The sequence below is a fragment of the Podarcis bocagei genome (genome assembly GCF_964188305.1).
Source record: "Podarcis bocagei genome assembly, chromosome: 3".
In the NCBI taxonomy this organism is placed as follows: domain Eukaryota; kingdom Metazoa; phylum Chordata; class Lepidosauria; order Squamata; family Lacertidae; genus Podarcis; species Podarcis bocagei.
Window position 1 is genome coordinate 109,773,971 of NC_138127.1, and position 1,144,442 is coordinate 110,918,412.

At 48.3% G+C, this 1,144,442-nt stretch overlaps 16 protein-coding genes, 13 long non-coding RNA genes and 1 pseudogene across 57 annotated transcripts in view; 19 read left to right on the forward strand and 11 right to left on the reverse strand.

The window, feature by feature from the left end:
• The first annotated feature begins 1,718 nt into the window (after positions 1-1,718).
• On the forward strand, positions 1,719-32,942 carry LOC308584227. 2 transcript variants are annotated; one of them, XR_014006671.1, is made up of 3 exons: positions 1,719-1,959; positions 32,024-32,155; positions 32,707-32,942. It is a non-coding gene; the product is annotated as an uncharacterized lncRNA (long non-coding RNA). The 2 variants fall into 2 exon arrangements; XR_014006672.1 differs by lacking the exon at positions 1,719-1,959 and adding an exon at positions 31,158-31,323.
• LOC308584237 lies at positions 5,883-7,782 on the forward strand. Its single transcript, XR_014006686.1, has 3 exons — positions 5,883-5,990; positions 6,604-6,720; positions 7,466-7,782. It is a non-coding gene; the product is annotated as an uncharacterized lncRNA (long non-coding RNA).
• A 4,475-nt stretch (positions 32,943-37,417) lies between the features above and the next one.
• Positions 37,418-103,561, reverse strand: LOC308584226. Of its 2 annotated transcripts, none has more exons than XR_014006669.1 (3): positions 103,470-103,561; positions 102,717-102,845; positions 37,418-37,665 (listed from the first exon to the last, which is right to left on the reverse strand). It is a non-coding gene; the product is annotated as an uncharacterized lncRNA (long non-coding RNA). The 2 variants fall into 2 exon arrangements; XR_014006670.1 differs by lacking the exon at positions 37,418-37,665 and adding an exon at positions 101,661-101,979.
• LOC308583286 lies at positions 50,348-52,187 on the forward strand. The gene is made up of 3 exons (XR_014006162.1): positions 50,348-50,553; positions 51,330-51,461; positions 51,951-52,187. It is a non-coding gene; the product is annotated as an uncharacterized lncRNA (long non-coding RNA).
• On the forward strand, positions 70,249-72,099 carry LOC308584189. Its single transcript, XR_014006601.1, has 3 exons — positions 70,249-70,378; positions 71,007-71,135; positions 71,808-72,099. It is a non-coding gene; the product is annotated as an uncharacterized lncRNA (long non-coding RNA).
• Positions 76,430-78,314, forward strand: LOC308584257. Its single transcript, XR_014006711.1, has 3 exons — positions 76,430-76,519; positions 77,128-77,253; positions 78,005-78,314. It is a non-coding gene; the product is annotated as an uncharacterized lncRNA (long non-coding RNA).
• Positions 91,352-93,267, forward strand: LOC308583220. The gene is made up of 3 exons (XR_014006133.1): positions 91,352-91,501; positions 92,129-92,260; positions 92,999-93,267. It is a non-coding gene; the product is annotated as an uncharacterized lncRNA (long non-coding RNA).
• A 9,410-nt stretch (positions 103,562-112,971) lies between the features above and the next one.
• Positions 112,972-125,083, reverse strand: LOC308584214. Of its 2 annotated transcripts, none has more exons than XR_014006650.1 (3): positions 124,887-125,083; positions 113,999-114,130; positions 112,972-113,290 (listed from the first exon to the last, which is right to left on the reverse strand). It is a non-coding gene; the product is annotated as an uncharacterized lncRNA (long non-coding RNA). The 2 variants fall into 2 exon arrangements; XR_014006651.1 differs by lacking the exon at positions 124,887-125,083 and adding an exon at positions 114,757-114,852.
• LOC308584225 lies at positions 116,414-118,303 on the reverse strand. The gene is made up of 3 exons (XR_014006668.1): positions 118,210-118,303; positions 117,466-117,600; positions 116,414-116,730 (listed from the first exon to the last, which is right to left on the reverse strand). It is a non-coding gene; the product is annotated as an uncharacterized lncRNA (long non-coding RNA).
• Positions 125,084-129,771: 4,688 nt separating the features above from the next.
• Positions 129,772-131,625, reverse strand: LOC308584209. Its single transcript, XR_014006642.1, has 3 exons — positions 131,440-131,625; positions 130,708-130,839; positions 129,772-130,091 (listed from the first exon to the last, which is right to left on the reverse strand). It is a non-coding gene; the product is annotated as an uncharacterized lncRNA (long non-coding RNA).
• A 14,308-nt stretch (positions 131,626-145,933) lies between these two features.
• On the forward strand, positions 145,934-149,751 carry LOC308584203. The gene is made up of 3 exons (XR_014006630.1): positions 145,934-146,235; positions 146,781-146,903; positions 149,397-149,751. It is a non-coding gene; the product is annotated as an uncharacterized lncRNA (long non-coding RNA).
• A 2,656-nt stretch (positions 149,752-152,407) lies between these two features.
• On the forward strand, positions 152,408-262,626 carry SCARA5 (scavenger receptor class A member 5). Its single transcript, XM_081188672.1, has 9 exons — positions 152,408-152,855; positions 163,164-163,280; positions 181,453-181,581; positions 206,792-207,466; positions 212,587-212,667; positions 221,523-221,621; positions 245,548-245,604; positions 255,067-255,264; positions 261,908-262,626. Exons 2-9 carry the CDS (start codon positions 163,169-163,171, stop codon positions 262,042-262,044), a joined length of 1,488 nt encoding a protein of 495 aa, XP_081044798.1. The 5' UTR covers positions 152,408-152,855; positions 163,164-163,168; the 3' UTR covers positions 262,045-262,626.
• Positions 262,627-265,924: 3,298 nt separating this feature from the next.
• Positions 265,925-285,309, reverse strand: LOC308584064 (uncharacterized protein). 2 transcript variants are annotated; one of them, XM_081188741.1, is made up of 8 exons: positions 285,163-285,309; positions 274,390-274,475; positions 272,744-272,771; positions 271,645-271,686; positions 270,648-270,675; positions 267,923-267,953; positions 267,267-267,345; positions 265,925-266,552 (listed from the first exon to the last, which is right to left on the reverse strand). In XM_081188741.1, the coding sequence occupies exons 1-8, from the start codon at positions 285,223-285,225 to the stop codon at positions 266,061-266,063; spliced, it is 849 nt and encodes a 282-aa protein (XP_081044867.1). In that variant the 5' UTR covers positions 285,226-285,309; the 3' UTR covers positions 265,925-266,060. The 2 variants fall into 2 exon arrangements, with proteins under 2 accessions (XP_081044867.1, XP_081044866.1); XM_081188740.1 differs by lacking the exon at positions 285,163-285,309 and adding an exon at positions 279,673-279,894.
• A 4,454-nt stretch (positions 285,310-289,763) lies between these two features.
• Positions 289,764-339,716, forward strand: DRC1 (dynein regulatory complex subunit 1; the record flags this gene model as incomplete). Its single annotated transcript, XM_081187131.1, has 17 exons — positions 289,764-289,945; positions 294,671-294,758; positions 303,707-303,819; positions 307,309-307,492; positions 310,024-310,161; positions 310,995-311,081; positions 312,594-312,716; positions 314,708-314,847; positions 317,764-317,898; positions 329,221-329,456; positions 332,566-332,729; positions 334,088-334,177; positions 335,735-335,821; positions 336,625-336,839; positions 338,262-338,405; positions 338,690-338,792; positions 339,242-339,716. The coding sequence occupies 17 exons, from the start codon at positions 289,764-289,766 to the stop codon at positions 339,299-339,301; spliced, it is 2,289 nt and encodes a 762-aa protein (XP_081043257.1). The 3' UTR covers positions 339,302-339,716.
• An 8,940-nt stretch (positions 339,717-348,656) lies between these two features.
• Positions 348,657-566,971, reverse strand: OTOF (otoferlin). Of its 17 annotated transcripts, none has more exons than XM_081188323.1 (52): positions 566,283-566,971; positions 544,785-544,843; positions 521,805-521,893; positions 499,313-499,412; positions 493,980-494,164; positions 476,003-476,056; positions 473,787-473,807; positions 470,480-470,524; positions 469,949-469,972; positions 462,952-463,028; positions 461,876-462,002; positions 460,097-460,151; positions 455,741-455,872; positions 454,409-454,471; positions 451,972-452,056; positions 450,053-450,212; positions 448,916-449,102; positions 447,677-447,863; positions 446,022-446,245; positions 444,650-444,758; positions 431,361-431,547; positions 430,481-430,601; positions 429,330-429,430; positions 429,039-429,129; positions 426,002-426,118; positions 416,471-416,623; positions 414,504-414,693; positions 413,206-413,330; positions 411,936-412,070; positions 410,331-410,492; positions 407,010-407,081; positions 405,400-405,519; positions 403,306-403,467; positions 399,889-400,051; positions 395,146-395,276; positions 394,374-394,403; positions 391,944-392,078; positions 389,802-389,868; positions 386,524-386,660; positions 384,186-384,320; positions 382,901-383,038; positions 374,183-374,310; positions 371,776-371,946; positions 369,209-369,369; positions 366,606-366,748; positions 362,670-362,758; positions 359,925-360,023; positions 355,873-356,114; positions 354,219-354,397; positions 352,815-352,915; positions 352,332-352,537; positions 350,517-350,624 (listed from the first exon to the last, which is right to left on the reverse strand). In XM_081188323.1, the coding sequence occupies exons 1-51, from the start codon at positions 566,359-566,361 to the stop codon at positions 352,357-352,359; spliced, it is 6,228 nt and encodes a 2,075-aa protein (XP_081044449.1). In that variant the 5' UTR covers positions 566,362-566,971; the 3' UTR covers positions 350,517-350,624; positions 352,332-352,356. The 17 variants fall into 17 exon arrangements, with proteins under 17 accessions (XP_081044450.1, XP_081044448.1, XP_081044446.1 ...); XM_081188319.1 differs by having other exon boundaries at positions 386,524-386,690; positions 566,283-566,970; XM_081188324.1 differs by lacking the exon at positions 352,332-352,537 and having other exon boundaries at positions 348,657-350,624; positions 386,524-386,690; positions 395,146-395,216; positions 566,283-566,970.
• A 29,957-nt stretch (positions 566,972-596,928) lies between these two features.
• Positions 596,929-627,318, forward strand: CIMIP2C (ciliary microtubule inner protein 2C). Its single transcript, XM_081188854.1, has 4 exons — positions 596,929-597,088; positions 598,325-598,598; positions 606,755-606,867; positions 626,968-627,318. The coding sequence occupies exons 1-4, from the start codon at positions 597,015-597,017 to the stop codon at positions 627,110-627,112; spliced, it is 606 nt and encodes a 201-aa protein (XP_081044980.1). The 5' UTR covers positions 596,929-597,014; the 3' UTR covers positions 627,113-627,318.
• Positions 627,319-630,742: 3,424 nt separating this feature from the next.
• CIB4 (calcium and integrin binding family member 4) lies at positions 630,743-669,027 on the reverse strand. Its single transcript, XM_081188866.1, has 7 exons — positions 668,940-669,027; positions 660,477-660,511; positions 659,001-659,097; positions 633,765-633,906; positions 632,014-632,123; positions 631,192-631,280; positions 630,743-630,934 (listed from the first exon to the last, which is right to left on the reverse strand). Exons 1-7 carry the CDS (start codon positions 668,991-668,993, stop codon positions 630,913-630,915), a joined length of 549 nt encoding a protein of 182 aa, XP_081044992.1. The 5' UTR covers positions 668,994-669,027; the 3' UTR covers positions 630,743-630,912.
• An 88-nt stretch (positions 669,028-669,115) lies between these two features.
• Positions 669,116-686,562, forward strand: LOC308584277. Its single transcript, XR_014006733.1, has 3 exons — positions 669,116-669,315; positions 675,494-675,721; positions 686,196-686,562. It is a non-coding gene; the product is annotated as an uncharacterized lncRNA (long non-coding RNA).
• Positions 686,563-707,982: 21,420 nt separating this feature from the next.
• KCNK3 (potassium two pore domain channel subfamily K member 3) lies at positions 707,983-814,391 on the reverse strand. The gene is made up of 2 exons (XM_081188831.1): positions 813,952-814,391; positions 707,983-710,461 (listed from the first exon to the last, which is right to left on the reverse strand). Exons 1-2 carry the CDS (start codon positions 814,232-814,234, stop codon positions 709,554-709,556), a joined length of 1,191 nt encoding a protein of 396 aa, XP_081044957.1. The 5' UTR covers positions 814,235-814,391; the 3' UTR covers positions 707,983-709,553.
• LOC308584290 lies at positions 814,126-859,487 on the forward strand. 2 transcript variants are annotated; one of them, XR_014006745.1, is made up of 3 exons: positions 814,126-814,180; positions 817,922-818,081; positions 858,186-859,487. It is a non-coding gene; the product is annotated as an uncharacterized lncRNA (long non-coding RNA). The 2 variants fall into 2 exon arrangements; XR_014006746.1 differs by lacking the exon at positions 858,186-859,487 and adding an exon at positions 825,327-825,561.
• A 15,643-nt stretch (positions 859,488-875,130) lies between these two features.
• LOC308583136 (large ribosomal subunit protein eL20-like) lies at positions 875,131-876,076 on the forward strand (annotated as a pseudogene). The gene is made up of 2 exons: positions 875,131-875,323; positions 875,654-876,076. The product of its transcript is annotated as a large ribosomal subunit protein eL20-like (transcript).
• A 4,637-nt stretch (positions 876,077-880,713) lies between these two features.
• SLC35F6 (solute carrier family 35 member F6) lies at positions 880,714-897,491 on the forward strand. Its single transcript, XM_081188758.1, has 6 exons — positions 880,714-880,924; positions 889,401-889,476; positions 890,773-890,944; positions 892,341-892,553; positions 893,658-893,768; positions 895,234-897,491. The coding sequence occupies exons 1-6, from the start codon at positions 880,848-880,850 to the stop codon at positions 895,701-895,703; spliced, it is 1,119 nt and encodes a 372-aa protein (XP_081044884.1). The 5' UTR covers positions 880,714-880,847; the 3' UTR covers positions 895,704-897,491.
• Positions 897,492-898,583: 1,092 nt separating this feature from the next.
• On the forward strand, positions 898,584-912,283 carry LOC308584040 (uncharacterized protein). 4 transcript variants are annotated; one of them, XM_081188691.1, is made up of 8 exons: positions 898,584-898,965; positions 900,337-900,441; positions 903,695-903,775; positions 905,178-905,282; positions 907,387-907,482; positions 907,855-908,392; positions 909,748-909,954; positions 911,138-912,283. In XM_081188691.1, the coding sequence occupies exons 1-8, from the start codon at positions 898,900-898,902 to the stop codon at positions 911,347-911,349; spliced, it is 1,410 nt and encodes a 469-aa protein (XP_081044817.1). In that variant the 5' UTR covers positions 898,584-898,899; the 3' UTR covers positions 911,350-912,283. The 4 variants fall into 4 exon arrangements, with proteins under 4 accessions (XP_081044817.1, XP_081044818.1, XP_081044820.1 ...); XM_081188692.1 differs by lacking the exon at positions 900,337-900,441; XM_081188694.1 differs by lacking the exons at positions 903,695-903,775; positions 905,178-905,282 and having other exon boundaries at positions 900,337-900,445; positions 907,400-907,482.
• Positions 912,284-913,442: 1,159 nt separating this feature from the next.
• On the reverse strand, positions 913,443-949,588 carry CLU (clusterin). The gene is made up of 9 exons (XM_081188696.1): positions 949,469-949,588; positions 934,979-935,093; positions 929,717-929,865; positions 926,121-926,288; positions 923,456-923,897; positions 921,082-921,195; positions 918,476-918,702; positions 916,940-917,121; positions 913,443-913,692 (listed from the first exon to the last, which is right to left on the reverse strand). Exons 2-9 carry the CDS (start codon positions 935,064-935,066, stop codon positions 913,686-913,688), a joined length of 1,377 nt encoding a protein of 458 aa, XP_081044822.1. The 5' UTR covers positions 935,067-935,093; positions 949,469-949,588; the 3' UTR covers positions 913,443-913,685.
• Positions 949,589-962,613: 13,025 nt separating this feature from the next.
• Positions 962,614-1,091,836, forward strand: SCARA3 (scavenger receptor class A member 3). Of its 2 annotated transcripts, XR_014006502.1 has the most exons (7): positions 962,614-963,290; positions 981,999-982,055; positions 985,700-985,819; positions 996,443-996,541; positions 999,937-1,000,980; positions 1,011,815-1,012,617; positions 1,091,637-1,091,836. XR_014006502.1 is itself a non-coding variant. In XM_081188633.1 (6 exons), the coding sequence occupies exons 1-6, from the start codon at positions 963,284-963,286 to the stop codon at positions 1,012,252-1,012,254; spliced, it is 1,767 nt and encodes a 588-aa protein (XP_081044759.1). In that variant the 5' UTR covers positions 962,614-963,283; the 3' UTR covers positions 1,012,255-1,014,903. The 2 variants fall into 2 exon arrangements, 1 of the variants encoding a protein (XP_081044759.1); XM_081188633.1 differs by lacking the exon at positions 1,091,637-1,091,836 and having other exon boundaries at positions 1,011,815-1,014,903.
• CCDC25 (coiled-coil domain containing 25) lies at positions 1,044,178-1,071,324 on the reverse strand. Of its 2 annotated transcripts, none has more exons than XM_081188811.1 (9): positions 1,071,138-1,071,324; positions 1,067,555-1,067,605; positions 1,063,571-1,063,610; positions 1,056,325-1,056,376; positions 1,055,441-1,055,516; positions 1,054,678-1,054,781; positions 1,051,345-1,051,547; positions 1,048,977-1,049,022; positions 1,044,178-1,045,910 (listed from the first exon to the last, which is right to left on the reverse strand). In XM_081188811.1, the coding sequence occupies exons 1-9, from the start codon at positions 1,071,307-1,071,309 to the stop codon at positions 1,045,881-1,045,883; spliced, it is 774 nt and encodes a 257-aa protein (XP_081044937.1). In that variant the 5' UTR covers positions 1,071,310-1,071,324; the 3' UTR covers positions 1,044,178-1,045,880. The 2 variants fall into 2 exon arrangements, with proteins under 2 accessions (XP_081044937.1, XP_081044936.1); XM_081188810.1 differs by lacking the exon at positions 1,044,178-1,045,910 and adding an exon at positions 1,047,292-1,047,378 and having other exon boundaries at positions 1,048,926-1,049,022.
• Positions 1,076,643-1,086,162, forward strand: LOC308583965 (uncharacterized protein). Its single transcript, XM_081188504.1, has 5 exons — positions 1,076,643-1,077,122; positions 1,080,229-1,080,280; positions 1,080,390-1,080,465; positions 1,081,030-1,081,122; positions 1,083,666-1,086,162. Exons 1-5 carry the CDS (start codon positions 1,077,003-1,077,005, stop codon positions 1,085,965-1,085,967), a joined length of 2,643 nt encoding a protein of 880 aa, XP_081044630.1. The 5' UTR covers positions 1,076,643-1,077,002; the 3' UTR covers positions 1,085,968-1,086,162.
• On the forward strand, positions 1,090,327-1,100,811 carry ESCO2 (establishment of sister chromatid cohesion N-acetyltransferase 2). The gene is made up of 10 exons (XM_081188590.1): positions 1,090,327-1,090,477; positions 1,091,966-1,092,962; positions 1,094,286-1,094,382; positions 1,094,567-1,094,627; positions 1,094,780-1,094,903; positions 1,095,756-1,095,887; positions 1,096,368-1,096,457; positions 1,097,720-1,097,857; positions 1,099,109-1,099,293; positions 1,099,974-1,100,811. The coding sequence occupies exons 1-10, from the start codon at positions 1,090,434-1,090,436 to the stop codon at positions 1,100,104-1,100,106; spliced, it is 2,001 nt and encodes a 666-aa protein (XP_081044716.1). The 5' UTR covers positions 1,090,327-1,090,433; the 3' UTR covers positions 1,100,107-1,100,811.
• Positions 1,100,812-1,105,530: 4,719 nt separating this feature from the next.
• On the reverse strand, positions 1,105,531-1,119,421 carry PBK (PDZ binding kinase). The gene is made up of 8 exons (XM_081188779.1): positions 1,119,304-1,119,421; positions 1,117,493-1,117,564; positions 1,115,569-1,115,665; positions 1,113,926-1,114,068; positions 1,111,730-1,111,899; positions 1,108,581-1,108,710; positions 1,107,772-1,107,942; positions 1,105,531-1,106,162 (listed from the first exon to the last, which is right to left on the reverse strand). The coding sequence occupies exons 2-8, from the start codon at positions 1,117,548-1,117,550 to the stop codon at positions 1,105,957-1,105,959; spliced, it is 975 nt and encodes a 324-aa protein (XP_081044905.1). The 5' UTR covers positions 1,117,551-1,117,564; positions 1,119,304-1,119,421; the 3' UTR covers positions 1,105,531-1,105,956.
• A 3,474-nt stretch (positions 1,119,422-1,122,895) lies between these two features.
• The window catches only part of SELENOI (selenoprotein I), a 53,956-nt gene continuing 32,409 nt past the window's right edge, over positions 1,122,896-1,144,442 (forward strand). The window contains exon 1 of one of the 2 annotated variants that reach the window (XM_081188733.1): positions 1,122,896-1,123,078. In XM_081188733.1, the coding sequence (XP_081044859.1) occupies positions 1,123,022-1,123,078 (57 nt within the window). In that variant the 5' untranslated portion in view covers positions 1,122,896-1,123,021. Of the gene's footprint in view, positions 1,123,079-1,133,219; positions 1,133,347-1,144,442 lie in introns of those variants that run through there. The other variant, XM_081188732.1, reaches the window with a different exon arrangement.

The window sequence follows — 1,144,442 nt, forward strand, 5'->3', positions numbered from 1 at the left end:
TCTTTGGCACCAATTGGCCGACAATGCCCAGGAGAAAAGCCTCTGGTTTCTTCAAGAAGGTATATTTAAATACCTTTTTCAGTTCATTATATATCATTTCCCAGAAAGCCTTAATCCTTGGGCACGTCCACCAAAGGTGAAAGAATGTACCTTCAGTTTCTTTGCATTTCCAACATTTGTATTGTTTAATTACTGTATTGTTTAATTAGTGTTTTTATGGAGCAGTCAAGTAATTTCGTTGTCCCCGAAGGGGGCAATGACAATAAAGATATTATTATTATTATTATTATTATTATTATTATTATTATTATTATTATTAATTATTATCGGGCAAATGATAGATTTTTGCAAGCTTGACTGGGGTCATGTACCACCTGTATATCATTGTCATAATATTCTCTCTTAAGGCATTACATGCCGTAAACTTCATACCTGTGGTCCATAACTGTTCCCAGTCAGCAAACATAATATTATGTCCAACATCTTGTGCCCATTTAATCATAGCAGATTTCACCGTTTCATCCTGAGTATTCCATTTCAACAGCAAGTTATACATTCTTGACAGATTCTTAGTTTTGGGTTCTAACAGTTCTGTTTCTAATTTTGACTTTTCCAAGGCGGTTCTCCAGTCACATCACTGGTACCCAAACCCATAAAGTGGAGTACCAGTAGCCACTGATAACCCACAAATAAGAGCTTTTCAAAACCATCTAATTTGGTGGCACTATCTGTAGGGACAAACCTAGACAGCATCTTAAAAAGCAGAAACATCACCTTGCCAACAAAGGTCCATATAGTTAAAGCTCTGGTTTTCCCAGTAGTGATGTATGGAAGTGAAAGCTGGACCATAAAGAAGGCTGATCGCCGAAGAATGGATGCTTTTGAATTATGGTGCTGGAGGAGACTTTTGAAAGTCCCATGGACTACAAGAAGATCAAGCCTCTCCATTCTGAAGGAAATCAGCCCTGAGTGCTCACTGGAAGGACAGATCCTGAAGCTGAGGCTCCAATACTTTGGCCACCTCATGAGAAGAGAAGACTCCCTGGAAAAGGCCCTGATGTTGGGAAAGATGGAGGGCACAAGGAGAAGGGGACGACAGAGGATGGGATGGTGGGACAGTGTTCTCGAAGCTACCAGCATGAGTTTGACCAAACTGTGGGAGGCAGTGGAAGACAGGAGGGCCTGGCGTGCTCTGGTTCATGGGGTCATGAAGAGCCGGACACGACTAAACGACTAAACAACAACAATCTCCTGTAGGAGCAAACTCCATTCTTTAACTGTGTGCTGTGAAGGATCTTTTTTAAATGCATTATCTGAAGAAACTTTAACTCTGCAAAGGGTATAAGGAGATCCATGCTGGATCAGACCAGAAGCCTACAAGAGTCAAATGGTAATAAGAAGGCTACCTGAAACACACATATGAGAAACAGCCATGGCCTCGCTTGTGATTGTGAGCAACCGGAGTTCAGAGACTGAAGCAGTGGAGGGAAAAGAGAGCCCTGGGGGCCAGGAGCCCTGATAGCCCTCTCCTCCAATAATGTGCTTTTCCTCTATTAACTTCATGGTAAACTCAATGCATAGCTGGGAAATTAATTCTCCCATGGCTGAGCATCAGCAACAACTCTCTCTGCTTCTCTTTCTCAGTCAGTGACACTAGCCTGGTTTGTGGTCATTCCTCCGTATGTGGTTTTGCACAAGAGCATTACTCAAATCCAGACAGCAATTCTCATCTTCTTCTGCCCCACAGGGATTGTGACATCTATGCTGTGAAAGACATTTGGCTTCCCACAAGGTTTCATCAGTCCTCCATCCACCTATAAGTAGGGGGACCTCTTCTTCCCCAGACAACTGCTCTTCCACTTGGCTTCAGGCATCTCCAGGATTCCCACCAACCTCCAGCCATGAAGATCTTCTGCCTCCTCTCTCTCGCCTTCCTCCTTCTGATGCTGGTGGCTCCAGGTATGGCCTTCTTCTCAGATACTTCTTCTCTGAGCTCCACAGCTTTTAAAACCTGCCTCTGAATACCACTTGCAGAGATTCCCAAAGGGATGGGTGGGGAATTCTCCTGACCCTCTGCCCCCTTTAGAACTTCCCAAATGGGGCATCTTGATGGCCACTGTGAGACCAGGTTGATGGACTTGATGAGTCCCCTTTGGCCTGATGCAGCAGCCAAGCTCTTGGGATCTGATTGTCATCCCAATCCTATAATATGGTATCTGATCCAAGGAAGCTGCTACTATAGAATTTGTAATGACACATTTCAGCGCATTCAGCTTTGTGGTGGGGAAGAGAGCGGGCCAGTTTCCTGGGCAAAGGGGCTTCTTTCTCCAAGGTTGCTAGTGCCTCCAAGGGAAGCCAGTGATTGCCTTGGCTCAAACCTCCTGCTGAAGGCACAGGTGGGAGGGGGAGGGGCTCACTCTCCATCCCAGCCCCCTTCCCTGCATTCATCCTGCACCAGCCTCCCCCAACCTGGTGACCTCCAGAAGTCCTGGCTAGCAGGATTGTTGAGGAACAAAGGATGGAAGGTGTAGAAGGCCAGTCCTGGGAGATGGAGCAGCCTTCTCAGGTAGATCCTCTCCTTGGTACCTGCATCTCCCTCTCTTAGTTTGCTTTTCTCTTCACTTTCCCTTACAGATTTGTCTGTAGCTCAACGTCCCACCCAGGATTGCCAGAACAACGGGGGCAGCTGCAGAAAAACCTGCAACAAGGGCGAGAAAGAGATTGGGAAGTGTTCGGGAGACAGGCGTTGCTGCAAGCGCAGCTAAGGTGAGTTATAGGCAAAACCATTCCTGTGCCTGAAAATAAGTCTGTGGCATTTCAAAGAGACACGACCCCAAAGGCTTGAGTGTTACAGCTCTGCTTCCTCCCCCTGTCTTTGACCCTTAACAGCCACAAGGTGGCGGGGCACTTGCTAGATTCTCTTTGAGGCTAAATTTACTGTTTGATGATCTTGAGAATTCCCTGATGACATTTGGAGCCACTTGACTCTAGGAACTCAGAAAACAGAACCCGAAGAACTGCGCCCAGTGTGAAATATGCTATTCGGAAGCATGGAGGGCAGCCATTGTTAACCAGGTGTTCTGGATTATCAGCCCCAGATCGTGTAAGGAGGCATTTGGGTTCGGGATAGAGAACTCTCCCAACCTCTGCAAATTCAGCAGAAGGTCACACTCTAACCAACTCTAAATAGCACCTCCCCCCACGAAATCCCAACTCTGATAGCATTAGGCTCTTTGGTCTTCAGGGGGTCCCTGGTCTCTTTTGAACACCCTCCCAAACATATTCACAGTGTTTTCTCTCTTTTTCATTTAACTGAACAGCAGATCCATCACCCTTCACCTCGGATGAAAGGAAGACCACCCCGCTTCTTCTCTGGAGATGCAGCTACCTTGACTGCACCTCTGCAGAAACCTCTTTGCTCATTGCTGCTGCTGCTGCTGAAGGCGCTTCTGGGAAGGATCCGTCACAGCCCAATCCTTTCTGCCTGTTTACTCCAGAGCAAGTCCTGCTGTGCTCAGTGAGGCTGACATCTTTGTAAATGGGTTTAGGATTGGATTCACCTGCTTATTTGCTTTAGATTTTCCTTTCAATAAATGCAAGCATTGGAAACCTCTGTGTGGGTGCCTTGTATGAAAAGGGGCGCTGGGTTGGGGTGGGGGCTCTGCCAGTTCTTCTCCATACTGTGACTTTTATTTGATTTGGGAGTAACTGACAGGTGCTTCTGTACAACAACACAGTAGAATTGGGAATTGGCCCAGTTCTGAAGGAGTTCAGGGGGGCATTTGGTGGGAGTGGAGGGAAGCAATGCTAGACCTATCCGCTTTCAGGTCAAAATGGAGCAAACCTGCAATTATCATCATAGAATCCAACAATTATAGAGTTGGAAGGGACCCTGAGGGTCAACTAGTCCAAGTTAAAGAATCCCTGACAGATGGCCGTCCAATCTCTGCTTAAAATTCTCCAGTACAGGAAAGTCCACCAACTTCTGAGGGAGACAATTCCACTGTCAAACAACTTTTTCCATCAAAAAATCTTCCTAATGTTCAGTTGGACAAAACTCAGCACCCCTCCTCTGGCACCTCATGTGGGAAAACACTGCCCTAACCCCATCTCTGCCCCAGGAACCACCAAAATATGATCTGGAGAGTCATTCCAAACTTTAGTGCAGGTTTTGAGGTGCCTGGGGGGAGTCTTCAGGAGAGAGGAGGGAAATGTCCTATACCAAGCAGAAATCTCTTGCCTGAACAGGACAGCAGCCTTGGAAACAACCCAATCATTCCAGCACCTAACTGTCCCATTGCCCTTCCAAGCCCTCAATCAGACTCCATATCCATTTTTCCAAAGAAAGGGCAGGTTTAACTCTCTTTTTCCGAATGGTCTGAATGTGTGTGTTGTGCTGTTTGCATTTTACTTGTGGTGCTGAAGCAACACTTTGTTTTGATATTGTTTGCAATGGCAGACATTGGTATGAAATTGTGTGCACTGTTGTGAATTTATGTGTCCATGGGAGAGAGATGGGGGCTCAAAAGTCAGGGTTACATTCTCACATTATTCTGGGGGAGGAGTATTAGTGCCGGTCGTGAGCTGTTGGTCTGTGCTGTGTACTGTCCTGTGAAACTTCCATGGCATGTGAGCATCATTTCCCAAGAGACTGAAGCGCAAAGTGCAGCAGGCAAGGTGGGGAGCCTGTGGCCTCACCGTTGAGTTTTGTTTCCTCACCATGTCTGGCTCCAAGTCAGACAAATATTGCTCCATGATCATCAAATGCCTGCAGGCAGCAAAGGTGTGTGAAGTAACAGGCAACTACTTCTGAGCAACACAGTGGAATGGGGAATTGGCCCAGATCAGAAGGAGGTTGTGGGAGGGGGAGGTTTGTGAGACTTGGGGACAGCAATGCCAGGTCAAAATGGAGCAAAATGGCATTTATCACAGAATCCTGGAATTGTAGAGTTAGAAGGCTCCCTGGGTGGCTCAAAAATATGTATAAAAACATCATAACACATTGAACATCAAACTTTAAAAACTTCCCTATGCAAGAGTGGATGTTTCATAAACAGGAATTGAGCGCCTCACCTTCAAGGAAACTGAATTCTGGGCAAACACTGAAACTCCTGGATTTTCTCAATGCTCAGCAATTTGGGTGTTGCGTAACAATATTTTCAAGGAATCCTCACATGTGTTATTCCCCCCCTTTTCTCCAGCTTCATCTCTGAATATGTTTGCATGGCAAGGGATGTCTTTGGCGTTGCTGCTCCCCAATCCCATGCACTGTCTCCCAATATCACCTTCGGATCTGGGCTCATTCCCAAGTTCACTGGGCTGCATCTGGCAGTTGCTTCACCCAACTTTGCTGCCTGTGGGCATCCGATGGAGCAACACTTGTCCGTTAACTTGAAGCAAGACCAGGTGGGGAAATGGGACTTAGCCCTGTGACCACAGTTTCCCCACCTTGCCTGCTGGGTTTGAACTTCAGGCTCTTGGGAAAGGATGCTGAAGACATCTCATGGGCCCCATCTCTGTGGAGATTGCAAAAGACCAGCAACTGCTTCCATATGATACAGGCACTGCCCAGACGAACAGCTCACAACTGGCACTGATACTTCTCCCCTTCTCCAAAATTAAATTAAAAAGCCTTGCCATCACCTTTGGGTGCCCATTTTTTGAGGCTGAAGTTGGATGGGCACCGGTCAGAGATTCCTGCATTGCAGGGGTTTGACTAGATGACACTTGGGGTATCTTCCAATGCTGAAGCTCAGAACCTCATGAACCTCAGAGTGCATGAACCTCAGGGCTTGCCACATACATCTTGCAAATGACGGTTGGCAACCCAGTAGATTTCAACAGTCCTCGAGGCACCTATAATTTGTATCATCCCTCCTTCCCCAGTCCACTTGGCTTCTGGTACCTCCAGGATTCCCACCAACCTCCAGCCATGAAGATCTTCTGCCTCCTCTCTGTTGCCGTCCTCTTCTTGATGCTGCTGGCTCCAGGTAATGCCTTCTTCTCACATGCTTCTTCTCTGAGCAGCTCCACAGTGCTCAGCTTTATTCCTTTTAAACCTGACTCTGAACACCACTTGCTGTGACTCCCAAAGAGGTGGGATCTTGCCCCTATGTCCTCCTGGAGAATATCCCAAATGGGACTTTAGGTTGGACATTGTGAGAAGAGGATGAAGGACTAGATGGGCCCCCTTTGAGCAGATCCACCAGTCAGTCTCTTCTGATTACATCCTTTATAAGATCCACTGAAGCTTTCGAACTTGTAATAATGCGCTTCAGCACACTCAGCTTTGCGGTGAGTAAAAGAAAAGGCCAGTTTCCTGGGCAAGGGGGCTTCTCTCTCCCAGTTTGCCAGTGGCCGCCCAGGGAAGCCAGTGACTCTGACGCAGCCTTCCCTACCACCTTGGCTCAGACCCTGTCCTGGAGGTGCAGGGAGGCAGCAGAAGGGACTGACTCTGTGCTTCAGCCCTGCATTCTTCCTGCACCAGATTTCCCCAACCTGGTGCCCTCCGGGTGTCTAAGCCAGCAGGGCCATGGTGGAAGAAGTTGTGGAAGGTCGGTCCTGAGAGACAGAGCCTTCAAAGTCTTCTTTTTCCTCCTCCAGATTTCACCAGAGCCAAAGTTGCTGTTCCAATATGTGAACGTATCGGTGGGAAATGCATAAGATGGTGCCCAAAGCCACTTTTTATGTGTTCATCTGTCCTAATGTGTTGCCGTTAAGGTGAGTTAAATCCAATCTTAGCTGTGCCCAAAAATTAGTCTCATGACCCCAAATGCATGGCTATCATCGCTCTGTCCCTCCCTCCACCTCCCTCTCTTAACCTTCCAGCCAGTTTAAGGGGAACAATATTAATGTGTGCACAGGGGGTTGAAAACCCTTTCCTCTCACCTTGCTGTCCCCATGAAAGGTCTCTGGCCCCTCAGCCACAACTCCTCTTAGTCTCCCTTCGCTCAAAAAACAGCTCTTCCTGGTGTGAGAGGGTGGGGGCTCAGTCACTGACCCTCCTCAAATAGCAAAGGCAACCTGTGTGAAACGTCCCTGTGAAGGTGGTTATTGAATCATAGAATTGTAGAGTTGGAAGAGAAATTCCTATGGCTGGAAGGGAAAGGGTTAAATGAACACCAGCGCACAAACAATGATCTTCTCAAATGTGTCCTCTCCTGGGGTTGCTGTTCGCATAAAGAAGAAGAAGGAAAAGAACCACATTAGGAAAAAAGTGTGTATGGCAGCCAAGCCCCACTCAGACCCCCCCCCAGTGCATACATGAAATACTCAGAGGTCTTTCCTACAATCATAAAATAGAAATGTAGTGTTGGGAGGCACCAAGGGGTCATCTAGTCCAACCCTCTGTGTGCAGTTTGAACTCTGACAACAGCAGCTCTTCCGCCTCCCAGTTGGAGTCACTATTCTGGGTTTTCAAAACCACCACCAACACCCATTTTAACAGTGTTTCCTCCTCTCACAGTCGGGTAACTCTGCAGATCTCCGGCGCAAGACCTCTGGTGAAAGGAAGACCACCCTGCTCTCCTCTGATGTGCAGCTGCCTCGACTGCACCCCCATCTCTGCTGGGGAAGAAACCGCTTTGCATGATGCTGCTGAAAGTGATGCTGGGAAGGAGTCAAGTGGGAGCCATCCTGTCTGCCTGCCTACTCATGAGTAAGCCCCACTGTGAACAGGGAGGCCTGTCTCTTTAGTAAGTGGCCTCGGGATTGGAGCTTGGATTTGGTTTGCCTGCGAAAATGCTTTAGCTTTTTCTTTTTAATAAATGCAAGCATTGGAAACCTTTGTGTTGGTTCATGTTGTGAAAAGGTGTGCTGGGTTGAGGGGATATTTGAGCCAATGGACAAATATCAACAGGGAGCCACCACAGAAAAGTCCTCTTCTCGCATTGCCACCCTCCAAACCTCTTGCAAAGGAGGCACATGAAGAAGGGCTTCTGATGATCATCTCAGGGTCCAGGTCAGCTCATACGGAGAGGCCGTCCTTGAGATATTTTGGTCCTGAGCCCATGAGGTGTGTGAGAGCTGAGTTGGAAGCAGCCCAGAAGCTGGAGACACAGATTCCTGTTTGCTGTGCAGGGGACCCAAAGCTGTGATAAACTGAGAAGGATGATTTGGAGAATGTTAATGCTGTGATCTAATCCATTTTATGCTCAAGATCTCTCTATATGTTCATTAAAAAAACATATAACCTAAATACACCAAAGTCTCTGCTCACCTTCAAGGAAACCAAACTCTGAGCAAAGACCGAACCCCCTGAGTTTTCTCAATGCTCAGCAATTTGGGTGAAGTGTAACAATATTTTCAAGGAATCCTCACATGTGTTATTTGCCCCTTTTCTCCAGCTCCATCCCTGAATCTGTTTGCATGGAAAGGGATGTCTTTGACCTTGCTGCTCCCCAATCCCATGCACTGTCCCCCAATATCACCTTCTGATCTGGGCTCATTCCCAAGTTCACTGTGCTGAATCTGGCAGTTGCTTCACCCAACTTTGCTGCCTGTGGGCGTCCGATGGAGCAGCGCTTGTCCGTTAACTTGAAGCAAGACCAGGTGGGAAAATGGGACTTAGCCCTGTGACCACAGTTTCCCCACCTTGCCTGCTGGGTTTGAACTTCAGGCTCTTGGGAAAGGATGCTGAAGGGAGAGGGTAAGGACTTGCTGAATTAAATATCTGAACTGCAATACAAAAGGGGAGGTGTGAGGAGGTCAGGAAACTAGTAAATGAAGAATAAGATATGAAATGATTGGGCTTTTTTCTCTTTTCTTCTCTTTTTGTGTTAACTGTTTTCTATTTTGTAATTTTTATGTGTTTTGTTTTTATATTTTTGTAATTCTTTTTTTTAATTATTATATTGGGGTTATTCTTTGTTTTTGCCTTTTAAGTTTAAATTTTGAAACTCTTTAATGTTTGTAAAACTTCAATAAATATTACTTTAAAAAAAAACCAAACATTAGGAATAACTGAGTTATTCCACAGTGGAACAGACCCCTTCAGAAGATGGTGGGCTCTATCCCTTGCAGGAACATTTGAAGCAGAGGTTGGATGGGCACCAGCCAGAGATTCCTGCAATGGAGAGTTTGCACTAAATGACTCTTAGGATACCTTCCAAGCTCTATGTGTTTATAATTTGTGGTCTTTGCCTGGTGCTTGGCACATGCCCCTCAGGGCTTGCCACATCCATCCTGCAAACAACAGTTGGCATCCCACAAGATTTCAACAGGCCTCCAGCCACCTATAAGTACAGGGACCTCTGCTTCCCCTGTCAACTGCTCTTCCACTTGGCTTCTGGTACCTCCAGGATTCCCAACAACCTCCAGCCATGAAGATCTTCTGCCTCCTCTCTGTGGCCGTTCTCCTCTTGATGCTGCTGGCTCCAGGTATGGCCTTCTTCTCAGATGCTTCTTCTCTGAGCTCCAGAACTCTCAGCTTTATTCACTTTAAACCTGCCTCTGAGCACCACTTGATCTGACTCCCAAAGAGGTGGGATCTTGCCCCTCTGTCCTCCTGGAGAATATCCCAAATGGGCTTCAGGTGGACCCTGGGAGAAGAGGATGCTGGACTCGATGGGCCCCCTTTGGCCAGATCCACCAGCCAGTCTCTTCTTATTAGCTCATTTATGTGATCCATGGAAGCTCTTGCTTTCAAATCTGTAATAATGCGCTTCAGTAAACTCAGCTTTGCGGTGGACAAAAGAACAGGCCAGTTTCCTGGGCAAGGGGGCTTCTCTCTCCCAGTTTGCCAGTGGCCGCCCTGGGAAGCCAGTGACTCTGACGCAGCCTTCCCTACCACCTTGACTCAGACCCTGTCCTGCAGGTGAAGGAGGTAGCAGAAGGGACTGACTCTCTGCTCCAGCCCTGCATTCTTCCTGCACCAGCTTTCCCCAACCTGTTGCCCTCTGGGTGTCCAAGCCAGCAGGGCCATTGTGGAAGAAGTTGTGGAAGGTGTAGGAGATCAGTCCTGTGAGACAGAGCCTTCAAAGTCTTCTTATTCTTCCTTCAGATTTCACCAGAGGACAACCTCCTTGCATTCAGAGATGTCGACAGCAGAATGGGAAACTGCTAGGCAGCTGCCCACCCCTAAGGCCATTATTTCCGTGCTATCGCCTATGGTGTTGCCGTAGAGGTGAGTTAAATCAAATCTTAGTTTGTCTGGAACATAAGTCAGTGGTGTCTCATGATCCCACATACATGAGACTCATCGCTCTCCCCCCCCTCCTCTCTTAATCTTTACATCCACTGTGAGGGGGAACAATATTAGTGTGCACACTGGGGGTTGTGACATCCCTGTCCTCTCCCCTTGCTGTTCCCATAAAAGGTCTCCAACCCTCTCAGCCACAACTCCCCTTAGCCTCCCTTGGCTGAAAGAACAGCTCTTCCTAGTGTGAGAGGGTGGGGGCTCAGTCACTGACCCTCCTCAAATAGCAAAGGCAACCTGTGTGAAACGTCCCTGTGAAGGTGGTTATTGAATCACAGAATTGTAGAGTTGGAAGGGAAAGAGTTCAATGCACACCAACACAATGATCTCCTCAAAAGTATCCACTCCTGGGGTTGCTGTTCACATAAAGAGGAAGAAGGATAAAGAACCTCATTAGAAAAAAAGTGTGTGTGGCAGCCAAGCCCCACTCAGACCCCCCCCCAGTGCATACATTAAATGCTCAGAGGTCTCTCTTACATACATAGAATAGAAATATAGTGCTGGGAGGGACCTAAGGGGTCATCTAGTCCAACCCTCTGCAAAACAGACCCTCTGTGTGCAATTTGAACTCTGAGAACAGGAGCTCTTCTGCCTCCCAGTTGGAGTCACTGGTCTGGGTTTTCAGAACCACCACCAACACCTGTTTTAACAGTGTTTTCTCCTCTCACAGGTGAGTAACTCTGCAGATCTCCGGTGCAAGACCTGTGGTGAAAGGAAGACCACCCTGCTCTCCTCTGATGTGCAGCTGCCTCGACTGCACCCCCATCTCTGCTTGATGCCATCCTGTCTGCCTGTCTACTCATGAGTAAGCCCCATTGTTTCCATTGGGATCTAACTCCTGAGTAAGTGGCCTCGGGATGGGAGCTTGGTTTTGGTTTGCGTGCAAAAATGCTTTAGCTTTTTCTTTTTAATAAATGCAAGCATTGGAAACCTTTGTGTTGGTTCATGTTGTGAAAAAGGTGTGCTGGGTTGAGGGGATATTTGAGACAATGGACAAATATCAACATTTCTACCCTCCAAACCTTTTGCGGAGGAGGCACATGAAGAAGGGCTTCTGATGATCATCTCAAGGTCCAGGTCAGCTCATACGGAGAGGCCGTCCTTGAGATATTTTGGTCCTGAGCCCATGAAGTGTGTGAGAGCTGAGTTGGAAGCAGCCCGGAAGCTGGAGACACAGATTCCTGTTTGCTGTGCAGAGGACCCAAAGCTGTGATAAACTGAGAAGGATGATTTGGGGGATGTTAATGCTGTGATCCCATCCATTTTATGCTCAAGTTCTCTATATATGTTCATTAAAAAAAAATCACCTAAATACACCAAAGTCTCAGCTCACCTTCACGGAAACCAAACTCTGGGCAAACACTGAAGCCCCGCTGGGTTTTCTCCTTCCTCAGAAATTTGGGTGAAGTGTAACAATATTTTCAAGGAATCCTGACATGTGTTATTTGCCCATTTTCTCCAGCTCCATCCCTGAATCTGTTTACATGGAAAGGGATGTCTTTGGCATTGCTGCTCCCCACTCCCACCCCCTGTCCCCCAATATCACCTTCTGATCTGTGCTAATTCCCAAGTTCACTTTGCTGAATCTGGCAGTTGCTTCAGCCAACTTTGCTGCCTGTGGGCATCCGATGGAGCAACGCTTGTCCGTTAACTTGAAGCAAGACCAGGTGGGGAAATGGGACTTAGCTGTGTGGCCAAAGTTTCTCCACCTTCCTTGCTGGGTTTGAACTTCAGGCTCTTGGGAAAGGATGCTGGAGACATCTCCTGGGGCCCATCTCTGTGGAGATTGCAAAAGACCAGCAACTGCCTGCTAAATGTTACAGGCACAGCCCACACCAGCAGCTCACGACTGGCACTGATACTTCTCCCCCTTCACCAAATTTAAATATAAAAGCCTTGCCCTCACATTTGGGTGCCCACTTTTTGTACTTCCCCCCATATATTCACAATAACGCACAGAAGTTTAAACCAGTGTCAACCAGAAATATTAAAATGAAGCATCAAGCAACACAAATACCATAAAAGCAGCACAACACAAACACCCAAAGAGAGAGCAGTGCTCAAACAGTGTCCTGAAAAAGATGAAGATACGAGTTGCCTTTAAGTGATATTTTGGGGTTGCCACCAGCATTGACCAGAAAAGGGCAGCAGTGGCAGCTGGAAGACAAATTCAATGGGGAGAATCAGTAGCCAATGTGGTGTCCTTCACCAGATGCTGTTGACACACAACACCCATCTCACCCCCCTTTCTCTTCCTGCTGCTTTCCCAAATGTGAAGCCATTTAAAGTTAGCGCACCTCTCCACAAAGGTGGGAATTTGGGACTCATCATGAGAAAGTGAGAAGCCAAGGGGGCTTAAGGGTTTCTGTGAAAGTCCCAGAATTTTGGGGGCAGTTGTAAACAATGTCTTTGGAAATGTGATGAAGAGACAGGAGGGCAAGAACACATAACGATAGTAATAGTAGCATGATTTGGGGGGATGTTCAGGGATGCAGGAGAAGATATATTGTTTGATTATAGCCTTTCCAACTTGTGTTAACAAGTTCACAATTTAGCAGAGTAACATTCCCCCTTTTAAACTCACAGTGGATGCCTTTGCTCAGGTTCGCTAAAGCCTCTAGAATAACTTCTAGTATTTTCCCCTTATTCCCTCATAAAAGATAAGACACGGCACAGTCTTCTATAAAAGTATAAAAAGAGTTTACTCACTCACATTCTGTTCACAATCGGATCCCAGAAGGCAGACTTAGCTTAGAAAAGTAACATACACCTGGAAACTATCTCATAAGGAGACAGTCCCTTTGTCCTCTCTTGGTTGGAATCCAAGAGAGCGTCTTTGGCTAAGCAGATGTTGCTTCTTGGATGCATGTAGTCACAGATAGAGAGATGGCTGCCCTGCCCAGTGCTTTTGTTGTTACCTGCACAGGTGAGGCCACACCCACCTCTAGTCACATGCAGAGGAAGTCTGTCCCAGCCCAGAAGGAAACAGGAAGTTTACCTGCTGGCTGGACAAACATTCCTCCCCATGTGTAAACATGTTCACTCTAGGAATGTTGTACTTGACTGCTCTTGTGTTTCAAATACCACATGATTGAGGGAACTGGGGAGATTGAGAGGAAAAATGAGAGCCATCTTCCAATATCTCAAAGGCTGCCACATAGAGAATGGAGCAAGCTTGACTTTCTCCTGCTCCAGAGGGGAGGATCCCAACCAATGGATTCAAAACATTAGGAATAACTGAGTTATTCCACAGTGGAACATACCCCTTCAGAAGATGGTGGGCTCTCTCCCTTGCAGGAACATTTGAAGCAGAGGTTGGATGGGCACCAGTCAGAGATTCCTGCAATGGAGGGTTTGCACTAAATGACTCTTGGGATACCTTCCAAGCTCTATGTGTTTATAATTTGTGGTCTTTGCCTGGTGCTTGGCACGTGCCCCTCAGGGCTTGCCACATCCATCCTGCAAACAACAGTTGGCATCCCACAAGATTTCAACAGGCCTCCAGCCACCTATAAGTACAGGGACCTCTGCTTCCCCATGCAATTTCTCTTCCACTTGGCTTCTGGTACCTCCAGGATTCCGAACAACCTCCAGCCATGAAGATCTTCTGCCTCCTCTCTGTGGCCGTTCTCCTCTTGATGCTGCTGGCTCCAGGTATGGCCTTCTTCTCAGATGCTTCTTCTCTGAGCTCCAGAACTTTATTCACTTTAAACCTGCCTCTGAACACCACTTGATCTGACTTCCAAAGAGGTGGGATCTTGCCCCTCTGTCCTCCTGGAGAATATCCCAAATGGGGCTTCAGGTAGACCCTGGGAGAAGAGGATGCTGGACTGGATCTGGCCCCCTTTGGCCAGATCCACCAGCCACTCTCTTCTTATTAGCTCATTTATGTGATCCCCTGAAGCTCTTGCTTTCAAATCTGTTATAATGCGCTTCAGTAAACTCAGCTTTGCAGTGGACAAAAGGACGGGCCAGTTTCCTGGGCAAGGGGGCTTCTCTCTCCCAGTTTGCCAGTGGTTGCTCAGGGAAGCCAGTGACTCTGACGCAGCCTTCCCTCTGTCCAAGGCAGCAGGGCTATGGTGGAAGAAGTTGTGGAAGGTGTAGAAGGTCAGTCCTGAGAGACAGAGCTTTCACAGTCTTCTTTTTCCTACTCCAGATTTCACCAGAGGCCAACTTATTTGCTTTCGGAGATGTCAACAGCAGAATGGGATAGTGCAAATTCTTAGGTGCCGGCTGCCCCAAAGGCCACGCTTTCGGTGTGGTCTCTGGACGTGTTGCCGTTAAGGTGAGTTAAATCAAATCTTAGTTTTCCTCGAAAATTTGTCAGTGGTGTATCATGACCCCAAATGCATGGAAATGGAAATGGCGGAAATGACTGGCAGAATCCAAGACCAGGGAGAAGAGCTGGTGGAAGAAGATTTGAGGAAATTTAAAATTTATTTACAGAAACACTGTAAAATTTTTGAATGTTGATGATCTTGAAATGAATTGAAGGGGTTCTAGCAACAAGGTAAAATGTAAGATGGGACTGACAATAGATAAACTAATTGGATATGAATTTGCTGAACTAATTTTTAAAAAGGGATACAAAAAAGGGAGGCGTGAGGAAGTCAGGAAAATAAGTTAACTAAAGATGAGAAATTAAAAAAGAGGGAGTTGTCTTTTATCTTTATGTGTTCTTCTTTTTTCTTCTTTTTTGTGCTTAATGTTTGTACTTTTGTATTTTGACTTTGTATTTTTCTGCTTTTGTATTTTTTCTGAATTTTCTCACTGATAAATTTAATAAAATATTAATAAAAATACCCCCAAAAACCCCAAATGCATGTGACTCATCTCTCTGTCCCCCCCCCACTCCACTTAATCTTTACAAGCACTGTGAGTTGGAACAATATTAGTGTGCACACTGGGGGTTGTGACAACCCTGTCATCTCCCTTTGCTGCCCCCATGAAAGCTCACTGGCCCCTCAGCCACAACTCCCCTTAGCCTCCCTTGGCTCAAAGAACAGCTCTTCCTGGTGTGAGAGGGTGGGGGCTCAGTCACTGACCCTCCTCAAATAGCAAAGGCAACCTGTGTGAAACATCCCTGTGAAGGTGGTTATTGAATCACAGAACTGTTGAGTTGGAAGGGAAAGAGTTCAATGCACACCAACACAATGATCTCCTCAAATGTGTCCTCTCCTGGGGTTGCTGTACACATAAAGAAGAAGAAGGAAAAAGAACCTCATTAGAAAAAAAGTGCGTGTGGCAGCCAAGCCCCGCTCAAATTCTCCCAAGTGCATATATGAAATGCTCAGAGGTCTTTCCTACTATCATAGAACAGAAATGTAGTGTTGGGAGGGACCTAAGGAGTCATCTAGTCCAACCCTCTGCAAAACAGACCTTCTGTGTGCAGTTTGAACTCTGACAACAGCAGCTCTTCTGCCTCCCAGTTGGAGTCACTGGTTTGGGTTTTCAGAACCACCACCAACACCCATTTTAACAGTGTCTCATCCTCTCACAGGGGGCGGGTAACTCTGCAGATCTCCAGTGCAAGACCTGTGGTGAAAGGAAGACCACCCTGCTCTCCTCTGATGTGCAGCTGCCTCGACTGCACCCCCATCTCTGCTGGCGAAGAAACCGCTTTGCTTGATGCTGGTGAAGGCGATGCTGGGAAGGAGTCAAGAGGGAGCCGTCCTGTCTGCCTGTCTACTCATGAGTAAGCCCACTGGGGCCAGTGCGGCCTGACTCCTTAGTAAGTGGGCTGGGGATTGGAGCCTGGATTTGGTTTGCCTGCAAAAATGCTTTAGCTTCTTCTTTTTAATAAATGCAAACGTTGGAAAACTTTGTGTAGGTCTATGTTCTGAAAAGGTGTGCTGGGTCTTGTTTTCTGCTGGACTTTAATATATGATGTGCAAAACACATAAATACAAAAACCAGAGAGGCCAAGACAGGACATGTGGTTAGGATTCCATGGAGACATGAGATTCCTCCATGTGTGTAATATCCTGAAACAGGGCTGGGGAAGGTCTGAGCTCCTCCCAACTTCCTTGGCTTTTCTGATAGTGGCCAACTAGATGCCCACAAACAGGACCACAGCCCAAGAGTGCTTCTCCTTCCCACAGTCTCCTGCCATGACAATGGAGGGAGAACAAAGGCATTGTGATGTGCAGCCAGAGGTATCTTCAACATTGTCTGCAGAACCCCCAGGATCCCCATCCCTGTCTTATAGAATTATGGATTTGTACAGTTGGAAGGGACACACAGGGTCATCTAGTCGGGTCCCCTGCAATGCAGGAATCTCAGCTGAAGCATCCACAACAGACAGCCATCCAACCTCTGCTTAAAAGCCTCCAAGGAAGGAGAGACCACAACCTCCTGAGGGAGACTGTTGCACTGTCAAATAGCTCCTACTGTCAGAAAGTTTTTTCTGAATGTTTAGTTGGAAACTCCTTTCTTGTGACTTGAAGACGTTGGTTTGGGCCCTAATTTCCAGAGTAGCAGAAAACAAGCTTGCTTCATCTTCTGTGTGACAGCCCTTGAGATATTTGATGGTGGCTATCATATCTTCTTAAGGAAAGGTGGTTTGGAAGCTGCCCAAAACCTTGTGGTCATCCCTGGACAGGTGAGGCCCCTCAGGTGAGTTCTTCTACCCCATCATCTGGGTGACACTCACATAACTCTCCATATTTGATGCATCTTATGCTCTCCTCCCCCTCCTTTCTTGCTTGCATTTCATCATACCTCAATACCTGAAGGAGCCCCTCACCCCATGTGAACCTACCGAGACCCTGAAATCATCATCTGAGGTCGTTCTTTGTGTTCCTCCTCCCCAAGATGCCCAGAGGGTGGCAACACAAGAATGGGCATTTTCTATGATTGGATGAGGTCCCCAGGGTGGTTTGGGGGGAGATAGGGGTTTGTTTTTGTTTTATTATGATGCATTTTGTGTTTTTTATCTTGTATTATCTTGTATGTTGTGAACAGCCCTGAAATCTACAAAGGAAGGGTAGTATGTGGTGCTGTGAGTTAAACCACAAAGTCTAGGACTTGCCGATTATAAGGTCGGCGGTTCGAATCCCCACGACGGGGTGAGCTCCCGTTGCTCAGTCCCTGCTCCTGCCAACCTAGCAGTTCAAAAGCACCTCAAAGTGCAAGTAGATAAATAGGTACCACTCCGGTGGGAAGGTAAACGGTGTTTCCGTGCGCTGCTCTGATTCGCCAGAAGTGGCTTAGTCATGCTGGCCACATGACCCGGAAGCTGTACACCGGCTACCTCGGCCAATAAAGCAAGATGAGCGCAGCAACCCCAGAGTCGGTCACGGCTGGACCTAATGGTCAGGGGTCTCGTTACCCTTTTTACACAAATCAGAACCAGAAGCACAATCATACCACCATGGACTAAAATACAATATCCACTGTAAGCCAATACCTTTACTGAACTGACTACAGATCACCAAAAAATGAGCAAGCATTGGAGTTTCGCAGAACACTTCTTTGGACTGAATATTAAGCAAATGAGGCTGTGGGCGTGTGGGGTGTGTGTGAAAATCTGGTCTAGGGTTAAAATCTGCCTTGGTATGAGTCTTAAGGTGTAAAGGAAGAAGAAGGGTCAGACCACTTGATACAGATGTTGCTTAGATAACAACTCTGGATCCAACCCCTGACCATTGGCCACTGGTGGGAGTTGCATCTGGAAGGTCAAAGCTTCCCAGACATGACTTGATACTGGAGATTCCAGGTTTCATGCTGGGAGGAGCACAACAGCCTATTCCCCATATTTGAAAGGATCAGCTACAGCCGTTCCCTAGATCCAGCTCTGGCCATAAATGAAACACTGTCAGGTTCCTGGTGGTCAAAGGTATGAAAGAGAAACACTGTCATATTTATGAATGGGAAACCTGGAGGTTTTTTGCACACAGTGGAGTAGAAATATCAGTTTGGGTCCCTGCCCCAAAGGAAGGGGGTGGCGCCCTGGGACACAGGCCCATGTCTGACATCGGAAGCTGTCTTTCATCCCCTTGGTCCATCAAGCTCAGTGATCTCTACAGGGTTCCCAGCAGGGGTCTCTCCCAGCCCTGCCTGTTTTAAAAGGAGGAATGAAGAGGGTACAACTGACTCAGATGCTCCTTGTAGGTTGGGGCAGCTCTTGGTTAGGAAAATAAACAGAGGAAAGGTAGATGAGATTGCAAAGCCCCAACCAGGCCTCCCAAAGTGCATAGCCCAGAACCGCAGAACTGTAGCATTGGAAGGGACCCCAAAGGGTCATCTACTCCAACCCCAGGCAAGGTTCGAATCACAACTAAACAATCCTTGTTGAATGGCCATCGAACCTTTGCTTAAAAGCTCCCAAGGAAGGAGAGTCCACCACCTTCTGGGGTAGATCATTCCTCTGTTGAACAACTCTTACCCTCAGAAAGTCCTTCTTGAGTCTGAATCTTGCTTTGTGTCTTCCCCTCCAAAACAGGACGACAAAAGTCTCCTCCTCCCCTTTTCCAGGCTAAACATACCCAGCTCCCTCAACTTTTCTGGAACCCATTTTCTTCAGCCCTGGGCACCATGAACATTTCCATATAACTCACCTCAACGGCAACACAGTTTGTCTCTCGAACACCATCCAATTCTACTTTCCTTGATGCCGCAGCTGAAATACTTGCATCTCCCTCCCCTACGGACACATTGCAGTTCGAGATTTTGGGCTTCGGTGAAATCTGGAAGGGGAAAAAGCCCTTTGAAGCCTGCTTTGCCCCTCCCCCCAAGGCCTGGCCTCCTGCATTTTCCACACCTTCCCTGAAGGCCCCACTGCCTGGGATATCTGGGAGGCACCAGGTTGGGGACAGCTGGTGCAGGAGGAATGCAGGGAAAGGGTCTGGGCTGGAGAGTGAGATCATTCCCCTACCATCTGAAGCTTTAGCAGATGGTCTAAGCCAGGCATGTCAAACTCCCAAGCGACTGTGATCCACTCCCAGTATTTAAAAAATAGCAGTGATCTACCCATTGTGATTGCCAAGAGTTGTTGGGCTTATTTATGGGGGCAATGACCAAAGTTGTTGAGCTTTTTATAAAAAAATGTTTTTGGAGGGGAGGCAATTTCTTTAGTCTGCCGAACGACCAGCGGCACCCCTACGATGGACAGGTAGATCTCGATCGACCTGTTGGACATGCCTGGTTTAAGCCAAGGCGGAAGGGAAGGCTGCGTCAGTGCCACCGGCTTCCCAGGGAGCCACAGGAGAGAAATGCCCCCTTGCCCAGGAAACTGGCTCACTCTCTGCCCCACTGCAAAGATGAAAGATTTTAAACTAGCCGCTTCTTTGGATTAGATTTCATGTTATAGGGTTAGCATGGCAAGAAGATCATAAGGAGAGACTGGCTGCTGGATCAGCCAAAGGGGCCCCATCTAGTCCCTCTTCTTGCAGGGGCCAACCAGATGCCCCATTGGGGAAGCTCTCCAGGAGGGCAGAGGGGCAAGAGAACCCAACACTCATCCCTTATGGATTCCCTGCAAGTAAACATTCGGAGGCAGGTTTACAATGAGGAAAGCTGAGAGATGTGAAGTTCAGAGAAGAAACATCTGAGAAGAAGGCCATACCTGGAGCCAGAAGCAGCAGGAGGTGGAAGATGACAGAGAGGAGGCAGAAGATCTTCATGGCTGGAGGTTGGTGGGAATCCTGGAGATACCAGAAGCCAAGTGGTAGAGCAATTGCCAGGGGAAGGAGAGGCCCCTCTACTTATAGGTGCCTGGAAGGCTGTTGAAATCTTGTGGGATGCCAACCGTTGTTTGCAGGATGGATGCTGCAATCTCTGAGGGTCATGTGCCAAGGACCAGCCAAAGACCAAGGTTGTGTTGCTGTGATGATGTTGATGTGTTCCTGCCCCCTGCAGTTTTAAAACTGAAATATACTCGGAGTCAAGTGTGGATTTCATGCTCTTTATTCAGCTCAGAGTTGTGAGGAATGGAAGTTCCCCTGAAATGTCTGCTTTATATACATTATTTACACAATGGGCCCCACGTGATTGGCTAATTATGGGATTCTCCTGTAGGCCAATCAGGTTGCAGATTCACTTCCACCCAGAGTTGGATTGGGTGGCTCCTGTGGAACAATCAGACTGCTGCATTCTGGATCCTATTGTTCTAGGACCAATCAGACTGCTGCATTTTGGATCCTATTCAACTCAGTACATAACAAAAATGATGACATTTGCTCTCTCGGCGGCCCTCCTCTCTCTTTTTCTAGTCACTGGTGGTGCCAACTCTGATATGCTAATTCATATGGGCTCCACCCCAGCTCCCTCCTCAACTGCTCTCCCTTCACCCATATCAGACCAACCCCCTCCCTCCCCACCTCACCCACTCCTTCCACTCACAGCTTTCCCCCGAGCCCTTCCCCCTCCTCTCACGATTCACCCCGTTTCCCCCTCTTTCCAGGGAGGTGGGTGCTTCACCCAGTGGCTTTCTCAAACGCTCTGTGAGGTTCCTCTCCCCTCTTCTCCCTGCCAAGGAAAGTGGATCACAAAAAGTTTCCTCCCTCTCTCAGAACCCCAGGACTTGGGGACAACCAATGAAGCTGAATGGCGGAAGCTTCAGGACAGAGAAAGGGACGTCCTTCTTCCCACGGTTCATCTATGGAACTCACCCCCATGCCGGAAGACTTTGAGGCTCGGCTGCCAGTGCGCAACGCCATCCTCCAATATAGAGGAGAGCTGATTTATCCTGCCATTCTGAGCCATTCTTTTGAGATGGTAAATGCCTTAGTTCTTTAAACCACTTCACAGGTCTACCCTATTCATACTGTACATAAAATATCCCCTTAAAACAGGATTTGAAGCTTTCTCCGAGATACATCCTTCTGCAGAGAAATATTTGGGGTCATTAAGACTCAAGATGGCTTCTGGATTGCTCTCCTGCACTCTTCCAGACATGGGGTTTATCTACTTATATGTGTGTGTGCTTACCTTGTGCACTTAGGAACATTTGTTTTATTTATGACACCTTTGAATTCTTATGACCCTGTATATGGGAGGTGGAATTCCAAACGATCTCCTTCCTTAAGTTTCTGAAGGCTTCCTTTGCAAAGGGCAGCTGACACCAATCCCAGAATGCTCAGAGCTAGGGACAGAGGAAGCTGGGCAGTTATGAGCTCTCAGACCTACAAAGGGATCCATCCCCTGAGAAACAGCACCATCAACAATGGGAGTAGGGAGAAGTCCTTGAGCTACTGCAGTCCTGGGTCATTTCAGCCTTTGTAGGTCAAAACCAGCACTTTCAATTGGGTCCAGTTCAAACTTCTTTATCTTGCACTAGAAGACCCACAGGGACCATTCCAACTTTACAGTTCTGGATTCTCTAATTTTGCTCCCTTTTGACCTGGAAGGGGATGTGTCTAGCATTGCTTCCCTAGATTGGAAGACCAGAATTTAAATTCCCACCTAGCCATGAAGCTCACTGGGTGACCCTGGGCCAGTCAATATCTTTCAGCCTAGCCTACCTCATAGGATTGTTGCCAGGAAGGTGTGCAAAGGAGGGGGACCAAGATTAGCCATATGAGGAATGGTTGATGGAGCTGGGTAGGTTTAGCCTGGAGAAGAGGAGGCTGAGAGGAGATATGAGAGCCATCTTCAAATATCTTAAGGGCTGTCACGTGAAAGATGGAGCAAGCTAGTTTTCTCCTGCTCTGGAGAGTAGGGCCCAAACCAATGGATTCAAGTCCCATGAATGGAGATTCCGACTGAACTCTGGGAAGATCTTTTTGAAGGAAAGAGAATGGATTCCTTCAGAAGGTGGTGGACTCTCCTTCAGTGGAGAATTTTAAGCAGAGATAGGATGGCCACCTGTCAGAGATTCTTTAACTTGGACCAGTTGACCCTCAGGCTACCTTCCAACTCTATAATTCTAGGATTCTCTGATAATAATTGCAATCTTGCTCCATTTTGACCTGGAAGGGGATGTGTCTAGCATTGATTCTCCCCGCTCCCACCAACTGCCCCCTCAACCTCCTTCAGATCTGAGCCAATTCCACATATTTGCACAGAAACACCTGTCATTTACTCCCAAATCAAAGTCACAGTATGGAGAGGAACTGGCAGAGCCCCCACTCCACCCCAGCACCCCTTTTCATACAAGGCACCACCACACAGAGGTTTCCAATGCTTGCATTTATTGAAAGGAAAAGCTAAAGCAAATAAGCAGGAAAACCCAATCCTAAACCCAGTTACAAAGATGCCAGCCTCACTGAGCACAGCAGGACTTGCTCTGGAGTAAACGGGCAGAAAGGATTGGGTAGGGATGGATCCTTCCCAGAAGCACCTTCAGCAGGAGCAGCAGTGAGCAAAGAGGTTTCTGCAGATGTGCAGTCAAGGCAGCTGCATCTCCAGAGAAGAAGGGGGGTGGTCTTCCTTTCGTCAGAGATGAGGTCTGCTGTAGATTTAAATGATAAAGAGAGAAAACACCATGAATATCGGAGGTGCTCAAAACAGGCCAGGGACCCCCTGAAGACCAAAGAGCTGGATGCTATTAGAGTTGGGAGTTCATGGGGGTTGTGGTGGTTAGAGTTGGTTAGAGTGTGACCTTCTGCTGAATGTGCAGAGGTCAGGAGACTTCTCCATCCCGAACCCAAATGCCTCCTTACACAGTCTGGGGCTGATAATCCAAAACATCTGGTGGTCACCTAGAATCATAGAATCATAGAGTTGGAAGAGACCACAAGGGCCATCGAGTCCAACCCCCTGCCAAGCAGGAAACCTGATGGACAAAGGCTGCCCTCTATGCTTTCAATAACTTTGTTTCACATGGGGCTTGTTCTCAAGCAGTGGCGTAGCGTGGGTTGTCAGCACCCGGGGCAAGGCAAGTAATTTGCGCCCCCTAACCAGTGGATTTGCGCCCCTAACCCTAACCCCCAGATGTTGCGGCCAGTGCGGCCGGTGCGGCCGGGGCCCCCTGCACCCCCACGCTACGCCACTCTGCAGCAGTAGCTTCAAAACCCACCTTGCCAGTTCCCAAAGGGCACCATGCACAGCAAAATCCAACGCCTTTCGTTTTTCTCATTTATTTTTATTATTACTATGTATCTTTAAAAGATAAACATTCAGCGTAACAAAGAACTTAAACTGGAAGCCTTTCTTTAGCGCACACACACACACCCTTAGGGGGATGATCCACCACTCATTTACTCGTGAGCAAGCCCGCCAAACTTGCTGACGAAACCGAAAGCCTCTTAACCCGCTGGCGAGAGGCTTAGCCGGGCCTCGCCCGCCCACCGGCTTCCTCTCGGAGGTTTTTGGGGAGCGCAGGGCGCGGCGAGGCCCGGTGGCACGTCGGGGTGCGGAGGCTGCCCGTGCCGGCCAGGCGTCGGTGGCGGCGTCGGCGCTGCTGCAGCGGCTGCTCCTCCTGCGAGCAGTGAGTGGAGCGCAGCCGCAGCGGCGGCGGGGGGCGCGCGCGCGCTAGGGCGCAAGGCTGGCGGTGGCTGCGGGGAGCCCGGCGGAGGAAGGAACTTGTCCCTTCCCTCTGGACTCGCGCCCCCCCAGATGTTGCGCCCAGTGCGGCCGGCACCCTTGGCACCCCCCACGCTACGCCACTGTTCTCAAGCTCCTGTTTTCCAAGCTCCAAGTGGCTCCCAATGCCATTAGGGAATTCTCAAGGTCCAAACCAAAAACAGTCATTTGGGGGAATTTAGCAAGTGCCCCCCCTTCTGGCTGTTAAGGGTCAAAGACAGGGGGAAGAAGCAGAGCTGTAACTCTCAAGCCTTCAAGGCCGTGTCTCTTTGAGATGCCACAGACTTATTTCCAGGCACAGGTATGGTTTTGCCTATAACTCACCTTAGCTGCGCTTGCAGCAACGCCTGTCTCCCGAACACTTCCCAATCTCTTTCTCGCCTTTGTTGCAGGTTTTTCTGCAGCTGCCCCCATTGTTCTGGCAATCCTGGGTGGGACGCTGAGCTACAGATAAATCTGTAAGGGAAAGTGAAGAGAAAAGCAAACTAAGAGAGGGAGATGCAACTACCAAGGAGAGGATCTACCTGGGAAGGCTGCTCCATCTCCCAGGACTGGCCTTCTACACCTTCCATCCTTTGTTCCACAACAGCCCTGCTGGCCAGGACATCTGGAGGGCACCAGGTTGGGGGAGGCTGGTGCAGGATGAATGCAGGAAAGAGACTGGGATGGAGAGTGAGAACCTCCTCCCTCCTGCACTTTCAGCTGGGGGGCTGACCCAAGGCAGTCACTGACTTCCCTGGGAGGCACTAGCAACCTTGGAGAAAGAAGCCCCTTTGCCCAGGAAACTGGCCCACTCTCTTCCCCACCACAAAGCTGAATGCACTGAAATGTGCCATTACAGATTTTATACCAACAGCTTCTTTGGATCAGATTCCATACTTTAGGATTGGGATGACTATCAGATCCCAAGAGTCTGGCTGCTGGATCAGGCCAAAGGGGCCGCATCTAGTCCATCAACCTGGTCTCACAGTGGCCAATCAGACGCCCCATTTGGGAAGTTCTAAAGGGGGCAGAGGGTCAAGAGAATTCCCCACCCATCCCTTTGGGAATCTCTGCAAGTGGTATTCAGAGGCAGGTTTTAAAAGCTGTAGAGCTCAGAGAAGAAGCATCTGAGAAGAAGGCCATACCTGGAGCCACCAGCATCAGGAGGAGGAAGGCGAGAGAGAGGAGACAGAAGATCTTCATGGCTGGAGGTTGGTGGGAATCCTGGAGATTCCTGAAGCCAAGTGGAAGAGCAGTTGTCTGGGGAAGGAGAGGTCCCTCTACTTATAGGTGGATGGAGGACTGATGAAACCTTGTGGGAAACCAAATGTCTTTCACAGCATAGATGTCACAATCCCTGTGGGGCAGAAGAAAATGAGAATTGCTGTCTGGATTTGAGTAATGCTCTTGTGCAAAACCACATACGGAGGAATGACCACAAACCAGGCTAGTGTCACTGACTGACAAAGAGAAGTAGAGAGAGTTGTTTCTGAAACTATGGCATTGGAGAATTAATTTCCCAGCTATGCATTGAGTTTACCATGAAGTTAATAGAGGAAAAGCATGTTCTTGGAGGAGAGGGCTATCAGGGCTCCTGGCCCCCAGGGCTCTCTTTTCCCTCCACTGCTTCAGTCTCTAAAGTCCAGTTGCTCAAAATCACAAGCGAGGCCATGGCTGTTTCCCATATGTGTGTTTCTGGTAGCCTTCTTATTACCATTTGACTCTTGTAAGCTGCTGGTCTGATCCAGCAGGGATCTCCTTATGCCCTTTGCAGAATTACGGTTTCTTCAGATAATGCATTTAAAAAAGATCCTTCACAGCACACAGTTAAAGAATGGATTTCTGCTATAGGAGATAGTGCCATCAAATTAGATGGTTTTGAAAGGCTCTTATTTGTGGTTTATTAATGGCTACTGGCACAGCACTGTATGGGTTTGGGTACCTGTTACGTGACTGGAGAACCGCCTTGGAAAATTCAAAGAAGAGTCAATTTGGAAGGGTGATTCTGTTCTGGTTCACGTTATGTTGTGGAAAGTGCAAATTAGCTGGACAGGCCTTTAATTACCAGCTGAATCTAATGTCTCCCATTTCCCTGGCAAAAACTCAAAGCGGATCCCACTGGCAAGCAATCCATTGAAGAATTACAGTGTGATTTCTTAGCATCCTTTTGAGGTCATTCCTTTTCTTTTCCATATTTGGAGGACAAACAGTGGGGGAAATGAAAGGAATATCTTCTCAGAATATCTTTTCAATGTTTGATGAGGGCCAAAAAATGAGAGGCTTATTTGTAAATAAATTAATATCCATATGTCGTTCTTCTACTTCCCATTTTTGGTTTGTTTTGGATGCTGAAGGTTCATTGCTATTGCCGAAACAATGGTCCTTCAACATCAACTTCGTTGGACTGGTCATGTGGTTTAGATGCCTCATTATCGTCTTCCAAAGCGACTACTCTATTCCCAACTTCACCATGGAAAGCGTAATGATGGTGGACAATGAAAGAAATGTCCATTGTGGCAGAGAGCAAGAACGCAAATCTCGCAGTCCTTGTTGGGATGGGGACCAAAGGGGGAAGATGGGAGATCTGGACACAGGTCACATTACAGCCTTCACTAACCTGGTGCCCTTCAGATGTTTGGGATTACTCTTCCCATTGCCCCATGCAGGCCCATATGAGGCTGAGGCTGCTGGGAATTTTTGCCATTCTATGCTGCTTGTTTGTGAAAATAATAATAATAATAATAATTTTATTTTATTTATATCCCGCCCTCCCCAGCCGAAGCCGGGCTCAGGGCGGCTAACAACAATAAAACAGTATAAAAGTATAGCATAAATTTAAAGTTTATCTTAAGAAACATTGTAAAATTAATGAATGCTAAAATGTCGAGGTTTTGAAGGGAAAAAAGGAGACTACAGCTGTTAAAGATTAAGTAAAAGAAAAGAATAATGGGAAAATTTGATTAAACTAAGTCTTAGGATTTGCCGAAATAATTTTGGAAATTGGGATGTAGAAAGGTGAGGTATGGGGAAGTCGGCGAAGTAAGGTTTAAGAAAAAGGGATATGAAATTATACATGTTTGTTTGTGTGTTTGTTTGTTTGTTTGTGTGTATAAAAACTTTGAAAAACCAATAAATTTTTATATATATATATATAAAAAGTACAGCATAAACAACACTCTAAAATCATTCATTATAAAATTAATTAATTCAGGCCACTGGCAGCCATTGGGCCAGAGCTCCGCGAAGATTGCCGAGGGAGGGAGTCAGGCTGTGCCCTGGCCAAAGGCCTGGTGGAACAGCTCTGTCTTGCAGGCCCTGCGGAAAGATGTCAAGTCCCGCAGGGCCCTGGTCTCTTGTGACAGAGTGTTCCACCAGATCGGAGCCACAGCCGAAAAAGCCCTGGCTCTAGTTGAGGCCAGCCTAACTTCTCTGTGGCCTGGGACCTTCAAGATGTTTTTATTTGAAGACCGTAAGTTTCTCTGTGGGGCACACCAGGAGAGGTGGTCCTGTAGGTACGAGGGTCCTAGGCCGTATAGGGCTTTAAAGGTTAAAACCAGCACCTTAAACCTGATCCTGTACTCCACCGGGAGCCAGTGCAGCTGGTGTAGCACTGGGTGAATGTGATCTCGCAGCGAAGACCTTGTAAGGAGTCTCGCTGCAGCATTCTGTACCCGCTGGAGTTTCTGGGTCAGTCTCAAGGGCAGCCCCACGTAGAGCGAGTTTGGTTTACAAAAGAGAGTGTGAGCTTGTGGGAGAGAGCAAGGGGTGCTGGACTAGGCAGGACTTTGGGCTGGTCCATTTCAGGGCTCTTCTCATGCAAAGTCCTTCAGATCCGCATCTCATACCATCTTTTCCACCTGGGCCTCCACCATCCTCCACCATCTGCAACTCAATGGCTTGCCTCCAAATTCACAAATTGACTCCCAATTCCTCCCCTCTCCCTGGATAGTGGTGGAAATTGATCTTTCAAATTTCAGTGTCGCCTGGTGCAAGGAGGCGCCCCTACACCACACCTCATGTGGGAAAACACTGTCCTAACCCCTTCTCTGCTCCAGGAACCACCAAATCTGATCTGGAGATTCATTCCAATCTTTAGAGCAGTGAGGTCTTCTGGGGGGAGTCTTCAGGGAAGAGGAGGAAATGTCCTATACCAAGCAGAAATCTCCTGCCTGAACAGGACAGCAACCTTGGAAATAACCCAATTATTCCAGCACCAAACTGTTCCATGCCCTCGATCCGACTCCATATCCATTTTTCCAAAGGAAGGGCAGTTTTTACCCTCTTCTTCCAAATGGTCTGAATGTGTGTGTTGTGCTGTTTGCATTTTACTTGTAGTGCTGAAGCAACACTTTGTTTCGATATTGTTGGCAATGGCAGGCATTGGTATGAAATTGTGTGCACTGTTGTGAATTTATGTGTCCGTGGGAGAGAGATGGGGGCTCAAAAGTGAGGATCACACTCTCATATTATTTTTGGGGAGGAGTATTAGTGTGGTTGTGAGCTGTTGTTCTGTGCTGTGTCCTGTCCTGTGAAACCTATGGGGCATCTGCTCATCTTTTGCAACCATCACAGACATGGGATGTCTTCAGCATCCTTTCCCAAGAGACTGATGTGCAAGATGCAGCAGGCAAGGTGGGGATCCTGTGGTCTCACCACTGAGTTCTGTTTCCTCACCATGTCTGGCTCCAAGTCAGACAAATATTGCTCCATGATCAGCGAATGTCCACAGGCAGCAAAGGTGTGTGAAGTAACAGGCAGCTGCTTCCGTGAAACACAGTGGAATTGGGAATTGGCCCAGATCAGAAGTAGGTTGTGGGCCCAGGAGAGAGAGGTGGGTGAGAGCTGGGGACAGCAATGCCAGGTCAAAATGGCGCAAAATAGCATTTATCATTGAATCCTAGAAATGTATGTTTGGAAGGGACTCTGAGAGTCATCTAGTCCAAGATAAACAATCCCTGAAAAGTGGCCATTGAATCTCTGCTTGATAACCTCCACTGGAGAAGAGTCCACCACCATCTTAAAAAAAAGTAAATTAAAAGATTTTTAATTAGATTTTACAACACATTTTGACACAATCACTGCTGGTAAAATAATCACAATATAAATTCACAATTACCCCCTGCCCCAGGACTTCCCCCAACTTCCCCTTCTGGTTTATAACACATTCATTTCTTCTGCTTATCATCTAATCCCTAAAGTAATAAAATGAACAATTATACATTATAATTATCTTCTTAATATTTTAACCACATATTCATGTTTTCTATTTATATTTTGTTGGTTGTGTTTAGTCAAACCCTGCAAGTCAGTCCATTTTCTTACATTATTTCTTTAAATACATCACAAAAGGTTCCCAGTCTTTTAAAAAATCTATTTTCTTCTGTCTTGTCCTTATCTTTAAGTCAGCTTTGACATTTCAGCATATCCATCAGTTTTTCTTGCCATTATTCTTCTGTTGGCATTTCTTCACTTTTCCACCATTGAGCTAATAAAGTTCTACCTGCTTTTGTAGCATACATAAATAATTTCTTTTTGTCTTTTGGCAAATCTTGACCTTTAATGCCTAACAAAAAAGCTTCTGCTCTTTCAACAAAGGTTATCTTAAACGTTATTTTCATTTCATTACAGATCACATCCCAATAATTTTTAATTATTTTACAATTCCACCACATGAGAAAGAATGTACCTTCCTTTTCTTTACGTAGTCCCCCACCTTCTGAGGGAGTCCATTCTATAGTCAAACAAGTCTTACCCTCAGAAAGATCTTTCTAATGTTCAGTCAAAATCTCCATTCGTGGAATTTGAATCCATTGGTTTGGTCCCTACCTTCCAGAGCAGGGTAATAATAATAATAATAATAATAATAATAATAATAATAATAATTTTATTTATACCCCTCCCGTCCCAGGTCAGAAAACTGGGCTCAGGGCGGCTAACAACAGATCTATAACACTTAATTGATGCAACAAAAAAAGAGCATAAAATACAGTATAAAATGTGAATAACAATAAATTCAAAAATCAATTTAGGGGGGAAATCCATCCAATAAACATTAGATGATCACCAGGGCTAGCGGCTAAATTAGTCCTATTTGGGTCAGCGAGGAGACCAGGGGAGAATTAGCTGTAGGATCCCAGAGCGGGTAATCTTCATAAAAAGGGGAGGGGGAGGGAAGGAAGGGGAATAAAAGATCAGGCTAAGTTCAGATTGAAAGCTAGGTGGAATAGCTCCATTTTAGAGGCCCTGCGGAAGGACGTCTGCTCTATCTTCCATGAGGCAGCCCTTGAGATATTTGAAGATGGCTCTCAGATCTCATGTCATCCAAGCTAAGCATGACCTACCCCATTCCTCCATTCCACCATTCCTCATCAGGCTTCACTCCCAGACCCTGGATCCTCTTGGTCGCCCTCTTCTGCACACCTTCCAGCTTGTCAACATCCTTCTTAAATGGTGGTGCCCAGAACTGGGCACAGGACTTTAGGTGGGGTCTGACCAAGTCAGAAGAGAGTGGGACTATGACTTCATTAACACACATGAGGATTACTGATGGAAAACTGGATAACTTGGTGTGAAGGCCCTCAATTGTCAACAGAGTGTTGGGGTCCAGAGCCTGCAGGTTCTTGGTGTACCTTCATGGGGTGTGAACTGGTGGTGACTGACCAGCAATGTGTCCTTGGAGTCATAGTAATGAGCTCCAAGAAGATGTGGGCCCCGTGTGCAGAAGCTGTGAAAAAGATGGACTCCATGCAAGGGATCATTGGGAAAAGGATAACAGTCTAATATTCCGTATACAATTCATTTCACCATATATTCTTGCTTGTACACACAGGACTCTCACTGTCTATTAAAATCTCTCACTGTTCTATTTATAGTATCTTATATATTCTTACATCTTCTGCTTCTTGTTACTTTGTTTTGGTTATTAATACACACAGAAATCATTCAAATGCTACCATAGATGCCGCACCAGTGTTATATTTTTAAAAGTAATTCTTGAACATGTCCCATTTTTTTAATAAAGCTTTGATTTGAGTTGCTTCTCAGGCTGTTTGTCATTTGTGCCATTTCAGCAAACTCTAATAATTTATTCTGCCAGTCTAGTTTCATAGAAATCCTCTTCCTAAGAAAGAAAAATTAAAATTAACTTTTCCAACCCCCCCCCCCCCAAACCTGAGGCCTTCTTACTGCGAATTCTAGGCAGTGAGATATCAAAAATCTTAAGAGAAATATTTTTATATGCAACCACGGCTGCAAAAATTTTGATCGCAATGAACTGAAAAAATATTTCTAATCTCAATACATTCTTGGAAAATTCATTCATTGAAGGCAACATTTTAGAAACAACTCCATTTCCCTCTCTTTGACGGTCAGTCACGCTACCCAGGTTTGTGGTCATTCTTCCATATGTGGTTTTGAACAAGAGCATTACTCAAATCCAGACAGCAATTCTCATTTTCTTCTGCCCCACAGGGATTGTGACATCTATGCTGTGAAAGACATTTGGCTTCCCACAAGGTTTCATTAGTCCTCCATCCACCTATAAGTAGAGGGACCTCTCCTTCCCCTGTCAACTGCTCTTCCACTTGGCTTCAGGCATCTCCAGGATTCCTACCAACCTCCAGCCATGAAGATCTTCTGCCTCCTCTCTGTTGCCTTCCTCCTGCTGATGCTGGTGGCTCCAGGTATGGCCTTCTTCCCAGATGCTTCTTCTCTGAGCTCCACAGCTCTCCACTTTATTCCTTTAAAACCTGCCTCTGAATACCACTTGCAGGGAATCCCAAAGGGATGGGTGGGGAATTCTCTTGCCCCTCTGTCCCCATTTAGAACTTCCCAAATGGGGCATCTTGATGGACACTGTGAGACCAGGTTGATGGACTAGATGTGGGCCCTTTGACCTGATCCAGCAGCCAGGCTCTTAGGATCTGATTGTCATTGCAATCCTAAAATATGGAATCTGATCCAAATAAGCTGTTGCTATAAAATCTGCAATAACACATTTCAATGCATTCAGCTTTGTGGTGGAGAAGAGAGTGGGCCTGTTTCCTGGGCAAAAGAACATCTCTCTCCAAGGTTTCCAGTGCCCCAAGGACACCAGTGATTGCCTTGGGTCAGCCCTCCTTCTGAAGGTGCAGGGGGGAAGGGGAAGGTCTCACTATCTATACCAGTCCCCTTTCCTGCATTCATCCTGCACCAGCCTCCCCCAACCTGATGCCCTCCAGGTATTCTGGACCAACCTTCCCAGGTAGATCCTCTCCTTGGTAGTTGCATATCTCTCTCTCTCTCTCTCTCTCTCTCTCTCTCTCTCTCTCTCTCTCTCTCTCTCTCACACACACACACACACACACACACACAATTTGCTTTTCTCTTCGCTTTGCCCTGCAGATTTCACCGGAGCTCAACGTCCCACCCAGGATTGCCAGAACAATGGGGGCAGCTGCAGAAAAACCTGCAACAAAGGCGAGAAAGAGATTGGGAAGTGTTCGGGAGACAGGCGTTGCTGCAAGCGCAGCTAAGGTGAGTTGTATGCAAAACCATTCCTGTGTCTGGAAATAAGTCTGTGGCATCTCAAAGAGACACGACCCCAAAGGCCGGAGAGTTACAGCTCTGCTTCTTCTCCCTGTCTTTGACCCTTAACAGCACTTGCTAGATTCTCCCTAAGGCTAAATTCACTGTTTATGGACCTTGAGAATTCCCTGATGACATTTGGAGCCACTTGACTCCTGCAGCTTAGAACACAGAAGTGGGATAACTGAGCCGTGTGTGAAACAAGGCTTTTAAAAGCCTGGAGGGCAGCCTTTGTCAACCAGGTGCCCACCACATGTTTTGGAGTACATCATCCATCAGCTGCAGAAACTGCACGGAGCCGTTTGATTTTGGGATGGAGACCTCTCCCAATCTCTGAACATCCAGCAGAAAATCTGACCTGACCCCCACCCCTGCATCATGTGAAATCCCAATTCTGATAGCATTCAGCTCTTGAGTCTTCAGGGGGGTCCCTGGCCTGTTTTGAGCACCCTCCCACCAATATTCATGGTGTTTCCTCTCTTTTTCATTTAACTCTACAGCAGACCCATCACGCATCACCTCTGACGAAAGGAAGACCACCCTGCTTCTTCTCTGGAGATGCAGCTGCCTTGGCTGCACCTCTGCAGAAACCTCTCTGCTCACTGCTGCTGCTGCTGAAGGTGCTTCTGGGAAGGATCCATCCCTGCCCAATCCTTTCTGCCCATTTACTCCAGAGCAAGTCCTGCTGTGCTCAGTGAGGCTGGCATCTTTGTAACTTGGTTTAGGATGGGATTTGCCTTCTCATTTGCTTTTGCTTTTCCTTTCAATAAATCCAAGCATTGGAAACCTCTGTGTGGTGGTGCCTTGTATGAAAAGGGTCACTGGGTGGGGTGGGGGCTCTGACAGTTCCTCTCCATCCTGTGACGTTTATTAGATTTGGGAGTAACTGGCAGGCTGAAGTGCAAGAAACAGCAGGCAAGGTGGGGAGCCTGTGGTCTCACCGCTGAGTTCTGTTTCCTCACCATGTCTGGCTCCAAGTCAGACAAATATTGCTCCATGATCATCAAATATCCACAGGCAGCAAAGGTGTGCGAAGTAACAGGCAGCTGCTTCCGTGAAACACAGTGGAATTGGGAATTGGCCCAGATCAGAAGGAGGTTCAGGGGGGAGTTGGTGTGTGGGGGGAAGCAATGCTAGACACATCCCCTCAGCGGCGTAGCGTGGGTTGTCAGCACCCGGGACAAGGCAAGTAATTTGTGCCCCCTAACCCGTGGATTTGCGCCCCCTAACCCTACAAATCTATGCCTATGAATGATAGTCCCCCCCTCTCTCTTTCTCATATTCCAATTGATTCCCATTTCCGCCGATCGATCCCCGAAGCTCTCACCCAGCGAAATTCATGCATAATTACGCTTCGCCATCCCTAATCCTGCCGCTTCCACCGGGAAATCATGACGGTGCGTTTCTCCTCTCCAAACTTTCCCCGGCCCTTTGCCGGCCGGTGCAGCCCTTTTGGCTACGAGCTCCCCTCCTTCTCTGCCCGCTTCCGACCCCACCTCCCCGTCCAGCCTCCCTACCTCCTGAAAAAAGGCACCGGCGCCGAGCAGGACACCCCCACGGCCATCGGAGAGAGGCGGGGCCGAGGGAGGCAAGCCAATGGGCGAGGCGGGGGTAGGTGGCCACGGGGATGGGCGCTGCCGCAGTCCTCGGGTGGGCAAGGTAGGAGCAGGCAGAGGCTGGCCGGCCACTCTGACAATAGGGGCGGGCCGAGGGCACGACGGGGCTGGGCCCTCTGGACTCGCGCCCTCCCCCAGATGTTGTGCCCGGTGCGGCCGGCACCCCTGGCACCCCCCATGCTACGCCACTGCATCCCCTTCCAAGTCAAAATGCAGTAAGATTGCAATTATCATCAGAGAATCCTAGCATTATTGAGTTGGAAGGTTGCCTGAGAGTCAACTAGTCCAAGCTAAAGAATCTCTGACAGGTGGCCACCCAATCTCTGCTTAAAATTCTCCACTGAAGAAGAGTCCACCACCTTCTGAGGGAGTCCATTCCACTGTCAAATAACTCTTTCCTTCAAAAAGATCTTCCCAATGTTCAGTTGGAATCTCCATTCATGGAATTTGAATCCATGGTTTGGGCCCTACCCCCCAGAGCAGGAGAAAACTAGCTTGCTCCATCTTCCACATGACAACCCATAATATATTTGAAGATGAATATCATATCTCCTCTCAGTCTCCTCTTCTCCAGGCTAAACCTACCCAGCTCCCTCAACCATTCCTCATATGGCTTCATTTCCAGAACCTTGATCATCTTGAACACCCTCCTTTGCACGCCTTGTCAATATCCTCCCTAAATTGTGGTGCCACAGAAAAAGGTGGAACCATTGCTAAATTAACATATATGAGAATTACTAAGGGGGTGAATCACCTGGTGCCAAGGCCCCCAATTGTCAACGGAATGTAGGGGTGCAGAGTCTGCATCTTCTTGGTGTACCCTCAAGGGGTCCGAACTGCCAGGAAGCTCAAGGTGGGGCACACAGTTCTCCCCCTCTTCATTTCGTCCTGGCAGCAACCCTGTGAGGCTGAAAGGTAGTGACTGGCCCAGGGTCAGCCAGTGAGCTTCATGGCTGGCTGGGAATTTAAGTCCTGTCTCCCATTCATAAATATGACTGTCTCTTTAATACCTTAGACCACCGGGAACCTGACAACGTTTCATTTAAGGCCAGAGCTGGATCTAGGGTCGGGTTACCAGATGTCCCCGTTTCCCGGGGACAGTCCTCAGATTTGTGAATAAGTCCCCAGACAAATTCCATCCCCGGAATGTCCCCGGATTTCATCCAATGTCCCCGGGAAACACAGCAGCGGCAGTCTCAGCAGCCCGGAGCAGTTGGCTCTGGCTGGCTTCAGGAGCTGCTCGAAAGTCCCCATGTGATGGTGGTGCAGAGGCTCTCACCACTGCTGCTCTCGGCCCTTCTTCTCTGCCTTCCATGCCTGACCTACTGCGCACTGCTCCCCCTCCCCCCACAGAAGAACCAACAACTCAGGGGCTGTCCAGGCTCATGGAGAAAGGAGAGTGAAACCTCAGAGGAAGGGGAAATGTGGCGGTTGAGGTCAAGGCAGCGGCCACCTCTCTGCCACCGCCATTGGTGAAGCATCAGTGTCCCGAACGTGTGGCATTTATTTATTTAAATATTTTTTATTAGCAATTTCAACAGAACACATTTATTGATTGATTGATTGATTGATTCATTGCGTCCCCGGATTCATTTAAAAAGAATCTGGTAACCTTAATCTAGGGAACTGCTGTAGTTGGTATATTAAACGATCTTGCTGAATTAACTTTTAAAGTAGAATACAAGAAGGGAAGGCGGGTGGAAGCAAAGAGAATAAGGTTTTGAAAGTTATTAATATAAAAGAGTGTTCTTTTTTATGCTAAACTTTTCTTTTGTATTTTTCTTTTTTTCTGTTTCTTTGTTGGAATTCTTGATGTTTGTTGTTCGTTTTTTCTCACTTTTGTTGTTTTTTGTGGATGTTAACTTTTTGGAAAAATCTTAATAAAATATTAATATAAAATAAATAAATAAATAAAAAGAATCTGGTAACCTTAATCTAGGGAACTGCTGTAGTTGATCCTTTAAAGTATGGGGAATGGGCTGTTGTACTCCTCCCAGCATGAAACCTGGAATCTCCAGTATCAAGTCATGTCTGGGAAGCTTTGACCTTCCTGATGTAACTCCCACCAGTGGCCAATGGTCAGGGCTGGGATCCAGAGTTGTTATCCAAGCAACATCTGTATCAAGCGGTCTGACCCTTCTTCTTCCTTTACACCTTAAGACTCACACCAAGGCAGATTTTAACCCTAGATCGGATTTTTGCCCTCCACCCACCACCTCATTTGCTTAATATCCAGCCCAAAGAAGCGTTCTGCAGAACTCAAAAGCTTGCTCATTTTTTGGTGACCTGTAGTCAGTCAAGTAAAGGTATTGACTTATGATGGATATTGTATTTTAGTCCATGGTGGTATGATTCTGATTCTGATTTGTTTACCATCCTTCCTTTGTAGATTTCAGGGCTGTTCACAACATACAAGATAATACAAGATAAAAAACACAGAATGCATAATAAAAAACAAAAACAAACCCCTATCTCCCCCAAAGCACCCTGGGGACATCATCCACTCACAGAAAATGCCCATTCATCTGTTGCCACCCTCTGGGCATCTTGGGGAGGAGGAACACAAAGAACGGTCTCAGATGATGATTTCAGGGTCTCGGTAGGTTCACATGGGGTGAGGGGCTCCTTGAGGAATTGAGGTATGATGGAATGGAAGCAAGGAAGGAGGGGGAGGAGAGCATAAGATGCATCAAATCTTGAGAGTTATGTGAGTGTCACCCAGATGATGGGGTAGAAGAACTCACCTGAGGGGCCTCATCTGTCCAGGAATGATCACAAGGTTTGGGCAGCTTCCAACCCACCTTTCCTTAAGAAGATACGATAGCCACCATCAAATATCTCAAGGGCTGTCACACAGAAGATGAAGCAAGCTTGTTTTCTGCTGCTCTGAAAAGTAGGGCCGAACCAATGTCTTCAACTTACAAGAAAGGAGTTTCCAACTAAACATTGGGAAAAACTTTCTGACAGTAGGAGCTATTTGACAGTGGAACAGTCTCCCTCAGGAGGTTGTGGTCTCTCCTTCCTTGGAGGCTTTTAAGCAGAGGTTGGATGGCCATCTGTTGTGGATGCTTCAGCTGAGATTCCTGCATTGCAGGGGACCCGACTAGATGACCCTGTGTGTCCCTTCCAACTGTACAAATCCACAATTCTATAAGACAGGGATGGGGATCCTGGGGGTTCTGCAGGCAATGTTGAAGATACCTCTGGCTGCACATCACAATGCCTTTGTCATGGCAGGAGACTGTGGGAAGGAGAAGCACTCTTGGGCTGTGGTCCTGTTTGTGGGCATCTAGTTGGCCACTATCAGAACAGCAAAGGAATTTGGCAGGAGCTCAGACCTTCCCCTGCCCTGTTTCAGGATATTGGACACATGGAGGAATCTTATGTCTCCATGGAATCCTAACCACATATCCTGTCTTGGCCTCTCTGTGTTTTTGTATTTATGTGTTTTGCACATCATATATTAGAGTCCAACAGAAAACAAGACCCAGCACACATTTTCACAACATGGACCTACACAAAGTTTTCCAATGTTTGCATTTATTAAAAAGAAAAGATAAAGCATTTTTGCAGGCAAACCAAATCTAAGCTCCAATCCCGAGCCCATCTACTAAGGAGTCAGGCCCCACTGGCCACAGAGGGGCTTACTCATGAGTAGACAGGCAGACAGGACGGCTCTCTCTTGACTCCTTCCCAGCATCTTCTTCAGCAGCATCAAGCAAAGCGGTTTCTTCCCCAGCAGAGATGGGGGTGCAATCGAGGCAGCTGCACATCAGAGGAGAGCAGGGTGGTCTTCCTTTCACCAGAGGTCTTGCACTGGAGATCTGCAGAGTTACCCCCCACCTGTGAGAAGAGGAAACACTGTTGAAATGGATGGTGGTGGTGGTGGTTCTGAAAACCTGAACCAGTAACTCCAACTGGGAGGCAGAAGAGCCTGACTGTTGTAGGTGCTCAAATTGCACACGGAGGGTTTGTTTCAGACCTCCGGCTAAATGTGGGATGTGTTGGGGGGAGTGTCTCCATCCTGACCCCAAGCCCTCCCATCTACACCCATCATCACATGACCTTGTAGCCTGGGGCTGCTGGGAGTTGTAGTCCTCAGTTGGTAGAACATGAGGCTCTTAATCTTAAGGGTTGCCAAAGGTTGGCCTGCTTGCTTTGGGAGTTATCATTTCTCAGCTCCTGGAAAGAAAGTACTACAAGGGCGGGAGCATTCTCAAAACCATAACCTGGAACATGGAACTGAGCAGGTGGAGAGAATCTAACACACCTGAAATTGTTTTCAGGAGCTGGTTGGTGAACGAAACAGTCACTCCCCAACATAGAGGCAAGTTCTGATGGGTAATACTTTGAATGCTGGCAGCATGAGATTGGATTGGGACCTTATGATGGAGACATTGTGTGGGAAGAGACGGACAGAAGGCAGTATTTGGGAGGACTTGATGAAAGGCTCTGGAAGGAGATTGCGGCTAAACATCACAAAGAATTTTCAGATGGTAAGAGCTGAATGAAAGTGAAACGGTCTCCTTCAGGAGGTTGTGGACTTTCTTGGAGTTTTTAAGCACAGGTTTGATGGCCATCTGTCATGGACTCTTTAGTTGAGATTCCTGCATTGCAGGGGGTTAGACTAGATGACCCTTGGAGTCCCTTCCAACTCTACCATTCTATGAGTCTTTCTTTCTTTAACAGAGGAACAGGAGCAGGTACGTAGTGCAGATCCAGATAAGCCATGACAAATTTGAGCAGGACACTTAACCCTTCCCCTTCCAGTCATTGCAGGATGTGTGGGTTCCCTTCCAACTCTACAGTTCTTTGATACAAAAACAACCTTCACAGAGATGCTTCACGCGGGTTGCCTTTGCTATCTGAGGAAGTGGTCAGTCAAAGATGGGTTTCCTTTCCAGGCTAAGAGAGATTGCACTGGCTCCCAGTGGAGTCCAGGGGCAGGTTTAAGGTGCTGGTTTTGGGACTTCCGGGTTGGCGCCATCGCCGAATGGCGGACTCCCTCCGAGCTCCGGAGGGAGTCTGCTCGGCAGGGGCTGGGTCCTACCGCGCCGGCGACGCGGGGACCCATAAAAACCACGGGCACGGAGCCCGTGGACATGGGTGACTCGGCTGGCACCATCAGCGCCCTCCCGACTCGTGAAGGAGCCTTTTTAAAGGCTTCGGATCGGGTGCCGGGGAGCGGCGTGGTGCTTTGAGTCCTCTGCTTTCCCTGCCGAGCGCAGCCGCATGCCATTCGACGGAGAGCGCTGACTTCTTCCATTGGAAATTCAGACTATTAACAACAACCCGTGAGTAATTGGGAAACCGGGTTCAAAAGGAAGACTATTAACAACAACCCGTGAGTAATTGGGAAACCGGGTTTCAAAAGGAATTTTTTCTTTCGGATTTGGCACGAGCGGGGGTGATCTAAAAAGGAAGTCAATCCCCCCCCTATTGTAAACACTCTAAAACAAGGACTGGGAAACCAAGGTCGAAAGAGAAGCATACTGTTGATAAAAATAATTAATTCCACGATGGGAAATTATAAGAACTGTGCTGGAGGAGAAGAGTGGAGGGTGAGAAGGAAAATGCAACCCCCCCTGGGAACTGGGGCGATTCGCAGAGCCTGGTGAAGAGAGACGGAGACTTTGACAGCTGTCAAAGTAGCTGTCAAAGCTGGAGAATATAAAGAGGACTTTGTTATGAGGACTTTGCTGGCTAATTTTGTTACAATTTGCTACAATATGGATATAAACTGTCGGAAAATAAGGAACAACAATTTGACTTTTGGATTAGAGGATACAAAGTTATTACAATCCCCCTAGAGGGGTTTTGGGACATTACAAGAACGGTCGTAAGTGGAAAAATACTCTTGGATTCGCGTTATCTTCTGGGAAAGCTGCAAAACTGAAACTGTATTTTGTCTACAGAGGTGTTTACATTAAAGGAGACAATAGAGTTCTCTATTGAAGAAAGGGAGGGACTGGACATAAGTTTTTGTTCCTGAATAACAAACCTCTGTAGAGATACTAGATTTCTGAATTAGAACGTTTTAGCAGCTGAACAGGACAAGAAACCTGAGAAAGTGAGGAAAAAGAAGAACAAAGGACTGACTACGACACGGAAAGAACAATGGGAGGAGTGGTAAAGATCAAGGAAATTAAAGGCCTCTGTTAGATTGGACGTTTGAAGTTAACTATTATTAAAATTAATAAATTAGAAGAAAACCGGCAAGATGGAACTGGGGAGAAATTTGGCCATGACTTGAGACCTCCAGGCTGATAACATATAGACTGATGGACATGGGGAATTCAAACCGGGGAAGGGGGGGGGGGAGATTTGGAATCCAAAGGCTGTGTAACCATCTTTTGAATCTTTTTATATCTTTTATTTTCTATTTCTTTATATATCTTACGTATGTCATTTTAATTTGATTGGACCTGTTTAAAAAAGGGAATTCGTGGAAGGAACTGGGATGGATCTTGGGGAAAATCTTTTTTCTTTTTGTTAATGATGTGGGATGCTGGTGAGACTTGTATAATTCAATTTGGATAGTGGGTTAAACAAACTAAGTTTCAAATTTGGAGTGAGAGCTTGTAGAACCAAATTAATGAAAGGGGAATACAGTTGGGAGGGGGAGGGGGGAGTCCCAGAAAGTAGGTAATGAAAGTAAGGCTTTAAGTATCTTCTTTTCTTTTTCTTTTTCTTTGTATTTCTATATTTTTGGAAACTTTAATAAATATGATTTTTTTTTTTAAAAAAAGGTGCTGGTTTTGACCTTTAAAGGCCTATGCGGCCTAGGACCCACGTACCTACAGGACCGCTTCTCCTGGTATGCCCTGCAGAGGAGCTTAAGGTCCACAAATAACAACAATTTGGAGGTCCCGAGCCTCAAGGAGGTTAGATTGGTTTCAACTAGGGCAGGGCCTCTTCAGCACTGGCCCCAACGTGGTGGAACGCTCTGTCCCAAGAGACCAGGGCCCTGCGGGACTTGACATCTTTCCGCAGGGCCTGCAAGACAGAGCTGTTCCGCCTGGCCTTTGGTTTGGACTCGGTCTGACCCTTATGTTTCCCTCCCCTTATGGTCTTGATTTTTCAGCTACTTTAAAATGAGGCTGTATTTAAAATTGCATTTTAACCTGTATTTTAAATTGTGTTTTTTCCCTTTTCCTCCCCCCCGTCTCTTTCCCCGCTATTATGTTTTTACTGTGATTTTATTGGTGTTAGCTGCCCTGAGCCCGACTCTGGCAGGGAAGGGCGGGACATAAATAAAAATAATTATTATTATTATTATTATTATTATTATTATTATTATTATTATTATTATATTGTGACTGTGGGTGGAAACGGAGCTGTAACTTTGGGGTCATCTCTCTTTGAGACACAGATATAATTTGACCTAACTCACCTTAACGGCAACAAACTTTGCTTCCTGAGCATTTAGCAATTTCTGTTTTGCCTTTCCAGCACCTAAAATAATGGCAGCTCCCGCCGGCAAGGCGACATGCTTCATTGGCATTTTGGGCTCCAGTGAAATCTGGGGGAGGAAAAAGAACCATTTGAAGCCAGCTCTGCACCCCCAGAACTGACCTTCTTGTGGGATGTGAAACACAAGAGCAGTCAAGTGCAACATTCCTAGAGTGGACATGTTTACACATGGGGAGGAATGTTTGTCCAGTCAGCAGGTAAACTTCCTGTTTCCTTCTGGGCTGGGACAGACTTCCTCTGCATGTGACTAGAGGTGGGCGTGGCCTCACCTGTGCAGGTAACGACAAAAGCACAGGGCAGGGGCAGCCATCTCTCTCTCTCTCCTCTTCCTTCAAAGAAGCAACATCTGCTTAGCCAAAGATGCTCTCTTGGCTTCCAGCTAAGAGAGGACAAAGGGACTGTCTCCTTATGAGATAGTTTCCAGGGATATGTTACTTTTCTAAGCTAAGTCTGCCTTCTGGGATCCAATTGTGAACAGAATGTGAGTGAGTAAACTCTTTTTATACTTTTATAGAAGACTGTGTCGTGTCTTATCTTTGATGAGGGAATAAGGGGGAAATACCAGAACAGTTATTATAGAGGCTTTAGCGAGCCTGAGCAAACGCATCCGCTGTGAGTTTAAAAAGGGGAATGGTACTCTGCTAAATTGTGAACTTGTTAACACAAGTTGGAAAGGCTATAATCAGACAATATATCTTCTCCTGCATCCCTGAACATTCCCACACTTCTGCACCTTCAGCTCTTCTTCCCTGATAACCCTGCAGGGCAAGAAACCTGGAGGGGGCCACATTGGGGGAGGCTGGTGCAGGATGAATGCAGGGAAAGGGTCTGGGGTGGAGAGAGAGACCCTTCCCCTCCTGCCTGCACCTTCAGCAAAAGAGCTGAGCCAAGGCGGTCAGGAAGGCTGCGTCAGAGAGACTGGTTACAAGAAATCCCTACCATTGCGGAGTGGCAGACGAAAATGATGAACTATGTGGAGTTAGCCAAGCTGACTGGCAGAATTCAGGATCAGGATGATCAGAGATTCCAGGAAATTTGGAGTAAATTTACTGTGTAACTAAAGGATAATTATAAAACCTTAAAAACACTGGCAGGACTGAAATAACTGCTACAATGTAAAGACAGATAAGAGGTTGAATACTAAAATACGCAATTTAAGAGAATAAGGGATACCTGTTGAAGGGAAGGAGGGAAGTTGCAAGCTCGGCAGAGCTAAAAGTATATATGTGGTTTGATGTATTGTATAAGACTGTGTTAAGAAAATAATAAAAAATTATTGGAAACAGAACTGTTAGACTCCAAAATCAAGAATTTGTCAAAAATGTATAACTTGCTGTTGAAATGGAACACCCAGGATGAAACGGTGAAATCAGCTATGATTAAATGGGCACAAGATGTCGGACATAATATAATGATGGTTGAATGGGAACAGTTATGGACCACAGGTATGAATTTTACGGCATGTAATACCTTAAGAGAAAACTTAATGAAAATGATTTATAGGTGGTACATGACACCAGTCAAGCTTGCAAAAATTTACCATTTGCCTGACAATAAACTGAAGGTACATTCTTTCACCTTTGGTGGACATGCCCAAGGATTAAGACATTCTGGGAGATGATTTATAATGAAATGGAAAAGGTATTCAAATATACCTTTCTGAAGAAACCAGAGGCCTTTCTCCTGGGCATGGTCGGCCAATTGGTGCCAAAGAAGGATAGAACTTTTTTTTATGTATGCTACAACAGGAGCAAGAATACTCATCGCGAAGTATTGGAAGACACAAGATTTACCCACCTGGGAAGAATGGCAGATGAAGTTGATGGACTACAGTGGTGCCCCGCAAGACGAATGCCTCGCAGGACGGAAAACTCGCTAGACGAAAGAGTTTTCCGTTTTGGAGGTGCTTCGCAAAACGAATTTCCTATGGGCTTGCTTCGCAAGACGACAATGTCTTGCAAGTTCCTGCTGGGTTTCCCCCCCCCTTTTCTAAGCCGCTAAGCCGCTTATCAGCTGATCTGATCAGCAGATAAGCTGCTAAAAGCCGCTAAAAGCCGCTAAAAGCCGCTAAAAGCCGCTAATAGCGCTAATCCGCTAATCCGTCAATGGGCTTGCTTCGCAAGACGAAAAAACTGCTAGACGAAGAGAATCACAGAACGGATTCTTTTCATCTTGCGAGGCACCACTGTATATGGAAATGGCGGAAATGACTGGCAGAATCCGAGACCAGGGAGAAGAGTCGGCGGAAGAAGATTGGAAAATGTTTAAAGACTATTTACAGAAATATTGTAAAATTAATGAATGTTAGAAAAATGTTGGAATGAAGTTATATGGCTTCAGCAGAAATGTTATAAGGAATTAGGTATAAATAGATTAATAGAGAATTAAAGGGAAAAATAAGGTTAATATGTGTTAAAATAATTATAGGATAGAAAGCAGAGGAAGATGGAAAGGAATTGCTGAAACAACTAATAGAAGTGGAATACAAAAAGGGAGGTGTGAGGAGGTCATGGAAATAAGTGAATGAAAGATTGAAACTATTTGATGTGTTTTAAATTGTTTTTGTTTTGTTTTCTTAGTTTAAATTGTTTTTGTTAGTTTAGTGTTAGCTATTGTTTTTGTATTGTATTGTATTGTTTATTTTCTTTTTCTATGTAATGTTCAAATTGTTGGAAAGTAATAAATATTATTTAAAAAAAGAAAAGAAAATAATAAAAATTTATTGGGGGGGGGAGAGAGACTGGCTTCCCTTTGTTAAGTACTTAATTCCTTCCGGAGGTCCGTATTTAACCTGAAACTGTTCTTAACCTGAAGCACCACTTTAGTTAATGGGGCCTCCTGCTGCTGCCAGGCCGCCGGAGCCCAATTTCTGTTCTCATCCTGAAGCAAAGTTCTTAACCTGAAGCACTATTTTTGGGTTAGCAGAGTCTTTAACCTGAAGCGTATGTAACCTGGAGCGTATGTAACCTGAGGGACCACTGTATTAAACATCTTAAAGCAATTCCTATGGATGATATTTCATGTTGCAAGATTAGTATTACAGTGAGATCATAGAAAGTGCCTGATTTCTGGATCGAGCCAAAGGAAGCACATTGCTCTTCAAGTGGCCGACCAGATGCCCCGTTTGGGAAGTTCTCAAGGAGGACAGAGGGGCAAAGGAATTCTCCACCCATCCCTTTGGGGTTCCTTGCAAGTGGGATCCACAGGCAGGTTTAAAAGGAATAAAGCAGAGAGTTGTAGAGAATCTGAGAAAACTGATAAAATAGCAGAATTATTGGAATGGAGAATGAAATTTATTGAATTTGCGGAGATGGCAAAATTAACAGCATCAATTAGAGGATACTCTAATCAAAAAATTAATAAAGAGTGGGAATGCATTAAGGAAGGCATGAAAAAAGTCTGTGCTGGAGCTTAAAAATCAATATGCAAAAGTTTAAAAGGCGCGAGGAGATTGGATAATAATATACCAAGGATGGAATAACAAATAAAGTGAATAACACAACAATAACAAAAATAATAGGCAAAGAAGATCACACGTGGGTGGAGGGAAGTGAAGGGATTAATTGAAATTGTTAAAGATTGGTATAGGATTTAAGAGATTTAAATCTTCATAAAGATTCTATAAGGAAAGCAAGAAGCAGCAAGAAATATCAAGTAAAGGTATTGGAGAGGAGATCAGTGTAAATGAAAACACGAGACTTACGGTTTTGTTACATATGATTTTATTTTGGAGTTGTATGTTTGTTTTGGAGATGTTTGTTGTAAAGAGTGTATATTATGTGAATAAAATAATAAAGGTGAAAAGTTAAAGAAAAAGGGAAGATCTCCATACCTGGAGCCAGGAGCATCAAGAGGAGGACGACAACAGAGAGGAGGCAGAAGATCTTCATGGCTGGAGGTTGGTGGGAATCATGGAGGTACCAGGAGCCAAGTGGAAGAGGTCCCCCTATTTATAGGTGGATGGAGGACTGTTGAAACCCTGTGGGAAGCCAAATGTCTTTTACAGGATAGATGTCGCAAGCCCTGCAGGGCAGAAGAAGATGAGAAGAGCCGTCCGAATTTCAGTAATGTTCTTGTGCAAAACCATATATGGAAGAATGACCGGCAAAGAGAGGGAATTGGGTTGTTTCTAAATGGTGCCCTTGATGAAGGAATTTCCCAAGAATGCCTTGAGATTACAGATATTTTATTTCTTGGAGGAGAGCGCTATCCGGGCTACTGGCCATCATGGCTACGTTCTCCCTCCGTTGTTGGCCTCTGAACTCCAGTTCTCAGAATCAGAAGCAAGGGGGTTGCTGTTGCTCCCAAATTTTGTTTCCGTTAGCTTCTGGTTATTCCTGTGAGAACAAGATACTTGAATCTTGTAGGCCATTGGCATGATCCAGCAAAATTCTTCTAATGCCCTTCACAGAATTAAAATTCATTCAGATGATGCACTTGTAAAAGAGGTCCTTCACAGCACACTCTTAAAGTATTTACGTTGCTCCTTCAAACATAGTGGTAGCTGCCACCTTAGATGGGTTTGAAAAGGCCTTCCTTGTAGGATACGGGTGGCTGCTGGTCACCACTGTGGCCCTAAGTGCCATTTTCAGGAAGAGGCAGGAAGAAGCCATCATGGCAAGTTGCCACTGAAAGGCAGACCAAGTCATGAGTTTGCCCAATCTGCTTTTAAAGCCATGCAACTGGCTGGTCATCACTGCCTCTTGTTGAAGTGAGTTCCATAGTTGCTGAATGAAAAGGTCCTTTCAAGACACTCAGCTTCACCCAAAGTCCCCATCAAACTCCTTTATGAATCCACCTTACTTCCCATAATGAAACACCTGTGTTTCTACCACCTGTCCCCACACCCAACCTGCCCCACTCATTCAGCTGCTCGACAGCCTTGGCATTACGGTGATCAGAGTGTCATTGCCCAACCAAGCACAGCCAGGGCGAAGGGTGTCTCTGATGTTCCCATATATATTCATGGAAACAGCATGTGAAAGTGAATTTCATCCAGGGAAATTGCCCTGCCAAAATCTGCAGATCAGGCAAAATTACATACAGACATGTTATCGGGAGAAAACCACACAGAAATGCTGATGAGTTTTCTTGGGGAGTGTGTTGTTCTTAAAAGCACACTGAAATGGAAAAACTCAGCTGCAGCTTGGAAAAGGAGACACTGGAAGAAACCAAAATTGACCAAATTGGCCAATGCTCTCGTTTTTGCTTCTGTTTTCAGTTTGTTCTGTATTTTAGTGGTTGGATCGATGTTGCTTCTATCCTTTGAGCAAATATTTTGTGGACAGAATAAAGCAGGGCATGCGTTTTATAAATGGGAATGAGTATATTTCCAGAGTTAGGTGTGGGTGTGGTTCCCAGGTGTTTTGGTTACAAGCATGCTTATTTAGGGGCACTTTTGAGCCTGCTCATTCCAACACCCTAAATTGGTCCCTGTAGTTCACTGCCAGCCATTGCATTGCTTTCAGGACCAGTGTCACAAATTCCATTGCTTTCACAATTGCATTGCTTTCAGGACCAGTGTCACAAATTCCCACTGTCTTGTCCAAGATGTAGTGATGTCCACAAAATTGGAGGATTTTAAGAGATTATTAGACCAATTCCTGGAGGGGAGGGTGAGCACAGCCCAAGGGACTTCCCAGACAGCCTCCACCAGTTCCCACCCAAGAAAACGAAGAAAGGAAATGTCAAGTATGGCAGAAAGTGAGAACGGCTATCTTGAAGTCACTGTTGGGATGCGGACCATAGGGGGAAGACGGAAAGAGGTCTGGATATTATCTATGGATTATATGGGAAAATATTAGAACAAGAAAATAATCATAACAGGCTGCAAAAATACTCAGCAGTATATTTTCGGGCGGGGGGTGTGAGTGGCATTATGGTGTAAACCACTGAGACTTGGGCTTGCCAATCGGAAGGTCGGCGGTTCGAATCCCCGCTACGGGGTGAGCTCCCATTGCTCGATCCCTGCTCCTGCCAACCTAGCAGTTCAAAAGCACTTCAAAGTGCAAGTAGATAAATAGGTACCGCTCCGGCGGAAAGGTAAACGGCGTTTCCGTGCACTGCTCTGGTTTTACCAGAAATGGCTTAGTCCTGCTGGCCACATGACCCAGAAAAACTGTCTGCGGACAAACACCGGCTCCCTCAGCCAGTAAAGTGAGATGAGCACCACAACCCCAGAGTCGATTGTCATTGCACTTAACTGTCAGAGGTCCTTTACCTTTACTTTTATCTTTTTCTTATGAATTTATGTATGACTGAAACATAGTATGTGTTGATGACGAGATATAACAGGAAAGCCAAAAAAAAAAAAAAAACAAAGGTGGTGGACTCTCCTTCAGTGAAGGCTTTTAAGCAGAGATTCAATGTCCACCTGTCAGGGATTTTTAAGTTTGGACTAGATGACTCTCAGGGTTCCTTCCAACTCTACAATTCCAGGATTCTACGATAAATGCCATTTTGCTCCATTTTGACCTGGCATTGCTGTCCCCCACTCTCACCAACCTCCCCCCCCCAACCTCCTTCTGATCTGGGCCAATTCCCAATTCCACTGTGTTTCACGGAAGCAGCTGCCTGTTACTTCACACACCTTTTCAGTCTGTGGAGATTCGCTGATCATGGAGCAATATTTGTCTGACTTGGAGCCAGACATGGTGAGGAAACAGAACTCTGTGGTGAGACCACAGGCTCCCCACCTTGCCTGCTGCATCTTGCACTTCAGTCTCTTGGGAAAGGATGCTGAAGACATCCCATGTCTGTGTAGGTTCCAAAAGATGAGCAGATGCCCCATAGGTTTCACAGGATAGGACACAGCACAGACCAACAGCTCATGACCGGCACTAATACTCCTCCCCCAGAATAATATGGGAATGTAACCCTGACTTTTGAGCCCCCATCTCTCTCCCATGGACACATAAATTCACAACAGTGCACACAATTTCATACCAATGCCTGCCATTGCCAACAATATCAAAACAAAGTGTTGCTTCAGCACCACAAGTAAAATGCAAACAGCACAACACACACATTCAGACCATTCGGAAAAAGAGAGTTAAACCTGCCCTTTCTTTGGAAAAAATGGATATGGAGTCTGATTGAGGGCTTGGAAGGGCAATGGGACAGTTAGGGGCTGGAATGATTGGGTGGTTTCCAAGGCTGCTGTCCTGTTCAGGCAAGAGATTTCTGCTTGGTATAGGACATTTCCTCCTCTCTCCTGAAGACTCCCCCCAGGCACCTCAAAACCTGCTCTAAAGATTGGAATGACTCTCCAGATCAGATTCCAGGTGGTTCCTGGGTCAGAGATGGTTTCCTCACCACTGTCCAGGGAGAGGAGAGGAATCTGAAGTCAATTTGTGAATTTGGAGACAAGCCATTGAGTTGCAGATGGTGGAGGGAAAGCCCAGGTGGAAATGATGGTATGAGATGTGGATCTGAAGGACTTTGCATGAGAAGAGCCCTGAAACAGACCAGCCAAAAGGCCTGTCTAGTCTTGCTCTCTCCCACAAGCTCACACTCTCCTTTGTAAACCAATGAGAGGCTGTTGTGACAAACAAGCGGTATAGAAGTGCAAAAACTCCCACCAGCCTCACATGTGTCATGAACACTTCTGCCCAAGGTATAAGAGCTCCAGAGGAGTAGAGAAGCAGCCAACAAAAGAGAAGCCTGCATTCTTCCCAGAGAGCTGTGAAGGGTAGTTTATCATCTCCACCTCGCTGTGAGAATGACAGGAATGCAGAGAGTGTGCTAGAGAGAATATCAGTGACTTCCCTTCTTCTCTTTCCATGGTTCATTTTGCATAGCATAAATCCCAGTATATTTTATATAAACTAATCCATTCAGTATTTTATTATTACATCCATCAAAACTTACTTCCAATGTTGAATTTATCTTAATGCAGCCAACATTTTCAAGTGCACACAATTTCCTCCCATATAGTCAATAAATATTTTCCAATCTTCTTTAAACCAATGTTTTCTTGTTCTCTTATTCTGTACGTTAGATCTGCAAGCTGCCGCATATTCCACTAGCTTAAGCTGCCATTCTTCTTTGGTTAGGACCTTGCTCATTTAAAAAAACAACAACAGGCCGTCGTATATAGGTTATACAGAGGTTATACAGGTATAACCTCTCTCTTTTTTTTAACACCTTCAGGTGTCAAAGAAGAAGATATGTCTCTTCTCCCCTCCCCCCACTATTTGTACTCCAAATATGGAAAAGAAAAGGAATGACCTCAAAAGGATGCTAAAAAATCACACTGTCGTTCTTCAATGGATTGCTTGCCAGTGGGATCCGCTTTGAGTTTTTGCCAGGGAAATGGGAGACATTAGATTCAGCTGGTAATTAAAGGCCTGTCCAGCTAATTTGCACTTTCCACAACATAACGTGAACCAGAACAGAATCACCCTTCCAAATTGACTCTTCTTTGAATTTTCCAAGGTGGTTCCCCAGTCACATGAAGGGAACCCAAACCCATACAGTGGGATACCAGGAGCCATTGATAACCCACAAATAAGAGCCTTTCAAAACCATCTAATTTGATGGCACTATCTCCTGTAGGAGCAAACTCCATTCTTTAACTGTGAGCTGTGAAGGATATTTTTTTAATGCGTTATCTGAAGAAACCTAAAATCTGCAAAGGGCATAAGGAGATCCCTGCTGGATCAGACCAGCAGCCTACAAGAGTCAAATGGTAATAAGAAGGCTACCAGAAACACACATATGAGAAACAGCCATGGCCTCGCTTGTGATTGTGAGCAACTGGAGTTCAGAGACTGAAGCAGTGGAGGGAAAAGAGAGCCCTGGGGGCCAGGAGCCCGGATAGCCCTCTCCTCCAAGAACGTGCTTTCCCTCTATTAACTTCATGGTAAACTCAAAGCATAGCTGGGAAATTAATTCTCCCATGGCTGAGCATCAGCAACAACTCTCTCTGCTTCTCTTTGTCAGTCAGTGACACTAGCCTGGTTTGTGGTCATTGTTCCGTATGTGGTTTTGCACAAGAGCATTACTCAAATCCAGACAGCAATTCTCAACTTCTTCTGCCCCACAGGGATTGAGACATCTATGCTGTGAAAGACATTTGGATTCCCACAAGGTTTCATCAGTCCTCCATCCACCTATAAGTAGAGGGACCTCTCCTTCCCCAGACAACTGCTCTTCCACTTGGCTTCAGGCATCTCCAGGATTCCCACCAACCTCCAGCCATGAAGATCTTCTGCCTCCTCTCTCTCGCCTTCCTCCTCCTGATGCTGGTGGCTCCAGGTAAGGCCTTCTTCTCAGATGCTTCTTCTCTGAGCTCCACAGTTCTCTAGCTTTATTCCTTTTAAAGCTGCCTCTGAATACCACTTGCAGGGAATCCCAAAGGGATGGGTGAGGAATTCTCTTGCCCCCTGTCCCCCTTGAGAGCTTCTCAAATGGGGCATCTGATTGGCCACTGTGAGACCAGGTTGATGGACTTAGAATCATAGAATCATAGAGTTGGAAGAGACCACAAGGGCCATCGAGTCCAACCCCCTGCCAAAGGGGATGAGTCCCCTTTGGCCTGATCCAGCAGTCAAGCTCTTGGGATCTGATTGCCATTCCAAGCCTAAAATATGGAATCTGATCCAAAGAAGCTGTTGCTATAAAATCTGTAATAACACATTTCAGTGCAATCAGCTTTGTAGTGGGGAAGAGAGTGGGCCAGTTTCCTGGGCAAGAGAACTTCTCTCTCCAAGGTTGCTAGTGGCCCCCAGGGAAGCCAGTGACTCTGACAAAGGTTTTCCTACCACCTTGGCTCAAACCTCCTGCTGAAGGCGCAGGTGGGAGGGGGAGGGGCTCACTCTCCATCCCAGCCCCCTTCCCTGCACTCATCCTGCACCAGCCTCCCCCAACTTGTGCCCTCCAGATGTCCTGGCTAGCAGGATTGTTGAGGAACAAAGGATGGAAGGTGTAGAAGGCCAGTCCTGGGAGATGGAGCAGCCTTCCCAGGTAGATCCTCTCCTTGGTAGTTGCATCTCCCTCTCTTAGTTTGCTTTTCTCTTCACTTTCCCCTGCAGATTTCACTGGAGCTCAACGTCCCACCCAGGATTGCCAGAACAATGGGGGCAGCTGCAGAAAAACCTGCAACAAAGGCGAGAAAGAGATTGGGAAGTGTTCGGGAGACAGGCGTTGCTGCAAGCGCAGCTAAGGTGAGTTATAGTCAAAGCCATACCTGTGCCTGAAAATAAGTGTGTGGCATTTCAAAGAGACACGACCCCAAAGGCCTGAGAGTTACAGCTCTGCTTCTTCCCCCTGTCTTTGACCCTTAACAGCCACGCAGTGGAGGGGTGGCGCTTGCTAGATTCTCCCGAATGCTAAATTCATTGTTTTGAGTTTGGACCTTGAGAATTCCCTGATGACAATTGGAGTCACTTGGGAGATCAGCCTTGGTCAACCAGGTGGCCACCAGATGTTTTAGAGAATATCTCCCATCAGCTCCAGAGAGTGCATGGAACAGTTTGTGTTTGGAATGGAGACCTCTCCCAACATCCAGGAGCTGAACCCCACTCCTCCACCATGTGAAATCCTAATTCAGATAGCATCTGGCTCTTTGGTCTTCAGGGGGTCCCTGGCCTGTTTTGAGCACCCTAACCCACTGTATTCATGGTGTTTCCTCTCTTTTTCATTTAACTCTACAGCAGACCCATCACGCATCACCTCTGACGAAAGGAAGACCACCCCGCTTCTTCTCTGGAGATGCAGCTGCCTTGACTGCACATCTGCAGAAACCTCCTTGCTCACTGCTGCTGCTGAAGGCACTCCTGGGAAGGATCCATCCCTGCCCAATCCTTTCTGCCTGTTTACTCCAGAGCAAGTCCTGCTGTGCTCAGTGAGGCTGGCATCTTTGTAAATGGGTTTAGGATTGGATACGCCTGCTTATTTGCTTTAGCTTTTCCTTCCAATAAATGCTTGCATTGGAAACCTCTGTGTGGTGGTGCCTTCTATGAAAAGGGACGCTGGGTTGGGGTGGGGGTTCTGCCAGTTCCTCTCCATGTTGTGATTTTTCTTTGTTTCTGGAGTACTAGCAGGTGCTTCTGTGCAAATCTGTGGAATTGGGAATTGGCCCAGATCTGAAGTAGGTTGAGGGGGCAGTTGGTGGGAGCGGGGAGAATCAATGCTAGACACATTCCCTTCCAGGTCAAAATGGAGCAAGATTGCAATTATTATCAGAGAATCCTAGAATTATAGAGTTGGAAGGTAGCCTGAGGGTCAACTGGTCCAAGCTAAAGAATCTCTGACAGGTGGTCACCCAATCTCTGCTTAAAATTCTCCACTGAAGGAGTCCACCACCTTCTGAGGGAGTCCATTTCATGGTCAAACAACTCTTTCCTTCAAAAATATCTTCCCAGAGCTCAGTCAGAATCTCCATTCATGGGACTTGAATCCATTGGTTTGGGCCCTACCCCCAGAGCAGGAGAAAACTAGCTTGCTCCATCTTTCACGTGACAGCCCTTAAAATATTTGAAGATCAATATCGTATCTTCTCTAAGTCTCCTCTTCTCCATGCTAAACCTTACCCAGCTCCCTCAACCATTCCACATATGGCTTCTTTTCCAGAACCTTGATCATCTTGGTCCCCATCCTTTGCACACCTTCCTGGCAACAACCCTATGAGGTAGGCTAGGCTGAAAGGTAGTGACTGGCCCAGAGCCAGCCAGTGAGATTCATGGCTGGGTGGGAATTTAAATCCTGGCAAAATTAGAGAATCCTAGAATTGTAAAGTTGGAATGGTCCCTGTGGGTCTTCTAGTCCAAGCTAAAGAACTTTGAATTGGACCCAATTGAAAGTGCTGGTTTTGACCTACAAAGGCTGAAATGACTCAGGACTGCAATAGCTCAAGGACCTCTCCCTACTCCCATTGTTGATGTTGCTTTTTCTCAGGGGATGGATCCCTTTGTAGGTCTGAGAGCTCATAACTGCCCAGCTTCCTCTGTCCCTAGCTCTGAGCATTCTGGGATTGGTGTCAGCTGCGCTTTGCAAAGGAAGCCTTCAGAAACTTAAGGAAGGAGATTGTTTGGAATTCCATCTCCCATAAACAGGGTCATAAGAATTCAAAGGTGTCATAAATAAAACAAATGTTCCTAAGTGCACAAGGTAAGCACACACACACATAAGTAGATAAATCCCATGTCTGGAAGAGTGCAGGAGAGCAGTCCAGAAGCCATCTTGAGTCTTATTGACCCCAAATATTTATCTGCAGAAGAAAGTACCGGTATCTTGGACAAACCTTCAAATCCTGTATTAAAGGGATATTTTGTGTAGACTGCTTCTTTCTGTGATGCTTGCATGATGCTTTTGGGTGGTCTCTGGCTAAGGGGCTGGGCAATTTCTAAAGTCTTTGAAAGCTCTTACACACCTTTTTTTCTGGATCCTCATCTCCATGCAGCGGGAGAACTTAGTTTGCAACAGAAAAACAAACATCTTCTTTGCTTGCTTTCTACTGCCTTCTCCCTCCATCCGTTCTTCTCTGACCAATAATGGACTTAGGGGACACGTAGTCTGTTGATGGAGAGGTGGGCTGTAAAAGACAACCCCCAATTTTTCTATAATGACAAGCAACAGGATGAGTCATTTCCCAAGAGTCTGAGAGATGCACTGTGTAACAGTACCAATACTTCCAGCTATGTTCATACATACACATAAGTACATAAGAAGAGTCTGCTGGATCAGAGAATCATAGCATGGTAGAGTTGGAAGGTACCCCCAAGGTCATCTAGTCCAACCCCCTGCAATGTAGGAATGTCAACTAAAACATCCATGACAGGTGGCCATCCAACCTCTGCTTAAAAACCTCCAAGGAAGGACATTCCACAACTGCCCAAGGGGGACAGTTCCACAATCCAACAGCTCTTACTGTCAGAAAGATTTTCCTGCTGTTTAGTCACAAGCTCCTTCCGTGTAACGTGAAGCCATGGGTTCGAGTCCTGCCCTCCAGAGCAGGAGAAAGCAAGCTTGATCCCTCCTCCCTGTGACCGCCCTTCAGATATTTGAAGATGGCTCTTATATCTCCTCTCAGTCTCCTTTTTTCCAGGCTAACCAAGTGTAATACTACTACTACTAATAAAATTTATTTATACCCCGCCCTCCCCAGCCAAGACCGGGCTTAGGGCGGCTAACCCCAAATATAAAAACAATTGATTGAAATACAGCTTAAAAAACAAGATTAAAATACAACATTAAAACATTAAAATGCAGCCTCATTTCCTTGGAAACTCAAATCAAAAACTTTTGGGGGGATGAAAACGTCAAGTCTTCACCAAGCCTAACTATCCAGACTGGTCTCCCACCTCTGCAGAGAAGGGTTGCCCCTACAAGCACAAACTTCAACAGGAAGTGGTCAGTCCATGACAGTGGGATAGTATACACACAACACAACACAACACAACACAACACAACACAACACAACACACACTCCGTTTGAAGACCACCTCCATTTCCACTCTGGTCAAAGTTTGGTCTCATCTTAGGGATTCTGCTCCAGGTGTTTTTTTTTTGTCGAGATCCCATCTCACCCAGGATCCTGTTTCCAAAGTGAGCAGCCAGATGCACATTATAGGAAAGTCGAGAGCAGGATCCGAGAAGAAGAGCCCTCCTGTCTTTGGCAGCAACTGGGATTCAGAAGCACTGCTGCCTCTGACTATCAGCCATCCATCACCCTCTCTCTCATCCTCTTTTAAAGCCATCTAAGTTGGTTGGGAGTTCCAGAGATGAACCGCGGGAAGAAGGACGTCCCTGTCTCTGTCCTGAAGCTTCCGCCATTCAGCTTCATTGGTTGTCCCCGAGTTCTGGTGCTCTGAGAGAGGGAGGAAAACTTTCCTTGATCCACTTTCATTGGCAGGGGGAAGAGGGGAGAGGAACCTCACAGAGCGTTTGAGAAAGCCACTGGGTGAAGCACCCACCTCCCTGGAAAGAGGGGTGAAGGTTGGGGTGAACCGTGAGAGGAGGGGGAAGGGCTCAGGGGAAAGCTGTGAGTGGAAGGAGTGGGTGAGGTGGGGAGGGAGGGGGTTGGTCTGAGATGGGTGAAGGGAGACCAGTTGAGGAGGGAGCTGGGGTGGAGCCCATATGAATTAACATATCAGAGTTGGCACCACCAGTGACTAGAAAAAGAGAGAGGAGGGCAGCCGAGAGAGCAAATATCATCATTTCAAAACTGCAGGGGGCAGGGACACATCAAGGTCATCATAGCAACACAGCCTTGGTCTTTGGCTGGTCCTTGGCACATGAAGCTCAGAGCTTGCCACATCCATCCTGCAAACAACGGTTGGCATCCCACAAGATTTCAACAGCCTTCCAGGCACCTATAAGTAGATGGACCTCTCCTTCCCCTGGCAATTGCTCTACCACTTGGCTTCTGGTACCTCCAGGATTCCCACCAACCTGCAACCATGAAGATCTTCTGCCTCTTCTCTGTCAAAAAGAGAGAGGAGGGCCGCCGAGAGAGCAAATGTCATCATTTTTGTTATGTACTGAGTTGAATAGGATCCAAACTGCAGCAGTCTGATTGGTCCTAGAACAATAGGATCCAGAATGCAGCAGTATGATTGTTTCGCAGGAGCCACCCAATCCAACTCTGGGTGGAAGTGAATCTACAATCTGATTGGCCTACAGGAGAATCCCATAATTAGCCAATCACGTGGGGCCCATTGTGTAAATCAGTGTTTTTCAACCTTTTTTGGGCAAAGGCACACTTGTTTCATGAAAAAAAAATCACGAGGCACACCACCACTGTGTGCGGAGAGGGAGATGTCAGAGCCCCGCTGCTCTCTATGGGGAATCGGATGAGAGCGGACCGCCTGTCCGCTCTCATCTGATCCCATCCGATCTGATCCCCACCCAGGACAGATGGAAAATAGGGTGGACACAGTCCGGCGCCCGCCTAGTGGGCGAAAATGTGACATTATTTTTTAAAAAATCTTTCGAATTTTTCAATTTTTCCCACGGCACACCAGGCAACATCTCGCGGCACACTAGTGTGCCGCGGAACAGTGGTTGAAAAACACTGGTGTAAATAATGTATATAAAGCAGACATTTCAGGGGAACTTCCATTCCTCACTACTCTGAGCTGAATAAAGAGCATGAAATCCACACTCGACTCCGAGTATATTTCAGTTTTAAAACTGCAGGGGGCAGGAACACATCAACATCATCATAGCAACACAGCCTTGGTCTTTGGCTGGTCCTTGGCACATGACCCTCAGAGATTGCAGCATCCATCCTGCAAACAACGGTTGGCATCCCACAAGATTTCAACAGTCCTCCAGGCACCTATAAGTAGAGGGACCTCTCCGTCCCCAGTCAATCGCACCTCCACTTGGCTTCTGGTATCTCCAGGATTCCCACCAACCTCCAGCCATGAAGATCATCTGCCTCCTCTCTTTCATCTTCCACCTCCTGCTGCTGGTGGCTCCAGGTATGGCCTTCTTCTCAGATGTTTCTTCTCTGAACTTCACATCTCTCAGCTTTCCTCATTTTAAACCTGCCTCCGAATGTTTACTTGCAGGGAATCCATAATGGATGAGTGTTGGGTTCTCTTGCCCCTCTGCCCTCCTGGAGAGCTTCCCCAATGGGGCATCTGATTGGCCCCTGCAAGAAGAAGGACTAGATGGGGCCCCTTTGGCTGATCCAGCAGCCAGTCTCTCCTTAGGATCTTCTTGCCATGCTAATCCTATAACATGAAATCTAATCCAAAGAAGCGGCTGCTTTAAAATCTTTCATCTTTGCAGTGGGGCAGAGAGTGAGCCAGTTTCCTGGGCAAGGGGGCTTCTCTCTCCAGTGGCTCCCAGGGAAGCCAGTGGCTCTGACGCAGCCTTCCCTTCAGCCTTGGCTTAAACCAGGCATGTACAACAGGTCGATCAAGATCTACCTGTCCATCGCAGGGGTGCTGCTGGTTGTTCGACAGACTAAAGAAATCGCCTCCCCTCCAAAACCTTTTTTTATAAAAAGCTCAACAACTTTGGTCACTGCCCCCATAAATAAGCCCAACAACTCTTGGCAAGGACAATGGGTAGATCACCGCATATTTTTTTTATACTTGGAGTGGATCACAGTCGCTTGGGAGTTTGACATGCCTGGCTTAGACCATCTGCTAAAGCTTCAGATGGTAGGGGAATGATCTCACTCTCCAGCCCAGACCCTTTCCCTGCATTCCTCCTGCACCAGCTGTCCCCAACCTGGTGCCCCCCAGATATCCCAGGCAGTGGGGCCTTCAGGGAAGGTGTGGAAAGTGCAAAAGGCCAGGTCTTAGGGGGAGGGGGCAGAGCAAGCGTCAAAGGGCTTTTTCCCCTTCCAGATTTCACCGAAGCCCAAAATCTCGAACCGCAATGTGTCCGTAGGGGAGGGAGATGCAAGTATTTCAGCTGCGGCATCAAGGAAAGTAGAATTGGATGGTGTTCGAGAGACAAACTGTGTTGCCGTTGAGGTGAGTTATATGGAAATGTTCATGGTGCCCAGGGCTGAAGAAAATGGGTTCCAGAACAGTTGAGGGAGCTGGGTATGTTTAGCCTGGAAAAGGAGAGGAGGAGACTTTTTTTCTCCTGTTTTGGAGGGGAAGACACAAAGCAAGATTCAGACTCAAGAAGGACTTTCTGAGGGTAAGAATCGTTCAACAGAGGAATGATCTACCCCAGAAGGTGGTGGACTTTCCCTCCTTGGGAGCTTTTAAGCAGAGGTTGGATGGCCATTCATCAAGGATTCTTTAGTTGTGATTCGAACCTTGCCTGGGGTTGGAGTAGATGACCCTTTGGGGTCCCTTCCAATGCTCCAGTTCTGCGGTTCTGGGCTATGCACTTTGGGAGGCCTGGTTGGGGCTTTGCAATCTCATCTACCTTTCCTCTGTTTATTGTCCTAACCAAGAGCTGCCCCAACCTACAAGGAGCATCTGAGTGAGTTGTACCCTCTTCATTCCTCCTTTTAAAACAGGCAGGGCTGGGAGAGACCCCTGCTGGGAACCCTGTAGAGATCACTGAGCTTGATGGACCAACGGATGGAAGACAGCTTCCGATGTCAGACGTGGGCCTGTGTCCCAGGACGCCACCCCCTTCCTTTGGGGCAGGGACCAAAACCGACATTTCTACTCCACTGTGTGCAATAAACCTCCATGTTTGCCATTCATAAATATGACAGTGTTTCTCTTTCATACCTTTGACCACCAGGAACCTGACAGCGTTTCATTTATGGCCAGAGCTGGATCTAGGGAACGGCTGTAGCTGATCCTTTCAAATATGGGGAATAGGCTGTTGTGCTCCTCACAGCATGAAACCTGTAAACTCCATTATCAAGTCATGTCTGGGGAAGCTTTGACCTTCCAGATGCAACTCCCACCAGTGGCCAATGGTCAGGGGTGGGGTCCAGAGTTGTAATCCAAGCAACATCTGTATCAAGTAATCTGACCATTCTTCTTCCTTTTAAACCTAGACCAGATTTTCACACACACCCCCCCAAGCCACTGCCTCATTTACTTATTATCCAGCCCAAAGAAGCATTCTGCGGAATTCAAAAGCTTGCTTATTTTTTGGTGACCTGTGGTCAGTCCAGTAAAGGTATTGGCTTACATTAAATATTGTATTTCAGTCCATGGTGGTATGATTCTGGTTATTCTGATTCTGATTTGTATACCATCCTTCATTTGTAGATTACGGGGCAGTTCACAACATAATAATACAAGATAATAAACACAAAATGCATCATAATAAAACAAAAAACAAATCCATATCTCCTTCAAAGCACCCTGGGGACATCATCCAATCACAGAAAATGCCCGTTCTTGTGTTGCCACCCTCTGGACATCTTTGGGGGGGGGGGGGAAACAGAATGGCCTCAGATGATGATTTCAGGGTCTTGGTAGGTTCACATGGGGTGAGGGGGTCCTTGAAGAACAGAGGTATGATGGAATGGAAGCAAGGAAGGAGGGGGAGGAGAGCATAAGATGCATCAAATCTTGAGAGTTTTGTGAGTGTCACCCAGATGATGGGGTGGAAGAACTCACCTGAGGGGCCTCACCTGTCCAGGGATGATCACAAGGTTCAATACCGCTCATCACCTGTAACCAATAAAGTTGTGGCCATATTTAGCCCATTAACCTTAAATATCTGTGTCATGTGTCTTTATTTCCACTGGGGGAGGCGGGAACTCGCTATGCAACAAATCTGTTTTCAAAATTCATTAACTAACGGACAATCCCACCACATATGACTGTACATTCCCATCACTCTGCATTTCCTCCAACAATTCTTACTTCCAGATTTTGTAATGTGATATAACCTTACCGGTGTATAATACAATTTTTGTACCAGCTTCAACCCCTGGAAACCTTTGTGTAGGTCCATGTTGTGAAAAGGTGTGCTGGGTCTTGTTTTCTGTTGGACTCTAATATATGATGTGTGAAACATATAAATACAAAAAGACAGAGAAGCCGAGACAGAACATATGATTAGGATTCCACGGAGACATGAGATTCCTCCATGTGTACAATATCCTGAAACAGGGCAGGGGAAGGTCTGAGCTCCTGCCAACCTCCTTGGTTGTTCTGATAGTGGCCAAACAGATGCCCACAAACAGGACCACAGCCTAGGAGTGTTTCTCCTTCCCACAGTCTCCTGCCATGACAATGGAGGGAGAACAAAGGCATTGTGATGAGTAGCCAGAGGTATCTTCCACGTTGTCTGGAGAACCCCCAGGATCCCCATCCCTGTCTTGTAGAATTATGGATTTGTACAGTTGGAAGGGACTGTGAGGGTCATCTAGTTGGCTCCCCTGCAATGCAGGAATCTCAGCTGAAGCATCCATGAGGTTTCCAATGTTCACATTTATTGAAAGGAAAAGCTAAAGCAAATGAGCAGACAAATACCACCCTAAACTCAGTTACAAAGATGTCAGCCTCACTGAGCACAGCAGGACTTGCTCTGGAGTAAATGGGCAGGGATGGATCCTTCTCAGAATCGCCTTCAGCAGCAGCAGTCAGCAAAGAGGTTTCTGCAGAGGTGCAGTCAAGGCTGCTGCATCTCCAGAGAAGAAATCAGGTGGTCTTCCTTTCGTCAGAGATGGTCTGCTGTAGAGGAAACACTGTGAATATGGGGGGGGGGGTATAGAAAGAGGCCAGGGATTCCCCTGGAAGAACAAAGAGCCTAATGCTATCAGAGTTGGGATTTCACGGGGGAGGGGGTTGGCTCAGACCTTAGTTCAGCTCTTTAGATTTGGTTTGACTGTGACCTGCTGCCATAGCTGTCAACCTTCCCTTTTTTGTGGGAAATTCCCTTATTCCAGCGCTGTTTCCCGCTGCTTCCCGCTGCTATCCCAGATTGTTAGATATCCCGTAGACTTGCCTAAGAATGGAAGATTTGAGACTGGGCGATAGTTGGCCATATAGGCCGGGTCTAAAGATGTTTTTTTAAGAAGCGGTTTAATGACTGCCTCTTTCATCAGGTCTGGGAAGGCTCTCTCACAGAGGGAAGCATTCACCACCCTGCAGAGCCCATCGCCCAGCCCTTCCAGGCTTGCTTTTATTAGCCAGGATGGGCAAGATTCAAGGTGACAGGTGGTTGGTTTCACGTGCCCAAGCAGCCTGTCCACATCCTCGGAGGTAACAGATTGGAATTGATTCCATGCAACTCGACCAGACAGGGCTCTAGCACTCTCCCGCCCTGGCCCTGCTCCCACGGTGGTGTCTACCTGCTTCCGAATCTGAATGACTTTATCTGCAATTATCCCCCAAGAGAGTTGAGACTCCTCAGGTGAGCTCTTCCTCCCCATCATCTAAGTGACATTCACATAAGTCACCAGGTTTGGTTCAGGTGATGCTCTCCCCCCCCCCCCCATTTCCATCCCATCATAACACCATGGGCTCAATTCCAATATCCTCTACAAGCCAATCCTTTTACTGGATGGCCCACAGTGGAGTATATATATCTGTTTAGGGCATTGTCCAAAAGGAAGTGGGTGACACCTGACCCACAGACAAGTTTATGTGTAAGACAATGGCTCTGGCCGGCCACAAGAGTGTCCTTGTGAGCATCTCAAAAGAACGAGTCAGGTTGCAGGAGCCACAACTGAGTGAAGGGGTCCTTCTGACTAATGGGTGGGCCTTCCCTCCACCCCCATCTCAGGACATCTGTTCAAGAAAGTGCATCAAAAAGGGCCACAGATGATGATCTCAGGATCCAAGTCGGTACATATAGGGAGAGGTGGCATTGGAGGTAAAGAGGTCCTGAGCTAGTTTGAGAGTTTTGCTGGAAGCAGGTTGGAAGCTAGAGGCACAGAGATGGGTTGCTGTGTGCTGAATCCAAAGCTGTGACTGAGAAGGAGGATTTTTTTGAGTGGGGGTGTTAATTCTTTGAAGCCCTGCATTTTATGCTCAGGCTGTCTGTATGTGTAAATACCTCCAGGTATCCTAAAGACAGCACAGCCTCCGCTGATCTTCATTCCAAGGAAACCGAACTCTGGGCAAGCATGGAAACCCCTGGATTTTCCTCCAACTCAGAGATATTCTCACTGCTCAGAGAGTTGGGTGCTGTGTAAAATAGTTTCAAGGAACCTGAGATGTGTTTTTTGCCCCCTTTCTCCAGCTCCATCTCTGGATCGGTTTGCACGGAAAGGGATCTCTTTGGCTTTGCTGCTCCCCATTCCCACCATTCCACACACCCCAATATCACCTTCTGATCTGGGCTAATTCCAAATTTCCCTGGGCTGAATCTGGCAGTCGCTTTAGCAAACTTTGCTGCCTGTGGAGCAACGCTTGTTCGTTAACTTAAAGCAAGACCAGGTGGGGAAATGGGACTTAGCCCTGTGACCACAGGTTCCCCACCTTGCCTGCTGGGTTTGGACTTCGGGCTCTTGGGAAAGGATGCTGAAGACATCTCCTGGGGCCCATCTCTGTGGAGATTGCAAAAGACCTGCAACTGCCTGCTAAATGTTACAGGCACTGCCCAGACCAGCACCTTACAACTGGCACTGATACTTCTCCCCTTTCTGCAAAATTAAATGGAAAAGCCTTGTCCTCACTTTGGGTGCCCACTTTTTGTAGTTTCCCCCATATATTCACAACACTGCACAGAATTTTAAACCAGTGTCAGCCAGAACTGTTGAAACAAAGCACCTAGAAAGCAACACAAATACCATAAAAGCAGCACAACACACACACACACACACACACACAGAGAGAGAGAGAGAGAGAGAGAGAGAGAGAGAGAGAGAGAGAGAACAGGGCAGTGCTCAGAGACTGTCCAGGAAAAGAGAAGGTTAAGGCTGCCTTTCCCTTAGAAAGATGGATCTGAAGAGCATGGAATAGCAACAGAACAGTTTGGTGCTGGACCGATGGGATTGTATTCAAGGCCACAGACTTCCACTTGTGGATGGGAATCCCAGCTCTTCTCCCCTGCAGATCCCACCCATTGCATCCTCAAAATCCTTTCCACAGTATTGGGCAATGTGGGATAATAGCCTCCAGATTAGCTTTGGGTGGTGCCTAGGGAGAGAAGAGGATGCAGGACTGTGAAGTTGGGGACAACCTGTTGAGTTGGAGAGGGTGGTGAGCAAGCCCAAGCGGAAATGTTTCCATATGGATTTGCAGGACTGAGCCTGAGAAGAGCCCTGCAGCTGGGTGAGGCCAAAGGAGCTTCCAGCTGGGCCCCCAAGCAGGTGTGGTGTTGGGAGATTACCTGGCTCTTGGGCATGGACTGCATGAGAACACCTCCATCGGGGCTGGACTATTTCCCCAAAACATGTTTTGTACCTCAGCTGCATGTACTTCCCACAACTATGCCTGATTTGGAACAGAGCTGTCCTTCCAAGTGTTCTCCTTCCATGAATTCTGCAAGGCAGTTCAATCAAGTAATGTGCACCAAAACATATAAAAGGTAAAGGTAAAGGCACCCCTGATCATTAGGTGCAGTCGTGGCCGACTCTGTGGTTAAGGCACTCATCTCGCTTTACTAGGCGAGGGAGCCAGCGTACATTTTTTCCGGGTCATGTGGCCAGCATGACTAAGCCGCTTCTGGCAAACCAGAGCAGCGCACGGAAATGGTGTTTACCTTCCTGCCAGAGCGGTACCTATTTATCTACTTGCACTTTGACGTGCTTTCGAACTGCTAGGTTGGCAGGAGCAGGTACCGAGCAACGGGAGCTCACCACGTCGCGGGGATTCGAACCGCCGATCTTCTGATCGGCAAGTCCTAGGCTCTGTGGTCCTAGGTTCTGCGTCCCTAATATGTATGCATATGGGTGAAAATAGCATGTAAGAATGGGGCGGGGAGCCTTGCAAAAAGGTGAATATTAGGCAAAATTACATAAAAATACCTGTGTATTGGGGGGGGGGGGAATTCACACTCAAAGGCTGATGAGTTTTCAGGAGCTTTTTTGTGTTCTAAGCAAACTGATGTGAAATTGTGACGAACGTAGGGAAGGCACCAACGTCAGGTGATTCGGGAGAGATTTGGATCAGTGGGGCAGGTTGTGTGGGGGGAAAAGGTGGAAGAGATGCAGGGGTTTCCCAATGGGAGGTAAGGTGGATTCATATAGGAGTGCAATGGAGACATGACGGGAAGCTGAGTGTCAGGAGATGCGGGAGAGATAAAACCAAGGGCTTCTTCATGCAGCTTGTAGTGAAACTATGGAACTCCCTCGCCCAGGAGGCAGGGATGACCACCAACTCTGATGGCTTGAAATCCAGACCAGGGGCTGCTGGCCATGAGGGAGATCCTCTGCCTCTGCAGTGAGAGGCCACAATGCTTCTTAATGCCAGTTCCTGGGAATCCCATGTGATCCATGGCCATTGGTAGCCTGCAAGGAGGACCTGAGTGAACACCACTCTCCCCACTTGCGATTCTGGGCCAATGATGTTCGGAGGCCTCCTGTCTCCAGCAGGGGAGGGAGAAAGTAGCCATCTTGGCTGGTAGCCATGGGCAGCCTTCTCCCCCAAGGACCTGTATCTCCTGCCTTATCTTTATCGTAGGCTGAATGCACTTCGGAAAATGCATTCTTCGAGGACAGACAGTGGTGCCATCCCGGTTTTGTGGCTGTTTTTGCAAACATAGCTTTGCACAAGAGCATTTCTCACATTGTGGGCCCACCCCTCTTGCCCAGTCCCCCCACCCCTCTCGCCCACCCCACCCCCCTCTTCTCCTTGTGCCTCTTTCCCCATATCTCCTCTCCAACTGCCACGCTTCCTTGATCAGTTGCACGGAAAGGGATGGGATCTTTCCTAAGGAGGACTTGACCAGGGCAGAGAAAGCGGGGAGGAGGTGGAGAAAGAAGAAAGCAGATTTCACCAGAGCCCAATGTGATAATTGGAGACATCAACATCTTGGGGGGAGATGCCAAAAATGGTGTGGGAGGCCTCGTTTTTTGGGATTCAAATGGCCTAATATGTTGTCATTAAGGTGAGTTATAAATGCAAACATTGGAAAAATCTGTGGTGAAAACGTGTGTGGGGAGGGGGGATTTGGGGGGTCAGACTCTACTATCCGGTGTGTCACACATACAAACACACAAACTCAGAGTCACCATTTTTAGTCCTCAACATTATCTGCAGAACTCCAGGCTCCTCATCCTTGTCTTCTTAATGAAGGGGGTCTGATGGATGTCCAAAGCCTCATTTTCATCCGAGACAGGTGAGACCCCTCAGGTGAACTCCTCCTCCCCATCATCTGAGTGACACTCACCTAAGCCACCAGGTTTGGTTCAGGTGATGCTCTCCTTCCCCTCCCTCCCTGCTTCCATCCCATCATACCACCAAGGGCTCAATTCCAATATCCCCCGCAAGCCAATGCTTTTTCTGGGTTACTCACAGTGGAGTTTAGGTTGCTGACCAAAGGGAAGTGGGAATTGCACTATAGCAACTAGCAATAAATCCCTCCATTAGCTCCAGAACCCAGAGCCAGGAAATGTCCACAGCTGGAAAATATTTTAAAGTCTGCACACAGAAGCAATTGTTGCTTCGGATAAGAAGCAAGCAGAGGTTAAAGGGCAAGTGAGCCCCTCAAAATGTGGTTCAGCCAGCCCTGCTGGATCTGGGGTTCCTCCTCCTCTTTTTGCTAAGTGAAGTCCTGGACCTCTGCCCCCAATCCAACCCTGATGCCAGCTCCCCTCTCCTCTCCTCTTGCATGCAAGTGAGTTGGCATCCTGCTCCACATCCGCAACCTGTGAGGTGTTGACACCTGGAGGCTTAGGCAAAAAGGTTGCTCATCTTGCTGTGGATCAGGGAGTGCCCTTCATCTCTTCCAATTCTTGGGGTCCTGATTCCAGGGAGGGTTAGAATCTCAAAGAGGAGTTTGCTGAGCTGGTCAGCGAACTTTCTTTGTAGGATTAGGACCTTGGCTGGCCACTGGAGTGTCCTCATCAGCATCTCAAAAGAATAAATCACAGCGCAGTTTAAAATACAAAAACATCAAAATACATACCATATTAAGAAAACAAACAATAACACCCACACATAGTGTAAAACACCATTTTTCCATTAGTCCAAGGCTGGAAGAAGAGGAATGTATTTGCCAGGCACCTAAAGGAGCAGAGTGAGCTTCCCGGGGAAGAGCAATCCACAAACAGGGAGCCACCACAGAAAAGACCTCATCTCATAGTGCAGCCCTCTTGACCTCTTGCGAAGGAGGCACGTGAAGAAGGGCTTCTGATGATGATCTCAGGGTCCAGGTAAGTTCATATGGGGAGAGAGAGGCGTCCCTTAAGATATTTTGGTCCTGAGCCCATGTGGAGTTTGAGAGCTGAGTTGGAATCATAGAACCATAGAATCCTAGAGTTGGAAGAGACCACAAGGGCCATCGAGTCCAACCCCCTGCCAAGCAGGAAACACCATCAGAGCACTCCTGACATATGGTTGTCAAGCCTCTGCTTAAAGACCTCCAAAGTAGGAGACTCCACCACACTCCTTGGCAGCAAATTCCACTGTCGAACAGCTCTTACTGTCAGGAAGTTCTTCCTAATGTTTAGGTGGAATCTTCTTTCTTGTAGTTTGGATCCATTGCTCCGTGTCCGCTTCTCTGGAGCAGCAGAAAACAACCTTTCTCCCTCCTCTATGTGACATCCTTTTATATATTTGAACATGGCTATCATATCACCCCTTAACCTCCTCTTCTCCAGGCTAAACATGCCCAGCTCCCTTAGCCGTTCCTCATAAGGCATCGTTTCCAGGCCTTTGACCATTTTGGTTGTCCTCCTCTGGACACATTCCAGTTTGTCAGTGTCCTTCTTGAACTGTGGTGCCCAGGACTGGACACAGTACTCCAGGTGAGGTCTGACCAGAGCAGAATACAGTGGCACTATTACTTCCCTTGATCTAGATGCTATACTCCTATTGATAGCATCTAGATAACATCTCCTATTGATAGCATCCAGGAAGCAGCCTGGAAGCTGGAGACACTGATTCATGTTTCCTGAGGAGGCCATCCAAAGCTGTGAGGAACTGAGAAGGATGATTTGGGGGGTGTTAATGCTGTGACCCCATCCATTTTATGCTCATGCTCTCTCTATATGTTCAAAAATATCTATATCTCCCCTCACCTTCAAGGAAACCAAACTCCGGGCAAACACTGAAACCCCTGGGTTTTCTCCATGCTCAGCAATTTGGGTGCAGTGTAGCAAGATTTTCAAGGAATCCTCACATGTGTTACTTGTCCATTTTCTCCAGCTCCATCCCTGAATCTGTTTGCATGGAGAGGGATCTCTTTGGCATTGCTGCTTCCCATTCCCACCATTCCACACACCCCAATATCGCCTTCTGATCTGGGCTAATTCCAAATTTCCCTGGGCTGCATCTGGCAGTTATTTTACCCAACTTTGCTGCCTGTGGGCATCTGATGGAGCAAGGCTTGTCAGTTAACTTGAAGCAAGACCAGGTGGGGAAATGGGACTTAGCCCTGTGACCACAGGTTCCCCACTTTGACTGCTGGGTTTGAACTTCAGGCTCTTGGGAAAGGATGCTGGAGACATCTCCTGGGGCCCATCTCTGTGGAGATTGCAAAAGACCAGCAACTGACTTGTAAGTGTTACAGGCACAGCCCAGACCAACAGCTCATGATTGGCACTGATACTTCTCCCCCATCTCCAAATTCAAATATAAAAGAATTGCCCTGACCTACTATTTCCCCCTATATATCCACAAGAATGCACAGAAGCTCAAACCAGTGTAACCCAGCAATATTAAAATGAAGCATCAAGCAAGCAACACAAATACCATAAAAGCAGCACAACACACAAACACACACTCAAACAAACAAGCAAGCAAGCAAGCAAGCAAGCAAGCAAACAAACAAACAAACAAACAAACAAACAGGACAGTGTTCAAAGAGTGTCCATAAAAAGAGAAGGCTATGCCTGCCTTTCCCTTGAAAAAATGGATCTGGGGAATATTCAAGAGCATGGAAGGGCAACAGAATAGTTTGCTGCAGCACTGATGGGGTTGGATCCAATGCCACAGACGTCCGCGTGTGCATGGGAATCCCTGCTCTTCCCCCCTACAGACCCATTGCACCCCAAAATCTATTCAAAGGTATTGGGCAATGTGGGATACAAGCCTCTAGATCAGCTTTGGGTGGTGCCCAGGGAGAGGAGAGGATGCAGAACTCAGTTGGTGAAGTTGGGGACAACCTGTTGAGTTGGAGAGGGTGGTGAGCAAGCCCAATGGAAATGTAAACCTGGTTCTTGGGCATAGACTGCATGAGAACACCTCCATCAGGGCTGGACTATTTCCCAAAAAAATGTTTTGTACCTCAGCTGCATGTACTTTCTGCAACTATACATGATTTGGAACAGAGCTGTCCTTCCAAGTGTTCTCCTTCCATGAATTCCGCAAGGCAGTTCAATCAAGTAATGTCCACCAAAACACATACAGTGGTGTAATATGTATCCATATGGGTGAAAATAGCATGAAAGAATGGGGGGGGGGGACTGCCTTGCAAAAAAAAGGGTATATTAGGTACGATTACATAAAAATGCCTGTGTATTAGTGTCAGGGGTTCAGGGGATCTGGAAGCAGCTCTGACAATTAGGAAAAAATTCACCCCAAAATGCTAATGACTTTGTGTTTCTAAGCAAACTGATGTGGAATCATGGAGAACGCATGGAGTAATTTGTCGGATGCTGACACACTGCCCTCCAGAATGCCTAGGCTAACAAGCAGCTGGATCAGTGGGGCAGGTTTTGTGTGGGGAAAAGGTGGAAGAGATGCAGGGGTTTCCCAATGGGAGGTAAAGTGGGTCCATATAGGAGTGTAATGGAGACATGACCGGAAGCTGAGTGTCCGGAGATTCGGGAGAGATAAAACCAAGGGCTTCTTCATGCAGCTTGTAGTGAAACTATGGAACTCCCTTGCCCAGGAGGCAGGGAGGACCACCGACTCTGATGGCTTGAAATGCAGACCAGGGGCTGCTGGCCATGAGGGAGATCCTACAGTGAGTAGACGCAATGCTTCTTAATGCCAGTTGCTGGGAATCCCATGTGATCCATGGCCATTGGTAGCCTGCAAGGAGGACCTGAGTGAACACTACTCTCCCCACTTGTGATTCTGGGCTAATGATGTTCAGAGGCCTCCTGTCTCCAGCAGGGGAGGGAGAAAGTAGCCATCTTGGCTGGTAGCCATGAGCAGCCTTCTCCCCCAAGGACCTGTATCTCCTTCCTTATCTTTATTGCTGGCTGAATGCATAGGACAGTCATAGAATCATAGAATCATAGAGTTGGAAGAGACCCCAAGGGCCATCGAGTACAACCCCCTGCCAAGCAGGAAACACCATCAGAGCACTCCTGACATATGGTTGTCAAGCCTCTGCTTAAAGACCTCCAAAGCAGGAGACTCCACCACACTCCTTGGCAGCAAATTCCACTGTCGTACAGCTCTTACTGTCAGGAAGTTCTTCCTAATGTTTAGGTGGAATCTTCTTTCTTGTAGTTTGCATCCATTGCTCCGTGTCCGCTTCTCTGGAGCAGCAGAAAACAACCTTGATATTCAGAGGCCTCCTGTCTGCAGCAGGGGAGGGAGATAGTAGCCATCTTGGCTGGTAGCCATGAACAGCCTTCTGCCCTAAAAATTGGTTTCTCCTGCCTTCTCTTTCTTTTCATCAGGAAAACTGAGGTGGGCTCCCCTTCTTCATCCATCAGATGCGCAAACACTCCCACACTTTATGCCTGCTTTTAATTCAGAAAGAAACTCCGAAGGGCTGTCACACTGAGGCAGGGGCAAGCTTGTTTTTTCCTGCTCATCATGGGGAGGGCCAGGTGGTCTGTAGCCCCGGGCACATGATTTTGAGGGGGCATGAGCCAGATGCCTGCTGCTAGGCGTCTCTGCCCATTGGAGCACCACCTGGCCTTGCTGCCAGGACCCTTTCCCCATGCTAAATGGCCGCCCAGCCAGTGTTGGGGGGGTCACCTGCCAGGAGCAGCCATGGCCAGGCAGGCTCCCCCCTTGGTGTGGGCAGGTGAGGAGGCAGCACAGCACGGCCCTGTGAACCCTTGGTGCCCCATGCCTGCCCAGCAATGATGGGGTCTAGGGTTGGGCTAGTGGGAAGGGTGTTGTTCACCCTCAGCGTCCAGTTTCTGGTCCCGCCTGCAAACCGCCATCAAAAGAGCACTCCTTTGCCAGGGGAAATCAAAAGATGCTGTGCCACTGTGGGGAGAAAGCAAGACACAAACCAACAGATGCACTTTCTGAGTTGTTCAACGGTGGAATGGAGCCCTTCAGAAGGTGCCTTATTCTCCTTTGGAGGGAGATTTTGAGCAGAGGTTGGATGGGCACCTGTCAGGGGTGCTATAACTGTGATGCCTGCATTGCAGGGGTTGAATTTGATGATCCTTGGTGTCCCTTATGTAAACCTATGATTCTGTGGTCTTTGGCTGGTCCTTGGCACATGCCCTTAAGGGCTTGCAACATCCATCTTGCAAACGACGGTTGGCATCCCACAAGATTTCATCAGTCCTTCAGTCACCTATAAGTAGAGGGACCTTTCCTTCCCCTGTCAACTGCTCTTCCACTTGTCTTCTGGTACCTCCAGGATTCCCACCAACCTCCAGCCATGAAGATCTTTTGCCTCCTCTCTGTTGCCGTCCTCTTCTTGATGATGCTGGCTCCAGGTAAGGCCTTCTTCTCACATGCTTCTTCTCTGAGCAGCTCCACAGCTCTCCACTTTATTCGTTTTAAACTTGCCTTTGAGCACCACTTGCAGTGACTCCCAAAGAGGTGGGATCTTGCCCCTCTGTCTTCCTGGAGAATATCCCAAATGGGGCTTCAGGTTGGACCCTGGGAGAAGAGGATGCTGGACTCGATAGGCCACCTTTGGCCAGAGCCACCAGCCAGTCTCTTCTTATTACCTCATTCATGTGATCCACGGAAGCTCTTGCTTTCAAATTTGTAATAATGCCCTTCAGCAAACTCAGCTTTGCGGTGGACAAAAGAACGGGCCAGTTTCCTGGGCAAGGGGGCTTCTCTCTCCCAGTTTGCCAGTGGTCGCCCAGGGAAGCCAGTGACTCTGACGCAGCCTTCCCTACCAGCTTGGCTCAGACTCTGTCCTGGAGGTGAAGGGAGGCAGCAGAAGGGACTGGCTCTCTGCTCCAGCCCTGCATTCTTACTGCACCAGCATTCCCCAACCTGGTGCCCTCTGGGTGTCCAAGCCAGCGGGGCCATGGTGGAAGAAGTTGTGGAAGGTGTGGAAGGACAGTCCTGGGAGACAGAGCCTTCAAAGTCTTCTTATTCTTCCTCCAGATTTCACCAGAGCCCAAGCTAATTGCAGGCCAAGATGTCAAAGGCAGAGAGGGATACTGCAATATCGTAGGTGCTGGCCTCCCCGAAACACACTTTTTCAGTGTGGTCGCCAATGGTGTTGCCGCAGAGGTGAGTTAAATCAAATTAATTGTGTTTCATGACTCCAAATGCATGTGACGCATCTCTCTGCCCCCCCCCCACTCCACTTCTCTCTTAATCTTTACATCCGCTGTGAGTTGGAACAATATTAGTGTGCACACTGGGGGGCTGACAACCCTTTCCTCTCCGCTTGCTGCCCCCATGAAAGCTCTCTGACCCCTCAGCCACAACTCCCCTTAGCCTCCCTTGGCTGAAAGAACAGCTCTTCATGGCATGAGAGGGTGGGGGCTCAGTTGCTGACCCTCCTCAAATAGCAAAGGCAACATGTGTGAAACATCCCTGTGAAGGTGGTTATTGAATCACAGAATTGCAGAGTTGGAAGGGAAAGAGTTCAATGCACAGCAACACAATGATCTGCTCAAAGAAGGAAGAAGGAAAAAGAACCACATTAGAAAAAAAGTGTGTATGGCAGCCAAGCCCCGCTCAAATCCACCCAAGTGCATACAAGAAATGCTCAGAGGTCTCTCCTACAATCATGGAATAGAAATGTAGCGTTGGGAGGGACCGAAGGGGTCATCTAGTCCAACCCTCTGCAAAACAGACCCTCTGTGTGCAATTGGAACTCTGACAACAGTTGGAGTCACTGGTTTGGGTTTTCAGAACCACCACCACCACCCGTTTTAATAGTGTTTTCTCTCGCAGGATACTAACTCTGCAGATCTCCGGTGCAAGACCTCTGGTGAAAGGAAGACCACCCTGCTCTCCTCTGATGTGCAGCTTCCTCGACTGCACCCCCATCTCTGCTGGGGAAGAAACCACTTTGCTTGATGCTGCTGAAGGCGATGCTGGGAAGGAGTCAAGAGGGAACCATCCTGTCTGCCTGTCTACTCAGGAGTAAGCCCCACTGTGTCCAGTGGGGCCTGACTCCTTAATAAGTGGGCTCGGGATTGGAGCTTGGATTTGGTTTGCCTGCAAAAATGCTTTAGCTTCTTTTTAATAAATGCAAGCATTGGAAAACTTTGTGTTGGTTCATGGTGTGAAAACGTGTGCTGGGTTGAGGGCATTATTTTGGTCAGGCTCTCAGACCCTTTCTCTCTCTCTCTCTCTCTCTCTCTCTCTCTCTCTCTCTCTCTCTCTTTCTCTGCCAGTCAGTGGTGCCATCCAGGCTTTGTGGTTCTTTTCCAAACATGGCTTTGCACAAGGACATTTCTCACATTGTAGGCCCCCACCTATCCCAGGGGTCTCCCTGCCCCTTTCTCTGTGTCTCCCCTCCAACTGACCTGCTTCCTTGGGCAGCTGCACAGAGAAGGATGTTTCACAAACAGGAATGGATCAGAGTGTATTATTTTATTATTATTATTATTATTATTATTATTATTATTATTATTATTATTATTATTATTCAGTGTATTTTTCTAAAATAATGTTTAGGGGTAGAGTACTCTCATTTTCCTACTCATATTGAAATACTGCCCCTCAGTGAGGCCAAACTTAGATTTACAAAATGTTCAGGGGTATTCATGCCCCTGTGTCCCCCCCAAAATAATAATAATAATTATTATTATTATTATTATTATTATTATTATTATTATTATTATTATTATTTTATTACTTTTCCCCCACCCATCTGGCTGGGTTTCTCCAGCCGTTCTGGGTGGCCCCCAACAGAATATTAAAAACACGATAAAAGATCAAACATTAAAAATGCCCTAAACAGGACTGACTTCAGATGTCTTCTAAAAATCAAATACAGTGGTACCTCGGGTTCAGAACTTAATTCGTTCTGGAGGTCCATTTCTTAACCTGAAACTGTTCTTAACCTGAAGCACCACTTTAGCTAATGGGGCCTCCTGCTGCCGCTGCACCGCTGGAGCACGATTTCTGTTCTCATCCTGAAGCAAAGTTCTTAACCCGAGGTACTATTTCTGGGTTAGCGGAGTCTGTAACCTGAAGTGTATGTAACCCGAGGTACCACTGTAATTGTTCATTTCTTTGACATCTGATGGGAGGGTGTTCCACAGGGAAGGGGCCACTACCAAGAAGGCCCTCTGCCTGGTTTTCTGTAACCTTAGTTCTCGCAGGGAGGGAACCGCCAGAAGACCTTCGGAGGTGGACTCCGGTGTCCGGGCTGAACAATGGGGATGGAGATGCTCCTTCAAGTATACTGGGCTGAGGCAATTTAGGGCTTTAAAGGTCAGCATCAACACTTTGAATTTTGCTTGGAAACGTTCTGACTCCCAGTCACCAGTATAGCTGTCACATTCTGTATTAGTTGTAGTTTCCAGGTCACCTTCAAAGGTAGCCCCACGTAGAGTGTATTGCAGTAGTCCAAGCAGGAGATAACCAGAGCATACACCACTCTGGTGAGATAGTTCATGGGCTGGTAATAATAATAATAATAATAATGGAAAGGATGCCGAAGACATCTCATGGGGCCCATCTCTGTGGAGATTGCAAAAGACCAGCAACTGCCTTCTAAACATCACTGGGCAGGACACAGCTCAGACCAACATCTCACAGCAAGCACCAATCCTTCTCTCTCCTCTCCAAAATAAAATTTAAAATTTCTCCTTGTTGTCCCCTTCCTCCTTTTCCTGGGAGCCAAAATGGGGACTTCCCAATGTTGAGGGGACCACCTGCAAAGCAAAACCCCCACCCCACAAGCCAGAAGGGCCACCAGCCAGGAGTAGTGGGAGATGCAGTCCACAAATATCTGACAGTCCCTACACTACCTGCCCCTTGAGTACAGTGCAGAGGGAACAGCAAGGAATGCTCAGCCCCCAAAATAGAGCAAAAGGGGGAAGGAGAGACATCTCAAGTTCTGGATATGGATTTATGAAGGAGCTTGTGGCCTTTCCTTCACTGGAGCTGGGGTGGGATGTCTATCTGTCACGAATGCTTTAGCTGAGTTTCCTGCATTGAAGCGGCTAGAACGGGATGACCCTCAGGGTCCCTCCTCACTCCACAATTTTATGATTTACCCATGATTGTAGGAGGGTCTAAGATGATGATCTCAGGATCCAGGTCGGTACATATGGGGAGAGGTGGCATTGGAGGTAAAGAGGTCCTGAGCCAGTTTGAGAGTTTTGCAGGAAGCAGGTTGGAAGATAGAGGCACAGAGATGGGCTTGCTGTGTACCAAATCCAAAGCTCTGACTGAGACGGAGGATTTTTTTGAAGGGTGTGTGTGTTAATGCTTTGAAGCCATGCATTTTATGCTCAGGCTGTCTATATGTGTAGATAACACAGGATATTCAAACGACAGCACAGCCTCCGCTGACCTTCATTCCAAGGAAACCGAATTCTGGGCAAGCACAGAAGTGCGTGGATTTTTCCCCAACTCAGAGATTTGGCTGCTGCGTAACAATAGTTTCAAGGAACCTGAAATGTGCTTTTTTGCCCCTTTTCTTCATCCCTGAATCTGTTTACATGGAAAGAGATCTCTGTGGCATGGCTGCTCCCCAATCCCATGCACTGTCCCCCGATATCACCTTCTGATCTGGGCTAATTCCCAAGTTCACTGTGCTGAATCTGGCAGTTGCTTCACCCAACTTTGCTGCCTGTGGGCATCTGATGGAGCAGCGCTTGTCCGTTAACTTGAAGCAAGACCAGGTGGGGAAGTGGGACTTAGCCCTGTGACCACAGGTTCCCCACCTTGCCTGCTGGGTTTGAACTTGGGAAAGGATGCTGAAGACATCTCATGGGGCCCATCTCTGTGGAGATGGCAAAAGACCTGCAACTGCCTGCTAAATGTTACAGGCACAGCCCAGACCAACAGCTCACAACTGGCACTGATACTTCTCCCCTTTCTCCAAAATTAAATATAAAAGCCTTGTCCTCACTTTGGGTGCCCACTTTTTGTAGTTCCCCCATATAATCACAATGCACAGAAGTTTAGCCCTGTGTCAGCCAGAACTGTTGAACCAAAGCACCTAGAAAGCAACACAAATACCATAAAAGCAGCACAACACACACACACACACACACACACACACACACATAGATAGCAGGGCAGTGCACAAAGAGTGTCCAGGGAAAGAGAAGCTTAAGGCTGCCTTTGCCTTGAAAAGATCAGTCTGGAGAGCATGGAAGGGCAACAGAATCATTTGGTGCTGGACCGATAGGGTTGTATCCAAGGCCACAGACTTCCACTTGTGGATGGGAATCCCAGCTCTTCTCCCCTGCAGACCCATTGCATCCTCAAAATCCTTTCCAAACTTGGGCAAGGTGAGATAATAGCCTCCAGATCAGCTTTGCATGGTGCCCATGGAGAGGATGCAGGAATCAGTTGGTGAAGTTGGGGACAACCTGTTGAGTTGGAGAGGGTGGTGAGCAAGCCCAAGCGGAAATGTTTCCATAAGATTCTCAGGACTGAGCCTGAGAAGAGCCCTGCAGCTGGGTGAGGGCAAAGGAACTTCCAGCTGGGCCCCCAAGCAGGTGTGGTGTTGGGAGATTACCTGGCTCTTGGGCATGGACTGCATGAGAACACCTCCGTCAGAGCTGGACTATTTATCCAAAAAACATTTTGTACCTCAGCTGCATGTACTTTCCACAACTATGCATGATTTGGAACAGAGCAGTCCTTCCAAGTGTTCTCCTTCCATGAATTCCACAAGGCAGTTCAATCAAGTAATGTCCACCAAAACACATACAGTGGTGTAATATGTACCCACATGGGTGAAAATAGCATGCAAAAATGCGGGAGGGGAGGATTGCTGCCGGGCCCCTGGCCCCATGCTGAATGGCTGGGGGGGGGGTTACACCTGCCATGAGCAGCCATGGCCAGGCAGGCTCCCCCCTTGGTGTGGGCAGGTGAGGAGAGAGCACAGCACGGCCTTGTGAACCCTCAGTGCCCCATGCCTGCCTAGCAGTGATGGAGTCTAGAGGTGGGCTATCGGGAAGGGTTTTGTTTACCCTCTGCACCCAGTCCCTGGTCCCACCTGCAGAGCACCCACCCCTAGGGGAAATGAAAAGATGCCATGCCACTGTGAGCAGAGAGCAAAACACAAGCCAAAAGATTCACGTTCTGAGTTGTTCAAAGGTGGAACGGAGGCCTTCAGAAGGTGTCGGATTCTCCTTTGCAAGAAGATTTAAGCAGAGGTTGTATGGGAACCTGTCAGGGATGCTATAGCTGTGATGGGATTGGACTTGATGAACCTATGATTCTGTGGTCTTTGGCTGTTCCTTGGCAAATGCCCCTCAGAGCTTACAACATCCATCTTGCAAAGGACAGTTGGCATCCCACAAGATTTCAACAGTCTTCCAGCCAACTATAAGTAGAGGGACCCCTCCTTCCCCTGGCAATTGCTCTTCCACTTGGCTTCTGGTACCTCCAAGATTCCCACCAACCTTCAGCCATGAAGATATTTTGCCTCCTCTCTGTTGCCGTCCTCTTCTTGATGCTGCTGGCTCCAGGTATGGCCTTCTTCTCACATGCTTCTTCTCTGAGCAGCTCCAAAGCTCTCAGCTTTATTCTCAGCCACTTGCTGTGACTCCCAAAGAGGTGGGATCTTGCCCCTCTGTCTTCCTGGAGAATATCCCTAATGGGCTTCAGGTGGACCCTGGGAAAAGAGGGTGCTGGACTCGATGGGCCCCCTTTAACCAGATCCACCAGCCAGTCTCTTCTTATTACCTCGTTTATATGATCCATGGAAGCTCTTGCTTTCAAATCTGCAATAATGCGCTTCAGCAAACTCAGCTTTGCAGTGGACAAAGGAATGGGTCAGTTTCCTGGGCAAGGGGGCTTCTCTCTCCCAGTTTGCCAGTGGCCGCCCAGGGAAGCCAGTGACTCTGACGCAGCCTTCCCTACCACCTTGGCTCAGACCCTGTCCTGGAGGTGAAGGGAGGCAGCAGAAGGGACTGGCTCTCTGCTCCAGCCCTGCATTCTTGCTGCACCAGCATTCCCCAACCTGGTGCCCTCTGGGTGTCCAAGCCAGCAGGGCCATGGTGGAAGAAGTTGTGGAAGGTGTAGGAGGTCAGTCTTGAGAGACAGAGCCTTCAAAGTCTTCTTTTCCCTCCTCCAGATTTCACCAGAGCCCAAGGTAATTGCAGGACGAGATGTCAAAGGCTGAGAGGGATACAGCGATTAAGGTGCCATCCGTCCGAACGGCCATTATTCCTGTGTCCTCCCGGGGTGTGTTGCCGTAGAGGTGAGTTAAATCAAATCTTAGTTTTCCTCGAAAATTTGTTAGCGGTGTATCATGACCCCAAATGCATGTGACACATCTCTAAGTTTTCCCCCTACTCCACTTCTCTCTTAATCTTTACATCCACTGTGAGGGGGAACAATATTAGTGTGCACACTGGGGGTTGTGACAAGCCTTTCCTCTCCCCTTGCCGTCCCCATGAAAGCTCTCTGACCCCTCAGCCACAACTCCCCTTAGCCTCCCTTGGCTCAAAGAACAGCTCTTCCTGGTGTGAGAGGGTGGGGGCTCAGTCACTGACCCTCCTCAAATAGCAAAGGCAACCTGTGTGAAACGTCCCTGTGAAGGTGGTTATTGAATCACAGAATTGTAGGTTTGGAAGGGAAAGAGTTCAATGCACACCAACACAATGGTCTCCTCAAAAGTGTCCTCTCCTGGGGTTGCTGTTCACATAAAGAAGAAGAAGGATAAAGAACCTCAATGAAAAAATAACTGTTTATGACAGCCAGGCCCTGCTCAAATCCCCCCAAGTGCATATATGAAATACTCAGAGGTCTCTCCTACAATCATAGAATAGAAATGTAGCATTGGGAGGGACCTAAGGGGTCATCTAGTCCAACCCTCTGCAAAACAGACCCCCTGTGTGCAGTTTGAACTCTGACAACAGCAGCTCTTCTGCCTCCCAGTTAGAGTCACTGGTCTGGGTTTTCAGAACCACCAACCACACCCGTTTTAACAGTGTTTCCTCTTCTCACAGGTGGGTGGTAACTCTTCAGATCTCCGGTGCAAGACCTCTGGTGAAAGGAAGACCACCCTGCTCTCCTCTGATGTGCAGCTGCCTCGACTGCACCCCCATCTCTGCTGGGGAAGAAACCGCTTTGCTTGATGCTGCTGAAGGTGATGCTGGGAAGGAGTCAAGTGGGAGCCATCCTGTCTGCCTGTCTACTCATGAGAAAGTCACACTGTGAACAGGGAGGCCTGACTCCTTAGTAAGTGGCCTCGGGATTGGAGCTTGGATTTGGTTTGCCTGCGAAAATGCTTTAGCTTCTTCTTTTTAATAAATGCAAGCATTGGAAACCTTTGTGTTGGTTCATGTTGTTAAAACGTTTGCTGGGTTTAGGGTTTTTTTTGGTCAGGCTCTCAGACCCTCTCTCTCTCTCTCTCTCTCTCTCTCTCTCTCTCTCTCTCTCTCTCTCTCCCATTTGGTGATGCCATCCAGGCTTTGTGGTTCTTTTCCAAACATGGCTTTGCACAAGGGCAATTCTCACTTTGTAGGCCCCCACCTCTCCCTGGGGTCTCCCTGCCCCTTTCTCTCTGTCTCCCCTCCAACTGACCTGCTTCCTTGGGCAGCTGCACAGAGAAGGATGTTTCAGAAACAGGAATTGAGCAGAGCTGGAAAAGCTAGGAGACATACCTGCAACATTTCTCCAATGAAAATACGGACATTCTATTCAATAGTAGTAGTAGTAGTAGTAGTAGTAGTAGTAGTAGTAGTAGTAATAATAATAATAATAATAATAATAATAATAATAATAATAATACTCCACCCATCTGACTGGGTTTCCCCAGCCACTCTGTGTGGCTCAAATATATATACAAAAACACAATAACACATTAAACTATAAAGAACCTCCCTACACAGGACTGCCTTCAATGACTCTGGGGTCAAATAACTCCGCACCCTCCAAAATTTCTCTGATGGAAATGGGGACGCCATTAGGAAAAGTGTGACATTCTGAGATCAAGTCAGTTTAACTTGGACAGCTTCTTTAAATCCAGGACTGTCCCTGGAAGATGGGGACACTTGGAGGGTTGGAGGGGCGTTGAGAAAAAAGATGGGGGCCATGAAGGAAAAGGGGGAAGGGAGAGCCTTATGGACAGGACCAGCCCAAGACATTTGAGCCCTTGAGGCAAACCACAAAATGGTGCTTTCCAGCCCCCACCCAGCCCCTACCCAGGGAAGAAGGGGTGAGTTGAAATCTACATTAGGATCAAGGGGGAGGATATCAGCAACGCCTCCAAGCCGCCAAGATGCATTTCTTGGGGGCTGAAACTGATGCCCCTGTGGATCCTGCTACCTGAGGTGGGCACTGCCCCTTTCCTCATGAGTGGGCTGGCCGACCTGTTGATCTCTGTCCAGCGTGGCAGGGAAGGAAGAGACAGGGAGGGTGGGAAGCTGAGCTGAGGGGAAGGAAGGGGATGAGTGGGGGCAGCGTGGACCACACAGCAAGGTTTCCCTGAGGCTTCTAGGCAAGGCATGCATACCCCCCAACATTTCTCCTATGAAAAGAGGGATGTCCTGTTCCATCATCAACATCAAAATCATCAAATTATTTATAACCCAACCTTTGCACTGGGTTGCTCCAGCCACTCTGGGCAGCTTCCAACATATAGAAAAACACAATAAAAGAGCAAACATTTTTCTTAAAAAAACAAACACCCCTATACAGGACTACTTTCAGATGCCTTCTAAAGGGTGTGATATTTCTTATCTCCTTGGCTCAGAGGTCGCATAACTTCATACCCTCCAACATTCCTCCGGTGGACATGCAAGAAGAAAACAGCTAAATTTCTGGGATCAATTGAGAAACTGGGATGGTTTCTGTAAATGCAGGACTGTCCCTGCAAAATAGGGACACTTGTAGGCATGGGCATAGCCAGTGGGGGCAGGGGGCGGTTCCCCCAGCCCAGATCAAGTAAAACAATAGAAATACTTAACTAACTGCCCCCTGACAAAAGTTCTTTCCTTCCAACAAAGTCTTGACCCCACCCCTGCAAACATTAATCTTGGCTACACCCATGTTTGGGGGGTCTGGTAATCCTGCAGAGGATCCTGCCCACTCTGGGACATGGTTTCCCTGCTCACACTCTGCCTTCAGAGCAGGTGGATTATCGCATTCTCACAACCTGCTAGAAACAGAAGAAATACAGGAGGCCCACACACGACTACAACAACAACAACAACAATCACTCTTCTCTTCCCTATCAGCTAGGGGATGAGGATGGTGGAATGCCTCACCTATTACCGCAGAGGAGCTCTTCACTTCGTTCCAGCTCTTCCCACCTGACTTATTCTTTTGAGACGCTGATGAGGACACTCCAGTGGCCAGTGAAGGTCCTAGTACTACAAAGAAAGTTCTCTAAACTCCTCTGTTAAATTCAACCCCTCCGTGGGTCCAACCAGAAAACTCTTATGATCCCTCTCCTCTCCTCTTGCTTGCAAGCAACTTGGCACATCAGTAACCTGTGGGGTGTTGACACCTGGAGGTTTAGGCAAAAAGGTTACTCATCTTGTTGTTGACCAGGGAGTTCCCTTCATTCCTTCCAATTCTTGGGGTCCTGAGGCTTAGAATCTCGACTAGGACCTCCGCTGGCCACTGGAGTGTCCTCATCAGCATCTCAAAAGAATAGGGCAGGTGGGAAGAGCTGCAACTAAGAGGGATGCTACAGACAAATACATGAGCCATTCCACCATTCTCATCTCCTGGCTGATAAGCAGGAGAACAGTGGGGGTGGTGGGGGTTGTTGTTGTTATCATGTAATTAAATTTCTAGATAACCCTTCAGCCAGCATGCTGTTGAGAGCCAGGATGGTGTAGTGGTTAAGAGCGGTGGACTCGTAATCTGGTGAACTGGGTTCGATTCCCTGCTCCTCCACATGCAGCTGCTGTGTGACCTTGGGCTAGACACATTTCTCTGAAGTCTCTCAGCCTCACTCACCTCACAGAGTGTTTGTTGTGGGGGAGGAAGGGAAAGGAGATTGTTAGCTGCTTTGAGGCTCATTAAGGGGAGTGAAAAGTGGGATATCAAGTCCAAGCTGTTCTTCATCTACTTCGTCTGAGGACCACAGCTCAGTTAAAAATTCAAAAACTGCAAAATACACATCATATTAACAAACCAAACAAGAACACCCCACACATGTAAAAGACCATAGATTTTTTCATTAGCACAAGTCCTGGGAGAAGAGGGATTTGCCTGGCACCTAAAGGAGCAGAATGAGACTCTCTCTCTTTTTTTTTTTTTTTAAAAAAAATATTTTTATTGCATTTTTTTTTCAGGTATAAATGTGCAGTCAAATATAAAGCGAAATAACAAGAAAAGAAAAAAGAAAAGAAGAATAAAAGAAATCCATCTTTCCAATACATTTTTTCATAACCAACCGGACTTCCCCACGTCTCCCTCACTCTGCATTCTTTACAATAAAAATATCAGCAAATTAGTACCTTGTTTCATGTGTTATTTATACTTTCAAATAATTATATTTTGGGTTTAAAATACTTATTATTAATTTACTTTATCCTAATATAAATATAATGTTATTTTAAACTTTGGTCCTTTCATAATTATAACTTAGTTTCCAATATCCCAAATCTTATTGCTGGAGCTAGATTTTCCAAGTCATGCAAATTCTTAACATTCATATAACTTATAATGGTTTTGTAAATAGTCCTTAAATTTTTTCCAATCCTCCTCCATTGTCTCTTCTCCCAAGTCTCGGATTCTGCCAGTCATTTCGGCCAATTCCATATAGTCCATCAATTGCGTCTGCCATTCTTCCAGTGTGGGCAAATCTTGTGTCTTCCAGTGAGCAGAATGAGACTCTCGGGGAAGAGTATTCCACAAACAGGGAGCCACCACAGAAAAGACCTCTTCTCACAGTGCCGCCCTATAGACCTCTTGAGAAGGGGGCACATGAAGAAGGGCGTCTGATGATGATCTCAGGGTCTAGGTCAGTTCATATGGGGAGAGGCCATCTTTGAGATTCTGTGGTCCTGAGCTCATGAGGAGTGTGAGAGCTGAGTTGGAAGCAGCCTGGAAGCTGGAGACACAGATTCCTGTTTCTTGTGTAGGAGATCCAAAGCTGTGACAAAGTGAAAAGGATGATTTGGGGGGGTGTCAATTGTTGGGAAACTGCCAGGGAGATAACGTCCATCGTGGCCCCCAAGCCGGCTGTCGGACGATCATCGGCCTCCCGTAGTCACGCAGATCCAACAGTTAGCGGCACGAAGCCTCTGGAAATTCCTAGCCACATTCCAGGCTTGTGCACAATGTTTATCAGCAGAAACACAGCCAAAAGCTTGCACCGCAGAAGAGTATATTTAGCATATTTACAGACTTTATTAGCGTTTAACAGAACAAAAGAAAACGTGACCGTTCTGTGTCAGCATCTCTGGCCAACTGGCAAAACCGAAAGGAATATCAGAACATAAACATCCTGTGAATAGGACATGCGCAGACTCTGTTACTTACAAAGCCTGCTCCCTTTTAAGGTGGAACGGAAATATCCTAACATCCTCCCCCTTTCCGTGTAACCTGTTGTACCTGCGGTTCACCCAATTGCAACTTTTGTACATAAACCTTAAGTTGTTCTCTGTTAACAACCTTAGACAACAGATCAGCAGTAATTTCATTTCCTGGCATGTAGGACACCTGAATCAGTCCTTTCTGAATACACTCTCTTGCACGATGTAGCTTAATCTGCAAGTACTTGGTTCTCTGCTTGCAACTCTCCGAGTTCAGCAAAGCCAAACAAGATCTATTGTCTTGATACACTTGTATAGGACATTTCACAGAAACCCTGATGTCCTTAAACAGTTGCATCAACCATTCACAATCCATGAGTGAAAATGACAGAGCATTGAGTTCTGCTTCACAGGAACTTAGGCTTACTGTTGTCTGCTTCTTGCACAACCAGTCAAACAGGCAGTGGTTGTACATGTAGCATACTCCAGAAGTGCTTGTCCCATCCGTGGTGTCACTTCCAAAACTTGCATCAGCAAAGATTTCAAGACCTCCAGTCTTCTGACTGGTGAACCTCAGCCTGTAGTGCATAGTCCCTTTCAAATAGCGGGCTATGCGCTTCAGAGCTTTCCAATCCTGAACCGTAGGATTGTTGGCATGTCTGCTAAGCAGATTACAGCTTACAGCTATGTCAGGTCTTGAACATCTGGCAATGAAATTCAGCTTGCCTAGAATGCATCTGTACAGCGTTGTGTCAGAAAACGCTTCAGCAGTACTGTCTACCTGGTAACCTGTCACCATCGGTGTGTCTGCTGGGTTTGCATCAACCAAATTCAACCTGGTTAACACATCAGCAATTTTCTGTGTTTGGTGTACCAGAAAATTACCTGCTTGGTCCTTCTCCACCTGCAGAGAAAGATAGTTGGATACCTCACCAAGATCCTTCATGTCAAAGTGCTCCTTCAGCTGAGCTAGGGTGCTTTGATAAAAAGCCTGATTCTTCCAAAACATCAGAAGATCATCAACAAAACATAAACAATACAGTTTGTTTTGCCCCTCCTCCTTGACAAACACACATGGATCAGCTTTGCCCTGGTGAAAACCTAGAGAAAGCAATGTCTCAGTGAGTTTTGTGTTCCAACACCTGGCACTCTGCTTGAGACCATATAAGGATTTCCGCAGTTTACAGACCATTCCCTTCTGTATCTCCATCCCATCAGGTGGAAGCATGTACAGCTCCTCCCCCAAAACCCCATACAAAAAAGCTGTATTAATGTCATGGTGGGAAACATGCAGTTTCTCCTCCGCAGCAATCTTGAGCATCAGCCGAATGCTCTCATATTTGACTGTGGGTGAGTAGGTCTCGTGGTAATCCTGTCCTGGTACCTGTGAAAAACCTCTGGCAACCAATCTGGCTTTGTGTCTGACTACCTTGCCATTCTGGTCTGTCTTGGCCTTGAAGACCCATTTGCTGCCAACCAGTCTCATTCCTGGGAATACCGGTACCAGTTCCCAAGTTTGGTTCCTGTTCAAGGAATCAACTTCAGCCTTCATGGCATTAAGCCAAGGCTCAGCATCTTTAAAGGTTAACTCCTGAACCTCTTTGAAGCTTGAAGGTTCCCATACCTTCTCTGAGCTACTAAGAACAGCAGTTGCTGTCTTAGCAAACTCATCAGCATACCTCTTTGGAGGTCTGCCCTTGGTCGCCCTTTCAGACCTACGTACTAGACGCAAGTCTTCTGGACTCATCTCCTCTTTCTTAGGAGAAAAATGACCAATGGTGAACAGTGGTTCTTCCAGTTCATTGTCAGACGCATCAGATGGTCTGACTGAGGCCTTTGCGCTCTGGTAGTCTGCTGTGTCATCACTGTCACTGACACCAGCAGCAGCAGCAGCGCCGCCCACTGAACTGGAATCCGAACTCTGATCATCATCATCATCCTCCTCCTCCTCATCATCATCCTCAGCAGCAGCAGCTTTCTCATCTTTAGCTGCTTGCTTGACATCACCTTCATCCTCCTCTGGGTAACTCTGGAAAATTCCCACATTTTTCCCCCACTTAGGATTGTACTCAACACTCCTTGTGAACTTAATGGACTTAGAGTTAGTCATCCATACCCTGTATGCACCCTTTTCGTACCCCATGAACAAACCATGTGCCCCACGCTTCCCAAGCTTGTTGGTTTGTTGTGTGCGTACCCACATGTCAGAACCAAAAATTTTCATGTGTTTGGTGTTGGGTTTCTTGCCAAACATCTTCTCATAGGGGGTACAGCCAATGGGTGATGACAATCTGCGATTAACGGTATAAACCAAATTCCCCAGAGCCTCCCCCCAAAACTTATCAGGGAGATTGGCATAATGCAACAAGGTTTTGATTCCTTGCAGCAATGTCTGATTTGCTCTCTCCGCAAGTCCATTCATCCATGGCGATCTGGGCGTTGACATGTCATGCTGGATTCCCTTCTCAGTCAGGAAAGCTTCAAACTGCTGAGAAGTAAACTCCCCGCCCCGATCAGTAAAAAAACAAGAAATACGTTTACCGTGCACATTCTCCAACCAAGCACAGAATGCCTTAAACTTTGGAAACGCTTGCGATTTCTGTTCAAGCAAATACACATGAATGTACCTGGAAAAAGAATCAATCAGAATCATGAAGTACCTTGCTCCTCCTATAGAGGGCGCAAGTGGCCCAACCAGGTCCGCATGCACTAGCTGGTAGGGTTTGGAAGCCTGCCTGCTAGACTCCTTGCCTTTTGGAGCAACCTTCACCTTGTTCTCTGCACAAGATACACATTTCATGTGAAACTTACAGGGTTTGATGTTCAAACCTTCAACCACCTCTGGCATCTTGGCCAGTGCCTTCCAAGAGAGGTGACAAAACCTTCGATGTGCATCATGAATGCAACCTGCATGAAGAACTTTGTTAGTTTGTGCAACACAACAAGAATCAGCATTATTCACAACAGCAGTGTCATCATAAGTTATATGGAACAAACCATCCATAAACTTTGCATGCAAATAGTCCTCTTTGCCTTTACTGATGACACAGACGCTCCTCTTGAAGGAAATCTGAAAACCACGCCCAGTAAGCTGTGGGACGCTCAACAAGTTGCTCGCCGCTCCTGGAACAAAAAGTACATTACTGATGGTAGTGTGCAGACTTGCAAGTTTCACAGTCCCTTCTCCTGCAATTTGCAACGTCCTTCCATCAGCCAGGTGGATCTCACCTTCCTGAGGCTTGAAGGAGATAAAGAGATGGCGATCCTTCGAGATGTGGCGCGTACAGCCTGAATCAACAACAAAACTGCCTTTGGCTGTTGGAGCAGTCTTTACAGCAAGCAAACCCTTGTTTTCCAGCGGTGTGGGCTTTTGCAGCTTGCCCCCCTGCTGCTCCTGGCCAGCAGATGTGCCTTTAGCCTTTGGTGAAGCTGTGCCAGCAAACAACGCTTTGTTTTTCCCTGGCGTGGGCTCTTCACCCTCCCTCTGCTCCTGGCCATCTGCAGACGGCTGCGTGTGTTTACCTTTGCCTTTCCGGCCTCTGCAAAGGCGATGGCCTTGGTTCTCACGAGAAACAGAGCTCTCAGCTGCCGACTCCTTGGCTCCCCCTGGAGGCTGGTATGCTGCCTGGGATGACGTGACGGTCAGCTCCCCCTGCAGCTTGCAACCGGTGCCCTCAGCATCCCTGCAATCACTCGCATTCTGGGAAACAGGACCTCCGATGCAGTCAAACTCTGGGCTGGGATTTTTGCCTTGTGAGCTTTCATCAAAGCATTCCACATCCCATGTGCAGTGGTGTTGCCAGCCAGCGTCTTAATTTCCTCAAGAGATACGGATAAGACTATTACGTCTATCGCTTTCGAATTTTGGCCTTTCCATTTCTCTGTCAGAGGAACCGGAGGGGGCTCAGAAACGGCATGCCACACCCCAAACTGACGCAGCAAAGATTCACACCATTTTGCCCAGGTTTCATAATTCTGCCCATCCAACTTAGGGCATTCAGCATTTCCATAAGCTTGGAAAAACTCCATTCCAGCTTTTGCTTTAGCCGTGAGTCTTTTTTAACTTTAGAGACTCGTTATCTTGGCAGCCATTAATCACGAAGCCTCTTTGGCGCAGCTCCCAGGCCAATTAAGCCTTGCCGGAGATCAAAGGCGCCTTGCCGAGGTAAAACAGAAAAGCGTCCCTTCCTTTCGCTTTCCCCACTTCATACCTCTCAAACGCAGCCTGTTGCAGCTTTACTCTCCTGTAGGTGCCGTGAATCTGGGCCCGAAACCTTGTTGTTGGGAAACTGCCAGGGAGATAACGTCCATCGTGGCCCCCAAGCCGGCTGTCGGACGATCATCGGCCTCCCGTAGTCACGCAGATCCAACAGTTAGCGGCACGAAGCCTCTGGAAATTCCAAGCCACATTCCAGGCTTGTGCACAATGTTTATCAGCAGAAACACAGCCAAAAGCTTGCACCGCAGAAGAGTATATTTAGCATATTTACAGACTTTATTAGCGTTTAACAGAACAAAAGAAAATGTGACCGTTCTGTGTCAGCATCTCTGGCCAACTGGCAAAACCGAAAGGAATATCAGAACATAAACATCCTGTGAATAGGACATGCGCAGACTCTGTTACTTACAAAGCCTGCTCCCTTTTAAGGTGGAACGGAAATATCCTAACATCAATGTTGTGACCCCATCAATTTTATGCTCAGGCTCTCTCTATGTGTTTTTAAAAAACCTATATCTTCAAAAAACACCAAGGTCTCTGCTCACCTTCAAGGAAACAGAACTCTGGGCAAACACTGAAGCCCCTGGGTTTTCTCTATGCTCAACAATTTGGGTGCAGTGTAATACTGTAATATTTTAAAGGAATCCTCACATTTGTTATTTTCCCCTTTTCTCCAGCTCCATCCCTGAATCTGTTTGCATGGAAAGGGATGTCTTTGACCTTACTGCTCCCCAATCCCACCCACTGTCCCCCAATATCACCTTCTGATCTAGGCTCATTCCCAAGTTCACTGTGCTGAAACTGGCAGTTGCTTCACCCAACTTTGCTGCTGTGGGCATCCGATGGAGCAACGCTTGTCCGTTTACTTGAAGCAAGACCAGGTGGGGAAATGGGACTTAGTCCTGTGACCACAGGTTCCCCACCTTGCCTGCTGGGTTTGAACTTCAGGCTCTTGGGAAAGGATGCTGAAGACATCTCATGGGGCCCATCTCTGTGGAGATTCCAAAAGACCAGCAACTGCCTTCTAAACATCACAGGGCAGGACATAGCTCAGACCAACTTCTCAGAGCAAGCACCAATCCTTCTCTCACCTCCTCAAAATAAGATATAAAATATCTCTCTGTTGTCCCCTTCTTCCTGTTCCTGGGAGCCAATCTGGGGACTAACCTGCAGCTCCCCCTGCCCCACAAGCCAGAAGGGCCACCAGGTAGGAGTAATGGGAAGTGCAGTCCACAAACATCTAACGGTCCCTACACTAGCTGCCCCTTGAGTAAAGTGGGGAGGGAACATTGAGGAATGGTCAGCCCCCAGAATAGAGCATGAAGGGGAAGGGGAGACATCTCAAGATTCTGGATATGGATTTATGGAGGAGCTTGTGGCCTTTCCTTCAATGGAGCTGGGGTGGGATGGCCATCTGTCACAAATGCTTTAGTTGCGTTTCCTGCCTTGAAGGGGCTTGAACAGGATGACCCTCAGGGTCCCTCCTCACTCTACAACTTTAAGATTTATCCATGATTGTAGAAGGGTCTAAGATGATGATCTCAGGATCCAGGTCTGTACATATGGGGAGAGGTGGTATTGGAGGTAAAGAGGTCCTGAGCCAATCTGAAAGATTTGCAGGAAGAAGGATGGAAGCTAGAGGCACAGAGATGGGCTTGCTGTGTACCAAATCCAAAGCTCTGACTGAGAAGGAAGATTTTTTTGAAGGGTGTGTGTGTTAATGCTTTGAAGTCTTGCATTTTATGCTCAGGCTGTCTATATGTGTAGATAACACAGGATATTCAAACGACAGCACAGCCTCCGCTAACCTTCATTCCAAGGAAACCGAATTCTGGGAAAGCACAGAAGTGCTTGGATTTTTCCCCAACTCAGAGATTTGGCTGCTGCGTAACAATAGTTTCAAGGAACCTGAAATGTGCTTTTTTGCCCCTTTTCTCCAGCTCCATCTCTGAATATGTTTGCATGGAAAGGGATATCTTTGACCTTGCTGCTCCCCACTCCCACCCACTGTCCCCCGATATCACCTTCTGATCTGGGCTCATTCCCAAGTTCACTGTGCTGAATCTGGCAGTTGCTTCACCCAACTTTGCTGCCTGAGGGCATCTGATGGAGCAACGCTTGTCCGTTAACTTGAAGCAAGACCAGGTGGGGAAATGGGACTTAGCCCTGTGACCACAGGTTCCCCACCTTGACTGCTGGGTTTGAACTTCAGGCTCTTGGGAAAGGATGCTGAAGACATCTCCTGGGGCCCATCTCTGTGGAGATTGCAAAAGACCAGCAACTGCCTGCTAAATGTTGCAGGAACAGCCCACATCAACAGCTCATGACTGGCACTGATCCTTCTCCCCTTTCTCCAAAATTAAATGGAAACTATTGAAATAAAGCACCTTGGACACAAGATCTACCCACTTTGGAAGAATGGCAGATGAAGATGATAGATTATATGGGACTGGCAGAAATGACTGGCAGAATCCGAGACCAGGGAAGAGGGACGGCGGAAGAAGATTGGAAGAAATTCAAGGACTATCTTGGGAAATATTACAAAATTAGTGAATGTAAGAATGATGTTGAATAGAATTTACGTAGTTATCAGCTGTAATGATTAGATAATTGGGGGGGGGGGAGAAAGAAAGGTGTAAAATTAAGTGAAAATTAAGGGCGAGGATTTGCTGAATGAACAATTTGAACTGGAATACAAAAAGGGGAGGTATGAGGAGGTCTGAGAAGTAAGTTAATAGAAAATAAGTGAATGAAATTATATGTGTTTTTATTTTTGTATTTTTGTTTTTTGCTTTTTTTGTATAATCTTTGAAAAGTTAATAAATATATATTTTTTAAAAGAAATAAAGCACCTTGAAAGCAACACAAATACCATAAAAGCAGCACAACACACACACACACACACACACACACACACACACACACACACACACAAACAGACAGCAGGGCAATGCACAAAGAGTGTCCAGGGAAAGAGAAGCTTAAGGCTGCCTTTGCCTGGGAAAGATGGATCTGGAGAGCATGGAAGGGCAACAGAATCATTTGGTGCTGGAATGATGGGGTTGTATCCAAGGCCACAGATGTCCCCTTGTGGATGGGAATCCCAGATCTTCTCCCCTGCAGACCCCACCCCATTGCATCCTCAAAATCCTTTCCAAGGTATTGGGCATTGTGGGATAACAGCCTCCAGATTTTGGTGGTGCCTAGGGAGAGGAGAGGATGCAGGACTCAGTTTGTGAAGTTGGGGACAACCTGTTGAGTTGGAGAGGGTGGTGAGCAAGCCCAAGCGGAAATGTTTCCATAAGATTCTTAGGACTGAGCCTGAGAAGAGCCCTGCAGCAGGGTGAGGCCAAAGGAACTTCTAGTTGGGCCCCCAAGCAGGTGTGGTGTTGGGAGATTACCTGGCTCTTGGGCATGGACTGCATGAGAACACGTCCATCAGCGCTGGACTATTTCCCCAAAACATGTTTTGTACCTCAGCTGCAGGTGAGGAGGGCAAGTGAGGAGGTAGCACAGCATGGTCCTGTGAACCCTCGGTGCCCCATGCCTGCCTAGCAGTGATTGGGTCTAGAGTTGGGCTAATGGGAAGTGTTTTGTTGACCCTCTGCACCCAGTCTCTGGTCTTGCACCCCCCCCCCGGGAACATCAAAAGATGCCATGCCACTGTGAGCAGAGAGCAAGACACAAACCAACAGATTCACTTTCTGAATTGCTCAACAGTGGAAGGGAGCCCTTCAGAAGGTGCCTGATTCTCCTTTGAAGGACGTTTGATGGGCAGCTGTCAGGGATGCTATAGCTTTGATGCCTTCATTGCAGGGGTTGGACTAGGTGACTCTTGCTGTCCCTTCTGTGAACCTTTGCTTCTTTTTATTTTGCTATAAACAGGTACCTATAAATATAGACAACCAACAGTAATGGAGAAAAAAAACACTACAAAAACTACAAAAAATATCAAAGTACATGACACAGAACATAAGCAACTATGGGAAAGATAAAAGAAAAGAAAAATGAAAAAGAAAGAGAAAAAAAGAAAGAAAAAGGAAGATGAGCCAAAGCAGGAAAGCTCATCTATTGTACACTTCCCTCAAGGTCACAACAGATCATTGTTCTTATCAAGTAACTCTCTCCGCATTCCAAAGGAATCCCTCATCTTGGTATCAGGGAACATTTCCCTATGTGGCATCATTCTAAACATAGACAGATCTTTCTTGCTGAGCCCTTGTCCCCTAGATAATTATTTAAACATCCCCATTCTTCTTTCACCAATTTTTTAGGTTTATCTCTTATTGCATCTGTCAGCTTTGCGAGCTCCAAGTACTCGCACAGTTTGACTACCCATTCCTCTTTAGTGGGTATATTTCTGTCTTTCCAGTGTTTTGCCACTGTAACCCTTGCTGCTGACGTTGCATACATAAATAGCCTAGTATTGTTTCGATGGGCAGCTGTTGGATGGGCACCTGTCAGGGATGCTATAACTGTGATGCCTGCACTGCAGGGGGATGGACTTGATGATCCTTGGTGTCCCTTCTGTGAACCTATGATTCCGTGGTCTTTGGCTGGTCCTTGGCACATGCCCCTCAGGGCTTGCCACATCCATCCTGCAAACAACGGTTGGCATCCCACAAGATTTCAACAGGCCTCCAGCCACCTATAAGTACGGGGACCTCTCCTTCCCCTGGCAATTGCTCTTCCACTTGGCTTCTGGTACCTCCAGGATTCCCACCAACCTCCAGCCATGAAGATCTTCTGCCTCCTCTCTGTGGCCGTCCTCTTCTTGATGCTGCTGGCTCCAGGTATGGCCTTCTTCCCACATGCTTCTTCTCTGAGCAGCTTCACAGCTCTCTGCTGTATTCAATTCAAACCTGCCTCTGAACACCACTTGCTCTGACTCCCAAAGAGGTGGGATCTTGCCCCTCTGTCCTCCTGGAGAATATCCCAAATGGGACTTAAGGTAGACCCTGCGAGAAGAGGATGCTGGACTCGATGGGCCCCCTTTGGCCAGATCCACCAGCCAGTCTCTTCTTATTACCTCATTCATGTGATCCACGGAAGCTGTTGCTTTCAAATCTGTAATAATGTGCTTCAGTAAACTCAGCTTTGTGGTGGACAAAAGAACGGGCCAGTTTCCTGGGCAAGAGGGCTTCTCTCTCCCAGTTTGCCAGTGGTCGCCCAGGGAAGCCAGTGACTCTGACGCAGCCTTCCCTACCACCTTGGCTCAGACCCTGTCCTGGAGGTGAAGGGAGGCAGCAGAAGGGACTGACTCTCTGCTCCAGCCCTGCATTCTTGCTGCACCAGTTTTCCCCAACCTGGTGCCCTCTGAGTGTCCAAGCCAGCAGGGCCATGGTGGAAGAAGTTGTGGAAGGTGTGGAAGGACAGTCCTGTGAGACAGAGCCTTCAAAGTCTTCTTTTTCTTCCTCCAGATTTCACCAGAGCCCAATCTAATTGCCTTCCAAGATGTCGACAGCAGAGAGGGATACTGCAACTTTTTAGGTGCCGCCCGCCCCTAAGGTTGCTATTTCGGTGTACTCGTCAAGTGGTGTGTTGCCGTAGAGGTGAGTCAAATCTTAATTTTCCTGGAAAATAAGTCAGTGGTGTCTCATGATCCCACATACATGAGACTCATCGCTCTCCCCCCCCCACCTCCCCCTCTTAATCTTTACAGCCACTGTGAGGGGGAATAATATTAGTGGGCACACTGGGAGTTGTGACAACCCTGTCCTCTCCCCTTGCTGTCACCATGAAAGGTCTCTGGCCCCTCAGCCACAACTCCCCTTAGCCTCCCTTGGCTGAAAGAACAGCTCTTCCTGGTGTGAGAGGGTGGGGGCTCAGTCATTGACCCACCTCAAATAAGAAAGGCAACCTGTGTAAAATGTCCCTGTGAAGGTGGTTATTGAATCACAGAATTGTAGTGTTGGAAGGAAAAGAGTTCAATGAACACCAACAGAATGATCTCTTCAAAGGTGTCCTCTCCTGGGATTGCTATTTGCATAAAGAAGAAGAAGAAGGAACCACATTAGGAAAAAAAGTGTGTGTGGCAACAAAGCCCCGCTCAAATTCCTCCAAGTGCATACAAGAAATGCCCAGAGGTCTCTCTTACAATCATAGCATAGAAATGTAGCGTTTGGAGAGACCGAAGGGGTCATCTAGTCCAACCCTCTGCAAAACAGACCCTCTATGTGCAATTAGAACTCTGACAACAGCAGCTCTTCTGCCTCCCAGTTGGAGTCACTGGTCTGGGTTTTCTGAACCACCACGAACACCCATATTAATAGTGTTTCCTCTTCTCACAGGGGGCGGGTAACTCTGCAGATCTCCAGTAGAGGACCTCTGGTGAAAGGAAGACCACCCTGCTCTCCTCTGATGTGCAGCTGCCTCGACTGCACCCCCATCTCTGCTGGGGAAGAAACCGCTTTGCTTGATGATGCTGAAGACGATGCTGGGAAGGAGTCAAGAGGGAGCCGTCCTGTCTGCCTGTCTACTCATGAGTACGCCCTACTGTGGCCAGTGGGTTCTGACTCCTTAGTAAGTGGGCTCAGGATTGGAGATTGGATTTGGTTTGCCTGCAAAAATGCTTTAGCTTCTTTTTAATAAATGCAAGCATTGGAAACCTTTGTGTTGGTTCATGGTGTGAAAACACGTGCTGGGTTGAGGATATTTATTTTTATCAGGCTCTCAGACCCTTTCCCTCTCTCTCTCTCTCTCTCTCTCTCTCTCTCTCTCTCTCTCTCTCTCCCATTCGGTGATGCCATCCGGGCTTTGTGGTTGCTTTTCCAAACATGGTTTTGCACAAGGGCATTTCTCACATTGTAGGCCCCCACCTCTCCCAGGGGTCTCCCTGTCCCTCCTCCTGCCCCTTTCTCTGTGTCTCCCCTCCAACTGTCCTGCTTCCTTGGGCAGCTGCACAGAGAAGTATGTCTCACAAACAGGAATTGAGCAGAGCTGAAAAAGCTAGGGGACATTCGCTGCAACATCTCTCTCTCCGATGAATATAGGGACGTTCTATTGAATAATAATAATAATAATATTCACCCGTATGACTGGTTGCCCCAGCCTCCCTGGCTCAACTATATATATAAAAACATCGCAACACATTAAGCATTTATAAACTTCCCTATACTGGAATTGCCTTCAGGCAGCTCACTCTCAAACTCCACACCCTCCAACATTTCTCTGATGGAAATGGGAACGTCCTTAGGAAAAAATGGGACATTCTGAGATCAAATCAGCAACTGGGAGAGCTTCTGTAAGTCCAGGACTGTTCCTGGAACATGGGGATGCTTGGACGCTTGGAGGGGCATGGAGGAAGAAGAAGGGGGTGATGAAGGAGAAGCAGGGAATGGAGGGCGTTGTGGACAGGACCGGCCCAAGACCTTTGAGCCCCTGAGGCAAACCAGAAAATGGAAAGTAGGTAGGAGTTAAAATATACATTATTATCAAGGGGGGGGGGGATATCAGCAACACCTCCAAGTCACCAAGATGCATTTCTTTGAGGCTGAATCTGATGTCCCTGTGGATCCTGCTACCTGAGGTGGGCACCGCCCAGCATGTTGATCACTGTCCTTCATGGCAGGGAAGGTAGAGATGGGGAGGGTGGGAAGCAGAGCTGGGGGAAAGGAAAGCGATGAGTGGGGGGCATTGTGACCCACACAGTGAGGTTTCCCCCAGGCTTCTAGGCAAGGCATGCATACCCCCCAACAGTTCTCCAGTTAAAAGAGGGGTGTCCTTTTCCATCATCATCATCATGATGTATATTATTTATAACCCACCCATTGGGCTGGGTTGCTCCAGCCACTCTGGGCGGCTTCCAAGATGTAGAAAACCCTGATGCTCCTCTCCTCTTGCTTGCAAGCGAGTTGGCATCCTGCTCCACATCCGCAGCCTGTGAGGTGTTGACACCTGGAGGCTTAGGGAAAAAGGTTGCTCATCTCGTTGTGGACCAGGGAGTTCCCTTCATCCCTTCCAATTCTTGGGGTTCTGAACCCACAGAGGGTTAGAATCCAAGAGAGGGGTTTGCTGAGCTGGTGAGACAACTTTCTTTGTAAGACTAGGAGCTTCGCTGGCCACTGGAGTGTTCTCATCAGCATCTCAAAAGAATAAGGCAGGTGGGAAGAGCTGCAACTAAGAGGGATCCTGCAGGCTAATAGGTGAGCCATTGCACCATCCTCATCCCCTCGCTGATAAGCAGGGCAATATTATTATTATTATTATTATTATTATTATTATTATTATTATTATTATTAACAATTAGATTTCTATACAACCATACATACCATATTAACAAAGTAAGCAATAACACCCCAAACATAGTTTAAAAGACAATAGATTTCTTCATTAGCCCAATGCTTGGGAGAAGAGGAATGTATTTCCCTGGCACCTAAATGAGCAGAATTATCCTTCTGGGGAAGAGCATTCCACAAACAGGGAGCCAAAACAGAAAAGAGCTCTTCTCGCAGTTCTGCCCTCCGGACATTTTGCGAAGGAGGCACATGAAGAAGGGCTTCTGATGATGTTCTCAGGGTCCAGGTCAGTTCATATGGGGAGATGCTGTCCTTGAGATTTTGTGGTCCTGAGCCCATGAGGTGTGTGAGAGCTGAGTTGGAAGCAGCCTGGAAGCTGGAGACACAGGACTTCTCTCAGATGCCTTCTAAAGGGTGTAACATTTCTTAACTCCTTGACTCGGAGGTTGCATATCTGCATCCCCTCCAACTTTTCTCCGATGAACAGAGAGACATGCTAAGGAAAAGAGCAAAGTTCTACCCTGATGGTGGGATCTCTCCTGCTTGCTAGTGAAATGGCCCCTGATCCACATCAGCAAACTGCAGGGTGTGGACCTCTGGGGCCTTGGTCTCAGGGTCCTCATATTCTTAAGGAATCCTTGTGTGTGCTAATTGGAACCTTTCTCCAGCTCCCAATCAGTGGGGATGAACAGGGTTGTAGGTGGGCTCATCATAACACCAAGGGATCAATCCCAATATCCTCTACAAGGCAATCCTTTTACGGTGGAGAATAAATATCTGTTTAGGGCATTGCCCGAAAGGAAGTGGGTGACACCTGACCCACAGGGACCTGTCTGACAAGGGTGTGATCTTGAAGTCCACCCCCTCTCACACTGACCCACATTCATCCTGCACTGGTTTTGAAAGTCTCTGCAGGGCTCCTTCCACATGGAGTTTTGACCTCAATGTCTTGCTCCTCAGCTCCTCCTGACGTGTCCTTTGAGCCATCCAACCTCTGCCTTTCACCTTCCACATCCAAGTCATGAAAAGAGGAGGCACAGCATGCGTAGCCCAGAATAGAATCAGAGATCTGAAAGGTACAACCCAAAAGTGCTCTTGAGTGGAGCTCCACTCACCTTCAAGGAAACCAAACTCCGGGCACACACTGAAGCCCCTGGGTTTTCTCCACGCTCAGCAATTTGGGTGCAGTGTAACGATATTTTCAAGGCGCCACCAAAATCTGGAGGCTATTATCCCACATTGCCCAATATTTTGGAAAGGATTTTGAGGATGCAATGGGGTGGGGTCTGCAGGGGAGAAGATCTGGGATTACCATCCACAAGTGGACATCTGTGGCCTTGGAAACAACCCCATCAGTGCCGCAGCAAACTATTCTGTTGCCCTTCCATGCACTTGAACATTCAAGCACCAAATGATTCTGTTGCCCTTCCATGCTCTCCAGATCCATCTTTCCCAGGCAAAGGCAGCCTTAAGCTTCTCTTTCCCTGGACACTCTTTGTGCATTGCCCTGCTGTCTATTTGTGAGTGTGTGTGTGTGTGTTGTGCTATTTCAATAGTTCTGGCTGACACTGGTTTAAAATTCTGTGCATTGTTGTGAATATATGGGGGAAACTACAAAAAGTGGGCACCCAAAGTGAGAACAAGGCTTTTCCATTTAATTTTGCAGAAAGGGGAGAAGTATCAGTGCCAGTCATGAGCTGTTGGTGTGGGCTCTTCCTGCAACATTTAGCAGGCAGTTGCTGGTCTTTTGCAATCTCCACAGAGATGCGCCCCATGAGATGTCTTCAGCATCCTTTCCCAAGAGCCTGAAGTTCAAACCCAGCAGGCAAGGTGGGGAACCTGTGGTCACAGGGCTAAGTCCCATTTCCCCACCTGGTCTTGCTTCAAGTTAACGGACAAGCATTGCTCCATCGGATGCCCACAGGCAGCAAAGTTGGGTGAAGCAACTGCCAGATTTAGCACAGTGAACGTGGGAATGAGCCCAGATCAGAAGGTGATATTGGGGGACAGGGGGTGGGAGTGGGGAGCAGCAATGCCACAGAGATCCCTTTCCATGCAAACAGATTCAGGGATGGAGCTGGAGAAAAGGGGCAAAAAAAGCATATTTCAGGTTCCTTGAAACTATTGTTACGCAGCAACCAAATCTCGGAGTTGGGGGAAAAGCCACGAGTTTCTGTGCTTTCCCAGAATTCAGTTTCCTTGGAATGAAGGTCAGCGGAGGCTGTGCTGTCGTTTGGATATCTGGTGTTATTTACACAGATAGACAGCCTGAGCATAAAATGCAAGACTTCAAAGCATTAACACCCCTCAAAAAAACCCTCCTTCTCAGTCAGAGCTTTGGATTTGGTACACAGCAAGCCCATCTCTGTGCCTCTAGCTTCCAACCTTCTTCCTGCAAATCTTTCAGATTGGCTCAGGACCTCTTTACCTCCAATGCCACCTCTCCCCATATGTACAGACCTGGATCCCGAGATCATCATCTTAGACCCTCCTACAATCATGGATAAATCATAAAATTGTAGAGTGAGGAGGGACCCTGAGGGTCATCCTGTTCAAGCCCCTTCAATGCAGGAAACGCAACTAAAGCATTTGTAACAGATGACCACCCCACCCCAGCTCCATTGAAGGAAAGGCCACAAGCTCCTCCATAAATCCATATACAGAATCTTGAGATGTCTCCCCTTCCCCTTCATGCTCTATTCTGGGGGCTGACCATTCCTCAATGTTCCCTCCCCACTTTACTCAAGGGGCAGCTAGTGTAGGGACCGTCAGATGTTTGTGGACTGCACTTCCCATTACTCCTGCCTGGTGGCCCTTCTGGCTTGTGGGGCAGGGGAGCTGCAGGTCAGTCCCCAGATTGGCTCCCAGGAACAGGAAGAAGGGGACAACAGAGAGATATTTTATATCTTATTTTGGGGAGGTGAGAGAAAGATTGGTGCTTGCTGTGAGAAGTTGGTCTGAGCTATGAGGACACTCCAGTGGCCAGCGAAGGTCCTAGTTGAGATTCTAAGCCTCAGGACCCCAAGAATTGGAAGGAATGAAGGGAACTCCCTGGTCAACAACAAGATGAGTAACCTTTTTGCCTAAACCTCCAGGTGTCAACACCCCACAGGTTACTGATGTGCCAAGTTGCTTGCAAGCAAGAGGAGAGGAGAGGGATCATAAGGGTTTTCTGGTTGGACCCACCGAGGGGTTGAATTTAACAGAGGAGTTTAGAAAACTTTCTTTGTAGTACTAGGACCTTCGCTGGCCACTGGAGTGTCCTCATCACAGAGGAGTTTAGAGAACTTTCTTTGTAGTACTAGGACCTTCGCTGGCCACTGGAGTGTCCTCATCAGCGTCTCAAAAGAATAAGTCAGGTGGGAAGAGCTGGAACGAAGTGAAGAGCTCCTCTGCAGTAATAGGTGAGCCATTCCACCATCCTCATCCCCTAGCTGATAGGGAAGAGAAGAGTGATGGTTGTTGTTGTTGTAGTCGTGTGTGGGCCTCCTGTATTCCTCCTGTTTCTAGCAGGTTGTGAAAATGCGATAATCCACCTGCTCTGAAGGCAGAGTGTGAGCAGGGAAACCATGTCCCAGAGTGGGCAGAATCCTCTGCAGGATTACCAGACCCCCAAAACATGGGTGTAGCCAGGATTAATGTTGCTCGTTTCTTCTTGCATGTCCACCAGAGGAATGTTGGAGGCTATGAAGTTATGCGACCTCCGAGCCAAGGAGATAAGAAATATTACACCCTTTAGAAGGCATCTGAAAGTAGTCCTGTATAGGGGTGTTTTTTTTAAAAAAAAAAGTTTGCTCTTTTATTGTGTTTTTCTATATGTTGGAAGCTGCCCAGAGTGGCTGGAGCAACCCAGTGCAAAGGTTGGGTTATAAATAATTTGATGATGATGACGTTGATGATGGAACAGGACATTTATATCAACTCTCTAGCAGTAAATATGGCGAAACAAAATGCCCACCCTCCCAAACTGGCAGGTATACTCCTCCTGGTGCTTCTGTATGCAGACGATGCAGTCCTACTTTCCTTTTCCTGCGTTGGCTTGAGGAAGCTTTTGAGATCACTTGCTGACTATTGTCAAGCGGAAGAACTAGCAATAAATTACAGCAAATCCAAAATTATGGTGTTTTTTTTTTTTAAAAAAAGAAGGAAACACAAATGGAGAATTAACGGTCAACCTATTGACCAGGTAGCAACTTTCAAATACCTGGGAATAACTTTTCAGGAAAGGGTCTCGTGGCATCAACAGATGAAAAACGCCATTGCCAATGCAGGAAGGGCCAATAATGCCCTTACAAGATTTTTCCACGGGAAAGGGGGTAAATACGTTCCGGCGGCCTCTCAGGTTTTTGCTGCAAAAATACTCCCACAACTTACTTATGGATCCCAGGTTTGCAGTTTTAAAAATTTTGCGCCTATGGAGGCATTTCAAACAAAATTCTATCGGTGTTTATTGGGGATCCCCCCTGTGTATCTAATATAGCTGTCCGCTTAGAAGTTGGACAACCACCCGTTAACGCGCAGTTGTGGATTCTAAAGATACACTACTGGTTAAAACTTATTTTTTTCCCGGTCGGTTTGGCTCCTTTAACACTCTTAGACACCTTTCACTCCACCTGGAAAGCTTCCCTGTTTGAAAAGATAAGAAGTTTGGGATTCTCCCCGCAGATCTTGATAGCGGCAGGATATGAGAGAGCCAGAAGTCAAGTGCTCCAACGCATTAGGGACATAGAGCTGCAATGTCACATGGGCAAAATGGATAAATATGCCACAATTAGAGACTTTTGGAGAGGGTTCTCACCCGCAAATTATCTGGCTGATTTACAAATATCTAAGTACAGACACTCCTTTACCCTGGCCAGATTTAACGTTTTGCCCTCTGCCCTGTTGCTAGGCAGATATGAGGGCAAACCATATGTCACGTGTTTGCCCATGTGGCTCATCGGAAGTGGAAACAAGTCTGCATGTATTGCTGCACTGTAGTTACTACGAGGATCTACGTTTGACCTTTATTGCCCCAGTTCTACAAAAGCGTAAAAATGAACCAGAACTCCAACGTCTGAGAGCCTTGATAGAAGATAAGGTTCATGAAATTACGACCAATGTGGCCAAATTTTGTGTAGCCGCTATTAGGCGCAGGAAACAAGAGCTTTCCAATGTCAATATGCAGGCGAAGGCAAATACTTAATTTTATGTATGTTGTCTAATTTTAAATTGCTGTTATGGCCTAATTTGTATTGAAATTGTTCTTTGTTTTTTCCGGTGTTATGCTTCGTTGACTAGCTGTACGAGTTAATCTGTTCTGTTACCGTTTAATAAAATTTGATTTGACCCTTTAGAAGGCATCTGAAAGTAGTCCTGTATAGGGGTGTGTTTTTTTTAAAAAAAAAATATGTTTGCTCTTTTATTGTGTTTTTCTATATGTTGGAAGCTGCCCAGAGTGGCTGGAGCGACCCAGTGCAAAGGTTGGGTTATAAATAATTTGATGATGATGACGTTGATGATGTAACAGGACATCCCTCTTTTCATAGGACAAATGTTGGGGGGTATGCATGCCTTGCCTAGAAGCCTCGGGGAAACCTTGCTGTGTGGTCCACGCTGCCCCCCACTCATCCCCTTCCTTCCCCTCAGCTCAGCTTCCCACCCTCCCTGTCTCTTCCTTCCCTGCCACGCTGGACAGAGATCAACAGGTCAGCCAGCCCACTCATGAGGAAAGGGGCAGTGCCCACCTCTGGTGGCAGGATCCACAGGGGCATCAGTTTCAGCCCCCAAGAAATGCATCTTGGCGGCTTGGAGGCGTTGCTGATATCCTCCCCCTTGTTCCTAATGTAGATTTCAACTCACCCCTTCTTCCCTGGGTAGGGGCTGGGTTGGGGGCTCGAAAGCACCATTTTGTGGTTTGCCTCAGAGGCTCAAATGTCTTGGGCTGGTCTTGTCCACACCCTCCAAGTGTCCCCATCTTCCAGGGACAGTCCTGGATTTAAAGAAGCTGTCCAAGTTGAACTGACTTGATGTAAGAATGTCACACTTTTCCTAAGGATGCCCCCTTTCCATCAGAGAAATTTTGGAGGGTGTGGAGTTATGTGACCCCTGAGCCATCGGAAGGCAGTCCTGTATAGGGAGGTTCTTTATTGTTTAATGTGTTGTGATGTTTTTGTATATATATTTGAGCCACACAGAGTGGCTGGGGCAACCTAGTCAGATGGGTGGAGTAATATTATTATTATTATTATTATTATTATTATTATTATTATTATTATTACTACTACTACTACTACTACTACTACTACTACTACTACTACTACTACTGAATAGAACGTCCCTATTTTCATGGGAGAAATGTTGCAGTGTATGTGCCCTAGCTTTTCCAGCTCTGCTCAGTTCCTGTTTGTGAAACATCCTTCTCTGTGCAGCTGTCCAAGGAAGGAGGACAGTTGTAGGGGAGAGACAGAGAAAGGGGCAGGAGGAGGGGCAGGGAGACCCCAGGGAGAGGTGGGGGCCTACAATGTGAGAATTGCCATTGAGCAAAGCCATGTTTGGAAAAGAACCACAAAGCCTGGATGGTACCACTGACTGGCAGAGAGAGAGAGAGAGAGAGAGAGAGAGAGAGAGAGAGAGAGAGAGAGAGAGAGAGAGAGAGAAAGGGTCTGAGAGCCTGATAATAAAAAAAATACCCTCAACCCAGCACACGTTTTCACAACATGAACCAACACAAAGGTTTCCAATGCTTGCATTTATTAAAAAGAAGAAGCTAAAGCATTTTTGCAGGCAAACCAAATCCAAGCTCCAATCCTGAGCCCATTTCTAAGGAGTCAGGCCCCACTGGCCACAGGGGGGCTTACTCATGAGTAGACAGGCAGACAGGACGGCTCCCTCTTGACTCCTTCCCAGCATCGCCTTCAGCAGCATCAAGCAAAGCGGTTTCTTCCCCAGCAGAGATGGGGGTGCAGTCGAGGCAGCTGCACATCAGAGGAGAGCAGGGTGGTCTTTCTTTCACCACAGGTCTTGCACCAGAGATCTGCAGAGTTACCCGCCCCCTGTGAGAAGAGGAAACACTGTTAATATGGGTGTTGGTGGTGGTTCAGAAAACCCAAACCAGTGACTCCAACTGGGAGGCAGAAGAGCTGCTGTTGTCAGAGTTCAAATTGCACACAGAGGGTCTGTTTTGCCGAGGGTTGGACTAGATGACCCCTTAGGTCCCTCCCAACGCTACATTTCTATTCTATGATAGTAGGAGAGACCTCTGAGCATTTCATATATGCCCTTGGTTGAATTTGAGAGCGGCTTTGCTACCACGCAGACATTTTTTTCTAATGTGGTTCATTTTCCTTCTTCTTTTTGCAAACAACAACCCCAGAAGAGGACACATTTGAGAAGATCATTGTTTGTGCGCTGGTGTGCATTTAACCCTTTCCCTCCCAGCCATTGGAATTTCTCTTCCAACTCTACAATTCTGTGATTCAATAACCACCTTCACAGGGACGTTTCACACAGGTTGCCTTTGCTATTTGAGGAGGGTCAGCGACTGAGCCCCCACCCTCTCACACCAGGAAGAGCTGTTCTTTGAGTCAAGGGAGGCTAAGGGGAGTTGTGGCTGAGGGGCCAGAGAGCTTTCATGGGGGCAGCAAGGGGAGAGGACGCTAATGTTCCCCCTCGCAGTGGCTGTAAAGATTAAGAGGGGGAGGGGGGAGCAGAGCGATGAGTCTCATGCATGTGGGATCATGAGACCCCACTGACTAATTTTCAAGGAAAACTAAAATTTGATTTAACTCACATCTACGGCAACACCATTGGCGACTACACCGAAAAAGTATGTTTTGGGGCGTCCGGCACCTACGAGATTGCAGTATCCCATTCTGCTGTCGACATCTCTGAATGCAATAACCTTGGGCTCTGGTGAAATCTGGAGGAAGAAAAAGAAGACTTTGAAGGCTCTGTCTCACAGGACTGACCTCCTACACCTTCCACAACTTCTTCCACCCTGGCCCCGCTGGCTTGGACACCCAGAGGGCACCAGGTTGGGGGAAGCTGGTGCTGGAAGAATGCAGGGCTGGAGCAGAGAGTCAGTCCCTTCTGCTGCCTCCCTGCACCTCCAGGACAGGGTCTGAGCCAAGGTGGTAGGGAAGGCTGCGTCAGAGTCACTGGCTTCCCTGGGCGGCCACTGGCAAACTGGTAGAGAGAAGCCCCCTTGCCCAGGAAACTGGCCCGTTCTTTTGTTCAGTGCAATGCTGAGTGTGCTGAACCACATTATTGCAGATTTGAAAGCAAGAGCTTCCATGGATCACATGAATGAGGTAATAAGAAGAGACTGGTTGGTGGATCTGGCCAAAGGGGGCCCATCGAGTCCAGCATCCTCTTCTCGCAGGGTCTACCTGAAGCCCCATTTGGGATATTCTCCAGGAGGACAGAGGGGCAGGATCCCACCTCTTTGGGAGTCAGATCAAGTGGTGCTCAGAGGCAGGTTTAAAGTGAATAAAGCTGAGAGTTCTGGAGCTCAGAGAAGAAGCATCTGAGAAGAAGGCCATACCTGGAGCCAGCAGCATCAAGAGGAGGACGGCAACAGAGAGGAGGCAGAAGATCTTCATGGCTGGAGGTTGGTGGGAATCCTGGAGGTACCAGAAGCCAGGTGGAAAAGCAATTGTCTGGGGAAGGAAAGGTCCGTCTACTTATAGTTGGCTGGAGGACTGATGAAACCTTGTGGGATGCCAACCGTTGTTTGCAGGATGGATGTGGCAAGCTCTGAGTTTCATGTGTCAAGGACCAGCCAGAGACCACAGAATCATAGTCCAACCTCATCACAGCTGTAGCATCCCTGACAGGAGCCTATCCAACCTCCTGCAAAGGAGAATCAGGCACCTTCTGATGGGCTCTGTTCCACCGTTGAACAACTCAGAAAGTGAATCTGTTGGTTTGTGTTTTGCTCTCTGCTCACAGTGGCATGGCATCTTTTGATTTGGGGGGGGGGGGGTAGGGCGCACTGCAGGCGGGACCAGGGCCAGGGGGCAGAGGGTGAACAAAACCCTTCCCGCTAGCCCACCTCTAGACCCAATCACTGCTAGGCAGGCATGGGGCACCAAGGGTTCACAGGTCCATGCTGTGCTGCCTCCTCACCTGCCCACACCAAGGGGGGAGCCTGCCTGGCCATGGCTGCTCCTGGCAGGTGACCCCCCCCCCCCCGCCAACACTGGCGGGGCAGCTATTCAGCATGGGGCCAGGGTCCCGGCAGCAATCCTCCCCTCCCGCATTTTTGCATGCTATTTTCACCCATGTGGGGACATATTACACCACTTTATGTGTTTTGGTGCACATTTCTTGATTGAACTGCCTTGCGGAATTCATGGAAGGAGAACACTTGGAAGGACAGCCCTGTTCCCAATCATTCATAGTTGCAGAAAATACATGCAGCTGAGGTACATAATGTTTTTTGGATAAATAGTCCAGCCCTGATGGAGGTGTTTTCATGCAGTCCATGCCCAAGAGCCAAAGAATCTCCCAACACCACACCTGCTTGGGGGCCCAGCTGGAAGCTCCTTTGGCATCACCCTTCTCAGGCTCAGTCAGCTGCAGGGCCCTTGTCCAGATCAGTCCTGAGAATCTTATGGATACATTTCCGCTTGGGCTTGCTCACCACCCTCTCCAACTCAACAGGTTGTCCCCAACTTCACCAACTGAGTCCTGCATCCTCTCCTCTCCCTGGGCACCACCAAAATCTGGAGGCTATTATCCCACGTTGCCCAATACCTTGGAATAGATTTTGAGGATGCAATGGGTTGGGTCTGCAGGGGACAAGAGCTGGGATTCCCATCCACAACTGGACATCTGTTGCCTTGGATTCTAGCCCATCGGTCCAGCACCAAATGATTCTGTTGCCCTTCCATGCTCTCCAGATCCATCTTTCCAAGGGAAAAGCAACCTTGACCGTCTCTTTTCCTGGACTATTTGTGCATTGCCCTGCTGTCTATTTGTGAGTGTGTATGTATGTCTATTTTTATAATAATATTTATTAGTTTTCCAACAAATTGAACACAACACTACTGTCAGGGGCTCAGGAACAGAGGCACAGGGGAGAGAGGAAATGGAGAGCGAAGGGGAAGAATCTGAGGGCAGCGTAGGGGAGTATGGCAGTGACCCGAGAGATTCCATGAGCTTCTCCAGCGAATCAGAAGATTCCCAGAAGGAGGCGCCGATGGCCAGGGCAAGGGGGGTCCCAGGAGACACACACCAGAAACAAGGGGCCAGCGGGGACTCCCAAAGCAGCAGCTGGAAATCAGGACCAGCTTCCCCACCAGAGCGTAGTGGGGGGGAAGAGTCCCATGTGGCAGGGCCAGCGTCTCCTCCAGCAGAGAGAGAAGATGAGTCAGGGCTGACCACGCCTCCATCGGAGAGTGGGGGAACGGAGGGGAGGTCAGGTCCAGCTAGGCTCCCCGAAGGGGGAAGCAGTGACAGGAGCAGTGTAACGGTCAGGAGGAAGGTTGCCGGCTGGGCGCGCGCGCCAAGTTCGAATGTACAGGCGCGTGGGACAGCAGAAAACCCGGATTGGGAACCAGGTCCTAAAGCCCGCCGGAGGCAGGGGGAAGACTCAGGGGACTCAGCGTCAGAAGAGTCTAGGAAGGGCGAGACCCCAGCTGGCAGGCGGAGCCAGAGGAGGAAAGAGCAAAGGAAGAGGTGGAGCAAGGCTAGAGTCTTAAACTGGTGTCTGGGGGGAGGAGATTCAGACAGAGCTTCAGCGGTCTAGAGTTTCAGACGTAGAGCTGCGCACCGCGGCTGTGAAAGCGAAACTGAATTTCAATAAAGACTTTTGTATATAAGAACGAACTGGCGTTGGTCCTTTGTGAGCTGGGACCCCGGGCAGCTCTGACAACTACAAAAAACCAAAAAAGAAAAAACATACAATAATACAATACAATACAAAAGAAAAAGGGGGGAACCTGCAAAACACTAACATACAACTAAAAAAACAAAACAAAAACCATTTAAAACACAGTCCAATTTCAATATCTTATCTTTCTTTCACTAATTTCCACGACTTCCTCACACCTCCCTTTTTGTATTCCACTTCTATTAATTATTTCAGCAATTCCTTTCCATCTTCCTCTGTTTTCTATCCTATAATTGTCTTAACAGATTCCAACCTTATTTTTCCCTTTAATGCTCTAATAATCTATTTATACTTAATTCCTTATAACATTTCTACTAAAGCCATATAACTTCATTCCAACATCTTTCTAACATTCATTAATTTTACAATATTTCTGTAAATAGTCTTTAAACTTTTTCCAGTCTTCTTCCACCGACTCTTCTCCCTGGTCTTGGATTCTGCCAGTCATTTCCGCCAGTTCCATGTAGTCCATCAACTTCATCTGCCATTCTTCCCTGGTGGGTAAATCTTGTGTCTTCCAATATTTCGCGATGAGTATTCTTGCTGCTGTTGTTGCATACATAAAAAAAGTTCTATCCTTCTTTAACACCAATTGGCCGACCATGCCCAGGAGAAAGGCCTCTGGTTTCTTAAGGAAGGTATATTTAAATACCTTTTTCATATAAATCATCCTCCAGAATGCCTTAATCCTTATAAATCATCTCCCAGATGATTTATAATCATCTCCCAGAATGCCTTAATCCTTGGGCACGTCCACCAAAGGTGAAAGAATGTACCTTCAGTCTCATTACATTTCCAACATTTATTATCGGGCAAATGGTAGATTTTTTGAAGCTTAACTGGTGTCGTGTACCACCTATAAATCATTTTCATTAAATTTTCTCTTAAGGCATTACATGCCGTAAATTTCATACCTGTGGTCCATAACCGTTCCCAGCCAGCCATCATTATGTTATGTCCAACATCTTGTGCCCATTTGATCATAGCTGATTTCACCATTTCTTCCTGAGTATTCCATTTCAACAGCAAGTTATACATTCTTGACAAATTCTTAGTTTTTGGATCTAACAATTCTGTTTCCAATTTTGATTTTTCCACCTGGAACCCAACTTTTTTGTCCAATTTGTATGCCTCCATTATTTGATAGTAATGGAGCCAATCTCGCACTTTGTTTTTCAATTTTTCAAAGCTCTGCAATTCGCTTCCACTGGTGACAACCATCTTGGGGGTTTTTTTCCTAACAAATCCTTATATCTTATCCAAACATTAAACAATGCTTTTCTAACAATATGATTTTTAAATGCTTTATGTGCTTTTACCTTATCATACCACAAATATGCATGCCAACCGAATACATTGTTAAAACCTTCTAAATCCAACACTTCAGTATTTTCAAGAAGCAGCCATTCTCTCAGCCAACAAAAGGCAGCTGATTCACAATAAAGTTTAAGGTCTGGCAGGGCAAATCCACCTCTTTCTTTAGCATCCGTTAATATCTTAAATTTTATTTGAGGCTTCTTGCTGTCTATTTGTGAGTGTGTGTGTTTGTGTGTTGTGCTGCTTTTATGGTATTTGTGTTGCTTTCTGGATGCTTTGTTTCAATAGTTCTGGATGACACTGGTTTAAAATTCTGTGCATTGTTGTGAATATATGGGGGGAATTACAAAAAGTGGGCACCCAAAGGTGAGGACAAGGCTTTTCTATTTAATTTTGCAGAAAGGGGAGAGGTATCAGTGCCAGTCGTGAGCTGTTGGTGTGGGTTGCTCCTGCAACATTTAGCAGGCAGTTGCTGGTCTTTTCCAATCTCCACAGAGATGGGCCCCATGAGATGTCTTCAGCATCCTTTCCCAAGAGCCTGAAGTTCAAACCCAGCAGGCAAGGTGGGGAACCTGTGGTCACAGGGCTAAGTCCCATTTCTCCACCTGGTCTTGCTTCAAGTTAACGGACAAGCGTTGCTCCATCGGATTCACACAATCAGCAAAGTTGGGTGAAGCAACTGCCAGATTCAGCACAGTGAACTTGGGAATGAGCCCAGATCAGAAGGTGATATCGCGGGACCGTGGGTGGGAGTGGGGAGCAGCAAGGTCAAAGACATCCCTTGCCATGCAAACAGATTCAGAGATGGAGCTGGAGAAATGGGGCAAATAACAAATGTGAGGATTCCTTGAAAATATTGTTAGACTGCACCCAAATTGCTGAGCATGGAGAAAACACAGGAATTTCAGTGTTTGCCCAGACTTCTGTTTCCTTGAAGGTGAGGGGAGACTTTGGTGTATTTAGGAGATATGGGTTTGTTTCTAACATATAGAGAGAGCCTGAGCATAAAATGGATGGGGTCACAGCATTAGCACCCCCCAAATCATCCTTCTCAGTTCCTCACAGCTTTGGATCCCCAACACAATAAACAGGAATCTGTGTCTCCAGCTTCCAGGCTGCTTCCAACTCCGCTCTCACTTCCAACACCACACCTGCTTGGGGGCCAGACTAGAAGGGCCTTTGGCCTCAACCAGCTGCAGGGCTCTTCTCAGGTCTTCTCAGTCCTGCAGATCCATATGGAAACACTTCCGCTTGGGCTTGCTCACCACCCTCTCCAACTCAACAGGTTGTCCCCAACTTCACCAGCTGAGTCCTGCATCCTCTCCTCTCCCTGGGCACCACCTAAAACTGATCTTGTGCCTGATATCCCATATTGCCCAGTACTTTCGAAAAGATTTTGAGGATGCAATGGGTCTGCAAGGGAGAAGAGCTGGGATTCCCATCCACAAGTGGACGCCTGTGGCCTTGGATGCCAACCCATCGCTCCAGCACCAAACGATGCTTTTGCTCTTCCATGCCCTTGATCATTCTCCAGATCCATCTTTCAAAGGAAAGGCAGGCTTAAGCTTCTCTTTTCCTGGACACTCTTTGAGCACTGTCTTGCTGTCCATTCGTATGTGTATGTTTGTGTTGTGCTGCTTTTGTAGTATTTGTGTTGCTTCCTTGATGCTTCATTTTAATATTGCTAGCTGACACTGGTTTAAACTTCTGTGCATTGCAGTGAATATATGGGGGGAAGTACAAAAAGTGGGCACCCAAAGGTGAGGACAAGGCTTTTATATTAAAATTTGGAGATGGGGGAGAAGTATCAGTGCCAGTTGGGAGCTGTTGGTCTGGGCTGTGCCTGTAACATTTAGCAGGCAGTTGGTGGTCTTTTTCAATCTCCACAGAGATGGGCCCCAGGAGATGTCTTCAGCATCCTTTCCCAAGAGCCCGAAGTTCAAACCCAGCAGGCAAGGTGGGGATCCTGTGGTCACAGGGCTAAGTCCCATTTCCCCACCGGGTCTTGCTTCAAGTTAACGGACAAGCGTTGCTCCATCGGATGCCCACATTCAGCAGAGTTGGGTGAAGCAACTGTCAGATTCAGCACAATGAACTTGGGAATGAGCCCAGATCAGAAGGTGATATTTGGGTGTGGGGAATGGTGAGAATGGGGAGCAGCAAGGCCAAAGAGATCCCTTTCCATGCAAACCGATTCAGGGATGGAGCTGGAGAAAAGGTGCAGATAACACATTTCAGGTTCCCTGAAAATATTGTTACACAGCAGCCAAATCTCCGAGTGGTGAGAAAACCCAGGGGTTTCTGTGCTTGCCCAGAGTTCGGTTTCCTTGCAATGAAGGTCAGCGGAGACTGTGCTGCCTTTAGGATATCTGGAGGTATTTACACATATAGACAGTCTGAGCATAAAATGCAAGACTTCAGTGCATTAACACCTGCAAAACTCTCAAACTGCCTCAGGACCTCTCTACCTCCAACGCCACCTCTCTCCATACTTACCATCCTGGATCCTGAGATCATAATCTGAGGCCCTTTTTTATGCGCCTCCTCGGTGAGAGGTCAGGAGAAGGGCAACACTAGGCTTTTGGGGGTTGGGGGTGGAGGAAAGGCCCACCCGTTAATCTGTAAGACCCCCTCACTGATTTGCTGCTCTTGCAACCTTTGAGATGCTCATGGGGACACTCAACTAGCCAGCCAGGGTTGTTGCCTTACAAAAAAACCCCTTGTCTGACCTGTTCAGCAACCTTCTCTCTTAGATTCTAACCCTCCATAGGTACAGAACCCCATGAATGAGAAGGAACTCAGGGCACGCTCCGATTCACAATATGAATAACCTTTCTGCCAAACCCCAGGGTTCAACACCCTTCAGGTTTCTGATGTGGAGCTGGATGCCACAACTCGCTTGCAAGCTAGAGGAGAGATGCCAGCAGGGTTGGGTTGGGGGCAGAGGTCCAGGGCTCCACTCAAGAGCAGTTTGGGGTTGTACCTTTCAGATCTCTGATTCTATTCTGGGCTACTCATGCTGTGCCTCCTCTTTTCATGACTTGGATGTGGAAGGTGAAAGAAAGAGATTGGATGGCTCAAAGGACACGTCAGGAGGAGCTGAGGAGCAAGACATTGAGGTCAAAACTCCATGTGGAATAAGTCCTGCAAAGGCTTTCAAAACCAATGCAGGATGAATGTGGGTAGGGGTGAGAGGGGGTGGACATCACTATCAGACCCTGGTCAGACAGGTGTCTGTGGGTCAGGTGTCACCCACTTCCTTTTGGGCAATGCCCTAAACAGATATTTATACTCCACCATAAAAGGATTGCCTTGTAGAGGATATTGGGATTGATCCCTTGGTGTTATGCTGAGCCCACCTAGAACCCTGTTCATCCCCACTGATTGGGAGCTGGAGAAAGGTTCCAATTAGCACAAACGAGGATTCCTTAAGAATATGAGGAGCCTGGGACCAAGGCCCCAGAGGTCCACACCCTGCAGTTTGCTGATGTGGATCAGGGGCCATTTCACTAGCAAGCAGGAGAGGTCCCACCATCAGAGTAGAACTTTGCTCTTTGCATGTTCATCAGAGAAAAGCTGGAGGGGATGCAGATATGCGACCTCCGAGTCAAGGAGTTAAGAAAGATTGCACCCTTTAGAAGGCATCTGAGAGAAGTCCTGTGTCTCCAGCTTCCAGGCGGCTTCCAACTCAGCTCTCACACACCCCATGGGCTCAGGACCACAAAATCTCAAGGACAGCATCTCCCCATATGAACTGACCTGGACCCTGAGAACATCATCAGAAGCCCTTCTTCATAGGCCTCCTTCGCAAAATGTCCGGAGGGCGGAACTGCGAGAAGAGCTCTTTTCTGTGGTGGCTCCGTTTCTGGAATGCTCTTCCCCAGAAGGCTAATTCTGCTCCTTTAGGCGCCAGGGAAATACATTCCTCTTCTCCCAAGCCTTCGGCTAATGAAAAAATCTATTGTCTTTTAAACTATGTTAGGGTTTTATTGTTTACTTTGTTAATATGGTATGTATTTTGATGTTTTAGTATTTTGAACTGTGCTGTGGTCCTCAGATGAAGGGTTCTATAGGAATCTAAATAATAATAATAATAATAATAATAATAATAATAATAATAATAATAATAATAATAATAATAATACCACTGTTGCCCTGCTTATCAGCCAGGGGATGAGGATGGTGCAATGGCTCACCTATTAGCCTGCAGGATCCCTCTTAGTTGCAGGTCTTCCCACCTGCCTTATTCTTTTGAGATGCTGATGAGGACACTCCAGCGGCCAGCGAAGGTCCTAGTCTTACAAAGAAAGTTGTCTCACCAGCTCAGCAAACTCCTCTCTTAGATTCTAACCCTCTGTGTGTTCAGAACCCCAAGAATTGGAAGGGGTGCAGGGCACTCCCTGATCCACAGCAATATGAGCAACCTTTTTGCCTAAGCCTCCAGGTGTCAACACCTCACAGGCTGCGGATGTGGAGCAGGATGCCAACTCGCTTGCAAGCAAAAGGAGAGGACAGGGAGCGTCACAGTTTTCTACATCTTGGAAGCTGCCCAGAGTGGCTGGAGCAACCCAGTCCAATGGGTGGGTTAGAAATAATATACATCATGATGATGATGATGGAAAAGGACACCCCTCTTTTAACTGGAGAACTTTTGGGGGGTATGCATGCCTTGCCTAGAAGCCTGGGGGAAACTTCGCTGTGTGGGCCAAGCTGCCCCCCACCCATCACCTTCCTTCCCCCCAGCTCTGCTTCCCACCCTCCCCATCTCTACCTTTCCTGCCATGAAGGACAGAGATCAACATGCTGGGCCAGGCCGCTCATGAGGCAAGAGGCAGTGCCCACTTCAGGTGGCAGGATCCACAGAGGAATCAGATTCAGCCCCCAAGAAATGCATCTTGGCGACTTGGAGGCGTTGCTGATATCCTCCCCCTTGATCCTAATGTAGATTTCATCTCACCCCTTCTTCCCTGGGTAGGGGCTGGGTGGGGGCTTGAAAGCACCATTTTGTGGTTTGCCTCAGGGGCTCAAATGTCTTGGGCTGGTCCTGTCCACAAGGCTCTAACCTCCCCCCTTTTCCTTCATGGCCCCCGTCTTCTTTCTCCATGCCCCTCCAACCCTCCAAGTGTCCCCATCTTCCCTGAACAGTCCTGGACTTACAGAAGCTCTCCCAGTTGGTGATTTGATCTTAGAATGTCCCACTTTTCCTAAGGACATTCCCATTTCCATCAGAGAAATGTTGGAGGGTGTGGAGTTTGAGAGTGAGCTGCCTGAAGGCAATTCCTGTATTGGGAAGTTTATAAATGCTTAATGTGTTGCGATGTTTTTCTATATATAGTTGAGCCAGGGAGGCTGGGGCAACCAGTCATATGGGTGGATATTATTATTATTATTATTATTATTATTATTATTATTATTATCATTATCATTATTATTATCATCATCATCATCATCATCAATAGAACGTCCCTATTTTCATGGGAGAAATGTTGCAGTGTATGTGCCCTAGCTTTTCCAGGTCTGCTCAATTCCTGTTTCTGAAACATCCTTCTCTCTGCAGCTGCCCAAGGAAGGGGGACAGTTGGAGGAGAGAGACAGAGAAAGGGGCAGGAGGAGGGGCAGGGAGACCCCAGGGAGAGGTGGGGGCCTACAATGTGAGAAATGCCCTTGTGCAAAGCCATGTTTGGAAAAGAATCACAAAGGCTGGATGGCATCACCGACTGGAAGAGAGAGAGAGAGAGAGAGAGAGAGAGAGAGAAAGAAAGGGGCTGAGAGCCTGACCAAAAATATCCCCTCAATCCAGCACACGTTTTCACACCATGAACCAACACAAAGGTTTCCAATGCTTGCATTTATTAAAAAGAAGAAGCTAAAGCATTTTTGCAGGCAAACCAAATCCTAGCTCCAATCCCGAGCCCATCTACTAAGGAGTCAGGACCCACTGGCCACAGAGGGCTTACTCGTGAGTAGACAGGCAGACAGGAGGGCTCCCTCTTGACTCCTTTCCAGCATCGCCTTCAGCAGCATCAAGCAAAGCGGTTTCTTCCCCAGCAGAGATGGGGGTGCAGTCGAGGCAGCTGCACATCAGAGGAGAGCAGGGTGGTCTTCCTTTCACCAGAGGTCTTGCACCAGAGATCTGCAGAGTTACCCACCCCCTGTGGGAAGAAGAAATACTGTGAAAATGGGTGTTGGTGGTGGTTCTGAAAACCACAACTAGTGACTCCAACTGGGAGGCAGAAGAGCTGCTGTTGTCAGAGTTCTAATTGCACATAGAGGGTCTGTTTTGCCGAGGGTTGGACTAGATGACCCCTTCAGTCTCTCCGAACGCTACATTTCTATGCTATGATTGTAAGAGAGACCTCTGGGCATTTCTTGTATGCACTTGGGGGAATTTGAGCGGGGCTTTGTTGCCACACACACTTTTTTCCTAATGTGGTTCCTTCTTCTTCTTTATGCAAATAGCAACCCCAGGAGAGGACACATTTGAGGAGATCATTGTGTTGGTGTGCATTGAATCTACAATTCTGTGATTCAATAACCACCTTCACAGGGACGTTTCACGCAGGTTGCCTTTGCTATTTGAGGAGGGTCAGTGACTGAGCCCCCACCCTCTCACACCAGGAAGAGCTGTTATTTCAGCCAATGGAGGCATTCCTTTCCAGGCTAAGGGGAGTTTGGGACAGCAAGGGGAGAGGAAAGGGTTGTCACCCCCCAGTGTGCACACTAATATTGTTCCCCCTCACAGTGGCTATAAAGATTAAGAGAGGGAGGTGGGGGGGGGAGAGCGATGAGTCTCATGTATGTGGGATCATGAGACACCACTTACTTATGTTCCAGGCAAACTAATATTTGATTTGACTCACCTCTACGGCAACACACCACGAGACGACTACACCGAAATAAAAGCCTTTGGGGCGGCCGGCACCTAAAAGGTTGCAGTATCCCTCTCTGCCTTTGACATCTCGGCCTGCAATTAAATTGGGCTCTGGTGAAATCTGGAGGAAGAAAAAGAAGACATTGAAGGCTCTGTCTCACAGGACTGTCCTTCCACACCTTCCACAACTTCTTCCACCATGGCCCTGCTGGCTTTGACACCTGGAGGGCACCAGGTTGGGGAAAACTGGTGCAGCAAGAATGCAGGGCTGGAGCAGAGAGTCAGTCCCTTCTGCTGCCTCCCTGCACCTCCAGGACAGGGTCTGAGTCAAGGTGGTAGGGAAGGCTGCGTCAGAGTCACTGGCTTCCCTGGGTGACCAGTGGCAAACTGGGAGAGAGAAGCCCCCTTGCCCAGGAAACTGGCCCGTTCTTTTGTCCACCGCAAAGCTGAGTTTGCTGAAGCGCATTATTACAGATTTGAAAATAAGAGCTTCCGTGGATCACATAAAGGAGGTAATAAGAAGAGAGTGGCTGGTGGATCTGGCCAAAGGGGCCCATCGAGTCCAGCATCCTCTTCTCCCAGGGTCCACCTGAAGCCCCATTTCGGAAACTCTCCACGAGGACAGAGGGGCAAGATCCCACCTCTTTCGGAGTCACAGCAAGTGGTGTTCAGAGTCAGCTTTAAATGGAATACAACGGAGAGCTGTGAAGCTGCTCAGAGAAGAAGCATGTGAGAAGAAGGCCATACCTGGAGCCAGCAGCATCAAGAGGAGGACGGCAACAGAGAGGAGGCAGAAGATCTTCATGGTTGGAGGTTGGTGGGAATCCTGGAGGTACCAGAAGCCAAGTGGAAGAGCAATTGACAGGGGAAGGAGAGGTCCATCTACTTATTGGTGACTGGAGGACTGTTGAAATCTTGTGGGATGCCAACCGTTGTTTGCAGGATGGATGTGGCAAGCTCTTTCATGTGCCAAGGACCAGCCAAAGACCATAGAATCGTAGCTTCACAGAAGGGACACCAAGGATCATCAAGTCCATCCCCCTGCAGTGCAGGCATCACAGTTATAGCATCCCTGACAGGTGCCCATCCAACCTCTGCTTAAAATCTCCCTGCAAAGGAGAATACGGCACCTTCTGAAGGGCTCCATTCCACCGTTGAACAACTCAGAAAGTGCATCTGTTGGTTTGTGTCTTGCTCTCTGCTCACAGTGGCATGGCATTTTTTGATGTCCCCTGGCAAATGAGGGCTCTGCAGGTGGGACAAGGGACTGGGTGCAGAGGGTGAACAAAACCCTTCCCGCTAGCCCAACTCTAGACCCCATCACTGCTAGGCAGGCATGGGACACCGATGGTTTACAATGCCATGCTCTGCTCCCTCCTCACCTGCCCACACTAAGGGGGGAGCCTGCCTGGCCATGGCTGCTTCTGGCAGGTGCACCCCCCCCCCCAAACACTGGCTCTTCAGCCATTCTTTGTGGGGCCAGGGTCCTGGCAGCAAGGCCAGGCTGGGCTCCAGTGGGCAGAGATGCCCAGCAGTAGGCAAGGTGATGATCCTTGCATGGGGGCATGTGGCTCATCCCCCCTCAAAATCATGTGCCCGGGGCTACAGACCACAGTCCTCCAGATCCATTTCTTGCACCAGCATTTCCGCTTGGATTTACCAAAGCTCTCCCCATTGATCTGACTTGATCTCAGAATGTCCCACTTTTCCTAAGGGTGTCCCCGTTTCCATCAGAGAAATGTTGGAGGGTGTGGAGTTATGTGACCCCTGGCCATCGTAAGGGAGTCCTGTGTAGGGAGGTTCTTTATAGTTTAATGTGTTATTGTGTTTTAGTATATATATTTGAGCCACACAGAGTGGCTGGGGAAACCCAGTCAGATTGGTAGAGTATAATAATAATAATAAATTAATAATAATAAATATTATAATAGTACTTTATTATTTATACCCTGCCCATCTGGCTGAGTTTCCCCAGCCCACTATTATTATTATTACTACTACTACTATTATTGAATAGAACACCAATATTTTCATGGCAGAACTGTTGCAGGTATGTCTCCTAGCTTTTCCAGCTCTGCTCAATTCCTGTTTCTGAAACATCCTTCTCTGTGCAGCTGCCCAAGGAAGAAGGACAATTGGAGGGGAGAGACAGAGAAAGGGGCAGGAGGAGGGGCAGGAAGACCCCAGGGAGAGGTGGGGGCCTACAATGTGAGAAATGCCCTTGTGCAAAGCCATGTTTGGAAAAGAACCAGAAAGCCCGGATGGCATCACCGAATGGGAGAGAGAGAGAGAGAGAGAGAGAGAGAGAGAGAGAGAGAGAGAGAGAGAGAGGGTCTGAGAGCCTGATATAAAAAAAATACCCTCAACCCAGCACCCGTTTTCACACCATGAACCAATACAGAGGTTTCCAATGCTTGCATTTATTAAAAAGAAGAAGCTAAAGCATTTTTGCAGGCAAACCAAATCCAAGCTCCAATCCTGAGCCCATCTACTAAGGAGTCAGGACCCACTGGCCACAGGGGGGCTTACTCATGAGTAGACAGACAGACAGGAAGGCTCCCTCTTGACTCCTTCCCAGCATCGCCTTCAGCAGCATCAAGCAAAGCGGTTTCTTCCCCAGCAGAGATGGGGGTGCAATCGAGGCAGCTGCACATCAGAGGAGAGCAGGGTGGTCTTCCTTTCACCACAGGTCTTGCACCAGAGATCTGCAGAGTTAGTAACCTGTGAGAGAAAACACTATTAAAACGAGTGTTGTTGGTGGTTCTGAAAACCCAAACCAGTGACTCCAACTGGGAGGCAGAAGAGCTGCTGTTGTCAGAGTTCAAACTGCACACAAAGGGTCTGTTTTGCAGAGGGTTGGACTAGATGACCCCTTCAGTCTCTCCGAACACTGCATTTCTATTCTATGATTGTAAAAGAGACCTCTGAGCATTTCATATATGCACTTGGGAGAATTTGAGCAGGGCTTGGCTGCCATACACACTTTTTTTTTAATGAGGTACTTTTTCCTTCGTCTTCCTTATGCGAACAGCAACCCCAGGAGAGGACACATTTGAGGAGACCATTGTGTTGGTGTGCATTGAACTCTTTTCCTTCCAAATCTGCAATTCTGTGATTCAATAACCACCTTCACAGGGACGTTTCACACAGGTTGCCTTTCTTATTTGAGGAGGGTCAGCGACTGAGCCCCCACCCTCTCACACCAGGAAGAACTGTTCTTTCAGCCAAGGGAGGCTAAGGGGAGTTGTGGCTGAGGGGTCAGAGAGCTTTCATGGGGGCAGCAAGGGGAGCGGAAAGGGTTGTCACCCCCCAGTGTGCACACTAATATTATTCCAACTCACAGTGGATGTAAAGATTAAGAGAGAAGTAGAGTGGGGGGAAAACAGAGAGATGAGTCAGATGCATGAAACATAGCTGACAAATTTTCGATGAAAACTAAGATTTGATTTAACTCACTTCTACGGCAGCACACCAAGGGACGCATAGGACAATAAAATAGTAGCGTTAGGGGCGGCCGGCACCTAACATTTTGCAGTATCCCTCCCTGCCGTCGACATCTCAGCCTGCAATTACCTTGGGCTCTGGTGAAATCTGGAGGAAGAAAAAGAAGACTTTGAAGGCTCTGTCTCTCAGGACTGACCTTCCACACCTTCCACAACTTCTTCCACCATGGCCCTGCTGGCTTGGACACCCAGAGGGCAACAGGTTGGGGAAAGCTGGTGCAGGAAGAATGCAGGGCTGGAGCAGAGAGTCAGTCCCTTCTGCTGCCTCCCTGCACCTCCAGGACAGGGTCTGAGCCAAGGTGGTAGGGAAGGCTGCGTCAGAGTCACTGGCTTCACTGGGCGGCCACTGGCAAACCTGGAGAGAGAAGCCCCCTTGCCCAGGAAACTGGCCCGTTCCTTTGTCCACTGCAAAGCTGAGTTTACTGAAGCGCATTATTGCAGATTTGAAAGCAAGAGCTTCCATGGATCATATAAACGAGGTAATAAGAAGAGACTGGCTGGTGGATCTGGTTAAAGGGGGTGAATCGAGTCCAGCACCCTCTTCTCCCAGGGTCCACCTGAAGCCCCTTTTGGGAAACTCTCCAGGAGGACAGAGGGGCAAGATCCCACCTCTTTGGGAGTCACAGCAAGTGGCTGAGAATAAAGCTGAGAGCTGTGGAGCTGCTCAGAGAAGACGCATCTGAGAAGAAGGCCATACCTGGAGCCAGCAGCATCAAGAAGAGGACGGCAGCAGAGAGGAGACAGAAGATCTTCATGGTTGGAGGTTGGTGGGAATCCTGGAGGTACCAGAAGCCAAGTCAAAGAGCAATTGCCAGGGGAAGGAGAGGTCCCCCTACTTATAGGTGACTGGAGGACTGATGAAACCTTGTGGGATGCCAACCGTCCTTTGCAAGATGGATGTTGCAAGCTCTGAGGGGCATGTGCCAAGGAGCAGCCAAAGACCACAGAATCATAGCCTCACAGAAAGGACACCAAGGATCATCAAGTCCAACCCCATCACAGCTATAGCATCCCTGACAGGTGCCCATCCAACCTCCTGCAAAGGAGAATCAGGCACCTTCTGATGGGCTCTGTTCCACCGTTGAACAACTCAGAAAGTGAATCTGTTGGTTTGTGTTTTGCTCTCTGCTCACAGTGGCATGGCATCTTTTGATGCACACTGCAGGCGGGACCAGGGACTGGGTGCAGAGGGTGAACAAAACCCTTCCTGCTAGCCCAACTCTAGACCCCATCACTGCTAGGCAGGCATGGGGCAGCGAGGGTTCACAGGTCCATGCTGTGCTGCCTCCTCACCTGCCCACACCAAGGGGGGAGCCTGCCTGGCCGTGGCTGCTCCTGGCAGGTGACCCCCCCCCCCCGCCAACACTGGCCGGGCGGCTATTCAGCATTGGGCCAGGGTCCCGGCAGCAATCCTCCCCTCCCGCATTTTTGCATGCTATTTTCACCCATGTGGGGACATATTACACCACTGTATGTGTTTTGGTGGACATTACTTGATTGAACTGCCTTGCGGAATTCATGGAAGGAGAACACTTGGAAGGACTGCTCTGTTCCCAATCATGCATAGTTGCAGAAAGTACATGCAGCTGAGGTACAAAACGTTTTGGGGGGAAATAGTCCAGCCCTGATGGAGGTGATGAATCTCCCCACACCACACCTGCTTCAGAGCCCAACTAGAAGTTCCTTTGGCCTCACCCTGCTGCAGTGCTCTTCTCAGGCTCAGTCCTGCAGATCCATATCTTGTGCCAACAAATATCTTGTGCCAATATTTCCGCTTGGGCTTGCTCACCACCCTCTCCAACTCAACAGGTTGTCCCCAACTTCACCAATTGAGTTCTGAATCCTCTCCTCTCCCTAGGCATCACCAAAAGCTGGAGGCTATTATCCCACATTGCTCAATACCTTGGAAAAGATTTTGAGGATGCAATGGGTGGGGTCTGCAGGGGACAAGAGATGGGATTCCCATCCACAACTGGACATCTGTGGCCTTGGATACAACCCCATCGGTCCAGCACCTAATAATTTTATTGCCCTTCCATGCTCTCCTGATGCATCTTTCCAAGGGAAAAGCAGCCTTGACCTTCTCTGTTCCTGGACACTCTTTGTGCACTGCCCTGCTGTCTATTTGTGAGTGTGTGTTTGTGTGTTGTGCTGTTTTTATGGTATTTGTGTTGCTTGCTTGATGCTTCGTTTTAATCTTGCTGGCTAACACTGATTAAAAATTCTGTGCATTGTTGTGATTATATGGGGGGAATAACAAAAAGCGGGCACCCAAAGGTGAGGACAAGGCTTTTCCATTTAATTTTGGAGAAAGGGGAGAAGTATCAGTGCCAGTCATGAGCTGTTGGTGTGGGCTGTTCCTGCAACATTTAGCAGGCATTTGCTGGTCTTTTGCAATCTCCACAGAGATGGGCCCCATGAGATGTCTTCAGCATCCTTTCCCAAGAGCCTGAAGTTCAAACCCAGCAGGCAAGGTGGGGAACCTGTGGTCATAGGGCTAAGTCCCATTTCCCCACCTGGTCTTGCTTCACGTTAACAGACAAGCGTTGCTCCATCGGATGCCCACAGGCAGCAAAGTTGGGTGAAGCAACTGCCAGATTCAGCACAGTTAAATTGGGAATTAGCCCAGTTCATAAGGCGATATCGGGGGGGGGGGATGTTGGGAATGGGGAGCAGCAAGGTCAAAGACATCCCTTTCCATGCAAGCAGATTCAGGGATGGAGCTGGAAAAAAGGGGCAAAAAAGCATATTTCAGGTTCCCCTGGAAATATTGTTACACAGCAGCCAAGTCTCTGAGCGGTGAGAAAATCCAGGGGTTTCAGTGTTTGCCTAGAGTTTGGTCTCCTTGGAATGAAGGTCAGTGGAGACTGTTCTGCCTTTAGGATATCTGGAGGTATTTACACATATAGACAGTCTTATCATAAAATGCAAGACTTCAATGCACTAACACCTGCAAAACTCTCAAACTGCCTCAGGACCTCTCTACCTCCAACACCACCTCTCCCCATACTTACCATCCTGGATCCTGAGATCATAATCTGAGGCCCTTTTTTATGCGCCTCCTCAGTGAGAGGTCTGGAGAGGGGCAACACTAGGCTTCTGGGGGTTGGGGGTGGAGGAAAGGCCCACCCGTTAATCTGAAAGACCCCCTCACTGATTTGCTGCTCTTGCAACCTGGCACATTTTTTTGAGTTGCTCATGAGGATACTCAACTAGCCAGCCAGAGTTATTGCCTTACAAAAAAAACCCTTGTCTGACCTGTTCAGCAACCTTCTCTCTTAGATTCTAACCTTCCGTAGGTACAGAACCCCATGAATGAGAACTCAGGGCACGCTCCAATCCACAATATGAATAAACTTTTTGCCAATCCCCAGGGGTCAACACCCTTCAGATTTCTGATGTGGAGCTGGATGCCACAACTCGCTTGCAAGCAAGAGGAGAGATGCCAGCAGGGTTGGGTTGGGGGCAGAGGTCCAGGGCTCCACTCAAGAGCAGTTTGGGGTTGTACCTTTCAGATCTCTGATTCTATTCTGGGCTACTCATGCTGTGCCTCCTCTTTTCTTGACTTGGATGTGGAAGGTGAAAGGCAGAGATTGGATGGCTCAAAGGACACGTCAGGAGGAGCTGAGGAGCAAGACATTGAGGTCAAAACTCCATGTGGAATAAGTCCTGCAAAGGCTTTCAAAACCAATGCAGGGTGAATGTGGGTAGGTGTGAGACGGGGTGGACATCACTATCACACCCTTGTCAGACAGGTGTCTGTGGGTCAGGTGTCACCCACTTCCTTTTGGGCAATGCCCTAAACAGATATTTATACTCCACCATAAAAGGATTGCCTTGTAGAGGATATTGGGATTGATCCCTTGGTGTTATGATGAGCCCACCCACAACGCTGTTCATCCCCACTGATTGGGAGCTGGAGAAATGTTCCAATTACCACACACGAGGATTCCTTAAGAATATGAGGACCCTGAGACCAAGGCCCCAGAGGTCCACACCCTGCAGTTTGCTGATGTGGATCAGGGGCCATTTCACTAGCAAGCAGGAGACGTCCCACCATCAGGGTAGAACTTTGCTTTTTGCATGTTCATTGGAGAAATTTTGGAGGGGATGCAGATATGCGACCTCCGAGTCAAGGAGTTAAGAAATGTTACACCCTTTAGAAGGCATCTGAGAGAAGTCCTGTGTCTCCAGCTTCCAGGCGGCTTCCAACTCAGCTCTCACACACCTCATGGGCTCAGGACCACAAAATCTCAAGGACAGCATCTCCCCATATGAACTGACCTGGACCCTGAGAACATCATCAGAAGCCCTTCTTCATGTGCCTCCTTTGCAAAATGTCCGGAGGGCGGCACTGCGAGAAGAGGTCTTTTCTGTTTTGGCCCCCTGTTTGTGGAATGCTCTTCCCCAGAAGGCTAATTCTCATCGTTTAAGTGCCAGGGAAATACATTGCTCTTCTCCCAAGCCTTCGGCTAATGAAAAAATTTATTGTCTTTTAAAATATGTGTGAGGTGTTATTGTTTAGTTTGTTAATATTGTTAAGAATAAGAATAGGAATAGGAATAGGAATAAGAATAAGAATAAGAATAAGAATAAGAATAAGAATAAGAATAAGACCACTGTTGTCCTGCTTATCAGCTAGGGGGTTAGGGTTGTGGAATGGCTCACCTATTAGCCTGCAGGATCCCTCTTAGTTGCAGCTCTTCCCACCTGCCTTATTCTTTTGAGATGCTGATGATGACACTCCAGCGGCCAGCGAAGGTCCTAGTCTTACAAAGAAAGTTGTCTCACCAGCTCAGCAAACTCTTCTCTTAGATTCTAACCCTCTGTGGGATCAGGACCCCAAGAATTGGAAGGGGTGCAGGGCACTCCCTGATCCATAGCTAGATGAGCAGCCTTTTTGCCTAAGCCTCCAGGTGTCAACACCCCACAGGCTGCGGATGTGGAGCAGGATGCCAACTCGCTTGCAAGCAAGAGGAGAGGAGCATCAGGGTTTTCTACATCTTAGAAGCTGCCCAGAGTGGCTGCAGCAACCCAGTCCAATGGGTGGGTTATAAATAATATACATCATGATGATGATGATGGAAAAGGACACCCCTCTTTTAACTGGAGAACTGTTGGGGGGTATGCATGCCTTGCCTAGAACCCTGGGTGAAACCTCGTTGTGTGGGCCACGCTGCCCCCCACCCATTGCCTTCCTTCCCCCCAGCTCTGCTTCCCACCCTCCCCCGTCTCTACCTTCCCTGCCATGAAGGACAGAGATCAACATGCTGGGCCAGCCCACTCATGAGACATGGGGCGGTGCCCACCTCAGGCGGCAGGATCCAAAGGGGCATCAGATTCAGCCTCAAAGAAATGCATCTTGGGGACTCGGAGGCATTGCTGATATCCCCCCCCCCCCCGATCCTAATGTAGATTTCATCTCACCCCTTCTTCCCTGGGTAGGGGCTGGGTGGGGGCTTGAAAGCACCATTTTGTGGTTTGCCCCAGGGGCTCAAAGAGAGAGAAGAGAAAGGGTCTGAGAGCCTGATAAAGAAAATACCCTCAACCCAGCAAACGTTTTCACACCATGAACCAATACAGAGGTTTCCAATGCTTGCATTTATTAAAAAGAAGAAGCTAAAGCATTTTTGCAGGCAAACCAAATCCAAGCTCCAATCCTGAGCCCATTTCTAAGGAGTCAGGCCCCACTGGCCACAGGGGGGCTTACTCATGAGTAGACAGGCAGACAGGACGGCTCCCTCTTGACTCCTTCCCAGCATCGTCTTCAGCATCATCAAGCAAAGCGGTTTCTTCCCCAGCAGAGATGGGGGTGCAGTCGAGGCAGCTGCACATCAGAGGAGAGCAGATTGGTCTTCCTTTCACCAGAGGTCTTGCACTGGAGATCTGCAGAGTTACCCGCCCCCTGTGGGAAGAGGAAACACTGTTAAAACGGGTGTGGTTGGTGGTTCTGAAAACCGAGACCAGTGACTCTAACTGGGAGGCAGAAGAGCTGCTGTTGTCAGAGTTCAAACTGCACACAGAGGGTTGGACTAGATGACCCCTTCAGTCCCTCCCATTGCTACATTTCTATTCTATGATTGTAGGAGAGACCTCTGAGTATTTCATGTATGCACTGGGGGGGGGGGGTCTGAGTGGGGCTTGGCTGCCATACATACTTTTTTTCTAATGTGGTTCTTTTTCCTTCTTCTTTATGCGAACAGCAACCCCAGGAGAGGAGACATTTGAGGAGATCATTGTGTTGGTGTGCATTGAACTCTTTCCCTTCCAACTCTGCAATTCTGTGATTCAATAACCACCTTCACAGGGATGTTTCACACAGGTTGCCTTTGCTATTTGAGGAGGGTCAGTGACTGAGCCCCCACCCTCTCACACCAGGAAGAGTTGTTCTTTGAACCAAGGGAGGCTAAGAGGAGTAGTGGCTGAGGGGTCGGAGAGCTTTCATGGGGGCAGCAAGGGGAGAGGAAAGGGTTGTCTCCCCCCAGTGTGCACACTAATATTGTTCCCCCTCACAGTGGTTGTAAAGATTAAGTGATGGAGGTGGAGTGGTGGGGGACAGGGGGATGAGTCACATGCATTTGGGGTCATGATACACAGCTGACAAATTTTCGAGGAAAACTAAGATTTGATTTAACTCACCTTAACGGCAACACACCCAGGGACGACACCGGAATATTGCCCTTCGGGGTGGCCAGCACCTACCAATTCGTAGTACCCCTCTCTGCCTTTGACATCTCGGCCTGCAATTAGCTTGGGCTCTAGTGAAATCTGGAGGAAGAAAAAGAAGACTTTGAAGGCTCTCTCTCTCAGGACTGACCTTCCACACCTTCCACAACTTCTTCCACCATGGCCCTGCTGGCTTGGACACCCAGAGGGCACCAGGTTGGGGAATGCTGGTGCAGTAAGAATGCAGGGCTGGAGCAGAGAGTCAGTCCCTTCTTCTACCTCCTTCACCTCCAGGACAGGGTCTGAGCCAAGGTGGTAGGGAAGGCTGCGTCACAGTCACTGGCTTCCCTGGGCAGCCACTGGCAAACTGGGAGAGAGAAGCCCCCTTGCCCAGGAAACTGGCCTGTTCTTTTACCCACCGCAAAGCTGAGCTTACTGAAGGGCATTATTACAGATTTGAAAGCAAGAGCTTTCGTGGATCACATGAATGAGGTAATAAGAAGAGACTGACTGGTGGATGTGGCCAAAGGGGCCCATCGAGTCCAGCATCCTCTTCTCCCAGGGTCCACCTGAAGCCCATTTGGGATATTCTCCAGGAGGACAGAAGGGCAAGATCCCACCTCTTTGGGAGTCACAGCAAGTGGCTGAGAATAAAGCTGAGAGCTTTGGAGCTGCTCAGAGAAGAAGCATGTGAGAAGAAGGCCATACCTGGAGCCAGCAGCATCAAGAAGAGGACGGCAACAGAGAGGAGGCAAAAGATCTTCATGGCTGGAGGTTGGTGGGAATCCTGGAGGTACCAGAAGCCAAGTGGAAGAGCAATTGCCAGGGGAAGGAGAGGTCCCCCTACTTATAGGTGACTGGAGGACTGTTGAAATCTTGTGGGATGCCAACCGTCATTTGCAAGTTGGATGTGGCAAGCCCTGAGGGGCATGTGCCAAGGAGCAGCCAAAGAACACAGGATCATAGCTTCACAGAAAGGACACCAAGGATCATCAAGTCCAACCCCATCACAGCTATAGCATCCCTGACAGGTCCCCATTCAACCTCTGCTCAAAATCTCCCTGCGAGTGAGAAGGCACCTTCTGAAGGGCTCCATTCCACTGCTGAACAACTCAGAAAGTGAATCTGTTGGCTTGTGTCTTGCTCTCTGCTCACAGTGGCATGGCATCTTTTGATTTCCCCTGGGGGTGGGTGCTCTGGTTGTATAGAAATCTAATTGTTAATAATAATAATAATAATAATAATAATAATAATAATAATAATAATAATAATAGTAGTAGTAGTAGTAGTAGTAGTAGTAGTAGTAATACCACTGTTGCCCTGTTTATCAGCTGGGGGATGAGGATGGTGCAATGGGTCACCTATATGCCTCTAGGATCCCTCTTAGTTGCAGCTCTTCCCACCTGCCTTATTTTTTTGAGATGCTGATGAGGACACTCCAGTGGCCAGCGAAGGTCCTAATCCTACAAAGAATGTTGGCTGACCAGCTCAGCAAACTCCTCTTTGAGATTCTAACCCTCCCTGGAATCAGGACCCCAAGAATTGGAAGGGGTGCAGGGCATTCCCTGATCCACAGCTAGATGAGCAGCCTTTTTGCCTAAGCCTCCAGGTGTCAACACCTCACAGGCTGCGGATGTGGAGCAGGATGCCAACTCACTTGCAAGCAAGAGAAGAGGAACATCAGGGCTTTCTACATTTTGGAAGCCGCCCAGAGTGGCTGGAGCAACCCAGCCCAATGGGTGGGTTATAAATAATATACATCATGATGATGATGATGATGATGGAAAAGGACACCCCTCTTTTCACTGGAGAACTGTTGGGGGGTATGCATGCCTTGCCTAGAAGCCTGGGGGAAACTTCGCTGTGTGGGCCAAGCTGCCCCCCACCCATCGCCTTCCTTCCCCCCAGCTCTGCTTCCCACCCTCCCCCGTCTCTTTCTTCCCTGCCATGAAGGACAGAGATCAATATGCTGGGCCAGCCCACTCATGAGGCAACGGGTGGTGCCCACCTCAGGCGGCAGGATCCACAGGGGCATCAGATTCAGACTCTGGGAAATACATCTTGGAGACTAGGAGGTGTTGCTGATATCACCCCTGTAGGAGTGCAAATATCCAGAGATGTAGTGATCAGGTGGGATTACTATGAGGAATTATAACAGATATAGAGTAAGCCATCTGTGTAAGCAATGAAAGCATTGCGCTGACTGGGTTTAAACTATTTTGATATGATTTCTGATCAATCTACACCTCTGCATTGGTTCCTCTTCATCCTGGAGAAGAGTGACTAGTGGGGTGTCACAGGGTTCTGTCTTGGGCCCGGTCTTATTTAACATCTTTATCAACGACTTGGATGATGGACTCAAGGGCATCCTGATCAAATTTGCAGATGACACCAAACTGGGAGGGGTGGCTAACACCCCAGAGGACAGGATCACACTTCAAAACGACCTTGACAGATTAGAGAACTGGGCAAAAACAAACAAAATGAATTTTAACAGGGAGAAATGTAAAGTATTGCACTTGGGCAAAAAAAAATGAGAGGCACAAATACAAGATGGGTGACACCTGGCTTGAGAGCAGTACATGTGAAAAGGATCTAGGAGTCTTGGTTGACCACAAACTTGACATGAGCCAACAGTGTGACGCGGCAGCTAAAAAAGCCAATGCAATTCTGGGCTGCATCAATAGGAGTATAGCATCTAGATCAAGGGAAGTAATAGTGCCACTGTATTCTGCTCTGGTCAGACCACACCTGGAGTACTATGTCCAGTTCTGGGCACCACAATTCAAGAAGGACACTGACAAACTGGAACGTGTCCAGAGGAGGGCAACCAAAATGGTCAAAGGCCTGGAAACGATGCCTTATGAGGAACGGCTAAGGGAGCTGGGCATGTTTAGCCTGGAGAAGAGGAGGTTAAGGGGTGATATGATAGCCATGTTCAAATATATAAAAGGATGTCACATAGAGGAGGGAGAAAGGTTGTTTTCTGCTGCTCCAGAGAAGCGGACACGGAGCAATGGATCCAAACTACAAGAAAGAAGATTCCACCTAAACATTAGGAAGAACTTCCTGACAGTAAGAGCTGTTCGACAGTGGAATTTGCTGCCAAGGAGTGTGGTGGAGTCTCCTACTTTGGAGGTCTTTAAGCAGAGGCTTGACAACCATATGTCAGGAGTGCTCTGATGGTGTTTCCTGCTTGGCAGGGGGTTGGACTCGATGGCCCTTGTGGTCTCTTCCAACTCTATGATTCTATGATTCTATGATTCTATGCATCTCTGGCCCTTTTGACTCTACTACCCATTTCTCTCTCCTCACGTCACGTACACAGCAGTACACAGCAGTTGCTTCGCCAGGCAGGCTTCCTGGGCCATAAAGATAGTAGGCAAGTTCTTTGATGTAGTTTTCTTATGTCTGAAGATGTTAATCTTGGAGCCAGGAAACAGATCTCACATGAAGGTGGTAGTGATCTGGTCTTTCTGGCCATCCTTCTTATCATGTTTATTTCTCAGCTCCGGGGTTGCCAGATGCACCCCTTTGTAGTTCTCAAGTTATTTACTACCCCTTTGTAGTTCTCAACATATTTCCCCCAAAATATATGCATGCTAATTAGTGTTGTAGTGTAACTTTTTCCCCACGTGGGGTTTGATGAAATGCTCAGAGGAAATATGATTGGTTCTTACGAGCACTGTGTAAAAGATTCTTTTGCTAATAAAATGGCCTGGTGAGGGGTGTGGTTTACGCACTTTTCTCCGAGAGCCTTGCTGGTCAAAGCCTCATGTCTTGTTATTAATCAGGGTTCAATCCTTCCTTTACTTTGCAAACGCAACAACCCCCACTTGATAATAATGTAGATTTTAACTCACCCCTTTTTTCCATTTCGTGGTTTCAAAGGTCTTGGGCCGGTCCTGTCCCCAACGCTCTCCATTCCCCCTTCTCCTTCATCACCCCTTCTTCTTTCTCTATGCCCCTCCAACCCTCCAAGTGTCCCCATCTTCCAGGAACAGTCCTGGACTTACAGAAGCTCTCCCAGTTGCTGATTTGATCTCAGAATGTCCCACTTTTCCTAAGGATGCCCCCGTTTCCATCAGAGAAATGTTGGAGGGTAGAACTTTGCTTTTTGCATGTTCATTGGAGAAAGGTTGGAGGGGATGCAGTTATGCGACCTCTGAGCCAAGGAGTTAAGAAATATTACACCCTTTAGAAGGCTTCTGAAGGTAGTCCTGTATGGGGAGGTTGTTTTTTTTTTTAAAAAAGTTTGCTCTTTTTATGTTCCTCTATATGTTGGAAGCCACCCAGAGTGGCTGGAGCAACCCAGTCCAAAGGGTGGGTTATAAGTAAAAACCTCATGATGATGATGAAGGAACAGGACATCCCCCTTTTCACTGGAGAAATGTTAGAGGGTATGAATGCCTTGCCTAGAAGCCTGGGGAAAACTTCACAGTGTGGGACACACTGCCCCCCCACCCATTGCTTTCCTCCCCTGTCTCTTCCTTCCATGCCACGCAGGACCGAGATCAACAGGTGGCCAGCCCACTCATGAGGAAAGGGGCAGTGCCCACCTCGGGTGGCAGGATCCACAGGGGCATCAGATTCAGCCCCCAAGAAATGCATCTTGGTGACTCGGAGGCATTGCTAATATCCTCCCTCTTGATCCTAATGTAGGTTTCAACACACCCCTTCTTCCCTGAGTAGGGAAATGTGGGGGCTGGAAAGCACCGTTTTCTGGTTTGCCTCAGGGGCTCAAATGTCTTGGGCTAGTCCTGTCCACATGGCTCTCCCTTCCCCCTTCTCCTTCATCGCCCCCTTCTTTTTCCTCCACGCCCCTCCAACCCTCCAAGTGTCCCCATCTTCCAGGAACAGTCCTGGACTTACAGAAGCTCTCCCAGTTGATCTGACTTGATCTCAGAATGTCCCACTTTTCCTAAGGATGCCCCCGTTTCCATCAGAGAAATGTTGGAGTGTGTGGAGTTATTTGACCCCAGAGTCATTGAAGGCAGTCCTGTATAGGGAGGTTCTTTAATGTTTAATGTGTTGTGATGTTTTTGTATATATATTTGAGCCACACAGTGTGGCTGGGGCAACCCAGTCAGATGGGTGGAGTATTATTATTATTATTATTATTATTATTATTATTATTATTATTATTATTATTATTATTATTATCACTACGACTACTATTACTACAACTATTATTGAATAGAACATCAATATTTTCATGGCAGAACTGTTGCAGGTATGTCTCCTAGCTTTTCCAGCTCTGCCCAATTCCTGTTTGTGAAACATCCTTCTCTGTGTTCCTCTCCCAAGGAAGCAGGACGGTTGGAGGGGAGACAGAGAGAAAGGGGCAGGGAGACCCCTGGGAGAGGTGGGGGCCTACAATGTGAGAAATGTCCTTGTGCAAAGCCATGTTTGGAAAGGAACCGCAAAGCCTGGATGGCATCACCGAATGTAAGAGAGAGAGAGAGAGAGAGAGAGAGAGAGAGAGAGAGAGAGAGAGAGAGAGAGAGAGAGAGAAAGGGTCTGAGAGCCTGACGGGGAAAAAAAAATACCCTCAACCCAGCAAACGTTTTGACAACATGAACCAACACAGAGGTTGCCAATGCTTGCATTTATTAAAAAGAAGAAGCTAAAGCATTTTTGCAGGCAAACCAAATCCAAGCTCCAATCCTGAGCCCATTTACTAAGGAGTCAGGCCCCACTGGCCACAGAGGGGCTTACTCATGAGTAGACAGGCAGACAGGATGGCTCCCTCTTGACTCCTTCCCAGCATCGTCTTCAGCAGCATCAAGCAAAGCGGTTTCTTCGCCAGCAGAGATGGGGGTGCAGTCGAGGCAGCTGCACATCAGAGGAGAGCAGGGTGGTCTTCCTTTCACCAGAGGTCTTGCACCGGAGATGTGCAGAGTTACCCCCCACCTGTGAGAAGAGGAAACACTGTTAATATGGGTGTTGGTGGTGGTTCAGAAAACCCAAACCAGTGACTCCAACTGGGAGGCAGAAGAGCTGCTGTTGTCAGAGTTCAAACTGCACACAGAGGGTCTGTTTTGCAGAGGGTTGGACTAGATGACCCCTTGGTGCCTCCGAAAGCTACATTTCAATTCTATGATTGTAAGAGAGACCTCTGAGCATTTCCTGTAGGCACTTTTGGGAATTTGAGCAGGGCATGGATGCCATACACCCTTTTTTCCTAATGAGGTTCTTTTTCACAGGGACGTTTCACACAGGTTAATTTTGCTATTTGAGGAGGGTCAGTGACTGAGCCCCCACCCTCTCACACCAGGAAGAGCTGTTCTTTTAGCCAAGGGAGGCTAAGGGGAGTTGTGGCTGAAAGGGTTGGAGACCTTTCATGGGGACGGCAAGGGGAGAGGACAGGGTTGTCACAACCCCCAGTGTGCACACTAATATAGTTCCCCCTCACAGTGGATGTAAAGATTAAGAGATGGGGGGGGGAGAGCCATGAGTCTCATGTATGTGGGATCAGGAGACACCTCTGATTTATTTTCCAGACAAACTAAGATTAGATTTGACTCACCTCTACGGCAACACACCACTTGACGAGTACACCGAAATAGGAGCCTTAGGGGCGGCCGGCACCTAAAAAGTTGCAGTATCCCTCCCTGCCTTTGACATCTCGGCCGGCAATTAAATTGGGCTCTGGTGAAATCTGGAGGAAGAAAAAGAAGACTTTGAAGGCTCTGTCTCTCAGGACTGACCTTCCACACCTTCTTCAACAGTGGCCCTGCTGGCTTGGACACCCAGATGGCACCAGGTTGGGGAATGCTGGTGCAGGAAGAATGCAGGGCTGGAGCAGAGAGCCGGTCCCTTCTGCTGCCTCCCTGCACCTCCAGGACAGGGTCTGAGCCAAGGTGGTTGGGAAGGCTGCGTCAGAGTCACTGGCTTCACTGGGCGGCCACTGGCAAACTGGGAGAGAGAAGCCCCCTTGACCAGGAAACTGACCCATTCCTTTGTCCACCGCAAAGCTGAGTTTGCTGAAGCACATTATTGCAGATTTGAAAGCAAGAGCTTCCGTGGATCACATAAAGGAGGTAATAAGAAGAGACTGGCTGGTGGATCTGGTTAAAGGGGATGAATCGAGTCCAGCATCCTCCTCTCCCAGGGTCCACCTGAAGCCCCATTTGGGAAACTCTCCAGAAGGACAGAGAGGCAAGATCCCACCTCTTTGGGAGTCACAGCAAGTGGCTGAGAATAAAGCTGAGAGCTATGGGGCTGCTCAGAGAAGAAGCATCTGAGAAGAAGGCCATACCTGGAGCCAGCAGCATCAAGAAGAGGACGGCAACAGAGAGGAGGCAAAAGATCTTCATGGTTGGAAGTTGGTGGGAATCCTGGAGGTACCAGAAGCCAAGTGGAAGAGCAATTGCCAGGGGAAGGAGAGGTCCCCCTACTTATAGGTGACTGGAGGACTGATGAAATCTTGTGGGATGCCAACCGTTGTTTGCAAGATGGATGTTGCAAGCTCTGAGGGGCATGTGCCAAGGAGCAGCCAGAGACCAGAGAATCATAGGTTCATCAAGTCCAACCCCATCACAGCTGTTGCATCCCTGACAGGTCCCCATCCAACCTCTGCTTAAATCTTCATGCAAAGGAGAATCCGACACCTTCTGAAGGGCTCCGTTCCACCGTTGAACAACTCAGAAAGTGAATCTCTTGGTTTGTGTTTTGCTCTCTGCTCACAGAGATGCCATGGCATCTTTTGATTTCCCCAGGGGGGGGCGCTCTGCAGGCGGGACCAGGGCCTGTTTGCAGAGGGTGAACAAAACAAAACACCCGCTAGCCCAACTCTAGACCCCATCACTGCTAGGCAGGAATAGGGCACCGAGGGTTCACAGGGCCATGCTGTGCTCCCTCCTCACCTGCCCACACCAAGGGGGGAGCCTGCCTGGCCATGGCTGCTCCTGGTAGGCGCACCCCCCCCCAAACACTGGCTGGGCAGCCATTTAGCGTGGGGCCAGAGTCCTGGCAGCAAGCCTCCCCCCCATTTTTGCATGCTATTTTCACCCATATGGATACATATTACACCACTATGCATTTTGGTGCACATTACTTGATTGAACTGCCTTGTGGAATTCATGGAAGGAGAACACTTCGAAGGACAGCTCTGTTCCAAATCATGCATAGTTAGAATCATAGAATCATAGAATCATAGAATCATAGAATCATAGAGTTGGAAGAGACCACAAGGGCCATCGAGTCCAACCCCCTGCCAAGCAGGAAACACCATCAGAGCACTCCTGACATATGGTTGTCAAGCCTCTGCTTAAAGACCTCCAAAGTAGGAGACTCCACCACACTCCTTGGCAGCAAATTCCACTGTCGAACAGCTCTTACTGTCAGGAAGTTCTTCCTAATGTTTAGGTGGAATCTTCTTTCTTGTAGTTTGGATCCATTGCTCCGTGTCCGCTTCTCTGGAGCAGCAGAAAACAACCTTTCTCCCTCCTCTATGTGACATCCTTTTATATATTTGAACATGGCTATCATATCACCCCTTAACCTCCTCTTCTCCAGGCTAAACATGCCCAGCTCCCTTAGCCGTTCCTCATAAGGCATCGTTTCCAGGCCTTTGACCATTTTGGTTGCCCTCCTCTGGACACGTTCCAGTTTGTCAGTGTCCTTCTTGAATTGTGGTGCCCAGAACTGGACACAGTACTCCAGGTGTGGTCTGACCAGAGCAGAATACAGTGGCACTATTACTTCCCTTGATCTAGATGCTATACTCCTATTGATGCAGCCCAGGATTGCATTGGCTTTTTTAGCTGCCGCGTCACACTGTTGGCTCATGTCAAGTTTGTGGTCAACCAAGACTCCTAGATCCTTTTCACATGTACTGCTCTCAAGCCAGGTGTCACCCATCTTGTATTTGTGCCTCTCATTTTTTTTGCCCAAGTGCAATACTTTACATTTCTCCCTGTTAAAATTCATTTTGTTTGTTTTTGCCCAGTTCTCTAATCTGTCAAGGTCGTTTTGAAGTGTGATCCTGTCCTCTGGGGTGTTAGCCACCCCTCCCAGTTTGGTGTCATCTGCAAATTTGATCAGGATGCCCTTGAGTCCATCATCCAAGTCGTTGATAAAGATGTTAAATAAGACCGGGCCCAAGACAGAACCCTGTGGCACCCCACTAGTCACTCTTCTCCAGGATGAAGAGGAACCATTGATGAGCACCCTTTGGGTTCGGTCAGTCAGCCAGTTACAAATCCACTGAGTGGTAGCAGAGTCAAGACCGCATTTTACCAGCTTCTTTACAAGAATATCATGGGGCACCTTGTCAAATCCCTTGCTGAAATCAAGATAGGCTATATCCACTGAGTTCCCTTCATCTACCAGGCTTGTAATTCTGTCAAAAAATGAGATCAGGTTAGTCTGACATGACTTATTTTTCAGAAATCCATGCTGACTATTGGTGATCACAGCATTCCTTTCTAGGTGCTCACAGACTGTTTGCTTAATGATCTGCTCCAGAATCTTCCCTGCTATTGATGTCAGACTGACTGGGCGGTAATTATTTGGGTCCTCTCTTTTCCCCTTTTTGAAAATAGGGACAACATTTGCCCTCCTCCAGTCTGCCGGGACTTCGCCTGTTCTCCAGGAATTCTCAAAGATGACTGCCAGTGGTTCTGAGATCACATCTGCCAGTTCTTTTAATACTCTTGGATGCAGTTCATCTGGCCCTGGAGACTTGAATACATCTAAACTAGCCAAATATTCTTGTACTGTCTCCTTAGTTATTCTGGGCTGTGTTTCCTTTGCTGAATCATTTGCTCCAAATTCTTCAGGTCGGGCATTGTTTTCTTTATCGGAGAAGACTGAGGCAAAGAAGGCATTGAGGAGTTCAGCCCTTTCTGTGTCCCCTGTTTGCATTTCACCATCTTCTCCTCTGAGTGACCCCACTGTTTCTTTGTTCTTCCTTTTGCTACGAACATACCCATAGAAGCCTTTTTTGTTGCTTTTAACCTCTCTAGCAAGCCTGAGTTCATTCTGTGCTTTAGCTTTTCTGACTTTGTGTCTACACGTTCTGGCTATTTGTTTGAATTCCTCTTTGGTGGTTTCCCCCCTTTTCCATTTTTTGTACACATCCTTTTTTAATCTTAATTCAGTTAAAAGTTCTTTAGATAGCCACCCTGGCTTCTTTAGGCACCTTCCATGTTTCCGTCTCATTGGTATTGCCTGACGTTGTGCTTTTACTATCTCCCTCTTAACAAACTCCCAGCCATCATGAACTCCCTTTCCTTTTAGTATTGCTGTCCATGGGATCTCACCCAGCACTTCCCTAAGTTTTATGAAGTCGGCTTTCTTAAAGTCAAGAAATTGAGTCCTAGTATGCTTGGCTGCTCCTTTCCGCTGTATAGTAAACTTCAGAAGAGCATGATCACTCGCGCCTAATGATCCTTCCACTTCTACCCCACTAACCAGGTCATCAACATTGGTTAGGACCAGATCTAAAATGGCTGTTCCTCTTGTTGCTTCTCCCACTTTCTGGACAATGAAGTTGTCTGCAAGGCCAGTGAGGAATCTGTTTGACCTTATGCTCTTGGCTGAGTTTGACGTCCAACAAATATCCGGGTAATTGAAGTCCCCCATTACTACTATCTCCCTTCCTTTTGCATGCTTGGCCATCTGTTCCAGGAAGGCATCATCTATGTCCTCCGTTTGGCTTGGGGATCTATAGTAAACTCCCACAATGAGGTCTCTGTTATTCTTCTCTCCCTTAATTTTGACCCAAATGCTCTCACATTGGCTTTGAGGTTCTAAATCTTGGATCTCTTCACAGGTATACACATCCCTGACATATAACGCCACTCCTCCTCCTTTCTTGTCTGGTCTGTTTCTCTGAAATAGATTGTATCCCCCCCCCCCATTATTACATTCCAATCGTGGGACTTATCCCACCGGGTTTCAGTGATGCCTATTATGTCATATTTAGTTTGCTGTACCAAGAGCTCAAGCTCATCTTGTTTATTTCCCATGCTTTGCGCATTAGTGTACAGACATTGAAGTCCATTAATCATTCCCCCGTGTCTCTTATTTAAGGATTTTTTCCTCCCACCACTAGGTCCGCGTGCTGTTTGCTCCATTTGGTCTATGACATTTGGATGATCATCTTCATTAATTGATAGACTCCTACCTTCAGGAGCACTGTCTCCCTCCCCCACATTAGTCAGTTTAAAGCCCTCCTGATGAGGTTTCTGAGATTTTTGGCAAAAACATTCCTCCCAACCGTTGTGAGGTGCAGCCCATCACTTGCCAGAAGTCCATCTTCAAGAAACTGCAGTCCGTGATCTAAGAATCCAAACCGTTCCTGTTTACACCATTTGCGAAGCCAGCTGTTCACTTCCACTATTTTCCCCTCTCTCCCTGGGCCACGTCGTTCAACTGGGAGGACAGACGAGATGACAATTTGTGCATTTAGTTGCTTCAATTTCCTGCCGAGAGCCTCGTAGTCTCTTTTGATCTTCTGGAGGCTATTGCTTGCAGTGTCATTGGTTCCCACATGAACCAAGAGGAAGGGGTATTTGTCAGTGGGTTTTATGATTCCTTGCAGTCGTTCAGTTACATCTTGGATCTTAGCCCCGGGGAGACAGCACACTTCCCGAGACATCTTGTCAGGCCCACAGATCACTGCTTCTGTTCCCCTCAGTAGGGAATCCCCTATCACCACTACACGCCTCCTCTTGGGTTTGGTCGGGGTTCTTCCGTGAGCTGTCCGTTCCAAGGTCGCCTGCACATTCCCTGAGGACTGACTTTGCTGCTCGTCTTCATATACCTGATCGACTGTAATGAGGGAGAGATCCTCAAATGGAGTCTGCTCTTCGTCTTCCATGCTAGGGGAGAGGACCTCAAAGCGATTGTGTATTTCTAAACAATCAGAGTGAACCCTGGGCCTCCTACTTCTTTGAGTCACGTTTCTCCATATATCTGGCTCCTGTGTTGATGAACTAGCCTCCTTCTCAGGGGAGTCCCCTGTCTCCTCCTTGGTGGGGACGGTGTGCTCTGTTGCTTCCAAGAAGAGCTCCAGCTCTCTAATTCTTTGGAGCGTAGCTACACGTTCCTCCAGTTGCTGGACTTTGTCTTTTAAAAGGGCAATCAACATGCAATTGCTGCAGGTGAAGCTGCCTGCAACCTTTGGCAAGATGGCAAACATTGCGCAGGAATCGCAGGCGACTGCAGCTGTTCCCTCCCCTTCCATCTTGCGATCGTGTTGTTGGGGGTGGCTACAGAGGTCCTCCATCATAAAAAGCTTGAAGACAGGACAAATAACTTCGCCCACAAAAAAAAACCTAGGTCTCCCCCAACAAACGTTTGAGACTAGCTCCCCTAAATCTAAAAGATGGATATAACTGCGCGCGCCGCTAGGCGCGCGCCGCTGCCCTACAAACTCTGATAAGCTCCTCCCACAGCTAATCCCCTGCCTCAACAGAAACCCTGCCCCCTCTGACCTTTACACAGGGAAAACAGCTAATCAGCCACAAGAAACACACACACACAAGAAAACCCTTTTTGCTCCTTCTTCAACTGCTGCCCTACAAACTCTGATAAGCTCCTCCCACAGCTAATCCCCTGCCTCAACAGAAACCCTGCCCCCTCTGACCTTTACACAGGGAAAAGAGCTAATCGGCCACAAGAAACACACACACACAAGAAAACCCTTTTTGCTCCTTCTTCAACTGCTGCCCTACAAACTCTGATAAGCTCCTCCCACAGCTAATCCCCTGCCTCAACAGAAACCCTGCCCCCTCTGACCTTTACACAGGGAAAACAGCTAATCAGCCACAAGAAACACACACACACAAGAAAACCCTTTTTGTGGGTTGTGGAAAGTTGTGGAAAGTACATGCAGCTGAGGTGCAAAACGTTTTTTTGGGAAATAGTCCAGCCCTGATGGAGGTGTTCTCATGCAGTCCATGCCCAAGAACCAGGTAATCTCCCAACACCACACCTGCTTCGGGGCCCAGCTAGAAGGGCCTTTGGCCCCACTCTTCTGCAGGGCTCTTCTCAGGCTCAGTCCTGAGAATCTTATGGAAACATTTCCCCTTGGGCTTGCTCACCACCCTCTCCAACTCAACAGGTTGTCCCCAACTTCACCAACTGAGTCCTGCATCCTCTCCTCTCCCTAGGCACCACCAAAATCTGGAGGCTGGTATCCCACAATGCCCAATACCTTGGAATAGATTTTGAGGATGCAATGGGGTGGGGTCTGCAGGGGAGGAGAGCTGGGATTACCACCCACAACTGGAGATCTGTGGCCTTGGATACAACCCCATCAGTGCCGCACCAAACTATTCTGTTGCCCTTCCATGCTCTCCAGATCCATCTTTCCAAGGGAAAAGCAGCCTTGACCTTCTCTTTTCCTGGACACTCTTTGACCACTGCCCTGCTGTCTATTTGTGAGTGTGAGTTTGTGTGTTGTGCTGCTTTTATGGTATTTATGTTGCTTGCTTGATGCTTCATTTTAATATTGCTGGGTTACACTGGTTTGAGCTTCTGTGCATTGTAGTGAATATATGGGGGGAACTAGTAGGTCAGGGCAATTCTTTTATATTTGAATTTGGAGTTGGGGGAGAAGTATCAGTGCCAGTCGTGAGCTGTTGGTCTGGGCTGTGCCTGTAACACTTACAAGTCAGTTGCTGGTCTTTTGCAATCTCCACAGAGATGGGCCCCAGGAGATGTCTTCAGCATCCTTTCCCAAGAGCCTGAAGTGCCAACCCAACACTTAAGGTGGGGAATCTGTGGTCACAGGGCTAAGTCCCGTTTCCCCACCTGGTCTTGCTTCAAGTTAACGGACAAGCGTTGCTCCATCAGATGCCCACAGGCAGCAAAGTTGGGTGAAGCAACTGCCAGATGCAGCACAGTGAAATTGGGAATTAGCCCAGATCAGAAGGCGATATCGGGGGGGGGGGATGGGGAGCAGCAATGCCAAAGACATCCCTTTCCATGGAAACAGATTCAGGGATGGAGCTGGAGAAAATGGGCAAATAACACATGTGAGGATTCCTTGAAAATATTGTTACACAGCAGCCAAATTGCTGAGCATGGAGAAAACCCAGGGGTTTCAGTGTTTGCCCGGAGTTTGGTTTCCTTGAAGGTGAGGGGAGATATAGATATTTTTTTTGACCATATAGAGAGAGCCTGAGCATAAAATGGATGGTTTCACAGCATTAATACCTCCCAAATCATCGTTCTCAGTTCCTCACAGCTTTGGGTCCTCTGCACAGCAAACAGGAATCTGTGTCTCCAGCTTCCAGGCTGCTCCCAACTCAGCTCTCACACTCCACATGGGCTCAGGACCACAATATCTAAAGGATGGCCTCTCCCCATATGAACTGACCTTGACCTAGAGATCATCATCAGAAGCCCTTCTTCACGTGCCTCCTTCGCAAGAGGTCAAGAGGGCTGCACTATGAAACAAGGTCTTTTCTGTGGTGACTCCCTGTTTCTGGATTGCTTTTCCCTGGGAAGCACACTGTGCTCCTTTAGGTCCCAGGCAAAGACATTCCTCTTCTTCCAGCCTTAGAATAATGAAAAAAATCTCTGGTCTTTTACACTATGTGTGGGTGTTACTGTTTGCTTTCTTAATATGGTATGTATATTGATGTTTTTGTATTTTAAACTGCGCTGTGGTCCTCAGAAGAAGGGTTGTATAGAAATCTAATTGACGGCTTCCAATTTCTGGTTGCCTTAATGGCACAGCTCCAACGATAGTGGAGACCATTGGTGAAGAACTAAACAAAGATGAAAGAGGGTAATTATTTTTGCAAACTCCCTCCAGGGCCCGGAGGGCGTGAGCTTCACTCGTGGATCCTCTCCGTACCTTTCTTTTGAACCTATATGAAGGTGGAAACCAGGGATATGCTCACCTATTAGCCTGCAGGATCCCTCTTAGTTGCAGCTCTTCCCACCTGCCTTATTTTTTTGAGATGCTGATGATAACACTCCAGTGGCCAGCGAAGGTCCTAATCCTACAAAGAAAGTTGGCTGACCAGCTCAGCAAACTCCTCTTTGAGATTCTAACCCTCTGTGGGATCAGGACCCCAAGAATTGGAAGGGATGCAGGGCACTCCCTGATCCACAGCAAGATGAGCAGCCTTTTTGCCTAAGCCTCCAGGTGTCAACACCTCACAGGCTGCGGATGTGGAGCAGGATGCCAACTCACTTGCATGCAAGAGGAGAGGAGAGGGGAGGTGGCATCAGGGTTGGATTGGGGGCAGAGGTCCAGGGCTCCACTTAGCAAAAAAGAGGAGGAGGAATCCCAGATCCAGCAGGGCTAGCTGAACCACATTTTGAGGGGCTCATTTGCCTTTTCCCCTCTGCTTGCTTCTTATCTGAAGCACCAATTGCTTCTGTGTGCAGACTTTAAAATATTTTCCAGCTGTGGACATTTCCTGGCTCTGGGTTCTGGAGCTAATGGAGGGATTTATTGCTAGTTGCCATAGTGCAATTCCCACTTCCTTTCGGTCAGCATCCTAAACTCCACTGTGAGTAACCCAGAAAAAGCATTGGCTTGCGGGGGATATTGGAATTGAGCCCTTGGTGGTATGATGGGATGGAAGCAGGCAGAGAGGGGAAGGAGAGCATCACCTGAACCAAACCTGGTGGCTTAGGTGAGTGTCACTCAGATGATGGGGAGGAGGAGTTCACCTGAGGGGCCTCACCTGTCTTGGGTGAAAATGAGGCTTTGGACATCCATCAGCACCCTCTCCCTTAAGAAGACAAGGATGAGGAGCCTGGAGTTCTGCAGATAATGTTGAGCACTAACAATGGTGACTGTGTTTTTTTGTTTGTATGTGTGACACATTGGATAGTAGAGTCTGACCCCCAAAATCCCCCCTCCCCACACACGTTTTCACAACAGATTTTTCCAATGTTTGCATTTATAACTCACCTTAATGGCAACATATTAGGCCATTTGAATCCCCAAAAAATTTTCCCGCAAGACGTTGACATCTCCAATTATCTCATTGGGCTCTGGTGAAATCTGCTTCTTCTTTCTCCACCTCTTCCCCACTTTCTCTGCCCTGGTCAAGTCCTGCTTAAAACATCCCGTCCCTCTCTGCGCAACTGATCAAGGAAGCGCGGCAGTTGGAGAGGAGATATGGAGAAAGAGGCACAAGGAGAAGAGGGGGGTGGGGTGGGCAAGAGGGGTGGGCCCACAATTTGAGAAATGCTCTTATGCAAAGCCATGTTTGCAAAAACAGCCACAAAACCGGGATGGCACGACCGACTGTCCTCTGAAATGCATTCAGCCAGCAATAAAGATAAGGCAGGAGATACAGGTCCTTGGGGCAGAAGGCTGCCCTTGGCTACCAGCGAGGGTGGCTACTTTCTCCCTCCCCTGCAGGAGACAAGAGGCCTCTGAACATCAGAATCACAAGTGGGGAGAGTGGTGTTCACTCAGGTCCTCCTTGCAGGCTACCAATGGCCATGGATCACATGGGATTCCCAGGAACTGGCATTAAGAACCATTGTGGACTCTCACTGCAGAGGCAGAGCATCTCCCTCATGGCCAGCAACCCCTGGTCTTCATTTCAAGCCATCCCAGTCAGTGGTCATCCCTGCTCCCTGGGCGAGGGAGTTCCATAGTTTCACTATAAGCTGCACGAAAAAAGTCCTTGGTTTTATCTCTCCCGAATCTCCCGACACTCAGCTTCCCGTCATGTCTCCATTACACTCCTATTTAAATCCAATTTACCTCCCATTAGGAACCCCCTGCATCTCTTCCACCTTTTCCCCGCACACAACCTGCCCCACTGATCTTGCTGCTTGGTAGTCTTGGCATTCTGGAGGGCAGAGTGACAGCATCCGACAAAATACTCCCAGGGCAAAGGGTTTCTCTGGAGCCATTCACGTCAAGGGATGTTTTGCCCTGGAGTTCAAGGTGAGCTGCAGCACTTCCATTCTCGTTCTGGGTTCCCTGCTGGCGATCTTGATGGAAAAGGCCATCAGACGGGAGCTGAAGTCAAGGTGAGCTTGAGGATCTGAATGGTGGTGGCTCCCCTTTGTTGCAAGTTCTTAGAGGGAGAGATGATGCTGTCAACAGCCATTGGAGCTCCTGCCAGAAAGAACGTGGAAACGAAACAGCTGGCGCATCACTCTTTTTTAGACCTGTTCCCCTTAGAAAATCTGCCACCCACCCACCCACTCCCACAGGAAACGATGTTTCAGATCTAATCATTTCAATTCTAAAATGCATGCCCTGCTTTTTCCCTTCCACAAAGGATTTGCTCAAAGCATCAAAGCAACATTGGTCCATACATTAAAATACAGGGCAATCTGAAAACAGCAGCTAAAAGGGGAGAGGGGTGGGCAATTTGGTCAATTTCAATTTTCCACAGTTTCATTTTCCCAAACTGCCTTAAAATACAGAAACATTCTCCTGAAAACTAATCAGCATTTTTTGCAATTTTTTCCCAAATATGCAGGTATTTCCTTCGTCTACATTAGAAATGCATTGCAAAATTCAAATTTGAGCAAATTTGGAAGTTTAACTTGGTATTGTCCAGAAAGTACAAATTTGGTAGGCTGTCCTGCAATTTGAACTGACTCCATTCCCCCCCCCCCCACTCCTGAGAAACCCCACAGAGAAATCCAGCAACAGTCAAGAAAGAGCAACAGTTTGATTTCATAGCAACTTGGGGGTGTTCCTGCATATTCCTTTTCATATTTGAAAGATCAGGGATGTCAACTGATAGCAAAGTCAGGGAAAGAAATATTTTCTTATGCAAGATTCCTGCACTTTGTTTGAACAATGAATTTGGATGCCTGATGAAGGCCTATATTTATATCGGCCAAAGCCAAAGGGATTTGTTGTTCAATAAAATTACATCAAGCATCACCTTCTTCTTCCTTTCTTCGGGTTCTGGCCATTCCTTGCTATTATCTCCCCATCATCCTATGGGCGTAGCTGGACTTAATCTCCCATCATTCCTGGCTACTAGCCCTTCTGGCTTGTGGGGCAGAAGGGAGCTGGGGGTCCCCATCAACATCTGGAAGGCACCACATTACCCACTGCTGCCATAGCCCTCTAACTCTGAGAATGAGGGTCTCCCTCTCCACCTTACCTGGCGCTTCCAGGAGCAGGAAGAGGAAGGCAACAGAGAGACCAGGTGGAAGAGCTTCTAGGCTGCATGTCGGAGACTCCAGGGCAGAGCGGAGGTGGGGAGCTTCTCTGTGTTTCTAGGTCACTGGGGGGTTGTGACACCTTCAGGGGTCTTTGGAAATCTTGCGGGGAGAGGGGAGGATGAGCACAGCCCACAGGCCTTCCCAACACAGGGTCTCCACCAGTTTCTGCAGAAGACAAGGAAGCAGAGAAATGTCCACAATGGCAGAGAGTGAGAATGATAGTCTTGAAGTCCTTGTAGGGATGGGGACCAAAGTCGGAAGATGGGAGATCTGGACGCAGGTCACAACTGACCCCTGGGTCAAACACAGTCTTCACAAACCTACTACAATTCCCATCGCCTCCAGCCTGCAAGACCATGTGAGGCCAAAGGTGAGAGGAGATTTTGCATTCATATGCTACTTGCCTGTAAAAAGATCCAGAGTAGTTTACAAAAGAGTGTGAGAATATCTGTGGGGCAGTTTGGGGCAGCCACACCCAGGGGTTTGGTCATGGATAAATCCACGGGCATAGCTATGATTTTATACAGAATCTTGAGATGTTTCCCCTTCCCCTTTTTGCTCTATTTTGGGGGCTGAGCATTCCTTGCTGTTCCCTCCCCACTTTACTCGAGGGGCAGCTAGTGTAGGGACTGTCAGATATTTGTGGACTGCATCTCCCATTACTCCTGGCTGGTGGCCCTTCTGGATTGTGGGGGAGGGAGCTGGAGGTCCCCCTCAACATTAGGAAGTCCCACATTGGCTCCCAGGAACAGGAGGAAGGGGACAACACAGATATATTTCATATTTTATTTTGGGGAGGGGAGAGAAATATCAGTGCTTGCTGTGAGCTGTTGGTCTGGGCTGTGCCTGTAACATTTAGCAGGCAGTTGCAGGTCTTTTGCAATCTCCACAGAGATGGGCCCCATGAGATGTCTTCAGCATCCTTTCCCAAGAGCCTGAAGTTCAAACCCAGCAGGCAAGGTGAGGAACCTGTGGTCACAGGGCTAAGTCCCATTTCCCCACCTGGTCTTGCTTCAAGTTAACGAACAAGCGTTGCTCCATCGGATGCCCACAGGCAGCAAAGTTGGGCGAAGCAACTGCCAGATGCAGCCCAGGGAAATTTGGAATTCGCCCAGATCAGAAGGCGATATTGGGGGACAGTGGGTGGGAGTGGGGAGCAGCAATGCCACAGAGATCCCTTTCCATGCAAACAGATTCAGGGATGGAGCAGAAAGGGGGCAAATAACACGTTTCAAGTTCCTTTAAAATATTGTTACGCAGCACTCAACTCCCTGAGTGGTGAGAAAATCCACGAGTTCCCATTCTTGCCCAGAGTTTGGTTTCCTTGGAATGAAGGTCAGCGGAGGCTGCACTGTCTTTAGGATATCTGGTGTTATTTACACATATAGACAGCCTGAGCATCAAATGCAGGGCTTCAATGCACCACCCCCTCCAAAAAAAACCCTCCTTCTCAGTCACAGCTTAGGATTCATCACCTGAGGCCTTTCGTCATGCATCTCCTCAGCAAGAGTTCTGGAGAGGGGGCAACACTAGGCAGCTAGGGGCTGGGGGTGGAGGAATGGCCCACCCATTAGTCAGAAGGACCCCTTCACTCAGTTGCCGCTCTTTCAACCTGACTCATTCTTTTGAGATACTCATGAGGACACTCTAGTTGCCAGCCAGAGTCACTGCCTTACAAAAAAACTTGTCTGACCAGTTCTGACCTCCTCTCTTAGATTCTAACCCTCCATGGGTACAGGACTGCTGGAATGAGAAGGAACTGAAGGCACGCTCCAATCCACAATATGATTCACCTTTTGGCCATATCCCCCAGGTGTCAACACCCCACAGGTTGCTGATGTGGAGTAGGATGCCAACTCCCTTGCAGGCAAGAGGAGAGAGGCCATCAGGGTTGGATTTGGGGCAGAGGTCCAGGGCTCCACTCCACAGAATGAGCAGGAGGCTCCCCAGATCCAGCAGAGCTGGCTGACCACATGTTAAAGTATGTGAAGTAGAACACACTGCCTTCTAAGGAAGACCTTCTGCAAGGCCATAGAGGCACAAAATGCCAACTTCAGGCTGAGAATTCCTGGTGTGTTGGATTGGGAAGTGGAGAAACCTCCTAGCATCTCCACCTGCCCTCATGTCCCAAAGGTTCTCACTGGCTTTTATTCCTCTGCTTGCTCCTTATCTGGAGCAAGGACTCCTTCTGAGTACAGCCTTTTAAATGTTTTGTATCTATGGGTTTTTTTCTAGCTCTGGGGTTAATGGCCCTAATGGTGCTATACATTGCTCATTTGCCTGACAATAAGTGTTGGAAGTGTAAAGAAACTGAAGGTACTTTCTATCACCTTTGGTGGACGTGCCCGAAGATTAAGGCTTTCTGGGAAATGATATATAATGAAATGAAAAAGGTACTTAAATGTACTTTTCCTAAGAAACCAGAGGCCTTTCTCCTGGGCATAGTTGGCCAATTGGTGTCAAAGAAAGACAGAATTTTCTTTATGTACGCCATGACAGCAGCAAGAATACTTATCGCAAAGTATTGGAAGACACAAGATCTACCCACTCTGGAAGAATGGCAGATGAAAGTGATGGACTACATGACATTGGCTGAGATGACTGGCAGAATCCGTGATCAGGGGAAGGAAACGGCGGAAGAAGAATGGAAGAAGTTTAAAATTTACCTTAAGGACTACTATAAACTGTATGAATGTTAGAATGTCGAGGTTTTGAGAAAGAAAGGGTTACAGCGATATAAGATTAGAATGAAGGAAAGATTAAGAGGACAGAGGCTTGACAGAACTATTTAGAACTTGCTGAAAAACTTTGGTCATTGGGATGCAGAAAGGGGAGGTATGGGGGAGTCCGAGAAATAAGGTTTATGAAAAAAAGGGTACGAAACTATACATGTTTGTATGTCTTTTTATATGTTTGTATTGTTTTTAAAAAAAATTTTTTTGCAAAACCAATAATTTTTTTTTTTTAAAAAAAAATGGTGCTATACATTGCTGGCTGCCATTGTGCAGTGCCAAAGGACAACTCCGTTTGGGTTTCTCTTCAGGCTTGGCATGAAATTGGGGGCACCACTCCCTTGACTTTTTTCCTCCCCCAAGAGCACATTTGGGTTGTACCTTTCTTAGCTCTGATTCTATTCTGGGCTACTCATGCTGTGACTCCTCTGTTTATTACTTGTCTGGGAAGGTGAAAGGCAGAGATTGGATGGCTCAAAGGACCCGTCAGGAGGAGCTGAGAAGCAAGACATTGAGGGCAAAACTCCACGTGGAAGAAGCTCTGCAGAGACTTTCAAAATCAATGCAGGATGAATGTGGGTTGGTGTGAGAGGGGGTGGACTTCAAAATCACACCCTTCTCAGGTGTCTGTGGGTCTTCTTCTTCAGGTGTCACCCACTTCCTTTTAGGCAATGCCCTAAACAGATATTTATACTCCACTGTGTGCAATCCACTAGAAGGATTGGCTTGTAGAATATTGGAACTGAGCCCATGGTGATATGATGGGATGGAAGCAGGGAGGGGGAGGAGAGCATCACCTGAACTAAACCTGGCGAATGTCACTCAGATGATGGGAAGAAAGAGCTCACCTGAGGGGCCTCACCTGTCCAGGGTGGTAATGCATTGCAGGGGTTGGACTAGATGACTCTTGGGGTACCTTCCAAAGCTGAAGCTCTATAAGTCTATGATTCTCTAGTCTTTGGCTGGTCCTTGGCACATGCCCCTCAGGGCTTGCCACATCCATCCTGCAAACGACGGTTGGCATCCCACAAGGTTTCATCAGTCCTCCAGCCACCTATAAGTACGGGGACCTCTCCTTCCCCTGGCAATTGCTCTTCCACTTGGCTTCTGGTACCTCCAGGATTCCCACCATCCTCCAACAATGAAGATCTTCTGCCTCCTCTCTGTTGCCGTCCTCTTCTTGATGCTGCTGGCTCCAGGTATGGCCTTCTTCTCGCATGCTTTTTCTCTGAGCAGCTCCACAGCTCTCAGCTTTATTCCTTTTAAACCTGACTCTGAGCACCACTTGCTGTGACTCCCAAAGAGGTGGAATCTTGCTCCTCTGTCCTCGTGGAGAGTTTCCCAAATGGGGCTTCTGGTTGGACACTGTGAGAAGAGGATGCTGGACTCGATGGGCCCCCTTTGGCCAGATCCACCAGCCAGTCTCTTCTTATTACCTCATTCATGTGATCCACGGAAGCTCTTGCTTTCAAATCTGTAATAATGCCCTTCAGCAAACTCAGCTTTGCGGTGGACAAAAGAACGGGCCAGTTTCCTGGGCAAGGGGGCTTCTCTCTCCCAGTTTGCCAGTGGCCGCCCAGGGAAGCCAGTGACTCTGACGCAGCCTTCCCTACCACCTTGACTCAGACCCTGTCCTGGAGGTGCAAGGAGGCAACAGAAGGGCCATTGTGGAAGAAGTTGTAGAAGGTGTAGAAGGTGAGTCCTGCAAGAGAGAGCCTTCAAAGTCTTCATTTTCCTCCTGCAGATTTCACCAGAGCCCAAGCTCAATGTCCTAATCGGAGATGTGAACAGCTCAGAGGGAGATGTGTAAGACGGTGCTCTAGGCCAATTGCTAGGTGCACAGGAGGCCGAGTGTGTTGCCGTTATGGTGAGTTAAATCAAATCTTAGCTGTTCCCCCAAAATTAGTCAGTGGTGTCTCATGACCCCAAATGTCCCCAGGAAACGCAGCAGCGGCAGTCTCAGCAACCCGGAGCAGTTGGCTCTGGCTGGCATCAGGAGCTGCTGGGAAGTCTCCATATGATGTGGTGCAGAGGCTCTAAGATGCAGCTTCCGGGCTGCCTCCACCTTCCCTGACCCCAGCAACTAAGCTGTGAAGGGAGGCTTCATTCTGCTGCTCCAGAGAAGCGGACACGGAGCAATGGATCCAAACTACAAGAAAAAAGATTCCACCTAAACATTAGGAAGAACTTCCTGACAGTAAGAGCTGTTTGACAGTGGAATTTGCTGCCAAGGAGTGTGGTGGAGTCTCCTACTTTGGAGGTCTTTAAGCAGAGGCTTGACAACCATATGTCAGGAGTGCTCTGATGGTGTTTCCTGCTTGGCAGGGGGTTGGACTCGATGGCCCTTGTGGTCTCTTCCAACTCTATGATTCTATTCTATGATTCTATGAACTTGTAATTCCGTGCAAGCGGTGGAAGGGGAAGGGATCTCTCAGCTGTGAAGGGAGGCTTCACGCTGCCTATCAGATCTTGCGTGCAAGCAGGAGGGGGCAGGGATGTCTCAGTTAGGCAACGGGAAACCTCCCTTCCCAGCTGAGGGATCCCTGCCCCCTCCTGCTTGAACGCAGGTAGGGATGGGATTGGGGCTGCTCTGATGGGAAGGGAGGCATTGCGCTGCCCAAGCCTCACCGCTGCTCTCTGCCCTCCTTCTCCGCCTTCCATGCCTGACCCACCACGCACCACTTCCCCATGACCACCACCACTGAACAAACAACACCTCAGGGGCTGCCCAGGCTCATGGAGAAAGGAGATAGAAGCCTCGGAGTCTGGTAGATAGAAAAAGACCACGTTTATTTTGTGTTTTGAAGGTTACTAGCTCATGTATTATTTCTCTTTTTTTCTTTGGTGGTGATGGAAATTTATTTTCTTTTTCTGTATGGTTTGTTAATATGAATGGTAACAATACAATTTAATAAAGGGGGGGGGAGAGAAACCTCGGAGGAAGGGGAAACGTGGCGGTTGAGGTCAAGGTGGCAGCCACCCCTCTGCCACCGCCATCGCTGGAGCATCAACGTCCCAAACGTGTAGTATTTATCCCCGGATTCATTGAAAAAAATATGGTAACCTTACCTTAGCCTGGGAAAGAATGCCTCCATTGGCTCAAAGAACAGCTTTTCGTGGTGTGAGAGGGTGGGGGCTCAGTCGCTGACCCTCCTCAAATAGCAAAGGCAACCTGTGTGAAACATCCCTGTGAAGGTGATTATTGAATCACAGAATTGTAGAGTTGGAAGGGAAGGAGTTAAATGCACAACAACACACACTCACAAGGATCCACTCACAAGGATCTGCTCAAATGTGTCCTCTCCTGGGGTTGTTATTCGTAAAAAGAAGAAGGAATAAGAACCACATTAGAAAAAAAGTGTCTGTATGGCAGCCAAGCCCCACTCAAATTCCCCCAAGTGCATATATGAAATGCCCAGATGTCTCTCTTACAATCATAGAATAGAAATGCAGTGTTGGGAGGCACCAAGGGGTCATCTAGTCCAACCCTCTGCGAAACAGAACCTCTGAGTCAGTGTGGTGTAGTGGTTAAGAGCAGTGGACTCGTAATCTGGTGAACAGGGTTCAATTCCCTGCTCCTCCACATGCAGCTGCTGGGTGACCTTGGGCCAGTCACACTTCTCTGAAGTCTCTCAGCCCCACTCACCTCACAGAGTGTTTGTTGTGGGGGAGGAAGGGAAAGGAGAATGTTAGCCGCTTTGAGACTCCTTTCGGTAGTGATATCAAATCCAAACTCCTCTTCCTCCTCCTCCTCCTCCTCCTCCTCCTCCTCCTCCTCCTCCTCCTCCTCCTCTTCTTTTTCTTTGTGCAATTTGAACTCTGACAACAGGAGCTCTTCTGCCTCCCAGTTGGAGTCACTGGTTGTTATGTACTGAGTTGAATAGGATCCAAAAGGCAGCAGTCTGATTGGTCCTAGAACAATAGGATTCAGAATGGAGCAGTCTGACTGGTCCTAGAACAATAGGATTCAGAATGCAGCAGTCTGATTGGTCCTAGAACAATAGGATCCAAAATGCAGCAGTCTGATTGGTCCTAGAACAATAAGATCCAAAATGCAGCAGTCTGACTGGTCCTAGAACAATAGGATCCAGAATGCAGCAGTCTGATTGGTCCTAGAACAATAGGATCCAGAATGCAGCAGTCTGATTGGTCCGCAGGAGCCACCCAATCCAACTCCAGGTGGAAGTGAATCCGCAACCTGATTGGCCTACAGGTGAATCCCAGAATTAGCCAATCACGTGGGGCCCATTGTGTAAATAATTCAGACATTGTGGGGGAACTTCCATTCCTCCTCACCACTATGAGTTGAATAAAGAACATGAAATTCACTATTAACTCTGAGTATATTTCACTCGTCTAGGTTTTCAGAACCACCACCAACACCACCAACGCCAACAGGATATTAACTAGGCAGATCTCCGGTAGAGGACCTCTGGTGAAAGGAAGACCACCCTGCTCTCCTCTGATGTGCAGCTGCCTCGACTGCACCCCCATCTCTGCTGGGGAAGAAACCGCTTTGCTTGATGCTGCTGAAGGCGATGCTGGGAAGGAGTCAAGAGGGAGCCGTCCTGTCTGCCTGTCTACTCATGAGTAAGCCCCACTGTGTCCAGTGGGGCCTGACTCCTTAGTAAATGGGCTCAGGATTGGAGCTTGGATTTGGTTTGCCTGCAAAAATGCTTTAGCTTCTTCTTTTTAATAAACGCAAGCATTGGAAACCTTTGTGTTGGTTCATGTTGTGAAAACGTGTGCTTGGATGAGGGGATATTTTTGGTCAGACTCTCAGACCCATTCTCTCTCTCTCTCTCTCTCTCTCTTTCTCTGCCAGTCAGTGGTGCCATCCAGGTTTTGTGGTTGCTTTTCCAAACATGGCTTTGCACAAGGACATTTCTCACATTGTAGGCCCTCACCTCTCCCTGGGGTCTCCCCTGCCCCTCCTCCTGCCCCTTTCTATGTCTCTCCCCTCCAACTGACCTGCTTCCTTGGGCAGCTGCACAGAGAAGGATGTTTCAGAAACAGGAATTGAGCAGAGATGCAAAACCCTAGGGGACATACCCTGCAACATTTCTGCCATGAAAATAGGGATCTTCTATTCAATAGGAATGGTGGGACACGGGTGGCGCTGTGGGTAAAACCTCAGCGCCTAGGACTTGCCGATCAGAAGGTCAGCGGTTTGAATCCCCACGGCGGGGTGAGCTCACGTCGTTCGGTCCCAGCTCCTGCCCACCTAGCAATTCGAAAGCACCCTTAAGTGCAAGTAGATAAATAGGTACCGCTTTATAACGGGAAGGTAAACGGCGTTTCCGTGTGCTGCGCTGGTGCTGGCTCGCCAGAGCAGCTTTGTCACGCTGGCCACGTGACCCAGAAGTGTCTCTGGACAGCGCTGGCCCCCAGCCTCTTAAGTGAGATGGGCGCACAATCCTAGAGTCGGACACGACTGGCCTGTATGAGCAGGGGTACCTTTACCTTTATTCAATAGGAATAGTAATAGTAAATAATAATCATAATACCCAACCTATTTGACTGGGTACACCAGCCACTCTGGGTAGCTCAGAAATATATATAAAAACATCACAACATGTTAACATCACAACATGTTAAACATTTAAAAAACTTCCGTATACAGGACTGCCTCCCGATGACTCAGGAGTTGAAGAACTCTAAGATTTCTCTGATGGAAATGGGGATGGTCTTAGGAAAAGTGGGACATTCTGAAATCAAACCAGATCAGCTGGGAGAGCTTCTGTAAGTCCAGGACTGTCCCTGGAAGATGGGGACACTTGGAGGGTTGGAGCGGCATGGAGGAAGAAGAAGGGGGTGATGAAGGAGAAGGGGGAATGGAGAGCGTTGGGGACAGGACCAGCCCAAGACATTTGAGCCCCTGAGGCAAACCACAAAATGGTACTTTCCAGCCCCCACCCAGCCCCTACCCAGGTAAGAAGGGGTGAGATGAAATCTACATTAGGATCAAGGGGGAGGATATCAGCAACGCCTCCGAGTCACCAATATGCATTTCTTGGGGGCTGAATCTGATGCCCCTGTGGATCATAGAATCATAGGGTTGGAAGAGACCACAAGGGCCATTGAGTCCAACCCCCTGCCAAGCAGGAAACACCATCAGAGCACTCCTGACATATGGTTGTCAAGCCTCTGCTTAAAGACCTCCAAAGTAGGAGACTCCACCACACTCCTTGGCAGCAAATTCCACTGTCGAACAGCTCTTACTGTCAGGAAGTTCTTCCTCATGTTTAGGTGGAATCTTCTTTCTTGTAGTTTGGATCCATTGCTCCGTGTCCGCTTCTCTGGAGCAGCAGAAAACAACCTTTCTCCCTCCTCTATGTGACATCCTTTTATATATTTGAACATGGCTATCATATCACCCCTTAACCTCCTCTTCTCCAGGCTAAACATGCCCAGCTCCCTTAGCCGTTCCTCATAAGGCATCGTTTCCAGGCCTTTGACCATTTTGGTTGCCCTCCTCTGGACACGTTCCAGTTTGTCAGTGTCCTTCTTGAATTGTGGTTCCCAGAACTGGACACAGTACTACAGGTGAGTACTGTGCCACCCGAGGTGGGCACTGCTCCTTGGCTCATGAGTGGACCGGCCCAGCATGTTGATCTCTATCCTTCATGGCAGGGAAGAAAGAGACGGGGAGGAAGGGACACAGAGCTTTGAAGAAGGAAGGCGATGAGTGGGGGGCAGCGTGGCCCACACAGCGAGGTTTCCCCCAGGCTTCTAGGCAAGGCATGCATACCCCCCAACAGTTCTCCAGTGAAAAGAGGGTGCCCTGTTCCTTCATCATCATCATCATGTTATTACTTATAACCAGGGGTCAGCAAACTTACCACGCCTCAGGGAGGTGTCTCTAGCACCGATCGCCGGCGGGCCAGAGGGCGGGGGAGCGCGTGCCCATACACGTACGCACACGCTATTTCCAGAAATACTTTTGCAAAAGGTAAAGAATACTTCGTTTTTTTGATGTTGAGCTTCAGACCATATTTTGCACTCTCCTATTTCACCCTCATTAAAAGGTTCTTTAATTCCTCCTCACTTTCTGCCATCAAGGTTGTGTCATCTGCACCACTGTATAGGATTCAACAATATAGACTAGCTGGGCTAAGTAAAACCCATTGGAAATACCCTGCTCTGCATTCCGTTTCCCACATTTCTCAGGATACAGAACACACGCCCCCATTAAGTGCTAACGGCCTCCGCAAGAACCATAAAACGTCCGTGGAGAGTGTTTTCTTCTATCCCTGCTGCAAAAGAAACGTGATGCCAATCCTGCCTTGCAGGAGTTGAGCCACCAGAGGTCGCATCTCTCCATACCTGTCCCTCTCCGCATGGTCCACTTCTTCCAAGAAACTTTTCAGAGACTCCCAGCAACTGGAAGCTTTTTCAGAGCAACGACAACAATCCAGCCCTTGGAGCTGCTTCTGACTCTCCCCTTTCTATGCCTGCCCCCTTCCCACTCCCCTTGGCTTCCCCAGGAGTGGCAAAGGCTAGCTGGAAAGCTGCCTGGGTCCTTCACTTTGCTTGGAGAAGGGCTGGCTGCAGAGTTTTGAGAGAGCCACAGCTGGCAATCTGAAGCAGAGGAACATCAGGAGAACCACCACCACCACACAAGACCCCTTGTTGGCCATGGAAGGGATGACTGCCCATGTCTAGAGGGCTCTTCTTCCTTTCCTTCTGGACTGGAAGGAGCTAACTGGCAAGAACTCTGTATTTTGAGATTTCCCTCAACCTTCTCTAACCATCTTGCATGGTGGGGATTAGGAGGGGCTGAAGAATCCAAGGCTGTCAAGAACCCTGCCATCAGGTGAGTAACTTAACTTACACCTTGGTTGTTTCAAGGGCTGAGCAGGAGACACAGTTCTCCAGCAGGGTGGGAGGTGGGGGGGTGAGGACCTTTCTGCTGGCACTTGTTGTTGTTGCTTAGTTGTTTAGTCGTGTCCGACTCTTCATGACCCCCTGGACCAGAGCACGCCAGGCATTCCTGTCTTCCATTGCCTCCCCCAGTTGGGTCAAACTCATGCTTCAAGAACACTGTCCCACCATCTCGTCCTCTGTCATCCCCTTCTCCTTGTGCTCTCCATCTTTCCCAACATCAGGGTCTTTTCCAGGGAGTCTTCTCTTCTCATAAGGTGGCCAAAGTCTTGGAGCCTCAGTTTCAGGATCTGTCCTTCCAGTGAGCACTCAGGGCTGATTTCCTTCAGAATGGAAATGGAGAGGTTGGATCTTCTTGCAGTCCATGGGACTCTCAAGAGTCTTCTCCAGCACCAGAATTCAAAAGCATCCATTCTTCGACGATCAGCCTTCTTTGTCCAAATAAATCTCTGCCACTGACTTCTGGACTAGCCTTGGCGAACAGAGTAGTGTTTGTGTCCAGTTCTGGGCACCTCGGTTTGAGAAGGAGATTGCCAAGCTGGAAGGGGGGCAGAGGAGGGCAACCAAGATCATCAAGGATCTGGAAACCAAGCCTGATGAGGAGTGGTTGAAGGAGCTGGGGATGTTTAGCCTGGAAAAGAGGCGACAGAGGGGTGATATGACAGAGAGGTGATATGACAGAGAGCCACCTTTAATATCTGAAGGGCTGCCACATGGAAGATGGAGCGAGCTCATTTTCTCCTGCTCTGAAGGGTAGGACTCGAACCCATGGCTTCAAGTTACAAGAAAGGAGATTTCGACTCAACATCAAGAAGAACTTTCTGATGATAAGAACTGTTCGACAGTGGAATGGACTCCATTGGAAGACGGTGGGTTCTCCTCCATTGGAGGAATCTCACCTGAGATTCCTGCAATACATGAGGTTGGACTGGATGACCCTCGGGGTCCCTTCCAGCTCTACAGTTCTATGATTTTAACGCATTCTCACTTAACCTATCTGTGAAATGGGAGCAATGTTGATCAACTTCACACTTACTCAAAGGGGATTTTTAATGGAAAACCCTGAGCTTGTCCCTCCAGTGTGCCAGTGTGGTGTAGTGGTTAAGAGCGGTGGACTCGTAATCTGGTGAACTGGGTTCGTGTCTCCGCTCCTCCACCTGCAGCTGCTGGGTGACCTTGGGCCAGTCACACTTCTGTGAAGTCTCTCAGCCCCACTCACCACACAGAGTGTTTTTTGTGGGGAGAAAGGGAAAGCTGAATGTTAGCTGCTTTGAAACTCCTTCGGGTAGTGATAAAGCGGGATATCAAATCCAAACTCCTCCTCCTCTTCTTCTTCTCCAGGCCCCCTTCATTTTTATGATCTTTTGGGGGCAAAAGTGCTTCCCCTCTTTGGATTGGGACAAGGCATTTCTAAGGGGACAACTGGCAGCCCAACCTTCCTCTTGGCAAGTGAAGTGCCGTGAGAGAGAGGTGGAGATTTTGCAAACAAAAAGGTTGTTGTCGTCCTGCCCCCCAATGCTCAATTTAGCAGAGTGCTGATCTTCGCCCCCTTGAAACTACACCTTTTCTGGGAGAAAATCCAATCCCATGAAAATTCAGTGCAGCCTCCCATTAAATAGGGAAATAGCGTTGCAGAGACACAACAGCTCAGATACCCAACTGTGGGTGGGTGATGGTCCAGGGGAAGTTGAGAGGTATCCAATATAAGTTTTGTATGGAGAAATATATGAAATATTGCAAAATAGAGAAAGGAGAGAGATTTTAGTTATGAAATTTAAAGGTACTAGTGAAAGTAAGACAAGTATATTTAAGTGAACAGATTGGAAAATTTTCAGACGTGATTGATGGAAGTCCAAAATTGTATAAGATGCAAAAGTATGTTTAATTATTTGAAAATGATATGTTAAAAACTAATTTAAAAAAAATTAAAAAGAGAGAGAGAGAGGTATCCAATATATGCATTCATGTGACTTTTGATGTGGCTTGTCATGGTGGAATTTAATCTTTTTCTGGAAGCCACCCAGAGTGGCTGGGGGAAACCAGCCAGATGGATGGGGTAAAAATAATAAGTTGTTATTGTTATTGTTATTGTTATTGTTATTGTTATTGTTATTGTTATTGTTATTGTTATTGTTATTGTTATTGTTATTGTTATTGTTATTGTTATTGTTATGGAGGCTCCAGAAGCTGGACCAGGGAGGTGGGTGAGGAAGGAAGGGGCTGGTTTGGAATCATAGAGCTGTATAGATAGAAGAGAATTTGTCTCATCCTCCTTTAAATCCATCCAAGTTGCTGGCCATCTTCGTTTCTTGTGGGTGGGAGTTCCATAGTCTCACCACATGCTGCCTGAAGAAAGACCTCCTTTTCTCTCTTCCGGATCTCCCAGCGTCCAGCTTCACCGGTCACCCAAGGGTTCTAGCACAATGAGAGAGGGAGAAAAACTTCTTTTTCCGCCCGCTGATTTATGAATCCTGGCACACAGCCAAAAGAAGCGATTTACAGAGACTGTGACACACGCAATATAACGCGCAATCCTTTAAAAACAACAGGACACGCTTAAAGCAGCATGTCACGAAAGCAAGCTTGCGACATAAAAGTACCACCCCAGCCCAGCAACTATAAACACACAAGAAATACACAGTTATTGGAAGGCAAATCCTGTTTCCTCAAGACAGATCTTTGCAAAATCAGCTCCGCTCGCTTTCAAGGAAGGATCAGAGGTCAGGGGGTGCCTGGCTTGCTTCTGCTGAGGGCAGATCCCCTTATTTGCTGCATATGTTTCATAGAATTTCAGAGTCGGAAGGGACCCCGAGGGTCATCTAGTCCAACCCCCTGCAATGCAGGAAACTTCCCAACGTAGATCTCGAACCCACGACCAGGAAATTAAAAGTCTCACACTCTACAAACTGAGCTACCCCGCAAAGACATCTTTGTCAAAGGGAGATGGGTGCTGAACCCCACTTTCAACGACAATCTTATTCTTTCGGACCCAGGTATAAGATGAGCATAGGCAAACACCTCTGAAGTCCCACCACCCAAAGTACAAGAGAACTTCCTTTGTATGTCTGGACCCCTTGGCAAGTCTGGTGATGGGATTAGGCTTTCTTTGGCCAACAATCAGCTCAGCAATTGTCGTCTCTGGGCACTTCGTATTGGGAAGTCCCTATTTTTCAAGGGGAAAATAGTGTTGAATCATAGAATCATAGAATCATAGAGTTGGAAGAGACCACAAGGGCCATCGAGTCCAACCCCCTGCCAAGCAGGAAACACCATCAGAGCACTCCTGACATATGGTTGTCAAGCCTCTGCTTAAAGACCTCCAAAGTAGGAGACTCCACCACACTCCTTGGCAGCAAATTCCACTGTCGAACAGCTCTTACTGTCAGGAAGTTCTTCCTAATGTTTAGGTGGAATCTTCTTTCTTGTAGTTTGGATCCATTGCTCCGTGTCCACTTCTCTGGAGCAGCAGAAAACAACCTTTCTCCCTCCTCTATGTGACATCCTTTTATATATTTGAACATGGCTATCATATCACCCCTTAACCTCCTCTTCTCCAGGCTAAACATGCCCAGCTCCCTTAGCCGTTCCTCATAAGGCATCGTTTCCAGGCCTTTGACCATTTTGGTTGCCCTCCTCTGGACACGTTCCAGTTTGTCAGTGTCCTTCTTGAATTGTGGTGCCCAGAACTGGACACAGTACTCCAGGTGAGGTCTGACCAGAGCAGAAAACAGTGGCACTATTACTTCCCTTGATTGGAATGGAGGAAACTGGCAAAGGAGTTGATTTTATATGATTGTTAAAGCTAGGTAACTTCCCTGAGCTGCCAAGTCGAAAGGATACATTTATGCATAATTTTTGTAACATTTAACAACTTTAAAGATGTGCCCCCACCCCGTAATTTCCGTAACAATATGCAAAAGCTATTTTTGGTCATCTGCATACTATCCCTTGCTTTTTCCTGTAGGACTAATGGCAGTCGTTAACAGTCAGAGGTTCACTATACCCACTGAGTCAATCAGCCATATCCCACTACCCTTCGGGGGGGGGACCCACCCCACCCTCCCACTATATATAAGGGTCTGGTGACGTCTTGTTTCAGCATATCTGAAGAAGTGTGCATGCACACAAAAGCTTATACAGTCATACCTCGGGTTACAGCCGCTTCAGGTTGCGTTTTTTCGGGTTGCGGACCGCCAAAACCCGGAAGTACAGTGGTGCCTCGCAAGACGAATAGAATCCGTTCTGTGATTCTCTTCGTCTAGCAGTTTTTTCGTCTTGCGAAGCAAGCCCATTGAAGGATTAGCGGATTAGCGCTGATCGGATCAGCTGATAAACGGATTAGCACTATTAGCACTATTAGCGGCTTTTAGCTGCTTTTAGCGGCTTATCTGCTGATCGGATCAGCTGATAAGCGGCTTAGCGGCTTAGAAAAATGGGGGGGGAGGTAAAAAACCAGCAGGAACTCACAAGACATTGTCGTCTTGCGAAGCAAGCCCATAGGAAATTCGTTTTGCGAAGCACCTCCAAAACGGAAAACTCTTTCGTCTAGCGAGTTTTCCATCTTGCGAGGCATTCGTCTTGCGGGGCACCACTGTACCAGAATGGATTAATTCTGGGTTTTCTGTGGTTGCGCATGCACAGAAGTGCCGAATCACAACCCGCTCATGTGCAGACCTGGGTTGCGAACGCTGCGGGGTGCATCCCGCACGGATCACATTTGCAACCCGAGCATCCACTGTACACATAACAAACTTAGTTGGTCTCTAAGGTGCTAGTGGACAATTGTTTAATTTTGTTATTGAATTGGAAATTCAAAGGGTAGCATCTAAAGGTGGTGGACTCTCCTTCATCGGAGGTTTTCAAACCAAGGTGGCCGGGGTTATTTAGCTGTGATCCCTGCGTTGTGGGGGTTGGACTAGATGGCATTTGGGGTGTTCCTTCCAACTCTACAATTCTGTGATTTTATGATTCCTGGCTTTCCACTAAAGTTTGGAGAAATGAAAAAACAAACAAAAAACCAGTTACAGATAGGTAGCCGTGTTGGTCTGCCATAGTCAAAATAAAAAAATTCCTTCCTGTAGCACCTTAAAGACCAACTAAGTTAGTTCTTGGTATAAGCTTTCGTGTGCATGCACATTTGGTATCTGAAGAAGTGTGCATGCACACGAAAGCTTATACCAAGAACTAATTTAGTTGGTCTTTAAGGTGCTACAGGAAGGAATTTTTCTAAACAAAAAACCAGTGCCCCTTTGCCCCCCCCCCCCGTGCCAGGGACAATTAACTTCTTTTTGGCTGGCACGACAGATGAAAGGAGGCTGATCAGAGGCAGGGCGCACTGGGCGGGGGGTGGGGGCGCGCGTTTTCATCTCCTGGGGGCGAGAAAGCAACAGCCTCTCAAACATGAGTGTTAGCTGAAGTTGAAAGGAGCCAGGGATGAAAGGAACATTGAGGTGGGGGGGGGGAGATAGGAAGGGGGGAGCAGAAGAACAAGGAGGAATAAGGGAAGCGGAGTGTGATGGCCTGGGACTCGGATTCGGAACCAGAGGAATATGCAGGAATATGCAGCTGTCCCATAAAGGAACCTGCAACCTTGACATTATCTGCACCACACTCTAACCAACTGAGCCATCCAAGTTATCCTATGTGATGGCCTGGGACTCGGGCTCAGACTCGGAGCCAGAGGAGTCTCAGTCCGCACCGGATCCTTTGCCTCAGGTGGCATCTGAACCAAGTCTGGGGCCTGATCCTGAAGAGTCCCAGTTTACACAGGTTCCCCTGCAACAAGCACCAGCTGGGCCGAGTCAGGGGCCTGATCCTGCCCTGGCTCCAGATGCGGGGATGACCTCGTTGTCTCCAGCTGGGCCATCACTTACAGCTGCTCCACTACTGGTTGGGTCAGGGGAGGCTGAGGCGGCCTCTGGGTCTAGTCACCCACCGACGTCTCCTGAGCTGCAGAGACTCAGGTCTGAGAGAAGGAGAGACCTGAGTACTTGCAGGAGGAGTGCTCACCTTCGGGCGAGACAGGGAGGTGACTCACCGGGGGATCAGGACCGGCCACTACCACGACAGAGATAAAAGGCTGTCGGACCCTGCCCCAGGTTGCGGGAGCAACATTGCTGCTTGCTGGAACCTGCCTGAGACCCCGGTGCCTGTCCTTGCCTGGTTTCCTGCCTTGGCCCTTTCGGACTGACGCCTCGTGGAATCCTTGGATTCAGGACCAGACCTGGACCACGTGGCTCGGGTTAACCCCCAGGGCCAGCACAGGGAGGAATAAGGAAAAGCGGGACATTCCGGGATCAAATCAGAAACTGGGACAGCTTCCCTAATTCCGGGACTGTCGCTGGAAAACTGGGACATTTGGAGGGTATGCAGAACAGATGTTCTGCCACAGAGATAACCTCCCTGCTATCTCTCAAGCTGCCCTTGATCCTATCTGCATCCAGCCACTTGCGTGGGAATCTTCAGGTGTGATTCCTGTATTGCAGGGGGTTGGGTTAGATGACCCTTGGGGTACCTCCTAAATCTTCTGAGGTTCTGCCTTCTTACTTCACATCACCCTCCCCCCCAAAAAAACCCCACCCTTTTTTTAAAAAAACACACTTTTATTTTGCTTTAAACAAATACAGATAAATATAAACAACCAAAATTACAAAATAAAAATCCTTAATAATAGTAATAATGAAAAAAGCTAAAAAAAATCAAAGTTCATGGCATAGAACATAAGCCATTATGGGAAAGATAAAAGGAAAAGGAAAGGAGGAGGAGGGGAAAAGGAAAAAGGAAAAAGGAAAAAGAAGAAGAAAAAAGAAGAAGTGGTGGGGAGAAAAAAGAACGAATAAAGAAGAAGACAAAAACATCATCATCATCATCATCATTTATTTATTTATACCCCGCCCATCTGGCTGGGTTTCCCCAGCCACTCTGGGCGGCTTCCAACAAAACACTAAAATACAATAACCTATTAAACATTAAAAGCTTCCCTAAACAGGGCTGCCTTCAGATGTCTTCTAAAAGTTTGGTAGTTGTTCTTCTCTGGTGGGAGGGCGTTTCACAGGGCAGGTGCCACTACCGAGAAGGCCCTCTGCCGGGTTCCCTGTAACTTGGCTTCTCGCAGTGAGGGAACCTCCAGAAGGCCCTTAGAGTTCAGCGTCCGGGCAGAACGATGGAGGTGGAGACACTCCTTCAAGGAGGCTCATCTATTGCACGCTTCCGTCAAGGTCACAACAGATCGTTGTTCTTATCAATTCTCTCCATCTGCATTCCATAGAATCACTCATCTTTGGTATCAGGGAACATTTTCCTGTGCGGTATCATTCTAAAGATAACCAGGTCTTTCTTGATGAACCCTTGTCCCCTAGATAATTATTTAAACATTCCCATTCTTCTTTCACCATTTTTTTAGGTTCATCTTTTATTGCATCTGTCAGCTTTGCGAGCTCCAAGTACAGTGGTGCCTCGCAAGACGAAAAGAATCCGTTCTGTGATTCTCTTCGTCTAGCTGTTTTTTCGTCTTGCGAAGCAAACCCATTGAAGGATTAGCGGATTAGCGCTATTAGCGTCTTTTAGCATCTTTTAGCGTCTTTTAGCGTCTTTTAGCGGCTTTAAGCAGCTTTTAGCGGCTTATCTGCTGATCAGATCAGCTGATAAGCGGCTTAGCAGCTTAGAAAAAGGGGGGGGGAGGAAAAAAAACCAGCAGGAACTCGCAAGACATTGTCGTCTTGCGAAGCAACCCCATAGGAAATTCGTTTGCGAAGCACCTTAAAAACGGAAAACTCTTTCGTCTAGCAAGTTTTCCGTCTTGCGAGGCATTCGTCTTGCGGGGCACCACTGTACTTGCACAACTTGACTACCCATCCATCTTAACACGACACTGTCAAAGTGTTGACTGTAAGCTTCCTGGGGCAAAGATCCATTCCACTGTCCTCCATTTGTTTTCCCAAAAAGTGCCTTGCTCCATCGATCACCGCAGGTCTTCTGGCCTTGCAGAGAACAGGCCCGTCCCCCGAGATAGGAGAGGAGGGTCTGGGCTCTGGCCTAGTTGGGAAGCATCCAGAGTTGTTATCCATCTGGTTTGAGGCTGGGTTTGGCAGCCCTCCCTCTCTGTCAAAGCAGCTGCCCTTTTGCTAAGTTGGGGGCAGATCAGCAACCAGCCAATTCTGGCATCAGCCGAACAAGCCGAACAAACAGGCAGATCAGTCCATTCCAGTTTCTATTTTCCTCCCGATTTCAGCAATTTCCAGTTCACCACATGCCTGCATCAAAAAAAGTCGTCGTGGAAATTCATTAGCATTATTGTGCAGATTTCTACTCGTGGTCACATTTCTGAGCGCAGTTTTGACTAACGCACACCTATATGCAAGCAGTCTCCCCTAATTTGTTTGTGTGTGTGTTATTTTTAGCCTGCAAACTCCCCCCCCGATGAATGTATTTCTGTACAGTGGTACCTCTGGTTACATACGCTTCAGGTTACATACGCTTCAGGTTACAGACTCCACTACCCAAAAATAGTGCTTCAAGTTAAGAACTTTGCTTCAGAGTGAAAACAGAAATCGTGCTCCAGCGGTGCGGCGGCAGCAGGAGGCCCCATTAGCTAAAGTGGTGCTTCAGGTTAAGAACAGTTTCAGGTTAAGTATGGACCTCCGGAACGAATTAAGTACTTAACCCGAGGTACCACTGTATATGGTTTTGGTGGGTGTTTTGGCTTTCTGCTTGGAGAACTGAATTGCAAAATTTTGAGGAGTGCGGACTTTGAGGGAAAGCTGTTTTGTTTTCCAGTCTGCAAATTGTTTTTGCACGTTTGGATTAGGTCGATTCACTTTAAAATTTCTCTCCCCCATCCCTATGGGACTCTGAGTGCTGAGGTGAAGGTAAAGGTAAAGGACTCCTGGACGGTTACGTCCAATCAAAGGTGACTATGGGGTTGTGGCGCTCATCTTGCTTTCAGACCAAGAGAGCCGGTGTTTGTCCACAGACAGCTTTCCAGGTCTTGTGGCCAGCAGGACTAAGCCACTTCTGGGACGGGACACAACGGGACACCTGACGGAAGCCAGAGCGCTCAGAAATGCTGTTTACCTTCCCGCCACAGTGGTACCTATTTATCTATTTGCACTGGTGTGCTTTGAAACTGCTAGGTCGGCAGGAGCTGGGACAGAGCAACGGGAGCTTACCCCATTGCGGGGATTCGAACCACTGACCTTCTGATCGGCAAGCCCAAGAGGCTCAGTGGTTTAGACCACAGCACCACTAGGCAACCCATACCAAAGGGGAGGCCCATAGCTGCCTGTGCTTCAATCCTGGGGTGGTTTAATCATAGAACAGTAGAATTGGTAGAGATCTCCAAGGGTCATCTAGTCCAACCCCCTGTAATGTAGGATGTGGGTGGCACTGTGGTCTAAACCACTGAGCATCTTGGGCTTGCCAATCAGAAGGTCGGCAGTTCGAATCCACGCAACGGAATGAGCTCCCGTTGCTCTGTCCCGGTTCCTGCCAACCTAGCAGTTTGAAAGCACACCAGCGCAAGTAGATAAATAGGTACCGCTGTGGCGGGAAGGTAAACGGCATTTCTGTGTGCTCTGGTTTCTGTCATGGTATTCTGTTGTGCCAGAAGCAGTTTAGTTCTGCTGGCCACAAGACCTGGAAAGCTGTCTGTGGACAAACACCGGCTCCCTTGGCCTGAAAGCAAGATGAGCGCCACAACAAGGTGGCCACCTGACTGGACTTAACCGGTCCTTTACCATTTTTTTACCTTAATGAAGGAATCTCAACTAAAGCATCTATGACAGATGGTCATCCAACCTCTGCTTTGAAACCTCTAAGGAAGGAGAGCCCAGAATCTCCTGAGGGAGACCATTCAACTGTTGAACAGCTCTTTCCATCAGAAAGTTCTTCCTGATGTTTAGTCTGGATCTCCTTTCTTGAAATTTGCAACCATTGGTTTGGGTCCTACCCCACAGAGCAGAAGAAAACATGCTTGTTCCCTCTTCCATAGTTCAGTCCTTTAGATATTGGAACATGGCTCTCATATCTCCTCTCAGTCTCCTCTTTTCCAGGCTAAACATTCCCAGCTCCTTCAACCGTTCCTCATCAAGCTTGGTTTCCAGACCCTTCATCGTCTTGATCTCCCAGTAGTTCAAACTTCTCAATCTCCTGAGATGGCACCTTCTGCATGCAAGTTCTGCTGCTGAGCTAGGATCACGCTTCCCCCATTTTCCTGACTGGATTCTTCCGTGTGTCTCCCACAGGTGAAAAATGGAGAACAAAGCCATGTACCTCCATACCTTTGGCGAGAGAGAGAACGGGTCCGTCTTCGAGGAGCAGTTTGATGGAAAGAACCTCTCCAAACTGAACCTCTGTGATGATGGTAAGTGATGGGTCCAAGGCAGTAGGGACCTCCGTGCGAGATATTCTTTGCTTTGAGTGTTCAAGGAGCAGGGATGGCTGAATGGGAACAGCTGTGGAAAAGAGATATCAAATTTACGGCATGCTATAATTTAAGAGTGGCGCTGTGGGTTAAACCACAGAGCCTAGGACTTGCTGATCAGAAGGTCGGAGGTTCAAATCCCAACGACGGGGTGAGCTCCCGTTGCTCCGTCCCTGCTCCTGCCAACCTAGCAGTTCAAAAGCATGTCAAAGTGCAATTAGATAAATAGGTACCACTCCGGCAGGAAGGTAAATGGCGTTTCCATGCTCTGCTCTGGTTCGCCAGAAGTGGCTTAGTCATGCTGGCCACATGACCCAGAAGGTGTACGCCAGCTCCCTTGGCCAATAAAGTGAGATGAGCGCCACAACCCCAGAGTCGGTCACGACTGGACCTAATGGTCAGGGAGCCCTTTACCTTTATAATTTAAGAGAGAATGTACCATATTTTTCGCCCTATAAGACGCACTTTTCCCCCTCCCAAAATGAAGGGGAAATGTGTGTGCGTCCTATGAGGCAAATGCAGGCTTTCACTGAAGCCTGGAGAGCGAGGGGGGTCGGTGCGCACCGACCCCTCTCGCTCTCCAGGCTTCAGGAAGCTATCCGCTAGCTGTGGGAGACCCAGCTCTCCCAGGGCTAGCGGAGAGCTTGCCTGCACCCAGAAGCTTGGGGTGCGCTGAGCTCTGCACGCCCCAAGCTATGGGATTAGCGCAGCGCTCCGCTAGCCGTGGGAGAGCCGCACGAAGTCGTGCGGCTCTCCCACGGCTAGCGGAGACCTTGCCGGCACCCAGAAGCTTGGGGCGTGCTGAGCTCCGCACACCCCAAGCTTCGGGATTAGCGCAGCGCTCCACTAGCCCTGGGAGAGCCGCGCGGCTCTCCCACAGCTAGCGGAGACCTTGCTGGCACCCAGAAGCTTGGGGCGCGCTGAGCTCTGCACGCCCCAAGCTTCGGGCTTAGCACAGCACACCTGGGGGGGAAATAATTTTTTACCCCTTTATTCCCCCCCCCAAAAAAACTAGGTGCGTCCTATGGGGCGAAAAATATGGTAATGCAAATGCAATACAGGTGGTACCTGACCCCGGCCAGATTGGCAAAAATGTACAAAAACTGTAGTGATGTCTGTTGGAGATGCAACAAAGGGGCAGGAACCTTTCTACATATGTGATGGGAGTGCAAAGAGATAGTGGGATTCCGGGAAAATATCGATAACGAACTGAAAAAGATGTTTAGATTTTCATTTGGGAAAAAAACAGAATCCTTTCTCCTAGGTATTACGTCAGAGGAAATAAAAAGAATGGTCAGACCAATATTTATGTATGCAACTACGGCGGCAAGGTTATTGATTGCCAAAAATGGGAAAAGCAGCAGTTTCCCAACTAAAAAGGACTGGTTATCTAAAATGATGGAATACTTCCATATTGCCGAACTAACAGGGAGGATAAGAGGAGATGAGATATGGTACAAAAAGTGAATAAGGAGTGGGCTATCTTTAAGGAATACATCAAAATTTATGTGGAAAAAGTAGAATTTCTGACAGATACTGAGTGAATCCAGAAAATGATTAGGGTGAAAGAAGAGTAAAGTCAAGATAGAAGAAGAGATTAAAGAAACAATGAAATGAGTTTAAGCTAGTTGGAAAAATAAAGTAGCGTAACAAGAACGGCTGGAAGTCAAGTCACTTGGTGGGTGTCTGTGTGATGGGAGATGTGTAGGTATGGTGATATGTACAGTATAGGTAGGTATTATGTAGAGTAATGTAGGTATGTTTTATGTTATGAAAATAAGGTAGGTGTTGTGTTACGTGTATTGTGTAAATGTATATGTATGTGTTTTATATGTTAATAAAATTTAAATAATAAAAAAGGAACAGGGATGGCTGAGTAATTCAGTTTTTACAATTCCCAATACAAACTGGCCTGATCCAAGGAAAATGGCGCATCCTCTTTTCTTGGAGGTTTTTAAGCATCTGTCAGGGATTTTTTGGGGATTCCTGCATTTCAGGGGGTTGGACTATATGTCTCTGGGGGGTCCCATCCAACTCTATGATTCTATGAAACGTGTGACTCAGAATTTGACTGTCCATCAGTCTTCTCCAAATTTTCTGACACACCTCTAGGCTCACAAAACATATCTCTACTTTTACATTTAAACGTCTGTTGAAATGCAACTTTTGTGTGTGTGTGTGTGTGTGTGTGTGTGTGTGTGTGTGTGAGGATTTATAAATGCCTCACGTAGCACCTCACAGCAGCTTGCCCTGGCTCCCTTTTAGGATTCGGCTAACCACTAAAATAATATCTACGTTAGTGTGATTATCAAAGCAAGAGTCTTTATTTATTTAGCTGCAAAACATTTCAACTTCTGCCTTCCTCAGCTGCTCTGATTTTAAAAAAATCATTTTTATTGGATCGGCTGATCATAGAATCACAGAACTGTAGAGCTGAGGGACCCCCAGAGGTCATCTATTCCAACCCCCTGCAATGCAGAGAATCTCTGACTGATGGCCATCCAACCTCTGCTTAATAACCTCCAATGGGAGAGGGTCCACCACCTTGCGAAGACAGAAGCTGAAATATATAAATAAAGCCATCAATAAAAAAAGAAAAACCCTAATGTTTGTTAATCACAGACGCTCACGCTTTAAATGTTGGAACAGAACAGTCTTATCAGCCTGGAAATCAGCAGAGGAGGGCAACCAAAATGGTCCAAGACCTGGAAACGATGCCTTATGAGGAACGGCTAAGGGAGCTGGGCATGTTTAGCCTGGAGAAGAGGAGGTTAAGGGGTGATATGATAGCCATGTTCAAATATATAAAAGGATGTCACATAGAGGAGGGAGAAAGGTTGTTTTCTGCTGCTCCAGAGAAGCGGACACGGAGCAATGGATCCAAACTACAAAAAAGAAGATTCCACCTAAACATTCGGAAGAACTTCCTGACAGTAAGAGCTGTTTGACAGTGGAATTTGCTGCCAAGGAGTGTGGTGGAGTCTCCTACTTTGGAGGTCTTTAAGCAGAGGCTTGACAACCATATGTCAGGAGTGCTCTGATGGTGTTTCCTGCTTGGCAGGGGGTTGGACTCGATGGCCCTTGTGGTCTCTTCCAACTCTATGATTCTATGAAATAGACTGATTTCCCCCATTGACTATATAGGTGTGGACAGATATATCCGAGTCCAATGTGCTCCCAAACCTGGCACATGATTTTGCCTCCTGTGGCAATGGGTTCCATAGTTCAGTCATGAAGAAGTGCTCCCTTTTGCCTCCCCCATTCATCTGCTAACCTGTTTCAGGACTGGTTCTCCTGGCATGGAAATGACCCCCAATATCTTCCTTGGCATAGGAGTGGGCCTGCCCATCCTGGGGATAGGTATCAAGTGGGGGTCTCGTGTCCCAGAACAGATGCCCATTCCAGCTTGCAAACTGAGCTGCGCAGCTCATCCTTATGAGATTGATTGGAAGTTAAGTGACGGTGTGTGTGTGTGTGTGTGTGTGTGTGTGTGTGTGTGTGTACTTCAGGACAAAAGAAAGGCACAAAAACAACCACTTCGCGTACACACTGATCTGCACGATCTGAAGCAGCTGTGGAAGGGGTTTGGTGGCTGAAATATACTCAGAGTCGAGAGTGGATTTCATGCTCTTTATTCAGCTCATAGTGGTAAGGAGGGGGAATGGAAGTTCCCCTAGAATGTCTGCTTTATATACATTATTTACACAACGGGCCCCACGTGATTGGCTAATTCCAGGATTCACCAGTAGGCCAATCAGGTTGCGGATTCACTTCCACCTGGAGCTGGATTGGGTGGCTCCTGTGGACCAATCAGACTGGTGCATTCTGGACCCTATTCAACTCAGTACATAACACCGGTTATGCTGGACAACTCACTGAAAACATCCCTCTTGTTTGCTGTGACAGTGAGGAGATGTTCATGATGCCAGACCCCAGGTGCATCTGTCCGTTTTAGAATCTTTCATTTTCTCATTTTTCCTGAGGTTAACTTTGATCTCTTTCCTTGTCCTTTGAATCCACACTGGATTGGGGCCTCCCCTCCAGATCACCAGAAACCAAGCTTGCTCCATCTCCCACGGAGCAGCCCCCAGATATTTGAACATGGCCACATTTGCAGGTTGAAATCTTGCCGCGGTCCCCCACTTTCCGTACGGAAGTGGATAAGTTCCTCTGCACAGCTGCAGCCGGCCTCGGAAAGGGAGCGGCTGTTTCTGGGGTCCACGCCAAGCCCCCTAGCACTCGCCAAGGGCCTGATATAAGTGTTAATGTCAGAAAAAAATAATGTAACTGTCCTTATTATGAAACCTCCACTTCCATCTGTTTGGCTGGCGAGAGAGACCGAGCGCTGTAAATTGATGCTAAGAACAGGCCAGTAATTAAATGCATATTGGACCAGCGCTGGGGAGAGGCAGTGAGCAGTAATCTCACGGCTTAGCCACCTCTCCAAAAATATAAATAAAAAAGCCTTTTTTTTTTTTTTTACAGCACTGTGTTTTCTTTGGGGACTCAGCATTGAATTTGCCAACCAAAGGGTGACCTCAGTGTTTTATTGCTCCAGAGAGTAGCCACAACCCTTCGTTATGCGGTTATGTGAACCTGGGTGCCTTTCTCGATTCTTAACCCTTTAGAAGTAGGAAACATTTGTGTGCTGTAAAAGTGGAGACTGGCAGCTTTTCCTAAGGGGGCGGACAGAGGTTTGAGATGAGGAGGAGACTTTCCAACGAAGGAAGATTGGCAACAAAAACTGATGGAGTATGCAGAAATGGCGAACCTTACCGGAAGATTAAGAAATCAAGGAGAGAGATGTTTTCATAACAGAATGGGGAGAATTTATTGACTATCTGAAGGATTATTGTAAACAACTTAAATCACTAGCAGGACTGATATAAAAATGTGCAGTGAGAATTACCTAATTAGAGCATAAAGGATGAACAGTAAATAGATATGAAGGCAGCCCTCTTTAGGGAAGTTTTTAATGTTTGAAGCTGTACTGTTTTTAATATTCAGTTGGAAGCTGCCCAGAGTGGCTGGGGAAACCCAGCCAGATGGGCGGGGTATAAATAATAAATTATTATTATTATTATTATTATTATTATTATTATTATTATTATTATTATTATATTATTATTATTATTATTATTATTATTATTATTATTATTATTATTATTATTATAACATCAGTAACCGTGTTGAGTCAATCACCCATCTCCTACTACCCTCCTGAGAAAAACTCTACCCTCCCATTATATTTAAGGATCTGGTGACTTCTGTTTCGGTGTATCTGAAGAAGTGTGCTTGCACACGAAAGCTTATACCAAGAACAAACTTAGTTGGTCTCTAAGGTGCAACTGGACATTTTTTTTTTATTTTTATATATATAAGTACAGTGGTACCTCGGGTTAAGTATTTAATTCATTCCAGAGGTCCGTTCTTAACCTGAAACTGTTCTTAACCTGAAGCACCACTTTAGCTAATGGGGCCTCCTGCTGCTGCCGCGCCGCCGGAGCACGATTTCTGTTCTCATCCTGAAGCAAAGTTCTTAACCCGAGGTACTATTTCTGGGCTAGCGGAGTCTGTAACCTGAAGCATATGTAACCCGAGGTACCACTGTAACCGCAGAAAGTGGAGGAGGGGAGTCAATGACTGCATGTCTTAATTGGATGTGCCAATTTAGATTTGTGACTCAAGTGTAAAATCTGAAAATGAAAAATAAAATACAGTCATACCTCAGGTTAAATGTGCTTCAGGTTGAGCGCTTTCGGGTTGCACTCCGTGGTGACCCAGAAGTAACAGAACATGTTATTCCAGGTTTCGCCGCTTGCGCATGCACAGATGCTCAAAATGACGTCACGCGCATGCAAGGAAGCGTCGAATCGCAACCCGCGCACGTGCAGACGTGGGTTGGGTTTGCTTCTGGATGCGAACGGGGCTCCGGAACGGATCCCGTTTGCATCCAGAGGTACCACTGTAACTTTAAAAAGAGAGAGAATAGGAGGAGACTTGGTGGAAGAATGTAAAATCACACACAGCCTGGAGAAAAAAGAATGGAGAAATTGGCTCAGGGTCACTAATGTCAATGTGCAGACAATGTTCAGGAGATCAAAAGAGGAAGGCACTTCCTGATTTCTCCTGTTTTCATCGGAGGAATGTTAGCGGAGAGCTGTCTGGCGCCGATGGGAGTTGTAGTCCAACAGCCCTGGAAGGCTCCAGGTCTACAGAAGCCATAAATGAACAGAGATGGGGGAAGTCTCTGACCTCCTGGAAGACTTTGCAGAGCCAGGCAAAATCCAGCAAAAAGAGAGTTGAAACTGGACTAAACAGACTAGTACGCCTCTCATGGAAACTTCCCTGAGCTCCTGGGGGTGCAACAACAATGGTCTGCCTCCCAATTAAGTTCCTTGATTTACTCAGAACGATACGTACAGTAATGACTAAGAGTCGCAGACTGTAGTAATGTTTTTGACCTCTCCCGCTACATATATATGCCAAGAGATTAATGTGCCTTCCATCCTTTGCAAGCTGGCATGAACACCAGATGTAAATAAAGTCTAAATATCCGGGATGAAGCTGGTGAGCTCAGAGTTCCTCTGCATGGTGCAAATATTCGTTCCAGGAGGTTATCTTCTGACTGTTCCTTTCTGAGCACAAACAGTTCTTCCTTATAAAAATGCTTTGTTATTGTCATGATCGTGTTCTGGGAATAAGGACAGGGGTATGGAGTCTATTGGGGGTGGGGAGAGGAATAAAATCTGGTATACAAGATAAGATCTCACGTCTGCCCTAGATGTTTTGCTGCCTGAGGCAAAGGGCGAGATGGAATCCCCCCCCACACACACACACACTGGCCCGTTCCATGTTTAAGAGTGGATTGGACTGCTCTTTAAATCTGAATTTCCAACACCATACCCGAGGAAAAGCCAATTTTGCAGTGAGTTCAGGGCAGGCCACCTGACTGGTGCTAAGATATCTGTCCCAAAACAGAGGGGAATGCCTGAGGAAAGGACTCCTTCACACACAGCATAAGTTCAACTGTGGAACTCTCTGACACAGGAGGCAATGGTGGACAACAACTTAGATGGCTTTAGATGACGATTAGGCAAATTCAAGGAGGAGAGGGCTACTGATGGTTGCTAGCAATGAGAGCTATGCTATTTCCGCACAGTTGGAAGCAATTGTGCTTCTGAATTATAGTTGCCAGTAACAGCAGGAGCGGAGAGGGCTTCTGTGCTCAAATCCTCCTCCCGGGTTTCCCAGAGGCATCTGAATGCATGCAGAGGAAGGCAACCAAGAGGATGAAGGGTCTGGAAACCGAGCCTCAAGAGGAACAGTTGCATTTAGCCTGGAAAAGAGGAGACTGGTGTGCTGGGCCCGGGGTTAACCTGAGTAACGCGGTCCAGGTCCTGTCCAGAATCCAGGGTTCCGCGAGGAGTCAGTCCAACAAGGCCAAGGCAGGAAACCAGGCAAGGTCAGGCACAGGATCACAGGCAGGTTCCAGCAAGCTGCAATGTTGCTCCCACAACCTGGGGCAGGGTCTGACAGCCTTTTATCTCTGACGGGGTAACGGCCGGTCCTGATCCCCCAGCAACTCACCTCTCTGTTTCGCCCAAAGGTGAGCACTCCTCCTGCGAGTACTCAGGTCTCTCCTTCTCTCAGACCTCAGTCTCTGCAGCTCAAGAGACGTCGGTGGGTTACTAGACCCAGAGGCCGCCTCAGCCTCCCCTGACCCAACCGGTAGTGGAGCAGCTGTAAGTGATGGCCCAGCTGGAGGCAACGAGGGAATCCCCGCATCTGGAGCCAGGGCAGGATCAGGCCCCTGACTCGGCCCAGCTGGTGCTTGTTGCAGGGGAACCTGTGCAAACTGGGGCTCTTCAGGATCAGGCCCCAGACTCGGTTCAGATGCTGCCTGAGGCAAAGGATCCGGTGCGGACTGAGACTCCTCCGGTTCCGAGTCTGAGCCTGAGTCCCAGACCATCACAACTGGGAGGAGATACAAGAGGCATCTCAAGGGCTGTCATACAAGGGATGGAGCAAGCCTGTTTTCTCCTGTTCTGGAGGGTAGGACTCGAACCAGCGGCTTCAATTCACAAGGAAGGAGATTCAGACTTTAATAATAATAATAATAATTTATTATTTATACCCCGCCCATCTGGCTGAGTTTCCCCAGCCACTCTGGGTGGCTCCCAATCAGTGTTAAAAACAGTACAGCGTTACATATTAAAAACTTCCCTGAACAGGGCTGCCTTAAGATGTCTTCTGAATGTCAGGTAATTATTTATCTCTTTGACATCTGATGGGAGGGTGTTCCACAGGGCGGGCGCCACTAGCGAGAAGGCCCTCTGCCTGGTTCCCTGTAGACTCACTTCTCACAATGAGGGAACCGCCAGAAGGCCCTCGGCGCTGGACCTCAGCGTCCGGGCAGAACGATGGGGGTGGTGACGCTCCTTCAGGTAAATAGGACTGAGGTCGTTTAGGGCTTTAAAGGTCAGCACCAACACTTTGAATCGTGCTCGGAAACGTACTGGGAGCCAATGCAGATCTCTCAGAACCGGTGTTATGTGGTCCCGGCGGCCACTCCCAGTCACCAGTCTAGCTGCCACATTCTGGATTAATTGCAGTTTCCGGGTCACCTTCAAAGGTAGCCCCACGTAGAGTGCATTGCAGTAGTCCAAGCGTGAGATAACTAGAGCATGCACCACTCTGGCGAGACAGTTCGCGGGCAGGTAGGGTCTTAGCCTGCGTACCAGGTGGAGCAGGTAGACAGCTGCCCTGGACACAGAGTTAACCTGTGCCTCCATGGACAGCTGTGAGTCCAAAATGACTCCGAGGCTGTGCACCTGGTCCTTCAGGGGCACCGTTACCCCATTCAAGACCACCTTACTTTCTGACAGTAAGAGCTGTTTGACAGCAAAACAGAGATTTTGGACTCTCCTCCCTTGGAGGTTCTCAAGCAAAGGTGGGATGGCCTCTAGATGACCTTTGGGCACCTTCCATCTCTACAGTTCTATGATTCTATCTGGCTGGGCACTGAGGACAGCATGCTGGACAAGATGGGTCACTGGCCTGATCTAGCAGGCTCTTACGTTCTTATAAGATCTCTGAGGAATCTGGGTCTGAGACAGGTGCCTCCCTTTTCCTGATATCAAATCTGTACCTGATAAGATTGAAAGGCAAATTAATGTCTAACCGGAAAGCCTCCCCGATTTTATACATATCTAATCTCTCCATCTCCACTTACAAGAATAATTTAGACCTAGGGCCTCAAGTTTCGCAAGTCGTTCTTTCTTCTAATTATGCTTGTGAACAATCTTCTAATAGCCGAGAGGTCACTCAGTGGAGAGGAGAGCGGCCGCAATGACGCAGAAAGCGCACTGAGGATTTATGGAACACGCTTGAGCCGGACGCCAGGCCAAATAAACAGCAGAGTGATTTGGAAAGCCATTCCAAATGGGTTTCTGACAGGAAGGCGGAGGCACGGGAAGGGAGAGTCTTCTCCAACGTTGTGCTCACCAGAAGTTTTGGACCACAATTCAAAAACACACACCAAAAAACCTGCGGAAGACACAGTCATTTGGAATAGGGTAGGGAAAGACTGGATGTTGTGCACTGGTTGTCTTTGGCTGACTGGCATTGATGAGAGCACATGGAAAGTGGAGCAAGCTTGTTCTCTGTTGCTCCAGAGGGTAGGACTTGAAGAAATAATAATAATAATAATAATAATAATAATAATAATAATAATAATAATAAATTTATTATTTATACCCCACCCATCTGGCTGGGCTTCCCCAGCCACTCTTCCAACAACATATTAAAATACTGTAATGTATCATAAATTAAAAGCTTTCCTAAACAGGGCTGCCTTCAGAGCCAGTGTGGTGTAGTGGTTAAGAGCGGTAGTCTCGTAATCTGGGGAACCGGGTTCGCGTCTCCGCTCCTCCACATGCAGCTGCTGGGTGACCTTGGGCCAGTCACACTTCTCTGAAGTCTCTCAGCCCCACTCACCTCACAGAGTGTTTGTTGTGGGGGAGGAAGGGAAAGGAGAATGTTAGCCGCTTTGAGACTCCAGAAAGGGAGTGAAAGGCGGGATATCAAATCCAAACTACTACTACTCTTCTTCTTCTTCTTCCTCTTCTTCTTCTTCTTCTTCTTCTTCTTCTTCTTCTTCTTCTTCTTCTTCTTCTTCTTCTTCAAAGTCTGGTAGTTGTTGTTCTCTTTGACATCTGAAGGGAGGGCGTTCCACAGGGCGGGTGCCACCACCGAGAAGGCCCTATGCCTGGTTCCCTGTAACTTGGTCTCTTGTAGCAAGGGAATTGCCAGAAGGCCCTTGGAGCTGGACCTCAGTGAATGATGCGGGTGGAGACGCTCCTTCAGGTATACTGGGCCGAGGCCGTTTAGGGCTTTAGAGGTCAGCACCAACACTTTGAATTGTGCTCGGAAACGTACTGGGAGCCAATGTAGGTCTTTCAATAGCTTCACATTACAAGGAAGGAGACTCTGACCAAACACTAGGAAGAACCACCAGGCGGCAATTGCTGTTCAACAGTGGAACAGTCTCCCACAGACTTTCTTACTTGGAGGTTTTCAACCGAGCTTGGGTAGCCATCTGTTGGATAGTCTTGAACTGAGATTCCTGCATTGAAGGAGACTAGATTACTCTTAGGGTCCCTTCAAACTCTGGAATGATTCTATTATTCATCCATTTCAGCCATTGCCAGCTATCTCCATTCAAAAGGGAACAGCATGTTCGTTAGGAAGGAGGTTATTTTTCTACTCCCTCTACATGGGGCTGCCCTTGTGACTGACCCAGAAACTCCAGCGGGTGCATAATGCTGCAGCGAGACTCCTTACAGGGTCCTCGCCATGGGATCACATTCACCGCCAGCTGCACTGGCTCCCGGTAGAGTACAGGATCAGGTTTAAGGTGCTGGTTTTGACCTTTAAAGCCCTATACGGCCTAGGACCCTCGTACCTACGGGACCACCTCTCCTGCTATGCCCCACGGAGGACCTTACGGTCTTCAAACAAAAACACCTTGGAGGTCCTGGGCCACAGGGAGGTTAGGCTGGCCTCAACTAGAGCCAGGGCTTTTTCGGCTGTGGCCCCGATCTGGTGGAACGCTCTGTCCCAAGAGACTAGGGCCCTGCGGGACTTGACATCTTTCCGCAGGGCCTGCAAGACGGAGCTGTTCCACCAGGCCTTTGGCCAAGGCACAGTCTGACCCCCTCCTTTGGTGATCCTCACAGAACTCTAGCCCAATGGTTGCCATTAATTTGACTCTGAATTGATTTTATAATGAATTGATTTTAGAATGCTGTATTATTTTACTGTTGTTAGCCACCCTGAGCCCGGCTTTGGCTGGGGAGGGTGGGATATAAATGAATTGTTTACTATTATTATTATTATTATTATTTTGGTGTCATTCAGAGAGAGTCCTGCATAGAATCATAGAAACGTAGAGTTGGAAGGGACCCTGAGCATCATCTAGTCCAACCCCCTGAAATGCAGGAATATGCAGCTGTCCCATAAAGGAACCTGCAACCTTGACATTATCTGCACCACACTAACCAACTGAGCCATCCAAGTTATCCTATGTGATGGCCTGGGGCTCGGACTCGGACTCGGAACCAGAGGAGTCTCAGTCCGCACCGGATCCTTTGCCTCAGGCAGCATCTGAACCAAGTCTGGGGCCTGATCCTGAAGAGCCCCAGTCTACACAGGTTCCCCTGCAGCAAACACCAGCTGGGCTGAGTCAGGGGCCTGATCCTGCCCTGGCTCCAGATGTGGGGATGACCTCCTTGCCTTCAGCTGGGCCATCACTTACAGCTGCTCCACTGCCGGTTGGGTCAGGGGAGGCTGAGGCGGCCTCTGGGTCTAGTCACCCACCGACGTCTCCCGAGATGCAGAGACTCAGGTCTGAGAGAAGGAGAGACCTGAGTACTCATAGGAGGAGTGCTCGCCTTCGGGCGAGACAGAGAGGTGAGTTGCCGGGGGATCAGGACCGGCCATTACCCCGACAGAAATAAAAGGCTGTCAGACCCTGCCCCAGGTTGCGGGAGCAACGTTGCTGTTTGCCAGATCCTGCCTGTGATCCTGTGCCTGACCTTGCCTGGTTTCCTGCCTTGGCCCTGTTGGACTGACTCCTCATGGAACCATTGGATTCGGGACCGGACCTGGACCACGTGGCTCGGGTTAACCCCGGGCCCAGCACATCCTAAGTGCATGTACAGCTGCTGGACCATCCATCCCAGTCAAGTACCTTCAGTCCATCATGGCAAACATTTTGCTTCTTGATTTTGGGTCGTTTCAATTTGATTGGTTCCCACCGATTGGCTATCTTTGCACAAACCTACCCTTTGTAATAAGGAAGAGCCCATCCTTCTACCTATCACATCCCAACACCATGGAGGAAAGATGTTGGCGATAAATGAACACAGAGCGAGTCGTTTCCAAAGCAGAATGGATCATTGCCAAACGCAACAGCCCTTGAAGCCTTGGGGTTGGTTTGTGTATTTAAAAGTGTTTGTAAACTGCTTAGTATTTTTTTAAGCCATAAAAAATAAATAAACAGCGTCATGAAAATAAAAACACAACATAAAACCAGTAAGGCAGGGAAATAAAAACAGGAATTTGGGGAATTCAAACAAATAAAAACTGGTTTTAAGGGTCAGGGAAAGTCTGGGCAAAATGAGATGTCTTTACGAGACGTTTGAAGTCACTGATGGATGATGCTTTGTGTATGGCAGAGAGAAGGGCCTTCCAGAGTCCATGGGGCAATGGCCGAAAATGTCCATTTTGGGGTCCACTGCCGGTGGTCTTCTGTAGGGTACAGCATAATCATGAGCAGGTGACCTAAGTGATCATACAGGTGTGTACAGGGGCAGGCAGTCTTTCAGGTAACATGGTCCCAAGTTGCTCAGGACCTTGGGTGTCAATAAGGACATCTTCTTTGGCAATCCCTCGTAGCTCAGCAAGATTGTCTTCCATAAACACGGTCTTAATTATGAGTCCCTAAGTGACTGTGGAGGCGAGATGAGTGCCGCAACCCCAGAGTCGTCTGCGACTGGACCTAATGGTCAGGGGTCCCTTTACCTTTACCTTTAAACAATCTAGTCATACAGCAACACAATATGGATTAATTTAAATTTGATACTTCCACAAAGGGAAAAGGAAGGAGCCCTTTTGCAAGATGATTACTTTCTTGGGACAAACCTAAGATCTGCTTGCAATAGCCCGGGTGCCAGGATAGTGCCTGACATCTCCACCACCTGGGGATCATTGCATTTGGACTGTTTTCAAACACATCATATGGAATTATATCAGTTACATTTTATCTGTTCAATTGGAATGATTTTTTGTAATCAAATTGCTTTTTCTGTAGCCTGAGCAGGAGCAGTCACCATTAAAAAAAGAGGTCAGAATAGGCCAAAATATAGGTGGACTGTCCGTAAACAATCACTGGAAAAGGTTGGGGATCATTTTGCAGGGGCTTTCTGCAAAACTGCCCAGCCAGTCGCAGTTCTCTAATACACTGGAAAGCCCTTTTGCAAACCCTACCAGGGACCGACTTGCTATCCCACAGGCAGTGTGGAGGAGGGGGCTGTTTCTCTGCCCATTTCCAAACCCACCTCTCCAGCTGCTGTTCTGGCTTCCTGGCAAGAGCTGGGAGATTCTCCCAGAGGGCAAATTTTCACCTCATTTGGCAACCTCTGGACTCAGGTTCTTCTCCCGACTTAGTTACTGCTGCCTGTTTGTCAAAACACCACCTGGGTCTACTGCTGTTCTGCAGCCACCTCTGTGCTGAGCCACAGAACAAAATCCATGGGAGGGGGTCTCCTTGCCCACCCCTGTACAGCTCTTTCCTCCACTGACATGATATCCCAGCAACCAGAATGAGAGCAAGCGCCTTTTCTATAAGGCTTCAACCTGCTTATCCCCAATGAGGAGTCCAGCTGTGATCTGCAAACCCCTTCTGCAGCAAGTAGCTCATATTCCGAATCTGTAGATATTAAAATTCACAAAAAATAATAATGACCTCATAGTTTAGGGGATATTAGGAACTAAATTATGTTCGCCGATGACAAGTGCTGGAAATTAAGCTTTGCTCCTGGGGAATGGCAGTTTGGTTGCTACTAAACGAAGCTGAGAATTTGTGCAACTTCTATCACAGGGCTGGGCAGATTTGGCTTGGGGGGGGGTCCCACCCCCCCTCCTGAACCCTGAAATTTGCCGGCCAAATTTACTCAGGTGCATAAGTCGTACAGGGCAGTACTTAACGAAATAGTTGCATGAGCAGAAAGACTTCTGATTGCACAAGGGGACCTCTCCTCCTCTTCCTCCCATTCACACCTCACCTGCCAAATCTGTTCCAGAAGGTTGGGTAAGACCCAGAACAGATTTAGGGGGTGCAGAAGAGGAGGAGGAGGAGGAGGAGGAGGAGGAGGAGGAAGAGGAAGAGGAAGAAGAAGAAGAAGAAGAAGAAGAGGAGGAGGAGGAGGAGGAGGAGGAGGAGGAGGAGGAGGAGGAGAAGAAGGAGAGGGGGAAACCTTCTGTTGGAAATGGAAGTGAGAGCTGGACCATAAAGAAGGCTGGTCGCCGAAGAATGGATGCTTTTGAATTCTGGTGCTGAAGGAGACCCTTGAGAATCCCATGGACTGCAAGAAGATCAAACCTCTCCATTCTGAAGGAAATCAGCCCTGAGGGCTCATTGGAAGGACAGATCCTGAAGCTGAGGCTCCAAGACTTTGGCCACCTCATGAGAAGAGAAGACTCCCTGGAAAAGACCCTGATGTTGGGAAAGATGGAGGGCACAAGCAGAAGGGGACAACAGAGGACGAGATGGTGGAACAGTGTTCTCGAAGCGACCAGCATGAGTTTGACCAAACTGCGGGAGGCAGTAGAAGACAGGAGTGCCTGGCGTGCTCTGGTCCAGGGGGTCACAAAAAGGCGGACACGACTAAACGACTAAAGAACAAACAACAATATGAACGTGCTTTATATGTTAATAAAATTTAATTTTTATTTTAAAAAGGAATAGTCTCCGATTGCTTGGGGGGAAGCCTAGAGAAGAGGGGACTTGGGCAGCTGTGGGACCTTCAGTCTCTGCAACTGCTTCATGGGGGCAAGAGCTACCGGCAATGAATTGCTGTTCACATTAGGCCTGACACTCTAGGTGCTATACTCTATTGATGCAGCCCAGAATTGCATTGGCTTTTTCTTGTGCAGACTCTGTTTTTGCTCTTAAAGAGGGAACTCCAACTCTCAACGGTGTGATTGCTAACACCAAGGCAGGTGGGGCAGTGCCCTGCAAAACCCCAGTGGGTCAGCCTTCTCTAGAGCTGCATTCTCAGTGCATCTCATAGAACGTAGAGCTGGAGGGGACCCCAAAGGTCCTCTAGTCCAACCCCAGGAGCCACAGCTAAAGGATCCCTGTCAGGTGACCATCTGACCTGTCTGAAAACCTCCAAGAAAGGAGGGTCCAGCATCCTGCTTTTCCTCCAAGACTGACAGACGGAAACTTGACCCGCAGGCCACCCAGAGAGCTTCATGGCTGAGGGAGGATTTGAACCCGTGTCTCCCAAGTCCAATCCCAGCCCTCTAGCCACTACACCAAGCTGGCAAATCCCTCTCCAGGATGAATCTGCAAAGTTACTACATTGCAGAAAATTGCAGCAACATCCCTCGGAGCTGCAAATGTCTGAAAATTATTATTTGCGAACCTCTTCTTTGGGGGCTTGGATGTCCTTGCAAGCCCTTCCAAACTCGTCCCTCCTTTCTTTATTTTATTCCCTGGCTATTTTTAAAGTTGATGTTGCCCCAGAGTCGCATTCTAAGGCAAGTCTTGGCTCAGGAGCTCAGCATGAGATTCTTCCTTTTGGCAAATTAAATTGTGAGAAATTCCTCCGGCCAGATTTTATTCTTTTACTCTTGGGGTGTGTGTTTGTTCTGCAAGAGTTCTTGTTGAACGCTCTTCCTTGTGAGCAAATTTCTTCTTCTTTCTGCCTCAGCCTGAGGGTCTAGACCCGTGGTTCTTCACACGCCTCACAGGTGGGAATTAGATTTTTACGGCGGGAAATTTGAATATGAGTTAGACCATGGGTAGGCAAACTAAGGTCCAGGGGCCGGATCCGGCCCAATCACCTTCTAAATCCGGCCTGCAGACAGTCCGGGAATCAGCGTGTTTTTACACGAGTAGAATGTGTCCTTTTATTTAAAATGCATCTCTGGGTTACAGTGGTGCCTCGCAAGACGAAAAGAATCCATTCTGTTATTCTCTTCGTCTAGCGGTTTTTTCGTCTTGCGAAGCAAGCCCATTGACGGATTAGCGGATTAGCGCTATTAGCGGCTATTAGCAGCTTTTAGCAGCTTATCGGCTTATCGGATCAGCTGATAAGCGGCTTAGCGGCTTAGAAAAAGGGGAGGAAAAGGGGGGGAAACCCGCAGGAACTCGCAAGACATTTTCGTCTTGCGAAGCAAGCCCATAGGAGAGTCGTTTTGCGAAGCACCTCCAAAACGGAAAACTCTTTTGTCTAGTGAGTTTTCCGTCTTGCGAGGCATTCGTCTTGCGGGGCACCACTGTATTTGTGGGGCATAGGAATTTGTTCATTATTATTTTTTTCCAAAATATAGTCCGGCCCCCCACAAGGTCTGAGGGACAGTGGACTGGCCCCCTGCTGAAAAAGTTTGCTGACCCCTGAGTTAGACAAAGTTAATGGCCTTTTGGCTTCCTCCACGTGAGTAGACGTTCACTTTTTGAAATAATAAGAATTATATGTCACGGGGTGGAGGGGCTTCAGGATTTTAGAGATACTTAGGTGGGGCATGGTCAAAAAAAGGTTGGGAACCACTAATATAGACCTTTCTCCCTATCACCCCCAGCAAGTACAGCCAGCCCCCCCCCAACTCAACCCCAACACCCTACAGTCAAAAAAAGCTGCAGTCTGCCAAGTTGGGGAAAAGTGAGTTGAACTACCAACATCCAGAGACATCTTGCGTCCTGGCTCTCCCTGGGTGAAGAATTCAAATTCGGGTTACATTTCCTTTTCGGGGGTTGCAATAGATGAATGTTGTAAACCCTTCCCGAATCTATGTTTCTGCCTAAACTTGCAGGTGTCAGCAAACTTTTTCAGCAGGGGGCCGGTCCACTGTCCCTGAGACCTTGTGGGGGGCCGGACTATATTTTGAAAAAAACAATAAACGAATTCCTATGCCCTGCAAATAACCCAGAGGTGCATTTTCAAGAAGGACACTGACAAACTGGAACGTGTCCAGAGGAGGGCAACCAAAATGGTCCAAGGCCTGGAAACGATGCCTTATGAGGAACGGCTAAGGGAGCTGGGCATGTTTAGCCTGGAGAAGAGGAGGTTAAGGGGTGATATGATAGCCATGTTCAAATATATAAAAGGATGTCACATAGAGGAGGGAGAAAGGTTGTTTTCTGCTGCTCCAGAGAAGCGGACACGGAGCAATGGATCCAAACTACAAGAAAGAAGATTCCACCTAAACATTAGGAAGAACTTCCTGACAGTAAGAGCTGTTTGACAGTGGAATTTGCTGCCAAGGAGTGTGGTGGAGTCTCCTACTTTGGAGGTCTTTAAGCAGAGGCTTGACAACCAGATGTCAGGAGTGCTCTGATGGTGTTTCCTGCTTGGCAGGGGGTTGGACTCGATGGCCCGTGTGGTCTCTTCCAACTCTAGGATTCTATGATTCTATGATTTTACATAAAAGGACACATTCTGCTCATGTAAAAACACTCTGATTCCCGGACCGTCCGCAGTCCGGATTTAGAAGGCAATTGGGCCAGATCCAGCCCCCAGGCCTTAGTTTGCCTACCCCTGGCCTAAAGCAGGGGTCAGCAACCTTTTTCAGCTGTGGGCCCGTCCACCACCCCTCAGACCTGGGGGGGGGGGCTGGACTATATTTTGAAGAGGGGGGAAAAGAACGAATTCCTATGCCCCAGAAATAAACCAGAGATGCATGTTAAATAAAAGCACACATTCTGCTCATGTAAAAACACCAGGCAGGCCCCACAAATAACCCAGAGGTGCATTTTAAATAAAAGGACACTGGGGCGAATCAGCCTGCCTCCACCTGACCAGCCCTTTCCTTGCTCTTACAGGTCCGGGGAGCAGGAAGAGGCCCTCGGGACCCTGCGGGCACCTGGGGTCCCTGGCTGCTCTCAAATACGCCGTGGTTGGGCTCTACCTGTTGGTCTTCCTGATCCTCGTGGGCGTTTTCATCCTCGCAGGTAAGGACCACTGCGGGGGGGGGGACCACATCTCCCCACCACCTTTTTGCAGGTAAAAACAGCGAGAAGTTGCTGGTAGGAATTTAGGGAGCTGCTTTGTACTGTGAGTCTGAACACTGGTCTATCTAACCCAATAGTGCCTGCTCGGACTGGCAGCAGCTACATTTATTTATTTATTGCATGACTCTTGTGCACCAACCAGAGGGTTGGTGGTTTGAGCCCAGCCAGCGATGGCTGTGGACAGGAATCCTGCATTTCAGGGGGTTGGCTAAATGAGCCTTTTTTTTCACTTTTATTTTATTTTTTATTGGTTTTCACATATTACATTACAATACAGATGTACCAAAGCCAACACCATTTCCTCCCCATCCCCCCATACATTTACATTTCTATTTCCGCAATCCATCATATTATCCTTTTCTCCTTCCTCCCACTTCCCTCCGCCCCCACTCGATTTCCCCCACACTATACAATTTACAATAATCTTTGCATTCTATAATCTTCTCAAATCATCTATATATTCTCATTATCTTTGCTTGCTAATTTTTCTTCCATCCAGTACTTCACATTTTAATCTAGGCATATTAGCGTATCTCTTTTTGGAGCAATATTTTGCCATGTATTCATCAAAACATTTCCACTCCTTTTTAAATTTTTGATTCGACCGGTTTCTTATTACAGCAGTTAATTTTGCCAAGATTAAATAATCATTTAGTTCACAAATCCATTCCTCCTTTGTGGGAATAGTTTGTGACTTCCACCTAGCAGCAATCACTATTCTAGCAGCTGTACTTGCATATAGAAAAATTCATTCCCCCCCCCCCCGTGGTATATCTTCATCTATCAATCAAATGGACTCTTCCCATAGGGTCCCTTCCATTTCTACAATTTTGTGAATCTAAGTGTTATGTACTGAGTTGAATAGGATCCAAAAGGCAGCAGTCTGATTGGTCCTAGAACAATAGGATTCAGAATGCAGCAGTCTGATTGGTCCTAGAACAATAGGATTCAAAATGCAGCAGTCTGATTGGTCCTAGAACAATAGGATTTAGAATGCAGCAATCTGATTGGTCCTAGAACAATAGGGGCCAGAATGCAGCAGTCTGATTGGTCCACAGGAGCCACCCAATCCAGCTCCAGGTGGAAGTGAATCCGCAACCTGATTGGCCTACAGGTGAATCCCGGAATCAGCCAATCACGTGGGGCCCATTGTGTAAATAATGTATATAAAGCAGACATTCTGGGGCAACTTCCATTCCTCCTCACCACTATGAGCTGAATAAAAGGCAGGAAATCCACTCTCGACTCTGAGAATGTTTCACTAAGTGTGCACAAAGCCAGTGCTACATCTTCCTAGATCTCTGGCTCTGCTGTTTCCCCCCTGGCCAAGATCCACCTTCTTGTGGGTTTGCAAATGCCACCTCCCGGCCTTTTGGGTGTATCCATGGGAAGACGAAGGCATACAGCAAACACTCAGTGAGTAATCCTTGGCCGGGGGCAGACGTGTCAAACCCAATCCTCTGCATAATGAGCCGAGCGAGGTTTAGTGGGTGGCCGCGAAGAATCCCAGGGAGACTTTGGGCTCCGTCTCTGGGTTTGTGGGTTGGGCAGAGGCCACCGGAGCACGTTCCCAGAATGTCTGTTCGGCTTATGCTGAGTGATTGCTTCTCCTCCGGGACGAGAGATCATGGCACCAGAACGTCCAAAAGACTGAAGGCTGTAGGGGAGCCAAGCGGGGACTATCCACCCACACAGACCCAGGCTGCGTTTCTCTCCTGACGTCTCTCTCCAAAGGCTCTTTCCGAGAGAGACAGAGTCAGGTTTGGCTCGTTGTGTTGGTGTAGCAGTGGTCAACGTGTTGGCAAGTGTGACACCAAGGGGAGCCCAGATTGTATATCCAGAGTACACCAATAGTGCCATAGAATTGTAGAGCTGGAAGGGACCCCCAAAGGTCATCCATTCCAGCCCCCTGCAACGCTGGAATCTCAACTAAAAGCATCCATGACAAGTGGTCATCCAACCTCTGCTTAGAAACCTCCAAGGAAGGAAAGTCCAAAACCTCCTGAGCGTGATGGCCTGGGACTTGGACTCGGAGCCAGAGCCGGAGGAGTCTCAGTCCACACTGGATCCTGTGCCTCAGACGGCATCTGAACCGAGTTGGGGCCTGATTCTGAAGAGCCCCAGTCTGCACAGGTTCCCCTGCAACAAGCACCAGCTGGGCCGAGTCAGGGGCCTGATCCTGCCCTGGCTCCAGATGCGGGGATGACCTCGTTGCCTCCAGCTGGGCCATCACTTACAGCTGCTCCACTACCGGTTGGGTCAGGGGAGGCTGAGGCGGCCTCTGGGTCTAGTAACCCACTGACGTCTCCTGAACTGCAGAGACTAAGGTCTGAGAGAAAGAGAGACCTGAGTACTCGCAGGAGGAGTGCTCGCCTTTGAGCGAGACAGGGAGGTGAGTCACTGGGGGATCAGGACTGGCCGTTACCCCGACAGAGATAAAAGGCTGTCGGACCCCGCCCCAGGTTGCGGGAGCAACATTGCTGTTTGCCAGAACCTGCCTGTGATCCTGTGCCTGACCTTGCCTGGATTCCTGCCTCGTGTCCTGCCTTGGCCCTGTCGGACTGACGCCTCGGGGAACTCTCGGATTCGGGATTGGGCCTGGACCGCGTTACTCAGGTTAACCCTTGGCCCAGCATACCGAGGGAGTCTGTTCCACTGTCCAAAGGCTCTTACTGTCAGAAAGATCTTCCTGATGTTTAGTTGCAATCTCCATTCTTGTAACTTGAAGCCATAGGCTCGATTCCTACCCTCCGGAGCAGGAGTAAAGAAGATTGCTCCATCTTCTATGTGACAGCCCTTGAGATATTGGAATATGACTCTCAGTCTCCTCTTTCTGAGGCTAAACATATCCAGCTCCTTCAACCACTCCTCACAAGGCTCGGTTTCCAGACCCTTGATCATCTTGGTCGCCCTCCTCTGCCCACCTTCCAACTTGTCAACATCCTCCTGAAATTGTGGTGCCCAGAGCTGGACACAGTATTCCAGGTGTGGTCTGACCAAGACAGAATAGAGTGGGACTATGACTTCCCTTGACCTGGACACTCGACTTCTGTTGATGCAGCCTAGAATAGCATTTGCCTTTTTTTGCTGCTGCATCACACTGTTGACTGATGTTCAGTTTGTGGTCCACCAAGACCCCTAGATCATTTTTGCTGTACTGCTAGCAATGACAAACCTAGACAGCATCTTAAAAAGTAGAGACATCACCTTGCCATCAAAGGTCCGTATACTTAAAGCTATGGTTTTCCCAGTAGTGATGTATGGAAGTGAGAGCTGGACCAGAAAGGAGGCTGATCGCCGAAGAATTGATGCTTTTGAATTATGGCGCTGGAGGAGACTCTCAAGAGTCCTATGGACTGTAAGAAGATCAAACCTCTCCATTCTGAAGGAAATCAGCCCTGAGTGCTCACTGGAAGGACAGATCCTGAAGCTGAGGTTCCAAGACTTTGGCCACCTCATGAGAAGACTCCCTGGAAAAGAGCCTGATACTGGGAAAGATGGAGGGCACAAGGAGAAGGGGACGACGGAGGATGAGAGTGTTGGACAGTGTTCTCGAAGCTACCAACATGAGCTTGACCAAACTGCGGGAAGCAGTGGAGGACAGGAGTGCCTGGCGTGCTCTGGTCCAGGGGGTCACGAAGAGTCGGACACGACTAAACGACTAAACAACAACAACAAGTATGCAGATGACCAAAAATAGCTTTAGCATATTGTTACGGAAATTACAGGGTGGGGGCGCACATCTTTAAAGTTGTAAAATGTTACAAATATTATGTGTAAACTAAACAACAACAACAAGATAGTAAGGCAGGTGTCCCCTGTCTTATATTTGCACAGGTGGTTATTCCTGCCTGTAGAACCTATCATTTGAAAGGTGATACAATAGTCATCTTCAAATATCTGAAGGGCTGTTCCATGGAAGGATGAGCAAGCTTGTTTGATTCTGCTATGGAGGGCAGGACCCTCAAGTTTCAAGAAAGGAGATTCCAGACTAAACAGCAAGAAGAACTTTCTGACGGTCAGATTTGTTTGACGTTGGAATGGACTCCTCAGAAGGTTGTGGCCTCTTCATCCTTGGAAGCTTCTGAGAACCTCCATTAGAGTCCCTTCCAGCTGTCCAATTCCATGAGTCTCAGATTTCATGTGTGGCCTTGCTGCACTCCAAAGCCCCTTTTGCCACATCTGATTCCGATCAGAATAAAGAAGGCATTTTATTTCCAAGGAGGGGCTGTCATAATGTCAAATGTTTGTTAATTTTTCTCTGAATGGGCGGGGGGCAGGGAAAAAACATGGCAATTGTTATGATGGATGGACAGATCCGGGACTCTTGTCCTTGCAGAAGGTGGTTGGGGGGATCATCTATGCTGACATCTGCCTTCCCACCCACGGTAGAAATCTTTCTCCCTGGGTGGAGGATGAAATTGAAATGTGCCTGGAATCTAAAGCTCCACAATTCCTAGAGGAAGAACAGGGCGATGAATCACTGGCTAATTAGGCTGACCTTATTTTGGCTGGGTAGTTAAATCTGCAGTGTTAACAGCGGAGATCTCTTAGCAGCGACGCCTCTCGCCTCTGAGTCCATCAACTTTACTCTGACGCTCGGGTTGCTGTGCAGGTGCCAAATCTTTTAACTGCCTGCAGAGATGAATGATGGGAGGGCTCGCTGGACCAGTGATGGCTACATTTTCATTCCACCGATGGAAGCAGTGATGCCTCCGAATGCCGGTTCCCAGGACAAGTGAGGACAGAGGTGTTGCTCTCAGGTCTGGCTTGCCAGCTTCTCCCATCTGGTTGTCCACTATGAGATCAGGATGCTGCCTGAGATCTGGCCTCTTTGGCCTGGTCCATCTGCAGGGGGCGAGGTCTTCCGAACTTCCTATGGAGCCTCCAGGTTCAGAGGCAGTCTACCTGCATTCCTATGCTGTTCAAGGAGTTTAGCAACTGTGAGAACAGGATTCTGGACCACGTGGGCCTGATCCAGCCACAGGGTTCTGTGAGGAGGGAAGGGACCTAGGAGCCTTCATATGCAAGGAGCAAATATAGGTCCTCTTTGTTCAGGAGCAGTATGGGCTCCTCCACACTTACACCTTTTCATAGAATTGTAGAGTTGGAAGGGACCTCAGGGGACATCTAGTCCAACCCCCTGCAAGGCAGGAATCCTGCCCATAGCTGCTCCTAGTTGGACTCGGACCATGAACCTTCTGGTTAACAGCCAGACACACTGACCCATTTATATGCTAATAGTAACAGATTGAACCTTAACTCCATAAAGATCAGGCAACCTTCCAGTCGTCCAGTTTAGGGAACCGCCCACTCACAGTGCCTTAGTCTTATCTGGACTGAGTTTCAGTTTGTTGGCTCTCATCCAGTCCATTACCGAGGCAAGACAGTGGTCCAGCACTTCCACTGCCCCACCTGCAGATGTAGAGAAACAGAGATGAGTGCCGTCAGAATACTGCTGACAGCTTACTCGAAACCTTGGATGACCCCACCCAGCAGTTTCATGTCTTCTTCTTCTTCTTTGGCGATCACTCATAGCCAAGTAAGATTGTCTTCCATAAACACAGTTTAACAATGAGTCCGTAAGTGATTGCGGAGGCCAATTCTGGATCCACACATCTTTCCACAGTGGGGACATAGGTTTCCAGGTGGGAGTTGATCACAATGTGGATTTGCCAAGTGTGCCTCCCTCTTAGTACGTTTCTCCCTTACGTCCTGAGTTCAAATGTCTTCAAAGCCTAGGACACCTTTGGTAAAGGCTGTTCTCCAATTGGAGCGCTCGCAGGCAAGTGTTTCCCAATTGTTGGTGTTTATACTACATTTTTTTAGATTTGCCTTCAGACAGTCTTTAAACCTCTTTTGTTGACCACCAACATTACACATTCCATTTTTAAGTTCGGAATAGAGTAGTTGCTTTGGAAGACGATCATCAGGCATCCGAACAACATGACCCGTCCAATGAAGAATCATTGTTTTGACACTGGTGATCTTTGCTTCTTCCAGTACACTGGCATTAGTTTGCCTGTCTTCCCAAGTGATGTGTAAAAATTTTCATAGACACCATTGATGGAAGCTTTCAAGGAGTTGTAGATGGCGTTTATAAGTGGTCCATGTTTCACAAGCATACCATATGGTTGGAGGTACAATAGCTTTTTAAACAAGCATTTTTGTTTCCCTGTGAATGTCCCCGTCCTCAAACACTCTGCACTTCAGTCGGGAGAAAGTTGCACTCTAAACAACGTAGGGGATGAGATTGAGCCCTGAGGAATCCCACATTGAAGGCTCCATCATGCCAAAGAGCACTCTCCAAGCATCACCCTCTGGAAACGACCATCCAAGTAGGACGAGGACCGCCACAAATCAGCACCGCCCACCCCCAAGTTGGACAGTCGCTCCAGATGGATGTGACGATCAATGGTATTGAAAGCGGCTGAGAGGTCAAGACGAATGAACAAGGACAAAATTCTCCTGTCTCTCTCCCGACAGAGGTCTTCGTACGGGGCCACCAAGGCAGATTCTGTGCCAAAATTCCCGTAGCCTTGCAAAACAGGAAGCTGAAGATCTGTGATTTATGCTGCTTGGAACCAGGGGATTTTTTAATATCCTCTGCCTGCAAGGGGCTTGAGAGCGGCTCTCAGCTGTGGCGATGGAGCACATTTAACAGCTCTTGCCTAATCCAATGACACTCCAGGCTAAAAAAACCCTCCGGCCGGGAAGGCAAGGGCAACTGGCGAAAGCCCAAGAAACATGAAATGTCTCCCATAGTGATTCAGAGACCGATTTATTGGGACCGTGTGGTTTGACCCTCCGAAGATAACACAGGCTGCATAGCTTAGGCCGGCTGGACTCAAAACCACTCTTGACAGGCAGCCAGGAGAGAGTTGCGACAGGCTGTCGACTGAAGAAGAACGAGCCACCTGCCCCGAGGAGCTTACATATGTGACCCAGAACCATGAGAAAATATTGAGCAGGGCTGCTGGGGTTCTCCGCCAAAGCAAAACAAAACTCTGCGAGAAATCTGAAATATGCAAGTTTAATCAGTTGAAACGTGGATGCATTTGGATTGCAGGCAGATAGCCACAAAGAGATGTACACTCCGTGAGTTCTTTGTGGGATTGTCCCAAATTTCGATTTAAATGCTACGTCCTGTACTGATACAGTTTTGTCCTGTATAGTGGTATCTCGGGTTAAGAACTTAATTCGTTCTGGAGGTCCGTTCTTAACCTGAAACTGTTCTTAACCTAAAGCAGCACTTTAGCTAATGGGGCCTCCTGCTGCCGCTGCGCAATTTCTGTTCTCATCTTGAAGCAAAGTTTTTAACCCGAGGTACTATTTCTGGCAGCATCTTAAAAAGTAGACATCACCTTGCCAACAAAGGTCCGCATAGTAAAAGCTATGGTTTTCCCAGTAGTGATGTAGGGAAGTGAGAGCTGGACCATAAAGAAGGCTGATCGCCAAAGAATGGATGCTTTTGAATTATGGTGCTGGAGGAGACTCTTGAGAGTCCCATGGATTGCAAGAAGATCCAACCTCTCCATTCTGAAGGAAATCAGCCCTGAGTGCTCACTGGAAGGACAGATCCTGAAGCTGAGGCTCCAATCCTTTGGCCACCTCAGGAGAAGAGAAGACTCCCCGGAAAAGACCCTGGTGTTGGGAAAGATGGAGGGCACAAGGAGAAGGGGACGACAGAGGATGAGATGGTGGGACAGTGTTCTCGAAGGTACCAGCATGAGTTTGACCAAATTGTGGGGGGCAGTGGAAGACGGGAGTGCCTGGCGTGCTCTGGTCCAGGGGGTCATGAAGAGGCGGACACGACTAAGTGACTAAACAACAACAACAACAACAACTATTTCTGGGTTAGTGGAGTCTGTAACCTGAAGCATCTGTAACCCAAGGTACCACTGTATTTCTTCTCTCTCTCTCTCTGCCAAGTTAGGGATTCTCTCCAAATGCCTGTGTTTGAAAGGCTGTGTGAAAGGTCATGTATTTAAACTCTGGGTAGCCAAGCTCAGACAGACTCACAAATTCATGTGTGTGCATCCTCTTAGCCTGCAATAGATTGTAATGGATTGCTTTGAAGTCACTTAAGATATAGATGGGAGGGGGGAAGCACCCCGCAACTTCCCTGCCCTGCCTTGTATTTTGCCTAGGACCAGATTTAGGTTTGATGAGGCCCCCAGCTCCTGAAGGTAATGGGGCCCTTTATATGTCCAGCTGTCCTTTGCCAACAACAAATTGTCGCTGTTTTGTGTTAAATATATGCTATATGGTAATTGATGGACCTAATAGGTATCTAAAGCCATTTTTTTTAATCTTATATTTTGGAAATGTACTTCCAGTTGTTGTTTTTCCTTTAATTTTTTTGGGAGCCCCCAAGAGAGTGGGGCCCTAAGCTATAGCTTGTTTAGCTTATACGTAAATCCGGCACTGATTGTTGAGCAGCTTCCAGGTGACAGCCCTTGAGGTATTTGAATACGGCCCTCCTATCTCCTCTCAGTCTCCTCTTTTCCAGGGTAAACATAACCAACTACTTCAACCGTTCCTCATAAGGCTTAGTATTCAGACCCTTGATCCTCTTGGTTGCCCACCTCCACACACTTTCCAGCTTGTCCACATCCTTTTAAACTGGGCTACCCAGAACCTTTACAGGCTCATTGTCACATTTGGATCAATCCCTCCAGTCACTTTGATCCTCCTTCCTGGAATGATCTCACACAGGGAGAGGGAGAGAGAGAGAGAGAGAGAGAGAGCGCAGAAAGAAAGTTGCCACTTTCCCCACAGTGTCTAAATAGAATCATAGAATGGTAGAGTTGGAATGTACCCAAAGGTCATCCAATCCACCCCCTTGCAATGTTCATTTTGTATTTTTAGACTGTGGCACTGTGGTCTAAACCACAGAGCCTAGGGCTTGCCGATCAGAAGGTCAGCAGTTTGAATCCCCGTGACGAGGTGAGCTCCTGTTGCTCTGTCCCAGCTCCCAGCACCTAGCAGTTCAAAAGCATGTCAAAGTGCAAGTAGATAAATAGGTACCACTCCGGCGGGAAGGTAAACGGTGTTTCCGTGCGCTGCTCTGGTTCGCCAGAAGCGGCTTAGTCATGCTGGCCACATGACCCAGAAGCTGTACACCGGTTCCCTGGGCCAGTAAAGCGAGATGAGTGCCGCAACCCCAGAGTCGGCCACAACTGGACCTAATGGTCAGGGATCCCTTTACCTTTACCACGCTAAGATCTTTGGATGAAGAGTGGTATGCAAATTCAGATGATGATGATGGAATCTCAGTTTAAAAAACTGCAGTGAGTTTGGCCACTGCTAAGATGCATTCCCTCTGCTCCCAAACCCAGTAAACCTTTTTTGCATACAGACCAGATGCAACCCTCATGGCCCAGGAACTGCCCTATGGGAGACAGTAACAGATAATTCTTGCCATTTTCCTGGAGTTCGGAACGATAAAGCCCAAACCCTCTGCTACGTTCCTGCGCCTTTCATGTTTGTTTCCATTGGAACCGCTCGATATACTTTGGACGGTCCACAAAAACACGGGATACAGTTCCATTTCCTCCTCGGCTGAGAGGCCTTTAAAAGATCTCATGAAATTAAATGCAAAGTGAAACCGTACGCAGAGAAAAATCTGTGGGGCTGTCTCCTTACTAACAGAAATACAGCGAATGTTCTAGGGCCCCCGGGGGGGGGGGGAAGAGCCACGCATCAACAGAATTTGGGAGCAAACACATGTCTTGTCAGCCTGGGTTGTTGCTTTTCTACATCTGGGAGACTGAAAAACATTTTGAGAGGATTAGAACACCAATCTTGGTGCACAATTCTTTCAAAACTGAATCCAACACAGGCCTGGGGGTTTGGAGAAAGGTCCCTAGTTCAGTGGCAAAGCACATCTCTGTGTGCACAACTCCCCAGATCCAGTCTGAAACAGGAAGAAAAGTTCATTTGCTCCTCATTGCAAAGCAAACTGTCCCAATTTGTACCTCCTGGGTTAACGCACAGGTCAGATTTCACACATTGGATTTCACACATTGCAATGCAGCTCTCTGCTCAAAAAGAGGCACCAAAATGCAAATTTTGGAAAGAAAGAAAGAAAGTTGATATTATGAGTACAATGGGAGTCTAAGAAGCCGGCCAGATATCACAGTGATCCCAATAAAGCTTTTCATAAACAGCTTCAAGAGATGGTCTGCATTGTCCAGCCTCCTTATTGCAGCCCATTGTTTGGACACAGCAATATTTAGTTTAAGTGCACGGCATTTTACTGGCTGTTACATAGATCCCCATATCAGGGGAGAGCTGGTTGTGCAATGGGCTTGGCTTCGCAAAACTCTATTAAGCTGAACAGGATTTGATTAATTTTTAAGCCAAACTGGGTCCCGACAGTAGATCAAACTACCCCAAAGAATGCTTTCTCAAAGAAGTCTCTCCCACCTCTTTGAAAACGCAGTGTACCACTTTATAAATGGTTTTCTGCATAGCAGAACGTTTATGAATGTTAAGAAGGAGCAACTCCGAAGGAAAACCTGTCCATGCCATCCTCTTGGCTCTGATGAAGCTGGAGGCATGGGGTTTCTCTGTTGTCTCCTGCCTCCATCATGCAGTCGGTCTCCAGCCTTTTCATCGCTTGATTCATTGGGATGCTTTTCTCAATTTGGGATCATGAAATCAGAATGGTAGAGATGGAATAGGCATCCAAGGGTTATCTAGTGCAATGCAGAAAGCCCTGCAATGCAGAAATCACCGCAAAACAGTCTCTGGCAGATCCAACCTGTCTTTCTTGTTGTTGTTGTAGTTTAGTCGTTGAGTCGTGTCCAACTCTTCGTGACCCCATGGACCAGAGCACACCAGGCCCTTCTGTCTTCCACCGCCTCCTGCAGTTTGGTCAAACTCATGCTGGTAGCTTCGAGAACACTTTCCAACCATCTCGTCCTCTGTCGTCCCCTTCTCCTTGTGCCCTCCATCTTTCCCAACATCAGGGTCTTTTCCAGGGAGTCTTCTCTTCTCATGAGGTGGCCAAAGTATTGGAGCCTCAGCTTCGGGATCTGTCATTCCAGTGAGCACTCAAGGCTGATTTCCTTCAGAATGGAGAGGTTTGATCTTCTTGCAGTCCATGGGACTCTCAAGAGTCTCCTCCAGCACCATAATTCAAAAGCATCCATTCTTCTAGCGATCAGCCTTCTTTATGGTCCAGCTCTCACTTCCATACATCACTACTGGGAAAACCAGAGCTTGAACTATACAGACCTTTGCTGGCAAGGTGATATCTCTGCTTTTTGAGATGCTGTCTAGGTTTGTCATTGCTTTTCTCCCAAGAAGAGGATGTCTTTTAATTTCGTGGCTGCTGTCTGAACACTGATAGTGTTCTCCTCCATGATCTTCAACTTATATATTCCATTCATGAATTACTTCCCATAGAATGCCTTAAAGTGATTTAACAATGAAAACCATTGCAGCCATTCCAAAAAGCAGCATTATTCTAATTATAAAAACAATTTCAGATTTGAGGCAGGCATTAAAAAGACACAATCATTTTCAACCACAAAAACATGGCAGAAATGTGTTCAGCATCTGGACTTCAGAAGCAGGCTCTGTTATATCCCCGCAGTCATGGCGGTGCTATGATTTACATGGGCTTAAAATGCAAAACTGCACACGTATAGATTTCCTTTTCTTTCTTTCTTTTTCCAAATCAAGGTTGGCAAACTTATCTTTGCTTTAACATGCCAGGAATGGTGAAGGAGTTTTAAAGCATGGAATGCCAGCAGACTGCCAGGAGAAAAGAAAGGTTAATTGTGCAACTCACAGCTGAGGTGATATCCCGTTACACACCACCCCAGTCTCTAAGCAGTGGGAGACTCCAGGGGTTCCAGACATTTACCTAGGGTTCAGTTTCCTGGGAATGAGGGTCAGTGGAGACTGAGGTGTCTTTAGGATATATGGTTTTATTTACAAGCTGAGCATAAGGCTCGGAAGTTTATCATCCCAACAGATCTGGCTTCTGCGTTCGTCACAGTTTTGGATCCAGAACAAAGCAAGCAGGTCTCTGTGAGTCCAGCATCCAGCCTGCTTCCAGCTCTGCTAAAACCTAAAACTTGTTCTCCTATTTGGCAGGAGGAGGGGTAGAGGAATGGCCCACTCATTAGTCTGGAGAGCCCCATCACTTCCTGGTAGATCTTACAACCTTTGCCATTCTTTTGGGATGCTGATGAGGAAATTTAAGTAGCCAGCTGAGGTCATTGTCTCACAAAGAAACTTGTCTGACCACTTCGGCAATAGAACCTTCTATAGAGAACCTTGCCAACAAAGCTCCATATAGTTAAAGCTCTGGTTTTCCCAGTAGTGATGTATGGAAGTGAGAACTGGACCATAAAGAATGGATGCTTTTGAATTCTGGTGCTGGAGGAGACTGTTGAGAGTCCCATGGACTGCAAGAAGATCAAATCTTTCCATTCTTAAGGAAATCAGCCCTGAGTGCTCACTGGAAGGACAGATCCTGAAGCTGAGGCTCCAAGACTTTGGCCACCTCAGGAGAAGAGAAGACTCCCTGGAAAAGACCCTGATGTTGGGAAAGATGGAGGGCACAAGGAGAAGGGGATGACAGAGGACGAGATGGTTGGACAGTGTTCTCGAAGCTACCAGCATGAGTTTGACCAAACTGCGGGAGGCAGTGGAAGACAGGAGGGCCTGGTGTGCTCTGGTCCAGGGAGTTACGAAGAGTCGGACACGACTAAACGGCTAAACAACAAAAAAATGATTCTAACTCTCACTGGGCACAGGACCCTGAGAATCAGAAGGGAACTCTGGGCATCATCCAGACTGACCCTCTCCAAACCCACAACAATACATTGCTGTCTAAAGACCCGACTCTCCCAGCAAGGCCATAAAGTTCAGAGCCTACAATTACCATGGAGGCTTCTTTTTTAAAATCAATTACAATGAAAAATCACCCTCTGGGGTTGGAATTCACACCCAGGACTCAGATGTGCAGGAGATTACATGCTGAGGGTTCAAAAAAGCAGAGGTTCTTCTCAGTGATATCAGAAGTCAAGATGAAGCCAGAAAGTCTACCAGGACTCAGCCCTACAGTGTCACTATTCCACCGGGAAGTTGACAAATCGAGGCACTGTTTTGGTGGTGCGCAAAGCAAGCGCCTTCATGCTTCTGCGCTGAGCCAAGTCCTGCTCTGAAGAATTCCTGGCTGCATCTCTAGCGAGTAACTGAGCCAGGCAGATCCAACACACGCTTCAATGGATAAGAAACAAAACAAAACGCCCGTTCTTGGAAAGGGAGGCCCAGGTTGGCCTGTGAATCGTGCAGCCCTAGTAAACAGCCAAAAGCGAGGCTGCCAGCCTGAGTGAGCTCATCTGTTTTTGCCAGGGAGGAAAATGTGAGAGCAAAGGTGTTTGACCACAAGCTGAGGCAAGAGCGGGAAGAACATAAGAAAGTCATAGAATCCTAGAACTGGAGAGTTGGAAGGGACCCCAGAGGTCATCCAGTCCAGCCCCCTGCAATGCTGGAATCTCAGCTAAAGCATCCCTGACAGATGGCCATCCAATCTCTGCTTAAAGGCATCCAAGGAAGCAGAGCTAATAATAATAATAATAATAATAATAATAATAATAATAATAATAATAATAATAATAATAATAATTTATTTGTTTCCCCAGCCACTCTGGGCGGCTTCCAACAAATATTAAAAATACATTAAAATGTCACACATTAAAAACTTCCCTAAAAAGGGCTGCCTTCAGATGTCTTCTAAATGTCATGTAGCTGTTTATCTCTTTGATAACTGATAGGAGAGCGTTCCACATGCAGGAGCCACGTTCGCAACCCGCAGCGCCGTGTTTGCGCACACACATGCCGCGATTTGGCACTTCTGTGCATGCACAAAGCGTGATTTAGTGCTTCTGCACATGTGCGAGCGCGAAAACCCAGAAGTAACCCGTTCCAGTACTTCTGGGTTTTGGCACGTCCATAACCTGAAAACGCGTAACCTGAAGCGTCTGTAACCCGAGGTATGACCCCTGCCACTCTGGGTGAATCCCAACAGAATATTAAAAACACGATAAAACATCAGACATTAAAAACTTCCCTAAACAGGGCTGCCTTCAGGTGGCTTCTAAAAGTCAGATAGTTCTTTATTTCCTTATTTCCTCGATGGGAGGGCATTCCACAGGGTGGGCGCCACCACCGAGAAGGCCCTCTGCCTGGTTCCCTGCAACCTCACTTCTCGCAGGGAGGGAACCGCCAGAAGGCCCTCGGAGCTGGACCTCAGTGTCCGGGCAGAACGAAGGGGGTGGAGACGCTCCTTCAGGTATACTGGGCCAAGGCCATTTAGGGCTTTCAAGGTCAGCACCCACACTTTGAATTGTGCTTGGAAATTCGGCAGGAAAAACCTTCAGAGCTCTAGTGAAGGCTTGTTTGCGGTCCTTAGGCTTCAGCCATGGAGCGCAGACAACGGGATTTGCGAATCCAGCCTGTTCTGAATCTTTTCAGAATAACCCCCTTGCCAGGTGTGAGGTCCAAGTGGGAAAACAACACAGACCAAGGGCAGAAGTGATTCCTCCAGCACACTTGGTAAGAAGGGACCAGGAGAAGTTTTTAAAAATAAACAGACCGGTAGAACAGTATGTCCAAAACCGCGAGACTTGCAAGGCGATTCCCTCCCCCTGAAACTTCCCAGAACATCAGCCTCTTTGCTGGGCTAGCCAGCCTGCAAGCCCATTTGCAAATGACCCATTCAGCATGGTATGTGTTTGTGCAAGCTGAAATATCACAACCTCTGTAGTTGCTGCAGCTTGTAATGGACATCTGCAAGCAGTCAAGGCAGTGCTGGTCAACTGTGTGTTTTTGTTACCTGGAAGCTGAGTTACTCATTTTCCTGCATTAAATCTTTAATAAAAACAATTTTTTAAAAAACACCTACAGGTGCACACATTGTATTGCCATTGGCTCAGTCAGAAAAAGCAGGCAGCTAGGATTAAGTGACAGGCATGTAAACCGTCCCGCAATATCTCAATGAAGGTTGGTATATAAATCTAAGAAGTAATACTATTATTTATTTACAGTGGTACCTTGGTTCTCAAACTTAATCCGTTCCGGAAGTCCGTTCCAAAACCAAAGCGTTCCAAAACCAAGCTGCGCTTTCCCATAGAAACTAATGCAAAATGGATTAATCCGTTCCATTTTGTTTTTAATCCATTTAAAAACAACCCTTGAAACAGCAAGTTAACATGAATTTTACTATCTAACGAGACCATTGATCCATAAAATGAAAGCAATAAACAATGTGCTGCAGTTACACAATCAATCAATCAGTAGCTGAACTGGGTTCCACACAGTCACAAAAATAAAACAAATAGAGCCACAAAAACACAAATGCAAAATAAGTAGCAAAAACAGACCACAGCGTTACACTCAAAATGGAAATGTGGCACTCAAATTGGAAGCGTAACATTCAAAACGGAGCATGTTTGGCTTCTGAAAAATGTTCAGAAACTGGAACACTGACTTCTGGGTTTGGGTTCCAAGTTGTTTGAGTACCAAGGCGTTTGAGAACCAAGGTACCACTGTATTTTATAAAAATTAGATATCGCTTGATTGTCAAACAAACAAGCAAACCTCAAGGTGGTTTACAAAAAAAGAGATAAAACAACGAAATTATCCATAATAAAAATTAACAATAATTTATAACTTCCAGAAAGTTAAAATAATGACCAAAAACAGATGAAAACTTGTGTTGACTTTCTGAACATCTGGGTAGGCTTATTCAAACAAGCATGTTTTTCTCAGGCTCTAGAAAGAGTACAGGGAAGGCATCAAGAGGCAGGTAGTTCCAAAGGGTAGGATATTGAGTTCTTGCAAATGCTAAACAGGTGTTATGTGACACCTGCAACTTCGGCTGATTGATAAGTCAACCGCTTTAGCACCATCTGGGATCGGTTTGACCCAACGGACCAGCAGAATGGATCCCACCTGGTTCTGATCCGGCTCCTGTCTCGGGCCGGCCTTGCCTGACCCTCTTTCCTCCGGGCTTGACAGCCACCCAGGTCTGCTTTCCATCACAGCAACATCACAGCCAGCTCTTGCTATCATAGCTTGGAGGCGAAGGGCTGGGGGAATGTTCTGCTCCATTTCGTCCCTGCCAAATCTAATTGTAGTCGTGTGGAAGCAATTGAACCGGGCCGCGGATTTTATTAGAGAGCAACGGAGCAAACTGAGTGGGCGTGATTTGTTTTCCTGTTCCCTGACCCATCTCGTTTTCTCCTGAAGTCGACTTGCTGATGTTGTTGTTGTTGAGTTGTTTAGTCGTGTCCGCCTCTTTGTGACCCCCCTGGACCAGAGCACGCCAGGCACTTCTGTCTTCCACTGCCTCCCACAGTTTGGTCAAACTCATGCTGGTAGCTTCGAGAAAACTGTCCAACCATCTCGTCCTCTGTCGTCCCCTTCTCCTTGTGCCCTCCATTTTTCCCAACATCAGGGAATTTTCCAGGGAGTCTTCTCTTCTCATGAGGTGGCCAAAGTCTTGGAGCCTCAGCTTCAGGATCTGTCCTTCCAGTCAGCACTCAGGGCTGATTTCCTGAAGAATGGAGAGGTCGGATCTTCTTGCAGTCCATGGACTCTCCAGAGTCTCCTCCAGCACCAGAATTCAAAAGCATCAATTCTTCGGCGATCAGCCTTCTTTATGGTCCAGCTCTCACTTCCATACATCACTACTGGGAAAACCAGAGCTTTTACTATACGGAACTTTGTTGGCAAGGTGATGTCTCTGCTTTTTAAGATGACTTGCTGATAGAGGGATGAAATAAAACCTAATTGCACCCAGCTTCGTTGAATGTCCACAAGTTCTAACGTAAGGAGAGAGGGGGAGAAAAAAATATCTCCCTTCTCCACTTTCTCCCTGCCCTGAATAATATTAAAGACATTCCATGATTCTGCCGCATGTTTTTCTCTAAACCAAGAGGTCCCAACTGCTTCAGCCTTTCTTGCTGGTGAGAATAACTCTGCACATGCTCTCCCTCCTTCAGCAGAATCCCTCTGATCAAAGGAAAGCAACTCCAAGCTGCTGCAGAGAGACTTCTCCACCCGTCTTTTTATCCTGAACCCAGATCCCAGAGGTGCAATGATTGCCGCATGTCTGAACCAGGAAATGAACCAGCGCTCTTACTGCCAGTGTGGGGTCCCATTATCAAACAGGTTCCACTAATTTGTCTGGAGCCAGAAATCTACTTTATGTGCCTCTACAAATAGACTTTATTCCCGTTTTTTTGTTTCCTTTTTTATGCTTGTCTCCTTTCTGGTCCTGTCCCAGCAAACACTCTGTCAGCTAAACCACCCAAAATTCTTCCAGCCCTTTAGCTCTGCGCCAGGAAGTGTGGAAATTGTGAGACAATTGACATGCTGTGTTTGCAGGCTCACAGAGAGAACTTTTTTTATTTTTATTTTTTTAAAAAATGCATTTGGAGAGATGTTCTTGTTTCTTCAAAAGCTCCGTCTCGTTGCCTGTGCCCTGCCTTGAGACCCGGAGAAACCTCAAAGAAACACACCAAAAGAGCTCATCCTTGCTTGGGTCTCCTGCGGATGCAATGGCAGCACAAAGAGATGAGATGTGACTGGTGTTTGTGCAAGGACCAGCCACGTGGAGATCTTGCAGAGCGTGCAACGCTTTCCCCCTTCCCCTCCCTTTCTTGCAAAGCTGGGGCTCTCCTTGCCCTGGCAAAGATCAGGAAGAAACACTGCGTGGAACTAGAAGGCGATCTCATGTTTTTAGTCAAATGTTAAGCGGGATAAGGATGGGGGAAATGAAGGAAGAGTCCTGCAGCTGGGTCAAGGCACCATGGCCAAAGTGGCCAGCCAGATGCCCTCAAGGGAATGCCCCAAGCAGGACCTGGGGACAACTGCAGCCCTCTATCAAGAGCAGAAGAAGAGTCTGGTGCAGGGGTCTGCAACCTTTAAGACAAAAAGAGCCACTTGGACCCGTTTCCGAAGAAAAAACTGGGAGCCGCAAAACCATTGCGGCATTTAAAACAAATATATCTCCGGAGCCGCGATCTGACAGCGGGCGGGAAGGTGACGTCGGGACGGTGCGTGACTAACGCACGCACCGCCCCCATGCGACGTCACAGCCAGTACAGCGCCCGCCACAGTGGGGAGTGTCGGGGAGCACAATGCGCCTCCTCCCCTCACTAGTATCCACCCCGGAGCCGCGGCAAAGGTGTAAGAGAGCCACATGCGGCTCCGGAGCTGCAGGTTGCTGGCATACATACATACATACATACCCCACCCATCTGGCTGAGTTTCCCCAGCTACTCTGGGTGGCTCCGAACAGATTAAAAACAGAATAAAACATCAGACATTAAAAACTTCCCTAAACAGGGCTGCCTCCAGATGTCTTCTAAAAGTCAGCTTCTCACAGTGAGGGAACAGATTGAGGTTGAATCCTGACAAGACAGAAGTACTGTTTTGGGGGGACAGAGGGCGGGTGGTGTGGGGGACTCCCTGGTCCCAAATGGGGTAACTGTGCCCCCGATCAGGTGTGCAGCCTGGGGGTCATTTTGGACTTACAGCTGTCCATGGAGGCAGAGGTCAGTTCTGTGCCCAGGGCAGCTGTTTACCAGCTCCATCTGGTACCCAGGCTGAGACCTTACCTGCCTGCGGACTGCCTCGCCAGAGTGGTGCATGCTCTGGTTATCTCCCGCTTGGAACTACTGCAATGCGCTCAACGTGGGGCTACCTTTGAAGGTGACCCAGAAACTGCAACTAATCCAGAATGCAACAGCTAGACTGGTGACTGGGAGTGGTCGCCGATACCACATAACACCGGTCCTGAAAGAGACCACATAGCACCGGTCCTGAAAGCATGGCTCCCAGCACATTTCCAAGCACAGTTCAAAGTGTTGGTGCTGACCTTTAAATCCCTAAACAGCCTCGGTCCAGTATACCTGAAGGAGCGTCTCCACCCCCATCGTTCTGCCCGGACACTGAGGTCCAGCTCTGAGGGCCTTCTGGCAGTTCCCTCACTGCGAGAAGTGAAGTTACAGGGAACCAGGCAGAGGGCCTTCTTGGTGGTGGCGCCCGCCCTGTGGAACGCCCTCCCATCAGATGTCAAAGAGAACAACAACTACCGGACTTTTAGAAGACATCTTAAGGCAGCCCTGTTTAGGGAAGCTTTTAATGTTTGATCCATTACGGTATTTTAATATTTTGTTGGAAGTCGCCCAGAGTGGCTGGGGAAGCCCAGCCAGATTGGTTATTATTTTTAGAAGCACATTACTTAAATTTCAATGCAGGAAATTGCATACAGGGTAAGACCATTCTTATCTTACTCTCGACTCCCCCATCCATGCTATACATTTAAAGCAGCATCAAACCACTTTAAACCGCCATGGCTTCCCCCAAAGAACCCTGGGAACTGTAGTTTTCCAAGGGTAGCTAGGAGATCCTCTTCCCGGGAAATCGTGGTTCGGAGAAGGTCAGCTCCTGCTTCTTTCAGTGCAGCTTGTGCAGGAGAATGTCCCCACCAGAGTGGGATTTTCAAATAATAAATAACCCTCCTGGTTGTGGCAACTGCCTTTCCCTGCCGAAGAATCGCACCCAGCAGCAAGCGCCAGAGCACCATGAGAAAACCGGGCCAGTTTAAACAGCCAGAGCTGTTTTCGCTCCGCGGAGAATGTAATCCCGTCTCCAAATCCTCTTTCCCCCCAAATCCCCCTGCGGTTCCACCTCCAATTAGCGACCAGCTCTTCAAATCCCACAGCCTAGCCTGCTTAGCGCAACCTGAAGGCTTGCCGGCTGCGCTCTGTCCCCTAATTTGTACCAAATGTGCTCCATTAATATCCTCTCTTATTCCCCCCACTATAAACAAGCAGTTGCATCACCAGGGGCTTGGGGCCAGGTGGATATGAGGAATATCCCCCCCCCCCCAATAATGACTATTTTATTATTATTTGCTTGGGTCTGGCTCCCCTCCCGCATTGCCCCAGCCTTGCAGAACATTTTTAACCCCCTAGAAGTGAAAAGAAAAACGGGCTTGTATTGCTGAATTCCTTTTGCATTTGACTTTTTCTTTGCTGTGCGTAGAGAGCATGGCTTAGTGGTAGGGTTTTCTGTTTTTTGTTTTGGAAGGGGTGTTAGGTGGACCGGCAAGGCCAAAGTCATGTTTACACCACAGGTCTCAACTTGCAGCCAGTTCTGGAGCCCACAAAGAACAGGGTGCTCCACCCATGTTTTTGGCCTGTGTGTATCCTTTCAACCTTCCTCCCTCCCTCCCACGTTGCTGCTCCGGTCCTGGCCAGCTGTGGAACACAGAACAGGGGTTGCCTAGCAACCGCATCAGTCCCTCCCAGTGGGGGGGGGCGCAGAGAAGCAGCAACCACATAGGTTGAAACCTTGAAACCTTGGCATTCAGGAACCCCCCAGCTGAATATGGCCTGTCTTCCTTTTCCTCTTTAAAATCATTTTTATTTCATTTTACAATTGCAAGTTTATCACAAAGAGAATTGCAAAACTATATACAGTGGTACCGCTGGTTGTGAACGGGATCTATTACGGAGTCCCGTTCGCAACATGAGCAGAATGCAACTCGCGTCTGCGCATGCATGGGTTGTGATTTGCCGCGCCTGCGCATGCGCGAGCAGCAAAACCCGGAAGTAACTCTTTCCAGTACTTCCGGGTAACCGCAGAACGCAACCTGAAAAAATGTATCATAAAGCAAACGCAACACAAGGTATGACTGTAAAGAGATTTCTCTGAATCTCCAGACTTCCGCCCCTCCCCATCCCCTCCATGGGTTCTTATGTCAACATAGGGATATGGGTGGCGCTGTCGTCTAAACCACTGAGTCTTTTGGACTTGCCAATCGGAAGGTTGGCAGTTCGAATCCCCGCGACGGGGTGAGCTCCCGTTGCTCTGTCCCAGCTCCTGCCTACCTAGCAGTTCAAAAGCACATCAAAGTGCAAGTAGATCAATAGGTACCGCTGTGGTGGGAAGGTAAACGGTGTTTCCGTGTGCTGCTCTGGTTTCTGTCACGGTGTCCTGTTGTGCCAGAAGAGGTTTAGCCATGCTGGCCACACAACCCTGAAAGCTGTCTGTGGACAAACGCCGGCCACCTCAGCCTAAACGCAAGAAGAGTGATACAACGCCATAGTTGCCTTTGACTGGACTTTACCATCCAGGAAGACAGGAGGGCCTGGCGTGCTCTGGTCCAGGGGGTCACGAAGAGGCGGACACGACTAAATGACTAAACAACAACAACATTTACAACGGCATATTAATCTGTTATCAAAATTTTTGGTCCATCTGAATTATCCTTAGCTTTTGCTACCTTACAAGTGAAATTAAAATCCTGCTAATGTTTTCATCTGCTTACAATGGTCTCCTGAGTACATTATAAATTGTTCCCATTCTTTTTTTAAAGTTCTTGTCCTCTTAGTTCCTGAGCTTTCCAGTAAATTTAGCCATTGCTGTTGTCTTCCTTTTCCCATCTTTGTGTCCCAACACCCCTGTTTCCAATAAGGAAGTGTGTTTTCATAATGTAGCCTCGCAGACACAAACAGTCTTGTGCAAAATCTTTGCTCTTGGGACCACAACAAAAAGCATTTTAGCCTGATCTGCAGTTCTTTTCGTGAAAGGTGGCCCTCACACAGTTTTTTGCTACCTATTTTTGCATGTCCAATTTTTGCTTGTCCGGTGAAGCGTTCAATTTCTCCTTTCCTGTTTTCATTTCTGCACTCCCGTCTTGTGTGCTTGCACCTACATTTATCCTTTGCAAGCCACTTTAGTCTAAAAATTGTTTGTGCGTGGGGCGAGGGAAGGAAGCAAGGTATAAATATGTAAACTGAAAGAGCTCATAGCCTCTGGGTGTGACCTCTCAAACTGGGCACCAGAAATAGATGTGGTCTTGTCTAGTGGGGCAGCTGTAGACATCTCAGTGGTTGAGGCAGAAACCTCTTTTCTGCAATCAAGCGCTACATTGTTGTTGTTGTTGTTTAGTTGCTAAGTCGTGTCCGACTCTTCGTGACCCCATGGACCAGAGCACGCCAGGCACTCTTGTCTTCCACTGCCTCCCCCAGTTTGGTCAGACTCATCTTTGTAGCTTTGAGAACACTGTCCCACCATCTCGTCCTCTGTCGTCCCCTTCTCCTTGTGCCCTCCGTCTTTCCCAACATCAGGGTCTTTTCCAGGGAGTCTTCTCTTCTCATGAGGTGGCCAAAGTCTTGGAACCTCAGCTTCAGGATCTGTCCTTCCAGGGAGCACTCAGGGCAGATTTCCTTCAGAATGGAGAGGTTTGATCTTCTTGCAGTCCATGGGACTCTCAAGAGTCTCCTCCAGCACCAGAATTCAAAAGCATCAATTCTTTGGCAATCAGTCTTCTTTATGGTCCAGCTCTCACTTCCATACATCACTACTGGGAAAACCATAGCTTTAACTATGTGGACCTTAAGCGCAACATAAATTGTATGAAATAAATAAGTAAAGTCCAAATTTCTTCCTCCTTTCCACTAACGGCCATGGGAAATTAGTGGAGAATCGGTAGCTATTAGCCATGATGACTATGTCCTCCTTTCACTGCCAGAAGCGGTATTCCTCTAAATACCAGTTGCTAGGAGTGGGGTTGGACTAGATGACCCCCAGGATCCCAACTCTACCATTCTTAAGAAGCGGCTCCTAGGATGCTTTGCAAAACCTTGTTTCCACCTCTCTCCACTTTAAACAAGTGTTTTCCATCTCCTGCTTTTGATGGGTTGACTAAACTGTTCTCCCTTTCCCCCTGACATACTTTTAAATATTTAAAATACTCAATACATTCCCTCCCTAGACTAAACATCCCCAGTTCCTTTTGCCTGCCCTCATACTATTTGTGCTCGGTTCTCTGAAAATATCCTTCTGGAATGAAGAGTTGATTCTGCAGCTTCTCTGAAGGCCAGGAGATGCCACCTGGCTTATATTTGTCTCTGGTTTGGCACTCACTGCTTGTAGGATGAAGCCTTCCATGTTTGGAGTCCCAGATTTGAGCCGGTCTTTGAGCTGGGTCAAGAGGTTAGTAGGCCCTGGCTGCCTCTGAAAAAGTTTGTAGAGGAGGAACATGTGATAGTGGTCAAGAATTCTCCCTATGTCTCATTTCCCCCCGATTCATTTCTACACATTTTTGCGGTGTGTCCATTTATTTGTTGTTGTTGTTTAGTTGTTTAGTCGTGTCCGCCTCTTCGTGACCCCCTGGACCAGAGCACGCCAGGCACTCCTGTCCTCCACTGCCTCCCGCAGTTTGGTCAAACTCATGCTGGTAGCTTCAAGAACACTGTCCCACCATCTCGTCCTCTGTCGTCTCCTTCTCCTTGTGCCCTCCATCTTTCCCAACATCAGGGTCTTTTCCAGGGAGTCTTCTCTTCTCATGAGGTGGCCAAAGTCTTGGAGCCTCAGCTTCACGATCTGTCCTTCCAGTGAGCACTCAGGGCTGATTTCCTTCAGAATGGATCGGTTAGATCTTCTTGCAGTCCATGGGACTCTCAAGAGTCTCCTCCAGCACCAGAATTCTAAAGCATCAATTTTTATGTTCTCCTAATAAACACATTTTTGTGGAATGTTTTGATTAGGGATGGGTGATCCATCTGTTTTGGTTTTCCCCAGGTTCTCATTTTTCTTGTCCCCTCCAGCCAGCTGAGGTAGGAAAAGGCCCACCCACTTGTTTCCACGGCAACAGAGCAAACTCTTTGGATATGTTCATGGTACTTGTCTAGCTAGCCAAAGCCATTACCTTGACAAAGCATCTGATTTGGCAGGCTTCTGCTTATGCATTCTACCCTCACAGAAACAAAATTGCAGGTTTGGAAGGGACCCAGTCTCAACCCCTCCTCCCCCCAAAAATTCGTAACAATATGCAATTTTGTCTAAGATGCAAAGTTCAGGAGAACTGCATTGCAAAATTCAGAGAAGTGCAAATTTCAAAGGAGAGCTGTGCTCTGCTTCTCCCATTGCATTCAAAAGTGTAGATTAAGGTCTGCCTCTCAAGGTGGGCTGAATCTTATTCCTTCCCCTTCTCTAGACTTTGGGTTTAAAAGGTCCTAGTATATCTCTCTTTGGGATCATCTCTTAAAATTTGCTTGCCCTTTAATCTCGGCTTATTTGCCAGGGTCGACGATTGGCAGCTCCAGGGATCCGGCCAGCTTCCCACTCCAGAACGCCCACAAACCTCAGCTGGAGTCAATTACAGTGCAGAGAGTCCAGTCCAGGCTCCAAATTGCCAATCCAGAAAGCAAACCTGATTATTAAGCAATTAAAAGGAGGAGGCAGGCAGGACAGACAGTCCAACCTGGTCCTTTTGGTCTTCTTCAAGGATCTGGACATTTTTAAACAGCTGTGCAGCAAAAACCCCAAGGAGCTTCCAGCCTTCTGTGATCTTTACTTCACACCCCCAGAGAGTCATTAACTTGGGAAGGAAAGAGATCGTCCCAAACTCTGTTAGGAAGTCAGGCTTGAGATGAATTCATAGGCGTGCTTTCCAAATTTCTCTATGCATGCCTCGTAAACCGTTTTATTTTAGCTGAAACCATTTCTAAACCGATGAATGTTTAGAACTCTGCAAGAGGTACTCAACAATGCAATGCGAAAACAATGAAACACTGCCATAAAAAATCAATTTTATAGTGGGTTTTCATTGCGGTTAGCCATCCCGACGGGCATGGAGATACCAGGGGGGCGGGATATGGATTTTTGCATAAATAAATAGCAGGCACTAAATGAAATTAAATAACTGACAATTTGTGTCATTCATAGCCACGAATAGCCTTGTCCTCCATGAATTTGTCTCATCCTCTTTTAAAGCTGTCCATGTTCGTGCTCATTACTGCTTCCTGTGGCAGGGAGTTCCATAGTTTACCTACTTGCTGCAGGAAGAAGGATTTACTTTTATCAGTCCTGAATCTTCCCACATTTACCATATTTTTCTCTCCATAAGACACGCTTTTTTCCTCCTAAAGGGGAAATGTCTGTGCGTCTTATGAAGTGAATGCTGCGCGGAGGAGGGATGTGTAAGCTCCTGTCCGCTTTGCTGCTTTAAAGTGAGCCACGGAGGAGGGACGGATGGGAGTCATGTCCTGAGGGATCTATGGTTTCCTCTGTGCCTTGAGATGCCTCCTTCTTCTCTCCCCAGTTTCCAGGCCTCAAAGCTCTCCAGAAGACCTGAAGGCGCTAACAGGGAACGTCAACCGGTTAAACGAAAGTTTCCGGGACCTCCAGCTGAAGGTTCTTCAGCAACCATTCAAAGGGGACTTCCTGGACCATATCTGGCGTCTGCAGGACCTTCTCCAGAACCACTCCGACTCTCTCCTGCTGATGACCAGCTCCCTTCAGAAGCTGGAACGGGCCCTGGGGAGCCTGCGGTCCCAAGCGGATCAGACGGACCGGGCGGTCTCCGGCCTACGGGAGGCTTTGAACCAGCAGAGCGACTTGGCCCAGATGGAGATCTACAAGGTCTCTGTGGAGGGGAACAGCAGCCGTCTACTCCTGAAGCACCACGAGGGCTTGCTTACACAGCTGGCGTCCCGGGTGGAGGGCTTGAGCGACCAGCTGACCATGGTGGGTGGGGAGGTGGGCAACATGAACCGGACCCTGTCCTACGACGTGGGCATCCACCACACCCGCATCCAGGACCTGCAGGTCCTGATCAGCAACGCCAGCGAGGACGCCCGCCAGATGCGCCTCGTCCACATCGCCATGGAGCAGCAGCTCAAGCATGAGTTGGCCATCCTCAACAATGTGACCGAGGACCTGAGACTCAAGGACTGGGAGCACTCCATCGCCCTGAGGGACATCTCGGTCATACGAGGTAGGGGTGGAGCGGGAAAGGCCAGCCGTTCTCACTGGGAATGAGCGGGCGGGGGGGTGCTCAACAAATTTGCAGGGGACAAATTAGAGGGTGGGGGAGGTTGTTTTGCTTCTATTATGTGTTCTATGCCCGGGCATGCGCAGAGTGCCCATCGCAATGCCAGCAGAGTGTGCCAAAAGAACACAGCAACACCAAACCGTTCTAGGAAGAGTCAGTTGATTTACTGACAGTATAATACAGTTTCACACAGCTGTAGATGCAGTCTCCTTGCAGCATGTAGACGATGCTCTGAAGCTGGCCTCAACCACATCAGCATTTATACTGTATATTGGGCTGAGTCATTCTCACATGCTTGCTGACTCGTTCTCACATGCTTAACTAGCTGCAGGTGCAGGGAGAGGCACGGCCAAATTACCGTATTTTTTGCTCTATAAGACTCACTTTTTCCCTCCTAAAAAGTAAGGGGAAATGTGTGTGGGTCTTATGGAGCGAATGCAGGCTGCGCAGCTATCCCAGAAGCCAGAACAGCAAAAGGGATTGCTGCTTTCACTGCACAGCGATCCCTCTTGCTGTTCTGGCTTCTGAGATTCAGAATATTTTTTTTCTTGTTTTCCTCCTCCAAAAACTAGGTGCGTCTTGTGGTCTGGTGTGTCTTATAGAGTGAAAAATACGGTAAGCAGCGAACCAAAATCAGCCCTTTCTCGTCCCTTTTCCTCCACATGCTTAAAACCCCCCAAATAAATTAACACTTTATATTTTCATCTTGTATTTTTATGCTGCAAATCATCCTATGGATGAAGGATGGCATACAAATTTAACAAATGATGATAATATGTAAATGATGGTAATAGATTGGGAGGGGCAGCTAATAACTCAGGAGCTCGAATCAGATTCCAGATGACTTTAACAGATTGCAGTACGAGACCAAAACTAACAGAATGAAATTCAGTACAGTGGTACCTCTGATTGCAAACGGGATCCATTCCGGAGGCCCGTTCACAACATGAAAAGAGCACAACCCTTCTTGTTACATATCCTTCAGGATATGCACGCGGCAAACCCGGAAGTATATTTCCGTGTTTCGCCGCAAGCGCATGCGCAGTAGTGCTCTATCGCGCCACGCACATGCATGGAAGTGCTCTATCATGCCGCGCGTGTGTGAGCAGAACAGGCACCTCTGGTTGCGGAAACCTCGGGATCCGACCGGAGCTCCGGAACAGATCCCGTCCGCAACCGGAGGTAGCACTGTATAGGGTTGCAGCGCTCATCTCACTTTCAGGCCAAGGGAGCCGGCGTTTGTCTGCAGAAAGTTTTCCAGGTCACGTGGCCAGCAGGACTAAACCGCTTCTGGTGCAACGGGACACTGTGACAGAAACCAGAGAGCACGGAAACACCATTTACAGTGGTGCCCCGCAAGACGAATGCCTCGCAAGACGGAAAACCCGCTAGACGAAAGGGTTTTCCGTTTTTGAGCTGCTTCGCAAGACGATTTTCCCTATGGGCTTGCTTTGCAAGACGAAAATGTCTTGCGAGTGTTCCGATTTTTTTTTGCTTCCCCCCCTTTTTCTAAGCCCCTAAGCCGCTAATAGCCTTTTAGCCGCTAATCCGCTAAGCCTTTAATAGCCGCTAAGCCTTTAATAGCCGCTAAACCGCTAATAGCGCTAATCCGCTAAGCCGCTAATAGGGTTGCTTCGCAAGACGAAAAAACCACTAGGCGAAGAGACTCGCGGAACGGATTAATTTCGTCTTGCAAGGCACCACTGTACCTTCCCACTGCAGCGGTACCTATTTATCTACTTGCACTGGTGTGCTTCTGAGCAGCTAGGTTGACAGGAGCTGGGACAGAGCAATGGGAGTTCACCCCATTGCAGGGATTCGAACCACCGCCCTTCTGATCAGCAAGTCCTAGGCTCTGTGGTTTAGACCACAGCACCACCCGCGTCCTTTATATAAGAGGAGGTAATATGCATTGTGCGCCATCCGAAAACCTTTAAATGATTTCTGAGTGATCAGGGAGAAAGAGAGGTGGTCTCAGGTGTCACTTCAGGCAAAGGCTTAGTAGAGATTTTCACTTCGGTATTTGGACCTGTCCCATAAACTCGAGCCACAAAATCTGCCATCCTAGGCAGCCTAAATGGGGTGGGAAGGGAGCCATTGCATTTTCCCATCTGGTGGAAACTCATGTGCTCCGTCGATCCAGGAGCTTTCCTTTTGGATGTTGTACCCAAACCTCTGGATTTCTAATATCGGGATTGGCTTCACCACAAAGGGTTGCCGGAGATTTACTTTAGCAGATGGAGTCAGTGCCCTAAATGGGAAGGCCTCTTGCTTGCATTTTCAGGGTTCATTGTGGGGACGGATGGGGGGATTGGACCCAGTATCACCCAGAAGCTTATGCACAGAGGGAATGGCTTGCGGTTCTGTGAATTGGAAGCCTATTCCACTTGGGACACCCTGGATCCAGCCATATGTGAATAGCCTTGAGAACTTATGACGAAGGGCACTGACAATAGTTCAAAGGTGTATCCCTTTATCCCTGTATCCCTGAAGGAGCATCTCCACCCTCATCGTTCTGCCCGGACACTGAGGTCCAGCTCCAAGGGACTTCTGGCAGTTCCCTCGCTGCAAGAAGTGAGGTTGCAGGGAACCAGGCAGAGGGCCTTCTCAGTGGTGGCACCCGCCCTGCGGAATGCCCTCCCATCAGATGCCAGGGAAATAAGCAACTATCTGACTTTTAGAAGACATCTGAAGGCAGCCCTGTTTAGGGAAGTTTTTAATGTTTGATGTTTTATTGTATTTTTAATATTTTTTGGGAAGCCGCCCAGAGTGGCTTCCATATTATTACAGTGGTGCCCCGCAAGACGAAATTAATTCGTTCCGCAAGTTTTGTCGTCTAGCGAATTTTTCGTCTTGCGAATCACGAAATCCCATAGGAATGCATTGAAAATCAATTAATGTGTTCCTATGGTCAAAAAAAGTCCAAACAAAGCCAAATTTGGTACAACAACAGTTTATTAACTGCTCTTTAAAGTCACACATACTGTAAAGAGCAGTTCAAAAATTGAAGGGAAAATAAATTAACTTTATAAACAAAACATGTCTTTGTTTTTAGACAAAGGAAACAAAGTCGCGAGACGTTTTCGTCTTGCGAAACAAGCCCATAGGGAAATTCGTCTTGCGAGGCAAATCGAAAACGGAAAAACCTTTCGTCTAGCGAGTTTTTTGTCTAGCGAGTTTTTTGTCTTGCGAGGCATTCGTCTTGCGAGGTACCACTGTATTATTATTATTATTATTATTATTATTATTATTATTATTATTATTATTATTATTAGTGCTGGCACAGTAAATGATATGCCACCGCATAATCATTGCACCCCATTTTTTGGAAATAAAAACAGGCATAAAAAATGTGACGATTATGTGGTGAATTGTGGTACTGTTATACCTCGGGTTAAGAACTTAATTTGTTCCGGAGGTCCATGCTTAACCTGAAACTGTTCTTAACCTGAGGTACCACTTTAGCTAATGGGGCCTCCTGCTGCCGCTGTGCCGCTTCTGCACAATTTCTGTTCTCATCCTGAAGCAAAGTTATTAACCCTAGGTAATATTTTTGGGTTAGCGGAGTCTGTAACCTGAAGCGTATGTAACCTGAAGTGTATGTAACCCGAGGTACCACTGTAAGTGATCATATTAAACTTGTCTGTACCAGATTGGAAGTTCCTGCTTCCAAGCCTTTGGGAGGCCCAAACTGCATGGCGTCTCGATTCGTGATGTTGCTGTTTTGGTTCTTGGACCTGGGGGCAGTTGCAGGGACAGAAGAGGGGCCAGGTCAAAAACTGGGCAGAGATCAAGACCCATGGCAGCTACCAGCAACTAGATGCTTGGGCCAAGCCCTCACACCAGTGGCAGAGATTGTTGAGAAAAGTGTCAGGTCGGGGCTTCATAGAACCATAGAACTGTGGCAATGGGTGGGGTCCAATCCCGACCAAAACCTCGCTGCTTCGCATAGGTCACCCATCAGATACTCCCAGGGACGCGGACTTATAAAAAATATTGGGGGGGGGGGCGGGAAAGCTCATGAATAATAAATAAGCTCATGAATATGCAAATAAAGTGGCGCCGCCTCCTCGTGAGCGAATAGGGGAGAGCGTGCTGCGCCTATTAATCAGCTCCGATGGAAATTGGGTGGAGCTTTTGCTCGGGAGGGAGGGCAGGAGGCATGCAGCCCGACCCTGTGCATTTTGGGCTGGGGGAGGGGCGGCGATGGCGCTCTGCTGGAGGAGCGCCGGAGATTATTGGGGGGGGCGGAGCCCCCCCAACGAATTTTTGAGGGGGCTCGGGCCCCCTCAAGCCCCATGGAGTCGGCGCCTATGGATACTCCAACGAGGCGCACTCGTGGAACCTCATGTGGGAATAGCTGCACAAGTGCGCACCTCAACTGCTGTGGACACGGGCACACCCATTGCACGCTCCTTCAGTGCAACCTGTGAACAAGCATGAGCATTTAGTCTTGGTGAAATCATGGCCTAGGACCCTTGTACCAACGGGACCACCTCTCCCAGTCTGCCCCACAGAGGACCTTAAGGTCCATAAACAGCAACACCCTAGTGGTCCCGGGCCCTAAGGAAGTTAGATTAGCTTCAACCAGAGCCAGGGCCTTTTCAACACTGGCCCCGGCCTGGTGGAACGCTCTGTCTCATGAGACCAGGGCCCTGCAGGATCTGACTTCTTTCTGCAGGGCCTGTAAGACAGAGTTGATCCGCCTCGCCTTCAGCTTGGAATCAACTTGATCCCCTCCCCCTCTTTTCTTTTTCCTTTCTCCTTCTGTGATGCAACTCCTATTTGGGGACTTCCCTGGCTTTTTTCTGGCCCATGTAGGACTAGTCTGGATAGTTAGCCTTGGTGAAGACTTGATGTTTTCACCCCCAAAAATGTTTTGGAGTTTCTGCTGAAATGAGGCTGCATTTTAATGTATTTTAATCTTGTTTTTAAGTTGTATTTCAATCAATTGTTTTATATTTGGTGTTAGCCGCCCCGAGCCCGGTTTTATTATTATTATTATTATTTGGTGGTTTTGAAATGAAACCTGGGCTCATCTCGCTTCTCTCTTTCCATTTTAGGGCCACCTGGACCGAAAGGGGATCAAGGCAACGAAGGGATGGAAGGCGAGCCCGGTCCTCCTGGTTTACCTGGCCTGCAAGGTAAGGCATCATGTGACCCATCAGTGTGTGTCCTGAGTTGGTGCACTGAAGGGACAGGAGAACAGAGCTCAAGGGCAGATTGCACTCCTTCTGACTCACGTAATAATAATAAATTTTTATTTATACCCCGCCTTTCCTGGTTCAGAAAACCGGGCTCAGGGCAGCTAACAACAAATTTAAACACTTAATTGATGCAACAAAAAACAGCATAAAATACAATATAAAACGTGAATAACAATAAATTCAGGATTCAAAAATCAATTCAGGGGGGGAATCCATCCAATAAACATTAGATGATCACCAGGGCTAGCTGGCTAAGTTAGTCCTATTTGGGCCAGCGAGGAGACCAGGGGAGAATTAGCTGTGGCGTCTCAGAGCAGGTAATCTTCATAAAAAGGGAAGGAAGAGGAATAAAAGATCAGGCTAAGTTCAAATTGAAAGACAGGCGGAATAGCTCTGTCTTACAGGCCCTGTGGAAGGAGGTTAAATCCTGCAGGGCCCTGGTCTCATGGGACAGAGCGTTCCACCAGGTCAGAGCCATCACTGAGAAGGCCCTGGCTCTGGTGGAGGACAGTCTGACTTCCTCAGGGCCCGGGACCTGTAAACTATGGTTATTCATGGACCTTAAGGTCCTCTGCGGGGCAGACCAGGAGAGGCGGTCCCATAAATACGAGGTGCTCTGTTTGCCACAGCTCTGTGTATACTAAATGTCCCAATTCCAGGCATTTTCTTTGGACTTCCTAGAGGAGAAGACTATCGATGACAACTAGCCAACTCTGCCTCCACTGGATACCAGTGGCTGGAAACTCCTTGAGGCTCTTGAGATCGAATCCTGCTTACAGGTTTCCCATAGGCATTTGATTGGCCGCTTTAGGAACACTAGATGGGCCACAGACCTGATCCTGCAGGCTGTTTCAATGTCCTTGTTCAAAAGATCTCAGGTAGGAGTTGACAGGCAAGGTGATTCCACCTGAAAATTTGGAAGGACGTTGATAGCATTGGCCTCCCAGTACGTTTCTGAGCACAATTCAAAGTGTTGGTGCTGACCTTTAAAGCCCTAATTGGCCTCAGTCCAGTATACCTGAAGGAGCGTCTCCACCTCCGTTGTTCAGCCAAGACTCTGAGGTCCAGCGCCAAAGGCCTTCTGGCGGATCCCTCCCTGCGAGAAGCCAAGTTACAGGGACCCAGGCAGAGGGCCTTCTCGGTGGTGGCACCCGCCCTGTGGAACGCCCTCCCACCAGATGTCAAAGAGAAAAGTAACTACCAGACTTTAAGGAGACATCTGAAGGCAGCCCTGTTTAGGGAAGCTTTTAATGTTTAATAGGTTATTGTATTTTACTGTTCTGTTGCCCAGTGTGGCTGGGGAAACCCAGCCAGATGGGCTGGGTATAAATAATAAATTATTATTATTATTATTATTATTATTATTATTATTATTATTATTATTATTATTATTAAATTATTATGGTCTAGGTCAGCCTTTCCCAACCTGGTGCCCTCCAGATGTTTGGGGCTACAGAACCCATCAGCCAGCACATTGGAACAAACATCAGCCATAAGTGCTCAAAAGGTTCTCTCCGAAGCGGCCCTGCAGGAGAGTCTCAGCATCTTTTGGCTACAAAATTCTGCTTGCGGGTTTCTGGTCAGCCGCTGTGAGTGCAGGATGCTAGATTAGATGACCACCACTGGCCTGATCCTGCAGGACTGCCTTTGCACTCTCCTGCTCTTAATGCAGGCTTCAGTTTCGCCCTAACAGCTCTTATCCTTTCCGTCTCATCGCAGGCCAGTCGCCCTCCGTGGTTCCATTCAGACAAACAAGAACACTTTCTTCTTCGCTGCCTTCTCCCTTTGCTTGCAGAAAGTCTTGAGTTTACCCTGGCACTGTGTCGCTAACCACTAACCAGATGGCTCCCAGGCAGGAAGCAAAGGGTTAGCCTTAGCAGTGGGGAGGCAGATCTCTCCTCTCGGCTTAAAAGACTTGTGTTGGGGCAGCTATCTCTCTGGGGGGTTCCCTCTCTGGAAGAAAACCTTGGCACATGGAAAAGGGGGTGCGTGGTCGCTCGCTCGAGCCCGTATTTTTCAGGGTCTTCTGATCTGTTTTGTGGGTTTGGAGTGAGCCGCTTAAAGTTTCAAGAAACTCCACACACCCCACCTCCTTCACCGAAACCGCTGTTTGTAGAAGGGAAATTCAATTAAAGCCCTGAAGGAAAACACGATTTTCTAGCTAAGTGGAAGCTTATGTTACGTGCTCTCTGAAAGCTCTTGGCTGGAGGACAGAGTGCCACCATTAACCACCTGTAATTGCCTGAGATTTCTGGCACGGAGGAGTTATGGGAGAAATGGCCTGGGCTGGATTTAGATTTCCTGGGGGCTCCCCGTTGCCTGGGAGGGGGTGGAACGGGAGAGGATGCCTTGCTGTGGCTGCTTGATGGGTTTTTATCTTGGGCCATGCCCTGTGTGAGGTCCGATTTTAAAGCTGCGGCTGGGCTGGGGTGTCCCCAAGCTCTTGCGAAGCTTATCCTCCATTTCCCAGTGGGTGTTCCTCAACTTACGCTCTCGCAGAGTTCTAGAGTTGGAAGCGAGCCTGAAGACCATCTAATCCAGCGGTTCTCAACCTGTGGGTCCCCCGATGTTGTTGGACTACAACTCCCATCATCCCTGAGTTGTAGGCCAGCAACATCTGGGGACCCACAGGTTGAGAAAGGTTGAATCCAACCCCCCTGTAATGCAAAAATTTGCAGCTGTTCCATACAGGGATCGAACCTGCAACCTTGGCACATTCAGCATTGCACTCTAACTAACTGAGATATTGGTTTGACTAGGGCCCCGCCCAAAATTTCTGCTTGAGCCATGCCTAGAAAATATGACTCTTTAGCGATAAAACAGAACAAACACCAATCTGTGGGAAACCCAAATTCATTCTTTCTTTCTTTCTTTCTTTCTTTCTTTCTTTCTTTCTTTCTTTCTTTCTTTCTTTCTTCCTTCCTTCCTTCCTTCCTTCCTTCCTTCCTTCCTTCCTTCCTTCCTTCCTTCCTTATCTGTCATGTTTGTACAGTGGTACCTCTGGATGTGAACAGGATCCATTCCGGAGCCCTGTTCGCACCATGAGCAGGACGCAATCTGTGACTGTGCATGTGCAGGTCGCAATTCGCTGTGTCTGCGCATGCTCGTGACGTCATTCTGTTTCCTCTGAATGACAGACTGCTAAAGAGTGGTGGGGGGTTTGGGGGGGAGGGGTGGACAAAAGGAAGCCCTAAGACCACTTAGTGGGTTCATGGCAGATGCAAGATTCTAACTGAGGGCTGGGAAAGACCCCTGCCCCAAACCCTGGATATCTTCTGCCAGGCCCCGTAATGGACAGACCTGATGTCCAGGTTGATGGCCGAGCTCAGTTTGAAGCATCTTCCTGTCATCCTTTCGACATTTGTCTGGAATCTTCCCTGTTGCCACTCAGACTTTTCCTGTCTGAATGCATTTCCTGCCAGGGATGAGCAGAGTAGAGCTGGCTTTGATTTAATTTAACTGATTTAATTATCTGTGTGTGGGCTTTGGGGTTTGTTGAATTTTGCAGACTAGGATTTATCGTTTGTAGAACCGCTTTAAAGTTTTTTAACATTACATTTCCTAGTGCTTGCTCCTAAGATTTTTATGATTGTTATTTTTGTGGCCATTCCGCTTAATTCCCGTAAGTATAGTTGGCTTGCCTGTTGAGATTCGGACGGTGCCTGCCGTGTTGCATGCCAGATCTTTAAAATGAGAGGTATTTGGAGCCTTCGGGGTTTTGACAATGGCCACCCAAGACCAGTTTAGGTGTAATGAGGTCAACATGAGGCAAAATGACTGCTGGGCAACTGTAATGGAGAGAAAAGAGCGGTCCTTATGGCTTCCATTGGCCCAAACCCAACTGCATATTCACCGTATCCTAAGGAAGGTGCAGCTTATTGGCCCATTTAAAGGAAATTTCTCCAAGGCCAATATTAGCACAGTTACTGATAAATTCAGCACTGGTGACAGCAGCCACGAAATTAAAAGACACCTGCTTCTTGGGAGAAAAGCAATGACAAAACTAGACAGCATCTTTAAAAGCAGAGACATCACCTTGCCAACAAAGGTCCGTATAGTTCAAGCTCTGGTTTTCCCAGTAGTGATGTATGGAAGTGAGAGCTGGACCATCAAGAAGGCTGATCACCGAAGAATGGATGCTTTTGAATTCTGGTGCTGGAGGAGACTCTGGAGAGTCCCATGGACTGCAAGAAGATCAAACCTCTCCATTCTTAAGGAAATCAGCCCTGAGTGCTCACTGGAAGGACAGATCCTGAAGCTGAGGCTCCAAGACTTTGGCCACCGCATGAGAAGAGAAGACTCCCTGGAAAAGACCCTGATGCTGGGAAGGATGGAGGGCACAAGGAGAAGGGGATGACAGAGGACGAGATGGTTGGGCAGTGTTCTCGAAGCTACCAGCATGAGTTTGACCAAACTGGGGGAGGCAGTGGAAGACAGGAGTGCCTGGCGTGCTCTGGTCCAGAGGGTCATGAAGAGTCGGACATGACTAAACGACAAAGATCCCTTCCCTCCTCACAGAGCCCTGTAGCTGGATCCGGCTATGAGGGATCCAAAGAGAAAAGAGGTCAGCTGCTCCTGTGCTTCCACCAGCTTCTCCCCAGCAAAAGCCACTTGGCATTCCAAGCGGAGCAGGCAGGAATCCTGACGAGATTAAACTCTGTGCCAGGATCCGTCTCCTCCCAACTGCCTCTCGGGGAATGAATGTCTCATCTCACCTCTTAATAGATCGTTGTGCATCTTAGCAGGCCTTGCTCCTGTCAGAAGTGATCTGCCCTAAGGGTCCTTCCCACGCTCAGGAGATTAAGAGCTGAGTGGCCTTAGCATCTTATCTCATTGACATCCACGGAGCTGGAGGCTCTCCAAGAAACTGTCATCCCCTCACAATTTAGAGAAAGCCGACATCGATCGTACCTCTGGGCACTGAGTCCTGTAATGTTGGAAAGGAGACTCTAAACTATCCAGATTCCTGGCCGGGCTCTAAATGAGCTGTTACCGCGCGAGGAAAAGGTCTCAAAGCCGCCGCAGGGCTGCCTCATTGAAAACATATGCCTGGCACCCCCCAGGATCTTGGCAAATGGGATGGCAGGCTGCAGTTGGTGGGTGAGACAGTGTGGCATAGTGGTCATCGGGCCTGGGCCTGGGAGAGACCAGGGTTCGAATCTCGCCCCTCAGCCGTGAAGCTCAGAGGGTGACCTTGGGCCAGGTTTTGCCTCTCAGGCTAACCTACCTCAGAGGGTTGTTGTGAGGATTAGATGAAGGGGAGAGAGATGCGAGCCACCTTGAGCTCTGTGAGGAAAAAGGCAGGATATAAATGCAATGAAGAAATGCAATAATAATAATAATAATAATAATAATAATAATAATAATAATAATAATAATAATTATTATTATTATTATTATTATTATTATTATTATTATTATTATTATTATTATTATTAATACCCCGCCCATCTGGCTGGGTTTCCCCAGCCATTCTGAATGGCTTCCAACAAAACACTAAAATACAATAACCTATTAAACATTAAAAGCTTCCCTAAAGAGGGCTGCCTTCAGATGTCTTCTAAAAGTCTGGTAGTTATTTTTCTCTTTGACATCTGGTGGGAGGGTGTTCCACAGAGTGGGTGCCACCACTGAGAAGGCCCTATGCCTGGTTCCCTGTAACTTGGTGTCTCGCAGCGAGGAAACCGCCAGAAGGCCCTCGGCGCTGGACCTCAGCGTCCGGGCAGAATGATGGGGGTGGAGACGCTCCTTCAGGTATACTGGACCGAGGCCGTTTAGGGCTTTAAAGGTCAGCACCAACACTTTGAATTGTGCTCGGAAACGTACTGGGAGCCAGTGTAGGTCTTTCAAGACCAGTGTTATATGGTCTCAACAGTTGCTCCCAGTCACCAGTCTAGCTGCCGCATTCTGGATTAGTTGTAGTTTTCAAGTCACCTTCAAAGGTAGCCCCACAAAAAAAGAAATTAGTGGGGGTTGAGTAAACACCAGAATATAGCCTCATAACCCCAAGTTTCAACTGCCCTGTTTGCTTTGAGGCAGGTGGGCTCCTTCCATCTGGAGAAGGGATTTCTCTAGTAAGTGGAAATGGCAGAGATGATCTGAAGACAGAACTCAGGTGGGCGTGAGATTCTGGCACCCAACTCCTCTTGTTATTCATGCTGTTCTAAATGTGCATTTTATATTTGACTTCACTTAGCAATGGTGGGGTTTTCCCCCAAAATGTTTAAGATTTTTTTTTTGTTAACTTTGTTTGTGTTAAATATGTATTCTTTAGTTGACTTCCTTTGTAATGTTTTGTTTTGAAATCTCTAAGAGAATATTTTAGTTTTCTGTTAGTTATGTTGCTTTGACTGTACACTCTATATTTGATTTTCTTCAGATTGTTTCATTGATGTTTTAATGTGCTGTAAACTGCTTTGAGATTTTTCTTGAAAATATAAAGCAGTAAAGAAATGAAATTAATGATGATGCGGAGAGGCTAAAACGATCCCAGTGATCAGGATACTACATTTACGAGCCAATCTGCTAAGTTTGCAAAATTGATTCTCATGGGATCATAGAATCATGGACTTCTGGATTTGGTAGGGACCCTGAGAATAATCTACTCCAACCCTTTGCAATGCAGCAATCTGTTTTTAATGTGCAATTATTGTGCCCATGTCTGCCCAGAGGTCAGTCCTGGGACTGCAGCCACAATTTGCAAGTGCAACAAGAAGACTCTCATGACTGACATGTGTAACTTGCAAGGTTCCGTTTCGATTTTAAAAAATAGGGTAAAATAGACCCTCTGCAGGTTTTGCCTGGTTGGGATCCCACTTCTTTTCCTGCGCTTGGCAAAAGGCAACGTTAGAGTTAGAGTTTGTTTTTCTCATTTGTTTTTCAAACTTGGAGCAAAAATCTTTCTCACAGACTCATGGTTGCGTGGCGAGTTCCCGCCTCCCCCCAGTGGAAATAAAGACTTGTGACACAATTATTAAGGTTAATGGGCTAAATACGGCCACATCTTTATTGGTTACAGGTGATGAGCGGTATTGGCTTAGGCATTGGTCCTAACTGACTATATCTGACTTCAGCCCATCCGCTTGAAGTCTGGGAAGGGTTAACCACCAGTAGGGGGAGTCCTGCTGATGCACATCAACTAGGAACTCTCCTGGGGTCACTGCTAGGGGGCGTTCCTTAGGCCCTCACCTCCCTAGGCTTCGGACAGGGCCATGCCCCCCAGAATCCTTTATCGAACTACCCTTCAATATGTGGGGCAGGTGATGGCGCTACTTCCCCTCTTCCATCTACAGAACTATACCAATGCCTAACTGCCAATACCCAGAAAGTTGTGACAATTTGCTACAAGGTGGGTGAAAACCAAGTGGCTGGTGCCAATTTGCCAAGTGGAAAAATTCCTACCAGGCCCCTCAACAGCGACCAACCAAGGTCCATAGCAAGGTCAAGGAACGAAAACTTTTTAGGGTAGGAGGGTGGGAAACAGAAGCAGCTGGTAGGCGGGAAAAGAGGGAGATCCCCGGCTGCATCCTGACTTAAATATGGCACGCCACGCCCCCAGAGCCAGCCGATTGGCTGGCCAGGAGGTGACATGGCCGGTGATTCCCCCAATCGCATGGGGGTGTCGTGACGCCCGCAACACCACCTCCTCTGCAGGGCAGAAGTGGCTTTGTTTGTCTAAATAAAAAAATTCCTTCCTGTAGCACCTTAAAGACCAACTAAGTTAGTTCTTGGTATAAGCTTTCGTGTGCATGCACACTTCTTCAGATACACATTTGTTTGTCTAGTCATCCCTTAAGTCATAAATTCATGCAGCGATGGGATCCTCCACATTTTCTCTGCCTGGGGCTGAGGAGAGTTGAAATTCAGCAATAACAGGAAGGTCACAGGCTCCCCATAAGTTTTATAAACGTGGCAGAATTTGGGGTGTGGAGACAGGAGAGTTTCCAGGTGTATGAAGCCTGGGGTGTTGGTGCCTGTTGTTCACCACTGAAACCATAGTGTTAACGGAGAAATCCGAGGGCTCCCTTGGACAAAAACAAATACACCAACCAGGATAACTTGGAGCAAAACAGCAGCCTGTAGGCTTGGCCTTTATTGGATACTGTCGTGACAGGACTCCCACCCGCAACAAGATGAGGCAAAATGGAAGTCCAGAACAAAAGAAGACCCCAACTTTTATTAGTTACTAATCCCCCAAACTACACCCCTAAGACTACATCACAACTACATCACAAAAAGGAGAGGTTGAGGGAGTTGTGGAGGTAACCTGAGTGTCCTGTCACCTGGCTGGTTCCTCCTATCCCCCTCCCCATGAGTCATTTCCAGGTGACAAAGGGGAGTTGACAGTTTCCTGCCCCCAGAGGGAAGAGCTGATCATTGCCCTTTGTTCGAGTCCGTGCTGAATCCACTCCCATAAGCAAGTTCTTTGTGATTTTGATGGTCTTCTGTCTGGGACCATCAGGGCTGGCATAGCAACTGGGCAGGGCTCCTGTGGATGTGCTGGTACGGTTAAGGGATTATGGCTGGCCTGTATCAAACCATCCCCCTTTGATAGTCCTTTCTTCATGGAGTATAATAAAAGTGGACCGGTGTAAATCCGATGTATGGTTGATTTTCTATCAATTTATAACAGAAGCGTAGTGTATGTCGTGTGTGAGTGTGTGTCGAGTTTGTACAAACTGAATGATTGGGGGGGGGGGGTTCCTGCGACAATAGCATGCAATTTCATGAGGAGCGCACCGGATCCTGACTCTTGCGGGCCTGACTTTTCCTTCTTTTCTCTCTGAATCTAGGATTCCCCGGCGAAAGAGGACCTATGGGGCAGCGTGGGCTAAAGGGTGACCAGGGAGACCTTGGCCCACGAGGGATGCCTGGGCCACGTGGAGTTGCAGGTACGATGCGCTGTCTCAAAGGGTCCGAATGTCTTCTTTACCTGTATTCAGAGGAATCAGCACAGCAGTGCGTGCCAACATTAGATTCTCAGAAGTGTGGAACTGGAAGGGACCCCGAGGGTCATCTAGTCCAACCCCCTTCAAGGCTAGAATCACAGCTCAAGAATCCATGGCAGATGGCCATCCAACCAAACATCCAGGAAAGGAGGTCTACAAACTCCTAAGGGCGTCTGTTCCCCTCTCAAACAGCTTTTACCATTAGAAAGTTCTTCTTGATACTTAGTCAGAGTCTCCTTTCTTGCAAGCCATGGGTTCGAGCACAATTCAAAGTGTTGGTGCTGACCTTTAAAGCCCTAAATGGCCTCAAAGGCCCAGTAGACCTGAAGGAGCGTCTCCAACCCCATCGTTCTGCCCGGACACTGAGGTCCAGCACCGAGCGCCTTGTGGTGGTTCCCTCCCTGCGAGAAGCCAAGTTACAGGGAACCAGGCAGAGGGTCTTCTCGGTGGTGTCACCCACCCTGTGGAACGCCCTCCCACCAGATGTCAAAGAGAACAACAACTACCAGACTTTTAGTAGACATCTGAAGGCAGCCCTGTTTAGGGAAGCTTTTAATGTTTAAGAGGTTATTGTATTTTAGTGTTCTGTTGGAAGCCGCCCAGAGTGGGAAGGCTATATACAGATGGGAAGGGTATAAACAAATTATTATTATTATTATTATTATTATTATTATTATTATTATTATTACCCTCCAGAGCAGGAGAAAACAAGCTTGCTCCATCTTCCACATGACAGCCCTTAAGGTATTTGAAGGTGACTCTCCTATCTCCTCTTAGTGTCCTCTTTCCCAGGCTAAAGGTAAAGGGACCCCTGACCATTAGGTCCAGTCGTGACCGACTCTGGGGTTGCGGCGCTCATCTTGCTTTATTGGCCGAGGGAGCCGGCGTACAGCTTCCAGGTCATGTGGCCAGTATGACCAAGCTGCTTCTGGCGAACCAGAGCAGTGCACAGAAACGCCATTTACCTTCCCACCAGAGCAGTATCTATTTATCTACTTGCACTTTGATGTGCTTTCGAACTGCTAGGTTGGCAGGAGCAGGGACTGAGCAATGGGAGCTCACCCCGTCGTGGGGATTCGAACCGCCAACCTTCTGATCGGGAAGCCCTAGGCTCTGTGGTTTAACCCACAGCGCCAGCTGCGTCCCCTTTCCCAGGCTAAATATACCCAACTCCTTCAACCGTTCCTCATAAGGCTTAGTTTCCAGACCCTTGATCCTCTTGGTTGTCCTCTGCACACCTTCCAGCTTGTCCACATCCTTTTTCAACTGGGATGCCCAGAACCTTTTCAGGCTAATTGTCACATTTGGATTTTTGAGTGAAGGGCATGCACCCTAGTCCCTCCAGTCACTTCGATTTCCCCTTCCCGGAATCATCTCCCACAGAGAGAGAAAGAGAAAGTGTGCACAGAAAGAGAGATTCCACTTTTCCCATTGGTGTCTGGGTAGAATCATAGAATTGTAGAGTTGTAAGGGGAACCCCAAGGTCATCTAGTCCAACCCCGTGCCCCGCAGGAATCTCAGATTAAGAGTGCTGGGTCAAAGTCAGCTTCCATGGAATTAATTTGACCTTTAAACAACACAGAAATGTTGACAAATTGGGTTATGTTTAGAGGAAGGCCTTGTAGGCATCATGGGTCTTCTCCATCAATTTATCTTTTTTTTTCTTCAAAAATTTTTTATTCATTTTCTAACACAACTAAACAGCACAAACAGAAAAACAAACAATACAAACAAATTCTTGCCTTATCCTTATTTTTTCTAAACATTGTTAGGTGGGCTTCCCCAAGTCCCCCCTATCTGATTTTCATTTTACCTCATCTTTAGCAGTTTACATACATCATAATTTCTATCTAACCAATTTTTTTTTTATCACGCTTACTTTTACCATAAAAATCTTCACATTTTATCACTTGCAAATAATACTGTTTTAAAATACACTATCTTCTACTTCTAACCCTACAGCCTATATACACTTCCAAAGCTATTCTAAGATTTAAATATTAACATATTTTTTTTTCAAATATTCTTTAAACTTCTTCCAATCTTCTTCCACCATCTCTTCTCTCTGGTCTCGGAGTCTCCCAGTCAGTTCGGCAAGCTCCATAGAGTCCTCCGTCAATTTATCTACTCCAATTTTCACCCTCTGTCTCCAGTGGGAATGAGTTCCACAGTCTAACTCTGCTCTGTGTGGAGAAGCCCTTCCTTTAATCTCTTCCAAACCTTCCAAAATTCGTTGAATGGCCACAAATTCTAGAGTGAACCCGCCCCTGTTGACCTCTTTGAAAATGCCGCCTCGCTTAAATTTTTGCTCCAAATTATCAGCCCTGACGAATTTTCTCATCCAAAGAAGCATGATGACTCACGACCCTTTACGTACCAAATGTACGTACCAGAAGTACTGTTTTGGGGGGACAGGAGGCGGGCAGGTGTGGAGGATTCCCTGGTCCTGAATGGGGTAACTGTGCCCCTGAAGGACCAGGTGCGCAGCCTGGGAGTCATTTTGGACTCACAGCTGTCCATGGAGGCACAGGTCAAATCTGTGTCCAGGGCAGCTGTTTACCAGCTCCATCTGGTATGCAGGCTGAGACCCCATCTGCCCGCGGACTGTCTCGCCAGAGTGGTACATGCTCTGGTTATCTCCCGCTTGGACTACTGCAATGCACTCTACGTGGGGCTACCTTTGAAGGTGACTCGGAAACTACAACTAATCCAGAATGCGGCAGCCAGACTGGTGACTGGGGGCGGCCGCCAAGACCATATAACACCGGTCTTGAAAGACCTACATTGGCTCCCAGTACGTTTCCGAGCACAATTCAAAGTGTTGGTTCTGACCTTTAAAGCCCTAAACGGCCTCGGTTCAGTATACCTGAAGGAGTGTCTCCACCCCCATCGTTCTGCCCAGGCACTGAGGTCCAGCGCCAAGGGCCTTCTGGCGGTTCCCTCATTGCGAGAAGCAAAGCTACAGGGAACCAGGCAGAGGGCCTTCTCGGTAGTGGCGCCCGCCCTGTGGAACGCCCTTCCAGCAGATGTCAAAGCGATAAACAACTACCTGACATTCAGAAGACATCTTAAGGCAGCCCTGTTCAGGGAAGTTTTTAACGTGTGATATTTTATTGTATTTTTGGTTTCTATGGAAGCCGCCCAGAGTGGCTGGGGAGGCCCAGCCAGATGGGCGGGGTATAAATAATAAATTATTATTATTATTATTATTTACATGCTTTTTTGCATATGCGCCGCAGATATTGCGGGAACCTTCATTTCCTGCCCCCCTCCCACTTCGCCTAAAAAGCACCCCCCCCCGTGCCCCCCAGCCCAAATTCCTGGCTCCTGTTTCGTGTTGGCTTTGAGCCCGGCATGTATGAGCTGCCTTCATGCTGCGCCTCTCGCCATTTGAGTCTCATTAGCTCCCCCTTGCCCCCCAAAGCCCCCTCCTCCAACCTCCCGCATTGCGGCGTTTTGATCCTTGGGCAGCTTGTCGGAATAGTTTAGTGGGATGGGAAACAGCCTTGGTCTGGGGCCTGTCTGTGAGATCTTCCCATAGATACGGGAATAAAACTATTAGGAAGAGGGGAAGAATCACTTCTCCTTGGGTTGGTGAATTTTAGAGGGGTCCCTCCCCTCTCCCTTTGTGCCTTTTCAGAAGCCTTTGCCAATTGTTCCCGTTGTTTAAATCACACTTTTCTTCCAAGGCGACCTACGTGGTTCTCTTTCCCCTCCCCATTCCATCTTCACAACAACCTTCAAGGTAGGATTCTGCAGAGTTGGGAGAGGCTCAGGAAAGGGCCACCCCAATTATCAAGAAAAGAAAGAAAGCTTGAGACTTTTTATAGAAAAAGCAAGTAAGAGGTGCTGTGATAAGAAGTTTATAAAATTATTCTTAGCCTGGGGTGAAGCGGACAGAGAACAGTTATTATCCTGCTCTCAAAATGCTAGAACTTGTGAACATCCCACAGAGACTGAATGTTGTTAACCTGTGGAACTCACCCCCACAGGATAGCCACTAACTGGGATGGCTTGAAAAGAGGATTTGACAAATTTATGGCACACAATGGCTATGCTCTGCTTCCACATTGAAGACAATGATGCTTCTGAATCCCAGTTGCTGGAAACCCCAGGAAGAAAGTTGTCTCTTGTACTTAAATCCAGCTTGAGGGTTGATGGTCAGGATGTTGGACTAGGTGATCCAAGAGGCTCCTCATATTCAAAACTTGCTTTGAAAGAAAAGGAAAATAGAAATACAGTGGTGCCTCGGAAGACGAATGCCTCACAAGACGAAAAACGCGCAAGACGAAAGTGTTTTCCTTTTTTGAGTCGTTCCGCAAGACGAATTTCCCTATGGGCTTGCTTCACAAGACGAAACGTCTTGCGAGTTCTTGTGAGTTTGTTTCCTTTTTCTTAAAGCCGCTAAGCCGCTAAGCCGTTAATAGCCGCTAAGCCGCTAATAGCCGTGCTTCGCAAGACGAAAAAACCGCAAGACGAAGAGACTCGTGGAACGGATTAATTTCGTCTTGCGAGGCACCACTGTAGAATGCAGCCCTGTAGCACAATCCTGAACATGTGTACTTGGGAATGTGTCCTGCTGCATTCGGAAACGGGCTTAGACAAAAATGCTCTCAACGACTGGAGCCATTACTGTCCTCGTTCTTAAATCCTTGCCTAAATGGGAAGGCTGTGCCCGGCTTCCAGAAAAAGGCTTAAACTCTTAAACAGGAATAATAATAATAATAATAATAATAATAATAATAATAATAATAATAATAATAATAATTTATTATCTTAACACCACCCATCTGGCTGGGTCTCCCCAGCCACTCTGTGCAGCTTCCAACAAAGATTAAAAATACATTAAAATGTCACACATTAAAAGCTTCCCTAAACAAGGCTGCCTTCAGATGTCTTCTAAATGTCAGGTAGATGTTTTTCTCTTTGACATTTGGTGGGAGGGCGTTCCACAGGGTGGGCGCCACTACCAGGAAGGCCCTCTGCCTGGTTCCCTGTAGCTTTGCTTCTCGCAATGAGGGAACCGCCAGAAGGCCCTCGGCGCTGGACCTCAGTGTCCGGGCAGAATGATGGGGGCGGAGACGCTCCTTCAGGGATACTGGGCTGAGGCCACCAACTTCGATGTCTTTCAAATGGGATCAGAAAAAGTCATGAAGGTGAGGTACCTTCGTCAGTGCTTCTTGTTGACAAATGAACACTTGGTTCTTGTTGTTGTTTAGTCGTGTCCCCCTCTTTGTGACCCCATGGACCAGAGCACGCCAGGCACTCCTATCTTCCACTGCCTCCTGCAGTTTGGTCAAACTCATGCAGGTAGCTTCAAGAACACTGTCCCACCATCTTGTCCTGTGTCGTCCCCTTCTCCTTGTGCCCTCCATCTTTCCCAACATCAGGGTCTTTTCCAGGGAGTCTTCTCTTCTCCTGAGGTGGCCAAAGTCTTGGAGTCTCAGCTTCAGGATCCGTCCTTCCAATGAGCCCTCAGGGCTGATTTCCTTCAGAATGGAGAGGTTTGATCTTCTTGCAGTCCATGGGACTCTCCAGAGTCTCCTCCAGCACCAGAATTCAAAAGCATCCATTCTTCGGCGATCAGCCTTCTTGATGGTCCAGCTCTCACTTCCGTACATCACTATTGGGAAAACCAAAGCTTTAACTATACAGACCTTTGTCGGCACGGTGATGTCTCTGCTTTTTGAGATGCTGTCTAGGTTTGTCATTGCTTTTCTCCCAAGAAGCAGGCGTCTTTTAATTTCGTGGCTGCTGTCTGAACATTGATAGTGTTCTCCTCCATGATCTTCAACTTATATATTCCATTCATGAATTACTTCCCATAGAATGCCTTAAAGTGATTTAACAAGGAAAACCATTGCAGCCATTCCAAAAGGCAACATTATTTTAATTATAAAAACAATTTCATATTTGAGGCAGGCATTAAAAAGACACAATTGTTTTCAACCACAAAAACATGGCAGAAATGTGTTCAGCATCTGGACTTCAGAAGCAGGCTCCGCTATATCCCCGCAGTCATGGCGGTGCTATGATTTACATGGGCTTAAAATGCAAAACTGCACACATAGAAGGTTTGGGGACCATCGATCTGTTTCATATTCCGGTGCACAAGTAGCCTGCTGGTGATGTGTCTTTATCACAGACCAGAGTGCTTGAAAAGTACTCCTAAGTGCAATGAATTGGATCCCTTTTGAATAAATAAATATTGAAAATCCCAGGCAATGAAAAAGTGAATAGTCTCGAAATTTGAGATGGACATCTAGGATGACCTTTCACAACCTGGCGCCCTGCAGTTGTTTGCCATAGAATTGTAGAGTTGGAGGGCACCTCAGGGGTCATCTAGTCCAACCCCCTTCAAGGCTAGAATCACAGCTCAAGAATCTATGCCAGATGGCCATCCAACCTCTGCTTAAAAAGCTCCAAGGAAGGTGACTTCACCACTGCTTGTGGGAGACTGTTCCACTGCTGAAGAATCTCTTACCTTCAGAAAGTACTTCCTGATGTTTAGTCAGAATCACCTTTCTTGCAACCTGAAGCCATGGGTTCGAGTCCTACCCTCCAGAGCCGCAGAAAACAAGCTTGCTCTACTTTCCATGTTTGAGATACAGTGGTGCCCCACAAGACGAACGCCTCGCAAGACGGAAAACCCACTAGACAAAAGGGTTTTCCGTTTTGGAGGCGCTTCGCAAAACAAATTTCCCTATGGGCTTCCTTCGCAAGACGAAAGCCCATAGGGAAATCTCCGGGACAGCGGGGAAGCTCAGCGCGTCTTCCCCACTGTCCTCGGACCTCCTCCGAAGGCTGGCGGTGGGCCGGAGAGACCTTCTCCCCGCGCCAGCCTTCGGATGGCTGTCCTGAAGACTTGCGGTGGGAGGAGGGTTTTCCTTCCCACCGCCAACATTCAGAATGCTGTTCTGAATGTTGGTGGTGGGGAGGAAAAACCCTCCTCCCACCGCAAGCCCCGGGAACAGAGGAGAAGCGCTGCGCCCCTTCCCCTCTGTTCCCGTACCTGTCCTGAAGGCTTGCGGTGGGGAGAAAAGCCCTTCTCCGCACCGCCAGCCTGGCAAGCAGTTTCCATAAGAACGCATTAATTGATTTTCAATGCATTCCTATGGGGAAACCGTGCTTCGCAAGACGAAAAACTCGCAAGAAGAAAAAACTTGCAGAACGAATTAATTTCGTCTTGCGAGGCACCACTGTATTTGAAGAAGGCTCTCCTATCTCCTCTCAGTCTCCTTCTTTCCCCAGGCTAAACACCCCCAGCTCCTGCAACTGTTCCTCATCAGGCTTGGCTTCCAGACAGTTGGTCATCTTGGTCTCTCTCCTGTGCACACCTTCCAGCTTGTCAACATCCCTCTTAAATTGTGGTGCCCAGAAAACATGTGGTGAATTCAAAACATCTGGAGGGCACCAGCTTGGGGAAGGCTGATCTAGGCAAGGAGGCCACCGCCGCTGCCAAGGCTCCCCTCTCCATTGCCCGTCCAGCATCTCCCTCCTCTTGCCTGGGAAACTCTCTGTGGCCAAGGCGGCTCGATTCCCTTGTTAGAAGGAAAGTTTATCTTGGCTCCTTGGCGCTACCCGTCTCCGTTTGCCTTGGCACGGGGGGCCGGCAGTCGGCGGGGCTCTTTCGTTTCCAGAAAGGTTTATCTCCTTCTCCATCCCCCGAAGACAGATTAGATGGGGAATGGACAGAATGGGGCTCTTTCTAACTTGCTCGGAGGCGCAAGCCAAGGGCGATTTACCGAAAAAGTTCATCTTTCCAAGCAATGGCTGTTTTTGATCACTGCTAACGGCGCAAAAACGCTTATCTGGTTCACACTCACAGGATGTGAGCTAACGCACTAATACTCTCGTTTCGAAAGCAAGGAAACCGAAAATGAGAAGACAACAAATCCCCTCTCCACAAAACAAACCAAAATATTTACAAAGAGGAGCTTATGCCTGATGGTTAAGTGAGGAAGCTATGAGCATTTTCCACCCAGGAGACACCTGCGCTGGGGGGTTGGACTAGATCAGCTGTTTGCAACCTTTTTTTGGCCATGCTCCACCTAAGCATCTCTAAAATCCTGATCCCAGCCCCCCACCCTGTGACATATACCGTATTTTTGCGTCTATAAGATGCCCTGATGTATAAGACGCCCCCTATTTTGGGGGAGTCAGATTTAAGAAAATGGGGAAAAGATGTACAGTGGTACCTCTGGATGCGAATGGGATGCATTCTGGAGCCCTGTTAGCATCCAGAGCAGAACACAACCCATGTCTGCACGTGCACGGGTCACGATCTGCCACTTCTGCACATGCACGTGACGTCATTTTGAGCGTCTGCGCATGCGCAAGGGGCGAAACCCAGAAATAACCCGTTCCATTACTTCCGGGTCGCCGTGGAGCGTAACCTGAAAACGCTCAACCTGAAGCGACTTTAACCCAAGGTATGACTGTATAAGATGCCCCCTATTTTTTGACATTATTTTTTAGGGGGGAAAACCTAGTCTTATTGTCAGAGCTGCTTGAAGATCCTAGCTCACAGAGGATCACGCTAGCCAGCGATCATTAAGTAAAAGTCTTTATTGAATTACAGTTTCCATTCTCACGCTGCTGCGCGCAAACTCTACGTCTAGTAGCTAGATCGGCGAAGCTCCGTCTGAGTCTCCGCCCCGTGAGCACCAACTTAATATCCTAGCCTTGCTCCACCTTTTCCGCCTGACTGTCCTCCTCTGGGTCCCTCTACCCCCCGGGGCCTCCTCCTTCCGGGATTCTTCTGACGCTGACCCGGACCCTCCTGCCTCCTTTCGCCGGGCTTTAGGACCTGGTTCCCTTTCGGGGCTGCTTACTGCGCCGCCTTCCTCTGCATTTGAACTTGGCGCGCGCGCCCAACCTTCCACCTTCCTCTTAACCGTTTCTTCGCTCCCCGATGGAGGTGTGGCCACTCCTGACTCATGCCCTCCCTCCTGTGGTGAGCTGCCAGCGCTTCCCCCCTGGCTCCCTTCCTCTTCCCTGCTTCCTGGCGGTGACGCTGGTCCCGATTTCCAGCTGCTCCCCCCTGAGTCCCTTCTGGCTCTATCTTCCTGGGGTGCCCCCCTTGCCCTGGCCACTGGTGCTCCTTTCTGTGAATCCTCTGATTCACTGGAAAGACTAGGAGATCTCGGGTCGTCGTCATCACTCATCTTTTCTTCTGCCTCCTCCCCTTCGCTCTCTGTTTCCTCCCTTGCCCGTGCCTCTGCTCCTAAACCCCTGACATCCATCCCCCCCCTCGAAGCCCCCCATTCCCCCCTCCCCTCCTTCCGGTGCTGGAGCTGGGGGCTGCTGTTGCAAAGGGACGAACGTCGGATATCGGTCGCTTCCCGTGGCGGGCCTCCATCTGAAGTCTTCCGGTTCTTCCTCCCTGCTCTCGTCGACGACGGTCACCTCCGCTTCCATCTCTGTGCCGCCGTGCTCGAAACCAGGGTCGTCCCCGAAAATGTCCATGTCCGTCTCTCCCTCACTTCCTCCTGGCGGCGTTGCTCGTCCTGAGCATTCCAGCCACTTTCTGCGGAACTGCTCCTCTGGCCTATCGTCCCACCAATACGAGGGTTCTGAGGCGGATCCCGAGGGTGACCCCTCCGGGGAACGGACGTCTCGTGTCGGTTCCTCGTCCGAGTCGAACCCCCGGAACGTGCTGGCCGAAAGCGTGGGCGTGAAAAGCCAGTCGTCGAAAAAGTCTGCTGGCATAGGTCTATGTGGGAAGAGGGCATGAAACTCGTCTTTGAGCAGAGGTTCGTCTAAGGCGTAGCCCGGCACCCAGCTGTTCGCACTGGCCGGGGTGCCCTCCTTGGCGAGAAAGTATTCTACCCCCTCTTCCCCCCATCTGGAGTCCAAAATCTCCGTGACTTCGTTGATGCGCTCCTTCTGTGCCACTCCCGCGTGCCCTGTTCTGTCTCTGGCCGGACTCGGCGCCGTTCCGGGTTCCTGGAACCTGTGCGGTGCCTTGTAGGGAGTGAGCACCGATCTGTGGAATACCGGATGCATCCTGGAACCCTCCGGAAGTGCCAGTCTGAAAGCTACCGGGTTGACCTGCTCTTCGACTTGGTAGGGCCCCAGTTGCTTATGCCCTAGTTTCTTCTTGGCCAACGACCTGGCCGGCACTGCGTGGGCTGCTAACCAAACCCAGTCTCCCACGTGGAGCTCTTCTCCAACCCTTCTGTGCTTGTCTGCTTGTACCTTGTATGCGTGCTTGGCCAGCTCCAGTTGGCGCCTCAGCTGATCGTGGACTTCCTGCAGCTCCGACGCGAACGCATCTGCTGTCTGCGGCTCCCCCTCCCCCATTCTTTCCAGTCCCGGGAAGGTTCTGGGGTGCCTCCCGTTGTTGGCGAAGAACGGCGTGACCCCCGTGGACACGTGCTTCGTGTTGTTGTAGGCGAACTCGGCAAGCGGCAGGTAATCCACCCACGTCGCAGGCTGTTGATTTGCATAACATCTCAGGTACTGCTGCATGATGGCATTGACCCGCTCCGCTTGCCCGTTGGTCTGCGGGTGTCTCGCCGACGCCAGGTTGATCTTGACGTTCAGGAAGCCCATCAGCTTCTGCCAGAAATTCGAGATGAACTGCCGCCCCCGGTCGGACAGAATAGACCGTGGCAGACCGTGAACCTTGAACACGTGGTCTATGAACAGTTTGGCGGTTTGCTCCGCCGTGGCCACCTTAGCACACGGAATGAAATGGGCCATCTTGGAAAACAGGTCCACCACCACCAGCACTGCCGTCTTGCCCCTTGAGCTGGGCAGATCCGTGACAAAGTCCAGGGCCACCCTTTCCCAAGGTTCGACCGGAGTTTGCAGCGGTTCCAACAGTCCGGCCGGCGGTTTGTGCACTGGTTTGGCCCTCTGGCAGGTGTCACACCTCGCCACGTAGTCTGCGACCTCCCCTCTCATTCCAGGCCACCAGAAATCCCTGGCTACTAATTCCACCGTCTTCTCCTTGCCAAAGTGCCCGGCCGTGGGCGCGTCGTGCAGCTGCTGCAGCACCTTGGCTCGAAGTTCGTCTCCCGGCACGTAGATGGCCCCTTTACGGATGAGCAATCCATCTCTTAGCTGGAAACCGTCGGCCGCTGCCTTGCCCCTTTGCACCTCTGCCATCTTTGCTCGTGCGAAGGAGTCCCCCTGCAACGCTCGTCGCACCGCCTCTAGGTCCACGGTCGCCGCGGCGCACGCCCACACTGTCGGTGCGAAGATGTGCATGGCGGCCGCTGGTGTTGCGTCCTCCAGATACTGTGGCTTACGGGAGAGAGCGTCTGCCATGATGTTGGTGTCCCCCGGGACATACTCTATTCGGAAGTCGAAGTTCGCAAAGAACTCAGCCCAACGTATCTGCCTCTGATTCAGGAACTGTGCCGTGCGCCAGTGCTCTAGATTCTTGTGGTCCGTGCAAACCTGCACCGTGTGCTTGGCGCCGATCAGAAAGTGCCTCCACGCCTTGAACGCTGCGTGAATGGCCAGCAACTCCCTGTCCCATATGGTGTAGTTCTGCTCGGACTTGCTGAGCTTCCTGGAGTAAAACGCTCCCGGTCGCCACACCCCCTGCGGGTCTTTCTGCAGCAGGACCGCCCCCACGGCTCTGTCCGAAGCGTCTGTCTCCACCCTCATCGGCTTGCTGGGGTTGACATGAAGCAGCTGCTCTTCCGACGCGAAGAGACGCTTGAGTGCCTGAAAGGACTGCTCCGCCTGCTCTGTCCAAATGAACTTCTTTTTCTTGGAGCTAAGCGTGTCAGTGATGGCCGCCGTCTGCATCGCGAAGCCCTTGATAAACTTGCGATAGAAGTTCGCAAAGCCGACAAACCGTTGGACCTCCTTCCGGTTGCGCGGGCTCTTCCAATCCAACACCGCTCGAACCTTGGCGCTGTCCATGGCGAGCCCCTTGTCAGACAGCTTGTAGCCCAGAAAATCCACCTCCGTCACGTCAAATTGGCACTTCTCCAGCTTGGCGTAGAGCCTATGTTGCTTTAGCCTGCTCAGCACTTCCTTGACGTGCTTGTCATGCTCCTGCTGCGACTCCGAAAAGATCAGGATGTCATCTAAGAAACAGACGCACGTCTTGTAGAGAAGTCCCGCCAACACGTGATGCATAAATGCTTGAAAAACGTGGGAGCCATTTTGCAATCCAAAAGGCATAACTCTATATTCGTAGGTCCCCAGTGGCGTGAACATGGCTGTCTTCCACTCATCACCCTCCCGCATGCGAATGAGGTTGTACGCCCCCCGCAGGTCCAACTTGGTGAACACTCTGCCCTTCCGTACCTTCGCGAGGAGGTCGTCAATTCGGGGCATGGGGAAGTCCGATGGCCTAGTCACACTGTTCAAAATCCTGTAATCCACTACGAGTCTCTTTTGGGGCGTGTCCCGCTTCTTAACAAAGAATACGGGACTGCCCCCCACTGCCTTGGACTCCCGGATGAAGCCGCGCTGCAAATTATGATCAATGAACTCCTTGAGTTCTTGCAGTTCGTCCTCTGACATGGAATACAGTTTCCCTTTAGGCAGCGCCGCCCCCGGCAGCAGGTCAATTTTGCAGTCATATGGTCTGTGAGGGGGTAGCCTGTCTGCCTCCTTCTCGCAGAAAACTTCCAAAAATTCAGCGTACTTGTGGGGAATCGCTTGCAGCGTGCCTAGCAGCAGCTGTGACTCCTCTTCCTCTCCTTCCTGCCTGGGCACGATGCAGTGTTCAGCACAAAAGGAAGAGCCGAAGGTCAGCTGCCTCTGGTACCAAGCCATCGTTGGGCTGTGCTTGTCCAGCCAACTCATGCCCAATACAACGGGCGTGTCAGATAGTTGAGTGACGTTGAAGCTGATGATTTCTCTGTGATTCCCAAGTCGCATCACCATTGGTGGCGTCTGCTTCACCACTTGCCCCCCGAGCAGCTCCCTGCCATCCACCGTGACAACCTGCAGGGGCAGTGTGGCTGGCAGCAACTGCACAGCGTGCCTGTCGACAAAGTCCTGCCCTATAAAGTCCGCATTGCTGCCTGAGTCGATGGTGATTGGCACGTCTATGGTGATTCCATTGGGCAGCTGGAGAGATGCTGTGAGCCGCACTACTGGTTTGGGCGGGAGGGGGTTCACGGGCTGCAAAATTTCTGGGGACTGCGTCACTAACACGTCTGGCTGGGCCCCAGTGCCTCTTCCTCCAGCCAGACTGCGTCGTTTCCCTGCTGTGGTCCTCCTTGCTGCGTTGCTGCAGTCACCATTGCCGAGGCTGCAGTGAGCTTGTGGGGCCTCTGGGGACACTCTTTTGCCATATGCCCTGGTTCCTCACAGACGTAACACTTCCTGTTCCCTCTAGGAGGCTTCGCTTTCACTGCTGCCGGTGCTAGGGCTCTGGTTGCTGACTGAGCCCTTGCACCTCCAACCTCCATAGGTTCGGCTCCTCCTCCTGGCGGAGGCGTGGATTGCGCCCGCGCTGCTTCTCTGGGAAGGAAGGAGGGGCCCCCGGCTGGTTCGCGCCCTCCACGCCCTTCGTCCCTGCTCCACGGACGTCCTTCCAGCCTCACCCCCACTGCCAGTGCCCTCTGAACGACCTCCTGGGTGGTTCGGGGTCTCTCCCCCCTCGCGATCTCATCTTTAATCGAGTTGTGCAGCCCCTCCCAAAAGAGGTCTCTTACAGGAGCCGAATCTCTGTCCCATTCCAGGGCACTGACCAAGGCGAAAAAGCGGGCATGATACTGCCTGACGCTGGCCCTCCCTTGTCTCAGCCCATGCACCTCCTTCCGTGCAAGATCCACGTCAATACTTGATAAAAAGCACCCATCCATCGCTTTAATAAAGGCATCCGCATTCTGGAGCGCCGGATCCTTATCTCTCCATAAATTGCGTAGCCATGCTTTCGCATCCCCATGCAGATGGGACATGATGAACCCCACTCTCTCTTGTTCATCTCTAAAGTCTTTATGCAGCAGTTGCAGTGCGCACAGTACGTCGGCTCTAAAGTTGGGATACTGTTGCAGGTTCCCATCGAAGTGAGAGACTAGCCCGCCTGCCCGTCTCGCCAACCCAATTCCCTCCTGCCGGGGTGTCTGCTTTGTCAGCACGTCTAACCTGACCTGGAGATCCCTGCAGGCGGCAGCTGCCTCCTCCTCTCTCTTCCTGGATGCGAGAACCTCGGCGTTCAGTTGTGCCACTGCTTTTCTGAGGTCCTCTATCTGCTGCTCAGCCGTCATGTTGTCTGCCGTTCGTGAGCTCGCTAGTAGGCACCTGTTTCTCTCCCCTCCTCGAGGCTGTAGATGCCCACAATGATGAGACGGAGCTTACTGTCAGAGCTGCTTGAAGATCCTAGCTCACAGAGGATCACGCTAGCCAGCGATCATTAAGTAAAAGTCTTTATTGAATTACAGTTTCCATTCTCACGCTGCTGCGCGCAAACTCTACGTCTAGTAGCTAGATCGGCGAAGCTCCGTCTGAGTCTCCGCCCCGTGAGCACCAACTTAATATCCTAGCCTTGCTCCACCTTTTCCGCCTGACTGTCCTCCTCTGGGTCCCTCTACCCCCCGGGGCCTCCTCCTTCCGGGATTCTTCTGACGCTGACCCGGACCCTCCTGCCTCCTTTCGCCGGGCTTTAGGACCTGGTTCCCTTTCGGGGCTGCTTACTGCGCCGCCTTCCTCTGCATTTGAACTTGGCGCGCGCGCCCAACCTTCCACCTTCCTCTTAACCGTTTCTTCGCTCCCCGATGGAGGTGTGGCCACTCCTGACTCATGCCCTCCCTCCTGTGGTGAGCTGCCAGCGCTTCCCCCCTGGCTCCCTTCCTCTTCCCTGCTTCCTGGCGGTGACGCTGGTCCCGATTTCCAGCTGCTCCCCCCTGAGTCCCTTCTGGCTCTATCTTCCTGGGGTCCCCCCCTTGCCCTGGCCACTGGTGCTCCTTTCTGTGAATCCTCTGATTCACTGGAAAGACTCGGAGATCTCGGGTCGTCGTCATCACTCATCTTTTCTTCTGCCTCCTCCCCTTCGCTCTCTGTTTCCTCCCTTGCCCGTGCCTCTGCTCCTAAACCCCTGACACTTATACACAGGAAAATACGGTGATTCTTATTACAGTATTCAAAAAGTAAACTTCTATTCACATGGAGGAAGCCAAAAGGCCATTAACGTGACCTAAACAAGCTTCCAAATTGCCACCCCCCTAAAAATCAAATTGCCCCCTGTCAGGCACATTGGGAACCATGGGACAAGATGAACATTCAGGGAAACTGAACGTTGGAAAGTTCAGGACAGAGGACAGAACATCCTTCAAACAGCACAAGAGTTAAACTATGGAACTCCTGGCCACAGGAAGTAGTGATGATCACCAACCTTCATGGCTTTAAAAGAGGATGAGATGAATTCATGGGGAACAAAGCTTTCAGTGGCTGCTACACGTCCAGGAGGCTAAGAGGTCTATAATTGTGAGGGTCTGAGGGGTCACTTTTCTTGAGGATTGGCACAACTCTACTGGCAAACCACCTTAGAGAGACGTCTCCAGTTATATTTATGTATGTGAACAGTTTTGCCAAAATGGGAGACTCCCCAATTTATGTCCAGGGGGAAAATATTGGGGGGAATCATGTCTTCCCCTGGTGCTTTTCCAGGACGCGTTGATGAAATCAATTCTCCAATCTCTGTGGTGGATGCAGGCGGCCAGCTAGGGAGATGTGAAGAGTTCTTTATCTTAGAGGGATTTAATATTTGTATCCCGCTTTCCCAACAATAAATGTTGAGCTCGAAACAGCACACAATAACCACACGAGCATCCTGGATCCTGGAATGCCCCGTTTTTTGGTCTGGTGCGAGTCAGCTGGCCCAGTGAGAGCTTGGGACCAAAAAACGAATGTCCCTTTTTTGATCAGCGAGATGTTGGAGGGTCTGTAATCCAACAAAATAGCAGAGAAGGCAAGTAGCAAGAAGAAGTTTATCAGTTAGTTAGAGCGTGGTGCCGATAACGCCAAGGTTGCAGGTTCGATCCCTGTATATGACAGCTGCATATTTCTGCATTGTAAAGGGTTGTGTTAGATGATGTTCAGGGTTCCTTCCAAATCTACAATTCTGTGAGTCTATGGAAACAATTAATATAATTTATTTCATAGTAACTTATACTATTAACAGGGTACTTCTGAACTGCATGGAACCTGACTCCAAAACAACAAAAATGGATTTGCCACGGGCTGCCAAACACATTCAGTTTCAACACTGCGATGGGTGCAAACCTCATCTGCCACACACAAATTATAGAGGACTTCTGAGTGCAAGCAGGGATGTGCAATTTTGTGCGTGCAACTTTTCCTTCAGCACCTGCAAAACTGACTTTCTCCCTGCCAACACCCACCCCCCCAAAAAATCCCTGCCCCTCTCCCTTCTTGGCTTGGCCTTGCGAGAGATTTTGCTGATAAGAAGTCCCGCAGCGTGGAAATGGATGTTGTTCTTAAAAGATGTGTTTCGAATCGGCACATGAGCCCTTGCGCACCATCCCACCCGCCGGTGTAATGAATGCGTCCAGCTGTTCCATATATTTAATGGCTCTGGCGGGACCATATCAGGAAATATTGTGCTGGGAATTCTGGCTTAGGGTCTGGGAGCAGAGCCAGGCCAGATGGTCTTCCTTTTTTCCTCAGGCAGAAAGGCGTACCGGGGTAAGGAGTGCCACTTCTGCCTCTTAAAAACAACACACAAACCTAAAATCTTTTCTGCACCCCCTTCCTCTTCCTGCCATCCCCAAAAAGGTACCTGGAGACCATATTCCATCACCATCATGACTCCATCATGATGGAGAGCCAGTGTGGTGTAGTGGTTAAGAGCGATAGACTCGTAATCAAAACTGGGTTTGATTCCCCGCTCTTCCACATGCAGCTGCTGGGTGACCTTGGGCCAGTCACACTTCTCTGAAGTCTCTCAGCCCCACTCACCTCACAGAGTGTTTGTTGTGGGGGAGGAAGGGAAAGGAGATTGTGAGCCGCTTTGAGACTCCTTAAAAGGTAAAGGGACCCCTGACCATTAGGTCCAGTCATGGCCGACTCTGGGGTTGGGGCGCTCATGTTGCTTTATTGGCCGAGGGAGCCGGCGTACAGCTTCCAGGTCATGTGGCCAGCAGGACTAAGCCGCTTCTGGCAAACCAGAGCAGCGCATGGAAACGCCGTTTACCTTCCTGCTGGAGTGGTACCTATTTATCTACTTGCACTTTGATATGCTTTTGAACTGCTAAGTTGACAGGAGCAGGGACTGAGCAACGGGAGCTCACCCCGTCGCGGGGATTCGAACCGCCGAACTTCTGATCGGCAAGTCCTAGGCTCTGTAGTTTAACCCACAGTGCCACCAGCGTTCCTTAGGGACTCCTTAGGGGAGTGATAAAATGAGATATCAAGTCCAAACTCCTCCTCCTGCTCCTCCTCCTCCTCCTCCTCCTCTTCTTCTTCTTCTTCTTCTTCTTCTTCTTCTTCTTCTTCTTCTTCTTCTTCCATCATCACCTTAGCAACCAGTGGTCCAAGCATGGCGACCCTTGGCTTAAAGCCATGATCAGATTATAGGGAGAGGGAGATGGGGAGGCTGTTCACTCTTATCTTTGGGGAGAGCTCCTGAGCTACTTTTTTAAAAATGCAATGTTTTTGTGCGTTTGTTTTGCCCTGGAGTGCGCCACTTGGCACTAAACTGCCAGTCAATCTCATAAGAACATCGGGAGAGCCTTCAGCTGGATCAGGTCCACGGCCCACCTCATCCTGCTTCCTGTTCTTACAGCGGCCAACGAGATGCCCCAAAGTGAAACTTGTGAGCAGGATCTGAGCATAAAAGCACCTCTTCTCTCCTGGAGTTTCCAGTAACTGGGATTCAGAATTATTGTTGCCTCCAGCTGTGGAGGCAGAACAGAGCGATCCTGGCTAGATCAATGCCCCTCTCATCCAATCTTCTTTTAAAGCCATCCAAGTTTGTGGCCATCGCTGCTTCCTGTGGCAGGGAGTTCCGTAGTTTAACTCTGTGCTGTGTGCCGAAGGATTTTCCTTTCTTTAAAAAAAGATATTTATTAAAGTTTTTTTAAAATATAACAATGAAAATGAAAAATAAAAAGAAACAAAATACAACATAAAAACAGTTAAAAAACAAACAATTTTCCATAACATATCTTCCTTACGCTTATTTCCCCAGACCTCCTCATACCTCCCTTCTTTGTATTCCACTTCAATTTGTTAGTTCAGCAAATCCTTACCATTAAGCTTTTCCCATTTGTAAACCTTTTTTTTCGTATCTCCTAAAGCATTACAGCTGGAAACCCCTTAGTTTCTATCCAACATCCTTCTAGCATTCATTAATTTTACAATATTTCTGTAAATAGTCTTTAAATTTCTTCCAGTCTTCTTTCACCATCTCTTCTTTCACCATTTTCCTTATCTGTCCTGGATTGCCCAACATTCAGCTTTGCTGGACGTTCATGATTTCTAGCGTTAGGGAAAAGACAAATAAGAGGAGACACAGAGAGAAAACTTTCTTCCTCCACATTCTTCATGTCAGGAATAATTTTATAAACTTCTCCCATGTCTCCTCTTATTTGTCTTTTCCCTAAACTAAAACGCCCTAAACACCGTGGCCTTTCTCCATAGGGGTTTCACTCCATCGCCTTGATCATTTTCTGCACCTTTTCCAGTTCTTTAAAATCAGGTCCCACCTGGAGTCCTGTGTCCAGTTCTGGACACCACAATTTAAGAAGGATGTTGACAAGCTGGAAGGTGTACGAAAGAGGGCGACCAAGAGAATCAAGAATCTGTTGATGGCATTTTACCATTGTACTGTGGAGAGTGTATTAACTTATGGTCTGTGTGTGTGGTTTGGGAGCTGCACGGTCAGGGAAAAAACAATGCTGTCCAGGGTTGTAAAGACTGCGGAGAGAATAATTGGGTGCACTCTTCCCACCTTGGATCAAATCTACGCTTCCAGGTGCCATAAGAAAGCTGCAGAGATAGTGTAGGATAGTGCGCACCCCGGAAATGATCTCTTTCAGCTTCTGCCTTCTGGAAGAAGGTACAGGGTTATAAAGACTAGGACTAGCCGCCTGAGAAACAGTTTCTACCCAAATGCAATTTTGGTTTTAAACGCATTGTAAGGAGTCTGTCCCTGCTCCTGCCAACCTAGCAGTTCAAAAGCATGAAGTGCAAGTAGATAAATAGGGCGGGAAGGTAAACGGCGTTTCCGTGCGCTGCTCTGGTTCACCAGAAGCGGCTTTGTCATGCTGGCCACATGACCTGGAAGCTGTACGCCGGCTCCCTCGGCCAATAAAGCGAGATGAGTGCCGCAACCCCAGGGTCGTCCATGACTGGTCCTAATGGTTAGGTATCAGAGTTTTTAGGGGACTAACCAGGTTGGGATATCTGGGATAGCAGGCTTGTTGGGTTTTGAATGTGTAGATTTTTCAATTTCGTTGTTCTGTATGGGACAATGACAATAAAGATTATCGTATTGTATCATATTGATCTGGAAACCAAGCCTTATGAGGAATGGTTGAAGGAGCTGGGAATGTTTAGCCTGGGGAAGAGGAGACTGAGAGGAGATATGAGAGCCATCTTCAAAGATCTCAAGGGTTGTCACAGGGAAGATTGAATAAAATTAGGAGATGTCCAGTAGAATTCTATTTTGGGCCCTATAATTTTTCTCCTAGAATTTTAAGACCGCTGAAAAGACTCCTACTTGAAAGAGACTCAAGGTCTGGATGAACCCATGATCCAGTAAGATAACTTTTAAGCTTTCCGCATGGGATCAGGCCATTCTTGACCCACCGAATCTGGCATATATGTGCAACGACTCTGTCTAAAGCGGCTCGTGAATCCCTGCCAACCACACAAACGCTCAGGCTCAGAAAACATATGTTTTTAATTGGCCGAATGGTTAAAAGGGAACAGCTTGGCTGGGAGCGAAAGAAAATTTGATCTGGCCTTGTTTATTGGGACTTGGTGGTGACCTATCAAGTCGCTGGTTGGCAGGAGGCCATGGAGGAGGGGGCGGGGCGGGGAGGAGCCATGGGCTAAACCATCGCAACTCTGCTAGGGCCACCAAAATGCTGGAGAGGGAACCCTTTGACCAGATGCCAGGAAGCTGGAGAACTGGTGCCAGTTTCCATGCCTTGCCTGCGCTCGATGCAAAGTCACTTGGCTATGCCACCCAGAACTGGGAAACGTTTGCCAGCAGGTTAGAGAAAGGGGGTGGGGGGGTGGGCGTCCTATTTATAGGGAGGAAAGAATCCAGAGAGCGAAGGAACATCTGGAGGCAACAGCTGGAAAACGTGGAGGCTGGTCCATGAGGGCGAAGGTGGCACTGGCCCACCGGCCATGCTCTGCCCGCCATCTCAAAACCAGTCCAGGAAGTGGCAGCACCTGTCACCTTCCTCTGCCCCCCGGAGTCTCAGTGTTGCCCTTCTAGGGCTCAGCAGGGAGGAGGGCAGGGGAAAAACTGTTAGAATTCATGCTCCATGATTGCAGTCATGGGATTGTTGTCTATCACATGACAATGTATGTTTTGACTCCACAGAGTGGGAAGTGACGGAGACAGGATGTTTGTGTTACTGTGTTCCATGAAGTGGGACTATTGTCCTTTGTTCTTTTTCTCTTTGCTGTCTGATGCTAGAGAGAGAGGGAGCCATGTTGCAGTGCTCCGTGTGGGTTTATATGTAAATAAAGTAAAGGTAAAGGTAAAAGGACCTCTGACCATTAGGTCCAGTCGTGGCCGACTCTGGGGTTGCGGCGCTCATCTCGCTTTACTGGCCAAAGGAGCTTCCGGGTCGTGTGGCCAGCATGACTAAGCCGCTTCTGGCGAACCAGAGCAGCGCATGGAAACGCCGTTTACCTTCCCGCCAGATAATAATAATAATAATAATAATAATAATAATAATAATAATAATAAATTTTATTTATATCCCGCCCTCCCCAGCCAAAGCCGGGCTCAGGGCGGCTAACAACAATCAAATAATCAGTCAAATAATCACACAATCTAAAAATATTTCATTATAAAAATTAATTAAATCAAATTGATGGCAACCAATTAAGCAGAATTATGTGCAGGTTGCCAGAGGAGGGAGTCAGGCTGCGCCCTGACCAAAGGCCTGGCGGAACAACTCTGTCTTGCAGGCCCTGCGGAAAGATGTCAAGTCCCGCAGGGCCCTAGTCTCTTGGGACAGAGCATTCCACCAGTTTGGAGCTGCAGCCGAGAAGGCCCTGGCTCTAGTTGAGGCCAGCCTAACCTCTCTGAGGCCTGGGACCTTGAGGATGTTATTATTTGCAGACCGTAGGTTTCTCTGTGGGGCATACCAGGAGAGGCGGTCCCGTAGGTACGAGGGTCCTAGGCCGTATAGGGCTTTAAAGGTTAAAACCAGCACCTTAAACCTGATCCTGTACTCCACCGGGAGCCAGTGCAGCTGGTATAATACCGGATGAATGTGCTCTCGCAGCGAAGACCCCATAAGGAGTCTCGCCGCGGCATTCTGCACCCGCTGGAGTTTCTGGGTCAGTCTCAAGGGCAGCCCCACGTAGAGCGAGTTACAATAATCCAGTCTGGAGGTGACCGTCGCATGGATCACAGTGGCTAGGTCAGGACGAGAGAGATAAGGGGCCAACTGCTTAGCTTGGCGGAGATGAAAAAATGCCGCCTTTGTTATAGCTGTAATCTGCGACTCCATAGAGAGGGAGGTATCGAAGATTACACCCAAACTCTTAACGGCCGGTGCTGGCACTAATTGCACCCCCGCAAGAGATGGGGGTTGCCCCCTCGATCCCATATCGTCCCGCCCCAGCCAGAGGACCTCTGTCTTTGAAGGATTTAACTTCAACCGGCTCCCACGTAACCATCCAGCCACAGCTTCCAGACATCTGGTCAGTGTGTCTGGGGCCGAGTCAGGATGGCCATCCATCAAGAGATAGAGTTGGGTGTCATCAGCATACTGATGGCAACCCAGCCCAAAACTCCGGACAAGCTGGGCGAGGGGGCGCATAAAGATGTTAAAAAGCATCGGGGAGAGAATTGCACCCTGAGGCACTCCACACACCAAGGAGTGGCGTGATGACAATTCCCCCCCAAGCGCCACCCTCTGTCCCCGACCAGAGAGAAACGAGCACAGCCATTGAAGGACTGTGCCCTGGATCCCCACGTCGGCAAGGCGGTGGTCCAGGAGTTCGTGATCGACCATGTCAAAGGCTGCTGACAGATCTAGAAGAATCAGCAGCCCTGACCCGCCTCGATCCAGCTGCCTGCGGAGATCATCTGTTAGGGCGACCAGAGCCGTCTCGGTCCCATGACCAGCGCGGAAGCCGGACTGGAATGGGTCCAGAGCAGATGTTTCATCCAGAAACCTACCAAGCTGTTCAGCAACCGCTCTCTGTACCTATTGATCTACTTGCACTTTGACGTGCTTTCGAACTGCTAGGTTGGCAGGAGCAGGGACCGAGCAACGGGAGCTTACCCTGTTGCGGGGATTCAAACCGCCAACCTTCTGATTGGCAAGTCCTAGGCTCTGTGATTTGACCCACAGTGCCACCTGTGTCCCGTAAATAAAGTAGATTAGCCAAAATGCTGAGTTGCTGAGGTCCGTTACGCAACTGCAAAGACTCTGCGGATCCCTAAGTGTACCAATGTCTGTTGGCATCGGTCGCTGTGATGTTTGGGCTGAAGAAAACTTATGAAGCTCCCGAACGATTGACCAGGAGGGAGAGAACATGCCAGTCGGGCATGTGTCTCTGCCAGGGTCCTAGTCGAGTGTAGGATGAGCTCCTGACAACTCTGTATAGGAAAATGAGAGACTGAGAGGACTGCAATTGACAGGTGCAGCCATCCCTGGTAGACTCTGATCACCTCATCATAGAATTGTAGAAGGGACACCAAGGGTCATCTACACCTTCCCTGACCCCAGCAACTAAGCTGTGGAGGCAGGCTTCATGCTGCCTATCAGAACAGCCTCCCAACTCCTACTTTCATGTAAGCAGGAGCTGGGCGAGGAAATCTCAGCTGTGAAGGGAGGCTTCACGCTGTCTATCAGAGCTTGCGTGCAAGCAGGAGGGGGCAGGGATCTCTCAGTTAGGCAACGGGAAGCGTCCCTTCCCAGCTGAGGGATCCCTGCCCCCTCCTGCTTGCACGCAAGTAGGAATGGGATTGGGGCTGCTCCAATGGGAAGGGAGGCATTGTGCGGCCCAAGCCTCGCCACCGCCACTCTCGGCCCTCCTTCTCCGCCTTCCATGCCTGACGCACCGCGCACTGCTTCCCCATCACCACCACAGAATAACCAACAACTCAAGGGCTGCCCAGGCTCATGGAGAAAGGAGATAGAAGCCTCGGAGGAAGGTGGCGAGTTGAGGTCAAGGTGGTGGCCGCCCCTCTGCCACCGCCATCGCTGCAGCAACAACGTCCCGAATGTGTAGCATTTAATTAATTAATTAAAGTGTCCCTGGATTCATTGAAAAAAAATCTGGTAAAGCACGTCAAGTGCAAGTAATAAATAGGTACCGCTCCAGCGGGAAGGTAAACGGCGTTTCCGTGCGCTGCTCTGGTTTGCCAGAAGCGGCTTAGTCATGCTGGCCACATAACCCGGAGGCTGTACGCCGGCTCCCTCGGCCAGTAAAGCGAGATGAGTGCCGCAACCCCAGAGTCGGCCACGACTGGACCTAATGGTCAGGGGTCCCTTTACCTTTACCTTAAGCTTACCATAAAGCCTTTGGGCTGGTCGCTGGCTCTCAGCCTAAACTATCTCACAGGGCAGTTGTGATGATGACTGGGGAGAACAGGAAACATGCATTCCCCTTGGAGCTCCCTGAAGGAAAAGGGGGATATAAATATAAAATAATAATGCAACTTGAGCGTTCCCAGGCACCTCTGTGAGAGCACGTGGTCTGATGCTTTTTTTACTGCTTTCAGGTGATCGAGGCCCAAAGGGGGAGAAGGGGGAAAGAGGTGACCAAGGCAGAGAACCAGGTAAGATGGGGGTTTTGTTTCTCCTCTCTGGGTTGCCACCTTTTGTTCCGGCCGGTGCTCCGATGCCTTTAACTGCCACATGAGAAAAAGGCATTGATAGCGTCGTCAAGGGGCAAAGCTGCCACTGGTGAATTTCTGCAGGTGTGGCTGCTGTTAAGGGCCCAAGGGCCTCTCCTGGGTTGTATTTATTAGTTTTTAAATACATAGATTTGGGTTCTGATTTTGATGCTGACGGATGCAGGAGATGCTCAGGTTGAGGGAAACGTGGTCCGTTCGGGTCTTAAGGACAATAGAAGATGGAGATTTGTGTCTTTGTCGTGCAGATATACCACACACAGATATGCCCAAATAGATTTGGAAACAAAGAGCTGGCTAACAGCATGGGTTACAGGGTGCACTTTTGCAACCCGCAGTGTTTGCAACCCGCAGCGGCGCTTCTGTGCATGCACAAAGTGCTTCTGTGCATGCACAACCACCGAAACCTGGAAGTAACCTGTTCCGGTACTGCCAGGTTTTGGCAGGTGCGTAACCTGAAGAAACGCAACCTGAAGCAGCTGTAACCCAAGGTATGACTGTATCTGTTCTGATTCCTCCAGCAGCCATGTGTTCTAGCCGTATGAAAGAGGGAGGAAAAATTATCCCTCTCCACTTTCCCATGCTACGCATAATCTTATAATATTCCATCATTTCGCCTCTTCTTCTCCTTTTCTCTGAACCAAAAAGTCCCAAACGCTGCAACTTTTGTTCGTAGCAGAGTCACTCCATCTTCTGGATCATTTTGCTTGCCTTTTCCAACTTGACAGTAGCCTGTAAAATGGGCACAAAATGCTCCCATGCTAGATAGATATAGATAGATAGATAGATGATAGATAGATAGATGATAGATAGATAGATAGATAGATAGATAGATAGATGATAGATGATAGATAGATATAGATAGATAGATGGTAGATAGATAGATAGATAGATAGATAGATAGATAGATGATAGATAGATAGATAGATAGATGATAGATGATAGATAGATATAGATAGATAGATGGTAGATAGATAGATAGATAGATAGATAGATAGATAGATAGAGATAGATAGATTTTGGATCCTAACAGTTTTGAAGATGTCCGTTCCGCAAACAGAATAAGAAACGGGCGTCTTTCTTTCCTTCTTCCTTCCTTAACCGAGGAGATTCGGAGAGCAGTTCTCTCTCTGCACTAGGGCATAAATCTCCCATTTCCCTAACAGACACATGGTCCCAATTATCCCGGCCGATGATATCTTTGTGCAGCTGCATGGGCTCGCGGGCTTGTTTTCCTAAGCAATCATGTTTATTTCTTTTCCTTATATTTTTCCCTTTTGCTCAAGGCTCAGAGAGGTAATAGGCTCAATAAAAACAAATGCACGGAAGAGGAACAAAGGCCACGGGAAACTCTAGGGTCTCGTGCAAAATGGGGGCCCGGGGGGTGGGAATGAGCATGTAAACCCCTGGGCTACAGATTGCTTTTGGGGGGTGCAATCCAGGCATTGCTGGAAAAAATAAAATCCCAAGCACCAGGGAGGTTCGTATTGACTTTCTAAGAGTAAGGGACCCGACTAAGAAAAAGGGGCCTCTCACTGCAAACAATTAACAACGCTAGCAGAACTGATTTAAAAAGACTTGTAATGTTGACAATTAATGCCTTTTTATATTTATTTAAAATTTATGACGATTGGAATGAACGATATGTAAATTGGAAGAGGCACAAATGCAATAACATAGAAAGGAATTATGAAAACCATGAGGCAGAAAGGAGGGAAGTTGATCAACTCATACGAGCAAAAACCAATGTGAATAACAAGGATGTATTTTAATATTATGAAATGGAAATTTAATAAAATAATAAAAAGAGAGAGAGAAGGGGGCCTCTTGCGGCTGGCCTAAGAAATACTGCGGCAAATATGGCATTCTTGCATGCAGAGGGATAGAAACAACATCTGTTTAAAAAACCATAGAAAAGTAGAGTTGGGAGGGACCTCCAGGGGTCATCTAGTCCAACCCCCGTCAATGCAGGAATCTCAGCTAAAGCATCCATGACAGATGGCCACGCAACCTCTGCTTAGAAACCTCCAAGCAAGGCGAGCCCACCACCTTCTGAGGGAGTTTGCTCCACTGCCATACAGCTCTTACTTCCCGATGTTTAGTCGAGAGGATTGTAGAGTTGGAAGGGACCTCCAGGGGTCATCTAGTCCAACCCCCTCCAAGGCAGGAATCTCGGCTAAAGCGTCCATGACAGATGGCCACCCAACCTCTGCTTAGAAACCTCCAAGGAAGGAGAGTCCACAACCTCCCAGGGGAGTCCGTTCCACTGTCAAACAGCTCTGGTTGTCAGAAAGTTTTTCCATATATTTAGTCGGAATCTCCTCTCTTGTAACTTGAAGCCACGGGTTCAAGTCCTACCCTCTGGAGCAGGAGAAAACAAGCTTGCTCCCTCTTCCATGTGACAGCCCTTGAGATATTGGAAGGTGGCTATTGTATGGCTCTTCTCAGTCTCCTCTTTTCCAGGCTCAACATACCCAGCTCCTTCAACCATTCCTCATCAGGCTTTGTCTCCAGACCCTTCATCCTCTTGGTTGCCCTCCTCTTCACACATTCCAGCTTGTCAACAACCTTCTTAAATTTTGGTGCCCTGAACTGGACACAATATTCCAAGTGCGGGAATCTCAGCTATAGCATCCGTGGCAGAGGGCCATGAATGTCAACAAGCTTGTTATTAGAGAGGGAGAAACATTTTCTGTCCACTTTCTCCATGCTGTGTATTATCCTATAAACGTGCAGCAGTACCCCAAACCATCTGACTGGACTGCCCCACTTACTCTACGCAGCTTCCAACAAGATAGAAAACACAGCGCTACCGTATTTTTTGCTCTATAAGACGCACCTTCCGCTCCTAAATAGTAAGGGGAAATGAGTGTGCGTCTTATGGAGCGAATGCAGGCGGGAGGCTCTGCTCAGCGCTCCCTTGAAAGAGCCACGTGGAGCGTATGCACGGCTCTTGGGGACTTTTCCCCGAGGAGAGAGAAGGGCTGCCCCCAAGAGCCACACACACGCTCCGCACAGCTCTTTAAAGGGAGCCTTAGCCGCGCACAGCCTCTCCCGGGCAGGGGATGAAGGCTCCCCTTGCCTGGGAGAGGCTGCACGCAGCTATCCCATAAGCCAGGACAGCCAGCGGGATCACTGCGCTCAGGGACCAGGGACCGAGCAACGGGAGCTCACCCCGTTGCGGGGATTCGAACTGCTGACCTTCTGATCGGCAAGCCCTAGGCTCTGTGGTTTAGACCACAGCGCCACCTACATCCCAAACAATAATGACACAACTGTCTTCTTTAAAAGTAATAATAAAGTTTTCTTACATTCAGTTCACAGTATTGTCCTGAAGGCAGGCTTTATCCTGTAGTTATGGGTAGTTATTTGTAGCCAGGCCTCAGAGTTTCTACCTTGTGGCTTCCATCCTCTGAAAGGATGAGCCATGTCCTGCTGGCTAAGAGCAAAAGATGAAAATGAGTCAAAAAGGGAAGATGGCTGTGTGACCAGCCCATTCATAGGGTCTGTCAGGGTCACGCCCATCTACCTGGTCACACTCAGAAGGAGGCCGCAGACCAGGTGTGACAGGAAGTCCTCTTGGCTGGAGCAACATTCCCCTGCGTGTCCACTCTGGGCAAACAGGAAATGTTGTACAGTGGACACTCGGGTTGTGAACGTGATCTGTGCGGGATGCACGTTCGCAACCTGCAGCGCTGTGTTTGTATGCGCGGGGGTTGCGATTCAGCGCTTCTGCGCATGCGCAAAGCATGATTTAGTGCTTCTGTGCATGCGCAACCACCAAAACCCGGAAGAAACCCATTTCAGCACTTCTGGGTTTTGGCCGGTCCGTAACCCAAAAAAACGCAACCTGAAGCGTCTGTAACCCATGGTATGACTGTATTTGACTGCTTCAATGAAGGATACATCACACACAGATGTGTAGTCCTCCACCTCTTGCTGGAGTACAACTCCCATCATCCATGCCCATTGGCCATGCTGGCTCTTGGAGCTGATAGGACCTGGCATCTGCAGAGTTGCAGGTTCCTCCATCCCTAAAGGTACAGCAAGAAAATTCCCCTTTCTTTCCTGGAGACACTGCAGGACAATACACACACACACACACACACACACACACACACACACACAAATCTAAATGAGAAGCGCAGCCCTGGTCTCCCGCCCAGTCTCCCGGCTCCAGTTAGCATCCATTTATGGGACCTCTCTATTGCGTTCAGGCAGGTGCGGCTCTTAAACCGGCCCCAGCGATGAAGCCGCCGTTCCGGCAGGTGAAATATCCCACCAGGGAGGGATATGTCCACACCCAACAGCTGAGGAGTGCAATGACTAGCTTGGAACGCAGCCCAGCCTTCCTCGCAGCAAGCGAGCGGCACGCCCAGGGTGCCCCTTGCTCAAGGAGACAGCCGCAAATGGCTTCAAGATGTCTCTGGGAGCCGGTGGGAGACAGAGATTGCGTTGCCAAGAGCGACAGGCGATGATGGCTTAATGGGTGGGGTCAGGGGAGAATTAGAGGGACCGGCCTCGCGCTTTCGTGCACAATGACACAATCTGCAAAGAGTCAAGGCCAAAGTGGGTGGGGAGAGCATCAAGGATGCAGCCTCGTCCCTTTGCTTGCTGCAATCCAAGTCGTGGGCCCACTTAACGTGGAAAAGGGATGTCTTTTTGTTCCCGGTTTTGTGCTGAAAACAATTTGGTCCTCTGCCCAGCAGTGGGGGGAAACTGCCTCGCTGGGAGGTGAACTAATCCTTTCCCATTTGCTACTCAGAACTTATCCTTGCATCGAGAAATGTGCACAAGTTTATCCACGATGAAAGGATTGTTGTTCTTGTTTTGTCGTTTAGTCGTGTCTGACGCTTCGTGACCCCCTGGACCAGAGCACGCCAGGCACTCCCGTCTTCCACTGCCTCCCACAGTTTGCTCAAACTCATGCTGGCAGCTTTGAGAACACTGTCCAGCCATCCCGTCCTCTGTCGTCCCCTTCTCCTTGTGCCCTCCATCTTTCCCAACATCAGGGTCTTTTCCAGGGAGTCTTCTCTTCTCCTGAGGTGGCCAAAGGATTGGAGCCTCAGCTTCAGGAACTGTCCTTCCAGTGAGCCCTCAGGGCTGATTTCCTGAAGAATGGAGAGGTTTGATCTTCTTGCAGTCCATGGGCCTCTCAAGAGTCTCCTCCAGCACCAGAATTCAAAAGCCTCCATTCTTCAGCGATCAGCCTTCTTTATGGTCTAGCTCTCACTTCCATACATCACTAGATGAAAGGATAAGCTGCACAAATAACAGGAAGTCCCTCTTCACGGAGCACAGGGTTAAACTATGGAACTCTCTCCCACCGGAGGCACTGATGGCCACCAAGCTAGATGACTTTAAAAGGTTAGACAGATTTATGGAGGAGGAGGCTTTCGATAGCTAATAGCCGTGATGGGTCAGCTCCGTCTCTGCAGTTTGTTGTTGTTTTTTTATAAAATTTTTATTGGTTTTACAAAATTTTAGAAAACAAACAAACACTTAAAAAGACAAACATACACGTATAATTTCATAACATATTTTCATAAACCTCTTTTCTGGGACTTCCCCATACCCCCCCTTTCTGCATCCCAATGTCCATAATTTTATAGCAACTCCCAATTGTTACTTTCCAACCTCTGTCATCTTAGTCATCTCTGTATTCTGACCTTATATCACTGTATCCCTTTGTTCCTGAAAACCACAACACTCTAACATTCATTAAGTTTATAATAGTCCTTAAGATAACTTTTAAATTTTCTCCATTCTTCTTCCGCCGTCTCTTTTCCTTGGTCACGGATTCTGCCTGTCATCTCGGCCAATGTCATATAGTCCATCACTTTCATCTGCCATTCTTCCAGAGTGGGTAGATCTTGTGTCTTCCAATACTTTGCGATGAGTATTCTTGCTGCTGTTGTAGCGTACATAAAAAAAGTTCTATCCCTCTTTGGCACCAATTGGCCGACAATGCCCAAGAGAAAGGCCTCTGGTTTTTTAGGAAAAGTACATTTAAGTACCTTTTTCATTTCATTATAGATCATTTCCCAGAAAGCCTTAATCTTCGGGCATGTCCACCAAAGGTGATAGAAGGTACCTTCAGTCTCTTTACATTTCCAACATTTGTTATCGGGCAAATGATAAATTTTTGCCAGCTTGACTGGGGTCATGTACCACCTATAGACCATTTTCATAATGTTTTCCTTTAAGGCATTACATGCCGTAAATTTAATACCGGTGTTCCATAACCATTCCCAGTCAGCTGACATAATGTTGTGTCCAACATCCTGTGCCCACTTAATCATAACCGATTTAACTGTTTCGTCCTGTGTATTCCATTTCAGCAGCAAGTTGTACATTCTTGATAAATTCTTAGTATTGGGTTCTAGCAGTTCAGTCTCTAGTTTTGATTTTTCCACCTGAAAGCCAATTTTCCTGTCCTGTTTAAAACACTCCATTATTTGATGATATTGGAGCCAATATTGTATTTTATGCTTCATTTTCTCATAACTTTGTAATTTCCATTTATCTCCCTCCTGTTCCAAGATTTCCCAATACTTCGGCCATCCGACCTCCATATTGAGTTTCTTCACTGCCTTAGCCTCCACTGGTGACACCCATCTAGGGGTTTTGTTTTCCAACAGATCTTTATATCTTATCCAAACATTAAACAATGCTTTTCTAACAATGTGATTTTTAAAGACACTATGCAGCTTGATTTTATCATACCATAGATATGCATGCCAACCGAAAGCATTATTAAAACCTTCCAGATCCAAGATGTCTGTGTTCTCGAGGAGCATCCATTCTTTCAGCCAGCAAAACGCTGCTGCCTCATAGTACAATTTTAAGTCCGGCAGGGCAAAACCCCCTCTTTCTTTAGCATCTGTCAATATTTTAAATTTGATTCTGGGCTTTTTGCCCTGCCAGACAAATTTCGAGATATCTTTCTGCCACCTCTTAAAACATTCCATCTTATCAAGAATCTGCAATGTCTGAAACAAGAATAACATTCTAGGCAAAACATTCATTTTAATCACTGCAATTCGGCCTAACATTGACAATTTCAAATTTGACCATATTTCTAGATCTTTTTTAATTTCTGACCAACATCTTTCATAATTATCCTTATACAGATTCACATTTTTAGATGTCAAATAAACCCCTAGGTATTTCACCTTCTTGACCACCGTCAGCCCTGTCTCCTCTTGGAATTTCTCCTTTTCCATATCTGTTAGATTTTTTCCTAAAACTTTGGTTTTTTGTTTATTCAACTTAAATCCGGCTACCTGGCCAAACTGTTGGATTATTTCTAGCACCTTTTTCGTGCTAGTGTTTGGCTCTTGCAAAGTCAATACTAGGTCATCTGCAAATGCTCTTAACTTGTAATGTTTAGCTCCGACCTGCACTCCTTTAACCTGCTGGTCATTCCTAATCATATTCAGCAACACCTCCAGAACTGAAATAAAGAGCAATGGGGAAATTGGGCACCCCTGTCGTGTTCCTTTTTCTATCTTAAGTTCCTCAGTTATTACATTGTTTACAATCAATTTAGCTTTTTGTTCAGAGTATATTGCCGCCATACCATTCTCGAAACCTTGGCCTACCCCCATCCCATGAAGATTCTTTATCATAAAACTCCAAGAAATATTGTCAAAGGCTTTCTCCGCGTCCACAAAAATCAATGCTGCTTTAGTGTTTATATTCACCTCTAGCTTTTCCAAAATATCTATTATATTCCTTACATTGTCTGCTAGGTGTCTTTTTGGGAGAAAGCCTGCTTGGTCCTTATGAATCATCTCCATCAACACTTTTTTAAATCTTTTTGCCAGAATGTCTGCAAAAATTTTGTAATCCACATTAAGTAGTGATATTGGGCGGTAGTTCTTCACAGCTCCGTCTCTGCAGTTTGAGGCAGCAGTGTTTCTGAATCCCAGCTGCTGGAAATCTCAGGAGGAAGACAGGGCTCTGTGTTCAGATCCTGAATGTGGATTTCCCAGAAGTGGCAACTGGAGTTCCATAGTTTAACTTTGCACTGTGTGGAGAAGTCCTCTCTTTCATCCATCCTGAACCTTCCAACATTTGAGCTTCATTGGGTGTCCATGATGTCTAGTGTTATGAGAGAGGGCAAAAACATATTTTTATAAACTTCTGTCGTGTCGCCTCTTACTCACCTTTTCTCTAAACTAAAAATAGTGCCATAAGCTAATTTTGCATTGTGCAAAGTTCTTGGAACAGTGGTATTCTGACACTGGATGTATTTCTGTCCTGCTCAAGGGGGTGTCTGGCATTCAGATCTCCTGTTTAGGAACTGGAAAGTAATGTGGGCATGTCTCCCCTGTGATCTGTGGGAAGAGGGAGGAGCATCCCTCAGGAGAGAGTGTAGGAATGGATTTTGACAGTGGAGGAAGATATATTGTGAGATGAGCAGAGAACCGTCCTTTGCAGTTTAAACTTGGGAGCTAAGGCAAGGTTGATTTAACCTTCTAGAAACAATACTTTCTGCTTTAAGGCAGGCTGAGTTTTCCTGGTACAGTGGTACCTCGGGTTACATATGCTTCAGGTTACAGACTCTGCTTACCCAGAAATAGTACCTCGGGTTAAGAACTTTGATGAGAACAGAAATTGTGGTCCCATTAGCTAAAGTGGTGCTTCAGGTTAAGAACAGTTTCAGGTTAAGAACGGACATCCGGAACGAATTAAGTACTTAACCTGAGGTACCACTGTATTACCTCTTTTCTCCCCTTTAAAAATAACAATCACACATACAGTGGTACTTCTGGATGTGAATGGGATCCGTTCCGGAGCCCTGTTCACATCCTGAAGCAAACGCAACCCGCGTCTGCGCGTCTGCGCACGCACAGGTCGCAATTCGCCACATCTGCGCATGCGTGTGATGTCATTTTGAGCGTCTGCGCATGCACGAGCGGTGAAACCCGGAAGTCATGCGTTCCGTTACTTCCGGGTTGCCACGGAGCGCAATCCGAAAACGCCCAACCCAAAGCTACTTTAATCCGAGGTATGACTGTATGTTGTTTGGTGAAGAAGTAAAAGTAGTATTTACTTACGTATATGGTATGCGTCTTGAAGCAGCTATTACAATAGCAAAATGAAGGAAGGTTTCTAACTATTATCTAAGTTACAGAAGCACAAAAACTACGTTCAAAATGGCGTCTCAGTTTTAGAGCTCAGACATGCACATGTAGTCAGCTTGGAGGCATGATGAAAAAAGAGAAAGATGTCCAGGCAGGGAGAAAGTGTGTAATGTCACAGCTTCCTGCCAAGGCAGATGAACATGAAAGCAAATTCGTGGCAAAGCATGAATTCTTGATTTGATCATTTTAATTCCATCCGTGGTTTCTTCTTTTCCTCCCCTTCCTTACCTTGCAGCCCCTGCTTCCGAGGAGGGCATTATCCGCCTGGTGAACGGCTCGGGCCCCCACGAAGGGCGGGTGGAGGTTTATCACGACCGATCGTGGGGCACCGTTTGTGACGACGGCTGGGACAAGAAAGACGGAGACGTGGTGTGCCGGATGCTGGGCTTCCGAGGCGCAGAAGAGATTTACAGGGTGGCCGTCTTTGGGCAAGGTAAAGGCAGCAACACCACGAGCCGTTGGTGGGTCGAGCATTTACTCTCCATGTAGAGGGTCCCGGTCTCATTGCCCAGTGGCATCTCTAGGTAGGAGCATGAGAAAACCATGGCTGAAACCCTGGAGAACCTTTGCCACCTACTGTGGAAAATGCTAAGCTGGGTGGAACCATGGTCTGAGCTTTCCATGTTCCTCTCCCCATATGAACTGTGATGGCCTGGGATTCGGATTCTGAACCTGAGGAATCCCAGCCTGCACAGGATTCCCCGCCTCCAGAACCAGCTGAGCTGGGGCTGGGGCTTGAGCCTGAAGGGTCCTCACCTGTGCTGGATCCTCAGGTGCAGGCACCAGCTGAGTTTGCTCTGGCCCCTGAGGTGATGGAGCACCCATTGCCTGCAGGTGCTCCACCCTCAGCCCCATCAGAGGAAGCTGAGGTTGCCTCTGGGTCTGGTAATCCTCCAGCCTCTCCTGAGCTGCAGAGGCTCAGGGCAGAGAGGCGGAGGGAACTAAGTTCCTGGAGGATGAGTGCTCGCCTCCAGGCCAGGAGAGGCGAGTCACCAGAGGATCGAGGCCGCCCTATGCCTCAGGGGAGATAAAAGCCGGCCAGCCCCAGTCCCAAGTTGCGGGAGCAACTTTGTAGGTTGCCAGTTCCTGCCTGAACCCTGTCCTGCATTCCTGCCTGAGCTCCTGGCCCGCCCTGGCTCCCTGCTTGCAAGCCTGTTCCTGACTTCACCCGGCTCCCTGCCCTGCACCCAGCTTCAGCTACTGCGGACTGCCTCCCCGTTGCACCTTTGACCACGGACCGGACTTGGACCTTGCCTCTTGGGTAACCCACAGGGCCAGCACATGAACCTATCTGGACCCTGAGATCATCATCTGAGACCGTTCTTCCATTAGAGGTCTGGAACATGGCAGCACAAGAACAGGACTTTTCTGTGGTGGCCCCCCTTTTGCAGAATGCTTTTCCCCTGGGTGGCTCACCTGGAGCCTTCATTAGACACCAGGTGAAAACATTCCTCTTCAGCCAGGCTTTTGGCTGATGAACATCAGGCTGGAGATGCCTGTATTCGAACCTGGAGCTGTCTGTGTGCAGAGCAAATTCTCTCCCACGAAGCCATCATAGAATCATAGAATCCTAGAGTTGGAAGAGACCACAAGGGCCATCGAGTCCAAGCCCCTGCCAAGCAGGAAACACCATCAGAGCACTCCTGACATATGGTTGTCAAGCCTCTGCTTAAAGACCTCCAAAGGAGGAGACTCCACCACACTCCTTGGCAGCAAATCCCACTGTCAAACAGCTCTTACTGTCAGGAAGTTCTTCCTAATGTTTAGGTGGAATCTTCTTTCTTGTAGTTTGGATCCATTGCTCCGTGTCCGCTTCTCTGGAGCAGCAGAAAACAACCTTTCTCCCTCCTCTATATGACATCCTTTGATATATTTGAACATGGCTATCATATCACCCCTTAACCTCCTCTTCTCCGGGCTAAACATGCCCAGCTCCCTTAGCCGTTCCTCATAAGGCATCGTTTCCAGGCCTTTGACCATTTTGGTTGCCCTCCTCTGGACACGTTCCAGTTTGTCAGTGTCCTTCTTGAACTGTGGTGCCCAGAACTGGACACAGTACTCCAGGTGAGGTCTGACCAGAGCAGAATACAGTGGCACTATTACTTCCCTTGATCTAGATGCTATACTCCTATTGATGCAGCCCAGAATTGCATTGGCTTTTTTAGCTGCCGCGTCACACTGTTGGCTCATGTCAAGTTTGTGGTCAACCAAGACTCCTAGATCCTTTTCACATGTACTGCTCTCAAGCCAGCTGTCCCCCATCTTGTATTTGTGCCTCTCATTTTTTTGCCCAAGTGCAATACTTTACATCGTAAATACATCGTCCTTTCACATTTCAGTCTCTCTCAGTCTCAGTCGCACTGTGCTGTGCAACACAGGAATAGCGATACTGATAGTGTCAACCTCCCATATCTTTGCAAATTTCCCCGCCTGGGAAAAATGCAGGGGCTGTGTTCCAGAGTCCAGGAACTGGATAAGGAGATCCTTGGCACTTCCCAGCCTTTGATTTCGGTCTCCCATTCAACGCTCACTTCTACGTAATGGCTTTCTTTATGGTCAAGGGGCTGCGGAACCGCCTCTCCTGGTATGTCCCACGGAGGACCTTACGGTCTTCAAACAAAAACACATTGGAGGTCCCGGACCACAGGGAGGTTAGGCTGGCCTCAACCAGAGCCAGGGCTTTTTTGGCCGTGGCCCCAATCTGGTGGAACGCTCTGTCACAAGAGACTAGGGCCCTGCGGGACTTGACATCTTTCCGCAGGGCCTGCAAGACGGAGCTGTTCCACCAGGCCTTTGGCCAAGGCGCAGTCTGACCCCCTCCTTTGGTGATCCTCACAGAACTCTAGCCCAATGGTTGCCATCAATCTTATTTGAACTGATTTTATAATCAGTTTTATAATTTTAGAATGCTGTATTATTTACTGTTGTTAGCCGTTCTGAGCCATGCTTCAGCTGGGGAGGGCGGGATATAAATAAATTTTATTTGTTGTTGTTTAGTCATTTAGTCGTGTCCGGCTCTTTGTGACCCCCTGGACCAGAGCACACCAGGCCCTCCTGTCTTCCACTGTCTCCCGCAGTTTGGTCAGACTCATGCTGGTAGCTTCCAGAACACTGTCCAACCATCTCGTCCTCTGTCGTCCCCTTCTCCTTGTGCCCTCCATCTTTCCCAGCATCAGGGTCTTTTCCAGGGAGTCTTCTCTTCTCATGAGGTGGCCAAAGTATTGGAGCCTCAGCTTCAGGATCTGTCCTTCCAGTGAGCACTCAGGGCTGATTTGCTTCAGAATGGAGAGGTTTGATCTTCTTGCAGTCCATGGGACTCTCAAGAGTCTCCTTCAGCACCACAGTTCAAAAGCATCCATTCTTCAGCTATCAGCCTTCTTTATGGTCCAACTATTATTATTGTGTGGTCTGGGGCCACCCAGGTGCTCCTGCCTGGGAAAGAGAGGCAGAGAGAGGTTCATTTGACCAGAACCATCTCCAAACAAGCCCTGCTGAGCGGCAGCAGAACCCCAAAGTTATGGGTCAGGAGATCCCCTGGTATTATCCAAGCCATGGCTGTGTTGGTACCGTTCCAGCATTTCATCACCTCTTTTGATCAGGGCGGGAAGAGAGAACAGCTGGTCTGCAAATATTTTGAAATTTGCATGACTGGTTTGTGCAAATATGTCTGGTCCATCCCGATTCATTCCCTCGCTTCGGTCTCTTTCGCACGCACAAAGCAGCACCCTCAGGGGTGTTTCTGCTGTTTTGCCTTGCAAACGTCTGCCACGGGGTGTCCGTGTAGCAAATAAATGAAATCATAAGTAGAAGGGGTATCAAGCAGTTGCTGAAGGGAAAAGCATCTCTCTGCACAATCCCTTGAATAGCTGTTGCCGGCCAGAGTCAAGTCTGGAGCGACAAATATAGGAAACTTCCTATATTCCTTCTCTGATGTGTCCTCTGTCTCCCTACACTTCAATCCTGCATAAACAGGATGTTTGCCCAAAGTGTTACTGAAATACAGGCAACAGTCCAAGGATTGTGCCTAAAGCCAAAATTGTGTATAGGTTTCAATGGTGGGGTGGGATTGCCAAAGTCCCCCTTTCACCTAGTTGTTTATTATTATTATTATTATTATTATTATTATTATTATTATTATTATTATTATTATTGCCAAGCACGTAAAGCTGAATGAGCTCAAATTAAATGCATAAGTTGCGAGTTACCTATAGCTTTCCCCATAAGGCCCATTGAAGTCTGTGTTTCCTAGGAGGCAAATCAACCCTATTAAAACTTCAAGTCAGGTATAGAGCTGATCTGTCAATTTCAGTTTTTCTCCCTTCCTCATTTCCCCAATCTTAAATTCAGTCCTCTACATATTTGCGTCAGTTTGCAAATTACAAATTTAAAACCCCATGGAAATTTGTCAGCATCTTAGTGATATACACATTTTGTATGTAATTTTACCTAAGATAATGCATTTCCGCATTCTGTTTTCACTAAAATGTGCATATATATTTTTGGCACACTTCCCTCCCATGCTTGCATTTTTGTACTTTGGGGGTGTTCAAGAACCACATCACAAAATTCAAAGAAATGCAAATTTTGAAGGACAGCTGCATTTTTCATTTGCATATCATTCCAGAGAGTGTGAATTTAGATTCATCTACATTGAAATACAGGGACGCGGGTGGCGCTGTGGGTTAAACCACAGAGCCTAGGACTTGCTGATCAGAAGGTTGGTGGTTTGAATCCCCATGACGGGGTGAGCTCCCGTCGCTCGGTCCCTGCTCCTGCCAACCTAGCAGTTCAAAAGCACGTCAAAGTGCAAGTAGATAAATAGGTACCACTCCGGTGGGAAGGTAAACAGCGTTTCCGTGTGCTGCTCTGCTTCGCCCGAGGCGGATTAGTCATGCTGGCCACATGACCCGGAAGCTGTACGCTGGCTCCCTCGGCCAGCGAGATGAGCGCCGCAACCACGACTGGACCTAATGGTCAGGGGTCCCTTTACCTTTACCTTACATTGAAATATGAGCCGAACCAAGTTTCTCCCTTAATATCTGTAAAAGCTTCAGGTTTCATGCATGTGGTTACCAGCCCCAGCCTCTGAGAGACAGTGGGGTCCATGCCGAACAAATACAGTGGTGCCCCGCAAGACGAATGCCTCGCAAGACGGAAAACCCACTAGACGAAAGGGTTTTCCGTTTTTGAGCTGCTTCGCAAGACGATTTTCCCTATGGGCTTGCTTTGCAAGACGAAAACGTCTTGCGAGTGTTCTGATTTTTTTTCGCTTCCCCCCCTTTTTCTAAGCCGCTAATAGCCTTTTAGCCGCTAATCCACTAAGCCTTTAATAGCCGCTAAGCCTTTAATAGCCGCTAAGCTGCTAATAGCGCTAATCCGCTAAGCCGCTAATAGGGTTGCTTCGCAAGACGAAAAAACCGCTAGACGAAGAGACTCGCGGAACGGATTAATTTCGTCTTGCGAGGCACCACTGTATACAGGCCCAGCCCAGCTGTGGTTCCAAACATTTCTCGTTGTTCCTGTGGCCTTTCCAAGGAAACGTCCCTTCTCCGATGAGTTAGAAACCTCCTTCTGATCTCCACTTGGTTCCTATTAGTCCCGGCAAAGCTAAACTAGAGCTTTTCCTGGCTGATATTTTCTTTTTTCTTTTTTAATCTCCATTATCCACTTTGTGGAGGGAATCTTTAGCACAGTCCTGGGAGCGAAATCTTCTTTATTGCTGTTGATTCACAGGCTGGAAAGGATGAGTCCTGAGTCACCGCTTCCAGCGAGGGAATTTGAGAGGTTGTCATCGAACGGGGGTTGGGAGGGGGGGAGAGAGACGCACTTTTGGCTTGCGAATGGACCAGTCCTGCACTCAAAATCCTCCAAGGATGCTCAGGGATGCCAGTGATGGGACTGTGAATGAGCTGTTGATTTTGATTCTGCTTACTCAGCAAAATAAAGGCACCAGCCCTAACTGGCCAGAAGCCAAAGTCGTCTTGACAAGAGGGACTTTCTGAGATCCCAGCTGGTATATCAACGGGCCTGTTTCCCTAGAATTAAAACCTCACAGGGGCTATAACTTCTATTCCCCCCCCCCTTTTTTTTGCTAAGGCTTTTAAGAAAGCTTTAAAGTGCTGTTCCAAGCCATGCTGCAATCTGTGGCCTCTATATATTGTATATCAGTTTACACGTGACTTGGGAAGACAGGCGAACTAATGCCAGTGTACTGGAAGAAGCAAAGAACACCAACGTCGAAGCAATGATTCTTCAACATCAACTTCGTTGGACTGGTCGTGTTGTTCCATTTTTAAGTTTGGAATAGAGTAGTTCAGGGGTCAGCAAACTTTTTCAGCAGGGGGCCGGTCCACTGTCCCTCAGACCTTGTGGGGGGCCGGACTATATTTTGAAGGGGGGGGAAATGAACGAATTTCTATGCCCCACAAATAACCCAGAGATGCATTTTAAATAAAAGGACACATTCTACTCATGTAAAAACACGCTGACTTCTGGACTGCCCGTGGGCCAGATTGAGAAGGCGATTGGGTCGGATCCGGCCCCCAGGCCTTAGTTTGCCTACCCCGATCCAACCTCTGCTAAAAACCTCCAGTAAAGGAGAATCGACCACCTTCTGGTGGAGTCCCTTCCACTGTTGAATACAGTGGTACCTCTGGATGCGAACAGGATCTGTTCTGGAGACCCGTTCGCATCCTGAGTAGAAGGTAAGGCGCGTCTGCACATCTGCGCGTGCGTGGGTCACGTTTTGCCGCTTCCGCGCATGCGCGTGGTGTCATTTTGAGCATCTGCGCATGCGCGAGTGGCAAAACCCAGAAGTAATGCACTCTGTTACTTCCGGGTCACCACGGAGCGCAACTTGAAAACGCTCAACCTGAAGCACATTTAACCCGAAGTATGACTGTAGCTCTTACTCTCAGAAAGTTCTTCCTGGTGTTCAGTCCGAATCTCCTTCCCTGACAGCTTTGGCTGGTCAAGGATGTTCTCACAGCGACAGTGACCAGAGGGAGGGGGGTGTCTTGGGTTTGTTGGGGGCCAGGAATCCCAGCTGTTGACGGTGTTCTCCAATTCTCCCCCAGGGAAAGGACGTATCTGGATGGACGACGTGGCCTGCAAGGGGACGGAAGAAAGCTTGTTCCAGTGCAGCTTTTCCAGCTGGGGGAAGACAAACTGTGGGCACGCCGAGGACGCTGGTGTGAAATGCTTGACGCAGTGAAGAGGGAAGCTGGACGTCCAAAGAACAAACGGAATATCCTGTTGGAGAGGAACTGGTGGGACCTCAGAGAGGCTGGCCAATAATCGCAGGCACCTTTTCTTTCTGCCAGCTCCTGGCTGCCCCTCAGAGGAATTGGGGGGTAGCGGCATCTCAGCCTTTCTGTCTCTCAGGGCTTGCTTGTAGAGTCTACTGTAATGTTTCTGTCTACCCTGTGAGCGTGCCATCTTTGCTGCCCGCCTTCTCCACCGACCTGGGGAGGAGGTCCAGGCTCCCCCCAAATTGTATTGCTCCCCTTTCCTTGTATGTATAGACCAAAGCTCTGGGGTGGCCAGCCATTTAAGGCCTCCATTTTTCAGCGGAACCGTTGGCACTATATGGACTTGAATCGCTGGTGATGTCGATCGCTTTACGGCGAGTGGGATGCAGCCACTGAACCAGCCCCACAGCTCCCCGAGAAGACATGAAGACATGCCCGGTGCAGGGAGCAGCCGAGCAGCTGTGGACATAATCTGTTTGCTTAGTGAGCTGCTGATGCATTGCTTTCGTAATGATAGAATAAAGGATATTGGTGTGATTCTGTAATTGTCTATCTGTGTCGTGCAGCAAATAATAATAATAATAATAATAATAATAATAATAATAAGAAGAAGAAGAAGAAGAAGAAGAAGAAGAAGAAGAAGAAGAAGAAGAAGAAGAAATTATTTATACCCTGCCCATCTGGCTGAGTTTACCCAGCCACTTTAGGTGGCTTCCATCAAAACACTAAAATACAATAACCTATTAAACATTAAAAGCTTCCCTAAACAGGGCTGCCTTCAGATGTCTTCTAAAAGTTTGGTAGTTATTTTTCTTTTTGACATTGGGTGGGAGGGCGTTCCACAGGGCGGGTGCCACTACCGAGAAGGCCCTCTGCCTGGTTCCCTGTAACTTGGCTTCTCGCAGCGAGGGAACCACCAGAAGGCCCTCAGAGCTGGACCTCAGTGTCTGGGCAGAACGATGGGGGTGGAGACGCTCCTTCAGGTATACTGGACTGAGGCCATTTAGGGCTTTAAAGGTCAGCACCAACACTTTGAATTGTGCTTGGAAACGTACTGGGAGCCAGTGCAGGTCTTTCAGGACTAGTGTTATGTGGTCTTGGCGGCCACTCCCAGGCACCAGTCTAGCTGCCGCATTCTGGATTAGTTGTAGTTTCCGGGTCACCTTCAAAGGTAGCCCCACATAGAGCATGTTGCAGTAGTCCAAGCAGGAGATAACCAGAGCATGCACCACTCTGGTGAGACAGTCTGCGGGCAGGTAGGGTCTCAGCCTGTGTACCAGATGGAGCTGATAAACAGCTGCCCTGGACACAGATTTGACCTGTGCCTCCATGGACAGCTGTGAGTCCAGAATGACTCCCAGGCTGCGCACCTGGTCCTTCAGGGGCACAGTTACCCCATTCAGGACCAGGGAGTCCTCCACACCCACCCGCCTCCTGTTCCCCCAAAACAGCACTTCTGTCTTGTCAGGATTCAACCTCAATCTGTTAGTCGCCATCCATCCTCCAACCTCCTCCAGGCACTCACACAGGACCTTCACTGCCTTCACTGGTTCCGATTTGAAAGAGAGGTAGAGCTGGGTATCATCCGCATACTGATGGACACCCAGCAAAGTGGCGGCGATAGGGGCTTTGGCACCCGGAGCGGGGGGGTGTCCCAACGGGGGTGCCGCCTGCAACGATGTCAAACTCCCCCAGGGATGGAACCTGGGGCGCCCACTCCACCACCCCCTTCCTAAGCCACTGGGAGCAGATCCCTCAAAATGAATACCTGCGGTTCTTATCATAAATGAAGGAGGAGAGTTAAAAGTAACTTTGGCACAACATTGGGAACTGACAAAGACTATTGGTTCATAGTTCAATATTTTTACACGTGATCCCGATCTTTGAGCAATGAGAGACCCCAGGTTCCCAGGCACTTATCCAGGTTCAGTTTCCTTGGAATGAAGGTCAGTGGAGATAATGGCTTACGGGCATATGGTTTTATTTGCACACACATATATATTGTATAAGGGACGTGGATGGCGCTGTGGGTTAAATCACAGAGCCTAGGGCCTGCCGATCAGAAGGTTGGTGGTTCGAATCCCCGCGACGGGGTGAGCTCCCGTTGCTCGGTCCCTGCTCCTGCCAACCTAGCAGTTGAAAAGCACATCAAAGTGCAAGTAGATAAATAGGTACCACTCCGGCGGGAAGGTAAACGGCGTTTCCGTGCGCTGCTCTGGCTCGCCAGAAGCGGCTTAGTCATGCTGGTCACACGACCTGGAAGCTGTATGCCGGCTCCCTCGGCCAATAAAGCGAGATGTGCGCCGCAACCCCAGAGTCGGCCACGACTGGACCTAATGGTCAGGGGTCCCTTTACCTTTATTATATATTATATATTACAGTCATACCTCGGGATGAATACACTTCAGCTTAAATATTTTCGGGTTGCACTCCGCTGCGACCTGAAAGTAATGGAAAGTACTGGAGCGCGTTACTTCCGGGTTTCGCCACTCGCGCATGCGCAGACGCTCAAAATGATGTCACACGCATGTGCGGAAGTGGTGAAATGCAACCCGCACAGACACGCAGACGTGTCTTACGTTCGCTTCAGGATGCGAACGGGGCTCCGGAATAGAGAAGTGTGCATGCACACAAAAGCTTATACCCAGAACAAAGTTAATTGGTCTCTAAGGTACTACTGGACAATTTTTTTATATATATTCCTAAAATATTGTTATTATTATTTATTGAATTTTTATACTGCCCTATACCTGGAGGTCTCGGGGTGGTTCACAGAACAAAATATGAAACCACAAAATATATAATCAAAATAAAAACAACCCAGTACCCCACCCAAAAAAAACACATTTTAAAAGGGCGTAGGGACACAGAGCAATGAACTCTGCTTATGGGTTACTCAGAGTGTAAAGGCAGAGATGGTGGTCTCTTACAATCCTTGTCCTAAACTTCCAATAGCATGAATTCCAAGTGATGTGGAAGAATCAGAAGAAGTGTTCCTGCACACGAAAGCTCATACCCAGAACAAACTTACTTGGTCTCTAAGGTGCTACTGGACTTTTTTTTTATTTATTCAGTCGCTTCTACAGCTCTGGATATGCACCCCAATCTTGTGCCCAGGGAGCTATGACCAGGTTCGTCCTATGGAACAGATGCAGCAACTGGGGACAACTCTCGCCTCCACTGATTTATGTATCTTCCCCTGGCTGGCTCCGTTCGCGCAGCCAGAGACTGCGCCTGCGGGAAAATGTCCTCTGCTCCTCCCTTTTCAGTCCCCTCCTGGTTCTGGGAGGCAGTGATGCAGGAGGGTAGGGAAGCCCCTGGCTCTTCACTTGCTTGGCCTGCCTCTTCCTCCTCTTCTTCCGACCCCTCCTGCACTCCACCCTGCCAAAGTTTACTGCCAAAGCTCAACAACTTTGCCAACTTTTGCGTCCAGATCATAGCTGTCAACAAAAGGAAAACAGAAGGAGACTCTGCCAAGGAGTGTGGTGGAGTCTCCTTCTTTGGAGGTCTTTAAGCAGAGGCTTGACAACCATATGTCAGGAGTGCTCTGATGGTGTTTCCTGCTTGGCAGGGGGCTGGACTCGATGGCCCTTGGGGTCTCTTCCAACTCTATGATTCTATGATTCTATGATTCTAATTTCCCTTTCTTTAAGGGAAATTCCCTTATTCCAAATAGGATTCCTCGCAAGAAAAGGAAAAAGTTGACAGCTACGGTCCGGATTGTCACTTCTTGAAACCCGGCAACCCTGGAAATAGCATCAACAAAAAAGAACAGATAACCCGGTGTGTCCCTTCCAACTGTACGACGCCACGATTCTACGAAACGAGTAAGGAGTCAGCGGCTCAAACATAAATTTTAATTCTGCACAGTGCTCCTGCTATTGGCACTCTACGGCACCAATCCCCTCTCTCTCTCTCTCCTCCCACCCTGCCACGCTCCTGCCTTCGTTCACTTCCTTCCTTCCTCCCGTCCTCCTCCTTATCGGGTGCTGCTCAGGGTCTCGGGCTCCGAGTGGGGCAGGTCGCTCTGGGTCTCATGGTGGCTCCGGTGGTCGTGGTGGCTGTGGTGGCTGTGGTGGCCCCGGTGGTCGTGGTGGCCCCTGTGGTGCTTGCCCTGGTGGTGGTGGTGGTGCTTGTGGGTCCGGCGGCCTTTGCCTTCGGCCAGGGTGGCCACTTGGATGGCCTCCGCCACCGCCATGGCTTTGCGGGCCTGGGTGCAGTCATACTCCGCCTCGGCAGCCTGTTGGTACGCGAGGGTGGCAATCTTGGAGACATAGGAGAGGAGGTTGTCCTCCCTGGCCTGGGCCGCCTCCGCTGTCTCCTGGGCCTCTTCCGCCTTCCGCTTGGCCTCCAGCGTCTCCTTCTTGGCTTCAGCCGCCTCGATCTTCGCGTGAGCCACCTCCAGCTTCGCCTGGATGGTCTCGGTGAGGGCTTTCGTCGTCTCCTTCCTGGACTCGGGGTCCTTGTACCTCTGGAAGGCAAGCAGGAGAGCAAGCGGCTCAGAGGAGAGCAAGCACCACAACCGCAACCGGAACGCGGAACGCCACCCCTTTCGAAATGAGGATTTTGCGACGCGCTTCTCTAAAGAAACGCACGCCAAGATGTTCGGACCGGAGGGAGGCATGCGGACTGCAAGCGAGAATGACACGCGCGGACATCTTGCATCAGGGGAAATTGCTTTGCGAAATTTGCAACGTAGGGAGAAATACGCACTGGTAAGCTGCTGCGGAGGTTTGGAAAACGCTAAACGGAGATTAACCTGCTTTCTTCTATTTTTTATGTGTTTATTGCATCTATATCCCGGCTTTTCCTCAAAGGAGCTCAAGGTGGCATACACAGTTATTATAATTATAATTATAATTATCAGTGCTTTTTCCTTAAAAAAATGTTTAGGGGTACTATCATTTTGACTCAAGAATAATAATCCCTAATAATCTCCATCCTTATTTCGCCATATTTCACATTTTTGCAAGGCTATTTCCCCTCATATTCTGGTCACTTGGATCGTATTTTCATGAATATATGCAGTTTTAGGCACACTTTACCTCAGTTAAATTGGAAGTGATCCTGTTCCCACCAACACATTTGGTTCAAGGGGGTTTAATCTTCAGTTACTCATAGTGGGATCTGGAGACTTGAGCCACAATTGGAGGGGGTGGGGAATACCCTGATCCAAGACACTCACCAGCTGCTCCCGAACTTCATTCAGGAAGGCAATTTCGGTCAAGAGAGACCCAATTTCAGTCATCAGTTGTTCTTTAGCCCTGGAGAAAGGAGTGGAGAAAGAAGATTGACAAGTCCTGTGTCCGATTCTGGGCAGCCCACTTAAAAAAGGCTTTCGATAAGCTAGAAAATGAGCAGGGGATAATGAAGGTGCCTGGAAACCAAGATTTATGGGGAATGGTTGATTGAGCTGGGTATATTTAGCCTGAGGAGGCGGAGAGGGGATATGAGAGCCATCTTCAAATATCTGAAGGGCTGTCAAAGGGAAGATGGAGCAATAGTGGTTTTCTGCTACTCCAGAATGTTGGGGCCCAAACCAACAGATCCAAATTGCAGGAAAGGAGATTCAGACTAAAGCTCAGAGAGATCTTTCTGAGGCTATGCCATTCAAGAGTGGGAAAGACCCTTTCAGAAGGTTTTGGTCTCTCGTTCCTTGGCAGAATTTGGATGGCCACGTTTCAGGGATCCTTTTGCAGGCATTCCTGCGCTGCAGGGAGCTGGACTAGGTGACCCCAGGGTTGTTCCTTCAAACGCCGCAGCGCTACGATTCTCTATAAATATCGTCCATTATTCCACAAGGGCCTGGCAATCCCACGCCGGACATGCGATTGCACTGACCTCTTGCAGTCTTCTGCATTGCAGTCTTTTTCTGGAATAGAAAATGGGTCCATCGGTCAAAACTCGCAGCTTCCTTCCCCCTCGTCATTCAATATACACAGAAGAGTTGCTATTATTATTCTTATTATTAGTGCTGCTTTTTTTAGAAAAAGAGATTCCGGAACTCACCCCAAACACCTTCCTTGAAAAGGTGAAAGGTGAAAGGTGCGGTACTGAGTTCCAGCTGAAAAAAAGCCCTGAAATTTATATTTTTATTATTATTATTATTGTTGTTGTTGTTGTTGTTGTTGTTGTTGTTGTTGTTGTTGTTGTTGCCCCAGCCACTCCGAGTGGGTACATTTGCCTCTCCGTCCCTCCTACAGCCTTCCACAAGCTGAAAGACAACTGCTATCACCCCCAGGCAATATAATAATAATAATAATAATATATTATATTTATACCCCACCCTCCCCTGGCAGAGCCGGGCTCAGGGCAGCTAATACCAGTAAAATTACAGCAAAACCATAATGGGGGGGGGGGGAGGGAACCAATTTAAAAGACAGGTTAAAATGCAATTTAAAATGCAGCCTCTTTTTGAAAATAGCCCACAGATCAAAACCATAAGGGGAGGGAAACATAAGTGTTAGACTGAGTCCAAACCAAAGGCCTGGCGGAACAGCTCCGTCTTGCAGGCCCTGCGGAAAGATGTCAAGTCCCGCAGGGCCCTAGTCTCTTGGGACAGGGCGTTTCACCAAGTCGGGGCCAGTACTGAAAAGGCCCTGGCCCTAGTTGAGACCAATCTAACCACCTTACGACTTTGGACCTCCAAAATATTGTCATTTGTGGACCTTAAGGTCCTCCGTGGGACATACCAGGAGAGGCGGTCCCATAGGTACGAGGGTCCTAGGCCACATAGGGCTTAAAAGGTCAAAACCAGCACCTTAAACTTGACTCTGTACTCCACCGGGAGCCAGTGCAGTTGGTAAAGCACTGGATGAATGTGATCCAACTGGATGATATGTCAACCCCAGGATTGTATGCTGGCTGCAGCTGATGGGATGGGACTGGATGCCCAAACATCTGGAGGGTGGCGGCAAAGGAAGCCTCTCAGGCGCATGGGGTGCATGCCCAGGGTGGGGCAAGCCACCCATAGGGGCAGGGTGCACCACAGGGCCTCAAAGGAGTCTGCCTGCCTCCTCCCACTCAGCTACCCTACACTTGTGGGGAGGCAGCGGGTGGACCATGTGGGGCAACGCGGAGCCTGAGGGCGTTGAAGGCACGACATCTCTCCCAGGAGAGCGTCAGTATTTTCATCCCACCCATTGCAAAGATCACCCGATCATGTTTGCTTTACTTTCTGTCTCAGAGAAAGCAGAGGGCGGAAACCACATATCCAGACTTCCGTCCCTAGCACTGTGCAGGCTCTTCTTTGATCTGCCTAGAGATTAGGCGGCAATATGAAAGAGAGCTGACTCTCTCGTGCATGTCCGTTATGTTCTTTTGTTTAACCAGTAGTAATAAAATTAGGTACGCTACAAAACCTCCACTGTCTCACTTCTATTAAAGGTAAAGGGACCCCTGACCATTAGGTCCAGTCATGGCCGACTGGGGTTGTGGCACTCATCTCGCTTTATTGGCCGAGGGAGCTGGCGTACAGCTTCCAGGTCATGTGGCCAGCATGACAAAGCCGCTTCTGGCGAACCAGAGCAGCGCACGGAAACACCGTTTACCTTCCCACTGGAGGGGCACCTATTTATCTACTTGCACTTTGACGTGCTTTCGAACTGCTAGGTTGGCAGGAGCAGGAACTGAGCAATGGGAGCTCACCCTGTTGTGGGGATTCGAACCACCGACCTTCTGATCGGCAAGCCCAAGAGGCTCAGTGGTTTAGACCACAGCACACCCACGTCTATTTGTTAAAAGTAATGGGACCCCTGACCATTAGGTCCAGTCACGGACAACTCTGGGGTTGCGGCGCTCATCTCGCTTTACTGGCTGAGGGAGCCGGCGTACAGCTTCCGGGTCATGTGGCCAGCATGACTAAATAAAATGCAATAAAATTCTATCCAAAATATTTAGAAAATAATGTTGATGGATTGTCCTGGTAATGAAAAGTAGTAACAAAGGGAGCTGCCTTTGCTTTGCTTCCTTTTAAAAAAAAATATGAACGCGTTTTCGTTCAGGTGCGAAAGCACATTCATATTTTTAAAAGGAAGCAAATAATAACATAAAGAAGATTGGGAAAAGTTTATTGTGAATATATGGGGGAGAACTGTGCATACTTCAAATCGTTGGCAGCATTAAGACAAATTCAACAGTGTGAACAAGTTTTCATGGATGTAATAATGGATTACTGAACGGTTTCGTTTCTGTAAAGTATGCAGGGATTGATGATATGCAGAATGAATGATGGAAAGGAATTCATTGACATTTTAAAGTTGTTTAAATATTTTAAATTATAAAACAGAAAATTTAATAAAAATCACACACACACACACAAATGAACGCATTTTCAATTTTCCTGTGTTTTGCTTTACACTGGTTTCAATGCATGTGTTATTCACTTATTGTTGTAAGTCATTGTGTTTCACAAATGATCCTAATTCTACCGGGTGAGGCCAGTATTGTCCACCCTGACTGGCAACACCTCTCCAGGGTGCCACACAGGGATTCATATCCCTGCTGCACCTGGAAACGAGAGAGAGAGAGAGAGAGAGAGAGAGAGAGAGAGAGAGAGATCTCCTACCTTTGTTCTGCTGCTTCAAGAAGTGAACCTGCAAAAGAGAACCCATTCCGTTAAGTCCCACGCCTGGTTTCACTCCCTCAGAAGGTGGTGAGTTCTCCTTCCTTGGAGGTTTTTAAGCAGAGGTTGGATATTCATCTGCCAGGGATTCTCCAGTTGTGATCCCTGCACTGCAGAAGGTCGGGCTAGATGACATTGAGGGATCCCAGAGTGGTGCATGCTCTGGTTATCTCCTGCTTTGACTACTTCAATGCGCTCTACGTGGGGCTACATTTGAAGGTGACCTGGAAACTACAACTAATCCAGAATGCGGCAGCCAGACTGGGGACTGGGAGTGGCCTCCGAGACCATATAACACCTGTCTTGAAAGACCTTCATTGGCTCCCAGTAGGTTTCCAGGCACAATTCAAAGTGTTGCCCTAAATGGCCTCGGTCCAGTATACCTGAAGGAGCATCTCCTTCATCGTTCAGCCCGGACACTGAGGTCCAGCTCCGAGGGCCTTCTGGCGGTTCCCTCATTGTGAGAAGTGAGGTTACAGGGAACAAGGCAGAGGGCCTTCTCAATGGTGGCACCCGCCCTGTGGAACGCCCTCCCTTCGGATGTGGAGGAAATAAGCTGCTATCTTCTCTTTAAAAGACATCTGAATGCAGCCCTGTTTAGGGAAGTTTTTAATGTTTGATGTTTTATCGTGTTTTTAATATTTTGTTGGAAGTCGCCCAGAGTGGCTGGGGAAACCCAGCCAGATGGGCGGGACATAAATAATATATTATTATTATTATTATTATTATTATTATTATTATTATTATTATTATTATTATTATTATTATTATTGTTATTATTATTATCCGTTCCAGCTCAATGATTCTTTGATTCCATTACCCTGGGAGCTGGTGGTTGTTGTTGTTGATGATGATGATGGATGAGAAGGCTCAGAGGCTTTGTGAGCCTCGGGGGAAGACCCAAGGCAAAACACACACACACACACAATAGTGAACTTACAGCACTTTTCAACTGCTGGTTTTCAGCTAGCACCTTCTTCAGCTGAAAGACAACAGAGAGGAGACAAAGAGGGTCACCCAAGGCTTTCAGCTTCCCACATTCATCATTTGGGTCACTCAGGGTTGCTGCGCAACTTCCTTGCATGCGAGAAGCCTCCACGCTCTGCTTTCCGCAGGGAGGGGATGGAGCCCAGAAGCAGAGAATTGTGTCCCTTCCAACGCTACGATTCTCCAAGGTGTGACCGGAAAGTTCGGTGAATGGTCACAGAAATTGGACAGTGAGAAATATTCGAACATACATGCCTTACAGGCCTTCAAAGCAGCCCCCCACTGATACAATGCACTGCTGACAATGTTTGCAGAACTGTTGGAAACTTCTGGAGAAGTCTTCTTTTCGTACTGCTTTCAGTTCCCTCATCGCGGCGGCTTGGACGTGTGAAATGTTGGGAAACCTGTGCCCTTTCAGTGCAGATTTCAGTTTTGGAAAAAGAAAGAAATCTGGTGGGGCCAGGTCGGGAGAATATGGAGAGTGGGTGAAATATACTCACAGTCGAGAGTGCGACAGCACAGCTGGAAAAAGCCTGAGACAACGAGGAGCTGTTGCTGGACACAGTATACCATCCTTACGACTAGTAATAATAATTGTATCTGAACTTGGCGGTTGCTTGCTGTATGAAAGGTCTCCCTTATGGAAGGTTCTTTTAAAGAGAGCCAGGGGGGCACAGTGGTTAGAATGCTGGACTAGGAACTCGGAGACCGGGGTTTGAATCCCTACTTGGCTATGAAACTCAATGGGTGACTTTGGGGAACCCATTTGCCTTTCGGCCTAGCCTACCTCTCAGGGGTTTTGTGGGGTTAATTGAGGAGGGGAGATAAACATGTGCACCTGGGGACATAGATGCAATCACTCAATCAATTAAATAAGTGAAAACATATTATGGGGGGTGGAGAACCCCAACTACACACAGTGCAATTCGTAAAAAGGCAAATACGAAATAAAAATATTGGGCTAGCTGAGCCAGAGGGAGCTGGATGAGCCTGCAGGATTGCACCCTAAAGTTGTTAGCAAAGCTGTTACCGTAAGAGAAATCGCTGCTTACCATGCTTTCCATTTTCATCGCTCTCACCCTGAAAAAGAACATTTCAACTTTTTAAAAAAGGCCATGGGATAATCACAAACCCTGCTCACCCCCCTCCTCCTTCACCCCTTCTGAGGCTCCCATGGCTGTGATGTTTTCCCTTGGAAGCAATTCCTGGCCGATTGCTAATAATGTGCACCTAATGCTTGCGGGTGGCGCTGTGGGTAAAACCTCAGCGCCTAGGACTTGCCGATCGTCAGGTCAGCGGTTCGAATCCCCGCAGCAGGGTGAGCTCCCGTCTTTCAGTCCCAGCACCTGCCAACCTAGCAGTTCGAAAGCACCTCTAAGTGCAAGTAGATAAATAGGTACCGCTTTATAGCGGGAAGGTAAACGGCGTTTCTGTGTGCTGCGCTGGTGCAGGCTCGCCAGATGCAGCTTGTCACGCTGGCCACGTGACCCGGAAGTGTCTTCGGACAGCGCTGGCCCCCGGCCTCTTAAGTGAGATGGGCGCACAACCCTAGAGTCGGACACGACTGGCCCATACGGGCAGGGGTACCTTTACCTTTACCTTAATGCTCGGCTGTACAGGAACAATAAAGGTATTGTTACTATTATTGTTTTCCTGGACACATCCGGGATTTGGGGCTTGAAAATAGGTGATTGGCAAGAATGTCTGGGGAAACCCAGAGGTATGGCAAAGAGGTGAGTTTTTGCTGAAATTGGTCAGAAATGCTACAGAAGTGTCAGGGTCTGGTCTGAATTGGATGCCAGAGACTGGTCTGACTTCGAAGATGAAGGAATGCAGGTACAGACAGAGCAGCCTCTGGCGGGGGGGTCGCCCCCCCCCCCACGTTCCTACAAGCAGAGAGACCAGCAGATTCAGAGGCTGCTCAGTCAGGGGAAGAGCTGGACAGTTTGAGACAGTAGCTAGGCAACCAGGAGGGAGGGAGCCTTATGGAGATTTTTCAGTCCAGAGTGGCAGGGAAGTCACTCCCTCCCCCAGAACTCGGAGGACTGAAATGGTCCAGGAACAACAGAAGCATAGAGGAGGGACAGGTGACTTCTTGCTTAGGAAGGGGAGGGGACTCAGAGTGAGCGACTGCCATCTGTGGGAAGGGCGGCCTGATGCTCCTCTCAGTATGATGTTGTAAATAAAAAGGACTATAAACCTGCCAAAGGCTCATTACTTTTTATCGTAAGCTCCCAGAGGAGAGGAGGAAACTCCCTTGCCTGCCAGCGTACCTGACAAGAACTGAGCAGTTTCTAGCTCTAAACTTTTGAATATAGTCATACCTCGGTATAAATATGCTTCAGGATAAGTATTTTCAGGTTGCGCTCCGCGGCGACCCAGAAATAACAGAGTGCGTTACTTCTGGGTTTTGCCGCTCGCATATGCGCAGACGGTCAAAATGACGTAACACGCATGCGTGGAAGCAGCAAAACACGGCCCTCACACGCGCAGATGCGTCTTAAATTCTGTTCAGGATGCAAACGGGGCTCCGGAATGGATCCCGTTCCCATCCCGAGGTGCCACTGTATAGGAAAAAACGGCAGGATATGTCTGTCAAAGACGTGTAAACCACAGAACAAGTGTCTTGACCTAGAATGTCCACACTTGACAAATGAAATCTGCCCTGTGGGTCTTCTCCACTTACCAAGAAACTCACCTCTCTGAGCTCTTTTCACTCTCGCTAAAGCTCTCGTGCTCTTTGATGATATGGTCCACATCTGGTTTCGACCTCCTCTCCATATTCTAAGGACAACAGCAACAAAAGAGGTACCAAACGTTAAAGAGCATCATCTCTAGTTCAGCTGCCCCAGTAAAATGGTGCTTTCCACCCATGTTTTCCTCCATCACAGGCGACAGAGAGGAAGCACACGTCTGTTGGCAATGCAGAGTGAGGCCCCTGCATGGGGCGTGCTGCTCTCCCTCGTGGAAAAGATGCACATTGCAAAGTAAGTCACCATTGTCACAATTTCTTCCCGTTTGTCAGATGGCTTCTACAGGCCTACCTGAAAAAGCGCAACCCTCTTGGGGCAATGAGCAAGACAAAATGTACAGAAGACTAAAAACAATGCAAAATGTTTTAATAAAACCACAAACACTAAGAATACAGTGGTACTTCGGGTTAAGAACTTAATTCGTTCTGGAGGTCCATTCTTAACCTGAAACTGTTCTTAACCTGAAGCACCACTTTAGCTAATGGGGCCTCCCACTGCCGCTACGCAATTTCTGTTCTCATCCTGAAGTAAAGTTCTTAATGTGAGGTACTACTTCTGGGTTAGCAAAGTCTGTAACCTGAAGTCTCTGTAAACTGAGGTACCACTGTAATCATAAATGGACAGGATTGATTTCATCTGATAACATTTGAGCTGCTCAACTCAGACATTTCTTCCCATTGAACCATGTCGGTGGTTGGAGTAGTCTTGGTATGATTCTGCAAATGGTGGCAAGTTTCATCACCGAGGCGGCCCACCTCTCCTCCTTTTTCACAAGTCTGCCACTCAGGAGCAGCCATGCGCTTTAGGCATGTGCTGAACGTCCTTTCAGCGCATAGGTGTGGGTTGTGGGGAAGTGAAGGCAGCAAAAGTCTGATAGAAAAATTCCCGGTGAGGTATGTTCGAATATATATTCTGTCAGGGCCACAAAGGCTGAGGAAGAGGCCCCGCTTACACTCTACAGATCTCTTGTCAGCTCATTTGCTTGGAGGTAGCAGTCGAACCGAGCGAGGTAGGCACCCCATGATTCAGAGGCTGGGGCAAACGGCAGTAGAGGCACGAGTGAAGCCATGGTTCCGAAGCTGACGTGGAGGGCGATGGATGGAGCACAGTGCTCTAGCCAGAACAGTCAGCTCTGAATTGGTTCTACTCCGTGATTTCGCTCAGTGTTTTAGCTCCGTGATTCAGCTCAGCTCAGAGGGTGGCCGCATCTGGCTGTGCTCTGATGTCCATCAATCCTACCTTCTTCGCCAGTGTTAAGTTGTGGGCGAACATATCAGACGACACAGTGATTCTTCAGACAGCTCTTGTGTATTCACAGGACAGAACAGAACTGAATTGAAGGGTTCAGCCAACCTGCTTATAAAGAGCTCAATCACTGAACGTCACTTTCAATTCCTTATTTGCATATGCGGACCTGAGTGAAAACTATCTACAGTATCCCCCTGCTGGCCCAGGGTGAGAACATAACATATTCAGTATCTGGTGATAGTGTCTTGAGACAACCCCCGTCTTTTGACTTTAGCACCCAGGAGCATCGAGAAGCCAGATTATCACACAGATCTGGTCCGGCCCCTGTCTGTTGGGGATGCAGCCCTCTGGGGAGACAGCGGGGAGTTTGCAAATGCGGAGCCCCAACAGATGCAGTGAGGATTTTACAACTAACACCCTCAAGGGAAATGGGCTGAGTTTCATTGTTGAATAGCTGGGTAGCTCAGTTGGTTAGAGCGTAGTGCAGGTTTGGTTCCTGTCAGCTGCATGAATTCCTGCACTGCAGGGGGTTGGAATAGTAGTAGTAGTAGTAATAATAATAATAATAATAATAATAATAATAATAATAATAATAATGTATTTATACCCTGCTCATCTGGCTGGGCTTCCCCAGCCACTCTGGGCAGCTTCCAACCAAATATTAAAATCCAGTAATACGTCAAACTCTGGAGATTCCCATGGACTGCAAGAAGATCCAACCTCTCCATTCTGAAGGAAATCAGCCCTGAGTGCTCACTGGAAGGACAGATCCTGAAGCTGAGGCTCCAAGACTTTGGCCACCTCATGAGAAGAGAAGACTCCCTGGAAAAGACCTTGATGTTGGGGAAGATGGAGGGTGCAAGGAGAAGGGGACGACAGAGAACGAGATGGTGGGACAGTGTTCTCGAAGCTACCAGCATGAGTTAGACCAAACTGGGGGAGGCAGTGGAAGACAGGAGGGCCTGGCGTGCTCTGGTCCAGGGGGTCACGAAGAGGCAGACACAACTAAACGACTCAACAACAATACATCAAACATTAAAAGCTTCCCTAAACAGGGCTGCCTTCAGATGTCTTCTAAAAGTTTGGTAGTTGTTTGGTAGTTGAATAGATGACCCTCAGGGTCCCTTCCATGAGATGTCCTCTCTGGCCCTGAAGAACCCCGTAACCGAGGCTTCATACATGGAACAGGGCTTCCCCCCCCCCCATATTTCTTCTGCTTTGTTTTAGAACAGTGACATGATTCACTGAGAGATCTGACTCATTCCCCATCGCAGCAAGGCCCTTGCCAGATCCTTTTTCACTTCTGACCTCTTCCTATAATGGCCTCCAATCTCCTGCATATTTGGGGAAGATATATCGGTTGTAAGAAAGCAGAGATCACCTCTGTGGACTCGGCTTTGCCTTCTATAATGCCAAATAACAACTATTATTATTCTGAAAACCCCAGTTGCTCACTGATTGCTTTCTGAGTTATGCGCAGAATAGCCTTCTTGTCCTTAACAGCAGAAAGAGACTTACATTGCATGCTCTAAGAGGAAAAAGCTAAGACTTTCCCTCTTAACTCCCAAGATGTTTGCTCTAATTCAGGGCAGGGGAAAACTGATCAGAAAGCAATTTTTTAGCCTCGTATCTTTTCTTAACCGGAGCCTTGATTCCGGCAGATGTTATTATTATGGAGCCTGGGGTTTGTTTGGTTTCTAGGGCGACCGGTTTTCCCACCCTGAGTCCCTCCTCCTCCTCTTCCAACATGCTGTGTAGCAAATGATAAATCCTCTTAAATAGTCTTTTAGTGTGTCCCAGAGGAGAGACGGAGAGATGTTTCCGGCCGTGTTTGTTTCCACAAACGTTATGACATGGAACCTCACTGTTGGGATGATGCCTTCACATCTCAGGAGGAAGGTGTTGATTCTCCATGGAGATAACTTTTGTGGCTCTCCCAGTGCTGAGTTCCAGTAGGATTGGTGCAAGAGCAGCGGCTGCAAAGGGGTACAAGCTCTGGGCAATAAGTGTGGAGGAGCTGAGCAAAAAAACCACCACCAACAACAAGAGCACACAAGCCACTCAACCCATGAGGAACTTTCATGGGCCCATAACTCCTAGAACAACACGTATCTTTCACAATGTCCACAATAACTGTCCCTAAGAATCTGAGAAACTTCACTTGCTCCTAGAACATCTGTTCAGTATGGGGTCCATCAGAGTCTCACTGCCATAGGATAGCCCCCATGCTTTCAGAAAATGTGTCCAAAGGAGACCAGTATGGTGAGGAATCTGGTGGTGAACAAGTTCTACAAGGAATGGTTGGAAGATCTGTGTGTGTGTTTAGAGAAGATTAAGGAGATTAAATCTCCTTCCTTGGAGATTTTTAAGCTGAGGTTGGGCGCCCATCTGCCATGGATGCTTTAGCTGAGGTTCCTGCATTATACTTTATACAGTGGTTCCCCGCAAGACGAATGCCTCGCAAGACGGAAAACTCGCTAGACCAAAGAGTTTTCCGTTTTGGAGGTGCTTCGCAAAACGAATCTCCTATGGGCTTGCTTCGCAAGACGAAAATGTCTTGCGAGTTCCTGCGGGTTTTTTCCCTCCCCCCTTTTTCTAAGCCGCTAATCCACTTATCAGCTGATCCAATAAGCCGATAAGCCGCTAAAAGCCGCTAATAGCGCTAATAGCGCTAATCCGCTAATCTGTCAATGGGCTTGCTTCGCAAGACAAAAAAACCGCTAGACGAAGAGAATCACAGAACGGATTCTTTTCGTCTTGCGAGGCACCACTGTACTTATACTTTATACTTTATTGTCACTTGTACAACTTGTATACAGCAAGATTACACGAGCACCCCCCACTCAGCTCTCTTAGTTTTAATTCCCTTCGTTTACTGACGCACACCCACCAAACCCGAAAGTCAGTTGCCCTGTTGTTATCTTTTCATTCAGCAGCCTAACAGCCCAGGGATAGAAGCTCTTCTTTACCCTGTTGGGGTGACTAATCAGGCTTCTATATCTTCTGCCCAAGGGCAGGAGATCAAGAAAGTGCCCGCCTGGGTGTGAATCTTCCCTAAGAATTTTCCTCACTCTCCTGAGGCAATGTTCGTCCGCGATGTCATCCAGCGGATTCACGGGACAGCCCATAATATCTTGTGCTGTATTCACCACCCTCTGCAGGCACTTCCTATCAGATGATGTCAAACCAGCATACCACACTGTGATGCAGTAGGAAAGGACACTTTCTATTGTGGACCGGTAGAAGGAGATCATCAAATGTTGATTGACATAGTTCTTCCACAATACTCTGAGGAGACTGGGCTTTCTTAAAAACCTGGGTTGTATTGATTTTCCAAGTAAGGTCTTCACTGAGATAAACTGCTAGGAATTTAAAGGAAGAGACTCTCTCCACACAGCCCTCCCTGATGTACAGCGTGGCTAGTTCTCCTCTCTTCCTCCGAAAGTCCAACACCATCTCCTTTGTCTTGCAGATATTAGAGTACAAGTTGTTCCCTAGGCACCACGTAGATAGTTTTTGGACCTCTCCTCTATACGCTGATTCATCCCCTGCATTGCAGGGGGTTGGACTGGATGACCCTTGGAGTCCTTTCCAACTCTACAATTCTATGATTTTATTATTTGCCTTCCTTTTTCATTTGTTGAAGACTTCTAAAAATGTTACTTGCAGAATGCCGTCTGCAGAAGAGGGTCAACACTGAAGGACAGACCGGTGTGAAGGAAGGCACATTTTCTCTACCCCCACCCCCCCTGTCTTATGCATTTATTAAATAAAAGTAAAATAAATAAAACGTACAGCCTGCCTTTCAGCCCTCAAGATGGCCCCCAGGGCAGATTCCACCTGCTAATAAATGCATATCCAAAAATTCACGGAGAACCACGGGAGACATTAAAACTGAGTTATCCAGACATTCCAGCGGCGGTTATGAGAGCAGCGTTCCAGGTGCCCCCCTCCCGGCTTCCCCTGCCCCTTAAACTCGCCTTGGGGCTGAATTTCATTTCATCGTGCAAAAAGGGCAAGCAGATGGGTGTGTAGAAGGTGCAGGAGACGAAGCAGGGCTGGGAGCTACAGTGACGCAGGGAACGGCGCCGGCGGGAGGCCGAGGGAACACGGGTGAAGTCCTCATAGCTCCTGTAAGGGTTCATTGGCACGGGGCATCTTCGCTTCCAGAGCAGGGTCCAGGCGGCAGTTCGTCTCCCTGGCAACCTCACAGGGATAACTGAGACCCCAAGGTTCCATGGATGGGGAGGGCAGGACTGGAGACCCAAGGGAGCAGCGCCATTATCTCCGTTTGATTTGATTCTTGTGTTATAAAAACAAAGAGCTTCAAATGCTCTGCAAGGCATGGAGGAGACCAAGAGCCAAGAAGGTTGGGCAAATCCATGGAGGAGGAGAAGGCTATCGATGGCTGGCGACCAGCCAGGATGGTTGTGTTCTGTCTCCACACTCAGAAGCAGCCGTGCTTTTGCATACCACTCGCTGGAAACTGCAAGAGTAATCTTGCAGTGTCTGGAGGCGGTTGGAGGATGGATGGCGGATAACAGATTGAGGCTGAATCCTGACAAGACAGTAGTACTGTTTTGGGGGGACAGGAGGACTCCCTGGTCCTGAATGGGGCAACTGTACCCCTGAAGGACCAGGTGCGCAGCCTTGGAGTCATTCTGGACTCACAGCTGTCCATGGAGGGACAGGTACATTCTGTGTCCAGGGCAGCTGTTTATCAGCTCCATCTGGTACGCAGGATGAGACCCTATCTGCCTGCAGACTGCCTCGCCAGAGTGGTGCATGCTCTAGTTATCTCACGCTTAGACTACTGCAATGCGCTCTATGTGGGGCTCCCTTTGAAGGTGACCCGGAAACTACAGCTAATCCAGAAAGCGGCAGCTAGACTGGTAACTGGGAGCAGCCACCGAGACCACATAACACTGGTCTTGAAAGACCTACATTGGCTCCCAGTACATTTCCAAGCACAGTTCAAAGTGTTGGTGCTGACCTTGAAAGCCCTAAATGGCCTCAGTCCAGTATATCTGAAGGAGCGTCTCCACCCCCATCGCTCAACCTGGACACTGAGGTCCAGTGCCAAGGGCCTTCTGGTGGTTCCCTCATTGCGAGAAGCCAAATTACAGGGAACCAGGCAGAGGGCCTTCTCGGTAGTGGCACCCACCGTGTGGAATGCCCTCCCACCAGATGTCAAAGAGAAAAATAACTACCAGACTTTTAGAAGACATCTGAAGGCAGCCCTGTTTAGGGAAGCTTTTAATGTTTGATGCATTACTGTATTTTAATATTTTGTTGGAAGCTGCCCAGAGTGGCTGGGGAAGCCCAGCAAGATGGGTTGGGTATAAATAATAAATTGTTGTTGTTATTTTATTATTATCTCATGTTCAAATTCTGCTCATGGGTTTCCCAGAAGAGGTATTGGTCAGCCACTGGGAGCAGTGGCATAACATGGGAGTTGCAGCAGAGATGATTGCCCCTGGGCTCATTGTGGGTGGGGCAGGGGCGGCTCACACCACCCTCCGCAAACCAGCCCTGTGCAGCTTTGTGAGGCTGGGATCTAATCAGATCCCAGCTTTGCAAAGCTGCTCAGGGAGGGAGGCATGAGACGGACCCCAGCCTACAATGGTAAGGCTTGGATTGAAGGGCGCAAAGCTGTTTAGCCCCTTCTCACGTGCCCTCCCCAAACGGCTCGGCGCCTTCTGCACACCTCCCAGCTTGTCAACATCCTTCTTAAATTGTGGCGCCCAGAATCGGACACAGTATTCCAGGTGAGGGTCTGACCAAGGCAGGTTAGAGGTAAAGGTAAAGGGATCCCTGACCATTAGGTCCAGTCGTGGCCGACTCTGGGGTTGTGGCGCTCATCTCGCTTTATTGGCCGAGGGAGCCGGCGTACAGCTTCCAGATCATGTGGCCAGCATGACTAAGCCGCTTCTGGCGAACCAGAGCAGCGCACGGAAACGCTGTTTACCTTCCCGCCAGAGCAGTACCTATTTATCTACTTGCACTTGGACATGCTTTTGAACTGCTAGGTTGGCAGGAGCAGGGACTGAGCAACGGGAGCTCACCCCATCGCGGGGATTCGAACCACGACCTTCTGTTCAGCAAGTCCTAGGCTCTGTGGTTTAGACCACAGCACCACCTGTGTCCCACCGAGGCAGGATAGAAGGGGACTAAGACTGTTGATCCAGCCTAGAATAGCACGAACTTCTTCTTCCCTCTTCTTCTCCTGCTCATTTCCCTCTTTCTCCTTTTCATTTTCTTTTGGCCCATGTGTTCTGCACCTGAACACCTCCTTTTGCAAAGTCACCAGGTGCAAGCAAACTCCTGTATGGCTGGGGATTCACAAAGGCCCCTTTCTTCAGAAGCTGAATACACCTTCTCAGGCACACATGTGCTTGCTGCATGGTCTGTGTTCATCTCTCCATTCTCACGTGTTTTCCACCCACTGATCCCTCCTGCCCCCTTCTCCTCGCTGCTCCATCAGTGCTCAAGACAACACAGGTAGGTCTCTCCTCCCTGCTCTTTCCTGTCCACCTGGCCAGCTCTGTGGGCTGCAAAGGTAGATCCCAGGAACGTGGCTTTCTACAGCAGGACTGGCTTCACAGAGGGTGAGAAAGGAGGAAGACTTTGGCTGCTGCTGGAAGCCAGGTAAGCAGGTGAGTCGGGGGGGGGGCTTGGGGGGGAGGCAGGCAGAGTCCTGTTAGCTTCTGTTTGCTACTATGCAGTGATTTTGGAGTCACAGGACTCTGTTTACATTCCTGGGATTCCATACCATTGGAAGTCTCACGGGAGACGGATGTGACGTTACTGGTTTCCTGTTCCTTTGTTTGGTTCAGTTGCTCTCTGCTTTCACAGAGAGAGGATGATTTCTTTTCTGTCTGCGTAGCTTAGAAAATAAAGCTTTGCAATGTAGCCATAAATCTCATCACTTCCGCGTGCTACTTTGATTCTCTGCTGGATGGGAATGTGCCTGAGGCCTCATCAAAGGCTCAGGTCGTTAATTACATCGGAGGCGATTCCGAAGGACTCGGCCGTAGGAAGACGAGCTTTATCAGCTGGCCGAGCGGAGATCCCGACAGGTCCATGATGGGTGCAAAGGTGACCTTGGAAAGGGAGCAGACCCTCTTGTGCTTCCGTTGGCACCATCAGGGGTGCAACAGGGTCCGAGCTGTCTCCTGGTCAGACATGAAATGAGCAGGCTCGCGGGAGAAAGAATCGTTTTATCCTACTGGGCTGCATCAATAGGAGTATAGCATCTAGATCAAGGGAAGTAATAGTGCCACTGTATTCTGCTCTGGTCAGACCTCACCTGGAGTACTGTGTCCAGTTCTGGGCACCACAGTTCAAGAAGGACACTGACAAACTGGAACGTGTCCAGAGGAGGGCAACCAAAATGGTCAGAGGCCTGGAAACGATGCCTTATGAGGAACGGTTAAGGGAGCTGGGCATGTTTAGCCGGGAGAAGAGGAAGTTAAGGGGTGATATGATAGCCATGTTCAAATATATAAAAGGATGTCACATAGAGGAGGGAGAAAGGTTGTTTTCTGCTGCTCCAGAGAAGCGGACACGGAGCAATGGATCCAAACTACAAGAAAGAAGATTCCACCTAAACATTAGGAAGAACTTCCTGACAGTAAGAGCTGTTTGACAGTGGAATTTGCTGCCAAGGAGTGTGGTGGAGTCTCCTACTTTGGAGGTCTTTAAGCAGAGGCTTGACAACCATATGTCAGGAGTGCTCTGATGGTGTTTCCTGCTTGGCAGGGTGTTGTACTCGATGGCCCTTGTGGTCTCTTCCAACTCTATGATTCTATGATTCTATGATTCTATGATTCTATGATTCTACTCAGGCTTGGAACTGGGCTCCGAAAATGAAACAAAGCCCAAAATTATCTTGCAACTTTAGTAATAAAGCATTATTAAAGGAAGTCAAATATAAAACACATTATGAGAAAAAACAACAACATATTGCCTTAATTAAATAAATCAGTGAAATTGTTGAAGTGCGTTTCTGCCTCTATAAACTGTCCAGATTGCCAAGACCACTTTGTTGTGTTTAATTTTTGAACATTGCTTATTCGCTATGAAGTAAGAGGTCTGTTGATCAGAGGCAACTGATAGATGGATTGATTGATTGAATGTAAGTAAAAGTAAAGGACCCCTGGATGGCTAAGTCCAGTCAAAGGCGACTATGGGGTTGTGGCGGCCATCTCACATTCAGGCTGCGGGAGATGGCGTTTGTCCACAGACAGCTTTCCGGGTCATGTGGCCAGCAGGACTAAACCACTTCTGTTGCAATGGGACATCGTGATGGAAGCCAGAGTGCACAGAAACACAATTTACCTTCTTGCCGCAGTGGTACCTATTTTTCTACTCACACTGGTATGCTTTCGAACTGCTAGGTTGGCAGGAGCTGGGACTGAGCAACGGGAGCTCACCCCGTTGCAGGGATTCGAACTGCTGACCTTTGGATCGGCAAGCCCAAGAGGCTCAGTGGTTTAGAGCACAGGGCCACCCAGTCCCTCTCTTTCTTGATTGATTGATTGATTGATTGATTGAATACACACATACAGTAAGATCACAACTTACTTGGGGGGTTACGTTCAGGGGATCGAGCTTAAGGCCAAAATGGCATAAAGTGAAAACACATTGGGTGCAATGACTGGTGGGATTCCCAAAGGCATTTTTCCTGGACACCTGCCCACTTTAATTTTTTTATAACTATTTTTCCAACCTCGTAAAGCTAAACGTGCACAGTTAAATGAGCCTGGACAGCTCAGTTGGCTAGAGCACAGTGCTGATAATGCCAAGGTTGCGGGTTCAACTCCCTTATGGGACGGCTGCCTATTTATGCATTGGGGGGTTGAGTTAGATGACCCCAGAGTCCCTTCCAACTCTCCGATTCTCTGATTCCATGAAACATCCCTGAGTTGCAGGCTTACTGTATATACATACAGTAGTACATAGATGTGAAAACACACATGCACACATAGGTAAAAAGGTAAAGGACCCATGGATGGCTAAGTCCAGTCCAAGGCGACTATGGGGTTGTGGCGCTCATCTCATCTTTCAGGCTGAGGAAGCCAGCTAATGTCCGCAGACAGCTTTCCAGGTCATGTGGCCAGCAGGACTAAACCGCTTCTGGCACAACGGGACACTGTGACGGAAACCAGAGCGCATGGAAATGCAGTTTACCTTCCCGCCACAGCAGTACCTATTTATCTACTTGCGCTGGTGTGCTTTCAAACTGCTAGGTTGGCAGGAGCAGGGACAGAGCAACAGGAGCTCACCCCGTTGGGGGGATTTGAACCACCGACCTTCCGGTCAGCAAGCCCAAGAGGCTCAGTGGTTTACACCACAGTGCCACCCGCGTCACACACATATATATTGCCAGGGCTGAACTAAGTGTGGAGCCAAGTACTTGCTCCGTAGGGGATGGGAAAAGGAGGAAAGACAGAAAGGGGGGTGTCTACCAGAGGTGTCTTCTGGTCCAGATCTGGCCAAGAGGCCTCCAGATTGGCCGGGAAAAAAGCCATGAAGCCGTCCCTTGTCCAAAGACTTGAGTGATGTGGCGTCAAGGTGCGCCCGGCAACCTGTTCCAACTCTGCGTGACATCACACAGAGCGCATCATAAGGAGAGGCCGGAGGGGAAACGACTTAGCAACCTGTGAGCACCTAGAAAGGAATGCTGTGATCACCAATAGTCAGCATGGATTTCTGAAAAATAAGTCATGTCAGACTAACCTGATCTCATTTTTTGACAGAATTACAAGCCTGGTAGATGAAGGGAACTCAGTGGATATAGCCTACCTTGATTTCAGCAAGGCATTTGACAAGGTGCCCCATGATATTCTTGTAAAGAAGCTGGTAAAATGCAGTCTTGACTCTGCTACCACTCAGTGGATTTGTAACTGGCTGACTGACCGAACCCAAAGGGTGCTCATCGATGGTTCCTCTTCATCCTGGAGAAGAGTGACTAGTGGGGTGCCACAGGGTTCTGTCTTGGGCCCGGTCTTATTTAACATCTTTATCAACGACTTGGATGATGGACTCAAGGGCATCCTGATCAAATTTGCAGATGACACCAAACTGGGAGGGGTGGCTAACACCCCAGAGGACAGGATCACACTTCAAAACGACCTTGACAGATTAGAGAACTGGGCAAAAACAAACAAAATGAATTTTAACAGGGAGAAATGTAAAGTATTGCACTTGGGCAAAAGAAATGAGAGGCACAAATACAAGATGGGTGACACCTGGCTTGAGAGCAGTACATGTGAAAAGGATCTAGGAGTCTTGGTTGACCACAAACTTGACATGAGCCAACAGTGTGACGCGGCAGCTAAAAAAGCCAATGCAATTCTGGGCTGCATCAATAGGAGTATAGCATCTAGATCAAGGGAAGTAATAGTGCCACTGTATTCTGCTCTGGTCAGACCACACCTGGAGTACTGTGTCCAGTTCTGGGCACCACAATTCAAGAAGGACACTGACAAACTGGAACGTGTCCAGAGGAGGGCAACCAAAATGGTCAAAGGCCTGGAAACGATGCCTTATGAGGAACGGCTAAGGGAGCTGGGCATGTTTAGCCTGGAGAAGAGGAGGTTAAGGGGTGATATGATAGCCATGTTCAAATATATAAAAGGATGTCACATAGAGGAGGGAGAAAGGTTGTTTTCTGCTGCTCCAGAGAAGCGGACACGGAGCAATGGATCCAAACTACAAGAAAGAAGATTCCACCTAAACATTAGGAAGAACTTCCTGACAGTAAGAGCTGTTCGACAGTGGAATTTGCTGCCAAGGAGTGTGGTGGAGTCTCCTACTTTGGAGGTCTTTAAGCAGAGGCTTGACAACCATATGTCAGGAGTGCTCTGATGGTGTTTCCTGCTTGGCAGGGGGTTGGACTCGATGGCCCTTGTGGTCTCTTCCAACTCTATGATTCTATGATTCTATGATTCTACCTCTGTGCAAAAGTCAGCAAGGACTTCGCAAATCCACTTCGAAAGCTGCTCTTCCTTCACCCGATCCCCAAGCTTGACTTCGCAATTGCATGCACTGCGCCCCCAGTGCTTCCAAAACATTGCGATGATCGCTGCTAGAAATGAGATAGTTTTGCAGGGGCTGAGCTGCTAACACTGTTCCGCACTCGGTACTGAAACGCACGGGGTGTGACCTTCGAGCAGCCTAACCTACCTCATAGGGTTGTTGTAGGGGCTAAATGAGGGAGGGGGAAAGGTGGGATATAAATAGAAGAAGAAGAAGAAGAAGAAGAAGAAGAAGAAGAAGAAGAAGAAATAATTATGACTAGGCTCTGCCTCTCTCTATATATATACAGTGGTGCCCCGCAAGACGAATGCCTCGCAAGACGGAAAACTCGCTAGACGAAAGGGTTTTCCGTTTTGGAGGTGCTTCGCAAAACGAATTTCCTATGGGCTTGCTTCGCAAGACGAAAATGTCTTGCGAGTTCCTGCTGGGTTTTTTTCCTCCCCCCCCCCTTTTCTAAGCCGCTAAGCCGCTTATCAGCTGATCCGATCAGCAGATAAGCCGCTAAAAGCCGCTAAAAGCTGCTAACAGCGCTAATCCGCTAATCCGTCAATGGGCTTGCTTCGCAAGACGAAAAAACCGCTAGACGAAGAGAATTCTTTTCGTCTTGTGAGGCACCACTGTATAGCGTTTTTAAATTCTATTCATATTTAATGATAGTTAATTTATTATGGTCGGAGACCAGCTTATAAAACACACTTGGGGGTACAGTCACAGAAGGAAAACGAACAATTAAAACAATGTACAACAATAAATTTAAAAACAACGTACAGCAATAAACTACCGCAGGGAGCTGAATCAGAGTCACCCATGGAACCGAGTTTGGGGATTTTCTTCACAAACTAGTTTGAGTTGGGGGATGGTCTGTACACAGAATCTGGCGACCATCCGGCTCATCTTCTGATCTTTGCCTAACAGGAGAAGGTCAAATTTTTGCTTTTCCAGGAGGTCAGTGAGCCTCACCAGCAGGGGATCAACGGTCTCACTCCGTGCCTCTTCATAAAAGGGACATCTAAAGAACAAGTGCTCTGGCCTTCCTATCTCCCCCAATGGACAGGCGCAAAGTCTCTGGGCGTATCAGACTTTTTTAAAGGCTCCTTCCAGGACCGGTGAGGGCAGAGCCGAGCTTCCGGCGAGTATAAGGGCCCTTCTTGCATTTTTAATGTTTTTATTGTCGTGGTTCCCTCCCCCCCCCCCCATGTTTTTAGCTGTTCTTATTTTACGCATAAGCCACCTTGAGTCCTTCTAAGGGGTATAAATAAATTGTTACTATTACTATTTATATTATCATTATTATTTGTTATGTACTGAGTTGAATAGGATCCAAAAGGCAGCAGTCTGGTCCTAGAACAACAGGATTCAGAATGCAGCAGTCTGATTGGTCCTAGAACAATGCAGCAGTCTGATTGGTCCGCAGGAGCCAGCCAATCCAGCTCCAGGTGGAAGTGAACCCGCAACCTGATTGGCCTACAGGTGAATCCCGGAATTAGCCAATCACATGGGGCCCATGGTGTAAATAATGTATATAAAGCAGACATTCTGGGGGAACTTCCATTCCTCCTCACCACTATGAGCTGAATAAAGAGCATGAAATCCACTCTCGACTCCGAGTATATTTCATTATTATTATCAACAACAACTGCTGCAAAGTTGGAAAGGAGACTCTACTCAGATTCCCGGCTGGGTTTTAAATGAGCTGCTCCCGCCTGAGAAAAAGTTGCCATAGAATCATAGAATTGGACAGTTGGAAGGGACCCCAAGGGTCATCCAGACCAACCCCCTGCAATGCTGGCATTAACTGCAGGCTGCCTCATGGAAAACATCTGGTTGGCACCTTCCAGGATCCTGGCAAATGGGGTGGCAGGATGCAGTTAGCTGGCGAGGCAGTGTGGTGTGATGGTTAGAGCGCCAGACTGGGACCTGGGAGTCCTGGGTGCAAATCTCCCCACTCAGCAGCGAAACTTCCTCGGTAACCTTGAGCCCATCACTGCCTCTCAGCCTAACCTACCTCACAGAGCTCCTTAGAACAGGGTTTCCCAAACTTGGGTCTCCAGCTGGTTTTGGACCACAAGCCCCATCATCTCTAATCACTGGTCCTGCTGGATAGGGATGATGGGCTTTGTAGTCTGACCACGGCTGGGAACCCAAGTTAGAAGGCGGGTTGCAAATTTAAGAATCAAATAATAAATAATAAGGGTTGTGGTGAGGATGGAATGGGGAGAGCCGTGCAGACTCCCTTGGCCTCCTTGTAATGGAGCTAAGAAATAATCATCATCATAATTCTATGTGCTTTTAAAATGTGGGGTTTTTAGAGGGAGTTATTGGGTTGCTGTTTTTATTTTATATTTTATATAAAATATAAAAAAATATTTTATTTTATTTTATTTTATGTATAATTTTTTTTAAAATTATTTTATTTCATGTATAATTTTTAATAAAATTATTTCATTTTATATAATTTTTCATAAAAAACATTTTATTTTATATATTTTATAAAACTTTGTTTTCTATAAACTTTTAATGAAATTTTATTTTTAAAAAATATAAAATATTTTTTATGTTTTGTGGATTTATATTTTGATTTTCTGTGACTTCCGAGTATAGGGCGGTATATAAATGCACATCATAATAATAATAATGCAATACACATTTTACCTTAAATAACAATAACAATAATAATAATAATGCCCAATTAAAGTGGGAGGCGCTACATAAATACTCGAGGGTGTGGCGGATTAATTTCCTTTTCCTACGAAGAAGCATCTCCCCTGCAGATATGAATTGCAAGGATCTGTCCCTTTGCAAGAAACTCCTGAAATAAGCGAAATCTGCCCCGCCTCCTCGCAGCCTGCAATGCACCCGGAAGCCGGCGCCGCGCGTCGGTCTGCATTTCTAGCTCTACGTTTCAAGAAGGCAGACGCCTGCACGCACGTGGCGTGGTGACGCCGCCGCCGCGGCGCGGGCTCCCGTTTCCTAGCGACGGCGTTGCCCTGGCGACGGAGGGCGCCGCCGGGCCTGGTGGGGCGCCGGGATGAGCTCGGAGGGCGAAGGCGGCGGCGGGGGCGGCGGGGCGGAGGGGGCGGAGGAGGGCGGCGGCGAGGGCGCGGGGGGAGGCGCGCGCGCCAAGGCGCCCAACCTCGCCTCCGAGGACCCGCAGGAGCGCATCGCCGCCCGGCGCCTCCGCATCGCCGCCCGCCTCGAGGCCAAGAGGAGGTGGGACCAGGCGCCGGATAGAGGACCTCTGGGTGCCCCTTCCGAGGGGGGAGGGACGGGGAGGCATCGTGAGGGGGGTCCGGCTAGAGGACCTCTGGGTGCCCCTTCTGAGGGGAGAGGGACAGGGAGGCATCGGGAGGGGGGTCCGGCTAGAGGACCTCTGGGTGCCCCTTCTGAGGGGAGAGGGACAGGGGGGCATCGTGAGGGGGGTCTGGCTAGAGGACCTCTGGGTGCCCCTTCTGAGGGGAGAGGGACAGGGGGGCATCGTGAGGGGGTCAGACTAGAGGACCTCTGGGTGCCCCTTCTGAGGGGAGAGGGACAGGGAGGCATCGTGAGGGGGGTCCGGCTAGAGGACCTCTGGGTGCCCCTTCTGAGGGGAGAGGGACAGGGAGGCATCGTGAGGGGGGTCTGGCTAGAGGACCTCTGGGTGCCCCTTCTGAGGGGAGAGGGACAGGGGGGCATCGTGAGGGGGTCAGACTAGAGGACCTCTGGGTGCCCCTTCTGAGGGGAGAGGGACAGGGAGGCATCGTGAGGGGGGTCCGGCTAGAGGACCTCTGGGTGCCCCTTCTGAGGGGAGAGGGACAGGGAGGCATCGTGAGGGGGGTCTGGCTAGAGGACCTCTGGGTGCCCCTTCTGAGGGGAGAGGGACAGGGGGGCATCGTGAGGGGGTCAGACTAGAGGACCTCTGGGTGCCCCTTCTGAGGGGAGAGGGACAGGGAGGCATCGTGAGGGGGGTCCGGCTAGAGGACCTCTGGGTGCCCCTTCTGAGGGGAGAGGGACAGGGAGGCATCGTGAGGGGGGTCTGGCTAGAGGACCTCTGGGTGCCCCTTCTGAGGGGAGAGGGACAGGGGGGCATCGTGAGGGGGTCAGACTAGAGGACCTCTGGGTGCCCCTTCTGAGGGGAGAGGGACAGGGAGGCATCGTGAGGGGGGTCCGGCTAGAGGACCTCTGGGTGCCCCTTCTGAGGGGAGAGGGACAGGGAGGCATCGTGAGGGGGGTCCGGCTAGAGGACCTCTGGGTGCCCCTTCTGAGGGGAGGGGGAGGGAAGGGGAGGCATCGTGAGGGGGTCAGACTAGAGGACCTCTGGGTGCCCCTTCTGAGGGGAGAGGGACAGGGGGGCATCGTGAGGGGGGTCTGGCTAGAGGACCTCTGGGTGCCCCTTCTGAGGGGAGAGGGACAGGGGGGCATCGTGAGGGGGTCAGACTAGAGGACCTCTGGGTGCCCCTTCTGAGGGGAGAGGGACAGGGAGGCATCGTGAGGGGGGTCCGGCTAGAGGACCTCTGGGTGCCCCTTCTGAGGGGAGAGGGACAGGGAGGCATCGTGAGGGGGGTCCGGCTAGAGGACCTCTGGGTGCCCCTTCTGAGGGGAGAGGGACAGGGGGGCATCGTGAGGGGGGTCCGGCTAGAGGACCTCTGGGTGCCCCTTCTGAGGGGAGAGGGACAGGGAGGCATCGTGAGGGGGGTCCGGCTAGAGGACCTCTGGGTGCCCCTTCTGAGGGGAGAGGGACAGGGGGGCATCGTGAGGGGGGTCTGGCTAGAGGACCTCTGGGTGCCCCTTCTGAGGGGAGAGGGACAGGGGGGCATCGTGAGGGGGTCAGACTAGAGGACCTCTGGGTGCCCCTTCTGAGGGGAGAGGGACAGGGAGGCATCGTGAGGGGGGTCCGGCTAGAGAACCTCTGGGTGCCCCTTCTGAGGGGAGAGGGACAGGGAGGCATCGTGAGGGGGGTCCGGCTAGAGGACCTCTGGGTGCCCCTTCTGAGGGGAGAGGGACAGGGAGGCATCGTGAGGGGGGTCCGGCTAGAGGACCTCTGGGTGCCCCTTCTGAGGGGAGAGGGACAGGGAGGCATCGGGAGGGGGTCAGACTAGAGGACCTCTGGGGGCCCCATCTGAGGGGAGGGGGAGGGAAGGGGAGGCATCGTGAGGGGGTCAGACTAGAGGACCTCTGGGGGCCCCATCTGAGGGGAGGGGGAGGGAAGGGGAGGCATCGTGAGGGGGTCAGACTAGAGGACCTCTGGGTGCCCCTTCTGAGGGGGAGGGAAGGGGAGGCATCGTGAGGGGGTCAGACTAGAGGACCTCTGGGTGCCCCTTCTGAGGGGGAGGGAAGGGGAGGCATCGTGAGGGGGTCAGACTAGAGGACCTCTGGGTGCCCTTCCTAGGGGTGGGGGAGGCATAACGCTGGCATCGCGAGGGGGGTCGGACTAGAGGACCTCTGGGTGCCCCTTCTGAGGGGGGAGGGAAGGGGAGGCATCGCAAAGGGGTCAGACTAGAGGACCTCTGGGTGCCCCTTCCGAGGGGGGAGGGAAGGGGAGGCATCGCATGTGGGGTCCGGCTAGAGGACCTCTAGGATCCCCTTCCCAGGGAAGGGGAAGGCACAGCGCTGGCATCACAAGGGGGGATCAGACTAGAGGACCTCTGGGTGTGTCTTCCGAGGGGGGAGGGAAGGGGAGGCATCGTGAGGGGGTCAGACTAGAGGACCTCTGGGTGCCCTTCCTAGGGGTGGGGGAGGCATAACGCTGGCATCGCGAGGGGGGTCGGACTAGAGGACCTCTGGGTGCCCCTTCTGAGGGGAGAGGGACAGGGGGGCATCGTGAGGGGGGTCCGGCTAGAGGACCTCTGGGTGCCCCTTCTGAGGGGAGAGGGACAGGGGGGCATCGTGAGGGGGGTCCGGCTAGAGGACCTCTGGGTGCCCCTTCTGAGGGGAGAGGGACAGGGAGGCATCGTGAGGGGGGTCCGGCTAGAGGACCTCTGGGTGCCCCTTCTGAGGGGAGAGGGACAGGGGGGCATCGTGAGGGGGGTCTGGCTAGAGGACCTCTGGGTGCCCCTTCTGAGGGGAGAGGGACAGGGGGGCATCGTGAGGGGGTCAGACTAGAGGACCTCTGGGTGCCCCTTCTGAGGGGAGAGGGACAGGGAGGCATCGTGAGGGGGGTCCGGCTAGAGAACCTCTGGGTGCCCCTTCTGAGGGGAGAGGGACAGGGAGGCATCGTGAGGGGGGTCCGGCTAGAGGACCTCTGGGTGCCCCTTCTGAGGGGAGAGGGACAGGGAGGCATCGTGAGGGGTGTCCGGCTAGAGGACCTCTGGGTGCCCCTTCTGAGGGGAGAGGGACAGGGAGGCATCGGGAGGGGGTCAGACTAGAGGACCTCTGGGGGCCCCATCTGAGGGGAGGGGGAGGGAAGGGGAGGCATCGTGAGGGGGTCAGACTAGAGGACCTCTGGGTGCCCCTTCTGAGGGGGAGGGAAGGGGAGGCATCGTGAGGGGGTCAGACTAGAGGACCTCTGGGTGCCCCTTCTGAGGGGGAGGGAAGGGGAGGCATCGTGAGGGGGTCAGACTAGAGGACCTCTGGGTGCCCTTCCTAGGGGTGGGGGAGGCATAACGCTGGCATCGCGAGGGGGGTCGGACTAGAGGACCTCTGGGTGCCCCTTCCGAGGGGGGAGGGCTGGGGAGGCATCGCAAGGGGGTCGGACTAGAGGACCTCTGGGAGACCCTTCCGAGGGGGGAGGGAAGGGGAGGCATCGCATGTGGGGTCCGGCTAGAGGACCTCTAGGATCCCCTTCCCAGGGAAGGGGAAGGCACAGCGCTGGCATCACAAGGGGGATCAGACTAGAGGACCTCTGGGTGTGTCTTCCGAGGGGGGAGGGAAGGGGAGGCATCGTGAGGGGGTCAGACTAGAGGACCTCTGGGTGCCCTTCCTAGGGTGGGGGAGGCATAACGCTGGCATCGCGAGGGGGGTCAGACTAGAGGACCTCTGGGTGCCCCTTCTGAGGGGGGAGGGAAGGGGAGGCATCGCAAAGGGGTCGGACTAGAGGACCTCTGGGAGACCCTTCCGAGGGGGGAGGGAAGGGGAGGCATCGCATGTGGGGTCCGGCTAGAGGACCTCTAGGATCCCCTTCCCAGGGAAGGGGAAGGCACAGCGCTGGCATCACAAGGGGGATCAGACTAGAGGACCTCTGGGTGTGTCTTCCGAGGGGGGAGGGAAGGGGAGGCATCGTGAGGGGGTCAGACTAGAGGACCTCTGGGTGCCCTTCCTAGGGGTGGGGGAGGCATAACGCTGGCATCGCGAGGGGGGTCGGACTAGAGGACCTCTGGGTGCCCCTTCCGAGGGGGGAGGGAAGGGGAGACATCGTGAGGGGGTCAGACTAGAGGACCTCTGGGTCTACCTTGCGAGGGGGGAAGGAAGGGGAGGCATCACGAGAGGGGTCTGGCCAGAGCACCTCTAGGAACCCCTTCCAAAGGAGGGGGGAAGCACAATGCTGGCATCGCGGGGGGGGGGGTCCAGCTAGAGGACCTCTAGGATCCCCTTCTGTGGGAGGAGGGAAGGGGAGGCATCGTGAGTGGGATCCGGCTAGAGGACCTCTGGGAGACCCATCCAAGGGGAGGGGGGAGGGGAGGGGACGCATTGCGAGGGGGTCTGGCTAGAGGACCTCTGGGAGACCCTTCTGAGGGGAGGTGGAGGTTGTGAATCCTGACGCATCTTGGGTGATCTGCCACCCAGCTCTGAACCTCTCCTCCCACAGCCCAACCCCAGGCGCAGAAATGGTCCCAGCACCCCACTTCTTAAGACCCCCATGTTTCCCACCCACACCCTTTTGGGATCCCCCACCCACCACTTTCCCCCAGAGCTCCCTATCCAGAGTCACTCTGGTTTCAGGTCTGGAGATCCCCAAACGTTAGTCCAGGCACAGGGTGGGTAAACCGAGGATGAACATGCCCCTTTTGGGCTCTTTTCCAGGGAGGCCCTTGGAGAAGATCCAGATGCACATAAGCTGGTGGAAGAGGAGCAGAGTCGGAGCCACAAACAGATAGAGGACAGCAGACAGGTCAGGACTCAGCCAGGGAACCAGGGCGTTTTTGTGTACGATTTCCCCAAATTGCAGTCAATCAGTTCACAGCACAGCGTGACAAAAAGAAACCCAATCCATCGCTATCCATATGAAAGAGAATAATAATAATAATATAATAATAATTTATTATTTATACCAAGCCCATCTGGCTGGGCTTCCCCAGCCACTCTGGGCGGCTTCCAAAAGAATATTAAAATACTATAATACATCAAACATTAAAAGCTTCCCGAAACAGGGCTGCCTTCAGATGTCTTCTAAAAGCCTGGTAGTTGTTGTTCTCTTTGACATCTGGTGGGAGGGTGTTCCACAGGGAAGGCGTCACTACCGAGAAGGCCCTCTGCCTGGTTCCCACTTGGCTTCTCGCAATGAGGGAACTGCCAGAAGGCCCTCGGCGCTGGACCTCAGTGTACGGGCAGAACGATGGGGGTGGAGACGCTCCTTCAGATATACTGGACCAAGGCCATTTAGGGCTTTAAAGGTCAGCACCAACACTTTGAATTGTGCTCGGAAAAGTACTGGGAGCCAGTGTAGGTCTTTCAAGACCGGTGTTATGTGGTCTCGGCGGCCGCTCCCAGTCACCAGTCTAGCTGCCGCGTTCTGGATTAGTTGTAGTTTCGGGTCACCTTCAAAGGTAGCCCCACATAGAGCGCATTGCAGCAAAAAAGACACAGTAAGATAACATTGGTATCAATATACAGTGGTGACTTGGTTCTCAAACTTAGTCTGTTCCAGAAGTCCCAAAACCAAAGTGTTCCAAAACCAAGGTGTGCTTTCCCATAGAAAGTAATGCAAAACAGGTTAATCCGTTCCAGACTTTTAAAAACAACCCCTAAAACAACGATTTAACATGAATTTTACTATCTAACGAGACCATTGAGCCATAAAATGAAAGCAGTAAACCATGTATTGCAGTCACACAATCAATCCGTCAGTAGCTGAACTGGGTTCCACACAGTCACAAAAACAAAACGAAAAGAGCTGCAAAAATAAATAGCAAAAAAGACCTCAGCATAACACTCAAAACACTCAAGCGTAACACTCAAAACGGGGCATGTTCAGCTTCCGGAAAAAGTTTGCAAACTGGAACAGTTTCTTCCGGGTTTGCAGTGTTTGGGTTCCAAGTTGTTTGAGTACCAAGGCGTTTGAGAACCAGGGTACCACTGTATCTTAATTTTTCAGTTACCAGCGAGAGCAAAGTGAAATGCTCCCTGGACTAAGTAGCCTAGCTGGCAGAAGTTAGTAGTAGCTGCAACTCTGGAGAAGGAGGTAGGGCAGGCAAGAATTGGCTGAAAAAACCTCAACTTTCAGGAGAGAACTGAACCTCAAGGTGGAAATTACGGTCACTTCATTCCTATTGCCAAGATACATCTGTATAGCACAGCTTCACAACTGCAGACCCTGCAGGGTCCCCCCCCCCCAGAAGTGGCGCTGTGGGTTAAACCACTGAGCCTAGGACTTGCCGTTCAGAAGGTCGGCGGTTCGAATCCCCCCAACGGGGTGAGCTCCCGTTGCTCGGTCCCAGCCCCTGCCAACCTAGCAGTTCAAAAGCAACAAAAAAGGCTTTTATGGGTATGTTCGTAGCAAAAGGAAGAACAAAGAAACAGTGGGGTCACTCAGAGGAGAAGATGGTGAAATGCAAACAGGGGACACAGAAAGGGCTGAACTCCTCAATGCCTTCTTTGCCTCAGTCTTCTCCGATAAAGAAAACAATGCCCGACCTGAAGAATTTGGAGCAAATGATTCAGCAAAGGAAACACAGCCCAGAATAACTAAGGAGATAGTACAAGAATACTTGGCTAGTTTAGATGTATTCAAGTCTCCAGGGCCAGATGAACTGCATCCAAGAGTATTAAAAGAACTGGCAGATGTGATCTCAGAACCACTGGCAGTCATCTTTGAGAATTCCTGGAGAACAAGCGAAGTCCCGGCAGACTGGAGGAGGGCAAATGTTGTCCCTATTTTCAAAAAGGGGAAAAGAGAGGACCCAAATAATTACCGCCCAGTCAGTCTGACATCAATACCAGGGAAGATTCTGGAGCAGATCATTAAGCAAACAGTCTGTGAGCACCTAGAAAGGAATGCTGTGATCACCAATAGTCAGCATGGATTTCTGAAAAATAAGTCATGTCAGACTAACCTGATCTCGTTTTTTGACAGAATTACAAGCCTGGTAGATGAAGGGATATAGCCTACCTTGATTTCAGCAAGGCATTTGACAAGGTGCCCCATGATATTCTTGTAAAGAAGCTGGTAAAATGCGGTCTTGACTCTGCTACCACTCAGTGGATTTGTAACTGGCTGACTGACCGAACCCAAAGGGTGCTCATCAATGGTTCCTCTTCATCCTGGAGAAGAGTGACTAGTGGGGTGCCACAGGGTTCTGTCTTGGGCCCGGTCTTATTCAACATCTTTATCAACGACTTGGATGATGGACTCAAGGGCATCCTGATCAAATTTGCAGATGACACCAAACTGGGAGGGGTGGCTGACACCCCAGAGGACAGGATCACACTTCAAAACGACCTTGACAGATTAGAGAACTGGGCCAAAACAAACAAGATGAACTTTAACAGGGAGAAATGTAAAGTATTGCACTTGGGCAAAAAAAATTGAGAGGCACAAATACAAGATGGGTGACACCTGGCTTGAGAGCAGTACATGTGAAAAGGATCTAGGAGTCTTGGTTGACCACAAACTTGACATGAGCCAACAGTGTGACACGGCAGCTAAAAAAGCCAATGCAATTCTGGGCTGCATCAATAGGAGTATAGCATCTAGATTGTCCCCGAGAGGGGGCAATGGCAATAAAGATATTATTATTATTATTATTATTATTATTATTATTATTATTATTATTATTATTATTATTATTATCAAGGGAAGTAATAGTGCCACTGTATTCTGCTCTGGTCAGACCTCACCTGGAGTACTGTGTCCAGTTCTGGGCACCACAGTTCAAGAAGGACACTGACAAACTGGAACGTGTCTAGAGGAGGGCAACCAAAATGGTCAAAGGCCTGGAAACGATGCCTTATGAGGAACGGCTAAGGGATCTGGGCATGTTTAGCCTGGAGAAGAGGAGGTTAAGGGGTGATATGATAGCCATGTTCAAATATATAAAAGGATGTCACATAGAGGAGGGAGAAAGGTTGTTTTCTGCTGCTCCAGAGAAGCGGACACGGAGCAATGGATCCAAACTACAAGAAAGAAGATTCCACCTAAACATTAGGAAGAACTTCCTGACAGTAAGAGCTGTTCGACAGTGGAATTTGCTGCCAAGGAGTGTGGTGGAGTCTCCTTCTTTGCAAAGGCTTGACAACCATATGTCAGGAGTGCTCTGATGGTGTTTCCTGCTTGGCAGGGGGTTGGACTCGATGGCCCTTGTGGTCTCTTCCAACTCTATGATTCTATGATTCTACGTCCAAGTGCAAGTAGATAAATAGGTACCGCTCCGGCGGGAAGGTAAACGGTGTTTCTATGCGCTGCTCTGGTTCGCCAGAAGCGGCTTAGTCCTGCTGGCCACATGACCTGGAAGCTGTACGCCAACTCCCTTGGCCAATAAAGCGAGATGAGCGCCGCAACCCCAGAGTCGGCCATGACTGGACCTGACGGTCAGGGGTCCCTTTACCTTTAGCAACATAAATCAGTCTGGTTGGTCAAAAGTGTTCAGTTTCGGTTTCAGTTTCTGTTAATTGGTTCTCGTGAGAAACTTGCAGATTCTAGCTTCACCAATTAACTCCAGCTGGTGGCAATTTACTCTTGGCAGAAAGCCCAGGTCTGCTTGACCTAGAAACTACTCACTCTGATTGGTTAACGAGCAGCACTCAACTCTGTTATCTAGGGATTGCTAGCACAGTTTGATGTGAGGTGTGTTAGGAGTTAGAAGTGCTGTGTATGGTTATGAGAGAGAGAGAGAAAGAAAGAAAGAGAGGATTTATTTTGCTTTTATTTGTATGCAGAAACTCTGCTGGTTTTATTTTCTCCTTTTAATAAATCCTGTAAATAGTTATTCTGAGTCTAGCTGACTAGTCATTACTGCCGCAACTAGCTTCTTCGCTGTGCAGGAAAACTCTGCTACGTTTGGGCTAAAGCCAGTAGGGCTATGCCTGACACTTCTAAGTTCCATGAGGTTATGGGCATTGTGCTGCCAGCCTGAGTTGCGGTGGTGTCAGCATCAACGGCGTTGGTTCCAGTAGTTCCAGAGGTTGTTGTTCTCTGGCTGGTTCCTGACCGTGGTGAGCTGGTGACGCAGTGGACACAAGGACAACAGCTGCAGCGTGTGAGTGCTGGGTGCTGTGGTTCCTGTTCTCTCTCTCGGTGGTCGTGAGTAGCTGGTTCCGGGTTCCAGGGACATCGCTCTCAAGATGGCCTCACAACCAGTTCAGATGGCTTTTGAGCGTCTGAATGACTCCAATTACTTGCTGTGGTCGGAACGCATGCAGGCAGTGCTGCAGAGGGATCGTCTCTGGCAAGTGGTGAGTAAGTTTCCTACGAAGCCTGATGATGAAGACCTCGATAAAGACCAAAGAGCAAGGGCCACAATTGTCTTGGGGCTGGAAGATTCCCAGTTGCCGTATGTGAGGGGAATCAAGACAGCTAGAGGTGTGTGGCAAGCACTTAAAGAACTCCATGTGCGTGAGACAGCGGTTTCCAAGCTGTTCATTCGCAAGGCATTGTACAAGGCAATGTTACAGCCTGGGGTTACAATGCAGGAACACCTACACAGTTTACAGTTAAAGTTTTCTGCGCTACAGGAAAGAGACTGTGCATTAGACCAGCAGGAGAAGGTGGCTATTATTTTGAGTTCTCTCCCGGAAAGCTGGGATAATTTAGTTTTGTCTCTAGAAGGCATACAGGAGCATGATTTATCAGTCAGTTACGTTACTGGGCGTTTGATTGAAGAATGGCAGAAGAGGCAAGAAAGGTCGTTGGCTGCAGAGGCTTCTACAGGTGGGCGGTTTGGAAGGAGTTCTCATGCCGTGCCAGAGGTGGAGCAAAAGCAGCGTACTGGTGAGGAGTCAGCGTTTGCTGTTAGGCGTTGTTTCCGATGTGGGTCTTCAGCGCATCTAAAACGACAATGTCCGGAGTTGGTCAAGTCTCAGTTGCCGGTGCAGGAGCAGAGACGAGATCAGCAGCAGCAGCAGCGTAAAAAGAAATTCTTCAAACAAAAACAGTCGGCTCAGCTGGTGACCGGCGAGGTCAAGAGTGCTGATGAGAAACAAGCGGTCTGGGTGGTCGATTCGGGAGCATCTCGCCACATCGTAAATTCAGATGAATTGTTTGTTTCCAAGAACTCAGCACAGCGCAGCCAGGTGGCTTTAGCAGACGGAAGTACTTCCGAAGTGATTTCGGGGGGTGCAGTTTTTGTTCCTTGTCTTCGAGAATGCCTGCAAAATGTACTTTGTGTGCCTTCATTAAGGAGCAATCTGATGTCTGTAGATTGTTTGCTAAAAGCTGGGTTTAAAGTGTATTTTGAAGGAGACAGTTGCATTATTAAGAAGGCTGGTGAGATTTTAGGCACTGCTAAGTCAGAGGGAGGCTTGTTTTGGCTTAAAGCAGGATCTCAAGTTGCAGCAGTAGTCAGTAAATCTCAGCCTGCAGTGAATAACAAAGCTATACATGACAACTGTGTGCACTTATTGCATAGGAAAATGGGGCATGCTTGCTGGAAAAGTGTACTAAAAATGTCTGAATTGGCTGATGGGGGTAATTTAAAGAGTTGTAACAAGTACCTTGATTGTAATGTCTGTAAAAAGGTTAAAACCCACAGAGTCTCTTACCCCAGAAGTGACAGAGTTAGTGAGTCACCGCTACAGCTGGTTCACATGGACGTAATTGGTCCATTTGCTGTAAGCAGGGGTGGATCGCGTTTTTCACTAACAATTGTGGATGACGCCACGCGTTATTCCTGGGTTTTTCCCATGAAGAATAAGGGTGACGTGTTCACTAAGTTTAAAGGCTGGGTGGCATCTGTGGAAAGATTTCTGTCTGTTAAACTCAAAAGGATTCAGACGGACAGAGGTGGCGAATTTATGTCAAATGCCTTTAAAGATTGGTTACAAAAGCGTGGCATTGGGCATAGAAAAACGAACGTTTTTTCCCCAGAGGAGAATGGCGTTGCAGAGCGAAAAAACAGATCTTTACAGGATATGATGTTTGCCATGCTTGCTGATGCTGATTTGCCCATGTCTTATTGGGGGGAGAGCATGCTCACCGCGTGTTATCTCCAAAATAGGCTCTTCCATCAAACAATAGGTACAACCCCGTACTTTAAATTGTTTCAGAAAAAACCTAAAATTGACCACTTGCATGTGTTTGGATCAAAAGCCTGGGTATTAATTCCGAAGCAAATGAGAAAGAAGGGAGATCCTAAGACCAAACAGTTAGTGTTTGTGGGTTACCAGGAGCTGGGAAAAGGTTTCCGCTTTGCTGAAGGGTCAAATGGCATTGTGATCTCCAGGAATGCCAGTTTTTGTGAACATAGTGGCTGGGAGAGACTACATGCCAATACTGAGGTTTGGTTTGAACCTTCCCAGGAGCTCCATGACTCTGAAGGTAGACACAGAGAATCAGAGTCTGAGGGGGAGGAAAGTTCAGATAAGAGCTCTCAAGAAAGTGGAGTTAGCCAGAGACCAGTTGCTAAGCAACAAAAGAGAGGTCGTAGTTCTGAGGAGGAAAGTGGGTCAGAAGAAAAATTTTCTCCCAGAAGATCTAAAAGACAAAACAAAGGAGTGCCTCCAGTGCGTTTTTCTCCAGATACTGCAAATGTGTTTAGTGTAAGTGCAGAACCCAAGAGTTTTCAGGAGGTGTTAAAGTTACCAAAAGAGGAGGCAGAGCGCTGGAAACAGGCAATGGAGGAAGAGATGTCCTCTCTGAATGAGCACAAGGTCTTTACACCAGTAGCAGCGCCTGAGGGGGCAAAGATTGTAGGCTGCAGGTGGGTGTACAAACTTAAACCTCTGGTGACAGGAGAGTACAAATACAAAGCTCGTTTAGTTGCTCAAGGATACTCTCAGAGGCCTGGAAAAGATTATGACGAGACTTTTTCCCCTACTGCTAAGGGGGACAGTGTAAGGCTGATTCTAACGCTTGGAGCAAAGAGAAAACTCCTGTTAAACCATTTTGATATCCAGACTGCATATTTACATGCATCAATATCAGAAGACCTGTATCTAGCTGAACCGCCTGGTTATGAGACAGGTTCCAATAGAGTGTTGAAATTAAACAAAGCTCTATATGGTCTCAAACAGGCTGCAAGATCTTGGAACAAATGTTTCCATGAGGCCTTAGTGTCATTTGGCTTCAAGCAGAGTACAGCTGACAATTGTGTTTATGTACGTGGTACAGGCAGTGATCAAGAGTTTTGTCTGATTTATGTAGATGATGTATTGTACGCCTGTAAAACAGATAAACAAACTAAAAGGTTTGCCAAGCAATTGTCCAGTAAGTTCAAAGTGAAAGACTTAGGCCCGGTTAGGACATATCTAGGGTTGGAAGTGTGCTGGGCCCAAGATGGCAGCTGCCTAATTAGTCAGCAGAACAAAGTTAAACAACTACTGACTACATACAGGATGCAGGATTGCAAAGGGGCAGCGGTGCCTATGGATCCAGGTTTCATAAAAACACTTCACATAGATGAGAGTCCTGAATTTGAACACCCTGATGTATATCACTCTGTAATTGGAAGTTTATTGTATCTAGCACAGTGGTCCAGACCTGATATTAGCTATGCAGTAGGCATATTAAGTAGATTGGTCTCAAAACCCACACTAAATGCCTGGAAAGGGGTAAAACAAGTTCTGAGGTATCTCAAACAGACAATTGGCTATATGTTACAATTAAATTCTTCAGAGGATGAAATGTTGAGTTGCTTCTGTGATAGTGACTGGGGAAATTTGCCAGATAGAAAATCTGTCACAGGACTAGTCATAATGGTCGGTGGAGCTTTAATCAGCTGGCGGTCACGCAAGCAAGACGTTGTGAGTGTGTCATCAACGGAATCAGAGTATGCCGCATTGAGTGAATTGTGCAACGAGGTGATTTATTTCAAGCATTTGATGGCAGATTTAAATGTAAATTGTGGAGAACCGGTACAAGTTTACATTGATAATCAAGCTTGTATAACCTTAAGTAAAACAGAGGGTTTCAAATCGCGTTCCAAACATATCTCTGTAAAATACCAAAATGTACGTTGCTGTGTACAAGACAATGTAATCACCTGTACTTATGTGTCAAGTGAAGAAAATGTAGCAGATGTGTTAACTAAACCATTGGCAAAGATAAAGAACAAGCGTATGTGCAAGGGTTTAGGTTTGCTGGAAAAATAATCTCCTACATAGGTGTATTTGGAGTTAATTGTTCAGCAGAATCTGTGAGGGGGTGTTCAGTTTCGGTTTCAGTTTCTGTTAATTGGTTCTCGTGAGAAACTTGCAGATTCTAGCTTCACCAATTAACTCCAGCTGGTGGCAATTTACTCTTGGCAGAAAGCCCAGGTCTGCTTGACCTAGAAACTACTCACTCTGATTGGTTAACGAGCAGCACTCAACTCTGTTATCTAGGGATTGCTAGCACAGTTTGATGTGAGGTGTGTTAGGAGTTAGAAGTGCTGTGTATGGTTATGAGAGAGAGAGAGAAAGAAAGAAAGAGAGGATTTATTTTGCTTTTATTTGTATGCAGAAACTCTGCTGGTTTTATTTTCTCCTTTTAATAAATCCTGTAAATAGTTATTCTGAGTCTAGCTGACTAGTCATTACTGCCGCAACTAGCTTCTTCGCTGTGCAGGAAAACTCTGCTACGTTTGGGCTAAAGCCAGTAGGGCTATGCCTGACACTTCAAAGTTCCATGAAAAAGATACCACCTCAATCATTTCATGTCTCCGTTAGCTTAGAATGACCCGCTTATGATATGTTCTCTTCTCTGCTCAGAGGTTGACTAAGCTACTGATCGATGGCACACAGCTAGTGACAAACATCCAGGTGGCAGCTGATTCTCGAGAGACTCACCGGAGAGCAGAGGAAGAGGAGCTGAACCGGCAAAGGTAAGCGCTGGGCTGGGGCATCCTCTTTAACTGGGGGATATGTGGGAAAGGGGACGCGGGTGGTGCTGTGGGTTAAACCACAGAGCCTAGGACTTGCCGATCAGAAGGTCGGCGGTTCAAATCCCCGCGACGGGGTGAGCTCCCGTTGCTCGGTCCCTGCTCCTGCCGACCTAGCAGTTCGAAAGCACGCCAGTGCAAGTAGATAAGTAGGTACCACTCCGGCGGGAAGGTAAACGGTGTTTCCGTGTGCTGCTCTGGTTCGCCAGAAGCAGCTTAGTCATGCTGGCCACATGACCCGGAAGCTGTACACCGGCTCCCTCGGCCAGTAAAGGGAGATGAGCACCGCAACCCCAGAGTTGGTTACGACTGGACCTAATGGTCAGGGGTCCCTTTACCTTTTTATCTGGGAAAGAGGCAGGAGAGATCGGAGCCAGCCAGCGGTTCCCTTGGGAACTCAGCGCGATCTTCACTTTGACCAAGGGGTCAGAAAAGACGTCCACTCCCAGGTTCAACATTCTGATTCAGGCTTGAGAGAACTGCAGGTTCCAGTGTCCGGAACGTGGACCTGATAAACTGCTTTGCACTAAATCAGAATGTTGGCCCATACATTATTATTTTTAACCAGTTTTATAGCCTGCCCTTCCTGCAAGGAGCTCGGAATCTGTACCCATCCTTTTATATATATATATATATATACACACACACACACACACACAGTGGTACCTCGGGATGTGAACGGGATCCGTTCCAGAGCCCCGTTCACATCCTGAATAGAATGTAAGACGCGACTGCGCATCTGCATGTGTGTGGGTTGCGTTTCGCCGTTTCTGCACATGTGTGTGACGTCATTTCGACCGTCTGCGCATGTGCGAGCGGCGAAACCCAGAAGTAACACGCTCTGTTACTTCCGGGTCGCCGCGGAGCGCAACCCGAAAATACTTATTCTGAAGCATATTTATCCCGACGTATGACTGTATATATGTGTGTGTGTACACACACACACATTTTTATTAGTTTTTTAACATACCATTTCCAACAATCATATAACATAACTTCTTATCTTATTCAATATTTTAGATTTCCGTCAACACCTCTGATGATTTTCCGTTCTTTATCACGTATTCCACATTTCTTTATTTCTCTATTACTCTTAATTATCGTTAACTAATAATTCTCCTCATAGTCTTTCTTGCAATATTTCAGATAGTCCTCCTTACAGAACTTCTTGCAGTCCTACTAGCGTAATCTGTTCATTACAATTGCTTTTCAAATCAATTTCATCCGCCATTCTTCTTTCGTCGGTAGTTCTTCTTGCTTCCATTTTTGTGCCAGCAGAATCTGTACCCATCCTTGCAGCAGTCCTATGACGCGTGTTAGGCTGGGCTCTGCGACTGGCAGCCATGCTCCACCCCTGCTGTCTGGAAACCTCCTTAAACTGGAGGTGCTGAGAACTGAAGCCAGGAGGGGAATTTGATTGCAAGGTGTGCGCTGTGTTCTTCAGGTGCGGCCCCTCCTTGTTTTAAGTACACTGGCATCAAGGTATAGTGGAGCCAAACAGTCCGAAGGGAGCTCAGAGTTCATTTTGTCCCTGCCCATGATTCACAGCCCACACTGGGTGCCCCCCCCCCCGGCCTCAGCTTAAATGCTTATAGCAAAGGACCACCCATCATTTTCCTAAGGAGTCCCATCTATTGGCAAAGAGCTTGTGAAACCAGGGAGGTCTTCCTCACATGAATCAACACCCCCTTTCCTGTCATATGGACTTGTGGGTGTGGGCCTTGAGCTTTGAAGCAGCAGAAAACAAATTTTCCCTTCAGAGATGGAAATATGAGCAGTTTTATATATATATTTATTCCATTTTTTTATCGATTTTCTAAAAAATTTTAAACAAACAAACATAAATCTCAACTGTATTTAAACCAATTTTAGTAACGTTGTTAAGTGACTTCCTCAAATCCCCCTAGTTGAATTTCAGTGTATATCATTTTAACAGTTTTCCAAGACCAATTTTCTCATAAAATTAACTTAATCACTTAACACCTTTCTTTCTTTCTATTTTAACTTTAAACATATTAATCTCTGACATTACATATTTAAATCCTAAGCCTATCTGGTATTTGTAAGCTTTTTAAATTAAATTATCTTAACATATTTAACTAAATTTGAATTTCCTCCATTCCTCCTGGTACTCCTCCTCCTTCTGGTTGCGGACTCTTCCAGTCAGGTCGGCTAGCTCCGAAAAGTCCATCATTTTCATCTGCTATTCCTCCACTGTAGGGACTTCTTGTGTTTTCCAATTCTTAGCTATCAATTCTTGCTGCAGTTGTGGCATACAAAAAAACAGTTTGACATCTTTCTTGGGCAATTCCAAACCTGTTATTCCAAGAAGAAAGGCCCCTGGTTTCTCAATAAATGTATATTTCAACATTTTATTCAATTCATGAAATATGAGCAATTATAAACCTGGGGTTGATAGAACATTGTATGGCAGCAAGCACCCTTTCCCTCTAGCTTATTCCCACTTTGGCTGAGTTTTCTGAAGGCTGGTTCTCGTTTGGAGGAGGCCTCCACTTCTGTGACTGCACTACCCTCAATAGTTCAGATGTGCTCCCGCAGTTTGGCTGAGATTCCTTCATTGCAGGGAATTAGACTGGATGACCCTCAAGGTCCCTTCCAACTCTGCGATTCTGTGATTGGCTTAAGACTCTTATGCTGAATTGGAGGTGAGGGGGAAAGCATTACAAAAACGAGATAGCAGTTAATTGAGAGGGGTGGGTGTTGTGCCACACCCCTTTTGGGGGAGGGGCTTGCCACTTACACTGAACTTCAAAATGTCCAAAGAGCCAATGGACTACTGGGGATCAGGCCTACAGATGCACCTGATCTTCAGGAAAGTGTCTGTTTGGAACTGATTGGTGCTTGAGTCAAAAAGAAAGACCAAGGAGGGGAGAGGGCAGAGGTCTTGTGCCAGCAAATGACTAAGATCAGGGGTCCCCAAACTAAGACCCACAGGCTGGATAAGACCCAAGGGACTCGTTTATCCGGCCCGCAGCGACCCCCGCCACCCGCTCTTACTGGCGCTGCACGGCTGCCCACTTTTGGGTCAGAGGAGCACCGGAAATAGCTTGTGCGCATGCGCATGTGTTAATTTCACATGCACATGCGTTATTTCTGGTGCACATCCAGGGCAGAGAAGGCCCATGCACAAGCTATTTCCAGTGCTCCTCCAACCCAGAAGTGCGCCGGAAATAGCGTGTGTGCACGCGTATAGGCATGCGCTCCCCTGCCCTCCGGCCCGCCACGCAATCGGCACGGGAGACACCGGCCCGAGGTACGGTAAACTTGCTGACCCCTGATTAAGATCATTGATCTGCTGTGACTCACAGCAGCCTGCAATAGCGTTATAGATTTTCAGCCTCCGATCAGAACTGACGAGGGCTGCTCGCAAACTCACCTTGAAGGGAACTCTCTCCATCTGGCTCTTTGCAGGGTGGAGAAGCTGGAGAATGAATCCAAGGCCAACCAAGACAAATTTAACGAGATCACTTCCAAGTGGGGAGCTACCAAGGAAAAGATCATCCCCCAGGAGCTCTGGGAAGGGCTCAATGCGCAGCAGATGCTGTGCGCACAGCTGATTGAAGAAAAGAACAAGCTCATCAGTGAGCTGCAACAGGTGGGGTTGCGCACCAGTGGGGGGGGGGAGTGCGTGGGGACAGGTCACGGGAAGTGTGGCTGCAGAAGGGTTGCTGCAGGGGCTAACCAAAAAGTGTTTTGCCTTTAGAGAAAGGGGGAGATGCTAGCAGTCAACAAATAGGGCAAAGTATCTCGTGCAAAAGAGCGTTTCAATGTATGTATCTTTCTGCTAGTGATGGGCAAACCTGCCTCGGATCGATTTGGAATTTGTAGCAATGAGAAACGTCCTCAGGAACCATATGAACTGACCCGGACCCTGAGATCATCCTCTGAGTCCCTTTCTTCGTGTGCCTCCTCCACGAGAGGACTGGAGGGTGGCAACACGAAAAGGGGCCTTTTCTGCAGTGTCTCCCCATTGCTGGAATGCTCCCCCTAGGGAGAATCATCTTGCACCTTTGTTACGTATTTTTAGGTGCCAGGCGAGAACTTGGCTCTACAGTGGTACCTCTAGATACGAACGCGATCCGTTCCGGAGCCCCGTTCGCATCTAGAAGCAAACATAGCTAGCGACGGCACGTCTGCACAGGCACGTCGCTTTTTGCTGCTTTTGCGCATACGCATGACGTCATTTTGAGTGTCTGCGCATGAGCAAGCGGTGAAACCCAGAAGTAACACGCTCCGTTACTTCCGGGTTGCCATGGAGCGCAACTCGAACACACTCAACTCAAAGCACATTTCACCCGAGGTATGATTGTATAACCAGGCCTTTGGGCTTTAACCATTTACAGATAAATCTCACCTTATGTGAGGGTTGCGTTCCTGGCTATTGCTCTACCTCTCTTTTAAATCAGAACCAGTGAAGGGGGTGAAGGTCCTGTGTGAGTGCCTGGAGGCAGTTGGAGGATGGATGGCGGCTAACAGATTGAGGTTGAATCCTGACAAGACAGAAGTACTGTTTTGGGGGGACAGGGGGCGGGCGGGTGTGGAAGACTCCCTGGTCCTGAATGGGGTAACTGTGCCTCTGAAGGATCAGGTACGCAGCCTGGGAGTCATTTTGGACTCGCAGCTGTCCATGGAGGCACAGGTTAATTCTGTGTCCAGGGCAGCTGTCGACCAACTCCATCTGGTATGCAGGTTGAGACCCTCCCTGTCCGCAGACTGTCTCCCCAGAGTGGTGCATGCTCTAGTTATCTCCTGCTTGGACTACTGCAATGCACTGTATGTGGGGCTACCTTTGAGGGTGACCCGGAAACTGCAATTAATCCAGAATGTGGCAGCTAGACTGGTGACTGGGAGCGGCCGCCAAGACCATATAACACTGGTCTTGAAAGACCTACGTTGGCTCCCAGTACATTTCCGAGCACAATTCAAAGTGTTGATGCTGACCTTTAAAGCCCTAAACGGCCTCGGTCCAGTATACCTGAAGGAGCGTCTCCACCCCCATCATTCAGCCCGGACGCTGAGGTCCAGCGCCGAGGGCCTTCTGGCAGTTCCCTCATTGCCAGACGTGAGGTTACAGGGAAGCAGACAGAGGGCCTTCTGAGTAGTGGCGCCCGCCCTGTGCAGCGCCCTCCCTTCAGATGTGAAGGAAATAAGCAGCTATCTTCTCTTTAAAAGACATCTGAAGGCAGCCCTGTTTAGGGAAGTTTTTAATATTTAATGCTGTATTGTTTTAACACTCGATTGGGAGCCGCCCAGAGTGGCTGGGGAAACTCAGCCAGATGGGCGGGGTATAAATAAATAAATAAATAAATAAATAAATAAATAAATAAATAAATAATTGCTCATGACTGCTAGAAGGGCCCTGCGTGACTATTCCTACCTGTCCGATCCTGGGTCTGAGGAGGTCTTCCTCCACCTACCCCACATCTTGCTTACTGGGCTATGGGAAGGGTTCCAGGGGCCTCAGACCCTGCAGTCGCTGCCCCAGAGGCCTCATGTAACCTCCCCAGAGGCTGTTAAACAAGTCTTTAAAAGCTCTCCGTGAGTCCCACCCCCTTGCTTTCCCTTTACAGTGGTGCCCCGCAAGACGAATGCCTCGCAAGACGGAAAACTCGCTAGACGAAAGAGTTTTCCGTTTTGGAGGTGCTTCACAAAACAAATTTCCTATGGGCTTGCTTCACAAGACGACAATGTCTTGCGAGTTCCTGCTGGTTTTTTTCCCTTCCCCCCCTTTTCTAAGCCGCTAAGCCGCTTATTAGCTGATCCGATCAGCAGATAAGCCGCTAAAAGCTGCTAATAGCGCTAATCCGCTAATCCTTCAATGGGCTTGCTTCGCAAGACGAAAAAACCGCTAGACGAAGAGAATCACAGAACGGATTCTTTTCGTCTTGCAAGGAACCACTGTATTTCCTTTATTTAATTACCCGCAATCTATATAACGCTGCAGTTGTGTGCGCAAAATCAGCATAAGAGGAGTTATCAGTCACAAACCGCCCTGTGAGCTTAGGATGAAGGGCAGTATACACATTTAGAAAATGAAATCCACCTGCCTTCGTAGTGTGAAGATGAAAGGGTGGAATCCAAAAGTCAGGCCTGAATCTGGCCTCCCTGTCTGTTTGTGCCCTCCAGGAGCTGAAAAGCAAAGATGACCAGTACGTGAAGGATCTCAGGAAGCAGTCAGAAGACATTAACCTGCTGCTGGAGCGGATGGAGGAGCAGATCAGAAACCTCATAAAAAACTACCGCCGAGAGCTCCTGCAGATTGAGGTACCGGTCTCTCCTCCCTGAAGCTTCTCACCAGCAGAAGGCGATTCTTTCTTGCTTGTGTATATGCAGCAAAAAAAAGACGGTCAAACTAAGATGAAAGCAGCATTGGGCATCAGCAAGCAAATGTATTTAAATTCTGTTTATCTTCGTTTATTTTATGTATTTTTCCTTCATGTTTCCAAGGCAGCTAGCAAAAAATACATCAGAATTAGACTGACAATATGAAATAAAACAATTTAAAAAATGCAGAGCTGAGGATCCTCTTCTTGCTTTCGGCACTGCCTTTGAAAATCCTAGTAATGAAACAGTTGCAGACTTTGCTCAATGAATTTGTTTCACAAAATGCAATAGCAAGAAACACATCCAAAGAGATAGTGGCTTTGGAGTCCCAAACCTAAGCTGTTGTGATCAGACTATTAGTCTATAAGCCAGGGAGATACTGTGATTTGACATACCCAAGTCTCACAGGGTAGGAGAACGTGGGCGGGCGGGTGTTAAATGAATGGATCTGGGGAAAGAAATCAAAATTCAGTGACTCCAAACTCTGAGAAGTAATGAAGGCGATCTGGAGTCTTCTTAGAAGGTCCCTAATTTATCCTCCTCCCCTACTCAGGAGTACTCATTTGCTACTTTAGGGCTGAATATGAGCTCTTCAGAGTCTGTAATTTTGTCGTGATTCCTGCACTTTCCGGGGTTGGACTAGATGAGCTTTGGGTGTCCCAGCTTTTCAGCTTTGTGATTCTGAGTCCTGGCTCTCACGGGACTCTGCTGACTTCCCTTCCGCACACAGATTGGGGGCTTCTCAAGCCACATTTCTCTCTTTTCCCCCCTAGAAAGCCTTTGAATTAGAGCGCCGTGAACTCCTCACGAGCAACAAGAAGAAATGGGAACAGGCCATGCAGTTGCTCAACCGCCAAGAGGTAAGGAAGCAGGGGGCACGTGCCTGCGGGAAAGGCAGAGAAACAGCCCCCTCCCAGGAAGGAGAAGAAGGAAAAGTCTAAGATGGTAGTCCCTATCGGAACACGCCTGGGGGACACACACAGCCCCTGGATTGAGACAAACCTATCCAGGCGTCTTCCTTGTGAAGCGCAGCCCGGGACGTTCATAAATCTTCAGTCTCAATGCACACCAGCGACACATATCTGAACATATGTAAACACTCTATCAGCAGAGTATAGCAGAAACGATGTGGAGCTTAGGTGTGGCATTCTAAGTAATTTATTAAGCAATATATATACGGGAAGGGACGCGGGTGGCGCTGTGGGTTAAACCACGGAGCCTAGGACTTGCCGATCAGAAGGTCGGCGGTTCGAATCCCTGTGACGGGGTGAGCTCCCGTTGCTCGGTCCCTGCTCCTGCCAACCTAGCAGTTTGAAAGCACGTCAAAGTGCAAGTAGATAAATAGGCACCGCTCCAGTGGGAAGGTAAACAGTGTTTCCGTACTCTGCTCTGGTTCGCCAGAAGCGGCTTAGTCTTGCTGGCCACATGACCTGGAAGCTGTATGCCAGCTCCCTCGGCCAATAAAGCGAGATGAGCGCCGCAACCCCAGAGTCGTCCACGACTGGACCTAATGGTCAGGGGTCCCTTTACGTATATATACAGGAAGGTAAACGGCGTTTCCATGCGCTGCTTTGGTTCACCCGAAACGGCTTCGTCATTGTAGAGCAGGAAGGTGGCCACCTGTCTTGGATGCATTAGCTGAGATTCCTGCGTTGCAGGGAGTTGGATTAGATGACCATTGGGTCCCTTCCCGCTCTATGATTCTATAATATGCTTCCTTATTTTGTTTTCTTTGGTGGGGTAGAGGGCTGGTTGAGATGGATAACATGAGACCGCAACCAAATCTCTCCCTTAGTTTGAGTTCAGGGTAGATGTCACCATCTGCATTGTGAGCATGCTTTGTGACCATCTGTGGTGAAAAGCAGTCTATAAATATTAGAATCATCGAGCCGGAAGGGACCCTGAGGGTCATCTAGTCCAACCCCCTGAAATGCAGGAATCTCAGCTGATGCATCCAGGACAGGTGGCCATCCGACCTCTGCTCACAAACCTCCAAGGAAGGAGAAATATATCAGAAGGTGACCACAAGCTTTGCTGGGCTCGGAGATGAGCTTCAGAGTATCCTCTTAGCAAAGCCAGAGGGACGTGTGCTTAAGAGTCGCCCCCTCGGAAACCGGGAGTGTGGGGCAAAAGCCCACCTTCTCATGGGCCTTGACCCAATCTCTTCAAAGTATCAAATGCAGGGAGAAGCAGCCCCTTCGTTTTGCAGGGGTATGCTTTGATGGTCTACTCAGAGGAGTTTGGGAGTTGTTTAGCGATTCCGAGGCAAAGAGCTGGCTTCGTTTCCAAGCCAGGGCAGCGGAAATGGGGGCCAGTTCCCCTGCCTCTTAACTGGGACTTTGGCCATCCGCTCTCTCTGCCTTTCGCTCTAGCTGGATTTCATGATGGCCCGCCTGAAGAAGGTGGAGGAATATGAGCGCGAGCTGAACCAGCTGCGGGTGCAAGACGCCGAGGAGTACAACGTGATCAAGATCAAGTTGGAGCATGACGTGCAGGTACGGAGCGAGAATAGACCCCCCATTGGGTGCCAGTATTGTGGGGACCCTGCGAGCCCTTTCTCTGAGGCACGGTGGGATGGCAGCTGAGTCACTTCTGCAGCAATTCCTTCATGGACTCATTTCATTTGGGGCATCCGCAGGAGCTTAAATGGCAGATTTCAGGGATAATAATGATAATAATAATTTATTTATTATCTAGCTGAGTTTCCCTAGCCACTCTGGGCGGCTCACAATCAAATGTTAAAAACAATACAGCATTAAATATTAAAAACTTCCCTGAACAGGGCTGCCTTCAGATGTCTTTTAAAGATAAGATAGCTGCTTATTTCCTTCACATCTGAAGGGAGGGCGTTTCACAGGGCGGGTGCCACTACCGAGAAGGCCCTCTGCCTGGTTCCCTGTAACTTGGCTTCTCGCAGGGAAGGAACCGCCAGAAGGCCCTTGGCGCTGGATCTCAGTGTCCGGGCTGAACGATGGGGGTGGGGACGCTCCTTCAGGTATACAGGATCGAGGCCGTTTAGGGCTTTAAAGGTCAGCACCAACACTTTGAATTGTGCTCGGAAACGTACTGGGAGCCAATGCAGATCTCTCAGGACCAGCGTTATATGGTCTCGGCGGCCGCTCCCAGTCCCCAGTCTAGCTGCCGCATTCTGGATTAATTGCTGTTTCCGGGTCACCTTCAAAGGTAGCCCCACGTAGAGCCCATTGCAGTAGTCCAGGGAATGCCAATGTGATTGCAAAGAAGGCTGGGAGACAAAAATCACCTGGGGGGCGTACAATTTTGGGGTCCCTTCTTAGCTTCCCAGACCAGGACGAGGGCTGTGATGCCCCAATTGTTCCTCTTAATTCAAGAACCATTCTGGGGACCATCAAGATCCTTGTTTCAATTGCAACCTGAATGATTTCGTCTCATCCTCTGCACATAATTTCCCCTCTCCCCGTTCTTGGCTTTTTACCCCTTGCTCAGTGTCAGATGTCGGTGGTGGTTGCTCGTGAGTAACCAGGCAGGACTCCGACCTTTCTTTAACAGGTTTTATTTTGGTGCAAAACTGTTTACAGTGCAGAACCATCAGTTCATGGCTGCCTCAATCGCTCGCAGAATCCGGGAGTGGTCGTTTCCGGTTCCTCCCCCAGCATAAGAGCTTAGTCACCCCCAGCCTTTTCCTTCCTTCTTTGCGCTTTACACCTCTGTGCAAGGTGGGCGACGGAAGAGGCGTGCTTTCCTCCTGACAGGCTTGGCAAAGAGCGGTGCCCTGCCGCATCCTCTAGCCCTTTCACCTCCTTTACCCGGGACGTGTGGCTTTCCCCACCCTCAGACTGACAAGGTGCGGCGCTGGAGCTCCCAGGAGCATCCTCTGGTCCCTTCCCCTCTTCCCCGCTGGAGGTGTGGCTTTCCCCACCGCAGGAAGAGGAACTGCTTCTCAAGATCTTCGGAGGTTCCCTGTATCCCTACTGCCCCTCTGCCTCCCTTCCCTGTTCCGATCCTTCTATATAGTGAGAAGGTGGGGAGGGGTATTACTCAGAAGGGTGGTGGGAATGGGAGATTGGCAGATAGCTGAGATGAGCCTGTTGACGACTCTTAACGACTGCAATAGGTCTTCCAGGAAAAGGCAAGGGGTGAGAAGGTGAAAAATGGCTTAGTCATGTATAATGAGATAAGAATCCAATGTCTTTGTTCAAACCAGGTCTCTCCATGGTTTTGAGTTTGGTAATGACCAACTTAGTCAGTCTTTAAGGTGCTACTGGAAGGATTTTTTTTATTTTGACTATGGCAGACCAACACGGCTACCTACCTGTAACTGAATCCTGATTAGTTGTGAGTGTAGTCAGCGGCTGTCCTGATCACAAGTGATCCAAAGACAAGATAGGCACCAGTTCCATGGGTCATGTCAAGCCGCAGAGCTGGTCTCCTCTGGAGCAAGTCCACGAGGGGGATTTGAAGCATGGCCTCTGCTTATTCTTCATTCCCTCCCCTCTTTGGGTGCCAGATCCTGGAGCAGCAACTCCAGCAAATGAAAGCCATCTACCAGCTGAACCAGGAGAAGCTGGAGTACAACTTCCAGGTCCTGAAGAAACGGGATGAGGAGAACACCATCATCAAATCCCAACAGAAGAGGAAGCTCAATCGGTAAAGGAGCCGGGCCGTCTTCCCCTTCTTCCCTTCCCGCAGCCTGGAATATAAGCACACCAAATTCTCTGCTGGATCGCGGCCTTAGTATGGATGCTACTATCCTGCCCCTTGTCCACAGAGAAGTTTCTGGGAAGTTGATGCAGGATGTGCGATATGCCTCTGAAGCAAGAGTCAACACCAATACAGTGGTACCCCGCAAGACGAATGCCTCGCAAGACGGAAAACCCGCAAGACGAAAGGGTTTTCTGTTTTGGAGGCGCTTCGCAAGACGAATTTCCCTATGGGCTTGCATCGCAAGACGAAAGCCCATAGGGAAATGCTGGCGGTCGGGAGCAAAGACTTTCGCCCACAGCCGGCCTTCAGAAGAGGACCTCTTCTGAAGGCCGGCGGGGGGCAAAAGTCTTTGCTCCCCCCCGCCTGCCTTCCCCCACGCCTGCCCCGGGCGATCTTAAAATGCTGGCGGGCGGGAGCGAAGCGTTCGCTGCCGACCCCCAGCATTTTAAAATCTCCCCGGGACAGCGCTGCTGCGAAGCCAGGCTGGGGGGTGGGAACACCTTCTGAAGGCGGGCGGGGGGCGAAAGTCTTTGTCCCCCCCTGCCTGCCTTCCCAGGGGCTTTTAAATTGCCCCGGACAGCGGAGAAGTCCTCCGCTGTCCGGGGCGATTTTAAAATGCCGCCCGCCAGCATTTTAAGATCGCCCGGACAGCGGAGAAGTCCTCCGCTGTCCCAGGGTTTTTTAAAATGCTGGGGGTGAGAAGAAAAGCCCTTGTCCCCGTCCCCCCCCCAGCCTTCAGAAGAGGTCCGGGGACAGACTGTCCCCGGACCTGGTCTGAAGGCGGTTTCCCTAGGAACGCATTAATTGATTTTCAATGCATTCCTATGGGAAACCGTGCATCGCAAGACGAAAAAACCGCAAGACGAAGAGACTTGCGGAACGAATTAATTTCGTCTTGCGAGGCACATACAGTGGTGCCTCGCAAGACGAAATTAATTCGTTCCGCAAGTCTCTTCGTCTTGCGGTTTTTTCGTCTTGCGATGCACAGTTTCCCATAGGAATGCATTGAAAATCAATTAATGCGTTCCTAGGGAAACCACCTTCAGGCCAGGTCCGGGGACAGTCTGTCCCCGGACCTCTTCTGAAGGCTAGGGGGGGGGACAAGGGCTTTTCTTCCCACCCCCAGCATTTTAAAAAACCCTGGGACAGCGGAGGACTTCTCCGCTGTCCGGGCGATCTTAAAATGCTGGCGGGCGGCATTTTAAAATCGCCCCGGACAGCGGAGGACTTCTCCGCTGTCCGGGGCGATTTAAAAGCCCCTGGGAAGGCAGGCAGGGGGGAGCAAAGACTTTCGCCCCCTGCCCGCCTTCAGAAGGTGTTACCACCCCCCCGCCCGGCTTCGCAGCAGCGCTACGAAGCCCGGCAGCTGGGGCAGCTGTTCCCGCCCCCCTCCCCCCTTCGGAACATCGTTCCGAAGCGGGGCGGATGGGGCAGCTGTTCCCGCCCCACCTCCCCCCTTCGGAACATCGTTCCGAAGCGGGGCGGATGGGGCAGCTGTTCCCGCCCCCCTCCCCCCTTCGGAACATCGTTCCGAAGCGGGGCGGATGGGGCAGCTGTTCCCGCCCCACCTCCCCCCTTCGGAACATCGTTCCGAAGCGGGGCGGCTGGGGCAGCTGTTCCCGCCCCCGCTTCGGAACAGCGTTTTAAAATGCTGGGGGTCGGCAGCGAACGCTCCCGACCCCCAGCATTTTAAAATCTCCCCGGGACAGAGACTTCTCTGCTGTCCCTTGGAGATTTTAAAATGCTGGGGGTCGGCAGCGAACGCTTCGCTCCCGCCCGCCAGCATTTTAAGATCGCCCGGGGCAGGCGGGGGGGGAAGGCAGGCGGGGGGGGGAGCAAAGACTTTTGCCCCCCGCCGGCCTTCAGAAGAGGTCCTCTTCTGAAGGCCAGCTGTGGGCGAAAGTCTTTGCTCCCGACCGCCAGCATTTCCCTATGGGCTTTCGTCTTGCGATGCAAGCCCATAGGGAAATTCGTCTTGCGAAGCGCCTCCAAAACAGAAAACCCTTTCGTCTTGCGGGTTTTCCGTCTTGCGAGGCATTCGTCTTGCGGGACCTCTTCTGAAGGCCGGCGGGGGGCAAAAGTGAATTTGGGGTAGCCCAATGCAAAAATCCTGAAGATCCATGTGGTTCTGTGCCTTGTAACCACCTTTTTGCGCCATTGCGGCCCCGGGAAACCATGGATGCGTGATTTTTTTGGTGCAGGCTGTAGCCATGGACATGCTGTGTGATCTGATGGTGAATTTGGGGTGACCCAATGCAAAAATCCTGAGGAACCATGGGCTTTTGCCTCTCCTCTCCCAGGCAGCCTCCGCTAGTGTCCCTTATCTCTCTTCTGATCCCACCGATCAGCTGTTTCCTTTCAATACTCCCTTCCCTCTTGTTTGCCTTAGTGTCTTTTCCTTAGCTGGAGGAGTTTTTTTGCTCCTCCCTTTCTTCTAATTCCTCTCCTCATTGCTTTAGTCTTCCTGTCCCCCCCCCCTTTGCAAGTTTGCTGTCTTTACCTCCCCCCTCCCAGGCAGCCTCCTTTATCTCTAGCGTCCCTTATCTCTCTCCCCGATTGGCAAACAATCAGCGGCTTTGTTTCAACACCCACTTCCCTCTTTCAAAAAAAAAGAAAAAAAAAAAAAGCATGATCTGCTTTTTGCCCCTGGGCAATTCGGCTCCAGGGACCTCGCATTCGCTCAGTAAGATGCACAGACATTTCCCCATACTTTTTAGGAAGAAAAAAGTGAGTCTTATGGAGCGAAAAATACGGTGTGCCCCTTCTCTTCTGCTGGGGCCCTTACCACCACCCTCAGGTCTCGCTGGGTCCGCTCTTCCTTTTCGTAAGCCGAGCTCCGCCTCTTCCCCCCGCCTCCAGGTTGCACGATATCCTGAACAACCTGCGCCTCAAGTTTGCCAGACAGATCAAGCAGTACCGCGAGGAGAACATGGCTCTGACGGCTGACTACAAACGGATTGTGCAGCAGTACAAGGACCTGCAGAGGACCATGAGGTAGGGCTGCACTGGGGCAGCAGAGCTCGTGTGCGGGCAAAGACTGTTGCCCCTTGGCTGCAACAGTCCGAACCTGGGTTCAGCGGGACCGTGCGCGAGTCAGAAGGGCCGAGGCTCAAAACAGCTTGGGGCAGTGGGCGGGTTGTGTTTCGAGTCCTTCCTGCTCAGCCCAGGTGCAGACAAAAACGATCCCAGCTCTGAGAGGCTGATTCAAAACTTGCTGGCGCAGGAAGCTGCCTCCCTACCAGATTTGGCCTGATCAGGATCTGACCTGGGGAGCTGAAAGAGTTCCCTGTCAGCTTTGCCTTTGAGCCAGTGCCAACGACTGGGCTCAGCCTCTTCAGCCCCGGTGCCCTGATTGGGCCAGGTGAGCTGGGAAGCACTTCCAGAGACCTTCCACTCAGGAAAAGAAGTCTAAGTGCAATGGAGTCACAACTTTGAGCTGTGAGCACCAAACTCAGCGCCACAGTCAGCGGAGCACAGCAAAGTATGGATTACACGAATGACAGCTCTGAAGCTTAACTTCTTTATTCTGTTACAGCCACTGCAAACTAAAATTAACTATACCGTGGTACCTCGGGTTACAGATGCTTCAGGTTAGATACGCTTCAGGTTAGATACGCTTCAGGTTACAGACTCCGCTAACCCAGAAATAGTACCTCGGGTTAAGAACTTTGCTGCAGGATGAGAACAGAAATCGTGCTCCGGTGGCGGGCGGCAGCAGGAGGCCCCATTAGCTAAAGTGGTGCTTCAGGTTAAGAACGGACCTCCGGAACGAATTAAGTACTTAACCCGAGGTACCACTGTATAGGGTGCCGACATTCTGCATGAACTAGTTGCAGGGCAACATGTGCAAATAACTTTAGATACCTATTGTTGTTGTTGTTTAGTCGTTTCAGTCGTGTCTGACTCTTCGTGACCCCATGGGCCAGAGCACGCCTATTAGGTCCATAAATTACCATATAGCATACAGTGGTACCTCGGGTTACATACGCTTCAGGTTACAGACTCCGCTAACCCAGAAATAGTACCTCGGGTTAAGAACTTTGCTTCAGGATGAGAACAGAAATTGTGCTCCGGCGGCACGGCAGCAGCAGGAGGCCCCATTAGCTAAAGTGGTGCTTCAGGTTAAGAACAGTTTCAGGTTAAGAACGGACTTCTGGAATGAATTAAGTACTTAACCCGAGGTACCGCTGTAAACTAAAGACTAACAGAGGCTACTGGACTGCATGAGTGTTACAGATCGTTATGCAGTCATCTTATCTCTACACAGATAACGCTCGGACTCCCACAGAGCCAGGCAGGAGCAGAGGAAGCAATGAGTAGATTCCGCCCCCTCCTTCCTGAAACATCATGAGATTCTTGCAATGGGAGGGGTGAAATATCTACATTCCCCACCCCTGGTCTACGCTGGCAACAGCTCCGCAGGGTTTCAGACAGGGTGTCTCTCCCAGCCCTTGCTTAAGATGCCGCTGGAGATTGACCAGGGACCTCCCACATACGAGGCAGGTGCTCTACCATCACAGCGGTCGACTAAAGATGGATAAAGGGAGAATGATCTGCCCAAGGCCACCCCTTGGACTCGACGAAGGAGTGGGGATTTAAGAAGTGGATTTCACATCCCTTCCAGGCGCTCCCACCTTGCTTGAGATGGCTCCGGGCTTCACTGACTGATCAGCACATCAGGAGCCAGAAAGGAAACTTCCTTCATGCTTTGATGCTTTGGCCTGGCTCTGATGTGCTCTGGTCCATGGGTAATAATAAAAAATTTTATTTATACCCCGCCCTCCCCAGCCAAGACTGCTAACAACCAATAACAAAAACAAGTTGATTGAAATACAACTTAAAAAACAAGATTAAAATACAACATTAAAACATTAAAATGCAGCCTCATCACAGGAGGAGAAAGGAAAAAAGAGAAAGAGGGGGAGGGGGAGGGAGTCAAATTGATTCTAAGGCCAGGCGGAACAACTCTGTCTTACAGGCCCTGCGGAAAGAAATCAGATCCCGCAGGGCCCTGGTCTCATGAGACAGAGTGTTCCACCAGGAGCCAGTGCTGAAAAGCCTCTGGCTCTGGTTGAGGTTAATCTGACTTCCTTAGGGCCCGGGACCTCTAGGGTGTTGCTGTTTCTGGACCTTAAGGTCCTCCGTGGGGCATACTGGGAGAGGCGGTCCTGTAGGTACAAGGGTCCTAGGCAAACTAAGGCCCGGGGGCCAGATCCTGCCCAATCGTCTTCTAGCTCCGGCCTGCAGACGGTCCGGGAATCAGTGTGTTTTTACACGAGTAGAATGTGTCCTTTTATTTAAAATGCATCTCTGGGTTATTTGTGGGGCATAGGAATTCGTCCATTTCCCCCCCTCAAAATATAGTCCGCCTCTCCCCCCAAGGTCTCAGGGACAGTGGACCAGCCCCCTGCTGAAAAAAGTTTGCTGATGCCTGCTCTAGTCTATGTCTGGATGATACGTAATAAAGCATTGGCGTGTATTATTATTATTTGAAAAAAGTATATAGCTATGTACATTGACAGGCAATGTACAAAACGCCCTTTTTATGCTGGCCGTTTGTACGCATTTAGCAACATTGGAAGACAATGCGTGGCCAAAGGGCAGCATAAGTCAACAGACAGGCTGAAACTGAATGCAAAAATATGGAGATGACACTGAAGGATTCTGAGTGTGTAGCGACTCATGATCTCAACAGTTGCTGATGCATTGCGACAGCTGAATATTTGCCGAATATTTGGTGGCTGTTATTGCTCAGGAACCCACAACGCTCCACACCAAAACAGGCTTGCAAAACCAGCCCTCGGGTTTCGCCCTTGCTAATACATCAGAAGGAACAGGAAGAGCTGTCCGGCAGCGAAACAGTCTCCCCCGGGAGGTTGGAAACTCTCCTTCCTCAGGACGTTTTTTATGCAGAGGTTGGATGGCCATCTGCCATGGATGCTTCAGCTGAGATTCCTGCATTGCAGGGGGTTGGACTAGATGACCCAGGTCAGACCTCACCTGGAGTACTGTGTCCAGTTCTGGGCACCACAGTTCAAGAAGGACACTGACAAACTGGAACGTGTCCAGAGGAGGGCAACCCAAATGGTCAAAGGCCTGGAAACGATGCCTTATGAGGAACGGCTAAGGGAGCTGGGCATGTTTAGCCTGGAGAAGAGGAGGTTAAGGGGTGATATGATAGCCATGTTCAAATATATAAGAGGATGTCACATAGAGGAGGGAGAAAGGTTGTTTTCTGCTGCTCCAGAGAAGCGGACACGGAGCAATGGATCCAAACTACAAGAAAGAAGATTCCACCTAAACATTAGGAAGAACTTCCTGACATTAAGAGCTGTTTGACAGTGGAATTTGCTGCCAAGGAGTGTGGTGGAGTCTCCTCCTTTGGAGGTCTTTAAGCAGAGGCTTGACAACCATATGTCAGGAGTGCTCTGATGGTGTTTCCTGCTTGGCAGGGGGTTGGACTCGATGGCCCTTGTGGTCACTTCCAACTCTATGATTCTATGATTCTATGACCCTTGGAGGTCCGTTATAACTCTTCCATTCTATGACTCTGTGTGCTAGTACGCAGGCCTGAGCTCAGATCCAGTTTGGAAATCATAGAATGGTAGAGTTGGAAGGGATCCTGCGGGTCATCTAGTCCAACCCCCTGCGATGAAGGAAACATTTGGGCCAACATGGGGCTAGTGCTTCTGACCCTGAGGTTTAGAATTAACTTGATCACCTCCCCATCTTTTTTCCTTTTCCTCCTGTGACGGAACTCCTCCTTGGGGAATTCCCTGGCTTTTTTCTGGCCCACGTAGGACCAGTCTGGATAGTTAGCCTTGGTGAAGACTTGATGTCAGAGCTGCTTGAAGATCCTAGCTCACAGAGGATCACGCTAGCCAGCGATCATTAAGTAAAAGTCTTTATTGAATTACTGTTTCCATTCTCACGCTGCTGCGCGCAAACTCTACGTCTAGTAGCTAGATCGGCGAAGCTCCGTCTGAGTCTCCGCCCCATGAGCACCAACTTAATATCCTAGCCTTGCTCCACCTTTTCCGCCTGACTGTCCTCCTCTGGGTCCCTCTACCCCCCGGGGCCTCCTCCTTCCGGGATTCTTCTGACGCTGACCCGGACCCTCCTGCCTCCTTGCGCCGGGCTTTAGGACCTGGTTCCCTCTCGGGGCTGCTTACTGCGCCGCCTTCCTCTGCATTTGAACTTGGCGCGCGCGCCCAACCTTCCACCTTCCTCTTAACCGTTTCTTCGCTCCCCGATGGAGGTGTGGCCACTCCTGACTCATGCCCTCCCTCCTGTGGTGAGCTGCCAGCGCTTCCCCCCTGGCTCCCTTCCTCTTCCCTGCTTCCTGGCGGTGACGCTGGTCCCGATTTCCAGCTGCTCCCCCCTGAGTCCCTTCTGGCTCTATCTTCCTGGGGTGCCCCCCTTGCCCTGGCCACTGGTGCTCCTTTCTGTGAATCCTCTGATTCACTGGAAAGACTAGGAGATCTCGGGTCGTCGTCATCACTCATCTTTTCTTCTGCCTCCTCCCCTTCGCTCTCTGTTTCCTCCCTTGCCCGTGCCTCTGCTCCTAAACCCCTGACATCCATCCCCCCCTCGAAGCCCCCCATTCCCCCCTCCCCTCCTTCCGGTGCTGGAGCTGGGGGCTGCTGTTGCAAAGGGACGAACGTCGGATATCGGTCGCTTCCCGTGGCGGGCCTCCATCTGAAGTCTTCCGGTTCTTCCTCCCTGCTCTCGTCGACGACGGTCACCTCCGCTTCCATCTCTGTGCCGCCGTGCTCGAAACCAGGGTCGTCCCCGAAAATGTCCATGTCCGTCTCTCCCTCACTTCCTCCTGGCGGCGTTGCTCGTCCTGAGCATTCCAGCCACTTTCTGCGGAACTGCTCCTCTGGCCTATCGTCCCACCAATACGAGGGTTCTGAGGCGGATCCCGAGGGTGACCCCTCCGGGGAACGGACGTCTCGTGTCGGTTCCTCGTCCGAGTCGAACCCCCGGAACGTGCTGGCCGAAAGCGTGGGCGTGAAAAGCCAGTCGTCGAAAAAGTCTGCTGGCATAGGTCTATGTGGGAAGAGGGCATGAAACTCGTCTTTGAGCAGAGGTTCGTCTAAGGCGTAGCCCGGCACCCAGCTGTTCGCACTGGCCGGGGTGCCCTCCTTGGCGAGAAAGTATTCTACCCCCTCTTCCCCCCATCTGGAGTCCAAAATCTCCGTGACTTCGTTGATGCGCTCCTTCTGTGCCACTCCCGCGTGCCCTGTTCTGTCTCTGGCCGGACTCGGCGCCGTTCCGGGTTCCTGGAACCTGTGCGGTGCCTTGTAGGGAGTGAGCACCGATCTGTGGAATACCGGATGCATCCTGGAACCCTCCGGAAGTGCCAGTCTGAAAGCTACCGGGTTGACCTGCTCTTCGACTTGGTAGGGCCCCAGTTGCTTATGCCCTAGTTTCTTCTTGGCCAACGACCTGGCCGGCACTGCGTGGGCTGCTAACCAAACCCAGTCCCCCACGTGGAGCTCTTCTCCAACCCTTCTGTGCTTGTCTGCTTGTACCTTGTATGCGTGCTTGGCCAGCTCCAGGTGGCGCCTCAGCTGATCGTGGACTTCCTGCAGCTCCGACGCGAACGCATCTGCTGTCTGCGGCTCCCCCTCCCCCATTCTTTCCAGTCCCGGGAAGGTTCTGGGGTGCCTCCCGTTGTTGGCGAAGAACGGCGTGACCCCCGTGGACACGTGCTTCGTGTTGTTGTAGGCGAACTCGGCAAGCGGCAGGTAATCCACCCACGTCGCAGGCTGTTGATTTGCATAACATCTCAGGTACTGCTGCATGATGGCATTGACCCGCTCCGCTTGCCCGTTGGTCTGCGGGTGTCTCGCCGACGCCAGGTTGATCTTGACGTTCAGGAAGCCCATCAGCTTCTGCCAGAAATTCGAGATGAACTGCCGCCCCCGGTCGGACAGAATAGACCGTGGCAGACCGTGAACCTTGAACACGTGGTCTATGAACAGTTTGGCGGTTTGCTCTGCCGTGGCCACCTTAGCACACGGAATGAAATGGGCCATCTTGGAAAACAGGTCCACCACCACCAGCACTGCCGTCTTGCCCCTTGAGCTGGGCAGATCCGTGACAAAGTCCAGGGCCACCCTTTCCCAAGGTTCGACCGGAGTTTGCAGCGGTTCCAACAGTCCGGCCGGCGGTTTGTGCACTGGTTTGGCCCTCTGGCAGGTGTCACACCTCGCCACGTAGTCTGCGACCTCCCCTCTCATTCCAGGCCACCAGAAATCCCTGGCTACTAATTCCACCGTCTTCTCCTTGCCAAAGTGCCCGGCCGTGGGCGCGTCGTGCAGCTGCTGCAGCACCTTGGCTCGAAGTTCGTCTCCCGGCACGTAGATGGCCCCTTTACGGATGAGCAATCCATCTCTTAGCTGGAAACCGTCGGCCGCTGCCTTGCCCCTTTGCACCTCTGCCATCTTTGCTCGTGCGAAGGAGTCCCCCTGCAACGCTCGTCGCACCGCCTCTAGGTCCACGGTCGCCGCGGCGCACGCCCACACTGTCGGTGCGAAGATGTGCATGGCGGCCGCTGGTGTTGCGTCCTCCAGATACTGTGGCTTACGGGAGAGAGCGTCTGCCATGATGTTGGTGTCCCCCGGGACATACTCTATTCGGAAGTCGAAGTTCGCAAAGAACTCAGCCCAACGTATCTGCCTCTGGTTCAGGAACTGTGCCGTGCGCCAGTGCTCTAGATTCTTGTGGTCCGTGCAAACCTGCACCGTGTGCTTGGCGCCGATCAGAAAGTGCCTCCACGCCTTGAACGCTGCATGAATTGCCAGCAACTCCCTGTCCCATATGGTGTAGTTCTGCTCGGACTTGCTGAGCTTCCTGGAGTAAAACGCTCCCGGTCGCCACACCCCCTGCGGGTCTTTCTGCAGCAGGACCGCCCCCACGGCTCTGTCCGAAGCGTCTGTCTCCACCCTCATCGGCTTGCTGGGGTTGACATGAAGCAGCTGCTCTTCCGACGCGAAGAGACGCTTGAGTGCCTGAAAGGACTGCTCCGCCTGCTCTGTCCAAATGAACTTCTTTTTCTTGGAGCTAAGCGTGTCAGTGATGGCCGCCGTCTGCATCGCGAAGCCCTTGATAAACTTGCGATAGAAGTTCGCAAAGCCGACAAACCGTTGGACCTCCTTCCGGTTGCGCGGGCTCTTCCAATCCAGCACCGCTCGAACCTTGGCGCTGTCCATGGCGAGCCCCTTGTCAGACAGCTTGTAGCCCAGAAAATCCACCTCCGTCACGTCAAATTGGCACTTCTCCAGCTTGGCGTAGAGCCTATGTTGCTTTAGCCTGCTCAGCACTTCCTTGACGTGCTTGTCATGCTCCTGCTGCGACTCCGAAAAGATCAGGATGTCATCTAAGAAACAGACGCACGTCTTGTAGAGAAGTCCCGCCAACACGTGATGCATAAATGCTTGAAAAACGTGGGAGCCATTTTGCAATCCAAAAGGCATAACTCTATATTCGTAGGTCCCCAGTGGCGTGAACATGGCTGTCTTCCACTCATCACCCTCCCGCATGCGAATGAGGTTGTACGCCCCCCGCAGGTCCAACTTGGTGAACACTCTGCCCTTCCGTACCTTCGCGAGGAGGTCGTCAATTCGGGGCATGGGGAAGTCCGATGGCCTAGTCACACTGTTCAAAATCCTGTAATCCACTACGAGTCTCTTTTGGGGCGTGTCCCGCTTCTTAACAAAGAATACGGGACTGCCCCCCACTGCCTTGGACTCCCGGATGAAGCCGCGCTGCAAATTATGATCAATGAACTCCTTGAGTTCTTGCAGTTCGTCCTCTGACATGGAATACAGTTTCCCTTTAGGCAGCGCCGCCCCCGGCAGCAGGTCAATTTTGCAGTCATATGGTCTGTGAGGGGGTAGCCTGTCTGCCTCCTTCTCGCAGAAAACTTCCAAAAATTCAGCGTACTTGTGGGGAATCGCTTGCAGCGTGCCTAGCAGCAGCTGTGACTCCTCTTCCTCTCCTTCCTGCCTGGGCACGATTCAGTGTTCAGCACAAAAGGAAGAGCCGAAGGTCAGCTGCCTCTGGTACCAAGCCATCGTTGGGCTGTGCTTGTCCAGCCAACTCATGCCCAATACAACGGGCGTGTCAGATAGTTGAGTGACGTTGAAGCTGATGATTTCTCTGTGATTCCCAAGTCGCATCACCATTGGTGGCGTCTGCTTCACCACTTGCCCCCCGAGCAGCTCCCTGCCATCCACCGTGACAACCTGCAGGGGCAGTGTGGCTGGCAGCAACTGCACAGCGTGCCTGTCGACAAAGTCCTGCCCTATAAAGTCCGCATTGCTGCCTGAGTCGATGGTGATTGGCACGTCTATGGTGATTCCATTGGGCAGCTGGAGAGATGCTGTGAGCCGCACTACTGGTTTGGGCGGGAGGGGGTTCACGGGCTGCAAAATTTCTGGGGACTGCGTCACTAACACGTCTGGCTGGGCCCCAGTGCCTCTTCCTCCAGCCAGACTGCGTCGTTTCCCTGCTGTGGTCCTCCTTGCTGCGTTGCTGCAGTCACCATTGCTGAGGCTGCAGTGAGCTTGTGGGGCCTCTGGGGACACTCTTTTGCCATATGCCCTGGTTCCTCACAGACGTAACACTTCCTGTTCCCTCTAGGAGGCTTCGCTTTCACTGCTGCCGGTGCTAGGGCTCTGGTTGCTGACTGAGCCCTTGCACCTCCAACCTCCATAGGTTCGGCTCCTCCTCCTGGCGGAGGCGTGGATTGCGCCCGCGCTGCTTCTCTGGGAAGGAAGGAGGGGCCCCCGGCTGGTTCGCGCCCTCCACGCCCTTCGTCCCTGCTCCACGGACGTCCTTCCAGCCTCACCCCCACTGCCAGTGCCCTCTGAACGACCTCCTGGGTGGTTCGGGGTCTCTCCCCCCTCGCGATCTCATCTTTAATCGAGTTGTGCAGCCCCTCCCAAAAGAGGTCTCTTACAGGAGCCGAATCTCTGTCCCATTCCAGGGCACTGACCAAGGCGGAAAAGCGGGCATGATACTGCCTGACGCTGGCCCTCCCTTGTCTCAGCCCATGCACCTCCTTCCGTGCAAGATCCACGTCAATACTTGATAAAAAGCACCCATCCATCGCTTTAATAAAGGCATCCGCATTCTGGAGCGCCGGATCCTTATCTCTCCATAAATTGCGTAGCCATGCTTTCGCATCCCCATGCAGATGGGACATGATGAACCCCACTCTCTCTTGTTCATCTCTAAAGTCTTTATGCAGCAGTTGCAGTGCGCACAGTACGTCGGCTCTAAAGTTGGGATACTGTTGCAGGTTCCCATCGAAGTGAGAGAGTAGCCCGCCTGCCCGTCTCGCCAACCCAATTCCCTCCTGCCGGGGTGTCTGCTTTGTCAGCACGTCTAACCTGACCTGGAGATCCCTGCAGGCGGCAGCTGCCTCCTCCTCTCTCTTCCTGGATGCGAGAACCTCGGCGTTCAGTTGTGCCACTGCTTTTCTGAGGTCCTCTATCTGCTGCTCAGCCGTCATGTCGTCTGCCGTTCGTGAGCTCGCTAGTTGGCACCTGTTTCTCTCCCCTCCTCGAGGCTGTAGATGCCCACAATGATGAGACGGAGCTTACTGTCAGAGCTGCTTGAAGATCCTAGCTCACAGAGGATCACGCTAGCCAGCGATCATTAAGTAAAAGTCTTTATTGAATTACTGTTTCCATTCTCACGCTGCTGCGCGCAAACTCTACGTCTAGTAGCTAGATCGGCGAAGCTCCGTCTGAGTCTCCGCCCCGTGAGCACCAACTTAATATCCTAGCCTTGCTCCACCTTTTCCGCCTGACTGTCCTCCTCTGGGTCCCTCTACCCCCCGGGGCCTCCTCCTTCCGGGATTCTTCTGACGCTGACCCGGACCCTCCTGCCTCCTTGCGCCGGGCTTTAGGACCTGGTTCCCTCTCGGGGCTGCTTACTGCGCCGCCTTCCTCTGCATTTGAACTTGGCGCGCGCGCCCAACCTTCCACCTTCCTCTTAACCGTTTCTTCGCTCCCTGATGGAGGTGTGGCCACTCCTGACTCATGCCCTCCCTCCTGTGGTGAGCTGCCAGCGCTTCCCCCCTGGCTCCCTTCCTCTTCCCTGCTTCCTGGCGGTGACGCTGGTCCCGATTTCCAGCTGCTCCCCCCTGAGTCCCTTCTGGCTCTATCTTCCTGGGGTGCCCCCCTTGCCCTGGCCACTGGTGCTCCTTTCTGTGAATCCTCTGATTCACTGGAAAGACTGGGAGATCTCGGGTCGTCGTCATCACTCATCTTTTCTTCTGCCTCCTCCCCTTCGCTCTCTGTTTCCTCCCTTGCCCGTGCCTCTGCTCCTAAACCCCTGACACTTGATGTTTTCTTTTCTTTCTTTTTTTTATAATATTTTTTAGGTTTTATCAATAGAAAAGTTTAGAAAAATACAAAAACGAAAAAGATACAAAATTACAAAATACAAAAATACAGACATTAAACACAAAGAAAGAAAAAGAAAAAACACATACAAAAGAAAAACAAAAATTCCCTCTTTCTTAATTTCTCATCTTTAGTTAACTTATTTTCCTGACTTCCTCACGTCTCCCATTTTTGTATCCCTTTTAGAAGTTGGTTCAGCAAATTCATGTCCTATTAGTTTATCTATTATTAATCCCATCTTACATTTTACCTTGTTGCTAGAACCCCTTCAATTCAGTTACAGATAGGTAGCCGTGTTGGTCTGCCATAGTCAAAATAAAAAAATTCCTTCCAGTAGCACCTTAAAGACCAACTAAGTTAGTTCTTGGAGAACTATCTGAAGAAGTGTGCATGCACACGAAAGCTCATACCAAGAACTAACTTAGTTGGTCTTTAAGGTGCTACTGGAAGGAATTTTTTTATTTTGCCCTTCAATTCATTTCAATGTCATCAGCATTCAAAAATTTTACAATATTTCTGCAAATAAGTTTTAAATTTCCTCCAATCTTCTTCCACCAACTCTTCTCCCTGGTCTCGGATTCTGCCAGTCATGAAGACTTGATGATTTCATCCCCAAAAAAGTTTTTGAGTTTCTGCTGAAATGAGGCTGCATTTTAATGTTGTATTTTAACCTTGTTTTTGAGTTGTATTTCAATCAGCTTTTTTTTGTTATTGGTTGTTAGCCACCCTGAGCCCGATCTTGGCTGGGGAGGGCAGGATATAAATAAAAAATTATTATTATTATTATTATTATTATTATTATTATTATTATTCTTATTCTTATTCTTATTCTTATTCTTATTCTTATTCTTATTATTATTGCCTCATGCTCCACCTTTCACCTTCAACGCAGGCACTTTGCCATCGTGGACGCTGAGCACTTCCTGGACGTGTGGCTGATGAACGAGGAGGAGGCCAAGGCCCTGATCCGCAAGGTCTTCAGCGCCGACCGCGTCATCCACGCCCAGCAACTGGGGTTACAGTGGATCGAGCCAGACAGCTGGTTCCTGCACAATGTGGGTCCCATCGTGCACAGCAAGAAGATGAAATCGGCTAGTGAACTGGCTAGGGAGGTGATCATGCCAGAAAGTAAGCAAGGCTGTCTCTCACCCCCAACCCCACCCCTCTGCTGCTTGGGAACATAGGTGTAAAGGTAAAGGGACCCCTGAACATTAGGTCCAGTCGTAGCCGACTCTGGGGTTGCGGCGCTCATCTCTCTTTACTGGTCGAGGGAGCCAGCATACAGCTTCCGGGTCACGTGGCCAGCATGACTAAGCCACTTCTGGCGAACCAGAGCAGCACACGGAAACGCCGTTTACCTTCCCGCCAGAGTGGTACCTATTTATCTACTTGCACTTTGACGCGCTTTTGAACTGATAGGTTGGCAGGAGCAGGGACCGAGCAATGGGAGCTCACCCCGTCGCGGGGATTCGAACTGCCGACCTTCTGATCGGCAAGCCCTAGGCTCTGTGGTTTAACCCACTGCGCCACCCGCGTCCCTTAACATAGGCATAGGAAGGTGCTTTAATCAGACCATCAGCCCACCTGGTTCAGTGTTGTCCACACTGACTGTCAGCAGCTGTCCGGAGTTTCAAGCACGGATGCTCTCCCAGCCCCTGAGATCTGGAGGATGGCATCCAGGGTCCTTCTGCCTTGAAGGCTGAGGCTCTGCCCCAGGGCAAGACCCCTTCCCTCTTTTTCCATGTGGGTCTGTATTCTGCTCCAAGCCTACAGCGACCCCCAGTCCTCCAATGGGGGCAAGTTGTGCAGTTTGAAGCCATTGGCATAAAGGTGCTTTTGCACATACAGTGGTACCTCGGGTTACAGACGCTTCAGGTTACAGACTCTGCTAACCCAGAAATAGTCCTTCAGGTTAAGAACTTTGCTTCAGGATGAGAACAGAAATTGTGCTCCGGTGGCACAGCCGCAGCAGGAGGCCCCATTAGCTAAAGTGGTGCTTCAGGTTAAGAACAGTTTCAGGTTAAGTACGGACCTCCGGAACGAATTAAGTACTTAACTTGAGGTACCACTGTATAGTTCTTCTTCCATCAGTACAAGTTTTCAACAAATATTAGGATTCCTTCAGCAAGGAACGAACGGGCAGGGTGGGAGGCCATTCCATGGTGATTATTTTTTCCTGGAAATAAGGGATAGAAAGTTGCCTTTTTAAAAAAACCAAAGCAGGACCTGGGATTTTGGGAAAGCTGGATTTTCCCATCATGTTATATTTTTTTTTATTTCAAAATATACAAATATTGCATAGATAACAAATACATATATTGATAACTTCTATATGAATCAAATAATAATGACCAAATAATATCAAACTCAGTGAACAAAAACCTTACATCTCTACATATATTCAAGAAAAGGAAAAAGGAAACAGGAAAGGAAAAAGACCACTAAAATAATGACAAGAACACACACTTTCTAAAAATGAAACAGAAAAACAAAGAACACACACACACACACACATGCAAAAATCATTAAGTTTCTATTGTTAGATGTTATTCAGTGATTTTCCCATCCAGTTAATCCCAAATTTGCCCTGTGGAAAACCAGATTAATTGATACGCAGGTTATGAAAATGGTGCCAGAATCTATAGATGTGCCCGGTTTTGCGCAGTTCATTTTACTGCTAAGCAGTGAGAGGAGCATGGTATTCAGTAAGGGCGCTTAAGCCCCTTCGTGTGACCAAGCCATCACTGGAAACCATCCTCTGCTCATCCCTGTTTCCTTCCTTGAGTTTGCCAGGTGCTACTCATATGTTTGCATAAAGCAGAATTGTAGAAACATAGAGTTGGAAGGGGACCCCCAAAGGTCATCCAGTCCAACCCCCTGCAATGCAGGAATTTCAACTAAAAATCCATTACAGATCACCATCCAATCTCTGCTTCAAAACCTCCAAGGAAGGAGAGTCCACAGCCTCCCAGGGTGGACCGTTCCACTGCTGCAGTAATTACAGTAAAGCAATTAAGAAAATATAATAATTACAGTAAAGTAATTTAGGCTGAGATAGTGCCTCAGCTCTTTCCAGACAGGTTGCTGGAGGGCTTAGCTGCACCTCTTTGTTGCTTAAATCAGCATGCAGAGGAGAATCAGCAATTCTCCTGGGTGGCTGGGTTTGTGCCTCTCTCTATTTCTAATTTTTTAATTTGATTTTAAAAAGTATAAACATACAACAACAAAAATTCTGAATCCAAATATCGAGATCACTCTGAATAATTCTTTTGTTAGATACTATTCAGTGATTTTCCCTTCCATGGGTCCTAATGATATTAGTTACAACTGCATATCAATACTTATCCAATTTTTTTATCCTTCTAAACTGTCCATACCTTCCATTACTTTACAAGTGTGGTTAAAATCCTGCTAATGCTTTAACCTGCTTACAGTGGCCTCATGAGTAAATTATAAATTTCCCCCGTTCCTTGTTAAAGTCCTTGTCTTCTTGATTTCTGAGCTTCCCAGTTAGTTTTGCCATTTCGGCACAGTCCATCAACTTGGATTGCCATTCGGTTTCCGCCTCTCTTTTATTTTATTTTATTTATTTAATCATTTTTTCAATACAAACGGCAACCACAAAAAAAACGTACAATAAAAACCACAATAACACTAATAACACAATTTAACAATTCAGATTTCTGATATACCTATAACTACACCTTTTGAACAATATTTCCCCACCTCTCCTCCCCTTACTTCCCACCACTGTCTGCCTTATCACTTAAGTATTGCTTCCAGATTTCTTCATATTTATCCATTCTTAATTTGCATCAATATGCAATTCGTTTGTATATAACTAGTCTGTCCATATTGGCAATCCATGTGCTCAATGGAATCTTTTTGCGGCTTTTCCAATTCATCAAAACAAGTTTTTTTGATTCTAATGTGGCACGGTACATCCATTTTTTTTGACCCCTTGTAATCTCCCACGTTTCCGGTATATAATTTAGATTTAAATTCAAATCCCCTAGATAACAATTTCTTTTTATTACTCTTGCTATATATATCCTCACCTCGCACCAAAATGATCTTATCATCAGGCAGTTAATCATCATATGTACTAAGTTCGCATTTTTACTTCCGCATCTCCAGCAGTTGTCTGCATTTGTTATTTTCTTCTGGTAAAGTTTTGCTGGAGTCCTGGTTTGCACCTCTCTTTATCCCCACTTCTGGGCATCGCTCTTCCCTTCAGCCAGCAGGTCCCTCACATTGGAGGGCGGCTTCCGAGATGAGAAGGAAAGCGCCCCAGATGAGGACCGCCAGGGGCCTGAAGGCGCAGAGCCAGAGGTCAAAGCGCTTTGGTCCATCTCCACCAAGACCGTCAAGCACATCCTGGAGCTCCTGTGCGATGAGTCGGTGAGCTGAAGCAGGGTGGGGGGCAGGCGGGCAGGCGAGCAAGTGGGATGCCATGGTTGCTGGACTTGCCCTGCCCTGCCAGCAGGACCTTGCAGAGCCAGGCAGAGGCCTGGGCCAGGTAGACAATGTGGCCCCCACTTTTTTTTACCCTGAAGTCTTATAAATAAGTACAGTGTTGCCCCGCAAGACGAAAGCCTCGCAAGACGGAAAACTCGCTAGACGAAAGAGTTTTCCGTTTTAGAGGTGCTTCGCAAAACGAATCTCCTATGGGCTTGCTTCGCAAGATGACAATGTCTTGCGAGTTCCTGCTGGTTTTTTTCCCTTCCCCCCCTTTTTCTAAGCCGCTAAGCCGCTTATCAGCTGATCCGATCAGCAGATAAGCTGCTAAAAGCCGCTAATAGCGCTAATAGCGCTAATAGCGCTTATCCGCTAATCCTTCAATGGGCTTGCTTCGCAAGACGAAAAAACCGCTAGACGAAGAGAATCACAGAACGGATTCTTTTCGTCTTGTGAGGCACCACTGTATATAACATAATTTTTTATAATGTATTATAATTTTAAATGCATTTTACAATAAATACATTATTCATTTTAAAATGTATTATACAATTTTTAATAGTTCAATAATGTATTTAAAAAACTATTTAATTATAATAATAATTAAAACTTCTCCGTCTTCTTATTCTACTCTTAAAAAAGACGTATGCTTGTGAGAAAGCCGCTATTGCTCATAAGCCACTATTTCTTTAAAAAACATGGTTTCCACCAAATTTTATCCTCATTGAGCTATATGTACTCCTTGGGTGTAAGTAACATTCCTGGCCTAAATTTTAAACAAATGGCCACATCTTCATCCATTTTTCATCCTTTTCAAAAAAAAAAAAAATTAGCGATAAGAAAGCCAACACACTTTAAGGTACGTGTGGTTTTAATTTTGGGCAAGCAAGATTTCAAACAAAAACTCACCAGCTTTTAACAGCATGAAAAACGTGGCCCACCATCATGTTCGCGGCGCGCTGGCTGCTGGAGCCTTGGTCGCCTCCACCCACCCAGCGCCCGTTCTGTGCTCCTCTGCGGAGTCGATCGCAGGTCCCGCTCCGGACGCCAGGGAAGCTTTTCTCTCACGCCGCCAGCCAGGGCCCCAGGGAATCCGCCCACCACCACCTTTGCGCCTCCACGTTCGCCCCAGTGCATCCCCTGAGGTTGTGAATAAGCTGACCAAGGCCCCCTTTGGAATCGGGGGCCTGGGCCAAGTGGCCAATATGGCCCCCCCTCTGTCTGGGCCTGCCTGCCGGGGACTCAGGAATGCCTTCGCCTCTGGGCCGTGAGGAATCCTTTGCCCTCCTCTCTTTTGCCAGGGCTTCCTGATCGAGAGCAAACTGCGAGGTCTCCTCCAGCCCTTGGAAAAGCACGACCGGACCCTCATGAGGCTGGACTCCATCTTCACAGTAAGGTTATGGGCCCATCGGCCCGTTTTGGGTTCCTCCCAGTTTCTTTCTCTCTCTCTTTTACAATCTGAAGTTCCACATTTTCACACATCAATTTATTGGGGTGGAGGGGGGAAATCTCTATGGAAGTTTGTTTATTTCAGGCATCGGCAAACTCAGCCCTCCAGATGTTTCGGGACTACAACTCCCATCATCCTTGACCACTGGTCTTGCTAGCTAGGGATGATGGGAGTTGTAGTCCCGAAACAACTGGAGGGCCGAGTTTGCCTATGCCTGCTTTATTTGTTTCACAACTTCTTCCTACCGCCTGACTGCAAAAGAAAATTCCAAAGCTGTTTACAAAAAAAGACAAAACAATAAAATTAGCAATGGGAAGAACTGACAACAATAATGTAAGTTCCCCCTTTCTCTTTTAATCTTTTTTCTATCTCCATATCTCTACTTCTTTCTCCCTCTTTTCATCTGGGTTGGTGTTTTTTTCGAGATCAATGTTTCCCAAACTTGGGTCTCAAGCTGTCTTTGGACTACAGTTCCCATCACCCCAACCGCAGGTCCTGCTAGCTAGGGATGCTGAGATTTGCAGTCCAAATACAACTGGTCTAGATCAGGGGTCGGCAAATGTTTTCAGCAGGGGGCCGGACTATATTTTATTGGGGGGGGGGGAAATGAACTAATTCATATGCCCCACAAATAACCCAGAGATGCATTTTTAATAAAAGGACACATTCTACTCAGGTAAGCCACCCCCCACAACTCTCCCCTCCCTTCTCCACAGCACTGGACAAGCCCCGGTGGCTGCTTACCTGTGTCTTGCGAGTGGCAGGGGTTGGCGGCGAAGGGATGATGAGCGGCGCACGAAAGGGCTCTGGCTTGGAGCTGAGAGCAACAAAACCCGAATTGAGCCTGCTTACAATGGCGGCCGCTCGAGCGCTCACGCTGCTACTGGCACCAACAAAACCCAGTCCCCTTCTTCTCTGCTCTAGGCAAGGCGGGGAGAAGCAGGGAGGGGGGAGGCGCCGCCAAACGCGCCTGCTGGTGCAGCCCAAACGATCAGATCCACGCCGATCCGCACGGCGATTCCCGGACTGTCCGCGGGCCAGATCCAGAAGCCAACTGGGCCGGATCCGGCCCCCGGACCTTAGTTTGCCTACCCATGTTCTAGATCAGCCTTTCTCAACCTGTGGGTCCCCATATGTTGTTGGACTACAACTCCCATCACCCCTAGCTAGCAAGGCCAGAGCTCAGGGATGGTGGGAGTTGTAGTCCAACAACATCTGGGGACCCACAGGTTGAGAACTGCAGGTCTAGACTGACATTTTAGCTTGGATAAAAAAAATATATTTGATAACAATCTTTGCATTTCTCTTTTTTTAAAAAAAAACCAAAAACCCACAATGTGAGATTTTTCCAAAAGTTGAAACAAACACAGCCACTTCTACCACGGTGGACGGGCCTGTCTGAGCTCTTCCAGAAGCTCACCTGGGAGGAGCATCGCACGCTAATCCTGGCACTGGAGGCTAACCGGGCGCCTGCTGAGCTTTCCCTTCCTCTCCGCAGGCTCTGTCCATCGTCAGCGAAGACGACGTGTATCACCTGGTGCAGTTCTTCAGGGGCTTCAAGGCTCAGCAAGTGGCTGCTAATCCGGTAAGGCCGGGGTGGGGCTGGAACATGGCAATGGGGCTAGCTCAGACACAATGAAACATAGGTAAAGGTAAAGGGACCCCTGACCATCAGGTCCAGTCGTGACCGACTCGGGTTGCGGCCCTCATCTTTCTTTCCTGGCCAAGGGAGCTGGCGTACAGCTTCCGGGTCATGACTAAGCCGCTTCTGTCGAACCAGAGCAGCGCACAGAAACGCCGTTTACCTTCCCGCCGGAGCGGTACCTATTTATCTACTTGCACTTTCGAACTGCTAGGTAGGCAGGAGCAGGGACCGAGCAACGGGAGCTCACCTAGTTGTGAGGATTCGAACCGCCGACCTTCTGATCGGCAAGTCCTGGGCTCTGTGGTTTAACCCACAGCGCCATAAATCCTTAATTGTTATCCAGCTCCTTTTACTTCCTTTGTCACTCGAATGCTAGCACAGAGCCAAAACTATTATTGTATTTTTGAACATATCTTCTACAACCATCCCATTTTTCCGCAAATTTTTGCTTTGAGTTACCTCTGAGTTTGCTAGTCAATTGAGCCATCTCCACCAATTCCGGTAATTTGATTTGCCAATCTGTTATTTTTGGAGCCTCCTGATCTTTCCATCCCTTGGCCACGAGTATTTGAGCCGCTGCAGTTGCATACAAGAATACCTCTCTTAAATTTCGCTCTTCCACTTCTTCACTAAGTTGCATTTTGCGCTGCTTTCCCCCCATAAGTCTCAGCTCCACTGGGCTGCGTCAGAATCCCAGGGGGACCTGGATAAACCATCTCCTTCTGTGTCTCCTTGCCTTGTAGGAGTTGGAAGAGTTCCTCGCGGAGCTAGGCTCCAAAGAAGAGCCTTCAGAGGTCGAGGCTGCGGAGGAGGAGGGCGAGAGGGAGGGCTCTTTGGCCCCGCCAGACGAGGACAAAGCCCCCCCAAGCACGTCTTCGATTCCCTCTGCTTTGTACATGCACCCCAACGACATCATTAAAGCCCTGAAGGCTTTCGTCCAGGAATTCCAGGAGCCAAGGTGGGTCTGCCTGAGGAAGAGGGCTGGTTTCGGGTGCTGTGGGGAGGAAGGATGTAATAATAATAATAATAATAATAATAATAATAATAATAATAATAATAATAATAATAATAATAAATTTATTATTTGTACCCCGCCCATCTGGCTGGGTCTCCCCAGCCACTCTGGGCGGCTTCCAACAGAATATTAAAATACAATAATCTATTAAACATTAAAAGCTTCCCTAAAGAGGGCTGCCTTCAGATGTCTTCTAAAAGTCTGGTAGTTGTTGTTCTCTTTGACATCTGGTGGGAGGGTGTTCCACAGGGTGGGTGCCACTACCAAGGAGGCCCTCTGCCTGGTTCCCTGTAACTTCACTTCTCGCAGGGAGGGAACTGCCAGAAGGCCCTCAGCGCTGGATCTCAGTGTCCAGGCTGAATGATGGGGGTGGAGACACTCCTTCAGGTATACTGGACCGAGGCCGTTTAGGGCTTTAAAGGTCAGCACCAACACTTTGAATTGTGCTCAGAAACGTACTGGGAGCCAATGAAGGTCTTTCTGACTGGTGTTATGTTGTTTCGGCGGCTGCTCCCAGTCCCCAGTCTAGCTGCCACATTCTGGATTAGTTGTTGTTTCTGAGTCACCTTCAAAGGTAGTCCCACATAGAGTGCATTGCAGTAGTCCAAGCAGGAGATAACTAGAACATGCACCACTCTGGCAAGACAGTCTGCGGACAGGGAGGGTCTCATCCTGCCTACCAGATGGAGCTGGGAGACAGCTGCCCTGGACACAGAATTGACCTGTGCCTCCATGGACAGCTGTGAGTCCAGAATGACTCCCAGGCTGCGCACCTGGTCCTTCAGGGGACTCACCCCGTTGCGGGGATTCGAACCGCCGACCTTCTGATCGGCAAGTCCTAGGCTCTGTGGTTTAACCCACAGCCCCACCCATGTCCCTAGTAACTTGTAAAGTCTGCCGTAAATAATAAACACCTCTAAGTAACCAAGTTACTAGTAGCAGCGTTTTGTTCCTGCTTCGTCCATTCTGCCTGCAACCGATTGCTTTCTGAAGCTCTGCGTACGCTCTGCTAAGGTCTGGCTAAGGTCCTGCAACAGGTCAAAGTTGCGAAACACCAATAGCCTGTTCATGGGACTCAGCCTTTTTCCTCCTGTGGGTGGTTGCTTTAGATGGAGGGGGTGGCACAAATTATTATTATTATTATTAGAATTTATATACCGCCTGGTTCACAGAACAAAATGAAAATATAAAACCACAAAATATATAATAAAAATAACAGCCCAGTAACGCACACCCCCAAATCCACATTTTAAAAATAGGGGTGGTATTTGAGTGGGCCGCAAGTGTTGTGGGTGGCCGGAAGGAGCATGTCTGGTTCCGACTCCCGCTTCCCAGCCATTGACTCTCCCTCCTTCCCACCTCCAGGGAGAAATACCCCCTGGTGAAGAAAGCGCGCGAAGAACGGGATGACTCTAAGGACTCGGAGTATTGGGACGCTCTTGCCCATGCCATCCCGGACGGGAATCTGAAGCTGTGGGATGCCCTGGTCTCTGGCTTGCACAAATACCAGTAAGGCAGGGGTGGGGGTGGGTAGGTCCTATTAAGTCCCTGCACGTCTCCCCATGGAGGGGGGTCGTTGAGGTGGGGGCCATTGCATAAGAGCCTTTCACAAGGAGAAGGTGGAGCACATTTGAGCCAGGTGCCCTGCCCTGCGGAGGCCCTTTCCCTGCTGCCAGGAGTGCTCCTCACCCGTCTAGCCTGCGCCTCGGGTGGCCCCTGGTGGTGAGAACGTGCCTCTTCCTTGCCTGGCTTTCGTGGTAACAGTTTCCCCTCTCCCTCCCCCACCTGCGCAGCCATATCCTGGACCAGAGGGCAAAGCTGATCGCTGAGACGGACGGGCTGCGCCAGCAGAACGCAGAGCTGAGGATGCTGCTACGGCAGTATCTCCAGTCCCCGGTGAGCAACGGGCTGCGGGAACGAGGGGAGGAGGGCATTGTTGGGGCAAAGGGTCCGCTCTGGCAGGAGAGGCGCTGCTGCTGCTGTGGGTGGAACTCAGTTCCACAAGGTTCCTTCTCCGCCTGGGGTGTGTATCTGAAGAAGTGTGCGTGCACACGAAAGCTCATACCAAGAACAAACTTAGTTGGTCTCTAAGGTGCTACTGGAAGAATTTTTTTTATTTTGTTCTGACTGCGGCAGACCAACACGGCTACCTACCTGTAAATCAAATAAAAAATATATTTTAAAAAAGAGAGCGAATCATAGAATTGTCGAGATGGAAAGGACCCCAAGGGTCATCTATTCCACCACCCTGAAATGCAGGAATTTTAACTTTTAAGCATCACCCACCCTGAGCCTGGCTGGGCAGGAGTGGGCGCTATCGATGGTCTTTGCTTCCCTTTCCGCAGGTGAATGCCGAGCTGCTGATCCCTCCAACCCACTTGCTTCACCTGCAGATGAACACCTGACGTCATGGTGCAGTTGCTGCCCCAGCTTCTTCTTCATAGGCATCCCAGCGAGCCTTGCTTAACTCCTCAAAGGAGTGTTGGTGGGGGAAAGCAGCCTTCCCTGTCGTTCCCTCAGCTGCCCTTGAGCGCTGGTTTGGGTCACACCTTGGTGAGTAGCCCCTGGCGAAGTACAAGCCACACAGCTCTTCCCCAGCAACTGGGGCATCCCAGGAAAGGCTTGCAAACACTTTTGACATGTGTTGGGATCCAGGACCTTTGAGTGTCCTGAAAAATCCCCACCTGATATGTTTCAGAACCAGCAAAACTCACCACTGACCCTCCCAAAATGTTAACTCTTGGGTTTGTTACCCCTCGGGAGAAGACAGAGGTTTCGAAGTGTCATTAGGGAGAGGAGGCAAATAAATGGCTGATTGTTGTGGCTGTTCTGTTTCTCCTGTCTTATATTTGCTGCTGTTGCTTGAGGAGAAGAATGAATGGGGAGCGGGGTGGGATCCGTTTCTGTTTTCAAACTGTTCAGTGTGCTTAAAGGTGGACCTCCAGTTCCTCTTGTGGCAAGAAGAGGTTGGAGCCAAGTGCCAAAATAATTTGATGAATGGGGCTTGTAGGACTCTGGAAGCAGCCCAGGCAAAATAAGCAGGGTCAGAGATCAGAGAGGGCACCTGTGAGGCCAAGTACAGTGGTACCTCGGGTTACATACGCTTCAGGTTACAGACGCTTCAGGTTACACACTCCGCTAACCCAGAAATAGTACCTCGGGTTAAGAACTTTGCTTCAGGATGAGATCAGAAATCGTGCTCAGGCGGCACGGCAGCAGCAGGAGGCCCCATTAGCTAAAGTGGTACCTCAGGTTAAGAACAGTTTCAGGTTAAGAACGGACCCCCAGAATGAATTAAGTTCTTAACCCGAGGTACCACTGTAATTGGAGGTTCTTTGTTCTGCCCGGAGGGTTGCTTGTGGGAAGTGCCACCCAAACCAGGTGCCCTCGAGGGTATAAATGGGACCAGATTATGGAGATGGTGGCAAACTGCAAGAGAGGCCCAGCAATGAAGACAGGGGAATGTGGGCAGGACGGATGTGGGTGCACAGAGGCCAAGTGGTAGGTGAATGTTGAGGCACTAAAAATCCCCATGCTTCCTGGGTGCATGAGCAGATCTGCAAGAGTCTTCACCTGACAATTCTCTTAAAAGTTTTCTGTTCCTAGGATGCTCAGTGTGGTGAAATCACCAGCTGCTGCCAGGTGGGTAGCAGGTAGGCTAAGGTCTCAGGACCCAGGGAACTAGGCATCATGAAGGGAAAGGGGAACCCTGATCTAGACCTCCTGTTTCTCCTGTAGCTCCATTCCGTAGTACTTTTGGGGTTCTCTGAAGCACCAGGCACTCACTGGCTAGGTTTGTATAAGCCACTAGTTTGTAGGTATTTTCTGTCGGAGGTTCCGTTCGACCGAGCTGTCTTTAATGCAGACGTTGGCTGTTTACCAGCAGCTCTCATCAATCTTCTTGACATGCACAGAAGGTAAGCTGCATTCCGGTCTGGCGCCCATAACCAAAAATGTCGGAGGTTCTGTTCAACCAAGCTGAAATAGCTCTCCTCCTCTGCGTTCTTCGGAATCCATCAGGCTCCCCTCCTCCGATGGTAATTGTCAGGGGTTTAGGAGCAGAGGCACGGGCAAGGGAGGAGACAGAGAGCGAAGGGGAGGAGGCAGAAGAAAAGATGAGTGATGACGACGACCCGAGATCTCCCAGTCTTTCCAGTGAATCAGAGGATTCACAGAAAGGAGCACCAGTGGCCAGGGCAAGGGGGGAGTCTAGGGGAGCACCCCAGGAAGATAGAGCCAGAGGGGACTCAGGGGGGAGCAGCTGGAAATCGGGACCAGCGTCACCGCCAGGAAGCAGGGAAGAGAAAGGGAGCCAGGGGGGAAGCGCTGGCAGCTCACCACAGGAGGGAGGGCATGAGTCAGGAGTGGCCACGCCTCCATCGGGGAGCGAAGAAACGGTTAAGAGGAAAGTGGAAGGTTGGGCGCGCGCGCCAAGTTCAAATGCAGAGGAAGGCGGCGCAGTAAGCAGCCCCGAAAGGGAACCAGGTCCTAAAGCCCGGCGCAAGGAGGCAGGAGGGTCCGGGTCAGCGTCAGAAGAATCCCGGAAGGAAGAAGCCCCGGGGGGTAGAGGGACCCAGAGGAGGACAGTCAGGCGGAAAAGGTGGAGCAAGGCTAGGATATTAAGTTGGTGCACACGGGGCGGAGACTCAGACGGAGCTTCGCCGATCTAGCTACTAGACGTAGAGTTTGCGCGCAGCAGCGTGAGAATGGAAACTGTAATTCAATAAAGACTTTTACTTAATGATCGCTGGCTAGCGTGATCCTCTGTGAGCTAGGATCTTCAAGCAGCTCTGACAGTAAGCTCCGTCCCATCATTGTGGGCATCTACAGCCTCGAGGAGGGGAGAGAAACAGGTGCCTACTAGCGAGCTCACGAACGGCAGACGACATGACGGCTGAGCAGCAGATAGAGGACCTCAGAAAAGCAGTGGCACAACTGAACGCCGAGGTTCTCGCATCCAGGAAGAGAGAGGAGGAGGCAGCTGCCGCCTGCAGGGATCTCCAGGTCAGGTTAGACGTGCTGACAAAGCAGACACCCCGGCAGGAGGGAATTGGGTTGGCGAGACGGACAGGCGGGCTAGTCTCTCACTTCGATGGGAACCTGCAACAGTATCCCAACTTTAGAGCCGACGTACTGTGCGCACTGCAACTGCTGCATAAAGACTTTAGAGATGAACAAGAGAGAGTGGGGTTCATCATGTCCCATCTGCATGGGGATGCGAAAGCATGGCTACGCAATTTATGGAGAGATAAGGATCCGGCGCTCCAGAATGCGGATGCCTTTATTAAAGCGATGGATGGGTGCTTTTTATCAAGTATTGACGTGGATCTTGCACGGAAGGAGGTGCATGGGCTGAGACAAGGGAGGGCCAGCGTCAGGCAGTATCATGCCCGCTTTTTCGCCTTGGTCAGTGCCCTGGAATGGGACAGAGATTCGGCTCCGGTAAGAGACCTCTTTTGGGAGGGGCTGCACAACTCGATTAAAGATGAGATCGCGAGGGGGGAGAGACCCCGAACCACCCAGGAGGTCGTGCAGAGGGCACTGGCAGTGGGGGTGAGGCTGGAAGGACGTCCGTGGAGCAGGGAAGAAGGGCGTGGAGGGCGCGAACCAGCCGGGGGCCCCTCCTTCCTTCCCAGAGAAGCAGCGCGGGCGCAATCCACGCCTCCGCCAGGAGGAGGAGCCGAACCTATGGAGGTTGGAGGTGCAAGGGCTCAGTCAGCAACCAGAGCCCTAGCACCGGCAGCAGTGAAAGCGAAGCCTCCTAGAGGGAACAGGAAGTGTTACGTCTGTGAGGAACCAGGGCATATGGCAAAAGAGTGTCCCCAGAGGCCCCACAAGCTCACTGCAGCCTCGGCAATGGTGACTGCAGCAACGCAGCAAGCAGGACCACAGCAGGGAAACGACGCAGTCTGGCTGGAGGAAGAGGCACTGGGGCCCAGCCAGACGTGTTAGTGACGCAGTCCCCAGAGATTTTACAGCCCGTGAACCCCCTCCCGCCCAAACCAGTAGTGAGGCTCACAGCATCTCTCCAGCTGCCCAATGGAATCACCATAGACGTGCCAATCACCATCGACTCAGGCAGCAATGCGGACTTTATAGGACAGGACTTTGTCGACAGGCACGCTGTGCAGTTGCTGCCGGCCACACTGCCCCTGAAGGTTGTCACGGTGGATGGCAGGGAGCTGCTCGGGGGGCAAGTGGTGAAGCAGACGCCACCAATGGTGATGCGACTTGGGAATCACAGAGAAATCATCAGCTTCAACGTCACTCAACTATCTGACACGCCCGTTGTATTGGGCATGAGTTGGCTGGACAAGCACAGCCCAACGATGGCTTGGTACCAGAGGCAGCTGACCTTCGGCTCTTCCTTTTGTGCTGAACACTGCATAGTGCCCAGGCAGGAAGGAGAGGAAGAGGAGTCACAGCTGCTGCTAGGCACGCTGCAAGCGATTCCCCACAAGTACGCTGAATTTTTGGAAGTTTTCTGCGAGAAGGAGGCAGACAGGCTACCCCCTCACAGACCATATGACTGCAAAATTGACCTGCTGCCGGGGGCGGCGCTGCCTAAAGGGAAACTGTATTCCATGTCAGAGGACGAACTGCAAGAACTCAAGGAGTTCATTGATCATAATTTGCAGCGCGGCTTCATCCGGGAGTCCAAGGCAGTGGGGGGCAGTCCCGTATTCTTTGTTAAGAAGCGGGACACGCCCCAAAAGAGACTCGTAGTGGATTACAGGATTTTGAACAGTGTGACTAGGCCATCGGACTTCCCCATGCCCCGAATTGACGACCTCCTCGCGAAGGTACGGAAGGGCAGAGTGTTCACCAAGTTGGACCTGCGGGGGGCGTACAACCTCATTCGCATGCGGGAGGGTGATGAGTGGAAGACAGCCATGTTCACGCCCCTGGGGACCTACGAATATAGAGTTATGCCTTTTGGATTGCAAAATGGCTCCCACGTTTTTCAAGCATTTATGCATCACGTGTTGGCGGGACTGCTCTACAAGACGTGCGTCTGTTTCTTAGATGACATCCTGATCTTTTCGGAGTCGCAGCAGGAGCATGACAAGCACGTCAAGGAAGTGCTGAGCAGGCTAAAGCAACATAGGCTCTACGCCAAGCTGGAGAAGTGCCAATTTGACGTGACGGAGGTGGATTTTCTGGGCTACAAGCTGTCTGACAAGGGGCTCGCCATGGACAGCGCCAAGGTTCGAGCGGTGTTGGATTGGAAGAGCCCGCGCAACCGGAAGGAGGTCCAACGGTTTGTCGGCTTTGCGAACTTCTATCGCAAGTTTATCAAGGGCTTCGCGATGCAGACGGCGGCCATCACTGACACGCTTAGCTCCAAGAAAAAGAAGTTCATTTGGACAGAGCAGGCGGAGCAGTCCTTTCAGGCACTCAAGCGTCTCTTCGCGTCGGAAGAGCAGCTGCTTCATGTCAACCCCAGCAAGCCGATGAGGGTGGAGACAGACGCTTCGGACAGAGCCGTGGGGGCGGTCCTGCTGCAGAAAGACCCGCAGGGGGTGTGGCGACCGGGAGCGTTTTACTCCAGGAAGCTCAGCAAGTCCGAGCAGAACTACACCATATGGGACAGGGAGTTGCTGGCAATTCATGCAGCGTTCAAGGCGTGGAGGCACTTTCTGATCGGCGCCAAGCACACGGTGCAGGTTTGCACGGACCACAAGAATCTAGAGCACTGGCGCACGGCACAGTTCCTGAACCAGAGGCAGATACGTTGGGCTGAGTTCTTTGCGAACTTCGACTTCCGAATAGAGTATGTCCCGGGGGACACCAACATCATGGCAGACGCTCTCTCCCGTAAGCCACAGTATCTGGAGGACGCAACACCAGCGGCCGCCATGCACATCTTCGCACCGACAGTGTGGGCGTGCGCCGCGGCGACCGTGGACCTAGAGGCGGTACGGCGAGCGTTGCAGGGGGACTCCTTCGCACAAGCAAAGATGGCAGAGGTGCAAAGGGGCAAGGCAGCGGCCGACGGTTTCCAGCTAAGAGATGGATTGCTCATCCGTAAAGGGGCCATCTACGTGCCGGGAGACGAACTTCGAGCCAAGGTGCTGCAGCAGCTGCACAACGCGCCCACGGCCGGGCACTTTGGCAAGGAGAAGACGGTGGAATTAGTAGCCAGGGATTTCTGGTGGCCTGGAATGAGAGGGGAAGTCGCAGACTACGTGGCGAGGTGTGACACCTGCCAGAGGGCCAAACCAGTGCACAAACCGCCGGCCGGACTGTTGGAACCGCTGCAAACTCCGGTAGAACCTTGGGAAAGGGTGGCCCTGGACTTTGTCACGGATCTGCCCAGCTCAAGGGGCAAGACGGCAGTGCTGGTGGTGGTGGACCTGTTTTCCAAGATGGCGCATTTCATTCCGTGTGCTAAGGTGGCCACGGCGGAGCAAACCGCCAAACTGTTCATAGACCACGTGTTCAAGGTTCACGGTCTGCCACGGTCTATTCTGTCCGACCGCGGGCGGCAGTTCATCTCGAACTTCTGGCAGAAGCTGATGGGCTTCCTGAACGTCAAGATCAACCTGGCGTCGGCGAGACACCCGCAGACCAACGGGCAAGCGGAGCGGGTCAATGCCATCATGCAGCAGTACCTGAGATGTTATGCAAATCAACAGCCTGCGACGTGGGTGGATTACCTGCCGCTTGCAGAGTTCGCCTACAACAACACGAAGCACGTATCCACGGGGGTCACGCCGTTCTTCGCCAACAACGGGAGGCACCCCAGAACCTTCCCGGGACTGGAAAGAATGGGGGAGGGGGAGCCGCAGACAGCAGATGCGTTCGCGTCGGAGCTGCAGGAAGTCCACGATCAGCTGAGGCGCCACCTGGAGCTGGCCAAGCACGCATACAAGGTACAAGCAGACAAGCACAGAAGGGTTGGAGAAGAGCTCCACGTGGGAGACTGGGTTTGGTTAGCGGCCCACGCAGTGCCGGCCAGGTCGTTGGCCAAGAAGAAACTAGGGCATAAACAACTGGGACCCTACCAAGTCGAAGAGCAGGTCAACCCGGTAGCTTTCAGACTGGCACTTCCGGAGGGTTCCAGAATGCATCCGGTATTCCACAGATCGGTGCTCACTCCCTACAAGGCACCGCACAGGTTCCAGGAACCCGGAACGGCGCCGAGTCCGGCCAGAGACAGAACAGGACACGCGGGAGCGGCACAGAAGGAACGCATCAACGAAGTCACGGAGATTTTGGACTCCAGATGGGGGGAAGAGGGGGTAGAATACTTTCTCGCCAAGGAGGGCACCCCGGCCAGTGCGAACAGCTGGGTGCCGGGATACGCCTTAGACGAACCTCTGCTCAAAGACGAGTTTCATGCCCTCTTCCCACATAGACCTATGCCAGCAGATTTTTTCGACGACTGGCTTTTCACACCCACGCTTTCGGCCAGCACGTTCCGGGGGTTCGACTCGGACGAGGAACCAACGCGAGACGTCCGTTCCCCGGAGGGGTCACCCTCGGGATCTGTCTCAGAACCCTCGTATTGGTGGGACGATAGGCCAGAGGAGCAGTTCCGCAGAAAGTGGCTGGACTGCTCAGGACGAGCAACGCCGCCAGGAGGAAGTGAGGGAGAGACAGACATGGACATTTTCGGGGACGACCCTGGTTTCGAGCACGGCGGCACAGAGATGGAAGCGGAGGTGACCGTCGTCGACGAGAGCAGGGAGGAAGTCCCGGAAGAGTTCAGATGGAGGCCCGCCACGGGAAGCGACCGATATCCGACGTTCGTCCCTTTGCAACAGCAGCCCCCAGCTCCAGCACCGGAAGGAGGGGAGGGGGGACTGGGGGGCTTCGAGGGGGGGATGGATGTCAGGGGTTTAGGAGCAGAGGCACGGGCAAGGGAGGAGACAGAGAGCGAAGGGGAGGAGGCAGAAGAAAAGATGAGTGATGACGACGACCCGAGATCTCCCAGTCTTTCCAGTGAATCAGAGGATTCACAGAAAGGAGCACCAGTGGCCAGGGCAAGGGGGGAGTCTAGGGGAGCACCCCAGGAAGATAGAGCCAGAGGGGACTCAGGGGGGAGCAGCTGGAAATCGGGACCAGCGTCACCGCCAGGAAGCAGGGAAGAGAAAGGGAGCCAGGGGGGAAGCTCTGGCAGCTCACCACAGGAGGGAGGGCATGAGTCAGGAGTGGCCACGCCTCCATCGGGGAGCGAAGAAACGGTTAAGAGGAAAGTGGAAGGTTGGGCGCGCGCGCCAAGTTCAAATGCAGAGGAAGGCGGCGCAGTAAGCAGCCCCGAAAGGGAACCAGGTCCTAAAGCCCGGCGCAAGGAGGCAGGAGGGTCCGGGTCAGCGTCAGAAGAATCCCGGAAGGAAGAAGCCCCGGGGGGTAGAGGGACCCAGAGGAGGACAGTCAGGCGGAAAAGGTGGAGCAAGGCTAGGATATTAAGTTGGTGCACACGGGGCGGAGACTCAGACGGAGCTTCGCCGATCTAGCTACTAGACGTAGAGTTTGCGCGCAGCAGCGTGAGAATGGAAACTGTAATTCAATAAAGACTTTTACTTAATGATCGCTGGCTAGCGTGATCCTCTGTGAGCTAGGATCTTCAAGCAGCTCTGACAGTAATTAACGACCTAAGCCTTTGATGAGGCTTCAGGACGTTCCCCCATTACGCAGAGTATCCAAGCAGCAAAAGGAGAGAAAAATATGTGCTACATCGCTACATCTATTTCTAACTACCCAGGACAGAAAAGAATATGCATCTGCTCTCTGTGAAAGTCAGTGAACAACTGGACAAAGAAACAGGAAACCAGTAACATCAACATCTGTCTTTCGTCTCCCGTGAGAATTCCAACAGTCTGGAATGTAAACAGAGTCTTGTGACTCCAGAAACTGCACAGTGGCATAACAGAAACCCAACATTTTCCTTCCTTCCTTCCTTCGTCACTCCACAAAAAGCAATCCAGACTATGTTCCTTTCTGGTGATCTGTTTTTATTAAAGAACTTACAGATTTATCTCCTGATCCGTACAGCAAATCCCAAAGACCCCGTATTAACAGTGCACAGAGAACACCCACCCGCAAAAGAACCCTCCCCGCAACCGTAGAGAAACAGGATCAATCCTTTACACACACCTCAGGAAATCAGGACGAGAAAGACAGGATGAAACACACAAGCCACCAGGTGTTCCAGAACTGCAGGAAGGAGAGAGGGGTAGAAGGGCAGCATTTCCCTGTGCTGGTTTCTCTAGAGCTGCCTTTGCCGACCCGGCACCCTCCGGGTGCTCTGAACTACAACTCCCACCAGCCCTGCCCAGCACTAGGCTGGCAAAGGCCACTCTAGAGACAAGTTGTGCTAGAGCTGGGCCACCTGCCAGCTCCATCTGACCCCCAAATCTTCCCCTGCCTCTTCTCTTCCCAACACATTGGTCCCCTGTGGCTCTCTCACTCACTCCACGCCACAGCACGAGCCCCATGGCTGCTACGGTTCCCTTGTGACAGCCTGGTGTGTTAGCCTTGCCCACACGTTAGCCGTTATCTGTACCTATTAGATGCTGAGGGTTGATGGCTCGCCCAAAAATCGCCCACTGCTGTCCGGCGGCTGTTTTTTGGTGATGTGGGATTTGGAGTCAGTGATGTGCTTTGAGGATCTTCAGACCACCCTCCCAGCTTGCCTCTCAAGTGCAGAGAGAGAGAGGAGCAGGAAGGGCAGCCTAAGAGTCACGTGGAAGAGGGACCGGTAGGATCCCGCAAAAGAGGCGATGCCTCGATACAGCGGTGCATTGTACTTTGCGTGACTGCTGTGCTTCTTAAGTCTGCGCTCCTTGCAGACTTTGCGGAGGATGGATTAGAGACCGGGCCAGGATAGGGGTCCTTCAAAAACCTATGGGTCTCAAGGAGGTGCCCAAACATGCTGTATGACGACGATGCTGTACTGGCCACATGTCACCCGGCCCACCCACCCCCTTTGGTCTTTCTAGCTTTGCCTGTCTCAATCAGCGGATTCCCCTTGGGGATTCCCCGTAAGCCTCATCGCCCTACTTGAAGGGTTTCCCTTGTTTCAAAAGGACGTGCCTTCTCTGTATGCCGTCTCAACCCTGAAGAATGTGCTACGTATCCCTTATGTCAGAATAAAAACTGCTTACTGGAACCCTCCACTGACCAAGGAAAGAGGAGACGTGAATATTTCAGTTTCTAGGGATGGGGATGTCTTGGTCTGGGAAGCAGGCTGTCCCTTACCTTCCCGTTGAGTCACCAGCCACGAAAGGCTGCTTTGGACTCGGCCATCAGAAACATTTGTCAAGCCTGTTTCCTTCTCACTGCCCCAACCAGGGTTCAAGTGGCTAGGGAGCTTGGCCGAAGATCATAGCCAGCCCATCAAAGGGCCGAGGGACTAGAAAATCTGGAGACTGGAGTCTCTCTCCCATCTCCACATGTTATTGCTCTGTGCTCACACACGTGTCTGTGTATGTCCAAGCACCATCCGTGTCAGGCTTATGGGATATTCTTCAACAGCCCATGACCGAGCGAGAGCTGTCTGCGCTTATCATCCAATGAACAATGGTCCTATTTAGTATTTATCTAGCACTTTTCGAGCTTAACTTGGTGAAATCTGCATGAGAGCCCAGTAAGAGAGGTCAGTATTGTTATCCTCAAACTGCGGAGGGGGCCGGCAAAGCAGACTGCCTAAATTGGGAACTCTCAGCTTGGGGATTGGTGGATTTGCAGCACAGTCTTTATATGTTGCAATCCTCAGCCCACTGATCGGCAAACAAACCCCAGAGAGCTCAATGGGACTTGCTTCTGAGCAGACACACATGTACCATTGCACCGTCGGCTGCTATGCTTGCTCCCACCTGGGGGAGCATCCCATCTTCTCTCAGCACCTGCAGCTGATGGACTAATCTCCTGATTTGTGCTCACCCTCAGAAAATGTGGCATTGCTCCAGCACGGCGAATGCCTCAATTCTCCCTACCGGGCTGGGAACCAGCAGGAAGCTGTGCCCATCTGTGGTGGGCCAGGGGGTAGCCTCAATAAAGAAAAGGACAGCATTGGGCGCCAACCAGGGGCGCCAGAATCTCAGTGGATCACGTCACACCTAGCGCGAGGAGAAGGCCCTTGCATTCCCAGAGCCTCGTGCGGAGTTTTGCTGCGGAAGTAAAAACAACGGAAAAGGAGGGAGAGACAGGCGAACATGTCAAATCCACACAGAGCAGAGACTGGGTGGCTCCACCTCATGGGTTCATTCGTGGAGGATGCTGCAGTTGAGGCAAGACGGGTGCGAGAGACGAGTCCTTAGACTGCGAGGCTCTCCAGCTCCAAAGCCTTAGGCTGGAGAGGCAGAGAAGAATTGCTGAGGATATAGCGCTCATGTCTGGGGGGTTAAAGAAAACTCCTTTCTCCCCCTTCCCCAACACCGTGGAGCAAATTCCGAGCTCCCGCTGCCCCCATCCCACCCACATATTTCCCGAGAGGAAACACAAGGAAGTCACAAAAAAGAAACACAAACAGGAGCCGGCGATGACCAAGAACGGCAGGCTCAGAAAGTGGGGGGCCCAGGGTGTAGGCGGCTTCCTCCTCATGCTCCGAGGAGCTTTTTGACCATGTAGCCGGGCATGGAGTAGAGGAAAAGGGCCACCATGATGATCAGCAGGAGGGCCAAGACGATCTTGATGATGAGCCACTTGTAGCGGGTGCAGATGAGGTACCGTATGGACTTGAGCGGGTTCAGGAACCAGATGAAGGATGTATCCGGACGACTGTGAGGAGAGAGAAGGTGGGGGGAGAAAATGTCCAGGGCTGGAGTCAGACGCACGTCAGCACGAAAGGCGCAGGGCTTCATCCACAGTGAAGCTCATTCTTTGTTCAAGGAAACGGCAGGCAACTCAGCAACGCTCCCCTAAGGAGCATCTTCCAGGACTGAAGGTCCTTGCCTTCCACCCTCTCTAAGACTCCTCCTCTACCAGATGTTTTCCCAGCAGTCTCAAATCTCTGTCCTCTGGCCTGCCCTCGTTATTCTGCTCATTCAGGGAGGAGGGGAGTTTGTCGCAGCTGGAGAGAGAGACTTCCTGGATTCTCCAGCAGCCTCTTGACCCCTACTCCTCTGCTTCAGCCTCGGAGTCTGAACTGCTCCTGTTGCCGACTCTCCCTGCTCACTAAACCCTGTTGCCACATCAGCATCCAGCCCCTCCTCCCAATCTCCCCCCTCTGAGCTCTGCTCGGTGTCCCACCACCAACCCCCTTGCTCTGAGCCTTCCTCCTCTGGGGATTCCCTTGGGAGATTCCCCAGCTGGCGCCTCCCACCGCTCCTCTTTGCCCAGCCGGTCCCTGACACACGCTTAGCAAGGGCGACAGTTTCCTCAGGGCAGCGGGGAGATGGCTTCCTAAGGTCACACCTCGGACCCTGCCACCTCACAAGGCTTGGCCACCTTCCCACTTGCATTGCTGGCCCGATGACACCAGCAACCTAAGCAGGGGCTGGATGGCAGTGACTTTTCAGGAAGCAAATGCAAGCCCTGCCTTGCGACCTGCCGGGCCCTTGACAACTCTCATCTCACTGGTGGGTCACCATACACAGCTGTCAAAAACTGGGGCCCCAGCTGTTTGCATCTGCCTCGGGAACACCAGCAAACCCACCCTCCCTTGCAAGGCCTGGCAACCCAGGTGAGGTCGTCAGGGATTCTGGAATGCGGTTCGCGGGTCAAGTGGTTTGGGTGGGCAGAGATGGCTGCCCTCTGGCAGACCAGCTGCTCTCTGGCTGATCATCTCTGCTCATTATTTCCTAGGATACTTTGCTGAAACCGCAGCTCAGCCACAGGGCCCACGTTCAAGCACAGCCATGTTGGACAGAGTAGGGCGTCTCTGAGTACGTCAGCCCCTCACACACCTGAGGTTAAGGAGCAAGGAGTCTAACCTGGGAAACCAGGTGTCTTCTCACCTGTCCCTCCTCCTCTCCCACCTTCTAAAGGTTTTTTTGAGGGGGACTCTCCTCCTTTTTTTCTTTTTTTGATGGGGATGCGGGTGGCGCTGTGGGTTAAACCACAGAGCCTAGGACTTGCTGATCGGAAGGTCGGTGGTTCGAATCCCCGCGACGGGGTGAGCTCCCGTTGCTCAGTCCCTGCTCCTGCCAACCTAGCAGTTCGAAAGCACGTCAAAGTGCAAGCAGATAACTAGGTACCGCTCCGGCAAAAAGGTAAACGGCATTTCTGTGCACTGCTCTGGTTCGCCAGAAGGGGCTTAGTCATGTTGGCCACATGACTTGGAAGCTGTATGCCGGCTCCCTTGGCCAATAAAGCGAGATGACTGCGGCAACCCCAGAGCCGGCCACGACTGGACCTAATGGTCAGGGGTCCTTTTACCTTTACCTCCTACTTCTCTTATCCGTCCGTCCCCCACCCTGCCCATGTTTCCCGTCGTGGCACGAAGCAGCCCCCGAGGCGGGCGTTGGGTGGAAAAAAGGAAGGTACCCTGAGGAAAGAGGGGCCGGCCCTTTCAGGCCCCGAGCAGCTTCTTGGCCATGTAGCCAGGCATGGAGTACAAGAAGAGTCCGACCATAAGAAGCAAGAGAAGGAGGAGGAGGATTTTCAGCAGAAGCCAGCGGTACGTGTGCCAGATAAAGTAGCGGATGGACTTGAGAGGGTTCAGGAACCAAATGAAGCTGGTATCTGGGCGGCTGGGGCAGGAGGGCAAGGTGGGGCGAGGAGGAGAGAGACCGAGGACACAGGGGAGAGAGAGACAGGGAGAAATGAACGGAGTCAACAGAGGAGGGAAAGAACAGGAAAGGTAGATCAACGGGGTGGTGCGTCCCACCCAAGATGGTCGGTGGCCATTGCTGTTCCCTGTGCGGTTGTGCAGCCCTCGGACCTCCCCTGTTACGCCTCCATCCATGTGGGTGTCTGCTTGGGGACCTCCTCTCCCACCACCCCTCTTCCTCCCCTCTCGCCACTCACTTGGGTTTCTCCAATGGGTCGGGCTCGTTACGAGCCAGCCCGGCCGGACTTTTCTCGGCTTCCTCGGCCGTCAGAAGGTGAAGCTCAGCCTCCACTTTTCCCTGTTGGGGGGGAAGGAGGCTAGAGGTGAGTTTTGAACCCACGGACATCCAGTGAAGCTGAATGCTGGAAGACTCAGGACAGATAAAAGAAAGGACTTCATCACATAACACAATAGCTGAGCCATGGAACTCCTTCCTGCAGGAGGCAGTGATGGCCACAATCTTGGATGGCTTTAGAAGATTAGACAGATTCATAGAGGAGAGGGCTATCAATGGCTACTAGCCAGGATGACTATGATCTATGATTAAAGCCCTAAATGGACTCGGTCCTGTATACCTGAAAGAGCGTCTCCACCCCCATTACCCGGAAACTACAACTAATCCAGAATGCGGCAGCTAGACTGGTGACTGGGAGCGGACACCGAGACCACATAACACCGGTCTTGAAAGACCTACATTGGCTCCCAGTACGTTTCTGAGCACAATTCAAAGTGTTGGTGCTGATCTTGAAAGCCCTAAACAGCCTCGGCCCAGTATACCTGAAGGGGTGTCTCCACCCCCATTGTTCTGCCCGGACACTGAGGTCCAGCGCCGAGGGCCTTCTGGTGGTTCCCTCACTGCGAGAAGCAAAGCTACAGGGAATTAGGCAGAGGGCCTTCTCGGTAGTGGCACCTGCCCTGTGGAAGGCCCTCCCACCAGATGTCAAAGAGAACAACTACCAGACTTTTAGAAGACATCTGAAGGCAGCCTTCTTTAGGGAAGCTTTTAATGTTTAACAGACTACTGTATTTTAATACTTTGTTGGAAGCTGCCCAGAGTGGCTGGGGAAACGCAGCCAGATGAGCGGGGTATAAATAATAACAATAATAATAACTATTATTATTATTATTATTATTATTATTATTATTATTATTATATGTGCAGGAACCAAAGAGGATGGCATGATATTGGGAGAAGTCCTGGCAGCCCTCGCTCCACCTCTGCACATCACACCCAGACTCAGAAGAAACCAACCTTCAAAGCAGAACCATAGACCACCAACCCATATCTGATGAAGCCTTCTCCATCACTGGAGATTTTAAAACAGTGGTTGGATGGCCATGCTAGCGATAACTTAGCAACGTTGGTTGGGTTGGGTTGGACTAGAGGACCCTTAGGGTCCCAACTCTACGATACTATGATTCTCAGCCATCCAGCTCCTCTGTCCACCCCATACCCAGGTTTCTCGCTGACTCTTGACCTGCTGCTCCACCCCTTTCTCCTGGGCTCCTTCAGATCTGGGGGTGCCTTTTCCGCCCTCCCCGACCCAACCCGGCCTCCCCTCTAAGCCAAGATGGCAGCCCTCTCCCCGCAGCCCCATTACCGTCATCTCCATTTCATCGTTCTCGTCTCGTGCCAAGAAGGGCCACCAGCCCTTCACCCTCTTCTGTTTGAAGATAGAGACCATGGGCACCTCAATCTCCCCCGTCCCCAGCTCCATGCTGCACTGCTTGGCGGTCTTTGCGCCACGTGGGAAACGGTTCAGGTCAAGCTCAATGCCTCCTGAGAAAGGGAGGGACGGAGAAAGGAAGGGTATTGTTATTGTTATTATTATTTTATACCATCAGGATTTGATCTAAATTGAAATTTAAACATAAATTATTATCTTCACTTTGAACCCCGCTCCCACATTCATCTATATATCAACACTTTATATTGGTTCATCGGTAACATAAGAGGGAAAATGACTATTATTCATACTCAATCTAAGCAGAAACACAAGGGCTCCGGAGTAGGCCTTTAGCTACGCGATGTTGAATGCTACCGGTTAAATATTCTGTCCCGTTTCCCCTTTGTTTTTGTTTAGGTTTCAACCAGTTCACAAGACAAGAACTTTTACATTGACCACTCTAATAATGAACCATATTTTGTAGATACCGCCGCAAATTTATTATGCTATTTTCTTTTTATTAGAAAATTTTATTTACAAACATACACAAAACAAAATTCATATCCTACCACACTAAATTAGACGTTAAAACACCCTTGTGATTTCCCTCCACCGTCCCTCACCCTCCTATATATTATAATAATTCACATTGCAATTTTTATCTAAATTTATATTTCTTAACTCTTTTGACTTACTATTATTTATTTATTTATTTTTTACCCGGCTTTACAAACATTAATCCAAAAATATCAACATGTTACTTTTTGAGCAAGTACTTGGGCATATCATCTTCAAGCCATTTCCATTGTATTTTTCTGGTTTGATTGGTACCTTATTCCTGCAGTTAATCTTGCCAATCTATAAACTCAATTAGTTTATTTATCCGGTCATCCTTTGCGGGTATATATTTCCCTTTCCAGTTTTGTGCAAGGAGTAGCCTTGCTGCGACTGTCGCGTATAAGAATAATATTTTTCTATCTTGTGGTATTTCTTTACCTATTATACTCATTGTGCCATTTCCTTGCGCACAAATGGCATGATAAAAGACATTTTTGTGTGTGTACCATTTATTGTTCCCATGATCCGCGTTGATAAAACCCAATAAAAAGCTATTAAAATAAAGTAAGCAATGCAGATAAAACTTAAGAAAATTGCTCCCTGTCCCCTATGCGGTAAAGGTAAAGGGTAAAGGGACCCCTGACCATTAGGTCCAGTCGTGACCGACTCTGGGGTTGCAGCGCTCATCTCGCTTTATTGGCCGAGGGAGCTGGCGTACAGCTTCCGGGTCATGTGGCCAGCAGGACTAAGCCGCTTCTGGCGAACCAGAGCAGTGCACGGAAATGCCGTTTACCTTCCTGCCAGAGCAGTACCTATTTATCTACTTGCACTTTGAGGTGCTTTCGAACTGCTAGGTTGGCAGGAGCAGGGACTGAGCAACGAACGGGAGCTCACCCCGTCGCGGGGATTCGAACCGCCGACCTTCTGATCGGCAAGCCCTAGGATCAGTGGTTTAACCCACAGAGCCACCCGGGTCCCTATCCCTCATGCTGACCCTGCAGCAAATACCCTCCCGGCCTCCGTCACTGACCGAGGAAGTCATCGGCGGAAAAGTGGTCGGCATCCCACACTTGAAGCGTGAGTCGGGCCGGAATCTTGTACTCGGTCTCGTCCCAGGAGAACATGGACTCTTTCTTCGAGATAACGATCTTCTCCTCAGCCGCAAGGTAGTCGAAAGGAAAGATGTAGCGCCAGTTGAAGTTGCCCTCGCCGGTCAGCGAGTGGTAGTGGACGTCCGTGTCTTGCTTGTCTTCTTGCTGACCTTTCAGCCACCTGCACGGGCAAAAGAGAGGGGACAGTTGGAGGTCAGCCGGGAGGGGATTTTGAAGGACGGGGATTTCGAAGGACGGTTGTGCTCATGCGGGACCAGGAAAAGTCAGTGCTGGAGGGGCCGCGGCAGACTGGAGGGGGCTCGCTAGCAAAGGGGCGTCATAAGGGGGTGCAGAGTATTGCTACATTGGAGAGACTGTGTCGGTACCCCTACGGTCCGTTTGATGCCTTCCTGTGTTTTGGATATTCTGTTGGGAGCTGCCCAGAGGGGCTGGGTCATTGCACACCTTAGGTTAGCCTTCCATCTTAGGTCCCCAGGCGTTGTTGGACTACATCTCCCATCATCCCTAGCCAGCATGACCAGTGGTCAGGGATGATGGGAGTTGTAGTCCAACAACATCTGGGGACCCACAGGTTGAGAACCGCTGGGCTACAGGGAACCAGGCAGAGGGCCTTCTTGGTGGTAGCGCCTGCCCTGTGGAACGCCCTGCCACCAGATCCCTAGCTAGCAGGACCTGTGGTCAGGGATGCTGGGAGTTGTAGTCATTCAGCCCGGACACTGAGGTCCAGCGCTGAGGGCCTTCTGGTGGTTCCCTCCCTGCGAGAAGTGAGGCTACAGCAGTGTTTCTCAAGCTGTGGGTCCCCAGGTGTTGTTGGACTACAACTCCCATCATTCCTAGCCTGCATGACCAGTGGTCAGGGATGATTTGAGTTGCAGTCCAACAACATCTAGGGACCCACAGGTTGAGAAACGCTGGACTACAGGGAACCAGGGAACCAGGCAGAGGGCCTTCTCGGTGGTGGTGCTCGCTCTGTGAAACGCCCTGCCACCAGATGTCAAGGAAATACAGTGGTGCCCCGCAAGACGAATGCCTCGCAAGATGGAAAACTTGCTAGACGAAAGAGTTTTCCGTTTTGGAGGTGCTTCGCAAAACGAATCTCCTATGGGCTTGCTTCGCAAGACGAAAATGTCTTGCGAGTTCCTGCAGGGTTTTTTTCCTTTCCCCCCTTTTTCTAAGCCGCTAAGCCGCTTATCAGCTGATCCGATAAGCCGCTAAAAGCCGCTAATAGCGCTAATCCGCTAATCCGCTAATCCTTCAATGGGCTTGCTTCGCAAGACGAAAAAACCGCTAGACGAAGAGAATCACAGAACGGATTCTTTTCGTCTTGTGAGGCACCACTGTAAACAACTCTCTTACGTTCAGAAGACATCTGAAGGCAGCCCTGTTTAGGGAAGTTTTTAATGACTGATGTTTGAATGTGTTTTTAATCTTTTGTTGGAAGCCGCCCAGAGTGGCTGAGGAAACCCAGCCAGATGGGCGGAATATAAATAATAAGATTATTATCCCTGCCTGGGACCCCTAGATGGAGGTGATGCTGTTTTAAGTACAGTAAGATTGCGCCTTGTGGGGGGGTATGCTCTGGGGATGGCACATATACACAAAAATGCTTATACACAAGTCACCCCCTTGAGTCTGCCCCTGCACAAGTATCCCATCTTCTGAGCAAGGCAGAGGGCTTTTAATTTCTCTGCCTTGCTTATCAGGCTCTGGGGTGCTCTCACGGGACAGTCTGTGAGTTCTTTATTTTCTTCCTTTATTGGCTCCCTGGAGTCTGAAACCAGTATCAGTTCGGTGGGATTTGAAAATCAGGTGGGATTTCTGAAGCCCACATTCAGAATTCGGTTTGCAGACATTCCTCCAATCCAATACAAAAGAAAAGGGATCCAGCAATAAATTCTCAGAAGTTGAAAACTGCATGTTTTGAGCTTTGGCTCCAAAGTGTTGGCTTTTGCACAACTGTCAAATATGTGAAAGATTTGGGGGGGGGGGTGTTTCATTCTAACTTGCTGTTTGCCACCTTCAGCATTTTGAAGGAAAAAGGCGTGAAAGAACCGTTTTAGGTCATAAATAAAAAACCTGGGCCAGAATCCAGAAATGATTCTGTAACCCGAGGAGCGGACTTTTCCACGAATTCTGTTTTTGTGTAGCTGAATATGCACCGCTCCTCTGTACGTGTCTCACATGAAGGGCAAATGTCCCCAAGTGGTTGCCTAACCCAGAGGTTCCCAGGGAGGGGCAGTGGATTTATCTAAGGGGCATCAGTGGGGCGTGGAGGTCTAAATGCCTATCATACTTTGAAAAGCTGGTATCAACTTGATCCATTTTGTTGAATTAATTAATTAAACTAAATGGTTTCAATCAGCTTTTGAATAAACGGTCCACTGATTGTTCCTATTTTGATTTTTGATTTTTGTATTCTCTGACTTAGTGGGTCATGCAAACTGCTATTCTGAATCATGCTTTCTTTAGGGGAAAGGGCACTGGGGATGAGTTCAGGGAACCAAGGGAGAGGCCCCTCCAAAAGTTTGGGAACCATTGGCCTAAACTGTACCCCCCTCTGAGACATGCAAGAGGGAACAAAGCAAGCTGTCCCCACAGCTAAACACACCACCATATCTGCAAAAACAACAACAAACACCTTCCCAGCTGCGCCCTTGCAAAAAGGAGACAGCCAAGCGCGCGCACACACACACACACACACAAGGCGTTGCCACGCCTGGAACAAGAGCATGCAAAAAGGCAGCAGGACAGCGGCATTCCTCATTCAGAGAAGGGAGAAGAAAACCCCTTGACCCTCATTCCCTTACCTGCTTGGATGCCCGTATTTTCTCAGGCCCCTTATGGGTGACCACCCAGCCCTGCTCCCAGGCAAATGCATAGCTCAGGCTGGGTGGATCGGCAGGGCTGCATCAGATCTGGGGCAGGGTGAAGGTAGCCCCTCTGGGGCGCTAGCTCTTGGGGTGTGAAGCTGGCTCCACAACCCGCCCTCCCCTGGTCAGGTCTCTGCAAAGTGACCCGTCTCTTAGATCTACATTGGCTCCCAGTACGTTTCCAAGCACAATTCAACGTGTTGGTGCTGACCTTTAAAGCCCTAAACGGCCTCGGCCCAGTACACCTGAAGGAGCGTCTCCATCCTAGTCTTTCAGCCCGGACACTGAGGTCCACTCTGAGGGCTTTCTGGTGCTTCCCTCCCTGTGAGAAATGAGGTTACAGGGAACCAGGCAGAGGGCCTTCTCGGTAGTGGCGCCCGCCCTGTGGAACGTTCTCCCATCAGATGTCAAACAGATGCACACCTTCTGAAGGCAGCCCTGAATTGGGAAGTTTTTAATATCTTATGTTTTGCTGTGCTCTGTTATGTTGGAAGCTGCCCAGAGTGGCCGGGGCATCCCAGTCAGATGGGCAGCGTACAAGAAATTATTCTTATTCTTATTCTTAGTAACCCCTGGAACCAGTTTCCCCTTAGGCTCTGCCGATGGATTGCCATAAGCTATGGATTTGCAGCGCATCCCGCAGCGGGTGAGCAAAGGATTTGCGGGGAGTCTCCCATGCGTCCCCCCCCCTTCCCTGAGCAGCCCTGCGCCCCCCCAGGAGGGGTCGTGCACGGAGCCTCGGTCAATTACCCCCTGACATAGATGTCTGACATCTTCTCTCCCGTCATGAAAGCATCGTCCTCCAGGACCACCTCATCGGTGTTCCAAATAATAACCCGCAGCTCATACCTAGCCATGGCGCAGAGCGGACAGCGGCACAACAACAACAACACAGAGAGGACAGAAAAGGGGGAGAAAAGAGGCAGAACAGGGGAAGCAAAGTGTCGGTTAGCTGATGGCCGCGTGGAGGAGACGCGCCACTGAGAAAGGGTCGCCCGTCCTCTGCGGGGAGCGCTAAAGAGCAGGGCAGAACCGAAACCAAAACGAGAAGCTCACGCACACAGAGAGAGTAGCCGGCTACGGGTTTCCCACGTACGTACCCCCGGACAAAAATGTCACTGGATTTCTCGCCAGTGAAGTAATCATCGTCCTCCAGGACTACCTCATCTGTGTTCCACACTATCACTCTAAGCTCGTATCTGGCAGGGAGGAAGGGAGAACAAGGGGTGAGCCGGTGGGGAAGGAGGGTTGAGGCGGATTGCGTGGGCACGGACACCCGCTAAGGCTCTCCAAGGAAGGTATGAGCAGAGGAAAGGAGACCACCGCATCCTTCCTCTTGACTTTCCTCCATGGTTGTTACAGGGGCGGAAGAAGTGGGGTGAGGTGGGTGTGTATCGCCCAGGGCGTCACCACTGAGGGGGGTGACAAAATGCCGGGTGGCACTCACCGCGAGGACTGCAGCACACCTGAGCCACGTGTCTCCAGGGCTTGGGTGCGCGCAGGCTCCCCGCTGCCCAAATGGTCTGCCAGCTGCCTCCCCCCAGCTGTAGAAATTGCACAAAACAATCCTAGGTATTATAAGAATCCTAGGTATTATAAGAATCCTAGGTATTATAATTCTAGGTATTATAAGAATCATAATATTGAGAATCTGAATACGTGCAGCTACACTCACAGAGTCAATTAAGGTTTGGCAGACAGCCAAAAGCTCATGTGAAGGAGTAAGTCTGCCTGGTGATACAGAGGCATGGAGACAGCTCCATGATTGGTCAAGCTCTCTCAAGGGAGTGATAATTAATGGCCTACGAACTGTTAGTTCAGTGGTTCAGTGTGTCAGTGAAGGAGTTGTGAGTCGTGTCAGAGAGAGCAAGCTAAAGATCCGTGTTCTGTTCCTGTAAATAGTCCACTGTATATAACAAACACCTAACTACAAGTTCCTGGTTCCTGCTTCGTCTGCAGCCAAGTTGCCAATTGCTTTCGTGAATTCTTTGTTTACTCTGCTAGGTTTGGCTAAGGTTCTGCAACTAGTCAGAAAGTTGCAAAACACCAATAGGTTTTGCCAATATATAATCCTACCTCAACCTAGGTAAAACAAAGCTCCTCCAGGTTGAGCTAGGATTATAATATGCCAGAATTTTTGGGGTTCTACCCTCGTTTGAATTTTGGTCATTTAAAGTTCATGATTTTTCTATTTCCTTCTGAGGAAACTGAATTGTTCAGTCTGAGGTTTGTAGCGTGCATCCCATTAAGGCTTTGATCTATTTTAGGTTTTTCTAATTTTTTCCCCTTTAGCTTTTTGATTTTTATTATTTAGGTGATATCCACAAGATAATATTTCTAGTCGATTACTTCTCGTTTCAGGGATTTTCACGGTATTTCATTTGTTTTGTGCAATTTCTCCGTTCCGTGACTGTCTTTTTTCTATTGGTTCCCCCCCCCCCCAGCTGTAGGGCAGCTAAGTGGGAGGAGGCAGGCAGACTCTGGAGGTCCCGTGTTGCACCCCACCCCTATGGGCAACTCACCCCATCCCTGGGTGTGCCGCCCCAGGCACCCGAGTGGGTTGATGCAGGCACTTTTGGCTGGGAGTGGAGTGGAGGGGAAATTCCCTGCATTGCAGGGGGGTTGGACTGGATGACCCTTGGGGTCCCTTCCAGTTCTACAGTTCTATGATTTCTCTCCCCCTGGAGACTCATCGGAACTCAGCTCCACAGAAACGAGAGCATGCTCTTCGAATTTGAATTGGCTTTGGGCAACCAGGGGCAGGAGAAAAAGCAACTTGGTCAACGGACTTTTATGGTCAAATAGCATTGTGACATCCACCCGAGTTATAAATCAAATCCAGTCCATTAGAAAGCTGCCGTAAACGGAGCCAGACCACTGGATTTTGTGATTGTTGTACACCGCTTAGATGTTTTCTGCATATAAGTACTTTCACAAATAAAATGAATTCCTCCCTCCCACCCCAAACCCTCAAAAGTGCTGAACTCCTTAGCTTTCTCTCACAGGAGATGCTCAAATGAAGTCCCATCTAACTTTTCAGACTTTTAACCATCCACACAACCAAATATAAACACGACCTACACTAGTGGCCAAAATTGTGGAAACCTTTTGGGGAAAGTGTATTTCCGAGGTTTGATTGCTCATAACACCACTTCCTTTTTGGCGTAACGCCATAAAATTATATATCAGTGGGAAGATAATCTAATGAAGAATGTACTGCAACAAAGTTTGTTGTGTTATCTGTATTCTATCAAAGGTTATAGCCAAATAACCAGAAAAGGGAGTGTTTAGAAAGCCAATCAGGTGTCATCTTGTTTTGGAAATGATGGTTCATAACACCACTTTTTTTTTTTGGAGTAATACCATAAAATTATATTTCAATGGAAAGATAATTTCTATTGCCTCTTCTTTCTTTTATTGTCTCATTCGTTCTCTCTCTTACTCTCAGTCTCCTTACCCCCTTAAACTATCCTTCCCTCCATCCCTTGATCCACCCACTCATTCTTCCTCCTCCTGAAAGGATTTCATGGATGCCGGGATCTTCTCTGGGCCCTCTTGACTAGGGCTGGGCAATATATTGATATCTCGTCCAAAACCAGTTTGAAGACCATTATACCGGTTTCATCATTTTTGACCTGGCGATATATCATGGATCGTGATCTCGAGTGTGCCATGCAAAAATCACAATGATCCGTGAAGCCAGCCCACACGGCTCCATCCTTATTCCAGACATCGTGATCTATTGGTATATCACCATGTTTAGCTGGTGATGTATCGCCATATTGAAAACCCAATCTTGCCCAGCCCTGCCCCTGATCCAACCCTGACCCAGAGCAAAGCATTACTTCTTTGGCTTCCTCGGCGAGATGTCAATGGCGGGTCCTGGTGCCGGCATGTCCATGGGGAACATGTCCACCCACAACTCCAGCCGTCCCTGCAATGGTGGAGAGAGCCAGTTAGTGGTACCTAAATCCTGCTTCTTGGGAGAAAAGCAATGACAAACATAGACAGCATCTTAAAAAGCAGAGACATCACCTTGCCAACAAGGTTAAAGCTATGGTTTTCCCAGTAGTGATGTATGGAAGTGAGAGCTGGACCATAAAGAAGGCCGATGAATTGATGCTTTTGAATTCTGGTGCCGGAGGAGACTCTTGAGAGTCCCATGGACTGCAAGAAGATCAAACCTCTCCATTCTGAAGGAAATCAGCCCTGAGTGCTCACTGGAAGGACAGATCCTGAACCTGAGGCTCCAAGACTTTGGCCACCTCATGAGAAGAGAAGACTCCCTGGAAAAGACCCTGATGTTGGGAAAGATGGAGAGCACAAGGAGAAGGGGACGACAGAGGACGAGATGGTGGGACAGTGTTCTCGAAGCTGCCAGCGTGAGTCTGACCAAACTGCGGGAGGCAGTGGAAGACAGGAGTGCCTGGCGTGCTCTGGTCCAGGGGGTCACGAAGAGGCGGACACGACTAAATGACTAAACAACAACAACAAATCCCCCCCAAGTCCCAAATCGCTGGGCCCTGCTCAGATCCAATCTGTTTGGGAAGCCCCATTGCATTTCATGCAACCTTTTCTCCTGTTGGATCAGACCCAAGGTGCAGATGTCTCTTTTCCAAACGTGAAGAAGAAGAAGAAGGAGAAGGAGAAGAAGAAGAAGTTTTATTTATACCCCGCCCTCCCAGCATGGGCTCAGGGCGGCTAACACCAGGTATAAAAACAATTGATTATTCCTGACAATCAAAGGAAAGCATTCCTTTATGCAACGACAGCTGCCAGGATGCTTATAGCAAAAAATTGGAAAGGGAGAAAAATCCCATCAATGAAAGAATGGCAAATTAAATTTTGTGAATATATAAATCTGTCAAGACTCACGGCATTCATAAGGGGACAATTGGTCCCAAAATTATTAAAAGAATGGGAATGTGCTAAAGAGTATATGAAAAAACATTGTTCTGGAGTAAACATATCGGCATGTAATGAATGATGTTTTGCAGGGTTAAAGAAAAAGAAAAAATGGTGTAAAAAGTATAAAGATAGAAGTAATCTACATTAGACACAACAATTTAGAAAGAGTAAAATTTTTGAGGTCTTAGGAACAAAGGAAGTCAATATGTGTATATGTATGTAATGACTAGATTAGAATGAAGATATGGTTTTATTTGTAGATGTGTGCTTTTTTGGTTTTTGTTTCTTTTATGTTCTGTTTTTCTTTCTTGTTTGTATAGTTTCATTTTGGGTTCAATGTTTGTAATTTTTGTTGTAATTTTGCATTGAATTGTTTTTTGAATTTTGAATTGAATTTTGTTGCAATTTTGCATCTCTGAAGTCTCTCAGCCCCACTCACCTCACAGAGTGTTTGTTGTGGGGGAGGAAGGGAAAAAGAGATTGTTAGCCGCTTTGAGACTCCTTACGGTAGTGATAAAGCGGGATATGAAATCCAAACTCTTCTCTTCTTCTTTGACAATAAAATTTATTTTTTTAAAAACACAGTTGATTAAAATACAGCTTAAAAACAAGATTAAAATGCAACATTAAAATGCAGCCTCATTTCAGTAGAAACTCAAATCAAAAACTTTTGGGGGATGAAAACGTCAAGTCTTCACCAAGGCCAACTATCCAAACTGGTCCTACGTGGGCCAGAAAAAAGCCAGGGAAGTCCCCAAATAGGAGTTCCATCACAGAAGGAGAAAGGAAAAAGCAAAGAGCGAAATGCTTCTGTCAGGGAACTGCCATCAGTGCCGGAGGGAGAGAGCAAGCTCCAAAGGGATCCCAGAGAGCGTCCCGGGAGTGGGAGAAGCAGCCCATCTTCTGGGGAAGGGAATCAGTGTAGCTCCAGTGGAGAAGGGGGGCAGATGGGGGAATCGGCGAGGTGGCCCCATGACTCCTTGCTGGGGAGTGTGACGCGGCAGCTAAAAATGCCAATGCAATTCTGGGCTGCATCAATAGGAGTATAGCATCTAGATCAAGGGAAGTAATAGTGCCACTGTATTCTGCTCTGGTCAGACCTCACCTGGAGTACTGTGTCCAGTTCTGGGCACCACAGTTCAAGAAGGACACTGACAAACTGGAACGTGTCCAGAAGAGGGCAACCAAAATGGTCAAAGGTCTGGAAACGATGCCTTATGAGGAACGGCTAAGGGAGCTGGGCATGTTTAGCCTGGAGAAGAGGAGGTTAAGGGGTGATATGATAGCCATGTTCAAATATATAAAAGGATGTCACATAGAGGAGGGAGAAAGGTTGTTTTCTGCTGCTCCAGAGAAGCGGACACGGAGCAATGGATCCAAACTACAAGAAAGAAGATTCCACCTAAACATGAGGAAGAACTTCCTGACAGTAAGAGCTGTTTGACAGTGGAATTTGCTGCCAAGGAGTGTGGTGGAGTCTCCTACTTTGGAGGTCTTTAAGCAGAGGCTTGACAACCATATGTCAGGAGTGCTCTGGTGGTGTTTCCTGCTTGGCAGGGGGTTGGACTCGATGGCCCTTGTGGTCTCTTCCAACTCTAGGATTCTATGATTCTATGACCAGCGGGGGGAGGAAGAGTCCTCCGCTGCCTACGCCCTCCTTGCGCAGAAGGCTTCCGCGCAGGGAGAGTAGGAGGAGACTGGGTGTCAAAGAGCTTCTTTGCTGGAAGAAGTTTAAGAAACGCCCACTGACGGATTCTGCCAGCGATTGAGACAGCCACGGGTGAGTGGCTGTCCGGACAGGAAAGGTTCACTCAGGCAACCCAGCCAGGTGTTGGGACAGGCTTACGCACGAGCAACCCCTAGGACCATTACAGCTTCCTAGAAGATCACGGGCAGGATCCCAGGCCCTATGAACTAGCAGAAGAAGAGGAGGAGAGGCTGCTGGATCAGGCCTATCGCCCATCTTGTCCAGCATCCTGTTTTCACAGTGGCCAACCAGGTGCCCATTATGGGGAACCCACAAGCAGGATTCGAACCCAAAGCCAACCATCTCCCCTCTGGTGGTTTCCAACTGTGGAGCCATCCTAGCTGGAGCCATTGAAACTCCTGAATTTGCAACCAGAGGTACCACTGTATTAAAATTTATATACCGCCCTAAACCCGGAGGTCTCACAGAAAAGATCAACGGATAATAGATATAAATCAGGGAATCCAGCAGTCGAAAAAGGAGATACTATAAATACAGAAGAGACGGAGGTTACTAAATATGAATAAGGACGGCTTGTATTCCATTCCATTTAAATGGAATGGTTTTGTTTGTTTGGTTTAGGTTTGTCTGTTTTTTTTTTCTTTTTTAATGTATTTTCTTCAGGTATAGACAGAAAGAATGCTGTTTATGCTAACAGTTATAAAAATGTGTTCTTTTTCTAATTCTTTCTTTTTACTATCTTTTGTATATGTAAGATGTGCGAGATGTAGATGTCAACAATAAATAAAAATATTTTTTTTAAGAAAATGATCAACATAAAAACCACAATATATATATAATCAAAATAAAAACTACAGCCCAATAACACTCCCGCCCCCCTTGGAGTTGGTGGCATTAGAGACATGCAAATACAGTGGTACCTCGGGTTAAGTACTTAATTCGTTCCTGAAGCACCACTTTAGCTAATGGGGCCTCCTGCTGCTGCTGCGCCGCCGGAGAACAATTCCTGTTCTCATCCTGAAGCAAAGTTCTTAACCTGAAGCACTATTTCTGGGTTAGCGGAGTCTGTAACCTGAAGTGTCTGTAACCCGCGGTACCACTGTACATGGTTGGAGCACGAGTCCTCCACACCAGCAAGTGCGCAGCCTAGAGTGGCGCCAGGTACCTGCTCGATGCCTGGCTTGTCCGGGTTCAGCAGGGGCCGTGTTTCCACATGCTCAGGCACCAGTTTGCAGCCCACGCGCGGGATCTCCTCCCAGTGGTGCAAGACAGTCAGCGCTAGATGCTCGTCCGTCTGCTTCTTCTGGCCTGCGGGTGCAGAGGCAATGAGGCAGAAAGAGAGAGAGGAGCAGAAATATTAGCTGATGTTTACGGCACCCTCGTGGGACCAACAAGACGGCTCGCCCCATCAGCCTGGGTTTGCTGTGGTCTAAACCACACAGCCTAGGACTTGCCGATCAGAAGGTCGGCGGTTTGAATCCCCGCAACGGGGTGAGCTCCCGTTGCTCGGTCCCTGCTCCTGCCAACCTAGCAGTTCGAAAGCACTAAGTGCAAGTAGATATATACCGTATTTTTCGCTCGATAACATGCACCTGACCATAACACGCACGTAATTTTTAGAGGAGGAAAACAAGAAAAAAATATTCTAAATGAAACAGTGGATGTATGATTTTTGTGGTTCATGCTGTGGCCACAGACATGTGATCTGATGGTGAGTTTGGGGTGACCCAGTGCAAAAATCCTGAGGATCCATGTGGATCCGTGCTTTGTAACCACGTTTTAAGTGGGGATGGAAGGAAAAGCACTCAAGGGATAAGGAGCACGCGTGGGGTGGGTGGAGAAGCAGCTTTTCTGCGAGCTGAGCAGGGAGGGAAAGAGCACTGTTGCTTTAAAGGTATACTTAAGGTATTTGCCCTGTGCCTGGGGTTTTTTCCATTTAACAGTTTGCAGCCTTTTTCTTCTGCTCCTTGTTTTGAGGCAGAATAGATTTGAGCAAGTGAGGAGGACTTGGATTGCAGGGGATTTGCTATTAGCTGTGTAAAAGCTCTCCTCCTTGCAGCCTTCTACTTTGTTTGTACAGGTGGCTACTGGTATCAGGTTCAGTTTGAGTGATAAGCAGCCACCAGCAGCAATACAATGGAGCACAAAAAGCAGTAGGGGCACTAGGACCCAGACAATGCTCAAATCTATCCTGCCTGAAAACAGCTGAGAAGCGGGGGGGGGGGGGGATAGCCTTTTCTTTTACTTCCTGGTTTTCACTGCGCTCCTGGCTCAGAGCTCCAGGTTGGTTTTGGTTTTTTTTGCTGCTGGTTGCTTAAACTTTATCCTTCCTGATCCAAGCCCTCCTGTCCCTCTGCAGCCTCATTGCTCCATTTAGAGAGCACTGGGACCTTTGCTAGCTGAGGCTGCAGCAGCTGTTGCCGGCTACTTTAAAAGCGCCTGCTGGCTTTGAACTGCCTGCCTTCTCCCGGCTTGCTATGGCTCCCGTCTGTCCCTCCTCGCGTGTAAGCGGCTGCTGCCCGCTTTGCTGGCATGGCTCTCCTTCCCTCCCTCCTCCTCAGCTCCTCCCCCTCCTCCTGGCTGTAAAGCAAGCAAAGCTAGAGCCGTGCAAAGCCCTGCAAGCGGCTCCGCTTTGCTTGACTGACGGCAGCCATGGCTCCGGTCGAGTGCATTCGCTCCGTAACACGCACAGGCATTTTCCCTTACTTTCTAGGAGCAAAAAACTGCGTGTTATGGAGCGAAAATTACGGTAGATAGCGCTCTGGCAGGAAGGTAAAGGGCGTTTCTGTGTGCTGCTCTGGTTCGCCAGAAGCGGCTTAGTCATGCTGGCCACATGACCCAGAAGCTGAATGCCGGCTCCCTCAGCCAATAAAGCGAGATGAGCGCCACAACCCCAGAGTCGGTCACGACTGGACCTAATGGTCAGGGGTCCCTTTAGCTTTACCTCTAAAATGTACCTAAAATGGACGCTGGTGGCACTGTGGGTTAAACCACAGAGCCTAGGGCTTGCTGATCAGAAGGTCAGTGGTTCGAATCCCTGCAACGGGGTGAGCTCCCGTTGCTCAGTCCCTGCTCCTGCCAACCTAGCAGTTCGAAAGCACCTCAAAGTGCAAGTAGATAAATAGGTACCGCTCTGGCAGGAAAGTAAACAGTATTTCCGTGTGCTGCTCTGGTTCGCCAGAAGCGGCTTAGCCATGCTGGCCACATGACCCGGAAGCTGTACGCTGGCTCCCTTGGCCAATAAAGCGAGATGAGCACTGCAGCCCCAGAGTCGGCCACGACTGGACCTAATGGTCAGGGGTCCCTTTACCTTTACCTTTATGTCATCCATTGAGCAAGGGATTCAAATTAAAAGAAAAGAGATCCTCCCCCCTTTTGTATTATTAAATTAATAATATTCCCTGTGGAACGCCCTCCCAGCAGATGTCAAAGCAATAAACAACTATTTTACTTTTAAAAGACAACTGAAGGCAGCCCTCTTTAGGGAAGTTTTTAATGTATGATGCTGTACTGTTTTTAATATTCAGTTAGAAGCTGCCCAGAGTGGCTGGGGAAACCCAGCCAGATGGGCGGGGTATAAATAATAAATTACTATTACTATTATTATTAAATAATCATACATAAATATTCTGCAAAATTTGAAGGCCGGCTGTGTTTCTCGTTTCGTATTGTGCAGGTCTGCCTTTTCATCATGAGCTAAATAGACATCCTCTCCCTGTCCCCATCTCTCACCATCAGCCGTCTGGGGCTGATTCGCTTCCAACATACCGTTTTCGTCCTCCACTTCTGTGGGTCCCGTGAAGACCCGGTTGGTCACCTTCACTCTGCCGCCAGGGCCGTAGTGGGGGCCGTCCAGCTTCCCCTCTTTGCATAACTTGGACAAGATCTGGGTGGGCTTCTGAGGGTCTCTCCACATATTGTAACCATGGCTGTGGACAAAAGTTGACTCTCGTCAGTTCAAGGTAGGGCTTGGGGGAGCCCAGTCCCTGCAGCCCACTCCTCAAGGACCCTCCCTGCTCTGTACAGTGATGCCTCAGGTTAAGTACTTAATTCGTTCCAGAGGTCCGTTCTTTGTTAAGGGTTTCAGAACTTACAGGGTTAAAGAGTTCTGAGTGACATCTCACATCTTGAGGCGTGGCTGCAAGACACATATGGGAGTGGTTTACTCTGAGCGTGTCATTCTCGTACGCTCTGCGAGAGGAAAGATGTGCGAGCTTTCGCCGGGTGTAATTTACGATGTTATGCTACACGATTAAAGGCTGAAGAAGATAAGAGAACGCCTTGTGTGTGTTCTGATTTATTACCCACACACTGCAATCGCTTCTGACCGCTGTGATTGCTCTGCTAAACCGGCCAAAGAGGCAGGAGGACGTTTCCGTGATCAGCAAGGAGATGCGTGCGCAGCGAAAGCCTGCCGGGCTCCATTTTGGCCCTCTTGGCCGCCATATTCTTAACCTGAAACTGTTCTTAACCTGAAGCACCACTTTAGCTAATGGGGCCTCCTGCTGCCACCACCACGCAATTTCTGTTCTCATCCTGAAGCAAATTTCTTAACCCGAGGTACATTCTTTCACCTTTGGTGGACGTGCCCAAGGATTAAGGCTTTCTGGGAGATGATTTATAATGAACTGAAAAAGGTATTTAAATATACCTTTCTGAAGAAACCAGAGGCCTTTCTCCTGGGCATGGTTGGCCAATTGGTGCTAAAGAAGGATAGATCTTTCTTTATGTATGCAACAACAGCAGCAAGAATACTTATTGCAAAGTATTGGAAGACACAAGATTTACCCACTCTGGAAGAATGGCAGATGAAGGTGATGGACTACATGGAATTGGCGGAAATGACTGGCAGAATCCGAGACCAGGGAGAAGAGTCGGTGGAAGACGATTGGAAGAAATTTAAAGACTATTTACAGAAATACTGCAAAATTATGACTATGGCAGACCAACACGGCTACCTATCTGTAACTGCAAAATTAATGAATGTTAGAATGATGTTGGATTGAGGTTAAGTGGTTTTTAGCAGTAATGTTAAAAGGAATATGTAAAAATGGATTGTTAACAGATGATAATTTAAAGTTATTATATTTTAAGATAAGAGATTAAGATAAAATCGAAGAGGGAAAGGATTTGCTGAACTAACTAATTTGAACTGGAATACAAAAAGGGAGGTGTGAGAAGGTCGGGGAAACAAGCAAATTAAAGATAAGACATGGAAAGACTAATCTGTTTTTTAATTGTTTTTATCTTGTATTTTTATTTTTTATTTCTTCTTTCTTTTTTTCCTTATTTTTGTAATATGTTGAAACTTTAATAAACATTTTTTTTAAAAAAAACAAACCAAAGTTCTTAACCCGAGGTACTATTTCTGAGTTAGCAGAGTCTGTAACCTGAAGCATCTGTAACCTGAAGCATCTGTAACCCAAGGTACCACTATATGGGTAAGACTTAATAGGAAGTGTTGCTGAGTTCACAGAATCAAAGCGTTGTGGAAGGGACCGCAAGGGTCCTCTAGTCCAGCCCCCTGCAATGCGGGAATCTTTTGCCCAACCTGGGGCTTGAACCCACAGCCTTGAAATTTGGGATGTGGAACTGCAATGCCATGTGAGCGAGATGAATAAACACCCAGCAATAAAAGATAACGGGGGAGGATTTACCCCAGCAAATTATTTGTCAAAATTACAAATACCCAAATACAGACGGGCATTTACCCTCGCTAGATTCAACGTGCTGCCATCTGCCTTATTGCAGGGCAGATTCGAAGGTAAACCATACATGGAACGAGTCTGCCCCTGCGGCTTGATGGAGGAAGAAACTGTCTCTCATGTCTTGTTACGCTGCCGTTTCTACGGGGATCTACGCTCGGTATTTATCACTCCTGTTATACAAAAATCTCCAAATGGGTCCGAACTCCAATGTCTAAATCTCCTGGTAGATGACAAGGATCTAGAGATCACACTAAGGGTGGCCAAATTCTGTGCCACTGCCATAAAACCTAGGGAACAAGCTGTGCTACCAAAATGATTAAGGTTTTAAATGACAATTTTAGGTTTTATTTTAGTGATCAAGATTTTAACTGCCTCTATATCTGTATTGTCTCTGTTATACCCAATTGCAATTCAATGTATCCCTGTTGTGTTTTATGATTTTCCTGATATTGTAAGTGACCCGGAACTGGTCTGTGACCGTAATAATAAAATTCTGAATTAAGAGTCCAGTGCTTTATTTGAATGAGGCTTCTTTGAATGAAGAGTTGACTTCTCTGGCAAACTCTGCTTCTTGCAGGGCCTCCCTCAGAGCTACAAAATTCAGCTGCAGGGATCCAGGATGCTTACATGGAGTAGTTCTGTGTGATCCCACAGGTCGCCCTGTGCTTGCTGTAGTATCGGTTCTCCAGGTCGATCTTGGTCTCGCCAATCAGATCATCGGATCCCACCAGATCCCAGTCGTAAATGGCCACTGTCAACATGGACTCCATGGGAAAAGTGGCCTCGATGTCAAACGACCTGGAGGGGGAGAGACAACCATCTGGAATCACGGGGTAAATTGGTAAGGAATGGGAAGTGGCAAGCGAGGAGGAGGACAGCCCTCAGGGATGGAGAAACTTTTTCAAAGCAATTGTTGCTGGGATACGTGGAATTATTAGATGGGTGCAAAAATAAGCTAACCAACTATCTGGGTGGTCCCAGTTTGGGTCAGGATTAATCTAAGACAGGCTTTTCTTAGCCTTGGGTCCCTAGATGTCAATAATAATAATAATAATAATAATAATAATAATAATAATAATAATAATAATTTATATCCCGCCCATCTGCTTGGATTTCCCTAGCCACTCTGGGCAGCTCCCAACAGAATATTAAAAACACTATAAAACATCAAACATTATAAACAATATAAACATCAAACATGTTTAGGGAAGTTTTTAATATTTAATGCTGTATTGTTTTTAATACTTGATTGAAAGCTGGCCAGAGTGGCTGGGGAAACTCAGCCAGATGGGCGGGGCATAAATTATTATTATTATTATTATTATTATTATTATTATTATTATTATTATTATTATTATTATTAACTTCCCCAAACAGGGCTGACTTCAGATGTCTTCTCAAAGTCAGATAGTTGTTTACTTTCCTTTTATCTGACAAGAGGGCATTCCACAGGGCAGGTGCCACTACCAAGAAGGCCCTCTGCCTGGTTTCCTGTAACCTCACTTCTTGCAATAAGGGAACCACCAGAAGGCCGTCGGAACGGGACCTCAGTGTCCGGGCTGAATGACTACAACTCCCAGCATCCCTCACCACAGGTCCTGCTAGATAGGGATGATGGGAGATGTAGTCCAACCATGCCTGGGGACCTGAGATTGAGGAAGGCTAACCTAAGGTGTACAATGCCTGGTTTGGAAAACCCCAGTTCTCCACCCCCATTAATGCATTCCAGTACCAATGGAATTTTGCTGCCTCACAAGTGCCTGTAAATGTCCTCCTCTCTGAGTCTGCCTCCTGGCAGGTCGGGTGTCCATCTGAGCTTCCATATGAATAATAATAATAATTGTTATTTATACCCCACCCATCTGGCTAGGTTTCCCCAGCCACTCTGCGCGGCTTCCAACAGAATATTAAAATACAAAACCTATTAAGCATTAAAAGCTTCCCAAAACAGGGCTGCCTTCAGATGTCTTCTAAAAGTCTGGTAGTTGTTGTTCTCTTTGACATCTGATGGGAGGGCATTCCACAGGGCGGGTGCCACCACCAAGAAGGCCCTCTGCCTGGTTCCCTGTAACTTGGCTTCTCGCAGCGAGGGAACCGCCAGAAGGCCCTCAGTGCTGGACCTCAGTGTACGGGCAGAACGATGGGGGTGGAGACGCTCCTTCAGGTCTACTAGGCCAAGGCACAGTCAGAGAATTGTAGAGCTGGAAGAGCCCTCAGTGATCATCTAGTCTAACCCCCCTGCAGTGCAGGAATTTCAGCTGAAGAATCCCTGACCGACGGCCATCCAAACTCTCTTTAAAAACCTTCAGTGAAGGAAAGCCCACCACCACCAGAGAGAATCTGTTCCACCGTTGAATGGATCCTACCCTCAGAAAGTCCTTCCTGATATTTTGTTAGGATCTCCTTCCTTGTCCTTGGAATACCGTATTTTTTGCACCATAACACTCACTTTTTTCCTCCTAGAAAGTAAGGGGAAATGTCTGTGCGTGTTATGGAGGGAATGCCTATGGGTGGCATGCCTACGGATTTTCCTCCTCTAAAAACTACGTGCATGTTATGGTCGGGTGCGTGTTATAGAGCGAAAAATACGGTATACGCTCCTTCAGGTCTACTAGGCCAAGGCACAGTCAGAGAATTGTAGAGCTGGAAGAGCCCTCAGTGGTCATCTAGCCTAACCCCCTGCAGTGCAAGAATTTCAGCTGAAGAATCCCTGATCCAAACTCTTTAAAAACCTTCATTGGAGGAAAGCCCACCACCACCAGAGAGAATCTGTTCCACCATTGAATGAATCCCTACCCCCAGAAAGTCCTTCCTGATATATTCTCAGGATCTCCTTCCTTGTCCTTGGAATACATTTTGGGGGGTCCTTGCCTCTAGAGCAGCAGAAAGCAATCTTGCTCCACCTTCTGGGCGAAAGGGCTGCCAGGTGGAAGATGGAACGAGCTTGTTTTCTGCTGGCCCGGCAGCAAAAGAAAACCCAACCAAGTCAGTGCTGTGCAAAACCGCTGCCTGGCTCAGCGCAGGGACCCCTTACTTTCCAAAAATGGGGTTCAGCTGTTTGGAAATGTAGTTCTCCTTGTCCTTGATGTCCGTCTTCCCCAACTTGATGACGACGTACGGGTCAGCTTTGCCGTTGATGTCGGCGGGATGCAGATCAGTGGCCTGGAAGAGAAGCCAAGGCTCATTGCAGGATGAAACCCTAAAGTCCCACATTAACAAAAAGGGGTCCCTTCTCTCCAACTCGCCTGCTACCTATCTTTGAAGAGGCTTGTGATGGCCTGGGACTCGGGCTCAGACTCAGAACCGGAGGAGTCTCAGTCCGCACAGGATCTTTTGCCTCAGGCAGCATCTGAACGGAGTCTGGGGCCTGATTCTGAAGAGTCCCAGTCTGTACAGGTACCTCTGCAACAAGCACCAGCTGGGCCGAGTCAGGGGCCTGATCCTGCCCTGGCTCCAGATGCATGGATGACCTCGTTGCCTCCAGCTGGGCCATCACTTACAGCTGCTCCACTACCGGTTGGGTCAGGGGAGGCTGAGGTGGCCTCTGGGTCTAGTAACCCACCGACGTCTCCCGAGCTGCAGAGACTCAGGTCTGAGAGAAGGAAAGACCTGAGTACTCGCAGGAGGAGTGCTCGCCTTTGGGCAAAACAGAGAGGTGAGTTGCTGGGGGATCAGGACCGGCCGTTACCCCGACAAAGATAAAAGGCTGTTGGACCCCGCCCCAGGTTGCAGGAGCAATGCTGATGTTTGCCTGATCCTGCACCTGTCCTTGCCTGGTTTCCTGTCTCGTGTCCTGCCTTGGCCTGTCGGACTGACTCCCAGCGGAACTTTGGGACTCTGGACTGGTCCTGGACCGCGTTTCATGGGTTACCCCTGGGCCCAGCACAAGCTGACCTTAAGGTACATACAGGGCCAGATTGAGGTTTGATGAGGCCCTAAGCTCCTGAAGGTAATGGGGCCCTTTATATGTCCAGCTGTCCTTTGTCAACAAGAAATTGTCACTTTTTGGTGTGTGGAATATATGCTATATGGTAATTTATGGACCTAATAGCTCTCTAAAACCATTTGCGCATGTTTCCATGCAAACAGTCCATGCAGAATGTCGGCACCCTATATATAGAAATGAGCAAACCAGTGATATTTTAGGGAGCAGGCTAGCAGGTGGGGCCCATGACTTACATCATAGGAGCCTCCACAACACAAAACACTGTTGCTGTATGTAGGTTTTATTTTATTTATTTTTTATCTTATATTTTGGAAATGTACATCCAGGGGTTTTTTCCTTTAATTTTTTGGGGGGTCCCCAAGAGAGTGGGGCCCTAAGCTAGAGCTTGTTTAGCTTATACATAAATCAAGACAAAGAGATAATAGTTCATTTTCTGTTCGCTGCTCATTTATGGAAAGAGCTAAAGGGAGCGAACATTTCTTTTTGGCATTCCAAAGTTCGGGAATTTCCTTTATCTGAAAGGCTGGTCAAGAAACCATGCGTTTCCAGGGGACAATGTTGAAAGGATAGATAGGTTACACCATCAAAACTTATTTACACTGTTGAATTTATCCTAATACTACCAGTATTTTTAAATGCGCACAATTTTCACCCATGCAATCAGTAAGCATTTTCCAGTCTTCTTTAAACATATATTCTTCTCGTTCTCTTATTCCATTTATGTATGCGACTACTCCAGCCCATGTTTGGCTAGCCCAAAAACGGAAAACAAACGAGGTCCCAACCAAAGAAGAACAACTTAAACTAATGGAATACGTGCAGGATGGCCACAAGTTCTAGTCTTATGAGCGAGAGAGAGAGAAACGTGTCTCCCTCCAACGTGTCTCCCTCCAATTCTGTAAACTTCTACCATGCCTCTGATCATCAACATCTGATGATCTCCTTCTACCGGTCCACTATGGAAAGTGTCCTTTCCTAGTGCATCACGGTGTGGTATGCTGGTTTGACATCATCTGATAGGAAGTGCCTACAGAGGGTGGTGAATACAGCACAAGATATTATGGGCTGTCCCGTGAATCCGCTGGATGAAATAGCAGAAGAACGTCGAGGAAACTTCTCAGGGATGATTCACACCCTGGCCGGCACTTTCTTGATCTCCTGCCCTCAGGCAGAAGATATATATATATATTTTATAATAATTTTTTATTGCTTTTTTTTTCCAAGGTCAGAATACATCGTCAGTAACACAACAAAAGCGGTTTTACAAAGAAAAGAAGAAATTATAGAAGAAAATTCACTTTTTCAAATCAATTTTCATGATCAACCGGACTTCCCCACGTCCTCCATCCCCTGCTTTCTTTACAATAAAAATAAACAGCAAATTAATACCTTAATTCAAATGTTTTTGTGTTTTCATTTAATTATATAGTCTGCAATTTATACTTTTCTAAATCATAACTTAGTTTCCATCATTTACCAATCTCATTACTGAAGCATGTTTTTCCCAAAAGCTTAGCAAATTCTCAACATTCATGTAACTTATAGTGTTTTTGTAAATAGTCCTTAAATTTTTTCCAGTCCTCTTCCACTGCCTCTTCTCCCAGTTCTCGGATTCTGCCTGTCATTTCGGCTAGTTCCATGTAGTCCATCAGCTGCGAATGCCATTCTTCCAGCGTGGGTAACTCCTGTGCCTTCCAGTATTTGGCTATAAGAATTCTTGCTGCTGTAGTTGCATATAAAAAGAAGGTTCTATCTTTCTTTGACACTCTCTGGTCCACAATGCCCAGGAGGAAGGCCTCTGGTTTCTTATGAAAGGTATACTTAAACACCTTTTTCAGCTCATTGTAAATCATTTCCCAAAAAGCCTTCACCCTCGGGCATGTCCACCAGAGGTGAAAGAATGTTCCTTCAGCCTCCTTACATTTCCAACATTTATTATCAGACAGATGATATATCTTTGCAAGTTTGACTGGGGTCATGTACCACCTGTATACCATTTTCATAATGTTTTCTTTTAAGGCACTACATGCCGTGAATTTCATACCGGTGGTCCACAACCTTTCCCAGTCTTCTGACATAATGTTGTACCCAATGTCTTGTGCCCATTTTATCATAGCTGATTTAACTGTCTCATCTTGAGTGTTCCATTTAAGCAGCAAGTTATACATTCTTGAAAGCACTTTCGTCTTAGGTTCAAGTAGTTCTGTCTCTAATTTTGATTTTTCCACCTGGAAACCAATTTTTTTATCTTTTTTAAAAATCTCTAAAATTTGGGCATAATGAAACCAGTCTCGCACCTTTCCTTTCAATTTTTCAAAACTCTGCAACCTCCAGGTATCACCATCTCTTTCTATTATCTCACAGTATTTTACCCAGCCACTCTCCATGTTCCGTAGTTTTATAGCCTTAGCCTCCATCGGTGATAACCACCTCGGAGTCTTACTTTCAAGTAAGTCCTTATATTTAGTCCAGACAATGAATAGAGCTTTCCTGACAATATGGTTTTTAAACAGTTTGTGAAGCTTTACCTTGTCGTACCACAAATATGCATGCCACCCAAAAGCATTACTATGCCCTTCCAGATCTAGGACATCAGTGTTTTCTAACAAAAACCAGTCCTTCATCCAGCAGAAGGATGCAGCTTCATAATACAATCTTAAGTCCGGCAGGGCAAACCCCCCTCTTTCCTTTGCATCTGTTAATATCTTAAATTTTATTCGGGGCTTTTTGCCCTGCCAGACAAACTTCGCAATATCCCTCTGCCACTTTCCAAAACATTCCACTCTGTCCACGATCTGGAGGGTTTGAAACAAAAACAACATTCTTGGCAATACATTCATCTTAACTGCTGCAATTCTTCCCGACAAGAAAAGTTTCAATCTTGACCAAGTTTCTAAGTCCTTTTTGATTTCCGACCAGCATTTTTCATAATTATCCTTAAATAAATTCAAATTTCTCCCAGTCAGGTTAACCCCCAGGTATTTCACTTTTGTAACCACATTTAATTCTGTTTCCTTCTGGAACCCATCTATTTCTGAAGGTGTCAAGTTTTTTGCCAGAACCTTGGTTTTTTGTTTGTTCAACTTGAATCCCGCCACCCGACCAAACTCAGAAATTAGTTCTAAAGCTCTTTTTGTGCTGGTTTCTGGCTCCTGTAATGTCAAAACCAAATCATCTGCAAAGGCCTTCAGTTTATATTGTTTTTCTCCGACCTGTATTCCTTCCACCAGCTGGTCCCTCCTAATCAGATTCAGCAACACCTCCAGGACAGAAATAAATAACAAGGGTGATAGGGGGCACCCCTGTCGTGTCCCTTTTTCAATTTTAAATTCCTCTGTCACCACACTGTTTACTATCAATTTAGCCTTTTGTTCTGAATAAATTGCTTCGATACCATTTTGAAACGCCCTTCCCACTCCCATCCCTTCCAAATTTTTCTTCATAAATTTCCAAGATATGTTGTCAAAGGCCTTCTCCGCGTCTATAAAAATCAAAGCTGCTTTCGTATTCATATTTGTCTGTAGTAACTCCAAAACATCAATAATATTCCTAGTGTTATCAGACAAATGTCTACCCGGGAGAAAGCCTGCTTGGTCCTTATGAATTACTTCATTCAAAACTTTTTTCAGTCTGTTTGCTAAAATATCAGCAAAAATTTTGTAATCCACATTTAGGAGTGAGATGGGACGATAATTCTTAAGTTGAGTCTTTTCAGATTCCAATTTTGGTATCAGGGTGATGAATGCCTCTTTCCACGATTCTGGTGCCCCCTTCCCTTCCAAAATCTGATTACATACCTCCATTAGTGGCTGTATCAAATATTCCTTCAGTATCTTATAGTATTTGGAGGTAAGTCCGTCTGGGCCTGGGGATTTGCCTGTTTGCATGTTCTGAATGGCACTTTCAATTTCCTGTTGTGTTATTTTATAGTTCAGGGCTGTTTGTTTGTCTTGTGTTAGCTTTTGAAGGCCATGACTTTTTAAGAAATTATTTATTTCAATCTCTGCTTGGGGTCCTTGGGTATAGAGTTTTTTAAAATATCTCTGGAAACACTTTCTAATTTCTTCTGGTTTCTGAATACATTCACCTTCGACCTCCAGATTGGTAACAAAGTTCAATTTTTGTCTCTTTTTCAGCTGCCATGCCAGCAGCTTCCCACATTTGTTTGCCGATTCAAATGATCTTTGTTTCATCTGTTTAATTTTCCATTCAATTTCTTGGTTTATCAATTTCGTATATTGTGTTTGGTAGAATTTTATTTCTCTTAAAACTTCTTTTGATTTTGGATTTAGTCTCAGCTTTTTCTCTCCATCTCTTATTTTGTCCAGAATCTTGTCCTTTTTACCATTCCATAGTTTTTTTCTTGATGGTGTTCTGTTGTATCAGGAACCCTCTCATAACAGCTTTACTCGCGTCCCAGATTATTTTCTTTTCCACCGAAGTATTCAAATTTATTTCAAAATAGTCTTTCAACGTTTTTTGGGCCTTCTTCAGGATCTCCTGATCTCTAAACAAGTGGTCATTCATTCTCCATCTGAAGGATCCAGCTGGTGTGAGTCTCAAGTCCATTTTCAAAGCGTTATGGTCGGAGCAAGTTTTAGGGCAGATCTCTATTTTTCTTGTCTTAGGTGCCAGTCCTCTAGATATCCAGATTTGGTCGATTCTTGTCCAAGATAGGTGGGCCTCAGAAAAGAATGTTCCCTCCTTACCTAGAGGGTTCTTTGTCCTCCAAATATCAATCAAGTCCATATTGTCTGTCAGTTCAAAAAAAGTCTTTGGGAGTCTGCCATCTTTGTTCAAATTTTGGTTTTGTGACTTATCCATGTAAGTGGAGACTACCCCATTCATATCTCCCATCAAAATGATGTTGGTATAGTCAATGTGGTCCAGCATTATCTCATGCAGCCTCTTATAGAATTCCGATTTCCCATCGTTTGGTGCATATATTCCAACTATCAAAAAATTTTCTCCTTGTGATTGTATTTCAATCGCCAAAATTCTTCCTTGTTCATCTTTAAACACCAATTTTGGTGCTAGGCTCTCCTTTGCATAGATCACTACTCCTCTTTTTTTAACCTTGTCTGATGAAATAAATTCTTGGCCTAGTCTCTTATTGATTAGCACTCTCCTGTGGAGCCTAGTCACATGTGTTTCTTGAAGGCAAATGACGTCCAATTGTTCTTTTCTCAATATATGAAAGATTTTTTTCCTTTTCTCGGGAGAGTTTGCACCATGAATATTCCAACTAAGAAGCTGCAGAGACATCCTGGATCAATTTATTCACCAGTAGGAGTGTCTCCTTTGTCTTCTTTATCTGGAGGTGGAACCGGGTTGAGGCCAAACGAAGGAGGTGGCCAGGCTCCTGCTACTCCTTTCCGAAGGTCCTCCCCGTGGTCGTTTAGGAACTTTTCTTGCTCTTCTGCTGTTCTAATTCTTACCTTCCTTCCTTTCAAGGTAAAGGATAGTCCTTGAGGGAATTCCCACCTATAAGGGATTGTGTTGTTTCTCAATAAGCTTGCTAGGTCTTTATATGTAGCTCTTAAGTCCAGTAGTTGTTTTGGTATGTCTCTGAAGATTTCTGCCGTCTTTCCCTGTATCACCAATGAATTTTTAAAGTGCAGGCCGAGTATGTTATCCTTTTCTTGCTTAGATCTCAAAATGATCAGGCAGTCTCTTGGTTTATCCTTCTTGACCACTCTTCCTAGTCTGAAAGCGGTGACAATTTTAAAGTCCTTCTCTTCTGCCAATCCCCAGAACTTGGATATTTCTGTTGTCAGGAAGCTAATCAAGTCCTCTTTTTCTAGTTCTGGGATATTTCTAAGCCTCAGATTGCTTTCCCTGTTTTTCAGTTCTGCCAGGGACAGGTACACTTGCTGTTCAGTAACCTGTCTACTCAGTGGTCTTACCTCCCCTCTTAATTCCTCTATCTTCTTTTTATTTTCGTCTGCTTTTGTATTGACTTCCTCGACTAGTTTTCTGTTTTCTGTTGTAGTCTTTTCAATATTGCCTATTGCCTGTGTATTCTTCGTGACTTGGTCTGTCAATTTATTGATTGAAGCTGTCACCTGGTCAAATTTAGCAGCTTGTTCATCAAATCTAGCTGCTTGTTCATCAGCTTTCTTATTCAATGCTGCCAGTTGGTCCAATATTTCTTTGGAGACAGGATCTAACCCTCCAGCAGCCATCTCCCCAAGAGGTGGCTGTATAGATTGTCCTTCTTGCAGACCTGTCACAATTGGAACAGACGATCTACGTAGCTGCACAGGCAAAGTTGTTTGCAAAAGTTCAGTTTGTTTTGCTTTCTTTCCAGCCCTTGTTTTTGCTGCGCCACTCATTCCACAGCTGTCCCTGAGTCAAGGTCAAATTGTAAATCCCATGGGAAACAATCCAAAAGATAGTAAACATCCAGATATAAAAAGTTCCAAGTCAACCAGCAGTTCTCAGAGACTAATAGTTCTGCAATCCAGTAGGGGGAGCTCCCAAAAAAGTTAGGAAGGAAGGAAGGATGGAAAATTCCTACTATTAAGTTCCCAAAAAAAGAGCCAAATAAAATCCAAAACAGAGGGGGGAACCCTCCACATTCAGTTTTAACTGCAGAGAATAAAGATTCTTGGCAAAGGTGCATGCAACAGTTCCTCTTTTTTTGCCACTACAAAGTAGCCCAATATAACTTTATATTTATATACAGTTACCGCAGTCCGATGTTACTTGTATCCAGGCAGCCCGGGAGCCAGGCTTCGTAACTTTGTAATCCACAAAAAAAAATAGAAAGAGGAGCCACAGTCTTTGTCCACTTGTAAAGCTGTTATCACTTTTTTTTAGATTTTAAACAATCCAAACCGAATTTGCAAAGGAAACTCCAACTTCTTTTAACCTCCTTTCAAAGCTTCCGCTTTAGAAAAGTCTTTGCTCGATACTTTAAACAGAGCCGGAAGACTGACTTCCTTTTTAGCGTCTCCCGCTTTCAGCCAAATTTCGCCAGATTAGGTTCAAATAAAGCCTCAGGTTTCTTACTCACGAGTAAGTTGTTTCAGTTCAGTTGTTCAAGGAAGAAAGGTCAGCGCTGATCAGCAGCAGCCGCGCGGCTTTGCTTCCGCGGAAAGAGCGATGGATTCACAGCACCGCTACCCCCTCCACGTTCCGATACCCCTTACGGGGTCTCTTCTGCGTTTCCGAGGTCGCTTCTGGTGCCCGCCGAACCCCACGGCCACGGGCTCACTCTACCCGTGGTTTCTCTAAGTGGGTCGTCGCTGTGCCGCAGCGCACGACCCTTTTCCGCGGAGCCCCTCCTCAGCAACTGAAGAGGACCGCCATTGCTGAACGCGCCGCCTCCGGAAGTCCCTCAGGCAGAAGATATAGAAGCCTGATTAGTCGCACCAACAGGGTAAAGAATAGCTTCTATCCTGGGCTGTTAGGTTGCTGAATGAAAAGATAAGAACAGGGCAACTGACTTTTGGGTTTGGTGGGTGTGCGTCAGTAAACGAGGGGAATTAAGACTAAGAGAGCTGAGTGGGGGGTGCTCGTGTAATCTCACTGTATACAAGTTGTACAAGTGACAATAAAGTATTTCAATTTCTCCTTTTCTCTAGACTAAAAAGTCCCAAACACCACAAGCTTTCTTCATACAGGAGCCGCTCCATCCCCTTGATCATTTGGGCGGCTCTTTTCTGAACTTTCCCCACACCTACAATCTCCTTTTTGAGGCGAGGCAAACAGAACCTGGCTGGGGGTAGCTCAATGGAATCAAATGCTTGGAGCTGGAAGGGCTGTAAGAGGAAAGAGAAAACCGTGTGTCCATCTGCTTACCCTCACCACGTAGACCCGGACCAGCACGTTGATGGGGTCGTTGCTTGGGATGCCCTGGAACATGCCGAAATTTGGATCATACCCCGCCTCTTTGGTGATGTCATCAGGGAGTGGCACTTTGTAGACGCACATGGAGCCCTGCAAGAAAAAGGGGGAGGATGAGGAGATGTTTTAATCTGGTTTAAAGGGAATCCAGGCCTGGGCAAAGCAATAATAATAATATTTTTTTATTTATACCCCACCCATCTGGCTGGGTTTCCCCAGCCACTCTGGGCGACTCCCAACAGAATTAAAAGCACAATAAACCATCAAACATTAAAAGCAAAAAGGGAGCACGGCCGAATCACAGGCTCAGAGATTGTGAGGGACTCGTAAGGGTCATCTAGTCCAACCCCTCTGCAGTGCAGGAATTGCAGCTGAAGAATCCCTGTGGCATGTGGCCTCAAAACCTCTCTCTCTCGTGTTTTGCTGCACCAGAATAATGGCACCAGGAATAACAGACCCCCAGCTCCACGTGGAAAATGCAGGTTTGAAATCAGAAAAATTGAAAATGTCTATCCTTCCAGGTTTGTCAGCTTGTTTAAGATAGCTCTGTGTATTTTTATTCAGTCATTCAGACAAAGTAATAATCATAAATGAATAAGAATAAAAATGTGCACCCCACCACTGAGACCATTCCATTGTAACTATCCAACCTCCCAAAATTTCATCACCTCTTACAATGGTTTGACCCCTTTCCATTTTAACAAGGCAAATTCTACAAACACCTTCCATATCTCCTCAAAACCATTTCTCCTGCATATTCCCCATCTTACCTTAATGGCACGTGTTAATTTATCGTTAATAGCTATATCCCACACCTCTTTATACCATTCTTCTATTTTATATTCACCTTGCCCCTTCCACTTCCTAGCTATAATAATTCGTGCAGCTGTCAATAAATTTGTGTGCAAGTCCTTCACAGCCTGTGAACCTACCACCCCATCATAAATTCAAAATAATGCTACCTCTGGACTTTCGGTCAGCTTTAACCCCGTGATTTCTTTTATCTTCTTAAACACCCTTTGCCAGAAAAATTGTACATATTGACACCTCCACCACATGTGAACATAATTCCCTGTTTTCTGGCATCCGTATTTTCAAATCCTTTCCAATGTGAAGGGAGGGCGGGAGGACCACCCCCCATTTCTAGATGTATAGAGGCATCGCATCTCCCAAGAGAGGACCATAAACTGTTCTGAATCTGCTGTGTGTGGGGGTTGCAGATGCCAGCCCCCCAACTCGCCTTGAACCTGCCCACGATGCGATCCTCATCAGCTGCATGGTCATCGTCGTCGCCAATCTTCCCCCGAAAGAGGTTGAAAGTGTGCAGCCAGTCCTCAAAGTAGTCAAACTCCGTCTCCAGCTCTTTGGGGAACACCTGGAGAAAAGGTGACAATGAACCCGGGAAAGCAACAGCAAAGCATGCGAAGTAATAATAATAATAATTGCTCTTTGTTGTATTTCTCCATTTCATAACCTCTTGATGGCAAAAGAAGCCCCCAAACCTCAAAGCAATTTACAAAAATGATAAAATCAAGCAAAATTTTAGAGCAATGTTTTCAAGCATTCCAATATTTAAGATTCAGGTAGGTAGCCGTGTTGGTCTGACACAGTTGAAATATATATATATATATATATATATATTGTCCAGTAGCACCTTAGAGACTAACTAAGTTTGTTCTTAGTATAAGTTTTCGTGTGCATGTACATTTCTTCAGATACCAAGAAGAAACTTAGTTGATCTCTAACATGCTCCTGGTCTCTCTCTCTCTCTCTCTCTCTCTCTATATATATATATATATGTAGGTAAAGGGACCCCTGACCATTAGGTCCAGTCGTGACCAACTCTGGGGTTGCGGTGCTCATCTCGCTTTACTAGCTGAGGGAGCCGGCGTACAGCTGTTGAATGGTTACTTTAAATGTAAAGGTTCATCATTGTTCCACCCAATGTGTATGTCTTTAAGGGGCCAGAGCAAAATAACGAGACCCAGCTTTACAGCTGTGAAACATAGCAGGTGCTGCTTGTTGGCTTTTTGCAGTATGGTAGCGCTGCAGAGAGCTTGCTGGGGAGACCATGCATTAAAAAGGGACTCAAAAATAACTTAAAGAAGGTTTTAATAAGAAAAACAAAAACTCCATTTACACTAAATACATCAACAAACCAGACCCAACCACCAACCCATCCCCCAGGGTAATGGGAGAGCTAGGTGCTGCTCCTTATATACTACACCCAGATGCTGACACACCTTAATCAAATACAACTCAGCAGCACCTGCTACGTTTCACAGCTGTAAAGCTGGGTCTTGTTAGTTTGCTCTGGCCCTTGCTCTGGCCCCTTAAAGACACAGAAATGGAGTGGAACAATGATGAACCTTTACATTTAAAGAAACAATTCAACACTGCTGAGTTGTATTGATTAAGCAGTGTAGTATATAAGGAGCAGCACCTAGCTCTCCCATTACCCTGGGGGATGGGTTGGTGGTTGGGTCTAGTTTGTTGATGTATTTAGTGTAAGTGGAGTTTTTGTTTTTGTAATTAAAACCTTGTTTAAGTTATTTTTGAGTCCCTTTTTTAATGCATGGTCTCCCCAGCAAGCTCTCTGCAGAGTTACTATACTGCAAATAGCCAACAACAGCTTCCGGGTCATGTGGCCAGCATGACTAAGCCACTTCTGGCGAACCAGAGCAGCGCATGGAAACGCCGTTTACCTTCCCGCCAGAGCGGTACCTATTTATCTACTTGCACTTCGGCGTGCTTTCGAACTGCTAGGTTTGCAGGAGCAGGGACCGAGCAACGGGAGCTCACACCATCACTCAGCCAGCTCAGCCCAGCCCCCTTCCTTCTTTACACAAAACAAATGAGTCGGTGAGCAGAGGTGCCCCTTCTGCCATCACGGGGTGAGCTCCTGTTGCTCGGTTCCTGCTCCTGCCAACCTAGCAGTTCAAAAGCACATCCAAGTGCAAGTAGATAAATAGGTACCACTCTGGCGGGAAGGTAAACGGCATTTCTGTGCACTGCTCTTCTTCCAGATTAGGATTACCATACATCCCGAATTTCCAGAATATAATCCTCATAAACAGCGTCTGGATGGAAATTGCTGAGATGTCCAGGAAAATGTGGGCGTACGGCAGCCCATGTCGGCAGTGTACAGGTGAAACTCGAAAAATTAGAATATCGTGGAAGAGTTTGTTTATTTCAGTAATTCAGCTTAAAAGGTGAAACTAATATATGAGATAGACTCATATATATAATATCACAATTATAACAAATAAAGGCTTGACATATCTCGCTTTGCATGTCATGTATTAGTTTCACCTTTTAAGCTGAATTACTGAATTTTCCACGCTATTCTAATTTTTCGAGTTTCACCTGCAGATTTTCATTTTAAAAATAGCTTTTAAAAAAACTCAACAACGTTTGAGTCCGGATCTTCACTTTTTGAAATATGCATTAGGTTATAGAATACACCTGCAAAGGAAAAAATAAAAACCCCAGTCTGGAGGGGCCCTCAGGGGGCAGAGCTAACCCCCCCCCCCCATAAATCCACGCTTCTGATGCAAGTGGGATCTGGCACAGCTCACCTTAAGCTCATCAATCTTCTGCTTGTTCTTCTTCTCGGGACCCTCGGATGTCGGCGGCTGCCCCTGTTGCTGCTTCTTCTTCCTGTCTTCCTTGGGGGCCTTGACTTTCTCTTTGGTCTTCCCTTGGCCCTTGGAGCCTTTCATGGGAGAGTCATCGAGTCTGATTTCTGAGCCCCCCAAGGGAACCAGTGGCAGGTGGCGTATGGGGAGGGCAGGTGCAGCAAAGGCGGGAGAGGAGAAACAGAAGGAGCAGCCGTGATGTGCATGAAAGCTGACAGACAGCCGCTAGCAAACCAATTTTTGCCGTTCCTAAAAGGGTCCCTTCCTACTGAGGCTTGGGGGAGACCACCAGCCCTTGCTATTAGTGTCTCAGGTACCATGCTGAAAAGGGCTGCACAGGTGAGGAATAGTGGGAGCGCCCCCCTTGCTCCCAATCAGGATCCTAGAAAAAACCCACCAAGAACTCTGGCCAATATACCGTATTTTTCGCTCTATAAGACTCACTTTTTCCCTCCTAAAAAGTAAGGGGAAATGTGTGTGCGTCTTATGGAGCGAATGCAGGCTGTGCAGCTATCCCAGAAGCCAGAACAGCAAGAGGGATTGCTGCTTTCACTGCGCAGTGATCCCTCTTGCTGTTCTGGCTTCTGAGATTCAGAATATTTTTTTTCTTGTTTTCCTCCTCCAAAAACCAGATGCGTCTTGTGGTCTGGTGCGTCTTACAGAGCGAAAAATACGTTAAGTTTCAAAAGTGGGAGTGGTCCCTACTCGCAAATCAAACGCACAAAAAAGCCCAATATACACGTTCATCTACCCACACTTAGGTGAGGAATCATATGTATATATGCTGCTTTAGAGTTTTTAATTTGATCCAACACATGTAATTATATTTGTTATTTCCAGGCATTATCTCTGAGAAATGTAGAAAATAACAGGACATATTTATACAAATTCTTCAAACTTACACGGCACCTTAAAAATTAGGTAAGGAACCAAATGCTGCGTAATACTGTTTTATGATTTATGATAATTTAGAATTTTAATGTATTTTCATGTAATGTTTGATACTTCCAGCCGATGAAGGTGAATACATCGAAACAGGGCCCTGTCCTGGTTTCTGATCCATAATTGACTTCTGACTTCTGCTCAGTGATTGAAACTAAGATCTTCACGTCAAATCTTATTATGGACTAATATGAACTTATCTCTACTCATAAACTCTTATCTTTAATACTGTAACAAATTATTGTGTTATACATATCCTTATGAGTTTGAGTATCTCTATTTAAGTTTGTAATCCTTGTCAGAATACATACTTTTGAATGGATTAGTTTTTGTTACAATTGACTATTGATTTGTGAGTAGGGACCACTCCCACTACTGAAACTTATACAGGCCACAGTTCTTGGCGTGCTTTTTTCTTGGTATATTTAATAACAAGAACTCCAACTTATTTAATGTCCCGATCAGGATCCTGACACTTCCCGGGGGCAGTGGGACAGTATAGATTTGGAACAGCGGTTCGCAGAGGGGCATAGTTCAGAAGACAACAGTTGGGAAGAACTGGGTGGTGAACAGCTAGGAGAAGAAGAACCGGGAGAGAGAGAGTTAACAGACTCCGGTTCGCCAGAAAGTGTCCAGCCGATCTGTACAAGGTCACGGAGATTACATAAGGTAGCTGCACAGAAGGCGCAGTGGTTGCGAGATCAGGTTGCAAGATGAGTAAGTGACTCAGGAGGAAAGTGGGGGTAAACCTTAACTGGGAGCACCTGCGCTCCAATAATGGACTCTTTGCTCTTCCACTGTGATCATTAAAATCTCTTTCAATGGTAAGAGACTATTTTTGCTTTGTTCTGCTCATCCGCGGTCAAAGAGAGGGACGAAACCGCTTCCCCAAAGCCTGAAAGAATGCTTCGATTCATTGGGAGGGAGGTGTTCGTGGTTTCTCTTGGAAGTTTGGGTGCAACTCAGCTTGCAGGAAAAGGGTCTGCATGGGGTCTAAACAGAGTATGGGACCCCCAGAACTATCCCTGTACCTTTAACCTCTTTGCTGACCTCTCTATCTCTCCTTCGAGGTTTAGAGGGGTACACATTGTGTTGCGTTCCCTTTACAACTTTCTGCTCCTCCTGACACTTTCTTGGGACCTCAAGGCAGGAGGAGGGAACTTTCTGATTCTGCATCAGACGGTGTCGGATCACAGAAGCCCCCCCCCCCAGCCTTCCCCAAGACATCTGACATGCCCAGCTCCAAAGTCCAATTCTGCCAACTTTCATCGCCTCTTTGCCAGTGATGGGTTGATGACAGGAAAACTGAGGGAGGTGGGGGGACCATGCAGAGAGGGAGACAGAAAGTGCCCAAACCTTTGCTTTTGGGCAGTTGGCAAAGAGAAAGAGAGAGGAATGAGTGGAAGGTGGCACAAACACTCTGCAGATGGTACCATGGAAGGGGCCTGCGCTGAACTCTTTTCACATGCATTAAAATAAAATAAAATGTGATGGCACAACAGTTTCCTCGAAGGTGGAAATGGGGAATTAATTTTCAACAGTTCTCAATGTTTCTAAAGTTCAGGTACTTGCATTTTGTTTCAGCTCTAGGAGAGGAGCTCATTTTTTGGGGGGGGGGAGATTTGGAGAGGGCAAATCTCTCTGTTTCATAATTTTGGAACATTTACACATTTAATAAATACCAATACTACAGCCTTTTACGTGGGTCTGTGGGATGGGGGAGTTGTTGTTTAGTTGTTTTCGTTTTAATTATTGACTTGTGTTTTTCATCTTGTGTATTGTTTTGTGAACTGCCCTGAGAACTTGTGACGAAGGGCGGCACATAATAATAATAATAATAATAATAATAATAATAATAATAATAATAATGCGCCGCTTGATGGGGAAAAAGAACCCAAACAAATCTCAAAGCAATTAAACCCTGCTCTCCTCCTGGTTTACTGGTCCTCTGCTAAACCTGAAGCAGTTTGCAGATGTTTTGCATGGAACGAAAGCGAAACTCCTTTCAGGAGAGCCCTTGTTTTCACAGCTGCATGGCTGATCAAGCAGCCCAGAGTTGAAGGGCTGCCTGTTCCTGGAACTGCAGTGAGAAGGAAGGCTTGACCTGTTAATTTCTGCCTGCTCTCCAGCTGTGGAAGGTGTAGGATCTGTCAGCAAGTGGGGCTTTCCTTGTAGTTTGAATTCCCCAAACATTACAGGTTGTTGGGGGTGGGGATTAACTCTCCTATCTAATCCCCCTTTCATTTCTTTGAACTCCAGATTTCCAAAAAAATTACCCTCAGACATATCCATCTCCTCCTTCTCCTCCGCTTCGGCCGCAGCCGCCTCCTGCTGTCGAAGCAGCTAGAAAAAGGAAGTTAAAGGAAGGTCACACAACAATGTAGATGTTATAAGCTATAACATCTATGTTCATAAATGTACAAGGCAAACACATACATAAGTATATAAACCACGTGTCTGAAATAGTACAAGAGAACAATTTCTAAAGCCATTTTGACTCTTTCAGTAACCTCAAATATTCCTCTGCAGTTTGGATGGAAATGCCTCACCCGTTGTCTCTGTGCTCACAAATCCTGCCTTAAGGGCACATTAGGCTATGAATAGGGTGAGCCTGTGACCTGGACTCAGGAATTTAGTATTTATCATCACAAAAGAATGCTGCAATCACAGCTAAGGCAGCCCTTCCATATGATAGAATACACCATGGGTAGGCAGACTAAGTCCAGGGGACCGGATCTGGCCCAACCGCCTTCTCAATCCGGCCCATGGACGGTCCAGGAATCAACGTGATTTTACATGAGTAGAATGTGTGCTTTTATTTAAAATGCATCCCTGGGTTATTTGTGGGGCACAGGAATTCGTTCCTTTTTTATTTTCCAAAATATACTCTGGCCTCCCACAAAGTCTGAGGGACAGTGGACCGGCCCCCTGCTGAAAAAGTTTTCTGACCCCTGGAATACACAGCCAAGAAGGGCATTGAATTATAGAACTGTAGAGTTGGAAGGGACCCCAAAGGCTATCTAGTCCAACCCCTTGCAATGCGTGCTGGAATGAAGTGTGTTCCGGCAGCATTCATTGCACAGAAGCCCCGGAGGAATTTGGTGGCATGTGACCAAGCCGGCCTAACAATATGGGAAGAGCCAAGTATATCTCATCTGGAATTAGAATTAGCTTTGTTTTGCAGAATCGGAGAACGGCTCTTGTGTTGAAGGAATGGGTTTCTGTGCAGTCAGTCTGAAACGGGACCCCAAACCCCCATTTTCCTTCTCCAAGGGAGCATTTCTAAAATGCATTAACTTGAGCACTTGAGTCAATGTATAAACAGAAAACCAGCTGTATATACAAGTGCTCAAAGCCCTCTCCTTTATCAGTCCGTGATGGCAATGGATGGCCTTGCCAGTTCCGAGTGGAACAGGGATGGCACATCTGGGTCTTATCTTACATCCTGACCACAGACGCACAGACCTTGAACCACAGTTCAAGAAGGACACTGACAAACTGGAACGTGTCCAGAGGAGGGCAACCAAAATGGTCAAAGGCCTGGAAACGATGCCTTATGAGGAACGGCTAAGGGAGCTGGGCATGTTTAGCCTGGAGAAGAGGAGGTTAAGGGGTGATATGATAGCCATGTTCAAATATATAAAAGGATGTCACATAGAGGAGGGAGAAAGGTTGTTTTCTGCTGCTCCAGAGAAGCGGACACGGAGCAATGGATCCAAACTACAAGAAAGAAGATTCCACCTAAACATTAGGAAGAACTTCCTGACAGTAAGAGCTGTTTGACAGTGGAATTTGCTGCCAAGGAGTGTGGTGGAGTCTCCTACTTTGGAGGTCTTTAAGCAGAGGCTTGACAACCATATGTCAGGAGTGCTCTGATGGTGTTTCCTGCTTGGCAGGGGGTTGGACTCGATGGCCCTTGTGGTCTCTTCCAACTCTATGATTCTATGATTCTAGGTCTGACAAGAGACCCGGAAACGGCGCCAGGAGTTCTCTTAGAGTTGGTGACCTTCTTTCCCCAAGATAAGAGTATAGGAACAGGAACAGGAACAACCTTTTATGGTCAAGAGTACCGGAACAGGAACATCTGTTTATGGTCATGGATGTCTACTTACGTGTATGAGCTGACGTGGTTGGATTCCTGGGGAAGGGGGAAGAGGGTGCCTGGAGAATATATATACTGCATGAAATTTCTCATTTCTTTGGACTTGCTGTGGACTGACCACGCAAGTGCCTTCTGCTATCCGGAGAGCAGAATAAACTCTTTCTCAGAATCAACCTTGGTGTCGTTAGACTTCCTTTCTGCCTCCAGAGAGCAACGCAGACCCCACCAGTCGGTAAAGTCTAAGAAGGCTTCAGTGTGGCTTCCTGCTCCATATTTTGCACCAGCTTCTCTTGATCGCCACCTGCCAACCACTCACCTCCTTCATCGTCTCGATGGAAGCAAAATACTTGGACCACCAGTCCAGCATGCTCTCGTCAGGCTCATCGTCCTCCTCCTCCTCTGCACCCCCTTTCTTCTTCTTTTTCTTCTTCTTCTCCTTCTCTTCTTCCGACTGCAAAATAATGGGGAAGAGGAGGGTGACAGAGACGCGGTCAGAGGTTCTGGTTTTCGAACGTTTTTCGGAAGCCGAACGTCCAACATGGCTTCCACGGCTTCTGATTGAGTGCCGGAAGCTCCTGCAGCCAATCGGAAGCTGTGTCTTGCTTTTTGAACGGTTTCGGGAGTCAAATGGACTCCCAGAATGGATTAAGTTCGGCAACCAAGGTACCACCGTATAAGAAATCTGCTTTAAAAGGGTGAAACTGGATATGATGGGAGTTTCAAAACACAATTGTATGTAATCGTGATGATAAGCATTGAAGTTGGGTGGACGGGAAGTCGTTAGTATTGCAGAACAGGATCATAACCGTTGAGTGATAAAGTGTAACTTTGAATCTTGAAATAAAACAAAATATTAAAAATGAGAACAGAATGCTGGACTATTTGGGGCATTGGCCTGATCCCACAGGCTTTTCTTATGCCCGTGGTGGGATCATAGTGTTTTAAATGTGTGGCATGGCACTCGGTTTAATTCAGCCCTCGGTGCCCGGGGAGAAAGGCCTTGGACTGACAGCTAGCAAAGGCATGCGCAAGAGCTCAGTCGTCACAATAATGATCTCTGGCAAGCAAGCAGCCCAATAAGCAGCAACAACTCCCCGTCAGTTTTATGTAGTTTATTCACAAGGAAAGACACATCCAGAGAATGGCCCTCTCGCCTGCTCTCATTAGGAGAAGTTGCTCAGTCTGACTCTGTTGGGATTCACAGAATGCTGTGTGAGATAATAAGTCTGCAGGCTTGAGTTTGCTAGTAGATGCAACAGGCTGATGCAATACTTTCTATGGAGGTGCGGGGTCAGAGAGACTCAGCAGTAATGTGTTAACAGTTGATTGGCTGTCATCAGTTTAAAAGGGAAACCTGTCCAGCAGTAAAGGTGGTGGTGTAGAGGAGTGTGGTCAGAGAGAGAGATAGAGAGTCTTCCTATTTGCCTTAAGGTGCAGCCAGGTACTCTGTTTGACTGTATGAACTGCTCATATATTAGAGCCTGTAGATATTTGTACAGTGTTGCCCCGCAAGACGAATGCCTCGCAAGACGGAAAACTCGCTAGACGAAAGAGTTTTCCGTTTTGGAGGTGCTTCGCAAAACGAATTTCCTATGGGCTTGCTTCGCAAGACGACAATGTCTTGCGAGTTCCTGCTGTTTTTTTTCCCCCTCCCCCCTTTTTCTAAGCCGCTAATCCGCTTATCAGCTGATTCGATCAGCAGATAAGCCGCTAAAAGCCGCAAATAGCGCTAATAGCGCTAATCCGCTAATCCTTCAATGGGCTTGCTTCGCAAGACGAAAAAACTGCTAGACGAAGAGAATCACAGAACGGATTCTTTTCGTCTTGCGAGGCACCACTGTATCTAAATAGCTCACAATAAATATACTGCCGTGAAGAACCTGGAACTCTGAGCATTTCTGCTAAAGCACCGTGAAGAATTCGCAACAGTCCCGCCCCAAACAAGAACGCCAAAACCCCAGCTTTCTACTCCTCCCCTTCCATTTCTGAGCCTCTCCAACCTCCTCCTATGGGGACTGCATGGCTGGCCTATCTCCAGGGGCATAGCTAGCTGCTCCAGCAGCCAGAGCAGCAGGGGTGGGGTGATCCATGCACGGGGGCACGGCAATCTGCCCACAGGGATGGCGCGGCGATCTGCCCAGGGGGGTGTCACGTCAATCCGCCCAAAGGGGTCCTGCAGCAATCCGCCAGGGGGGCACCACAGCAATCCGCCTAGGGGGGTGCCATGGCAAGCTGCCCACAGAGTCCACCTGACGGACACAAGCCCCAAGCTTCTGTTTCGGGCACGCACAGGGCCCTGAGCCACCGCATCACTCCCAGGAGAGACCCATGGCTCGGGAGCGCTGCAGGCCAGTGCTGCCCCCCAAGGTGTGCTATTTTGGCACCCCCTCAGGGATGACACCCGGGGAGGCCCTCCCCCACCACCTCCACCTTTCTCCGCCACTGCCTATCTCTTCCCCAGAAGACACAGCCTCCAACCCTGGCTTATCAGCTGGTTGCCTGGCCACGCTTGGACCGACTTCCAACTCTTCCTCTCCTTGGGAGCTAGCAGCTTGTTCCCTGGGAAGGAGGGGGGCCAGACTGTCCTCTCTAAACTCAGACAGACAGCTCCCATCTACAGAGTCAGCCTCTTGCTTGCTCAGCTCAATTTCTGAGGCTGGCTCTTTCGCTGTGCTCTTGGGGGGGGGGGGGCGGGCACGTTCCTGACAGTCACCACAGAGCCAGGCATGGCACATCAGTCACTTACCACATCCACTTTCACGACCGCGTCAGAGTTCTGCCTCCGGGGGAAGGAGAGGAAAGGGGAGAAAAAGAAGCACAATTACAAAGAGGATGGCAGGCCTGCAGTTTGCAAACACTCCAACATTTCCCAGATAAAAAATAAGGACATTTCTCACTCTTCTCCACAACTGACGTTCCTCGATCTTCTATTCTCCCCCACCCAGAGCATTTCCCAACAGAAGGCAGGTCAGTGCCACCACTACTTCCCCAATGAGACACAGCAAAAACGCCTTCTCTTGTCCTGAGAAAACCTCTTAATCCCAATTTTATTTTATCTTGTGCTTTGTTAAGTTTACAAAGAGAAAAGCACTGTTGGAAATTTCCATTCCACCTTTAGTTGCAGACATGGAACTGTTACATGTCACATGTCTGTTTACATTCCAGCACAGTTTGCTGGGAACTTCAGTCGTGTATAGCTTTTGCTTTTGACTCTCTCTCTCTCTGAGGAGACGGAAAGAGAGATGACATGTTTCTTTTGTCCTGATTTATGCTTCATAAATCCGTAGCTTGTTAGTATGTTTCCAGAAGCCTCATGCCTCTTCTGTTTGCGCAGTATGCTCTGCTGATACAGTGTGCTCAGGCTTTGAAGTCTGAGTCACTGTTTTACGTCACACCAGAGGTCGGGGGTTCGTCACGGCTGGAAGGGCATGATCCAGCTGGGGGCTAGCCAGCTTTCATCTCGACCCCCGAAGGATGCCGACAAGCACACACCAATAAATACATTTTAGAAAACTTACCGCTTCCAGCTTGACCATGGTTTCCATCTTCTTGATGGGGGCCTCGGGCTCCATGTTAACCACGATTTCCCCTGTGGGGTGAGAGATGGGTCCACCGTTGGCCAGGGCTGCATAGGCACTCATGAGCTTAGCTGGGCAGAGGACAGAGAAAGAGAACCAAGCACAGAAAAAGAGGGAAAGGGAGAGAGAAGAAGGAGAAGAAGAAGATGAAGAAGAAGAAGAGGAAGAAGAAGAGAATTGTTTTAGAACAGAGGTGGCCAGAAGGCAGAGATTCTGGAGAATTCCAACGGAAACAGAAACAGAAAGTGTTTGCTTATTTGCCCTGTGTCCGGAATGGAAATCAATCCCGTGGATAGTGTTAGTTTCTGTTTGTTCCACTGTGCAGTGCTTGGAGTCACAAGACTCTGTTTACATTCCTGGGATTCCAGACTGTTGGAAGTCTCACAGAAGACAGGAGACGGATGTGATGTTACTGGTTTCCTCTTCCTTTGTTTTCCAGTTGCTCTCTGCTTTCACAGAGAGAGCATGTATATTTCTTTTCTGTCTGCGTAACTAGAAATAAAACTCTCTGCAATGTAGCTCATATTTTCTCGTCCTTCCCTGCTGCTGGATACTCTGCGTAATGAGGGAACTTGCCTGGAGCCTTATCAGAGGCTCAGGTCGTTAATCATCGTCGGAGGCGACTCCGAAGGACTCAACCGGAGGATGAGCTTTTCCAGCTCGTAGCAGAGGCTCCGACAGATAGTTGGTGGTTGTTTCAGTCTGTGAATGATACCTGTTTCCCTGGTCGCCTTGCCCCAAATATGCCCTCCTGACACCTTCCATCTTACAGGTGCTACATAATACCCATTCCACATCTTTGGAACTCCCTGCCTAGTGACATCAAGCAGGTACCTTCCCTGTACTCTTTTCGGAGCCTGATAAAAACATTTTTTAAATAAAAAAAATTAATTTGGTTTTTCAGATTAAAATTTCCCAGTCACATATCCAGCATACAGAATAGAAACAAGATTCCAAAGAATCTCCTGGACTTCTCTCCTCCCTTTGTGGATCCTTTGGTTGATTCATTTTCCTGCATCTTTTATGATAACCCAAATCTTCTACCTCTCCATTGTGTCCAAAATACACCATTAAACTACAAGTGTTTTTCCAATCCTACTAACGATTTTAACTGTTTGCAATGGCTTTTAAGATAAATTTTTAAAATTTCCCATTCCTTATTAAATCTTTGGTCTTCCTGATTTCTGATTCATTTTAGCCATTTTGGCATAATCCATCCAATTCTTCTCTGCTAGGGACTTTATCTTCTTTCAATCTCTGGACCAGTAACAACCGAGAGTAACATTCGCAGAAAAACATTTCTGTTTAGACAAGCCTACTCAGATTTCTAGAAAGTTGATGTGTTTTTAGTTTAGTGCTTTTAAAAAAAATAAATCTCTTAATTCTTTTTACTAATAATTTTATTGTTTTGATTGCTTTGTAAATCACTTTGAGTGTTATATAAATTTTATGTGAAATGAATAAATAAATTACATCCCTCCCCCATTTAAATTGTGTTCCCTTTGCAACGAAACGAATGTTTTGGAAATAATCATGGCATGAATCATGCAAAATCCCCAATTTATGCAGATTGTGCAGATAGAATAATAGAATCATAGAGTTGGAAGAGACCACCAGGGCCATCGAGTCCAACCCCCTGCCAAGCAGGAAACACCATCAGAGCACTCCTGACATATGGTTGTCAAGCCTCTGCTTAAAGACCTCCAAAGCAGGAGACTCCACCACACTCCTTGGCAGCAAATTCCACTGTCAAACAGCTCTTACTGTCAGGAAGTTCTTCCTAATGTTTAGGTGGAATCTTCTTTCTTGTCGTTTGGATCCATTGCTCCGTGTCCGCTTCTCTGGAGCAGCAGAAAACAACCTTTCTCCCTCCTCTATGTGACATCCTTTTATATATTTGAACATGGCTATCATATCACCCCTTAACCTCCTCTTCTCCAGGCTAAACATGCCCAGCTCCCTTAGCCGCTCCTCATAAGGCATCGTTTCCAGGCCTTTGACCATTTTGGTTGCCCTCCTCTGGACACGTTCCAGTTTGTCAGTGTCCTTCTTGAACTGTGGTGCCCAGAACTGGACACAGTACTCCAGGTGAGGTCTGACCAGAGCAGAATACAGTGGCACTATTACTTCCCTTGATCTAGATGCTATACTCCTATTGATGCAGCCCAGAATTGCATTGGCTTTTTTAGCTGCCGCGTCACACTGTTGGCTCATGTCAAGTTTGTGGTCAACCAAGACTCCTAGATCCTTTTCACATGTACTGCTCTCAAGCCAGGTGTCCCCCATCTTGTATTTGTGCCTCTCATTTTTTTTGCCCAAGTGCAATACTTTACATTTCTCCCTGTTAAAATTCATCTTGTTTGTTTTTGTGATAGTTATGTGAATTCTATCGGCAAGTAGACAGCGAGATGAATAACATAGCATTTGGCAGAAAGCGACCTGTTGTGGGTCAGAAAGAGCCCTGATTGTGACCAAGACAGGACAGAGATAGCTGCCTTCTTCTTACGTCCCTCCCAGAAGGTGTGATTAAAGGAAGAAAAAATGACTGGGAAAATGGAGAAGAAAATACCGGAGAGAGAACGCCTCCAAGCTTCAGAGAGAAAGCTTGCAGGGACGAGAATAAGCACACAAATATGTTGAATATTTCACCTTCTCGGTGGTGCCACCTGCCTGGGGAACACCCTCCCACCAGACGTCAAAGAGAAGAACAACTACCAAACTTTTAGAAGACATCTGAAGGCAGCCCTGTTTAGGGAAGCTTTTAATGTTTAATAGGTTATTGTATTTTAGTGTTTCGTTGGAAGCTGCCCAGAGTGGCTGGGGAAACCCAGCCAGTTGGCCAGGGTATAAATGATAAATTATTATTATTATTATTATTATTATTATTATTATTATTATTATTATTATCATCATCATCATCATCATCATCATCATCATCATCATCTAGCCCAACCCCCTGAGATGCAGGCATCTCAGCTGAAGCATCCATGACAGGTGGCCATCCAAGCTCTGCTTAAAGACCTCCAAGGAAGGAGTATCCACCACCTTCTGAGGGAGACCGTTTCACCGTCGAACAGCTCTTGCCGTCAGAAAGTCCTTTCTAATGTTGGGTCAGAATCTGCTTCCTTGCCTGTCAGGGAACTACCATCGCAGTCAGGAGTGGTGGAAGGGTTCCCGAGCGATGCTGGAGAAGGTCCCAGCAGGAAAAGAGGGGACTCAGTGACTGGGGAAGGAAATCAGCGTTACACCAGGGAGAAAGGCGGGCAGAGGCGGGTTTCGGAGGCATGGCTCCAGGACTCTTCGCCAGAGACCAGCGGGGAGAGCATTGGTCCTCCACTGCCCACACCCACCCTGCGCAGAAGACTTCCGCGCAGGGAGGCTAGGCGGAGACTATCCGTCAAGGAACTTTTATGTTGGAAGAAGTTCAGGAAACGCCCACTGACGAATTCTGACAGTGACTGAGACAGACGCAGAATCAGGACTGTCCAGCCAGGGAAAGGTTTATCCAGGCAACCTCACCGAGAGTGGCGGCAACTTACGCACGAGCAACCCCCAATTCCCATTACTTTGCCATTTGAACCCCTGCGGGCAACCTCACCGAGAGTGGCGGCAACTTACGCACGAGCAACCCCCAATTCCCATTACATTGCCATTTGAACCCCTGCGGACCAGTACATTTCCGAGCACAATTCAAAGTGTCGGTGTTGACCTTTAAAGCCCTAATGGCCTCAGTCCAGTATACCTGAAGGAGCGTCTCCACCCCCATCGTTCAGCCTGGACACTGAGGTCCAGCTCCGAGGGCCTTCTGGCGGTTCCCTCCCTGCCACCCTGAACATTCCCACATTTATTTCAGATGTGGGGTTGTGTGGAGAAGCAAAGTCAGAAACAGTGATTTGCTTAAGGTTACCCAAGCGATTTCCTAGGTCCTTTGGGATTTGAACCAGGACCTCTGATGCTCATGGAGCTCAGTTTCTTAACTACAGAGCGGGCTCATTAAATAGCCTTCTGCCCCAACACCCTCCTGTCTAGCAAACCAAGACCCTAAAGACTGACCATTTATCACGTACAGTGGTACCTCTGGTTGCGAACAGGATCTGTTCCGGAGCCCCGTTCACAACCTGAGTAGAACGCAACCCGTGTCTGCGCGTGCACGGGTCGCGATTTGCCGCTTCTGTGCATGCGTGTGACGTCACTTTAAGCCTCTGCGCATGCGTGAGCAGCGAAACCCGGAAGTAACCCTTTCCAGTACTTCCGGGGCGCCGCAGTACGCAATATGAAAATGCTCAATCTGAAGCAAACGCAACATGAGGTATGACTGTACAGAGGTACCTCGGGATGTGAACGGGATCCATTCCAGAGCCCCGTTCTCAACCCGAATGGAAGGCAAGACACGACGGTACGTCTGCATGTGCGCGGGTTGTGTTTCGCCGCTTCCACGCATGCGTGTGACGTCATTTTGAGCGTCTGTGCATGCGCGAGTGGCGAAACCCGGAAGTAACACGCTCCGTTACTTTCGGGTTGCCGCGGAGCGCAACTCGAACGCGCTCAACCCGAAGCGCATTCAACTCGAGGTATGACTGTACTGGTTGTTCCCTGTTCCAAGTTACACACTTAGTTCACACCAGAGATGCCCCGTCTCCCAGACCCCATAATATCACCTTCCCTCCCTCCCTCTGGGATTACCTGCTGTGCTCCAGTGTTGAGCTTTCTTATCCGGAGGCCTGTAGATGAATTTCCTCAGGGAGTTCACAGCGTGGCTTCCCACAAGGGTGTAACGCCCGAAAGCGCGGCAATCCACAACGCGGATGTTCAGCGGGGGGTGAAGAAGCTCGTTCTCAGGAAGATCCTGGAAGGGACCAGATGCAAAGGTAGGATTTAGCCGGGGTCTTTTGGTGGTTGGGGGGATGGGAGGAATCGACAGATCCCTGCTGTCTTCAGGATCATCTCAGCCACCCCCTCCTTGTTCCAATGCCCTCATTGGTCCCAAATCTAGAAAGATGAGATCTGATTGGCTGAGATTACTGCCGCTCTGGGGAAATGTTTTATTTTATTTTATTTTATTAAAAATAGATTTTCCACAATAATAACAAAAACCACAAAGCAGAATAACACACAAAAACAGAAAAAAGAAAAATACATCAATGAACGAAAGGGAAAAAAGGAACAATAAACAGAGAAACAACAACAACAAACTTAATTCTTTACAAATCCAACCTTTTAAACATTTTGGTTGACTTCCTCTAGTTCCCTCCCTTCTGAGTTTCCTTGTAGTTGAAAGTAACAGCTTTCCAATATCATTATTGAACTAAAACAGTTTCTAATTATAGTCCATCTTATTCACATTTCTTAATATTCTAAATCCCATTTATTTGATTATAACTTAATTTAATCCTAGGCCTATTTGTTTCTTTCAAGTAATTTCTAATTTTTTATATTACAATATTTATTCAAATATTCCACCAGTCCTCTTGAAACTCCTCTTCTTTCTGGTCGTGGATTCTTCCAGTCAGGTCTGGGGAAATGTTTTAAGTTGAAATGGAGTGTTTGGAATACAACCCCAAGGGAAATCTAGTCCAGCCCCCTGCAATGCTGGAATCTCAGCTAAAAAATCCCTGGCAGGTGTCCATCCAACCTCTGCATAACAGCCTCCAAAGCAGTCTCCTCTTTCCCAGGCTAAACTTCCCCAACTCCTTCAACCGTTCCTCATGTCATAAGAATTCTAAGGTCTCAAATATAAATTAAGTGTTCATAAATGCACAAGGCAAACACATACATTATATAAACCACGTGTCAAGAGAGCAACCCTGGAGCCATTTTTAGTCTTTGCTTGCAAATCCTGTCTTAAGGGCATATTTGTGTATGAATATGGTGAGCCTCTGACCTGGGCTCAGGAACTAAAGTATTAACCATCACCAAAGAATGGCCAGGCTGTCCAGGTAATGCAATCAGTGACCACTATCAGGTATCCTGGCAGGCAGGAGTTCTGCTGTAGACCGCCTCCTCCTGTGATGTATGTATGATGTTTTGGGGGGTGATCTTGGGCTACAGGGTGGGCAGTTTTAAAAGTCTATATAAGGGCTTGCACACCACTGTTCAGGGTTCCCCCTTCCTCCTGCGTGGGGTGAGTGAGGACCCTGTTGCAACAGTTTAATGAAGATCAGGCTTACTAGCTGCTTTGCTTCTCAATATTCTCTGGTTGACCTCTATTATTTTCTCCTACTGATAGGAAACCCACTTAAGGAAGCGGAACCCACTTAAGGAAGCTCCAGAGAAGCGGACACGGAGCAATGGATCCAAACTACAAGAAAGAAGATTCCACCTAAACATTAGGAAGAACTTCCTGACAGTAAGAGCTGTTTGACAGTGGAATTTGCTGCCAAGGAGTGTGGTGGAGTCTCCTTCTTTGGAGGTCTTTAAGCAGAGGCTTGACAACCATATGTCAGGAGTGCTCTGATGGGGTTTCCTGTTTGGCAGGGGGTTGGACTCGATGGCCCTTGGGGTCTCTTCCAACTCTAGGATTCTATGATTCTAAGGACTCTATATGGGCTCCGGAATACCCCATAAGGGAAAGGGAGCAGTTTTTGTCTTCATAACATTCATAAGACTTGGTTTCCAGACCCTTGATCATCTAGGTTGCTTTCCTTGGGCACTGTTGCCTAACAAAACCAATTGCAGGAGAGCAAGTGTGAGAAAGGGCTATTGCCTCCATGTTCTCCTTGTGAGCAGTGGCGTTGTAATGGGAGGCAGTGCACCCCAGGTGCCATGTCTGGGGGGGGGGTGACAAGAAGGCACCCCACGGAGGCTCCCGCCGCCACCACAGCATGAGCAGCCATCACGCCACCACAGCTGCATGTGCAGTATCCTCTGTTTGCAGCTGCAGCCGCAAGCAGAGGATCGCGGCACCGGCGGCAAACCGCTATCTACAGCGCATGTGTGGCGTCGCATGCATGCACTGTACTTAGCGACGCCGCACATGCGCTGCACACAGTGGTTTGCCACCAGGGCTGCTCAAGCGCCGGAAGGACAGCAGTGGGATCCCTATGTCATTGCTACAGCCGCATGTAGAGGATCCTCCGTTCGCGACTGCAGATGTGAGCAGAGGATCCCGGCGCTGGCGGCAAACTGCTGTTTACAGCAAATGTGCGGCGTCACTGTTAGTTTCTGTGTGTTGCCACTGTGCAGTACTTTGGAGTCACAAGACTCTGTTTACATTCCCCGCATTCCATACTGTTGGAAGTCTCACGGGAGACGGATGTGACGTTAGTGGTTTCCTCTTCCTTTGTTCCTTTGTTTTTCACTTTCTCTCTGCTTTCACAGAGAGACGGTGTATTTTTCTTTGCTGTCTGCATAGCGAGAAATAAAACTCTTTAGCCATGTAGCCATAAATCTCATCGCTTCCGTGTGGTGCTTTGATTCTCTGCCGGATGGGAATGTGCCTGAGGCCCCATCAAAGGCTCAGGTCGTTAATTATCGCCAGGGGCGATTCCGGAGGAAGATGAGCTTTATCAGCTTGGCCGAGCGGAGATCCCGACAGTCGCATGCATGCGCTGTACGCAACAACGCCACATATGCGCTGTACATAGCGGTTTGCCGCTGGGGCCGCTCAAGCGCCGTACGGACAGCGGTGGGATCCCTCTGTCACCGCTACAGCCGCATGTAGAGGATCCTCTGTTTGTGGCTGCAGACACGAGCAGAGGATCCCAGCACTGTCCGTACGGCACTGGAGCAGTGCCGCTGGCAAACCACTATGTACAGCGCATGTGCGTTATCGCTATGTATGCTGTACGTAGCAATGCCGCACATGCGCCCTATGTAGCGACACCCCACCCCAGGTGTCATGACACATTCATTCACCCCTGCTTGTGGGCTTCTAAGGATTGGCTCCTGATTGGCCACTGTGGGCTGGATGGACCTTTGGTGCGATCCAAAAGCTCAGGAGGGGAGAGGGCTCTTGGGTTCGAATCCTGCTTGCTGGTTTCCCCCATGCCTCTAGTTGTCCACTGTGAGAACAGAATGCTGGGCTAGAGGGACCATTGGCTTGATCCAGCAACCACTTCTCACGTCCTTATGCACCCATCTCTGCTGGGGGAAGATACTCACCACTTCAAACCATTTGACCAAGGTGCTGAAATTGGGGTTTTTCTTGTAATTCTGGATGAGGGACGACTGGACTCCCCTCCCGGCACATTCGATGTCCACTCGAGGCCGATCCACCTGGGCCAAGTTCACACGCTTCAGGTCTCTCAGTCCCCAGAACAAGATCTAGAATTATGAAAAGGTAAAGGTAAAGGACCCCTGACAGTTAAGTCCAGTCAAAGGCGACAATGGGGTGGCAGCGCTCATCTTGCTTTGCAGGCCGAGGGAGCCGGCGTTTGTCCGCAGACAGTTTTTCCGGGTCATGTAGCCAGCAGGACTAAGCTGCCTCTGGCAAACCAGAACAGTGCATGGAAATGACGTTTACCTTCCCGCTGGAGCGGTACCTATTTATCTACTTGCGCTTGGTGTGCTTTCAAACTGCTAGGTTAGCAGGAGCTGGGATTGAGGAACAGGAGCTCACCCCATCGCGGGGATTCGAACCGCCGACCTTCTGATCGGCAAGCCCAAGAGGCTCAGTGGTTTAGACCGCAGCACCACCCCCGTCTAGAATTATAGAATCATAGATCGCCGAAGAATTGATGCTTTTGAATTCTGGTGCTGGAGGAGACTCTTGAGAGTCCCATGGACTGCAAGAAGATCAAACCTCTCCATTCTGAAGGAAATCAGCCCTGAGTGCTCACTGGAAGGACAGATCCTGAAGCTGAGGCTCCAAGACTTTGGCCACCTCATGAGAAGAGAAGACTCCCTGGAAAAGACCCTGATGTTGGGAAAGATGGAGGGCGCAAGGAGAAGGGGATGACGGAGGATGAGATGGTGGGACAGTGTTCTCAAAGAGACCAGCATGAGTTTGGCCAAAGTGCGGGAGGCAGTGGAAGACGGGAGTGCCTGGCGTACTCTGGTCCATGGGCTCACAAAGAGGCAGACATGACTAAATGACTAAACAACAAGAACAACAGATCAAGCTTGCTTTGAGCTGCTCCGGAAGGGAAGACCAAAACCAATGGATTCAAGTCAATCCAATTCAAAGTGTTGTTGCTGACCTTTAAAGCCCTAAACGGCCTCAAAAGCCCAGTAGACCTGAAGGAGCGTCTCCACCCCCATCCATAGCTGTCAACTTTTCCTAAACAACTAAACAACAACAACAACAAAGAATTGTGGAGTTGGACGAAAGGACTGGTCAGGGATTGGACTGAAGAGGAGCACTGGGGGTCGCCCCCTCCTTCTCCTCAGCTTCCCTTGGAGGAGGAGAGGGAGTGATGGGGATCGCCCCCCCATCAGTTTCAAGAGAAGAGGGAGACAGGATTGAATTACAGCAGAACTCAGAGCTGGAAGGGAAGGAAGGGGAGAGCTGATAGCAGAGACTTCCTTGGAAAGCAGAGAAGAGCCACCATCGCCAAGAACACGTCGCTCAATTAGAGTTCAAGAGCAACGGGCTCAACGGCATTTGACTACTGGGGCCCCCATAGAGGGACCTCCCCCATTCCTGAGAGGACTCTGAGGACCATCTAGTCCAGGCATGGCCAAACTCAGACCTCCAAATGTTTTGGGACTACAATTCCCATCACCCCAGACCACTGGCCCTGGAGGGCCAAGTTTGGCCATGCCTGATCTAGTCCAACCCCCTGCAATGTTGGACTATGCAGCTGTCCCGTACGTGGATCGAAACTGCAACCTTGGCGTTATCAGCACCACGCTCTAACCAACTGAGTTCTCCACCCCCATCGTTCTGCTTGGACGTTGAGGTCCAGCGCCGAGGGCCTTCTGGTGGTTCCCTCCCTGCGAGAAGCAAAGCTACAGGGCAGAGGGCCTTCTTGGTGGTGGCACCCGCCCCATGGAACTCCCTCCCACCAGATGTCAAAGAGATAAACAACTACCTGACATTTAGAAGACATCTGAAGGCAGCCCTGTTCAGGGAAGTTCTTAATGTGTGACATTTTAATTTTTAATCTTTGTTGGAAGCCGCCCAGAGTGGCTGGGGAGACCCAGCCAGATGAGAGGGGTACAAATAATAAATCATCATCATTATTATTATTACTTGGAAGCACAAGTCCAACCGCCCGCCATGCAGGAAGCGCAACGCCAAGGTTTTAAGCTTACCTCCACTCTGTATTTGCTCAGCACAGGGCGGATTCCCAAAGGCACAGGCAGGATGGGGCCCCGATCCAGGTCCGTGGGGCCGTCAATGGGAGGCAGCTCTGACTTCCCGGCTGGGCCAATCTGCAAGAGAGAAGGGCGGCAGGTCGAATCTGTTCCTTTAGCAATCTCTCTCTCACACACACAAACACACATTTGCCAGCCGCCATGATGCTTTCGTTCACCCTTGGAAAGTCAACCCATCCCATTCATGCACTGCTACGTGGGGGAGTCCAGAACCCCTGCTTTGAATAAGGTAAGCCCAAAGTCACGTTTTTGGATAGAGTACGTCAACTCTTCATCCTTTACTGCGTGACTCAGAAAATTTGGGTCCAGTGTTTTGCCCGAGTCTTTGAAACGAAGACTGGTACTCAAGGAACATGTAGGGTAGGGGGTTGCCAACTTTTTTTGGGGGGGTGCAGAGGGCTATTTGGAATGAATGTTGAGAATGTGCCATGGGTGCCAGTTACAAGATGGCTGCCATGGGGTGTGTGGCATTGCCAGTGCTTTTTGTTTTCAAAAAATAATGTTTAAGGGGACTCTCATTTTGACTCAAGAAAAACCACCATTTTATAGTTCACATCGGGAAAAAGAAATAGAGTAAATGGACAAAAGTACAAAGATTCAAAAAATGTTTAGGGGTATGTGTACCTCTGTATCCCCCCCAGGGGAAAAAAAACCACTGGGCATTGCACAACGTGGCAGCTGTGGGGAAGCGGAATGATGGATTCCATGTAGGAACGGCTGAGACTACAATTCCCATCATCCCTGACCACTGGTCCTGTTAGCTAGGGACAATGGGAGTTGTAGTCCAAAAACAGCTGGAGACCCAAGTTTGGGAAACCCTGATCTAGTGCGCTCCCCGGGGATATTTCCTGAGTCATTTCACAGGTGCCAATACATGCACTGGTAGCAGCCTGGTACAAACAGGTACCACTCAGGTGAGCCCTGATTCAGGGAGAAGGACTCAGAGCTGAAATGGAAGCCACTTTCCCCAAGTTGTTTCTTTCCGATATTTGGGCAGAAACTACCAACACGGGGCTTTGTGAAGTGCCCAAAAGTATAATCAACATTAATTCTGTGATCCGGGTGGAAATTTCACGTTGGAAACTGCACGTCTCTAAATCACTGTTACAAGCATGCAGGTTTCTAATAGCTCCAAGACGCAAGCAAAGAGACTTTGAGCATGCTGGTGATTTCTGAGAGGTGCCAACATTTTGGGGAAGAAAGGGTGATTGGTGGGCTGAGCTGACATTTTCTTCCAGAGGATGTGCAGAACAGCCCCTTTGGAGGTTACTCGCATGCCCAAGGCCCCGCTCCACGATTTGTGAGCGAGTTACGGGTGGAAAAAGTCAAGGGAGGGAGAGCAGGACAGGTGGGTTGTGAGACAAGCAGAACTTGACCTAGTTTGGTTCATGCAGACAAGAGGAAGAGAGCGAGATAATGCAAAGGGCAAAATAAGAATAACAAAAATCAAATCAGGGTATCCTGTAATACAAGGCAAGGCCCCCAGCTAAGAGAAATGAGAGCATCACAAAGGGGTTTTCTTTCGGCTGCAGCAATCTGGGAAGCACCTTGATCTGCGGCACGCACGGATCATTGACCGCCAGCAAGGCCCGCCTGATCTCTTCATCGTCGTAAGGAAGCTGAGAAGATGGAGGCAGGGCGGAAAGAGAGACAGACAGACAGACAGAAGGACGGACAGGACAGGACAAATCCACAGATGTAAAGAAAAGAAAAGAAAGTCCACTCTTAAACAGGCAAACAGTGCAGCAGATGGAGAAGACAAAGTCCACTTTCAAAGAGTGAGATGGAAGAAGGAGTTGTGTCTTTGGCAGGTGGGATCCTTGGAGATTCCTCCATCCACACAACTTACAGTAGACCCGAAACCCGTGCACCATTTATTTATGTGATCGCAGCCTTGTGTGCTTCATCAATCAATATATAGAAAGAAAGAAAGAGGGCCAGAGAACAGGGAAAACCCATTGAAAGGGGCTGAACCATATCTTATGAGAGCTTCCAGAACTCGGAAAGCAAGACAGAGGGCTTAAGAAGCTTTTTCTGCACAGGGTTTTCCTGTGATTGAAAGAGCTTTTAAAGAGCTCTTTACTTACTAAGCTCTCGGAAGAACATTTCAGGATCCTGGGATGCTCTGCAAGAACTTGCAGAGCCATCATGAGATCTTGAGAGATCTCGGACAGCCCTGCAAGATCTTGCAGAAGCATCTCAGGGCCTTAGCATGAGCTTCCCAGAAGCCAGTAACATACCTTCCAATTGCCCCATTTCAAGCAGGACTGCCCTGCTTTCTTTGAAGGCACTCTGGGCTCTGCTTCTGTCCTGGGGTGCCCAGATTTCATGGGGCCTGAGGATGGGGACCCCAGAAGCAGCTCCCGCAGTGGCAGCAGCATTGAGAAACAGGCATGAGAGCTGAAGCCCTTCTTCTGCTTCCCAAAGCCGGGCAAAGGCATACCAGGCTTTGGGAAGGAAATGTGAGCCTGTGTCCCAATTTGGGCAGGTGGGAATTGTGGCGATCACACAAGGTCCCCGGACGTTTCACACTTGATTGATCCCTGTGCCACGACTTGATTTCTCACTGCCACCACCCAGGCCCTACCTGGTACAATACTGAGTCCAGTCAGGGTTAAATTGGAACATAAACTTCTGTTTATTTATTGCAGTTTAAGAAGCGTGTGGTTTCATAAACGGTATTGGTCAATTACAATCATGGGGTGCCTATCCAGACCTATAACTTCTGCTACCTGCTCTCACTCACTAGACCACCTCTCAGATATTTACTTGTCTTCCTAGCTCCTAACTGTTCCTGACTCAACTTATTTCGCTACACGAACTCAACCTACCCACAGACTCTACCCCAATTCACTCCCACTCCAGCCAACCCAACTCCCAACAAACTCCTCCCAGAGCTGGTTTTATGGTCCCTCGACTCCACCCCCCTGGGTTCTGATTGGGTAACTTGTTTAACTAATTCACCTCCAGCACGCTCATATGTTAACGTCACAGGAATGGCTTTGAGCAGGTGAGAACGGTTGCAGGGGCACAATTCCGGGGATCTTCCTGGCTTTCCCTTTGGGCGCAGACCCCCAAAACATAACCCCGATGTAAGTTTCAGGCCTAGTGTACTAGCTGCCTGGGAACCATAACAGAAAAGACTAGTTCGTTAGGTTTTGGCCCAGTTCTCCAAACTGTGAAAGTCATCCTAGAACCTGATTCTATCTTCTGTTGATGCAGAATTCGCCTTTTTTGTTGCTGTATCACGCTGTGGACTCATGTTAAGCTTGGGGTCCACTAAGACTCCTAAACCCTTTTCACATGTCCTGCTGGCAAGCCAGGTGGCCCCTGTTAGGATAGTTCCGTTCCACCTTAAAAGGGAGCAGGATGTTTGTGTCACAGCCTGCGTATTTCCTGTTCACAGGATGTTTCTGTTGTGTCTATGCTTTCGTTTTCTCTCTGTGTCTGAGACACTGAAGCAGGCAGTCATGTTTTCTCTTTGTTCTGACCAACGCTGAATAAAGTTGTAAATATGCTCTCCTGAGTGCATCTTTCGCTATGCAAACTCTGCTGATAGAGCGTGCATCAGCTCTGGAATGTGGCAAGCTATTTCTGGAGCTCCTGTCGCTAATTGCTGATACTGTATCTACGAGAGATCGATGGATCGTCCGGAGGCGACGTGGAGTCATGATGGACTTTGTCTCCCTGTCAGTATCCCAACAGCCCCACCCCCCATTCCTATATTTGTGCATCTGGTTCTTCCCTACCTGTACTCATTGTACACATATGACTGAATATCATCTGATCCATCCACACTAATTATTAAGTTTGCAGATGATACTACCATAACGGGCCTAATTGCAGGCGGAGATGAATCAGCGTACGGGGGGAGGTTCAAAAAGTATCTACAAGGTGCTTAGAGAATAACTTGCACCTAAATATTAGCAAGACAAAGGAGATGGTGTTGGACTTCTGGAGGAAGAGAGGGGAACCTGACCCATTGTATATGGGGGGGCTGTGTGGAGAGAGTCTCCTCCTTTAAATTCCTGGGAGTTTACCTTAGTGAGGACCTCACTTGGAAAATCAATATAACTCAGGTGGTCAGAAAGGCCCAACAGAGACTCCATTTCCTATGGGTCTTGTGAAAGAATAATGTTAAACAACAACTGATGAACTCCTTCTACAGGTCCTCAATAGAAAGTGTCCTTTCATACTGCATCACAGTGTGATATGCTGGCTTGACAGCCATGGACAGAAAGTCTCTACAGAGGGTATAAAACACAGCACATGATATCGTGGGCTGTCCCTTGAGTCCGCTAGATGACATCGCAAGGGATCGTTGCCTTAGGAGAGCGAGAAGAATTCTCAGGGATGACTCACACACCGGCCATCACCTCTTTAATCTTCTACCCTCGGGCAGGAGATATAGAAGTATAATCAGCCGTACCAACAGGCTAAAAAATAGCTTCTATCCGTGGGCTGTTGGGCTGTTGAACAGAAAATAACATAGCGCAATTGACTTGTGAGGTGGTGTGTTGTTCGATAAGCACATAGAGTGCAATGAGATTGAGTGTTTGGGGGGGAGGGGGTCTCATTTCATTTCATTGTACACAGGTTGTACATTGACAATAAAGGTATTATTATTATTATTATTATTATTATTATTATTATTATTATTATTGTTGTTGTTGTTGTTCTAAGTGTAGAACCTCACATTTACCAAAATTCATTCGGCCCAGTCCTCCAAGCCCCGAAGGCCATCTCAAAACCTGGTTCTATTCTGAGGCATCAGCTACCCCTCTTAGTCTCATTCGGGGACCTCGGGCTCAGCCAGGTTTGACCCACTTGCCCCCCACCCCATGCATGCGTCCTGAGGACGCCATTACCTGAAGCAGTTCGAAGGCAGCCAGCAGGTCCCCGGCAGTGGAGTTGCCCCGGTAGATCTGATAGTACTCTAACTGGGGCGGGAAGCGGGGCGGACAGTACTCCTCGTCCGACATCTTCACCACGGGCTTGGCAAACGTTCGGCCCATAAAGTCAGCCTTTCCCTGGAAGGAGATGGAGAAGGTGGAGAGCTTTGTTGGTCGAGCATGAGAACCTCAGGGTTGTGGCTTCCATCCATTCCAAACCAGATCTCAGCTAGTCTGCTCTGAATATCTAGCTTGATCCTTGGTCCTCAAAGCAGCATGGTGGGCCACAGACCAAAAATGGTGGGGCAGGGAGGGTGTGCCAGGAGACATCGCTATGGGGAGCTCCAGAGGTCCAGAGTCAAAAGACGTGAGCAGTACTGGATGTGAGCCCTCTCCCACCGGGGACTGGGTAGAGGAGGAATGATGGAGACTGCCTGACCCCTCCAGAGAAGAGGAAGACAGTTCAAAATTACAACTGGGGTTTGAGGGAGGTCACAGCTCAGAGGAAGATGAGGGGCAAAGTTGGGAAATAATGGGAGAAGAGGAGCAGTAGCTGGCTGACACGTTATCACTAGGAAGCATTCCAGACCCACCATCTCCCAGAACCCGGCGAGCCTTAAAAGTAGGAGAGCAAAGGGCCTGAAAACAGATAATCGTCAAGGGAGTGGTGCTGTTGACGAATGAGGAAGTGGGAGAGAAGGGGGATGGAGATTTACTCGGGACAACACCATTCTTCAAAGAGGCTGCATTTCCAAGCCTCTCTCTGTAAATGTTGAATAAACAAGCAGATGGTAAGGACTTTTCCTTGTCTTATCCATTCCTGGCAACCTGGGTTGGCTCCTCTTCTGCCTGACACATTGCATGGAAAGAAGTCTGCTTCCCCACTATGCTATGATTCCCCCACTTCCCTTCCCGGCCCCTCTGTGATGGCCTGGGATTCGGACTCGGAGGCTGAACCTGAGGGATCCCAGCCTGCAGAGAAGTCCCCGCCTCCAGAACCAACTGAGCCGGGGCTAGGACATGAGCCTGAAGGGTCCTCACCTGTGCTGGGTCCTCAGTTGCAGGCATCAGCTGAGTCTGCTCTGGCTCCTGAGGTGATGGAGGACCCATTGCCTGCAGGTGCTCCACTCTCAGCCCCGTCAGAGGAAGCGGAGGTTGCCTCTGGGTCCGGTAACCCTCCAGCCTCTCCTGAGCTGCAGAGGCTCAGGGCAGAGAGGCGGAGGGAACTAAGTTCCTGGAGGATGAGTGCTCACCTTAAGGCCAGGAGAGGCGAGTCACCAGAGGATCGAGGCCGCCCTATGCCTCAGGGGAGATAAAAGCCGGCCAGACCCCGTCCCAAGTTGCAGGAGCAACATGGTTGGTTGCTAGTTCCTGCCTGAACCCTGTCCTGTTTTCCTGCCTGAGCTGCTGACCCGCTCTGGCTCCCTGCTTGCAAGCCTGTTCCTGACCTCACCCAGCTCCCTGCCCTGCTCTGCACCTAGCTTCAGCTACTGTGGACTGCCTCCATGTTGCACCTCTGACCATGGACCGGACTTGGACCTCGCCTCTTGGGTAACCCACGGGACCAGCACACCCTCTTACCACGGTGTCCTGGTCATAGATCTCGATGACAATGATGGGAGGGTCGTCCCGCATCTCATGGACTTCCCCATATAGCTCCACGTTGTCAAACACCAGCAGCTGGTCCCATGTGGGGCAAAGTGTCTCCTGGAGGACCTGAGAAGAGGAGGAGGAGGAAGGACTCAAGGTGTGCATGAACCTCCTCCTTCAAACCCCATATCCTATTTCTTTCAGTTCCCCCCAAAATCCCGCAGAGCTTTTGCCTACAGCAGGAACTGCTGCTATAACCTTCTGGAATTTTGCATTTGAGGTAACCACTATCTTTGTCTTTCTAGTCTCCTTTCATTGGTGGGTATAAGACGGGGCCTTTTCTACAGGGGCACCTAAATTCCGAAATTCCCTCCCTAGGGAAATGAAGCAAGCAGCCACCTCCACTTCACATTTAAGCACACTTTAAAAATAAATAAATCATTTTTATACAGGACAGCCTTTTGCAAAATTGGCAGACCAAAAGTTGCTAAATGTGTGTATTAAGAGAAAATCACAATAAAATGTTGGTGGATTTTGATAAGAACTTTTCTTTTTTAAAAAAAAAGACATGCAGAATTGCAGAAAACTGAAGACTGGAATCTACACTTTGGAACTCCCTGCCTATTGATATTGGGCAGTTGCCTGCTCAAGCCATTATTGTTTAAACAAGCCCAATCAGGTGTTTTAATCCATTTTTGGTCTTTTGTTATTTTAACTTTTCGGAAGTCTTAAATTACTGTTGTTTTCTTGTTGATAATTTTCTTGTTTGATTTTTTTTGTAAACCCGTTTGAGATTTGGTTTTTTTACAACCTAGCAGGGCATTAATTTTATGAAATGGATAATAACAATGTGGAACTGAGAGAAAACTGTACTGGCAGGTTTGGCCACCCTCAACAGGAGCCACGAACAATTTGGGCTGCACGGAACATCACCTCTGCTTTTAACAAGCGAGAAATTCATACAAGGACCACTCGTCTCTGAATCACACATCTTGAGAGCCAGTGTGGTGTAGTGGTTAAGAGCGGTAGTCTCGTAATCTGGGGAACCGGGTTCGTGTCTCCGCTCCTCCATATGCAGCTGCTGGGTGACCTTGGGCCAGTCACACTTCTCTGAAGTCTCTCAGCCCCACTCACCTCACAGAGTGTTTGTTGTGGGGCAGGAAGGGAAAGGAGATTGTGAGCCGCTTTGAGACTCCTTAAAGGGAGTGAAAGGCGGGATATCAAATCCAAACTCCTCTTCTTCTTCTCCTCCTCCTCTTACCTCTGTGCATTGACTCTGCGTGATGAAAAAGACGCGAGCAAAGGGATCGGAGAGGCCACTGCTGTCGGCAGCGAACAGACTCCTGGCTTGGTACATGTGGACACGAAGCTGGAAGACCTGCTTCACTGCACGGGGGAAAGGAAAGGAAAGAGAGGGAGGTGACTCCGTGTGGATTTGGGGCAGCGACAGAGGACCACATGTTTAGCTGACACCGTAAACGGAATGTACAAAATTCACACTTTGCAAACGAATGCACGAACCAAACCGCAGCACTTCTTTGAAATTTGCAGTTCTGTGAAATTTGGGGTGCAGTTCTCCAGCTGGAGATAGAACAGGAGGATGTGTATATTGGCGAAAATATTGTATTAAAAATGCATTGTATTATGGGGAAGTGTGTTTGGAGGGGGTGGATTGTAATGGGGGCCATTGGGGGGAATGCATTGTATTGGGAGGACATTGGGGTTTTTGGGGAGGGATGCTTTCACTAGTCAAAAGTATGTACCAAAAATGTGCATTAAGAGAAATGTGCATAAATATACAGTCAAACCTCGGGTTGAAGTTGCTTCGGGTTGAGCGTTTTCGGGTTGCACCCGAACGCACTACTTCTGGGTTTCGCCACTCGCGCATGTGCAGATGCTCAAAATGACATCACATGCATGTGCAGAAGTGGTGAATTGCGACCTGCGCATGTACAGTGGTACCTCAGGTTAAGTACTTAATTCGTTCTGGAGGTCCGTTCTTAACCTGAAACTGTTCTTAACCTGAAGCACCACTTTAGCTAATGGAGCCTCCTGCTGCGGCCGTGCCACCGGAGCACAATTTCTGTTCTCATCCTGAAGCAAAGTTCTTAACCTGAAGCACTATGTCTGGGTTAGCGGAGTCTGTAACCTGAAGCGTATGTAACCCGAGGTACTACTGTATATCCTTTTTTTTTAAAAAAAAAAATGAAGGCGTTTGCAGAAATGGGATGCTCTGAAGACTGGGAAAATGAGAAAGAGAGAGACACTGAAATTGTTGGATTCATGTATCCTAAAGAGTGATACGCATTTGGCATTTGCCTGAGTGTAGCCATTGGGCATCTTTTAAGGTGATCCTTTCATAACACCTTAGGGCCTGCCTTCAGTACGAAAGGCTGAGGCTGGGCAAAATCTAACACAGTCAGGAAGACGGTGCCTCTGTGCGTGCTCTGGGTGCCTTAAAGAAGACCTGCCCTGCCACACCTGGGATTACAGGTAAGGCACAAAGGTGAGCCTGTGGGGTCCCCGGCCGCTCCAGAAGCAAGGAAGGGGTTCTCTTACTGTTGTACAGGAGGCTGATGGGTGGGAAGGAAGGGATGTTTTGGCCCTTGGGAAGTTTCTTCTCCTCAAAGCCGCAGGGCAGGCCGCTGAGGAAGTCCTTGCGCTGTTTGTTGAGCCCCAGCCACAAATAGATCTCCATCTTGGCTTGCACCGTCCAGCCGGCCGGCCCAAAACCTTTTTTCCCTGGTAACTGAGTGAAGAAAAGCCAAGGAAGAGAGAGAAAGAGAAAAAGAGAGCATTACACACCCATCACTTTTCTCTAAGCACCAGAAGTCCCCTTTCTTTTTTATTTTTGCTATTTTGCAATTTAATTTTCATTGATTTTTAATTTGAATCCATTTCCCGCAAAAAGGACCAAAGAAAAAACAAATCACATCAAATACAAAAAAGAAGAAATTACATATAAAATAAAGTTCTTCCATATGTTGAGACTTCCATCTTCCTCAGTATGGGTCCTTTGTTTCCTTGTTGACTGCATATTGTATGACCTTTAACTTACCATAAATTATCTATAACCTCTGTAGCATATAGCATTGCAAAGCATGTCAAATATTTCATATGTGAACAATGTTCTTTCAAATATAATCTGTATATATCCCATTCTTTGTTAAAACTTTTGGTTTGCCTGGTTCCTAATTTTCCCTGTCATCTTTGCCAATTCTACATAATCAAATAATTTCGCCTGCTGCTCCATTTTAGTTGGTCTTTTGTCTCCCTTCAGAAGTCCCCGTTTTAGTGTGGCAACCCTTGCACTTTGGAACTCCCTGGCAGTCACCTTTGAGGTACTGTGTTTTCTGGCATATAAGACTACTTTTTAACCCAGGAAAATCTTCTCCAAAGTCGGGAGTCGTCTTATGCGCCGGCTACAGCAGCAGCTCCTGCAGCAACTCCCCACCAAAGGATAAAACAACAGCAAATTAAACCAGAGGACACCAAGCTCTCTAGATGAAGCAGAAATACGCTTGAAAATTGGCCCCAGAAGCCCCCGGCCACTGGGAAGTGGAGTGGATTTCTGAGCCGGACTGGAGACTGGTTTTTTTAAATTGTTATTTGGTGTGCGTTGGAAGAGGGGTAGTCTTTTACGGCGAGTGTATCCCAAACTCTATATTTTAACTGGAGAAGTTGGGGGGGGGTCGTCTTATACGCCGGAAAATACGGGGTGCGTGTGTGTGTATAGTGGGGGGGAGAGAGAGAGCATGTGCAGAATGGAAGGTGAGGCAGAAAGGGAACCAATTTTGTCCTTTACCATATGTTTAGAAAGCTGGCATGAGTTTTAATTGGTTCCCAGTCTATTGCCATTTTAACTTTTTGAAAGGCTTTCTGAATTCTACAACTGCTGAAGGCCGGGCAGCCTCTGATACTCTGAGATGATGACGGAGCTTAAGACTTAAGCTTTAAATTTTTAAGGTTTATTTTATTATAGAAAGATAGGATTAAAATAGTCTAGGGTAATGTAATGATAGAATTTTATGAAACATGGAAAGGAAAGGATTTGCTGGGATAATTAACAACTAGGATACAAAGGAAGGGGGGAGGAGGAGGTCTAAGAAAGAAGGTAATGACAGTTAAGGGTCTGAAAATAATGAAGTTGTTTTTATTTTATTTTTATTTTTTAAAAGTTTGGGATTTTTGCAATTTTGTCACTTTTATGTTTTTTTTTTAATTTGGAATTTTCTTCTTTCTTTTTTTTCTACATGGTGGGAAGGGGGTTCTTTGTATTTTCTTTTGTTGCTATTTTCTCTGTTTTCTCTCTTTGTAACATTTTGAAAATTTTAATAAATATTTTTAAAAAATAATGAAATGATGACGGAGCAGACAAGGCGGCTTTGGCACCTGAGATGCTTCTTATCCGCCCACCTCTTTTCTAAGTTGCACCACTCATGCCCTCCCCCCTCCCAGCCTCCCCTCATCTGTCCGCCCATCCACTGCGTCCCAAGGAGGGGGTTAAAAACCAGCCGCCACGTCACCCTCAGGAAGACGGTCTTCACTTTGGCGCAGTCCTTCCCCGTTTCCTCGTCCACGATGGAGTAGAGGATGTCCTTTGAGGGGATGCGGGCGTAGGCGATGCGCTTGTTATTGCTCATCATCCAGATGAAGACGTCCGGGATGCTGTGCTGGGGCTGGGAAGGGAGGAGAGGGAGCAGAGAGAAGGTTCAGGAGCTGAGTGGCACGTAGGAACACTGGAGCTAGCCTCTCCATCCATCGCAACCAAGTGCACCCAGGGGCAGGCCCAGACCGGGGGGGGGGCATATGGGCCACTTGGCCCGGGCCCCCGATTCCAAAGGGGGCCTCAGTCAGCATATTCACAATCGCAGGGGATGCACTGGGGCGAACGCAGAGGCGCAAAGGCGACGGTGGTGGCGGGCGGATTCCCTTGGGCCATGGCTGGCAGCGCGAGAGAAAAGCTTCCCGGCGTCCGGAGCGGGACCTGCGATCAGCTCCGCAGAGGAGCGCGGAACGGGCGCCGGGTGGCCAAGGCTCCATCAGCCAGCGCGCCGTGAACGTGATGGCGGACCATGTTTTTCGTGCTGTTAAATGTTGGTGAGTTTTTGTTTGCTTAGACAAAATTTTATAGACCCACTCCTATGTCAATCTAGCTTCCTACCCGGAGAAAACCAGGTTTTACATTTGCTGAATAACGTCACTAGAGCTATACCTTCCTTGGTGGCCAAATTTCTTTTTTTAGCTTTTAAGCGTCGCAAGACTATAATTGAATGTATTGATATGGGGCTATCTGTTTAGCCCATTTTAGTGTTGACTAAGTTCTAAAATCTTCCTGGAGTTTTTAACTGTGTACTGACAAATGTATTTTTTCTTTTTTACTGACTGACGGTCGAATAAAATGATTGATTGATTGAGTTTTTGTTTGAAATCTTGTTTGCCAAAAATTAAAACCACGTGTACCTTAAAGATAAGCGTGTTGGCTTTCTTATCGCTAAGTTTTGTGGTTTTTTTGTTTGTTTGTTTTTGAAAATGATGAAAAATTGATGAAGATGTGGCCATTTGTTTAAAATTTGGTTGACTAGGCCAGGAATATTACTTACACCCGAGGAGTACATATAGCTCAATGAGGATAAAATTGGGTGGAAACCATGTTTTTTAAAGAAATAGTTGCTTAGGAGCAATAGCGCGGCTTTCCCACTTGCATACATCTTTTTTAAGAGTAGAATAAGAAGACGGAGAAGTTTTAATTATAATTATATTATAATTAATAGTCAAATTTGTCTACTTAAAAAATGATTTTACCCAGTGTAAAAAGGGGGGGGCACATTATCTACCTGGCCTGGTCCTCTGCCTGGCTCTGCAAGTGACCTCACCCAGAAGCCCCGCAAATAACTCCTGGGGAACCCACTCCCCATTTCCAAGTACCAGCTCCCACTTCCTGTTCTAAAGGTTTCCCCCAGTCTCTCTCGAACTTGGTGCTCCTGGTCTCTGGCTCTGCCTGATTCTTCTTTCTGCCTTTGGACTCCTCTGCCTGCCTGTGACCTCAGCTCCTCTTGAACCCAGCTCCTGGCCCCCCCAATACTTGCCACCCTGGCGTAACAGCTTGCCCGCTTCAAGAGGCAATTTGCCCACAATCCCCTGTGCTCCTGCCTTCAGGGCTGGATCTGCCACCTGGATCCAGTGCAGACTTCATAGAACCACAGTATAATAATAATAATAATAATAATAATAATAATAATAATAATAATTGTCAGAGCTGCTTCAAGATCCTAGCTCACAGAGGATCACGCTAGCCAGCGGTCATTAAGTAAAAGTCTTTATTGAATTACAGTTTCCATTCTCACGCTGCTGTCTGCAACTCTACGTCTACTAGCTAGATCGGCGAGGCTCCGTCTGAGTCTCCGCCCCGTGCGCACCAACTTAATATCCTAGCCTTGCTCCACCTTTTCCTCCTGACTGTCCTCCTCTGGGTCCCTCTACCCCCCGGGGCTTCTTCCTTCCGGGATTCTTCTGACGCTGACCCAGACCCTTCTGCCTCCTTGCGCCGGGCTTTAGGACCCGGTTCCCTTTCGGGGCTGCTCACTGCGCCGCCTTCCTCTGCATTTGAACTTGGCGCGCGCGCCCAACCTTCCACTTTCCTCTTAACCGTTTCTTCGCTCCCCGATGGAGGTGTGGCCACTCCTGACTCCTGCCCTCCCTCCTGTGGTGAGCTGCCAGCGCTTCCCTCCTGGCTCCTTTCCTCTTCCCTGCTTCCTGGCGGTGACGCTGGTCCCGATTTCCAGCTGCTCCCCCCTGAGTCTCCTCTGGCTCTATCTTCCTGGGGTGCCTCCCTAGACTCCCCCCTTGCCCTGGCCACTGGTGCTCCTTTCTGTGAATCCTCTGATTCACTGGAAAGACTGGGAGATCTCGGGTCGTCGTCATCACTCATCCTTTCCTCTGTCTCCTCCCCTTCGCTCTCTGTTTCCTCCCTTGCCCGTGCCTCTGCACCTAAACCCCTGACATCCATCCCCCCCTCGAAGCCCCCCAGTCCCCCCTCCCCTCCTTCCGGTGCTGGAGCTGGGGGCTGCTGTTGCAAAGGGACGAACGTCGGATATCGGTCGCTTCCCGTGGCAGGCCTCCAGTGGAACTCTTCCAGGTCTTCCTCTCTGCTCTCGTTGACGACAGTCACCTCCTCTTCCATCTCTGTGCCGCCGTGCTCGAAACCAGGGTCGTCCCCGAAAATGTCCATGTCCGTCTCTCCCGCACTTCCTCCAGGCGGCGTTGCTCGGCCGGAACAGTCCAGCCACTTCCTGCGGAACTGCTCCTCCGGCCTATCGTCCCACCAATACGAGGGTTCTGAGACAGATCCCGAGGGTGACCCCTCCGGGGAACGGACGTCTCGTGTTGGTTCCTCGTCCGAGTCGAACCCCCTGAACGTGCTGTCCGAAAGCGTGGGCGTGAAAAGCCAGTCGTCGAAAAAGTCTGCTGGCATAGGTCTATGTGGGAAGAGGGCATGAAACTCGTCTTTGAGCAGAGGTTCGTCTAAAGCGTAGCCCGGCACCCAGCTGTTCGCACTGGCCAGGGTGCCCTCCCTGGCGAGAAAGTATTCTACTCCCTCTTCCCCCCATCTGGAGTCCAAAATCTCCGTGACTTCGTTGATGCGCTCCTCCTGTGCCACTCCCGCGTGCCCCGTTCCTTCTCTGAGCGGACTCGGCGCCGTTCCGGGTTCCTGGAACCTGTGCGGTGCCTTGTAGGGAGTGAGCACCGATCTGTGGAACACCGGATGCATTCTGGAACCCTCCGGAAGCGCCAGCCTGAAAGCCACCGGGTTGACCTGCTCTTCGACTTGGTAGGGCCCCAGTTGTTTATGCCCTAGTTTCTTCTTGGCCAACGACCTGGCCGGCACTGCGTGGGCTGCTAACCAGACCCAGTCTCCCACGTGGAGCTCTTCGCCAACCCTTCTGTGTTTGTCCGCTTGTACCTTGTATGCGTGTTTAGCCAGCTCCAGGTGGCGCCGCAGCTGATCGTGGACTTCCTGCAGCTCCGACGCGAACGCATCTGCTGACTGCGGCTCCCCTTCTCCCCTGCATTCCAGTCCCGGGAAGGTTCTAGGGTGCCGCCCGTTGTTGGCGAAGAACGGCGTGACGCCCGTGGATACGTGCTTCGTGTTGTTGTAGGCAAACTCTGCAAGCGGCAGGTAATCCACCCACGTCGCAGGCTGTTGGTTTGCATAACATCTCAGGTACTGCTGCATGATGGCATTGGCTCGCTCCGCTTGCCCGTTGGTCTGCGGGTGTCTCGCCGACGCCAGATTGATCTTGACGTTTAGGAAGCCCATCAGTTTCTGCCAGAAGTTCGAGATGAACTGCCGCCCGCGGTCGGACAGAATAGACCGTGGCAGACCGTGAACCTTGAACACGTGGTCTATGAACAGTTTGGCGGTTTGCTCCGCCGTGGCCACCTTAGCACACGGAATGAAATGCGCCATCTTGGAGAACAGGTCCACCACCACCAACACTGCCGTCTTGCCCCTTGAGCTGGGCAGATCCGTGACAAAGTCCAGAGCCACCCTTTCCCAAGGTTCGACCGGAGTTTGCAGCGGCTCCAACAGTCCAGCCGGCGGTTTGTGCACCGGCTTTGCCCTCTGGCAGGTGTCACACCTCGCTACGTAGTCTGCGACCTCCCCTCTCATTCCAGGCCACCAGAAATCCCTGGCTACTAATTCCACCGTCTTCTCCTTGCCAAAGTGCCCGGCCGTGGGTGCGTCGTGCAGCTGCTGTAGCACCTTGGCTCGAAGTTCGTCACCCGGCACGTAGATGGCCCCTTTACGGATGAGCAAGCCATCTCGTAGCTGGAAACCGTCGGCCGCTGCCTTGCCCCCTCGCACCTCTGCCATCTTCGTTTGTGCGAAGGAGTCCCCCTGCAACGCTCGCCGCACCGCCTCTAGGTCCACGGTCGCCGCGGCGCACGCCCACACTGTCGGTGCAAAGATGTGCATGGCGGCCGCTGGTGTTGCGTCCTCCAGATACTGTGGCTTGCGGGAGAGAGCGTCTGCCATGATGTTGGTGTCCCCCGGGACATACTCTATTCGGAAGTCGAAGTCCGCAAAGAACTCAGCCCAACGTATCTGCCTCTGGTTCAGGAACTGTGCCGTGCGCCAGTGTTCCAGATTCTTGTGGTCCGTGCAAACCTGCACCGTGTGCTTGGCGCCGATCAGAAAGTGCCTCCACGCCTTGAACGCTGCATGAATGGCCAGCAACTCCCTGTCCCATATGGTGTAGTTCTGCTCGGACTTGCTGAGCTTCCTGGAGTAAAACGCTCCCGGCCGCCACACGCCCTGCGGGTCCTTCTGCAGCAGGACCGCCCCCACTGCTCTGTCCGAAGCGTCTGTCTCCACCCTCATCGGCATGCTGGGGTTGACATGAAGCAGCTGCTCTTCCGACGCGAAGAGACGCTTGAGGGCCTGAAAGGACTGCTCCGCCTGCTCTGTCCAGATGAACTTCTTCTTCTTGGAGCTAAGGGTGTCAGTGATGGCCGCCGTCTGCATCGCGAAGCCCTTGATAAACTTGCGATAGAAGTTCGCAAAGCCGACAAACCGTTGGACCTCCTTCCGGTTGCGTGGGCTCTTCCAATCCAACACCGCTCGAACCTTGGCGCTGTCCATGGCGAGCCCCTTGGCAGACAGCTTGTAGCCCAGAAAATCCACCTCCGGCACGTCAAATTGGCACTTCTCCAGCTTGGCGTAGAGCCTGTGTTGCTTTAGCCTGCCCAGCACTTCCTTGACGTGCTTGTCATGTTCTTGCTGCGACTCCGAAAAGATCAGGATGTCATCCAAGAAACAGACGCACGTCTTGTAGAGAAGTCCCGCCAACACGTGATGCATAAATGCTTGAAAAACGTGAGCGCCATTTTGCAGTCCAAAAGGCATAACTCTGTATTCGTAGGTACCCAGTGGCGTGAACATGGCTGTCTTCCACTCATCACCTTCCCGCATGCGAATGAGGTTGTACGCCCCCCGCAGGTCCAACTTGGTGAACACCTTTCCCTTCCGTACCTTCGCCAGGAGGTCGTCGATGCGGGGCATGGGGAAGTCCGACGGCTTGGTCACACTGTTCAAAATCCTGTAATCCACTACGAGTCTTTTTTGGGGCGTGTCTCGCTTCTTAACAAAGAATACAGGACTGCCCCCCACTGCCTTAGACTCCCGGATGAAACCGCGCTCCAAATTATGATCGATGAAGTCTTTGAGTTCCTGCAGTTCGTCCTCAGACATGGAATACAGCTTCCCTTTAGGCAGCGCCGCCCCCGGCAGCAGGTCAATTTTGCAGTCATATGGTCTGTGAGGGGGTAGCCTGTCCGCCTCCTTCTCGCAGAAAACTTCCAGAAATTCTGCGTACTTGTGGGGAATCGCTTGCAGCGTGCCTAGCAGCAGCTGTGATTCCTCTTCCTCTCCTTCCTGCCTGGGTACGATGCAGTGTTCAGCACAAAAGGAAGAGCCGAAGACCAGCTGCCTCTGGAACCAAGCCATCGTTGGGCTGTGCTTGTCCAGCCAACTCATACCCAATACAATGGGCGTGTCAGACAGTTGAGTGACGTTGAAGCTGATGACTTCCCTGTGATTCCCAAGTCGCATCACCATTGGTGGCGTCTGCTTCACCACTTGCCCCCCTAGCAGCTCCCTGCCATCCACCGTGACAACCTGCAGGGGCAGTGTGGCCGGCAGCAACTGCACAGCGTGCCTGTCGACAAATTCCTGCCCTATAAAGTCCGCGTTGCTGCCGGAGTCGATGGTGATTGGCACGTCCATGGTGATTCCATTGGGCAGCTGGAGAGATGCTGTGAGCCTCACCACTGGTTTGGGCGGGAGGGGGTTCACTGGCTGTAAAATTTCTGGGGACTGCGTCACTAACACGTCTGGCTGGGCCCCAGTGCCTCTTCCTCCAGCCAGACATCGTCGTTTCCCTGCTGTGGTCCTCCCTGCTGCGTTGCTGCAGTCACCATTGCTGAGGCTGCAGTAAGCTTGTGGGGCCTCTGGGGACACTCTTTCGCCATATGCCCTGGCTGCTCACAGACGTAACACTTCCTGGTCCCTCTAGGAGGCTTCGCCTTCACTGCTGCCGGTGCTAGGGCTCTGGTTGCTGACTGAGCCCTTGCACCTCCAACCTCCATAGGTTCGGCTCCTCCTCCTGGCGGAGGCGTGGATTGCGCTCGCGCTGCTTCTCTGGGAAAGAAGGAGGGGCCCCCGGCTGGTTCGCGCCCTCCACGTCCTTCGTCCTTGCTCCACGGACGTCCTTCCAGCCTCACCCCCACAGCCAGTGCCCTCTGAACGACCTCCTGGGTGGTTCGGGGTCTCTCCCCCCTCGCTATCTCATCTTTAATCGAGTTGTGCAGTCCCTCCCAAAAGAGGTCTCTTACAGGAGCCGAATCTCTGTCCCATTCCAGGGCGCTGACCAAGGCGAAAAAGCGTGCATGATACTGTCTGACGCTGGCCCTCCCTTGTCTCAGCCCATGCACCTCCTTCCGTGCAAGATCAATGTCAATACTTGATAAGAAACACCCATCCATCGCTTTAATAAAGGCATCCGCATTCTGGAGCGCCGGATCGTTATCTCTCCATAAATTGCGCAACCATGCTTTCGCCTCCCCATGCAGATGGGACATGATGAACCCCACTCTCTCCTGTTCATCTCTAAAATCTTTATGCAACAGTTGCAGTGCGCACAGTACGTCGGCTCTAAAGTTGGGATACTGTTGCAGGTTCCCATCGAAGTGAGAGAGCAGCCCGCCTGTCCGTCTCGCCAACCCAATTCCCTCCTGCCGGGGTGGTTGCTTTGCCAGTACGTCTAACCTGACCTGGAGATCCCTGCAGGCGGCAGCTGCCTCGTCCTCTCTCTTCCTGGATGCGAGAACCTCGGCGTTCAGTTGTGCCACTGCTTTTCTGAGGTCCTCTATCTGCTGCTCAGCCGTCATGTCTCCTGCCGTTCGTGAGCTCGCTAGTGGGCGCCTGTTTCTCTCCCCTCCTCGAGGCTGCAGATGCCCACAATGTGGAGACGGAGCCTACTGTCAAAGCTGCTTCAAGATCCTAGCTCACAGAGGATCACGCTAGCCAGCGGTCATTAAGTAAAAGTCTTTATTGAATTACAGTTTCCATTCTCACGCTGCTGTCTGCAACTCTACGTCTACTAGCTAGATCGGCGAGGCTCCGTCTGAGTCTCCGCCCCGTGCGCACCAACTTAATATCCTAGCCTTGCTCCACCTTTTCCTCCTGACTGTCCTCCTCTGGGTCCCTCTACCCCCCGGGGCTTCTTCCTTCCGGGATTCTTCTGACGCTGACCCAGACCCTTCTGCCTCCTTGCGCCGGGCTTTAGGACCCGGTTCCCTTTCGGGGCTGCTCACTGCGCCGCCTTCCTCTGCATTTGAACTTGGCGCGCGCGCCCAACCTTCCACTTTCCTCTTAACCGTTTCTTCGCTCCCCGATGGAGGTGTGGCCACTCCTGACTCCTGCCCTCCCTCCTGTGGTGAGCTGCCAGCGCTTCCCTCCTGGCTCCTTTCCTCTTCCCTGCTTCCTGGCGGTGACGCTGGTCCCGATTTCCAGCTGCTCCCCCCTGAGTCTCCTCTGGCTCTATCTTCCTGGGGTGCCTCCCTAGACTCCCCCCTTGCCCTGGCCACTGGTGCTCCTTTCTGTGAATCCTCTGATTCACTGGAAAGACTGGGAGATCTCGGGTCGTCGTCATCACTCATCCTTTCCTCTGTCTCCTCCCCTTCGCTCTCTGTTTCCTCCCTTGCCCGTGCCTCTGCACCTAAACCCCTGACAATAATAATAATAATTTTTATTATTTATACCCTGCCCATCTGGCTGGGTTTCCCCAGCCACTCTGGGCGGCTTCCAACAAAGTATTAAAATACAGTGGTCTGTTAAACATTAAACCTGACCATTAGGTCCTGTCGTGACCGACTCTGGGGTTGCGGCGCTCATCTCGCTTTACTGGCCGAGGGAGCCAGTGTACAGCTTCTGGGTCATGTGGCCAGCAGGACTAAGCCACTTCTGGCGAACCAGAGAAGCTCATGGAAATGCCGTTTACCTTCCCGCTGGAGCGGTACCTCTTTATCTACTTGCACTTTGATGTGCTTTCGAAATGCTAGGTTGGCAGGAGCAGGGACCGAGCAACGGGAGCTCACCCTGTAGCGGGGATTTGAACCGCCAACCTTCTGATCGGCAAGCCCTAGGCTCTGTGGTTTAACCCACAACGCCACCCACGTCCCACGTCTGTTAAACATTAAAAGCTTCCCTAAACAGGGCTGCCTTCAGATGTCTTCTAAAAGTCTGGTAGTTGTTTTTCTCTTTGACATCTGGTGGGAGGGCGTTCCACAGGGTGGGTGCCACCACCAAGAAGGCCCTCTGCCTGGTTCCCTGTAGCTTCGCTTCTCGCAGTGAGGGAACCGCCAGAAGGCCCTCGGCGCTGGACCTCAGCGTCCGGGTAGAACGATGGGGGTGGAGACGCTCCTTCAGGTATACTGGGCCTTTGAGGCCATTTAGGGCTTTCAAGGTCATCACCAACACTTTGAATTGTGCTCGGAAACGTACACGGATTAGGAAGGAGATCAAAGGATCATTCAATCCAGCCCCTTGTGTTTCCCAGTTTCTGCATGCTTGGCTGCTCAAGGCCCAGTACAGTGGTGCCTCGCAAGACGAAAAGAATCCGTTCTGTGATTCTCTTCGTCTAGCGGTTTTTTCGTCTTGCGAAGCAAGCCCATTGACGGATTAGCGGATTAGTGATATTAGCGCTATTAGCGGCTTTTAGTGGCTTTTAGCAGCTTTTAGCGGCTTATCGGCTTAGCGGATAAGTGGCTTAGCGGCTTAGAAAAAGGGGGGGGAACCCGCAGGAACTCGCAAGACATTTTCGTCTTGAGAAGCAAGCCCATAGGAGATTCGTTTTGCGAAGCACCTCCAAAATGGAAAACTCTTTCCTCTAGCGAGTTTTCCGTCTTGCGAGGCATTCGTCTTGCGGGGCACCACTGTACTGAGATATTTAAGCAAGGCTCAAGTTACATATGGATGAACCTGGTCGCCTCACCTCATCTGCCAGGAACCGCAGCTTTTGCAAGAAGTTCTGTGCCTGCTTCAGCTTGTCTCTGATGGTGGTTTTCTTGACCTGGGATCTCATGGTCTTGGCCTGCTGACCCATTGTCTCCTGCATGGTGTTGGATGCAAGGAGAGAGAGAGAGAGAGAGAGAGAGAGAGAGAGAGAGACGTCAGGGGGATGAAAGAGGAGGAAGCACTGGACTGCAAAAATGACATGAATTTAGGAAATGGAAGGGGGTGAGACCCAACATCCCTGTCTACTTTGGTGGTGAGAGAGGTTGGGGTTGGCCTGGGCTGTGGCTGTCCATTTGTGGTTGGCTGTGGTGGTCTTTGTTTTCACGTGTGAGTGGGGTGGGTGGGTGTTTTGGATCAGGTTAGCCATATTGATTTGTATGCTGTTGGTGTATTTTTGTTGTTCTCTTGTTCGGCTGTGTATGTGATATAAAGGGGAGCCATACCGGGGTGAAGGCGTCTTCTTCTATTTGTCCGTGTGTCAGTTTCAATTTATTGGTTAATTTTTCTAGTAAGGCTGTTTCCCATACTATTTGGTACCATTGGTCCATGCTTACTCCTGACAGGTCTCTCCAGTGTCTGGTTATGGTGTTTCTGGCTGCTGAAAGTAGGTGAGTTATGAGTTCTTTGTGGTGTAAATGGGCATTATTGTCTTGGGAGATGTTTAGTAGGGCCAATTCTGGGGTGATTTCTAATACTTGCTTGGTTATTTTACTTATTTCTCGTATGGTTGTTGTCCAAAGGAACACAAGCGAACAGCAAAGAACCTGCACAAGCAACGCTGACACCAAACCCTACATATAGTAAGTAAAATAAAAACATCGCCACTCGACCCCACCCCCACCCATCCTTCCCCCCCCCCTCCACCTCTTTCCCCTTTTTCTTCCTAATGTCTCAACAAATGAAACTCATTTGTAAAAATGTTACATGGAGGGAAAAAATACGAGAGAGAGACATTGCAAACACTTTTTGTAAATCAAGAAAATCTTTAATAAAATAATAATAATAAACATCCCTGTCTACAAAACTGGGGTCACTGCAGGCTCTGCTATCTTACTTTACTTTAGAAAATGTGATTGTTCAAACACAGGTGTTTATGCTGGTCTTGGAGAAGGGATGTTGGAATACGCCAATCGGAATGAGAATGGAAGCAGTGGCAATGTCCGACATTTGCTGGCTCATCCAATGTCCAGAAATCAATCAAGCCAGCAAATACAACGGTACTTCTTGTTCCTGTTTTTGAGCCCACAAATGATCCACAATCGATTGCATTCCCTTCCCCTCAATCGCACCGTATTTCCTTGGCACTGAAATGTAACGGCCCATTGGTCAGTAAGGTTCAGAAGTCTCTCCCTCTGAAGACAAGGGAGAGAGTCTTTAAAGAGCCTCCTTGCAGTTGTGTTCACTCTCACCATCCAGGATCCAGACCTGATTTGGGGCGAAGATGACTATCCTCGCTGTTTACTTGTGTGCATCATTATTGCAGTCAAAACCAACCATTCATGTTTTGCCTGATAGGCACATGAAAGGACCGAGGGTCACAGATCTTTCCTTTACAAATTGCTAGAGAGAACTCTGTGAGATCGCTTCCTTTGTCTGCCTTGGCAGGAAGTTGTAACGCTACATCCTTCCTTCCTTCCCGCCTGAGCATCTCTTCATTCGTCATGCCTCCAAGCTGACCACACATGGGTGTCTGAGATCCATAGCTCAGACACAATTTTGAACCTCGATTCTGTACTTTTGTAATTCAGATAGTAGATATAAACCTGCCTCCTTTTCACTTCTGCAACTGCTGCTTCGATACCCACTTATGTAAGTAAACACTACTTTTACTTTTTTACGAAACAGTGTATGTGTGATTATTTTTTAAGGGGGAGAAAATGGGTAATTCCAGGAGAATCCAGTCTGCCTTTAGAGCACCCCGGATTATTGTTTGTAGAAGCTAAGATATATCTTGTCTCAGCTTCCAAGTTTAAGCTGCAAAGGATGATACTCCACTGATTTCACAAGCATGAGCGAGGAAGGATAATAACTGGTGTCTAAATCTATTCCCACAATGGGTAAACTAGAACAGCTATAGTGTCAGGAATAGGCTAGGATTAGTTCAATTTTAGAGCCACAATGCTTTGGTTTATTTTGCATTCTGTTTTGACCTTCTGCTTGCTTTTCCTCCACCTTTTATTTTTAATAACATTTCATAATTTGACCACTGACGTGCGTGCGATTGTCAGCCTCAGGCTTTTAGAATCCTCCACATCACTTGGAATTCATGCTATTGGAAGTTTAGGATGAGGGTTGTAAGACGTTTAAAAATCCAATTTTCCATTCTACTCACAGGTAGTTGTTTTAAAATCAAATTGTCCACAGGAAAAAGTCAGCGCTCTCCGGCAACAGCAATGCGGCTTCACTCCGTGAAAGAAGCAGTCAATTCGAAGCACCGCGCCTTTACACTCTGAGTAACTCATAAGCAGAGTGCATTGCTCTGTGTCCCTACGCCCTTTTAAAATGTGGTTTGGGGGGGTACTGGGTTATTGTTTTTATTTTGATTATATATTTTGTGGTTTTATATTTCGTTCTGTGAACCTCCCTGAGACCTCCAGGTATAGGGCAGTATAAAAATTCAATAAATAATAATATTTTAGGAATATATATATAAAATTGTCCAGTAGCACCTTAGAGACCAACTGAGTTTGTTCTTGGTACAAGCTTTCGTGTGCACGCACACTTCTTCAGATATTTCAGGAAGTTTAGGTGGGGGGTCCACCAGGGAAACGATCTAGCTGCTTTGATCTTGCACTAGGATATGGGAGGGTGGGGGCAGCAACTACCAGAGAATCGTGCCCACTGGCAACACTGCAGGGCTGTTGTGTTGCAATCGGGCTAGGAAAAGGGTGTGCAAAAGGCTCTGTTGGGCACCTCTGCCTTCATTGCAGGCACCATGCCCACTGAACCCCCTGCCCATTCCCTTTTCCTTTTTTCCCCCCAGGTGGGGGCTCCCAATCTGGAGAGACACTCACCAGTTCCCGCATGCATGATTTCAGCCTCTCCCGGTCCAGCCGCGTCCGGGAGGAATGGTTTTGGTCCTTGTTGGAGAGGGTCACAAACCGCCTGTTGGGACAGGTCAAGGGGTGGGGCAGAGAAGAGAGACTTAAGCTGGTGCCAACAAGAAAGGGCAGCAAAGATGGTCTGGGGATGTGTGTGCCCAGACTTGAGGAGACAGTTTGGCAGCGGGATGAATCTCATTGCCCTTCGCTTGCAACTTCCTGATATTTTGAGGGTCCTTCTCCCCCCAGTTGTGGCTGACTCACAGGCATGCACTGCTCAGCTCCTCCAGGACCCCTCGGAGCCGCCGTTCCGGGTGCGGCTTCTCAGTCTTCATCATCTCATGAACGTCATTCAAGCCTTCTTCCTGGAAGGTCAAAAACAACCGTCAATGTAGCAGGGCTACCAGGCAGGGCGGAGCTCAGGAAGACAGGCGAACTAATGCCAGTGTACTGGAAGAAGCAAGGATCACCAGTGTTGAAGCAATGATTCTTCAACATCAGCTTTGTTGGACTGGTCATGTTGTGCAGATGCCTGATGATCGTCTTCCAAAGCAACTACTCTATTCTGAACTTTAAAATGGTAAGTGTAGTGCTGGTGGTCAACAAGAGGTTTAAAGACTCTCTCAAAGCAAATTTTTAAAAATGTAGTATAAAGGTAAAGGTAAAGGGACTGTTAGGTCTGGCCGTTAGGTCCAGTCGTGGCCGACTCTGGGGTTGCAGCACTCATCTTGCTTTACAGGCCAAGGGAGCCGGCATACAGCTTCCGGGTCGTGTGGCCAGCATGACTAAGCCACTTCTGGCGAACCAGAGCAGCGCACGGAAACGCCGTTTACCTTCCCGCCAGAGCGGTACCTATTTATCTACTTGCACTTTGAAGTGCTTTCAAACTGCTAGGTTGGCAGGAGCAGGGACTGAGCAACGGGAGCTCACCCCGTCATCGGGATTTGAACCGCTGACCTTCTGCTCGGCAAGTCCTAGGCTCTGTGGTTTAACCCACAGCGCCACCTGCGTCCCTCAAAAATGTAGTATAAACACCTGCAAGCGCTCCAATTGGAGAACAGCCTTTACCAAAGGTGACATGGGCTTTGAAGATGCTCAAACTCAGGACAAAAGGGAGAAACGTGCTAAGAGGAAGGCACACTTGGCAAACCCTCATCGTGATCAACTCCGCCCCAGAAGCCAATGTCCCCACTGTGGAAGGGCGTGTGGATCCAGAATTGGCCTCCACAGTCAATTACGGACTCATTGTTAAAACCGTGTTTATGAAAGACAATCTTACTCGGCTACGAGGGATCGCCAAAGATAGAATTGCAGAGTTGGAAGGGGCCAAGGGTCATCTAGCAACTGGAGCCATGGGTCACCACAATGTTTCCCTCCCCACCCCACACCTCCCCCAGACCCTCTTGGGTGCCCACCAGCTTGTCCGCAATCTTGTCCATGATGTTGGAGTTGTAGAGACGCCTTCGCTGGTCCTGCCACCAGCTCTTAATGTAGATGCAAGGCTTCTTCTCAAAATACGGCAGGTGGAAGTAGTTCCTGGGAGCAGGTGGAGGAAGGAGCAGGAGTTGAAAGGGGCTATAGTTGGGCAGCAACTGTTCAGAACTTACGGAACTCTCTGCCACAAGATGCGGAGATGGTTGCTGGCTTAGCTGGCTTTCGGAGAAGTTATCACAGGCTGTTAGCCATGATACGTTCTCAAGGAAGCGGCTAAGTTCAGAGGCAGCACGCCACTCTGGGTGGCTTCTAACAAAGATTAAAAATACATTAAAATGTCACACATTAAAAGCTTCCCTAAACAGGGCTGCCTTCAGATGTCTTCTAAAAGTTTGGTAGTTATTTTTCTCTTTGACATCTGGTGGGAGGGCGTTCCACAGAGCAGGTGCCACCACCGAGAAGGCCCTCTGCCTGGTTTCCTGTAACCTCACTTCTCGCAGTGAGGGAACCACCAGAAGGTCCTCATAGCTGGACCTCAGTGTCCGGACTGAACAATGGGGGTGGAGACGCTCCTTCAGGTCTACTGGACCAAGGCCGTTTAGGGCTTTAAAGGTCATCACCAACACTTTGAATTGTGTTGGTTCTGTGAGCCTATGTTCTCATCGAAATAAATGTGTGCATTAAATCGTCCCACCAACCCTGCAAGGGAGTCCTCTGGGGTCAGCTCAGCGCTACTGCCCTCGATGGACCATACTATGTGATGACCTAAGGAGGCAAGAAGAAATTCTGGGACCTCTCTCCACCACCCTTTCCAACAACAAGGTTTTTCACGTCAACCGGACCGGCCAAAGTTTCGCTTGCCTGTCGGTGATCAAAGGCCTCAGAGGTGGGGAAGAGGAGATGGAGACAAACTCCCCGTCGTCTGTGCTTTCCTCGTCACTCTCGTTCTCCAGCAGCTGAGACTCTTCCTCATTTCCATCTCCTCCACTATCTTTCTTCTTCTTGATCATGGGCTTGGACATCCCGTCGATTTCATTGCCATAATTGCCTGGGGAAAACAGAAGGGATAGACTTACCATGGAACGGCAGAGTCGGACGGAACTAGGGTTGCCATACAGCCGGAATATCCTGGATGCAATCAGTATTTACCCCTCGCAACTTTTGTGTCTGGATCTACACTTTTTGAACTATGCAACCCTAGGATCTTGTGATACACGGTTCAGGAATAATCTGAGTCAAGGGCAGCGCATAATGCTGGTGGTCAACAAAAGAGGTTCAAAGGCTCTCTCAAAGCAGATCTAAGAAAATGTAGCCTAAACACCGACAATTGGGAAACATTGGCCTGCGAGCGCTCCAGTTGGAAAACAGCCTTCACCAAAGGTGTCGTGGGCTTTGAAGACACTCGAACTCAGGACGCAAGGGAGAAACGTGCCAAGAGGAAGGCACGCTTGGCAACTTGCCAAAAAAGTTTATGAGCATGACGCAACTCTGGCTCTGTGGGAACTACAGAGAAAAGAGAGAAATCTGAAATTGAGATTAATTCCAGAGAATGAAGGTGATAATCTCGTGGAGTTCTTAACACAAGAGTTTGCTGACTGCTGGGAGGATTTGGAGGAAGACGAATTTAAAATCACAACAGCGTTTAGACTGGGCAAAAAACAGGACAGAAAGACCCCGAGGGATTGTCTGATTACCCTCAGATCCAAGGAAGAAAGAGACAAAATATTAAGACTACATTTTGAAAAGGCCTTGCAAATTGGAAATTCAGCTGTACAGATTTTTAAAGACATCCCAAAATATATCTTGGATTTGAGAAACTTCTATAAGGACTTGGCTCTTTTGTTAAAGAAAAACTCCATCCGCTTCAGGTGGGAATTTCCACAGGGACTGTCCTTTGATTACAAGGGAAAGAAGGTGAAAATAAAGACTATTCAAGATAAAGAGAAATTTTTGGAAAGAAATCAAGAAGACTTACAGAAGGGAACTGTGGACCCAATTGCAGAACAGAGGAGAGCAATAGACATCTTGAATCTTTCGTTTGGACATATTCCACCACCATCAGAAGAAGAACAACAACTTGGAGCTGTTGGAGGAGTGTCAGAAAAATAACAAGATGGCTCTGCAATTCCTTAGTTGGAATTGTAATGGGCTCAATGTGCCTTTGAAGAGACGACAAGTTTTTCACATTTTGAACAGAGAACAACTGGATTTGATATGCCTACAAGAAACCCACATAACCAGAGCTCACAGGAGATTACTTATAAACAAAAGACTAGGACAAGAATTTATCTCATCAGACAAAGTTAAAAAAAGAGGAGTTGTGATATATGTAAAAGAGAAATGGGCCCCAAAAATGATGTTTAAAGATGAACAAGGGAGATATTTGGCAGTGGAGATACAAGTACAAGGAGAAAAATTTTTGATTGTTGGAATCTACGCACCAAATGAAGGCAAATCTGACTTCTTCAAGAGACTTCATGAAACTTTGACGGACTATCTGGATTATAATATGATAATTATGGGAGACATGAACGGTGTGGTCTCCACTAACATGGACAAGGCACAAAGACTAACAGCTACCAAGGAAGGGAGACTTCCTAAGACTTTTTTTGAAATGACGGAAAATATGGACTTGATAGATATATGGAGAACAAGGAACCCTCTGGAGAGAGAGGGAACCTTTTTCTCCCAAGCAATGATGACCTGGACCAGAATTGATCAAATCTGGATTACTAGTGGCATGGCTCCAAAGATTAAGAAGGTAGAAATCTGCCCAAAAACTTGCTCCGACCACAATGCTGTGAAGATGGAAATGAAACTTACAACAACTGGTCAATTTAGATGGAGAATGAATGACACCCTCTTTCGAGATAAGGAGATCCTTATGAAGGCCCAAAAAACTTTAAAAGACTACTTTGAAATAAATTTGAGGACTGATGTGGAAAAAAGAGTGATCTGGGACGCAAGCAAAGCTGTGATGCGAGGTTTCTTGATTCAACAAAACTCAATAAAGAGGAAAAAACAAAATGAGAAAAAGGAAAAGATTTTGGAAAAGATAAAGGAAGGAGAGAAAAAATTAAGAGTAAAACCAAAGTCCCAGGAGATTTTAAGAGAGATTAAGTTATACCAAACACAATATATGGAATTGATGAACCAAGAGATTGAATGGAAGATAAAGCAAATGAAACAAAAGACATTTGAATCGGCAAATAAATGTGGCAAACTTCTGGCATGGCAATTGAAGAAAAGGCAGAAATTAAATACAGTTACAAGCCTAGAAGTGGATGGAAAGAATATATCTAAACCTAATGAAATTAGAAATTGCTTTCTGAGTTATTTTAAAAAACTTTATACTCAAGGACCGCAAAATGAAGAAGATATAGACAAATTCCTTGACAAATATGGACTACAAAAAAATCTCTCATCAAAGTAAGATGGATCTGAATCAGAGAATAACAGAATAATCAGAGAATAACAGAAGAGATAGAGGCTGCCATTCAGAATATGCAATTGGGCAAATCTCCAGGACCAGATGGACTGACTTCCAGATACTACAAATCGTTGAAGGAATGGTTGATTCAACCATTAAAAGAAGTCTGTAATGAGATTCTAGAGGGAAAAAAGGCACCTGAATCGTGGAAAGAAGCATATATTTCACTCATACCAAAGACAGAGACTGAAAAGACTCAACTGAAGAACTACCGCCCAATATCACTACTTAATGTGGATTACAAAATTTTTGCAGACATTCTGGCAAAAAGATTTAAAACAGTGTTGATGGAAAAGATTCATAAGAACCAAGCAGGCTTTCTCCCAAAAAGACACCTAGCAGACAATGTAAGGAATATAATAGACATTTTGGAAAAGCTAGAGGTGCATATAAATACCAAAGCAGTACTGATTTTTGTGGACGCGGAGAAAGCCTTTGACAATATTTCTTGGAGCTTTATGATAAAGAATCTTCATGGGATGGGGGTAGGCCAAGGTTTTGAGAATGGTATGTGTCAGAGCTGCTTCCAGATCCTAGCTCACAGAGGATCACGCTAGCCAGCGATCATTAAGTAAAAGTCTTTATTGAATTACAGTTTCCATTCTCAAGCTGCTGCGTGCAACTCTACGTCTAGTGGCTAGATCGGCGAAGCTCCGTCTGAGTCTCCGCCCCTTGTGCACCAACTTAATATCCTAGCCCTGCTCCACCTTTTCCGCCTGACTGTTCTCCTCTGGGTCCCTCTGCCCCCCGGGGTCTCTTCCTTCCTGGATTCTTCTGACGCCGACCCCCCGGACCCCCCTGTCTCCTTGCGCCGGGCTTTAGGACCTGGCTCTCTTTCAGGGCTGCCTACTGCGTCACTTTCCTGTGCATTTGAACTTGGCGCGCGCGCCCAACCTTCCACTTTCCGTCTGACCGTTTCTTCGCTCCCCGATGGAGGTGTGGCCACTCCAGACTCATGCCCTCCCCCCTGTTGTGAGCTGCCAGCGCTTGCTCCCTGGCTCCCTTCCTCTTCCCTGCTCTCTGGCAGTGACGCTGGTCCCGATTTCCAACTGCTCTCCTCTGAGTCCCCTCTGGCTCTATCTTCCTGGGGTGCCCCCCTAGACTCCCCCCTTGCCCTGGCCACTGGTGCTCCTTTCTGTGAATCTTCTGATTCACTGGAAAGGCTCGGAGATCTCGGGTCGTCGTCATCACTCATCTTTTCTTCTGCCTCCTCCCCTTCGCTCTCTGTTTCCTCCCTTGCTCTTGCCTCTGCTCCTGAACCCCTGACATCCATCCCCCCCTCGAAGCCCCCCGTTCTCCCCTCCCCTCCTTTCGGTGCGGGAGCTGGGTGCTGCTGTGTCAAAGGGACGAACGTCGGATACCGTTCGCTTCCCGTGGCGGGCCTCCATCTGAAGTCTCCCGGTTCTTCCTCCCTGCCCTCGTCGACGACGGTCACCTCCGCTTCCATCTCTGTGCCGCCGTGCTCGAAACCAGGGTCGTCCCCGAAAACGTCCATGTCCGTCTCTCCCTCACTTCCTCCTGGCGGCGTTGCTCGTCCTGGACCTTCCAGCCACTTCCTGCGCCACTGCTCCTCTGGTCTGTCATCCCACCAATACGAGGGTTCTGAGGCAGATCCCGAGGGGGACCCCTCCGGGGAACGGGCGTCTCGTATCGGGTCCTCGTCCGAGTCGAACCCCCGGAACGTGCTGGCAGAAAGCGTGGGCGTGAAAAGCCAGTCGTCGAAAAAGTCTTCTGGCATTGGCCTATGTGGGAAGAGGGCATGAAACTCATCTTTGAGCAGAGGTTCGTCCAAGGCGTAGCCGGCACCCAGCTGTTCGCACTGGCCGGGGTGCCCTCCTTGGCGAGAAAGTATTCTACCCCCTCTTCCCCCCATCTGGAGTCCAAAATCTCCGTGACTTCGTTGATGCGCTCCTCCTGTGCCACTCCCGCGTGCCCGGTTCTTTCTCTGAGTGGACTCGGTGCCGTTCTGGGTTCCTGAAACCTGTGAGCACCGATCTGTGGAACACCGGATGCATTCTGGAACCCTCCGGAAGCGCCAGCCTGAAAGCTACCGGGTTGACCTGCTCTTCGACTTGGTAGGGCCCCAGTTGCTTATGCCCTAGTTTCTTCTTGGCCAACGACCTGGCCGGCACTGCGTGGGCTGCTAACCAGACCCAGTCTCCCACATGGATCTCTTCGCCAACCCTTCTGTGTTTGTCCGCTTGTACCTTGTATGCGTATTTGGCCAGCTCCAGGTGCCGCCGCAGCTGATCGTGGACTTCCTGCAACTCCGACGCGAACGCATCTGCTGTCTGTGGCTCCCCCTCCCCCATTCTTTCCAGTCCCGGGAAGGTTCTGGGGTGCCTCCCGTTGTTGGCGAAGAACGGTGTGACCCCCGTGGACACGTGCTTCGTGTTGTTGTAGGCGAACTCGGCGAGCGGCAGGTAATCCACCCACGTCGCAGGCTGTTGATTCGCATAACATCTCAGGTACTGCTGCATGATGGCATTGACCCGCTCCGCTTGCCCGTTGGTCTGCGGGTGTCTTGCCGACGCCAGGTTGATCTTGACGTTCAGGAAGCCCATCAGCTTCTGCCAGAAATTCGAGATGAACTGCCGCCCCCGGTCGGACAGAATAGACCGTGGCAGACCGTGAACTTTGAACACGTGGTCTATGAACAGTTTGGCGGTTTGCTCCGCCGTGGCCACCTTAGCGCACGGAATGAAATGTGCCATCTTGGAAAACAAGTCCAGCACCACCAGCACTGCCGTCTTGCCCCTCGAGCTGGGCAGATCCGTGACAAAGTCCAGGGCCACCCTCTCCCATGGTTCGACCGGAGTCTGCAGCGGTTCCAACAGTCCGGCCGGCGGTCTGTGCACTGGCTTGGCCCTCTGGCAGGCGTCACACCTCGCCACGTAGTCCGCGACCTCCCCTCTCATTCCGGGCCACCAGAAATCCCTGGCGACTAATTCCACCGTCTTCTCCTTGCCAAAGTGCCCGGCAGTGGGCGCGTCGTGCAGCTGCTGCAGCACCTTGGCGCGAAGTTCGTCTCCCGGCACGTAGATGGCCCCTTTACGGATGAGCAATCCATCTCTCAGCTGGAACCTGTCGGTCGCTGCCGTGCCCCTTTGCACCTCTGCCATCTTTGCTTGCGCGAAGGAGTCATCCTGCAACGCTCGTCGCACCGCCTCCAGGTCCACGGTAGCCGCGGCGCACGCCCACACTGTTGGTGCGAAGATGTGCATGGCGGCCACTGGCGTTGCGTCCTCCAGATACTGTGGCTTACGGGAGAGAGCGTCCGCCATGATGTTGGTGTCCCCCGGGACATACTCTATTCGGAAGTCGAAGTTCGCAAAGAACTCAGCCCAACGTATCTGCCTCTGGTTCAGGAACTGTGCCGTGCGCCAGTGCTCCAGATTCTTGTGGTCCGTGCAAACCTGCACCGTGTGCTTGGCGCCGATCAGGAAGTGCCTCCAGGCTTTGAACGCTGCATGAATGGCCAGCAACTCCCTGTCCCAGATGGTGTAGTTCTGCTCGGACTTGCTGAGCTTTCTGGAGTAAAACGCTCCCGGCCGCCAAACCCCCTGCGGGTCTTTCTGCAGCAGGACTGCCCCCACGGCTCTGTCCAAGGCGTCTGTCTCCACCCTCATCGGCCTGCTGGGATCGACATGCAGCAGCTGCTCTTCCGACGTGAAGAGACGCTTGAGTGCCTGAAAGGACTGCTCCGCCTGCTCTGTCCAGATGAACCTCTTTTTCTTGGAGCTAAGCGTGTCCGTGATGGCCGCTGTCTGCATAGCGAAGCCTTTGATAAACTTGCGATAGAAGTTCGCAAAGCCGACAAACCGTTGGACCTCCTTCCGGTTGCGTGGGCTTTTCCAATCCAACACCGCTCGCACCTTGGCGCTGTCCATGGCGAGCCCCTTGTCAGACAACTTGTAGCCCAGAAAATCCACCTCAGTCACGTCGAATTGGCACTTCTCCAGCTTGGCGTAGAGCCTATGCTGCTTTAGCCTGCTCAGCACTTCCTTGACGTGTCTGTCATGCTCCTGCTGCGATTCCGAAAAGATCAGGATGTCATCTAAGAAACAGACGCACGTCTTGTAGAGAAGTCCCGCCAGCACGTGATGCATGAATGCTTGAAAAACGTGGGAGCCATTTTGCAATCCAAAAGGCATAACTCTATATTCGTAGGTGCCCAGTGGCGTGAACATGGCTGTCTTCCACTCATCTCCTTCCCGCATGCGAATGAGGTTGTACGCCCCTCGCAGGTCTAACTTGGTGAACACGCTGCCCTTCCGTACCTTAGCGAGGAGGTCGTCGATTCGGGGCATGGGGAAGTCCGATGGCTTGGTCACACTGTTTAAGATGCGATAGTCCATGACAAGTCTTTTTTGGGGCGTGTCCCGCTTCTTAACAAAGAATACAGGACTGCCCCCCGCTGCCTTGGACTCCCGGATGAAACCGCGCTCCAAATTATGATCTATGAACTCCTTGAGTTCCTGCAGTTCGTCCTCAGACATGGAATACAGCTTCCCTTTAGGCAGCGCCGCCCCCGGCAGCAGGTCAATTTTGCAGTCATATGGTCTGTGGGGGGGTAGCCTGTCTGCCTCCTTCTCGCAGAAAACCTCCAAAAATTCTGCGTACTTGTGGGGAATCGCTTGCAGCGTGCCTAGCAGCAGCTGTGTCTCCTCTTCCTCTCCTTCCTGCCGGGGCACGATGCAGTGTTCAGCACAAAATGAAGAGCCGAAGGTCAGCTGCCTCTGGTACCACGCCAGCGTTGGGCTGTGCTTGTCCAGCCAACTCATGCCCAATACAATGGGCGTGTCCGATAGTTGAGTGACGTTGAAGCTGATGATTTCCCTGTGATTCCCAAGTCGCATCACCATTGGTGGCGTCTGCTTCACCACTTGCCCCCCGAGCAGCTCCCTGCCATCCACCGTGACCACCTGCAGGGGCAGCGTGGCCGGCAGCAACTGTATAGCGTGCCGGTCTACAAAGTCCTGCCCTATAAAGTCCGCATTGCTTCCCGAGTCAATGGTGAGCGGCACGTCCATGGTGATTCCAGTGGGCAGCTGGAGCGATGCGGTGAGCCTCACTACTGGTTTGGGCGAGAGGGGGTTCACAGGCTGTAAAATCTCTGGGGACTGCTTCACTGACACGTCTGGCTGGGCCCCATTGCCTCTTCCTCCAGCCAGACTGCGTCGTTTCCCTGCTGTGGTTCTCCGTGCTGCGTTGCTGCAGTTACCATTGCTGAGGCTGCAGTGTGCTTGCGGAGCCTCCGGGGACACTCTTTCGCCATATGCCCTGGCTCCTCGCAGATGTAACACTTCCTGTTCCCTCTAGGAGGCTTCGCCGTCACTGTTGTCGGTGCTAGGGCTCTGGCTGCTGACTGAGCCCTTGCACTTCCAACCTCCATAGGTTCTGTCCCTCCTCCAGACGGAGGCGTGGATTGCGCACGCGCTGCTTCTCTGGGAAAGAAGGAGGGGCCCCCGGCTGGTTCGCGCCCTCCACGTCCTTCGTCCTTGCTCCACGGACGTTCTTCCAGCCGCACCCCCACCGCCAGCACCCTCTGAACGATCTCCTGCGTGGTCCGGGGTCTCTCCCCCCTCGCAATTTCATCTTTCACAGAGCCGTGCAATCCCTCCCAAAACAGGTCTCTTACAGGGGCCGAATCTCTGTCCCATTCCAGGGCACTGACCAAAGCGAAAAAGCGGGCATGGTACTGCCTTACGCTGGCCCTCCCTTGCTTCAGTCCATGTATCTGCTGCCGAGCAAGATCCACGTCAATGCTTGATAAAAAAACATCCATCCATCGCTTTAATAAAGGCATCCGCATTTTGGAGCGCCGGATCATTATCCCTCCACAAATTGCGCAGCCATGCTTTAGCATCCCCATGCAAATGGGACATGATGAATCCCACTTTCTCTTGCTCATCTCTAAAGTCTTTATTCAGCAGTTGCAGTGCGCACATTACGTCTGCTCTAAAATTGGGGTACTGTTGCAGATTCCCATCGAAGTGAGAGACCAGACCGCCTGTTCGTCTCGCCAACCCAATTCCCTCCTGTCTGGGTGTCAGTTGCCCTTGCTTCGTAAGCATGTCCAACCTGACCTGGAGATCCCTGCAGGCGGCAGCTGCCTCCTCCTCTCTCTTCCTGGATGCGAGAGCCTCGGCATTCAGTTGTGACACTGCTTCTCTGAGTTCCGCTATCTGCTGCTCAGCCGTCATGTCGGCTGCCGTTCGTGAGCTCGCGAGTAGGCACCTGCTTCTCTCCTCTCCTCGAGGCTGTCGATGCCCACAATCAAGGGACGGAGCTTACTGTCAGAGCTGCTTCCAGATCCTAGCTCACAGAGGATCACGCTAGCCAGCGATCATTAAGTAAAAGTCTTTATTGAATTACAGTTTCCATTCTCAAGCTGCTGCGTGCAACTCTACGTCTAGTGGCTAGATCGGCGAAGCTCCGTCTGAGTCTCCGCCCCTTGTGCACCAACTTAATATCCTAGCCCTGCTCCACCTTTTCCGCCTGACTGTTCTCCTCTGGGTCCCTCTGCCCCCCGGGGTCTCTTCCTTCCTGGATTCTTCTGACGCCGACCCCCCGGACCCCCCTGTCTCCTTGCGCCGGGCTTTAGGACCTGGCTCTCTTTCAGGGCTGCCTACTGCGTCACTTTCCTGTGCATTTGAACTTGGCGCGCGCGCCCAACCTTCCACTTTCCGTCTGACCGTTTCTTCGCTCCCCGATGGAGGTGTGGCCACTCCAGACTCATGCCCTCCCCCCTGTTGTGAGCTGCCAGCGCTTGCTCCCTGGCTCCCTTCCTCTTCCCTGCTCTCTGGCGGTGACGCTGGTCCCGATTTCCAACTGCTCTCCTCTGAGTCCCCTCTGGCTCTATCTTCCTGGGGTGCCCCCCTAGACTCCCCCCTTGCCCTGGCCACTGGTGCTCCTTTCTGTGAATCTTCTGATTCACCGGAAAGGCTCGGAGATCTCGGGTCGTCGTCATCACTCATCTTTTCTTCTGCCTCCTCCCCTTCGCTCTCTGTTTCCTCCCTTGCTCTTGCCTCTGCTCCTGAACCCCTGACAGTATGGTTGCAATATATTCTGAACAAAAAGCTAAATTGATTGTAAATAATGTAATAACTGAGGAACTTAAGATAGAAAAAGGAACACGACAGGGGTGCCCAATTTCCCCATTGCTTTTTATTTCAGTTCTGGAGGTGTTGCTGAATATGATTAGGAATGACCAGCAGGTTAAAGGAGTGCAGGTCGGAGCTAAACATTACAAGTTAAGAGCATTTGCAGATGACTTAGTATTGACTTTGCAAGAGCCAAACACTAGTACGAAAAAGGTGTTAGAAATAATCCAACAGTTTGGCCAGGTAGCTGGATTTAAGCTGAATAAACAAAAAACTAAAGTTTTAGGAAAAAACTTAACAGATATGGAAAAGGAGAAATTCCAAGAGGAGACAGGGTTGACGGTGGTCAAGAAGGTGAAATATCTAGGGGTTTATTTGACATCTAAAAATGTGAATTTGTATAAGGATAATTATGAAAAATGTTGGTCAGAAATCAAAAAAGATCTAGAAATATGGTCTAATCTGAAACTGTCAACGTTAGGCCGAATTGCAGTGATTAAAATGAATGTATTGCCTAGAATGTTATTTTTGTTTCAGACCTTGCAGATTCTTGACAAGATGGAATGTTTCAAGAGGTGGCAGAAAGATATCTCGAAATTTGTCTGGCAGGGCAAAAAGCCCAGAATTAAATTTAAAATATTGACAGATGCTAAAGAAAGAGGGGGTTTTGCCCTGCCGGACTTAAAATTGTACTATGAGGCAGCAGCGTTTTGCTGGCTGAAAGAGTGGATGCTCCTCGAGAACACAGACATTTTGGATCTGGAAGGTTTCAATAACGCATTTGGTTGGCACGCATATCTATGGTATGATAAAATTAAGCTGCAAAGTGCCTTTAAAAATCATATTGTCAGAAAAGCATTGTTTAATGTTTGGATAAGATACAAAGATCTGTTGGAAAACAAAACCCCTAGATGGGTGTCTCCAGTGGAAGCTAAAGCAGTGAAGAAACTCAATATGGAGGTCGGATGGCCGAAGTATTGGGAAATTTTGGAACAGGAGGGAGATAAATTGAAATTACAAAGTCATGAGAAAATGAAACATAAAGTACAAAATTGGTTTCAATATCATCAAGTAATGGAGTTTTTCAAACAGGATAGGAAAATTGGCTTCCAGGTGGAAAAATCAAAACTAGAGACTGAATTGTTAGAACCCAATACTAAGAATTTATCAAGAATGTATAACTTGCTGCTGAAATGGAATACACAGGATGAAACAGTTAAATCGGCTATGATTAAGTGGGCACAGGATATTGGTCATAACATTATGTCTGCTGACTGGGAATGGTTATGGAGCACCGGTATTAAATTTACGGCATGTAATGCCTTAAAGGAAAACATTATGAAAATGGTTTATAGGTGGTACATGACCCCAGTCAAGCTGGCAAAAATTTATCATTTGCCCGATAACAAGTGTTGGAAATGTAAAGAGACTGAAGGTACCTTCTATCACCTTTGGTGGACATGCCCGAAGATTAAGGCTTTCTGGGAAATGATTTATAATGAAATGAAAAAGGTACTTAAATGTACATTCCCTAAAAAACCAGAGGCCTTTCTCTTGGGCATTGTCGGCCAATTGGTGTCAAAGAGGGATAGAACTTTCTTTATGTATGCTACAACAGCAGCAAGAATACTCATCGCAAAGTATTGGAAGACACAAGATCTACCTACTCTGGAAGAATGGCAGATGAAAGTGATGGACTATGGCCGAGATGACAGGCAGAATCCGTGATCAAGGAAAAGAGACGGCGGAAGAAGAATGGAAAAAATTTAAGAGATACCTTAAGGACTATTATAAACTTGATGAATGTTAGAATGTTGAGGTTTGCAGGAAAAAAAAGGGATACAGTGACATAAGAACAGACTATAGAAAAGATTAAGATGACAGAGGTTGGAAAGGAATATTTAGAAGTTGCTAAAAAATTATGGACATTGGAATGCAGAAAGGGGGGGTATGGGGGAGTCCCGGAAAAGAGGTTTATGAAAAAATGTTATGAAATTATACGTGTTTGTATGTCTTTTTAGGTGTTTGTTTGTCTTTAAAAAATTTTGTAAAACCAATAAAACCAATAAAAATTTTATTAAAAAAAAACCAATAAAAATTTTATTAAAAAAATTTTATAAAAAAAAAAGAGGAAGGCACGCTTGACAAATCCACACCGTGATCAACTCCTGCCCAGAAGCCTATGCCCCCACTGTGGAAGGACGTGTGGATCCAGAATTGGCCACCATAGTCACTTACGGACTCACTGTTAAGACCGTGTTTATGGAAGACAATCTTACTCGGCTACAAGGGATCACCAAAGAAGAAGCCTCAGATTTGATTTCTGATACCATTTTGTGGGAGTGACGCTCCACCGGTGCTGACGCTCCACCGGCATGCCACAACGTGCCAAGGAGCCTTGCGGCCACTCTCCCTGAACTCTAGCCTCTAGGCCAGAAGACAGGGTTTCCCCCCAGACCGTTTGTCCTCTCACAGATTTGGTTACTAGACATCGCTTGGCTGGAGCGTGACCGGGGACGCAGACGTAATCAAGTACCGGGGAAAACATTTTAGGGAAACACCTGCTGACATGTGTATTTGACAAAGCTGGAAATGTGCTTAGATGGAGATACGTCATGTTCAGGGTGGTTTCACTACTGTATCCAATTGCTGACTTCTGCTAATAAAAGGAGCCTCTGCACAGCTAGTCGGCAGCTTGCTTGGAGCATAGAATCATAGAATCATAGAATCCTAGAGTTGGAAGAGACCACAAGGGCCATCGAGTCCAACCCCCTGCCAAGCAGGAAACACCATCAGAGCACTCCTGACATATGGTTGTCAAGCCTCTGCTTAAAGACCTCCAAAGGAGGAGACTCCACCACACTCCTTGGCAGCAAATTCCACTGTCGAACAGCTCTTACTGTCAGGATGTTCTTCCTAATGTTTAGGTGGAATCTTCTTTCTTGTAGTTTGGATCCATTGCTCCGTGTCCGCTTCTCTGGAGCAGCAGAAAACAACCTTTCTCCCTCCTCTATGTGACATCCTTTTATATATTTGAACATGGCTAACATATCACCCCTTAACCTCCTCTTCTCCAGGCTCTTCTTGTCTTGTTATTTGCTTTCTAAATAAAACCCTTGATGTTACTATTCCAACCACAGTTGATTCTGCTGCCTTCTGCTGTAAAGGACTGAGTTTATTTGCTGCAAACGGGAGTCACCGTATTTTTCGCTCTATAAGATGCACCAGACCATAAGACGCACCTAGTTTTTGGAGGAGAAAAACAAGAAAAAAAAATATTCTGAATCTCAGAAGTCAGAACAGCAAGAGGGATCGCTGCGCAGTGAAAGCAGCGATCCCTCTTGCTGTTCTGGCTTCTGGGATAGCTGCGCAGCCTGCATCTGCTCCATAAGACGCACAGACATTTCCCCTTACTTTTTAAGAGGGAAAAAGTGAGTCTTATAGAGCAAAAAATACGGTAAATGTGCACAGTTCTGTGCGCACAGCACCCCAGAAGGCCAATGCCCCTCCTTGGTGGGGCTGCTCACCCCATCCCTTAATGAAGCCATACCAACCTATGGTGACCTCAAAGTTGATGGGCTTGTCTCCATTCTTCCTGTCAATCATGGTGGCCTCCAGGAAGGATCCAAAGAGAAAGAACTCATCCATCTTGCCCGTGCAGTTCTGTTGGGTGGGAGAAGGACATAAGACGAACTTAGGAAGTTGGAGATTTGGGGTAGAATGAATTTATTGTTCTGGGGAAGAATATCAGTGATTAAAACGATTGTCTTGCTAAGAATGTTATTTTTATTCCAATCAATCCTGGTGATAGGCGGTACTCGAAGCTTTAAAGAATGGCAAAAAAATATTTCCAGATTCATATGGCAGGGGAAGAAACCAAGGATAAAATATAAATTGCTATCAGATGTTAAGGGGTGGGGTTCGCCTTGCTGGACTTAAAACTATATTATGAGGCATCCTGTATTTGCTGGATCTGGGATCGGATAATATTGAGAAATGGGGATATTTTAGATTTAGAAGGACATGATAACACATTTGGATGGCATGCATCTTTATGGTATGAAAAAGCAAAGGTACATGAAGGTTTTCAGAATCATATACTAAGGAAATCAATTTTTAGGGTATGGGGAAAAATATAAAAAATTATTAGAACAAAAGGACATAAGAAGAACTTGCTGCATCAGGCTAGAAGGAACCCTGACAGTCAAGGCAAGTTCGGCAGATGTGTGAGGAGAGGGTATAGAATCATTGAACTATAGAGTTGGAAGGGACCCCAGAAGCCATCTAGTCCAGCCCCTTGCAATGCAAGAAGTAAGTACAGTGGTGCCTTGCAAGATGAAAAGAATCCGTTCTGTGATTCTCTTCGTCTAGCGGTTTTTTCGTCTTGCGAAGCAAGCCCATTGAGGGATTAGTGGATTAGCGCTATTAGCAGCTTTTAGCGGCTTTTAGCGGCTTATCTGCTGATCGGATCAGCTGATAAGCGGCTTAGCGGCTTAGAAAAAGGAGGGAAGGGGAAAAACCAGCAGGAACTCATAAGACATTTTCGTCTTGCGAAGCAAGCCCATAGGAAATTCGTTTTGCGAAGCACCTCCAAAACGGAAAACTCTTTCGTCTAGCGAGTTTTCTGTCTTGCGAGGCATTCGTCTTGCGGGGTACCACTGCAAGGCCCATTTATTTAACTAAAGCAACTGAGAGAAATAAGGGTGCTGCCTCTGGGGTCCAAACCCTGCAATAACTCACAAGTCAGGAGCTAAATCCTAGGGGAAGGAAATCCATAGAAAAGCTAGTGTTCCCTGCTACCCTTGCGGTGGAGCTTAAGGAACCACAGAATAAACAAGAACTAGCAAGGAAAGGATAATAATAACAATAATTTTATTATTTATACCCTGCCCATCTGGCTGGGTTGGGCCAGGATCAGAGACTTACGTCGGCAACTGCCGTGGCCATCTCGACTTGGACTTCGGTGGAGCTGGTGAGCTCCGGATTGCTGGTATCCAAGATTTCCACGGCCAAGCTGAGCAGGAGGCGGGCACGGAAGGAGACTCCTTCGCCCAGGCCCTCGTTCAAGTCCTGGTGCTCATCCATCAGGGTGTAGTTGCGCGTAGAGCCGTACATGTTCACCCAGGCAGGGCCAAACGTGGGCAGGAAGCCTGGCCAAGAACAGCAGAGCAAAGGGAAGAAGGTCAATGTTGACGCAGCACATCGTTAACCTGCGGAACTCGCTCCAGCAGGAGGCAATAGCAGACACCAAATAATAATAATAATAATAATAATAATAATAATAATAATAATAATAATAATAATAATAATTTATTTATACCCCGCCCATCTGGCTGGGTTTTCTCAGTCACTCTGGGCGGTTTCCAAAAAAATATTAAAATACAGTAATACATCAAACATTAAAAGCTTCCCTAAACAGGGCTGCCTTCAGATGTCTTCTAAAAGTCTGGTAGTTGTTGTTCTCTTTGACATCTGGTGGGAGGGCGTTCCGTTCCACAGGGAGGGCGCAACTACCAAGAAGGCCCTCTGCCTGGTTCCCTGTAACTTGGCTTCTCGCAGTGAGGGAACCACCAGAAGGCCCTCGGTGCTGGACCTCAGTGTCCGGGCAGAATGATGGGGGTGGAGACGCTCCTTCAGGTATACTGGACCAAGGCAGTTTAGGGCTTTAAAGGTCAGCACGTACTGGGAGCCAATGTAGGTCTTTCAAGACCGGTGATATATGGTCTTGGCGGTCGCTCCCAGTCACCAGTCTGGCTGCTGCGTTCTGGATTAGTTGGTTTCCGGGTCGCCTTCAAAGGTAGCCCCACGTAGAGCGCATTGCAGTAGTCCAAGCGGGAGATAACTAGAGCATGCACCAGTTTGGCGAGGCAGTCTGCGGGCAGGTAGGGTCTCAGCCTGCATACCAGATGGAGCTGGTAGACAGCTGCCCTGGACACAGAATTGACCTGCGCCTCCATGGACAGCTCTGAGTGCAAAATGACTCCCAGGCTGCGCACCTGGTCCTTCAGAGGCACAGTTGCCCCATTCAGGACCAGGGAATTGGATAACTTTAAAAGAAAATTAGACCAAACTAATACTGTACAGTGGTACCTTGCAAGACGAATGCCTCGCAAGACAAAAAACTCGCTAGACGAAAGGTTTTTCCGTTTTCGATTTGCCTCGCAAGACGAATTTCCCTATGGGCTTGTTTCGCAAGACGAAAACGTCTTGCGACTTTGTTTCCTTTGTCTAAAAACAAAGACATGTTTTGTTTATAAAGTTAATTTATTTTCCCTTCAATTTTTGAACTGCTCTTTACAGTATGTGTGACTTTAAAGAGCAGTTAATAAACTGTTGTTGTACCAAATTTGGCTTTGTTTGGACTTTTTTTGACCATAGGAACGCATTAATTGATTTTCAATGCATTCCTATGGGATTTCGTGATTCGCAAGACGAAAAATTTGCTAGACGACAAAACTTGCGGAACGAATTAATTTCGTTTTGCGGGGCACCACTGTATTAAGTCTATCCTGGATATGCTGTGCTGGTTTTGTTTTTGCTTTTTTGCAAAACAATGGCACTTCGTTCGTGCTTCACCTCACCTTTGTCTCCTTCGTTGGAGATCTTCCTGAGGTCGATGAAATGGGTCCCAATGGCCACGTCGTTGACCTTGTCAGAATCACGGATCTGGACCTTGATGCGCTTGCACAGTGGGGGGAACATTTCTGTGAAGACAATCTGCTCATTCCACGTGGGCTCGTAGCTGCTTTTCTGGACTGAGGTTTTCCCCTGAGAAAGACATAAGGAGATAAGGACACCAGAAGAACCTCAACGGGCCAAAACCTGAAGGTCCGTCTATCCCAGCATCCTGTCTCCAAGAGTGGAGAGGCAGATGTTCCCAGGAAGCCTACAGACAACCACGTTCTCCTACTGTTGTTTGAAGAAGAAGACGAAGAGTTTGGATTTGATATCCCGCTTTATCACTACCCGAAGGAGTCTCAAAGCAGCTCACATTCTCCTTTCCCTTCCTGCCCCACAACAAACACTCTGTGAGGTGAGTGGGGCTGAGAGACTTCAAAGAAGTGTGACTGGCCCAAGGTCACCCAGCAGCTGCAGGTGGAGGAGCGGAGACGCGAACCCGGTTCCCCAGATTACGAGTCCACCGCTCTTCACCACTACACCACACTGGCTCTTGCCAGCAACGTGCATTCAAAGGTAAGCTGCTCCTGGTGCTGGAGGTTCTATATAGTCCTCAGGAACTGCATCCCTTGATAGGGATCTTCTGGGAATGATCTAATAGAAGCCAGTGGCCATCTAAGGCTGATCAAAGGTCCCAGGCCACAACCAGATTGAGCCACGCAGCAGGAGATTACAATTTCATAGAATACAATTTCATAGAATCATATTGGTCTCCCTCCTCTGCACACCTTCCAACTTATCATCATCCTTCTTAAATTGTGGTACCCAGAATTGGATGAAGGACTCCAGGTGGGGGTCTGACCAACAAGGAATAACATGGTACTATTCCTTCCTTTAAGGTGATAGTCCTTTAAAGGAATAGACGCGGGTGGCGCTGTGGGTTAAACCACAGAGCCTCGGACTTGCCGATCCTTGTGGTTTGAAATTTGACAAGCAAAGTTATTGTTTTCAGACCTTTTGATATCTAAACCGATATAATAATTCAAATTTCTTCTATTTATTGAATGGCCGTTGCAGTCTAACTGATTAGAACGATGGTCCAAAGGATGCACATCATTAAACATAAGCCAGCTGTCTCTCTGCAGGTGAGGGGGACTCTCAGGTGGGCAGAGTCTTGAGGCTCTCTTAACATGCCCACATACCTTTTGTCCTGCAAAGAGGACTTGGACGTAGGGGTCCACCAGGTCCTTGTTCTCTCCAATGAGGGCCTTCTTGACGTTGGCCATGATGCTGGTGTTCATGCGAGGGAGACCCTCTGCCCGGTAGATCTTGATGTAGAAGCGCGCCCACTGCCTCTCCGGAGGGACGCCGTCGGGAAGGAGCAGGTTCCTGCAAGACACGGTCAAGACCGTTTTGGGAAACGATATACAATGAGTTGAAGAAAATGTTCCATCTGACATTTGTTAAGAAACCTGAAGCACTCTTGCCACCGTTGTTGCATACATGAAAATGTTCTTCAATTTCCTTGGCAGGTTATTTCCTACGATGCCTAACAAAAATGCTTCAGGCTTTTTTACAAATGTTAATTGGAACATTTTCTTCAACTCATTGTATATCATTTCCCAGTTTTTTTAAATCTTACTACAGTCCCACCACATATGGTAAAAAGTCCCTTCTTTTTCCTTACATTTCCAGCATATATTTGAAGCAGTTTTATACATTCTTCCTATCTGCACTGGTGTTATATACCATCTATGCATCATTTTCATGTAATTTCCTTTCAGCAAAGAACAATCTGTAAAAGAGTGGTGTAGTGGTTAAGAGTAGTGGACTCATAATCTGGTGAACCGGGTTCGCTTCCCTGCTCCTTCACATGCAGCTGCTGGGTGACCTTGGGCCAGTCACACTTCTCTGAAGTCTCTCAGCCTCACTCACCTCACAGAGTGTTTGTTGTGGGGGAGGAAGGGAAAGGAGATTGTGAGCCACTTTGAGACCCCACTTTAAGGCAGGGGTCAGCAACCTAAGGCCCATGGGCCACAAATGGCCCACGGGGGTTGTTTAACTGGCCCCCAAGCCGCCCCTGAACCAAGTCCCCATGCGCTGTCCTAAACTGGCATGGGGACTTGCTTCTCTAGCGCCAAAAATCTCGTCTGTGTTGCGTCTCTGCTGGAGTGAACTGGCCCAGGTGAGGTAAAGCTTGCCGACCCCTGCCTTAAGGGGGAGTGAAAGGTGGCATATCAAGTCCAAACTCCTCTTCTTCTCCTCCTCCTCCTCTCTCTCCTTCGTCCCTTTCCCCTCCCTCTGCTCTTCTCTCCTTCCTCGCCCTCTCCCCTCCTCACCCCTCAATGTCGTCCTCGTCCGTCTCGTTCGCCTTGTGGGGCGTCTTGATGTTGTCCCCTTTGCCCACCACCGCGATGTCCACCTTCACATAGCCCTTCAGCCCCGCCGTGATGTCCTCCGGGTCCGAGAGGAGCGCCCACTTGTGGTAGAACTGGTGCTCTGCAAGGAGAAGGCAAGGAGCCACCATGAGACCCTGCGAGGTGGGCCAGGGAAAGGGAAGGATCGCACACAAGTTGAGCATCTAGGCAGAGCCTCGCGCCTTTGTTCCCCCAGGTGGACTGGTGCAAGAACCGCTGCTTCATTAGGCTCTCAATGCTGCCTGGGAAACAGTCCCTGGGACTTTCCACATTGGATCCCGGGACGCCAGGGGGGACACCAGCCCACAATGGCGCCCACAGAAGGGGATGGGCAGACTTCTGTGAAACCCATTATCAGCGAGGAACATGTCATTCTGCAACCAGTTTAGGAGGATCCTAGCGGCTAAAAATCTGTGGGATGTAATCCACAGGGAGCAGTCAAATGCAACATTCCTTGTTTTCCTAGAGTGGACATGCAAGGGGATGTTTGGTCCAGCCAGTCAAAACTTCCTGTTCCTTTTGATAGAATGTGGGTTTGACCTTACCTGTCCAGGTAACAAAAGGACGAGTCACGGAGCACACCTCTCTCTTTTTGACTCCCTTCTTCATTCGACCAGCTTCTAGCTAGGACTGCTCTGCTAGCTCTCAGCTAGCAGCAGCACTCGGATTATTCCCCCATATGGGGTAGATCTACATGTACATATTTCTAACTAAGTCTGCCTTCAGGAATCCAAGTGTGAACTGATGTGAGTAAACTTCTCTTATTGACTACAAATAAGATTGTGGTGTATTTATTCTTTTAAGAGGGATTCAAGGGAAGTTACCAGGAACGTACAACTCAATCTGAGACAGACTGAATTGTGTAATAGTGAGAGGCTCCGCCGAAACCCGGAAGTACCGGAACAGGTTACTTCCGGGTTTCAGTGGTAACGCATGTGCAGAAGCGCCAAATTGCAACCCGCGTGTGTGCAGACGCACTGCTGGGGGTTGCGGACGCTGTGGGATGCGGACGTGCATCCTGCACGGATCACGTTCTCAACCCGAGCATCCACTGTATTTGTAACTAAGTCTGCCTTCAGGGATCCAACCGTGAACTGATGTAAGTAAACTTCTTTTATTGACTTTGAATAAGATAGTGGCGTCTTTATTCTTTTAAGAGGGATTCAAGGGAACTTTCCAGGAACATACAATTCAATCTGAGACAGACTGAATTGTATACTAGTGAGAGGCTCACACGAGCCTGCAACCAGCTATCTGCTGTGCATGTAAAAAGGGGAATGTAAACTCTGATAAGTAAAGGAACTTGCTAGCACAAGTTAGGAAGGATATTAATAAATAATATATCCTCTCCTGCCACCCTGAACATTCTCACAAAAAGAATGTCAGATAAAGTGCAGCGAGGGCTCTGGACACACAGGAAAAAAATGGTTTGAGTAAGTGTTTCCCAGGACTGTGGTTGGATAAAGAGATGGTGAGGTGTTGGGGTGGCAGAGGGTGGATGACTAGAGAAATGAACAGCTAAAATGATGCCCTGTGTTCCTGCATTACAGAGGATCATACTAGGAAGCATAGCTGTCAACTTTTCCCTTTACTTGCGAGGAATCCTATTTGGAATAAGGGAATTTCCCTTAAAAAAAGGGAAACGTTGACAGCTATGCTTGGAAACCCTCAGGGTCCCTTGTAGCTCTATGATTCTATGAATAAAATTTGGCTAACTGGAAATTTGGTGCCAGCCTCCATACTGAACCGCCAAGGAGACGTTTCTCCCACAGCTACTGCCGCTGTCCTGACAGCACGAGAACAGCCTTCCACACCAGGAAAAAAAAACTTTTGCCACCTACCTGGCTGGGTGTAAACGGTTCCGACGTCCATTTTGAAGGAGCCAACTAAGGTTCCACTGCGCAGGAGGTTTTTGGAATGAATCACCTTCAGGTTAAAGGGGGGGGGGTAGAGAATTGGAGGCGAGGTTTAGCGAGGAGCCTACCTTGTGCCTCACAGCAGACATTTCTGAGGAATGTGATAAACAGGCACCTACTGAACCCTAAATGCTACAGAAATGTTTGTTTGTCTGTTTGTTTTAACTGATAGGATGGATGTAAATGCAGGAATTCACTTCAGTTAGCAAGGTGGCCAGTCAGTCCAATGCTGTTTCTAAACGGTGGGTATTACCGTATTTTTCACTCCATAAGATGCACTTTTTTCCTCCTAAAAAGTAAGGGGAAATGTCTGTGCGTCTTATGGAGCAAATGTGAGGTCGGTCGCTGGCTCCCTTGCCCAGGCCTCCATTTTTTAATGTTCTGCAGGCGGAGGCTGTTTGTTTCCCCAGCGACATGGGACTGGCTGATTAGATTATCTGTCTGGAAACTGTAGAAACGGCTCCCTTTCCTTTCCTAAAGAAGTTGCAGAACTGTGAGTTGAACCCCATAAAAACAGGATTTTTTTTCCCTTTGCAGAGTAAGCTCAACAACTTTGAGCTGATCCTCAAAAAATTGGGCTTTCCCCTTTTGCAAAAGAAGCTGCACAACTGTGAACTGAGCCCCCCAAAACGGAGCTTTCCCCCTTTCCTCCTCTAAAAACTAGGTGTGCCTTATGGTCAGGTGCATCTTATGCAGCGAAAAATACAGTAAATTACCCACTGAGGAAAGTCAAAACCCACAAGCTGTACCCAATGCAGTACCGTATTGGCCTGAATATAAGCTGCACCCAAATATAGGCTGCACCTTTAAAATTGGAGGGGGGAGAAAAGAGAGAGACACCCCCCCCCAAATATAATCTGCTCCCTTCCTCGCTGCTCCTGGCTGCATCCTGGGTGCAAGGGGAGGAGCTGCGCTGTGTTGCTGGCGGCCTTTCCCCTTCCTCTCTCTCTTTCTTCCTGGCCTTGGGGGAGAGTGTGAGGGTCTATGCACTGGGCGGGCTCTGCTTTGCCATGCTGCTAGAGCTGTTTGCCCAGCACTCCTGGTTGCATAGCATAAGGTCATGAATATAAGCCGCACTTTAACTTTTCACGGTTGGAATTTGGGCGAAAGGTGAGACTTATATTCAGGACAATACGGCATATCTTACATGCAGGTTTGGTGCAAAGATTACATGTACATGCGAAAATTGCATATATCCAAACCTTCGTGCAGTGCAGTGGTTCTCAACCTGTGGGTCCCCAGATGTTGTTGGTCTACAACTCCCATCATCCCTGAGCTCTGGCCTAGGGACGATGGGAGTTGTAGTCCAACAACATCTGGGGACCCACAGGTTGAGAACCGCTGCCTTAGTGGGTGAGGCAGAGAGACAGAATTTCCCACACTCCCAGAGCCCAGCAAGCAATGCTGGGAGCTTAAAAACTCTTTTTGTGGAGGGTAACCTAAGCACAGGGACGCGGGTGGCGCTGTGGGTTAAACCACAGAGCCTAGGACTTGCTGATCAGAAGGTCGGCGGTTCGAATCCCCGCGATGACGGAGTGAGCTCCCGTTGCTCGGTCCCTGCCCCTGCCAACCTAGCAGTTCGAAAGCACATCAAAGTGCAAGTAGATAAATAGGTACCGCTCCGACGGGAAGGTAAACGGTGTTTCCGTGCGCTGCTCTGGTTCGCCAGAAGCGGCTTAGTCATGCTGGCCACATGATCTGGAAGCTGTGCACCAGCTCCCTTGGCCAGTAAAGCGAGATGAGCGCCGCAACCCCAGAGTCGTCCACAACTGGACCTAATGGTCAGGGGTCCCTTTACCTTTACCTAACCTAAGCACAAAATATATTTTAAGCTCTCTGCCTTGCTTGCTGGGCAAAGCCTGCTCTCATTCTGAGAGGCTAAGGATGCTTGCACAAGATCCAGCAGGAACCCAGATGGTCCCATGAGATCTCGCGCACAGAGCCAATGTGCACAGCCATTTGAGATTCACATTTCTCTGCATTTTGCAACAGCAGTACTCGACCAAAACCATGTAGAACAGAAATGCACACATTGGAGAGAAGCACGCATGATGCTATATCAGTGGAAGAAACATACAGGAATGCTATGCTGCAGAGGAAATTGCTTGCAAAAATATGTGTGTTAGATAAAACAGTGTTTAAACCCATTTCTTGGGGGATGAAGGTCTAGCCTCAAATGCCCTAGAGTTGATTCATGTGCTGGTTTGGAGCATCAGGTATTTCTCTTAAATGGTACCCAATTTCTTCATCTGCATCTGTTCCAGCTCTCCTAAGGTTGTCTGTTCATCCTCTATCTCAAAACTGGCCAGTTTACAAGAATTCTCCAACAGAGACAAGAGAGCAGGCAGAGAATTTTGCTCACCGATATCTTGACGATTTTGTCGAACATGACATCTGGGGGAACGTGGAAGTCGAAGACAAAATACTGGGAGCAGGGAGGAAGGAGAAAGAAAAGGGGTGTGAGGGATTAGCCATGGTAAGAAAGAACATGATTAAAAAAGCAAAACCCAATGTATAGCATTCTAAAAAGCCACTTCCGATGTAGAAGGAAGTGGGGTTGCGGGCTTCACCCTCCCACCATGCGCGTGGGGGCTGGCTCTCAGCCTCCATGCGATTGAGGGAATCCTGATCGCATCATCCCCTGGCCAGCCAATCGGCTGGCCTGGGGGCGTGGCCTGCTCCATTTAATGCAGGGGCGGCTTGGGATCTCAATCTTTGTGGTCGCCATTGAGGGGCCTGGTAGGAATTTTTCCACTCGGCAAATTGGCACCAGCCACTTGGTTTTTGCCTATCTCATAGCAAATCATCACAACTTTCTGGGTATTGGCGGTTAGGCATTCGTATTGCTCTGTAGATGGAAGAGGGGAGGTAGCGCCATCATCTGCCCCACATATTGAAGGGTAGTCCGGTAAAGGATTCCGGGGGGCGTGGCCCTGTCCGAAGTCTATAGAGGTGAGGGCCTAAGGCACACCCCCTAGTGGTGACCCCGGGGGAGTTCCTAGTTGATGTGCATCAGCAGGACTCCCCCTACTGGTGGTTAACCCTTCCCGGTCTTCAAGTGAACAGGCTGAAGCCGGATAGTCGGTTAGGACCAATGCCTAAGCCAATACCGCTCATCACCTGTAACCAATAAAGCTGTGGCCATATTTAGCCCATTAACCTTAAATATCTGTGTCCTGTGTCTTTATTTCCACTGGGGGGAGGCGGGAACTCGCCACGCAACAGCCTTTCTCAACCTTGGGTCCCCAGATGTTGTTGGACTACAACTCCCATCATTCCTAGCCAGCATGACCAGTGGTCAGGGATGATGGGAGTTGTAGTTCTAGAACATCTGGGGACCCAAGGCTGAGAAAGGCTGTTCTAGAATCTCAATATTCTGCTGCCACAGCCAAGGCAGAAATAAGGGTGAAAGTCTACAATTCCCTTAAAATATGAAGGGGGGGATTCTTGAATTTTGAAAAAGTGGTGGGTTTCTTAAATCATTTTTTCTTAGCAAGACATTCAAATATCAGTATTCAGGGATAAGAGCACTCTTTGGGTCCTTTGCTGCATTGCTGCACTGAAACATTCCCTTTGCAGAATTTTTAACTTAAGTTAAAATTGTCATTACGCACAGGAGGGATGGATCAGTCCCGCCCAGCCTCTTGCAAAGGAGACACAGGGCTTATCCACACGGCACAGGCAGAGACCTCACCTCATTGTAGTAGGGGCAGTTGGTCGATTCTTTCATGGACGTATATTTCTTCTCGTCCCCCACCTCCACGCAGACCACGGGGTCCATGTTGAGCCCCACCAGCTGCCGCGCCTCAATGACCGTGACGCTGACCTGGTCGGAGAAGGAAGAGGCGGTTAGCCGTGACCTGGGCCACTCAGATTTTGGCGCCATCTTCCTTTATTCCCTCTCCCCGCTCTTGTCCCTAAAGGGAGCTGTGGGGCATTACTGCAGTCAAACCAGAAACTGTGGAGAGTGTCAAAATAAAAAAAAATTCCTTCCAGTAGCACCTTAAAGACCAACTAAGTTAGTTCTTGGTATGAGCTTTCGTGTGCATGCACACTTCTTCAGATACACTGAAACAGAAGTTGCCAGATCCTTCTATATAGTGAGAAGGTGGGGAGGGGTGTTACTCAGAAGGGAGGGTGCGAATGGGAGATTGGCAGATAGCTGAGAGAGCCTCTTGACGACTCTTAACGACTGTAATAGGTCTTACAGGAAAAGGCAAGGGGTGGGAAGGTGAGAAATGGTTTAGTTATGTATAGTGAGATAAGAATCCAATGTCTTTGTTCAGTCCAGGTCTTTTCATGGTTTTAAGTTTGGTAATGAGTTGTAATTCAGCAGCTTCTCTTTCCAGTCTATTTCTGAAATTCCTTTGTAGTAAAACAGCTACTTTGAGATCTTGTATAGAATGTCCTGGGAGATTGAAGTGTTCTCCTACTGGTTTCTCTGTTCTGTGATTCTTGATGTCAGATTTATGTCCGTTTATTCTTTGGCGTAAGGTTTGGCCTGTTTGTCCAATATAGAGAGCTGAAGGACACTGTTGGCATTTGATGGCATACACAATGTTAGACGATGAGCAATTAAATAGTCCCGAGATGGTATGTGTGATGTTGTTGGGGCCAGTAATGGTGTTGTCCAGGTGTATGTGGCAGCAAAGTTGGCATCTGGGTTTATTGCAGGCTCTGGTGCCAGTGTCTGTGTTAAGTCTGGTTGTAGTATTATTGTGGGTTAGGAGTTGTTTAAGATTGGGTGGCTGTCTGTAGGCAATGAAAGGTCTTCCTCCCAGGGCTTGAGAAAGAACTGTCATTGTCCAGGAGAGGTTGTAGATCTCTGATGATGCGTTGTACTGTTTTAACTTGGGAGCTGTATGTGATGACTAGAGGTGTTCTGTTATTTTCTTTTTTGGGTCTGTCTTGCAGCAAGTTCTCTCTGGGTATCAGTCTGGCTCTGTTGATCTGTTGTCTAACTTCATCTGCTGGGTATTTTAGTTCTGAGAAGGTTTGCTGTAGATCCCTTAGGTGAGAGTCTCTGTCTGTAGAATTGGAACAGATGCGGCTGTAACGTAGTGCCTGGCTATATACAATGGACTGTTTGGTATGTTTGGGATGGTAGCTAGAGGCATGTAGATATGTTTGTCGGTCAGTTGGTTTGCGGTATAAGGTGGTATAAGGTGGTAGGCAGCATGTAGCTCAGTTGGTAGAGCATGAGACTCTTGATCTCAGGGCTGCGAGTTTGAGCCCCACGTTGGGGGAAAAGCTTCCTTCATTGCAGGAGATTGGACTAGATGATCCCCGTGGTTCTTTCCAACTCTACTGTTCTATTATGATGACTAGAAGCCTCTGAAAACCTTATTTTCTGTGGAGAGTGTATTCACTTATGGTCTCTGTGTGTGGTTTGGGAGCTGCACGATCAGGGAATAAACAATGCTGTCCAATGTTACGGAAATTACAGGGGGGGCACATCTTTAAAGTTAAATATTACAAATATTATGCCTGAATATATCCTTCCAACTTGACAGCTCAGGGAAGTCACCTAACTTTAAAAATAATATAAAATCATCTCCTTTCCCAGTTCCCCCCATTCCAAAGCTATTTTCCCCTGGCAAAAGGACTCCAGGAAGTTCTCAGAGGTGACAATTGCTGGGCTCATTGTTAGCCAAAGGAAGCCAAATCTCATCACCTCAGGCTCCAGACATGCAAAGGAACTTCTACTGTACTTTTGGGTGGTGGGTACTTAAGACATATTTATCTATGCTAATCTTATACCTGAGTCTTGCCCTGTCATGTCTGCTTATGCTAATCTTGTACCAAGGACTTGTCTGGACATGTTTGCCAAGGTTAACCCCTCCCCTTCGAACTGTATTCTGGGATGTGGTGGGAAAGTTTTAAAAGTCCTCGTCACCCCATCCTCGGGGTTCAAAATTCCTCTTTGAACCTGTTGTGCAACAGACTTTGGTCTACAGCTATTTGCTCCGGTTGGCTGGACTCCTTCCTTTATTCTGCAGGGACCCGCGGGCTCTGCCCGACCAGCTGGGAGACTGAGCAGCCTTGCACCTAGATTTTTTTTTAACACCAGGGTTGTCAAGACTGCGGAGAGAATAATTGGGTGCACTCTTCCCACCTTGGATCAAATCTATGCTTCCAGGTGCCATAAGAAAGCTGCAGAGATAGCGCAGGATAGTACGCACCCCGGAAATGATCTCTTTCAGCTTCTGCCTTCTGGAAGAAGGTCCAGGGTTATAAAGACTAGGACCAGCCACCTGAGAAACAGTTTCTACCCAAATGCAATTCTGGTTCTAAACGCAGCGTAAGGAGTCTCTATAGTATATTGTATTTTAAAATGGGGTTTCAGAGTTTTTAGGGGTTTTTGAATGTTTTATGTAGATTTTCAATTTCATTGCTCTGTATGGGACAATAACAATAACGGTATCATATATATTGTATATTGTATATTCATGTTTTGCCAGATGGGCTCATGAATGGGCTGAGGCTCAGAGAGCTTTCCCGTCAAATTTGCTCGAGAGAACTCTGTGACATCATTTCCTTTGTCTGCTTTGGCAGGAAGCTGTAACACTACATCCTTCCTTCCCTTTTTCCCCCCATAATATTTATTAGGTTTTTACAGTAGAAAAATTTAGAAAAATACAAAGACAAAAAAGATACAAAATTACAAAATACAAAAATACGAACATTAAACATGAAAAAAAGAAAAAACACATATAAAGACAAACAAAAATTCCCTCTTTCTTAATTTCTCATCTTTAGTTAACTTATTTTCCTGACTTCCTCACGTCTTCCATTTTTGTATCCCTTTTAAAAATTAATTCAGCAAATTCATGTCCTATTAGTTTATCTGTTATTAATCCCATCTTACATTTAACCTTGTTGCTAGAACCCCTGCAATTCATTTCAATGTCATCAGCATTCAGAAATTTTACAATATTTCTGCAAATAAATTTTAAATTTCCTCCAATCTTCTTCCACCAACTCTTCTCCCTGGTCTTGGATCCTGCCAGTCCACTACATCCTTCCTTCCTGCCTGGTCAGCCTCTTCTTTCTTCATCATGTTTTCAAGCTGACCACACAGGCATGTCTGAACTCTGCAGTTCAGACACCATTTTTGAATGAAGAAGAAGAAATAAAAATTTGTAATAATATGTGTACCTTGCCCATCTGACCTGGGTTGCCCCAGCCACTCCGGGCACCTTCCAACGTATATAAAAACATAAAAAAACATTGCACAATAAAAAAGCTTCCCTATACGGGGCTGCCTATTTTTTACTTTTAGAACTTAGGTAATAGTTATAAAACTGCCTACATTTTGCTACTGTAACTGCTGTTTCAAGACCCAGATTATGTAAGTAAATACTACTTTTACTTCTTCACCAAACAATATGTGTGTGTGAATGACTGGCAGAATCCGAGACCAGGGAGAAGAGCTCGTGGAAGAAGATTGGAGGAAATTTAAAATTTATTTACAGAAACATTGTAAAATTTTTGAATGCTGATGACGTTGAAATGAACTGAAGGGGTTCTAGTAACAAGGTAAAGTGTAAGATGGGACTGATAATAGATAAGTTAAATTGGATATGAATTTGCTGAACCAAATTTTAAAAAAGGGATACAAAAAAGGGAGGCGTGAGGAAGTCAGGAAAATAAGTTAACTAAAGATGAGAATTTTAAAAAGAGGGAGTTTTATTTTTATGTGTTTTCTTTCCCCCCTTTTTTCTTTTCCCTTTTGTGTTTAATGTTTGTATTTTTGTATTTTGTGATTTTGTATTTTTCTGTTTTTGTACTTTTTCTGAATTACTTTATTGATAAAACTTAATAAAATATTAATTAAAAAACAAAACAAACAATATGTGTGTGTGTGTCAAAATAAAAAAATAAAAAATAAAAAGTCTGGTAGCACCTTAGAGACCAACTATTTGTTTGTTCTGGGTATAAGCTTTCGTGTGCATGCACACTTCTTCAGATACGTGTGTGTGTGTGTGTGTTAAGGCAGATGGTGCACCAGGGATGGTTCCCCATGAAAGAGAGACGGTAAGCAGCTTACCTGGTAGTCCATAGGCCTGCCAGCGCTGGGCTCCATTTTAATATCTGGCTTGGATCTGGAAAAGGGAATGATCACAGTCAGAAAAGTGCTCAGCACAGTTCACAAGCACTATCTCAGTAAGCTGCACAAGAGCCCTAGAAGTTAGGTCAGCACTATGTTTGCCAGATAGAAGTTGAGGGTGGGCAGCTTTCCCCTCGACATCAGAATTCCATATATGAATTGTGCTCTGCTTAGCAGGTTCTGGAAAAGAGAAGATCTTTTTCCCCTAGTGATGCACATCCTACTTCTCCTGGAGCAAGCTTGTTTTCTCCTGCTCTGGAGGGTAGGACTCGAACCCGTGGCTTCAAGCTACAAGAAAGGAGATTCCCACTAAACATCAGGAAGAACTTTCTTCTTATTCTTATTCTTATTATTAAATTTTATTAAACATAATTATTACAAAATACAAGCAAAATGCATACAAATACATACATACATTTTTCAGATAAGCACACATATATAAAAAAGAACAAAAAAGGAAAAAGGAAGAAAAGAAAAAAAGAAAAAGAAAAAATAAGAAGAAAAATTGGAAGAATTTCTTCCAAATTTATTCTACAAATACCTCAATAATAAAATTTCATTGATTGACTTCCATCCCTTATGCTGCACTTCCGATGTACCTTTTAAGGAAATTTGTATCTTTTATTCCGTATTTTCCCCATACAATCTCATACAAATATTCTAATCAATAAGTTTTCTAAGTCTTTCATAAATCTATTCTAAACACAACCAAGACCTTACACTTAATCCTTGTCTACATAAATAATCATTTAAACATTTCCATTGTTTCTGGATCCTTTGAGGAAGAACTTTCTGACGTTAAGAGCTGTCCGACCGTGGAACAGACTGCCACAAGAGGTGATGGACTCTCCTTCCTTGGAGGTTTTTAAGCAGCGGCTGGATGGCCGTCTGACAGGGATGCTTTGGCTGGGATTCCTGCAACGCGGGAGGTTGGACTAGATGCCTCTGGGGGTCCCTTCCAACTCTAGAATTCTATGATACCTACTGTATTTTTTGCTCCATAAGACTCACTTTTTCCCTCCTAAAAAGCAAGGGGAAATGCGTGCACGTCTTATGGAGCGAATGCAGGTGGGAGGAAGGCAGGAAAAGCCCCCAAGAACCACACACACGCTCCGTGTGGCTCTTGCGGGTTTTCCCCAGGAGGGAGAAGGGACTGACTGGCCGCGTCAGTCCCTTCTCCCTCCTCGTAGAAAAGCACGTGAGCTCCTTAAAGGGTGCGCGGTTTCTGCGGGCTTCTGCGGGAGGTGGGGGAATTCCCCTACCTCGTAGAAAAGCCCGCAGGAGCTTTAAAGAGCGTGTGGCTCTTGATGGCTTTTGTGGGAGGTGGGGGAAGGGACAGAGCCGCACTCCCTTTCACGAGCCCCATGGAGCATGTGTGCAGCTCTTGGGGGCTTCCCCCCCCCCAAGAGGGAGTGACGGGCTGTCCTTCTCTCTCCTTGGGAAAAGCCTGCAAGCGCTGCACACACGCTCCACGCGGCTCGTGAAAGGGAGCGCAGAGTCTGGGATGCACACAGGCTCTGCTCAGCGCTCCCTTTAAAAATATTTTTCCCCCTTGCATTCCCCTTCTAAAAACTAGGTGCATCTAATGGTCAGGTGCGTCTTATGGAGCGAAAAATATGCTGACTTTGATCCATCAATGTTAATGCCTAATCTGAGTAAAGGACAATTGACTACAAGCTTTGGACTCCGTCCCTCAGCCTGCCTTGCAAGCCTTCTCACCTCTTGTTGGAAACATTGGTGGTGACGGCTGTGACTGATGCCAGGGAGATGGTGTCTGGGTCCAGGCCGCCTCCCAGCCGCATCGCCTTCCGGTCCAGGTCTTCGGCTTCCAGGACTGCCGGTTCATCTGCCATGGAGAGAGACGCAAATTCATGGTTAAACCTCTTAATCTGAGCTCTATCGGTGGCTCCTCCTGGGATCTGTGGAGTATAAAGGCAGGGAGACATGGACTTCTCTGCCATTCCATTCATGCAATAGCTGTTGCTGGGAGGCTGCATCCATAGATGCAAAGAATTCAAGGGATATTTTGTTAAGTGTGATTGTTTAATTGCACCCTGGAATGCCTGTACGTATATTGCTGAAAGGGTTTAATATTGGAAACTTCTGTTGTTGTATACTAAAGCTAGAAAGCGCTCTCTAAGCTTCTAGCTGGGTGAATAATTAACTGTTGATGTTCTCTGTTCTTTCACGTGGGTGTTTAACCTTAGATCATATGATTAAGGTATTCAGTTGCAAATCTCCGTTTTGAAGGGAGTTGACTTTGGGTCTTTTGTTCCCAGGATAAATGAGAGGAAGATGTGCTAATGATTGTCTTCCAGAAGGAACAGCCTCAGGCTAATGAAATGCAGGCTAATGGATTCTGTGTAAGGAGAGAGAGAGAGAGAGAAAGACCTTTGATTCTTTACTGGACTTAACCGTCCAGGAGTTTTTTTTACCTTTACCTTACCGTACCTGTTTAGAGTTATATTATATTTCTAAGAAGAAGATGCTGAACCTATGCTGTGATAAGCATATATCTTATGGAACGGTTTGGATGCATCATTGATTGTTTTTGTACCTGTTTTGGAAACGTTCTTGTTAGTAAAGCTTGAATCATATTTATGGGTCTGGACAATATTTTCATCCCACATGGAGTCAGTGTTTATGCATCCAGTTTCTTCAAGCTGCACTATATTAATATCAGCAATATACTTTTCTCCTCGAACTGGACCCCTCAGATATGCAATGCAAACGGCCTCAGCGGTCACAATTCCCTGCCACCCAGAAGACCAGGAGGTGAGGGCGCAAAAGGTTACCTTGCTTCCTGTGGTGGTCATCTTTTTGACCACGTGCTTTGCCCAGCTTCATGGCTGAAAAGACGCCTTTCCCAGCTCTGTAAGAAGAGTAGGCAGAGTGTCAGTGTCGCTGCACCACTTTACAGCAGGAATCCCAAACACATACATACATACACAACAGGTCTTTGCCCCTAGGAGCTTACAATCTGAACTTTGACAGTGGGGAGAGCCAAGCAGAGAGAAGAAAGAGTAAGGAAAATGAGAGAGAATATAAGGAGATTTATTTATTATAAGAGCGCTTATAAACTGCCAACTCATCTATCTATCTATCTATCTATCTATCTATCTATCTATCTCATGGTGGGATGCAATAAAATAATCAAAACATTTTTAAAAATGCAGAACAAATGAGCTGTGCTAATTATCAACCCCCAAAGTTGGGATCACCTCCAAAGTTTTGCAGTCATTTTGCAGAACAAACCCTGCATTTTGCTGCACGTCCGAGACGGAGTAATTGATACATCAAATCCGGGTTCCTAGCCATCACCCCAAAATCCTGCACCGTCTGATTCACTCCAAACCTGTGCCAAAGTTTTGCGGAGCAAACCCATGTTTTGCAGTGCCCCAAAACTAAGCAATTAGCAAACTGGGGTTCCTGGATATCACACACATCCCCAATCCAACATTGCCTGATTTGCTCCAAACATGTGCCAAAGTTTTGCAAATGAATTGCAGGGCAAAGCCTGTGTTTGGAAGAGCCCCTCAAAACTGTCTGGCTGACCTAACCAGCATGGGGCAATACTAATTACCCCCAATCCAACACTGTCCAGTTTACTCCAAACCTGTGGCCAAGTGCTGCTGCAGTTTGGATGGTTAGATCAGCTGCGCCATTTTGGAGGCTTTGCAAAATGATTGCAAAATGGTGGAACAGGATCCCAGAATTTGGGGCTTGCTGTTAACACAGCTGAACAAATGACCAGCGCTGAACCCAGTGACTTCTCTCTCTCTATAAAAAAGCAATTGGTCAAACATACTTTCCCAGCAGAAGGCAAAATAGCAAAAGTGAAGGTGCCCGCTATATTGAATGCCTTCGTTTGTGCAGATACGAACGAATCTGAGGCCTTCTCCAGTTGATCATAGTGACCTGGACGGTGGATAAGGGACAAGATGCTTGGGCTGTGTTTGGGGATGAAGGATGGGGAGAGTTGAATGTGGAAACGATGAAAGGATTTGACAGTTGTGTTTATCCGAGTGGCATGGCAAGATATGGAGCGGAGGTTCCCTAAGGCTTCCTGCAAGAATTTCTTTCCTGTAATGATTTCACACGTCAGTCCTGTCCACACCCAGAGTTTCAGATCCAATGTAATTACTCAAATTCCCATTAGTATATGACTCTTCTTGGCCTTTGGACATTTATTTCCACTCCTGCTTCATGATCCTCTTGTAAGATACCGTATTTTTTGCTCTATAAGACTCACTTTTTCCCTCCTAAAAAGTAAGGGGAAATGTGTGTGCGTCTTATGGAGCGAATGCAGGCTGCGCAGCTATCCCAGAAGCCAGAACAGCAAGAGGGATTACTGCTTTCATTGCGCAGCGATCCCTCTTGCTGTTCTGGCTTCTGGGATTCAGATTTTTTTTTTCTTGTTTTCCTCCTCCAAAAACTAAGTGCGTCTTGTGGTCTGGTGCGTCTTATAGAGCGAAAAATACGGTATATCCTGGAGTCCCAGCCCTTAGCTCAGGCTTCCCCAAACATGGGGCCTGCAGGTGTTTCAGATTATACTACAACTCCCACCTGCCTGCCACGGTTTGGGTGCGGGGTCAAATTGGATGATGCCTTGAGTCCAGTCGTTGGGGTCCTGTACTCAGTGAGCGTTGGAATCTAAAGGAGGACTGCATTTCTGAATAGCTCAGTTGCGCAGAGCATGGTGCTGATAACGGCAAGGTTGCAGGTTCAATCCTTGTATGGGACAGATGCATATTCCTGCATTGCAGGGGGTTGGACTAGAAATCAGGGGTCAGCAAACCTTTTCAGCAGGGGGCCGGTCCACTGTCCCTCGGACCTTGTGGGGGGCCGGACTATATTTTGATGGGAGGGAAAGAATGAATTCCTATGCCCGACAAATAACCCAGAGATGCATTTTAAATAAAAGCACACATTTGATTCATGTCAAAACGCCAGGCAGGTCCCACAAATAACCCAGAGATGCATTTTAAATAAAAGGACACATTCTACTCATGTAAAAACACGCTGATTCCCAGGCCGTCCGCAGGCCGGATTTAGAAGGCGATTGGGCCGGATCCGGCCCCGGGGCCTTAGTTTGCCTACCCATGGACTAGATATTCCTTAGGGTCCTCTACAATACTATGATTGCTGAACTTGTCAAACAAGTTTCTTTGTAAGACAAGAACCTCAGTAGCCCTATAAGGGCCCACATCAGCTCCCAAAAGAACAAGCTAAGTTGCAGGAGTGCCAGACTCATGGTTGGACCTTTCCTCTACCTCCCTCGCCTCACCTAACAACAACAACAACAATATTTCTACCCCGCTCATCTGGCAGGGGTTCCCCAGCCACTCTGGGCAGCTTTCAACAGAACATTAAAAACAGAATAAAACTTCAAACATTCAAAAAAGGAGAGCCAGAGTTTTGGGGTGTGAACTAAAAGCTGGAAGCTGGAAACAGAGAGACCTGCTTGCTCTGTGCTGCATTCAAAGCTGTGGCCAATGGAGAAGCCAGTTTTTCTGGGGTGTCAATTCTGTGGACCATATACCACTGTACCTTGGTTCTCAAACACCTTGGGACTCAAACGCTTTGGTTCCCAAACACTGAAAACCTGGAAGTAAGTGTTCTGGTTTTGAACGTTTTTCAGAAGCCGAACCTCTAATGCGGCTGTCGGCTATTGTTTCTGGGGCGCCTGCACCAATCAGAAGCTGCGCCTTGGTTTCCGAACATTTCGAAAGTCAAACGGACTTCCGGAACGGATTAAGTTTGGCACTTTTGTTTTTGCTATTTATTTTGCATTTTCTAAGGGGAAGGGGAAGAGATGATTTTGCGCAGCCTGGCCCCTACACTCTGGATTTCTTTATACATAAATAAATAAATGTCCGGAATCTGAAACACGAGACCTGCTTACAGGCACCCGGCTGGCGCATAATGAAAAGCTAATTAACGGATGAATAATTAACATTCCTTTTAAATCAGAGAAGTGGGGTGGGGGGATCATTTGCTAGGATGAGGGGGGAAGGGAGGAGATAGGGAGCATGTCATGAAATAAGGATTCTAGAGTGGAGGGTCCGGTTATTCCAGAGGCAAATGGAGAGGAGGGAAAGTTTTGGAAGGTCCCGGCTAAATTGTCCAGGCTAAATTCCAGATCTGCTCCTGTGGAAGGGCCATAGAGTATCTCCCTTCTATAGAACCCTCTTCCTGTAAGGCCAGGATGCTTCTCCTGGGCTCACAGCCTCTGGCTGTGGAGGGACAACATTGCCATTGTGGCTAGTGGCCACAGATAGCCCTCAAGGGCAGAACAGGCGGATGATCACAAGCGGTCTGTTACAACGGCTGTGCAGGCGGATGAAGGCTGCAGCAGATGAGAATCTACCTGCCTTCGTGATACTCATGCCCAGTGGCGTAGCATGGGTTGTCAGCACCCGGGGCAAGGCAAGTAATTTGCGCCCCCTAACCCGTGGATTTGCGCCCCCTAACCCGTGGATTTGCGCCCCTAACCCTCAGATGTTGCGCCTGGTGCGGCTGGCCCCCCTGCACCCCCATGCTACGCCACTGCTCATGCCATCGGAATAGAGCCTCACTTCAAAGACAGTGGTGAGTGTGCATGGTTCTCCACGCATGAAACAAATTCACCCACAGGCACCTTCTGAAAACCCATCCCTCCTCCATGAAAGGTAAAGGTTAAAGGACCCCTGAGAGTTAAGTCCAGCCGTGAATAACTCTGGGGTTGCGGCACTCATCTCGCTTTACCGGCCGAGGGAGCCGACGTTTGTCTACAGACAATTTTCCCGGGTCATGTGGCCAACATGACTAAGACTCTTCTGGCGAAACCAGAGCAGTGCACGGAAATGCCGTTTACCTTCCCGCCGGAGCGGTACCTATTTATCTACTTGCACTTTGACGTGCTTTCAAACTGCTAGGGTGGCAGGAGCAGGGACCCAACAACGGGAGCTCACCCCATCATGGGGATTCGAACCACCGACCTTCTAATCAGCAAGTCCTAGGCTCTGTGGTTTAGACCACAGCGCCACCCGCGTCCCCATGAATTTGTCTAACCCTCTTTAAAAATCCATCGCTGCTTGCACATCACTTCTTTCCCTGGGAGACTGGGCAACGGAGGCAGCCGTCAAATGCTGGTATAGTCACCCGAGAAGACTGTACCATGAGTCCCCATGAACAGCTGAGTCCTTTGTTCACACACACACAAGCACAAACACTCAAGGTCAACACTCCAGCAAATAGACGCCGCCTCCAGCGATGCACCCCTTTCCCCCTAGATTTGAGTTCTTGTTTTCTGGGTCAAGATCAGCGATTTGCTGGTATTAAAAGCACTCCCAAGAAACTAGTCCTCTTTAGCACGTTCCTCTTGCATGTTTCTGATGTCCAGACACTGAATAATAAAAAATGCAGTGCTCCTGTCCACCCACCCACCCAGACGCGTTAATCTTGCCCATGACCCTGCTATGGGTGGCACCTTGCATTCATTACCCGCCCCCCAACAAAACCAGAGATAAACAAACCAATCACCTACCTGTGTCCCAGGTAAGAGAGACTCTACATGTGTCTCGCGACTACCATCCCAGCAGAGGACAGGGGGCTTGGGATGGGGGGAGAAAGAGAGAGCAGGGCAGCTCGTCTCAGGGTGGGAGAACCCGCCGTCCACTCCCACCCTTTCCCCGGCCCCTCGAGCGGCCTCAAACCCAGGCCCCGCTGCCCCCCATTTTCGTCTGGCGAGGGGAGCAGAGTGGCGCTGATGCTCAGCTACTGGCTCTGGCAGTGAACTGACACCGTCGCCTTCGTGAATATTGGATGAGAACATCCGAGACAGAACGGGACGCTCGGAGCGGCCGCCATACGAGGTGCCGCTGGAGAGGTTGGTCGGGGTGCCCACTCTGGATCTTGCCCCAAAGTTAGCTTCTGTGATTTGGTCCCTTGGCTAGGCCTTGGGCTCTCTTCACTCTCTGCTAGCCCTCTGGGCTCATGTTTTCTGGGGTGCAGGGGAAAGAAAGAACCTCTGAGCGCCTCTTTCTCCAGCAATTCCAGATGGACTCGTCCAGGATCCGATTACAGCCTGCGGATGAATTATTCAGGCTTTATCTGCCTTTATAATAGCGGAGAAGGTGTGCGGCAGAGACGAGAGGATGAACGCCGAAAAGGCGTACAGTCAAGGCGACAAGGAGTTGGCTCAGAGACCGGCGGCTGGGTATGTTCCTGGTTATTGGGAAGGAGCCCATAGCTCAGAAGGACCCAGGCTGCTCCGGTGGAAAGAGGCTTGTTGGCCGGAGGAAAAGCGAGTCCAAGGCAGCGTGGCAAAAGTTTGTGAAATTAAGCACAGCACTCAGATAGTGGGTACAGCGAAGATGGTCTCTCTCTCTCTCTGGTAGCACTAGAATTCATGATCATCGAAGGAAGCCAAATATTGGCAGAACCGAGGCAGATTTTAGAAAAGGGCTCCAACACGTAGCACAGAGTCGAACTGCGGAACTCACTGCCACAGTGGTGGCCAGCAACTTGAATGGCTTTAAAAGAGGATTAGGCAGATCTGTGGAGGAAAAGAGGGCTCTCAATGACTATGTTCTGCTTCCACAGCTGGAGACAGTTAATTCTGGAAACCCCAGAAGGGGAGAAGGATCTTGGTCTTGCATCCTGCTTGCTGGTTTCATATTACGGGCAGAGCATCGCCATCCTGGCTAGTAGTCGTCAATAGCCCTCTCTTCCTCCATGAATTTATTCAATCCTCTTTCAAAGCCATCTAGACTGTGAGCTGGCTCCTGTGGCAGTGAGTTCCATAGTTCCACTATGCACTGCGTGATGAAGTCCTTTGAAGTACGTTTCCGAGCACAATTCAAAGTGTTGGTCCTGACATTTAAAGCCCTAAATGGCCTCGGTCCAGTATACCTGAAGGAGCGTCTCCACCCCTATCATTCTGCCTGGACACTGAGGTCCAGCTCTGAGGGCCTTCTGGCGGTTCCCTCACTGCGAGAAGCAAAGCTACAGGGAACCAGGCAGAGGGCCTTCTCGGTGGTGGCACCCGCCCTGTGGAATGCCCCCCCCATCAAATGTCAAGGAGATAAAGAACTACATAACTTTTAGAAGACATCTGAAGAAGAAGAAGAAGAAGAGTTTGGATTTGATATCCCGCCTTTCTCTCCCTTTTAAGGAGTCTCAAAGCGGCTAACATTCTCCTTTCCCTTCCTCCCCCACAACAAACACTCTGTGAGGTGAGTGGGGCTGAGAGACTTCAGAGAAGTGCGACTGGCCCAAGGTCACCCAGCAGCTGCATGTGGAGGAGCGGAGACGCGAACCCGGTTCCCCAGATTAGGAGTCTACCGCTCTTAACCACTACACCACACTGGCTCTCGGCTCTGCTCTGAAGGCAGCCCTGTTCAGGGAAGTTTTTAATGTGCGACATTTCAATGTATTTTTAATCTTTGTTGGAAGCCGCCCAGAGTGGCTGGGGAAACCCAGGGTACAAATAATATATTATTATTATTATTATTATTATTATTATTATTATTATTATTATTATTATCCATCCTGAATCTTCCAAATTTCCAGCTTTACTGGATGTAGCATTGGGAGAGAGAGAGAAAAAAGCTTAATTTTATAAACTCCTGTCTTCTGCCTCTTCCTCGCCTTTTCTCTAAACTAAAAAGTCCCAAATGCTGTAACCTGCCTTCATAGGGGAGAAAGTTTCTGTCGGAAAGTCAGCTACTTCAAAACAAAGAAGGCATCGCAGGGACAGAGAGAGAAATGTTAGATAGGAAGAGAAACTGCAACGATCGCGGCACCTACTTGTTTGATTTGTCTTTTCCTTTGCTGAGATGGGTGGACAGCCGTGCGGGATATGCCAAATTAAGCACAAGGAAAATGTGAGGGATTGTGCATAAGTACTAAGAAAATCAACCAAACACACACGATCTTTTCTATTACTTAAAAGAAAAAGAATTCCTGCTCTGTGTCCAAGGAGATCAAAGGACATGCATAGTTTCACACACAAAAAAATATCCATTTTATCCCCATAACACCCCTGTAAGGTAAGCAAGTTGAGCGGTGATTTGAACCCAGGTCTTCCCAATGAACATATCCAGGCATGGCAAGGGGTGGCTGGGGAGGACTGCCCTGTCCTCTGCCAACCTTTGCCACTTGCTGGCTTCTCTTAACAACCCATAATACTTTCTGGTGAGGGTTTTCTTCCCACTCATCAACCTGAAAAGGATATCCCCAGGTTATTCAGAGATGTGGTTGAAAAGACAGCAAACTGTAACACTGCAAACCAGGGACTAGAAACTTGAGTCGGGAGCTGAAAAGGGCAAGTTGCAATACCTGAACAAATGACGGTGTTTTTTCTCTTTCCCCTTTGCCTTATCTCTGAAAGGACACAAGCCACGTGGTTCAAAAAAACAAAATTACAAGAACAGAAAGCTTTGCCCAGACATCTGGATTTCCCAAACTGAACTGTACAATGCACACACACACCAAAAAACCATGCCTTGCCCCAGTTGGAAAACCACAGCAAACCCACACACAGCTTGGAGGTAGAATAGCCAGTAGCAAGATCACACAGGGAGAGGCTTGGAGAGACTTTCAGCAACTTTTTAGTGACAAAGGAAGTTGAAACATTCAGATTTCACAGCAAAATCTGGCAGCACCAGCCCTTTGGAACTCCCTGCCTATTGATATCAGGCAAGAACCTTCACTGGACTCCATTTGGCACCTGCTGCAAACATTCTGGTGCAGGAAAGCGTACCCAGACGTCTAGAATGTTGATGTGACTTTTAATCTACCGTATTTTTCGCTCTATAGGACGCACCGGACCATAGGAGGGGGAGAACAGGAAAAAAAATATTCTCCCCCTCTCTGCTCAGTGCCCCTTCAGCGAAGCGGCAAGAGAAACGGAGCCCCTTCCATTTATCCTCCCGCTTGGCTGAAGGGGCGCTGAGCAGCCCTCCCTCTCTGCTGAAGCCAGGAGAGTCTTGCTCTCCCAGCTTCCCCAAAAGGAAACCGAAGCCTTTGGAGCACAGCGCAAGTTCCCGCTGCGCTCCAAAGGCTTCAGGCAGCTATCCCTGAAGCCTGGAGAGCGAGAGGGGTTGGTGCGCACCGACCCCTCTCGCTCTCCAGGCTTCAGCGAAAGCAATGTGTAGCCTCCGGAGCACGGAGGGAGCGCTCCCTCTGCGCTTTGGAGGCTTCACGTTGCTATCGCTGAAGCCAAGGAGCCTGTATTCGCTCCATAGGATGCACACACATTTCCCCTTAATTTTTGGAGGGGGAAAAGTGCGTCCTATAGAGCGAAAAATACGGTATTTTTATTTTTTCCTTTCAAAGGCCTTGAATTCTTGCTGTCAATTTTTCCTATAGTCCAGTCCCTTTCTTTTGTAAACGGCTTTGGGTTTTGTGTTGCTTTCCCATTCGAGCGCTGCATAAATTTTATGGAATAATGAAATCAAATACATGAATTACGCAAATGAACAGTCTTGGCACAGCTTCGTTCGTTTCGCCGAATTTTTTCTCCAGCCTGATCTAGACGGAGCAAGGTTCTCAACTTCCCCTCCTGTCTGTCACATATTTGCTCCCCACATTTGCCACGAGCTGCTGAGCATGGCAGGGGCAACTCTCCCTTTGCGCCAGCCACCGGGAGCTGAGGAGGAGGGCAGGGGTTTACCCCCATAAGTGCCCTGGGGGTTTTGGGAGTCCCATGAAGCCCTGATTGAGGTCAGAAGCTACCGTCAATCATTCTCCCATCAGGACAGCAGGGAGCAGAAACGCTGGCTATCTACCCAGGCCAGCTCTAAACATCCAGGGTCCCTAGTCATTAAAATCTCCCCCTAATCATTTAACCCACGGGTAGGCAACCTAAGGCCCAGGGGCTGGATTCGGCCCAATCGCCTTCTAAATCCGGCCCGCGGACGGTCCGGGAATCAACGTGTTTTTACACGAGTAGAATGTGTCCTTTTATTTAAAATGCACCTCTGGGTTATTTGTGGGGCCTGCCTGGTGTTTTTCCATGAGTAGAAAGTGTGCTTTTATTTAAAATACATCTCTGGGTTATTTGCGGGGTCTGCCTGGTGTTTTTCCATGAGCACAATGTGCCCTTTTATTTAAAATGCATATCTGGGTTATTTGTGGGGCCTGCCTGGTGTTTTCACATGAGTAGAATGTGCCCTTTTATTTAAAATGCATCTCTGGGTTATTTGTGGGGCTTGCCTGGTGTTTTTACATGAGTCGAATGTGTGAACGAATTACTATGCCTCACAAATAACCCAGAGATGCATTTTAAATAAAAGGACACATTCTGCTCACGTAAAAACACCAGGCAGGCCCCACAAATAACCCAGAGATGCATCTACTCACGTAAAAACACACTGATTCCTGACCGTCCACGGGCCGGATTGAGAAGGCGATTGGGCCAGATCCGTCCCCCGGGCCTTAGTTTGCCTACCCATGGACTAGACGGCTTTCTCGGCCCCTTCCAACTCTACCATTCTGTGATTTTGTCAGATTAATTAGACAAACCCGTTTAATTTGGGAGGAATGTGCAATTCATCGCTACTGTTTCGAATTGTGCTGTGCTCCTATCTTCCTTGGTAGGGATTCAAGCTGCTCTTCTGAATGATGCTTTTTACAGGTTAGGGGGCACTAAGGATGCCTTCATGGGACTAAGGGGCTGGTGTCCCCTCAGAAGGTTTGGGGACCACTAGCGTACCTCAAGCACAGAGCTGGTATCTAGAACGCACATATGTGTATGGACATGCGCACACATGCACACAGAGGCGCGCACACAATGTCCAGTGCTGAAGAAAGAGAGGGAAGAAGCCACAGCCAAAGAAGATTGGCAAAACAAACCAATGAACTATGTGGGACGTAGTACACAATTTGAAACCCAAGAAAGAAAAGGACGTTGTTGTTTGTAAAAAGGGGGGAAATGTTTAAGGCATATATTGCAAGCTTTGTGTATATGTTTCTACATTAGTCGAACTTCTAAAGGTCACTTGTAACAACATGAATAAGATTTTAAAATTGGATTGTTAAGAATATAAGACTCCATAAAGGTAAAGGGACCCCTGACCGTTAGGTCCAGTCGTGGCCGACTCTGGGGTTGCGGTGCTCATCTCGCTTTATTGGCCAAGGGAGCCGGCGTACAGTTTCCGGATCATGTGGACAGCATGACTAAGCCACTTCTGGCGAACCAGAGCAGCGCACGGAAACGCCGTTTACCTTCCCGCCGGAGTGGTACCTATTTATCTACTTGCACTTTGACGTGCTTTCGAACTGCTAGGTTGGCAGGAGCAGGGACCGAGCAACGGGAGCTCACCCCGTCATGGGGATTTGAACCGCCGACCTTCTGATCGGCAAGTCCTAGGCTCTGTGGTTTAGCCCACAGCGCCACCCTAGAAGAATCCATAGATGTGCATGGATAAGTATAAAATAATGGAACCTGAAGGGGGAGTGGAAGGAAGTCGATTAAGATGTATGAGTTAAATTTTGGATTATGAGGTTCTCTTTTTTTGGTTCTTTTTTTGTTATTATAAAATTAATAAATTGTTCGAAAGGAAGGACGGACGGAAGGAAGGAAGGAAGGAAGGAAGGAAGGAAGGAAGGAAGGAGAACTGCAGCCCAGAAGACATGCATGTACCTGGGGTCTCCATGCTCATCGCTGTCACAGAAGAGCAAAAGCAATTAAATCACGGGAGCCGAAGGCAGAGAAGCTCGTTTCCTCCCTGCTCAGAAAAACCACTTAGCCTGACACATTAAAGGCCGTTTTCCGAATTGCAGGGGGTTGGACTAGAGAACCTTTAGGGGTCCCTCCCAACTACCATTCTATGATTCTCTGACCTGGGAAGGTAGACTGTTCACCTTTTGAGGTTTTTAAGCAGAAGTCAGGTGGCCTTCTGTTGGGGATTCGTGAGCTGAGGTCCTTGCATTGCAGAGGGCTGGACTAGATGGCGCTTGGGGGTCCCTCGCAACTTACAGTGCTAGGATTCAAAGGAACCCCTTGACTCCAAATCATTCACTCCTCAAACAACTGCAGCTCGGCGGGGCTTGCATGGTCAGTAACGCAGACCAAGAGAACCGCCACACACACCCCACGTACCCCAAAGCAGGAAAAGGGGTGCTGTCTCAGCCCTTGGCCACTTGGAGGAGGCAGAGAAACAACCGGGCTTGGTGGATCGGGTCCATTAAGGCCTTAAAATCTCAGCCACCCATGGTCCAGGAGCCGCTGTTTCTTGGGGGGTTGTCAACTGCTCCTGGAACTCAAGCGCCCCCTGGAACCGGGGGGTTGGACTAGATGACCCTTGGCTCCCTTTCAGCTCTACAATTCTGTTATATATATTTCTATACAGTGTTACTTTGGTTTGCAAAAGTCTTGGATTACATCCATGTCAAATCCAGAAGTCTGTGTCCCTTTTTTTGGATTACAACCCATTTTTTGGGGGGAGGCCCCATTGGCAAAAGCGCACCTTGGGTTACAACCTGCTTTGGTTTCCAACCGGACCTGCGGAACCGATTATGTTACGGAAATTACCGGGGGGGGGGGGCACATCTTTAAAGTTAAATGTTACAAATATTATGTCTGAATGTATCCTTTCAACTTGACAGCTCAGAGAAGTTGCCTAGCTTTAAAAATACTATAAAATCATCTCCTTTGCCAGTTTCCTCCATTCCAAAGCAATTTTCCCCTTGAAAAATAAGGACTCCAGAGGTGACAATTGCTGGGCTGATTGTTAGCCAAGGGGAGCCAGATCTCATCACCTGACTTGCCTCAGGCTCCAGACATGCAAAGGAAGTTCTATTGTACTTTTGGGAGGTGTGTACTTAAGAAATATTTGTCTATGCTCATCTTATACCTAAGTCTTGCCCTGCCATGTCTGCTTATGCTAATCTTGTACCAAGGACTTGTCTGGACATGTCTGCCAAGGTTGAACTAGTGTAACCCCTGTCTAAAAGGTAAAGAAAAAGGGACCCCTGACCATTAGGTCCAGTTGTGACCGACTCTGGGGTTGCGGCGCTCATCTCGCTTTACTGGCCGAGGGAGCCGACGTACAGCTTCCGGGTCATGTGGCCAGCATAACTAAGCCACTTCTGGCAAACCAGAGCAGCGCACGGAAACGCCGTTTACCTTCCTGCCAGAGCGGTACCTATTGATCTACTTGCACTTTGACGTGCTTTCGAACTGCTAGGTTGGCAGGAGCAGGGACCGAGCAACGGGAGCTCACCCCTTTACGGGGATTTGAACTGCCGACCTTCTGATTGTCAAGTCCTAGGCTCTGTGGTTTAACCTACAGCGCCACTTGCGTCCCAACCCCTGCCTACGCCTCCCCTTTTGTGACATGTCAGTGATGTAGCAATGATGCTGTACGAACTGTATTCTGGGATATGGTGGGAAACTTTTAAAAGTCCTTGTCACCCCATCCTCGGGGTTCAAAATTCCTCTTGGAACCTGTTGCGCAATAAACTTTGGTCTACAGCTATTTGCTCCGGTTGGTGGCTGGACTCCTTCCTTTATTCCGCAGGGACCTTTGGGCTCTGCCTGACCAGCTGTGGGACTGAGCAGCCTCGCATCTAGATTTTTCCGTAACAGTTGTAAACCAAGGTATATTTTGAGCCAATGTCTCCTCTTGCTAGCCCTTCCCTGTGCCTGGTCCGCTTGTGGTTTACTCTGTGCGTGCTCAGAGAGTCTCGGTTGGGCTTTCATGGGTATCAGGGACTGGACCCCAGATTTCGGAACCAGTCCTGGGGCTCTGTCTTGGCACGGAGAAAATGCTTTTTGGGGGGGAGCCTAGGGGGGCCCTTGGCTCCCAACCACAAGGAAAGAGGTTGCACCAGAGTTTCACGCCTGAGTGTAACTACCTGGCCACGGATTGGTACCCATCACGGCTCTTACTCCCGAATCCTGATGGTCTGCTGGATTAGGGCACAGGAGAGCAGAAACAAGACATCAGATTTAGGATTTAGCGGTCATTCCTGCATTTCAGGGGGGTGGACTAGATGGCCCCAGGAGAGCCCTTCCAACTCAACAATGCTATGATTCTATGACTGAGGGGGGATGGGAAATGGTTTTGCTCAACCCAGGAATGCAAGAAGCTTCCTTAAACCAAGTCTGAACATCAAGATCAGCATTTAAAGCCCTAAACGGCCTCGGTCCAGTATAGCTGAAGGAGCGTCTCCACCCCCATTGTTCTGCCCGGACACTGAGGTCCAGCGCCAAGGGCCTTCTGGCGGTTTCTTCGCTGTGAGAAGCCAAGTTACAGGGAAGCAGGCAGAGGGCCTTCTCAGTGGAGGCACCCGCCCTGTGGAATGCCCTCCCATCAGATGTCAAGGAAATAATCCACTATCTGACTTTTAGAAGACATCTGAACGCAGCCCTGTTTAGGGAAGCTTTTAATGTTTAATGCTGTGTTGTTTTTAACACTTGATTGGGAGCCACCCAGAGTGGCTGGGGAAACTCAGCCAGATGGGCAGGGTATAAATAAATAAATTATTATTATTATTATTATTATTATTATTATTATTATTATTATTTCCAACACAGACTGGCAGCGGGAGCTGTCTAGGGTTTCAGACAGGGGGCAGTGCCAGCCCTACCTGGGATGGAACCTATGACATTCTGCACGCCAGGCAGCTGCTCTGCTGATGACCGATGGCCGTTCCCTTCCTGCCATTCCCCCATTCATTTCTAGCTACTTTTCTGGTTGCGGGGAGGGGGGATAGATATAAGCTTCCTTTAGCTGCAGTTCCTGCATTTCAGGGGTGGACTAGAGGACCTCAGGGCTCCCCCCAACTCTACAATTGTATGAGTCTACCCTTTCCTCTGCTGGGAGAAAAGCAGTTTGTGGAGACGTAGGGCTGGAGGGATACGGGTTAAGCACCTTCCCCCTTGCCATCATCCCTTTGATGAAACTGGCAGCCACTCCTGGCTGCTCTTCAGAGTTTATTTTTTAAAAATAATAATCAATCAATTGATTTATTAATTGCAAACCTTCCACTCACAGAGCAGCTTCGTGTCATAAAACAAAGAAACAAGTACAGATTTTTTTTTTTGGGGGGAGGAAACACACATTGCAGTAAACCAACATCAGAAACGTTGCCGTAATTAAGTGGAACACAGCCATCTATAAGTCAGAAGACAGGCAGCAATGAAAACAGAAGATTAAAAGCCTCTCAGAAAAAGAAACATTTTGCAATTGCAGGGCTGGGGAGGAGGGAGCCATGCTTGTGCATCTCATATGGCTCTGCTAAAGGGGATCGTGGGGCAAAACTGTTGGCATGCAGAGGGCTGGGAGGGCAGCTGGCTTGCCCCAGCTTCGCCGTCTCCTTCCAGCAGTCCCACTGTGAAGACCATCACCTCTGCTCCAATGCAAATCAGCGACCCGGGCTTCCAAGCTATCAGCAGACTGAACTTCGCACATAGAATAGGCGTGAGGCTTGTGGAAGCATACTACAACTACAGATTTATTAATCATAAATCAGGACAAAGAAACATGTCATCTCCCTCGTCATCAGAGAGAGAATAGCTAAAAGCAAAAGCTATATACAACGGAAGTTCCCAGCAAACTGTGCTGGAATGTAAACAGACATGTGACAAGCAACCATTCCACACGTCTGCTCCTTAAGGTGGAATGGAAATGTCAACATCCTGACATCACTCTGGGATCTGGAACCTCCCATTGTGTATGCAAGGCTGGATTGCTGCAAGGAGCTGTAGGTGGGGCTCCCCTTTCACTTCACCTGGTGGTTGCAGCGAGTGCAGAATGCTGCAGTATGATTGCTGACAGGAGCAAGGACCCCTGTGCTCAGAGACCTGCACAGGTTGATGATTTGCTACCAGGCAGAGTTGAAGGTGTATATAAAAGCCACCAACAACTTGGGGCCAGTTTAATTGCAGAATTGCATGAACCCATATGCTCCCACTCGACTGGATCGATCTGCAGAAGTGGCCCAGTTACAAGTGCCACATAATACCCATTCTGTGTTTGTAAGAACTCAATCTCTTAGTGAAGCCACATTTACACTTTGGAACTCCCTGCCTATTGATCTCAGGCAGGCGCCTTCACTGGGCATTTTTCGGTGGCTTCTAAAACACCTTTTTGTTCAAGCAAATCCTGTCCAGATTTTTTAGAAAAGGATGCATGTTTTACTGTCCGTTGTTATTTTAACCCTTTGAAAGAATTAAACTGTTATTCATTCTCCTGACTGATGATTTTAGTGTTTCATCTTTTTGTGTAAACCGCTTTGAGGTTTTTTGGGGGGTTTTGCAATCAAGCGGTGTATTTTATGGAATTAAGTGAAATATGAAATCAGCACCATGGAGAGAGCCTGGAAGACAAGGGAGCGGCAAGGCCAGTGGGGTGCTTGACATGAGATGAGCATGGAAGCAGATGCGTCACTGCCAGGCCAAAGAAAAGGAGCAGATCAATAATTCACTGGGGCCAGATTGTGTTCTGCTCCAAAGCTCCCTCCCACCCATGAATTTTTAAAAGTAAACAGGGATCAGATTATATTTCCCAGGGCCGACTTTCTCCCTTCTCCAGGAACACAAAAGACCAGGCCCGTGACTTGCTTAGAGGATAAAAGCTCAGAGGCAACAGAGCCTCGCTAGCTTGAAAGCTGGGTCTAAAAATATTTAAATGTTTTCAGGATGTGGGCACTGCTGGCATGGGAGCCCTATAACAAGTGGGGCACAGGCCTCTAGGGAAAGCTCTCTCCAGGAGGCCCCTTCAACGTTATTTTAATTATTATTTTGTCCGTGGGCCTCAAGGTGGTGAGTGCATAGCTCTCCCCCTCACTTCATCTGCACAACAATCCTGTGAGGTGGCTTAGGATGAGAGCCCAAGGTTGCCCAGTGAGCTTAATGGCGGAGTGCAGATTGGTCTCTCACAAGGCCCAGTCAGATGCTCTAACCACTGCAACATGCTGGCTTACTGGAAGCATGCATAGGGGAAAGGCAGCTGAGCTGGGGGTCTTTGCGCATTAAGATAAAAATAGCTTTTTAGAGCCAAAAGGTTTTCAGGATAAAATGTAAAAAATAAATCCCCAAATTTGAGAGTGCCAGTTTGGGGGCTGGGAGATATGAGTTCTATTGAGCTCAGTGGGAGTTACTTCTGAGTAGACATGCACAGGATTGTACTGTTAGTGGAACTTAGTTCCCAATGAAATCAATGGGATAACTTAGTCACGACTGAATCATCTTGATTTCAATGGGAACTAAATTCAGCCAGCTTAGTGCAGATGCACCACAAGGCTTTTGCATTTGAACATCATTTGTGTAAAATAATTGAAAATCGCTTCCTCGGAGGGCTGCCTCAACAAGGAAGAACGCTGTAAAACGTCCCAGTGCAAATGAAAAATTGTTGTACGGATGAACGAGGAAATATTGTGAATAATTAAATCCCCCTCATTCCACCCCACTGGCTCATGAATCACTGCACACCATATTTACCCTTCGAAGTCATCTCCGTCTTCGCCCAGACTGGTCCGTTTACATGACAAATGGAGAAGCAGAGTTAAAAAAAATTGCTTGTGTTGTTTAATGGAGATATTACTTTAACATTTAGAGCTACATGCAAACATCACGGAATTTCACACAAGCATGCAGCAGAGACAAACTAACATATGAGAATACAGGTGATATAAACAGTACAGCACGATTAAGAACCCTTCACTATCCAAAGACCGGTTGGAATAAAACCGATTATGCCCGCTGGTGGGTGGTATAAGATGGTGCAGGGGTGGAGGCCGGGCACCCACAGACACCAGAGCAAAAAATTGTGGGTGCCAAGGCCCCTAGGCACCCCTGGAGATGGCACTAGTGGGCTAGGCAAAGGTTAGGCATGTTTTCCCACCTACTGCTTTTCAGCTATGAACCTCTCCCTCCTTCTCCTCCTGCCCCCCCCCCCAGCTTTGCGGATGCTCGGTGCCAAACTGGATCCATCCCCAAATGTCCAGTTCGCTCCTTGGAAGCAGAAGAAACCACGCAAAATCTGAACAGCAAAAACTGGTCCTGGTCAAAAATGGCATTTCCTCGTTCCACATTGTATTCAGAGCCAGCAGTACAAGACCGAACGCAGTAGCGGAAGGCAGTAGGAAATAATATAATATAATATGGAGACCACCCCCAACCAGTAAACAGCTAGACCCCTGGGGTGTCAATAAACAGAACCCCAGTTTCTAGGTCCATAAATAGCAACACTCTAGAGGTCCCGGGCCCTAAGGAAGTTAGATTAGCCTCAACCAGGGCCAGGGCCTTTTCAACACTGGCCCCAACTTGGTGGAACGCTCTGTCTCATGAGACCAGGGCCCTGCGGGATCTGATTTCTTTCCGCAGGGCCTGCAAGACAGAGTTGTTCCGCCTGGCCTTTGGCTTGGAATCAACTTGATCCCCTCCCCCTCTTTCCTCTTTCCTTTCTCCTTCTGTGATGAAACTCCTATTTGGGGACTTCCCTGGCTTTTCTGGCCCACATAGGACCAGTCTGGATAGTTGGCCTTGGTGAAGACTTGACGTTTTCATTCCCCAAAAAGTTTTTGAGTTTCTGCTGAAATGAGGCTGCATCTTAATGTTGTATTTTAATCTTGTTTTTAAGTCGTATTTTAATCAATTTTATATCTGGTGTTAGCCTCCCTGAAACCCAGTCTTGGCTGGGGAGGGTGGGGTATAAATAACATTTATTATTATTACTATTAGGAGGATGCTTTGAGTGTTGGCTTCGCTGTGTGTAAAGGGGCTGGCTTTGGTCATCTGCAATTATATGGCACCCTGTGCAAGCCCAAAAATTGGCAGCCTCAAATGGATCTTCTCAATTGTGGGTCTTCTCAATTTTGAACCTTCTCAGCTCAGTGCCCTGTGCGGGAGAAACTGCCAACTCTACCCTAAATCTGGCATTCTTTGTGTGTGCATATAAATATAAAGTTGTGAAGGCCTTTCCTCCTCTCCTCCTCCATGAATTTGTCTGATCCTCTTTTAAAGCCATTCATCACTGACTCCTGTGGCAAGGAGTTCCCCAGGTTAACAATGTCCTGTGTGAAGAAGGACTTTCTTTTATCTGTGCTGAATCTCCCGGCAGATGTTTGCATTCTGGTTCTGTCAGCACAGCACTTTTCCAGAACGGCTTTGGACAGCTGAATTGTGATGAGCTTTTTACAAAAAAAAACAAAATAACACCCAAAATACGAAGGTGATGAACCAAACAGACAAGGCTGGGCTGCAAAAGCAGCTGATCTGCTGGGGCCTTGGCAGAGCCATTCATTGATTATTTCCATCCCAGGGAAGGTTTGTTTTCTCCTCCCGGTGGGAACGGAAATTAGCTGACTAATGAGACATCTTTCCCAACTATGTCAAAACGCAGTTGGCAAATGCTTCGGTAATGAAGCCTGCAGGAGCTGCCAAATCTCACCGGAATCGTCAGTGGATTTTTCTCTACTTTCTTGCAGAATGGACAGCGCTGTCAATATTAACCCAGGTAGGAAGGAAGAATAAGGGAAAAGGGGAAGGTAGTGATGTATGGAAGTGAGAGCTGGACCATAAAGAAGGCTGATCGCCGAATAATGGATGCTTTTGAATTCTGGTGCTGGAGGAGACTCTTGAGAGTCCCATGGACTGCAAGAAGATCAAACCTCTCCATTCTGAAGGAAATCTGCCCTGAGTGCTCACTGGAAGGACAGATCCTGAAGCTGAGGCTCCAAGACTTTGGCCACCTCATGAGAAGAGAAGACTCCCTGGAAAAGACCCTGATGTTGGGAAAGATGGAGAGCGCAAGGAGAAGGGGACAGCAGAGGACGAGATGGCTTGGCAGTGTTCTCGAAGCTACCAGCATGAGTTTGACCAAACTGGGGGAGGCAGTGGAAGACAGGAGTGTCTGGCGTGCTCTGGTCCAGGGGGTCACGAGGAGTCGGACACGACTAAATGACTAAACAACAACAACAGAGCAAGACCAAAACCAATGGATTCAATTCAATCCAATTCAAAGTGTTGTTGTTGACCTTTAAAGACCTAAATGGCCTCGGACCAGTAGACCTGAAGGATTGTCTCCACCCCCATCCATAGCTGTCAACTTTTCCCTTTTCTTGCGAGGAATCCTATTTGAAATAAGGGAAATTCCCCTAAAAAAAGGAAAAAGTTGACAGCTATGCCCCCATCGTTCAGCCTGGACACTGAGGTCCAGCTCTGAGGGCCTTCTGGTGGTTCCCTCCCTGCGAGAAGCAAAGTTACAGGGAACCAGGCAGAGGGCCTTCTCGGTGGTGGCGCCTTCCCTGTGGAACATGACAAGGAAGATGATTCCGACTAAACATCAGGAAGAACTTTCTGACCGTAAAAGCTGTTCAACGGTGGACCGGTATCCCTCAAGAGCTTGTGGACTCTCCTTCCTTGGAGGTTTTTAAGCAAAGGTTGGGTGGTTGTCTGTTAGAGATGCAATAGCTGTGATTATTCCTGCCCAGGCACACTCACCCACCCCAATAAAAAATAATGTGCAGGGGAAAAAAGAGTCAGGGAACTCCACAGAGTATATTTCCTGAACCTGAGCACATATTCTGTGTGTTTTCCTTTCCCTGGTGGGGCTGATATGATTTTAATATAATGTGCAGCCCAGCAGAAACGAGTGCCAGTTTTGAAATCTGGTGTCTCGTGACGCTGCTGATAGATGCTGTCCATTGCTGGAAGGAAGCGGAGATGCTCAGTGTCAAATTGCTCAGGCAGAAGTGCCACAGGTTCAGTTCCTGCTATCTCCCATTTTTAAAGAAGGATCCCAAGACCACAGGTGTTGAAATGTCCTCCTTCCCAGAGACCTTGGAGAGCGACAGCTTCAGATTGTTACACTATTCTGGTCTATTTGGCTCAGCAAACAGAAAGCAGCGGTTTCAAATGTGTTCATTATGTCAGAGAGAGAGAAAGAAGAGGCCAGGCTAAGTATTGTCAACCTGTGAAGTTAGGAAAAGAAAAACCTGTGGATTTTTCCTCTCTCCCCCCCCCCCTCGGCTCTTTAAAGCTCAGCTGTCAGCACACATTGAACATGAAGGGCAGTTGATGAAGGATCTGAGCCCCTGGGTACCAGGTTGCTATGGCAGCAGCTGCAATAATTAATGCCACCCACTTTTCTAGCAGCACAGCAATATTCCCATGCTTGGCTTCAGAGGCACGGGGTGGACAAAGCTGCTGAAAGATTGCCAGGAGGAAATCGACCAGCTCGGTGCAAGCCCTGCGAGTCAACAGGAGCCAGCAGTGTGATGCTGCGACCGAAAAAGCGAATGCAGTTCTAGGTTGCATCAACCGACATCTAGCAACCGGGTCAAAGGAAGTCATAATCCTATTCTGCCTTGGTCAGACCCCACCTGGTCTGGGGGTTGGATGAGGGGTCTCTTTGGGTGCCTTCCAGTTTTATGATTCTGTGATAAGACCCTTCAAGTTCTCAAAGACTTAATGACAAGGAACTTTAGAAGGGAATAAACAAGATCATCGAAAAGTTTGATAGGGGACTATAAATTGCAGGTACAGCCAATTGCATAGCAGGGAGACCCTCCTATTTCGGCAAAGAAAAAGTGCTTCATAGTCTAACTATACATTTCCCTCATATCTTATTCTGTATAAATCTGTTTCATATGTTCCTATAGATCCGATGATGGGATGTAGTCCACAAAAATGACATTAAGAGATGGAAAGACTCTTCGGTGCTTTTGTGTCGCACACAAGTTGCCTCGGCCCCAATTCCTTCTCAAGATGCAGACAAACCCTGTGTGAAGGGTTGCGGGTTTGCTGTTTTGTTTTCATTATTTACTTTTGTTTATATATTGTATTTTATTCTGAGAACTGCTCTGAGATCTTATGGTGAAGGGTGGTATATAAATTTAATTATTTTTTTTAAGAGAACAATGATAAAAGTATACTAAGGTCAAAGAAAACAAAAAATTGAAAAGACCACTGCCAAAAAGCAACAGCCCATAATATGAATAGTTTTAGACCATGTTTTGCCAACCTGGTACTAAGCAAAAGTTTTAGATTAAAAATCCCAGCAGCCCCTGTATTCTAAAGCCATCCTGTTTAGGACTCGTAGGAACTGAAGTCCGAAACATCTGGAGAGTCCTAGATTGGCCAAGAGATTTTACTTTCTTGGGCTCCATGATCATTGCAGATGGTGACAGCAGCCACAAAATTAAAAGACGCCTGCTTCTTGGGAGCAAAGCAATGACAAACCTAGACAGCATCTTAAAAAGCAGAGACAGCACCTTGCCAACAAAGGTCCCTATAGTTAAAGCCATGGTTTTCCCAGTAGTGATGTATGGAAGTGAGAGCTGGACCATCAAGAAGGCTGATCGCCGAAGAATGGATGCTTTTGAATTCTGGTGCTGGAGGAGACTCTGGAGAGTCCCATGGACTGCAAGAAGATCAAACCTCTCCATTCTGAAGGAAATCAGCCCTGAGGGCTCACTGGAAGGACAGATCCTGAAGCTGATGCTCCAAGACTTTGGCCACCTCATGAGAAGAGAAGACTCCCTGGAAAAGACCCTGATGTTGGGAAAGATGGAGGGCGCAAGGAGAAGGGGACGAAAGAGGAGGAGATGGTGGGACAGTGTTCTCAAAGCTACCAGCATGAGTCTGACCAAACTGCGGGAGGCAGTGGAAGACAGGAGTGCCTGGCGTGCTCTGGTCCAGGCGGTCACGAAGAGGCGGACACGACTAAACGACTAAACAACAAGATTGGCCAAGGCTGGCAATGCTCAATGGCAAAGGTTTTCCTTTGCTTGTTCTGCAAAGGCTCTTCATCCCCTCCCTGTATGAATGTAAGAACACAGGAAGTGCTTTGCTGGATCAAGCCAAGGGCCCTTCCAGCATCCTGTGCATTTGGCCAGCCAGATACCTGTGAGAAAACCCACAAGCAGGATACATGCACAGGAGCCCTCGCCACTCCTGCAACTTCCAGTAATGGGGATTGAGAAGCATTGCTGCCTCCAGCTGTGAAGGCAGAGCAAAGCCATTGTGGCTGCTAACCATTGATAGTCCTCCTACTCCACCCTCTTTTAAAGCAATCCCAGTTGGTGGCCATCACTGCCTCCTGTGGCAGGGAGTTCCACAGTTTAACCATGAGCTGTGGAATAAGTCTTTTCTTTTCTCTGTCCTGAAAAACCACTTCCGCCCTTGAAGGAAGGTGGAGTTGCGGGCTTCACGACCCCAGCCCCCATGCGGTTGGGGGGGATTCCTGGCTGTGTCACCTCCTGGCCAGCCAATCGGCTGGCTCTGAGGGCGTGGCCCGCCTTACTTAAGGCAGGTTGCAGCCAGGGTTCTCCCTCTTTTCCCTCCTACCAACTGTTCCTGCTTTTCCCACCCTTCCGCCCTATATGGTTTTCGTTCCTTGACCTTGCTATGGACCTTGGTTGGTCGCCGTTGAGGGGACTGGTAGGAATTTTCCCACTTGGCAAATTGGCTCCAGCCACTTGGTTTTCGCCTACCTCGTAGCAAATCACCACAACTTTCTGGGTATTGGCGGTTAGGCATTGGTATTGTTCTGTAGTTGGAAGAGGGGAGGAAGCGCCATCACCTGCCCCACATATTGAAGGGTAGTCCAATAAAGGATTCTGGGGGGCATGGCCCTGTCCGAAGCCTAGGGAGGTGAGGGCCTAAGGCACGCCCCCTAGCGGTGACCCCAGGAGAGTTCCTAGTTGATGTGCATCAGCAGGACTCCCCCTACTGGTGGTTAACCCTTCCCAGACTTCAAGTGGACGTGCTGAAGTCAGATATAGTCGGCTAGGACCAATGCCTAAGCCAATACCGCTCATCACCTGTAACCAATAAAGCTGTGGCCTTACTTAGCCCATTAACCTTAATAATTGTGTCATGTGTCTTTATTTCCACTGGGGGGGGGCAGGAACTCGCCACGCAACTTCAAGCGTTCATTGGATGTCCGCAAGTTCTAGCCTTATGACCGAGATGAACTTTCTTTTATTCACCTTCTCCACAGATAGAGGATCCTCGTTGACCCACAAAGCAATCCCGTCACAGCTCATCCTGCCCCGTCCCAATTCTTCCCCTCATCTACAGAACTACGACCCAGGATGCAAAGACTCACTCACGTGCTTTGATATCACACACCCCACGGCACTCCACGCTCTTGGACAGGTTTGCACAGATCAGAGAAATCGGCACCAGGTGAGATCTCCCTGCCATCGTTCCACGTTCTCATGTGCCATGCAGGGGAAGAGAGTTGGCGCAACACAGCCTCTCCTGCCCAATGGCTGCGTTGCATCCTTCATCTTTGCATGAGCATCTATGAGGACCAGGAACGATGGTGGCGATTCTCTGCCTTCCCTGCAAGGACAGCTGTTGCCCACTCAGCTTCTGCTCAACTCCACCACAGCAATCCAGAGAGGAGACCCAAGTTTCTCTGGGTTCCTTGTACCTGGCGTTGAGAGAGCCCTGGCTGATGGTGTCCCCCTCGCCCAGAAGCTCGTCGCCGCTGTGGTAATACATCTCGTCCTCTTCTTGCCTGCGTGGGTGGGTGGCAACAACAGGAATGGGATTACCCAAGTTTTACCTGTCTCTTTGAGCACCGGAAGGCAGCAGGGATTGGCGACGGCATTAGAGGTTACCGCCCACACACTTCCGCTGCGCTTTTCTGCTTGCGTGGTGGCACCTCGGTAAAAGCACTTCTTACTGTTTGTAGCAGAGTTTTCCCCGGAGGCAGAGGACAAGAACAGGAGTCATACTCAAATTCACAGTCAAGAGCTTCTTTATCGCTTGACTGGTTGCACAAGCATTTCTGTTCCTATTACAGTGGTACCTCTGGTTGCAAACGGGATCCGTTCCGGAGAACCGTTCGCAACCTGAAAAGAACGCAACCCGCGTCTGCGCATCTGCGCTCGCGCAGGTCACAATTCGCCGCTTCTGTGCATATGCATGATGCCATTTTGTGCATCCGCGCATGCGTGAGCGGTGAAACCCAGAAGCAACCCATTCCGTTACTTCTGGGTCCCCGCAGGACACAACCTGATAACGTGCAACCTGAAGCAAATGTAACATGAGGTATGACTGTATATACAAGCTATTTACATTCCTTCTTTATCTCTCCAGCACGGTATAATCTCAGTCCAGTAATTAATAATCCTGAAACAGCAAAATTCAAAGTATCGGCAGCATACATTGTCTTACTTACAACCTTGTTGTTAGCGTGCGTGCTGACAGCGTGTGTGTGTGTGTGTGCTTTCGTTGTGTGGAAATTTCAGCCTTCCTCCCTTTATTTGCACCTCCAGCTGTCACCAACCAAGCCTAGAGTGCCACTCTTACTCAAGAAAATTCTGGAACCCACTTTAAAGCTTCCAGGAACTTTTATCTCTTTCTTAAAATAAAAAAATTCCTTCCAGTAGCACCTTAAAGACCAACTAAGTTAGTTCTTGGTATGAGCTTTCGTGTGCATGCACACTTCTTCAGATGTGTATCTGAAGAAGTGTGCATGCACACGAAAGCTCATACCAAGAACTAACTTAGTTGGTCTTTAAGGTGCTACTGGAAGGAATTTTTTTATTTTGACTATGGCAGACCAACACGGCTACCTATCTGTAATTGTTTCTTAAAGAATGTTTTCCTGGCAGATGGCAGCAAGAGTGGCAACCCTAGCAGAACCGGGCTGCGATTCCTGCATTGCCTTCTGGATGCTGAAGGAAACAGCTTTGCAGGTGACAGTCACATTTGTGAATATCCACGTTGAGTCGCGCTCTCCTTCCTTGACATGCATGAAGCAGCCCTTAGCTCAGAACGACACATTGTGAAACGATTGAAGAGTTCCTGATCCACCGTTGGCCTTGGGATATGTGCTGTGGTTGTGAAAGATTTGTGCAGGAGAAATCCAATGGGTGCAGATCCTTTCTCCACCCATTGGTTCTATCTACCCAGGCTGGTTTTTTACCCGCCAAACTTTGAGTCCAGAACTAAGTCTAGGTGGCGGTGGTGGGTCAGCGCTGGCTGCAGCCACATTTGCAGGTGAGAACCTGAGGACATCGGGGAAATTAAGCAAGCCATCGATGTGTCACTTGCCACATCTCCTCTTAATATGCCCTTCCATACATGTTGCCTTGGTCAAGATTGCTTTAGGTAAAGGTAAAGGGACCCCTGACCCTTAGGTCCAGTCATGACCGACTCTGGGGTTGCGGTGCTCATCTTGCTTTATTGGCCGAGGGAGCCAGCATACAGCTTCTGGGTCATGTGACCAGCATGACTAAGCCGCTTCTGGCAAACCAGAGCAGCACATGGAAACGCCGTTTACCTTCCCGCCGGAGCAGTACCTATTTATCTACTTGCACCTTGACGTGCTTTCGAACTGCTAGGTTGGCAGAAGCAGGGACCGAGCAACGGGAGCTCACCCCGTCGCGGGGATTTGAACCGCCAACCTTCTGATCGACAACTCCTAGGCTCTGTGGTTTAACCCACAGTGCCACCCGCGTCCCTCAAGATTGCTTTAGGATCTGCCAAAGTAGCTGATATATCCTGATCTCTCCTCGCTCCTCAGTCACCTGTGTTATTGTTGTACACAAATTATCCACCAGAGGGCATGACATGCAAAACTAACTCGCTGGTTAAGCATCCTTTGCGATTATTCCTGGAGTTGTACGAAATCTTCAAAACACCAGCGTCAATTGCGGATCCAGGTGCGTAATTCTTTTCTAAGCACTTTGACTGGGGGAAATGATGCTCTCTTCCCTAAGCCATGTACTAGATCACATCAGCTTGGGAGTTCGCAGAGTTTTATTGCCCACGTTGCTCCTGACATATTTTGCTCCTGACATATTTTATTTCCCGAGTTACCTGCATTGCTCCACTGTTCTACCAGGCAATGTCACGCCACAGAGAGGCAACATAGCGAGGGACCTTGAGGGTCATCCAGTCCAACCCTCTGCAAGGCAGGCATCGCGGCTAAAGAATCCCTGACTGATGAGTCTGTTCCACTGTTGAGCAGCTCTAACCGTTGGGAATTGAAGAGGTGACATGCGACTGCCTCTCCTGGTCTGCCCCGCAGAGGACCTTAAGATCCATGAATAACCATAGTTTAGAGGTCCCGGGCCCTAAGGAAGTCAGACTGTCCTCCACCAGGGCCAGGGCCTTCTCAGTGGTGGCTCCGATCTCTGTCCCAGGAGACCAGGGCCCTGCAGGATTTAACCTCCTTCCGCAGGGCCTGTAAGACAGAGCTATTCCGCCTGGCCTTTAATTTGAATTCAGCCTGATCTTTTATTTCCCTTCCCTCCCCCTCCCCTTTTATGAAGATTCCCCGCTCTGGGACCCCACAGCTAATTCTCCCCTGACCTCCTTACTGGCCCAAATAGGACTAATTCAGCCAGCTAGCCCTGGGGATTATCTAATGCTTATTAGATGGATTTCCCCTAAATTGATTTCTGAACTTTGAATTTTATTGTTATTCATGTTTTTATACTGTATTTTATGCTGCTTTTACAATTAAGTGTTTTAAATTTGTTGTTAGCTGCCCTGAGCCTGGTTTTTGAACCGGGAAGGGCAGGGTATAAATAAAAAAAATATTATTATTATTAAAGAGCTGAAGGGTTGTCTCATGGAAGATGGAGCAAGGTGGTTTCCTGCTGCTCCAGAGGGGAGGACCTGAACTGATGGATTCAAATCACAAGAAGGGAGATTCTGGCAAAATATTAGGAAATATTAGGAATAATTTTCTGACAGAAGGAGCTGTTTGACAGTGGAACAAACTTCCTCAGAAGGTGGCGAACTCTCCTTCGCTGGTGTTTTTATGCAGCAGTTGGACGGTCAGGGATGTTTTATCTGTGATTTGCCAGATGACCTTTGGGTTGGGCCAGATGACCTTTGGGGGTCCTTTCCTGTGGGATGCATCTTCACTGTAGCAGTTTAATACAACATTTCCTGTTTCCTAGAGTGGACACGCAGGGGAATGTTGGTTCAGCCAGAAGGACTTCCTGTCACACCTGGTCTGGAGCCTCCTTCTGAGTGTGACCAGGTAGATGGGCGTGACCCTGACAGACCCTATGAATGGGCCAGTCACACAGCCATCTTCCTCTTTTGGCTCATTTTCATCTTTTGCTCTTTTGACATCTTCTGCGGGCTCTTAGCCAGCAGCACATGGCTCATTCTTTCAGAGGATGGAAGCCACAAAGTAGAAACTCTGAGGCCTGGCTACAAATAACTACCCATAACTACAGGATAAAGCCTGCCTTCAGGACAATACTGTGAACTGAATGTAAGTAAACTTTATCATTACTTTTAAAGAAGACTGTCGCAAATTAAGAATGGATAAATATGAAGTAATATTTAAGCGATAAGGCGGACAGTGGTGGGAAGTAGGAGGAGGAGAGGTGGGGAAATATTGTTAAAAAGGTGTAGTCATAGGTATAGCAGCATTCAAATCTGAATTGGAAAATTGTGTTATTAGTGTTATTGTGGTTTTTGTTGTATATGTGTTTTGTGGGTTGTTTGTATTGAAAAAATGATTGAATAAAAATTAAAAAAAGAAGACGACTGTTGTGTCATGACGCGGGTGGCACTGTGGGTTAAACCACAGAGCCTAGGACTTGCCGATCAGAAGGTCAGCGGTTCGAATCCCCACAACAGGGTGAGCTCCCATTGCTCGGTCCCCGCTCCTGCCAACCTAGCAGTTCGAAAGCACGTCAAAGTGCAAGTAGATAAATAGGTACCACTCCGGCGGGAAGGTAAACGGCGTTTCTGTGCGCTGCTCTGGTTCGCCAGAAGCGGCTTAGTCATGCTGGCCACATGACACGGAAGCTGTACGCCGGCTCCCTCGGCCAATAAAGCGAGATGAGCACCACAACCCCAGAGTCAGTCACAACTGGACCTAATGGTCAGGGGTCCCTTTACCTTTACCTAAAGCAATCTTGACCAAGGCAACGGGAATGGAAGGGCATATTCAGAGGAGATGTTGCAAGTGACACATCAAGGGCTTGCTTAATCTCCCCCATGTCCTCAGGTTCTCACCTGCAAATGTGGCTGCAATCAGCGCTGACCCACCTCCAACACCTAGACTTAGTTCTGGTCTCAAAGTTTGGCGGGTAAAAAATGGCACGGGTAGCTAGAACCAATGGGTGGAGAAAGGATCTGCGCCTGTTGGATTTCTCCTGCACAGATCCTTCACAACCGCAGCACATATCCCAAGGCCAACGGCGGATCAGGAATGGTCAGGGGTCCCTTTACCCTTTACTTAAAGGGGGAATTTTCCAAGTACAGCCCAATCTGGACTAGCCAGACTGGATTGCTCAACTCAAATGATTCTAACGAATCCATCAACTTGCTTCCTGCAACATACAAGGGGATGTCTTCTGCTACTAGCTCACTAGCGTGAGTGAGGAAGGATGATATTTAATCAATATATCCTCTCCTACTATCCTCAACATTCCCACACTTCCAACTCTGCAGTACTCCACTTTTTCTTACTGAACCCAGGACCTCGTGCTTCGCCTGCCTTTGCTCTGCTAGAGTCTGAACTCCGGCTGTGAAACTGCTCCTTGCCCCAGAACCCCTCGACCGTCCAGAACAGAACTGTGGCTGAGCGCAACCTGGGCTGGTAGACGCTGAATGGAGAGCTTCTCCCCTTCCGGAATGGGAGCAATTAAATAGTGCACCTGACCTCTGAAATGGGGGCCATCAAAACATGCTCAGGCTGGTGCATGATGCCCATTAAAGCGGCTGCTGGCAACAAGAATTGTTAACGTATTGATCTGGGAAGTTGATCTACAGTTCCAATTAGATGTTTCAGCCCAGTTTTGTACAGCAAATTGGCTGGTTACGGCGTCTTTGCCTCCGTGAGGGTCATCTCTCTGTGGCCTGAGAGAAGGAGCACCCTGATTTGTTTCTTTATTAGTCTGGCCTCCCTTGCACTGGACCATGGCAGGATTCATTCCTCCTCTGGAGAAAAACACGGGACTGACACTTCCAGCGAAATTATGAGAAGGAAGAAAACAGGGCGGGCAGGCAGGCAGGCAGGCAGGTCGCTGCTGCCAGAGACGAATGAAAAAGGAGCGACCTGGCAAGTTCTGCAGAAGTAGAAATGAGTGGTGAAAAGTACAAATGCAGATTTCGTCAGATTAGTTTTCTGGCAAACTGGGCTGGTGTGAGAAAGGTCCCCCGTGCCCTACTCATAGGAGCAATTTGGAAAGCACCACGCACGACTTTAGCTGCATGCATGCAGGGCTCTCAGAACTGAACCCCCATGAAAGATGTGCTTGTACTGTACAGTGGACGCTCGGGTTGCAAACGTGATCCGTGCGGGAAGCACGTTCGCAACCCGCAGTGTCCGGAACCAGCAGCGCCGCGTCCACACATGCGCAGGTCACAATTTGGTGCTTCTGCGCATGCGCAAAGCGTGATTTAGCACTTCTGTGCAAGCACCGAAACCCGGAAGTAACTCGTTCCGGTACTTCCGAGTTCGGTGTGGTGCGCAACCCAAAATCACGCAACCTGAAGCGTCTGTAACCCAAGGTATGACTGTACTGAATAAAATCTGAGCAATTGTGCATCTGGTGTGAGCCTCTGTCCTGGAACCCGCAATGGGAATTTCCTCATGAGCAATATGGGAGTTTCTTCCACCTCTGCAATTGATTCTATGATTCTATCCTTCCTTCCTTCCTTCCTTCCTTCCTTCCTTCCTTCCTTCCTTCCTTCCTTCCTTCCTCACAAGAGGTCCTACTGGTTGATGGTGAAGCGAAACACCCAGCCCCAGGCATTTGGGTTGTTACGGAAATTACATGGGGGGAGGGGCACATATTTAAAGTTGTTAGAATGTTACATATATTATGCCTGAATGTATCCTTTCAACTTGACATCTCAGGGGAGACATCTGGCTTTATAAATTCATAGAAAATCCATACTTTAACTGACTCTTCTCATTTCAATGCCATTTTAACCCTTAGAGAAAGGTGAATTTGGGCTCCACCTCCCTCCATGAACCAAGAAGCAGGAAGTCCCATAGGCAGGAGGAACAGGGCATCCTGCTATAATTCTCCAAGCGTGAGAGCACAGACATAGCCCCCCGCCCAGGAAGTGACCAAAACTAGACATCCACAGAGGGAGTTGAGCAAGTCAGGTGTTCTGAAAGCCCAACTGCAGACAAGTCCTGAGGGAAAGGAGATGTCAAGAATTTTTTTGTTCTTTGGGTGATGGGGACTTAAGAGGTGTTGGGAAAGGTGTCTGATAAAAGGAACTATTGTTGAACTTGTGTAACCCTTGTATAGGTAAAGGGACCCCTGGCCGTTAGGTCCAGTCGTGGACAACTCTGGGGTTGCGGTGCTCATCTCGCTTTATTGGCCGAGGGAGCCGGCGTACAGCTTCCGCGTCATGTGGCCGGCATGACTAAGCTGCTTCTGGCGAACCAGAGCAGCACACGGGAACACCGTTTATCTTCCCACCGGAGCGGTCCCTATTTATCTACTTGCACTTTGACATGCTTTCGAGCTGCTAGGTTGGCAGGAGCAGGGACCGAGCAACGGGAGCTCACCCCGTCGCGGGGATTCGAACCACCGAACTTCTGATCGGCAAGCCCTAAACTCAGTGATGATGTCTCAATGATGCTGCTCAAAGTGTACTCTGGGGGAAAGAGGGAAGTTTTAAGAGACGTCACCCCATGCTCGGAGTTCTTACTCCTGGGGGACCTGTTGCGCAACAATAAAGATTGTGGCCTACTGACCGCTGTTTTGCTCCAAATTACTTGGCTGGAACTTCCTTCTTTTACTGACCACATGGACCCACGGTGGACTTGCACCCTAAAGAGCAGGGCTGTTGAGTAGTCTCTCGCCCCAGAATTATTTTCCTTAACAGGGTCCCTGCCGTGCGAGTTGCATTTCAGAAGGTACATCTCCTTACCTCCGGAGAGCCCTCTCTGCGGCGCTGGTCTTGCTAGGAGACTGCCGCTGCGGGGGCAGCAGGACATCCATCTCGTGGGGGTCTCCCTCCGAGGGCGCGTTGGGACTCTCCAAGAACTCGTTGTCGTTCCAAGCCCCAACGGTGCCGTCCATGGCCTGGTACCTGATCTCAAGGGAGATGCTGGTCTGCAACAGAGGAACCGACAACACACTTACTCATGGGTAGGCAAACTAAGGCCCGGGGGCCGAATCTGGCCCAATCACCTTCTAGATCCGCCCCTTGGACGGTCCGGGAATCAGTGTATTTTTACATGAGTAGAATGTGTCCTCTTATTTAAAATGCATCTCTGGGTTATTTGTGGGGCATAGGAATTAGTTCATTTTTTTCTTCTTCAAAATAAAGTCCGGCCCCCCACAAGGTCTGAGGGACAGTGGACCGGCCCCCTGCTGATAAAGTTTGCTGACCCCTGCACTTACTGGTCTGTGTGTCATCCTGCCTCCCTCTTCCTTCTCATGTCTCGTTTTGGCCAGGCAGCTTTTGGCAAGCGCCACCCGATTTGGACCCGAGATGGAGTATTCCTGCCCCATAAGTGCCTCGGGGAGAAGGCCCCATTCCTCCCCAGTTGCTCAACCTTTCTGTAGCTCAGTGACAGGGCAGTGGGGCGCTGAGCTGGCCTCTTCCAGCAAAAGGACAGGAAGGGACTTTCAGTAGGAGACGTTCGGCAGGAGAGGCACTGGTTGCCTCTTACTGTAGCTGACGGCACAAGATATGGGGCATAAGAACATAGGGAGAGACTACAGTCATACCAGGGACGCGGGTGGCGCTGTGGGTTAAACCACAGAGCCTAGGACTTGCCGATCGGTAAAAGAGTATTGGGAAATGATATCTAATGAATTGAAAAAGATGTTTAAAAGTTAACTTTCAAAAAACAACAACAGAAGCCTTTTTTTGGGGGGGGGCGAGTTCCCAGATGTCAAAAAAGGTTATTTATGTATGCTACAACTGTGTTCTGCAGCCCGTGTTCTGTTAGCCCAAAAATGGAAAATGAGCAAGGTCCTAAGCAAAGAAGAATGGCAACGTAAATTGACGGAATACGCGCAGCTTGCAGATTTAACATATAGAATGAGAGAACAAGACATGTTTAAAGAAGACTGGAAAATGTTTACTCAGTATATGGGTGAAAATTGTATTTATTTAAAAACACACTGGTAGCATTAAGATAAATTCAACGGTGTAAATGGATTACCGAATGGTTTAGTTATTTCTGCTGTATTTCAGCTGCTTTCTAAGTAAAATGAAAATGTTAACTAGCATTTGGGGAGAGTATGAGAAGACTTATAAAAGCAGCCGAAGCTGGATATCATGGCAAAGGGCTTTATTTAGCGGACACGGAGCAAAGGATCCAAACTACAAGAAAGAAGATTCCACCTAAACATTAGGAAGAACTTCCTGACAGTAAGAGCTGTTCGAGAGTGGAATTTGCTGCCAAGGAGTGTGGTGGAGTCTCCTACTTTGGAGGTCTTTAAGCAGAGGCTTGACAACCAGATGTCAGGAGTGCTCTGATGGTGTTTCCTGCTTGGCAGGGGGTTGGACTCGATGGCCCTTGTGGTCTCTTCCAACTCTAGGATTCTATGATTCTATGATTCTAGTTCATGTAAAATATGCATGGATGTGTGGTATGCAAAATGAACCACAGAAAGAGGAGAAGTCGTTGATTTGAGGTTGTTTAAATGAATATTTTGGAATGTAAATTAGAATATAATAATATAATATATATATGACCTGATGCTGGGTGGGGGGCAAACAGAAGTCTTGGGTAGGGGCTACAGGTTTCACCCACTTTGGGGGGTTATATTGGGGTCTTGTGGACAAGCACCATTCAATTTATCTGCTCAGCAAAACATTTCACTCTGTCCCCCAACCACAGCTAATGAAACTTCGGTTTCTCTGGCGATCTTAGATGCAGCTCACCTGAGCAGTGCCACAAATTGGAAACCAGAAAGACCAAGAGGATTGTGCCTGACGCGCTTTTCCCTTCTTTTGTGTGGTTGCCACGGTTACTGCATAGGGCAACGCAGGCATTTCTGTACAGCTGTACAGAAATAAATAAAAAAATACCCCACACATCTGAATCTGGTCATTTGCTAAAAGTCCCCGTTGCTGGAATGAGAGAGCCGGTATCATGGTAGTAGAGAGCTGGGCCAGGACTGGGAGAGATCAGGGTTCAAATCCCTCAATCAGCCTTGCCTCTCCGCCTAACCTACCTCTCAGGGTTGTTGTGGGCGTTGAATGAGGAGGGGGTGAACTGTGGTCTCCACCTTGAACTCCCTCAGAGGAAATGGCGTGATATAAATGCAATGAATGACTGAATGATGGGAACCGCAAGGTGCGTCATTCAAACCAAGCCGCTAGCCCTCAATGTGACACAGGAAAAAAAGTTCATATGGCAAGGGACCCAGGGGCCGCAAGGCTATTCCAGCAGCTCAGCAAGACCCACAGAGCAATTGTGCATGTGCTTCTTCAAAAGAAACTAAAGATGTGCACAACAGAAACTTTGTACATGGCTGTCAGGGGTTCAGGAGCAGAGGCGAGGGCAAGGGAGGAGACAGAGAGCGAGGGGGAGGAGACAGAAGAAAAGATGAGTGATGACGACGACCTGAGATCTCCGAGTCTTTCCAGTGAATCAGAAGATTCACAGAAAGGAGCACCAGTGGCCAGGGCGAGGGGGGAGCCTAGGGGGACACCCCAGGAAGAAGGGTCCAGAGGGGGCTCAGAGGGGAGCAGTTGGAAATCGGGACCAGCGTCACCAACAGAGAGCAGGGGAGAGGAAGGGCGCCAGGTATCGAGCGCTGGCAGCTCACAACAGGAGGGAGGGCACGAGTCAGGAGTGGCCACACCTCCATCGAGGAGCGAAGAAACGGTCAGACGGAAAGTGGAAGGTTGGGCGCGCGCGCCAAGTTCAAATGCACAGGAAGGTGGCGCAGTAAGCAGCCCAGAAAGGGAGCCAGGTCCTAAAGCCCGGCGCAAGGAGACAGGAGGGTCCGGGGGGTCAGCGTCAGAAGAATCCCGGAAGGAAGAGACCCCGGGGGGCAGAGGGACCCAGAGAAGAACGGTCAGGCGGAAAAGGTGGAGTAAGGCTAGGTTAGTAAGCTGGTGCACAGGGGGCGGAGACTCAGACGGAGCTTCGCCGGTCTAACCCGTAAGACGTAGAGCTGCCCGCAGCAGCTTGAGAATGGAAACTGTAACTCAATAAAGACTTTTACAAAGTGACCGCTGGTTAGCGTGATCCTCTGTGAGCTAGGATCTGGAAGCAGCTCTGACAATGGCAAAGTGACATTTCCCCACAAAGCTGGTGTAAATCCTGTGGTCTTCTGCAGTCTCCACATTATCATGGCTTAAACAGCAGAAAACTTGTTGTAAGTGCGGTCAAGACTTGACAGTTTTCTAAGGCTCTTGGCATTCATATTTTTTACCAATCTGCTAGTCCTCATTAAAATGCTTTTTAATGACATTATTTCATTGCACATGGACATCAGACAGGCACTTTCGCTGTACTCTGACACCTGCTAAAAACATTTTTGTGTAGGCAAGCCGACCAAGATATGCAGAATGTTAACCTCTTCTTTAGCTTATTGCTGATTTTCATCATTTCTGAATGTCTTAAACAGCTGCTTTTAACTGTTTTCCCTGACCTTTTTATTATTTTAGCAAACCACTTTGCAACTTGTTTTTCCCACCCTTACACTCAAGTGTATCAATTCTTTGAAATGAAAAAGAAAAAATTCGTTCTGGGAAATGAATAACTATGGGCTCACCGTGAGATAAGTTGGGGGGGGGCAGAAAAACACTTATCCGTTCACCTTGAAAACTCCCGGGGATTTGCAAACATTGGTTCGGAGTGCTCACAAAACCTCAAAGGGCTTTGAAAGCGCTCTCAGGAAAGGCTTGAAAAGCAAAGCCCCCATTGTTTTCCAAACACATCCTGAAAGCAACAGACCGTCTTCTAAGAGGCAGAAGGAAACAGCCTGCAGGCCTGAAAAGGCCTGGGAGGGAAGGAGGTAAATGTCAACCCATAACTGTAAAGCGAGAGGGTGAGAGAATCATAGAAACATAGCACTGTACAACTCGAAGGGAACTCCAGCGGTCATCTAGTCCAACCCCTGCAATGCAAGAATCACAGGTAAAGAATCCCCAGCAGGTGGACACCCAACCTCTGCTGAAAATCCTCCAAGGAAGGAGAATGTACCACCTTTCAAGGAAGTTTTACTGTCATAATAATAATAATAATAATAATAATAATAATAATAATAATAATTTATTACTTATATTCCACCCATTTGGCTTGGTTTCCCCAGCCACTATGGGCAGCTTCCAACAAGCGATTAAAAATACCGGTACATTCAAACATCAGTCATTAAAAACTTCCCTAAAGAGGGCTGCCTTCAGATGTCTTCTAAACGTCAAATACAGTGGATGCTCGGGTTGCGAACGTGATCCATGCAGGAGGCATGTTCGCAACCCACAGCGGTGCATCTGCGCATGCACGGGTTGCGATTCAGTGCTTCTGCGCATGCGCGAAGTGCAATTTAGCGCTTATACCCATGCGCGACCCCTGCAACCCGGAAGTAACCCGTTCCGGTACTTCTGAGTTTCGGCAGGTTCGTAACCCAAAAAAACGCAACCTGAAGCATCTGTAACCCGAGATATGATTGTGGTTGTTTATTTCTTTGACATCTGATGAGAGGTCGTTCTACAGGATGGGCTCCACCACCGAGAAGGTCCTCTGTCAGAAGGTTCTTCCGAATGTTTAGTCAAAATCTCATTCCTTGGAATTTGAATCTATTGTTTTGGGTCCTATATTTGTGCAGCTGGAGAAACTCAGTCAGATGGGTGGGGTACAATTATTATTAATTATCATTATCATCATCATTATCTAAGTGCAGAACCTCACATTTGTTCCTGTTGAAATTCAATACGGTCTTCTGAGAGCCAGATTACAGCTTCCGGGTCATGTGGCCAGCATGACGAAGCCACGTCTGGCGAACCAGAGCAGACCACGGAAACGCCATTTACCTTCCCGCCAGAGTGGTACCTATTTATCTACTTGCACTTTGTGCTTTTGAACTGCTAGGTTGGCAGGAGCAGGGACCGAGCAACGGGAGCTCACCCTGTCGCAGGGATTCGAACTGCCGACCTTCTAATCAGCAAGCCCTAGGCTCTGTAGTTTAACCCACAGCGCCACTCGCGTCCCCCCACCCACCCAAAGCACCTTCAATTTTCGGACACATCCTGAGGTTCCCAGGTCACTTCATGCATCACTTGACCACATTTACCCGGATGGAAGCATTGTTATCATCGATCAAGGTGTCCGTCACTTCCAGCTGCCCTTCCTCCACCACCTTCTGCAAGACCATCTGGAACGTCCCGATGAGCCTAGGAAGCAACAAGAAAAGGCTGTGAGGATCCTCAGAGCAATGTGGGACTCAGACACCCCCACATTCCCCTCCTGATGGGGTGGGCCAGACAAACCTCAGTGTTGGTTATTTTGCAGATTAGTTGCGCTGCAGAAGGCGTGCTGGGGAGACCACACATTCAAGAAACGCAAAATAACTTTTGCTAGGTTTTAATAAGTAGCGATGTATGGAAGGGAGAGCTGGACCATCAAGAAGGCTGATGGCCAAAGAATTGATGCTTTTGAATTCTGGTGCTGGAGGAGACTCTTGAGAGTCCCATGGACTGCAAGAAGATCCAACCTCTCCATTCTGAAGGAAATCAGCCCTGAGTGCTCACTGGAAGGACAGATCCTGAAGCTGAGGCTCCAAGACTTTGGCCACCTCAGGAGAAGAGAAGACTCCCTGGAAAAGACCCTGATGTTGGAGAAGATGGAGGGCACAAGGAGAAGGGGACGACAGAGGACGAGATGGTGGGACAGTGTTCTCGAAGCTGCCAGCATGAGTTTAACCAAACTGCGGGAGGGAGTGGAAGACAGGAGTGCCTGGTGTGCTTTGGTCCAGGGGGTCACAAAGAGTCGGACACGACTAAACAACAACAACAAATTTAGTGTAAAATGAGTTTTTGTTATTAAAACCTGTTGCTTTAACTGCAGCTGATGGTGGCCTGCTGACCTCACACCCCAAGGGCTGGAAAGTCAGTTTGCATTTCTTAGTGCAGAAAGTATTGATCTGATGTGTAGAGACCTTTCCTATTCTAATTTATTCAAGAGGCTTCTGGGAGCTTCTCTGTGTGAAAGAAACAAGAAGCAGGTTCCTGATAAAAAAATTCCTTCCAGTAGCACCTTAAAGACCAACTAAGTTAGTTCTTGGTATGAGCTTTCGTGTGCGTGCACACTTCCTTCAGAGAAAACAAGTACAGTAGAACCTCGGGTTGCGAACATGATCCCTGCGGAAGGCATGTTCGCAACCCACAGCGCCACGTTTGTGCACACGTGTGACACGATTTGGCGCTTCTGAGCATGCACAAAGCACAATTTAGTGCTTCTGCGCATGCGCGAGAGCCGAAGGACCCCTGGACTGTTAAGTCCAATCAAAGTCCGAGGGAGCCGATGTCTGTCCACAGACAACTTTCCGGGTCATGTGGCCAGCAAGACTAAACCGTTACTGGTGCACGGAGGACCATGGCAAGTGCCAGAGAGCATGGAAATGCCGTTTACCTTCCCACCGCAGAGGTACCTATTTATCTACTTGCACTGGTGTGCTTTCGAACTGCTAGGTTGGCAGGAGCTGGGACAGAGCAATGGGAGCTCACTCCATTGCGCAGATTCAAACCACCGACCTTCTGATCGGCAAACCGTAGGCTCAGTAGTTTAGACTACAGCGCCACCTGCATCCCTGTGTTGGAATTTACTTTGGATCAATATTGAGTAGAATTCCAGGACACTGAACCTCCATCATGGACAACCTGAGATTTAGAGCCCTAAGATTCCCAGGCAGGTGTGTACACCATACTCTCTTCTCCTCAGGTCCATAAGGCTGAAAAAGAGCACCCAGGAGCCCTCAAAGAGCTGTTCCACACTGCAAATTAGAAAATCAACGGCATTTGGATTAGATGAACCTAAGTTTATACAGTCAGGCAAGAGACAACACCTCTGGGCAACCTCGGCCTTTGGCTGCAATGAGGGAGAAGCAATACCGACTTTACCAGTAGAGATGTTCTAGTTAGATATAAGCAGTGGTTCAACATGTCTGCAAAGAGAATATGAGGACATAAGGTGCTGGATCAGGCCCAAAGGATCCCATCTAGTCCCACATCCTGTTCTTACACTGGCTACCCCAGATGCCCAGCCCTTCTTCTTCTTCTTCCTCTTCTTCTTCTTCTTCTTCTTCATCTTCTTCTTCAACATCATCATCTTATTCTTCTTCCTCTTATTCTTCTTCTTCATCATCATCTTCTTCAACATCATCATCTTATTCTTCTTCCTCTTCTTCTTCTTCATCATCATCTACTTCTTCATCATCACCTTCTTCTTCTTCAACATCATCATCTTATTCTTCTTCCTCTTATTCTTCTTCTTCATCATCATCTTCTTCTTCTTCTTCTTCAACATCATCATCTTATTCTTCTTCCTCCTCTTCTTCTTCTTCCTCTTTTTCTTCTTCCTCTTCTTCCTCTTCTTCTTCTTCTTCTTCTTCAACATCATCATCATCTTCTTCTTCCTCTTCTTCTTCTTCTTCTTCATCATCACCTTCTTCTTCTTCTTCAACATCATCATCTTATTCTTCTCCCTCCTCTTCTTCTTCGATCACTCGTAGCCCAGTAAGATTGTCTTCCATAAACACGGTTTTAACAATGAGTCCGTAAGTGACTGTGGAGGCCAATTCCGGATCCACACATTCTTCCAAAGTGGGGACATTGTGTTGGAATATCTTCCCCTCAGCTGTGGCCCTACACAGTTGTCAAATAAGTTGCAATTCCTGTTATTAAATATACCAAGAAAAAGGCACACCAAGAACTCAGGCTAATGTAAGTTTCAATAGTGGGAGTGGTCCCTACTCACAAGTCGATAGTCAATAGTAACAAAAACTAATCAATTCAAAAGTATTTCTGAAAAGAATTACAAACTCAAGTAGAGATTACAAACTCTAACAGAGATTACAAACTCAAACTCATAAAGATACGTATAACACAATAATTTGTTACAAAGATTTTCTCTTTTTCACTCCACGATAATGTTGATCCTTATAATTTATCGGCTTGTAGATGGAGACTCAGTTATTGAGCAGAAGTCAGAAGTCAATTATGGATCAGAAACCAGGATAGGGCCCTCTTTTGATGTATTCACCTTCATCAGCTGGAAGTATCAAACATTACATGAAAATACATCTAGATTCTAAATTACCATTACATTATAAAACAATCATAAATTATAAAACAGTATTATACACCAGTTGGTTCCTTGCCTAATTTTTAAAGGGTTTAGTTTTAGTTACTATTGACTATCGACTTGTGCAGGGGTCTGCAACCTTTAAGACAAAAAGAGCCACTTGGACCCGTTTCCGAAGGAAAAAAAACTGGGAGCTGCAAAACTCGTCATTATAAAAATAACTTTTTTGTCACTTTTTTATTATTTCTTTGTTTGACCCCTCAGAATTACTCCTTCTCATACAAATAAATGTTAAATTAACAAGTTACCCTTTTTTTGGTGTGTGTTCTTCACTCCCCTTCAAAACAGTGACCAGCGTACATGCCCCCTTTCAATGCAGTGACCAGTGTACGTGCCCCTTACAGTGTAGCGGGCGGGCGGGAAGGTGACGTCGGGACGGTGCGTGACTAACGCATGCACCGCCCCCATGCGACGTCACAGCCAGTACAGCGCCCGCCACAGTGGGGAGTGCCGGGGCGCACAATGCGCCTCCTCCCCTCGCTAGTATCCGCCCCGGAGCCGCGGCAAAGGTGTAAAAGAGCCACATGCGGCTCCAGAGCCGCGGGTTGCAGACCCCTGGACTTGTGAGTAGGGACCAATCCCACTATTGAAAGCTTACATTGGCCTACACACTTGTCAGCAATATCAAGGAAGGACACCTGACCTGTTCGTGTCCATTCTCTCTGTACTGGTTCCGGCCTCATGCTAAATCATCTTTTTTTTCAAACTTAATGGAACTTCAGATGTTTTCCTTCCTCCCATAAATATCTGATCCTTTTTAAAATTTAAAAGCATGCAGTTCGCCTTCGCTCCAAATTATCCCCTCTGCGCAGTGCGATCTCTCTGGGTATCTTAGACATGGTTTTCCTTCCGAAAGGAAAAAGAAAGCTAAAGGGGCGAGTGCATATTAATATTTTAAGAACAACACAGCAACACAGCTGTGTTTTCCTGCTCCTGGTTAAATGTAGGGCAGAAAGGCAGCCCTGGGAGGGGAGTCTTTGAAAGAGCAAAGGCAGTAAGGAGCAATGGGTGGAAGTACTGTTTTGGGGGGACAGGAGGTGGGCAGGTGTGGGGGACTCCCTGGTCCTGAATGGGGTAACTGTGCCCCTGAAGGACCAGGTGCGCAGCCTGGGAGTCATTCTGGACTCACAGCTGTCCATGGAGGCGCAGGTCAAATCTGTGTCCAGGGCAGCTGTTTACCAGCTCCATCTGGTAGGCAGGATGAGACCCTCTCTGCCCGCAGACTGTCTCTCCAGAGTGGTCCATGCTCTAGTTATCTCCCACTTAGACTACTGCAATGCGCTCTATGTGGGGCCACGGTGACTCGGAAACTACAACTAATCCAGAATGTGGCAGCTAGACTGGTGACTGGGAGCGGCCACCAAGACCACATAACACCGGTCCTGAGAGATCTGCATTGGCTCCCAGTATGTTTCTGAGCACAATTCACTGTTGGTGCTGACCTTTAAAGCCCTAAATAGCCTTAGCCCATATCTCCAAAGTTCTTGAACAGATCTCTGGTTCGTCCCATTCTGTTGCTTTCCTCTATTTCTTTGCATTGCTCGTTTAAGAAGGCCTTCTTGTCTCTCCTTGCTATTCTTTGGAAATCTGCATTCAATTTCCTGTATCTTTCACTATCTCCCTCGCATTTTCCTTGCCTTCTCTCCCCCGCTATTTGTAAGGCCTCATTGGACAGCCACTTTGCTTTCTTGCATTTCCTTTTCATTGAGATGGTTTTCGTTGCTGCCTCCTGTATAATGTTACGAGCCTCCATCCATAGTTCTTCAGGCACTCTGTCCACCAAATCTAAATCCTTAAACCTGTTCCTTACTTCCACTGTGTATTCATAAGGGATTTGATTTAGATTGTATCTTACCGGCCCAGTGGTTTTTCCTACTTTCTTCAGTTTAAGCTTGAATTTTGCTATAAGAAGCTGATGATCTGAGCCACAGTCAGCTCCAGGTCTTGTTTTTGCTGACTGTATAGAGCTTCTCCATCTTTGGCTGCAGAGAATATAATCAATCTGATTTCCATGTTGCCCATCTGGTGATGTCCATGTGTAGAGTTGTCTGGTGTTAGTCTAATGCAAATGCTCTCACAGACTCCTTTAGATGCAGTCCTGAATTCCTGAATAAACTACAGTTTTCTGGACAAGTAGCATTCGTTGCTCTTGCTGACGGCGCAAGCGATGCCAACAATTCGAACACAAAGCACAAGGCAGCCAGCAGCCCTCCTGGTTTCCCCCTTGCCTGAATCTCTGCCTCCTTGCCAGCAAAGGTTAGCAAAGATTTACAGCTCCATTTTGCCTGGAATGCTGGCGGCATTTGAGGTCTTGCTCCTGAACCAAGGGGCGAGTGAATGTACGGCTTTCATTAACCTCACTTTCCAGGTACCCGCTAAGGAAGCGTCTGGGAACAGGGAGCTCTCCGTCATTAAATGCTGTTTGTGATTAGCAAGCAAAACAATCACAGGTCTGGCTTGGGAAAGGGGGAAATCAATGCATGAAGGCGTAATAGCGGTAAAAGGTGAGGCAGGTCTGAGCATCCATCCTTCCTGCTTGGAAAGAAATTAAAACATATGATTCACTGGGCCAAAGATTTTGGGTATAATATACAACTTAGTGATTGGGTAAAAATATGGAAAGAAGGTTTAAAATTTACTGCATGCAATGCCCTAAAAGAAAATGTCATGAAAATGATGTATAGATGGTATATTACACCTGTCAAGTTAGCGAAAATGCATAAAGTCAGTAATAAATGTTGGAAATGTAAAGAAAAAGAGGGAACATTTTATCACATGTGGTGGGAATGTAAAAAGGTGAAATGCTTCTGGGAGATGATATATAATGAAATGAAAAAAATGTTGAAATATACATTCATAAAGAAACCAGAAGCATTTTTACTGGGCATATAAATAGAAAGGAATGTAAGCTCTTTTTTATATGCAATAATAGCAGCAAGAATATTACTGGCCCAAAAATGGAAGCAAGAAGAATTACCGACAACTGAACAATGGAGGATGAAGTTAATGGACTATGCAGAACTAGATAAACTAACAGGAAGGATTTGAAACCGGCGGGACCAGAAATTCACGGAAGACTGGAGTAAATTTACGGACTATTTGAAAAGTATTTGTGAAGATCAGATGACGTTTGTAGGTTTGCAAGAAGTTTTGTGAGGAGTATTATTGGAAGTATTGTAAAAATGGAGAAGGGGAAGGATGATTTGTTAAGAGATGTAAAGGCAATATAAAGTTAAGAAATGCATAAGAAGTGGTTAAAACGGTGGATCATCAGAGGTGCTGATGGGAGTCTAAAAAGATTGTATAAGTGATAGGTTTTGTGGTACATTTTATAATTTATATGTTAAAATCAATAAAAATTAATTTAAAAATGGAAAGAAATTAAAACATGTGGAAATTGCATTTCCACAACTGCTAATCTGCGCCACAACAGAGCGCCTTCTTGAACCTTGTTTTAAATGGTCTTTTTAAAATTAGATCTCCAAGCTGCCTGGTGGAACTTTCTGCCCACATTTTTTAAAAAATTAAATACCTTTCTTTGCAACCATCTTCAAGTGATTCGGTTATTCCTGTACTTCCCAATTAATTTGGAGTCTTCAAAGAAAATGGCAATCTTCATTAGCCGCAGGTGTTTTTCATGCATTCTCATTTCTATTTGTCATTTCACACTTTTTTTTATTCGCTTTTGCAGCGCGAAGAACATATTCCTTCTGGCAGGATTCCTGTGCAAGATTCATAGATCCCACAAAAAAATGGACTTGAGGAGGATAATGAGGCACATAAATGCTGCAGAATGTCCTCGGCATTCTTCTCTGGGAGAACTTCCTGTCAAGCGATTCTTAAAAGGTAGAGTCTGAAGAGGCCTCATGAGATTTTCTGTAGCAACCTGTAAGTCTGTTCAGTCTGGCACCTGGGAGCTGAGGTACTTGGAGTGAATTGCTTCAGGCAGCAGCAGCTGGAAAGCCACTCAGGTGGCGATTTTTGTAGGCCTCCCAGGAATTCAAATGGCCAGGCAGGTAGAGCACTGAGTCACCCCCCAGGGAAATCTGGTCTTTATTATTTGTCTTCTATCACAGTGTTATGATTTTATTTTTATTTTTGTTCAGGGAAACAGGTGGAATTTGATTGAGTTTCCATTTAAAGGAGAACCAACCTACCGTATTTTTCGCTCCATAAGATGCACCAGACCATAAGACGCACCTAGTTTTTGGAGGAGGAAAACAAGAAGAAAAATATTCTGAATCTCAGAAGCCAGAACAGCAAGAGGGATCGCTGCGCAGTGAAAGCAGCAATCCCTCTTGCTGTTCTGGCTTCTGGGATAGCAGCGCAGCCCGCATTCACTCCATAAGATGAACACACATGTCCTCTTACTTTTTAGGAAGGAAAAAGTGCATCTTATAGAGCAAAAAATACGGTAGTTTGGACTTTTCAAAAACGAAATGCAAACTCCGGAGCAAGAAAAACCGTGCTTCTGCCCATTTTGCAATGCAGTACCTGTGTCACGTAACGCATGCACAAGTGGAAAGTGTGCAAGAAAAATTGACCGGCAAGCAGAGATGACAGAATATATGGAACTTGCGAAAACGACGGCGAGAACAAGAAGAAACTCAAACCAGAAAGTGAGTAAAGATTGGGCAATATTTAAAGGATATCTTAAAAAGTACTGTGACAGTGCAAATCTCCTGACAGATTTAGACTGAATCTCGAATAACAAGGAAATTATAAAAGCAAAAATTTCTCTTGATATGTAACTGGGGGGGGGGGGACAAAAAACAAGGAAGTGGGGGGGGGGGACTTCCGGGTTAGCGTCTCCAGTAATGGCTGAATTCCTCTGACCAGGAGGAACTCGCTTCGTGGAAATTAGGGTCTGACTGCCACGGCGAAGGCGGGGACCCACAAAAAATCACAGGCGGGAGAAGCCTGTGAACTTGGGATTCGGCTGGCACCTTTTGCGCCTCCCCTACTCGCGGGGAAACCCAGTTTCGGGGATCCGGAGCAACGTGGGGTGAGTGGTGCGGTGCTTCGAATTGACTGCTTCTTTCACGGAGTGAAGCCGCATTGCTGTTGCCGGAGAGTGCTGACTTTTTCCTGTGGACAATTTGATCTTAAAACAACTACCCGTGAGTAGAACGGAAAACTGGATTTTTAAACGTCTTAATTTGGTACCGAAACGGGGAGATTCAATACAGGAAGTCCGCCTTCCCCTTTTGTAAATAGACTGGAGCAAAAAGGCTGCAAGCTAAAGTCTTGGAAAGCTTTTTATAAAGGATTAAACTTCCATCGGCTAAAATCATCAAACCCCCCTTGGAAGCAGGAGAAGAGGGGGGAATTCTTTTTAGACCGCGTAAGCCTGCAGGAGAGAGTGAAGAAAGTCAAATTACCACCGCTCTGAACCTGGAAACGGGCTGCTAGTAGGACTGAAGTTTTGGACATGCTCGTTGACTGTGAATAGATCGTTTGTTGACAGTAAGTTAAAGAAGAGAAATACATTGTTTCCATTGTCTCCTTCTGCGTTAAAAAAGGAGTAAAAGTAATTGAAAATTGAAACTATTGTTTGAATTGTGCTTAAAAGGATTGATACAAATAGAAATTGTTTCCCCCTAGAAGAACCTTTGAAATTGTTACATGAGTTGAATGGGGAATTTCCAGCTGTAAGACAAGACCGTGAGAATCTGGGATTGACCTTGGACTGTTAAGAATGTTGTCAGAAGAAGCCTTAGTGGTTGCATTATGTAAGATTAATGACTCACTGGAACAGCTCCATAGGAAGACGGATGACTTGGAACAAAAAGTGACTAATTTGGGACAAAAAGTGAATATTAATACAGAAACTATTCAGGAATCGATACAGGGATCTACCTTGACATGGCAAATTGAGGAGAAGGGGGGGGGGGAGAAAGTTGTTAGAGCCCCAGCCTCACAGATGCAATTTGATGACTATAAGTGGATGCCTTTTATGACTGAATCTAGAGAAAGCCAGACTTTGAGGATTGGAGCCCTGCTTGGATTGGAGAAGGAAAGTTGGATAGATCCCTTCATGCAGGGATTTATTGACTTTTGGGACTTAATCATAGAATCATAGAGTGGAAGAGACCACAAGGGCCATCGAGTCCAACCCCCTGGGACTTGGACTTGGGTCAGGAGGAGACTGGAGTTGTGGGGACTGCTAGACTTGGAGGAACTTTGAAATACAACTGGAAATACCTTGTGAATTTTAGTTTCAACTATGGAGATTTGGCTGATTTGTTGAGAAGGAATAAAAATATTGCTAGGTGGGAATTTCCTCGAGATTTACTTTTCAGCATCAAAGGAAGGAAAATAAGAACAAGATCAGGAGAAGACAAAGTAAAGTGCATGTATAAATATGAAGAAGACCTGCAGAAGGGACTTGGAAAAGAGTTAAGAGCCTCGGACAGAAGATCACCAGGTTGATGGACTATATGGAATTGACGGAAATGACTGGCAGAATCCGAGACCAGGGAGAAGAGACAGTGGAAGAATATTGGAAAAAGTTTAAAATCTATAAATGGAAATAATGTAAAATTAATGAATGTTAGAAAAATGTTGGAAGGAAATTATATGGCTTTAGTAGAAATGTTTTAAGGAATTAAGCATAAATAAGCATTATAGTTTTAATGGAAAATAAGGTTAAAATATGTTAAGATAATCATATGACAGAAAATAGAGAAAGGTGGAAAGGATTTGCTGAAACAATTAATAGAAATGGAATACAAAAAGGGAGGTGAGAGGAGGTCGATGAAACAAGGGAATGAAAGAGAGGATATTGAGATGGTATGATGTGTGTTTTTTGAATTGTTTTTGTTTTGTATTGTTTAATGTGTTAATGTTGTGTTGTGTATTGTTTATATATTGTATTGTATGTTTTTTCTTCTTTTTTCTTTTTTGTAAGGTTTAAAAGTAATAATTTTTTTTTAAAAAAAAACCAAGAAAGTGGGTATAGACTAACAATGCATAAAATGTACAATGAGGTGAATTGGAAGTCAAAAGCATGTGTGATGTTAAATGAAAGGTTGTTAGTTAATGTCTAGTTGTTATGTGGGTATGGTGATGGTTTGTTCGTGTTTTTTATGTTTTATGTAAATTGTTTTGCAATAAAGGAAATAATAATAATAATAAAGCGTGATGAAAGCGACTCGTACCAAGTGCAAATTGGTACGGCAGCTACAACTGTTCCTGGGCTGGTATTGCTTGGCCACAGTAAAAATAAAAAAATTCCTTCCAGTAGCACCTTAAAGACCAACTAAGTTAGTTCTTGGTATGAGCTTTCGTGTGCATGCACACTTCTTCAGATACACTGAAACAGAAGTTGCCAGATCCTTCTATATAGTGAGAAGGTGGGGCGGGGTATTACTCAGAAGGGTGGTGGGAATGGGAGATTGGCAGATAGCTGAGATGAGCCTGTTGACGACTCTTAACGACTGTAATAGGTCTTACAGGAAAAGGCAAGGGGTGAGAAGGTGAGAAATGGCTTAGTCATGTATAATGAGATAAGAATCAAATGTCTTTGTTCAGACCAGGTCTCTCCATGGTTTTAAGTTTGGACATTCCCAGGACATTCTATACAAGATCTCAAAGTAGCTGTTTTACTACAAAGGAATTTCAGAAATAGACTGGAAAGAGAAGCTGCTGAATTACAACTCATTACCAAACTTAAAACAATGGAGAGACCTGGTCTGAATAGAGACATTGGATTCTTATCTCATTATACATGACTAAGCCATCTCTCACCTCCTCACCCCTTGCCTTTTCCTGTAAGACCTATTGCAGTCGTTAAGAGTCGTCAACAGGCTCATCTCAGCTATCTGCCAATCTCCGATTCCCACCACCCTTCTGAGTAATACCCCGCCCCACCTTCTCAATATATAGAAGGATCTGGCAACTTCTGTTTCAGTGTATCTGAAGAAGTGTGCATGCACACGAAAGCTCATACCAAGAACTAACTTAGTTGGTCTTTAAGGTGCTACAGGAAGGAATTTTTTTATTTGGACTATGGCAGACCAACACGGCTATCCATCTGTAACTGGAACCTGGTTAATGGTGGATGAGGGGCTTGGTGTGCAGAGATCCCACCCACTGTAGCATTAAGCATTTCCCTCTTCCCCAGATGCACTCTTAGTTCAAAAGGTGCTGCTTAATTGCTTTTGGGATGCTGATTTTCCACAATCAGGTGGAATGAGCATGAAAAGTAATCCCTGGGTCTGTAAAACATCAAGGTTTCTCCCACCAGATATGGGAGGCACAAACCCTTTCACAATGACCAGGGGCACAAACATTTGGGTGGGCAAGGTTGACATCCAAGCAGTCTGGCATATTGTTCTCACAGTGGCAAGCCAGATGCCCCAATCTTCTTCCTTCTTCTTCTCTGGCAATCCCTCGTAGCCGAGTAAGATTGTCTTTCATGAACACGGTTTTCACAGTGGGTCCATAAGTGACTGTGGAGGCCAATTCTGGATCCACACATCCTTCCATAGTTGGGACATAGGTTTCCGGGCAGGAGTTGATCACAGTGTGGATTTGCCAAGCGTGCCTTCCTCTTAGCACATTTCTCCCTTGCAACCTGAGTTTGAGTGTCTTCAAAGCCCATGACACCTTTGGTAGAGGCTGTTCTCCAATTGGAGTATTAGCAGGCAAGTGTTTCCCATTTGTTGGTGTTTATACTACATATATTAAGATCTGCCTTGAGACAGTCTTTAAACCTCTTTTGTTAAGTTCAGAATAGAGTAGTTGCTTTGGAAGACGATCATCAGGCATCTGCACAACATGACCAGTCCAACGAAGTTGATGTTGAAGAACCATTGCTTCCACACTGGTGGTCTTTGCTTCTTCCAGTACACTGGAATTAGTTCACCTATCTTCCCAAGTGACGTGTAAATTTTTCCGGAGACATCATTGATGGAATCTTTCGAGGAGTTGGAGATGGTGTTTATAAGTGGTCCATGTTTCACAAGCATATAGTAAAGTTAGTCGTACAACAGCTTTGTAAACAAGCATTTTGGTTTCCCTGCAAATGTCCTGTTCCTCAAACACTCTGCGCTTCAGTTGGGAGAAAGCCGCATTCTCAGAGCTCAGGCGATGCTGGATTTCGGCATAAGTGCTGGCCCTTGTGAAAAGATACCTGCCCAGGCAGAAGAAGTGATTGACATTTTCCAACGTTACACCATTGAGTTGGATTTGACATCCAAGCTGTCTAGTGCATTCTTCTCACAGTGGCGAACCACATGCCCCAATAGAAAACTCGGAAACAGGATTTGAGCCCAAAAGGAACGCTCTCGCCTCCTGTGGTTTCCATAAGAACATAGGAGCAGCTGCGCTGGATTAGGCCAGTGACCCATCTACTCCAGCATCCTGTTCTTTCTCCTCTTCTTTTTTCTTCCTTGATCTTTCTTTTATACATATATAATAATTTTAATTGAGTTTCCTCTTTTGCAATTTCAAACAAATGTTTTACATACCTTAACGTATCTAATGACTTCCCTTCTTCTCTTCCCATGCTTCATTTCACATCCCTGCATATTTTACTAACCATTCAAATCAATTTTCCACTTTTACATCCATCAAAAATTATTTACTCTGTTGAATATATCTGAATGCTGCCAGCGTTTTCAGAGGCACACAGTGGCTTTCCATATATTCAATAAATGTTTTCCAATCTTCTCTAAACATATGTTCCGTACATCAATAACCTTTTCTGACACCTGGGAGTTTCAGTCTGGGTTATCCCCAACAAAAAGGACTGTCGTTTCTTTGGAAAAGTAATTTTAAACCTTTTTTCCAATTCATTATAAATCATTTCCCAATTCCCTTTTACCTTTTTACATGTCCACCACATGTGGAGGAATGTTCCCTCTACTTCTTCACACTTTCAACACTTGTCTGATTCTGTCTTATAAATCTTAGCCAATCTACTCAGAGATAAGTACCATCTACAGCATCCTATTCTCACAGTGGAGAGAAACCCGCCTATTTTTAGTTCAGTCCTGACACAGCAGGGAAGCTCAGTTGGTAGAGCACAAGACCCTTAGAGTTGTGGGTTCGAGTTCCACAATGGGCAAAAGATTCCTGCATTGCAGGTGGTTGGACTAGATAACTCTTAGGGTCTCTTCCAGCTCTACACTTCTATGATTTGTGCATCCTTGACGGCCTCTTCTGTTTCCTTTGTCTAGTCCTGGTCTGAGTACTTTCATCTATTATTCAGCTTATGAATTATATTCATGTGCTGCCTCATGAAATCACCTCTCTAGATGTCATAAAAAGAGAATAACAACACAGCAATGAAAATATTCTAAGATAAAAGAGGACAATAAATATAAAAGACGAGGCATAAAAACCTCAAATTATAGTTTTAGACCATACTGTGCCAACCAGGGCTGGATTGAGGTTGGATGAGGCCCTAAGCTCCTGAAGGTAATGGGGCCCTTTATATGTCCAGCTGTCCTTTGTCAACAACAAATTGTTGCTGTTTTTGTGTTGAATATATGGTAATTTATGGACCTAATAGGTCCATACACAACACAAAACACTGTTACTGTATGTAGGTTTTATTTTATTTGTTTTTTAACTTATATTTTGGAAATGTACATCCAGTGTTTCTTTTCCTTTAAAAATCTTTGGGGCCCCAAGAGAGTGGGGCCCTAAGCTATAACTTGTTTAGCTTATACATAAATCTGGCACTGGATATAGGACATAATATGGATCTGAATCTCTGGAGGAAACTTTGAAAGAGCGATCGGAAATTCACAGAGTGTTACTCCTTGAAAGAGAACTGAAAATGATTTGCAGGTGGTATCTTAACTCCGAGCAGACGTGCTAAAATGTATAAGACTGAATCAGATAAGTGCTGGAGATGTAATGAGGCTGAGGGTATGTTCTAACATATGTGGTGGACCCGTAAAAGGATAAAAGAATATTGGGAAATAATTTATAATGAATTGAAAAAAATGTTTAAAAGTACTTCTCCAAAACAACAACAACAACCCAGAGTCCTTTTTGTTGGGGATAATTCTGATGGAAATTCCCAGGTGTCAAAAAAAAAGGTTATTTATGTCTGCCACTACTGCAGCCTGTGTTTTGTTAGCTCCAAAATGGAAAACGAACAAGGTCTCAACTAAAGAAGAATGGCAGCCTAAACTGATGGAATATGCGCAGCTCGCAGGCTTAACTTATAGAAAAAGAGAACAAGAAGAATGCACATTTAAAGAAGACTGGAAAAATGGTATATTGAATATATGGGTGAAAATAGTGTACATTTGAAAACATTGGCAACTTTAAGATAAATTCAACCGCGTAAAATAAGTTTTGATGGATGTAAAAATGGAATACTGAATGTTTTAAGGTAAAGGTAAAGGGACCCCTGACCGTTAGGTCCAGTCGTGGCCGACTCTGGGGTTGCGGCGCTCATCTCACTTTACTGGCTGAGGGAGCCGGCGTATAGCTTCCGGGTCATGTGGCCAGCATGACTAAGCCACTTCTGGCGAACCTGAGCAGCGCACGGAAACGCTGTTTACCTTCCCGCTGGAGTGGTACCTATTTATCCACTTGCACTTTGACGTGCTTTCGAACTGCTAGGTTGGCAGGAGCAGGGACCAAGCAATGGGAGCTCACCCCGTCACGGGGATTCGAACCGCCGACCTTCTGATTGGCAAGCCCTCGGCTTTGTGGTTTAACCCACAGTGCCACCAGCATCCCACTGAATGTTTTAGTTTATGTAAAATATGCAGGGATCTATGGCATGCAAACTGAACCATGGAAACAGAAGGATGGAAGTCATTGATATTTTAAGGTTGTTTAAATGAATATTCTAAAATGTAAAATAGAAAAACAATAAAAATTACACAAAAAAAGAAGCTTTGCGGCAATGTCACCCCTTTTCCTTTAGGCAGGGAAATTTCTTCACTCCACGGTTGCTCAGCTCTTTTCCTGCTGCTCAGCAACTGAGCAAAAAATAAGGTTGCCCTCGGAATAGGAGGCCCGGTGGCCGGCTGCAGCGGGGCAGAGAGGGGACTCAGATCATATTGCAAGTTAATTAGCCACCAGGCGATCAGCGGCAAATGACGTTCCGCCACAAAGCCACGCGAAAAGAACGTTGGTGCATGAATGATTCAGATGGGGATCGTGTGTCACCCCTTTATCTGAAGAGCATCCTGGTAAGCCGATCGCCTTTATCAAGCATCTGTGTGTGTTGCTCAGGGACTGTAATAAAATACACACAGGGACACCAACTCGCTCAACACCTCTAGCCTGCAAGACCTCGGCCCCATTGCAGGGGACATTTTGGACACGTTGGAAGGAAATAAAAGCACCAGGGTTTTCTGCCAGGGACGCCAGGTTTTGAGAAATTCTCGCACGGCCTCTCCAAATTTCATCTTGTCCTTATCTACTTAAATAAATTAAAAAGAAGGGGGAAAAAAGACTTCCACCGTTGCCTCACACGTTTTTAATAATCCGTTCGTCAGAACCTCTGTTCTTCATTTTCTTTATTTTTTTTCATTCCCCCCCCCCAATACCCTCCATTGCTTTTTTGTAACAACAACAAACAAAACAAACACTCCCACATTCAAAAAATTGTATGTCTTCTTATTTACCCTGTGCCTTATTGCGGCCGGACTTCCTTCCATCCCTTCAACGGTTTTCAAATCTCCAATCTTTTCTTACAGTTTCTTATTTACACTCCATCCACATCACAAGATTTACATTAATCCTGCTACGGTTTTTAAATTCTTACAATTACTCCGTATATATTCAACAAATTTACTCCAATCCTTTTCGAACTTTGCTTCTTTTTGGTTCCAAATCCTAGAAGTCCATCTCGCCAATTCTATGTATTCAAACATTTTTGTCTGCCACTCCATAAAAGTTGTGATTTCCATTTCTGAGCCACTAAGATTCTAGCGGCGGTCGTTGCGTACATAGAATCATAGAATCATAGAGTTGGAATAGACCACAAGGGCCATCGAGTCCAACCCCCTGCCAAGCAGGAAAAACCATCAGAGCACTCCTGACATATGGTTGTCAAGCCTCTGCTTAAAGACCTCCAAAGTAGGAGACTCCACCACACTCCTTGGCAGCAAATTCCACTGTCAAACAGCTCTTACTGTCAGGAAGTTCTTCCTAATGTTTAGGTGGAATCTTCTTTCTTGTAGTTTGGATCCATTGCTCCGTGTCCGCTTCTCTGGAGCAGCAGAAAACAACCTTTCTCCCTCCTCTATGTGACATCCTTTTATATATTTGAACATGGCTATCATATCACCCCTTAACCTCCTCTTCTCCAGGCTAAACATGCCCAGCTCCCTCAGCTGTTCCTCATAAGGCATCGTTTCCAGGCCTTTGACCATTTTGGTTGCCCTCCTCTGGACACGTTCCAGTTTGTCAGTGTCCTTCTTGAATTGTGGTGCTCAGAACTGGACACAGTACTCCAGGTGAGGTCTGACCAGAGCAGAATACAGTGGCACTATTACTTCCCTTGATCTAGATGCTATACTCCTATTGATGCAGCCCAGAATTGCATTGGCTTTTTTAGCTGCTGGGTCACACTGTTGGCTCATGTCAAGTTTGTGGTCAACCAAGACTCCTAGATCCTTTTCACATGTACTGCTCTCAAGCCAGGTGTCACCCATCTTGTATTTGTGCCTCTCATTTTTTTTTTATTTTTTTTTTGCCCAAGTGCAATACTTTACATTTCTCCCTGTTAAAATTCATCTTGTTTGTTTTGGCCCAGTTTTCTAATCTGTCAAGGTCGTTTTGAAGTGTGATCCTGTCCTCTGGGGTGTTAGCCACCCCTCCCAGTTTGGTGTCATCTGCAAATTTGATCAGGATGCCCTTGAGTCCATCATCCAAGTCGTTGATAAAGATGTTGAATAAGACCGGGCCCAAGACAGAACCCTGTGGCACCCCACTAGTCACTCTTCTCCAGGATGAAGAGGAACCATTGATGAGCACCCTTTGGGTTCGGTCAGTCAGCCAGTTACAAATCCACTGAGTGGTAGCATAGTCAAGACCGCATTTTACCAGCTTCTTTCACCCAACGAAACTTGGGAAGGAATTTCACACTTGGTTCAGGCTCAGATTGCTGTAATTTGTGACTTGGGTGAAACAATGCTATCTTCATCTCCTTGGTAAACAAATGTATCAGGCATAGTCCTGCGTGGAAGGCGATTGCCTTCCTACCACGTAGGGTTTCTGTGACAAATGGTTTGTGTGTGCCATTGCGCTGCCTTTGGAAATTCTCTAATTTGCTGGGCTCTCCCCCTTTGTAGTACTGAAAACCAAAATGCTAGAATTTGTCAGGCACCCGAGAACGAAACCAAGAGAGAAGGCATGAATTTTCTGCTTATGGTACCAAACCAGTTTGCAGTATGAAGGAGGGGTCTGTAGGCAGTTCAAGGTGGGATACCAGCCCTATGGGATGTGATACATAAGTAGCAGTCAAATACAACATTCCTTGTTTTCCTAGAGTGGACATGCAGGGGGATGTTTGGTCCAGCCGATTGAAAACTTCCTGTTTCCTCCTGACCTGGAGCATCCTTCCTCTTGCATGTGACTAGAGGTGGGCGTGACCTTACCTGTGCAGGTAACAAAAGCACAAGGCATGCAGCACTCTCTCTCTCTCTTTGACTTCCTCTCGTCGTTGGAGCAGCTTTTTAGCTAGAGCTGCCCATATGGGATCTCCATATGGGATAGACTCACAATCTGAGATAGACTGAATTGTATAATAGTTAGAGGCTTACACGAGCCTGCAGCCAGCTATCTGCTGTGCATGTAAAAAGGGGAATGTAAACTGCTAAGTTAAGGAACTTGCTAACGCAAGTTAGGAAAGATATTAATAAACAATATATCCTATCCCACCATCTAGTCCAGCGCCCGGTCCTCACAGTGGCCAACCAGATGCCTGTGGAAGACCAGCATCTCAGGGCAGGGCAGGGCAGCAGTTGAAGAAGGAGCAAAGAGGGTTTTCTTGTGTGTGTGTGTTTCTTTGTGGCTGATTAGCTGTTATACCCATCTTTTAGATTTAGGGGAGCTAGTCTCAAACGTTTGTTGGGGGAGACCTAGGTTTTTTTGTGTGGGGGAAGTTATTTGTCCTGTCTTCAAGCTTTTTATGATGGAGGACCTCTGTAGCCACCCCCAAAGACACGATCTCAAGATGGAAGGGGAGGGAACAGCTGCAGTCGCCTGCGATTCCTGCGCAATGTTTGCCATTTTGCCAAAGGTTGCAGGCAGCTTCACCTGCAGCAATTGCATGTTGATTGCCCTTTTAAAAGACAAAGTCCAGCAACTGGAGGAACGTGTAGCTACGCTCCAAAGAATTAGGGAGCTGGAGCTCTTCTTGGAAGCAACAGAGCACACCGTCCCCACCAAGGAGGAGACAGGGGACTCCCCTGAGAAGGAGGCTAGTTCACCAACATAGGAGCCAGATATATGGAGAAACGTGACTCAAAGAAGTAGGAGGCCCAGAGTTCACTCTGATTGTTTAGAAATACACAATCGCTTTGAGGTCCTCTTCCCTAGCATGGAAGACGAAGAGCAGACTCCATTTGAGGATCTCTCCCTCATTACAGTCGATCAGGTATATGAAGACGAGCAGCAAAGTCAGTCCTCAGGGAATGTGCAGGCGACCTTGGAACGGACAGCTCACGGAAGAACCCCGACCAAACCCAAGAGGAGGCGTGTAGTGGTGATAGGGGATTCCCTACTGAGGGGAACAGAAGCAGTGATCTGTGGGCCTGACAAGATGTCTCGGGAAGTGTGCTGTCTCCCCGGGGCTAAGATCCAAGATGTAACTGAACGACTGCAAGGAATCATAAAACCCACTGACAAATACCCCTTCCTCTTGGTTCATGTGGGAACCAATGACACTGCAAGCAATAGCCTCCAGAAGATCAAAAGAGACTACGAGGCTCTCGGCAGGAAATTGAAGCAACTAAATGCACAAATTGTCATCTCGTCTGTCCTCCCAGTTGAACGATGTGGCCCAGGGAGAGAGGGGAAAATAGTGGAAGTGAACAGCTGGCTTCGCAGATGGTGTAAACAGGAACGGTTTGGATTCTTAGATCACGGACTGCAGTTTCTTGAAGATGGACTTCTGGCAAGTGATGGGCTGCACCTCACAACGGTTGGGAGAAATGTTTTTGCCAAAAATCTCAGAAACCTCATCAGGAGGGCTTTAAACTGACTAATGGGGGGGAGGGAGACAGTGCTCCTGAAGGTAGGAGTCTATCAATTAATGAAGATGATCATCCAAATGTCATAGACCAAATGGAGCAAACAGCACGCGGACCTAGTGGTGGGAGGAAAAAATCCTTAAATAAGAGATACGGGGGAATGATTAATGGACTTCAATGTCTGTACACTAATGCGCAAAGCATGGGAAATAAACAAGATGAGCTTGAGCTCTTGGTACAGCAAACTAAATATGACATAATAGGCATCACTGAAACCTGGTGGGATAAGTCCCACGATTGGAATGTAATAATGGGGGGATACAATTTATTTCAGAGAAACAGACCAGACAAGAAAGGAGGAGGAGTGGCGTTATATGTCAGGGATGTGTATACCTGTGAAGAGATCCAAGATTTAGAACCTCAAAGCCAAAGTGAGAGCATCTGGGTCAAAATTAAGGGAGAGAAGAATAACAGAGACCTCATTGTGGGAGTTTACTATAGATCCCCAAGCCAAACGGAGGACATAGATGATGCCTTCCTGGAACAGATGGCCAAGCATGCAAAAGGAAGGGAGATAGTAGTAATGGGGGACTTCAATTACCCGGATATTTGTTGGACGTCAAACTCAGCCAAGAGCATAAGGTCAAACAGATTCCTCACTGGCCTTGCAGACAACTTCATTGTCCAGAAAGTGGGAGAAGCAACAAGAGGAACAGCCATTTTAGATCTGGTCCTAACCAATGTTGATGACCTGGTTAGTGGGGTAGAAGTGGAAGGATCATTAGGCGCGAGTGATCATGCTCTTCTGAAGTTTACTATACAGCGGAAAGGAGCAGCCAAGCATACTAGGACTCAATTTCTTGACTTTAAGAAAGCCGACTTCATAAAACTTAGGGAAGTGCTGGGTGAGATCCCATGGACAGCAATACTAAAAGGAAAGGGAGTTCATGACGGCTGGGAGTTTGTTAAGAGGGAGATAGTAAAAGCACAACATCAGGCAATACCAATGAGACGGAAACATGGAAGGTGCCTAAAGAAGCCAGGGTGGCTATCTAAAGAACTTTTAACTGAATTAAGATTAAAAAAGGATGTGTACAAAAAATGGAAAAGGGGGGAAACCACCAAAGAGGAATTCAAACAAATAGCCAGCACGTGTAGACACAAAGTCAGAAAAGCTAAAGCACAGAATGAACTCAGGCTTGCTAGAGAGGTTAAAAGCAACAAAAAAGGCTTTTATGGGTATGTTCGTAGCAAAAGGAAGAACAAAGAAACAGTGGGGTCACTCAGAGGAGAAGATGGTGAAATGCAAACAGGGGACACAGAAAGGGCTGAACTCCTCAATGCCTTCTTTGCCTCAGTCTTCTCCGATAAAGAAAACAATGCCCGACCTGAAGAATTTGGAGCAAATGATTTAGCAAAGCAAACACAGCCCAGAATAACTAAGGAGATAGTACAAGAATATTTGGCTAGTCTAGATGTATTCAAGTCTCCAGGGCCAGATGAACTGCATCCAAGAGTATTAAAAGAACTGGCAGATGTGATCTCAGAACCACTGGCAGTCATCTTTGAGAATTCCTGGAGAACAGGCGAAGTCCCGGCAGACTGGAGGAGGGCAAATGTTGTCCCTATTTTCAAAAAGGGGAAAAGAGAGGACCCAAATAATTACCGCCCAGTCAGTCTGACATCAATAGCAGGGAAGATTCTGGAGCAGATCATTAAGCAAACAGTCTGTGAGCACCTAGAAAGGAATGCTGTGATCACCAATAGTCAGCATGGATTTCTGAAAAATAAGTCATGTCAGACTAACCTGATCTCGTTTTTTGACAGAATTACAAGCCTGGTAGATGAAGGGAACGCAGTGGATGTAGCCTACCTTGATTTCAGCAAGGCATTTGACAAGGTCCCCCATGATATTCTTGTAAAGAAGCTGGTAAAATGCGGTCTTGACTATGCTACCACTCAGTGGATTTGTAACTGGCTGACTGACCGAACCCAAAGGGTGCTCATCAATGGTTCCTCTTCATCCTGGAGAAGAGTGACTAGTGGGGTGCCACAGGGTTCTGTCTTGGGCCCGGTCTTATTCAACATCTTTATCAACGACTTGGATGATGGACTCAAGGGCATCCTGATCAAATTTGCAGATGACACCAAACTGGGAGGGGTGGCTAACACCCCAGAGGACAGGATCACACTTCAAAACGACCTTGACCGATTAGAGAACTGGGCAAAAACAAACAAGATGAATTTTAACAGGGAGAAATGTAAAGTATTGCACTTGGGCAAAAAAAATGAGAGACACAAATACAAGATGGGTGACACCTGGCTTGAGAGCAGTACATGTGAAAAGGATCTAGGAGTCTTGGTTGACCACAAACTTGACATGAGCCAACAGTGTGACGCGGCAGCTAAAAAAGCCAATGCAATTCTGGGCTGCATCAATAGGAGTATAGCATCTAGATCAAGGGAAGTAATAGTGCCACTGTATTCTGCTCTGGTCAGACCACACCTGGAGTACTGTGTCCAGTTCTGGGCACCACAATTCAAGAAGGACACTGACAAACTGGAACGTGTCCAGAGGAGGGCAACCAAAATGGTCAAAGGCCTGGAAACGATGCCTTATGAGGAACGGCTAAGGGAGCTGGCCATGTTTAGCCTGGAGAAGAGGAGGTTAAGGGGTGATATGATAGCCATGTTCAAATATATAAAAGGATGTCACATAGAGGAGGGAGAAAGGTTGTTTTCTGCTGCTCCAGAGAAGCGGACACGGAGCAATGGATCCAAACTACAAGAAAGAAGATTCCACCTAAACATTAGGAAGAACTTCCTGACAGTAAGAGCTGTTCGACAGTGGAATTTGCTGCCAAGGAGTGTGGTGGAGTCTCCTATTTTGGAGGTCTTTAAGCAGAGGCTTGACAACCATATGTCAGGAGTGCTCTGATGGTGTTTCCCGCTTGGCAGGGGGTTGGACTCGATGGCCCTTGTGGTCTCTTCCAACTCTATGATTCTATGATTCTATGATCTCCAGCAGTTTCCAGCATCTGGCATTCAGAAGCATTGCTGTCTCCATCTATGGAGGCTGAGCATAGCATCCTGGCTAGTAGTCATCTACAGCCCTCTCCTCCCCCTCCATGAATTTGTCTAATCCTTGGAAGACGTTGGGAAGAACCTGCACATGTTGTGGGGGCTCTCTTAAGGAAGCCCCAAAGGTGGAGGAACAAAACTCACCCAGACATGCAGAACGCCACTGACCTGTTGGAGAAGACTTTGCTGTAGTTGAAGACCTGGACCTCCAGCATCTCGTTGACGTCAATGCTGCTTGCAACGGGCCATCGGAAGGTCTGCAGGAAGAGAGGGGAGATGTGAGGGGTGTCGGATGTGATCCATGAGAGGTACTCAACTACAACATTCCTTGTTTTCCTAGAGTGGACATGCAAGGGGATGTTTGGTCCAGCCAGTTGAAACTTCCTGTTCCTCCTGGGCTGGAGCATCCTTCATTGCAAGTGGGCGTGACCTTACCTGTCCAGGTAACAAAAGGACAAGTCACGCAGCACCCTTCCCTCTTTTTGATTCCTTCCTTCGTTGGACCAGCTTCTAGCTAGGACTGCTCTGCTAGCTCTCAGCTAGCAGAAGCACTGGGATTATTCCCCCATATGGGGTAGATCCACATGTACCTAAGTCTGCCTTCAGGAATCCAACTATGAACTGATGTGAATAAACTTCTTTTATTGACTTTGAATAAGATTGTGGTGTATTTATTCTTTTAAGAGGGATTTAAGGGAACTTACCAGGAATGTACAATTCAATCTGAGACAGACTGAATTGTACAATAATGAGAGGCTCACACGAGCCTGCAGCCAGCTATCTGCTGTGCATGTAAAAAGAGGAATGTAACTCTGCTAAGTAAAGGGACTTGCTAGTGCAAGTTAGGAAGGATATTAACAAAGAATATATCCTCTCCTGCCACCCTGAATATTCCCAAAAGGATGTCCTGCTTTGGCCTCAGAACTTATAGATGGGGGAAATAGCTCTTTAACCGTGGATTTGAAATTCACCACGTGCTGCATTTTGAAAGAAGAAATTCTGGAGAACTGCACAGGGCTGGGTGGGCAGAGGTTTGATTTGGTGTAAGGGAGCTCCTTATCTTCCTGCAATTGTTCTTGGTTTTACACACAGCTCATCCAGGGGAAGGACTGAACCAATGGACTATTATTATTAATCAAATTTATATACGCTCTTCATCCAAAGATCTCAGCGTGCTTCGCAAGATAAAAATACAGGATAAAAATGACAGTACAGTAAAGGAGATTCCAGCTAACCCTTAGGAAGAACTTTTTGACATTAATCAAAATACTATATTGTCACTTGTATAACTTGTATACAGTGAAATTACACCAGCACCCCCCACTCAGCTCTCTTAGTTTTAATTCCCCTCGTTTACTGACACACACACACCAAGCCCAAAAGTCAGTTGCCCTGTTGTTATCTTTTCATTCAGCAGCCTAACAGCCCAGGGATAGAAGCTGTTCTTTACCCTGTTGGTGCGACTAATCCTGCTTCTATATCTTCTGCCTGAGGGCAAGAGATCAAGAAAGTGCCGGCCAGGGTGTGAATCATTCCTGAGAATTTTCCTCACTCTCCTGAGGCAACCTTCTTCCACTATTTCATCCAGCGGATTCACGGGACAGCCCATAATATCTTGTGCTGTATTCACCACCCTCTGTAGGCACTTCCTATAAGATGATGTCAAACCAGCGTACCACACCGTGATGCAGTAGGAAAGGACACTTTCTGTTGTGGACCGGTAGAAGGACATCATCAAATGTTGATTGACATCATTCTTCTTCAATACTCTGAGGAGATGGAGTCTCTGTTGGGCATTCTTAACCACCTTGGTTGTATTGATTTTCCAATTAAGGTCTTCACTGAGATAAACTCCATAGCTGTTTGGCTCTGCAATGGACTCCCTCAGAAGCGGGTGGACTCTCCTTCCTTGGAGGTTTTTAAGCAGAGGTTGGGTGGACACCTGTCATGGATTCTTGAGCTGTGAGCCCTGCTTCGCAGGGGGTTGGACTAGATCAGCATTTCCCAACCTTGGGCCTCCAGCTGTTTTTGGACTACAACTCCCATAATCCTCAGCTAGCAAGACCAGTGGTCAGGGATGATGGGAATTGTAGTTCGAAAACAGCTGGAGGCCCAAGGTTGGGAAACACTCGACTAGATGACACTAGGGACCCTTCCAATTGAATTTTATGATTCTATGCAGTGTTTTTTTCTGGGGGGATGCAGAGCTACGCAAACCCCTAAACATTAACAGCCGTCAACAGGTTTACCACACCCATTGAGTTAAACACACATCTCCTACTACCCTTCTGAGTAATACCCCTCCCCACCCTCTCACTATATATAAGGGTCTGGTGACTTCTGTTTCATTTTTTTTTTAAAAAATAATATTTATTACTTTTCCAAAAAATTTAAACACTAAAAAAGAAACAATACAATACATTAAACTAACCAAACAAAACAAAAACAATAAAATAAATCAAACAATTTCATTATCCCCTCTTTCATTCACTTATTTCCATGACCTCCTCACACCTCCCTTTTTGTATTCCACTTCTGTTAATTATTTCAGAAATTCCTTTCCATCTTCCTCTGTTTTCTATCCTATAATTATCTTAGCTCATTCTAACCTTATTTTTTCCTTTAATACTCTATTAATCTATTTATACTTAATTCCTTATAACATTTCTACTAAAGCCATGTAACTTCATTCCAACATTTTTCTAACATTCATTGATTTTACAGTATTTCTGTAAATAATCTTTAAATTTTTTCCAATCTTCTTCCACCGACTCTTCTCCCTGGTCTCGGATTCTGCCAGTCATTTCCACCAATTCCATATAGTCCATCAACTTCATCTGCCATTCTTCCCGGGTGGGTAACTCTTGTGTCTTCCAATATTTTGCGATGAGTATCCTTGCTGCTGTTGTGGCATACATAAAGAAAGTTCTATCCTTCTTTGTCACCAATTGGCCGACCATGCCCAGGAGAAAGGCCTCTGGTTTCTTCAGGAAGGTATATTTGAATACCTTTTTCATTTTGTTATCAATCATCTCCCAGAATGTCTTAATCCTTGGGCATGTGGTGACTTCTGTTTCAGTGTATCTGAAGAAGTGTGTATGCACACGAAAGCTTATACCAAGAACAAACTTAATTGGTCTCTAAGGTGCAACTGGACAATTTTTTAAATACATTTCAACTGCGTCAGACCAGCATGGCTACCTACCTGAACCCTAAACATTTTGTGAATTTTTGTACTTTTGTCAGTTTACTGTACAGTGGTACCTCGGGTTAAGTACTTAATTCATTCCAGAGGTCTGTACTTAACCTGAAACTGTTCTTGACCTGAAGCACCACTTTAGCTAATGGGGCCTCCTACTGCTGCTGCGCTGCTGGAGCACGATTTCTGTTCTCATCCTGAAGCAAAGTTCTTAACCCAAGGTAATATTTCTGGGTTAGCGGAGTCTGTAACCTGAAGTGTCTGTAACCTGAGGTACCACTGTATATATTTCCCCTGATTTGAACTATAAAATGGTGATTTTCTTGAGTCAAAATGAGAGTACAGTGGACGCTTGGGTTGTGAACGTGATCCGTGCGGGAGGCACGTTTGCAACCCGCAGCATTTGCAACCTGCAGCGCCACATCTGTGCACGCTTGGGTTGCGATTCAGCACTTCTGCGCGTGTGCAAAGTGCAACTTACCAGTTCTGCACATGCGCAAGCGCCGGAAATAACCCATTCCAGTGCTTCTGGGTTTCAGCATATCCGTAACCCGAAAACGCGCAACCTGAAGCGTCTGTGACCCAAGGTATGACTGTACCCCTAGACATTTTTTAGGAAAAAAGCACTGATTCTATGAACCCACACAGGCTGCCCATCCCCTGCCCTCCTCTTCCCCCTCTGCTGCCCGTCTTTTGCTCTCAATTTCCGTGGCCTCTTTGTTCACACCGCTGGTATTTGCTTGCAAGTCCAGGTGTGCGCCCCGCTGGGCGAAACAATTGCGCAAGGAAGGTTAAGAGACCGTCTCCAATATCCGAGTGCCGTAACGCGCGCTCTCCTCCCGTGGGGAACAGCGCAGCAAAACGCTGTTGCTGAACCGCAAGCAGTAGATTGGCTGGGAAGGGAGGAAAGCTTCGTACAGATTCAGTGGGAATGGAAAACTCTCAGGGGCGGGTCAATTGCTAAGGATTCTCCTTCGTTCAAAACATTAAGGGCAAGATGGCGATTGAATTTCAGGATGAAAAAGGAAGGGCTTCTTTTAAAAAATCGTTCCCATGTTTTATACATTGACACCAACCGTGAATCCTTTATTACAGAGTTTCACAAGCAAAGGAGAGGTCCATAAGAACATGATGGAAGTTTATAAAACGGCGTGGCATGGAGAAAGTGAATAAAGGCCCCCGTAGTCTCTCATAATTCTAGAATTCGTGGACCTACAATGAAGCTCAATGTTGGAAGATTCAGGTCAAAGAAAAGAAAAGCGTAGGGTATTTTTGGAGCAGGAACTCGGGAGAACTGAGTTCCCTTACCATTTTTAAAATTTTTTTTTTTTCCAGTGGTGGGGCTGGAACAGACTTAGACCCAATGCCTGAGCCCAAAGTCCACCTACAGTGGTATCTTGGGTTAAGAACTTATTTCGTTCTGCAGGTCCGTTCTTAACCTGAAACTGTTCTTAACCTGAGGTACCACTTTAGCTAATGGGGTGTAATGGCCTGGGACTCGGGCTCAGACTCGGAGCCAGAGGAGTCTCAGTCCGCACCGGATCCTTTGCCTCAGGCATCATCTGAACCAAGTCTGGGGCCTGATCCTGAAGAGTCCCAGTCTGCACAGGTTCCCCTGCAACAAGCACCAGCTGGGCTGAGTCAGGGGCCTGATCCTGCCCTGGCTCCAGATGCGGGGATTCCCTCGTTGCCTCCAGCTGGGCCATCACTTACAGCTGCTCCACTACCGGTTGGGTCAGGAGAGGCTGAGGCGGCCTCTGGGTCTAGTCACCCACCGACGTCTCCCGAGCTGCAGAGACTCAGGTCTGAGAGAAGGAGAGACCTGAGTACTCGCAGGAGGAGTGCTCGCCTTCAGGCAAAACAGGGAGGTGAGTGGCCGGGGGATCAGGACCGGCCACTACTCCGACAAAGATAAAAGGCTGTCAGACCTCGCCCCAGGTTGCGGGAGCAACATTGCTGTATGCCAGATCCTGCCTGAAGCAAAGTTCTTAACCTGAGGTACTATTTCTGGGTTAGCGGAGTCTGTAACCTGAAGCGTCTGTAACCCGCGGTACCACTGTATATCTGTAATCAATAAAGTTGTGGCCATTTCTCATCCAGATCATTGTCTACTTGAGCTTATTAATCATGTCTTACCTTTAGCCACTGCTCGGGGGGCGGGGGCGGCACTGCAATAATCTGGGGGGACTGAGCCCACAATAAACTTCATGGTCCGTTTCCCCACCTTATTTCCAGAAAAAAGCACTGTCTGGAAGTTTTCAGAGCATAGAAAACAGAAGTTGGGGTGTCTCTGCCCAAATGGGGTACAGCTGGGCCACCAGGTGGAAAAGAAGAGAGAGGGAGAGACATGAATATTGATCATACTTGATGCTTTTTGGTTTATAACATTAGCAGTTTAGGGCAGGCTGACATCAACAGGGAGAAAGCTTTAAATAGCTGGAGTCGCTGAATTCCTTGGGTGCCACCGCCAGCCAACTGAGGCCAATTTTATTTTAAAAGCCACGACGTTCAAAGAGGAGTAGTGATAGCAGATTGGAAAGAAATCAACCTTCTCTGAACCCAAATTAAAAGCAACAACAGACTTTTCTGTGCAGCATTATTTTTAAGCTTGTATTGGCACCGTTGCAAAGCAGTGTGGCTCACTGAGTGCGAAGCGAACAGCTTGGGTACTGTAGCACAGATCAGAACACTGGCAACAAATGCTTGCAAATACTAGAGGCACACATTGCCGGCTGCTTAGCAGGGCTGGGTGACAATTCCTGATGAGAAAATGTTCTCGGGATAAAGTGGTTTTTGTGTGTAATCTGCACAAGAAAACAAGCGCCAACATTGCTCACTGAAAGCATCACCGGGAAAAGCAGCCTGTATAAAGTATACAGATATGAAGAGTAGTTCCTTTGAAGCAACTACTCTATTCCGAACTTAAAAATGGAAAGCGTGATGCTGGTAGTCAACAAAAGAGGTTTAAAGACTGTCTCAAGGCAAATCTAAAAAAAAAAAAGTAGTATAAACACCAACAATTGGGAAACACTGGCCTGTGAGTGCTCCAACTGGAGAACAATCTTTACCAAAGGTGTCATGGGCTTTGAAGACACGCAAACTCAGGACCAGTGGCATAGCGTGGGGGGTGCATGGGGGCCGGCCGCACCGGGCGCAACATCTGGGGGTTAGGGGGCGCAAATTCACGGGTTAGGGGGTGCAAATTACTTGCCTTGCCCCGGGTGCTGACAACCCACGCTACGCCACTGCTCAGGACGCAAGGGAGAAATGTGCTAAGAGGAAAGAATGCTTGGCAAATTCACACCTTGATCAGCTCCAGCCCAGAAACCAATGTCCCCACTGTGGAAGGACGTGTGGATCCAGAATTGGCCTCCACAGTCACTTACGGACTCATTGTTAAGACTGTGTTCATGGAAGACGATCTTACTTGGCTACGAGGGACCACCAAAGAAGAAGAAGGTATCTGAAGGAGTGTGTATGCACACGAAAGCTTATACCCAGACAACCTTAGTTGGTCTCCAAGGTGAATCCCAAGCTGGAATTAAGATTGCCGGAAGAAATATCAACAACCTCAGATATGCAGATGACACAACCTTGATGGCAGAAAGTGAGGAGGAATTAAAAAACCTTTTAATGAGGGTGAAAGAGGAGAGCGCAAAATATGGTCTGAAGCTCAACATCAAAAACACGAAGATCATGGCCACTGGGCCCATCACCTCCTGGCAAATAGAAGGGGAAGAAATAGAGGCAGTGAGAGATTTTACTTTCTTGGGCTCCATGATCTCTGCAGATGGTGACAGTAGCTGCAAAATTAAAAAGATGCCTGCTTCTTGGGAGAAAAGCAATGACAAACCTAGACAGCATCTTAAAAAGCAGAGACATCACCTTGCCAACAAAGGTCCATATAGTCAAAGCTATGGTTTTCCCAGTAGTGATGTATGGAAGTGAGAGCTGGACCATAAAGAAGGCTGATCGCCGAAGAATTGATGCTTTTGAATTATGGTGCTGGCGGAGACTCTTGAGAGTCCCATGGACTGCAAGAAGATCAAACCTCTCCATTCTGAAGGAAATCAGCCCTGAGTGCTCACTGGAGGGACAGATCCTGAAGCTGAGGCTCCAAGACTTTGGCCACCTCATGAGAAGAGAAGACTCCCTGGAAAAGACCCTGATGTTGGGAAAGATGGAGGGCACAAGGAGAAGGGGACGACAGAGGACGAGATGGTGGGACAGTGTTCTCGAAGCTACCAGCATGAGTTTGACCAAACTGCAAGAGGCAGTGGAAGACAGGAGGGCCTGGTGTGCTCTGGTCCATGGGGTCATGAAGAGTCGGACACGACTAAACGACTCAACAACAACAACAGAATGTGTGCTTTTATTTAAAATGCATCTCTGGGTGATTTGTGGGGCCTGCCTGGCGTTTTTATATGAGTAGAATGTGTGCTTTTATTTAAAATGCATCTCTGAGTTATTTGTGTGGCACAGGAATTTGTTCCTTTTTTCCCTTCAAAATATAGTCCGGCCCCCCACAAGGTCTGAGGGACAGTAGACCGGCCCCCTGCTGAAAATGTTTGCTGACCCCTGCTTTAGTCCACCACTCTAACCACTACACCATACTGTCTTAGCATATTAGAGAAAAATATGGGTGTAATTTCATTCTTGTTCCAGAGCCCTCATTGGTTCTGATTAACATCCTCTCATTCCGGCATCTTGTGCCCTCCTGAACTTTGTAAGACCAGGCCGTCAAAACCTCCCATCTAACAAACTTGACCTTACTGCATTTCATTGATTGTTGCCTATTATCTCACAGAGGCTGTTAAGGGGAAGCATGAAATGTGAGTTTTGCTCTCCTTTGAGCTTCGCTTGTGCTAGTTAACCTCTCTCTGTGTTGCAGCTAATTAGCTGCTTTTGCTCAATGTTTGCAAAACAGGGGTGAGTAAAACAAAATTTTGCCTACTCACACTTCTCCATCTCAGTCTTTCTCATAAGGAGCGAGTGAGGGAGGAAAACAAAAACCACGGCTTTGATAAAAAACAAAGCAAGAGAACTTAAGACCAATCTGCCAGCGGCCTTTTTGGGCCATCATCCTCTTCTCACAGTGACCAATCAGCTGCCTGAGGGAAAGCAGCAAGGATTGTTTCGAACACAAGACCCCTCTTCTCTCCTGGGGTTTCCAGCAACTGGGATTCAGAAGCATTGTGGTGGCAGAGCATGTGGGAATGTTCAGGGTGGCAGGAGAGGATATATTCTTTATTAATATCCTTCCTAACTTGTGCTAGCAAGTCCCTTTACTTAGCAGAGTTTACATTCCCCTTTTTACATGCACAGCAGATAGCTGGTTGCAGGCTCGTGTGAGCCTCTCACTATTATGCAATTCAGTCTGTCTCAGATTGAATTGTACATTCCTGGTAAGTTCCCTTGAATCCCTCTTAAAAGAATAAAGACGCCACAATCTTATTCAAAGTCAATAAAAGAAGTTTACTCACATCAGTTCACAGTTGGATACTTGAAGGCAGACTTAGTTGCAAATATGTACATGTGGATCTACCCCTTTTGGGGGAATAATCCTATTGCCTCCGCTAGCTGAGATCTAGCAGAGCAGTCCTAGCTAGACGCTGGTCAAACGAAGAAGTCAAAAAGAGAGAGGTGTGCTGCGTGATTTGTCCTTTTGGACAGGTAAGGTCACGCCCACCTTCTATCACATGCAAAAGGAAGGATGCACCAGCCCAGGAGGAACAGGACGTTTTGACTGGCTGGACCAAACATCCCCTTGCATGTCCACTCTAGGAAAACAAGGAATGTTGTACTTGACTGCTCCCAGTGGTTTACATCCCACAGAGCATAGCTGTCCTGGCTAGTAGCTGTTTATAACCTTCGCCTCCTCCATTAATTTGTCTCATCCTCTTTTAAAGCCACCAAGGTTGGTAGCCATCACTCCTTCATGGAGTTCCACAGTTTAACTCTCCACTGCAGGAAGAACTTATCTGTCCTGAATCTTTCAACATTTGACTTCCATAGGATGTCCATGAGTATCCATGCCAGGCATAATTCTATAAATTCCTATCATGTTGTCTGCTACTCGCCTTTTCTCTAAATTAGGTAAAGGGTAAAGGGGCCCCTGACCATTAGGTCCAATCGTTGCCGACTCTGGGGTTGCGGCGCTCATCTCGCTTTATTGGCCAAGGGAGCCGGCGTACAGCTTCCGGGTCATGTGGCCAGCATGACTAAGCCGCTTCTGGCGAACCAGAGCAGTGCACGGAAACGCCATTTGCCTTCCCGCCGGAGCGGTACCTATTTACTTGCACTGGCGTGCTTTTGAACTGCTAGGTGGGCAGGAGCTGGGACCGAACAATGGGAGCTCACCCCGTCGTGGGGATTCAAACCGCTGACCTTCTGATTGGCAAGTCCTAGGCTCTGTGGTTTAACCCACAGCGCCACCCGCGTCCCTTTTTCTTTGAATTACAAAGTACCAAAAGCTGCCGATTTCCTTCATATGGGAGTCGCATCACCCCTTGTTTTTTCCTGAACCTTTTTCTCAACATTTTCTCAGCTATTTGAGGTGAGGCTACCCGAACTGTACACCGTATTCCAAACACAGCAGCACTATAGATTTGTACAGCAGAATTATTGGCAGAAAAGCAAATTAGCTAGCAAAAACAGTATCGGAGGTAATGCTCTTATGGCGCTGAACTGAATGAAGATGTGGGGAAATAAATTCTTGTTTGTGGAAATGTTTTGAGTTTTTTGGGAAAAAACGCACGACATGAAATTTAAACAAACGTAAGCTGGAGCTTAAATAGTTTGTTGCTAAGAGACTGGGGTTCAGAAACCCTATTGATGTGAGGTTTTCCTGCACTCAGTTTGCAGGCTTACGTGCCGTCCTCTTCCATGATCAAATATCTCGTGGGAATTTCATTCATCCTCCCAGTCTCTGCTCTCGGCAGGAACCGAATCTCTCTTCTCAATGCGTTTGCTGAGCTTGCAAGTTGTTTCTTGCGAAGGGGAAAGTGGAGCAAGAGTTTAGGAGCTGAGGTTGGCTTGGACCCAGCGCTCCCCCCCCCCTTGCTGCTTTCCTGTAATCACACTCAAGGAAGAGAAGTTGAATCTGTCATTGCCTGGAGTGTGAACAGCAAGGCTGAGAAGGATCCAAGCTGTTGGGAGGATGGGGGATGTATGTGTGTCCCTCGCAGCACAACTCAGATGAAAACAACCAGTGTGGTGTAATGGTTGAAGTGCTGGTTTATGACCCAACTGGGTTCGAATCCCCACTTGGCCATGATGCGCACTGGGTGTGACCTGGGGGCTTACCTCGCAGGGTTGTTGTGGGGTGAAATGGGGAGGAGGAGGAGGAGGAGGAGACCCATGTTTGTTACCTTGAGCATCTCGGAGGAAAAGGTGGTGAATAAAGCTAACCAAAGAAGTAAGTAAATAAAACAAAAAAGTCACTCCCTTCTCAAGTACTCTTGCCAGATTTAATGTACCGTATTTTTCGCTCTATAAGACACACTTTTCCCCCTCCCAAAATTAAGGGGAAATGTGTGCGCGTCTTATGGAGCGAATGCAGGCTCCATGGCTTCAGCGATAGCAACACGAAGCCTCCAGAGCACAGTGGGACTGCTCCCGCTGCGCTCCGGAGGCTTCGCGTTGCTTTTGCTGAAGCCTGGAGAGCGAGAGGGGTCGATGCGAACCGATCCCTCTTGCTCTCCTGGCTTTGCTTCGCTGGAGAATCGCTGTGCAGCTTTCCCTCTCTGCACAGCGCCCCTCCCACTTCGCTGAAGGGGCACTGTGCAGAGAGGGAGAGGTTTTTTTCCCTTGTTCTCCCCTTCTAAAACAAGGTGCGTCCTATAGAGCGAAAAATACGGTATCTTCTTCTTTTCTTTGGCGATCCCTCGTAGCCGAGTAAGATTGTCTTCCATAAACATGGTTTTGACAGTGAGTCCGTAAGTGACTGTGGAGGCCAGTTCTGGATCCACACGTCCTTCCACAGTGGGGACATTGGTTTCTGGGCAGGAGTTGATCCCGGTGTGGATTTGCCAAGCGTGCCTTCCTCCGAGCACGTTTCTCCCTTGCATCCTGGGAGACCAGGGTTCAAATGCCCCCTTCCATGAAGCTCACCAGGTGAACTTAGGAAAGTGCTTCTTGATGACAACACAAAAGTGAGAGCATGTGGTGAAAGTGCCAGACTGGGCACACCTCTTGTAGTCATTGCCATAGTATGTATGTGATGCATGTATATGATTCATGGGAAAGATCTTCTGGGCCACCACCTCGCCGAAATGGGGATACAGGGCATAACCTGACAATGGTTCTACTCCTTTATCTCTGGTCAGGGACAGAGCGTGGCGCTAAGGAGGGAGATGTTGTCGCGCCACTCCTTGGTGTGTGGAGTGCCACAGGGCGCAATCCTCTCCCTGGTGCTTTTTAACATCTTTATGTGCCCCCTCGCCCAGATTGTCCAGACCTTTGGGCTGGGCCATCACCAATATGCTGACGACAATCAGCTCTATCTGCTGATGGACGGCCACCCTGACTCAGCCCCGGACACACTGACCAGATGCTTGGAAGCTATGGCTGGATGGTTTCGTGGGAGCTGACTGAAATTAAATATTTCGACGACAGAGGTCCTCTGGCTGGGTCAGGATGGTCTGGGGATGAGGGACCAACTCCTTTCTCTTGCGGGGGCCCAATTAGTGTCATTGCCTTCCGATAAGAGTTTGGGTGTAATCCTTGACGCCTCCCTTTCCATGGAGGCGCAAGTTACAGCAACAGCCAAGGCGACATTTTTCCACCTTCGCCGCATCAAGCAGTTGGTCCCTTACCTTTCCCGCCCCGACCTGGCCACAGTGATCCATGCGACGGTCACCTCCAGGCTTCACTACTGTAATTTGCTCAACGTGGGGCTGCCCTTGAAGCTGACCCAGAAACTCCAGCGGGTGCAGAATGCTGCAGCGAGGCTCCTCATGGGGTCTCTGCCATGGGAGCATATTCACCCAGTGCTTTTCAAGCTGCACTGGCTCCCGGTGGAGTACAGGGTCAGATTTAAGGTGCTGGTTTTGACCTTTAAAGCCCTTCACGGCCTAGGACCCTCGTACCTACGGGACCGCCTCTCCCAGTATGCCCCATGGAGAGCCTCAAGGTCCATAAATAGCAACACTCTAGATGTCCCGGGCCCTAAGGAAGTCAGATTAGCCTCAACCAGAGCCAGGGCCTTTTCAGTGCTGGCTCCTGCCTGGTGGAACGCTCTGTCTCATGAGACCAGGGCCCTGCGGGATCTGATTTCTTTCCGCAGGGCCTGTAAGATAGAGTTGTTCCGCCTGGCCTTTGGCTTAGAATCAACTTGATTCCCTCTCCCTCTTTCCTCTTTCCTTTTTCCTTTCTCCTTCTGTGATGGAACCCCTATCTGGGGACTTCCCTGGCTTTTTTCTGGCCCACGTAGGACCAGTCTGGATAATTGGCCTTGGTGAAGACTTGACGTTTTCATCCCCAAAAAAGTTTTTTTTATTTGGGTTCCTACTGAAATGAGGCTACATTTTAATGTTTTATTGTTGTATTTTAATCTTGTTTTTAAATTGTATTTCAGTCAATTGTTTTTATACCTGGTGTCAGCCACCCTGAGCCCGGTCTTGGCAGGGGAGGGCGGGGTATAAATAAAATTTATTCTTATTCTTATTATTACTGTACTTTGTTGTTGTTTAGTCGTTTAGTCGTGTCCGACTCTTCGTGACCCCATGGACCAGAGCACGCCAGGATTTACTGTACTTAGAACCCTAGAACTATAGAGTTGGGAGGGAAGCCCAAGGGTCATCTACTCCAAGCCCTGGCAGTGAAGGAGTTGGCATTTCAAAAGCAGGGAATCTAGAGTCAGGAGCTGACACAGCCAGAAGAACTCATTCATCATAATCTAAGGAGGAGGAGATGTAGACTTCAGAGGTGGCAGAAACTCCACTCCAGTTATCCCAAGAGACCAGGGCAGCTTTCAGTGGTAATTACATCTTTTCCAAAGCCATTTATGAGTTCTTCATGAATTATTAGGATGATGCAATGCTGTTCACAACCCACTGATTGTGAAACAGCTACACTGCTGGCTGGGAAACATCCATCCATTTCAGAAATGACAGGAATGTTGGCCAGCGATTCTTCAGCATAACACTTCTCTGATCGGATGGGGCCAGAATCTGAAGCCCTGGACAGAGATAATGGAACACGTGCAGGTTGGTGGAGTCATAGAATGAGAGGACTGTAGAGATTGAAGGGACCCCACATGGTCATCTATTCCAACCCCCTGCAATGCAGGAATCTCAACTCAAGCATCCAAGACCCAACCTCTGCTAAGAAACCTACCATGACATTAGAACTCATGGACATTCATGAACGGTAGAAGAATCAGGACAGATTTTTTTTTAAGTCCTTCTTCACATAGCATGCAGTTAAACTATGGAACTCCCTGCCACAGGAGGCAGGGATGGAAGGCTTTGAAAAGAGGATTGGGCAAATTGATTGAGGAGGGGAGGGCTATTGGTGACCAGACTCTGCTTCCATAGTTGGAAGTAGCAATGCTCCACAGGAGGGGAGAGGACTCCTCTGGTCAGATCCTGCATGCATGGTCCCCAATGGGGCATCTTCTTGGACTAGCTGAGCCATTGGCCTGATCCAGTCGGCTCTCTTTATGATAAGGTACCAGTTGGGTTGGGCTGCCAGGTGTTTCATTTTCTCTCGTGCTGCAGAATATGTGACTACTAGATCACATGCTCTGTGTGTTGATTTTCCATTCTTTGGAAGTGCGGCAACGGAAGGAACTGGACGCCATTTCCGTCACCTTTATTCTGCTGTTGTGCTCTCTCGGAGGAGAAGAAACATGCCATGACTGCTCTGTTCTTTATTTTGATCCTGTAAATAAATCATTTGGGATGCAGGTGGCGCTGTGGGTTAAACCACAGAGCCTAGGACTTGCCGATCAGAAGGTCAGCGGTTCGAATCCCTGTAACGGGGTGAGCTCCCATTGCTCGGTCCCTGCTCCTGCCAACCTAGCAGTTCGAAAGCACCTCAAAGTGCAAGTAGATCAATAGGTACCGCTCTGGCGGGAAGGTAAATGGTGTTTCTGTGTGCTGCTCTGATTCGCCAGAAGCGGATTAATCATGCTGGCCACATGACCCGGAAGCTGTACGCCGGCTCCCTCGGCCAATAAAGCGAGATGAGCACCGCAACCCCAGAGTCGGTCACGACTGGACCTAATGGTCAGGGGTCCCTTTACCTTTACCTTTAAATAAATCACTAAACCCAGATGCTACATATACTCAGTCTCAGCTCCTGCTAAGTTTTGCTGCTTGCTTGAACATCCAGAGGGGTGAATGCTCTGCTCTGCTCTGCTGTGCTATGCATTCTGGATTGGTGCCGGGAGAAGGCCGTCTCCCACCCAAAAGCACCAACAATGTCTTCGCCTGCCTTCTGTCTTTAAGGATGGGACAGACTTTGGAGCGAGCTCCCACCCACCAGTTTACTCTTATTATTCTGGAACTGTTAACTGCTGCAAAGGCCCCCAAGTCTCTGGTGTTGTGGCTGGCACAGTAGGCTGGCATGGTGCCCTCCTGTCCAAGCCAAAGCACAACACAGAAGAGCAGTTGGCATCTCCCGTGGAAACCACTCCTGCCTCCCAAAAGAGTGGTGCAGGCTTTACTCTCTGGAAATCAGAATTGTGTTTTGTTTTGTGTTGGGTTTGTTCAGGTCAGACTTTTCAATGTGGGTTGTCAGCCCTTGCTAGTGGAAGCCTGTTGCCAGAAACTGCAGGAGAGGAGAGAGGCTTTTGGGCTCGAATCCTGCTTGCAACTTTTCCATAATGTGGTAACAGGATGCTGGACTAGAAGGGCTGCTGGCCTGATCCAGCAGGTGATTATGTTCTTACCTTGCAAGTGCCAGCCTGAGCAAAAGCTAATAAATACTAAGGATTCCTGGCCAACAAAGGTACGTATAGTTAAAGCTATGGTTTTCCCTGTAGTGATGTACAGAAGTGAGAGCTGGACCATAAAGAAGGCTGATTGCCGAATAATTGATGCTTTTGAATTACGGTGCTGAAGGAGACTCTTGAGAGTCCCATGGACTGCAAGAAGATCCAACCTCTCCATTCTGGAGGAAATCAGCCCTGAGTGCTCACTGGAAGGACTGATCCTGAAGCTGAGGCTCCAAGACTTTGGCCACCTCGTGAGAAGAGAAGACTCCCTGGAAAAGACCCTGATGTTGGGAAAGATGGAGGGCACAAGGAGAAGGGGACGACAGAGGACGGGATGGCTGGACAGTGTTCTTGAAGCTACCAGCATGAGTTTGACCAAACTGCGGGAGGCGGTGGAAGACAGGAGTGCCTGGCGTGCTCTGGTCCAGGGGGGTCACAAAGAGGCGGACACGACTAAATGACTAAACAACAACAACACTAAGGCTGCCCAAACAGTGAAGCCTAGCAGCTGAAAAACACAGCCCAAAGCACCTTTACTGGGAAGGACGAGAAAGACCCACCAATTCCATGCGATGAGAGCTGCAGCCACTGCCTGCCTTTTCAAAATAAACACGGTCCCTGGGGAAATTATTATTTTTTATTGCAGCCAATTAAAAACAGCCATTAGGATCCTCTTCCTGGGGAGAAACGTGCTCCATTAGCATCGTGTTAATAACGCAGACTTCTCGTGGCTCACGTTTTTGCTGCCGCGTTCAGAGGCAAGAGTCAAAGTGTTTTGTGGTGAGGTGCAGGACAAAGAACGTTTTGGCCTGGAGAAAGCAGCGGCTTGAGTTTTCTGAAACTGAAATTTCTCCCCAAAGCAAATGAGGCTGATTTGCAGAGGACAATCTGAACATTTTCTGGTGCCTTAAGACCTGGCAAGGGGAAGCTGAAGCAGTTTCCATCAACTTGGATGCCTTTATAGGAGGATGAGACACATTCTGTTGATGGCGTTGAGGTCTTCTTCCCAGGATGCCTGTGTTCTGCTTGCATAGCCGGAGACAACAATTCTTCTGAATGCCAGTTACTGGAAACTGCAGGAAGACAGAGGACTCCTGTGTTCGGATCCTGCTTGTGGGTTTCCCATAATGAGCACTTGGTGGCCACTTTGAGAACTGTGGGCATGTTAAGGGTGGCAGGAGAGGATATATTGTTTATTAATATATTCCCTAACTTGCACTAGCAAGTTCCTTTACTTAGCAGAGTCTACATTCCTCTTTTTACATGCACAGCAGATAGCTGGTTGCAGGCTCGTGTAAGCCTCTCTCTATTACACAATTCAGTCTGTCTCAGATTGAATTGTATAGTTCCTGGTAAGTTCCCTTGAATCCCTCATAATAGAATAAAGACGCCACAATCTTATTCAAAGTCAATAAAAGAAGTTTAGTCACATCAGTTCACAGTTGGATTCCTGAAGGCAGACTTAGTTGCAAATATGTACATGTGGATCTACCCCATATGGGGGAATAATCCTATTGCCTCCGCTAGCTGAGATCTAGCAGAGCAGTCCTAGCTAGAAGCTGGTCCAACGAAGGAGGGAATCAAAAAGAGGGAAGGGTGCTGCGTGACTTGTCCTTTTGTTATCTGGACAGGTAAGGTCACGCCCACCTTCTATCACATGCAAAAGGAAGGATGCTCCAGCCCAGGAGGAACAGGAAGTTTCAACTGGTTGAACCAAACATCCCCTTGCATGTCCACTCTAGGAAAACAAGGAATGTTGTACCTGACTGCTCCCAGTGGATTACATCCCACAAGAACAGGATTCTGGACAAGATGGATCACTGGCTTGATCCAGCAAGCTGTTCTTCTATTCTTAGTTTGACGTGAGGATTGGTGCTCTTTTTTCCCAGGTTTCTACAATCTGGTTGAACGTTTTGGATGCCAAGGGACAAGGGGAGGCAACAGCAAATGGCAGACATTCTTATTTTTGGCCACCCTGAGCTATGCCCTACAGGTTCCTCATTCTTAACAGAGTGGGGAGGGCCCTCCAAAAGTGGCCAGGTTGCAAGCCATTGGATGGAGGGAAGTCTCAAGCACGGGTCTCCTTGCTTTTGATGTGCTGGGCTGTACTAGAGTCAAAGAATCGTAGCGTTGGAAGGGAACCAAGGGTCATCTAGTCCAACCCCCTTCCCAGCAGGAATAACCCCCTGAAATCCTCCCATCACAGGCTTGACTACTTATTGCTTTTCCAGAAGGAGGGAGAGGAGACTGAAATTGGCCTCCTGAACGAATGCGAGGCAGCTGCGTCTGTTCATCTGTTCATCCATCTGGGCTTTGGCGGCCTGCTGGTTGCCGGGCAACCCAGAATTGACTTTCAGGAGGCTCTTTTTGGCAGTTGAGCAAACCCAGAAGTCTGTCAAAACTTTCCCGACGGCCTCTCCAAGGCATTCTAGTTGGAAGGGGGGTCACTCTGCTCAGTAATAACGGCCCTTCCCTCTCGAAACGCTAAATTACATTGCATATCTTTTGCCATTTCACCACCGCCCAATGAGCAAAAGGAAAAGGTAAAGGGACCCCTGACCGTTAGGTCCAGTCGTGGCCGACTCTGGGGTTGCGGCGCTCATCTCGCTTTACTGGCCGAGGGAGCCGGTGTACAGCTTCCAGGTCATGTGGCCAGCATGACTAAGCCGCTTCTGGCGAACCAGAGCAGCGCACGGAAATGCCGTTTACCTTCCCGCCAGAGCGGTACCTATTTATCTACTTGCACTTTGTGCTTTCAGACTGCTGGGTTGGCAGGAGCTGAGACAGAGCAAAGGGAGTTCACCTCGTTGTGGGATTCGAAGTGCCGACCATTTGATCGGCAAGTCCTAGGCTCTGTGGTTTAACCCGCAGCACCACCCGGGTCTCATCCAATGAGCAAAGGAACCCCTTAATCAAGCATGGCTGGCCAACCACATTTTGCAACAGGCTTTTATCTATTTTGTTTTGTCAATTTTGCTCCAGAGGAGAATAACCTGGTTTTCTGTAACTGTAACTCCATTTTAGCAAACTCCTTTCCTATTGCATGAACTCTGTGTGGTCTCAGATCATCCTAAACACTCTGACACTGAGACAGTGGCGTAGCGTGGGGGGTGCAGGGGGGGCCGGCCGCACCGGACGCAACATCTGGGGGTTAGGGTTAGGGGGTGCAAATCCACTGGTTAGGGGGCGCAAATCCACGGGTTAGGGGGCACAAATTACTTGCCTTGCCCCGGGTGCTGACAACCCACGCTACGCCACTGCACTGAGAGCCTGAACATCAATCTACCAAATGAGGCTTCAGAGAAACCTGGCGAATTTTTGGAGGCTGATAAGCGGCAGGAATGGGGGGACGGGATTCTGTTTTCTTTGAGTAACTCAGTTGGGAACAGGAGGATAGCTAGCTTGGGGCAGCTGGGATGTGACCATGTCATTCTGCAAATGTTACCCTTTCTGGTCCAGCAGAAGGACCCCTTAGGGCGCTGGTGCCAATTAAGATGAGCATGCAAGATAAACGAGAATGTGAAAGGGATCAAACACATCATTACAAAAGTCCAATTAAGATGGGGGTTTGGAACAAAGGCAACTTCGATGCTCAGCTCTGATAAATGATAAGTTCATGTGTCTTCCTTTCTGCTTTCATCTGGGTTGTAAGGGGTTCTCTGCAAACCTCACTCAAAACAAAGGAAATGACCTGTGGGCAGTTCAAACTTCCTGGTGGGGTTTTCCCAGCAAAAATCTTCTTCCCAGCCGAAATTTTCTTAATTCTACATTAGTCAAACTTGTAACAAAAAAAATCAGGGATGACTCACACTAAGAACTGCAGGTAGTGATGGAAGACTCTATCAGTTTCAGTTTCTTATTTTTCCAGTCTTCCAGTGCTCCCCATTTCCACATCAGTCTGTGATTTTTTTTAAGAAGTCCTCACCAAAATCCACACATATTTGTGTGTGCATTTCACTTCCCAAATACTTTTTTGTGTGGAAAATATATGCCTTTTTGCAATGAGATTTCCCCTAACAAAATGCATTTTTGTGCATTGCTTTCACCAACACAAACATTTTTTGCTCAAGTTCTCCCCTAATATGCACTTTAGGGGGGACACCTGCTTTGCTCGGGGAAACTATGTTGCAGATGAAATAAAAAAAATTAAGGTCTTATATATATAATAAACGTTCATGGATGTGCCAGGCAAACAGGTACATAAATGTATGGGCCACATGTCTGAGGCAGCATAAGAGGGCAGTCCTGGAGCCATTTTGGCTCCCAAACTGACCAAATGTTTTCTCTGCAAGGTCAAAGGAAAATGGAGAAGCCTCCCCATTGTCTTTTCCTTCACAAAACCTGTCTTAAGGGTATGTCTGTGTATGAATAGGGTGAGCCTGTGACCTGACTCAGGAACTAAATATTTGTCATTACAAAAGACTGGCCAGGCTCCCCAGGGTATCCAATCAAGTGAGCATTAACAGGTAACCTGCCAGACGGGAGGTAAACAAGGCACTCAGATTTCTGTTGTAGACCGCCCTTTCTGTGATGTAGGTATGATGTTTCTGGGGTGGTCTTCAACTCCAGAGCGGGCAATTTAAAATGTCTATATAAGGGCGGACACACCTGGGTTCTGGGTCCTCCTCCTTCTCCTGCGTGTGAGGGGAGCACCCTGTTGCAAGAGTTCAATAAAGATCAGGCTTACGAGCTGCTTTGCTTCTCAATATTCTCTGGTTGGCCTCTGTTCTTTTCTCTGACCGATGGAGAACCTGTAAAGGACTCTATAAGGGCTCTTGTGTCCCCCATAAGGAAATAAAGGCAGATTTTCGTTTATTACACAGAAAATTCAGGAAAGCATAGATTTTCAATGGGGAGCTGTTGAATTCTGGTTTGCACACGTCCAGTTTGGGGAGTGCAAATAAGGGAATGGATTCCTGCCCCTCGTTGCCGGTTCCAAACCTCAAACTGGCAGTGAGGCGAGGAGCAACCCCCTCGCCTCCTTCAACATTGACACCTCTGCATACAGCTGACTGGCTCTGAAGGTTGCAAGTGAAAAGGAGCTTTTTGCAGCAGAGGAGAACTCTGATCTGCTGCAAAGTGGCAGGAGGAGGGGAGAGAGAGAGAGAGAGAGAGAGAGAGAGAGAGAGAGAGAGAGAGAGAGAGAGAGAAGAGGTGGAAGAAGGGAAAACCAGGGGGACCCGTCTCCTGCAACCTGAGTGTTTTTAAGAACTTGGCAAGCGGCGCTGTGAGGGAGGCCGTTATGTAAGGTTTGCAGCACCGGAGGTTTATGTAACGAGAGGAGGAAAATCAGCTTTGCAGAAACTAAACTCAGCAGAGAAACTTTGGGAGCAACAGCAGAGGAATTAGCCACCATCTCATGGTCATGGATGGGAGTCTGCTTTGAGTTGGCTGTTGCCAAAGGAAGGCTCACTCCAGCCAGAGTGTGTGTGAAGGCATGTTGTTTTTTAAAGAAATTTCCTTTGCAGCATGTGCAGAGTGCCCATTACTCATCCCCTCCATGGAACCCCAACCGGCCTACACAGACGTGGCATGAAAAAGGGCAGAAGTACAATTCCCTAGAGGGAGGCGGGTGGCGCTTTGGGTTAAACCACAGAGCCTAGGACTTGCCGATCAGAAGGTAGGCAGTTCGAATTCCCGCGACCGGGTGAGCTCCCGTTGCTCAGTCCCAGCTCCTGCCAACCTACCAGTTTACCAGTTCGAAAGCACGTCAAAGTGCAAGTAGATCAATAGGTACCACTCCGGCGGGAAGATAAATGGCGTTTCTGTGCACTGCTCTGGTTCGCCAGAAGCGGCTTAGTCCAGCTGTACGCCGACTCCCTCGGCCAATAAAGCAAGATGAGCGCCGCAACCCCAGATTCGGCCACGACTGGACCTAATGGTCAGGGGTCCCTTTACCTTTACAATTCCCTAGCTATTTGAGATGGTAAGAAGGACCTTCAGGAACAGGCCAGCGTCCTGTTCTCGCAGTAGCCAACCAGATGCCCTAATCCAGCGGTTCTCAACCTGTGGGTCCCCAGATGTTGTTGGACTACAACTCCCATCATCCCTGAGCTCTGGCCTTGCTAGCTAAGGGTGATGGGAGTTGTAGTCCAACAACATCTGGGGACCCACGGGTTGAGAAAGGCTGCCCTAATGGGAAACCCCTTAGGAAAGGCTGTCGCGGATGCTTTAGCTGAGATTCCTGCATTGCAGGGGGTTGGACTAGATGACCCTCAGGGTCCCTTCCTACTCTACAAATGATTCTGTGACCTCAGCACCAGAGGCCTCTTCCCTCCTGCAGTTTCCAGCAAATGAGATTCAGACGCGTTGCTGCCTCCAACGGTGGAGCCACAGCAAAGCCCTGTCCTCTCCTCCATAAAATTGTCCAATCCACATTTAAAACCATCCAAGTTGTTGGCCATGACTGCCTCCTGTGGCAGGGAGTTCCACCGGTTAACCACGCACTGCATGGAAAAGTCCTTTCTTTTCGCTGCTCTGGTTCTTCAAACATTTAGCTTCACAAGATGCCCGTGAGTGAGAGAGAGAGAGAGAGAGAGGGAGAGAGGGAGAGACAAAAGCTTTCCTCCCTCCTCTTTCTCCATGCAAGGCATCATTTTAGAAACCTCTTTTTTTTGCAAACTTTTCTACCCAGCTGCCGTTGCTGTGTTGCCTCTTTAGAAACCAGCAGCTGGTTCAAACATTCAGTGCATTTTCCTCTCCAGCTTTCAAAACCTGTAAAAAAGGGAGGTTTCAAAAATCTGTCTGACGCATCTTTCCTACATCCGAAGGATGCACACAGATATTTTCTCAGCCCACAGAACATCTGGGCAATCATCCTGCCTGAAAAGTGTTGCGTTGTTTCTTGATATTTCATACTTTCTCCCCTCTGCACATAAACCAAGGATGCAAGGATAGGCCTGAACTTTCTGGGAAATGGGAATATCTTTGCAGAGACTCTCCTGAGCACATTACCTGCGATACACCTGCCAGGTGAATCATCATAGAATCATAGAATTGTAGGGTTGGAAGGGACCAGAACGGTAATCTAGTTCGATTCAGGTGTGTCCTTACTTCTTCCTAGATGACCCTTTGGATCCCTTCCCATTCTATGATTCTCTGAAATTTGTGCCAAGGGGAAAGGCAGGCATCGTATAACTCGACATTGTTTTCAAAACTGTACACTCTAGCCTTCCCACAACAAAGTGGATGGTGCAAGTCAAACGATCCATTCCAGAAAAGAAAAGGCACTGATATTTGCACACACTATAAAATGAAAATTTTAAAAAATGGAAAATTGCAAAGAAGAAAACTCCCTGGAGATCTCTGTCCATCTCACCTTCATCCCCACCGAGACACACCTAAGAACATTCTTCAAGTCCCATCAAAATAAGGGCTGAGTGTCCTTCCCTGGCAAGATGATTCCAAAGTCTTGGTGCCACCACGCCAAAGGCCCCGTCCTGCCCCTGTTTGCCACCAGCCTCGCTTTGGATGGTAAAAGTCAGGCAACCATCTCACTTGACGGACAGGAGTGAGTGGTTCTTTCGCCATCCTAGTTCCAAACAGTTTAGGGTGTTCTAAACCAGCACTTTAAACCATGCCCGGCATCCCTTCGTCTAGTGGTTCCCAAATATTTTGGAGCTGCCAGTGGCTTGGTTCCATAAACTCAACCCCGGTGCCCTGTACCCTATAAAAAGCATTATTCAGAATAGCAGTTTGCACAACCCACTAAGGAAGAGAACCACATCATAAAATCCAAAACAGTAACAATTAATTGCATGATGATGATCCTATCCAATCAGAAATATCTAGTTTAATTAACTCCACAAAACGGATTAATTGGTCCAGTGATACCAGCTTTTCAAAGTCAGAGAAGGCATTCACACCTCCAGCAACCCCCTGCCACCCCATTGCCTCTTAGCGCACACCCCATTGCCCCCTAGAAAGCTGTACCACCCATTGTGGGAACTTTAGTCTGAGGCAGGGGTACTCCTTGCTGCAGATAAAAAAAACCCTCCTCCTTCCTTACCTCATCAAATGGTGCTTCATCCTCGCAATTCTCGATCACTCGGGTGTAGAAGGAGAGGCCTGCAGGAGCCAAGGAGAAAAACAACATTTAGCTTTTGCAGAACAGCACAGAACCCAGAAGAAACATGTTGATAGTTGGGCCAAGAGGAGCTCTTAGCCTCAGTATGCCTTTCTTCATATACACCCACTGAGCCACTTCGACTGGGGGAACTGGCACTGCTCCAGGCACCACAAAATACCTCTTCCACTCCATCTTTGAGTGTTGCAGTGCCTACACTGTGGAACTCCCTGCCTATTGACACGGAGCGGGTGCTTCCCTGTTCTCTTTTCGGTTCCTACTGAAAACATTCTTGTTTAGACAAGTCTACCCAGACATTTATGTCTTAATCTGTATTAAGTTTGTTGTGTGTATGGATAAATAGCAGAAGAAAGAAAGAAAGGAAGGAAGGAAGGAAGGAAGGTTGCACACCACCCCCAACTTCTGAGTGGTGGGAGATTCCAGGGGTCCAGTGGGGCTTATCCAAGATTCATGATTCCTTTTATGATATACAGTGGTACCTTTGGATGCGAACGGGATCCGTTCCGGAGCCCCATTTGCATCCTGAAGCAAACGCAACCCATGTCTGTGCATGCGCGGGTCACGATTTGACGCTTCCGTGCATGCACATGACATCATTTTGAGCGTCTGCGCATGCGCAAGCAGCGAAACCCGGAAGTAACGCACTCTGTTACTTCTGGGTTGCCGCGGAGTGTAACCTGAAAACGCTCAGCCTGAAGCACGTTTAACCCGAGGTATGACTGTATGGTTTATTTACACATATGTACAACCTGAGCCTACAATGGAAGGGTTCACGGCATTAACACCCCTGTTTCTCCCATAGCTGAAGCCTTGGATTCAAACGGAAGTCAAACATTCAGGTAGGTAGCCGTATTGGTCTGACACAGTTGAAATAAATAAATAAAATTCTGAGTAGCACCTTAGAGACCAACTAAGTTTGTTCTGGGTATAAGCTTTTGTGTGCATGCACACTTCTTCAGATACACTGAAACAGAAGTCACCAGACCCTTATATAGGTTGGGGAGGGGTTTTTCTCAGAAGGGTAGTAGGAAATGGGTGATCGACTCAATGGGTATGGTCAACCTGTTGACGACTGTTAACGACTGCAATTAGTCCTACAGGAAAAAGCCAGGGATAGTAACCCTGGAGTACTGTGTCCAGTTCTGGGCACCACAGTTCAAGAAGGACACTGACAAACTGGAACGTGTCCAGAGGAGGGCAACCAAAATGGTCCAAGGCCTGGAAACGATGCCTTATGAGGAACGGCTAAGGGAGCTGGGCATGTTTAGCCTGAAGAAGAGGAGGTTAAGGGGTGATATGATAGCCATGTTCAAATATATAAAAGGATGTCACATAGAGGAGGGAGAAAGGTTGTTTTCTGCTGCTCCAGAGAAGCGGACACGGAGCAATGGATTCAAACTACAAGAAAGAAGATTCCACCTAAACATTAGGAAGAACTTCCTGACAGTAAGAGCTGTTCGACAGTGGAATTTGCTGCCAAGGAGTGTGGTGGAGTCTCCTACTTTGGAGGACAACCATATGTCAGGAGTGCTTTGATCGTGTTTCCTGCTTGGCAGGGGGTTGGACTCGATGGCCCTTGTGGTCTATTCCAACTCTATGATTCTATGATTCTATGTATGCAGATGACCAAAAATAGCCTTAGCATGTGCAATGAGACAAGAATCCAATATCTCTATTCAGATCAGGTTTCTCCATAGTTTTCAGTTCAGTCAAACATGTTTGGACTCTCTTTCTAACTTGCTGCTCTTTCTCTGGCCCACGTCACTGTCAAACTCAATTCTGGCTTTGTCTGCTGAGAAAGGGGGTCCCATCCATTCGCTGTCTCACACCTGAATGGCCCATCACCCAAGTGACCATCTCACCAGGAAGCCAGACTGGCTTATATTTTAACATTTGCTGCATCCAGGGGTTAGAAGTGTCTGGCATACAGCTTAAAACCCAAACTCTTACACACACGCACACACAAATATATATATAACAAAAATAAAGAAATATACAAGAAAGCATATCACCAAGCTTATCCCCTGGAACATTCGTGTAGGTAAGCCCTTAAAAGAGCATTGTTACATATTTATAAATGTCCTCTCATTTTATTTTTATTAATGTATTAATCTGGCCTGATTGTGACTCATCTATGCAGATAACGAACAGAGAGTGAGGCAATTGTCAAAAGTCTGTGTGGTCTCTGGCATCCATAGAGATATATCTATTTCTAGCAAATAGATGTAAATACTGTATTTTGATCCATGGTTCATGGAATAATATCCTACCCAACTGCACGGAAACCTTTGTGGTTTTGCTTTAGTCTGTATCAGTCTCCGACTGAACGTAACCTTTTCTGAAATTGCACTAGGGTAAATGGGTTGTGTCCCAGCGCAAAAGACCTGAAATTACTTTACGTGCATTAGCAATGGAATAACGTGACATTTTTGAACGCGAGCAGTGTGCTCTTGTAGCGTTTGTTGTGATTAAAGTTGTCTGTTGACGCAGGTGGCGCTGTGGGTTAAACCACAGAGCCTAGGGCTTGCCGATCAGAAGGTCAGCGGTTCGAATCCCCGTGACAGGTGAGCTCCCGTTGCTCGGTCCCTGCTCCTGCCAACCTAGCAGTTTGAAAGCTCGTCAAAGTGCAAGTAGATCAATAGGTACCACTCCGGCAGGAAGGTAAACGGCATTTCTGTGCACTGCTCTGGTTCGCCAGCTGTACATGACGCGGAAGCTGTACGCCGGCTCCCTCGGCCAATAAAGTGAGATGAGCACCGCAACCCCAGAGTCGGTCACAACTGGACCTAATGGTCAGGGGTCCCTTTACCTTTAAGTTGTCTGTTGTTGCTTTCATTTTCTGTATGAGATTTCATTTTCTTAGAGATTTATATATATATATTAAGTGGAAAAGAAATAGTGTGAATCAATAAAACCCTGTATGGAAATCCCATAAAAAAATTTTTTTTGCATTACATCTCATCCTTGTACAATTATATTCTGTGAAACGCCCTGAAACCTCCACGTATAGAGCAGTATATTCCGTATTTTTTGCACCATAACACTCACTTTTTTCCTCCTAGAAAGTAAGAGGAAATGTCTGTGCGTGTTATGGAGGGAATGCCTACGGATGGCGGGGGGATCTGCTGCAGTCGTGAGCAGAGGATCCATGGTTCCCCTTCCTTCCCTCCTCCGTGGCTCGCTTTGAAACAGCAAAGCGGGAGAAGAGCCGCTGAGTGGGGAGGAGAGAGGGACAGAGAGCCTGCTTGCTTTAAAGGAGCAAAGTGGGAGAGGAGCTGCTTACACGAGTCCGGAGCTGTTTTTTTCAGCGAGTCAGGGAGGAGGGAGAGAACAGCTCGCTAAATAGCAGCAAAGTTTTTTGCAAGCAGGCTCTCTGTCCCCCTCTCTTCCCCACTCAGCTGGCTAAATAGCAGCAAAGTTTTTCAGCAAGCCAGGGAGGAGGGAGAGAAGCAGAGCCTTTAAAGGAGCAAAGCGGGAGAGGAGAGGAGCCTTCTCTCCTTATACCCCTCTTCTGCATTATTAGCAGCATCCTTCTCCACCCACCCCACACATGCTCCTTGTCCCTTGAGTGGTTTTCCTTCCCTCCCCACTTAAAACGTGGTTGCAAAGCACGGATCCACATGGATCCTCAGGATTTTTGCATTGGGCTACCCCAAACTCACCGTCAGATCACATGTCTGTGGCCACAGCATGAACCACAAAAATCATACATCCACTGCTTCATTTAGAATATTTTTTTTTCTTGTTTTCCTCCTCTAAAAACTATGTGCGTGTTATGGTCGGGTGCATGTTATAGAGTGAAAAATACGGTAAATTCAATAAATAATAATAATAATTTGATCAGACTTCTTTGCTATAAATACATCAAAGCCTGGACCCCAAGAGACGGATGAGTACCATCGAGGCAGCCGGCTGACGAATCAAACCCATCAGACACGCTAAGGAGAGAAGCTGTTAATCCTGGGCATGTATATAGATCAGCATTCGCTTTTTATTGCTCCGTCGCTGAGACTCCTATTTGAATGCAACTTTTACGACATGGCAGGGGATGAGAAACGTTATTAAAATGTTAAGACCATCTACCGCCAAATCGAAATCAACCCTCTCTCAAAGCCAGTAGGCTTTGGCGGTTATTAAATGTGTCTGCCTCCAGCCGAAGAATCCTGTTTGCTGCTTCTGGTTTTAATACTGTATTGCTGTGAGCTGCCTCCAATTTGCATCGGGAATGGCGGAGAATTAGAAGGTTCTTCCTGTCGGTGTGGGAATGCTCAGGGTGGCAGGAGAAGATATATTGTTTATTAATATCCTTCCTAACTTGCGCTAGCAAGTTCCTTTACTTAGCAGAGTTACATTCCCCTTTTTACATGCACAGCAGATAGCTGGTTGCAGGCTCGTGTGAGCCTCTCATTGTTGTTGTTGTTGCTGTTTAGTTGTTTAGTCGTGTCCGACTCTTTGTGACCCCCTGGACCAGAGCACGCCAGGCCCTCCTGTCTTCCACTGCCTCCCCCAGTTTGGTCAAACTCAGGCTGGTAGCTTCAAGAACACTGTCCAACCATCTCGTCCTCTATTGTCCCCTTCCCCTTGTACCCTCCATCTTTCCCAACATCAGGGTCTTTTCCAGGGAGTCTTCTCTTCTCCTGAGGTGGCCAAAGTCTTGGAGCCTCAGCTTCACGATCTGTCCTTCCAGTGAGCACTCAGGGCTGATTTCCTTAAGAATGGATACGTTTGATCTTCTTGCAGTCCATGGGACTCTCAAGAGTCTCCTCCAACACCACAATTCGAAAGCATCAATTCTTCGGCCATCAGCCTTCTTTATGGTCCAGCTCTCACTTCCATACATCACTACTGGGAAAACCATAGCTTTTACTATACGGACCTTTGTTGGCAAGGTGATGTCTCTGCTTTTTAAGATGCTGTCTTGGTTTGTCATTGCTTTTCTCCCAAGAAGCAGGAGTCTTTTAATTTCGTGGCTGCAGTCACCATCTGCAGTAATCATGGAGCCCATGTGTGAGTCTCTCACTATTATACAATTCAGTCTGTCTCAGATTGAATTGTATAATTCCTGGTAAATTCCCTTGAATCCCTTTTAAAAGAATAAAGAAGCCACAATCTTATTCAAAGTCAATAAAAGAGGTTTACTTACATCAGTTCACAGTTGGATTCCTGAAGGCAGACTTAGTTACAAATATGTACATGTGGCTCTACCCCATATGGAGGAATAATCCCAGTGCTTCTGCTAGCTGAGAGCTAGCAGAGCAGTCCTAGCTAGAAGCTGGTCCAACGAAGGAGGGAATCAAAAAGAGGGAAGGGTGCTGTGCGACTCGTCCTTTTGTTACCTGGACAGGTAAGGTCACACCCACCTTCTATCACAGGGAAAAGGAAGGATGCTCCAGCCCAGGAGGAACAGGAAGTTTCGACTGGCTGGACCAAACATTCCCTCGCATGTCCACTCTAGGAAAACAAGGAATGTTGTACTTGACTGCCTCTCATGGATCACATCCCACAGTCTGGAGTTTGCATTTAAGGATGTGAGGAAGCCACTCAGTGTAAGGCTTTGCACTCCCTAATTCTATTTCTCCCAGAGAAGCCATGGAATGATCGTAGAATGATAGAACTGGAGAGTTGGAAGGGACCTCAAAGGTCATCTAGTCCAACCCCCTGCAATGCCGAAATCTCAGCTAAAGCATCCCTGAAAGACGGCCATCCAGCCTCTGCTGAAACACTTCAAAGGATTGGGGGTCCACCACCTCCAGAGGGAGACCATTCCACATTCTGAGGGTGGATATCATATACAGTGGTACCTCGGTATAAGAACAGTCTGGTTTAAGAACGATTTGGTTTACAAACTCCGTGAAACCAGAAATAGTGTCTTGGTTTGAGAACTTTACCTCGGTCTAAGAACAGAATCCGAACAGTGGAAGGGCACCGGCGGCGGGAGGCCTCATTAGGGAAAGTGCGCCCCGGTTTAGGAACAGTTTTGGTTTAAGAACAGACTTCCGGAATGGATTAAGTTCATAAACCAAGGTACAGTAATACCTCGGGTTACAGACTCTGCAGGTTGTGCTTTTTCGGGTTGTGTTTGGTTTTTTCGGGTTACTTCAGGGTTTCAGCGGTTGCGCATGCGCAGAAGCACTAAACTGCAACTCGCACGTGTGCAGACGCATCCCGCACGGATCACGTTCACAACCCGAGCGTCCACTGTACAATTGTGTCATGATGCAGCAGCAAAAAGGGCTAATGCTATTCTAGGCTGCATCAATAGACGTATAGTGTATATTATAGAGAAGTATAGTATAGAGACACAATTTAAGACAGGTATTGACAAGCTGGAAGTCAAGGAGGGCAGGGGGCAGCTGACCCCCCAAAAAATCAATAAAAATATATAGCTAACTGAGGTCTCTCCCCCCCCCCCAACAAAAATCCTGGCTACACCCATGTGTGCAGAGAAGGGTGACTAAAATGATCCAGGGTCTGGAAGCCAAGCCTGATGAGGAACAGTTGAAGGAGCTGGGTATGTTTAGCCCGGAAAAGAGGAGACTGAGAAGAGATAGGAGAGCCGTCTTCAAATATCTCAAGGGCTATCACATGGAAGATGGAAGAAGATTGGTTTCTCCTGCTCTGGAGGGTAGGACTCGAACCCATGGCTTCAAGTTACAAGGAAGGAGATTCCAACTAAACATCAGAAAAAAACTTTCTGACAGTAAGAGCTGTTGGATAGTGGAATGGTCTCCCTCAGGCAGTGGCGTAGCGTGGGTTGTCAGCACCCGGGGCAAGGCAAGTAATTTGCGCCCCCTAGCCCGTGGATTTGCGCCCCCTGACCCTAACCCCCAGGTGTTGCGCCCGGTGCGGCCGGCCCCCCCTGCACCCCCCACGCTACGCCACTGCCCTCAGGAGGTTGTGGGCTGCCCTTCCTTGGAGGTTTTTAAGCAGAGGTCGGATGACCACCTGTCATGTTTGATCTAGTTGAGAACGCTGCATGGCAGGGGCTTGGACTGGATGACCCTTGGGGGTCCCTTCATGCTATGATTCCTTCATTCTGTGATTCTATGATTAATTGGAGTAAGTACCCCAATTGGTAGGCGATAACAAATACAGACGAGCTTCATGCGCTTTCAGTGATAGGGGCCAGGATTCCAAATGGCCGCAGTAAATCCAAGAGCAGAAGTCATGGCAGTGAAGATAAAATAAAGTTAAATGATGAACTCAAGAGCCCAGGAGGCCTCCCTGTCATTTAGCATTAGCAAGTACATCTTCAGCTCATCGTGATTTCTCCAGATGATGTTCTTTCACATTACAGCCAGCCGGCCAAAGAATTCAAAAGCTACTTAATGCTGATATGATGAATTGCCCCAGGAAATCAGCTGATATCTCTGGGATTTGCCACCCTTGGACTGTCTTGGCAGAGTGGGATTTTTCCCCTTGGTCCCCGCAGGATCAGATCGAAGGAGGAGCACATATCACATCCTGATGCGGCTAACCAGAAGCCGCTAAGAAGTCCACAAACAAAACCTGGAGGCAAGAGTGCTCTTCCATCCTTGCTCTCCAGCGACGGATAGTTCCGAGACATGGAAAATGGCCGTGGCTCAGTTGCAGAGTGCCAGCTTCACATGCAGAAGGTTCCTGGTTCAACTCCCAGTGTGGGAATGTTGTGGATGGTAGAAGAGGATATATTAATTAAATATTATCCTTATTCACTCACACTAGTAGGTTAGTAGCAAAGCACATTCCCTGTATATGTCAGGAAGTTAGTTGGTAGATTTGTTTGAGCTCACCCCGTCGCAGGGATTCGAACCGCCGACCTTCTTATTGGCAAGTCCTAGGCTCTGTGGCCCAACAGTTATGTTATACTTGACTGCAATAATAATAATAATAACAACAACAATAATACATTTTATTTATACCCTGCCCTCCGCAGCCAAGACCGGGCTCAGGGCGGCTAATACCAGGTATAAAAACAATTGAATAAAATACACCTTAAAAACAAGATTAAACTACAACATTAAAATGCAGCCTCATTTCAGTAGAAACGCAAATCAAAAACGTTTTGGGGATGAAAATGCCAAATCTTCACCTAGGCTAACTATCCAGACTGGTCCTACGTGGGCCAGAAAAAAGCCAGGGAAGTCCCCAAATAGGGGTTCCATCATAGAAGGAGAAAGGAAAAAGGAAAGAGGGGGAGGAGATCAAGTTGATTCCAAGCCAAAGGCCAGGCGGAACAACTCTGTCTTACAGGCCCTGCAGAAAGAAATCTAGTTCTACGATTCTCCCTCTGGCAGACCCCCAAAATAGTGACCCAGTAGGTCAGGGAAGCAACCCATGGCAGCTGGTGCCAAGCCAATAGATTTGGGTTGTGTGAATCTGTGGTGTAGCCTCCAAATGCTGCCTTCTGGCCCCTGCATCCCTCCCGTGTGGCCCTCGCAGCCTTTGCAGAAAACGCACGCAGGGCGGGTGTTTTAAACTCTGCAGGAATGTGACACCCTCAAGGAGTGAGTGAGGAGGCACCCCAGGGAGACAGTCCCCAATTCCCAGACCTGATCGTGATGCACAGACGTCTGTGAACAAATCCCAGAGAAACTGTGAAGCAAGCGAGAGGACCTATAAATAGGTGGATCTCGTGGGGAACGAAGGATATTGATCAGAGTCAGGCCTGGCTGAGCCGGAGAGAGTAAGAGAAGAGCCGGGAAATGGGTGGGAGACAGAAGCCTAGAATTGCAGGGACACCGAGGGTCATCTAGTCCAACCCAGAGGTTGGACAAAGACAGCTGGGTCTGGGTTCAACACACACATGGTCAAGGAGCTTCCTCAAATCAAATATCCTTTATTAGGCATAGCAAACCACACATTATCAAACAGATAATGGTGCAACATACGAGGTTTGTCCCAGTCAGATCTTTAACTCCAGAGGAAATCAATTTGCATAAATAATACAACACTACCACATCACCGATCAGTTAAGAACCACAAAATCTCTTTATAACGGCCCAGTCTTTCTACATGGACAGCACTCAAAAATTCAGCCACTATTAAAGTAATTTGATCATTCCTGTCCAAAAGCAGGTCCTGAACCTTTGGTATCATAGAATTCAGCCTATTGAGTTGTAAGGCCTCTAATAATTGTCTTCTGGCATAAATGCCAAAATCACAAGAAAAGAAAATATGCTCCAAAGTATCAGGTTCCTGTTTACTACATTTGCAGAGACGCTCTGATTCTGGGAGAGCTAAATATCTTCCTCTCACGATCACTGAGGGAAACATTAAATCTGGCTAACATAAACAGCCTGCACAATTCATGATTCTTCAGATTTGTCATGTATCCCTTTTGAAAATCTCTACACAAAGGGAGATTTAAATAGAGAGGAGAGCAAGTGCTGTGCTTTGCCACCTCGAGAGTGGAGAGAATTTTATGGATCAATGGTCTCGTTAGATCATAAAATTCATGTTCAATTGCTGTTTTAGGGGTTGTTTTTAAAAGTCTGGAACGGATTAATCCATTTTGCATTGCTTCCTGTGGGAGAGCGCGTCTTGGTTTTGGAACGCTTTGGTTTTGGAACAGACATCCAGAACAGATGGCGTTTGAGAACAAAGGTAGTATAGCAGCGATGTCCAACCGGTTGGCCACGATTAACAACAAAAAACTCAACAACTCTTGCCTCCCCCCTAAAAAAAAGCTCAACAACTGCCAGTAGATCACCGCCAGTGTTTTTATACTGGGAGTAGATCATAGTCTCTTGGGAGTTGGACGTGCCTGTTGTCTAGTATCAAAATTAAACCACTCCACCCCAAAGAATAGGAATAGAGATCTTTTCCAAAAGAAGCTCATGCCCCCTGGAAGTGGGGAGCACCCTGGAGAGTCCTTGCGGTTCACGAGGTGACCCAGGGAGGGTCTCCTCACAAGCAGGAGGGACAGCAGGGCTTTGCTGAAGTTGCTCAGACTCGCCGCCCAACAGCTGAGGTGCGGAATAGATGCTCAGCTAGGCATCTTTCAGCCTGCGGTTCTAGGGAAACAGTGCGAGGCGTCTCAACGCTTCCTCTGTCAGCAGCAAACGAAATCTGTAGCTCCAGGCAAGCAGGTACCTCTCTGTGTTTTTTGCAGGTGGATTTCACAGCAAGGAGCTCAGCTCAGCTCAGCTGGCCTGCAGGCTTCACTTCTCGGCTGAAAACCTTGGCAGGGAGCCGCTTGAGGAAGGGTTGGTTGTAAATTCAGAGGGTTGTGTCTGTCCGTCCATCCCACCCACCGGCCATCCAGCTAGCCATATCGTGCATGGACACAGCTGCAGCAGAGAGCCCCCACCCCTCCAAACTGCCTCCCCTTTCCATGAATTATTCTTGAACCATTCAATGATTTGGGTTGAATTGTTATTAAGATGTTCAGTAAATTCTCTGCAGGCGCAGACCATTCCCCCGACTCAAACTACTTCATGAGAAAATCCCCAAACTCAGTTCCATGCGTGACTCTGGGACATATCTATGCAGTAGCTTAGCTTAAAGTTTTAAGAGTCTATATGCTTATCGCATATAGGCAGTGGGGTAGCGTGGGGGGTGCAGGGGGGGCCGGCCGCACCGGGCGCAACATCTGGGGGGGGGTGCACTCGCAGCTCTCTGCCCCTACCTGGCTCACTCACGCTCTCTCACTGCAGTGCTGGCTGTGCGAATCCGATCCGAGCCGCTGGGTCGCCGCCCAATGTGGAGGGGGTGGGTGCCAAGCGTGCGGTGCGGAGAGAGAGCGAGGGACTACCTGGGGGAGGGACAGTACAGCGGCCACCCAGCGCAGCGCTGAGCGCGGGAGAGAACCACACCAGACCAGACCAGGCAGCAGCAAGAAGAAGCTGGCAGCGGCAGCAGGTTAGGGGTTAGGGGGCGCAAATTACTTGCCTTGCCCCGGGTTAGGGGGTGCAAATTACTTGCCTTGCCCCAGGTTAGGGGGTGCAAATTACTTGCCTTGCCCCGGGTGCTGACAACCCACGCTACGCCGCTGCATATAGGACCATAAAGAAGGCTGATCGCCGAAGAAAGGGTGCTTTTGAATTATGGTGCTGGAGGAGACTCTTGAGAGTCCCATGGACTGCCAGAAGATCAAACCTCTCCATTCTGAAGGAAATCAGCCCTGAGTGCTCACTGGAAGGACAGATCCTGGAGCTGAGGCTCCAAGACTTTGGCCACCTCATGAGAAGAGAAGACTCCCTGGAAAAGACCCTGATGTTGGGAAAGATGGAGGGCGCAAGGAGAAGGGGACGACAGAGGACGAGATGGCGGGACAGTGTTCTCGAAGCTACGAACATGAGTTTGACCAAACTGTGGGAGGCAGTGGAAGACAGGAGGGCCTGGCGTGCTCTGGTCCATGGGGTCACGGAGAGTCGGACACGACTAAACGACTAAACAACAACAACATGCTTATCGCATTTATAAAATTTAAATTTATTGTTGTACATTGTTTTAACTGTTTGTTTTCTTTCTGGGAATGTACCCCCAAGTGTGTTTTATAAGCTGGTCTCCGACTGTAATCAATTATCTATCTCTCTTCAGTCAATTCATTCATTCATTTATACCCCGCCTCTCACCCCTGATAGGGACTCAAGGCAACTTACAGATAAAACAGGAAAAGCAAAAGACATAGTCGGGGGAATCATTTAAAAGATCATAATAATAACTTCCAGGGGAAGAACATGGTGGATTGAACGTCTTTTGTTGGCAGGCTGCTGATGGAAATAATTACATGGAGATAGATTGTGGTCAGACATAAATCTTAGCTATTGATCAGGAGATTAACCTCTGGTGCTCTGGAAAAAAACTGTTTCTGCATTGGGAGACCGAGAAGCTGTCAGTTTCTGGGCATCCTGGTTGGGTTAAGTGACTTGTGAGCAGAGGAATCAGAATCTTGCCCAAATGTTTAGTGTTTCTAAGGATGTTTATAAAGGTAAAGGTAAAAGGACCCCTGACTATTAGGTCCAGTGGTGGATGACTCTGGGGTTGCGGCGCTCATCTCGCTTTATTGGCCGAGGGAGCCGGCATTCAGCTTCTGGGTCATGTGGCCAGCATAACTAAGCCGCTTCTGGCGAACCAGAGCAGCGCACGGAAATGCCGTTTACCTTCCTGCCGGAGTGGTACCTATTTATCTACTTGCACTTTGACGTGCTTTCGAACTGCTAGGTTGGCAGGAGCAGGGACCGAGCAACGGGAGCTCACCCCATCGTGGGGATTCGAACCACCGACCTTCTGATCAGCAAGCCCTAGGATCTTTGGTTTAACCCACAGCGCCACCTGCGTCCCTAAGGATGTTTTTAGGTGGTGCCAAAAAAAGAAAAACCACAGGGAAGGCGCTTGCCTGACATCAATAGGCAGGGAGTTCCGCAGGCCAGGTGCTGCAACACTAGAAGATTGAGTCCTCACAAATGTGGAATGAGTATTTCTGCGGCACCTGTAAACAGTGCCAGTTCTGCCCATCAAAGTGGTCAAGTTGACATTTATGGGATAAGGGGATTTCGTAGGCAAATTGGCTTACCACTCCACCTCCAAGAAATCATTCTCAATATTATAGTGTTTGAAACCATTAATCTCAAGCTCAATAAATATTTATGAAAAAATGTAAGTTGGGTACATAGGCGCAGTATTGATGCAACAGCACAAAGGATAAGTGGATCAACCATAGTCCTGAATGAACATGAACATGAACCTATTGCATGTAATTTGGCCATGCCATCCTTTGCTCTTACTATGTAATTACCGATAGTTACAGATAGGTAGCCATGTTGGTCTGCCATAGTCAAAATAAAAAAAATCCTTCCAGTAGCACCTTAAAGACCAACTAAGTTGTAATTACCGCGGAAGAATAGCTTAAGCATTTGGGACGGTCAAAGAACGGGAGATCTATGCCAGTATGAATTATATCATAGCATGTATGTTGAATCAGGGAAGGGATATTTTTTGGGGGGGGGAGTGAATATGTTCACAGATATTCCTAAGTCTTATGGTATGGAATACTGTATCCAGTTCTGGGTACTACAATTTGGGAAGGATGTGGACAAGATGTTCAGAGGAGGGCAACCAAGATGATCAAGGGTCTGGAAACCAAGCCTGATGAGGAACAGTTGAAGGAGTTGGGCATGTTTCGCCGGGAAAAGAGGCGACTGAGAGTTGATATGAGAGGCATCTTCAAATATCTCAAGGGCGGTCACATGTTCATCAATATGTGGATGATACTCAGCTCTACCTCTCTTTCAAATCGGAACCAGTGAAGGCTGTGAAGGTCCTGTGTGAGTGTGTTGAGGCGGTTGGAGGATGGATGGCAGCTAACAGATTGAGGTTGAATCCTGACAAGACAGAAGTACTGGTTTTGGGGGACAGGAGGCGGACAGGTGTGGAGGACTCCCTGGTTCTGAATGGGGCAACTGTGCCCCTGAAGGACCAGGTATGCAGCCTGGGAGTCATTTTGGACTCACAGCTGTCCATGGAGGCGCAGGTCAATTCTGTGTCCAGGGCAGCTGTTTATCAGCTCCATCTGGTACGCAGGATGAGACCCTTCTTGCCCGCAGACTGCCTCTCCATAGTACTGTAGTGCATGCTCTGGTTATCTCCCGCTTGGACTACTGCAATGCTTTCTATGTGGGGCTACCTTTGAAGGTGACCCAGAAACTACAAGTACGGTAATCAAGAATGCGGCAGCTAGACTGGTGACTGGGAGCGGCAGCCGAGACCACATAACACCGGTCCTGAGAGATCTGCATTGGCTTCCAGTATGTTTCCGAGCACAATTCAAAGTGTTGGTGCTGACCTTTAAAGCCCTAAACGGCCTCGGTCCAGTATACCTGAAGGAGCGTCTCCACCCCCATTGTTCTGCCCGGACGCTGAGGTCCAGCACTGAGGGCCTTCTGGCGGTTCCCTCACTGCGAGAAGCAAAGCTACAGGGAACCAGGCAGAGGGCCTTTTCGGTGGTGGCGCCCGCCCTGTGGAACGCCCTCCCACCAGATGTCAAAGAGAACAACAACAACCAGACTTTTAGAAGACATCTGAAGGCAGTCCTGTTTAGGGAAGCTTTTAATGTTTAACAGACTACTGTATTTTAATACTTTGTTGGAAGCTGCCCATGGTGGCTGGGGAGACCCAGCCAGATGGGCGGGGTATAAATAAATAAATTATTATTATTATTATTATTATTATTATTATTATTATTATTATTATTATGTACTGAGTTGAATAGGATCCAAAATGCAGCAGTCTGATTGGTCCTAGAACAATGCAGCAGTATGATTGGTCCATAGGAGCCACCCAATCCAGCTCCAGGTGGAAGTGAATCTGCAACCTGATTGGCCTACAGGATAATCCTGGAATTAGCCAATCATGTGGGACCCAGTGTGTAAATAATGCATATAAGGCAGACATTCTGGGGGAACTTCCATTCCTCCTCACCACTATGAGCTGAATAAAGAGCATGAAATCCACTCTCGACTCCAAGTATATTTCAGTTATTATTCTCATGCTCTGGAGGGTAGGACTCGAACCAAAGACTCAAACCAATGGCTTCAAGTTACAAGAAAGGAGATTCCAACTTAACATCAAGAAGAACTTTCTGACAGTAGGAGTTGTTTGGCAGTGGAACGGAAGCTGGTGGGCTCTCCTTCCTTGGAGGTTTTCAAGCAGACGTTGGAGGGCCACCTGCGAGGATCATAGAATCATAGAGTTGGAAGAGACCACAAGGGCCATCGAGTCCAACCCCCTGCCAAGCAGGAAACACCATCAGAGCACTCCTGACATATGGTTGCCAAGCCTCTGCTTAAAGACCTCCAAAGAAGGAGACTCCACCACACTCCTTGGCAGCAAATTCCACTGTCAAACAGCTCTTACTGTCAGGAAGTTCTTCCTAATGTTTAGGTGGAATCTTCTTTCTTGTAGTTTGGATCCATTGCTCCGTGTCCGCTTCTCTGGAGCAGCAGAAAAAAACCTTTCTCCCTCCTCTATGTGGCATCCTTTTATATATTTGAACATGGCTATCATATCACCCCTTAACCTCCTCTTCTCCAGGATCTCTTCTGCTTTGATTCCTGCATTGCAGGGGGTGGACTAGATGACCCCTGGGATCCCTTCCAGTTCTGCAACCCTATGATTGCATTATTCTGTCTGCCCAAGAGAAGGGTTTCCTGCTCAGAGCTGCTAAATTTACAGCCACTGCACAGAGGCTGAGATTAGAAGCATGTTTGAAGCCTGCGAAAGTCACATAAATTGAATTTCACTCTTATCTCTGCAGCTTCCTTGTACGGCGTTATTTAACTTCTTCTGAAATTACTCCGCTGTCTCCTTTTAATCAGAGTTCTATAGCAGCCCTGCTGGTTATACGTGATTTCATTTTATTATGTGCAAAACAGAGGCACGCAGGGAGAGAACTCCTAGATTTTTCACTATTTCCGGGTCGGATTCAGTCACATGCCAGCCAATTCAGGATGCAGAACTAAACTGCTTTTGGCACACTTGCAAAGCAGACATGCTGGTCTTTTTTTAATATAAGGGGTGTGATGTGGAGATGAACTGGTCAGCGTGGGACTTGAATCAGTGTCATTTAAGGTCCCCTCACTTCCACCCAAAGGAGCCCAGGACGCCAAACAAAAAAGGCAATGTAACTTTAAAAATAAAATTTAAAAAAGCATTAAGAACAGTGGTCCTCATACTTCTTTAACAGGGCACCAGTTCACTCTTCTTCAAGCACTGTTGGGAGCTAGACTATAGTTTGGGGAGAGAGGAAATGAACGAATTCCCATACACACTGCACATATCCCCCTCCCCTATTATTTATTTTTGGGGGCCTAAATCCCACACTTTGTCCATGGAGTTTTGACAAACCTAGACAGCATCTTAAACAGCAGAGACATCATCTTGCCGACAAAGGTCCCTATCGTTAAAGCCATGATTTTCCCAGTAGTGATGGATGGAAGTGAGAGCTGGACCATAAAGAAGGCTGATCGCCGAAGAATGGATGCTTTTGAAGAAGATTCAACCGATCCATTCTGAAGGAAATCAGCCCTGAGTGCTCACTGGAAGGACAGATCCTGAAGCTGAGGCTCCAGTTCTTTGGCCACCTCATGAGAAGAGAAGACTCCCTGGAAAAGACCCTGATGTTGGGGAAGATGGAGGGCACAAGGAGAAGGGGACGACAGAGGACGAGATGGTGGGACAGTGTTCTCGAAGCTACCAGCATGAGTTTGACCAAACTGGGGGAGGCAGTGGAAGACAGGAGGGCCTGGCGTGCTCTGGTCACAAAGAGTCGGACACGACTCAACGACTAATCAACAACAAAATCCATTGAAGTTGAAAAGTGTCCCTGAATTCATTGAAAAAATCTGGTAACCTTACCTTAGCTGGAGTGAAAATGCACTTCAGAATATGCCTCTCTTCCACTTTCTATGCCCTGTTCAGAGTCACAAGTGGCGCATTCTGGGCTGCAGCCCTAGGCACATTTCCCCAGGGGATCGGTTGATTGATTGATTGATTGATTGATTGATTTGGTACCCTGTAATCCCTGCATGGCTCATGCACAGTCAGAGTAAAACAGTCCCTAACCCACAGACTTCCTGCCAACCTAGCAGTTCAAAAGCATGTCAAAGTGCAAGTAGATAAATAGGTACTGCTCTGGCGGGAAAGTAAACGGCGTTTCTGTGCGTTGCTCTGGTTTGCCAGAAGCGGCTTAGTCATGCTGGCCACATAACCTGGAAGCTGTACATCGGCTCCCTCGGCCAATAAAGGGAGATGAGTGCCGCAACCCCAGAGTCGTCTGCAACTGGACCTAACGGTCAGGGGTTCCTTTACCTTTACAACATTCCTAGAGTGGACATGGAAGGGGAAACCAGTGTTCTGAGAGCCCAGCCTTGCCCACTTCCCTTGCTGGGTTTCCAGAGGTGGGAATTACTTTCAAATTTATTCTTATGCTGCAAACAGCACAGCAGCTCAAGGTGTTTGGTGCTGATGGGGGTGTGGACTCAAGGGCATCCTGATCAAATTTGCAGATGACACCAAACTGGGAGGGGTGGCTAACACCCCAGAGGACAGGATCACACTTCAAAACGACCTTGACAGATTAGAGAACTGGGCAAAAACAAACAAGATGAATTTTAACAGGGAGAAATGTAAAGTATTGCACTTGGGCAAAAAAAATGAGAGGCACAAATACAAGATGGGGGGCACCTGGCTTGACAGCAGTACATGCAAAAAGGATCTAGGAATCTTGGTTGACCACAAACTTGACATGAGCCAACAGTGTGACGCGGCAGCTAAAAAAGCCAATGCAATTCTGGGCTGCATCAATAGGAGTATAGCATCTAGATCAAGGGAAGTAATAGTGCCACTGTATTCTGCTCTGGTCAGACCTCACCTGGAGTACTGTGTCCAGTTCTGGGCACCACAGTTCAAGAAGGACACTGACAAACTGGAACGTGTCCAGAGGAGGGCAACCAAAATGGTCAAAGGCCTGGAAACGATGCCTTATGAGGAACGGCTAAGGGAGCTGGGCATGTTTAGCCTGGAGAAGAGGAGGTTAAGGGGTGATATGATAGCCATGTTCAAATATATAAAAAGATGTCACATAGAGGAGGGAGAAAGGTTGTTTTCTGCTGCTCCAGAGAAGCGGACACGGAGCAATGGATCCAAACTACAAGAAAGAAGATTCCACCTAAACATTAGGAAGAACTTCCTGACAGTAAGAGCTGTTTGACAGTGGAATTTGCTGCCAAGGAGTGTGGTGGAGTCTCCTTCTTTGGAGCTCTTTAAGCAGAGGCTTGACAACCATATGTCAGGAGTGCTCTGATGGTGTTTCCTGCTTGGCAGGGGGTTGGACTCGATGGCCCTTGTGGTCTCTTCCAACTCTAGGATTCTATGATTCTATGATTCTATGAAAGCTGATACTGGAGCTCAGCATGAGCTGCTAAGTGCCCAGTCCGAATCTCACGCCACCGCAAAGTCAGTCTTGCCTGCCCTCAGAACCATCCCTACAGTATGAGGTTGTTGTTAATAATAATAATAATAATAATACCCCCCCCCCATCTGGCTGGGTTTCCCCAGCCACTCTGGGCAGCTTCCAACAAAGTATTAAAAACACAATAAAACACCAAACATTAAAAACTTCCCTAAACAGGGCTGCCTTCAGATGTCATCTAAACGTCAGATAGCTGGTTTTTTCCTTGACATCTGACGGGAGGGCGTTCCACAGGGCGGGCGTCACAAGACTGCTGGCCTACCTCACAGGCGAGGATTGCCGATGCAATGGCTGCAGAATTAAAAGCTCAAATTATCGCTCCATGCAGTGGATGCCTGGAGCATCCTGCTAGAGTAGGCGATGTGTTTGGAACATGTGTGCATGCCATCGGATGCAATAGCTGCGTGATGAAATCTACACACATTCATGCACAAAGGTTGTGTTAGAGGAGACGTCACAAGAAAGGGGCAGAGCGGAGGCTGTGCCTGCAGAGAGTCCAAGGTTCAGTGCATAGCATCTGCCCAGGTAAGTCTGGGCTCTGAACTTTGGGCTGGAGTTGGAAAAAAGGGACAAGGTGCCTTTTCCTTCTAGTTCTCTTAGAGTCTAGATTTAAGCACTGGGGAGCAGGGATGCCTCATAAAAGCAGAGAAGCAAAGAATAATAGACTCTCAGAGCTGGGTCCAAGTTTCTGGCCCCATATTTATCGAGAATTGCTGACGGTCCTCAGGAAGCCCAAATAATATACTTATTAAACGACGAAGATACAAGTAGATCCCTTGCAGTCGCTAGATACCTGATTAATGTTTTATTTCAAAAGAGGAGAAATGGATCACTGTATGTCTCTGACAGCTTAGCTAAACTTAAGAACCATCAATAAGTGCCAGAACTAAGACACATACCCCCTAAAATCTGATGGATCTGAATTGCGGTTTACATAGAGGGAGCTTATTGTGTATAGTGTTTACTTAACTGAAGTAAAATTGGTTCTATATGGGTGTTTTAACTTGGAACTGTTTAAATTGTATTGTCTATGGATAAATTCTGATGTATTGCTTTCGATATGGGCCAATGGATGCAATAAATCTATCTATCTATCTATCTATCTCAGAGCTGGAAGGGACCCTGAAGGACATCTAGCCCAACCCCCTACAAGCTCTGGGATCTCAACTAAAGCATCCAAGACAGATGACCATCTAACCTCTGCCGAAAAACCTCCAAGGAAAGACAGTCCGCAACCTCCCAAGAGAGTCCGTTCCACTGTCTTACAGCTCTTACGTCAGAAAGTTTTTTCCCGTATGTTTAGTCGGAATCTCCTTCCTTGTAACGTGAAGCCATGAGTTCGAGTCCTACCCTCCAGAGCAGGAGAAAACAAGCTTGCTCCATCTTCCATGCGAGAGCCTTTGAGATATTTGAAGATGGCTCTCATATCTCCTCTCAGTCTCCTCTTTTCCAGGCTAAATATACCCAGCTCCTTCAACCGTATCTCACAGCACTTAGTTTCCGGACCCTTGATCACCTTGGTTGCCCTCACCTGCACAAGTTCCAACTTGTCAACATCCTTCTTAAATTGCGTCTCACCAGTCTGGGCTCTGCTATTTATTTCTTTGCTTACTTAAAACATTTTAAAGGCCCTACTCATACACCAATGAAGATAGCATCGAAAACAACATTAAAACCCCTGCAAAAATACAAAAAGCAGCACCACAATCAACACAAAACACTGGTTTTATTGCATTGATCTCCCACAACTGATCTCCTCTCCAAAGAGTCCTCGGTTCACCCCGCTCCTCAGTTAATCTGTACAACGACCCTGAAAGGTAGGGTAAGAGGCTGCGACTGTCATCCCGTGAGCTTCAAGACTGAGTGGGAATTTGAACCCAGGTCTCCCAGGTTGTGCTCCAGTGCTCTAACCACTACACCACACTGACTCTTCGCTGGGCCCAAGAGGCTGGCTGGAACAAACGGCGTTGCTTACTGACTGCAGAAATAAGGGAAGTGATCAGTGGAGTTTCACTAGATCTGGAGAGACTGTAGGAAAAAGGCCGGATTTCGGAGGCTACTAGGGGAAGGGGCGTAAGCTCAGTGGTTGGAGCAGCAGTTCTGAATGCACAAAGATTCAGTCCTCATCTCTGGTTAGGGCAGGGGTCAGCAAACTTTTTCAGCAGGGGGCCGGTTCACTGTCCCTCAGACAGTGGGGCCGGACTATATTTGGGGGTGGGGGGAATGAACGAATTCCTATGCCCCACAAATAACCCAGAGATGCATTTTAAATAAAAGCACACATTCTACTCATGTAAAAACACTGATTCCCAGACCGTCCGTGGGCCGGATTGAGAAGGCGATTGGGCCAGATCCGGCCTCCGGGCCTTAGTTTGCCTACCCATGGGTTAGGGCTGGGGAAAGATCCCAACTTGAAACCTTGGAGACTTTCACTGTTGCCAGCCAGTGCAGAAAAGGAGACAGAGCGACGGTCTGACTCAGTATCAAATCGCTTCCTTCCTCTGTTCCTTGCTTGCTGCTTTCTTCGTGAAAGCAGTTTCGGCGGAAGAATCTGAAGCCAGGCAGAGGGGCAGGGCACTCCTGTGTCACCTTCTCCCGCCCCCCAGTTGTGGTACAGGATGCGACCCTGACCTGTCTGCTCCGAAAGGACCGAGCTGGCTCTTTCAGCAACTGCGACTTCCTCCATGTGGGGAGAGCCAGTGTAGTGGTGAGGGGGTCGGGCTAGGACCTGGAGGAGAACTGGGTTCGAATCCCCACTTGGCTCATAGAGCTCGCTGAGTATCACCTGGGGCTGGCCACTCACTCTCAGCCTAACCTACCTGACAGGGATGTTGTGGAGATTAAATGAGGAATGCAAGCCACCTCGAACTCCACGGAGGAAAAGGTGCGGTAGCAACAGAATGAATACGTAATAAATAAGAGCTTTTGCAAAGAGTCTCGCAAGAATCTGGAACACATCTTCCCTCCTCCATCTGTCTCAATTTATATAAGCCACTTGGGCAACATGACTACCATGCGATAGCTCAGTTGGTAGAGGATGAGACTTAGGGTCAGGGGTTCAAGCCCCACATTGGGCAAACAAATTCCTGCTTCGCAGGGGGTTGGAATAGATGACTCTGGGGGTCCCTGCCAACTGTGCAATTCTATGATTCTTTGGGAGGATGCTGCCACACAGCCACGACTAACTGGAGCCACCAGAATACTCCCCTTTAAAAAAAGAAAATCAACTCCAGCCAACTTTGGCATGCGCAAAATGATGGCGTGAGCCCCCCAGTTTCTCAGGTTGGAGCTGCCCCGGTGGCAGACAGGTGAGCGAGCCCCTCTCACCTGGGCCCTGTCCTTGCTCCTGCAGCCCCAAAGCGACTCCCCTGCGGAGAACTTTTTGCTGCCATCAGAGGACCCCCGACCCTGTGCCTGCAGCCCAGCGCCCCCTACGTACCAGCCGCCGTCCCCACATGCGGACATACCTCTGAAAGCTACTTTGGCAATCCTGTCTCCTTTGCCCCGCAGGTCAGTGACCGTCTTCAGGTGCACCACCAAAGCCATGTTGCCGGTGGGGATGCTGTGGCAGCCCAGTAGCTACGACAGACTGGCAGGGTTGGACCGTGGCGTCTTGATCCCGCAGCCGGGCTTTTCCTGGGGGCTCAGAGCTCTGCCATCCTCTGCTGGTCTCTGCCGGGCCAGTCAGGGCGCATCTCCTCCGCCGTCGGCGTCTCCTCCCTCCCTGGACCAGGAGGAGAGGCGACCCGGAGCCGTGTGACGGTTCAGCTGCTTCTCAAAGCGCTGCAAGCTCAATTATTCAGGAGCTGTCGCAGAAAAGTACCGCTTGGCTTTCTCTCTCTCTCTCTCTCTCTGGGCACAACCCTTCGGCTGGTATCCTGGCTCACCGGCAAAGCTCTCCTCTGCCCTGGGCCCCCCCGCCGCCACCCCCTCCTCCCTCCTCCATCCTTTGCTACTGCAGCAGCAACAGCAGCCGCGCTCCTTCGCAGCCTCTCCAGCCGCGCGCAACTTGGCGGATGGCTCAGGGATAACGGAGGAGCATCTTCTCCACGTTGCCTTCATCCAGCGGCGGCTGGAGCTACAGCTGGCTGCGGTTAACCCCTTAGCTGCTGCACCCTACGAAGAAGGGGGGGGGAGAGGGGGGTTGTCTGGTCCAGCTACTGCTGCTCTGGAGATTTCGGGAATGGGGCGCATCTCTTACAGGTCAGCTCCTTCAGGCTGCAGCACATACAACTAGCTGGCACGTCGGAGGGAGGAGGGTCCCCAAATTCTGAGGCTGAGCCTTGCTTGCAGTATCGGGGTCCCCCCCTTCAAAGCACAGGGGATTCGGCGCTGCTGGTTTCATTTCTGTAGGCGCCTGGGTCGGTGGGGATGACTTGCTCTTATGGAGCCCTGCGGAATGATCAGGTCCAGCCTGGTTTCGCAGCAATGCTTCGAGCGATGCCCCAAGCAGGGCTTAAGTTTCTTATATATTTCCTTGCATTTAAATCCCACCTATCGCCCAAGGAGCTCAAGGCGGTATATATGCCCCCCCTCCTCATTTAATCCTCACAACACCCCTGAGAAGTAGGCTGGGCTGAGAGGCAGTGACTTACACCCGCACCTTTGATTTATTGGATTTGATTGACATCCTATGCCCTTTTAAAATGTGGGTGGGTTTTTTTGGGGGGGGTTATTGAAGTTTTTTTTAAAAAAAAATCTTTATTTTTGTGGTTTTATATTTCGAATTTTTCTGTGAACTGCCCTGAGACCTCTGGGTATAGGGCGGTATATACAGTGGTACCTCGGGTTAAGTACTTAATTCGTTCCAGAGGTCCGTACTTAACCTGAAACTGTTCTTAACCTGAAGCACTACTTTAGCTAATGGGGCCTCCTGCTGCCGCCGCACGATTTCTGTTCTCATCCTGAAGCAAAGTTCTTAACCTGAAGCACTATTTCTGGGTTAGCGGAGTCTGTAACCTGAAGCGTCTGTAACCCGAAGCGTATGTAACCTGAGGTACCACTGTAAATTCAACAACAACAACACACACACAAGGTCACCCAGTGAGAGCTTCATGGCCAAACGGGATTGCAACCCTGCTCTCTCCCAGGTCATAATCTACCACACTGACTTCTTCCAAGAGCTTCGTAGATGAACCTCGACCGGCAGGAGCAGTCTACCCTTGAGAGCCGCCTGCTCGGAACCAGTAGCAGAGAGGGGAGGCTGCTGTCTTCCTGCCTTGCTTGGGGGATTCCCAGAGGGGATCATTGTTGCCTGTTATTTCCATAGCCATTTTCAATACGTAATCGGAGTTTTCTATTCATTTTCTCCTTCGCCTTTGCAACCGCCCTGCAATGTAAGTTGGGCAGAGGGACGGTGACCACAGGCGATTTCTGTAGGACTGAACTGTTGAAATCCCCTTTTAAAGCCATCCAACGTAGTGGCCATCATATTCTTATGTTCTTAACTTGGTAGTTTGAGTAATCTAAATTGGTTGCATGTTATAGGCTGGTGTGCATTGATGCTTCTCCCAAGCCCATAGAACCGTGGAACTGTAGTCCAGCCCTGCAGTGCAGGAATCGCTAGTAAAGATCCCTGTTCAAAATTATTGTTGTTGTTGTTGTTTATATCCTGCCCATCTGACCGGGTTTCCCCAGCCACTGTGGGCAGCTCCTAGCAGCATATTAAAAGCACAATAAAACATCAAACATTAAAAGCTTCCCTAAACAGGGCTGCCTTCAGATGTCTTCTAAAAGTCAGTTGTTTATTTCCTTGACATCTGATGGGAGGGCATTCCACAGGGCGGGCACCACCACTGAGAAGGCCCTCTGCTTGGTTCCCTGTAACCTCACTTCTCACAGGGAGGGAACCACCAGAAGGCCCTTGGAGCTGGACCTCAGTGTCCTAGCAGAACGATGGAGGTGGAGACGCTCCTTCAGGTCTACTTGGCTGAGGCCGTTTAGAGCTTTTCGCTTAATTAGATGACCTTTTGAGTTTGTGCAGGTAGCAAACAAATTTTAGAGGTGCCCCCACACTTTCCATGCGCCTCGTTGCAGAGGATGACTCAATGCGCCTCCGCTCCAGAGATCACCTTTTGGAGCTAGCCCCAAATGTTTCTTCATTTTAATGAGGCCGTTCTTCAGCTGGTGGGCCTGGTGACAGATAGGCGAAGGAGCAAGCAGCCTTGGCAGCCAGGAGAACTGTCTCCCTGCTGGGCTGGAGAGGCAATGAGGTGAGGTGGAGCAGCTGGCAGGGGGAGCGACTGAGGATTATAAGAAAAATATTCTCCCTCTCTCTTCCCTGAGGGCGTTTCAGATACACTGCAAATACTATCGATTAGCAGGTCTGCTGCTTGGGAGAATTTGGGAGGTTGAGTAATCCAGACTGGTTAGAGGATGATGTGGATTAATGCTTCTGTCAGGCACATCGCCGAGTGATTCCTGGTGCTCAGTCAGAGCTCCATGTGGTCCAGTCAGGTCTGGCATCCAAACAGGCTCAGCATCTTGCTTCTCACATAGGATGGCTAGAAGCTTCTCCCCCTCACCTCCAAAACATAAAAGCTTATTTCCAGTAATACTAATTTATATATTACAGTCAAAGACCATAACATAACATAACACAATAAAAACAGCATTCATAAAGATAAAATATACAATCGGAGCAGATTGCAGCAATAGCTCATGACTTAAAATTGAGATATAAACATGTTGTTGTTGTTGTTTAGTCGTTTAGTCGTGTCCGACTCTTCGTGACCCCATGGACCAGAGCACGCCAGGCACTCCTGTCTTCCACTGCCTCCTGCAGTTTAGTCACCTGTACAGCTGAGATTTGGGCTACCATAAGAAATTGACCCTGAGGCACCCCAAAGGGCAACTTCAGCATTTCCCCAGTAAGCTATTTTATTCTAGAGGGTGATCTGTGCCTACAAATCTGGGCGCAGAATCTCACTACCAGCTATGTCGTTTTATGATCTTTGCCTAAGAGGAGGGAATTAACTTTAGACTTGTCTGAAAGATCGGCAAGCCTCTTCAGCAAAGGATCAACGGTGTCTCTATGAATCTCAACATAAAAAGGACATCTAAAAATATATGATTGAGGCTTCCTATTTCCCCTAATGGGCAGGTGCAAAGTCTCTGTGTGTACGGGACCCAGTATCTGCACCCTTATTTCCATTATCTGATGGCTCCCATAAGCTAGGGATGTGCTGGAAATCAATGGGGGCACTGCACCTCACATATAATGTCATGCTCTGCAACATCTTGAGTCCCCAAACTGAGATGTGAGTCTTCCTGCCTGTGCTCACGTGTGAGTTACGTGACCCGGGAGAGATTAAGGAGCTGAGAAGATGTGCTTTTTTCCAGGGCTGTGCTCATGTAGGGCCCTAAGACACATGTTTTGGGGCACTGTTCGCGATCGCGGTTTTGAAAAGGTGCATTTTCAGGTAGGGTAGAATTATCCTGGAGAAGAGAAGACATGAGAGCCCTCCTGAAATATCTGAAGGGCTGCCCCACGGAAGATGGAGCCAGCTTGTTTTCTGCTGCTCTGGAAGGTAGGACCCGAACTGATGGATTCAAAGGACAAGACAGGAGATGTCAACTGAACATCTGGAAGGACTTTCTGACAGTGTTTGACAGCGGAATGGTCTCCCTTGGAAGGTGGTGGACTCTCCTTCCTTGGTGGTTCTGAAGGAGAGGTTGGATGGACACCTGTCAGGGATACTTGAGCTGAGCTTCTGGCACTGCAAAGGGGTTGGACTTAATGATCTTTGGAGTTCATCCCAACTTCTATGGTTCTATGTGCCTGAGAGAAGCATCAATGCACATCATCTTATAACATGTAACCAATTTAGATTACTCAAACCATCTAGGTTGGTGGCCATCAATGCATAATAATAATAATAATAATAATAATAATAATAATAATAATAATAATACAATAATAATAATAATAATAATTATAATATAATATAATATAATAATAACAATAATAACAATAACAACAACAACAACAACAACAACAACAACAACAACAACAATAATAATAATAATAATAATAATAATAATAATAATAATAATTTATTATTTATACCCCACCCATCTGGCTGGGTTTCCCCAGCCACTCTGGGTGGCTTCCAACAAAGTATTAAAATACAGTGGTGTGTTAAACATTAAAAGCTTCCCTAAACAGGGCTGCCTTCAGATGTCTTTTGAAAGTCAGATAGCTTTTTTCCTCTTTGACATCTGGTGGGAAGGCATTCCACAGGGCGGGCGCCACCACCGAGAAGGCCCTCTGCCTGGTTCCCTGTAACTTGGCTTCTCACAGGGAGGGAACCGCCAGAAGGCCCTCAGTGCTGGACCTCAGTGTCCAGGCTGAACGATGGGGGTGGAGACGCTCCTTCAGCTATACTGGGCCGAGGCCGTTTAGGGCTTTAAAGGTCAGCACCAACACTTTGAATTGTGCTCAGAAACGTACTGGGAGCCAGTGTAGGTCTTTCAAGACCGGTGTTATATGGTCTCGGCAGCCACTCCCAGTCACCAGTCTAGCTGCCACATTCTGGATTAATTGCAGTTTCTGGGTCACCTTCAAAGGTAGCCCCACATAGAGCGCATTGCAGTAGTCCAAGCGGGAGATAACCAGAGCATGCACCACTCTGGCGAGGCGGTCCACCGGCAGGGAGGGTCTCATCCTGCATACCAGATGGAGCTGGTAAACAGCTGTCCTGGACACAGAATTGACCTGTGCCTCCATGGACAGCTGTGAGTCCAGAATGACTCCCAGGCTGCACACCTGGTTCTTCAGGGGCACAGTTGCCCCATTCAGGGGTACAGTGTTCTGTACAAAATTTGGAACTGATTCAGGACTCCCTATGCATCCTTTCCATTCCTGATGCAAAAAAAGTGCTATATGATTTGAAACTCAAAAATCCGAAGGGAATATTCCAAAGAAATGGGTTTCGGAAGGCTCTGAAGCTGCAACTGTTTTTAGCATGTGTGAACAATGAGCTGCAGGGGGGGTTTCCCCCCCACTTGCTTCCCCCCTGATAATTTAGCAGCTTAGGGTGGGTGAGCGTGTGGGAAGGGTGTTGCATTCTCATTCAGTGTCAGAAATCACCTCCCACCTCTGCTCAGGCAAGCTGCTGAATGCCTGCGATTTGCAAAATGCGGCTGTGTGCGCGAGAGAGTTGTGAAAGGAGAAGCATTGCAATGCTCTTCGTGGCGGGTTATCTGGACAAAGCATCCCTCTCACTTGGCACTGGAGCGCCAGTCGTTCTTCTAATGTCTCCTCCTAACAGTGACCAGCAGGTATCTTTCTGCAGCGGCTCCGGCAGAGACGGCGACGGAGAATGTTTTCTCAATTCATAGCTGACTAGAAATTAGCACCTGCCACGATAAGAGCAAACCGTGTTCGGTTTCCATTAGGATCCCACTGGCAGCCTGGACACCTCGGAGAGCAAAAGCTGGGCAGTAATTTCACAGTCTAAATAAGAATACACAGAGAAGGGTTAATCCTTTCTAAACACCAGGAAGGCTGGAGCTTCCTGAAAATGGCATCATTCTGTAATGAGCATCACAATCTTCCAGTGGGTGAGAATTTTCAGGCATTGAAGCCTTATAACTCTTGTTCGGTGTCCTTTTGGGGGAGGCAGCTGGAGACTCATTGCATTTTCTAATATTTCAGAACATAAGGCTGGATCAGGCCAATGGCCCATCTGGGGGGTGTAACAATAAGAAGTTTACTCACATTCAGTTCACAGTTGGATCCCTGAAGGCAGGCTTTAGCTTACAGTTACAGAAGAGCAGTAAGGGTGGCACTGTGGGTTAAACCACAGAGCCTAGGACTTGCCGATCAGAAGGTTGGCGGTTCGAATCCCCGTGACGGGGTGAGCTCCCATTACTCGGTCTCTGCTCCTGCCAACCTAGCAGTTCAAAACCACGTCAAAGTGCAAGTAGATAAATAGGTACCACTCCGGTGGGAAGGTAAACGGCGTTTCCATGCGCTCTGGTTCACCAGAAGTGGCTTAGTCCTGCTGGCCACATGACCCGGAAGCTGTACGCCGGCTCCCTCCACCAATAAAGCGAGATGAGCGCTGCAACCCCAGAGTCGTCCGCGACTGGACCTAATGGTCAGGGGTCCCTTTACCTTTACCTTACAGAAGAGCAGTGCTTTTTTTTCTTTAAAAAAATGTTTAGGGGTCCTCTCATTTTGACTCAAGAAAATCACCATTTTATAGTTCAAATCAGGGGAAATGAATACAGTAGTTGGACAAAAGTACAAAGATTCACAGAATGTTTAGGTTATGCATCGCCCTGCGTCCCCGCAGGAAAAAGAGCACTGCAGAAGAGGGTTTGAGTTCATCCCATACAGGAACTGATCCCACATGCAGTCCAGGAGAAGAAAAGGCATCGAAAGAGAGGAGGTGGCTGCGTGACTGGACCTTTTGTGGGGTCTGGATGGGTCATGCCCACCTACCTGGTCACCTGCGAAGGAGGGATGCTCCAGATCAGGTGTGACAGGAAGTTTGACTGGCTGGAGCAACATCCCCCTGTCTGTGTCCACTCTAGGCAAACAGGAAATGTTGTATTTGACTGCTTATGTTACATCCCATATACCCCTTCTCAGGCAATACAACATACACAAATACATATATATTATTCAGGGATGCGGGTGGCGCTGTGGTCTAAACCACCGAGCCTCTTGAGCTTGCTGATCGGAAGGTCGGTGGTTTGAATCCATGCAACGGGGTGAGCTCCCGTTGCTCTGTCCCAGCTTCTGCCGACCTAGCAGTTCGAAAGCACACCAGCGCAAGTAGATAAATAGGTACCATTGCGGCGGGAAGGTAAACGGTGTTTCCATGCGCTCTGGTTCCCGTCACGGTGTCCCATTGTGCCAGAAGCGGTTTAGTCCTGCTGACCACATGACCCAGAAAGCTGTCTGCAGACAAACGCTGGCCTGAAAGCGAGATGAGTGCCGCAACCCCATAGTCGCCTTTGACCTGACTTTAACTGTCCAGGGGTCCTTTACCTTTTACCCTTTATCTTATTCAACCACCCAGGGTCCCAGCTTGACACAAAGGTTCCAGAAACTCTCCTCTGGTAGGGGCTTCGTCAGGATGACTGCAGCCGTCTCTTTGGTTTTGCTAGTCCAGCACCCTGATCTCACAGTAGCCAACCAAGTGCCCATAATGGGAAATCTGCAAGCAGGATTTGAGGACGAGAGCAACACTCTCCCTGCTGGCTTAAGAAGAGCTTGCTAGATCAGGCCAAAGGGGGCTCATCTAGTCCAGTATCCTAGTCTCACATTTGCTGATCAGATGCAGCAAAGAGAAACCCACCAGCAGAACCTGACCACAAGAGCTCTCTTGCAGCTTCCAGCAACCAGGATTCAGAAACCTTGCTGTTGGATTGAAAATGAACGACAGACGAGCAGATAGGTGTCATATGGGAGGCGTCTCCCGAGCAAGCCTCGGAGACTCCCTTTTATTGAATATTACTGCGTTTGCCATGTGTGCTTGTTGCTGATTGGTTAACATAAGTTCAAAACAAGGGTTGCATACAAGACATTAATTATTGCATATGAGACATCAGTCATAGACAGGTTAAAGGTTGGGAAAAGGAACAGCGGAGTTTACACAGGCATGGGTTCGGGCTGCCCGTACCAGAGTGGTACGAAAAAGGAATGTACAAGGAGGGGTAAGTACAGATTGATATGGTGTGAACTCAAGGTGAACAGAACGCACCAGGGTGATGATGGAATGTCTTAGCATCAGCACAGTTTGTGCAGCGTGAGCAAAACAAAGCTTAGAAGCAAGACTTTCCAGAATGCAAGAGAAAAGAAGCAATGCTTCCCCATAATGCGACAGTTATGTGCAGAGAGAGGATTTCCCTTTACCTTGCCCCCTCCTGATTTGCACAGCAGAGCAGGGTCATCCTGGCTATAGCGATCATATGATGGTTTGAGTATTGCCCTCCAGAGCAGGAGAAAACAAGCTTGCTACGTCTTCCAGGTGACAAAAGTTGCGTGGTGAGTCCCCCCCCCCCCCGTTGGAAATAATGACACAATTATTAAGGTTAATGGGCTAAATAAGGTCCCATGGACTGCAAGAAGGTCAAAGCTCTCCATTCTGAAGGAAATCAGCCCTGAGTGCTCACTGGAAGGACAGATCCTGAAGCTGAGGCTCCAAGACTTTGGCCACCTCATGAGAAGAGAAGACTCCCTGGAAAAGACTCTGATGTTGGGAAAGATGGAGGGCACAAGGAGAAGGGGACGACGGAGGACGAGATGGTGGGACAGTGTTCTCGAAGCTACCAGCATGAGTTTGACCAAACTGCAGGAGGCAGTGGAAGACAGGAGGGCCTGGCGTGCTCTGGTCCAGGGGGTCACAAAGAGGCGGACACGACTAAACGACTAAACAACACCAACAAAGGCCACAACTTTATTGGTTACAGGTGATGAGCGGTATTGGCTTAGGCACTGGTCCTAGCCGACTATATCCGACTACAGACCGTCCACTTGAAGTCCGGGAAGGGTTAACCACCAGTAGGGGAGTACTGCTGATGTACATCAACTAGGAACTCCCCCGGGGTCACCGTTAGGGGGTGTGCCTTAGGCCCTCACCTCCCTAGGTTTCGGACAGGGCCACGCGCCCTGGAATCCTTTATCAGACTACCCTTCAATATGTGGGGCAGGTGATGGCGCTACTTCCCCTCTTCCATCTACACAACTATACCAATGCCTAACTGCCAATACCCAGAAAGTTGTGACAATTTGCTATGAGGTTGACGCGGGTGGCGCTGTGGGTTAAACCACAGAGCCTAGGGCTTGCCGATCAGAAGGTCAGCGGTCCGAATCCCCGTGACAGGGTGAGCTCCTGTTGCTCGGTCCCTGCTCCTGCCCACCTAGCAGTTCGAAAGCACGTCAAAGTGCAAGTAGATAAATAGGTACCGCTCAGGCGGGAAGGTAAACGGCATTTCCGTGCGCTGCTCTGGTTCGCCAGAAGCGGCTTAGTCATGCTGGCCACATGACCCGGAAGCTGTACGCCGGCTCCCTTGGCCAATAAAGATGAGTGCCGCATCCCCAGAGTCGGCCACGACTGGACCTAATGGTCAGGGGTCCCTTTACCTTTACATTAGGCAAAAACCAAGTGGCTGGTGCCAGTTTGCCAAGTGGAAAAAATCCTACCAGGCCCCTCTATGGTGACCAACCAAGGTCCATAGCAAGGTCAAGGAACGAAAACCTTAAAGGGTGGGAGGGTGGGAAACAGGATCAGCTGGTAGGCAGCAAACGAGAGAGATCCCCGGCCGCATCCTGCTTTAAATAAGGCAGGCCACACCCCCAGAGCCAGCCGATTGGCTGGCCAGGTGGTGACGCGGCCGGGAATCCCCCCAATCATGCGGGGGCTGGAGCCGTGAAGCCCGCAACTCCACCTCCTCCGAAGGCTGGAAGTGGCTTTTGGGAACCTCTGACATAAAGCCTTTTCGAGGCAGCGACACTTCTGAATCCCAGTTGCTGGAAACCAAAGGAGGGAAGAGTTGGTCCTGAGTTCGAATCCTGCTTGCTGGTTTCCCAGGGGTTGGCCACTGTGAGAACAGGATGCTGGACTTGATGGGTCATTGGCCGGATCCAGCATTGATCTTCTTAGGTTCTTATATTGGCTGGTTTGACTTTTCTGATATTATGCTATTCCCCCCCCCCCTTTTATTAATCTGGATTCTCTCTTCTCTTTGAAGTGTTACATAACATGACTTTATTGTGTGATGCATCATAGCTGCTAAGTGGGAAGAGTTTCTTTTGTTGCAGAGGTGCTGTTGTTGCTCAACCTTAAAATGAAAAGGGAAAAAGCCACTCCAACTCACTGGTCCTACTCCAGTGTTGCAATGGAGTCCCCTGGTCTCCCTCATTCTGAGGAATCTGAGGAGAGAGAAAGTGCAAGAACGGATCTGTTTACACCGCTTGGAAAATTAACACAAACTAGGTCACTGCAGGACACCAAATGCTTTTCCAGAACCTTTGGTGTAACCAGATGGTACTTCAGGAGATTTTGTTACAAGCAGGTAGATTCCACAGCTGATGTGGACATTTAACCTTTTCTCTGCTAGCTGTGTGCCCAGAACTGTGCCCCTGGGTTCAGGTGCTGGGAAGGGGGCCCTCATTCAAGCATAGAAAGCTGCCATATGCATAATAATAATATAATAATGTATTATACCCCGCCCATCTGGCTGGGTTTCCCCAGCCGCTCTGGGCGGATTCCAACAGGAGATTAAAAATACATTAAAACATATGCAGAGCTGAATCTCCTCCGGCGCGCAGTGGATCCCCCGCAAGGCTCAGGCATGGGTCTTCCCCAGCCCAGCTAAAGAATAATAAGAATAATAAGAATAATTTATTATTTATACCCCGCCCATTTGGCTGGGCTTCCCCAGCCGCTCTGGGCGGCTTCCAACAAAACACTAAAATACAATAACCTATTAAACATTAAAAGCTTCCCTAAAGAGGGCTGCCTTCAGATGTCTTCTAAATGTCAGGTAGTTGTCTATCTCTTTGACATCTGGTGGGAGGGCGTTCCACAGGGCGGGTGCCACTACTGAGAAGGCCCTCTGCCTGGTTCCCTGTAACTTGGCTTCTTGCAATGAGGGAACCACCAGAAGGCCCTTGGCCCTGGACCTCAGTGTCCGGGCTGGACGATGGGGGTGGGGACGCTCCTTCAGGTATACAGGACCGAGGCCGTTTAGGGCTTTCAAGCTCAGCACCAACACTTTGAATTGTGCTCGGAAACATACTGGGAGCCAGTGTAGGTCTTTCAAGACTGGTGCTATGTGGTCTCGGCGGCCGCCCTCACTCACCAGTCTATTTGCCACATTCTGGATTAGTTGTAGTTTCCGGGTCACCTTCAAAGGTAGCCCCACGTAGAGCGCATTGCAGTAGTCCAAGCGAGAGATAACTAGAGCATGCACTACTCTGGCGGGGCAGTCTGCAGGCAGGGAAGGTCTCAGCCTGCATATTTTTATGGAGCTGATAAACAGCTGCCCTGGACACAGAACTGACCTGCTCCTCCATGGACAGCTGTGAGTCCAGAATGACTCCCAGGCTGCGCACCTGGTCCTTCAGGGGCACAGTTACCCCATTCAGGACCAGGGAGTCCTCCACCCCCGCCCGCCTCCTGTCCCCCAAAAACAGTACTTCTGTCTTCTCAGAGACAATGAGATCCCTTTTCACTGGAGATTGAGCCATGGACCTTCTGCTTGGAGGAAACATCCAACCCTATGTGCGCTTCGCCAGGTTCCACACTCTTCCATCTCTGAGCTAGGTTGCAGAATGCAGCTGAGCAGCACTGCAGAATGAACATATTGTTGTGGGTCAGAAGAGGGTCAGACTGAATCACAGGCACCAACTATAGGGGCCCTGGGGGCCCGGGCACCCACAAAAAAAATTCTGTATAAGGCAGATTTCTCTGCTGCTGAGAAATCTGCCTTATACAGATTTTTTGATTTTTTTTGTGAACAGTCTTCAAGGGCAGCCCCTGGAAGAAGGCATTACAGTTGCCTAGCCTTCTGCTTCACTTCAGATGGTGACAGCAGTCATGAAATTAAAAGATGCCTGCTTCTTGGGAGGAAAGCAATGACAAATCTAGACAGCATCTTAAAAAGCAGAGACATCACCTTGCCAACAAAGGTCTGTATAGTTACAGCTATGGTTTTCCCAGTAGTGATGTATGGAAGTGAGAGCTGGACCATAAAGAAGGCTGATCGCCGAAGAATGGATGCTTTTGAATTCTGGTCCTGGAGGAGACTCTTGAGAGTCCCATGGACTGCAAGAAGATCCAACCTCTCCATTCTGAAGGAAATCAGCCCTGAGGGCTCACTGGAAGGACAGAACCTGAAGCTGAGGCTCCAAGACTTTGGCCACCTCATGAGAAGGCTCGACTCCCTGGAAAAGACCCTGATGTTGGGAAAGATGGAGGGCACAAGGAGAAGGGGACGACAGAGAACGAGATGGTTGGACAGTGTTCTCGAAGCTACCAGCATGAGTTTGACCAACTGCGGGAGGCAGTGGAAGACAGGAGTGCCTGGCGTGCTCTGGTCCAGGGGGTCACGAAGAGGCGGACACGACTAAACGACTAAACAACAACATATCTTACAGACACTGCAGTCTCTGATTGGCATAGTCGGCCAATTGGTGTCAAAGAGAGACAGAATTTTCTTTATGTACGCCACGACAGCAGCAAGAATACTTATCGCAAAGTATTGGAAGACACAAGATCTACCCACCCTGGAAGAATGGCAGATGAAAGTGATGGACTACATGACACTGGCTGAGATGACTGGCAGAATCCGTGATCAGGGGAAGGAGACGGCGGAAGAAGAATGGAAGAAGTTTAAAATTTACCTTAAGGACTACTATAAACTGCATGAATGTTAGAATGTCGAGGTTTTGAGAAAGAAAGGGTTACAGCGATATAAGATTAGAATGAAGGAAAGATTAAGAGGACAGAGGTTTGACAGAACTATTTAGAAGTTGCTGAAAAACTTTGGACATTGGGATACAGAAAGGGGAGGTATGGGGGAGTCGAGAAACAAGGATTATGAAAAAAAGGGTACGAAACTATACATGTTTGTATGTCTTTTTATATGTTTGTATTGTTTTAAAAATTTTTTGTAAAACCAATAAAAATCTTTAAAAAAAAAAAAAAGACAGAGAACAAGATGGTGGGAGAGTGTTCTCGAAGCTACAAGCATGAGTTTGACCAAACTGCGGGAGGCCGTGGAAGACAGGAGTGCCTGGTGTGCTCTGGTCCAGGGGGTCACGAAGAGTCGGACACAACTCAACGACTAAACAACAACAACAAAGCCTTGTGCTTTGGTGCCAAATGTGTCCCAATCCGCAAGGGAATCCCAGGTGGCCTGTCGGCTGGGGGAAACACAGCAGCCAGCCCATTTATCATGGTTTCCAAACCATGATGTGCTGAGTGGCGGAGTAAACCCGGATAATGAAGAGGAATAGGGTGAGTGGCAAGGAAATGGGCCTGTCAGCATCCTCATCTGCCTCGTTGAGTCCCAACGGAGCCCCAAAATGCTCATCACGTCGGACGCCAAAGACTTAATGAGACGCGAAGGAGAGCCTTTTGCGAGCTGTTCTTCTCCTCCTGATTATTATCTCTTTTAATGCAGCGAGTGTCTGCCTGGGGAAGAAAGCACCAGTGGAATACAGGATAAAAGAAAACCCCATTATTTATTCCTGCGTGATAGAGGCTGAATTGGGGTAGGGGAAACAGGGGAGCTATTTGCAGAGGCGCCCAAAGCAATTGCAGAAGAGCAACTTCACCTCTCACTCGCCCACAAATTGTCTCCAGTGAAGCTCAGCTACTCTTTCGAGCGCCCGCTTTTGCTTCTCAAAACAAAGGCTCCCAATTACCTTTGTGACTCCCACCTCGCATTAGCACATTTGTGCTGGAGAACAGAAGCTCCCGGAGGTTTTGCACCTGTTTCGATTGTCAGTAGAGCATTGTCGGCGTCGACTTATTCCTTAAGTGATGCTGTGGGTTTGTCAGTTTGGATGGGAGGGGGTCAGTTTGGATGGTGCCCCGAGTTCCCTTCCGATTCTTAAGGTCCTGAACCCAAAGAGGGTTGGGAGGTAACAGAGGACGACGACAAAAACTGACGGCAAAAATTAGGAACCAAGAGGAGTCGTCGCTGAGGGAAGAGTCGAATCCGTTTGAAGGAGCGTCTCCACCCCCATTGTTCTGCCCGAACGCTGAGGTCCAGCTCCGAGGGCCTTCTGGCGAGAGGCCAAGTTACAGGGAACCAGGCAGAGGGCCTTCTCGCTGGTGGTGCCTATCCCATCAGATGTTAAGGAAATAAACAACTACCTGACTTTTAGAAGACATCTGAAGGCAGCCCTGTTCAGGAAAGTTTTTAATGTGTGACATTTTAATGTATTTTTAATCTCTGTTGGAAGCTGCCCAGAGTGGCTGGGGAGACCCAGCCAGATGGGCAGGAGGTTGTTGTTTAGTCGTTTAGTCGTGTCCGACTCTTCATGACCCCCTGGACCAGAGCACGTCAGGCACTCCTGTCTTCCACTGCCTTCCCCAGTTGGGTCAAACTCATGCTGGTAGCTTCGAGAACACTGTCCAACCATCTCGTCCTCCATCGTCCCCTTCTCCTTGCACAACAAAGACATCACCTTGCCAACAAAGGTCCGTATAGTAAAAGCTATGGTTTTCCCAGTAGTGATGTATGGAAGTGAGAGCTGGACCATAAAGAAGGCTGATCGCCGAAGAATGGATGCTTTTGAATTCCGGTGCTGAAGGAGACTCTGGAGAGTCCCATGGACTGCAAAAAGGTCAAGCCTCTCCATTCTGAAGGAAATCAGCCCTGAGTCCTCACTGGAAGGACAGATCCTGAAGCTGAGGCTCCAAGACTTTGGCCACCTCAGGAGAAGAGAAGACTCCCTGGAAAAGACCCTGATGTTGGGAAAGATGGAGGGCACAAGGAGAAGGGGAAGACAGAGGACGAGATGGTGGGACAGTGTTCTTGAAGCTACCAGCATGAGTTTGACCAAACTGCGGGAGGCAGTGGAAGACAGGAGTGCCTGGCGTGCTCTGGTCCAGGGGGTCACGAAGAGTCGGACACGACTAAACGACTAAACAACAACAACAGCAGAGCAATTTTGGGGGTGTGAGCTGAGCCAAAAGCAAGCTGGGAGCTGGAGACCCAGAGGCCCCTTGCTCTGTGCTGGGTCCAAAGCTGTGACTATTGCAGATGCAAGACCTGCCGGGGTTTCGATGCTGCGAGCCCCTGCATCCTGTGCTCAGGTTGTAAATAAAACCCTATATCCTACAGTTCTGGTGCTGGAGGAGACTCTTGAGAGTCCCATGGACTGCAAGAAAATCAAACCTATCCATTCTGACGGAAAACAGTTTTGTAAGGAGAAATATACGACATGTTACAAAGTAGAAAAAGATAGAGATATTGGTTATGAGTTTGAAATGTAATAGGGTAGATAAGAAATGCACAGTAAGAAATTAGATTAGAAAATTTTCAGATAGGACTGATGGAAGTAAAAAAAAAATTGAATACTGTCAGGGCTGCCACTCAGTCCCAGCTCACATAGGACCACGCTAGCCAGCGTTCAGGTTAAAAGAGTCTTTATTGGATTACAGGTTCCATTTCCAAACTGCAATGTGCAGCCCTACTTCTTCTAGGTCAGACCGGCGAAGACCCGTCTGAGTCTCCGCCTCTAGCACACCAGCTTAATACCCTAGCCTTGCTCCACCTCCTGCGCCTTTCCCTCCGTCTCTGGGTCCTTCTGCCCCCCGGGGTCTCCTTCTTCCTACTCTCTTCTGACGCGGACCCCCCTGACCCTTCCGCCTCCTTGCGGCGGGCTTTGGGACCTGGTTCACTCTCTGGGCTGCTTACTGCGCCAGCTTCCACTACATTTGAACTTGGCGCGCGCGCCCAACTCTCAACCTTCCTCTTGATCGTTTCGTCGCTCCCCGAGGTGGGCGTGACTACTCCTGACTCATGCCCTCCCTCCTTCTGAAAGCCTCCGGAACCCGATATCTGGTCCCCTTTCTCCCCGCTGTTCCCGTCTGGGTACGTGGGTCCCGATCTCCAACTGCTGCTCTCTGATTCCTCTCTGGACCCTTCTTCCTGGGGTGTCCCCCTGCTTTCCCCCCTTGCTCTGACTGCTGGCGCTCCCTTCTGGGAATCCTCGGACTCACTGGATAAGCTCGGCGATCTCGGTTCGTCATCCCCACTCATCTTTCCTTCGTATTCCTCCCCCTCGCTCTCTGTCTCCTCCCTTCTCTGCGTCTCTGCTTCTGAACCCCTGACATCCATCCCCCCCTCGAAGCCCCCCCTTCCCCCCTCCCCACTTTCAAGGGTGGTTGCAGGGTGCTCCATCATCACAGGAGTGAATGCCGGATACAGTTCGCTCCTCGTTGCTGGCCGCCAACTGAAGACCTCCGAGTCTTCCTCCTCGCGTTCGTCAACGGTGAGCTGCTCTGCCTCCATTTCAGTGCCGCCGTGCTCGAAACCGAGATCCTCCCCGCACACGTCCATGTCAGTCTCTGCGTCGGTCGCTTGACCTGGCATCTCCAGCCACCGCCGGCGCCACTGCTCCTCTGGCCGATCGTCCCACCAATACGAGGTGTCGGACGCCGAACCCTCCGGTGACCCCTCTGGGGAATGTGTGCGCTGTGCGGGCTCCCCGTCCGAGTCGAAGCCATGGAACGTGCTGGAGGAAAGTGTGGGCGTGAACAACCAGTCGTCGAAGAAGCCTGCTGGCATGGGTCTGTGTGGGAAAAGGGCATGAAACTCGTCCTTGAGCAGGGGTTCCTCCAAAGCGTAGTCTGGCACCCAGCTATTAGCACTAGCCCGGGTGCCCTCTCTGGCTAGGAGGTATTCCACTCCGTCTTCCCCCCATCTGGAGTCCAAAATCTCCGTGACTTCGTTGATGGGGTCCTGCTGTGGCAATCTTCCCGCCTCCGACCGCTCCTGAGACGGACTCGGTGCTGTTCCTGGTTCCTGGAACCTGTGAGGTGTCCTGTAGGGAGTGAGCACCGACCTGTGGAACACCGGATGCATCCTGGAACCCTCCGGTAGCACCAGCCTGAAAGCTACTGGGTTGATCTGCGCTTCGACTTGGTATGGACCGAGTTGCTTGTGCCCCAACTTCTTTTTGGCTAACGATCTGGTCGGCACTGCGTGGGCTGCCAACCAGACCCAGTCTCCCACTCGGATCTCTTCGCCAACCCGCCTGTGCTTGTCCGCTTGCACCTTGTATGCGTGCTTCGCTAGCTCCAGCTGCCGTCGGAGTTGATCGTGGACCTCCTGCAACTCAGACGCGAAAGCGTCCACCGTCTGCGGTTCCCCTTCCCCCACTCTGTCCAGTCCCGGGAAGGTTCTGGGATTCCTCCCATTGTTGGCGAAGAACGGTGTCACCCCTGTGGACACGTGCTTCGTGTTGTTGTAGGCGAACTCGGCGAGCGGCAGGTAATCCACCCACGTCGCAGGCTGTTGATTGGCATAGCATCTCAGGTACTGCTGCATGATGGCATTGACCCTCTCCGCTTGCCCGTTGGTCTGCGGGTGTCTCGCTGATGTCAGGTTGATTTTGACGTTCAGGAAGCCCATCAGCTTCTGCCAGAAATTCGAGATGAACTGGCGACCGCGGTCGGACAGTATAGACCGCGGCAGCCCGTGCACTTTGAACACGTGATCTATGAACAGTTTGGCTGTTTGTTCTGCCGTGGCCACCTTCGCACACGGTATGAAGTGTGCCATCTTGGTGAACAAGTCCACCACCACTAGTACAGCCGTCTTGCCTCTCGAGCTGGGTAGATCCGTGACAAAGTCCAGGGCCACCCTCTCCCACGGTTCAAACGGCGTTTGCAGCGGTTCGAGCAGTCCCGCCGGTGGTTTGTGCACCGGCTTGGCCCTCTGGCAGGTGTCGCACCTCGCGACGTAGTCCGCGACTTCCCCTCTCAGTCTGGGCCACCAAAAGTCCCTTGCGACTAATTCCACCGTTTTTTCCGTGCCAAAGTGCCCGGCCGTGGGTGCGTCGTGCAACTGCTGCAGTACCTTGGCGCGAAGTTCATCTCCCGGCACGTAGATGGCCCCTTTACGTAAGAGCAAGCCGTCCCGTATCTGGAACTCGTCGCTCTTCGCCGTGCCCTTGTGCACCTCGGCCATCTTCGCCTGCGCGAATGAGTCGTCCTGCAACGCCCGCCGCACCGCATCCAGGTCTACTGTGGCTGAAGCGCACGCCCACGCTGTTGGCGCGAAGATGTGCATGGCTGCCGCTGGCGTCGCCTCTTCGAGGTATTGCGGTTTTCGGGACAGTGCATCCGCCATGATGTTGGTGTCGCCTGGGACGTACTCTATTCGGAAATCGAAGTCAGCAAAGAACTCCGCCCAACGTATCTGCCTCTGGTTCAGGAACTTCGCCGTGCGCCAGTGCTCCAGATTCTTGTGGTCCGTGCAGACCTGCACCGTGTGCTTGGCGCCGATCAGGAAGTGCCTCCATGCTTTGAATGCTGCATGAATGGCAAGCAACTCCCTGTCCCAGATGGTGTAGTTCTGCTCCGACTTGCTGAGCTTTCTGGAGTAGAACGCTCCCGGTCTCCAGACCCCCTGTGGGTCCCTCTGCAGCAGGACAGCTCCCACTGCTCTATCGGACGCGTCTGTCTCTACCCGCATCGGTCTGCTGGGGTCGATATGCAGCAGTTGCTCTTCCGACGCGAAGAGACGCTTGAGTGCCTGAAAGGACTGCTCTGCCTGCTCCGTCCAGATGAATTTCTTTTTCTTGGAGCTTAGCGTGTCCGTAATAGCCGCCGTCTGCATCGCGAACCCTTTGATAAACTTGCGATAGAAGTTGGCGAAGCCGACAAACCGCTGGACCTCCTTCCGGTTGCGCGGGCTCTTCCAATCCAACACCGCTCGCACCTTGGCGCTGTCCATGGCTAGCCCCTTGTCCGACAACTTGTAACCCAAGAAATCCACCTCCGTCGTGTCGAACTGGCACTTCTCCAGTTTGGCGTACAGTCTATGCTGCTGCAACCTCTCCAGCACCTCCTGAACATCCTGGTCATGCGCTTGCTGCGACTCGGAGAATATCAGGATGTCATCCAGAAAGCAGACGCACTTCTTGTAGAGGAGTCCCGCCAACACATGATGCATGAAAGCTTGAAAACAGTGAGAACCGTTTTGCAATCCAAACGGCATCACTCTGTACTCGTAGGTTCCCAGAGGCGTGAACATGGCTGTCTTCCACTCATCGCCCTCCCTCATGCGGATGAGATTGTACGCCCCTCGCAGGTCCAACTTGGTAAACACGCGTCCCTTGCGCACCGTCGCCAGTAGGTCGTCAATCCTGGGCATGGGGAAATCAGAGGGCTTGGTCATCTTGTTCAAGAGGCGAAAATCCACCACCAGCCTTTTTTGGGGCGTGTCCTTCTTCTTCACAAAGAAAACAGGACTGCCCCCTACTGCCCTGGACTCCCGGATGAAACCGCGCTCCAAATTGTGATCTATGAACTGTTTGAGTTCCTGTAGTTCATCCTCCGACATGGAATACAGCCTCCCCTTCGGTAGCGTCGCCCCTGGTAGGAGGTCAATCTTGCAGTCATATTGCCTGTGCGGTGGTAACTTGTCTGCCTCCTTCTCGCAGAAGACCTCCAGAAAGTCTGCATATTTGTGGGGGACTGCTTGCAACGTTCCCAACTGCAGTTGTGATTCCTCCTCCTCTCCCTCCTGTTCGGGCAGGATGCAGTGTTCTGCGCAGTAAGAGGAGCCGAAGATCAGCTGTCGCTGGTACCAAGCCAGTGTCGGACTGTGCCTGTCCAGCCAACTCATGCCCAACACAATGGGTGTGTCCGACAGGCGGGTGACGTTAAAACTGATGACTTCCCTGTGGTTGCCAAGGCGCATCACCATTGGCGGCGTTTGCTTCACCACCTGCCCCCCCAGCAACTCTCTACCATCCACTGTGACGACTTGCAGGGGCAGAGTGGCCGGTAATAGCTGTATAGCGTGCTGCTCCACAAAATCCTGTGCTATAAAGTCTGCGTTGCTTCCAGAATCCACAGAAAGCGGCACTTCGATAGTGACGCCATCGGGCAGCTGGAGAGATGCTGTGAGTTGCACTACTGGTTTGGGTGGGAGGGGGTCCGTGGGTTGCAAGATTGCTGGGGACTGCTTCAGTGATGCGTCTGGCTGGGCCCCAGTGCCTCTGTCTCCAGCCAGACATCGTCGTTTCCCTGCTGTTGTTCGCTGTGTTGCGTGGCCGCTTTCACCATTGCGGAGGCTGCAGTGTGCTTGGAGCTCCTCTGGGGACACTCTTTCGCCAAGTGTTGAGAGCTGTCGCATATATAACACTTCCTGGTCCCTCTAGGAGGTTTAGTCTTGACTGCCGCCGGTGCAGGGGCTCTGGTAGCTGACTGAGCCCTGGCGCCTCCCACCTCCATAGGTTCCACTCCCCCTCCTGGCGGAGGTGTGGATTGCGCACGCGCAGCTTCCCTGGGAACGAAAGAGAAACTTCTCGCTGCTTCGCGCCCTCCACGTCCTTCGTCTCTGCACCATGGACGTTCTTCCAGCCTCACCCCCACAGTCAGCGCCCTTTGGACCACCTCCTGCGTGCTCCGGGGCCTCTCCCCCCTCGCAATTTCGTCTTTAACAGCACTGCTCAAACCTTCCCAGAAGAGGTCTCTGACTGGGGGCGAATCCCGGTCCCATTCTAAGGCACTGACCAGCGCAAAAAAGCGGGCGTGATACTGGCGTACGCTCGCCCTCCCTTGTTTCAGTCCATGAATCTCCCGTCGGGCAAGATCCACGTCAATGGTAGATAAAAAGCACGCATCCATCGCTTTGATAAAGGCATCTGCATTCTGAAGCGCCGGATCTTTATCCCTCCACAAATTGCGTAGCCACGCTTTCGCATCCCCATGCAAATGGGATAGTATAAACCCCACTTTCTCTTCCTCATCCCTAAAGTCTTTCGCCAGCAGTTGCAGTGCGCACATTACGTCTGCTCGAAAATTGGGGTACTGTTGTAAATTCCCATCGAAGTGAGCCACAAGCCCTCCTGCTCTCCGTGCCAACCCAACCCCCTCCGGTCTGGGTCCTGGCTGCCCATGCTTAACCAATGCTTCAAACCTGGCGTGGAGATCTCTGTAGGCGGCTGCCGCATCCTCCTCCCTTTTCTTGGATGCCTGTACCTCCGCGTTCAATTGGGTCACTGCCTGTTGCAGCGCTAAAATTTTCTCTGCTTCCGTCATCTCTGCCAACCGTTGTGAGCTCGCTCCCAAACACCAATTTCCTCCTCTCGCTGCTTCTGCCTCCGCTGCGAGGTATCAGGTGTCCGAAGCTTTAAAGAGACGGGTCTTACTGTCAGGGCTGCCACTCAGTCCCAGCTCACATAGGACCACGCTAGCCAGCGTTCAGGTTAAAAGAGTCTTTATTGGATTACAGGTTCCATTTCCAAACTGCAATGTGCAGCCCTACTTCTTCTAGGTCAGACCGGCGAAGACCCGTCTGAGTCTCCGCCTCTAGCACACCAGCTTAATACCCTAGCCTTGCTCCACCTCCTGCGCCTTTCCCTCCGTCTCTGGGTCCTTCTGCCCCCCGGGGTCTCCTTCTTCCTACTCTCTTCTGACGCGGACCCCCCTGACCCTTCCGCCTCCTTGCGGCGGGCTTTGGGACCTGGTTCACTCTCTGGGCTGCTTACTGCGCCAGCTTCCGCTACATTTGAACTTGGCGCGCGCGCCCAACTCTCAACCTTCCTCTTGATCGTTTCGTCGCTCCCCGAGGTGGGCGTGACTACTCCTGACTCATGCCCTCCCTCCTTCTGAAAGCCTCCGGAACCCGATATCTGGTCCCCTTTCTCCCCGCTGTTCCCGTCTGGGTACGTGGGTCCCGATCTCCAACTGCTGCTCTCTGATTCCTCTCTGGACCCTTCTTCCTGGGGTGTCCCCCTGCTTTCCCCCCTTGCTCTGACTGCTGGCGCTCCCTTCTGGGAATCCTCGGACTCACTGGATAAGCTCGGCGATCTCGGTTCGTCATCCCCACTCATCTTTCCTTCGTATTCCTCCCCCTCGCTCTCTGTCTCCTCCCTTCTCTGCGTCTCTGCTTCTGAACCCCTGACAAATACGATGTAAAAGTATGTATGTTAAAAAACTTTTATATATATCTCTATCTCTATATATCTATATATCTATATATCTATATATATAAAAAAAAGTTCCCTTTTTAACTAGGCCTTTAGTTGATCTTATTAACTTCCAACACCCTTTTAGAATGTAGTTCTTTTGGTGTGTGTGTTTTTATTGGGTTAATTGTTTTGGTTTGATCTTTCACGTTTTTCGTTTGATTTTGCATGTTGTGTTCTTGTTTGTGAACCTCCCTGAGACCTCTGGGTTTAGGGTGTGGATAAACTGAATCAATCAATCAATCAATCAATCAATCAATCAATCAATCATTGTCATTATTCCAAGGAAACTGAACTTGGGAAAGGGCCTGGAACCTGTGGGGTCTCCCACCGCACAGGAATTGGGGTGGCATAGAACCGTACTTAGAGCGATGGGAAAACCCTCTGGATAGGGCAGCTGGTGAAAGAAAGAAAGAAAGAAAGAAAGAAAGAAAGAAAGAAAGAAAGAAAGAAAGATCTGTTTGTGTGTGTGTGTGGAAAGCTGCTTCCAGCCTCTTATCTTGCTCGGTCACGGAACGTATTGGATTGCGCACCATGCAATATTTATTGACGAAAGATGCTCTGCTGCTTTCTTCCAGATCAATGACGACGAGCTCTTGAAAAACGGCCCAAGATCCAGGACAGGGAAATGGGCCTTTTGTGTTATTTTTAAAAAGGCACATGCATCACCATAAGCAACTTGGAAAGAAGGCTTCCGGGCCACTAGATGAATTAATATTGCTGCACAAACACACACACACACACACACACACAGGCGTAGGCATGGGTGGTACCCGGTGCGGAAAATTTCTTGTCAGCCCCCCTCCCCACATTGATTTTAATTTTTTATTTTTTGCCTGCAAAAATGGTTTTACATTATTTCCTATTTTCTTGCAAAGGAATGTGGATTCTGAGCCTCTGATAACAAGTAGGCGACTACGGACAGATACTTAAATCTACAGGATGGATTGTGTTTCGGCTTGTGTTATTTTATTTATATTTATTGTTTATTTATTTAGTAAAATCTATTTTAAAAAACCTGCAAAGCGGTTAACCAAAACAACAAACAAGCAAACACCCCACCAGTAAAATCAAGAAAAATTAACAATCCTACTTTAAAACATGTTGTTGTTGTTGTTGTTGTTGTTGTTTAGTCGTTTAGTTGTGTCCGACTCTTCGTGACCCCATGGACCAGAGCACGCCAGGCACTCCTGTCTTCCACCGCCTCCACAAAAGCTAAAATATTAAGATTAAAATTACTTCAACTTCCTAAGCATCTAGGTATGCTTGCCTAAAGATGAATGCTTTTAGCAGGTGCCCAAAAACAGTCTAGCAAAGGCACAGGCTTTGCTGAAATTTCAGCCTTCACGACATAGGAAAACGGCCAAGGAAACAGCTGTTTTCTTGAAGGAGGATCAAGATATTAACTGATGTGCATGAAATTTCATGTGTAGCTATATAATCCCTAGGCTAGTAAGGTAAGACCTTTGGAGCAGGCATCTTCAAAAAATAAATAAATGTTTTTAATGGATCGCCCTAGTAGGGCAGTAATTGTTCCTCTATAATTTGTCTCCCCCCTCCATGATGGCACCTGGGGCAACCCCCCTTTTTTCCTACGCCCCTGCACACACCCAATTGCCAAGGGGCGAGAGAATCCGGGGTCACCAGGGTTTGGTTTCTTTAGAATGAAGGTCAGCAGAGACTGCAGTGTCTGTAAGATATGTTGTTGTTTAGTCGTTGAGTCGTGTCCGCCTCTTTGTGACCCCCTGGACCAGAGCACGCCAGGCACTCCTGTCTACCACCGCCTCCCGCAGTTTGGCCAAACTCATGCTGGTAGCTTCGAGAACACTGTCCCACCATCTCGTCCTCCGTTGTCCCCTTCTCCTTGTGCCCTCCATCTTTCCCAACATCAGGGTCTCTTCCAGGGAGTCTTCTCTTCTCATGAGGTGGCCAAAGTATTGGAGCCTCAGCTTCAGGATCTGTCCTCCCAGTGAGCACTCAGGGCTGATTTCCTTCAGAATGGAGAGGTTTGATCTTCTTGCAGTCCATGATCAAGAGTCTCCTCTAGCACCAGAATTCAAAAGCATCCATTCTTCGGCAATCAGCCTTCTTTATGGTCCAGCTCTCACTTCCATACATCACTACTGGGAAAACCATGGCTTTTACTATACAGTGGTGCCCCGCAGGACGAATGCCTCACAAGACGGAAAACCCGCTAGATGAAAGGGTTTTCCGTTTTGGAGGTGCTTTGCAAAATGAATTTCCTATGGGCTTGCTTCGCAAGACGAAAATGTCTTGCGAGTTCCTGCGTGGTTTTTTTCCTCCCCCCCCTTTTCCCCAAGCCACTAAGCCGCTTAACAGCTGATCCGCTAAGCCGCTTATCAGCTGATCCGCTAAGCCGCTTAACAGCTGATCCGCTAAGCCGCTAAACCACTTATCAGCTGATCCGCTAAGCCCGCTAAGCCGCTAATAGTGCTAATCCGCTAAGCTAAGCCGCTAATGGGCTTGCTTCGCAAGACGAAAAAACCGCAAGACGAAGAGACTCGTGGAACGGATTCTTTTCGTCTTGCGAGGCACCACTGTACGGACCTTTGTTGGTAAGGTGATGTCTCTGCTTTTTAAGATGCTGTCCAGGTTTGTCATCGCTTTTCTCCCAAGAAGCAGGCGTCTTTTAATTTCGTGACTGCTGTCACCATCTGCGGTGATCATGGAGCCCAAGAAAGTAAAATCTCTCACTGCCTTCATTTCTTCCCCTTCCATTTGCCAGGAGGTGATGGGACCAGTGGCCATGATCTTTGTTTTTTTGATACAGATGGGTAGCCGTGTTGGTCTGCCATAGTCAAAATAAAAAAATTCCTTCCTGTAGCACCTTAAAGACCAACTAAGTTAGTTCTTGGTATAAGCTTTCGTGTGCATGCACACTTCTTCAGATACACTTTTTTTGTTTTTTGTTTTTTTGATGTTGAGCTTCCAACCATATTTTGCGCTCTCCTCTTTCACCCTCATTAAAAGGTTCTTTAATTCCTCCTCACTTTCTGCCATCAAGGTTGTGTCATCTGCATATCGGAGGTTGTTTATATTTCTTCCGGCAATCTTAATTCCGCCTTGGGATTCACCCAGCCCAGCCTTTCGCATGATGAATTCTGCATATAAGTTAAACAAACAGGGAGACAATATACAGCCTTACAACACTTACTTCTGGGTTTTCTGGTGTTTCGGAACCAAGGCGTTTGAGAACCAAGGCACCACTGTATAGCTGTGATATATTGCTGAGAAGGGCAGGAGAAGAGAAGAGGAAAGCAAGTCTTCAGCCCCCAGTTGTTTCAAGGTCTTATCCTGAAAGTATAGCCAGAGATTTTTTGGCAAATTTAAAAAACCCACCTGGAAATTTTACCCTTGGAAAAGCGGACATGTCCTAGAAAAAGAGGACAGATGGCAACCAAGAATAAGTAGCGAGAAAGGCAAGGAGGACTGATTGGTATGAAACTCCTTGCAAATATATTGTATGGATTTATCACACTGGGAAATCAACTCCCCAAAGTGAGTGATGTGCCAGAAAGGAATAGACAGGTGACAAATCCTGAGTTTGTGTATTACTGATATTATCTTTACTGCCTCTCTCCAAAATATTTTAATCTGAAGGCAGCCCTGTTTAGGTAAGCTTTTAATGTTTGATGCATTACAGTATTTTAACATTTTGTTGGAAGCCGCCCAGAGTAGCTGGGGAAACCCAGCCAGATGGGTGGGATATAAATATTATTATTATTATTATTATTATTATTATTATTATTATTATTATTATTTCTTCTTTCTTTTTTATTATTGGTTTTCACATATTACATTACAATATAGATGTACCAAAGCCAACACAATTTCTTCCCCATCCCCCCATACATTTACATTTACATTTATATTTCCTCAATCCATATTATTATTATTATTATTATTATTATTATTATTATTATTATTAATGATCGGACATGGTACACCTTCTCTGTCCCATATCCGCCTTCAAACAGCCACATCACCATCACTTTCCATCAGAGACAATATCAATTGTTGGTCATTGACCGTATTAAAGATATTTGATTTGATTTGACAATGTTAATTTTACTCAGTCTTTGTGGAATCGTGTACCATAGAATCAGAGAATTGTAGAAGAGACCACAAGGGTAATCTAGTACAACCCCCTGAAATGCAGGAATTTCCAGAGCAGTTTGTAATGATTTTCACGAATGTCGACACAAAGAGATCATGTTGGTTCCCGAGTTTTAAAAAAGTTATTTATTTTTGTTCAGAAATTGGTCTGCATATTATTTTTCACCCATTTCCCATTAAAGCGTGAGCCCAAATGTGATTTCAAAGCATCCAGGAAAACATATATTTTGGATAGAATCCCTCTTTGGATATTTCTTCGAAACATGATCGTTGCCCTCTCTTTATATCATATTCTATATAACTTCTCAGTTCTCTGTATTGAAACCTTTGCAGGATTGGACCCCTTCCCGTCATGGTTTTGCAACGACAGTTATTTGCAATTTCTTTCTTTATTGTTTATCCAGTTAGATATTTGGCCTGCAATCTTAAAATCTCTGTTAAAAATTGCTTTTTAAAAATGCAAGCAAATACATATTAGGGGTTAAAAACATCTGTCAGATGTTCAAAATATCTAGGATTCCATCTGTACAAGGATTACATTTTGCAAAAAATTAATAAAAATCCATTGTCCTTTCTCTTTTTACTGTACCATGGAATAATTGCTAGCGGGATTTTAACACAGCTCTCTCAGATATACCTGTGAGACATTCAGCCATTGGGTTATTACTTCTACATGTGTAGCTTTATGATTACATGTTATGTTCAGAATTTTTTTCCCATTGTAGCTTTTCTCCCCAAGGTTGCCATGGGAACAGGATCTTTTTTATGCATTCCACACAAAGTTTGCAAGTAGTTTTTGCCTGTTCAATAATACCCAAGAGAGTCCAATTTGGGACCATTTTTAAAACAATTATTTCCCCATTGCAACCATCACCAGTTCATAATTTAATTTAAACATCTCTTCTGTGTTTGACGACAACCAGATTCCTCGATATTTCATCGGCTTAACTGTGCAATTTATTCCGCTTGCTTTCATCAAATTTGCTCTAATTTATTCCCATAATTTCGGGATTTCTCAGGTTCGTCTTGTACGCAGATATTTCGCCAAACTCCTCTATTAAGCACTTTTTAAGGGAGTAGTTAATGTAAGCATTTCATCACCGTGATAGAAAACCGCCCCAAAACCCAGATATTTATTGCTAATCCTGTCATTAAAATCTCCTTTAACGTCTTATCGCGAGACTCGAATCCAAGACCCTGAGATTGAGGATCATGTTCTGAGTGCGCTATTTTAATTATTTTTATTATTTTTAAATACTTTTTATTGCTTTTTCCATGTATACATTCCCTAACAATATTTCTCTAACAATATTCCATATTTCCCCCCCTGGATTTCCCCTATTTTAAGTATTATTTTTTTAAAAAAATCTATGCTGGCTGCACCCTTCGTTGCAATTAAATGATTTGTTTTTTAAATTTTTATTTTACACTAATTATTTAGAGCAATCGTTCGAAATACAGTAACTGGATATGCTTTATTATGAATATGTAAAATAAATAAAACAAACCAACAAACAAATGTTGTTGCTGTTGACATCTGTATGGCAAATATGTCAATAAAGTAAAAAATTAAAATAAAGAAATGCAATTTGATAACAGTTATTGCTTTTGGCAGCCTTGCTACGAATATATAAATGAAAGGAAATAATTTTGAAATGCAACAAATAATCAGTGCTATTGGCATCCTTTATTGAGAATGTAGGGGGGAAAATTTAAAAATGCAATCAGTATTATTTGCTGTTGGCATCTGTATACTTTATTGCGAATGAAGAAATGCCAATAATAATAATAATAATAATTTTGATTTATTGTATTTCTGTGTTGCTTTTCATTCAAATGAATCCCAAATTGGCTTACAAACAATAAATAACAACGTGATAAACTAGAATAGTGTATCTATCACACATACAGCAATAATAATAATAATAATAATAATAATAATAATAATAATAATTTTGATTTATTGTATTTCTGTGTTGCTGTTCATTCAAATGAATCCCAAATTGGCTTACAAACAATAAATAACAACGTGATAAACTAGAATAGTGTATCTATCACACATACAGCAATAATAATAATAATAATAATAATAATAATAATAATAATAATTTTGATTTATTGTATTTCTGTGTTGCTTTTCATTCAAATGAATCCCAAATTGGATTACAAACAATAAATAACAACGTGATAAACTAGAATAGTGTATCTATCACACATACAGCAATAATAATAATAATAATAATAATAATAATAATAATAATAATAATAATTTTGATTTGAGTTGATTTGATTTATTGTATTTCTGTTCTGCTTTTCATTCAAATGAATCCCAAATTGGCTTACAAACAATAAATAAAATGTGATAAACCATAATAGAATATCACAAATATAGCAATAATAATAATAGTAGTAGTAGTAGTAGTTGTAAAGGTAAAGGTAAAGGTAAAGGTACCCCTGCCCGTATGGGCCAGTCGTGTCCGACTCTAGGGTTGTGCGCCCATCTCACTTAAGAGGCCGGGGGCCAGCGCTGTCCGGAGACACTTCTGGGTCATGTGACCAGCGTGACGAAGCTGCTCTGGCAAGCCAGAGCCGCACATGGAAACGCCATTTACCTTCCCACTGGAGCGGTACCTATTTATCTACTTGCACTGGTGTGCTTTCAAACTGCTAGGTTGGCATGAGCAGGGACAGAGCAATGGAAGCTCACCCCGCCGCGGGGATTCGAACCACCGACCATGCGATCGGCAAGTCCTAGGCTCTGTGGTTTTACCCACAGCGCCACCCGCGTCCCTCAATAGTAGAATCATAGAATCCTAGAGTTGGAAGAGACCACAAGGGCCATCGAGTCCAACCCCCTGCCAAGCAGGAAACACCATCAGAGCACTCCTGACATATGGTTGTCAAGCCTCTGCTTAAAGACCTCCAAAGGAGGAGACTCCACCACACTCCTTGGCAGCAAATTCCACTGTCAAACAGCTCTTACTGTCAGGAAGTTCTTCCTAAAGTTTAGGTGGAATCTTCTTTCTTGTAGTTTGGATCCATTGCTCCATGTCCGCTTCTCTGGAGCAGCAGAAAACAACCTTTCTCCCTCCTCTATGTGACATCCTTTTATATATTTGAACATGGCTATCATATCACCCCTTAACCTCCTCTTCTCCAGGCTAAACATGCCCAGCTCCCTTAGCCGTTCCTCATAAGGCATCGTTTCCAGGCCTTTGACCATTTTGGTTGCCCTCCTCTGGACACGTTCCAGTTTGTCAGTGTCCTTCTTGAATTGTGGTGCCCAGAACTGGACACAGTACTCCAGGTGAGGTCTGACCAGAGCAGAATACAGTGGCACTATTACTTCCCTTGATCTAGATGCTATACTCCTATTGATGCAGCCCAGAATTGCATTGGCTTTTTTAGCTGCCGCGTCACACTGTTGGCTCATGTCAAGTTTGTGGTCAACCAAGACTCCTAGATCCTTTTCACATGTACTGCTCTCAAGCCAGGTGTCACCCATCTTGTATTTGGGCCTCTCATATTTTTTGCCCAAGTGCAATACTTTACATTTCTCCCTGTTAAAATTCATCTTGTTTGTTTTGGCCCAGTTCTCTAATCTGTCAAGGTCGTTTTGAAGTGTGATCCTGTCCTCTGGGGTGTTAGCCACCCCTCCCAGTTTGGTGTCATCTGTAGTAGTAATAATAATAATAATAAAAATTTTGATTTGATTTGATTTACAGTATTGTATTTCTGTGTTACTATTCATTCATTCATACCTTTTATTCAATGTGATAAACCATAATAGAAAATCACAAATACAGCAATAATAATAATAATAATAATAATAATAATAATAATAATAATAATAATAATAATTTGATTTAATGTATTTCTGTGCTTTTCATTCAAACGAATCCCAAATTGGCTTACAAACAATAAATAACAATGTGATAAACTATAATGCAATAAGTATTAGTTGCTGTTGGCATCTGTATACTTTATTGCGAATGAAGAAATGCCAATAATAATAATAATAATAATAATAATAATTTTGATTTGATTTATTGTATTTCTGTGTTGCTTTTCATTCAAACGAATCCCAAATTGGCTTACAAACAATAAATAACAATGTGATAAGCTATAATAGTATATCACACATATTAGTATTGTTGTTGTTGTTGTTGTTATTAGGAAACAGCAGCTGTGATTCTGGAGCGCATTTCTCTCCCTTCTGCGCCTGCGCGGCTCCTCGGCCTCCCGCCCCTCCCTCCCCGTTGCTATGGCGACGGGTTTGTGACCGCCGCGGCCTACGGCCCTCCCTGAAGCCTCGGCCTCGCCTGGGCGCCTCGCCTGCCTCCCCGCCTCCCTGCCCGGCCGACGAAGGAGCAGCGCGGCCATGGCTTCGCGCAGCGCCGGGACCCTCCTGACCCAGTACAACGCGGCCTACGTGCCGCCGGGGCTCATGCCCGGGTGGGTCGCTGAGGCGGGGGCGCCTTTTGGGGACCGGGGGGGGGACGGAGAGAATTGGGGGGGGGGGCGGATAGAGAGAAAGAAAGCGCTGATTTATGGCCTGCTTCTTTGGGGGGAAAAAATGAAAAAGGCTTTGGCGCCCACATTGCAGTTGGGGTTCGGCTGGATGACCTCTGGGGGTCCCACTCAGCTCTGAGGTCCCTTAGTGCAGTGTTTCCCCACCTTTTTTGGGCAACGGCACACCTGTTTAATCAAAAAAATCTCGCGGCACACCACCATTACAGCCCGGTGACGTCAGCGCGCAGCATCACGCCGGGAGGGACGCACGAAAGTGAAAGTTTTTAATTTTTTCCCCTCCCCCTTGCCGGGGAACCTCCAAGCTTTGGGGGTGGGGGGGGAGGAGGCAGCAGAGCGAGGGACTGAGGGACGGCGGCAGCTGAGGCGGCGGCGGCTGTTGTGGTGGTGGTGGCGATAGCGGGCGGAGGAGGGGGCGGCGGCGGGGCTTGAGGAGCCGTCGCCGGGAGTTGCTGCTGCTGCTGTTGCTGCTGCTGCCCGGACATGCCGGCCTCCTCCTCCTCCGCTGTCTCGCGCTCCTCCCTTTTGCGCGCGCTGCCCCGCCGCTCGGCACCACCACCGCGGAGCCGCCCCCGGCTCGACGCGGATCCTCGCCGCCACCGCCTCTCACCGCCCGACTCGCCCGCCTCCCTCCCACGGCACACCAGCCAACGTCTCACGGAACACTAGTGTGCCGCGGAACACCGGTTGGGAAACACTGCCTTAGTGTGGCAGCACAGGAACCTTGGAACTCCCTGCCACTTAATATCAGGCAGGCACCTTGGCTGCGCTTCAGCACATCCTTCTTTAATCCACATTGCAGTCGGGGGGCTGGGCTGGATGACGTCTGGGGGGTCCCTGAGGCTCCTTACTGTGGCAGCACAGGAACTTTGGAACTCCCTGCCACTTGATATCACGCAGGCACCTTCGCTGCGCTTCAGCACATCCTTGTTTAGTCTGCAATGCAGGCAGGGGGTTGGAAATTGCCTGTTATGGTATTGATCCAATTGCTGCTTTCCTTCGATTCTGCATCAGTACTTGTGGTTGTTGTGGCCATGATTGCAAAGCGCTGCGCTTATTAGGAGAGTTGGGGAAGTGATTTCTCAAAAAAAGATAATGGCAATTGTTTGGGCTCTTCTTCCCCAGTTTCGCTCACCTTCCACCTTTCCCCTCCACCTCCAGGTATCGCGGCCATGTCCCCAACGTGGCCTTTTCCTTTGGGGATACCTATGGCAACACCACCATGAAGTACTTCCAAGATTTCCGAAGTGCCGCCATGGAAACCTGCGGCGGCCCCTACAGCAAAGGGGGCCAGTTCCCCACCCTCTTCTCTCCTGACCCCGGCCTGGTGATTGGGGCGAGGGCCAGGGGGTGGGACCGCTGGCTGCACACCCCCAACTACACTCGCTTCAATTTGGATATCAACCGCACGGCGGAACTGAAGGAATTCTACAAGGTAAGGCAGGAGGTCTAGATTCGCCGTCACCCCATGTGGCCATTGAACCTACACTGGAAACCATAGTATTGTAGGGTTGGGAGGGACCACGAGGGCCGTGCAGGAATCTTTTGCCCAGCGTGGGACTCGAACCCGCAGCCCAGAGATTCAGAGTCTCATGCTCTGCTTGTCACAAAGGATTCTGGCCGGATGTATCACCAGGCGTTTCACCCATAGTGAACTGAGACTGTGCCCTAGAATACACCCCGCACTCTTGCAGGGAACATTGCCGTGGCAGGAAGTCCTCATTTGGGGAAGATCGGCTGTGCCACTCACATAATAATAATAATAATTTTTATTTATATCCTGCCCTCCCCAGCCAAAGCCGGGCTCAGAGCGGCTAACGTAAAATAATACAGCATTCTAAAATCAATTCATTATAAAATCAGTTCATATCAAATTAATGGCAACCATTGGGCTAGAGTTCTGTGAGGATTACAGAAGGAGGGGGTCAGACTGCGCCTTGGCCAAAGCCAGGTGGAACAGCTCCGTCTTGCAGGCCCTGCGGAAAGATGTCAAGTCCCGCAGGGCCCTAGTCTCTTGTGACAGAGCGTTCCACCAGATCGGAGCCACAGACGAAAAAGCCCTGACTGGTTGAGGCCAGCCTAACCTCCCTGTGGCCCGGGACCTCCAAGATGTTTTTGTTTGAAGACCGTAAGGTCCTCCGTGGGACATACCAGGAGAGGTGGTCCCGTAGGTACAAGGGTCCTAGGCTGTATAGGGCTTTGAAGGTTAAAACCAGCACCTTAAACCTGATCCTGTACTCCACCGGGAGCCAGTGCAGCTGGTGTAGCACCGGGTGAATGTGATCTCGCAGCGAGGACCCCGTAAGGAGTCTCGCCGCGGCATCTGCACCCGCTGGAGTTTCTGGGTCAGCCTCAAGGGCAGCCCCATGTAGAGCGAGTTACAATAATCCAGTTTGGAGGTGACCATCGCGTGGATCAGAGTGGCTAGGTCAGGGCGAGAGAGGTAAGGAGCCAACTGCTTAGCTTGGCGGAGATGAAAAAATGCCGCCTTTGTTGTAGCTCCAATCTGCGCCTCCGTGGAAAGATTACACCCAAACTCTTAACGGACGGTGCTGGCACTAATTGCACCCCCACAAGAGATGGGAGTTGCCCCCTCAATCCCATATCGTCCCAACCCAGCCAAAGGATTTAACTCCCACGTAACCATCCAGCCACAGCTTCCAAACATCTGATCAGTGTGTCTGGGGCCGAGTCAGGATGGCCATCCATCAACAGATGGAGTTGGGTGTCATCGGCATACTGATGGCCGCCCAACCCAAAACATATCCCCATGGAACCCCTGATAAGCTTCCAAAGGACTGCTCCCCAGGGTCCCCTGCAAACTCACTTTGCAAACGGCGTGACCAGCTAATCCACTCGGATCGCTTAAGAACGCAAGAAGAGCCCCGCTGGATCAGGTCCCACCTGGGCCAGCATCCTCTTCGCCATTGGCACCCCCTGGAGGCCAACAAGCCACCCTCCCTGACTATGGGCTCATCCAGACGTACCTTTTGCCCTGTCTGGCTTTAAAGATCTGTCTCAAAGCGCTTGTTTGTGTGTGTTTTTGCCCCGGCACCCTCCCCGCAAAAACCCATTCTTTAACGCTGCACCGAAACAAGCGGCAATTCGGAATTTTCTGCAGGTTGCTGTTTGCTCCGATTCAGCGGCGAAGAGTGGGTTTTCACAGGGAAAACACTGGGGCATTTTTTTTTAAAGTGCTTTAAAGCGCACACCTGTGGCTAGAGAAACACAACCCAGAAAGAAGTCCCACTGAACCCTCTCTCTTGCTTGTTGCTCCTTGTCGTTTCATGTTTGCAAAGGAATCAACAGCAACAGAAGGGCTGCGTCTTGGCTGTGCAGCGAGCGAGCGCGCGGGCGTGTGGGTGGTCCTGGTGGATTTGTGGAAAGTCTGCTGGTGGATCCTGCTGCCTTCTGGAATCCAGGAGCCAGACACCCCTCCCCCCCCCTGCCAAGCTCAGCTTCATTATCTCTGTCTCTCGAACCCAGAGCAGAGTCTCTTTCTCCTTTCCCCAGCGTTAATCAAGTCCACGGCAGTTACGCAAGCTATAAATAATGAAGAGTGGGTAGCCAGAATTAATGAGCTGAGAACAGACACTATTTATTCAGATCTTCCTTTTATTTGTCAGAGCTGGTCTGGATAGGTGGGTGGGGAAGTGGATCCAGCCAGGCTTATTTCCACACAGTCACATAGTCCAAGTTCCTGCGTAGCCAAGGCTTGCGCTAGATAACCCCTGGGTCTCCTTCTTACTCTATGATTCAGAGTTTGATAGGTGGGCAGCCTGCCTGTCAGTCACCTCATGTCACAACGACCTCATTGCACAGTTTGGAAGTGATGGTCTCTCCTCCTGCTCAGCATCTGGGATGAACAATTTAATTGGGCCTTGGAAAGCTGTGATTTTGACTAGAGCAGGTATGGCTGCTTTCCTTGCAGGCTGTATTTCCATCTCCCAATCACCCAGTGCCAGATTTACGTATAAGCTAAACAAGCTATAGCTTAGGGCCCCACTTTCTTGCCCCCCCCCAAAAAAAATTAAAGGGAAAAAACACCTAGATGTGCATTTCCAAAATATAAGATAAGTTCAACAATTACTTTGATAAAATACATGTTTTGTTATGTGCAAGTGGCTTTAGATAACTATTAGGTCCATAAATTACCATATAGCATACAGTGATACCTCTGGTTCCGGAGTCCCGTTCGCATCCAGAAGTGAACACAACCCGCGTCTGCGCATGCGTGGGTTACTTTTCGTCGCTTCCGCACATGCGTGTGACGTCATTTTGACAGTCTGCGCATGCGCGAGCGGTGAAACCCGGAAGTAATGCACTCCGTTACTTCCGGGTCGCTGCAGCGCGCAACCCGAAAATACTTATCCCAAAGCTACTTCAACACAAAAAACAGTGGCAATTTGTTATTGACAAAGGACAGCTGGACATACAAAGGGCCCCATTACCTTCAGGACCATATCTATCCTTTGTAGCCGAGACCTGCTTTTCAAGGGTGCCCCCTCCCCTTTTCCCTTAACCCCCCCAACCCTTTTTTTTGCAGAATTACAGGTGGTGGACATTGAAAATGCCCATGTCCGATTTGCCTTTCTGATATACAGGGCCATCCCGGTGTACTGTTAGGAGTTTGAAGGGGGGAAGCAGGCTGTATGTTGAGCCAGGTCAGCTTCCTGATGAGGTGATTGCCTGGGTGATGGGCCATTAAGGGGAACAAAGGAAAGGGGCTCTGTGCGAGACAGCAAATGGGTGGCCACTTGCAGTTAGTTAGAAGGACAAGGCCAGGGTTCAGAGTTGCAGTGGTGAGGGGGAAACAGCAAGTTGGAGAGAGTGTCCAGTATATCTGAAGAAGCGTCTCCACCCCCATCATTCTGCCCGGACACTGAGGTCCAGCACCGAGGGACTTCTGGCGGTTCCCTCACTGCGAGAAGCCAAGTTATAGGGAACCAGGCAGAGGGCCTTCTCGGTAGTGGCGCCCTCCCTGTGGAACGCCCTCCCACCAGACGTCAAAGAGAACAGCTACCAGACTTTTAGACGACATCTGAAGGCAGCCCTGTTTAGGGAACCTTTTAATGTTTGATGCATTACTGTATTTTAATATTTTGTTGGAAGCCGCCCAGAGTGACTGGGGAAGCCCAGCCAGATGGGCAGGGTATTATTATTATTATTATTATTATTATTATTTTATTGTGTCAGAGTAACGTTTGAATCCAAGGCCTCAGCTATGAGAGAAACAAGACCCTTTTGGGGTGTTAATGCTGTGAGCCCCTCCATCGTAGGCTCAGGTTGTTGTTGTTGTTTAGTCGTTTAGTCGTGTCCGACTCTTCGTGACCCCCTGGACCAGAGCACACCAGGCCCTCCTGTCTTCCACTGCCTCACGCAGTTTGGTCAAACTCATGCTGGTAGCTTCAAGAACACTGTCCCACCATCTCGTCCTCCGTCGTCCCCTTCTCCTTGTGCCCTCCATCTTTCCCAACATCAGGGTCTGTTCCAGGGAGTCTTCTCTTCTCATGAGGTGGCCAAAGGATTGGAGCCTCAGCTTCAGGATCTGTCCTTCCAATGAGCACTCAGGGCTGATTTCCTTCAGAATGGATGGGTTTGATCTTCTTGCAGTCCATGGGACTCTCAAGAGTCTCCTCAAGTTGTAGTTATGTGCAATTAAACCATAGATCATAAAGGCACCAAAGTCCGCTGCGCCTCATTCCAAAAGGAATCACAAACCCCTGGAATCTCACGCCGCTCCGAGAGTGGGGTGGCGTGCAACTGCACGTTCACTTTTCTGCTTCAGTCGCTCACCTGCTTCCCATTTCCCTTCCTTGTGTGCACAAATCCATTTACGCCATCCACCTGCAATGCAGTGCTGCTTCCTTCTCTTTCTCTCACACACTCCCTAACAGCTCGGTCGGGTGCCAGCAGGTTTTTTCCACAACTTCAAAGCCACCATAATGCCCCCTAACACCTCAGCAGCTGAGACAATAGCTGAGCAGAGCTCATTTCTGCCTGCTGAAGCCAAGTTCTCACAACCAATTGCAGAGGAAGCTTTGAAAGACCACAGAGGGTGTTCCCAGCAGCCTTTCCCCCTTTCGTAGAACAAATCAGAAAACATGTGGTTGTTCCTTTGATTTTTAGTGCATCTGCATGCGTTTTAACGGACTATCTCATTTGTCCGTGACGCAGCGGATTATGCAAACTGCCTTAGCCTGCGGGAAAAGATGGGGGAGCAGGAAGGAAGCAAACCTTGCTGTCTAGTTGATGCCCACCTAGCCTAAAAAGAGGACCACCTGTCTGCTTGCCGACAAACTACCCTGTGCCACCCGTGTCCTGACTGACCACAGGCACATCGCTTAGGAGCACCCATCACAGCCCACCAGTCTTGGATCTGACTGCCTGGAATAAGCAAAGAAGGATAGAAAAGAGGATTAGACAAATTCATACAGGAGAGGGCTATCAATGGATGTTAGCCATGATTGCGCTGCCTCCGCAGTCAGAGGCAGCCATGCTTTTGAGTAGCACTTGCTGGAAATTGTAGGAAGAGAAAGGGATCTCCTTCTTGGATCCTGTTTGCGGGTTTTTGCAGGAAACTGGCTGGCCACTGCGAGAACAGGGAGCTGGACTAGATCGTCCCCCTGGGGCCTGATCCTGCAAGCTCTTCTTAAAGGAAGGAATGCGCTGTTGTTACAGGGTGCAGGACTGATGACAGGCTGTGCGGGATTGCTTCAGATGGCCCAACCAAGAGAGTGTGTCAAGCACTCGGTCCAGTATCCCTGAAGGAGCATCTCCACCCCCATCATTCAGACCGGACACTGAGGTCCAGCGCCAAGGGCCTTCTGGCGGTTTCCTTGCTGCGAGAAGCCAAGTTATAAGGAACCAGGCAGAGGGCCTTCTCGGTGGTGGCACCCGCCCTGTGGAATGCCCTCCCACCAGATGTCAAAGAGAACAACAACAACCAGACTTTTAGAAGACATCTGAAGGCAGCCCTGTTCAGGGAAGTTTTTAATGTTTGAAGTTTTATTCTGTTTTTAGTGTTCCGTTGGAAGCCACCCAGAGTGGCTGGGGAAACCCATCCAGATGGGTGGGGTATAAATAATAAATTCTTATTCTTATTCTTATTAGCAAATGCTTGGGCTAGGAAATGGGACCATGCAGTCTCTGCTAGATTTTTATCCCATCTTTCCTCCAAAGAACAGAAAGCAACATTCACTGGTTTATTTTTCCTCCTCTTTTTATTACGCATTTTGTATTTGTTATATTGCACTTTAATGTTGTGAACTACCCTGAGATCTATGGATGAAGGGTGGTGGAATAATAATAATAATAATAATAATGGCCTCCACCTGTCTTAAATTCTCTCTATAATCCCGCGAGGCAGAATCGGCTGGGAAGCAGTGATTTCCCAAGGCCACTCAGTAGGGAGTTTTGCTCCCCGTTGCAGGGATTTGAACCCGAGTTTCCCTGGTTTTAAGTGAAATGCACCAACCCAGCCTTCCCCAATGCCTGTGCTGTTCAGATGTTTAGGACTACATCTCCCATCAGCCCCAGCCACCACGGTAGCCAGCCCTCCTTTCCAAAAGCTAGAGTGAGGACCACAAATGGACGTAAAATCAATCCGTCAAGGCTATCTTAAAGATTATATTCCCCCGTACAAACCCGCCCAGGCTCTGAGATCTTCGGGGGGGGGGGGGCTTCTGTCTGTCCTGCCCACCCTCACAGGGCTGCTTGCCGGTGAGAAAGGAAAATCGCGGGGACAGTAGGTTTCCCAGGTTCAGATCTGTAGACACAAGCAAAAGACTTGGAAGCAAAACAGGCGGCCTGGTCGTTTCTTGTTGCAACGAGACTTCAAGCTACCATGTGAGATGAAGCAGAAAGTCCAGACCAACGGTTACATCAAGTTTCAAAGTCCCCCAAAGTTCCCCACAATACATTTCAAGAAGTGTCACAAAACCTCCTGCCGTATTTCCCTATAACGGGAGATGCAGGACAGAGCCTTTTTGGTAGCTGCCCTCAGCTTTGAAACTCCCTGCCTAGAGAAGATAGACTGACTCACCTGCGAAGTGAAGATTGTTTCCTTCCGACAGGCATTTGGGAACTGGCTGCTTTTGAGGAAAGTGCTGTGATGCTTCAGTTGTTGTTGTCTTGCGTTTAATGGATTTTCCATACTACTTTAATTCTATTAGTGTTTAATTACATTTTAATCATGGTCTCTTCCATGTTTTTCCCTTGTTCTCTTTTATCTGTGTCAGCCGCCACGAGTTCCAGACTAGGGAAACGGCTGGATATATATAAATATTATAATAATCCAAAGCAAAATTATTCCTTTGGCTTGGAATCAATTTGATTCCCTCCCCCTCTTTCTTTTCTCCTTTCTCCTTCTGTGTTGGAACTCCTATTTGGGGGCTTCCCTGGCTTTTTTCTGGCCCATGTAGGACCAGCCTTGGTGAAGACTTGACGTTTTTATCCCCAAAAAAGTTTTTGATTGAGTTTCCACTGAAATGAGGCTGCATTGTAATGTTTTAATGTTGTATTTTAATCATGTGTTTTAAGCTGTATTTCAACCAATCGTTTTAATATTTGGTGTTAGCCGCCCTGAGCCCAGTCTTCGCTGGGGAGGGCAGGGTATAAATAAAATTTTATTATTGTTATTGTTATTGTTATCCTGGTTGCAGTTCCAGGTACCTTGATGCACCTTAATTCTGTCTCTCGCCCGTGGTCTGACCCTTATAACCCTTGAGGTTGAATCCTGACAAGACAGAAGTTCTGTTTTTGGGGGACAGGAGGCGGGTGGGTGTGAGGGTTTCCCTGGTCCAGAATAGGGTAACTGTGCCCCTGAAGGACCAGGTGCGCAGCCTGGGAGTCATTTTGGACTCACAGCTGTCCATGAAGGTCCAGGTCAATTCTGGGTACAGGGCGGCTGTCTACCAGCTCCACCTGGTACGCAGAATGAGACCCTCCCTGCCTGCGGACTGTCTTGCCAGAGTGGTGCATGCTCTGATTATCTCTCGCTTGGACTACTGCAATGTGCTCTACGTGGGGCTACCTTTGAAGATGACCCGGAAACTGCAATTAATCCAGAATGTGGCAGCTAGACTGATGACTGGGAGTGGCTGCCGGGACCACACAACACCGGTTCTGAGAGATCTGTATTGGCTCCCAGTATGTTTCCGAGCACAATTCAAAGTGTTGGTGTTGACCTTTAAAGCCCTAAATGGCCTCAGTCCTGTTTACCTGAAGGAGCGTCTCCATCCCCATCGTTCTGCCCAGACACTGAGGTCCAGCGCCGAGGGCCTTCTGGCGGTTCCCTCATTGTGAGAAGTGAGGTTACAGGGAACCAGGCAGAGGGCCTTCTCGGTAGTGGCACCCGCCCTGTGGAACACCCTCCCTTTAGATGTGAAGGAAATAAGCAGCTATCCTATCTTTAAAAGACATCTGAAGGCAGCCCTGTTCAGTGAAGTTTTTAATATTTAACGCTGTATTGTTTTTAACACTTGATTGGGTAAACTCAGCCAGATGGGCGGGGTATAAATAATAAATTATTATTATTATTATCATCATCATCATCATCATCATCATCACCTGTTGGTGTTTCACCTGCAGCTTGCTCAGATGCATCGCGAGCATTACCTGGACAAGACCGGGACGGTGCACCGCGTTCCGTATTTCGTGATCCCCATGAAGGAGAAGGACAAGTACCCTCACCCTCTCGACCTGTGAGTCTAGTGGGCAAGAATCAGGGTGGCTTGGGCTGGCAGAAATGACTGGCAGAATCCGAGATCAGGGAGAAGAGGTGGTGGAAGAAGACTGGAAGAAATTTAAAGACTACTTGCAGAAATACTGTAAAATTAATGAATCTTAAAGGGATGTTGGATTGAAAATAAGCGGTATTGGTAAAAAGATTAACAAGAATATGTAAATACGGATTGACAATGGTTGGAAATATATAGTTATAATAGGTTAAGATATTGAGTAATGATAAATGATAGAGGGTAAAGATTTGCTGAATTAACCATGTGAACTGGAATACAAAAAAGGGGGGTGTGAGGAGGTCAGGAAACAAGTAAATGAACTATAAGACATGAAAATATTGATTTCTTTTTAACTTCTTTTTTTACTTTTTATGTATTTTGTCTTTGTATTTTTGTATCTCTTTTTCTTTTATTATTGTTATTCTTTTTTATTTCTTATTTTTAATTTTGTAACCTTTTATTGTCTGCAAAATTTCAATAAATATCATTTTAAAAAAAAGAATCAGGGTGGATTGGGGAAGCCTCTGTTCACCACCATACGCTCATATAAGGGAACCCTTTTGCATAGCTCAGGTGATTTCCTTTGGGAAAAAAGGGTGTTCTAGGTTCACATACAACCTAACTTCCACTGAAACGGAGGTTTCTCAGAGGATGTAAACAGCGTCATGGAATTTCTACCCAGTAGTGATCCACAGCCGAACTCCAGTGCATAGTTAGCAGAGCAAAAACTTAAGCACTTTGCAGGAATTCCCAAAAATAGACCAGAGGCCATTGTATTTCATCCAGCAGAGCTTTACTGCTGCTAAAGGCAAATGAACATAATGGTCACAAATGCAATACATTCAGGATTGGCACTGTCCATAAGAAATCCGGTTGCAGCAGACTTAAACTTACAATAACTTATAATAAGTCTAAACCTTAACACTAAGCATACTGTGTACAGAACACCACACCAGAAGGAAGAGAGATAGAGAAAGTGAAACCCTTCTGGCCTCGCTACAGTGGTACCTGTGGTTGCGAATGGGATTCGTTCCAGAGGCCTGTTCGCAACATGAAAAGAGCGCAACCCGCAGCGGCGTATCTGTGCATGCGCGGGTTGCGATTCGCCGCTTCTGCGCATGCACGTGATGTAACATGAAGCGAACATAACATGAGGTATGACTGTATTATAGTCAGCATGTCCTTGACAGAAGAGATAGCGGGACCAGTTTAAGGCAGCTGTACTCATCTTCTCGGAAGGAATAACCCAAACGTCAGGAAACCTTCTGCTTGTTTCTTTCACACAGAGAAGCTTCCAGAACCCTCCTGAATCAATTAGATTAAGAAAGATCGCTACACATCAGATCCATACTTTCTGCACTAAGAAATGCAAACCAACAGATCAACAAAAGCCCGTCAGGGCTGGCCCAGAACCCTGTAGTCTTACTGAACCTCTTTCACAAAAGGATCCTTCCGGCTGAGATCAGCTGGAAGCAGGCACTCCTTACCCCCTGGCACTGCTTAATACACCTGCAAATGTCTGGTTCGAATCCTGCCACCTCTCATGGGAGGAGCCAACTCCTTGAGAGGCTTTAAAGTGTGGGGAGGAAGCGATGGGGGTCCCTATTTTCATTTTGGAAGCAGGGTGTTTTGTTCCATTTCATTTTTTGCTGTTGTCCATGTTTGGAATGTAATTTTGTTCTTCGTTTCGCCATAGGTCTTGATCCCTCTTACCTCTTTTCAAAAAGCAAAACGTCCTACGGCCCTCCCGCCCACCCTGAATTCTTCCCTCTGATCTCCAGGAAGACCCTCCCCTTCTCCCCACATCTCCTGTCCTCCCTCGAGGTTGCTGCTTAACTCTGGTCTGGATCTCTCCAACGGAGAAATGGCGGCTTTCCGTCAGTGGTGGATGAAGCAACCCGGAGCTTCCCAGAGATGTTTAGCCTTGGAAACCATGGAGGGGCAATGTGTGCGCCTGTGTGAGTGTGTGTATGAGAGAGAGGCAGATTAATTAGGAGAAGAGAAGGCTGATAAAAAAAAATAGTGCGTAAAGATTCGCATAGGGGCAGGGAGTCATAGGAGTGCAGCCTGGAACACAGGATCTGTCTGGAGAGAGCTGGCAGGAAATCACACTTTTCAAGTGGGAGTTAGCTCATTATTAGCAAGAACATGATCTGACTTGGCTGAGTGACAGGCCTAATGAGCATAGCAGCTCCTCCCTGGTAGGTCTTGCCCCATGGATCAGTTGCCGAGACTGAAAGTCCATGTCCTCTCCAGGGTTTCCCCCCAAGCAATCGGAGACTGTGCCTACGTGAAGCTGACTTCTCCGCCCTCTTCATACCGCTTCTGGTTCTGGGAGAGAAGCGGGAAGGAGAGCCTGTCACAGCAGGAGGGGGAGACCCCCGCGACTCTTCACCAGCCTGACTCATCTCTGCTTCTCGGTCTCCCTCTTCTGCTTCATCTTCTGCCTCTGATTCCGGACTTCTGTCTGCCACAGACTCTCCCAGCTCACTAAGCCCTGTTGCCTCTCCAGTTTCCAACACCTCCTCTTCCAGCCTTCTCCTCCTCCTTCCTCTAACCACCCATCATTTCCCAGCTGATTCCTCCAACCGTTCCTCTGCATCTAACCAGTCCTTGACAGACTCATGGAATTGTAGAATTGGAAGGGGCCTTCAGGGGCCATCTAGTCCAACCCTCTGCAATGCAGGAATCACAACCAAAGCATGAAGCTACGTTACTCTGAGCTGGGCTATCAGCTCAGCTACATCTTACCTCCTCCGACAGGCAGCAGGCCTCCAGGGTCTCGGGCAGGACAAAATCTCTCCTAAGCCCTGTGGGACCTTCTGCATTTATAGCAGGTGTCCTGTCCCTGAGCTGAAATCCTTTCCCTCTGCATCTCATGCCACTTATTCAAGCGTCAGGATGCGGGCTCACCGACCTAGAATAACTCCATCCTCTTGGTTCTGTGCACACAATCATTGAAGCAGAATGGGATTCCCCTTTCGCCAAAGCAGTGAACTGAAACAGAGAATTCCCGCCTCTCGCCTTGTGCTTAAAAGGTGTTAATGGACATCGCTGTGGTCTAAACCACAGAGCCTAGGACTTGCCAATCAGAAGGTAGGCGGTTCGAATCCCCACGACGGGGTGAGCTCCCGTTGCTTGGTCCCTGCTTCTGCCAACCTAGCAGTTCGAAAGCACGTCAAAGTGCAAGTAGATAAATAGGTACCGCTCAGGCGGGAAGGTAAACGGCGTTTCCGTGGGCAGCTCTGGTTCGCCAGAAGCAGCTTAGTCATGCTGGCCACATGACCCGGAAGCTGTACGCCAGCTCCCTCGGCCAGTAAAGCGAGATGAGCGCTGCAACCCCAGAGTCGGCCACGACTGGACCTAATGGTCAGGGGTCCCCTTTACCTTTAACTCACCTTACTTGATCTTAAGTAGGTGGCCTTTTAGATTAAAATGGGCCAGCTCATGGGTTGTAGCTCAGCTCCCTCAACATACAGTGCTGGCTTTCCTGAAAAACTTTCTGACACTTTATTCACACACAAACACACCATTCAAATACCTCCACATTTAATCCCTAGAGCTCTGAGGTGATGAATCTGTGGTTCTGGCGCTTGTCCACTGTCTGTGTTTCCTTTGGAATGAGGCACAGCAGAGACAGTAGGATATATAGTTATCTCCCGCTTGGACTACTGCGATGCGCTCTACGTGGGGCTACCTTTCAAGGTGACCCGGAAACTACAACTAATCCAGAATGCAGCAGCTAGACTGGTGAGTGGGGGCGGCCACCGAGACCACATAACACCAGTCCCGAAAGACCCTAATTGGCTCCCAGTACGTTTCCGAGCACAATTCAAAGTGTTGGTGCTGACCTTGAAAGCCCTAAAGGCCTCGGCCCAGTATACCTGAAGGAGCATCTTCACTTCCATCGTTCAGCCCAGATATTGAGGTCCAGCGCCAAGGGCCTTCTGGCGGTTCCCTCCCTGCGGGAAGCAAAGCTACAGGGAACCAGGCAGAGGGCCTTCTTGGTGGTGGCGACCGCCCTGTAGGACACCCTCCCATCAGATGTCAAAGAGATAAACAACTACCTGACAATTAGAAGACATCTGAAGGCAGCCCTGTTTAGGGAAGGTTTTAATGTGTGACATTTTAATGTATTTTTAATCTTTGTTGGAAGCTGCCCAGAGTGGCTGGGAAGACCCAGCCAGATGGGTGGGGTACAAATAATAAATTAGTATTATTAGGCTTATTTACACATGTATACAACCCGAGGCTACGATGGAAGGGCTCCCAGAATTCACACCCCGGGAAGGTCTTGCTTCTCTCGTGGACACAGCCTTGGATTTCAGCAGAAATCAAGCACGGCTCCGCCTCTCTTGGTTTGCAGCCTGGTGCTTTGCTTCTCGCTCACATCACTTCAGGCCCTCTGCTCTCAACTCTGGCTTGGTCTTTCCAGTGGCTTCACCCATTTGCCATCTCTCATAGAGCCCCTTCCTTTGTTCCTCTTAATGGCCCATCATATCTCCGGGAAGCTAGCTTGACTTATTCTAGGAATCAGAAGGGAGCCTAGGCTTTCAGCCTAACCCCCTGCCCCATAAACTCATAACACTGTGGATCTGGGAGTCCCGCACTTTCTCATCTTGCTTCTGTTTGCAGCAGGGAACAGGGTCTTCTCTCCTCCACACAATCAACTTCGTTTTGAGATGGTTCTAGGCCACCCCTAGAAAATGTAAAAATAAAAAAATTCCTTCCAGTAGCACCTTTGGAATGAGGCACAGCAGAGACTGTAGGATATATAGTTATCTCCTAGAAAATGTAGTTCGGCTCTCAGCTGTGTGTTGTGCTCGAATGCATCATTTACGGTTTTTATTGCAATTGTATCTTTGTAATTCATTGTGAATGTAATCTGATTAAAATTACGGTGTGGTTTTGTTGTACACACTGGAAGTGGGCGGGCGAACGGTTGTAGGAGAACAGCCGTAGGTGGTGTGCAAGTCTTTTGAGCTAGCAAGTAAAGATTCCCTGGTCGATATGAAGAAATGTCCACGTCTCTTTGATGAGGCTTCTTGCTCTCAGGACACTCTCCTCATTTGTATTTGTTGTTCATTCCTCTCTGAGACGATAGTCTGTTTCCTGAACTCTCATGCATGTCATTTTCATTCATAACCTGAAGCTGATTCATGTAAGTCTAAAGGAATTACAAAAGCCTGTTTAAAAATCCATTCCCCCTTCTGCTCCTGGCTTATCTCCTTGCACTGCTTTGAATAAAGCTCACCAGCCTTTGCCAGCAACACCTTCCATATTTCTGTGTGTCCTTATTTAAGGAGGGTGGCCTGAAAAGACCAAGTGGGGGGCGATCCTGCGCGAACAGCAAAACAAGCAGTGAAGACCTCTGGCCTTGGCACTTGCCCTGAGCCTACGGCGTTCTCCATGTGCTAAATGCTCTGTAAAAGTGGCCTTTGTCCTCCAAGATGCTGTGCACTTCTTCACTCAGCGCGTAGTGGAACAGTGGGACTCTGCCACAGGAGACAGTGATGGCCACTGTTATGTACTGAGTTGAATAGGATCCTAAATGCAGCAGTCTGATTGGTCCTAGAACAATAGGATTCAGAATGCAGCAGTCTGATTGGTCCTAGAACAATAGGATCCAAAATGCAGCAGTCTGATTGGTCCTAGAAGAATAGGATTCAGAATGCAGCAGTATAATCAGGAGCCACCCAATCCAGCTCCAGGTGGAAGTGAATCCGCAACCTGATTGGCCTACAGGAGAATCCTGGAATTAGCCAATCACGTGGGGCCCATTGTGTAAATAATGTATATAAAGCAGACATTCTGGGGGAACTTCCATTCCTCACTACTATGAGCTCAATAATTAAGATTGCCAGAAGAAATATCAACAACCTCAGATATGCAGATGACACAACCTCGATGGCAGAAAGTGAGGAGGAATTAAAGAACCTTTTAATGAGGGTGAAAGAGGAGAGCGCAAAATATGGTCTGAACCTCAACATCAAAAAAAAACGAAGATCATGGCTACTGGGCCCATCACCTCCTGGCAAATAGAAGGGGAAGAAATGGAGGCAGTGAGAGATTTTACTTTCTTGGGCTCCATTATCACTGCAGATGGTGACAGCAGTCAGGAAATTAAAAAACGCCTGCTTCTTGGGAGAAAAGCAATGACAAACCTAGACAACATCTTGAAAAGCAGAGACATCACCTTGCCAACAAAGGTCCGTATAGTAAAAGCCATGGTTTTCCCAGTAGTGATGTATGGAAGTGAGAGCTGGACCATAAAGAAGGCTGATCGCCGAAGAATTGATGCTTTTGAACTGTGGTGCTGGAGGAGACTCTTGAGAGTCCCATGGACTGCAAGAAGATCAAACCTCTCCATTCTTAAGGAAATCAGCCCTGAGTGCTCACTGGAAGGACAGATCCTGAAGCTGAGGCTCCAAGACTTTGGCCACCTCATGAGAAGAGAAGACTCCCTGGAAAAGACCCTGATGTTGGGGAAGATGGAGGGCGCAAGGAGAAGGGGACGACAGAGGACGAGATGGTGGGACAGTGTTCTCGAAGCTACCAGCATGAGTCTGACCAAACTGCGGGAGGCGGTGGAAGACAGGAGTGCCTGGCGTGCTCTGATCCAGGGGGTCATGAAGAGTCGGACACGACTAAACGACTAAACAACAACAACAATGAGCTGAATAAAGAGCAGGAAATCCACTTTCGACTCCGAGTATATTTCAGCCACCAACTTAGATGGCATTAGAAGAGCATTAGGCAAAACCATGGAGGAGAAGAGCGCTACCAATGGCTACTACCTTTGAGGGCTCTGCTCTGCCTCCATAGTTGCAGGTAGCAATGCTTCTGAATCTTGGTTAATAATAATAATAATAATAATAAATTTTATTTATACCCTGCCCTCCCCAGCCAAGACCGGGCTCAGGGCGGCTAACACCAGATATAAAAACAATTAATTGAAATACAACTTAAAAAACAAGATTAAAATACAACATTAAAATGCAGCCTCATTTCAGCAGAAATTCAAAAACTTGTTTGGGGATGAAAACGTCAAGTCTTCACCAAGGCTAACTATCCAGACTGGTCCTACATGGGCCAGAAAAAAGCCAGGGAAGTCCCCGAGTAGGAGTTCCATCACAGAAGGAGAAAGGGAAAAAGAAAGCGATTGCTAAGCGCCCCTGGCGCTATGTCCCGTTGCCGGCGCAGCTTTGCGAGGTTGTTTTCCCTGCATCAGCATCGGAGGGTGGGAAGGAGGGAGGTTCAGCGGACTGTCTGGTTATCAATTTTATTCCATAAAGCTGAACAGTTATGGTAACAACAAACACCCCCCCCAAAAAAAAGCTGAATAGCAATGGTGCCCTCCCCCCCAAAAAAGCTCAACAACAGCTCACTCTCCCCTCCCAAAAAAGCTCAACAGCAATGGGCAGTGACAATGGATAGATCACCGCCAGTTTTATTATACTGGGAGCAGATCGCAGTCGCTAGAGAGTTGGACGTGCCTGATCTCGTCCAGCCCCTTGCAACGCAGGACTATGCAGCTGTCTCACACAGGGATCGAACCTGCAACCTTGCCATTATCGGCACCACACTCTATCCAGCTGAGCTCTCCAGGTGCCACTTGTCAGAATACAAGTGACTGTGCCAAGTGCACTTGGCGTCAAGTGTTGGGGAGGCCTGCTTACTTGAAGGCCCCCTCTTCAGCAAATAAAGGCAAGCAGCTGAGGCCTCTGAGTCAGGTGCACTTATGGAAGATGGAATGGGTGCTTCTCATCGCTGTCGGTGCCTTGCTGTGCAGCAGGTCAGCTCTGAGTGTTCCAGGACCCACCCTTGGCAAACACCTGCGCCATTCACTGACCGGCGCATGGCTTTCTGTACTTTGTGCTCCGACACCAAAGCCTTTGGCCCAGCAGATGGCGGGCAGGGGTCTCTCTCGGCTTTGGAAAGGCAAAATAGGAAGGCTTCGTAGCCCAGGGCTTGTGGGTTGCCAGGGATGTTGGGATGAGTCCAGGAGACGCGGGCATTTGGCAGGCCCCCAGCTGGCTCCAGCCACCGGCCAGCAGTCGGGTAAACTCCGGTTCCCGGTACAGCATCACTCAGCAAAACAAGCCTCAGAGACGTTTAGAGAATTGGCATGCTCTAATCAGCAGAGTGAGTAACTTCTCACAACAAAAGTGGTCCATAAAGAAGGCTGATCGCCGAAGAACTAACTGATGCTTTTGAATTCTGGTGCTGGAGGAGACTCTTGAGAGTCCCATGGACTGCAAGAAGATCCAACCTCTCCATTCTGAAGGAAATCAGCCCTGAGTGCTCACTGGAAGGACAGATCCTGAAGCTGAGGCTCCAAGACTTTGGCCACCTCATGAGAAGAGAAGACTCCCTGGAAAAGACCCTAATGCTGGGAAAGATGGAGGGCGCAAGGAGAAGGGGACGACAGAGGACGAGATGGTGGGACAGTGTTCTCGAAGCTACCAGCATGAGTCTGACAAAACTGTGGGAGGCAGTGGAAGACAGGAGTGTCTGGCGTTCTCTGGTCCAGGGGGTAACGAAGAGTCGGACACAACTAAACAACTAAACAACAATCAGCAGAGTGAATAAATCTTCTCACAACGGAAGTGGCGGACAGAGACACGATGTTAGCATTATTTACAGGCGTTTATTCATCATAGTTCAGGAACAAAGGAAAAACATATCTGCTTCCCTTCATGTCCAGCAAAACAGCAATACAGCAAAAGCAATATACAAACGGAAGTTCCCAGCAAGCCTGTGCTGGAAGTAAACAGGCATGTGACACACAACAGTCATGCCTGTTCCTTTTAAGGTGGAACAGAACTATATCCTAACAGAAACAAAGCCTATTGCCTCGGGTGCAAGGAGACGGTTATTGCAGTGCAATGACAAAGGTTAAGAACATCAGAAGAGTCCTGCTGCTGGATCAGGCCAGAGGGAGCCCACCTAGTCCAGCCTCCTGTTCTCACAGTGGCCAGGCAGATGCCCCAAAGCAGGGAACCCGAAAGAAGGATTCGAGCATTTTCCAGCAACTGGCTGCCTCTGACTTTGGAGGCAAAGCAGAACCATTGTGGCCAGGAGCCATTGAAAGCTTTCTCCTCCATGAATTTGTCCTCTTTGAAAGCCTTGCAGGTTGGTGGCCATCACTCCCTCTTGAGGCAGGGAGTTCCATAGGTTATATGTTGCGTGAAGAAGTCCTTAGAATCATAGAATCATAGAAGAGACCACAAGGGCCATCGAGTCCAACCCCCTGCCAAGCAGGAAACGCCATCAGAGCACTCCTGACATATGGTTGTCAAGCCTCTGCTTAAAGACCTCCAAAGGAGGAGACTCCACCACACTCCTTGGCAGCAAATTCCACTGTCAAACAGCTCTTACTGTCAGGAAGTTCTTCCTAATGTTTAGGTGGAATCTTCTTTCTTGTAGTTTGGATCCATTGCTCCGTGTCCGCTTCTCTGGAGCAGCAGAAAACAACCTTTCTCCCTCCTCTATGTGACATCCTTTTATATATTTGAACATGGCTATCATATCACCCCTGAACCTCCTCTTCTCCAGGCTAAACATGCCCAGCTCCCTTAGCCGTTCCTCATAAGGCATCGTTTCCAGGTCTTGGACCATTTTGGATAAATTGAATAGATAAATCCTTCAATTTATCTATTCTCAATTTCCCAACATTCAGCTTCACGAGTTCCCATGTTAGGAGAGAGGGAGGAAAAACCTCTCTGGGTAGTTAATCTGAACGAGGATTGTCAACCTGGACCCTGAGGTCATCTTCTGAGGCCCTTCTTCATGTGCCTCTTCCACGATAGGTCCAGAGGGTGGCAAAAATGCTCCTCTCCAATCAGGCCTTTGGCTGGTTGACATCTGGTGCCCTTTTATATGTGTTGGTTTGTTCCTGTTCTTATTTCTTATCATGTATTTTTGTGTTTTCTATATCGTAATTTTATGTCGCGAATGGTCCTGAGATCCACGGGTCTTTGGCGGTATGCAGATTTGATAAATCATTAAATTATAATAGCAACTTTATTTCCTGGCACCGCTCCTGTGGCAGCTGCTGGGGGAAACTGAGCAGGGTTCGCTTGCCTCGCTGCTCTGTTGCCACGTTTATGCCACACAACTGTTGAAGGTATAACAAAACCCTCCCGGGCAAAAGCACTGGCAATCCTGAACCGAACAGCTGTGCCAAAATAGCAGACTGGCAGGATGAGAGCACGATGTGCCAGTGACACAACCATTCCTGCTTTTAACATCCCTACAAAAATTGCCTATTTTATGTGCCTGTCTGGGAGAGCTAAATGGCGCGTTCAGTATTGCCAGTCAGCCTGCCGTTGCAAAGCGACCTCTCTGGGGCAGGCTGGCATTACTCATGAATGATCGGCTCTCTGAAGCATTTTCTAGGGCACGCTGCTCTGCCAGAGAACATAGGTTACCCTTGTGGATTTGTGCTGGCAGGAAACGAGCTGCGTGTTTTTGGGTCTCCGTAATCCGGAGAGGGCAGCGTTTCTTGGGCTTCCGCGGCTGATAGACGTAGCTGTTGTTTTGCCTGCTGTCTTGGGGCGAGGAGATGTGTTCCTCTCGAATGGCAGGCGAGCAAAAGAGGGGAGATCAGAAGAGCCCTGTAGCTGGGTGAGGCCAATGGGAGCCCGCCTAACCCAACATCCTGTCTCTCTCCTGCCAGTCGGATGCCTCTGGGAAACCCACAAACAGATTGTGAACACAAGAGCAGACCTCTCCCCTCCTGTGGTTTCCAGTAAAGGGGTTTCAGAAGCACTGCTGCCTCTGACTTTGCAGAAAGAGCAGAGCCATCTTGGTTTGTTGTTGTTGTTGTTTAGTCGTTTAGTCATGTCTGACTCTACATGACCCCCTGGACCAGAGCACACCAGGCACTCCTGTCTTCTACTGCCTCCCGCAGTTTGGTCAAACTCATCCTGGTAGCTTCTGTTTGTTCTGCTCTAGGGAAGAGAGCAAATAGAAGGGGGAGAAATGGAGGCAGTGAGAGATTTTACCTTCTTGGGCTCCATGATCAGTGCAGATGATGACAGCAGTCACGAAATTAAAAGACGCCTGCTCCTTGGGAGAAAGGCGATGGCAAACCTAGACAGCATCTTAAAAAGCAGAGACATCACCTTGCCAACAAAGGTCCGTATAGTTCAAGCTCTGGTTTTCCCAGTAGTGATGTATGGAAGTGAGAGCTGGACCATAAAGAAGGCTGATCGCCGAAGAATGGATGCTTTTGAAGAAGATTCAACCAATCCATTCTGAAGGAAATCAGCCCTGAGTGCTCATTGGAAGGGCGGATCCTGAAGCTGAGACTCCAATACTTTGGCCACCTCATGAGAAGAGAAGACTCCCTGGAAAAGACCCTGATGTTGGGAAAGATGGAGGGCGCAAGGAGAAGGGGACGACAGAGGACGAGATGGTGGGACAGTGTTCTTGAAGCTACGGACATGAGTTTGACCAAACTGCGGGAGGCAGTGGAAGACAGGAGTGCCTGGCGTGCTCTGGTCCAGGGGGTCACGAAGAGGCAGACACAACTAAGCGACTAAACAGGGAAGGGAGCACCTTTTGAGTTTATTTGTGTGAGTCTTCCAATGCTGGCTTTGACCACAACGCTTCTCCCTGTGGCCACTGCTGAGAGAATGACTTCTGGATGCGAACTGCCGATTCTCACTCTGAACCATCTTGTGCTTCGTGACTGCCCTCTGGTGGTTCAGCGTGGCAGTTCCACCACACTGCGTCCTCGAGCTTTTCTGGGAAAAATAGGGGCTGGTGGACACTGGATGGGCAGAAAGCATTTATTAGTGCGCAGTTATGTGTGCCTAGTGACCAGCCCCTGTGGGAGGGGCAGCATTGATGCTCCAGCGTGGCTTTGCTTCATCCACCGACTGGTGACGCACAGATCCTGCACATATCACAGAGAATGGCACATGGGTTGAGAGTAGGTAGCAATATTATTTTATAATTAGGGTGGTTGTTTTGGATTCTGTGCCCCACCCTTGTGTCCATTATTGTTGAAGGGTGAGCTGTAGATAGTTTTAATTAATTACTTAACAGGCACCCTTCCTCAGTCACATTGCCCTACGATCGTAAGAAGTTGCTTTATAGTGATTCCGACTGTTGGTCTGTCAAGCTAATATTGCCTACACGGACTGGCAGCTGCTGTTGCCATTTGCCTGTCTTGAAAAACCATGGAGGGAGCCCTGAAGTCAAACAGCTGGCGGATACTCCCACCTGCAATCGCTGCCCATCAGATGGGGCTCCTTCACCTGGGAAAAGCGGCCCATGTAGGAGAAGGGAAACTCTGACCCTAAACCTCTGCTGCCTTGCGATATCGATCTCTGGGAGGTTTGAGTCAATTGCAGGCTCTGTAACCTTTGCGGGGGGGGGGAGGATACTGGTCCACCCCCTTGGCCCGTGAGGCTGTTTGTTTGTTTAACGTTTTTTATTCAAAATTAAAACAAAACATATTATCCAGAAACATATCATCCTTATTCCCCCCCCCATTTTTCCACCCTCCCACACAAAATCCACCCACCCCCACCCCCCAAATTCCCTCAGTTCCGGTCTTTGATTTCTCTGAGAATGCTGTTTTCTGCATGCTACACAGTTGGTATAGAGCCTCAAACTTTTTAGCTGATTATAATCAATAGAAAAGTTTGTGAGTGTTTATTCAAAGCCAGCCAAGGAGTCCAGTTCGCTTTGTTGCATCTTCAAATACTTTGTAAAGGGTTCATCCTTAAAGTCACAGTTATCCTTATCCCGTAGCTTATGTGTCAGTTTTGCCAGTTCTGCATAGTCCGTCAATTTTTCTTGCCATGATTCTTTAGTTGGGGTTTCTTCAGTCTTCCATCCTTGTGCTATTAAAACTATCGCGACCGTTGTCGCATACATGAATATGTTTTTCAGCTTTTTTGGCATGTCTTTCCCTACAATCCCTAACAAAAATGCTTCAGGTTTTTTAACAAATGTTAAATGGAAGATTTTCTTCAATTCGTTGTATATCATTTCCCAATTTTTTTTAATTACGTTACAATCCCACCACATATGATAAAATGTTCCCTCCTTTTCCTTACACTTCCAACATATATTTGAACTAGTTTTGTACGTTTTCCCTAACTGCACTGGTGTCATGTACCATCTGTACATCATCTTCATGTAATTCTCCATCAATAGGGAACAATCTGTAAATTTTAAATCAGTTTTCCATAATTTTTCCCAATCTTCCATCATAATGTTATGACCTACATCTTGTGTGCATTTAATCATAACTGATTTTACCTCTTCATCTTTTGTCTCCCTGCTGTGAGGCTGTTTGTTCCCTGATTGTTTTTTTGCTGAGCGACTTATTCCTTTCCCCCTAAAGAAAGCTCAACATTTTAGACCTGCGCTGTAAAAAAAGGTCAGCAACTATCTTTCCTCCCCCAAAAAAGCACAACAACTTTGACCTGATCACTGCCAGTTTTTTTTCCTGTGATTGGATCACAGTCTCACGGATGTTGGACGTCCCTGCCCTACAGAAATCTGGGGTCGAGTCCCTAAGGCGGTTGGATGGTGCCTTGTACGTCTCCTTCCGGCAACTCCTGCAGCCCAGCTGGGGCCAGACATATTGCTCTGCTTTCCTTTGGAGCACATCAGCCAGGCCGAGGGAAGGGGGGTCTTGCCATCTGGGCAGCCCAGGATCTCCATGCACGCTGCCCAGGTTTGCGCCCCTGGGGAAGTCACTTTGGTGCTGCAGCTGCAGCTGCAGCAAAAACAACACAGGAGACAGCAGCTGTGAGTTAACGTTATCTGCAGCCACAGCAGGCGCTGTGATTCTCAGGCAGTTTAACTCCTGGCATCACACTCTGTTGTTTCTCGAGGCAGATGGACGGGGTATAAATAATAAAATTATTATTATTATTATTATTATTATTATTATTATTATTATTATTATTAACAAAATATCCCAGCTATGCTCTGCAACCTCTCCACTGGCCAGATTCCACTGAGAGTCTGTCTGCAGGGAATATCTTAACTTGTGTCCTTGCATTGTCCTTTCTCCCGCCCACAGAGGCAAATGCTGACCCTTTTTCTCCACTCTTTTTCTCTAAAAACGAAAAAAAAAAAATCCTTCTCTGAGCCAGAAGCATTCATGCACAAAGCAGGTTCTGAAAAGCAATTTTCAGGAAAGCAAAACAGATCAGAAAGGCAGCCCCAAACAGTTGTGGCTGTAGGTTTGGATCTATAAGACAAGAAATTGGAATTAAAGGGGCCTGTCTGGACCCCTTTAATTCCATCTGGAAGACACGGTCAGAGTTGGGAAGAGGCAAGACGTGCGGATCAATAGCAGACAAGCGAAGCAAAGGAAAAGGTAGAAGGTGTTTGTTTTTCTCTGGCTGGTGAAATGTGAGCTGATCTTAGGAAATTCGGCTTGTCTGTTTTGGTTATTGGATTGCGTTTGTATTTTGCTTCTTGTTTGGCAAACAGGAAAGAGGGAGAAATTCGGCCCAGTTCACATTTTAACGTGATCCTACCTGTTCCACGCTTTCCAAGACAAGACAAGCCCCCAAGATACAGCCATCCTTTGACATTTCCACTCTCCCAATTTTGCAGGGCAGTTCTCCATCCAATTTAATAATAATAATAATAATAATAATAATAATAATAATAATAATAATAATAATAATAATAATAATTTATTATTCATACCCCACCCATCTGGCTGGGTTTCCCCAGCCACTCTGGACGGCTTCCAACAAAACACTAAAATTCAATAACCTATTAAACATTAAAAGCTTCCCTAAACAGGGCTGCGTTCAGATGTCTTCTCAAAGTTTGGTAGTTGTTCTTCTCTTTGACATCTGGTGGGAGGCTGTTCCACAGGGAGGGCGCCACCACTGAGAAGGCCCTCTGCCAGGTTCCCTGTAACTTGGCTTCTCGCAGTGAGGGAACCGCCAGAAGGCCCTCAGTGTCTGGGCAGAACGATGGGGGTGGAGATGCTCCTTCAGGTATACTGGGCTGAGGCTGTTTAGGGCTTTAAAGGTCAGCACCAACACTTTGAATTGTGCTTGGAAACGTACTGGGAGCCAATGTAGGTCTTTCAGGACCGGTGTTATGTGGTCCCGGCAGCCACTCCCAGTCCCCAGTCTAGCTGCCGCATTCAGGATTAGTTGTAGTTTCCGGGTCACCTTCAAAGGTAGACCCATGTAGAGTGCATTGCAGTAGTCCAAGCAGGAGATAACTAGAGCAAGCACAGAAGCATATTCAGGGAACGTTCCCCCCCTCCATAAAGATGTGGCCGAAATATTGGGAAATTCTGGAACAAGATGGAGACAGATTAAAATTGCAGAGTTTTGAAAAATTGAAAAATAGAGTGAGAGATTGGCTCCATTATTATCAAATAATGGAGACATACAATTTGGCCAAAAAAGTTGGTTTCCAGGTGGAAAAATCAAAATTGGAAACAGAATTGTTAGAACCAAAAATTAAGAATTTGTCAAGAATGTATAACTTGCTGTTGAAATGGAACACTCAGGATGAAATGGTGAAATCAGCTATGATTAAATGGGCACAAGATGTTGGACACAACATAATGATGGCTGACTGGGAACAGTTATGGTCCACAGGCATGAAATTCACGGCATGTAATGCCTTAAGAGAAAATTTAATGAAAATGATTTATAGGTGGTACATGACACCAGTCAAGCTTGCAAAAATTTATCATTTGCCCGACAATAAATGTTGGAAATGTAATGAGACTGAAGGTACATTCTTTCACCTTTGGTGGACATGCCCAAGGATTAAGGCTTTCTGGGAGATGATTTATAATGAAATGAAAAAGGTATTCAAATAGACCTTTCTGAAGAAACCAGAGGCCTTTCTCCTGGGCATGGTCGGCCAATTGGTGACAAAGAAGGATAGAACTTTCTTTATGTATGCCACAACAGCAGCAAGGATACTCATCGCGAAGTATTGGAAGACACAAGATTTACCCACCCGGGAAGAATGGCAGATGAAGTTGATGGACTATATGGAATTGGCGGAAATGACTGGCAGATTCCGAGACCAGGGAGAAGAGTCGGTGGAAGAAGATTGGAAAAAGTTTAAAGACTATTTACAGAAATATTGTAAAATTAATGAGTGTTAGAAAAATGTTGGAATGAAGTTATATGGCTTTAGTAGAAATGTTATAAGGAATTAAGTATAAATAGATTAATAGAGAATTAAAGGGGAAAATAAGGTTAAAATGTGTTAAGATAATTATAGGATAGAAAACAGAGGAAGATGGAAAGGAATTGCTGAAACAACTAATAGAAGTGGAATACAAAAAGAGAGGTGTGAGGAGGTCATGGAAATAAGAGAATGAAAGATTGAAACTATTTGATGTGTTTTAAATTATTTTTGTTTTGTTTTCTCAGTTTAAATTGTTTTTGTTAGTTTAGTGCTAGGTATTGTTTTTGTATTGTATTGTGTTGTTTATTTTTTTCTATGTAAGGTCTAAATTGTTGGAAAGTAATAAATATTATTTTTTTAAAAAAAGAGAGAAACTGAAACAGAAGTTGGCAGACTTACCCATCTGCAGCTTGAGCCCATTGTGTGGTCCCCAGCCCTAGTTTTTAGTGCCCTGAAGTTTAGGGAGCTCCAACTGCGGTCTTTCTTTCTTTTTTCATTTCTTTTCTTTTTTTCAGAGCATACAAGATTTATTTCAGGTATTTACGTCCTGCTTTTCAATTTGAGAATGAGAACTTCCATGGCACGTTTTGTTTTCTCCCCATGGAAACTGTCCTTTATTAGTATTTCTTTGCATTTATACCCCCAAGGGAACTCAGGGCAGCTTTAGGCAATCCTTCCTCAATAAACCTTTTCCAAATTATGAATCGAAACACTATGAAAACGTTTGATTTCTGCAGACTCTGCTAATCTCGAGCAAAGAGGCATCCTAAACTACTACTACCATATTAAAAAGGGCATGCTGTCAATAGAAAAAATGACAAAATTCCTTCCAGTAGCACCTTAAAGACCAATTAAGTTAGTTCTTGGTATGAGCTTTCGTGTGCATGCACACTTCTTCAGATACACTGAAACAGAAGTTGCCAGATCCTTCTATATAGTGAGAAGGTGGGGAGGGGTCTTACTCAGAGGGAATTTCAGAAATAGACTGGAAAGAGAAGCTGCTGAATTGCAACTCATTACCAAACTTAAAACCATGGAGAGACCTGGTCTGAACAGAGACATTGGATTCTTATCTCATTATACACGACTAAGCCATTTCTCACCTTCTCACCCCTTGTCTTTCCCTGTAAGACCTATTGCAGTCGTTAAGAGTCGTCAACAGGCTCATCTCAGCTATCTGCCAATCTCCCATTCCCACCACCCTTCTGAGTAATACCCCTCCCCACCTTCTCACTATATAGAAGGATCTGGCAACTTCTGTTTCAGTGTATCTGAAGAAGTGTGCATGCACACGAAAGCTCATACCAAGAACTAACTTAGTTGGTCTTTAAGGTGCTACTGGAAGGAATTTTTTTATTTTGACTATGGCAGACCAACACGGCTACCTATCTGTAACTGTCAATAGAAAGGTTGATTTATTTACTTCGTTGGAAAAATCATAGTTTTCTTATGGGGATGTTGACCGTTTCCCCCGCCCCAACCCAATCGTGTGTGTGTGTGTGTGTGTGTGTGTGTGTGTGTGTGTGTGTGTTGGTCTTTCTTAACATGATTGATATAGGTATGCAAAAACAAAAAATCCAAGGCTGGAATGAATATTCCACCATAACCTCCAGGGGCACAGATGAAGTTCCTCTCTGGGATTCCCATTGTTATAAGAAAAAACTGCTCCTTTTTCCCTTATGGGGTACCCAAGAGCCCACATAGAGTCCTTTTTTAGGTCCCCTATCGGAAGGAGAAAAAAAACAGAGGGCAACCAGCAGGGGCGTCTTATCCATAGAGGCTAGTGGTGCAGGGCGCCAAGTCCTGGAGGGCACCAGGAAAGAGGCTGAGGCTGGATGCATCGCCTCCCAGCATCAGCTCACTGCCCTCGCCCACCTCCGCCATGCTGCACCAAAGCAGCGTCACACCCAGAGCCTCCGTCTACCGTTGCCAACACGGCACAAAGCGGCCAGCTGAGCCGGGAGGCGCCACGTCCAGCCTCCACCTCTTCCCCGCTGGAGGAGCCACCCTCCAGCCACTGCACGCCTCCTCCAGCCCCGCCGGCAGCACTGTCCTCCCTAAAAATAACTCTGGGAAACGGGGGGGGGGGGGGGAGGCAGAGAGAACTTTGCACCATGGTGCCGGATATGCTTAAGACGGACATGCCAACCAGAGTATATTGAGAAGCAAAGCGGCTAGTAAGCCTGATCTTTATTAAACTGTTGCAACAGGGTCCTAAAATCACCAAATGAAGGAGGAACCCAGAACAATGGTGCACAAGCCCTTATATAGACTATTGAAATTGCCCGCCCTGGAGTCCAAGACTGCCCCCAAAAACATCATACATACATCACAGAAGGAGGCGGTCTACAGCAGAAATTTGAGTGTGTTTCTTCTCTTCTGTCTGCCAGGATACCTGATATTGCCTTACAGTGGTACCTCAGGTTACATACGCTTCAGGTTACAGACTCCGCTAACCCAGAAATAGTACTTCGGGTTAAGAATTTTACCTCAGGATGAGAACAGAAATAGTGCTCCGGTGGTGTGGCGGCAGCGGGAGGCCCCATTAGCTAAAGTGGTACCTCAGGTTAAGAACCGTTTCAGGTTAAGAACGGACCTCCAGAACAAATTAAGTTCTTAACCCGAGGTACCACTGTACTTGGTTGCCTTTTCTGGGTAGCCTAGCCATTCCTTTGAGATGCTAAATACTTCCTGAATCTCTATCTGACTTTCAGAAGACATCTGAAGGCAGCCCTGTTTAGGGAAATTTTTAATGTCTGATGTTTTAATGTGTTTTTAAGAGTGGCTGGGGAAACCCAGCCAGATGGATGGGGTATTTATTATTATTAGTAGCAGTAGTAGTAGTAGTATTATATCTCTTACACATATTGATAGTGTGCTCATCTGAACAGATACTTGCCAGACTGTATTTACAGGGAGGCGTAAGCCCCTACAGTCCAAAGACAATTGGAAAGCTTTCCCCATTTCCTTCCTCCTTGCAGAGAAATATTTGAGGTCAATTTGGGAGAGTCAAAATGACTTCAGGATTGTTCTCCTGTACTGTTTCAGACATGTGGTTTATATGCTTATGTATGTGTTTGCCTTGCACATCTATGAACATTCATTTTATATACATAAGACCTTAGAATTCCTATAACAGCATCATCAGACTTGATTATTGCAACTCGCTCTACGTGGGGCTGCCCTTGAGACTGACCCAGAAACTCCAGCGGGTGCAGAATGCCGTGGCGAGACTCTTTACGGGGTCCTCGCTGCAAGATCACATTCACCCGGTGCTATACCAGCTGCACTGGCTCCCGGTGGAGTACAGGATCAGGTCTAAGGTGCTTGTTTTAACCTTTAAAGCCCTATTCGGCCTAGGACCCTCGTACCTACAGGACCGCCTCTCCTGGAATGTCCCACGGAGGACCTTACAGTCTTCAAATAAAAACATCTTGGAGGTTCCAGGCCACAGGATGGTTAGGCTGGCCTCAACCAGAGCCAGGGCTTTTTCAGCTGTGGCTCCGATCTGGTGGAACGCTCTGTCACAAGAGACTAGGGCCCTGCGGGACTTGACATCTTTCCGCAGGGCCTGCAAGATGGAGCTGTTCCACCAGGCCTTTGGCCAAGGCGCAGTCTGACCCCCTCCTTCTGCGATCCTCACAGAACTCTAGCCCAATGGTTGCCATTCATTTAATTTTGAATTGATTTTAAAATGAATTGATTTTAGAATGCTGTGTTACTTTTATTGTTGTTAGCCGCTCTGAGCCCAGCTTCGGCTGGGGAGGGTGGGATAAAAATAATTTATTATTATTATTATTATTATTATTATTATTATTATTATTATTATCCCTTCTGCATTCAACTCTCAGCCATCAGCCATGTAACCAATTTCTCCCATTGTGTGCTTGTTGTCCCCTTGACCTCCAGCCCGCCGCTGAGCGCCAAAACATTGTGGCACCTCCATCGCGTCTCTCCGGAGAACCTGCGGACATACCAGACTTTCCCCTCGGGGAAGAGGGTGACCTCGCAAGAGAGAGAAGTCCGAGACAGCTATTTCGAATACAGGGCCTGAGCAGAGACCGCCAAGTCGCCGTTGTCAGCCTTTGTCGGGACGGACGTCAGAGCCGGGCAACGGGAGATCACAAGAGCTGGGTTTTCTCTTCCAATCCTGCCATATCATGTTGCCCCAGGAATACCTGGGGAAAGTTGCATCCCATAAAAAATGAACTTCTGGGGCATAGCCCAGTGATTAAATTCCCCCACCCGCCATCCCTCAGACACACTATGCGAGCCTCAATTTTTGTATGGTCAGCTGTGTTGTTTGCATTGCACACAATCCCAGACACGGCAAATAGTTGAACGGCGGGATTGACTCACAGAAGACGCCAGACCCTCCAGATGCCCCTGTTTTCCAGGGACAGCCCTGGAATTACAGAAGCCGTCCAGGTTTCTGATTTGATCCCAGAAAGCCTCGCTTTCGCTTAAAGGTAAAGGGACCCCTGACCATTAGATCCAGTCGCGGACGACTCTGGGGTTGCGGCACTCGTCTCGCTTTCTTGGCCGAGGGAGCCAGCGTACAGCTTCCGGGTCATGTGGCCAGCAGGACTAAGCCGCTTCTGGCGAACCAGAGCAGCGCACGGTAATGCCGTTTACCTTCCCGCCGGAGTGGTACCTATTTATCTACTTGCACTTTGACGTGCTTTTGAACTGCTTGGTTGGCAGGAGCAGGGACCGAGCAACGGGAGCTCACCCCGTCACGGGGATTCGAACCGCTGACCTTCTGATCGGCAAGTCCTAGGCTCTGTGGTTTAACCCACAGCGCCACCCGCGTCGCTTTTGCTTAGGACGTCCCTATTTTCATCAGAGAAAAACGTTGGAGGGTCTGAGATGCGACCATGGACCACCGACTCAGATGCCATTAAAGGGGAATTAGACCGATTCCTGGAGGAATTGGCTGAAGGCTATCGGTGGCCTCTGGTCGCAAGGGCTAGATGAAGATCAGTTTCTGGGAAACAAAAGCGGGAGTGCGCTCCTGTGAGCATGTCTTGTTTGTGGCAACCAGACGCGTTTGCTTGGCCACCGTGGGGAAGAGCATAGTGGACCAGATGGGCCTTTGGTTTGATCCAGCTGCAGGGCTAGTCTGATCTTAGAATGGTAGAGTTGGAAGGGACCCCCAAAGGTCCTCTAGTCTGAGAGTCCCCCGGAAAAACAATCTCTCAAAGGACCTGTTGATGGCATTTTAATATTGTACTGTGGAGAGTGTATCAACTTATGGTCCGTGTGTGTGGTTTGGGAGCTGCACGGTCAGGGAAAAAACAATGCTGTCCAGGGTTGTAAAGACTGCAGAGAGAATAATTGGGTGCACTCTTCCCACCTTGGATCAAATCTATGCTTCCAGGTGCCATAAGAAAGCTGCAGAGATAGCGCAGGATAGTGCGCACCCCGGAAATGATCTCTTTCAGCTTCTGCCTTCTGGAAGAAGGTACAGGGTTATAATGACTAGGACTAGCCGCCTGAGAAACAGTTTCTATCCAAATGCGATTTTGGTTTTAAATGCAGTGCAAGATAGTCTCTATGGGAGTATATTGTATTTAATTATGGGGTATCAGAGTTTTTAGGGGGCTAACCAGGTTGGGATAGCAGGCTTGTTGGCTTTTGAATGTCTGATGTAGACTTTTTCAGTTTCGTTGTTTTGTATGGGTCAATGACAATAAAGATTACCATATCGCAGTCCAGCCCCCTGCGATGCAGCTAAAGAATCCCCAACAGATGGCCACCCGACCTCTGTTGAAAAACCTCCAATGAAGGAGTGTCCGCTCCCGAGGGTGTCTGTTCCTCTTATGCACCAATCAGCAAAGCACCACCTCATCTCCACTTTCCAGAGTGGGCACTATCCAGTCCAGACAAGTTCCTGGAGGGCAGGGACACTGGCACCCTGCACACTCTGAATCCTCGTGGAGATAATCTTGTGTGAATGGCTGAACTGCCTTCCTTCTGGGTTAATGAGATCACCAGTCGATAATAACTTAATGGTAGGCATTCCGTCTGCTGGAAAAGTTACCGTAAGAGAGGACTCATCCACACTTCCTTTTTGCCTCGCACTTTGAGTGCGATTCGGCGGGAAAGTCCTGGGGCCAGGGCCAAAAAAAATTAAGTGTTTGGACACGATGCTTTAAAGCACAGACCTATGGCGAGAATCGTTGCACAAAAGGAAGTCTGGATGAGGCCTTTCCTGGATATTGCAGCAAACATGATTCTGTGCAGCCCAAAGAACCAAGATGGCGGAGGACTGAGATGGGGCCAATCTTACTATAGGGTTAGGGTTACTATAGGGTTAGGGTTCCAGTCCCTTGCTGGAAAAACCAGCTAATAAGCTGAGAGTCTTTGGGAGCTAAAGGAAAAAAGGATTCTTTCATACTTGTTCGGCCTGACTTTATTTCTTTTGTAAGTAAAGAAGAACAAGGACTTCGCTCAGCCCATAAACAAATATGGCTGATATAGCGAATCAGGGCACTGGAATATGTTAATTCCTTTCCCTTGGTATAATAGGGTCCATGTTTTGTCACCTTGTCTTGTTTAACCATTACGTCTATGCAAAAATAGCTCCTGTTGCTACCTTCCTCGCATTCACATGCCTGCGGTTTATTTATTTGGGTTTCGTTATATGTCTGCGTTTCTTCGACAGTGATCTGTAATTGTACATGTATATTGCCATCAGATCCCTTTTGGGAACACTGTATTTTACAGAATTTTGTATCTTTTTTGGGGGAAAAGTAATAAAAATCATTTAAAAGGGAAACAGAACGCTTGATCTGCAAAACAGATTTTGCTGTGCAGAGAATTAAGGGTGCAAATGGGTCTGGAGGAATTCCCACCCTCTGGGATTTCACAACAAAAATCACCGCCCTGCCCAGCCTTGAATTTTGCCAGAACTAAGGCGGCAACCCTACTATTCCCCCCTCCCTTTTGTAAGCAGGAGCCAGTGTATTTGGCACCCCCTTCCCCAGTGGCCCACTCTGAACTGAAAACGCAACCGCTTTCCAAGACTGCCATGGGGAAGAAAAGGTGGAGATATGAGAAACTCTGGGATGTGAAACACACAAGCAGTCAAGTACAACATTCCTAGAGTGATCATGTTTACACATGGGGAGGAATGTTTGTCCAGCCAGCAGGTAAACTTCCTGTTTCCTTCTGGGCTGGGACAGACTTCCTCTGCATGTGACTAGAGGTGGGTGTGGCCTCACCTGTGCAGGTAACCACAAAAGCACAGGGCAGGGCAGCCATCTCTCTCTCTTTGACTGCATGCATCGAAGAAGCAACATCTGCTTAGCCAAAGATGCTTCCAGTCAAGAGAAGACAAAGGGACTGTCTCCTTATGAGATAGTTTCCAAATGTATGTTACTTTTCTAAGCTAAGTCTGCCTTCTGGGATCCAATTGTGAACAGAATGCGAATAAACTCTTTTTATACTTTTTATAGAAGACTGTGTCGTGTCTTATCTTTTATGAGGGAATAAGGGAAAAATACCAAAACAGTTATTATAGAGGCTTTAGCGAGCCTGAGCAAACACATCCGCTGCGAGTTTTAAAAGGGGAATGTTACTCTGCTAAATTGTGAACTTGTTAACACAAGTTGGAAAGGCTATAATCAGACAATATATGCTCTTCTGCATCCCTGAACATTCCCACAGAAACTCCATGCTCTTTGCCATTCCTCAACAGTCAAATTTTATTCTCCTGCAAAATATACAGACAGGTCTGCTGCCTGGGTTCCTTCCCTACAAAAATATCTGTGATGGAAGCGTCCCTCTGGAAGAGTTGCTTTTATGCGTCTTGGCTTGTGTGACGTCTGGATATCATGTGCCGCCCCTTCCTTAGAAGTAGAGCCTAAAAGAGCTGTAGGCGAAGGGTGTGCAATAAATCTATTATATCCTTATAACAGGCAAGGAATAGTGGGGATGAGCGTAATAGCTCTGTCCCCTGGCAATTGTCACCGCCATCCTCAAGTTGGAGGGCAACTGTCATGGAAAGCTTGCCCTACTCAGTTTTTAAAAGTTTGGGGTGGGAACTAAGGTACGGGAGGGGAATTTTGGAGCTGGGCCCGTGGCGATGAGGGTTGGGTGGCTCAAGTGAGTTTTTGACAGGGCTCTTACTGTAGGAAGTCTGGAGACTTGGTCATGGCGTGTTCGAACTCCACCAGGGACAGCATCTTGTCATTATCCAAGTCAGCTTCCTCCAGGACCTGCTTGGAATGGAAATGTCTGCCTTGAAGACCACTCACCCCTTCCTGACACAGGTGTCCCGACCAATGGAAATGCCCTGTGTGAGAGACCTACACCCCAAACCATCTGGCTCTGAACATGAGATCAGTGTCTCCTGTTTGCTAGCCAAAGGGTGGAGTAAGCCAGCTGTCCCCAACCTGGTGCCCTCCAGTTTTTTTAAAAGATCTCAGAGTAAGATCTCATAGCCTGGATGAGTTCATATATAGCCTCACGGTCTTGAGATTGGAACATCCCTCCCAACACTGCCCTCAAAGCACATGGAAATCATGTGCCGAGGACCACGCCTAAAGTTCTCCCAGTTGGCCTCCATCTTGTTCTGCACCTCCATCTTCTTAATCAGCAACTCAAGGACCACCTGCATCTTCTTGGTCCGAAATGGACTACAACTCCCAACAGCCCCTGGGGCCATGGGGTTGGTGCAATGGTGGCTGGTGCCGGTGGGGGAGAAGACAGGGAGCCCAGCTGACTCAGGCTGATGGGAGTTGTGGTGCCAAACATCTGGAGGGTACCAGGTTGAGGAAGGTTGAAACAAGCTTGCTCTGCTCTAGTACTGCGCTAGGGATTGGTGTCCTCCACCACCCCTTGGCCTGCTTTGGCCATAGCGGGACATCCCACCATGGCCAACGTCTTGTCCCGAGGTCTCTGGAGATCTCATAAAAGGAAGGGCATGCTGGGAAGTGGGGCGAGACGCACGTGGTTGGCCAGAGAGGCAATCTCTTCCTCGCTGAGGTTGTTCCTGTTGATCGATCTGCGGATGACGTTCTGGAGGTCTTCCTTGTCAACAAAGCCATCGTCATTGAAATCTGGTCAAGGGAAGCATTGCAAAATGTACAGGTGGAATGGGTCACAACGTAGGAACATCAGAAGAGGCTGCTGGATCAGGCCAGGGGCCCCTGTTCTTGTCCAGCATCCTGTTCTCACAGTGGCCGACCAGATGCCCGTTATGGGAAACCCACAAGCAGGATTTGCACCCAAAGCCAACCATCTCCCCTCCTGTGGTTTCCAGCAACTGGGATTCAGAAGCATGGCTTCCTCTGGCTGTGTGGGCAAAACAGGTGACCATTAGGGCTGGGCGATACCTGGTTTTCAACATTGTGATGTATCACCTGTAGGAATAATGGAGACGACGGGAGGTTGGATGCAGGTGAGCTGTGCAGAAGCACACTAGCAAGCATGCTCCAAGCAAGCTGCCGACTAGCTCTGCCGAGGCTCCTTTTATTAGCAGAAGTCAACAATTGGAAACAGTAGTGAAACCACCCTGAACTTAACATATTTCCATCTTTAGCACATTTCCAGCATTAGCAAATACACATGTCAGCAGGTGTTTCCCTCAGATGTTCCCCCAAGCATTATGTCTAACAAACAAATTGTTTTCTAGCCAAGAAGGTCAGGAAAAGCAGGCGTAACGCTCCTTGACATACTATTGCATGTCTGGTGCGAGGTTTGCCTTCGCAAAGCGGAGCGTTACCTCCACAATCACCAGCTAAACATTGTGTCATGGAACTGACATCGGAGACCAGCAAAGAGAGAAGTCGCCCCGATAGTGCAGGAGAGGGAACCAGCAAGGAGAGAGAGAGGGTTTCCGAGGGGGAAGCGAATCAAATGTGACACCAAGAAGGAAGGAGGGAATGAGAGCACTTTGGAGGGAAGGCTCAGGGACTCTTCCAGTGAGATCAGCGGGGAGAGTGCCGGACCACCACTGGGCACGCCTATTCTGCGCAGAAGGCTTCCACGCAGAGAGGCTAGGCGGAGACTGGCTGTCAAGGAATTCTTATGTTGGAAAAAGTTTAGGAAACACCCACTAACGGATTCTGCCAGCGACTGAAGCAGACGCACAGGAGTGCGCTTCAGTTAGGGAAAGGTTTAAACAAACAAGCAGTTTAGGGAAGTCGGTGACTTACACACAAGCAACTACAATTCCCATTACACATTGCAATGTACTGATACATCGCGATGTCTGACATAAGGATGGAGGCAGGTACAGGGATGGGCTGGCTTCACAGTTTTCCCCGCATTGTAATTTTTGCACATACACAAATCTTGATTCTCCAGGTCGACAATTATGAAACCAATATCACAATATGGACTTCAACCCAGCTTGGGACAACAGATCGCCCAGCCCTAACATACACCATGATTTTTGATATATTGCCGATTCAAAGATCATGAAACTGATTGCACGACATGGACTTCAGTTTTGGACAACCTATCGATATTTCACCCATCCCTAATAGCTATCCTGGCTAGTAGCCACCCTCCTCCATGGAGAAGACCTATAGAGTGATGGCCACCAAGGACAGCTGGGCATATAAAAGGCCCCATTGCCTTCAGTAGCTTAGGGCCTCATCAAATCCTAAATCCGGCCCTGACCCCACCCACAAGGCGATGACCACATTCCTCGGACCCTGGTTGCCACAAGGAGAATTCGGAGGGAAACACCCTACCGTATATCAGAAAAGCATACTCCATCTTAATGCTCTGGCACGCTCGGTCGCTGAAGACGGACGCCATCCCAAGGATGTCCTCAAAGGTGAAGTAGCCGTCGGTGGAGAAGACCTTGCAGATCCGGTCCCGGAAGGGATTCACCTGTGTGGACGGATGAAGAGGGATTGATACCTGAAGAGAAACCCACATCCCAGGGGCAAGGGAGCAGCTGGTGAAGGAGGCAGTGGTCCTTCTCGAGACGTTCAGACCTCGACTATGCAGAAAAGGCAAAACTGACTGTCAAATGAAGAAGGTATTGTGATGAATTGTTTAAGGAAGAATGGTGACCGTTGATGGACTAGGTAAAAGGTTAAGGACCCCTGGACGGTTAAGTCCAGTCAAAGGTGACTATGGGGTTGCGACGCTCATCTCGCTTTCAGGCTGAGAGAGCCGGCGTTTGTCCACAGACAGCTTTCAGGGTTGTGTGGCCAGCATGACTAAACTGCTTCTGGCGCAATGGGACACCGTGACGGAAACCAGAGCGCAAGGAGATGGCGTTTACCTTCCCACCACAGCAGTACCTATTTATCTACTTGCACTGGTGTGCTTTCGAACTGCTAGGTCAGCAGGAGCTGGGACAGAGCAATGGGAGCTCACCCCGTCGCGGGGATTCGAACCGCCGACCTTCTGATCGGCAAGCCCAAGAGGCTCAGTGGTTTAGACCACAAAATTAAAAGGTAAAGGTAAAGGACCCCTGGACGGTTAAGTCTAGTCGCGGTTGACTCTGGGGTTGCAGTGTTCATCTCGCTTTCAGGCCGAGGGAGCCGGCGTTTGTCAAGACAGCTTTTCTGGGTCATGTGGCCAGCAGGACTAAACCGCTTCTGGCGCAACGGGACACCGTGACGGAAACCAGAGTGCAAAGAAATCCTGTTTACCTTCCCGCCACAGCGGTACCAATTTATCTACTTGCACTGGCATGCTTTTGAACTGCTAGGTTGGCAGGAGCTGGGACAGGGCAACGGGAGCTCACCACCATCACAGGGATTCGAACCCCCGACCTTCAGATCAATGAGCCCAAGAGGCTCAGTGGTTTAGACCACAGCACCACAAACATCCCACTACCTGTCAAACTATTATTTATACATGAAGTCACAGGCAGGATTTGAAATATAAGCAACGGGTTATTGAAAGAATTGACGATATCGGGGCTTAGATAATAAATACATATGTGTTCTAAAAGTGAGTCTCATGCTCTATCAAGTGGGCTAAAGCAAGCGGATTATCAATCAAAGATTGTTCTTTTTTTATTTTGAATGTGGAACTTGATTTTCTCATGTGGGGTTTCGTTTTGTTGGGATTTGCAAGCTGCTAGCAGATCCCTGATGAAATCTGAAGCAGCGTCTTTATTAATTAGTTAATTGATTAACTGAACGGAGACCTCTGACTTCCCCTCTCCCATTCCAAGCAGTACCCCTCTTCTACCACCGGGAGGCAGTAGGGAGCTTCTTCTCCCTGCCTCCCTTTTGTCCAAAGGAGATTAAATTTCCACTCTGGGTAATATGATAATCTCCAAATGCAGACTTATCGCTCGCAGTCTATGAAATGCCCTTTTGAAACCAGCACTCGATTGATGCATTTAAGACCGGAAAGGCGAATAAATGGCTCTTGGATAATTCCTTGAAGCCGCAGAAGAGTCCGACGATAACCCTTGCCTAGTGCTGGGAGCAGAGTGCAACCCACCACAGCCCCACCAACTTCCACCACTGCTGCCCCCTCCTTCGGCTGCCCCAGATGCTTGCTATAGGGCAAGAGCATGTCTGTGGGTGCTCCCCCCAGCTCCCAGAGGTGTGTCCTTTCACACTGATGTTTGGGACTGAAACTCCCAGAGTTCATAATGGAACCTGTGGAACTCAGACCCTGTTGACGGAGAAATCTGAGGGCTCCCTTGGACAAAAAAGCAAGGACACCAGCCAGGAAAATTGGAGCAAAACAGCAGCCAGTAGTCTTTATTGAAACTGTCATGACAGGACTCCAACTCACTGCAAGACGAAGCAAGATGGAAGCCCCGAACAAGAGAGCCCCCAAACTTTTATTAGCTGCTAATTCCCATGTTACAACCCCCCAAACTACATCACTAATACATCACGGTTACATCATGAAAGGGGAGGTCTGGTGGCAGGAATCTGAGCATCCTGGACCCTGCCCCATGGTTCCCCTTGCCCTCCACCAAACACCCTTCAAGTGGAACAACAGAGATATTTACATTTCCCTGTTTCCCAGCCAAGTTCATCACACCCTTTTGTCTTCACCCCCCCCCCAACCTATACATAAATTCCTGCAACAACCCCAATATCCTTTTCACATGTATCTGGCTTGACAGCAGCACATGTGAACAGGATCCAGGGGTCTTAGCCAGAGGCGTAGCAAAGTCAGGTGGTACCCGGTGCAAAAAACTTTTGTCACACACACACACACACGGCCAAATTTTGAGCTGCGCCACACCAATCCGCCTGGGGGGGATTTTGTCACACACCCCCAGGCATGACACCCGGGGCAGACCACACCCTCTTGAGATGCCCCTGGTCTTAGCAGACCACAACCTTAACATTAGCAAAAGAAGAAGAAGCAAATGCTATTCTAGGCTGCAGCAACAGAAGTCTAGGGTCCAGATTAAAGGAAGTCATAAAGGTAAAGTTAAAGGGACCCCTGACCATTAGGTCCAGTCATGGCCAACTCTGGGGTTGCGGCGCTCATCTCGCTTTATTGGCCGAGGGAGCCGGCATTTGTCTGCAGACAGTTTTTCCGGGTCATGTGGGCAGCATGACTAAGCCGCTTCTGGCGAACCATAGCAGCACACGGAAATGCCATTTACCTTCCCGCTGGAGCGGGACCTATTTATCTACTTGCACTTTGACGTGCTTTCAAACTGCTAGGTGGGCAGGAGCAGGGACCGAGCAACGGGAGCTCACCCCGTCACAGGGATTCGAACCGCCGTCCTTATGATCGGCAAGCCCTAGGTTCTGTGGTTTAACCCACAGCGCCACCCGCGTCCCAAAGGAAGTCATAGTCCTGCTCTGTTCTGCCTTGGTGAATCTACATCTGAAATACTGTGTTCAGTTCTGGGCACCACAATTTAGGAAGGATTTTGGCAAGCTGGAAGGTGTGCAGAGAAGGGCGACCGAGAGGATCAAGGGTCTGAAAATCAAGCCTTTTTAAAATAGATCCCATCTCATAGCCCAGAACAGTCAGGAGCAGCAAAAGAGAGAGAGGAAGAGAGAGAGAGAGAGAAAATATCTCCATTGTTCCTCCTGAAAGGAAAATAAGTGCTTTCAAAAGAGTCATGGACAGTGTGTTGTGCGTGCATTACTTTCGCTGGAAGGGATGGCTGTGCCCTAAAAAAAAAGAGAGGCATTTATTTTTGGGAGAAAGCAAAGCGTCAGAGGCTCGGAAGAGAATGGAAAGCCACTCAGCCCAACCCACCAATTTAGCCAAGGTGCTGAGCATAAGCGCAGAAGACGAGGCTGCGGGATGAAGCCAGCATCCTGCTCTCACAGGTGACAGCTGTCTTCCTGTGGGGAAACTGAGAAGCAGGATTTGAGCACCGGAGCAACTTTCTCCTCCTGTGGTTTGCACAACTGGGATTCACACGCACTGCTGCCTCTTGACCGCAGAGGCAGAACAGAGACCTCCCGGCTAGGAGCCATCGAGAGCCCTATCGCCCTCCTCCAAGAATTCATCTTTTCTTTTCTTTTTTGCCTTTGTTGCTTCTTCTTTTTTTAAAAAATAAATTATTAGGAATTTCAGCATAACAATTTATCAAAAATACACCATCCTGATTTCCCCCCCATTTCCCCCCTCCCCCCTAAAAAAGAAAAAAAGGAAAACCCACCCTCCCACCCCCAGACTTCCCTCAGCTCCTTTCTCTGATTTCTCAGCACATGTTATTTTCTGCATGTTTAAAATTGTAATGATCCTCAGTTTTTCTTTCTATATGCAGTGGTACCTCTGGTTACATACGCTTCAGGTTACAGCCTCCGCTAACCCAGAAATAGTGCTTCAGGTTAAGAACTTTGCTTCAGGATGAGAACAGAAATCGTGCTCCGGCAGCGCGGCGGCAGCAGGAGGCCCCATTAGCTAAAGTGGTGCTTCAGGTTAAGAACAGTTTCAGGTTAAGTACGGACCTCTGGAACGAATTAAGTACTTATCCCAAGGTACCACTGTATTACCAATAAAAAGTTTGTGAATGCTTATTCAAAACCTGCCAAGGAGTCCAGTTCGTTTTGTTGTTTCTTTATGTACTTCGTAACAGGTTCCCATTCTTCTTTAAAGTCACAGTTGTCCCTGTCTCCTAGTTTATGTGTCAATTTCGCCAGTTCCACATAATCCATCAGTTTCTCTTGCCGCAGTTCTTTAGTCGGGATTTCCTCATTCTTCCATCCTTGTGCTAGTAAGACACTTGCCCCCATTGTCGCATACATGAAAATGTTTTTCAATTTGCTTGGCAGGTCTTTTCCTACAATCCCTAACAGAAAAGCTTCAGGCTTTTTTACAAATGTTAATTGGGACCTCCAAGAATTCATCTCATCCTCTTTTAAAACCATCCAAGTCGGCGGCCATCCTTGCCTCCTGTAGCAGTGAGTTCCATAGTTAATGATGCAATTAATTTCAATAGCAGGGGAATGTCCCAAACTCTGCAGGAAATAACATGGTTTCTGCTATTTACCCCTTATATGTCCACCTGATCATTTCAGTCTGCGGAACGGGCACTGTTACAGGTGCCACATAATATCGGGTTCGCATTTGTAAGAAATTGATCTTTTGATGTGGCGGATCCTGCCCTTTGGAACTCCCTGCCTCTTGACACCAGACAGGCACCTTCACTCTGCTCTTGTTGGTCTCTGCTGAAAACATTTTTGTTCCTACCCAGGTATCCGGAATACTGCTTTGTGTTTTTATTTTTTACAGTACTATACAATACGATAATCTTTATTGTCATTGTCCCATACAGAACAACGAAACTGAAAAAATCTACACCAGACATTCAAAACCAACAAGCCTGCTATCCCAGCTATCCCAGCCTAGTTAACCCCCTAAAAACTCTGATACCCCATAATTAAATACAACATACTCCCATAGAGACTACCTTAAAGGTAAAGGGACCCCTGACCATTAGGTCCAGTTGAGGATGACTCGGGGGTTGTGGCGCTCATCTCGCTCTATTGGTCGAGGGAGCCGGTGTACAGCTTCCGGGTCATGTGGCCAGCATGACTGAGCTGCTTCTGGCAAACCAGAGCAGCGCACGGAAACGCCGTTGACCTTCCCGCCGGAGTGGTACCTATTTATCTACTTGCACTTTGACGTGCTTTTGAACTGCTAGGTTGGCAGGAGCAGCGACCGAGCAACGGGAGCTCACTCCGTCGCGGGGATTCGAACCGCCGACCTTCTGATCGGCAAGCCCTAGGCTCTGTGGTTTAACCCACAGCGCCACCTGTGTCCCTTAGAGACTACCTCACACTGCGTTTAAAACCAGAATCGCATTTGGATAGAAACTGTTTCTCAGGCGGCTAGTCCTAGTCTTTATAACCCTGGACCTTCTTCCAGAAGGCAGAAGCTGAAAGAGATCGTTTCCGGGGTGCGCACTATCCTGCGCTATCTCTGCAGCTTTATTATGGCACCTGGAAGCGTAGATTTGATCCAAGGTGGGAAGAGTGCACCCAATTATTCACAGTTTCTAGTTTAGCAGTGATTTTCACTGTTTTGTCTAATCCTGTTTTAAAGCCTTTGCTGCCATCTCTGCTTCGTGAGGGAGCAAGTTCCACCATTTAACTCTTCGCTGGGGAAAAAGGACTTCCTTCCTTCTGCCCTAAATCATTCCAACAGTTCCAGTGCTGTGAGAGAGGGAGGAAAAGCCCTTCTCTATCCAGTTTCTCCAAGCCACAGAGAGTTTTGCAAACTTCTGTCATCTCGCTTCTTTGAAATGCCTCTTTCTCTCAAGCGCACCACAAGAACTGGCATGGCTCCCACCCAGCCTTTGCCAGTCTGGGCACCGTCCAGATATTTGAGGCGACTCTGTATTGCTTGGGGCGGGAGGGAGTTGTGGTCCCAAGATTCTGGTCGAAGCCCCTGGAAGCCAACTGAGATGGCACCATGTTTCCTGAAGATGGCAGCCCTCCATCAGCAAAGAGGTTTCCTCCAGCCCTTCTCACATTGCCCATAGAAAACCAACTCCAAGACAGTGGTCCCTTGGTTCTCAAATTGCACTTTGATGTGCTTTTGAGCTGCTAGGTTGGCAGGAGCAGGGATTGAGCAACGGGAGCTCACCCCATCACGGGGGTTCGAACCGCTGACCTTCTGATTGGCAAGCCCTAGGCTCTGTAGTTTAACCCACAGTGCCACCCGTGTCCTTTAACATCAAAGTATATAATACATTAAAACATAAAATCAAACAATCAAATGAAATACAGCTTAAAATCAAATTAAAATCGGAATAAAATCAGATGGTAACCCACAAATTATAACTATAGGGCTTGGGGTTTGGGTTGGAAGTAAGTGTTCTGGTTTGCAAACCTTTTTCAGGAGCCAAACATGCTCTGTTTTGAGTGTTACGCTGAGGTCTGTCTGTTTTTGCTATTTATTTTGCATTCGTGTTTTTGCGGCTCTTTTTGTTTTGTTTTTGTGACTGTGTGGAACCCAGTTCAGCTACTGATTGATTGATTGATTGATTGATTGTGTGACTGCAGTACATGGTTTATTGCTTTCATTCTATGGCTCAATGGTCTCGTCAGATAGTAAAATTCATGTTAAATCGTTGTTTTAGGGATTGCTTTTAAAAGTCTGGAACGGATTTCTATGGGAAAGCGCGCCTTGGTTTTGGAATGCTTTGGTTTTGGAACGGACTAAGTTTGAGAACCAAGGGACCACTGTGCATCCGAAAAAGAAAACTCCTTTATGCCCCAAGATCAGTCCTCAATGTTGTTATGACAATTTTCTGCTTGCTGAGGGCATTTTCACCCCTCCCACCAGCAATTTGTTATTTTGAAAAGAGTACAGAAAGCAAACATCAGGAGGACATTTTCTCTCCGTTGCTGTAAATGGAAATAGTTTTGTCTCTGGAGCCAAGACTGGACATTGGCCCTCTGGGCAGAGAGAAGCAAAAGTTACATCCGAGGTCACCAACGAGCCGTCCTTGATTTGAGATCCTGGGTTCAGCCTCTGACAGCATCTCTGGGTTGGGCATGGAGACATTCCCTGCTTGAAATCCTGATGTGCTACTGCCAGTCAGTGTAGACAAAACTAAACTGAATGTAATGGTGATCTGACTCAGTACAGTCATACCTCTTGTTACGTTCGGTTCAGGTTATGTCTTTTCAGGTTGCGTCCCATGGCGACCCGGAAGTACCGGAAAGGGTTACTTCCGGGTTCCGCCGCTTGTGCATGCGCAGATGCGCAAAATGACATCATGCACATGCGCAGAAGCAGCAAATCACAACCCGTGCATGCGCAGATGCGCCACAGCGGGTTGAGCTCTTTTCATGTTGCGAATGGGGCTCCGGAATGGATCCCGTTCGCAACCAGAGGTACCACTGTACAAGGATGGAAAGTTGGGTTAAAACAGACATCATCATCATCATCATCTATTTATTTATACCCCGCCCATCTGGCTGGGTTTTCCCAGTCACACTGGATGGCTTCCAACATAATTTTTAAAATACAATAAAACATCAGACATTAAAAATTTCCCTAAACAGGGCTCACTTCAGATGTCTTCTAAAAGTCAGATAGTTGCTTATTTCCTTGACATCTGGTGGGAGGGTGTTCCACAGGGCAGGCACCACCACCGAGAAGGCCTGGTTCCCTGAAACCTCGCTTCTCACAGTGAGGGAACTGCCAGAAGGCACTCGGAGCTGGACCCTGGCTTCCAGCGTGGAGATGCTCCTTCAGGTATACTGGGCCAAGGCCATTTAGGGCTTTAAAGGTCAGCACCAAAACTTTGAATTGTGCCCAGAAACATACTGGGAGCCAATGTAGGTCTTTCAGGACCAGTGTTATGTGGTCTCCCAGTCACCAGTCTTGCTGCCGCATTCTGGATTAGTTGTAGTTTCCAGGTCACCTTCAAAGGTAGCCCCACATAGAGCTCATTGCAAGTGAGAGATAACCAGAGCATGCACCACTCTGGTGAGACAGTCCGCGGGCAGGTAGGGTCTCATCCTGCATACCAGATGCAGCTGGTAGACAGCTGCCCTGGACACAGAATTGACCTGTGCCTCCATGGACAGCTGTGAGTCCAAAACGACAGGAGGAAAACGACATTCAAATTTCTGTTTTAGACCGCCTTTTCTGTGATGTAGGTATGATGTATCTGGGGGTGGTCTTGATCTACAGGGTGGCAATTTCAAAAGTCTATATAAGGGCGAGGACCCTGTTGCAACAGATCAATAAAGATCAGGCTTACTAGCTGCTTTGCTTCTCAATATTCTCTGGTTGCCCACTGTTATTTTCTCCTACCAATAGGGAACCTACGTGAGGACTCTATATGGGCTCTTGGATACCCCATAAGGGAAAAGGGCAGATTTTGTTTATAACACTGGTTTCCCATAATGAGCATCTGGTTTGGCCACAGCGAGAACAGGCTCTGGAGAAGATGGACCCTTGAACCCATTCCTATAGTCTCCTTCTTTCGTTCTTCTCTTTAGAGGAAAAAACCCCTTCTCTCTTTTGGTACAGGTTTCCCGCTCCAGCCCCCCAGCACTAAGAAAAACAGGAGAGTATTATTATTATTATTATTATTATTATTATTATTATTATGCCTGTTACACGCGAGACCACAGAGCCCCGTCCTTTTAAAGGCTAGTTTAGACAACTCTGGGGAGGGAGGGAATTTTCTCCCCGTTGGGCAGAAAAGAGGAGTATCTCACTTCATAGCTCATACATTTCCCCACCTCAGCAGGAAATCAAGCAAAATGGGAAGAAGTTCAAAGCAAAATAACCTTTACGATTTATTTTTTTAAGTGGCTCAACCCCAAAATGCTGAAAAATAGCCTCATGCAGTTCTCTCAAAAGCACATTCCCCCCCCCCACCCAGGGGAGTAACGGGATGTTCCCTGACAGCTTAAATAGAAGAAGCTCCTGGAAGAGACACCAGGGATCATATACATTGTTAATTTTGTGGGTTGGTTGGGAGGGGGGTCAGTCTGGATGATGCCCTGAGATCCCTTCCAGTTCTGTGAGTCTTGCAACCAGGAAGGGTCAGAACCTAAGAGAGGAGGCTGCTGAACTGGTCAGGCGAATTTCTTCGCAAGACAGTGACCTTAATGTTAAGTTGTGGGTGAACATATCAGACGACACAGCAATTCTGCAAACAGCTCTTGTTTATTCACAGGTCAGAACAGAACTGAACTGAAGGGTTCAGCCAGCCTGCTTATATAGAGGTTCACTACAACGTAACTGTAACAACTTTCTGTAACTATCCAATCACTGAACGTCACTTTCGACCCCTTATTTGCATATGTGGACCTGAACTATCTACAGTATCCCCCTGCTGGCCCAGGGTGAGAACTTCAGTACATAACACTTAGCTGGCCACTCAAATGTCCTCCTCAGCATCCCAAAAGGAAGGAACCAAGTTGCAAGAGCTACAACTAAAGGATGGGGTCCTTCCTCCAGGTCAGACATAGGCAAAGCCAGCCCTCCAGATGTTTTGGGACTACAGCTCCCATGATCCCTAGCTAGCAGGACCAGTGGTCAGGGGTGATGGGAATTGTAATTACTTCCGGGTTTCGCCGCTCACACATGCGCAGAAGCGCAAAATGACGTCATGCGCAGAAGCGGCAAATTGCAACGAATTGCATTCTTTTCATGTTGCAAATGAGCCTCCCGAACGGATCCCGTTCGCAACCAGAGGTACCACTGTACTGGTTTGTGTTCTCATCTGTTTTTAGTTTATCAGTGATTTTAACTGTTTTTGAACATTTTAAATGTTTTTAAAATTGCTTCCCCTTCCTTTCTTCCCCTTCTTTTTTTGGGAAACTGCTTTAAGGTTTTGTTTTGTCTTTACCATGAAGCAGAGTTTTACAATCAAGATAGTGTGGCCTAGTGGCTAGTGTCAGACTAGGACCCGGGACAGACCCGGGTCCCCGTTCCCACAGCCCTGAAGACCTTGACCCAGTCCCTGCCTCTTATTCCAACCTACCTCACAGGGCTGTTGTGGAATTTAAACAAGGTGGGGATAACTTATGCATGCCAACTTGTACTGTGTTGGAAGCCGCCCAGAGTGGCTGGGGTATAAATAATGACATTATTATTATTATTATGAACAAGCAGGTGGGATGTAAAGTCAGCAAATGGAAATTCCGACGAAAGAAGAATGGCAGATAAAATTAATGGACTATGCAGAATTGGATAAAATGACAGGAAGGATTCAAAACCTGCGGGACCAGAGATTTACAGAAGATTGGAAGAAGTATGTGAACTATCTGAAGAGCAATTGTAATCAACAAATTACGCTGGTAGGACTACAAGAGGTTTTGTAAGGAGAAATATACGAAACGTTATAATGCAGACAAAGAATAGAGATACTAGTTATGAGATTTAAATGTAATAGGGAAAGTAAGAAATGTATACTAAGAGATTAGATTGGAAAAATTTTCAGACAGGATTGATGGAAGTCACAAAAAAATGTATCAGATGTAAAAGTATGTTTAATTACTGTTGAAAATGATACGCTAAAAATTAATAAAAATTTATATTAGAAAAAGTAAATGCAGCAAATGAATAAATAACATGTTACAGAAAAAATAAATAACTTGCCTAACTTTTGCGCACTTAAAGAATTATAGTGATGCTTTCATTTGGTTGCCTGATATCCATTTCTGCCCTCTAACAAACATGAGAAACCTGGGCATTTCCACAACCGTTTTGCTTTTTCTAACAGATCTCTGCAACATCCCAAACCCGGAGTCTGTAAGGAGCTTTTTTTAAAAGAGAAGAAAAAGAAGAAGAAAACCCGGCTGACTTTCAACAGTTTTTAAATCTCCAGCCCAGTGTTGCTAAGTGACTTGCAATTGAGGTGGAAATCCTCGCCCTACTAGAGAGCCTAGCGATGGCACAGGTGCAACTCCTGATGAGAAAAAGAGAAGAAGCTATCTGCCAGAGCACGGGCTGCATCCCAAAAAGCTGTCACAGAAGCCCATTTGATCAATGCAAAGTTCTGCATTTGGCATTCCGAGGAAATGGCTTTTTGCCTGCGGGGGAAATTCTTCATATAAGTACAGAGGCAGGGAGGTGGGCTGGAATGGCTACAGAAGGGACCTTGAAATAGGGAGAGTTTGTGATTTTCAGTCCTGCGGGGTGGGGATGAGGGGACAGACAAGAGGGGCTCTCCAGGGAGCTGCTGAATAAAATAATTCAGAGGTGAGGAATGGCCTGTTCCTACTTTATCTTTTTAAAAGGAACAGATTTTAAGTGAAAATAAAAAAATTCCTTCCAGTAGCACCTTAAAGACCAACTAAGTTAGTTCTTGGTATGAGCTTTCGTGTGCATGCACACTTCTTCAGATACACTGAAACAGAAGTTGCCAGATCCTTCTATATAGTGAGAAGGTGGGGAGGGGTATTACTCAGAAGGGTGGTGGGAATGGGACATTGGCAGATAGCTGAGATGAGCCTGTTGACGACTCTTAACGACTGCAATAGGTCTTACAGGAAAAGGCAAGGGGTGAGAAGGTGAAAAATGGCTTAGTCGTGTATAATGAGATAAGAATCCAATGTCTTTGTTCAGACCAAGTCTCTCCATGGTTTTAAGTTTGGTAATGAGTTGCAATTTTAAGTGACGTTTTGGAAAACCACACTTGGGGGAGAGAGAGTTCAGGGGAGATAACGATAATTCAATAAATGCAAAATTGTTAGACCATAGCAGTCTAAAGGGATGTGGGCGATGAGATGTTCAGAAAATAATAATAATAATAATAATAATTATTATTATTATTATTATTATTATTATTATTTATTTATTTATACCCCGCCCATCTGGCTGGAACCAGAAAAGACCCTGATGTTGGGAAAGATGGAGGGCACAAGGAGAAGGGGACAACAGAGGACGAGATGGTGGGACAGTGTTCTCGAAGCTACCAGCATGAGTTTGACCAAACTGCGGGAGGCAGTGGAAGACAGGAGTGCTTGGCGTGCTCTGGTCCAGGGGGTCACGAAGAGTCGGACACAACTAAACAACTAAACAACAACAACATTAATAAAAGCCAGGCAGTTATTTAGATGACTCCTGCTCTTTCTTCCTGCTCGAAAGGCTTCAGCCGGCTGACACTCCATACGCAGATTGAGGATTTAAATTTATACCTGCCCTGTGGAAAACGCACCCTCTAATTTTCAGAGCAGGCGCTGTTTGGCCCATTACCGTGCCAGGATTCGGCAGCAAAAAAAGCAGGCTCATTAAGATGTGGCTGTTTCCCTCTCCGAAAACATTGCAAAGCGTCTTCCTTGCTTTTGTACTGAACCTCCCTCCCTAATTAGGCTGCGTCGCAGAAGCCGGCTATTTTCAGTGTCGCCTTTTGACACTCGCGAGCCCTGTCAACAAACACAAATAGATGGCTGGCTTTGGGCTTCTTGTTGTTGTTGTTTTTAATAAATAGAATCGTAGAATGGCAGAGTTGGAAAGGACCCAAAATGTTCATCTAGTGTAACCTCCTGAATTGCAGGAATCTCAGCTAAAGAATCTCCAGTGGATAGACAGCCAACCTCTGTTTAATAACCTCTAGTAGTGATATATGGAAGTGAGAGTTGGACCATAAAAAAGGCTGATCACCAAAGAATGGATGCTTTTGAATTTTGGTGCTGGAGGAGACTCTTGAGAGTCCCATGAACTGCAAGAAGATCAAGCCTCTCCATTCTTAAGGAAAACAGCCCTGAGTGCTCACTGGAAGGACAGATCCTGAAGCTGAGGCTCCAAGACTTTGGCCACCTCATGAGAAGAGAAGACTCCCTGGAAAAGACCCTGATGCTGGGAAAGATGGAGGGCACAAGGAGAAGGGGACGGCAGAGGACGAGATGGTGGGACAGTGTTCTCGAAGCTACAAACATGAGTCTGACCAAACTGCAGGAGGCAGTGGAAGACAGGAGTGCCTGGCGTGCTCTGGTCCAGGGGGTCACAAAGAGTTGGACATGACTAAATGACTAAAAAACAACAACACGTTTGGCCATGGTGAGAGCTGGTCCAGATGGGATATTGGCCTCATCCAGCAAGCTCTTCTTGTGTTCTTGTGACATCTGGTCCAGAGTTTGCAGCACCAGGAGTAGCTTCCATGTTCTCAGTCCTATGCAGATTCACAGGACCTTTGGAGTGGCAGTTTTCTATTACAGTGGTATGGTACCTTGGTTCTCAAACTTAATCCATTCCGCAAGTCCAAAGCGTTCCAAAACCAAGGTGCGCTTGCCCATAGAAAGTAATGCAAAATGGATTAATCTTTCCAGACTTCTAAAAACAACCCCTAAAACAGCAATTTAACATGGATTTTACTATCTAATGAGACCATTGAGCCATAAAATGAAAGCAATAATCAGTGTACTATAAAATAAATAAGGCAGTATTGTAGGTGATAAAAATCAAAATTACAGTGGTGCCCCACAAGACGAATGCCTCGCAGGACAGAAAACTCACTAGACGAAAGAGTTTTCCGTTTTGGAGGTGCTTCGCAAAACGAATTTCCTATGGGCTTGCTTCGCAAGACGACAATGTCTTGCGAATTCCTGCTGGTTTTTTTTTCCTCCCCCCCCCTTTTTCTAACCCGCTAAGCCGCTTATCAGCTGATCCGATCAGCAGATAAGCCGCTAATAGCACTAATCCGCTAATCCGTCAATGGGCTTGCTTCGCAAGACGAAAAAACCGCTAGACGAAGAGAATCACAGAACGGATTCTTTTCGTCTTGCGAGGCACCACTGTAAATATTTTTCTTACCTGCACTGATGAAAGTCATTGTTTGGATGCAGGGCTTTTATCCATTTCTGCTGTCACACAGTCAATCAATCAGTAGCTGAACTGGGTTCCACATAGTCACAAAAACAAATTAACTGAAAAAGCCTCAAAAACAAAAACGCAAAATAAATAGCAAAAAGAAAAGTGCCAAACTTAATCTGTTCTGGAAGTCCGTTTGGCTTCCAAAATGTTCAAAAACCAAGGCGCAGCTTCTGATTGGTGCAGGCGCCCCAGAAACAATAGCCGACAACTGCATCGGATGTTCAGCTTCCGAAAAACATTTGAAAACCAGAACACTTACTTCCGGGTTTTCGGTGTTTGGGAACCAAGGCGTTTGAGAACCAAGGTACCACTGTATATGTGGACCCTGCCAATGACCCCCTCACCTAGAACAACCCTGGGCCAAGTAATTATTTCAACTTGTAAAAGCAAGAGAAGAGCTGCAGCCTTTAGTTGCTTGTCTATTAAAGCAATTAATCAATGAAAGGGGATTTGTTCCTGTTGTGTTCTCACCCTGGGCCAGCAGGGGGATACTGTAGATAGTTATGCAAATGAAGGATCGAAAGTGACGTTCAGTCATTGGATAGTTTTCACTCAGTGTTTCAGCTCAGTTCAGTTCAGAGGATGGCCGAGTCTGGCTGTGGTCTGATGTCCATCGATCCCATCCTCGTCACCAGTGTTAAGTTGTGGGCGAACATATCAGACGACACAGCGATTCTTCAACAGCTCTTGTTTATTCAGAGGCCAGAATAGAACTGAACTGAAGAGCTCAGTCAGCCTGCTTATATAGAGCTCCAGAACAACGTAACTGTTGCAACTTTCTAAAACTATCCAATCACTGAACGCCACTTTCGATCCTTCATTTGCATGACTATCTACAGTATCCCCCTGCTGGCCCAGGGTGAGAACTTCAGTACACAACAGTTCCTTGTGAAACTGTTAGCCAGGAGGGCAACTTGAATCAAAGGGGTTGAGAGGGATGGAGATTCCTCTCTCTATGTTTAGCACAGCTGGTTGCGTGGCAAGTTCCCGCCCCCCACCAGGATATATAAAGACACGAGACACCATAATATAAAGTTAATTGGGCGAATTAGGCCACAACTTTATTGAATTCAGGAATGAGAGGCATTGGCTTAGGCATTGGTCCTATCGACTATCCGGCTCCAGCCCATTTGCTGGAGACATGGGGAAGGGTTAACACTATATCGGGGGAGTCTCCCGCTGAGGCACGTCGACTAGGAGCTCCCCCGGGTCACCGCTCTGGGGCGTGCCTTTGGCCCTCACCTCCATAGGCTTCGGACAGGGCCACGCCCCCCCGGAGTCCTTTAACGGACCACCCTTCGCTCACTGGGGGGAGGTGATGGCATTCCTCCCCCCCCCACACATCCTCTTAACCCCTTCTTATCAATGCCTAATACCAATGCCGAGAAGTTGTGACGAGTTGCTACGAGGTAGGCGAAAAACCCAAAGGCTAGAAATTGCCAGTTGGGAAAAATTCCTACCATGCCCCTTGCGGTGACAGACCGAAGTCCATAGCAAAGTCAAAGACCTACCTAAAGCCCAACTAAAGGGAGGGAGGGTGGGGAAACTAGCCGGTGAGGGCTAGCCGGCGAAAAGAGGGCGAGCCCCCTCAGCACCGGCCCTAAATAGGACAGGCCATGCCCCCCCCAGCCAGCTGATTGGCTGGCTGGGGGGGGCAGGCCCGGCCGGGATTCCCCTGCTCTCGCGGGGGCTGCAACCAGCCCCCGCTCACGTGGGGTGGGCGTGAAGCCCGCAACCCCACCTCCTGGGCAAGCCGGAAGTGGCTTTGTACCGATGGAAGATGTTGCCCCCAAAACTCTGAAGGGCACCTGCTTGGCAGGGGGTTGGACTCGATGGCCCTTGTGGTCTCTTCCAACTCTATGATTCTATGATTCTATGGTGAAGATTGTTCTAATTGGGGCCTTTGATCAGGGAGTCACAGGGGCCATGAAATTCCCATTCTACATTTCTTAGAATTTGATTTTTTACAGTGGCAGCACCTACACTTTGGAACTCCCTGCCTAGTGATGTCGGGCAGGAGCCGTCACTGTTCTCTCTTCAGTGCCTGCTATAAACATTTTTGTTTTGGCAAGCCTATCCAGATTTTTAGAAAGTCGATGCGAGTTTTTATCCGCTTTTAATCTACTCTTATTCCTAACCTCCGGAAAGTCTTAAATCATAGCTATTACTTTGTTGCTTGATTATTTTACTGCTTTAGCCTTTTTGAAAACTGTTTGAGGGTTGTTCTTGTTTTTTACAATCAAGTGGTGTATAAATTTTATGAAATAAATCCCAAACCGGAATTAAGATTGCCAGAAGAAATATCAACAACCTCAGATATGCAGATGACACAACCTTGATGGCAGAAAGTGAGGAGGAATTAAAGAACCTCTTAATGAGGGTGAAAGAGGAGAGCGCAAAATATGGTCTGAAGCTCAACATCAAAGAAACTAAGATCATGGCCACCAGTCCCATCACCTCCTGGCAAATAGAAGGGGAAGAAATGGAGGCAGTGAGAGATTTTACTTTCTTGGGCTCCATGATCACTGCAGATGGTGACAGCAGTCACGAAATTAAAAGAAGCCTGCTCCTTGGGAGAAAAGCAGTGACAAACCTAGACAGCATCTTAAAAAGCAGAGACATCACCTTGCCAACAAAGGTCTGTATAGTTAAAGCCATGATTTTCCCAGTAGTGATGTATGGAAGTGAGAGCTGGACCATAAAGAAGGCTGATCGCCAAAGAATTGATACTTTTGAATTCTGATGCTGGAGGAGACTCTTGAGAGTCCCATGGACTGCAAGAAGATCCAACCTCTCCATCCTGAAGGAAATCAGCCCTGAGTGTTCACTGGAAGGACAGATCCTGAAGCTGAGGCTCCAAGACTTTGGCCACCTCATGAGAAGAGAAGACTCCCTGGAAAAGACCCTGATGTTGGGAAAGATGGAGGGCACAAGGAGAAGAGGACGACAGAGGACGAGATGGTGGGACAGTGTTCTCGAAGCTACCAGCATGAGTTTGACCAAACTGCGGGAGGCAGTGGAAGACAGGAGTGCCTGGCGTGCTCTGGTCCAGGGGGTCACAAAGAGGCGGACACGACTAAACGACTCAAGAACAAGTAAATAGTATACAATTTAGTTTATTCAGCTGTCAGTGATCCAATGCTTTCTCCCAGTGCACAGGAATGTGGATCCATGTCATATTGTAGAGAATGTCATATTGTAGAATCATAGAATTGTAGAAGAGGAGGAAGAAGAAGAAGAAGAGGAGGAGGAGGAGGAGGAGGAGGAGGCGGAGGAGTTTGGATTTGATATCCTGCTTTATCACTACCCAAAGGAGTCTCAAATTGGCTAATGTTCTCCTTTCCCTTCCTGCCCCACAACAAACACTCTGTGAGGTGAGTGGGGCTGAGAGACTTCAAAGAAGTGTGACTGGCCCAAGGTCACCCAGCAGCTGCATGTGGAGGAGCGGAGACGCGAACCCTGTTCCCCAGATTACGAGACTACCGCTCTTAACCACTACACCACGCTGGCTCCAACTATGGAGGTCGAAAACAGTCACTGAGGGTGTCCATGGGCCTAACCCTGCAAGTTCTTCTCAAGTTCTTATGTAACAGGATGCTGAGCTTGAGATCTGCCGTGGCCCTGATCCAGCAGGCTCTCATGTCCTTCTCTCTCCCTCTGTGCTGCCAGAAACCTCCAGAAGCCGCAAGGCAAAGGCAGTGGTAAGCGGCACAGTTAAATTTGCCAGCTCCTCAAGAGCTCCCTGGGATTATCTGCGCATCTGAGTGAACGCAGCGGCACTCTCCTAGCGCAGGGATCCTGACAAGGCTGTCCGCTGCCAAATGGCACCATGTCGAACATCGCTTGCCGGATCTCTCACGGAGCTCTTTGCAAGGCAGCCCTCGAGGAGAGGGAATTAATCATCCCAGCCATGTTCAGCATCCCTGCGTGCCATCATTTCTCTCCCTGACAGCCGCGTCTCTTAGCGGTGGCCAAAAACATCCCAGTGATCCTTATTTAGAAATTCAGCAGTGAGCATTGGGTTGGAAAGCAGCGAGCTTAAAGGCTTCTGAACTGTGCAACAAAAGCAAACTCTCTTTTGTGTCGGTTGCTTTGCAAATACAAGGTGACATTCTTCTCTCTCTGCAAAAGCAGAACAATTGCAGCCCTCACTCTCCCTTCTGCCCTGCCTCCAAATTAAGGTGCTATCTCTGCCAGCAATGTTTTCGGGTGCTACAGATGCTTAGCGAATGTCTCACACCCCCATGACGACCTTAGATGGACCCACACTTCTGTGCTATCAGAGGCAGCATCAAATATCTCTAGGCTGCATCAACAGTACGGCAGTCACACAAAGCGACATAAAACTACCGCTCTATTCTGCCTTGGTCAGACCCCACCTGGAGTCCTGTGTCCACCACAGTTTAAGGAGGATATTGGCAAGGTGTGCAGAGGAGGGCAGCTAGGGTGACCAGGGGTCTATAAACCAAGCCTGATGAGGAACAGTTGAAGGAGCTGGGGGTGTTGAGCCTGGGAAAGAGGAGACAGAGAGAAGATAATGAGAGCCATCTTCAAATATCTGCCCCGTGGAAGAGGGGACAAGCTTGTTTTCTCCTGCTCTGAAGAGTAGGATCCAAAACAATGGCTTCAAGTTACAATAAAGGTAAAGGGACCCCTGACCATTAGGTCCAGTCATGGCCAATTCTGCAGTTGCGGCGCTCATCTCGCTTTATTGGCCAAGGGAGCCGGCGTACAGCTCCTGGGTCATGTGGCCAGCAGGACTAAGCCGCTTCTGGCGAACCAGAGCAGCAGCACACAGAAACGCTATTTCCCTTCCTGTTAGAAGGTACCTATTTATCTACTTGTACTTTGATGTTCTTTCGAACTGCTAGGTTGGCAGGAGCAGGGACCGAGCAACAGGAACTCACACCGTCATGGGGATTCGAACCGCCAAACTTCTGATTGCCAAGTCCTAGGCTCAGTGGTTTAACCCACAGCGCCACCTGCATCCCTAAGTTACAATAAAAGTGATCCCAAATAACACCAGGAAGAACTTTCTGATGGCAAGAGCTGTTCAACAGTGGAACGAACTCCCTCTGGACTTTTTTTGGTGGACTCTCCTTCCTTGGAAGTATTTAAGCCAGGGGTCAGCAAACATTTTCAGCAGGGAGCCGGTCCACTGTCCCTCAGCCCTTGTGGGGGGCCAGACTATATTTTGATGAAAAAATGAGCGAATTCCTATGCCCCACAAATAACCCAGAGATGTATTTTAAATAAAAGGACACATTCTACTCATGTAAAAACACACTGATTCCCGGACCGTCCACAGGTCGGATCGAGAAGACGATTGGGCCAGATCTGGCCCCCGGGCCTTAGTTTGCCTACCCCTGGCCTAAAGCAGGGGTCAGCAAACTTTTTCAGCAGGGGGCCGGTCCACTGTCCCTCAGACCATGTGGTGGGCCAGACTATATTTTGAAGGGAAAAAATGAACAAATTCCTATGCCCCACAAATAACCCAGAGATGCATTTTAAATAAAAGGACACATTCTTTGTTGTTTAGTCATTTAGTCATGTCCGACCCTTCATGACCCCCTGGACCAGAGCACGCCAGGCACTCCTGTCTTCCACTGCCTCCCGCAGTTTGGTCAAACTCATGCTGGTAGCTTCGAGAACACTGTCCCACCATCTCATCCTCAGTCGTCCCCTTCTCCTTGTGCCCTCCATCTTTCCCAGCATCAGGGTCTTTTCCAGGGAGTCTTCTCTTCTCATGAGTTGTCCAAAGTCTTGGAGCCTCTGCTTCAGGATCTGTCCTTCCAGTGAACACTCAGGGCAGATTTCCTTCAGAATGGATCGGTTGGATCTTCTTGCAGTCCATGGGACTCTCAAGAGTCTCCTCCAGCACCATTCTACTCATGTAAAAACACCAGGCAGGCCCCACAAATAACCCAGAGATGCATTTTAAATAAAAGGACACATTCTACTCATGTAAAAATAGGCTGATTCCTGGACCGTCCAAGGGCCGGATTAAGAAGGTGATTGGGCTGGATCCGGCCCCCGGGCCTTAGGTTGCCTACCCCTGATTTCAGCAGAGGTTGGACGGCCATCTCTCATGGCTGCTTTAGCTGAGATTCCTGCAGTGCAGAGGGTGGGACTAGATGACCCTTGGAGTCTCTTCCTATTCTAAATTCTGTGGCCCAGCTAGTCCAGTATCCTGTTCTCACAGTGGCCACCCAGATGCCTCAATGGGAAACTGGCAAGCAGGACTCAAACACAAGAGCAACTCTCTTCTTGAATTGTGGTGCCCAGAACTGTGTCCAGTTCTGGGCACCACAGTTCAAGAAGGACACTGACAAACTGGAACGTGTCCAGAGGAGGGCAACCAGAATGGTCAAAGGCCTGGAAACGATGCCTTATGAGGAACGGCTAAGGGAGCTGGGCATGTTTAGCCTGGAGAAGAGGAGGTTAAGGGGTGATACGATAGCCATGTTCAAATCTATAAAAGGATGTCACATAGAGGAGGGAGAAAGGTTGTTTTCTGCTGCTCCAGAGAAGCGGACACGGAGCAATGGGTACAAACTACAAGAAAGAAGATTCCACCTAAACCTTAGGAAGAACTTCCTGACAGTAAGAGCTGTTCGACAGTGGAATTTGCTGCCAAGGAGTGTGGTGGAGTCTCCTACTTTGGAGGTCTTTAAGCAGAGGCTTGACAACCATCTGTCAGGAGTGCTCTGATGGTGTTTCCTGCTTGGCAGGGGGTTGGACTCGATGGCCCTTGTGGTCTCTTCCAACTCTAGGATTCTATGATTCTATGATTCTCACCTCCTGAGGTTTCCAGCAATTGTGGTTCAGAAGATTCGCTGCCTCTGTGAATCTGTCTAATCCTCTTTTCTTCTAACATTCTTGGTTCTTAAGTGCCATCAAGACATAGCAATGGTGTTTCTGGGGTGCTGTGTGTGTGTTTGTGTGGTGGGGCAGCTTTAAATTGTCCCTTTGCACCAGCTATCCTAAATATCCTAAATATCACCCCAGCCCTGTGATATTTTCAGAGGGGTGGGATCGCATTTCCCAGTTGCGAGGAGTCCGCTTCAACAAACGCCGATTGCCTCCTCCTGCGTCCTCCTATGCAAATAGCGTTAATTAAATGTGCAAAAAGATGTAAACATGCTCGCTGTAATCCAAATTGACAGTGTGGCTAAATATATTTATTTCCCGGGTTTTAATTAAACCCCGCAGTGCCGGAATCTTTAAACATGACTTGCATGGGCTCTGGTGAAAGAGGCCTGAGTTGTGGATCAGGAGGCGCAATTAGCACTCGCTGCCTTTGTGGCCGTCTCAGCTATTGTCTTGCCTTAAATGCAAAGATATTATTTCGCCGACAAAGGTCCGTATAGTTAAAGCTCTGGTTTTCCCAGTAGTGATGTATGGAAGTGAGAGCTGGACCATAAAGAAGGCTGATCGCCGAAGAATGGATGCTTTTGAATTCTGGTGCTGGTGGAGACTCTTGAGAGTCCCATGGACTGCAAGAAGATCAAACACATCCATTCTTAAGGAAATCAGCCCTGAGTGCTCACTGGAAGGACAGATCCTGAAGCTGAGGCTCCAAGACTTTGGCCACCTCAGGAGAAGAGAAGACTCCCTGGAAAAGACCCTGATGCTGGGAAAGATGGAGGGCACAAGGAGAAGGGGATGACAGAGGACGAGATGGTGGGACAGTGTTCTCGAAGCGACCAGCATGAGTTTGACCAAACTGTGGGAGGCAGTGGAAGACAGGAGTGCCTGGCATGCTCTGGTCCAGGGGGCCACGAAGAGTCATACACGATTAAACAACTAAACAACAACAACAACATTATTATTATTTTTTGGGGGGGAGAGTGTTGCATCCTAGCAGAGATAGATAGATAATACTTTATTCGGCTATAAGCCCACAAGGTAAAACAAATCAATAGATAAAAATCAATAGATAAAATCAATAGCATTTTACAATCTAAAATATCAACTAAAATATTTCAACGCATAATCTCTAGATGTACCGTGTTATGGCCTTGAAGATAAAGATGGTGCATAGAGTTTACTGAATTTTTAATAGTCATGCAGCATTCCATGAAGTCTTTTATATGACAGAACTGAAATCAGGAATCTAGCATCCTAGCAGAGGTTCACCTGCATTTCCTGATGCTGCAGAAAAGTTTCTGGAGACTTTGCTTTCCTTGCCTGGCTTGTCATGTTGAACCAAATCCCTTGCCTAGGATGTCCTTTTTGGGCTAGAACCCCATGGGACTGGGACAGAACAACCACCTACTGCATTGCAAGGGGTCGACTAGAAACTTCAGCTCTGCAAAATTCAGCAGCTAGATTGCTCAGCGGAGTAAGACAGTTTGAGCATATGACACAGATCCTCGTCCAACTGCACTGGCTACTGATTAGTTTCCGGGTCCAAGTCAAAGTGATGGTTTTGACCTATAAAGCCTTAAATGGCTGAGAACCCCAATACCTCAAGGACCACCTCTTGCCATATGAATCTACCCAGAGCCTGAGATCATCTTCTGAGGCCCTCCTTCGCGTACCTCCTCCTTGAGAGGCCTGGAGGGTGGCAACACGAGAGCAGGGCCTTCTCTGCAGTGGCTCCCCGGAATATTCTCCCCAGGGAAGTTCGCCTGGCACCTTCATTGTACACCTTTAGGCGCCAGGCAAAAACGTTCCTTTTTAACCAGGCCTTTATTTGACTAATCAACATCTTATACCCTTGGATTATTTTCATTTTTGATGTTATATATTGTGATTTTTATTGTACCTCTGGGTATAGGGCGGTAAATAAATTCAACAAATATCATAAATAATAATAAGGACCTTTTGGGTCCCTTCCAACTCTACAGTTTTAGGATTCTATTCCAGGGGTCAGCAAACAATGGTCCCCGGGCCGGATCAGGCCCACCTGGGTCCTAAATCCGGCCCACACCATGAAGCTGCAACTAGCCGCAAAGCCAAGACAATGGCGGCAGAAGGAAGAGGCCAAGTGGCAGCGGCTCTGCCAATCAAACGCCACTGAGGTAAACCAGTCGTGGTGTTTGAGTGGCAGAGCTGCCGCCACTTGGTATCTTCCTCCCATCACTGTCACCGACTGTCTGGCCAGAGTGGTGCATGCTCTGGTTATCGCCTGCTAGGACTACTGCAGTGCGCTCTATGTGGGGCTACCTTGGAAGGTGACCCGGAAACTACAACTAATCCAGAATGCGGTAGCAAGACTGGTGACTGGGAGCAGCCGCCAAGACCATATAACACCGGTCCTGAAAGACCTACACTGGCTCCCAGTACGTTTCCGAGCACCATTCAAAGTGCTGGTGTTGCCCTTTAAAGCCCTAAACTGCCTCGGCCCAGTATACCTGAAGGAGCGTCTCCACCCCCATCATTCAGCCCGGACCCTGAGGTCCAGCTCCAAGGGCCTTCTGGCAGTTCCCTCACTGCGAGAAGCCAAGTTACATGGAACCAGGCAGAGGGCCTTCTCAGTGGTGGCGCCTGCCCTGTGGAACGCCCTCCCACCAGATGTCAAGGAAATACAGTGGAAGCAAAGTTCTCAACCCGAGGTGCTATTTCTGGGTTAGCGGAGTCTGCAACCTGAAGCATATGTAACCTGAAGCATATGTAACCCGAGGTACCACTGTAAACAACTACCTGACTTTTAGAAGATATCTGAATGCAGCCCTGTTTGGGGAAGTTTTTTATGTTTGATGTTTTATTGTGCTTTTAATATTCTGTTGGGAGCCGCCCAGAGTGGCTGGGGAAACCCAGCCAGATGGACGGGGTATTATTATTATTATTATTATTATTATTATTATTATTATTACCTGCAATGATCAGTTTTGAGAAATCTGCATTTAAATCTGCATTCTGAAAGCTTTTTTTAAAAAAAAATATTTTTCTGACACTTTTCTAGGTATATTTTCCTCTGAAAAGTACACCTTTCAGAGCTTATTTTGATATGCTTAAACATCCGAGGAGTGCATTGCAACTTAAAGAGAATCCACGAGGAGGTCAGTTTGTAGCAGGGCAGGCAAATGCCAGGTCCCAGCTCAGAAGATGGGCAAATGAATGGAAAGGTTTGCTTAGCAGACCTGCCCCATCCCCAAATTGCCTTCCGGGGCTGCTCTGTGCACCGAGGAGAAAGTAATGAAGTGAGAGTTCGTTAAGAAGAAGGCACAGGCTCTTTCTTATTTGTGCAGTCACAAATAAGCTTCAAGTTAATTAAAAGTGTTGGATTTTTGAAGGAAGTTGGGTTTTGCACATGAGAGCTTGGGTTGGGAGGCAGCAAGTGAAAAGAAGGCTTTGCAACCAATGCAAACATTGCATAATGTCTGGGATTCAATAATAATAATATTATAATAATTTATTATTTGTACCCCGCCCATCTGGCTGGGTTTCCCCACCACTCTGGGTGGCTTCCAACAAAGATTAAAAATACATTAAAATGTCACACATTAAAAACTTCCCTGAACAGGGCTGCCTTCAGATGTCTTCTCAATGTCAGGTGCCGTATTTTTCGCCCTATAGGACGCACTTTCCCCCCTCCAAAAACGAAGGGGAAATGTGTGTGCGTCCTATGGGGCGAATGCAGGCTTTCGCTGAAGCCTGGAGAGCGAGAGGGGTCGGTGCGCACCGACTCCTCTCGCTCTCCAGGCTTCAGGAAGCTATCCGCTAGCCGTGGGAGGCGCAGCTCTCCCACGGCTAGCGGAGAGCTTGCCAGCACCCAGAACCTTGGGGCTCGCAGAGCTCAGCACGCCCCAAGCTTCGGGCTTCACGCAGCTCTACGCTAGCTCTACGTGGGATAGCAGCCTGTTCTGGGGGCTGGGGTCGGGGAAGCTTGGGCTTCCCCCACCCCAGCCCCGCACCTGGGGGGGGGAATAATTTTTTTTCTTTATTCCCCCCCCCCAAAAAAACTAGGTGCGTCCTATGGGCCGGTGCGAAAAATACGATAATTGTTTATTTTCTTGACATCTGATTTGATATCCCGCCTTATCACTACCCTAAGGAGTCTCAAAGCGGCTCACATTCTCCTTTCCCTTCCTCCCCCACAACAAACACTCTGTGAGGTGAGTGGGGCTGAGAGACTTAAGAGAGAAGTGTGACTGGCCCAAGGTCAGCCAGCAGCTGCAGGTGGAGGAGTGGGGAAGCAAACCCGGTTCACCAGATTACGAGTCTATCGCTCTTAACCGCTACTCCACGCTGGGCAGGTCACACCCTCATCTCGCTGGTAGGCTTACCTTCAGCTGGGGCCAGGTGGAGACCTGATCTGAGGTGAGTTTCTCCTGTCTATAATCCTTTCCTTGAGGGCAGTCACTGCAGAAAGCATCATAGATTCTGAAAGCGAAGGAAAAGGGCAGGCTGTTGGCTGGGCTGGGCTTGCACCATCAAGGCTCCTTAAGAAAATACAGTGGTACCTTGGTTCTCAAACAACTTGGAACCCAAGTTTGTGTTCCAGTTTGTGAGCTTTTTTCAGAAGCTGAATGTTCTCCATTTTTAGTGTTGCACTTCCAGTTTGAGTGCTACACTTCTGCTTTGATTGTTATTTGATATTTATTTTGCGTTTTTGTCTTTGCAGCTCTTTTTGTGACTGTGTGGAACCCAGTTCTGCTACTGATTGATTGATTGGTTGATGGTGTGACTGCAGTACATCGTTTATTGCTTTCATTTTGTGGATCAATGGTCTCGTTAGATTGTAAAATTCATGTTGCATTGCTGTTTGAGGGGTTGTTTTTAAATGGAAAGGATTAATCCATTGTGCCTTACTTTCTATGGGAAAGCACACCTTGGTTTTGGAACGCTTTGGTTTTGGAACGGACTTCCGGAACAGATTAAGTTTGAGAACCAAGGTACCACTGTACCATAATAGCTTAAGAAGGGTCTGTTGGATCAGGCCAGTCGCCCATCTAAAATATCATCCTGTTCCCACAGTGGCCCAACCGGATGCCTCTCGGAAGCCCACTTTTTAGGAGGACTCAAATAACACTTGTAATGTAACAAGGACTTTGGATATAATGGACAATCAAATAATTGGAGTGGCTTAAAATATGCAATAAAAAAGGACAAGTCCGGAACCCATGGAGCGGTGGAGGGAAGTCAAAAGATTCAAGAGAATCTTATGTGTCTGTTTTTATTTGTGATTTGGAATGTAAACATTAATTTGTAAAACCAAATAAAAATTAGTATTTTTAAAAAAGCTCTGCAAGAGGGATAAGGGTCGCGGGTGGCGCTGTGGGTTAAACCACTGAGCCTAGTACTTGCCGATCAGAAGGTCGGCGGTTCGAATCCCCGCGACGGGGTGAGCTCCCATTGTTCGGTCCCTGCTCCTGCCAACCTAGCAGTTCGAAAGCACGTCAAAGTGCAAGTAGATAAATAGGTACCGCTCCGGCGGGAAGGTAAACGGCATTTCCGTGCGCTGCTCTGGTTCGCCAGAAGCGGCTTAGTCATGCTGGCTACATGACCCGGAAGCTGTACGCCGGCTCCCTCGGCCAGTAAAGCGAGATGAGCGCCGCAACCCCAGAATCGTTTGCGACTGGACTTAACGGTCAGGGGTCCTTTACCTTTTTAACAACTCTCAGTACCCTTAACAAACTATAATTCTCGGGATTCTTTGGGGAAAGTCATCACTGTTTAAATGTATGGGGTGAATTCAAGATGCCTGTACATAAATAGCAGGACCGGAGAGCAGCTAGGAGCCAAAACAGAGATGCACTTACCGTAGGATCTCCCCCTTGGTAAGAAATGTCAGCACCTGCGGGAGAGATTATGCAACAACGTGAACCATATATTGGACTTTTTATTAGGAATTGTACAGTAGGTGCAGAGATACTGAAGGAGCAGAAAATACACTGTTCATGTTTTTACATGAGCACCCAACTCATGTTATAAAATACACATCGCAAGAACATAAGAAGGTAAAAAGAGAATTCTGTTCTCACAATGGCCAGCCGCATCTCTCAATGGGAAACCCAAAAGCAGGATTTGACCATAAGAGCACCCTCCTCTTCAGTGATTTCTAGCTACAGGTACAGTGGTACCTCAGGTTACATACGCTTCAGGTTACAGACTCCACTAAGCCAGAAATAGTGCTTCAGGTTAAGAACTTGGCTTCAGGATGAGAACAGAAATCGTGCTCTGGCAGTGCAGCAGCAGCGGGAGGCCCCATTAGCTAAAGTGGTGCTTCAGGTTAAGAACAGTTTCAGGTTAAGTACGGACCTCCAGAACAAATTAAGTACTTAACCTGAGGTACCACTGTATTTAGAAGCAGCTTCCTCCTCCTCCTCTTTTTCTTCTTCTTCTTTGGCAATCACTTGTAGCCCAGTAAGATTGTCTTTCATAATAGTAATAATAATAATAATAATAATAATAATAATAATAATAATAATAATAAAATTATTTATATCCCGCCCTCCCCAGCCAAAGCCGGGCTCAGAGCGGCTAACAACAATAAAAGTGACACAGCACTCTAAAATCAATTCATTCTAAAATCAATTCAAAATCAAATTAATGGCAACCATTGGGCTGGAGTTCTGTGAGGATTTCAGAAGGAGGGGGGTCAGACTGCGCCTTGGCCAAAGGCCTGGCGGAACAGCTCCGTCTTGCAGGCCCTGCGGAAAGATGTCAAGTCCCGCAGGGCCCTAGTCTCTTGGGACAGAGCGTTCCACCAGATCGGGGCCACAGCCGAAAAAGCCCTGTCTCTGGTTGAGGCCAGCCTAACCTCCCTGTGGCCCGGGACCTCCAAGATGTTTTTGTTTGAAGAACGTAAGGTCCTCCGTGGGACATACCAGGAGAGGCGGTCCCGTAGGTATATGAGGGTCCTGGGCCGGTTTTAACAATGAGAGTTGTGTACAGCTATTAACCAAATGAAAAACAACCAAGCCAGCGGACCTGATGGGATACCTGCCAAAGTCTTCAGAGTGGGTGAGATTTCAAAGCATTGCTGCCTTCAGCTGTGGATCCAGGGCTTAGACGTTCTGGCTAGTAGTCATCTCCATCCCCATCGCTCAGCCCAGACACTGAGGTCCAGCTCTGAGGGCTTTCTGGCAGTTCCCTCATTGCGAGAAGTGAGATTACAGGGAACCAGGCAAAGGGCCTTCTTGGTGGTGGCGCCCGCTCTGTGGAACGCCCTCCCACCAGATGTCAAGGAAATAAACAACTATCTGACTTTTAGAAGACATCTGAAGTTATAGGGAAGTTTTTAATGTTTGTCGGTTAATGTGTTTTTAATAATTGTTGGGAGCTGCCCAGGGTGGCTGGGGAAACCCAGCTAGATGGGAGTGGTAGAAATATTATTACAGTGGTACCTCGGGTTAAGTACTTAATTCGTTCCGGAGGTCCGTTCTTAACCTGAAACTGTTCTTAACCTGACGCACCACTTTAGCTAATGGGGCCTCCTGCTGCCGCCGCGCACGATTTCTGTTCTCATCCTGAAGCAAAGTTCTTAACCCGAGGTACTATTTCTGGGTTAGCAAAGTCTGTAAACTTAAGCATATGTAACCTGAAGCGTCTGTAACCCAAGGTACCACTGTAGTATCATTAGCATTAGTATTAGTATTATTACCATCTAGGGTGGTGGTCATCCCTGCCTCCAGTGGCAGCGAGTTCCATCATTTAACTCTGCATGCCATGAATAAGTCCTTCCTTTTACAGTCGTACCTTGGAAGTCAAACAGAATCCATTCTGGAAGTCCGCTCACTTCCAAAACATTTGGAAACCAAAGCACGGCTTCTGACTGGCTGCAGGAAGCTCCTGCAGCCAATCAGAAGCCCCGTTGGGCGTTCGGGTTCCAAAGAACGTTCGCAAACCGGAACAGACACTTCCGGGTGTGCAGCGTTCAGGAACCAAGGTACGACTGTATCTGTCCTGAATCTTTCAACATTCAGCTTCACTGAGTGTCTACAAGTTCCAAGTGTTATGGGAGAATTTTTTATCTATCCACTCCCTCCATGCCTTGCCTAATTTTATGAACTTCTATCATCGACCATAGCATCCTTCTGGACCGTCTTGAGGGGCTGGGAGCTGGGGGCACTGTCATACAGTGGTTCCGCTCCTTCCTCCTGGGCCGTGTTCAGAAAGTGGTGGTGGGGGATGAGTGTTCAGACCCTTGGGCCCTCACTTGTGGGGTGCCTCAGGGTTCTGTCCTCTCCCCCATGCTTTTCAACATCTACATGCGGCCGCTGGGAGAGATCATCAGGAGGTTTGGGCTGGGTGTTCATCAGTATGCCGATGATACCCAGCTCTACCTCTCTTTTAAATCAGAACCAGTGAGGGCGGTAAAGGTCCTGCGTGAGTGTCTGAAGGCGGTTGGAGGATGGATGGCGGCTAACAGATTGAGGTTGAATCCTGACAAGACAGAAGTACTGTTTTTGGGGGACAGGAGGCGGGCAGGTGTGGGGGATTCCCTGGTCCTGAATGGGGTAACTGTGCCCCTGAAGGACCAGGTGCGCAGCCTGGGAGTCATTTTGGACTCACAGCTGTCCATGGAGGCACAGGTCAAATCTGTATCCAGGGTAGCTGTTTACCAGCTCCATCTGGTACGCAGGATGAGACCCTCCCTGCCCGCAGACTGTCTCGCCAGAGTAGTGCATGCTCTGGTTATCTCCCGCTTGGACTACTGCAATGCGCTCTACGTGGGGCTACCTTTGAAGGTGACTCGGAAACTACAACTAATCCAGAATGCGGCAGCTACACTGGTGATTGGGAGTGGCCACCGGGACCACATAACACCGGTCTTGAAAGACCTACATTGGCTCCCAGTACGTTTCCGAGCACAATTCAAAGTGTTGGTGCTGACCTTTAAAGCACTAAACGACCTCAAAGGCCCAGTATACCTGAAGGAGCGTCTCCACCCCCATCGTTCTACCCGGACACTGAGGTCCAGCGCCGAGGGCCTTCTGGCGGTTCCCTCCTTGCGAGAAGCAAAGCTACAGGGAACCAGGCAGAGGGCCTTCTCGGTAGTGGCGCCCGCCCTGTGGAACGCCCTTCCAGCAGATGTCAAAGCGATAAACAACTACCTGACATTCAGAAGACATCTTAAGGCAGCCCTGTTCAGGGAAGTTTTTAACGTGTGATATTTTACTGTATTTTTGGTTTTTATGGAAGCCGCCCAGAGTGGCTGGGGAGGCCCAGCCAGATGGGCGGGGTATAAATAATAAATTATTATTATTATTATTATTATTATTATTATTATTATTATTATTATTATGTCTCCTTCTTACTCGTCTTTTCTCTAAAGTCTCAAATGCTGCAAGCTTTCTTTATTCGAGAATGATGAATAGCTAGTGTAAAAAAAAATTCCCAATGGTTGCAGAGCTGAGATAAAATGCAATGTTTAAAACTCCAGAATTGAGTCATGGCTTGCAGTGGGATCAACCAAAATGACAATAACTGCATTACCCTGCCGTGGATTTTGGAATTCTTTTAAATTTGGACCAGGATGGCTTACCTTTGCTTTTAATATTTTTAAGGCTGCTATGTCCTGGTGGTTTTTTTTCTGTGTTAAAGAATGAAGAAGGAAATACTAGACAGTGCTTTCTTTCCAACTCTGAGTGATAGCTTTGGTTTATTGGCCAGTACATCAATTCACACTTCCTTGAATATCTCAGAAGGGAGCCTACACTGAAGTTTTCACAGCCTGCAAGCTTAATTACACGCAGGCAATGAATTAACCAATTAAGGCAGCTGACTAATCAGCTGATTAATTGGTGGAAACTGCTTCATTCTCCCCCCCCCCACCCAAGACAAATGTGAGACTAATTTAGGGGCTTTTGTGAGATCAATACTCCCGTACATTTTTCAGGGGAGTTAAAATAAAATCATTGAACTGTGTAGGAACCCATGGGATCATCTAGTCCAACCCACTGCAATGCAGGAATCTCAACTAAAGCACCCACAATACTTTTGAGACCTGTAGATATTGTTTGGAGGGACTTGAAGGGTCTCTATTTCAGAGTGAGCGAAAAGTCAGGTGGCGCAAGGTAGCGCGCACATCTTCCGCGAGGTGTCAAGGAAAGCAAGAAAACATCCATGTTGCTGTTGCCATGGGGATGGCAGTCAGCTTTCCCCATAAATCAGATATTTATGGACCACCACCATAGCTGTCAACCATCCCGTATTTGGTGGGACAGTCCCTTATCCCAGCGCCGTGTCCTGCTGCTGTCCCTTATTGATGACGTCCCTTAAATTTCCCGGGTTTCCAAGGAAGCAGCTCCTCTCCCTCCCTCCCTGCCGGCCAGGGAGGAGGGAGGCTCCAACTGGGTTGCTTGGCTGCATTGCTCACCCAATAAGGAGTCTAAGAACGACTGGGGGGTGGAGCTTGCATGCCTTGTGCCGATCAAATCGGCCGCCTTGCCTGGGGACTCGCCTTTGCTCAGTGCTTCCCAGTGGAGAGGTGACGGTGGTTTTCCTTGCTGCATCCCCTTTGCTGGGTTGCTGCGCTGTGGGAACCACCGCTTGAGGCTTCGTTTGGCTGCTGGCTGGGCTTTCTGCCTTTGGCTCAGAGGGGCTCAGAAGTTGAACATACCTGTGCCCAGAAAATCCCTTATTTTGGCTGCTGATCCCTTATTTCGAGGCTGCTGGTCCCTTATTTTCAAATCTGTAAATTGACAGCTATGACCACCACTCACTCCCATCCGATCACAGTCTCTAACCACTATGCCACACCACTGATGGGAGTGGTGGTCCGAAACGCCTGGAGGGCACCATCTTGGGGAAGGTTGCTCAAAGGCCTGGATGTGACCCACGCTCACAGACAGGACCTATCCTGCCTGTTTCTGCCATCTTCATCCCAGGTCAGTGGGGTTTCCCATCAGCCAGACATAGGGTGCGATCCTTTGCTTTTGGCCAGGATCGTGGCCGGCATAAGCAGTGTGGCATAGCAGTTAGAGCCCTGGGAGACCAGGGTGCAAGCCCCATTCAAACAGGAAGCTCATAGGGCCAGTCGCTGCCTCTTTCGTCCTCACAGGATCGTTGTGAGGATAAACTGGAGAGGAAGGGAGCCATGTATACAAAGATGATAGCGGATCAAATATAACAACGCAAACCACAGGGGTGTTGTTTTGCCAAATATCTGTCTGGGACAAGTGACGATAATAAATAATAATAATAATTTATTTTTATACCCCACCCTTCCCGGTTCAAAAACCGGGCTCAGGGTGGCTAACAACAAATTTAAAACACTTAATTATAAAAGCAGCATAAAATACGGTATAAAAACATGAATAACAATAAAATTCAAAAATCAAGTTAGGGGAAATAAGCATTAGATAATCCCCAGGGCTAGCTGGCTGAATTGGTCCTACTTGGGCCAGCGAGGAGGCCAGGGGAGAATTAGCTGTGGGGTCTCAGAGCGGGTGATCTTCATAAAAGGGGAGGGGGAGGGAAGAGAAAGGAAATAAAAGATCAGGCTGAATTCAAATTAAAAGCCAGGCAGAATAGCTTTGTCTTACAGGCCTTGTGGAAGGAGGTTAAATCCTGCAGGCCCCTGGTCTCCTGGGACAGAGCATTCCACCAGGTCGGAGCCATCACTGAGAAGGCCCTGGCTCTGGTGGAGGATAGTCTGACTTCCTTAGGGCCCGGGACCTCTAAATTATGGTTATTCATGGACCTTAAGGTCCTCTGCAGGGCAGACCAGGAGAGGCGGTCCGTATGGTTAAAGCTATGGTTTTCCCAGTAGTGATGTATGGAAGTGAGAGCTGGACCATCAAGAAGGCTGATCGCCGAAGAATGGATGCTTTTGAATTCTGGTGCTGGAGGAGACTTTTGAGAGTCCCATGGACTGCAAGAAGATCCAACCTCTCCATTCTGAAGGAAATCAGCCCTGAGTGCTCACTGGAAGGACAGATCCTGAAGCTGAGGCTCCAAGACTTTGGCCACCTCATGAGAAGAGAAGACTCCCTGGAAAAGACCCTGATGTTGGGAAAGATGGAGGGCACAAGGAGAAGGGGACGACAGAGGACGAGATGGTTGGACAGTGTTTTTGAAGCTACCAGCATGAGTTTGACCAAACTGCGGGAGGCAGTGGAAGACAGGAGTGCCTGGCGTGCTCTGGTCCAGGGGGTCACGAAGAGGCGGACACGACTAAATGACTCAACAACAACAACAACAAAAATCCTCTGCAGGGCACACCAGGAGAGGCAGTCCCATAAATATGAGGGACCTCTCAACTATGATTACACTGGTCAACAACAAATTTGTTGTCTGCGTTTTTTCAGTTGATTTAGGACAAATCTGATGCGCTGAATCCAAAAATCACATTGGTTTTGCTCAATCAGGTCAAGTTTTTGAGCTATGGTCGCATGTCTTTTTTTACGTTTTTGTTCACATGTACGCTTGTGTGGAGCATTTTAGAAGAAGTTGGTGGGGGTAAATGTCATGTCGAATAATTGTTTTGATTGGAAATGATTATTTTAATGACAAGAAGTATTCAGGTCCGATAGTTCTGGGTGATTATGTCGAAAAGGGGTCAGTTTGAAGTCATAAAACCTCAAAATCTTCTATAAATTGGTGCGGCAAAGCATAAAGTTGGGGGATCAAAACTAAGTTAATCCTGATCTTCAATCAGCATGTCGTCCTGTAGCTCATTGTGATGAAATTCCAGTGCCTATCTTCGGAGAACTTCCTGACATTAGTGACGAAGATGCCTCCAGTGTTGAAGGACATGAAGAAGAAGAAGTGGTTCTTGAAGATGATGCTCCACATCCATTTTCCCAAAAGGAGTTGAATGATCTAGTTCACGACCTCAGCTTGTCAAAGGACTCTGCCGAACTGTTGGCATCCAGATTGAAGGAAAAAAACCTCCTCTCTGACAGTGCTCGCATCAGCTTCTTCCGCAAGAGGCATCAAGAGTACCTCCGTTTTTTCTCGGAAGAGAAGGACTTGGTGTACTGTGCAGATATTGCACAGCTTCTGCTCAAGCTTGGAGTGCCACAGTACGAACCCAAAGATTGGAGACTGTTCATTGACAGCAGCAAGCGATCACTGAAATGTGTTCTGCTGCACAACGGCAACCAGTTTGCCTCTAGACCCCTGGCTCACTCGAGTACACTGAAGGAGAACTATGAAGCGGTGAAGTATGTGCTGGAGAAAATTGGTTATGATCAGCATAAGTGGTTTATTTGTGTTGACCTGAAGATGGTGAACTTTTTGTTGGGACAACAGTCTGGCTTCACCAAGTACCCATGTTTTCTGTGCATGTGGGATAGTAGGGACCGTGCTCAGCATTACACGAAGAAGGACTGGCCTGTGCGGGAGGAATTGGTGCCTTGCAGAGAAAGGAACGTCATCAACGACCCTCTGGTGGACAGAGACAGAATACTCTTCCCACCGCTGCACATCAAGCTCGGCTTAATCAAGCAGTTCACCAAGGCTCTGGACAAGGATGGTGACTGCTTCACTTACTTGTGCCAGGCTTTTCCAGGATTGACCATGGAGAAGTTGAAAGCTGGCATCTTTGACGGTCCTCAGATCCGTCAGCTCATCAGAGATCCAGAGTTTGGAAACTCAATGAACGAAGTGGAACTGGAAGCGTGGAAGGCATTTGTTCTGGTAGTGAAGAACTTTCTTGGCAACAATAAGGCCAAAAACTACGCAGAACTTGTCAACAACATGCTGACTGCTTTCAGAAACCTGGGCTGCAACATGAGTGTCAAGATGCACTACCTATTTTCACATATGGACCGGTTTCCTGAGAACCTGGGTTCAATGAGTGACGAGCAGGGGGAGAAATTCCATCAGGACATGAAAGAGATGGAGACCAGGTATCAGGGTCGCTGGGACGCAGTCATGATGGCTGACTACTGTTGGACTCTAAAGAGAGACCTCCCTGCCGCTGAGCATTCCAGGAGTTCCAAGAAACAGAAGTTCAAGCCCTGAAGTTTGAAAAATGGTGAAGCAACATGTAATTTACATGTACTTACCTTTATCAATGCCCACCATTCAGTTTACAGTAAACCTGACCTGATGGAGAGAAACGGATGCCATTTCCTGATTCAGCAGTGCAAAAATACCCTAAATCATTTGTAGAAATCCAGACAACATTCAAAAAGTAAAAAATTGTTGCCCAGTGTTATTCATGGACCTTAAGGTCCTCTGTGGGGCAGACCAGGAAAGGCGGTCCCATAGATACGAGGGCCCTAAGCCACCAACAGGAGGGTTTGGGGATTGTTTGTCCCTCTGCTCACCTGATATTCTTCCAGGTCCTTTTTCTTCATGGAGTGACTTAAACACTGACCCATTCTCTTGCCCGGAATGTCAACCCCAGGGAGAAGAATGGAGTGAGGGACCCAGTAACCATGGGTGACAGAATGCGTACCATGGATCCAGGCCTGCTTCTGTCATAAGTGCCAATCGACTCTTCCCACAAAATGGGCGTAAGGACACCCTTTTGCCTTCAGAGCTGGAGGCTTGTGGGATCTCTCCGCTGCTTTCATTGTAATGATCTGCATACTTTCATAAAATGTGTGTGTGTGTTTAATTTTTTAAAAATGATTAACAGCTATGTTCTTAGCTGTTTCTGTTTTAGGTGTAAGAACTTTGTGTCTTTGATGAAGGAAAAAGGTAGGATTATTAATATTATTATCATCAGTGGGGGGTTTTTCAGGGGGTACTCAAAGGTACGCAGTATTGGCACCTCTTTTGTTTTGTTGTTAATAAGTGTGACACGTACTATAACAACTTCATGGTGAGTACTGGCACCTATTTTCCTAGAAAAAAAGCAATTATTATTATTATTATTATTATTATTATTATTATTATTATTATTATTTACTTTATTATTATTATCTACCAGACTTGATTATTGTAACTCGCTCTACGTGGGACTGCCCTTGAGACTGACCCAGAAACTCCAGCAGTTGCAGAATGCCGCGGCGAGACTCCTTATGGGGTCCTCGCCGCGGGATCACATTCATCCAGTGCTTTACCAACTGCACTGGCTCCCGGTGGAGTACAGGATCAGGTTTAAGGTGCTGGTTTTGACCTTTAAAGTCCTATGCGGCCTAGGACCCTCGTACCTACAGGACCGCCTCTCCTGGTATGCCCTGCGGAGGACCTTAAGGCCCACAAATAACAACATTTTGGAGGGCTCAAGTCGCAAGGTGGTTAAATTGGTCTCAACTAGGGCCAGGGCCTTTTCAGTACTGGCCCCGACTTGATGGTACGCTCTGTCCCAAGAGACCAGGGCCCTGCGGGACTTGACATCTTTCCACAGGGCCTGTAAGACAGAGCTGTTCCGCCTGGCCTTTGGCCAAGGCATAGTCTGACCCCCTCACTTTGTAATCCTCATAGAACTCTAGCCAAATGGTTGCCATTAATTGGACTCTGAATTGATTTTAGAATGTATTTCAATTAATTGATTGTGATTTTATGTAAATTGTGTTACTTTTACTGTTGTTAGCCGCTCTGAACCCGGCTTTGGCTGGGGAGGGTGGGATATAAATAAATTTTTATTATTATTATTATTATTATTATTATTATTATTATTATTATTACTACTACTATAACTCTGAGGGGCAATTGGAAAAGGGTGTGGTTGCTCCATGGGGGGCAAGTTAGCGTAAAGAGGGGGGAGGAAAAGGCAACTATGCCCATCCTGGTTTCTCTCATTTTCTCAATCTTAAATTCTCCACATTCCCACATCAGTCTGTGATTGATTGATTGATTGATTGATTGATTGATTGACTGATTGATTTCAAAAATCGAGTGTCCTGATCTGGGCACCACAGTTTAAAGAAGATATGGACAAGCTGGAAGGTGTGCAGATGAGGACAGCCAAGATGATTCAAGGTCTGGAAACCAAGCCTGATGAGGAATGGTTGAAGGAGCTGGGTATGTTTAGCCTGGAAAACAGGAAAAGAGGTATGAGAGCCACCTTCAAATATCCAAAGGGCTTTTGCATGGAAGATGGAGCAAGCTTGTTTTCTGCTGCCCCGGACAGTAGGATTTGAACCTTGGCTTCCGGTTACAAGGCAGGAGATTCTGACTAAACATCAGGAATACCTTTCTGATGGCAAGAGCTGTATGACCATGGAACGGACAACCTCAGACTCTTTCATTGGAGGTGTTTAAGCAGCAGTTTAGAGGCGTGAAGACAGCTCCATGATTGGTCAAGCTCTCTCACGAGAATAATGATTAATGGCCTACTAACTGGAATGTGTTAGTTTCAGTAGTACGAGTTTCAGTTCAGGTGTAGGAGTTGTGAGTTGTGTATGAGAGAGCTAGTTAAAGATGTGTGTTCTGTTCTGTTCTTGTAAATAGTCCACTGTATATAGTCCACTGTATAAAAAGCAGAGACATCCCCTTGCCAACAAAGGTCCGTATAGTTAAAGCTCTGGTTTTCTCAGTAGAAGATGAGAGCTGGACCATAAAGAAGGCTGATCGCCGAAGAATTGATGTTTTTGAATTCTGGTGCTGGAGGAGACTCCTGAGAGTCCCATGGACTGCAAGAAGATCAAACCGATCCATTCTGAAGGAAATCAGCTCTGAGTGCTCACTGGAAGGACAGATCCTGGAGCTGAGGCTCCAAGACTTTGGCCACCTCAGGAGAAGAGAAGACTCCCTGGAAAAGACCCTGATGCTGGGAAAGATGGAGGGCACAAGGAGAAGGGGACGACAGAGGACGAGATGGTGGGACAGTGTTCTCAAAGCTACCAGCATGAGTTTGACCAAACTGTGGGAGGCAGTGGAAGACAGGAGTGCCTGGCGTGCTCTGGTCCAAGGGGTGACGAAGAGTCAGACACGACTAAATGACTAAGCAAACTACAAGTTCCTGGTTCCTGCTTCATCCATTCTGTCTGCAGCCAAGTTGCCAATTGGTTTCGTGAACTCTGCATTTACTCTGCTAGGTATGGCTAAGGTCCTGCAACTAGTCAGAAAGTTGCGAAACACCAATAGGTTATGCCAATACATGTGACTCTTAATCTCAGGGTTGCGAGTTCAAGCGCCGCATTGGACAAAAGATTCCTGCATTGCATTGGGTCAGACTCGATGGCCCTCCCAACTCTACAGTTCTATGAAACTGTAGAGGGTATTGCTTAGCCATCATGGCATTTCTCTAATCCTCTTTCAAACCCATCTGGGTTGGTGCCCGTCGTGCCCATGGGGATCCCAAAATCAAGACACAGAAGGAACCACGGTCCTTTGCTCCTTGTCCTTGCAGTGTCTACAAAATCTTAGCTTGACACCGAAAATGCGCCATGAGGTTTTGTACGCAGCATCTGCCTCTTATGCCGAGGGGACGAAGGGGCAGACTAGAGGAGCCTGTTCCCCAGAGCCACACCACACTTTAAATTCAATGCCTTGCAGAATATTCGCTACTCTTGGAAGCCTGGCGTCAGCCAATTTCACAAGCGTGCGTTTGATCCAAAGGCATGAAAAACCGGCTCGAAAAGGGCTTAATGATGAAACTAACGGCAATGCCCCCTGCTGGGTGCACGTCCTTGCTTTTAAGTGAAGTTTCATCCATTGTTTGGTAGCAGAAGCCGTGGATGGAAGTCGGTTCCTGGGGGGGCTGGGGATGGGGAGAGAATTTGGATTGACAGAAGGAAGCTTGCTGTGCAGAGAAAATCTAGGACCACAGTTCCAAGTTTTTCCATCAGTAAAACATACACAAACAAACGTAATGTTACACACCTCCCCAATTTCCAAGTGGTGAGAGGATCCAGGGATTCCTGTGCCTACCCAGGGTTCTGTTTACATTATTTTTATTATATTTTTATTATTTTATTTATTATTATTATTATTATTATTATTATTATTATTATTTTATTATTTTTATTATTTTTATTATTTTTATTATTTTTATTATTTTTATTATTTTTATTATTTTTATTAATACCCCGGCCAGAGCAAAATAATAACTTTGAGAAGATCCATCTAAAACGCAACTGTACCCAAAGGCAATACTGTTGAACTAAGACATTGCTGCGGGATTTTTGTCTCGCTCAGCTTACCATATTACCAAAATCTGCCCTGCTTCCAACTTTTCCTTTGCATCCACAGCCTTAGCTGCAGAGGGTTTATCACCCAATTTGGAGATCTGCGAAACTGAAAAGCTTGCATATTTCTACACCAACCCAGGTTGGCACCTTGTTCCCCCAATATCTCCATGTAGGAAGAAAACTGAGAGTAAAGCAGACTAATTCCCCAAGGCGCTTGCAAACTGTCACACATGCCTTGCCAAATGGCTTTGCCTTGCAAAAGGGGCTCCTCCTTTTTAAAAACAAAAACAAAACACGAACCCACCAAACTCTCCTCCTGCCTCTCTGTGTTTGTGTTGTTGTTGTTTAGTCGTTTAGTCGTGTCCGACTCTTCGTGACCCCCTGGACCAGAGCATGCCAGGCACGCCTGTCTTCCACTGCCTCCCGCAGTTTGGTCAGACTCATGCTGGCAGCTTCAAGAACACTGTCCCACCATCTCGTCCTCTGTCATCCCCTTCTCCTTGCGCCCTCCATCTTTCCCAGCATCAGGGTCTTTTCCAGGGAGTCTTCTCTTCTCATGAGGTGGCCAAAGTCTTGGAGCCTCAGCTTCAGGATCTGTCCTTCCAGTGAGCACTCAGGGCTGATTTCCTTCAGAATGGAGAGGTTTGATCTTCTTGCAGTCCATGGGACTCTCAAGAGTCTCCTCCAGCACCAGAATTCAAAAGCATCCATTCTTTGGCGATCAGCCTTCTTTATGGTCCAGCTCTCACTTCCATACATCACTACCGGGAAAACCATAGCTTTAACTATACGGACCTTTGTTGGCAAGGTGATGTCTCTGCTTTTTAAGATGCTGTCTAGGTTTGCCATCGCCTTTCTCCCAAGGAGCAGGCATCTTTTAATTTCGTGACTGCTGTCACCATCTGCAGTGATCATGGAGCCCAAGAAAGTAAAATCTCTCACTGCCTCCATTTCTTCCCCTTCTATTTGCCAGGAGGTGATGGGCCCAGTGGCCATGATCTTCATTTTTTTGATGTTGAGCTTCAGACCATATTTTGCGCTCTCCTCTTTCACCCTCATTAAAAGGTTCTTTAATTCCTCTTCACTTTCTGCCATCAAGGTTGTATCATCTGCATATCTGGGGTTGTTGATATTTCTTCCGGCGATCTTAATTCCGGCTTGGGATTCATCCAGCCCAGCCTTTCGCATGATGAATTCTGCATATAAGTTAAATAAGCAGGGAGACAATATACAGCCTTGTCGTACTCCTTTCCCAATTTTGAACCAACCAGTTGTTCCATATCCAGTTCTAACTGTAGCTTCTTGTCCCACATAGAGATTTCTCAGGAGACAGATGAGGTGATCAGGCACTCTCATTTCTTTAAGAACTTGCCATAGTTTGCTGTGGTCGACACAGTCAAAGCCTTTTGCATAGTCAATGAAGCAGATGTCTTTCTGGAACTCTCTAGCTTTCTCCATAATCCAGCGCATGTTTGCAATTTGGTCTCTGGTTCCTCTGCCTCTTCTAAATCCAGCTTGCACTTCTGGGAGTTCTCAGTCCACATACTGCTTAAGCCTGCCTTGTAGAATTTTAAGCATAACCTTGCTAGCGTGTGAAATGACTGCAATTGTGCGGTAGTTGGAGCATTCTTTGACACTGCCCTTCTTGGGGCTTGGGATGTAGACTGATCTTCTCTGTGTTTGTAGGGGAACAGAAAGATCTTCAGTCCCTTTTTTAAAAACCAGGCCTGGTCCGAGTGGTCTTTTGAGGCCTGTCGCTTTCCAGCTGAGTAGACATATGGTCTTCATAGATAATTCAAAGTTTAACCACATTAGAGTGTCTAAAAATAAACTCTCCTGGAAGTGTGGGCCTTTGCCGTCATCCTCAGAGAGGACCACGTGGTCGTGGCAGCCATGCCAGCTGGAAGATTCAAGGCGGGCGCTCCCGTTCGGACTTTTGCTTGCCCGCAGGATGGTTTGTTAAACGAATGAAGAACTAGTTGACCTTGGAGGCAGATTGCCGCATCTTGAAAGGCCCCGATTTGCTCAGGGAGTGTTCTTAGAAGCACAGAGTGATAGTATGGCAAGGGACCCCGGGGGTCATCCAGTCCAACCCCCCTGCAGCGCGGGAATAGAACCGTAACTGCTGCCCCCCTTCCTGAAGATGAGGAGGTCTGGCTCTGGTCACTGCTGGAATGAGTTATTTTCTGGAAGTCGTTTGGACACGGCCTTGGGTTCCATGATGGAAGAAAGAGGAGACAAATGGATGGGAAAGAAAGAAAAAGAAAGAAAGAAAGAAAGAAAGAAAGAAAGAAAGAAAGAAGAGATGGATTACAGCGAGCTTGTTGTTGTTGTTTAGTTGTTGAGTCGTGTCCGCCTCTTCGTGACCCCCTGGACCAGAGCACGCCAGGCACTCCTGTCTACCACCACCTCCCGCAGTTTGGTCAAACTCATTATGCAAAGTGAGATGACCCCCGACTCAGGCTGAAAATTTGGAGGTACAGTCATACCTCGGGTTGAAGTTGCTTCAGATTGAGTGCTTTCAGGTTGCGCTCGGCGGCGACCCAGAAATAACGGAGCACATTACTTCCGGGTTTCGCCGCTCGCGCATGCGCAGACGCTCAAAATGACGTCACGAGCATGCGCGGAAGCGGCAAATAGCAACCTGCGCATGCGCAGATGCGCAGTCATGGGTTGTGTTCGCTTCAGGATGTGAACGGGGCTCTGGAACGGATCCCGTTCGCATCCTGAGGTACCACTGTACCATTAAGAATGAAGCATTAATTCATGATTCTCTGTTGTTTAATCCCTGTCGGCAGGGCAGCCTTGGGATTCTCAGGCGCAAGAATATCTTGTGCCACCTCTGCATTTACACCTCTATGTGCTGCTCACCAAAACCCATGGATTCCTCCGCCTTATTTTGCATGCATGCAATGGATGCTGCTCCTGTCAGGTGAGAGAGCCCCCCTCCTGGATCTTGCCACCCTCGCTCAGGATACTGCAGAGGTTCCACCACCGGAGGCTGCGCTTGCAACTTGGCTGCCTCGGTAATTGAATTAAGCTTCTTAATAAAGCTACTTGCTATTTCCCTAATTCCTCTCCAGACACTCTAATGCTATTACCCCAAACAGAGCGCCATTTAAACTGCTTAGTTTTGATTGCTTTGCAAGCGAAGCCTGCAGGGTGAAGGCGCCACACACCCAGTCTGAAATGCAGGAGGACCACGGAGGCACAGAACTGGAGGGTGGGAAGGGGTCGGTCATCTAGTCCGACCCCCTGCAATCTCAGGGATCTCAACTGAAGCATCCAAGACAGATGGCCACCCAAACTCTGCTTAAAAACCTCCAAGGAAGGAGAGTCCAACACCTTCTGAGGGTGTCCACTCCCCTGTCAGAAAGTTCTTCCTGATGTTTACATGGAATCTCCTGTCTTGTAACTTGAAGCCATGGGTTCAGGTCTTGCCCCCCAGAGCAGGAGAAAACAAGCTTGCACCTGGGTGACACCTGGCTTGAGAGCAGTACATGTGAAAAGGATCTAGGAGTCTTGGTTGACCACAAACTTGACATGAGCCAACAGTGTGACGCGGCAGCTAAAAAAGCCAATGCAATTCTGGGCTGCATCAATAGGAGTATAGCATCTAGATCAAGGGAAGTAATAGTGCCACTGTATTCTGCTCTGGTCAGATCTCACCTGGAGTACTGTGTCCAGTTCTGGGCACCACAGTTCAAGAAGGACACTGACAAACTGGAACGTGTCCAGAGGAGGGCAACCAAAATGGTCCAAGGCCTGGAAACGATGCCTTATGAGGAACGGCTAAGGGAGCTGGGCATGTTTAGCCTGGAGAAGAGGAGGTTAAGGGGTGATATGATAGCCATGTTCAAATATATAAAAGGATGTCACATAGAGGAGGGAGAAAGGTTGTTTTCTGCTGCTCCAGAGAAGCGGAGACGGAGCAATGGATCCAAACTACAAGAAAGAAGATTCCACCTAAACATTAGGAAGAACTTCCTGACAGTAAGAGCTGTTCGACAGTGGAATTTGCTGCCAAGGAGTGTGGTGGAGTCTCCTACTTTGGAGGTCTTTAAGCAGAGGCTTGACAACCATATGTCAGGAGTGCTCTGATGGTGTTTCCTGCTTGGCAGGGGGTTGGACTCGATGGCCCTGGTGGTCTCTTCCAACTCTATGATTCTATGATTCTATGATTCTTCCATGGGACGGCCTTTGAGATATTCAAAGGTGGCTACCATAACTCCTCCCATTTTTCTCTTCTCCAGGCTAAACATCCCCAACTGCCTCAATTGTCTGGGGGAGCCGAGTGCCTCTGTAAACAGCCAAGTTCTTTGCAGGGCACGGCATGGGTCTTCTTTGGCGATCACTCATAGCCGAGGAAGATGGTCTTCCATGAACACAGTCTTAACAGTGAGTCCGTAAGTGACTGTGGAGGCCAATTCTGGATCCACATGTCCTTCCACAGTGGGGACATTGGTTTCCATGTGTGATGGCCTGGGATTGCAAGCAGGGAGCCAGAGCAGGTCAGCCGCTCAGGCGGGAAAGCAGGACAGGGTTCAGGCAGGAACTAGCAACCAACAATGTTGCTCCCGCAACTTGGGACTGGGGCTGGCCAGCTTTTATCTGCCCTGAGGCATAGGGCAGCCCCGATCCTCTGGTGACTCACCTCTCCTGGCCTGGAGGCGAGCCCTCCTCCTGCGGGAACTTAGTTCCCTCCGCCTCTCTGCCCTGAGCCTCTGCAGCTCAGGAGAGGCTGGAGGGTTCCTGGACCCAGAGGCAACCTCCGCTTCCTCTGACGGGGCTGAGAGTGGAGCACCTGCAGGCAATGGGTCCTCCATCACCTCAGGAGCCAGAGCAGACTCAGCTGGTGCCTGCACCTGAGGACCCAGCACAGGTGAGGACCCTTCAGGCTCAGGCCCCCAGCCCCGGCTCAGGTGGTTCTGGAGGCAGGGTATCCTGTGCAGGCTGGGATCCCTCAGGTTCAGCATGAGAATCCAAATCCCAGGCAGTCAAAGCAAGTGATGGTCTGGCTCAGGGATGGAGAACCTGTGGCCGTCCAGATTTTGCTGGACTCGAACTCCCATCAGCAGCAACGATTTCTCTGCAAGGTCAAAGGAGAATGGAAAAGCCTCCCCATTGTCTTTTCCTTCACAAATCCTGTCTTAAGGGTATGTCTGTGTTTGAATAGGGTGTGAGCCTGTGACCTGACTCAGAAACTAAGTATTTGTCACTACAAAAGACTGGCCAGGCTACCCAGGCAATCCAATCTAGTAAGCAGGGTATCCAATCAAGTAACCTGCCAGACAAGAGATAAATAACGACAGGAGAAAAACAACATTCAAATTTCTGTTTTAGACCACCTTTTCTGTGATGTATGTATGATGTTTCTGGGGGTGGTCTTGATCTACAGGGTGGCAATTTCAAAAGTCTATAGTCTGCACACCATTGTTCTGGGTTCCTTCTCCCTCCTGCGTGTGAGGGGAGCACCCTGTTGCAACAGATCAATAAAGATCAGGCTTACTAGCTGCTTCGCTTCTCAATATTCTCTGGTTGGCCTCTGTTATTTTCTCCTACCAATAGGGAACCTACGTGAGGACTCTATATGGGCTCTTGGATACCCCATAAGGGGAAAAGGGCAGGTTTTGTTTACAAGAGTTTCCAAACTTTTTTGTTGTTTTTTTTTTAATAAATTTTTATTGGTTTTACAACATTTTTAAGAAAAACAAACAAACACAAAACAAAACAAACATACAAAATAGTTTCAAAGATATTTTCATAAACCTCTTTTCTTGGACTTCCCCATACCCCCCCTCTCTGCATCCCAGTGTCCATATTTGAACTAGCAACTCCCAATTGTTACTTTCTAATCTCTGTCGTCTTAGTCCTCCTTTATTGTCTAACCTTGTATCCCTGTACCCTGTTACTTCTAGCAACCACAACATTTTAACATTCATTCAGTTTATAGTAGTCCTTAAGATAGCTTTTAAATTTTTTCCATTCTTCTTCCACCATCTCTTTGCGTTGGTCACGGATTCTGCCTGTCATCTCAGCCAATGTCATATAGTCCATCACTTTCATCTGCCATTCTTCCAGAGTAGGTAAATCTTGTGTCTTCCAATACTTTGCGATGAGTATTCTTGCTGCTGTTGTGGCATACATAAAGAAATTTCTATCTTTCTTTGTCACCAATTGGCCGACAATGCCCAAGAGAAAGGCCTCTGGTTTTTTAGAAAATGTACATTTAAGTACCTTTTTCATTTCATTATAGATCATTTCCCAGAAGGCCTTTATCTTCGGGCATGTCCACCAAAGGTGATAGAAAGTACCTTCAGTCTCTTTACACTTCCAACATTTATTATCGGGCAAATGGTAGATTTTTGCCAGTTTGACTGGGGTCATGTACCACCTGTATACCATTTTCATAATGTTTTCCTTTAAGGCATTACATGCCGTAAATTTGATACCGGTGTTCCATAACCATTCCCAGTCATCTGACATAATGTTGTGTCCAACATCCTGCGCCCACTTAATCATAGCAGATTTAACTGTTTCATCCTGTGTGTTCCATTTCAACAGCAAGTTATACATTCTAGATAAATTCTTAGTATTGGGTTCTAGCAATTCGGTCTCTAGTTTTGATTTCTCCACTTGGAAACCGATTTTCCTATCCTGTTTAAAAAATTCCATTATTTGGCGGTATTGAAACCAATTTTCTACTTTGTGCTTCAATTTCTCCTGACTTTGTAGTTTAAACTTGTCTCCATCCTGTTCTAAGATTTCCCAATACTTCGGCCATCCGACCTCCATATTGAGTTTCTTCACTGCTTTAGCCTCCACTGGTGACACCCATCTAGGGGTTTTATTTTCCAATAGGTCTTTGTATCTTATCCAAACATTAAATAATGCTTTTCTAACAATGTGATTTTTAAAAGTACTGTTAACTTTGTCATACCAAAGATATGCATGCCAACCAAAAGCATTATTGAAACCTTCCAGATCCAAGATGTCCGTGTTCTCGAGGAGCATCCATTCTTTCAGCCAGCAAAAAGCTGCTGCCTCATAGTACAATTTTAGGTCCGGCAGGGCAAAACCCCCTCTTTCTTTAGCGTCAGTCAGTATTTTGAATTTAATTCGGGGCTTTTTGCCCTGCCAAACAAATTTCGAAATGTCTTTGTGCCACCTCTTAAAACATTCCATCTTGTCAAGAATCTGCAAGGTCTGAAACAAAAATAACATTCTAGGCAATACATTCATTTTAATTACTGCAATTCGGCCTAACATTGACAGTTTCAGATTTGACCATATTTCTAAATCTTTTTTAATCTCTGACCAACATTTTTCATAATTGTCCTTATACAAATTGACATTCTTAGGTGTTAAATAAACCCCTAGGTATTTGACTTTCTTGACCACTGTCAAACCTGTTTCCTCCTGAAATTTCTCCTTTTCCATATCTGTTAGGTTTTTCCCTAAGACTTTAGTTTTTTGCTTATTCAACTTAAATCCAGCCACCTGGCCAAATTGTTGAATTATTTCTAAAACCCTTTTCGTACTAGTGTTTGGCTCTTGCAAAGTCAATACTAGGTCATCTGCATACGCTCTTAACTTGTAATGTTTAGTTCCGACCTGCACACCTTTGACCTGCTGGTCATTTCTTATCATATTCAGCAACACCTCCAGAACCGAAATGAAAAGTAATGGGGAAATTGGGCACCCCTGCCGTGTTCCTTTTTCTATCTTAAGTTCCTCAGTCACAACATTATTTACAATCAGCTTAGCTTTTTGTTCAGAATATATTGCAGCCATACCATTCTCAAAACCCTGGCCTACCCCCATCCCATGAAGATTCTTCCTCATAAAACTCCAAGAGATGTTATCAAAGGCTTTCTCCGCGTCCACAAAGATCAATACTGCTTTAGTGTTTATATTCACCTCCAGCTTTTCCAAAATGTCTATTACATTCCTTACATTGTCTGCTAGGTGTCTTTTAGGGAGAAAGCCTGCTTGGTCTTTATGAATCTTCTCCATCAAAACTCTTTTAAATCTTTTTGCCAAAATGTCTGCAAAAATTTTGTAATCCACATTAAGGAGTGATATTGGGCGGTAGTTCTTGAGTTGGGTCTTTTCAGTCTCTGACTTTGGTATGAGTGAAATATATGCCTCTTTCCACGATTCAGGTGCCCTTTTTCCCTCAAGAATCTCATTACAAACTTCTCTTAGTGGTTGAATCAGCCATTCCTTCAGCGATTTGTAGTATCTAGAAGTCAGTCCATCTGGTCCCGGAGATTTGCCCAGTTGCATATTCTGAATGGCAGCCTCTATCTCTTGTTCTGAGATTCTCTGGTTCAAGTCCATCTTACTTTGCTGAGAGATGTTTTGTAATCCATATCTTCCAAGGAATTTGTCTATATCTTCTTCATTTTGCGGGCCTTGGGTGTAGAGTTTTTTGAAATAACTTAAAAAGCAATTTCTAATTTCATTGGGTTTAGATATGTTCTTTCCATCCACCTCTAGGCTTGTAACTGTATTTAGTTTCTGCCTTTTCTTCAATTGCCATGCCAAAAGTTTACCACATTTATTTGCTGATTCAAAAGTCTTTTGTTTCATTTGCTTTATCTTCCATTCAATCTCTTGGTTCATCAATTCCATATATTGAGTTTGATATAACTTGATCTCTCTTAAAATGTCCTGAGACTTTGGTTTTGTTCTTAGTTTCCTCTCTCCTTCCTTTATCATTTCCAAGATCTTCTCTTTTTTCTCATTTTGTTTTTTCCTCTTTATTGAATTTTGTTGGATCAAAAATCCTCTCATAACGGCTTTACTTGCGTCCCAGATCACTCTTTTCTCCACGTCGGTCCTCAAATTTATTTCAAAATAGTCTTTTAGGGTCTTTTGGGCCTTCGTGAGAATCTCCTTATCTCGAAAGAGGGTGTCATTCATTCTCCATCTAAATTGACCAGTTATTGTAAGTTTCATCTCCATCTTCACGGCGTTATGGTCGGAGCAGGTTTTTGGGCAGATTTCCACTTTCTTAATCTTTGGAGCCAGTCCACTAGTAACCCAGATTTGGTCAATTCTGGTCCAGGTCATCATTGCTTGGGAGAAGAAGGTTCCCTCTCTCTCCAGAGGGTTCCTTGTTCTCCAAATGTCTATCAAGTCCATGTTTTCTGTCATTTCGAAAAAAGTCTTAGGGAGTCTCCCTTCTTTAGTGACTGTTAGTCTTTGTGCCTTGTCCATATTAGTGGAGACCACGCCATTCATGTCTCCCATGATTATCATGTTGTAATCCAGATAGTCCGTCAAAGTTTCATGAAGTCTCTTAAAGAAGTCAGATTTGCCTTCATTTGGTGCATAAATTCCAACAACTAAAAGTTTTTCTCCTTGTACTTGTATCTCCACAGCCAGATATCTCCCTTGTTCATCTTTGAATGTCATTTTTGGAGCCCATTTCTAGAGTTTCCAAACTTTTTTGGGCCACTTTCACAGTGCCCCCTACCCTATGCTATAAAAAGCATATTTGGAATTACAGTTTACACAACCCACTAAGAATCATAGAATTTTAGAGCTGGAACGGAGCCCCAGGGTCATCTACTCCAACCTCCTGCAGGAATTATTTATGTATTTATTACATTTTTAGAGCACCTTTATCTTCCATGGAGCTCCAGGTGGCTTCCATGGCTCTCCTCCTCCCCATTCCATCCCCACAACAACCTTGTGAGGTGGGTTAGGCTGAGAGATGGCAACTGGCCCGACGTCACCCAGTAAGTTTCATGGCCAAGTGGGGATTCGAACCTTGATCTCCCAAGTCAGAGCCAGTGTGGTGTAGTGGTTAAGAGTGATAGACTCGTAATCTGGGGAACCGGGTTCGCTTCCCCGCTCCTCCACATGCAGCTGCTGGGTGACCTTGGGCCAGTCACACTTCTCTGAAGTCTCTCAGCCCCACTCACCTCACAGAGTGTTTGTTGTGGGGCAGGAAGGGAAAGGAGAACGTTAGCCGCTTTGAGACTCCTTCGGGTAGTGATAAAGCGGGATATCAAATCCAAACTCTTCTTCTTCTTCAAGTCATCGTCCAGCACTCTAACCTTTAGGCCAAACAATAACGCAACAAAAGTCAAAGCAGTGGTGATTAATTGGGCATTTATTCAAAATCAAAATATTTGGTTTAATTATGTGATCAAAGCCAATGTCTGGAGGTCATTTACACCTCCAGCTCCCCCTCCAGTGCTTGAGGCACACCTGATAATGGAGCAATTTGTCTCCAAGGCTTCTTCTTACTAGCAAGAGATGATCTCGAGGACCTTCTGAAATGTAAATGAAAGGGGAAGCAAAGGAATATTAGTAGTCATCTGTCTGGACCCGTCAAGCAAAAAGCGTAATAATAGTCTCGCAGAGTTTTGTAAAGGCCAGTGGCTAATAAACAGGAACTGTACCCTAGACACACTGAGAATGGAGCATTGGAGCATTTGTGAACATATTGTTAAAAAGCATAGGCTCCAACAGTGATCTCACTTTCGAAACCTGTCCATTGGGAGAACTGCCTGTTTATTCCTCCTCTCTGCTTCCTGTTTCTTCACTTGCCATGGGATCCATAAAAGGCCCTCTCTTCTTCTTCCTAGGGAGAGGGGAGAAATTAGTTCACTTTGCACTTCCTGAACACAAGCACAGCTTCCTTCCAAATCCACGCTTGGGCGAATTTTAAAATGAGGTTTTTCGACCCCAAAGTGTACATCAGAATGCTTTATCAGTGACCGCAGTGTACAAAAATGCATTGCAGAAGAGGAGAATGGGAGGTGAGGAGATGGTCATCTTCCAATATCTCAATAATAATAATAATTTATTATTTATACCCTGCCCATTTGGCTGGGCTTCCCCAGCCACTCTGGGCAGCTTCCAACAAAGATTAAAAATACAAAGATTAAAAATAAAAAATAAAATGTCACACATTAAAAACTTCCCTGAACAGGGCTGCCTTCAGATGTCTTCTAAATGTCAGGTAGTTGTTTATCTCTTTCACATCTGGTGGGAGGGCGTTCCACAGGGCTGGCACCACCACCAAGAAGGCCCTCTGCCTGGTTCCCTATAACTTGGCTTCTCGCAGCGAGGGAACTGCCAGAAGGCCCTCGGCGCTGGACCTCAGCGTCTGGGCAGAATGATGGGGGTGGAGACGCTCCTTCAGATATACTGGACTGAGGCCGTTTAGGCTGTTTCTCAAGGGCTGTTACATGGAAGATGATCTGGTTTTCTGCTGCTCTGGAGGGCAGGACTCGAACCTATGGCTTCAAGTTACAAGGAAGGAGATTCCAACTAAACAACAGAAAGAACTTTCTAGTGAAGAGGCGCAGTTCGACAGTGGAACAAACCCCCTTGGCAGGTTGTGGATTCTCCCTCTTTAAAAAAATTTGGATGGCCATCTGTTTTGGGTGCTTTAGCTAAGATCCCTGCATTACAGGGGGTTGAACTAGATTACCTCTGGGGGTCCCTTCCAACTGTACAATTCTAAGATTCTATTATTCTTAGAAGTGAAGTGAAGGCGGTGACGGTCCTGTGTGAGTGTTTGGAGGCGGTTGGAGGATGGGTGGCGGCAAACAGATTGAGATTGAATCCTGACAAGACAGAAGTACTGTTTTTGGGGACAGTAGGCGGGCAGGTGTGGAGGATTCCCTGGTCCTGAATGGGGTAACTGTGCCCCTGAAGGACCAGGTGCGCAGCCTGGGAGTCATTCTGGACTCACAGCTGTCCATGGAGGCACAGGTTAAATCCATGTCCAGGGCAGCTGTTTGCCAGCTCCATCTGGTACGTAGGCTGAGACTCTATCTGCCCGCAGACTGTCTGGTCAGAGTGGTGCATGCTCTGGTTATCTCCCACTTGGACTACTGCCATGCGCTCTGTGTGGGGCTACCTTTGAAGGTGACCCGGAAACTACAACTAATCCAGAATGCGGCAGCCAGACTGGTGACTGGGAGTGGCCGCCGAGACCATATAACACCGGTCTTGAAAGACCTACATTGGCTCCCAGTACGTTTCCGAGCACAATTCAAAGTGTTGGTGCTGACCTTTAAAGCCCTCAACGGCCTCGGTCCTGTATACCTGAAGGAGCATCTCCACCCCCATCGTTCCGCCCGGACACTGAGGTCCAGCTCCGAGGGCCTCCTGGTGGTTCCCTCACTGCGAGAAGCCAAGTTACAGGGAACCAGGCAGAGGGCCTTTTCGGTAGTGGCGCCCTCCCTGTGGAACGCCCTCCCACCAGATGTCAAAGAGAACAACAACTACCAGACTTTTAGAAGACATCTGAAGGCAGCCCTGTTTAGGGAAGCTTTTAATGTTTGATGTATCACAGTATTTTAATATTCTTTTGGAAGCCGCCCAGAGTGGCTGGGGAAACCCAGCCAGATGGGCGGGGTATAAATAATAAATTATTGTTATTATTATTATTATTATTATTATTATTATTATTATTATTATTATTATTATTATTCCGTCTGGATCTGCGACCAGCCCAGTCTCTGTTCAAGACCCAGAGTGATCAATCAGACCTCTGTTCTTAGATCTTAGAATCTCTAGAATGGGAAGTAATCCTGAGGGTCATCTAGTCCAACCCCTTGCAGTGCTGGGTCCTTTCCAACTCTACAATTCGATGATTCTGTGATTGTACTTGCAAAATTCACACGTGATCCCTTTCTTGCAAAAGTGCATATACAGTTGTTGGAAATGTAAAGAAATAGAAGGTACCTTTTTTCATATGTGGTGGACGTGTCCCAAGGTGAAAGACTTCTGGGGAAAGATTTATAATGAGTTGGAAAAAATGTCGAAACATACATTTATTAAGAAACCAGAAGCCTTTCCACTTGGAATGCTAAGACTGGAATTGCCCCAAAAAGATGTCAGACTGTTTTTGTATGCCACTACAGCAGCAAGACTTTTATTAGATAAAAATTGAAAATCGCAAGAAATACCAACAATAGAAGAATGGCAGATGAAGATGTTGGACTTTTTGGAGCTGCCCGACCTGACTGGAAGAATCCGTGACCAGAAAGAAGAGGAGATACAAGAGGATTGGCAGAAATTTAAAGAATATTTAGCTAAATATTGTGATATAAGATAAATAGAAAATTCTTGGAAGTAATAAATAGGCTTAGGGATAGAATAAAAATACGTGGTGGTAAATATTAAGGAGTAGAATACTAATAAAGGTGAAGAGGTTAGTTAATGAAAGGAATCAACACAATTAGAAATATGAATTTGGAGAACTGTTGATAGGTGATAGAATGAAATTCAGTCAGAGGGGATTCAAGGAAGTCAGTTATCAATGTAATGAGAATTAGGTATTTGAAGAAATAATTTTTCTTTGTGTTTAATTTTATTGTAGTGTAGTGTGTTTTTCTTTGTTGTGTGTTTTGTTATGTCATTTTGTGATAAATGTTGAAAATCAATAAAAAAAATTGGGGGGAAAGTGCATATACAAGTCATACCTTGCCTTACAAATGTTGTGGGTTGTGTGTTTTCGGGTTGCAGACTGCAGAAGTACTGGGAAGGGTTACTTCCAGGTTTCAGTGCTCGCGCATGCGCAGAGGCACAAAATGACATCACGCGCATGCGCAGAAGCACCAAATTGCATCATGCGCATGCACAGACGCGGCGCTTCAGGCTGCGAACGCTGCCGGTTGCAAACGAGCCTCCCGCATGGATCATGTTCACAACCCAAGGTATGACTGTATCAGGAGAAATGTGCGCAGAAATGTTTGTGAATTTTCATGAACTTTTTCAGGAGGGTGGTTGCAAACAGATGTGGAAATGGGGTGAACTGAATTATACAATGGGGGAAATGAGAGATGGGGAGAAACTGAAATTGACAGATACCCCCATTCTCAACCCATCCATCTAGACCAGGGGTCTGCAACCCACGGCTCCGGAGCCGCATGTGGCTCTTTTACACCTTTGCCGCGGCTCCGGGGCGGATACTAGCGAGGGGAGGAGGCGCATTGTGCGCCCCGACACTCCCCACTGTGGCGGGCGCTGTACTGGCTGTGACGTCGCATGGGGGCGATGCATGCGTTAGTCACGCACCGTCCTGACGTCACCTTCCCGCCCACCTGCTACATTGTAAGGGGCATGTACGCTGGTCACTGCATTGAAAGGGGGCATGTACGCTGGTCACTGTTTTGAAGGGGAGTGAACAACACACACACACACACAAAAGGTAACTTGTTAATTTAACGTTTATTTCTATGAGGAGGAGTAATTCTGAGGGGTCAAACAAAGAAATAATTTTAAAAAGTGACAAAAAAGTTATTTTTATAATGACAAGTTTTGCGGCTCCCAGTTTTTTTTCCCTTCGGAAACGGGTCCAAGTGGCTCTTTTTGTCTTAAAGGTTGCAGACCCCTGATCTAGACCCACGGGGCTTAGCACTGCTCCATTTGCCAAAAAATAAAATAAAATAATGTTTTCCCCCTCACAGACAATAGGGAACTGTCCAGCAAATGCAGCTGCTGAAGAAGCAGAGGTTGGCACATCTGCTGCTGATTCTTGCTGGTTTCCTCCTAGCAATGTGATTCTCTAGAGCAGGAGTAGGCAACCTAAGGCCTGGGGGCCAGATGCGGCCCAATCGCCTTCTCGATCGACCCAGCAGATGGTCCGGGAATCAGCGTGTTTTTACACATGTAGAATGTGTCCTTTTATTTAAAATGCCTCTCTGGGTGATTTGTGGGGCATAGGAATTTGTTCATTTTTTTCTTCAAAACATAAGCGGTTGGCTCCTTACCTCTCTTGCCCTGACCTTCCCACTGTGATCCACACGACGGTCACCTCCAGGCTTGATTATTGTAACTCACTCCGTGTGGGGCTGCCCTTGAGGCTGACCCAGAAACTCCAGCGGGTGCAGATGCTGCGGCGAGACTCCTTACGCGGTCCTCGCTGCGAGATCACATTCACCCGGTGCTATACCAGCTGCACTGGCTCCCGGTGGAGTACAGGATCAGGTTAAGGGTGCTGGTTTTAACCTTTAAAGCCCTATACGGAGGACCTTACGGTCTTCAAATAAAAACATCTTGAAGATCCCGGGCCACAGGGAAGTTAGGCTGGCCTCAACCAGAGCCAGCGATTTTCAGTCCTGGCCCCGATCTGGTGGAACGCTCTGTCACAAGAGACTAGGGCCCTGCGGGACTTGACATCTTGCCACAGGGCCTGCAAGACAGAGCTGTTCCGCCAGGCCTTTGGCCAAGGCACAGCCTGACCCTCTCCTTCGGTAATCCTCACGGAACTCTAGCCCAATGGTTGCCATGAATTTGATTTTGAATCGATTTTAGAATGTATTTTAATTAAATGACTGTGATTTTATGTAAACTGTGCTATTTTTACTGTTGTTAGCCACTCTGAGCCTGGCTTCGGCTGGGGAGGGTCGGATATAAATAAAAATTATTTTACTTTCTTGGGCTCCATGATCACTGCAGATGGTGACAGTACAGGTACTGTGAAGGTAAACGTAAAGCGACTCCTGACCACTAGGTCCAGTAGCGGACAACTCTGGGGTTGCGGCGCTCATCTCACTTTACTGGCCAAGGGAGCCGGCGTACAGCTTCCGGGTCATGTGGCCAGCATGACTAAGCCGCTTCTGGCAAACCAGGGCAGCGCACAGAAATGCCATTTACCTTCCCGCCAGAGCGGTACCTATTTATCTACTTGCACTTTGACGTGCTTTCGAACTGCTAGGTTGGCAGGAGCAGGGACTGAGCAACGGGAGCTCACCCTGTCGCGGGGATTCAAACCTCCGACCTTCTGATCAGCAAGCCCTAGGCTCTGTGGTTTAACCCACAGCGCCACCCGCGTCCCAATGAGGAGGTGATAGCCATCTTCAAAAATCACAAGGGCTGTCCCGTGGAAGATGGAGCAAGCTTGTTTTCTCCTGTTCCAGAGGGTAATAATAATAATAATTTATTATTTGTACCCTGCCCATCTGGCTGGGTTTCCCCAGCCACTCTGGGCGGCTTCCATAGAAACCAAAAAACACTAAAATATCATACATTAAAAACTTCCCTGAACAGGGCTGCCTTAAGATGTCTTCTGAATGTCAGGTAGTTGTTTATCATTTTGACATCTGATGGGAGGGCGTTCCACAGGGCAGGCGCCACTACCGAGAAGGCCCTCTGCCTGGTTCCCTGTAGCTTTGCTTCTCGCAATGAGGGAACGGCCAGAAGGCCCTCGGCGCTGGACCTCAGCGTCCGGGCAGAATGATGGGGGTGGAGACGTAGTACCTGAACTACCTGGATTCATGTGACAAGAGATTCCGACTAAAGTTTTCTGATGGTGAGAGCTCTTCTAAAGTGCTGCGCTTGTCACCAGCTCCCAAGCCAGCCCTCCGCTGACCTCCCAAGATCTCTGTTTCTCCTGATTCAGCGAGAGCCTCTCTGACGCAGATGGCACTCTGACGTGGCACAACCGGCAGCAGCTTCTCCCTGAGCCCCAGAAACACAAATCTCCTTGAACTGAGAAAGACATCCAGGCCTGGAAGCCAGCTCAGAAGTTTGCTGAAAACAGCTAGTGACCCGAAGCATGGCGAGTTGAACAGAGCGTTAAAATAGAAGAGGCTGCCACGTAGACCGACTGCTAATTGGGCTCAAGGAAAAGGTTTCGGGGGGGGGAATGTGCCCACATTTTCCTGGGCAGTTTGAGAATGTGGGGGGAAGGGGAGAGGCTGCTGCCCCCCAGGAAGGATCTGGGTCACAGCTGTGAGGAATCTGACCCCTGAGCAAAGTGCATCTCTGATTCGGATGCTGCTGGTGCAGCCATCACTCTTTGCAAATTGCAGGCGCCCAGGACAGAAACATGAGTGTGAACTTGTGGGATGTGAAACACACAAGCAGTCAAGTACAACATCCCTAGAGCGGACATAAAAGGGGGTGAACTTCCTGTTTCTCCTAGGCTGAGACAGACTTCCTCTGCATGTGACTAGAGATGGGTGTGACCTCACCTGCCCAGGTAATGAAAGAGCAGAACTGGTCAGCCATCTCTCTCTCTCTGACTATATTCGTTGAAGCAACATCTGCTTAGCCTAACATGCTCTATAGCCAAGAGAGGACAAAGGGACTGTCTCCTTACGGGATAGTTTCCAAGTGTATACAGTGGTACCGCGGGTTACAGATGCTCCAGGTTACAGACTCCACTAACCCAGAAATAGTACCTTGGGTTAAGAACTTTGCTTCAGGAAGAGAACAGAAATCATGCGGCGGCAGTGTGGCAGCAGCGGAAGGCCCCATTAGCTAAAGTGGTACCTCAGGTTAAGAACAGTTTCAGGTTAAGAACGGACCTCCAGAACAATTTAAGTTCGTAACCCGAGGTACCACTGTATTATTTTTCTAAGCTAAGTCTGCCTTCTGGGATCTGATTGTGAACAGAATGTGAGTGAGTAAACTCTTTTTATACTTTTATAGAAGACTGTGTCGTGTCTATCTTTTTCTGAGGGACTAAATGGGGAATTGCCAACGAAACGTATTTTAGAGGCTTTAGCGAGCCTGAGCAAACGCATCCGCTGTGCAAGTTTAAAAAGGGGAATGTTACTCTGCTAAATTGTAGAACTTGATAACACAAGTTGGAAAGGATGTAATCAAACAATATATCCTCTCCTGTATCCCTGAACATTCCCACGGAACCAGCATTGAAAGGGCACCAGGTGAAAGCTAGATAAAGGTCTGGAATCTGCTCCCAATGCCAGAATTCCCTCATGGAACTGTTAAGTATAGTAATTGTAATTGTAAATGCTTGCATTACCATGTGTTCAAATTTGATTGAATTCTAAGCAGTTCTCTAGTAGTTCTCATGTAACGTTGGTCACACAGGAGCTATCTAGTGAAGGAGAGACTCTATTTTATGTGAAGCAAGATGACTGTGTATTAGAATCCACTGTGAACACTGCTAAGTTGAATGGAGTGTTGCAGTGCTTCTTCTCGGCTTGAAAGAAGGAGAGCAAAGCCACAGGAGAAGGCGAAAGTGGAAATCTCTCCTAGGAGCTGCAAGGCATAGCCTATGTAACTGAGATACGGGAGATTGCTGAGCTCTGAGAAGAGAGGAAAATACACTTGTTTGGAAGCTGGAAGAAGGGACTGTAGGCCCATGCTTGGACAACCATGTGACTGTAAATATTACATTTCAATTCATCTGTAACTAAGTTTCTGCAAGGTTTTGAAGGTTGGACATTGGTTTAATTTCCAAAGAAGAGTATCAGTCAGATATATAGATATGATCATAGAATCATAGAGTTGGAAGAGACCACAAGGGCCACCGAGTCCAACCCCCTGCCAAGCAGGAAACACCATCAGAGCACTCCTGACATATGGTTGTCAAGCCTCTGCTTAAAGACCTCCAAAGTAGGAGACTCCACCACACTCCTTGGCAGCAAATTCCACTGTCAAACAGCTCTTACTGTCAATAAGTTCTTCCTAATGTTTAGGTGGAATCTTCTTTCTTGTAGTTTGGATCCATTGCTCCGTGTCCGCTTCTCTGGAGCAGCAGAAAACAACCTTTCTCCCTCCTCTATGTGACATCCTTTTTTATATTTGAACATGGCTATCATATCACCCCTTAACCTCCTCTTCTCCAGGCTAAACATGCCCAGCTCCCTTAGCCGTTCCTCATAAGGCATCGTTTCCAGGCCTTTGACCATTTTGGTTGCCCTCCTCTGGACACGTTCCAGTTTGTCAGTGTCCTTCTTGAACTGTGGTGCCCAGAACTGGACACAGTACTCCAGGTGAGGTCTGACCAGAGCAGAATACAGTGGCACTATTACTTCCCTTGATCTAGATGCTATACTATTGATGCAGCCCAGAATTGCATTGGCTTTTTTAGCTGCCGCGTCACACTGTTGGCTCATGTCAAGTTTGTGGTCAACCAAGACTCCTAGATCCTTTTCACATGTACTGCTCTCAAGCCAGGTGTCCCCCATCTTGTATTTGTGCCTCTCATTTTTTTTGCCCAAGTGCAATACTTTACATTTCTCCCTGTTAAAATTCATCTTGTTTGCTTTTGCCCAGTTGTCTAATTTGGCAAGGTCGTTTTGAAGTGTGATCCTGTCCTCTGGGATGTTAGCCACCCCTCCCAGTTTGGTGTCATCTGCAAATTTGATCAGGATGCCCTTGAGTCCATCATCCAAGTCGTTGATAAAGATGTTGAATAAGACCGGGCCCAAGACAGAACCCTGTGGCACCCCACTAGTCACTCTTCTCCATTTGAGCTTCTTAGCTGCGATATCGCTGCTCTTACTTCAACAGGAACAAAGGAGGTAAGAGTGAAATACAGAGTTCCCCTGAGCATGTGTAGAACACGGGGTGTTCAGTTATTTAATTTAGGATACTGGGGAATCAGCAGACATTTATTCCATGCCAAAGCTGTACAAAACCAAGAGAAGCTTCAGGACAGAGAATAGAAAGTTCATCTTCACAAAGCACATATTTAAACTATGGAACTCAGTGGCAGAAATGGCATTTTCTGGGTGTGCTTTGTACATGGTGTATCTTCAAGGGGCTTCCAGCCTGCCTTGAGTCCCTGGGAAAGGCCAGGGCTGTAAAGAGAAGCTCCTTCTCTCTCCCACAGACACACCCCTTCAAGCATCATATTGGCCTCTTGGTGGTCAATTCCTGGCTCCTCCAGAATCCCACTCCAGCCCTCCAAACTTGGGTGGCTCTTTCTGGCTTGCTGCAGAGCAACAGAACAGCCTGAAACCGCATGCCTCGTTCCGTGGGAAAAGTCCACCGGGAAGAAGCAAGAACAGACCCTTCTCATTAGCAGATCTTCATGTCTGACAAAAGGAAAAACAAACAGTTTCCAAACTCATCGGGGATGCCTCGGAGCCGTGGCAGAAGCGGGGCCCAGAGGTTACTTTCTGGCTTTGTGGCAACTCGGAAGGCCGGCAGGCTCCTTGTTCCATTCTCAGGACCCCGCTGCCCCCCTACCGCCTCCGCAACCCACCTCTCAGCCCCTCAGGACGCCCTCTGTTCCAGGCACATTCCTGGCAAGCAGCTGTTCCCAGTTTCTCTGTCAAGGGACTAGGAGAAGTTATGACCCCACCACCCCAGCTGTGGAACACGTTCCAAAACAAGCACCGTACCCATTGGTGGTAACGCACGCCCAGTTTCAGGCCTCTGGGAAGGCTATCGTCAGATGCAGTTGACGCTCTGAATGAATGGTTCCCAAAGCAGGCAGTCTTCTTCTTCTTCTTCCTCCTCCTCCTCCTCCTCCTCCTCCTCCTCTTCTTCTTCTTCTTCTTCTTCTTCTTCTTCTTCTTCTTCTTCTTCCTCCTCCTCCTCCTCCTCCTCCTCCTCCTCTTTTTCTGTGATCACTCGTAGCCAAGCAAGATTGTCTTCCATCAACACGGTTTTAACAATGAGTCTGTAAGGGACTGTGGAGGCCAATTCTGGACCCATGCGTCCTTCCACAGTGGGGACATTGGTTTCTGGGTGGGAGTTCATTAGGTGTGGATTTGCGAAGTGTGTCTTCCTCTTAGCACGCAAAGGTGTCATGGGCTTTGAAGATGCTCAAACTCAGGACGGAAAAGAGAAATGTGCCAAGATGAAGGCACACTTGGTAAATCCACACCGTGATCAACTCCCACCCGGAAACCTATGTCCCTACTGTGGAAGGACGTGTGGATCCAGAATTGGCCCCCACAATCACTTACGGACTCATTGTTAAAATAATAATAATAATAATTTATTATTTATACCCTGCCCATCTGGCTGGGCTTCCCCAGCCACTCTGGGCAGCTTCCAACAAAATATTAAAATACCGTAATGCATCAAACATTAAAAGCTTCCCTGAACAGGGCTGCCTTCAGATGTCTTCTAAATGTCAGGTAGTTGTTTATCTCTTCGACATCTGTTCGGAGGGTGTTCCACAGGGTGGGTGCCACCACTGAGAAGGCCCTCTGCCTGGTTCCCTGTAACTTGGCTTCTCGCAGGGAAGGAACCGCCAGAAGGCCCTTGGAGCTGGACCTCAGTGTCCGGGCAGAACGATGGGGGTGGAGACGCTCCTTCAGGTATACTGGACTGAGGCACTGAGGCCGTTTAGGGCTTTCAAGGTCAGCACCAACACTTTGAATTGTGCTCGGAAACGTACATAAACAGTGTTTATGGAAGACGATCTTCCTCGGCTGCAAGGGATCACCAAAGAAGAAGAAGTGTGTCAAACAGGTTTCCCCAGGGAGGTGCTAAGAAGCAAGATGGCAGCAGAGGACACTAGAGATAAGGAGAGCCAGAAGGAGCAGGACAATGACCCATCCAGCTGCAGCATCTTGTTCTCACTGTGGTCAACCAGATACATGGGAAGAACCCACAAGCAGGATCCGAGCATAATAGCCCTCTCCTGTTCTGTAGCTTCCAGCAACTGGGATTCAGAAGCATCGCTCCAAGCGTATAGGCAGGGCAGAGCCATCCTGAAAGAAGAGCCATTACAAGAAGGAAGATTCCACCTAAACATGAGGAAGAACTTCCTGACAGTAAGAGCTGTTCGACAGTGGAATTTGCTGCCAAGGAGTGTGGTGGAGTCTCCTCCTTTGGAGGTCTTTAAGCAGAGGCTTGACAACCATATGTCAGGAGTGCTCTGATGGTGTTTCCTGCTTGGCAGGGGGTTGGACTCAATGGCCCTTGTAGTCTCTTCCAACTCTATGATTCTATGATTCTATGATCCTGACTAGGAACCAAGGGACGCGGACTTATAAAAAATATTGGGGGGGCCTGGGAAAGCTCATGAATAATAAATAAGCTCATGAATGAGCGAATAGGGGAGAGCGTGCTGCGCCTATTAATCAGCTCCAAAGGAAATTGGGTGGAGCTTTTGCTCGGGAGGGAGGGCAGGAGGCATGCAGCCCGACCCTCCCTGTGCATTTTGGGCTGGGGGAGGGGCGGCGATGGCGCTCTGCTGGAGGGGCGCCGGAGATTATTGGGGGGGCAGAGCCCCCCCAAACGAATTTTTGAGGGGGCTCGGGCCCCCTCAGGCCCCATGGAGTCGGCGCCTATGTAGGAGCCATCAGCAGTCCTATCCTTCATAAATTGGATTCTCTTTTAAAGCTATCCAAATTGGTGACCATCCTATTCCCCCATGGGTCTCATTATTAAACATTTCCAGCTGCATCTTTTATAGCAGGGTTTTTTCAAGCTGTCGACCGTGATCAACAGGTCAGTCCCCAGTTGACCGTGGTCGATTGCGGGATCCTTACCATTTGCCTTGTTTGTAATCCTGTGTCCGCCCCCTCCCCCCCCCACTCTTTCCCTGTGTTGCGTTTTTTGGGTGTGCCTTTCTTGTCTGCTGTAGAGCTGCGTTTGGCTGTTAGCGGCTGAGTTGTAGGTGAGCGATTTATTGCAATTCTGCACTCTCAGGTTTTTTTAAAAAAAGCTCCTTAAGTGTGGAAGCCCCCCCCCCCAAAAAAGGTCAACAACTTTGAACTCCCCCCCCCCAAAAAAATGGATAGATCACTGCCAGGTTTTTTTCTGGGAGTAGATCGCAGTCTCTTGGGAGTTGTACGTCCCTGTTTTATAGTAATCTAGATTCCGCGCCCGCCCCGAATCTTTCAGTATTGAGCCTCAGTTGATGTCCATGAAAGAGGAAGAAAAGCGTTTCTCTCTCTGCTTTCTTCATGCCATGCATAATTTTTTAAAACGTCTATCATGTTGCCTCTGAGTCACCTTTTCTTGTTAATCCTTTTAGTTGCCCTTTTTTTGAACGTTTCCCAACTCTAAAGGTAAAGGTAAAGGGACCCCTGACCATTAGGTCCAGTCGTGGCCAATTCTGGGGTTGCGGCGCTCATCTCACTTTACTGGCCAAGGGAGCCGGCGTACAGCTTCTGGGTCATGTGGCCAGCATGACTAAGCCGCTTCTGGCGAACCAGAGCAGCGCATGGAAATGCCGTTTACCTTCCCGCCAGAGTGGTACCTATTTATCTACTTGCACTTTGACATGCTTTTGAACTGCTAGGTTGGTAGGAGCAGGGACTGAGCAACGGGAGCTCACCCCATTGCGGGGATTCGAACCGCTGACCTTCTGATCGGCGAGTCCTAAGCGCTGTGGTTTAGACCACAGCACCACCTGTGTCCCTACTCTACAGTATCCTTTTTGAGGCGAGGCAACCAGAACTGTACACAGTGTTCCAAATGTGGTCACGCCATAGATTTGCACAACAGCATCAGAATATACTGCCAGTTTTATTTTCAATTCCTTTACAGTGGTACCTCTGGTTAATTCATCCCAGAGGTCCGTTCGTAACCTGAAACTGTTCTTAACCTGAAGCACCACTTTAGCTAATGGGGCCTCCCACTGCCGTCGCGTGATTTCTGTTCTCATCCTGAAGTAATGTACTTAACCTGAGGTACTGCTTCCGGGTTAGCGGAGTCTGTAACCTGAAGCATTTGTAACCTGAGGTACCGCTGTACAGGTACTTGTGATGCTGAAATTGGAAGGTGCCTGTTTCACAAGAGCTGAACCCTGGGTCAACATCTTCATCGAGTCTTCTGTTACAACCCCAAAGTCTTGCTCCTAGTCCATCACATCCAGGTCCCATGAATCGGAAACTGATTTTCCAGACCATTTCAATCGGGGTTTAGGCCCAATTTTGGCACAGAAACTGCTCTGGTTGATGACCTCTGTTGGGAGGGAATACCACTGACCATTGTATCCTTTTGAAGTGGCTGTCCAAGTTGGGGATGGATGGTATCATTTTGTGGTGGTCCCAGCCCTACTTGGATGGAAGTTTCTGTTAGGCTATAGCTCCATTCCACCTTAAAAGGGTCATGACTGTTGTGTATCACATGCCTGTTTACGTCCTGCACAGTCTGCTGGGAACTTCCATTTGTATATTGCTTTTGCTTTCCTGCTGTTTTGCTGGACACGAAGGCAAGCAGACATGTTTTTCCCCTTGTTCCTGAACTATGCTGAATAAAATACTGTAAATATGCTTGCACATTTCTCTGTCTGCCTCTTCTGCTGTGAGAAGATTTACACGCTCTGCTGGCAGAGATTGCACGGGTCTCTAAACGTATCTGAGGCTCATGTCGCTGTTTGATGCTGTTCCAAGGGAGACGGCTCCGGCCGGTGGCTGGAGTCAGCTGGGGGCCTGCCTGATGCCTGCCTGATGCCCCCGTCTTCCCGGCAGTATCCCAACAGTTTCCAGAGGGTGATGTTTGGGCCCCATGGAGCCTTCAATATGAGGTTCATCAGGGCTCCATTTTATCCCCTCTGCTGCTTAACAGCTACATGAAACTGCTGAGAGGGTTCATAGAATCATAGAATCATAGAGTTGGAAGAGACCACAAGGGCCATCGAGTCCAACCCCCTGCCAAGCAGGAAACACCATCAGAGCACTCCTGACATATGGTTGTCAAGCCTCTGCTTAAAGACCTCCAAAGGAGGAGACTCCACCACACTCCTTGGCAGCAAATGCCACTGCCGAACAGCTCTTACTGTCAGGAAGTTCTTCCTAATGTTTAGGTGGAATCTTCTTTCTTGTAGTTTGGATCCATTGCTCCGTGTCCGCTTCTCTGGAGCAGCAGAAAACAACCTTTCTCCCTCCTCTATGTGACATCCTTTTATAGATTTGAACATGGCTATCATATCACCCCTTAACCTCCTCTTCTCCAGGCTAAACATGCCCAGCTCCCTTAGCCGTTCCTCATAAGGCATCGTTTCCAGGCCTTTGACCATTTTGGTTGCCCTCCTCTGGACACGTTCCAGTTTGTCAGTGTCCTTCTTGAACTGTGGTGCCCAGAACTGGACACAGTACTCCAGGTGAGGTCTGACCAGAGCAGAATACAGTGGCACTATTACTTCCCTTGATCTAGATGCTATACTCCTATTGATGCAGCCCAGAATTGATTGGCTTTTTTAGCTGCCGCGTCGCACTGTTGGCTCATGTCAAGTTTGTGGTCAACCAAGACTCCTAGATCCTTTTCACATGTACTGCTCTCAAGCCAGGTGTCCCCCATCTTGTATTTGTGCCTCTCATTATTTTTTTTTGCCCAAGTGCAATACTTTACATTTCTCCCTGTTAAAGTTCATCTTGTTTGTTTTGGCCCAGTTCTCTAATCTGTCAAGGTCGTTTTGAAGTGTGATCCTGTCCTCTGGGGTGTCCAGAGTTTTGGAGTAATGTTGTCTACTTCTCCTTTATATCTGGAGGTGAGGCAGGGGATGTGTCTTGCCTCAGTAATGGACTGGATGATGATGATGACGACAACAACAACCATGCAGAAGGTCACAGGTTCAACTCCCGGTATCTCCAGGTAGCTTTGGGAGCGAATCAAAGAATCATCAAATTGCAGAGTTGGAAGAAACCTACAACCCACTGCAATGAGGTTTGGAGGTTTTTAAGGAGAGGTTGGCGGGCCATCTGTCATGGATGCTTTAGCTGAGGTTCCTGCCTTGCAGAGGGTTGGACTAGATGACCCTTGGAGTCCCTTCCAACTCTACAATTCAACAATAATAATACTAATAAAATAATAATAATAATAGTAATAATAATTTATACCCTGTCTATTTGGCTGGGTTTCCCCAGCCACTCTGGTCGGCTCCCAACAGAATATTAAAAACACAATAAAACATCAAACACAAAAAACTTCCCTAAACAGGGCTGCCTTCAGATGTCTTCTAAACGTCAGATACAGTGGTACCTCTGGTTATGTACTTAATTCGTTCCGGAGGTCCATTCTTAACCTGAAACTGTTCTTAACCTGAAGCACCACTTTAGCTAATGGGGCCACCCCCTGCTGCCGCCGCACAGTTTCTGTTCTCATCCTGAAGCAAAGTTCTTAACCCGAGGTACTATTTCTGGGTTAGCGGAGTCTGTACCCTGAAGCGTCTGTAACCCGAGGTACCACTGTAGTTTATCTCTTTGACATCTGATGGTAGGGCGTTCCACAGGGCGGGCGCCACCACCGAGAAGGCCCTCTCCCTGGTTCCCTGTAACCTCACTTCTCACAGGGAGGGAACTGCCAGAAAGCCCTCGGAGCTGGACCTCAGTGTCCAGGCAGAACGATGGGGGTGGAGACTCTGGATCATCTATTCCAACCCCCTCCAATGAAGGAATCTCAGCTAAAGCATCCATGACAGATGGCTATCCAACCTCTATTTGACCACCCAGTCTCGGTTTTAAAAACCCCCGATAAAGGAGAGCCCACCATCTCCAGAGGGTATCCCTTTCACTCTTACCATCAAAAAGTTATTCCTAGTGTTTAATCAGAATCACCCTTCTTATCGTTTGAATCCGTTGGTTGAGGTCCTCCCCTCTGCAGCAGCGTAAAGCAAGCTTTCTCCATCGTCCACGGAACAGCCATTTAGATATTTGAAGATGGCTCTCATCAGTGGCGTAGCGTGGGGGGTGCCAGGGGTGCCGGCCGCACCGGGCGCAACATCTGGGGGGGGCGCTCGCTGCCTCCAGAGTCGCCGAAGAGCCTCGGGCGCAGGCTGTAGCAGAGCCGCATGTCTCGCGGAACCGACGAGCTGTGCGCGCGTCCGGGCTGAAGGCGCCCGGCAGGCAGCGGCTCTCAGCGCTTGCCGCGGAGGACGCACCAGGCAGCCCCTCCTCACAGCCCCGCCTCCGCCGGTGCTGCTGCAGCTGCTGGGCCGTTGCATTTTCCTCGCCTCTCTGCCCCCCTCCTCCTCCGGGCAAGCGGCGTTGTTTGGGTGGCAGCGCCAGCGGCAACTCGCAGGTTAAGGGTTAGGGGGGGCGCAAATTACTTGCCTTGCCCCGGGTTAGGGGGCGCAAATTACTTGCGTTGCCCCGGGTGCTGACAACTCACGCTACGCCGCTGGCTCTCATATACCTTCTCTGTCTCTTCTTCTTCAGATCTCCATGCGCGTCTGGAGCATAAAAAAATTGCCCAGTTCTGCAGATGGAGAGAGGGCGAAAGTGATGTAATTCCTGACCCCAATGGAAGAGAAAGGTCTGAGGATGGACACCAGGACAGAGATATCCCATCTCATTCTCATTTGGAATGTGGGCAAAGCATTTCCATAAGAGCTGGGATTCCTTTAAAAATATATAAAGCATTCAAATGACTTAATTTGACCATTGGGTTCAAATTTTGATGTTGGAATTTTGAAAGCAAAATGTGACCTAGGAAGGATCTTCCCCTGTTCACATAATTTGATTTAATGACTGATTTGCAGAATGGTGGGCCTGGTTTTCAAATAAAGAAGTAAATAAATAAAAACTTAAAATCGAATTTAGATGAAAATACAGAACTGAAATGACAACTGAAAATAGACAAGTAATAAACACAATAAAGCACAAAAGAAATATTACCTTTCAAGTACCAGGGACACGATGGAACGATGTAGAGCAAAAGGCACATAGGAAGACAAGAAAACGTTGGACGGAAGGTCATCCAAATGTCATCTGGGGCTGTTGAAGAAAAGGCCCTGCTAGTTTGGGGAAATAAATCTGGACCCCACAACCATTTGAATCTGCTGCATCAGCTGACCTTAAATGTTGGGGCAATTCACAATAATATTTGGGAATGGGCTAAATTCAACTGAAAAATTGAATATAATTAATAGTAGGAAACTGATTAGGAGACATTGCAAGATTTGCAAAGCAGCGATTGGATACTGTGAAACGCTGGCTGTTACTTCACATCTTTGAAGCATGTAATTTATTCATACATTCACTTAGAAAAATGTATAGACCATTTCCATCATAAAAATCTCTATGTGGGGTACAGAAAAAAGGAATTATGAACAAAACATGGATAAAATCAGCAAAACTTGAAAAGCAAAAATTTGCAAAGTAATTATATCAAGAAAACTGTTAGTAGACATCTGGGATTATAAAAAAAATTGTGTTACATGTATGGCACAATTTCCTCCCCCTCTCTCTGATACAGGATATTGCCTTTTCTTTTCACATTTGCTTATATGCTAAAGCTTTGCAGTAGAGAAACCTATCTGCTGCTGCTTGTCTGTTGCTGCATGTCTGCTGCTGCATGTCTGTTGGCTACTGGGAGGAAGCACTGCATGTCAAACGGTGACGTTGAATATCAAATATTGGCCAAATATCCAGCCATTTGGAAAATGCTTGCCGTCACGGTTTGCAGAGGGAGCATTTGAAGAACAAATTTCAACCAACGTGCTGCCATCTGCCTTATTGCAGGGCAGATTCGAGGGTAAACCGTACGTGGAACGAGTCTGCCCCTGCAGCTTGATGGAGGTAGAAACTGTCTCTCATGTCTTGTTATGCTGCCGTCTCTATGGGGATCTACGCTCGGTATTTATCACTCCTGTTACACAAAAATCTCCAAATGGGTCCGAACTTCAATATCTAAAACTCCTGGCAGAGGACAAGGATCTAGAGATCATGCTAAGGGTGACCAAATTCTGTGTGACTGCCATAAAACCTAGGGAACAAGCTGTACTACCAAAATGATTAGGGTTTTAAATTTTAGGTTTTATTTTAGTGATCAAGATTTTAACTGCCTCTATATCTGTATTGTCTCTGTTATACCCTATTGCAATTCAATGTATTCCTGTGGTGTTTTATGATTTTCCTGATACTATAAGTGAGCCGGAACTGGTCTGTGACCGTAATAATAAAATTCAATTCAACAAATTTCAACGTACAGGACTCTGCTATCCTACTCAGAGAAGTGGGTCTGTTTCCCAGCACAACTGAGCTTCAGCAATAACCCACAAAGGCAGCACATCCCAGATATCTAGAAAGGGGGAGTGGTTCAAAGAACGGAGGGAGGCAGCTGATCTTGAATTCAGACTTTATTTTGTTTCTAAAATGAAAGTAAAAGAGCGGTACAAATATGCTTTGGCATGAGAAAGAGAGAAGATTTGTCCAGGAGCATTTTATTCCACCCCCACCCCACCCCCCAACTCTTTATTTTTCTATGGGTGAAAAAAACCCCAGCTAAGAATAAAATTCTCCCCAGTTGCTCGGAAGCAAGTTCCCCCCCTGCAATACCCTTGCAAGAGATCACGTCTACGTCGATATGGTGTGTACATAGCGTCATTTATAATAAATAGCTCTTCTTTAAAATCCCATATCTAACATTATATACAATGTCAAGTATTAGAAATTGGGGGGGGGGGGGTTAATTCTTCTTCGCCTGTGGAAAAATAGCAAAATGCAGGGTCACCTTTGCAACTTTGCAAAACACCGGCTTGATCTATTTTCCCCATGACCTTTGAATTCTGCCCCCAAAGCCCAAAATACCCTAATAGTCCAAGTGGGCTGGCCCATAAAATGAATAGGAAGAGGAAGGGAATATTGCCGCAGGGCTCAGTCCTAGTCTTGAGCGTCTCCCCAGCTTGATTCCCAGCAACTTGCTGCATCGGTCATGCAGCTGCAGCATAGAATTATAGGACTGCCGAGTTGGAAGGGACCCCTGAAGGTCATCCAGTCCAACCCCGCGCTTAGGTTAGTTAGGCTGAGATTTCTTTCCCCCCCAGACTTGAGCCACCGCCTTTGGTGTGCAGCGTTAGCCGGAAAAGGAAAGCGGAGCGGCTCTTTGGCAAAGGAGAGGCGTAGCAATGGGCAGGAGCAGCGTGCCAGTGCCAGCGCAGGAGGCTACGGGTTCGAGTTCCGACCAAGGACACGTCTGGAGGCTTCACCTTTTTTGCATTTGGCAGACTTCATTCTTTTGCAGCGGAGTCTTGCAACAGGGTAGAAGGCCGGCTTTTTACATTTTGAATTTCTGGATTTGTTTTGCAACAAAGCATTTCCCTTTGATGAGTGTTTTGGGATCGGTTTGCCCATCAGAGCAATGGGGCAATGTGAAGAAACAGCTGGCACCTCCCTTTGGCTTGCTTAGTGGCCTTGGCCCTCCCAGTTGCATGTCAGCCAGGGATTCTTTCGCTGAGGTCCCTGCATTGCAGAGGGTTAGACTGGATGATCCTTGGAGGTCCCTCTCAACACTACGATTCAGTGATTCTGTCTACCCTCTTCCCACCCCAGCTGCACTATAAACCACTCACCCAGTCTCAATGATTTCTCCCAGTTGGTTGTGGGAGAATCACTGCAGCTCTTAAGCTGTAAGAATCATAGAATTGTTGAGGGGGATACCAAGGGTCATCTAGCCTGACCCCTTTGCCATGCAGGAATATCAGCTAATGCACATTTCCTTATGCACACGTACATTTCCTCCACTCTTTCAAAGCATGGCTCACTCTTTATGTGGGATGTGAAACACAAGAGCAGTCAAGTACAACACTCCTAGAGTGAACATGTTTACACATGGGGAGGAATGTTTGTCCAGCCAGCAGGTAAACTTCCTGTTTCCTTTTGGGCTGGGACAGACGTCCTCTGCATGGGACTAGAGGTGGGCGTGGCCTCACCTGTGCAGGTAACAACAAAAGTGTGACTACTTTCATCGAAGAAGCAAGATCTGCTTAGCCAAAGATGCTCTCAGCCAAGAGAGGACAAAGGGACTGTCTCCTTATGAGATAGTTTCCACGTGTATGTTACTTTTCTAAGCTAAGTCTGCCTTCTGGGATCCGATTGTGAACAGAATGTGAGTGAGTAAACTCTTTTTATACTTTTATAGAAGACTGTGTCGTGTCTTATCTTTTATGAGGGAATAAGGGGGAAATACCAGAACAGTTATTATAGAGGCTTTAGTGAGCCTGAGCAACTCCGCTGTGAGTTTAAAAAGGGGAATGTTACTCTGCTAAAATGGTGAACTTGTTAAAGGCTAAAATCAGACAATATTGAAAGTGTGTGAACATTCCCACACTTTAAACCTCAACGTCCGAGAACCTCCCTCCCCCCCCCACGAAAACTCAATCTCTAAAGCTGAATCGGCGCAAACAGCAATGCACAGGAAATCTGAATTGACGTTTGCTCTGATAATGCACTCAAGAGTGGTTTTTTTTTCGTGGGGGGGAAGATGGAGCTTTAAAGCACAGAGCTGTGTCAGGAAAGAGCTGGGTGAAAGGTGTGTGTGGCCAAGCCCCCTGAGACAGCTTTCAAATGCCACTCTCATTCATTGCTTCTGGGTGTTGCAGCTGAATATTATCATTTTTCTGATTTCTATTTTTATTCCCCCATGAGCAGTGAAGCCCTGCGGAATTCCCCTGCAGTTGAGGAATTCAGCAAAAGTCCCTGATTTTGAAGCAGAACTGGGAGATAACTCTAAAAACGCACTTATTTCCTAGACGGCAACCTGCCCGGCTAATTCGTTGCAGCAGAATCACTTCTGATAGCTCAAGGAAAACAGACCGTGAACCCAGATCCGTTGATGGGGGGGAGGTCTTATTATTCTGAGATAACAACCCTGCAAGTTGCTTTCGTCTCGGAATAATTAGAAGGCTCTGAGTTTAAGACTGGGGGTGACTAGGGGCTCTTGATTTGCCTCGGTTTCATCTCGCACCAAGTGAGGAAACTGTGCCCATTTCCTTGGATGTGCAAAGGCGGGTGGAATTTAGGGTTTTCCCGGAAACAAGCAGTGGATCAAGAATAAAGAGCTTGAATGGAAATAATCTGGGGTTCACTGCACCCACATAATCGGGGTGTGTGTGTGTGTCCTGCTGTCTGAACATGGAGAACCTCCAACTACCGCAAAATTAGCCTGGCTTGGGTCATTCATGTTGCACGTAACTCAATGTTAAGTCCTGTTGAGCTCAATAGGACTTAGAAGCATAGAGTTGCAGAGTTGCAAGGGAGCCCCAAGGCTCACCGAGTCGAACCCCGTGCAAGGCAGGGATCGCGGCTTGTAAATTGAGACTCATTTCTCCCGGCGCAGCTCAGATGTGTGTGACTAATTGCCTCTAGTGTGGGGCTCTACTGTTAAGGGTGTGGGATGTGATACATAAGGAGCAGTCAAGTACAACATTCCTCATTTTCCTAGAGTGGACATGCAGGGGGATGTTTGGTCCAGCCAGTTGAATACTTCCTGTTTCCTCCTGGCTGGAGCATCCTTCTTTTGCATGTGACTGAATGTGGGTGTGACCTTACCTGTCCAGGTAACACAAAAGGATAGGACACGCAGCACACTCTCTCTTTGACGCCTTGCACCGTTGGATCAGCTTTTTAGCTAGAAATGCTCTGCTAGCTCTCAGCTAGCAGAAGCACTGGGATTATTCCCCCATATGGGGTACATCCACATGTACATATTTGTAACTAAGTCTGCCTTCAGGGATCCAACTGTGAACAGAATGTGAGTAAACTACTTTACACAAGATTGTGGCGTGTTTATTCTTTTAAGAGGGATATAAGGTGAATTACCTGGAACCTAATAGTGAGAGGCTTACACGAGCCTGCAACCAGCTACCCACTGTGCATTTAAAAGGGGAAAGTGAAAGTCTGCTAAGTTATAGAACTTGCTAGCACAAGTTAGGAAGGATATTAATAAACAATATATCCTCTCCTGCCTCCCTGAACATTCCCACGAAGCGAACCATAGTGATCAATACACATTTGAGGTTCACCGTATTGCAGGGTTACTGGTATAACCATAAAATTGGTTGCAAGGGACCCTCAAAGGTCATCCAGCCCAATCCCTGAGATGCAGGAATCGCAGCAAACTGATGGTATTCAGGATAATTTTATAATACGACTTTTCTCGTGGTTGTGCTGTTTAGCCTATTTGTTAAGCTGTTTCGTTAACAGTGCTTTATCGAAGGAGGTTGTTTTACCGATGATTTGTTAATTATTTTACATGATTTATGTTGTGATTGCGGTGTTCTGCTATGGTATTATTTATTGTACATAAGCCGCTTTGTGACTCGGGTGAGTTAAAAGCGGTATACAAATTTTAAAAGGAAATGAAATGGATGAAAGCGCATCAGGGGAGCCTTGCTGGAACAGAACAAAAAACTCATCTTGCCTCCTGCAGACAAACAGATATTCCCAGGGCATCAATCAGGGATTTTCCAAGGGGATGTGGGCAAAGGAAAACACAGAAAGAGAGAGAGCAAGTTAACACCCCCCAAAAAATTAGAAAAGCACCTGTACGTTGTGCCTCCTGTCTCAGGTTCTACAAAGGCTAGAAATTTATTCTTGATTTTTTGAATGAAAAATGGGGATCTGGAGATTATGGTTCATATGGAGGGGGTGGGAACTGCCCTCTTTGTCGCCCTGGGGGCACCCATATTTTCAGGGTCTCATGAAGAGGGGTATTCCTGAGGGATTAGAACAGGCTTCCTCAACCTCGGCCCTCCAGGTGGTTTGGGACTACAACTCCCATGATCCCTAGCTAGCGGGACCAGTGGTAAGGGATGATGGGAATTGTAGTCTCAAAACATCTGGAGGGCCGAGGTTGAGGCAGCCTGGATTAGAACCGCAGAATCGTTGAATTGTGGAGCTGGAAGAGACCTCCATGGGAGTTGTTCACACGACACGTAGATTCACAGTCGCCCAGGTACGTGTTGCCGGGTGCATGCAGTTTTCCGTTGTGAAATGTTGCCTTAAAAAGGCAAGGAATTAATGAGGAACGCTGGGAAGAACACAGATAGGCCAAAATGCTACAAGACTACAGCTCCCATAATCCCCAGCGGCTGGCCAGGGATGATCGGAACTCTAGACCAGCATTCTCAGGAGAGCAGCGTGTTGGCCACCCCTGAGTTCAAAGGCCAGGGACACAGGAGGGGTGCAAGACCTCCCTACCATGTTTCAGTTTCAGTAAATATTTGAGGTCCTGAGCTGGGGCTTCACTGTGTTCCCAATGCTGGATCTGAATTGCAAAGGAAGTGCACCTGAGCATGTGCAGAGCGCCCACCAAGTAAGCGGAACTCGCTCCCGGAACCCTGGAGAGCCACTGCTAGGCAGCATGAGGGTTCCTGTGCTGGGCTGAACCCTGGCTTGTCTCAGTACCAGATTCCTGACTTCCTGGGATCCTACAATCCAGACTTTGCTCCTCTTGGATCAGGGTTTCCAGGGACAATTGATCCTCCGCTTGAGAAACTGTGGCTCATTTAAGCCAGCCGGCAGATATTGCTTTCTCGCCTCCCTTCTTACTCCCAGGTAATGAAATGCGTGAGGGAAGATCTCATTCGCTCAGTGCCTCCACTCCCCTCCCCCTCCCCGTTAAGCCACTATTGCTTAACGACGCGGGATGGGCATGATTGACAGCGGCGAGAGCAATATGCTCGCTTAATGCTTCCTGGCCTAATTCTGCCTCCTAAGAGGCCTGTACAGCTTTGCCAAAATGGACGGATCAGAAAAGGGGTTTTTATCGAGCGGGGCCGTGAATTGCACACATGCACACACGCATGCAGAAAGACGCATTTCTCCTTCCGAAAAGAGCTCAGGGATCGTTCCTCCTCCATCGACCCATCCATCTTCCCCCTCCACGCTTTGCCGCTCTGGAACCAGCCACAGGGCACAGGGAGGCATCCCAGAGGGTTCGTCTGCAACCCAGCCGGCCTCGACTTCCTCCTTTGCCTACGTGACGCTTCGCGGGTTGCCTCTGCCGCCGCGGCCGGGGTCACATGGGCAGAAATATAAAAAGCTTTCGCCTAAGACCGTCTTAGCCTAATTTGCTCGCTGGTGCGTGAGCCTGTTTTACTTGGGAAGCAGAGCTGGACTGTGATTCTCTCTCTCTCTCTCTCTCTCTCTCTCTCTCTCTCTCTCTCTCTCTCTCTCTGCTTTCCTCCCAATTCCCTCCGCTGCACCACACACAGAGTGCTCTGCACACCGATGTTCAGCAAATGTGCAGAAGGAGAAGCGACGGATGCTTGGGAGAAAGTTTAATGCTCTTAGCTCCAGAGCAGGCCACGGACGGAGGGCGAGGTCAGTGGAACTTGCCCCAGGAAGGGAGAGAATGGGGACAGGGGTTCTCCACCACCACCATCCCTCAGAAAGAACAGCGGCCTCTAGGGCCAGCCCCAAACATTGTGCTGCCCAAAGGGAGTGGCAAGATGGCGTCCTCTCCCGGACCGACCTACGACGTTGGAGATGGAAGAGAAGTGCCAGGACCCCTCCTCCTCCTTTGCAACCCCTCGCCCACTGCCACAACTTCCACCCTCTGAAACAACTACAGTGGTACCTTGGTTCTCAAACGGAATCCGTTCCAGAAGTCCGTTCCACTTCCGAAAACGTTCATCAACCGAGGCGCGGCTTCTGATTGGCTGCAGGAACTTCCTACACTCCATCAGAAGCCGCATTGAACGTTTGGCTTCTGAAAAACGTTCGCAAACCGGAACTTTCATGTCTGGGTTTGCGGTCTTCGGGAGCCAAAACGGACGAGTACCAAGGCGTTTGACAACCAAGGTACGACTGTACTATAAGATGGGGGACACATCCTGTGCAACTGTCCTGTTTAAAGTGGGACATCCTGAATCTACAGACGTCACCCCGTAAGGCAGGTAAATAGTATCATAGAGTCGTAATTTGAATCCAATGCCGATGAACTTTTAATCTTTTTTTAGAGGAAAATAAATCACAAACTGGTGTGGAATCATGGAGAACTGAACTGGAAAAGATGAGAAACCAAAATGGGCAGATCGGATGCTTCTCTGATCGGATGCTCCTCTGATCTGAGTTGGCAGATGGAGGGGGCCTCTGGTCTGGCTGATCCCACAATGTTCTAGCATGCCCCCAGCAGCTATGTGGGTTAGTTTGAAGGCCACTGGCCAACATCAATGGCGGAGATGTGGCTGATTTTCCAATAGGAGCAACTGGCTGGTGGGGTCAATGGACTTCTCACTGGCTCATTTTTGCCTGCTAAATACCCCTCTTTTGTATGGCTACTGCATTTTTGCAGGAAAACAGCCATTCCTAGAAAAGTGGGAATCTCTTGGCTGCAGGGGTGATGGGTCGGAGCTTGCGCCCACAAGTCAGGACGTTGCTGGCATGATCCTGTGCTGTGACTAAAGAAAAGAGCAATGCAACCGCCCTCCAAAACAGAGACAGATTTGAGAGGAAGCTGTGGGGGCTGAGGGCAAAAAGAGGGAGGGGTGGGTCAAGACTGGGGAGATATGGTGCACAGCTCTGAGCCCCGTGGAGCAGGACTTGGGTGTTTCACGGGCTTCATGTACTCTTGCATAAAAGGTCTTGTATAAAGCTGCAAGGAGGGGCGAGTTCATCCGCGTTGCGGAAAACACACAAGCCCAGAGGTGCACGACCCAGGAGCTGCTTTGCATGGCCTTGTCCCCTGGAGTGGAGATCGCCCCGAAGGAACGGGACACAGCACATCAATGGCCGCCTTTGGTCACCCAAGAGCCAACACACACCATTCGTAACTGAAGACATTTGCACACTTAGGGTCAGAGTTCCCTGCCCCGTATCTGATGCACAAACCCCTCCTTACAGGGGAGAAAGGAGCTAACTCACCCCTAAAATGAAGGGAAAGAAATGGATGGCGTGGGGTGACCCAGAACTTAATTTCCCCCCATTTATTGGCCAGGGGTGAGGAGAGATGCTATGTCCTTCCATCAGTCTACACAGAGGTATAAATCACACTCAGCCAGGAGAGCTGCCGCTGCCCCCCGCCCCACTTTATCCCATACCCCACTCCCATGGGGGGGACACCCCGATTTTCAAGTTTCACATTTTTGCGGAGCTGCTGCAACTGGGAGCATTCAGAAGTGTGGCCGGCGGGACTCCCTTCCAGGGAAGAATGGGCTCGAAGCAGCTGACCCCTCTGGAGCAGCTTGACCTCCATATCTCACCCCCCTTTCTGCAGCTGAGCCCCCTCTGAGCTCTCCATGACTCGGTTTCCCCGTGACCCAGGGAGCCAACCCATCTCTTGCTCTGTCCTCCTAGGCTCACGATGCCTGGCTCAGCTGCCGACTCTTCCCTTCCCTTTAGATTGTCACCTGTATGAATTTTCGGTTACGGTGGGCACCGTTCCTCCCAGCCTGGGGTCTCTGCCTGCCTATCTCCCTACCCCACCCCCACCGGTCTCCTCCTCCCCTTCCTCTGCCATGGAGGACAGTCCCGGAGAGGGTCTCGCCAGCCTTCAGACCGAGCTGCGCCGCTTCATGAGTCCCTGGAAGGCGGACAGGCTGTGCAGGCCCGTGGAGACAGAGCTGATGGCCGATCGCTGGGCGTTGCAGAAGCACCGGTTGGGCGGCGTCTCGGGGTACCGCCCCGGAGACGAGTGGCTCTGTTCCATGCAGGTGTCCGAGGTGGAGAGGTCCCTGGGGATGATCATGGGAATGGAGTACTGCAGCTTCTCCCGGCTCTTGTACCAGAGGCAGGAGCACATGGACTGGAAGTGTAGGACCTCGGCATAGACGTTCCGGAGGCCCCCCCGCCCCCCGGCCCCGCTGCCCACCCCCACACCCCCCAGCACGGCGGCCGTGGAGGACGCCGTGGTGTCCGTGGTGTGGACGCTGCTGGCTTGGCCGTTGCGGCTGAGCAGCGCCCGGTGCTCGGCGTCCCTCTTCTCGTCCTCGGCGTTCATGGTCATGAAGCGCAGCACCACCAGGTTGAGGAAGGCGCCGATCACGGTCAGGCCGGTGAGGATGTAGATGAAGCTGAAGGCCACATACTGGGGCTGAGTCTGCAGGGCCTGCTCCTTCTGCAGGGCCACATAGTCTCCGAAGCCGATGGTGGTGAGTGTGATGAAGCAGTAGTAGTAGGCCTGGAAGAAGGTCCAGTTTTCATAGTAGGAGAAGGCAGCAGCTCCTATGCAGAGGGTGCTGATGCAGGAGAAGAAGCCGATGGTCACCATGTTGGCCATCGAGACCTCCGGCCGCCTCATCCCAAGGCACTTCTTGATGCGGTGCAAGAGGTACCTCACCAGCGTGTTAATCCTTTCCCCGAGGCTCTGGAACATGACCAGGGTGAGAGGGATCCCCAGCAGGGCGTAGAACATGCAGAAGACCTTCCCGCCATCGGTGCTCGGGGCCGCGTGGCCGTACCCTGCGGAACAAAGACACAAAGCAGAGGCAAGCCCGGTCAGTAGCGCCTCGCGGGTTACGGGGAGCGGTCGCTGGCGGGGAGGAAGGTGGAGAGACGGGCCTCCCACCTCCTCGTCTGGGCTCGGCAGGCAGGCGTGCTGGGAGTTGCCTCCTCCTCCTCGTCCAAAATGGCAGCCGGAGAGACGGGAGGGGAGTCGGGACTGGCCTGCAAACTCGGTGGTGGTGTGTCTGGGCCACGGTCCTCCTCTTCCGGTCCATGTGCTCCTGCTTCTGGTACAAGAGCCCGGAGAAGCCACAAGGCTCCATCGCCATGATGATGTTGTTGCCGCCCCCAATGCCGCCACCCCATCCCTTCAGCCTGGGCACGCAGCAGAGCCACACCACCAAGTCTGCAGGCAGGAGCAGCGCCCACCTCAAGCAAAGCAAGGGGGCAAAGGGGGAATGGGGGGGTCAGGGACGTGGGGGGTTGGCCTTGTCGTAGGGCTCACCGTATGGGGCATGGAGGGCCGTGTGGGGAGGAGAAAGGGATGGGCAAACGGAAACTTGGAAGGGGGAGGGGGGAATCGGAGGGGAACAAAGTCACGGAGTGTGGTGTGGCTATGCAAAGTGCCCAAGGTGTGCTTCCCCCACAGACCCACATATTTAGTTATCTATTGTTAAGTACAGTCATACCTCGTGTTGTGTCTGCTTCAGGTTGCGTTTCTTCGTGTTGCGGACTGCTGAAACACGGAAGTACCAGAACGGGTTACTTCCAGGTTTCGGCAGTCGGGCATGCGCAGACGCACTAAATTGCGCTTTGTGCATGCACAGAAGCGCCGAATTGCATCCCGTGCATGTTGCGAACGCTGCGGGTTGTGAACGTGCATCCTGCACAGATCGCGTTCGCAACCCGAGCATCCACTGTACTCTTCACCTTAAAGTCCAACTGTCAGGGAGCTGGCAAGGAGAGCAGGTCGTTCACAGATCAAAGAAAGACAGGGAAACACCAGCGAATTTACAATTAATTAGTTTGTTTTTCCATTAAGGAAGCAGAACAGAGGCTTCTCAGGGTTGATCCCGTCTAGATGAAGCGGTTGCCCGGACTGGCTTGTAACGCCGCCACCCCTCCACTCCTTATCCCTCTGTGTCCGGCCCTTCACTCTGTCTATGCAACTCCCAAGGGACCCTCTCTGCGTCTGCCTGGCTCTCTGCTCTGCAACATGCCTCAGACGCCTTGTTCTCATAGCTGTCAACTTACAGATTTGAAAATAAGGGACCAGCAGCCTCGAAAATAAGGGATCAGCAGCCAAAATAAGGGAGCAACAATTACTTTGATAAAATACATATTTTGTTGCGTGCAAATGGCTTTAGATACCTATTAGGTCCATAAATTACCATATAGCATATATTCAACACAAAAAACAGCAGCAATTTGTTGTTGACAAAGCACAGCTGGACATAGAAAGGGCCCCATTACCTTCAGTAGCTTATTTAAGGGACATCATCAATAAGGGACAGCAGCGAGACATGGCGCTGGGATAAGGGACTGTCCCGCCAAATAAGGGACGCTTGACAGTTATGCTTGTTCTGGGAGTGGAGGGGGCTTGCCGGCTGTCAGAAGAGAAGCTGTTAGGGTGGCTCTGTGGTGGAGCTGCCAGGTCAGGTTCCTGTCTCTGCCTTGCGCTGGGCCACCTGCCTGTTTCCTCTTCTTTCTCCTCCTCCTCCAAGATCCCAGCTTCTAGCACTTCTCAGCTCTTCCCCTCCTCTGGGGTGTGGACCTAAACCGCTATTCCCACCGCTAGAATCCAGAATCCAAATTCTCTCCCTCTGTGCTTTCCCAGAATCCAAATTCTCTCCCTCTGGGCTCTTCCACCATTCCTCTTTATCCAGCCAGTGCCTGACACTAGGGCAAATTACAGCAAATTATTATTATTATTATTATTATTATTATTATTATTATTATTATTATTATTTGTACCCACCCATCTGGCTGGGTTTCCCCAGCCACTCTGGGCTGCTTCCAACAAAGATTAAAAATACATCAAAATGTCACACATTAAAAACTTCCCTGAACAGGGCTGCCTTCAGATGTCTTCTAAATGCCAGGTAGTTGTTTATCTCTTTGACATTACAAAACAACATTAAAAATAAACAACAACAACAGCAACATTGTATCCCGCCCATCTGGGTGACTCCCAACAAAATTAAAAGCACAATAAAACATTAAACATTAAAAACTTCCCTAAACAGATGTCTTTTAAAAGTCAGATAGTTGTTGTTCTCTTTGACATCTGGTGGGAGGGCGTTCCACAGGGCAGGCGCCACCACTGAGAAGGCCCTCTGCTTGGTTCCCTGTAAGCTCACTTCTCACAGGGAGGGAACCGCCAGAAGGCCCTTGGTTAAGGTTACCAGACAACCCCGTTTCCACGGATTTACTAATCAGTCCCCTGACAAAATCCATCTATTTAGTAGGAAGTTGAAAAGTGTCCCCAGATTCATTGGAAAAAATCTGGTAACCTTACCCTTGGCGCTGGACCTCAGTATCCTGGCTGAACGATTCGGATGGAGGCGCTCCTTCAGGTCTACTGAGCCAAGGCCATTTAGGGCTTTGAAGGTCAGCACCAACACTTTGAATTGTGCTCGGAAATGTACTGGGAGCCAATGCAGATCTTTCAAGACCGGTGTTATGTGGTCTCGGCGGCTGCTCCCAGTCACCAGTCTAGCTGCCGCATTCTGGATTAGTTGCAATTTCCGGGTCACCTTCAAAGGTAGCCCCACGTAGAGCGCATTGCAGTAGTCCAAGCGGGAGATAACCAGAGCATGCACCACTCTGGCAAGACAGTCTGCGGGCAGGTAGGGTCTCATCCTGCATACCAGATGGAGCTGATAAACAGCTGCCCTGGACACAGAATTGACCTGTGCCTCCATGGACAGCTGTGAGTCCAAAATGACTCCCAGGCTGCACACCTGGTCCTTCAGGGGCAGAGTTACCCAATTCAGGATCAGGGAGTCCTTCACACCAGCCCGCCCCCTCTCCCCCCCCTCAAAAAATAGTACTTCTGCCTTGTCAGGATTCAACCTCAATCTGTTGGCCGCCATCCATCCTCCAACCGCCTTTCAACGGCTGAAACAACTTTGGACCCTAAAAACAAGGTGGGTCCTAAGAACATACTCCTCCAGTGTTAAGAGCAAAGAGGTGTTTCTTCCTCAACCTTTGGAAGCCATACGACAAAGGTGCCATAGCTTAGGGGCCACCACTGAGAAGACCATATCCTGCTGGACCAGAACCACCCCTGAGCCTCTGAGGATGTAAGAATTCCCTCTGCTGATTTCGCACCCACTGCAGGGAAGGAGGCAAACTTCTTGATATTTCACCTTCTCCTTCTCCCTCACAAAGCGTGGTTGATTTGCCAGCTGGGATGTACGAAACTGGAGAGCAAAAACTCTCGTTCCAGTTTCAGACAAAGGTGTTAAAGGTCAGGTTTTCCAGGGGGGTTGCATGACAGGCTACTGCCATTGGGGGTGGGGTCACAGCTTCTGTCCCCCCCCCACCCCCATTTCAAATTGGAAGCCTGCTTGTGTTGGGTTTTTCTTTATCTTGAGATGGTCAATGGTGCTACTCAGAGGCTTGGCAGCACACCTGTGGTCTCTTGACAACGTGACTAATTAAAGGGGGGATTTACTTTCTGCACCGAATGAAGGGATGCGATAGGGTAATTGGTTATTTTAAAACTGTATTTAACTTAATCAAATGCTTTGTTTGCTGGTGATGAGTGATGGCTTACAGCGTTTGACTGTTAAGTATTTGAAATAAAACTAAGCAAAGGTATTTATTTCTTTGCCCCAGTCGCTGCGCACACTCTGTGTTGGCACAGAAGTCCAACAGCCAAATGAGACAGAAATTTCAGCCAGTCGAATCTAGGACTGGGGGAGAAATCCAATGCAGAACATGTTCAAAACCAGCTCTACACTTTCCAAGGCGATATGCAGATTGAGACTCAGACGTCCTTCAAAAGTCGCACTTAGCCGAATTTTGCAATGCAGTGCTCCAACCAAGCAATGCTTGCATAAATGCAAACATTACAGGAACATGTGCATAAGAATGAAGGTATTAGTGCAAATAACGTACCAAAAAAATAGGGGAAATGGCTTGCAGAAAATGATAAGGCTGCATATAGATCTGTGTTTATCAGGACAGGTTTGCACTGAAATCCTGACAAATTTTCATTGGTAATCACAAATCGCCACCAGATGCAGAGGACTGTGTTTAAGACTGGGGGGAAATGAGAAAGTGAGAGATCATAAATTGACAGGTCCTTCCATCCCTAGTTAAATCGGATACAGGAAATGACAATATCCGCAAATCTCAGCAGCCATGGTTGTTACTGGGCAGGAGAAGCCAGGCCTTCGAGACAAACTAGACAGCTAGGTTGCTCCCCATTGCTGGCCCTTTGCAGTCCTGGATTTATGTGGGGGGCCCCAAAAAAATCTAAAGGGGGAAAACTGGATGTATATTTCGAAAATATAAGATGAAAAAACAAATGAAATAAAACCCACATACAGCAACAGTGTTTTGTGTTGTGTAGGCTCCTAAGATGTAAGTCATGGGCCATGCCTGCTAGCCTGCTCCCTCAAATATCACTGGTTTGCTCCTTTCTATATATAGGGTGCCGACATTCTGCATGGACTGGTTGCAGGGCAACATGGGCAAATGGCTTGAGATACCTATGAGGTCCATAAATTACCATAGAGCATATATTCAACACAAAACAGAGACAATTTGTTGTTGGCAAAGGACAGCTGGACATAGAAAGGGCCCCATTCCCTTCCGGAGCTGAGGGCCTCATCAAACCTAAATCTGGCCCTGGCCCTTTGTAATGGGGAAGAGAGGGCTAGTGGGAAGAGCTCGCTGGAAGTTAATCCATGACAAGCCGGGCTTGAACTTAAGTCGAGTTGTGGACTCGGATAATGAGCTGGGGGAGGGGATGAGGAAACTTTGAGATCCCCACAGCACATTTGGAACTGTGGCAATCTCTTGGGAGCAGTCCAGTTGCACATCGAAAGGAAAACACACAGCCACAATTCTCCACAGCTGGCAAATCTCTGTCCAGGAATCAAAGAGCATCAACTCAGAAGACCTTCTGGCACAGGAGAGTGGTTTATACAGGTGAAACTCAGAAAATTAGAATATTGTGATGACATGGCTCCCCAAATCAAAATAATAAGTTAGTTCTTGGTATAAGCTTTCGTGTGCATGCACACTTCTTCAGATACACTGAAACAGAAGTTGCCAGATCCTTCTATATAGTGAGAAGGTGGGGAGGGGTATTACTCAGAAGGGTGGTGGGAATGGGAGATTGGCAGATAGCTGAGATGAGCCTGTTGACGACTCTTAACGACTGTAATAGGTCTTACAGGAAAAGGCAAGGGGTGAGAAGGTGAGAAATGGCTTAGTCATGTATAATGAGATAAGAATCCAATGTCTTTGTTCAGACCAGGTCTCTCCATGGTTTTAACACACGAAAAGCTCATACCAAGAACTAACTTAGTTGGTCTTTAAGGTGCTACTGGAAGGATTTTTTTTATTTTGACTATGGCAGACCAACACGGCTACCTATCCCCAAATCAACACAGACTGCGGAAACTTCACACTGGACTTCAAGCATCTGGCATTGTGTGCCTCCCCATTCTTCCTCCAGACTCTGGGTCCTTGGTTTCCAAATGAGATGCAAAAGCTGCTCTCATCAGAAAAGAGATTTGAGGAGCCATGCAACGCTGCACTGAGGCAGTAATGAATGCAAAAGGAGCCCAAACCAAGTACTGAGTACATATGCATGCTTCTCAGAGCTCCAATATTGCTCTATTTGCAGTCCTTGTTTTGCTGATTTCGTTTAATATTCTAATTTTCTGAGATTGTGAATTTGGGGTTTTCACCAGCTGTACGCTATAATATCACAATTATAACAAATAAAGGCTTGACATATCTCGCTTTGCATGTCATGAGTCTATCTCATATATTAGTTTCACCTTTTAAGCAGAAGTACTGAAATAAATGAACTTTTCCACAATATTCTAATTTTCCGAGTTTCACCTGTATAGAAGGAGGCATTCTTACTCCCAAACCAGCCAGAGGATACTGCCACCATTTATGGGCTTGTTTTATTTCATAGACCACTGACTGTCGGAGGAGAAAAACAAACAAACCTTGAAGCAGTTTACAAAAAAGATAAAGCCATGAAATGATCACTAAGAAAAAAAATTGCAGGAGCACAGAGAGAAGAATTGTGCATCTTCAGCAGCACTGACTGGACGCCTTCCTCTGCCCCGGCTGCAACAAAACATGTCTCTCCTGCATCAGTCTCTGCAGCCACAACTGGTGCTGCAACCTCCCAGCGGTTCGACTCCGCCCACAAAGGCACACTCTTCCCTTGTTTCCCTTGTCTCCCAAGACAGGCAGATGTCAAGAAAAACGAGCAACAATTACTGTACTTTTCCATGTATTAGACGAAGGTTTATATTTTAAAAATAAGCTAAAAATTTTGGAGTCGTCCTGTACATGGATAGCACATAGGGGTGACGTTTGATTGGCTGTTGCTGCGACCCGGAGATTGTCAGCGGCTATTAGGCATGTTATTGGTGGCTGCGACAAGGGGTGGTGTTGATTGGCTATCGATGCGTTAATTGGGCAGGTGATTGGCGGCTTGTGCCTGCGATGGGACAGATGACAAGCAGGCAAGCAGCTATCGCGACGCATGCGAGCAGCAGGGCATGCGAGTGAGCGATTTTTGGCAATCCTCCCTAAAAAAAGCTCAAGAACTCTGGGCAATTTCCCAGAGTTGCAGGTGTTGCCACACCGAACAATTGAGTTCTTGCAAATGTGGAATGGCACCGATCAAAGAGGTTCCCGATTGAAGAGGTTGTGTTGGTGCACGTAGGGTTAAATGATCTCACAGGTAAACAAGTACCAAGTTTACAGAGAATCGTAGAGTTATAAGGTACCCCAAGGATCATCTAGTCCAACCCCCTGGAATGCAGGAATAGGCAGTTATCCCATACAGAGATCAGATCTGCACCACGCTATAGCCAACTGAGCTATCCAGACACATCGCTGTAAATTTAAATTAAACATATGGTGTGTGTTTTATCAACTACCCTCTCAGCAATCTTAAGAAGCATTTTAACTATAATGCTAAGAAGTATTATAACAGATGGAGAACTGAGGCAGCAAAAAAAATTATCGCCCAAGACCATATCAAGAAGGTACAGGAGAGATTATGTATGTCAGGCCAGTTGTTCAAGCCCATCCAAGTCAAGCACAGGAGGGGCATATTTCTTGGGATCATCTTGAATTATCTTGCACCCATTTTTTTGACCAATAAGTAAATCTGAGCAGCCCTTTTCTATTATTTGCACACAAAAACCCGTTGAATTATTTACACAGGAACACGAGAAGGGAATTAGCCACAAACTTTCGAAAAGCAAAGGAAACTCACAAGTATCATTATCCGATGAAGCTGGCAGGTCATGCATTTAAGAGAGCAGATAAAGGAGATATTAGATATATTATTTACATCCCCTTAAAAAAATGATGTAGTGATGTATGGAAGTGAGAGCTGGACCATAAAGAAGGCTGATCGCCGAAGAATGGATGCTTTTGAATTCTGGTGCTGGAGGAGACTCTTGAGAGTCCCATGACTGCAAGAAGATCCAACCTCTCCGTTCTGAAGGAAATCAGCCCTGAGTGCTCACTGGAAGGACAGATCCTGAAGCTGAGGCTCCAAGACTTTGGCCAACTCATGAGAAGAGAAGACTCCCTGGAAAAGACCCTGATGTTGGGAAAGATGGAGGGCACAAGGAGAAGGGGACGGCAGAGGACAAGATGGTGGGACAGTGTTCTCGAAGCTACCAGCATGAGTTTGACCAAACTGCGGGAGGCAGTGGAAGACAGGAGGGCCTGGCGTGCTCTGGTCCAGGGGGTCACGAAGAGGCGGACATGACTAAACGACTAAACAACAACAATAATAACAATATTTTATTTGTACCCCACCCATCTGGCTGGGTTTCCCCAGCCACTCTGGGCAGCTTCCAACAAAGATTAAAAATAAATTGCATGGATAATTTGTGTGTATCTTTGATGTTTTTGTTCTGTTTCCCAAGAAAGTTCTGCAGGTAGAATTTTGAAAAAATTCTAATGGGTCCGGACAATGCTTCATTCCAAAAGGACTCGGTTTTTATGCATCCAGTCACTTCAGACTGTGCAATATTAATATCTGCAATAGTTTCGCCTGAAGGATACTGAGAGGAAACATGACAGCCATCTTCAAACATCTGAAAGGCTGTCCACAATGAAGAGGGAGCAAGCTTGCTTTCTGCTACTCCAGAGGGTGGGACATGAACTACTGGCTTCTAGTTGCAAGAAATGAGATTCCGGCTAAACATTAGCAAGGACTTTCTGGTGGTCAGAGCTGTCCATGGAACGGACGCCCTCAGAAGGTGGTGGATTCGCTGTCAGTGGAGGTTTCTAAACAGAGCTTGGTTGGCCAACCTAAACTGCCTTGGTCCAGTATACCTGAAGGAGCGTCTCCACCCCCATCGTTCTACCCGGACACTGAGGTCCACCTCCAAGGGCCTTCTGGCGGTTCCCTCACTACGAGAAGGCAATTTATGGGGAACCAGGCAGAGGGCCTTCTTGGTAGAACAACAACTACCAGACTTTTAGAAGACATCTGAAGGCAGCCCTCTTTAGGGAAGCTTTTAATGTTTAACAGACTAGTGTATTTTAATATTCTGTTGGAAGCCGCCCAGAGTGGCTGGGGAAACCAAGCCAGATAGGCGGGGTATAAATAATAAATTATTATTATAATTTATTGTTATTATTGTTATTATTATTATTATTACAGTCATACCTCCGCTTACATATCCCTCCGCTTACGTAAATTTCAGGATACATAAGCGGCAAACCCGGAAGTATACTTCCGGGTTTTTGCCATGCACACATGTGCAGAAGCGGTCTCTCCAGTTGTGAAAACCTCAGGATCTGGCCGGACCTCCGGAACGGATCCCCTTCGCAAACGGAGGTACCACTCTACTACTACTACTACTACTACTACTACTACTACTACTATTATTTGGTATCTGAAGTATTATTATTTGGTATCTGAAGAAGTGTGCATGCACACGAAAGCTCATACCAAGAACTTAGTTGGTCTTTAAGGTGCTACTGGAAGGAATTTTATTATTATTATTATCATCATCATCATTATTATATCTTGTAGGGATTATTCTTTAGCTGTCATTCCTGAATTGCAAGGAGGTTGAACTAGATGGCCTTTGGGGATCTCTCCCAATTTTACAATTCTATGATCCCACCCCCCTTCATGGATCACTGCCTTGCCGTGATGAAGGGGCTTGAATAACTCAAAGGCGCTATGAGCTATGCCATGCAGGGCCACCCAAGACAGACAGGTCATAGTGGAGAGTTTTGACCAAATGTGATCCACCTGGAGCAGGAACCGGCAAGTCACTCCAGTATCCCTGCCAAGAAAACTCTATGGACAAAGACAACAGGCATATAAAAGTTATAATGCTGGAAGATGAGCCCCTCAGGTCGGAAGGTGTCCAACATGCTACTGAGGAAGAGCGGAGGACAAGTACAAGTAGATTCAGAGCTGATGAAGCGGCTGGGCCAAAGCCGAAAGGACGCTCAGTTGCGGATATGCCTGGAAGTGAAAGGAAAGTCCAATGCTGTAAAGAAAAATATTGCATAGGAACCTGGAATGTAAGAATCATGAACCTGGGTAAGTTGGATGTGGTCAAAAATGAGATGGACTCCCTGGAAAAGACCCTGATGTTGGGAAAGATGGAGGGCACAAGGAGAAGCGGACGACAGAGGACGAGATGGTGGGACAGTGTTCTCGAAGCTGCCAGCATGAGTTTGACCAAACTGCGGGAGGCAGTGGAAGACAGGAGTGCCTGGCGTGCTCTGGTCCAGGGGGTCATGAAGAGGCGGACACAACTAAACAACTAAACAACATGGTCCCACCATCTGGGGAACAAGAGACTGTGGCCAGAACTCTGTCCTCAGAGGTCTCTGCTGGTCCACCCTGCTGCTCCCTGTTCCCTGGCTAGTCCAAGGCCCCTGTGTACCTTTCCCGGAGACTCGTACCGGGCAATTCTTCAAGTAGAGGACTATCTCTTGCAAAAGTGGGACACTTCCCACCTCTATTCCGTCGGCACGTGTGCGAGAAACAAGCCGGCGGGTGCCATTTTGATAAATAATGCATAAACGGCGCAGAATTCAAGTTTTCTTGGCAGAGACTCTTGACATATTTATGCACGGAGTCCTGAATTATGCATGGCATGGAGAAAGTGGAGGAAGAAAAGTGTTTCTCCGTCTCTCGTCACGTTAGAACTTTTGGGCATCTAGGGAAGCTGAGCGTTGGAAGATTCGAGGCAGGCCAAAGGGAGTTCTTCTTCTACGCAGTGCATGGAGTTCAACTGCGGAACTCCTTGCCACAGGAGGCAGTGATGGCCGCCAACCGGGATATGTGTTTAAAAGAGGGCTGGACAAATCCCCCTTTTTTCAGCTGGACCTCGCCGGAACTAAGTTCTGGCACCTCTCAGATGGGTACCATTGCCATTCCAAGAGAACGAGGGAGAAGTTCATTGTGATGAGGATGATGAAGAAGAATCTATGCCCCGCCTTTTCAGCCGACAGGGCACCAAGGTAGCTTACAGATAAAGTAAGAACAGCCTGCACCCTCACCACACTCAATGGTTACTCTGGCATCACTGTCAGGAAAGGAGTAACCGAATGTTACCTCGATGAGCACCTGCTGGGAAGGAGTTTTGTGGGCCATTGTGTGGGATGTGAAACACAAGAGCAGTCAAGTACAACACTCCTAGAGTGAAGATGTTTACACATGGGGAGGAATGTTTGTCCAGCCAGCAGGTAAACTTCCTGTTTCCTTCTGGGCTGGGACAGACTTCCTCTGCATGTGACTAGAGGTGGGTGTGGCCTCACCTGTGCAGGTAACGACAAAAACACAGGGCATGGTAGCCATCTCTCTCTCTATGACTATTTCGTCAAAGAAGCAACATCTGCTTAGCCAAAAATGCTCTCTTGGCTCCAGCCAAGAGAGGACAAAGGGACTGTCTGTTTATGGGATATTTTCCAGGTGTATGTTACTTTTCTAAGCTAAGTCTGCCTTCTGGGATCCTATTGTGAGCAGAATGATATGTGAGTAAACTCTTTTTATACTTTTATAGAAGACTGTGTCGTGTCTTATCTTTTATGAGGGAATAAGGGGGAAATACCAGAACAGTTATTATAGAGGCTTTAGCGAGCCTGAGCAAATGCATCCGCTGTGAGTTTAAAAAGGGGAATGTTACTCTGCTAAATTGTGAACTTGTTAACACAAGTTGGAAAGGCTATTATCAGACAATATATCCTCTCTTGCATCCCTGAACATTCCCACACATTGGCATTTGGGCATCACTTGCCAGATTTACGCCAAGTGAAATTGTTTGTTCCCTTCTCTCTAATTTGGACAAGTAGACCTCTTCACAAAGACAAAAATGGGCTCCAAAACAGAGGTCTTCCTAAGACAAGTGAAAGTTAAGAGGCCCCCATGGTCAGCATTGCCCCCATCATCTGTGACCAAAGAATTACCTATGATCCTCCTCTCGGCAGCCATCTTTGCTGGTCCCCCCAAAATGCAACTGGTTCCCACTAGAGGGCTCCAAAGATGCTTGCTGAGCCCCCAAATGTGGTGGCCTGTCTACTGACCCTCTTGGATCTTCCCAAGTGGATGATGGGAAAATTCCTCGTTGACTGACCTCAGCAGTGATGAAAATGAAAACTGGGCAGTAAAAGGATCTAGGAGTCTTGGTTGACCACAAACTTGACATGAGCCAACAGTGTGACGCGGCAGCTAAAAAAGCCAATGCAATTCTGGGCTGCATCAATAGGAGTATAGCATCTAGATCAAGGGAAGTAATAGTGCCACTGTATTCTGCTCTGGTCAGACCTCACCTGGAGTACTGTGTCCAGTTCTGGGCACCACAGTTCAAGAAGGACACTGACAAACTGGAACGTGTCCATAGGAGGGCAACCAAAATGGTCAAAGTCCTGGAAACGATGCCTTATGAGGAACGGCTAAGGGAGCTGGGCATGTTTAGCCTGGAGAAGAGGAGGTTAAGGGGTGATATGATAGCCATGTTCAAATATATAAAAGGATGTCACATAGAGGAGGGAGAAAGGTTGTTTTCTGCTGCTCCAGAGAAGCGGACACGGAGCAATGGATCCAAACTACAAGAAAGAAGATTCCACCTAAACCTTAGGAAGAACTTCCTGACAGTAAGAGCTGTTTGACAGTGGAATTTGCTGCCCAGGAGTGTGGTGGAGTCTCCTACTTTGGAGGTCTTTAAGCAGAGGCTTGACAACCATATGTCAGGAGTGCTCTGATGGTGTTTCCTGCTTGGCAGGGGGTTGGACTCGATGGCCCTTGGGGTCTCTTCCAACTCTATGATTCTATGATTCTATGAAAATCAGCTTTCAACTTGCCCTGGAGTTGCAAGGCATAATTACAGATGGTTCTAAAGCCTTAAGAGGATAATATGACCAGAGAGAGAGAGAGAGAGAGAGAGAGAGAGAGAGAGAGAGAGAAATGTGGTGATGTGGTGGCAGCAGCAGCAGGAACATCAGTGGCTCAGCAGGGTAGTGTTGTGAACAAAAATCTGCCCCTTTCCCCCTTATGGGATACCCAAGAGCCCATATAGAGTCCTTACGTAGGTTCCCTCTTGGTAGGAGAAGATAACAGAGGCCAACCAGAGAATATTGAGAAGCAAAGCAGCTAGTAAGCCTGATCTTTATTGATCTGTTGCAACAGGGTGCTCCCCTCACCCGCAGGAAAGGAGGAGGAACCCAGAACAATGACGCGCAAGGCCTTATATGGACTTTTGAAATTGCCACCCTGTAGATCAAGACCACCCCCAGAAACATCATACATACATCACAGAAAAGGCGGTCTACAGCAGAAATTGGAATGTTGTTTTTCCTGTTTGCCAGGTTATCCTTTCCTGATAGTCTGTCACCCATTAAAATGCGAATTACTCAATTCCTGAGACAATGGGAAGGCTCTCTGACCCCCCTCCCTCCTTGCAGGGAAAACATTTGGTCAGTTTGGGAATCAAAATGGTTCCAGGTCGGTCTTCCTGTGCTGATCTATGTACGTGCTTGGTTGGTACACCTATGAACATTTAACATATATCTAAGACCTCAAAATTCCTATCACAATATCACAACAAAGATAAAAAGGCGTTCCTCCTGGTTTGCAGGGTAAAAAAGATTAGGGGGTACTTCTGGGCTTTCATGACTTCCGAGTGAATTTCAAGCAAATTCCAGGTTGCAGAATCAAAATGGATTTGAAGGTCTCGTGCAACAAACTCATCTCTCCAAAAGATTAGACGTTCCACCATAAAGGGAGCAGAAACGATTATTTGTGTACATAACGACAGCAGCGCGGATACTACTGGCCCAGAGATGGAAAGAAGACAAAGTCCCGACCAGAGACGAATGGTTGGTGAAGATGATGGCGAAATGGCGAAATGGACTGGAAAACCAGGAACCAGGAAGAGAAGATCTTTAAGAGGGAATGGGGGGGGGGGATTATAATGTATTTAAGAGAACACTGTAAACAACTAAAAACTTGGGCAGGATTTGAGTAACGCTTGTAACATACTAAAAATCATGGCAAAAATGGATTATTTAAGAAAAATAAGGGAAGCAGCTGGAAAAAGATTGATAGTGGTAACTATGTAAAACTTAATAAAAAAGATTTGACCCAAAAAAAGAGAGACTTTCTTCCATAAAGAGATAGGAGGGAAGTTCACTGGAAAGTGTGGAATAATTTTGTGCCTTAATGTTGTCTAAAGCAGCTATTTTTCTAGAAAAAGAAGTGGCCGAACTCACCATGAACACCTCCCTCATTCTCTTGGAATGGCAACGGCGCCCATCTGAGAGGTGCCGGAACTGATTTCTGGCAAGTTCCAGCTGGGAAAAAAGCCCTGGTCTAACCCCCCTGCAAACAAACCAGGATGAATGCATTGCAGAGGGTTGGTTTACATGACCCTTGGGTTCCTTCCAGCTCTACAAATCTATGGATGTTCATCAGGAAGCTACCTAAGAGGACCTCAAGAGGGAGCCAGTGCCAGCCTCAGGCTAGATTCGTTTCCTTCGAAGAGCCCCAGGGAAAAACATTTCTGCTGCTTAACTTTCCCTTTCCCTGAATCACAGCAACTCAATCCCCTAATTATTTGTTCCTGATAATACAGTCATTGACATTGACACCAAGTGGGATGATCTAGGATCCATTTGCCGTAGGTTCTCCATTGTGGGCGAGTCAAGAGTTGTGCAAACCCTACGCCTGACGGTTCTGCTGAACAGACCGGGATTATTTTGCTGGGCCTTGAAATTCCTACAGATGTTTTGCCTGAGCAAAAGGCAGCCCATTTAATCATTGGCACCACCGTCTGTCTTCACCCTCCTCCCCCCCCCCCACAGAAATCAAGAGATTTCAATAATTGCTCTCATTTGCAGCTGATCTTACTGCTGGGATACATGCCTGAATTGCCTCTCGCTTAGATTACTGCCATGCGCTCTTCATTGCTTTCTGGAGATTGCTTTCTGGAGTGAGCTTTGCTTACTACATCACCACGGGTCTTGCATCAATTGCATTGGCTTTCTGTTTGTTTCCTGATGTGCCTTCAATGTGCTGGCAAGCAAAATACAAATTCTCCCCCCAGCTGAGTTAACATGGCCTCCAATTGGGAGAGAAGTGAGTACGGAGGTACCTCTGGTTGTGAACGGGATCCGTTCCGGAGGCCCGTTCGCAACATGAGCAGAACACAACCCGCGTCTGTGCAACTGTGCGTCTGCACGTCATGATTTGCCACTTCTGCACATGTGCATGATGTCATTTTGAGGGTCGGCACATAAGCAAGCGGCGAAACCCGGAAGTAACCCTTTCTGGTACTTCTGGGTTGCCGCGGGACACAACCTGAAAATGTTCAACCTGAAGCAAACGTAACACGAGGCATGACTGTATGCATAGTGCGTTTGCACTCCCCAGGGACACTGTCCCTATTTTCGTCACACATGGGCACACCCCGTCCTTGCAGGAATGGCTGACCTATGCACTTTGCGGAAGGACTCTCTAGCTCAGAGGCAGAGCTTCTGCCCTCCATGCAAAGGTCCCATGTTAAATATCTGATAGCATCTCCAGGGCAGGTTGGGAGAGATGCCTGTCTGACCAGCTGCACAACCATAAGATGGGGAACATCTGGCTTACCAGTGGCACATGTGAAAAGGATCTAGAGGTCTTGGTGGACCACAAGCTTAGAATCATAGAATCATAGAATCATAGATTCATAGAATCATAGAATCATAGAATCATAGAATCATAGAATCATGGAATCATGGAATCATGGAGTTGGAATAGACCACAAGGGCCATCGAGTCCAACCCCCTGCCAAGCAGGAAACACCATCAGAGCACTCCTGACATATGGTTGTCAAGCCTCTGCTTAAAGACCTCCAAAGAAGGAGACTCCAAAGAAGGAGACTCTTGACTTTACATGAGTCAATCAACTTTGTTGGACTGGTCATGTTGTTCGGATGCCTGATGATCGTCTTCCAAAACCACTACTGTATTCAGAACTTAAAGATGATAAGCGTAATGCCGGTGGTCAACAAAAGAGGTTCAAAGACTCTCTTAAGGCAAATCTTTTTTAAAAATGTAGTAGAAACATCAACAACTGGGAAACACTGGCCTACAAGCACTCCAATTGGAAAACAGCCTTTACCAAAGGTGTCATGGGCTTTGAAGACACCCAAACTCAGGACAAAAGGGAGAAACGTGCTAAGAGGAAGGCACACTTGGCAACCCTTCACCATGATCAACTCCCACCTGGAAACCCACTGGGGGTGGTGTGGATGTTGGAGAACAGCCTTTACCAAAGGTGTCATGGGCTTTGAAGACGCTCAAACTCAGGACAAAAGGGAGAAACGTGCTAGGAGGAAGGCCTGCTTGGCAAATCCACACCGTGATCAATTCCCACCTGGAAACCAATGTCCCCACTGTGGAAGGACGTGTGGATCCACAACTGGCCTCCACAGTCACTTATGGACTCACTGTTAAGACCGTGTTCGTGGAAGACCATCTTACTCAGCAGGGGGTTGGACTCGATGGCCCTTGTGGTCTCTTCCAACTCTATGATTCTATGATTCTATGAGCTACAAGTGTTAGAAGAAGGAGGAGGAGGAGGAGGAGGAGGAGGAGGAGGAGGAGGAGGAGGAGGCAGCAAATGGATGCTATTCTAGGCTGCGTCCACAGAAGTCTAGTGTCCAGATCAAGGGAAGTCATAGTCCCACTCTATTCTGCCTTGGTCAGACCCCCACCTGGAATACTGTGTCCAATTCTGGGCGCCATAATTTAAAAAGCATGTTAACAAGACAAGGATACGGGAAATGCAAGACTAAGAGGAGATATGGTAGCCAAGTAGGTAGATGGAGCAAGCAAGCAAGAGGTTCCTACCAAAGATTAGGAAGATGGTAAGAGCTGTTTGGCGGTGGAACAGACTTCCTTGGAAAGTGGTGGACTCTCCTTTGTGGAGGCTTTTAAGCAGATGTTGGATGGTCACCAGTTCGGGATTCTTCAAGTGGGATTCCTGCCTTGGACTAGATGACTTGGCTTGGGGTCCCTTCCAATTCTACAACTCCAATGATAAGGACATTGGTGACCTCTAACCTATACCATTCCCAGTGCTGAGAACCACATACCATTGGTACAATTTAGAAAGGGAGTTTCAGAGCTAAACAGTCCCAGCTGCTGCAATCTACAAGGGTAAACTATATGGTCATGAAGCAACAGAGATCCTGAATGTGGGTCTCCCCCCCCCCCAAAAAAATGCTGTGTGCCCTCCATGTGAGGAGGCTCTTCTCCCAGTAAGGCTATGTCCCTAGGTTTCAAAATAGCTATGGGGATGGAGATGGAGACGCTCCACAAACTCTTTGCTGAGCTGGCCGATTCCATTAGACACAGATGCAGATAATCCCCCAGGAAATATAAGGAATAAGCCCTTTTAACATAATTTAACATGTGGTTTGGGCCAGGCCAGATGGAGATTAATTGAAATCCTGCTTCAGGCATGAACCCTGATCTCTAAGAGAGAGAGCTTTTCAGCCATTCTCAGCCATGCACCCCCAAATGACATGGGGGTACCCCCTAGTTTGCCTGTTCCCCTTCCTAAAAGCTCAACAGGCCTCAGCTTGGTGGCTGGTGAGGAAGTGGAGTCCTCTATGTGAGAGCTCCATGGAGGGCACTGCAATAGAAGGGGAAGAAATGGAGGCAGTGAGAGATTTTACTTTCTTGGGCTCCATGATCACTGCAGATGGTGACAGCAGCCACAAAATTAAAAGACGCCTGCTTCTTGGTAGAAAAGCAATGACAAACCTAGACAGCATCTTAAAAAGGAGGGACATCACCTTGCCAACAAAGGTCCATATAGTTAAAGCCATGGTTTCCCCAGTAGTGATGTACGGAAGTGAGAGCTGGACCATCAAGAAGGCTGATCGCCGAAGAATTGATGCTTTTGAATTCTGGTGCTGGAGGAGACTCTGGAGAGTCCCATGGACTGCAAGAAGATCCAACCTCTCCATTCTGAAGGAAATCAGCCCTGAGTGCTCACTGGAAGGACAGATCCTGAAGCTGAGGCTCCAATACTTTGGCCACCTCATGAGAAGAGAAGACTCCCTGGAAAAGAGCCTGATGCTGGGAAAGATGGAGGGCACAAGGAGAAAGGGAAGACAGAGGACGAGATGGTGGGACAGTGCTATCGAAGCTACCAGCATGAGCTTGACCAAACTGTGGGAGGCAGTGGAAGACAGGAGGGCCTGGCGTGCTCTGGTCCAGGGGGCCATGAAGAGTCGGACACGACTAAACAACAACAAGGACATAAGGTGAGCCCCACAGCGGGATCAGGCCATTGCCCATCTAGACCAGCCCCTCGTTCTCTCAGGGGCCAATCAGATGCCTGAATCCATAAAGCAACACTCTGCCGGCCTGCGATTCCCAGGAACTGGGAGCCAGACTCTGAGAATCATAACCTTGGAAGGGACCCAGAAGATAATCTAGTCTAGGAATGCAGGACTAGGCAGCTGTCCCATATGGAGATTTGAACCTTCAACCTTACTAGTAACAGCACCATGCTCCAACCAATAGAGCTACCCAAGCTGGCCAGCATTACTGCATCAGATCATACGGAAAAGCTTTCTGACAGTAAAAGCTGTCGTGCAGGAATTTCAGCTAAAGTACCCAAACTCTGCTTAAATACCTTCAAGGAAGGAGAGTCCATCACCTTCTGGAAGAGTCCGTTCCACTGCTGAACAGCTCTTGCCATCACAGAGTTTTCCCCTATGTTTAGTCGGAATCTCCTTTCTCATCACTTGAAGTCATGGGTTCGAGTCCTACCCACCGGAGCAGGAGAAAGCAAGCTTTCCCCAACTTCCATGTAGTAACCAAACAATTAAACCCCTGTGTTGCAAACAGTTATCAGTAATATCCAAGGCAACACGATGACCCAGGACAACAATGCAATATCAATATAAACTCTTTATATAATCTATACGGAACATAGAACAATATGAAATATGCACTCTCTGCAAACCCAATAAAGAAATCTTATAAATCTTTGAAAGTCACAAAATGTGCACTCTTGATGGATTCTCTTCAAAACATAGAACCAAATAAATATAAGTCTTATAAGTCTCTGAAAGTCTTTGTAGACTATGCAAGTCTCTGAAAGAAGCGATGGGTCAGATTCTTATCTGGTGAAGACAAGCCATAAAGCTTTGTTTTATGACGTCCAATGTTGCCGAAGTAGTCCGGAAACAGAAGTAGTGAACAGTGATTCCGGATATACCCACTGTTTCATGGAATTCTTCTTCAGCACAGCAGAAGGACACAGAAATGCTTCACAAACCCATTTATATGGTGAATGGAATTGTATAACAACAATAGCTATGGAGCAGTGGCCATTACAGTTATGTAACTGCTCCATAGCTATTGTTGTTATACAATTCCATTCACCATATAGATGGGTTTGTGAAGCATTTCTGTATCCACCATCCATGTGCCAGCCCTTCGGAGATTTGAAGATGCTCTCACCTAACAGGTGGACATCCAACCTCTGCTTAAAAACCTCCAACAAAGGAGAATTCATCACTTTCCAAGGAAGTCTGTTCCACTGGCTAACAGCTCTTACCATCTTCCTAATGTTGGGTCAGAATCTCTTTCTTGCTTGCTCCATCTTCCATGTAAGAGCCCTTGAGATATTTGAAGATGGCTATCTCCTCTCATGGACGTGGGTGGCGCTGTGGGTTAAACCACAGAGCCTAGGGCTTGCTGATCAGAAGGTCGGCAGTTCGAATCCCCGCAATGGGGTGAGCTCCCGTTGCTTGGTCCTGCCAACCTAGCAGTTCAAAAGCACGTCAAAGTGCAAGTAGATAAATAGGTACCGCTCCGGCGGGAAGGTAAACGGCGTTTCCGTGCGCTGCTCTGGTTGGCCAGAAGCGGTTTAGTCATGCTGGCCACGTGACCTGGAAGCTGTACACCGGCTCCCTCGACCTGAAAGCGAGATGAGCGCCTCAACCCCAGAGTCAGCCATGACTGGACCTAATGGTCAGGGGTCCCTTTACCTATCTCCTCTCAGTCCTGTGTTTTCCATATCCTTGTCTTGTCAAAAGCCTTCTTAAACTGTGAAGCCCAGAACTGGATCTAAAACTCCAGGTGTGGTCTGACCAAGGCAGAATAGAATGGGACTATGGCTTCCCTTTTCCCCAGTAGTGATGTATGGAAGTGAGCGCTGGACCATCAAGAAGGCTGATCGCCGAAGAATGGATGCTTTTGAATTCTGGTGCTGGAGGAGACTCTTGAGAGTCCCATGGACTGCAAGAAGGTCAGACCTCTCCATTCTGAAGGAAATCAGCCCTGAGTGCTCACTGGAAGGACAGATCCTGAAGCTGAGGCTCCAAGACTTTGGCCACCTCGTGAGAAGAGAAGACTCCCTGGAAAAGACCCTGATGTTGGGAAAGATGGAGGGCACAAGGAGAAGGGGACGACAGAGGACGAGATGGTGGGACAGTGTTTTTGAAGCTACTAGCATGAGTTTGACCAAACTGTGGGAGGCAGTGGAAGACAGAAGTGCCTGGCGTGCCCTGGTCCAGGGGGTCACGAAGAGTCGGACACCACTAAAGCACTAAACAACAACAACAAGAATTGCAGTAGCTTCTTTTGCTGCTGCATCACCCTGTTGACTCGTGTTAAGCCTATAGTTAAATCATTGGAGGTTAAGTCTTCTTGGGCTACTCATGATCCTGGACCATGCAAGGCAGGCAGGCAGAGGCGTCCGACATAGGAAAACACATTATACCCAATCAGAGCCTTCGTCCATCTCGCTCAGTATTGTCCACTCTGGCTGGCAGCATCGCTCTGGGATTTCAGGCAGGGATCTCTCCCTGCAAAGGTCGGGATTTGAACCTAGGACCTTCTGAGCACAAGGCAGCTGCTCTACCTGTTGAGCTATGACCTGTTCCCAATCAATGTCCAGCCCGTATCTCCTGCCATAATCCACCAGCGTGATATTTATGTTAGTTTGTGGCCAAAAGCTTCCAGTAACAAATTGCAAGCATTAGGTTTCATTCTGCAAATTTTCTTCTTTCTCAGGGCCATTGCCAGGCAAAATCTATTGTTAATCTTCAGATTAAGGATATTGATGCACAGCACCCGGCTCGTGAAACCTCCTCTCTGTTGCATCTTGGTCTTTGTCTATTGATTAGTCTAAGAGTCGTGCCAATTATTTAGACAGCTTGACTCTTTCCAAATATTGGCTGCCCTTTTCTAGGGTCAGATTTAATTGCTTTCCTGGAGGGGGTTTGGAGTATTCCCCAGAGTGGATGGCACTGTCTCTGCAATGGCAGAAACGACCAAAAATTTAGCATGGGCTTTCTCTAAATGAGATTTTCTATGGTGATGAGCAAAACGCCTTCCATTTACTCCTGCCGCATCAAAATATCCAGCGACGGGTTGAGTGGTACTTGGCTTAGTTATTGAAAATAATGCATCATAAAATCATAGGTTTGGAAGGGGCCCGGTTGGAAGGGACCCAAGGGTCATCTAGTCCAACCCCCTGAAATGCAGGAATCTCAGCTAAAGCATTCATGGCAGATGGCCGTCCAATCTCTGCTTAGAAACCTCCAATGAAGCCAGTCCCAATGTCGAACAGCTCATACCGTGCCAGAAAGTTATTCCGTATGTTTAGTCAAAGTCTCCTGTCTTGTAACCTGAAGCCATGGGTTCAAGTCCTACCCTCCAGAGCAGGCGAAAACAAGCTTGCTCCATCCTTGAGATATTTGAAGTTGGCTCTCATTTCTCCTCTCAGTCTCCTCTTTTCTGAGCAAAACGTACCCAACTCCTTCAACCGTTCCTTTTTGGCAACTCTCCCCACACCGCATGCCATTTCCACAGTGTCCCCTTGCCGAACCGAAGGCGCTGATGGTCTCCTCTCTGCCTTGTTCCCAATGTACAACTTCCCCCCACTCCAGTTCCTGATGTAGAACTTCACTCACCCCCTTTTCCTGGGGTGGGGCCACCCATTTGTGCTTCTGATCCTGAATGGGGTAACTGTGCCCCTGAAGGACCAGGTGCGCATCCTGGGAGTCATTTTGGACTCACAGCTGTCCATGGAGGCACAGGTCAATTCTGTGTCCAGGGCAGCTGTCTACCAGCTCCATCTAGTACGCAGGATGAGACCCTACCTGCCTGCGGACTGTCTCACCAGAGTGGTGCATGCTTTGGTTATCTCCCGCTTGGACTACTGCCATGCGCTCTACGTGGGGCTACCTTTGAAGGTGACCCAGAAACTGCAACTAATCCAGAACGCGGCAGCTAGACTGGTGACTGGGAGCGGCCGCCGAGACCACATAACACCAGTCTTGAAAGACCTACATTGGCTCCCAGTACATTTCCAAGCACAATTCAAAGTGTTGGTGCTGACCTTGAAAGCCCTAAACGGCCTCAAAGGCCCAGTATACCTGAAGGAGCGTCTCCGTCCCCATCGTTTAGCCCAGACACTGAGGTCCAGCGCCGAGGGCCTTCTGGCAGTTCCCTCATTGCGAGAAGCCAAGTTACAGGGAACCAGGCAGAGGGCTTTCTCGGTGGTGACGCCTGCCCTGTGGAACGCCCTCCCAGCAGATGTCAAAGCGATAAACAACTATTTTACTTTTAAAAGACAACTGAAGGAGGCTCTGTTTAGGGAAGTTTTAATGTCTGGCGCTGTATTGTTTTTAATATTCAGTTGGAAGCTGCCCAGAGTGGCTGGGGAAACCCAGCCAGGTGGGTGGGGTATAAATAGTATATTATTATTATTATTATTATTATTATTATTATTATTATTATTATTATTATTATTATTATTCTCAGGTGCCAAAATGTCCTGGGCTGGCTAGCCCGCTGCCTCAATCGGCAAAACTTGCCCTGTTCCACACGACACCCTTTCTGCATTTGCAAGAACTCAATCTTTTCATTTGGCAGCACCTGCCCTATGGAACTCCCTGCCTCTTGAGCTCAAGTAGGCGCCTTCGTTGCATTCTTTTTGCCTCCTGGTAAAAGCATCCTTGTTTAGACCAGCTTATCCAGATGTTTAGAAAGCTGCCTTTAGCCTGCCAGAAAGCTTAAACTATTATCATTATTCCAGTTACAGATAGGTAGCCGTGTTGGTCTGCCATAGTCAAAATAAAAAAAATTCCTTCCAGTAGCACCTGGAAGCATGCACACGAAAGCTCATACCAAGAACTAACTTAGTTGGTCTTTAAGGTGCTACTGGAAGGAATTTTTTTTTTACATTATCATTATTATTATTTTTTGAATTGGCAGTTTTGTCTCTTTTTGTAAACTGCTTCGACGCTGCTTTTTCACAACCAAGCGCTGCAAACACTTTTTGTTGTTGTTGTTGTTTAGTCATTTAGTCGTGTCCGCCTCTTCGTGACCCCCTGGACCAGAGCACGCCAGGCACTCCTGTCTTCCACTGCCTCCCGCAGTTTGGTCAAACTCATGCTGGTAGCTTCAAGAACACTCTCCCACCATCTCGTCCTCTGTCATCCCCTTCTCCTTGTGCCCTCCATCTTTCCCAACATCAGGGTCTTTTCCAGGGAGTCTTCTCTTCTCATGAGGTGGCCAAAGTCTTGGAGCCTCAGCTTCAGGATCTGTCCTTCCAGTGAGCACTCAGGGCTGATTTCCTTCAGAATGGAGAGGTTTGAACTTCTTGCAGTCCATGGGACTCTCCAGAGTCTCCTCCAGCACCAGAATTCAAAAGCATCAATTCTTCAGCGATCAGCCTTCTTTATGGTCCGGCTCTCACTTCCATACATCACTAGCACTTTTACAAAGTAAAACACTTTTACAAAGTAAAAGAAGGGGGGAAATAAAGAGAATAGGAAGTGTTCCTGGGCATGCACAAAGCGCAAACGGCCTGGCTTCCTTCTGCAGGGACCCTGCTGCCCTAAGGGTCAGTCCATTCCATGCTCTCTTCCTGTCCTCGCTTGACCTGCGCAGAGGACGGCACATGTTTTTAGAAGATGCCGGAGAGACAAAATGCTTCCTGCCTGATTTCATCTCCTTGCAGATGCAAGTATGAGGCCTGCAGGGGGCGGTTTCTGCCTGGGGTGTTCTGGGCATGGGGCACAGAGTTTCCTCCTCCCCAATTTATCAGGACACCCCCCCCCCTCTCCTGCAGGCTGCCTGTCCTCACAGTGCCCCTGCCTTCAGGGAGGGAGAGACCCATCGCATTCGCTTAAGCGCAAAGCACAGAGACAGCTCATCTCACCAGGCAGGGATGCAGAGGAGGCTATAAAAAGCAGGAAAGGGAGTCTGGGTCGTGCGCGTTGCTCATCTCCCCGGTCTGACTCAGCAACCTTTAGCCCGCCGCAAAAGAAAAAAGAAAAATTCCAAAGCCAGCGAGCGTCAGCCCCAAATGTCCCCCCCCCCCGGTGAAACCCCAAAGCCGTCTCAGGCCAAGGGTTTTGAGCAAAGGACTTTGGCCCCAGAGCTTTAAATGCAGCCCTGGAAATGGAGACGCATTAATAGAAAAGCCTGCCTCTGGGCATGTACAGAGTGCCTTAGCCTGGCCTTTGGCTCGGAGTCAATTTGATTCCCTCCCCCTCTTTCTTTTTCCTTTTTCCTTTCTCCTCCTGTGAGGAGGCTGCATTTTAATGTTTTAATGTTGCGTTTTAATCTTGTTTTTAAGTTGTATTCATTCAACTTGTTTTTGTTATTGCTTGTTAGCCGCCCTGAGCCCGGCCTTGGCTGGGGAGGGCGGGGTATAAATAAAGTTTATTATTATTATTATTATTATTATTATTATTATTAGCTGCAGCGAGGAAATCAGGGAGCATGCAGAGGGCCAAAGTGAATGCTTCTCGTGTCTGACTGTTTGTGCACCTAATCGACACAGTGCAAAATGGTTTTTGATAAATGTTAGGCAGCCCCGTCCTCTATGTACTGTGACGTGCACAGATTGGGCTGCAGAAAACTGCTATATTCCATTTTTAAAATCATTTTTATTGATTTTCCAATTAAAAAAAACATCCAATAAAATATCCAATCATAATACTTCAATTAAAAAAATAAAAATATAAAAAAATCAAATTATAGTCCAAATCGTATTTATTTATAAATATAAATATAAATATAAATATAAATATAAATATAAATATAAATATAAATATAAATATAAATATAAATATAAATATAAATATATTTATATTATATAATAAATAAATAAATAAGAAAACTGCTATGCTTTACTCAGAGTTGACCCGCTCCAAGTAACAGACCTAACTCAGTCTACTCTGTGGGAAACCAGCCTGCATTTTGGAAAGTTGTCGATTGGCTAGGCATTTGGACACCTCTTAAAGCACTGTAACTGAATCTAGAAGGATTGTATAGAATTGTAGATTTGGAAACAACCCCAAGGTCATCTAGCCCAACCCCTTCCAACGCAAGAATCGCAGATAAAAAATCCCCGACAAGCAGCCACCCAACCTTTCTTAAAAACCTCTAACATAGGAAAGTCCAGCACCTTCTGAGGTAGTCTCTCTATGGAACTCTCTCCCACAGGGCCATTGGCATGACCATGCAGCCTCCTCTTCCATCAGTATGTTCTTATATATTCTAAAATATAAGTCATGGGCCCCACCTGCTCGCCTGCTCCCTAAAATATCCCTGGTTTGCTCCTTTCTATATATAGGGTGCCAACATTCTGCATGGACTGGTTGCATGGCAAGATGCACAAATGGGTTTAGATACCTATGAGGTCCATAAATTATCATATAGCGTACAGTCATACCTCATGTTACGTTTGCTTCATGTTACGTTCTTTGAGCTTACATCCCACGGCGACTCAGAAGTACCGGAAAGGGTTACTTCCGGGTTTCGCCGCTCGCACATGCGCAGAAGCACAAAATCATGTCACGCGCATGCGCAGAAGCGGCGAATTGCAACCCGCGTGTGCGCAGACGCGCCGCTGCGGGTTGCGCTCTTTTCATGTTGCTAACGGGCCTCCGGAACGGATCCCGTTCGCAACCAGAGGTACCACTGTATATTCAACACAAAAAAACAGCAACAAGTGAGAGCTGGACAATAAAGAAGGCTGATCGAACTGTGAAGGATGTTGGATTGAAGAGAAGGGGGATTTGGAAATATGGACAAATCAGAAGTCGTTACTGTTGGACCGAGTTACTGTGGTGGAGATGAGGGCTGCTGTGTTGCTGGGGATGTTGCTTTTGTTTCAAACATTGCAAGCTTTGGATGGGATGGATTGTTTCAGGAGGTGGCAGAGGGATGTTTTTAGAGTTGTTTGGCAGGGCAGGAAGCCTCGAGTAAAACTTAAGATATTGATGGATGCCAAAGAAGGAGGTGGACCTGCCCTGCCAGACCTTTAAATTTCGTTGTGAACCATCTGCTTTTTGCTGGTTGAGAGAATGGCTGCTTCTGGAAAACACTGAAGTGTTGGACAATGGCAGACAAAGTTGATGGACTATATGGAATTGGCGGAAATGACTGGCAAGATCCGAGACCAGGAAGAAGAGTCGGTGGAAGAAGATTGGAAAAAGTTTAAAGACTATTTATAGAAATATTGTAAAATTAAGGAATGTTAGAAAAATGTTGGAATGAAGTTATATGGCTTTAGTAGAAATGTCATAAGGAATTAAGTATAAATAGATTAATAGAAAATTAAAGGAAAAATAAGGCAAGAATGTGTTAAAATAATTATAGGATAGAAAACAGAGTAAGATGGAAAGGAATTGCTGAAACAATTAATAGAAGTGGAATACAAAAAGGGAGGTGTGAGGAGGTCGCTGGAAATAAATGAATGAAATATAAGATATTGAAAATGTTTGAGGTGTTTTTAAATTGTTTTTGTTGTTTTTTGCTTTGTTTTGTTAGTCCATGTAGCGTGTTTGTATTGTATTTGTATTGTTTTTCTCTTTTCTTTTTTGTTTGTAGTGTTGTGTTGAAAATGTTGAAAAAGTAATAAATATCATTTTAAAAAATAATAATAATAAAGAAGGCTGATCGCCAGAGAATTGATGCTTTTGAATTCTGGTGCTAGAGGAGACTCTTGAGAGTCCCATGGACTGCAAGAAGATCAAACCTCTCCATTCTGAAGGAAATCAGCCCTGAGTGCTCACTGGAAGGACAGATCCTGAAGCTGAGGCTCCAAGACTTTGACCACCTCATGAGAAGAGAAGACTCCCTGGAAAAGACCCTGATGTTGGGAAAGATGGAGGGCATAAGGAGAAGGGGACGACAGAGGACGAGGTGGTGGGACAGTGTTCTCGAAGCTACCAGCATGAGTCTGACCAAACTTCCTAAACATTAGGAAGAACTTCCTGACAGTAAGAGCTGTTTGACAGTGGAATTTGCTGCCAAGGAGTGTGGTGGAGTCTCCTCCTTTGGAGGTCTTTAAGCAGAGGCTTGGCAACCATATGTCAGGAGTGCTCTGATGGTGTTTCCTGCTTGCCAGGGGGTTGGACTCGATGGCCTTTGTGGTCTATTCCAACTCTATGATTCTATGATTCTGTGATTCTAATAAGCAGATCATTTTCACAAAGCAGTTTTCCCTCCTGCGATCCATCTTTAGTGGTTATTTTCACTAATGCTTGCATTTATTTGCACACTTTGCCTTAGTCCATGCCTTTTCGTACACATCACTTGGGTGGAGAACTGCATTGCAAAATTCAAAGAATGCCTGAGTTTCAGCTTTCAGGTGGTTTTGGAAAGTGCAAATTAGGCAGGTTTGCCCTTGAAATATACTCGGAGTCGAGAGTGGATTTCATGCTCTTTATTCAGCTCATAGTGGTGAGGAGGAGGAATGGAAGTTCCCCCAGAATGTCTGCCTTATATACATTATTTACACAATGGGCCCCACGTGATTGGCTAATTCCGGGATTCTCCTGTAGGCCAATCAGGTTGCGGATTCACTTCCACCTGGAGCTGGATTGGGTGGCTCTTGCGGAACAATCAGACTGCTGCATTCTGAATCCTATTGTTCTAGGACCAATCAGACTGTTAAATCCCCAACTCTGGGATTGCAGCGCTCATCTCGCTTTACTGGCCGAAGGAGCCGGCATACAGCTTCCGGGTCATGTGGCCAGCATGACTAAGCCGCTTCTGGCGAGCCAGAGCAGCGCACGGAAATGCTGTTTACCTTCCCGCCAGAGTGGTACCTATTTATCTACTTGCACTTTGTGCTTTCGAACTGCTAGGTTGGCCGGAGCTGGGACCAAGCAATGGGAGCTCACCCTGTCGCGGGGATTCGAACCGCCGACCTTCTGATCGGCAAGTCCTAGGCTCTGTGGTTTAACCCACAGTGCCACAGATGCAGTAAATTTAATCTTAAAGATGGAATGCATGGACAGAGGGAAGGAGGTCTAAGGATTCAAAAGAACTCTGTATTTTGATGTTTGAAATGGTTTTGTTTTATATGTATAATTTTTTTCAAAAAGACAATCTCAGATATATATATATACACACACACACACACACACACACACACACACACAGACACATAAATATATATATATATACACACACACACACGCAGTGGTACCTCGGGTTACATACGCTTCAGGTTACATATGCTTCAGGTTACAGACTCCACTAACCCAGAAATAGTACCTCGGGTTAAGAACTTTGCTTCAGGATGAGAACAGAAATCGTGCTCCGGCGGCATGGTGGCAGCAGGAGGCCCCATTAGCTAAAGTGGTGCTTCAGGTTAAGAACAGTTTCAGGTTAAGAATGGACCTCCGGAATGAATTAAGTACTTAACCTGAGGTACCACTGTATATGGAAATATTTAGTGTAAGAGAAGTCATGCAGACATGGTCTAGACGCGAGTGGTCTAAAAAGCAGAAGTCAAATCGTTTGAGAAGGGCTTGCGGTCGAGAAAAGCCACAGAAAGACTGTCTGTCTGATTTAAATCTGCATGGAAAAGGTCACGAAGAACAGCGAGATCATTATCAGGAATATCACAATGCCCTTATCCCAATTTAAGTTGCAACCACGTTCGGGATAATGTGTGCAGTTCTGGCTGCCTCACCTGGAAAAGAATATCGTAGAGTAGGGGAAAGCACACACCCCCCAAAAAAAATGTTTAAAGGGATGGAGATACACACCTGTGAAGGCAGTTTGCAGCCTTTGGGACTAGAGATTTAAAGTGAGGCACGATAAGAGTTTATAAAATTATGCCTGGCATGGGGAGAGTGGATAGAGGAAAGAGGAAAGTGTCCCTTCCTCTCTCATAACGCTAGAATTCACGAAGCTCATGATGTACAGAGCTTTTTTGGCCATGGCCCCGATCTGGTGGAACGCTCTGTCACAAGAGACCAGGGCCCTGCAGGACTTGACATCTGTCCGCAGGGCCTGCAAGACAGAGCTGTTCCACCTGGCCTTTGGCCAAGGCACAGTCTGACCCCCTCCTTCGGTAATCCTCATAGAACTCTAGCCCAATGGTTGCCACGAAATTGATTCTGAACTGATTTTAGAATGTATTTCAATTAACTGACTGTGATTTTATGTAAACTGTACTATTTTTACTGTTGTTAACTGCTCTGAGCCCGGCTTCAGCTGGGGAGGGTCGGATATAAATAAAAATTATTTTACTTTCTTGGGCTCCATGATCACTGCAGATGGTGACAGCAGTCACGAAATTAAAAGATGCCTGCTTCTTGGGAGAAAAGCAATGACAAGCCTAGACAGCATCTTAAAAAGCAGAGACATTGCTTGCCGTCAAAGGTCCGCATACTTAAAGCTCTGGTTTTCCCAGTAGTGATGTACGGAAGTGAGAGCTGGACCATCAAGAAGGCTGATCGCCGAAGAATGGATGCTTTTGAATTCTGGTGCTGGAGGAGACTCTGGAGAGTCCCATGGACTGCAAGAAGATCCAACCTCTCCATTCTGAAGGAAATCAGCCCTGAGTGCTCACTGGAAGGACAGATCCTGAAGCTGAGGCTCCAAGACTCTGGCCACCTCCTGAGGAGAGAAGACTCCCTGGAAAAGACCCTGATGTTGGGAAAGATGGAGGGCACAAGGAGAAGGGGATGAGGGAGGACGAGGTGGTGGGACAGTGTTCTCGAAGCTACCAGCATGAGTCTGACCAAACTGCGGGAGGCAGTGGAAGACAGGAGTGCCTAGCGTGCTCTGGTCCAGGGGGTCACGAAGAGGCGGACACGACTAAACGACTAAACAACAAATTATTATTATTACCAACTTGGGCCAGTTTACCAAACAGGCCCTGCATAGAGTGAATTGCAGTCATCCCATCTGGAAGCAGTCTGCAAACACACACACACCAAGGTTGTGTGAATCCTCTCCATCTCCTGGGATGGATGTTCTGGAAGAAGAAAGCTTTTGTTCCCTGCCAGAGCAACAACAAGATTTCGGTGGCCAAGTGACCTTCTGCCGGACATTCACGGAGCATTTGGGAGCTAGCAGATGACAGCCCAATTGGCTCGGACGCCATCGGAGAGGAAGGACGCCTTGCCAAGGGGAGGCCGCTGCTGCCAACTATGCCTGCCCCTACCATCCCAGCTGTTGCCACCGAAGACAAAAGTATCCCCCAGGGGATGAAGATTTATGAAATAAGCCCTCGAGGGCACAATGAGGTCGAATCTTAGCTGCCCTGCTTTTTAAAAGAACAAGTGCTTAACCCTCATCGTTTGGGAGGGATGCAGGAGAGCTTTCGCACTCAAGGCCGAGAAATCTGGCGGTGGGATTCCAGGGATCAGGATGCGGCCGTGGGAGGCGCTGGGTTTCGGTCTCCTTGGTGCTAAGTGCCCATTTCCCACAAGCATCTAGTGCAGGGGGGTTATGTACTGAGTTGAATAGGATCCAGAATGCAGCAGTCTGATTGGTCCTAGAACAATAGGCTCCAGAATGCAGCAGTCTGATTGGTCCTAGAACAATAGGATCCAGAATGCAGCAGCCTGATTGGTCCTAGAACAATAGGATCCAGAATGCAGCAGTCTGATTGGTCCTAGAACAATAGGATCCAGAATGCAGCAGTCTGATTGGTCCTAGAACAATAGGATCCAGAATGCAGCAGTCTGATTGGTCCACAGGAGCCACCCAATCCAGCTCCAGGCAGAAGTGAATCCGCAACCTGATTGGCCTACAGGAGGATCCCGGAATTAGCCAATCACGTGGGGCCCATTGTGTAAATGATGTCTATAAAGCAGACATTCTGGGGGAACTTCCATTCCTCCTCACCACTATGAGCTGAATAAAGAGCATGAAATCCACTCTCGACTCCAAGTATATTTCAAGGGGTCAGCAAACTTTTTCAGCAGGGGGCTGGTCCACTGTCCCTCAGACCTTGTGGGGGTCCGGACTATAATTTGGAGGAAAGAAATGAATGAATTCCTATGCCCCACAAATAACCCAGAGATGCATTTTAAATAAAAGGACACATTCAACTCATGTAAAAACATGCTGATTCCTGGACCATCCGCGGGCCGGATTTAGAAGGCAATTGGGCCGGATCTGGCCCCCGGGCCTTAGTTTGCCTACCATGATCTAGTTGAAGAAGCCAATGCAAGGAATGTTCTGACAGCCTGCCTGCATCAGAAGATGCAGTGTTGTTCAGTGGTTAGAGTGCTGGTGTCGGAGCGGGAGGAGGCAGGTTCGCACTGGAACAGAGGAATGTACTTTGAAGGTGACTCGGAAACTACAACTAATCCAGAATGTGGCAGCTAGACTGGTGACTGGGGGCGGCTGCCGAGACCATATAACACCGGTCTTGAAAGACCTACATTGGCTCCCAGTACATTTCCGAGCACAATTCAAAGTGTTGGTGCTGACCTTTAAAGCCCTAAACGGCCTCGGTCCAGTATACCTGAAGGAGCGTCTCCACCCCCATCATTCTGCCCGGACGCTGAGGTCCAGCGCCGAGGGCCTTCTGGCGGTTCCCTCATTGCGAGAAGCAAAGCTACAGGGAACCAGGCAGAGGGCCTTCTCGGTAGTGGCGCCCGCCCTGTGGAACACCCTTCCAGCAGATGTCAAAGCGATAAACAACTACCTGACATTCAGAAGACATCTTAAGGCAGCCCTGTTCAGGGAAGTTTTTAACGTGTGATTTTACTGTATTTTTGGTTTTATGGAAGCCGCCCAGAGTGGCTGGGGAGGCCCAGCCAGATGGGCGGGGTATAAATAATAATTATTATTATTATTATTATTATTATTATTATTATTATTATTATTATTATTATTATTATTATACGATGCAGCAGCAAACCTGATGCAATTCTAGGCTGCATCAACAGAAGGATAGCGTATAGATCAAGGGAAGGTATGGCAAGGCTTTATTTGGCCCGCCAGGGAATCCGGTGTCCAGCTCTGGGCACCTGAGTTTTACGTGATATGGACAAGCTAGAAGGGGTGCAGAGGAGGGCGACCAAGATGATCAAAGGTCTGGAAACCAAGCCTGATGAGGAACAGTTGAAAGAGCTGGGTATGATTAGCCTGGAAAAGAGGAGACTGAGAGGAGATAGGAGCTGTGCTTTTTTCCTTAAAAAAAATAAAAAATGTTTAGGTGTACTCTCATTTTGACTCAAGAAAATCACTGGGAAAGGAAAGGAAGCTGCCATCGGAGGTGGTAGCAACGAAACTGACCAATCACCGTGCTAGATTCCAATTCCTACTTCACACATTAAACGCCCGCTTCTGTCTGAGACCCAGGAAACACAGTGAAAGGAAATGAGGCCGCCAATGGGGGTAGCAGCGGAATGGACGATTCACCGTACTAGAGAAGATTCACAAAATATTTAGGGGTATGCATACCCCTGCGTACCCCCAGGAAAAAACACACTGGATATGAGAGTCACCTTAAAATACCTTAAGGGCTGTCCCATGGTAGAGGGAGCAAGCTTGTAGGACTTGAACCCATGACTTCAAGTTGCAACAAAGGAGATTCCAGCTAAACATCAGGAAGACCTTTCTGACAGTGAGAGCTTGGGGTCCCTTCCAACTCCATAATTCTATTGTTATATGATTTTCATACCAGGTCAGAGCATTATTCAGTCCATCTAGCTCAATATGGCCTGAACTGAGTAGCAGCAGCTTTCCAGATTTCTAGTCAGGGCACCAGCCCCAACCGTATTTGGCGTATCCAGGGATTGGATCTGGGACATTCTGGTGGATCTGGTGGAGTATCGGGTCAGCTTTAAGGTGCTGGTTTTGACCTTTAAAGCCCTTTGTGGCTTAGGGCCCTCGTAAGTACGGGACCGCCTCTCCTGGTCTGCCCTGCAGAGGACCTTAAGGTCCATGAATAATCATAGTTTAGAGGTCCCGGGCCCTAAGGAAGTCAGACTATCCTCCCTCAGGGCCAGGGCCTTCTCAGTGTTGGCTCCCACCTGGTGGAATGCTCTGTCCCATAAGACCAGGGCCCTGCAGGATTTAACCTCCTTCTGCAGGGCCTGTAAGACAGAGCTATTCCACCTGGCTTTCAATTTGAACTTAGCCTGATCTTTTTTTCCCCTTCCTTCCCTCCTCCTCCCCTTTTTATGAAGATTACCCGCTCTGGGACCCCACAGCTAATTCTCCCCTGGCCTCCTCTCTGGCCCAAATAGGACTAATTTAGCCAGCTAGCCCTGGTGATCATCTAGTGTTTATTGGATGGATTTCCCTCCTAAATTGATTTTTGAATCCTGAATTTATTGTTATTCACGTTTTATACTGTATTTTATGCTGTTTTTTGTTGCATCAATTAAGCGTTTTAAATTTGTTGTTAGCCGCCCTGAGCCCGGTTTTCTGAACTGGGAAGGGCGGGGTATAAAAAAAAAAGTATTATTTATTATTATTCTGCATTCCAGGCAGGAGCTCTGCCAGGCTGCTGCGCCTTTCCCCCATCCCAACCGAACCCCAACGCACACGCAACAACCTTGGAAATGTCACTGTGTCCCACCCTAAGCTACCTTCTAGTGCTGCTCTGAGGGTAAAAAGGACGGAGGGAACAGTTTGTGCCTCCCATGAGCTCCTTGTTGCAAAGGTGGGATAAAAATGCACTCTAAATAAAGAGACGGGGATGGCAGGTGTTTCTGGGAAGTCAGCAAGCAGGGCATGGTGCCAACATCCACTTTGTTTACATGCAGAAAGATGCAGGCTGATATTTACAGGCTCTGTGCAGAGTCCACGAAGCAAGCATTGCTAGATATCCACGAATACGATCATTCCTTTTCCCTGCTTTACCATCATGCAGTCACGAAATTAAATGACTTCTGTTCTGTGTTATAAATCGAGCACTGCTAAGAGTTGATTCTTTTTGTTTCCCAATGTATAAAAAAAAAAATCAGTGTGGTGTGAGCAAGTTGTTATTCTGAAAAGGTGGCCCGGAGCGAAAAAGTTTGAGAACCAGGCTAAAAACCCGTCGTCAGCAGCTGGACAGCAGAATGAGCAGCGGTAAGAGTCACCTTGGCGATATGCATTTCTTGATTGACTACATGGAATTGGCAGAAATGACTGGCAGAATCCGAGACCAGGGAGAAGAGTCGGTGGAAGAAGAATTTAAAGACTATTTACAGAAATACTGTAAAATTAATGAATCTTAAAGGGACGTTGGACTGAAAATAAGTGGTGTTGGTAATAAGATTAATAAGAATATGTAAATTTGGATTGATAACGATGGAAATTATATTTTTACTTTAGGTTAAGATGTGGAGTAAGGTTAAATGACAGAGGGTAAGGATTTGCTGAACTAAATATTTGAACTGGAATACAAAAAGGGAGGTGTGAGGAGGTCAAGAAATTAGTGAACAAAATACAATATATGGAGATACAAATTTTCTTCTTTTTTTTTCTTTTTCGGGTTTCCTTATTGGTGTTTTCTATGCCTTTTTTTCTATTTTGTTAACTGTTTTTCTATGTTGTTAACTGTTTTTATATTGAGTATGTGTTTTGTTGTGTATTCTTCTTTTTTGTAATTTTCCATGTTTTTGTATTTTATGTTTAAGATTTGAAGCTTTTGATTGTCTATTAAAATTTAATAAATATTATTATTAAAAAAAGTCACCTTGGCGATATGCATTTCTATTTAAATTGCAAGCGACAATTTCTCAGTTTGCATTTAGTTGTATGTGCCCACCTTGTTTTGGGGGAGGGAAGGGTGCATTGGGCTTTGGGGGGCAATGGATTAAGTGTCTCCCCATCTCTGCTGAGCACAGGCCTGCAGCAAGTTTTTCCCTAGAGACAAGGGGTGAAGTCTGCCCTGTGATTGATCTCAATGGGCGGAGGAACGTCACAGAGTCTGGGTGCCACACCCACCCCCAGCGCATGAAGACAAAACATTGCCTCTTCCTAATCATCCCCTTCTTCGGGTTACAGTGACTCCTTTTCTGTGCAGGATAGATATGAAGTCGAAAGAAAGAAGAGAGGTCCCTCGCCGGGGCATCTTTTCCCAGGAGAGTAAATCAACAAGAGCTTGATCTTTCCCTGGCAGACGAATGACCGCAACTCGGTTCAGAGAAAGCGTCTTCCTTTCATCTCGGAATCTCACCATGCTTTGGACGACAACATCCATCCAAACAAAGGATGTTGTTTGAATTAGAGAGACAGAAAGCTGGCAGGCGAGGCTCTTTTACCCCGGAGAATAAACTCCGACGAGATGTTAATGGGAATCTCAGCACAAGAGTTTGGGGATTTGGTTCAGAGAGGTTCGGCAGAGAGCAGGCTTCCTCAGCCTCGGCCCTCCAGATGTTTTGGGCCTACAACAGCTGTCCATAGAAGTGCAGGTTAATTCTGTGCCCAGGGCGGCTGTCTACCAGCTCCATCTGGTACGCAGGCTGAGACCCTATCTGTCCACGGATTGTCTCACCAGAGTGGTGCATGCTCTGGTTATCTCCCGCTTGGACTACTGCAATGTGCTCTACGTGGGGCTACCTTTGAAGGTGACCCAGAAACTACAACTAATCCAGAATGCGGCAGCTAGACTGGGGACTGGGGGCGGCCGCCGAGACCACATAACACCAGTCCTGAGAGATCTACATTGGCTCCCAGTATGTTTCCGAGCACAATTTAAAGTGTTGGAGCTGACCTTTAAAGCCCTAAACAGCCTTGGCCCTGTATACCTGAAGGAGTGTCTCCACCGCCATCGTTCAGCCTGGACACTGAGGTCCAGCTCCGAGGGCCTTCTGGCAGTTCCCTCATTGCGAGGTTATAGGGAACCAGACAGAGGGCCTTCTCAGTAGTGGCACCCGCCCTGTGGAACGCCCTCCCTTCAGATGTGAAGGAAATAAGCAGCTGTCCTATTTTTAAAAGACATCTGAAGGCAGCCCTGTTCAGGGAAGCATTTAATATTTAATGCTGTATTGTTTTTAACACTCGATTGGGAGCCGCCCAGAGTGGCTGGGGAAACTCAGCCAGATGGGTGGGGTATAAATAAATTGTTGTTGTGGTGGTGGTGGTTGAGCTGGAAAGGGGGAAGAGGAATGATCAGGAAAGCGGAGCGCTGCTGCTCCAAGGACAGGCTAAAACTTTGGGACTTTTCTGTTCAGAAAACAAAAGTTAGGAGGAGTGTTAGAGGTTTGTGAAATTATGCATGGGGAAGAGAAAGTGATGGGGGACAGTGACGCAAAAGGGCAAGGCTGTTGGCAAGCTTCCCTCCCTTCCTGGCAAGTGAGCCAGAGCGAGGGCAAAGCCATTGTGCCTTTGACACGTTTGGCCAGCACATTGCCTCATTTACTAGAACTCCTCTCTTCCCATTCTCTGAAATGCCGGGAGTCATAATCACATGCTGTGATCTCAGACATCCAAGATCTACCCCACCTCCCAAAAAAATATTGTGCCCCTGCTTTGGCATGATGCAATAGCTTCGCAAAAGCCTCTTTTTTGCTCCCCATTTTCAACCAAGAGGGGTGATTTCTGCTGCCCGGTGGATTGCAGCAATCTGCCTGGTGCTTGCTAGGCCAGCTGACCTTACATTGCTGACATTCCTATTATTTTATTTTCTCCCGGTTCTCGTCCCCAGCTGTCACCCTTCGTTAGCGTTTTCTCCAAAGAGCTGTTTACCCTCAAAGTGGCACCGAAACCTCACAACTCAGGGGGAGAAAATAGAGCATATGCTATTAATAAGGAAATGGGCTCACGTGCTAAAGTCTCGGCCGAGAAGGATCCGGCAACGGAAGAGGAGTCAGCGGAGGCGGAAAAGGAGACCCCCACCCCAGCTCCTCTTCCTTGCTTGGCCAGATACCGCTCGGCCTTGGCTGGGTCTTAAGCATCGCACCGTGGGTGGGCTTCTGGCTGCAGATATCAACCCAGCTGTTGAAACAGCTGGATTTGTCTTGTGTGAACACGGCAGCAACTCTGGCCGGCACAGCCAAAGGGCACCCACGAGATGGCCTGCCAGGAATCCTAGAACTGTAGTGCTGGAAGGGACATCAGGGGTCATCTAGTCCAACCCTCTGTAGTCCAACAATAGAACACAGTAAAATTGTACATGGCATGGAGAAAGCAGGGGGAGAAACCATAGTATACCTGAAGGAGCGTCTCCTACCTCCATCGTTCTGCCCAGACGCTGAGGTCCAGTGCTGAGGGCCTTCTGGTGGTTCCCTCACTGCGAGAAACCAAGTTACAGGGAACCAGACAGAGGGCCTTCTTGGTAGTGGCACCCACCCTGTGGAACGCCCTTCCACCAGATGTCAAGGAAATAAAGAACTATCTGACTTTTAGAAGACATCTGAAGTCAGCCCTGTTCAGGGAAGTTTTTAATGCGTGACATTTTAGTGTATTTTTGGTCTTTGTTGGAAGCCGCACAGAGTGGCTGGGGAAACCGAGCCAGATGGGCAGGGTACAAATAATAAATTATTATTATTATTATTATTATTATTATTATTATTATTATTAGCTTGAGGATGATGTCATAGTGGGTAGCTTAAGGATGATGTAGTGGCTGTAAAAGGTAAAGGGACCCCTGACCATTAGGTCCAGTCGTGGCCGACTCTGGGGTTGCGGCGCTCATCTCGCTTTATTGGCCGAGGGAGCCGGCATACAGCTTCCGGGTCATGTGGCCAGCATAACTAAGCCACTTCTGGCGAACCAGAGCAGTGCATGGAAACGCCGTTTACCTTCCTGCCAGAGCGGCACCTATTTATCTACTTGCACTTTGATGTGCTTTCGAACTGCTAGGTTGGCAGGAGCAGGGACCGAGCAACAGGAACTCAGCCCATCGCAGGGATTCGAACCGCCGACCTTCTGATTGGCAAGTCCTAGGCTCTGTGGTTTAACCCACAGCGCCACCCGCGTCCCAATAATAATAATAATAATAATTATAGTGGGTAGCTTGAGAATGATGTAATGGCTGCGGGGAAAGGCAAATTCTGTGGGATGTAACATAAACAGTCAAGTACATTTCCTGTTTGCCCAGAGTGGACACACAGGGGAATGTTGCTCCAGCCAGGAGGACTTCCTGTCACACCTGGTCTGGAGCTTCTTCACCCTACGTGTGACCAGGTAGATGGGCATGAGCCTGGTGGACCCCATAAAAGGGCTGTTCACGCAGCCATCTACCCCCCCCCCTTCGATTTATTCCATTTTGATGTATTTTGCTGTCTGCTGGTCCTCAGCCAGCAGCACATGGGCTTAATCCTCGTATGGGATAAACTCACACTCTCTTCTGTCACTACAAGCTAAAGCTTGCCTTCAGGGAACCTACTGTGAACTGAATGTAAGTAAACTTCTTGTGACTTTTAAGAGAAGACTGTTGTGTCTTTATTCTTTTTAAGAGGGAACAAAGGGGATTCACCAGGAACAAATCCAATCTGAACAAAGCCAGACTGGATTGCTTAACTCAAGAGATTCAAACGAATCTACCAACTCGCTTCCTGCAATACACAGGGGAATGTGCTCTGCTACCAGCTCACCAGCATGAGTGAGGAAGGATAATATTCAAGCAATATATCCTCTCCTACTATCCACAACATTGGATTTGGATTTGGATTTGATATCCCGCTTTATCACTACCCGAAGGAGTCTCAAAGCGGCTAACATTCTCCTTTCCCTTCCTCCCCCACAACAAACACTCTGTGAGGTGAGTGGGGCTGAGAGACTTCAGAGAAGTGTGACTGGCCCAAGGTCACCCAGCAGCTGCAGGTGGAGGAGCGGGGAATCAAACCCGGTTCCCCAGATTACGAGTCCACCGCTCTTAACCACTACACCACACCGCTCTTAACCACTACACCACATTCCCACAAATTCCACGCTAGGGATCATCAGGAAAAAGAAAGGAAACTAAAACTGTCAATATCACAATGCTATTATACAAATCTATACAAATCTATGGTAGGACCGCATTTCGAATACTGTGCGCTGCTCTGGTCGCCTCATCTGGGAAAGGATATTGCCAAGATGGGAAAGATTCAGAAAAGGTCCACCAGACTTATCCAGAGGTTGGAGTAGCTCCTTTAGGAGGAAAGGTCGCAGCGTTCTGGACCTTTCCATTTAGAGAAAAGTTGAGCAAGTCTTCTAAAATTATGCGCAGCATGGAAAGGGAGGGTAAATGGAAAGTTTTTCTTCTCCTCTCCTAAGACTAGATCTCATAACATCTGATAAAGAATGCCGGAAGATTCAGGACAGATTTTTTAAAAAGCCCTTCCTCATGCAGTTCACCTATGGAACTCCCTGCCACAGGAGGCAGGGATGGCTTTTAAACAGGATTAGGCAAATTCATGGAGGAGAGGCTATTGATCACTACTAGCCCCTATGGATTAGCTCTGTCTCCACAGTTGAAGTCAGAAATGCTTCTGAATCCCAGTTGCTGGAAACCACCGGAGGGGAGATGGTTGGCTTTGGGTGCAAATCCTGCTTGTGGGTTTCCCATAACGGGCAACTGGTCGGCCACTGTGCGAACAGGATGCTGGATGAGAACAGGGGCCCCTGGCCTGATCCAGAAGACTCTTCTTATGTTCTTCAGCTTAGGTTTTCCTCCAGAAAACCAGAAAACTCAGAGCAGACATCAACCTGGAGCAAACCCAATGGACGAAATGTAGCTCAGTTGGTTAGTGTCGTGCAGGGCTGGAATGAGGCTGGATGAGGCCCTCAGCTCCTGAAGGTAATGGGGCACTTTATATGTCCAGCTGTCAACAACAAATTCTCACCTTTTTTTTTGCGTTGAAGGTTAAATTGCTGTTTTAGGGGTTGTTTTTAAAAGTCTGGAACGGATTAATCCGTTTTGCATTACTTTCTATGGGAAAGAGCGCCTTGGTTCTGGAACACTTTGGTTTTGGAACGGACTTCCAGAACAGATTAAGTTTGAGAACCAAGAAGCTACCACTGTATATAGAAAGGAGAAAACCAGCGATATTTTAGGGAACAGGCGGGGCCCATGACTTACATCACAGGAGCCTACACAACACAAAACACTGTTGCTGTATGTAGGTTTTATTTTATTTGTTTTTATCTTATATTTTGGAAATGTACATCCAGGTTTCTTTTCCTTTAAATTTTTTTGGGGGGGGCCCAAGAGAGCGGGGCCCCAAGCTATAGCTTGTTTAGCTCATACGTAAATCCGGCACTGGTGTCGTGCTGATAACGCCAAGGTTGCAGGTTCAATCCCTGTATGGGACAGCTGCATATTCCTTCATTGCAGGGGGTTGGACTAAATAATAATGAATTATTATTATTATTATTATTATTATTATTATTATTATTAACCTATACCCCTGCCCATCTGTCCGGGCCTCCCCATCCACTCTGGGCGGCTTCCAACAGAACATTACAAACACAATAAAACATCAAATGTCAAAAACTTCCCTGGTCCATAGTTCTGCTTGACTGGGGTTACTATAGATTATTGTTTGTTCCAATTCAGCGGTAAACAATAGGGGAAAGCAGCAGCACAAAAGGAAATCATAAATGGTAGAATTGTAGAGTCGGAAGGGACAGCCAAGGGTCATCTAGTCCAACCCCCTGAGATGCAGAAATCGCACCATATTCTGTGCCTTCTGCACCCAGCTCTGCATTGCTTCCCTTCCAACTCTACAATTCTACAATTCTACGACATTTGCACCAATTCGGTGGTAAAATGATTCCTGACTAATCCCTCATTTCCCTGAGAGGTGGGGGCAAGAAGCCAAGATTGAGGTTGAATCCTGACAAGACAGAAGTACTGTTTTTGGGGGACAGGGAGCAGGTTGGTGTGGGGGATTCCCTGGTCTTGAATGGGGTAACGGTGCCCCTGAAGGACCAGGTGCACAGCCTGGGAGTCACTTTGGACTCACAGCTGTCCATGGAGGCGCAGGTCAATTCTGTGTCCAGGGCGGCTGTTTACCAGCTCCACCTGGTATGCAGGATGAGACCCTCCCTGCCGGTGGACCGCCTCGCCAGAGTGGTGCATGCTCTGGTTATCTCCCGCTTGGACTACTGCAATGCGCTCTACGTGGGGCTACCTTTGAAGGTGACCTGGAAACTGCAATTAATCCAGAATGCGGCAGCTAGACTGGTGACTGGGAGTGGCTGCCGGGACCACATAACACCGGTTCTGAGAGATCTGCATTGGCTCCCAGTACGTTTCCGAGCACGATTCAAAGTGTTGGTGCTGACCTTTAAAGCCCTAAATGGCCTCGGTCCGGTATACCTGAAGGAGCGTCTCCACCCCCATCATTCTGCCCGGACGCTGAGGTCCAGCGCCGAGGGCCTTCTGGCGGTTCCCTCGCTGTGAGAAGTAAGGCTACAGGGAACCAGGCAGAGGGCCTTCTCGGTAGTGGCGCCCGCCCTGTGGAACGCCCTCCCATCAGATGTCAAAGAGATAAATAATTACCTGACATTCAGAAGACATCTTAAGGCAGCCCTGTTCAGGGAAGTTTTTAATATGTAACGCTGTACTGTTTTTAACACTGATTGGGAGCCGCCCAGAGTGGCTGGGGAAACTCAGCCAGATGGGCGGGGTATAAATAATAAATTATTATTATTATTATTATTATTATTATTATTATTATTATTATTATTATATCAGGTTTCCACAGGGGGAAGTGGTGAGAGGCAAGCAGGAGGCCAGATGAGCCCTGACTGTTTGGATGGGGGTCATTTATGAATGAGTTGGGGCACCTCGGCAGCTGGGGCCAGTTGCCAGAAAGGAGGGTCTGTGGACCCCAGCAATGAAGTGGAAATGGAAAGGGCTGGGGACTTTTGCCACACAGGGGAGGGAGCAGCAGGCAGCCTGGTAATCCAGGCAGTGGAGCACCTGATTCCTGACTAATCCCTCATTTCCCTGAGAGTTGGGGGCAGGAAGCCAAGGCCTCTGACAGGAGAGATTTAGGACGCTCCGCCCTAGAGACCCAGCTGTTCTCTGCCTGGGCATTTGGAAAGTCAGATGCAAAGGGACGACATTGTGTTTGTTTGTGTGCGCTTTGCTCCTGGTCGTAGATCTGCAACCGGGCCATATCTCTGCAACATTTCCGAGCACAATTCAAAGTGTTGGTGCTGACCTTTAAAGCCCTAAATGGCCTCGGTCCAGTATACCTGAAGGAGCGTCTCCACCCCCAACATCCAGCCCAGACACTGAGGTCCAGCTCTGAGGGCCTTCTGGCAGTTCCTTTTGGCATCCTACGAGATGCCAAGTTACAGGGAACCAGGCAGAGGGCCTTTTCGGTGGTGGCACCCGCCCTGTGGAACACCCTCCCACCAGATGTCAAAGAGAAAAATAACTACCAGACTTTTAGAAGACATCTGGAGGCAGCCCTGTTCAGGGAAGCTTTTAATGTTTGATGCATTACTGTATTTTAATATTGTGTTGGAAGCCGCCTAGAGTGGCTGGGGAAACCCAGCCAGATGGGCGGGGTATGGATAATAAATTATTATTATTATTATTATTATTATTATTATTATTATTATTATTATTATTATTATTAACCTGTCCCAGACTCGGTTTGGAAGGGCAAGGTCTCCAAAGAGAAAATGCTTGGGAGACATGAAGTCTGCACTCACTCAGAGGAACTCTTTCCCGCAGCAAGGCTCTGCATGTTCCAGCGCTGAGCCCAAGCTAAGGGTGGCCAAATAGACGTCACCAAACAGAGATGGCAAAAGAGAACCTAGAGTTTCACCAAGTTTGCAAAAGCTGGTTTTAGTGCGTAAGGAGAGGGTGCTGGATCAGACCAATGGTGCATCTCGGTCCAGCATCCTGTTGGAGGGTATGGAGTTATCTGAACCCTGAGCTAAAGAGAGAACTAGTTATACAACCTTTAGAAGAAATCTGAAGGCAGCCCTGGATAGGGAAGGTTTTTTTAAAAAATATTTAATGTTTTATTCTGTTTTTATATATGTTGGAAGCTGCTCAGGGTGGCTGGGGAAACCTAGTCAGATGAGCAGGGTGTAAATAATAGAATTATTATTATTATTATTATTATTATTATTATTATTATTATTATTATTAGAGACATGACGGGGCTGGTGGGTCACAGAGCTTTCCTGTAAAATCTGCTAGAGAGAACTCCATGAGATCACTTCCTTTGCCTGCCTTGGCAGGAAGCTATATCCAAGTTGTGCCTTGGATCTCAAATGCCTTGGCTCCCGAACAATTGAAACCCGGAAGTGAGTGTTCCGGTTTCCGGACAATTTTCAGAAGCCCAACATCTGGCGTGGCTTCCACAGCTTCTGATTGGCTGCAGGAGCTTCCTGCAGCCAATCAGAAGCTGCGTTTTGGTTTCCGAACATTATGAAAGTCAAATAGACTTCCAGAATGGATTCCATTCGACTTCCAAGGTCCAACTGTACTTCCTTCTGCCTCCTCTTTCTTTTACCTGCTTCCAGGCTGCCCACACCTGCAAGACTGAACCATTCTGAACCTAGATTTATTATTGTTATTGTTACTGTTGAATAGAACCCCCCCCTATTTTCACTGGAGAAATGTTGGAGAGTATGCTGTGGTTCCAGCAATTGGTTCCAGAAGCATCACTGCAGAGCCATCAAAAGAAATTCATTCTCCTACATGAATTTGCCTAACCATCTTTTAAAACCATCCGAGTTGGTGGCCATTGCTGCTTCCTGTGGGAGGGAGTTCCACAGGTTAACTCTGCACTGGGCGAATAAGAAGTCTCATCTCTCCTGTATAATGAGATGAAAAAGATGTTGAAATATACATTTTTTAAAAAAAAAACAGAAGCCTTTTTACTTGGTATTATAGGTCAGGACATTAATAGGCAAGATGTTAAATTGTTCTTATATGCAACAACAGTGGCAAGAGTATTGTTAGCCCAGAAATGGAAACAAGAAGAAATTCCGACGAAAGAAGAATGGCAGACGAAATTAATGGACTACGCAGAATTAAACAAAATGACAGGAAGGATTCGAAACCTGTGGGAACAGAGATTTACAGAAGATTGGAAGAAGTATATGAATTATTTGAAGAGCAACTGTAATCAACAAATTATGCTAGTAGGACTACAAGAAGTTTTGTAAGGAGAAATTTACAAAGTAGAAAAAGATAGAGATATTGGTTATGAGTTTGAAATGTAATAGGGAAGATAACAAATGCATACTAACAGATTAGATTGGAAAATTTCCAGACAGGATTGATGGAAGTAAAAAAAAAATGAATAAGATGTAAAAGTATGTTTAATTACTGTTGAAAATGATATGTTAAAAAACATATATACAGTGGTACCTCAGGTTAAGTACTTAATTCATTCCAGAGGTCTGTACTTAACCTGAAACTATTCTTAACCTGAAGCACCACTTTAGCTAATGGGGCCTCCTGCTGCTGCCGCGCCGCCGGAGCACGATTTCTGTCCTCATCCTGAAGCAAAGTTCTTAACCTGAAGCACTATTTCTGGGTTAGTAAAGGCTGTAACCAGAAGCGTATGTAACCCGAGGTACCACTGTGTGTGTGTGTGTGTGTATATGTGTGTATATATATATATATACAGTATATATATATATATATATATATATATATAATGGGACGCGGGTGGCGCTGCGGGTTAAACCACAGAGCCTAGGACTTGCCGATCAGAAGGTCGGCGGTTCGAATCCCTGCGACGGGGTGAGCTCCCGCTGTTCGGTCCCTGCTCCTGCCAACCTAGCAGTTCGAAAGCACATCAAGTGCAAGTAGATAAATAGGTACCGCTCCAGCGGGAAGGTACACGGTGTTTCCGTGTGCTGCTCTGGTTCGCCAGAAGCAGCTTAGTCATGCTGGCCACATGACCCGGAAACTGTATGCCGGCTCCCTCGGCCAATAAAGCAAGATGAGCTCCACAACCCCAGAGTTGGCCACAACTGGACCTAATGGTCAGGGGTCCCTTTTAAAGGACCCCTGGACAGTTAAGTCCAGTCAAAGGTGACTATGGGGTTGTGGCACTCGCTTTCAGGCCGAGGGAGCTGGTGTTTATCCGCAGACAGCTTTCCAGCTCATGTGGCCAGCAGGACTAAACCACTTTTGGCACAACGGGACACCGTGATGGATACCAGAGAGCACGGAAACGCCATTTACCTTCCCGCCACAGCGGTACCTATTTATCTACTTGCACTGGCTTGCTTTCGAAATGCTAGGTTGGCAGGAGCTGGACCTAATGGTCAGGGGTCCCTTTACCTTTATATATATATAAAAGAAGTCTCATCTGTCCTGACCCTGCCCACATTCAGCTTCTTCTCTGCAAGATCCGGCGTTACAAGAAAGGGAGAAATGGCCGGCTGTATCCCAGGAAGGTCCAGCCAGCATCCAGACCTGTCAGGTCAAATTTGTCATCCTTGCCTGCCTCCCCCCCAAGATCTCTGCTGCTGCTCAGCTGGGAGGGACCTCAGCCCTCCATCGGAGCTGATGGTGTCATGGAAAATGCTGCAGCCAGCCAAAGGGAGTGTTTGTGCCGACAGAATCAGGCAATTTCTTTGCTTTTTTCTGCTTTCACCTTGGCGCCTGGCCAGGCGCAGCCAAGTCCTTCCAGCAGAGGATCAAGGCAGAAGGAGAGAGAGAGAAAGAGCTCCGTCTTCTTCCCTCCCCTTCCCCACACCCAGGCCTGGAGGGAAAAATGCTCCCCCCCCCTCCAGTGACCACAACCTCCCTCCCCAGAAGCAGCTTGCTTTCGCCAGCCGAAGGGAAGGAGGGTTTCAGAGGAAGGAGCAGGAAAAGAAGAAGAAGATGATGTAGCCACGCTCTGCTTCCATGGCCAGAAGTAGCTTCTGAACCTCCCAGTTGCTGTAAACTGCAGGAGGATAAAGAATCATAGAATCATAGAATCATAGAGTTGGAAGAGACCACAAGGGCCATCGAGTCCAACCCCCTGCCAAGCAGGAAACACCATCAGAGCACTCCTGACATATGGTTGTCAAGCCTCTGCTTAAAGACCTCCAAAGTAGGAGACTCCACCACACTCCTTGGCAGCAAATTCCACTGTCGAACAGCTCTTACTGTCAGGAAGTTCTTCCTAATGTTTAGGTGGAATCTTCTTTCTTGTAGTTTGGATCCATTGCTCCGGGTCCGCTTCTCTGGAGCAGCAGAAAACAACCTTTCTCCCTCCTCTATGTGACATCCTTTTATATATTTGAACATGGCTATCATATCACCCCTTAACCTCCTCTTCTCCAGGCTAAACATGCCCAGCTCCCTTAGCCGTTCCTCATAAGGCATCGTTTCCAGGCCTTTGACCATTTTGGTTGCCCTCCTCTGGACACGTTCCAGTTTGTCAGTGTCCTTCTTGAATTGTGGTGCCCAGAACTGGACACAGTACTCCAGGTGAGGTCTGACCAGAGCAGAATACAGTGGCACTATTACTTCCCTTGATCTAGATGCTATACTCCTATTGATGCAGCCCAGAATTGCATTGGCTTTTTTAGCTGCCGCGTCACACTGTTGGCTCATGCCAAGTTTGTGGTCAACCAAGACTCCTAGATCCTTTTCACATGTACTGCTCTCAAGCCAGGTGTCACCCATCTTGTATTTGTGCCTCTCATTTTTTTTGCCCAAGTGCAATACTTTACATTTCTCCCTGTTAAAATTCAGCAGGAAAGAGATCCTGCTTGCGGGTTTCTGGGTGGCCACTGCAAGGACAGGATGCTCAACTAGATAGTAATAATAATAAAATAATAATAATAATAATGAGAAAAGAATGCAATGAAGGTGCCTACTTGAGCTCAAGAGGCAGGGAGTTCCATAGCTCAGGTGCTGCCAAACGAAAAGATTGAGTTCTTGCAAATGCAGAAAGGGTGTCGTGTGGAACAGGGCAAGTTTTGCCGATTGAAGCAGAAGGCTAGCAAGCCCAGGACATTTTGGCACCTAGTAATAATAATAATAATAATAATAATAATAATAATAATAATAATAATAATTTATTTATACCCTGCACATCTGGCTGGGCTTCCCCAGCCACTCTGGGTGGCTTCCAACAGAACACTAAAATACAATAACTTATACATCACCTTGCCAACAAAGGTCCCTATAGTTAAAGCCATGGTTTCCCCAGTAGTGATATATGGAAGTGAGAGCTGGACCATAAAGAAGGCTGATCGCCGAAGAATGGGTGCTTTTGAATTATGGTGCTGGAGGAGACTCTTGAGAGTCCCATGGACTGCAAGAAGATCCAACCGATCCATTCTGAAGGAAATCAGCCCTGAGTGCCTGGACACTAAGGTCCAGTGCCAAGGGCAGTTCCCTCCCTGCAAGAAGCCAAGTTACAGGGAACCAGACAGAGGGCCTTCTCGGTGGTGGCACCCGCCCTGTGGAACGCCCTCCCACCAGATGTCAAAGCGAAGAACAACTTCCAGACTTTTAGAAGACATCTGGAGGCAGCCCTGTTCAGGGAAGCTTTTAATGTTTAATAGACTATTGTGTTTTAATATTCTGTTAAAAGCAGCCCAGATGGGCGGGGTATAAATAATAAATTATCATCATCATCATCATCCTCACACAGTTCAACTATGGAACTCCTTCCTACAGGACACAGTGAAGGCCACCAACATGGGTGGCGTTTAGAGGACTGGAGAAATTCATGGAGGACGAGAGAGCTATCGGTGGCTACTACTAGTCAGCTTTGCCTTCACAGCGGGCGGCTTCTGAATCCCAGTTCGTTGCTGCAAGCCTCAGGAGGAGAGAATTGTTCTTGGGTTCTTGCAAGAGGGGTTTCCTGACTTTCGGGTTTGGTGGGTGTGTGGGTGTGCGTCAGTAAACGAGGGGAATTAAGACTAAGAGAGCTGGGTGAGGGTGTGCTTGTGTAATCTCACTGTATACAAGTTGTACAAGTGACAATCAAGTATTTCAATTTTCAATTTCAATTTCTCAGGTCCCTGCCAGCTTTCAGAACTGCAAAAACTAAGTATCTGAGAATATGCAGAGTAGCCACTTTTTCTGGGGGGGGGGGGAATAGCACTGGATTCACGGCATCCCCTGGCCTGATTCTCCCCCACAATATTAAAAGCCAGCTCCTTTTGCAACTTATTCAGAATCAGATTCTGAGCACATCCTCACTGAAACTTGTGCCTTGCATTGTGTTATTTTAACTAAAACATTTCCTCATTCCTGCTGTTCTCCATTGCTATTTGACCCATTTAAGCCGCGCCATTTGATTCCCTCCCTCCTTTGGTTCCATTAGGATATTCCTGCCTTGCAGGGGGTTGGACTAGATGTCCTTTGGGTACCTTCCAACTCTTCGATTCCATGATCCTATGATTCTATATTACAGCTGTTGTTATCGCTCTATACTTGGGGGTTTTTTTTTAAGCTTTAAAAAAAGGGGTTTATTTATAAATAATAATAAGTTCCATCCTGTGTCAGCACACCGCTATAGATGCTACGAGGGATTAAAAAAAGAAAGTAGTCACAGCAAATGCTCTTAAAATAAACTGCTCCTTTGCAACCTGGGCAAGCGGCAGCAGCAAAGGGCCCGGCTTCCATTTTGTACCCTTCCCAGTCATGCGGAGGAGGCGGTGTCACTAGGCGCCACTGTCTTTCGATGCTGACAGAGCATTTTTGCACTTGGAAAACCTTGAATTTTCTTGATATAGAGCAATGGTAGAGCACAGCCTTGCTGAAAATATTATCATGCAAATTAAAAGTGTCTCAGGGACAACCCCCCCCCAAAAAAAAGATAATTTATATGCAATCTGGAATGATTTTATTGTATATACAAATAGTGGAGCACATGGCAGGGACATATCTGTCACGGACTGGCTGGCTGGGGAACCCCCAAGAGAATCCCGAGAGGAAGAAGACTCAAAGGATTGCGGGTGAGACACCAAGGAAAGTTCAGATAATAATAATAATAATAATAATAATAATAATAATAATAATAATAATAATAATTTATTATTTATACCCTGCCCATCTGGCTGGGTTTCCCCAGCCACTCTGGGAAGCTCCCAGCAGAATATTAAAAGCCCGGTAAAACATCAGACATTAAAAACTTCCCTAAACAGGGCTGACTTCAGTTGTCTTTAAAAAGTAAAATAGTTTATTGCCTTGACATCTGCTGGGAGGGCGTTTCACAGGGCAGGCACCACCACCAAGAAGGCCCTCTGCCTGGTTCCCTATAACTTGGCTTCTCGCAATGAGGGAACCACCAGAAGGCCCTCAGAGCTGGACCTCAGTGTCTGGGCTGGATGATGGGTGTGAAGAGACTCCTTCAGGTATACTGGGCAGAGGCTGTTTAGGGCTTTCAAGGTCAGCACCAACACTTTGAATTGTGCCCGAAAACGTACTGGGAGCCAACGTAGGTCTTTCAAGACCTGTGTTATGTGGTCTCGGCAGCCGCTCCCAGTCTCCAGTCTGGCTGCCGCATTCTGGATTAGTTGTAGTTTCCGGGTCACCTTCAAAGGTAGCCCCACATAGAGCGTATTGCAGTAGTCCAAGCGAGAGATAACCAGAGAAGTGGGAGCAGATGGGGAGGAGGAGATGTCAGAACCAAAAGAAGCAACAGAGTTTGCATTGCAGGGGGCTGGACTAGATTAGGGTTGCCATACATCCTGAATTATAGGGACACGAGTGGCGCTGTGGGTTAAACCACAGAGCCTAGGGCTTGCCGATCAGAAGGTCGGCGGTTCGAATCCCCGCAACGGGGTGAGCTCCCATTTCTCGGTCCCTTCTCCTGCCCAGCTAGCAATTCGAAAGCACATCAAAGAGCAAGTGGATAAATAGGTACCGCTCCGGCGGGAAGGTAAACGGCATTTCCGTGCGCTGCTCTGGTTTCGCGAGAAACGGCTTATTCCTGCTGGCCACATGACCCGGAAGCTGTACGCCGGCTCCCTTGGACAATAAAGTGAGATGAGCGCCGCAACCCCAGAGTTGTCTACGACTGGACCTCATGGTGCATCGGGTCAGAGCTGTCCTTCAAAATTTGCACTTTTCCAGATTTTGCCAGGCGGTTCTCTAACCAAAAAAGAGCATCTGAAAATGTGCATATTGTCGGATAGTGCGCGGAGGGGAAAATTCTGTGAGGTTTCCTACAACTGAGCGGTATGTGAATTTTGTGCAATAAATAAGTAGATCAGGCTCTAACCACTGCACCGCACTGCTGCCTCTGCTCTGAGCCTCCCCTCCTCCCTAGCACTGCTTGAGTCTCCCCCCCACACAATACTTTCCCACTTGCCCTTACCAAATTTCATTGTGTCGCTCCAGAGGCCCCTTTGCCAAGGTCAGGGGAAGTGCTCTAATCCTCTCCTCTCGAGGGTATCATCCTACTTTGACGTCCTGATGTGCAGCCTGCGAAAATCCTGCTCCATGCCCAGAATTGCAGGCATGTATGTGATTTAGCAAAGCCAAGGCCAGATCTAAATATTAATAACCTACTTGGATGTTGGACCAGCTTTGCTAAATGTCTGAAAGGCCAGATGATGTGTCAGGCAAGGCACAATTGCTGTCCTTATACCCCCATCGCAAACCTTCTTGGGGTCTATGCTCCCTCGCTCTACCACCCTCTGCCAGCCAACGGTCTCCTGCTGCATCAGAATCTCTGCCCTTTACCCCTGGTGCCTGTTTGGATCATGCTCACCCTGACACATACATACATGAAGACACTTCATTAAGAACATTAGACGAGCCTGCAGGACCAGGGCAGCAGACCATATAGTCTAGCATCCTATCCTCATAGAGGTTAACCCAATGCAAAGGTAAAAGACGTGGGTGGCGCTGTGGGTTAAACCACTGAGCCACTTGGGCTTGCCGACCGGAAGGTTGCCAGTTTGAATCCCGGTGACGGGGTGAGCTCCCATTGCTCTGTCCCAGCTCCTGCCACCCTTCAGTTCAAAAGCACGCCAGTGCAAGTAGATAAATAGGTACCGCTGTGGCGGGAAGGTAAATGACGTTTCTGTGTGCTCTGGCTTCCATCACGGTGTCCTGTTGCACCAGAAGCGGTTTAGTCCTGCTGGCCACATGGCCCAGAAAGCTGTCTGTGGACAAACGCCAGCTCCCTCGGCCTGAAAGCAAGATGAGTGCCGCAACCCCGTACAGTGGTACCTCTGGTTGCGAACGGGATCCGTTCCGGAGGCCCGTTCGCAACCTGAGAAGAACGCAACCCACATCTGCGCATCTGCACACATGCGGGTCATGATTCACCACTTCTGTGCATGCACGTGATGTCATTTTGCACGTCTGTGCATGCGTGAGTGGCAAAACCCAGAAGTAACCTGTTCTGTTACTTCCAGATCGCCACAGGACGTAACCTGAAAATGTGCAACCTAAAGCAAATATAACATGAGGTATGACTGTAGTCACCTTTGACTGGACTTAACTGTCCAGGGGTCCTTTACCTTTTATCTTTAACCCGACGTCCATTATGGGAAACCCACCAGCAGGATCTGAGCACAAGTGCTAGAGATTTCCAGCAACTGGGATTCAGAAGCATCCCTGTCTGCGAGCACAGCTCTCCCTCAAACGCTTCAGCTTTTCTCCAAAGGAAAACTCCAAGAACTCAGAGGAGCTGCAGGAACACGACCCTCAAAAGTTGTGCATCTGCCACCTGATCTGCCTGAAAAGGTTATTTGATGTTCTTTATTGCACTCCAACATACGAGGATCCTCTGAAAAGCAGTAGAGGGGAAATTTGCTTGTTTATTGTTCAAAACCTGCCAGTTTTGTCCAGGGAAACCCGTCTTCCAAGAGGAGGCAAAGTGAGCGGGGCATGAATCGGCACGTTGGTCATAAAACCAACCTGGGAGAAGCAAGGCATGCCCGTGTTAATTAAATCAAAGGCCAGGTGGGTCTTCTTTCTATTGGTTTTGTCACCTGGGGTTTCATGAGCGTTGCTCTCTGACCTTGAGATGATGGTGCTCGTAAATCCAAGAATGAAACAGCCTTGGCTTATCTCTGCATCTCTCTCTCTCTCTCTCTCTCTCTCTCTCTCTCTCTCTCTCTCGGGTTCAGTTTCCAGGGACCAGGATGACACATTGATGTCCCCGTCCTCCTGACGCCATCTCACAGAGCAGGACAAAAGAGCAGTAAACACACCATGTGCAGCACCTGTTGAGTTGACATCTCAAGGCCAGGCCAGTACAGGCTTCCACGTGGGGCCTTTCCACGTGTGGGGCGGGCGGAAAGGAAAAAACCCCCACCCTGCGCCCTAGGATAGGGGAGGGTTTCATTTCTGTTCACATTTAAAGGCCAGCCTCCCAAGTTCACATTGTTCTAAAACGACACGTGGAACGGAACGCAGAGCCACTCTTCAGAAATTTGCAATGCCGTTCTCCAGCCAAGCAGTGCACGTCAAAATGCTTTAATAACTCATGCACATAAATGCATACATTAGTGAAACTGACATGCCAAAAGTGCATCACGTTGGGGAAATCTGTGTTGCAGAAATTTCATTTTGGACAAAATTTCACTTGGAAATGCGTGCGGTCGGAGAAATTCGCACCAAAAGGCTGGCGTACTTTCGTGAGGACTTTAAAAAAGATCCTCAGCTGATTCTGAAATGTTGGGAACGTAAGTTAAAATTCACAAAATGAGAAACTGAGAGGTTCACTCATCCCTACAGACAACAAGACAGCCCTCTTACGAACATATACTAACTGTGCTCAGAGATCTGCACTGGCTGTTGATTTTCTACCAAGAAGGTTTGATTTAGCAATGCTTATCATTAAGCATCTTGCAAGAGCTGGATCTGAGAGAACAAGGACCTCGGGTGTAGCAAATCATGTTAATCTGGTTGAAAAGGAGTGGGAACCTTGTAAGGAGCTCTGATTTAAGTCGTGCAGGATGGGCTTGCTTGTATCATTTGCAAAATGGTTTGGCTCCACCGTAAGCTAATTAAAACAAGGACCTGAAGTGCCTAGGTATACTCCGCTGTAAGCTGATTAAAATGAGAACATGAACCAGGCGGCGCTTTTAATTGGCTTGCAAACAAACTGCCTTGCCTGGCGCAGTGTTTTCCTGTGATCTGAAAAGCAGCTCATCGCTAAGAGATAATTGACTCTAATTGCCAGGGACCTTGTTCAAGAAACAAGATTGAAAAGAAAGGCAAGGAACAAGAGAAGAGGCGCAGAAACGGAAGGGAAGAGAGTCAGCAAAAGAGTGCAATGTCTCCATTGAGACCGGCACATGCCACCTTCGCCATCCTGCAGCCAGCTTTCAGTGGGTGGTGCCTGATTCCAGGACCACAAAGACCTTAAGCGCTTGTGATCAGAAGGAAATAAGTGGCTTGTCTTTACGTCCTTCAAAAGTTGTGCCAGAAGAAATGTAAAGAAAAGGAAGGAACCTTTTATCATATGTGGTTGTCAGGGAACTGCCATCAGAGCATCAGGTGGTGGAGGGACTCAGGCAGGATGAAAGAGACTCAACTGCTGAAGCAGGGACCAGCAGGGGGAGGAGTGGGTCTCTGAGGGAATGCGAGCAGGAGGGAGGGCTCAGGGAGGCTTCCAGCGAGAACAGTGGTGAGGTATCGGAGTCTCCCATAGGGAGACCCATACCTCGCAGGAAACTGTCACGCCGTGAGTCCAGGAGACGCGTTTCCGTTAAGGAACTTCTTTGCTGGAAACGCTTCCGCAGACAGCCACTGTCGGACTCTACTAGTGACTAGAGCAGACATGTCTGAGGAGCTCCGTCACACACGGAGGTTTGTGGGGGCGCACAAACTCTGAGGGAGCACGTTTTCACGCACAAGCAGCTAATCAAACCCTCACAGCAGTCCGACAGTCTTTGTACGCTGCCTGTGCAAGAGAAGGCATCATGAGCGAACCAACCGGAACCGGAGGAGCAGGGGCTGGAGCTGGTCCAAGCTTGGAAGATAGATACCGAGCGTTGGAGGTTCAACTGGCCCTGCAGACGGCGAGGCTGGAGGAGAGAAGGGCTCAGGATGCAGACAAGAAGGGGAGAGCCACTCAATTCCCCAGAAAGGTACCAGGATTGGTGCAGAAATTTGGGGGGGACCCCAAGGACTACCATGCTTTTAGGACAGAGATGCAATATGCCCTTAATGTGCAGTTCGATGAGTTCCCTGATGAGGAATCGCGAGTTGCTTTTGTAATTGGGCATCTTGAGAAAGGGGCTAGAGACTGGGTTCGACCCCTAATGGCAACGCACAATGACATACTAAAGGACACAATGAAGTTCTTTCGTGCAATGGATATCATGTTTTCCAGCGATATTGAGGAAGGGGTGGTGCGCAGACAGCTAATGGCTTGTAAGCAGGGGAGTCGATCTGTCCGTGGATATTGGACTGAGTTTACCATGCTGATTCACAGACTGAGTTGGGATTTATCGGCGGCACCCGTTCAAATGCTATTTGAAGAAGGTCTTTCTTCGGGGGTGAAAGACGAGCTGGCACGGAGCCCCAGGGCGGAGTCTATGGATCAGCTGACCAAATCTGCGCTGACCATAGGAGCGCGGCAGGAGGCAAGAGCCTTGGAGAGGCGGGAAGGGAGAGGGGAACGTTGGAAGGAGTTCCGCATTCCAGACATTCCTGAGCCAGCTTTCCCGCCGGCAGAGCCGATGGAAATCGGAACAGCGCGCGCGCGCGCATTTTCAAAAACCAGCGAGGGAGCTAAGAAGGAGGGAAAGGGCCCCCGGAAATGCTATCTCTGCCAACAGCCAGGCCACTTTGCCAGAGTCTGCCCCCAGAGGAAGGAATGGCAAGGGATGGTGGGAGCTGTTGAGGGGGGAGAAGAAGGGGGAGCGGAGCAGGTAAAAGCCAACGCCTGGTTGCCACAATTGGGGCACTGCAGCCAGGCCAAAGAGCAGTGAAAGTGCCCGTGCCAGAAGCTCCTCGACCTGCTCTAGTGATTGAAGTGTCGCTAGAGCTGCAGAATGGGCATCCCCTAAAAATAAAGGCGCTATTGGACTCAGGCAGCTCCTGCAATTTTATGAGCAAGGAGTTTGCTGCTGAACACCAGATACAGACCATCCCTTTAAGCAACCCCCTGCAGGTGACCACGATTGATGGCAGGGAGTTGTTGGGAGGAGGAGTCCGCTTGCAGACTGTCCCAATGATAATGAGGGTGGCAAGGCACACAGAACTGATAGCGTTTAATGTGGCCACCCTGGGAGGCGCTCCCATTATTTTGGGAATGAGCTGGCTAGCTCTACATGATCCGCTGGTTGGCTGGCATCAAAGAGTGGTGTCCTTTGGTTCAGCACATTGCCTAGAACACTGCAAAGGGGAGAAGGGTTCAGTAGGGGCCCAAGCCACCCTAGCAGGGACTGAAGTAATGGGGAAGGTGAAGGTACCACCACAGTATGCAGATCTCAGCGACGTGTTCAGCGAGAAGGAAGCTGACCAACTACCACCTCATAGACCCTTTGATTGTCAGATCAATTTACTCCCTGGAGCACAGCTTCCCGTGGGCAAGTTGTATGCCATGTCAGACAGGGAAATGCAGGAGTTGCGAGGGTTCATTGACAAGAACCTGAAGAGAGGCTTCATCAGAGAGTCCAAAGCAGCAGGGGGGAGCCCAGTGTTCTTTGTGGACAAAAAAAATGCGGACAAGCCAAGACTTGTATGTGATTTTAGGCGGCTGAATGCAGTGACTGAACCGGTGGCGTTCCCTATGCCCAGAATTGATGATATTTTGACCATGGTGAGGAAGGGAAAGATTTTCACAAAGCTGGATCTAAGGGGGGCGTACAACCTGATACGCATAAGGAAAGGGGATGAATGGAAAACCACCATGTTTACCCCTTTGGGGGCGTTTGAATACCTCGTTATGCCATTTGGATTACAAGCAGGCTCCGCGTGTTTTCAATCTTTTATGAACCACGTGCTTGGCCCTTTGCTCTACAAGAATTGCGTTGCCTTTCTAGATGATGTGTTGGTGTATTCTGAGAATGAGGAGCAACATGTGAGAGACGTCAGAGAAGTGTTGAGCAGACTGCAAGCCAACAGGCTGTGGGTCAAACTGGAGAAGTGTCGGTTCCATACCAAGGAGGTGGAATTCCTGGGGTACCGCCTGTCAGACAAGGGATTGGCCATGGATCCCGGCAAGGTACAGGCAGTGCTGGAATGGAAAACACCCAAAACCAAGAAGGATGTGCAGAGGTTCCTAGGGTTTGGAAACTTTTATCGTAAGTTCATCCGCAACTTCGCCCATCTGACGGCGCCCATCACTGACTGTCTCAGCAGTAAGAAGAAGTTTGTATGGACGGCGGAGGCGGAGCGAGCGTTTGAGGAACTGAAAAGGGCCTTCGCCTCTGAAGAACAACTTCTGCATGTGGATTTACGAAAGAAGCTAAGGGTTGAAACAGACGCATCTGACAGAGCCATAGGGGCGGTGCTTCTTCTGCAGCCGGGGAAGGAGGAGTCGGAGTGGCGTCCGTGTGCCTTCTTCTCGCGGAAGCTGAACAAATCCGAGAGGAACTACACGGTGTACGACCGAGAACTGCTTGCTATTCATGAGGCGTTCCGGAGATGGAGGCATCTGCTAGTTGGTGCACAACATAAAGTGCAAGTGTGCACGGACCATAAAAATCTAGAGCACTGGAGAACGGCGCGAGTGCTCAACCAAAGGCAGTTGAGATGGGCCCAAGAGTTCTCCAAATTTAACTTTGAGATTTGTTATGTGCCAGGCCCAGAGAATGTTAGGGCGGACGCTCTCTCACGCAAACCTGAATATTTGGAGGGGGAGGGAGCACCCGAAGAAACCCATATCATTCCAGAGGACCGCTGGGTGTGTGGGGGGACTTTGGTGGGGCAAAGGGAATTGGTAGAGGGTACGGTGCAGGATGCATACGCCCAGGGGAAACTCAGGGATCTCAGAGGGGAGGAAGACAAACCCGGTGGTTTTGAGGAGAGAAATGGGGCATTGTATTATAAGGGAGCGTTATATATACCTGAAGGGGAATTGAGGGAGAAAGTACTCAAGCAGCTGCACGATAGCCCCACAGCAGGGCACTTTGGGCAACACAAAACCATGTGGCTGGTTACCAGGGAATTTTGGTGGCCCAAGGTCAGGGAAGATGTGCGGGAGTATGTGAGAGGGTGTGAACAATGCCAAAGAGCCAAGGGGGAGAGGCAGGCGCCGGCTGGTTTATTAGAACCACTGCCCACACCTGAGAGACCGTGGGAAGCAGTGGCAATAGATTTCATGACTGATCTGCCAAGGTCTAGAGGGAAAACAGCCATCATGGTTGTAGTAGACCTGTTAACTAAAATGGCCCACTTCATAGCCTGCTCACATGCGGTTACAGCAGAAGAAACCGCCAAATTGTTTGTAGAGAATGTGTTTAGGTTGCATGGCGCCCCCTTGAGGGTGGTTTCAGACCGAGGGAAACAATTTACTTCCAGGTTCTGGAGGAAGCTCATGAGCTTACTGCATGTAGAGGTTAATTTCTCGACGGCCCGTCATCCTGAAACCAACGGGCAGGCGGAAAGAGCAAATGGGGTTCTCCAACAATATTTGAGGTGTTATGTTAATGACAGAGAGAATGATTGGGTGGAGAAGCTGGCGTTGGCAGAATTTGCCTACAACAATGCAGAGAACGTGTCCACGGGGATGAGCCCCTTTTTGGCTAATCACGGGTGCCATCCCAGAGCCTTCCCAGGGGGGGAGGGGGAGAACTGGAGCGTTCCAGCTGCGGAACAGTTCGTGGAAGAAATGGAAGCGATCCATCGCCAGCTCCAACTCAACTTAAACAGGGCTAAGGAGGAATATAAGAGGCAAGCAGACAAAAACAGAAGGGAAGGTGAAAGCATCAGGGTGGGGGACCAGGTGTGGCTGTCAACCCAAGGGTTGCCATTCAAAGGAGGTTGTAAGAAATTAAGACCCAAAAGGCTGGGTCCGTTTGAAGTCATACAGCAGGTCAATCCAGTGGCTTTCAGGCTCCGGTTACCGAACCACATGAAGCTGCACCCAGTTTTTCACAGGTCGTTGCTGTCACCGTATAGAGGAGACAGTGAGGGGAGGGTCACTAGGGGACCAGCAATGGAGGAGAAGGAACACAGCTACCATGTAGCGGAGATCCTCGATTCCAGGTGGAAGGGAGATCAAGTAGAGTATTTGGTAATGTGGGAAGGGGAACCGGAGTCGGAAAACACCTGGGTTAGGGCAGAGGATGTCAATGACGAGGTTTTAATAGAGACTTTTCATCAGAGGTTCCCACGTAAACCTCAGCCTGTAGCGAGGTTCCGAAGGGAATAATTGGCCACCACCGACGAGGAAGAGGAGTTGGAGGGGTTCCCAGATTCTGAAGAGGAGGAGGATTCAGCTGGCCAGGACGACGATCGATGGAGAGAATTGTTCGAGACGTCAGAAGATGAGGAAGATTCGTTTCGGGGTTTTAGCCCTTCACCTCCCAGGGGGGAGGAATTGGGAGGGGGTGAGGGGGGCCCTGGAGGGGAGGTGGATGTCAGGGAACTGCCATCAGAGCATCAGGTGGTGGAGGGACTCAGGCAGGATGAAAGAGACTCAACTGCTGAAGCAGGGACCAGCAGGGGGAGGAGTGGGTCTCTGAGGGAATGCGAGCAGGAGGGAGGGCTCAGGGAGGCTTCCAGCGAGAACAGTGGTGAGGTATCGGAGTCTCCCATAGGGAGACCCATACCTCGCAGGAAACTGTCACGCCGTGAGTCCAGGAGACGCGTTTCCGTTAAGGAACTTCTTTGCTGGAAACGCTTCCGCAGACAGCCACTGTCGGACTCTACTAGTGACTAGAGCAGACATGTCTGAGGAGCTCCGTCACACACGGAGGTTTGTGGGGGCGCACAAACTCTGAGGGAGCACGTTTTCACGCACAAGCAGCTAATCAAACCCTCACAGTGGTGGACCTGTCCCAAGGTGAAAGACTTCTGGGAAAAGATTTATAATGAATTGGAAAAAAAATGTTGAAATATACATTTATAAAGAAACCAGAGGCCTTTCTTCTTGGAATAACAGGTTTGGAATTGCCCAAGAAAGATGTTAAATTATTTTTGTATGCCACAACTGTTGCTCGTATTTTGTTAGCTAAAAAGTGGAAAACCCAAGAATTACCAACAATAGAAGAAAGGCAGATGAAGATGATGGATTTTTCGGAGCTAGCTGACCTGACCAGAAGAGTCCGCGACCAGAAGGAGGAGGAGTATCAGGAAGAATGGAATATATTTAATGATTATTTAGTTAAATTTGTTAAGTTAAACTAACTGGAAATAACTTGCAGATACTTAATGGGCTTAGGATTTTATTTATGTTAAGTGATGAATTAATATGTTTAATTCTATAAGGTGAAGATTTAAGGATGTTAATGTTTAAGTTAAATTTCATAAAAATTGGGATTTGGAAAACCGTTAAAAGGACATGCAATGAAATTCAACCAAGGGGAAGTGAGGAAGTCGCTTAACAAAGTTAATAACTGTAATTTTTAATAAGGCTATGATTTATGTTTGTTTTGTTTGTTTGTCTTGTGTGTTTGTTTGTGTGTTTATAATATTGTGAAAACCAATAAAAATTTTGGAAGAAAAAAGAACACAAAAGTTGTGCCAGAAGAGTCACCAAGTCCCTGCTCATTCACAAAGTTGTGGGATTGGTTGCGGTTTAATTTCAAGAACACATGCATTGCAGGGGCTGGGACTGCGTGACCCTCCAAGTCTTCGATTCTATGATTCTAAACTCCTTTCAGGAAGGGGCTGCAACCAAGCAGCGTATAAATGTTATGAAACAGACATGCAATAATTTGACCGCGGAGAAATCCTTAATCCTCGTATAATAAATCCCACAGACCGTGGAGTGAAATTTGCACTTGCAAATCGAGGGTGCGGTGACCACAGCATGCTGCGGAACAGCATGAAGTGTTCTTGCACTCAGGCAAAGCTTTTCACAGAGGGGTCTTAATCAAAAGCCATCCACTCTCAGCTCAAAGGCCTCCGATTAATCGTAGAATCCCGCCTGGCTGCCAAGTGCAACGAGCGAGCTGGAAGAAATAATCTCTCTGCCCCCACTTTCTCTAGCAGTTAAGTGAGACTGAAATTTCATGCCTCAGATGCAACAGCTGAACTGTCTCTAAGAAACAGGCGTGCCAAAGATTGCTAGCCAGCTTCCCGGTTAACCATCCTTTTTCTGTTGCGCTGTGCCACTCTGCACACCATTGCAGCTGAGACAAGCCAATTTGGCTGCTCTGATCTTTGCTCAGGAACCTGCAGAAAGCTGTCCTAGGACCCACATACCTACAGGACAGCCTCTGCTGGTATGCCCCATGGAGGACCTTAAGGTCCACAAATGACAACACTTTGGAGGTTGCAAGGTGGTTAGCTTGGTCTCAACAAGGGCCAGGGCCTTTTCGGTGCTGGCCCCGACTTGGTGGAACGCTCTGTCCCAAGAGACTAGGGCACTGCGGGACTTGACATCTTTCCGCAGGGCCTGCAAGACAGAGCTGTTCCGCCTGGCCTTTGGTTTGGACTCGGTCTGACCCTTATGTTGCCCTCCCCTTATGGTTTTAGTCTATGGGCTAGTTTTAAAATGAGGCTGCCTTTTAAATTGCATTTTAACCTGTATTTTAAATTGGTGGGTTTTTTTCCTATTATGTTTTTACTGTAATTTTACTGGTGTTAGCCGCCCTGAGCCTGGCTCTGGCCAGGGAGGGCAGGGTATAAATAAAAATTATTATTATTATTATTATTATTATTATTATTATTATTATTATTATTATTTCAAGACTGTGGCAGCCCTCCTCCATCACCCATCCCTTGGCATTTTATGTAGCATGTACTGGATAAAAACAGATTCAGGTAGATAGCCATGTTGGTCTGATGCAGTGGAAATAAATAAAAAAAAAACTGTCCAGCAGCACCTTAGGTAAAGGTAAAGGGACCCCTGACCATTAGGTCCAGTTGTGGCCGACTCTGGGGTTGCGGCGCTCATCTCACTTTACTGGCTGAGGGAGACGGTGTACAGCTTCCGGGTTATGTGGCCAGCAGGACTAAGCCGCTTCTGGCAAACCAGAGCAGCGCACGGAAACGCCGTTTACCTTCCCGCCGGAGCGGTACCTATTTATTTGCACTTTGACGTGCTTTCGAACTGCTAGGTGGGCAGGAGCAGGGACCGAGCAATGGGAGCTCACCCCGTTGCAGAGATTTGAACCACTGACCTTCTGACCGGCAAGTCCTAGGCTCTGTGGTTTAACCCACAGCGCCACCCGGCCACTAGAGAACAATTAAGTTTATTCTGGGTATAAGCTTTTGTGTGCATGCACAAAATCTGAAGATGGAGGTCTCTGAAGAAGTGTGCATGCCCACGAAAGCTTATACCCAGAACAAACATAGTTGGCCTCTAACGTGCTACTGGACATTATGATGATGATGATTATTTGGATAAAAACAGTCACCCCAGGCACCAGCAGTGAGCTGAAGATCCCAGAAGTTCGTGCCGTAACAAAATGGATAGGTTGTCAGGTGCCGCAGAACACTTCACCATATTTGATACGACACGCTGATTCTGGGGAAGAAAGGGAGCTCAAAACAGGCCAAGGGTGGAGCACCTTCCTTGCAAGGAAGTGTTAAAGTACTCATTTGCAAAGTGGGTGGTGGCACCCGCTGGGGGTGGCAGGATTGCCTGGGGGTTCTGTGAGGCAAGAGGATGCAAAAAAAGACTATCAGACCTTGAAAAGCTGGCGTCCCTGGACAATCCCTTCTGTTGAGTTAAACTAAATGGTTTTTATTGGGTTTTGAAGAAATGTGCAATTAGCAGAGAAATGGTTGTTGCAGAGAGATAAAAACTATGCTATGAATAAGGTAAATGTTATGTACTGAGTTGAATAGGATCCAAAATGCAGCAGTCTGATTGGTCCTAGAACAATAGGATTCAGAATGCAGCAGTATGATTGGTCTGCAGGAGCCACCCAATCCAGCTCCAGGTGGAAGTGAATCCGCAACCTGATTGGTCTACAGGAGAATCCCGGAATTAGCCAATCATGTGCGGCCCATTGTGTAAATAATGTATATAAAGCAGATATTGTGGGGGAACTTTCATTCCTCGCTACTATGAGCTGAATAAAGAGCATGAAATCCACACTCGACTCTGAGTATATTTCAGTAAAGGTAAAGGACCCCTGGACGGTTAAGTCCAGTCAAAGGCAACTATGGGGTTGCGAGGGAGCTGGCATTTGTCCACAGACAGCTTTCCAGGTCATGTGGCCAGCAGGAGTAAACCGCTTCTGGCGCAATGGGACACCGTGACGGAAACCAGAGTGCACAGAAACGCTGTTTACCTTCCCACCGCAGTGGTACCTATTTATCTACTTGCGCTGGCGTGCTTTCAAACAGCTAGGTTGGCAGGAGCTGGGACAGAGCAACAGGAGCTCACCCCGTCGCAGAGATTCGAACTGCCGACCTTCCAATCGGCAAGCCCAAGAGACTCGTTTAGACCACAGCGCCAACCAGATCATGATTCCACAGAAGCACAATGGAGCAATCAATAGTAAGTCCCAGAATGCTGTCAAATCCAGATAAAGTCATCGTTTGCTAGGCATGAGTTTGTCTTTTGACGTAAATCATGAACGGCTACCATGTGGTTGCACAATTCATAGGTTTGGCTTTAACCCTGGAAACTTGTAAAAGAATGAGTGAGTTCTTCAGGCACTGCAATAAAGGCCTGCTTGCACTTTCGAAAAAGCATATTAGTGTGGACTTCTTCTAATACTTTATTATTACTGCTACTAATACTACCAAATCTGCTCCCCTCTGTTTCCCTTGATGGGACTCAAGATGGCTTACAGATAAAAACAAGAAAAGCCTAAATCAATCATTAAAATACAATTAAGCATTGATGGAATTAAAACTATATATATAATCTGTTAAAAGCACGTCAATAATTACAATATAAACAGCATGGCACAAGCCTGCTGATTAAAAGCAGGAAGTTCCCAAAGGCCTGTTGGAATAGAAAGCTCTTCACCGGCTCAGTCGGCACAACATGAAACACTTAATCCCAGGGATGTGGGTTCGAGTTCCACACTGGGCAAAACATTATTCCATTGCAGGGGGTTGTGATAGATGACCCCTGTGGTCCCTTCCAGTTTTACAGTTCTATGATCCTGTGCTGATTCTATGATTCTATGCTGGTGGAAGGACAGCAAAGCAGGGAGCCAGCCTGGCTTCCCTAAAAAAAGGGACTTCCAAGGCACAAAATTTTGGTGTTGCACGGGGCACCACTGAGAATTTAAAGCCCAAAGTCCACCGCCGGCCTCCTCCAAAGACCCCCAAACGTGGGCACTCCAAAATTTGTAGAAGTACAGGTTTTGAAGGATGGTTCTGTGTTTCGGTTTGAGCAGCGTTTCGGAAAGTGTGGAATGGGCAGGTTCATCTTTCGTTGAGAACGGTATCAAATCCACTCCCCCGTTGCTAGTTGAGACATGCGGAGCTGTAGTTGGGGCAGATGAATGCTAGGATATCTCTGCATCTTTTTTCTCTCATTGCCCCCCCCCTCCAAAAAAGGTCTCTCCCAAGAAGCCATTGGGCAGCACAGGGCATCTGGACTGTCTCGCCAGAGTGGTGCATGCTCTGGTTATCTCCCACTTGGACTACTGCAATGCGCTCTACGTGGGGCTACCTTTGAAGGTGACCCGGAAACTGCAATTAATCCAGAACGCGGCAGCTAGACTGGTGACTGGGAGCGGCCACCAAGACCACATTAACACTGGTCTTGAAAGACCTACATTGGCTCCCAGTACATTTCAGAGCACAATTCAAAGTGTTGGTGCTGACCTTAAAAGCCCTAAAAGGCCTCAGTCCAGTATACCTGAAGGAGCATCTCCACCTCCATCATTCCACCAGTGCCGAGGGCCTTCCAGCAGTTCCCTCGCTGCGAGAAGCCAGGTTACAGGGAACCAAGCAGAGGGCCTTTTTGGTGGTGGCACCCTCCCAACACATGTCAAAGAGAACAACAACTACCAGACTTTTAGAAGACATCTGAAGGCAGCCCTCTTTAGGGAAGCTTTTAATGTTTGGTGCATTACTGTATTTTAATATTTTGTTGGAAACCGCCCAGAGTGGCTGGCGAAGCCCAGGCAGATGGGCGGGGTATAAATAAATTATTATTATTATTAATATTATTATTATTATTATCTGCCCTGCAAAGGTGTGGAGTCTTGGCCCCCTTTCAGGTAAAGTGTGGAAATCAAGCCTTATGAGGAATGGTTGAGGGAACTGGCTGTGCTTCGCCTGAGAAAGAGGAGACTGATATCTGTCTTCAAATACAGTGGACACTCGGGTTGCGAACGTGATCCATGCGGGAGGCACATTTGTCACCCGCAGTGTTCGCAACCCGCCACCCGTGTGTCTGCACATGCGCAAAGCACGATTTAGTTCAGCTGCACATGCGCAAGCGCCAAAACCCGGAAGTAACCCGTTCCGGTGCTTCCGGGCTTGGCGCAGTGTGCAACCCGGAATCGCGCAACCCGAAGCGTCTGTAACCCGAGGTATGATTGTATTTGAAGAGCTGTCACATGGAGGGCACAGCAAGCTTGTTTTCTGCTGCTCCAGAGTAGAGGACACAAACCAAATGATTCAAATGAGATTCCGACAAAACATCAGGAAGGACTTTCTGACAGCAAGAGCTGTTCAGCAGTGGAACAGTCTCCTTGGAGGTTTTGAAGCAGAGCTTGGATGCCACCCTGCCAGGGATTCTTTAGTTGTGATTCCTGCATCGCAGGGAGTTGGACTAGATGACCTTTGGAGTTCCCTTCCAAATCTACAATTCTGCTTCTATTATCTCTCCTCAGTTCAGAGGCCCAGCCCTCACCACCCACCCACCTCCGAAACACCTCCCTTGCCACAAGGAGTTAGTAAGCCCATTGGTTTCTAAGCACATTTTCCTTTCAGTGTGTTTAGCAAACATTAATCATCATATCCCTCCAGGGAGGTCAATTGGCAAATATTTTCTCTCTCGTGTGCAGATAATTAATCAAATAAAAATATGACAGGGTGTTTCAAAGGACCTTAGCAACTGCTCCAGCCTTCAATTTTCTGGGCAAACAAAATGAGAGGGGGTGGGGAAGGATGCACAGAATTTAGCAAAAGGTCACACATTTAAGGATATATGTATTCTGCTTCTGACGACTTCTTTAAAAAACAGAAATGAATATTGTCATTAAAAAAGATCAGACTTGGCCAAGGAAAACCAAAGCCATGGAACAGGCCACCACTAATGAATGGCTTTGATTTGATTAAAGCCTTTTTACTGGATTAAATAACCATAGAACTATAGTCTTCAAAGGAACCCTTTTAGAATTAGAGGCAGGATGTCCTATTCCTCATAAACCCAAGTAGTTTCCATACCAACTATTATTTCTGGACACTGTTTGAGAGACGGCGTGGCATAGCGGTTGACAGCGTGAGCTATGCGCTGGGAAACTGCCGGGTTCAAATCTTGCTCAGGTGTGAAAACAGCTCATGTAGCACAGGGGCGTTATCCAGACTCAAACCATTTGTCCCTTTCAATGTAGGAACATAAGAAGAGGTTGCAGGATCAAGCCCATGGCCTATCTAGTCCACCATCCTGGTCTCACAGGGGCCAACCAGTTGGGGAAACCCGACAGCAAGATCTGAGCAAATAATAATAATAATAATAATAATAATAATAATAACAATAATAATAATTAATAATTTATTATTTATACCGCGCCCATCTGGCTGGGCTTCCCCAGCCACTCTGGGCGGCTTCCAAAAGAATATTAAAATACTGTGATACATCAAACATTAAAAGCTTCCCGAAACAGGGCTGCCTTCAGATGTCTTCTAAAAGTCTGGTAGTTGTTGTTCTCTTTGACATCTGGTGGGAGGGCGTTCCACAGGGTGGGCGCCACTACCGAGAAGGCCCTCTGCCTGGTTCCCTGTAACTTGGCTTCTCGCAGTGAGGGAACCGCCAGAAGGCCCTCGGCGCTGGACCTCAGTGTCCGGGTAGAACGATGGGGGTGGAGACGCTCCTTCAGATATATGAACCCTTCTCTCCTCCTGGGGTTTGCAGCAACGGGGGCTCAGAAATTTTTCCACCTCTGGCAGGCGAGGCAGAGCAGAGCAATCCTGGCCAGTAGCCATCCATAGCCCTCTCCTCTTCCATGAATTTGTCCAATCCTCATTCAAAGTCATCTAGATTGGTGGCCATCACTGTGCTCCAACGACAGTAAGGTAAAGGTAAAGGGACCCCTGACCGTTAGGTCCAGTCGTGGCCGACTCTGGGGTTGTGGCGCTCATCTCGCTTTATTGGCTGAGGGAGCCAGCGTGCAGCTTCCGGGTCATGTGGCCAGCATGACTAAGCCGCTTCTGGCGAACCAGAGCAGCGCACGGAAACGCTGTTTCCCTTCCCGCTGGAGCGGTACCTATTTATCTACTTGCACTTTGACGTGCTTTGGAACTGCTAGGTTGGCAGGAGCTGGGACCGAGCAACGGGAGCTCACCCCGTCGCGGGGATTTGAACCGCCGACCTTCTGATCGGCAAGCCCTAGGCTCTGTGGTTTAACCCACAGCGCCACCCGCATCCCTTCCAACGACAGAGGAAGTCAAAAAAAGACAGGGGGGCTGCGTGCCTTGTCCTTTTTGTTACCTGGACAGGTAAGGTCACGCCCACCTTTAGTCACATGCAAAGGAAGTATGTCCCAGTCCAGGAGGAAACAGGAAGTTCTGACTGGCTGGACCAAACATCCCCTTGCATGTCCACTCTAGGAAAACAAGGAATGTTGTACTTGACTGCTACTTATGTATCACATCCCACACCAGGGTCATCTAGGAATTGCACCTAAAGAGAACCCTGGCAGGTGACCATCCAATCTCTGGTTTAAAAACCCCAAGGAAGGAGAGTCCACCACATTCTACACTTGTCCATTCCACTGTCAAACAACTCTTACCATTAGAAGGATCTTAGAATCATAGAATCATAGAGTTGGAAGAGACCACAAGGGCCATCGAGTCCAACCCCCTGCCAAGCAGGAAACACCATCAGAGCACTCCTGACATATGGTTGTCAAGACATATGGTTGTCAATCTTCCTAAGGTTAAGTCAGAATCTCCTTTCTTGTCAATTGGATGGGTTCAGGTGGTCCTCCTTTCGAGGCAGCAAAAAACATGCTTATTCCATCCTTTATTATTATTAATAATAATAATAATAATAATAATAATAATAATAATAATAATAATAATTTATACCCCGCCCATCTGGCTGAGTTTCCCCAGCCACTCTGTGCGGCTCCCAATCAAATGTTAAAAACAGTACAGCATTAAATGTTAAAAACTTCCCTGAACTTCATATGTCTTTTAAAGATAGGATAGCTGCTTATTTCCTTCACATCTGAAGGGAGGGCGTTCCACAGGTCGGGTGCCACTACCGAGAAGGCCCTCTGTCTGGTTCCCTGTAACCTCACTTCTTGCAATGAGGGAACCGCCAGAAGGCCCTCGGCGCTGGATCTCAGTGTCCAGGCTGAACGATGGGGGTGGAGACGCTCCTTCAGGTCTACTGGGCCAAGGCTGTTTAGGGCTTTAAAGGTCAGCACCAACACTTTGAATTGTGCTCGGAACTGTGCTGGGAGCCAATGCAGATCTCTCAGGACCGGTGTTATGTGGTCCCGACGGCCAGTTCGTCACCAGTCTAGTTGCCGCATTCTGGTATTAGTTGTAGTTTCTAGGTCACCTTCAAAGGTAGCCCCAAGTAGTCCAAGCGGGAGATAACTAGAGCATGCACCACTCTGGTGAGACAGTCTGCAGGCAGATAGGGTCTCATCCTGCATACCAGATGGAGCTGATAAACAGCTGCCCTGGACACAGAATTGACCTGCACCTCCATGGACAGCTGTGAGTCCAGAATGACTCCCAGGCTGCGCACCTGGTCCTTCAGGGGCACAGTTACCCCATTCAGGACCAGGGAATCCCCCACACCTGCCCGCCCCGTCCCCCAAAAACAGTACTTCAACAGTAACCTCAATCTGTTAGCCGCCATCCATCCTCCAACCGCCTCCAGACACTCACACAGGACTTTCGCCGCCTTCACTGGTTCCATGGGACAGCCCTTCAGATATTTGAAGATGGGTGTCTTGTTGCCTACCAGTCTCGACTCTTTCCCTGGTTCCCCATCCCCAGTTCCTTCGACTGTTCCTCACAAGGCTTGCTTTCCAGACCCTCATCATCCTGGCTGCTCACCTTCCCATGATGCACTAGTTCAGAATCCCTTCCCGCAATCTGCATGAGGAGGGAAAATTTGGGGGGAGAGCAGCAGCAGCCGTCTTCTGGCAACACTTTGTGAGCTGGGGGGGGGGCGCAGGCCACGCTCCTTTGCCACCGAGCCTGCTCCCCCTCACTCGATTTGCCAGCTCCTCTCTCCCCGCCGGGACCCACACCATGAATGATTCATTGGCCGAGTCAGCGCCTCGCCATATCCAGACGCCGGCAGTCACTCCAGCGCGAAAGTCATTTGATAAATATTTAATTGAACCCATCAATCCGGCAGCCGAGGCAGCAGCACCAGGTGCTAAAAATATTCGCTTTGCCTATAGGACTCTGCCGGGAGGGGCGAGGTGGCACGGGTGGCTCCAGGGGGCAAGGTTGGGGGAGAGAGATGCCGATCTCTCTTGTACAAGATGCTGCCAGGTGCCCTCTGGCTTTGCTACCCTGTTTTGGGGATAGAATTCTAGAATTGTAGAATTGGGAGGGACCCCCAGAGGCCATCTAGTCCAACCCACTGCAATGCGGGAATCTCAGGTAAAGCATCTGCGGCAGTTTGGTGTGCTTGAAAAATCTGTGTTTGAGAACTTCAAACACCAGAAGGGTTCTTATCCTGAGTCACAAGAATATCAGAGGGACCCAATGGCCTCTCCGAAAATCTCAAAACCAAGACAGGTTCGTACGAGGGAATATGGTCTTTCAGAAAGCTTGGCTGCAAGTCATTTAAAGGGCATAATCAATGGCCAATCTCAGACCCTGCAAGTGTCGCAGGACTGGGGCCAGTTTTGGTCGCTGTGATCTCACACGATTTCATGCCCTGAAATAGGTGCGTTTATCAAGGCTGTGTTAAAGCCATGGTTTTCCCAGTAGTGATGTATGGAAGTGAGAGCTGGACCATAAAGAAGGCTGATCGCCCAAGAATGGATGTTTTTGAATTCTGGTGCTGGAGGAGACTCTTGAGAGTCCTATGGACTGCAAGAAGATCAAACCTCTCCATTCTGAAGGAAATCAGCCCTGAGTGCTCACTGGGCGGACAGATCCTGAAGCTGAGGCTGCAAGACTTTGGCCACCTCATGAGAAGAGAAGACTCCATGGAAAAGACCCTGATGTTGGGAAAGATGGAGGGCACAAGGAGAAGGGGACGACAGAGGACGAGATGGTGGGACAGTGTTCTTGAAGCTACCAGCATGAGTTTGACCAAACTGTGGGAGGCAGTGGAAGACAGGAGGGCCTGGCGTGCTCTGGTCCAGGGGGTCACAAAGAGGCGGACACAACTAAGCCACTAAACAACACCAACAATCAAGGCTGTGATCTCTTGCGGTGCTCCAAAACGTGTCATGGGTATGGGCAGGCCAGCAACAGCCTGATCTGTTCTCTGGGTGAAGCTTGCCCACCTAAGAGTCACCCACTTACGTCTCGCACCAACCGGGCCATTGGTCCACCCAGCTCAATACTGCCTGTTTTTTAGCATCTCCAAAAAGGAATAACAGACTCATAGATCTGGAGACTTGGAAGGGAACCCAAAGGTCAACTAGTCCAGCCCCCCTTGCGATGCAGGAATTGCAGCTAAAGAAGTCTCAAAGCATCAGCTCAGTTGCTTAGAGCCTGGTGTTGATAACACCAATGTTGCAGGTTCGATCCCCGTATAGGACAGCTGCCTTGCAGGGGGTTGGACTAGGAGTGGCCAACTCCCAAGAGACTGTGATCTACTCACAGAGTTAAAAACTGACAGTGATCTTTTTTTAGGAACGAGGAAGGCCTGCTTTTTAGGGGAGTCAAAGTTATTGAGCTTCTTGGGGAGAACCAGTGATCTACCAGTGATCTACCTTACCTTTCTCACCCTGATCTGGCCACAGTGATCCATGCAACGGTCACCTCCAGGCTTGATTATTGCAACTCGCTCTACGTGGGGCTGCCCTTGAAGCTGACCCAGAAACTGCAGTGGGTGCAGAATGCCGTGGCAAGGCTCCTTACAGGGTTCTTGCCGTGGGATTGCATTCATCCAGTGCTTTACCAACTGCACTGGCTTCCGGTGGAGTACAGGGTCAGGTTTAAGGTGCTGGTTTTGACCTTTAGAGCCCAAGGACCCACATACCTACGGGACCGCCTCTCCTGGTATGCCCTGCAGAGGACCTTAAGGTCCACAAAAGACAATATTTTAGAGGTCCCAAGTCACAAGGTGGTTAGACTGGTCTCAACTAGGGCCAGGGCCTTTTCAGCACTGGCCCCGACTTGGTGGAACGCTCTGTCCCAAGAAACCAGGGCCCTGCGGGACTTGACATCTTTCCACAGGGCCTGCAAGACAAAGCTGTTCCACCTGGCCTTTGGTTTGGACTCAGTCTGACCCTTATGTTTCCCTCCCCTTATGGTTTTGATCTGTGGGCTACTTTTAAAATGAGGCTGCATTTTAAAGTGCATTTTAACCTGTATTTAAAATTGTCCCCCCCCCATTATGTTTTTACTGTGATTTTATTGGTGTTAGCCACTCTGAGCCCGGCTCTGGCCGGGGAGGGGGGGTATTAATAAAATTTATTATTATTATTGTCAGGGGTTTAGGAGCAGAGGCACGGGCAAGGGAGGAAACAGAGAGCGAAGGGGAGGAGGCAGAAGAAAAGATGAGTGATGACGACGACCCGAGATCTCCTAGTCTTTCCAGTGAATCAGAGGATTCACAGAAAGGAGCACCAGTGGCCAGGGCAAGGGGGGAGTCAAGGGGGGCACCCCAGGAAGATAGAGCCAGAAGGGACTCAGGGGGGAGCAGCTGGAAATCGGGACCAGCGTCACCGCCAGGAAGCAGGGAAGAGGAAGGGAGCCAGGGGGGAAGCGCTGGCAGCTCACCACAGGAGGGAGGGCATGAGTCAGGAGTGGCCACACCTCCATCGGGGAGCGAAGAAACGGTTAAGAGGAAGGTGGAAGGTTGGGCGCGCGCGCCAAGTTCAAATGCAGAGGAAGGCGGCGCAGTAAGCAGCCCCGAAAGGGAACCAGGTCCTAAAGCCCGGCGCAAGGAGGCAGGAGGGTCCGGGTCAGCGTCAGAAGAATCCCGGAAGGAAGAAGCCCCGGGGGGTAGAGGGACCCAGAGGAGGACAGTCAGGCGGAAAAGGTGGAGCAAGGCTAGGATATTAAGTTGGTGCACAAGGGGCGGAGATTCAGACGGAGCTTCGCCGATCTAGCTACTAGACGTAGAGTTTGCGCGCAGCAGCGTGAGAATGGAAACTGTAATTCAATAAAGACTTTTACTTAATGATCGCTGGCTAGCGTGATCCTCTGTGAGCTAGGATCTTCAAGCAGCTCTGACAGTAAGCTCCGTCTCTCCATTGTGGGCATCTACAGCCTCGAGGAGGGGAGAGAAACAGGTGCCTACTAGCGAGCTCACGAACGGCGGAGCAAACCGCCAAACTGTTCATAGACCACGTGTTCAAGGTTCACGGTCTGCCACGGTCTATTCTGTCCGACCGGGGGCGGCAGTTCATCTCGAATTTCTGGCAGAAGCTGATGGGCTTCCTGCACGTCAAGATCAACCTGGCGTCGGCTAGACACCCGCAGACCAACGGGCAAGCGGAGCGGGTCAATGCCATCATGCAGCAGTACCTGAGATGTTATGCAAATCAACAGCCTGCGACGTGGGTGGATTACCTGCCGCTTGCCGAGTTCGCCTACAACAACACGAAGCACGTGTCCACGGGGGTCACGCCGTTCTTCGCCAACAACGGGAGGCACCCCAGAACCTTCCCGGGACTGGAAAGAATGGGGGAGGGGGAGCCGCAGACAGCAGATGCGTTTGCGTCGGAGCTGCAGGAAGTCCACGATCAGCTGAGGCGCCACCTGGAGCTGGCCAAGCACGCATACAAGGTACAAGCAGACAAGCACAGAAGGGTTGGAGAAGAGCTCCACGTGGGAGACTGGGTTTGGTTAGCAGCCCACGCAGTGCCGGCCAGGTCGTTGGCCAAGAAGAAACTAGGGCACAAGCAACTGGGGCCCTACCAAGTCGAAGAGCAGGTCAACCCGGTAGCTTTCAGACTGGCACTTCCGGAGGGTTCCAGAATGCATCCGGTATTCCACAGATCGGTGCTCACTCCCTACAAGGCACCGCACAGGTTCCAGGAACCCGGAACGGCGCCGAGTCCGGCCAGAGACAGAACAGGGCACGCGGGAGTGGCACAGAAGGAGCGCATCAACGAAGTCACGGAGATTTTGGACTCCAGATGGGGGGAAGAGGGGGTAGAATACTTTCTCGCCAAGGAGGGCACCCCGGCCAGTGCGAACAGCTGGGTGCCGGGCTACGCCTTAGACGAACCTCTGCTCAAAGACGAGTTTCATGCCCTCTTCCCACATAGACCTATGCCAGCAGACTTTTTCGACGACTGGCTTTTCACGCCCACGCTTTCGACCAGCACGTTCCGGGGGTTCGACTCGGACGAGGAACCGACACGAGACGTCCGTTCCCCGGAGGGGTCACCCTCGGGATCCGCCTCAGAACCCTCGTATTGGTGGGACGATAGGCCAGAGGAGCAGTTCCGCAGAAAGTGGCTGGAATGCTCAGGACGAGCAACGCCGCCAGGAGGAAGTGAGGGAGAGACGGACATGGACATTTTCGGGGACGACCCTGGTTTCGAGCACGGCGGCACAGAGATGGAAGCGGAGGTGACCGTCGTCGACGAGAGCAGGGAGGAAGAACCGGAAGACTTCAGGTGGAGGCCCGCCACGGGAAGCGACCGATATCCGACGTTCGTCCCTTTGCAACAGCAGCCCCCAGCTCCAGCACCGGAAGGAGGGGAGGGGGGAATGGGGGGCTTCGAGGGGGGGATGGATGTCAGGGGTTTAGGAGCAGAGGCACGGGCAAGGGAGGAAACAGAGAGCGAAGGGGAGGAGGCAGAAGAAAAGATGAGTGATGACGACGACCCGAGATCTCCTAGTCTTTCCAGTGAATCAGAGGATTCACAGAAAGGAGCACCAGTGGCCAGGGCAAGGGGGGAGTCAAGGGGGGCACCCCAGGAAGATAGAGCCAGAAGGGACTCAGGGGGGAGCAGCTGGAAATCGGGACCAGCGTCACCGCCAGGAAGCAGGGAAGAGGAAGGGAGCCAGGGGGGAAGCGCTGGCAGCTCACCACAGGAGGGAGGGCATGAGTCAGGAGTGGCCACACCTCCATCGGGGAGCGAAGAAACGGTTAAGAGGAAGGTGGAAGGTTGGGCGCGCGCGCCAAGTTCAAATGCAGAGGAAGGCGGCGCAGTAAGCAGCCCCGAAAGGGAACCAGGTCCTAAAGCCCGGCGCAAGGAGGCAGGAGGGTCCGGGTCAGCGTCAGAAGAATCCCGGAAGGAAGAAGCCCCGGGGGGTAGAGGGACCCAGAGGAGGACAGTCAGGCGGAAAAGGTGGAGCAAGGCTAGGATATTAAGTTGGTGCACAAGGGGCGGAGATTCAGACGGAGCTTCGCCGATCTAGCTACTAGACGTAGAGTTTGCGCGCAGCAGCGTGAGAATGGAAACTGTAATTCAATAAAGACTTTTACTTAATGATCGCTGGCTAGCGTGATCCTCTGTGAGCTAGGATCTTCAAGCAGCTCTGACAATTATCATTACCACAATTCACGATCTACCTATTGAACGTGCCTCAACTAGATCCTCAAGGTCTCTTCCTACAATTCTCTGGGGCTGGGAGTTGGGTAAAGTATTTGCTTTCCCAGCTCAGTTCTTCTACTGGCTCCTCTTGGGGTTGAGAATCATTGCCCCAGCTCTATGCCCTTCAAAGTTGTGCATCAGACAGAAATTCAACAGGTTCAGCTCTCTCTCTCTACTTCCCTGCTGTAGAGATAAAGAGGGCTTCACCTGTTTGATTTCTGCAAAGGCGCAGCAGCCCTGCCAGACAGAAAGGTGGAAACCCTTTCCCCCTAATACAAGCGGAAGATAGCCGGGGAGTTATGAGGGTGGGGCAGTGCAAGGGGGGGGGGAGAGCAGGCAGGAATCCGGCTGCAGCTGTTCCGCTTGGCAGTTGGGGAGAAGGTCACCCGGCAGATAATTTTTCCGTTTGGGCAGGGAGAGGGGGAGAGAGAGGGGACGTGACACACGCGAACATTGTTCTTGGATCCTTTCAAACCCTCCCCGCTGTGCTTCTCCCATCGAGCCTCGAGCCGATTTTGCTCATCGTTAATTAATGTATCCCTAAACATAGCCATTAAAATAATATCGGAGCAACATGGTCCATTTCTTTTTGTGCATTGCAGACCCAGAGTTTTCTTTCTCTCTGTGTATAAATCATATATGCATATATATACACACACACTCACATACTGCTTAAGAGAACTTTTGTTCTGCAAGCATAGATCCACATTCCTGGCAGCTGCTGGGAATCCTTCCAAGGCCCTTTTTAGCATTCAGGAGAGCGTCTCCTTCCATTGCACGTGTGAGTTGGTCGGCTCAGCAAATCTAGGAAGAGAGCAGGCCTTGGATCTTTTAAGAGCCAGTGTGGTGTGGGCTGCCCAGAGTGCCGGACTAGGACCTGGGAGACCAGGGTTCGAATCCCCACTTGGTGAAGCTCGCCAGGCGTGATCTTGGGCCACTCATAGCCTCGCCTGCCTCACAGGGTCGTCGTGAGCATGAAGTGGCAAGGAGGAAAGCTCCTTGCGCTGCCTTGAGCTCCTTGGAGGATGGCAGGCAGGGTGCAAATGGCAATAAATCAGCAAAATGAATAGAAGTGCAGAACTGTAGGGTTCGAAGGGACCCCCAAAGGTCATCTAGTCCAACCCCCTGTGATGCATGAATCGCAACTACAGACCCTGGAAAAAGCTTTCCCACACATGAGACTTGAAGAGCCTAACCCATAAGGGAGGCATTCAAAAGATGGCGGTCAAAATCAGCAAGTCGCGCTGGCGATGGTATCAGGGTCGTCTCAGTGGTGGCCCCTTCTCTGTGGGATGCACAAATTTACACTGTTTTTGCTTTTTAAAAAAATAATTTTGTTACCCCTACTGCTTTTTAATTTGGAATCTTACATTGTTTCATCATAGCAGTGGTAGTATTTTAAACCTGTTTTTCTAGTAACTGTCCTGAGTATATTTAGTGGAGGTCAGGGTGCAAAATACTCTTCAGACACGTCCAGCAGGTAGATTGTGATCTACCGGTAGATCATTGGACGTCTCTGGTAGATCACTGACTCCCCTCAAAGAAGCTCAACAACTTTGGCTCCCCTAAAAAAAGCTCATGATTTTAGCTCTGCTTTCCTCCTCCCTAAATAAACCTCATCTTTGACCCGAACCCCCAAAAAGGGGGTAGATCACTGCCTGTTTTTAACTCTGTGAGTAGATCGCAGTCTCTTGGGAGTTGACCACCGCTGCTCTAAATGAATTAGCAGCATCTCACCTCAGCTATGAACTCATCTGGTGGGAGTCAGGCTTCCCAAACTACCTGACCTGATGGATCAATTATCTGTCGCTGCAAGTTTATTAAGGAAAGCCAGCATTGCAGATCTTCCTAGTGTCCCTGTTTTCCAAGGACATACCTGATTTAGAGAAGCCGTCCCGGTTTCTGATTTGATCCTGGAATGTCTCGCTTTTCCTTGTTGTTGTTTAGTTGTTTAGTCGTGTCCGCCTCTTTGTGACCCCATGGACCAGAGCATGCCAGGCACTCCTGTCTTCCACTGCCTCCCACAGTTTAGTCAGACTCATGTTTGTAGCTTCGAGAACACTGTCCCACCATCTCGTCCTCTGTCGTCCCCTTTTCCTTGCACCCTCCATCTTTCCCAACATCAGGGTCTTTTCCAGGGAGTCTTCTCTTCTCGTGAGGTGGCCAAAGTATTCGAGCCTCAGCTTCAGGATCTGTCCTTCCAGTGAGCACTCAGGGCTGATTTCCTTCCAAATGCATCGGTTTGATCTTCTTGCAGTCCATGGGACTCTCAAGAGTCTCCTCCAGCACCATAATTCAAAAGCATCAATTCTTTGGCGATCAGCCTTCTTCATGGTTCAGCTCTCACTTCCATACATCACTACTGGGAAAACCATAGCTTTAACTATACGGACCTTTTCCTTAAAGGCAAAGGGACCCCTGACCATTAGGTCCAGTCGCGACCGACTCTGGGGTTGCAGCGCTCATCTCACTTTACTGGCCAAGGGAGCCAGTGTACAGCTTCCAGGTCATGTGGCCAGGATGACTAAGCCGCTTCTGGCGAACCAGAGCAGCGCACGGAAACGCCGTTTACCTTCCCGCCGGAGCGGTACCTATTTATCTTCTTGCACTTTGACGTGCTTTCGAACTGTTATGTTGGCAGGAGCAGGGACCGAGCAACGGGAGCTCACCCCGTCACGGGGATTCAAACTGCCAACCTTCTGATCGGCAAGTCCTAGGCTCTGTGGTTTAACCCACAGCGCCACCTGCATCCCACAACCTTTTCTTTAGGACACCCCTATTTTCATTTGAGAAATGTTGGAATTATCCGACCCCCCGAGCCGTCTGAAGGCAATTCTGTATAGGGAAGGGCTTTTAAAAAAATGTTTAATGTTTTATTATTATTTTTAATATGTTGGAAGCCGCCCAGAGTGGCTGGGGCAACCCAGTAAGATGTGTGTGGGGTATAAATAAGAAATATCATTGTGGAATGGGATGTCCCTATTTCCATCAGAGAAATGTCAGAGGGTATGGGATTGTGCAGCGGCTACAGCGTCGAACTAAGACCTCGGAGACCAGGGTTCAAATCTGCAAACCCAGCCGTGAATCTCATGGGGTGACCCTGGGCCAGTCGGCCGTGCCTGCCTCCCAGGGTTGTTGTGGTTGGGATTAAATGAAGAGGGGAAGAAGTATGGCAGAGCTTAGCCATCATGGCTAGTAACTCTTCTGTCCACACAGCGGCCTGCCGGCTGGATGCATCTTCTGGAAAATCTGTGAGCAACCGCAACCCTTGCCCACACACACTCCCGGCTATTCAGCTTGGAATCAACTTGATTCCTCCCCCTCTTTCCTTTTTCCTCTCTCCTTCTGTGATGAATCTCCTATTTGGGGACTTCCCTGGCTTTTTCTGGCCCACGTAGGACCAGTCTGGATAGTTAGCCTTGGTGAAGACTTGACATTTTCATCCCCCCCAAAAAGATTTTGATTTGAGTTTCCATTGAAATGAGGCTGTATTTTAATGTTTTCATGTTGTATTTTAATCTTGTTTTTATGTTGCATTTCAATCAATTTGTTTTTATATCAGGTGTTAGCCGCCCTGAGCCTGGTCTTGGCTGGGGAGGGCGGGGTATAAATATATAAATTTTTTTGGTGTAATTTTTATTAAAGATTTAAACAAAACATATTATCCAAAAGATGTCATCCTTAATTTTCCCATTTCCCCTCAGTTCCAGTCTTTGCTTTCTTTGTGAACACTGTTATCTGCATGTTACAAAGTTGTATAAATCCTTAAATTGTTTAACTGATTATTGTCAATAAAAAGTTTGTGAGTGTTGATTCAAAGCCTGCCAAGAAGTCCAGTTCACTTTGTTGCCTTTGCGAAGGGTTCCCATTCATCTTTAAAGTCACAGTTATCCTTGTCCCGTAGCTTGTGTGTCAATTATTACTATTATTCACAGCAACTGGGATTCAGAACTGTGCTTCTACGGCCAATATCATGAGGGTGGGCTGCTAGATTCCCCACCCGCCAGGACCCAGCCTTTTCCTCTCCTTAGGAATCGGCCTCACCCAGCCAATGTCGCTGGCGAAAAGAGGCTTCCCGCGTATGGCCCATCTGGCCGCATCCAGAGCCCTAGACGGCCGTCCACTCAGCCTCTCTGCTGGGTTCAGTTCAAGCCGAGGTCCCCATTGACGTCAGTGGCATTAGCGGCCGCACTCCGGCGAGAAAATCTTCTTAGCCCCGGGCAGCAGGCAGGGAAACGTGCCACACCTGCTGTGGCAAGAGAGGGACGAGGGCGGGCAGGTATCGTCCCCATGCACCCCAAACTTACTACCACCGTGGGCCCAGGAAGGCTGGAGGGAAGGGGGAAGGGGGAAGGGGGAGAGATGTCCAGCAAAGGCTCCGCTGAAACTAAAATTCTCATCATAAATAAGAGATTTCTCTCTCTCTCTCTCTCTCTCTCTCTCTCTCTCTCTCTCATATCAGGAGAGAGGGGCTTCCCCGTGCAACTCAGAAAAAGGCAGAATTTACAGCGGCAATTCTCTCATTGGCCTCTCGTCAGGATAATAATAATAATAATAATAATAATAATAATAATAATAATTATTATTATTATTATTATTTATACCCCGCACTTCCTGGTTTAAAATCCAGGCTCAGGGCGAATAACGGCAAATATAAAACATGGATTAAAATGCGACTTAAAAACAGCATAAAATGCAGCATCAATATCAATGAAGTTCAAAAATTCAGGGGTCATTTTTTTGGGGGGGGAACCCAGTCAATAGACATCAAATGATCACCAGGGCTAACTGGTCATGTTGGTCCTACTAGGGCCAGCAAGGAGACCAGGGAAGAGTTTAAATGTGGGGTCCCAGAAAGGGTTTCTTCATAGAAGAGGAAAGGGAAAAGGGAACAGAGGATCAGGCTAATTCAAACTGAAGGCCAGGTGGAATAGCTCTGTCTTACAGGCCTGACGGAAGGAGGTTAAATCCTGTAGGGCCCTGGTTTCATGGGACAGAGCATTCCACCAGGTTGGAGCCATCACTGAAAAGGCCCTGGCCCTGGTGGAGGATAGTCTGGCTTCCTTAGGGCCTGGGACCTTCAAGCTATTATTATTCATGGACCTTAGGGTCCTCCGCGGGACATACCAGGAGAGGTGGTCCCATAAATATGAGGGCTGTAAGCCACAAAGGGCTTTAAAGGTCAAAACTAGCACCTTAAACCTGACCCTATACAGTCATACCTCTTGTTACGTTTGCTTCAGGTTGTGTGTTTTCAGGTTGCATCCCGCAGCGACCCAGAAGTACCAGAAGGGGTTACTTCCAGGTTTCGCCGCTCACACATGCACAGACACGCAAAATGACATCACATGCATGCGCAGAAGCGGCAAATCACAACCCACGCAGGCGCACAGACACGGGTTGCATTCCTTTCATGTTGCGAACAGGGCTCCGGAACAGATCCCTTTCGCAACCAGAGGTACCACTGTACTCCACCAGGAGCCAGTGCAACTGGTAAAGCACTGGGTGAATATGCTCCCATGGCAGAGACCCCGTGAGGAGCCTCACTGCAGCATTCTGCACCCGCTGGAGTTTCTGGGACAGCTTCAAGGGCAGCCCCGCGTAGAGCGAATTACAGTAGTCAAGCCTGGAGGTGACCGTCGCATGGATCACTGTGGCCAGATTGGGGCGGGAAAGGTAAGGGACCAACTACTTGTAACGGCGAAGATGGGAAAATGTCGCCTTGGCTGTTGCTGCAACCTGTGCCTCCATGGAAAGGGAGGCGTCAAGGATTACACCCAAACTCTTAATGGAAGACGCTGGCACTAACTGAGCCCCCACAAGAGATGGGAGTGCCCCCCAACCCCATGTCATCCAGACGCAGCTAGAAGACCTCTGTCTTCAAAGGATTTAATTTCAGTCGGCTCCAAAGAAGCCATCCAGCCACAGCTTCCAAGCATCTGGTCAGTGTGTCCGGGGCTGAGTCGGTGTGGCCGTCCATCAGCAGATAGAGCTGAGTGCCATCAGCATATTGGTGACAACCCAGCCCAAAGCTCCGGACAATCTGGGCAAGGGGGCGCATAAAGATGCTGTCAGCATCGACATTGCTTCCTCTCCTTGACAGAAAGAAGCACCCAAAATGTGGCAGGAGTCAGTATTTGTCATTTAAGAGCAGAGAGATGGATCAGCTGATTGTGTATCGATCGAGTTTTTATATCATCTTTAGATGTTGGGTTGCTGGGGAAGTTTGTAGAATCAGAACAAAACAGCAAAAAAGCATTACAGTGAACACTCGGGTTGCGAACATGATCCGTGCGGGAGGCACGTTTGCAACCTGCAGCGTTCACAACCCACGACCCACACGTCTGCACATGCGTGGGTCATGATTTGGCGCTTCTGTGCATGCGCAAGCACCAAAACCCAGAAGTAACCCGTTGCGGTACTTCCGGGTTTAGCACAGTGTGCAACCCAAAATTGCACAACCTGAAGCATTTGTAACCCGAGGTATGACTGTATGTTACATGTCACCCCAATTTCCAGGGGATGAGAGATCTCTGGGGGTTCCAGGGTTCAGTTGGGTTCAGTTTCCTTGGAATTAAGGTCAGCAGAAGCTATAGTGTCTTTAGGGAAATGGTTTTAACTACCCATATATACTGAGCCTAGGATGGAGAGGCTCACAGCATTGACAGCCCAACAGATCTTGCTTCTCCACTAGTCACAACTTTGAATCCAGCACAGAGCAAGCAGGTCTCTGTGTCTCCAGCTTCCAGTTCATCTCACATCCAAGAACTCTGGCAAATGTCCTCCTACCTGGCAGCTAGGTGAGGGGGTGGAGGGAAGGCCCACCCATTACCCTGGAGAGCCCCAGGACTTAGTTGCAGCTCTTGCAAGCTGGCTCATTCTTTGGAGATGTTGATGAGGACACCCCAGCAACCAGCTACGGTCATTGTCTTACAAAGAAACCTGCCTGACTCGTTCAGCAATATTTATTAGATGCTAAACTTCCCTGGGTACAGGACCCCCGAGAATTGGAATGGTTACTCAGGGCATCATCCAGACTCACCTCTCCAAACCCACAACGTCACAATAAACCTCCAACAGTCCTTGCAACAGAGGCATCATCAACACAACAATCAAAAGAGCCATAGGTTCAAAACACATTAGATGGTAAACACTTGGCAGAAGAAGGAGGCATTAAAAGATGTTATAATGAGTGCCAGATGAATATTCCCCATGTGGAGAGAATTCCACAGGGAGCCACAACCAAGGAGACTCTTTCAACATCTGGGTTTCAAAAACATTGTGCCACTTCAAGTTCCCTGCTGGAGGAAAAGTTGGGTGTCAGTGCCCTTAATTCCTTTACAGCCACTTTTGTCCAAATAGATGCACCTCGTCGTTGTTGATTTATTCCTGAAGCAGTTCCTAACACAGCTACAAAGTACAGAAAAGCAGAATAGTAGAGTTGAACTGGCAGCTAACAGATTGAGGTTGAATCCTGACAAGACAGAAGTACTGTTTTTGGGGTTCAGGGGACATGCAGGTGTGGAGGACTCCCTGGTCCTGAATGGGGTAACTGTGCCCCTGAAGGACCAGGTGTGCAGCCTGGGAGTCATTCTGGACTCACAGCTGTCCATGAAGGCGCAGGTTAATTCTGTGTCCAGGGCAGCTGCCTACCAGCTCCATCTGGTACGCAAGATGAGACCCTATCTGCCTGCGGACTGTCTTGCCAGAGTGGTGCATGCTCTGGTTATCTCCCGCTTGGACTGCTTCCATGCGCTCTACGTGGGGCTACCTTTGAAGGTGACCCGGAAACTACAACTAATCCACAATGCAGCAGCTAGACTGGTGACTGGGAGTGGCCGCCGAGACCATATAACACCAGTCCTGAAAGACCTACATTGGCTCCCAGTACGTTTCCGAGCACAATCCAAAGTGTTGGTGCTGACCTTTAAAGCCCTAAATGGCCTCGGTCCAGTATACTTGAAGGAGCGTCTCCACCCCCATCGTTCTGCCCAGGCACTGAGGTCCAGCTCCGAGGGCCTTCTGGCTGTTCCCTCACTGCGAGGAGCCAAGTTACAGGGAACCAGGCGGAGGGCCTTCTCGGTAGTGGCGCCCTCCCTGTGGAACGCCTTCCCACCAGATGTCAAAGAGAAGAACAACTACCAGACTTTTAGGAGACACCTGAAGGCAGCCCTCTTTAGGGAAGCTTTTAATGTTTGATAGGTTATTGTATTTTAATATTCTATTGGAAGCCGCCCAGAATGTCTGGGAAATCCGAGCCAGATAGGCGGGGTATAAATAATATATTGTTATTGTCGTTGTTGTTGTTGTTGTTGTTGTTGTTGTTGTTGTTGTTGTTTTGAAAGGGACCCCAAGGGTCATCTAGTCCAACCCCCTGTAATGCAGGAACCTCAATGAAAGCATCCATGACAGATTGGCCACCCAACCTTTGCTTAAAAACCTCCAATGACTTTTGATCAAATGAAAGGGTGAGGGGGGGAACCACATGGATGCACTGAGACCTTCACTTTGCCGGGGGCTGGACTAGATGACCCATGGCGCCCCTCCCAACTCTGCAATTCGGTTCATATCCACACCATCCATGCCACAAAACCTGTGGCTGCAGAAAGGAACCAGTGGCTGCTTTTCAGACTACGCGAGAGGTCCCATCAGCCCCACCCTTGCCGGCTGCCAGCTTCCAAATCCCTTAACAGCCCTGGGGATCATGACAGCTTCTAATCCTTCCCTGTAACTCAGCAAAAGAGGGCAGGATTTGGGGGCCGGCTAAAGCCCCAGGATCCGGCCTCTGAAGGGCGGCGGCAGCTGCCTGCCTGGCGCTCCAGCTGGGTGAACAGCACCACATGGATGTCCATGTTTGAGCTGCGGCTGGGGCTAAAATTAAGCCAAGCTGTGTGCCACTTGGCAAGGCTCTCTGCAGCTGTGAGCGAAGGGCACCCCCTCGCCTCTCTCCTGCCTGTGCCCCCAAGGACCTCAAGTCTCAAAAGAGGCACCAAGGATCACCAACAGCTGACAATAGCACTCTCACTCTCTCTGAACTGGCAGCTGCCCTCTGAGTAGCGGTTGCCAACCATCTGGGCCACTCCTCACTCCTGTGGCTTCCAGGAAGTGGAATTCAGAATCATGGCTGCCTCTAAGTGTGAAAGCAGAACCATCATGGCTAGTGGAGACAGCCAGCACTCTCTTCTGCCATGAATTTGACTCATCGCCTTGCCACAGAATCAGAGAACCTTAGAGTTGGAAGGGACCCCCAAAGGTCATCCAGCTAGCAGTTCGAAAGCACGTCAAAGTGCAAGTAGATAAATAGGTACCGCTCCGGCAGGAAGGAAAACAGCGTTTCCGTGCGCTGCTCTGGTTCACCAGAAGCGGCTTAGTCCTGCTGGCCACATGACCCGGAAGCTGTACGCCGGCTCCCTCGGCCAGTAAAGCGAGATGAGCGCTGCAACCCCAGAATCGGTCGCGACTGGACCTAATGGTCAGGGGTCCCTTTACCTTTATTCTGCATTGACCAATCTGCGGGAGGCAGTGGAAGACAGCACTGCCTGGTGTGCTCTGGTCCATGCGGTTACGAAGAGACAGACACGACTAAACAACAACAATTCCCCATGAAGTTGTTACACTTTTAACCAGTGCTTTTCTTCCAGGGGGAAATGGGCAGCGGTATTGCATATCCTTGAGTGCCCTCAGAATAAGAGCACTGCTAAAAAAACCCAGGCGTCTACACACACAGGAAAATAGGTCTTGGTCCAAGTGCCCTGTTCTGTGACTTTGCAAACTGCAGGACCGGATGAGTCTTGGGTGTTTATGATTAAATGGTCCTGGGTCTCCCCAGGGTGACCAAGATGCTTCAAGAATCTCCTACAGCATCAAGAGTCCACAAAGAAGAAGGTCAGCCAGGGTGACCGCTCACTTGGACGAAGCAAAGGGAGCACAGCTGAATTCATTGAAGGTTATTAAAGTGATGCTTCCCTCTGCATCGTGGAGAAGGGCATGTGTCCATCTGGACATCTTGGCCTGGGGGCTCCTCTCTATCTGAAGTTTTCTGGTGAACATCTGGAGAACCTGCCTGGCTGATTTGTGGAGCCCTTCCTCTCCTCTCGGGCTCTGTCCCAGGGAACAGGATAGCTGGGCAGAAATATTTCACCTTGTCCTTGGGCCGGAGGATGGGTATCTTGGCTGACTTGGCAGAACAGCTCAAGAACCAGACTGCTGGCTCTCCTCAGGGTCTCATCCTGGCATTGCATACACATATAAGCAGTTCGAGGCCTCTATCCTGGGTTGCATCTCGACTAGAAGGGCTCAGCCATGCTCTGTATCTTTTTACATAACTTTGATGGAGGCGTTGGGGGAGGGCTCATCAAATTTGCAGATGACACCCAACTGGGACAGGTAGCTAATATTGCAGAAGACAGAATTGGGATTCAAGGTGACCTTAACAGATTGGAGCCCAAACTGCCAAAGTGAATTTCAATGGGGACAAATTTAAGTTTCCACACTTAAGACATGAAGAACCAGCCGTACAAATATAAGATGGGGAATACCTGGCTTACAAGGAGAAAAACAATGCCGTCCAGGGTTGTCAAGACTGCGGAGAGAATAATTGGGTGCACTCTTCCCACCTTGGATCAAATCTACGCTTCCAGGTACCATAAGAAAGCTGCAGAGATAGCGCAGGATAGTGCGCACCCCGGAAATGATCTCTTTCAGCTTCTGCCTTCTGGAAGAAGGTCCAGGGTTATAAAGACTAGGACTAGCCGCCTGAGAAACAGTTTCTACCCAAATACGATTTTGGTTTTAAACACAGTGTAAGGTAGTCTCTATGGGAGTATATTGTATTTAAAAATGGGCTTTCGGAGTTTTTAGGGGGCTAACCAGGTTGGGATAGCTGGGATAGCAGGCTTGTTGGGTGTCGAATATCTTATGTAGATCTTTTTCAATTCCGTTGTTCTGTATGGGACAATGACAATAAAGATTATCGTATCGTATTGTATCGTACATGTGAAAAGGATCAAGGGGTCTCTGGGGACCACAATCTTAACATGAGTCCACGTGTGGCACAGAAGCAAGAGAGAGAGAGAGAGAGAGAGAGAGCGCACATGCTATTCTAGGCTGCATCAATATGATAAAGGTCTGGAAACCAAGCCTTATGAAGAAGAAGAGTTTGGATTTGATATCCCGCTTTATCACTACCCTAAGGTGTCTCAAAGCAGCTAACAATCTCCTTTCCCTTCCTGCCCCACAACAAACACTCTGTGAGGTGAGTGGGGCTGAGAGACCTAAGAGAGAAGTGTGACTGGCCCAAGGTCACCCAGCAGCTGCATGTGGAGGAGCGGGGAAACGAACCCGGTTCACCAGATTACGAGTCCACCGCTCTTAACCACTACACCACACTGGCTCTCTTATGAGGAATGTTGAGGATGTTTAGCCTGGATAAAAGGTGACTGAGAGGAGATGTGATAGCCTTCTTCAAAAGGGCTGTCACGTGGAAGATGAAGCAAGCTTGTTTTCTCCTGCTCTGGAGGGCAGGAGCCGAACCCGTAGCTTGAAGTTACAAGGAAGGAGATTGCGACTAAACATGAAGAAGAACTTTCTGACAGTAAGGGTCGTTTGACAGACTCCCTCAGGAGGCTGTGGACTCTCCTTCCTTGGAGGTTTTTAAGCAGAAGTTCGGTGGCCATCTGTCAAGGACACTTCAGCTGTGATTCCTGCATTTCAGGGGGTTGGACTAGATGACCCTTGGGGTCCCTTCCAACCCTACAATTCTATGATCCTATACCCAAGCTTTGCATGGTTAAGTCTGCCTCTGTTGTGTGGCTCAGCTTTTACTGGCGGGTGGCAGAACTTATCCTTGTGTTTTTGAAGGAGCGTTTTAGGAATTTTGTTTTGTACACTGTTTGCAACTTGATTGTTGAATTGATTTTATCTGCTTATATTTTGTCTTGCTGCTATGTCACCCTGACATTTTATTATTATGACTTTGTGTAAAACAACTAACAAATGTAAACCGGCATCACTGCTGGAAAGTTCCAAAATTGCTTAGGCAAATTCGGGAAGCAAGCAAGTCGTGTTACCCCACGACTTTGGGACCCATGGGGCAAGGTAACTATGAGCAATTCCATGCAGCAGCAAAAAAACAAAACACCCTTTTCCCCCTGCCCTGGAGGGCAGGACTCGAACCCATGGCTTCAAGCTACAATGAAGGAGATTCCGACTAAACATCAGGAAGAACTTTCTGAGGGTGATAACTGTTTGACAGGGAACGGTCTACGATTCTATGACAAAGTTGAAAGAAGGGCTGTGCAAACTGAATCAGCCGAAAAGCAGACAGGATGATAGATTTTCCGTGGAAATCCCCTGCTCAGAACTTACACGGAAATGAAATTAAGCCCGCGGGGTCTACGACATAGGCTTTACTCCTGCCCAGTTTTTAGGATTTCTGCGGAGGAGGAGGGAAAGTGAAAGCCCACAAGCCCACACTTCAAAACCACCAAAATTTTCGGCATGGGTAAGTAACGCTGAGTGTACATGTGCTGATTCCTCGATGCTGACACTGCAAAGCTCACGAAGGTATATGCCCTTAAATTAGAAAGTCCACGTGATGGAAACCGACATGGCCAGAAATAGGAGTTCAAAAAAAGGAATGAACTTGCTTTCCTCCACTACAGTAGCATGACAGACTCTCCCTGTTTCTCTGTTGAAAGATATTTTGGGGGCAGAAGAGGGTGCCTGTTAACTTATTGCATCACTCTCTGCTTTGCCAGCTTCCGCTGCCTGTGAATCGGGGCCTCCACCAACCAGGCATGCTATGAATTACAATGACTGGTGGGCTGTTGACAGGAAAGGATGTGTCCTTGCACTGAAACAGTTGGAAAAGAATCCCACCAACCACCAAGGCTGAATTATTTTTCTCATTGTCCCAGTTGGTCATGGAGGCCTTGGCTGGTCCTTTCTGGTGAGGAGGAGGAAGAGGAGAAGAAGTGAGTGGGATGTGGAACACAAGAGCAGTCAAGTACAACATTCCCAGAGTGAACATGTTTACACATGGGGAGGAATGTTTGTCCAGCCAGCAGGTAAACTTCCTGTTTCCTCCTGGGCTGGGACAGACTTCCTCTGCATGTGACTAGAGGTGGGCGTGGCCTCACCTGTGCAGGTAACGACAAAAGCACAGGGCGGGGCAGCCATCTCTCCCTCTCTTTGACTACATGCATCGAAGAAGCAACATCTGATTAGCCAAAGATGCTTTCTTGGCTTCCAGCCAAGAGAGGACAAAAGGACTGTCTCCTTATGAGATAGTTTCCAGGTGTATGTTACTTTTCTAAGCTAAGTGTGCCTTCTGGGATCCGACTGTGAACAGAATGTGTGAGTAAACTCTTTTTATACTTTTATAGAAGATTGTGTCGTGTCTTATCTTTTATGAGGGAATATGGGGAAAATACCAGAACAGTGGGACGTGGGTGGCGCAGTGGGTTAAACCACAGAGCTTAGGACTTGCTGATCAGAAGGTTGGTGGTTCGAATCCCCACGATGGGGTGAGCTCCCGTTGCTCAGTCCCTGCTTCTACCAACTTAGCAGTTTGAAAGCGCATCAAAGTGTAAGTAGATAAATAGGTACCGCTCCGGCGGTACGGTAAACAGCGTTTCCATGCGCTCCTCTGTTCACCAGAAGCGGCTTAGTCACGCTGGCCACATGACCTGGAAGCTGTACGCCGGCTCCCTCGGCCTATAGAGCGAGATGAGTGCCACAACCCCAGAGTCAGCCACGACTATACCTAATGGTCACGGGTCCCTTTACCTTTACCTTTACCAGAACAGTTATTATAGAGGCTTTAGCGAGTCTGAGCAAATGCATCCTCTGCGAGTTTAAAAAGGGGAATGTTACTCTGCTAAATTGTGAACTTGTTAACACAAGTTGGAAAGGCTATTATCAGACAATATATACTCTCCTGCATCCCTGAACATTCCCACAAAGAGGACATTCCATGCCCATCGAACCCCTGAGCTGGACTCCAGCCAGTCTGCCAGGCGGCAGGGGAAGGGTAGCGTTGTGCCCCAGCTCTGTCGGAAGGGGGAGGGTATCAGGAAGTGCTTCTGTCCTCTGGCTCAGATGATGGAACAGCCCGTCCACCTGCCAGCTGTCTGTGCCAACCCGTCATTTTGCCTGAGTCTTAATACCTGCTGTTCTGGGAGCCCCTGTGGTGATCTCATTCCTGCGTATTTATTTAAGCGAGGCAGCTCCCATAAAAACTTACGACCGGCCAATTAAAAATACCTTCTGAAACAGCAGTGGTAAAAGCAGTCAGCGTAAACGCCAGGGAAGAACAGCTACTGAGACAGAAAGCCGTGGCAACGTCCCACTCTATTCTGCCTTCGTCAGACCCCGGGTGGAGTCCTGTGTCCTGTTCTAGGCACCCGAAATGTAAGAAGGGTATTGAAAAGATGGAACATGTGCAGAAGAGGGGTGGCCAAACGTCTGGAAACCAAGCCCTGTGAGGAACAGTTGAGGGAGCTGAGGATGTTTAGCTTGGAAAAGAGGAGCGTGAGACCTCGTCCACACTTGTCCTAGTGGACACTTCCACTGCTGAATTGTAGCAAATTTCAACTGGGTTTTTCTATGATTGACATTTGCTACAATTCAGTGGTAAAGTGGTAAAACTCACTCTACGTGGGGCTGCCCTTGAGACTCCCAGGCAACTCCAATCTCTTGCGGGGCGCAATTAGTGCCAGCACCGTCCGTTAAGAGTTTGAGTGTAATCTTCAACACCTCTCTTTCCATAGATGCGCAGATTGCAGCTACAACAAAAGCGGCATTTTTTCATCTCCGCCAAGCTAAGCAGTTGGCTCCTTACCTCTCTCGCCCTGACCTAGCCACTCTGATCCACGCGACGGTCACCTCCAGGCTTGACTATTGTAACTCACTCTATGTGGGGCTGCCCTTGAGACTGACCCAAAAACTCCAGCGGGTGCAGAATGCCATGGCGAGACTCCTTACGGGGTCCTCGCTGCAGGATCACATTCACCCGGTCCTATACCAGCTGCACTGGCTCCCCGTGGAGTACGGGATCAGGGTCAAGGTGCTGGTTTTGACCTTTAAAGTCCTATATGGCCTAGGACCCTCGTACCTACGGGACCGCCTCTCCTGGTATGTCCCACAGAGGACCTTATGGTCTTCAAACAAAAACATCTTGGAGGTCCCGGGCCACAGGGAGGTTAGGCTGGCCTCAACCAGAGCCAGGGCTTTTTCGGCTGTGGCCCCGATCTGGTGGAACGCTCTGTCACAAGAGACTAGGGCCCTGCGGGACTTGACATCTTTCTGCAGGGCCTGCAAGACAGAGCTGTTCCACCAGGCCTTTGGCCAAGGCACAGTCTGACCCCCTCTCTCTGTACTCCTCATAGAACTCCAGCCCAATGGTTGCCATTAATTTGACTCTGAATTGATTTTAGAATGTATTTCAATTAATTGACTGTGATTTTATGTAAACTGTGCTATTTTTACTGTTGTCAGCCGCTCTGAGCCCGGCTTCAGCTGGGAAGGGTGGGATATAAATAAAATGTTGTTGTTATTATTATTATTATTATTATTATTATTATTATTATTATTATTATTAAAGCATGGGTTTTCCTGGGGAAAGTGATGGGACAAGCAAAAAACAAACAAAAGCCCTCTCACACCGAGGAGAACCTAAGAAGAGCCTTCTGGACCAGACCAATGGTCCCTATAGTCCAGCATCCTATTGTCACAGTGCTCAACCAGATGCCCAATATGGGAACCCTGCAATCAGGATTCGAACACAAGGCCCCTCTTCCTTCCTGTGGTTTCCAGGAACTGGGATCCAGAAGCGTCGCTGCCTCCAACTTTCTCCTTGCACCTCTCCATCCCACCCCGAAGCTCACCATCAATGCTCCATACGAGCTGAATGTTAGAAGGTACAGGACCGATAAAAGAATGTTCTTTTTCACTTGTGGAACTCACTGCCACAAGAGGCAGGGATAGCCACTAACCTGGATGGCTTTAAAAGAGGATTAGACAAATCCATAGAGGAGGAGAGGGTTCTTGATGGCTACTAGCAAGGACGTCTCTCTGCTCCAGCTCCACTTCCGCTTCTGAAACTCCAGAAAGGGAGAGTGCCTTGCGTTCAAATCCTGTTTGTGGGTTTGACATTGGGGCATCTAGTTGGCCACTGTGAGAACAGGATGCTGGACTAAGATGGACCAGGGGCCTGATCCAGCCTCAGGGCTGTTCTTATGTCCTTACGTTAAGTGAAAGTTTCAAAGGAAGGGGTTCTCAGTGGGATATCGTTTCCCCTCTCAGGCAAGAGCAGAGAAAAGCTTGCAGAACAGATGCTGGCACAGAAAGGCAGAAATGCAACATTGGCAGTGGAGATCGTAACTGGCAAGGCAGCGGCAGACTGCGGAGAAGCCCCTGCCAGCTTGGGCCGAAAGCAGGTTGGAGGCTGGCAAAGAGGGAGAGGTTCTCAGGCTGGCAGAGGAGAAAATGCCAGCTGCCTGCCCCGTACAATGACACGGCTGCCTCGTTGCTCCACGCAGAGTGTTTGTCCTCTCTGCTAAAAGGAGGAAAAACATTTCTCTAAAAATGCTGTTGGTCCAAGCGTTGAAATTCTGCAAAGGAGGCGAATTTCATGACCTTTATAAATTGCAGTGGTGAACCACATTGCATTGCATAGAATCATAAAGAGCTTGAAAGGACCCCATGGGTCATCTATCCCAACCCTCTGAAATACAGGAGTCACCATCCTTATTTCACATAACGTCTTCTAAGCATGCCCTTGATAGCTTTGAGATCCTCTGCTGAGCAGCGGAGACCCACACCCAGGAACCCCACATAGAGGGAAAGGGTTGTTGTTGTTTTGTTGTGTTGTTGTGTTGTTTTTGTTTTAATTGTTTATGGAAAGAAGCAGAAATACCCACTAAAAAAGAATGGATAATTAAGGTAATGGGTTTTGCAAAATTGGCAGCTAAAATAAGAGAACCTAATGACAAAGGTTTTGTTGAAAAATGGAATATTTAAAGAAATGCTACATGATGAACACGCTACCAGGATTTGAACTACAAGCAACAGAAGGGATTAACGATTATACTGGTTTTGTTAAGGTTTAAGACATAGAAGACAGAGTGCAGCAGAGGGAAAGAAACAGAAACACCAAGGGAAAGGAGGTGGTAAGCAAAAAAAAGTATCGAAATGTACCGTATGTGTGAAGTTTTGGGAAATTAAAAAAAAACTTTTGCAATATATAAATTTAATAAATAAAAATAAAATAAATAAATAGGAAGCTTCCATATTCAGAGTCACTGGACCCTCAAGCATCATATTGTCTAGAGGCTCCAGAACATGATTACCAACCCCAAATGCGCTCTATGTGGGGCTACCTTTGAAGGTGACCCAGAAACTACAACTAATCCAGAATGTGGCAGCTAGACTGGTGACTGGGAGCAGCCGCCAAGACCACATAACACCAGTCTTGAAAGACCTACACTGGCTCCCAGTACGTTTCCGAGCACAATTCAAAGTGTTGGTGCTGACCTTTAAAGCCCTAAACGGCCTCGGTCCAGTATACCCGAAGGAGCGTCTCCACCCCAGACACCGGGGTCCAGCTCCGAGGGCCTTCTGGCAGTTCCCTCATTACGAGAAGTGATGTTACTGGGAACCAGGCAGAGGGCCTTCTCGGTGGTGGCGCCCGCCCTGTGGAATGCCCTCCCATCAGATGTCAAGGAAATAAACAACTACCAGACTTTTAGAAGACATCTGAAGGCAGCCCTGTTTAGGGAAAGTTTGTAATGTTAACAACAACAACAACAACAACAACAACAACAACAACAACAACAACAACAACAACAATTTGCTATTTATACCCCGCCCATCTGGCTGGGTTTCCCCAGCCACACTGGGCCGTTTCCAACAAAATATTAAAAATACAATAAAACATCAGACATTAAAAACTTCCTTAAACAGGGCTGTCCTCAGGTGTCTCCTAAAAGTCCGATAGCTGTTTACTTCCTTGACATCTGATGGGATGGCAGTCCACAGGGCTGGCGCCACCACCAAGAAGGCCCTCTGCCTGGTTTTATCATGTTTTTAATATTCTGTTGGGAGCCGCCCAGAGTGGCTGGGGAAACCCAGCTAGATGGGCAGTGTATAAATAAATCATCATCATCATCTTCATACTGACTACGATACGAAAACTTCAAAACTCTCCAGAAAGTGATCGCAAGACCATGAGGTCTAGAAACATGCCTAGGATGCGAGATGTCTGAGAGCACATCCTGAACAGAAACTACTCTCACCCAATCCGGATTCAGTGGGGGAAGCACACCTGTGATCAATGTGCTTCGTTGGCAGGCTGCATTGCAATGCTGGGTGGCCGGCCGTGTTCCTCAAAGGAGCCGACACAGAGGCGTTGTTCAAAGCTCATCTTCAAATGGAGATTTCCTCGAGGGCTGGAGAATTAGATCAGGAAATGGTTGGGGAGATAAGCACAGCCTCATGAGCGGAGCCAAGCGTGATTCTGAGCCGCCGAGTCAAGGCCGGAGCAGGGATTCCGGAGATAGCGTACATTCTGTGCGGTTGGGAGGAGGGCGGCGTTTCATGCGCCACAGCGGCCTGGGTGCTTTCGGAGCCGCCGTGGCGTGGGAGCATCACAGAGCAAATAAACCAGAGGGCGAGGAGGCCTTTCCCCTAATTCTCCAACCACTCTGCAGTCCGAGAATCACACTCTGCAGACGGAGGCAGTTAAGAGAAGCAGAGCACGGAAATGCCCTTTACCTTCCCGCTGGAGCAGTACCTATTTATCTACTTGCACTTTGACGTGCTTTCAAACGGCTAGGTTGGCAGGAGCAGGGACCGAACAACGGGTGCTCACCCCATCATTGCTGGGATTCGAACCGCCAACCTTCTGATTGGCAAGCCCTAGGCTCTGTGGTTTAACCCACAGCTCTACCCGCGTCCCAGTATAACAAACTTAGTTGGTCTCTAAGGTGCTACTGGAAGGATTTTTTTTTATTTTGCTTCGACTACGGCAGACCAACATGGTTACCTACCTGTAACTAGAACTTATGTTCTTAGGTTAGCCCTGCTCTCACCACTAGATAACTCTGAGAAGCAACAGCACCCCAGCTGCTGTTCAGACTCAAACTGCCTCCGATGGTGCAGCTATCATGGCCAGCAGACATTGGTAGCCTTTCCCCCCATAAATCCATCTCAACCATATTTAAAGCCATCCAAGTTGGTCTTGTGGCAGTCAGTTCCGCAGTCTAACTATGTGCCATGTGAAGAAGGACTTTCTTTGGTCATCTTGAATCTCCTTCTATTCACAGCTTCAATGAGTGACCTCCCCTCTAGTATTTTGAGAAAGGAAGAAAACCTTCTCTGTGCCACACTTTCCCCATGCAGAATATTACCTCACTATAATCGTGGAAGTGGGGCTTGTTTGTCACTCCCATGTAAGCCTGACCTTCACAACTGACACTGACATTCCCAGGTGGAGAATGTATTCTATTCCATTCATAGTTACAAAACAAGAACCAAAGCAGTCCTGTCCTCTGAAATTTGCATTTCTCTGAATTTTGTGGTGCGATTCTGCAGCTGAGCAATGCCTACACAATTGCATCAATGAGGGGAAAGTGTCCACACAGGTGTATATTCAGAAATGCATTCTATTAGCAGAAATGCCTTTGTATATATCAGTCAAAAATTCCCTTCGAAAAGGCGCACGAGAAATTCAGACTAAAATGCTTTTTTGCAAGGACATTTTTAAAAAAGAGGAATCCATAAAGTAATGTGAACTGAATTTAAGATGGGGAAAATGAGAAACTGAGATTAACTTTGGGAAATTGCACTTCTCCAAATTTGGCTGTGCAGTAAATTCATTATGCTAGCAGAAAGGGCTTTGCAAAAAAAAAGTGTATTTTCAGGTTAGACTGCCTTTAAAATGTGCATATTTCATTGTTAACTGACTTCCTCAGATCCCTCCTATCTGAATTTCATTGCATCACCTTATAACAATATCATTTTTCTACTAAAATTAATTCCGTCAATTAACTATCTTCTTTTCTTTTCTTAATATACTAAATCCAAAAGGAAAGATAAATTGGGTTTTACAAGAAATATGTGTTTAAATTTTTTCCCCTTGTTTTAGTTATGTAATGTGTTTTCTTTTGTGTGTTTTTTTCTTTGTTATAATTGTGGAAAACTTAATTTAAAAAATTGGGGGGGAAATGTGCATATTAGGAGAAATTCTCAGTAAGGTGCTGAAGAATTTTCATGAGGACTTCTAAAAAGAAGAAGAATTCGTAAACTCATATGGAGAACTGAACTTAAGAGCGGAAAAATGAGAAACTGGGATCAACCGAAACTGACAGATTCTCCCAGCCCTCACGGCCCTTTTGTCCTTGTGGACCATGAATCAGCCCCCGGAAGGCATCACCTCAGGCTCTCAGTTGTAAAAACTAAGCTCTGGGCTTCACTCTCCATCCTCCCCTCCCTCTGTGGCTGCCTTGTTGCTTGACCTTTCCCTCCCCTCCTCCCTTCCACCCCCATCCTAATTCCACCTAATCTCTCTCTCTTCACATTTGGTTCCAAATCCAGCCTCCCTCAGATTCCCTGGATTAACCAACTTGAACAATTTGCATGCAAAGCTTGGGGAGCACCGGCCAGAGGGACTCAAAGCAGCCCCAAGCGAAGAAAGATGCTTTTGCACCCGGCTCCCCATTGACCTCAGTCTTGCCAGCACTGGCTGGCAGAGGCTCTCCGTGGGTTTCCCCCATCCTGCTTACTCCCCAGCCCTACCTAGATGTGCCCAGGACCAGATCTGCACATTGAATGAACTGCCACCTTTCCCGTCACATCCACATGGGAATTCACGCAAATCATTCCTACTTTTCCAATTGCTGGCAAGTACAGTCATACCTGTACAGTTAAAGCCATGGTTTTCCCAGTAGTGATGTATGGAAGTGAGAGCTGGACCCTAAAGAAGGCTGATTGCCAAAGAATGGATGCTTTTGAATTCTGGTGCTGGAGAAGACTCTTGAGAGTCCCATGGACTGCAAGAAGATCAAACCTCTCCATTCTGAAGGAAATCAGCCCTGAGTGCTGACTGGAAGGACAGATCCTGAAGCTGAGGCTCTGATACTTTGGCCACCTCATGAGAAGAGAAGACTCCCTGGAAAAGACCCTGGAAAAGATGGAGGGCACAAGGAGAAGGGGACAACAGAGGACGAGATGGTGGGGCAGTGTTCTTGAAGCTGCCAGCATGAGTTTGACCAAACTGCGGGAGGCAGTTGAAGACAGGAGTGCCTGGCGTGCTCTGGCCCAGGGGGTCACAAAGACTCGGACACGACTAAACGACTAAACAACAACAGTCATACCTTGGGCTACAGCCACTTCAGGTTGCGGGTTTTTTGGGTTATGGACCGCCAAAACCAGGAAGTACCAGAACGGGTTACTTCCGGTTTTTGGTGGTTGCGCATGCACAGAAGCGCTAAATCTCGCTTTGCGCATGTGCACCAAATCTCAACCCGTGCGTGCACAGACACACAGACGCAGGTTGCAAACACTGCGGGTTGCGAACGTGCATCCCACACGGATCACATTCACAACCCGAGCGTCCACTGTAGAAGGCTTGTTATGGGGCAGTCCCAGCGAGAGAAGGAGGCTGATGGGAAACTCCCCATGGGGGTCCCCTTCATCATGCTGCCTGTCCTAAGAGATGGGTGGATGATGATGTTGATGATGATTATTACTACCTTGCCCATCGGGCTGGGGTTCCCCAGCCACTCTGGGCAGCTCCCAACAGAATATTAAAAACACAATAAAAGGAACGGCTAAGGAACGGCTAAGGGAGCTGGGCATGTTTAGCCTGGAGAAGAGGAGGTTAAGGGGTGATATGATAGCCATGTTCAAATATATAAAAGGATGTCACATAGAGGAGGGAGAAAGGTTGTTTTGTGCTGCACCAGAGAAGCGGACACGGAGCAATGGATCCAAACTACAAGAAAGAAGATTCCACCTAAACCTTAGGAAGAACTTCCTGACAGTAAGAGCTGTTTGACAGTGGAATTTGCTGCCAAGGAGTGTGGTGGAGTCTCCTCCTTTGGAGGTCTTTAAGCAGAGGCTTGAAAACCATATGTCAGGAGTGCTCTGATGGTGTTTCCTGCTTGGCAGGGGGTTGGACTCGATGGCCCTTGTGGTCTCTTCCAACTCTATGATTCTGTGATTCTGTGATTCTGTGATCAAACTTCAAATGGAAGTGAGAGCTGGACCATAAAGAAGGCTGATGGCCAACGAATTGATGCTTTTGAATTCTGGTGCTGGAGGAGACTCTTGAGAGTCCCATGGACTACAAGAAGATCAAACCGATCCATTCTGAAGGAAATCAGCCCTGAGTGCTCACTGGAAGGACAGATCCTGAAGCTGAGACTCCAATCCTTTGGCCACCTCATGAGAAGAGAAGACTCCCTGGAAAAGACCCTGATGCTGGGAAAGATGTAGGGCACAAGGAGAAGGGGATGACAGAGGACGAGATGGTGGGACAGTATTCTCGAAGCTACAAACATGAGTTTGACCAAACTGCGGGAGGCAGTGGAAGACAGGAGTGTCTGGCGTGCTCTGGTCCAGGGGGTCACAAAGAGGCGGACATGACTAAACAACAAAACAACAAAACAGCAAACATTAAAAACTTCCCTAAACAGGGCTGCCTTCAGGTGTCTTCTAAAAGTCAGATAGTTCTTTATTTCCTTGACATCTGGTGGGAGGGCGTTCCACAGGGCGGGTGCTGCAACTGAGAAGGCCCTCTGCCTGGTTCCCTGTAACTTCACTGCTCACAGGGAGGGAACCACCAGAAGACCCTCGGAGCTGGACCTCAGTGTCCAGGCTGAATAATTTATACCCTGCCCATCTGGCTGGGTTTCCCCAGCCACTCTGGCCGGCTTCCCACAAAAGACTAAAAATACGTTAAATATTAAATAGAGTGCCTCTGGACCTGGAGGCTCCATAAGAAGAATGTGCTGGATCAGGCCAGTGGTCCATCTTGTCTGGCCTCCTGTTCTCACAGTGGCCAACCAAATGCCTATTATGGGAAACTCACAAGCAGAATTGAAGCCCAATAATGATTTCTCCTCCCGCAGTTTCTAGAAACTGGTCTAAACTAAAATTGAAAAGCCCCAGACACGGTACGCTTTTTTCTTAGGTGATTTCGCTCCAGCCTCCTTGATTATTCTGGTTGTCCTTCTCTGCACTGGGATATTGCAGATGACGATTAAGATTTAGATCCCAACAGTCTATAAAATAAACGCTAGGGAATTTACAGTCAGGGTAAATATACACACGCTTGAATTAAACTCAAGACGATATCAAGTAACTCCCGTAAACAATCTAAAAACTAAAAAGGTCTAAAAGGCAACATGGAGCCAAATTTTGCAGAAGAGTTTGTGAGCTGTATCTCTCAAATATCACATCGTTCCGCTGATATGAGAGGCATCCTCTTGAGTTATGAGAGCAATTGGTTTGGAAGTGGGAGCTGGCTTCAAACTTAATCTGTTTGTTATATCTCCACTCCAGCCTTCCACCCTGAGCACAGTTTTTCACCTCCCCCTTTCACCCCCCACAACAACAACCCTGTGAGGTAAGCAAGGCAGAGGGACAGTGGATGGTTCAAGGTCAGCCGGCGAGCTTCACAGCTGAGTGGGAATTTAAACCCTGGGTCTTTCCCATGTCTTACTCCAACACACTCTCTAACCTTTACATCAAACCGGCACTTCACTCCACTTTTTACTATTATTTTCTCATGGATTTCTATGAGATTTGACCATTGATAACACACACACAAAGGAAGGAAGGAAGGAAGGAAGGAAGGAAGGAAGGAAGGAAGGAAGGAAGGAAGGAAGGAAGGAAGGAAGGAAGTCATGGAAGAAAACAGAAAGTATGTAGACAGACAGTAGGATTAGAAGCTCAAAGTCCTGGATTCAAATCCTGTCACAGCAACAGACTGCTTAAATTTGCTGCCAGTGTGCTTCCTGTGACCGCTATGGTTTGTTTCATGTGTACAGGTGTTTGAATTAATTCTTCTAATCGTATGGTATTTATGTATTGAAAAGTGATGCGAGCTGCTTGGAGAATTTTGCGTAACATGCAAACATAAATACATTATGGTTCAAGTTTCTTGTATTAATTCACAAAGCCCTGGGGCAACTTAGGCCCAGGGTACTTCAGGGACCACCTGAATTCTCCTATCCCCACTTGGTCATTGAGGTCATCTGCAAGAGCATCATTGGTCATCCCCCAAGTTGCTGGGGTTCTTTTGACAACAAGAAGCTAAGCCTTTGGTGTCATTGGCCCTGTCCTCTGGAACTCTCTGCCACTGGAAATTCACCAGGCACCTTCTGGGTCAACTTTTAAAAGCCTGCTGAAAACTTTTGTATTCTGCCAGGCTTCTGACTGCAATTAAGGACACATTGGTCCACAACTGTTGTTTGAGGTCTATTTTTAACTTTTATATGGATGCTGTTGCGTGGTTTTTATGTTTTCATTTCTGTAAACTGCTTCGGTTTATTTTTTTATGATGCAGCAGTATACAACTATTCTTATAAATAAAGAAATGCAACTATCAAGACTAAATGATAATAATCAAGGTTGAACAAAACAAAGTCACTCAAAGGCAATATATACAATAATTCCAGCACAACCTTGCGGGGGGGGGGGATTGACCTCTTGGTCACAGAATCATAGAATTGGAGGGTTGGAGGGGACCCCAAAGGTCATCTAGTCCCGCCCCCTGCAGTTCAGGAATCACAGCTAAAGCAACAGATGGCCACCCGACCTTGGTTTGAAAACCTCCAACAAAGAGAGTTGACCACCTTCCACTGGTACTGGCACATTTGCCATCACTAAAGCCACTGGGATCTTAGCGAAGGTTGCAATTTTCCCACAGCCATTGTGTGCCAAAAACTGCAATAGCAATTGAGTCTTGGGCCAAGTTTTCCAACTGATCCAATCCCTTATAACCTCTGGAATTGGCCTCTGCTTTCCATGGAGCTGGACTTAGCAACTAGTGCAGCCAAATTATTATTATTATTATTATTATTATTATTATTATTATTATTATTATTATCATACCCTGGTTTTCCCAGCCACTCTGGACTGCTCCCAACAGTATATTAAAAACACGATAAAACATTAAACATCAAACATTAAAAACTTCCCCAGCCAGCATAGCCTCTTTTGCAACAAGTGCCCTGGTTCTTTTTTGCCAGAGTCAGGAACCTACAAAAGTCAGAGAGGCCTTTTCCCTAAAGGAGTCCAGCTGCCGTTTACATTCTGTAGCAAGCAACAGCGCCACTTCCCCAAGTGCCATGGGATTTGAGAAGGCCACTGTCAGAGGGTTTAGGGCATGGGCATGGGTAGGCAAACTAAGGCCCAAGGGCCGGATCCAGCCCAATTGCCTTCTCAATCCGGCCCGCGGACGGTCTGGGAATCAGCGTGTTTTTACATGAGAGGAATGTGTGCTTTTATTTAAAATGCATCTCTGGGTTATTTGTGGGGCATAGGAATTCGTTCTTTTATCCCCCAAAATATAGTCCGCCCCCCCCCCACATGGTCTGAGGGATGGTGGCCCGGACCCCTGGTGAAAAAGTTTGCTGACCCCTGGTTTAGGGACTCTTTCTGTTCTTGTGACTTAGAATTATAGGATTGTGGAGTTGGAAGGGACCTCTGAAGGGCATCCAGTCCAACCCCCTGAGATGCAGGAATCTCAGCTAAAGCCTCCGTAATAGAGGGCCATCTGCTTAGAAACCTCGAAGGAAGGAGAGTCCACCACCTTCTGAAAAGTCTGTTCCCCTGTCAAACAGCTCTGACCATCAGAAAGTTCTTCCTGACTTAGTTGGAGTCTCCTTTCTTGCAGTTTGAAGCCCCTGGTTCGAGTCCTACCCTCTGGAGAGGCAGAAAACATGCTTGCACCATCTTCAAATATTTGGCTAACATGTTTGTGGAGTGCTGTCCTCAAGGAAGCTCAACTGGTCCTTTCATTATATATCTTCAGGTGCCAGGCAAAACATCCCTCTTCTCCCAGGCCTTTAACAATCTACGTCCTTTGGAACTTGGGATTTATTGCTTTTGTTTGTTATTATGCTATATATTTTTCCGTTGTTATATTATAAACTGCCCTGCGATCTTTGGCTGAAGGTTGGTATAGAAATTTAATAAAGAATAAATATTTCAGAGAAGATAAAAAGCTGTCCTTTTCTGGGACACCTGCACTGAGTAACCGATTTTGGTTTTGCTGCTGCTATTGATTCAATTGCATTTATTTATTTCTTTGTTTTATTAATACTCTTTTTGGGCATAAGTATTGCCAACCGGAAACAGCAGTCAGTGTCCTCTCTCAAAAAGGTGTTCTGAACACGAAGGAGAAGGAAAAGCCGTAGAAAGATTTTTTTAAAAAGTGAAATAATTCAGCACAGAGGGAAAGCACCAAAAAAATCGAAACCAGGAAGAGAGGGTGTGCGCCATATTTCAAGGAGACTCTGCAGGGAAGCGCTTTTAAGAGCTCGGGATTTGAGAAACAATTTGGAAGCACTGCAACAGGCTTCAAGGCTGTCTGGCCTCTGGAGGTCTTTGGCCAGAATTCCAGAGCAGCGGCATAAATCAGGAATTAATCTGATTGCAAGCAAGAGTTAGGAGCTTAAACTGATCTCTTCCTCTGCGCGTCAAACTGCGCCCAATTGCATTCGTTTGTCCTTAAAAATGCTCTATTTGTAGCTGGCTTAATACGTCGTAAACAGAGGCACATAATTTCTCCTTTTAAAAAGCGTCAAAGGAAAGCCTTCTGTCCCCATTAAGAAGAGAAATGTCGGAAGGGTCAAAGCGAATGCCTGCCCAGTTTACTCAACAGGCAACGTGATTCTATGCTCACTCAAAAGTTCAATGTGACTTACTCCTAAGTAAAAGTGCACAGAACTGAAGATGAACTACATCATGCACAGCTGAAGATTGAGACTTTGCAATACATCTGACCTTTCCGACTTTATTGTATGGAGGCAAGAGAAAATACTGAGGTGCAATTAATACATTTCTGCCTACAGAAGGGTCCTTTTCTCAATTTCTCCATAGAATATCTAATATTGTGCTAATGAACTTTGGGATAATCCAGGGGTTTCTTGCCTACCCACTTCAGATCACATGACTTAGCCCATGAGGGTGGGGGGCACTTTGAGTACGATGAGGAAACAACAAATAGACCCAAGCGAAAACTTCAAGGATGCTTTGGGGCCAAAAAGACCTGGGATTTAATTTCTCCGCCTTCTGACACGGGTTCCTTTCTGCCCACCTCAACTCTCCATCTGTACAATGGGAACAAGCCCTGGAACGCCAAGCACGCAAAACGGGTAAGGGAAAAAAACATTGCTACGCATTTGGATTATTCGGGGTTGGACTCGATGGCCCTTGTGGTCTCTTCCAACCCTATGATTCTATGATTCTATGATTCTTGAAAGCTTGGCAGGTCAGGATCCCACGATTACGTCGAAGTGAGTCCCACTGGGCTCTATGGCGTTTACTCCTTCGTTAGTGTGCTCACAACTGCAGACTGAAAGATGCTCTTAAAGATCTGAGGCTCTTGCCTCGCGCAGAGGATCTTCCGAAGCTTAGTGGAAAGGAGGGTGGCAAAGAAGTATAGGACTTCTCTGGGCAAGGAAACCCCCCCTTCTATTTGCAACGCTGCCCACTCGCAGGAATCCTGCGCATTGCAGACACGGCGAGACCTCCCCCCCCCCCCCGCCTTGGCTTCCTCTGTGTTTTGATTCACATGTTTGGAAACTGGCAAAACGACAGGCTGGGTGTTCCCCATAAACAACCCACGAGCCCTGAATCCACGAGGAGCAAAGGAGATCCTTTTTTGTTTTACCCCCGAGAAGCAGGAAGAAAAACAACCTTCCTGAACCTCAGTCGCTTCCTGCGCAGTAGGGTATGTGGGGGGGCAACCTTCCTCTTGCTAAGCCCACGCACCCACCCCCCAAAACACCCCACTTGAGGGCAGGTAGATAAAGTCAGCTCACGCCTTTTACGACAGATTAATAAATCGCCTGCATCACACGCAGCGTCGTCTCCCTCTCCCTACAGGGATTAGGAAGCGGTCACGCACAGATGGCAAGGGGGAGGGGGTCCGAAAAGTGCTTCCTAACTCTTGCAGGCCGCGATCCGGCGCGCCTACTCGAGAGTAGACCCCGCTGGGCTTGCTTCTGAGGGACCAGGCGTGGGATTGCACAGTGAATGCATCTAGTAAGAACCTCGGCCGCTGCCTTATGACAGTCAGAGCGATCACTGGCTCATCCAATACAATACTGTCGACACGGGCTGGCAGCTGCTGCCCAGGGTTTCAGCCAAGGATCTCTCCCGCTTCTGCCTGGAGATGCCACCGCGGACTGAACCTGGGACCTTCTACAAGTAAAGCAGCTGTTCTGCCTCTGAGCTACTGCCTTCCTCATTTCGTGCAAAAGACATCTTTATGGCCCAGCGTATGCATTTTTACTCAGAAGTAAACCTGATAACTCTTCCTAGTAAATTTATATACTCCTGTTCGCAGCCCAATAACGCACCCTACTGCATGTTTACTCAGAAGTAACTTCCACTGTGCCCAACAGCATTTACTCTTTGGTAAGCATGCTTCGGAAGACAGTGGGGTCAATAATGCGATAAATTCGTCCAAGCGCTGCCTCTGAGTTCACTGGGGACTTGAAACCTGCCCCAGTTCCGCTCGCTTAGTACCCTAAGCAGCCCCCCATCCCATAATCGACAGCCGCCGCCCTCCCACCCCCCACCCCCAACTCAGCAAAAGATCATTCGGCCACAGCTTCTACCCAGACACACCAACGACCCTCCACGAGAAATTCCGGAGATCACAGTCGCGCCTCCAATCCCAACCAGCCATCTGGTTTGGTGGTCTTAAATGGGGAGGGGGGAGAGACAAGAGAGGAGGGGTCTGCTTTCCAGGGAAGACCCTTTGTCTTCATTGTTCCTCCGCGCTTTAGCATGCATTTCACGCTCTCTGCCTCCAGACCTCTCAGCGCCCCTCGCCACTTTTTCCATAGAAGCCTAGTGAGGTGGGGGGGGGGTCATTATAAAAACAACCAGTCCCCCACTTTTCTAGAAACAGGTTTGCTTTAGGTCTGGGAGGCTATTGCTGTTTTTTTAAGGGAGATTTTTCTTCCGGGCGCCGCTGAGAACGTGCCATCTCCTGCGCACACCCCACCCGGAGATTTCTTTCGGGGCGGGGGTGGGGGATACAACAGAAGAAGGCGAAGGAGGAAAAAACGGGTGGACCGGGATCGGGGCGTGAGCCGTGTACTGAGTTTGGATGATGATGGAGAGAGAGCGCGATTATATAGCTGGAAGAGGGGCTTTGTGTGTCTATTGGAGAGTAAAGTAATAAGGGAGGGGAACCCCCCCCCCCGTCCCCGCAAGAAAGAAAACCACTCAGCGAAAGGTTTCCGAAGCCCGTTCTTAAGTTGCCCAACTCCTCTCCAAACCGGCGTCTCCCTCTCCAAAGTGGGAAAGCGGTTCGGAAACGCAGCGGGCGCGCTGGGGGGAGAGGCAGGTCCGGCCCCAAAGGGGAAACTGAGGACAAACTATACAGGTGGAATGTGGGGGGGGGAGAGGCACGCACGCACACTTTCTGGGGACAGTCCTTCTTCCCCACCCACCCCCTCGGGGGCTTCGTGCAGCCTCCGGCGGCGCCCCGGGGCGCAGGCGGCGGCGGCGGCGATGGGCGCGCGGCGAGGCCGCCTTACCGATGGTGGTGATGACGGTGATGGCGAAGTAGAAGGAGCCGGCGAACTTCCACTGGACGCCGGCCTTGTGGGGCTTGAGCTTGAGGACCACCCCCTCCAGCTCGCAGTAGTTGGCCTCGCTCAGGTTGTACTTGCTCTTGAGCTCCAGCTGCTTCTCCTCCAGCGCCGTCCGGTCGGCCGTCTCCGCCTCGGACTCCAGCGCGTCGAAGACGGCGGCGCCCACCAGCAGGTAGGTGAAGGTGCAGATGATCAGCGCCAGCGTCCGCACGTTCTGCCGCTTCATGGTCCCGCCGGGCTGGGGCTGCCGGACGCCGGGGAGCCGCGAGCGGAGGGCGCTTCTGCTGCTGCTGCTGCTACAGCCGAGGGAGACGAGGATGGAGAGGAGACGCAAGAAGCGGCCGTTGCCTGGCTCATGGCTGCTGCTCCGGCGCCTGCCTGCTGCCTCCGCTGCTGAGGCTCCCGCGGCAGCTGGGCTGGCCAAGGCGACGGCTGCTCCGGGAAGGCGGGCGGGCGGGCGGGCGGGCAGCACCCGCCGCCCAGGCTCCCCGGGGGGAGGGAGAGCGCGCCGGAGGGCGGAGGGAGGGAGGGAGCCGCGGAGCTGTCCCTTCAGCACCACCTCCAGGAGAGCCCGGGCCACGCCGCCTGGGCGGGCGGCCTTAGAGGGGAGGGGGGACGGGGTGCGGAGGGGAGGGGTAAGGAGAGAGGACCCCCCCCCCCAGGGAGAAGACCCCCGGGCCCGCAAGAGCTTGGATCCCAGGGGTGCTGTTTCCTTGCCCCACGCACTTTGCTAGCTTGGGAGGGTTGGAAGAGTGGTCCTGTCCAAGCCTCCGCGGGGCAGGGACCTCCGGGAAAGGGTCCTTGAGAGACAGCCGTCCAACCTGTCTTTGCAAACCTCCGGGGGATTATAGACTTATGGGGTAGCATAGAATTATAGAATTATTGAGTAGTAGCCTTGGAAGGGACCCCAAGAGTCTACTAGTGCAGCGAAAGGCCCAGAGGCAGCCACACAAACTCTGTTTTAAAAGCCTCTATGTTGCAGAATCATGCAATTGTACAGGTGGAGGGAATCCCAAGGGTCATCTAGCCCAACCCCCTGCAATGCAGAGATAACAGCGAAAGGATCCACCATAGATGGCCACCCAACATTTGTTTTAAAATCCCAATGAATCATAACATTGCAGGGGTGGAAGGGGCCCCAAGAGTCCAGCCCCCTGCAATGCAGGGATCTTAGATTAGGGTTACCAGACGTCCCCGGTTCCCGGGGACAGTCCCCGGATTTGCAAATCTGTCCCCAGACAAATCCCGTCCCCGGAATGTCCCCAGATTTCCAAATCTGTCCCCGGGAAACGTGGCAGTGGCATCCTCAGCAGCCTGGAAGCGCAGTTGGCTCTGGCTGGCTTCAGGAGCTGCTCGCTGCTGTGGTGCCTGCCATTTTCCCTCTCTGGAAGTCCCCATATGATGTGTCTTGTGCGATCTCCTGCCCCCTTCCCCCTTTGTTTTGACAGACCAGGGGAGGCTCGCGACTTGCGGGTGGGCGGCCGTTGCCCAGTTTTTTTAAAACTCTGTGCATTTATGTTTCACAGGGTGTGAAAGAAGGACTTTGCACTTTTATACAACATGCATGCGTGTTTGGGCCCAGGGTCTTTTGCCTCACCATCCCAACTACTGACTCCCTGTTGCTACTCAGCTAAAAAAAAAAATTAAAAGTGTCCCCGGATTCATTGAAAAGAATCTGGTAACCATATCTTAGATAAAGAATTCCTGACAGGTGGCCAGCCAAGGAAGGTGAGTCCACCACCTTCTGAGGTCATAGACTCACAGACTTGTAGGGGCTGGTAGGGACCCAGTCCCTTGCAATTCGGGAACCACAGCTAAAGTGTTAAAGTTAAGCTACAGAACTTCCTCCCACAGCAGGCAGTGATGGCCGCCAATCTAGACGGCTTTGGAAGAGGATTGGACAAATTCATGAAGAGGGCTGTCAGTGACTACTAGGCATCATGGCTGTGTTCTGCCTCCACAATCAGAGGCAGCAGTACTTCTGAATACCAGTGGCTAGAAACCGCCGGAGGGGAGAGGGCTCTTGTTTCCCACAAGTATTTTAAAATTCACCTTCTGATGTCGTTATTATTGTTTTGCAATTGTGCTTCAGCTATGTGCTTTACAAGATAAACCAGATCGCCTGGTGAAAGGGGAATGGCTGGCCAATGCAAGAACAGGACACTGGACTAAATGAGCCCATTGGCCTGATCCAGGAGAGCTCTTCTCATGTTCTTATTTATTAATCCCCTTATTTATTAATCCCCTGAATTTGCCCAGTCCTCTTTTAAAGCCATCCAGGTTGGTGGCCGTCCCTGGCTCTTGTGGGAGTGAGTTCCATAGACTAACTCTACGCTGCATGGGGAAAGTCTTCCTTTCCCCTGTCCTGAATCTTCCATCATTCCACTTCAGTGGATGCCCACGAAGGCATCTAGTGCCACAAGAGAATCTTACAAGTATTAGATTAAAGGGCCCAGACGGAATCAATTACCGCTGTGAATAGGTCACTCCGCTCTTCTCTTGTACACGTTTATAATAATAATAATTTATTACTTATACCGCGCCCATCTGGCTGGGTTTCCCCAGCCACTCTGGGCAGCTTCCAACAGAATATTAAAATACAATAGTCTGTCAAACATTAAAAGCTTCCCTAAACAGGGCTGCCTTCAGACGTCTTCTAAAAGTCTGGTAGTTGTTCTTCTCTTTGACATCTGGTGGGAGGGTGTTCCACAGGGCGGGTGCCACCACCGAGAAGGCCCTCTGCCTGGTTTCCTGTAATTTGGCTTCTCGCAGCGAGGGAACCACCAGAAGGCCCTCGGAGCTGGACCTCAGTGTCTGGGCTGAACGATGGAGGTGGAGACGCTCCTTCAGGTATTTGGGAAGTGCTTAGAAATGTCGCGAGCAAAGTGCTCCCTTTGCATCTCGTGGCCTTTTAGGACCACAGCTTGCAAAAAAAGTTTTCTTCTGGGCTTTTATGCGAGTGTCTATCAACCAGCTGGGAGCAGGACTTCCTTCATTTGGCAAAAAGAGGATTCCAGAAGCCACGCTAAATCTGTTAGTCTTGGAGGTGCCACCTGACTCTTTACAGTTTTCCTGCCCTCATTTGCACAACCTCTCTATAAAGACTAAAATTGGCATTCCACTAAAAGGGGGCTATGATATCCCATAGTAATGAGGGAAGGATTCAGCAGACTTTTCAAACTCCTTCTCCGTTCATTCCAAATATTTATCCTCCCTCTGCCAACTCTATCAGGGTTCCCTTGCTTCTTTTCGATTCTTTAGGACAGTTTCACACAGAGTAGACCTGTTGAAATTAATGGACCTAACTTAGCCATGTCTGTTGATTTCCATGGGTCTACTTTGTGTAAAACCTCATTTTATATTTACTTATAACCTGCCTTTTCCCACTGGGCCAAGATTCAAGGCATCTCACCCAAATTAAAACAATACTGACAAAATACAAGACACTAAGAACATATGAAAGATAATCATTTTAAAAGTAATTAAACTAAAACCATGTAAACAATAAAAAACACCCAAGTCTATACAGATAATAAAAACAGTACAGCACTGTTAAAAGCCACTTCCTTTAACAATAATATATATATTTTTAAAACCCTGTCAGTTTGCAAAGGCCTGTCAGAATAAAACAGTGGCAGAATACCATCCTTACTTTTTTTAAGGGGGGGGTAAATGTGCACAACTCCCAGCAAAGGGATTTTAAAAGTGAAAATGTGTGCAAACAAATCAATGAGGACGCATTGCTGCCTGAACTGGCTTCCCCTTGCCAGCTAGTGTTCTGCACTACAACTCCCATCAGTCCCAATCATTATGGCCACATGGTGGTGCTTGTGGGAATTATAGTCCAAAACATCTGGTGCGCACCCAGCTGGCGAAGGGCCACCTCCATGTTCCCCTTCCCCTCTGCCTCCAGAGCTGAGTTGCCTGCGGCCCACCCGCAGCGAGACCCCTTCTCTGGAAAGATGCTTCCAGCCTCCCCCCACCCCCAGCACAAGGACAAAAGCGAGGAAGACAATATTACGCCACACTGATGCCTGTCAGGCTCCGGAAGAGTCCTCTGAGGAATAAGAAAGGTTTGGTGTACTTATAAATAATTGGCCGCGCTTGGCTCCTGTGGGATGCTTCCATGCACAGAGAGACAACACAATTTGATCACAGGTGCCACTAGAGGAATACGGCAGGTTTGCAAGGCTCTGTTGCCTAATATCATTTGAGTGCTCTGCTCCTCAGGTTCCTTGAATTCTGCATGAGACAAGGACAGGAATCTAGGTCTTCTCCTTGTTTGTTTTCCAAGGCAGGGGCCTATCACCCAACAGAGGGTGGCAAACACAGTGTTCTCTGGGCACCTTAAAATAAAATGCTCCAGTGAGTTCTATGGGATGTAACATCACTGAAACAGTCAAATGCAACATTTCCTGTTTGCCCAGAGTGGACATGCAGGGGAATGTTGCCCCAGCCAGGAGGACTTCCTGTCACACCTGGTCTGGAGCATCCTTCCTTTGCAGGTGACCAGGTAGGTGGGCATGACCCTTCCAGACCCCACAAAAGGTCCAGTCACGCAGCCACCTTCCTCTCTCATTCCTTCTTCTTTGCTTTATTCCATCTTGATGCTTTTGCTGTCTGCTGGCCCTCAGCCAGCAGTACATGGGCTCATCCCTCTCAAGAGGATGAACCCACACTTTTCTCTGTAGCTGTAACTACAAGATCAAGCCTGCTTTCAGGACCATACTGTGAACTGAATATAAGTAAACCTTATCATTAGTTTTTTAAAAAAGACTGCTGCGTCAGTATTATTTTTAAGAGGGAACTAAAGAGGATTTACCATGAACAATCCAATCTGGACAAGCCAGACTGGATTGCTTAACTCAAATGATTCTAATGAATCCATGAATTGGCTTCCTACAATGTGGAAGGGAATGTGCTCTGCTACAGACTCACTAGCGTGAGTGAGGAAGGATAATATTTCATCAATACATCCTCTGCTGCTATCCTCAACATTCCCAAAAGTTCTCTATCAAGAGAACTCTATCTCCTGCTGTCAGCTCTCATTGGTGAAACATCCACACACCCCTCAGTGGGAGGACCAGGTGAAGCAGGGGAGGGGAACCTCGGATCCAGTGTCAAGGACTGGTAGGACATAGAGGAATGGTGGGAGGAACCAGCTGGGGAACCATCAAGGGAAGAAGGCTCAGAGACCAGGGAGTGGTGGTGGGATGGTGATGAGCGATCAGAGGGAGCAGACTGGGAAGAAGAGGTGTCGGAGGCTGAAGGTGTAACAGGGCTTAGTGAGCTGGGAGAGTCTGTGGCAGAGAGAAGTCAAGAACTAGAAGCTGAAGCAGCGGGAGAGGGAGGCCAAGAGGCAGAGGTGAGCCAGGCTGGTAGATCCTGCTGCACCAGGCTCCCCTCTTCCTGTGACACCAAGAACCAGAAGAGGCATGAAAAGGGAGGAGCAAAGGCAGGCTGCACACAGGCTCAGTCTCTGATTGCTTGGAAGAAGCCCTGAGAAGGAGGAGACCTAGACGGCTGTGGGGAGGCAGGGAGTTTTAATCTCAGCAACTGGCTTCGTGGAGTAAGACCTACAAGGCAAGAGCTGCTGTGCCACATGCAGCCCTCCAGTGCTCTCTATGGCCATCCAAACTCTCTTCAGGCCACGCCCTCTATCTCCAGGCCACACCCCCTCGCCGGCCCTGCTTCACAACCCAAGTTACCTGGCTGGAATGTGTCCTTGAGTTCTAACCACGTCCCTTGCTTGTCTGAATGGAGGATAGAGATTAGCTTACCACCGACTATACTTTTCGAAGCTACAAACATGAGTCTTGACCAAACTGCGGGAGCCAGTGGAAGACAGGAGTGCCTGGCGTGCTCTGGTCCAGGGGGTCACGAAGAGTCGGACACGACTAAACGACTAAACAACAACATACTCATGGAGTACAGTGGTACCTCGGGTTACAGACATTTCAGGTTACAGACTCCGCTAACCCAGAAATAGTACCTCGGGTTAAGAACTTTGCTTCAGGATGAGACCATAAACCGTGCTCCAGTGGTGCGGCAGCAGCCGGAGGCCCCATTAACTAAAATGGTGCTTCAGGTTAAGAACAGTTTCAGGTCAAGAACAGACCTCTGGAACGAATTAAGTACTTAACCCAAGGTACCGCTGTATAGCTTGAGGAGAGAAGTAAGGCAACCTTCCAGAGTCCAGCGAGCAAGTGGTCCAAAGAGCAAGACGCAGGAAAATAAAGGGGAGATTCAGGACCATGGACAGAGCATGGGATGCTGCTGCAGGTAATCTTGAGTGCTGAGCTAGTCTTGAGTGTTGCTTCAGCGCTGGTCAGGCGCTCCCCACCACCACAAGGGCTGAAAGACCACCACACCCTAAGTTTTAAGTCAGATTCTCCTTTCTTGCAATGTGAATTCATTGGTTTGGGTCCTCCATTCTGGAGCGGCAGAAAACAAGCTTACTCCATCCTCCATGTGGCAGCCCTTTAGATATTCTGATCCATTTCCTCCTTAATATTGATTTTAGGAGTGGATTCCCTGGTAAACCCTAACCTTTAGTGTTAAATCACAAGGCCAGCCAATTGCCTCTCAAACAGCTGATGACGCTTTCTCCTCTCCTCCCTTTTGCAAACACCATAAAGTCAGGCACAGCTGTGCTGCCCAGCAGAGCCAAAAGGAGCTGGGGTTTTATTCGCTAATTAAAAATCTCCTAGCAGCCAAGTCTGTGCTGTCTGGAGGCAGATCAGATGTCCACAGAGTTACCAAAACCGAGACGGTTCTCTTGGTTCCCAAAGCCCATCAGCATGGAAAGTTCCATGGCCAGGTGCTCAAAGAACAATCTCACATCCCAGTCCTACTTTCGCTTGATCTGTATTTTAATAATAATAATTATTATTTATTATTTATAACCCACCCATCTGGCTGGGTTTCCCCAGCCACTCTGGGCGGCTTCCAACACAGTAATGCATCAAACATTAAAAGCTTCCCTAAACAGGGCTGCCTTTAGATGTCTTCTAAAAGTCTAGTAGTTGTTCTTCTCTTTGACATCTGGTGGGAGGGCGTTCCACAGGGCGGGCACCACCACCAAGAAGGCCCTCTGCCTTGTTCCCTGTAACTTGGCTTCTCGCAGTGAGGGAACCGCCAGAAGGCCCTCGGAGCTGGACCTCAGTGTCCGAGCAGAATGATGGGGGTGGAGACGCTCTTTCAGGTATACCAGTGTTATGTGGTCTCGGCGGCTGCTCCCAGTCACCAGTCTAGCTGCTGCATTCTGGATTAGTTGTAGTTTCCGGGTCACCTTCAAAGGTAGCCCCACATAGAGTGCATTGCAGTAGTCCAAACGGAAGATAACCAGAGCATGCACCACTCTGGCAAGACAGTCCACTGGCAGGTAGGGTCTCATCCTGTGTACCAGATGGAGCTGATAAACAGCTGCCCTGGACACAGAACTGACCTGCACCTCCATGGACAGCTGTGACTCCAGAATGACTCCCAGGCTGCGCACCTGGTCCTTCAGGGGCACAGTTGCCCCATTCAGGACCAGGGAGTCCTCCACACCCGCCCACCTCCTGTCCCCCAAAAACAGTACTTCTGTCTTGTCAGGATTCAACCTCAATCTGTTCGCCACCATCCATCCTCCAACCACCTCCAGGCACTCCAGATACTGGTTGCATTGTGTGCAGATTAATTCCCCTGGGATTTTCTCATTGTCCCATGGCTGGAGATGCTGAGAGCTGGACTTGGGACCTTCTGTTTGCTCTTCCACTGAGCTCTGTTCCCTTCCCAATTTTGGCTTTCCAGGGGCAGGGAGTCGTGTTTGCAGAGGCACCAAAATACTTCCTGAAAAACCTGGGGAATATTACTCTTCTGTGTGCCTGTTTTCAGCCATTACTTCGCCAGACTGCTGCTGCTGAGGCACCATCTAGTTGTCAGTGTGCTCCCAGCCAATCAGGAACCAGTGCTTATGTGGGCAATCGTGTGCTGATGTCATGGGCAGAGTGTGAGCCAAACTTCCTGGACTGGTCCCACTGGGAAGCCAAGTCAGCCAGCAAAGGGAGGGCAAGTCTCCATTGGCCTCCGTAAAACAACAGCATCTCCCAGCATGTTCTCTTGTGCAAGCTTCTCAGAAAAGATGAACAGGGAAGAAGACCTTGCCCAGGAGGATTTCCCGGTAGATGGGACTCTGGGGAGGCTAGGAGATTTTGCACGCTCTCTGAGCCACGCAAGGCATCTGTTGCTGCCTCCGAAACCGGACCTTGATTTGTAACATAGTTAAAAGCAGCAAAATGGAGATTTGATTAAGGGAACATCTGGCGCCTGTTTGTTTAAATGCTCAAAAGTCATTTATCACACTGGAGCTCGCTGTGGCTCTTCTCCAAGGGAGTTGAGACATAGGGACAACGGACAAGTGAGCAGGAGCATTGCTCTGTGATCGCCTGCCATTCATGATTCGTTATCTCCGTCCAAAACAGACGAAGGCCTCTCATTTCCCAGCAATGGTCCTTAACTGCTATGCCACCGCACAGCTGCTTCCAGTCATGTCAATGGGGCTTGTGTGAGAGAAATGACCAGATGGCCAAGCCCTTGCATAGTTAATAAAGGTAAAGGGACCCCTGACCATTAGGTCCAGTCGCGGACGACTCTGGGCTTGTGGCGCTCATCTAGCTTTATTGGCCGAGGGAGCCGGCGTACAGCTTCCGGGTCATGTGGCCAGCAGGACTAAGCCGCTTCTGGCGAACCAGAGCAGTGCACGGAAACGCCGTTTACCTTCCCGCCAGAGTGGCACCTATTTATCTACTTGCACTTTGATGTGCTTTCGAACTGCTAGGTTGACAGGAGCAGGGACCGAGCAACGGGAGCTCACCCTGTCACAGGGATTTGAACCGCCAACCTTCTGATTGGCAAGTCCTAGGCTCTGTGGTTTAACCCACAGCGCCACCTGCGTCCCTTGCTTGCATAGTTAACCTACCCCTATATTCAGAACTTTGGGCCGCCATTTTTATTTTTATTTTTTTAGGTTTCTTTTTTAGATTGAGAGTCACTTAAAATAAGTGACTCTTATTGCTTGGCAGGGGGTTGGACTCGATGGCCCTTGTGGTCTCTTCCAACTCTATGATTCTATGAAAATTTAAAAAACCCCTAGGGCCATCTTCCATCCTAGCACTGCAGCAGCTACCATTCTGCCTTGGCCAGATCTCCACCTGCAGTTGTGGGCACCACAGTTTGAGAAGGCTATGGACAAGCTTGAAGGGGTGCAGAGGAGAGCAACCAAGAGGATCAAGGGTGTGGAAACCAAGCCAGATGAGGAATGGTTGAAGGAGCTGGATATTTAGCCTGGAGAAGAGGAGAGACGGAAAGGTGACGTGATGGCCATTTTCAAATACAGGCAACTCCTCACCTACACACACACTCTCCAGATCAAAAATACTGTATCCAAAAATATCCACAACTGGAATGGAAGCTCTGGGGCCGGCAGGAGGTGTTTTAAATATCCCACAGTGCTGATAGGGAGGAGTGGGGTAGGTCAGTCTGGGGGGCAGTGACTGGCCCAATGTCACACCCAGTGAGCTTCATGTCTGAGCAGGGATTTGAAACCTGGTCTCTCCCAGTTCCTAATCCAACATTACAACCACTACACCACACTGGTGTAATGGGAACAATTATAGACAAACGGCAGTGGTAACTTGGTTCTCAAACACCTTGGTACTCAAACAACTTGGAACCCGAACACTGCAAACCCGGAAGTAAGTGTTCTGGTTTGCAAACTTTTTTTGGCAGCTGAATGTGCTCTGTTTGAAGTGTTGCGCTGTCTGTTTTTGCTATTTATTTTGCGTTTTTGTTTTTGCAGCTCTTTTTGTTTTGTTTCTGTGACTGTGTGGAACCCAGTTCAGCTACTGATTGATTGATTGATTGATTGATTGATTGATTGAATCATAGAATCCTAGAGTTGGAAGAGACCACAAGGGCCATCGAGTCCAACCCCCTGCCAAGCAGGAAACACCATCAGAGCACTCCTGACATATGGTTGTCAAGCCTCTGCTTAAAGACCTCCAAAGTAGGAGACTCCACCACACTCCTTGGCAGCAAATTCCACTGTCAAACAGCTCTTACTGTCAGGAAGTTCTTCCTAAGGTTTAGGTGAAATCTTCTTTCTTGTAGTTTGGATCCATTGCTCCGTGTCCGCTTCTCTGGAGCAGCAGAAAACAACCTTTCTCCCTCCTCTATGTGACATCCTTTTATATATTTGAACATGGCTATCATATCACCCCTTAACCTCCTCTTCTCCAGGCTAAACATGCCCAGCTCCCTTAGCCGTTCCTCATAAGGCATCGTTTCCAGGCCTTGGACCATTTTGGTTGCCCTCCTCTGGACACGTTCCAGTTTGTCAGTGTCCTTCTTGAATTGTGGTGCCCAGAACTGGACACAGTACTCCAGGTGAGGTCTGACCAGAGCAGAATACAGTGGCACTATTACTTCCCTTGATCTAGATGCTATACTCCTATTGATGAGGCCCAGAATTGCATTGGCTTTTTTAGCTGCCGCATCACACTGTTGGCTCATGTCAAGTTTGTGGTCAACCAAGACTCCTAGATCCTTTTCACATGTACTGCTCTCAAGCCAGGTGTCACCCATCTTGTATTTGTGCCTCTCATTTTTTTTGCCCAAGTGCAATACTTTACATTTCTCCCTGTTAAAATTCATCTTGTTTGTTTTGGCCCAGTTCTCTAATCTGTCAAGGTCGTTTTGAAGTGTGATCCTGTCCTCTGGGGTGTTAGCCACCCCTCCCAGTTTGGTGTCATCTGCAAATTTGATCAGGATGCCCTTGAGTCCATCATCCAAGTCGTTGATAAAGATGTTGAATAAGACCGGGCCCAAGACAGAACCCTGTGGCACCCCACTAGTCACTCTTCTCCAGGATGAAGAGGATTGATTGATTGTGTGACTGTAGTACATTGTTTATTGCTTTCATTTTATGGATCAATGCTCCTATTAGATAGTAAAACTCATGTTAAATTGCTGTTTTAGGGGTTGTTTTTAAATAGAACAGATTAATCCATTTTGCATTACTTTCTATGGGAAAGCGTGCCTTGGTTTTGGAATGCTTTGGTTTTGGAACGGACTTCCAGAACAGAATAAATTTAGAACCAAGGTACCACTGTAGTTTAAAACAAGCATTAAAATACAGCCGAACACATTTAGAACCAGCAATTAAGAGACAGTTTGCATTGTCTGAACCTAGTTTCCAAAGGCCTCTCTGCAGGCGAAATGATAACTTATCTAGGAAGGAAATCATAAGGCTTTTAATAATTCTGTATTTCCTCCAGGGTCCTCCAGAACTACACCTGGATGCAGAGGTAGCGTCTGTAGCAAGGATGTCTTAGGCTGATTCACCTGCTATGACCCTTCCTGGAGAGGAATGACCAAGTGATTCATGCCTTAGTCACATCGAGATCGGACCACTGTCATGTGCTTCATGAACTCACATGAGCATGCCTTGGGAAACTGCAACCGGTTCAGAAGACAACTGAAAGTTGGGGAGAGCTCAGCCAATGCAGGCTGTTTGAGTTGCAAGTCAGGAAAAAGGGCTGCTCTTGCACTCAGGCCCTGTTTCCCACATCTGGCCGCTGTAAGAACACAATGGACTGTCCCCCAACTGGACAGGATTCAACCACAAGAGCAAAGTCCCCTCCTATATGTGGGAATGTTCAGGGATGCAGGAGAGGATATATTGTTCGATAATAGCCTTTCCAACTTGTGTTAACAAGTTCACAATTTAGCAGAGTAACATTCCCCCCTTTTTAAACTCACAGCGGATGCGTTTGCTCAGGCTCGCTAAAGCCTCTTTAATAACTGTTCTGGTATTTCCCCCTTATTCCCTCATAAAAGATAAGACACGACACAGTCTTCTATAAAAGTATAAAAAGAGTTTACTCACATTCTGTTCACAATAGGATCCCAGAAGGCAGACTTAGCTTAGAAAAGTAACATATCCCTGGAAACTATCTCATAAGGAGACAGTCCCTTTGTCCTCTTCTTGGCTGGAAGCCAAGAGAGCATATTTGGCAAAGCAGATGTTGCTTCTTTGATGCATGTAGTCAAAGAGAGGGAGATAGCTGCCCTGCCCTGTGCTTTTGTCGTTACCTGCACAGGTGAGGCCACTCCCACCTCTAGTCCCATGCAGAGGAAGTCTGTCCCAGCCCGGAAGGAAACAGGAAGTTTACCTGCTGGCTGGACAAACATTCCTCCCCATGTGTAAACATGTTCACTCTAGGAATGTTGCACTTGACTGCTCTTGTGTTTCACATCCCACACTATACGTAGTTTCCAGTAGCTGGGATTCAGAAGCACTGCTTTCTCCAACCATGGAAGCAGAAAAAGGTAAAGGTAAAGGCCCCCTGGATGCTTAAGTCCAGTCAAAGGTGACTATGGGGTTGCGGCGCTCATCTCGCTTTCAGGCCAAGGGAGCCGGCGTTTGTCCGCAGACAGATGCCTGATGATTGTCTTCCAAAGCAACTACTCTATTCCGAATTTAAAAATGGAAAGCGTAATGCTGGTGGTCAACAAAAGAGGTTTAAATACTTTCTCAATGCAAATCTAAAAAAATAATGTAGTATAAACACCAAGAATTGGGAAACACGTGCCTGCGAGCGCTGCAATTGGAGAACAGCCTTTACCAAAGGTGTCATGGGCTTTGAATTACAGGTAAGTAGCCGTGTTGGTCTGCCGTAGTTGATACAAAATAATAATAAAAATTCCTTCCAGTAGCACCTTAGAGACTAAGTAAGTTTGTTATTGGTATGAGCTTTCGTGTGCATGCCCACTTCTTCAGATACACTGAGGCACTCCAGTTGGAGAACAGCCTTTACCAAAGGGGCCATGGGCTTTGAAGATGCTCAAACTCAGGACGCAAGGGAGAAACGTGCTAAGAGGAAGGCACGCTTGACAAATCCACACTATGTTCAACTCCCGCCCAGAAACTGATGTCCCCACTGTGGAAGGACATGTGGATCCAGAATTAGCCCCCACAGTCACTTATGGACTCATTGTTAAAACCGTGTTTATGGAAGACAATCTTACTCAGCTACAAGTGATCGCCAAAGAAGTGTGCATGCACACAAAAGCTCATACCAATAACAAACTTAGTTGGTCTCTAAGGTGCTACTGGAAGGAATTTTTTAATTTTGTTTCGGCCAAAGAGGAAGACAGACAGCTTTCCAGGTCATGTGGCCAGCAGGACTAAACCACTTCTGGCACAACGGGACACCGTGATGGAAACCAGAGCGCATGGAAATGCCATTTACCTTCCTGCCACAGCAGTACCTATTTATCTACTTGCACTGGCATGCTTTCGAACTGCTAGGTGCTGGGAGCTGGGGCAGAGCAACAGGAGCTTACCCCGTCGTGGGGATTCGAACCCCTGACCTTCTGATCGGCAAGCCCAAGAGGCTCAGTGGTTTAGACCACAGCACCACCTGCATCCGCATAGACATTGTGGCTAGCAGTCCTTGGTAGCCTTCACTTCCTCCATGAATTCACCTAATCATCTTTGAAAGCTGCCCATCTAGTTCTCCCTGCAGCCTTGAAACCCGACCAGAGGCAACTCACAGGTGCAGAGAACAGCTGCATTCTGCGGGCTGATGCTGCCTGTGCCATTTGCAGGACTGCAGCTGCTAAAATGCAGCCCTTTCTCGGGCCGAACCTTGTCAACAATTTCGCAGGAAAGAGCAACGTGTGCTCGTCCATCGCCAAATGTCACGCAGCTGCAAGCAGAGTCTGCTTCCATGCACCTCGGTCCAAAAGAGCAGAGTGTACTGTGATCTGCGTGGCTTCATCTTGTGGTTCCACAGGTGCCCAAATTATGCACACCGGCAAACAGCCTCCCGTCAGATGTCAAGGAAACAAACAACAAACAACTATTTGACTTTTAGAAGACATCTGAAGGCAGCCCTGCAGAGGGAAGTCTTTTAAAAACGTTTGAGGTTTAATGGGGTTTTCATATTTTGTTGGGAGCTGCCCAGAGTGGCTGGGGAAACCCAGTCAAATGGCCAGCATATAAATAAAACCATTATTATAAGTATTATTATTAGCCACATTCCATTATGCCTCTTGTCTTTGTCCATGGAGTTTTCTTGGCAGGGATACTGGAGTGGCTTGCCGGTTCCTGCTCCAGGTGGATCACGTTTGGTCAAAACTCTCCACTATGACCTGTCCATCTTGGGTGGCCCTGCACGGCATGGCTCATAGTTTCTCTGAGTTATTCAAGCCCCTTCGCCACAGCAAGGCAGCGATCCTAGACAGCATCTTAAAAAGCAGAGACATCACCTTGCCGACAAAGGTCCGTATAGCAAAAGCTATGGTTTTCCCAGTAGTGATGTATGGAAGTGAGAGCTGGACCATCAAGAAGGCTGATCGCCAAAGAATGGATGCTTTGAATTCTGGTGCTGGAGGAGACTTTTGAGAGTCCCATGGACTGCAAGAAGATCAAACCTCTCCATTCTGAAGGAAATCAGCCCTGAGTGCTCACTGGAAGGATAGATCCTGAAGCTGAGGCTCCAATACTTTGGCCACCTCATGAGAAGAGAAGACTCCCTGGAAAAGACCCTGATGTTGGGAAAGATGGAGGGCACAAGGAGAAGGGGACGGCAGAGGACGAGATGGTTGGGCAGTGTTCTCGAAGTGACCAGCATGAGTTTGACCAAACTGGGGGAGGCAGTGGAAGACAGGAGTGCCTGGCGTGCTCTGGTCCAGGGGGTCACGAAGAGTCGGACACGACTAAACGACTAAACAACAACAACATTATCCCAGTGGTGTGATGCTGAGCAGTTCTAATTAGAGCAGAGCTAAGATTTCTCTTTAAAACATTTTATTTTGTTATCCAAAGTTCGGTATTGGCATCCAACCGAAAGCTGGAGGGTGTAAATCGCATGAAAATGCTTTCTACTCCCCTTTTCTTCTCTATTGCATGTCCTGTAGTCCTGCCGGTGGCAGCAACTCCTGGCTACTGCTGGGCCCCTTTTTGTTTTTTACCCATCACACTTCAGAGGAAAGCAAGGAAGCATTGACCTCACTGCACTCTTTTCAGCACCTGCTAAAAAAGTGTGCCTCCCCCATGAGAGGTCCAGAGGGTGGCAACATTCTCTGCAATGGCTCCCTGTCTGTGGAATTCTCTCCCCAGGGAAGTCTGCCTGGTGCCTTCATTATACACCTTTAGACACCAGGCAAAAACATTCCTTTTTAACCAGGCCTTCGGTTGAGCTGATTGACATCCTATACCCTTTTAAAATGTGGCTTATGGGGCGTGTAATAGGGTTGTTGTTTTTATTCTGATTACATACATTGTGATGTTTTCTGTGAAGCGCCTTGAGGCCTCCAGGTATAGGGCGATATATAAATTCAATAAATAAACAAAAACAGCCTTGTTTAACAAGCCTACACCCATTGGCTTAGAAAGTTGAGGTGATTTTAATCTGTTTTAGTATTTTAACTTTGGCTAGAAATACAGTTAGGATGGTTGTCTATCAGCTACTTTTAAAATGAGGCTGCATTTTAAATTGCATTTTAACCTGTATTTTAAATTGGGTGGTTCCCCCCCCCCATTATGTTTTTACTGTGATTTTATTGGTGTCAGCCACCCTGAGCCCAGCTCTGGCCGGGGAGGGCAGGGTATAAAATAAAATTTATTATTATTATTATTATTATTATTATTATTATTATTATTATGTTTTTCCCACCTGATTTCACTGTTTTTTCTTTTGTAAACTGCTTTGAGCTGTTGTTGTTGTTGTTGTTGTTACAACAAGCAGTGTATACTTTTTATGAAATAAGTAATAATGGACTGCAAGAAGATCAAACCTCTCCATTCTGAAGGAAATCAGCCCTGGGTGCTCACTGGAAGGACAGCTCGTGAAGCTGAGGCTCCAAGACTTTGGCCACCTCATGAGAAGAGAAGACTCCCTGGAAAAGACCCTGATGTTGGGAAGATGGAGGGCACAAGGAGAAGGGGACGGCAGAGAATGAGATGGTGGGACAGTGTTCTCGAAGCTACCAGCATGAGTTTGACCAAACTGCGGGAGGCAGTGGAAGACAGGAGGGCCTGGCGTGCTCTGGTCCAGGGGGTCAGGAAAGTCGGACACTACTAAACAACTAAACAACAACAACAAGTAATAAGAACAATGAGAACCTTATGGATCAGGGCAAAGGCCCCTCTAGTCTAGCATCCTCTGCTCACAGTGACCAACTGGACACCCCAGTGGAAAACCCACAAGCAGGATTCGAACACAGGAGCAATTCTCCCCTGCTGTGGTTTCCAGCAATGAGCATTCAGAAGCACCACTGCCTCCAACTGTGGAGACAGAACAAAGCCTAGGACCACCTCTCCTGGTCTGCCCCACGGAGGACCTTAAGGTCCACAAATGCCAAGTCGCAAGGTGGTTAGATTGGTCTCAACTAGGGCCAGGGCCTTTTCAGTACTGGCCCCGACTTGGTGGAACGCTCTGTCCCAAGAGACTAGGGCCTTGCGGGACTTGACATCTTTCTGCAGGGCTTGCAAGAGCTGTTCCGCCTGGCCTTTGGTTTGGACTCGGTCCGACCCTTATGTTTCCCTCCCCTTATGGTCTTGATTTATGGGCTACTACTAAAATGAGGCTGCATTTTAACCCGTATTTTAAATGGTTTTCCCCCCCTTTCTTATTATGTTTTATTGTAATTCTATTGGTGTTAGCCTCCCTGAGCCCAGTTCTGGCTGGGGAGGGCGGGGTATAAATAAATAAAAATATATTATTATTATTATTATTATTATTATTACCTGGGGCTAGGAGTCACTGATCGCTCTCTCCTCTTCCATGAATTTCTCCATCGCTGGGGTGGGAGCGAGGCCTCGTAGACGCTGCTCCCCTCGGAGGGGCAGGGCTCGGATTTGGCTCCGGTGCTCTTCCCAGCCCCGCCACCTGTCAGGCGTCTAAATATAGGCACCCGGCTGGCAAATTATTGTGTTTTATTGGCAGGCTAGGGCCTGCCCTGCTCAGATTTCCTCTGGAAAACGGGGACGCAAACAGGCTGAGAATTGTCTGTCCCGTGCCAGCGTCCTGGCCACAAGAGAAGCAGCTGGCTGCCGGAGGGAGGGGGGCAGAGAGAAAGCAAAAAATAGCTGCCCCCACCACGCAGGGGGCTGCGGGCTTTCAGCATCCTGGCCACCTCCCAAAATTTCCATGGAACAAGCCCAGGCTGGTTCCAGGCATGGAAGGGAGACCGCTGCACCTGTCGTGGGAAGAGAGCTTTTGTCCCCGAGGCTATTGCCAAAGTATTGTGCGGAAGGGTTTTCTTTTCCAAGGGGGGCGGGGGTGGCTGTGAGCTCCTGGAAGCAGGTTTGTCATCGCCAAGGCCAGTCTGGGGGTGTTTTTCGGGGGGTGGGGAACTGACTGGGTGCAGAAAAGTCCAACCAGCACCTTCCTAGCACACACTCTCACACTCTCTCTCTCTCTCTCTCTCTCTCTCTCTATATATATATATATATATATATACACACAGTGGTGCCTCGCAAGACGAAAAGAATCCGTTCTGTGATTCTCTTCGTCTAGCGGTTTTTTCGTCTTGCGAAGCAAGCCCATTGATGGATTAGTGCTATTAGTGCTATTAGCGCTTTTAGTGGCTTATCTGCTGATCGGATCAGCTGATAAGCATCTTAGCGGCTTAGAAAAGGGGGGGAGGGGGGGAAAACCAGCAGGAACTCGCAATACATTGTCGTCTTGCGAAGCAAGCCCATAGGAAATTCGTTTTGCGAAGCACCTCCAAAACGGAAAACTCTTTCGTCTAGCGAGTTTTTCATCTTGCGAGGCATTCGTCTTGCGGGGCACCACTGTACAGTGGTACCTAGGGTTACAGATGCTTCAGGTTACAGACACTTCAAGTTACAGACTCCGCTGACCCAGAAACAGTACCTCAGGTTAAGAACTTTGGTCATACTCATGCTGGTAGCTTTGAGAACAGGGGTAGGCAACCTAAGGCCCAGGATGCAGGTGTGCCTAACTTCCCGCGGACTGTCTCGCCAGAGTGGTGCATGCTCTAGTTATCTCCAGCTTGGACTACTGCAATGCGCTCTCCATGGGGCTACCTTTGAAGGTGACTCGGAAACTGCAACTAATCCAGAATGCAGCAGCTAGACTGGTGACTGGGAGCGGCCGCCGAGACCATATAACACCAGTCCTGAAAGACCTGCATTGGCTCCCAGTACATTTCCGAGCACAGTTTAGGTGCTGACCTTTAAAGCCCTAAACAGCCTCGGTCCAGTATACCTGAAGGAGCATCTCCACCCCCATCGTTCCACCCGGACACTGAGGTCCAGCACCGAGGGCCTTCTGGTGGTTCCCTCACTGCGAGAAGCCAAGTTACAGGGAACCAGGCAGAGGGCCTTCTTGGTGGATCAAGAAGCCAGGAGTCACAAGGTCAGGGGTCTGAGGATCAAGAAGCAAGGAGTCACAAAGTCAGGGGTCCGGGGATCAGGAAGTAAGGAGTCACAAAGTCAGGGGTCCGAGGATCCAGAAGTAAGGAGTCAAAAAACCACATGCAGCAAGGCAGGGAATGTGTTGCTGTGGCAAAGAGCCGAAGGGAACTGTTGACCTTATATCCCTTCCCGGCTCTTGCCACCAGGTGCTGTGAGTTAGCAATCGGCCTCACCTGTGCAGCCGCACCTTGCCTCTTCAGAACAAACTTAGGAAGGCCCCAATCCTGCAAAATTCTATTGGTCACAGGGCCTGGCTCCTGCACCCACTCCTGACACTGACTCAACATTGGGGAGGACTTCCTGACAGTAAGAGCTGTTCAACCATGGAATGGCCAACCTTGGGAAATGGCGGACTCTCCTTGCTTGGAGGTTTCTAAACAGAGGTTGGGCGGCCACTTGTCAGGGACATCTAGAATGCTGGTGTATTTTTCAAGTTCATTGCTGGTTTTAATTTTCTTCTAAACATTTTGAATGCTTTTACTAAATAAGATTATTGTTTTATTCTTTTTGCAAGTGGCTTCGATGGTGGGTGGGTGTTTAAACAATCAAGTGGTATATAAAATTTATGAAATAAATCAATACGCAGTTCTGGTGTGGTTCATTCATTGCAAAGGGTCCCTTGCACTTGGGGTCCCATCCAGCTCTACAGTTCTATGTTTTTCCTTCCTTGGTGACATGATTAAGGAGAAGAGGCAGGGCTCTAGTAAAATGTTCCATGGAGGTGTCTCCCCGCACCACAAGCAATAGAATCATAGCATTGGAACGGATGGAGTTTGTCTGACACCCAGCCATTATTTTGACCTACCAGGGTCAAGACAGGGCTGTTCAAAGTGAGTGCTCTCCTGCTGATCATGCATGGTTTCTGCTACTTGTCGACTTGAAGTTTATGGGAAGAATAATTTTATGATGGAGGACCACTGTAGCCACCCCAACGACGTTCTCAATATGGAGGGGGAGGGAACAGCTGCAGTCGCCTGCGGTTCCTGCGCAATGTTTGCCATCTTGCCAAAGGTTGCAGGCAGCTTTACCTGCAGCAATTGCATGTTGATTGCCCTCTTAAAAGACAAAGTCCAGCAACTGGAGGAACGTGTAGCTACGCTCCAAAGAATTAGAGATCTGGAACTCTTCTTGGAAGCAACAGAGCACACCGTCTCCACCAAGGAGGAGACAGGGGACTCCCCTGAGAAGGAGGCTAGTTCATCAACACAGGAGCCAGATATATGGAGAAACGTGACTCAAAGAAGTAGGAGGCCCAGGGTTCGTTCTGATTGTTTAGAAATACACAATCGCTTTGAGGTCCTCTCCCCTAGCATGGAAGACGAAGAGCAGACTCCATCTGAGGATCTCTCCCTCATTTCAGTCGATCAGGTATATGAAGACGAGCAGCAAAGTCAGTCCTCAGGGAATGTGCAGGCGACCTTGGAACGGACAGCTCATGGAAGAACCCCGACCAAACCTAAGAGGAGGCGTGTAGTGGTGATAGGGGATTCCCTACTGAGGGGAACAGAAGCGGTGATCTGTGGGCCTGACAAGATGTCTCGGGAAGTGTGCTGTCTCCCCGAGGCTAAGATCCAAGATGTAACTGAACGACTGCAAGGAATCATAAAACCCACTGACAAATACCCCTTCCTCTTGGTTCATGTGGGAACCAATGACACTGCAAGCAATAGCCTCCAGAAGATCAAAGGAGACTACGAGGCTCTGGGCAGGAAATTGAAGCAATTAAATGCACAAATTGTCATCTCATCTGTCCTCCCAGTTGAACGACGTGGCCCAGGGAGAGAGGGAAAAATAGTGGAAGTGAACAGCTGGCTTCGCAAATGGTGTAAACAGGAACGGTTTGGATTCTTAGATCACGGACTGCAGTTTCTTGAAGATGGACTTCTGGCAAGCGATGGGCTGCACCTCACAACGGTTGGGAGGAATGTTTTTGCCAAAAATCTCAGAAACCTCATCAGGAGGGCTTTAAACTGACTAATGGGGGGGAGGGAGACAGTGCTCCTGAAGGTAGGAGTCTATCAATTGATGAAGATGATCATCCAAATGTCATAGACCAAATGGAGCAAACAGCACGCAGACCTAGTGGTGGGAGGAAAAAATCCTTAAATAAGAGACACGGGGGAATGATTAATGGACTTCAATGTCTGTACACTAATGCGCAAAGCATGGGAAATAAACAAGATGAGCTTGAGCTCTTGGTACAGCAAACTAAATATGACATAATAGGCATCACTGAAACCTGGTGGGATAAGTCCCACAATTGGAATGTAATAATGGAGGGATACAATCTATTTCGGAGAAACAGACCAGACAAGAAAGGAGGAGGAGTGGCGTTATATGTCAGGGATGTGTATACCTGTGAAGAGATCCAAGATTTAGAACCTCAAAGCCAATGTGAGAGCATTTGGGTCAAAATTAAGGAAGAGAAGAATAACAGAGACCTCATTGTGGGAGTTTACTATAGATCCCCAAGCCAAACGGAGGACATAGATGATGCCTTCCTGGAACAGATGGCCAAGCATGCAAAAGGAAGGGAGATAGTAGTAATGGGGGACTTCAATTACCCGGATATTTGTTGGATGTCAAACTCAGCCAAGAACATAAGGTCAAACAGATTCCTCACTGGCCTTGCAGACAACTTCATTGTCCAGAAAGTGGGAGAAGCAACAAGAGGAACAGCCATTTTAGATCTGGTCCTAACCAATGTTGATGACCTGGTTAGTGGGGTAGAAGTGGAAGGATCATTAGGCGCGAGTGATCATGCTCTTCTGAAGTTTACTATACAGCGGAAAGGAGCAGCCAAGCATACTAGGACTCAATTTCTTGACTTTAAGAAAGCCGACTTCATAAAACTTAGGGAAGTGCTGGGTGAGATCCCATGGACAGCAATACTAAAAAGAAAGGGAGTTCATGATGGCTGGGAGTTTGTTAAGAGGGAGATAGTAAAAGCACAACGTCAGGCAATACCAATGAGACGGAAACATGGAAGGTGCCTAAAGAAGCCAGGGTGGCTATCTAAAGAACTTTTAACTGAGTTAAGATTAAAAAAGGATGTGTACAAAAAATGGAAAATGGGGGAAACCACCAAAGAGGAATTCAAACAAATAGCCAGCACGTGTAGACACAAAGTCAGAAAAGCTAAAGCACAGAATGAACTCAGGCTGGCTAGAGAGGTTAAAAGCAACAAAAAAGGCTTTTATGGGTATGTCCATAGCAAAAGGAAGAACAAAGAAACAGTGGGGTCACTCAGAGGAGAAGATGGTGAAATGCAAACAGGGGACACAGAAAGGGCTGAACTCCTCAATGCCTTCTTTGCCTCAGTCTTCTCCGATAAAGAAAACAATGCCCGACCTGAAGAATTTGGAGCGAATGATTCAGCAAAGGAAACACAGCCCAGAATAACTAAGGAGATAGTACAAGAATACTTGGCTAGTTTAGATGTATTCAAGTCTCCAGGGCCAGATGAACTGCATCCAAGAGTATTAAAAGAACTGGCAGATGTGATCTCAGAACCACTGGCAGTCATCTTTGAGAATTCCTGGAGAACAGGCGAAGTCCCGGCAGACTGGAGGAGGGCAAATGTTGTCCCTATTTTCAAAAAGGGGGAAAGAGAGGACCCAAATAATTACCGCCCAGTCAGTCTGACATCAATACCAGGGAAGATTCTGGAGCAGATCATTAAGCAAACAGTCTGTGAGCACCTAGAAAGGAATGCTGTGATCACCAATAGTCAGCATGGATTTCTGAAAAATAAGTCATGTCAGACTAACCTGATCTCGTTTTTTGACAGAATTACAAGCCTGGTAGATGAAGGGAACTCAGTGGATATAGCCTACCTTGATTTCAGTAAGGCATTTGACAAGGTGCCCCATGATATTCTTGTAAAGAAGCTGGTAAAATGCGGTCTTGACTATGCTACCACTCAGTGGATTTGTAACTGGCTGACTGACCGAACCCAAAGGGTGCTCATCAATGGTTCCTCTTCATCCTGGAGAAGAGTGACTAGTGGGGTGCCACAGGGTTCTGTCTTGGGCCCGGTCTTATTCAACATCTTTATCAACGACTTGGATGATGGACTCAAGGGCATCCTGATCAAATTTGCAGATGACACCAAACTGGGAGGGGTGGCTAACACCCCAGAGGACAGGATCACACTTCAAAACGACCTTGACAGATTAGAGAACTTGGCAAAAACAAACAAGATGAATTTTAACAGGGAGAAATGTAAAGTATTGCACTTGGGCAAAAAAAATGAGAGGCACAAATACAAGATGGGGGACACCTGGCTTGAGAGCAGTACATGTGAAAAGGATCTAGGAGTCTTGGTTGACCACAAACTTGACATGAGCCAACAGTGTGACGCGGCAGCTAAAAAAGCCAATGCAATTCTGGGCCTCATCAATAGGAGTATAGCATCTAGATCAAGGGAAGTAATAGTGCCACTGTATTCTGCTCTGGTCAGACCTCACCTGGAGTACTGTGTCCAGTTCTGGGCACCACAATTCAAGAAGGACACTGACAAACTGGAACGTGTCCAGAAGAGGGCAACCAAAATGGTCAAAGGCCTGGAAACGATGCCTTATGAGGAACGGTTAAGGCAGCTGGGCATGTTTAGCCTGGAGAAGAGGAGGTTAAGGGGTGATATGATAGCCATGTTCAAATATATAAAAGGATGTCACATAGAGGAGGGAGAAAGGTTGTTTTCTGCTGCTCCAGAGAAGCGGACACGGAGCAATGGATCCAAACTACAAGAAAGAAGATTCCACCTAAACATTAGGAAGAACTTCCTGACAGTAAGAGCTGTTTGACAGTGGAATTTGCTGCCAAGGAGTGTGGTGGAGTCTCCTACTTTGGAGGTCTTTAAGCAGAGACTTGACAACCATATGTCAGGAGTGCTCTGATGGTGTTTCCTGCTTGGCAGGGGGTTGGACTCAATGGCCCTTGTGGTCTCTTCCAACTCTATGATTCTATGATTCTAATAATCTCCTGGTGATCATCCCATAAACTGCAAGTTGACAAGTAGCAGAAACCATGCATTATCTTAAACAGCAGGACTGAAATTGTTTTCCATTTGGTTGTGTGCTTTTTGACGTGTCTTATTTATTGTTTACGACTTTTGTTATGTTGGTAATTATTTAAATCTTGTTACAGGTAGGTAGCCGTGTTGGTCTGCTGTAGTCAAAACAAAATTAAAAAATTCCTTCCAGTAGCACCTTAGAGACCGGCTAAGTTTGTTATTGGTATGAGCTTTCGTGTGCATGCACGCTTCTTCAGATACACTGGAACATGCACACGAAAGCTCATACCAATAACAAACTTAGCTGGTCTCTAAGGTGCTACTGGAAGGATTTTTTTTATTTTATGTAAATCTTGTCATGTTGTAAGCATTGTTTTAACTAAGGAAAGGCGGCATAGAAATAAAATTATGATGATGATGATGATTGTTAAGTTGTGGGTGAACATATCAGACGACACAGCGATTCTTCAAACAGCTCTTGTTTGATGATGATGATGATGATGATTTCAATCCTGTTTTACATCATGCAGTTCCCGGAACATGAGCAAACTTTGCGCAGATCTTTGGCTCCGATTGTTTTCCTAACGGCGCAGCAGTATAAGCTCCCCTCTTGCGCTCGTGAGAAGCATTTTATGTTTGTCCCCGCAACTAGGACTGAGCGGCTGTGCTTGTACGTGTGTCGCGCTTTGCTGTGTTACAGGGAGCCGCTGCTGAATTCTGTGCTCTGCGCAGGCGAAACTCATTCAGCTGGCTGGCTGGCTGGCTGCCTCCTTCTGCGCTCTCCTCCTTGTTTCCCACAGGTCCAAGCATATGCGCAAGCAAGCTTTAGTCAATCTGCACGGGGCCTGATGATCTGCCTTGTAATTACCTGTCTAAAGCAGCCCAGCGTTATGAGATGTTTGCCTGCGCAGGAACACTCTTCTCTCTCGTCTCATTTGCAGGTTTTTTTTCCGTATCTAGGACAGTTTGCAGAGGCAGGTCTACCTGTTTGCAAGCGTGCAGATACAGCCGGGAGTGTCCTTTGCCGTTGCAGTACAGAACGCATGCTCTGATACCGTCCTTGCAAAATCAGCTGCTCCTAGGGATTTTAGAACCTGTTATCATGTGCAAAGCTCGATACTCGTTATGAAAAGGGAGGTAATGGGTCAGACTGCACATTTTGCGGTTACAAAGCAGGAAATGGTTATTGCATGAGGCTGTGTTTTGTTTTGCTTTGCTTTTCAGTGGTTTATTCTGCAACAAGCCCTTGATGCAATGATAGAGGGGAAGAGGATCATAGAATTGTAGAGTTGGAAGGGACCCTGAGGATCATCTAGTCCAACCCCCCGCAATTATTATTAATTATTATTATTATTATTATTATTATTATTATTATTATTATTATTATTATTATTATTATTATTACTATTATTATTATTATTATTATTATTATTATTATTATTACTACTACTATTATTATTATTATTATTATTATTATTATTATTATTATTATTTATACCCCACGCACCTGGCTGGGTGTTTAATGAAAGGGCTGGTGCTATTCTGGTTTTATTGTAATTACTGGTATGTTCTTAATAGATCTTAGATAGACAGATAGTTTTAATTCTATTAATGTTTAGTAGTTTTTAAATGGTTGTTACCTTTCAGCTGTTCTGATCTGATCTGTAAGATGCCTTGTGTCCCTGTCATGGGAAAAAGCGAAGTATAAAATATATATATAGCATCATCATCCTGGATCGCTCAGTTGGTTGGAGCGTAGTGCTGATAACGTCAAGGTTGCAGGTTCAATCCTTGTAAGGGACAGCTGCATATTTCTGCATCTTGAAAGACCTACATTGGCTCCAGGTACATTTCTGAGCACAATTCAAAGTGTTGGTGGTGACCTTGAAAGCCCTAAATGGCCTCGGTCCAGTATCTGAAGGAGCATCTCCACCCCCATTCTCCAGCCCAGACAAGCGAAGTTACAGGGAACCAGGCAGAGGGCCTCCTCGGTGGTGGCGCCCACCCTGTGGAACACCCTCCCATCAGATGTCAAAGAAATAAACAACTACAGTGTTACCTCAGGTTACATACACTTCAGGTTACATACGCTTCAGGTTACAGACTCCGCTAACCCAGAAATAGTACCTCGGGTTAAGAACTTTGCTTCAGGATGAGAACAGAAATTGTGCTCCGGCGGCACGGCAGCAGCAGGAGGCCCCATTAGCTAAAGTGGTGCTTCAGGTTAAGAACAGTTTCAGGTTAAGAACGGGCCTCCGGAACGAATTAAGTTCTGACTTTTAGAAGACATCTGACTTTTAGAAGACATTTGAAAGCAGCCCTGTTTAGGGAAGTTTTTAATGTTCGATTTTTTTCCATTGTGTTTTTACTACAGTCATACCTCGGGTTGAATGCGCTTCGGGTTGAGCGCGTCCGAGTTGTGCTCCGCGGCAACTCGGAAGTAACGGAGCGTGTTACTTCCGGGTTTCGCCGCTTGCGCAGGCGCTCAAAATGATGTCAAGCGCATGCTCAGAAGTGGCGAAAAGCAACACACGCGTGCGCAGATGTGCCGTCGCTGGTTACGTTTGCTTCTAGATGCGAACGGGGCTCCAGAACGGATCCCGTTCGTATCTAGAGGTACCACTGTATTCTGTTGGGAGCCGCCCAGAGTGGCTGGGGAAACCCAGCCAGTGAGAGGGTATAAATAAGTTGTTGTTGTTGTTGTTGTTGTTGTTGTTGTTGTTGTTGTTGTTACTGGTTTGAGTCCTACCTTCTGGAGCAGGAGAAAACAAGCATGCTCTTTCTTCCATCATTGTCAAGCCATTGGATTCCAAATCCCATCATCCCTGACCATTAGCTATGCTGTTTGGAGCAGCCCTTCGGATGCTTGTGTGGGAATGTTCAGGGATGCAGGAGAGGATATGTTATCTGATTATATCCTTATCCAACTTGTGTTAACAAGTTCCCAATATCAGCAGAGTAAAACATTCCCCTTTATATTAAGTTTGCAACAGCAGCGTTTGCGCAGGCTCGCTAAAGCCTCTAGAATAACTATTCTGGTAATTTCCCCTTATTCCCTCATAAAATAGAAGAGACGACACAGTTTTTTACAAAAGTATGAAAAGAGTTTACTCACATTCTGTTCACAATCAGATCCCAGAAGGCAGACTTAAGCTTAATGAAGAAATATACATTTGGAATCTATCTTATAAGAAGACAGTCCCTTTGTCCTCTCTTGGCTGGGAGCCAAGAGGGCATCTTTCACTCAGTAGATGTTGCTTCTTCGATGAAAGTAGTGAGAGAGAGGGAGATGGCTGCCCTGCCCTGTGCTTTTGTCCTTACCTGCACAGGTGAGGCCACACCCACCTCTAGTCACATGTAGAGGAAGTCTATCCCAGCCCAGAGGGAAACAGGAAGTTTTACCTGCTGGCTGGACAAACATCCCTCTCCATGTGTAACCATGTTCACTCTAGGAATGTTGTACCTGACTGCTCTTGTGTTTCACATCCCACAGCTTGGAGATGGCTCTCATATCTCCTCTCAGTCTCCTCTTTTCCACGCTCAACATCCCCAGCTCCTTCAACCGTTCCTCATCAGGCTTGGCTTCTAGACCCCTGATCATCTCGGTCACCTTTCTCTGTCAATATCTCCTTCATTTGAGGGGTTTTTTTTGTTTTGTTTCTTACTTTTCTTTTCTTTTTGGTTTTCACATATTACGTTACAATACAGATGTACCAAAGCCAACACCATTTCCTCCCCATCCCCCCATAAATTTAAATTTCTATTTGCTCAGTCCATCATATTATCCTTTTCTCCTTCCTCCCACTTCCCTCCGCCCCCACTCAATTTCCTCCACATTAAACAATTTACAATAATCTTTTGCATTCAACAACCTTCTCAAAACATCTATATATTCTTATTATTTTTCCTTACTGATTTTTCTTCCACCCAGTACTTCACATTTTAATCTAGGCATATTAGCATATCTTTTTTTGAGCAATATTTTCCCATATATTCATCAAAACATTTCCACTCCTTTTTTAATTTTTGATTCGACTGATTTCTTATTATAGCAGTTAATTTTGCCAGAATTAAATATTCACTTAGTTTACAAATCCATTCCTCCTTTGTGGGTATAGTCTGTGACTTCCACCTAGCAGCAATCACTATTCTAGCAGCTGTACTTGCATATAGGGGAAAAAAATTCCCCCCGTGGTATCTCTTCGTCTGTCAATCCAAGGAGATATATCTCTGGTTTCTTCGTTACCAATATTTTCAACATCTTCTTTGTGTACTACTACCCAAAATTTCTTAATTTCCTCCTTCATTTGAGGTTTTTAAACAGGGACTGGGTGGCCCCTTGCCAGGGATTCTCCAACTGTGGTTCCTGCATTGCAGGGGGCTGGACTAGATGACCCTTAGGGGTCCCTTTCAGTTCTGCAATTCCACAATTCCATGTCTGGAATGGCATCTGCCATCAGGTCAGGGTAGCCCTGAACCCACAGTCCTGACTGATTTGCCTGGCCCAGAGTATCATTAACTCTTCTCATATCTATTTTTAGATCTCCAGCCGATGTACACTAGCTCTTAAAAGACGATTTCACCCAACATAGTCTGATTTAAATAGGGTTATTCATAATAACTGGGGGCAACTCTCCAGCTTCTCCAGTCTTGCAGGGACAGGCTGAGGCGAGAGAGGGGCTTTTGCACCGCACGCTGACCTTAAAAGCTATAAATGCACACACGCTGTGCCCTTGGGGGCAAGCTATTTATATGATCTGCCACGATCACAGTTGATTTCCATTAACATACCAGAGAATGTGTCTTGAAGGCATCAGCTCTCTCTCATCTCGACCCAACTGGCTGAACGTTGTCATTTCAGTCACTGGAAAGAAGCTGGGTTTTCGTAATAGTTACAAAAAAAGGCTGCTCGTCTTGCTCAAGTGGCGGGGAGTTCCAAGGGTGTATGTATTTCTTTGACAGGGTCTGTTTCCAGACAGCACACGAAACATGTGGTTCCTTTGCAATTACCTGTTCAGGTTCCTAATAATAATAATAATTTATTATTTATTCTCCGCCCATCTGGCTGAGTTTCCCCAGCCACTCTGGGCAGCTTCCAATCGAGTGTTAAAAACAATACAGCATTAAATATTAAAAACTTCCCTCAACAGGGCTGCCTTCAGATGTCTTTTAAAGGTAAGATAGATGCTTATTTTCTTCACATCTGGTGGGAGGGCATTCCACAGGGTGGGCGCCACTACCAAGAAGGCCCTCTGTCTGGTTCCCTGTAACCTCACTTATCGCAGTGAGGGAACCACCAGAAGGCCCTCGGAACTGGTCCTTAGTGTCCGGGCTGAACGATGGGGGTGGAGACTCTCCTTCGAGGCTTTTTAGGGCTTTCAAGTCAGCACCAACACTTTGAATTGTGCTTGGAAACGTACTGGGAGCCAATGTAGGTCTTTCAGGACCAATGTTATATGGTCTCGGCGGCCGCTCCCAGTCACCAGTCTGGCTGCCGCATTCTGGATTAGTTGTTGTTTCCAGGTCACCATCAAAGGTAGCCCCACATAGAGCGCATTGCAGTAGTCCAAGTGGGAGATAACCAGAGCCTGCACCACTCTGGCCAGGCAGTCTGCGGGCAGGGAGGGTTTCAGCCTGCGTACCAGATGGAGCTGGTAAACAGCCGCCCTGGACACAGAATTGACCTGCGCCTCCATGGACAAGTTCCATCCCTGGAATGTCCCTAGATTTGCAAATCTGTCCCTGGGAAATATGGCAGAGGCAGCCTCAGCAGCCCAGAGCCAGCCTGGTAGCCAAGTTGGCTCTGGTTGGCTTACATCTGGTAACCCTAGATTAATGTGATTCCTGCATTCTTTTAGCTGAGATTCATAGAATCATAGAACAGTAGAGTTGGGACCATGAGAGTCCTCTAGTTCCTCCCCACCCCCCAACGCAGGAACTTTTTTGCCTGAGGTGGGGCTCAAACCCACAACCCTAAGATTAAGAATCTTCAACATCAACTTCGTTGGAGTGGTCATGTTGTGCGGATGCCTGATGATCGTCTTCCAAAGCAACTACAGTGTTGCCCCGCAAGACGAATGCCTCGCTAGACGGAAAACTCGCTAGACGAAAGAGTTTTCCGTTTTGGAGGTGCTTCGCAAAACGAATCTCCTATGGGCTTGCTTCGCAAGACGAAAATGTCTTGCGAGTTCCTGCTGTTTTTTTCCCTCCCCCCCTTTTTCTAAGCCGCTAAGCCGCTTATCAGCTGATCCGATCAGCAGATAAGCCGCTAATAGCGCTAATAGTGCTAATGGCGCTAATCCGCTAATCCTTCAATGGGCTTGCTTCGCAAGACAAAAAACCGCTAGACGAAGAGAATCACAGAACGGATTCTTTTCGTCTTGCGAGGCACCACTGTACACTATTCCGAACTTAAAAATGGAAAGCGTAATGCTGATGGTCAACAAAAGAGGTTCAAAGACTCTCTCAAGGCAAATCTATTAAAAAAAATTAAAATGAAGCATAAACATCAACAACTGGGAAACACTAGCCTGCGAGTGCTTCAGCTGGAGAACAGCCTTGAACAAAGGTGTCCTGGGCTTTGAAGACACTCAAACTCAGGACGCAAGGGAGAAACATGCGAAGAGGAAGGCACACTTGGCAAACCCTCACTGTGATCAACTCCTGCCCGGAAACCAATGTCCCCACTGTGGAAGGACGTGTGGATCCAGAATTGGCCTCCACAGTCACTTACGGACTCACTGTCAAAACCATGTTTATGGAAGACAATCTTACTTGGCTACGAGGGATCGCCAAAGAAGAAGAAGACCCAGCAGAGCTCTTGTTACGACCTTTTGTGTTCACAGCAGTGACCTGGCTGTGGGCCCTGCTCCCCCCTCCTGACGCGCAGCCAGTGTACATCGTCTGAAGCTCTGGAAAAAAGGCTTTCCTGCTTCCCAGATGGCCTAATGCAATCACAGCTCAACCCCCGCTGCTCCCAAGATGGTGGAGCTCTCTCTGTGTGGCGGTCAGACGCACTCTGGCCTCCTCTCTGCTTGGTGGAATCTGATTTCATCTATTAAATCTGAAAAGCAAAACCGGAGGAACACACTTTGCAACCTGCTCTTCAGATGTCCGTTCCGGAGGCAAAGGTCCAGTTTGTCTCAGGCCACAAGCCAGTGATCAACAAAAAACAAAGACTCTGGTTACAGCAGGGCTCTTTGGACCCAAGGCACCTTGCTGCCCGCCAGGCATGGGGCATGGCAGCCAAGGCTAGCCATGTTATTTTGGCATCTCATAGAATCATAGAATAATAATATTCAATGGGGCCACATAACACCAGTTCTGAGAGATCTGCATTGGCTCCTAGTATGTTTCCCAGCACAATTCAAAGTGTTGGTGTTGACCTTTAAAGCCCTAAATGGCCTTGGCCCAGTAGACCTGAAGGAGCGTCTCCACCCCCATCGTTCTGCCCGGACACTGAGGTCCAGCTCCGAGGGCCTTCTGGCGGTTCCCTCATTGCGAGAAGTAAGGTTACCAGACAGAGGGCCTTCTTGGTAGTGGCGCCTACCCTGTGGAACACCCTCCCTTCAGATCTGAAGGAAATAAGTAGCTATCCTATTTTTAAAAGACATCTGAAGGCAGCCCTGTTCAGGGAAGTTTTTAATATTTAACGCTGTTGTTTTTAATACTCGATTGGGAGCCGCCCAGAGTGGCTGGGGAAACTCACCCAGATGGGCGGGGTATTAATAATAATAATAATAATAATAATAATAATAATAATAATAATTTATTTATACCCCACCCATCTGGCTGAGCTTCCCCAGCCACTCTGGGCAGATTCCAACAAAACACTAAAATACAATAACCTATTAAACATTAAAAGCTTCCCTAAAGAGGGCTGCCTTCAGATATCTTCTAAAAGACTGGTAGTTCTTCTCTTTGACATCTGACAGGAGGGCGTTCCACAGGGTGGGTGCCACCACCGAGAAGGCCCTCTGCCTGGTTCCCTGTAGCTTTGCTTCTCGCAATGAGGGAGCCACCAGAAGACCCTCGGCGCTGGACCTCAGTGTCCAGGCAGAACGATGGGGGTGGAGACGCTCCTTCAGATATACTGGACCGAGGCCGTTTGGGGCTTTAAAAGTCAGCACCAACACTTTGAATTGTGCCCAGAAACCTACTAGGAGCCAATGTAGGTCTTTCAAGACTGGTATTATGTGGTCTCGGCGGCTGCTCCCAGTCCCCAGTCTAGCTCTTAGCACATTTCTCCCTTGCGTCCTGAGTTCAAGTGTCTTCAAAGCCCAGGACACCTTTGGTAAAGGCTGCTCTCCGACTGGAGGGCTCGCAGGCCAGTGTTTCCCAGTTGTCAGTGGTCATAGCATGCACAATCTCACTCTCAAACACACTCGAGATCCTAAGCTCCATCTTGCACCATCCTTTTCCCCAGATGAGCTGGAGCCACCGTTCAAGGTTGTTGTGACAGGTAGAAAGCTTTGCCCAAGATCTAACATGCATGCTACACAGAGGTAACCCCACACTTCTGCTGCAAGCTCCCAGCAGCCTAGAGTCTTTGCCAATTTGCCTTTGCCGGCTAGCTTGTCAGAAGCCGGCGTTCCAGTTCCCTGGTGACGTTGTCCTCCTGGTGACATCACCCTTCTCGAAGCTGGAAAGGCTAACGTCGGAGCACTATTTTAAGGAAAATGACTCCAATGCCCCCAAAAGAACATGAATACATTCCTGTCAAAATACAGGGTGGGGATGGTTCCAGTATTATTTTAAAAAAACAAAAGAGCATGGAAAGAGATCTTCTGTATCAAATCAAAATTCGTTCTGGTACACTGTTTCTTTCCAGCGATGGGTAGCCAGATATCTCTGGGAGCTCACGGGTGCAGGAGGCCCTTAGGAACATGAGAAGATCTCTGTAGCTTTATGGCCATTGGCAGGGCTGCCGTAAGTCCAGATTTTACCAGGGATTACTGTTAAGTTGTGGGTGAACATATCAGACAACACAGCTGTCAGGGGTTCAGAAGCAGAGACGCAGAGAAGGGAGGAGACAGAGAGCGAGGGGGAGGAATACGAAGGAAAGATGAGTGGGGATGACGAACCGAGATCGCCGAGCTTATCCAGTGAGTCCGAGGATTCCCAGAAGGGAGCGCCAGCAGTCAGAGCAAGGGGGGAAAGCAGGGGGACACCCCAGGAAGAAGGGTCCAGAGAGGAATCAGAGAGCAGCAGTTGGAGATCGGGACCCACGTACCCAGACGGGAACAGCGGGGAGAAAGGGGACCAGATATCGGGTTCCGGAGGCTTTCAGAAGGAGGGAGGGCATGAGTCAGGAGTAGTCACGCCCACCTCGGGGAGCGACGAAACGATCAAGAGGAAGGTTGAGAGTTGGGCGCGCGCGCCAAGTTCAAATGTAGCGGAAGCTGGCGCAGTAAGCAGCCCAGAGAGTGAACCAGGTCCCAAAGCCCGCCGCAAGGAGGCGGAAGGGTCAGGGGGGTCCGCGTCAGAAGAGAGTAGGAAAAAGGAGACCCCGGGGGGCAGAAGGACCCAGAGACGGAGGGAAAGGCGCAGGAGGTGGAGCAAGGCTAGGGTATTAAGCTGGTGTGCTAGAGGCGGAGACTCAGACGGGTCTTCGCCGGTCTGACCTAGAAGAAGTAGGGCTGCATATTGCAGTTTGGAAATGGAAGCTGTAATCCAATAAAGACTCTTTTAACTGAACGCTGGCTAACGTGGTCCTATGTGAGCTGGGACTGAGTGGCAGCCCTGACAGTAAGACCCGTCTCTTTTAAGCTTCGGACACCTGATACCTCGCAGCGGAGGCAGAAGCAGCGAGAGGAGGAAATTGGTGTTTGGGAGCGAGCTCACAACGGTTGGCAGAGATGACGGAAGCAGAGAAAATTTCAGCGCTGCAACAGGCAGTGACCCAATTGAACGCGGAGGTACAGGCATCCAAGAAAAGGGAGGAGGATGCGGCAGCCGCCTACAGAGATCTCCACGCCAGGTTTGAAGCATTGGTTAAGCATGGGCAGCCAGGACCCAGACCGGAGGGGGTTGGGTTGGCACGGAGAGCAGGAGGGCTTGTGGCTCACTTCGATGGGAATTTACAACAGTACCCCAATTTTCGAGCAGACGTAATGTGCGCACTGCAACTGCTGGCGAAAGACTTTAGGGAAGAGGAAGAGAAAGTGGGGTTTATACTATCCCATTTGCATGGGGATGCTAAAGCGTGGCTACGCAATTTGTGGAGGGATAAAGATCCGGCGCTTCAGAATGCAGATGCCTTTATCAAAGCGATGGATGCGTGCTTTTTATCTACCATTGACGTGGATCTTGCCCGACGGGAGATTCATGGACTGAAACAAGGGAGGGCGAGCGTACGCCAGTATCACGCCCGCTTTTTTGCGCTGGTCAGTGCCTTGGAATGGGACCGGGATTCGCCCCCAGTCAGAGACCTCTTCTGGGAGGGATTAAGCAGTGCTGTTAAAGACGAAATTGCGATGGGGGAGAGGCCCCGGAGCACGCAGGAGGTGGTCCAAAGGGCGCTGACTGTGGGGGTGAGGCTGGAAGAACGTCCGTGGTGCAGAGACGAAGGACGTGGAGGGCGCGAAGCAGCGAGAAGTTTCTCTTTCGTTCCCAGGGACGCTACGCGTGCGCAATCTACACCTCCGCCAGGAGGGGGAGTGGAACCTATGGAGGTGGGAGGAGCCAGGGCTCAGTCAGCTACCAGAGCCCCTGCACCGGCGGCAGTCAAGACTAAACCTCCTAGAGGGACCAGGAAGTGTTATATATGCGACAGCTCTCAACACTTGGCGAAAGAGTGTCCCCAGAGGAGCTCCAAGCACACTGCAGCCTCCGCAACGGTGAAAGCGGCCACGCAACACAGCGAACACCAGCAGGGAAACGACGATGTCTGGCTGGAGACAGAGGCACTGGGGCCCAGCCAGACGCATCACTGAAGCAGTCCCCAGCGATCTTGCAACCCACAGACCCCCTCCCACCCAAACCAGTAGTGCAACTCACAGCATCTCTCCAGCTGCCCGATGGCGTCACTATCGAAGTCCCGCTTTCTGTGGATTCTGGAAGCAACGCAGACTTTATAGCACAGGATTTTGTGGAGCAGCACGCTATACAGCTATTGCCGGCCACTCTGCCCCTGCAAGTCGTCACAGTGGATGGCAGAGAGTTGCTGGGGGGGCAGGTGGTGAAGCAAACGCCGCCAATGGTGATGCGCCTTGGCAACCACAGGGAAGTCATCAGTTTTAACGTCACACGACTGTCGGACACACCCATTGTGTTGGGCATGAGTTGGCTGGACAGGCACAGTCCGACACTGGCTTGGTACCAGCGACAGCTGATCTTCGGCTCCTCTTACTGCGCAGAACACTGCATCCTGCCCGGACAGGAGGGAGAGGAGGAGGAATCACAACTGCAGTTGGGAACGTTGCAAGCAGTCCCCCACAAATACGCAGACTTTCTGGAGGTCTTCTGCGAGAAGGAGGCAGACAAGTTACCACCGCACAGGCAATATGACTGCAAGATTGACCTCCTACCAGGGGCGACGCTACCGAAGGGGAGGCTGTATTCCATGTCTGAGGATGAACTACAGGAACTCAAACAGTTCATAGATCACAATTTGGAGCGCGGTTTCATCCGGGAGTCCAGGGCAGTAGGGGGCAGTCCTGTTTTCTTTGTGAAGAAGAAGGACACGCCCCAAAAGAGGCTGGTGGTGGATTTTCGCCTCTTGAACAAGATGACCAAGCCCTCTGATTTCCCCATGCCCAGGATTGACGACCTACTGGCGACGGTGCGCAAGGGACGCGTGTTTACCAAGTTGGACCTGCGAGGGGCGTACAATCTCATCCGCATGAGGGAGGGCGATGAGTGGAAGACAGCCATGTTCACGCCTCTGGGCACCTACGAGTACAGAGTGATGCCGTTTGGATTGCAAAACGGTTCTCACTGTTTTCAAGCTTTCATGCATCATGTGTTGGCGGGACTCCTCTACAAGAAGTGCGTCTGCTTTCTGGATGACATCCTGATATTCTCCGAGTCGCAGCAAGCGCATGACCAAGACGTTCGGGAGGTGCTGGAGAGGTTGCAGCAGCATAGACTGTACGCCAAACTGGAGAAGTGCCAGTTCGACACGACGGAGGTGGATTTCTTGGGTTACAAGTTGTCGGACAAGGGGCTAGCCATGGACAGCGCCAAGGTGCGAGCGGTGTTGGATTGGAAGAGCCCGCGCAACCGGAAGGAGGTCCAGCGGTTTGTCGGCTTCGCCAACTTCTATCGCAAGTTTATCAAAGGGTTCGCGATGCAGACGGCGGCTATTACGGACACGCTAAGCTCCAAGAAAAAGAAATTCATCTGGACGGAGCAGGCAGAGCAGTCCTTTCAGGCACTCAAGCGTCTCTTCGCGTCGGAAGAGCAACTGCTGCATATCGACCCCAGCAGACCGATGCGGGTAGAGACAGACGCGTCCGATAGAGCAGTGGGAGCTGTCCTGCTGCAGAGGGACCCACAGGGGGTCTGGAGACCGGGAGCGTTCTACTCCAGAAAGCTCAGCAAGTCGGAGCAGAACTACACCATCTGGGACAGGGAGTTGCTTGCCATTCATGCAGCATTCAAAGCATGGAGGCACTTCCTGATCGGCGCCAAGCACACGGTGCAGGTCTGCACGGACCACAAGAATCTGGAGCACTGGCGCACGGCGAAGTTCCTGAACCAGAGGCAGATACGTTGGGCGGAGTTCTTTGCTGACTTCGATTTCCGAATAGAGTACGTCCCAGGCGACACCAACATCATGGCGGATGCACTGTCCCGAAAACCGCAATACCTCGAAGAGGCGACGCCAGCGGCAGCCATGCACATCTTCGCGCCAACAGCGTGGGCGTGCGCTTCAGCCACAGTAGACCTGGAGGCGGTGCGGCGAGCGTTGCAGGACGACTCATTCGCGCAGGCGAAGATGGCCGAGGTGCACAAGGGCACGGCAAAGAGCGACGAGTTCCAGATACGGGACGGCTTGCTCTTACGTAAAGGGGCCATCTACGTGCCTGGAGATGAACTTCGCGCCAAGGTACTGCAGCAGTTGCACGACGCACCCACGGCCGGGCACTTTGGCACGGAAAAAACGGTGGAATTAGTCGCAAGGGACTTTTGGTGGCCCAGACTGAGAGGGGAAGTCGCGGACTACGTCGCGAGGTGCGACACCTGCCAGAGGGCCAAGCCGGTGCACAAACCACCGGCGGGACTGCTCGAACCGCTGCAAACGCCGTTTGAACCGTGGGAGAGGGTGGCCCTGGACTTTGTCACGGATCTACCCAGCTCGAGAGGCAAGACGGCTGTACTAGTGGTGGTGGACTTGTTCACCAAGATGGCACACTTCATACCGTGTGCGAAGGTGGCCACGGCAGAACAAACAGCCAAACTGTTCATAGATCACGTGTTCAAAGTGCACGGGCTGCCGCGGTCTATACTGTCCGACCGCGGTCGCCAGTTCATCTCGAATTTCTGGCAGAAGCTGATGGGCTTCCTGAACGTCAAAATCAACCTGACATCAGCGAGACACCCGCAGACCAACGGGCAAGCGGAGAGGGTCAATGCCATCATGCAGCAGTACCTGAGATGCTATGCCAATCAACAGCCTGCGACGTGGGTGGATTACCTGCCGCTCGCCGAGTTCGCCTACAACAACACGAAGCACGTGTCCACAGGGGTGACGCCGTTCTTCGCCAACAATGGGAGGAATCCCAGAACCTTCCCGGGACTGGACAGAGTGGGGGAAGGGGAACCGCAGACGGCGGACGCTTTCGCGTCTGAGTTGCAGGAGGTCCACGATCAACTCCGACGGCAGCTGGAGCTAGCGAAGCACGCATACAAGGTGCAAGCGGACAAGCACAGGCGGGTTGGCGAAGAGATCCGAGTGGGAGACTGGGTCTGGTTGGCAGCCCACGCAGTGCCGACCAGATCGTTAGCCAAAAAGAAGTTGGGGCACAAGCAACTCGGTCCATACCAAGTCGAAGCACAGATCAACCCAGTAGCTTTCAGGCTGGTGCTCCCGGAGGGTTCCAGGATGCATCCGGTGTTCCACAGGTCGGTGCTCACTCCCTACAGGACACCTCACAGGTTCCAGGAACCAGGAACAGCACCGAGTCCGTCTCAGGAGCGGTCGGAGGCGGGAAGATTGCCACAGCAGGACCCCATCAACGAAGTCACGGAGATTTTGGACTCCAGATGGGGGGAAGACGGAGTGGAATACCTCCTAGCCAGGGAGGGCACCCGGGCTAGTGCTAATAGCTGGGTGCCAGACTACGCTTTGGAGGAACCCCTGCTCAAGGACGAGTTTCATGCCCTTTTCCCACACAGACCCATGCCAGCAGGCTTCTTCGACGACTGGTTGTTCACGCCCACACTTTCCTCCAGCACGTTCCATGGCTTCGACTCGGACGGGGAGCCCGCACAGCGCACACATTCCCCAGAGGGGTCACCGGAGGGTTCGGCGTCCGACACCTCGTATTGGTGGGACGATCGGCCAGAGGAGCAGTGGCGCCGGAGGTGGCTGGAGATGCCAGGTCAAGCGACCGACGCAGAGACTGACATGGACGTGTGCGGGGAGGATCTCGGTTTCGAGCACGGCGGCACTGAAATGGAGGCGGAGCAGCTCACCGTTGACGAACGCGAGGAGGAAGACTCGGAGGTCTTCAGTTGGCGGCCAGCAACGAGGAGCGAACTGTATCCGGCATTCACTCCTGTGATGATGGAGCACCCTGCAACCACCCTTGAAAGTGGGGAGGGGGGAAGGGGGGGCTTCGAGGGGGGGATGGATGTCAGGGGTTCAGAAGCAGAGACGCAGAGAAGGGAGGAGACAGAGAGCGAGGGGGAGGAATACGAAGGAAAGATGAGTGGGGATGACGAACCGAGATCGCCGAGCTTATCCAGTGAGTCCGAGGATTCCCAGAAGGGAGCGCCAGCAGTCAGAGCAAGGGGGGAAAGCAGGGGGACACCCCAGGAAGAAGGGTCCAGAGAGGAATCAGAGAGCAGCAGTTGGAGATCGGGACCCACGTACCCAGACGGGAACAGCGGGGAGAAAGGGGACCAGATATCGGGTTCCGGAGGCTTTCAGAAGGAGGGAGGGCATGAGTCAGGAGTAGTCACGCCCACCTCGGGGAGCGACGAAACGATCAAGAGGAAGGTTGAGAGTTGGGCGCGCGCGCCAAGTTCAAATGTAGCGGAAGCTGGCGCAGTAAGCAGCCCAGAGAGTGAACCAGGTCCCAAAGCCCGCCGCAAGGAGGCGGAAGGGTCAGGGGGGTCCGCGTCAGAAGAGAGTAGGAAAAAGGAGACCCCGGGGGGCAGAAGGACCCAGAGACGGAGGGAAAGGCGCAGGAGGTGGAGCAAGGCTAGGATATTAAGCTGGTGTGCTAGAGGCGGAGACTCAGACGGGTCTTCGCCGGTCTGACCTAGAAGAAGTAGGGCTGCATATTGCAGTTTGGAAATGGAAGCTGTAATCCAATAAAGACTCTTTTAACTGAACGCTGGCTAACGTGGTCCTATGTGAGCTGGGACTGAGTGGCAGCCCTGACAACAGCGATTCTTGTTTATTCACAGGCCAGAACAGAACTGAACTGAAGGGTTCAGCCAGCCTGCTTATATGGAGCTGAACTACAAAGCAACAGTAACAACTTTCTGTAACTATCCAATCACTGAACGTCACTTTCAATCCTTTATTTGCATATGTGGACCTGAGTGAAAACTATCTACAGTATCCCCCTGCTGGCCCAGGGTAAGTACATAACAATTACCATGATTTCGAAGGCAGAATTGATGTCCAGGGGAATTTCCAAAAGGCAGCACTTTGTCCTGGATCTTAGGCAAGTCAATTGAAAAATCGCCAAAAAAAAATTGGCGTTTATGTAAAAAAAAACAACTCAACAACTTTCAGGGTGTCTTCCTGGTTTTTACTTTTTGAAATATGGCAACCGTACCACTGGGCCATCTCAGCCAGCCTCCTGTTCTCACAGTGGGCAACCAGAAGCCCATTATGGGAAGCCCACAAAGGAATCAAGGACAAGAAAAACACTCTTCCCTCCTGTGGTTTCCAGGAACTGGGGTTCAAAAGCGCGGCTGCCTCCAACTGTGGTGGCAATGCTTAGCCAGGAGCCCTCAAGAGCCTTCTCCTCTGTAGGGATGATCGCGGAGTGGGGAGTGGGGTCCGGAGGGAGCACACTCCCCACCAGCAGGCAGCCACAGTCTGCCTGCCTGCACACGTGACCTTGGGGTGTGGGGCACACACACCCCAGACAAGCCACAGCTGTCTGTGTGGGATGTAAACACAGGAGCAGTCAATGACAACATTCCTAGAGTGTACATGTTAGAACATGGGGAGGGATGTCTGTCCAGCAAGCAGGTAAACTTCCTGGGGACGGACTTCCTCCGCATGTGACCAGAGGTGGGTGTGGCCTCACCTGTGCAGGTAATGACAAAAGCACAGGGCAGGCAGCCATCTCTCTCTCTGCCATTTTCCTCTGATGAGGAAGCATCTAAAGATGTCCTCTTGGCTCTCAGCCAAGAAAGGAGATAAGGTCTATCTTGCAACAAGATAGATTCTAAATATATGTAACCCTTTTTAAGCCTGTCTGCCTTCTGGGATCATGTTGTGAACAGAACGTGAGTAAACTCTTTTATACTTTTATAAAGACTGTGTTGTGCCTTGTATTTTAAGAGGGAACAAAGGGGAAATTACCAGAGTAATTATTATAGAGGTTCTAGCGAACCTGTGCACACGTTACCGTTGCAAACTTAAAGGGGAATGTCTATAAACTCTGCTGATATTTTGGGAACTTGTTAGCACAAGTTGGATAAGGATATAATTAGTCAATATATCCTCTCCTGCACCCCAGAACATTCCCACAGTCTGAACATCGTTCCCTCTGTCTAACCTTTTGCGGTCTCAGTAGTCTGGGGTGTCCTGTCTGTAACCTTTGTCCCTGAGACCTTTTGTCTCCTTCGTCATACACTGTGCAAGGGGGAAACGACGTGGTGGAAACAGGTGCCAAAATAACTTTGTACCACCCCCACGATCTTGGGATTGGAAGATGTGTAAAAGTCACAGCCCAAAATGTATCTGCCTGGTTTGCATATTTGTCTCAATAAAAGGAGGCTCCACAGGGCTGGCCGGCAGCTTGCATGCAGCCCACCTGTGCGCAGCTCACCTGCATTATCAACTCCTGCCGCATGTCCTTCACTTTACTCCTCCTCCATGAATTTCTCTCCTCCTCTGTTAAAGACATCCGAGTTGATGGAAGGCACCAGCTTGGAGGAGCTTTTGCTAGAAGACACCTTCCTTTCCTCCCTCCCTCCACCTTTAAGGCTCCAGGCACATAACAAATACCCACAGCCCTTTATGAAACACCCTGTCTTTTGAAAAAATGATAGTCCTTCATTGCTGCCAGCTTAATCCCAGCCACTCAGGATTAGTCCCAACTCCTTTTAAAGTCTGGTCCCACTTCCTAAACATGTCCCTCTTCAAGATGAGAGAAATCTCTTTGCGGAAAGAGTTCTGGTGTGATTTGAGAGAAGGTCTCTGGATTCCACATGCTCTGAATGCGCAGCAACAGCTCTCAAAAGTTGTTCTGTGTTTGCTCTTCGGTCTAAGAGGCCACATTCCGGTTTCTGATTTGAGCCCAGAATGTTTTCCTTTTTCCTCCCTTCCATGTCTTGGAGAAAAATTAAAAATGGCCTTTGTATGTGGGTGCAAAAACAGAGTCCTGTTTATACCAAAAATAAAACACCTGCTACAAATGAAGGAAATGGTGAAGCCCTTCCTATAATTTTGAAGGAAAATGTTAAACAATCGACTTTAATTTCTTTAAATGCAATGCATCAGCAGCCTGCAATTTTTTAAAGAAATGCATGGTGTTTATTCCTTTATTGTAAATTGAGTCTTACTCTGCAAGCCTTTACATATCTACTTAGAAGTAAGTCCCATTGTATTCAATGCTGCTTGTTCCCAGGTAACTGGGTAAAGACATGTAAGGAAACTGAAGGTACATTCTTTCACCTTTGGTGGACGTGCCCTAGGATTAAGGCTTTCTGGGAAATGATATATAATGAATTGAAAAAGGTATTTAAATGTACCTTCCTTAAGAAACCAGAGGCCTTTCTCTTGGGCATTGTCGGCCAATTGGTGCAAAAGAAGGATAGAACTTTTTTTATGTATGCTACAACAGCAGCAAGAATACTCATCGCTAAGTATTGGAAGACACAAGATCTACCCACCCTGGAAGAATGGCAGATGAAGGTGATCGACTACATGGAATTGGCTGAGATGACTGGCAGGATCCGAGACCAGGGAGAAGAGTCGGTGAAAGAAGACTGGAAGAAATTTAAAGACTACTTAAATAAATATTGTAAAATTAATGAATGTTAGAAAGATGTTGGATAGAAACTAAGCGGTTTCCAGCTGTAATGCTTTAGGAGATATGAAAAAAGGATTATAAATGGGTAAAAGTTCTATGGTAAGGATTTGCTGAACTAACAAACTGAAATGGAATACAAAGAAGGGAAGTATGAGGAGGTCGGAGGAAATAAGGGTATGGAAGTTATGTTATTGAAAATTAATGTGTGTTTTTAACTGCTTATTATTTCGTATGTTTATTTTTATTTTTTCTTATATTCAAAAAATGTTCTCAATAAATATCTTTTTTTAAAATAAAAAAAAGATCAGTTCTCCTGTTGGCTTCCAAAAATAAAGATGTAGCCTTACACTGCAACCCTAAGTCCCACTGAGTTCAATAGGATTTACTCTCTGGTATGTTCCTGATGTGTAGGGATGTGGGTGGTGCTGTGGTATAAACCACAGAGCCTAGGGCTTGCCGATCAGAAGGTCGGCGGTTCGAATCCCCGCGACAGGGTGAGCTCTTGTTGCTCAGTCCCAGCTCCTGCCAACCTAGCAGTTCGAAAGCACACCAGCGCAAGTAGATAAACAGGTACCACTCCGGTGGGAAGGTAAACAGCGTTTCCGTGTGCTGCTCTGGTTTCGCCAGAAGCAGCTTAGTCATGCTGGACACATGATGTGGAAAAACCTGTCTGCGGACAAACATCAGCTCCCTTGGCCAGTAAAGCGAGACGAGCACTGCAACCCCAGAGTCGTTTGCAACTGGACTTAACTGTCAGGGGTCCTTTACCTTTTTATAGTGGTACCTCGGGTTAAGTACTTAATTCGTTCTGGAGGTCCGTACTTAACCTGAAACTGTTCTTAACCTGAAGCACCACTTTAGCTAATGGGGCCTCCTGCTGCGCCGCCGGAGCACAATTTCTGTTCTCATCCTGAAGCAAATTTCTTAACCTGAAGCACTATTTCTGGGTTAGCGGAGTCTGTAACCTGAAGCGTATGTAACCCGAGGTACCACTGTATATGTTCCTGATCATTCTCACAGTTTCCATTATTATTATTATTATTATTTATTAACTCAAGACAGCTTACAGCTAACATTTCATTCCACTGATCTGCTGAAGGTGCTTTAAATGATCCTTTCCCCCACCCTTTTTTTTCTTTACAACAATCCTGCGGTGCAGGTTAAGCTGAGAGGTTGTGAGTGGCTCGAAGGGGCAGATGAACTGCATATGGTTGTATGACATCTATGTCTCCGGTGAGACAGAAGGCGGGAGAAGCTTCCTGGTGTGGAAGAGACTGTCCCTGTCTTCTTTGGAGAAATGTTGGAGGGAGTGAAGAGAAAAAGAAATTCAGTAAGTTGTCTGCCTGCAGGTGCAGCAAGCCAACCCAGATTGCCATTGCATTCCAGTTGGAGCTTGCATGGCGGCAACAGATTGAGGATTAATCCGGACAAGACAGAAGTACTGTTTTGGGGGGACAGGGGGCAGGCGGGTGTGGGGGACTCCCTGGTCCTGAATGGGGTAACTGTGCCCCTGAAGGACCAGGTGCGCAGCCTGGGGGTCATTTTGGACTCACAGCTGTCCATGGAGGCACAGGTCAATTCTGTGTCCAGGGCAGCAGTTTACCAGCTCCATCTGGTTCGCTGGCTGAGACCCTACCTGACTGCGGAATGTCTCAACGGAGTGGTGCATGCTCTAGTTATCTCCCGCATGGACTACTGCAATGCACTCTACGTGGGGCTACCTTTGAAGGTGACCCGGAAACTACAACTAATCCAGAACGCGGCAGCTAGACTGGTGACTGGGAGCGGCCGCCGGGACCACATAACACCAGTCTTGAAAGACCTACATTGGCTCCCAGTACGTTTCTGAGCACAAAGTGTTGGTGCTGACCTTTAAAGCCCTAAACAGCCTCGGTCCTGTATACCTGATGGAGCGTCTCCACCCCAGATCACCAGGGTCCAACTCCAAGGACCTTCTGGCAGTTCCATCACTGCGAGAAGCCAAGTTACAGGGAACCAGGCAGAGGGCCTTCTCGGTGGTGGCGCCCGCCCTGTGCAACGCCCTCCCTTCAGATGTGAAGGAAATAAGCAGCTATCTTATCTTTAAGACATCTGAAGGCAGCCCTGTTTAGGGAAGCTTTTAATATTTAATGCTGTATTGTTTTTACCATTCGATTGGAAGCTGCCCAGAGTGGCTGGGGAAACTCAGCCAGATGGGCGGGGTATAAATAAATTATTATTATTATTATTATTATTATTATTATTATTATTATTATTATTATTATTATTATTATTCCAGGCCTCCGCTGCCTTCCGGATTCCGCAAGCAGAGGAGCCCCTTTCAGAGACCGGGAGCATCTATTATTTCCCCTCCAACAGCAGAGGCTGGAAACCCCTTTCTTAAACGAAGCTAAATGGAGCAGCCCCAGGCACCAACCGCTCTCTCTCTCCTAATGAGCCCAGAAGACGAGGATGGCGCCCTCTCCTTCCACAGACAGCTGGCAGCATCACCCCATCAATTACCCCGGGCATCGGGAGGTGGGAGGCAATTTGTCCAGGGAAAAGCAGAAAAACCCCTTCTTCCCCTCCTCCCCTGCTAATGAGCGAGACTAATGAGGTGACGAAGCGCCCATCCATCTCGCTATCTGGAACCGAAAGGCTTTGCCAGCTCTCTGGCACTCCGCAAGACAGGACTGTTTATTATTCCCGGGATTTTAAAAAAACAAAAAACCGCAGCAGCAAAAACTGAAAATTCTGCCCTGACCCAAGGCTTGCAAATGTGTTGTTGTTGTCTAGTCATTTAGTTGTGTCCGCCTCTTCGTGACCCCCTGGACCAGAGCACGCCAGGCCCTCCTGTCTTCCACTGCCTCCCGCAGTTGGGTCAAACTCATGCTGGTAGCTTCAAGAATACTGTCCAACCATCTCGTCCTGTCGTCCCCTTCTCCTTGTGCCCTCCATCTTTCCCAACATCAGGGTCTTTTCCAGGGAGTCTTCTCTTCTCATGAAGTGGCCAAAGTCTTGGAGCCTCAGCTTCAGGATCTGTCCTTCCAGTGAGCACTCAGGGATGATTTCCTTCAGAATGGATGGGTTTGATCTTCTTGCAGTCCATGGGACTCTCAAGAGTCTCCTCCAGCACCAGAATTCAAAAGCATCAATTCTTCGGCGATCAGCCTTCTTTATGGTCCAGCTCTCACTTCCATACATCACTACTGGGAAAACCATAGCTTGAACTATACGGACCTTTTTTGGCAAGGTGATGTCTCTGCTTTTTAAGATGCTGTCTAGGTTTGTCATTGCTTTTCTTCCAGGAAGCAGGCGTCTTTTAATTTCGTGACTGCTGTCACCATCTCCATTGATCATGGAGCCCATTAGCTGTGCAGTGATAAGAGGCAACACGGGATAAGTTCCACACTCGGCCATGAAGTTCACTGGGTGACCTTGGGCCACTCACACTCAGCCTAAACTTCCTTGTAGGGTTGTTGTTGTTGCAAGGATAAAATGGGGAGGAGGAGAAGTACCGGTACATATGCCGCCTGGAGCTCCTTGGGAGAAAGGCAGGATAAAAGGTAAAGGGACCCCTGACCGTTAGGTCCAGTCGCAGACGACTCTGGGGTTGCAGCGCTCATCTCGCTTTATTGGCCAAGGGAGCCGGCGTACAGCTTCTGGGTCATGTGGCCAGCATGACTAAGCCGCTTCTGGCGAACCAGAGCAGTGCACGGAAACGCCGTTTACCTTCCTGCCAGACCTATTTATCTACTTGCACTTTGATGTGCTTTCGAACTGCTAGGTTGGCAGGAGCAGGGACCGAGCAACGGAAGCTCAGCCCGTCGCGGGGATTTGAACCGCCGACCTTCTGATCGGCAAGTCCTAGGCTCTGTGGTGATAGAAATGCAATAAATAAGAATTGTAAAATTATGCATGGCATGAGGACTTGCAACATGGCTTGCACTCTTACCTGGAAGTACATTTTTTTACAGTAGATGCATGCCTAGGAGTCCACGTTGTCATTTATCTCGCTGGTGGTGCATGGTGGCTTTTCCGATCACAGGAATTCTGGCTCCTAGCTTGGCACAAGCAACGCCTGCGATTCCTGCATTGCAGGGGGTTGGAATGGATGACCCTGTGGGGTCCCTTCCAACGCGACATGCCCGTCATTCGATGCTCTCTTGGCAGAACAGTACAGTGGCCCCTTGGTTCTCTAACGCCTTGGTACTCAAACAACGTGGAACCCAAACACTGCAAACCCAGAAGTAAGTGTTCCGGTTTGCGAACTTTTTTTGGAAGTCGAACGTGCTCCGTTTTGAGTGCCACGCTTCCGTTTTGAGTGTTACGCTGAGGTCTGTCTGTTTTTACTATTTATTTTGTCTTTTTGTCCCTGTGGCTCTTTTTCGTTTCATTTTTGTGACTGTGTGGAACCCAGTTCAGCTACTGATTTATTGATGATGTGACTGCAGTACATTCTTTATTGCTTTCGTATTATCGATCTATGGTCTTGTTAGATAGTAAAACTCAAGTTAAATTGCTGTTTTAGGGGTTGTCTTTTAAAAGTCTGGAAGGGATTAATCAATTTTGCCTTATTTCTATAATAATAATAAATAATAATAAATTTTTATTTATACCCCGCCCTTCCTGGTTCAAAAACCAGGCTCAGGGTGGCTAACAACAAATTTAAAACACTTTAAAAGACTTAATCATAAAAGCAGCATAAAATACAGTATAGAAACATAAATAACAATAAAAACAAAAAATAAGTTAGATAATCCCCAGGGCTAGCTGGCTGAATTGGTCCTACTTGGGCCAGCGAGGAGGCCAGGGGAGAATTAGCTGTGGGATCCCAGAGCGGGGAATCTTCATAAAAGGGGAAGGAAGAGGAATAAAAGATTAGGATATGTAAGTTTAAATTGAAAACCAGGTGGAATAGCTCTGTCTTACAGGCCCTGCGGAAGGAGGTTAAATCCTGCAGGCCCCTGGTCTCATGGGACAGAGCGTTCCACCAGGTGGGAGCCATCACTGAGAAGGCCCTGGCCCAGGTGGAGGATAGTCTGACTTCCTTAGGGCCTGGGACCTAAGGAAGCTCACCTTGGTTTTGGAACGCTTTGGAACGGACTTCCGGAACGGATTAAGTTTGAGAACCAAGGTACCACTATAATGCAATTGGAAGTCTAGGCCGTACCCAGGAGGAGAGGCAGACCCCTCCGTGAAGTGTCTTTACAAACCCAATAACACCAGCTCTCCGGCTGCCATCTGTTGTAGCTGCAATACCAAATAAACTTGTTCTTTTTCCGGATGGAAAAGTCACAGCTGCCTGGACACAGCGGCTGTCAACCTCCAGGACCTTTCAGGTAACGGAGTCTGCGAAAACCCTGCTTTTCTGCCTCAGCAGCTTGGAAAGTGTTGCCCAGTCGGTGCCACACAAATTCAAAGGTTGCTGCAAAATTTTGCACATTCATTTTTGACAGAGCTTATCAATATCACCGAGGAAACTATTCATCCTCGTCCGAAATTAATGTGGCTGAGTGTTTTCAATGACACCAACATAGATATACCGTCAAAAGAATCGGGTCTTACATATGGCTGCAATCGTTTGCAGCAAGCAAAATAGCTGCTCTATGAAGGACGAAAGATGTTTGCCATGAAGGGGTTGAATAATCGTGAGACTGGAGAAGCCAGGATAAATTGCATTTTCAGCTGAATTCGGCAGGGGGGCGGGGTGGCACTTGAAGCATCCGTTGTATCGAGCCATTTCAATTGCTTTGATTTGATTTGCTCATTGCAAACAGCCGAAAGTCTGTAAATGTTGATAATAAACCCAATTTGCAATGGGGGGGTTGAATAATTTCAATTGCAACCGTATGATCTTGGCAGCACAAACAGTAATCACAACTCAATGGGGAAAAGCCCATACACTTACACACCGGATACTTGGTAGTGCTTGCTCTGGAATAGAGCTATTATGGAGACAATCATGAATCCTCTGAGCTTTCGACAGGGGCTAGAACCTCCAGGCATGTTTAATTTGATTTAGTGTTCCTTTATTGCCTGTACAGCAGAACCCTCATTTTCAAGGCAACCAGGACACAAGCCTGACAAATCTGAAACAGTACAATCTGATAAAGTCGAAAGCCTTTGCTATTTTATCCCCTGTGTAAGTGGGCTCATTCTACATGCCTATCTTAAAGTTCTGTTTTCCCCCTTTTAATTTTTGCCTGGTGTTGTACTTGTTCTGTTTCATATGCATTATAACATGAAATAACAGTGAAAATCTGGACAGAAAAGTTGTTGAGTTTGTTTGTTTGTTTGGCCAGAATTGCTGAGCCTTTTTTTGTGCAAAATCACCATTTCTGAGCTTTTTTTTTTTTAATGGAAAATTGGCAAACAACATCCAGGTTTTCCTGTCCTATTTTTTAAAAAAAACCCATTTCCACCAGAATCCCAGTTTCTGGAAACCACAGGTGGGGCGGTGGCTGGCTCTGTGTTCGAATCCTGCTTGCTGGTTTGCCATTGGCGCATCTGGTCGGGCCCTAGATAGGCCGCTGGCCTGATCCACAGCCTCTCCTTCCTTTCTTACATCTCAGCAGCCTTTGCCATCCTTTTCCACCGCAGGGAAGAGAACGGCTGTGCGTTTGGGTGTTCCTGAGGAAATTGAAGTTGATGGACGCGTCTCCCGGAACCGGGGAAGTTGGTGATCTGAAGGCTGATCCCGTCCTTGCGTCAACTGCAATTTTTCAGCTCCGTGTCAAAACGTTGCCTTTTAAAGCCTCTCTCTCCTTCCCCTGCTGTGCTCACCCCCCCCCCACCAACACACACAAAACGAAGAGAATAGGCTGCCTCCCTTTTAAACAAAAAGAAGAGACAGCTTTCCAAAATAGGTGTCATGGAAAATCTCCAGGTATCTGCTCATCTCGGCTGCGTGCATAAGCTATTCCGAACCTGGCAAATTCAATTACTCGGGCAAGGGCTGTTTCCTGAGCTGGGAGTTGTTGGGGGGGAGTTGGAGAGATAAAAAGGAATTGGATGTTCCATTAACGAACAAGCGGCGGCCACATGCGCTGATTAATTGCGACAGGACGGCGGAACCGCCTCCCGGGATCATAAACAGCCCAGGACATCAAGGCCGTGGCAGAGCTTTTAACTCTAATTCGCCAGCGCAGACAGGTGTGCAACCAGGAGCCTGTTTGCCATCACCAGGGAATCCGTAGGGAACCGTTTCCCCTTCAGAAAAACAAGCAGGCCCTGGGTGGAACAGATGTTGATAATCAGGGGTTTGGGGTGGGGAGGAAGAATGGAGAGATCAGAGACATTTGCCCCCCCCCCAGCTTTTTGTCGCATTTCCCCTCTGGCTCTGCTGTGGCGTAATCTCATTGCATGCCCAAGGGTGCGGTAAAGGTAAAGGGACCCCTGACCGTTAGGTCCAGTCGCGGATGACTCTGGGGTTGCGGCGCTCATCTTGCTTTACTGGCCGAGGGAGCGGCGTACAGCTTCCGGGTCATGTGGCCAGCAGGACTAAGCCGCTTCTGGCGAACCAGAGCAGCGCACGGAAACGCCGTTTACCTTCCCGCCGGAGCAGTACCTATTTATCTACTTGCACTTTGACGTGCTTTCGAACTGCTAGGTGGGCAGGAGCAGGGACCGAGCAACGGGAGTTCCCGTGCGCTGCTCTGGTTTTGGTCATGGTGTCCCGTTGCGCCAGAAATGGTTTAGTGCTGCTGGCCACATGACCTGGAAAGCTGTCTGTGGGCAAACGTTGGCTCCCTCGCCCTGGTCGGCCACTGTGAGAACAGGAAGCAGGATGAGGTGAGCCTTTGGCCTGATCCATCCGGGCTCGTCTTATGTTCTAGTACAGGTGTCAGCAAACTTTTTCAGCAGGGGGCTGGCCCACTGTCCCTCAGACCTTGTGGGGGGCCGGACTATATTTTGGGAAGAAGAAAAAAGAACGAATTCCTATGCCCAACAAATAACCCAGAGATGCATTTTAAATAAAAGGACACATTCTACTCATGTAAAAACACGTTGATTCTCGGACCATCTGTGGGCTGGATTTAGAAGGCGATTGGGCCAGATCCAGCCCCCAGGCCTTAGTTTGCCTACCCATCAGAGCTGTCAAGTTTTCCCTTTTTTAAAGGGAAATTCCCTTATTCCGAATAGGATTCCTCGCAAGAAAAGGGAAAAGTGGACGGCTATGCTACCAATGTTCTAATATGAAGCAAAGCACTATGCAAGGCTGCTCCTCAGCATGCAAACGAAGATGCGCCTTGCAAAACCTGGACTGCCTTATGCAAAGCTGCTGTTTTGCATGGGAAGATGCGCCTTGCAAAACCTGGATTTACTGCGAATGTTAAGTAGAGCGCTCTCTCTGTGTCTGTCTCTCTGCACTTGAATGTTGCTAAACCTTGGCTGCTCACCAGATTGAAGGTCCTGCAAGCGAACTCTCTAATTTCATAATACGTTTTCTTTTCTAACATGGCAATAGGAAACCTCTGAACAGATTTCCTTTCAAGATACAGATATTTAAAAGAGCAGCCTTGGCTTGCCTGAATCCGAGCCTGGTCTGGGACCACAGACGGAGGGCAGGCTAAATAAAGATGCAAGGTAAAGGGACCCCTGACCATTAGGTCCAGTTGTGGCTGACTCTGGGGTTGCAGTGCTCATCTCGCTTTACTGGCCGAGGAAGCTGGCGTACAGCTTCCGGGTCATGTGGCCAGCAGGACTAAGCCGCTTCTGGCAGACCAGAGCAGCGCACGGAAATGCCGTTTACCTTCCCGCCGGAGCGGTACCTATTGATCTACTTGCACTTTTGACGTGCTTCCGAACTGCTAGGTTGGCAGGAGCAGGGACCGAGCAACGGGAGCTCACCCCATAGCGGGGATTCAAACCGCCGACCTTCTGATCGGCAAGTCCTAGGCTCTGCGGTTTAACCCACAACGCATAAAGATGTAGTAAGTAAATAAATAAATGGAGGCCATCATCAAGGCCTCCCCACAAAAAAAAGAAAACATAGGTGTAGCATCCTGCGCACGTTTACAGAGATGTAAACCCCACTATGAACACTGGGCTTACTCCCAAGAAATTTCCATCCCCTAGAATTTCACAAATGGGCAAGGAGCTGGATTGGCTGACAAGCTGGTCGAAAGTACAGGAGGACAACCCTTAGAACATAAGAAAAGTTCCGCTGGCTCCAGTCTAGAATCCAGTCTAGAATCCAGCGGCCAACCCAACAATTTTGGGAAACCTGCAAGCAGTATTCAGGCTGGAAGCTGGAGACAAAGAGACCTGTTTGCTCTGTGCTGGCTCCAAAGCTGCGGATAATAGAGAAGCAAGACCTCCTGGGGTGTTGATGCTGTGAGCCCTTCCATCTTATGCTCAGGTTGTGCACATGTGCAGATAACACCATACATCCCAAAGACACCGCGGTCTCTGCTGACGTTCATTCCAAGGAAACCAAACCTGGATAACCTGGAATTTCTTGTTACTGAGAGACTGGGGTAATAGATGTTTTCTTTAGCGAGGAAGCTGCTGGATCAGGCCAATGGCCCGTATAGGCCAGGATCCTGGTCTCACAGTGGTCAACCAAATACCTGGTGAGAAAGAAACCAGCACGCAGGATGTGAACACAAGAGCAACACTCTCCCCTCTTGTGGTTTCTAGCAACCACTATCCAGAAGCATCGCTGCCTCTGACTGTGGAGGCAGAGTACGGCCATGGTGGCAAGTAGCCGGCGATAACATTCCCCTCCTCCATGAATTTGTCTCCTCCTCTTTTAAAGCCATCTGAGTTGGCGGCCCTCACCGCCTCCTGTGGCAAGGAGTTCCGCAGTTTAGCCACGTGCTGCGCTAATAAGTGCTTTTACTTTATCTCTCCTTAATCCGGGTGGGAATAGCTGCTCAAAACATCCACAGGGCACCGGGATGGGAAAGGCCGGCACCTCGTCCGTCAGACTGACCAGCAGGCAGCGCACGACACATTGAAATAAAAAATTAAGGTCTTATGTATATAATAAAGGTTCATAAATGTACCAAACAAACGCGTACATATATATATATAAACCACGTGTCTGAAGCAGCACAGGAAAACAGCCCTGGAACCATTTTTGATTCCCAAACTGACCAAATGATTTCTCTGCAAGGTTAAGGAAAATGGAAAAGCCTCCCCATTGTCTTTTCCTTCACTAATCCTGGCCTAAGGGTATGTCTGTGAATGAACAGGGTGAGCCTGTGACCTGGCTCAGGAATAAAGTATTTATCATTACAAAAGACTAGCCAGGCTCCCCAGGGTATCCAATCAAGTGACCATTAACAGGTAACCTGCCAGACAGGAGGTAAACAATGCACTCAGATTTCTGGTAAACAAAGCACTCAGATTTCTGTTGTAGACCACCCCTTTCTGTGATGAAGGTATGATGTTTCTGGGGGTGGTCTTGAACTCCAGAGCAGATAATTTAAATTGTCTATGTAAGGGCGGACACACCTGGGTTCTAGGTCCTCCTCCTTCTCCTGCGTGTGAGGGGAGCACCCTGTTGCAACAGTTAATAAAGATTAGGCTTACGAGTTGCTTTGCTTCTCAATATTCTCTGGCTGGCCTCTGTTCTTTTCTCCGACCGATGGAGAACCTGCAAAGGACTCTATAAGGGCTCTTGTGTCCCCCATAAGGGAATAAGGGCAGATTTTCGTTTATTACACACCATTCTCCTTATCCCTTGCTGGGCATGTTTTAGTCGAGCCAAACTTTTGCAGAGCTGGAGGGCAAACAAGCACACATCACCTCCTTCTTGTGACTCTCTCTCCCTCTCATCTCCGCCCCCCCCCCAGCCCCCGGATGTATCCTGCTGGCTGGGCCTGGAGCTGATCTTATCATCTTGTTATTTTCCACTGGTTATAAATCTCCGGCTTGCTTGTGTTTTGTCTTTGCATCTCGGATGAGGGATTATGAAAAATGAATACATTCTCCGTGTCACCAAAGAAGGAGAAAGTGATGGAGCTTGAAGGAGCTGTGAGAGAAGGCCGGGAGGCGGAGGACTGCGGACTGGAGGGGGCACGATGCGAACTCCGGGCAGGCCCAGCTGCAACTCACCCCTTTGTACCTAATTATTATAGGAACACAGTAAGGATGGGGGGGTCTTTCGTAGAAGCACCAGCTCCCAGCGGCTGCAAAGGGTCAGGAATCCTGCTTAAGTTTTTGTATGCATTGGTCTGGATGCTTAGTCTCTGCTGGAGGTAATATAACCATGGAATTGTAATAACAACAACAACAACAACAACAACAACAACAACAACAACAACAACAACAACAACAACAATGTTTAGTCATGTCCGACTCTTCGTGACCCCCTGGACTAGAGCACGCCAGGCCCTCCTGTCTTCCACTGCCTCCCGCAGTTTGGTCAAACTCATGCTGGCAGCTTCAAGAACACTGTCCCGCCATCTCCTCCTCCGTCATCCCCTTCTCCTTGTGCCCTCCATCTTTCCCAACATCAGGGTCTTTTCCAGGGAGTCTTCTCTTCTCATGAGGTGGCCAAAGTCTTGGAGCCTCAGCTCCAGGATCTGTCCTTCCAGGGAGCACTCAGGGCTGATTTCCTTCAGAATGGAGAGGTTTGATCTTCTTGCAGTCCATGGGAGCCTCAAGAGTCTCCTCCACATCCATTTTTCGGCGATCAGCCTTCTTTATGGTCCAGCTCTCACTTCCATACATCACTACTGGGAAAACCAGAGCTTTAACTATACGGACCTTTGTCGGCATGGTGATAATAATTTATTATTTATGTCCCGCCCATCTGGCTGGGTTTCCCCAGCCACTCTGTGTGACTCCCAACAGAACATTAAAAACACAATAAAACATCAAACATTAAAAGCGTCCCTAAACAGGGCTGCCTTCAGATGTCTTCTAAAAGTCAGATAGTTCTTTATTTCCTTAACATCTGATGGGAGGGTGTTCCACAGGGTGGGCGCCACTACCGAGAAGGCCCTGGACCTCAGGGAGCTGGACCTCAGGGTCCAGGTTGAACGATGGGGATGGAGTTGGAAGGGACCCCCAGGAGGTAATAAAATCATGGAACTGTAGAGTTGGAAGGGACCCCTGAGGGTCATCTAGTCCAACCCCCGGCAAGAAGAAGAAGAAGAGTTTGGATTTGATATCCCGCTTTCTCACTACCCGAAGGAGTCTCAAAGCGGCTCACATTCTCCTTTCCCTTCCTGCCCCACAACAAAACACTCTGTGAGGTGAGTGGGGCTGAGAGACTTCAGAGAAGTGTGACTAGCCCAAGGTCACCCAGCAGCTGCAGGTGGAGGAGCGGGGAAGCGAACCCGGTTCCCCAGATTACGAGTCCACCGCTCTTAACCACTACACCTCACTGGCTCTCTTATGATGATGGTCACTGTGGCGTTTGTCCTCCTAGATGTGTGACATCATAATGGGTTCATAAGGAAAGAGTTCACTAATTGTAAAATGACTAACCAATAGGAACCCAAGGGGAGGAGTTAGAGTTGTTAAGTCAGTCTGGAGTTAGAGAAGAGAGAGGCAGGATAAGTCAGTGGGTTGGGCTAGTCCAGGGGTCTGCAACCCACGGCTCCGGAGCCGCAGGTGGCTCTTTTACACCTTTGCCGCGGCTCCGGGGCGGATACTAGCAAGGGGAGGAGGCGCATTGTGTGCCCCGACACTCCCCACTGTGGCGAGCGCTGTACTGGCTGTGACGTCGCATGGGGGCGGTGCGTGCGTTAGGCTCGACGTCACCTTCCCGCCCGCTGTCAGACCGCGGCTCTAGAGATATATTTGTTTTAAATGTCACAATAGTTTTGCGGCTCCCAGTTTTTTTCCCCTTCGGAAATGGGTCCAAGTGGCTCTTTTTGTCTTAAAGGTTGCAGACCCCTGGGCTAGTCTGATGTGAGAGAGGGAGAGAATCTGTTAAGAGGAGTCAAGCAGTTGAGATAATCAGTCAGAAAGTATTAGGAAGGTATAGGCCGGTAAAGAAACTAAGGTTAAGAAACTGGCAAGAATATTATCTGAGAAACCATAAACTTGTTAACACATAAAATAAACTTGTTTATTTGGTTCAATTTTAACAACTGTCTGGACTCAGTGTGTACCCGAGAGTAATGGGTTGGTGGCAGCGGGGAAGTGAGCACAGTGGTGGCACAGGGATCAATAGACCGTCAAACGTCCGGGGACCCTGTGTGATCGCCACAGTCACCATTCGGGACATGTCCAGCAGCTGTCAGGGCAACTGCTGAGGCTTCCATACATTATCGTCTCCATTTTACACATGACTTGGGAAGACAGGCGAACTAATGCCAGTGTACTGGAAGAAGCAAGGATCACCAGTGTTGAAGCAATGATTCTTCAACATCAACTTTGTTGGACTGGTCATGTTGTGCGGATGCCTGATTATTGTCTTCCAAAGCAACGGCTCTATTCCGAACTTAAAAATGGAAAGCGTAATGCTGGAGGTCAACAACAGAGGTTTAAAGACTCTCTCAAGGCCAATCTAAAAAAAATATAGTATAAAGGTAAAGGGACCCCTGACCATTAGGTGCAGTCGTGGCCGACTCTGGGGTTGCGGTGCTCATCTCGCTTTATTGGCCGAAGGAGCCAGCGTACAGCTTCCGGGTCATGTGGCCAGAATGACTAAGCCGCTTCTGGCGAACCAGAGCAGCACACGGAAATGCCGTTTACCTTCCCGCCGGAGCGGTACCTACTTATCTACTTGCACTTTGATGTGCTTTTGAACTGCTAGGTTGGCAGGAGCAAGGACCGAGCAACGGGAGCTCACCCCGTCACGGGAATTCGAACCGCCAACCTTCTGATTGGCAAGTCCTAGGATCTGTGGTTTACCCCACAGCGCCACCCGCAACACCAACGATTAGGAAACACTAGCCTGCGAAGGCTCCAGTTGGAGAACAGCCTTTACCAAAGGGGCCATGGGCTTTGAAGATGCTCAAACTCAGGACACAAGGGAGAAACGTGCTAAGAGGAAGGCACACTTGGCAAACCCTCACCGTGATCAACGCCTGCCCAGAAGCCTATGTCCCCACTGTGGAAGGACGTCTGGGTCCAGAATTAGCCTCCACAGTCACTTACAGACTCATTGTTTATGGAAGTACGGGTACGAGTGATCGCCAAAGAAGAAAGGCATCTCTCACCTGCCAAAGTCAAAACAAAGCTTTTTTTAAAAAAAAAATCCTTCCAGTAGCACCTTAAAGACCAACTAAGTTTGTTATTGGTATGAGCTTTCGTTTGCATGCACACTTCTTCAGAGTCAAAGTCAAGGTTCTTTCTCTGCAGTGCATAGCAAGAGTGGTCTCAGTTCGTTTTCCCTGCTAAAAACGAAACTGTAGCCACAATTTCTTTTTAAAACTCATGTAACTGAAAACATACTAGGGCTCTGGAGTCCCTGCCCTGGGCGGATAGGGAGATGAGACCATTTTAGAGGGGATTGTGATAGAAGCTTGTAAAATCAGGAATTGTGCTGAGAGTGGATATTATTTTCCCCTCCTATAATTTGAGGGTCACCCCATAAAATCAACGGGCAGCAATATTTTTGCAGGATGGATAGTATCAAATAAATACTTTCTTCATAAGACGTAATGGGCGCCTAATACAAGAATAGCCTCAAACACTTTCAAATGCATCCAAAAACAGGGGCTGGGGTTCACCCAGGGCTGTCCCACGGAGGACCTTAAGGTCCACAAATGACAACACTTTGGAGGTCCCAGGTTGCAAGGTGGTTAGATTGGTTTCAAATAGGGCCAGGGCCTTTTCAGTACTGGCCCCGACGTGGTGGAACGCTCTGTCCCAAGAGACCAGGGCCCTGCGGGACTTGACATCTTTCCGCAGGGCCTGCAAGACAGAGCTGTTCCACCAGGCCTTTGGCCAAGGCACAGTCTGACCCTTATGTTTCCCTCCCCTTATGGTCTTGATTTATGGGCTACTATTAAAATGAGGCTGCATTTTAAATTGCATTTTAACCTGTATTTTAAATTGGTGCTTTTTTCCTATTATGATTTTACTGTAATTTTATTGGTGTTAATTGCCCTGAGCCCGGCTGTGGCCAGGGAGGGCAGGGTATAAATTATTTTATTATTATTATTATTATTATTATTATTATTATTATTATTATTATCCTGGCGCCTTTAAACGTTGTGGCTGCCGACTTAAGAGCATAACAAACATGAGGAGAGCCTGCCGGATCAGGCCAGTGGTCCATATAGTCCCACATACTGGTCTCACAGTGGCCAGCCATGGTGGGAAACCCGTAAGCAGGATTCGAACACAAAAGCAACACTCTCCCCTCCTGTGGTTTCTAGAAATTCAGGAACATTGCTGTCTCCAACTGTTGAGGCAGAGTCATCTTGGCTAGTGGCCATCAATAGCCCTTCCCCTCCTCCGTGATTTTGTCTAATCCTCCTTTAAAGCCATCAAGGTTGGCGGCCATCACTGTGGCAGGGAGTTCCGCAGTTGAACTCTGCACTGTGCAAATCACTCCTTCCTTTTATCCATCCCGAATCTTCCAACTCTCAGCTTCATCCAATATCTGCGAATTCTGGTGTTATGAGAGAGGGAGGAAAACTCCATCTGCTTTCTCCAATTTTATAATCTTTTGTCCTATTCCTTCTTACTCGCCTCTTCGCTAAACTAAAAAAATTCCAAATGCTGCAGCCGTTCCTCACAGGTGAGTCGCTCCATCCCCTTCACCGTCTGGTGTGTGCGATTTTCAAATTTATTGATTTGTTCTTGTTTTTTAAAGTGCAACATCAAAAAATAAAAGCCATACAGCATCACAGCCCGGGAGGACAAAACGTACTAAGATACCCTCCAAAGCGATAATGAAGTATTAACTTATACAAAGATTATTCCCTTTTCAAATAATACAGATTTATTTATTTATTTTAAAAATTGCTTGCCTATTTCTCAACCTTGCAATATGCTTTAAGGCAACAGCAACTGCACACTGTATTCATGGTTCCCGTCCTTAATGCAGATGTTCCGCCCACAAGCGAGGTGCCTCTCGCCTTCGGTGCAGCAGAAGGGGTTAACTGGGACCCCCCCCCCCAGGTCCAGCGCCCAAGCCTCATTCGCTCCCCAAGCCGCTGATAGAAAGCAGGTTTGAAAATAGCCTTGGCAAAGGCCTTTTAGTGTTTTTCCATCTTTTCCCCCTCTTCTCCCGGCCTCCCACAGGTCACGGCCCAGAGAGAGAGGCTGACGCGGGATGGAAAAACCATTTATCTCCAGGCTGAGCCCTGGAGCGGGTTGTGGCGAGGGGGGGGTAGCAGCTGGGAGGAGGGGGGGTGAAGTGTAAGACAGCAGCAGCCGCCCAGCTGGCTTCAGCCTTGGCTGGAAACCTCCGCCCCAGGTGCAAAAGCAGCCGGTCCGTCGTGTGACGCATCCCTGGGGGACCTCTACATCACCCATCGCTCCAGGATGGGAGGGTGGTTCTTTGGGTGCTGGCCTGGAGCTCAGTGAGGAGGCCGGCAGCTTACTCTCTGGAAAGAGGGGTGGGCAGAGGATGGCTCTTGTGGGAGGCCCTCTATGTGTGGGGCACCGGCAGTCTCAGATGGCCGCTACTACAACAAGGTACTGTTTCTAAGCACAATTCAAAGTGTTGGTGCTGACCTTTAAAGCCCTAAACGGCCTCGGTCCAGTATACTTGAAGGAGCGTCTCCATCTCCATCATTCAGCCCAGACACCAATGTCCAGCTTTGAGGGCCTTCTGGCAGTGCCCTCACTGCGAGAAGCCAAGTTACAGGGAACCAGGCAGAGGGCCTTCTCGGTGGTGGCGCCCGCCCTGTGGAACGCCCTCCCACCAGATGTCAAAGAGAACAACAACTACCAGACTTTTAGAAGACATCTGAAGGCAGCCCAGTTTAGGGAAGCTTTTAATGTTTAATAGGTTATTGTATTTTAGTGTTTTGTTGGAAGCCGCCCAGAGTGGCTGGGGAAACCCAGCCAGATGGACAGGGTATAAATAATAAATTATTATTATTATTATTATTATTATTATTATTATTATTGAAAAATTCTGGGGTGAGAGACTACTCAACAGCCCAGCTCGTCGGGGTGCAAGTCCCCTGTGGGTCCATGTGGTCAGTTAAAGAAGGAAGTTCCAGCCAAGTAATTTGGAGCAAAACAACGGTCAGTAGACCACTATCTTTATTGTTGCGCACTCCGAGCTTGGGGTGACGTCCTCTTTTAAAACTTCCCTCTTTCCCCCAGAATACACTCCGAGCAGCATCACTGAGACATTATCACTGAGCCTAGGACTTGCCGATCGGAAGGTTGGCGGTTCGAATCCCTGCGATGGGGCGAGCTCCCGTTGCTCGGTCCCTGCTCCTGCCAACCTAGCAGTTCGAAAGCACATCAAAGTGCAAGTAGATAAATACCTTCCAGCGGGAAGGTAAACGGCGTTTCCATGCGCTGTTCTGGTTGCCCAGAAGCAGCTTAGTCATGCTGGCTACATGACCCGGAAGCTGTACGCCGGTTCCCTTGGCCAATAAAGCGAGATGAGCACCGCAACCCCAGAGTTGGCCACGACTGGACCTAACGATCAGGGGTCCCTTTACATTTATGGCTTCCCTTGATCTGGACACTAGACATCTGTTCTTTCTTTTCTACCTTATCAGCCACTTTTCTTTATTGTACTGCTTTCGAGGGAACCAAACTGAAAGGTGGCACAGAGGGTGGCAAAGAATGGGCTTTTTCCAGGGAATTTTGCACTGGCCTGTGTTCTCAGTCTGCAAGGCAGCTCCCAGCGGCGCTGCAACCTCCCCCCCTGCTGGTCCAGCGCATCAGCACAGCCTTCGTTGGCTGCACATTGAGAGTGCATCTAATTGCTTCACCTGAACCAGCTCAGGGCTGGTGCAAATTGTGTGTACCTGGACACGACGACATCGACAGGAATCCACAACTCACGTGTCAGTGCTGAAGCAAGTGCAACAAGAATCGCAAGGGTTGTCATGACTCCAGGAGTACCTTAGAATCATAGAATCATAGAATAGAATCATAGAATCATACCTTGCCCTTGCACAACTTCAAAAAAGATTTGTATTTGTTTATTGCGGTTTATTTATTGCAATTCTATTCCACCTTTCCTCCTGGGAGTTTGAGGTGGCCGACACAGCTTTCCTCCTCCCCAGATTATCTCTCAACAACCCTGTGAGGTTGGTTAGCCTGAGAGGCCGTCCCACCCAGTGAGTTTCATGGCTGAGTGGGAATTTGAACCCAGATCTCCCAGGTCATAGTCCAAAACTCTAATCCAGGCATAGGCAAACTCATCCCTCCAGATGTTTTGGGACTACAATTCCCATCATCCCTGATCACTGGTCCTGTAACTAGGGATCATGGGAGATGTAGTCCCAAAACAGCTGGAGGGCCGAGTTTGCCCATGCCTGCTCTAACCACTGCACCACACTGCCTCCCAAGGAGTTTCTCTTTCATTTCACCCACCTGATTTGTTTCCATCAAGTCCCTTTAATAAGGAAGACCGCACCTTGGCGAAGGCCAGTGGAAGCTTAATGGAAAAGGATTTGCTTTATTAAATATTTTTCATTCATAGAGCAGGACTGGCTTCCCACCATCACCAGAACACAAGAAGCGCCCTGCCGGATCAGGCCAGCGGCTCATCTTTTTTTTATATATAATAATTTTTATTGGTTTTTTGACACATATTTAACACAAACAAAACACAATACAATAACAAACAAACACATAAACATGTAAAATTTCAAAACCTTCTTTTCTTAAACCCTGTTTCTCCGACTTCCCCATACCTTCCCTTTCTGCATCCCTGTTTTCAAATTTCTTCCAGCAAATCCTCACTTCAGAATTTTACTAATTATCCTTTTACTCCTCTTGTCTTTACCAAATCAATACAGCTGTAACCTCTTGATTTCCTAACCTTGGCGTTTTAGCATTCATTTGTTTTATAATAGTTCTTAAGATAGACTTTGAATTTCTTCCAGTCTTCCTCCACCGTCTCTTTTCCTTGGTCTCGGATTCTGCCGGTCATCTCAGCCAGTCCCATGTAGTCAATCACAGGCCAGCGGCTCATCGAGTCCAGAATCCTGTTCTCACAGTGGCCAACCACATGCCCATTGTGGGAAACCCACAGGCAGGATCCGGGCCCAAGAGCGACAGTTGTGTCCAGCAATGAGCATCCAGAAGCATCGCTGCCTCGATAGCGGTGGAGGCAGAACAAAGCCATGCTGGCTAGTTGCCGTCAACAGCCTGTCATGAAAATTCCACTCAATGTTGATCCAGAGGCTTTTTCTGGGTGGCAGCGAGAGAGGCAGCACCATGAAGGCGTCGGGCACCCTGAGGGAGTACAAAGCTGTTGGGAGATGCCTCCCCACTCCTAAGTGCCCAACACCACCTCTCTATCGTATGCGCATCTTTGCTCCTAATCATGTTGTTGCAAAGTCCCGTTTCTGGTATTTTGTCTCTCAACTGAATAGAATAGAATAGAATAGAATAGAATAGAATAGAATAGAATAGAATAGAATAGAATAGAATAGAATAGAATAGAATCCTAGAGTTGGAAGAGACCACAAGGGCCATCGAGTCCAACCCCCTGCCAAGCAGGAAACACCATCAGAGCACTCCTGACATATGGTTGTCAAGCCTCTGCTTAAAGACCTCCAAAGAAGGAGACTCCACCACACTCCTTGGCAGCAAATTCCACTGTCGAACAGCTCTTACTGTCAGGAAGTTCTTCCTAATGTTTAGGTGGAATCTTCTTTCTTGTAGTTTGGATCCATTGCTCCGTGTCCGCTTCTCTGGAGCAAGATGAAGAAATCTTCTGGGGAAATTGTGTACTGTGGGCAGGTTTTTGAGAAGTCTCTGTTGAAGGTGAAAAAATTCAGTGTATCTGGCTGCACTATGATTCTCGTAGTGGAACTCATAACATGTACAGGGAGTACAGGTTTTTGACAACAGCTGGAGCTGTTACACAGTGCTATCGCGATATGGGAGCCCGTTACAGAGCTTGTGCTCACTCAATTCAGATCATGAAGGTTGGAGAGATCGCTGCTAGCAAGTGCCGCAGACCAGCTGTCAAGCAGTTCCATGATTCCAAAATCAAGTTCCCTCTGCCACATAGAGTTCTGCATCGTCAACATAAGCCACGCTTCACCAGCAAGAGACCTAACATGTTCTTCTAAATGCAGACTTGGTTCATTTGCTCTGAGTTTCAATAAAGTTCTTTTTGAACTTCTGGAAGAAAAAAACAATGTTGATCCAGAGCAGATTCCAACCTATAGTTAGAAGAACAAAAACTTAAGCATGTTGCAGGATTCCCCCCAAAAATAAACCAGAGGCCATTGTACCATATTTCATCCAGCAGAGCTTTACTGCTACTGAAGGCAAGTGAGCATGATCCAATACATTCACAAATACATTCACAAATCCAATACATTCAGGACTGGCACAGTCCATAAGAAATCCTGTTGCAGCAGACTTAACTTAAACTTACAATAACTTATAATAAGTCTAAACCTTAATACTAAGCATATTATGTACAGAACACCACACCAGAAGGAAGAGAGATAGAGAAAATGAAACCCAGACTCCTTCTTGCCCTACTTTTATAGTCAGCATGTCCTTGACAGAAGAAATAGAAGGACCAGTTTAAGGCAGCTGTACTCATCTTCTCAGAAGGAATAACCCAAACAACAGGAACTTTCTGATTGTTTCTTTCACACAGAGAAGCTTCCAGAACCCTCTTGAATTAATTAGAATAGGAAATATCTCTACACATCAGATCCATACTTTCTGCACTAAGAAATGCAAACCGACACAGCCCTCTCTTTCTCCATGAATTTGTCTAAGCCTCTTTTAAAGCCATCCAAGATGGTGGTCCTCACTGCCTCCTGTGGCAGGGAGTTCCACAGTTTCAACTCTGCGCTGCATGAAAGTATCCTTCGGTTTGTTCTTTCTGATAGTCTTATCTTCCCCCAAGTCATGCCACTTTATCTATAAGTGATATTATAGTCTTGAGTTCATTCCACACATACCCCCAACCCTGATGCCTTATTCCTTGATTACTTCTCTAGTGGTGGTTCACCGATTGCTTCACTTAGGGCTTATCATGCGATTGCCTCACTTTGGGCTTGAAAACCTCCAGCAAGGAGAGCCCGCTATCTCCAGAGGAAGTCTGTTCCACTATCAAACAGCTCTTACCGTCAGAAAGTTCTTAATGTTTAATCAAATCTCCTTTCTTGTAACTTGAATCAATCGGTTCAGGTGCTCATCACCAGAGCATGAGAAAACAAGCTTGCTCCATCCTCCATGTGACAGCCCTTGAGATATTTGAATACGGCTCTTATATCTCCTCTCAGTCTCCTCTTTTCCAGCCTAAACATACCCAACTCCTTCAACCGTTCCTCATAAGGCTGTTTCCAGACCCTTGATCCTCTGGGTCGCCCTCCTCTGCACACCTTCTTGATTTGTGGTGCCCAGAACTGGACTCCAGGTGTGGTCTGACCAAGGCAGAATGTTGTTGTTGTTTAGTCGTTTAGTCGCATCCGACTCTTTGTGACCCCCTGGACCAGAGCACGCCAGGCACTCCTGTCTTCCACTACCTCCCACAGTTTGGTCAAACTCATCCTGGTAGCTTCGAGAACACTGTCCCACCATCTCGTCCTCTGTTGTCCCCTTCTCCTTGGCCAAAGTCTTGGTGCCTCAGCTTCAGGATCTGTCCTTCCAGTGAGCACTCAGGGCTGATTTCCTTCAGAATGGAGAGGTTGGATCTTCTTGCAGTCCATGGGACTCTCAAGAGTCTCCTCCAGCACCAGAATTCAAAAGCATCCATTCTTCAGCGATCAGCCTTCTTTATGGTCCAGCTCTCACTTCCATACATCACTACTGGGAAAATCATAGCTTTAACTATACGAACTTTTGTTGGCAAGGTGATGTCTCTGCTTTTAAAGATGCTGTCTAGGTTTGTCTTCGTTACTTCATTACTTCATTTGATCTGGATACAATACTTCTGTTGATACAGCCTAGAATAAAGGTAAAGGGACCCCTGACCATTAGGTCCAGTCGCAGCCAACTCTGGGGTTGTGGCGCTCATCTTGCTTTACTGGCCGAGGGAGCGGTGTATGTCCGCAGACAGTTTTTCCAGGTCATGTGGCCAGCATGACTAAACCGCTTCTGGCGAACCAGAGCAGCGCATGGAAACGCCGTTTACCTTCCCGCCGGAGCGGTACCTATTTATCTACTTGCACTTTGATGTGCTTTCGAACTGCTAGGTTGGCAGGAGCATGGACCGAGCAACGGGAGCTCACCCTGTCACGGGGATTCGAACTGCCAACCTTCTGATTTAGACCACAGCACCACCCGTGTCCTAGAATAGCATTAGCTTTTTTGCTGCTGCATCACACTGTTGGCTGATGTTCAGCTTGTGGTCCACCAAGACCAGGGGTCAGCAAACTTTTTCATCAGGGGGCTGGCCAACTGTCCTTCAGACCTTGTGGGGGGCCGGACTATATTTTGGGAAAGAAGAAAAAAGAATGAATTCCTATGTCCCACAAATAACCCAGAGATGCATTTTAAACAAAAAGACACATTCTACTCATGTAAAAACACACTGATTCTCGGTTCCTGGGGAGAGGTGATATGGAAAGCCAGCTGAGACTCCGCGTTGTGTGATGGTTGGACTAGAGACTCGCGTTTTGATCCATGCTGATCAGAAGGTCGGCGGTTCAAATCCCCGCAACGGGCTGAGCTCCCATTGCTCTATCCCAGCTCCTGCCAACCTAGAAGTTCGAAAGCACGTCCAAGTGCAAGTAGATAAATAGGTACCACTCTGGTGGGAAGGTAAATGGCGTTTCCGTGTGCTGCTCTGGTTTCCGTCATGGTGTCCCGTTGCGCCAGACGTGGTTTAGTCATGCTGGCCACATGACCCAGAAAGCTGTCTGTGGACAAACGTCGACTCCCTCTCCTGATCAGCCACTGTGAGAACAGGAAGCAAGATGAGGTGAGCCTTTGGCCTGATCCAGCCAGCCTCATCTTATGTTCTAGTAAAAGGGTCAGCAAACTATTTCAGCAGGGGGCTGGCCCACTGTCCCTCAGACCTTGTGGGGGGTCAGACTATATTTTGGGGAAGAAGCAAAAAGAACGAATTCCTATGCCCCACAAATAACCCAGAGATGCATTTTACTCTGATTCCCGGACTGTCCGTGGGCTGGATTTAGAAGGTGATTGGGCTGGATCCGGCCCCCAGGCCTTAGTTTGCCTACCCATAACCAATACCCCAAGGTCCTTTTCACATGTACAGTGGTGCCCCGCAAGACGAATGCCTCGCAAGACGGAAAACTCGCTAGACGAAAGGGTTTTCCGTTTTGGAGGTGCTTCGCAAAACGAATTTCCTATGGGCTTGCTTTGCAAGACGAAAATGTCTTGCGACTTCCTGCTGGGTTTTTTTCCTCCCCCCCCCCTTTTTCTAAGCCGCTAAGCCGCTTATCAGCTGATCCGATAAGCCGCTAAAAGCCGCTAAAAGCCGCTAAAAGCCGCTAATAGCGCTAATCCACTAATCCGTCAATGGGCTTGCTTTGCAAGACGAAAAAACCGCTAGACGAAGAGAATCACAGAACGGATTCTTTTCGTCTTGCGAGGCACCACTGTACTACTAGTAAGCCAGGTGCCCCCCCCCCCTCCTATATTTGTGCATCTGGTTCTTCCTGCCTAAATGTAGAACCTGACTTGTGTCGCTATTGAAATTCATTTTGCTGGTTTGGGCCCAAGCTACGGAGGAAGGGCAGTATACAAATTTTGTTGTTATTATTATTTTTATTATGCCTCTTGTCTTTGTCCATGGAGTTACCTTGGCAGGGATACTGGAGTGGTTTGCCGGTTCCTCCTCCAGGTGGATTACGTTTGGTCAAAACCCTCCACTATGACCTGTCTATCTTGGGTGCCCTGCTTGGCATAGTTCATAGCTTCTCTGAGTTATTCAAGCCCCTTCGCCACGGCAAGGCAGTGATCCAGGAAGGGGATCACTTGCCAACAAAGGTCCGTATAGTAAAAGCTATGGATTTCTCAGTAGTGATGTATGGAAGTGAAAGCTGGACCATAAAGAAGGCCGAAGAATTGATGCTTTTGAATTGTGGTGCTGGAGGAGACTCTTGAGAGTCCCATGGACTGCAAGGAGATCAAACCGAAGATCATCACTTGAACCAAACAACACAGACTCCCATTGTCTTCAGAGTCAGACGGATAATAATAATTATAGTAGTAATAATAATAACAATAATAATTTATTATTTATACCCTGCCCATCTGGCTGGGTTTCCCCAGCCACCTTAGGCAGCTGCCAAGAGAATATTAATATTATTAATATTAACAATATTAATATTATTAATAATAAAGCGATCAAACATTAAAAAATTCCCTAAACAGGGCTGCCTTCAGATGTCTTCTAAAAGTCTGCTGGCAACCAAAGCTTACCATTCTAGAAAAAGTACACATTGCTACATTTAAAATACATCAGGAGATAAACAAAGTCCATTATTAACTAAAAGCACTCATCTTGCGATAATTTTAACAGGACATAGCCCGCACGCGCCTCCGGGACCCGACTAAAAATATTCATTTAAAGCGAGTTTTTTTTTTTGGGGGGGGGGGGTTGCTGCATTCATAGAACGGCAGGAAGAGATACCCCGTTTGCATTCTGCAAAAATAGGAATTGCAAAAAGAAAAAAATCAGAGTTTCCAAGTGTGTGCAGGGGGGTGAGCTTGGAGGAGTGAGCCCCCTCCCTTTTGCACGGTGATTGGCACCAGGGGGGCGGTCCCCAGATTTGGGAGCCTCCCCCCTCCCTCCCCCCGTCAGCTGACTGGCTGCGGTCATGTGACCAGCCTAGGAGGAAACGCGCCCGGGCTGTGGCTGAGCGAAGCAGCTGCTTTGGTGCCGGAGCTGCAAAGCGGATCCGGGGCGGTTTAATTTCATTTTATTTCTGGAACAAAGCTCTGCTGCGCAGCTAGGATGGCCTGGACCAAGTACCAGCTCTTCCTGGCCGGGCTGATGCTGGTCACCGGCTCCATCAACACCCTCTCGGCCAAGTAAGTCCGGGTCCCCCCCCCCCGCCACTGCCTTCTCCTCCTCGTGGGGTGTTCCAGATGGCCTTTGGGGGTCCCTTCCAAGTCGGGGGGTGCTGGGGCGAGGGGTCCAGGCGGGCGGGATTTGGGGAAGGAGGAGGTCGGGGGGGGTCTTGTTGCAGTTTTTTTTTTTTGAATTTGCATTTTATTATTACAGTGGTACCTCGGGCTACATACGCTTCAGGTTACAGACGCTTCAGGTTACAGACTCCGCTAACCCTGAAATAGTGCTTCAGGTTAAGAACTTTGCTTCAGGATGAGAACAGAAATCGTGCTCCGGCGGTGCAGCGGCGGCAGCGGGAGGCCCCATTAGCTAAAGTGGTGCTTCAGGTTAAGAACAGTTTCAGGTTAAGAACAGACCTCCAGAACGAATTAAGTACTTAACCCGAGGTACCACTGTATTATTATTATTAATAATAATAATAATAATAATAATAATAATAATACTTTATTATTTATACCCCACCCATCTGGCTGGGTCCCCCCAGCCACTCTGGGCGGCTTCCAACAAAACACTAAAATACAATAACCTATTAAACATTAAGAGCCTCCCTAAACAGGGCTGCCTTCAGATGTCTTTTAAAGATAGGATAGCTGCTTATTTCCTTCACATCTGAAGGGAGGGCGTTCCACAGGGAGGGCGCCACCACCGAGAAGGCCCTCAGAGCTGGACCTCAGCATCCGGGCAGAACGATGGGAGTAGAGACGCTCCTTCAGGTATACAGTGATACCTCGGGTTACAGGCACTTCAAGTTACAGACTCCACTAACCCAGAAATAGTGCTTCAGGTTAAGAACTTTGCTTCAGGATGAGAACAGAAATTGTGCTCTGGCGGCGCGGCGGCAGCAGGAGGCCCCATTAGCTAAAGTGCTGCTTCAGGTTAAGAACAGTTTCAGGTTAAGAACGGACCTCCGGAACGAATTAAGTACTTAACCCAAGGTACCACTGTACTGGACCGAGGCCGTTTATTTGTTAACATTCTTATGTTACATTGGTAAACGTTGTCCTATTACATTACAGGACTTGCTATAATATGTATACAAAAAATATATTTTATATACCTAGAAAGAAAATGAAACAAAAATAAAAAGAACAGAGGAAAAAACAAAAACAATTTCCCCTCCCCAAAATCATATACATACCAACACACTAGACTTCCTGTCTTTCCCGTTGTATATTCCTTTTTTATAATAATTTATAATAATAATAATAATAATTTATTATTTATACCCCGCCCATCTGGCTGAGTCCCCCCAGCCACTCTGGGCGGCTTCCAACAAAACACTAAAATACAATAACCTATTAAACATTAAAAGCTTCCCTAAACAGGGCTGCCTACAGATGTCTTCATTTTACAAATGAATGTGCTCTTATTATTGTATATTTCTTTACATATTATCTAATACATTCCTATATCAATATGTGCTCTTAAGTCTTGTTTCTCAATGCAGTCTTACTCCAACTCAATTGAACGCTGGCATAGATAGCAAACCTTTACTGTATTTTTGAACATATGTTTTATATCTATCCCACTTTTCCATAAATTTTTGTTTTGGATTGCCTCTCAGGCTATTTGTCAACTGCGCCGTTTCAGCAAATTCTTGTACCTTGTACTGCCAGTCTGTTATTGTCGGGGCTTCTTCTTCCTTCCACCCCTTTGCCACCAAAGTCCAAGCATATAAAAACACCTCCCTAAAGGCCTTCGGGATGTCCCTGCCAACAATGCTTAACAGAAATGCCTCTGGTCTTTTAAAAAAAAATTATTCCAAACATTTTTTTCAACTCCTCGTAAATTAAGCCCCAGAACACTTTGATCTTCCTACATGTCCACCACATATGATTGTTGTTGTTGAGTCGTTTAGTCGTGTCCGACTCTTCGTGTCCCCATGGACCAGAGCACACCAGGCCCTCCTGTCTTCCACTGCCTCCCGCAGTTTCGTCAAACTCACATTGGTAGCTTCGAGAACACTTCCCACCATCTCGTCCTCTGTTGTCCCCTTCTCCTTGTGCCCTCCATCTTTCCCAACATCAGGGTCTTTTCCAGGGAGTCTTCTCTTCTCATGAGGTGGCCAAAGGATTGGAGCCTCAGCTTCAGGATCTGTCCTTCCAGTGAGCACTCAGGGCTGATTTCCTTCAGAATGGAGAGGTTGGATCTTCTTGCAGTCCATGGGACTCTCAAGAGTCTCCTCCAGCACCATAATTCAGAAGCATCCATTCTTCGGCGATCAGCCTTCTTTATGGTCCAGCTCTCACTTCCATACATCACTACTGGGAAAACCAGAGCTTTAACTATACAGACCTTTGTTGGCAAGGTGATGTCTCTGCTTTTTGAGATGCTGTCTACGTTTGTCATTGCTTTTCTCCCAAGAAGCAGGCGTCTTTTAATTTCGTGACTGCTGTCACCATCTGCAGTGATCATGGAGCCCAAGAAAGTAAAATCTCTCACTGCCACATATGATACATGTCTCCAGTACTCCCACCACACCTCCAACAAGCATCCACTAAGTTTTTACACATCTCCGATTGTCTTGATGGGGTGAGGTACCATCTGTGCTGCATCTTTAACTTATTTTATTCGTTATAACACGCTGTAAATTTCATATTTGTTCTCCAAAGCTCTTCCCATTTGGCCATCATTCTTGGACGTCCAATGTCCTGCGCCCATCTAATCATTGGTGCCTTAGTTGACTTCCCAGGCTCAGGGCCAGTGCACCTGCTTGGCATGTAGAAGGAAGGCCCCGGGTTCAAAGATCCAGGTAGGACTGGAAGGGATGCCCTGCCTGAAACCCTGGCCAGCCGCCTATTGGTTTCAGCCCAAGGAGAAAACGTTGATTTGGTAAAAGAGGCAGCGTTGCGGAGTAGCTCTTCACCTTGGGGTGCCAAGTCCTGTTGGACTCCGGTTCCCATCATGCCTGACCCCTGGCTAGGAGGGGGAGGAGTTGAAGACCAGGAAGAGGAACCCAAGGAAAGCCGGCTGAATCAGGCCAGTGATCCCCCCCCAAGTCCAGCATCCTGTTCCCGCAGAGGCCGACCAGATGCCCGTAACAGGAAACCCGCTATCAGGATTCGAACACAAGACCCCTCCTGTGGTTTCCAGCGACTGGCGTCCAGAAGCGATGCTGCCTCTGACTGCGGAGGGCAGAGCAGAGCCGTCCTGGCTGGCAGCCGCCAATTGCTGCCCTCTCCTCCTCCATGAATTTGCCCGGTCCCCTTTGAAAGCCGTCCAAGTTGGTGCTTTGTTTGAGAAGGGCTCCATTGTCCGTTTCTCATGGTTGACTTCACTACTAAGAACATAAGAAGAGTCTGAGGCATCATTTCGACGACGCACCTCATCACAGAATCACAAAATTGTAGAGTTGGAAGGGCCCCCCAAGGATAATAATAATAATAATAATAATAATAATAATAATAATTTATATCCCGCCCTCCCCAGCTGAAGCCGGGCTCAGAGCGGCTAACAACAGTAAAATAATACAGCATTCTAAAATCAATTCATTATAAAATCAGTTCAAATCAGATTAATGGCAACCATTGGGCTAGAGATCTGTGAGGATTGCCAAAGGAGGGGGTCATACTGTGCCCTGGCCAAAGGCCTGGTGGAACAGCTCTGTCTTGCAGGCCCTGCGGAAAGATGACGAGTCCCGCAGGGCCCTAGTCTCTTGTGACAGAGCGTTCCACCAGATCGGGGCCACAGCCGAAAAAGCCCTGGCTCTGCTTGAGGCCAGCCTAACCTCCCTGTGGCCCGGGACCTCCAAGGTGTTTTTGTTTGAAGACTGTAAGGTCCTCCATGGGACATACCAGGAGAGGCGGTCCCGTAGGTACGAGGGTCCTAGGATCATCCAGTCCAGCCCGCAGTGGCCAGCCAGGTGAACCTATGAAAAGCCTGCTGGAACCTCTCACTTCACCTTTTTATCAGTTGCGGAAACCCTCTAGGAACGCAGAATTGCTCTCATGCTCATATCCTGCTCGCCGGTTTCCCCCAGGCCACTTGGCTTCTTGATCCAACAGCCTCTTCTGGTTCTCAAAGTGGCCAATCAGATGTCCCAAAAGGAAACCCGCAAGCAGGATTCGAACTCAGGAGCCCTCTCCCTCCTGGGTTTTCCAGCACCTGGGATTCAGAAGCATCGCTGGCTCTGAGTGCCATCCTGGCTAGGAGCCACTCCTCCATGGATTTTCCTAATCCAGGTTGGTTCTCCTCTCTACCTCCTGTGGCAATGAGTTCCATAGTTAAACAATGTTAAGAAGCCCTTTCTCTTCGCTACCCCGAATCTTCCGACTTTCAGCTTCTTCTTTTATATATATATATAAAAAATTATTAGTTTTTTAACATATCATTTTCAACAGTAATTAAACATACTTTTACATCTTATTCAATTTGTTTGACTTCCATCGGTCCTGTCTGAAAATTTTCGGATTCCAATCTCTTAGTATGCATTTCTTATTTTCTCTATTACATTTCAAACTCATAACCAATATCTCTATCTTTTTCTACTTTGTAACACTTCGTATATTTCTCCTTACAAAACTTATTGTAGTCCTACTAGCATAATTTATTGATTACAGTTGCTCTTCAAATAATTCATATACTTCTTTCAATCTTCTGTAAATCTCTGGTCCCACAGGTTTCGAATCCTTTCTGTCGTTTTGTCCAATTCTGCATAGTCCATTATTTTTGTCTGCCATTCTTCTTTCATTGGAATTTCTTCTTGTTTCCACTTCTGGGCTACCAATACTCTTGCCGCTGTTGTTGCATATAAAAACAGTTTGACATCTTGTCTATTAACGTCTTGGCCTATAATTCCATGTAAAAATGCTTCTGGGTTTTTTTTAAGAATGTATATTTCAACATCTTTTTCATCTCGTTATATATCATTTCCCAAAAGTTCTTTACTTTCTTACATTCCCACCACATATGATAAAATGTTCCTTGACTTTCAGCTTCACTCAATGTGCTAGGAGAGAGGGAGAATTTGTCCGTGAATCTGTCCAATCCGCTTTTGAAGCCATCCAAGTTGATGGTCCTCACTGTCTGCTGTGGCAGGGAGTTCCACAGTTAAACTACGCACTGCTGTATGAAGTCTAAAGGCAACCATCTGAGCAGCAGCAGCAGCGTCCTTGTCTTTTTAGCTAAGCCAGCAGAATGTGGACCTCACGTCCTGACGGTGCATCTTTCGCTCGCTTGCTCAGCTCCGGATTTTGCAAGAAGCAGCCCCCAGGAACACAAAGCTTACTCACTGCTTTGGTCTGGAGGGAGGGGCAAAAAACCCAGATTGCCACAGGTTTCGAAATCCCTGCAGTCCTACAAACGCTGTCTCCATGTTCACAAGCACTAGGGGTGAAGAGGCAAAGTCCAGAGACCACAGGGGGGCAGGAGGAATGAAGCCTCATCATCCCAGTGCCGGATTTCCGTATAAGCTAAACAAGCTCTAGCTTAGGGCCCCACTCTCTTGGGGGCCCCCAAAAAAATTAAAGGGGAAAAACTGGATGTACATTTCCAAAATTTAAAATAAAAAAATTTCTTCCAGTAGCACCTTAAAGACCATGCACACGAAAGCTCATACCAAGAACTAACTTAGTTGGTCTTTAAGGTGCTACTGGAAGAAATTTTTTTATTTTGACTATGGCAGACCAACACGGCTACCTATCTACTACTATTTCCAAAATTTGTTGTTGTTTAGTTGTTTAGTCGTGTCCTCCTCTTCGTGACCCCCTGGACCAGAGCACGCCAGGCCCTCCTGTCTTCCACTGCCTCCCGCAGTTTGGTCAAACTCATGCTGGTAGCTTCGAGAACACTGTCCCACCATCTCGTCCTCTGTCGTCCCCTTCTCCTTGTGCCCTCCATCTTCCCAACATCAGGGTCTTTTCCAGGGAGTCTTCTCTTCTCATGAGGTGGCCAAAGTCTTGGAGCCTCAGCTTCAGGATCTGTCCTTCCAGGGAGCACTCAGAGCTGATTTCTTTCAGAATGGAGAGGTTTGATCTTCTTGCAGTCCATGGGACTCTCAAGAGCGGGTGGCTCAGTTCAGGGGCAGCTCAGGGGCTGGTTAAACGACTCCCATGGGCCACTTGTGGATTTAACCTCAGGATTTAACCTCCTTCCGTCGGGCCTGTAAGACAGAGCTATTCTGCCTGGCCTTTAATTTGAATTCAGCCTGATCTTTTATTTCCCTTCTCTTTCTTCCCCCTCTCCTTTTATGAAGATCACCTGCTCTGAGACGCCACAGCTAATTCTCCCCTGACCTCCTTACTGGCCCAAGTAGGACCAATTCAGCCAGCTAGCCCTGGGGATTATCTAATTGATTTTTGAATTTTATTGTTATTCATGTTTTTGTACTGTATTTTATGCTGCTTTTACAATTAAGTGTTTTAAAGTGTTATAAATTTGTTGTTAGCCGCTCTGAGCCCGGTTTTTGAACTGGGAAGGGCGGGGTATAAATAAAAAAATATTATTATTATTATTATTATTATTATTATTATTATTATTATTATTATTGTGGCCCATGGGTCTTAGGTTGCCAACCCCTGAAGTAGATCCTCGGCTTACGTTACCCTCAGGTAACGTAAACTTTGGGTTGCGAAAGCAGCAAACCCGAAGTATATTTCCGAGTTTTGCCACTCACGCATGTGCAGAAGCGCTCTAAGCACCACGCACATGCACAGAAGTGTTTTTCCGTGCCGCGCACGTACACAGAAGCGGCGCCTCCAGTTGCAGAAACTTCAGGATAACGCCGGACCTCTACAACCGGAGGTACCACTATATTCAACACACAAAAAAGCGACCATTTGTTGTTGGCAAAGGACAGCTGGACATATAAAGGTTCCCATTACCTTCAGTAGCTGAGGGCCTCATCCAACCTCAATCCAGCCTTGCACACTCCCCAAATCAGCCTTCAGCAAGCAAGTTACCCACCAGTTGTTTTGGACAGCAATGGCTCTGTAGAGGAAGAACACATAATCATAGAACTGTTGGAAGGGACCCAGGGGTCATCTATCCCAACCCCATCCAATGCAGGAATCTCGAATTCAGCATCTGTGAGCCGTGTTCTTACGGCTGAGGAACTGCTGTGGGCTTTCCCTGAGAGACGTCTCGACCAGCCTTGCGACGCGGAGCATCTCCTTGCCTTTCATTTCTGGCAGAGATGAATGGCAGGCCGGACATCCGATCTGCGGCAGACTCTTCCTTCTTTGTTATATCCAGGTCTCCGGTTCCAGGAACCTGGCAGGCGCTTGGCGTGACGTCAGCCGACAGACACCGCAGCCCTGCCTTTGCTCCTCGGCTGGGGGGCAAGTCCAGGCACGGAGCGAGAAGCCGGCACTGAAACAATTCCTTCCCAGCTGCTTCGTACTGCTCTAACACCGAACCATCTTAGGCAAAGGCAAAGCAATGGCTTACGCGGCCATCGGCTCGGGATTCTTCACTTGCGGTTTCTGCTTTGCAGCGGGTTGGACTAGATGACCCCTGGGACCCCGTTCCGCTGGGTTCCATACCTGGGAGGCCTCCAGGTACCCTGCTGCTGTTAGGAACCAGCCTTCCCTAACCTGGTGCCCTCCAAACATTTTGGACTTGTCTGCACAGTTTCCTTGCTGAAACTCTCCCATGTATTCTGTTTTGGACAGACCTGGTATACAGCTTGATACTCTAAAATTAATTGATTTTTAAGAAGGTAAGAACAAACTGACCTAAAAAAATAGATTCAAAAGGCAGCATTTTAAAATATGCATTCTAAGATATTATAGCAAGGATTATTAGGTTTTCGAGGTACTGAAATCTGTGTGAGACCCCAGATTCCATTTTGGGGGGTGGGCCTCCGCCCATTATACCTGAAGGAGCATCCACCCCCATCGTTCTGCCCGGACATTGAGGTCCAGCTCTGAGGGCCTTCTGGTGGTTCCCTCCCTGCGAGAAGCGAGGATACAGGGAACCAGGCAGAGGGCATTCTCGGTGGTGGTGCCCGCCCTGTGGAATGCCCTCCCACCAGATGTCAAAGAGAAAAACAACTACAGTGGACGCTCAGTTTGCGAACGTGATCCATGTGGGATGTGCAGACGCGGGTTGTGATTCGGCGCTTCTGCACATGCGCAAAGCACGATTTAGCTCTTCTGTGCATGTGTGACTGCCAAAACCCGGAAGTAACGCGTTCTGGTACTTCCGGGTTTCGGCGGTCCGCAACCCAAAAAATCGCAACCTGAAGCAGCTGTAATCCGAGGTATGACTGTACGAGACTTTTAGAAGACATCTGAAGGTAGCCCTGTTTAGGGAAGCTTTTAATGTTTGATGTTTTATCATGTTTTTAATATTCTGTTGGGAGCTGCCGAAAGTGGCTGGGGTAAACCCAGCCAGGTGGGCAGGGTATAAATAGTAAATGATGATGATGATGATGATGATGATGGAAGCCCAAGGAGGTCCATGTGGCAGGTTCTAACCAATGCCCCTCTTTTTCAGGTGGGCAGACAGGCTGAGCGCGCGAGGATGCAATGCCACGAGCGAAGACCACACCTTCCAACATCCCTTCCTCCAGGTACTGCCAGATGGACTCTGTCTGCTTCCACGTGACGTAGAGGCTTTCATCCTCCTTTGATTCCATATCTGCCCATTTTGGCCCTGGGGTGCTCCCCCAAAATGGCCAGGTTGCTGGCAGGGGCTCCCTTCAGATCCCACATAACCCGTTTTGAATCGGGTATGCTGGCCGCCGGTTTCTTTCTACGCACGATTCGGGGGCTCACGTCAGTGTTCAAAGCCCTAAATGAACATAGCTGTCAACTTTTCCCTTTTCTTGCAAGGAATCCTATTCGGAATAAGGGTATTTCCCATTAAAAAAGGGAAAAATTGACAGCTATGTAAATGGGTCAGGCCCCACATACCTGAAAGTCTCCTCCCCGAGATCAGCAGAGGGACTCTCTTGGTCAGGGATCGGCAACGTGCGGCCCATGGGCCAGATGCGGCCCACAAAGACCATTTTACCAGCCCCCTGAGCCAAGCCGCCCACTCGGCGAGTCCCTCGCACGCTGCTTTAAACCAGCGCAGCGTGGCGCAGGGACTCGCCAAGCGGCACTGGAAACTGCGTCTGCGCACACACAGCTACTGGAAATCACGTCTGTGCATGCCCAGACGCCGAAAATCCCTTCTGCGCAGGTGCAGTTTTTGGCGTCTGCGGCAGTCTGGCTCACGGACGATCTGCCATGGCCAGTAAACCTTGCTGACCCCTGCCCTTGGTCATGGGTAGGCAAACTAAGGCCTGGGGGCCAGATCTGGCCCAATCCGGCCCGTGGACTGTCTGTGAATCAGCATCTTTTTACATGTGTAGAATGTGTCCTTTTATTTAAAATGCATCTCTGGGTCATTTGTGGGGCATATTAATTCGTTCATTTCCCTCCCTCCGAAATACAGTGGTACCTCTGGATACGAACGGGATCCGTTCTGGAGCCCGTTCGCATCCTGAAGTAAACGTAAGACGTGACTGCGCATCTGTGCGGGTCGCGTTTTGCCGCTTCCGTGCATGCGCATGACGTCATATTGAGCGTCTGCGCATGCGCGAGCGGCGAAACCCGGAAGTAACACGCTCCGTTACTTCTGGGTCACCGCGGAGCGCAACCCGAAAATATTCATCCCGAAGCTACTTCAACCCGAAGTGTGGCCCCCCACAAGGTCTGAGGAACAGTGGACCGGCCCCCGGCTGAAAAAGTTTGCCAAGCCCTGTCCTAGAGGCACAGAGCTGCAGAGTTGGAAGCGACCCCCTCGACTGCGGAAATCATGTTGCTGATCTGCTACTGGTCATGATCCAGAAAGCTCACAGACCCCCTTTCTTGTCTCCCAGGCCGTGGGCATGTTCCTGGGGGAGTTCTCCTGTCTGGCTGTCTTCTACCTCCTGCTCTGCCATGACCGGCGGAGGCCAGAGCCCACCATGGACGTCCCTCAGTCCTACAACCCTCTCCTTTTCCTGGGGCCAGCCCTCTGCGACATGACAGGGACTAGCCTCATGTATGTGGGTAAGTGATGCTTGGGGGTTGCTTTCTCCTCTGCGAAAACCTGGGCATGTGGAGAGCCCTGCTGGCAATCTCTCTCACACAAACTCATATTTTTCAAGGAAAGGAGGAGCAGAAACGCTTGCAAATACATCTCTTAATATTTGTAGTATTTACTGCGATTTCCTATGCCTGGACTGGGTAAGGAAGTGTAAAACCAGCCTGTCCCGATGCAGTTCTTTCCTTGCTAAGCCAACACGAGCTCTGCAGATCTTTAAAGTTAATAGAAGGCCCAGTAAAAACGAAGGGTCTTTTGGAGGGGGGTGGGACACACAGATGTTGCTGCAGCAATTTAAAAACTAGGGGTCAGCGCAGTTTTCCCAGTAGTTTTAGAGGAGGATTTTTACTCAGGATAGATCTTCGGTCTGTTCCCCATTGCATGCCCCCATGGCCCCCTTTTATTTCCCCATCCCCTCTCATCCTTTTATATATATATATTTATTTTTTATAAAAGGATGAGAGGAGAGGGGAAATTTCAAATTTATTTACAGTGGTAAATAAAGTTCGCAAACTGGAACACTAAACAGGGCTGCCTTCAGATGTATTCTAAATGTCAGATAGTTGTTTATTTCCTTGACATCTGGTGGGAGGGCTTTCCACAGGGTGGGTGCCACTACCGAGAAGGCCCTCTGCCTGGTTCCCTGTAGCTTCACTTCTCACAGTGAGGGAACCGCCAGAAGGCCCTCGGCGCTGGACCTCAGCGTCTGGGCAGAACAATAGGGGTGGAGACGCTCCTTCAGGTATACTGGACCGAGGCCGTCTAGGGCTTTCAAGGTCAGCACCAACACTTTGAATTGTGCTCGGAAACGTACTGGGAGCCAATGAAGGTCTTTCAGGACTGGTGTTATATGGTCTCGGCGGCCGCTCCCAGTCACCAGTCTAGCTGCCGCATTCTGGATTAGTTGTAGTTTCCGGGTCACCTTCAAAGGTAGCCCCACGTAGAGCGCATTGCAGTAGTCCAAGCGGGAGATAACCAGAGCATGCACCACTCTGGCGAGACAGTTCGCGGACAGGGAGGGACTCATCCTGCGTACCAGATGGAGCAGGTAGACAGCTGCCCTGGACACAGAATTGACCTGCGCCTCCATGGACAGCTGTGAGTCCAGAATGACCCCCAAGCTGCGCACCTGGTCCTTCAGGGGCACAGTTACCCCATTCAGGACCAGGGAGTCCTCCATACCTGCCCACCCCTGTCCCCCAGAAACAGTACTTCTGCCTTGTTGGGATTCATCCTCAATCTGTTAGCCGCCATCCATCCTCCAACCTCCAAAACAATGCAGAGCAAACTCTTCCTGTGTCTGATACCAAATATCCCTCCTTGAATTATTTCCTCCTCCGCCCCCCTTTCCCCCCCTTCCAGCTCTGAACATGACCAGCGCGTCCAGCTTCCAGATGCTGCGAGGAGCCGTGATCATCTTCACCGGCCTGCTCTCGGTCGCCTTCCTCGGACAGAAGCTGGTGCTCAGCCAGTGGCTGGGCATCCTGATCACCATCGTAGGGCTGGTGGTGGTGGGCTTGGCAGACCTGATGAGCAACGGAGACCATGAGCACAAGCTCAGCGAGGTCATCACAGGTACGGCAGGGCGGGGAGAGCCAAAGGGGGGTCCCCAATACCAGGACGACGACTCTGCTGGCCTCCTGCAGCGCTCCTTTCCTTTGGGTTCCTTGCTTCTCTCTCCCGCTCCTAATTCTGTCATTCTCAGATTGGTGGGTACCAACAGAACTTCACATCAATCAATCATTTTATTCGACCGTCAGTCAGTAAAAAAATACATTTGTCAGTACACAGTTAAAAACTCCAGGAAGATTTTAGAACTTAGTCAACACTAAAATGGGCTAAACAGATAGCCCCATATCAATACAGTCAATTATAGTCTTGCGACGCTTAAAAGCTAAAAAAAGAAATTTGGCCACCAAGGAAGGTATAGCTCTAGTGACGTTATTCAGCAAGTGTAAAACCTGGTTTTCTCCGGGTAGGAAGCTAGATTGACATAGGAGTGGGTCTATAAAGTTTTTTCTAAGCTCTGCATAAGAAGGGCAAGTCAAAAGGATGTGTTCAGTGAACTCAACCACACCCATGGCACAATGACAGGTTCTCTGGGCGTATGGTACTCCCCTGTACCTTCCCCACAATATCACAGAGTCAAGGACATTTAATCTAGCCGCTGTAAGAAGTCTACGGTATTCCACATAGTGAACTTCACATCTTATACAATAATTTTTGGACTTCCATCAACACCTCTGATGATTTTTCCTTGTCATCGCTTGTTATGCATTTCTTAATTTCATATTGCCTTTAATTATCTTCAACTAATAATTCTCCTCATTGTCTTTTGTGCAATATTTCAAATAATTCACTTTACAAAACTTCTTGCAGACCGACTAGCGTAAATCTGTCCATCACAATTACTTTTCAAATAGTCTGTAAATTTACTCCAGTCTTCCGGCGAATCTCTGGTCCCGCAGGTTTCGAATCCAGGGTCAAATAAATTCATCTCCTCCACAGTTGGGGGCTACCTTGGGTATATAATTTGCTCTGATTTTCCTAGCGGCAGTCACAAAGAGTGCTACATGCCAGGTCACATACTTATCTGTGTCTGTTAGGGTTAGGGGGAGTGGGAGTGGGGGTGCCAGGCCCTTTCAGAACTGCCCAAACTCCTGTTTTCTCTCCCCGCAGGGGACCTTCTGATCATCATGGCTCAAGTGATTGTCGCCATTCAAATGGTGCTAGAACAGAAGTTTGTCTACAAGCACAACGTCCACCCCTTGCAGGCTGTGGGCACGGAAGGTGAGCAAGCAAGCAGGCGCTGGGGGAGCGGATTGGGGGCTTCGTCTTTTATTTCTAGGACTTCTCTCCCTTCTCCATCATTCTGCCCGGACACTGAGGTCCAGCTCCGAGGGCCTTCTGGTGTTTCCCTCCCTGCGAGAAGCCAAGTTACAGGGAACCAGGCAGAGGGCCTTCTTGGTGGTGGCACCTGCCCTGCGGAATACCCTCCCACCAGATGTCAAAGAGAAAAACAACTACCAGTCACACAATCAATCATTCGGTAGCTGAACTGGGTATCACACAGTAACAAAAACAAAACAAATACGCAAAATAAATAGCAAAAACAGACAGACCTCAGCGTAACACTCAAATGGGAGCACATTCAGCTTCCAAAAAAAGTTGGCAAACCGGAACACTTACAGTGGATGCTCGGGTTGCAAACGTGATCCATGCAGGATGAAAGTTCGCAACCCGCAGCTGCACGTTTGCGCACGCACTGGTTGCAATTCGGCCCTTATACGCAAAGCATGATTTAGTGCTTCTGCGCGTGTGCGACCCCCGGAAGTAACCCGTTCCGGTAGTTCCGGGTTTCGGCAAGTCCGTAACCCGAAAAAATGCAGCCTGAAGCGTCTGTAACCCCGAGGTATGACTGTACTTCCGGGTTTGCAGTGTTTGGGTTCCAAGTTGTTTGAGTACCAAGGCGTTTGAGAAGCAAGGTACCACTGTTCTGGCTATGTGCATATCATTCATTACTGGCTACATGCAGCTCATTCAATAGCCACCCCCTCCCAACGCCTCCCTTTCTCAAAACTATGTCCAAAATCAAATAAGGTCCTCAGCCCTATCACTTTCTCCTAACTAACTGATTAGGACATTAAAGGCTGTTCTCATGCCGTCAAAGAACTTACCGTATTTTTTGCTCTATAAGACACACTTTTTCCCTCTTAAGAAGTAAGGGGAAATGTGTGTGTGTCTTATGGAGCGAATGAAGGTTGTGCGGCTATCCCAGAAGCCAGAACGAGAGGGATTGTTGCGCAGCGATCCCTCTTGCTGTTCTGGCTTCTGGGATAGCTGCGCGCAGCCTCTTCCTGGCAGGGGAAGCCTTCATCCCGCTGCCCTGAAGAGGCTTTGCGTGGCTATCCCAGAAGCCAGAACAGCAAGAGGATATCCCAGAAGCCAGATCCCTCTTGCTGTTCTGGCTTCTGGGATTCAGAATATTTTTTTTCTTGTTTTCCTCATCCAAAAACTAGGTGTGTCTTATAGAGCGAAAAATACGGTAACAAGAGACAGGGAGGGGGAAGGAATAGAAGCAGGAAGGATAACCGTGTCAGATCACTAACCCCTCGAAATACCATTTATCTTCCGGATAGATTGCCCATACAGTGGGCGGGTCATTGTTTCAGTCTACACCTCTCGTTCGGTTAGTTGATGGAAAGCCATGGCCCACGTCCCCTTTTCTGAGCACCTCTTTCTCCTCCCTGCTCAGGGTTTTTCGGCTTCTTCATCCTCTCCCTCCTGCTGGTCCCCATGTACTTCATCCCGGCGGGCAGTTTCGGGAGCGGACCGCGCCGCGTCCTGGAAGACGCCCTGGACGCCTTCTGCCAGATCGGCCGGGCTCCCCTCATCGCCGTGGCGCTGCTGGGCAACATCAGCAGCATCGCCTTCTTCAACTTTGCCGGCATCAGCGTCACCAAGGAGATCAGCGCCACCACCAGGATGGTGCTGGACAGCCTGCGCACCGTGGTCATCTGGGCCGTCAGCCTGGCTGTGGGCTGGGAGGTCTTCCATGCCCTCCAGATCCTCGGGTTCTTCATCCTTCTGCTGGGCGCCGCCATCTACAACGGCCTCCACCAGCCCCTGCTGGCACGGCTGCCCTGGAGGAGGGCGGCGGATGCAGATGCAGATAGGGAGGGTCTCTTGGCCGCGGATGGAGCCTCCATCAACGGAGACAGCTAACCGCCAAGCTGTGCCCTTGCCTGCTCCAGAGCTTGGCCAGACCTCTGCTGGGTGGGCTGGCCAGCTTCTCAGGCTGGAGCACGAGACTGGTTTGGGGGTCTGCGTTGCCGTGAAATGTTGGAACGTTGCTCTGCCACCTGGCTCCTTGAGCAACTGCCAAGGAGATGCCCTCTGCTTTTGCTTGACCACATCTCTCATCGTCCCTGGCCGTGATGGGAGCTGGAGCTCCAACGTGAGCTCGACATTGCCTGCTTTAAGCAATTGGTTGAGGGTTTTCTGTCGCTGGCTGGTAGGCCCTCAGAAGTCGGCGTGTGAGGCATCTCTGGGCAGCTCGACTCGCAGACTGAATCAGCTTGCTTTGTGGAGACCCCTAACGCCACCTTCCGGGATTTCCCCCCAACGTCCTTCACCCAAAGGTGATAAGGGAGGCCATTGTGGTGAGGTTTCCCAGCAACCCTTTCCAGGAAGGAATTCCCTCTTTCCGCCCCTTCTGCTAAACAAAATATTTCTATTTGCTCTCATCCCCGCCCAAAAGGATGCCCAGAGTCCAGAACTCTCCTCCACACTATTTCCCAGAATCCCCTCTGATGCAGCAACAAAGTCTAACCTCCCCCAGCCTGGCCGCCTCCAAGGTATTTCAGACAGCAGCACCATTTGGGCTGCAGCGGACGGAAGATGTCGCCCCAAAAATCTCGAAAGGGGGTCCCAGGCTGATGAAGTCTGCTCTAACTTGGCAGTTCGATGTTGTTTTTCCCCACTGGGTCTGTTCCAAACCTCCCTAAGAAAAGCAAATGAGCATCTTTTTCTTAGGCCTCCTCTGTTTCTATCACACTTGGGGTTCTGCAGGAGGCGACGCCACAGATCAGGCCCCTTGAGGCTAGAGTTCGAATCCGTGGCATGGGAATCACTTAACAGCCCTCACGCCAGCGGCACTGGGCGCAGTTGTGGGTGACCTGAGAGTCCTTTGCCCTGTGGCACGGTGGGTCGCTGGGCCTTGCCTATCAGATCAGCTTTGGGCTGCCAAAATTACTGGGGGAACCCATTGATAGGGGCTCCTTCCCCGACGGATCACGTAGCTGCGATTGAGGGCTGTGGGAAAGGGAACACCCCAGACATGTCCCCACATATGCTGCTGTTGCCTTGTCCACATTTTGGGGGGACAGGGGTGTCTCTGCTTCTTGCTAAGGCTGGAGCTGAGTGATGGGGATCGAAGGGATCCTCGATGCTCCCTTAGCATACTCCAGAGTAGGCAGCACCCCGGTTCCTTCGTCCGTCATGTGACGGAATATTCCCCCTCGTTCTGAGCATTTTGGAGGGGGCCCAGAGAGCTCACTCTTCAACCCTCTCCTGATTCTGTTCGGAGCCTGCGAAATGTGTTGCCCCCCCCCCCAGCTATCGAGAGTCCTGGGACCTCTTAATTTCCCACTGCTAGCAAGGTGAAGGCGAGAGCTGAGGTCTTGCCCAGTTGTAGGGGACTTAAGAGGGCTCTCTGGTGCCATTTTGGGATTCGGTTGTATGGAGGGCACCCCTCTCTCTTGCATCCAAGCCACGAACACAGCTGGTCTAAGCTGTGCAGCCAGGATCCGTCTCCTCGACAAAGTTCTCAGATGCTGAGCAGACCCACTTCGGTGCTATGGGGGATGAGAGGGAGGGATGGGCTTGTCTTTGCCTTGGGACTATGAACAAGAATGCATTTATTCACCAATAAAAACTTTCTCATCGTAAGGCCGTTTCTAAAAAACACACACTGGCTGAACTTGTTTTTTTAACGTGGGTTTTTGACGGCATGTATGAGGCCATGGCTCTCTTTTTTGGGGTTGGGACAAGGGGGGGGGTGGCAAGATTAAAAGGTTCTTTAATTCCTCCTCACTGTCTGCCATCAAGGTTGTGTCATTGCATATCTGAGGTTGTTGATATTTTTTCTGGCAATCTTAATTCCGGCTTGGGATTCATCCAGCCCAGCCTTTCGCATGATCATAGAATCCTAGAGTTGGAAGAGACCACCAGGGCCATCGAGTCCAACCCCCTGCCAAGCAGGAAACACCATCAGAGCACTCCTGACATATGGTTGTCAAGCCTCTGCTTAAAGACCTCCAAAGCAGGAGACTCCACCACACTCCTTGGCAGCAAATTCCACTGTCGAACAGCTCTTACTGTCAGGAAGTTCTTCCTAATGTTTAGGTGGAATCTTCTTTCTTGTAGTTTGGATCCATTGCTCCGTGTCCGCTTCTCTGGAGCAGCAGAAAACAACCTTTCTCCCTCCTCTATGTGACCTCCTTTTATATATTTGAGCATGGCTATCATATCACCCCTTAACCTCCTCTTCTCCAGGCTAAACATGCCCAGCTCCCTTAGCCGTTCCTCATAAGGCATCGTTTCCAGGCCTTTGACCATTTTGATGAATTCTGCATATAATTTAAATAAGCAGGGAGACAATATACAGCCTGCCCACCCCTGTCCCCCAGTTCTAACTGGAGTGGCTTGTCAGTTGCTCCTCCAGGTGGATCATGTTTGGTCAAAACTCTCCACTATGACCTGTCCATCTTGGGTGGCCCTGCACGGCAGAGCTGATAGCTTCTCTGAGTTATTCCAGGAAGGGCTTTAAAATTATAATACATTATAAAAAAAATTACTTTATATACTTACTTATTTATAAGACTTCAGTTATCCCCAGGGTAAAAAAAAGGGGGGGCGCACATTATCTACCTGGCCCGGGGCCCCTGCCTGGCTCTGCAAGGTCCTGCTCCCGGGCACCAGAATTTATCCAAGGTGCAAAGCCAGCAAAGGAAGGGGAATGATGGATCTATGGGGCGAGTGACCTCTAGGGGGCGGAGAAAGAGACCAGCTGCAGCGGATCTCCCTCCGCGGGACTTTCGCTTTCCTTTTCCACCCTGCGCGCAGCTGCTGGGAACCGTGCGCGCTCAAGGCCGTGGAGAGGGGTGGGGGCTTCCACCCAGGGGGTCCCAGCACCCCAAATCCTGGATTGAGAGCCGCGCCCCGGTGGTCCCAGCCTGGGAGAAGCCGGCTTCCAATTCCCCCTGCAGCGCGTTCCGCAGGTCAACTCCTCGGACCTTGGCCGGCCAGAGGAGAGATCCAGCCCGGAGGGCGCGGCTCTTTCCGGGGATCGGGGCCCTGGGCGCTGCGGGGCAGACAGGGTCGGGGATCGACTGAGCGCCGGATCCAACCCCACCGAGTTATGTCCGGGGGGTGGGGAGACCAGAGCAAGGCAGAGAAGCCCCCCCGACAAGCATCCCGTAGCCAGGTGAGATGGAGGGAGGCGAGGGATGGGCGAGGCACTCTGCACATGCTCGGCGGCTTCAGGTCAGGGGTGACGCCTCTCCTCCCGTGCAGAGAGCCCCACCCAATGCAGAAATTTGGGGGGGGGCAAAGCTTCCTTTGCTGCTGATGGGACCGGGGGAGGGGGGCGTTCCTGAACCAGAGCAAAGTCCTCGCCCCTTTCTTGGGAAGTGAAAGCGGCTAGGGTGAAAGTGAAAGTGAAAGGGAGCCGCTCGCTTAGCCGGGGGGGGGGTGTGGGGGTGTCTTAGCTAAGGGGGGGCCAAACCTCACCCACCTTGCAGGGCTGTCGTGAACATAAAATGGGGAGAACCATTTCGGCCCCAGCATCACACGCCTTAATTGGGACGCGGGTGGCGCTGTGGGTTCAACCACAGAGCCTAGGACTTGCCGATCTGAAGGTCTCCGGTTCGAATCCCAGCGACGGGGTGAGCTCCCGTTGCTCGGTCCCTGCTCCTGCCAGCCTAGCAGTTCAAAAGCACGTCAAAGTGCAAGTAGATAAATAGGTACCGCTCCGGTGGGAAGGTAAACGGCGTTTCCGTGCGATGCCCTGGTTTGCCAGAAGCGGCTTAGTCATGCTGGCCACATGACCTGGAAGTTGTATGCCGGCTCCCTCGGCCAGTAAAGCGAGATGAGCGCCGCAACCCCAGAGTCAGCCACGACTGGACCAAATGGTCAGGGGTCCCTTTACCTTTACCAGTCACACGCCTTAAAACCTGGGCCAAAATGTGATGGTTATAGAAGATACGTTCAAAAATACAATAATACTTTTGACTCCGTGCTAGCATTCGAGTGATAAAGGAGGTGGACAACAAGTAAGGATTTATTATGTCTTCAGAATGCATTGGAAAAATTATATAGAAAGGTTTATTGTTTTGCGTACGCGTACATTCAATTTTAAGGCAAAATATATGCAAAGAGACTTGACAGGAAGTCAAAGTTGAAGAAAAGATTTTGGAAGATAAAAGGGGGGAAATATTTACTTTCATTATAATCATTTGTGTGGGTGTCTGCACATATGTGTGTTTTTGTATGGGATGTTTGGGAGGAAATAAGATGGTAAATAACAAACTAAATATTGATGTATGTAATTTTTATTTCTTAATTATATTTAGTGGTAGTGTGGTTGTATTGTTTTTTGTAACATAAAACCATTCAATAAAAATGATTTTAAAAAATAAAATAAAACGTGGGCCAAAATCTAGGGGAGGTGCCAGGAATCATAGTTTTGCAAGCTCCCTCCCGGCGTCTCACGCTATAACTCCCATCAGCCCTGGACAGCATGGCCAGTGCTCATGTGTGATGAAGTTCAGCGATGCCTGTTTGTGCTGTTTTTAAGGGGCACCCTCTGTGTTCGCAAGGTCAGGCAGAGAGCAGAGGTGGTTCACCGTCAAAGCGAACATCGAGTCGGGCAGAAAAAGGCTCTCTGGACTCAGAGCCGCAGGCAAGTAACAGAGTCATCTTCTTAAGCTACTGACGTTCATTAAGTTCATTTTTTCCAATATTGTGCTTTTATATCATTGCAATTTGCCATGGGAACCTCATGCTGAAGGGCAGGTAAGAAACCAATAAGATAGCAATGGTGATTTTATTAATCATCAAACATGGAGGGGTTGTTTCTTGCATCCGTCTCTGTATCAAGAGACAATGGAGTGTGCCTCCGGGGGTGAAGTCAAAGCACTGTGTTTGCAGCGCCAAAGTGACCACCCTGGGGTGCAAGCCTGCATCAAGGTCCCGGGTTTCCCAGGATGCAAGACTTCTTGGGGTTCTTGGCCTTTCTGAGTGTTGCGTTCCGAAGGCAAAGGAAGCATTGGACCCTGATTAATAAAATACACACAAGGCTTGGCCTGCAAGACTCTGGGAGGAAGTGCCAATACTAATCTGCCACACTCTGGCCCAGGTCTCTTTTATTAACAAAAGAACTTTTAACACAGCGCTTGTAAGAACCAATCAGATTTCCTTTGAGCATTAAAAAAAAAACACCACCATATGGGGACAAAGTTAAAACTACAAAGAACTAATTTGAGCATGCATACGTTTTGGGTAGAGACGTGGGTGGCGCTGTGGGTTAAACGACAGAACCTAGGACTTGCCGATCGGAACGACGGCGGTTCGAATCCCCGCAACGGGGTGAGCTCCCGTTGCTTGGTCCCAGCTCCTGCCAACCTAGCAGTTCGAAAGCATGTCAAAGTGCAAGTAGATAAATAGGTACCGCTCCGGCGGGAAGGTAAACGGCATTTCCGTGCACTGCTCTGGTTCGCCAGAAGCGGCTTAGTCATGCTGGCCACATGACCTGGAAAAACTGCGGACAAACGCCGGCTTCCTCGGCCAGCAAAGTGAGATGAGCGCCGCAACCCAGAGCCGGCCACGACTGGACCTAACAGTCAGGGGTCCCTTTACCATTACATTTTGGGTAAATAAAACAGGAATCAAGGAGGAATGCGTTTAGCAAACCCCAGAGGTAATGAGCAGGCAGCAAGCAGGAAAGGAAGGAGAGGCAAGGAAACGATAGTATTTACCATCTCCTTGTGAACTCTCTTCCTGGCCCTTGTTGTTTAGGCATTTAGTCCTGTCCAACTCTTCCAATTCCATTGAGAGCCAGTGTGGTGTAGTGGTTAAGAGCGGTGGACTCGTAATCTGGTGAACCGGGTTCGCTTCCCCGCTCCTCCACATGCAGCTGCTGGGTGACCTTGGGCCAGTCACACTTCTCTGAAGTCTCTCAGCCCCACTCACCTCACAGAGTGTTTGTTGTGGGGGAGGAAGGGAAAGGAGAATGTGAGCCGCTTTGAGACTCCTTCGGGTAGTGAGAAAGCGGGATATCAAATCCAAACTCCTCCTCCTCTTCTTCTTTTTCCTCTTCTTCTTCTCCCCACCTTGAAAACCTGCACACACCCCTTTTCAGCCAGCCCCCCAAAAAGTACAGGGATGGAGCCTGCCTAGCATCAATTGGCAGGGAGTTCCAAAGTGCAGGTGCTGTCCCAGAAAAGTAATCTCTGCTTCCGAGTGGAAAAACCCGGGGTCAAGATCCCAGCTTGGCCGCAAACTTCCCATTTGACCTGGAGCCTGTCCCTAGGCCACTGCTTGGCCTACCTCACAGGGCTGTTGTTAGGATTAGGGGCTGGATGAAAGTTGCATTGTCATAGGTAGTGGCTGGGAATCTGGGGTCCTGCTTGCAAGCTTCTTCCCATGGGGGCATCTGGGCAGTAAAATAAAAAAAAATTAAGGTCATATATATATATATATATATATATATATATATATATATATATATATATGCAGGTTTTGGTGTCTTCGGGTGTCTTCCCGTGTAAGAGTTGGGGTGTCTAGGCGACGTTTCGATGAGGTCTCACTCGTCATCTTCAGGCTGGTGCTTTCGGCTTCTTGTTACTGGAACAGAGCAGGATCTCAGTGTTTGAGTTCCTATAAATACTGTTGAGGGGGTGTGGTGTATAGCCTCCAACGTTCTGGGCAGAGAGGAAGTTCCCAGGTTAGTGTGTCTTTTCTTCTTTTGTTCTATCCCTCAAGTAATCAATGAACAAAAGAAGAAAAGACACACTAACCTGGGAACTTCCTCTCTGCCCAGAACGTTGGAGGCTATACACCACACCCCCTCAACAGTATTTATAGGAACTCAAACACTGAGATCCTGCTCTGTTCCAGTAACAAGAAGCCGAAAGCACCAGCCTGAAGATGACGAGTGAGACCTCGTCGAAACGTCGCCTAGACACCCCAACTCTTACACGGGAAGACACCCGAAGACACCAAAACCTGCATATATATATATATATATATATATATATATATATATATATATGTAAATGTTCATAACTGCATATATAAACCACATGTCTGAAACCCCACAGAAAAAGTCCTGAAACCATTTTGTCCCTCCCCAATTGACCTCAAATATTTTTCTGCAAGGTCGAAGGAAAATGGAAAAGCCTCCCCGTTGTGTTTTCCTTCGGAAATCCTGTCTTAAGGATATGGCTGTGTATGAATAGGGTGAGCCTGTGACCTGGCTCAGGAACTAAGTATTTGTCACTACAGAAGACTGGCCAGGCTCCCCAGGGTATCCGATCAAGTGACCATTAAGAGGTAACCTGCCAGACAGGAGGTAAACAAGGCACTCAGATTTCTGTTGTAGACCACCTTTTCTGTGATGTAGGTATGATGTTCCTGGGGGTGGACTTGGACTCCAGGGCGGGCAATTTAAAATGTCTATATAAGGGCGGGCACACCTTGGTTCTGGGTCCTCCTCCTTTCCTGCGTGTGAGGGGAGCATCCTGTTGCAACAGTTCAATAAAGATCAGGCTTACTAGCTGCTTTGCTTCCCAATATTCTCTGGTTGGCCTCTGTTTTTTCCTCCGACTGATGGAGAACCTGCAAATGGGCTCTTGTGTCCCCCATAAGGGAATAAGGGCAGATTTCCGTTTATTACAGCAGACACTGTCGGAACAGCATGCTGTGCTACATGGGGCCGCTTTGGCTCTTTAATCCACCTGCAGGGCTCATGTATGAGCAAGTTGAGACTCCTGCCTTGCAGGGGGTTGGACTAGATGACCACTGGGTTCCCTTCGATTCTCTTCCAAGGCAGCATTCCCAGTGCGTGGCTATTGTCTCCTTAGTGAGGCTGGTCTTCTCTCTTGCTTGCTTTATGTTCGTTCTGCTTTTAAGAGGCTTCTTCTCGTTGTCTACAGCCTTCGAAATCGGACAGCCGCTATCATTCACCAATGGGAGGAACCTCAAGCCAGACGAAAACCAACCCTCCACAGTCAGAGGTGCAGGCAAGTCCTAAAATCAACGCCAGGAAATCCCGGGGCTGGTTTTAACTTCCAGGCACCCCCTCAATGGGGGTCTTTGGGCTGCTTCGCTGTCATGGATGCTTAAGTTGAGATTCCTGCCTTTTAGGGGGTTGGACTAGATGACCTGGGGGGGTCCCATCCAACGCTACAATTCTATTATTCCTCATGTCACTTGCCTCCTTGGAATCGCAGGATTGCAAAGTTGGAAGGGACTCCTAAGGGGCATCTAGTCTAACCCCACTGCAATGCAGGAATGTCATCATCATCATCATTTTTTCTTTGTACGCCGCCTTTCCAGAGTTAAAACAATGCTCAAGGCTGCTCACGATATGAAAAGATTTACATAATTGCAGACATAGCAAAGTAGTCACAAAAATAAACAAAGCACATTAAAAACTGCAAAACCAAACTGAACAATTTCCACCGAAAAGTAAAGATACAAGAAGTCGATATCAGTAACAACAGCAAAAACTCCCAACAAAATGTGAGAAGCTTTGCTGCTATTACAGGTCATTACTGCTATTATTACTCTGCTGTTGCATGTGGGGGGAATGAAGCCCAGGAAGGCAGGAAGGCAGCTCCATCTGGTACGCAGGATGAGACCCTCCCTGCCCGCATACTATCTCGCCAGAATGGTGCATGCTCAGGTTATCTCCCGCTTGGACTACTGCACTGCGCTCTATGTGGGGCTACCTTTGAAGGTGACCAGGAAACTACAACTAATCCAGAATGCGGCAGCCAGACTGGTGACTGGGAGCAGCCTATGAGACCGCATAGCACCGATCTTGAAAGACCTATACTGGCTCCCAGTACGTTTCCGAGCACAATTCAAAGTGTTGGTGCTGACCTTTAAAGCCCTAAACGGCCTCAGTCCAGTAGACCTGAAGGAGCGTCTCCACCCCCATCATTCTGCCCGGACACTGAGATCCAGCACTGAGGGCCTTCTGGCGGTTCCCTCATTGTGAGAAGTGAGGTTACAGGCAGACAGACAGAGGGCCTTCTCAGTAGTGGCACCCGCCCTGTGGAACACCCTCCCACCAGATGTCAAAGAGAACAACAACTACCAGACTTTTAGAAGACATCTGAAGGCAGCCCTGTTTAGGGAAGCTTTTAATGTTTGATGCATTACTGTATTTTAATATTTTGTTGAAAGCTGCCCAGAGCGGCTGGGGAAGCCCAGCCAGATGGGTGGGGTATAAATAAATTATTATTATTATTATTATTATTATTATTATTATTATTATTACCCAATGCAATAGTATAGTACAACCTGGCGCTCTCCCGGCGTCTCACGCTATAACTCCCATCAGCCCTGGACAGCATGGCCAGTGCTCATGTGTGATGAAGTTCAGCGATGCCTGTTTGTGCTGTTTTTAAGGGGCACCCTCTGTGTTCGCAAGGTCAGGCAGAGAGCAGAGGTGGTTTACCGTCAAAGCAAACATGGAGTCGGGCAGAAAAAGGCTCTCTGGACTCAGAGCCGCAGGCAAGTAACAGAGTCATCTTCTTAAGCTACTGACGAGAAGTTCATTAAGTTCATTTTTTCCAATATTGTGCTTTTATATCATTGCAATTTCCCATATTTCGTGCTGAGGGGCAGGTGAGAAACCAATAAGATAGCAATGGTGATTATATTAATCATCAAAGATGGAGGGGTTGTTGCTGGCATCCGTCTCTGTCTCGAGGGACAATGGAGTGTACTATACTTCTTGGGGTTCTTGGCCTAGCTGAGGGGTTTCAAAGGAAATCACAGCAAGACACTTGACACCTGTTTGGCTGCAGGAGTGCCGGAAGCATACAAGGTGCTAGCCAACCATCCTAGTTGGCTCCCACAACCCCAGGTATAGCTGTCAAGTGTCCCTTATTTGAAGGGACAGTCCCTTATTCCAGCGCCATGTCCTGCTGCTGCCCCTTATTGATGGATGTCCCTTAAATGATGTCCCTTAAATTTCAAAGGAAGCAGCTCCTCTCCCTCCCTCCCTCCCCGCCGGCCAGGGAGGAGGGAGGCTCCAACTGTGTTGCTTGGCTGTGTTGCTCACCCAATAAGAAGTCTAAGGTGGGGGGTGGAGCTTGCATGCCTCCTGTGTGGCTAGTTAATGCAAGCTGAGGGGGTTTTTGAATGCTGGACGCCATTTTGTTGCACGTGCTGCTGCAAACTTTGCAGTGCAAAGCCAGGCCAGGGAGCCATCTTAAGGCCTTGTGGTGCATGTGATTCAGATTCTATTCAGTTGAACCTCTGGTTACAAAGTTGGTTGGACAGTGTTCTCGAAGCTACCAGCATGAGTTTGACCAGACTGCAGGAGGACAGGAAGACTGGAGTGCCTGGAACAGGTGAGGCTGCAGGTCCCTTATTTTCAAGGCTGCCGGTCCCTTATTTTCAAATCTGTAAGTTGACAGCTATGGCCCCAGGGGGTCGAGAGTAATGAGATCTGGATCCCAGCAAACAGTGATGAGACTCTTAAAAGCAGCATGAACCTGTTTGGGCTCACCTGTCCGGAGTTTTGGTTTGGGGTGCCATCAGTATGCTGATGACACCCAACTCTATCTGTTGATGGACGGCCATCCTGACTCGGCCCCAGACACACTGATCAGATGTCTGGAAGCTGTGGCTGGATGGTTACGTGGGAGTTAAATCCTTGAAATTAAATCCTTTGGCTGGGTCGGGACAATATGGGATTGGGGGGGCAACTCCCATCTCTTGCAGGGGCGCAATTAGTGCCAGCACCGCCCGTTAAGAGTTTGGGTGTAATCTTCGACACCTCTCTTTCCACGGAGGTGCAGATTGCAGCTATAACAAAGGTGGCATTTTTTCATCTCCGCCAAGCTAAGCAGTTGGCTCCTTACCTTTCTCGCCCTGACCTAGCCACTGTGATCCATGCAAAGGTCACCTCCAGAGTGGATTATTGTAACTCGCTCTACGTGGGGCTGCCCTTGAGACTGACCCAGAAACTCCAGCGGGTGCAGAATGCCGTGGCGAGACTCCTTACGGGGTCCTCGCTGCGAGATCACATTCACCCAGTGCTATACCAGCTGCACTGGCTCCCGGTGGAGTACAGGATCAGGTCTAAGGTGATGGTTTTGACCTTTAAAGCCCTATACGGCCTAGGACCCTCGTACCCACGGGACCGCCTTTCCTGGGATGTCCCACAGAGGACCTTACAGTCTTCAAACAAAAACATCTTGGAGGTCCCGAGCCACAGGGAGGTTAGGCTGGCCTCAATCAGAGCCAGGGCCTTTTCGGCTGTGGCCCCGATCCGGTGGAACGCTCTGTCCAAGAGACTAGGGCCCTGCGGGACTTGACATCTTTCCGCAGGGCCTGCAAGACAGAGCTGTTCCACCAGGTCTTTGGCCAGGGCGCAGTCTGACCCCCTCCTTCTGTGATCCTCATAAAACTCTAGCCCAATGGTTGCCATTAATTTGATTTTGAACTGATTTTAAAACAAATTGATTTTAGAATGCTGTGTTACTTTTATTGTTGTTAGCCGCTCTGAGCCCGGCTTCCGCTGGGGAGGGAGGGGTATAAATTAAAAAAAGTTGTTTATTATTATTATTATTATTATTATTATTATTATTATCATCTCTATTTACAGCACCAGGTTCAAGACACGGCAGAGAGTGGAAGTTGCACCACAGCAAACGGAGCATCAAGTCAGACAGAGGCGGGCTCTCTGGAGTCACAGCTGCAGGCAAGTAACTGAGAGGCATCATAGTCTTGTAGCGTTGGAAGGGACCCCAAGGGGCATCTAGTCCAACCCCCTGCAGAACAGGAATAATAGCCTGGTGACATTCAAAACAGGAAAAGTTAACTGCATCTTTTTCAAAACCCAATTAAAACTATTTCATTTAATTAATTGGTCATTAACAATAAAAGCCCCCAAACAGTCCAAGTGTTCAGCAACCTCAGCTTTGTGCAGTTGGAGTCAGTCCGGACCTCACCCTCCTAGACTCCTCTTACAAGGCCTGTTATGTAGCTCAAGGAGTTTCCCACAGGGCTCTGGGCTCGCCGCACCTCCCTGCTTAGATTGCCTTGACAGCCTGGGACCTTCCCTCTTTTGCAGACTTTGAGGGGTTCCTTGCACCCCTTGGCCTCCCAATTCCTCCAGGCCCAGGAGGTGGTTGTCCGAATCGCTGCCCAGCTGTTGGCCGACGATCAGCCCCTGAGAAGCAGCCTGTCAGCCGCAAAGCCCAACCTGCTAGAAGCCAACCAGCGGCTCCGTCGCCAGCTGAGCGAGCAAGAGGAGCTCGTTTTCCAGCTGCAGGAGAGAAATCGGAAGCTTCAGAGCATCCAGGAAGAGCAAAGAGCCCACAGGCTAGAAGACAACCGGCAGCTGCAGGAGCAGAAAGAGAAAGTGTCCCGTCTGCTGAAGGAGAAGCAACAAGTCCAGGAGAAGTTGGAGGACCAGGAAAAACTGGTGTCCGAGCTACTGGGAAAGAATGGGGAGCTTCAGCAGGAGCTGGAGGAGAAGGGCATCCGAGTGTCACACCTGGTGCAAGAGAACGACTGGCTCCGTCAAGAGAATGCGAAACTCCAGAGGAGCCCCGGATCCCAGAGATGGGCTTCTTCCTCCTGGCCCACTTCTGCTCCCACACTCACAGGTAAGCACAGCCCAAATGCAGCCATTTTGAGTGTGAGTGCCTGGAAGCGGTTGGAGGATGGATGGCAACCAACAGATTGAGGTTGAATCCTGACAAAACAGAGGTACTGTTTTGGGGGGACGGGGTGGGCAGGTGTGGAGGACTCCTTGGTCCTGAATGGGGTAACTGCGCCCCTGAAGGACCAGGTGCGCAGCCTGGGAAACGTTTTGGACTCACAGCTGTCCATGGAGGTGCAGGTCAATTCTGTGTCCAGGGCAGCAGTTTACCAGCTCCATCTGGTACGCAGGATGAGACCCTCCCTGCCCGCAGACTGTCTCGCCAGAGTGGTGCATGGTCTGGTTATCTCCCGCTTGGACTACTGCCATGCGCTCTACGTGGGGCTGCCTTTGAAGGTGACCCAGAAACTACAACTAATCCAGAATGTGGCAGCTAGACTGGTGACTGGGAGCGGCCGCCGAGACCACATAACACCGTTCCTGAAAGACCTGCATTGGCTCCCAGTAGGTTTCTGAGCACAATTCAGAGTGTTGGTGCTGACCTTTAAAGCCCTAAACGGCCTCGGTTCAGTATACCTGAAGGAGCGTCTCCACCTCCATCATTCTGCCCAGACACTGAGGTCCAGCACCGAGGGCCTTCTGGTGGTTCCCTCCCTGTGAGAAGTGAGGTTACAGGGAACCAGACAGAGGGCCTTCTCGGTGGTGGCACCCACCCTGTGGAACACCCTCCCATCAGATGTCAAAGAGAAAAAACAACTGCTAAACTTTTAGAAGGCATCTGAAGGCGGCCCTGTTTAGGGAAATTTTTGATGTCTGATGTTTTCTCGTCTTTTTGATATTCTGTTGGGAGCCACTCAGAGTGGCAGGGGAAACCCAGCCAGATATTATTATTATTATTATTATTATTATTATTATTATTATTATTATTATTATTATTATTTATTATGCCGGGAAGATGGTTTGACTACAACTCCTATCGGCTACCCTCACCTTATATAGTCATACCTCGGGTTACAGCCGCTTCAGGTTGTGGTTTGTCGTGTTACGCACCCGCCGAAACCCGGAAGTACTAGAACAGGTTACTTCCGGGTTTGGGCGGTCGCGCATGCACAGAAGCACTAAATCGTGCTTTGCGCATGTGCAGAAGTGCCAAATCACGAATCACAACCCATGCATGCGCAGACGTGCTGCTGCGGGTTGCGAACATGCATCCCGCACGGATCACATTTGCAACCCGAGCGTCCACTGTAAATCTATAAATAAAAATAATAATGTAGCCAAGTAGGGGTGGGATTCCAGCCATGAACTGAAAGGGGTCTCTCTCTCCCCATTCCCTTCTTCCCTTCCTCCTGTCCCCAGCCTTCCACGTGCAGGTCTGGACCACTGGGCAGACAGGAGGCTGCGAAAAGGACATTGTCAACGACGTCTCCAAGCTCCTGGCAGGCCACGGGATCTCCCTCCAGCAGGAGGCTTACGAAGAGAAGTCTGACCGCTTCCTCCTCCTCTTCTGCCCTGTCTCCTCCCGCGTGGGCAGCGACACACTCTGTGCCCTGGCGGCGCTGAACAGTGAGTAGTTCATGCAGGGCAAGCAGGTCTGCGCTCTGCCCCACGCGGACAAACAGCTCGCATTCACGTCGTCGTCCCCTTGCAAGCATCATAGAATAGAATCATAGAATGATAGAGTTGGAAGAGTCCACAAGGGCCATCGAGTCCAACCCCCTGCCAAGCAGGAAACACCATCAGAGCACTCCTGACATATGGTTGTCAAGCCTCTGCTTAAAGACCTCCAAAGTAGGAGACTCCACCACACTCCTTGGCAGCAAATTCCACTGTCGAACAGCTCTTACTGTCAGGAAGTTCTTCCTAATGTTGAGGTGGAATCTTCTTTCTTGTAGTTTGGATCCATTGCTCCGTGTCCGCTTCTCTGGAGCAGCAGAAAACAACCTTTCTCCCTCCTCTATGTGACATCCTTTTATATATTTGAACATGGCTATCACATCACCCCTTAACCTCCTCTTCTCCAGGCTAAACATGCCCAGCTCCCTTAGCCGTTCCTCATAAGGCATCGTTTCCATCCCAGTAAGGGCATCTGGTTGGTCACTGGGGAAACGGGATGCTAGACCAGGTGAGCATCCTCTGGCCTGATCCAGCCAACAGGCTCATGTCATGGGCTTTAAAAAGGTACAGGGTACCTCTGGATGCGAACAGGACCCGTTCCGGAGCCCCATTCACACCCGGAAGCAAACGCACCCCGTGGGTCGCGATTCGCCGCTTCTGCGTATGCACGTGACATCATTTTGACCGTCTGTGCATGCATGAGCAGCGAAACCCGGAAGTAACGCGCTCCACACCCCGAAAAAACGCAACCTGAAGCGGCTATAACCCGAGGTATGACTGTACAAATTGACTCCAGTCTTTAGAAAATACTCCCATCTTCCTGGTTTCTTAATACAGTCATACCTCAGGTTGAAGTAGCTTCAGGATAAGTATTTCCGGGTTGCACGCTGTGGCAACCCGGAAGTAACATAGCGCGTTAACTTCCAGGTTTCACCGCTCGCACATGCGCAAACGCTCAAAATGACGTCACGCGCAGAAGCGGCAAATCATGACATGCGCAGATGTGGGTTGTGTTCGCTTCTGGATGTGAACGGGGCTCCGGAACGGATCCCGTTCACATCCAGAGGTACCAATGTAATAATAATAAATAACATCAATGATAATGATTCTGTTCCATTTCCCCCCACCCCAGGAGTACGAAAGGCCGTCTTGGTTGTCCTTCACCACAAGCCGAAGGGCAGCACCCAAGAGATTTTGGACACCCAGCGGCAGGTCCAGCACGAAGCCCTGGTGCGCACGGTGCATGGCTGCTACAGCATCCAGGACGGATTCTACCCCTGCGAGATGAACGAGGCTGCCGTGGCGTCCGTGGCAAAGGCTATCCAGAAGCAGAGGAGGAGCTGAGCCACAGATCCGGCGCTCCAACTTCTGTAGGGTGGTTGACCGCGGTGGGCATGCAAAATCGAGTTTTCAGGGAATGAGGGTGCTCACTGCACTGTTTTTTGGACTGGCTAACTAAAGGCTGCCTCCACTTGCACTGAGCTGTCATGATATGGGAGCAGAGCTCTCGGAAGAAGGTGCCTTGTCACAGTTAGAACCTCGGGGCCATCTAACTCTACACTGTCTACACAGGCTGGCAGGGTTCTCTCCCCGCCCTACCTGGAGATGCCAGTGGAGAGTTTACCTTGGCCCTTCTGCAGGCCAAGCAGGTGTCCTAGCACTGGCTGCCTTCAGCTGGGGAGAACGTCACCTTCAAGTTTCCAAAACCCACTTGGCCCACTTCCAGCCGTGATGCTACCTGGAGGAAGCTAAAAGCCAGCCTTTTTGCAGGAACTTTGCCTTACAAAACCATGGCTGGAACAGCTCTTGAATCTGAGAAGTGCAGAGTTTTAAATTTTGAAATCAGGGTTTTTTAGAATTGCAATTGGGGTTCAAGTGCCAACGGTGGTGGTCTGTTCCCTGCCAGACGTCCAAAATCTGCAGCCAGGTTGAAGTTCAGTTGCAAATGTCCAACCATGTGCATATGTGCTTTTCACACAAGGAGCACACATGCAACTGTGTGAAGGTTGTCACGGTTGCTAAACGTGCTGTTGCATTGACGACGGAGATCTCAGCACTCTGTAGACTTCTGCTTGTATGTTTTTGCATGGCTGGATTTGCATTGGTGATGGGGGTCTTTTCGGTTTTCTAAGCCTCTAAGAGGAAGGCGTAAAATTAGAGCTACACTTCAGGGGTGGTGTTGGGGACAGAGAAGGCAAATTCGGGTCTGCTCATGCACCTGTATTAGCAACTGTTGTGTCCCCAGTGTGAAATATGGAAATAAAGCTAATAAATTGGGCTACTGAGCCACTGACTGCATTTTTGTTCCCTACAAAATCCAGCCTGTGAACGACCCTTTTTATCACAGGCCTGAGAGATCGGCCTATGCATGCTGCGAATTTGTATTGTCAGCGATGCATCCTAAAATAATTTTCAGAACTGCGAGTGACTTTTCAGCCTGAGGAAGAGCAAATACGGACAAGCCATACATTTAAAGCATATTTTCCCTCCGTGGAATCTAGTGGGGGGAAATGCGCTTTATAGTTATGGCATGTTTGCAGGCAGAGACCGTGAAATATTATTTAGTGAACCTTGTTGTTTGTCTCTATACAGTGGTACCTTGGTTCTCTAACGCTTTGGTACTCAAACAACTTTGAACCCAAACACTGCAAACCTGGAAGTAAGTGTTCCGGTTTGCGAACTTTTTTTGGAAGCCGAATGTGCTCCGTTTTGAGTGTTACACTGAAATCTGTCTGCTTTTGCTATTTATTTTGCATTTTTGTTTTTGAGGCTTTTTCGTTTTGTTTTTGTGACTGTGTGGAACCCAGTCCAGCTGATTGATTGTGTGACTGCAGTACATTGTTTATTGCTTTCATTTTATGGATCAATGGTTTTGTTAGTAAAATTCATGTTCAATTGCTGTTTTAGGGTTGCTTTTAAAAGTCTGGAACGGATTAATCCATTTTGCATTACTTTCTATGGGAAAGCACACCTTGGTTTTGGAACGCTTTGGTTTTGGAACGGAATTTCCGGAACGGATTAAGTTCGAGAACCAAGGGAGCACTGTATATTAAAAGTGTGCTAAGGGCCAAGCTACAAGGGCTAGCACATTTTGCAAGGTGGTAATTCACCTGCTCATTAAGTATACAAGCGCCAAGGACCAAACTCGCATGCTTGCAGTTACTGGTTAATGACTGAAACAGAGAGATTCATAGAACTATAGGCTTGGAAGGGACCCTCAGCGGTCATCCATCCCAACCCTCCGCAATGCAGTAATCGCAGCTACTGAACCCTCGGCAGTCGGCCACCGGACCCCTGTTTTAAAACCTCCAGGGAAGGAAGGTCCACTTTCAGAGGGAGTCGAACGGCTCAGAAAGTCTCAGAAAGTTGTTCCTAAGGTTTTTCCTCTAGAAAACCAAACCTATAGGAAGCACACACAGCACCAATACGTCCCAGAGCATTGGGCCTAATATAATCTTTTATTTCGGGTTCGGATCGGCAAAGACCCAGCAGCAAAAACAGGGCAGGCGGTACAGTGTAAACTACTAAGACAGACGGACAGCGCTTGGCGGGCGAAGGTCCTCGGAGGTGCGCTAAGAGAACGTTGGCAGCAGGAACAGCAGAAGGCTATGGCTTCTCTCTCTCTCCCTTGTCGTGGCCTGAGATCCAGGGGGGGCAGGCGGGGTGGGGGGGAGGCAAAGCTACTCCCTGTTTGAAGGGGGGGAGAGAGAAGGGGAAAAGAGAAAGTTATTTGTTGCGGAAGAACTACTGTATTTTTCGCTCCATAAGACACACCTTTTTCCTCCTAAAAAGCAAGTGCGTCTTATGGAACGAATTACGGTCTGTGCGTCTTATGGAATGAATGTGTGGCCGATTGCTGGCTCCCTTTCTGCATAGCTGTCAACTTACAGATTTGAAAGTAAGGGGCCAGCAGCCTCGAAAATAAGGGATCGGCAGCCAAAATAAGGGATTTTGGCTTAGCTTATACATAAAGCCGCCACTGATGGAGCCAGGCTGCTTTGGCTGTGACTGACTGTGTTATGCCGGGGGTTGGACTAGATGATCCTAAGGGTCTACAACTCTGATCAAAGCAGAGTGGCAGACAAAACTGATGAACGGCGTCCAGATGGCAAAGCTTACAGGCAGAATTAGAAACCAAGAAGAGGACCTCTTTCATAAAGAATGGGGAAAGTTTATAATTTAGTTGAAAAGCTATTGTCAAGAGTTACATACATTGGTAAGATTGACAGAAAACTTGTAGTAAAAATTTGAACTATGGATGGACAAATGATTTATAAAAATAGAGTTAGGAAAGGGATGCAGAGGGGGAAATTACTACATAAAGATGCTGCACTGGTCGGAGGGGATGCTAAGCAGCACGTCGGGGCTGCCGTTGTCCTGGAGCGAGGAGTTCCATCAGCCCTTCCCCGCCTGAGAGAGAGGCAGGGAGGGAGGGACAGAGATTTTGCCCACACCACCCGCGAGCCTGGCATGAATCGGTTGCGGCGCCGCCCATCTGCGTCCCTCCCCATCCCCTCCTCTTCCTCCTCCCTCAGGCTGCCTCCTCAGCCGCTCCCGCCTCCAGCTTCCCCTGGCAGCGCAGCAGAAGTCATAGAATCATAGAATCATAGAGTTGGAAGAGACCCCAAGGGCCATCGAGTCCAACCCCCTGCCAAGCAGGAAACACCATCAGAGCACTCCTGACATATGGTTGTCAAGCCTCTGCTTAAAGACCTCCAAAGTAGGAGACTCCACCACACTCCTTGGCAGCAAATTCCACTGGCGAACAGCTCTTACTGTCAGGAAGTTCTTCCTAATGTTAAGGTGGAATCTTCTTTCTTGTAGTTTGGATCCATTGCTCCGTGTCCGCTTCTCTGGAGCAGCAGAAAACAACCTTTCTCCCTCCTCTATGTGACATCCTTTTATATATTTGAACATGGCTATCATATCACCCCTTAACCTCCTCTTCTCCAGGCTAAACATGCCCAGCTCCCTTAGCCGTTCCTCCTAAGGCATCGTTTCCAGGCCTTTGACCATTTTGGTTGCCCTCCTCTGGACACGTTCCAGTTTGTCAGTGTCCTTCTTGAACTGTGGTGCCCAGAAGTCTTGCAAGAGAGGGGCTGACTGCCCGACCGCTGCCACCCGTCTCCTCACAATGCGCCCCTGAGGGGGAAAGGGAGAGACGGAGACGCGGCAGCTTGTGCGCGCTCTCTCTCTCGCTCGGAGGACCCCGAGCCGCTGCTTCCGTCCAAAGCCGGGCGAGCGTGAAACCCAGGAAATTAAGGGACATCATCAATAAGGGACAGCAGCGGGACATGGCGCTGGGATAAGGGAGTTTCCTGCCAAATAAGGGACGGTTGACAGCTATGCCTTTCTGGCCCCGCTCCCTTGCCCAGGCCTCCATTTTTGAATGTTCTGCAGACGGAGGCTGTTTGTTTCCCCAGCGACATGGGACTGGCTGATTAGATTATCTGTCTGGAAACTGTAGAAACGGCTCCCTTTCCTTTCCTAAAGAAGTTGCAGAACTGTGAGTTGAACCCCATAAAAACAGGATTTTTTCCCTTTGCAAAGTAAGCTCAACAACTTTGAGCTGATCCTCAAAAAAAGGGGGCTTTCCCCCTTTCCTCCTCTAAAAACTAGCTGCGTCTTATGGTCAGATGCGTCTTATGGAGCGAAAAATACGGTGAATAGCCAAATACAGCGGCCAAATACCCCTGGGAAGCTAGGAATCCAGGTAGACTGCCCCTGGCCTTGGAAGCCCCCTAAGAAGACCCCATGGAGCCCAGTCCGTTTCTGAGAGGGGGGCACACCGTTTGGAGCCCCCAATTTGAGGCATGGCCTCTTGGGGGAGCCTGCGCCATCTGCCTTGGCTACAGCTCAAGGGGCTCGGTTTCCCCCAAAAAGTTAAGTAGCCCTGTGTCTGGGCTGGACCCCTTCGGACTGGGTGCTGGGGGGGGGTTCACGTGATGGAACGCGCCAGTGAGCGAACTCCGATCCCACGCGAGACCCCCCTCCCGCGGTCCTGAATCGTAGAGCCGAAAGAGCCGCTATGGAAGCGCTTTAAACAGTCACGGCTGGCCCCAAAGAACCCTGGGAACTGTAGTTTTCTCAGGGCATCAGAGCTATTTAGGAGGGCAGAGCTACAACTTCCAGAGTTCGCCGTGGAGAAGGAAGGATGGTTCAGCCATAAATCGCTCTGAGAATTGTAGCTCTGTGGGGGAAATAAGGATCTCCAAACAATGCTCAGCGCCCTTAAACTACAGTTCCCAGAATTATTTCTGGGAAGCTATTACTGTTTAAAATGGTATCTAGTTAGTCTGTTGTTTGGTCTACCGTTATTTTAACTTTTCAAAAGTCTGAAATTTCTGTCAATAATTTTTTAATCTTTTTTAAAAAACCACTTTGCGGTCTTTTTCTCATTTTAAATCAAGCAGTTTTTATAAACTAAATAGTGCTTTAAAGATATGGTGTGAATGTGGCCAAAAGAGTGCTTTAGCAATCAATCATTCACAGGGAACTCTGGGAATTGTACCTGTAGGGGGATAAGAATAATGAATCACAAGATGGGAGGGACACCCTAGGGTCATCTAGTCTAACCCCCTGCAAGAAAGGAATCTCAGCTAAAAGCATCCATCCCTGGTGGCCATCCAACCCCTGCTTAAAAAATGGGACCAGATCTACTCCACAATGCATTCTCTCCAGCTATTTCTGGACTACAATTCCCATCATCCCCTGCTAGCTCAGGATGATGGGAGTTGTAGTCCCCCCAAAAAACCAGCTGGAGACCCAAGTTTGGGAAACCCTGGTCTACACGGATTGGCAGCCATGGCTGTCTGGGGTCTCAGGCACAGAGTCTCTCCCCCAGCCCTACCTGGAAGTGCCACCGCATTTCGAACCCAGAACCTTTCCCCTGCAAGGCGGATGGCTCTAGCTACTGAGCCCTCTGGACACTTACACTTCATTGGCCTTGAACTGGCGGATGGCCTGCTTGGTTACCAGGTCCATGAATCGGGGGTCTTTCACTTCCAGGTCCCCCGGCACCAACAGGGTCAGCGGCTCAGAGTCAAAGAGCTGGACGGTCACCTGTGTGTCCGACGGCTGGGCTGGGTCCTCAGGGTCAGAAGTTTTGGTCGCCACCTTGAAGAAGAGGGGCAAAAGCAGATCAATGGCTCTTAGCACATGCAAGCGATTCAGAAGGCAGTTCTTGCTGCACACTGGATTCTCCCAGCTGTGACCGGTGTTGCGTTCTGAAGGCAAAGGAAGGACTGGACCCCAATTAAGACAATAGACAAGAGGCTTGACCAGCAAGACCCTGGGAGAAAGTGCGCATCCCACTCCCTGGCCCAGGTCGTTCTTATTAACAAAAGAACTTCTACAAAGCGTTTGTAAGAACCAATCAGATTTCCCCTGAGCATTTCAGAAAATCCCCACGTGTGGACAAAGTCCGATCAGAGAAAGCTTCTTAACTACAAAGAACTATTTCCTATTTTGAGCATGCATACATGTTTTAGGCTAAATAAAACAGGAATCCAGGAGGAATGCATTTAGCAAACCCCAGAGGTCATAAATAGGCAGTAAAAGGAAAGACAGGCATTTTACCACCTATATGTGAACTCTGTTTCCTGTACCAAAAATCTACCTAAAGATTAACAAAAGCCACAACTTTTGGGTTGTGGAATGGGTTACTTCCATGTTTCGGCGGTCGCGCATGTGCAGAAGCGCTAAATCTTGCTTTGCGTATGCACAGAAGCGCTGAATCACAACCCACGTGTGCGCAGACGTGGGTTGCGAACGCTGTGGGTTGCGTACGTGCATCCTGCACGGATCATATTCGCAACCCGAGCGTCCACTGTAAATTACAACAACAACAAACAACCACGACTAACAACAACAACAAAAACCAACCATGACTAAGCAAGGTTTTTGTGTTTGGACATAATGCCAAACCACTGTTAAACCATGGTCCGTAAGGCAACAAACCATGGTTTGCTGGTAGAAAACTGTCAGGGAACTGACATCGGAGCTAGAGGCGGAGGGAAAGCTCTCAAATGATGCTGGAGAAGGGCCCAGCAGGGAGAGAGACAGCTCCGCAGATGGGGAAGCAAATCAGCACAACACCAGGGATATAGAGGGGCTGATGGGGGAATCGGCGAGAGGGCTCCAGGACTCTTCACCGGACACCAGCAGGGAGAGCACGGATCCTTCGCTACCCACGCCCACCCTGCGCAGAAGACTTCCGCACAGAGAGAGTAGGAGGAGACTGGGTGTCAAACAACTTTTATGTTGGGCTGCCCAGACTGAAAGGTTTAGCAAGGCAACAAAGCTTGGAGAGGCGGCAACTTACGCACGAGCAACCCATGCACATTACAAAAACAAACCATGGTCAGTGTGCTTGGCTGCATCCACACATGCAAACAAGCCATAGTTAGGCTGAGCAAAGCATGGCAGAGCATTATGGGCGGACTAGGCACAGGGGCAAGGAGATACCCACCATGGTGACCTGCAGAAGTTTGTCGCTATTCCGCGTGACGTTGGCTAGGCGGGACACCCAGCCAAACTGCTGGTTGAGCTGGTCCAGGAGACTGGTGGTGTTGAGCATCTCCTCCTGGAAAGCCTTGAGGATTTCGTCGTATCTCCGGGTAAAGCGCTCCGCCAGTCGAAGGGCGTCCTCAAAACGCTCTCTCAGCAGGGTCTGCTCCGGGTCTGTCTGGGAGCAATCTGGAGGAGGTTTGGAGGCAGGGAAGCAAAGGTCGAGGGAATAATAGAATCATAAAATTGTGGAGCACAGAATCTTTGATCAAAGATCCTTCTGGAAAGCGAAGGATCCAGAGCAAAACACCCTCATCTTTTTTCCCCCATATAATTTTTACTGATATTTTAAAATTACAGTCAGACCTCGGGTTACAGACGCTTCAGGTTGCGTGTTTTCGGGTTACAGACGCGCCGAAACCCGGAAGTACCGGAACGGGTTACTTCCGGGTTTCGGCACTCACGCATGCGCAGAATCACGAAGTCGCACTTTGCACATGCACAGAAACACTGAATCGCAACCCGCACTTGCGCAGACGCGACACTGCAGGTTGCAAACACTGCGGGTTGTGAACGTGCCTCACACACGGATCACATTCACAACCCGAGCATCCACTGTATAAGAAAAGGAAAAATTTACAGAAAGAATAGGAGAGAGAGAAAATATGCCAGGAAAAGAAGTATTATGCAGCCTCATTATGCACGGAACATGAGTACAGCAGAATATGTTTGAGAATATTCCAAATATTTGGGGGGGGGGAACACCCCAGTAATTATCAATACATTGGCTGGATCAGACAAAAATGTTCATCTTAATTCCCTTGCCGTCTTATCATGTGCACATCATTTGAACAGAGAGACAATCAGAATAAGATATGATAAAATAAAAGAACATGGGTTTATTGTGTCTTATTGACTGTATTTTCATGAAACCCATACTTTAGCACAAGCAGGAATGACCTCCACATGCCTCCTTATGTGTAAAGGATATGAAATCAAGCCGTACCGCAATATTTTTATTTTTTTTACTAGACACCCCAGTGAAACAATAAGGAATTGTCAATGAAATATTATTTTCAAAAGCAATTGATTCAGAGCAAAACGCTTGGTCAGTAGAGCAGGAGATACTTTATCTTGGGGTCATGGATTTGAGCCCCACTTTGGGCAAATGATTCCTGCATTTTAGGGGGTTGGACTAAATGACCCTCATTGTCCCTTCCAACTTTCTGATTTTATGATGGCACAGACCCTCCCCATCTTTGGCACCCAGAACTGGGCGATCCAGGCGAGGAAGAACTAAGTGGCCCATCTCCTGCAAAGCTACTCCAAACCCATTGCAGCTCCTGACCCCAAAATTCAGGCTCTGTAAGAAAACTGTAAGAAAACTGCTTCATTGACTGTGCAAAAGCCTTTGACTGTGTCGACCACAGCAAACTATGGCAATTTATTAAAGGAATGGGAGTGCCTGATCACCTCATCTGTCTCCTGAGAAATCTCTATGTGGGACAAGAAGCTACAGTTAGAACTGGATATGGAACAACTGATTGGTTCAAAATTGGGAAAGGAGTACGGCAAGGCTGTATATTGTCTCCCTGCTTATTTAACTTATATGAAGAATTCATCATGCAAAAGGCTGGGCTGGATGAATCCCTAGCCAGAATTAAGATTGCTGGAAGAAATATTAACAACCTCAGATATGCAGATGACACAACCTTGGTGGCAGAAAGTGAAGAGGAATTAAAGAACCTTTTAATGAGGGTGAAAGAGGAGAGCGCAAAATATGGTCTGAGGCTCAACATCAAAAAATCAAAGATCATGGCCACTGGGCCCATCACCTCCTGGCAAATGGAAGGGGAAGAAATGGAGGCAGTGAGAGATTTTACTTTCTTGGGCTCCATGATCACTGCAGATGGTGACAACAGCCACGAAATTAAAAGACGCCTGCTTCTTGGGAGAAAAGCAATGACAAACCTAGACAGCATCTCAAAAAGCAGAGACATCACCTTGCCAACAAAGGTCCGTATAGTTCAAGCTATGGTTTTCCCAGCAGTGATGTGTGGAAGTGAGAGCTGGACCATAAAGAAGGCAGATCGCCGAAGAATGGATGCTTTTGAATTCTGGTGCTGGAGGAGACTCTTGAGAGTCCCATGGACTGCAAGAAGATCCAACCTCTCCATTCTGAAGGAAATCAGCCCTGAGTGCTCACTGGAAGGACAGATCCTGAAGCTGAGGCTCCAAGACTTTGGCCACCTCATGAGAAGAGAAGACTCCCTGGAAAAGACCCTGACGCTGGGAAAGATGGAGGGCACAAGGAGAAGGGGACGACAGAGGACGAGATGGTTGGACAGTGTTCTCGAAGCTACCAGCATGAGGGAGGCAGCAGAAGACAGGAGGGCCTGGTGTGCTCTGGTCCAGGGGGTCACGAAGAGGCGGACACGACTAAACAACAACAAGAAAACTGAATGGACAGTGGTGGGGTGGGGGGGGCTCCAACCCAAAAAGAGAACACTGCCCCCCCCCCAAGGGAAGTTGTTTTCATGAATCAAGAGGCAGCCTTGACCGACTCACCGACGTCCAAGATGGCCTGGCATTTCTCGCACTTCTCCCTCATCCTCAGGCAGCCGGCAGAATTGCGGCGGATCTCGCGGCACACCAGGCGGTCGTCCGCAGGACTGGGGGCCCCTGGCAGAGGAGGAGAGAGACGGTGACTCTAATGGCGGGGGCTTCTAGTCCCTCCCTGATGCACCCGAGACACAAACTGGCATCTTCCATTAAAGCCAAGGGGAACTGCAAGTATCGTAATGCTTTCCTCGCCCCCATCCTAATGGGAAAAGGGGGCTGCTGGGTGCTCAGCACCAGGCCAGCTGCCTTGCAAGCAGAAGGGCACGGGTTCCATCCCCACTGGAGCTGGACGTATCTCCTGCCTGAAACCGTGTATGCTACCAGTCTGTGCAGGCAGTATAGAGCGACATGGACCCACTGACCCAACTCATTGCATACGGCATCACGATACTGGTAGTTTCATTTCCAGTTCCTTTCCTAATGATTCCTAGCATGGTGTTTGCCACACACAGGGTCAACCTCCTCACCAAACCATCCACTCCAACCTCAAGGTCTCGTTCCTGGTTCATCAGTTCAGACCCCACGAGTGCAGGTGTGAAATTAAGATTTTTTTACCCCCTCCGACATGCATCACTTTGCACTTGTCAACATCTAACTGCATTTCCCATTTTGCCACCCATTCACTCCTTTTGCAGCTCTTGGCAACCTCTTTTGGTTCTAACCACCCGGGGCTCTAGATAATTTGCAAACAAGTCAAAAAGCACAGGTCCCACAGGCTGGGGACTACACTTTCTACTTGTCTCCATTATCCCCAACAAAAAGGACTTGGGGGGGGTTGGGGGGGAGTGCTTTTAAACATTTTTTTCAATTCATTATGGATCATTTCCTAATACTTTTTACCCTTTTACAAGTCCACCACACATGAAAGAACCTCTTTGCATCTCCAGTACCTATCTGATTCAGTCTTATACATTTAAGCAAGCCTAGTAAAGGTAAAGGGACCCTTGACCATTAGGTCCAGTCATGACAGACTCTGGGGTTGCGTCGCTCATCTCGCTTTATTGGCTGAGGGAGCCGGCGTACAGCTTCCGGGTCATGTGGCCAGCATGACTAAGCCGCTTCTGGCAAACCAGAGCAGCGCACGGAAACGCCGTTTACCTTCCCGCCAGAGCAGTACCTATTGATCTACTTGCACTTTGACGTGCTTTCGAACTGGCAGGAGCAGGGACTGAGCAACGGGAGCTCACCCCGTCGCAGGGATTCAAACCGCCAACCTTCTGCTCAGTAAGTCCTAGGCTCTGTGGTTTAACCCACAGTGCCACCCGCGTTGCCTACTCAGAGTTAAATACCATCTGTAAATCATTTTCAAGTAGTTCTTCAAAGAATAACATGCTGTAAACTTCAAATCGCTTCTCCAAAGTTTTTCCCAGAGGTTAAATTAACAATTACAGTGGTGCCCCGCAAGACGAATGCCTCGCAAGACGGAAAACCCGCTAGACGAAAGGGTTTTCCGTTTTGGAGGTGCTTCGCAAAACGTATTTCCTATGGGCTTGCTTCGCAAGACGAAAATGTCTTGCGAGTTCCTGCTGGTTTTTTTTCCTTCCCCCCCCCTTTTTCTAAGCCGCTAAGCCACTTATCAGCTGATCCGATCAGCAGATAAGCCGCTAATAGCGCTAATAGCGCTAATCCGCTAATCCGTCAATAGGCTTGCTTCGCAAGACAAAAAAACCGCTAGACGAAGAGAATCACAGAACGGATTCTTTTCGTCTTGCAAGGCACCACTGTGCACCCAGTACGTTTGCAAGCACAATTCAAAGTGTTGGTGCTGACCTTTAAAGCCCTAAATGGCCTCGGCCCAGTATACCTGAAGGAGCGTCTCCACCCCCATCGTTTTGCCCGGACACTGAGGTCCAGGGCTGAGGGCCTTCCGGCGGTTCCCTCATTGCGAGAAGCCAAGTTACAGGGAACCAGGCAGAGGGCCTTCTCGGTGGTGGCACCCGCCCTGTGGAACGCCCTCCCACCAGATGCCAAAAGGAACAACTATCTGACTTTTAGAAGACATCTGAAGGCAGCCCTGTTTAGGGAAACTTTTAATGTTTAACAGACTACAGTGGTAAAGTGGTACCTCTGGTTAAGCACTGTTCTTTTTTCCCCCTTTTTCTTTTAATGTTTAACAGACCACTACCCAGGATAGCTGGGGAAAACCAGCCAGGTGGGCGGGATGTAAATTATTAATAATAATAATAATTATTATTATTATTATTATTATTATTATTATTATTATTATTATTATTATTATGTCCTATATCGATTGCCTAGCAGGCAGGCAATTCTGGACAGGTGTCGGAGGCCTGCTCACCTGCCCGCGATCTCCACTCACCTGTCGGGAACCTCCCCAGGGAAATCCCTGGCCACTGGCCGCCGGGCCCCTTCTGCACCCCCTCCATGAGCTGCTGGGTCATCTGGTGGAGCGACTGGAAGAGCTGGTGGAAGTCCTGGTGGGGTCGGTACTGGCCTGGGAAGGAGGGGAAAGGGGACACATCCCGGGCCAGGCGGGACCCCGGGAGGCGGATGCTGCGGATGGGACCCCAGAACATGTCCCGGAAGCCGCTGAAGGGCGACTGGAAGAAGGGGGCGAGTTGCCCGTAGGCCTGGGTGCTCTCTTGGAAGAGGTCGTCCACGCCACCCTCGACCAGGCTGTAGCGTTCCTCCAAGTCGTCCAACCGCTGCCCTTGGTCCTCGTCTGCGTCCTTCAGGGAGTCGATGCGCTCCCCGTTGACCCAGATCGTGAAGGGCGAGGAGTGGTTCAGGAAGTCCTCCAGCTGGAGCAGTGAGAGCAGAGAAAAGCCCAGAACATCCTTTCAGCTTCTACTCCTAAAAAGCCTGAAATGGCTCAGAACCGCCTCTCCCCATATGACCTGACCCGGACCCCCCAATATCATCTTCTGAGGCCCTCCTTCGAGTGCCACCTCCTCGAGAGGTCCAGAGGGTGGCAACACGAGAGTGGGGCCTTCTCTGTAGTGGCTCCCCATCTGTGGAATGCTCTACCCAGGGAAGTTCGCCTGGCGCTTTCATTATACACCTTTAAAGGTAAAGGTAAAGGGACCCCTGACCATTAGGTCCAGTCATGGCCGACTCTGGGGTTGCGGCGCTCATTTCTCTTTATTGGCCAAGGGAGCCGCCATACAGCTTCCGGGTCATGTGACCATCATGACTAAGCCGCTTCTGGCGATCAAGAGCAGCGCACGGAAACGCCGTTTACCTTCCTGCCGGAGCAGTACCTATTTATCTACTTGTACTGGTGTGCTTTTGAACTGCTAGGTTGGCAGGAGCAGGGACTGAGCAACGGGAGCTCATCCCGTCACAGGGATTCGAACCGCCGACCTTCTGATCGGCAAGTCCTAGGCTCTGTGGTTTAACCCACAGCGCCATACCTTTAGGCACCAGGAAAAAACATTCATTTTTAAGCAGGCCTTTGGTTGATCTGATTCACATCCTATGCCCTTTTAAAACATGGCTCTTTTCTGGGGGGGGGGGTGTTATTGGGGTGTTGTTTTTATTCTGATTATATATTTTGTGGGGGTTTTCTGTGAACTGCCCTGTGACCTCTGGGTATAAGGCAGTATATAAACTCAATAAATACCGTATTTTTTGCACCATAACACTCACTTTTTTCCTCCTAAAAAGTAAGGGGAAATGTCTGTGCGTGTTATGGAGGGAATGCCTACGGGTGGCATGCCTACGGATTTTCCTCCTCTAAAAACTACGTGCGTGTTATGGTCGGGTGCGTGTTATAGAGCGAAAAATACGGTAATAAGAAGATCAGAAGAGACAGGCCGGATCAGGCCAGTGGCCTGCTAGACTAGCATCATGAATTTAAAACAGCTTAAAAAGGTAAAGGGGACCCCTGACCGTTAGGTCCAGTCGTGGCCGACTCTGGGGTTGTGGCGCTCATCTCGCTTTATTGCCGAGGGAGCTGGCGTACAGCTTCCGGGTCATGTGGCCAGCAGGACTAAGCCGCTTCTGGCGAACCAGAGCAGCACACGGAAACACCGTTTACCTTCCCGCCGGAGTGGTACCTATTTATCTACTTGCACTTTGACGTGCTTTCGAACTGCTAGGTTGACAGGAGTAGGGACCGAGCAACGGGAGCTCACCGTCGCGGGGATCTGAACCGCCGACCTTCTGATTGGCAAGACCTAGGCTCTGTGGTTTAACCCACAGCGCCACCCATGTCCCATAAAACAGCTTACAGCCATGAAAATAAGGTGGTTCCTAAAATCATTCCCCTCAAAAGGAACAGGTCAGGGTGGCAAAGAGGAGAGAGTCCCATGGAGAAGTCTGTCTCTCCCTGGGGCCCCCAGAGGCGGAGGAACTACCAAGAGGGTCCGCTCTGCACCCAAGAGGGTCCCTCCATCCTGAACAAGGGCAGCAAATGGCCCACAGCCCCTGGACATCAGCTCTAAGAAGAAGCATCTTGCATTAGTTTAGAACGGGGCCTTCTCTGCAGTGGCTCCCCATCTGTGGAATGCTCTCCCCAGGGAAGTTCGCCTGGCGCCTTCACTATACACAGACCACTGTATTTTAATACTTTGTTGGAAGCCGCCCAGAGTGGCTGGGGAAACCCAGCCAGATGGGCGGGGTTATAAATAATGAATTATTATTATTATTATTATTAGGGAGCTGCCCCATCCCCATGAGATCATTCTGGGTGCCCTTTCCCGAACCTTTTCCAACTCTTCAATATCCTTTCAGAGGCGAGGCGACCAGAACCTCCAGCCCTAGGCTGCTTTACCCCTTTAAAACCCAAAATAGTTTGCAGAGTCTGGGTACCTTAAGGACTTTCTTCCATATGCCCACTCCTGGGGACCCCGTTCAGCCCCTGGCGCAACAAGGGAGGACGAGGGACAGAGCCTTCTCCGGCTGACTTGCCATGCCCGACCCTGTGTGCCCCGCCTGGCCCCATCCAGATATTTATCTTTCCGTATCAGATGTTGCCCCGGTTCTCCAGGCAGGTTCTTGGGGTACCCAGCTGACATGCTCACCTGCCTGCCGACCAGACCGGCTCCGCTGTGGCACGTCCGGGTGTAGAACCTCATGCAGGTCTGCTTCAAGCAAGGCTTGCACTCTTCCCAGAGGGCCAACATGGTCTCGTTGCAGACCTCCTTCTCGCTCAGCTGTTTCTCAGTCTCCTGGGCAAGGAGGAGAGCTTCCTACAAAAGCCAAACAGGGCTGTTAAGTTCTTTGCAAGAGGGAAAAGGATTAAGACACTTTGTTTTTTGTTTTGTTTTTTATAAAATATTTATTAAAGTTTCAGAAAAAGGAATTACATAAAAACAAGAAATACAAAAGTAAAAGACAAAAATAAAAATACAAGAAAAATACAGAATAAGTACACTTACAGAAAAAAAAGGAAAAATAAAAAATCAACCTTTCCATATCTTACATTCATATCCTTGTTTCCCTGACCTCCTCATACCTCCCTTTTTTGTATTCCAATTCAATTAATTAATTCAGCAATTTCTTTCCCTCCTTATTATCCTGATCTTTGATCTTAATATATTATAACATTAAATTTTTACTTATTTAGAAATCCAATTTTTCCATATTCTTTTATATCATTACAGCTAGAAACCGCTTAACTTCAATCAAACATCATTCTAACATTCAAAGGATTAAGACACTTTGGGAGATGATTCATAACGAAATGAAAAAGGTATTTAAATATACCCTTTTGAAGAAACCAGAGGCCTTTCTCCTGGGCATGGTGGGCCAATTGGTGTTAAAGAAGGATAGAACTTTTTTCACGTATGCAACAATAGCAGCAAGAATACTCATCGCGAAGTACTGGAAGACACAAGATTTATCTATTCGGGAAGAATGGCAGATGAAGTTGATGGACTATATGGAATTGGCGGAAACGACTTGCAGAAATCCGAGACCAGGGAGAAGAGTCGGTGGAAGAAGACTGGAAAAAGTTTAAGACTATTTATAGAAATACTGTAAAAATAATGAATGTTAGAAAAATGTCGGAATGAAGTTATATGGCTTTAGTAGAAATGCTATAAGGATATTAAGTATAAATAGATTAATAGAGTATTAAAGGGAAAAATAAGGTTAGAATATGTTAAGATAATTATAGGATAGAAAACAGAGGAAGATGGAAAGGAATTGCTGAAACAATTAACAGAAGTGGAATACAAAAAGGGAGGTGTGAGGAGGTCGTGGAAATAAGGGAATGAAAGTTAAGGTATTGAAATTGTTTTGTGTTTTAAATGGTTTGTGTCTTGTTTTGTTAGTCTTATGTTTGTTTTTTTGTTTTTCTGTTTTGTTGTGTTTAAACGGTTGGAAAATTAATAAATATTTTTTTTTAAAAAAAGAGAAGTAATAAATGTTGGAAATGTATTGTGTGTTTTTTTAAAAAAAAAATTCTAAAAAAATAAATTTTATTAGTATTTTGCACACAACAGCAACAACACGAAAGATATCAAAAAGTAACAATACACAATGCACAAAAATCAACATTTGAAAACTAAAAAAACAACAACAAAAACAAAACAAGCCCATAGCTTACAAGTTAATATTATAAACACTAAAACAACAAGACATTGACTTCCACCAATCCCACAGCACCTCCTTTATCTCTCATTGTGTCTTCCTGTTTTCTTTATCATCTCTATCCTAAAATATAGATATAAATCCATCTTAACTTAACTTAATAATTTTTATTAAGTTTCTTACAGATATAACACATATCACAACAAAAGAAAAACAGGGGGGGAAACAAAAAGAAAAAAAAGACAAGATCACAAATATAAACAAAAAAAGAGTGTAAAAACAAGGTACTCGTAAATACCTAAACACCCTAAACAACACAAATTAATTAATTAATTAGACTTCTAACCTCATAAACATATTTTGGGCTTCCTCTGAGCCCTCCCATCTGAATTTCCTTGTAATTAAAATGTAGCAGTTTTCTGATATCTTTTTTTAAAAAAAAACAAACCCACAGTATTCCAATTAAAATAAAATTTCTAAACTTTCCTTAAAGTTCAAAATCTTATTTATTTGATTAACTCTTAATTTAATCCTAGCCCTATTTTGGTACTTTCAAGTAATTTCTAATTTTTAATATCACAGTATTTATGCAAATAGTCCTTAAATTTCTTCCACTCTTCTTGGTATTCCTCTTCTTTTTGGTCGCGGATTCTTCCAGTAAGGTCAGCCAGCTCCATATATTCCATCATTTTCATCTGCCATTCTTCCACAGTTGGTACTTCTTGTGTTTTCCATTTCTTGGCTATTAAAATTCGAGCAGCAGTTGTGGCATACAAAAATAACTTTACATCTTTCTTGGGCAGTTCAGAACCTATTATTCCAAGGAGAAAGGCCTCTGGTTTTTTAGTAAATGTATATTTCAACATATATTTTTTAATTCATTATAAATCTTTTCCCAGAAGTCTCTCACCTTGGAACATGTCCACCACATGTGATAAAAGGTACCTTCCTTTTCTTTACATTGGAAATGTATTGTTGGAGAGGCACACAAAGGATGAAGAAGTTAAATCTGTGATGATAGATTGGGCAAGAGATGTCGGATATAACATAACGTTTGAAGAACTGGGAAAGGTTGTGGAGGAAAGGGGTCAAGTTCACTGCACGTACGGCGTTAAAGGAAAATGTTATGAAAATGATGTATAGATGGTACTTAACCCCTGTAAAACTAGCAAAGATTTAACACAATAGCGATAATCTATGTTGGAAATGTAAAGAAAAAGAAGGTACCTTCTACCATATGTGGTGGATGTGTCCCAAGGTGAAAGACTTCTGGGAAAAGATTTATAATGAATTGAAAAAAATGTTGAAATACACATTTATTAAGAAACCAGAAGCCTTTCTACTTGGAATAATAGGTTTGGAATTGCCCAAGAAAGATGTCAGATTGTTTTTGTATGCCACAACTGCAGCTAGCATTTTGCTAGCCAAAAATTGGAAATCACAAGAAGTACCAACAGTGGAGGAATGGCAGATGAAGATGATGGATTTTTTGGAGCTAGCCGACCTGACCAGAAGAGTCCACGACCAGATGGAGGAGGAGTATCAAGAGGAATGGAAGAAATTTAAGGATTATTTAATAAAATATGTTAAGATAATTTAAATAGAACTACTTGTGAGTACCAAATTGGCCTAGGATTTAAAGATGTGAAATTGTATAATACTATGGCTAGAAGTCAAAATGAAAAGAAAGAAAGATGTTAATTGAACAAGTCAATTTTATATGAAAATAGTGTTGGAAAATTGCTACAATGAGTTACATGGAAACTCAGCTAGGGGGATTTGAGGAAGTCACCCAACAATGGTAACAAAACTGGAATTTTTACTGTTAGGATAAATGTTTGTTGGTTTGTTTTTCAATATTGTAATGTTTTTCTTGTTTGTTGTTGTGTTTGTTATAAATTTGGAAAACCAATAAAAAAAAATTGGGGGGGAAATAAATGTCAAAACCAGCACCTTTGGGGGCGAGGTCAAGCTGTTGCAAGGTTGCAGTAATTTGACCTCACCCCAAAGGCGCTGCTGGTCAGCTTTGAGTTGCATCTTTTGCAAGAGTGGGGCATTTTGGGGGCAAGTTGTGCAGACAGACCTCCTTCTGCTTCTTGGTGTCCTCCAAAGCGTTCAAAATATCCCGGTGGTCCTTGCTGGTCTGGTCCATGAGGACCTTCATCTGCCGGACGCCGTTGATGGCATTCTCCAGCTCCGAGTCGACCAACTTGCTTCCCGTTTCAGACATCTCTGTGGGAAGAAAACTCGAACACTTCAGAAAACGGCCGGCAGAGGCAGAAAGAAATCGCTTCCCGTTTCGTGGGGTCATCTTGAAGGAATGGGTTTCCCAAACCCAAAACTGACTGTGCAGGCAGTTTGAAACTGCACCAAAATCCCTATTTTTCCGTAGCTAAAATGCTTTAACTTGAGCTCTTGAGCCAAAACCCAGCTGTATAAACAAGTGCTCAAAGCTCTCCCCCTTATCAGTCCATGAAGGCCGGTAATGATGGATGGCTTTGTCCATTCCAAAGCGGAACAGGGATGACACTCTGGGCCTTATCTTACATCCTGACCACAAAGACCACAAAGACGCACAGACCTAGTCCGGGAACAGCGCCAGAGTGTGTTCTTGGAGTTGGTGACCTCTTGCTCCAAGATAAGAGTAAGATCCTTTTATGGTCAGAAGTACAGGAAGGAATACCCTTTTATGGTTAAGAATACCGGAGCAGGAACATATGTGATGTCAACCTGCGTGTATAGGCTGACATGGTTGGATTCCTGGGGAAGGAGGGAGAGGGTGCCTGGAGGATATATATACTGCATGAAATTTCTCATTTCTTTGGACTTGCTGTGGACTAACCCCACAAGTGCCTTTCTGCTGTTCCGGAGAGCAGAAATATAGAACTCTTTCTCTGAACCAGCCCTCGGTGTCATTTGACTTCCTTCCTCCTATCCAGGAGCAACGCAGACCCAATCGCTGAACTCCTATAAGGCTGCAGTCTCACATAAGAACGCCTATCTATTTGGAGGAGGAGTACAAGGAGGAATGGATGAAATCCAAAGAGTATTTAGTTACCGTATTTTTTGCCCCATAGGGTGCACCAGCCCATAGGACGCGCCTAGTTTCGGGGGGGAAATAAAGGGGGGGAATTTATTTTTCTCCCAGGTGCGGGGCTGGGGCGGGGGATGCCTAAGCTTCCCCCGACCCCAGCCCCCAGAACAGGCTGCTATCCGCAAGCCTAGGGAGCCCGGCAGGAAGTCGCGCCGGTCTCCCCAGGCTTGCGGATATCTGTCCCCTGAGCTTGTGGGGCTGGCGATGAGGAGAAGCGCGCTTCTCCCCAGCGCCAGCCTCCAAACCAGGTCGGGGAACAGCGGGATGGCGGCGCTCCGCCTCCCCGCTGTCCCCCAAGCTTGTGGGGCTGCCCAATATCTGCACGAAGCCTGGGGTGCACTGTGCAGCGCGCCCCAGGCTTCAGGATGCAAGCTGCTATCCGCAAGCCTTGAGAGCCCAACGGGAATTCGCGCGGAGCTCCCAAGGCTTGCGGAGAGCTTCCTGAAGCCTGGAGAGCAAGAGGGGTTGGTGCGCACCGACCCCTCTCGCTCTCCAAGCTTCAGCGAAAGCCTGCATTCGCCCCATACACATTTCCCCCTTCATTTTGGGAGGGGGAAAAGTGCGTCTTATAGGGCGAAAAATACGGTCAATATGTTAAATTAATTGGGAAAGCTTGCAAATACTAGAGAGGCTTAGGATTTAAACATGTAATGTGATAAATCCATATGTTGAAATGTCAAATGGGAATGAAAGAAAGATGTTAAGTGATTAAGTGATGAAGTTTATGAGAATATTGGTTTTGGAAAACCGTTCAAATGATATACATTGAAACTCAGCCCGGGGGATACGAAGAAGTCACTTAACAATGTTAATAAGATTGGTTCAATTAAGGCGTTGATTTATGTTTGTTTGTTTGTTTGTTTGTTTAAAAAAAATGGAATATCAATTTTAAAAATTGGGGGGGGGAAGAATGTTTATCTATTTGTTTACTTGTTGCATTTCTATCCCACCTTTTTCTCTGCGGAGCTCAGGGTCGCGTAAACGGTCCTCCCCCTTCCTCATTCAATCCCAACAACAGCCCTGTAAGGCTGAGAGGCCAAGGTCATACCCGATGAGTGGGGGATTCGAACCCTGGTCTCGCCCAGCTCCTGACCACCACGCCATACTGGCTCTCAGAAGAAGAGCCTTGCTGGATCAGGAAGACGGTCCGTCCGGTCCAGCTTCCTGTTCTCACAGTGGCCACCCCAATGCCCTTTTGCAAGCAGGATTCGAACACAAGACCCATCTCCCCTCCTGCTATTCAGAAGCATTGCTGCCTCTGGCCATTGAGGCAAAGCATAGCTGTTGTCGCTAGTAGCTATCAATGGCCCTCTCTCCCATGAGTTTGTCTCATCCTCTTTTAAAGCCCATTTTAAACTTTTCGGAAATTATTGTTAATTTTTCTTGTTTTTATTTTTACTTCTTTTGTTATTTTTTAGTATCAGGTCAGGTTTAAGGTGGTGGTTTTGACCTTTAAAGCCCTTTGTGGCTTAGGGGCGTAGTATTTCCGGGACCGCCTCTCCTGGTCTGCCCCGCAGAGGACCTTAAGGTCCATGAATAACCATAATTTAGAGGTCCCAGGCCCTAAGGAAGTCAGACTACCCTCCACCAGGGCCAGGGCCTTCTCAGTGGTGGCTCCAACCTGGTGGAATGCTCTGTCCCATGAGACTAGGGCCCTGCAGGATTTAACCTCCTTCTGAAGGGCCTGTAAGACAGAGCTATTCCGCCTGGCCTTTAATTTGAATTCAGCCTGATCTTTTATTCCCCTTCCTTCCCTCCCCCTCCCCTTTTTATGAAGATTCCCCGCTCTGGGATCCCACAGCTAATTCTCCCCTGGTCTCCTCGCTGGCCCAAATAGGACTAACTTAGCCAGCTAGCCCTGGGGATCATCCAATGTTTATTGGATGCATTTCCCCCCTAAATTGATTTTTGAATTCTGAATTTGTTGTTATTCACGTTTTATACTGTATTTTATGCTGTTTTTTGTTGCATCAATTAAGTGTTTTAAATTTGTGGTTAGCCGCCCTGAGCCCAGTTTTCTGAACCTGGAAGGGTGGGATATTATTATTATTATTATTATTATTATTATTATTATTATTATTATTATTTTTTACAGAATCAATGTAAAGAAATGGACTCCCTTGCAGGGTTTGATGAAACACTTGCAATTTACAAAACAAATGCAGAAAATATTATTATTAGTCTCATTGTTAATTTTATTGTTTTATCCTTGTTTGTAATTTTTTTCCTTTTTTTTATAATCAAGCAGCTCGTTCATGCAATTTATAAACATACCATGCATCCCAGAACTTGGGGAAGCGGGGAAAAGCCACTGACTGGTGAGTTATTGTTGCCTTTTCCTGCCCTTTTTTTTGCATCCTGTCTGGGGCTTTTCAAGCGCCAACAATCATTCCCAAATCATCTAAATACACACAGAAGCAGCAGCCTCCGCCCTGCACCCTTGACCGCAACCCTGGCAATTTGGCAACCGTAGCAAAACATTGCGACCTCGCCAGGCAGAAATGATTCCCCCCACGAGCCCCTGAGTCACAGTTCTGGGAAATGACTTCCTGGTGCAGGTGTCGAAATTATGCCCTTGCAGCCTAAAATTGGCAAGAACATTTCTTTTTATCCCTTTTTTTAAGATTCTGGGCATCTATTATGGATGCCACAGGACAAGTCTGATCAAGCCACAGTTCCAACACATCCTCTCTGCCCGCCCCGTATCCTTACCCAAAAATGAAAAGCGCAAAGGAGTTGTGTGTTTTTTTAGCAAACCTGATTGACAAATGCAAAAATGCAAAAGCGTTTTCCAGTCCGGGGCTCCTTGGACTGGTTTGGAATGAGAAGCACTTCCACCACAGTCATACCTCTTGTTACGTTTGCTTCATGTTACGCTTTTTCAGGTTGCGTCCCGCAGCGACCCAGAAGTACCGGGTTTCGCCACTCGCGTATGCGCAGATGCACAAAATGACATCATGCGCAGAAGCAGTGAATCGCGACCTGCGCATGTGCAGATGCACAGACACAGGTTGCTTTCCTTTCATGTTGCGAACGGGCCTCCAGAACGGATCCTGTTCGCAAGCAGAGGTACCACTGTACATTAATAATAATAATAATAATTTATTATTTATACCCCAGCCATCTGGCTGGGTTTCCCCAGCCACTCTGGGCAGCTTCCAACAAAGTATTAAAATACAGTAGTCTGTTAAACAGGGACACAGGTGGCGCTGTGGGTTAAACCACAGAGCCTAGGACTTGCCGATCAGGAGGTCGGTGGTTCGAATCCCCGCAATGGGGTGAGTTCCCGTTGCTCAGTCCCTGCTCCTGCCCACCTAGCAGTTCGAAAGCACGTCAAAGTGCAAGTAGATAAATAGGTACCGCTCTGGCGGGAAGGCAAAAGGCGTTTCCGTGAGCTGCTCTGGTTCACCAGAAGCGGCTTAGTCCTGCTGGCCACATGACCCGGAAGCTGTACGCCAGCTCCCTCGGCCAATAAAGCGAGATGAGCGCCGCAACCCCAGAGTCGGCCACGACTGGATCTAATGGTCAGGGGTCCCTTTACCTTCTACCTTAGTCGGTTAAACATTAAAAGCTTCCCTAAAAAGGGCTGCCTTCAGATGTCTTCTAAATCTCAAGTAGTTGTTTATCTCTTTGACATCTGTTCGGAGGGTGTTCCACAGGGTGGGTGCCACCACTGAGAAGGCCCTCTGCCTGGTTCCCTGTAACTTGGCTTCTCGCAGGGAAGGAACCGCCAGAAGGCCCTTGGTGCTGGACCTCAGTGTCCAGGCTGAACGATGGGGGTGGAGACGCTCCTTCAGGTATACTGGACTGAGGCCATTTAGGGCTTTCAAGGTCAGCATCAACACTTTGAATTGTGCTCAGAAACGGACTGGGAGCCAATGTAGGTCTTTCAGGACTGGTGTTATGTGGTCTCGGCGGCCGCCCCCAGTCACCAGTCTAGCTGCCGCATTCTGGATTAGTTGTAGTTTTCGGGTCACCTTGAAAGGTAGCCCCACGTAGAGTGCATTGCAGTAGTCCAAGCGGGAGATAACCAGAGCATGCACCACTCTGGCGAGACAGTCCGCAGGCAGGTAGGGTCTCAGCCTGGATACCAGATGGAGCTGATAAACAGCTGCCCTGGACACAGAATTGACCTGCGCCTCCATGGACAGCTGTGAGTCCAAAATGACTCCCAGGCTGTGCACCTGGTCCTTCATTTAAGAAGAATGCAGACATATAGAAGTGCCAGCCTCTCCACCGTTGCTTACTTACGTTTCAGCTCTTCAGGAGGAACAAGGCAGTGTCCGCCATCCCAGAAAAAGAGGAGCCCCAGCAGAGGGAGCCATCCAGAAAGTGTCATCTTCTCCGCAGAAACAAAACCAGGTTCCTGAAAAGATAAGGAAAGTCGTCAGGAAGACAGGGCCACATCAGAGAGCGGGAAGGGTTCAGGTACTGAACTGTTCATGTACAGTCACACCTCATGTTACGTTCTTTCAGGTTATGTCCCGCCGCGACCCGGAAGTACCGGAAAGGGTTACCTCCGGGTTTCGTCACTCTCGCAGAAGTGCAAAATTACATCACGTGCATGCGCGGAAGCGGTGAATCACAACCCGCGCGTACGCACTGAAGGAGCGTCTCCATCTCCATCGTTCAGCCCAGACACTGAGGTCCAGTTCCCAGGGCCTTCTGGCGGTTCCCTCACTGCGAGAAGCCAAGTTACAGGGAACCAGGCAGAGGGCCTTCTTGGTGGTGGCGCCCTCCCTGTGGAACGCCCTCCCACCAGATGTCAAGGAGAACAACAACTACCAGACTTTTAGAAGACATCTGAAGGCAGCCCTGTTTAGGGAAGCTTTTAATGTTTGATGTATCACAGTATTTTAATATTCTTTTGGAAGCCGCCCAGAGTGGCTGGGGAAACCCAGCCAGATGGGCGGGGTATAAATTATTATTATTATTATTATTATTATTATTATTATTATTATTATTATTATTATTAATGTTGCGAATGGGCCTCCGGAACGGATCCCGTTCGCAACCAGAGGTACCACTGTATGCTACAACTGCGGTTAGGATATTGCTAGCACAAAGATGCAAAAGTATTGAAACTGAAGAATGGCAAGGAAAGCAGATGGAATATGCTGAAATGGCAAAACTAACGGAAAGACTTTGAGATAAAGACAACAGAGATTTCAAGAAGGACTGGGAACCATTTCTGTTCTATTTACAGAATTAATGTAAAGAAATAGACTCGCTCACAGGCAGGCCCAGACAGAGGGGGGGGGGGCTATATGGACCACTTGGCCGGGCCTCCGATTCCAAAAGGGGGCCTCGCCAAAAGCACTATTGTATATCTATATTTTCCATTTTGTCTTTATATGCAGATACGGTTCAAGCCTTGAAATAAAATTACTTGTCAGCATAACTTTTGGGGAAATTATTTATATACTTACATATGTATAAGACTTCAATTATCCCCAGGGTAAAAAAGGGGGGGCACATTATCTGCCTGGCCCTGCTCACAGGGTTTGACTAAACACTTGCAATTAACAAAGCAAATGCAGAAATAGAAAGAGGGTGTTAAAATGATAAGAGAGGAATTATTATTTTTTTAAAAAATTAAAGAATAAAAAATATCCAATAAGGAGGGAGGGATAATATGCCAAAAAATCCAGAAAAGGAAGTTGAGGGAAGTCGGGGGGGGGGCGTGTTGAGGATTTATAATGCATTTTGTTTTTGAAATAATGGTGGTGGTGGCGGTAAAATTCAATAATATTTTTTTTAAAAAAGGGGGGTTTAGATACTCCAAGGGTGAACAGGATGGACACCTCCAAGTGCAAAAAAGTTGAAGCGTCCCTCTCTTGCCAAAAAAGCACAAGGGAGCTATGGAAAGCAGCGGAACTCCTTGCTACTGGAAACCAACCCTGTGCCCTCTCAGTCACTGAATTACTGTTGGCTGTTGTTGTTTAAAAAAGTTTATTACCAAAAGTTTATTAGCATTCTGTTTCCATGTTTGATCTTGCATTTGGATTTTGCAGTGGCTGCATGTCACTGTATAAGCCACTTTTAATTGAATACTGGTAAGGTGAGTTTGATGTCAAAAACTGAACAGCTGATTTTGGGGATGAGAACATAAGGAGAGCCCGGCTGGATCAGGCCCATGGCCTATCTAACCCAGCATCCTGTTCTCACAGCCGCTGACCAGATGACCCAAAGGGAAACCTGCAAGCGGGATTTGAACTCAGGAGCAACTCTCCCCTCCTGCAGTTTCCAGCAACTGGGATCCAGAAGCATTGCTGCCTTTGACTTTGGAGGCGGAGCAGAGCCATCCTGGCTAGGAGCGATTGAAAGCCCTCTGCTCCTCAACGAATTTGTCCAATCTTCTTTCAAAGCCATCCAAGTTGGTGGCCGTCACTGCCTCCTGTGGCAGGGAGTTCCACAGTTTCTCTTAAATAATAATAATAATATTTTATTATTTATACCCCGCCCATCTGGCTGGGTTTCCCCAGGCACTCTGGGCAGCTTCCAACACAATATTAAAATAAAGTAATGCATCAAATTAATTAATGAATTATGGTGCTGGAGGAGACTCTTGAACCTCTCCATTCTGAAGGAAATCAGCCCTGAGTGCTCACTGGAAGGACAGATCGTGAAGCTGAGGCTCCAATACTTTGGCCACCTCATGAGAAGAGAAGACTCCCTGGGAAAGACCCTGATGTTGGGAAAGATGGAGGGCACAAGGAGAAGGGGACGGCAGAGGACGAGATGGTGGGACAGTGTTCTCGAAGCTACCAGCATGGGTTTGACCAAACTGCGGGAGGCAGTGGAAGACAGGGGGGCCTGGCGTTCTCTGGTCCAGGGGGTCACGAAGAGTCGGACACGACTAAACGACTAAACAACAACAACAACAACAACAATGCATCAAACATTAAAAGCTTCCCTAAACAGGGCTGCCTTCAGATGTCTTCTAAAAGTCTGGTAGTTGTTGTTCTCTTTGACATCTGGTGGGAGGGCGTTCCACAGGGTGGGCACCACTACCGAGAAGGCCCTCTGACTGGTTCCCTGTAACTTGGCTTCTCGCAGCAAGGGAAGCGCCAGAAGGCCCTCGGCGCTGGACCACAGTGTCTGGGCTGGACGATGGGGGTGGAGACGCTCCTTCAGATATACTGGACCAAGGCTGTTTAGAGCTTTAAAGGTCAACACCAACACTTTGAATTGTGCTTGAAAACCTACTAGGAGCCAATGTAGGTCTTTCAAGACCGGTGTTATGTGGTCCCAGCGACCACTCCCAGTCACCAGTCTAGCTGCCGCATTCTGGATTAGTTGTAGTTTCCGGGTCACCTTCAAAGGTAGCCCCACGTAGAGCGCATTGCAGTAGTCCAAGCGGGAGATAACTAGAGCATGCACCACTCTGGAGAGAGATAGGGTCTCATCCTGCGTACCAGATGGAGCTGATAGACAGCTGCCCTGGACACAGAATTAACTTGCGCCTCCATGGACAGCTGTGAGTCCAGAATGACTCCCAGGCTGCACACCTGGTCCTTCAGGGGCACAGTTACCCCATTCAGGACCAGGGAGTCCTCCACACCCGCCCATCCCGTCCCCCCAAAACAGTACTTCTGTCTTGTCAGGATTCAACCTCAATCTGTTAGCCGCCATCCATCCTCCAACTGCCTCCAGACACTCACTTTATCTGTCCTGAATGTTCCAACATTCAGCTTCATCGCATGTCCACAAGTGTGAGGAGGGAGAAAAACTTTCCTCTGCCCCCTTTTTCATCTTTAATTATTACATTTGCATACCGCCCTTCATCTGCAGATCTCAGGACGGTTCAAAATAAGTATTAAAAGCAAGAACAACAACAAACCAATTTTAGAGATTGCCTTAATTGCAGAGGCTGCCGTCATGCTCTCTGAACAGCTGGCGTTCTGGCCGTGCGCAGTCTGTGCCTTATCTAGTCCAGCCATTGAAAAACAAACAGGAAACTTGGCCGCAGAGGAGATGATGGCTGAAATGCGCTCCACCTGCGGCCCTTGGAAGCGGCTGGAGTTTTGCATCGCTCTCCCTGTCCCTCTGCCGCCCTAGAGACCAGCTGCAAGACCCCCCCCAAACAGAGCCACAAAATAGGGGTGGACATGCTCTGAGTACAGAGTGTCTGAAGGGAGAAACACACAGAGCTCAGAAACAGAGAAGTTTCTTGGCCGGTCTCCCTCGTCTCCATGGGCTGGAGCTTCTGGAATCCAGGGGGGGTGCGGAAATGGGGGCCGCATTGTGCCAAGGTCCCGCTTTCTGGAAACTCCCTCCCTTGTGCCCGTTGGGAGGAAGAGTTGCGTAACAGATGGCACTGCCATCCAAGGCAAGCGGGGCAGGCAGGCAGCTCTCACGGAGAAATAGAATGAGGGGGGAGATTGGCAAGCTGGCTGCGTGTGCCCTCTGAATCAGCAGGCATAATGGGGGGGGGGGAGAAAGGAACAGGCCGAGCCTCCCTCCCTCGGAGATTTTGTGCCTGTGCCTTCAGCAAGACTGGCAGATGGATCCCCACCAGGAGAGGAAAGGGGGAGAGGATTGCTGGGAAAGCGTTCGGAAAAAAGCCAACCCAAACCACCGAGGGTTTGAGCAAAAAATTCCCAAATGAGGGCAGGCTGGAGGGGGGCTGGCAAAGAGAGAATAGACAGGGGAAAAACCTTGGCAGACTTTGGTAATCTTTGGCAAGCCGGTGCCCTGAGCGAAGCCAATATTTGGAGCCCCCAACTCGATCTTCTCAATTGTGGATCTTCTTGGTTTTGAACCCCCTTGGCTAGGTGTCGGTACAGTGGTACCTCTGGATGCAAAGTTGATCCATTCTGGAGCCCCATTCGCATCCAGAAGCGAATGCAACCAGCATCTGCGCATGCGTGGGTCACGATTCGCCGCTTCTGCACATGCGTGTGATGTCATTTTGACTGTCCGCGCATGCGCGAGCAACGAAACCCGGAAGTAACATGCTCCGCTACTTCCGGGTCGCCAAGGAGCGCAACCCGAAAATACTTATCCCGAAGCTACTTCAACCTGAGGTATGACTGTACAGGGAAATAGAACGAGGGGGTGGCAAACACCACCCAAAATCCAATGCTGCTCTTGCTCCGAACACTAGAACTCACAGTCATCGAAAGAAGCTGAATGTTGGAAGATTCAGGACAGAAAGTGCCGGATTTGCATAAAAGCAAAATAAGCTATAGCTTCAGGCCCCACTCTCTTGGAGGCCCCCCCAAGTTTAAAGTATACCTGAAGGAGCGTCTCCACCCCCATCGTTCTGCTCGGACACTGAGGTCCAGCTCCGAGGGCCTTCTGGCGGTTCCCTCGCTGCAAGAAGCCAAGTTACAGGGAACCAGGCAGAGGGCCTTCTCAGTGGTGGCACCCGCCCTGTGGAACACCCTCCCACCAGATGTCGAAGAGAAAAATAACTACCAAACTTTTAGAAGACATCTGAAGGCAGCCCTGTTTAGGGAAGCTTTTAATGTTTAATAGGTTATTGTATTTTAGTGTTCTGTTGGAAGCCGCCCAGAGTGGCTGGGGAAACTCAGCCAGATGGGCGGGGTATAAATAATAAATTATTATTATAAAGGAAAAAAACCTGGATGTACATTTCCAAAATACAACATAAAAAACAAGTAAAATACAGCAACAGTGTTTTGTGTTGTGTAGGCTCCTCTGATGTAAGTCATGGGCCCCACCTGCTAGCCTGCTCCCTAAAATATCACATATAAAAGGCCCCATTACCTTCAGTAGCTTAAAGGTAAAAGGACCCCTGACCATTAGGTCCAGTCGTGGCCGACTCTGGGGTTGCGGCGCTCATCTCGCTTTACTGGCCGAGGGAGCCGGCATACAGCTTCTGGGTCATGTGGCCAGCATGACGAAACCGCTTCTGGCGAACCAGAGCAGCACACGAAAATGCCGTTTACCTTCCCGCCAGAGTGGTACCTAATGATCTACTTGCACTTTGACGTGCTTTCGAACTGCTAGGTTGGCAGGAGCAGGGACCGAGCAACGGGAGCTCACCCCGTCACGGGGATTCGAACCACTGACCTTCCGATCGGCAAGTCCTAGGCTCTGTGGTTTAGCCCACAGCGCCACCCGCGTCCCTCTTCAGTAGCTTAGGGCCTCATCAAACCTCAATCCCTCCCTGGGAAACTCGCAGCAGCAGGAGACCAACTGCCCATCATGGGGCAGGGAGTAAAATGCACATTCGAAAGGAACCATTTTATCCTTGAGTACCAGGGGGCTGCCCCACACAGGAGTGACACCCGGGGCAGCAGGAGGCTGTGTGCTTTGGATCCTTGCAACAAGTAGCCAGTGTATCCCAAGCCGCCCTTGGCCTCCCCAGAGCTCGATGGCGTGGGAAGGGAGCAGAAAAGGCATCGTGTTGCTCAGACCCACAGGTCAATGGCAAAGCACCTGCTCAGGGATGCAAGAGGTCCCTGTCTCAAGCCCTGGCACCGTCACCTGGGAATGCGTAGCCGGCAAAGAACATCTCTCTCCCACCCTCCTCTCCTTCCACCTGCTCAGCGGCAGGGCAGCTGCTTGGCATGGAGAAGGCCCCGGGTTCAACACACACACACACACACAGCATCTCCAGTTAAAGGGATCGGGTAGCAGCAGGGGATGGGAAAGACGTGGCCGGCTCGGCCCAGGAGGCCTGCCAACAATTCTGGGCTCAATGGACCAGGGTCAATGCACTACCTCTTTTCAGCGACAAACACAGTTTTCTCTCTAGACAGGCAAAGACAAGGGGGACCCTGCAAAAATCCGGCACATCCACACCGTATACCGTGTTTAAAGACGTAAGGAGAGACTGCTGGATCAGGGCTGTTGCAGGAATTTATTTATACGTGGTGGGGGGGGGTTGCCCCTCCAGCAGATATCCTGCACATGCAGCCCACTACCAAAATCAGCACAGCCACTTTTGTGACTTGTACCCACAAAGCACTTCATCACAGTTTCTTCCTATCTATTCAAAGGGCCTCTGCTGCATGATACCAAATGTAAGAATTCACTGATAAATGTATCTCTGTACTGGCTCACTGGGAAAACTTCAGAAATTCCTATAGACATGTGAGCTCAGCTACTCAGCAGCCCCTCTGCCTGAGGGATATTCCTGGCCTCCTGATACCTGAGTGCCAGACAGGTAGCCATTCTAGAAATAACAAATGCAGATGAAGACAAAAGGGTGCGATGAACTTGGCTGGGAAACATGGAAATGTAAATATCTCTTTTGTTCCACTTGATGGGTGTTTGGTGGAGGGCAAGGGGAACCATGGGGCAGGGTCCAGGATGCTCAGATTCCTGCCACCAGACCTCCCCTTTCATGATGTAACCATGATGTATGAGTGATGTAGTTTGGGGGAGGGGTAACATGGGGATTAAAAGGTAAAGGGACCCCTGACCTGTTAGGTCCAGTCGTGGCCGACTCTGGGGTTGCGGCGCTTTTACTGGCCGAGGGAGCCGGCGTACAGCTTCCGGGTCATGTGGCCAGCATGACTAAGCTGCTTCTGGCAAACCAGAGCAGCACACAGAAATGCCAGTTACCTTCCCGCTGGAGCAGTACCTATTTATCTACTTGCACTTTGACGTGCTTTCGAACTGCTAGGTGGACAGGAGCTGGGACTGAACAACGGGAGCTCACCCCGTTGCGGGGATTCAAACCGCCGACCTTCTGACTGGGAAGTCCTAGGCTCTGTGGTTTAACCCACAGTGCCACCCGCGTCCCAACTTGGGGATTAGCAGCTAATAAAAGTCTGGGGGCTCTTTTGTTCGGGGCTTCCATCTTGTTCCACCTGGTGGCAGGTGGGAGTCCTGTCGCGACAGTCTTCAATCAAGACCAAGCCTACTGGCTGTTGTTTTGCTCTGCTATTCCTGGCTGGGGTCCTTGTTTTTTGTCCAAGGGAGCCCTCAGATTTCTCCATTAACAGGGCAAAGGCAGCTCATCTAGTCCAGCATTCTGTTCTCACTGGGGCAAACCCTGCAAGCAGGATTTGAACACAAGAGCAACTCTCCCCTGCTGCGGCTTCCAGTGAAATAAATATTTTGATGCTCCCTTTAAAAGCGTCCCAGCCTCGTAGGGAGGACAGGACCCACGAAGAGAGCACTTTTGTGGAGGCTCTGCACCAGTCGGGAAATATAGTACAGTACAGGAAGTGGGTTCATGCTTTCAGAAGACATTCAGAAGTCTCGCTGCTTCTGACTGTGGAGGCAGAGCCGAGCTGTGATGGCTAGTAGCCCTCGACAGCCCTCTTCTAATAAATAATAATAATAAATTTTATTTATACACCACCCTGTCCGGCCAGAGCCGGAGTCAGGGCGGCTAACCCCAATAAAAATTACAGTAATAACATAATACGGGGGGGGGGCAATTTAAAGTACAGGTTAAAATGCAAATTAAAATGCAGCCTCATTTTAAAAGTAGCCCATAGACCAAAACCATAAGGGGAGGGAAACATAAGGGTCAGACTGAGTCCAAACCAAAGGCCAGGCGGAACAGCTTTGTCTTGCAAGCCCTGCGGAAAGATATCAAGTCCCACAGGGCCCTAGTCTCTTGGGACAGAGCGTTCCACCAAGTCGGGGCCAGCACTGAAAAGGCCCTGGCCCTAGTTGAGACCAGTCTAACCACCTTGTGACTTGGGACCTCCAAAATGTTGTCATTTGTGGACCTTAAGGTCCTCCGCGGGGCGTACCTCTATGAATTTGTCTCGCCCTCTTTTAAAGCATCATTCGAAATTGGTTGGTCAATTGGTTTAGTCAAAATGGCAGTGGAAGGAAACTGGTCCAGCAAGTGAGATCTCAGCACCTGCTTTGTCTCTGTCTTTATTCTCTGGGACCAACGAGGCATCAAAACGAGCGAAAAAGAGAAAAGCTGAAGGGCAGAGAATGGGGCTGTGATTGCCAGCATAGTTGGACGGCTGCCCTTCTGCGCAGGCTGCAAAACAAAAGAAGCAGGGAAACAGCTCTGGGACAAAGTAAATTCCTCCCAGAGATAAGGCGCCAGACAGGGAAGAGGAGGAGGAGGGAATTGTTCCTGCACTTGAAACAAAAAATAAAAACAGAGAAAGAGAGAGAGAACCCTCTTGATTCAAGCCCTGAGCCCTTGATTGTGCAAACAGACCATAATGATCTTCCATGCCTTTCAAACACACACAGCTGCCCACACCACCTCTCCAATTCCAGGGCCTGGATGAAAAACACGGAACGGTGTCAGCTGTGTTTCACAGCGGCCGGCATTTCACGCGAGGAAGCCAGCCACACAAATCTGCCGGGATCACATTCCACAAACTGGCTGCGCATCGCTGGCCCTCTCTCCAACCAGATTGCATCTCAAATGAGAAAATCCAGTAGCTCAGCCCTGCCAGGCCAGAGTTGCTCAGTGATGGCAGAAATGCTCTCTGCACTGTTCTTCCCATGCTCCTGTGTTGATTTCTAGTGGGCCCTGGCAAATAACAATAATTAAATAATAATAATAATAATAATAATAATAATAATAATAATAATAATAATAATAATAATAATAATAATAATAATAATAATAATATATTATTTATAACCCGCCCATCTGGCTGGGCTTCCCCAGCCACTCTGGGCGGCTTCCAACAAAATATTAAAATACAGTAATGCATCAAACATTAAAAGCTTCCCTAAATAGGGCTGCCTTCAGATGTCTTCTAAAAGTCTGGTAGTTCATAGAATCCTAGAATCCTAGAGTTGGAAGAGACCCCAAGGGCCATCGAGTCCAACCCCCTGCCAAGCAGGAAACACCATCAGAGCACTCCTGACATATGGTTGTCAAGCCTCTGCTTAAAGACCTCCAAAGTAGGAGACTCCACCACACTCCTTGGCAGCAAATTCCACTGTCAAACAGCTCTTACTGTCAGAAAGTTCTTCCTAATGTTTAGGTGGAATCTTCTTTCTTGTAGTTTGGATCCATTGCTCCGTGTCCGCTTCTCTGGAGCAGCAGAAAACAACCTTTCTCCCTCCTCTATGTGACATCCTTTTATATCTTTGAACATGGCTATCATATCACCCCTTAACCTCCTCTTCTCCAGGCTAAACGTGCCCAGCTCCCTTAGCCGTTCCTCATAAGGCATCGTTTCCAGGCCTTTGACCATTTTGGTTGCCCTCCTCTGGACACGTTCCAGTTTGTCAGTGTCCTTCTTGAATTGTGGTGCCCAGAACTGGACACAGTACTCCAGGTGAGGTCTGACCAGAGCAGAATAAAGTGGCACTATTACTTCCCTTGATCTAGTTGTTGTTCTCTTAGTGGGATAACACTAAGTGGGAGGGCATTCCACTGGGCGGGCGCCACCACCGAGAAGGCCCTCTGCCTGGTTCCCTGTAACTTGGCTTCTCTCAGCGAGGGAACCGCCAGAAGGCCCTCGGCACTGGATCTCAAATAAAGTCTTATTTTCCAAATGATGGACTGACTGTGATTGATTCTCAGTTAAATATCTGGCTAGTTCAGAGGACAACCTTGAGCCAGGTTAAGAACTTCGAGTACTTAAAGAAGAAAAGTCGCTTTTCCCAGGGACAATCCTAATTACATTTTCTTAATGGTGACACGGACCATTCATAACGTAGGGATATTCTTCACAAATGTGAGGGTTGGGGCAAGTGAAGATGAGCGACGAAATTTAGGTACAGCCTTTTGCACTGCTCCTGCTTGGACTGCGCGGAAAATGCATTTTGGTTCCTGAAATTCATTCTGATTGTGCGGATCAAATAAAACTGCTAGAATGCCACAGGACTTTGCATTAGTGTGTGGAAACAGCCCAGATTCAATGATCCCCAGATGGTGGAGACGTCGGGCACCAATCCTGGCTCCCGGGCATCTTCACTTGGTTGCAAGTGGTTGATAGCCAGATATTCCACTTTGGTGGCTACAACCTTGGTTTAAGGAACCTAGCTTATATATTTTAGTTTCTAACATCTAGTCCAACCCCCTGCAAGGCTGGAATCTCAGCTAAAGCATCCCTGACAGAGAGCCATCCAACCTTCGCTTAAAAACCTCCACCACCTTCCAAGGGAGTCTGTTCCACTGTCAAATGCCTCTTACATGATGCCAGCTCTGCGATGCGGGCAAGTCCTTCCACCCCAATAACAGGCACAATCTTTGTATTCTTGGATATCAATAAGCCATCCACTGCGGCACTCTGAATACAGCAAGCGTTCCCTGTTTGCAGACATAACAGACTCCTTTGCAGGGGAGAGAGGAGCAAATTTGGCCAGCTTTTATGAATACTCTTCCAGGAATCTTTTGAGATTTGGGTTAAAAAAAACAACAAGAAAGTTTCTAGCTCTCACTAACGCAGAAGAATACGTTGCCTGCAAACTTGGGAGAACAGATGAAGGCTGAAAGCCTTTCAAGGCAAGATCCAGTGTCAAAATGAATGGGGCCAGTGGCGTAGCGTGGGGGGTGCAGGGGGGCCGGCCACACCGGGCGCAACATCTGGGGGTTAGGGTTAGGGGGCGCAAATCCACGGGTTAGGGGGCGCAAATTACTTGCCTTGCCCCGGGTGCTGACAACCCACGCTACGCCACTGAATGGGGCACCAAATCACGGGGGGGTGCAAGAAAGATATGATCACTATTGTCATCCCTCTAGAGCTCTCGCGTTTGACACTCTTCCCTGCTGCTCTTTGAGCACCAGAGCACAGCTATCCGGTGCAATCGCATTTCAGAGCAGGAACAAAGCCCGTCGTGAGAGATCAAACGGATCCTGCCCCGCGTCTTGCACTTAAGGGACATGTTGCCCCAAACACCTAAAAATCTGCAACAATTTTCCAGGCACAAGTGGGGGAGAGAGGGAGAGAAGGAATGGAAGTATCAAACGCTGCCACAAAGAACTACAATAGCAGGAAAATGGAACGACACGGCTGGTGGGTTGCTATTCGGCTGCAAAAGGCCCGTTTTAGAGCTCACCAGAACCTAAGAAAAGACCTTTCTGGGAGATGATATATAATGAAATGGGGAAAAAAATGTTTAAAATAACTTTTGTTTTTTTAAAAAAAAGCAGAAGCTTTTCTATTAGGAATTATGGGTACAGATGTTCCAAAGGAGACCAGAAAAGACTTTTTATGTATGCGACAACAGCCGCACGGATGCTACTAGCCCAGGGATGGGAAGAAGAAAGAGTTCCCTATGCCAAGCTGAGCTGATGGACTGTGCAGAGATGGCAAAGTTGACCGGAAAGCGAAGGAACCAAGAGGATGAAAACTTTTAAAAAGAATGGAGGAAATTTATCATCTGTTTGAGAGACGAAGATGAAAACAGCAGGGTTTTAATCTCACTTGCAAAACACTATAATTTTATGTTTGCAAAATCAAATAAAAATGATTTCATTAAAAAAAGCAGGACAGCCTGCTGGATCAGGTCACCCTTTTTTCAAACCATCCAAGCTGCATGTGGCAGGGAGTTCCATAGTTTCTGCACTGAGTGAATCTGTCCTGAATCTTCTAACCTTCAGCTTCATTAAAGGTAAAGGGACCCCTGACGATTAGGTCCAGTCGTGGCCGACTCTGGGGTTGCGGCGCTCATCTCACTTTATTGGCCGAGGGAGCCGGCGTACAGCTTCCGGGTCATGTGGCCAGCATGACTAAGCCGCTTCTGGCGAACCAGAGCAGCGCACGGAAACGCCGTTTACCTTCCCGCCGGAGTGGTACCTATTTATCTACTTGCACTTTGACGTGCTTTCAAACTGCTAGGTTGGCAGGAGCAGGGACCGAGCAGCGGGAGCTCACCCCGTCGGGGGGATTCGAACCTCTGACCTTCTGATCGGCAAGTCCTAGGCTCTGTGGTTGAACCCACAGCGCCACCCGCGTCCACAAATTCTAGAGTTATGAGAGAGTTATGAGTCATCCTCTATCCACTACCTCCAGGCCAGGCATAATTTTTTATCCTCTTCCTCATAGCTGAAAGCTGTTCGACAGGCAACGCACTCTCCATCGCAGAATCATAGAGTTGGAGGGGACCTCAAAGGTCATCCAGACCAACCCCCTGCAAGGCAGGAATCTCAACTGTAGCATCCATGAGGTTGGAGGCTTTCAAGCAAAGGTTGGGTGGCCATCTGTAAAGGATGCTTTAGTTGCGATTCCCGCATTGCGGGGGGTTGAGCTGGATGACCTTTGGGGTTCCCACCCTCCTCCAGAGTTGTTTCTGTTCGTCTTTTCTCTGAACTAAAAAGCCCCAAAGGCTGCAACCTTTCTTCATGGAGTCGTTCCATCCCTTCAATTTTGCGTGCAGTTTTCTAAACTTCTCCCACCTCTTCAATATCCTTTTTGAGCTGGATGAAGGCTGCAACTCGGGCGAGGAAAGAGGGCGCTGGAAGGGATTGGGGTACCCTCCCTCTTGCAATTTGGGGTGGTGCAGGGCCTGCCCCCTCAAACTCCACCCCACCCTCCCCTTCCTCGGTTTCCCCCATGGCGGCATCTAGACTGGCCAACACCTGCACACTTCCTCCCTCTGCCAAAGCCCCAGATAGGAATTCAGAGGCATGTTTTGAACGGTCATGAGGTCTAGGAACCTTACCAGGCGAAAGCCCGCCGCTGATGCGTCAACAACTCTCTGCCCGAGTGCCATTCCGGGGTCAGCAAAGCATTGTTTCCCAAAGGCAGCCACGGAGCCAGAAACTGCATCAGGGACACCGTGCCCAGCCTACGAAAGGAACACGGTGTACCTGGTCTGCTTAATCTGACCCAACTCGGCTGCGGTGGCAAAGCCTTGCCCATCCTCAAGGCCAGGGACGGATTCTGCATGGCAACGAGGGTGGGGCTCAGGGCACAGGATCAGCACTGATGCCACACACACACACACCCCGCAACCTCCCACATCTCCAGGGAGGGCAGCTGAAGGCTCCCTTGTCTGAATTCCCAGAGGGATGCTGCCAGTCAGTGCAGGCCATATAGGGAGAGGTGGGGCAACGGTTTGACTCGGGATAAGGAAGCTCCCAACTCCGTTCAGTATAAGGAAGTGGAACACTCTTAATTGAAGGGGGGAAGCACAAGGCCTGGGTTCTCACCACTATACAGCACTTCCCTCCAGCGTACCCCCTGGAGACTGCGTTCATGAGCCAGGTTCCCAACCACTAGGCGACACAGCCTGCCCTCTTTCCCATCAATGTGCCTCTACGGCAACCCGCACGCTCCGTCTCGGGGGCGCAACCCAGCCCATCCTCTCCCCCACACCCCACGCCGAGCACGCGCGTACAAACCAACCCACAAGCGTGCGCGTACACAGACACACACACCCCTCCAGCAACGCAAGACATCCCAGCCCGAGTTCTCCCGCAAAGACCCGCTCCTTTCCCACCCTCCCCAAAAAGGCCGTTTTCTAACCGCGTCCTTGAGGGAAAGCGTTCACACGTGACGCGTGTGCCCGCGCAGGTCAGACTAGGGCTTTCCCCGCATCCACCTACACAGCAGATGTGCGGTGGTCGTTTCTTGAGTCGACCACCCCTCCCCGCCCCACTTGACCTACTCCGAAGCAGGTGCGCCCTGCAGAGCTCGCCTCTCCGGCTCCGCGCACGTGTGGATGCGCTGCTCCGGAAAGGAAAGGGGGGGGTTCTGCCTTTGCAAATATTAACCATCCTCGCCTCCCCTCGCGCGCGCGCTTCCCAGCCCTTTGCAAACCCTGCCCGGCCTGCGCAGATATCCGCAGCCGCTGTTTAGAGGCGAAGGGCGCAAAATCCAGCCGACTTTGCGCGCCGCCTCCACTTTTCCTGCCAAAGCGCTGCAGCTGCATCACCTCTCGAGTCGCTCTCGGCTTGTCCTCCTCGCCCGGTCGATCCGTGGCGCAGTGGCCGCTTTGCGCTTTTATAGGCGGGTCCCTCCCCCCTTCTCTCCCCCCCCCCCCTCAGCTGCTCTGAGCTCATCGCAAGACAGACATCAACCTCCACCCCCTCCTGCCCGCCAGGGATGGAGCCTGGGAAAGAAGCAAGCCAGAGCGCAGCTCCCGGACCTGCCGCCAGGGGTAGCTCCCGCTCCATCGCCGACGGGGCGCCCCCCAAACCGGTTCTGGTTCCCCCAGACTCCCGCTGTTTGTTCAAGCATCTGGGGTCCGTTCGTAAAAGGGTAGCCAGAGCGACCCCCCCAGGCCTTCTCACCGTCCTCCGTCACCGCAAAGCCCCTTTCTTCAGAGCGTTCTTCATGCACATGAATTGGTTCATTTTACAGTGGTACCTCGGGTTAAGTACTTAATTCGTTCCGGAGGTTCGTACTTAACCTGAAACTGTTCTTAACCTGAAGCACCACTTTAGCTAATGGGGCCTCCCGCTGCGCAGCCAGAGCACGATTTCTGTTCTCATCCTGAAGCAAAGTTCTTAGAATCATAGAATCATAGAGAAGAGACCACAAGGGCCATCGAGTCCAACCCCCTGCCAAGCAGGAGACACCATCAGAGCACTCCTGACATATGGTTGTCAAGCCTCTGCTTAAAGACCTCCAAAATAGGAGACTCCACCACACTCCTTGGCAGCAAATTCCACTGTCAAACAGCTCTTACTGTCAGGAAGTTCTTCCTCATGTTTAGGTGGAATCTTCTTTCTTGTAGTTTGGATCCATTGCTCCGTGTCCGTTTCTCTGGAGCAGCAGAAAACAACCTTTCTCCCTCCTCTATGTGACATCCTTTTATATATTTGAATATGGCTATCATATCACCCCTTAACCTCCTCTTCTCCAGGCTAAACATGCCCAGCTCCCTTAGCCGTTCCTCATAAGGCATCGTTTCCAGGCCTTTGACCATTTTGGTTGCTCTCCTCTGGACACGTTCCAGTTTGTCAGTGTCCTTCTTGAACTGTGGTGCCGAGAACTGGACACAGTACTCCAGGTGAGGTCTGACCAGAGCAGAATACAGTGGCACTATTACTTCCCTTGATCTAGATGCTATACTCCTATTGATGCAGCCCAGAATTGCATTGGCTTTTTTAGCTGCCGCATCACACTGTTGGCTCATGTCAAGTTTGTGGTCAACCAAGACTCCTAGATCCTTTTCATATGTACTGCTCTCAAGCCAGGTGTCACCCATCTTGTATTTGTGCCTCTCATTTTTTTTTTGCCCAAGTGCAATACTTTACATTTCTCCCTGTTAAAATTCATCTTGTTTGTTTTGGCCCAGTTCTCTAATCTGTCAAGGTCGTTTTGAAGTGTGATCCTGTCCTCTGGGGTGTTAGCCACCCCTCCCAGTTTGGTGTCATCTGCAAATTTGATCAGGATGCCCTTGAGTCCATCATCCAAGTCGTTGATAAAGATGTTGAATAAGACCGGGCCCAAGACAGAACCCTGTGGCACCCCACTAGTCACTCTTCTCCAGGATGAAGAGGAACCATTGATGAGCACCCTTTGGGTTCGGTCAGTCAGCCAGTTACAAATCCACTGAGTGGTAGCATAGTCAAGACCTCATTTTACCAGCTTCTTTCCAAGAGTATCATGGGGCACCTTGTCAAATGCCTTGCTGAAATCAAGGTAGGCTACATCCACTGCATTCCCTTCATCTACCAGGCTTGTAATTCTGTCAAAAAAAACCGAGGTACTTGGTAAAGAGATGCTTAAGAAAATGTAAATAGGGAATGATAATTGGAAATGGATATTTATAATAATAGGTTAATATATGGAGTAAGGATAAAATGCTAGAGGGTAAGGATTTGCTGAATTTAATATTTGAACTGGAATACAAAATGGGAGGTGTGAGGAGGTCAAGAAACTAGTGAAGAAAATATAAGATTTGAAAATATTAATTCATTTTTAGTTTAGTTTTGTGGCTTTTTCTCATCTTTTTACTCTCCATTTTTTACTTTTTTTTCTTTCTATCTTTCTTCTATCAACTGCTTTTCTACTGTGTATTTTTATTTGTCTTGTTTTTGTAGTTTAAATGTTTAAACGTTTAAATGTTGGATTTTGTTTTTATTGTTTGTAAAATATTAATAAACATTTTTTAAAAAAACCAAAAAAACCGAGGTACTATTTCTGGGTTAGCGGAGTCTGTAACCCGAAGCGTATGTAACCTTAAGCATTTGTAACCCGAGGTACCACTGCATTTGTTGTTGTCGTTTAGTCGTGTCCACCTCTTCGTGACCCCTGGACCAGAGCACGCCAGGCCCTCCTGTCTTCCACTGCCTCCCGCAGGTTGGTCAAACTCATGCTGGTAGCTTCGAGAACACTGTCCAACCATCTCATCCTCTGTCGTCCCCTTCTCCTTGTGCCCTCCATCTTTCCCAACATCAGGGTCTTTTCCAGGGAGTCTTCTCTTCTCATGAGGTGGCCAAAGTCTTGGAGCCTCAGCTTCAGGATCTGTCCTTCCAGGGAGCACTCAGGGCTGATTTCCTTCAGAATGGAGAGGTTTGATCTTCTTGCAGTCCATGGGACTCTCAAGAGTCTCCTCCAGCACCAGAATTCAAAAGCATCCATTCTCCGGCGATCAGCCTTCTTTATGGTCCAGCTCTCACTTCCATACATCACTACTGGGAAAACCAGAGCTTTGACTATATGGACCTTTGTTGGCAAGGTGATGTCTCTGCTTTTTAAGATGCTGTCTAGGTTTGTCATTGCTTTTCTCCCAAGAAGCAGGCGTCTTTTAATTTCGTGACTGCTGTCACCATCTGCAGTGATCATGGAGCCCAGGAAAGTAAAATCTCTCACTGCCTCCATTTCTTCCCCTTCTATTTGCCAGGAGGTGATGGGCCCAGTGGCCAAGATCTTCGTTTTTTTGATGTTGAGCTTCAGACCATATTTTGCGCTATCCTCTTTCACCCTCATTAAAATGTTCTTTAATTCCTCTTCACTTTCTGCCATCAAGGTTGTGTCATCTGCATATCTGAGGTTGTTGATATTTCTTCCGGCAATCTTAATTCCGGCTTGGGATTCATCCAGCCCAGCCTTTCGCATGATGAATTCTGCATATAAGTTAAATAACCAGGGAGACAATATACATCCTTGCCGTACTCCTTTCCCAATTTTGAACCAATCAGTTGTTCCATATCCAGTTCTAACTGTAGCTTCTTGTCCCACATAGAGATTTCTCAGCAGACAGATGAGGTGATAGAATAACGGAATTATGCTGTTGGAAGGGACCCCCAAAGGTCATCCAGCCCAACCCGCTGAGATGCAAGAATCTCAACTAAAGTATCCATGACAGATGGCCATCCAGCCTCTGCTTAAAAACCTCCAAGGAAGGAGAGTTCACAGCTTCCCAAGGGAGACTGTGACCACTGCCCAACAGTTCTGACTGTCAGAAAGTTTTTCCCGATGTTTAGTCTTGTCACTTGAAGCCATGGGCTCGAGTCCTGCCCTCCAGAGCAGGAGAAAACAAGCTTGTTCCCTCTTCCATGTGGCAGCCCTTTAGATATTTGAAGATGGCTCTGCAATCTCCTCTCAGTCTCCTCTTTTCCAGGCTGAACATACCCAGCTCCTTCAACCGTTCCTCATCAGGCTTGACTTCTAGACCCTTGATCATAATAATAATAATGATAATAATAATAAATTTTATTTATACCCCGTCCTCCCTGGGCTCAGGGCGGCTAACACCAGTAAAAGTTACAGTAAACACATAATAGGGAGAAAAAGATCTGTTCCAACTCTACGATTCTATGATTAGTTTATATACCATGTTTTTCTTCCAAGGAGCTCAGAGAGGTCTCCTCATTTCACCCTCACAACCAGTGGCGTAGCGTGGGGGGTGCAGGGGGGGCCGGCCGCACCAGGCGCAACATCGGGGGGGTGCGCTTGCACTCGCAGCTCTCTGCCCCTACCTGGCTCACTCACTCTCTCTCACTGCAGTGCTGGCTGTGCGAATCCGATCCGAGCCGCTGGGTCGCCGCCCACTGTGGAGGGAGTGGGTGCCAGGCGTGCGGTGCGGAGAGAGAGCGAGGGACTATCTGGGGGAGGGACAGTGCAGCGGCCGCCCAGCGCAGTGCTGAGCGCGGGAGAGAACCACACCAGACCAGACCAGGCAGCAGCAAGAAGAAGCTGGCAGCGGCGGCAGGTTAGGGGTTAGGGGGCGCAAATTACTTGCCTTGCCCCGGGTGCTGACAACCCACGCTATGCCACTGCTCACAACAACCCTGTGAGGTGGGTTAGGTCAAGAGACGAGGACTTGAACAAAATCACCCAGTGAGCTTCATGGCTGAGCGGGGTTTCGAACCCGGGTAAACTGCTCCCAAGTTGTTAAGGGCTTTATATACCATTAGTAACACTAATCATAGTGACAATAATAATACCATCTCCACAAGAACCTGTGATAACCCAAAGAGTCGGGTTGTGGGTGAGAGTCTGGGTCGGTTCAAAGGGACAGCAGCAGTTGTGGCTATAGCAGCCGGGCAGCTGTGAGGGTGCTGACGTCCGCACGTCCAGTGGTGGAAGTGAAACTGGGGCAGGGGGGCTAAAACTAAAAGAAATGCTTGCTCAGCTGTGGCAACTGATCTCTTGCCAAATCACAAGATCTGTCTGGCTTTGGGGTTTGTCAGATCTGAGAGAGGGGAGTTTTGTAGAAGGGGACACACATACACACCTGAGAAACCTCCCTGGATAGCATCATAAGATTCTAGAGTGGGGATAGACCCCAACGTGGGAATACTCAGGGTGGCAGGAGAGGATATATGGTTTATTAATATGTTTCCTAACTTGCGTTAGCAAGTTCCTTTACTTAGCAGAGTTTACATTCCTGTGATGGCCTGGGATTCGGATTCGGATGCTGAACCTGAGGAATCCCAGCCTGCACAGGAGTCCCCGCCTCCAGAACCAACTGAGCCGGGGCTGGGGCATGAGCCTGAGGGGTCCTCACCTGTGCTGGATCCTCAGGTGCAGGCACCAGCTGAGTCTGCTCTGGCTCCTGAGGTGATGGAGGACCCATTGCCTGCAGGTGCTCCACTCTCAGCCCCGTCAGAGGAAGCGGAGGTTGCCTCTGGGTCCGGTAACCCTTCAGCCTCTCCTGAGCTGCAGAGGCTCAGGGCAGAGAGGTGGAGGGAACTAAGTTCCCGCAGGAGGAGGGCTCGCCTCCAGGCCAGGAGAGGAGAGTCACCAGAGGATCGGGGCCACCCTGTGCCTTGGGGCAGATAAAAGCCAGGCAGCCCCAGTCCCTAGTTGCAGGAGCAACATGGTTGGTTGCTAGTTCCTGCCTGAACCCTGTCCTGCTTTCCTGCCTGAGCTCCCGACCCGCCCTGGTTCCCTGCTTGTTCCTGACATCACCCGACTCCCTGCCCTGCACCCAGCTCCAGCTACTACAGACTGCCTCCACGTTGCACCTTTGACCACAGACCTTGGACCTCGCCTCTCGGGTAACCCACGGGACCAGCACAATTCCCCTTTTTACATGCACAGCAGATAGCTGGTTGCAGGCTCGTGTGAGTCTCTCGCTGTTATACAATTCAGTCTGTCTCAGATTGAATTGTATAGTTCCTGGTAAGTTTGCTTGAATCCCTCTTAAAAGAATAAAGACACGACAATCTTATTCAAAGTCAATAAATGAAGTTTACTCACATCAGTTCACAGTTGGATCCTTGAAGGCAGACTTAGTTGCAAGTATGTACATGTGGATCTACCCCATATGGGGGAATAATCCCAGTCCTAGATAAAAGCTGGTCAAACGAAGAAGGAAGTGAAAAAGAGAGAGAGTGCTGTGTGACTCGTCCTTTTGTTACCTGGACAGGTTAGGTCACGCCCACTTCTAGTCACATGCAAGGAAGGATGCTCCAGCCCAGGAGGAACAGGAAGTTTCAACTGGCTGGACCAAACATCCCCTTGCATGTCCACTCTAGGAAAACAAGGAATGTTATATTTGACTGCTCCCAGTGGATTATATCCCACACCCAAAGGGTTATCTCATACAACCCCTTGCAATGCGTCACTCCTAGGTGCACGGTGGGGCACCACCAAAAACTGCCCTCTGGAGCCAGGGGCAGCTATCATTGATGTGGGCATCCGTCTCTCTCGGCAGGCAGTGGAGGAGTGTGCCTTCATGGGTAAAATCAAACAGTTGGAGCGTTTCTGCACCTGCTGTGGCTGTAGAGGCCGATACAGGAGAGACATGTTTCATTGCAGCCAGGGCAGATGAAGGCGTCCAGTTTCGCGACTGCAGATGCACCAGGGCGTTTCTTCTCTCACCACCCCTTCTCGTGTGTGTGTGTGTGTGTGTGTGTGTATCTCAGGAAGCAAATCCAAAAGACTGTAGCTATAGATGGGTCATTCGCACTACGGTGCACAAATAACTACAAAAACCAACCCGGTGCATGAAATTCAGTGAGTGAGACTCACTCCTATGGTGGCAAGATGAACACAGGAAATGCTGGTGTGATCAGAGAGCAGGGCTTGTGGCCTAGCTGGGGCCATTCGCAGAATTGGAGATTTGTAGGGCTGGAGGGGACCCCAACGGTCATGTAGTTCAATCCCCTGAAATTGCAGCTGACAAGGTGGCCGAGATTCTGAGCTGCTGTGTGCTTGCTCAGTGCAGAGTAATCACCTGAAAGGGGGGGGGACCACAGAGGCTGAAAAGAATGAGCAAGTTTGGGGGGGGGCTTGAAAGTGAGTCTCCATTTCCTGATGGGCCTCCCTTCTGTCAGCAGAGGGCAGCAGCCCCAAGCACTCAAGGCCTCTGTGGGAACGAGGGTCTCTTGTTAGCCTGTTGCAAGAAAGATCACCAGGAGAGCACTGCAGCGACCCGGGTCAGCCAAAGGGGGTCCAAAAAGTCTGTCTTCCTGTTCTCCCAGAGGGCAACCAGTTGCCCATTAATAGAAATAGAAATACTTTATTGTCACTGTACCACTTGTTTAAAGGTAAAGGGACCCCTGACCATTAGGTCCAGTCGTGACCGACTCTGGGGTTGCGGCGCTCATCTCGCTTTACTGGCCAAGGGAGCCGGCGTACAGCTTCCAGAGCAGCGCACAGAAACGCCGTTGACCTTCCCGCCAGAGCGGTATCTATTTACAGTGGTGCCTCGCAAGACGAAAAGAATCCGTTCTGTGATTCTCTTCGTCTAGCGGTTTTTTCGTCTTGCGAAGCAAGCCCATTGAAGGATTAGTGGATTAGCGCTATTAGCGCTATTAGCGGCTTTTAGCAGCTTATCTGCTGATCGGATCAGCTGATAAGCGGCTTAGCGGCTTAGAAAAGGGGGGGAGGGGGGAAAACCCGCAGGAACTCGCAAGACATTGTCGTCTTGCGAAGCAAGCCCATAGGAAATTTGTTTTGCGAAGCACCTCCAAAACGGAAAACTCTTTCGTCTAGCGAGTTTTCCGTCTTGCGAGGCATTCGTCTTGCGGGGCAACACTGTATCTACTTGCACTTTTTGTGCTTTCGAACTGCTAGGTTGGCAGGAGCAGAGACTGAGCAACGGGATCTCACCTCGTCGCGGGGATTCGAACCGCCGACCTTCTGATCGGCAAGTCCTAGGCTCTGCAGTTTAACCCAGAGTGCCACCCGCGTCCCTTGTACCACTTGTTTACAGTGAGATTAAACGAGCCCCCCTCCCCCCATCCTTGTTACACTCTGTGTACTGTCCTACAACCACCAACCCCAAACTTCAGCTGCAATGTTGCTGTCTTCCATTCAGCAGCCTCACGGCCCACGGGTAGAAACTGTTCTTTAACCTGTTGGTGCGACTTATCATGCTTCTGTATCTACTGTCCGAGGGCAGGAGATTTCAAAGGTGCTGGCCAGAGTGTGAGTCATCCCTGAGAATGTTTCTCGCTCTTCTGAGGCAATGGTCTCCTGCGATGACAACTAGTGGACTCAGGGGACAGCCCATAATATCATGTGCTGTCTTCACCACCCTTTGTAGGGACTTTCTGTCCGTGGCTGTCAAACCAGTGTACCACACCGTAATACAGTATGAGAGAACACTTTCTATCATGGTCCGATAGAAGGAAATCATCAGTTGCTGCCTAACATTTATATATGTGTGTGTATCAGATGACTTCTGATAGGAGGGTGTTCCACAGGGCGGGTGCCACCACCGCGAAGGTCCTCTGTCTGGCTCCATAGGCGCCGACTCCATGGGGCCTGAGGGGGCTCGAGCCCCCTCAAAAAAATTTTGGGAGGGGCTCAGCCCCCCCAATAATCTCGGGCGCCCTTCCAGCAGAGCGCCGCCGCCGTCCCCCGCCTCCTCCCCACCTGCTTCCTCGCCAGCCAGCCAGCCAGCCGCGCGCCCTAGTCGGAGAGCCCCGGCCGTCCCCCGCGAGATTAGGGAATCCCCGGGGGCGGGGGCTCCTGCCTCGCTGCTTCGCAGCACCACCGCCACTGCCAAGGCACTGCCGGGGGGAATTTCCTTCCTCCTGGCGGTTTCAGCCCCCGCGAGAACGACCGGGTACCAATCGGCTGGCTGGGGGTGTGTGGCTTGCCCTATTTAGGGCCGGAGCGGAGGGGGCTCGCCCTCTCTTCTCCGGCTAGCCCCTCGTTTCCCGCATATCAGCTGTTCCGGAGCTGATTAATAGGCGCAGCACGCTCTCCCCAATTCGCTCACGAGGAGGCGGCGCCACTTTATTTGCATATTCATGAGCTTATTTATTATTCATGAGCTTTCCCGGGCCCCCCCAATATTTTTTATAAGTCCGCGTCCCTGTCTGGTTCCCTGTAACCTCACTTCTCGCAGTGAGGGAACCGCCAGAAGGTCCTCAGAGCTGGACCTCAGTGTCCGGGCTGAACGATGGGGGTGGAAACGCTCCTTCAGGTATACTGGGCCTTTGAGGCTGTTTAGGGCTTTCAAGGTCAGCCCCAACACTTTGAATTGTGTCCGGAAGTGTACTGGGAGCCAGTGTAGGTCTTTCAAGACCGGTGTTATATGGTCTCGGCAGCCGCTCCCAGTCACCAGTCTAGCTGCCGCATTCTGGATTAGTTGTAGTTTCCGGGTCACCTTCAAAGGCAGCCCCACGTAGAGCGCATGGCAGTAGTCCAAGCGAGAGATAACCAGAGCATGCACCACTCTGGCGGGACAGTCTGTATTGTATGTTCTTTCTTCCCAGAAGTCCTAGGTCAGAGGTCAGCAACCGAAGGCCCATGGCCCAGAAGCGGACCGAGCCACCCACTTGGCGAGTCCCCGTGCGCTGCGCTAAAGTGGCGCAGCGTGGTGCAGGGACTCTGTTTCGCGGCTCTGGAAATCGTTTCTGTGCATGCCCGAAATCGTTTCTGTGCATGCAGAAGCGATTTCCGGCACCACAGACATGCGCAGACACTATTTCCTGCATCACACTGCGCCAGTCCTCTCATCTTCCACCTTTTTCCTGCCCCCACCCCCTTCGCTTCATTTACCATCCCAGTGAAGAGTAATGGAGAACTTGAATGCTTGGACACTATTTTGGGATGTTTTGCTTGGCCTAATAAAGACCAGTTATTGATTTTGAGATTTTCCTTATGGACCAGCAAGGCTATCTTTGCTTCGTGTGTGTGTGTGTGTGTGTGTGTGTGTGTGTGTGTGTGTGTGTTCCTTAGAAACCGAAGTTTGTGAAAACAACTTGTAAGGCACAAATCCAGAAAGGAGTTCTACAAACTCAGCCCCACCAAAGGTCCCTAAGGCTTGAAGTGATGATGGCTGCATTTTTTAAAAATATGAACATGTTCTCAATGTGTTCCAGAACGTTAGAGCTGGCACCTCTACAGGATTTTAATTCCTTCTTTAAATAAAAGAAATGGGCGTTTGGCCACCAGCTCTAGAAATCCCCATGTCAAGAGACTCGGAAAGAGATAAATGTAAAACTGTGATAAATGTACAATTCTATTTACGTATAGGGTCTGTAATGCATCTGCATAAGGGCTTTTGTATGTTTACATGTGTGTGCTGTTGTGTGTCTACACAAGTACGTCATGATGACAGTGAGTTTTTTAAAAGGCTGAGTGGCGCCCCTTCCCCCAAAATGTGACTTTGTTTGAAGGGCCCCCAAACTTTCAGTCAACTCAACCGACACTTGCTCTGCACAATGGTTCTGTGCTCTGTGGTTCTGGGCACCACAGTTCAAGAAGGACATGGACAAACTGGAACGTGTCCAGAGGAGGGCAACCAAAATGGTCAAAGGCCTGGAAACGATGCCTTATGAGGAACGGCTAAGGGAGCTGGGCATGTTTAGCCTGGAGAAGAGGAGGTTAAGGGGTGATATGATAGCCATGTTCAAATATATAAAAGGATGTCACATAGAGGAGGGAGAAAGGTTGTTTTCTGCTGCTCCAGAGAAGCGGACACGGAGCAATGGATCCAAACTACAAGAAAGAAGATTCCACCTAAACATTAGGAAGAACTTCCTGACAGTAAGAGCTGTTTGACAGTGGAATTTGCTGCCAAGGAGTGTGGTGGAGTCTCCTATTTTGGAGGTCTTTAAGCAGAGGCTTGACAACCATATGTCAGGAGTGCTCTGATGGTGTTTCCTGCTTGGCAGGGGGTTGGACTCGATGGCCCTTGTGGTCTCTTCCAACTCTAGGATTCTATGATTCTATGACCCACTATGTACCAAGACAGTATCTGTCAGGGGTTCAGGAGCAGAGGCGAGGGCAAGGGAGGAAACAGAGAGCGAGGGGGAGGAGGCAGAGGAAAAGATGAGTGATGACGACGACCCGAGATCTCCGAGTCTTTCCAGTGAATCAGAAGATTCACAGAAAGGAGCACCAGTGGCCAGAGCAAGGGGGGAACCTAGGGGGACACCCCAGGAAGAAGGGTCCAGAGAGGGCTCAGAGGGGAGCAGTTGGAAATCGGGACCAGCGTCACCAACAGAGAGCAGGGGAGAGGAAGGGCGCCAGGTATCAAGCGCTGGCAGCTCGCAACAGGAGGGAGGGCACGAGTCAGGAGTGGCCACACCTCCATCGGGGAGCGAAGAAACGGTCAGACGGAAAGTGGAAGGTTGGGCGCGCGCGCCAAGTTCAAATGCACAGGAAGGTGGCGCAGTAAGCAGCCCGGAAAGGGAGCCAGGTCCTAAAGCCCGGCGCAAGGAGACAGGAGGGTCCGGGGGGTCGGCGTCAGAAGAATCCCGGAAGGAAGAGACCACGGGGGGCAGAGGGACCCAGAGAAGAACGGTCAGGCGGAAAAGGTGGAGTAAGACTAGGTTAGTAAGCTGGTGCACAGGGGGCGGAGACTCAGACGGAGCTTCGCCGGTCTAACCTGTAAGACGTAGAGCTGCGCGCAGCAGCTTGAGAATGGAAACTGTAACTCAATAAAGACTTTTACAAGTGACCGCTGGCTAGCGTAATCCTCTGTGAGCTAGGATCTGGAAGCAGCTCTGACAGTATCATTTTTCTAAGACCCTGACCTGTCAAAGAAATCACTGTTCTATGGGATACAATGCTCCTTATTTCAAAGGAGTCTGCAGCCTCCATTGTGCAGAGCAAGTCACTTTTGCTGCCACTTAACAGGTGGGAAACTGAGGCTGAGGAAGGCTCATAGCTCAGGGATAGAGCACTTGGCTTCCATGCAGAAGGTTCTGGGTTCAATTCCTGGCATCACCACGTAGGCCTGGGGAACGATTCCTTGCCCTAGGGAGCCACTGCCAGGTGCCGTTGATAAGTGGCCTGGAGACCTGAACCTGCCCAATATCAGGTGAGCAGATGAACACCAAGGGAAGGCACTGCTTGCTAAACAGCTGCTTCTCATCCAAAGCATACGCAACACACTTTTAAAAGCACATGATTTCCCCAAAGAACCTTGGGAACTATAGTTTACCCTACACAGAGGTACCAGCTTTCTTAACCAACTGTAGTTCCCAGGATTCTTGGGGGCCGTGTGCATTGAATTTCCACTAACAAAGAAATAGTACCTCAGGTTAAGAACTTTGCTTCAGGATGAGAACAGAAATTGTGCAGCAGCGGCGCAGCAGCAGCAGCAGGAGGCCCCATTAGCAAAGTGATGCTTCAGGTTAAGAACAGTTTCAGGTTAAGAACAGACCTCCAGAACGAATTAAGTTCTTAACCTGAGGTACCACTGTAGTGATGTATGGAAGTGAGAGCTGGACCATCAAGAAGGCTGATCGCCGAAGAATTGATGCTTTTGAATTCTGGTGCTGGAGGAGACTCTTGAGAGTCCCATGGACTGCAAGAAGATCCAACCTCTCCATTCTGAAGGAAATCAGCCCTGAGTGCTCACTGGAAGGACAGATCCTGAAGCTGAGGCTCCAAGACTTTGGCCACCTCATGAGAAGAGAAGACTCCCTGGAAAAGACCCTGATGCTGGGGAAGATGGAGGGCACAAGGAGAAGGGGACAACAGAGGACGAGATGGTGGGACAGTGTTCTCGAAGCTACCAGCCTGAGTTTGACCAAACTGCGGGAGGCAGTGGAAGACAGGAGTGCCTGGCGTGCTCTGGTCCAGGGGGTCACGAAGAGGCAGTGGCGTAGCGTGGGGGGTGCAGGGGGGCGGCCGCACCGGGCACAACATCTGGGGGTTAGGATTAGAGGGCGCAAATCCACGGGTTAGGGGGCACAAATTACTTGCCTTGCCCCGGGTGCTGACAACCCACGCTACGCCACTGCAAAGAGGCGGACACGACTAAACGACTAAACAACAAGAACAAGTCGAGATGCTTCTGAATCCCTGTTGCTGGAAGCCGCAGGAGGCGAGAGTACTGTATTGCTCTTGAGTTCAAATCCTGCCTGCAGTTTTTCCACATGCATCTGGTTGGCTCCTATGAGGACAGGACACTGAACTAGGTAGGCCATTGGCCTGACCCAGTAGGCTATTCTTAGGCCCCTCCAGAAAGGGCATGCTTGGAGGGTGGGGAGACCCCGGATCCCCCCATCTCCTCCCCCCCACTGCCTGCCTCCTGCTTGCCTCTTTCTCTCCCCCTCCTCTCCCCCCTTCCCCGGTGAAGAGGACATTTGTTAGCAATTAGGGCTGGAGGGAGGGGACCCAGCGCATATTTCGGCAAAGCTCCAAGGCCGCCTCGCCTCCCTTTCCTCCCCTCCCTCCATCCCTCCCCCACCCCCACCCCCTGCTGGATTTGGGGGCAGCGGCCATGGGAGGGAAGGCTCCAGCCAGCCGGAGAGGCGGCTGGCATATAGAGGAGCCACTCGCCCTGTTTTGAAAGCGCGAGGAAGTTTGTCTGGGCAATGGCCCAGGGGCAGCACGCAGGAGAGGGGAGAGAGCCGTGCGCCCTCGAGGCAGCAGAGATGCGGCTCTTTGCGCACTGACTGAAGGCCACTCTCTGGGGCGAGGGGAGCCAGGCAGGGGGTGGATGTTTAGCCAGGAGGAGGAAGGAGAACCCAGCCACCTTCATGGGGCACTGAAGGGGTGAGTCTCGCCGCCACCTCCCTCGGCGCACCGATGGCCAGGTGAAAAAAAATGGCCCACTTTTAGCAGCGCTGGATGGAAGCGAGGACCCCCTTCTCCAGGCTGCTGTGGAGCGGGGTGCGGGGAAAGGATGTCCACTCCACGCTCCGGAGCCGCGATGCTCTGTTCCCCGAGCCGCGTCCGGTGTCTCTGGGATGCGCTGCTGGGATGCGGCGCGATCCTCTGAGCTCCATCCTCGAGGACCAGAGACGTCTGGCAAGCTGCGCCTCTTCACCTGCAAGGCCTACCGAAGTCGAACCTCCCTCGCTCGCTCGCTTGTTTCGGTAGAAGCGGCTCGGACTGGGTCGTGGGGGTCGCAGTTCTCCTCGAGGGGAGGATCATGAAAGGTGAGTCGGAGGCAGCGAGGCTGCTGGCTTCCACAGAGCTCTTTGTCGCTTCCGCTGCAAGAGAAAACGGTGGCGACCCTTTTGGAAATGAAAGAAAGGTCTCCCTTTAGGGATCTGAGGCTTGTTTAGAATTGACGCAGCTCTTCAGAGCCACAGTTACATTGCTGTCAACTTTTCCCTTTTCTTGCGAGGAATCCTATTCGGAATAAGGGGATTTCCCTTTAAAAAAGGGAAACGTTGACAGCTATGCAGTTATGATCTGTCACCTGCCCTGAGGTTCGCACTGGAGAATGTCCCGCTGGACATTAAGGAACCTGGGCAAAGGCGTAGTAGATCTCTTTGGATTTTCTGCCTTGCGCGTCCAACTGACTTGGGCTGGCCGGGATTGAACGCATGGCACCCGCTGTGAGAGGAGTCCTGGGTGCACTTCTGAGCCTGAAATCTTCTGGTTGACTCTACAGACATGATGTCAGCCACAGTCAACAACTTGTAGTGCCCAGGTCAAAGGAAGGAATAGTCCCACTCTATTCTGCCTTGATCAGACCCCACCTGGAGTCCTGTGTCCAGTTCTGGGCACCACAATTTTAGGAGGATATTGAGAAGCTGAAAGGTGTGCAGATGAGGGCGACCGAGATTATAAAGGTTCTGAAAACGAAGCCTTACGAGGAATGTTTGGGGATGCTTTAGCTGAGATTCCTGCATTGAAGGGGGGTTAGGCTAGATGACCCCTGGGGTCCCTTCCAAGTCCACATTTCTATAATTCATATCTTTCCTGTCATTTCTTACGAAAGGCTGTGATTTGATGTATTCCCCCCCCAAAAAAAAAACCAGCTTCGATCCAAACTGGGCAAAAGAAAACCCCAGCTGCGTTTTAAGATGGCGATGTGCTCACAGCCTAAATCTCCCAGGCGCTGAATTCAAAATGAGCGTCCGCTTTGCAAACGCCGGAGCCCCCGAGATGTTTGTCCGAGGAAGGCAATGCCGAGGGAGACTGGGCGAGGAAGGCAGTCAGGAATTGCTACCAGGGGTCTGAGGAAACACAAGAGGCGGGGGTGGGGAGGGGGAAGTGGGCGGGAGAGGCGGGGCCGGTGGGGTTACGCGGAGGGCTCACAGCTCTGGCTACAACAGCGGCTTATTGCTTGCCTTCCAGTCCTCAGGACATCCACCCACCTCCCCTCCCACTATTTTTTTCTCTTCGTCTGACTTCAGAGATCAAACGTACAGCTCAGATTTCAGTGTGCAAATTACCAGAAAAACAGATGGAGGGGACTGGACGGGGCTGTTTCTCGTCCGTGCGCAAGACGCATCGTTTAGCGCTGATACTCATAATTGCGGGCTTGAAACTTGAGCCCGCAAATGTCGCTGGGTTCCTGGTGCAGGAAATTGCAGAAGCGCCGTTTGAATCTGCTCTTGGCCCAGGCAGCTTCTCAGTCCTGAACACGCCCTGAAGTTCCCTTTTCCCTCGCTCTCATCCTGCAAGCGCAACCCTCTGGGATTGCTGCGGGCCGGTTCTGCCGCCGTGCAGTCACAGAATTGTAGAGTTGGAAGGGACCCCCAAAGGTCATCCAGTCCAACCCCTACAGTACAGGAATCACAGCTGAAGAATGCCTTAATCCGAGGTTTCAAAGCAGAGGTTGGGTGGCCATCTGTCATGGATGATTCAGCTGGGATTCCTGCATTGCAGGGGGCTGGACTAGATGCCCCTTAGGGGTCCCTTCCAACTCTACAATCACAACCTGACTTGTGGGAAAATAAACCCCACATAAAGGTAAAGGTAAAGAGACCCCTGACCATTAGATCCAGTCGTGGCCGACTCTGGGGTTGCGGCGCTCATCTCGCTTTATTGGCCGAGGGAGCCAGCGTACAGCTTCCGGGTCATGTGGCCAGCCTGACTAAGCCACTTCTGGCGAATCAGAGCAGCGCACGGAAACGCCGTTTACCTTCCCGCCGGACCGGTACCTATTTATCTACTTGCACTTGACGTGCTTTCGAACTGCTAGGTTGGCAGGAGCAGGGACCGAGCAACGGGAGCTCACCCCGTCGCAGGGATTCAAACTGCCGACCTTCTAATCGGCAAGCCCTAGGCTTTGTGGTTTAACCCACAGCGCCACCCACGTCCCCCCTAACCCCACATACCTGGGAGTAAACTTACTGATTTCAATAGGACTTCTGAGTAGAGCAGACATGGTTAGAAGTGCACTGTATGTATTTATTGTTGCATTTTGTGGCCTATGTAGGCCATGTCACAGGTTCACACCCTATTCAAACACAGACATACCCTTAAGACAGGATTTGTGAAGGAAAAGACAATGGGAGGCTTTTCCATTTTCCTTTGATCTTGCAGAGAAAACATTTGGTCAGTCTGGGAATCAAAATTGGTTTCAGGTCGGTCTTCCTGTGCTGATCTATGTATGTGCTTGGTTGGTACATTATATATCTAAGACCTTAAAATTCTTATCACAATTTACCGTATTTTTTGCACCATAACACTCACTTTTTTCCTCCTAAAAAGTAAGGGGAAATGTCTGTGCGTGTTATGGAGGGAATGCCTACGGGTGGCATGCCTACGGATTTTCCTCCTCTAAAAACTATGTACGTGTTATGGTCGGGTGCGTGTTATAGAGCGAAAAATACGGTATATCCTCCTCCACAAATCTGTCTAATCCTCTTTCAAAGCCATCTAGGTTGGCTGCCATCACTGCCTCCTGTGACAGGGAGTTCCATAGTTTAACAATGTGCAGCGTGAAGATGAAGTTTCTTTTATCTTTCCCAAATCTTCCAGCATTCAGCTGCATTGGATGCCAGCAATGTCTCCTTTTTGCAAATGAATGGGAGTTGGGCAACCAGACCAGACCCGGAGTCATTCTTCCAGATCTGTGGATTCCAGCCCCCTGCCCTAACTCCAGCCCCCTACCCAGATGATATGCAGAACAATCCCTGTTTCTTTGCCTTAAAAGCTGCTCCTGTCCAAACAAAGATTCGGAGCTCTCTTCGTCTTGCACGCACTGCAGAGCTTCATTTTTGGCTAACAGAACCCTGTCATTACCAGATCCCCAACCCGGAGTTTACAATAAATAAATAAATTAAAGGCCTGCATCTCGCAAACTCACCAGTCCTGGGAGTTCAAGCTAGCAATCATCTCATTTCCAAATGGAGGGCCTGATCCTTGTTTGCTCTCCTTCAAAGGCCTCCTGGAGTTCACCCTGATTTTTGTGGACCCCGTCCATGCTATAATCACTCAGAAGAGAGACAATCTGCAATTATGCTGGGGAAGAGGAAGGGCTGAGTATTGGGCTGGACTTTGATGAGCATTTGTGGGTTTGGAGCTTATTAATTTGATGATGATGATGATGATGATGATGATGATGATGATAATTTGGGGCAAATAAAGGGGTATGTGACAGGTTTAGAAAACTATGCACAGGCATGGGGAGAATAGGCAGAGAAACCTCTTCCTCTTCTCAGCTCCTAAAGCTAGACCCCTGTGAGGATCATGTAGCCAAGCAGGCAGATTCACACTGTTAGTGGAGAAATCTGAGGGCTCCCTTGGACAAAAAACAAGGACACCAGCCAGGAATACCAAAGCAAAACAGCAGCCAGTAGGCTTGGTCTTTACTGAAGACTGTTGTGACAGGACTCCCACCTGCCACCAGGTGGAACAAGATGGAAGCCCCGAACAAAAGAGCCCCCAGACTTTTATTAGCTGCTAATCCCCAAGTTGGGACGTGGGTGGCGCTGTGGGTTAAACCGCAGAGCCTAGGACTTGCCGATCAGAAGGTCGGCGGTTTGAATCCCCACGACGGGGTGAGCTCCCGTTGCTCAGTCCTTGCTCCTGCCAACCTAGCAGTTCGAAAGCACGTCAAGTGCAAGTAGATAAATATGTACCGCTCCGGTGGGAAGGTAAACGGCGTTTCCGTGCGCTGCTCTGGTTCACCTGAAGTGGCTTAGTCATGCTGGCCACATGACCCGGAAGCTGTACGCCGGCTCCCTTGGCCAATAAAGCGAGATGAGCGCCGCAACCCCAGAGTCAGCCACGACTGGACCTAATGGTCAGGGGTCCTTTTACCTTTACCTAATCCCCATGTTACACCCCCCCAAACTACATCACTCATACATCACGGTTACATCATGAAAGGGGAGGTCTGGTGGCAGGAATCTGAGCATCCTGGACCCTGCCCCATGGTTCCCCTTGCCCTCCACCAAACACCAATCAAGTGAAACAAAAGAGATCTTTACATTTCCCTGTTTCCCAGCCAAGTTCATCACACCCTTTTGTCTTCATCTTGGTTTGTTATTTCTGGAATGGCTACCTGTCTGGCACTCAGGTATCAGGATGCCAGGAATTATCACTCAGGCAGAGGGGCTGCTGAGCTCACATGTCTATATGAATTTCTGAAGTTTTCCCAGTGAGCCAGTACATAGATACATTTATCAGTGAATTCTTACATTTGGTATCGTGCAACAGAGGCCCTTTGAATAGATAGGAAGAAACTGTGATGGGGTGTTTTGTGGAGACAAATCACAAAAGTCACAAAAGTGATTGCGCTGGTTTTGGTAGAGGGTTGCATGAGATCTGCTGGAGGGGCAACCCCCCCCCCCAACCTATAAATAAATTCCTGCAACAACAATTCCGTCCTTGGATGGTCTCTTCCAACACGGCAGCTCTATGATTCACACGGCGCTTTGGAATTCAACACCACAAATTCCTGTGGCGTCTAGTAATTTTTATGGCTTTAAAGTCAGATTAGACAAATTGAATAAGGCTATCAGTTTCTATGCCTCCAGGCAGAGAAGCAACTTGGCCCTTTCCTGAAACAACTCATTTGGTAGGAGGAATAGAATTGTAGCACTGGAAGGGATCCCCAGAGGTCATCTAGCCCAATCGCAGGAATCACAGTGAAAGAATCCCCAACAGATGGCTATCCAGCCTCTGCTTGAAAACCTCCAAGGAACGATAGCCCATCACCTTACGAGGGAGTCTGTTCCTGTGCAAGCAAGCTTTCGAGCTGCACAGGTCTCTTCATCGGGCACAATGGGAAACACAGCTAGATCACAGGTACTCCTTTGGCAGATCCTTTCCACAGGGAGCAGCGTATGCCTCTGACTTTGGACCCCAAATCTCCAGGGTGCCCCTCGGCGCTAAGATTTTCACCTGGCAGCCCTCTGTCCTTCAGATGGCAAATATTTGCTTGCCTTCGCCGCAGGAGGATAAATGCGGGTGCCAGGTCTGCTGCTCTGGAAAACAGCCTGCACCTGGCCAGACCGCTTCTCCCTTCCCCTTGTTGATGTAAGGGAAGATGGGGGTTTCATAAGCTGTTGACCCAAGGAAGCCCGTCAGATGTTGAAAGGCTCTTTGCAAACCCCTTTGCTGGATTGATTTCGATCCACATCAAAGTCCGGGCACTCAAGCTCACGGTAACCATGAGAATGCCAAGGGGGCGCAAGGCCTGGCGGAACACAATGCCCACCCTCTGGGCAGCCACCTGGGTGAGGCCAAGACAGGGGCTCCTGTCTCAGGTGTGTAGGGCAGCGAGGAGAGCCAGCACCTGGCAATCTGGGGCATCTTTCCGCAGAGCCTGCAAGACAGAGCTGTTCCGCCTGGCCTTTGGTTTGGACTCAGTCTGGCCCTTATGTTTCCCTCCCCTTACGGTTTTGATTTATGGGCTACTATCAAAATGAGGCTGCATTTAAATTGCATTTTAACCTGTATTTTAAATTGGTTTTTTTCCCCTATTATGTTTTTACTGTAATTTTACTGGGGTTAGCCGCCCTGAGCCCAGCTCTGGTCATGCAGGGCGGGGTATAAATAAAAATTATTATTATTATTATTATTATTATTATTATTATTATTATTATTATTATTATTATGACACGGGTGGCGCTGTGGGTTAAACCACAGAGCCTAGGACTTGCCGATCAGAAGGTCGGCAGTTCGAATCCCCGCGACGGGGTGAGCTCCCGTTGCTCAGTCCCTGCTCCTGCCAACCTAGCAGTTCGAAAGCACGTCAAAGTGCAAGTAGATAAATAGGTACCACTCCGGCAGGAAGGTAAATGGTGTTTCCGTGCGCTGCTCTGGTTCGCCAGAAGCGGCTTAGTCCTGCTGGCCACATGACCCAGAAGCTGTACGCCGGCTCCCTCGGCCAATAAAGCGAGATGAGCGCCACAACCCCAGAGTCTGCCAGGACTGGACCTAATGGACAGGGGTCCCTTTACCTTTACCTGTTGTTATTATTATTATTCTCATCATCATCTGCCAGGGCCCAGTACTGATGCCTGCCCCTGACCTCATAAGATCCCGCTGGATCAGGCCAAAAGCCCATCTACTCCAGCATCTCTTCTCAGCATGACCAACCAGATGCGCCAATGGGGAACTCAGCCTGTTATGTACTGAAGTTCTCACCCTGGGCCAGCAGGGGGATACTGTAGATAGTTCAGGTCCAAATATGCAAATAAGGGATTGAAAGTGACATTCAGTGATTGGGTAGTTACAGAAAGTTGTTATTAATAATAATAATAATAAATTTTATTTATATCCCGCCCTCCCCAGCTGAGCCGGGCTCAGGGCGGCTAACAACAATCAAATAAACAATCAAATAATGACACATTCTAAAAAAATTTCATTATAAAAATTAGTTAAAATCACATTGGTGGCAACCGATTAAACAAAATTCTGTGCAGGTTGCCAGAGGAGGGGGTCAGGCTGCGCCCTGACTAAAGGCCTGGCGGAACAACTCTGTCTTGCAGGCCCTGCGGAAAGATGTCAAGTCCCGCAGGGCCCTGGTCTCTTGTGTCAGAGCATTCCACCAGGTTGGAGCTGCAGCCGAGAAGGCCCTGGCTCTAGTTGAGGCCAGCCTAACCTCTCTGAGGCCTGGGACCTTGAGGGTGTTATTATTTGTAGACCGTAGGTTTCTCTGTGGGGCATACCAGGAGAGGCGGTCCCGTAGGTACGAGGGTCCTAGGCCGTATAGGGCTTTAAAGGTTAAAACCAGCACCTTAAACCTGATCCTGTACTCCACCGGGAGCCAGTGCAGCTGGTATAGCACCGGATGAATGTGATCCCGCAGCGAAGACCCCGTAAGGAGTCTCGCTGCGGCATTCTGCACCCGCTGGAGTTTCTGGGTCAGTCTCAAGGGCAGCCCCACGTAGAGCGAGTTACAATAATCCAGTCTGGAGGTGACCGTCGCATGGATCACAGTGGCTAGGTCAGGGCGAGAGAGATAAGGGGCCAACTGCTTAGCTTGGCGGAGATGGAAAAATGCCGCCTTTGTTATAGCTGTAATCTGCGCCTCCATAGAGAGGGAGGTATCGAAGATTACACCCAAACTCTTAACAGACGGTGCTGGCACTAATTGCACCCCCGCAAGAGATGGGAGTTGCCCCCTCGATCCCATATCGTCCCGCCCCAGCCAGAGGACCTCTGTCTTCGAAGGATTTAACTTCAACCGGCTCCCACGTAACCATCCAGCCACAGCTTCCAGACATCTGGTCAGTGTGTCTGGGGCCGAGTTAGGATGGCCATCCATCAAGAGATAGAGTTGGGTGTCATCAGCATACTGATGGCAACCCAGCCCAAAACTCCGGACAAGCTGGGCGAGGGGGCGCATAAAGATGTTAAAAAGCATCGGGGAGAGAATCGCACCCTGAGGCACTCCACACACCAAGGAGTGACGCGATGACAATTCCCCCCCAAGCGCCACCCTCTGTCCCCGAACAGAGAGAAACGAGCGCAGCCATTGAAGGACTGTGCCCTGGATCCCCACGTCGGCAAGGCGGTGGTCCAGGAGTTCGTGATCGACCATGTCAAAGGCTGCTGACAGATCTAGAAGAATCAGCAGCCCCGACCCGCCTCGATCCAGCTGCCTGCGGAGATCATCTGTTAGGGCGACCAGAGCCGTCTCGGTCCCATGACCAGCACGGAAGCCGGACTGGAATGGATCCAAAGCAGATGTTTCATCCAGAAACCTACCAAGCTGTTCAGCAACCGCTCTCTCAATCACCTTACCCAGGAATGGAAGATTCGAGACCGGGCGGTAATTGGATAGATCTAAGGGATCTAACGATGTTTTCTTTAAGAGCGGACGCACCACCGCCTCCTTCAGGTCCCCTGGGAATATCCCGGTGCCAAGGGACAAATTGATGATATCCCCCAGGGGGGCCCGCACCTCGTCTGGACACGCTCTAATCAGCCATGACGGGCACGGGTCAAGAGGACAGGTGGTGGGCTTTCCAGCTTGGAGGAATCTGTCCACATCGGCTGGAGATATCCGGTCAAAGTGGTCCAATACTGGACCCGAGGACAGTCGAGGGGCCTCCAGTTCCTTTATTGTATCCAAATTGGCAAGGGAGGTCATGGCGGAGCAACAGGACCTTCTCCGCAAAAAAGCTCGCAAATGCCTCACAGCTGTGTGTCAGATTGTTATTTAAATTTGGCTGTCCTTCAACGGACGTTAGAGACCGAATTATGCTAAATAATTGCGCCGGGCGAGAGCTAGCGGATGCAATGGAGGCCGAGAAGTAAGACTTCTTAGCGGCCTTCACTGCCATCTCATAGGTTTTCATAAAAACCCTATAAGATGTTCTTGAGGCTCCGTCACGGGCACCCCGCCATACTCGCTCTAGCCGTCTGAGGTCCCGCTTCATTTTCCGAAGCTCCTCGGTAAACCAGGGGGCCCGGTTTCTGCGGGGTCGCAGAGGGCGCTTAGGTGCGATCTCATCGATGGCTGCCAGGAGCTGGGTATTCCAGCCCTCAACAAGCTCAGTCAATGAGTCGCCAGGGGGAGCAAGGTCCCGCAAGGCCTGACGGAATCTATCAGGGTCCATCAGCCTCCGCGGGCGAGCCCAAATTGGCTCGCCACCTAAGCGGGGTGGGGGTGGAAAATCAATCCTGGCTTTCAGTGCGTAGTGATCAGACCATGGCACCTTCATCGAGGGAGACATGATCACATCTATACCGGCGCCAAAGATCAAATCCAGCGTGTGGCCTGCTTGATGTGTGGGGCCCGAAACAAACTGGGAGAGCCCTAGTGTCGCCATGGAAGACACCAGGTCCAGAGCCTGTGAGGAGGGAGTGGCATCAGCATGGATGTTGAAGTCCCACAGTACCAATAGGTTGGGGAACTCCAAGGCCCAGCCGGCCACCGCCTCCAACAGGCCTGAAAGGGTGGCTGCTGGTGCGCTAGGTGGCCGGTACACCAGCCAGACAGCCAAGCTCACCTCGGAGCCCCACACTAGGCCAACACATTCAATGCCGGGGATCGATGGCGATGGCAGAGCCCTGAAAGAACAATCTTCTCGGATTAATAATGCCACCCCTCCCCCCCGGCCCACAGTCCGCGACTGGTGGAGGACGGAGAAACCTGGGGGCGCCATCTCTCGTAAGGTAACGGTTTCCCCTTCGCGCACCCAGGTCTCCGTCACACAAGCCAGGTCAACCCCCTGCGAGGTGAAGAAGTCTCGCAGGGTGGCGGTTTTTTTGCCTATAGACCTGGCATTGCACAACACCAGTGACGGAGGTGAGTAATCCTTGCTCACCCTACCTTCGTCCCTCGGGATGGGGCGCAGATTGGAAGGGGTACGAGCATATCCATATCTCGATCCCCTTCGCCTATGACATCTGCCCCCACCGCCATACCTCCCTCGCCCCACTACGGTAGCAATCCCAAGCCTCAAACCAACCTCCATTTACAGAATAGAAACAAGTCAAATCAAAACAATTGTACCAACACAACAAATCCCCACCCCACTCAATAGCCAACCCCAAACCAAACTAAAACAGAACAAAATAGAAATACATCAATAAAAACCACCGTTCACGGTGGGACAGCAAAGTAAAAAATAAAAACCCCTATAAAACATTTTAAAATATATAAAAACATATTAAGCATTTGCCGCGGCAACATCAGTGTCCTTAAAGCAGTAGCGGTGGCGAGTGTGGGCCCCGCCCCCTAGGCCTGGAGGAGTGTGCCTACAGGAGGGAGCGGCCTTCCTCAACCCCCACGGTGGAGCAGCAGCAATGGTGTCCCAGTGCCTCGTGCGGCCTCTTAAGCTGTGGCAGTGGTGAGTCAGTCTGGCCCCGCCCCCTGGGCCTGGTGGGATCAGCCTGAGGAGGGAGCGGCCTTCCCAACTCACAGTGCAGCAGCAGCAATGGTGTCCCAGTGCCTCATGAGGCCTCTTAAGCTGTGGCAGTGGTGAGTCAGTCTGGCCCCGCCCCCTGGGCCTGGTGGGATCAGCCTGAGGAGGGAGCGGCCTTCCCAACTCACAGTGCAGCAGCAGCAGTGGTGTTCCGGTGCCTCATGAGGCCTCTTAAGCTGTGGCAGTGGTGAGTCAGTCTGGCCCCGCCCCCTGGGCCTGGTGGAATCAGCCTGAGGAGGGAGCGGCCTTCCCAACTCACAGTGCAGCAGCAGCAGTGGTGTTCCGGTGCCTCGTGCGGCCTCTTAAGCTGTGGCAGTGGTGAGTCAGTCTGGCCCCGCCCCCTGGGCCTGGTGGAATCAGCCTGAGGAGGGAGCGGCCTTCCCAACTCACAGTGCAGCAGCAGCAGTGGTGTTCCGGTGCCTCGTGCGGCCTCTTAAGCTGTGGCAGTGGTGAGTCAGTCTGGCCCCGCCCCCTGGGCCTGGTGGAATCAGCCTGAGGAGGGAGCGGCCTTCCCAACTCACAGTACAGCAGCAGCAGTGGTGTTCCGGTGCCTCGTGCGGCCTCTTAAGCTGTGGCAGTGGTGAGTCAGTCTAGGCCCCGCCCCCTGGGCCTGGTGGAATCAGCCTGAGGAGGGAGCGGCCTTCCCAACTCACAGTACAGCAGCAGCAGTGGTGTTCCGGTGCCTCGTGCGGCCTCTTAAGCTGTGGCAGTGGTGAGTCAGTCTGGCCCCGCCCCCTGGGCCTGGTGGGATCAGCCTGAGGAGGGAGCGGCCTTCCCAACTCACAGTGCAGCAGCAGCAATGGTGTCCCGGTGCCTCATGAGGCCTCTTAAGCTGTGGCAGTGGTGAGTCAGTCTGGCCCCGCCCCCTGGGCCTGGTGGGATCAGCCTGAGGAGGGAGCGGCCTTCCCAACTCACAGTGCAGCAGCAGCAGTGGTGTCCCGGTGCCTCATGAGGCCTCTTAAGCTGTGGCAGTGGTGAGTCAGTCTGGCCCCGCCCCCTGGGCCTGGTGGGATCAGCCTGAGGCGGGAGCGGCCTTCCCAACTCACAGTGCAGCAGCAGCAGTGGTGTCCCGGTGCCTCATGAGGCCTCTTAAGCTGTGGCAGTGGTGAGTCAGTCTGGCCCCGCCCCCTGGGCCTGGTGGAATCAGCCTGAGGCGGGAGCGGCCTTCCCAACTCACAGTGCAGCAGCAGCAGTGGTGTCCCAGTGCCTCATGAGGCCTCTTAAGCTGTGGCAGTGGTGAGTCAGTCTGGCCCCGCCCCCTGGGCCTGGTGGAATCAGCCTGAGGAGGGAGCGGCCTTCCCAACTCACGGTGCAGCAGCAGCAGTGGTGTCCCAGTGCCTCATGAGGCCTCTTAAGCTGTGGCGGTGGTGAGTCAGTCTAGGCCCCACCCCCTGGGCCTGGTGGAATCAGCCTGAGGAGGGAGCGGCCTTCCCAACTCACAGTGCAGCAGCAGCAGTTGCGTTGTAGTGGAGCTCTATATAAGCAGGCTGGCTGAACCCTTCAGTTCAGTTCTGTTCTGGCCTGTGAATAAACAAGAGCTGTTTGAAGAATCGCTGTGTCGTCTGATATGCTCACCCACAACTTAACACAGCCAGCAGAATCCAAGCTTTGTCTTCTGCTGATCTTATTCTTAATTTCCTTCCTTTCACTCGGGGAGACTCCAACTTGACAATATCTTTGTCCCTTCTTGACAAGTCAGCCCCTTTTCCATAGTCAACACTGAAATCCATATAATATTTAAAGGCATGTTTCAAAGTCCCTCCAAAGTTAAGGGCCCCCACAACTCCGAACTCCCCCCGGCCCAAAGCCAGACTCGAAAGGTCAAAACATCCCTGCATAGGGGGATCCATCCAGCCCCCCATCTCCAAGCCAAACAGAACTCCATCTCTCCAAATCTGACTTTTTCCAGGTTCATTCGTCGAATCCAACAGCTCATGTTCCTGCTGGGCCACAGCTCTCTCCATTTCTTCTACTTGGGGTTCAGCAACAACCTCCTCCTTTATCTGATCTGTCAAAGCACATTCCTGGATTAATTCCTGAGTGGGTTCTATATAGGTACCCACTGCCTGTCCAAAATTTCTGACCGCAACAGTCATCAAATCCATCTTCTCATGTAACTGTTCCAATAAAGCACTCGTCTTGCAGAGAGCAAGCACCAAAGCCTCCTCTAAGCACATTCTTGTTCAAGGTCGAAGTCTGGTCCCACGATCTTTAATCTCTACAGCTGCAAAGCTCCCCAGTTCGACTCTAATAACAGTTTCACAGGCTCCCTCTAGGGAAAACAATTTCTATTTGTATCCATCTTCTTCTTCTTCTTTTTTTTAAAAGCAGATCTAGCAACAAAGTTTTCCTTTTTCAGATATTTTGTTCCTTTCAAATGCGAAAGGGAACAATGGAATCAATATGTTTCTCTTCTTTTGACTATCTGTCAAAAATGTTTGTCCACAGTCAATGAACTTCCCCAAAACGTCTGTCCTGACACCCCGCTCCCAGGTTCAAGACGGTGGAAATTTACCTTTCTTTACTCTCTCTTCTGCAGGTTTAGACAGTCTAAAAAAGGTTCGCCCCTCTTCTCCTGCTTCCAAGGGGGGTTCAGTAATTTTAAATGATGAAAATTTAATCCTTTACAAACGACTTTCCAGACTCTAGCTTGCCATGTCTTTGCTTCAATCTATTTACAAAAGCGGAAGGCGGACTTCCTGTTTAGACCTTCCCGCTTCGGTGCCAAATTAAGAAATTTTATAGTCCAATTTTCTGTTCTACTCTCGGGCAGTTGTTTAAAATCCAATTGTCCACAGGAAAAAGTCAGCGCTCTCCGGCAACAGCAATGTGGCTTCACTCCGTGAAAGAAGCAGTCGATTCGAAGCACCGCGCCACTCACCCCACGTCACTCCGGATCCCCGAAACCGGGTTTCCCCGCAAGTAGGGGAGGCGCAAAAGGTGCCAGCTGAATCCCACGTCCGCAGGCTTCTCCCGCCTGTGATTTTTAATGGGTCTCCGCCTCGCCGTGGCGGTTCAGACCCTGATTTCCACGGAACGGATTCCTCCCGATCAGAGGAAATCCGCCATTGCCAGAGGCGCCAACCCAGAAGTGTTAACCTTCCTTCTTTCATGGCCTCTGAGTTGTTTCCACAAATGAGTTGAAATAAGCAATGATAATAATAATAATAATTTATTATTTATACCCTGCACATCTGGCTGGGTTTCCCCAGTCACTCTGGGTGGCTTCCAACACTAATAACAGAATAAAACTTCAAACATTAAAAACTTCCCTAAACAGGGCTGCCTTCAGATGTCTTCTAAAGATGGGATAACTGCTTATTTCCTTCACATCTGAAGGGAGGGTGTTCCACAGGGGGGGGGTGCCACCACCGAGAAGGCCCTCCGCTGCTTCCCTGTAACTTGGCTTCTCGCAGCGAGGGAACCGCCAGAAGGCCCTGGGAGCTGGACCTCAATGTCCAGGCTGAACGATGGGGGTGGAGACGCTGCTTCAGGTTTAATTCTGTGCTGCGTGCAGAAATCGTTTTATCTCTCCCGAAAACCCCAACATTCAGTTTCATTGGATTCCAACTCCACCATTCTATGATTCTTTGAGTCTCTTGGTTTGTCCTTTTATTTTTATTTTCTGGCTCAGAAACGTCCGCCAGTCTTGCGTTGCTGACAGAGCAAGTCAAACCATCTCTTTTTAATTTTTTAACCCTAGTAGGCACTTGGAGGAATGGGTCTGAATTTGTGACCGGTGATTATTTGTTTTCCCCCCTCAAACTGAGACATTGGTTTGCTGCTAATGGATTCCATCAGCCTCCAGCAAGCGGGCGCCATTCATAATCTTTGAACTACAACTCCCCGGGGCCATCTGTTTAGCACCCAGGTTTATGTATGTATTTATTTCACAAAATTTATACACCACTTAAAAACAACTCTGTAAGTCATTCATAATATAGAATCACCAATCAACTAAAAACAGATTTTTAGAAGTCCACATTCTGCATGTCTCGAGAGGCTTGCCTAAGCAAAAATGTTTTTAGCCGGTGCTTGAAAAGAGCACAGGGAGAGCGTTTGCCTGGCGTCAAGTGGCAGGGAGTTCCAAATTGATTCACTCCCCGCTGGCATCTGCAGGAAGGGCTTGCCTGAAACCCCGGAGAGCCGCTGCCAACCAGTGTGTACAAGCCTGACTCAACATAAAGCCGTTTCCACTATTCCTGTACATTGTTGTAAACAAAAATTGCCCTTTTCCCTTATGGGGTATCCAAGAGCCCATATAGAGTCCTTACGTAGGTTCCCTACTGGTAGGAGAGAATAACAGAGGCCAACCAGAGAATATTGAGAAGCAAAGCAGCTAGTAAGCTTGATCTTTATTGATCTGTTGCAACAGGCTGCTCCCCTCACGCAGGAAAGGAGGAGGACCCAGAAAAGTGGCATGCAAGGCCTTATAAAGACTTTTGAAATTCCCATCCTGTAGATCAAGACCACCCGCAGAAACATCATACATACATCACAGAAAGGAGGGGTGTAACCTAAGACCAGTGGCGTAGCGTGGGTTGTCAGCACCCGGGGCAAGCAAGTAATTTGCGCCCCCTAACCCGTGGATTTGCGCCCCCTAACCCTAACCCCCAGATGTTGCGCCCGGTGCGGCCGGGCCCCCCTGCACCCCCCACGCTACGCCACTGCCTAAGACCACCCCTTAGATACCGTATTTTTTGCCCTATAGGACGCACTTTTTCCCCTCCAAAAATGAAGGGGAAATGTGTGTGCGTCCTATGGGGCGAATGCAGGCTTTCGCTGAAGCCTGGAGAGCGAGAGGGGTCGGTGCGCACCGACCCCTCTCGCTCTCCAGGCTTCAGGAAGCTCTGCGCAACCATCGGGAGACCGGCTCCGAGGGTTGCGCAGAGCTGCCTGCAGTCCCCGGCTCAGCGCAGCTCTGCGCGGCCACCGGGAGCCGGGCGCGAAGTCCCGCCCGGCTCCGGATGGTGGCGCAGAGCTGCCTGCAGTCCCGGGATCAGTGCAGCTCTGCGCGGCCACTGGGAGCCAGGGGCGAAGCCCCGCCCCGCTCCCGATGGCCACGCAGAGCTGCCTGCAGTCCCGGGACTGCAGGCAGATCTGCGCCGCCATCCGGAGCGGGGCGCTAAGTCCCGCCCCGCTCAAGATGGCGGTGCGGAGCTGCCTGCCGTCCCGGGACTGCAGGCAGATTTGCGCCGCCATCTGCAGTCCCGGGACTGCAGGCAGATCTGCGCCGCCATCTGCAGTCCCGGGGTCAGCGCACTTCTCCCCATCGCCAGCCCCACAAGCTCGGGGGACAGCGGGGAGGCAGAGCGTGCCTTCCCACTGTTCCCGGACCTGGTTCTTCCAGCCCCGCACCTGGGGGGGAAATAATTTTTTTTCCTTTATTTCCCACCCCAAAAAAAAACTAGGTGCGTCCTATGGGCTGGAGCGTCCTATGGGGCGCAAAATACGGTACATCATACCTACATCACAAAAAAGGCGATCTAAATCAGAAATTTAAATATTGTTTTTCTCCTGTCATTGTTTATCTCCTGTCTGGCAGGTTACTTGATTGGATTTCCTGGGTAGCCTGGCCAGTCTTTTGTAGTGATAAATACTTAGTTCCTGGGCCAGGTCACAGGCTGACACCCTATTCATGCACAGACATACCCTTAAGACAGGATTTGTGAAGGAAAAGACAATGGGGAGGCTTTTCCACTTTGACCTTGCAGAGAAAACATTTGCTCAGTTTAGGAAGGAAGACCGGGAAGACTGACCTGGAACCAAAATGGTTCCAGGTCGGTCTTCCTATGCTGATCTATGTACGTGCTTGGTTGGTACACTTATGAACATTACCATATATCTAAGACCATAAAATTCCTATCACAACATTCTGGGACCGATCAGATTTGCAGTTCGAAACATCTGGGAGAAGCCAGGTTGCGGGAGACTGGCTTATGTTGCTTTCAAATATAAGGCGTGAGTTGCATTTCTGATTTGGCTTTGAGGTGTTTCATTTTTTTTTATGGCCCTATCGCTAGCCCCCCTCGGCTTTATGGAGCCAAGAGGCAGGATCAAGAGGGAAAGGAAAAATCGATAGCAGACGGTGCTGAAATAAACTGTGCCCTGAGTGCCTTTGGAAATGAAACCTTCCCCCTCATCCATAGCTGCCTTATACAAGGCCAGACCATTGGTCCATCTAGAATCATAGAAGTGTAAAGCTGCAAGGGACCCCCAAAGGTCATCCAGTCCAACCCCTGCAAGGCAGGAATCTCGGCTAGAGCACCCATGACAGATGGCCCTCCAATCTCTGCTTAAAAACCTCCAAGGAGAATTCACAAGGGAGTCTGTGCTACTGTTGAACAGCTCTTACTGTCAGAAAGTTTTTTCCATGTGTTGAGTCGTAAACTCCTTTCTCGTCACTTGAAGCCGTGGGTTCGAGTCCTATCCTCCAAGAGCAGGAGAAAATCTTTAGTATTATTTATTATTATTTATTGAATTTATATAGCACCCAGTACCCGGAGGTCCCTCTTCCATGTGATAGGAGAGCCATCTTCCAATATCTCAAGGGCTATCTCCTCTCAGTGTCCTCTTTTTCCTTCTAAACATACCCAACACCTAATAATGGGAGACTACTATAATGTCAAAAGGGACGCGGGTGGCGCTGTGGGTTAAACCACAGAGCTTAGGACTTGCCGATCAGAAGGTCGGTGGTTCGAATCCCCATGATGGGGTGAGCTCCCATTCCTCGGTCCCTGCTCCTGCCAACCTAGCAGTTCGAAAGCACACAGTGCAAGTAGATAAATAGGTACCGCTGTGACGGGAAGGTAAACAGTGTTTCCGTGCGCTGCTCTGGTTTGCCAGAAGCGGCTTAGTCATGCTGGCCACATGACCCGGAAGCTGTACGCTGGCTCCCTCGGCCAATAAAGCGAGATGAGCGCCACAACCCCAGAGTCGTCCGCGACTGGATCTAATGGTCAGGGGTCCCTTTACCTTTACTATAATGTCAGCTGCATTTTCCAATTTAATTTTTTAATTTTTTATTTAGTCTTCAGACCAGCAGCGGCTAGTTTATCAAATGTTAGCTATCAGATGTTAGTCATTCCCACCCCCCAGAAGCAAATTTCTTTCTGCAAATTCTTGTACGCTATGGTGGCTTTGGTGATTTCTTCCTTGTAACAACCCACAAAATTAGGAGAGGGATCTCTCCACGCTCCCACCAAAGCAGCTAAACCCCAACACGTAAACCAACTTTGTCACCAGGGAAACATTTGGTAATTACACATTTCATTTCCTTTTAAAACTGTTTTTTAGAATAATAATTATATAATAATAATTTATTATTTATACCCCACCCATCTGGCTGATTTTCCCCAGCAACTCTGGGCGGCTTCCAATCAAGTGTTAAAAACAATAGTGTTAAATATAAGATGTAATTAACTGCAAAACACACAAACAAAGCAATGCGGATTCAATGTGTGTGTGTGTTTTACAGGAGGATATAAAAAGAGGTTTAAATGGGTATTTCTGAACTATTAATCAGTTTCAACGGCTGCAGCATATGGCACTGTCTTACCTTAATTCTCCCGAAATTCTGCTTTTGACTAAGCATGAAAAACTGAATTCGCAAATGCAATGCAAATAAAGAAAAAATAAGAATAAATAAACATACCCAACCCCCACTGTTCCTCACACACATGGGCGCCACCTCCTAGGAGCTGAAGTCCCTTCACCCTCCCCAATAAAATATTTCAGGTGTCCGGGGGCCCCCAAGACTGATGGGCCTTGCCATTCAAATGGTGCGTGTGTCCCGTGTCATGTCCTTCATTATGTGGGGTGGGGCTTACCTGGGTCCCCCCAATATTTTATTCAAGTTGGCACCCCTGCTCACCCACAATACTGTGCGCCCCTACCTAGCAGCCAGGTGGCATTAGCACGAAGGAGCCCCTCACTTAGTTGCATCTCTCGCATCCTGGCTCCCTCTTTTGAGATGTTGATGAGGACACTCAAGGGGCCAGCGAAGGTCCTTCTTGTGTAACTAAACTTGTCTGACTAACACAGGAATTGGAAGGGGGGACACAGGGCATCATCTAGACTGAACCCCTGCCCACAACAGTGTGTATGTTTGTAAACCATAAGCCTAGCTGCTTTGGGTGAGGAACCCGCTCTGAGGGCTCTTGAAATCTTTCGTCTGTCTTCTTCATCCCTCGATGGCCGACGTCTCTGCCAGCTCTTATTCTCCTTGTCAGAGTGCCCGGCTTGCGGCTGGCAAAGAAATCCCTGGTGCGCCCTCATCTCTTAAATGAACCACAGCGTCCAAGAAACACAGAGCCGGGGGGGGGGGGTTGAGCTCTTTGCTCTTCCCCCCGAAGCATCCCGCTTGTACTTGGCCATCTAGCGCTTTCGGAAAAGGCTGGAAGCCTCAAGGGAAGTGGGTCAGAAGGAGGTTCCGGACCAAAAATTCAGAGTAGGTTGATTGGCACCTGTCTGTCTCAGGAGACAACGAAGGAGTGCACATTCTGGGGTGAAGTCAAACGGTCGGCACTTTGTCCTTCTTAATTTTTAACAAAACAATGTTTTCGTTTTGTATTTCAGAGGAAGACCTCTTTGGAGAAGACGACGAGATGCCATCTTTCAGATACAGGCCAAATGGTAAGAGCAGCTGGGCAGGGAGCCCAAAAAAGAAGTGTGTGTGTGTGTGTGTGTGTGTACGCTCGCATGCTTGCAAGCGGTGATGCTAAGAGAAGGAACATACATAAAAGTATTGGGCGTTTGAAACATGCCACAGAGTGCGTGCAGAGTAGACCACACAGAAGGAATCACTGAAGAGACACAAAAATACCTTTGGCATGGTTTAATAACAAATCTCCTCTAACACACATCTTGCATTGTGTCTATAATCATAGAATAGAATCATAGAATCATAGAATCCTAGAGTTGGAAGAGACCCCAAGGGCCATCGAGTCCAACCCCCTGCCAAGCAGGAAACACCATCAGAGCACTCCTGACATATGGTTGTCAAGCCTCTGCTTAAAGACCTCCAAAGCAGGAGACTCCACCACACTCCTTGGCAGCAAATTCCACTGTCAAACAGCTCTTACTGTCAGGAAGTTCTTCCTAATGTTTAGGTGGAATCTTCTTTCTTGTGGTTTGGATCCATTGCTCCGTGTCCGCTTCTCTGGAGCAGCAGAAAACAACCTTTCTCCCTCCTCTATGTGACATCCTTTTATATATTTGAACATGGCTATCATAGCACCCCTTAACCTCCTCTTCTCCAGGCTAAACATGCCCAGCTCCCTTAGCCGTTCCTCATAAGGCATCGTTTCCAGGCCTTTGACCATTTTGGTTGCCCTCCTCTGGACACGTTCCAGTTTGTCAGTGTCCTTCTTGAATTGTGGTGCCCAGAACTGGACACAGTACTCCAGATGAGGTCTGACCAGAGCAGAATACAGTGGCACTATTACTTCCCTTGATCTAGATGCTATACTCCTATTGATGCAGCCCAGAATTGCATTGGCTTTTTTAGCTGCCGCGTCACACTGTTGGCTCATGTCATCACCCATCCATTCACCAGGGGAGAGTAAGGTACATATTGCACATTATATATCATTCACAATTTCTGACACAGCTAATTACAGTGACTTATCAGCACCTGATACACTGCTAAACAGCTGTGAAAACTAGGTCAGGATATGCACTCCTACTTTTAAAGTGGTACACATCTTGTGGAACAGTAATGAACCCTAACATTTCAACAGGATATTCAAGAAAAAGTGGCAGCGGAGGCAGCAACGTAATATGAACTAGGACTCCTCATACAGCTTTAATAATTTTTATTATTTTTTATTAATTAAATAATTTAAAAATATTATTACTTTTTATTATTACCCACCCTCCCCGGCCAGAGCCGGACTCAGGGCAGCTAACACCAATAAAATAACAGCAAAAACATAATAGGAAAAAACAATTTTAAAATGCAGGTTAAAATGCAATTTAAAATGCCGCCTTATTTTAAAAGTAGCTCATAGATCAAAAGCATAAGAGGAGGGAAACATAAGGGTCAGACTGAGTCCAAACCAAAGGCCAGGCAGAACAGTTCTGTCTTGCAGGCCCTGCGGAAAGATGTCAAGTCCCGCAGGGCCCTGGTCTCTTGGGACAGAGCGTTCCACCAAGTCGGGGCCAGTACTGAAAAGGCCCTGGCCCTAGTTGAGACCAATCTAACCACCTTGTGACTTGGGACCTCCAAAATGTTGTCATTTGTGGACCTTAAGGTCCTCCGTGGGACATACCAGGCTCCAGACATCCTTTTTACTGAACATTAATTATTATTTGTGCTCGTGATGCTATCGGAGCAGTCAATGGAATGTGATCAAAAATTATCAAAGGGACAGAGTGATTCCCTTGTGAAGGGAGAATGCAGCGTTTAGGACTTTTTAGCCTGGAGAAACGGCAAGCAAGAGAAGGCACTGTAGAAGCTTATAAAATACAGTGGTGCCTCGCAAGACGAAAAGAATCCGTTCTGTGATTCTCTTCGTCTAGCGGCTTTTTCGTCTTGCGAAGCAAGCCCATTGACGGATTAGCGGATTAGCACTATTAGCGGCTTATCGGATCAGCTGATAAGCGGCTTAGAAAAAGGGGGGGAAAGGGGAAAAAACCCCGCAGGAACTCGCAAGACATTTTCGTCTTGCGAAGCAAGCCCATAGGAGATTCGTTTTGCAAAGCACCTCCAAAACGGAAAACTCCTTCATCTAGCGAGTTTTCCGTCTTGCGAGGCATTCGTCTTGCGGGGCAACACTGTAATGCAATGCCCAGAATTCTTTGAGGGAAAGAATGTGCTTTAAAGTTATGGTGTGTCCACATCCCAGCATGCACTAAACAAGGGAACCTGAGCATGGACAGCTACTGAGCAGAAAGTCGGCTGTGATAATTAACTGTCATGGATGCTTTAGCTGAGATTCCTGCATTGCTGGGGTGGACTAGATGCCCCCTTGGGGACCCCCCTTCCAGTTCTATGATTCTATGATGCCAGCAAGCTTTCTGGATCATCTGGGGGTGGAGGTGGAGTTTTCAGGCCAGGGGAGAAACCTCCAGACAAATGTAAACTCCAGCATTTCTGATTAAGACATTTAAACTTGACACTGATGCACAAACACCTCTGCTAGACACACAATAGCCTCCCATCGAGTGTCCAAAAATCCATCTATTCTGCAGAACAGCCGTACGAGAAATATGTAAAATAACTAAGCAAGTATTAGAAACCACCCCAGAATTGGCCCTGCTAAACATCTGCCAAGAAAATAATGCCCATTTACACCACAAAGAACTCATAACCCACCTACCCTACTTTCAGCAGCCAGAAACATCATAGCCAGACACTGAAGAGACCTGTCAGGAGTAAGCATGGACCAATGGTGCAAAATAGCAGGGGAAACAGCCCTACTAGAAAAAAATAACCAATAAACTGAAACTGACACGGGGACAAATAGAAGAAGACGCCTTCACCCCGGTGTGGCTCCCCTTTATCACATACACAGCCCAACAAGACAACGACAATACAGTGGTGCCTCGCAAGACGAAAAGAATCCGTTCTGTGATTCTCTTCGTCTAGCGGTTTTTTTGTCTTGCGAAGCAAGCCCATTGACGGATTAGCGGATTAGCGCTATTAGCGGCTTTTAGCGGCTTATCTGCTGATCGGATCAGCTGATAAGCGGCTTAGCGGCTTAGCAAAAGGGGGGGGAGGGGAAAAAACCAGCAGGAACTCGCAAGACACTGTCGTCTTGCGAAGCAAGCCCATAGGAAATTCATTTTGCGAAGCACCTCCAAAACGGAAAACTCTTTCGTCTAGCGAGTTTTCCGTCTTGCGAGGCATTCGTCTTGCAGGGCACCACTATAATCCACCAACAGCATATGAATCAATATGGCAACCTGATCCAAAACACCCACCCACCCCACTCACACGTGAAAACAAAGACCACCACAGCCAATCACAAGCAAACAATCACACCCTAGGCCAACCCCAACCTCTCTCACCACCAAAGAAACACAAGTGAACAGCAGAGAACCTGCACAAGCGACGCCGAGACAAAATCCCACATATATTAAGTATATATTAAGAAACATCTTCCTAATGTCTCAACAAATGAAACTGATCTGTAAGAAATGTTACTTGAAAGAGAGAGCGAGAGAGAGAGAGATTGCACATACTTTTGTAAACCAAGAAAATCTTTAATAAAAATACATTAAAAAACAACAACAATAGTCTCCCATCTCTGCTTTATGCTCCCTCCCCAACCCAGGCCGGATGAGGACCAACTGCAGTCAGTGCGAGAAAACCCTGACCCTGCAGACGTCCGTGAAAGTCCTGTATGTCTTTGTCGTCTTGCTCATTGTGGCTGTGGTGGTGCTGGCAGCTCTGGGTGAGTAGGACACACAAAGCCTCCTGTCTCTCAGGTTCAGGAAACAGAAACCGAAATCATCAAGGGTGTGGAGTTGCTCCACTCTGCAGGAAGCTTGCAGAACCCTGGGACTGAGAAGACCAGGAAGAGACAACATGGTAGAATTATGTGTTGCATGGAGAAAGCAGACAGAATCATTTTCCTCTCTCAAAAAGCTAGAAGATCCAATGAAGGTGAATGCTGGAAGATTTGGGACAAGGGAAGGGCTTCTTCGCAAAGTGCATAGTTGTGGGAATGTTCAGGGATATAGGAGAGGATATATTGTTTGATTACATCCTTTCCAACTTGTGTTAACAAGTTCTACAATTTAGCAGAGTAACATTCCCCCTTTTAAACTTGCACAGCGGATGCGTTTGCTCAGGATCGCTAAAGCCTCTATAATAAGTTTCCTTGGTAATTTCCCCTTTAGTCCCTTCATAAAAAGATAAGACACGACACAGTCTTCTATAAAAGTATAAAAAGAGTTTACTCACTCACATTCTGTTCACAGATGGATCCCAGAAGGCAGACTTAAGTTATAAAAGTAATATACCTGGAATTTATCTCATAAAGAGGTAGTCCCTTTGTCCTATTTTGGCTGGAGGCCAAGAGAGCATCTTAGGCTAAGCAGATGTTGCTTCTTTGACCAATGTGGTCAGAGAGAGAGAGAGAGATGGCTGACCAGTCCTGCTTTTTTGTTACCTGGGCAGGTGATGTCACACCCACCTCTAGTCATATGCAGAGGAGGTCTGTCCCAGACAGGAGAAACAGGAAGTTCTGACTGGCTGGTCCAGACACCCCCTTTTTATGTCCACTCTAGGGATGTTGTACTTGTCTGCTCTGTGTTTCACATCCCACAATAGTTAAGCTGTGGAACTCTCTGCCACAGGAAGCAGTGGTGGCCACCAACTTGGGTGGCTTTAAGAGAGACCCAGGCCCTTTTGGAAGATCCATGTCAGTCAGGGTTTAGGCCTGGTTTTGGCACATTAACAGCTTTGGTCACCCTGTATGATGACCTCTGTCAAGAGAGACAACGGAAACATGTCCCTGTTAATTCTTCTCAACCTCTCAGCGGCTTTCAATACCATCAACCATGGTATCCTTCTGGAGTGACTCTCCAAACTAGGGTTGGGTGGCACCGCTTTGCGGTGGTTCCAGTCCTACTTGGATGGTCGTTGCAGAGGTTGCTCACCAGAGCAAGACGGTCTGAGCATATTACACCAATCCTGATCCAACTGCACTAGCTACCAATTAGTTTCCGGGCTCAATACAAAGTGCTGGTTTTGACCTACAAAGCCTTAAACAGATCAGGACCACCATGTTGGCATACAACCAAGGGTCAGAGGACAATTGGCAGGCCCCCAGCTGGCTCCAGCCCACCGTCCGTCAAGAAACCAGGAGTCAAGAAACCAAAGGTTCGAGGGTCAGGAAGCAAGGAGTCACGAAGTCAAGGGTCCGAGGGTCAGGAAGCAAGGAGTCACGAAGTCAGGGGTCCGAGGGTCAGGAAGCAAGGAGTCACAAAGTCAAGGGTCCGAGGGTCAGGAAGCAAGGAGTCACGAAGTCAAGGGTTCAACGATCAAGAATCAAGGAGTCACGAAGTCAGGGGTCCGAGGGTCAGGAAGCAAGGAGTCACGAAGTCAAGGGTTCAACGATCAAGAAGCAAGGAGTCACGAAGTCAAGGGTTCAACGATCAAGAAGCAAGGAGTCACGAAGTCAAGGGTCCGAGGGTCAGGAAGCAAGGAGTCACGAAGTCAGGGGTCCGAGGGTCAGGAAGCAAGGAGTCACGAAGTCAGGGGTCCGAGGGTCAGGAAGCAAGGAGTCACGAAGTCAGGGGTCCGAAGGTCAGGAAGCAAGGAGTCACGAAGTCAGGGGTCCGAGGATCAGGATGCAAGGAGTCACGAAGTCAGGGGTCCGAAGGTCAGGAAGCAAGGAGTCACGAAGTCAGGGGTCCGAGGATCAGGATGCAAGGAGTCACGAAGTCAGGGGTTCGAGGGTCAGGAAGCAAGGAGTCACGAAGTCAGGGGTCCGAGGATCAGGATGCAAGGAGTCACGAAGTCAGGGGTCCGAAGGTCAGGAAGCAAGGAGTCACGAAGTCAGGGGTCCGAGGATCAGGATGCAAGGAGTCACGAAGTCAGGGGTTCGAGGGTCAGGAAGCAAGGAGTCACGAAGTCAAGGGTCCGAGGGTCAGGAAGCAAGGAGTCACGAGGTCAGGGGTCCGAGGGTCAGGAAGCAAGGAGTCACGAAGTCAGGGGTTCGAGGGTCAGGATGCAAGGAGTCACGAAGTCAGGGGTTCGAGGGTCAGGAAGCAAGGAGTCACGAAGTCAGGGGTCCAAGGATCAGGATGCAAGGAGTCACGAAGTCAGGGGTCCGAAGGTCAGGAAGCAAGGAGTCACGAAGTCAGGGGTCCGAGGATCAGGATGCAAGGAGTCACGAAGTCAGGGGTTCGAGGGTCAGGAAGCAAGGAGTCACGAAGTCAAGGGTCCGAGGATCAAGAAGCAAGGAGTCACGAAGTCAGTGGTCCGAAGGTCAGGAAGCAAGGAGTCACGAAGTCAAGGGTCCGAGGATCAAGAAGCAAGGAGTCACGAAGTCAGGGGTCCGAGGGTCAGGAAGCAAGGAGTCATGAAGTCAAGGGTTCAACGATCAAGAAGCAAGGAGTCACGAAGTCAAGGGTCCGAGGATCCAGAAGCAAGGAGTCACGAAGTCAGGGGTCCGAGGGTCAGGAAGCAAGGAGTCACGAAGTCAAGGGTCCGAGGATCAAGAAGCAAGGAGTCACGAAGTCAGGGGTCTGAGGATCCAGAAGCAAGGAGTCACGAAGTCAAGGGTCCGAGGATCCAGAAGCAAGGAGTCACGAAGTCAAGGGTCCGAGGATCAAGAAGCAAGGAGTCACGAAGTCAAGGGTCCGAGGATCCAGAAGCAAGGAGTCACGAAGTCAGGGGTCCGAGGGTCAGGAAGCAAGGAGTCACGAAGTCAAGGGTCCGAGGATCAAGAAGCAAGGAGTCACGAAGTCAGGGGTCCGAGGGTCAGGAAGCAAGGAGTCATGAAGTCAAGGGTTCAACGATCAAGAAGCAAGGAGTCACGAAGTCAAGGGTCCGAGGATCCAGAAGCAAGGAGTCACGAAGTCAGGGGTCCGAGGGTCAGGAAGCAAGGAGTCACGAAGTCAGGGGTCCGAGGGTCAGGAAGCAAGGAGTCACGAAGTCAGGGGTCCGAGGGTCAGGAAGCAAGGAGTCACGAAGTCAGGGGTCCGAGAGTCAGGAAGCAAGGAGTCACGAAGTCAAGAGTCTGAGGGTCAGGAAGCAAGGAGTCAAGGAGCCAAACACAGCATGGCAAGAAACATGTTGCTGTGGCAAAGAGCCGAAGGGAAATGCTGACCTTATATCCCTTCCCGGCTCTTGCCACCAGGTGCTGTGAGTTATCAATCGGCCTCACCTGTGCAGCCACACCTTGCCTCTCCAGAACAAACTTAGGAAGGCCCCAGTCCTGCAGAGTCCTATTGGTCACAGGGTCTGGCTCCTGCACGCACTCCTGACGCCCCCCTTTTTCCATCCCAGGCCTCTCTGCCTGGGCGTCTTTCTCTGCATCCAACCTCCTGCACCAGCATCCGGCTCTCCAGGAAAGGAGGCCCTTCTCTCATCTCTGGGTCTCGGCCGAGACCACCCACTGCCTCTTGGCATGGCTGGCGCACCAGGTGGCCTGGGCTGAGAGCCCTTCCTTGGTCTGAGGCAGCAACTTCCCTGCTTCCCCCAGGTGGCCTTCCCTGCCGTGTTGTTTTGGGCAGAGAGAAGCTGCCCTCTCTCTCGAGATCACGTGCCCCAAAGCTGAACTCAACTTGTGGGGCTGGCACACAGCTGAGAGGAGCCTGAGGTTTGGGTCCTGTCCCAGCCCACAGCAGAGGCACGGATTCTGCAGCCCCGGCAGCTGCCTGGGTGGCGAAAGAGCTCTGCGTTCATATATTCATAGGCCTGATCCTCTCCTTACGGTCTTGCAAGAGAATCACAAATCACGCCTAAGGTGGCAGATGCCCGATGCAAATCGTGCAGACTGATGCAAATCGTGCAGACTGATGCAAATCGTGCAGACTGTTTGCAACTTTCGCTCAGAATACAGAATTTCAGGTTTGCTTGGTGCAAAATTTCAGGGGGTTTTTTTTAGCCCAAGACCACCTTGTTCCAATGAGTCCTGCCCTTGAGCCAGTTTAGCAGCAGGAACATTCAAGGATCTCAGATGGAGATGCAGGTGGGGTCTGCAGCTGGCTAGAGAAGTGGGGGCATCAGCTGGCAAACAAAGTTGCCTAGAGGACAGGCAAGAGAAGGCAAAAGCCAGCCTGAGAAGCCAGGTTGGGGGGTGCAGATGCAATAGCTTTGAGAAGCTGGCCCCCACAACACCAACAGGCTGCCAGTCCAAACCTAAAACTGGCAATACAGTGGAGCCTCGCAAGACGAAAAGAATCCGTTCTGTGATTCTCTTCGTCTAGCGGTTTTTTCGTCTTGCGAAGCAAGCCCACTGAAGGATTAGCACTATTAGCGCTATTAGAGGCTTTTAGCAGCTTATCTGCTGATCGGATCAGCTGATAAGCGGCTTAGCGGCTTAGAAAAAGGGGGGAGGGGGGAAAACCAGCAGGAACTCGCAAGTCATTGTCGTCTTGCGAAGCAAGCCCATAGGAAATTCGTTTTGCGAAGCACCTCCAAAACGGAAAACTCTTTCGTCTAGCGAGTTTTCCGTCTTGTGAGGCATTCGTCTTGCGGGGCACCACTGTACACTCATACCTCAGCTTACAGACACTTCAGGTTGCGTATTTTCAGGTTGCAAACTGCCAAAACCCAGAAGTACCGGAATGGGTTACTTCCGGGTTTCGGCAGTCGCACATGTGCAGAAACGCTAAATTGCGCTATGCGCAGAAGCACCAAATTCCAACTCACATGTGTGCAAACGCAGGGCTGCAGGTTGCGAATGTGCATCCCGCACAGATCACGTTCGCAACCCAAGCATCCGCTGTACAGTCGTACCTTGGATCCCAAACAGCTTGGTAAACCCGGAAGTGAGTGTTCCTGTTTGCAAATGTTCTTGGGGCCCCAAATGTCCAACGGGGCTTCCGATTGGCTGCAGGAGCTTCCTTGCAGCCAATTGGAAACCGCACCTTGGTTTCCGAACATTTCAGAAGTCGAATGGATTCCGTTTGACTTCCAAGGTATGACTGTATAAGGATCGGTTTCAAGGTTCAGCTGACCTGCGTTCGGAAGAAGGCAAGATCTCAGCATCGAGCAGAAGGGAGGAAGGCTGTCAGATTTCTGTGTATGGCTCAAAGCTACGCAATTGGTAAAGCTTGGTTATTTATTTATTTATTTATTTATTTATTTATTTATTTATTTATTTATTTATTTGCATAACGTTTTCACATTGCTTGAGTGTAAAAAAAAAAAAAAACCTCACCTCCAAGCAGTGTCCCAAAAAAATGGTAAACACAATAAAATTATAAATGGAATTGGGAAGCTGCAGTTAGTGCAGAATGCTGCAGCACGATTGCTGACCAGAGTGAGGCCTTGCCAGCATACAACACCTGGGATCAGAGATCTGCACTGGTTGCCAATTTGCTACCGGACCAAATTAAAGATGTTGCTAATAGTATAATAAAACCCTTAACAACTTGGGACCAGTTTGCCTACGAGATCATAATACCCTTCTGCATTTGTAAAAAAAAAACAAAAACCTCCCTCTTTTAGTATGGCTTTAGTATAACAGCGTCTACACTTTGGAACTCCCTGCCAATTGATACCAGGCCTTCGGTGTACACTTTTCAGCGCCTGCTAAAAACATTTTTGTTTAGACCCAGATGTTTAAAAAGTTGCAGCGAGTTCTTTTCTTAGCGTATTGTTCATTCCACTTTTTGAAAGGGTTAAATTATTGTTGTTAATTTCTCTTATCATTTTATTGCTTTCCCTTTTTTTAAAAAAAATCGCTTTGCTGGGCTTTTTTTTTTAAAAAAAACAAAACTCAAATGTTGGATGGATTTTATGAAATAAATAAAGCATCAATACTTTTCTAAGCACCATACAGAGATTAAAACCAGCATGTTCACAGGGAATCACGGCACAAAATGAACATGACATGGGGAGGGAAGAGGAAAGCAAAGCCAATCCTTGAAATTAGTAACTGGCAAGGGGGCAGGAGGGGGGAGTTTGAAAGGAAACCAGATCTGGGTCAGAAGTATTTTTAAAAATAAAGAATCCATTTCTGAAAAATGCCGGAAACTTTGGGAATTATGTTGATAGGCTGCACTGTAAGCATTTTCAACATTGCAAGGTTGGTAAATGAAGCTGAGATTGTGCCTAAAATCTGGTTTGACGTAAAAAGAAGATTGAAATCCTACACACACACACACACACACACACACACACACACACAGCGTCAACCAAGCGGCGTCACCATTTTTCCACCACATTTTCCCCAGGAAAGGAAACCTCGAGGGTACAATACAAAGCGAAAAGTGAGGATCAGATAACCAGCTGGCTGGGAGGAACCGGTGGGATACGGTGGACTGCAAGCGAGAAACATGAGTCAGGAAAAGCGGGCGATTGCCAGGAGAAGGGGATGTTTCTTGGGGATGCATTAGCCAAAAGAACGTGAAACAGTTCCGCTCTGCTTAGTCCTTGGCTGCAGCCAGGATCTCCACCCTGGAAGGAGGAGGCGGACAAATTTCAGAGGGTAAAACGCAGCAAAACGGGGGGCAGGAGAGCGGGGCGTTCTGCTTGCAGAAAGGAAAAGAGATTGCCCTTGTTGTTTCTGTTGTTGTTGTTTAGTCATTTAGTCGTGTCCGCCTCTTTGTGACCCCCTGGACCAGAGCACGCCAGGCCCTCCTGTCTTCCACTGCCTCCCGCAGTTTGGTCAAACTCATGCTGGGAACACTGTCCCACCATCTTGTCCTCTGTCGTCCCCTTCTCCTTGCGCCCTCCATCTTTCCCAGCAGCAGGGTCTTTTTCAGGGAGTCTTCTCTTCTCATGAGGTGGCCAAAGTCTTGGAGCCTCAGCTTCACAATCTGTCCTTCCAGTGAGCACTCAGGGCTGATTTCCTTCAGAATGGAGAGGTTGGATCTTCTTGCAGTCCATGGGACTCTCAAGAGTCTCCTCCAGCACCAGAATTCAAAGCATCGATTCTTTGGCGATCAGCCTTCTTTATGGTCCAGCTCTCACTTCCATACATCACTACTGGAAAACCTATAGCTTTAACGATACGGACCTTTGTGGGCAAGGTGATGTCTCTGCTTTTTGAGATGCTGTCTAGGTTTGTCATCGCCTTTCTCCCAAGGAGCAGGCGTCTTTTAATTTTGTGACTGCTGTCACCATCTGCAGTGATCATGGAGCCCAAGAAAGTAAAATCTCTCACTGCCTCCATTTCTTCCCCTTCTATTTGCCAGGAGGTGATGGGCCCAGTGGCCATGATCTTAGTTTTTTTTATGTTGAGCTTCAGACCATATTTTGCGCTCTCCTCTTTCACCCTCATTAAAAGGTTCTTTAATTCCTCCTCACTTTCTGCCATCAAGGTTGTGTCATCTGCAAATCTGAGGTTGTTGATATTTCTTCCGGCAATCTTAATTCCAATTTGGGATTCATCTAGCCCAGCCTTTCGCATGATGAATTCTGCATATAAGTTAAATAAGCAGGGATAAGCTAAACAGGCTATAGCTTAGGGCCCCACACTCTTGGGGGCCCCCCCAAAAAAAATTAAAGGAAAAAAACCCTGGATGTACATTTCCAAAATATAAGATAAAAAAGCAAATAAAATTAAACCTACAAACAGCAACTGTGTTTTGTGTTGTGGAGGCTCCTATTTGTTATGTGCAAATGGCTTTAGATACCTATGAGGTCCATAAATGACCATATAGCATATATTCAACACAAAAAACAGTGACAATTTGTTGTTGACAAAGCACAGCTGGACATATAAAGGGCCCCATTACCTTCAGGAGCTTAGGGCCTCATCAAAGCTAACTCCGGCCCTGACCGAATCCATAGATGAATTATGCAAAGCTTTGTTGATTCGTTCCCAGAAGTTCATATCCATTGGACTTTCATCAATACTGGAGCAGACCCGCACCATATATTTAAAGTATTTGCAACACCCCAGGGTACCTCCTTATATTCCCGCTCAACCAGATCACTTGCAAGAGTGTTGTTGGTCATTCCCCAAGTTGGTGAGGCTCATTCAACAACAACCAGAAACCAAGCCCCCTGTGTCATCGGCCCAGACCTGTGGAACTCTCTGCCACTGGAGATTCAGCAAGTGTCAACTTTTTAGTAAACGGTGAAAATTTTTCTATTCCACCGGGCCTGTGCAGGCAGTTAAGACTGGATCCTTCCCAATGGTTCATCGATGTCTGTTTCAAACTATTTTCATACAGCTTTTATCGTACGGCTTTGTTTTTATGGCTGTAAACAGCTTTGATATATATTTTTGATGACATGGTGATGCACAATTTTTTTTATAATTAATTGAATGAAACACATTTAGAGCACATGACTTCGCCCCAAAGAATCCTGGGTAGTTTGATCAAGGTGCTGGGAATTGTAGCTCTATGAAGTGGGAGGGGTCTTGGGGGGGAATCATGTGTTCTAAACATGTGTTGGATGGTGTGTGGATCTGCCCTTTCCGTTTTTAGCATGTCTTGCTTGCCATATAAGCGTGAAAATGAAGCAAATGAAAGAAGGAACATGCAAGGGACCATGATTCAAATATCTTTTATAAGGCACAGCAAACCACACATTATCTTTTTTTTTTTTTTAATATATATTTTATTCAGGATTTTCTTGTTTTACAGAAGTGTAGTGCCTCGTATTTTTTTTTTTCCCCTGTAACATTTTTACAGATCCGTGATCCGTTTTGTTTGCTGAGGCATTAGGGGGAGAAGAAAAGAAAAAAGAAAAAAGAGAGGGGGGTGGAGGGAGGGAGGATGGATAGGGGTGGGGTCGGGTGACGGTGTTTCTATTATGTTTAATGCATGTAGAGTTTGGTGTCAGCGTTGTTTGTGTTGTTCACTTATGTTCCTTTGGTGGTGAGAGAGGTTGAGGTTGGCCTAGGGTGTGATTGTTTTTTTTATAATATTTATTGAGTTTTCACAAATTATATAAACATACACACTACAAACAAACAAACACAAAAACAAACAAGTATAATTTCAAAACCTTATTTTCTTAAAACTTACTTCACCGACCTCCTCATACCTCCCCTTTCTGCATTCCAATTTCAAATTTAATTCAGCAAATCCTCACCCTTAATTTTATCTAATTGTATTCTTTTCTTTTCTTTTAACTTAATCTTTACAACTGTAATCCACTTACTTTCTATAATCATAACATTTTAACACTCATTAATTTTACAATATCTCTTAAGATAAATTTTAAATTTCTTCCAATCTTCTTCCGCCGTCCCTTTCCTCTGGTCTCGGATTCTGCCTGTCATCTCGGCCAATGTCATATAGTCCATCACCTTCATCTGCCATTCTTCCAGAGTGGGTAGATCTTGTGTCTTCCAATACTTTGCTATGAGTATTCTTGCTGCTGTTGTAGCGTACATAAAAAATGTTCTATCTTTCTTTGACACCAATTGGCCGACAATGCCCAAGAGAAAGGCCTCTGGTTTCTTAGGGAAGGTACATTTAAGTACCTTTTTCATTTCATTATATGTCATTTCCCAGAAGTCCTTAATCTTTGGGCACGTCCACCAAAGGTGGAAGAAAGTACCTTCAGTTTCTTTACATTTCCAACATTTATTATCAGACAAGTGGTATATTTTTGCAAGCTTGACTGGGGTCATGTACCACCTATAAATCATTTTCATAATATTTTCCTTTAAGGCATTACATGCCGTAAACTTCATACCGGTGGTCCACAACTGTTCCCAGTCAGCAAACATAATGTTATGACCAATATCTTGTGCCCACTTTATCATAGCTGATTTCACTGTTTCATCTTGTGTATTCCATTTCAACAGCAAGTTGTACATTCTTGACACAAACCACACATTATCAAACAGACACCATATACAAATTGTGCAAAATATGAGCTCAGCATAACAAGGTTTGTCCCAGTCAGATCTTTAACTCCAGAGGAAATCAATTTGCATAAATAATACAACACTACCACATCACCAATCAATTAAGAACCACTAAATCTCTTTATAACGGCCCAGTCTTTCTACATGGACAGCACTCAAAAAATCAGCCACTATTAAAGTAATTTGATTCCTGTCCGAAAGCAGGTCCTGTACCATTGGTAGCATAGAAATCAGCCTATTGAGTTGTAAGGCCTCTAATAATTGTCTTCTGGCATAAATGCCAAAATCACAAGAGAAGAAAATATGCTCCAAAGTATCAGGTTCCTGTTTACAACATTTGCAGAGACGCTCTGATTCTGGGAGAGCGAAATATATCCCTCTCACTATCATCAAGGGAAAGATATTAAACCTGGCTAACATAAACAGCCTGCACAATTCATGAATCTTCAGATTTGCCTTATAAGTGTGAAAACAAAGCTATCAAGGTGAGCTGGTAGCTGGTGTGTTCAAAGCCAGGTAGCCCCAGGGATAACGTACTCGCTTTTTGTGTCATCCTTGCAGTTTTCAAGAAGGTGGATTCCATAGCTGACGATGTTAACTCGGCCCAGACGTACTATGAGAAGAAAATCGGGTCGGTCGAGGAGAACCTCCAAGAACTGGGTAAGTTGGAGGTTTTTAAAGAAAGGTTAGGTGTCCACCTGCCAGGGATTCCTTTCCTGTGATCCCTGCATTGCAGAGGGTTGGGCTCAATGACCTTTGGGGTTCCCCTCTGATTCTGTGAGTCAGCTAGCTCAGTATTGATTACAGCAGCTCCCTGTGCTGGACCCGGGGGTTAACGCGAGTAATGCGGTCCAGGTCCGGTCCCGAATCCAGGGACTCCACGAGGAGTCAGTCCGACAGGGCCAAGGCAGGAAACCAGGCAAGGACAGGTACAGGGTCTCAGGCAGGTAGCAGCAGTGTTGCTCTCACAACCTGGGGTGGGGTCTGACAGCCTTTTATCTCTGTCGGGGTAACGGCCGGTCCTGATCCCCCGGCGACTCCTTGTCTCGCCCGAAGGCGAGCACTCCTCCTGCGAGTACTCAGGTCTCTCCTTCTCTCAGACCTGAGTCTCTGCAGCTCAGGAGACGTCGGTGGGTGACTAGACCCAGAGGCCGCCTCAGCCTCCCCTGACCCAACTGGTAGTGGAGCAGCTCTAAGTGATGGCCCAGCTGGAGGCAACGAGGTCATCCCCGCATCTGGAGCCAGGGCAGGATCAGGCCCCTGACTCGGCCCAGCTGGTGTTTGCTGCAGGGGAACCTGTGCAGACTGGGGCTCTTCAGGATCAGGCCCCAGACTTGATTCAGGTGCCGCCTGAGGCAAAGGATCCGGTGCGGACTGAGACTCCTCCGGTTCTGAGTCTGAGCCCGAGTCCCAGGCCATCACACTCCCCAGACTGAGGTTGCTCCCAGCCCTGCCTGAACATGACAGGGGTTCATCCCAGGACTTTCTGCATGCCAAGCAGGTGTCCTGCCTTTGAACTACGGACCCAGGTAAACCACAGCCAACCTCGGCCTCCTCCGCCAAATCTAGAAAAGGCTGCAGCCTCAATGTCCCCTCTCAGTTCGCTCTCAGGGCAGAGCAGGGAGACGTCCCCCACCTCCACCTGTGTCTAACACAGCTCCTTTAACAGGCAATGTTAACTCTCCTCTGAGTTATCCATCTTTAGGTACTGGCATGATTAAAGTTGCCAGGCTGCACAGGGGGTTGGACTAGATGGCCTTCGGTGGTCCCTGCCCACTCGACAATTCCACAGTTTTGAACACAGCTAGTTTTCCACGCTGGTATATGCTGCTGTTTCCACCCTGGTGACATTATTATTATTATTATTATTATTATTATTATTATTATTATTATTATTATTTTAATATTATTTATACCCCGCCCATCTGGCTTGGCTTCCCCAGCCACTCTGGGCAGCTTCCAACAAAATAGTAAAATACCGTAATGCATCAAACATTAAAAGCTTCCCTAATCAGGGCTGCCTTCAGGTGTCTTCTAAAAGTCAGATACACTGGTACCTCGGGATGCGAACGGGATCCATTCCGGAGCCCCGTACTCATCCCGAAGGGAATGCAAGGCGCGACGGCGCGTGGGCGGGTCGCGTTTCGCCGCTTCCGCACATGCGCGTGACGTCATTTTGAGCGTCTGAGCACTCTGTTACTTCCGGGTTGCCGTGGAGTGCAACTCAAACACGCTCAACCCAAAGCACATTCAACTTGAGGTATGACTGTAGTTGTTTATCTCCTTGACATCAGATGGGAGGGTGTTCCACCGGGAGGGAGCCACCACCGAGAAGGCCCTCTGCCTGGTTTCCTGTAACCTCACTTCTCACAGGGAGGGAACCGCCAGAAGGCCCTTGGCGCTGGACCTCAGTGTCAGGGCAGAATGATGGGGGTGGAGACGCTCCTTCAGGTATACTGGGCCTTTGAGGCCGTTTAGTGCTTTAAAGGTCAGCACCAACACTTTGAATTGCGCTCGGAAACGTACTATAAATGTAAGCTTCTGTCAGGTGCTCAGGGAACAGTTCTTGGAGGTCTCTGTTTAGCAGGTCTTGCAAGATCTCGGTTGCAGAGGAAATGGATGAGTAAGACTTTGAAACGAGAAGAAGCAACATCTGCTTAATTGCTGAGCAACATGTCTTGTGAGGGAGCGAGAAAGTCAGTCAGCAAACTTGACGCTTGGATTTTGCAAGCATCTGCAAGCGATTGGGACGTCTCTGACTCACTCTCAGGAACCAGAGGAAGCAGTTTAGCAGTCCCCTCCTAAGCCAAATTCTCAAGGGGGCTTACTCCCTGGTCCAGAGGCTCCCAAACCTTTTGCGGGGGTGTCACTGTCCTCCTGCTTCCCGCTCACCCCCAGTGTTGCCCCTCCTACCCTATAAAAAGGATTATTCAGAACAGCGGTTGGAACAACCCACTTGAGAAGATAATAACGCAATGGAATTCAAAACAGTAGCAACTAATTGCATGGTTTTTCTTTTTCAAAATCCAGTTAAAACTATTTAGTTTAATCAATTCCACGAAACGGATGAACTTGATCTAGTGAAACCAGCTTTTCAAAGTCTGATAGTTATTTATACCTCCAGTCCTGCTCAGCCCAGGGAATTTCGGAGCATTGGTGCCTCCAACCGTAGAGGCAAGGCAAAATCATCCTGGCTAACAGCCACTGAAGGCCCCTCCTTCTCCAGGACTGGGTCCAATCCTCTTTCAAAGCCATTTAGGTTTGTGGCCATCACAGCCTGCTGTGGCAGGGAGTTCCACAGGTTAACTCTGCACTGCATGAAGAAGGATTTAATTTTCTCTGTCCTGAATCCAGCTGCACTGGGTGTCTGTGACTGCTAGTCTTATGAGAGAGAGAGAGAGAGAGAGAGAGAGAGAGAGAGAGAGAGAGCGACTTTTCTGTATCTACTTTCTCCATGCCAGGCATACATTTTTAAACTTTCCTCTTTCCTTTTTCCTTTCTCCTTCTGTGATGGAACTCCTATTTGGGGACTTGCCTGGCTTTTTTCTGGCCCACGTAGGACCAGTCTGGATAGTTGGCCTTGGTGAAGATTTGACGTTTTCATCCCCAAAAAGTTTCTGATTTGAGTTTCTATTGAAATGAGGCTGAATCTTAATGTTGTATTTTAATCTTGTTTTTAAGTCGTATCTTAATCAATTGTTTTATATCTGGTGTTAGCTGCCCTGAGCCCGGTCTTGGTGGGGAGGGCGGGATATAAATAAAATAAAATAAAACTTCTGTCATATACTAGAAAGCCCCAATGCTGCATCCTTCGTTCATAGGGGACTCGATCGATCTCGTTGGCCTTTTCTGTGCCTTTTCCAGCTGTTCGATACCCTTTTTGAGCTGAGGCGACCAGAACGGTGCACAGTAATTGGGCAGATTCGCAGTTTTATTTCCGTGGTGCGTTCTGCCGTTTAGCTATGGGGAAGGACAAGGCCTGGTCAACTGCTGGGTATGTGCTAGAAGCGGTTTAACCAACCTGCTTTCTTTCTGCACCCCACCTTCCAATCCAGATCAGAAATCCCTGGGCAACTGCTCTTTCTGCCACGATGCAGGCCAGCTGGGCCAGGAGATCAGCAGGCTGCAGGAGGAGCTGGAAGGAATCCAGAAGAAGCTCTTGGCGCAGGAGGTATTGCTCGACCGCGCTGGCCAGACCCACCAGCAGCTCTCGTCCGCCAGCAACAAGATCAACGACGAGGTGGACGGGTGCTTCTCCGCCATCCAGCGGGTCAACCAGAGCCTGGCGCTCTTCCTGGCACAGGTGAGGGGCTGGCAGGGGGCCACTTCCGAGCTGGGCAGCTCGCTGAAGGAGCTGTCGCAAGAGCACTTCGACATGGAAGCCGCCGTGCAGCAAATGAACTTCACCGTCGGCCAGACCTCCGACTGGGTGCACATCATCCAGAGGAAGATGAACGAGGAAACCTTGACGCTGCAGAAGATCGTGTCCGACTGGCAGAACTACACCCGCCTGCTGGGGGGCTTGAGGACCACCTCCTCCAAAACTGGGGAGCTGGTCAAGGGCATCCAAACCAGCCTGGGCATCACCTCGCAGAGGATCGGGCAGAACTCGGAGGGCATGCACGACCTGGTTTTGCAAGTCATGAGCCTGCAGTTGCAGCTGGACAACGTCTCGTCCTTCCTGGACGACCACGAGGAGAACATGCACGACCTCCAGTACCACGCCCGCTACACGCAGAACCGGACGGCCGAGCGCTTTGAGACGCTCGAAGGACGCATGACCTCCCACGAGATCGAAATCAGCACCATCTTCACCAACATCAACGCCACGGACAGCCACGTCCACAGCATGCTCAAATACCTGGACGACGTCCGGCTCTCCTGCACACTGGGCTTCCATGCGCACGCCGAGGAGCTCTACTACCTGAACAGGTCGGTCAGCCTCATGCTCAGCGCCACTGACCTCCTGCGCGAGCGCTTCAGCCTTCTCAGCGCCCGCCTGGACTTTGACATCCGCAACCTCTCCATGGTCATGGAAGAGATGAAGGCGGTGGACACCCGTCACGGACAGATCCTCCGAAACGTCACTGTCTTGCGAGGTGAGAAGCAGCGATGGGGAGGCAAGCGGGAGGCACAGGGTTGTTTTGATCACTACTTGTTAAATTCATTAGCCGCCCTTTTTGTGATGGCAACTCAAAGCGACACGAAAAATAAAGCTATAATAGATGCATGCATTAAAACCGGGAGACAGGACATACCGTATTTTTCGTCTTATAGGGCGTACCGGCCCATAGGATGCACCTCGTTTTTTGGGGGAAAAATGAATTTAAAAAAAATTATTCCCCCCCCCCCCGCCCTGGCTGCCGCCCCAAGCCTTGCGCTCACCTGCCCGAAGCACGGGGCACCCTCTGGAGGGCTCCCCGTGCTTCAGGCGACAGGCTGCCGCCCCAAGCCTCGCACACCCGGCGGGACCTCCTGCCGGGCGCGCGAGGCTTGCAGACACTCGCCCGAAGCACGGGGAGCCCTCCGGAGGGCTCCCTGTGCTTCGGGCGACAGGCTGCCACCCCAAGCCTCGCGCGCTCGGCGGGACCTCCTGCCGGGCGCGCAAGGCTTGCGGACACTCGCGGGGGCTGCAGGCTGCTGTTCGCAAGCCTTGTGAGCCCACGGGAACTCCCACCGGGCTTGCAAGGCTTGCGGATAGCTTCCTGAAGCCTGGAGAGCAAGAGGGGTCGGTGCGCACCGATGCCTCTTGCTCTCCAGGCTTCAGCGAAAGCCTGCATTCGCCCCATAGGACGCACACACATTTCCCCTTCATTTTTGGAGGGGAAAAAGTGCGTCCTATGGGGCGAAAAATACGGTACCGTATTTTTCTCTCCATAAGACGCGCCTGACCATAAGATGCACCTAGTTTTTAGAGGGGGAAAGCAAGGGAAAAAATATTCTTTAAAGGGAGCGCTGAGCAGAGCCTGTGTGCATCCCAGGCTCTGCTCAGCGCTCCCTTTCATGAGCCGCGTGGCACTTGCGGGCTTTTCCCAAGGAGGGAGAAGGGACTGACGGGCTGCCCTCCTCACTCCTTGGGGAAAAGCCCCCAAGAGCTGCGCACACACACTCCGCGCGGCTCTTGGGGGCTTTTCTGGGAGGTGGGGAAAACACACTCTGTCCCTTTGCCCACCTCCTGCAAGAGCCGCACATGAAGCCAGGACAGCAAGCTGGATCACTGGATTTGGATTTGATATCCCGCTTTATCACTCCCCTTCAGGAGTCCCTTCCTCCCCCACAACAAACACTCTGTGAGGTGAGTGAGGCTGAGAGACTTCAGAGAAGTGTGACTGGTCCAAGGTCACCCAGCAGCTGCAGGTGGAGGAGCGGGGAAGCGAACCCGGTTCACCAGATTACGAGACTACTGCTCTTAACCACTACACCACACTGGCTATCACTGCGCAGCAATCCCTCTTGCTGTCTTGGCTTATGGGATAGCCGCGCACAGTCTCTCCCGGGCAGTGGCATGAAGGCTCCCCCAAAAAACACACTCCCTTTAAAGAGTGCATGGAGCGTGTGTGCAGCTCTTTAAAGGGAGCGCTGAGCAGAGCCTCCCGCCTGCATTCGCTCCGTAAGATGCACACACATTTACCCTTACTTTTTAGGAGGGGAAAAGTGCATCTTATAGAGCGAAAAATACGGTACATTAAAGGATCTCACCCACTCTAAAAGGCCATAGATAGTTAAAAGCCTAGTTGAAATTGTTATTACTATGGTTATAATTACAGTGGAACCTTGGTTCTCAAACGCCTTGGTACTCAAACATTTCAGCTCCCGAATGTTGAAAACCCAGAAGTGAGTGTTCTGGTTTTCAAATGTTTTTTGGAAGCCGAACATCCGATGCAACTGTCAGCAATTGTTTCCTGGGCGCCTGCACCAATCGGAAGCTGCGCCTTGGTTTTTGAATGTTTTGGAAGTTGAACAGACTTCCGGAACGGATTGCGTCCGAGAACCAAGGTACCACTGTATTCATATCCCAGTTTCTTCCCTGTCCGGGACTCAAGGTGGCTTACACAGATGAAGGAATGTTTTTGCAAAGTGCTTGAAAATATGCAATGAAGGGGCCAGGCGAGCCTCTCTGGGGAAAGCGTTCCACAAACGGGGAGCCACCACAGAAAAGACCCCTTCTCATATTGCTGCAGGTGCCTTCTGTGCTAACCATTAATCACCTGCTGGAAACTTTTCATTTCCACCAGGCCCAATTAAAAGTACTCATTCCACTTTGGTTAAATGAGGTCTGTTTTTAACTTTGTGTGTTTGTTCTGGCATGCTTTAGGTTTCTATTGCTGGAAACCACTTTGACCTATTTTTCATGCCACTGGGGTGTACAAATATTTTAATTAATCAATGAAACAATGAAAGACATCTTCCCTGCTCCCGTGGCCAGCTCTTGTGCCAGGGACTCTGTGCCCTTCCTGCGCCAGGGGGTCTTGTGACCCCAAGTGACCCAGTTTGGACTCAGGGAGGTCTCGATCCTGACCTGCACACTGTGGACTTCTAGAGACCAGTCTAGCCACCCATGGAACAGAGTGGTAAGGGCTGCTTTCGATGCTTGGCTTCGGATTTTTGCAGCCTCTCCTGAATCTCCAGAGCAGGTTTACTTGGGCTGCAAAACCCAAATAAATAGATGAGTCACGGGCTTGGGCGACAACCTCTAATATTTCGCAAGCTTGTTTTTGCCAATTTGAAGAGCTGTCTTTCCCATCAGCTGCTGGCCGCTCGAAATAAACTTCATTCAGGGACTGATCAAAGTGGGTGTCCATATAAGAAAAGAACATGAGAAAATCTGCTGAACTCCGAAGCATTGCTGCCTCTGACTGTGATAGCCATCAATAGCCCTGTCCTCCATGCATTTGTCTAATCCTCTTTTAAAGCCATCCAAGTTGGTGGCCATCCCTGCCTCCTGTGGCAGGGAGTTCCACAGGTTAACAGTGAGCTGCATGAAGAAGTCTTTTCTTCAATCTGTCCTGAATCTTGCAGCTTTCAGCTTCAGTGGACACCCAGGAGTTCTAGGAGAGAGAGAAACAAAATCCTCCCTTCCTCCCATGCCATGCTTAATTTTGTAAACTTCTATCGTGTCACGTCTTCCTCACTATTTCTCTAAGCTAAAAAGTCCCAAACCTTTCTTCATGAGGGAGTCACTCCAGCGCCTCAATCATTTGTGTTGCCTTGGACAGCCTGCTTTTATTCCAGATTCACTAACCAGGATAGCTATAAAAACCCTGCTTAGAAGCAACAAGACAATCAGTACAATGAGAAGATAATAATAATAATAATAATAATAATAATAATAATAATAATAATAATAATAATAATAATAATTTATTTATTCCCCGCCCATCTGGCTGGGTTTCCCCAGCCACTCTTGGTGGCTTCCAACACATTAAAATACAGTAACGCATCAAACATTAAACGCTTCCCTAAATAGGGCTGACGTCAGATATCTTCTACAAGTCTGGTAGTTGTTGTTCTCTTTGACATCTGGTGGGAGGGCGTTCCACAGGGCGGGTCCCACCACCGAGAAGGCCCTCTGCCTGGTTCCCTGTAACTTGGCTTCTCACAGGGAGGGAACCACCAAAAGGTCCTCAGAGCTGGACATCAGTGTCCGGGCAGAATGATGGGGGTGGAGACGCTCCTTCAGGGATACTGGGCCGAAGCAAACAGACAAGCAGTACAATGAGATCACACCAGGCATAATTTTCTAACTTTCTGTCATGTTGCCTCCTGCTTGCTTTCCCTCTAAACAAAGAAGCCTCCAAACTCTGCAACTTTTCCTCATGGGAAAGTTCTGCTTCCCCATCTCAGGAATATAAGTTGCGGGGTCCCCAGCAGCAGAAGAAACGCCTGTTCAGACAACGTGTCATGTTGGGTCGACCTTTCCGCTCCAATCTACGGTGGTCGCAGGAGCATAAGAATATATGTGCTCATTTCAGCTGATAAAGTCATCCCTTCACTTGGTGACTTGCAGGAAGAGTTTCCAAACTAGCTTCTTTTAGGCCAAAGATGATCGATTAAGGATTAATGTGCAGGCAGGAAGTCCTGCTGGGAATATTGTCATAGATTGTGGAGTTGGAAGGGGCCTCCAAATGTCATCTAGCCGAAACCACAGTGGTGCAGGAATCACAGCTAAAGAATCCTTGAGGGATCCAGTCTCTGCTTAAAAACCTCCAACAAAGGAGGGAGTCGGTCCCACTGTCCAATGGCTCTTACCATCAGAAGGTTCTTCTGAATGTTTAGTAGGAATCGCCTTTCTTGCAACTGGAATCCATTGGTTCAGATCATCCCCACTGGAGCAGCAGAAAAGCTCGCTCCATCTTCCATGGGAAACCCTTAAGGTGTGTGAAGATGTCTCTCATATCACAGCCCCTTCTTTTCTCCAAGCTAAACATGCCCAACTCCCGCAACCATTTGTGGGCTGGTCTGCTGCCAGGCTGCCACCTAATCCCTTGGGTGGCGCTGTGGTCTAAACCACTTAGCCTCTTGGGCTTGCCGATCGGAAGGTCATTGGTTCGAATCCCCACGACGGAGTGAGCTCCCTTTGCTCTGTCCCAGCTCCTCCCAACTTAGCAGTTCGAAAGCACGCCAGTGCAAGTGAATAAATAGGTACTGTTGTGGCGGGAAGGTAAACGGCGTTTCCATGCGCTCTGGTTTCCGTCACGGCATCCCATTGCTCCAGGAGTGGTTTAGTCCTGCTGACCACATGACCCAGAAAGCTGTCTGTGGACAAACACCCGCTCCCTCGGCCTGAAAGTGAGATGAGCGCCGCAACCCCATAGTCACCTTTCACTGGACTTAACCATCCAGGGGTCCTTGACCTTTACCTTAATAGGGACGTGGGTAGCGCAGTGGTAAACCACTGAACCTCTTGGGCTTGCTGTTCAGAAGGTTGGCAGTTTGAATCCCTGCAACGGGGTGAGCTCCCGTTGCTTTGTCCCTGCTCCTGCCAACCTAGCAGTTCGAAAGCACGTCGGTGCAAGTAGATAAATAGGTACTGCTGTGGCAGAAAGGTAAATGGCGTTTCCGTGCGCTCTGGTTTCCGTTGTGCCAGAAGCGGTTTAGTCCTGCTGGCCACACGACCCAGAAAGCGGTCTGTGAACAAACACCGACTCCCTCGGCCTGAAAGCGAGATGAGCACCGCAACCCCATAGTCGCCTTTGACTGGACTTAACCATCCAGGGGTCCTTTAAAGGTAAAGGGACCCCTGACCATTAGGTCCAGTCGTGGCTGACTCTGGGGTTACGACGCTCATCTCACTTTACTGGCCGAGGGAGCCGGTGTACAGCTTCCGGGTCATGTGGCCGGCATGACTAAGCTGCTTCTGGCGAACCAGAGCAGCGCACGGAAACGCCGTTTACCTTCCTGCCGGAGTGGTACCTACCGTATTTATCTGCTTGCACTTTTGATGTGCTTTCGAACTGCTAGGTTGGCAGGAGCAGGGACTGAGCAACGAGAGCTCACCCCGTCGCAGGGATTCGAACTGCCGACCTTCTGATCGGCAAGTCCTAGGCTCTGTGGTTTAACCCACAGTGCCACAAGGGGTCCTTTACCTTTACCTTATCTAATCCCTTGAAAATTCTGCCAGACCATGAGCGACCTAGGCATCAAGTGGGCCAGAGGCAAGGCACAATGCCAGCCTTCCTTCATCTGTTCGCACATGAACGCGGCGTCCGGGCGCTGCAGCGTTAAGGACGTGATCCCCGCAGCTGGTTCCCATTTGAAACGCACTGCAACATGCATCATAAAAACACACAGGCCGTTGATTGGTAGCAGCTGAGTGTCAGTGCTCTGGCTGTGACTCCGGCCTCCCGGGGTGGAAGGAAAGAGGGGTTGCCTTTTAGGAAGATGCTTCACACGTTGCAGCAGGGAGTGAAAGTCTATGGCGTGGGGGGGGGGGACCCTGCTGCAATGTGAGGATCTGCTTAGACCCCCCAAGGTGCGCTACTGCTGCTGCTGCTGCTATGGTTGCCGTCTCAGCGCATTGGACTTTTTGCACACCGCCAAAACCCCAGACCTGGGTCTGTGCATAGTTAAACTGTGGAACTGCCTCCATAGTCATCCTGACAAGACAGAAGTATTGTTTTGAGGGGACAGGGGGCGGGCTGGTGTGGAGGATTCCCTGGTCCTGAATGGGGTAACTGTGCCCCTGAGGGACCAGGTGCGCAGCCTGGGAGTCATTCTGGACTCACAGCTGTCCATGGAGACGCAGGTCAACTCTGTGTCCAGGGCAGCTGTTTACCAGTTCCATCTGGTACGCAGGATGAGCCCCTATCTGCCCGCAGACTGTCTCGCCAGAGTGGTGCATGCTCTAGTTATCTCTCGCTTGGACTACTGCAATGCGCTCTACGTGGGGCTCCCTTTGAAGGTGACCCAGAAACTACAACAAATCTTGAAAGACTTACATTGGCTCCCAGTACGTTTCCAAGCACAATTCAGAGTGTTGGTGCTGACCTTGAAAGCCCTAAATGGCCTCAGTCCAGTATACCTGAAGGAGCGTCTCCACCCCCATCGTTCTGCCCAGACACTGAGGTCCAGCGCTGAGGGCCTTCTGGCAGTTCCCTCCCTGTGAGAAGTGAAGCTACAGGGAACCAGGCGGAGGGCCTTTTCGGTAGTGGCACCTGCCCTGTGGAACGCCCTCCCACCAGATGTCAAAGAGATAAACAACTACCTGACATTTAGATGACATCTGAAGGCAGCCCTCTTTAGGGAAGTTTTTAATGTGTGACATTTTAATGTATTCTCAATCTTTGTTGGAAGCTGCCCAGAGTGGCTGGGGAAACCCAGCCAGATGGGCGGGGTACAAATAATAATTATTATTATTATTATTATTATTATTATTATTATTATTATTATTTTCAAATCCAGCTTGCAGGTTTCCCACAGTTATCTGATTGGCTTCTGTGAGAACCGGATGCTGAGCTAAACCGACCATTGGTGTCCTAGAATTGATGCAATGGACAAAGTCTGAGTCTCCCTAGCTGCCAATAATCACTTAGTGATGAGAGCACTCTGCATATGCTCAGAGTCCCCCTTTATTTTCCCCACACACCTTTCAGGACAAGAGTTCCTGATTTTGGAGCTGAGCCTTGGATCAAACAAAGCCCTAGATTTGGGGTGCCAAGCCGAGACCTCCTCCCCTCCTCCTCCCTTCAGATTTGAGCCCCTTAGGAGCTGCCCTGTTGCCGCAGCTTCAGCAAAGTCTCCCCCACTTCCCTGGCCCAGCTGCTCCGAGTGCTGTTTATCCTTCCTGCTGCTGAGCTCTGTTATTTTAAATTTTTTTTATTGCTATGGAAAAAGAGTGCAATGCACAGTGAGCTGGCGCAAGCCAGAACCACCCCTGGGTACCGCCTCAGACTGCCCAGATATGTGCGTGGCCTGGCAGGATGGTCTGAGTCAATACAGGATTGCATCCCAAGCTGGCGGGGCTGTGAGCTTGCAAACGCCAGCTGGGGAGGCAGAACCTCCTGGAGGTTTTCTTTGGCTTTCTCTGGGTGGGAGCTGAGCGCTCGAGGCTGCTGTTGATCTCTCTCCTTACAGATCCCAGCACATTGAGTTCCCAGACCCTCCCAGCCAGGTAGCCAGATCTAAGCAGTCCCAGGCTGGAACCTCCCCTCTGCACCCTCAGGTTGGCAAGGAGGACATCACACAGTTGCCTGTGACATGTTGCAGAAAGACACCGGCGCAGAGGCGCCTCTGGGCAGTCTCTGGGAGACCTGTTTGTTTGCAAATGTCCCGGCTCAGCTTCCAAATCCTAGAGGCCCAGCAAAAGAGCCAAGAATCTCAGCAAGACTGCTTTACTTCTGTCAACCCTGTTAACGGAGAAATCCAAGCAGTGGCGTAGTGTGGGGGGTGCAGGGGGGGCCAGCCGCACCAGGCGCAACATCTGGGGGTTAGGGTTAGGGGGCGCAAATCCACGGGTTAGGGGGCGCAAATTACTTGCCTTGCCCCGGGTGCTGACAACCCACGCTACGCCACTGAATCCAAGGGCTCCCTTGGACAAAAAAACAAGGACACCAGCCAGGAATACCAAAGCAGTAGGCTTGGTCTTTATTGAAGACTGTCACGACGGGACTCCCACCTGCCACCAGGTGAAACAGGATGGAAGCCCCAAACAAAAGAGAACCCAAACTTTTATGAGCTGCTCATCCCCATGTTACACCCCCCCCCAAAACTACATCACTCATGCATCACGGTTACATCATGAAAGGGGAGGTCTGGTGGCAGTAATCTGAGCATCCTGGACCCTGCCCCATGGTCCCCCTTGCCCTCCAACAAACACCCATCAAGTGGAACAAAAGAGATATTTACACTTCCCTGTTTTCCAGCCAAGTTCATCGCACCCTTTTGTCTTCATCTGGGTTTGTTATTTCTGGAATGGCTACCTGTCTGGCACTCAGGTATCAGGATGCCAGGGATTATCCCTCAGGCAGAGGGGCTGCTGAGTAGCTGAGTTCACAGGTCTATATGAATTTCTGAAGTTTTCCCAGTGAGCCAGTACAGAGATCCATTTATCAGTGAATTCTTACATTTGGTATCGTGCAGCAAAGGCCCTTTGAATAGATAGGAAGAAACTGTGATGAAGTGTTTTGTGGGGACAAGTCACAAAAGTCACAAAAGTGATTGTGCTGGTTTTGGTAGTGGGCTGCATGTGCAGGATATCTGCTGGAGGGGCAACCCCCCCCCACACCTATAAATAAATTCCTGCAACAGCCCTGATCCAGCAGTCTCTCCTTACATCTTTAAACACGGTATACGGTGTGGGCATGTTTAGCCTGGAGAAGAGGAGGTTAAGGGGTGATATGATAGCCATGTTCAAATATATAAAAGGATGTCACATAGAGGAGGGAGAAAGGTTGTTTTCTGCTGCCCCAGAGAAGCGGACACGGAGCAATGGAGCCAAACTACAAGAAAGAAGATTCCACCTAAACATGAGGAAGAACTTCCTGACAGTAAGAGCTGTTCGACAGTGGAAATTGCTGCCAAGGAGTGTGGTGGAGTCTCCTACTTTGGAGGTCTTTAAGCAGAGGCTTGACAACCATATGTCAGGAGTGCTCTGATGGTGTTTCCTGCTTGGCAGGGGGTTGGACTCGATGGCCCTTGTGGTCTCTTCCAACTCTGATTCTATGATTCTATGACCCTTGGATCCCCTTCTAACTCTAAGATTCTATGTTTCTCTGAAAAGCTAGTAGCCCCTCCCAGCTCTCACCTGGGAGATTTCCTTTCTTCTCCCAGCCTCCCACCCTAGGAGACCAACACTTCCCTTCCTCCCACGCCCAGGGTATCAGGACATTTGCCATCACCTTCCTCATCGCAAAGAATTCCAGTCTTTGGGGGATGTGGGTTTGTTGGGCAAAAGCTTTGGACCCAGCACAGAGCAAGCAGGTCTCTGTGTCTCCAGCTCCCAGCCTGATTCCGGCTCAGCTCACACCCCAAAACTCTGGCTCATGTTCTCCCACCTTGCAGCTGGGATAGGGGGCTGGAGAAATGGCCCACCCATTAACAACAACAACAACAACAACAACAACTTATTTATACCCCACCCATCTGGTTGGGTTTCCCCAGCCACTCTGGGCGGCTTCCAACAAAACACTAAAATACAATAACCTATTATATATTAAAAGCTTCCCTAAAAGATCAAACATTAAAAACTTTCCTGAACAGGGCTTCAGATGTCTTCTAAAAGTCAGATAGTTGTTTATTTCCTTGGCATCTGATGGGAAGGCATTCCACAGGGCAGGTGCCACCACCGAGAAGGCCCTCTGCCTGGTTCCCTGTAGCATCACTTCTCACAGGGAGGGAATCGCCAGAAGGCCCTCGGAGCTGGACCCTGGTGTCCGGGGTGGAGATGCTCCTTCAGATATACTGGGCCGAGGCCGTTGAGGGCTTTAAAGGTCAGCACCAACACTTTGAATTGTGCTCAGAAACGTACTGGGAGCCAGTGTAGGTCTTTCAGGACTGGTGTTATGTGGTCTCGGCGGCCGCTCCCAGTCACCAGTCTAGCTGCCACATTCTGGATTAGTTGTAATTTCCTGGTCACCTTCAAAGGTAGCCCCACGGAGAGCGTGTTGCAGTAGTCCAAGCGGGAGATAACCAGAGCATGCACCACTCTGGCGAGGCAGTCCGCAGGCAGGTAGGGTCTCATCCTGCGTACTAGATGGAGCTGGGAGACAGCTGCCCTGGACACAGAATTGACCTGCGCCTCCATGGACAGCTGTGAGTTCAAAATGACTCCCAGGCTGCACACCTGGTCCTTTAGGGGCACAGTTACCCCATTCAGGACCAGGGAATCCTCCACACCCGCCCGCCTCCTCTCCCCCCAAAACAGTACAGTGGTACCTCTGGATGCGAATGGGATCTGTTCCGGATCCCCGTTCACATCCTGAAGCGAACGCAACCTGGGAGTGTGCAGGTCGCAATTCACCCCTTCCACACATGCATGTAACATCATTTTGAGCGTCTGCACATGCGCGAGCAACGAAACCTGGAAGTAATGCGCTCTGTTACTTCTGGGTCGCTGCGGAGTGCAGCCCGAAAACGCTCAACCTGAAGCTACTTCAACCCGAGGTATGACTGTACATCTGTCTTGTCAGAATTCAACCTCAATCTGTTGGCCGCCATCCATCCTTAGTTGTTGCTCTTACAACTCAGATCATTATTTGGGGATGCCAATGAGGATATTCAAGTGGTCATTTTTCTTACAAAGAAACCTGTACGGTTCACCAATCTCTTCTATAGGATCCCAAGCCTCACTGGGCACAGGAAGCCAAAAATTGGAAAGGGGACCCAAGGCATCATCCAGACTGACCCCCCATCACAATCTCATAGTGGTACACTGCCCTGGATGTTGTTGCATAGTTTACTGTTGCTGACCCCATATTTCCCTCTCGTCCTATCCAGGCGTCCCTGGCCCACCCGGCCCTCGAGGATTCAGAGGCGACGTTGGTGTCAAAGGGCCGACCGGGAGCAGAGGAGCGAAAGGCGACTCCGGGAGCCTGGGGCCGCCGGGGCCCCCAGGAGCCCAGGGCCCCCCCGGCAACCCAGGCCCTGCAGGCGAGAGAGGCCTCGTGGGCGCGAAAGGCCTCCCAGGCTTCAAAGGGGCCAAGGGAAGCTTCGGACAAGGGGGTGCCAAAGGGCAACCGGGCCCCAAGGGCGATGTGGGGCCCCCAGGGCCTGGGGGGCCACCGGGACCAGCTGGACCTCCTGGGCTGCAGGGGAAGCCGGGCATCCCAGGGAAAATGGGGCCGCCGGGCTCAATCGGGCCGACCGGGCCAAAAGGGGACCCTGGGATCCAGGGGCGGCCGGGGTTACCAGGGCCCCCGGGGCCCCCGGGAATGTGAGCAGTTCCTTTGTCCCCCGTACAAAAAGGGGTGGGGGTAGATGTGTTGGTGGTGGGCAGGCGGACAGACTCTTTTTGACTGCAGGCAGCTGCCCCCCACATCCATGGAAGGTCCCACCACCCCAGCTCCTGCCCTCATTTATTCTGCACAGTTCGGGGCACCGTTTGCAGCAGCTTCGGGGGAACTGCAGAACCATCCAAGGCGAAGAGTTGCAGCTGCTAAACTCCGGCCACCCTCCCGCCTCGTGTTGAGCACCTTCTTTGCCCGCCCGCTGCCGCAGGACCACTGAGATCGAACCGCTAAACAGATCTCCAGATCCCTGGCTATTTGCCCTTCCAAAGACTCCTTTGGAAGTGAGCCAGTGTGGTGTAGTGGTTCAGAGCGGTGGACTCGTAATCTGGTGAACGGGATTCGCTTCCCCGCTCCTCCACATGCAGCTGCTGGGTGACCTTGGGCCAGTCACACTTCTCTGAAGTCTCTCAGCCCCACTCACCTCACAGAGGGTTTGTTGTGGGGGAGGAAGGGAAAGATTCTGCTTTGAGACTCCTTCGGGTAGTGATAAAGCAGGATATCAAATTCAAACTCCTCCTCTTCTTCTCCTTTGGTCAACCTATGTGTGAGCCGGGGAAAGATGCGAGGGTGTTTTCCATTGCAGTGGAAGAGCAAAATTTGTACATGTGTGTGCTCGGCCTGGGGGTTAACCCGAGCCACGCGGCCCAGATCCAGTCCCAAATCCAAGGATTCCGCGAGAAGTCAGTCCAACAGGGCCAAGGCAGGAAACCAGGCTAGGTCAGGCACAGGATCACAGGCAGGATCTGGCAAACAGCAACATTGCTCCTGCAACCTGGGGCAGGGTCTGACAGCCTTTTAATTCTGTCGGGGTAGCGGCCGGTCCTGATCCCCCGGTGACTCACCTCCCTGTTTCGCCTGAAGGCGAGCACTCCTCCTGCGAGTCCTCAGGTCTCTCCTTCTCTCAGACCTGAGTCTCTGCAGCTCAGGAGACGTCGGTGGGTTACTAGACCCAGAGGCCACCTCAGCCTCCCCTGACCCAACCGGTAGAGGAGCAGCTATAAGTGATGGCCCAGCCAGAGGCAACGAGGGAATCCCCGCCTCTGAAGCCAGGGCAGGCTCAGGCCCCTGACTCAGTCCAGCTGGTGTTTGCTGCAGGGGAACCTGTGCAGACTGGGACTCTTCAGGATCAGGCCCCAGACTTGGTCCAGATGCCGCCTGAGGCATAGGATCCGGTGCAGCCTAAGACTCCTCTGGACCCGGGTCCGAGCCCAAGTCCCAGGCCATCACAATGTGTAGATTTGGGTGTGTGCATACGTGTGTGTGAAAGAGGTTGCCACCTTTTCCTCTTGCCCTGCTCCTGCGCCTTTTAGCAGCAGCCCAACACATAAAAACGCATCGTTAAACTATGGAACTCCCTTCCACTGGAGATGGCCACCAACTTGGATGGCTGCAGAGTCAGAGGCAGCGATGCTTCTGAACACCAGTTTCTGGAAGTCGCAGGAGAGGAGAGGGCTCTCATGCTCTGATCCTGCTAACAGCCTTCCCATTAAGGTATCTAGTTGGCCCCTTTGAGAACAGGATTCTGGACTGACCTGACCCAGCAGGCTCTCCTTAGCTGGCGATACTCTTCCTCCCTCCCATGGGAGGAAAAGCCTTAGCTGCTACATTTCTGGATGCAGGTTGCTGCAGAAAGCAGAAGAGCAGGGCAGGCGGCACAGATGTTCAGCACTCCCAGTAGAACATCTGCAGGCTGTTTCCCACGATTCCCGTTTCTCCCACAGCAGCAGAAAAAGAGAGCCGGTTAGGACAGGTCGTAGTTCATTGGTAGAGCCCAGGCTTTGCGTGCAGAAGGCGGCCTCAGGTTTGATCCCTGGACTCTCCAGTTGAAAAGCAGGAGATCAGGGATGGACGTCTTGCTTTGCACAAGGCCCTTTAAGGCAGAGCTGCTGGCCATCGGAGTAGTTAGCCACACTGCAAGGCAGGTTTGGAGATGGCCTCGTCAATCATAAGGGGGCAGAGCAGCTGCCTTGAGTGCAGAAGGCCTTGGGTTGAACCCCCAACAGTATGTCCAGGTAGAGGGGGGAGAGACTCCCATGAACCCAATGGCCTTCCTCTGTTGGCTGGAATCACAGAATCGTGGGACAGAACTGCAGAGTTGGAAGGGAGCCTCCAAAGGCCATCTAGCCCAACCCCCTATTGCAGCTGAATAATCCCCAACAGGTGGCCACCCAGCCCCTGCTTAAAAGCCTCCAGTGATGTCCTGAGGCGGCTGATCTGTGACTCTCCAGGGACTCAGCCAGAGGAGAGTTTTTCCTCCAGAACCTTCTGGAGATCCTGCCAGAGATTGAACCCGGAATCTTTCACGTGGAGAGGCTACAGAATTCCGTCTCATTCACCCTCCAAAATATTGTCGCCCCACAAGGCGGCCCGTTCTTGCGACAGCCGTGCGTGTGTTGTGAGGATCGGTTGCAGTGCTTCCCGTTGTGTGCGTGTTGTGTTGTTTCTGTGCGCCCGTTCCATGGTGCAGCTGGTTTGCGTCATCAGTCCCCTGCCGAAGTGTAACCCTGGTATCCATGTATCATGTAACAGCAGCCACATGTATAATTTCCAGACCAATAAAGATACGGATGTACAAGTCTCATCGCCTGACTCCCTTGGGTGCAGGGCAGGGGGTGGGCACCCCTCTAAAATCAAGGAGAGACGGAGGGCAAAGGGGTCCCAGCTTGTAGCCTGCATTCAATCAGAGAGCTGTTTAAAGGCTTTATAAAGAGTTTGATATATGGGGGGGCCACACACCCTTTTTCTTACTCACTGGTAAAGCACGTGTAACATATCCATATTTTCATTCCATTTATTTATATCCCAGCTTTTGCCTCAAGGCAGCTCACATAATTTAAAACAACACACATAAAACCCAAAACAAACTGGGGAAGATAATAATTACCTTTTTTGCCCCATAAGACGCACTTTTTCTTCCTAAAAAGTAAGGGGAAATGTCTGTGCCTCTTATGGAGCGAATGTGTGGTCCCTGGAACCGAATTGCCCAGGGGCAAAAAGCAGATCGTGCTTTCTTTTCTTTTCTTTTCTTGAAAGAGGGAAGGGGGTGTTGAAACAAAGCCGCTGATCATTTGCCGATCGGGGAGGGAGACAAGGGACGCTAGAGCAGTGTTTCCCAACCACTGTTCCGCGGCACACTAGTGTGCCGCGAGATGTTGCCTGGTGTGCCGCGAGATGTTGCCTGGAGGGAGGCGGGCGAGTCGGGCGGCGAGAGGCGGGGCGGCGGCGGCGAGGAGAGGCCGCCCAGCGCGGGGCTCTCGCCGTCTGGCTGCCTGCGAGCTCGGCGGGCAGCGCCTCCGTCCGCAGCGCCCGCCTCGCGGCTCTCATTCCCTGCCCCTGCCAAAGCTCACCCAGCCAAGCCGCGCTCTCCTTCCTGCCTCGCTTTGCTGCCTCCTCCCCCCCCACCCCCAAAGCTTGGAGGTTCCCCGGCAAGGGGGAGGGAAAAAAATTGAAACTTACACTTTCGTGCGTCCCTCCCGGCGTGACGCTGCGCGCTGACGTCACGGGGCTGTAATGGTGGTGTGCCTCGAGATTTTTTTCATCAAACAAGTGTGCCTTTGCCCAAAAAAGGTTGGGAAACACTGCGCTAGAGATCAAGGAGGCTGCCTGGGTGGGGGGGGGAGTAAAGACAGCAAACTTGCAAAGGGGGGGACGACAGGAAGACTAAAGCAATAAGGAGAGAAATTAGAAGAAAAGGAGGAGCAAAAAACTCCTCCAGCTAAGGAAAAGACACTAAGGCAAACAAGAGGGAAGGGAGTGTTGAAAGGAAGCAGCTGATCAGCAAGCAATCGGGAGGGAGATAAGGGACGCTAGCAATAAAAGAGGCTCCTAGGAGGGGGGAGGTAAAAGCCCATGGTTCCTCAGGATTTTAGCATTGGGTCACCCCAAATTCACCATCAGATCACATAGCATGTCCATGGCTACAGCCTGCACCAAAAAAACCACGCACCCACTGTTTCGTGGGGCCACAATGGCACAAAAACGTGGTTACAAAGCACAGATCCACATGGATCCTCAGGATTTTTGCATTGGGTTTGCCCAAATTCACCATCAAATCAGATGTCTGTGGCTACAGCATGAACCACAAAAATCATACATCCACTGTTTCATTCAGAATTTTTTTTTCTTGTTTTCCTCCTCTAAAAACTAGGTGCGTCTTATGGTCAGGTGCATCTTATGGAGTGAAAAATACGGCAAACCGTAATTAAGCTCTGATAGATATATTAAAATGCAGACAGTTCTTTGTTTGTCACTATGCTATGCATTTTTTTGCGTTTTTATACTGTAAACTGCCCCGTGATCCTTGCATGAAGGACGGTACAGAAATTTAATAAACGCTAATAGTAACGATAATAATAGCAGCACAGCGTTGCTCCAAGCCCTTTCCTTAAAAACAAGCCAGTTCCCTAAGGCCAGATGGAAGAAAAAAGTTTTCACCTAGCAGTGGAAAGACAACAGGGAGGGAAGCAGTAACAACAACAATAAAAAATTATCTATACCCCGCCCATCTGGCTGGGCTTCCCCAGCCACTCTGGGAGGCTTCCAACAAAATATTAAAATACAGTGATGCATCAAACATTAAAAGCTTCCCTAAACAGTCTATCTTCTCTAGGCAGGGAGTTCCAAAGTTGCCTCTCCAACATTTCCACCAAGCAGGCCTGGATGGCTGGAGAAGATCTCAGAGCCTGGGTAGGTTCATGCAAGGGAATTTGGCATTTCAGACAGTTGGAGCTAAGCTGTATATAATTCATGCAGCCCCCTTTGAAAAGGAAAAAACAAAGTTGCCCCTCTCTCATTGAGTTATGTCTCACCATTTTCAAACACGGTTTCTCCCTCACAGCCCATTTGAGAGCCTGCTCTCTCTTTTTCCCCCCCAAGTGAAATTGACTAGACCAGAAGCCCCATAATCTGGTCCAGTTAATCTCTTCTGTACAGTGGCAGGGATTCCCCCAAGGCAAACTTAATGGAATTGCCTTTGAGAAGGGCATAGAAACTTCAGAATACAGAACTCTGCTTTTCCAATAGTCCGATGTGGATCATCTGATCTCGTTGCACCTTCCTTGGCTCCCAGTGAACTATATGTAAACTCGTGCACTGGCTAAGGTCCTCAGCTGAGGCCTCATCCTGCTTCCAACTAGGTCAGAAGAGCAGAGAAGGTTAGGAGAGCTCAGAACAAAGTGCTTCCTTCCTTCCAGCATTTCAGTCTTGCCAAGGCAGCCAAGGATGAGAAAATAATAATAATAATAACGGGGGGGGGGGGGGACACAAAGGCATTGCAAAATACATAAATGGTGCAACAGCCAGCAAAGCTGGAAAACCAAAACAAGATAAATAAAACAGAAAAGAGCAATAACACAGAACAGCAGAGCAGAGCAAAAATGAGAAAAACAAAAGCCAGAGATCTTTAATCATAAGAACTGATTAAAGTTCAAGAGCTGCCAAAAATAACGCTTTTGACCAGGCGCCCAAAATCAAAGAAAGAGCCAGCCTGTTTCTTGCACAGAGTTCCAGGGCCTGGGAGCCAACACTGAAAAGGCCTTCCCTTCATACCCTTCCCATTTTAGGGAGGGGCCCTGCCAGGGGTGCCAACTTGAATAAAATATTGGGGCAGAAACAAAATAAAATAAATTCCTTCCATTAGCACCTTAGAGACCAACTAAGTTTGTTATTGGTATGAGCTTTCGTGTGCATGCAAATTTCTTCAGATACAATACAGTGGTACCTCGGGTTAAGTACTTAATTCGTTCTGGAGGTCCGTACTTAACCTGAAACTGTTCTTAACCTGAAGCACCACTTTAGCTAATGGGGCCTCCTCCTGCCGCCGTGCCGCCGAAGCACGATTTCTGTTCTCATCCTGAAGCCAAGTTCTTAACCTGAAGCACTATTTCTGGCTTAGTGGAGTGTGTAACCTGAAGTGTATGTAACCTGAAACGTATGTAACCCAAGGTACCAGTGTATCTGAATATTCTTCAGATATTGGGGCAGGTAAGCCGCACTCCACATAATCACACACACCATTTGAATGGCAATGGCCATCAATTGGCGCCCCCTCAAATATTTTACTGGGGGAACCAAAGGGACCTCAAACTTGACCACAAAGTTGACCCTCAAAGTTGACCACAAACTTGACATGAGCCAACAGTGTGACGCGGCAGCTAAAAAAGCCAATGCAATTCTGGGCTGCATCAATAGGAGTATAGCATCTAGATCAAGGGAAGTAATAGTGCCACTGTATTCTGCTCTGGTCAGACCTCACCTGGAGTACTGTGTCCAGTTCTGGGCACCACAATTCAAGAAGGACACTGACGAACTGGAACGTGTCCAGAGGAGGGCAACCAAAATGGTCAAAGGCCTGGAAACGATGCCTTATGAGGAACGGCTAAGGGAGCTGGGCATGTTTAGCCTGGAGAAGAGGAGGTTAAGGGGTGATATGATAGCCATGTTCAAATATATAAAAGGATGTCACATAGAGGAGGGAGAAAGGTTGTTTTCTGCTGCTCCAGAGAAGCGGACACGGAGCAATGGATCCAAACTACAAGAAAGAAGATTCCACCTAAACATTAGGAAGAACTTCCTGACAGTAAGAGCTGTTCGACAGTGGAATTTGCTGCCAAGGAGTGTGGTGGAGTCTCCTCCTTTGGAGGTCTTTAAGCAGAGGCTTGACAACCATATGTCAGGAGTGCTCTGATGGTGTTTCCTGCTTGGCAGGGGGTTGGACTCGATGGCCCTTGGGGTCTCTTCCAACTCTAGGATTCTATGATTCTATGATTCTATGACCTCAGCCCCTAGGAGTTGGCTTCTATTGGCCCTGCCAACCAGCTTCCTCCTCCTTCCTCTCTGCGTTGCCCTTGCAGCAGAGAGGAGGAGGATGGGGACCAACCTAGAATTAGAAGGCTCTGCCTGTTGTTGCCTCTAGCGCCACCTACTGTCGGGCTCCCTGCCTTCTGCCCTATGAGTCCCAATGGGTACCAGTCACCAAGGACCCTACAGCCTTGAGTAGGAGCCAAGCCAGATGATTGTGGTGTGGTAACTGGAGAGGGGGGTCTGTTTCCACCTCCTCTGTGTTGACAAAGACATGGGCACACTCCCCCTGTGCCCACACCAGCACGCCTCATGCTAATAAAACCCCCCCTTTTTGCAAATCCACATGGCTTCCGTGTACAGACATGGACTCTTCCACTCAGCTGTTGCAAGGGCGAATGCGCTTCCAGGCGTCTCCTCGCTCGACTCCCAGCTGCGAGCATCTGGAGAACAGCTCCCCAAAGCCCCAGGCTTCCCGGATGGGAAGCGGATGTAGAAAAAAGCAGAGTAGCCGCTGGGCAGCAAATGCTTTTCACATCCCCAGAGGAACACTGAGCCTTGTGGACAGGCCTTCGGAGGGTCTGTGCTGGGCAGTGTGAGCCACAGAGTCATAGAATCATAGTCGTGCTCGCTTCGGCAGCACATATACTAAAATTGGAACGATACAGAGAAGATTAGCATGGCCCCTGCAAAGGGATGAAACGGAAATTCGTGAAGCGTTCCATATTAAAAAAAAGAAGAAGAATGAATCATAGTGACCCCAAAGGGACACAGGTGGCGCTGTGGTCTAAACCACTGAGCCTCTTGGACTTACCGATCAGAAGGTCAGCAGTTCGAACCCCCACGACGGAGTGAGCTCCCTTTGCTCTTTCCCAGCTTTTGCCAACCTAGCAGCTCAGAAGCACACCAGTGCAAGTAGATAAATAGGTACCACTGCGGCGGGAAGGTAATCGGCATTTCCGTACGCTCTAGTTTCCGTCACAGTGTCCCGTTGCTCCAGAAGCAGTTTAGTCCTGCTGGCCACATGACCCAGAAAACTGTCTGTGGACAAACACCGGCTCCCTTGGCCTGAAAGGGAGCACCGCAACCCCAGAGTCATCTGTGAAAGGGAGCACCGCAACCCCAGAGTCGTCTGCGACTGGGCTTAACCAGGGGGCCTTTACCTTTACTTTTAGCGACCCCAAGGGTCATCTAGTCCAACCCCCTGCAATGCAGCAATCTTTTTGCCCAACATGGGGCTCTAACCCACAACCTTAAGATTAACAGTCGCGTGCTTTACCGACTGAATATATTGGTGAACACAGCACCCAAAAATGCATCACGTTGTTTCCAAAAACGTGTGCATGACTCAAAACTGTGTTTATCAGGGGACGTGCTCACTAAAATGCTGGTGGATTTGCATGAGATTTTCTTTCCTAAAAATTAAAACGAAACCCTCTCCAGAAATGTGCAGACCGAAATGTGAGACTGGGAGAATGAGGAACAGAGACAGCAGTCGCTGACAGATCCTTCCGTCCCTTCTGGAAAGGGCAAAGGCTAAGCCTACGAGGACCGAGGGAGAAGATTGAAAAGCATAACCAGAAATTAATAAACAGCGAAAGAGCGACCCAGAGGGGTTGTGGTCTGCGCAGGACGGCCTTTCGGCTGCCTTCTTTCCCCATCTGGCTTCATTCAGGAAGTGGGTCATTCTAATCTTTCAACCCATATCCAATCTGTTGTGTTTTGGTGTGTTTTTTTTAGGCAGAAAATCAAACAATTTAGCCTCTGGAAAATTGGGAGCCCAGGGATGGGGGTGGGAGCGATCACAATGTGTTTATTTATCTGGAAATGCTTTTGTGATGCAACGCAAACTCAGCCCACGATAAAATCACACCATCCCGACTTCTGACCAGTTCCCAGTTTGGGGGAATGCCTGGGAATGGCCCAGCGGGAGTTGGGTCTTATTGCCCTGAATTATAAGGGGGGGGGGTTGATGAAGGGAGAATAACAAGGCTATCCCAACAATAGGAGTTGATTTCACAACAGGCCAGATCTCTCTTGAAGCCGTAGAGCAAGAAGCATTGAGGCTTCAGTTTTCCACACACTTACCAGGGAGTAACACCTGCGCGCCCCCGAAATCAGTGGAGCTACCTTCTGAGTAAGCATGCAGGGCGTCAGCTGGGCGGTGCGCCCAAATGTTACAAAGGAAGCTGATAAAAATGAGCTAAGCATAGCCTGGCAAGTGAAGTTGGGTGTTGGTATATTGCTTTGTTTTATTTATTGGAAATACTTTGTATTTTTATACAGTGGTACGCGGATGGCGCTGTGGGTTAAACCACAGAGCCTAGGGCTTGCCGATCAGAAGGTTGGCGGTTCGAATCCCCGCAATGACGGGGTGAGCTCTCGTTGCTCGATCCCTACTCCTGCCAACCTAGCCGTTCAAAAGCACGTCAAAGTGCAAGTAGATAAATAGGTACCACTCCAGCGGGAAGGTAAACAGCGTTTCCGTGTGCTGCTCTGGTTCGCCAGAAGCGGCTTAGTCATGCTGGCCACATGACCCGGAAGCTGAACGCCGGTTTCCTTGGCCAGTGAAGCAAGATGAGTGCCACAACCCCAGAGTCGGTCACGACTGGACCTAATGGTCAGGGGTCCCTTTACCTTTACCTTGGTTCTCAAACTCAATCCGTTCCGGGAGTCCGTTCGACTCCGGAAACTGTTCAAAAATGAAAGCGCAGCTTCCGATTGGCTGCAGGAGCTTTCTGCACTCAAGCAGGAATGTTCAACTTCTGAAGAACATTTGCAAACTGGAACACACACTTCCAAGTTGCTGCATTCAGGAGCCAATTTGTTCAGGAGCCAAGCCGTTTCAGTACCAAGGTACCACTGTATATTGCATTTTTAAATTGCAGTCTTCTTCTTCATCAGCCTGGCAGAGCTTTTTAAAAAATGAAAGGCAGCCTCTAGAGGCTGCAGTTTTGAGAGGAAGGGCATTAAAGGGGCATTTAACTTACCCCTCCAACTAGGGCTTTTCCTACTCAAAATCCCTCCTGCTTGCATTGCCAACTGCAGTCTCCCATTCCTACTCGCTGGATCATCGCCTTGTCGTGGTGAGTGGGCTTGCACGTTCCTATGACCCTTGTGAGCGAAGCCGTCAGGAATTTCGTACTCCCAGCAGAGTCACCCAAGGTGGTAAGGTCAAAGGGAAGGAGCTAGACAAAGAATGGGCCACGAGTGATCGCCAAAGAAGAAGAAGCAGTCTCCCATGAGTGCGTTCCATTGGGCACAATGGAGGCCCCTGCTAAAGACTCCTGTCTCACATCTACTTTGCCCTTTGCTCTGCCACCAGGGCTACTCCAGAGTAAACTTCTACAGGTAGGTAGCCGTGTGGGTCTGCCGTAGTCGAAACAAAAACTTCAGAAATAGACTGGAAACAAAAGAATTTCAGAAATAGACTGGAAAGAGAAGTTGCTGAATTGCAACTTATTATGCGGGTGGCGCTGTGGGTTAAACCACATAGCCTAGGACTCGCCGATCAGAAGGTCGGTGGTTCAAATCCCGGCGACAGGGTGAGCTCCCATTGTTCAGTCCCTGCTCCTGCCAACCTAGCAGTTCAAAAGCTCCAGCGGGAAGGTAAACAGTGTTTCTGTGCGCTGCTCTGGTTCGCCAGAAATGGCTTAGTCATGCGGGCCACAAGACCCAGAAGCTGTCTGCGGACAAACACCGGCTCCCTCGGCCAATAAAGCGAGATGAGCACACAACCCCAGAGTCGGTCACGACTGGACCTAATGGTCAGGGGTCCCTTTACCTTTACCTCTCTACCATGGAGAGACCTGGTCTGAATAGAGACTTTGGATTCTTATCTCATTATACATGATAAAGCTATTTTTAGCCATCTCACCCCTTGCTTTTTCCTGTAAGACCAACTGCAGTCGTTAACAGTCGTCAACAGGTTTACCACACCTGTCAGCCAATCTCCCATTCCCACCACCCTTCTGAGTAATACCCCTCCCCACCCTCTCACTATATATAAGGGTCTGGTGACTTCTGTTTCAGTGTATCTGAGGAAGTGTGCATGCACACGAAAGCTCATAACAAAAACAAATTTAGTTGGTCTCTAAGGTGCTACTGGAAGGATTATTTTTTTCCATATCCCTGCATTTTTTGAAAGCAACACCTGGGCCCTGATTTTGAAGACAAAGAGAAGGAGGCCCAGCCCTTGTCTTAAGATGCTCCTGCAATGTGGGGAAGTGGGGCGAGATCCACGACGGAAAACAGGCACAAAATATCAAGCCCAACTTTTTCCTTTTTGTGGTCAAGTCACACATGTGCTGATCATTTGCTGGCCTTCCTTAAATGCGCCAGATATTTGCTGACCAACCAAGCCACAGCTGGCCAGCTGGTATGCTATTTAAATCACAGAAATAAATAAAAAAAATTGCACAGGTTCTTGCCCAAGAATTAAATAGGCTTTTCTTTTTTCAAACCACCAACACTTCTGTTTCAGATACCTCCTTCTCCAGTTCCTCTTCTGCCAAAATCTTATTTGTTCCGTAGCTTTAAGCATGTGGCAAAATTAAGCAAAGGATAGGCAGATGCAGAACAGCTGGAGGAAGACCCGTCCGTCCTTCCAGCAAGGATGTAAGAACTCAAGAACCTAAGAAGAACCTGGTGGATCAGTTACAGATAGTTCTCTTTCTCAATGACAGTTCTCTTTCTCAAGCTCTGGGAGGAAGACCTTTCATTGCCTACAGACAGCCACCCAATCTTAAACAACTCCTAACCCACAATAATACTACAACCAGACTTAACACGGACACTGGCACCAGAGCCTGCAATAAACCCAGATGCCAACTTTGCTGCCACATACACCCGGACAACACCATTATTGGCCCCAACAACATCACACATACCATCTCGGGACTATTTAATTGCTCATCATCTAACATTGTGTATGCCATCAAATGCCAACAGTGTCCTTCAGCTCTCTATATTGGACAAACAGGCCAAACCTTACGCCAAAGAATAAACGGACATAAATCTGACTTCAAGAATCACAAAACAGAGAAACCAGTAGGAGAACACTTCAATCTCCCAGGACATTCTATACAAGATCTCAAAGTAGCTGTTTTACTACAAAGGAATTTCAGAAATAGACTGGAAAGAGAAGCTGCTGAATTGCAACTCATTACCAAACTTAAAACCATGGAGAGACCTGGTCTGAACAGAGACATTGGGTTCTTATCTCATTATACATGACTAAGCCATTTTTCGCCTTCTCACCCCTTGCCTTTTCCGGTAAGACCTATTGCAGTCGTTAAGAGTCGTCAACAGGCTCATCTCAGCTATCTGCCAATCTCCCATTCCCACCACCCTTCTGAGTAATACCCCTCCCCACCTTCTCACTATATAGAAGGATCTGGCAACTTCTGTTTCAGTGTATCTGAAGAAGTGTGCATGCACACGAAAGCTCATACCAAGAACTAACTTAGTTGGTCTTTAAGGTGCTACTAGAATGATTTTTTTTATTTTTTGACTGGTGGATCAGGTCAATGATGACCCAACTGGTCCAGCACAATGCGCTCACAGTGGCCAAGCAGATGCCCCAAATGGAAACCCACAAGAAGCAGGATCTGAGCACAAGAGAGGCATTCTCCCTGCTTGTGGTTTCCATCAACTGGTGCTGTATTCAGACGCATTGCTTTCTCCAGCTGTGAAGGGCAGAACTCAACCATCCTGGTTAGCAGCCATCAATAGCTCTCTCCTCCTCCATGAATTTGTCTAATCCTCCTTATGGTGCTGGAGGAGACTCTTGAGAGTCCCATGGACTGCAAGAAGATCCAACCTCTCCATCCTGAAGGAAATCAGCCCTGAGTGCTCACTGGAAGGACAGATCCTGAAGCTGAGGCTCCAAGACTTTGGCCACCTCATGAGAAGAGAAGACTCCCTGGAAAAGACCCTGATGTTGGGACAGATGGAGGGCAGAAGGAGAAGGGGACGACAGAGGACGAGATGGTTGGACAGTGTTCTCGAAGGGACCAGCATGAGTTTGAGCAAACTGCGGGAGGCAGTGGAAGACAGGAGGGCCTGGTGTGCTCTGGTCCAGGGGGTCACGAAGAGTCAGACACAACTAAATGACTAAAAAACAACAACAATATCCTAGTTCCTGAGTCCAGGTCACAGGCTCACCCTATTCATACACAAATACTCTCTTAAGACAGGATTTCCCAGCAAAAAGACAATGGGAAGGCTTTCCCCATTTGCCTCCCTTCCTGCAGAGGAATATCTGAGGTCACTGGGAGAGTTGAAATGGCTCCAGGATTGCTCTATTGCAGACACATGGTTCATATATTTAGATATGTGTGCATTTATGAATATTTATTCTATATTTGAGACCTTAAAATTCTTAGAACAAAGGCAAAGATTTGCCCACAGACAAAGGCAGAGAGCAGCAGCAGCAGGGTTGCCAGGGAGGCCAGCTTTTCAAAGGGTTAGGCTGAGGTCCCATCTAGTCCAGCATCCAGCCAGATACTCCCCTGGAAAACCCACAAGCGGGGCCTCAGCAGCTCCCCTGCGGTGTTTTCCAGCAACTGGGATTCCAAAGTATTGTTGCAGAGCAGAGCCATCACCATTTGGAGCAGGAGCCTCAGTCGCCCTCGCCTTCCATCCCTGGCTGCTGGGGGTCCCTGAAATTTAATCCCTGCTTAGCAGAACTATCTCACTTCATCTGCCCTCCTCCCCGGCCACATCCACCCCAGGCAGCCTGCCTGGCTCCAGAAAAGCCATGAAGGGCTGAGGAATTAAAACAAAGCTGCTCTCCACCTCCCCTTCTCCAAACATCCCCCCACAAACACACACACACACAGACACACCCTGCATTTTGGGAGCAGCCAACAGCCGTGGGAAATAGCCAGGGTGCTGACTGCCTTCAAATCAAATGAAGGGTTGGATAAAACCACAACCCACCCCCACCCCCCCAACCCACCCCCGGGACTGGAAGAACTGTTCCAGCGAGTGGGGAGAGAGAGACCATTGCTGGATTTCCATTCTCCAGAGTAAATTGCCCAGCCTCACGCAATATGGCTTTTCTTTTCTTTTTAAAAATATTTTTATTAGGAATTTCAACATAACAATTTATCAAAAATACATCATCTTCATTCCCTCCCCCCGAAAAGAACCCAACCAGAGACTTCCCTCAGCTCCTCTCTCTGGTTTCTCAGCACATATTATTCTCTGCATGTTATAAAATTGTAAAGATCCTCAGTTTGTCTATCTGTATATTACCAATGAAGAATTTGTGACTGTTGATTCAAAACCTGCCAGGGAGTCCAGGAAGTCCAGCTCTACAATTCTATTATTCTAACTCTTGGAGGTCACTGCAAGGTGACCAGCAGTTGTTGGATATCAAATCAATGCTGGACTTGCACAAATCCTCTCCTAAGGTGCTGGTCTTGACCTTTAAAGCCCTTTGTGGATTAGGTTCCTCATATTTACGGGACCGCTTCTCCTGGTCTGCCCCGCAGAGGACCTTAAGGTCCATGAATAACCATAATTTAGAGGTCCCAGGCCCTAAGGAAGTCAGACTACCCTCCACCAGGGCCAGGGCCTTCTCAGTGGTGGCTCCAACCTGGTGGAATGCTCTGTCCCATGAGACCAGGGCCCTGCAGGATTTAACCTCCTTCCACAGGGCCTGTAAGACAGAGCTATTCCGCCTGGCCTTTAATTTGAACTTAGCCTGATCTTTTATTTCCCTTCCCTTCCCTCACCCGCTCTGGGATCCCACAGCTAATTCTCCCCTGGTCTCCTCGCTGGCCCAAATAGTAGGACTAATTTAGCCAGCTAGCCCTGGCGATCATCTAATGTTTATTGGATGGATTTCCCCCCTAAATTGATTTTTGAATTCTGAATTTATTGTTATTCACGTTTTATACTGTATTTTATGCTCTTTTTTGTTGCATCAATTAAGTGTTTTAAATTTGCTGTTAGTCACCCTGAGCCTGGTTTTCTGAACCGGGAAGGGTGGGGTATAAATAAAAAATTATTTATTATTATTATTATTATTATTAAACCTGTGAAACCACACTGGTACCACCGTTTGCCCACAGGAGTGGTGTGAACATGCCTCCGTTGCTAGCCCATTCTCCCCCTCTCCCCACTCCCCACCTCTGTGAACTAGAAAGCAAGCTCAGAAAGGAGGTTTCTGTGTCCCGTGACCAGGGAGAAATCATCTCCAGGATCCGAATGCTCAGGCACATTCCGGGGCGGAAGGAATCTCCCCTCTGAGCTACATGGCCTGGTTTGCATTACGGAAAAGTTTGGCCGGGGGCCTTGTTGACAGGCGTCCAGGCGAGGTTTACACGCTACCCTGTGATTGTGGGAGAAAGGGAGTCATTCACAAGAAGAGCCTTGGAGGAGTTGGCATCTGCGGGGAGGAAGAGACAAGCCGCAGAACCACCAACGTGGAGGGCAGCGGGGCTCAGTGGTCATCACCCGGCGGAGCTCTTAAATTCTCCGCAGTTTGGGCATCACAACTTTTATGTACTGAGTTGAATAGGATTCAGAATGCAACAGCCTGATTGGTCCTAGAACAATAGGATCCAGAATGCAGCAGTCTGATCGGTCCTAGAACAATAGGATCCAGAATGCAGCAGCCTGATTGGTCCTAGAACAATAGGATCCGGAATGCAGCAGCCTGATTGGTCCTAGAACAATAGGATCCAGAATGCAGCAGCCTGATCGGTCGTAGAACAATAGGACCCAGAATGCAGCAGCCTGATTGGTCCCAGAACAATAGGATCCAGAATGCAGCAGCCTGATTTGTCCTGGAACAATAGGATCCAGAATGCAGCAGTCTGATCGGTCCTAGAACAATAGGATCCAGAATGCAGCAGTCTGATCGGTCCTAGAACAATAGGATCCAGAATGCAGCAGTCTGATCGGTCCTAGAACAATAGGACCCAGAATGCAGCAGTCTGATCGGTCCTAGAACAATAGGATCCAGAATGCAGCAGTCTGATTGGTCCTAGAACAATAGGATTCAGAATACAGCCGTCTGATTGGTCCTAGAACAATAGGACCCAGAATGCAGCAGTCTGATCGGTCCTAGAACAATAGGATCCAGAATGCAGCAGTCTGATCGGTCCTAGAACAATAGGATCCAGAATGCAGGAGTCTGATCGGTCCTAGAACAATAGGATCCAGAATGCAGGAGTCTGATCGGTCCTAGAACAATAGGATCCAGAATGCAGGAGTCTGATCGGTCCTAGAACAATAGGGTCCAGAATGCAGGAGTCTGATCGGTCCTAGAACAATAGGGTCCAGAATGCAGCAGTCTGATCGGTCCTAGAACAATAGGATCCAGAATGCAGCAGTCTGATCGGTCCTAGAACAATAGGATCCAGAATGCAGGAGTCTGATCGGTCCTAGAACAATAGGGTCCAGAATGCAGGAGTCTGATCGGTCCTAGAACAATAGGGTCCAGAATGCAGCAGTCTGATCGGTCCTAGAACAATAGGATCCAGAATGCAGCAGTCTGATCGGTCCTAGAACAATAGGATCCAGAATGCAGCAGTCTGATCGGTCCTAGAACAATAGGGTCCAGAATGCAGGAGTCTGATCGGTCCTAGAACAATAGGGTCCAGAATGCAGCAGTCTGATCGGTCCTAGAACAATAGGATCCAGAATGCAGCAGTCTGATCGGTCCTAGAACAATAGGATCCAGAATGCACCAGTCTGATCGGTCCTAGAACAATAGGATCCAGAATGCAGCAGTCTGATCGGTCCTAGAACAATAGGATCCAGAATGCAGCAGCCTGATTGGTCTTAGAACAATAGGATCCAGAATGCAGCAGTCTGGTTGGTCCTAGAACAATAGGATCCAGAATGCAGCAGCCTGATTGGTCCTAGAACAATAGGATCCAGAATGCAGCAGTCTGATTGGTCCTAGAACAATAGGATCCAGAATGCAGCAGTCTGATTGGTCCTAGAACAATAGGATCCAGAATGCAGCAGTCTGATTGGTCCTAGAATCCCGGAATTAGCCAATCCCGTGGGGCCCATTGTATAAATAATGTATATAAGGCAGACATTCTGGGGGAACTTCCATTCCTCCTCACCACTATGAGCTGAATAAAAAGCATGAAATCCACTCTCGACTCTGAGTATATTTCAGCTCTGCTGGCTTCCAAGGCTGGGCCAGGAGAGGAGAAGGCTTAAAAGTTTGTTTTGGTTGGGTTTGTAAGTGAAGTTTTGGCACGCAACTGTGAAAAAAAACGGCAAGAGCAGCCGCCTCTCTGGGAAAAGAGCCCAGCCCCTCGGGGCAACCAAGTGACTCACAGCCATGAGGGGTCCTCTTGCAAAACAGGGCACGGAGAAGAGAACAAATTGCCATCTTGCTTGGGTTACAGGAATGTTGCAGGCCTGTCATGGGACACCAGAAGACAGCTGTAGTCAGCAGCAGCGGCAAGTTAGCGCTCCGTTGAAGACCTGTGTCTGGGGAAGCCAAATCACGGCTATCACAGGCTCTGAGGTCCAGGCGTAGGAGGAGGGAGCTGTGTGCCAGATTTGGTGGGGCGAGGAAGCCTGGGTGGTTGGGAGGCAGGCAAGAAGGTAGAACATAGTGGCATGGAAAATAGAACTGCCAATATCTTCATGGTCCTCCTTGTGGTGCAGCAATAAAATGGACAGCCCATTTGCAAAGCTAAGCAGGGTCAGGTATGGTTTCAAATTGGATGGGAGAATGCGTGTTGAGATTCCTGCACTGCAGGGGGTTGGACTAGATGATCCGAGGGGTCTGCAGTTTGGGAGAGTCAAAATGGCTTCAGGATTGTTCTCCTGTATGTTCCTGGGCTCCATGATCACTGCAGAGGGTGACAGCAGTCACAAAATTAAAAGATGCCTGCTTCTTCGGAGGGAAGATCTAGACAGCATCTTAAAAAGCAGAGACATCACCTTGCCAACGAAGGCCTGTATAGTTAAAGCTATGGGTTTCCCAGGTTAGCATAGGCTAGGCAAAACTATCACAAATGGGGAGCAGACGTGAAGGAAAGAGGAATTATGGTGATTAAGCAATCTGTGGTCCTAGTAGTTTGGAGAGCAAAGGAGCAAAAATATGGTCTGAAGCTCAACATCAAAAAAACAAAGATCATGGCCACGGGTCCCATCACCTCCTGGCAAATAGAAGGGGAAGAAATGGAGGCAGTGAGAGATTTTACTTTCTTGGGCTCCATGATCACTGCAGATGGTGACAGCAGTCACGAAATTAAAAGACGCCTGCTCCTTGGGAGAAAGGCGATGGCAAACCTAGACAGCATCTTAAAAAGCAGAGACATCACCTTGCCAACAAAGGTCCGTATAGTTAAAGCCATGGTTTTCCCAGTAGTGATATATGGAAGTGAGAGCTGGACAATAAAGAAGGCTGATCGCCAAAGAATCGATGCTTTTGAATTCTGGTGCTGGAGGAGACTCTGGAGAGTCCCATGGACTGCAAGAAGATCCAACCTCTCCATTCTGAAGGAAATCAGCTCTGAGTGGTCACTGGAAGGACAGATCATGAAGCTGAGGCTCCAATACTTTGGCCACCTCGTGAGAAGAGAAGACTCCCTGGAAAAGACCCTGATGTTGGGAAAGATGGAGGGCACAAGGAAAAGGGGATGACACAGGACGAGATGGTTGGATAGTGTTTTCGAAGCTACTAGCATGAGTTGGACCAATGAGTGGGAGGCAGTGGAAGACAGGAGTGCCTGGCGTGCTCTGGTCCAGGGGGTCACGAAGAGTCAGACATGACTAAATGACTAAACAACAACAACAAATTAGAATTATTGTAACATTAGGTTAGGGACGTGGGTGGCGCTGTGGGTTAAACCACAGAGCCTAGGACTTGCCAGTCAGAAGGTCAGCAGTTCGAATCCCCTCGACGGGGTGAGCTCCTATTGCTCAATCCCTGCTTCTGCCAACCTAGCAATTTGAAAGCACATCAAAGTGCAAGTAGATAAATAGGTACCACTCCGGCGGGAAGGTAAACGGTGTTTCCGTGCGCTGCTCTGGTTCGCCAGAAGCGGCTTAGTCCTGCTGGCCACATGACCCGGAAGCTGTATGCTGGCTCCCTCAGCCAATAGAGCAAGATGAGTGCCGCAACCCCAGAGTCGGCCACGACTGGACCTAATGGTCAAGGGACCCTTTACCTTTACCTTTAACATTAGGTTGTCTGGAGCTGCTTTGAACCTGCTTCTGCCATGGAAAAGTGGGATACAAATAAACTCAGTTTGCTGCCTCTGGCTGGCATTCCGTCGCAGGTGCTTTCGAGTCCCTGTGGCCGTGCCTGCTTCAAGGTCATGCCAGGGCAGAGGAGGGGCGAGCTGGCAAATACCCCAGCCGCTTCCTCTCTCCCAAACAACTGCTCTCCCCACGCAGAGCTGCAGACCAAGCCAGGGGCCTCTTTCCCATGAACTCCTGGAAGCCCTCCAGGATGCAATAGCAAGGAGAGCAAATCTCCGTTGGGAAGGAGAAAGGGGGGGCAGGGGCACTCCAACAACAAACCATGGGGTGGAAGTAGAAAGAGGGTCTCCAAGCCCTCCCAGAAGAGGACATCAGATCGCTGTAGGGCAGCTTGCAGCTGCCTGTCTGACAGGCCACTATTTGTGGACGGCAGCTCCCGACATTTATTTTTTGAAATAACTTTTCTGCGGGGATGGAAATTCTGCTAAGGTAGCACATTATGGTTGTTAATATAGGGAGGAGGAGAGGCTGGCAAGGGAGCAAAGGGACTGCGGGGTAGAATTTCAATCACGTTAGCAGAAAACCTCGAAAAGTCAACTTGTTTTCTGCTGCGCTGGAGGATAGGATCTGGCCCAGCAGAGTCCGGTTACGAGAAAGGAGGTTCTGACTAATTGTTAGGAAGGCGGTAAAAGCTGTTTTGCAGTGCAATAGATCGCCTCTGAAGGTGGGGACCCTCTGGCAGGGATTCTTCCGTTGTCATTCTTGCATTGCAGGGGGTTGGACTAGATGGCCCCTAGGGGTACCTTCTGTGATAGGAATTTTGAGCTCTTAGATATATGTTAAATGTTCATAAGTGTACCAACCAAACACGTACATAGATCAGCACAGGAAGACCGACCTGAAACCATTTTTGATTCCCAAACTGAGCAAATGATTTCTCTGCAAGGTCAAAGTGGGAAACCTCCCCATTGTCTTTTCCTTCACAAATCCTGTCTTAAGGGCACATTTAAGATATGAATAGGGTGTGAGCTTGTGACCTGGCTCAGGAACTAAGTATTTGTCATTACAAAAGACTGGCCAGGCTCCCCCAGGTATCCAATCAAGTGAGCATTAACAGGTAACCTGTCAGACGAGATAAACAACGCACTGTAGACCGCCTTTTCTGTGATATATGTATGATGTATGGAGGGGTGGTCTTAAGCTCCAGGGCAGGGAATTTAAAATGTCTATATAAGACCTTGCGCCCCATTGTTTGGGGTTCCTCCTCCTTTCTCCTGCGTGTGAGGGGAGCACCCTGTTGCAACAGATGAATAAAGATCAGGCTTATGAACTGCTTTGCTTCTCAATATTCTCTGGTTGGCCTCTGCTATTTTCTCCTACTGACCGGGAACCTACACAAGGACGCTGTACGGGCTCTTGGGCACCCCGTAAGGCAGTGGCAGGGGCGCCGACTTATAAAAAATATTGGGGGAGCCCGCGAAAGCTCATGAATAATTAATAAGCTCATGAATATGCAGATAAAGTGGCGCCGCCTCCTCGTGAGCGAATAGGGGAGAGCGTGCTGCACCTATTAATCAGCTCCGAAGGAAATTGGGTGGAGCTTTTGCTCGGGAGGGAGGGCAGGAGGCATGCAGCCCGACCCTGTGCATTTTGGGCTGGGGGAGGGGCGGCGGTGGCGCTCTGCTGGAGGGGCGCCCGAGATTATTGGGGGGCAGAGCCCCCCTAAAAACGAATTTTTGAGGGGGCTCGGGCCCCCTCAGGCCCCATGGAGTCGGCGCCTATGGGCAGTGGTGTCCAAACTTTTTTCAAAGAGGGCCAGATTTGACGAAGTGAAGGGCCGTCAGGTCCAACCGAAGGGCCAACCAAAGTTGAGTTTTCTTTTAGGGTTGAAGCTGTTGAGCTTTGGAACAGGTTTTTCTTATAACAAGGTTGACTGTGCCTAAAATCTCTCCCAAACTGTGTGATGGCCGTTCTAGCTGCAATAAGCAGGTGTGCCGTCAACTCTTCACGAAAACCCCTGGAGGGACAAAAGGTTCCCGTCCCAGGGTCAGAGAGCGGCGGGTGATGCCCAGCCCTCCTTCAGCCAACTCAGACTTTGCATCGCTGGCTCAGCAGGAGGGAGGGGTGTCCGAGGGCAGCGGTCTTTCCGGGTTTACATTCGCTCCAGCCTTGCCGGCCAAGGTCAACATTTCCCCAGCTGTTGGGGCCGCTGGCAGGCCTGGTTCTGATGACCAAGTAACTTTTCCACAAGAGGCGCTTTTGCCAGGCTCCCGAAAACACAAGGAGCCTTTCAGCAAAGGTGGAGGAGGCCGAGAGAAAAGGTTAAGTGGATCTGGAGGGTTCAGGGATAAGGCAGAGCAAGAGGCAAGGGGGTAGGGCTGCCATATGTCTGGGATTTCCTGGGGTGTCCTGGTTTTTACTTTTTGAAATACGGCAACCCTACAAGAGGGTGGCCATGGGAGAAGCGGGTCTAGGCCCCTAAACTTGTTTCTGAGGCTGGAGCTGAAGTCCTGGAACCGTGCTGTGCAGTAACTTTGGGCCTCTCTGAGCATGTGCAGAGTTTGTTTCTAGTCCCACTGAAAAACAAGTGGAATGGGTGACCTCAGAAGATGGTGGACGCTCCTTCACAAGGACATAAGAGAAGCCTGCAAATGGGTTCCTGCATCTGGAACTGGGTTGCTCTCCAGAGCAGCTGCCAATGACTGGCTGAGGCTGATGCATCCAAAACACCTGGAGGGCTTTCCATGGGGAAAGTCTGTTCTACAGCAACTCAGAGGAGGAAAACAAGGAGATCGCCCACTCCATCAGCCGGCCTGGAGCTGGGAGGCATAGCTGTCAACCTTCCCCTTTTTTGCAGGAAATTCCTTTATTCCAGCGCCATTTCCTGCTGCTTCCCGCTGCTATTCTGGATTGTTAGATATCCCATAGACTGTCCCCGGGACAGGTGAGGCTGCTGATCCCTTATTTTCGAGGTTGCTGATCCCTTATTTTCAAATCTGAAAGTTTCAAGATTCCTATCACAACATCAGTCAGGTATTTTGCGGACTGACGTTTGTTCCAGTTCATTGGTAAACAACACAGGACAAATGAAAGTGGAAGGTGTAACAAGGGTCCGTGTTTGCAACCTTGTATTGTTTTTTACCATTGTGCTTATGCCGTAAATGGTTCCGCTTTGCTACCTTCGACACATTCACATACCTGTGGTTTATTTATTTTGGTTGCATTGTATGTCTGTATTTGTTCAGTGGTAATCTCCAATTGTATGCTGGACTTTGGTTGGACGCCACCTCCGATCTCTGCAGGGCTGTGGCAGAGAATCAAGACGCAGTGGAGGAGGCTGTCGTAGGTTTAATAAATAGGCTCAATTCACACATTCACACCTGAATTTAGATGGAGGTCTTTCAGACCTTGCAGCACGCAGAGACACTGTCTTGCAGCTAAGACTGATGGGGCCCAGCATGCGTTGCAGACTCCCCTCTTACATGTGTTTAATATTTGTGCATACCAAACTGCATACAAATTGTCAAGCTTTTTTTTTTTGGCCCTCGCTATATTGTAAGTGTAAGGATTTTCCAGCCATTGCTATCCTAGCAGCTGGAGGCACAGGTCAATTCTGTGTCCAGGGTGGCTGTCTACCAGCTCCATCTGGTGCGCAGGATGAGACTCTCCCTGGCCACAGACTGTGGTGCATGTTCTAGTTATCTCCCGCTTGGACTACTGCAATGCGCTCTAGTGGGGCTACCTTTGAAGGTGACCCGGAAACTGCAACTAATCCAGAATGTGGCAGCCAGACTGGTGACTGGGAGCGGCCGCTCAAACTATATAACACCAGTCCTGAAAGACCTGCATTGGCTCCCAGTACATTTCCGAGCAAAGTTTAGGTGCTGACCTTTAAAGCCCTAAACAGCCTCAGTCCAGTATAGCTGAAGGAGCATCTCCACCCCCATCATTCCACCCGGACACTGAGGTCCAGCTCCGAGGGCCTTCTGGTGGTTCCCTCACTGCGAGAAGCCAAGTTACAGGGAACCAGGCAGAGGGCCTTCTCGGTGGTGGTGCCTGGAGTCACAAGGTCAGGGGTCTGAGGATCAAGAAGCAAGGAGTCACGAGGTCAGGGGTCCAAGGATCAGGAAGTAAGGAGTCAAAAAAACCACATGCAGCAAGGCAGGGAATGTGTTGCTGTGGCAAAGAGCCGAAGGGAAATGCTGACCTTATATCCCTTCCCGGCTCGTGCCACCAGGTGCTGTGAGTTAGCAATCGGCCTCACCTGTGCAGCCGCACCTTGCCTCTTCAGAACAAACTTAGGAAGGCCCCAATCCTGCAAAATCCTATTGGTCACAGGGCCTGGCTCCTGCACCCACTCCTGACACTGACTCAACATTGGGGAGGACTTCCTGACAGTAAGAGCTGTTCAACCATGGAATGGCCAACCTTGGGAAATGGCGGACTCTCCTTGCTTGGAGGTTTCTAAACAGAGGTTGGGCGGCCACTTGTCAGGGACATCTAGAATGCTGGTGTATTTTTCAAGTTCATTGCTGGTTTTAATTTTCTTCTAAACATTTTGAATGCTTTTACTAAATAAGATTATTGTTTTATTCTTTTTGCAAGTGGCTTCGAGGGTGGGTGGGTGTTTAAACAATCAAGTGGTATATAAAATTTATGAAATAAATCAATACGCAGTTCTGATGTGGTTCCTTCATTGCAAAGGGTCCCTTGCACTTGGGGTCCCATCCAGCTCTACAGTTCTATGTTTTTCCTTCCTCGGTGACATAGAATCATAGAATCCTAGAGTTGGAAGAGACCACAAGGGCCATCGAGTCCTGTTGAAAGACCAGGACTAGCCGCCTGAGAAACAGTTTCTATTCAAATGCAATTTTGGTTTGAAACGCAGTGTAAGGACACGGGTGGCGCTCTGGGTTAAACCACAGAGCCTAGGGCTTGCCGATCAGAAGGTCGGCGGTTCGAATCCCCGCGACAGGGTGAGCTCCCATTGCTCGGTCCCAGCTCCTGCCAACCTAGCAGTTCAAAAACACGTCAAAAGTGCAAATAGATAAATAGGTACCACTCCAGCGGGAAGGTAAACGGTGTTTCCGTGCGCTGCTCTGGTTCGCCAGAAGTGGCTTAGTCATGTTGGCCACATGACCCGGAAGCTGTACGCCGGCTCCCTCGGCCAATAAAGCGAGATGAGCGCCACAACCCCAGAGTCGGCCATGGCTGGACCTAATGGTCAGGGGTCCCTTTACCTTTACCTTTAAGGAGTCTCTATGGGAGTATATTGTAAATATACTCTATGGGAGTATACTCTAAGGGAGTATATTTAAAGTGGGGTATCAGAGTTTTTAGGGGGCTAACCAGGTTGCGATAGCTGGGATAGCAGGCTTGTTGGGTTTTGAATGTCTTATGTAGATTTGATTTGATTTTTCAATTCCGTTGTTCTGGGACAATGACAATAAAGATTATCATATCGTATCATATACAGGACATCTGCACAGCAGTCTCTGCAAGGTCGGGCCTGTCTTCGGACCACCGTCCTGCCTTTCTGAGCCTCGCAGGCACCTCGTTGGCCAGTTAGAAGACGGATCATTGGGCCTGATTCAGGAGGCCCTTTTGAGGTCCTGAGCTTATTATTAGGAGGCCCAGCCAAGGACTGACGGAGGCCTCCCACGCCGGCTGGGCAGGAAGCCGTTGAGCGAGCCAGGAGGCATCATGAGACCAGCAGAAGGAAAGACTCACGATGTTCTGCAGATGCCTCCAGAACAAGCAAGAGGAGAAGGCGAGGAAGTCCCCACCCAGAAGTGTCTTCTCTGGGCAGCTGGATGGTGGGCACTTGCCAGCCAGTCTGGAAAACAAAAACTGCTCCAGGCAGGGACAGCATCCTGCAAGCTCTGAACTGGGAAAAGGAAACAAAGCAGAGAGGACTGGACTCTCTGCACAACCTTGGGCCGTCGGAGACAGTGGCTTCACAAGGCCAGCAGTGACCTGATGATTTGTCTGCTGCATCAAAGGTGTGCTTGTGTTTCGTTTGTTCCTTAAGAAGGTAAGAAGACTGGTGGATCAGGCCGGCGGCACCTCTAGTCCAGCGTTTTGTCCTCGCAGCAGCTGACCAGGTGCCTGTCCGAAAGTAGTGTGATAGGAATTTTGAGGTCTTAAATGTTCCTAAGTGTACCAACCAAGCACGTACACAGGAAGACCGACCCGAAACCATTTTTGATTCCCAAACTGAGCAAATGATTTCTCTGCAAGGTCAAAGGAAAATGGAAAAGTCTCCCCTTTGTCTTTTTGTTCACAAATCCTGTCTTAAGGGCACATTGAAGATATGAATGGGGTGTGAGCCTTTGACTTGGCTCAGGAACTAAGTATTTAACATTACAAAAGACCGGCCAGGCTCCCCAGGAAATCCAGTCAAGTACAGTGGTACCTTGTGTTACATACGCTTCAGGTTACATACGCTTCAGGTTACAGACTCTGCTAACCCAGAAATAGTGCTTCAGGTTAAGAACTTGGCTTCAGGATGAGAACAGAAATCGTGCTCTGGCAGCACAGCAGCAGCAGGAGGCCCCATTAGCTAAAGTGGTGCTTCAGGTTAAGAACAGTTTCAGGTTAAATAGGGACCTCTGGAACGAATTAAGTACTTAACCTGAGGTACCACTGTAAGCATTAACAGGTAACTTGCCAGACAGGAGATAAATAACAACAGGAGATAAACAAAGCACTCAGATTTCTGCTGTAGACCGCCCTTTCTGTGATGTAGGTATGATGTATCTGGGGGGTGGTCTTGGGCTACACCCCTTCTGTGATGTATGTATGATGAATGGAGGGGTGGTCTTGAGCTCCAGGGCAGGGAATTTAAAATATCTATATAAGGGCGGGCACACCTTTGTCCTGGGCCCTCCTCCTCTCTCCTGCGGGTGAGGGGAGCACCCTGTTGAAACAGATCAAGAAAGATCAGGATTACTAGCTGCTTTGCTTCTCAATATTCTCTGGTTGGTCTCTGTTATTTTCTCCTCCCAAGAGGGAACCTACGTAAGGACTCTATATGGGCTCTTGGGTAGCCCATAAGGGGGAAAGGGGCAGATTTTTGTTTACAACTGTAGCAAGCAAGATGCAAGCCCAGAAGCACTCTCCTTACCTGAGTGCAACAGGTGCTCAGAAGCATTGCCTAGCCATCAATAGCCATATCCTCCCTGAAGTCGCCTGATGCTATCTTAAAGGTTGGTGGCCATTGCTGCCTCGGAATTATTATTATTGAACAGATTCAGTAACAGCAAAATTATTAGGGGGCGGGGAAGAATCTGATCAGTTTACTGCAAGAGAAGTACACAAATCTGGCCTTTTACTAAGTTTTTAAAGATAGATGTAGCTTGACAAACATTTCATTAGCCCATTACCAAACTCAAAACCATGGAGAGACCTGGTCTGAACAAAGACATTGGATTCTTATCTCATTATACATGACTAAGCCATTTTTCACCTTCTCACCCCTTGCCTTTTCCTGTAAGACCTATTGCAGTCGTTAAGAGTCGTCAACAGGCTCATCTCAGCTATCTGCCAATCTCCCATTCCCACCACCCTTCTGAGTAATACCCCTCCCCACCTTCTCACTATATAGAAGGATCTGGCAACTTCTGTTTCAGTGTATCTGAAGAAGTGTGCATGCACACGAAAGCTCATACCAAGAACTAACTTAGTTGGTCTTTAAGGCGCTACTGGGAGGAATTTTTTTATTTTGACTATGGCAGACCAACACGGCTACCTATCTATAACTTCATTAGCCCAGATGACTTTCCGCAGCATGGTTTGTTTCCCTTTGCCCCGCTGCATGACGTGGCCCCGATTGTGAACTTGGGTTTACGTCTGTGGGCTTATACATGGGGTCTTTGTCTCCCGCTGGCTTTGCAGCAGTAGCCATAGCTGAGTTTATTGCCTTTAAATGTTTTGAGCTGCCTTGTGGCAACAGGATGGGGAAATCTGGATTATTTTATTTTCTAAAGAAGCCGCCGAGCCTGGCTTACCGCATCTCTAGATCTAAGAAAACAAAACAGAGCAAAACAAGAGCTTTGTTTGAAGTGATGCAGCCCCAATTATGGGTGATTCATGTTGTGCAATTTATTTTATTTGTGCAGTGAAGAGCCTCAAATGTTGTGGCCTGTGTGTTTTTGCAAGTTATGCAAACAGCTTCCCTGAAACTGCTAGGAGCTCATGGAAAAACAAACCCTTCCTCGTCTTGCAAAGCACACACCGTGAATCAAAGGATACGGATCTAAGAGTTTACCAAGAGCTCCACCTATCTGGGGCTGGAGCTCTGTACATGCCTCCCAAGCTACTGGATTCCCTTAGGTCCACTCTGTGCAACCGGTAGGAGCTCCAGTGTCGAGTCGTGGCGACGGCATCAGAGTGGGACCTGGGAGAGACCATGGTTTGAATTCCCACTCAGTCATGATGCTCACAGGGTGACGTTGGCGCCCAGCCCAGGCCTCTCAACCTCACCAACCTCACAGGGTTGTCGTGAGGATTCAGTGAGGAGGGGGAGAACCAGGGCCAGGAGTCGGCAAAGTTTTTTGTGGCTTGGGCCGGTTCACAGTCGCACAGATGCCATGGTGGGTCAGAGTGTGCGCATGCACAGACACATGCGCAAACGCTATTTTTGGCGCTCTTCCTGGTGTGCGCAGCTTCCCATTGGCTGCAGGAGCTTTCTGCAGCCAATGGGAAGCCGGCCAGTGTCACGGAAGGCGGTCCCCACTCTGCTCTGTGCCGGTTTAGTGTGGCGCACGGGAGCCAACCAAGTTGGTGGCAGGGGTCCCCAAGCGAGCGGCGGGGGTCCATGGGCTGGCTAAACAACCCCAATGTGCTGCTTGTGGCCCATGGGCCTTAGGTTGCCGACCCCTGACCGTGACTTGGAGTTCCTTGGAAAATAAGTTGGGATATAAATGCAAATGATATGCATTTATATTTAAATTTATATTTATTCCTCTTGCATGATTGCTAATTGCATGGTGGGAACATCACTGAATAAGGCTAATGTGTTGATAATAAGAAATAGCTTCCTCAAAATTATCCCTTTCTCAATTTGATTCAGTGGTGCAGCCTTATAAGATCTCAATAATTGGCACCTGTGGTGTTTGCTTGGTTTTAAGTAAGAGACCATTAACTTCCTTGGATACTGTAAAAGTTTGTACAGTGGTGCCCCGCAAGACGAATGCCTCGCAAGACGGAAAACCCGCTAGACAAAAGGGTTTTCCGTTTTTGAGCTGCTTCGAAAGACGAATTTCCCTATGGGCTTCCTCCGCAAGACGAAAACGTCTTGCGAGTGTTCCGATTTTTTTTCGCTCCCCCCTTTTTCTAATAGCCTTTTAGTCGTTAAGCCGCTAAGCCTTTAATAGCCGCTAATCCGCTAAACCTTTAATAGCCGCTAATCCGCTAATAGCGCTAATATCACTAATCCGCTAATACGTCAATGGGCTTGCTTCGCAAGACGAAAAAACCGCTAGACGAAGAGACTCGCGGAACGGATTATTTTCGTCTTGCGAGGCACCACTGTAAAGAAAAAACAGGAACTGTGTGCATATTTGAAATGCATGATTCAAATAAATATTCCAGTTGACTATTTGCACTCCAGTAAATTTTGCTTACAAAAGAAAATAATAATAAATGCAAATGATAGTAATAAGGAAGTGAGCACTGTCTCAGGCCACCACACATCTCTAGGTGTAGAATTGAGAGAAGCGCAAGGCTCCAAATGTGAGCTAATGCCCACTGCCACATTCGCCACCACTGCCACCTTGAGGAGACACTTTTATCCAGCCGTTTATTGGCTGTTGGAGAGAAGAAAGGCTCTTGTTCAGACCACACCTGGAATACTGCATCAAAGTTCTGGGCACCCCAATTTTAGGAGGATGTTGACAAGCTGGAAGGAGTGCAGAGAAGGGCGGCCAGGGTGGCGGCCTGGAAACCAAGCCTTGCAAGGAACGATTGAGGGAGTTGGGGATGTTCCGCCTGGGGAAACGGAGGCTGAGAGGTGGTGTGAACACCGCCTGCAAATATTCGAAAGGGCTGTCCCATGGCAGATGGAGCAAGCTTGTTCTCTGCTGCTTCTGAGGGTGGGACTGGAAGCAACAAATTCCAATGCCAAGAAGAAGAATCCTAGAGTTGGAAGAGACCACAAGGGCCATCGAGTCCAACCCCCTGCCAAGCAGGAAACACCATCAGAGCACTCCTGACATATGGTTGTCAAGCCTCTGCTTAAAGACCTCCAAAGAAGGAGACTCCACCACACTCCTTGGCAGCAAATTCCACTGTCAAACAGCTCTTACTGTCAGGAAGAAGAAGAGGAGGAGGAATCTGGATTTGATATCCCGCTTTATTACTCCCCTAAGGCATCTCAAAGCGGCTAACAATCTCCTTTCCCTTCCTCCCCCACAACAAACACTCTGTGAGGTGAGTGGGGCTGAGAGACTTTCAGAGAAGTGTGACCAGCCCAAGGTCACCCAGCAGCTGCATGTGGAGGAGCGGGGAAGCGAACCCGGTTCACCAGATTACAAGGCCACCGCTCTTAACCACCACACCACACTGGCTCTTGAGCTATTAGACCACTATCATAACTCCTCTTTTCCAGGCTAAACATACCCAGCTCCTCCAACCGTTCCTCATAAGGCTTGGTTTCCAGACCCTTGAACCAGGCAGAGGGCCTTCTTGGTAGCAAACCCGGTTCACCAGATTACGAGTCCACCGCTCTTAACCACTACACCACGCTGGCTGAAGGAAGGAGAGGCACGAGGAAGAACTTTCTGGTGGCAAGAGCCGTTCTGACACTGCAATGGGCTACCTCGGAAGCTAGTGGATCCTCCTCCATTGGAGGTTTTTAGGCATTGGATGAACACCTGCCGGGGATAACTCAACTGCAATTCCTGTACTGCGGGGTGTTGGGACTAGATAACCAATCCTATGATTCTAAGCAACCATCAGACTTCCTGACTCCAGAGTTGCGAAGAGGATCAAACAAATAAACTAACTGGCTACCAGGAAAGACATGCTTCTCCTCTTTAAGTGTAAACATCAATGCCTTAATTTATGACACCTAAAGATTAGGAAGATATAATAATAATAATATTTTTTTATCTATATCCCGCCCTCCCCGGCCGAAGCCGGGCTCAGGGCGGCTAACAACAATAAAATAATACAACATGGGACATGTTTTCCCAAAAATGCCAATTTCTGCCCTCTTCACCCCAAATTCATCTCACATAGGCAACAATGGTAATCTGAAGGAACAGACATTAAAACATACACGTCAAAGGAATATTTTCATGTTTCCTTTGTGCACAAGCATTCCTTCTTCTCCATAGGAATAGAGAAGATCCCAAAAACGTATTTAAGGTATAAGTTTGATGTAGGTCAAAGGAGCAGCTCTCGGGCTCTGAGACTTTTCTCCATACCCTGCATCACTCACTGGGACAATGGCAAAGCCCCATTGGACCAGGCAAAAGGGTGAGCTCTCCATAGCCTCTCAGATTGCAGGTTTCAGAGAGAGAGGGAAAAGCCTAACTCTCAACAAGCACAGAAATCTTAATCTTTACTCGTGAGTCCTCACTCTCTCCTGGATAAGGCACAAACCCATCTCTCTTCCTCTTATAATTTCAGGTCTGCAACAAATAGATAAAAGACGGATAAAATGTTTTTTCATGCAGGACAGTTAAGCCATCACTTGCTCCCACGGGAAGCAGGGACGGCCACCAACTTGGCTGGCTTAAAAAAAAAAAGATTAGATTAAATGTCTTGTGAAAACAACTGGTCTTATATATGATCTGGGCAGCACAAACAGAAATTGTAACTTAATGGAAAACAGCCCAAAATCTTACACCAGACACATGGTACCGCTCACTCTGAAAGAGCTATAATGAAGAAAGCCATGCATAATTTGAGAATGTCCACACTCAAATTTATGTGATCTGGAATTCCTTTATATGACATATAAAGTGAAACCATCATTTTCAAGACAACCATTGCACAACAGCCTGGCAAATCCAGAACAATACTCTTGTGCTCTGATAAAAGTCGAAAAGTTTTTACTTGGGCTTTGTGACTTTAACCCATGTGCAACCGGACTCATTTTCTGCGCCTATTTGATTGTTGTGTTTTTCATCCTTTAACGTTCGTCTGTTGCTGTAACTGTTCTCCCTGTTTCAAATACATAATAACATGAAATACAGTGGTACCTCAGGTTACAGACGCTTCAGGTTACAGACTCCGCTAACCCAGAAATAATACCTCGGGTTAAGAACTTTGCTTCAGGATGAGAACAGAAATCGTGTGGCGGCAACAGGAGGCCCCATAAGCTAAAGTGGTGCTTCACGTTAAGAACAGTTTCAGGTTAAGAATGGACCTCCGGAACGAATTAAGTTCTTAACCCGAGGTACCACTGTAATGGAAAACTTTATCCCACCGAAGAGATTAGACAAATTAAGGGAGAAGAGGGCTATCGATGGCTCTTAGCCACAACAGACGTGTTCTGCCAGCAGGGGCAGAGGCAGTGGTGCTTCTGGGTACCAGTTGCTAGAAGCCACAGGACAGGAGGGGGTTTTGGGGGTCAGATCCTGCTTTTGGGTTTCCCACAAGCATCTTGTTGGTCACTGTGCAAACAGGATGCAGGGCTCCCTTTGGCCTGACCCAGCAGGCTCTGTTCTTATGAATGTTATGCTCACTTTCTGTTTCTTGGAACTCAGGGATCTGTTACCTTTAAGCTAGGAATGCGAAGGCATCAGTATTAAAACTGCTGCCTGCATCTATATCTGCACTATAAATTACACAACGGATTTTAGCATGCACACTACCTTTTCCTTGCAATAAACCAATCACTCATCCATTAGCTCTTGGTGCGCAAGTTTCTTTTTATTAGGCATCAGGGTTGCAGCAACAGGCACACATTGAGGCAATGTGCGTTAACTCTGCGCCAAAGATCCTATTTCTCACAGAAGGGAATGATGAGCCGCCCATGCAGACTGCACACATGTGAAGGTTCAGACAGACACACTTAACATCCTCTAGAGTCGTTCTTGAGGTCAGGCAGAGCGCTGATCTGCAGACACGATGGAGGTGTTAGGGGAAGCCCTAGGCCAGACTCTCCCCAACCTGACACCCACCCCAAACAAAATTCCAGCTAGTGGGGCTTTGTGACTACAGTCATAATCCAAAACATCAAGAGGGCATCATGTTGGGGAAGGCTGGCCTGGGCTGAGATTGGCGCTTCTTCCTCTAAGGTCCCTGATGGGGCAGGAGGAGCACGTGGTTGGTCCTGACCCCATGGCAATGTGAAAGGCGTTTTCTGGGAGCTTGGAGTCAGGTCTTGTGGTAGGAACTTCAAGCCTCTGGAGGGGACGAGGGCAGTCCTGACGCTGCTGGAGGAACTGGGAACTAAATCCCCACAATCTGAGGCTCCCCAGTCTGCTTCTCTGCTTTGGAAAACTTCAGAGAGGAACTGTGACGCCGCTGCTTGAGAAATTTCAAGGAATGCATCTTGCAACCTTCCCCACTGAGGCAAACCAAACAGCTGTGAGCCCTGCTAGTCGGAGGGACACCCTCTGCAACCCCCAAGCTTTGCGAACGAGACGCCGAGGACGAGAAGCGAAGGGGAGAAAAAGCCAAAACGCGGGTGGGGGCGGGGAAAAGACACAGGGAGACAGACAGATTGCCTAACTGCAGAAAGAAAGCATACTGAGAGAGAATCACGCTGCCAGCCTTTAAAAAAGAGTGAAAAAGGAGCGGTTGAAGTTTGCTATGGAGGCATCAGTCAAAGGAGAGCTTCTCCTGAGCTGCTGCTACTAGGGCAACAGGCAGAAGAGTAGCAAGCAAGGAATCCCTCACAAGGCAGGTGCTGGTAGCCAAGGGTGGAGAGGTCCAATTCTGCCGCCAGAGCACTGGGATGATCCCACAGCCGGCCTCGCTCAGGGCACCAGTGGGCTGCACAGAGATCACACGGAAGTCCAGTTTTACTTGAACAGGGGCAGTGAGCTTTGTGGGGCCCCAGAATGGAAGTCCCATCCCATCCCATCCCTACGGTTACATGACTGCTCAAATGAGCGATGCTCTCGAGATCCAGGCAAGCATTTTACAGCACGGGTGATGCAGCTGTGCAGAGCAGATTCCTACAGAGTTTAAAGAGAGGACCATACTCTTGACACAGGTGCACTCGACCAAAGGAAGGAGGAGACCACAAACCCATCACTTAAGGAAAAAATACCCTAAACCCAAACACTGTGAAATGAAGACTCAGGTCACAGACTCCGATTCTAAGGTCACGGTCTGCTCCCCAGGAGGCTTCGGGCAGGAAAAGCCACAGCCACCAGCACCTCCCCAAGTTCCCCTGGAAAGGTGCCCGCCTCCTCGCGGCTCTGGAACTGGAAGGTGGCAGCCACAGAGCGTCTGTCCAGGAAGGGGAGCCGCCCACCTCCTCCCGGACGCCGGCCAGAATGATGAAACGGGCACAGAGACTCCCAAGTTTGCTTGCTAATTTTTGGCACCGACAGCGAAGAGCTCAGGTCCGTCTTCATCGTCCAAGAGGAGGGTGCCTTGGTTTACATGAAGTCATCTGAGTCGTTGCCGTCCTGCGGGAGGGGAGGACAGGAAAAGGGCTTTCTATTTATTTATTTTTTAAGTAATATTTATTAAAGTTTCAAAAGGTACAAAAAACAAAACACAAAGACAAAGAAAAACACAAAAAAATTCCACCTTTAAAATCTCATTTTCAATAACTTCTTTTCACGACTTCCCCTCGCCTCCCCTTCTTGTATTCCAAATCCAATTATTTGTTCAACAAGTTTTTATCCCTAATGTCTTAACCTTAATTTGTTAATGTGTTTATTTGTATTAGATTTTAACCCTTAATTCATTATTATATTTAGTTCAATTTATAAATCAACTTTTAGTTTATATACCTTAATCATATGTAAAAAAAACTTTTTCTAAGGTTGACCCTATTTCCCTTCCACGAATTCCCCATTCTTATAATGATAAACAACATGAAATTTAACACAGCATAAAAAAGATCAGGCCCCCTTTGGACTTCCAAACCCCACCCTTCTCTCCCCGGTTTCAATCCCAAACCATAGTCCATTAGTCCATCTATTTAGCCTGGTGACCTTACGTCCGAGGCTCTCAAATCTCTCTCAGTCCCTTTCAGCCAGCTTCTTTGAAAGTCCCTTATGATTAACACCCAAACTCGGAGGGGCACTCTCTCTATAATGTCCATGATCTTTCCAGCCAGGCCTACTTGTTTAAAGGTGGAGCTCAAGCTCTGTTTCTTAAATCCATGTATCCCCAAGACTCCAGCTTCCACCTTGGTCGAGCTTGAAGCCATCTAGGAAAAGGGCTTTCTAGAGGATGTTTTAAGGGCGGGCGGGCGAGCTTTGCAGGGATTGGACAACTCTCAGGCTGGATCCCAGAATTAATTCTCCCTCACTGGGTCCACATCTACCTGATCATCACCGAAAGACAAATGCCATCAAAAGCCTTCCCCCCTCCTGCATGAATTTGTCTAATACAGTGGTACCTCGCAAGACGAATGCCTCGCAAGACGGAAAACTCTCAAAACGAAAGGGTTTTTTGTTTTTTGAGCTGCTTCGCAAGACGATTTTCCCTATGGGCTTGCTTTGCAAGACGGAAACGTCTTGCAAGTTTGTTTCCTTTTTCTTAACACCGTTAATACAGTTGCGACTTGACTTCGAGGAGCAACTCATAGCACGCGGTGTGGTAGCCTTTTTCGAGGTTTTTGAAGCTTTTCCAAAACTTTCCCGACACCGTGCTTCGCAAGACGAAAAAAATCGCAAGACGACAAAACTCACGGAACGAATTAATTTCGTCTTGCGAGGCACCACTGTACTCTTTTGGAGTCATCCAAATTGGTGGCCATCCTGTGGGAGGGAGTTCCACAGCTAAACAATGCCAACTAGCTGGGGACAGGCAGCTTCACAGGATTAAGTCTTTACTGCCTCCTCATTCTAGTCACATAACTCTAACCCTTACAGGCAAATGAGTTTGGAGTTCACTTTCTGGCTGGGAAGCCTCTTCTGCCTCCTGCGCACAGCCCAGAGGCTAAATTCTTGCTGGGCCCATCCAGCTTTTTAAGTCTAGAGACAAAAGCAACTGCATAAACGCAAGACTCCTTTCATCATTTTTTCAAAAGGGAGGCATGGGGAAGCCACCAGGCAGTCTATTGCACTTTCTCTCATTCCTGTATTCTTTATGCTCCACTCTCAAGCTAAGATTGGCTTAGAGTTATAATAATAATTATTAGTGCACTAATAATTTTATTATTATTACCCTTCCCAACGGACTCGGTAGCCCCAGCCACTCTGGGCAGCTTCCAACAAATATAAAAGTCTAACGAAACATCAAACATTAAAAAACTTCCCCTAAAAAGGGGTACCATCAGATGTCTTCTAAAAGTTGTACAGTGGTACCTTGGTTTTAGAACAGCTTAGTTTATGAACAAGTTGGAAACAGTATGCTGAAAACCAGGAAGTAGGCATTTCTGTTTGAAAACTTTGCCCCGGAACTAAAATGTGTTCCACTTCCTGTTGAGTCCGTTCCATTTCTAAATTGAGTTATCCTACAATGCTTTCATTTGATGGATCAATGGTCTCATTAGATAGTAAAATTAATGTTAAATTGCTGTTTTAGGGGTTGTTTTTAAAAGGCTGGAACGGATTAATCCATTTTGCATTACTTTCTATGGGAAAGCGCGCCTCGGTTTTAGACCGCTTTGGTTTTAGACCGGACTTCTGGAACGGATTAAGTTTGGGAATCAAGGTACCACTGTACAAGTTATTTATCTCCTTGATATCTGATGGAAGGGCATTCCGTAAGGTGGGTGCTTCTACCGAGAAGGCCCAGTTTTGAACAGTGAGAAAGGACCCCAAAGGAGAGAAACAAAAGGTAAAGGTAAAAGAGCCCTGGACAGTTAAGTCCAGTCCAAGGTGACTATGAGGTTGTGGCGCTCATCTCACTTTCAGGCTGAGGGAGCCGGCGTTTGTCCACAGACAGCTTTCTGTGTCATGGGGCCAGGACTAAACCACTTCTGGCACAACGGGACACCATGACGGAAACCAGAGCGGATGGAAACACTTTACCATCCCACCACAGTGGTACCTATTTATCTACTTGCACTGACGTGCTTTCTAACTGCTAGGTTGGCAGGAGCAGGGACAGAGCAACAGGAGCTCACCCCGTCGCAGAGATTCGAACCGCCGACCTTTCAATCGGCAAGCCCAAGAGGCTCAGTGGTTTAACCCACAGCGCCACCCGCATCCCACCAGAGAAACAGAGGAGTGGTGGGAGTTCCCCTCTTTTCACAGGGCTCTTGCTGCCCAGCTTGACCAAGAGGTACTGGAGAGGCAGTGGCAGTGCCCTTGCATAAGGGTGCAGACTTTCCCCAGCTGAAGTTTACTAGCTCTGAGGAAGCCTGCAAGGGGAAAGCATGAACTGTAGAACCATCAGGCTGGAAGGGCACTCAAAGGCCATCCAGTCCAGCCCAGCTTGCTCTCTCTACCCAGGGATTTTGCTCAGCAAAGGCTAACGTCAGCGGTGGAACTGAAAGGAGCTTGCCACCACGCCCATCCAGCCTGCTGCTCACTAGGGCAACAGGCTCCTCGCGAGAAGCACCCTGGACATACCTGGTTGGAGGACATGTTCTCCGCTTTCATTAAGGAAGAGTAACTCCTGCAAAAAGGAAAGGCAACATTCAGACATTGCACCTTTGGTGGACGTGCCCAAGGATTAAGGCTTTCTGGGAAATGATATATAATGAAATGAAAAAGGTATTTAAATACACCTTCCTTAAGAAACCAGAGGCCTTTCTCCTGGACATTGTCGGCCAATTGGTGCCAAAGAAAGACAGAACATTCTTTATGTATGCTACAACAGCAGCAAGAATACTCATCGCAAAGTATTGGAAGACACAAGATTTACCCACTCTGGAAGAATGGCAAATGAAGGTGATGGACTACATGGAACTGGCAGAAATGACTGGCAGAATTTGTGACCAGGGAGAAGAGTCGGTGGAAGAGGATTGGAAGAAATTTAAAGACTACTTGCAGAAATACTGTAAAATTAATGAATGTTAAAATGATGTTGGAATGGAAAATAAGTGGTATTGGCGAAAATACTATTAAGAATATGCAAATATGGATTGACAGTGGTTGAAAATACATAGTTATAGCAGGTTAAGATACTGAGTAAAGATAAATGATAGAGGGTAAGGATTTGCTGAAAGGAATTTTAAATGGGAATACAAAAAGGGAGGTGTGAGGAAGTCAGGAATTAAGTAATTGAAGTATAAGATATGAAATACTGATTTTTCTTCTCTTTTAAACTGGTTTTTACTTTTTTGTGTGTTTTGTTTTTGGTATTCTTGTATCTTTTTCTTTCTTTTTTCTACTATGGTTATTCTTTGTTTTTACTTTTTATGTTTAAATTTTGTAAATTTTTCTTTTTTGTCTTTAAAATTCTAATAAATATTATATATTAAAAAAAAATATTCAGACATTGCTCAGCCAGTGATAACCTGGCTGGCAAAAAAGCACGGCCCTCTAATGCAGGGGTGGGGAACAGAATCTGGCTGGCAGCACTGCTCCGCTTCCAAAGTGCTTGGAGGCAGCGATGCTTCTGAGTGCCAGTCGCTGGCAGCCACAGGAGCTGAAAAGGCTCTTGCGCTTGGGGGAATCTGGTCAGCCGCTAGGAGAACAGGATGCTGGCCAGATGAGCCACTGGCCTGATCCACCAGGCTCCTGATGTTCTTATGAGCCACCTGCCTAGCACCTGAAATCAGGTAACCCAATTTCAAAAGGAAAGAAGCAGAGGGGCACTCACAAATCTATCCCTTCTTCCTCTCAAGCTACGCAGCCCACAAACAAGGATCCCATACGAAAGCAGGCGAGGCCCGAGGGGCTCACTTTAAGCATCAGTCAACGGACTGGCGCTTATAGCAAGGATGACTTGCCGAGGAACAACCACGCTTTCAAGGCTCCCGATTTCTCCTTTGCAGACACGTTTTTACTTGCCCCACACATGACAGCACCTATGTTGTGGGCACGGTTTGGGGGGAAACAGGGCCAAATTATGATCCCTCCTGGGCCTAATTTGGCCCACAGGCTGCAGCATCCCTACTGTTGCTCTAATAGTTCCTTCAAGAGCTTGCAAGATCGGAAAAGCTGGAAGCCAAAAGAATTCCATTTCTCCACAACTGAAGGTCAGCCCCCTACCTGCAAAGGTCCAGGGGCCCCCAGATCACCCCATGAGGCTCAAAGGGCTGCTGCAACCAACTTTTTAAAATAATAATAACAATAATAATAATAATAATAATAATAATAATAATAATAATAATAATATTAATAAATTTTCATTTATATCCCGCCCTCCCCAGCCGAAGCCGGGATCAGAGCTTCGCACATAGAGAACCACACACCCTTGGTCAAGTTTCCTGACAAAGCCACGGAAGAGGAGCCCAGGAGGCAGTGAACTGCAACCAAAGCCTAGCAAGGAGGCAGGGTTCATGGCCGAAAACCGGCCTGCTTGAACGCACCCTAGTGGGGCACTCGCATGCTTATTCCACTGGCCAGCACACACAAGGAAGGCGTGGCAAGAGGCACACTGGCCAAGGAACCAACCACTGTCACAGGGGTGGGGGGGGTTGTGCCCCCCCAAAAAAAACCCTGCCAGAAAGTTGCTTGCCTACGTCTGCAGCAAGGCCAAGAGGCATCGCTCTCGCTGCTCGGAGAGCCTCTCGGTGCACCACATTGCTGGCCCGTAGAGTCAGGTCCTAAATCATGGCATAATATCACGGTTATTTAAAAGTTATGTGTGAATTCATCTAGAAAGGGAAGACAAACCTGTGCCCAGCCCTGGGCTGTGTTGCTCAGGAAAGCAGGCCGGCTGCCTTGGTCTTCTGCTTTTTTCCCTACACCCTCCCACCCCACCCCACCCCCATTCAACTGGGACGGGCCCAACTCGACTTCCCAAAAGGGGGGTCATTGCCTGGCTCACCTGAGCTCTTCCATCTCTTTCTTCTTCTTCACCTCCTCCTTCTCTTTCCGCTTCATCTCCTGGATCTGGGCTTTCTTCTCGTTTCTCTCCTCCCGGTCGCGGGATTCCTTCTCGGCAGCCAGGTCCGGGAACCGCTCCACTTTGGTCTTCTCCAGCCGGTTCAGGATCTCGTTCACCCTCTTATCCACCGTGACAATCTTCACCTGGGGACAGAAAAGAACGGTGGTCAGCATTCGCAAGACCTGCACCCACCTTCTCAAAATCGCTGGAGGCCAAAGCTGCGACTCCTGCACTGCAGTGGGCTGGACCTGATGACCCTTTCGGTCCCTTCCAACTCTTACAATTCCATGTTTCTGGGAAAGGCTGGCACAAGGAAGGCAGGTGTCAGGGAACTGCCACCAGAGGCACGGGAGAAGGAGAGGGTCTCTGATTCTGCAGGAGAAGGTCCCAGCGCTAGGGGGAGACTCAGCTGGGAAGAAGGGGAAGGGAATGAGTGTAACACCAGGGATCCAGGAGAGCAACGGGACAGGGAGGTGCAGGGGCTCCAGGACTCTTTGCGGGAAGTTAGTGAGGAGAGCCCAGGCACCCCGCTGCCCACGCCCACCCTGCGCAGGAGACTCCCGCGCAGCGAGAGGCGGAGACGCTTGGGCGTCAAACAGCTCTTATGTTGGCAGCGCTTTAAGAAACGACAGACAGATTCTACGAGTGACTAAGGGCAGCCACGCTGAGATGGGCTGTGCAGTCAGAAGGGTTTAACCAGGCAATCTAATGCCCAAACGGGGCAGGATTACGCACGAGAAACTCCCCACCACTACAGCAGGCAAGGAAGAAACCATCCCAGTTGGGGGCACCCTGGACAGCAGGAACGGCAACTGAGTTACAGTCAGACTGGAAGGCACAGCATCCCTGATAAACCTCATCTTTCCCACCCCCGCGAAGTCAACGCAGGAGGAAAAGCCCGGGGCCCTGCTCTCCTGAGCATCTGTGAGGAGGGAATGAGGCCAGATACAGCTGTGGCTCCTGCCAGGACCAAGCGGAAGGCTGCCATTGTCACCCTTCCCCTTCTAATTATTCAGAACTGAGGTTGTTTTGAACAGCTGTCAGACACTACTCTGCCCTTCCATCATGTCGCTAGTTCAAAACATTAAGTCAGCAACTTCCTGCCTTCATTTGGTTAAAAATACATTTTTTAAAAAAATTAATCCCACGCTACACGGCCTCCAGTATCTGATTCGATGTCATTGATGTCATTGGAAAGGTTTCTTTTTTCCAGGCTCAAGAGATTACATCACTCGCCCAGAGTAACACAGGAAGTCTGCGCAACGGCCAAAGCACCCCCCCCCCAGGAGGCCAGGCTGGCTGGCTCACCGCATCCATCCCCTCTTGGAGGACATCGCCACTCCCACCTCCCCTTGCTACCCCTCAATCCTGGCCACATCGCCAGGGCTTCAAGCCCAAGCGACCCTGTGGGGAAGCCTCACACACTGGAGAGGAGAGGGATGAAACGCATCAACAGGTCACAGGCCCATGTAAGTGTTGAAGTCAAAAAATGCACCCCTGAAATGCTCAGCTGGCTGGAGTAGCTCAGGACCTTGAAGGAGAACAAAACGGGGTTTCTCATTCCCCATTATAGGCCACTGAACTGTGTTTTACAGGTTCGCCTCCGGCTGGTGGCTTTCCTTTGAATTCCAGGCTGAACGTTTCACACACAAAAAGTGGGGAGGGAAGTGATGTGCTTTTAGGTTCCAGGTTTGCAAGGAAAATGCTGAGCATGGGAGAAGCATGAACTTTGCAAGGGGCCTTGTAAACAAGTCAAGGCCCATTTGGCCCAGCCTGGGAGCTCTGGACAGTCTCCTCCCAACGGGCTTTGAAGGAGGAGTAGACAAATTCATGGAGGAGAGGGCTATCAACGGTTGCTAGCCATGATGCCCATGCTTTGCCTCCACAGTTTGAGGCTGCTGGAAATCTCAGCAGGGAAGAGTTGCTCTTGCATCCTGCTTGCAGACTTCCCAATGGGGGCGTCTGAGAACAGGATGCTGGACTAGATGGGCTCATATTTTCCCAACCTCTTTTTTTGGGAGGGGGTTGAACCAAAAGGGTCTTGAGGCATCTTCAGGCCCAACACACAAGCACATTCCAGGGTGATGACAAGAAGCATGCAAAGCACCCAGCTCAATCCCTGCCGTCATCTCCAAGAGCCCTGCACACCCCCCTCTGAAAATGAACAGGTGGTGGTAAGCAGTGGGGACTCTGCCCCTCCCAACTAAAGGTGATGCAGGTGGGGCTTCACCAGCCTGCCCAGCGAACATGGATCTTGACCTCACCTATGCGCATCTCTGTAAAGGTAAAGGGATCCCTGACCATTAGGTCCAGTCGTGACCGACTCTGGGGTTATGTTTTTGGTAATTTGTTATGTTGAAATTCTTAATAAAGTTCAGGCAGAATCCGAGACCAGGGAAGAGAGACGGCGGAAGAAGATTGGAAGAAATTCAAGGACTATCTTGGGAAATATTACAAAATTAGTGAATGTTAGAATGATGTTGGATAGAATTTAAGTGGTTATCAGCTGTAATGATTAAGATAATTGGGGGTGGGGAAAGAAAGGTGTAAAATTAAGTGAAAATTAAGGGCAAGGATTTGCTGAATGAATAATTTGAATTGGAATACAAAAGGGGGAGGTATGAGGAGGTCTGAGAAGTAAGTTAAAAGAAAATAAGTGAATGAAATTATATGTGTTTTTATTTTTGTATTTTTGTTTTTTGTTTTGTATAATCTCTGAAAAGTTAATAAATATATTTTAAAAAAAGAAATTCTTAATAAAGTTCAGTTGTGTTTGCAATAAATTACAATCTTCATTGTTAACTTGGGGAAAAAATTAACTGTGGATAGAGGCAGGCGCACACAACACACACACACACACACACAGAGAGAGAGGGGGGGGGAGAGAGAGAGAGAGAGAGAGAGAGAGAGAGAGAGAGAGAGAGAGAGAGGGTGGCATACAGCCTCTGTCCGCTTCAAACCTTACTTAATCTTTGTGGCTTCTCACATGAATTAATAAATGTTTGCTGCATAACACACAGCTTGGCAGAGCAAACGCAGTTCCCCCCTGCAAACCACCCCCCCCCAGCAACCCATGCACCGCACAGACTGTAACCTCGGTGGGAGAGGAGCCAAAGGGTGCTGTGATGCCTGAAGAACGACAGCAGGAACTCCCACCCACTCCTTCCTCACTTTACCCATGCGGCAAACCTCCCGCCGTTTCCCTGCTGGGCCAGTGCTCTGGATCCAGGAGGTGGGTATCTGGGAAGATGGGAGCGGGGGCAAGACACTTACGTCCTTCTGGTTGTGAAACCCGATCTGCCCCACGTCCATTTCTGCCGTCTTCTTTAAGTTGGCCCAGGAAGTGTACACAATGTCGACATGATTCGTTTTGCAGCCTAGAAGAACAAAGGGGGCTGTTTTGTTCACCAAGCTGATTCTTCTCTCCCCCACACCCCCTTTCAACCCCATTTCCTAACAACTCTTTGCAAGATTCGGTAAGCCAGCATGGTGTATGGTGGTTAGCGTTGGACTAGGTCCTGGGAGAGATCAGGGTTCGAATCCCCACTTGGTCATGAGGCTCGCTGGGTGACCTTGGGGGCCAGTCCGTGCCTCCCATCAGCCTAACCTACTTTACAAGGTTGTTGTGGGGATTAAATTGAGGAAAGCGGGAGAGCCACGCCCACCACCGTGAGCTCCTAGGAGGAAAATGGTGGGACAGAAATGTAATAAATATAAACGAATAAAGAACAAGAGTCCTTTAGGTTGGCAACAATGCAATGTCAGCAGCTGTTCCCCAAGGGACTGGGCACCTCCACAGAAATGTTCCATCAGATGGTTTTTGACTGGGCTGGCAAAGGAGGGAACAGAGGACGTCTTAAGCAGCTCCTGCGATGCCTGCCCCTTGCAAGTGGACGGGTTGGAGAAGCCACACCATCAGAGCAGCGTCAGCTGACTCCAGCTGCCCCCAAAGGCCTCATTCTCCACCCATGATTCCTCTCTGAATCCTTGCTGGTTTCTCCAGACCAGGACATGCTGCAGAACAGCAACGCCTTACCTTGAATGCTGTTGGCTTTCACCAGGTGGGCGCAATCTATCAAAACCTCCTTTGGGATGTCCTCCATCGTCTGCCCCTGAAAGGAAGCAAGGTAGGAAGTGAGCAGCTCGTGCAGAGGAACAGGCAAAAGGCATGCTGGGAAGGAAGTGGATTCAGCAGGCAGAGCGAAGGGTGCCTGCGACCAAACTGGAAGCGCAGGGCCATTGCATTAGTCTCTTACCGCAAAGATAACCACCAAATTAGTCGGAGTAGACCCATCGAAATCCAGAGATTCCAACAGGTCTGCTCTCAGTAGAACTTAATCGGATACAACCCGAATAGTTTTGCAGCACTTTAAAGACTAAGAAAATCACGGAATAAAACTGTGCAGAGTAGATGCATCTGACACCACAATCAGTGGGTTTACTGTATTTTTCTATGTACAAGACTATATTTCCCCCCAAAAAAATTTTTTTAAGTTTAAAATGGGGGGTCGTCTTATACACAGAATGTTGCAATTAATTATTTCTTAATTTGGGGCTTCAAAAATAGGGGTCGTCTTATACATGGCGGCATCTTGTACATGGGAAAATACGGTAACTTTCAGAGGCTACAATATGTTGAAGAAAGCCAGTCACAGGGGCTCTCCCTTTTATGCAGAATATTTTATAGGCTTTATAATAAAATGGCCTTGATCAACTCCGACAAAACCTGCAGAGTGTTCCAAGAATATGTCAGAGGACCTCTTTTAAACATGATAGTTTTCAGCAACTGGTGCTAACAGGCCGTGAGAGGAGGGGGTGATGGTTGGAGCCCCCAAAGTGGACAAGTGCCCCCCCCTCCTTCCCTCCCCACCACTTGGCTGAGTAAGAACCACCACAGAGAAGGAGATCAAGGCTGTTTACCTTGTGCAGCCGGAGGTAGACATGGGCAGAGGAGAGCTTGTCCACATGGAACCTGTACACAATACAGCACAGATTTGAGTGAGGAGATGATTCAACCCAAAAGAAATGTTGCCCTGTGTGCCGCTGCAAGTGGCTGGCCGCCACCTGGCCATCAGCATCTTAAAGCATGCATGCTTGATAGCGGGGGAAGGAATTTTTATGGCTTATCACGCTCACATCTCTGCAAAAGTATGCAATGGCCTGAAGAGGAAATTGAAAGGCTGGAGGAAACAGCTGCTAAAACAGCGCCAATTCCCTCTGAGCCGAGTGCTCCCTCTAGCGATCCCAGCAATGCGAGGTGAATGAGACTAGGCCGCCTTCACACTGCGCACACGGAGGAAGAGAGGGCTCTCGGTGGCTCGGCTCAGCCTCTGCAGTCAGATCTGCAACGCTTCTGAATACCAACTGCTGGAAACCACAGGAGGGGAGAGGGCTCCTGTGATCGAATCCTGCTTAGGGATTTCTGAATGGGGCATCTGATTGGCCACTGGATGGGCTACCGGCCTGATCCAGCAAGCCCTGCTTAGGTTCTTATGTGGAGCCAGTGTGGTGTAGCGGTTAAGAGCGATGGACTCGTAATCTGGTGAACTAGGTTCGCGTCTCCACTCCTCCACATGCAGCTGCTGGGTGACCTTGGGCCAGTCCCACTTCTCTGAAGTCTCTCAGCCCCACTCACCTCACAGAATGTTTGTTGTGGGGCAGGAAGGGAAAGGAGAATGTGAGCCGCTTTGAGACTCCTTAAAGGGAGTGAAAGGCGGGATATCAAGTCCAAACTCTTCTTTAGAACTGGATAAGGAACCTGTTGATGTTGTCTGACTCCCAAGTCCTACCAGCCCTGGCCAGGATGGCTGACAGGAACATGGGAAGCTGCCTTATAGAGAGTCAGGCCATTGGTCTACCCAGCTCAGTACTGTCTAAAATTGACTGGCAGCAGCTCTCCGGGGTTTCAGGAAGGGGACCTTCCCAGCCCCACCTTGGAGATGCCGGTAGGGACTGAAACAGGGACCTTCTCCAGCATTGTCCAAAGGGTGCAGTGTTGCCCTGCTTTACAAATAATAATAATAATAATAATAATAATAATAATAATTTATACCCCAGCCATCTGGCTGGGTTTCCCCAGCCACTCTGGGCAGCTTCCAACAAAACACAAAAATAGACTAACCTATTAAACATTAAAAGCTTCCCTGAACAGGGCTTCCTTCAGATGTCTTCTAAAAGTCTGGTAGTTATTTTTCTCTTTGACATCTAGTGGCAGAGCATTCCAGAGGTTGAGAGCGTTCCACAGGGCAGGCGCCACTACCGAGAAGGCCCTCGGCCTGGTTCCCTGTAACTTGGCTTCTCGCAGCGAGGGAACCGCCAGAAGGCCCTCGGAACTGGACCTCAGTGTCTGGGCAGAACGATGGGGGTGGAGAGGTTTACAAAAACCTCTATAGCCATTTCCCCCTCCAAGGAATAGAGCCAGTCTATGAATCATCCCAGTCTGAAGCTTGCATTTAGAAGAAGAAGAAGAAGAGTTTGGATTTGATACCCCGCCTTTCACTCCCTTTAAGGAGTCTCAAAGCGGCTAACATTCTCCTTTCCCTTCCTCCCCCACAACAAACACTCTGTGAGGTGAGTGGGGCTGAGAGACTTCAAAGAAGTGTGACTGGCCCAAGGTCACCCAGCAGCTGCATGTGGAGGAGCGGAGACGCGAACCCGGTTCCCCAGATTACATGACTACCGCTCTTAACCACTACACCACACTGGCTATCTTCCAATGGTTAAGAATTATCAACAAACCTGGGTAGTCTGCCTTATTGCTCAATGAGACGTGGAAGGGAAGAATTGATTGCTTGGGCCCTAAAAACGTTCCAGACACATCAGACACCTTCAGTCACGTCCTGTCACAAGAGATGAGAGCCCTGCGGGATTTGACATCTTTCTGCAGGGCCTGAATGACGGAGTTGTTCCGCCAGGTCTTTGGCCAGGGCTCAGCCTGACTCCCCTTCTCTTTTTGTATAAGAACTAGTATGAACCAGCATTCTCACAGGCCCATAGAAGAAAGGCGTAAACAGTTGGGCCTGATGAACATTTACTGTTCCCAACCCTAATCCTGCAGAAAGCCATCTAATTAGATTTTAATTTGACTCTGACTTGTTTTTTGGAAGTAATTTAATTATTGTTTGATTTTATACCAATGTTATATATTTGATGTTAGCCACCCTGAGCCCAGTCTCGGCCGGGGAGGGCAGGATACAAAAAAAGTTTTTTTTAATCACCGTATATTTCGCTCTATAAGACGCACCTAGTTTTTGGAAGAGGAAAACAAGAAAAAAAAATTCTGAATCCCAGAAGCCAGGAAAGCCAGCGAGATCGCAGAGCAGCAATCCCACTGGCTGTCCTGGCTTATGGGAAAGCCGCGCGCAGCTGCTCCCAGGCAAGGGGAGCCTTCATCCCCTGCCCGGGAGAGGCTGCGTGCGGCTAAGGCTCCCCCAAGAGCCGCGCTCCCTTTAAAGAGTGTGCAGAGTGTGTGTGTGTGTGTGTGCGCGCGCAGCTCTTTAAAGGGTGCGCAGCTCCTGCGGGCTTTTCTACGAGGTGGGAGAAAGACAGCCTGTCAGTGATGGGCTGCCCTTCTCTCTCCTCGGGGAAAAGCCCGCAAGAGCCGCGAGGAGCGTGTGTGTGGCTTTTGGGGGATTTCCCCGCCTGCCTCCCGCCTGCATTCACTCCATAAGACGTACACACATTTCCCCTTACTTTTTCGGAGGGGAAAAGTGTGTCTTATGGAGCAAAAAATACGCTACAGTGGTGCCTCGCAAGACGAAAATAATCTGTTCCGCGAGTCTCTTTGTCTTGCGGTTTTTTTGTCTTGCAAAGCACGGCTATTAGCAGCTTAGCGGCTATTAGCAGCTTAGCGGCTATTAGTGGCTATTAACGGCTTAGCGGCTTTGAGAAAAAGGAAACAAACTCGCAAGACGTTTTCGTCTTGCGAAGCAAGCCCATAGGGAAATTCGTCTTGCGGAACGACTCAAAAAACGGAAAACTATTTCGTCTAGCGAGTTTTTCGTCTTGCGAGGCGTTCGTCTTGCGGGGCACCACTGTATTATTATTACTGAAGGATGAAGCTGACTAGTCCACCCGTCTGACTGGTCCACAAGCCCCTCTCCACTGTGGCTCAAAGAAGCAGCATCTACAAGAGGAAGGTCACGAGGCAGCAGCTCCTAGTTTCTGTTTCATACTCTGCCCTCACCTGCTGTCTGTTCAACTACTGTCATTGCTTATATTATTCACTGTAGCCATTGCTTTAACTGCTCATTTCATTCTTCATATTTTAAATAAACCAAAATAAAAAGCACAGTAACCTTTTGGGGGTTAATGGTGGGGAGAGAGAGAGAGAAAGAATGAATTAAATGCTTCACAGTGTGGTTTATGCTGCATTTGCTTGCTTAATATACAAAATGGCTTGTGTAAAGTCTGTTGGTGGATCTACTGAAGTGGAAAAAGATTATCATGTTAACTCCTTTGGATCCTCTCTGCCTTTGGGTGTAACCTAGGCACCGCTTTCTGTGCCAAGGCAGAAGTGCTTTTGTCTGCCAGGAACCTGATCATTCATCATCCAGTCCTTTACAGTATTTCTTTGTCGCTTCTCACGAGATCATAAATTTACAACATTTCTGTACTGCCTTTGTCAAAACTGATCCCAGGAGACCGTGGAGTTATATATTAGTTAAAGTCTAACAGAATAAAACACCAGCATTAGCAAATGTAATAAGAGACAGCAGATAAAAATTACAAAGCTAACAAGGGATTACAGAAATAAAATTGCCAAAAAGATAGCAAAGTAGACATGGAAAGGCCTGGAGCCAGCTGGACTCAGATTAAAGGGGAAATATAAGGAAGGAGACTCCAGTAGTACAAAACACTTGGCAGGACAACAAACATCGCAACTGGATGTTGGGAAATTATCACTGGAAAATTTTTGGGATGGGGGGGTGGGACAGAACAAGACAATCTTGAATCATTGAATGCTGCTGCGCATATATATATATATATATATATATATATATATATAAAAAACTCACACCTGTTTTGTGGGAAACTATCAAATCAAGGTTCTTGCCCCTGATATACTGGGGGAGGGGGCATGATAAGCACAGGGGGCTTTTCTTTGCATTTAGAGTAAAATTTAAAAATAGGATCCCACCTCCAGTCTTGTACAATGCAGTGCAGGAAGGGCTCTAAAATGTGATTTTGCTGTCAGCTTTACTAAGGAGCGCGATTCATTTCACAAATTACCATGACAAGAACAAAAGAAGAGCATCAGGCCAATGACCTATCTACTCCAGCCTCCTGTTCTCACAGTGGTTGGCCAGATGACCCAATGGTAAACCCGCAAGCAGGATCCGAACACAAGAGCACCATAATAATAATAATTTATTATTCATACCCCGTCCATCTAGTTGGGTTTCCCCAGCCATTCTGGGCGGCTCCCAACAGATTATTAAAAACACGATAAAACATCAAACATAATAAACTTCCCTAAACAGGGCTGCCTTCAGATGTCTTCTCAAAGTCTGGTCGTTGTTCTTCTCTTGGACATCTGATGGGAGGGCGTTCCACAGAGAGGGTGCAACCACCAAGAATGCCCTCTGCCTGACCACCGGTTTGAAATTTACGGCATGTAATGCCTTAAAGGAAAATATTATGAAAATGATCTATAGGTGGTACATGACCCCAGTCAAGCTAGCAAAAATCTACCATTTGCCTGACAATAAGTGTTGGAAATGTAAGGAAACTGTAGGTACTTTTTATCACCTTTGGTGGACGTGCCCAAAGATTAAGGTTTTCTGGGAAATGATATATAATGAAATGAAAAAGGTACTTAAATGTACTTTCCCTAAGAAACCAGAGGCCTTTCTCTTGGGCATTGTCGGCCAATTGGTGCTAAAGAAAGATAGAACTTTTTTTATGTACGCTACCACAGCAGCAAGAATACTCATCGCAAAGCATTGGAAGACTCAAGATCTACCCACTCTGGAAGAATGGCAGATGAAGGTGATAGACTATATGGGACTGGCTGAAATGACCGGCAGAATCCGTGACCAAGGGAAAGAGACGGCGGAGGAAGATTGGAAGAAATTCAAAATTTATCTTAAGAAACATTGTAAAATTAATGAATGCTAAAATGTCGAGGTTTTAGGGGAAAAAAGGGGGATTACATCTGTAAAAGATTAAGGAAAAGAATAAGGGAAAAATCTGATAAAACTAAGGGCTAGGATTTGCTGAAATAGGTTTGGAAATTGGGATGTAGAAAGGGGAGGTACGGGGAAGTTGGTGAAGTAAGGTTTAAGAAAAAAGGATACGAAATTATACATGTTCGTTTGTGTGTTTGTTTGTTTGTTTTGTGTATTGTTTGTGTTTATAAAAACTGTGAAAAAACAATTAAAATTTTTATATATATAAAAAAAGAATGCCCTCTGCCTGGTTCCCTGTAACCTCACTTCTCGCAGTGAGGGAACCGCCAGAAGGCCCTTGGAGCTGGACCTCAGTGTCCGGACAGAATGATGGGGGTGGAGACGCTCCATCACTCTCCCCTCCTGTGGATTCCAGCAACTGGTGTCTGAAGCATTGCTGCCCCTGACTGTGGGGGCAGAGCAGAGCCCTCCTGGCTAATAGTCACTGATAGCCTTATGCAGGGCTCAGCAAACTTTTTCAGCAGGGGGCTGGTCCACTGTCCCTCAGACCTTGTGGGGGGCCGGACTATATTTTGAAGGGGGGGAAAGATGCAAGAGCACCACGAGCCCCGGTGGCTGCTTACCTGTGCCTTGCAAGCGGCAGGGACTAGCAGCGGCAGCGGGATGATGAGCGGCGCACAAAAGGGCTCCAGAGAGGGGCTGCTTAAAATGGCGGCCGCTCGAGCGCTGCTGCTGCTGCTGGCACCAACAAAGCTCAGCCCCCTTCCTCCTCTAGGCAGGGCAGGGAGAAGCCGGGGGAGGGAGGGAGGGAGGAGGCGCTGCTGCCGCCGCCGTGTGAGGGAGAGAGAGAGGGAAAGAACGTGTGTGCCGGCAATCCACGCGGCGATTCCCGGACCATCCATGGGCCGGATCCAGAAGGCAATTGGGCCTGATCCAGACCGCAGGCTTTAGTTTGCCAACCCATGGCCTTATGCTCCATGAATGTGTCTAATCCCCTTTAAGCCACCCAAGTTGGTGGCCATCACTGCCTCATGCAGGAGAAACGTCCATAGTCCATCTCTGTGCTGCACAAAGAAGGACTTTATCTTTCCTGGAAGTTCCAACATTCATTTTCATTTGATGTCAACGAGCTCTAACGTTATGAGGGGAAAAAATTCTCTATTCGGTTTCTCCACACTATGCACAATTGTTTAAATTTTATGTCACCTCTTGCTTGCCTTTTCTCGAAACTAAGAAGTCCCAAACACTGTAACCTTTCCTCACGGGGGGAGGTTGCGCTTTTCTGAACCTTTTCAAACTCTATGATAACTGTCACTGCCAAACTACATTTGCCATCACCACCCATTCGCTCAGTTTGGAGGGGTCCTGTTGGAGCTCTTCTTAATCTGTTTCTGTTTTGGCCACCCTGAACAATTTCAGCAAACTCAGCCACCCCACTGCTCACCCCTAAGTCTGGACCATTTAAGAACAAGTTAAAAAGCCAAGGTCCCAATACAGACCCTTGGGAGCCGGCACTTTCTACATCCCTCCACTTGGAAAACTGTCCATTTACAGTGGTGCCCCGCAAGACGAATGCCTCGCAAGACGGAAAACTCGCTAGACGAAAGAGTTTTCCGTTTTGGAGGTGCTTCGCAAAACGAATTTCCTATGGGCTTGCTTCGCAAGACGACAGTGTCTTGCGAGTTCCTGCTGGTTTTTTTCCTCCCCCCCCCCCTTTTCTAAGCCGCTAAGCCGCTTATCAGCTGATCCGATCAGCAGATAAGCCGCTAAAAGCCGCTAATAGCACTAATCCGCTAATCCTTCAATGGGCTTGCTTCGCAAGACGAAAAAACCGCTAGACGAAGAGAATCACAGAACGGATTCTTTTCGTCTTGCGAGGCACCACTGTATTCCCACTCTCTGCTTCTTCCTACTTAACCAGTTCCTTATCCACATCTTCTCTTATTTCATGTCTGCTAATCTTACTCAGAAGTCCTTGCTATCTTATTGAAACCTTGCACCCCAGGGCATAAAGAGAGGTTCAGATCAGTACTTACCAAACATCTTCCGGCCAGCCATGTTTTATTAGGTCTTCATCTGCAAGAAAAAAGCCAAGCCAAGCAGTGAGCAGAAATAATTCCCTCTCAGTCCTCCCTGAGAGTCAGGTTACAACTGGACCTTAGGGACAGGGATTATCACTTGAGTCCACTGGGTCACAAACCAAACTGTGAAACAGGAAGATCTCTCTGGAAACAATGGAATTCAGTACTAAACTTTCAAGACAGGAACCATTATTTCAGTTTGAACCATGCTGCAAATTTTGAATGCTGAAGTTCCTAACTGGATCTGAGCAGATGTTTAGCACTGCTGAACGATTAATGCAACACTAGCAGTTCAAAAAGGTGATGCAGACACACACGTTTCCCTTGGTTGTCTCTGCAAGGGAAATGCTTTGTGCACACATTAAGTATCGTGAGACAATAACGTCTAACCTTTTAGAATTTGGCTTCATCTGGTTAGACGTGCCAGGACTGTGCTGCTAAATGTTTCTTCAGTTTAAAAACACAAACAGATTTCAAGAGAGATATTGGGAGATTAGCTCAGAAATACAGTGGTGCCCCGCAAGACAAATGCCTCGCAAGACGGAAAACCCGCTAGACGAAAGGGTTTTCCGTTTTGGAGGTGCTTCACAAAACAAATTTCCTATGGGCTTGCTTCGCAAGACGACAATGTCTTGCGAGTTCCTGCTGGTTATTTTTCCTCCCCCCCCCTTTCTAGGGCCACTAAGCCGCTTATCAGCTGATCCGATCAGCAGATAAGCCGCTAAAAGCCGCTAAAAGTGCTAATCCGCTAATCCGTCAAAGGGCTTGCTTCGCAAGATAAAAAAACCGCTAGACGAAGAGAATCACAGAACGGATTCTTTTCGTCTTGCGAGGCACCACTGTAATCTGGAAGTAGCTGTCTCATTTCAATAAAGGTGCTCTAAACAACCACCACTGTACAGCAAATATAAGTACCATAAGTAGGGAAAGGCCCTGTGTAATTAATATTACTAAATATATTTATGTCTGTGAAAATGACCTCATATTTCGGTGCATAAATTTAAGTGACCCTTAACAAATAGGGACAGATGATTGCTACTTAATCTTATGAAAGACTTCTTAGATTAGCACAATTTGGGACAATTTACTGGTAGAGAGGACATAAATTCAGAGGAGATTTCAAAGGTTATTTCAAAGGGACCAAGCTCAAACAACAGAACAACTCTGGAAAACATTTTCCTTAGGATTAAAAATAATGTTGGTATCTGAAAAGTCATGGGTGACCATCAAAGAGTAATTTTAACAGTTGCACGTGCAAAAATAATCAACCAGCTAATGTATTTCAAGGAACCGCTCATCACTTTCTTGAACTCCTACCAAAAAAAATTGCTTCCGCAATTTCAATATTGTAACATTGGAAAGTCTGTGACAATGTAAGTAGAAACAGTTTTCCCTTTCTTTTGAAAGTCAGGCAACTTTTGGGCTACAAACTAATCAGAAAAAAAGAATCTATGAGATGACTTGCTTTTGAGAAAGTATTTCAAAGCTTTTGCATCTTGACAAAAATTGGATACAGATACACACTATTTAGCTAAATGCCAGTTTATACATCAGAATTGCCTGACCAGCCTCCTTGGATTCCAATTTTAAGATAAAATCCCCCACCCAATCTCAGTGGGGCTGAGATCACAGATCAAGCACTTGCTCACAGTCCTATGTTAGCAAGTGAACTAAAAGCAAGAAAATGCCCTTATTAAAAAATGCTAATTTTCATCAGCATTTGGCTCAAATGAGGAATATTTTACACAGAAATAACATAAACATGTTTGTGCCATCAGCGTTTTGCTGAAATGCAGTCTGAGGCACCCAAGAATTGACTCTATTAGTTCCATCCCCAATAGCGGGTCCAGAAGCCGGTTTCTGCACATGCTGTAGAGGGAAGTGAGGGGCAGATGGGGCTTGTCAACCTGGGAAGGTAGCCCATCTAGGAAAAGAAAAGCTCTTAATCCTAAACCTATCCTGCCTTGTGGGATATCTTCAGGAAGAGAAAAGGCTAAGGAGTAAACCAGGGGTCAGCAAACTTTTTCAGCAGGGGGCCGGTCCACTGTCACTCAGACCTTGTAGGGGGGGCCAGACTATATTTTGAAAGAAAAAAAAATGAACGAATTCCTATGCCCCACAAATAACCCAGAGATGCATTTGAAATAAAAGGACACATTCTACTCATGTAAAAACACACTGATTCCCGGACCGTCTGCGGGCCGATTTAGAAGGTAGAAGGTAGCTTCCATCTTCACCTTTCTGCCATATGTGAGACTCAAATGGTCAGACTTCCTTTCTCTAATAGAAGCTGGTTCAATAAGAGACAGAGATTTCCCAGTTTTGAATATTGCTCCGTGGTGCCGACACACTTAGCTGCATGTCTTGCAATTTTTGTCGATAGCTGTGGATTTGGAGTGGCCTGATTATTACTAGCTTAACTTGAGGGGGCCGAGTCACCTTAGATTTTTGAATTGCTCTTGAGAGTTATAGGAATGAACTGATTATCTGAGAGGCAACCTTTTTTGGGGGGGACACACAGCCTCTTTGTCAACAGGAGGAGCTCATCTTCTCCAGGCTAAACATGCCCAGCTCCCTTGGCCGTTCCTCATAAGGCATCGTTTCCAGGCCTTTGACCGTTTTGGTTGCCCTCCTCTGGACAAGGACACTGACAAACTGGAACGTGTCCAGAGGAGGGCAACCAAAATGGTCAAAGGCCTGGAAACGATGCCTTATGAGAAACGGCTAAGGGAGCTGGGCATGTTTAGCCTGGAGAAGAGGAGGTTAAGGGGTGATATGATTGCCATGTTCAAATATATAAAAGGATGTCACATAGAGGAGGGAGAAAGGTTGTTTTCTGCTGCTCCAGAGAAGCGGACACGGAACAATGGATCCAAACTACAAGAAAGAAGATTCCACCTAAACATTAGGAAGAACTTCCTGACAGTAAGAGCTGTTTGACAGTGGAATTTGCTGCCAAGGAGTGTGGTGGAGTCTCCTACTTTGGAGGTCTTTAAGCAGAGGCTTGACAACCATATGTCAGGAGTGCTCTGATGGTGTTTCCTGCTTGGCAGGGGGTTGGACTCGATGGCCCTTGTGGTCTCTTCCAACTCTAGGATTCTATGATCTGGCCCCCGGGCCTTAGTTTGCCTACCCATGGAGTAAACCCTATACAAATCCAGAGCGGAGTCCCTAAGACAGTTGGGTGGCACCTTGAATGCCTCCTTCCAGGAGCTCCTGCTGGTGCCAAACGTCCTGCTCTGCTTTCCTTTGAACCACATCAGTGAGACCAAGGGGGGGATCTTCTCAATTGGGCAGTCCAGGACCTCCCCCCACACTGCCCAGGTTTGCACTCTAAGGAGGTCACTTCGGTGCTGCTAAGGCAGCAATTTGACTTCACCTCTGGAGGCACACTATTGTCTCGTGAGACAGACAAACACCAACGATGTCTGCATGCTTGTGCAAGAAGATTTTGGGTTTCCCTCCCTTCCAGCGCTTGCAGAGCAGATTTTGGGGACACACAGGTGGCTGCAAGCCAGAGAAAATGTGGAACCAGGCAAACTCCCATCCACTGGCTCCTCTAGACGTTGTTGCGTTGTTAAGGGCAGACTTTTTTTTTTTGGCATGTTTTTATATTAAATTAGTGTTAATGCAGTTGCCTTTCACTTCAACGTCTCTAGAGGTACTTATGTTTCCCATGAATTTTACTCCTGGACACTGTTTTGTATCAAGCTATCAAAGTGTCAGGGATTTAATCCTAAAATGGTTTTTGTTTTCAAAAACAATGATGGGCAGGGGAATCCCCACTGATCAGAATAAAGGCTTGTTTTCTGCTATATGAGTTCTGACTGAAGATGCACAACTTATCAGAAGGTCTGTTTTAAAATAAAAATGGGGTCAAACACAAAATACATAAAATCGATTCCATCTTGACAGGCATAGCCAGAGTGTTGTACTTACTTTCGTATTTATCTTTTCCCATGTAAATTGTGTAAGCAGCGCCAGGAACAACTGAGGGGAAGGAAAAGGGAAACAACATGAGCCAGAGTTTCGGATCAAACCCCACACAGACACACAGTGTTCCCCCCCCAACTTATTTGCATCCCACCCACTACAAAATCCACTGTATAAGATGATAAGGTCCTGGTCTAGCTCAGAGGTTCAGAAGCTCTGTTCCAGGACAAGTTCTCCCAGAAGTTCTTTCAGGTGGCCCAGATGTGAAAATGCCAAGAGGCGGCCCCTCTTCAGTCTCACAGGTTTGGCAACGATAAAGAGGGAGGAAACCCCCAATAATTCTAACAACCTACTGCACAGGACTATTGTGAGGATGAAATGGAAGAGTGCGGGATAACTAGGTATGCCAACTTTGATTTTTTTGTCTTTGGAAGATTAAAAAAAAAAGTCTTCAATGTTGTGGCCCCAAAGCTGCCAGAGGGGGCTGTAGTTGAAGCATTTGGGGAAGTGGATCAGGATTCTGATGTCGATATCAGCTCCAAAGACTTTGAATCGGCAATGAGCCATGGCTAGGATATTTGTCAGCGCTTCCTTTGCCCTGAAGTATGTTTCTCAGTGAAAGCAGCCAAAGGAAAAACTCCACAGCTAAGGTTGCCTGAAATCTACGAAACATTTCCCTTCAGAATCTTTTTTTTAAATGAATCAAGGCAGATATGATGCCATGGACAAGCTGCATTTGAACCCTCCATGGGATGCATAGAGTCTTTAAACGTATATTGAGGATGAATCCTGACAAGAAAGAAGTACTGTTTTGTGGGGACAGGGGGCAGGCGGGTAAGGGGGACTCCCTGGTCCTAAATGGGGTAACTGTGCCCCTGAAAGACCAGGTGTGCAGCCTGGGAGTCATTCTGGACTCACAGCTGTCCATGGAGGTGCAGGTCAAATCTGTGTCCAGGGCAGCTGTTTATCAGCTCCATCTGGTCCACAGGATGAGACCCTCCCTGCCCGCGGACTGTCTCACCAGAGTGGTGCATGCTCTGGTTATTTCCCTCTTGGACGACTGCAATGTGCAATACATTGGGCTACCTTTAAAGGTGACCCGAAAACTGCAGCTAATCCAGAATGCAGCTGCTAGACTGGTGACTGGGAGCGGCCACCAAGACCATATGACACCAGTCCTGAAAGACCTACATTGGCTCCCAGTACGTTTCCGAGCACAATTCAAAGTGCTGGTGCTGAACTTGAAAGCCCTAAACGGCCTCGGTCCTGTAAACCTGAAGGAGCATCTCCACCCTGGACACCGGGTGTTTAGGGAAGCTTTTAATGTTTGATGTATCACAGTAGTTTAATATTCTTTTGGAAGCCGCCCAGAGTGGCTGGGGAAACCCAGCCAGATGGGCGGGGTATAAATAATAAATTATTATTATTATTATTAACAACTCCGCGAGGTAGTTCGGGGCTGTTGCTGCTGTTGCTTCATCGCATCTCTCCCTTTCCCTCAGGGGAGCTCAGGGTTCCCGCACATAGTTCTACACACACTCCAATTTCTTTATTTCTTATTTTTCAAAATGCAAAAATCAGTATACTGGGGGAGAGAATGATAATACAGTGGTACCTCGGGTTACAGACGCTTTCCTTTGCCCTCGGGTGGGAGAAATATTGCGCCTGGGAAAGGGAAGTGGGAGTAAACAGACACTCAAGGAATAGTTTTGGAGAAAAGGCTTTCTACCATCCATGAACTGGTAGAAGGAGCAAGTGTGACAAGTCACAAAAAGCATGCACGAGTTCACAATAATGTGCACAAGCATATATACCCATTCCAGTTCCCTCCTCCTTTCTCCTCCCTCAGGAGTCCTCTGAGCATGAACAGAAAGCCTTCTTGGGACTATTGGACTCTTGGCAGGAAAGGGGGTGAGGGGGTTTTCAGAGTGTTCCCGTTGTTCTCAGAGTGTTCCGCTAACCCAGAAATAGTAGCTTGGGTTAAGAACTCTGCTTCAGGATGAGAACAGAAATCGCGCTCCAGCGGCGCGACGGCAGCGGGAGGCCCCCTTAGCTAAAGTGGTGCTTCAGGTTAAGAACAGTTTCAGGTTAAGTACAGACCTCCGGAACAAATTAAGTACTTAACCCGAGGTACCACTGTAATAATACAGTCATACCTCATGTTACATTCTTTCAGGTTACATCTTGTGGTGACCTGGAAGTACCGGAAAGGGTTACTTCTGGGTTTCGCCACTCGCGCATGTGCAGACACGCAAAACGGCGTCACACGCATGTGCAGAAGCAGCGAATTGCAACCCGCATGTGTGCATATGCGCCGCTGCAGGTTGCGCTCTTTTCCTCTTGCGAACGGACATCAGGAACGGATCCTTTTCGCAACCAGAGGTACCACTGTAATAATAATAATAATTAGCTATTATTGGTATCTGAAGAAGTGTGCATGCACATGAAAGCTCATACCAATAACTAACTTATTTGGACTCTAAGGTGATACTGGAAGGAATTTATTTATTTATTATTTTATTTTATTTTGATTCGAATAATTTATTATTTATACCCTGCCCATCTGGCTGGGTTTCCCCAGCCACTCTGGGCAGCTTCCAAAAGAATATTAAACTACTGTGATACATCAAACATCAAAAGCTTCCCTGAACAGGGCTGCCTTCAGATGTCTTCTAAAAGTCTGGTAGTTGTTGTTCTCTTTGACATCTGGTGGGAGGGCGTTCCACTACGGCTGGTGCCACCACCGAGAAGGCCCTTTGTCTGGTTCCCTGTAACTTGGCTTCTCGCAGTGAGGGAACCGCCAGAAGGCCCTCGGTGCTGGATCTTAGTGTCCGGGCTGAACGATGGAGGTGGAGATGCTCCTTCAGGTATACTGGGCCTTTGAGGCCGTTTAGGGCTTTAAAGGTCAGCACCAACACTTTGAATTGTGCTCGGAAACGTACTGGGAGCCAGTGTAGGTCTTTCAAGACCGGTGTTATATGGTCTCGGCGGCCGCCCCCAGTCACCAGTCTGGCTGCCGCATTCTGGATAAGTTGCAGTTTCCGGGTCACCTTCAAAGGTAGCCCCACGTAGAGCGCATTGCAGTAGTCCAAGCGGGAGATAACCAGAGCATGCACCACTCTGGTGAGACAGTCTGCAGGCAGATAGGGTCTCAGCCTGTGTACCAGATGGAGCTGATAAACAGCTGCCCTGGACACAGAACTGACCTGCGCCTCCATGGACAGCTGTGAGTCCAGAATGACTCCCAGGCTGCACACCTGGTCCTTCAGGGGCACAGTTACCCCATTCAGGACCAGGGAATCCCCCACACCCGCCCGCCTCCTGTCCCGACAGACCTTGTTGTGAGGATGAAACGGGGTGCTTCTTGGGGGGGGGTCCCCCCTCCTTGCTCGCCCCCCTCAGCTCCTCTGAGGAAAAGCGGGGGATGCCAATGAAATAAAAATAATGATAATAAATAGATACAGGGCGAATAAACCGAGGCGAGTACCCCCCCCCGAAAAAAAAACAAGGCCCTACGGAGAGCGGGAGGGGGGCGGTGGGCGTGGCCGGCGCCTCCCCCCTCAACCCAACCCCCCCCCGCGCCGCCTACCGTTGGACGTGAAGTAGAACACCATGGCAACGGGCCGCCGGGCGGGTCTCCTTCGCGTCCGCACCGGGTGGGGGGGGCGGGAAGGAAGTCGGAGGCGCTTCCGAGCGGCGCGGGTACAGCGTGCAGCGACTTCCGGCGGCTTCCCGGAAGTGACGTTCCCCTCCCGTCCCATAGAGTTAGGAACAATTGGGAAGGGCCCCTCGGAGGCCGTGCGGCCTAGTGGGCTCGTTGAGGAGAGCGCGGCGCCCGGGTGGGAGCCTCGGGTTCAAATCCCCTCACCTCCGGCACGGCCAGTCGGCGCCTCTCGCCCCGGGAACGAGGAGCGCGTGTGGGACCCGTCAGGCATTTTGGACTACGACTCCCGTCATGCCCTGACATTGGAGTCGCCGCTGGGGCTGATGGGAGTTGGAGTCCGAAAGGAGAAAAGTGGCGGGCGGGAAACGGATTCTCCATTACGAGGCCTACCTCGCGGGTAGGAAGCGCTGAGGAAAGGAGGTCCGCGCCTGTTTATAGGAGGAGGTCGGGATATAAAATTAATATTAGACTCGTAGAATTGTATGTTTGGAAGAGGGCGCAAGGGTCATCTAGTCCGACCCCCTGAAGTGCGGGGATTTTTTTTCGAACCACGACCCTGAGATTCAGAGGATCATGCTCTACTGAATAATAATAATAATATTTTTTTATTTATACCCTGCCCTTCCCAGTTCAGGAAACCGAGCTCAGGGTGGCTTACAACAAATTTAAAACACTTAACTGATGCTAGAAAAAATAGCATAAAATATAGTATAAAGCGTAAATAACAATAAAATCAAAAATCAATTTAGGGGGGAAACCCATCGAATAAACATTGGATGATCCCCAGGGCTAGCTGGCTAAATTAGTCCTACTTGGGCCAGCGGGGAGGGGAGGCGAAGGGAAGGGAAGAGAAGGGAAATAAAAGATCAGGCTGAATTCAAATTAAAGGCCAGGCGGAATAGCTCTGTCTTACAGGCCCTGCAGAAGGAGGTTAAATCCTGCAGGGCCCTGGTCTCATGGGACAGAGCATTCCACCAGGTCGGAGCCACCACTGAGAAGGCCCTGGCCCTGGTGGAGGATAGTCTAACTTCCTTAGGGCCTGGGACCTCTAAACTACGATTATTCATGGACCTTAAGGTCCTCTGCGGGGAAGACCAGGAGAGGTGGTCCCATAGATACGAGGGCCCTAAGCCACAAAGGGCTCTACAGGTCAAAACCAGCACCTTAAACCTGACCCGATACTCCACCAGGAGCCAGTGCAACTGGTAAAGCACTGGCTGAATGCGCTATTTTAATTACTGTTTTTTTTAAAATCACGTACTTTAAATGTGAAAATATTGTGTTTTGAATCTGCTGGATGCGCTTAATCTGCCCTTGGGTTTTTTAAAAAACCCAACAATACCCTAAAACAAGAGCATATGAGAAACAAATATCCGAAGCAATGACAGAAATGAATATATTTTATCTTCAGTCCAGCAAGATCTGGAATGGGCTGTAACTAAGATGTCTGGGAAAATAGCCTCGCCAAGGGTGCAAAATAGCCTGGCATCAGCACACTTGCGGGAGTTTAAGGTGAGCTCAGGGTGGCAAAAGTGCCACCGACCTATGCCAGAGCCAGCGGGGTGCAGTGGTTAGAGTCCAGGACCAGGATTTGGGAGAGACCTGGGTTCCAATCCTCCCACTTGACCAGGAAGCTCCCTAGGTGACCTTGGGGGCCAGCTCTGGCCTGCCTCACAGGGTCATTGCTGGGATGAAAGGAGGAGAGGGAGAAACAGGTGCACCTCCTTGGAAGGAAAAGGCGGGTTACAAATGCAAGGCTTGTAATAATAATAATAATAATAATAAATTTTTATTTATACCCCGCCCTCCCCAGCCAAGGCCGGGCTCAGAGCGGCTTACAAGCAATAATAAAAACAAGATGAGTGATTACACCTTAAAAACAAAAATAAAATACAACATTAAAATAATGGAACATTAAAATATTAAAATGGAGCCTCATTGTAGGAGAAGGAAAAGAAAAAAGAAAAAGGGGGCGGAGGGAATCAAATTGGCTCCAATCCAAAGGCCAGGCGGAACAACTCTGTCTTACAGGCCCTGCGGAAAGAGATCAGATCCTGCAGGGCCCTGGTCTCATGAGACAGAGCGTTCCACCAAGTTGGGGCCAGTGCTGAAAAGGCCCTGGCTCTGGTTGAAGCCAATCTAACTTCCTTAGGGCCTGGGACCACTAGGGTGTTGTTATTTATGGACCTTGAGGCTCTCCGTGGGGCATACCAGGCGAGGCGGTCCCGTAGGTACGAGGGTCCTAGGCCGTGAAGGGCTTTAAAGGTCAAAAGCAGCACCTTAAATCTGACCCTGTACTCCACCGGGAGCCAGTGCAGCTTGAAAAGCACTGGATGAATATGCTCCCATGGTAGAGACCCTGTGAGGAGCCTCGCTGCAGCATTTTGTACCCGCTGGAGTTTCTGGGACAGCTTCAAGGGCAGCCCCGCGTAGAGCGAGTTACAGTAGTCAAGCCTGGAGATGACTGTTGCATGGATCACTGTGGCCAGGTCGGGGCAGGAAAGGTAAGGGACCAACTGCTTGATGCGGCGAAGGTGGAAAAATGTCGCCTTGGCTGTTGCTGTGACTTGCGCCTCCATGGAAAGGGAGGCGTCAAGGATTACACCCAAACTCTTAACGGAAGGCAATGGCACTAATTGGGCCCCCGCAAGAGAAGGGAGTTGGTCCCTCATCCCCATGCTATCCCGACCTAGCCATAGGACCTCTGTCTTCGAAGGATTTAGTTTCAATCGGCTCCCACGAAACCATCCAGCCACAGCTTCCAAGCATCTGGTCAGTGTGTAAGGGGCCGAGTTGGTGTGGCCATCCATCAGTAGATAGAGCTGAGTGTCATCAGCATATTGATGACAGCCCAGCCCAAAGCTCCGGATAATCTGGGCAAGAGGGCGCATAAAGATGTTAAAAAGCATTGGGGAGAGAATTGCGCCCTGCGGCACTCCACACACCAAGGAGTGGCGTGACGACATTGTACTGGAGTAATCAGCTGCGCATGCACCAGGCGGGGTGGCGCACACCAGGGCACCGTGCTGAGGCATCTGATGAAGACCTGCATTTTTAAAATGAGCTTAAAAATATATTTGTAGATGTTTGTATCTCTCATTCTCTCATGCCAGGCATAAAGCAGCTGGGTGCTCTGGCAGCTGTTTATCATCCTGTTTAAGGGCCCCTGTTTAAGCAAGTGCCTCAGGGTTGTAAAAGGAAATTACAGGCTAGGAGCAAAAGGTCACACTGACCATACAAATTACAGAATACAATCAAGCTGCAAAGACACAATTAAGAAGTTCTATTGTTTAACAGAAGACTTGAGCCACATCTTCATAAGGTTAAAAAGGGCAAAAGCTAATAGAAACAGCTGGCTAGGAAAAAGAGTTGTAAACTAAAAAGGCTGCTTTCAAAGATGTTTTACTGAGCCCTTTTTGAAAAGGCCTTTCCTTTCCTCCTAAAAATCTATCTATGTTATGTATGAAATATATTGACTTAAATGTAATTATGCAAAGGATTTAGAAAGTAAGAAATGTTAGATTCTTATGTTAGATTCTTATTTCATTGATGGTGTGTGAGAAGGTGAACCCAAGATCTCTTTAAGATAAAATTAGAACCATGCACCATCTGCTTTAGCCATCTGTTTCGCAGTGAATAGGGTAGCAGGGGCCAAAGATGATCTGATAATTAAGGTGCCTGGTCGAAGTAAATGTAAGATATATGGCTACTTGTTTGCCATTTATAGATAGAAGGAAATATAGCTCTTTGTCTCCCATAAAAGGTAATAGGAAATGGGTGTATCTTTTATGATTGGTTCTAGCAAACAGCCAATAGGAATTTCAACCAGGCTGATTGGACAGAGACAGCCAAAGGAGGAGCAAGGGGGCTGGGCTGAGGGAATATAAGTGCTGGCCATCAGGGCTGGAAGAGCAGAGCATTGGTAACCATATACCACTGTGTCTCTCATTTATTTGTCCGACAAATAAATTATTATTTTAATTTCTCTATTGCTGCGTTGAATATTTCATTCCAGCTAAGTGTTAACCACAAGCAGGGTGCTACAGTGCCAGGCCAGTCCTCAACACCAGCGCTGCTGGCCACACACCCATGGGGTGCAGAGGTTTTACGGAGCCTGCACACTGGTTCAGGCCTGTCCGCTGGAGCTAACCTTTCTTGTTTATTCCACCCTTGGATCATTTCAGTTGCCCTTTTCTGATCCAGCTGTACGATGATGATGATAATGATAATAATACCAATAATAATAATAATAATTTATTTATACCCCCCATCTGACTGGGTTTCCCCAGCCACTCTGGGCGGTTTCTATTAAAATATTAAAATACAATAACTCACCAGCTATTAAAAGCTTCCCTAAACAGGGCTGCCTTCAGATGTCTCCTAAAAGTCAGATAGTTGTTTATTTCCTTGACCTCTGGTGGGAGGGCATTCCACAGGGCGGGCGCCACCACCGAGAAGGCCCTCTGCCTGGTTCCCTATAGCCTCTCTTCTTGCAGGAAAGGAACTGCCAGAAGGCACTCGGTGCTGGACCTCCGTGTCCGGGCAGAACGATGGAGGTGAAGATGCTCCTTCAGGTCTACTGGGCTTTCAAGGTCAGCACCAACACTTTGAATTGTGCTCGGAAACATCCTGGAAGCCAATGAAGGTCTTACAGGACAAATGTTATGTGGTCCCGGCGGCCACTCCCAGTCACCAGTCTAGCTGCCGCATTCTGGATTAGTTGCAGTTTCCAGGTCACCTTCAAAGGTAGCCCCACATAGAGCGCATGGCAGTAGTCCAAGCGGGAGATAACCAGAGCATGCACCACTCTGGCGAGGCAGTCTGTGGGCAGGGAGGGTCTCAGCCTGCGTACCAGATGGAGCTGGGAGACAGCTGTCCTGGATACAGAATTAACCTGTGCCTCCATGGACAGGTGAGTCCAAAATAACTCCCAGGATGCGCACCTGGTCCTTCAGGGGCACAGTTACCCCATTCAGGACCAGGGAGTAGTTTCTGGGTCACCTTCAATGTCATACCCTCCCACATTTCTCCGGTGAAAATAAGAACGTCCTAAGGAAAATGGACACGGGTGGCGCTGTGGGTTAAACCACTGAGCCTAGGACTTGCTGATCAGAAGGTTGGCGGTTCAAATCCCCGCGACGGGGTGAGCTCCTGTTGCTCGGTCCCTGCTCCTGCCAACCTAGCAGTTCGAAAGCACGTCAAAGTGCAAGTAGATAAATAGGTACCGCTCCAGCGGGAAGGTAAACAGCATTTCCATGCGCTGCTCTGGTTCACCAGAAAGGGCTTAGTCATGCTGGCCACATAACCCGGAAGCTGTACGGCGGCTCCCTCGGCCAGTAAAGTGAGGTGAGCGCCACAGCCACAGAGTCGTCGGCAACTGGACCTAATGGTCAGCGGTCCCTTTACCTTTAAGGAAAAGACATTCCAGGTTCAGATCAGAAACTGGGATGGCTTCTGTCCATCTGGGAAAGAGGGAGCCTTTGTGGGTCTGCAATATCCAGCACAAGCATGCTTGAGTTTCAGGTCCTCTCATCTCAGAATCGAAACCTCAGCTGTGGGGCAGGAGCCACTCTTGGGGGTCAGGGGGCAGTTGCCTCTCAGCCCAGCCCAGCTCAGAGGGCTGGATGAATGCCACCCATTCTGCTGCTGGCTGACTGATCACAGAGAGGCCCTGAGCCAACCAGGGTGGACTACAGAAGACATTTGTGATGCAAGCGTTACCTCGGGAGAAGGGGCCCTGTGAACTCCCTGCCTGGAGTCCGGCCAGAGCAGCTGCCTTGCCCCAAGACCATGCTGGCAAACCTGCTGGATGCCATCCCAAATAGCTGCCACTTGCTGTTGCTGCTGGTGGTGGTGCTTTTGTTGCTGTTCGCCGGTAACTGGGCTGCTGAAAACGTGAGAATATCCTGGGTAAGTAAGGCTCAGCCTCTGAACCCAGGTGAGATCTGGGGTTCTGGTTCTTGGCACCGAGAACAGCATAGCCTACCAACCGGTTGCTGCTGGACTCGCTGCCTCAAGTGGGAGAGAGTTCCACAGTCTTTACTACGCTGCATGAACGAGGGCTGCATTTTATCTGCCCTCAATCTTTCAACATTCAGCGTTGTTGAGCATCCGCGAGATCTAGCATTGTGAGAGAGGGATAGAATCATAGAATCAATAGATAGAATTCAAGTTCCAAGAATCATAGAATCAATAGATAGAATTCAAGTTCCAAGAAAGGAGATTCCGACAAAACATTTGGGAAAACTTGTTGATGGGAAGAGCTGTTTGACAGTGGAACTGGTGGACTCTGCTCAGCTTTAGCTGAGATTCCTGCATTGTAGGGGGTTAGAATAGATGACCTTTGGGTCTCTTCCAACTCTTAAGATTCTGTGATTCTCCCTCTGCTTTCTCCATGCGGTGCATAATTTTAAAAACTTTTAACAAACTATTCTGGCACCTCTTATGTGCCTTTTAAAAAAAGTCCCAAAGGTTAAATAACAACAACAACAACAACAATGTATAATTTATACCCCACCCATCTGGCTGAGTTTCCCCAGCCACTCTGGGCAGCTTCCAACAAAATATTAAAATACAGTAATTCATCAAACATTAAAAGCTTCCCTAAACAGGGCTGCCTTCAGATGTCTTCTAAAAGTTTGGTAGTTATTTTTCTCTTTGATATCTGGTGGGAGGGCATTCCACAGGGTGGGTGCCACCACCGAGAAGGCCCTCTGCCTGGTTCCCTGTAATTTGGCTTCTCGCAGTGAGGGAACCACCAGAAGGCCCTTGGAGCTGGACCTCAGCGTCTGGGTAGAACGATGGGGGTGGAGACGCTCCTTTAGGTATACTGGACTGAGGCCAGTAAATGCTAAAACCTTTCTTCATAGAAAATATGACTAAAACAACCGTTTAGTTTTCCTGGCTAAACATGTTTAGCTCCCTCGGGAGATGGTGGACCAGGGGCGCCAACTATGGGGGGCTGTGGGTGCCTGAGGTCTCTCGAGATCTTGGAAGCTGAGTTTCGGTACCACTGGAAGTCAGGTTCCAAGGCCGGTGGGGAGGGACGTCATGACATGGGGCCCAAGTTGGCTCCCCTGTGGTGGATTCTCCTTCCTTGGAGGTTTTTAAGCAGAGGTTGAACGGCCATCTGTCATGGGTGCTTTTAGCTGAGATTCCTGCCTCGCAGGGGGTTGGACTAGAGGACCCTTGGGTGTCCCAACTCTACAATTCTATGAAACCAGCCCTCCCCTCACTTGTGATTCCTAGCTGCAAGGCGCTTTCAGATGCAGATCACCTCTGGCAGTGGAGGCAGAGGGACAGATCCATCTTTGTGCTCTCTTTACACCAGCATTTCTCCTGGCCCGACAAAATGACCCTCCTCTCCTCTCTCCCTCTATGCTGTTCTGATGCTTTCAGAGGAAGCAGTGAGGGCCAATTCTTTAAAACAGGATTGGACAAGTTCATGGTGGAGGAGAAGGCTATGGATGGCTCCCAGCCCCATTAGCTCTGCCTCCACATTCAAAGTTGAGTTTCCCTTGAAATGAGGCTGTATTTTAATATTTTAATGTTTTAATGTTGTATTTTAATCTTGTTTTTAAGTTGTATTTCAATCAATTTGTTTTTATATCAGGTGTTAGCCGCCCTGAGCCCGGTCTTGGCTGGGGAGGGTGGGGTATAAATTATTATTATTATTATTATTATTATTATTATTATTATTATTATTATTATTATTAAAGGCAGGAAGGCTTGTGAATTCAAGCTGCTGGGATCCACAGGAGGCAAAGGCGCTCTTGGGCTCAGATCCCGCTTACGGGTTTCCCAAAGAGCAGCCTTTCTCAACCTGTGGGTCCCCCGATGTTGTTAAACTACAACTCCCATCACCCCTGGCTAGCAAGGCCAGAGCTCAGAGATGATGGGAGTTGTAGTCCAACAACATCGGGGAACCCACAGGCTGAGAACTGCTGCCATAGAGGGATGTGGGTGGCCCCTGTGAGAGCAGGATCCTGGGCAAGACGCGGCAGCTAAAAAAGCCAATGCAATTCTGGGCTGCATCAATAGGAGTATAGCATCTAGATCAAGGGAAGTAATAGTGCCACTGTATTCTGCTCTGGTCAGACCTCACCTGGAGTACTGTGTCCAGTTCTGGGCACCACAATTCAAGAAGGACACTGACAAACTGGAACGTGTCCAGAGGAGGGCAACCAAAATGGTCAAAGGCCTGGAAACGATGCCTTATGAGGAACGGCTAAGGGAGCTAGGCATGTTTAGCCTGGAGAAGAGGAGGTTAAGGGGTGAGATGATAGCCATGTTCAAATATATAAAAGGATGTCACATAGAGGAGGGAGAAAGGTTGTTTTCTGCTGCTCCAGAGAAGCGGACACGGAGCAATGGATCCAAACTACAAGAAAGAAGATTCCACCTAAACATTAGGAAGAACTTCCTGACGGTAAGAGCTGTTTGACAGTGGAATTTGCTGCCAAGGAGTGTGGTGGAGCCTCCTACTTTGGAGGTCTTTAAGCAGAGGCTTGACAACCATATGTCAGGAGTGCTCTGATGGTGTTTCCTGCTTGGCAGGGGGTTGGACTCGATGGCCCTTGTGGTCTCTTCCAACTCTATGATTCTAAGATGATCCAGCAGGCGCTTCTTATGTTCTTAAGGGGAAAAAACTGAGGGGAACCTGAAACACACCAAGACTAACAGGGCCGGCACTACCATGAGGCAGGGTGAAGCAGTGGCCATAGATGGCAATCAGGGTGGGACAGAGCTCTGCCTGTGTGACATGCAACTTGCCCTGCACTCACTGAACCAGGCCGCTGTCCTCGGGGCATAAGGAAGGATGCTGAAATAAGATTCAGCCGTCTGCCTGGGAGGAGGAAACTCCTTGCACTTTGCTTTAGGCGGCAGAAAGTCTTGGACAGGCCCTGCAGACTACGAAAGGGATTCAGTCCCGCTCACCGTTTCCTCCCCTGCCTCTGTTGCCACCGCCTTGCTTTGCCTTCAGCTCTGTTCTTTTCGCCTTGCTGTTCTCTGACAGGTTCCTCCTTGTCTCAAGAAGAAGCAGACCAAGCACCCAGCAGCATGGATAAGTAAGCAGCGGGCGCCCTCCCACCTTCCTGCCCCACCCCTGTGGCAGCCGGGATGCTGCTCCTTGCGCCGCCATGCGGTTCACGGGCTCTTCCTTGCCTTTCTTTGCAGCACCTTTAGAAGGAGCAAGAGACATCAGCACAGACACGGAAGTGAGATGGAACACAAGCACAGAATCGGGAAAGAGGTGAGCCTCGATTTCTGCAGTGCAGGGGGTTGGACTGGATGACCCCAAGGGGGTCCCTTTCAACTCTACAATTCTGTGATTCTATGAAAAATCAGACAGGCAGCATCATCTGTCCCAGTTCCCAAAAGGTCATAGAAGTGTAGACACTGAGAGTCATCTAGACCATGGGTAGGCAACCTAAGCCCCGGGGGCTGGATCCGGCCCAATCACCTTCTCAATCTGGCCCACGAACAGTCTGGGAATCAGCATGTTTTTTCATTAGTAGAATGTGTGCTTTTATTTAAAATGCATCTCTGGGTTATTTGTGGGGCCTGCCTGGTGTTTTTACACGAGTAGAATATGTGCTTTTGTTTAAAATGCATCTCTGAGTTATTTGTGGGGCATAGGAATTCGTTCATCCCCCGCCAAAAAAAATATAGTCCAGCCCCCCACAAGGTCTGAGGGACAGTGGACCGGCCCCCTGCTGAAAAAGTTTCCTGACCCCTGATCTAGACGGACCACTAGCCTGATCCAGCATACTCTTATTAAGTTCTTATGCTGCTCTGCTTCTCTGGTTTTTCTTAGGTCATGCGAGACCCTAAGCTTGCATCGCACTCTGCACACCTTGGACAAGAACATCCAGTATCTCGCCTGGCAAATGCAACGCATCAGCGGCACGTAAGGCACTCCTAGACAACACCATGCGCTTGCAGTCTGAGGGTCTTGCAGATCCGAGCTTCCTTGGCACAGAGATGCCTTCACGCACACGCACACACCCCCGGATGCCCTCCAGATTATTACTATTTTAATATTTGTATGCCGCTCTTCATGCATAGATCTCAGGGCAGTTCACGGCAGTAAATAATAATAATAGTAATAATAATTTATTATTTATACCCCACCCATCTGGCTGGGCTTCCCCAGCCACTCTGGGCAGCTTCCAACAAAATATTAAAATACAATAATGCATCAAACATTAAAAGCTTCCCTAAACAGGGCTGCTTTCATATGTCTTCTAAAAGTCTGAAAGTTGTTGTTCTCTTTGACATCTGGTGGGAGGGTGTTCCACAGGGCGGGTGCCACCACCGAGAAGGCCCTCTTCCTGGTTCCCTGTAACTTGGCTTCTCGCAGACAGGGAACCGCCAGAAGGCCCTCAGTGCTGGACCTCAGTGTCCGGGCTGAATAATGGGGGTGGAGACGCTCCTTCAGGTCTACTGGGCCGAGGCCGTTTAGGGCTTTCAAGGTCAGCACCAACAATTTGAACTGTGCTTGGAAACATACTGGGAGCCAGTGTAGGTCTTTCAAGACCAGTGTTATGTGGTCTCGGCAGCCGCTCCCAGTCACCAGTCTAGCTGCCACATTCTGGATTAATTGCAGTTTCCGGGTCACCTTCCCGCATAGAGCACATGGCAGTAGTCCAAGCGAAAGGTGAAACACAAACCGATCGGATCAATTTTCCAGGGGTTCCAGGCACAGGGTCTGTTTCCTTTTGGAAATGATGCACATAAAGACACCACAGATATATGGTTTATTCACACATATATACAAGCTGAGCCTACGATGGAGGGCTTCACAGCATTAACATCCCCAAAGGGCCTTGCTTCGCCAAGCCACAGCCTTGGAGTCAAACAGATATCAAGCATCTCTCTGTTTCTCTCAGGAAAGGGACCCCGAGGGTCATGCAGTACAACCCCCTGCAACGCAGGAACCTTTTATCCCCACATGGGACTCAAACCCACGACCCTGAGATTAAGAGCCTCATGCTCTACCAGCTCAGCTATCTAAGTTCCCATTACCTCACCAGGAAGCTAGCCTAGCTATTCCGAGAATTAGATGTATGCCAAGGCTTTCAGCCTAATGCCAACTCATAACAATATTTTATTATCTTTGCACTTTTGTCCCTCTGGGCAACGGTGCTTTGTGGTTTATTTCTTTTTACCCTTCTGTTTTCTTTCACAATGTTCTTCTTCTTGTTCTAAGAAAACTGCTCCCTTTCCCTTATGGGGTATTCTAGAACCTGGATAGCAGGGGTAGGCAAACTAAGGCCCCGGGGGCCAGATCTGGCCCAATTGCCTTCTTAGTCCGGCCCGTGGACGGCCCAGGAATCAGCGTGTTTTGACATGAGTAAAATGTGTGCTTTTATTTAAAATGCATCTCTAGGTTATTTGTGGGGCATAGGAATTCGTTCTCCCCCCCCCCCCATATAGTCCGGCCCCCCACCAGGTCTGAGGGACAGTGGACTGGCCCCCTGCTGAAAAAGTCTGCTGACCCCTGCCATATAGAGTCCTTTTGTAGGTTCTCTGTTATTAGGAGAAAACAGCAGAGGCCAAGAAGAGAATATTGAGAAGCAAAGCAGCTAGTAAACCTGATCTTTATTAAACTGCTGCAACAGGGTCACCGCTCCCCACACACTGGAGGGATAACCCTGAACAGTGGTGTGCAAGCTCTTATATAGACTTTTGAAATTGCCCACCCTGTAGCCCAAGAGCAACCCCCAAAATATCATACATACATCACAGGAGGAGGCTATCTACAGTAGAACTCCTGCCTGCCAGGATACCTGATAATGGTCACTGATTACATTACCTGGGCAGCCTGGCCATTCTTTTGTGATGCTTAATACTTTAGTTCCTGAATCCAGGTCACAGGCTCACCTTATTCATACACAAATACCCCCTTAAGAGAGGATTGCAAGTAAAAAGACAATGGGAAGGCTTTCCCCATTTGCCTCCCTTCCTGCAGGGGAATATTTAAGGTCACTGGGAGAGCTGAAATGGCTTCAGGATTGCTCTCCCGTACCTTTTCAGACACATGGTTCATATAATTAGATAAGTGTGCATTTATGAGTACAGTCATACCTTGTGTTGCGTTTGCTTCAGGTTGAGTGTTTTCAGGTTGCGTCCCGCGGCGACCTGGAAGTACCGGAAAGGGTTACTTCCAGGTTTCGCTGCTTGCGCATGTGCAGACGCTCAAAATGACCGCATGTGCAGAAGCGACAAATTGTGACCCGTGTACGCGCAGACACGGATTGCGTTCTGTTCATGTTGTGAATAGGGCTCCAGAACGGATCCCGTTCGCAACCAGAGGTACCACTGTATTCTATATTTGAGACCTTAAGATTCTTATAACATTCCGTTGCTGGTGACAAACAAGACGAACCGAAAGAAGACCTGTTCTGACCACCTTCCTTTGCCTTTCTGCCTCTCCCCTACCCTCTCCAGGATCTCGCGGACCCCGTCCAATGTCTCCATGGGGTCCGTCACCTCCATCTGCAGCTGGGGCCATTCCTCAGGAGGAGGAGGAGGAGATATAGAGGAGGAAGAGGTAGAAGTTGACACCACCTGCTACAGCTGGTCAGCAGTGCCCCCCTCCCTGGCTCCTACCTCCCTGAACAAAGCGGCAGCCCCAGCAGCTCATCTCCCCAAACCCCCCAGGGTGGTCTGCCACCAGCCCCACCACCAACCCCATCACCAGCCCCACCACCAGCCCCACCCCTGCCCCAAGCAGGACTCCAGCCTGTACCAGAAGCGGCTGCAGGGGCAATGGGGGAGCATCACGCCCTGCTCGGACTCCACCACCAGGCGCATCTGCACTCCCCCTCCCTGGCACCCCACCAACAAACACCCCAGCGGCCCGGCCCACCCACCAAAACCGTCCAACAGGATCGGCTTCCTAGACTACAAGTCCCAAGAGCTGCTCAACTGGCACGTCCACACCAAGCAACGCCAGAAGGAAGAGGACGCAGTGCTGGCAACGCTCTCTCGCCGGGACCCCAGCCCCAAAGGCAGGGCCTGGGTGGTCAGCCTCGAAGCTCCCAAAGGCGGGGTCCCCCAGTGGGCCGCCAGCCCGCAGCTGCCCACAGGCCAGAGGTCGCGCAGCCGCACGCCCCCTCAGCCCCACCCGGCAGGCCGCCAGAGCCCGCCCAAGACCCTCCACGTGCGCAGCCCGTGCCCCAGGCCCCCCACGCCGCCCCGGGAAGAGCTAATGACTCCCCCCATCCTCGTATGCAAGACCGTGAGTCACAGCAGCCTCCGGGGCCTGGCCGCGGGCGAGGTGGGCAGCGAGGCTGCCAAGGAGGGCCTGGAGACCCTACTTGGCCTCTTCGGTCCTGGCAAAAGCCCCCTGGCGAAGGAGCTGAGCAGACCCGGCACCCCCAAGGAGAAGGAGAGGGACGTCGGGGGCAGTCGGAGGCCCCACAGCAACCCCAAGGAGACCAGAGCCGCCAGCCCGAAGGCCAGAGCTGCCAGCCCAAAGGCCAGAGCCGCCAGCCCAAAGGCAAGAGCCGCTAGCCCAAAGGCCAAGCCCTTGGAGATCGAGATCAGCGCCACCCTGGACCGCAAGGTGCGCCGCCTGAGCTGGGCCGACGCCACTGCACCCGAAGCCCCCAGGCCGCTGGCAATCCGCGATGCAATGAGCGCCACCCACCCACCAGTCCTGGACCCGTTATTCATGTGCCAGGCGCAGTTGGAGATGCCCTGCTTGGCCCTGGGCCCAGCCAAGGTGCAGCAGGAGGTGTGCCAGCCTGCTGTGCCACCCGGCAAGACCCCGTGCCTGGCCCATGCGCTGGTGGAGTCGCTGGACCAGGCGCAAGCCGTGCAGGACCTGCACCAGGCCCTGGCCAAGGGGCTGGGGAAGGGGCGCGGCCGGCCGTGCGTGGAGTACCCCGTCTGCCTGCTGTGCGGCCGCTGCACCCCCTACTGCCCCCACCCGCCCACGCGGTACAGCCCTTCCCTGGTGGTCTACCCCCGGCTGAGCGTGCGCGAAGGCGAGGTCCACATGGGCCTGGGCTTCTTGCTGAAGATCAAGCGGTCCGAGGCCAACGAGTGGGGGCTGGTGTGCAAGCCGGACGCCTCCCGGACGCGCCCGGGCAAAGAGGGGCCCCCCTCCAAGCTGGACAGGAGCAAGGGCAAGCGGCGGAAGAACAAGGCCGCCGCCCCTCAGCCTCGAGACACAGAGAAGGTTGTCCGCCTGCACAGGCAGCAGTCGGCAGAGAGGCTGGACACGAGGCCTAAAAACCACGGCCGGAGTGTTCCGAAACCTGTCTCGCCACCGAAAATGAAGCCCGAGCCGGAACTCCGAATGCCGGCCCCCAGCACGGTGCTTGCCGTGCCCCCCAAGAAGCGCCCCAACATCCTGAAGCGGCTGCTTCTCTGCATCAAGAACGCCTGGGCGAAGGTGCGAGGCAAACCTGTCAAGCCCCCCAAGAGGCAGGGCTCCCCGCCTGCCCTGCCCAAGTCCCCCGAGAGGCCGTGGTCCCCTTCGTCCTCTCCCGACGACTCCAAGCCCCCAAACCACGAGGGGATCTTGCTCCACAGGCAGGACTCTCTGCTCACAAATATAAATGCCTTGGAGCCCAGCCCCAGGCAAAGTTCCCGGAGGGTGTCCCTGCAGCTCGGCACGCCCAAGGCGCCACGGAGCCCCCAAAAGTCCGGGGCGCTGAAGAAATTGTCCAGGCAACCCTCCCCGGTGCAGTTCAAGAAGGCCTCCTCCAAGCAGAAATCCCACAGGAGCAGCGCGCCCTAAGGGCCTCGGCAAAGGCGCTCAGCCCGCTTGGCGCTGATACGGAAGGGGGGGGGGCGGAAAAGGCTCCATGGCCAGAGGGCTGGAGAAGGGACTCTCCTGCAGGGACCTTTGCTTTCCTTATCCTACTCCACAGGCGGGACACAGCTGGTCTGTGTTGCTTCGTTCCAGGCTGCAAATAAATTGGCTGGACGTTTACATCTTTGTTCCCCCATCCTCTTGCCGGTCCATTTGCACTTTCTCTGTGAGCTTGTGGGTGGGGGGTGTTGGTGGGAGTGGGGCAGAGAAAGAGGCCAGCTAGGTCAGCGTCCTGTTCTCAAAGTGGCCAAGCAGGTGCCCCTTTTGGGTGTTAACGGTGAAATCTGAGGGCTCCCTTGGACAAAAACCAAGGACCCCAGCCAGGAATAGCAGAGCAAAACAGCAGCCAGGAGGCTTGGTCTTTATTGAAGACTGTCGTGACAGGACTCCCACCTGCCACCAGGTGGAACAAGATGGAAGCCCCGAACAAAAGAGCCCCCAAACTTTTATTAGCTGCTCATCCCCATGTTACACCCCCCCCAAACTACATCACGGTTACATCATGAAAGGAGAGGTCTGGTGGCAGTAATCTGAGCATCCTGGACCCTGCCCCATGGTTCCCCTTGCCCTCCACCAAACACCCATCCAGTGTAACAAAAAAATGTATTTACATTTCCCTGTTTCCCAGCCAAGCTCATCCCACCCTTTTGTCTTCCTCTGGGTTTGTTATTTCTGGAATGGCTACCTGTCTGGCACTCAGGTATCAAGATGCCAGGAATTATCCCGCAGGCAGAGGGGCTGCTGAGTAGCTGAGCTCACAGGTCTAGATGAATTTCTGAAGTTTTCCCAAAATAAAAAAATTCCTTCCAGTAGCACCTTAAAGACCAACTAAGTTAGTTCTTGGTATGAGCTTTCGTGTGCATGCACACTTCTTCAGATACACCTTGTGAAGTGTGCTTGCAACGAAAGCTCATACCAAGAACTAACTTAGTTGGTCTTTAAGGTGCTACTGGAAGGAATTTTTTTATTTTGACTATGGCAGACCAACACGGCTACCTATCTGTAACTGAAGTTTTCCCAGTGAGCCAGTACAGAGATACATTGATCAGTATCGTGCAGTAGAGGCCCTTTGAATACATAGGAAGAAACTCTAATGAGGTGTTTTGTGGGGATAAATCACAAAAGTCACAATAGTGGACATTTGTTTCTGAGTAAGCAAGCAGAGAAGCAGCAGCGACCCTCTCTGAGATTATTTGGAAGGGATCACTAAGGATCATTTAGCCCAACCCCATGCAATGCAAGAAACTCGGGATCTCCCTGAGCTGCCCTGAGCCTAGCAATCCAGCCAGCAAGCCATCAGACGCGCAAGTTGATCCGTCGGAATCCGGGCAAGCGCGCTGCCTGCTCCTCCCGTCGCTCCACGAGAAACTACAATCCCCACAATGCCTTGAACCCAAACCCGGGCTTCTCCCATCATTTGATTGGCTAGGGCTTGTTGACAGTGAGAGATTGGCGCTTTCTATTGGCCGGGGAGCCCGCGAAAGGCGGGCTTCTTCCTTTAGTCCCGCCTCCAGAGGCTACGCTCTGTACTCGGGCCAATGATCGCCGAGGCAGCGATGGGACTGGCGGCGCGGCTGGCCAATGGGCGTGAAGGCGCGAACGGGGAGCGTTTCGAACGGAGCCGCGGCGCCGTGAGGGGAAAAGAGCGGCGGGAAACGTGAGGTAAGAAACGGAGCAAAAGGGCGGTTTTTTGTGAGGGGGAAAGTGGCGGGAGGCGATGTTTTTAGGGTTTTAATGGTGCCTGAAATCTCCCTCGGCTCCTTTCCCGGGCGAAGAAGCCTCGGTCGAGGCGCCTCGGCCCACTTTGGCGCGGAACTCCCCGCACGTAGAAAAGGAGCCCCTCAGGGAGAAAGCGCGGAGGGCTTGACCTAAGAGATAAAAGATAAAGCGATAAATAAAATGAAGGAGGGGGAGAAGAGAGACATAGAAGCGGTTCTCCTCCCTCCTGACGCCGGTGCTTGTGGCCATGCCGTGAAGCTGGGGTTCAGGACAGAGCCAAGAAAGGCAGGGGGGAAGCTGCGGAACTCCCTGCCACCGGAGGCAGCGATGAGATGGCGGGCGGGAGCAGCCAAAGGCCACGACAGAGGGAGAGAAATAACTATATGGAGAAGCAGGACCTCTCTCTCCCCCCCCCCCGGATATGTGTGTGTGTGTTTAATCTATATAAAGATAGCTTTAAAAGATTAGACAAATCCACGGGGGGAGGGGGGTTGGGGCTGGACTGGATGACCCCTGAGGTCCCCTTCCTGTTGGGTCTGGCTTCAAACCCTGAACCATCTTTGCAATAGAGAGCCAATGAATTGCAGACAGGGAGGATCCATGAAAAGATCTTTATTTTGCCTAAGTACAGTGGTACCTCGGGTTACAGACGCTTCAGGTTAAAGACTCCACTAATAATAATAATAATAATAATAATAATAATAATAATAATAATAATAATATATTTATTGTCATTGCCCCCTCTCGGGGACAACGAAATTACTAACCCAGAAATAGTGCTTCAGGTTAAGAACTTGGCTTCAGGATGAGAACAGAAATCGTGCTCCGGTGGCGCGGCAGCAGCAGGAGGCCCCATTAGCTAAAGTGGTGCTTCAGGTTAAGAACAGTTTCAGGTCAAGAACGGACCTCGGGAACGAATGAAGTACTTAACCCCCGAGGTACCACTGTACATGTGCTCTGATGGTGTTTCCTGCTTGGCAGGGGGTTGGACTCGATGGCCCTTGTGGTCTCTTCCAACTCTATGATTCTATGATTCTATGTACAGAAAGTGTGGCCGGCCCTGGAGGACTCTTGGTAACAGGCTTTTAAACATTCATTTTCTCCTTACACCTCCTGCAGAAGCAAATAGAACTGGTTATTTTATATAAAAACAGGACCAGTAATCATTTCTGACCCCACATTCCCACTCTACAATTCTCTTATTCTGCTCTCGTGAGAGGCAAGGGATAATAATAATAATAATAATAATAATAATAATAATAATAATTTATTATTTATACTCTGCCCATCTGGCTGGGCTTCCCAAAAGAATATTAAAATACTATAATACATCAAACATTATCTCTGTGGTTCTCCCATCAGAGGCAGCAATGCTTCTGAATACAGTGGTGCCCTGCAAGACGAATGCCTCGCAAGGCGGAAAACCCGCTAGACGAAAGGGTTTTCCGTTTTTGAGCTGCTTCGCAAGACAATTTTCCCTATGGGCTTGCTTTGCAAGACGAAAACGTCTTGCGAGTGTTCCGATTTTTTCCCGCTCCCCCCCCCTTTTTCTAAGCCGCTAATAGCCTTTTAGCCGCTAATCCGCTAAGCCTTTAATAGCCGTAAGCCTTTTTTTAAAAAAAATAATATTTTATTAGGTTTTATCCATAAAAAAGTTTAGAAAAATACAAAAAACGAAAAAAGTACAAAATTACAAAATAGAGAAAAACAAACATTAAACACAAAATAGAAAAGAAAAAAGCACATATAAAAAGACAAAAATTCCTTCTTTCTTAATTTCTCTTCTTTGATTAACTTATTTTCCTGACTCCCTCACGTCTCCCATTTTTGTATCCCTTTTAAAAGTTAGTTCAGCAAATTCATGTCCTGTTAGTCTATCTATTTATTAATCCAATCTTACAATTTACCTTGTTGCTAAAACCCCTGCATTTCATTTTAATGTCCTCAACATTCAAAAATTTTACAATATTTCTGCAAATACATTTTAAATTTCCTCCAATCTTCTTCCACCAACTCTTCTCCCTGATCTCGAATTCTGCCAGTCATTTCCGCCATCTCCATGTAGTCTATTGGTTGCATCTGCCACTCTTCCAAGGTGGGTAGGTCTTGTGTCTTCCAATGCTTTGCGATGAGAATTCTTGCTGCTGCTGTAGCATACATGAAAAAAGTTCTATCCTTCTTTAACACCGATTGGCCAACTAAGCCTTTAATAGCCGCTAAACCGCTAATAGCGCTAAGCCGCTAATAGGGTTGCTTTGCAAGAGAAAAAAACCGCTAGACGAAGAGACTCGCGGAACGGATTAATTTCATCTTGCGAGGCACCACTGTAGCAGTTGCTGGAAAGTGTGCTTTTTCTCTAAGCTTCTTGTGGGTTTCCCTGTGGGGCATCAGGTTAACCGGATGGGCCCCCATTTAGCCTGATCCAGAAGCCTCTCCTTCCTTAAGCGAAAAGACCCAGGCTGTTTTATGCTGCTGTCCCAAGGCTAAAGGGTCTACCAGTGTAAACTGGCCTGGGTGGGGGATCAGGAATATCAGTGGCTTGCAAAGATAGGCAAGGGATGCAAACATGAGTTCTCCTTCTAATCCCGGCTCTGCAGGCAAATAGACCACACCTGTCAACACAGAACTGACTAACGCACCTGCCTCTGACTTGTAGGCGCTTTGCTGAGAACATGGCGTTTGTTACTCCGAGGAAGCGAAAACGCAGTATTGACAGGTGAGATTGCCGTTGCAAGTTATCCGAGAGCTTTAGCTACTGTTGTGACTTGAAAAATCAGAGGGATTTATTTTTATACATGTATTACTGTTGGTTTTGGGATGCTACAAAGCGATTGGAATGTACAACATCCTGCTCTCTTCCTCTTCACTTTCCGAATTAATGATTAAGAGATTTGGTTTAACGTTGTCCAAATTGGAGTAAGGTGTATTGTAAGTGTTATGTACTGAAGTTCTCACCCTGGGCCAGCAGGGGGATACTGTAGATAGTTTTTTCACTCAGGTCCACATATGCAAATAAGGAATTGAAAGTGACATTCAGTGATTGGATAGTTACAGAAAGTTGTTACAGTTACCGTACGTTGTACTGGAGCTCCATATAAGCAGGCTGGCTGAACCCTTCAGTTCAGTTCTGTTCTGGCCTGTGAATAAACAAGAGCTATTTGAAGAATCGCTGTGTCGTCTGATATGTTCACCCACAACTTAACAGTAAGAGACACTGTTGTGTTATTTCATTTAGATCCAGTTTGTGATCTCCAATATTTTGCGTAATTTCCTGTGATAATACAGGGAACTAATTATGCTTCTTCTGAATTCACTGATTGCTTAACATAATTTAATAGGAAGAACAGAGGAAACAGTAGGAACCCATATCCTTACCCGTAAATCTTTATAACTTGATTTTTTTTATCATCTTCCAATATGTATTTGTCATCTTACACATCCATCACATGTGGAAATGCACCAAATTTCAGTATCTTCAACTGGCTAATCTAGCTCTTTTAAAAGATTGCATAGATTCTGCTAAAATTAGAATGATGTCATGTGCAAAAAGTTTTATTTTCCCCCCCCTTTAAGTAAAGAGTCAAATATTTACTTTATATTGTTGTAATGGATTACACTTCCTCACACCAGCCAGACCCAAATCCCCAGTCCAGTGCCCGAACCGTCAAGGATGTAATGACTGTCCCTCAGGAGCCTCTGGGTAATGTAACGGAAATTCTTACTGTGATTTTCTTTTCCCAGAGTCTCCTGAAGGACAGTATCCACCACACTGGGAGAGCCTTCATGGTTCACTAGTTGTATCTGGAGGAAGTAATTTAAACTCAGTGCACTAACTTTTCTTTTATATGGTCTGTGTATGATACTGTGAGAGCCAGTGTGGTGTAGTGGTTGAGAGCGGTAGTCTTGCAATCTGGTGAACCGGGTTCGCGTCTCCGCTCCTCCACCTGCAGCTGCTGGGTGACCTTGGGCCAGTCACACTTCTCTGAAGTCTCTCAGCCCCACTCACCTCACAGAGTGTTTGTTGTGGGGGAGGAAGGGAAAGGAGAATGTTAGCTGCTCTGAGACTCCTTAAAGGGAGTGAAAGGCGGGATATCAAATCCAAACTCTTCTACTTTGGATATGGAGTCGTCACCGGCTACGGTTGGTGTTTTACTGTGTTATGTTTATGCATAATGAAAATAAACATTAACTTTACATTTTGCAGCTTGTTACTAGTACACAGGAATCCAGCGAAAAAACTGATGATGGAATTCGCTAAGGGTCTGCCTATGACAGATCCTGCAGGACACTGTAGTGTATCTCAGATGCTGAGTTTCCAAGATGAAGAAAAAGAAAATCAAAACCTGTCCCAAGCATCAAGAATATCACAGAAGCTTGATAAGTCTCCACTACAAGCAGCCAGTGTGCCAAAGGGGATACAAAGGGAGTTTCCACAGAGAACGTCTCCTGAGTGTGGCAGCGCATACCGTTCCATTGTACCCCCCAGCTCCTTTTACAACAAAGGGAAGCAATATCTAAACCTACTGGAGAGGAAACTAGCAAATGAAAGCCATCCTCTGAATCCAAGAAATGATGGCGGGAACCTACCTGTTGCCAACAAGACTGAGACAACACAGCTGAAAGTGATGACAAACAGGAGCAGGCCTTCAAAAGCATCCAAGCGGCCTGCTGCTTCCAGGCAGGCCAAGGCTTTGCCGAGAAACACCAAAAAAGCCAAGGTAGAGGTGGTGCTTCCCAAGCCTGTGGAGGGGAATAAGGATGCTAACTGTGCTATTCAAAATAAAGTGGAGACTCCTTTTAAAGTATTAAGCATGAAATTCAAACCTGTGCCGAAGCTCCAGACGGGGGCAGCATTCTTTGCCACTGGAAAGAAATGGCAGTCGGGTTCTAAGAAGATACTTTCATCTCCATCGTCCCCCTGCTCAGTTAGCAAGCCCACAGTAAAAGAGAGACAGGGCAGACACCCGGCTCATTCCAAGCTCTCCTTGTCCACTGAAAGCAAAGCAACCGAAGCAGACAGGAAAGGAAGCCCCAAAGAGAAAAAACATGATCGTGTGGAAGATGGTGTGAAATTGATCTGCAATACAAGCCAGGAGACTGTGTGTGAAGGGAACCTGTTGCAAGATACCAGCCCTCTCCAAACGTCTCATTCTGGTTGCTCAGAGACTCTGGTAGAAAAGGAAGCTGATGCCAGAACTCAGGTATGTAGAATATATGAAAACTGGTAACCAAAGTTTGCATTTATGGAACTTCTGCTGCGATACACATTTTTGGAACTTCGCTGTGTGTAGACAATGTTTTGTCCATTGAATATTTATTTAATTTGTATACTGCCCTTCACCCGAAGAGTGATTCAAACATAAAAATACAAAATGAGAACAGAAAATACATAATGCATAATAAAGCAAATAGCAAATACAAACCAATAATCCCCCTCCCACAAACACATTTTAAAAAGCCATAGAATGGTAATCAGCCAGATGCCTGGTTGAAGAGAAATGTTTTCACTTGGCGCCTAAAGATATGTAATGAAGCTTCCTAGTGAGCCTCCCTGCGTGGAGCAATCCACAAAATGGGAGCAGAAAATGCCCTTGTGTTGTCACCCTCCCGACCTCTCGTAAAAGAGGCATAAAAAGAAGGTCCACAAATGATGATTGCAGGGTCTGGATCTGTTCATATGGGGAGAGGCGATCCTTCAGGTATTATGGTCCTGAATGGTGTTGAATGCACTGTACATCAGCAGGTTATATGCCATCCTTTAATTCTTTTTTAAATCTCACAAGCAAGCAAAGAACATTTCAATTAATATAACACAGTATAATAAACACTTTATATTAAAACAGGTGTTAAAATCAGTAAGATCCAATAAAGCCATAAATTAAAACTACTTCAGAAAAAAATATACTGAAAGGCCAAGGCCAAAAATTCATAAAATTTGATATCTGGGTAGCCTCTCTGCTGTAGGCTTTCCATGTATGAGATGTCTGAATTGGGGGTGGGGGGAGGATGGGAACACCTCTAGTCACCACACATTTTAACTTTCAGCAACTTGGAGACTTGAAAAAGGGTCTCATAATGTTCAGCGTGCTCTGGTCCATGGGGTCACAAAGAGTCAGACACGACTAAACAACAACAACGTTCAGCAGTAAAAATGAGGAATTTGCAGAAATCTCTGCCTTCCATTCACAGAATTCACTGGGTCAACAAGCCTGTTAGCATGGCAACAGTTTTAGATATGTTACTATGCCATGGTCACTCTGGCATTCCATGACATCTAGTGAATCTTATTAAATCCCACCTTTCTTCCATGACATGGAAGGTGGTTTTGTAGTGGTGGTTTTCTCTTAAGCCACTGACCAGACCTAGATCTGTGCTTTTCAGCAAAGTTGCTCCATTGATTTTCTTCATATCATTCCCTGAGACCTTAAATGGAAACGTCTGAAGGGGTAACCAAGTAGCAAAACTTATTATTGGGGCACCTTGAAAATTTGTCTACTCAAAAAAACATTTGTCATGTTCATTAGGACCCTGAAGAAATCTTGCAGGGATCACCAGAAAACGTGGACAAGCATGAGGCTGCCTCTTCCAGCAAGCTTTCTAGTACGATAATCAAGGATAAGCGTAAGTAACATTGAGAATATATTACAATTTCAGATGCATCTGTTCTGTGGTCATAGAAAGCTTGGTAGGCCACCCTATCCTGTTCATCACAATATTCTGAATAGAGAAAGTTCTCCATGTCATTGGGACCTGGGACAAATTGCCCGTGGAGGATAGAAATCACAATATTTTTTCCCTTCCTCAGAGCCATCTTCAGCAAGTGACACCCATCCATTTTTCAGTACGCCTTCCAGCAACAAAAAAAGGTATGGCAATCTTGTTCTGATATTCAGTAGTGATATGTAGATGAAAAGAGTTCTTCAGTTTTGATACTTTTCTTTATGAACCTGTTTCCCCCTGTGAATATTTACTATATAACCCATTACTACAAGATATAAATTCCTTAAATAAATTTCAGGCCACACAGTCTCTCAGATGAGCAGTCTTCAGCTGTCGCATTCAGTCCAGTAGGACAGAAGGTCCCTGCCATTCTGAGAACCAGCAAGAAAACAAAGGAACTGAGCAAAGATCAGATGATCATTGTGAGTATATTTCTGAATATATTGTTAATGGCTGTCAGGTCAACTAATGCCATGCAACTTGGAGCTTCTATTTTAGAATAGAAAAGCCCATCTTAGCTGCTAATCAGCTTTACATGCACTCCTAAATCATTGTACAGTGGTACCTCGGGTTACATACGCTTCAGGTTACAGACTCCACAAACCCAGAACTAGTGCTTCAGGTTAAGAACTTTGCTTCAGGATGAGAACAGAAATCGTGCTCCGGCGGCAGCAGGAGGCCCCATTAGCTAAAGTGGTGCTTCAGGTTAAGAACAGATTCAGGTTAAGTACGGACCTCTGGAATGAATTAAGTACTTAACCCGAGGTACCACTGTACATGGAAGTGAGAGCTGGACCATAAAGAAGGCTGCTCACCGAAGAATGGATGCTTTTGAATTATGATGCTGGAGGAGACTCTTGAGAGTCCCATGGACTGCCAGAAGATCAGACCTCTCCATTCTGAAGGAAATCAGCCCTGAGTGCTCACTGGAAGGACAGATCGTGAAGCTGAGGCTCCAATACTTTGGCCACCTCATGAGAAGAGAAGACTCCCTGGAAAAGACCCTGATGTTGGGAAAGATGGAGGGCACAAGGAGAAGGGGACGACAGAGGACGAGATGGTGGGACAGTGTTCTCGAAGCTACCAGCATGAGTTTGACCAAACTGCGGGAGGCAGTGGAGGACAGAAGTGCCTGGCGTGCTCTGGTCCATGGGGTCACAAAGAGTCGGACACAACTAAACGACTAAACAACAACAACCACTGTACATTTTTTTCCTGATGACTCAGGCTTATTTAGGCATGGCAACATGGTAACTCCCTCTTTCCCCTGACAGGATGCTGGCCAGAAACATTTTGGTGCCACTGTCTGCAAATCATGTGGTATGGTCTACTCAGCTGCAAGCCCAGAGGATGAAACACAGCATGCCCAATATCATCAGCGGTTCCTGGAAGGAATAAAATATGTGGTAAGACACAAACTAAATGCACCATGGTATCCTTTGTGAATTGATTTTATTTTGGACAACAGAATTCCCTAGAGCATACCTTGCTATATAGAACAGGGAATTCTTAGGAAACTGAGCACAAATGTTATCTGAGCTCAACAATCCAGCACACACTCCAGCATTTTGTGTGACTTGCCATATAAAAATTATGGAAGTACTTCACTTGAGTGTCTTTCGCATGGCTGAGACTCTTCATTGTGCCTTCCAGATGTTTTGGAGTACAACTCCCATTGTCCCTGAATATCGGCCTTGCTGGCTAGGACTGATGGGAGTTGGAGCCCAACATCTGGAGGGCAAGAGGTTGGGTAAGACTACCGTAAAGGGACATGCAGGTTGTTTTAATCATGACTTTAATATATATAGTGGTTTACAACTCTCACGAATTAAACTCTTGGGGATCTACACTTTTTGCCCTCTTCTGTCTTTTTCTCCTTTTGATAGAGCTGGAAGAATGAACATGTCGCTGCAGAATTCTGGGATGGAAAAGTTGTCTTGATTCTTCAGGATGATCCAAAATATGCCATCAAAAAGGTGCGGTGCTGACTTTTCTTCTAGTCTTGCTCCTCCAAATGGGAGTGGTCCGCTACTTGATGCAAAGGAAGAATCTGGAGCATACACTCCTGGTTCTTTTTTCTTTTAGTTGTGGATTGACCCTTCTCACAAAGGTGGGTGTGGTTCACCCCAAACAGCTTGGTAGGCCTGCAGGTTGGAGATTCTCCACAACTGGTGTAAAATATTTGCCCTACCTCCAAGTAAAATGAACTAATTTTAAAGTGTGTACAGTGGTACCACGGGTTACATATGCTTCAGGTTACATACGCTTCAGGTTACAGACTCCGCTAACCCAGAAATCGTACCTCCTATTAAGAACTTTGCTTCAGGATGAGAACAGAAATCGCACAATGGCGGCAGTGGGAGGCCCCATTAGCTAAAGTGGTGCTTCAGGTTAAGAATGGACCTCCGGAATGAATTAAGTACTTAAACCGAGGTACCACTGTATGTGTTCTTGTTTTTTTTTTTTTTTTTTTTTAATAAGGGAAAGTCTCCACCTTCCTCACCATATCAGTTCTATTTCCTTTTTCTGGCTCTTTTCCTTTTTAGTTTGTTAAATTTGAATTTAAATAAATTACCGTGTTTGGAGCAAAATTAGGGTGTTTTTTCCAGCCACACTTCTTGTATTGTTCCAAAAAATATACACCTGTTGCCTCAGATTTTAGGATTTACCGTATTTTTCGCTCTATAAGACACACACTTTCCCCTCCAAAAATTAAGGGGAAATGTGTGTGCGTCTTATGGAGCGAATGGAGGCTCCTTGGCTTCAGCGATAGCAACGTGAAGCCTCCGAAGCGCAGTGGGCGCGCTCCGGAGGCTTTGGGTTGCCTTCACTGAAGCCTCCGGAGCGTGGCGGGAGCTCCCGCTGCGCTCCAGAGGCTTCGGGTTCCTTTTGCTGAAGGGTAGGTGCCCCTTCAGCTAAGGCGCAGCGCCCCTTCAGCTAAGCGGGAGGAGAAATGGAAAGGGCTCCATTTCTCCTGCCGCTTCGCTGAAGGGGTGCTGCACAGAGGGGGAGAATTTTTTTTTTCTTGTTCTCCCCCTCTAAAACAAGGTGCGTCCTATGGTCGGGTGCGTCCTATAGAGCGAAAAATACGGCAATCAAGAGTTCTTCAGTTGTTTCTGCGGATAACTGCTGGAAGGCACAGTCGCAATGTATTTAGAAAATAATGTTTGTTATGACCTGGATTGAGTTTTGTCTGGTTTAGTTGCTGAGCTGTATATATCGCATTTTCCTTGCACAGGCTGAAGCTGTACGGGAGCTTGTAGATAATGAGCTTGGATTTAAACAAGTTGTGTTGCGCTGTCCAACCCAAACATATCTGTTTGTATCCACTGAAAAGAAGATTGTTGGCTGCTTAATTGCTGAGCCGGTCAGACAGGTGAGTAACTTGCCAAGTGGAAAGAGCGATACTCTGGATCAGGGCAGGCCCTTGATACAGGAGTTCATCCTTAGAGGTGTTTATGACTTGGCAAAGAGAAGGAGCAATGCAGTTGACTGGACCACTTTCAGCCATGTGTCTTGCTACTTGAATAAAGCAAACCACTTTAGTCCTAAGAACCCAGTCTGCTGGTAACTCTTACTGCACTGAAAGCAGGATTTTGTCACTTGGAGCAAACTCTTTTGACAATATGGAAACCATTTAAAAGGAGTTGGGAGTGTCTGCTGTTCATTCTTAGATATGAAGGGAAACATATTGCTAGAAATGGGAAGTAAAAGTTCCTCATCAAGTTTGATAAATGTGGAGTGGAGCTCTGGCTGCAAGTCTCCACCGTGCCTGGCAACTCCTCTTTCTGCTTGTAGTTCTAGGTCCTTGCTAGATGGGACTCAGGGAGCTTATCCTTAGCTAGTGGATTCTGTTGGGTCAGTTCCCTTTACGGAGAAAGAAGTGTCATCTGCTTAACGAAAGCTGCACAATATACCATATTTTTTGCACCATAACACTCACTTTTTTCCTCCTATAAAGTAAGGGGAAATGTCTGTGCATGTTATGGAGGGAATGCCTATGGGTGGCATGCCTACGGATTTTCCTCCTCTAAAAACTATGTGCGTGTTATGGTCGGGTGCGTGTTATAGAGCGAAAAATACGGTACCTCTTCCAGAGCATTAAATCGCTCTTGTCCTAGATAAAGGAAAAAGTAAATGGGGAGGAGAGGCCAATTGCAAGAAAAATGAATATGCACATTTTCTCTGCTGTCTTGTATGTCAGAACAAATCTGTCTTTTAGAGCCTTTTAGCTGGTCCCTTTTTCTGATCTAAGAGCATTCTAAATGAGTTTCTGGGCTGGTCTCATTCCACTGCGGCTCTCCCCCAGAGATGAGCCCTCTCACACATCCCCATGCTTAGATGGCTGGCTGTTCATAACATTTTAAGTGTGGCAATTGTTAATCTGTTGCTGTAGAAATAGCTTCTTAAAGGCTAACAAATGTTTTATGGATAACATTTGTAGGTAGCTCTCTACTTCAAGAATAATTGAGGCACTTCTGGCATTTGGTACAGATGCTCCAAACATGATGCTTTGGGCATCGTGGTGCGTCCCATTGAAACCTTGCACTAAGCGTGCTTTGTTAGAGGCTTGCTGCTGTTTTCCCCACCCCACTGCCTTGTTATGAGCGTATCCTGTTGTTCCTAGGCTTACCAAGTGCTTTCAGAGCCTCCACCAGTGTCAGGGTCTCCTACTAATGACAGTCTGGAGCCTCAGCGTGCCTGGTGCTGCTCAACAAAGCCAGAGAAGGTGTTTTGTGGGATCAGCAGAATCTGGGTGTTCAGCCTGATGCGGAGAAGAGGCATTGCCAGTCGTCTAGTGGATGTGATGAGGTAAGGAAATGTAATATCTGAAATAAAAGTAGACAGTGTTCTCAGATATGACCTTCTGGGATTACAGCCAGTTTTCAGCTTGCTTTAAAGGAGGTTTACCAGCAAGTAATACTTAGGAGCTTAAGATCTGGTGTATGAACCACATACAGCAGGGGGTTGAGAGAACCTTGGACTTAACTGCCTCTCTGACTCCCAAGCCTGGTGCATATGCTTTGGTCAGTGATAGTTTGGGGCTCTGTATAACAGAAACGAAACAATCTTCGTTCCTCCTCACCCAACCCCAAGGCCCACTTTCTGATGCAGATCACATCCTTGCAACCACCCCATTCATAAAACATTCTTCATGAACCAAGGCTTGTGAGAATACATTACCATACAAGTATGCCCCAACCACGAGAGGTTTGCAGATCCTATACAACGCATTGAAGCTTGGTGGGAGTCTTAAGTTTCCGATAACACTAGTTTTTTAAAACAAGCTTTTCCTTCTAATCCAGAAAAATGTGCCCACTGATTGTGAGTGTTCAGTGATGTGGGAAAAGGCACTCCTTGCATGTCTGGTCTGTTCCCCATTTCTTTAATACTGACAAATTTAAATATACAAACTGACCGTAAATTGAAATGAGCATGAAAACAGGACTGGATCCTTGCGTTACATTGATAACTTTTCTTTTCTTTTCCAGACGTACATTCTTATTTGGCTCTTTTTTAAACACCAACGAAATTGCTTTTTCTGACCCCACACCAGATGGCAAGCTATTTGCAGCCAGGTATTGCCAAACACCCAACTTCCTTGTTTATAATTTCATTAGTTAAGGTCAGTTGAGGGTGCCTTCCTACGAAGATTCAACAAGATATTTTTGTCATTTTCCTTGTGTTATATTCTGCGTTTTAACATTGTAATATAAATTAGGAGCGGCAACAAACCATGTTTGTGTTGCTTTAAAAAGTTTTATTCTGAAAGTTGAAACTTTCAAAGTTGATTGTAAGTTTTAGATGGTACGAAGAGAAGGCCAATTTAATCTATCTACAGCTGACATCTGCTTGAGCTATTTGTATCCTCTGCCTCCAGCGTTCCAAAACTTTGAACTCCTTCTGTCAAGCCTATTACTATAATAGAAGGTTGGCTTCTATTTAGCCGGCTGGATCTGAGGTGAGAGTTTGAAGCCAGGGGCCAGTGGTCCTTCAGATATTGGACCTAATGGTCAGAGATGACTGGAGGTGTAGTTCTGCAACATCCAGAAGGTGACTGATTCTCCATTCTTGCTTTAAGCTAAAGAAAGTCACTCTTGACAAAGAGTAAAATCTTCCTTACAGAATGGAGGTAGGAAGAGTCTGAGATGTTCTAATGCTGCTATGGGCCAGTTAAATATTCTTTTTGCACCTGTTGGTAGCGCTTCAGGCTACTTTTGCAATCCTAAAGCATTGGGTTTTGAATCCTGAGCCTGCGTCTGGGAACTGCTGCAATTATTGCACTAAACCTTGTTCGAACGAGTCTGTTCAAATAAAATATTTGTGTAATTTCGTCTCTCTGAGTTCATGTCAATATTGCTGTCTCTGGTGGGGTTTGTTGGCTTCCATCTGTCTTGGGAGACGATGGAAAAGTATGCCTTTGTGGGCGAAGTCTGTTAGGAATATGATAGGGATGCCAAAAAGTCTGGCCCATAAACTTGTAGCAGTCCTCACAAGTTTAAACGGGTTTAAAACAAAAATCACCTATATCCTTTCACTTGTAATGAAAATCATTGGTAGCTAACTTACTACACTATTGTTTTTTCTATATGCCCAGATATGCTTTTCTATTCTACGTGCTCCAGAAATGTAAAGCCTATAAGGCACAGAGAGAAACTTCCACTTGAATAACAGTGGCTGAAAAGAACTGAAAAGCTCCCTCCCTTTCCGATTAGATTGCTAAGAGAATGTGGGGTCAGAGAGATAGAGAAGAGAATCAGGTGTAGATTTTTGTGTGAAAAGAGGTAGAGTTGATTCTGATATTGTTCATGAATTACTGGGCTGAGCTTGTGCTTAGTGACACCATCCGTAATTCTTCGTTGTATCTGTGGTTCCTGCTGCAGCGGTTGGACCACAATCTAACTAGAATTTCCAACTGTACAGTTCTGATTCTGTGTCTGCCTGCTTCAGCCATGTCCTTGCACTCTGCTCTAGTTGATAGTTTCAGAGTCCTGGGGCAGGCAAGAAACTAGATCCTACAAACTTGGGAGTAGGCCCACCTTCTCTTTTGTGCATCATTCTATTTATACTACTATAGGGAGACAATGGAGTTACTTGTATTGAAATGGCAGAAGGAAAAGATTCACAATGGGCAAACACATCCTATCAAGCCTCTTGAAATGGAAAGGGGAGCTGATCTCACTGAAATGGAGGTACAAAAGCTGGAAATGGGGCCTTGCTTTGTTATCAATCAATCAATAGACTTTATTTGCGTAGCCAACAGGCCATAGCATCGAAGGACAAACACCGACAAGAACACATTACAAATATAGATACCATAAAATCTTATGACCTATTAAAACCTTAGGTAGAAACTGGATTATCATTCATCAATGACCCTCTGTCCCATGGGCGGCGGCCTTTTCTCTGGTAGATTGTTCCAGGTCGGTTAAGTACAGTGGTGCCTCGCAAGACGAAAAGAATCCGTTCTGTGATTCTCTTCGTCTAGCGGTTTTTTCGTCTTGCGAAGCAAGCCCATTGACGGATTAGTGCTATTAGCGGCTGATCGGATCAGCTGATAAGCGGCTTAGCGGCTTAGAAAAAGGGGGGGAGGGGAAAAAACCCGCAGGAACTCGCAAGACATTTTCGTCTTGCGAAGCATGCCCATAGGATTTTCGTTTTGCGAAGCACCTCCAAAACGGAAAACTCTTTCGTCTAGCGAGTTTTCCGTCTTCCGAGGCATTCGTCTTGCGGGGCACCACTGTAAATAGACCAGCCAAATTGCAAGATTATAAATATTAAATATAACCTCGGAGGGATGGTCAGGACAGGGAGAAAGATAATAATAACCAGATGCAGATAAATTAATAATCTCAATACTTAAAACTTGGCAGAACAATTTGGCTTCACAAGAGCGGCCCGGGATGGCAGACAGGAGCGGCGCGATGGTCTCGTCCCTGAGATCTTTATATAGGGAGCAAGACAAGAGAACGTGTGACACAGTCTCTACGTAGCCAGCTCCACAGGGGCAGAGCCGGTTCTCTAATGAAATTTTTTGATATCTACCTTCAAGAACAGCTGAGGGTAACATTTAGTCTGGCCAGAGTTTTGGAATGGTTAAGGTAGACAAATAAGGTGCCTGAAAATCAAAGTGGGAGGGGGGCAGATAAGTGTACCAAGCACTAAATTTCTTAATATAGGCCAGATTATTCTGCTGCTCAATATCCTTCATGCGCTGGTCAGTAATGGTTTTTGCCTTGGGGAGACCCATTTTCAGGAGATGCTGTGCTTGGAGGCCACATATAAGTAGTTTTTGATACACTACTTTGGACCACCGACTTCTATGAGCATCTCGTGCTACTAGAGGTAGTAGTCCGGATGGGTTTAAATTTAAGCGAAGCCAATAGTTGAATGTTCTTAACCAGGTTCGGGTTTCGACGGGGAGGAGGCCAGTCTCCAGCTGTAGGGCCGCATTTGGTGCGCATGGTGGAACGCCTAGAATCTGTCTTAAGAATTTAGACTGGACCGTTTCAAGTGTGCAGCAATGATTTCCCGTCCAGATTTGGGGCCCGTAGAGTAATTGCGCCAAGGGTTTCGCTTGAAAGACCTCCAGAGCTGCTGGGATATGTCTGCCTCCTTTCGTAAAGTAAAAGCGAGACAGTATTTTGGCGCTTTGAGATGCTTTTTCCCTAGCATATTTATGTGAGGGCGATCTGGCTGCGACATCTGTCACCCCATTGATCGCCAGGGTTGATTCGGTTGATCTGGCTGGCTAGGCGGGTGTCCCCTTCCTCCCTCACTGCTCCATGTGCGTCCCTCCCAAAGCTGCGCACTCGGTGGAAGAGGACGACCATCCCAGATAGAAGGAGTGTACCGTTTTTCGGTCAAGGGTATACAATAGCCTTGCTTTGTTATGTCATTTATCTTTATCACTAAGAGTAAGCTTCCTGGCTATCCCTTTCACTGTCGCCTTGAGCTAATTTTCTGCTACACATACAGTGGTACCTCGCAAGACGAAAAGAATCCGTTCTGCGAGTCTCTTCGTCTTGCGGTTTTTTCGTCTTGCGAAGCAAGCCCATTAGCGGCTTAGCACTATTAGCGGGCTTAGCGGATCAGCTGTTTAGCGGATCAGCTGATAAGCGGCTTGGGGAAAAGGGGGGCGGGGAAAGGAAAAAAACCCCGCAGGAACTCGCAAGACATTTTCGTCTTGCGAAGCAAGCCCATAGGAAATTCGTTTTGCGAAGCACCTCCAAAACGGAAAACCCTTTCGTCTAGCGGGTTTTCCGTCTTGCGAGGCATTCGTCTTGCGGGGCACCACTGTTTGCTGAAAATGGGACTTTTGCCAGAAGGGTTTAAAACTACAGTGGTACCTCGGGTTACATACGCTTCAGGTTACAGACTCCGCTAACCCAGAAATAGTACCTCGGGTTAAGAACTTTGCTTCAGGATGAGAACGGAAATGGTGCTTCGGCGGCGCGGCAGCAGGAGGCCCCATTAGCTAAAGTGGTGCTGCTTCAGGTTAAGAACGGACCTCCGGAATGAATTAGGTTCTTAACCCGAGGTACCACTGTATCAAGCTGAAGTGGCAGGGGAATCCTTTCATTAATTTTCAGGAAGTTGGTGCACCAATGCAACTCTTACTTGTATTACTCCTTTAAGTGGGTGCCAGAGCAATGCCATTGAGGTTATAGAACACTAACATCACAAATACACCTGTTAGAGTGACTGAACAGCTTATGATGTATTTTAGGAAAGTTTTTTATGTGGGAACATCATCTCTTGTAGGGGTTTTGTGTCAGATTCAAATGAAGGAGGCTGCCTCTGGGTTTATCAGAGTAGAATCTCTGAAACGAAACCCTCTTCAGTATCATGGTCCTAATCCCCACATGGAATCCTTTCAGATATCTTGTACATGAGGTGGGATCGTCTTCTATAACCCACACTGCTTTTATGTCCACTATTCTGTACCAAACACGACTTAGTTTCCCCATCTTGGCTCAGAGCCTTATGGCATCAGCATATAAACAGCTAAACTTTGTGTGCCTGTATGGTTGTCATGCCATTTTGTTTGCCATTGCAGAGTTCTATCCCACCCTACATGAATGATCTGGAGTAGGAACACCCCAATATTTGTCCCAGTTTCTCCTCAGTAATTAACAAATCTAAGCCTCAACTCCACCATCTCTGCTGTCTTGTCTAGTTTTGACCCCCAAGCATGTTGTAAGAAGAACTGGGAGTATACTAACAAAGGTACTGGATTTCAACTTCCTACCTAACAAGCTCCTTGGAGGTTTGGACTCATCTGGGAATGAAACCCAGACTGTCTAGATCCTTAGCCCAAAAAGTACCGTATTTTTCGCCCTATAGGACGCACTTTTCCCCCTCCAAAAATGAAGGGGAAATGTGTGTGCGTCCTATGGGGCGAATGCAGGCTTTCGCTGAAGCCTGGAGAGCGAGAGGTGTCGGTGCGCACCGACCCCTCTCGCTCTCCAGGCTTCAGGAGAGCCCCACCACCAGCCCCGCAAACTCGGGGGACAGCGCGGAGGCGCAGCGCGCACAGGCTTAGCTTCGCACAGCTCTCCGCAAGCCGTGGCAGCCCGGCGCTGGGCTCCCACGCTTGCGGAGAACTGCATGTTCTGGAGTCAGGGGAAGCTCGGGCTTTCCCCGCCCCAGCCCCGCGCCTGGGGGGGAAATAATTTTTCCCCCTTTATTTCCCCCCAAAAAAAAATTAGGTGCGTCCTATAGGGCGAAAAATACGGTAGTTGAACGCAGAGGGACCTGACTTTACATCGGACTGGAGAGCCCAGTTTAAAACCAGCAGCCACAAGAATGAGAATGCAGGTGCGTGGGTGGTGCAAAGCCAAAAGATAACCAAGGAACATCACAAAATAAAAAAATTCCTTCCAGTAGCACCTTAGAGACCAACTAAGTTTGTTACTGGTATGAGCTTTCGTGTGCATGCACACTTCTTCAGATACATCAGATACAAGGAACATCACCTCACTGCCAAACAGCCAGAGGAAACAAGCATTTTCTAAACAAGAAAATAAACCAGTTTTTGTGCCAAACTGACAAGTTTGAAAGGTTTTATTTCAACAGCCACAAATGTTCTGATATTTACTCGTAAGAGAAAAGTAGAAGTCAAGATCAAAATGAACAACGCAAACACAACCAGGACAAGAGGAGGAGCGGGGAAGGGAATTGAAAGACCTGACCAAGTTGCTTTATATTTACAATACTGAAAAACTAACTACAAGGCTGCGGGGTGTGTGTGTGTGTCACTTAAGACACAACTTTGTGGAATACGGAATATTTACAGTCTGTGTCTAAATAGCTTGAAATGAAACCTTGTTAAAAGCTTCCCGTTCTAATATAAAACTATGGGAAACTAAAAATCCACATCCCCATGTATGAACACTACACAGAAAGCAATAAAAGAAACTTCTAAAAGAAAATGAAGCTGCCATAGTAGTGCAGGGTTGTAGAAGAGGGCACTTATTGTATGGATCCTTCCGCCTCCAAAACATCCACGATATGTGCAGCTGCAGGTCGCTTTTCCGGCTCCTCCATAGTGCAGAGAGAAAACAGCTCAATGACCTTTTGATAGGAAGAATCCAACTCTTCCATGTTGAGTGGTGGCCGAGTCCCAAGGGCAGCATAATAAGCGTCTTCATCAAAGTCATCTTCATCAAAAGAAGACTCTGCAGAGACATGACAAACAGGCCTGAGCAAGCCAGTCACCAGATGAAATAAAGGCCCTCACGGTTGCTATGCTGGTATCAAAGGAGGAGGGAAAGGGGATAGAAGGAGCATGCTCTAGGAAAGGCACAAAATTAAATCACTTGAGGATCTTTTTAAAAGGCAAAACTCAAGCAGACTGTTTTACACACACAAAAGTATTTCTCTTATCACCTGGAAATGTTAACTCCATAAGATGCACTTTTTTCCTCCTAAAAAGTAAGGGGAAGTGTCTGTGCGTCTTATAGAGCGAATGTGTGGTCCCTTGAGCCGAACTGCCCAGGGGCGAAAAACAGATCGTGCTTTTAATTTTTTTAAGAAAGAGGGAAGGGGGTGTTGAAACGCAGCCGCTGAGCAGCTGATCGGCAAGCGATCGGGAGGGAGATAAGGGACACTAGTGAAAAGGAGGCTGCCTGGGAGGGGGGAGGTAAAAGCACATGGATCCTCAGGAATTTTGCATTGGGTCACCCCAAATTCACCATCAGATCACATAGCATGTCCATGGCTACAGCCTGCACCAAAAAAATCACACATCCCCTGTTTCATGGGGCCAAAATGGCGCAAAAACATGGTTACAAAGCATGGATCCACATGGATTTTCAGGATTTTTGATTTGGGCTACCCCAAACTCACTGTCAAATCACATATGTCTGTGGCCACAGCATGAACCACAAAAATCATACATCCACTGTTTCATTCAGAATATTTTTTTCTTGTTTTCCTCCTCTAAAAACTAGGTGTGTCTTATGGTCAGGTGCTTCTTATGGAGCGAAAAATACGGTAAATCTTTAAAGTATTAGGCTGTAAAATAATGCTCAAAAGTCCCTAGGCCAGAGCCTGTTCCCCAAGACCATAGAAAGCTTGGCCCAACAGAAAGCCAGCTTCATGAGCAAGTCTGTGTGGGAATGTTCAGGAGAGGATATATTGTCTGATTATATCCTTATCCAACTTGTGTTAACAAGTTTCCCAATTTCAGCAGAGTAAAACATTCCCCTTTATTTTAAGTTTGCAATGGCAGCGTTTGCTCAGGCTCGCTAAAGCCTCTATAATAACTATTCTGGTAATTTCCCCTTATTCCCTCATAAAATATAAGAGACGACACAGTCTTCTATAAAAGTATAAAAAGAGTTTACTCACATTCTGTTCACAATCAGATCCCAGAAGGCAGACTTAAGCTTAATGAAATAACATACACTTGGAATCTATCTTATAGGACGATAGTCCCTTTGTCCTCTCTTGGCTGGGAGCCAAGAGGGCATCTTTCACTCAGTAGATGTTGCTTCTTCGATGCATGTGGTGAAAGGAAGAAGGAAGAGAGATGGAAGAGAGAGATGGCTGCCCTGCCCTGTGCTTTTAGCATTACCTGCACAGGTGAGGCCACGCCCACCTCCAGTCACATGCAGAGGAAGTCTGTCCCAGCCCAGAAGGAAACAGGAAGTTTACCTGCTGGCTGGACAAACATTCCTCCCCATGTGTAAACATGTTCACTCTAGGAATGTTGTACTTGACTGCTCTTGTGTTTCACATCCCACAGTCTGCACTCGGCTGGACCAAAAGGAAGCACAAACACACCTTCATCTTCTTCCTCCAGGTTAAGATGAGGTATCGAGAGAGTCATCATTTCCCAGAGTGTAAGTCCAAATGCAAAGATGTCCGCCTTGTCGGTGATGGGGCCATCTCCCTCCAGAGCTTCCTTGGGCTTCCAGGGCTCCGTGCCAATATAATGAGCTTCTGGGTCACTCACTGCATGGAAACAAAAATCCAAATCAAGATATCAAGAGCCATCCTCATGACCTGGTGCACACCTCCCAGTTGCCAGGAGTACAGCAGAGCAGAGGCAGACGCAGAGATCCAGGGGCAGAAAGCAGAAGGGAAGATGCAGCAAAGAGGACTTGGCCATTGAGACAGCAGCCGTAGGACATTAAAAGAATGCCACACATACTGTCAGGGAACTGCCATCAGAGGGAAGAGGAGAGGAAAGTCGCTCCAGTGATGCAGGGGAGGGAACTAGCAAGGAGAGAGAGAGGGTTCCCACGGGGGAAAGAAATCCAGGGGACACCAGGGAGAAAGGGGAAGCCGAGAGCAAGGCGGAGGGGAGGCTCAGAGACTCTTCCAGTGAAATCAGCGGAGAGAGCACAGGACCTCCGCTTGGCACGCCCACGCTGCGCAGAAGGCTTCCATGCAGGGAATCTAGGCGGAGACTTGGAGTCAAACAACTCCTATGTTGGCGCAAATTTAGGTCCCGCCCACTGACGGATTCTGCCAGTGACTAAGATAGTCGCGTTTCAAGGGCTGTCAACCGGGGAAAGTTTTAGCTACACGGCTAGCTTGGAGCAGTTTGCAGTTTATGCACAAGCAACCCCAATTCCCATTACACATACCCATCATATTCTCATCCAGAGGCAGTGAAACGCCCACGTCGCAGATCTTTATTGACTCAAAGTCACCTTTAATGACAACATTGGAAGATTTGATGTCACCATGCAGCAGGTTCTTGTCGTTGTGTAGATACTGAAAGGCAGAGGTTGGGATGAGTGCCTTGCTACTTTAATTCTCTACTTTACGATCTTTTGAGTGATAGTGCAATCTACAATCTATCATTGATTTGTAAGAGAAAACTGGATTCGATAGGACTCACTCTAACTGACTTTGAAATCTCTGATCCCAAAGATACATGGGAAATTATCAGAAAGACTCTCACAGAAAAAAGTGTTCTCGCCATGCTTGAGGTTGCAAAGCACAGCACCTGCTCTCCTATCCACTTAAATCTCCCTTTGTGTAGAGATTTCCAAAAGGGATACATGACAAATTTGAAGAAACATGAATCGTGTAGGCTGTTTATGTTGGCCAGATTCAACATGTTTCTCTCGATGGTAGTCAGAGGAAGATACTTAGCTATCCCAGAATTAGAGCGTCTCTGCAAATGCAGAAAACAGGAACCCGATACTCTAGAGCATATATTCTTTTCCTGTGATTTCGGCAGTTATGCCAGAAAACAATTATTTGAGGCCCTAAAATTTAATAGACAGATTTTTACACAACCAACTGTTCAGGACCTGCTGGCGGACAGCGATGATCAAATTACATTAATAGCGGCTGAATTTTTAAGTGCTGTCCATGAAGAAAGAATGGGCCATGATAAAGAGACTTAGTGGTTTTTAATGGTAGGTGATGTTGCTGTGTTGTATTATATTATCTTTGTACATCGATTCATTTCTTGGAGTTAAGAATAGGACTAGGATAAATTGTGTTCGTTGAGCCCGTATTTTATACAGTCTGTATATGATGTTTGTTAATGAGTGGTGTGTTATGCCTAATAAAGGATTTTGAATATAAATAGAGTGCCTTGCTACCAAAGGGAATCAGAACCGAAAGATAATTTCAAGGCAGGTGTGGGCTTTAATGCAAGTCTCTCTTCAGGAAATGCCTCTCAAGTTTTCACCTCAAGTGCCAAGCACTGTTAAGGCAAAGAGTAGAGATTCAAGGCCCCCCTGTTTTTAGGGATCCTGCCCAAATTCACGCAGGATCCTTGGACCACACATCTTGGAAAGGCCTCATCTTTAAGCAAAGTAGATGCTGGTAGACACCCCAATTTAAAATCCTGCAATGTGGTACCTTCAAAGGAGACAAATTGCGTCAGTAAGTGATTTCAGTGAGTTAAAGCAGCTTGCGATGGTGCCAGCATTGCCAAGAGACAGAAATGTTAGAAAGGCGAGTGACCAACATAAGGTGACAAGCCAGATAACTCACCTAGCTAACTGTAAACTTCCTCAGGACACCTCTGCCAAATCCCTCTCCTTCTGTCAAGTCATCCCTACTCAATTGTCCTCCTGAAATTCCTACCCTGGTTCCATGCCACTCTTTGTAAATAGGGGCCCCATCGCTTCCATGTGCTATGCATAAGTTATTACTGCTGAAACTAATTGACTGTGCAACAGACCACCAGCCTTGCAGCAGTGGGCATTATATCACCTGTCAGGGGACTGCCGTCGGAACAGGGGAGGGAGGCAGGGGTAGAAAGAGCCTCCGAAACTCCTGAGGAGCTGTTCCTCTTCCTGCGGTGGGGAAAGCCACGCCTCCAGTGGAGAAGAGAGGGAAGGGGCCAGCCAAGCGAGGAAAGGGCTTGAGGATGCTGCTGAGAGCCCCAGCGCCCCACCTCGCCAGGCTGGCCAGGAGGGATGCACGCCACTTCCGTCGCCCAGCTTGCGCAGAGGGGTCATAGAATCCTAGAGTTGGAATAGACCACAAGGGCCATCGAGTCCAACCCCCTGCCAAGCAGGAAACACCATCAGAGCACTCCTGACATATGGTTGTCAAGCCTCTGCTTAAAGACCTCCAAAGGAGGAGACTCCACCACACTCCTTGGCAGCAAATTCCACTGTCAAACAGCTCTTACTGTCAGGAAGTTCTTCCTAATGTTTAGGTGGAATCTTCTTTCTTGTAGTTTGGATCCATTGCTCCGTGTCCGCTTCTCTGGAGCAGCAGAAAACAACCTTTCTCCCTCCTCTATGTGACATCCTTTTATATATTTGAACATGGCTATCATATCACCCCTTAACCTCCTCTTCTCCAGGCTAAACATGCCCAGCTCCCTTAGCCGTTCCTCATAAGGCATCGTTTCCAGGCCTTTGACCATTTTGGTTGCCCTCCTCTGGACACGTTCCAGTTTGTCAGTGTCCTTCTTGAACTGTGGTGCCCAGAACTGGACACAGTACTCCAGGTGAGGTCTGACCAGAGCAGAATACAATGGCACTATTACTATTATTGGTGAAACGCAAGGAAGGGAGAAGGAGGCTTAGGGTGCCGAAGTTCTTATGTTGGGGGAGAAGCCGGAAGGGGCCACTCCCGGATTCTGCAAGAGACTGAGACAGACATGAACTTGGTAGATCTGCACTGTAAATACCGTATTTCTCGCTCTATAGGACGCACCAGACCACAAGACGCACCTAGTTTTTGGAGGAGGAAAACAAGAAGAAAAATATTCTGAATCTCAGAAGCCAGAACAGCAAGAGGGATCGCTGTGCAGCGAAAGCAGCAATTCCTCTTGCTGTTCTGGCTTCTGGGATAGTTGTGCAGCCTGCATTCGCTCCATAAGACGCACACACATTTCCCCTTACTTTTTAGGAGGGAAAAAGTGAGTCTTATAGAGCAAAAAATATGGTAGTTTGCACAATAAAACCTGTAAAAGACAGGTTGGAGTCCTGCCTGGTTACTCACAAGCAACCACCATCAGCATCTGACATCACCACTCTGCATTCTAAGGGGCTTTCCAACCAGTCTCACCCAGTCCAATTCCGTTTGCCCCCTTCACAGCCTGTTGCTCCCACTGTGAACTGGACCTTTTATTTGTTTCCCACGGTCCCTAAGGACCTCTTATCCCTGGCACTCCAACCTCAGACAGTCACTTCCCTCTGAGAGAGACTCTTCCCTTTGCTTCAGAACCAGAGAAGCCTTTTAGCCAAGCTAGTTTTCTCGAGACCAATGACTCTCCTGTTGCTACAGCATCACACGTCAGCCTCCCCAGACCTACCTTCAGGCCCCTTGCCATGTGCAAGGCGACTTTCAGGATGGTGGCAGCTGGAAAGGGCCCCAGATGTTTCGTGTTCCTTTCTTCAATTAGGTCATTGAGAGACTTTTCTCCCCCGTATTCCATGGCAAGGCACATGCTCCCATCTTTAGCTTCTGCAAACGCACGGTAGCCTTCAAAGACAAGCGCACAGCCATTTGTTTTTGGGCTAGAAAAGCCATCTCCATTTAATACCAGCCCACATTGCAGTTATTCCCAGGTTTTATCCTTGTTACACAATTTCCCCCATGTTCAAGTATCCCTATTTTATTGATGAAGCTTCTAGCGCTATTTCAAAACAAGATAAAAGATAACACATATTTATAATACAGTCGTACCTTGGTTCTCGAATGTAATCCATTCCGGAAGTCTGTTTGACTTCCAAAAACGTTCGAAAACCAAGGCACAGCTTCCAATTGGCTGCAGGAGCTTCCTGCACTCAATCGGAAGCTGCGGAAGTCGCGTTGAATGTCCGCATTCCAAAGAACACTTCAAAACTGGAATACTTACTTCCAGGTTTTCAGCATTCAGGAGCCAAAACCTACAAGTACCAAGGCATTTGAGAACCTAGGTACAACCGTAATGGTATTAAAAGTACACCTTGGATAAAAATAAGGATAAAATAAAATAATAATGATAAAAATTTTGCAACTACATATGCCTCCCTAGGACGCGGGTGGCGCTAGGATGCGGGTGCCGCTGTGGGTTAAACCACAGAGCCTAGGACTTGCCAATCAGAAGGTCGGCAGATCGAATCCTTGCACCGGGGTGAGCTCCCGTTGCTCAGTCCCTGCTCCTGCCAACCTAGCAGTTCGAAAGCACGTCAGAGTGCAAGTAGATAAATAGGTACCACTCCGGCAGGAAGGTAAACGGCATTTCCGTGCGCTGCTCTGGTTCACCAGAAGCGGCTTAGTCACGCTGGCCACATGACCCGGAAACTGTACGCCGGCTCCCTCGGCCAGTAAAGCGAGATGAGCGCCGCAACCCCAGAGTCAGCCACGACTGGACCAAATGGTCAGGGGTCCCTTTACCTTTATGCCTCCCTAGGGAGCAAATCGGGGCACCACCATCAAGAAGGCTCTCAGCTCATCACCCATCTTAACTCATGGCAGAGAACGTGGAAGAGCATCCAAAGATCACTTCAATAGACAGGCAAGTTGGTAGGGTGCTTTGCAATTCCCAGCCACTAGTTGAGGCAGGTTCCCTATTCACATTTTACAGCTAGGGAACAAAAGCTGATTGGACACCCTGAATAATTTAATCCCATTCGCAGCAACAGAGCCGACCCTGTCCTCATGAGCTAAAAAGCAGGCTTCTTCAACGTGCCACAGCCTGGCAGTCCGCAGCTGGTCTACAGCTGCCAACCCTGCCCACTGCTACATTCCCATGGGACAGAACAGTGGACTGTACTCTTTAATGCCAGTTATGGCCGGCCCATATGAGGCTGCAGGCTCCGGCATGTCTGCACATAGGCAAATATCAGCCTGGGAAAACCCTTTGAAGGTGACCCGGAAACTACAACTAACTCAGAACACGGCAGCTAGACTGGTGACTGAGAGCGGCCACCGAGACCATATAACACCGGTCTTGAAAGACCTACATTCGCTCCCAGTACGTTTCCGAGCACAATTCAAAGTGTTGGTGCTGACATTGAAACCCTAAACAGCCTCAAAGGCCCAGCAGACCTGAAGAAGCGTCTCCACCCCCATCGTTCAGCCCAGACACTGAGGTCCAGCTCCGAGGGCCTTCTGGCGGTTCCCTCACTGAGAGAAGCCAAGTTACAGGAAACCAGGCAGAGGGCCTTCTCGGTGGTGGCACCTGCCCTGTGGAACGCCCTCCCATCAGATGTCAAAGAGAAAAACAACTACCAGACTTTTAGAAGACATCTGAAGGCAGCCCTGTTCAGGGAAGCTTTTAATGTTTGATGTATTACAGTATTTTAATATTTTTTGGGAAGCTGCCCAGAGTGGCTGGGGAAGCCCAGCCAGATGGGTGGGGTATTAATAATAATAATAATAATAATAATAATAATAATAATAATAATAATAATAATAAATTATTATTATTATTATTATTATTATTATTATTATTATTATTATCCCGCCTCTGGCTAATAGGTCTGAATGAGGACCCCCCCATTTCCCCCCATTCAAAGCTTACCCACAATGTTTGGGTGCTGAAGGGTTTTTAGAATCTTGGCTTCTTCATTCAGTCTTTGCTGATAGGTACTTCTCCGGCTGGCGTCACATTTGAGATTGATCTTCTTCACAGCCCAGGGAGAGCAAGAGATACCTTTGGGAGACCTGGAAACAAACTATGGAAATCAGAGAAAGGGATCTGGGCAAACCAGATTTCTTGGACCGCAGTAACGTGTTTTCTTCCTACTCTGAGGACGGCCGATGTAGCAGATTGAATCAGTTTTAATCAGAGGCCGTATTATTATGACATTTAGGAGGAAACAGCACATATTTCTCTTACCCCAACCCTAGATCAGGTGCTCTGACACATCCAGAATTAATTTTACTATAATATGTCTCTAAATACACCCTCAGTCCAGAAATCCTTTCAGATCCTCAATCCAGATTGCAAGTACATTGTAAGTACATATTAAGAACCACCAGGAGACGCCATATGAATTAGCCTGCACAGCAGTTAAGTGTTTCCACCATCTGAGCCACAGGGAAAGACAACTCACCCAAATAGGCATATTGACCCAGGGGAGACCACCTTCTCTACCCCAAATCTGGCAGGTGCTTTACTAAACCAAATATTCCTGGCAGCCTTTAAATTACCGTATTTTTTGCACCACAACACTCACTTTTTTCCTCCTAGAAAGTAAGGGGAAATGTCTGTGCGTGTTATGGAGCAAATGCCTACAGATGGCGGAGGGATCCTGCTGCAGTCATGAGCAGAGGATCCATGGTTCCCCTTCTTTCCTTCCTCCGTGGCTCGCTTTGAAACAGCAAAGCGGGAGAAGAGCCGCTGAGTGGGGAGGAGAGAGGGACAGAGAGCCTGCTTGCTTTAAAGGAGCAAAGCGGGAGAGGAGAGGAGCCGCTTACATGAGTGTAAGCGGCTCCTGTCCGGTTGGCTCCTTTAAAGCAAGCAGGCTCTTTCTCCCTCTCTCCTCCCCACTCAGCTCGCTACATAGCAAAGTTTTTCAGCTCGCTAAGCCGGGGATGAGCGGGGAGGAGGGAGAAAAGCAGAGCCTGCTTGCTTTAAAAGAGCAAAGCGGGAGAGGAGAGGAGCCTTCTCCCCTTATACCCCTCTTCTTCATTATTAGCAGCATCCTTCTCCACCCACCCCACACATGCTCCTTGTCCCTTGAGTGCTTTTCCTTCCCTCCCCACTTAAAACGTGGTTACAAAGCATGGATCCACATGGATCCTCAGGATTTTTTATTTGGGCTACCCCAAACTCACTGTCAAATCACATATGTCTGTGGCCACAGCATGAACCACAAAAATCATACATCCACTGTTTCGTTTAGAATATTTTTTTTCTTGTTTTCCTCCTCTAAAAACTATGTGTGTCTTATGGTCGGGTGCGTGTTATGGAGCGAAAAATACGGGTACTACCCTTGAGAGTATCTGTTTCTAGAAGCAATTGTTTTATTTTTTTAATTGCACTTGTTTTATTTTGATATTTTAACTCCAATGTGCCCTGGGCTCCTTAGGGAGGAAGGGGCAAGATAACACATTTAATAAATACATATTCTTTCCCAGCCCCCAGCAGCATAAATCCACTCCACTCGGCAATATCAGTCTTGCTGCTTGAAGTCCCCGCCATCCTTTAAGACAACTTACCTTTTCATAAGATAAACATTGACTCCAGTTCCATAGCCAAGCTTCTGCATGAAAGGAGAGGCCGGAATAGCTATTGATGGTGAAGAGCCACTCTGCCCTGTATTTCCAAAAACAGAGATGTTGCTTTTGTTATTAGACATGCAAGAAAGATTGCCAACCCCATGTAAAAAGTAGAAAACCCAAGAATTACCAACGATAGAAGAATGGCAGATGAAGATGATGGATTTTTCGGAGCTAGCTGACCTAACCGGAAGAGTCCGCGACCAGAAAGAGGAGGAGTATCAGGAAGAGTGGATTACATTTAATGATTACTTAGTTAAATATGTTAAGTTAAATTAACTGAAAACAGCTTGCAGATACTTAATTGGCTTAGGATTTTATTTATGTTAAGTGATGAATTAATATGTATAATTTCATAAAGTGAAGATTTAAGGGTGTTAATGTTTAAGTTAAATTTTATAAGAACTGTGATTTGGAAAACCGTTAAAAGGATATGCAATGAAATTCAACCAAGGGGATGCGAGGAAGTCACTTAACAATGTGAATAAGTGTAATTTTTAATAAGGCTATGATTTATTATTGTTTGTCTTATGTGTTTGTTAGTTTATAATGTTGTGAAAACAAAACAAAACAAAAAATTGAAATAGAAAGATCACCACCCCATGTGTTTTCCATATACAGTGGAAGAGTAACACACCTGAGATTTCTTCCCCTTCTTAAGGATGGCAAACCCCCTCCTGCTACAAGTTTTTCAAACAAAGCAGGGATGGCAAGACTCCATTTGAATCCTTCTAACCAGCTTTCCCCAAACTTGTGCTCAGATGGTCTCCACTTCAGCCTCCAGCTGCCCCACCCACTATGGCCAATGGTGAAGCATGATGGGACCTGTAGTCCCAATTTTTAGAGACCATTCACTCACTGCCCTGGAGGAGAAAAGCAGCAGGAGCAAAACAAAAACCTCTCATCTGCTTCTGCCAGGGAGATTTAGCTACAGCAGGGATGGGGGCTCTGTGGCCCTCAAGATGTGGTAGGATGCCAAATCCCATGAATCCATGCCAACAGCCTTGGTCCAGTATACCTGAAGGAGTGTCTCCACCCCCATCGTTGATCCTGGACACTGAGGTCCAGCTCCGAGGGCCTTCTGGCGGTTCCCTCACTGCGAGGAGCCAAGTTACAGGGAACCAGGGAGAGGGCCTTCTCGGTGGTGGCGCCTGCCCTGTGGAATACCCTCCCACCAGATGTCAAGACAATAAACAACTACAGTGGTAGCTCAGGTTAAGATCTTAATTCATTCTGGAGGTCTGTTCTTAACCTGAAACTGTTTTTAACCTGAAGCACCACTTTAGCTAATGGGGCCTCCTGCTGCCGTGATTTCTGTTCTCATCCTGAAGCAAAGTTCTTAACCTGAGGTACTATTTCTGGGTTTGCAGAGTCTGTAACCTGAAGCGTCTGTAACCTGAGGTACCACTGTATTTTACTTTTAAAAGACAACTGAAGGCGGCCCTGTTTAGGGAAGTTTTTAATGTCTGATGCTGTATTGTATTTTTAATATTCAGTTGGAAGCCGCCCAGAGCGGCTGGGGAAACCCAGCCAGATGGGCAGGGTATAAATAATAAATTATTATTTATTATTAATGTGGCCAGTGCTCAGAGTTTCTGGGCCACACATTCCCCATCTGTAACACAGAGGGAAACATCTATAAAGATGTTTAAAGATTCTTTTAAAGACTGTCTTCAGACAAAAAGACTTGATTCTCTTAAGGGAGTTCTTTTTGGATCATCTTTTAATAAAAAAGTTTTTTCAATCTTTCCTCTTGTTATTTATTATAGAGGGAAGCATTTATAGTTCAAATGAGCACCCAATTTTACCTGTGTGTTAGGGACAATGTGTGTCCCTAACACACATTGACAAAGCATAGCCTCACCTGATCTCTTTCCCACAGGTGGCTTGCTAGGGGTCTTGAAAGCAGTTTCTGCATCCATGGCTGAGAATTATTCTGTTGGGAGAGAGAGAAGAGTTATTACAGTCCCAATTGCTTTCTCCCCAGTTATCATCGCCATTATCAACTCACCATTCAACCCTAAGTTCCCAAGATGGGTTAGGGCACTTAAAACCCCACGTTAAAAGCAGTTTTAAACAACTTCCGATCATAAAAATTAAAAGTGATGGTGGTGAGGAGTTTTGGGAGCATTCGGGATGTGGGTGTGTAGGGACCATAGCTGTCAACGTTCCCCTTTTTTAAAGGGACGTTCCCTTATTCCGAATAATATTCCTCGCAAGAAAAGGGATAAGTTGACAGCTATGGGACACGGGTGGCGCTGTGGGTTAAACCACAGAGCCTAGGACTTGCCAATCAGAAGGTCGGCGGTTCGAATCCCTGCGATGACGGGGTGAGCTCCCGTTCCTCAGTCCCTGCTCCTGCCAACCTAGCAGTTCGAAAGCACGTCAAAGTGCAAGTAGATAAATAGGTACCACTCCGGCGGGAAGGTAAACGGCGTTTCCGTGCGCTGCTCTGGTTCGCCAGAAGCGGCTTACTCCTGCTGGCCACATGACCCGGAAGCTGTACACCGGCTCCCTCGGCCAGTAAAGCAAGATGAGCACCGCAACCCCAGAGTCGGCCACGACTGGACCTAATGGTCAGGGGTCCCTTTATCTTTATGTGGGGTTAGCACAGCTATTTTCCCACAAGTCAGGTTGTGATTGTAGAGTTAGAAGGGACCCCTAAGGGGCATCTAGTACAACCCCCTGCAATGCAGGAATCTCAGCTGAAGCATCCATGACAGATGGCCCTCCAATCTCTGCTTGAAAACCTAATGGTCAGGGGTCCCTTTACCTTTATATGGTAGAGACTGGGGCTTGTGCAAACCCCCCCCCACTTCCCCATACATGACCACCACGACCCCCCAATCCTACGAAACCCCCCCCCCTGAAGTGCCACGTCCCGGGGAGGGCACCTCTTCTAGGTTTCTAATTTCCATGGGGGCTGGGAAGAAATCCCTAAATGAACTGCCCCCCCCCAGCCAGGGTCCTTTGCAACCCCCAAAATAAAAAGCTGCAGGGGAGGTTTGGGAGGATGGGGGGGGGACAGTTAGGGGGGATGGGGGACAGTTAGGGGAGGATCTGGGGGGACAAGGGAGGATCTGGGGGGGCAATTAGGGGAGGATGGGGGGACAGTTAGGGGAGGATCTGGGGGACAGTTAGGGGAGGATGGGGGGACAGGGGAGGATCTGGGGGGCAATTAGGGGAGGATGGGGGGACAGTTAGGGGAGGATCTGGGGGACAGTTAGGGGAGGATGGGGGGACAGGGGAGGATCTGGGGGGACAGGGGAGGATCTGGGGGAAATTAGGGAAGGATGGGGGGACAGTTAGGGGAGGATGGTGGGACAGTTAGGGGGGATGGGGGGACAGGGGAGGATCTGGGGAGACAGGGGAGGATCTGGGGGGCAATTAGGGGAGGATGGGAGGACAGTTAGGGGGGAGCTGGGGGGACAGTTAGGGCAGGAGCTGGGGGGACAGGGCTTGCGAGCCCCCCAAGGCCCTGCACAATCCAAGGACCCCCCCCCCCCATCATCACACCCCCTTCCTTGGGAACTTGGGGGGGCGACGTCCTAGGGTCGCTTTTCCTCCCTTTCCTCCCTTTATTTGTTCGTGCGTTTTGAAGGGGGGGTGACGCCCGACGCCCCCTCCCTCTGCGACCCCCGCCCCCCCCCGCGCCTCCTTCGCTCTTCCCCCCACCTGGGAGAGCCGGACACCGCCCAGTCCCTGCGCAGCTGCCTCCGTTTGAATCTTGGCGGGAGCGAGAGGCGGCGACGGTGGCCGGCGAGGCTCAGGAAGTGGGCGGGGCGGGGGCGTGGCCAGGGGAGGAGCCAGAGATAGGAAAGTATTGGGGGACAAAGAGTTTAGTGGGGGCATTTGCAAGGGGGAGTGTATGCTGTGTGCTGGAGGGGAGGGAGTAACACCCCCCAATCTTTATAAAAATTTCAGTAACAGATGCTTGATCGTTGGGTCTCAGCGTTGCTCCTGCAGGTTCTTTGCTGTTCACTTGTGTTCCTACATATATTAAGTTACAGGTAGGTAGCCGTGTTTGTCTGCCATAGTTAAAATAAAAAAAATTCCTTCCAGTAGCACCTTAAAGACCACCCAAGTTAGTTCTTGGTATGAGCTTTCGTGTGCATGCACACTTGGTGTATCTGAAGAAGTGTGCATGCACACGAAAGCTCATACCAAGAACTAACTTAGTTGGTCTTTAAGGTGCTACTGGAAGGAATTTTTTTATTTTTACATATATTAAGTTAAATAGAATCCCCCTGGCAAATAGAAGGGGAAGAAATGGAGGCAGTGAGAGATTTTACTTTCCTGGGCTCCATGATCACTGCAGAGGGTGACAGCAGCCACGAAATTAAAAGACGCCTGCTTCTTGGGAGAAAAGCAATGACAAACCTAGACAACATCTTAAAAAGCAGAGACATCACCTTGCCAACAAAGGTCCGTATAGTAAAAGCTATGGGTTTCCCAGGTTAGCATAGGCTAGGCAAAACTATCACAAATGGGGAGCAGACATGAAGGAAAGAGGAATTATGGTGATTAAGCAATCTGTGGTCCTAGTAGTTTGGAGAGCAAAGGGGCAAAAATATGGTCTGAAGCTCAACATCAAAAAAACGAAGATCATGGCCACGGGTCCCATCACCTCCTGGCAAATAGAAGGGGAAGAAATGGAGGCAGTGAGAGATTTGACTTTCTTGGGCTCCGTGATCAATGCAGATGGTGACAGCAGTCACGAAATTAAAAGACGCCTGCTCCTTGGGAGAAAGGCGATGGCAAACCTAGACAACATCTTAAAAAGCAGAGACATCACCTTGCCAACAAAGGTCCATATAGTCAAAGCTCTGGTTTTCCCATTCCACTGCCTCCCGCAGTTTGGTCAAACTCATGCTGGTAGCTTGGAGAACACGGTCCAACCATCTCGTCCTCAGTCCTCCCCTTCTCCTTGTGCCCTCCATCTTCCCCAACATCAGGTTCTTTTCCAGGGAGTTTTCTCTTCTCATGAGGTGGCCAAAGTCTTGGAGCCTCAGCTTCAGGATCTGTCCTTCCAGTGAGCACTCAGGGCTGATTTCCTTCAGAATGGAGAGGTTTGATCTTCTTGCAGTCCATGGGACTCTCAAGAGTCTCCTCCAGCACCAGAATTCAAAAGCATCAATTCTTCGGCGATCAGCCTTCTTGATGGTCCAGCTTTCACTTCCATACATCACTACTGGGAAAACCAGAGCTTTAACTATACGGACCTTTGTTGGCAAGGTGATGTCTCTGCTTTTTAAGATGCTGTCTGGGTTTGCCATCACCTTTCTCCCAAGAAGCAGGCGTCTTTTAATTTCGTGACTGCTGTCCCCATCTGCAGTGATCATGGAGCCCAAGTAAAATCTCTCACTGCCTCCATTTCTTCCCCTTCTATTTGCCAGGAGGTGATGGGCTCAGTGGCCAAGATCTTCGTTTTTTTGATGTTGAGCTTCAGACCATATTTTGCGCTCTTCTCTTTCACCCTCATTAAAAGGTTCTTTAATTCCTCCTCACTTTCTGTCATCAAAGTTGTGTCATCTGCGTATCTGAGGTTGTTGATATTTCTTCCGGCGATCTTAATTCCGGCTAGGGATTCATCCAGCCCAGCCTTTCGCATGATGAATTCTGCATATAAGTTAAATCAGCAGGGAGCTGTTATGGAACTGCAATTCCCATCATCCCTGAACACTCGTCTTGCTAGCTAGGGATGATGGGAGTTGTACTGCAAAAACAGCTGGAGACCCAAGCTTGGGAAATACTGCTCTAAAGCATTGCAATACTGTACAGTAGAAGCAGCGCCAATCAAAGCGCGCCACAAAGCCATCGGGTTGAAAAAAGACACAGATTAAAACCCAGTACTCGGGGCAGGAGACGCCGGGGAGGCCTGCGTGTTCCTAAAGGCTGGCAGGATGCCGATGGCGATGCGGGGCAAATCCCCTGGCATTTCATTTAAAGACTACTTGCAGAAATACTGTAAAATTAATGAATGTTAAAGGGATGTTGGATTGAAAATAAGCGGTTTTGGTAAAAAGATTAAGAATATGTGAATACGGATTGACAGTGGTTGAAAATATATAGTCATAATAGGTTAAGATATTGAGTAAAGATAAATGATAGAGGGTAAGGATTTGCTGAATTAATTATGTGAACTGGAATACAAAAAAGGGGGGTGTGAGGAGGTCAGGAAACAAGTAAATGAAATATAAGACATGAAAATATTGATTTCTTTTTATTTATTTATTTTTACTTTTTATGTATTTTGTCTTTGTATTTTTGTATCTCTTTTTCTTTTATTATTGTTATTCTTTTTTATTTCTTATTTTTAATTTTGTAACCTTTTATTGTCTGTAAAATTTCAATAAATATCATTTTAAAAGAAAATTCCCTGGCATTTCATCCAGAAGCGCCGCAGCAGAGGAAAGAGGGCAGCGGAGGGCAGAGGAGTGCGGAGCCTGGGCAGAAACGGAGGGAGAGCGCCCCTTCCGGCGGAGACAGGAATGGCGCTTAGGGCAGCGGGCGGCGGAATGACGGAGGCAGGGAGGCGGGCGCAAGTAAAGAACAGCCGCCCGCAGCCTCCAACCCGGCGCCTGCAGCCCTCCATAGGTTTCTCCCGCCCAATCAGAAGCTTCCAGGCAGAGTGGGTGGGCGGGAGCCGCCCATCAATCAATCAATAGGGAAGGCGGGCACCGAGAGAAATTAAAGGACCCGTATTGGACCCCAAAGCCAAGAGTGACAGCGCTCGGTACCAATTGGGCGCCGGAGGATCGCGCGCGTCAGAGGGTGCCGCCGTCCCGCCTATGCCGGCGACGGGGGAGGGAGGTGCCTCGGAGACGTCACGGGTGGGCCGCTCTCGCGACGCCGTCACGTGCCCAGAGGCGTCGTCGTCCGTTGCCTCTCACAAGATGGCGTCTCCTGAGCGAGGAGCCGCGGAGGGAGGGAAGGGAGCGCCTTGCTGACGTCACGGGGGCCGCTCTCGCGACGCCGTCACGTGCCCAGAGGCGTCGTCGTCCGTTGCCTCTCCCAAGATGGCTTCTCCTGAGCGAGGAGCCGCGGAGGGAGGGAAGGGAGCGCCTTGCTGACGTCACGGGGGCCGATCTCGCGACGCCATCACGTGCCCAGAGGCGGCGTCGGCGTCCGTTGCCTCTCCCAAGATGGCTCCGCGGGAGCGAGGAGCCGCAGAGGGAGGGCGGGGAGCGCCTCGCTGACGTCACGGGTGGGCTGATCTGCCGCGGGGGCGGGGCGAGGTACGGAAGCCGGCGAGGGCGGGCCGCGTTGCTCCTTCGCCAAGGCGGGCGCGCGCGCGCTGTGAGGGAGCTTGTGAGGGAGCTGCCCGGCGGCGCCTGTCACGGCGGCGAGGCGCGTCTCTCTCTCTCTCTCCCTCTCTCCGACAGCCTCCGCCATGGGCGGCTACGAGTACGTGAGCGCCGAGCAGCTGGCCGGCTTCGACAAGTACAAGGTGGGCGCGCTGAGGGGGCGGCGGGGGACCGGCTGGATGACCTTTGGGGACCCCTCTCCCTTCCCCGGGCTGCACGCGGGACCCGCCCTTCCTCTCAGGCGCCGGAGGGGCCTCCTCCTCCTCCCTCCCGGCCCTCCTGCCTTTCCCCTCACAGGGCCGGCATTGGAAGCCCCCCCCTCCCCTCTGGCCGGGCGCCTGCGGAACTCCCCGCTACTGCTCCCCGCCGGGCAGCAACGCCGGAGCGAGCGAGCGGCTGCCACGTGTTTGCCGGTTCTGACGTGCCCGGGCTGCAAGATGGGCAGAGCCGGTTGGGTGGCTCCTTCGTGCAGCTTCCACGCCGGCCTTCCGGGGTCTCCTCTTCTCTTCGGAAGCCGGAGGGGTGGGGGCGGTTAGGGGGTCAAGCGAGGGCCCGGGAGAGAGACCCTTTAACTGGACCGCGAAGCTCCCCGGGTGCGGCCTTGGGCCTCGCCGCCCGACCTCCTTCGCGGGGGTGTTGGGAGGGTGGAAGGAGGCGGCGGAGAATGCCCTGGACGCCCCCTGGAGCTCCTGGACCCCCGTCAGTTGATAGGATTCTAGAGTTGGGAAGGGACCCCCAAGGGTCATCTAGTCTGACCCCAGGCAATGCAGGAAATATACAGTGGTACCTCAGGTTACATACGCTTCAGGTTACAGACTCTGCTAACCCAGAAATAGTGCTTCAGGTTAAGAACTTGGCTTCAGGATGAGAACAGAAATCGGGCTCCAGCGGCGCGGCAGCAGCGGGAGGCCCCATTAGCTAAAGTGGTGCTTCAGGTTAAGAACAGTTTCAGGCTAAGAACGGACCTCCGGAACTAATTAAGTACTTAACCCGAGGTACCACTGTATGGGGATGTAGGTGGTGCTGTGGATTAAACCACAGAGCCTAGGACTTGCTGATCAGAAGGTCGGCAGACGGGGTGAGCTCCCGTTGCTCGGTCCCAGCTCCTGCCAACCTAGCAGTTCGAAAGCACCTCAGAGTGCAAGTAGATAAATAGGTACCACTCCGGCGGGAAGGTAAACGGTGTTTCCGTGCGCTGCTCTGGTTCGCCAGAAGCAGCTTAGTCATGCTGGCCACATGACCCGGAAGCTGTACGCCGGCTCCCTCGGCCAATAAAGCGAGATGAGCGCCGCAACCCCAGAGTCGGCCACGACTGGACCTAATGGTCAGGGGTCCCTTTACCTTTACCTTACCACTGTAATCAGATAGAATCGTAGGACAGATTCTCATTAATGATTCCCACGTTGGAAGAGAGTGTATGGGGGCAGCTGCAAGCGCATGAGAATCCTCTCCTGCAGTGAGCAAGGGGCAGCCTGCGCATGGTCTCCACACAGAGGACTTGTGACAACTTTTGGGTTATTCCGGTTTCTCCTTCTTAGCCCTGTGGTACCAAGGTTCTAGAGGGACCTTACACATCACCAAAGGGTCGACATGCGTTCTTCTCCTCCGTCCCCATCCCTGCTGTTATTTTAATTTTGCCAGACACGTGCTGACTGTCAGGGCTGCATCTGGTGAAAGAGCCATGTGGAAATAAATGGTGGAATTGCGAAATCTCAGTGGCTTAGTTCAGGCAATACCAAATGTTATTTCCTTTGGCAAGGAGCAGATTGCAGGGCGTGGCTGGTAGTTACAACTCGGTGGTGGAGCAGTCGCGGGTTCAATTCCCATCCTCTCCAAGTCTGGCTCAAAAAGACTCATTGTCCAAAGTCCTGCGAAGCCATCACCTGTCAGCTAGAGGAACAGTGATCATGACTCAGTATTTATATCCCACCTTTTTGGCAAGGAGCACAAGGTGGTGTACCTACTTCTCCCAATCTTATCCTCATGGCAACCCTGTGATATATAGGGTTGTTGTTTTTTATGATACATCATGGCCAAGGGGGTGTTTGAATCCTGCTCTCCCAGGTCATGGTCTGGCACTCTACCCACTACACCACACTGCCTTTCTTAGCAGTGTAGTGGCCAAACCACTCCTGCCTTTCCTCCCAATCTGGGAGCGGGGTAGAGATGCCTGTGAAACTCCAGGGCTGATCACCACCAACTTTTGCAGCTCCCAGGCTGCGAAGGAGGCTCAGATTAAATGAGTCAGGGGAGAACCATGTGTGCCACCTTGAGCTATTTGGAGAGGAAGGTGGGATAAAAATGTCACCCTGAGCATCTCGGAGCTCCTTGGCTGAGTGGCAGCCAAATGGGCGGCTTCATTTTCCCAGGGAAAGGGCGACTGGAGTCTTGCTTGGCAGCCATGTGGCTGAGACACCTGGAGCACATTGCCCAAGAGAGGACCACACAGGCTAGCTGCAGGCCTCCTGCTCTTGTTGGAAAATGAGATTGGGCTGGGGCTTCCTTAGGCACAAACTGTCCAGGGGCAAAGGCAGGCTGTCACCCATTTTTTATCTTTGTGAACAAGGCTAGTCAAAAATTGTGCATCCCTGTAAATGAGTGGTTTGAGTGGAGGAAACCATTTCAGTTTGCAAAACAGACCCAGTAGTGGGGTTTTCCTACGAATATCCGTTACTCTCCTGATGATATTTTAGGATGGGGGTTGGTGAAATACGGGGGGGGACGACGTGTAACCAACTGCTTCTCTGTGTCCCCAGTCTGCTCCCCCCTTCTCTTTCTCTTTCCCCCCAAAAACCGCTTCCCGTTCTTCCTGTTTCCATCCTCCCTGCTCACAAAGGCGAGGCCCAGCATAAATGTTTGTCGTCAGAGGTTAAAATTCATGCTGCCCTGTGCACGGTGGTTTTGCTCAATGCCCCCTCGCTTTTCTCTCCTGCTGTCGTCCCCTTGAAGCAAGCACATTTATATGCAATTCTTAATTTTTCTGGTGCTTTGGAGGGTCGGAGGAGTGTTTTCTTGTTTTTCTGGTTGTTTTTTACGTCTTTAAATCTTGGGGTAGAATGCCTCTGTCTTTCCTTTCAGTAGGGCAGTTTTGCAGTCAGAACGGCTGGCCGGTCACCATGGTTCTGCAGTCCGTTGGGACTTTGGTTTTCTGCACAGATCATTCCTCTGAAAATCCGCCTCTGAGTGGTCACCCACATCACGTTCAGTTTGCATAGTCGTAGTTGCTGAACCTTAGGCGTAGGAAGGCACCGTGTCTTGTCTGTGGTACAGCTCGCCCCCTTAGGAATAAACCTTTTTGCTTCCATCTGCACCTTTCTGCCATATGTGAGACTCAAATGGTCAGACTTCCTTTCTCTAATAGAAGCTGGTTCAATAAGAGACAGAGATTTCCCAGTTTTGAATATTGCTCCGTGGTGCCGACACGCTTAGCTGCATGTCTTGCAATTTTTGTCGATAGCTGTGGATTTGGAGTGGCCTGATTATTACTAGCTTAACTTGAGGGGGCCGAGTCACCTTAGATTTTTGAATTGCTCTTGAGAGTTATAGGAATGAACTGATTATCTGAGAGGCAGCCTTTTTTGGGGGGGACACACAGCCTCTTTGTCAACAGGAGGAGCTCATCTTCTCCAGGCTAAACATGCCCAGCTCCCTTAGCCGTTCCTCATAAGGCATCGTTTCCAGGCCTTTGACCATTTTGGTTGCCCTCCTCTGGACAAGGACACTGACAAACTGGAACGTGTCCAGAGGAGGGCAACCAAAATGGTCAAAGGCCTGGAAACGATGCCTTATGAGGAACGGCTAAGGGAGCTGGGCATGTTTAGCCTGGAGAAGAGGAGGTTAAGGGGTGATATGATAGCCATGTTCAAATATATAAAAGGATGTCACATAGAGGAGGGAGAAAGGTTGTTTTCTGCTGCTCCAGAGAAGCGGACACGGAGCAATGGATCCAAACTACAAGAAAGAAGATTCCACCTAAACTTTAGGAAGAACTTCCTGACAGTAAGAGCTGTTCGACAGTGGAATTTGCTGCCAAGGAGTGTGGTGGAGTCTCCTACTTTGGAGGTCTTTAAGCAGAGGCTTGACAACCATATGTCAGGAGTGCTCTGATGGTGTTTCCTGCTTGGCAGGGGGTTGGACTCGATGGCCCTTGGGGTCTCTTCCAACTCTATGATTCTATGATTCATGTCTGCATCTTAGATCGTGAGACGAACCCTGCAGGATCACACCAAAGGCCCACCTGGTCCAGAATTCTGTTTTCTGGTATTCAGAGACATGACACTAGAGCTCATAAATGGCCATTATGAGTACAGTAGTAGCTTTTGATAACTTTAGCCTCCATGATGCTCCTTAAACCATGTTTACCAGATTTTTTTCAATGAATCCGGGGACACTTTTTTTTTCTTAAGCTGAGTAGCAACAGGGAGTCAGTAGTGGGTAAGGGATGCAGGTGGTGCTGTGGGTTAAACCACAGAGCCTAGGACTTGCCGATCAGAAGTTCGGCGGTTCGAATCCCCGCGACGGGGTGAGCTCCTGTTGCTCGGTCCCTGCTCCTGCCAACCTAGCAGTTCGAAAGCACGCCAAAGTGCAAGTAGATAAATAGGTACCAATCCGGCAGGAAGGTAAACAGCGTTTCTGTGCGCTGCTCTGGTTCGCCAGAAGCGGTTTAGTCATGCTGGTCACATGATCTGGAAGTTGTATACCATCTCCCTCGGCCAGTAAAGCGAGATGAGCACTGCAACCCCAGAGTCGGCCACGACTGGACCTAATGGTCAGGTGTCCCTTTACCTTTACCTAGCAACAGGGAGTCAGTAGTGGGCATGGTGAGGCAAAAGACCCTGGGCCCAAGCACACATGCATATTGTATAAAGGTACAAATCCCTTCTTTCGCACCCTGTGAAACAAAAATGCGCAGAGTTTTTTTAAAAAAACTGGGCAATGGCCACCCGCCCACAACTCTTGAGCCTCCCCCACATCAGTCAAAACAAAGGGGGAAGGAGATCTATACTGCCAGACGTCCCTGGTTCCCCTTCCGCAGTGGCAGCGGGAGTCAGCAGCCCGTAGCCAGCCTGGTAGTGCAGTTGGCTCTGGCTGGCTGCAGGAGCTGCTCACTGCCATGGCGCCCCCCATTTTTCCTCACCGGAAGTCCTCGTATGATGTGTTATGCACAAGACACGTCATATGGGGATTTCTGGCGAGGAAAAGTTGCAGATACCACAGCAGCGAGCAGCTCCTGAAACCAGCCAGAGCCAACTGCGCTTCCAGGCTGGCTCCAGGCTGCTGACTGCCGCTGCCACATTTCCTGGGGACAGATTTGCAAATCTGAAGACATTCCGGGGACGGAATTTGTCCGGGGACAGATTTGCACATCCGGGGAGTGTCCCCAGGAACTGGGGATGTCTGGTAACCCTACCCTAAACGTCTTTTTAAGCCATTGAAGTTGATGGTGGTTGCGACATCTTAAGAGTATCAGATTCCATAGTTTAGCCGTGTATATATTATGTGAAGAAGGTTCTCTGATCATTTTGGTTGCCTTTTTTGCACCTTTCCCACCTTCTATATTCTAATATCCTTCTTAGATGCAAGAGCCAGAATCAGTGAATTGGATCAGAAGCAGATTCAAAGGTCTCTCGACTCTGAATAATCACAGTGCTACAGCCTGTCAAAACCCTTTTCTCCCTGTCAAAACAGGCTAACCACCTAATTGTAGTTTCTGTGGGGCTTCAGTTTTGATTTCCAAGAAAGCAAATAACAGGAGACCTAGGAACTTTAAGCTGCCTGAGGACAAAATCAGATATATTTTTCAGTTAGGAAATTGGAGCTTATAACTGTGATGGTCACGAAGAAAAAACAGATAATGTGTAGACAATTTCCGTTGAAGGTGAAGGCTGTCCGGATTAAACTTTCATTAGACACACAACACAGTTGTTTGTCCCTCTCTCCTGACCTCATTTTCATTGGTTTCGTTGCCAGGGAAAATACCCAAAAGCCTGTCTAGAAAGATTTATATAGCTCCTGCCCCAACCCATATTGGGGCAGCCGGAATAATACTTTCACAAGGATAAGTCAGTGCACATGCACACAGATTTAATAATTCATCCTGTTAACAAAACCTGATTTCTGGAAAATCTGAATATTTATTCTGTAGTGATTATAGCAGACCATAACTCAGTCGGCAGAGATGTGCATGTTTCTGGAAATTTTGAATAAGACACTTTCTGGAAAATTTTCTAATAATCCTAAATCAGAAACCAACTAGCATGTCTAGATTATTTATAATTCAATGCTTCCCTCATCCAACCCCACACACATTCATAAATCACATTAATGCGCAATATATATTGAATGCTTTCAAGGGTTGGTCACCTGGAAAAATGAATCACAACTTTCAGATTGTCCAACTTGACTGCTGTACTTTTTTATTATTATTTAACGAATTAATTTCACAAAACAAGGCATTTCTTAGAAGTGGAACATGTTATTTGGTAAAACGAGGTACCGGTAATGGAAAAATTTCCAGCCCTTTCACTGGTGCTCAAGTTACTCTGTTGATTTTTTGCCACTAAATTGCATTGTGGTTTAATGAGGGGTGCAGGATTCCCTCCCCACCAGCTCCCCCCTGTGTCTGCTGTGGGGTAGAAGCTTGCCCCAAGCAGATGAGGCTGTGCAGCCTCCTTTGCAATTGACTCGAACGCTGCAAGATTCAATTAAAGAGCTGATTCCAGGTTTTCCTGTTGGAGCTTAAACTGAATACTCATACGAGGTTATCCTGGGGACACCGATCTGATGGTCTTTAATTGCAACAGCCCCATCGAACTCCACTGTTGACAGCAGCATGGGTGGCAGCCCAGGCTTGTGCTACTCAGAGTAGACTCCTTGAAATTAATATACATGACTCCCAATCGAAATAATACAGTCCCGACCCGCAGTCTTACAATCTAAAACCCACAGCACACAAGGAAAAAGGAAGAGGGCAGGATGAGGAAAATTAAAACTCAGACACCAGATTCTAAACCAGCAGTCGGCAAGGTTTTTGTGGCTTGGGCCGGTTCACGGTCCCGCAGATGGCGCGGTGGGCAAACGCTATTTCTAGCGCGGAGGAGGCATGCACAGCTTCTCATTGGCTCCAGGAGCTTCCTGCAGCCAACGGGAAGCCGGCCAGTGTCACGGAAGGCAGTCCCCGTGCCAGTTTAGCGCGGCACACGGGAGCTGACCAAGCTTGTGGCCCGTGGGCCTTAGGTTGCTGACCCCTGTTCTAAACACTTGCTCCGATAATGATCTGCTGGCATAGTTGTGCTGCTCTTGTGTTCGAATCCTGCTTGTGGACTTCCCTTTGGGACATCTGCTTGGCTGCTGTGAGAACAGGATGCCGGACTACATGGGCCATTGGCCTGGAGCAGGACGCTCCTTTTATGTTCTTAAGTGAAACTTCCTGGTAGCAAAACAGCCTTCTAGAGCAGACACCCCAGTGCTTGTCTCTTCCGGAGGCCCCTTTTCCTGTCGGAGCCGAGGTTGGATTGTAGAGCTCTGCTGCCTTTTTTCTTCAGGGGTTCTAGGTAAGCAAGGAATTTCCCTGCCCTCTCATGCACGCCTTTGCACGCTCCCCGAAACAAGGAGGCATTGTGCGGCAGCCCTGGCTTCTTAACGTTCAGAGTCCAAGCTGGAGCTGCGTGAGGCTCACGCTGCCGTCCTGTGACCCTGGCTCTCTGGATCCTACTTCTTCTCCAGGATGCAAAGTCCTCCACTCTTCCGGTTTCCAGCTCGATGCCTCTGGGTGGAGAGTTTAAGGGGAGCGATCAGTTCGCCTCATTCACTTGGACATGAGAACAAGCTGTTGCTGGAACGAGTGGGAGGTTTCCGAGAAGCCAAAGCGGAGCTGAATGCTGTGTTAAACGATGGCTTTTCATGGGGCAGCTTTTGCCTCTTATTATTAGGAAGCATATGGAGAACACCAAGATAAGGATGTGGCAACAATACCTTAAGCTTCTCATGCCCTGGTATCTGTGTTCTCCGTTCAGTCCGCACCCCAAAATCTGTGTGCGTTTGACATGTTTTTATTAGGTTGTGTTACTGGAAAGCTGTTTGCTTAAGTCAAGCAATTCCTAAGCAATCAAATAATTATAATGACTAACTTGTAGCAGAGCAAATTCAGTGTATGTCTTCTCACCTTTCCTCCCGAAGGTATGTGCACTTTGGCCCCAGGTATATGAGGCTGGGTATATCACAACAGCTGAAAACCTGTTCGTTGTCAGGGCTCATGCCTCGGCTGAATTGGGGCACCAAGCTTTTGCCTTTTAAGAGCTGGGAATCTTTTAGCAAGAGGAAAGGGTGGAATCGTGGAGCTGCAGAGTTGGAAGGGACCCCAAGGCTCATAAAGTCTGACCCTCTCCTCCTCCATGTATTTGTCTAATGCTCTTTTAAAGCCATCGAGTTTGGTGGCCATGCTTGCCTACAGGAATGCACTGCTTGAATACATTCTTTTATCTGTCCTGAGCCTTCCAGCATTCAGCTTCACTGGAGCTGATGGGAATTAGGAGTCCCAACAACATTTGGAGGGATGCACAGTTCCCTCTTCTGCATTGTTGTTGTTGTTTAGTTGTTTAGTGGTGTCTGCCTCTTCGTGACCCCCTGGACCAGAGCACGCCAGGCACTCCTGTCTTCCACTGCCTCCCGCAGTTTGGTCAAACTCATGCTGGTAGCTTCGAGAACACTGTCCAACCATCTCGTCCTCTGTCGTCCCCTTCTCCTTGTGCCCTCCATCTTTCCCAACATCAGGGTCTTTTCCAGGGAATCTTCTCTTCTCATGAGGTGGCTTCAGGATCTGTCCTTCCAGTGAGCACTCGGGGCTGATTTCCTTCAGAATGGAGAGGTTGGATCTTCTTGCAGTCCATGGGACTCTCAAGAGTCTCCTCCAGCACCAGAATTCAAAAGCATCTATTCTTCGGCGACCAGCCTTCTTTGTGGTCCAGCTCTCACTTCCATACATCACTACTGGGAAAACCAGAGCTTTAACTATACGGACCTTTGTTGGCAAGGTGATGTCTCTGCTTTTTAAGATGCTGTCTTCTGCATTACAGTGATGCTAAACACAACACTTCGGTGGCCATTTCTGGCTTTGGAGACATTGTTTACTCCTCTTCAACTATGGAGGCAATCCTACAGCTGCATTGAAACTAGAAGCTCTGGCCTGTGTGAGAGAGGCCGAGAATAACCTAAGCCTCTGAGCCTGGCCACTTCAGTGATATTCTAGACCTTTTTAGAAGGAAACCTGTCTTTGGTTTCTGGATATACGAGGGCTGGGCCAACATGCAGGCTGAGTAATGGCTCAGTAAGGCATAAATCATTGTTCACTTAGGAACATAGGAATCTGTGTACATGGTGGACGGATGCCAGGGAAAGCAGCACAAAAACAAATTCTGAAACGGCACCGTTTTTGTAGGAACAGGAAGCTGCCTTATACAGATGAAGGATATTCCCAGATCCACCTGCCTTGACCCTGGGACCTTCAGCGAAGCAGATGCGCTCCTGCTACTGCCCTTGGTGAAGGGAAGAAGGAGCAGGATGACAGTACTTCGGAAAGATACACAAGGGACACTTGCCGTCTGGTTGTATTAAAGCCGCAAACATAAACATTGAATTAAGATGCCCATCCCATAATATCAGACATACGGGGCTGGCTTGTGGCTGCTGCATTTCTTACAGTTTACTACTGCAATCTCATATACGGCACTCTTAACTTTCCCCTGGGATCTGCAAGACTAAAAATAATTTGCTCCCCTAAGCGTGCTACCTTTATGTTCAGCAAAACAACTGTCAGCTGGTTTGAGAAAAGGGCGCTCAGTAGGAGGAATCCTCTCCTATCCTGTCCTCTCCAAACCCAGGAAGGTGTTAACGTACATGAAGTCGCGTTGGCTGTAGGATTTCATCTCAGTTTGCAGTTCAGAGAAGGTCATGTGTGTCTCCACCACCAAGCAAGTTATTTTGATGTGGAGCTTATTTTGATGGAGTTATTTTGATGTGGAGCAAATCATTGTGGGATTTGTAGTTGGTGTAAGGATAAAAGCAGGTGGCGGGGGGAGAGAAGAGAACCACGTAGTCTATGTGTTGGGATTACTGGAAATCCTGACTTGTTTTTAGTGAGAGGAAGGAGGAAGTTATAAAGGGGAAAGATGGTGCAGTGATGGATAGGTGAGAGTCTTGTGGCGAACGGAGTGAGGATCCCAGGACTGTGGAACTGGCGCACAGTGGCAAATAGAAATTGCTCTTTTTTAAAATATGCTTGACCTGTGGTGCAAGATTTCCAAGGAGCAGCATCCTTTGGTCTGCAGGAGGGAAAAGGATGAGACGTTGGCAGCCACCCTGGCACCTGGACAGCAGGAAGCTAGGATGGAGATTGCAAGCACAGTTTAAGAACGTATGAACTGCTCTAGGGCAAACATATCACACATTCACATCTGAAAGCAAGGCTTCTGGGTGCTTGGGTGTGGTTCTGTGTTTGGGGGCAGGAGGGCGGTGGATGCGTGGGTAAGCAAGAATCCCAAAGACTTGGGAGGAGGGAAGATTATATCGTGATGCAATGGCTGATAGCTGGGGAAGGAGATTGGGTCAGGGACTGCCTCTTTTGTAACTTTTGGTTACAGGTAGCTGTTGGCAATGTTGCAGGTGTTTCTTGAAGCTCACCTGGGGTTGAAAGCTAGCCAGGAAGGTTGGGCAGGGCCACTTTACCTGCAACTCAAGGAGCAAGCTGGGGATTGGCATGCGCTGTATTGAGGTTAGGGGACATGGGTGGCGCTGTGGGTTAAACCACAGAGCCTAGGGCTTGCCAAGCAGAAGATCAGCGCTTCGAATCCCCGCGACGGGGTGAGCTCCCGTTGCTCGGTCCCTGCTCCTGCCAACCTAGCAGTTTGAAAGCACATCAAAGTGCAAGTAGATCAATAGATACCGCTCTGGCGGGAAGGTAAACTGCGTTTCTGTGCGATGCCCTGGTTTGCCAGAAGCGGCTTAGTCATGCTGGCCACATGACCCGGAAGCTGTACTCCGGCTCCCTCGGCCAATAAAGCGAGATGAGCACCGCAACCCCAGAGTCAGCCACGACTGGACCTAATGGTCAGGGGTCCCTTTACCTTTATCTTGAGGTTATAATTGAGGTATCCCATTCCTCACCAATAATAGTTCAGCTGCATTGTGTAATGTACTGCAGACCCAGGCAGTGACCACCCAGGCAGTGGTCAACATGGGTTTTGAGGGAGGGCAGGGTGGTCATAGAGATGATATGATTGCATCAGCCTATTGACTTGACTTCCTTTTGGTGATTTTGTGTGTGTCCTTCTGGGGGTCATGTGGCCAGCTGTCATGGGCCCTTGCGAGTTAAAGCTGCTTGCAGCCGGCTTCTCCATCCTAGGCCCCCACAACATGTGCTAGGAAAGAGTTTAGGCCCTGCAGGGCGATCGGGTGGGTCCTTCTCAGTTGCCCTGCCTGCGCTTTGGAGATGCATTTGTCTCCTTTCCTGGTGACATTCCAAGATGAAGTGTTTTGTCCTGGCAAGCCTTTGGTTGGCTCTTAGAGTCTGTTCTTGTTTGACTTTTCTGGCAGCCTGTTTCCTTGGCAGTACAGTGGTGCCTCGCAAGATGAAAAGAATCCGTTCTGTGATTCTCTTCGTCTAGCGGTTTTTTCGTCTTGCGAAGCAAGCCCATTGAAGGATTAGCGGATTAGCGCTATTAACGCTATTAGCGGCTTATCTGCTGATCGGATCAGCTGATAAGCGGCTTAGCGGCTTAGAAAAAGGGGGGAGGGGAAAAAACCAGCAGGAACTCGCAAGACATTTTCGTCTTGCGAAGCAAGCCCATAGGAGATTCGTTTTGCAAAGCACCTCCAAAACGGAAAACTCTTTCGTCTAGCGAGTTTTCCGTCTTGCGAGGCATTCGTCTTGCGGGGCACCACTGTATTTGATTTATATTGTCTGCTGTCTCCTGGGAATTTTTTGTAGTGTGCCTCTTTATTGACGTGTGTGCGTCTTTCATCTTCTTGTGAGCCACTTTGAGTGCCTCATGTGGAGCAGGGATATAAACCAGGAGTGAGGAACCTGTGGCTCTCCAGATAATGCTAGACTACAAATTGTAGCAACTCCCTTCATGTGTGAAAAGGATCTGGGGGTCTTAGTAGACCACAAGCTTAACATGAGCCAACCATGTGATCCAACACCAAAAAAAAGTGAATGCTATTCTAGGCTGTATCAACAGATGTTGAGTGTCTGTATCAAGGAAAGTGATAGTACCGCTCTCTTCTGCCTTAGTCAGACCTCACCTGTAGTCCTGGGTCCAGTTCTGGGCACCACAATTTAAAAAGGATGTGGACAAGCTGGAAGGTGGGCAGAGCAGGGCAACCAAGAGGTTCAAGGGTCTGGGAACTAAGCCAAATGAGGAGTGGTTGAAGGAGCTGGGTATGTTTAGCCTGGAAAAGAGGAGACTGAGAGGAGATAGGATAGTCATTCGAAAGGCTTCCCCAGGGAAGATGACGCGAGTTTGTTGTCTCCTGCTCCGGAGGATAGAACCCAAACCAATGGCTACTAGTTGCAAGAAGGGAGATTCTGACTAAACCCCGGGGATAATTTCCCGACAGTCCGAGCTGTTTGACAGTGGAACGGTCTCCCTCGGGAGTTGGTGGACTCTGTTTCCCTGGAGGTTTTTAAGCAGAGGTCGGATGGTCACCTGTCATGGAACCTTCAGTTGAGATCCCTTCACTGCAGAGGGTTAGGCTGCACAATTTCATGGTCCTTTGGTGAGCCTGGCTGGGGCTGATGGGAACTGCAGTGCCGCAATGACTGCAGAGGAACAGGCCAGGGAATGCTGGTCGTGGCTTCCCAGGGTTTCTTTCCAGGGACTTTTCTAGCACTACCTGGATATTGTTCCTACAAGGGTGACTAGGAGGCTACCTGTTGTTGAGTCAGAGCACTGGTCCGTCTAGCGCAGCACTGACTTGCAGTGGGTCTCTGGGGCTTCAGACAAGGAATCTGCCTGGAGATGGTGTGGGTTGAACCTGAGTGTGATTCAGGCACTCCACCCACTGAGCAATGCACCTTCCCTGGGGAAGCATTCTTAGATGAGCAGGCAGCCAGAGGTGCATTGCAGTAAACTGCCCTTTTCTTGCTAAGTGAGCTGTAATTAGCTGGGCAGCCTGGCTGACTTTTAATTTATGAGCAGATCTGCGCAGGTGACTAGCACCTCCCCACCATTCTCCTCTGACTTTCTGGGGGCCCATTTGGGAAATTCCTTTTTGCGTGTTGCAAGATCGCTACTTTCCCAAATTGGGTGCAAAGTGTGAAACATCCCGCGTGATGTTTTCAGGACTAAGCTACCAGACTTTTGAAAGTCTGTAACCAGAGAGGGGTTTTGTTTTTGTTTTTTTTTGGGGGGGGGTGTTCCGGTGCTCAGAGAAGGGAGGTGATTGGGACATTTCTCACTCTTCTTGTCCCCCTCCTTGCCTCTCTTGAGCCCAGCCCATCTGCCTCCATCTCCTTGAACAGAATAGTACCGGTTTCCGGAATTGATTTTGTACACTAATATCCTGCCTCTTCCTTCTGTCGGTAGGCAGCTTGCTGCCTCTTATTTATTACTGTCTAGCCACAGTGTTTGCTCTGTCCTGCCTTTCATTGAATACATGCGCCCAGGAAGGTTTCTCAAACAGAGCAGGAACAATAAGTGCACAACAAGCAGACTGTGGAACAATAAAATGGTCTGTAGTGTCATTAAGCATGCATAGTTCAAGTTGGTTAACTGCATGCTGGGATAAAGCTGTCTTTGTTGCCCGCCGAAAGGCAGGCAGCGAAGGATCCTGGGTGGGCCCCGTTGTGCTGGGAAGGCAGGCAGGAAGCCTCCATCTCCATCATTCTCCCTCCAGCAAACTTGAAAAAGCAAAAGCAATAAGGACATTTCATTAGAGAGGGACAAGGGCAGGCATAGGCAAATTCGGCCTTCCAGATGTTTTTGGGACTACAACTCCCATCATCCCTGACCACTGGTCCTGTTAGCTAGGTATGATGGGAGTTGTAGTCCCGAAACATCTGGAGGACCGAGTTTACCTATGCCTGGACAAGGGGAATGCCACTCTGAAACCAAATTGGACGGGGATGATAAGTACTGTGTACTGTTCTGGTCTCCTCACCTCAAACAAAGACATTAAAGACCTGGGAAAGGCTCCGAAAAGGGGAAGCAAAATGATCAAGGAGATGGAGCAACTGGTGTTGTTTTGTTGTTGTTTAGTCATTTTGTCGTGTCCGACTCTTCGTGACCCCCTGGACCAGAGCACGCCAGGCACTCCTGTCTTCCACTGCCTCCCGCAGTTTAGTCAAACTCATGCTGGTAGCTTCGAGAACACTGTCCCACCATCTCGTCCTCCATCGTCCCCTTCTCCTTGTGCCCTCCATCTTTCCCAACATCAGGGTCTTTCCCAGGGAGTCTTCTCTTCTCATGAGGTGGCCAAAGTCTTGGAGCCTCAGCTTCAGGATCTGTCCTTCCAGTGAGCACTCAGGGCTGATTTCCTTCAGAATGGAGAGGTTGGATCTTCTTGCAGTCCATGGGACTCTCAAGAGTCTCCTCCAGCACCAGAATTCAAAAGCATCCATTCTTCAGCGATCAGCCTTCTTTATGGTCCAGCGCTCACTTCCATACATCACTACTGGGAAAACCAGAGCTTTAACTATATAGTTAAAGCAACTGGTGAGCAAATGTTAAAATGTTTGCAGAGGACCCCTGCAGAGTGTTTGGTCAAATTCCTCCCCCACTTGCGGCCCACAAATAGCGAGGAGAGTTTTGGCTCACCCCTGGTATAAGCTGCTCTTCTGAGAAGCTCCGGGTAGCTGCTTAGCTTGACTATTTCCCTGTAATTGCGCTGTGCTTGCTATTTCCGCGTGCAGCACATTGCAATTGTGTCATTTTTTGTATTTGTAGCTTCCTTGCAGGAGGGACCTGTTTTCTTGCTGACCTGTCTTAAGGTCACCTGGTGAGTTCGTGGCTGAGGAGGGGAGGAGAGCCACAGTTTACCCGCATAAAAATCTCAAACTTGACACGCCATGCTTGCTCCATCATCAGTTCACCTTTAGGTTGGGAAACAATTTGGGGCATCTCCTGAGGAAGCTGGACCTCAGTGACGTTGGGGGGCTGCTAGAACTGCTGTGTGTGCGTGGATGCAGAAAGGAGCAGGTAATACAGGAGTTCAACAAAACTGGCGTCCTCCTCAGCTTGCATGTGCAGTCCTTTCCTCCGGGTCGAGAGATGAGCCAGGAGCTGTTCAAGGTCTCCTGCTCTGCTTCGCTGCAGTTTGCTCAGGGAAATACCTTTGATCATCGTGGAAACTGAATGATTTCCACGTAGGAACTTCAAATATTTGTTTTGTTTCAGTGGCTGACAAAACGGAGATTAAATTTTAACAGTCAGGCATCGCAGCTCCTGCCTCCATCAGGTCCTCTGACGTGAATCAAAGGATGCTGTTGCCAAGGTGATTTTAGTTTAGATTTTGCTGCAACCTGCCAGAACCCAAACTTGTACGAAGCCCCCAAGCAGGATGGATTTGATTTAAATGAAATCGATTTAAATCACAATTTAAATCACTAGTCAGTAAGACTTGATTAAATTCATTTTTTTGCAGAAAGGTTCAACCTTGCTGGTATAATCTTAATATTTACAACCAGATGAAGGTTTTGTTTTTGGAGTCATAAATTTTCAGAGTAGTTTTTACAGTTATATCAAAAATTACTGATTTGGTTATACCATTAGAAATACATAGACAGATAATTCTGAAATTATTGTTTATATTTAGACAACCTTTCTGCTGTACTTTATTGGAGAAAAATAACCATTTCCTTAATAACAATTGAAACAATTTATTTAACTAAAACAACCCCTCCTGCCTCTTTTCCAGGAGGCGGCCAGCTCTCTGAGTGTCTGCCCCTTGTGTTGGGCTCTGAGAAGAGGCTGGGAGTTCTGAGTGTCCTTCGCGCTCCTCTGCCCATTGGTTTCTCTCTGCCTGAGCAGAAGGAGATTGTCTTGGATGTGGCACTGAGCGCCACTGAACTGCTGTCCCAGGGAACAGGGTGGCCCACTTTGTGGTTGCCGTGACAACCGTGGCGCTGTCCCAATACGTTATCGGCCTGGCGCACGTGGCAGGACACAATATTGATCTGCTTTTTCTCAGGCAGGGAAGAGGGAAGGGTGTTGGAAAGCGGAGAATTTTAACACGCAGTCCTTTGTCATTGTCAGAGCAGTGTCAAGGTTTAGGCTAACAGCAGCCTTTTTCCTCTGCAAGGGGTGAGGGGACTTGTTAGGATGGTCTGGATCCGATGGCTGATGGATCCAGATGTATTTCAGAGGACTCTGGGCTGGGAGATTTTCCATCTGATGTGGCTGGTGCTTCTTTCAGAGTTGCCGTGTGGGATGTGAAGACGACTGTAGCCGTTGACGTGATTATATATTGCAGTCTATTCTGTTAAAATTTAAGTTCCGTTGAGTTCAAATTCTAACCTCATAATTACAATCTAAGAAATGAAGGAAGCAATAAAAATACAGTTGGAAATAAATATGAACACAGTGGTACCGCATGTTGCATAACCTCCTGGTCACAGAATCTTTGGGTTACATCCACGGCAAACCTGGAAGTGTATACTTCCGGCTTTTGCCGCATGCGCAGAAGCGCTCTGCATGCCATGTGCATGTGCAGATGCAGCGCCTCTAGTTACGGATGGCTGCCCGAAGCCCGGGGTGCGCAGCGCTGCACTCCCCGGGCTTCGGGCTGCAGGCTGCTATCCGCAAGCCTTCGGAGCCTGGCGGGAACTCCCGCCGCGCTCAGAAGGCTTGCGGATAGCTTCCTGAAGCCTGGAGAGTGGGAGCCTGCATTCGCTCAATAGGATGTACACACATTTCCCCTTCATTTTTGGAGGGGAAAAAGTGCGTCCTATAGAGTGAAAAATATGGTAAATACAATATACTCCCATAGAGACTAGCTTACACTGCGTTTAAAACCAAAATCGCATTTGGGTAGAAACTGTTTCTCAGGCGGCTGGTCCTAGTCTTTATAACCCTGTACCTTCTTCCAGAAGGCAGTAGCTGAAAGAGATCATTTCCATGGTGCGCACTATCCTGCGCTATCTCTCTAGCTTTCTTATGGCACCTGGAAGCATAGATTTGATCCAAGGTGGGAAGAGTGCACCCAATTATTCTCCCCGCAGTCTTTACAACCCTGGACAGCATTGTTTTTCCCCTGCCCGTGCAGCTCCCAAACCACACACACACACCACGTTTAGTGCAGTTCCATTAGTGGAGGTGTCCTGGGTGTTATTTGACCCGGTGCTGTTGGCTGTCTTTCGATGGTTGAGGCCTGAGGATGTGGGAAAGGCAGTTGGACGTGTTTGGCTGGTGGCTACCTGCCAATGACACTTGGACCGGTTAGGTTTTTGCAGCACATTCTCTGCAACGTAATTTTTGAAAACAGCTTAGAAACATAAGCTGATCGAAAAGAGGGGAGTGGTAGATATGATCTGCTTGCAGGTTTCCCGTAATGGGCATCTGGGTGCACCACTGGCCTGATCCAGCAGATGCTCTTCTTGCATTCAGCAGGACCTGAACACAAGAACATTCTTGATGCCCCACACCCACTGTGGTTTCCAGCAACTAGTATTCATAAGCATTGCTCTTTATGATGTGGTTGCTTCATTTTGTGTCCTGGGGGTTTGGGTTGGGTGTTCATCAATATGCGGATGACACCCAGCTCTACCTCTCTTTCAAATCAGAACCAGTGAAGGTGGTGAAGGTCCTGTGTGAGTGCCTGGAGGCGGTTAGAGGATGGATGGCGGCTAACAGATTGAGGTTGCATCCTGACAAGACAGAAGTACTGTTTTGGGGGGACAAGGGGCGGACAGGTGTGGAGGACTCCTTGGTCCTGAATGGGGTAACTGTGCCCCTGAAGGACCAGGTGCGCAGCCTGGGGGTCATTTTGGACTCACAGCTGTCCATGGAGGCGCAGGTCAATTGTGTGTCCAGGGCAGCTGTTTACCAGCTCCATCTGGTAAATAGGCTGAGACCCTACCTGCCCACCAACTGTCTCACCAGAGTGGTGCATGCTCTAGTTATCTCCCACTTGGACTACTGCAATGCGCTTTACGTGGGGCTACCTTTGAAGGTGACCCGGAAACTACAACTAATCCAGAATGCAGCAGCCAGACTGGTGACTGGGAGCGGCCGCCAAGACCACATAACACCAATCTTGAAAGACCAACATTGGCTCCCAGTACGTTTCCGAGCACAATTCAAAGTGTTGGTGTTGACCTTGAAAGCCCTAAACGGTCTCGGCCCGGTATACCTGAAAGAGCATCTCCACCCCCATCGTTCTGCCCGGACACTGAGGTCCAGCTCCGAGGGCCTTCTGGCGGTTCCCTCACTGAGAGAAGCCAAGTTACAGGGAACCAGGCAGAGGGCCTGCTTGGTGGTGGCGCCCGCCCTATGGAACACTCTCCCACCAGATGTCAAAGAGAAGAACAACTACCAGACTTTTAGAAGACATCTAAAGGCAGCCCTGTTCAGGGAAGCTTTTAATGTTTAATAGGTTGTTGTATTTTAATACTTTGTTGGAATCCGCCCAGATGGGCGTGGTATAAATTATTATTATTATTATTATTATTATTATTATTATTCCCAGTTGGAAGGATGAAGGGGTATTTTTTTAAAAAAATTAAAGGGTTCTGGGGGAAGGGCATTATTTTTGAGGGGTTTGTGATTATTTTGGCTCTGTGTGCCATCTAAAACTCTGCAAGCACAATAACATACTATGAAACGCCTTGGGAGCATGTGACTCCTTCTTTGGAGGTCTTTAAGCAGAGGCTTGACAACCATATGTCAGGAGTGCTCTGATGGTGTTTCCTGCTTGGCAGGGGGTTGGACTCGATGGCCCTTGTGGTCTATTCCAACTCTATGATTCTATGACTCCTGGTGTGGTCAACTCAGGGCCCACCAAGCATCTGATACATGAAACTCAAGTTCCTCCAGGTTGCTAGTAGTCATACTCAGTAAGATATAAATACTTTCTTGGGCAGTATCCAGACCAGTCAAGCTGCCTCCTTGCAACTGTGGGTTGACTGAGTTCATGTTGCCCCCGGTATCCTCTCCTCTGCTCACTCCGAGATGTGTTGGTCCACTGGGATAAAAACAAATTAAACCATCAACAGGATAATGTTCCCTGAGGAGGACCAGCTCAAAGCTACAAAGTAGGTTGGAAGACACAAGATCCACCCACCTTGGAAGACTGGCAGATGCAACTAATAGACTACATGGAGATGGCAGAGATGACTGGCAGAATCTGAGACCAGGGAGAAGAGTCAGTGGAAGAAGATTGGGGGAAATTTAAAATCTATTTGCAGAAATATTGTAAAATTTCTGAATGTTGATGACATTGAAATGAATTGCGGGGGTTCTAGTAACAAGATAAAATCTAAGATTAAACCAACAACAGATAAATTAATGGGCTATGAATTTGCTGAACCAACTTTGAAAAGGGATACAAGGACGGGGGACGCGAGGAAGTCAGGAGAATATGTGAATTTAAGATCTAAAATTAAGAAAGAAGGAATTTTTGTGTTTTTCTTATATGTGCTTTTTCTTTTTACTATTAGTTTCTAATGTACGTATTTTTGTATTTTTATGCTTAATGTGTGTATTGTTGTATTTTGTAGTATGTATTTTGTGTTTTTATTTTCTTCTTGTCCTTGTCTTTGTATTTTTTTCTATATTTTGTAAAATTTAATAAAAAAAACAATATCCCCCCCCAAAAAAAAAACAAAGCTACAAAGTAGGTAGCAAGCTTCGAAGAACTCATCTCCATTTTATGTTCAATAAAGATTATTGGGCTTGAGGGCATGGTAAGAAAAAGAAGCCCCCAGTATTGGCCAAGGTGTCATTTCAGAAATATAGGAAATGTCATTTCAGAATTAAAATGAAAGATGTTCTTTCTTGGCTCATGACTATGGTCAGCATTCAGCTCTAGGTTTTACTTGGCATATACCAGGACCAGTGGTCAGGGATGATGGGAATTGTTGTCCCAAACATCTGGAGGGCCAGTTTGCCTGTGCCTGGTGTAAACCCACTGACAATGCATCTAGCGAGGGCCTTCCCAGATAGCTCAGACGGCAGAGCATGAGGCTCTTAACCTCAGGGTTGTGGGTTCGGGCCCCACATTCAGGGCGAAAACAATTCCTGTACTGTGACCCTCATGGTTCCTTCCAACTCTACAGCGTGATGTGATTCTACATTAATTTCAGTGGGTGCATTCTGAGTAAACCTTAGTTGAATACCACCCGTTGTATATATGGGATGGGAGCCTGATATGCATGTGGGACAGGCTCCATGTAGCAAGCTGGTGCTTGCCTCCCCCTCAAAAAAAATGAATGGTTGGGTCCTGGCCAGCAGATTCACATTGCATGGTGCTAAACTGCTTCAGCGAGCAGAGTGGTACAGCCATCCACTTAATGAACTCAGGACGCAAGGGAGAAACGTGCTAAGAGGAAGGCACACTTGGCAAATCCACACCGTGATCAACTCCTGCCCGGAAACCAATGTCCCCACTGTGGAAGGACATGTGGATCCAGAATTGGCCTCCGCAGTCACTTATGGACTCACTTTTAAAACCGTGTTTATGGAAGACAGTTTTACTCGGAAAGAAGGGATCGCCAAAGTAGAAGTATAACCAAGGAGCCTTTCAGTCCATATTTGTGGCAGACCAGTTTGCGTTGACACCGGCTTGCAGGATCAGTGGCTCTGACTCAGAGCATTCTTAGAAAACACTAAGGATATGGGAATGCTGGCAAAGAATTGTATCACGGAAGCTCTGAAGAGCTGGTAGGACTTGTCAAGGCTCCCAGTTGAGTGATCCTCTATCTGCGTTGCGTGAAAGTTCAGGCAGGCTGCCTAGACGCAGCATCCTTCAGACAAGGGTGAGCTGGGATGCAAGCTCTCCCGTCTATTTCAGGATGAACGCTTGGCATTTCTGTGGCGCACTTCAGGTTATTTCTGTAATCCTTAAAACACTTCCGTAAGGCAGACAAGTGCTCTCAGTCATTTTGAGTGGATATGCAATGGTGGTATACCCGCCTTAGGAGAGAGAACGCAAAAGCACTTCATGGTATGGCAAGTCCTGCTGGGCATGTTCAAACCCTTAAGTGTGCCTGAAGTGGCTCCTTGGATCATGGCCACAGAGAGCTTGCCACATCCAATAAAAATATTCTCATTTATTCCCTTCCTCCCCCTCCCCACCCCTGTGTGTGTGTGAGAGAAAGAGATGTGGCAATGTAATTTGTCAATGGCTTCCATATGAAAGAAATAACCTGAAATGGTTAAAGGTATGACCTCTCAGTGGAGGTGTTTTTTTTTGGGGGGGGGGCAAGGATTATATGGAGAAATCTACTTCAGAGGTTTTCTGTTTGCAGCTATTTTACTTTTACTTCTTTTACGCCTAGACATTCCATTGTTGTGC

What these genes read in the sequence shown, in the direction of transcription:
- SCARA5 (XM_081188672.1), top strand. Translation starts at nt 163,169, where the DNA reads ATGGAGAACAAAGCCATGTACCTCCATACCTTTGGCGAGAGAGAGAAC. An exon ending in GGACATCTCGGTCATACGAG is followed by an intron (nt 207,467 to 212,586) that starts GTAGGGGTGGAG and finishes TTTCCATTTTAG; the next exon opens with GGCCACCTGGACCGAAAGGG. An exon ending in TGGGCCACGTGGAGTTGCAG is followed by an intron (nt 221,622 to 245,547) that starts GTACGATGCGCT and finishes TACTGCTTTCAG; the next exon opens with GTGATCGAGGCCCAAAGGGG.
- LOC308584064 (XM_081188740.1), bottom strand. Translation starts at nt 279,837, where the DNA reads ATGAACCCTTACAGGAGCTATGAGGACTTCACCCGTGTTCCCTCGGCC. An exon ending in AAATGAAATTCAGCCCCAAG is followed by an intron (nt 274,476 to 279,672) that starts GCGAGTTTAAGG and finishes TGTTGTCCTTAG; the next exon opens with AATATGGAGAGGAGGTCGAA. An exon ending in ATGAAGTTCGGGAGCAGCTG is followed by an intron (nt 266,553 to 267,266) that starts GTGAGTGTCTTG and finishes CTTGCCTTCCAG; the next exon opens with AGGTACAAGGACCCCGAGTC.
- OTOF (XM_081188320.1), bottom strand. Translation starts at nt 566,361, where the DNA reads ATGGCTTTGGTGGTGCACCTGAAGACGGTCACTGACCTGCGGGGCAAA. An exon ending in CGGTCGTGAAAGTGGATGTG is followed by an intron (nt 392,079 to 394,373) that starts GTAAGTGACTGA and finishes ATTATTTTGCAG; the next exon opens with TCGGAAGAAGAGAAGGAGAA. An exon ending in GGAGATGGATATGTCTGAGG is followed by an intron (nt 386,691 to 389,801) that starts GTAATTTTTTTG and finishes TGGGGGGCTCAG; the next exon opens with AAATCAGACTCGATGACTCT.
- CIMIP2C (XM_081188854.1), top strand. Translation starts at nt 597,015, where the DNA reads ATGGCTTCGCGCAGCGCCGGGACCCTCCTGACCCAGTACAACGCGGCC. An exon ending in CCGCCGGGGCTCATGCCCGG is followed by an intron (nt 597,089 to 598,324) that starts GTGGGTCGCTGA and finishes CTCCACCTCCAG; the next exon opens with GTATCGCGGCCATGTCCCCA. An exon ending in AACTGAAGGAATTCTACAAG is followed by an intron (nt 598,599 to 606,754) that starts GTAAGGCAGGAG and finishes TTTCACCTGCAG; the next exon opens with CTTGCTCAGATGCATCGCGA.
- CIB4 (XM_081188866.1), bottom strand. Translation starts at nt 668,993, where the DNA reads ATGGGTCAGTGTTTAAGTCACTCCATGAAGAAAAAGGACCTGGAAGAA. An exon ending in CCACCTGGCCCCAGCTGAAG is followed by an intron (nt 633,907 to 659,000) that starts GTAAGCCTACCA and finishes CCGTCCACACAG; the next exon opens with GTGAATCCCTTCCGGGACCG. An exon ending in GTATGCTTTTCTGATATACG is followed by an intron (nt 632,124 to 633,764) that starts GTAGGGTGTTTC and finishes TCCCTTGACCAG; the next exon opens with ATTTCAATGACGATGGCTTT.
- KCNK3 (XM_081188831.1), bottom strand. Translation starts at nt 814,234, where the DNA reads ATGAAGCGGCAGAACGTGCGGACGCTGGCGCTGATCATCTGCACCTTC. An exon ending in CACCGTCATCACCACCATCG is followed by an intron (nt 710,462 to 813,951) that starts GTAAGGCGGCCT and finishes TTTGTTCCGCAG; the next exon opens with GGTACGGCCACGCGGCCCCG.
- SLC35F6 (XM_081188758.1), top strand. Translation starts at nt 880,848, where the DNA reads ATGGCCTGGACCAAGTACCAGCTCTTCCTGGCCGGGCTGATGCTGGTC. An exon ending in ATCAACACCCTCTCGGCCAA is followed by an intron (nt 880,925 to 889,400) that starts GTAAGTCCGGGT and finishes CCTCTTTTTCAG; the next exon opens with GTGGGCAGACAGGCTGAGCG. An exon ending in GCAGGCTGTGGGCACGGAAG is followed by an intron (nt 893,769 to 895,233) that starts GTGAGCAAGCAA and finishes CTCCCTGCTCAG; the next exon opens with GGTTTTTCGGCTTCTTCATC.
- LOC308584040 (XM_081188691.1), top strand. Translation starts at nt 898,900, where the DNA reads ATGTCCGGGGGGTGGGGAGACCAGAGCAAGGCAGAGAAGCCCCCCCGA. An exon ending in CTCTGGAGTCACAGCTGCAG is followed by an intron (nt 907,483 to 907,854) that starts GCAAGTAACTGA and finishes CCTCTTTTGCAG; the next exon opens with ACTTTGAGGGGTTCCTTGCA. An exon ending in TGCCCTGGCGGCGCTGAACA is followed by an intron (nt 909,955 to 911,137) that starts GTGAGTAGTTCA and finishes CCCCCACCCCAG; the next exon opens with GAGTACGAAAGGCCGTCTTG.
- CLU (XM_081188696.1), bottom strand. Translation starts at nt 935,066, where the DNA reads ATGACACTTTCTGGATGGCTCCCTCTGCTGGGGCTCCTCTTTTTCTGG. An exon ending in CCTGGGGAGGTTCCCGACAG is followed by an intron (nt 921,196 to 923,455) that starts GTGAGTGGAGAT and finishes CTCCTCTGCCAG; the next exon opens with GGGCCCCCAGTCCTGCGGAC. An exon ending in AACTTCTGCAGGTCACCATG is followed by an intron (nt 917,122 to 918,475) that starts GTGGGTATCTCC and finishes CTCTTCTTCAAG; the next exon opens with GTGGCGACCAAAACTTCTGA.
- SCARA3 (XM_081188633.1), top strand. An exon ending in TTTCAGATACAGGCCAAATG is followed by an intron (nt 982,056 to 985,699) that starts GTAAGAGCAGCT and finishes TCCCCAACCCAG; the next exon opens with GCCGGATGAGGACCAACTGC. An exon ending in GGAGAACCTCCAAGAACTGG is followed by an intron (nt 996,542 to 999,936) that starts GTAAGTTGGAGG and finishes CTTCCAATCCAG; the next exon opens with ATCAGAAATCCCTGGGCAAC.
- CCDC25 (XM_081188810.1), bottom strand. Translation starts at nt 1,071,309, where the DNA reads ATGGGACGGGAGGGGAACGTCACTTCCGGGAAGCCGCCGGAAGTCGCT. An exon ending in GGCTGGCCGGAAGATGTTTG is followed by an intron (nt 1,056,377 to 1,063,570) that starts GTAAGTACTGAT and finishes TATTGTGTACAG; the next exon opens with GTTCCATGTGGACAAGCTCT. An exon ending in GAAAGCCAACAGCATTCAAG is followed by an intron (nt 1,054,782 to 1,055,440) that starts GTAAGGCGTTGC and finishes TTGTTCTTCTAG; the next exon opens with GCTGCAAAACGAATCATGTC.
- LOC308583965 (XM_081188504.1), top strand. Translation starts at nt 1,077,003, where the DNA reads ATGCTGGCAAACCTGCTGGATGCCATCCCAAATAGCTGCCACTTGCTG. An exon ending in AAAACGTGAGAATATCCTGG is followed by an intron (nt 1,077,123 to 1,080,228) that starts GTAAGTAAGGCT and finishes GTTCTCTGACAG; the next exon opens with GTTCCTCCTTGTCTCAAGAA. An exon ending in AGCACAGAATCGGGAAAGAG is followed by an intron (nt 1,080,466 to 1,081,029) that starts GTGAGCCTCGAT and finishes GGTTTTTCTTAG; the next exon opens with GTCATGCGAGACCCTAAGCT.
- ESCO2 (XM_081188590.1), top strand. Translation starts at nt 1,090,434, where the DNA reads ATGGCGTTTGTTACTCCGAGGAAGCGAAAACGCAGTATTGACAG. An exon ending in CCTTCCAGCAACAAAAAAAG is followed by an intron (nt 1,094,628 to 1,094,779) that starts GTATGGCAATCT and finishes AATAAATTTCAG; the next exon opens with GCCACACAGTCTCTCAGATG. An exon ending in CGTCTAGTGGATGTGATGAG is followed by an intron (nt 1,099,294 to 1,099,973) that starts GTAAGGAAATGT and finishes TTTCTTTTCCAG; the next exon opens with ACGTACATTCTTATTTGGCT.
- PBK (XM_081188779.1), bottom strand. Translation starts at nt 1,117,550, where the DNA reads ATGGATGCAGAAACTGCTTTCAAGACCCCTAGCAAGCCACCTGTGGGA. An exon ending in ACCTGTGGGAAAGAGATCAG is followed by an intron (nt 1,115,666 to 1,117,492) that starts GTGAGGCTATGC and finishes TTGGAAATACAG; the next exon opens with GGCAGAGTGGCTCTTCACCA. An exon ending in TCTGGATGAGAATATGATGG is followed by an intron (nt 1,107,943 to 1,108,580) that starts GTATGTGTAATG and finishes GTTTCCATGCAG; the next exon opens with TGAGTGACCCAGAAGCTCAT.